Here is a 1153433-nt window from a genome sequence, read left to right on the forward strand (position 1 = left end):
ACTTAATCCATTAAGTCCCACCTGGCCTTAGGTTACTTGCAATTGGTTATTAATTAATATTTTAAGTTGATTAAATAATTCCGATGCGGTCCCGATAAGTCCCAAATTAGGGTCTCATGGAATTAGGGTTTTCCAAACCCTAATTAGGGTTTCCAACTCATATTAGCCCAATAGGCCCAATAACTAAGTCCTTTGACCAATTAGGGTTCATTAGGCCCATTAAGGTTTCACTAAGCCCATTAGGGCTTCATTGGGCCCATTAGGGTTTCAAGCATCCCAACCGAATCAACACAACCAGGCAAAGCACACCGCCACCCGACACGGCGGTAGGAGGCGGCAGCCACCACCTCACGATGGTGGTTTTGAGTTTCTTTCATTATTCTCTTGCTAATACATTTTACAACCCGAATCTCAAAAGCACACACAAACTAACATAAGCACACACACATCCACTCTAGTGGTGGCCGGTGGTGGCACACGGCGGCAGAAAAGCTATAACCGACGGCAACCACCATGGTTGGCTGCCATGGTGGTGCACTTGCTTTCCGGCGACACAAACATCCCGAACACACACATCGCACACCAACAGTGGAAAATACAGCCACATACACCTGCTCCGGTTGAAAAAGGACCCAGCCACCCTCTTGGTGGCATATGGGGGGCCGGCAGCGAAGGTTTTGGCGATGACAGCCACCACCTCAACGTGGTGGCTGTGGTTTCTCTCAGATTCCCATCAAGCAGCAACACACTACATGAATCTGAAACAACAGTGCCCTTGAACCCACGTGAGACACCAACTCGACCGCCCCTCGGGTGGCAAACAGTGACCAGAGCAATAACACATTGCACAGGCGGCGGTGGCGGACCTGTAACAACGTAACAGAAGAAGAACGGGGAGGGAAAGGGGGGTCATGACTCCGACTGGTGGTTCTGAGTCTTGGTTTTTATCCCAGTTCCGCCAACGACTCCGACAATCAGGTCGCGAATGGCGCTTAAAGGCGAGGCAGGAGACGGCGCCCTTGTCGTTGTCGGCGAAGAGAGGTACGGCAGTGAACATCCTCACCGGCATCAACGGTTTGCAGCGGTTGCTTCGGTGGTCGGAGAAGCAAGAAGGAGTAGGATGGTGGCCGGCTGGGGATGATAGTGGAGAAGGCGGCGGCTAGAGGACTCTGGCGATGGCAGCTGTCTTCACTAGTTAGGGTTAGGGTTTAGAACCGGGGGTGACGGGTTTATATACCCCGATCCCCCAAACTTGTTTCCATAATACCAAGTTCAGCCCCTCCCTCCATAAATTACTTCGAAATAAATCCCCATAATTACCATTTAAACCCTAACCTCGAAAATCCCTTTCAAATTAAGTCCCATATTTTACTAAGTAGCCCCCGCTTTCATAAATCGTTTCATATTAGGTCTAGTACTTACCAAATATCCCCCTGTCTTGTAAAATCTTTACAAAATAAATCCCAAACTTATATTTTAACCCCCAAAATATCCAACTTAAGGCATTTGGCTTCCCAAAACCAACACCTGGGTATATAATTATTAATTCTAGGGCTACGATTCATTCATTAATTTCATCTATTTATTTATTAAATAAACGGAGTGTTACAGTTTACAATAACAATTAAAAGGTATGTAAACCCTAATCTCTTTTATAATTTTCGAAATACCTAGGGTTTCATTAGGGTTTATTTGATGTTCATATTTATAGGTTCAGTAGTGAAAACATAGATCCTTATAGGTTGCATGTGAACTTATGTGTTAAGTTTTTCCTCCATATGAAATTTTTGTTACCTATAAATCCCATAAGTAAGATCATCGATTTTGATACACGGGTAAATTATCTGGTGATGATGCACTCCTGTTTTCAAGCTTTCTAGGTGACCTTGTTCGGAAACATGTCGGACTGCGTTACACAGAGTGGATGCATGATGCATAAATGTAATTAATTGATCAATCCTGATGTCTTTTTCATCAATTGTACGTAGAATGGAATAGCTTTACTAACATGCAATACTATTCATGCAATGGTTTTTTTGCAATCAATGAACGTGCAAGGAAGATAGTTTTGTCCCATCTTGGTAGATGTCGGCGCACTTGGGTACACCAAGGAAACTAAAACATAGACCACTTTAGTATCGTTTGTTTATAAAAAAAGGCATTGGCACACATTCATTGAAAGGGTACAATCAGAACCATTAAAGATTACAAAATTGGTCTAAATTAATGTTTAATTTTGTTCATGATAAGCAATTTCGTTATATTCCAAACTAATTTATAAATCATTTGATGAAATTCTTTTATTTACGACTTTGTGTTGAAGGCCAGGTCTGATAAGGGAAAAACCACTCGAGCAAAGTCCCATTACCCACATAACATGGGACGTAGGGGGTATGTTAGATTAAAAGAAAAATTAGTATGTCCATTGATCGATATATTTCAACTGTTATGGACATGTTTTTATTAATTATGGCATATATATATATATATATATATATATATATATATATATATATATATATATATATATATATTAATTGTTTTGATTTCCGCTTCATTGGTTTATCATTCTTAATTTTCATAGGTGCGAGATAAAGTAATTAGTGCGGATGAACTTAACCCGCGGTCTTTAATGTGGAGGAAAGGACGGGAAAATAAAGAGGGAAAATTTGATCGGGAAGAAGTGAAACTTGTTGCAGAAGAGTTGGTATATATAGTGTCAAACTAGCAGCTTTTATATTATATATATATCTGGTTTTGGTGTTTGTTTATTCTGAACGATAAAGACACAACTAATACTATATTTATTTGACATACATTTTTTGTAGATCAGTCATGAAACTGCAATTGAAAAAGGAAAAATCATTCTTAAACTAGCCACAGATGCCCTTTCACTGGTCTTTGGCAAAGATCATGGTGTATTTGTAAGAGGGGTTAGCACGGGAGTCACTCCAACCAAATATTTGGATCTGCCTCGAGCCAGATCCTCATCAAAAGAAACAATTTATGTCATTCATTAAAGGCTACAGGAGCAAAAAAATGCAAATCAAGATCTGAGGTGCCAAGTTGAGTATCTGATGAGGTTGGCAATTCCTCATATCGTTAATCATGAACACTTTCCAATAACTACTACTCCACCTCCAACAAAGGCTCCCGCAGAAAAAGTAAGTAAGGCTGGAGGGAATGGTGCCACTGAAACCGCACTCCCTCCTATGCCACGTAGACGCCAACTCATATTTTTTCTTATTTCATCAATTTGAAACCGCAATGGGGGAGTGGAAAAATGGTTAGGAGAGAAAATAAAAGAAAAAGAAAGAAAGATGATTGCTTGAGAGAGAGAGAGAGAGAGAGAAAGGGGAGTGCACCCCTGGAGGGCCGCAGTGCGGCCGAGACCGCACCTAGATCGCACCAAGGGGGCGGTGTGCATGATGATGTGGCAGGAGGGAGCGCTCCCTAGACAGCACCACTCCCTATGGTCTAAGTGAAATTTTTATGATAGTTTTAATATAATTAGTTTCTACTTAATGCTTTCATCGCATATTGTCATCCCAGAAAAGGAAAATCAATTATGTGGGTAAATCGGTATCTCAAATACCCCTCAAACAGGTCGAACACCATGTAAGTTAATTATTACAATAATATGTTTTGTACAGTTCTTTTCCAATATTTTTAACTGTATTTCGTAGACTAAACATGGTAAAATATTTTCAGGAAAGTGTGAATGAGGGTTATGAAAATGTTACAACAACATGTGAGGAGCCACAAGCTGGGAATTCAACTAAAAAAGGAATAGCAGCACCTCAACCCAAGACACTGCAGCACCTGAACAAAGTTTGTATATTTGACATGTTCACCGAGATATACATGTCAGTTAATTAAACTTTATACTTATACATTTATTAATAATATGTTCATGTATACTTAGACGATAAAATGTTCACTGTCAATGGCTCAACGTAGCAATGTCATTGCGAATCGTTTCTTATGTATTGTAGCGATGAAAACCAAAAAATACATGGAAATCCACTGACTGCTAATTACTATAGAGTTTATGTGGATGAAGCAATAAATCCATCTGCATGCGTACCAAACAGAGATAATAAACGCCCGTTAACAGTTAAGAATGCAATACGTTCTTTTGTGGCTTGGGAAAAATATCTTGTAATCATTGGTCCTGAGGTACTTTATTTGCCTAGTTTATATTAATATTTATATTCATTAATTAAACATTATAAATATTAATATAAACGAAATTTTAAATTTTTTAAGCGATTCTATTAGTTAATTAAATACACTAATTGTGCATGTTTGCTTCAATGCATGTGTAATGCCCGAATATTCGGGCTAGTCAATTTAGAGACGATGAGCATCAAAAATGACTTTTTGATAGAGGATTACTTAGAATAAATAATCTTAACTAAGTTGTAGTATATGTGACAAGGTTTCCATACATATAAAGAACGCTGAAATCCGAGTTAGAACGAAGAAGTTATGACCCGCCGAAGTTTCGCAACAGAACCGGCACCACACTACGTGGCGTAAATAGTGAATTTACGATAGAATGATTTTTAGCCTTAGTAATATAAACGAAAGTCATAGTGTTCGTTAAAACGAGAGTGTGCATAAAAAGAACATCCAAATCTGACTTCGTATGAGGAAGTTATGATTTTTCTAAGTTTCGGTATAGCAGTATATAGCTAAAAACTCGAAATAAAGATCGAGTGATTTTTAGCCGACACAATCTAAACGAGAATTGAAGATCTCGTTAATAGTAGCGTAACGATAAAAAGATAGACGAAAACGGACGTCGTGAGAAGAGGTTATGAAATTTTAACGGACTTTTCTTGTCTCGGCCCGTTAAAAATATAATATTAAAAATAAAGTCAAAATTAGCCAACGGAGTCTAAATTAAAGATGTAGAGCATAATCTCACCTACGCGTGGATATAAAGAACATGAAAAACGAAGCTCGTATGCAAAAGATATGGATTTTTGAAGTTCGGAGCACAAACTTCGAGAATTTGACTGCATTCACGACGTTAACATAGTGTTCACGACGTGAACTCAGTGAAAGACGCGTTTCGAGGCTAGAAGACACACGTCAAGCCTAGGGGATGACCAGGATCAAAGTCACGACGTGAAAGTCAAATTTTCAGCCTATAAATAGAAATCGAGCCCTACGGGTTTATGTTACCAATTCTCATTTCTTTTTCACTTTAAACACTCTTTTAGCCTACTTTTAACCCCCCGAAGTCCCGATACCATCCCCGACACCCGAAGCAAGTCCCAAAGCCTCGAAGATCCCGAGAAAAAGAGTTTTCGAGCTGAAACTCTGCCCGCGTGAAGCCCGGTTTTTGACGATATCCCGGTTTCATCGAAGAATATTACTTTATAGAACCGTAGTGTTGTTCGATCATCGTCTTATCATGTGAGTGCATAGTCCCTTTCATGAACATGATTTTAATACAAGTATTGTTTGAATGTTTTATGTTTTGTGTAAGTTATTTGATGATGTCTGAATTACGTGTTAAAGAACATACCTGATTGTTTATCATAACTTAGGTTAAAGAGTAAACCTAAGGTTTGTTATAATGGTTATGGGGTAGTATCTCTTTATCAGTACGAGTGAGATATATACATAGAATAGAATTTTAAAATATGTCATTGATCCAGAAGCATGGATTAGACATAGTTATTCGCCCCTAGTCCGAGAGTATGGATTGGACTTAGTTAATTGTCATTAATCCGGGAGTATGGATTAAGACTTAGTCAGTTCTCATTAATCCGGGAGTATGGATTAAGACATAGTCAGTTGTCCTTAGTCTGGGAGTATGGACAGGACATAGAATCTGTCATTAGTCCGGGAGTATGGATTTAGACATAGACCAATTGTCCCTTATCCGGGAGTATGGAATGGGCACAATCATGGACTCGAGAATATGGATTAGATCCTGGAGTAAGAGTTAAAATTTAAGGTCCAAGGGTATGGATAGTCTCGTTGAGAGGATTGACGGGGTGGGGTAAGAGTTGGTTATATATATAGAGAGAAAATTCTATATTGTGTGAATTCTAAATTATATATATGTTATAACATTGTGGGATTGAAATCCCTATGTACTCACCAGGTTTTCCAAACCTGACCCACTCAATATTTTTGTATCACAGGTATTGATACAAAGACACATTACACTTAGAGATTAAAGAGATGTATATGATTAGTGTAGATGAATGTAAGGTCGGTTTATGCTTATGTTTCAGTATTGACGACGACATCCCAAATGTTTTAAATGAATAAAATACATTTCTTCGGAAATGCTTTGATAACGTATTTATCATGTATTTTCTGAGAACAAATTCTGCAACATTTTTATTAAAGATTACACTGATTTTATTTTAAAAAGCATAAACGAAATCAGTCTTTTCTGGCCGTGAAAATGGGGATGTCACAGTTGGTATCAGAGCATTAGTTTAAGCGAACTAGGAATTTGTAGGATTTCTAGACTTAAACTTAGAATGCTAAGTGAAGATTGTGAGATAAGTGTCTGTTATATTTTATACAGGAGCACTAGTTTATTTTAGGAAAGATGCCTAAAATGCTTCTATGTGCTAAATACTATATGTTTGCCATATATGATATTATTTGTTTGGATCTACGGTCTGTTGCCGACCAGATCTGGAAACCTTATGTGTTTAGGATTCTAAGCGTATGACTACGATATTAGAACTAACATGTAAACGTTTTGGAGTGATATGGATGATTTGAATATCTATCGTGAATGAGGATCTAAATTCACCTTATTCAGTGTATAGATAAAAATGGCAAGAACCAGAAGTGGAGCGGGAAACGTGAATAGAAATCAGCAACCTCAACCGCAACTGATTGAGCAGGTGCCAATAGTAGAAGTTGCACCTGAGCCAGTCACTATGGCTGGAGTACAAGCCAGGATTCGGGCTATGATGGCCGATCAGAGGGAAGAGATGAGGCAGATGTTGCTGAACAACAGGAGTGAACCTTCAATAACTTTTGAACAACCTGAATTAAATGACGACCATTCAGAGGAAGGAAATTATAGTATATATGTTGGTCAAACTGAACCGTTTGTGGTTAGGAGGAATAACCAAGAGGATGGATTCGAGAGAAATGGATGCAAGTATAACGACTTTATGACTTGAAAACCATCAACTTTCGCTGGAAAGGAAGATCTCGTGGGAGTAATGGATTAGATCTTGGAGATGGAATTAGCCTTTATGACATGTGGATGTCAAGGCAAGTTACAAACCATATTTGTAGTGCGTAACTTCAAAGGTGGCGTTGTTCGATGGTGGAACACTCTGGGGAAGACCCTAAGCCCTAATGAACCTCTGAAACTAACTTGGGCGGAGTTCTTGGTGCATTACAAGCGCAATTACTGCTCGTCCCAAAATCTGCTTGAGCTAGAGAACCAATTTCTGACATTGAAAAAGGGAAGCATGTCCATTGATGAATACACCAATAACTTCATAGATAAAATGGAGTTTGCTTTGCGTATTGTCCCAGACGAGTTGACAAAAATCGACAGGCACGCAAAGGGGCTTCCATGGGAGTATGCAGTGCCAGTGCGTCAGGCACTTACTCTAGAGGCAGTTATCTGGGCTGCCAAGTCTGTCAAAGATATGATCAAGGGAAAAGCCGCCAGCAAGGTTGAAGTTGGCGAGAAATGAAAATTTGAAGGATCCTCAAGGTCAGATGAGGAGAAAATTTTCGAAGTCTGGTTCGAAGAAGTTCGAAGAAGAAGCACAATGGTGTGATAACTGAAAGAGGAAGCACATTGGGAGATGCTCTAAAGAAATGACCTGCTTCAAATACGGGAAGACTGGTCATTACGCCAACAAATGCACAAACAAAAGAGAAGTCTGCTTTAAGTGTGGTGAAGAATGACACTTCAAGCAAAACTGCCTAAGAAGGGAAGAGGCTACAAAGTCGAATGTGCTGCCACGGCCAAAGGCAAGAGCATTTCAAATGATCCTTGACGAAGCAGATGACAATGCAAGGAATCAAGGATGAAGACTTCGTATCAGGATATAGCTAGTATCAGGAAGTGTAGTAGTATAGGGTGAACTTGAACCTCTGTGTAATCGTTTCAAGAAATAATATAAACCCTAGTTTTGTTATCTAATGTGTTGGATGATTGTGTGATTTTCTTGTATGGTGACTTGGTTTGACTGCGGGACAATACTTGGGACGAGTATGAGTAGGTGTGAATGGTAGTAGAGGCCTATACTACAGGAAGCACAGGACTCACACTTGGATCAGGGAAAGTCACAAGGTTACCAAGAAGCTAGTAATTGATTCCGTTTTATTCAAGTATGTCATTACCATTGTTTCGGTAATAATTATGCAAGTGATTGTTATTCCGACCCTAGTGGTCATATCAAATTGAGTCCGACTACGATGAGTTTGTTACGTGGATCGGAGAACCAAGTTCGATGTAGCATCTGACTTAAGCCAGAAGATTGAAATCAAAGCGATCAATAGTATCGCGCTCGTTGTTAAAGAATTTAGTAGATAGAAATGCTACATGCTAAAATGTGATTATATCACATTAGAATATGAAGGAAGGTATATTCCATTCTGGAATTTGACTCTAAGAAACTTGAGTCTAAGCGTTGCATTATACGATGAGAGGTAATTAGAACATGACCCATCGGTCTGTTACAATAAATGAAGTGTTGGGTCACAAATATGGTTTATACTTTACTTTTCTAGTAAAATGTATTTTTGTGTCTTGGACCGTAAACAGCTTGGTGTTTACGTTCGTATACGTGTTTACGGCTGTGTTTACGGTCGTGAACAGGTTCACGGCTTTGAACCTGTTCACGGCCCATGTCTACTATATATAGGGTGAGGAGTGCAAGTGAATGCAAGAGTTATGAAAGAAGGAGAGCTTAAGTGTGTGAAACCCAAGGTGTCTAGAGAGAGAAACTAGAGAGAAGTTTTGTGTGTGTGAATCTCTTGTATCCGGATCTTCATTCTAATCAATTCATACATAGATTCATCATATTCTTCTTCTTCGTCTCTTCTATTTTACCTGACATCATCCGTTTGATTGGGATCTGATTGATACACAAGCAGTTTGGGGACTTACAATTGGTATCAGAGCTTGGATTGTATTAATCATTTTGGCCGGATATGCAGCTTACTTGATCTTATCTTGGAAGGATTCTTGCGTTTTTGGATAGATATCTAAAAATTAAGGGGGTTTTGTTCTTCTAATTTTTGATAAAAACGAGTTTTTGATCGAGTTTTGGAGCAAAAAGTGTGAAAAACGATGTTTGTGGTCGTAACCAGCGAGGGGGTGGCGGCGTGTACGGTCAGCAGCTAGGGTTTCCGAAGTTTACGGCCCGGAGTTTACGGCCTCGGAGTTTACGGTCCGAGGTTTACGGTCAGGCCTCGCACGTGTACGGCCGGCGGTTCATGGCCAGCCTTGCTTCGGACGTTTACGGCTCGACAGTTTGCGGCTTCGGAGTTTACAGCTCAGCAACTTCGTTCTCGGCATCGCACCACGTCCTCGGATCTTCGCAGGCAGCATCCGCACATCTAAAAAAATAGGAAACGTTTTGGGGGTGCGGGGGATCAAACCCGGGTCTCCTGATTCCTCACTTCAGCACCTTACCAACTCAACTAGCTAGCACCTTGTTCAAATCCTTCGCGACTTAATTCAAAAGGCTTCGCTGCTGCAACCAAGTTTCGTTTTTTTGACACTTTTAACCCCAAAATCAATTTCCTTTTTATTTTAAATTCAATTTTCAACCCAAAATTTTAGTTTTTAATTTTTGACTTTTAATTTTGACTTTTTACTTAAAATTTTGACTTTGAGTTTTAAAGTTTAACCTTTGACTTTAAACTTTGACTTTTTCGTTTAACCTTCAAATTTTCAAATTTAGCTTTTCGATTTGACTTTTAAGTTTGACTTTTTAAATTTGACTTTTAAGGTTGACTTTTGAGTTTTAAGTCAAAGGGCATTTTTTTTAAACAATGATTTCTTCAAAAATCAATGTCAATGAAATTTCCTTGGAGAATTTACGTGAACATTATGAATTATTACGAAGAGAGAACGAGGAACTAAAATACGAAGGATACCAACTTAGGAAAGGCCTGAAACCATTAAAAGACCAACTAGAGGCCAAGACTAAGGACTTTAGGAAATTACAAGCAGAGTATAGTGACAAGTGTGTCCATTATAGATATCTTAAGAAAGGTTTTGATGATGTGATTGCTGAACTTGATGAATTAAAAGAAAAATATAAAGATACTGAATTCAACTTTAAGAAATTTGATGTGTCAAGTGAGGTAGTTGCATCGATGATTGAAAAAACAAATTAACATTCAAAGATAATCAAACTAAGGGGTTAGGGTATCATAGTGTACCACCTCCCTTCAATGACAACTATAACCCACCCCTTGAAACTAATGAGGAAAAGACACCTGCTCAGTTTGGCCCACTCCCTGAACCAGCTCCAGCTTCAGTTAAGACTGAACAATCAGGGCCAACTGAGGGTGTTGAGGTAAAGGATTCTAATAATTCTACTTCATGTGCAGGTAAAGTAGTAAAGGATGAGGATAAGGAGAACAGAACTAACTCTAGTTCTGCAAATTCTGATGATTTTGTGTCAAAGACTAATAACTCAAATTTATTTGATGTGTTTGATTTTTTGTTTGACAATTCTGATGTTCCTGATTCAAGCACATCCACTTCACCTCCACCCTCACCAGTCACACAACCTGTTGTTGGTAAATACAGGCCACCAAAACAAGCAAATCAGAGTGCCTGCTGCAACTGTGAGTGTGGGAAAAGCAAGAGACAAGGCAAGGATACGCCACCAGGGGCAGGAAGAAACAACTCCTACGTGAAGAAGCAGACTTGCTTTCACTGTGGAACACCTGGACACATTGCCAGAAATTGTCCAAATCGCGCATACATTCCCTACTATGCACAAGGGTGGCAGAACGCCCCAAGAGGGAGATTTTTGAAAAGAAACCCCTCAAGGTCACGTTCAGACAATGGCGACTGGAACGCGCAAAAGGCGAAAAATCAAAATCCAAAGGACAAGAAGGGAATGTCGGCCAAGAAGCAAAGATCAAGAGATGTTCCAGTGAAGCCAAGACCGGTTAGGTCAAAGTCATCTCAAAGATCGGCTTCAAGTTCTGAAATAAGTGTCGGGGCACCCAACAAATCGAAAAAGAAATGGGTTAAACCCAACTACAGATGGGTTTCGAAGGTTCAATCTCCCAAATCATCTAATGATTCTAATATTTCTACATCTTCTGTTTGTGATAAACAGGACATGTCGTGGGAGAGAGTTCCTTACAAAGACGACAAAGGTCAACCCAGTTTCAAAATGGACTGGGTTCCAAAGGCCAACTGATCCCGCTCTGTGTTGGAGCAGCTATGGAGGCATATCATCAGACTTCGGTTTGTTGGTAGTGGCTGTTCCAGGCAGATGATAGGAGGTATCTCTCAACTATACAACACTCAGAACATTGTTTGAGAGTATGTGTCCGTTGCCGGAAAGGAATAAAGGAAGGTATCACTCATGGGGTTAGTGCTTAACGATGTGAAGAATTTTCGGATCTGTTCTGAGATTACGCGTGCTATTCTCAGACCTTCTGGATGCAAATTCAATCGGTGACTTACGGTTTGTGTTTTCTTCTCGATACTCCTGAGTTTTTCTTAAGTTGATTCGCTTTAAAGACTAATTTTTGTTTTAGGATAGTTTAAATTTGCGCATTTACTTTCGTTTCTCTCCTATGCACAAATTTAGGGGGAGAAATAAAAACAAAACAAAAATTAAAAAATCTTAAAAAATCCAAAAACATTAAAAAATCAGAAAATCCAAAAATATGTTGTTAATGGAATGTGCTTGAGGGAGATGTTTTGGGAAGTGATATAAATATAAAGTGATAACAAGCAATCTAAATCTGTGTAAGGGACTTAATCTGAATTGTCTAGGCTCTGTGTTCGATGCGCTGGTAGGCACGAGAGATTAAAATGGACTTAACTAGGCATTAATGAACTTAAGGAATCTAGAGACTTGAAAAATCTTGACCTAGATAGATCCATTTAGCCTGACAATACGATGCTCGGATAGGTTGAGCAGGGAGATATACATGATAATCCACCGGTCACATTAAAGTAATCCGTATCTAGAACTGTGGTTTAACTCTTCCTCGATGTAAGAACTCTGTCCTTAATTCCGGTATTGATGGGGCGACTGGGGAATTCCGATAAAGTAGTTCTGTAGGAAATTATTTTCTTGCTTTCTTTCTGTTAGTTATATGTTGCCTCCTCTGCGTGATTGAAATAAATCTGACCTGGACTGCAACATATGCAACTCTATTTCTATGCATCTTCTATCTATGCAATTCTTCCTGTCTGTTAGTCATATGATGTCTCCTTTGCGTGATTGAAATACATCCGACCTGGTACACAGCATATGCACCATTCTACTTCTAAATCCCTCTTAATGTGGTTAGTCATATGTTTCACCCTCTGCGAGATTGGAAGCGATCCGACCTGGGTGTATAGCATATGTATTCTAAATCTGACTTCTCTCATAATAATTGTCTGCTCACCTAAAGTAAGGAGTACTTTGGAAGTTCCTGATTATTGGGGTATGTCAGGAAGCGGGAAACATGTTCTAGTACATTTAAAATTGAACAATCACTAGGTTGTCTGTAGATCTTGCTGCTCAATTTAGGTGGACAACAATATCTTTGGTCGTCGTCAGCTGAATAGTCCTTTAGGAATATTATCTAGGAACATAGGATCACATTGTCTTGTCACTTGTAGTATGTCCTAATTTTGTCACAATCTCTCGTGTCTAAGTGGACCACAATACCGGCGATTGACCAGATCTATTCATGAAGGGAGAGGTACTGATAAACGGATAAAAGCTGTCTAAAAACTTTGATCCCAAATCACTCTTAAAGTTAGCTATTATTTTTATTTTTGTTGAATTTGTTCATAGTTTTCTTCTAATTTAAAAAATATTAGGGGAGAATTAAAAATTTTAAAAACCAAACAAAAATCAGAAAATTAAAAATCCAAAAATAGTGTTATTTCTATTTTATTTCTTTTTCAGAAAATATGAAAAATCCAAAAATATTGTGTGCTAAGTTTTCTTTTAGTTTTATTTTGTCTTGAAAAGTGAATTCAGGTGTAGATGAGACCCATGGAGACTGTATCGAGATTTATGAGCCACGGCTTCATCCGTGAGCATCGAAGAATTCTCATTCGAAGGAGCAAGAAATGAAGATTATTCTTTCAACATTCAATCCTTCAACCCCAGAAGCAAGGTCAAGTTGTACTTGAAGATTATGTGACAGATTGCATTGAAGCCTCCTCAATCAATTTGCTGCTGTCTATTTACCTGCTGAAGTAATCCTAAAGATTAGTTCTCTCTGATGTTCTCTCTGAAGATTCTAAAGCTGAAAGCGCCATCTTTCAAGAATCTCTACAAGAAGCCTCCTCACCCAATGTGCGTTCAGAGTCAAATTTTGAAGACAAGGCCAACTGCTCAAGATGAAGTCATTCGTTGAAGATTCATCAAGTTCATCTTGAAGTTGTGAAGAATTTGAAGATTAAAGATGAAGCCAAGCTCCCAATGAAGATTGACAAGAAAAGACAGCTACTTTTTAGGGGGAGCTTGTTGGGGCAATTAAGAAAAGAAAGCTATAAACCAAGGGGGGGATTGTTGGGTCAAAAATATGGTTTATACTTTACTTTTCTAGGAAAATGTATTTTTGTGTCTTGGACCGTAAACAGCTTGGTGTTTACGGTCGTATACGTGTTTACGGATGTGTTTACGGTCGTGAACAGGTTCACGGCCTTGAACCTGTTCACGGCCCATGTCTACTATATATAGGGTGAGGAGTGCAAGTGAATGCAAGAGTTATGAAAGAAGGAGAGCTTAAGTGTGTGAAACCCAATGTGTTCTAGAGAGAGAAACTAGAGAGAAGTTTTGTGTGTGTGAATCTCTTGTATCTGGATCTTCATTCTAATCAATTCATACATAGATTCATCATATTCTTCTTCTTCTTCTCTTCTATTTTACCTGACATCATCCGTTTGATTGGGATTCCGCACCATCAAACGGATCTAATTGATACACAAGCAGATTGGGGACTTACACGAAGGAAACTACTTATTCTAAGAAGAAGAAGGAGTCCTCAATAAGGACTTATTTTGTAACTTGAAGGTTACGATTGAAAGTCCAACATAGTACGAAGAGCAGATGCAAGATTGAGCAGCGCCTGCAGTCAAGAAATCCAAGAGTTACATACACATTTCAAATGAACATAGAAGTTACGGTTATTACCTAGGATGAAGAGATAACGTATGGAGTCATTATACAAGCCTTGTTTTTTTTAAAGATTATGGGACGTAATCATCCTAAGGGGGAGATAATTGTAACGCCCACATATTCGGGCTAGTCAATTTAGAGACGATGAGCGTCAAAAATGACTTTTTGATAGAGGATTACTTAGAATAAATAATCTTAACTAAGTTCTAGTATATGTGACAAGGTTTTCGTACATATAAAGAACGCTGAAATCCGTGTTAGAACGAAGAAGTTATGACCCATCGAAGTTTTACGATAGAACCGGCACGCCACTACGTGACGTAAATAGTGAATTTACGATAGAATGATTTTTAGCCTTAGTAATATAAACGAATGTCGTAGTGTTCGTTAAACCGAGAGTGTGCATAAAAAGAACGTCCAAATCTGACTTCGTATGAGGAAGTTATGATTTTTCTAAGTTTCGGTATAGCAGTAGACATCTAAAAACTCGAAATAATGATCGAGTGATTTTTAGCCGACAAAATCTAAATGTGAATTGAAGATCTCGTTAATAGTAGCGTAACGATAAAAAGATAGACGAAAACGGACGTCGGATGAAGAAGTTATGAAATTTTAACGGACTTTTCCTGTCTCGGCCCGTTAAAAATATAATATTAATATAATACTAAAAATAAAGTCAAAATTAGCCAAAGGAGTCTAAACGAAAGATGTAGAGCATAATCTCATCTACGCGTGGATATAAAGAACGTCAAAAACGGAGCTCGTATGCAAAAGATATGGATTTTTGAAGTTCGGAGCACAAACTTCGAGAATTTGACTGCATTCACGACGTGAACACAGTGTTCACGACGTGAACTCAGTGAACGACGCGTTTCGAGCCTAGAAGACGCACGGCAAGCCTAGGGGATGACCAGGATCAAAGTCACGACGTGAACATACATGGTTCACGATGTGAAATTCGAATTTTCAGCCTATAAATAGAAATCGAGCCCTCCGGGTTTATGTTACAAATTCTCATTTCTTTTCCACTTTAAACACTCTTTTAGCCTACTTTTAACCCCCCCCCCCCCCCCCCCCGCCCGAAGTCCCGATACCATCCCCGACACCCGAAGCAAGTCCCGAAGCCTCGAAGATCCCGAGAAAAAGAGTTTTCGAGCCGAAACTCTGCCCGCGTGAAGCCCGGTTTTTTACGATATCCCGGTTTCATCGAAGAATATTACTTTATAGAGCCGTAGTGTTGTCCGATCATTGTCTTATCATGTGAGTGCATAGTCCCTTTCATGAACATGATTTTAATACAAGTATTGTTTGAATGTTTTAAATATATGTTTTGTGTGAGTTATTTGATGATATCTGAATTAAGTGTTAAAGAAGATACTTGATTGTTTATCATAACTTAGGTTAAAGAGTAAACCTAAGGTTTGTTATAATGGTTATGGGGTAGTATCTCTTTATGAGTACGAGTGAGATATATACATAGAATAGAATTTTAAAATATGTCATTGATCCGGAAGCATGGATTAGACATAGTTATTCGCCCCTAGTCCGAGAGTATGGATTGGACTTAGTTAATTGCATTAATCCGGGAGTATGGATTAAGACTTAGTCAGTTCTCATTAATCCGGGAGTATGGATTAAGACATAGTCAGTTGTCCTTAGTCTGGGAGTATGGACAGGACATAGAATCTGTCATTAGTCCGGGAGTATGGATTTAGACATAGACCAATTGTCCCTTATCCGGGAGTATGGAATGGGCACAATCATGGACTCGAGAATATGGATTAGATCCGGGAGTAAGAGTTAAAAGTTAAGGTCCAAGGGTATGGATAGTCTCGTTGAGAGGATTGATGCGGTGGGGTAAGAGTTAGTTATATATATATATATATATATATATATATATATATATATATATATATATATATATATATATATATATATATATAGAGAGAGAGAGAGAGAGAAGGAATTCTATATTGTGTGAATTCTAAATTATATATATGTTATAACATTGTGGGATTGAAATCCTTACGTACTCACCAGGTTTTCCAAACCTGACCCACTCAATATTTTTGTATCACAGGTATCGATACAAAGACACATTACACTGAGAGATTAAAGAGATATATATCATTAGTGTAGATGAATGTAAGGTCGGTTTATGCTTATGTTTCAGTATTGACGACGACATCCCAAATGTTTTAAATGAATAAAATACATTTATTCGGAAATGCTTTGATAACGTATTTATCATGTATTTTCTGGGAACAAATTACGCAACATTTTTATTAAAGATTACTCTGATTTTATTTTAAAAAGCATAAACGAAATCGGTCACAATATACATATAGTTGTTACAGGATCAAAATATACAGCAGGTTTAACACCTATTTTAATTTACGTTTTAAATGAATAAAATACATTTCTGGGAACAAATTCAGCAACATTTCTGGCCGTGAAAATAAAGATGTCACGGCAGGTTTAACACCTATTTTAATTTATGTTGTTACAGGGTCAAAATATACCTATAGTTGAAGCAAATAATAAAATACAAAATCCCATGAAAAGACAACCCATTTAAAAGGAACTCATAAATTATTGCCCAACAACCGGGCTAAGGAATGCAATACATATTTTAATTTTAGTAGGGGGTACTTTATCATTGTATATTTCTATGTATGTTTTTATTGTAATAACTTTTTAATTATTATTATTAAAAAATAGTTTTTTAATACATTATATTTTATATTTACGTTTTTGCGCTTCATAGTAATGAAAGGTGGCCAATTAATATATGTGCAACTAAATTAAAAAAAAACCATTCTACAATATAAATAATAATAATAACATATTGTGACGGGTTAAACAAGTCGGTGCACGTAAACAATAGTAATTATAAGAGATTAAACATGTTAGGAAAGATAACTTATCCTTACAGCTTAATTACATTTGTGTCTCCAAAAGTCAACAGTGGCAGCGATAATATTTATAAACGATCGTTGTAGCTAAACATTTATCGTTCTATGTGAAAAAACACATCAATATAAGTATTTTATGATCAACGTTTAATTGCTTGTGAGTGAGTAAACGTTCACAATATTCACGATATAATATTAAACATGTCACTAAAAGTGATCAATAATCATAATAAAAGAAATAACATGTTAGTATAGATCATTTTTGGTGACGTCTTAATTTTTTATTTGTTGGTGTATGTAAACAATAGTAATGATAAACCATTAAACATGTTATTATATATAACTTATCCTTACAACTTAATTACATTTGTGTTTCCAAAAGTCTACAATGACCGCGATAATATTTATAAACGGTGACCATAAGTGAACATTTATGACTCTAGGAAAAAAAATCACGATAAGTTTATTATTCGTGACGGTTATCAATATAAGATATATATATCTCCAAAAACACCCTAGCATATAATGACGGGTTTAACCTATTGATTTTCATGAGTTATACTCACTACAATTGAACAACAACATAACTTATCTTCAATTACACGACCTTTCCTCTCATGTTCTTCAAAAAAAAAATCTTTAATGATGGGTTTTTTACGTGGATAAAGCCCGGTTTTGTACTAGTGAATTTCAATTCAATCCCAATATAGTTCCACAAATACCCCCTCGAGTAATCGATGAGACCGAGGAGACGTAAGAAGATTATGATGATTGATATTTTGTGTTATTTTGATATATAGTAGACTTGAATTTGAACAATGTGTATTGTATTTTGGTAATATTTGAACAGGAATGGTAAATAACAGAATTATTCAAAACTAATATATATATATATATATATATATATATATATATATATATATATATATATATATATATATATAGTGGTTGTACTACGACATGTCATCGGTATAGGTCTTAACTGTAAAACAGTTTTGACATATACGGACGACAAGTCGTCGACTTAGGCCAATCTGTAAAAACAGTTATAAACTTGTGTCGACGAGTTATTGTCACTATAGAGTCAACATGTCCCAAAGACTTGTCGTCGATTTAGATTTGACCTATGGCGACAACATGTCGTCGGTGCAAGTAAATAATATTTTATTTCGAAATTCAGTCCCGACGAACCCTATGCAGCCGACAAGTCGTCGGTATAGGTATTACGTATCCCGACGACATTTTCCACCTATGGTGACAATGTCATCGGCATAGGGTTAAAAAATGTCGTCGACATATGGGTAAATTCTTGTAGTGTTATCACATTTGACAAAAAGAAACTGGGACATATTGCACAAATCATTGATCCGGTAATAGATGTATCTTTTCTACCGGTCAAAATGCGTAATACTTATAACGCTCTGGCAGTTAAGGGTTGAGATATTGTTGGTCAACCAATTATAATGTGACTTGTGAAGTACACCAATTATTAGGAAAGAATCAAGTTAGGGCCGTAGCGATGAGTGCTCCAGATAGTGTCACGAGAGGGATGCACATAATTGATATGGGAACTCCACTAAGTGTCACGATCGATGGAGCAACTATCAAATGAATTCTCAACGTGCTTGATGAACCTGTTGATAACTTATAGGTCTTGGAGATACTAGTACAACATTTCTTATTCAGAGATTTGCACCTGCCTTTATACAATTGGATATAAAATGATGTATTTTTGAAACCGAAATTAAAGTAGTAGATCTTTTAGCGTCTTATTAACGTAGAGAAAAAATTAGGCTATATGGGGAAGTTGGCATGGGTAAAACAATACTCTATATGGAATTGATTAACAATATTGCCAAAGCTCATGGGGTATCTATTGAGTGGATGAAAAATGAACAAACTCGTGAAGGAAATGATCTTTACATGGAAATGAAAGAATCTGAAGTAATTAATGAAAAAATATTCCAAAATCAAAAGTTGCTCGAGTTTACGGTCATATATATCAATGAACCATCAGGAGCTCGTATGAGAGTTGGTTTGACTGTCCTAACTGTGGTGGAATATTTATGGGATGTTAATGAATTCAAGACGTACTTGACAATATCCTCGTTTTGCACAACCAAGAATGTTGAAAGATAATATATAACATTTATTACCAACTAGGTGTAAGACCCATGTATTACATGGGTTCATTTTGAGAAGTTTGAATTTATAAGAAAAAAATAGAAAAATATTGAATTATTAAAATTAAATTGTTTGTTTGTGTTTTTTAAATTAAACAAATAATTTAGATAAATAAACAAAGGAAACTAATGAAACTTTAATTAAGAAAATTTGAAATTAGAAGGAAGAATATTGACCTTTAGCGGCGACACTATTACCGGCGACATAGTCTTTTAGCAGCGACAAATGCTAGAGTCGCCGCTAAAAGTCCATGTCGCCGGTAATAGTGTCGCCGCTAAAGGCTTATCACCCGAATCCACACTTTCCCCCTCTGTTAGATCTCAGCCGTTCGATCAAGTATCTAATCCAACGGTTGGGGTCCCTTATCCGCACAAACCTAATACCGGCGACATTTGTGTCGCCGCTAAAAGTCTAAAAAGTCGCCGCTAATAGTTACCTAAAAAATAACGTGGTACCCTTCCTTCCAGATTGTCGCCGCTATTGACTTGTGTCGCCGGTAAAGCCCTAGTTGTCGCCGCTAAAGGGTCTCGCAGATAAAAAAAAACGCACACAGATTGCTCATTTCTTCCCATTTTCATTCTGTTTGCTGCTGCTATACCCTGTGCCTCTTCCAAGTTCCCCCGATTTTGTGTTCAATTAGTTGATTCCAACAACATATCTCCCCACATTGTGTGAGATTAGGGATCAAGGGTGGTTAGGGCTTCTTGGGACCGATTTCTAGCTCCATCTATTGAAGAAAGGTAAGTTGAATTTCTTGTATCTCTTTGTATTTGTATGTTAATTTCGATTTCTAGCTACATTTAATGATTAAATTGCAAGAAATTGTTCAATTTCAGTGTTTTTGGTGGTGTTGTTTTTGGGTTTACGGGTGAGGGTGTTTTCGGGTGAAGATCAATTTTTCCGGTTACATATCCGTTGATCTCCGCCACTACAGGTTCTATTATTTCAATTTTTTGTGCATTTGGTATTTATATGTGAATATTATGTGAAAATTGCCATATGTGAAAATTGTATGTATATTTGATATTTGTATGAATATATGTGAATTTGGGGTATATATGTCAATGTATGTGTGTTTGATGTATATGTGGTATATGAGTATTTGGTAGAAGTATATATATGATGTTATAATCTGTATATATGTGAAATTATATGTGTTTGTTATAAGTAGGATGTTATTGTGTGTGTATGTGAATGTATGTATGTTTGTTGTAAATGTGGTATATGAATGTGAAATTTGTGTATTTGGTATAAATAGGATGTTATTATCTATATATGTGAAATTATGTGTATTTGGTTTAAGTAGGATGTTATTTTCTGTGTATGTGAATGTATTTGTATTTGGTGTATATGTGGTATATGTATGTGAAAGTATGTGAATTTCATGCTCTTATGTATTATGTAAAAGTATGTGGTTTTGGTATAAGTAGGATGCTATAATTGAAAAAAAAAATTATTGTTATAATTGGAAAAAAAACACAAAAAAATGTTATAAAATTGTTTAAAAACTTATATAGTTAACTTATAATCTTCCCAAGCTAACCCCAAATTAAATAGTTAACTTATGAACACAAAAAAATAAAAATAAATTATTCTAGTGTCTTCCCAAGCTAACCCCAAATTAACCAATAAGTTCTACAGTTAACTTATAATCTTCAAATTAACTTATAATGTTATATTTCTATAGTTTCATATTTATATATTCATGTCTTTTTTAGTTTTTAAATTTTTTATTTGCAACATATTTATACAATTTTATAAAAAAAATATATTTTTTAATCTCGACGGTAAAAAAGAACAACACAACAATATAATATAATTGTTTAAAGTACAATGGTATAATTGAAAAATAAAAATAAAAAATGTTATAAATAAGAAAAATATAAAAATGTACAATAGTAAGAAATGTTTTTTTTATGGATATATCAAATCATTAATTCTTCTTTATTTAATATTTTATTTATTAAAAACTAATTGCTAAACATATTAAAAGAAGCAAACAATTTTTTTTTTCAATAATCATGAGTATATTTGTACATCTAGTATAAATAAAACAAACGTGTGGAAAAAATTGATTTGTTGGATCTTTGACCATTTTATTTAATACTTACAACTTTTGCCTATATAAATTACAAGTAATTATAATTAAAATTAATTAAAAAAATGCATAAATAGAAAATTATAATTAAATTTTTTTTTTATTCTTTTAATTGCAAAAAAAATGTGGATTGGAAAAAAAAACAATGCTAATTCTGTATACTAAACTCTAAACCCAAAATTATGTTTCAGCAACATCATATCTATTGATAAAAGCTGGACTACTAATCCATATCGAAACCATCCCGAGTTCCAAGCAGGACTCAAAGCTTTTATCGAGAAGTCCAAGTCACACCTTGATAGTAATGGTAAAATCAGATGTGCGTGTGAAAAATATGATAACCGTTACTTCAAGTACCCGACTGCAGTTAAACGCCATATATTTATAAATGGTTTCAGTAAGTCGTACAAAATTTGGATCTATCATGGTGAATCTTTTATTCCTCCAGTCGTCTTGCCACGTAACGAAATGGCCGATTTAATCGACGATGTGATGTGGGAGTCGAGAGAAAATGATACCAACCTTGATGAAGGAACCTCGAATACAAGGGGTAGCGGTGTGGATGATGATTTTGCACAGTTGTTGGAAGAAGTGGAAACTAAATTGTATCCTAGTTGCATCTTTTCTTCCCTTGAGTTTCTAGCAAAGTTAATGCATATCAAGGTGAACAACAAATGGACTGATAGTTCATTTGATCAACTCCTTGAGTTGTTGCAATTAGCATTTCCCAAAGGCAACAAGGTTCCCCTTTCACATGATCTAGCCAAAAAGAAACTGAAGTCTATTGGTCTGCGGTATGAGTCGATACATGTGTGCAAAAACGATTGTTGTCTCTTTTGGAAAGAACACGATTCATTGCAAGTTTGTCCAGTTTGTAAAGAGAGTCGATGGATCGATAAAAACACCAAGGGTAAGAAAGTACCTCATAAGGTGTTACGTTACTTTCATGTGACCCCTAGACTACGACGTTTATATTGTTCGAGGCACACTGCCAAAAATATGATTTGGCATAGTACCAGACGTTCAGAAGATGGTGTGATGCTTCATCCTGTTGATGGGGAACATTGGCAAGACTTTGATAAAAAATACCCCGACTTCTCGAGTGAACCCCGTAACGTACGCCTAGGTCTTTTAGCTGACGGTTTCAATCCATTTGGAAACATGTGTAATCCACATAGCACATGGTCGGTCATACTCACCACATACAATCTGCCACCCTGGCTTTGTATGAAAGAGTCATCATTCATGTTGACTTTGTTAATTCCCGGCCTGAAAGCTACTGGTAAGGATATTGATGTTTTCCTTAGGCCGTTGGTGGAAGAGCTTAAACATTTGTGAAACTCAGGCGTACGTATTTAAGATGCGGCGACAAACACATTCTTCACGATGAGAGCTATGTGGTTGTGGACAATAAACGACTGGCCAGCTCGTAGTAGTCTATCAGGTTAGAGTGGGCAAGGGTATAGAGCATGTGCTACTTGCAATGAAGACGCTCCTTCGTACCGTGCAATTGATATTCATTTATTTTTACATTTATTATCACATTTATTGTATTATTACATTTAAACGACTTTTGTCGCCGCTAATGATCGTTTTCCTTGTAGTGGAAGTCAATTAATGAAATTGATATGCATTTATTATATTACATTTATTGTATTATTACATTTAAATATTATGTGGAAATTAATAAAATGAAAAAAACCACAAAATGCCATGTGGAAAAAAATTAATTAAAAATAACCACAAAATAACATGTGACCAAATCAATCAGAGTGTGACATGTGGCAAAAAATTCTTTATTTATCAGGAAGGATTTGATCGCCTCATTCATTAATATATAATTGCTTCAACTTCTTCTAAGTGAGTCACCTAAAATCCGGTTGCATTACCAACATCAGTAGTTTTTTGGTTTTTTTATCACGCACAACACATTTGTTAACTAAGTTACCTTCATTTCTTGAATTACTTCGCTAAATGCGCATTATATTTCTGAATCTGATTCCGATAAATTCCTACTTACTGCTTCTCATTTATGTGAAAGAAGAAGCTTGATGAAATAATGTTCTATTTGGTCCAAAATTCAGTATTTATTTGCTAAATCTCAGTTAACCCTCTTTATCAACCTACTTTTTAAAGAACTTACTTTTTAAAGAACTGGAAACACAAATGTGGTTTTTGAGCGTCAAATAATTCATATGTTTGTTATCCTACTCCTACCTACATTGTCATTTTTCTTTTTGAGAAATCATCCGTTAAGAACTATTATATTGAGCAGGTCTATTTTCAAGACCAATTGATTATTTGAGCATTTCTGTTTGACTAATCCAGACCATGCATGTTAATTATGAGATAAGTACTATATAATCTTTAAGAGTAAATTACACGAATAGTCCCTATGGTTTAGAGTAATTTGCGTGTTTGATCCTTAGCTTATATTTTTAACTCGGAAGGTCCTTACTGCTTGTTTTTGTTACACATTTGGTCCTTGTCTCACCTAAAAATACTATTTTTCCCTTGATTTTTTAATTTATTTAAATAAACACACCCCCAACCCCACCCCTCTCACCTCACCGTACCTACATGACTATTTTTTCCTATTTAAATAATATTCTTTTTAGGTAAGACAGGGACCAAACGTGTAATAAAACAAATAGTAGGGACCAAGTGCGTAATAAAAACAAATAATAGGGACCTTCCGAGTTAAAAAAAATAAGTTAGGGACCAAATGTGAAATTACTCCAAACCATAGGGACCATTCGTGTAATTTACTCTATCTTTAATGACCTCGCACTGAATCAGGTTTTTTTGAATTGTGCTTCAATTTAAGTATAAGTTAATGTTGTACAAAAATCATAAGCAACGATATTATTCAATGTCGAAACTAATATAAAACTCTTTGGTTTTCATTTATAGTTTTAAACTGATCGATCATACAAAGTTTCAAATGCATGTGGCCACATCGAGCTATGCAACGAGTGTAAAACATACAAACTACTAAAGTTGATCTGGCCTTGGTACGAAGAAATTAATAACTTACAAATTAATTGTTAAAAGATAAGGTGTGAGCCCATTTCCAATAGCTGAAACAGCAAGGTACAGCTTTCAGAGAAGATTGCATGTTATTACAACAATATACTGCTCTCTCTCTATTTGAGAATATTTGTGTAGAAGATTGAATACCAAAAATAAGGGGATATTCTTCACGCTAGGTATACGTACGATTTGCTGGAAACAAAATTTGAGGTCTATTTGGTTCATATAATAAACCTAGGAAGTCCTATTTTGTAACCAAGTCGCTTAACATCATCTTGAACCTGCTGTCTGAATTCTCTAAAGCTGAATCTTTTGTAAATGGAATTCTCAACACAGCTTTGTATCACTGTATCGTATGATGGACAAAAGAAGTAAGCAGCTGAAAACCTCTCAGTTTCTTTATGAGCCACCACTCGATGCTCAACGCTCTTATAAACATCATTGCTCCATGCCTAAACCAGATTAAAGAGCATAATCATATTAAATGACACTTCATAACCAGTGAGTGGGAAATAATACTCCAGACAAATCCATACCTGAAAAAGATCTCCGATGTTGATGATTAGAGCTTCTTTATTAGGTTTAACAGCAATCCATTTCCCATCTTTCACTAATTGTAATCCTCCAATTTGATCTTGATGTAATATAGTGAGAAAATCACTATCAGTGTGTGGCATCAATCCAAACACTTGTGAAGAAATGGGACACGGTGGATATCTATTCATACGGAGGTAGCATGTGCTTGGCAAACAATTCTGCTTGAAAAAATCAGACTTATGGCCCAGTTGCTCCGCTAAAATCTCTGCAAGATTTTCTGCTAGTTTTGATACCATGGTAGCAAACTGTTCCATTGTCGTGCTACATGAAAATAAAAGTAAACACAATTAAGCTACTTAATTATTTAACATAATTTTACAATGATTAGCAATTAATTTTGGAATGAAACAAGATTTGAAATACAATTGCATGCGGTTTGCTTTATTTCATGTCCGCAAGGCCCGACGTATACTTTTTACTGAATGACACCTACTATATATTGATGCAACAGTGTACTGAGGTCAGAAACTCCAGCTCATGCCACATGCGAGTTCGGAAAAGTTTTTGAAAGTGGATTCTTTGTACAGCTACTGAAATGCATGTACTAGTACGACTAAAAGAGATAAGTATATAGATAAAGAGGTTATGCCTAGGTTGGCTGTATGTTTTTGCCACAAACAAAGTTAGTACACTGCTTCACCTTAATGGGTAAGGTTTCATTGGTCACAATAGATCACACACATAAGTCCTATGGTCACATGAATGCCAACTAGGGTAGGTACGTACCACATGTAAAGCATCTTGAAAAACATTCAATTATACATCATGTTGTACAACTATTCTATGATTCATGAGGAAAGCAAGAATCTAGACCCAAAGAGAATCACAAACAAGAATCAAGGAAGTTAGAACAAATAAGAATTTCGTTTTATACACAGGTATACAAAAGTTAACAATCACGTATTTTAAATGGACTTTGTAAATCAGTTTGGTTGAAGGTATATAAGATGATAGGTGAAAAATTAAATTATCAGGGAACCCTTTTTTTTGTAAAAAAAATGTCCTCCCAGGTAAAAACAATACGCAAACTGTGCACATTCCACGAAGCTGGCAACGTACATTCACCGACCTTAGCCACCCTACTAGTGTACAAATGTCTAACGTTGTTTTGAGATCAAGATTCCCACTACTTTTGGAGTAGCATCTTTTGAGATGATGATACTTGATAAACAACGAGTATACGTAGCTACTTTAACGGCCTGTCGTTGGGTCCTTCACAAACCACCCACTGGACATTACGTACGTGATTGTCCACCCACACTACATATGTTGACATTACTACCACCGGATTAATGTATCCCATGATACCATGGTGATTGATATAGAAATATTGATTCCAACTGATCAAATCTCTACTTACAAATTATATGTGTGTGTGTGTGTGGTGGGGGGAATGATAATATGATATTCCGCTCATGAATATAGATATACATACCCTTTGGCTTTTGAAGCATGACATGATGTCAACATCCTCCGAACTTCAAAGTTAATATTTCAAATTTAATACTTCACAGTTGCTTAATGAATGTTTGGATGTGGATCATTTAAGATCATTTTTATACGCATACTGTCGACGTGTATATTGCTAGAAAAAAAAGGTTGTCTATAAACCATATATAATATAAGTTCTAGAATACAGTATACCATTAAATACTATAAAGAACGTTTAAAACTATCGAAGGGGATTCTCTATTGTTTTTTCTTCGTGTGTGTGTGCCTGTTTTTTTTTTTTTTAAATTATGTAATTGTGCTTAATGTCTACCTCCGATTAATTTAATCACGCATTGTTCTTGTGGCTTTTCATGTTAGGAATAGATAATGACAGCTAATGTGCAATTTTAGATGTTACAAATGAAACCCCTTGTGGTTAACGCTAAAGTCTAATCCCAATAAATTAAATGCCAAATACATCAAATCACATTAACTTTATTTGTAATGCACCTTTCATCTTAGATAGTAACACACACTAATTTCATTCATATATATCGCATTAAACACAATTTTAACTTTTAAGAACACATGTTTCATTTGTCCAAATTATAAATACGTGGGATATGAATCTAAATAGGTTTTTAATAATAAATTCGCATATATATATATATATATATATATATATATATATATATATATATATATATATATATATATATATATATATATATATATATATAAACTGATTTAATGATATACATGACCAGATTTATTATGCGTCAACTTGCCGACTAAATAGTTATTCTTTCTGCGCTATGATTCTATGTATTGAAATATCATTGAATTTGGTGAATGGGGACTTCTCTCATTCGCTTCTTTATCACATGTCAAAACAGTCAATTGTATACGTCAAGTTTTCAGCATTATTAATAACATTTAAAAAGAATTATACCGATAAATAGGATTGGACCTAGAACTTCATATTAATAGAAAAAAAAATTCTAAAATTTTTACACGGTATACACGGAAGCCAGCAGTGCTGCTGCTGAACATTATGTGAAACCGACCTTTTAGATAAACTGAATTTTGTTTTAAATATGTTTAAATATTACATTTACGAATAGTATCCGATTGATTTTGACATTAACGATGATATCAGTTTGAACTTTTAATAAAGTATCATAAAGCACATACTAGTCGATTAAACAAGAGTACTTAACTTTCAATCGCCATCCACGATTATTATTTCCTGGGTATAGAACTTTTGAAACAAAAACAATTAAAATTTAAAGGATTTAATTCATTCACGACACTTTTTAGATTATGTTATTACTTATTACCATTTGTATAGATTCATTACTTCGTATCGAAAACTTTCTATATGAATTGAGAAATATTAAAAACTATATGGTTGTAGGAACTACCTGAGAGTAGTGAAGCCACCCATGTTTGAGATATCAGTCAGTGGTACATGAAAAGCTTCAGACCACGCAAGCTGCTTCAAACAAGTTGCAGAAGGAGTTCCCCACCTGTAACTGCCCGTCGGAAAATTCAATTCACGGTGGTTCTTGGCCTTTTCATAAAACGTCTTTCGGAACACCTTCATTTGTTCACATTGCATTTTTTCCAAAATATCCGACGAAACACCGTGATTTATGACTTGAAAAAATCCCCATTTTTGTGATGCCTCAGCTATCTCTCTCTTGCAATCTGCACCTTGCCACCCACCATGGTGCAATCTGCTGAGATCGATCAATGGTAACTCCCACTCTTCCACGTCATCAAAAATGCCATTCTCATTCTCTTTCCACGCTTCATGGTTAGTGAATAAGTTCTTATAGAATTCCTGAAATGGTGGTTCTGATTTTTCCATGGCTGTCAATTACAAGTTCACACTTTTCAAGAAATATTGGAGAGTGTAAAAGATAATCAAGATGTATTTCTCACGTTTTATTGGTTAAATACAAAACCCAAGTGCACAAAAACGTGAATGAAGCTAGCGATGGATGGATTTGGGGCTTATTTGCGATATATTTTCAGAAGTAGAAGTGAAAAACGAAGGATTTAGGAAATGCTAAAGAAAGGCTAAGGACAAGGGAAGTTTGTATGGAGATGTTTCTTGTTCTTTCGTCTTCGTCGATGAAAACGTTATTGTTTCCTTGTTAATTTCCCCAAAGGTTGATTTAAAGGCATTGGAGACAAAGGTGATGCATGTCATATGCTGATGATGAGAGAGAGAGAGAGAGAGAGAGAGAGAGAGAGAGAGAGAGAGAGAGAGAGAGAGAGAGAGAGAGAGATGTATTCAATTCATAAGGTGCCGACTTGGGTTGTTACTCTAGAATTTTATAGACTCGGCCAATAACAGTACTGGGTCACTTACAAGAAATTATAAATAAAAGAAATATACAAATTTTTGTTGATTTATTTAAAAAAAAAAAAAAAAAAAAAAAAAAAAAACAACAGTCAGTTGTTTTTATTACCCGTAGTAAGGTGGTATTTGGGGTAGGATTTTAGGCCTACACAAATCTCTGCTTACCTCTTAACTTCTCGCTTAATAATTCCTTGTGAAGATCAAGGGATGAGGATTTCATTAGGTTATGGCTGAACATTTGGATATTTCATTGAACCGTTGCCCTCGTTCATTACTAGAAAATATGCTATTAGGCTAAAAGAGATAGTGTCATATTTATCATAGTAACGATTACTTAGTATTTGACATCTTGTTACAAAAGTTTGTTATTTAGAAGGTTTGGATTGTCACATTTGACATCCTATTTATTTTTTCTAAAAATAATTTATATTAAAAATAATCAATTTAAAAAACTATTTTAAAACTAAAATTTCATTAAATTTTAAAGAAAATTACAAAAAACGTAAACAAGAAAAACATAGAATTTAAAAATACAAAGCATAGAAATTAAAATTTAGAAATCTATAAATTAAAATATGAAATATAGATAAACCTAAAGGACTTCTTCATCGAAAAATTGACCTTCTAAATTATCGACCGGTTCAACGTTAAGATCGATGTGGTCAATGATCCAAATATGTTCCGCAAAGTCTCTTCGAAGATCATGATGGATCATAACATCATGAATTATTATTTTTTTCTTGCCAAGTACCCGTCGCTTCCAACCTCAAATGTTTGTGTCGGCGAAACGATCTTGTTTTCATTATACTCACATATTGTATTTACTACGTCTTCGAGAATTGTATTATGAAATATGATACAGGTATACATCACGTCACTCATTTTCTTCCCGGCAACAAAAAATTGTGGGGTATTTCAATATATGCCAACGTTTTTATAAGCGTTAAAAGCCCGTTCAACATCCTTCCTCACATTCTCTTGAACTTTCTTAAAGTTCAACCTTCTTCGATCATTTGTACAATACAATGACTTGACAAAACAAGAACGGTAACATCCCGACATTAAGGTATTTCCAAAATTAACTCTTAAGTATGAAGATTTATGTTTTTTTAGCCCTTGTGTAAGAGAAAGCTTGCAAAATGGCCCATAGTGGCATTTTTGTAAACTTAGGCCAATGCTTAGTACAATGGGCGTACGTTGTGTGCGCTAGGCGTACATATGCGGGCCTTAGTACGTTGGACGTACACCGCGTACGCAAGGAGTACGTGAAGGATCCTCACACCCTAATTTTTAGGGTTTGGTCCATATATAAACATCATTAACTCCTTATTTATCATCCCCTCTTCATCCTCCATTTGCCATTTCGTTCATCTAGAACCCTAATCCTCTTTAAGAGTCTTCTTGAGCTTTTTTTGGGTACTTTTGGTGATTAAGAAGGAAGGAGAAGACGAGATTGCCACCTTCGAAGAGTGAAGCACCTTAGATCCAGAATCTCATCACCATTTGGCATCATTTTAAGGTAAAAAGCTCTGAACTTGATGATGATTTGTTTAAGATCTTGTTAGCCTTGAAGTTGTGAACATTTTGGTCCCATTAGTTTGGCATTTTTAGTATAGGTTACTCTAAGTCATAGGAGCCGTCCTTTTTGTCATTTCAGAGTATTGTTGTGCATAAAAATATGATCTTGAGTATTGTATGTAACACATGCATCTGTTAGATGGTCTTATTGGGTTAAGAACGTAGGGTTTTGGACATTAAGCACCTTATAGCTATGAAAAGCCATAAAGTTGGAAACTTTATGACTTAGGACATCAACTTGGGCTTGGATCTGAGTTGTGGACGGAAGGGCTTAATGGAATAAGCTCTTAATCGAGTTTTAGGACTATGCAGGTACGTTACGCGTACCTAGAGGTACCTTGCACGTACATGGTCAGGGCCCCGCTTTTGGTCAACATTAGAGTACGATGGGCGTACTCTCTTGTTACGTAGGGCGTACTCTGCTGGGAAGTAATATTGACTTTTGGACCTTGCCCGTTAACTTTGACTCTGACCATGGTTGACCAAGTTTGCCTTAAGGGTATTTTGGGTATTATGAGTTATACTTAAGCCTTGGTCTTTATCTGTTGAATAGGTGACCTATAGAGCCGGTATTCGGAGCATTGTATTGTTCACCTATTTGTCAGACTGAAGGTGAGTTTTCCTCACTGTACTTATGGGTCGAAGGCACCTATGTCGGCCCATTGGATTAGATATCCTGATTTCACTACAAGAAAAATGACTTACAGTCACACCAAAAAAGTGTGACCATATGCATATGTGACATTTTATTTTTTCACTGAAAGTGTGACGGAAGGTGACGCCATCGTATGGGTCTTATGGCCACTTTAAAATGTAGTGTCCGTATGAAATGAAAACATGTGGCCGTATTATAAAATTGTGGCAAATTTGTACGGAATTTATTTCCTTAAATATCGAATATTGTAGCATTAAACCGTCAATAGACACCTTTATTTAGTAACTGTGGTGACTGTATATCACCAACTTGCGACATTCATGATGTGTTAGTGTAGTTGTTTTCTTTTATATTGTCACACAATTTAAATTTTGTTAAGACTATTGTGTATCTTTTGTAAACATGTAATTACGGTGAGCATGACCATGTTTGCTAAATGGCCACATATAATTAATTCCATAAGTGGAGAATTGCTAATAATTAGTCACAAAAAGAAAACAATTTTTGTGACTATAGCCTATCGTACAGAGACACACATTTAAGTGAAATACAATCATAAATATTATACAGACACACGTTTTGTTATAATTAAGGAGTATTCGGTATCGTAATAAGACTATTGAGTATATTTTAGATACATATAATTACGGTGAACATGACCATGTTAGGTAAATGGACACATATAATTAATTTTATAAGTGACGATTTGCTAGTATTTAGTCACAACAACAATTAATTATGATATCTATTGTTAACCATTTAGCCACATGTTAAAAAATGATGTAAAGTAACCATTGTATAAGTTTAGAGACATTGAAAACCAATAAAACATTGTCATATTTATATTAAAGCCACTTTAATTTAATATTTATTGTTACTTTTTCTACAATTTTAGACACATCAAAATAATTTAAATTAAAGTAACCAAACCCAATAATATGAAACAAAAGAAAAATTCATAATTTGATATTAGTAATAATTGAAATCCAAATCCATACATTAAATTCCTAATTAAAATACCAAAAAAAAAAGAAAATTGTTCTAATTTCAACAATTTAAATAATGGTAAAAAAATCAAACACATCATAAACCAAAACCTAAACATAACTAGGCATTCTTCTTATTTGTATTGCTCCTTGTCTTCTTGAGAAGGGCATCAGATGCGATGTAAGTTGGTTTCCTTTTCTTTGAGTTTTGATGTTGATGTTCTTGATGTGATATAATTTCTGGTACCTATAACAACAACATTGAAACAAAAAAAATTGAGTTCATCAAAACCTTAGTATACTACTTTATGAAGAAAATAAAGTGTAATGCACAAAGTAGTGAACATAATTAAACAAACCTTTGACTCGGGTTTCACAAGGTATTTTGGCCATGGAGCAAAACTTTTATATGCATCCTCAACTAATGTGAATTCTCCAGTTTTATAGGGCAGAAATGCTTGTTTTATTACCACTTCATCAATGGAAACTTTATAGAAATCATCTTGTAGAGGAACTCCATGAATGAATTGTCTTTCTGATGATAAGTGAATGGTACCACGAGCAACGATGTTCCTTTTATACGAATGTGATAGAGTACACTTGATTGGCTACAATGATAAGTAATATTAGAATCTGAAAAAAAAAGACAGAAATGTATATTCAACATGTAAAAAACACTTACCTGGTGAAGGGGTTTATTTGGTGAAACTGTTGGTATGTCAGGATTGATAGTGGCAGTCTTAGAGTCAACAACTATTCTGGTGGGTTTTGTATTTGCCTAATATAAAGGTTTAAGACATATATGTAAAATTATATTTTAATATAAAAGATAAATTAAAAGTGTTGAAAACTGTAAAGTAAGTATATACTACTATTGCAGATTTCATGGAAATCAATTGTGTATCGGGAGTTGCAGTTGTAGAGTTGGTTTGAACTTGTTTCTTGGCGGGTTTTGCAATAACCTAAATAAGTTAAAGTCCCAAGTGAAAAAACAGAAATTAGTACCAAAAAAAGTATATCAATGATTATCTTATAAAATGATAACATACTGGTGTTACAGGTTCTGATGGTTGCTTGGTTTTGAGACTAACAGGAGTTGTTTCACTACTTTCAACAATCTTGTCACTTGAAATACCCTAGCAAATATAAAGAAACATGGAAAATGTCTAAAAAAATGCAATTTACAAGTAACATTGAAAATACATGTTGTTAATAATATTACTTACAACAGTATGAGACAGATTTTGAAAGTCAGCTCCTTTTGCATTAAGATGAGCCAAAACTAGCTTTAGTGTTTGATCTTGTTCATTAACCTTTGTAGACAAAGCCTTGATTTCAACATCTTTTTTCTCAAGCTCAAGTTTTCCATTATGCAGAGCAACTTTAAGATCTTTAATTTCTTCCTTAGATGATCCTTTGCTGCGAGGAACATTGAAATATCTGTTGTAAGTGACTCCTGTGCCGACACCCTTTAAAAATCCTCCATTTTCCTTGCCAAAAACTAAGGTCATGGCATTCGTGCCTGGTTCAACATTAACTTGTCCTTCTTTTATCTGCTTTTCTTCTTCCATCTAGTACACAAAATATTAATAATTATTGTCCTAATAAAACTGATTAAAATCTTTACAGTAATAGTAATAAAAAAGTTTATTGAAGTTACTAGTTTATCCGCCATGACTTTAACATCTTCATCCTTAAATACTCCTTTACTTTCACATCCTTTACACCACATAATTGACCTTGGGGGCATTTCTTCCTTTGAAATCACTTTCTCTTCAATCTTGATAAAAAAAAAATTTGTAAACAATATAAAGTAAAATTATGTTAAGTAGAATACTATGAAGGTAATATAATGGATCATATAGCTAAAAACAAAGCTTACCAACTTCCGCCTAAGAGTAGCATACCCCCCTCGTCCCATCCGATGAGCGTACTTTGACATCTTTCGTGCTTTGACTGTCTTTTGTGACACAGCCTGTCAACAAAAAAAAGAGATTTGTCAAGCACTTTTTGGTAATTTTATGATTAATAAATGAAGAAGTTTTGGGAAAAAGTTGTAACATTAAACTCTTCAGATTGCGTATATGTCACGAATTTGTTCCAATAATCTTTTTCAGTAATTATTGCACGATATCGAACAGGGATTTCTCCAAGCTTTTTGGAATTCCCTAGATGTGGCTTGATGTAAGCTGCATACAATTTCCTTCTAAAGTTTCGTAGAAGGATACCGAGCCTATTCATCACAAATTATTTTCCAGTTTCATGAACTTCAAAATAGCGCTAAAATGAAACAATAATGAATTTGTTAGTATTTAATACATGATTTGTAAATAAAATATGAGATGCAGTTAAAAAAGTGAAAAAAAATATTTACTATAATCTCTTCCCAAATTTTGTCATTCACTTCCGGTTTTACTTTCTTCCAGCAAAGAGCACTTAATCCCACCTTCTCGCGGACAAGATCTCCCAAATAACTAACAAACACTGCATTATTCTTCCCTGTAAACTTATCGAATTCATCAAACTTGACAAGTTTTTTTCTACCACCATAATTGACATACTCGGTCTTCAGCTTTGCAATCGAGTTAGGCCCCTCTTCCTAGGTGACCTTGTAGGAACTTTGCTTTGCATTTCTTATTCCGAATCTGAATGGCTATTGTACTCAATGTCATTATTTTCACAATCTTCTGTGTCCGATTCATAAAATTGGGTTCCATCATCTTGCTCATATTCCATATCATAGTCAGGCATATCCTCATGTTGTTCCTTGTTCACCTCCATGATTCTTCTGTTGAAATGAAACATATGAATTAAGTTTGATTATTTATATGTTTAATAAAAAAGTATGACTAACTTATATTACATACAAAATTTCACATACACATTTCATCGAACATTTGGTGTGCAACAAGCACAGTAATATGAAGAATCAAAAAATTTCTGTTTTATGTATAATCCCCTTATCAATACAATCAATAACATTGACTCCATATACAGAGAATATACTTATAGTAGAAATGCGTGATGAATGTTGTCGAATGATGAACTGAAATATAATCCAACTGGGATCGATATAACCTAGAGTAAAACCATACAATGGTTGAAACAATCAAACTCTTTTAAATAATACATTGTTAGTACGTTCTAATTTGAGGGTGGTTACCAAATTTAACGGATTTTCCTTCATCTGATGGATTGATCGTCATAGTTTTGGCGGTGAGATAGATGAATACTTCTCGCGTTGATTTGGAGCCCAAAACAAAATGGAAAAAATGTTTGCCTCCCATTATATTTGCTTAATTTTGATTGACAAATTCAAATTTTTTCCAAATTTTGATCTGATAGTGAACTCACACGACGAGAAGCGTAAATCGTGGTTTGGAAACATGTTCTGGCTTTTGAAACATTATTACAAGTTATTAGATATAAATAGAAATGTTACAACTTTGGTCCTTGTAAATTAACAATTTTACGTTAGATACAACTATATCACTATTGGAAATGAAAAATATTTAACATTTAATTATGTATATACAATGGGATAATAGTATAATAAAACGAAAATAAGAATAAGGTCTAGTTAGCGTACTAATTTTTCCGTGTGAACACTTTGTTAAGATTTTTTATTTTATTTTATATTAAATAAGAAAAAAAAATCCATACACCTACTATAAACCCATTTCGGTCCTAAACCCGTACCCATATTAGAAACCCATTTTGGACCCAAACCATTACCAACACCTCTACATGTCCTAAGGATGGTCAACCCGTACCAACACCCGACCACCTGTTACCCATACCCATATTATAAACCCATTTTGGTCTCAAACAATTACCAACACCCCCACATGACCTAAGGATGGTCAACCATTACCAACACCCCTACATGACCTAAGGATGGTCAACCATTACCAACACCCGACCACATGCAACCCATACCAATATTATAAGCCCATTTTGGTCCCAAACCATTACCAACACCCCTACATTACCTAAGGATGGTCAACCCGTAACAACACCCGACCACCTGCAACACATACCCATATTAAAGACCCATTTTGGTCCCAAACAATTACCAACAGCCCTACATGACCTAAGGATGGTCAACCATTACCAACACCCCTACATGACCTAAGGATGGTCAACCATTACCAACACCCGACCACCTACAACCCGTACCCATATTAGAAACCCATGTTGGTCCCAAACCATTACCAACACCCCTACATGACCTAAGGATGGCAAACCATTACCAACACCCCTACATGACCTAAGGATGGTCAACCATTACCAACACCGCTACATGACCTAAGGATGGTCAACCATTACCAACACCCCTACATGACCTAAGGATGGTCAACCATTACCAACACCCGACCACCTGCAACCCATACCCATATTATAAACCCATTTTGGTCCCAAACCATTACCAACACCCCTACATGACCTAAGGATGGTCAAACCATACCAACACCCGACCACCTGCAACACGTACCCATATTAGAGACCCATGTTGGTCCCAAACCATTACCAACACCCCTACATGACCTAAGGATTGTCAACCATTACCAACACCCCTACATGACCTAAGGATGGTCAACCATTACCAACACCCGAACACCTGCAACCCGTACCCATATTAGAAACCCATTTTGGTCCCAAACCATTACCAACACCCCTACATGACCTAAGGATGGTTAACCATTACCAATACCCAACCACCTGCAAGCTATACCCATATTATAAACCCATTTTGGTCCCAAAGCATTACCAACACGCCTACATGTCCTAAGGATGGTCAACCCGTACCAACAACCCTACATGACCTAAGGATGGTCAACCATTACCAACACCCGACCACCTGCAACCCGTACCCATATTAGAAACCCATTTTGGTCCTAAACCATTACCAACACCCCTACATGACCTAAGGATGGTCAACCATTACCAACACCCGACCACCTGCAACCCATAACCATATTATAAACCCATTTTGGTCCTAAACCATTACCAACATCCCTACATGACCTAAGGATGGTCAACCCGTAACAACACCCGACCACATGAAACACGTACCCATATTAGAGACCCATTTTGGTCCCAAACCATTACCAACACCCCTACATGACCTCAGGATGGTCAACCATTACCAACACCCGACCACCTGCAACCTGTACCATATTATAAACCCATGTTGGTCCCAAACCATTACCAACACCCCTACATAACCTAAGGATGGTCAACCATTACTAACACCCCTACATGACCTAAGGATGGTCAACCATTACCAACACCCCTACATGACCTAAGGATGGTCAACCATTACCAATACCCGACCACCTGCAACCCATACCCATATTATAAACCCATTTTGGTCCCAAACCATTACCAACACCCCTACATGACGTAAGGATGGTCAACCATTACCAACACCCCTACATGACCTAAGGATGGTCAACCATTACCAACACCCGACCACCTACAACCCATACCCATATTATAAACCCATTTTGCTCCCAAACCATTACCAACACCCCTACATGACCTAAGGATGGTCAACCATTACCAACACCCCTACATGACTTAGGGATGGTCAACCATTACCAACACCCGACCACCTGCAACCCATACCCATATTATAAACCCATTTTGGTCCCAAACCATTACCAACACCCCTACATGTCCTAAGGATGGTCAACCCGTACCAACACCAGACCACCTTCAACCTGTACCCATATTAATTAAAAAAATTATTTTATATATGTATAATTAATTTATATATAAATTTATATTTTGTATTGTAATAATAAAAACAAAGCAAGTATGGATGTTACACTTAATTAATAATATATATATATACATTAATGTAAATAATATATTAATGTATAACACAATATCGATAATCATTATCACAGCCGTCGTTCAAATTGCACCTCCCCTGTAGCCTGCTATTAATCGGAAGTGATGGCCTGCGTCTATGTCCCTTCAGCTCCTAATGATGATCCATTTAAAGCCTCCCCTTATATCAAAATCTTCATACTCACATCTTCATTACCAACATACGATAGCTTCGATTATTTTCTCCTCCTCTGTGAAAACAACTCCGACGATCAATGGAAACAAAGATGAATGCTAATCCATGGGCAAATCTGAGGTTCCAACTCTGGAGTGTAAGCAGTGAACCACCGAAAAACACACCATTAGTAGAGTACGGGAAAGAAAACGATAAGAGATTCACCATTAGAGTTGTACATGGCGGGTTTTTTACAGACTATCCAGGTAAGTCGTATCAAACGACAAAAGTTAACTTTATTTCATTTGTCAAAATCGATTTGCTCAACATGGAGATGCTTGGTCGTTTTTCGAAAAGCTTGGGGTATACAACTATGGGTAACTGGTATCATATGCCAACCGAAGAAAACTGTGGGTTGTCAATGATTCCAATTTCGAATGATGATTGTTTGGGAACTTTCAAGATGATCGTTAGGGCACACCAATTCCGAGTGATTGAACATCTGTATGTTGAACATAGGCCTGTATTTTTTCCAATCAATTTCCCCCATTTTTTGATGAACTCACCATCCAAAAGATTTGAGAAGCTTATTCATCTGTTTGTAACAGAACACCCAATGGCAACAGTTGATGATGGAATAGCATACATCAGGCATATGCTAAACATGACCATTCCAAGAGAAAAAATGGAAGATGCAATGGACATGGCGAAGGACAATGTGATAGCATGGAAAAACGTAGTGTAGGCGACCTATGTTGTACTCCATTTTGTGTTTAATACAGAGTACATATGAAACTCTTTTTTGTAAGCTATATGATGTTGTTTTGATTATAACTGTCTTAGGGGCAAAATGGGAAGTAATTATAATTATAAATTTATATTGTTACTTTTATTGTGTTTCATACTTATAACTGAGTCAGTATTGTCCATGTTTTGCTGCATTGATTTGTAAAAAAAGCAATGTACTATTCAACTTATTTCCACTTTAGAGGTAACTTATTGGTTAGATTAGTTAGCTTGTCCCATGTTTGTTATCAACATATGGAGATTATGCTAAAGCAGAGGTATATCCGTCAATTATTTGTTATTATCATAAAACAAAGAAATTGTTATAATTTCCCATTGAAACTGTGTTTGATATATAAGGGTATAATGGTCATTCAGTATATATAATGAAAAGAAAAAGGAAACATCATCTTAGGGTATGCATCATCATAGTATTGATAGAAAAAAATAAGTTAATCTTGGATACATATATGATGTGCATAACTACAATTAATTAAACAATAAGAGTGTGAGAAGATTCAGGGGTATTTTTGTCATTTGTTTTTATTTCCAATTGTGCAGGCTAATTAAAAACAATGTGCAACCACAATTACGTATATTGTATCAAATGAGGAAAGTATGATTGATGGTAAATGTGTTTGTCTTAGAGCAGTTCTAGAGGAAGCAGGGGTGTTTTCGTCAAATGTTTCACTTTTAGTTTATTGTTATGTTTTTTTCCTAAACTAATAACTTACAAACAGCCAGTCACCCCAGTTGGTAAGTGTAAATGTAGTTAAAGGTATATTTTGTGATGGCCATGAGTTCGAACCCCATTAGGAACAATTTTTTTTTTCTACTTTTTTTGTATTTTCTTGATATATCGTTGATCATCCACACCTATTGCGTAGATATGAATTTTTAGAAAATATGAATTCCCATCGAATCATTCTCTGCTTACTACAAATGCATTGCAACTACGTTTATACTTCAACCAGGAATTGATACTTCAACATGAAATTCATACCGGTACACATACTATATTAATTTATACAGGGACATAAAAAACAATTACCTTCAGAATATTAATCTTTGTTATTTCGTTTGGTCATGTATCATTATATATTCTTCAATTAACACGTATTTGGTTTCCAGTTATTGGATTTAATTGTAATGTGATCTTTTTCGTTTATGCACACCAACTGTTTGTTAAAATGCTTCAATGAACATGAAACATATATTTCTTGTTGATGCTGTTATAAACTGAATATGGACAAGTCTTGGATGGGAGCCTACACAACATCAAAAACGTATGTAAAGGGTGTTGCAGAATTTTTGAAATATGTAGTACACAATTACAAGATTTCTATAACTATGGATCCTGTAGATACCAAAAAAAAAGATAATAATTCCATGTCCATGTGTCAAATGTATAAACCACATATCTCATTCGGTGGATGTGGTAGATGATCACCTATTCAGGAATGGAATTGATCAAACATACATGAATTGGAATAAGCATGGAAAAATAGAGGAACCGCCCAGAAATTATATATATGAACATAATTTTGACATAGACACGTCATACGTTGTTGATTCCATGAACATGAACACAAAAATGCCAGCAGATGTTGTAGAAACAGTAGAGATGGTGGAAGCTGTAGAAGAAAAATTTATTGGGAACCCTGAGAAGTTTAGAGAACTGATTGAAGATGCCGAGAATGTAACACTCGTGTTTCTAGACTAGGCATTAATCTTGATATGATAGTCTAGGTTAACCTTTGTAACTCATTTTGAAGAAATGAAAAAGGAATTATGTGAATTCTATGTGTTTTATGCTTAATTATTAGGAGTTAATTAATTAAGAATAAAAATGAGCGTCAAAAATAAATATTAGATAAAGCCGATATCTATTAAGAAAGTTGTAGTGGTCGTGACAAGGATTACGGATATATAAAGAACGCCGAAATCTGAGTTATAACGAAGAAGTTATGATCTGTCGAAGTTTCGCGACAAAACCGGCACGGTGCCGAATGACGTAAAAAGTGAGTTTTTGATAAACTACTTTTTAGCCTTAGTGATCTAAACGAAAGTCGTAGTGTTCGTTAAACTGAGAGTATGTATAAAAAGAACGCCCAAATCTGACTTCGTATAAGGAAGTTATGATTTTTCTAAGTTTCAGCTTAGCAGTAGACAGCTAAAAACTCGAATTTTAGATCGAGTATTTTTAGCCGACACAACCTAAACGAGAATCGAAGGTCTCGTAAATAGTAGCACAACAGTAAAAAGTCTGACGAAAACGGACGTCGGATGAAGAAGTTATGAATTTTTAACGGATTTCCGGTCCCGGTCTGTTAAAAATAATAATATAAAAATTAAAATCAAAATTAGCCGAAGAAGTCTAAAAAAAGTTGTAGAGCGAAATTTTACCTACGCGTGCATATAAAGAACGTCAAAAACGGAGCTCGTATGCGAAAGTTACGAATTTTAGAAGATTTTGGCACAAAATTCGAGAAATTTCGCATGGATAAGCTTCACCCGGAAAAGCCACGTCACCCTCTATCCGAGTAGGCCGTGTGTCTGAAGCACCTTAGTCATCCGATGCGCTGTGCGTCCGAACGTCTGACGCGTGTTGCCTTGTGATTGGACCGAAGCCGAAGCCTATCCCCGTCCGACGCGCCTCGCCCCGTGTCGCGTCCGAGTCTCGCATGCACGCCAGCTCCTCTCGCTTCATGGCCTTCGCTCCGGCAGCCACGTGTCCCCTTCTCGGCCGAACCCTCGCATTCTCGCCCTATAAATAGAAGGCCTGCGAGCCGTCCCGGGTAACTTTGGAAATTTGCCACCTTTCACCATAAATTTCATATTTTAGCTATTTTCACTTTCCTCGAAGCCCCGGTATCAATTATAACACCCGAAATACGACCCGAAGTGCCCGAGAAACCCGGGAAATTTATTTTTTCCGTTTCGAAGCTCGACCCTCGCAGAGCCCGGTTTCAGAATAAAACTCCCAGTTTTATTAGAAACGATCGTTTTAGGAAACGAATTGCTGCCTGATTATCATGAAATCATGTGAGTGTGTAGTTACTTTCACTTTACACATAGATATGAAGTATTTAGCTTAAAATACGTGATATGTGTAAATATGTTAATTGTTTATTTGAGGTGACTGTTGAATAGATGTTTTATACAGGTTTTAAACTGTATATGTATTTTATCTACAAATATGTTGGGTAGAACATGGGTAGACAAAATAGTCGGTGGGTGTTAAAATGATGAGAGGCCTCAGTGTCGGTGTTGTTGTTGTTGTTGTTATTGGTGAAGTCGTCTAACGGAGTATAGATGACGACCACAGACCTTTCTAGACAGTCCAGTGGCACACTAGCAGGTTCGCAACTTGTAGGTGTTGATGAACTAAATGTTCATTGGTGTACTCCAATCCCCCTCATGGTTGCCTTTAGGACACGTATGGCTGAGGAGTCCCCTTAGAAGTAGTGTCCAACCCGATGATATTCCTTAGGCTAAGTCCCTTGTGTTAGGTGTTTAGGGACGTAAAGTGCGGACAACGGGAATGGGTAATCAGGGTTATTGTTGATTGGTGAACTTAATAAGTTATTATTATTGTGGGTTGAAAACCCTATATGCTCACCAGGCTCCCAAGCCTGACCCACTCAGCTTTTTATGATTACAGGTAGTGGACCCCGAGCATAGTCGGAGGACGATGAGAGATTTTTGGATTATAGGCCAGTAGTTGTAAATAACTGTTGAAAGGCTTATAATGTCTTGTTTATGCTTTTGATCTGTATCGGAACATGACATCCCGAGGTTTTGATATATATGGAAAATATATACCTTCTTAAAGAAGGGTTTTGATAAACTTTTATCATGTTTTATTTTGGGGACCTATTCCGCAACATCTTTTGAAAAGATTTCTCTGATTTTATTTTAAAAAGCGTAAATTAAATCGGTCTTTTCTGGCTGAGAAATTAGGGGATGTCATTGTTGGTATCAGAGCATTAGTTTAAGCGAACTAAGAAATTGTAGGATTTCTAGACTTAAACTTAGAATGCTAAGTGATGATTGTGAGATGAGTGTCTACCATATTTTAGACACGAGCACTAGTTTATTTTAGGAAAGATGCCTAAAATACCTTTATGTGCTAAATGCTATATGTTGCCATATATGCCATTATTTGTTCGGATCTATGGTCTGTTGCCGACCGGATCTGGAAACCTTATGTGTGTAGGATTCTAAGCGTATGATTACGAGATTAGAACTAACATGTAAACGTTTCGGAGTGATAAGGGAATTGACATGTCTAACAAGGATAAAGACCTAAATTCGCCTTATTCGGTATATAGATTTTAATGGCAAGAACTCGAAGTGGAGCGGGAAATGCAAACAGAAACCAACAACCTCAACCCCAAGTGGTGGAACAGGTGCCGATAGTAGGAGCTGCACCCGAACTCATCACCATGGCTGGAGTACGAACTATGATTCAGACCATGATGGCTGAACAAAGGGAGGAGTTGAGGCAAATGTTGCTGAACAACAGGGATGAACCTTCAGTTCCTGTTGAACGACGTGAATTGAATGACGATCGATCTGAAGAAGGGAACAATAGCAGATCGGTTGGTCATAGTGAACCGCTTGTGGTTGGGAGAAATAACCACGAGGGTAGAGTGGAGAGAAATGGGTGCAAGTATAAGGACTTTATGACTTGCAAGCCATCGACCTTCACTGGAAAATAAGATCTTGTCGGAGTAATGGACTGGATCTCGGAAATGGAGTTGGCTTTCATGACTTGTGATTGCCAAGGCAAGTTACAAACCACCTTTGCAGTGCGTCAGTTCAGGGGTAGTGCTGCTCGTTGGTGGAATACATTGGCGAAAACCCTAAGCCCTAATGAGCCACTGCAAATGAATTGGGCAGAGTTCTTGGTGCACTTTAACCGCAAGTACTGCTCGGCCCAAAACGTACTTGAGTTAGAAAACCAATTTCTAACGTTGAAGAAGGAGAGTATGACCGTTGACGAGTATACGAATAACTTCATAGACAAAATGGAGTTTGCTTTGCGTATTGTTCCAGATGAGCTGGCGAAAATTGACAGGTACGCAAAGGGACTTCCATGGGAGTATGCGGTGCCAGTACGTCAGGCACTTACTTTGGAGGCAGCTATCTGGGCTGCCAAGTCTGTTGAAGATATGATCAAGGGGAGAGCCGTCAGCAAGGTTGAAGTTGGCGAAAAGAGAAAGTTTGAAGGAACTTCGGGTTCCAATAAAAAGAACAAGTTCTCAAAGTCTGGTTCGAAAAAATTCGGAGGAGGAACCGAAGCCAAATGGTGTGACAGGTGCAAGAAGAAACATGCTGGGAAGTGCAGCATGGAACTCACTTGTTACAAGTGTTGAAAGCCAGGGCATTATGCCAATAATTGCACCTTTACTAATAGCGTCTGTCATGGGTGCCATGAAGAAGGGCATATTTTGAGGGATTGCCCGAAGAAGAAGGACGCAGTGAAACCCAATATTCCACCAAAGCCGAAGGCGAGAGCCTTTCAGATGACACTCGAAGCTGCGAAAGAAGAAGCCGATGTCGCTTCAGGTACCTTTCTCGTAAACGAATTGCCTGCCCAAATTCTGTTTGATTCTAGAGCCAATTACTCCTTTATATCGCATGAATTTGGTAGAAAAATAGCTTTGCCTGTTGATAGACTAGTTAATGCTTTATTAGTCGAAATTGCTAGTGGCAAGTTTGTACCTGTTAGCCATCGTATGAAAAACATCGTCATTGACTTGGATGGGAATAAGTTCCACGAGGAATTATTGCCTATCGAGTTAAATGGTTTCAACATAGTTTTAGGAATGGATTGGCTTAGTGCCAATGATGCTGAAATATTGTGTAGGAAGAAGATAGTAAAAGTAAACCCTCCAGGGAAAGAGTCGTTTATGGTGTACGGAGACAAACGCAGAGTAAATTCTGGAATCATTTCCCTAATGAAAGCCAGAAAGTGTTTGGCCAAGGGGTGTACATCATATCTAGCGTTCGTGATCGATGCTCAAAAGGAAAAGAAGGAGGTGCAGGATATTCCGGTGGTGTGTGATTATCCGGAAGTCTTTCCCGAAATCTTCCCGGATTGCCCCCTGATCGACAAGTAGAATTCCGTATCGACTTGTTACCAGGAACGACGCCGATAGCAAAAACACCATATCGATTAGCACCAACCGAGATGAAACAACTTATGACACAAATTCAGGAGTTATTGGAAAAAGGTTTCATTCGACCTAGTTCATCACCCTGGGGAGCCCCTGTGTTATTTGTAAAGAAGAAAGACGGGAGCATGAGAATGTGCATCGATTACAGAGAGCTGAATAAAGCGACGATAAAGAACAAGTATCCGTTGCCGAGGATCGATGACCTGTTCGACCAGTTGCAAGGTTCGAGCTATTTCTCGAAGATCGATCTTAGGTCCGGATACCATCAACTAAAGGTGAGGGAGCGGGATATTGAAAAGACTGCGTTCAGAACAAGATATGGACACTATGAATTTTTGGTTATGTCGTTCGGATTAACCAATGCCCCAGAAGCTTTCATGGATTTGATGAACATGGTTTGTAAACCATACCTTGATAAATCCGTGATAGTATTCATAGACGATATCTTGATCTATTCGAAAAGCAAGCAGGAGCATGAAAAGCATCTGCGTGAAGTGCTAGAAGTTCTGAAAGAGGAGACACTGTATGCAAAGTTCTCCAAATGTGAATTTTGGATTCAAGAAGTCCAATTGTTAGGTCATGTGGTTAACCAAGATGGAATAATGGTTGACCCAGCAAAGATTGAAGCTGTAATGAAGTGGGAACAGCCAAAAAGCCCCACGGAGATTCGAAGCTTTTTAGGATTAGCCGGATATTACCGCCGATTTATCCAAGGCTTTTCTTCGATCGCTACTCCATTAACAACTTTGACCCACAAAGGAGCTACTTATGCTTGGAATGAAAAGCATAAGAAGGCCTTTGAAAAGTTAAAGAAGAGACTGTGTGAAGCACCGATTCTTTCGTTACCTGAAGGAATTGAACATGAGGCAACGACGCTGGCTGGAATTACTCAAGGACTACGACTGTGAGATACTTTACCACCCTGGTAAAGCAAATGTTGTTGCTGATGCTCTCAGTCGGAAGGTGAATCTTGAAAAGAAAAGGTCAAGAGCGTTGAGGATTTAAGTTGTCTCTACAATTGTGGAAAGTATAAAGAAAGCTCACATGGAAGCTTTGAAGAAAAATGACCGGAAGGAGGAATGTTTGGGAAAAACGTTGGTGTTTGATACAAACGGTCAAGGATTGAAAGTATTCAAAGATAGGATTTGGGTACCTAAGACGGGAGGAGTAAGAGGTCTTCTGATGGAAGAAGCTCACAAAACCATGTACTCGATTCATCCCGGCAGTACGAAAATGTATAGGGATCTAAAACCCTATTACTGGTGGCCGACGATGAAGCTCGATGTTGCTAAGTATGTGGCTGAGTGTGTAACTTGTGCTAGGGTTAACGCACAACATCAGAAACCATATGGGAGTTTAGAACCTTTACCTGTACCCATGGGTAAATGTAAAGACATTACCATGGATTTTATGACTAAACTGCCCAGAACAAGGAACGGTCACGACATGATTTGGGTGGTCGTTGATCGCTTCACTAAGAGTGCGCATTTCATAGCCGCTAACGAGGAATGGTCTATGGATAAACTTGCGAATTCTTACGTGAAGGAAATCGTGAGGCTACACGGTGTTCCGTTAACGATTGTATCTGATCGTGACAGTCGTTTTACCTCAAGGTTTTGGAGAAGTCAACAAGAGGAATTGGGTACCAAGTAGTGTTTGAGTACAGTTTACCATCCGCAAACTGATGGTCAAAGCGAACGAACAATTGAAACATTGGAGGATATGCTGAGAGCATGTACCCTAGAATTCCAAGGTAACTGGGATGAACACTTACCTCTAGTAGAATTCTCCTATAATAATAGTTTCCACTTAAGCATCAAGATGGCACCTATCACGCTTTGTATGGGGAAAAGTGTCGAACGCCATCATGTTGGCTGGAAGCTGGGGAAAAGCAGTTTATGGGACCTGAAATAGTCCATAAGACTGCTGAAAAGTTGAAAGTGATAAGGGAAAGGATGTTAGCTGCTCAAAATCGTCAAAAGAGCTATGCTGACAAGAAAACACAACCGATATCCTTCGAAGTTGGAGATTCGGTTTTACTTAAAGTCTCGCCGTGGAAGGGACTTATAAGATTTGGTAAAAGGGGAAAGTTGAGTCCAAGGTTTATTGGACCATTTAAAGTTCTTCAGAGGATCGGGAATCAAGCTTACAAGCTAGAATTACCGGAAGAACTGGAGGGTATTCATAACACATTTCATGTGTGTTATTTGAGGAAGTTCACGGGATATGTGCCCGACATAATTCCGATTTCTGAGTTAAGATTGGATGAAAACAAGAGGTTGATTGAAGAACCTGAGGCAATCATTGACCGTAAGACTATGAAGTTGCGACGCAAGATGGTTGATTTAGTGCTTGTGCGCTGGAAACATACGAATGGGCCAAATCTCACCTGGGAAACGAAGAGTGACATGATGAGTCGCTACCCGCAGTTGTTTGGTGATATGTGATTCTGGAGACGGAATCATCCTAAGGGGGGAGAGAATTGTAACACTCGTGTTTCTAGACTAGGCATTAATCTTGATATGATAGTCTAGGTTAACCTTTGTAACTCATTTTGAAGAAATGGAAAAGGAATTATGTGAATTCTATGTGTTTTATGTGTCTTATGCTTAATTATTAGGAGTTAATTAATTAAGAATAAAAATGAGCATCAAAAATAAATATTAGATAAAGTCGATATCTATTAAGAAAGTTGTAGTGGTCGTGACAAGGATTACAGATATATAAAGAACATCGAAATCCGAGTTATAACGAAGAAGTTATGACCTGTCGAAGTTTCACGACAAAACCGGCACGGTGCCGAATGACGTAAAAAGTGAGTTTTTGATAAACTACTTTTTAGCCTTAGTGATCTAAATGAAATTCGTAGTGTTCGTTAAACTGAGAGTATGTATAAAAAGAACGCCCAAATCTGACTCTATATGAGGAAGTTATGATTTTTCTAAGTTTCAGCTTAGCAGTAGACAGTTAAAAACTCGAATTTTAGATCGAGTGATTTTTAGCCGACACAACCTAAACGAGAATCGAAGGTCTCGTAAATAGTAGCACAACTGTAAAAAGTCTGACGAAAACGGACGTCGGATGAAGACGGTATGAATTTTTAGCGGATTTCATGTGCCGGTCTGTTAAAAATAATAATATAAAAATTAAAATCAAAGTTAGCCGACGAAGTCTAAACGAAAGTTGTAGAGCGTAATTGTACCTACGCGTGCATATAAAGAACGTCAAAAACGGAGCTCGTATGCGAAAGTTACGAATTTTAGAAGATTTTGGCACAAAATTCGAGAAATTTCGCATGGATAAGCTTCACCCGGAAAAGCCACGTCACCCTCTATCCGAGTAGGCCGCGTGTCTGAAGCACGCTAGTCATCCGATGCGCTGTGCATCCGAACGTCTGACGCGTGTTGCCTTGTCATTGGACCGAAGCCGAAGCCTGTCCCCGTCCGACGCGTCTCGCCCAGTGTCGCGTCCGAGTCTCGCATGCGCGCCAGCTCCTCTCGCTTCGTGGCCTTCGCTCCAGCAGCCGCGTGTCCGCTTCTCGGCCGAACCCTCGCATTTTCGCCCTATAAATAGAAGGCATGTGATCCTTCCCGGGTAACTTTGGAAATTTGCCACCTTTCACCCTAAATTTCATATTTTAGCTATTTTCACTTCCCCCGAAGCCTCGGTATCAATTATAACACCCGAAATACGCCCCGAAGTGCCCGAGAAGGCCAGGAAATTTATTTTTTCAGTTTCAAAGCCCGACCCTCGCAGAGCCCGGTTTCTCAATAAAACTCTCAATTTTATTAGAAACGATCGTTTTTTGAAACGAATTGCTGCCCGATTATCATCAAATCATGTGAGTGTGTAGTTACTTTCACTTTACACATAGATATGAAGTATTTAACTTAAAATACGTGCTATGTGTAAATATGTTAATTGTTTATTTGAGGTGACTGTTGAATAGATGTTTTATACAAGTTTTAAACTGTATATGTATTTTATCTACAAATATGTTGGGTAGAACATGGGTAGACAAAATAGTCGGTGGGTGTTAAAATGATGAGAGGCCTCGGTGTCGGTGTTGTTGTTGTTGTTATTGGTGAAGTCATCTAACGGAGTATAGATGACGACCACAGACCTTTCTAGACAGTCCAGTGGCACACTAGCAGGTTCGCAACTTGTAGGTGTTGATGAACTAAATGTTCATTGGTGTACTCCAATCCCCCTCATGGTTGCCTTTAGGACACGTATGGCTGAGGAGTCCCCTTAGCAGTAGTGTCCAACCCGATGATATTCCTTAGGCTAAGTCACTTGTGTTAGGTGTTTAGGGACGTAAAGTGAGGATAACGGGAATGGGTAATCAAGGTTATTGTTGATTGGTGAACTTAATAAGTTATTATTATTGTGGGTTGAAAACCCTATATGCTCACCACGCTCCCAAGCCTGACCCACTCAGCTTTTTATGATTACAGGTAGTGGACCCCGAGCATAGTCGGAGGACGATGAGAGATTTTTGGATTATAAGCCAGTAGTTGTAAATAACTGTTGAAAGGCTTATAATGTCTTGTTTATGCTTTTGATCTGTATCGGAACATGACATCCCGAGGTTTTGATATATATGGAAAATATATACCTTCTTAAAGAAGGGTTTTTGATAAACTTTTATCATGTTTTATTTTGGGGACCTATTCCGCAACATCTTTTGAAAAGATTTCTCTGTTTTATTTTAAAAAGCATAAATTAAATCGGTCTTTTCTGGACGAGAGATTAGGGGATGTCATAGAGAAGCCCCTATATAAAGGGTGTCCTAATTTCACAAAATTATCTGTAGTCATACAACTACTCAACTTAAAGAGTAAGTATGGAGTATTAGATAAGTGCTTTACAGAATTATTGGTTTTGATAAAAAATATGTTACTAGAAGGTAACGAAATGTATAGTAGTACATACGAGGCCAAAAAAGCATTCAAGGCAATGGGTTTAGGGTATACTAAGATACATGCATGTGTCAACAACTATATACTTTATAAAACCGAATACACAGACATGGCAGCATGTCCTACTTGTGGTAAATCAAGATGGAAGGTCGATGAACAAAAATTTAAAATTTACAAGAATATTCCTGCAAAAGTTTTGTGGTACTTTCAAATTATTCCGCGCTTGAAACGACTTTTTCAGACTAAGACTACTGCAAAAGATTTAACATGGCACGTAACAGACAGAAAGGTGGATATTGTCACATCCCCTAATTTCTCGCCAGAAAAGACCGATTTAATTTATGCTTTTAAAATAAAATTAGAGAAATCCTTTTAAAAGATGTTGCGGAATTGGTCCCCAAAACAAAACATGATAGAAGTTTATCAAAACCTTTCTTTAAGAAATATATAATTTCCTTTTATATCAAAACCTCGGGATGTAATGTTCCGATACAGATCAAAAGCATAAACAAGACATTATAAGCCTTACAACAGTTATTTACAACTACTGGCCTATAATCGAAAAATCTCTCATCATCCTCTGACTATGATCAGGGTCCACTACCTGTAATAATAAAAAGCTGAGTGGGTCAGGCTTGGGAGCCTGGTGAGCATATAGGGTTTTCAACCCACAATAATAATAAACTTATTAAGTTCACCAATCAATAATAGCCCTGATTACCCATTCCCGTTATCCTCACTTTACGTCCCTAAACACCTATCACAAGGGACCTAGCCTAAGGAATATCATCGGGATGGACACTACTGCTAAGGGGACTCCTCAGCCATACATGTCCTAAAGGCAACCATGAGGGGGATGGAGTACGCCAATGAACATTTAGTTCATCAACACCTACAAGTTGCGAACCTGCTAGTGTTCCACTGGACTGTCTAGAAAGGTCTGTGGTCGTCATCTATACTCCGCTAGATGACTACAAGAACAACAACAACAACAAAATCAAGGCCTCTCACCATTTTAACACACATCGACTATTTCGTCTACCCATGTTTTACCCAACATATTTGTAGATAAAATACATATACAGTTTAAAACTTGTATAAAACATCTATTCAACAGTCACCTCAAATAAACAATTAATATATTTACACATAGCACGTATTTTAAGGTAAATACTTCATATCTATGTGTAAGGTGAAAGTGACTACACACTCACTTGATTTAATGATAATCGGGCAGCACTTCGTTCCCTAAAACGATCGTTTCTAATAAAACCGGGAGTTTTATTGAGAAACCGGGCTCTGCGAGGGTTGGGCTTCAAAACCGATAAGATAAATTTCTTGCGCTTCTCGGGCACTTCGGGACGTGTTTCGGGTGTTTGGTATAATACCGGGGCTTTGGGGGAAGTTGGAATGAAAGAAATATTGAAAGAGGGGTGAAAATTGACAAATTTCCAAATTATCCCCGGGAGGTCTCGCACCCTTATATTTATATGGGCGAGGCTTCTGATCGGACGGATGAGAGGCTTCCAGGTGGCCTTAGATCCGAAGAGGAGTCTCATGGCTCGCACGTGCGAGGGGTGAGCTCCCGACCTCTGATTGGACCGAAGTCTAGGTCCGAGGTTCGGACCCGAAGCAAGAGGGAAGGGAGACATGTGGTGCGAAGGTCGGACACGCGACAGGTGGTGCGAGGCTCGGACCAGGCGGCACACGCGTCACTCCTTGGATGCGCCACAGCTTTGGATGACTCAGCAATTTAGGACACGTGGCATGCATGGAGCGAAGGTGACGTGGCCGAAGCATGACTATGCGAATTTTCTCGATTTTTGTGCAAAAACTTCTAAAATCCATAACTTTCGCATACGAGCTCCGTTTTTGACGTTCTTTATATGCACGCGTAGGTAAGATTACGTTCTACAACTTTCGTTTACATTTCGTCGGCTAATTTTGAATTTAATTTTTATATTATTATTTTTAATAGACCGGGACAGGAAATCCGTTAAAAATTCATAACTTCTTCATCCGACGTCCGTTTTCGTCTGTCTTTTTACCGTTGTACTACTATTGACGAGACCTTTGATTCTCGTTTAGGTTGTGTCGGCTAAAAATCAATCGATCTAAAATTCGAGTTTTTAGCTGTCTACTGCTAAGCTGAAACTTAGAAAAATCATAACTTCCTCATACGAAGTCCGATTTGGGAGTTCTTTTTATACATACTCTCGGTTTGACGAACACTATGACTTTCGTTTAGATCACTAAGGCTAAAAAGTAGTTTATCAAAAACTCACTTTTTACGTCATTCGGCACCGTGCCGGTTTTGTCGCGAAACTTCGACAGGTCATAACTTCTTCGGTATAACTCGAATTTCGGTATTCTTTATATATCCGTAATCCTTGTCACGACCACTACAACTTCCTTAATAGACATCGGCTTTATCTAATATTTATTTTCGATGCTCATTTTTATTCTTAATTAATTAATTCCTAGTAATTAAGCATAAAACACATAATTCACATAATATTCACATAATTCCTTTTCATTTCTTCAAAATGAGTTACAAAGGTTAACCTAGACTATCACATCAATATTAATGTCTAGCCGAGAAACACGGGCGTTACAAATATTGGTGTTTTAAATCACCTAGCTGATTCACCAGCATGAGCTGCCATTGATGACAAATATCCTGACTTTTCTAGCGAGCCAAGAAATTTGCGGCTAGGCATTTCGGCTTACGGGGTCGATGTGAATAGAGGAAATAGGAGTCATAGTGTGTGGCCTATTTTAACTGTCATTTACAACCTTCCACCATGGTTGTGTATGAAGAGAAAGTTCATCATGCTTTCGTTATTGATTTCGGGAACACCAGGAAACGATATTGATGTGTTCCTAGCACCTTTTATTGATGATCTGCAATTATTATTTGATATTGGAGTTGAAACATACAATGCATATGCATAAGAGCAGTTTAAACTACGTGCAGTAGTGTTATGGACTATTAATGATTATCCTGCTCTAGGTACATTAAGTGGTTGTCCATATAGCGGATTTCAAGGTTGTGTTATGTGTGGCGAAGAAACACACTGCATTAGACTCCCTGAATCGAATAAGTAGAGTTATGTTGGTCATAGACGATTTCTACCGTATGATCACCCGTTCAGAAGACAAAAAGGCATTCAATGGACAACAAGAGTTCTCACCCTCTCCAGAACCTATGAATGGGGAGGAAGTATATACCAGGGTCAAATTTATAATTAATAAATGGGGAAAGGTGTCTAAGGGCAAGGAGGCAGAAATCCAACAATCTACAACTGGAAGAGGTGGGAAGATAAATAAAAAAAACGAGAAAATCACGCCAAGTGGGTACTTCAGATGTTGGCAAGCAAAATAATACATACTGGAAGAAATTCAATATATGGTATAGACAGCTAAGGTATTGGCGTGACAATTTGATTCCACATTATATAGATTTTATGCATGTCGAAAAGAACGTGGGCGAGAGTTTAACCGGAACTGTGTTGAACGTTCCCGGGAAGACGAAAGATGGTTATAAAGCTCGATTGGATTTGGTTCATTATTGTTTAAAACCAGAGCTGCATCCTAAGATAGAAGGGAACAACACAACACTTCCCGCAGCAGGTTGTACATTGACAAAAGAGAAAAAAGACAAATTCTATGAGACTTTATACAACTTAAGGGTTCCTCAAGGGTATTGTTCTAATTTTTCTAGTTTGGTGAGTCTGAAGGATAGGAAGTTGATCAGACTAAAATCACATGACTATCACATGCTCATGCAACAATTTTTGCCCATAGCAATTCGATCTATTATGCATCCACCCACCAGAGTTGCTATTACAGGGTTTTGTTTCTTTTTCAAATAAATATGTAGCAAAGAAATCAAACTGGATGAGCTCGATAAGTTGCAAGAGGAGTTATGTGTAACCTTATGCCTTCTTGAGAAACACTTTCCACCATCATTTTTTGATGTGATGATTCATTTAACCGTTCATCTAACTAGGGAAGTAAAATTATGCGGTCCAATATTCTTTAAATGGATGTACCCGTTCGAAAGGTTTATGAAGGTTATTAAGGGGCACGTGCGAAACAAGAATAGACCAGAAGGATGCATTGCAAAAGAGAATGTTGCAGAAGAGACGATTGGGTTTTTTAGTGAATTCCTCAAAAAGATGGATATTGTTGGTATTCCACCTGACAATCATAACACATGTGGAATTCAGATAGGTGTAGATAGTAGTTCTATTACGGATGGTACTCCTCTATCAGCTGCTAAATCGGTAGAAGTGTCCGCAGAACTATTCAACAAAGCACATTTCTTTGTATTGCAAAATACATCTGAAGTACTCCCGTATATCAAGTAAGTTTTTTACATGTACGTTATTTTTGTTATAATATTAACATTAACGTATTGACAGACGACACATGGATTTTTTGCAATATCAACACCCTACTAAACGAAAGGCACAGCTAGAACAAGAGCACAGTAATACATTTGGTCATTGGTTACGAAAGGAGGTATATTCATTTCATATATGTTGTGTTATTTGTTATGTATTTCTTTATATCTTAAATTCATTATCTAATTACAATTCAGGTAGAGAGAGTTAGGGGGCTGTAGAGAAAGTATAACAGAGACAATGAGATAGATTTCACATGGACCCAATAAGAACATTATTAAATACGATGTATATGCTATCAATGGATATACTTTTCGTACAAAAGCTCGTGAAGGTAAAATTTACCAAAACAGTGGGGTTAGTGTCGTTGCAACTGACACACACATCAGTAAAGAAGTTGTAACATATGCCAAAGACACTTATTATGGTGTTTTACAAGAGATATGGGTACTAGATTATCATTTTAAACGAATTCCAATTTTCATGTTTGACTGGGTTGACAATAGAAATGGGGTAAAAAGGGATAAATTGGGGTACACACTAGTTGAACTAAAAAGATTAGGCCATAAAGGTGATCCCTTCATATTGGCCTCACAAGCACAACAAGTATTTTATGTCACAGACCCACTCGATCAAAAATGGTCAATTGTGTTCAATACACCTCCCAAAAATTACAGAGATACATATGAAGATGTAGATGAAGAATTTAGTACTGTAGTTCCTCGGAATGATAACATATTGCCACGTGTAGACACACTTGAGTTGCAGAAGGAAAATGATTATTTTTTTAATGATTGTCATGGTATTGTTATATGTACGGTATGTGTTTCTTAATGTCATGAATTACATTTATAGCGATAATATTTTTCCTTCTTTGAACATTTAATGATCTTTTTTTTCTTTGTAGAAGGGAAAGGCCAAACCTTGATCCTAGCGTTACGTGGAGAATAAGAAAATGACAAAAAATGACGATGTACTTTCCTTAATATTTTTTTACCATATTATACCATCAAACTATTCTGGTGTAATATTGTTATAACTCAAAGTTATTTTTTTTTCAGTTTTTTACTGTAATGGTGGACGACATGTTAAAACATAAACTGCATGTTATAGTAATGTACTTTCGTTATGCAATGTTAGACAAAGTTGTATTCTTTTCATTTATTTATCATACTATTCTGTTAAAATAAGTTGTATTCTTTTCATTTTTAATGGTGTCTGATCTGGTGCAATTAAAAGAATAGATGACAAAAAGGGCAATTTGGTCGTTTCTTATAGCTCTTATTCAATACAACTATATTGTTATTTGTTTTTGTTTTTATAATTTTTAGTTTGTTTTGTTTTTTTTAGAAATTGTTTCTAACTTTATAAAACTGGCATTCATTTTTTTTCATTAATTTATACAACCCTTTAATTGCAAAATAAGCAATGTACTTTTGTAAAATGCCGTGATTGAACTTTTTGTTCATTTTTAATTCTGCCAAATGATATCAAAGATAAATATGGTCAAATTTAAGAGTCTTCCAAATACAATAGTACAACCAGAATAAACATTACATATGTGTCTATATTTACATATAGACACATATAATAGTTGTAATCGTAACTAAATGCTACATACACACAAAATATTTGTTTCTTCTTAAAGCCAATTCATAATATTTTGACACACATAATAAATGATACATGACCATAAGTAACCAATACTAACTTGTTTTAATTTCTTGCGTTAACTAAGTACAACTAGTACAGAACCGCCCTATGGACACACAAATATTTAGTGTGACCATATGTATCACCTTTTAGCTACTTTGTCTGTTGTGTGGCTAAATAGGCACCAGGTTACAAACACACATAGAATTAACTCATGTCACGATATGTTAATCTACTGTCTCTCATAAAAAAGGTATGACAATCTTAATCGATACCTGTGGCTGATTGTGACCTATGGCCTCAGTGGTCGAGTGTGACTAATATTTGTCACATTTGGTATAATTAAGTGTGGTTAAAGTTTTGATTATCTTTATAATAGCCACACAAACTAATTTAAATGTATCCAAAAATAGTCTCTAAATTTTTTTAGTGACCTTTGGCCACACTTTTAATAAAAAGTGTCACAGGCCGTTTTTCAGAAAGTCTGACCGTAGGTCATTTTTGTACTAGTGTTTGTTGTATGTTGTATTGTGGAGTTAGTGGTACTCGTTATGTGATTAGGCTGGTAGATCTGTAGGACTATATATGTTTACTGTTATTGATTGATAATGTTATGCATTCATATGTTATGTTTTACTGGGTTGAGGCGGACCAGTGGATAGACTGAAGGCCAAGATACCCAGACCGATCCTGATAGACTGAAGGCCTACGAGGCGGAATAGTCAGACCGAAGGCCCAGAGAGCGGTCCAGATAGGTTGTAGGCCCGGTGAGGCGGTCCAGTCATGCTGAAGGCTCTGTATGCATGTTATTGTTTGTTATGTTTATGTGGTGGTACATTAGGGGGAACTCACTAAGCGTTGAATTACAGTTTTAGTTTTGTTTCAGGTACTTCTGAGGACCATGACAAGGCGAACGCGTGACACTACACATCCTTGGTTTTATGTTGATTGGATCTTGGGAGACTCTGTTTTTAAATAATGTTTTTGGGAACAATGGATATGTAAACACTTTTTGAGTAAATGAGTTGTTTTTGAAAGTTTAAATTTGTTGAGATTTTTTGGGATGTTACAAGAACGCTCCAGATATATCTCGACCACAAGATAATAATTGCTCTTGAGTTGTGTTCCACGCATAACAAATGAAGAATGTGGTGCAGTCCCATTATACATGTCATCGAATAACGAAGTCATGTTAAGAACATTTATGTCTATAACACTCCAAATCAGGTAAACCATTCTTACCCTTGAAATGATTTATTTTGGCAAAAATGGTCCCTTTTGTACGTTGGGCGTACCTAAGAGTACACTTAGCGTACTATGAAAGAAGGATCGTGAAGGAATATCGAGTACGCGGGGCATACATGCAGGTACGCGGGGCGTACGCGACAGAGGGCCAAAACCCTAAAACCCGGACTTTAGACCTATTTATTCATCCTTACGTCACTTGGACTGAACCCTAATCATCCCCTAGAGTCTCATTTCGTCCCTTTACCTCAGTTTTCCTTTGAGAGTGTGATTTTGGAGCATATAAGGGTGTTGGTGGCCATTTTGGAGCTTATCCAAGAAGTAGAAGTTAGTGATCAAGCTTGGTGGGGCATTGGGCTTCAAGAATCTGCATCTAGTTCACCTTTAGGAGCTTCTGGAGGTATAAAGTCTTAATCTTGCCATATTATTCATTAGATTGAGTTAGGGTTTTCCATATTGTCCCTTTGTTGGTTATTAGGATCTTCTCTTAAGAGTTGAGCAACTCCAGAAACTAAAATGGTTAGATCTGAGCTTTGTGAGCATGCTAGATGCATAAATGTGCTAGCTTGAAGGTTATCTAGACTCCATGCATAAGATTGAAGCTTTATATGAAGTCTTAATGTGAAGAATGAAGTTTTGAAGTCCCATATAGCATGCAAGGGCATAAAGTTGCCAACTTTATGCCCTAGGACGTCTTAATGAATTCAGATCTGATATTGGACGATAGAAGATCAAGTATTAAGCGCTTAACGGAAGTGGTGCTTAATCCGCTTATACGTTGGGCGTAATATAGCGTATGCAGCGCGTATAGCTAAGGACTCAATACGCTAAGCGAACTAAAGTGGTACGCTTGGCGTACGCACTCAGTAGGTTTTGGGCTTCGTGCAGGCTTGTAGACTCTTCAGGCCTTAGCCAGTTTTGGTCCTAGTCATATTTTGGGTTAGTGGTCCCATGAATCTGTTTTGCACCATGGTTGTTTTGGTTGGGCCTTATTGCGCCATGTGGCCCATTAATAGTTTTGGACAGGGAATCTGGGCCCATTATCAAGGGAAGACTCTTGGGCCATTATGAAAGTGTTGGATTAGTGTCTATGTCCATAACTATAATTAGTATGTACTTGACCCGATTTGGCATGGTCCATTTGGGTTGAATGGCATCGGAACAATTGGATAGACTTTTGTGAGATGAGGATATTTATGATTTATTAATATATTATAAGTTCTAATATATATTAATATGAAATCATATTATTTAATTATTATTGATCAAGAATTAATTTGGAATTAATTTTGTGATCAAAATAGACTAATTAAATATATGGGGATTGATTGTGTAAATCATTCATTCTTATAAAGTGGGCTTATGATCCATAATCCTTCATGTTGGGTTAAACCCATGTGGTTATCCATGGATACTCCATGGAGCTTTTAACCCATGGATCATGAAGAATATGGAAAGTCATGAGTTACATGATGTAACCCTAATAGCCACACTACATAAGAAGCCCCTTGGTTGGTGAAATTGGCACTAGTGATATATTTGGAGGGCTAGCCGATTTTGAGCCTATGGAATCTTCTCTCAAGTTATTCCTAGAAGTTGGTGATGTTGTGTGAGCCATTTGAGGTGTCACACTTGGGGAACTAGGCACTTAAGCTTCATGGAATCAAGCTACAACAAATAGGTATGTCATTCTACTAGTTTTATATTACATGTACTTCATATTATGCTAGTTAGGATAATACCTTGGAAAATTGATATATGCATGTATAATAGAGAAAATATAGATCCAAGGTATTTAGGGTTGCATGAACACCTTAGGAGTGTTAGAATGCTCAAAACCCAAAATTCGTATCAGAGCGAGGTTGTTTTCAATTATACTTGATGCTACTTGCTTTTAAAAACTGAAAAATCGAAGTTTTATGTTGTCTGGACAGCTAACTCGACGAGTCCATAGAGTGCCTCGACGTGTACAAGTGTAAAATCTTCAAAAATTCATCCAACTCGTCGAGTTGGTTCATGCACTCGACGATTTGCACCCCTGACAGCATATCTTCGAGTTTTAAGGCTGGAATTAGACTAGAATCATTACCCTAAGCTGTTTTCGAACCTATAAACCTGTTTTTGATGTGGTAATGATCATTCTAATCCAATTCAAAATATATTATCAAAAGTTTCATGTTTTGTATTAGTTTAATGGTTAGGCTAATTACATGAAAATTGTTTGATTTGAATTGTCTTGTTCATATGAGTTTAATTTTGATCATGAATATTACTAGACATGCTTGTTAGTTTTGTTTGATGTTCTTAACGCTTTTATGGATTCCATAACTTGTCATCAAGTTATGGAAAAACCAAAGGTCTTTTCTTTTAAAGGTTTATTAAAAGTCATAGGTTATAAAACTTGAAGAGTCTTTTTCCCATAAATTGTTTTATGACCTCCATAATTTGTCCTCAACTTATGGATTTTGAAGAGACTTTCCCTTAAAGAAACATTAAACTCATATGTTATGAATAAGAAAGGTTTGAATAGTTTCAAAACTTGGCCTCAAGTTTTAGAATTTATAAAGTTACCCCTCATGTATACTTTAATTCGAAATCAAACCCTAGAATTTTAAAAGTTTAAAATTCAACCCTTATACTATTATAATATTATAGGTTTAATATTAATATATATGTATAAGATAAAGTCAATCTTACCGTTAGTAGCCTCATTCACGAAACCAGTCTCTAAGGGGGGTATAAGGTTACTACCTATAAAATGACAGTTTAATGGGTGTCCACTCTCACCCACCGCTTCCTTGACTGGTGGAGGGTCGTTAGCCAAACGGGTAGGATAAGACTATAATTCTCCCTTCGTTAAAAGTATAATGATAAATACTAAGTAACTAAATACTTATAAATTCCCAATATTAGTTACTTAGGAAAATGTGAATTTGGTGCTAACCCATGAAATTGCACTTTGCACCTATGTTAAGTCATTCGTGGAGCGTGTGTCATTAACCGACACACTAATTTGGGACTAACAATGTGTGGCAAAGGGTAGCTTGATGTTAATCATAGATCAATGCAGCGTGTGTGGTTAACCGGCACATTGATTAGGTGGTTGTAACATTGGGTGTACCAAGCTAATTTGCATGGTTATTCAGTCCTTGTTTATGATCCTCGGCATCCCAGTCATAAACTTGAAGGGCAAAATCGAGATTTAAACATGCCATTGAATAGTTAAATGAATCTCAAAGGATCTAGGAGTTTCAATCCAATTAAAACTTAATGAACAATTTTGCTTTTCATGGTGGAAATTGGTAAATCGTCATTTACCTACCTTCAAATATTTTGTAGCTTGGATTACGGCATCCCTCTTCCAAGTTGTAAAATATTGTGTGGGGCCTTAGCCTTAATATTTCATATGGGGTGTTATATTAAGGACTTAAGTCAACTAACTTGAATTTCTCCCTTGTAGATGTCTAGTTCAGACAACTATGGTATTCCCAAATCTTTAGGAACAAGCTTTCTTAATGAATATGATATCCCAAATGGCAATCAAGGCGAAAGATTAATCCCTTTATTGTGTATTAATGGGACTGGAAATCATACTTCACTTCCTAAACCTCCTCCAATTATTCTCCCTAACCCACAAGTTCAAAGACTTGAAAAGTTCAAGGTCACTCAATCCCTATTGGCAAGCAAAGTCTATGTGTGATCACATCTTGGAGATGAAGTCACATATAGACAAGAAGGGAGAGTTGGGTGTCAAATTCTCAAGGAAGTTGACCGTTGACTGGGTTCTTCAGTCACTTCCCAAGTCATATAGTGAGTTCTTTAAGGACTGCTATGTGGTAGACCATGACATGACCCTTAATGATCTTACATATTTGCTCGATGCTGCTGAATCAGCAATGATTTGGAGCACTGGTAAAGCAAATTAGATTGGAAGATCTACTTCCCAAACTTATTTGGACATTGACAATGGTGACATTGAAGTCCAGAAAAGCTTTCTCTTCCCAATGGAAAGGGATCGGCCATGGTCAAGTCATTTGACCAATGGTAAAGAGAAAGGCTAAGTCTAAGACAATCAAGTGTACAACTCCTAAAGAGTCCATATGTTTCCTTTGCCAAGAGAAGGGACATTGGTTGCGAAGCTGCCCAATTTACCTAAAAGTCGATAAGGATGGTAAAGTCAAAAAGTTTGACTCTACTTCGGGTAAAGTCCATTATCTAACTCTATTAAGTTTCTTTTGGAGATTCTTAATACATGATGTAATGTAATTACATTTTGATGTTTTGAAGAATCAAAGGAAACCTAAAGAAAGAGTATGCTGATTCTGATCGCGAAGATGGATTTCGATCGTATGGTTCGATGATCAGAATTTTGAGCTGCTACTTTAGAGTTATGATAGATTGCTTAGGAATAGATAACAACAAATTTTTTTGCTTGTATTTGCATTGTAAGGATAAGTTTTTCCGCTTTTTTTTTATAAAAACAAAAATTTTGATTTTATTTTATTTTAAATATCCTTACAATGGCATTTGTGAAATTTGTTTATGTGTTTCCATTCATAGCATTATTGTAAAATGGATTTGATTCTTTCGTTTGTGGCAGTGTCATAATTTACAAAATAAGGAAAGATTCTCATCACCCAAGTTTCAGTTGGATAGGAACTTGGAATTATGCAACTTGCATTGTGTGATGAATGAGAATTTTCATATATGATATATTAAGACTGATTCCTTGTTTACATGTATATGTGAGTCATGTGAAGGACCAGGGGATCGGGTACACTGGGTGTGCGCTGGTCAGGTCCACCACAAAGAACGATAAGACTATTCGTCATGATTTACTAAAGTTTAGTAAGTATGGTTATGATTACAAATTTAAGTATAATTCTAAACATTGACAAGGTTTCAATGATTGGCAGAACGAATAAGAAGAATCAAATTAGGCAGAAAGATAAAAGTTTCTCCAATCTGAAGAGACGGGAGACTACTTGAGTATCTTGTTTTATGATTATCTTAGTGATTATAAAACCATATCACAATTGATCCTCTAAGGACACCTTAGTGCATTTGTTTGGCTAAGTAGAGGAATCATGAATTGTTGAAATGGTTAAATCAAAAGATAAATCATACTCCGTTCCAAAATCAGGTCTTAGAGTAACACTTCAAGATTGAGCCTTGAGTGACATTATCTTAAGAATGGTTTATAACACTTGTCAAATGTAGAGTAAAATATTTTCTTTCTTTTGTAAATTTGAAGTTGGTAAGTTGTGATGTCTTGGATAAGACAAAGACCAACTAAGACCAATTGCATGAAGTGTTTATCTTGATAAGAATCCGCACCAACTCTTGAATATTTGTTTTGTCAAGGAATGGTTCTTGACAAGAGAATCTTATATGTTCGGAGGACAGTGGGAGTGTTAAAGATATTGAAAAAGTTTCAAGAACTAATCAAGAATAAATCCTATTGTTAAACACTAGCACACGACTTGAGGCTTGTAACCTATCGTGTTGACATATTCTTGTTTCTAGTCCATTCCAGTTTAAGTTGTCTATGCATGTGAATTCTAAGAGTTCTCACTTGTTTGCATAACAATCTGGAAGCAATGGTAGGCCCTTGTGCTACTAGGAGGCAAGAAATTAAGATTGAACAAGTTCAGTCCATATGAATTTGAATTTGTCACTAACCTTGTCTTATGATTAAGGTTTTGACAAATTCACATGGATAGGAACACATACACCATAAAAATCTAAGTGTCATAAGGTTTCTCTTCGATTCATGAAAATGATGGTGAGGAAACGCTTTCACTAAGTAGATTTTAGGTAGACAACAATTGTGATATTTGCATTCTCATGTCGTTAGTGGAGTGTGTGTGGTTAACAGGCACACTAACTAGTGAGAATGGCAAAAGGTCTGAACATTATGATTACGGCATCCCTCTTCATAATTGTTTAGACACACATGTGAGCTATCTAAGGAAAGGTGTATGATTTTGATAAAATCTTATCAAAGCATCTCGTATCAAAAATCTGAACTATTGTAAGAAAGTCAATAAAGTATTGATTTCTAGAAGTCCAGCTGATTTTTGGATACATGTCAAAGCTAGTGGGAGCATAAGTGTTATGCTAATAATTATCATGTTAGTGGGAAAATGATTATGATGTTAAGTATTGCAGGTTAGAAATGTTAATTATACAAAACAAAAGTTTCAATTCACTTTGAAAAGTTGTTTTGCTATAATAAAGGGAGAGGATTTTATACTTCATTCCAGTTCTACAAGCTTAGATTGAGATTTTAATCAACTTTAGTCAATGATATATATGAATGTTATGTTGGAATGGTTCAACATAAGGAAATTGTATATATGTTGCGTTCTAAAAATTCGATTATGATTACGGCATCCCTCTTCATAGTTCGAATTGTGAGAACATGGCAAATAAAAATATTTTAGCAAAAGACTGGTCAAGTATCACGTATTTATGTGAGACATCATGAATCGTGTCTCATATGCTTCAGGTATAGGTTCGATTACATGTGCTATAATATTCATCCATTCTAAATTTTCCAAATGCCTAGGGCATTAAGAGGGAAAAGGAATAGAACTGGATATGACTAAAATGATTAAGCAATTGTCGAGGACAATCTGAGGTTTACCAAAGTTTTGTTGCTCATGGAAAATTGGAAGTATAGAGTTAGGACCATATTGACATATTCTGAAAAGAAGAAACTCTTGTTCTGAAGTGATAGTCAAAATGGGAATATGGAAATGTTTCCATGGGTTGAAGTTATTCTTTGAATCTATGTAAGATTAAGAAAACTTAATGCAAAGAAGGATGTTCAAAGGAATGTACTTTGAATGTGAGACTTTGTTTCCATGGAATTGCTCTCAATTGGAATACTTTGCAATGTCTGTTGCCAAGTCTTTGTGACTTTTATGCATAGTCATTACAAGGGGATCATTGCATATAAGTTTAGAATCTAACAGATTACAATAAATGGCAAGAGTTTGGTATTCATACATTTACAATAAGGATTGGGATTGTGAATTGAGGATCATTGGAATCATGTTCAATTGATCTATTTCACAAAGAAAGGACCATAGGTAAACATAGTGTGCATGCTTGGAGCATGGCATGACTATTGTTTTTATTCAAGTATTAAGTTGATTATTCAAAACATTAAACAACGAACAATGAGTAATCAATATGGCTCAAAAGGTTTGGCGCATATAGGATTAGTATTATTCTTGTGTTTCACTTTGCATGTTTTGACTTCCCGAATAACTACGTTATTCAAACTGTCCACAGTCGATCATACTTTGGAAGTAGGTAATGAGGCAAGACTGTCATGAATGGGTATGTAGTATGTCTAGGTGTTCTTAGACATAACTGTAGTATTCATGAGTACTCCTGGAATAAGATTCGAGTATTGGATTCAACCCACGCTCATCTAATCACTTCATGGATTTTATCACGGGTGATTAATGATACGATAATATCTTATATTCTTGAAACCTAGACATATGAGTTGTAACTGCAAGTCGGTTGCAAATTGATAATATGAAAACGCTCCGGTAACTCGGTGTTATAAAACATATTGTTGTGTGTGATTTGATGAGTAAGTGCAAGCGAGCATTTGGGTCGAAGTTTATCCATTCCTTTTAGCCTTGGAGGGATAAAAGTGATATCTGTGGGCCGCTCGATGATTTAGTGATGACACCCTAAGTGCTCGGCCAAGCCTGGACTGATTTGATTTGTTCAATTAGTCGGTCATCATAAATCGGAAATCCGGAAACAACAGATGGACAGAGAGAATGATTATAATCCATGTCTCAGTCTATATGATATCTGGAATGGAGGAATATATGATCCTTTATCTAATGGACGCGCCATTTATTTGTTTAGAGTTCGACAGCGGCATCAGAACAATAGTTATTATACTTATCGAAGTGGGAGACTTTTGGATTAGTGTCTAAGTCCATAACTATAATTGGTATGTACTTGACCCGATTTGGCATGGTCCATTTGGGTTGCATGGCATCAGAACAATTGGATAGACTTTTGTGAGAGGAGGATATTTATGATTTATTAATATATTATAAGTTCTAATATATATTAATATGAAATCATATTATTTAATTAGTATTGATCAAGAATTAATTTGGAATTAATTTTGTGATCAAAGGAGACTAATTAAATATATGGGGATTGATTGTGTAAATCAGTCATTCTTATAAAGTGGGCTTATGATCCATAATCCTTCATGTTGGGTTAAACCCATGTGGTTATCCATGGATACTCCATGGAGCTTTTAACGCATGGATCATGAAGAATATGGAAAGTCATGAGTTACGTGGTGTAACCCTAATAGCCACATTATATAAGAAGCCCCTTGGTTGGTGAAATTGGCACTAGTGATATATTTGGAGGGCTAGCCGATTTTGAGCCTATGGAATCTTGTCTCAAGTTATTCCAAGATGTTGGTGATGTTGTGTGAGCCACTTGAGGTGTCACACTTGGGGCACGAGGCTCTTAAGCTTCATGGAATCAAGCTACAACAAAGAGGTATGTCATTCTACTAGTTTTATATTACATGTACTTCATATTATGCTAGTTAGGATAATACCTTGGAAAATTGATATATGCATGTATAATAGAGAAAACATAGATCCAAGGTATTTAGGGTTGCATGAACACCTTTGGAGTGTTAGAATGCTAAAAACCCCACAGAAAGGACTTCGGCTTGGGTACTTGAGTTCTTTAATTAGAATATATTCAATCCTAATTTTGCGTTAATGGTATTATTGTTCAGCGCGGGTGTTTTCGGACTGTTAGGCGAGCAGCTTTTGTGTTCAGCAGACTAAGGTGAGTCTCCTAACCATACCAATGGGTCGAAGGCACCAAGGCCGACCCATTATAGGTTATGTGATATGCTAGTTGATTATGTAGTATGTGATATGCTAGAGTGATTGTGATACTTGCATGAAAGACCTTGGGGGGTTCCCGAGGCACTTGGGTGTAAGACCTTGGAGGGTTTCCAAGGCATCCTAAGTAAAGGCATCGGGGGGTTCCCGAGGAACTAGGGTGTAAGACCTTGGAGGGTTTCCATGACATAGTTAGTTAAGACCTCGGGGGGTTCCCGAGGCATTGAGCTATGACTATATGGGGGTTCATGTGGCAACCCGAGTAAGACCCTGGAGTGTTTCCAGGGCATCCTTATATGTTTGTATGCATGGCTTATTTTTGCTTATGTGTCTGATATGTTTATGTGATTATGTGGATTATGTGGGGTATGTTATGGGGAACTCACTATGCCTTAGCTTACAGTTTGTTGGCTGTTTCAGGTACTTCAGGATCTAAGGGCAAGAGCCCGGCGTGATGGTGTGGCATGCACTCTTTGGCGTTTTGTTTAGGGACACTCTGATTTTATGAATAATTTACCTGATGTTATGGATTTGAAAACAATTATGATTGGAATTTTATTATTTATGGAAATGAATTCGTTATTTTAAAATGAAAAATTTTATTGAAAATTTGCGCTGTTACAAGTTGGTATCAGAGCCTTGGTTTGAGGGATTCGGGCAAACTCTCGGGTGTGTCAGAACTTAAACTGAGGAAATGATAAAATTGTTTTTGAAAATCAAAGTTAAAAACTTCTTAAAACTGATTTCTTGTAAGAAAAAAGGAGAGTGCAATGCGCGTAATCAGCCGAGCTCAAGTAAGTGTTTTCCCCAATATGTTAGCCATGCTATATTGATATTTGGAATGTGATAGTTGGATGGAACTTGCTATGCGTATGCTTTCAAAATTGCATACGGTTAGGATCTTATAGCCTTAGAATAATTAATTTGACCTTATTTCCTGTTCCTTGTTTGGTTGTGGTCCTAGGGTAGAGTATGTTATTCGACAGTCTATTTGATCCCGTTCTGTGTATAATTTGCATGCATAAGGCAACCTGTTATTGTTAATTTGAGTTCTGGTTTGATGGGATTGAGCAAATCTTAGGATAGCCTAGGATTTGAGTTATGCGGTAGTTTGTGAGATATGTTTTGTTTTGGGACAAATTAGTGTTATCAGGTAGAATCTTGGGGAAGGTACAGGTAGGTGTGGAAGGTAGTATTGGGCCCGTACTACAGGAAGCACAAGACCTGTACCCAAACCATTGTTAGATCTGGAAGCTCTAAGGAGACCGGTGTGGAAGGATCCCCTTTTGAATATTTTGATCATTTTGTCTTATGGTATTTCAGTGCAGTAGGGTGGTGACACGTCATGGAGCAGGCGGATAAGGATAAGGATCAGGATCCAGATCTGGTTGGGCTACGCTACAGAGCCCATTGACGAGAGGTTGCGCGAGCTTATCGCAGCCGAGGTTACGAGGGGCATTCTTGACGCTACCCCAGTGATTTTCGGGACCGTTAAGGAGGGGATGATAGAGATTATGGAGGATCAGCTCAGGTCTTTCCGAGCCGAGATTGCTGTGGGCCAGGTCGGGGCCCGAACACCTTCGTTCCGGGAGTTCAAGGCGTACGGAGCGCCTGAGTTATTTGGGGTCCGGGACCCCATAGTTAGTTGACGCTGGGTGGCAGACATGGAGAACGGCCAGCGCACGAGCTCTTGCCCCGAGGCGGCAAAGGTGGGTTTTCTTCATGCATGTTGAGGGACCGAGCCAGGGATTGGTCGGAGGAGGTGACCCACCAGGTGGGATCAGCTGGAGTGGCTGAGATGTCATGGGAGGAGTTTGTGAGGCATTTTGAGTTGGAGTTTGGACCATCCATTGAGGTGCAATGTTTAGTGAGGGAGTTTCAGGGGTTACAGCAGACCACCGAGACTATGGCGGAGATCACCGCCAAGTGTCGGGAAAGAGCACTTTTGATCCCACAGTATGCTGCATATGAGGACATGAGGATGACAAGGTATCATTCCATGTTGAGGGATGATATCCGCGAGTTCGTGAGTTTTTTAGGGTGCAAAAGACTGAATGAGATGGTGGAGAAGGCCCGGGAGCGGGAGATGGAGTTGGAGTTCCGCGCCAAGTGGAAGCCAGAGCAGGCTCTGACAGCTGTAGGTCAGGCTAAAAAGCCTAAGACCTCTGATTCTTCTAGTAGGGGCTAGCAGGGCCGTGGCCGGTGTGCCAAGTGTGGCAGGTCACACAGCGGAGTTTGTCGGGTAACTGACACAGTATGTTATACATGTGGTCAGCCAGGCCACATGAGCAGGGACTGCCCCAAAAAGGGCTTGATTTATTCCACTGCAACCAGACCGACCATAAAAGGGCCGATTGTCTGAGGTTTTAGGGAGGAGGAGGAGCGGTGGCAGCGCCGATGCCCACCACTATGAGGATCACTGATGGCTGCCCTACCAAGGCAGATGCTCCTGCGGTGAAGATTCGAGCATTTCAGCTGACTACCGAGGAAGCTCGGGCAGCACCAGACGTTGTCGCTGGTACGCAATCTATTTTTCTTCCTGTTAATATTATTTGTTATGCTTATCTATATATATATATATATATATATATATATATATATATCTATATATATATCTATATATATATATATACATATATATATATATATATATATATATATATATATATATATATATATATATATATATATATATATATATATATATATATATGCACTCGTATAGGGACCTTTCTGGTTAATGGCATGTCGGCTCATGTTCTTTTCGATTCGGGAGCTACCCGATCGTTTGTATCTCTTGCGCTTAGCAATAAGTTTCGGGATACTCCTGGGACAATGGATTCCCAACTGGAGGTTAATATTGCGGATGACCGCACCGTGAGTGCTACGAGGGTATATCAGGACTGTGTCCTGAATGTATTTAGGGAGATGTTTCGTGTGGATTTGGTTCCGATGCCATTGCAAGGGCTGAAGGTGATCGTCGGGATGGACTGGTTGGGGGCCAATGGGGCCATGATAGACTGCGAGCGCCAGCTGGTGAGAGTTCGAACCCCAAGTGGAGGAGAACTAGTTATTCATGGGGAGAGGGCCTCGTAGGGGCCAACCCTCTGTTCAACTGCGAGGGCTAAGAGACTTCTCCATCAGCGTTGTTTAGGATTTTTGGTATATATCGCGGATACGAGGGTGGAGACCACAACAAATTTGGGCAGTGTGCCGGTTATACGAGATTTTCGGGATGTATTTCCCGAGGAGTTTCCTGGGGTACCTCCGAAGAGGCACGTAGAGTTTCACATTAATTTGGTGTCGGGTGCCGCTCTGATAGCTAAGGCACCGTATCAGCTAGATCCACCCGATATGCAGGAGCTGTCTATGCAGCTTCAGGAGCTGCTGGACTAAGGGTTTATTTGTCCGAGCAGTTCCCCGTAGGGAGCACCGATCCTGTTCGTGAAGAAGAAGGAAGGGTTACACAAGATGTGGATCGATATTGGGAGTTGAACAAGCTAACAGTGAAAAACCGTTATCCTCTTTCAAGGATCGATGATTTGTTCGATCGCAGGGTGCATTTTGGTTTTCCAAGATTGATCTTCGGTTGGGGTACCATCAGATGAGGATTAGGGATGAGGATATACCGAAGACAACTTTCAGGACTCGATACAGTCACTATGAGTTTGTGGTGATGCTATTTGGGCTCACCAATGCCCCAACAGCATTCATGGACCTCATAAACAGGGTGTGTAGGCCAATGTTGTATCGGTCTGTGATCGTTTTTATCGATGATATCTTGGTCTATTCTAAGATCAAGGAGGAGCACGAGCAGCATTTGAGGGAAGTATTGGAGACACTGAGGACGGAAAAGCTTTATGCCAAATTCTCAAAGTGTGACTTCTGGTTGCGTGAGGTGCAGTTTTTGGGGCACATCATCAACCGAGAAGTTATATTGGTTGATCCAGCCAAGATTGAGGCGGTGATGCGATGGGAAATACCGAATGATGCATCTGAGATCCGTAGCTTCTTAGGCCTAGCGGGGTATTACCGGAGATTTATTCAGGATTTCTACAAGATTTTCATACCCTTGACCCACTTGACTAAGAAGAATGTGACATTTCGGTGGGGCCCGAGTCAGCAATTGGGTTTCGAGACCTTAAGACATAGACTATGTGAGGCCCCGATTGTAGCGCTACCCGAGGGATTGGATAATTTGGTGGTGTATTGTGATGCGTCTATCTCGGGGTTAGGTGCAGTTTGGATGTAGAGAGGGCATGTGATCGCGTACGCCTCGAGGCAGCTGAAGCCTCATGAGGCGAATTACCCCTTTCACGACCTGGAATTGGGGACGGTTGTGTTTGCCCTCAAGATCTGGAGACATTACTTGTACGGAGTTCGATGCACTATTTTTACTGACCATAAAAGTTTGAAGTATTTGATGGAAAAACAGAACCTTAACATGCGACAGAGGAGGTGGTTGGATGTACTGAAAAATTATTACTGTGAAATTTTATACCATCCAGGAAAGGCCAACGTGGTGGCTGATGCCTTGAGCCGCAAGGCGGCGAGTGATCCGATTGGAGATATCTATTTGAGGATGATAGTGATTTCGCCTTGTTGGATATGATCAAGGAGGCTCAGGTGAAGGGTTTGAAGAAAGAAAACTGGAAGATAGAGCGGATTCAGGGTCAGATTCCCTGTTTGTTCGGGATGGTTGGGGTCTATTGACACAGTGTGGCCGGGTGTGGGTATCGGTGTTTGAGGGAGTGAGACAGAGGATCTTGGAGGAGGCGCACAGGTCCAAGTTCTCTATACATCCAGAGGCTACAAAAATGAATAGAGATCTGAGGATATGCTTCGGGCACCCACTTACATTTCAGCACCGCTTACCACCCTCAGACCAATGATCAAAGCGTGCGGACGATTCAGACGCTCGAGGATATGCTTCAGGCTTGTGTATTGGAGTTTAGAGGGAGCTGGGATACATACATCCCACTAGCAGAGTTTTCATATAACAATAGTTATCATGCTAGTATTGACCGACCCCCGTTTATGATGTTGTATGGTCGGAGGTACAGGACTCCCATGTCCTGGGCGAGGTAGGGCATCGAGTCATGGGAAGCACCTAGGTGGTGCTCAAAACTACCGAGTTGATTCAGCAGGTGTGTGACAGGCTGCGAGTCGCGCAGAGTCGTCAGAAGAGTTATGCTGACCGACGCCGATCAGACCTTGAGTTTCAGGTGAGAGATTTCGTCTTGCTGAAAGTGTCACCATGGAAGGGTGTCATTAGATTTCGGAATAGGGCAAGTTGGGGCCCCAATTTATTGGTCCGTTCAGGATTTCTGCCCGAGTCGGAAGGGTTGCTTATCGTCTGGACCTTCCGGATGAGCTGAGTCAGATTCATAACACCTTGCATGTGTCCCAACTTCGGAAGTGTGTCGCTGACGAGGCTGCAGTTATCTCTTTGGACGACATTTAGGTAGATAAGAGCCTGAACTACATTGAGAAACCCATTGCGGTTTTGGATAAGAACACTAAGGTTCATCATAACAAGGAGCAGAAGCTAGTGAAGGTGCAATGGCAGCACCAAAAAGGCTCTGAATGGACATGAGAGCCGGAGGATGAGATGTGGGAGCATTACCCGGATCTGTTTGCGTCTGCGGACTTCGAGGACGAATTCTAGTCCAAGTGGGGGAGATTTGTAACACTCCAAATCAGGTAACCATTCTAACCCTTGAAATGATTTATTTTGGCAAAATGGTCCCTTTTGTACGTTGGGCGTACCTAAGAGTACGCTTAGCGTACTATGGAAGAAGGATCGCGAAGGAATATCGAGTACACGAGGCATACATGTAGGTACGTGGGATGTACGCGACAAAGGGCCAAAACCCTAAAACCCGAACTTGAGACCTTTTAATTCATTCTTAAGTCATTTGGACCGAACCCTAATCAGCCACTAGAGTCTCATTTCGTTCGTTTACCTCGGTTTTCCTTTGTGAGTGTGATTTTGGAGCATAGAAGGGTGTTAGTGGCCATTTTAGAGCTTATCCAAGAAAAACAAGTTAGTGAGCAAACTTAGTGGGGCATTGGGCTACCAGAATCTGCATCTAGTTCACCTTGAGGAGCTTCTGGAGGTATAAAGTCTTAATCTTTCCATCTTATTCATTAGATTGAATTAGGGTTTTCCATATTGTCCCTTTGTTGGTTCTTGGATTTGTGAGCATGGTAGATGCATAAAGTTGATAGCATGGTAGATCCGAGATTTGTGAGCATGGTAGATGCATAAAGGTGATAGCTTGAAGGTTATCTAGACTCCATGCTTGAGTTTGAAGCTTTATATGAAGTCTTAATGTGAAGAATGATGTTTTGAAGTCCCATATAGCATGCAAGGGCATAAAGTTGCCAACTTTATGCCCTAGGACGTCTTAATGAGCTCAGATCTGATATTGGACGTTAGAAAATCAAGTATTAAGCACCTAACGGAAGTGGTGCTTAATCTGCTTATACGTTGGGTGTAATATAGCGTACGCAGTGCGTATAGCTAAGGACTCAGTACGCTAAGCTTACTGAAGTGGTACGCTTGACATACACACCCTAGTGGGTTTTGGGCTTCGTGCGGGCTTGTAGACTCTTCGGGTCTTAGCCATTTTTGGGCCTAGTTATATTTTAGGTTAGTGGACCGATGAATCTGTTTTGGGCCATGGCTGTTTTAGTTGGGCCTTATTGGGCCATGTGGCCCATTAATAGTTTTGGACATGGACTTTGGGCCCATTAGCAAGGGAAGACTCTTGGGCCATTATAAAAGGACTTGGGCTTAGGTACTTGAGTTCTTTAATTAGATTACATTCAACCCTAATTTTGGGTTAATGGTATTATTGTTCAGTGTGGGTGGTTTCGGACTGTTAGGCGAGCAACTTTTGTGTTCAGCTGACTAAGGTGAGTCTCTTCACCATACCAATGGGTCAAAGGCACCAATGTCGGCCCATTATAGGTTATGTGATATGCTAGTTGATTAGGTAGTATGTGATATGCTAGTGTATTTGTGATACTTGAATGAAAGACCTCGGGGGGTTCCCGAGGCACTTGGGTGTAAGACCTTGGAGGGTTTCCAAGGCATCCTAAGTAAATTCCTTGGGGGTTCCCGAGGCACGAGGGTGTAAGACCTTGGAGGGTTTCCATGGAATCCTTAGTTAAGACCTCCGGGGGTTCCTGAGGTATTGGTCTAAGACCACGTGGGGGTTCCCATGGCACCCAGAGTAAGACCATGGAGGGTTTGCAGGGCATCCTTATATGTTTGTATGCATGACCTATTTTAGCTTATGTGGCTGATATGTTTATGTGATTATGTGCATTATGTGGGGTATGTTATGGGGAACTCACTAAGCTTTAGCTTACAGTTTGTCGGTTGTTTCAGGTACTTCAGGATCTAAGGGAAAGAGCTCGACGTGATGGCGTGGCATGCACTCTCTGGCGTTTTGTTTGGTGACACTCTGATTTTATGAATAATTTATCTGATGTTATGGATTTGAAAACAATTATGATTGGAATTTTATAATTTATGGAAATGAAATCGTTATTTTAAAATGAAAAATATTATTGAAAATTTGGGTTGTTACAATGTCATTGAGTGAACTAGCAGAACCAAAAAATGCATGACATATCCACAAATCCTGTGAGGCCACTTCTTCAAGTATGATTGTTGGATAACAATGATCGCTTTGCGCGTATTAGCCTTGATATGCATTCAGGCAATTTCCTTATTCAATGTGGAGGCAATCTAGGCTTCCTAACATTCCAGAAAAGACATACACATTTGAATGATGAGTGTATAATTGTTGGATGTCACTACAAGTAGGTTTTCGCAAATATCGTGGACCATACAATCTCATGACATACTTATAAAATTTGTGAAGGCTTTGTCGTGCAGTACGTCAGGACATCCTAAGATTCTCATCAAGTACATCGAAGGAAGTGACATATGGTAGTTGATGAAGTGCAGCAGTGCATTTTTGTAATGGAGTAAAACCAACTGTACTTTTAGCATCTACATATTGTTGGAAATATGGACACACTTCTTTGACGACATTTACTATACACTGAAACAAATGTTTGTGCATATGGAACTGCCGACGAAAATAATATCGTTGAAAAATCGTGTGTTCGTCAAAATAATCTTGCATGAAGCGTTGGTGAGCATATTCACCATTTCTTTATATGTACCTTCTTTTTGTCTGGCGAGCGTTTACTATATTTTGTTGACGTAGTTCTTCTATCTTTTGTTCACCCTCTTGAATGACCTCTATGGTCGTTTCTAACATTGCATAAAAAAAACCGATGATAAATAAGATGAAAATAACATTTTTAGAGAGATCGGAGAAGAAGATTTTGATGTGGTATATGTAAAGAAATGCATGGTTGTATTTATAGATAAAAAATTAAAAATCTTTTAAATTTTAAAAAAATGAGTCATTAGCTCATTGGCTGAAGAGGCAACATTCAACTCGGTAGAAATGTGCCGAGTATAGTCGCCAAGCATCGCTAACCAAGGTGGCGGCATGGTGTTTGCCGAGTCCACGTCGGATATGCCTAGGGTCACCAAGATCCACTCCTGCCTAGCCTTTCCGAAAGTAAAAATGGGTTTCCTACACTTTTCATGTTTTGTGTGCCGGTTTAGAGACAGATTTGGTTATGTCAATATTAATCATTGGAAAATTACGGATAGATTCAAATAAAAATTAAACGGATAGATTCAAATATAGACTATTATAAAGAAAATAGACGCGGTGATATCAAAGTAAATAATATCAAATCAACGAAATGCATTTAGACTGTAATAATTGTGAAATCACAGTTTAGTAAATGTGAATTTACCGATTTCATTATTTAATAACTAAGAATTTTGTTCGTAACCTTTCTTTACCTATTGAATATACAGAGGTTCAATAGAATGTGAATTTACCAATTTCATTGTTTAGTAACTAAGAATTTTGTTCTTAACCTTTTCTTTACGTATTGAATATATAAATGTTCAATGCATAACCGTTGTTAACAACCGTTGTTAACAATAAACTAATTATCAAATTTAAAGCGATCAACGGCCAAAGGAATGAATGTATACTTGTATATTGGACGCACATATACTGAATTATATCATAAACTCACCTATTTACCATAAAATTCACTTATTTTTTTCGTTTATTTTTTTAAGACGCGTTTTTTATCGAAAAAAAAACATAATATACTGTTGTTCACGATTTTTCGTCCTTTTTCCATAGAGATCTATGTTGATTGATAAAAAACATTTTTTTTCAAAAAAAAACCCACTTGGTTTTGTTGTTTTTTTCAATATTTAAGTTTATTTTTATAAAAAAACAAATTATACCAAAAATCACAATGTACTGAAATTTGGTTATTTATTTATTTATTTATTTTTACATTTGTATAAATCTATGTTTAAAATGTACAAAAAATATGAATTTTGATATATTTATTAAATTTTTTGATAGAAAGATTCACATTGTGAATCTGTACTGAAATTTGGTTATTTATTTATTTATTTATTTTTACATTTGTATAAATCTATGTTTAAAATGTACAAAAAATATGAATTTTGATATATTTATTAAATTTTTCGATAGAAAATAGGCCATAACTTTTCAAAAAACAAAGAAATAAAGTGGGTTTTTTTGAAAAAAAAAATCATTTTTTGTATATAATATAGATCTATATGGAAATAGGACGAAAAATCATGAACAATGGTATATTCATTTTTTTTTCCGATAAAAAACATGACTTAAAAAATTTTTAATGAAAAAAAAGGTGAGTTTTGTTATAATCTGATGCATTTGCGTTCATTATAAAAGTCTAAAACCATTTCTTTTGCCATTGATCACTTTAAATTCCGATGTTTTAGATTAGTTCTTTGTTTCTTTGATTAATAATGGTTGTCTATTGAACTTTTATATATATATATATATATATATATATATATATATATATATATGTGTGTGTGTGTGTGTGTGTGTGTGTGTGTGTGGTGAGGTTCAATAGAGAACCAATATTAAAAAGGAACCAAGAAACTAAAGAACCAATCGTGAGCGTCGGAAATCATAATGATCAACTTCCAAGGGAATTGATGTACCATAAAACCCACATCTCTACTAAAAAACTCACCTCTTTTTTGCGTTAAAATTTTTTTAAGCCATGTTTTTATCGAAAAAAAACCGAATATTCTGTTGTTTACGATTTTTCGTCCTCTTGGCATAGACATCTATGTTGATATAAGAAAAACAATTTTTTTTCGAAAAAAAACTCACTTCCTTTTGTTTTTTTTCAATATTTAAGTTTATTTTTATCCAAAAAACTTATTATACAAAAAATCTCAATTTTTTGTTTTCTATTAACAAACAACAATACCGATTATCAAAAAAAAAAAAAAAAAAAAAACTAAATAAGAGTTCAGATTCACACTGTGAATCTAAACTGTAAATATTTTAATTTTAATATTCATAATGTGAATTTGACTTACTATTTCAACTCTTTGATCATTCAAAAATTAAGTAAAATTCACATATAAATAAAAATATATTTCCATGAAGTTTTATAATATTTTAACGTTTTGAATACTCGTAAATTAGTTTTGTAAAATCAACAAATGGATTTATTCACATTGTGAATATAAACTGTATATAATTTTGGTTTTCAAAATTCACAATTTGAATTTGACTTACTAATATTCACACTGTGAATCTGAGTAGATTCACACTATGAATCTAAGCAGATTCACAATGTCAATATGAATATATGTTTAAAGAGTATAAAAAAATATGTATTTTCATATATTTGAAAAAACATTTTGATAAAAAAAGACCTTAACTTTTATAAAAACAAAGAAAATGAAGTGGGTTTTTTTGAAAAAAATAAGTTCATTTTTATATATCAATATGAATGTCTATGGAAAGAGGACGAAAAATTATGATGTAACAGCCCAAAAAATAGATAAAATTTTTCATTTTTAAAATAGGAATTACAATCATAACTTGTTTCCAAAAATCCATTACATCATATCATATTAAAATATCATAGTATAAATATCAATAATTGCAGAAAATGTTGGAGAGTGAATGTTGCACAATCAAGTCGGGCCATTCCATTTAGTACCAGAAGTACCTGAAAACACCCAAATAAACTATAAGCAAAAGCATAGTGAGTTCCCAAAATATCACATAACATACAACCATAGAATACCATGCGGCATACATATAATTGTCATGGGTTACCACCATGGTCTTTACATGGAATGCCATGGGCTACCCCCATGATCTTATATCCATGTGCCATGTGCTACCCCCATGGTCTTCCATGCCATGGGCTACCCCCATGGTCTTCATACAAGTGCTACGGGCTACCCCCGGGGTCTCCAGACAATTAAATTCATAAACAACTGTCAATCCACATGCCAAGTAATGGGTCGACATTGGTGCCTTCGACCCATTGATATAGTGAGTAGACTCACCTCAGACTGCTGATAAATAATAACTGTTCGGCAACCGGTCCAAAAATCTCACGCTGTAAATATACAATTTACCCTAATTAGAATTATGATACAAACCCACTCATGGCCCACAATGCCTAAGTCCAAACTCTTTAAATAAGGCCTAAGGCTATGAGAATATTAAAGATCGATAGATTCTATATTAATGAGATGAATAAAAGACACGAAACAATAATGATAAAAAGGTGTCGAATGATTGTATTAATCACAACTCTAGAAGAGTTCTTGAAGACGGAACTTTTCTGTGAGAGCTTCAAAGAAGTTGTAACCCTAAAGCTACATGCACGCTATTTATAGAGACTATTTAGATACTAAAATCGAACATGGACAGGCCCATTTCGGAATAAAAAACCCTAATAGCATACATTTGACACAACAGTTTATTAAACCTAACAATCTCCCCCTTTCTGTCAAATCGAAAGAGAGTCTTCATTATTGTCGTTGCGCTTCAAAAATATTAGGCATAATCTTCAGAAGGGATGCCCTGACATCCAAATACCACTGAATCATATCTGACACACATTTCAAATCTGAAGCCGAATTGGTCTTGTCCGCTTTAGCCCTTGCCAAAATCTGATTCATGGCACTTGTGGAATACAAGTATGTCCCTCAGAAAGAACATGCAATTTTTCAGAAGAACCCTCCTTCTTATACATAATTCTCTAGTATTCCTTGTCTATCAGTCCCCCATGCAGATCTTGGATGTCTTCAGGTTCATCGAATGGTTTCACTATAGGCATTTTATTCAGAACTGAGGCAACCTCAACATCCATCTTTGCAATATCCAGGATGTAGCACTTTATAATCCTCTTCAGATGGTTAAAATAGGCTCATATTTACACACATCCTTTGCAATTATGTTAAATAAAGAAATCCAATCATATGGATTCATGAAAGGCAAATCAGCCAAAGTAATCTCATGAAGCACATGATTCGAACACTGAAATACTTTGAAGTGAACATTCGGAAAACCTTCAGTTTCCACAGGAAGTCCGAGCTTCAAACCTTCAATCCTCTTTATACTCTACGACTGGTACTGAGGCTTCCCATGCTTAAGATAAAAGTTGACGTCTTTTCTGTTGATCGTGTTGTTAGAGATTGGGGACTTCTCAATCATTTGGAAGCATCAGAAAAGAAATGCTCGTGGGGTGAGGGGAAAGTCCAACTGGCATTCGATATCATTGCAAGTGTCAAAGGATTTCTTCGGTTCCAACCAGTAAAGCTTCGAATATTAAATGGCTTCCTTTTGAATTCGCTGAATAGTCCAAGCGGGAAAACAAGGACTTCTGACATTACAAAATGAAAGCTCAATTTTTGACTTCAGCCTTTTCTTTTGGATTAGGTGTCTAAACCCATAACTAAAATTAGTATGTACTTGATTTGATAGTAGCATGGTCCTTTTGGGTTGCCTTCACCATAGCAACTTGACATGATGACTTTTGGAGAAAGAGGTTAGTTAATGGTTTATTGATATATTATAAGAAGAATATATTAATTAGAAATCATATTATTTAATTAGTATTAATGAGAAATTAATTTGGAATTAATTTTGTGATTAAAGGAACTGATTAAAAGTATGGGGACTGGTTTTTCAAATCATTGATAGTTGAAAACTGGGCTATTGGACTCTCTTGTAATGGGGTGGACGAATTTCTTTAGGGAGGCCTTATAGAAATCGGCCAAGGCCTTCTAGAGGAAGTGTCCATCCTAAGGAGGAAATTAGGGTTTCCAGCGAAAAACCCTAGCAGCCACAACTACTTAAGGACCCCTAGACCTCCTGAAATCGACCACTGCTTCCCAAGGAGAAACTGTAACGCCCGCAGATCCGGGCTAGTCAATTTAGAGACAAAGAACATCAAAAAATGAGTTTTTGATTGAAGATTATTTAGAAGGAGTAATATTAATCAAGTTGTACCATATGTTACAAGGGTTCCGTACATATAAAGAACGCCGAAATCCTAGTTATAACGAAGAAGTTATGGCCCGTCGAAGTTTCACGGCAAACCGGCACGACACCGGGAGACGTAAATAGTGAATTTAGGATAGAAGACTTTTTGGCCTTAGTCATCTAAACAAAAGTCGTAGTATACGTTAAACCGAGAGCGTGCATAAAAAGACCGCCCAAATCTGACTTCGTATGAGGAAGTTATGATTTTTCTAAGATTTGGCACAGTAGTGCACAGCCCGAAACTTGAATTTTAGCTCGAGCAGTGTTTGGCCAACGCGACCTAAATGAGAATTGAAGATATCATTAATAGGAACTCAACGAAAAAAAGACAGTCGAAAACGGAGTTCGTATGCGAAAGATATGAACGAAGCTTAGTCTCTACTTTTCGAGCGCGGCGAATTGGATACAGTTTTGTAAATCTGAGATAGAATGAGAATTAGCCAACGGGGTCTAAATGAAAGTTGTAGTACTCGTAAATACCAATGCGTGGATATAAATAACATTGAAAATGGAACTTGTATGCGAAAGATATGGATGAAGCTTAGTCTCTACTTTTCGAGCGCGACGAATTCGATACAGTTTTGTAAATCTGAGATAGAATGAGAATTAGCCAACGGGGTCTAAATGAAAGTTTTAGTACTTGTAAATACCAACGCGTGGATATAAATAACGTCGAAAACGGAGCTCGTATGCGAAAGATATGGACGAAGCTTAGTCTCTACTCTTCGAGCGCGATAAATACGATACAGTTTTTGTAAATCTGAGATAGAATGAGAATTAGCCGACGAGGTCTAAATGAAAGTTGTAGTACTCGTAAATACCAATGTGTGGATATAAAGAACGTAGAAAATGGAGCTCGTACGTGGAAGATACGGACAAAACTGGGACTACTCTACGATAAAACTCCTATAAATAAGAGATGAACTCTTCATAATTTCTTCACACCGTAAGCCTTTCTTTCTCTCTAGCCTCCCTAAACCCCTCCCAAGTCTAGGGGACCTCCCTAGCACGAGAAGGAAGCCCCGGAGTGCCCGACGGCTCCGAGAAGAAAACCTTTCGGCTCGGAAACGCTGCTCCAGCGAAGCCTGCTTTTTAATAAAAACCCGCTGTAAGTGAGATACGCCTACCGTACTTTAAATATAGCTTATATTTAAATATAATATCGTTATTATGAAACTATAAATACGATTTATCAGTGATTCAAAGTCGTTATACTGATTGATCTACTTACGGGAATGATGTCTAGGCTGTGATTTAGTGAGGTGTTTAAAGTGGGATTTCCAAAGAGTATACTTCGTATACCAAACAGACCCTACCTACGATATGATCCTACCTGGTTGTTCCTTACTTTATAGATCATGAAGTAGACTCTGAGTTAATGACGAATCTAGACTAATAATTAGTCACAATGAATATTAGACTAAAATCTAGTGATAATGATACTAGGTTTCGTCGAAAGAAAATAAATTAATAGAAGCGAAGCGTTGTCTGAGTTCGGAATCACCACCTTAACAAGTGAGTGCATAGTTACTTTCATCTTACACATATATATGAAGTATTTTATGTAAATTACATGCTATGTGTACATATTATTTGAATACTTGCTTTCTATGCTGGATGAACGATTTTATACATGTTTTAAATGATTTAAAATGTATATGTATTTTATATCTACGAATATGTTGGGTAAAACATGGGTAGATGAATGATGAGATATGAAAGATGGTATGAGTAAACATTGGCAGCTATAGACTTAGTTCCTAATAAATAACATCGACATCTATGGACTTAGTGCCTATTGGATAAACGCTTATAGCTATGGACTTAGTACCTGTTAGATAAACGTTGGTAGCTATGGACTTAGTACCTATTAGATAAACACTGGTAGATATGGATTTAGTACCCGATGAATGAACTTTAGCAGCTATGGAATTAGTGCTTCACGAACAAGCATTGGCAGCTATGGACTTAGTGTCTGTGATATAAACACTGAAAGCAATGGACTTCGGAATGAACGAATGCAGGATAGATGACTCTTAGTGTGACAACCTGAAATTTCTATTCTGTACAACCATTCAATTCAATAGAAGTCAGAACAGTTTCTGCTAACTTTCAAGCTTTTTAGAATAAGTTTGAGTGTTTTTAAGTTAGTACTTTAGGAGACATCAGGAGAGAGGATGCCCGAGGATTTATTATACAACAATAATGTCCCAAAACTCCAAGAGTTTGGAGTTTACGGCCTAAACAAAGGTGTTTACGGCCGTAAACCCTAAAAGGGGGTATATATATGACACTTAGTCATTATTTACCACTTTTCACATTTCCAAGATCCAAAACCCATTTCTCTCTCAAGTATCATCCGACTTTTCTTCAAGATCTTCAACTTTGTAAGTGTTTCTATCCCTAAAAAGTTGATATCTTACTTAATCTAGTGATCTTACATGATTCCATCCGTGAAATCATTCCAAAAGTGTAGATCTTCAAGTTTCACCAAGAACACACACTAGTGTTCTTGGACTTTTAGCCCCTTTCAAGCTTCTCTATTGTAAGTACTCTTACCCTAGTGTGTTATAAGTCTAGTTACACTTCTAATCATCTCGAAAACACAAGGAATCAAAGGATCAAAGGTGTTTACGGTCCAAGAACACCTTGGACCGTAAACCCTAAAAAGGGTGCCAAAGTGGCCTAGTCCCTTGCCAAGCCTTGGAAACTAGCCTAGACCCCCTTCCTTGATGTGCTTAGTACTTGAAAACATCAAAAGACCATAAACCATTTGGGTTTACGGCCGTAAACCCAAAGACAAATGGTCCAAGGACCGTAAACTCCACAAAGGAGTGAAATGGTGCCCTAATCTCTTCCTAAGGCTTAAACATGAAGTAGGAATGCTTCTTATGACCTTTAGAGCCTCAAAACACAAAATGGTCAAAGTACCATGAGTTTACGGCCGTAAACGCATGGGTTTACGACCGTAAACTCAATGAGTTATGGTCACAAAACCGTAAACTCCAATAAAGGGTCCCCTTGAACCTTAAACTCAATAGCAATGTCCTACAACACTTAGATGCAATCCTTAGGACTTATAACACTTAAATAAGGTGTTTTACATGTCCTAGGATGTCTTAACTTTGTTAATTAGTTGTTTTATAACTAATTGGATACATATATGTGTTATTATATGTTAACTAGGATCATTGTGTGTGTACAAGTCTTCACTTGACACCTAGCATCCTATACATTCCGTTCATCCAAACCACTCACTACAGGTGAGTTCATACCCCTTAATTAACCTTTTAAATGTTTTTAAATGCTTTTTTGGGGGGGGGGGGGGAATACAAGTTGAACTATTATAGTTATTATATCAATCACATGTGATTAATAACTACCAAACAAGTGGATTTCTTACTTTTCAAACTATGTTATCAAACTGTTTTACTTCAAACTATTTTACAAACTCTTTTTCATATCAAATACTTTTATTAAACTCTTTTAAACTTATATTATGTTAAATGTGTATCTATATAGATATAGTTATATAAGTAGGATTGAAAGGACTTAGGACTGATAGCTCACCTTACTTCCTGTTCCTTGTTTGGTTGTGGACTTAGGGTATCAGGGTTATTTGTCCGAAGGTCGTTTGAATCCTAGTTATATATTATGTATATGTATATAGACATAAAAGGTTACTTCCTTCATTCAGTTCAATACCTTTGGGTAGCAAAGGTACACAAACATGTTCATACATTCAAACAACATTACTAGTAAACTATAATAGGTATAGTTTAGGGAGATACTAATACTATTACTAGAACAATGAAACATACAATGAGTCAGTTCATACATGAGTCATAACAAACAAACAATAGATACTATGATGAGAAACAAACAATAGAATACTATGATGAGAAACAAACATACATGCTAGACAGGGAGAGAACACATAATACAGCTAGCACATACATATACTAGAACATTATTACATTTATGTGAGCCACTAAACGGGGCATGGCACTACCTGTCATGACCGTTTTTGTATCCAAAATCTCCTTAAGTGGGGAGCGTATTAGTTTGTGTATAGATCTATACTGGATTGACTATCCTACACCTTGCTGCTCGCTACAGTGGGACTTGCAAGTCTACGGGTGCCAAACGTCATTTCTTACGACGTCTTACATCGTCGTTTTTCTATGGAGTCTGTAGCAGGATACATGCCGATCACATGGTACTTTAAATAACAATTGGTTTAAGGTAGTTAGTACAGCAGTAGTTACTTAATACAACACTACAGTACTATTTCATTTTCCCATTACATTTACTTTGTGATCTTCACACAATAAACAATAATGTAAAAACTATATTTTTGGTTAATGATAGTAGGATTTGGGAAAATACACACACTTACAAGAGGCACACACACAGATACTAGATGCCTTGGTAGAAGGCTACTTTTAGTAAGAAACATAGGGTTTTCTAGGAGAGTTGAAACAATTACAAACTTTTACAAACTTATATAATTACAGACTTACAAGCACTTTCATACAAACACAGACATTAATATACTTATGATCTCACCAGCTTTAAAGCTGATAAACTCTTTCAAAATAACTTGTCTTCTCAGGTCACCAGTAGACAGGTACCGGTGCTAGGTTATGAGAAGATGGAGCTCGTTCAAGACTCATCTTTTATTTTGATGTATATTTTTGGTGTCTATATAACTTGACAGAACACACTTGTATGAAATTATATTATTAATGCAATGGATGATGTTGTTGCTTGTTTACTACTTTGCATTGTTGTGATACTGAACATGACGTCCTCCACCCCCCGAACGTTTCCTCCGTTCCGGTTTTGGGGTGTGACAGATTGGTATCAGAGCATTGTTTATAGTGAATCGAGTGTATCAACCCATAAAAGATATACGAACTATAAACACAGCGGGATTAAAATACTCTGATAAAGAGTTTATTTTTTTAAATAATAAAATATTTAACCACGTATACATACCTGCATTCATACTAAAATCAGTGTCACTAGGACAGAACAAAAGTATTACGATTGTTGGGCAGCACAAGTAGACTTAGAGACATATGGTCAACCCTAGGAAGATGTAGCCTGATCAACTACATTATCCGAGGAGTGATTAGCATGTGCCTAAGTGTGGTTGTGAGGTTACAACAAGTCTAAAAACTTACCAACACTACTACAATGACAACAGTAGAACATAACATAAACTTAAAATACTATAGGAGTATTTTGTGTTACTTTAATTACTTATCTGAGAACTAAAGGCCTTTATTAGTATATCAATAGTTGCTGAGTGGATACGCTAAGGTTATATGTATCTAGGATATCATAGACTTAGAATCTGTGATCTTTGCTTTACTTCCTGTTCCTTGTTTTGTTGTGGGCTTAGAGTTAGGGTCACTTATTCTAAGGTCTATCCTGTCTTGGTTACATATGACTGGTATGTATTACGCAAATATTGAAGTAACTGATAAAGATCATCTTATAATTATCTAATTAGTTCGTCTATTTAGTTATTTATTATATCCCCTTTCTCGCGTAGATATAATGGCTGGATTCCATGTTCTCGGAGACCCGTACTACCCCAACCACGGTAATGCAGGATGGCTGGGAGAAGAGCCAGAAGATGATCACCCAATCCCATTGGATGATCACGAAGCTGAAGGCTTTTCTGATGGTTCTAACTCAGAGCCAGAAGTCAACAACCAACCCCCAGCTGCTCAAGACCCAAACCCAAACCATCGTCCAACATTTCAAGGACCCACACCTATGTGGGCCACAAACTTGAATAGATGGAGTCAGGAACAGGGTCAGCCCATTCCCTACAATGGGGACAGAAGTTTCTACAACCTCACCGAGGGAGGTTCAGCTGACAGGGTCCTACCCATCATGGTTCGTAGGATTTCCCGGAACACAGAGCAGGGTCGAGCAGCTATCGACCGAGTAGTGGAGATTGACGCCAACTCTGGCGTTAACACAGTCCGCATTCGCCAGCTAGAGTCTGCTCATGAAAGGACTCAGGTCTGCAATGCAGTTCTACAGAGGGAACTTGCTGAAACCCAAGCTGAAGTCAGGGAACTTCGAGCTCAGCAAGTAAGATATGATAGGCGTGTGAGGGACATAGAACGTATTTTGTCAGAATCAAGAACTCACTCTGGTAGTTCTCGTCGCCGATAGATTCTCATCAACTTCTCTTTTGGATATATCCTAGTTTGTGTAAAAACTCTAGTCTAATTTCCTATCTTTGTAAATCTTAGACCGGTTAGGTCTTGATTAGGTCGTAGTTCTGTCAAAATTTTCCATCTTGGTTGATGTAAGACCTACTTCTAGGACATTTTTCCCCGAACTCATTACATCTGTCATTCCAGTATTATTGACAGATATCTAATCTCATGGAAATTATTATCCAATTGCTATCACCTGCTAGTACAAGATCTTCATTCAATCGTGTTATCCAATTGTGTTGTTGGGCTATGGAGAGTTAGTTCATGAGTCATTCTCATCAATTTTACTATTAAATCCTTATCAATATCTTCATCTTTGTAAACTTATAGTTAAAAGATGCCTCCACGTAAATCAACAAGACACGATCCTCCCGTACCGACACCACCTACTCCTCAATTCGACACGGCAGCCCTGAATGCTGCTGTAGCTGCGGCCGTGGCTACAGCTATGGCCCAATATCATTCATCTGGTTCCACTGGAGGAGGAACCCCTGTTCAATCTACTCTTGGTGAAGCTCCTGTGCGCTTGAAAGAGTGCTCCTTTAAGGACTTCACCAACTGCAAGCCCAAGTCCTTTAGAGGGACTGGCGGAGTCATTGCCCTCTCGCAATGGTTCGAGAAAACCGAATCGGTTTTCGAAATCTGCTCTTGTCCAGAGGGGAGCAAGGTCAAGTTCGCCGCTTGCACCTTTGAAGACAAAGCCCTGACATGGTGGAATAGCCATGTCAAGTCACTATCTCTTGTAGTGGGTAATGCTATGGGCTGGGAAACTATGAAAGACCTCATGATTGAGGAGTACTGCCCGAGGGGTGAAATCTAAAAGCTAGAAGAGGAACTGTGGAGCCTAACCATGAAGGGCTCCGACAGAGTCTCCTACACCGCCAGGTTCTGTGAACTGGTGGCCCTCTGTCCCAACATGGTTCACACAGAGGGAAAGAAGATCGAAAGATACATATGGGGGCTGGTGCCTCCATTCTAGGGAAATGTTTTGGTTTCAAACCCCACTACATTTAATAGTGCCAAGCGATTGGCACAACGGCTCATAGACCACGGGGTTCGTACCCCGGCCGCAACAATGACCCTGGCCATCTCAGAACCCGCCAAAACCGCTGATTCCAAGCGGAAGATCTGGGATGACAAGAAGAAGAAGAAGGCTGCCAAGAAGCAGCGGGTCGTGGCAGTTCATGCTGCGATAGCACCTGCCGCTGCTGCTGCTCCGGTAAAGCAGTACGCTGGAAGTTTGCATAAGTGCAACAAATGCAACTTCCACCACGTCGGTGCCTGCTGGGAAATGTAGTGTATGAACTGCAACAGGAAGGGGCACACAACCCGTTTTTGTAAAGCTCTGGCGAGGCCAATCAACCAAGTCCCCGGCACAGGAGTAGGCCAAGCTTGCTACGGTTATGGCGAGGTAGGCCACTACAAAAGAAACTGCCCGAAGGCAGGGAATGCCGGTGGAGTGGCAAGAGTTCTGGCCATAGGCCACGAGGAAGCGGTTGCCGACCCCATAGTGGTCACTGGTACGTTTCTCCTCGATAACTCTTATGCATGCATTCTGTTTGATAGTGGAGCGGAGAGGAGTTTCGTGAACCAAAACTTTGCTCATTTACTTAAGCAAAAATCACGAGCACTTAAAGAACCGTTCACTGTAGAAATGGCTAATGGGAAGACAGAGAGCACTTGCAGTATATACATAGGGTGTACCCTAACTTTATGTTGAATCATAAAAGTGACCCTCTTGAACTCAGCTACCGCAACCATCTTTCTACCGCAACGGTTCAGCACCCGGAGTCAATCTTGTTCATCAGCAACCGCATCAGCAACCGGAGTCAGCTACCGCAGTCAACTTAGCTAGATTACGTTATTTGTCTTTTATGTAATACACTCTATTATCCAGTATGCCTTGCACGACTGCTTATAGAGTTGTAATCCAGTGTAGTTTCTAAGTCTATAAATAGAGACTTACTCTCTTTGTATTCAAAAAAGATTGGAAGAACCGATAACTTATGAATTCTATCTGAATACACATTCTGAAGTTATCTCTCTATCTTTCTTCACTCATCTCTTCTTACTTAAATCTTATCATAATTCTGCTGATCATAATCTCTCTTCAGAGCAAGTCTTTAAGACTTAATCACTAAGCTTGATCTTCCTTATTAACTTGGATTGAATGCATTCCTTGTTATGAATCAGCTTAAGTGTCTTCTTGATATAACAATTGCTGTCATTTCCACTCCTTTACATTTCCGCAACTAACTCTTTAACTATCTAACTATATTATTGTTGAGCTTCTAGATCCTTTGAGATTAACTATTCTGCATTATACTTGTTCTAACTTTTGTTCAAGTGTGTCTCCAAGTTTTTCTCTCAACAATTGGTATCATAGGCAAAGTGGTTGCTTTTTGAAAACGGAACTCTGATTTTTCAAAGAGCCTTCTATACCACTAAAGCTCATTTCTTCAAAACAAAAAAAAAACAATTTCAAATGGCACAATCATTATCTCTAAATGTTTCCAACAGTGTCGGTGGTTCTAACCGAGCCCCAATACTAGTCGCAAATAAATATCATCACTGGTCACAAAGAATGGAAAGGTACTTGAGAAGACTGGGTAGAGATGTATGGCGATCCGTAGAAGAAGGACCACATGTTCCAGTCCTTACACCAGTCCAAACTGAAGGCGCTGCAACCAGGCTAGGAGGAGGTCAACCAGCCATGAGCCGTCCCACCACGGATGATCTCGATGACATGGAAAATGATGCTGTTGCTTTTTATGAAATCTCCTGCGGAGTTGCTCAGAACAAGCACAAGATAAGAAGCTTACTACCGCACTCAACGAGTTCAACAACTTCAAAGCGCATACTGGAGAAAGTTTGGAAGACTCCTTCATAAGGTTCAACCTGATAGTCACCAAGTTATCCAATGCGGGCACCATCCGCAGTAACCATGAAATCAATCTTCAGTTTCTTAATGGTTTGGGCAGACATTGGACTACGGCCAAGATGATAGTCCAAGGCGATAGAAAGATTCACTCCCTGTCACTTTACAAGCTCTATGGAGAGCTGCAAGCTCAAGAATCCACCGTACTCAAAGACTGTGCTGACTTCGGAGGACCACTTGCTCTCATAGCACAAGCTCCACCGCAGTCACCTTACCCTCCCTCGTATGACACTCTACCGCAGTCATACGAAGCGGATTCTGAATATGATGATGAAGAAGATTTTCAGAAGGCTATTGCTCTGGTTAGCCAACAGTTCAACCGTCTACTACCTCCTTCCTTCCGCAAGAATCAGCAGTTCAACAAACCTCCATTCAACCGTAACTTCGGTTCTCAGAATAACTACTCTCGATTTCCCAAAAGTTCTCATCCACCACCGCAATCTCAGAATATTCAACCAAAGGAGGTACCGCAGTCTCCTCAAATCACTGACTCTGGTACTCCTTCAGAAGACAAGACTGATGTTGTAATTTGTCACATGCAACAAAGAGAATCACTTTGCACGAGATTGTAAGGCCAATGTAGTAAAAGACAGAGCATTCTACCTTAGAATGGATCAAGAGTTGGAAGACAAAGAAAAAGCTGAAAAGGCAAGGGCATACGTGGCCCATGTCAAAAGAGACCATCAAGTCTGGTCATCCGGAGACGAAGATGAGGCCATCAGCAGTGTCAAAGGAAAAGGGAAAATTTGCATGCTGGCCACTGCGGATGATGATGGGTCTACAATGTTGAACAAGAACTACTGCTACATGGCAAAGGATGGAACACTAAGCATCGTCGAACAGGTAAAACTCATGATCCAAACTCTAAACTATAGCATGCATGACTGTCAGCCTTACATAGATGATCTTAATGACACTAGTGCTGCCGTCCTTACAGACTATAATAAAGCCTTAGATGAGAAGAACATTGCGTCCCAAGAGATGTTCCACGTGAGAGGACGACTGGATAACAAAAGACTTAAGATGGCTATGTTAGAGAAGGACCTAGAGTTAGAAAAGGATGCAAGAATGTTAAGTGAAACCCAATTAGAGATAGCTTTGAACCAGAGAGATTTAGCTCAGAGAGAAATTGTACGCTTAAATCTCTTAATTGAAAAATTGTTTAATGAAAGTGAAGCTATTGAAAATTTGGTAAACAATGGAACCGTGGACAATACATACAATTGGGGTTGGTCAAATAGATATCCTACCTCAATGGATTCCTCACCCTGGTTCAACAAAGACAGACTGTATGTCCCTCCAGACCGAGAATTTCATTTCCCTGTCAATGACAAGACTTTTCCCGAAGATATTAAAACTCACTTCGGTAGACTGCACAACTTAAGCAATAATTGTGTCATTGAGGAAATTGTGCCGAAGGTTTCGGGTCACACATGTGATCAAATTCCTATCTGTGGCACCATCTATCCAAATTCTCAAACTTCATCCGTAGTTGATGAAGAGATTGTTGTTGAGGGCCCCGAAGTCTCAAAAGACTTTCCATCTCTGTCCTCAGACCGCAGTGTCTCTCACTGTAGTCAAATGTCCCACAAATGTCCCACCGAAGTCCCATCTAAGACTTACTCAGCGGTAGTCAAGTCATCCCTACCGCAGTCATTAGTTCAAGGAACTGTAACTCTTCAGCCAATATTTCATGAACTACCTATAGAAAATTTTGAAGTAGGTCAATGTTCCTAAATTCCTGAATCCTCAAGTTCTGATGACTCAAGTCCGCGTTTTCAAAATCATTCTAAGAATTCCAGGAAACCGCAGTTGAACAACAATGACTGCGGTTCACCAAAATCTTTGGCAAAAAAGGCTTTTAAAGAAGAAATCAGATCTCGCGGTACTAATAGACAAATTTTTTCAAAAAACAAGAAGCAAGTCAGATTTCCTAAATCCAAAAGTCCTAAAAAATTTGTTTTCTCTCACTACATTTCAAAAAACTCTTCTTTCAAGAAAACAAACAAAAAGGAAAGTTCAGTTTCAAAAGTCATTCCTACTCCTTCTGACACAACCCAAAAGGGTGTTCAATCTTTTCGAAACTATGTTTTTCAGGTCTATTCTTCAAATGATCCTAAATGGAAAGGTATTTTACCCACTCCAACACTTTTAAAGTCACGTCAAAATTTCAAATGGAAGGGTATCTTACCAAATCCATCAAAAAGAATTCAGAAATCTACACGTGCTAAAACCTTTCATAAACAGACGTTTTCAAAACCCAAAAACACTCGTGTCAGGAATTACCCATCTCGGACCGGTAACAAATCCAAAACATCCTTAAAACCGCTGACCAATCACAGTGTTAGATCAAAAGACAAAATCTCCTTTTGTAAATGTCAGTGTAGTTGTCAAAAGGTTTTATCTCATGTCAAATCGAGTCAGAGTCAGAAACCTCATATTTTTTCAAAAAATCACAACACTCCAAATCTACTCAAACACCCAGGACTAGGCTCAAAAGTTGACAAGAGACTTGTCCCTGCAACCTCGGACCATGCATCACTCAGAAACACATCAATTGTCCCAGGCTCCAAACTTGTTTGGATGCCTAAACTGACCGTGTAATTCTTAGGCTTTGTGCAAGGAGGAACATGAAGAAGAGTGGTTAATTGACAGTGCCTGCTCCTTGCACATGACCGGAAGGTTAGAGTACCTTCGGGATTTCAGGCCTATATGCAATGGTGGAAATGTCAGGTTTGGTAACAATACAAACGGTGTCATCCAAGGTTACGGTATTCTCACTACGGGGAACTTTTCCATTCAGAAGGTTGCTTATGTAGAAAGCCTTAAACACAATCTCATCAGTGTTGGCCAACTATGTAAAGCAGGACATCGTGTTGAATTTGATGATCAGTTTTGCAACGTAATGACGAGTGTAGAAACAATTGCTTGATCAAATCTCGATCCGAAGGTACCATGTACCCTTTGGATGTTTCTCTAATCGTTGGTAAACCGCAGTTGTGTTTCTTGTCCAAAGCTGTATCCGAAGTCATCTGGCTATGGCACCGTAAGCTAGCTCATCTCAACTTCCGGTACATCAACAACTTAGTCACTGGAGAACTAGTCCGCGGTCTCCATATTCTCAAATTTAGCAACAATACTCTCTGTCCGGCTTGTGAATGTGGTAAGCAGTCTAAAGCAAGTCACCCTCTGATAATGGACTCTTCTATTTCTGAACCACTGGAGCTATTGCACATTGATCTCTGCGGTCCATCAAGCGTAGCCAGCCTCCACCACAAGAAGTATATACTGGTTATTGTTGATGACTATACACGCTTCACATGGGTCTTCTTTCTCAGACTCAAATCAGAGACATCGCAGATCTTCATCAACTTCATCAAAGAAATCGAACTTCAGATCAAGCTTCCAGTTAGACGCATCCGCAGTGATAATGGAACCGAGTTCACTAATCATCTTCTTAACAGTTTCTTGGTGTCCAAAGGCATTTCTCACAACTTCTCAGCACCCTACACACCGGAACAAAATGGTGTAGTAGAAAAAAGGAACCGCACACTGGTAGAAGCAGCCAGATCCATGCTTAACTTCGCCCAACTTCCTCTCTACTTCTGGGCTGAAGCAGTAGCAACTGCATGCTTTGTCCAAAACCGAAGTATCGTGTGCAAACGCCTCAATAAAACACCATATGAGGGCCTTAACAACTGCAAGCCCAATGTTCGCTTCTTTCATATTTTTGGGTGTAGATGCTTCGTGATCAACAACAGAGATCAGCTCAACAAGTTTGCACCGAAGTCCGACGAAGGCATATTCCTTGGTTACTCCACTAACAAGGTTGCTTATCGAGTGCTCATCAGGCGTACAAGGCTGATCGTTGAAAGCTTCGATGTGAAATTTGATGATTCTCACATCCGCGACGCCCCTCCATCCACTGAAACCACCGCAATCATGGAAAGTGACATTCCTGCCTCTTCAGGTCCCTTGAATCTAGTTGAAGTCAACTAATGATTCTGGACCATCTCTATCTGAAGTAGCCTCTCTCAATACTTCCACCTCTCCGGTTGAGGGGGAAAGATCTACTCCGGATCTAGCCGCAACCGTCGAGGTTCCAGTACTTGATGTTGTTCAAATTCCTGTCCGTAGAGAAGCATTACCATCAAACATATCTTCGAATTCGGATGATGAACTCATAGAAAATATCGACACTAGAACTGATCAAAGGATTGTCACTCTCCCATCCGCAGTCCAGGGGGAACCTTCTCAGGTTCCAGAGGAACTCCTATCTGCAACCCAGGGGGAACCTCTCCCAACTGCTCAAGAGAATTCCGTTCCAATAGATCAAGATGACTCAGTAGGATGTTCTCAAGTCCAGGGGGAACTGTCATCTCCAACCGCAGATTCCTCTGACATTCAAGATATTCCCTCTACCGCAGCTGCTGATCATCTGCTGCCACGTCTTCATGTATGGACGAAAGACCACCCACCAGGTCAAGTCATTGGGAACCCATCCGCATGCATCCAGACTAGATCTTCCAAGGACCTATCTGATCACTGCCACTATGTAGCATTTATGTCCTCGGTAGAACCCAAAACGATCAAAGAAGCATTGCTTGAACCTGACTGGATAGCCGCAATGCAAGAAGAGCTTGAAGAATTTCAAAGAAATAAAGTTTGGCAGCTCGTTCCGAAGCCACGTGGTCACTCCATTGTTGGCACTAGATGGGTGTTCAAAAATAAGTTGGATGAATCTGGTGCGGTAGTCAGAAACTTGAAGGCATTGAATACGATGAAATGTATGCTCCGGTAGCACGCATGGAAGCTATCCGGATCTTTTTAGCATACGCAGCCCACAAAAACGTCAAGGTACACCAAATGGACGTTGAGAGTGCCTTTCTCAATGGGGAACTAAAAGAAGAGGTTTATCTTCAGCAACCTCCAGGATTTGAAAATGTTGAATTCCCAGACCACTGCTACAAGCTTGAAAAGGCAGTCTAGGGTCTGAAGCAAGCCCCAAGAGCATGGTATGAGACTCTTTCTGAATTCCTTGTCTCATCCGGGTACAAGAGAGGAGTGATTGATCCCACACTATTCAGAAAAGCAAATGGCGACCACCTCATGATGGTACTGATATATGTGGATGATATCATCTTCGGTTCGACTGATCAAGGCATGGTGGATGAATTTGCTAAGCTCATGACCAACAAGTTCAAAATGAGCATGAATAGAGAGATTAATTTCTTTCTAGGTCTTCAAGTGAAACAAGTACCGCAAGGCATATTCATTCATCAAGAAAAATACACCACTGAACTATTGAAGAAATATTCTATGGACAACTGTTCATCTGCTAAGGTCCCCATGGCCTTCGGTTATAAGATCTCTGCTGATCCCTCAGGCGAATCTGTGGATCACAAGACTTATAGAGGCATCATCAGCTCTTTGATGTACCTTACTGCAAGCAGGCCAGACATTGTCTTTGCAACTGGTGTATGTGCAAGGTATCAGGCTGACCCAAAAGTCTCACATATGACCGCAGCCAAACAGATACTACGGTACCTGAAAGGAAGCAAATCTCTTGGTCTATGGTACCCCGCAGGCAATGACTTCAGCCTGCAAGCTTTCACAGATGCGGATCATGCCGGATGCAAGCTCGATCGAAAAAGCACTTCAGGAGGATGTTAATTCTTGGGTGAAAGACTAGTCAGCTGGTCCTCAAGAAAACAAAGTTGTGTCTCTCTATCAACTGCAGAAGCCGAGTATGTGGCCACAGCCAGCTGTTGCTCTCAAGTGCTTTGGATGAAAACTCAACTAATGGACTACGGGTATAAAATGCTGCGGATACCGATCTATTGTGACTCTGAAAGTGCTATTACTATTTCTCACAATCCAATTCAGCACTCCAAGACTAAGCACATTGAACTACGGTATCATTTCATCAAAGACCACATCTTAAAAGGTAATATTGAACTCATCTTTGTCCCTTCTCATGAAGAGATTGCTGATGTGTTCACAAAAGCGCTCGATTCAACAAAGCTTAACATCTTCCTGCAAATGTTAGGAATGATGAATCCAGACCCGCAATTCTTTTTGAATTGTTAGCTATCGCAGACCATCCTTGGTCTCCGTTGCGGTTCTAACTGAGAATTACGTGTGATAGATGGTTTTGGTACCGCTGTCTAGGTACCGCAACCATATATCATACGTATCTCTCATGGGTCTTTATGGTCTGTTATTACTAATCTTTGTACAAGTGTTTTCCTCAGTTTCTCACTACAGTCTTTCCTTGTTCATCCGCAATGACGTTTCTCAACCGCAATGAAAGTTTCATCCGCAATGACGTTTCTCAACCGCAATGAAAGTTTCATCCGCAATGACGCTTCTCAACCGCAATGAAAGTTCCATCCGCGATGACGTTTCCAACTGCAATGAATTTTCCATCCGCGATCATCATGATAATTTCTCAACTATTTTATCAACTCTTGAATCTTTGTGTGCTATTTAATGATCCTTCATTAAATTAAACATTAAAGACAAAAAACATTCTCTTTAGAAACTGTCACATTCTCTTTCTGAATAATCCTTGTATCAGACCTATTTTAGGGATGATGACAAAAAGAACGTTTTTCAATAAACTCATCCTTAATTTGTCCTTTCCTCTCCCCAATACGTCCCATCCGTTACAACTTCCTCTCCCATCACCCCCTCGATCACCTGACGTATTGACATGAGTCTGACTTTACATTAAATGCAAAACCCCTTTTGGAAATCTCCCAAAATCTCTTCAAACCCGTTTTAATTATGTGTGGCTGAGATTTAATCCAAAATTCATCGATTCCCCCAAAACCCCAATCGACGTTTTACCCTATCCTTACCATTTACCTAGGGTTAAACACTTTTTTTACCCCCTTTATAAACCCATCTTCTTCCCAAACAATACTTTACGTTTTCTGAATATCGATTCTTTCTCCCAAATTCCTCAAAACCTTCAAAACTTTCAAGAACTCTGTTTTCTTCTCCCAAATCTTCAACAATGGTGAAATCAGGTGCATCAAAGAAGCAATCCAAGGCTTCAGGTTCTGTAAATCCAACAGGTTCCGACTCTCCAACAATCGCTTCAAGTAATTTCAGAGCAATATTTGAAGACCATCCTTCATATAATGCTCCCATCAAGCTTATGATCAAGTTTCTCAGGAACCACCCTCTGTTTGGTCCATTCGATGCATTTACAGACGTTGTTCCAGTTTCTACTCTATTTAAATGTGAATTCTCTGCATATCGCCCAATGAAGAACCCCCAAGAAGTTCACCTCAATCTCATGAACGATTCTTTGGTCATCTTGTCCAAAGAAAAGTTCTTAAATGCCATTAATCTTCTGGTTCACCCCTCCATCAAGATTTTCTCACCTTCAATGGCAGACGTTACATCCGCACTCTACCAGATGGGGTATCAGAAACCAATTCGAGGGAGTGGTGAGTTCAAAAAGAATCAGCTGCCTGCGGTATGGCAGTTTGTGTGTCATTTTGTCATCCGCTGCCTATCCGGCAGAACCGGAGGCATCGACAACATGGGACTGAAGCTACTGGAATTGGTATGGAGCATCTACACAGGCCACGACGTAAACTATGGACAAATCCTTTGGGACGACTTCCTCCAATACATTCCCAAAGAGCACTCAAGGGAGAACCTAACCGAGCTCACATTTGCACGGTTCTGGTCACTTTGCATCTCAGACTTACATACGGATGCTGGAATAGACATGGGTAGTGACATCAACTTTTTCGTCACTAAGGATTTTAAAAGGTACAACCCTTCTTCTGATCAAACGATATTTGGACCGATCCGCAGAGTCCCTACTCATATCCTTTCTTCTCTTGGTCTTGAGACTGCTGATGTCTCAGACCACATTGAGGCTACGGAGGGTATTGCCCCATACCCTCCTACCCCGCCTCTTCCATCCTCAGCCATTATCCCTGAGGGTACCGCGATCCCCTCTTCCACTACACAATCCAATCTTTCTCAAAGAAGAAAGCAGTTGGCAACCAAGAAACAAAGAACACCCAAGAAGGATGCTCCTAAACGAATCGCACCCACCAAGAAACGCAAAACAAAACCTGCCCCAACCATATCTAGCAGTGATTCAGATGAGGATAGGCATCCAATCTCTATCTTCAAGAAAAGGAAAACAACCGATACCACTATCCATATGCGTGACCGGACCGATGCTGAAGCCTCTCAACAGGCTCCAGTAGTCCTTGGGGTGCCCGCACACCCATTCGACACCACCATCATTTTCCAGACAGACTCAGAAAGTGAGTCTGATTCTCAACTATGTGGAGACTCCCCCCCAGTGCACTCCCAAGAGGACGACACTGGTTCACGCCCTAAGGTCTCCAGGGCTTCCCGACTGTATTTCTTTTCACCAGAGGAGTTGCGCTCCATCCTTCTTTCTGTCACCCAAACACTACAAACACCTTCCCACCCGCAGGGCACTTCTTTCGCCCATGCCAGAACTGAGCAGAGGCCACACTTGACCACGGGTCAAGGAGACCGAGGAAGCTCAGAAAATCCTACTCTGCTTTCATCTTTTACAGGTGGTTTAGGCACGGTGAGCACAAATGTGCAAGGATCCGTGGACCCGAAGGACACTTCGGTGCGCTTTGAAGGATTTGACCTTGATGCATCCAATGACTCTTGGTTACAGTACAATCCGGTAACTGAGTCAGACAAGAAGAAGTATGCTGCGTTCCAAAGGGCTTTCCAAGCCCGCAAGGAACAACAAATCAAGCAGCAACAACAGAAAGAACAGGAGATCCAGTTTGTGGCTAGATATTGGGCAAATGCCATCAGCAATGCCAGTACCGTAGCCACTATTCAAAAAATTCAGAACTGGATGGATCAGATGGCTGAAACAATTTCAAAATCTCAAGCTTCAGGTGCAGCCGCAGGTACCTCCAAAGTTCCTCCTACTCCAACTACCATTCCATCTCCCACTCCTACAGTCAATCCATCACAAGACGAAGAACCTGCAATCGAACTCAGTTCAGCTCCCACCTTCAGTCTTGATGATGAAGACATCCAAGAAGTAAACAAGCCAAGCCCTTCTGATGATGACCTCATGATGTTTGAAGAAGAGGAGTCCAGCGGTTCTCAACATTCGACTTCCAAGCCTAAAGAGAAAAAGAAAAAGAAGAAGAATGTTGTCACCCGGAAGGAGTTCATGAGCCTTCAAGCCAAAATCGATCAGATCTTGGCTGCGGTCTAGCCTACTCAACCGCAACCTGAAGACACTCCAGGACCGCAGTCACTGATTGAAAGAATAGAGCGTCTGGAAACAAGGGAACGCATGGCTGCTGAACGAATCTTTCTCAAAGTAGAGATGGGGATCCGGTCCCTTGACAATAACCGCAAGGCTGACCACAAGGACTTCATGGCTGCAGCGGAACGCCTCATTACTGAGGTGACCGCAATCAAAACGGATCTTCAAGCGGCCATCGCGGATCAAGCTTCTCAGTCTCAGAAATTGATAGATGAGACTCATACTGCTTATGAGTCCACTATCTCTGTTCTTCAAGCAACCATCAACAGACTGCACAAATCCCTTTCCTCCAACTTCCATGGCCCTGAGATCCTCCAGCTCACCAAAGAAATCCACAAGTTGCTCTTCAGCTCCTCCACTCCAAACAACCAACATTTGGCAGAAGCTCTCAAAGCTCAGTTCCAAGAAGTCTTCAACAAGGTGGATGGACTTAAGCAATGGCTTGAGGAAGCACCGGGGTTGCATCCCTCAAGAGGGGGAAGTGATGAAGAACAAGAAGTCCATCACTCTGATACTTCTATTCATCAGAGTCCCCCCATCATCACTGAAAAAATTCCCACACCACCGCAACCATCTCAATATACTCCATCTCCCCACACTTCACCTCCAAAAGATACTCCCAAAAAGCCAGAGACTCCTCCGCACTTTAAGAACTTGGCTGAAAACATGTCTTTTCCAAGCACCACCGACTCCCCTGCCACCGCTCAAAGAAAGCATGATTGGAAAGAAGCCAAGCTAGCAGAGTTAATTTGGAGAGAATGCGGGTTTGACACCATGATGGATGAGTCCTTGATCAATTCTTGGATCAATCCGCGCCGCAGGCTCCTAGACGAAGATTACAGACCGCACCTCACTTATGCTGAACCCCCTGCTGATGGATACTGGGATATACCAATTTCTCCAAATGCCAAGTACTTCACTGTATTTGAGCAGTTTGACCAAAGCCTTCCAGATCACAAGAGACTGCCAATGGAGTTTGAGAGACTTAGTCTTTTTCATGCTAAACATGCCTCCTCCATTGAAAACATATGGTCTAACGACAGACCATCCGCAGTCAAGAAGTACAAAGTCAGGAAATTTATGAAGGCTGACTACATCCAGTATACCCTCACCAGAAGGGAGCATGACTACATCCGCACCCAGGCAGACTTTCCTTGTATGAATCCGGAAGAAATCTTCCTTATTGCCAGGGTGTTCCAAAACAAGTCAGAAAAGCACCCTAAAATGCAGATAGCGCTTGAAAAAGCCAACTTTTTCTCAGGGATACGGTCTGTGACTTTGCCAAGATAGATGCGGATATCTACCCTACCATCCTCAAGAAGTTTGATCTCCCACCTTTTGAACCTGTGCCAATGCCTACCGAAGGCTTCCAAGAAAGATCTCTAGGCGCAACAAACTACCCTGAACTTGGAGTCATATTCAAAAGGAAGACTGACAACGTCAAATATTTCATTCCTATGACTGCCATGCACCGCCTGACCAAGAAACAACTTGACATCTGCCGGACTGCAATTGAAAGATCTAAGCATACTACAGCAGAAGTCAAGTTCGAGATCACAAGAATAATCACATGGTTGGAAAACGTCAGGAAGTTCTGGTGGATTTTGATCAAGTTTCTCAAACTTGATAGCTGAACCGGAGTTAAAGAGGTTACTTAGGGGGAAATTGTTGAATCATAAAAGTGACCCTCTTGAACTCAGCTACCGCAACCATCTTTCTACCGCAACAGTTCAGCACCCGGAGTCAATCTTGTTCATCAGCAACCGCATCAGCAACCGGAGTCAGCTACCGCAGTCAACTTAGCTAGATTACGTTATTTGTCTTTTATGTAATACACTCTATTATCTAGTATGCCTTGCACAACTGCTTATAGAGTTGTAATCTAGTGTAGTTTCTAAGTCTATAAATAGAGACTTACTCTCTTTGTATTCAAAAAAAGATAGGAAGAACCGATAACTTATGAAATCTATCTGAATACACATTCTGAAGTTATCTCTCTATCTTTCTTCACTCATCTCTTCTTACTTAAATCTTATCATAATTCTGCTGATCATAATCTCTCTTCGGAGCAAGTCTTTAAGACTTAATCACTAAGCTTGATCTTCCTTATTAACTTTGAGTGAATGCATTCCTTGTTATGAATCAGCTTAAGTGTCTTCTTGATATAACAATTGCTGTCATTTCCACTCCTTTACATTTCCACAACTAACTCTTTAACTATCTAACTATATTATTGTTGAGCTTCTAGATCCTTTGAGATTAACTATTCCTCATTATACTTGTTCTAACTTTTGTTCAAGTGTGTCTCCAAGTTTTTCTCTCAACACTTTAGATAGCCATTCATTTTCAATCGATCTCATGCCGGTTTCAATTAAAAGTTTCGACGTCATTATCGGCATGGATTGGTTGAGTCTTCATCCTGCCGACATCATGTGTTACGAAAAGGCTGTATGCCTTAATCTGCCGTCTGGCGAAACCCTAGTAGTTTATGGCGACAAACTCGGCACGAACCTTCGTATCATCTCAAGCATTCAAGCTCAGAAATTCTTGCAAAAGGAATGTCACGCATTCCTTGCTCATGTGGTCGATGTGAGCCAAGAAATGAAATCTATTAAGAGCATTCCAGTAGTACGCGACTTTCCCGACATCTTTCCAGAAGAACTCCCAGGATTACCTCCGCAACGTCATGTCGAGTTCCGAATCGACTTAGTTCCAGGGGCTACCCCCGTAGCCAAATCGCCCTATCGTCTAGCACCTGTAGAGATGCAAGAACTATCATGTCAACTTAACGAGCTGCTGAGCAAGGGCTTTATAAGACCAAGCTTCTCACCCTGGGGAGCTCCAGTCTTGTTCGTCAAGAAGAAAGACGGATCGTTTCGTATGTGCATCGACTATAGGGAGCTCAACAAGCTAACTGTAAAAAATCGTTATCCTTTGCCTCGTATTGATGATTTATTTGACCAACTTCAAGGGGCGAACTTCTTTTCAAAAATCGACTTAAGATCCGTATATCACCAACTACGAGTGCTAGGGGAGGATGTTCCGAAGACAGCCTTCCGAACTCGTTATGGGCACTACAATTCGTAGTGATGACGTTCGGATTAACAAACACACCTGCTGTATTCATGGACTTAATGAATAGGGTGTGTCGTCCTTACTTGGATCAGTTCGTCATCGTCTTCATCGATGACATACTTAGAAACACTTCGTTCGGAGAAGCTCTATGCGACAGGTCCTAGAAACACTTCGTTCGGAGAAGCTCTATGCAAAGTTCTCGAAATGCGAATTTTGGATCCGACGAGTCGAATTCTTAGGGCACATGGTTAGCGAAGAGGGAATACACGTGGACCCTTCCAAAATTAAAGCCATTGAGAACTGGTCAGCACCAAAGACGCCTACAAAAATTCGTCAATTTCTAGGTCTCGCTGGCTACTATCGCAGGTTCATTCAGAACTTCTCCCGCATTGCTAAACCTATTACAACACTGACCCAGAAGGGCGTGGCCTTTGACTGGGAAGAGAAGCAGGAGAGAGCGTTCCAAACGCTCAAAAGAGCCTTGAGCACCGCACCGATACTATCCCTCCCCAAAGGGATAAAAGACTTCGTTGTCTATTGCGATGCTTCCAATCAAGGGCTCGGCTGTATTCTGATGCAGCGAGTTAAGGTCATCGCCTACGCCTCGAGACAGCTAAAGACACACGAGGTCAACTACACTACTCATGATCTTGAAATAGGGGCAGTTGTGTTTGCTCTGAAGATCTGGAGACACTACCTATATGGTACAAAAAGCACTATCTTTACAGATCACAAAAGCCTACAACATATATTCGACCAGAAGGAGCTCAACATGAGACAACGACGGTGGGTCGAGCTACTCAGTGATTACGAATGTGAAATTCGTTATCATCCGGGTAAAGCCAACGTAGTAGTCGACGCCCTACGTCAGAAAGAATACTCTGGTCGTAGAGTCAGATCATTGACTATGACTATCCATTCACACTTGTCCACGCAAATTAAGGAGGCTCAGCTCGACGCTTTGAAACCTGAAAATGTGGCGAGTGAAACCCTAAGAGGGATGGATAAGAATTTAGAAGTCAAGGGTGGTGGAGCCTTATACCTCATGGATCGGATCTGGACACCGAAACACGGTGGCTTCAGAGACTTGGTCATGACCGAGGCACACAACACTCGTTATTCCGTCTACCCAGGTTCATATAAGATGTATTTGGATCTTAAAAAGCTATACTGGTGGCCTAACATGAAAGCAGAGATTGCTACCTTCGTAAGTAAATGCCTTACTTGCGCCAAGGTTAAGATCGAATACCAGAAACCCTCCGGTCTTCTACAACAGCCGGAGGTACCGGAATAGAAGTGGGAGCGGATCACTATGGACTTCATAACCAAGTTGCCCAAGACAATGGGTGGACTGGATACCATATGGGTCATCGTCGACAGATTGACCAAGTCCGCACACTTCCTGCCTATCAAGGAAACAGACAAGATGGAGAGGCTTACAAGAACTTACATTAGGGAGATTGTATGACTGCACGGTGTTCCCATATCCATTATCTCGGACAGTGATAGTAGATTCACTTCGAGGTTCTGTCAGTCGCTACAAAGTTCCTTAGGAACTAGGCTGGACATGAGTACAACCTACCATCCACAGACCGACGGGCAGAGTGAGAGGACTATCCAAACCTTGGAAGATATGTTGCGAGCCTGTGTGATCGACTTTGGGAAAGCATGGGATACTCATTTACCCCTTGTTGAATTTTCCTACAACAACAGTTATCACACGAGCATAAAGGCTGCTCCATTCGAGGCCCTCTATGGCCGAAAGTGCAGATCCCCTCTGTGCTGGGCTGAGGTGGGTGATACCCAGTTAGCTAAGGGACGAGTTCCTGAAAGCACTCTCACAGGTCCGGAGATCATTCGGGAAACGACAGAGAAGATCGTTCAAATTCGTGAACGATTGAAAGCCTCTAGAGACCGACATAAAAGCTACGCTGATAAACGAAGGAAACCATTGGAATTCCAGGTGGGCGACCGTGTTCTATTGAAGGTCTCACCCTGGAAGGGCTTGATACGCTTCGGAAAGCGTGGAAAGCTAAATCCAAGGTACATAGGGCCTTTCGAGATTCTCGCAAGAATCGGCCCTATAGCTTACAAACTTAACTTACCACGCTAACTCAGTAACGTACATTCTACTTTCCACGTCTCGAACTTGAAAAAGTGTATGTCCGACGAGACTCTTGTAATCCCACTCGACGAGATCGAGATCAACGAGAGCCTCAACTTCGTGGAAGAACCTGTAGAGGTCATGGACCGGGAGGTCAAGCAAACGAAACAAAGCCGTATCCCGATAGTAAAAACTATATTTTTGGTTAATGATAGTAGGATTTGGGAAAATACACACTCTTACAAGAGACACACACACATATACTAGATGCCTTGGTAGAAGGCTACTTTTAGTAGGAAACATAGGGTTTTCTAGGAGAGTTCAAACAGCTACAAACTTTTACAAACTTATACAATTACAGGCTTACAAGCACTTTCATACAAACACATACATTAATATACTTATGATCTCACCAGCTTTAAAGCTGATAAACTCTTTCAAAATAACTTGTATTCTCAGGTCACCAGTAGACAAGTACCGGTGCCAGGTTCTGAGAAGATGGAGCTCGTTCAAGACTCATCTTTTATTTTTGATGTATATTTTTGGTGTCTGTATAACTTGACAGAACACACTTGTATGAAATTATATTATTAATGTAATGGATGATGTTGTTGCTTGTTTACTACTTTGCATTGTTGTGATACTGAACATGACGTCCTCCACCCCCGAACATTTCCGCCGTTCCGGTTTTGGGGTGTGACACTTAGGGTAGACCTTAAGAGTAAGGAAGATAATGGGGATGGGTAATTGGGTTGATTGTTGGATGATTAAACATAATAATTAAATTATTGTGGGTTGAAAAACCTATGTACTAACCAGGTTTCCCAACCCGACCCAGTCAAGCTTATTTGTATCACAGGTGTCGATATGAAGTTACATTAAACTGAGAGATTAAAGAGATGTAGATCACTAGTGTAAATAAATGTAAGTTCTCTTTATGCTTATGTTTCTGTACTGACAATGACATCCCAAATGTTTTAAAATGACAAAAAAATACATATTCGGAAATGCTTTGATAACGTATTTATCATGTTTTACTGGGAAAAAATTCCGCAACATTTTTATCAAAAAAAGTACTCTTATTTTTATAAAGCATAAACAAAATCGGTCTTTTCTGGCCGTGAAAATGGGGATGTCACAGAAACCCTAGCTGATTTTCTGCCTCTCTCTCCTTCATCATTTGCTATTGGTGTTTGTGACTCCATTAGAGGTGTAACACTTGAGGCACTAAAGCTTTCAAGAGTCAAGATCATCCAAGGAATCCTTGTTAATACTAGATAACAAACAAGGTAACATTCTCACCCTAGTTTTCCTATAGATATTAAATTGTATGCTAGTATTAGGGTTGTTGCTTTGGAATTTGTATTTGTATGTATAACTAGAGAAAAACTTAGATCCAAAGCAATTAGGGTTGCATGATCACATAGGAATGTTGTTATGCTCAAAACCCATCAGTGGTATCAGAGCCTAGGATGTTTTTTCTGTTATATTTGATGCAATAGCGAACTGTCCAAATCGAATGCAAAGCAGCAATCGTTTTCTTCCTGTCAAACTCATCGAGTTCTAACTCGATGAGTTGGATGAACTCGACGAGTCCATGCCCTGACTCGACGAGTTGACTCGTCTGTTAGCATATTTCTCGAATTTTTGATGTATTTTGGATTAGGATAATTACCATAAATCGTTTTTATCACCATAAATTGAATTTGTTGAATGGTAATCTGATTTCCTTATCCAAATAGATGGATTTGGTCAAATTTAATATAATGATAAAATTATATGATTAATTTAATTGTTTGAAATTTGATCTAGTAATTTTGAAAGTTTCAAATTGTACCCTTTATGTTTTGGAATTTAAAATTTAATTAAAAGTTTAATTTTGAAATATTAAATTCTAAATCCCTAGTGTTTTAAAAAGTTTAAAATACAACCGTCATACTATTATAATATTAAAAGATTAATACATATACATATGTATAAGATGAGTCAGTCCTACCATTAGTAGGCCTCATTCACGAAGCTGGTAAGGAACTGGCCTGTAAAATGACCGTCATTGGGTATCCACTCTTACCCACCACATTCTTGACTAGTGGAGGGTCGTTAGCCGAACGGGTAGGATAGGACATTAATTCTCTCATTAGTAAGTATAATGATAAATATAAAGTAACTAAATGTTTTATGAAATTCCTAATCTTAGTTACTTTAGGAAAATGTGAAATTGGTGGTAATCCATGAAATTGCACATTGCACTTTGCCAAGTCGATAGTGGAGCGTGTGTGGCTAACCGGCACACTAATTTCGACTAGCAGGGGTGGAAATGGGTAAATCGTAAATTATCATTGATCAATAGAGTGTGTGTGGATAACCGACACATTGATTAGGTGGTAAATGACATCGAGGGTGCCAAGCTAATTTGCATGGTTATTCACACCTTGTTTATGATCCTCGGTATCCCAGTCACAAACTTGAAGGGCATAATCGAGATTAAACATTCCATTGAAATGTTCAATGAATCTCAAAAGATCTAGGAATTTCATTTAATAAAACCTAATTTGTTTAAATTTTGTTTTTCGTGGTGGAATTGGTAAATCGTCATTTACCTATCTTCATAATTATTTACAATTGGATTACGACATCCTTTTTCTAATTGTGAATTATTATGTTGGGTCCTAGCCTTGATATTTCATTTGGGTGTTATATTAAGGAATTCATATCTAATTAAAACTTGTTCTTCTTTTCAGATGTCTGGCCCAAAAAAAACGCTTCTGGCTCAAACTACAACTCCTCCAACAACTCCTCAAACCCATTCTCGCTCTTAAACATCTGTAAGAGGGTTACCTTTGATGGATCCAATTTCAATGATTGGATCAGAAACATCAGAATGACCCTTCGTTATGAGGATAAGGAACACATTCTCGACAAGGAACTTGCCGAGATAAATGAAGAAACTGCTACTCCCGAAGAAATCACTGAGTATAGGGCCAAATGCAAGGAAGCGACCAAAATGTGGTGCATTATGGTGGCCACTATGACTCCAGAACTCCAGCAGTTCTATGAGGATTTTTGGCCTTACGAGATGTGCCAGGACTTGATGGAAAAGTACCATAAAAGAGCACGTCAAGAGATGTACGAAATTGTCACCTCATTCATAACAACCAAAATGAAGGATGGAGAGTCCATCATGATACACCTTGAAAAGATGCAAAGATATGTGGATCGATTGCTCAAGTTGAATGTCAACTTTGATAAAGAGCTGGCTATAGACATAGTCTTACACTCTTTACCTCCCTGCTATGATCAGTTAAAGATGACTTATCATTTGAGCAAGGAGGAAGTCACCTTGAGGAAACTTCAAGGGTTGCTAAGAACTACTGAAAGTGGATTGAAAGGAAAAGCTATCGGATCCACTCATGCTGCTGCCCTAGTCCTGGCTATTGGACATGGGAAGGGGAAAAAGAGGAAAGCTCCCTCAAAGAACTGTAAGGAAAAGTCTAATGATGGATCTTCTTTGAGTGGATCCAAAGAAAAAACTGGTTCTGCCCCTCCCTCCTCCGATCCAAAAGAAGCAACGTGCTTCTACTGCCATGAAAAGGGGCATTGGAAGAGAAGCTGCCTGAAGTACTTGTAAGACATCAAGGATGGGAAGATAAAGCCCTCCTTTGCAAGTATTTATACTATTCTGTCTAATAACTCATCACGTGCTAGTTCTTGGGTCCTTGATACAAGATGTGGTTTTCACATATGTTCTGATTTGCAGAGGCTATGAAAAAGTAGGGATATGGAGCATGGGAAGATGAACCTGATAATGGGGAATAGGAAATCGTCGCTTGTCACAAAGATCGGAGTTTACTCTTTAGTGCTTAGTAGTGGGTTAGGATTAGATTTGAATGATTGTTGCTACTTGTAAGAAATGACAAGGAATATTATTTATTTTCATGGTTTGTACATATATGGCTTTACATATTTGTTTAATAGTGAAAGTGGTTCTAACAATGGTTATTATAATGGTACCTTTTATTTTGAAGCATTGCCTTGTAATGGTGTATATAAAACTGTGATGGTTGTAGATAACTTAGGAAATAATGTGTCGCATATTGATTCATCTAGTGATTTAGACAAGGCATGCTTGTGGCATTGTCATCTTGGACATGTCAATAAGATGCGCATTGCCCAACTCCAAAAGGATGGAGTGTTGGAGTCATTTAACCTTAGGTCAGATGACACATGCGGGTCTTGTTTTCTTGCAAAGATGACTAAATCACCTTTCACTGGTACTTTTGAAAGAGGTGAGGGATTTTTGGATCTCATACACACAAATGTGTGTGGGCCCTTCAGATCCACCACAAGGGATGCAAACCACTTCTATGTGACTTTTACTGATGATTATAGCAGATATGGATATACCAACTTAATCAAACACAAGTCAAAAACTTTTAAAAAGTTCAAAGAGTTTAAGCAAGAAGTGGAGAATCAATTGGATAGGAAGATAAAGATGCTCATATATGATAGAGGTGGTGAGTATCTTAGTATCGAGTTCCACGACTATCTTAAGGAATGTGGAATTGTTTCACAATTGACGCCTCGTAGAACACCACAAATTAATGGTGTGGCTGAGAGGCGCAATCAAACCTTTTTGGATATGGTTCGTTCCATAATGAGTTGAGCTTCACTAACAATCTCATTCTGGGGGGTATGCCTTAGAGACTTCCGCCCATATCCTTAATCTAGTCCCAACTAAGAAGGTTGCCAAAACACCTCACGAGATGTTGACAGGGAAAGTTCCTTCGTTGGCACATATCAAGGTTTGGGGTTGTGAAGCTTTCATAAGATGAGAGACTCACGACAAGCTTGAACCTCAAAGTAAGTGGTGTATTTGTTGGATAAGGTGTCTAAGTCCATAACTATTTCTGGTATGTACTTGACCCGACCCGGCATGGTCCATTTGGGTTGCATGGCATCATGCATTTGGATAGACTAAATGAGAGAAATAACACTTGTGGTTTATTAATATATTATAAGTTCTAATATATTAATAGTATTATTTAATTAGTATTGGTCAAGAATTAATCTAGGATTAATTAAGTGATCAAAAGATGACTAATTAAATATATGGGTTAATTATGTAAATCATCCATAACTTGTATAGTGGGCTAAAAGGCTCCATGGATTATCAAGTTGGGTTAAACCCATTGGATGCTCCATGGAGGCTCCATGGGAGTTACAAACCCATGGGTCATGGAAATGAAGAGTCATGCCACATTAGGGTTTACATGGTGTAAACCTAGATGTGACACACTATATAAAGAACATGTCATACACCAAAATCGGCTACACAAGAAGTTGCAAGAGGGCTAGGCCGATTTTCAAGTTTTCTACATATCTCTCAAAGTTATTCCAAAGCATTTGGTGTTGTGTGAAACATTTGAGGCATCACACTTGGGGTGCTAGGCTCTCAAGGTTTCAAGGAATCATAACAACTACAAGGTATGTAATTCTAGCTATCTTTTATATTATAAAGTTCCCCATGTATGCTAGATAGGTTTATGAACCTTGGAAAAAGTATTTTGCATGTATTTTAGACAAACATAGATCTAAGGTTTTCTAGGGTGGCATGTACACTTAGGAGTGTTAAAATTGCTCAAAACCCTTCAGTGGTCTCAGAGCCAAGGCTTGTTTGTTGATACTTGATGCAAAATAGTGAAAAAAGTCGATTTTCTTGCTGTCTGCATGATGAACTCGCCGAGTCCATGGGGGGACTCGCCGAGTTCATGACCAAATTCATCCTACTCGTCGAGTAGGTTCGTGCACTCGACGAGCAGGAGCCTCAGAATGCAGTTTTTCGACTTTTGCTGCTGGAAATGGACTAGAAACATTACCCTAAACTATTTTGGTGTTATTAAACTTGTTTTAGATGGTGTAATGGTTGTTCTAATCCATTTACAATGGCTAATATTAAAATTCCATGATTTTATGTGTTCTTGAAATTTTGATATACTAATTCATGTTCTTATGAGTTTAGATGATCATAGGAATTATGTGTAACTTCTTGCTAGTTTTAATTCTTGATCTTTATGTGTGTTAATGGAATCCATAATTTGTCCTCAGGTTATGGATTACCAAACGTTTATCTTTTAATGACCATTAAAGAAACACATAGGTTACATAAAATGAAGAGTCACTCATTTTAATGAACCAATTAATCTGATAAGTTATGAATTGAAGAGTTTTTGTAAAGTTACAAAACTTGCCCTCAAGTTTTGGAACTTTTAAAGTCATCTTATTAACTTTAGTTCCAACCCCTAGAATTTTAAAAGTTAAAATTCAACCCTTATACTTTATAATATTATAAGTTTAATAATATATATATATATATATATATATATATATATATATATATATATATATATATATATATATATATATATGTATAAGATCAAGTCGTTTTACCGTTAGTAGGCCTCATTCACGAAGCCGGTCTATAAGGGGGGTATAAGGTTGTTTCCTATAAAATGGCAGCTTAGGGTGTCCACTCTCACCACCGCTTCCTTGACTGATGGAGGGTCGTTAGCCGAACGGGTAGGACAGTGACTTAAAATTCTCATTAAAAAGTAGAATGATTATTATAAAGTAACTAAATGTTTTATAAATTCCCAATCTTAGTTACTTTAGGAAAATGTGAATAAGGTGCTAACCCATGAAATTACACTTTTCACTTTGATTAAGTCGTTGGTGGAGCGTGTGTGGTTAACCGGCACACTAACATGGACTTAACAAGGTAGATAAAGGGTGACTTAAGGTTTTTCATAGGTCGGTGGAGCGTGTGTGGTTTACCGGCACATCGATTAAGTGAAAAACATTAAGGGTACCAAGTAATTTGCATGGTTACTTCACACCTTGTTTTGTGATCCTCGGTATCCCAGTCACAAAACATGAAGGGCGCACTCGAGATTGAAACATGCCATTGAAAAGTTCAATGAATCTCAAAAGAATTTAGGAGTTTCTAAAAACCAAATAAAACCTAATAATTTATATTTCGTTTTCATGGTGGAAATTGGTGAATCGTCATTCAGCTACCTTTCAAATATGTTATAGCTTAGATTACGACATCCCTCTTCTAAGTTATAATATATTGTGATTGGATCCTAGCCTTAATATTACATTTGGGTGTTTTATTAAGGACTTTCTCTATATCTAAATTAAACTTGTTTTCTTCTATTCAGATGTCTTCCAACAATGCTGCTCCTGGCTCGAACCCTACTGGCACCTTCTCTCTCATGAACCTTTGTGGGAGAGTCATCTTTGATGGATCCAACTTTACTGAGTGGATCAGAAACATCAGGATGGTCACTCGATACGAGAACAAGGAATATGTTCTTGACAAGGAGCTTAAGGTACCTGAGCCAACTGCTACTCCTGAGGAGTTTGCTGAATATGAGGCACATGAAAGAGATACTACCAAAGTGGCATGCATCATGATGGCCACTATGACAACCGAGCTCCAAAAGTCCTATGAGGACTACTATCCTTTTGAGATGCACCAGGATTTGATGGACCGCTACCATCAGAGTGCTCGTCAAGAGCGATCTGAAATCATCTCTTCTATGATCACAACTCGAATGAAAGATGGTGAACCCATCACGGGCCACATGTAGAAAATGCAAAGGTTTGTGGACTGATTGATGATATTGAATGTGAACTTCCCAGAGGAGTTAGCAATAGATATTATTTTGCACTCCTTACCTTCATGTTATGATCAATTCAGCATGACATACCACATGAACAAGGAGAAAGTTACACTTAGCAAACTTCAAGGACTCCTAAAGACCGCAGAATCAGGTCTTAAAGGTAAGTCGGTTGTGACCACTCCTACTACTACTCCAAACTCAGTACCTGTCCTGGTAATCGGGAAAGGTAGAGGGAAGAAGAGGAAGAACCCTTCGAAGGGTACCAATGGTAAGACCCTTGATGGCTCCTCTTCGAGCGGAACCAAGAAAGGTTTCGTTACACCTTCTTCTGATCCCAAAGAGGCTGAATGCTTCTATTGCCATGAAAAGGTGCACTAGAAGCGGAACTGCCCAAAGTACCAACAAGACTTGAAGGATGGGAACGTGAAACACAACCATGCTGGTATTTACACTATCTTATCTAATAACTCACTCTATTCTAACTCTTGGGTCCTTGATACAGGTTGCGGTATTCATATTTGTTCTGATTTGAAGGGACTAAGAAGAAGTGAGAATGTGGAGCATGGAAAGATAAACTTGATCATGGGGAATAGGAAAGTTTCACCTGTCACCAAGATTGGAGTTTATACTTTGTTGCTAAGTAGTGGGTTTACTTTAGATTTGAATAAATGTTGTTATTCGCCTGAGATCGCAAGAAATGTTATTTCCTTTCATGCTTTGTACAAACAAGCTTTTACCTTTTCTTTTGATAATGAAATTGGAGGAATACATGCTTTCTTTAATAATGTGTTTTATTTTAAAGCATTACCTTGTGATGGTGTGTATGAAGCTATGTCTGTTGTAGATAATTTAGGAAATAATGTGTTGTGTATTGATTCTACTAATGATAATAAGTTGGATAAGGCATCATTATGGCATTGTCGTCTTGGACATGTAAGCAAGAAACGCATAGGCCAACTCCAAAAGGATGGAGTTTTGGAATCATTTGACCTAAATTCAGATGATAGTTGTGAATCATGCTTACTTGGAAAAATGACAAAGCCACCCTTCACAGGTTCTTGTGCTAGGGGTGAAGGTTTGTTGGATCTAGTGTACACGGATGTGTGTGGACCCTTCAAAACTGCCACAAGGGATGCTAATCGTTATTATGTGACTTTTACAGATGATTATAGTAGATATGGATATGTCTACTTAATCAAGCATAAGTCAGAGACTTTCGAAAGGTTTAAAGAGTTTAAACAGGAAGTCGAGAATCAATTGAGCATGGACATTAAGATGGTTCAATCCGATCGCGGTGGTGAGTATCTTAGTATTGAGTTCCTCGACTATCTGAGGGAATGTGGGGTTGTCTCACAATTGACACCTCCCAGGACACCACAGTTGAATGGTGTAGTTGAGAGGCGTAATCGAACCTTGTTGGACATGGTTCGTTCCATGATGAGCTGAGCTACGCTACCAATCTCATTTTGGGGGTATGCCTTAAAGACTGCCGCCCATATCCTTAATCTGGTCCCTACAAAGAAGGTTGCCAAAACACCTCACGAGATGTGGACTGGAAAAGTTCCTAGTCTAGACCACATCAAGATTTGGGGCTGCGAGGCTTTCGTGAGACGCGAGACTCACGACAAGCTCGAACCTCGAAGTGAGAGGTGTATTTTGATCGGCTACCCACATAAATCCTTTGGTTACCTCTTCTATAGACCTAGTGAGAATTTGGTCTTTGTAGCAAGGAGGGGTGTCTTTCGAGAAAGAGAGTTCATAAGCCAAGGAAACAGTGGGATGCAAATTGACCTTGAAGAAATTCAAGAGTCAAGTGGTGAAGGAACCTCAAACCCTAGCAGTTAACTTGAGGAGGAAACTCCTGTTGATCCAATTGACGAATCCGTACCTCTGAGGCGTTCCACAAGGGTTAGGAATGCAGCTGAGCACTACTATGGTTTCCATATTACTACGGAAGGTGAGACACTTATCAGTGATGAGACATCGGTAAGTCTGGATGAACCTAACACTTATGCGGAAGCCATGGCAGGCCCCGAGTCTGCTAAATGGAAAGAGGCAATGGACAGCGAGATACAGTCCATGTATGACAATCAGGTCTGGGACTTGGTTGACAATGTACCAGGTCGTAAGACAGTAGGGTGCAAATATATCTTCAAGAAGAAGACCGACATGGATGGTAATGTACACACTTATAAGGCACGATTGGTTGCAAAGAGATTTTCTCAAACTCCGGGAGTTTATTATGAGACCTTTTCACCAGTGGCCAAGATTAAGTCTATTAGAGTGTTGTTAGCCATAGCTGCATTTCATGACTATGAAATATGTCAAATTGATGTCAAAACCGCTTTCCTTAATGGAAAATTGGCTGAGGATGTTTACATGAATAAGCTAGAGGGTTTTGTAAGTACAGAATACCCTAATAGAGTGTGTAAGCTTGAGAAATCCATTTATGGATTAAAGCAAGCACCTCGCAGATGGAATCTTTGCTTTGATGAGAAAGTCAAAGAGTTTGGCTTTTCGAGGAGTGAAGATGAATCTTGTGTATATGTCAAGGCTAGTGGGAGTATAGTTAGCTTTTTGGTACTGTATGTGGATGACATACTACTCATAGGAAATGACATCCCGACCTTGCAGGAAGTGAAGTCCTGGCTCGGGAAGTGTTTCGCTATGAAAGACCTAGGAGAAGCTGCCTATATTCTAGAGATAAGGATTCTGAGAGATCGGAGTAAAAGACTAATTGGGCTTAGTCAGAGTACATACTTGGAGAAGGTGCTGAGGAGGTTCAGCATGCAAGATTCCAAGAAAGGAGAGTTATCCATCCAGAGTAACGCTAGATTGAGTAAGACTCAGAGCCTGAGTACCGAGGTTGAGATAGCAGAAATGAGTCGAGTACCTTATGCTTCTGCAGTAGGCTCGATCATGTATGCTATGACCTGCACTCGTCCTGATGTAGCCTTTGCTTTAAGCATGGTTAGTAGGTATTAGGGGAACCCTAGTAAGGCTCACTGGACTGCAGTAAAGAACATTCTCAAGTACCTGCGAAGGACTAAGGACTGGGTCCTTACCCTTGGTGGGAGTGATGACTTGAGAGTTATAGGGTATAGTGATGCTAGCTTCCAGACTGATAGGGATAATTTCCGCTCTCAGTCGGGCTGGGTCTTTACCTTAAATGGAGGAGCTATCTCTTGGAAAAGTTCCAAGCAGGAGACAGTGGCTGATTCAACTTGTGAATCAGAGTATATAGCGGCAAGCGAGGCAGCAAAGGAGGCGATATGGCTGAAGAACTTCATTGGAGATCTTGGAGTTGTACCAGCTATTAAGGAGCCTATGGAAATTTTATAGGATAGTAAAAGCGCAGTTGCCTTAGCAAAGGAACCATAGGATCACGGGAGATCCAGACACATTGACAAAAAATATCATTTCATCAAACATCGTATAGAAGAAGGACTCCTCGTGGCAAAGAGGGTATCATCGGATGAGAACCCGACAGATCCCCTCACGAAGGGACTTGGTAGGGTTAAGCATATTCAGCATGCAAGGAGCATAGGGCTGAAGGATGATATTTGTTTTAGTAGTTAGATAAGATTTTGAAATATGTAAAGTGTAATTGACATTTGATGATGAATAAAAGTTGTGTTTATTTATGAGTAAAGTGTTGCTATATTTTGTCAATCGTTTACTATTATTTCTTTTGCATGTTTTGACTTCCATAATATTTATGTTGTGTTTACATATTATTGAAATTATCCATAGTCAGCCATATGTTGGAAGTAGATATGAAGTAAGACTGTCATGGGTTGGTTGTAGAGGTCTAAGATGTTGGGCATGGCCTCAACACTCATGAGTGCTCATAAGTTCTGAGTATTGGATTCAACCCACGCTCGCTGGTATCACTTCATGGAATTTATCTCGAGTGATCACGAGATGGTAATATCATATAAGTCTTCAAACCTAGAGATATGACTTGTTGACTGTGAGTTAGTTATGTATTGATCGTGTGAAAACGCATTGGTAACTCGATGTTATAAAACGTGTGTTTGTGTGTGATTTAACAAGTAGTAGAACAAGCATATGAGTCGAAGTTTATCTGTTCCTTCTTGGATTATAAGCGATATCTGGGCCCCTCGATGATTTTGTTTTGACCCATGTACCGGGCCCGGTCAGAACTAAGTTGATGTGTTCAATTAAGTTCTATGTCAAACAAATCGGTAATCGGGAAACAAACTGCTGGACAAAGGTAAGACATTGTTCCATGTATTTGTCCGTCTAATATCTAGAACAGAGGATTATATGATCACTTATCTGAAATGGCGTACCATCATCTTCTCAGTTCCGAGAAACCTTGAAAAAGCTATGATTGCTGATCGGTTCCTGAAGTCATACTTGCAGTTATAGTTATTAGACTTATCCAAGTGGGAGACTGTTGGATAAGCTGTCTAAGTCCATAACTATTTCTGGTATGTACTTGACCCGACCCGGCATGGTCCATTTGGGTTGCATGGCATCATGCATTTGGATAGACTAAATGAGAGAAATAACACTTGTGGTTTATTAATATATTATATGTTCTAATATATTAATAGTATTATTTAATTAGTATTGGTCAAGAATTAATCTAGGATTAATTAAGTGATCAAAAGATGACTAATTAAATATATGGGTTGATTATGTAAATCATCCATAACTTGTATAGTGGGCTAAAAGGATCCATGGATTATTAAGTTGGGTTAAACCCATTGGATGCTCCATGGAGGCTCCATGGGAGTTACAAACCCATGGGTCATGGAAATGAAGAGTCATGCCACATTAGGGTTTACATGGTGTAACCCTAGATGTGACACACTATATAAAGAACGTGTCATACACCAAAATCGGCTACACAAGAAGTTGCAAGAGGGCTAGGCCGATTTCAAGTGTTCTACATATCTCTCAAAGTTATTCCAAAGCATTTGGTGTTGTGTGAAACATTTGAGGCATCACACTTGGGGTGCTAGGCTCTCAAGGTTTCAAGGAATCATAACAACTACAAGGTATGTAATTCTAGCTATCTTTTATATTATAAAGTTCCCCATGTATGCTAGATAGGTTTATGAACCTTGGAAAAAGTATTTTGCATGTATTTTAGACAAACATAGATCCAAGGTTTTCTAGGGTTGCATGGATACTTAGGGGTGTTAGAATTGCTCAAAACCCTTCAGTATTTTCATCGGTTACCCACAGAAATCCTTCAGATATCTCTTCTACAGACCTAGTGATAACATGGTTTTCCTAGCAAACAGATGAGTTTTCCACGAGAGGGAACTCATATGCGAAGATGACAGTGGGAGGACAATTGATCTTAAAGAGATTCAAGGTGATACGTTCATCAGTGATAGTACACGGTTGTTTGCAAAGGGCTTTACTTAAACCCCGGGGGTTGACTATGATGAGACCTTCTCACTAGTGGCCAAGATCAAGTATATTAGGGTTATGTTAGCCATCGCTATGTTTCATGATTATGAAATCTGGCAGATGGATGTAAAAACCGCCTTCCTTAATGGGAAGCTGGCTGAAGATGTTTACATGTGTCAACCATAAGGTTTTGTGGATGCTAAATACCCGAATAGAGTGTGCAAGCTTGGAAATCCATCTATGGATTAAAGAAAGCGTCTCGCAGATGGAGTCTTTGCTTCGATGAGAAAGTCAAATAATTTGGTTTCTCTAGGAGTGAGGATGAGTCCTGTGTGTATGTCAAAGCTAGTGGGAGTATAGTTAGCTTTCTAGTATTGTATGTCGATGACATACTGCTCATAGGAAATGACGTTCCAACCTTGCAGGAGGTTAAGACCTGGCTTGGGAAGTGTTTCGCTATGAAGGATCTAGGGGAAGCTGCCTATATTCTGGGGATAAGGATCTTGAGAAATAGGAGTAAAAGTCTAATAGGACATAGTCAAAGTACTTACTTGGATAAGGTTCTAAAACGTTTTAGTATGGAGAATTCAAAGAAAGGGGAGTTGCCTATCCAGAGCAATACCAAATTGAGTAAGACTCAGAGTCCGAGTACTGATGCGGAGATAGCGGAAATGAGTCGAGTGCCATATGCTTCCGCCGTTGGCTCGATCATGTACACTATGACATGTACTCGCCCTAATGTGGCTTTTGCGTTGAGCATGGTAAGTCGATATCAAGGGAACCCTGGTAGAGCTCACTGTACAGAAGTTAAGAACATTCTTAAGTATCTGCGAAGGACTAAGGACTGGGTCCTTGTACTTGGTGGAAGTGATGACTTGAGAGTGACAGGGTATAATGACACCAGCTTTCAGACCAACAAAGATAACTTCCGCTCTCAGTCGGGGCTGGGTGTTTACCCTTAATGGAGGAGAAGTGACTTGGAAAAGTTCCAAGTAGGAGACCATGGCTGATTCAACGTGCGAATCAGAGTACATAGTAGTGAGCGAAGAGTCGAAGGAGACTACGTGGCTGAAGAACTTCATTGGAGACCTTGGAGTTGTGCCGGCTATAAAGGATCCTATGGAGATTTTCTGTGATAATGAAGGAGCGGTTTCCTTGACCAAGGAACCAAGGGATCATGGTAGATCCAGACACATCGACAGAAAATACCACTTCATCAAACATTGGGTAGAAGAAGGACTCCTCGTCGTCAAGAGGGTATCGTCAGAAGAGAATCCAACAGATCCCCTCACAAAGGGTTTGAGTAGGATTAAGCATGTGCAACATGTGAGGAGCATTGGTCTAAAGGACGATATTAGTTTTACTGATTAGATAGATAGTTAGAAACTTGTAACAATATAAATGTAATTGACTTTTGATGATTAAGTAATGGAAGATTTATTTACGAGTAAAGTTTACTATCTTTTGTCACTTGATTATATTGTGTTTCATTTTGCATGTTTTACTTCCTGAATAATTAGATTGTTCAAATTATCCACGTTCGATCATACTTTGGAAGTAAGTAATAAAGCAAGGCTGTCATGAATTGGCTTGTAGATTGTCTATGTTCTTAGACATAGCAAAAGTTTGCTAAACGTTCATGAGTACTCATGAAATCAGATTTGATTATTGGATTAAACCCACGCTCATTGAAATCACTTCATGGAATTTATCACGAGTGATTATGAGATATTAATATCGTATAATCTTTAAACCAAGATATATGAGTTATTGTTTACGAGTTAGTTTTGTGTTGATAATGCGTAAACACATCAGTAACTTGATGTTATAAAACATATTGTTGAGTATGATTTGATAAGTAAATTGTAGAAGCATATAAGTCAAAGTTATATGTTCCTTTTATCTCAAGGGGTAAAAGCTATATCTTGGCCCCCTCGATGATTTTTTGTTGATGTATGTGTCGGGCCCGGTCAGGACTGAATTGATGTGTTCAATTAAGTTCGTTGTCAAACAAATCAAAATCGGGAAAAAAACTATTGGACATTGAGAATGATTTTGTCCCATGCCTTTGTCGACACGATATCTTGCAGAACAGAGGATTATATGATTCCTTATCCAAAGGACGCATCATTGACTAGGTCAGAGTTCGACAACGGCTTTTGAAAGCTACGATTGCTAATCAGATTCTGAAGCCATACTTGTAGTTATAGTTATTAGACTTATCCAAGTGGGAGACTGTTGGATTAGGTGTCTAAGCCTATAACTATAATTGGTATGTACTTGATTTGATAGTAGCATGGTCCTTTTGGGTTTCCTTCACCATAGCAACTTGATAGGATGACTTTTGGAGAAAGAGGTTAATTAATGGTTTATTAATATATTATAGGAATAATATATTAACTAGAAATCATATTATTTAATTAATATTAGTCAGAAATTAATTTAGAATTAATTTTATGATTAAAGGAACTGGTTAAAAGTATGGGGACTGGTTTTGCAAATCATTGATAGTTGCAAACTGGGCTACTGGACTCTTTTCGGAAATGCTTTGACAAAATCTTTATCATATTTTCTTTTGGGAACAAATTCCGCAATATTTTCTTTAAAATTATACTTTGATTTTCAAATAGAGAGTTTCATGAAGATGTTGGTGTTATTCCAAGAGTTCTTGAGAAACTTTTTGCTTGATTGCATGGCACACAACAAAGACTAATCAGGGTAATACAATAAATAAGAGAGTGGTAGAGTCTATTGTCAATGGTGATTCTCATGTACCTGTCAGAGATAGTGGTAGAGTCTATTGTCAATAGAGATTTTTTGTATACATGATATTTTTTGTATAAAAAATTTATTGTATGAAATTTAATGTTTTGTTATACATGTATTTTATTTTGTATTATGTGATATTAATTGTCATTTAATTTGAAAAGTAGTAAATTTATCAAAAATATATATTTTTTAAAACATTTAAAATTATGATACAAAAAAATGTGTGTCATCTTAATTTTAGACATGACGTTCCTTGACATGGGATTTAATGATACACGTTGTGTGTCCTAAATGCGCGTCCTAAGCTTACGACACGCAAATGTGTGTCGTCTTCCTTTATGACATGGCCTTCCTTGAAACACATTTGTGTGTCATCTGTACCCTTTTATGACACGCAATGCATGTCATTAAAGGGTATTTTTCTAGCAGTGAAAGACAATAATTACAATCATAACCAGAATCACCTAGCAACTTCTTTTCTTTCTTTTCATCATCATTCTAAGATTTCTTAGAACCCTCCTCTCTTGGCCTTTCGGAACTTGAGTTTCCCTGCTTCTATTTGTTTCTGAAACGAGAGAAATTCTTTTTAAAGAATTTCTTTGGGTTGGACACCATTAGAGCCTTGTCTTCTTTTGAGAGTTCATCATCCGAAATGTCAAATTTGGAATCATCAACTGCTGACTTCCTTCCTTTAGCAACCAGCGCCAAAGATCCAACACTAGAGACAAGTTTCGCTTCCTTAGTATCCTCGTCTTCGTGAGACTTCAGAATACCCAAGAGTTTTTCCAACATATAGCTTTTGAATTGTTCGTGCGCTTTAACAGTGGAAACTATAGCCTTCCATTAAGATCTGAGACTATTCATGAACGAAACCTTCTGTTCAATATCTCATTTCTCAAGATTGTATTTAAGCATTCTGCTTAACAGGTGATTGAAGCGATTGATTGTCTTTTCTAAGATCTCATCCGGTTTTTTCACAAAAAAACCAAATTCCGATAGAATAGTTCTTTGCACAGAATGTTGCAAGTCGTTATCACCCGAATACAATTCCTTTAGTCTATCCCAAATTCCTTTAGCAGTATCACATGCACTAACAAGACGGAATGTTTTAGGAGAAAGAGCAAATTGAATAATTCTCATTGCTTTTAGATTGCACATCAGCTTGATCTTCTCATCAATTTCAAGACTGTGTGCCATTATTGTATCATAATCCTTCTGGGTTTTGACTTCTTTCTTCATTACCGAATACTTGCATCTTTCTTTTTTTATTGCATGCCATATTGTAGATCCATGTTCTTCAATTCCCAGTACGTAATCTTCGAAGTGAAGCGCCCAAGCCTCATAGGCTTCTGGAAAAAGGATATGAATCCTTGTAGTTGAGTCGTTGCTACTAGGGAGATTGAATGAAAGAGAGTGAAGATAGTCGTGGGTCATAATAACGAGAAATATGGAAAACAAAAATATAGAATAAGATGTATAAACTAGAATCGAGTTCAAGGGTAAACTAGAGATCTAGATCTGGAATCTACAATCGATTGAGACAGCAAGAACATATCTATGAAATTCATAAAACCCTAATAGAAAAACCTTTACTTGACAGAAGATTAGTGAATTAATTATACTATCTCCTGCTCTGATACCAATTGTGAGAATATTAAAGATCGATAGATTCTATATTAATGAGGTTAATAAAAGACAAGAAAAATTAATGATCAAAAAGGTGCCGAATGATTGTGTTAATCACAGCTCTTGAAGAGTTCTTGAAGATGAAACTTTTCTGTGAGAGCTTCAAAAAAGTTGTAACCCTAAACTTACATGCACGCTATTTATAGAGACTATTTACATACTAAAACCAAACATGGACATGCCCATTTTGGAATAAACAAACCCTAATAGCATACATTTGACACAACACTTTATTAAACCTAACAAAGGCCTTTATCCTTTAATTGGCTCAATTACCATTGGTTCAAAATCAATAAAGAGCCATAAGGCCCGAAAGGCCCAACAATGCCACCCAAGGTCCATTCCAAGACACACAAGGCCCATGAAGGAAAACTGAGCCCACTAATCGTAAACGGGCCATGGTCCAACACTAGATAAGGCCCAAGGGTCCTAAAAGTCCAAAACTCACCCCAAGCCCAAAGGACGTACGCTTAGCGTACACCGTCATTACGCTTAGCGTACTCGGTCTTAATGCAGTTGCGCATCGTACATCCCAGTACGCCCAAACGTACAAGGTTACTAAGCAAAACCAATCATTAAGAGCTTAATCGATGCAACCACTTCGTCAAATTCCAGATCTTGGTCATTTTAAAGGTCCTAGGGCATAAAGTTGGTAGCTTTATCCCTTTGCATGCTTTATGGGAGCCCAAAATTCCTTTTTGTCCATTAAGACTCACTTTAAGAACTCAAACCCATGCATGGTGCCATAACAACCATCAAGATAGCATTTTTATGCTCCTAACATGCCAAAGGAATTCATATCTAACATTTCTAATCACTGGAGTTGCTCAAACTCACAAAAGAGGATTTCTATGGACCAAAAATGAACGCACTACCAAACCCTAACTCAAACTAGCAAAAGGATTGGAAATGTCTGAACTTTTTACCTCCATAATCTCTCCAAGATGATGTAGATGCAGGATCTAGAAGCTCAACCACGTCCAAGGCTTGCACACCAAGCTCTTCTTCTTGCAAACTCACTAAAATAGCCACAAAAGACACTTTAAAGATCAAGGATCACACTCACTAGCAAACTAGGGTTAAAAGGATGATAACAAGTAGTGGAGGCTGAGAAGGGTGAGGTCCAAATGTCATAAGTAAGCTGAAATTGGGCTCATTCCCTAAGATTAGGGTTTTTGTCACTTGCCACATACGCTCCGCGTACACCTTAGTACGCCTAGCGTACCTGGTTGAATTCTGCATCCATAACTGTTGGATTAGGTGTCTAAGCCTATAACTATAATTGGTATGTACTTGACCCGATAGTAGCATGGTCCATTTCAGTTTGCCTTCACCCGATAGTAGCATGGTCCATATGGATTGGGATAATGATCCATGATTGATTTGTGATGGGATATGCTTCTGGGTTTATCCATGAAGTGTTAATCCAAATCAAATGCATGGATCATAAGCTTAAGTGTAAGATTAGGGTTACACATGACTCTTGGAATTCTACACTATAAATATGTAACCCTATGCAGTAAAGTCGATTACCACCTTGCATTTCAAGAAGAGAATTCGATTTCTAGTCTTCATAAACCTCTCTCATATTCATCTAGTTGTTTATTGGTGTTTGTCACTTGTTTGAGGCACAACATTTGGGGTGCTAAGCTCATTTAAAGCAAAAGTTCTACTAGCTACATCAAGAGGTAATATTCTAACTTGTTTTATGATTCGTATGTCAAAATTTGTATCGAAGTTTAGGCATCAAGCTTTGGAAACCAATGTTGCATGTATAATTAGAACAAAATTAGATCCAAAGTATTAGGCTTGTATGTGCACCATATGGATGTTAGAGTACATAAAACCCAACAGTGGTATCGGAGCCATGGGTGTTTTCTATATATTGATGCAATTGTGTGATTTTCAAAAGCTAAAAAATGACAATTCTGGATTCTGCCAGGGCCTAATCAACGAGTCCATCTATGAACTCGACGAGTAGGTGCCTTATGAAGATGAACTCGTCGAGTTCATAAGTGCACTCGATGAGCTGGATCATCAGGTGGCAAGATTTTTGAGTTTTTGGCCTGTTTTGGATTAGGATCATTACCACAAACTATTTTGGCTCATAAAATTTGATTTTACTAATATGGTAATGTTTATACCCATCCAAAAACAAGAAGTTTGTCAAATTTTAAGATAATTACTTGATTTAGGAAAAAAACAAATTATTTGTAAAATTTGAAGTTATCTTGTAATATGAATCAAATTAGGTCAAATTGGCAAATGATGAATTATGTGATAATTGGATTAGTTAAATTTGATCTATGTGTTTTCTTGATAAGTTCCATAACTTGTCCTCAAGTTATGCAATGTGAAAAGTCCTTATTTATGAAACAATTAACTCTTGTAAGTTATAGAATTCAAGAGATCTCGAAAGGTTTCATAACTTGTCCTCAAGTTTGGGGTTTGAAATGTCACATTCATGGAACTTTAAAATCCATAAGTTATGGAAATCAAAAGTTTTCACAAGTTACAAAACTTGCCCTCGAGTTTTGGAACTTGAAGAATCTCATTTATAAACCTTTTATTTCAAACCCTACAATGTGAGAAGATTAAAATTCAACCCTTATACTACTATAATACTAAAGTTTAATACTTATATATATATATATATATATATATATATATATATATATACATATATATATATATATATATATATATATATATATATATATATATATATATATATATATATATGCATGTATGTATAAGAAAAGTCAGTCTTACCGTTAGTAGGTCTCATTCACGAAGCCGGTCTATAAGGGGGGGTATAAGGTTATTTCCTATAAAATGGTGGTTTAATGGGTGTCCACTCTCACGCACCGCTTTCTTGACTGGTGGAGGGTCGTTAGCCGAACGGGTAGGTTAAGACATTAATCCTCATTAATAAGTATAATGAAAATTTACAAAGTAGCTAAACTTTTATAAATTCCCAAATCTTAGTTACTTTAAGAAAAATGTGAAAATGGTGCTATCCCATGGAAATTGCACTTTGCATCTTGTTAGGTCATTAGTGGAGCGTGTGTGGTTAACCGACACACTAATTTGCGACTAGCAAGGGTGGCAAAAGGTAGCATGATGTTAATCATGGATTAATGGAGCGTGTGTGGTTAACCGGCACATTGATTAGGTGATTTGTAATATTGAGAGTACCAAGCATATTTGCATGGTTATTCACACCTTGTTTGTGATCCTCGGTATCCCAGTCACAAACTTGAAGGGAATAATCGAGATTTAGACATGCCATTGTAAAGTTCAATGAATCTCAAAAGAACCCAGGAATTTCAATTCATTAAAAACCTAATCTTCTTTTCGTTTTTCATGGTGGAAAGTGGTAAATCGTCATTTACATACCTTTAAATATTTTGCAATTGGATTACGGCATCCCTCTTCCGAATTGTTAAATATTGTGTTGGGTCCTAGCCTTACTATTCTATTTTAGGTGTTATATTAAGGATCCTTATCTAATCTAAATTTTGTACTTCTTTTCAGATGTCGACTTCAAACACCACTTCAAATCCTAACGGGCCTAATGAAACCCTAATGGATCTAAGGACTTACCTTTTGGGCCTATTGGGTTGGGATTCAGTTGGAAACCCTAATTAGGGTTTAGAAAACCCTAATTTTGGAATCATTGGCTTAGACTGATCGGGACCCGCATTTTGGGCTATTGGAATGGAATTGTGAATTACACCCAATCACACCATTGGGTTAAGTGAAAAAAACTTAACCCTAATTGTCATTTTATATGAAAACCCTAATTTCAATTGGGCCTTGAGTTCGGCCTTTCTATTGGGCCTTGATAATTGGGTTATTGGTGGGCCATCTAAGAATAATCATATGGACTAGAATAGGGTAAGGCCCATATGTGAGGTTCGGGACCAATTTGGAAAATTAGGCCATAGACGGGCCATAATTAGGCCTTTATGATTATTAGATATTGGGCCATTAGAAATGCCAAATGTTTGGACTGGAATAATAACTGGGCCTTAGAATAAGACCATGTAAAGGTTTGGGCCAAATTCGGAAAATTGGGCCATATGTTGGGCTTTGACTCATAGTTGACTTTTGGGCCTTGAGCTTGAATCAAGCTAAGATGGGGGTAAAGTAGTCTTTTACCCCAAGCATTGACTTATGGTTATGTGTTGAAACCCAATGATTAATTGGGTGTTATTTTGATGTGACAGTTTGGGAACCTGTCATCCAGCAACTAGAGTTTTGTCTGCGGGACTTCAGCAGTGTTAGGTTAGTTACCTTCCAGTAGAAGTGGGTCTAAGGCCACAATGTCGGCCCACTAGTAGGAGTTGTTTGTTAGATAATTGTCTTTGTGATAATTATCTGGTATGTCATTATGTGTTATGTTTGTGTGCTAGGATGCTCTGTGATACATGTTAGTAGTAGTAGGGGTGAAATACTCCCCGGATACCGGTTGAAAGATACCGAAGGGGTCGTCAGAACCCACGCATGCCTAGCAGTATGTTTATGTTATGTTATTATGTGGTAGTGGTAGGGGGTGAAATAGTCCTCGGTTACAAGTTGAAAGATACCGAAGGGGAGGTTTGCTCCCGGTTACCGGTTGAAAGATACCGAAGGGGAGGTTTGTTCTCGGTTACCGCTTGAAAGAGACCGAAGGGGTAGGTCGGGCACCCACATATTCCTGACAGTATTATGTTGTATGGTATGTGGTATGATGGGGGAACTCACTACGCTTCGTGCTTACGGTTTTCAGTTTTGGTTTCAGGTACTTCGTTTTCAAAGGAAAGGAGACGGCTCGATCGTAGCGCATCACACTATGTTTTTCGCACATGAGATCTTTGGGATTACACTCTGATATGGTTTTATGATAATATGTTTTTATTATTGACACTTTGGTTTTGACATGAGATATTATTACGAATGTTTTTATACTGTTGGTTTTATGTAATAACTTAATTAAAACAAAATTTTTGGTCTTGAAATTTGGGATGTTACAAGTTGGTAACAGAGCCTTGGTTTGAGGGATTCAGGCACACTCTCGGGTGTGTCTAGACTCAAACTGAGGACTTGGTATGAAAAATTTCAAAAGAAAAATCATTTTGTAAAAAGAATTTCGAAAAGAATTTGAAAAGAGAAAAGAACTTTGAAAAGAACAATGTGTGTGATGCGTGGAATTAGCCGAGCTCAAGTAAGTTTTCCCCAAGATACACATACATATTATGTTATGACATGATACGTTTATGAGAACTGCATGCTAGATTAGGGCTAAGGATCTAGGAAGGATGTTTTATATGCCTATTGTATGTGCTTGTAGACCTGCATGCTAGTACGGATCAGTTAGTGATAGGATAGCTTGTTTAGGTTATGCCTGATTGTATGAGCCTTAGAATCTCATGCCAATATAGATTCCTGATAAGAGGATAGAATGATTGATTGGAATATGTCGGTTAGATTCTCCATTGTCTGAATGCTGCTTGCTTTGTGCTTTGTGGGACTCTTAGTAATGTGAGCTAGCTATTAAGCGAATATGCTAAGTCACATGTGGCACATGCTGGATAATCTCAGAGTGATAAATTTGACCCTATTGCGCAGCTCTCGTTTGAGTCTAACCGTTCTAGGGATGAGCCTTTTACTCGAAGGATTATCTGATGTCTGTTGCATGTGGCTATGTTCATAAGGTAGCTAGTTGGCATTCCTGGGAATCTTTTAGCAACTGAGGACTGGGTGGGTTTGGGAACCTAGGAAAGCCTAGGATATGCTTCAGTGGGTTAGCAGTGAGGTTTAGTGAGACATGGGTATATCAGTTGAGAAGGCGACTTGGAGGATTTGGGATGATTCTTGAGGAAAGTATGGATAGGTGTGGAAGGTAGTATTGGGCTCATACTACTGAAAGCACATGATCCATACTCGAATCGGGGAGAATCTTGGAGAGTCCAGGAAGAATGGGGGATAAGGATTCTTGGGTATATTCGGATCTCTTGAAGGTCAGTTCGATATGTTGTTAAGCATCCAAGAATGGGATTTATATTCTAGTTACGACTCAGGAGCAAGATCTAAGCCAATCGATATGCGATTGCGGGAGTTCATCTCATCGGATATTACTCGCAGAGTTTTGGGAATGGACCTCGGTGGTCTTTTGTTCGGCCAAGGAAGGGATTTAGGGAGCTCTTGAAATTCGTCTCGGGGCCTTTCGGGCCAGATTTGTCGTGGGCCAGTTAGGGGTTCATCTGAAACCCAAAGCCTGTGGATCCTTAGAATTCTTCAGGAAGGAAGATCCTATAGTTAGTTCCTTTCATCAAGATCAGGATTTCGTCAGATGTTCTCGGGTATGTCATCTTCTGCCACTTCAAAGTGGATATTGGGAATCTGTATCGCTTCAGAATTGTGAGAGAGTTGGATAAGTCAGATCTTGGGTCGGTTCTCTGCTATTGTCTGGGTTATCAAGGGTAGTTATATGCCATTTTGCATGCCGAAAAGTCCTTGATGAACCTACATGGGGACGTATCTTGCAGAGTGGGTTCTGCTTGTACCGTTATCATTCAAGATCTTGGTTGGAACTTATGTAGGAATATTATTTAGAGGATATTGGGTCAGTATTAGAGATATAGTTCTCCAGGGAAGTCAGGGTTCAGTGGTTCTATCATTGTTCGGGTATGGTCGTCAGCTGTCTATGGAAGAACTTTGGAGTTTAAGGAACTACCGTTGCTAGGAAAGGACTGGTAGCATGAAGATGGTGGTGTCAGATGCAGGTGCTAGATACACAAGTAGTTGGTCAGTGGATGTTCAGGAGAATTGTATTGTCGCATGGGTTGTGTTCGGTAGAGTTCAGTGGTGCTGCAAGATTGGAAGTGGGAGCGAGAATTCGTCAGTCAGGGTAGAGATTAGGGTTTCTAGTCGTCAGCATGGGAGGTGGATTGAGGTGTCGGACTGGATCAGATTTTAGGAGTACTCTTCAAGATTTCAGAGGATGGGCGATCTTAAGGTTTGACTGGTAAGTGATCACTAGCATTGGTAAGCGTAGGTTGTTTTCAGTGGATTATTAGAAAGCAAGAAGGATTGGGAATCCTTCAATTCTCACCTGTCGTGAAGACTTAGTTGAATCTAAGTGGGGGAGAATCAATCAAGTATTCAAGAGCAGAAATAGGTGTGAGACTAGGATGAGGTTCACATCCCCGTCAGGGAGGAAGGCGGTCGAGTGGCCGTCTTGATTGAGGATTGGGTGAGTTGGGAGTTCAAAAAATGTTCCAACATTTGGTTCATGCTTTTCCATGGCATCAGACAGCAGGTTTCAGTAACCATGATAGGAATCCAGTTAGGACTCAAGTTCAGTTGAGTGTTAGGTCGAGTGCGTGTTCAACCCAGTATGGAAAGTGTTGTAAGACTACGGGGGTAGCCGTAGCATTCACTAACAGTAAGATATTATGGAAAGTGTTGTAAGACTACGGGGGTAGCCGTAGCTTTCACTAACAGTCAGTTAGCATGGAAAATGTTGTAAGACTGCGGGGGTAGCCGTAGCTTTCACTAACAGTCAGTTAGCATGGAAAGTGTTGTAAGACTGCGTGGGTAGCCGTAGCATTCACTAGGGATCAGATAGTAGGGAAAGTGTTGTAAGAGTGCTAGATTGGCATATCATTCAATAACAGCCAGATAGTGTGGGAAGTGTTGTAAGTCTGTGGGTGTAGTCGTAGCCTTCACAAGGTTAGCAGGTAGTGCTGGAAGTGTTGTAAGTCTACGGGTGTAGCCGTAGCATTCCCAAGGTTAACAGATAATGCTAGAGTGTTGTAAGACTGTGGGTGTAGCCGTAACATTCAATAGGTTGGTAGATAGCATGAGAGAGTTATTAGATCGCGGAAGGAACAATAGTACCCACCAGTTCGGTTGCGACAGTGAGGAAATTGAAATACACGGATTGGATTTCACTATTTCCCAGATGGATTAGATCTAGTTGAGCCAGTGATAAGACTGTGGGAGCGCCACTACAATTATAGGATCAGGGAAGCAATGGACCGGATAAGATTACATGTGATATAAGGCTACCACTAGTCAGGTAGCAATCACTTTTAGCCTTGGATTTGGTGACATCAGGACTCAAAGTATGGACCCGATCAGTTTGATCAAAAGGTCGTTAGAGCCATAGTGGTAAGATAACTAGTGCTAATTATTGACAGAAGAGGATTTTGTTAAAAAGTCGTGTGGGGACGACTGTGTGGGAGTTCTTTTAGCTCAGCGACCGGGCCGGGACCCGGTATTTCAGATGATTGGCGATTGAATTGAGACCAGGGAGGTCTCGGTAGATTTTGGAAAGCGGCCATGGGACAGCATGCTATTTCAGGCAGTTCAGTGCTTCGGGCAGATTCAGCGTTTTGGCAGTATTAGTATTTGTGCTTTAGGTTGCCAGTATGTACGGAATAGCTGATTGACTGGGAAGTGACATGTCAATCACAGCGGGATTAAATAATCTCAGAATAGTCAATTTGTTCCTGTTGTCCAACTCTCGTCTGAGTCTAACCGCTGCAGGGATGGATCTTCTACTCGAAGGATTATTTGAGCCTTCTGTCAAGAATAAGTGCTCTATTGTTGACTATTGTCAGTGATTTTGCTCTAATGGTAGCATTGAGGTAACCGAGGCAAAAAGTGTGCATTTGGCCGGTCATTCGAAGAAGATTAATCTTGGTAAAGCTCAACAAGGGTGGTTTGCCAGGGAGGCAGACCATCTCGAGACTACAGATTTCAGACTGAGTAGATGTGATTGTTGCAAGGGGTTTGTTTATTTTCTTGTTTATAACCATGTGAGGGATGATTTGGATTGCCTTGGAAAGGCTAGGGTGTACCTAGGATTGTGGCCATGTTACTTGAGTGGTTTGGCGCATAAGGAATGGTAAGGAATGATTTCGACGACGAAATCTAATTTAAGTGGGGGAGAATTGTAACACCCCGTTTATTAAATAAATAAATAACTAAAATTAATGGATTAATAGTAGCCCTAAAATCCATAATATTTATCGGGGTGTTGGTTTCTGGGAGTCGAATGACATGATTTAGAGTTTCGGGGGTTAAAGTATAACTTTGGGAGTATTTTGTAAAGATTTTCAGAAGTCAGGGGTGTTTAGTAAATTATTGGACTTGTATGAAAGGATTTTTAGAGGATGGGGCTAACAGGTAAAATCCGGATTCAGTTTGTAAATATTAATGAAGACAGGGGCTGCATGGTAATTATTGGGACTTGAATTGTAAGGAATTATTAAAGTTATGGGTTATTTGGTAAATATTGGAGTTGTTTTGAAAGTGATTTTATGCGGAGGGACCAGAATTGGACAAAAGGGGCATAAGTTTGGGTTAATGCACGGGTTGAACCCGGTGCTTCTTCCCTTCCCGCTTCAAACTACATTAACCCTAACCCTACCTGTAAGATGGCTGCCACCCTTATACCCCCTCATCTTCAGCCGCCGCTTCCTCCACCGTCGAGACCCTAAACCATCGTTTTGCTCCTGCTGTCGGTGACAACGAAGACCACCGGTGAAGCCGTGAGCGCCCGCTGCCACCTTTGCGCCGTTCTTCTTCTTCTTCTACTTTTCTGTTGCCGCTCACAGCTGCACCCGACTGTTGCCGGTGCCGTTCCGACCATCCCTCGCTTATGAGCTTGTCCCACAGCTCCTAGCCACCGTCACCTCTTATACAACCAACGAAGGTGGCTGTTCCATTGCTTTTCCTCCGACTTCCATGAGCCAGCGCGACGGTGGTTGTGATTGGGTGCGCTCCTATGTGCATCTCGTGTTCGTGAAGTATGTGTGTGGGTGTGTTGTTGTCCGGAAAGCTAGGCGGATCACCATGGCAGCCAACCATGCTGGCTGCCGCTAGAATGCTTCTTCTGCCGCCGCCAGTCACCGTGAGAGGTGGCTGTGTGTGTGTGATATAGTTGTGTGTTCGATTTACTGTGTGTTTGAGTGTGGGATTCATGGAGTTATGTGGAATGTTCATTTTTTGGCCGGAAACCCACCACCACTACCGTGAGGTGGTGGCTACCGCCGGCCACCACAAGGTGGCTGTTTGTGTATTTTATTTAGATGTGTTATTTTTGGGTTAATCATTGTAATATGTAATTAGAGGCTACTATAATAAAGAAAACTCATAACCACCACCGTGAGGTGGTGGCTGCCGCCGCCTGCCGCCACCAACCGCCGTGTTGGGTCGCGAAACCCTAATGGGCCTAGTGAAACCCTAACAGGCGTAATGAAACCTTAATGGATCTAAGGACTTAGCTTTTGGGCCTAATGGGTTGGGATTGGGTTGGAAACCCTTATTAGGGTTTAGAAAACCCTAATTTTGGAATTATTGGATTGGACTTATCGGGACCCGCATTTTGGGCCATTGAAATGGAATTGTGAATTACACCCAATCACACCATATGATTTATCTAGTAGAGTGATTGACCTAATGGATTAAGTCCTTAATGGGTTAAGTGATAAACACTTAACCCAAATTGTCATTTTATGTGAAAACCCTAATTTCACTTGGGCCTTGAGTTGGGCCTTTCTATTAGGCCTTGATAATTGGGTTATTGGTGGGCCATCCAAGAATAATCATATGGACTAGAATAGGTTAAGGCCCATACGTAAGGTTTGGGCCCAATTTGGAAAATTAGGCCCTAGACGGGCGATAATTGGGCCTTTATGATTATGAGATATTGGGCCATTAGAAATGCCAAATGTTTGGACTGGACTAATGGTTGGGCCTTAGAATAAGATCATGTAAAGGTTTGGGTCTAATTTGGAAAATTAGGCCATATATTGGGCTTTGACTCATAGTTGACTTTTGGGCCTTGAGCTTGAATCAAGCTAAGATGGGGGTAAAGTAGTCTTTTACCCCAAGCATGGACGTATGGTTATGTTTTGAAACCCAATGATTAATTGGGTGTTATTTTGATGTGATAGTTCGGGAACCTATCATCCAGCAGCTAGAGATTTGTCTATGGGAATTCAGCAGTGTGAGGTGAGTTGCCTTTCAGTAGAAGTGGGTCTAAGGCCACGATGCCGACCCACTAGTAGGAGTTGTTTGTAAGATAATTGTCTTTGTGATAATTTTCTGGTATGTCATTATCTGCTATGTTTGTGTGCTAGGATACTCTGTGATACATGTTAGTAGTAGTAGGGATGAAATAGTCCCCGGATACCAGTTGAAAGATACCGAAGGGGTCATCAAAACCCATGCACGTCTACCTGTATGTTTATGTTATGTTATTATGTGGTAGTGGTAGGGGTGAAATACTCCCATGTTACCGGTTGAAAGATACCGAAGGGGAGGTTAGCTCCCGGTTACCAGTTGAAAGATACCGAAGTGGATGTTAGCTCCCGGTTAAAGGTTGAAAGATACCGAAGGGAAGGTTAGCTCCCGGTTACCGGTTGAAAGATACTGAAGGGGAGGTTTGTTCCCGGTTACCGGTTGAAAGAGACCGAAGGGGTAAGTCGGGCACCCAGATATGCCTGACATTATGATGTTGTATGGTATGTGATATGATGGGGGAACTCACTAAGCTTTGTGCTTACAGTTTTCAGTTTTTATTTCAGGTACTTCGTTTTCAAAGGAAAGGAGCCGGCTCGATCACAGCGCATCAGACTATGTTTTCCGCACATGAGATCTTTGGGATTACACTTTGATATGGTTTTATGATAATATGTTTTTATTATTGACAATTTGGTTTTGACATGAGATATTATTATGAATGTTTTTATATTGTTGGTTTTATGTAATAACTTAATTAAAACGAAATTTTTGGTCTTGAATTTTGGGATGTTACACTTAGAGACTGTCGCCCATATCCTCAATCTAGTCCCAAGTAAAAAGGTTTCGAAAACACCTCACGAAATGTTGACAAGGAAGGTTCCCTCGTTACACCACATCAAGGTTTAGGGATGCGAGGCTTTTGTGAGAAAAGAAACTCACGACAAGCTCGAACCTCATAGTGAGCGATGTATTTTCATTGGCTACCCACAAAAATCCTTTGGATATATCTTCTATAAACCGAGTGACAATGTTGTCTTCGTTGCAAGGAGAGGAGTCTTTCGAAAGAGAGAACTAATATGCCAAGAGGATAGTGGGAGGCAAATTGACCTTGAAGAGCTTCAAGAGTTAAGCGATGAAGGAAACTCAAACACTAACGCTCAACCCGAGGAGGAAACTCCTGTTGAACCGATCGACAAGTCCTTACCTTTGAGGCGTTCCAGTTGAGTTAGGAATGCACCTGAGTTTTATGGTTCCATATTACTACTGAAGGTGATACATTTATCATTGATAATACACTGGTAATTTTAGATGAACCTAACAACTACAAGGAAGCCATGGCAGGCCCCGAGTCTGCAAAATGGAAAGAGGCTATGCACAGCGAGATTCAGCCCATGTATGACAATGAAGTTTGGAACTTGGTTGACAATGTACCAGGCCGTAAGACAGTCGGGTGCAAATGGATCTTCAAGAAAAAGACGGGCATGGATGGGAAAGTACACACTTATAAGGCGTGATTGGTTGCGAAGGGCTTTAATCAAACTCCTGGAGTTGACTATGATGAGACCTTCTCACCAGTGGCTAAGATTAAATCTATAAGGGTTATGCTAGCCATTGCTGCATTTCATGATTATGATATATGGAAAATGGATGTCAAAACCGCTTACCTTAATGGGAAGTTGGCTGACGATGTTTACATGAATCAAGCAGAGGGTTTTGTCAATGCAAAGTACCCTAATAAAGTGTGTAAGCTTGAGAAATCCATTTATGGTTTGAAACAAGCATCTCACAGATGGAATCTTTGTTTCGATGAGAAATTCAAAGAGTTTGTTTTTTCGAGAAGCGAGGATGATTCCTGTGTATATGTCAAAGCTAGTGGGAGTATAGTTAGCTTTCTGGTGTTGTATGTAGATGACATACTACTCATAGGAAATGCCATCCCAACCTTGCAGGAGGTTAAGTCCTGGCTTAGGAAGTGTTTCGCTATGAAGGATCTTGGAGAAGCTCCTTATATTCTAGGGATAAGGATATTGAGAAACAGGAGTAAAAGGCTAATAGGACTTAGTCAAAGTACCTACTTGGACAAGGTGTTGAAACGTTTTAGCATGGAGGCTTCCAAGAAATGAGAATTACCTATCCAGAGCAATACCAAACTGAGTAAGACTTGGAGTCCGAGTACATATGCTGAAGTAGCATAAATGAGTCGAATACCGTATGCTTCCACCGTTGGCTCGATCATGCATGCTATGACATGTACTCGTCCTGATGTAGCCTTTGCTTTGAGCACGGTTAGTAGATTTCAAGGGAACCCTGGTAAAGATCATTAGACTGCAATAAAGAACATTCTTAAGTACCTGCGGAGGACTAAGGATTGGATCCTTACCCTTGGTGGGAGTGATGACTTGAGAGTGACAGGGTACAATGACACCAGCTTTTAGACCGACAGAGATAATTTCCGCTCTCATTCGGGCTGGGTATTTACCCTGAATGGAGGAGCAATAACTTGGAAGAGTTCCAAACAGGAAACTGTAGCATATTCAACATGCGAATCAGAGTACATAGCAGCAAGTGAAGCGTCGAAGGAGGGGATATGGATAAAGAACTTCATCGGAGACCTTGCAGTTGTACAGGCTGTAAAGGAGCCAATAGAGATTTTATGTGACAACGAGGGTGCAGTTGCCTTACCCAAGGAACCAAGGGATCATGGCAGATTCAGGCACATCGACAGAAAATACATCTTCATAAGACATCGAATAGAAGGACTCCTTGTAATGAGCAGGGTTAAGCACTTGCAGCACGCTAGGAGTATCGGGCTGAACGATGATATTAGTTTTAATGATTAGATAAATATTTAGAAACTTGTAATTGCTAAATTGTAATTGACATTTAGTGATTGAATAAAAGGAGTTTTATTTATAAGTAAAGTTACTATCTTGTGTCAGTTATTTACTATTGTTTCAATTTGCATGTTTTGACTTCCAGAATAATTAAATTATTCAAACTATCCACAGTCGATCATTATTTGGAAGTAGGTTATGAAAGTAGACTATCATGAATGGGTTTTTTGTAAAATTGTCTAAGGAGTTAGACATAACAAAGTTTTCTACAAACATTCATGAGTGCTCTTGAAATAAGATTTGAGTATTGGACTTAACCCACACTCACATGAATCACTTCATGGAATTTATCACTTCATGGAATTCAAACCAACATATATGAGTTGGTTGTACATTGATAGTGCGAAAACGCATCAGTAACTTGGTGTTATAAAACGTGTTGTTGTGTATGATTTAACGAGTAGTTAGTACAAGCATAAAGTCGAAGTTTATATGTTCCTTTTATAGTAAGAAGGTTAAAAGCGATATCTCGGGCCCCTCGATGATTTCGTTTTGACTTATGTGTCGGGCCCGGTCAGGACTAAATTGATATGTTTAATTAAGTTCTATGTCAAAAAAATCAGAAATCCGGAAACAAGCTGCTGGACAATAAGTATGACTATGTGCCATGTATTTGTCTGCATGATATCTTGAAGAACATAAAATTATATGATACCTTATCTAATGGACACATCAGAGTTCGACAGCGGCTTTATGAGAGCTACGATTGCTAATCGGATTTAAGTTACATTGGCAATTATAGTTATTAGACTTATCCAAGTGGGAGACTGTTGGATTAGGTGTTTAAGCCCATAACTATAATTCGTATGTACTTGACCCGATAGTAGCATGGTCTATTTCGGGTTGCCTTCACCAGAAGAATTTGATAGATGCATATTTGAGTAAGAGGTTAGTAGTGATATATTAATATATTATAAGTGTAATATATTAATAGAGAAATCAAATTATTTAATTAGTATTGATCAATAACTAATTTGGTATCAATTTGCTGATCAAAAGAGTAATTGAATTAATAGGGACTGTTTATGTAAATCAAGTAAGACATATGGATTGGGCTAATGATCCATGGTTGATTTGTGATGGGGTATGCTTATGGGTTAATCCATGAAGTGTTATGAAAGACCCCTTTCATACTTAAAATTATTACTCCAAACATGTTACATTCATATTCATAAACATATTTTACATATATGGTCTTATTACAAAAGACTGGATACAAACTGACTAACGAGGTTTTTACAAAGTTTTATATATTACATAACTTCTCAGGAATTTATACACTAAGTACAAAAGTGATAATATTAACTATTCTACATCTTCTTACAGTATATTATTATTCTACATGCTTATCACCTGCAATAGTTAAACATGGAGAGGGATAAGCGGGTGACTCTTAGTGAGTTCAATAACAGTTACAATATAATGTTATGCCATATATATATATATATATATATATATATATATATATATATATATATATATATATATATATATATATATATCAATATGACAGAAGCAAAGAGGGACAAAGAACAACAAAGGTAGATGAGTATCATATGACATGCTTTCTATATCAACGAATAATCTGATTCAAAGATTTACAATAAATGAAATACAACAATTTCAACATGATATACATCAATAAGACATCAGCCCATGTGGCATAGAAAATAAACGGTTTCTGAATTAACATTTTGCTAGCAATTTACAGGCTTTCAGCCCTACCTAGCCTTCTGCCAATGCCAAAGTGATGCTTAATCATTCACTTCATGGTCAAATGATACATACCAATACCCAAGTGTAACAACATAAATTTTCAAAACAATTTTTCATTTTTCAAACAACATGATTTTCATTTAAACACTCTCAAATCTCATGTTCAACAATTGTCATCAAACAAAAACATATCCCAAGATCACAAAACATAAACTCCATAAGTGTGTATTGATCATGCCGGCGCCTTCCCGCGATCCTCACTGGTACCTAAAACACATAACACAAAACACAGTAAGCATAAATGCTTAGTGAGTTCCCCAAAATACCACATATAACACATATTAGCCACTCGAGGCTATAACTCTGTGGGCCCACTGGCCCTAACTCTGTGACCCTCTGGTCCTAGCTCTGTGGACCTTCCGGTCCTAACTCTGTGGACCTTTCGGTCCTAACTCTGTAAACTCTGAATCACACATAACACAGAATCACATAGATATCACATCATATAATATCATACAACATACTCTGTCACATACTCTAGGTAAAGTATAGTGAGAAGACTCACCTCGGGTATCTCGGATAATCTCGCACACGAAAACACTGATCTAGCCCCCGCCTAAACACATAAACGGTACTCTTGAATAAATAATGGCTCTCAAAGGCTAGATTACATCCATGCCTATAATCCCACAGAAGGGTAAAAGACCATTTTACCCCTCCCTGACCCAAAAGTCCAAATGTTGACCAAAACCCTAAAAGTCAACGAAAGTCAACAGCGGCAGTACGCGGCGCGCACCAGCTCTTGTACGCGGGGCGTACTCCGGCGATCCAGAATCGGGGTCTCGGACCCTTACGCTACGCGTACTGAGATTTACGCCCAGCGTAAGTCTCAGTTTCAGCCTTTCTTGGATTTTGGTCTTAAACGGTTAAGCCATAAACTCAATCCCTAGATCTGACTTCTCTAAGATCTCTTAATCCATAAAGTCGAGACCTTTATGCCTTTGCATGGCTGTAAAGGTCCCTAATCACTCTAACACCTTTCCTTCTTCCTCATAAGGTCTAGATCTCATGCATGGCTCAATATTCACATCCAAGATTGGATTTTTATGAACATACAACTCATATTACCCTGAAATATGGCAGATCTAGGCCAATGTAGACCATTTGCTCATAAAGTCTCCACCTTGGGACCAAAAACCCTAAAAGTTGGTCCAAGAAGCACAAATCACAAATGACAAGGAAAGCTTTGAGCTTTTTACCTCAGAAAGAAGCTCCAACCTCTGTAGAACTCAGATCTACTCTTGTCCACCAACTTCTAGCTCCTAAAATGGCCTCCTCTTCTCTTCCACCACCTTGAAATGATACTATGAAGCTTAGAACACACACACACAAGCTAGGAACGAAGGGTAGCTCTCTATTAGGGTTTCACTCTCTGAAATGGTGGTTGAGGATAAGGCCTTAACATTCCTTTTATAGGGCACAAGCCACAAATTAGGGTTTGCATCTGGGCCCGCTACGCCCAGCGTAACCCTGGGTACGCCCAGCGTACCTAGGCGTGTCCGCGTCCAAATTAAGCGCATGAGTACGTGCAGCATACTTTTCAGTACGCCCAGCGTACTCATTTGCCATAATATTTCCTTTAAGGGGTAAACTTGACAATTTGGAAAAGAAGAAGGGTTAAATAGATATACCTGAATTTCGGGATGTTACAATTCTCCCCCACTAGAACCAGACTTCGCCCTCGAAGTCTCATACCGAAAACAATTCTGGATGCTGCTCCCGCATCTGCGACTCCGGCTCCCAAGTCAGCTCGGACCCTCTCCGATGTTGCCACTGGACCTGAACCAGGGGCACCTCCTTGTTCCTCAGAACTTTGATCTTCCGATCCACAATCGCGATTGGCCTCTCAACATAATTCAGGCTCGCATCCACCTGAATGTCCTCTAGCGGTACCATTGTCGTCTCGTCGGCAATACACTTCCTCAACTGAGACACGTGGAAGGTGTCATGAATCTGACTCAACTCCGCAGCTAGCTCCAAACGATACGCTACCCTACCCACCCTCGCGGTCACCCTGAACGGACCGATGTACCAGGGTCCCAGCTTGCCCCTCTTCCTGAATCGGAGCAGTCCTTTCCAAGGAGATACCTTCAGGAGAACGAAGTCTCCCACCTGGAACTCAAGCTCGGACCGTCGCCTATCCGCATAACTCTTCTGGCGACTCTTAGCTGTCAACAACCTCTGTCTGACCTGCTATATCTGCTCAGTCGTTTGAAGCACTATCTCAGTGCTACCCATCACGCGCTGCCCTACCTCTCCCCAACAAATGGGAGTCCGACATCTCCGCCCATACAACAACTGGAAGGGAGGCATACCAATACTCGAATGGTGGCTGTTGTTATAAGAAAACTCAGCCAACGGCAGATACGTGTCCCAACTTCCTCCAAAGTCCAACACACATGCCCTAAGCATATCCTCGAGTGTCTGAATCGTCCGCTCGCTCTAACCGTCCGTCTGTGGGTGGTATGCGGTACTGAAATGCAGCCTCGTACCCAACTCCTCATGGAATTTCTTCCAGAACCTGGAAGTAAAACGCACATCTCGGTCTGACACGATCGAGATCGGTACTCCATGCCGCGATACCACCTCTCTCACATACAACTCCGCCAGCCTCTCCGCAGAAAAGCTCTCACTGATAGCAAGAAAATGAGCGCTCTTCGTCAGTCGATCAACGATCACCCAAATTGCATCGGCACCTCTCGCAGTCCTGGGCAAATTGGTGATAAAATCCATGGAAATCTTTTCCCACTTCCACTGGGAACCTCAAGTGGCTGCAACTTGCCATGCGGTCGCTGGTGCTCGTCCTTAACCCTGCGACAGGTCAAGCACATCTCCACAAACCATGCAACATCCCTCTTCATACAGGGCCACCAATAGTCTCTCTTCAGGTCCAAATACATCTTAGTGGCCCTGGGATGGATCGAAAACCTCGATCTGTTCGCCTCCTCCATCAAAATGGTACGTGCCCCACCCTCAAATGGCACCCAAATCCGACCCTGAAAGGTCATAAGCCCTCGGCTATCGGCAGTGAACTCAGATACCTGTCCGGTCACCCGCTCTCTCTTGTGGTTTTCCAGTCTCATGGCCTCTACCTGGGCTTCCCGAATGGTGTCCAACATCGGGGTCATTACCGTCAACCTCATACAAACATCTCGTATCGGGGCACACTTCGCCCTACGACTCAAGGCATCGGCTACAATGTTAGCCTTGCCCGGGTGGTACAGGATCTCGAACTCATAATCCTTTACCACATCTAACCATCTCCTATGGCGCATGTTCAGGTTGGGCTGATCCATCAGATACTTCAAGCTCTTGTGGTCCGTGTATATGGTATACCAAACCCCATACAAATATTGACGCCATATCTTGAGGGCGAACACCACAGCCCCCAACTCCAGATCGTGAGTAGGATACCTCGTCTCATGAGGCTTCAGCTGCCTCGATGCGTATGCTATCACATGCCCTCTATGCATCAACACCGCACCCAAACCCGATATCGATGCGTCACAATACACCACAAAATCCTCCATCCCCTCCGGAAGAGCTAACACTGGGGATTCGCATAATCTCTGGCGAAGTGTCTCGAATGAGGCCTGCTGCTCCGGGCCCCAACTGAAAGCCACGCCCTTCCGGGTCAACCTGGTGAGAGGAACAGCAATCCTGGAGAAATCCTTGATAAATCTCCGATAATAGACGGCCAACCCCAGAAAACTCCTGATCTCTGAAGGGGATCTCGACACCTCCCAACTCATCACAGCCTTAATTTTGGCCGGATCGACCAATATCCCATTCTGGTTGACGAGGTGTCCTAGGAACTGGACCTCTCGTAACCAGAAATCGCATTTGGAGAATTTGGCGTAAAGCCTCTCCGATCTCAGAACTCCAAGGATCTCCCTCAAATGCTCCTCGTGCTGCTCTCTGGATCTCGAATAGACCAATATATCATCAATAAACACGATCACCGAACAATCCAACATCGGCCTGCACACCCTGTTCATGAGATCCATGAACACCGCTGGAGCATTGGTGAGCCCGAAAGGCATCACCACGAACTCGTAATGCCCATAACGAGTCCTGAACGCTGTCTTTTGGATATCCTCATCACGCACTCTCATCTGATGATATCCAGACCTCAGATCAATCTTGGAGAACCAAGACGCTCCCTGCAACTGGTCGAATAAATCGTCGATCCTCAGTAAGGGGTAACGGTTCTTGACCGTTAGCTTGTTCAACTCCCGGTAATCAATGCACATCCGGTGTGAACCATCCTTTTTCTTGACAAAAAGGATCGGCGCTCCCCACGGCGAGCTACTCGGCTGAATAAACCCCTTCCCCAGCAGCTCCTGCAGGTGTGAGGATAACTCCTACATCTCGGGTGGCGCAAGGCGATAGGGCGCCTTGGCGATAGGTGCTGCCCCCAGAACCAAATCGATACGGAACTCTACTTGCCTCTCGGGAGGCACTCCTGCCAACTCCTCGGTAAAAACGTCCGCGAACTCACGCACTATCGGGATCTCTTCGACCGAGCTCAGTCTCTCTGCATCTACTCTCGTATCCACCACATAAGCCACAAACCCACTACAGCCCTGCTGTAGGCTCTCCCTCGCTCTAGCGGTCGAACAAAATGCTAACCTAGAACGGGTACCCTCGCCATAAATCGTAAGAACTCCCCCACTAGGGTCTCGTATGGTCACCAACTGTCGCTCGCAGTCGATAATCGCTCCAAACCGGCTCAACCAGTCCATGCCCACAATGACACAGACATATCCCATCGCAATTGGGACCAAATCAATCGGAAACTCAACGCCGAAGATCTCGAGTACACATCCTCGAATCACATCAGTGGCATACACCGCACTCTCGTCAGCTATGGAAACTCGCAAAGGTCGACTCAACGCCTCTCGACAGATACTGATGTGCTGACTAAAGGCTAATGATACAAAAGACCGACTCACACCCGAGTCAAATAACACCAAATCAGGTACAGAACTCACAAGAAATGTACCTACGCATATCATAATATAAGCATAACACCATAAACTCAAAATAAATAGATGAAAGAACACATACCAGCCACAACATCTGGCGCTGCGCGGACCTCCTCCGCTTTCAACTAGAAAGCTCTCCCGCGAGCCTTTGGCGCCTCGGCCTTCACTGGCCGACTCTCTGCAGCTCGAACGGCAGCAGGGGTAGATCCCTGTGATGCTCCCTGGGCTGACCCCCGCAACTGCGGACACTCGGCCTTCTGGTGTCCGGTTTGGTTGCTGTGAAAACAGACTGCAAACCCCTTGGGGCAATCCTTGGCCATGTGCCCCTCCTTGCCACACTTGTAGCAAGACCCTGCTCTACAAACCCCCTCATGACTCTTGCCGCACTTGCCACAAGTGCGGCTCTTCTGGTTCCCTGATATCGAATAGGCGGGCTTGGCCCGCTTGGCTGCCGGCTGGGACTGTGTCGGTTGCCGATCCCTCCCTTGAGACTCCGCCTCCTCCCTGGCCTGAGTCTCGAGCTCAATCTCCCTCTTCCGGGCCTTTGCCTGAAGCTCGGCAAATGTCCGGTACGACGAGTTCGCCACGAACTCGCAGATGTCTCTCCTCAAAATGATCAAATACCGACTCATGCGTGCCTGCTCGGAAGACACGTGCTCAGGGCAGAACATCGCCCTCTCATGGAACATCCTAGTGATCACTGTAACAGACTCGGTACCCTGCTTGAGGGTCAAGAACTCCTGGGCCAAACATTCCCTTTCCACCAGGGGAACGTACTCATCACGAAACATAGCGGTGAAACTCACCCAGGTCACCGCGGCAAGCTCTACAGAAGAGTAGTGCGCTGTCACAAACTTCCACCAGTCCTTCGCTCCCAAGCGAAGCTGGTTCAGCGCGAACCGAACTCTCAGATGCTTCGGGCAAGAACACGTGTAGAAGCATCCCTCGATGTCAGAAACTCATCTAATCGCAGCAATCGGATCTTGCGTCCCGTCGAACTCTGGTGCCTTGGTGTTGCTGAACTCCCGGAACAGCAACGCATCACCACCCTGAGGTCTAGCAGCAGCAACAGCTGCGGTAGCTGCAGCGGCTGCAGCCTCAGTAACCGCTGTGTATCTCTCATCAAATGTCTCAATCAATGTGGTCTTAATAGACCCAAACATCACCGGAATCTCTGCGCGGATAGCAGCAGCCACCTCCTCGTGGATCATCTGACGAAGCTCCTCGTCACTCACACCGCTGGTCTCTGGTCTGTGGCGTGTCCGAACCACAACGTCTCTCTGAAATACAACATAAAAAAATTAGAGACTCGCTTGAGCATACTCGCACTCGATAACTCAACCGTACTTGCTCTTCAGTACCCTAAGGATTCTTACTTGGACTGCGCACTGATCCGATGTCTTCAGTAGTACGGGCCCAATACTACCGTCCACACCGCATCAGTATTCACCCCAAGTCATCCTCCTAGGATCCCAAATCCCAAGCACTCTACTCTCACTATGCATAGGCTACTCTCTAGCAGACCTCTCATAAGCTCCTCGCTGCTATCTACTCACTCTCAAGCATCTCCCAGCAGCAAAACCCCTAGGCTAAGGCATCACGAATCAGGCCACTCTAGTCCTAATAAGAATACCTAGCCTACTCTAGCATACATAACATGTCATATCATATCTCATAACACATAATATAAGGGTATTTTGGAAAATCACCGTTCGGGCGCTGGCTGATCGTACACACTGCTCTGCTCTGCTCTTTTCAAAACCTTTTATTTCCTTAAAAAATTTGTTTTATTTCGAAAGATTTCTCAAATCCTCAGTTTCAGTTCAAATGCGCCCGAAGGTGCATCCGAATCCCTCAAACCAAGGCTCTGATACCAACTTGTAACAACGTAAATTTTCAAAACAATTTTTCATTTTTCAAACAACATGATTTTCATTTAAACACTCTCAAATCTCATGTTCAACAATTGTCATCAAACAAAAACATATCCCAAGATCACAAAACATAAACTCCATAAGTGTGTACTGATCATACTGGCGCCTTCCCACGATCCTCACTAGTACCTGAAACACATAACACAAAACACAGTAAGCATAAATGCTTAGTGAGTTCCCCAAAATACCACATATAACACATATTAGCCACTCGAGGCTATATCTCTGTGGGCCCACTTGCCCTAACTCTGTGGACCCTCTGGTCCTAGCTCTGTGGACCTTCCGGTCCTAACTCTGTGGACCTTTCGGTCCTAACTCAGTAAACTCTGAATCACACATAACACAGAATCACATAGATATCACATCATATAATAGCATACAACATACTCTGTCACATACTCTAATTACCACTCTAGGTAAAGTATAGTGAAAAGACTCACCTCGGGTATCTCGGATAATCTCGCACACGAAAACACTGATCTAGCCCCCGCCTAAACACATAAACAGTACTCTCGAATAAATAATGGCTCTCAAAGGCTAGATTACATCCATTCCTACAATCCCACAGAAGGGTAAAAGACCATTTTACGCCTCCCTGACCCAAAAGTCCAAATGTTGACCAAAACCTTAAAAGTCAACGAAAGTCAACAGGGGCAGTGCGCGGCGCGTACCAGCTCTTGCACGCGGGGCGTACTCCGGCGATCCAGAATCGGGGTCTCGGACCCTTACGCTACGCGTACTGAGATTTACGCCCAGTGTAAGTCTCAGTTTCAGCCTTTCTTGGATTTTGGTCTTAAATGGTTAATACATAAACTCAATGCCTAGATCTAACTTCTCTAAGATCACTTAATCCATAAAGTCGAGACCTTTAAGCCTTTGCATGGCTGTAAAGGTCCCTAATCACTCTAACACCTTTCCTTCTTCCTCATAAGGTCTAGATCTCATGCATGGCTCAATATTCACGTCCAAGATTGGATTTTTATGAACATACAACTCATATTACCCTGAAATATGGCAGATCTAGGCCAATGGAGACCATTTGCTCATAAAGTCTCCACCTTGGGACCAAAAACCCTAAAAGTTGGTCCAAGAAGCACAAATCACAAATGACAAGGAAAGCTTTGAGCTTTTTACCTCAGAAAGAAGCTCCAACCTCTGTAGAACTCAGATCTACTCTTGTCCACCAACTTCTAGCTCCTAAAATGGCCTCCTCTTCTCTTCCACCACCTTGAAATGATACTATGAAGCTTAGAACACACACACACAAGCTAGGAACGAAGGGTAGCTCTCTATTAGGGTTTCACTCTCTGAAATGGTGGTTGAGGATAAGGCCTTAACATTCCTTTTATAGGGCACAAGCCACAAATTAGGGTTTGCATATGGGCCCGCTACGCCCAGCGTAACCCTGGGTACGCACGACGTACCTAGGCGTGTCCGCGTCCAAATTAAGCGCATGAGTACGTGCAGCATACTTTTCAGTACGCCCAGCGTACTCATTTGCCATAATATTTCCTTTAAGGGGTAAACTTGACAATTTGGAAAAGAAGAAGGGTTAAATAGATATACCTGAATTTCGGGATGTTACAATTCTCCCCCACTAGAACCAGACTTCGCCCTCGAAGTCACATACGAGCTCCAATTTGATGTTCTTTATATGCACGCGTAGGTGAAATTATGAACTACAACTTTCGTTTAGACTCCTTCGGCTAATTTTGACTTCAATTTTAAAGTTATAATTTTTAACAGGCCGGGACACGAAAAGTCCGTTAAAAATTATAACTTTAAAATTGAATTCAAAATTAGCCGACGGAGTCTAAACGAAAGTTGTAGATCATAATTTCACCTACGCGTGCATATAAAGAAAGTAAAAAATGGAGCTCGTATGCGAAAGATACTAATTTTTTAAGTTTTGGGCACAAACTTCGAGGCTGGTCCTAAGGGTACACCCAGCGTACCAATGTACGCCCAGCGTACTCGTGTAAGAGATCCAGAGTCTGTCACCCTCCCTACTCGTTCACATGAGTTCCACGTATCGTAGCCTTGACGCGTCCGAGCTGATCCACTTCGTACGCCCAACGTACGAAGTTACGCCCAACGAACAGATGTGCGAGTCGGGACAAGAAAAGTCCGTTAAAAATTCATAACTTCTTCATCCGACGTCCGTTTTCGTCTGTATTTTTACCGTTGTACTACTATTAACGAGATCTTGTATTCTCGTTGAGGTTGTGTCGGCTAAAAATCACTCAATCTTTATTTCGAGTTTCGGGCTGTGTACTGCTATGTCGATTCTTAGAAAAATCATAACTTCCTCATACGCAGTCAAATTTGGACGTTCTTTTTATGAAAGTTCTCGATTTAACGAATACTACGACTTTCATTTAGATCACTTAAGCTAAAAAGTAGTTTATCGTAAACTCACTTTTTACGTCATATGGCATCGTGCTAGTTCCGTCGCGAAACTTCAATAAGTCATAACTTCTTCGTTATAACTCGGATTTCAATGAGGTTTTCGCCTAAACGTTTCTCACGAGATAACTTACAACTTTCAATAACATTATTTTTACTTATTTCCAACTCAAATTTTAGATTTTTGTTAATTTCATTATTTGACTTTTGATTGGAATCTTATAAGACTTCCAATACTTCCCGAATGATTCTAAACATAGTTTTACTTCAATTCTCATAAAACTATCTGTTTAGAACTCAACGCTCAGAATCATATATTATATAATAATATTCACTTTTAAGCTATCAAGCTTAAAAAAAACACGATAATTATACATAGTTAATAACGTGTATGTTACAAATACCTCCTCCTTTCGAGGATTTTGTCCCCGAAATTACAACGATTTAAATAAATGGGGATATTTCGCTCTTATCTCATTTTTATTTTCCCAAGTATAATTTGGTCCTCGATGGTGTTTCCACTTGACAAGCACAAACTCCACTTCTTTATTACGTAGATTAGCCATTCTTTTGTTTACGATCTCGTCAGGTTCTTCTACATATCTTAATTTATTATCCAGTTTCACCTCGGATAACGGGACCGTTTCATCATATATGCTTAAACATTTACGCAGATAACTTACATGAAACACATCATGAATACCTGTCAAATCTTCAGGCAATTCCAAGCGATACGCTTGCTTACCAATTCTCTGGATGATTTTGAAAGGGACAACAAATCTAAGACTTAGTTTTCCTTTCTTCCCAAATCGCATAATGCCTTTCCATGGGGATACCTTCAGCATTACAAAATCACCCACCTGGAATTCTATGGGTCGTCTCCTCTTTTCTGTATAGGACTTCTGTCGATCCTGGGCCGCTTTCATTCTTTCTTGTACAATTTGAATCTTATCAGTGGTGTCTTGAATCATTTCAGGGCCTCCAAGGATTTTCTATCCTACATCACGCCAACATAACGGAGTACGACATTTACGTCCATATAATGCTTCATATGGTGGCATTTTGATTAAAATATGGTAACTGTTATTATATGAAAATTCGACAAGAGGTAAGTACTTATCCCAGTTACCACCGAACTCCAAGACGCATGCACGAAACATATCTTCTACTGTTTGGATTGTTCTCTCCGTCTGACCATCTGTCTGGGGATGATAATCTGTGCTAAGAGCGATCCGAGATCCTAATTCACGTTGCATACTCGCCCAAAAATGAGGAGTAAAGCGAGTATCATGATCAGAAATAATCTTTAGTGGCACGCCATGTCTGGCAATAATTTCATCTAAGTATACTTGTGCATATTTCTCCATTGCAGTTGTTTCACGCATGGCAAGAAAATGTGCACTCTTAGTCTGTCGGTCGGCAATTACCCAAATGCTATCATTCTGTCACGTAGTCTTTGGCAATTTGGTAATAAAATCCATGGACAGCTCCTCCCATTTCCACATAGGGACGTTCATACCTTCTGGGCTCCCGTATGGCTTTTGGTGTTCCGCTTTGACTTGTAATCATACTAAGCATTCATGCACGTATCTTCCAATGTCTCTCTTTAATCCAGGCCACCAATAATCGGGTCGTACATCATAGTACATTTTACTTGTACCAGGATGTATTGACAGTTTAGACTTATGGGCTTCATTTAAAATCTTCTGTCTTAATCCACCAATCTTTGGAATCCATAGCCGATTCTTAAATACTTTCAGTCCACGTGGATCATCAAGTAAGGTATCAGCATAATGTACCATCCCTTCCTTCTTCACATTTTTTGGCTTTAAGGCTTCTACTTGCCATTTTTTAGTTCATCAAAAATAGTGAATTTTATAGTAGTGTGGGTAATAACATAACACACACTATTATGATAAACTTTCCTGCTAAGTGCATTGCCAACTACATTGGCCTTTCCAGGATGATACAGGATTTCACAGTCATAGTATTTGATCAGCTCCATGGCTCGCTGTTGTCTCATATTAAAAGTTTGCTGACTGAATATATACTTGAGACTTTTGTGGTCGGTAAACAATTGGCATTTTGTACCAAAAAGATAATGCCTCCAAAGTTTTAGGGAAAATACTAATGCAGCGAATTCGAGATCATGGGTGGGATAATTCTTTTCATACTCTTTCAGTTGTCTTGAGGCATTGGCTATTACTCTACCACGCTGCATCAACACACAACCGAGTCCTAATATTGAAGCATCGCTATACACAAAAAAATCTTTATCACCTTCTGGGAGTGATAAGATCGAAGCATGAGTCAAAAGATCTTTTAGAGTTGAGAACGCTTTTTCTTGAGCTTCACCCCATTCGAACTTTACTTCCTTTAGTGTAAGACTTGTGAGAGGTACAACTATACGTGAAAAATCTTTAATGAATCTCCGGTAATATCCCGTGAGACCCAAGAAACTGCGAATTTCAGAAGCATTACGGGGCGCTTCCCAATTTTGAATGGATTCAATTTTGGTAGGACCTACTGATATACCGTCACCAGAAATCACATGGCCAAGAAATTGAATTTGACGAAGCCAAAATTCACATTTGGAGAATTTATCATATAGTTTCTCCTTTCGAAGAAGTTCTAATATTTCACGAATATGAATGGCATGATCAGCTTCAGACTTGGAATAGATTCGAATATCATCAATGAATACGATGACAGATTTATCGAGCATTGGACGGCATACCCGATTCATCATATCCATGAATATAGCAAGAGCATTGGTCAAACCGAATGCCATGACAGTGAATTCGAAATGCCTATAACGAGTACGGAAAGCAGTCTTCGGTACATCCTGCTCGTGTACTTTCAACTGATGATAGCCATATCTCAAATCCATTTTCGAGAAATAGCTAACACCCTGAAGTTGATCAAATAAATCGTCAATGCGAGGTAATGGGTACTTGTTCTGGATAGTTACCTTATTTAGCTCACGGTAATCAATACACATTCGCATCGAACCGTCCTTCTTCTTGACAAACAATACTGGAGCACCCCAAGGAGAGGTACTCGGTCGAATAAAGTCTTTGTCAAGTAATTCCTACAGTTGGATCATCATTTCCTTCATCTCAGCTAGCGCAAGACGATAACGAGTCTTTATAATTGGAGTAGCACGAGGTACAAGATCAATTCAGAATTCTACTTGCCTATCTGGAGGAAGTCCAGGCAAATCATCAGGGAAAACATCAAGATATTCATTAACAACAGGAATGTCATTTACAGTTTTCTTCTCCTGTTTTGCGATATCAACTGTATAGGCCAGATAAGTGGAACATCCTTTCGATATAAACTTACGAGCTTTTAAGAAAGAGATTATTTTTAAGATTTTAAGTCTTTGTTCACCGTAGACATAAATAGGATTCTCCCCTTCAATAGGAATGTGTACTATCTTCTCATAGCACAAGAGTTTTGCGCGGTTCTTTGACAACCAATCCATGCTGAGAATAATATCAAAGTTGGGCAAGGAGATAGGAATCTCGTTAGCAAGAAAATTATAACCTTCAATTTCTATGACATAATCTTTATAGACTTTATCATCAAGTAATGATATACTTCCTGTTGTGTCTACATGAAACGGTTGCGCGAGTGCATAGCAAGCAATTTGAAAAGAACGCGCAAATTCATGAGACACAAAAGAATCTGAGGCACCAGAATCAAACAAGATGTGAGCAGGTCTAGAGTTGACGAGAAATGTACAAGTCACAACAGTTGGGTCTTCACGGGCCTCCTCCGTGGTAATTTGGAATGCACGGCCTTTTGCTTTTGGTACCACCTCCTTTTTAGTTGGAGTACTCTTTGGTTGTTGGACGGAAGCTTGACTCCCCGCCATTTGACTAGTAAGAGTAGGGCAGAAACGCTTTCTGTGGCCAGTAACACTACAAGAAAAGTATGTAATATTCTTCATCGAACAAACGGACTTCATGTGGCCTATTTCTCTACATCCATAACAGACCACTGATCCTTTTTCTAAGCGACATTCGCCCTGATGATTCTTTCCACAATTTCGACACGATGGCGACTGAAGAGAAAATGATTGTGATCTACCGTGGCCACGAGAGGTATTATGAGATTGCACTTGTTTGACATGATCAGTTCAAATAGATTGAGCTGGTGGAATATAGGAAATAGGAACAATTCGATCAATATGTGGATGCTTCGGAACAGAAAGAGTGGCACCACGTATTTCTAAGTCATGCTCGCGCTTTCGGGCATACTCAACAGCTTTTTCAAATGATAGAACTTCCCGATTAGCCACGCAATCGCGGATTTCATACCGTAGTCCTTCCAGAAATAACTGAATTTTATCGTCTTCAGTTGGAATATACTTTGCAGCAAACCGTGCTTTTTGATTGAATTGAGTTTCATAATCAATCACAGTTAGTCCTCCCTGTTTAAGCTCGAGGAATTCTTTCTCCAATATTCTCCTCATGTCTAGAGGACAATACTTTCCTAGAAAACGAGTTTTGAACATTTCCCAAGATAAATTCTCTTGGTCATACACGTTGAGAGCTACGAATGTTGCTTTCCACTAGACTAAGGCTTCTCCGATGAGCATTGCAGAAGCATAATTAGCCTTGTCTTCATTAACCACATGAGAGATACGAAATACTTTTTCTGTGTTCTGGATCCATGTAAGAAGAACAATGGGATTAAGAACACCTGAAAACTCAGTAGCACCATTACTCTTAAAAGTTTTGAATGAAGGACGTTTCGCCTCCCCTTTTGAAGATTCTCCGATGGCTTTCTTTTTACCTTTATCACTATCCTTTTTTTGTTCTTCGAGAGTCTGCCGAATAACACTAGTAAGTTTATCCACAATTTACTCCTCACGATGCGATACTGGAGTATTTACTTCATCAGGTTTAGGATCTCCACCCACTTTTAGTGTATGGCTACCCACCTGTTCAGCCATTGTTCTGAAAATTTGGAGTAACATAGTATTTTAGAATATTAGGATTTATTATTATCTAATATTTTACTTAAGGTTTTCCTATGGTTTGTATACATATACTCACAATGAATCTATTCATATATTGAACTCCAGACGTTTTAAGTCTAAATATTTACCCGTGGTATTTAGTTCACCTAAACTACTACTATGATACCATGATTGAAAGACCCCTTTCATACTTCAAATTATTACTCCAAACATGCTACATGCATATTTATAAACATATTTTACATATATGGTCTTATTACAAAAGACTGGATACAAACTGACTAATGAGGTTTTTACAAAGTTTTATATATTATATAACTTCTCAAGAATTTATACACTAAGTACAAAAGTGATAATATTAACTATTCTACATCTTCTTACAGTATATTATTATTTTGGATGCTTATCACCTGCAATAGTTAAACATTAAGAGGGATAAGCGGGTTACGCTTAGTGAGTTCAATAACAGTTACAATATAATGTTATGCCATATATATATATATATATATATATATATATATATATATATATATATATATATATATATGACAGAAGCAAAGAGGGACAAAGAACAACAAAGGCAGATGAGTATCATATGACAGGCTTTCCATATCAACGAATAATTTGATTCAAAGATTTACAATCAATGAAATACAACAATTTAAACATGATATACATTAATAAGACTTCAGCCCATGTGGCATAGAAAATAAACAGTTTCTGAATTAACATTTTGCTAGCAATTTACAGGCTTTCAGCCCTACCTAGCCTTCTGCCAATGCCAAAGTGATGCTTAATCATTCACTTCATGGTCAAAGGCTAGATACCAATACCCAAGTGATGCTTAGTCATTCACTTCGTGGTCAAAGGTATAGCTCATTATCATAATAACACAGGAAAGCACGCATTGCACATATAACACATAACATACAATTGTCCCTATATTGAACTCACCGTGAAATAACCGATTGATAAAATGGTAATTTGGGCAGCACTTCGTGTCAAAAAATGACTTTCTTTGACGAAACCGGGGATTTTAGTTGAAAATCGGGCTTTGTGCGGACAGAGTTTCAACTTGAAAAGATAATTTTATCGGGTCTTCGGTGCAACGGGAGTTGCATCGGGTGTCGGGGGTGTTTCTTAGGCTTCGGGAGGGGGGTGTTAGGGTAATTTGAGAGATGAAAGATGGTGTAAAAGTGTAAATTTTGTAACCTTAAATCGGGCAGCCTCGCATCCTATTTATAGGGGACCGAAGCACCTAATTACGCTTGGCGTAATTCCTCGGTACGCGGGGTGTACTGCCTCGCACAACTCTTCGTTGGGCGTACGAAGTGGATCAGCTCGGACGCGTCAAGGCTACGACACGTGGCACTAATGCGAAGGAGTAGGGAGGGTGACGGACTCCGGATCTCTTACAGGAGTACGTTGGGCGTACCCTTCGGACCAGCCTCGAAGTTTGTGCGCAAAACTTCAAAAATTCGTATCTTTCGCTTACGAGCTCCGTTTTTGATGTTCTTTATATGCACGCGTAGGTGAAATTATGCTCTACAACTCTTGTTTAGACTCCGCCGGCTAATTTTGATTTCAATTTTAAAGTTATAATTTTTAACAGGCCGGGACAGGAAAAGTCCGTTAAAAATTGATAACTTCTTCATCCGATGTCCGTTTTTGTCTATCTTTTTACCGTTGTACTACTATTGACGAGATCTTCGATTCTCATTTAGGTTGTGTTGGCTAAAAATCACTCGATCTTTATTTCGAGTTTCGGACTGTGTACTGCTATGTCGATTCTTAGAAAAATCTTAACTTCCTCATACGAAGTCATATTTGAACGTTCTTTTTATGAAAATTCTCGGTTTAGAGAATACTACGACCTTCATTTAGATCACTTAAGCTAAAAAGTAGTTTATCGTAAACTGACTTTTAACATCATATGGCATCGTGTCGATTCTGTCGCGAAACTTCAATAAGTCATAACTTCTTCGTTATAGCTCGGATGTCAATGAGGTTTTCGCCTAAACGTTTCTAACGAGATAATTTACAACTTTGAATAACATTATTTTTACTTATTTCCAACTCAAATTTTACATTTTCGTTAATTTCATTATTTGACTTTTGATTGGAATCTCATAAGACTTCCAATACTTACCGAATGATTCTAAACATAGTTCTACTTCAATTCTCATAAAACTATCTTGTTAGAACTCAACGCTCAAAATCATATATTATATAATAATATTCACTTTTAAGCTATCAAGCTTACAAAACACGATAATTATACATGGTTAATAACGTGTATGTCACATGTTAATCCAAATCAAATGCATGGATCATAAGCTTAACTATAAGATTAGGGTTACACATGACTCTTGGAATTCTACACTACAAATATGTAACCCTATGCACTAAAATCGGCCACCACCTTGCATTTCAAGAAGAGAATCCGATTTCTAGTCTCCATAAACCTCTCTCATATTCATCTAGTTGTTTATTGATGTTTGTGACTTGTTTCAGGCACAACACTTGGGGTTCTAAGATCATTTAAGGCCAAAGTTCTACTAGCTACATGAAGAGGTAATCTTATAACTTGTTTTATGATTCATATGTCAAATTTTGTATGCTAGTTTAGGCATGATGCTTTGGAAACCAATGTTGCATGTATAATTAGAGAAAACTTAGATCCAAAGCATTAGGGTTGTATGTGCACCATAGGGATTTTAGAGTACATAAAACCCAACAATAACACCCATGTACGCTAAGTGTACATATATGTACGCCCAGCGTACGGAGGGGCCTCTCATGCAAATTAAATTTTAACCCAAGGGATAAGAGGGTAACATACCTGAATTCCGAGTGTTACAAATCTCCTCCACTTGAATTAGACTTCGTCCTCGAGGTCTACTACCGCGAATAATTTTAGGTAGTGCTCTCTCATCTTGTCCTCTGGTTCCCACATCCACTCAGAGCCCCTTCGGTGTTACCATTGCACCTTCAACAGATTCACCAACTTATTTCGCAGAGTCTTGGTGTTCTTATCAATAATAGCGATAGGATTCTCCACATAATTTCGGCGCTCATCTGTCTAAATATCATCTAACGAGATCACTGCAAAAATCATCAGCTACACACTTCCACACCTGAGATACATGGAAAGTTTTATGGATCTGAATGGACCAATGAATCGGGGGCCTAGCTTGCCCTTTTCCGAAATCAGATGACACCTTTCCAAGGTGACACCTTCAACAACACCAGGTCTTCCAGCTAGAACTCGAGATCTGAACGACGTCGGTCAGCATAACTTTTTTGGCGACTCTGCGCGACCCGCAACCTGTCGGGTACCTTCTGAATCAACTCAGTGGTCTTAAGCACTACCTCTGTGCTTCCCATGACCCGATGCCCGACCTCTCCCCAACAAACTGGGGTCCTACACCTCCTTCTATACAACATATTGAATGGAGATTGATCAATACTAGCATGATAATTGTTGTTGTAAGAGAACTCTGCCAATGGAAGGTAAGTATCCCAACTCCCTCTAAAATCCAGTACCGAAGCCCTAATCGTATCCTCAAGTGTCTGGATTGTACGATCACTCTAACCATCGATCTGAGGATGGTATGTTGTACTGAAATGGAATTGAGTGCCTAACCCCTCATGGAACTTCCTCCAAAATCTGGAGGTGAAACGAACGTCACGATCTGAGACCACGGGTACCGTCACCCTGTACCTGGGTACCACCTCCCGAACATAAATATCTGCTAACCTTTCTACAGATATGATCTCGGAAATCAGAATAAAATGCGCACTCTTGGTCAATCTATCCACAATAACCCATATAGAATGAACACCCTACACTGTCCTGGGTAAGTTGGTGATGAAGTCAACAATGATCTCCTCCCATTTCCACATAGGGATGGGTAACGGTTGCACTTTGTCGTGAGGTCTCTGATGTTCAGCTTTGACCTTCGTGGAAGTCAAACACTGCTCAACAAACCAAGCAACCTCCCTCTTCATACAGGACCACCAATAGCTCAAACTCAAATCTCAATACATCTTCGTGGCCCCTAGATGGATAGAAAACTTGGACTTGTGTGCCTCTTCCAAAGTCATCTGTCTCACCCTACCTGATGCCGAAACCCAAACTATACCACAATGAGTCAATAATCCCCGACTGTCTCTAACAAACAACAAAATCTTCCCCCTAATCTGCTCAGTCTTCCAATTTTCCTTCTTCAATCCTTCTACCTGAGCCTCCTTGATCAAATCCATCAAGGGTGAAGTAACAATCATTCTCAAACAAATATCCCAAAGTGGTGAGCACACCGTGTTACGACTCAAAGAATCGGCCACCAGATTGGCATTCCTGGGGTGATACAATATCTCTTAGTCGTAGTGATTCACCACATCTAACCACATCCGTTGTCGCATATTCAAATTCGACTAATCCATCAAATACTTCAAGTTTTTCTATCGGTGTAGATAGTGCATCAGACCCCGTATAAACAGTTCCTCCAAATGTTGAGGGAAAACACCACCTCCCCCAATTCCAAATCATGCGTCGGGTAATTCGCCTCATGAGGCTTCAACTGCCTCGAGGCATAAGCAATCAGATGCCCTCTCTGCATAAGTATAACTCCCAAACTCAAAATAGAAGCATCGCAGTAACCACGAAATCGTCCACTTCATCGGGTAACGCAAGAATCGAGGCCTCGCACAATCTCTGCCTTAAATTCTCAAATGCGAACTGCTGATCTGAACCCCACCGAAAGGTCACATTCTTCTTGGTTAGGCGGGTCAAAGGTACTACAATCTTGGAGAAGTCCTGAATAAAAATTCGATAATACCCTACAAGACCCAAGAAATTCTGAATCTAGGATGCGTTATTCGGGACCTCCTAACGCATCACAACCTCGATCTTGACCAAATCCACCAAGATACCACCCTGATTGATGATGTGCCCCCAAAACAACACCTCGCGCAAATGCTGCTCATCCTACTCCCTCCTCAAGGTCTCCAACACCTTTCACAAATGCTTCTCATGCTACTCCTTGGTCTTGGAGTAGACCAAAATATCATCAATGAAAACAATCACATACCGATCTAGCATCGGCCTGCAATCCCGGTTCATGAGATCCATGAACATTTTTAGTGCATTGGTGAGCCTGAATGGCATCACCACAAACTCGTAATGCCCATAACGAGTTCTGAAGGCCGTCTTCTGCACATGCTCATTCCTGATCCTCATCTGATGGTATCCCGACCTAAGATCAATCTTGGAGAACCAAGATGCCCCCTGAAGTTGATCAAATAAATCGTCGATCCTCGGAAGTGGGTAACGGTTCTTCACTGTCAGCTTGTTGAATTCTCGATAATCGATACACATCTTGTGTGTCCCATCCTTCTTCTTCACAAACAAGATTGGTGCTCCCCGTGACGAACTACTCAGGCAAATAAAACCCTTGTCTAGCAGGCGATACGACACCTTGGCGATAGGAGCCGAACCAGGCATCAAATCAATCCAGAACTTAACTTGCCTCTCAGGAGGCACTCCCGACAAATCCTCAAGAAAAACATCGGGAATGTCCCGCTCAACTCTGTTATGGCCTCTACTCGTGTATCCAAAACATTAGCCAAAAACTCGGAACAACCCTGCTGAAAAAATCTCCCAACCTTCGCAGGTGAACAAAGAGTTTGCCTATGCGAAGCTCTCTCACTAGGAATAACCAGTTCTCCCCCACTTGGGGTTTGAACTCTCACCAACTGCCGCTCACAATCAATCACGACCGCATTGGTCCCCAACTAGTCCATCCTGATGATCACCTTCAATCCCCTCAAGGGAATCGGTACCAGGTCGATAGTGTTGGATTAGGTGTCTAAGCCCATAACTATAATTGGTATGTACTTGACCCGCGAGTAGCATGGTCCATTTGGGTTGCCTTCACCAGAGCAATTTGATAGGATGGACTTTTGAGAATAGGTTATTTATGATTTATTAATATATTATAAGTTCTAATATATTAATATGAAATCATGTTATTTAATTAGTATTGATCAATAATTAATTTGGAATTAATTTAGTGATCAAAAGAGACTAATTAAATTAACGGGGACTAATTATGTAAATTGGTGATATATATATTGTTTGGGCTACTGATCCATGATGGGCTAAGTTTGTGTAAGTATCCATGAAGAGTTAGCCCACATGAAATATGGATCATAACCCAAGTGTATGGATTAGGGTTTACCCATGACTCTTGGATTCCTACACTATATATATGACACCCCTTTGGCCTAAATTTGGTTGAACATGCATTCTTGGATAAGCATAGCCGAATTTTAGTGCTCCATATTCTCTCTCAAAAGTCCTCCATTTGTTCATGGTGTTTGTGAACCATTTGAGGCATCACATTTGAGGTGCTTAGTTCTTAAAGGCCAAAACTACAAGCTAAAACAAAGAGGTAAATCTATAACTCAATTCTATGTTGTTTATGTTAATTGTATGCTAGTTGTAGGCTTCATGCTTTGGAAATAATATTGCATGTATAATTAAAGAAAACATAGATACAAAGCAATTAGGGTGGTCTGTGCACCATAGGTTGTCGTAGTATACAAAACCCAACATTGGTATTAGAACCTAGGATTGTTTTATGTTATATTTGATTCATGGCTTATTTTTTCAAAAGCTGAAAAACTGTTCTGACAGCACCTACTCGACGAGTACATTCTTGGACTCGATGAGTAGGATGAATTTTGCCTTCAACTCGACGAGTTCATAGTTGGGCTCAACGAGTTGTATGATCAGATTGTAGTTTTTCGGGTTTTTTGGCCAGCATTGAATTAGGATGACTACCACAAATTGTTTTATATCATAAAATCTATTTTTTCTGATATGGTAGTGATTGTCCTTCTCCAATTAAAAGATAATTGTCAAAATTTCAAGATTTGTGTTAGTTTATATGATAGGCTAATTTCTTGTAAATTGTTGATATGAATCGTCATGACTTGTGAGTTTAACTAGATCATAGATAAATTACATGATAATTTTTATTTATTAAAATATTGATCTAATTCTTATTTAAAGTCTTCCATAACTTGTCATCAAGTTATGGAACATGAAAAGTTTTTCATAAAAACCACATTAACTTATAAGTTATATAAAACCAAAAGGTTTTAAAGAGTTACAAAACTTGTCCTAAAGTTTTGGTATTTGAAAAGTCTCAAATTAAGAAACTCTTGTATTTGAAAGGTTTCAAAAGATGCAACTCTAGGGTTCATTACTTAAAAATTAATTAAATATTTTTAATTTTGAATTTTTAATAACCTAGATGCTTTGAATAGTTCAATTACACCTTATGGACTTTATTAAATTAATTAAAGTGTTTAATTAAAAGAAAAGTTTAATAAATCCATTATAACATGGTTTAAGATTAATTAAATTAAGAATATAATTTATTAATAGATTAAATCACCAAGTATTTTAAATATTTAAAATACATCCTTATACTATATAAAATTTAAAGTTTAATATATTATATACGTGTAAGTAAAAGGTCAGTCTTACCGTTAGTATGCCTCATTCACGAAGACGGTCTATAAGGAGGGGGGGGTATAAGGTTACTGCCTACAAAATGGTGGTTTAATGGGTGTCCACTCTCACCCACCGCTTCCTTGACTGGTGGAGGGTCATTAGTCGAATGGGTAGGATAGGACATTAATTCTCATTAAAAGTATAATGAAAATAACAATTAACTAAATACTTATAAATTCCCATTCTTAGCTACTTAAGAAAAATGTGAATTTGGTGCTAACCCATGAAATTGCATTTTGCACCTTGTTAAGTCGTTAGTGGAGCGTGTGTGGTTGACCGACACACTAATCTGGGACTGACAATGTGTGGAAAAGGGTAGCTCGATGTTTGTCATAGATCAATGGAGCGTGTGTGGTTAACCGACATATTGATTAGGTGATAAATGACATGGAGAGTACCAAGCTAATTTGCATGGTTATTCACACCTTGTTTGTGATCCTCGGTATGCCAGTCACAAACTTGAAGGGCATAATCGAGATTAAACATGCCATTGAAAAAGTTCAATGAATCTGAAAAGAATCTAGGAATTTCAATTCATTTAAAACTTAATAATCAATTTCGTTTTTCATGGTGGAAATTGGTAAATCGTCATTTACCTACCTTCAAATATTTTGCATTTGGATTACGGAATCCCTCTTTTGAATTGTAAAATATTGTGTTGGATCCTAGCCTTAATATTTCATTTGGGTGTTATATTAAGCACTTAAATCAACAAAACTTGAATTTCTCCCTTGTAGATGTCTAGTTTAGACTACTATGGTCTTCCTGAATCTTTTGGAAAAAAATTTCTTTATAAAGATGATATTCCACAAGACGATCAAGGTGAAAGATTAATCCCTTTTTCGTGGTACAGTGGAAATTCACTTCCTCCACCTCCTCCAAGAATTCTCCCTAACCCACAAGTTCAAAGACTTGAGAAGTTCAAGGTTACTCAAGCCCTATTGGGTAGCAAACACCAAGATGGAAGGTTTGTGTGTGCACATGTCTTGGAGATGAAGTCACACATTGACAGGCTGGGAATGTTGGGTGTCGTTGTTTCAAGGAAGTTGGTTGTTGAATTGGTTCTTCAATCACTTCCTAAATCATATAGAGGGTTCTTTAAGGACTACTATATGGGAGATCACGACATGACCCTTATTGATCTAACATATTTGCTTGTTGCTGCTGAATCAGCAATGATTTGGCGCACCGATACAAATTTGATTGGAAGATCTACTTCCCAAACTTCCATGGACATCGATAATGGCAACATTAGAAGTCCAGAAAAGCTTTCTCTTCCCAATGGAAAGGGATCGGCCATGGTCAAGTTAGTTGACCAAATGGTAAAGGGAAAGGTTAAGTCTGAGATTGTCCCATGCGCCATTCTGAAAGAGTCTGTTTGTTTCTATTGCCAAGAGAAGGGGCATTGGTTGCGAAGCTACCGTATCTACCGGATGGACCACAAGGATGGTAAAGTCAAAATGTATCATGTAAATCTATTAAGTTCCTATTTGGAGATTCTTTATACATGATGTAATGTAATTACATTTTGAGGTTTTTTAGGATCGAATGAAAAAAAGGAAGCTTAAAGGAAGAGCATGTTGAATCTGATCGCGAAGATGGATTTCGGTCGCATGGTTCGATGATTGGATTTTTGAGCTGCTACTTAGGAGTTATGATAGATTGCTTAGAAATATTTAGTAACATAGTTTTCATTTGTAATTGCATTGTAAGGAAAAGTTTTTTCCACATTTTTAAAAATAAAGAAATTTTTTTGAAATTTATCTTATTTTATATTTCCTTGCAATGACATTTGTGAAAATTGATGTTTGTATGTTTCCATTGATATCAATATTGGAAAATGGATCTAATTCTTTCGTTTGTGGCAGTGTTAAGATTTACCAAATAAGGAAAGATTCTAATCACCCAAGTTTCAGTTGGATAGAAACTTGGGATGATGCAACTTGTATTGTATGTTGAATGAGAACCTTCGTCTTTGGGAAATTAAGACTAATTCCTTGTTCACATGTATATGTAAGTCAAGTGAAGGACTAGGGGATCGGGTACATTTGGTTGTGCGCTGATCAGGTCCACCACAAAAAAACGATAAGACTATTCGCTATGATTTACTAAAGTTTAGTAAATATGGTTATGCTTACAAGATTAAGTGTAATTCTGAGTCATTGGAAAAGTTTCAATGTATGGCAGAACGAATAAGAAGAATCAAATTCGACAGAAAGATAAAAGTTTCTCCAATCTGAGAAGAAGGGAGAGTACTTGAGTATCGTGTTTTATGATTATCTTAGTGATTATGAAACCATATGCAAATTGATCCTCTTAGGACATCTTAGTGCATTTGTATGGCTAAGAAGAGGAATCGTGAATTGTTGAAACGGTTAAATCAAGAAGATAAATCATACTTCGTTCCGAAATCAAGTCTTAGAGTCGTACTCCAAGATCGAGCCTTAAGTGACATAATCTTAAGAAAGGTGTATAACACTCATCAAATGTAGAGTAAAATGTTTCTTACTCTTGTACATTTGAAATTGGTAAGTTGTGATGTTTTTGATAAGGCAAAGACCAACTAAGACCAATTGTGTGAAGTGTTTGTCTTGATAAGAAACCGCACTAACTCTTGAATAATTGTTTGTCAAGTAATGTTCCTTAGCAAAGTGAATCTTATATGTCAATAGGTCAGTGGGAGTCTTAAGGATCTTGAATAGCTTTAAGAACTAATCAAGAGTAAACCTATTCTTAATCACTAGCACACGGCTTAAGGTTTGTAACCTATCGTGTTGACATATTCTTGCTTCTGTGCTTATTCTAGTTAAAGTTGACTATGCATGTGAGTTCTATGAGTGCTCAATTGTTTGTATAACAACTTGGAAGAAATGGTAGGCCCTCGTGCTGCCAAGTGGCAATAAATTAATATTGAACAAATTCAGTCCATATGAGTTTGAATTTCTCATAGACCTTGTCTTATGATAATGGTTGGGAATGACAGATTCACATGGATAGGAACACATACACCATAAAATCTATGTGTCATAAGGTTTCTCTCCAATTAATGAAAATGATTGTGAGGAAACACTTTCACTGTGTAGATTTTAAGGAGATAGCAATTGTGATATTTGCATTCTCAAATTCGATTATGATTACGACATCCCTCTTCATAGTTCGAATTATGAGAAATGGCAAAAGGTCTAAACATTCGGGACTTATTAATGTAAGTTCTAAAATTGTTTAGACACACATGTGAGCTATTTAAGGAAAGGTGTATGAGTTTGAGGAGCCTAGATAAAGTCTTATCGAAGCATCTTGTATCAGAAATCTGAACATTGGTAAGAAAGTCAACAAGTTTTGATTTCTAGAAGTCCAACTTATTTATGGGTACATGTCAAAGCTAGTGGGAGCATAAGTGTTATGTTACTAAGATAATAATTATTATGCTAGTGGGAGCATAATTATTATGGTAAGTGTTGTAAGTTAGCAATGTTAATTATAGAAAACAAAAGTTTCAATTCGCAAAGTTGCAGGATTTGAAAAGTAGTTTTGCTATATATAAGGGAGAGGAATTCATACTTCATTTCGAATCTAAAAGCTTAGATTGAGATTTTAATCGAATTTAGTCGTGGACATATGTGAATGTTATGCTGAAATGATTCAACATAAGTAAATTTTATATGTGGAAATATTATAGCGAAAGACTTGTAAAGTATCATGTCTTTATGTGATACATTATGAATCGTATTCCATATGCTTCGGATATAGGATCGTTTACATAAGCTATAATATTAATCTGTTCTAATTTTCCAAATGCCTAGGGCATTAAGAGGGAAAACGGACTAGAACGAGATATGACTAAAATGGTTAAGCAATTGTCGAGGACAATCTGAGGTTTACCAAAGATTGATTTCTCATTGACAGTTGGAAGTATAGTGTAAATTCTGGAAGGACCATATTGACATACTCTGAGAAAAGGTAACTCTAGTTCAGAAGTGATAGTCAAGATGGGAATATGGAAATGTTCCATAAGTGGAAGTTAATCATAAAATTTGTGTAAGATTAGAAAACTTAATACAAGAAGGATGTTCAAAGGAATGTACTTTGAATATGAGACTTCGTTTCCATGGAATTGCTCTCCATTGGAATGATTTGTAATGTATGTTGCCAAGTCTCTATGACTTTTGTGCATATTCATTACAAGGTGATCATTGCATATAAGTTTAGAATCTACCAGATTTTAGCAAATGGCAAGAATTTGGTATTCTTACATTTACGATAAGGATTTGGAATTGTGAAATGAGCATCATTGAAATGTTGTCTATTGATCTATTTCACAAAGAGAGGACCATAGGCAAACATAGTGTGCATGCTTGGAGCATGGCATAGCTATTGTTTTAATTCAAGTATTAAGTTGATATATCGAAACATTAAACAATGAAGAATGTGTAATCAATATGGTGGTTAAATAAAAGGTGTTTTATTTATATTCAAAAGTTTTGAGACCATATTGGATTCGATTATTCTTGTGTTTCACTTTGCATGTTTTCACTTCCAGAGTAATAAGATTATTCAAACTATCCATAATCAATCATACTTTTGAAGTAGGTATTGAGGCAAGACTGTCATGAATCTGACTATAGATTGTCTAGGTGTTTTAGACATAGCACAAGTTTGCTGCAATGTTCATGAGTACTCTTGGAATAAGATTCGATTATTGGATTAAACCCACGCTTATCTGAATCACTTCATGGATTTTATCACGAGTGATTGTGAGACGATAATATCATATATTCTTAAAACAGAGACGTGTGAGTTGTAGCTTACAAATTATGTGCACATTGATGATGCCTAAACGCACCGTAACTTGGTGTTATAAAACGCATTGTTGTGTGTGATTTGATGAGTAAATATATCAAGCATATGATTCGAAGTTTATCCATTCCTTTTACCCTTAGAGCGATAAAAGCGATATCTACGGGCCCCTCGTTGATTTAGTGATGACACCTGTGACAACCCGAAAATTTTTGCCTTGTATAGTCAAGCCAATCCTCCAAAAGTCAGACTTAAGTTCATTGACTTCTCACCTTGCTAAGGGTCAGTCTAATGAGTTTTAAGCCTAGTACATCCAAGGAATGAGTAATAGGAAGTACCTGTTAGAGTCATTGTACAACATTCAAGCCTTAAACACCATCAAAAGGAGTTTACGACCATAACACATGAGTTTACGGTCGTAAACTCAAGGCTGGCCATAAACTCCCCTCTTAAGTCTCATTCCCTTCACTTTTCTTTCATTCTTACACTTTCAACTCAAGAAACTTCCATTCTCTCTCAAGTATCATCAAGCCTTTCATCCTAGATCTTTAAAATCGTAAGTGTTCTTCCATCTTTGAGTTGTTATTCTTCTTAATCTAGTACACCCTTATGATTTCATCCATAAAAACATTTCTTTTGGTTAGATCTTCAAGATCATCAACTTTCACCAAGAACACACACTTGTTCTTGGTGGCCGAAAACTCCTCAAAGGCCCTCAAAAGTGTGAGTATTCCATCTATCATCTAGTTAGACCAGTTAAACACTAGATCATACTCTTGAAACAACCATCTAGGCATAAACATCAAGAGTTTATGGCCATGGAATCTCCCTTGGCCGTAAACCCATGTTTTGGTCACATATTGGCAACAAATCCTTCTTATATCCAAGCATTAGACCTTGAAACCCTAATGGATGATAGATAGGACTTTAAAACACCATCTTGTGCATAATGTTCATGAGTTTATGACCGTAAACTCCTTGCTTGGCCGTAAACTCATCCATCTTGGCCGTAAACAACTTAAAGCCTTCTAAAAAGTTAGTTTTGCTTATCCTCTTGTTGAGCCATAATCCCACAATCTTCCCTATCATTTAATCACCCTCTTGTGCACATTTTACCATGAGTTTACAGCCGTAATCTCCATAGCCGTAAACCCATGGCCGTAAACACCAATTGGTGGCCATAAACACCCCTTTGATGAATCACATGTGATTCTAACACTTGGTTAAAGTGTTTCATAGTCCCTAGAGGTGTTTCCTTACATGTGGTTGCTTATAAACACTATATTCATGCCAATATATGTCAATACATGTCATTTAGGACTCGTTTGTGTCTCGGGACTTCATTCGTGGAACTTCTCATCCTTACGCGCATATTCGTTTGAATCACCCACATAAGGTGAGTTCATACGCCTATAATGAATCTTTTAACTGTTTTAAATGCTTTTAAGGGGGGGGGGATACAAGTTGAACACAATGATAATTGTGTAAATGTTTGTTATAAACATCTTTCAAAAGATTGCTTATGTCTTTTATAAGTTATCAACACATTTCAAAAAATCTTTTAAAGTTATGTTACTTTATAGTTTAACAAAACTCCGTTTTTAAATTACAAGCATAACTTAGTAGTAAAATGAATGTTTTCAATAACAGTTCAAGTAAAATACTAGTAAACTATAAGGGGTATAGTTTAGAAGTTCAGTTCATACTAGATACTAGAGTATACTATAAAGAGAAACAGGGAGGAAGATACAATACAACAGAGACACATACTATACACTATACATGATAACAGAAAGAACATACTAAGATACTATAACAAAACGAACATACTAAGATGCTATAGCATAGGAACACTACATGATCTAATTATACCAATAATCACTAACTCATTGTTCTAAACAAAAGGTGATAGTAAATTGGGTATACATGATCATACAACTTTAATGTGAATTTACACGGCCTAGCAATTTTTTTGCGGAAGTCGCGTTTGGTCCCCAGAATCTCTTGTAGGGAGAGCGTATAGTATGGGTACTATTCATCACATTATGACATTAATAAAACAAACATGTTTTAAGGGTAATCAGTACTTCAGTTTGTCAATTCAAAAGACAACTGTGTACTTACATTTTCCCATTACTTTCATTTTGTGACAGTCCCACTTGAAAGTTAATGCAAACTATTTTCGAGTCAAGATAGTTATAAACTAGGGAAAACTTACATTTTACAAATGACAAACAGAACAGTCGAGTCTAGTACATTCAGTAGAAAGGGACCTATAATGCTGACTTTATGATTCCTTAGTGTATGCATTCAGGGACATATATTTTAATCGGATCCGACATGTAGTAGGATGTGTGCTTTCCGCTTCATTTCCTGTTCCTTGTTTGGTTGTGGGCTTAGAGCAGATTCACCCAGCCTACTATCTATCTGATCTTAGCTATATATATATATATATATATATATATATATATATATATATATATATATATATATATATATATATATATATATATATATATATATATATATATATATATGTTCTGTATACACCAAGTAATCATAAGGGGTACCATGTATGGGTCAGGTCATAGGACACAAATTCAAAGCACCGTTTTCTAGTACAAAACATACTTTTTAAATAGAACATTTGGTATACGAAGTTCAGATGTTTCCAACGCCTCGACCTTCAAATTCACGAACCCTTCGTCATTCGTAACAACAGTCCGACCTAGACCTCAGTTTTGTCCTTCGTATTCTAAACCCCGAAGTACTCGTGCGAAGAGTACTTTGCCCTCCGAAGCCTTGCCGCCGTATGTTCCGCAGACCTTCCCGAAATACCACTCGTTCAACAGATCAAGTTCAAGCACAGAGGCTAAGGACGAATATAGCCCACCTATCACTATTCAGTGTATACACGAGGGTGGTATATGACTTTGATTACGCTGATTTAGTATGTGTGCTTCCGCCCTATCTCCTGTTCCTTGTTTGGTTGTGGACCTGGAGCAGAGTCGCACATCCGACCGTCTTACTAATCTTAATCATATACGACTTGTATACACGAGGTAATGATAGATGGACCAAGTATGAATCCTATCATGAACATTAGGACAGATTCACAAAATTAACTATCTGTTCGATATTAGATTATATATGGCTAGTATAAAGTAAGTCATTATAGAAGGAACCACTGTGGTTACCATTTTTATTAAAAGAAATAAGGATTTTCTTAAAGAATCCTTTCATCAAATATAAAGGAACTATTACAGTTAACTCCGTGAGTACCAAGTGAATACGCCAGGGTTATATACAATGATGATCTAACAAACAATAGGATGTGTACCTTCCGCCTCATTTCCTGTTCCTTGTTTGGTTGTGGGCTTAGGGCAGATACACACAACCAATTGTTTGTTTACTTTGGGTTTTATATAACTTGTATCCATTTAGTACTCATAGAAAGGATTGTAGAGTCATTTTTACTTATCTTTCATCAAAGCAGGAAATATAGGATTTTCTAGAGGAACATGAGAACTTTTCTAAACAGAACTTACAAACTTACTACAACTTTCTTACAACTTACTTACATCACTAAAATCTTATGAACTCACCAGCTTAAATGTTGATCTACGCTTTCAAAATAACTTGTATTCTCAGGAGACCAGTAGGGAGGTACGCGCACTGGGATTCAGAAGATGGAGCAGTATAGCTTCATGTCTTTTTGTTATTTGCTATGTATTCTATATTATGTGAATCACATACTTTGTAAACACTTTATTTCTAATGGAAATGGTTGTTTACTACTTTGCTTAGTATGATGCATTACTTGTGATACTAAACATGACGTCCTCCACCCCAGAACGTTTCCGCCATTCCGGTCTTGGGGTGTGACAGATTGGTATCAGAGCATTGTTTATAGTGAACTAAGTATATCAACCAATAAAAGATATATACTACTATAAATACAATGGGGCCGAAGTGCTCTGGATAAGAATATATTTAAAATATATAATCATACCTTATAAAAATATATATACGTGGTTATACATATATACATACTAGAACAAGTATCACAAGAACAACAGAACTAAAGTATTTAAAGGTTAAACACTACGGTCAAACCTGGACAATTATGTAATCATAGCTAGGATCAATATAGCATGATCAACTATATTCGTTCGAGATGTGACCGACATATGTTTGGGAGTGATGTGGTGTTGCAACAGTCTTAAAACTTACCTAACTCTATTCAAGAGTATTCTAGATCAGAACATATAGATAAGATACTATGGGGGTATTTTATGATACTATAACACGATAACAAGTTTAAAAAATACCAAGTACATTACATTAAAATATTATAGGAGTATTTTAGGCACTATATAAATTACTTATGTGATAACTTAAAAGACCCTTACGGATAGGTCTATAATCTTGCAATGTATACTCCCAAGGTTTTATATAATCGAGATTTTATAGACTTAGAATTTGTGATCTACGCTTCACTACATGTTCCTTGTTTGGTTGTGGTTTTGGAGTAGGATCACTTATTCGAAGGTCTATTTAATCTTAAATTATATACGACTTGTATACATTGTGCAATTATAGGAGGACTCTGTAAGGATCGCCACATAGTGTTTCACTTAAATCTCATAGATTCTTTAGTCACTTCCATTCTCGCAAGACAAACCCAGATAGATGTAACCACTTCCTCATAGCAGTCAACAGAAGAGTCAAGGAGGAACAAGAGCAAGTTCATGAGAAGTTTTCAAAGAAGGATCAGCCTAAGTAACCAAAACGTCTTATGTGTCACACTGATAAATAATAATCTTGTTTAACTTAATGAGTTAGTGGAAACACTGCTCACATTATGTGTTAGGATTATTTTCTTACATGCAGCTGGTAATAGTTATTCAGGTAACAGATATTCATTCGAGGATAGCCATTCCAAATTCATAAAAGTTTATTAGGTATAGACTCATTTATGAATTGTTTCCAGAACCCTGTGGAAGTCAGGACCCGATACACTCATAACTAGGATAACCTTGTCTTTTCAGCTTTCGGCTTATGTCCACTGCTTTAGACTTATTTCATCTCATCTTTGTATTCTTTTAGCAAAGATGCCTCCTCGCAGATCAAACAAATGCACTACTCCGATAACTCCAACTCCTCCGCTACAATTCGATCTTGCTGCTTTCCAAACAACGATATGCTCCGCAGTGGCAACTGCTCTAGCTCACTTTGGCGACAGTGGTCCCTTTGGATCTGGTAGCGGTACCCACTTAACCAACCTCGGAGTTACTCACGAACACCCAAGGGAGTATTCGTATAAGGACTTCATGAACTGCAAACCAAATTCCTTTAATGGAAATGGTGGAGTCATCGCTCTGATGCGATGGTTCGAGAAAACAGATCCGGTCTTCGAAATCTGTTCGTGCCCAGAAGGGAGCAAAGTGAAGTTTACTGACTGCAACTTCTCTGACGGTGCCCTAACATGGTGGAACAGCCATGTTAAGTCATTGACCCTATCAGTGGCTAACTCGATAGGTTGGTAGAACCTAAAAGAGTTAATGCTGGAAGAATACTGCCCGTTGGGCGAAGTTCAAAAGTTGGAACAAGAACTATGGGAGCTCACGATGGTCGGCTCAGACATAGTGGCCTACACTGACAGGTTCAGCCACCTAGCAGCACTATGCCCCGGGATGGTTACCCCGGAGAGCAAGAAGATAGAAAGATATATTTGGGGTCTAACTGCCCCGATCCAAGGAGATGTGCTGTCTTCTAACCCAGCCTCATTCGATAGTGCTAAACGTCTGGCTCAGCGGCTCATCGACCATGGAGTCCGCCATGGTGTGGAAGCCCCCTTCCCGAGCCATCAAAGGGAGAGGACTATAAACGAAGGTCGGGGAACAAGTGGAAGAAGAAGCGAACAACACAGGAATCCCCACAAGAGCAACAAACGAGTACTATGTACGCCACCACAACACCTGCTACTCCAGCACCTACCAGTCGATATGCTGGAACCCTTCCGAAGTGTGGAAAGTGCAACTATCACCACACCGGAGTATACCGGGAAATGCAGTGTCTGAACTGCCACAGAAAGGGACACAGTCCGTTTCTACATGGCACCGCCTCAACCGATCTCCCATGTCCCCGGAGCTGAAGAAAACCAAGCCTGTTATGGATGTGGTGAGACTGGACACTATCAGAGGGACTGCCCGATAACAAAGAACTCAGGAGCGGATGGACGAATTCTGATGATCACCGCAGGAGAATCAACCCCGGAATCGTCAGCGAGCAACGGTACGTTTTCGAAATAGAATAAGAATTACTTTAAAAATTAATTTATATTTATATAAGATTAAAACTTGGGGAAAACACGTAAAAGTAATTATAGTAACTCACTTATTGAAACAAGTCACAGTATTAAAGAGAACTAAAAGATCCGTTCAGAGAAGCTATGATGGCTGAGTATGTACATCAGGGTTGTGCATAACTAAGATTTTGCAGACTTAGAGTGAGTGATTCTGCCTTAATTCCTGTTCCTTGTTTGGTTGTGGATTTGAGGCAGAGTTACTCAGTCGACCGTCTTATTCATCTTAATTTTTCATAACTTGTATATGACAGGCGATCATAGTGGTACCAAGGAGGATCGTAGTATAAAGTATCGACACTACTTATCAAAGAACTTTCATTGTATGTACTCGCTCATCGCGGTATGATACGTAGAAGTGTTAACATCAGGGGGAAAATAGAAAACACTAGAACATTTACAAAGAGTACATTGTCGAACACACTATGGGTACGTCATCGTATAACAGACGTTTCTTTCAAATCGGCCAAACTTTGATCAGTAAGGAGTCTGTTTCTATCATTCTTCATGAGTTGGCGTGGTTCTCACCATACTAAGTTCATATGTTTCCAACGCCTCGACCGTCAAATTCACGAAACCTTCATCATTCATAACGACAGTCCGACCTAGACCTCAGTTTTGTCCTTCGTATTCTAAACCCCGAAGTACTCGTGCGAAGTGTACTTTGCCCTCCGAAGCCTTGTTGCCGTATGTTCCGCAGACCTTCCCGAAATACCACTCGTTCAACAGATCAAGTTCAAGCACACAGACTAAGGACGAATACAGCCCACCTATAACTATTTAGTGTATACACGAGGGTGGTATATGATTTTGATTACGCATATTTAGTATGTGTGCTTCCGCCCTATCTCTTGTTCCTTGTTTGGTTGTGGACCTGGGGCAGAGTCGCACATCCGACCGTCTTACTAATCTTAATCATATAAGACTTGTATACACGAGGTAATGATAGATGGACCAAGTATGAATCCTATCATAAACATTAGGGCAGATTCACACAATTAACTATCTGTTCGATATTAGATTATATATGACGAGTATAAACTAAGTGATTATAGAAGGAACCACTGTGGTTAACATTTTTATTAAAAGAAATACGGGTTTTCTTAAAGAATATTTTCATCAAATATAAAGGAACTATTACAGTTAACTCCGTGAGTACCAAGTGAATACGTCAGGGTTATATACAACGATGATCTAACAAACAATGGGATGTGTGCCTTCCGCCTCATTTCCTGTTCCTTGTTTGGTTGTGGGCTTAAGGCAGATACACACAACCAATTGTTTGTTTACTCTTGGGTTTTATATAACTTGTATCCATTTAGTACTCATAGAAAGGATTGTAGAGTCATTTTTACTTATCTTTCATCAAAGCAGGAAATATAGAATTTTCTGGAGGAACAGGCGAACTTTTCTAAACAGAACTTACAAACTTACTACAACTTACTTACATCACTAAAATCTTATGAACTCACCAGCTTAAATACTGATCTATGCTTTCAAAATAACTTGTATTCTCAGGAGACCAGTAGGCAGGTACGCGCACTGGGATTCAAAAGATGGAGCAGTATAGTTTCATGTCTTTTTGTTATTTTTTATGTATTCTATATTATGTGAATCACATACTTTGTAAACACTTTCTTTCTAATGGAAATGGTTGTTTATTACTTTTCTTACTATGATGCATTACTTGTGATACTAAACATGACGTCCTCTACCCCAGAACGTTTCTGCCGTTCCGGTTTTGGGGTGCGACAACACCCTAAGCGCTTGGCCAAGCCTGGACTGATTTGATTTGTTCAATTAGTCAGTTGTCATAAATCAAAAATCGGAAAACAACAAATGGACAGAGAGAATAATTATAATCCATGTCTCAGTACACATGATATCTTGTAGAATGGAGGAATATATGATCCCTTATCTAATGGATGCGTCATTTGACTAGGTCAGAGTTCGACATCGGCTTTTAAGAGCTATGATTACTAGTTGGATTGTGGAGTCATACTTGCAATACTAGTTATTAGAATTATCCAAGTGGGAGACTGTTCGATTAGGTGTCTAAGCCCATAACTATAACTGATATGTACTTGAACCGAGAGTAGCATGGTCCATTTGGGTTGCCTTCACCAGAGCAATTTGATAGGATGGACTTTTGAGAATAGGTTATTTATGATTTATTAATATATTATAAGTTCTAATATATTAATATGAAATCATGTTATTTAATTAATATTGATCAAGAATTAATTTGGAATTAATTTAGTGATCAAAAGAGACTAATTATATTAGCAGGTACTGATTATGTAAATCAGTGATATATATATTGTTTGGGCTATTGATCCATGATGGACTAAGTTTATATAAGTATCCATGAAGAGTTAGCCCACATGAAATATGGATCATAACCCAAGTGTATGGATTAGGGTTTACCCATGACTCTTGGATTCCTACATTATATATATGACACCCATTTAGCCTAAAATTGGTTAAACGTGCATTCTTGGAGAAGCATAGCCGGATTTTAGTGCTCCATATTCTCTCTCAAAAGTCCTCCATTTGTTCATGGTGTTTGTGAACCATTTGAGGCATCACATTTTACGTGCTAATTTCTTAAAGGTCAAAACTACAAGCTACAACAAAGAGGTAATTCTATAACTCAATTCTATGTTGTCTATGTCAATTGTATGCTAGTTGTAGGCTTCATGCTTTGGAAACAATATTGCATGTAAAATTAGACAAAACATAGATCCAAAGCAATTAGGGTAGTATGTACACCATAGGCTGTTGTAGTATACAAAACCCATCAGATAGGAAGCCTCTCACTGAACATGTTCAGAACACATCCTTGGAATACCCTCACAACGCTCAGAGTACGATCATCTTCAATCTCCACCTCGAGAGGGAAATCTGAAGTCCACAGATCATCTCGAAACTTCTTGCTGAGCACAAGAGATACAAAGGATCGGGTATCCCCCGAATCAAATAAAACATCAGCCGACAACCCATTGAGCAAAAAGGACCCTATACAAGATCATAACAAACATAAGCATACCATGAAAACAATAAAGATACAGATAAGTCACATACCAATAATGACATCCGGCATTGCTCGGGCCTCATCAGTGGTCAACTGAAATGCTCTGATCTTCACCGCAGGAGCCTCCGCCTTGCCCTCGTGGCCATCGATAATCCTCAAGGTGGCTAACGCAGGCGCCACCACTGCTCCACGAGACAACCTCGGACAATCGGCCTTTTTATGGCCGGTATGGTTGCAGTGAAAAAAATTCAAGCCCTTCTTGGTGCACTCCCTGCTCAGGTGTCCTAATTGGCCACAACTGTGATATGTCGAGCCTGCTACCCGACAGGATCCATTGTGCGACTTGCCGTACTTGGCACAACGGCCCCGACCCTGCTGGCCTTTGTTAGAAGTATCATAGGTCTTGGGCTTCTTAGCCTGGCCCACTCCTGTCTGAACCTGCTCCGACTTCTGCTTCGTCCGGAGCTCCAACTCGATTTCCCGCTCACCGGCCTTCTCAATCACATCGTTCAGGGTTTTGCACCCTGAAATGATCATAAACTCCTAGATATCATCCCTCAGCATAACATGATATCTCATCTTCCTCATCTCCACATCCGAAGCATACTGCGGAACTAGTAGTGCCCTCTCCCTGAACATGGCGGTGATCTCCGCCACAATCTCCGTAGTCTGGTGAAGATCCTGGAACTCCCTCACCAGCTGCTGCAACTCAATGGCCGGTGCAAACTCCCGATCAAACCTCCGCAAAAAATCCTCCCATGTCATCACTGTCACACCCGCTGTCCCTACCTCACTGGTAACCTCTTCCAACCAGTCCCGTTCTCGGTCCCTCAGCATACAGGATGTGAATCCCACCTTTTCCACCTCGGGGCAAAAGCTCGTGCGCTGAGCATTTTCCATGTTAGCGATCCAACAACGACCAGCGATGGGGTACTTAACCCCAAAGAACTCAGGCGCTCCGCACGCCTTGAACTCCCGGAATGAGGGAGTCCGAGTCCTAGTCTGACCCGCAACGATCTCGACTTGGAAAGACTTGAGCCACTCCTCCATAGTCTCCATGATCCTCTCCTCAATCGGCTCTGTACCAGAACCTGAACCCAATCCTAAACCCGATCCCGAACTAGAACCTCCTCGTGTAGCCATCACCACCCTCAAACTGAAAATACAACATAGAAAGCAATCAATAAGGAAGTTCGAAGGAATTCCTCCGGACCGGACTCCTTACAGTTTTCCAAGTATGCCCGTGTCTCGGGTACATGTCCTGTTCTTTCTGTAGTACGGTCCCAATACTACCTTCCACACCTACTTGTACCTTCCCCAAGGTCACACCTAATACCTCTAATTCACACAACTATACTCAAAACATGACCTACAAAACACAACACATACAAATTGTTGGGTTTTGAGCATTCTAACACACCTATGGTGTACATGCAACCCTAAATACCTTGGATCTATGTTTTCTCTATTATACATGCAAATATCAATTTTCCAAGGTATTGTTCTGACTAGCATAATATAAAGTACATGTAATATAAAATCTAGTAGAATTACATACCTCTTTGTTGGTGCTTGATTTCTTCAAGCTTTAAGAGCTTAGCCCCAATAGTGTGGAAGTCTCAAATGGAATCACAAATCACCAAAACACCTTGGAAGAACTTGAGAGAATATGTATGCACACTAAAATCGGCCCACTCTTATTTTCACACACTTGTGCCAATTTTGTGAGCCAAGGACCCCTTTATATATTATGGAGGATTAGAGTTACATCCATGTAAACCCTAATACCCATGACCTTTCATTTACATAGGATCCATGGGTTAAAAGCTCCATGGACCATCCATGAAAGCTTAGCCCAACCTAAATGAACTTGGCCCATTCCATATATATAAGAGTCCATATTTAATTATTTCTTTTTTTGATCACTTAATTAATTCTAAATTAATTCTTGATCAATACTAATTAAATAATATAATTCCATATTAATATATTAGAACTTATAATATATTAATATAAATCATAAATATACTATTCTCAAAAGACTATCCATATAAATTGTGTCGGTGAAGTGCAACCCAAATGGACCATGCCGGGTCGGGTCAAGTACATACCAAATATAGTTATGGACTTAGACATTAATCCAGCACGAATATCCTATACTCTTCTAGTATTTCTTAATCCTCACAGAACCAGAACCGCAATCAACACCGCGGGTTGCCTTATGTATGCAATGTATACATAAATAGAATCACATACACTGTCAAATAAAATTTCTACCCTAAGTTCACAACCAAACAAGGAAAAGGAAATGAGGCAGAATCCATCATTCTAGGGCTATGCAATCCTAAGAATATATAACTTTGAAAGCATACACTTAGCAAATAACAGAGTCAACATTGATTCCAAGAAATATATAGCATCGAATTTTCCTAGGCTACAAGGCATCACACAAATCAGGCAATTTTTTCACATAATTCCTGAAGGTATCCTTAGCCCTACTCTAGCATGCACTTTACATATTAACATACCAGTTGCAATTCATAAGCATGGTTTGATTTTGGGAAACACTTACTTGAGCTCGGCCAATCGCACGCATTGCACTCTCCCATTTTACTTAAGAAAACCGTTTTCTGCAAAATTTGACTTTTGTTCTTTTGAAAAGTAACATTTCCTTAGTTTAAGTTCTGACACACCTGAGGGTATGCCCGAACCCCTCAAACCAAGGCTTTGATACCAACTTATAACAGCCCAAAAACTAGATAATTTTTTTCATTTTTAAAATAGGAATTACAATCATAATTTGTTTCCAAAAATCCATTACATCACATCATGTAAAAATATTAGAGTATCAATATCAATAATTGCGGAAAATGTTGGAGAGTGAATGTTGTGCCATCAAGCCGTGTCCTTCCCTTTAGTACCGGAAGTACCTGAAAACACCCAAATAAACTGTAAGCAAAAGCTTAGTAAGCTCCCAAAATATCAGATAACATACAACCACCGAATACCATGCGACATGCATATAATTGCAATGGGCTACCTCCATGGTCTTTACCTGGAATGCCATCGGCTACCCCCATGGTCTGATATCGTGTGCTATGGGCTACCCTCATCGTCTTCCATGCCATGGGCTACCCCATGGTCTTTATAGAAGTGCCACGGGCTACCCCTGGGGTCTTCAGACAATTAAATGCATAAACAGTTGTCAATCCACATGCCAAGTAATGGGCCGACATTGGTGCCTTCGACCTATTGATATAGTGAGTAGACTCACCTCAGACTGCTGATAAATAATAACTGCTCGGCTACCGGTCCAGAAATCTCACAATGTAAATATACAGTTTACCCTAATTAAGATTATAATACATACCCACTCATGGCCCAAAATCCCTAAGTCCAAACTCTTTAAGAAAGGTCCAAGGCCTTTCTCCTTTAATGGGCCTAACTACCCTTAGTGCAAAATCAATAACGGGCCATAAGGCCCAAAAGGCCCAACAATGCTACCCAAGGCCTATTCCATGACACACAAGGCACATGAAGGAAATCTGAGCCCACTAATCCTAAACGGGCCATGATCCAACACTAGATAAGGCCCAAGGGTCCTAAAAGCCCAAAACTCGCCCCAAGCCCAGAGGACATACGCGCAGCGTACACTATCAGTACGCTTAGCGTACTCAGTCTTAAAGCAGTACGCGCATCGTACATCCCAATACATCCATTGTACAAGGCTGCTAAGCAAAACCAATCATTAAGAGCTTAATCTATGCAACCACTTCATCAAATTCCAGATCTTGGTCATTTTAAAGGTCCTAGGGCATAAAGTTGGCAACTTTATGCCTTTGCATGCTTCATGGGAGCCCAACATTCCATTTTGTCCATTAAGACTCACTTTAAGAACTCAAACCCATGCATGGTGTCATAACAACCATCTTGGTAGCATTTTTATGCTCCTAACATACCAAAGGGACTCAGATATAACATTTCTAACCTTTGGAGATGCTCAAACTCACAAAACCGGATATATGGACCAAAAATGAACTCACTACCAAACCCTAACTCAAAATAGCAAAATGATTAGCAAGGTTTGAACTTTTTACCTCCAAAGCTCTCCAAGATGATGTAGATACAGGATTAGAAGCTGAACCACGTCCAAGGCTTGCACACCAAGCTAAGTCATCTTGAAAACTCACTAAAATGGCCACCAAAGACACTTTAAAGCTCAAGGATCACACTTACTAGCAAACTAGGGTTTAAGGAACGATAACAAGCAATGGAGGCTGATAAGGGTAAGGTCCAAATGTCATAAGTTAGCTTAAATAGGGCTCATGCCCTAAGATTAGGGTTTTTGTTACTGGCCACGTACGCCCCGCATACACCTTAGTACGCCCAACGTACGTGGTTGAAGTCCGCGTCCATAACACCCATGTATGCTAAGCGTACACATATGTACGCCCAACGTACGAAGGGGCCTCTCATGCAAATTAAACTTTAACCCAGGGGCTTAAAGCATAACATACCTGAATTCTGAGTGTTACATACGAACAACAGTATATTCGATTTTTTCCCAATAAAAAAATGGCCTAAAAAAATTAAATAAAAAAAGGAAGTGGGTTTTGTTATAATCCGGTGCATGTACGTCGACTGTAAAAGTCTACAACCCTTCATTTTGCCATTGATCTCTGTAAACGCCGATGCTTTCATTTGGTTTTTTGGTTCCTTGATTAATAATGGATCTCCATTGAACTTATATATATATATATATATATATATATATATATATATATATATATATATATATGAAGGGTCCAATTAGTGGTTTGGTTTAGGCTTATATTGTAATAGTTCTTTTGTGTCTTTATTATGGTTTAGTAGGTTGTTAGTGAGTTTACGGCCTAGTTGTATGTTTACGGCCGTAAACCCCTTTACGGCCGTAAACCCAGTTTCCGGTCCAAGTTCCCTATATATAGAGGTGTTGTAGGTCATTATTGGTTGTTGATGCTAGAGTGTTCACGGTCGCTGTAAACAAGTTGTACCCGACGTTTTTCAGTTATAAAGTGTGTGCAAGCTTGCTTCTATTCTAATTCTACTCCAATTCTTGTTCTCTTTGATTGTTTGATTGTTTGATCACTGGTAAGATCCGTTTTAGGACCTTACAATTGGTATCAGAGCAAAACCGGTGTCAAAGCATATTTCAATCGAGTTTTTGGCCGTATTCCTCACTGTTCGAGATTGGATTTGGTATTTTCACTGCTAAAAGGGATCGAATCTACTCCAAAATCGTGTTTTCGAGAACTTCTGGAAGTTTAGTGCCAAGAGATTACGACCGTAAACTCAGTTTACAGCTGTAAACTCAAGAACATTCAAAGACCGTAAACTGTGTTCTTGGACCGTAAACAAAGCATCTTTAATAACCGTAAACTAAGCTTCAAAAACCGTAAACACAAGACCGTAAACACTCAGTTTATGGCCGTAAACTCACTAACCGGAAACTCACTTTTGACATTCTTTTGTTTTAATTTCTGATTTAAAATTTAATCATCAATGGATTTTCAAAGTCAAACACATCATCATGAACTGGATACTGTCATGGGCACAACCGCACGTATTCCGAGGTTGTTATCTGAAAATGGTTTTCCTAAATGGAAATACCGTATTGGGAAATATATTAAAATGAAAGACTTCAAAGTTTGGAGAAGCATCATCAAGGGTCCTGTCCGAATTACTATGACGGTTGCATTGACAAAGCAGTTGAGAACTATACAGACAACGATTTTGAGAAAGTTGAAGAACAGGAAAAGGCTTTGGCCACTCTGACCATGGCTTTATCTCCTGATATAACTCAAGGTTTCATAGAGTATACTTCAGCTAAAGCTTTGTGGGAAGCCTTAATTCAGGTGTATGAAGGAAATGAATACATGAAGGAAAGCCGCCAGGATATGTTGCGACAGAAATTCAACATGTTTAACTACATTCCCGAAGAAACCTTGGAGGCACAGCTGCAGCGATTCACAACTCTCACTACTGAGATGAACATATCTGGGATCTTCTTGACCAAGTCCGAGATAAATAAAAAGCTACTGAATGCTCTTCCAAAGTCATGGGACATGAATGTTGCTGTTATTAAGAAGACCAAGGATCTGAATCGCCTTACTCTTGCTGAAACAATGGAGATCATCAAAGCTTGTGATATTGATGATAAACAGCGAGAGATTAACCATGTGAACTCGTATTCGACTGAAAATCTCAGAATTTCCTCTAACAATGCCCTCTCATCAATCATTTCTTCCTCAGGTCAAGCATTTGCTGTTCAACAACCTCATATTCAAACGTTTACTACTGCGTCATCCATGCCTCATTCTCAAAGCTAGTCGTTTGTCACTCCACAAGCTGTTCCCTCCTCCAATGTGCCAGTTGTAGCCTCTTCCTCAAACACGAAGGAAAGTGATGAAAATCTTTCTCTCGCCATAGGACTTGTTAACTGCTATAATGATTTTGTAGTTGGAGAGCTTCCACCTCAGTTGTCATTTGCTGATCTGGATTAGATTCATCCAGAAGATGTGGAAGAGATGGATATTACGTGGCAAATTGCTATGGCAGTATTCAGGGCGAAGCAGTTTGCTAAAAAGATAGGGAAAACAACTGGGGGATGAATGATGATAAAAAGGTAGGGTTCAATAAGGGAAAGCTACGATGTTTCAACTGTCACGAGCCAAGTCATTTTGCTCGTGAGTGCCTGAAACCGGATCGAAGGTTGAACAATGACAGAATGATGGTTGCGGTGGGAAACAATCGTGGAGGTGATGTGGCCAACAGTGAGACTACTATGGTTGCTCAGTCATTTGACTGGGAGGACCAGATTCAGGCTCTGAACATTTCAAAACCTGAAAATGCTCACCTAGCCCAAATCAATGATGATGCTCACTTGAAGAAGGTTGCAGTTGATCCTAAAGAAAAGATGATGGAGCTGCAGTTTGCACTGATGGTATCTTTTACTTCCGAGCCCAAGAAAAGCGAGGTAAGTTTACCTTCTTGTTCTCAGGCATGTATTGATTATGTTAAAATTCTTCATGACGAAATACAATCATTACGTAGAGAAGTATAGGATCTTAGATATGAGGGCTATCAACTTAGAAAAAGGACAAAAACCCCTAAAGGCCCAGTTAGAAACAAAAATAAAGGACTTTAAGAGAATTCAGGAAGACTACAGTAACAAATGTGAACATTATGATTATATCAAGAGACATAATGATGAGTTAATTGTTGAGCTTGATACATTAAAAAGACAATTTGAAACTGCAAATTTTGATTTTAAAAGGTTTGATGTATCAAGCGAGGTACTTGGCAACATGATTCACCATTGTCTGCAGTTCAAACGAAACCAGCAAAAGGGTTTAGGATACGATAATGTACCTCCTCCTTTTAATTATACATATCAGTATCAACCTTTGTCTAAAGAGGAGATTGCCAACGAACAATTCATGGTTTATGGCAAGCCATCTGGTTTTGTTTCAGGAGGATTTATTAATGTTGAAAATACTAACGTTTCTACTTCCCCTGCAGATCAATCCTTAGATCAGTCAAAGCACGAAGTTGAAGGATCTGTTTCTGATAATAAAACTGAGTCTCATTCTGATGTTTCTGTTTCCAATGAAAAACCTTTTGTTTCTGGTGTTAAAAATGACAATGTTTTTTATGATTCTTCCGCATCTGCTCCTGTTGAATTAAATTTTTTTGAAGTGTTTGATGAATTATTTGATAATCCTGATGTTTGTGATGCTTCTAATGAAAACACACCAATTCCACAGGTCACGCCATCTGATGCACCCTCACTCATCTCACAACCTGTTTCTACCACATGTTCTTGTGGGAAAAGTAAGGGTGTCAGTAAAGAAAATAAATCTGAGAAAGGCAGTACCAGTTCTAATAATAATAAACAGATTTGTTTTAATTGTGGTATTGGTGGTCATATAGCTAGGAATTGTCAACATAGGATTTTTGTGCATTATATGTCACCAAGAGGAGAGAACGAATCTAGAGGAAGGTCTTTAACTAGAAAGTCCTCAAGAACTCGTTCTCGAGATGATGATTGGAAGGTTGATCGAAGTAGAAAAGGGGCGGTTTTTCAAAAGAATAAAAGGGTTTTTCATAACAAAGTCCCAAACAGTTTGCCAAAACCGAACAAGGCTCCGCCAAGATCGGTTTCGTCAAAGAGAAGTTCTGGATCTTCAGCCACTTCTGGTAGAACTTCCAGATGCTCAATGCAAACTAATAAGAAACATATTTCAAAACAACCTGTGACTGTTAGAAAACCTAAATATCATTGGATGCCCAAATTAACTTCCAATCAATCATCAGCATCCTCTGAAAAGATTAGAAATGATAATTCATAATTGAAGGCTTTGAAAGATCAATTAGATAAAGTGAAGAGGAAACCCAGGACAGTGATGACCTGGGTTCCCAAATCTAAATGATCCCGCTCATTTTGTAGGGACAGTTGCGGAGGAATGTCATCAGACCTTGGTACGTCGACAGCGGCTGCTCCCGGCATATGACAGGAGACATCTCCCAATTGAGAAACATTCAATCTTTTAATGGGGGATATGTTTCCTTTGCGGGCGGAGAAGGTGGCAAGATCACTCAGAGAGGAACCGTAACAAATGGAGTGCTGAGTTTTGAGAACGTCAACTTTGCTCCCGAGTTAAAACACAGCTTGTTGAGTATGTCTCAAATTTGTGACAAAGGTTACTCTACACATTTCACCGACAAAGAGTGCATGATTCTCAAGCCAGGAATTATCATCCCAGAAGAGTGGATTCTTGTCAAATCAAAGCGGGATGGAAATGCGTATATTATTGATATGAACAGCAACATTCCTGAACAAGTCACTTGCCTCTTTTCGAAGGTCTCAGAACAAAACACAATGTTGTGGCACCGAAGACTCGGTCATGCTAACGCTAAGAACCTAAATCGTCTTGCAAAGAATGAGATGGTCCGAGGCTTACCTGTCAGAGACTTTATAACTTTTGAGAAGTGTGTGTCATGTGCCCAGGGAAAACATCATAGAAAACCACACCTGCCAAAACAAGTTAACTCAATCAGTTAGGTGCTCCAGTTATTGCATATGGACTTATTTGGTCCGGTCAACGTCCTGAGCATCAATAGAAGCTCGTACTGTCTAGTTGTGAGCGATGATTTCTCTTGTTTTACATGGGTCTTCTTCTTATCTAACAAAGTTGGGGTTGTTGATCTGATAAAGAAGTTCATTGTGATGATTGAGAACCAAACCAACAACTGGGTGAAGGCGCTTCGTACTGATAATCGAACAGAATTCAAGAATACAATTCTTGATCACTTTTCCGCAGAAAAGGGAATTGTGCATCAATACAGCTCTGCTCACACGCCTCAACAAAATGGTGTTGCTGAGAGGAGAAATAGAACATTAAAAGACGCTGCAAGGACAATGTTGTGTGACTCCAAGTTACCTGTTTTCTTTTGGGCTGAAGCGATTAACACTGCTTGCTACGTTCAGAATCGTGTTTTAATCAACAAAGCTCAGATGAAGACACCGTACGAGATTCTATATAGTCATAAGCCTTCAGTCAGTCATTTCTGTGTATTTGGTTGCCCTTGCACCCTTCTTCACTTGGAGTCCAACCCGAAATTGAATGCCAAAGCCGATGATTGTTATTTCGTAGGATATGCTGCACGCACCGCGTATAGGGTTTACAATAAGAAGACGAAGCAGATTGTAGAATCCTTCGATGTGCGTTGGTTGGAGGAGAATGAGACGGATGCTCGAGTGGGCCCTGATTGGTTATTTGATTACACATCGCTCTTCAAGTCCATTAATGTGTCTTCAGATGGTTCATCTGGGTCTTCCTTTGGTTCGAAGATTGTTTCTGAAGACGAAGACGAAGAAGTTGTCTACATACCTCCAACGGTATCCTCTTCACCACCTGAGGGGGAGTCATCTGCTCCACTTGGTAGTCCAGAGTCTCCAGTTCAAAATGATACTCCAGATGCTGATGCTACATCTCTTACTCCTGTTAAAAGAGAGTTCATGTCTAGAGATGCTTCCGCTGTCACTCCAACTTTTATGGAACTACTCTTTCCTGAAGAAATTGCTAATGAGTTTGTAGCAGATTCATCTAATGTGGATCAATCAGCAAATGATGGAGGTTTCAACATTCACACTCTTCCCATTTCTCTCAATGATATCAGCCAAGACATACCTTCAAGTATTCAATGCGATCATCCGATCGAAAACATCATTGGTCAGCTGGGTGATGGAGTTAGAACCAGAAGTCAGAGTGGAAATGTCAATACATGTCTCTATTCTTGCTTTATCTCTCAAATAGAGCCCAAGAATGTTGAAATGGCTTTGAATGAGCCCAGCTGGGTAGATGCTATGCATGAAGAGCCAAATCAATTTGAAAAGCTCGGGGTTTGGAAATTCGTTGAGTTACCAAAGGGCAAAAAGTCTCTTGACACACGTTAGGTCGATCGAAACAAGCAGGATGATTCTGGTGTTATAGTGCGTAATAAAGCAAGATTGGTGGTTCGCGGGTTTCGTCAAGTCGAGGGTCTTGATTATACTGAGGTTTATGCTCCAGTGGCTCGCTTGGAGGCTATTCGTATCTTCCTTGCATATGCTTCCTACATGAACTTCACGGTTACCAAATGGATGTCAAGACAGCCATCTTGTATGGCAAGGTGAAGGAAGAAATCTACGTTGATTAGCCCCCTGGGTTTGTTAACTCGAAGTTTCCTAATCATCTCTATAAGTTGGACAAGGCGTTGTATGGGTTACATCAAGCTCCTCGAGCGTGGTATGCGACTCTCATAAAGCACTTGCTCGATCATGGATACTCTCGTGGCACTATCGATCAAACTTTATTCATCAATCATGTTGGTAATGATGAGATTCTAGTCCAGATCTACGTTGACGACATTATCTTCGGGTCTACCACTCCACGGCTATGCGAAGAGTTTGAAGCCGTTATGAAAAAGAGGTTTGAGATGAGTTCATTGGGTGAAATGACCATGTTTATGGGGCTTCAGGTCAAACAAAATTCAACCGGAATCCTGCTCCATCAAGCTAAGTATGTGGAGGATATTCTTGAGAAGTTCGGGTTTCAAGACGCAAAACCTGCTTCGACGCCGATGGCCGAAAGACCCCTGCTGAATCCAGATACTGATGGCGAATCTGTAGATCAGACACACCACAGATCGATGATCGGATCGTTGATGTATCTTACTGCAAGCCGTCCAGACATCATGTTTGCAGTTTGTCAATGCGCACGTTATCAGGCTAATCCTAAATTTTCACATCTTATTGCTGTCAAAAGGATTTTTCGGTATATCAAAGGCAGCCCAAAATTGGGTCTTTCGTATCCGAAAAATTCCGAATTTGATTTATATGCTTTTGCTGACAGTAATTATGGAGGCTGTGAGCTTGACAGGAAATCTACATCAGGAGGGTGTCAATTCCTTGGCGACAGGCTGGTGTCATGGCAGTGCAAGAAACAGCATATCGTCTCAACCTCAACAGCAGAAGCGGAATACGTTGTTGCATCTGCTTGTTTCTCTCAAGTTATCTGGATCCAACATCAGTTGTTGGATTACGGTTTGAATTATCTAGAAACCCCCATCTACTGTGATAATGAGGCTGCGATTCAAATTACTAAAAATCATGTCCAACATTCCAAAACCAAGCACATTGATATCAAAATTCATTTTATCAGAGACTGTTATGAGCGCTCGCTCATCCAGCTGGAACAGGTTCCTTCTGCAAATAATGTGGCGGATCTGTTCACCTAGCCTTTTAACAAAGCTCCATTCGATGTGCTTGTGGGATTTTTGAAAATGATTCGTTTTGAGAATTAAATTTTTGTTTTAGGTTAAATTAGTTTAAATTTGCGCATTTTTATTTTATTCTCACCCATGCACAAATTTAGGGGAGAAATAAACAAAAACCAAACAAAAAATTGAAAATCTCAAAAATCCAAAAACATTAAAAAAATCAAAAAATCAAAAAAAAAATTATGTTGCTAATAGTTTTGCTTGTAGGTGATGTGACGGGAAGTGATATTATCAAGTGATAACAGGCAATCTGAATCTACGTAACGTACCAAAATTAAATCGTCTACACTCTGTGATTCGATGCGCTGGTAGGCACAAGAGATTCTAAATGGAGTTGACTAGGCAGAGTTGAACTTAAGGAATTCAAAGACTTAACAAATCTTGACCTAGTTAAATCCGTTTAGTCTGACAATACGACGTCGGATAGGTTGAGCAGGGAGATATACATGGGAATCTACTGGTCACATTAAAAGAACTCGTATCTAGTACTGTGGATTAACTTTTCCTCGATGTGCGATTCTGTCCTTAATTCCGGTATTGATGGGGTGACTGGGGAATTCCGATAAGTTAGGTCTGTAGAAGATTATTTTCTTTCTCTCTATATGTTAGTCATATGTTGCCTCCTTTGCGCGATCGGAAGATCCGACCTGGACTGTAACATATGCAACTCTATCTCTATGCATCTTCTATCTATGCAATTCTTTCTATCTGTTAGTCATATAATGTCTCCTTTGTGTGACTTACAATCCGACCTGGTACGCCGTATATGCACCATTCTTCTTCTCAATCCCTCTAAAACTTCAGTTAGTCATATGTTTCACCCTCTGCATGATTGGAAGAGATCCGACCTGGGTGTATAACATATGCATTCTAAATCTATCTTCTCTCTTAATAATTGTCTGCTCACCCGATGTAAGGAGTATTCTGGAAGTCCTTGATTACTGGAGCATATCAGGAAGCGGAAAACATGTTCTAGTACAATTAAAATTGAACACTTACAGATTGTCTGTAGATCTCACTGCTCAATTTAGGTGGACAACAATATCCCTGGCCGTCGTCAGCTAAATGGTCCCTAGGAAATTTATCTAAGTATATAGGATCAAAAATGTCTTGTCTTTCTTAGCTTGTCCAAATTTATCCCAAATTTTTCGTGTTTAAGTGGATCACAATACCGGCGATCGACCAGACATAGACATGAAGTAGAGGTACCGACAAGTGGATTAAGGTTGTCTAACAACTTTGATCCCAGTGTCACAAAATTATATTCAGTGTTTCTTGAGATAAATCTAGTCTTTTTTTATTTTTATTTTTTTTATTTTATTTTATTTTATTTTTATAATTGTCAAAATTTAAATTTTTTTTAATTCTTAAATTTTAGAAATTATTTTATTTTTATTTTATTTTTAGTTTATTTTAATTTTAATTTTAATTTTTAAAATCCTCAAAAAGTTTTATTTTTGAAAAATATTTGGGATTTGGACTGTGCCTTGTACTGTGCGGAAGACAGGTAAAATCGAATAGGGTATTTAAGGAGAGCTTACAGCCGAAAACTCTCTCACCTCTCACTTTTCAAGTGCCGCTCGTAAACTCTCCCATTCTCTCTCCTCTCGAAAAAAATTTCTCGTTTTTTTGTGAAATCGTTCGGTTCATCTCAAAGGTATAACAAAATCGACCGTGGGAATGTGTTTTGTTCATCAAATCGACGTATTTTGAGGCTTTAATCGAAGAAAAACCATTTTCGGCATTTACGACCAAAGCTTACGGCCAATGAGCTTACGGTCGTAAACTCCGTTTCCGACCGTGAATATGTGTTTTGATCATGAAATCGACGAATCTTAGGGTTTCAATCGAAGAAAAATGGATTTCAAGAGTTTACGGCCAATGAGCTTACGGCCTTAAACTCCGTCTCCGGCCATGAGCTTACTGCCATGGGTTTACGGCCGTAAACCCCTAGTTGACCGTAAACTCCAGTTTGGTCAAAATATTTTTTTTAAAGGACAAAATTAAATCGATTAATTAATAAAACTTAAAACATTAATTGCTCAAATATTTTTGTTTTCTTACTTGGCTTGTTTTAGTGCAGATCAAATGACAAATTTGAAGTTCGCTGACATGCACAACTTGGCCATCATACTGGCTGATCCTCCTGCTGTTCATGGAGAATTTAGGTCGATGATCCACAGGCTGAGGGATTGCTGCTTGGCGTCTGCTATTACTATGAATCCCGTGGTTTATCATAATATCATCAGGGAATTCTGGAGGACTGCCAAACTGAAGACAGATAATGATGGAGCAGTTACTGTTGAAGCTGTTGTGAAGGGTTGCAAGATTGCTATTACTGAACAATTTATCAGAGAAGCGTTGCTGATTGATGATCAACCTGGTTTTCGTACTGAGATTGGGATTGAAGATGCCCATAAGGTTCTTAAGAAGATGGGTTACGAAGGCAACTTTCCTCCCATTGTGAAAAAGCTTCTGCCACCGTACTGGAGATTCTTGGCTCATGTATTTGTGAGCTTCATTTCTGGGAGAAGGTCTGGAGCTGACGAGATTTATCTAAGGAACACTGGAGCCTTTGCTTCTCTTGCTGTCGGAATAGACTTCAATTTCTCAAAGTTTATCATAGACGAGTTCGTGGTGAACATCAATGCAATAACCCGGGATACTTTCTTGATGTATCCTAGGTTCATCCAACTGTTCATCAATATTCAATTTCCGGAGATGGTCAAGGAAGGAGATACCCTAGATATGAAGTCATTAGGTCCCCATACTGTTGGGCTTATAAAGCAGAATCGCAAGGGAAAGGTCGTTTTCCAAGGACTGTATCCGCTTGTGAAGTTTGGAAAATTTGCTGAGCTAAACGAAGCATCCGAGTCTCATGGATCTTCAGATAATGTATCCTCTGAGCCTACTTATTCAGAGAGGGTGATTTCAGAAGATGATGTTATCACCGTGTTAGATCATGAAGAAAGAGAAGAAACAGCAGCTCCAAATGTTCTTGTGGCAGAGGAACATAATCTGACATCAGTTCCAGTTCAAAGTGATTACAATGAAGGGTCTTTAAAGAATGTGACTGAGACTGATTTGTACGAAGATCTTGATCTTTCTGGCTTCGATAAGGATGAAATTCCGCTGAATTTTGGAAGTAATGAAGATTTCTTGTCCAGTGAAAATCTCAACTCGCTGCTTGACAATATCAATGATGTTGCTCATCCAGCAACGGAGATACGGGAAACTGAAGACGTTCTTGAATCTACGCCTCCTACTACCAAACAAGTGGCTGAAACAGCAACTCCTATGGTGAGAGTGTTAGGGATTCCTCCCCTTGATATTGTTTCTCCTACATCTGAGCCGCTTGAGAGTGATCGTACAACAACACAGACCTCTCAACCTCCTCTGAAAAGAAGAAGACGTGACCCTAGAGTGTAGAGTCAAGTGAAGAAAGGATTTACTACGATGAGGACTGCATTTGTCTCATCAGAACCTTTCAGTGAAGGTCCTAGCACCACTTATGAAGCTGGTGGTTCTTCTATCCCCGCAGGATTTCTCCTCCCATGCCCGATCGTGATTCTGCTTCAGTGAGGCTGGCCATGCATTTGGCTGAAGAACAATTCTCAACGCCTCCCTCCCGTGGTAAAGGAATATCTTTTGGGGAAGGCAACTCTGGAGAAGAGAATCCTACTATTCTTGGACTACAGAAGGAGATCAACGTACTAAATCAGAAGAATATAGAGCTTGATATCCGGGTTACTGACCTTCAGACTGAAAACACCAAGCTCACCATTCAAGTTGCTGATCTTCTAGAAGACAAAGCTCTGAAGACTAAGCAGATCAATGATCTTCAGACTCACTTTGGTCTGTTGACTGCCAGTTACTATGACTTAAAGAAGAAGCTGGAAGAAGAACTTGGTGACAAATTTAAGACGTCTGTCGATGAGCCAAGGATCTATATTCCTAATCAAGATGCTCCCATAGTTCCACCACCTGTAAGAACAACCCGAGTTGTAGATCGTTTTGATAAAGAACCAGCACAGGCTCCGAATGTTGTGGCTTTGAAACGTGCCAAACTGGCTAAGTCTGCTGAGAAGAGACAATTGTTGTTCAAAAAGAGCTCTGATGAGAATGCTCCTGGGGATCAACCCGAAATCACCATCACAGACCTTGAGAAGAAACGGTTTGGAACCGAATATGGTGACAGGTCAGGAATTTTCTCTTGGGGATTTCACGACACACAAAAAATGAGGTATGTAAGATGGAAGAGTGGCAACACAGAACTGTATAAAGGTGCTCATGACTTCCACTCCTGGACCAGAGTTGATATTACAGAACTATGCAATGCTCCTTTTGCAAATCGTTCTTGTAATCCCAAGGTAACACACTTTAAGATGTTTCTGGAAGATCAAGTGAAGAAAGGATTTACTACGATGAGGACTGCAGAGTCAATCGTCATAGAACACCCTGACATACTTGATCCCAAGACAAACCTTCCTATCCAGACGGTGATGTGGCCTCCCACAAATTAAGTGAAACATATACATGTATTGAAGAGGCTTGGTGATGGAGTTCTATAGAATATGCTTTACTGGGTATTTGATGATGCTACAGCTTCTGCTGTCATCAAACTCCCAAATGATTGCATTCGATTATATCACAAGTATGATCTTCTATAGTTTGGGAAATGAGATATACATCAGCTTTCTCTTCATCAGATCAAGGTCGCTGAAGACATCTTTGAGCCAGCTGCTAAGGAGTACACATCCATGGTTGCAGAAATTATCAGAAAAGGAATGTGGTATGGAGCTATGGGGAAGTCGGACGTGCTGGTGGTTGATAAAGACTAAGTCCAAGCTAGCACCAAACCAAGGGGGAGATTGAAGGGTCCAATTAGTGGTTTGGTCTAGGCTTTCATTGTAATAGTTCTTTTGAGTCTTTATTATGGTTTAGTAGGTTGTTAGTGAGTTTACGGCCCAGTTGTATGTTTACGGCCTTTACGACCGTAAACCCAGTTTCCGGTCCAAGTTCCCTATATATAGAGGTGTTGTAGGTCATTATTGGTTGTTAATGCTAGAGTGTTCACGGTCGCTGTAAACAAGTTGTACCCAACGTTTTTCAGTTATAAAGCGTGTGCAAGCTTGTTTCTATTCTAATTCTACTCCAATTCTTGTTCTCTTTGATTGTTTGATTGTTTGATCACTGGTAAGATCCGTTTTAGGACCTTACAATATATATATATATATATATATATATATATATATATATATATATATATATATATATATATATGAGAAAGAGAGAGAGAGGAAGAATCATTATTAGAGCTGACAATGGGTCGAGTTGGGTTGGTTTCGGGTTCAACCCATTTATTAATTTGGGTGATGTTTTCAACCCAACCCAACCTTTTAAATAAATGGGTTATCACTGGGTTGACCTCTTTATGTATTTCCCGACCCAACCTAATACATAAATCGGTTAAACTTGGGTAACTCATTTAAAATTTAAAAACTGCATAAATAAACTAAAGATTACACCAATTTAATTAGTTCCAAATGTAAATAAAGTTTCAAAATATGGTAAAAGCGCAATCATAATTCACAAATGCATATAAATTGTTCAAATAACGTTAAAAATGTTTAATTGTGAAATAATTTTAGAGAGTGGATAGTATTGTCGGTGCTATGTAATATGAGAAGAATTGGGATTGAATTTTTTTCAAACATAAATAATAATCCAACATTATAATTTTTAAATTAATACTTTAACAAATACATGATAATATTCAAACAATTTTTAAATTAAATATATATTAAAGTTGAATAGATTGACGAGTTAAAAACATGTTCTTAATTTTTACCCAACCCAACCTATTTAATTAAATGAGTTATGAGGGTTGACCCATTTAACTTAAATGCTTTGAAAATCTCAACCCAACCCCCTAATTTTAGGTTGGGTTTGGGTTTCGTGAGCAAGTTATAATCATTATAGAACCATAGAACCAAACTTATAACCTAAGATTATAAAATGAATGGATTAGAATAATTGATATACAATAGAATTATGCACCTCTATATAGGAGTGTTCATAACCGGATATCCGAAATTTCGGATAGTTGATTTTTGGTATCGATTCCTTATCCGAAATTTCGGATACGGATTCGGATACCAAAACGGATATCTGGAAATTAGAAATTTTGTTCAAATTTGAAAGACATATGAAGTTTTTATATTAGAAAGATATATTTTAAATAAGAAAGGCATATGAAGTAATATATGTATTTAATTAAGGGTATTATGAATATGTTTTAGTTACATGTGATTAAAATAACAAATAATGTATAAATTAAAATCAAAATTTTAGGATATCGGATATCCGAATTTTCTGAAAAATATGAAAAACACTATCAAATTCCGATTCCGAAAAATCGGATATCCAAAATTTCGAATATCCAAAAATTCGGATATCCGATTTTTCGGGTAATTCGGATTCGAAATTTCGGTATTTCGGATCGGAATTTCGGATAAGGATATTTTTGAACATCCATACCTCTATACATGGGATCACATAAAAAAGATATAATGGAAGTTACATATTAGATTAACCAGGGAACAAAAATTAGCATATAAATTAGCCAAATTAAACATGGCGTACAATTGTCCATTAAACATGTCGTACAATTGTCCATTTCATTATTTTCTAAACCTAATTGCCGACAACTTCTGTTCTAAGAGAAAGGAACTTGCCGTCGGCTTCATGCACCAACTTTGCCGATAAACAAAGAGGTATGATGCTTTTGGTTTGGGATCCCAAATGGTTAAAAAATAAATAAAAGCCATCTATTTATCCCATATGCACAATGATGCCAACTTCCAATTCCAACGTAAGTTAAGTCAATTCAATGGATAATATTTTTTTATTCAACGTTATATAATCATAGGGACTTGATTCATATTGTTCAAATAGAAATTCTTAGATCATCTATTTAATATATATTTTTTGAAAGAGCAAGCATAAATTTTATAATATTACATTTATGTTTCCTATGGGTAACTTACGGTGGATCTTGATTTGATATTATATATATTTTTTGTTCTTTTTAAACTGTAGGTCAACTGATTCATATATAAATTTATGTTTTTTGTTTGAGGTTAATTGATTCATATGTTTATTTTTTCTTGGAAAATTGTCAGAAAAGTCCTAATATTTTCGGAAAAGTTTCACTTTAGTCCCAAAAATATTTTTTTAACAGAAAAATCTAGATTATTTGAACAAAAATTAAATAATCGACACTTTTATCTTTTAAATTTTTTTTGGGACTAAAGTGAAACTTTTTCCGAAAATATTGAAACTTTTCTGACAATTTACCATTTTTTTTATCTATTTTACAGGATGTTTTCAGACAAGGCTCTAAAGGCATATGAATATAAATTAAATTTGGGGATTGTTCGTGGTAACGGTTTTCTTCATTGGATGCTTCACTGGGTCGAAGATATGCTGGACTACATTTTATGAACATTCATAGTTCAATCTTGAACATATATGAACATTAACATTCAATGATATTTTTTATAAATGTTCATTTCTGAACATGAACACCCACTTTTTAAATGTTTAGATATGAACATGAATGAACATATGTTGTATATTTATGACTTTTTGTATAAGTGTTCATTCTTGAACATAGGCATATATGAGTTTTTGTATTAATGTTCAATTATAGAAAATATGTTGCACATTTATGAGTTTTTGTATAGATATTCATTCATAAACATATGAATAACTTGATTTTTCTATAAATGTTCAGTTATAAACATGTATGAACATAAGCAAATCTATTTTGTTTTTTAAACAAATGTTCAATTACGAACATATGTTCATAACTCAATATCTTCATTAAATATTTGGGTTTTTTATAAATGAAATGTTATGATCATATGTTCATTATTTGATTTGTTCATCAAAAGTTTAGGGTTTTGTATAAATATCCAGTTACGAACATTAACATGATAATTTGTCGCCCAATTTGGTTCTATGGTTCTATGATTTATTTTGTTTCTAATATATATATATATATATATATATATATATAGAGAGAGAGAGAGAGAGAGAGAGAGAGATTCATGTATTTAAAGTAATTATTGTGTTACTGTATGCATAAATGTGCGCCAATCAAAATTAAATAAACAATTAAAGAATTAAATAAATAAATAAGGGTAATTTAGTAATTTGATTAGTAAATTCCAAAAATAATCCCTATAATCATGGTATTGACTAAATAAATAAGTGTGTCTTCTTCAATCTCCCACCTAATAAAGCTCTAGCATCCTAGAGGGTATCGACGCTTTCAGATCGTGTTTGGAAACCCCTCACTGATCGTCCACGAGTTCTAATCGGAAATCCGAAGTTGCATCCTTTATATAATCGAGAGTTGAGGAACAACCGAAGGTAGTCATTTTTTGCCACTAATCGCTCTCCTGAGTCCCAAAAACACAACCTGCGCCGCCGTTCATTGCCTCACTGCCATCGCCGCCGGACCGCCGTTCATCGCTACAGGTAACAAATCCAAGAATCTAAGCCAACATATAATGAAAGGAAGTGGTTTCAACAAGTTTTATTCAATTTGATTTTAGTTGAATCATGAATCAAGAATTCTGTATTTGGTTACTGTGTTTTTTTAACCCAAAATCAACTAGGCGATTTCAAACATAAATGCATTGTCTAAATAATTAAATTGGATTGTTCTTGCACTGGTCTTTGAATACACGATGATTAGTTTAGATTTCTTATCGTTTTATACTTTAGTCATAAAAATCTCTGTTGTTTGTTGTGAAAGAGTTGATGGCCTGTTAGTAACCATAGATGCACGAGATGTGAACGCTAACATATTACGAACACGATAGCACTATCTGCTGGTTATTCATCCTATAATTTAACGACTAGCAAATCAAGTGCCACATCTTTTGGTAATTCCTATTTCAAAATAATCAACCAAGTCATGACTATCTCAGAATTTACTATATTCCAAACAAGTAGAATTATAGAAAAGATCCATATATTTACAATCTTAGCTTTTGTCATCAGACTCTTCACCACAACATTATATATTTGCCTGTTTCACTCAATTTTGCATGCTATCAAATGATACAAATTTATAACATACACAAATGGGTATCCAAATCAGGATTCTCCACACTGGATCACATTCTTTTTGGGGTTTCATTTATTTGTTGCATTAACATTATTATCATATGAGTCTTATTCGTTCTAACATGAGTAAAACAATTTTATGATCAGATGCTAGGTTGCTACTGGATCAGTTTCCTTTTGTCACTTTCTTGTTCCTTGGGTGTTCTTCATGCAAGCATTGGTGATGCTGACCCCTCATATAGGTAAGTAAACCTTATATCATCTTCCTTCATATCATCTTCCTTCATATTAAGAAGGTAGTCATCGAGAGTTGCAACCTTTATCTTCGTGCCCTTGACACTGTTGGTAGGTCAAAATACCTTTAGGCAAATTTTCTAGTTTTCTGAATTTCTTTGGAAAATATTAAAAAAATACTTGAGAAGATGTATCATTCTATCAATTAGGTATTAGATATTGAACCTTAAGATCAATTTGTTTTGAATTATGTGTTTGTGTTATTCATCTTTTTTTTAATAAAGAGAATACCAAATTACTAATTTTGATAATATTCGTTTATTGTATTCTATCAGAAAAGAATGTTTTTTATGATATTCATTAACATATTTTGTTAGAATGCCTGAATTTATATAATTATTGGTAAATGAATGCAAATTCTATCAGAATGGAATCACGAATTCCAATTATGTTGGAATGGAATATGGATATTTTCTCACTAATTTATTCATTGGATTTGTTTCCACAGAAGTTGATGCTTGAAGAACGGACGCCTCTTAGCAACATTATTCTTTTAGAATGTGTTAGAGTCTTTGTTAGATTTTGATGTTTTTTTCCCGATTTGAAAGTTTTTAGTTTTATTCTTTAACAATAAATGTAATTCTTAGCAATTGTTACATGTATTCTATAAGAAATAATGTAATTTTTGTTTTAATTCTTCAATTGCTGGTTCGAGAATTTGTTATTCTACAAGAAATTTTTAAAGTCATGATCAAGAAATATGTTCAAGAATATTTTTATTATTTTATGGTTCTAGAATATTTTTATTTTTGAACATAGTCAAACATATTCTGTCAGAATGTCCGAAATAAAAACTTTATAATTTGTAAAATCGGATTTTTAAAATTAATAGAATCTATGATCCCTTAAAATATGCAAATTTCATTTATTAAATCTATATTAATTGACTAAAATACCGTTCTAGTTAAATTTGATGGTATTTTTCAATTATATTTAATTCAATAATATGTATTAATCACTTTCTTAAAATAAGTAAAATGATTGGCCCACATTTATGCATACAATAACACAATAATTACTTTGAATATAATAACCTAAGCATATATATATATATATATATATATATATATATATATATATATATATATATGCAAAAAAAAACTCTAAAAATCATAAAAATACATAAAAAAAATACTTAGACATCACAAATCTTTATTTTGACTTTATATACCAAAAAATCGCCCCTTTCTATTAAAATTCGGTGAAAATTTTTTTGAAAAAAAAAACCAAAACCAAAAAAAAAAATGGATTTATTATTTTTTTAGCGAATTTAAAAAAAAAGTAGCGATTTTTTGTATATAAAGATAAAAAAAAGATTTGTGATGTCTAACTATTTTTTTATGCAATTTTATGATTTTTAAGGTTTTTTTGTTTTCCATATAACCCTTCCCTATATATATATATATATATATATATATATATATATATATATATATATATATATATATATATATATATATATATATATATATATGCGCATGATGTGCATACATTAGCCAAAGACCATCGTGTTTTTGTATGTGTTGATTTGTTGAAAAATTGCTGTAATATTTATTTATTCATATGTTATGTAATAGTTAAATAATTAGTTTTCCTTATTTATTTTTGTAAAGTAATAAATTAGTTTTAGGAATAATTTATTTTGTACAAAAATGTAACAAGAAATGAAGATATGATGTAGGTATTTTTTGAAGATCAAAAGGTGATTTTCATAACTTTTTAGTGTGCATGGCAAAAGCAACCTTTCTGCAAACTATTGCTAAAGGTGTTGTTGTTGGTAGTTTTCCTTGGTGATGTTTGTCCTAATGCAACACGTCTTGCAATTTTTTCTGAAAAGTTTTGTATGTTGCTGAAATAATACATTCAAGAAGCCTTTCAACTTTTTCCAAGCACTGGTGTTTTCTCAACTGGGAGCTTGTAAAACAATATTACAAGAAGTTTTTTGGTCCCGAAATGTCCATTTAGTAATGAACTTTACGATTTTTTATGGCTCACAAAATGTCATTACATGGTTAATTTATGTACATATGTTTTTTAACATGTTTGTGTTGTTTAATTGTATATTGGCATTATTATGTTTTGGTAGATAAATTAGTTTTTAAAATACAAAATAATATTTGAACATAAATAAACATCACAAATGAGTTTGGTCTTAATGAAATTTGCCTTTTAACATAATATGATAAAAAAATAGTTTTAAAATAGAACAAGCTTTATTAATTAAAACTAGAAATCGGTAAAATTTCAGGATTAAAATTATATAAGTTTAAAATTAAGATTTATAAACTTATCAAACTCCAAACCTTATACTAGCTATTAAAATTTCGATATTAAAATTATATAAGTTTAAAGGTTTACAAATATTCTAAAGCGCTCAAATATAAAAATAAATACTAGCTTTTAAAAATTGATCTCATTAATTATAGAAAACCAGGGTTTATAAAAAAACACTGTTAAAATGGGATTTTACATAAAATAAATTTTTTAAAGTTTAGGACGACTTATTGGATGCATGCAATAACTATGATATTATATGTTTCTTAAACTAAAATTATAAAAACATCAAAGACCCTTACAAACCTCAAATCTATGCATCCTAACTGCACATCTCTTGTATGCACTACTTGAATAAAGGATACCTAACCGCTTATTTTTAGCTTTTGATGGCCGACGTGTAATTGCGATTTCTATAACCAAATTATAGGCCGATTACACAAGTTGTTCAAATTGGATGATTTTGTCGCAAATCTTTTGTTATAAAGGATACCCAAGCAAGAGAGATCTGAGACATAGATGAGATCAAACATGTCAAATTAAATTTGTTATTAGCGATCCCATAAATCTAGGAATTATAAAGTATAATATAATTAATATTCGATATCTATCTGGTTAGACTCAAATGAATGGGATAAATGATACCATACCATTGATTTTATTTACAACCTGAATCCTAGACATTGATAACTAATGTTTTTGGAAGCTATAAGAGTGTTAATTATTGAAGATTTAATATTGAAAATACTAAATAAATTGTGTTAAAAATTTGTATATATATATATATATATATATATATATATATATATATATATATAAATAATCCGCTCTCATAACCATGAAATGTCATTTTTTCTATATTGACATAATAAAACAATAAGATTCAATAGATACAACTTCAATGAATGGGTTCATGTCTTGACAGACAATCTCGTGAGAGATGTAAAATTGTATACACTTAAATGTCATAGTCTTAAAAAACCTACTTTGAGCAATAGACTTGAACATCATACCTAGTAAAGGCATCAATGTGATGATGAAGATGCCTCTAACATCATATTAGGAACATGTTAGCCTTGATTTCGTGGAAATCTTGGATGATTTAGATATATATCTAATGATATAACAGGTTAACCAATATTCCATCAAATACAATGATATATATATATATATATATATATATATATATATATATATATATATATATATATATATTTAAAACTAGTTCAAATAATGGAATAATACAAGGCTCAAAAGGGTCACTTCGATTCTTCTAAGAAGGCCCATGTGTTATGGATTGAACAACTTTAAGCCTCACAAATTCAAGATGGCCCACATAGATGAATCTTTTTTCTTTTGTGAAGAACGGGACAATGGAAGAGGAACTGCTCCTCTTATCTCATAAGAAATTTTGGACACTTGGTACTTCATGTTAATCTAATATTTGTAAATGGCTTGCAAATATTTATAGAAGACTAACCAGCTCAGCACAAACAAGTTGGAACTACACTCTAAGAGTTTAGTTTATTATTTACGTTTAGAACTTAAATTGCTTGTAATACAAAACAATATTTGTTTTGGAACAATCTATGTTTTTAATTTAGCAAGTATATATATATATATATATATATATATATATATATATATATATATATATATATATATATATATATATTAACAATGGCCTCTTTCTAGCATCAACAATCATCGCATTGAAGCTTTCACTAACACCATTCTCAAAAGCCTCACATGCTCTATCTGTTAAAAAATAAACACACTTGTTTTTCAGATTTATGTTTTTCAGATTTCAATATATATATATATATATATATATATATATATATATATATATTTCTTAGTTATTTTATTTAAATGTTTGATTATTTACTTGATTGTTTTTCATAATGATAATATTCGTATTGTGAAATGATTAACTGTTATTTAGGAGACTAGACCTCTTAATAGAATTATAAAGTAATATATCAATATTTTAATAAAAAAAATTAAGTTCTATAAGCAAGCATTTGTGACTTAAGTTTGTTTTAAATCAAACTTATCTATGACACTGTTATCTTTAATATATAAATGAAATACAGGTATTCTAACTTCAAAATAGACATCTTCTAAGGAAAACATTATAGTTAATTTGACATATGTGAATCTTATTTATATATAAAAGATTCCTAATGATATTTTAACTAAAGTGTAGAAAACATAATTATTAAGGAACTATACACTACGGTGTATGACTTCATTTCTAATGAAAGTGTATGATTAACCACAAGATACCAAATCAACTTTATTTACACTTATTATAGTTATAATTATATTTTACATGATAAAAACATAATTATGAAACTCTTTTTCAATTTTTCAAATACAAAGGTGAAACACAAGCCAGTAATACCATCTAAAGCCTTAGTGATAATAAAGGATGAATTAAAATTGTCTTGCTGAAGTTTATTTTCTAATTGGTAGAAATATCCTCCATTAATCTCTTTGGGATTATGTTTTATTCAATATTAATTGTAGCTTGAATACAAACACCAACAAATTACATGTCTGTAGAATTTTCTAAAAGGGTATTTTGATTATTCTATACAAATCCACCAAGAATAAGTTCTCTAATTCCTCCGAATATTGAGTTATAAACAAGCAAGCTTCTAATGAAAAAGTTTTTGGATTAGGTGTTTAAGCCCATAACTATAATTGGGATGTACTTGATCTGATAGTAGCATGGTCCTTTTTGGTTGCCTTCACCATAGCAACTTGACAGGATGAACTATGGAGAAAGAGATTGATAAATGATTTATTTATATATTATAAGAATAATATATTAATTGAGAAATCACATTATTTAATTTGTATTGATCAGAAATTGATTTGGAATTCATTTAGTGATCAAAAGAATATGGTTAAAAGTAAGGGGACGGATATTGCAAATCATTGATAGTTGCAAGTTGGGCTGATGGACTATTAAAGGATGGAGTGGACTACATCTGTGGGAAACCTATAAAGATTTTGTCCAATGGGCCTTCTAGAAGGATTCCATGGATTGCTTAAGGATTAAGCAGAGAATTAGGGTTTCCATCTAAAACCCTAGCAGCTCAGCTATATAAGGAACCCTTGACTTACAGTTTTCGGCCCTATGCATTTTTGGAGAACCCTAACCAAAATCTTGAAGCCTCCATCACCTTTCTCTTGTTTATCCTTTTGCTAAGTGGTGTTTGTGACTCCAGTAGAGGTGCAACACTTGAGGCACTAAGCTCTTGAAGGTCAAGATCAAGCTATCAAAAAGAAAGGTATTCTTCTAACCCTAATATGATTAGATTTTGTTTTCTTGTATGCTAGATTAGGGTTTTTCTTTAGAAAATAAATTTGTATATATAACTTGAGAAAAAACTAGATCCAAAGCAATTAGGGTTCCATGTGCACCATAGGAATGTTGTAATGCTCAAAACCCATCAGTGGTATCCGATCTTAGGGTGTTTTTCTATTATATATGATGCAATTGTAATTTGTTTAAAGTTGAATCAAATTCGTTTTTGATCACTGTCTTCTGAACTCGACGAGTCCAATGAGGAACTCGACGCATTGGACGAACTCGACGAGTCCATGCCCTGACTCGACGAGTTAGTTCGTCTTTTGGCAGATTGTTCGTATTTCAAGCCTAAATTAGATAATGATCATTACCTTAAATTGTTTTAACTGTTTAAATTCGAATTTTCTAATATGGTAATGAATATCCTTATGTAATTAAAAGATAATGGTCAAATTTTAAGATAATATTCAAAATTATGTGATTAGTTTAATTATTTAAAATTTTATCTAGAAGTTTTGAAAAGTTTCAAAATTTGCCCTGAAGTTTTGGAATTTAAAATTTTATTAAAAGTTTTAATTTTGAAATATTAAATTCTAAAACCGTAGTGTTTTAAAAGTTTAAAAAACAACCCTTATACTATTATAATATTAAAAGATTAATATGTATATATATATATATATATATATATATATATATATATATGTATAAGATGAGTCAGTCTTACCGTTAGTAGGCCTCATTCACGAAGCCGATCTATAAGGGGGGTATAAGGAAACTTCCGATAAAATGGCGGTTGAATGGGTGTCCACTCTCACCCTTCTCTTCCTTGATTGGTGGAGGGTCGTTAGCCGAACGGGTAGGATAGGACATTAATTCCTCGTTAATAAGTATAAAGAATTTTCTAAAAGGGTATTTTGATTATTCTATACAAATCCACCAAGAATAAGTTGTCTAATTCCTCCGAATGTTGAGTTATAAACAAGCAAGCTTATAATGAAAAAGTTGTTGGATTAGGTGTCTAAGACCATAACTATAACTGAGATGTACTTGATGTGATAGTAACATGGTCCTTTTGGGTTGCCTTCACTATAGCAACTTGACAGGATGAACTATGGAGAAAGAGGTTGATAAATGATTTATTTATATATTATAAGAATAACATATTAATTGAGAAATCATATTATTTAATTAGTATTGATCAGAAATTGATTTGGAATTCATTTAGTGATCAAAAGAATCTGGTTAAAAGTAAGGGGACACATATTGCAAATCATTGATAGTTGCAAGTTGGGCTGATGGACTATTAAAGGATGGAGTGGACTACATCTGTGGGAAAACTATAAAGATTTCATCCAATGGGCCTTCTAGAAGGATTCCATGGATTGCTAAGGATAAAGCAGAGAATTAGGGTTTCCATCTAAAACCCTAGCAGCTCAGCTATATAAGGAACCCTTGACTTACAGTTTTTGGCCCTATGCATTCTTGGAGAACCCTAGCCGAAATCTTTAAGCCTCCATCACCTCTCTCTTGTTCATCCTTTGCTAATTGGTGTTTGTGACTCCAGTAGAGGTGCAACACTTGAGGCACTAAGCTCTTGAAGCTCAAGATCAAGCTATCAAAAAGAAAGGTATTCTTCTAACCCTAATATGATTAGATTTTGTTTTCTTGTATGCTAGATTAGGATTTTTCTTTGGAAGATAAATTTGTATATATAACTTGAGAAAAAACTAGATCCAAAGCAATTAGGGTTCCATGTGCACCATAGGAATGTTGTAATGCTCAAAACCCATCAGTGGTATCAGAGCTTAGGGTGTTTTTCTATTATATATGATGCAATTGTAATTTGTTTAAAGTTGAATAAAATTCGTTTTTGATCACTGTCTGCTGAACTCGACGAGTCTAATGAGGAACTCGACGAGTTGGACCAACTCGACGAGTCCATGCCCTGACTCGACGAGTTGGTTCATCTATTGGCAGATTGTTCGGATTTCAAGCCTAAATTAGATAAGGATCATTACCTTAAATTGTTTTAACTGTTTAAATTCGAATTTTCTGATATGGTATTGAATATCCTTAACTAATTAAAAGATAATGGTCAAATTTTAAGATAATATACAAAATTATGTGATTAGTTTAATTATTTAAAATTTGATCTAGAAGTTTTGAAAAGTTTCAAAATTTGCCCTCAAGTTTTGGAATTTAAAATTTGATTAAAACTTTTAATTTTGAAATATTAAATTCTAAAACCCTAGTGTTTTAAAAGTTTAAAATACAACCCTTATACTATTATAATATTAAAAGATGAATATGTATATATATATAGGCCTCATTCACGAAGCCGATCTATAAGGGGGGCATAAGGAAACTTCCTATAAAATGGCGGTTGAATGGGTGTCCACTCTCACCCTTCGCTTCCTTGATTGGTGGAGGGTTGTTAGCCGAACGGGTAGGATAGGACATTAATTCCTCGTTAATAAGTATAAAGAATATTATAAAGTAACTAAATGTTTTTATAAATTCCCAATCTTAGTTACTTTAGGAAAATGTGAAAATGGTGCTAGTCCATGAAATTGCACTTCGCATTTTGTCAAGTCGTTAGTGGAGCGTGTGTATTTAACTGACACACTAACTTGGGCCAACAAGTGTGGCAAAGGGTAACTTGAGAATTACCATAGATCAATGGAGTGTGTATGGTTAACCGACACATTAATTAGGTGGTAAATGACATCGAGAGTGCCAAGCTAATTTACATGGTTATTCACACCTTGTTTGTGATCCTCGGTATCCCAGTCGCCAAACTTGAAGGGCATAATCGAGATTAAACATGCCATTGAAAAGTTCAATGAATCTAAAAAGAATCTAGGAATTTCATTTCATTTAAAACCTAATTCTACATTTCGTTTTTCGTGGTGGAATTGGTAAATCATCATTTACCTACCTTCAAATAATTTGCAATTGGATTACGACATCCCTCTTCTGAATTTTGAATTATTGTGTTGGGTCCTAGCCCTAATATTTCATTTGGGTGTTATATTAAGGATTCTTTATCTAATCAAAACTTTGTTCCATTTCTTTTTCAGATGTCTGGCTCAAACAACGCTTCTGGCTCAAACTCCAACTCCTCAAGCTCCTTTTATCTTTTGAACATTTGTGGGAGGGTCACATTTGATTGATCCAATTTCAATGATTGGATTCACAACATTCAAATGGCCCTACGATACGAGGAGAAAGAATACGTCCTCAAGAAAGAACTCAAAGAGATAGATGAAACCAAATCTACCGTTGAACAAATAGCTGAGTATAGGACTCACGAAAAGGACGCGACAAATGTGTTGTGTATTATGGTAGCCACTATGACTACTGAGCTGCAACGGTTTTACGAGGACTATTGGCCTTACGACATGTGCCAAGATTTTATGGAAAAGTACCATCAAAGCGCACGTCAAGAAAGGTACGAGATTGTCGCCTCGCTGATGACAACCAAGATGAAAGATGGAGATTCAATCACGAGCCACTTGCAAAAGAATGCAAATGTATGTGGATCATTTGCTCAAGTTTAATGTCAACTTTGACAAAGAGTTGGTGATTGATATAATTTTCCACTCTTTACCTCCTTGTTATGATCAGCTCAAGATGGCTTATCATATGAACAAGGAGGAAGTCACCTTGAGCAAGCTTCAAGGTTTGTTGAGAACTGCTGAAAGTGGACTTAAAGTCAAAGCTGTCGAGTCCACTCCTACTGTTACTGCCCCAGTCCTTGCTATAGGACATGGAAAAGGGAAAAAGAGGAAAGCTCCCTCTAAGGACCACAAGGGAAAGTCTCATGATGGATCATCTTCAAATGGATCCAAAGGTAAAACCTGTTCCGCTACTCCCTTATCCGATTCTAAAGAAGCAATGTGCTTCTACTGTCACGAAAAGGGGCATTGGAAACGAAGCTGACCGAAATACTTGCAGGACATCAAGGATGGGAAGATAAAGCCCTCCTTCGCAGGTATTTATATTATTCAATCTAATAACTCATCACATGATAGTTCTTAGGTCCTTGATACAGGATGTGGTTTTCACATTTGTTCTGATTTGTAGGGGATAAGAAGAAGTAGGGATGTGGAGCATGGGAAGATAAACCTGATAATGGGGAATAGGAAATCGTCGCCTGTCACCATGATCGGGATTTACTCTTTAGTGCTTAGTAGTGGTTTAGGATTAGACTTGAATGATTGTTCCTACTCGTCAGAATTGACGAGGTATATTATTTCTTTTCATGGTTTGTATAGACAAGGTTTTAGATCTACATTTAATAATGAAGTTGGTTCTATTAATGCTTTCTATAATGGTACTCTTTATTTTGAAGCATTGCCTTGTAATGGTGTATATGAAACTGTGATTGTTATAGATACATTAGCAAATAATGTGTTGCATATCGATTCGTCTAATGGTCTAGACAAGGCATGCTTGTGGCATTGTCATCTTGGACATGTCAACAAGAAGCGCATAGCCCAACTCCAAAAGGATGGAGTCTTGGAGTCATTTGAACTAAAGTCGGATGACACGTGCGAATCTTGTTTACATGGAAAGATGACTAAATAACCTTTCACTGGTACTCGTGAATGAGGTGAGGGCTTGTTGGATCTCATACACACAGATGTGTGTGGGCCCTTCAGATCCACCACAAGGGATGCTAACTGCTTCTATGTGACTTTTACAAACGATTATAGCAGATATGAACATATCTACTTGATCAAGCACAAGTCAGAAACCTTTGAAAAGTTCAAAGAGTTTAAGTAAGAAGTAGAGAATCAATTCGGCAGGAAGATAAAGATGCTCATATCCGATAGGGGTGGAGAGTATCTTAGTATCGAGTTCCACGACTATCTTAAGGAACATGGAATTGTTTCACAACTGACGCCACCTAGGACACCACAACTTAATGGTGTGGCTGAGAGGCACAATCGAACCTTGTTAGACATGGTTCGTTGCATGATGAGTCCAGCGTCGTTACCTATCTCATTCTGGGGGTATGCCTTAGAGACTGCCGCCCATATCCTTAATCTAGTCCCAAATATGAAGGTTTCCAAAACACCTCACGAAATATGGACATGGAAGGTTCCCTCGTTGGCACATATCAAGGTTTGGGGTTGCAAGGCTTTCGTAAGACGAGAGACTTACGACAAGCTTGAACTTCGTAGTGAGCGGTGTATTTTCATCGGCTACCCACATGAATCTTTTGGATATCTTTTCTACAGACCTAGTGACAACGTGGACTTCATAGCAAGGAGAGGGGTTTTCCGCGAAGGAGAACTCATATGCCAAGAGGATAGTGGGAGGCAAATTGATATTGAAGAGCTTCAAGAGTCAAGCGGTGAAGGAACCTCTAACACTAGCACTCAACCTGAGGAATAGATTCATGTTGAACCAGTTGACGAGTCCTTACCTCTAAGACGTTATAGTAGAGTTAGTGTTCCACCTGTGTTGTATGGTTTCCATATAACTGCTGAAGGTGATGCGTTTATCAGTGATAGTAAACTAATAAATTTGGATGATCCTAACAACTACAAGGAAGCCATGGAAGGCCTGGAGTTTGCAAAATGGAAAGAGGCAGTGGACAGCGAGATTTAGTTCATGTATGACAATCAAGTTTGGAACTTGGTTGATAATGTACCAGGTTGTAACACGGTCGGGTGCAAGTGGATCTTCAAGAAGAAGACTGACATGGATGGGAAAGTACACACGTTCAAAGCATGACTGCTTACGAAGGGCTTTACTCAAACCCCAAGGGTTGACTATGATGAGACCTTCTCACCAGTAGCCAAGATAAAGTCTATCAGGGTTATGTTGGCTATCGTTGCGTTTCATGATTTTGAAATTTAGCAGATGGATGTCAAACCTGCTTTCCTTAATGGGAAGCTGGCTGAAGATGTTTACATGTGTCAGCCAGAGGATTTTGTGGATGCCAAATATCCTAATAGAGTGTGAAAGCTTGAGAAATTCATCTATGGATTAAAACAAGCATCTCGCAGATGGAATCTTTGTTTCATTGAGAAAGTCAAAGAGTTTGGATTTTCGAGAAGCGAGGATGAGTCATGTGTGTATGTCAAGGCTAGTGGGAGTATAGTTAGCTTTCTAGTTTTGTATGTTGATGACATACTGCTCATAGGAAATGACATTCCGCCCTTACAGGAGGTTAAGTCCTGGCTTAGGAAGTGTTTTGCTATGAAGGATCTAGGAGAAGCTGCTTACATTCTGGGAATAAGGATTTTGAGAAATAGAAGTAGGAGACTAACAACACTTAGTCAATGTACTTACTTGTACAAGGTACTGAAACGTTTTAGCATGGAGAATTCCAAAAAAGGGGAACTGCCAATCCAGAGCAATACCAAGCTGAGTAAGACTCAGAATCCGAGTACCGATGCCGAGATAGCATAAATGGGTCGAGTTCCATATGCTTCTGCTGTTGGTTCGATCATGTACGTTATGACATGTACACACCCTGATGTGGCTTTTGCGTTGAGCATGGTTAGCCGATATCAAGGGAACTTGGTAGAGCTCATTGGACAACAGTTAAGAACATTCTTAAGTACCTGGGAAGGACTAAGAACTAGGTCCTTACACTTGGTGGCAGTGATGACTTGAGAGTGACAGGGTATAGTGACACCAGCTTTCAGACCGACAAAGATAACTTCCGCTCTCAGTCGGGCTTGGTATTTACCCTAAATGGAAGAACAGTTAATTGGAAACGTTGCAAGAAGGAGATCGTGGCTGATTCAACGTGCGAATCAGAGTACAGAGTAGGAGGCGAAGCATCGAAGGAGGTAATATGGTTGAAGAACTTCATTGGAGACCTTGGAGTTGTACCAGCCATTAAGGAGAATATGGAGATTTTCTGTGATAACGAAGGAGCGGTTACATTAACCAAGGGGCCAAGGGATCATGGCAGATCCAGACACATCGACATAAAATACCACTTCATCAGACATCGGGTAGAAGAGGGACTCCTCGCAGTCAAGAAGGAATCGTCAGAGGAGAACCCAACATATCCCCTCACAAAGGGTCTGAGCGGCGTTAAGCACTTACAACATGCGAGGAGCATTGGTCTGAAGGACGATATTAGTTTTAGTGATTAGATAGATGTTTAGAAACTTGTAATAGTTAAATGTAATTGACATTTGGTAATTATATAACGGAGATTTATATATAAGTATTGTTTACTATCTTGTGTCAATTGTTTCCTATTGTTTTACTTTTGCATGTTGTACTTCCTGAATAATTGGATTGGTCAAATTATCCACAATCGATCATACTTTGGATGTAAGTTATGAGGTTAGACTGTCATGAATTGATTTGTAGATTGTCTAAGTGCTTAGACATATCAAAGGTTTGCTGCAACATTCATGAGTACTTTTGAAATAAGCTTTGAGTATTGGATTAAACCCATGCTCATATGAATCACTTCATGGAATTTATCACGAGTGTTTGTGAGACGATAATATTGTATAATCTTTAAACCGAGATATATGAGTTGTTGTTTAGAAGTTGGTTATACATTGTTAATGCATAAATGCATCAGTAACTTGATGTTATAAAACATATTGTTTTGTATGATTTGATGAGTAAATAGTACAAGCATATAAGTCAAAGTTTATCTGTTCCTTTTATCCTAAGAGGATTAAAAGCAATATCTTGGGCCCCTCGATCATTTTGTGTTGACTTATGTGTCGGGCCCGGTCAGGACTGAATCTATGTCAAACAAATCAGAAGTCGGGAAACAAACTGTTGGATATTGAGAATGATTATGTTCCAATTCGGAGACTATTGGATTTTGAAGTTACATTGCTAATCAGATTTTGAAGTTGCATTGGCAGTTATAGTTATTAGACTTATCCAATTCGGAGACTATTGGATTAGGTGTCTATGCTCATAACTATAATTGGGATGTACTTGATCTGATAGTAGCATGGTACTTTTGGGTTGCCTTTACCATAGCAACTTGACAAGATGAACTATGGAGAAAGAGGTTGATAAATGATTTATTTATATATTATAAGAATGATATATTAACTAAGAAATCATATTATTTAGTTAGTATTGATCAAAAATTGATTTGGAATTAATTTAGTGATCAAAAGAAAATGGTTAAAAGTAAGGGGACTGATATTGCAAATCATTGATTGTTGCAAGTTGGGCTGATGGACTCCTAAAGGAAGGAGTGGACGAAATGTATGGGAAGCCCATAAAGATTTCATCCAAGGGGTCTTCTAGAAGGATTCCATGGATTGCTTAAGGCTTAAGCAGAGAACTAGGGTTTCCATCTAAAATCCTAGCAGCTCAGCTATATTAGGAACCCTTGGCTTACAATTTTTGAACCTATGTATTCCTGGAGAACCCTAGCCGAAATCTTGAAGCCTCCATCACCTCTCTCTTGTTCATCCTTTGCTAAGTGGCATTTGCGACTCCATTAGAGGTCCTTATCATACTCATGATATTGAAAATGATAAAAACCTTTCACAAGTAGATATGATTAGATCAATAAGGATATTATTTCGTATAAGTACATATTCTTAATATGATATATGACAAATCGATTTCAAGAAAAACCGATTTTCTTAATAGACATCTTGTAGAAGATATCTATATAGCTTAGCCTGGAGGTTTTCTTGATCCATGTTATCCTAACTAAATGTTTAAAGCTTATGATCCACTTGTGGATATGAAAGGCATCTCAAGGTTAGAATCCTTATTTTAATATATAAATACAAGGTGTAGTTTTATATTAAAATAAAAATGACATTTGTGTTTACTAAGAACTAGTGGGAGCATAGTGATATTCCTAAATATTGTGTGAATGAGATATACTTAATCATGAGAAATTACGTTCTGACCATGCCATGTCTTTTCACCTTGACTCGACATTGTTTATAAGAAGAAAGACTTAGGAATGGCAAGATACATTCTTGCAATGTAAAATCTATACACATAGATAATGATGAATGTTAAAAAGTTTTAAAGTCTTTTGAATGAATTAACAATTTTTTGAGAGGGATCAAGATACAAGGTTCCTTTGGAGGATTCTTGACATTGTCACATGGCACCATTTCAAGCTAGTCTCAAAAGAACCTAGCGCATAGGTTGGAGCTAGATAAAATGATTTACATTTAGTTTACTTGACAAATGAATCCATCAATTATCTCATATTATGCACAAGATTAGGTATTTGATTATGTCGTGAACATATCATACGATACCAATTGGATACATGGGAAAGTCACAAGATAACTATAAGAACATTCTTAAAGTAATTAAGAAGAACTAAAAGAATGTTTATGATATAAGCGGTATAGAAGACGATCTTTATGTAAAGAGCTACCCAAGATGCTAAGTTGAAAAAAAATATCTATACTTAGTGAATTACAATCAGATTATGACTTCATTATGGAATGGAGAGTTTTATAGGATTGAGGTCCAAGAAAAACAATCATAAAGTTTACTAAATAAGAATACACTCCTACTTTAGAAGTTGAAATCAATTATGATTCGATGAGTGAGTTCATTGAAAAAAGTTATGTTGATTTCTGCCATTCAAGGATCACATATAAATCTTAGTGATTTTGGGCGTGTACTTAATCACGATAAAAGACTCTATGTCACGTAAGAACACCAATAATATTCTTCAAGACATTTAACTATACTTGGAGTAAAGTCAAATATGGAGATGTTAGTATTCATAAAATTCACACAAATGAAATTCAGACGAGCCCATTAATAAAGACTTTCTTTTAAGCTAATTATGAATGGTAACACTTTAGCTATATGAATTTAATATTCTAGAAACAGGATCTTGATTTGAATTTAATATTTGGATACTGGAACATTAGAACAACAACTATTATATTGTTTTAATACATTGGGATATGATCATCACCTCAATACTTCTTGTATTCTATATCAACATGTTTAATCCGTGAGTAATCTTATTGTTCTAAAAGTTCATAGTCGATTATAACTGTTGGAGAAATTATAAAGTAAGACTAATATGAATTGGATTGGTTGACTCTTACTAGATGAAAGTAGGCAAGTGGTTGTAACCAAGTTTCATAGATACTTGTGGGAGAACTAGTATTGAACGGAACCACATCAAGATCAACTCATAGATCGTAGCTATGAGTGATACTTTATTAAAATGTACTATCTTTGTATCCTTAGCAACTGAGATATATAGCAGGATAAAAGTGTAGGGAGTGCTATGCTAAGATATGGTCAAATGTTGATCCTTAACCGAACAGTTATAAAAGCCATTTTTAGGTATGGTGTAAATTATGAAAGAAGCTTTTGTAGTTAAGATGGGATTTGTTCCTTCCTATTATGTGTTGAGAGTTAGACATCTAACGTGTGTTACCTACAGTTGAGCACCAAATGAGATTGATTGTGATCCAAAGCTCATGTTCAACGAGATGTTTGTAACAAAGGGATAACTGATAAACTTACCTTATACATCAATTGAAGCTTTGAGCTTTTGGGAATTGGATGTTGATGAATCTATGATGATTCTTGTGCAAGTGGGATATTGATAGATCTTGTATGCCCAATATTCATTATACATTGATATTGCTAATAATATATGCGTCTATAGTGTCAAACATTATAACAAGCTACTACTAATTGATTATATATTATTTTATTATTAATAAATATATCAACACTTGTATTTAATTGGAAAAATAATATTTTAGGAAATAATATTTTGCCAACATATTGGGAATTATTATTTCTAGGAAATAATAATAAAGAGAAAAAAACAAGTTTTATGAATCATATGGTATGATTATTAATGTTGTGTACGAACTTTTGGGCACTTAGGTAACCAAATGTTTACATCTCAACTAACTAGTCATGGGTTATGTAATGGACATTTCTGTTTTGTCATCTTCTTTAATATGGCCGAATTTTAGACTCAAATCGACAAGATTACTTTATGAATTATTTATTAATTATACCATGGTTCTTACAACTCTCTAGTTTAATATGATTAAAGGCATGGGTTATGTAATGCACATTTCAATATTGTCATCTTCTTTAATATGACCGAATTTAAGATTTAAAGAGACAAGATTACTTTATGAATTGTATATTAATTATAACATGCTTCTTACAACTCTCTAGTTTAATATGATTAAAGTCATGGCTAGTTGGGGTGTTAATTGTTTATAATTTTTCCATGCTTTGTAAGAAAATGTGACTTCTACTTTTGATTTTGTGTCTTCACTTTTCTGTACACTTTCTTATATAAAATAGACGTACTAGACAAGATTTGAATCTAGTTTTTACTTGCATTATTATCTTCTTCTTTTATTATTTAAAAGACGAGAATGAGAGGGTTCCTTTCCATCACGTCTCTTGCATTTTGGTTTTATCTTCTTGTCCCTGTAAGTTGGTTCTCTCTAGTGACACATTTGGTATAAGTCTTAAAGCTTAAGACAACTGAATACAAGTTTTATAATAGAATATTTTGGTGGATTAATTTTTGCTTTGTGGATAGTTCTACAGAACTGTTGTTTTAGAGTTTCATTCTATCTTGATCAACCTACAACCTCCCATGAGGATCAAAGTCTTCAAAGGTTGTAATACTTTTCTTTCTATGGTTGTTTAAATCTTTCTAAGTCTTGAAAATTTTTATTTTGGTGGGAATCAAACTAGATCTATTTTGTTTAAAATCAAACTCTTCCGTTGCTATCTTTGTGTTTTTGAAATAATATTTGAATAAAAACCCAACAATTGCAAGTATAGTCCTTGAATAAAAAACAATGTATGCTTTCGAAATCCATTGCAGAACTCTAAATCACTTAAAAAATTGGCCCTAAGGTAAGTAATAAACTATTCCTTCATTCGAGAAGATATCGTATTAACACAAAACATGGATACAAATTAATCTTATAGTCCTAGATTTATTTCCCGATTTCTGACTTATGATGACCTTACTAGACTATGAATTGAGCATGTAAACTTATTTCAGGCTGGGCCCAACACTATAATGTCAACATCAAATCACTAAGTGGGCCAAAGATATTGCTTTTCCTTTAACATGCAAAAGGAACGAATAAACATTGAGTACATATTTTTAACCTTTAGTTATCATGCCATACATGGAACTACATTTTATAATATCTAGTTACGGGTGAATTAATGTAATATCAATTCACAATAGAAGATATTATCATCTTTGAATTAATCATGATTAGATCCATGAAGTAATCTCTAAGCGCGAGTCTACCCAATAGTTAAAATCCCTATTTTAAATGCTCATGAGTATAACAACATTCTCCATGTCGTGTGCAATCACTATGAACAATGTACTAAAACTCCATGATAGTCTTAAATCCCTACTTACTTCAAAAAAGTATGTCCGACTGTGGTATTTTGAATAAAATAATACTTAGGAAGTAAACATACAAAACGAAATCTAACAATAAATAATTAAAGATGGTAGCACACATACTCATAAACAAATTTCTATTATTTAATCACCAAAAACAGTTACAATTTATTTTGTTATATTGTTTCAAACTATCAACTAACTACTAAAACTAATATGATATCTTAGCCTAATGCTACTAGCATGATTGAAGTGATTGATCTCACTTAACCCTTTTCTAAAAGGATCGGTTGGATTGTCCTTTTATGATACTCGATTCACCACGACGTCGCAATCTCATACTCTATGTCGGATGTAATGGTATTTTTATTAGAATGTGCCTTGACCTCGCATGATTCTTTGGTTCTTTAGTTAAAGCAACCACACCTTCATTGTCGTAGAAAATTTCTATGGGTTCTTAGATTGATGGAACATATCCGAAATAACTAATGAAATTCTTCATCCATGTTTCTTCCTTGACAGCCTCGCTTGCTGGTATGTACTTTAACTCACAAGTAGAATAAGCCACCATTTTCTCCTTGGAACTTTTTCAAGTTACCTCCCCACCATTCAGTAGGAATACCCAGCCAGATTGAGAACAAAAATCTCGATCAGTTTTGAAGCTCGCATCACTATCCCCACTCACTCTTAACTTGTCTTTTCCACTGAAAACTAAGAACATTTCTTTCGTTCATCGCAAATACTTAAGAATGTTCTTTACTGTTGTCGAATGGGCTCCACCAGTACTATACTGATGTCGACTAAGCATATTTAATGCATAAGACACATCATGACGTGCACAAGTCATAACATACATTATTGATCCTGTTGGAGCATGGAAATGCTATAAAAATTATGAGTGATAAATTAGGTTATTTTATTGACCTTTATTTTTTGTAAGGTACCTCTCTCTATAAATATAGATATAGTGGTCATTGTTTTTGAGTGCACAAAATATGTAGTATTTCGTTTTAGTCAGGGAGAAACCATTGGTTGGGATCTCTCCCACTGAGGTGTTCTTCATTCTTCATATTGTAAACTCTCTTTCTATTAATATCATTCAATTACTCATCTTATCGTTTTCTTCATATATTTTGTTATCGTGGAATCACAAGATCCTATTATATCGCACCTAGTCGATCGTCAAAATGGGATCCTACAATCAGTATCAGAGCCATACAGTGAAGATCTAAGCAATTCTTTCAATGGAACGACTCTCGATCGACTACTTTCATCTTGTGTTTTTCGATTTTCATAGAAGAATTACTGGGTTCACAATCGGAAATTTTTTATGATGAGTTTTCGATTTTTGAAGTGTCGATTCAAAGCTTTTTCAAGCTTTCAAGAATAAATGTTGTTGTTGTTTCATTCATTTTTCTGCTGAAAATCTGAGTTTATGAAGCCTTTTATCTTACTGTTGAAGAAAAAGAAGAAGAAAGATGATATTTGTGGTCTAAATCAGTTGAAGAAATTTTAGTCCAAGCATATTTATGTTATGTAAAAGACACAATAGCTTGGATATTATGAAGACGAATAAGATTTTTCTTGAAGACTTCATCAACTTATGCTTTTGAATTCATGATCTTCATCACCGAAGGTGTGATGTTCTTGTTCTATATTTGAAGCTAGTTATTGATTGATAGATATCTTGAAGGACTATAAAAAACATATGTCCTTTTACTCTTTTTTAATGAAAGAGTACTTAACCTTTTTCTTTACCCATACTTTTCTGACAATTTCCATGTGACTAGAAACCTACACCCATCCTTTTACTTTAAACCCATACCTTATCCTTACTTTTTCCCTTTCAGATGCGGGCCTTAGTGTGGACGATCGGGACCTTGTGTTCCTAGAGTCCCACGATCGTGTGACAAAAAGGGAATCACGAAAATAGACATAACTTTGGCTACGACGCTCTGTTTGGATCTACGACCAATAAAATCGAAGCTTGGAGCATGGAGCACATCTGGATAAGTACGTGAAGGGGGCTTACCCATTTTTGAGTCCAAAAATTGCTTTCTAAATAGAGTTATGAACAATTTTGTTATTTTTCCTTAATTTTTGGGTTTTGTTTTTGGGTTTGTATTTGGCCCATGGACTTTTAGGGTTCTGTTTTAATTTATACTTCTTATTTAACTGTTTTTGATGTAATTTGGATGGTCGATCATCAATTTTATGAACTTTCATTTTCTCTCAAAATTATGTGCGTGTTAACCCAGATTTTGAAGCCAATCCCACGGTATTTGTGTTGTTTTTGTACTCTGCATCAGTTGGTATCAGAGCTGAATTCTTGGTTCAAAATGCCTCCGAGGAGAAACAGGACACCAACCAATGTTCATGAGCAAGAACTGGAAGAACGTATTATGGCACGAATGGAGGAGAGGATGGATCAAATGGTTGAACAATTGATTGACAGGATGGTCAAACTGATGAATCGAGGAGGGAAAAGGTCTCGAACTCATTCGCAGGTGGAAGATGGTGAGTTTGGGAACCCGTTCGGCGGCAGTGACGGTTATATTGAACACGATCTAGAAAGGTAGCCAGGCGTGATCGTAGGGGTGACAATTGGCGTTGGGAGGCCGGAATGAGAGTTGATATCCCAGAATTCGACGGGGTCAGTTTGAATTCGGAGGGGTTCATCGACTGATTGGCTACTGTTGAGGAAGTTTTTGAGTTCAAAGAAGTCCCTGAAAACAAAAGAGTGTCATTGATCGCTACCAGGCTACGTGGTAGGGCATCTGAATGGTGGAAACAGTTGAAACTGGCACGAGAGAGGCTCGGAAAGTCAAAGGTCATGAGTTGGAGGAAGACGAAGAAGTGTTTACGGTCCAACTTCCTACCCCATAATTTTCAAAGGTTGATGTACCAACGGTTGCAAAATCTAAAGCAGGGTGCCAAGTCAGTTGACGATTACACAATTGAGTTCTACCAATTTATTTCCCGAAACAATATCCAGGAGACACAGGAACATCTCGTTGCTCGATATATTGGGGGTCTACGGGTACAAATCATGGACTCTGTAAATATGTTTGACCCGGTGTCTGTTTCTGAAGCGCACCAATGGGCATTGGCTTTTGAGAAAAAAAGTCGTCGGGTGGGCGGTGTGATATCCCCATTTTCACGGTCAGAAAAGATCGATTTGTTTATGCTTTATTTGAAAATCAGAGCATATTTTTAAAGAAATATGTATTACGGAATTTGTTCCCAGATAAACATGATAAATATATTATCAAAGCATTTCTGAAGAAATGTACTTTGTTCATATTACAACTTTGGGATGTCATCGTCAATACTGAAACATAAGCATAAACAGACCTTACAATTATTTACACTAGTGATCTACATCTCCTTTAATCTCTCAATGTAAAGTAGCTTCGTATCGAAACCTGTGATACAAATAAAGTGAGTGGGTCAGGTTGGGAAACCTGGTGAGTACATAGGGATTTCAATCCCACAATGTTATATCATATATATATATATATATATATATATATATATATATATATATATATATATATATATATATATATTAGAACTCAAAAAAATACAATTCCACCATATATAAGCAACTTTACCCCACCCCATCGATCCTCACAACGACACGATCTATACTCTCGGATCTAAAATCAACCTTTTTACCTAATCCATACTCCTGGATCTAAAATTTAACTCTTTACCTAATCCATACTCCCGGATCGGGTATGTCTGATCCATACTCCCGGATCAATAACTGTGCCCATTCAATATTCTCGGACTAGGGACAATTAACTATGTCTTAATCCATACTCCCGGATTAATAACAAATAACTATGTCTTAATCCATACTCTTGGATTAATAACAAATAACTATGTCTTAATCCATACTCCCGGATTAATAACAAATAACTATGTCTTAATCCATACTCCCGGATTAATAACAAATAACTATGTCTTAATCCATACTCCCGTATTAATAACAAATAACTATGTCTTAATCCATACTCCTCGATTAATAACAAATAACAATGTTTTAATCCATACTCCCGGACTAAGGACAATTGACTAAGTCTAATCCATACTCTCGAAAAACACCTATATATTACGAGCATGCTAACGTTCCACTGGACTGCCTAGATTAGTCTGTGGCGTTGTCTATACTCTGCTAGATGACTAGATCATCTTAAACATCGAGAGTTCTCATAAATTTTTATTTCATTGTACATCATCTAATTCATCTACCCATGTTTTACCCAACATATTTGTAGATATAAAATACATATATAGTTTAAATCAATTAAAACATGTATAAAATTGTTCATCCATCATAGATAGCAAGTATACAGATAATATGCACACATAGCACGTAACTTATATTAAATAATTCATATCTATGTGTAAGATGAAAGGGACTATGCACTCACCTTAGTAGTGTGAGTTGATAGAATCTAACTAGAAATGGTCAGCGGTTCGTGATCGTTGGGCTCGGGACGCGGAACGGCTTCAGCAAACTAGAGAATGAGAGAAAAGAATTTGGTGTAAGGAAACTTAGGGTTGAAATGGCTATTTATAGGCTGATTTTTGGCCTCTCACATTGTGAGAATCAATGCTCACATCATGAGCCAAGGCTGTATCACCTCATAGCTTCGCCATCTGCGTTTATAGCTCCGGAACGTGTCCGGACGACTTCTCACGTCGTGATAATGACATGCTCACGTTGTGAGCTTCCAAGAGTCATCCCGTAGACTTCCCAGGTGTTTTTAAGGCTTGATTAGTGTCCATTTTACTCCTCACGTCTTGATATATAATGCTCACGTCATGAGTCCAGTCAAATTAGGGTTTCTGACACGTGTCATGCTCTTAGACAGCTGCATCTTCGGAAGGTCATAACTTTTGCATACGAGCTCCGTTTTTGACGTTCTTTATATCCACGCATAGGTGGAGACGTACTATAAAACTTTCATTTAGACCGCTAAGGCTAAAAAGTACTTTATCATAAAATCATTTTTTTTCGATTCCCGGTGTCGTGCCCGTTTTGTCGCGAAACTTCGACAGGTCATAACTTCTTCGTTATAACTCAGATTTCAGCGTTCTTTATATGTACGGAAACCATGTGACATATACTAAAACTTATTTAAGATTATTTATTCTAAATAATCCTCTATCAAAAAGTCATTTTTGACGCTTATCGTCTCTAAATTGAGTAGCCCGAATCTGCGGGCGTTACAATTATCTCCCCCTTAGGAGGATTACGTCCCGTAATCATCAACAAAATAGAGATTTTATAATGACTCCGTGCATTATATTTTCATCCTAGGTAATATTCGTAACTCCTATGTTCCTTCGAATGGGTATCTAACTCTTTGACTTCTTGATTGCAGGCGGTGGTCAATCTTGCACCCGCTCTTTATCCTATATTGGACTTTTAATCGTAACCTTCGAGTTACAATATCGATCCTTATTGGAGACTCATTCTTCTTAAACATACTAATATTAAGAGAAGTTCTTTACTTCGGTTATCATAACAGACTGATGGGTCATGTTCTAATGACCTCTCATCGTATGATGCAATGCTTAGACTTAGATCTTTTAGAGTCAAATTGCAGAACATAATATAGCTTTCTTCATGTTCTAATGTGATATAATCACATTTTAGCATGTAGCATTTCTAGCTATAGGCTTCTTACTTAAAGAATGGTCGTGATACTTCTATTGATCGCTTCGATTATCTTTCACTTCAGTCTTAAGTCGGATGCTACATCGAACTTCGTTCTCTGAACCACGTAGAATACATATCTTAGTCGGACTCGATATGATATTACCACTAGGGTCGAAATATCAATCATCTTCTTAGTCATTACCGAAACGATGGTAACGACATATTTGAGCAAAATAGAATCAATTACTAGCTTCTTGGTAACCTTGTGAATTTCCTGATCAAAGTGCGAGTCCTGTGCTTCTGGTAGTATAGGCCTCTACTACCATTCACACTACTCATACTTGTCCCAAGTATTGTCTCGCAGTCTTCCAAGTCACCATTCAAGAAAATAACCTAACACACCAGATCACAAAACCAAGGTTTATATTATTTCTTAAAACGATTACATAGACGTTCAAGTTTACCCTATATGATGCCTTTAATAGGCTATACCTCCTGATACTATCTGTACGGATACTTCATATCTTGATATTTAGATATAAAATCTTTATTCCCGATTCCTTGCATTGCCATCTGCTTCATCAAGGATCATTTGAAATGCTCTTGCCTTTAGTTTTGACGGTACGTTTGGCTTTGTAGCTTCTTCTCTTCTTGGGCAGTCTTACTTGAAGTATCCTTCTTCACCACACTTAAAGCAGACTTCTCTCTTGGTTATGCATTCGCTGGCGTAATGACCAGTCTTCCCGCATTTGAAGCATGTCATTTCCTTAGAGAATCTCCCAATGTGCTTCCTTCTACACTTGTCACACCATTGTACTCCTTCTTCGAACTTCTTCGAACTAGACTTCGAGAATTTTCTCTTCTCGTCGTACCTTGAGGATCCTTCAAACTTTCTCTTCTCGCAAACTTCAACCCTGCTGGCGGCTTTTCCCTTGATCATATCTTCAACAGACTTGGCAGCCCAGATAGCTGCCTCTAGAGTAGGTGCCTGACGTACTGGCACCGCATACTCCCAGGGAAGTCCTTTTGCTTACTTGTCGATTTTTTTCAGCTCGTCTGGGACAAGGCGCAAAGCAAACTCCATTTTTTCTGTGAAGTTGTTGGTGTATTCATCGATGGACATGCTTCCTTTATTCAAAGTCAGGAATTGGTTTTCTAGCTCGACTAGATTTTGGGTTGAACAGTACTTGCGCTTGAAATTCACCAAAAACTCTGCCCATGTCAGTTGTAGGGGCTCATTCGGGCTTAGAGTCTTTCCCAGGGTGGTCTACCAGCGAACAGCGCCTCCTCTGAATTGGCGCACTGCAAATGTGGTTTGTAACTTGCCTCTGCAACCACATGTCATAAAGGCCAAGTGCATTTCTGAGATCCAATGCATAACTCCAATCGGATCTTCTTTCCCAGTAAAAGTCGATGGTTTGCAAGTCGTGAAGTCTTTGTAGTTGCATCCATTTCTTTCAATTCCTTCGTCTTGGTTATTTCTCCTAACCACTGACGGTTCATTTGTACCAACGGTTCTACTATAGTTACCTTCTTCTGACTGACCTTCATTCAGTTCAGGTTGTTCAACAGGCATAGTAGGCTCATCCCGATTTTTTTGAAGTAACCGCCTTGTTTCTTGCATTTGACGATCCAACATCATCTGGATCATTGCTTTTGACTCCTGCCAACGTGATTGGCTCAAGTGCAGCTGCTGCTACAGGTACTTGCTCAATCACTTGGGGTTGAGGCTGCTGATTCCTGTTTCTCGCGTTTCCAACTCTGCTTCGGGTTCTTCCCATTTCGATCTATACAGAAAATCATATGTTCGGTGTGTAATGACGAGAATTAAGATAGGAAATATTTTATTTACGATCGACGTATAAATCTCCTTGTCACCCCGAAAAGTTATATGCTAGTTCTAATACCGTAATCAAACGTTTAGAAATCTGAACACATAAAATTTCCAGATCCGGTCGACAACAGACCATAGATCCAAACAAATCATAGCATATAAGGCATCTTTATAGCTATAACATAAAACATTTTTCACATAAAGCATTTTAGGCATCTTTACTAAAATAAACTAATGCTCGTGTCTAAAATATAGCAGACACTCATCTCACAATCATTGCTTAGCATTCTAAATTTAAGTCTAGAAATCCTACAAATTCCTAGTTCGCTTAAACTAATGCTCTGATACCAACTGTGACATCCCCATTTTCACGGTCAGAAAAGACCGATTTGTTTATGCTTTATTTAAAAATCAGAGTATATTTTTAAAGAAATATATATTGCGGAATTTGTTCCCAGAAAAACATGATAAATATATTATCCAAGCATTTCCGAAGAAATGTACTTTGTTCATATTAAAACTATGGGATGTCATCGTCAATACTGAAACATAAGCATAAAGAGACCTTACATTTATCTACACTAGTGATCTACATCTCCTTTAATCCCTCAGTGTAAAGTAGCTTCGTATCGATACCTGTTATACAAATAAACTGAGTGGGTCAGGTTGAGAAACCTGGTGAGTACATAGGTATTTCAATTCCACAATGTTATATCATATATATATATATATATATATATATATATATATATATATATATATATATATATATATATATATATTAGAAGAAAATATACAATTCCACCATATATAAGCAACTTTACCCCACCCCATCGATCCTCACAACGACACGATCTATACTCTCGGATCTAAAATCAACCTCTTTACCTAATCCATACTCCCGGATCAATAACTGTGCCCATTCCATACTCTAGGACTAGGGAAAATTAACTATGTCTTAATCCATACTCCCGGATTAATAACAAATAACTATGTCTTAATCCATACTCTCAGATTAATAACAAATAACTATGTCTTAATCCATACTCCCGGATTAATCACAAATAACCATGTCTTAATCCATACTCCTCGATTAATAACAAATAATAATGTCTTAATCCATAATCCCGGACTAAGGATAATTGACTAAGTCTAATCCATACTCTCGAAAAACACCTACATGTTACGAGCCTGCTAACGTTCCACCGGACTGTCTATTATAGTCTGTGGTCGTTGTCTATACTCTGCTAGATGACTAGATCATCTTAAACATCGAGACTTATCATCAATTTTTATTTCATCACACATCATCTAATTCATCTACCCATGTTTTACCCAACATATTTGTAGATATATAATACATATATAGATTAAATAAATTAAAACATGTATAAAATTGTTCATCCATCATAGATAGCAAGTATACAGATAATATGCACACATAACACGTAATTTATAGTAATACTTCATATCTATGTGTAAGATGAAAGGGACTATGAACTCACCTTAGTAGCATGAGTTGATAGAATCTAACTAGAAATGGTCAGCGGTTCGTGATCGTCGGGCTCGACAAGCGGAACGGGTTCAACAAACGAGAGAGAGAGAGAAAGAGAGAGAGAGAGAGAGAAAGAGAGAGAAAAGAATTTGGTGTAAGGAAGCTTTGGGTCGAAATGGATATTTATAGGCTAGTTTTTTGCCTCTCACGCCATGAGAATCAATGTTCACGTCGTGAGCCATGGCTGTATCACCTCGTAGCTTCGCCATCTGCGTTTATAGCTCCGAAACGTGTCCAGACGACTTCTCACGTCGTGAGAATGACATGCTCACGTTGTGAGCTTCCAAGAGTCATCCTGTAGACTTCCCAGGTGCTTTCGAGGCTCTATTAGTGTCCTTCTTACTCCTCACGTCGTGAGAAATAATGCTCACGTCACGAGTCCAGTCAAATTAACGTTTCTGACACGTCTCATGCTCTCAGATAGCTGCATCTTCGGAAGGTCATAACTTTTGCATTCGAGCTCTGTTTTTTACGTTCTTTATATCCACGCGTAGGTGTGGACGTAATGTACAACTTTCATTTAGACCCCGAAGGCTAAAAAGTAATTTATTATGAACTTGTTTTTTTACGATTCCCGGTGCCGTGCCGGTTTTGTCGCGAAATTTCGACAAGTCATAACTTCTTTGTTATAACTCGGATTTCAGCGTTCTTTATATGTACGGAAACCTTATAACATATACTACAACCTAGTTAAGATTATTTATTCTAAATAATCCTTTATCAAAAAGTCATTTTTGACGCTTATCGTCTTTAAATTGACTAGCCCGAATATGCGGGCGTTACAGACGGTTCGTCTTTGACTGCCGTTGCTGGAGGAAGTTCCAGGATGGGTGGTATGGTACTACATGTTGTGCCTAATCAAAAAAGACCGAAATCTAACAGTGTTGAACCAACTCCTAGGATGTCACAACTAGCCTTTTAGCTAGGAAATTCTGCCCTCATGTAAGCACCAATTATTGTAAGGCTTGTATCAATGCATTAAAGGTTATATTATGGGTCCTAATGAACCATGTATTATAATAATGCAAAGTATTTATGTATCTCTCAATCTCTCCCAAATCTCTCCATGTATATCAAATCTCTCCCAAATCTCTCCATGTATATCAAATCTCTCCCAAATCTCTGCATGTATATCAAATCTCTCCCAAATCTCTCCATGTATATCAAATCTCTCCCAAATCTCTCCATGTATATCGAATCTCTCCCAAATCTCTCCCAAATCTCACTAAGTATCTCAAATCTCTCCAAAGTCTCTCTATGTATCTTCCTTAGTAAAAAACAACTCAAAACGAGAGGAGAAAACTCAAAAGAACAAGCCTATTCCAGAATACACTATTAATTTTCGGAACCTCTCTTCTTGGTCCGGAACCCTCTTGGTCCGGAACCCTCTTAGTCCGGAATACCTTCTAAGGAACCGGGAAGATTCGCATCTCGGAACCCCTCCCTGCTTCGGACCTTCTGATGGGCTCCGGAATACCCTTGCACCGGACAATCTAGCTCCGGAATAACCTCTCATCCGGACAAACTCGTTCGGAGCCTTCGTGTTTACTTCGGAAGATCTCGCCTCCCAGCCTCGGAAGGAATCAGTTCCAGATCAGAGCTGACTCCGGAACTTGAGAGGATTTTCAGAACAATGGAAATTGACTTCGGAACTCGCCCATCTGACTCCAGAACTCACTTTTGGCTAGGGATTTTTGACCATTTCAGAACTTCTCTTCATTTTAGGAAATTTTGACGTTGGGAATCCCACCAAACTCATATTTTTCATAACTTAGACCTCATAAACCACTATTTTATGCTAAATTTGAGTATTTGAAAACATATTTACATAAAATAATAATTAATATATGTAAGGTCCTAAAACGGATCTTTACTAATGATCAATCAATCAAACAATCACAAGTAATCAGAATATGAGTAGAAGAAGAAAAGAAATCAAGCTTGCACACGTTTATTGCTGAAAAATGTCAGGTACAACTCGATATACTTGGCCGTGAACAGGGTTTACAACCGTAAACAGGCTTACGGCCGTAAACAGGCTTACGGCCGTAAGCTCACTTGTCACACCCCGCTAAAGCGGAAACACAGGGCGTGGCAGTACAAAGGGTTTCATCGCAAAAGTTAAAAGACAACACCAACCATAGTATTAAAAATCATTACAAATTCACAATGGGTTTGAACAACTTTTAAAAGTAATTACAATGTAAATTGAAATACAACACATGCGAATGCTCCTAAAAGTGAAGTGTCCCTAAGTGCCACTTACTCGATGATTCCTGAAAAAGCATGTAAAATGAGCATCAACTATAAAAATAGTTGGTGAGTACTCACAGATAAACAAAATAATACTGGTTCCATGAATTGAAATCAAAGTTTTGATAAAAGTTTCCAATAATAAAAGTATATTGTTAAAATGAGTAAATAAGTTTGTAAAAACAAAGTTCTTTGTCATCATGAGAGATAAGGTATGTTGCCCAAATAAGATGCAACATTCATATTCTCATGGAAGATAAAGTTTGTTACTCAAACGAGTAAACAAGTTTCATTGCTAAAATGAGCAATCAATTTCGTTGCTACAAGGAGCAAACAATTTCATTGCTAAAACATGTATATAAGTTTTCAGTAATAACAGTTCGTTGTTGTAATGAGAAACAAAGTTCATTGCTATAATTAATAAACAAGTTTATTGCTATAATAAGTAACGAGTTTGTATGTGTATGAGCAAACAATGAGTCTCAACCAAACCTATGACTGAAGCCCTATCAAGATCTATGCTTATCGTTCCATAGATGAATATGGTATCATGCACTCCAGCAATAGGGCGAGTGAGGAGTTGTCAATTCCTAATAGCGCTATCCATAATGACCATTGGCTCAAAGAGTTAATGGTTAGAGATAAGGAAAGGGCCTTCGTACGATAAGTTCTCATGTTCCGTGTTGCACAGACATACATAGAGAGACATAGCAATAAAATAGCAATCATGTTTGATACAAATCAATTTAAATACAACATTCAAATAATAGTTTTTCGGGACATGCTTTTCCACCCCAAAACATAAAAACTGCAAATAGGGGAGTGCGTGAATACTCACAATATGCAAAATATAGCAACCAAGTTTATAAGAGTCAAATAAAATACAACGAATAATAAATGGTTTTTGGACATGCTTTTCCACCCCAAAACATAAAAACTAAAAATAAGGGGAGTGGTGAATAATCACAATGCATTTAGATGATGCAAATGGTGCCTTGAACTACGTTCCACGTGTACCACTACCGATTCCTACAATAATGGTATTCGCTAGTGAGTCTCTAATCGAAATATAACACTAGTATACTTACTACTACAATAGAATTATGCCAATAATGTGTCAAAATTTAATATTGATAAGTTACAAACATTTTTCTGTGGAAATTAAGTTTCAAATAATCAATTGTTATATAACAATTTAAGTGGAAAGTTTCCATTATTGAAATGTTAATATTTAACATTTTAGAGGTGTTCCAATGATTAAATATTCAAAACTAAATCAATTTAGTTCTAAACTTTCTCAAACTTTGTATTTTATTTTTAATTGAAGTCAAACACCTTAAGATAAATTTTCTTGAATTTTTGATTTGTCTAACTATTTTTCACCATTTAATTCCATGAATAATCATAAAATCATGGAAAAAATAGTAAATTATCATGAAAAATTCTTGTAATTTTTGTGTAACTATTTTACAGTGTACATAATCTAGGAAAAATATTAATGTGTTTTCAAAAAGTTTAACACAATTTTTCTGATTTTTGTACATTTAAGTGTATTAAATCTTGGGAAAATAGAAGAAAAATAGCATACAGAAGATAAAAATCATTAACATTTTTATGTATCATCCTAACATATTATAAGAGTTTCTGGTAAATTTTCATGAATTTTGGATGAGTAAAACTATTTTTCCTGTTTTTAGTCCATTATAAACACAAAAATTCAAGAAAAATAGATATACATTTTCAAAAATTCCCAAAATATTTTTCGGAGTCTTAAATATAAGGTACAAGCTGCGACAAATAAGAAATAATATTTTCATATTTCCTAAAGTGGTTTTATGATTTATTAGAGCTAAATAAAAAGAAAATTAAAAACATACTAAACAGTAACAAAAATCAATGAAACTTTATGAGAGATGTTTATTAACTTAAAGGGTCGTCCACAAATATTTCCAGAATTTATTTACATGTTTAAGTATTTTATAGGCTTTAACACTCTATTTTATTATTATTTTCATGTAAAAATAAAGAAAATATATATTGAGCTGAAAATTTCCAGAATGCAACTTCAAACAATTTAATAACAATGAAAAATTGTTTTCTTATTTTTGATGTCGAAAAACATGCCTAAAGGCTCAAACAATTATAGAGAAAACTTGATTCTTGTGATTTTGGTAAAAATTATTGATGTTACTTTGAGAATTTTTGCAACATGTTCCAAAGGCTTTTGGATCAAGATATTTTTATACCTCTTAATACATGATGTTAATTGCTCAAGTTAATATTTCCTTGATTTTTAGTGATGAATAAGATCTTTGAACATGCAATACAAAACTAGTATTCACAAAAAGGTGCTGATTGAGCAACAGTTTTGTAAAAATTGCTAAAACTCGAAATATTTGAATTTTCCAGTGAGGTCAGATGGGTTTGAAAGCTAATCAAAATACTATATTTCAGAAAAAGAATCCCGAATTTTGGTTAAAAATGAGTGAGATATGACAGTTTAAAGTCAGGTAAAGAAAGCTGGCAGATTGCATGCATGGTGATTGGTTAGAAAAATGATTTTTCATCATTTCTTTGAGTAAATCTTTTGAAATATTTTAAAAGATATCATGATAAACTTATATTCTAGTCATGTTTCCAGAGATCAAAAGATTAAAACTTATCAAAATGTGTACATTCATTTATGAACAAAATTTTGTTTCTCAAAAACTCTTAACTTGAGTTTGATGTTTTAATCCTTAAAATCGATTTTTGCACTAAGATCATGAACATGCAACCTTGTTTATCATACATGCATGGTGTTAAAACACATCCATGATGTTCCAAAAACCATTTTAACAAAAAGAAAACAAGTTTGAAGAAGATGAAGAAGTAGAAGTCGGTTTTTGAAGTAAAATGCACATGCATGGCTTAAATCATTGTTGTGGATCTTCAAGAGATGTGTGTTCTTTACCTTAAATTTATTTGTGGCTTGAAAAACCCTTATGAATCTCCATAATTTCGTGGTTAAGAGGCTGTGGTTGTGGTGTTTGGAGAAAAAAAATTAGAGAGAAGGTAGAGAGAGTTTTCTAGAGAGAGAAATAAGAGAGATGTGTGTGTGTTGGAGAATGAGAGTGTGAGACAGAGATATGGGAAGAGAGGGGTCTGAAATTTTGAGTATAATAACCCTTTCTCATTCATTTTGTTTTATAAAATTTAAGTTATTTTATAAAATATCTAAATTTTATATAAAATGTGCACTAAAATCAAGTTTTTATTCATGAAACCTTGATTTTTGACTTATAAATTAAGGATGAATGTTAATGACTTAAATTTTTATTTTCCTTGATTATATTTCCCTGAATTTAATTGTTTTAAGATAATATTATAAGTTTCATAACTATTTTTATAGAATTCTTGATGTTAAACTTTATAAAATTTAAGTTTTAGGGTTTTTAGGGTTTTTGAGAGTTTGTAAAAATTTGGATATCAAAATAAATAGAATATTTGAGACTTTAAATTATCTTATGGTATTATAACTCTTTTATAGTTATAAATAATGTTTGTAATTTATTTTTATCGGTTTATTGGCATTCTATGTAGTGATTCCGAGATTCAAGCGAAATTGAGGAATCAAGTATATTAGTCCTAGTCTTCAACTTTGACTTAAGTTTCAATGAGACTTTGACCTAATTTCTACTTCTAGGTCAAGTGCATGATGTGTGTATATGATTCATGAAATGTTGTTCGAGTCAAAGAGTGACCCAAATATGGATAGTCACTACAGCTCAGTAGATGTAGAATTCACATATCAATGTGAAATCTAAGTACATTATCCATTGTTTCTAGTTGCTTCCAAGTTTCTAGTAGGTTATAACTGAGCTTCTAGTCACTAAGTCCAGTATGTGTCGTGCGTATATGTGCAACTAAGTTTATTCAAATCTAGAACCGACTCGAATTTTGACGGTTGTCACATTCTCCCCCGGTTGAAAGAATTTCGCCCCGAAATTCAATTCGTGACGTATTCTATTAGAACTCAGTCGAATACAATTATATAGTTGGAGAGGTGGTGACTTGCAATGTTCTTTGATTATTTCGGGTTTATTTCCTCAAGGGAAAAGCCCAATTCTTTAGCTATAGTCAAATTAATGTTTCCTTAATTCGAGTTCTACAATTTAGATTGCGAGAAATTAGGATCATGGAAATCATGATCCAAACATGGCGACCTAGTCGAAAAACATCATCTACTTAGATATTATCTGAATTAAGAGAGCTATAAGTTTTGCTGAAGCACTAACTGCATTGAGCGTTAAATCCGCATTGATCCTTAAGTCGCGTTCTAAATTAGCACTAAGTGTAAATTCTCCGCCTAATAAAGAAGAGTTTAGGAACAATTTGTTCACTTCCGGGTTGGCTACTACATCTGGAAAGGATATATTTTGAAATAAGAAGGGGTAGCATGAATGAAAGAGAAGCGATTGAGGGTAAGTTCCTAAAAATACGTACTAAGGGTAGGCAACGAAGTTTTGGTACATCTCAAATGTAAAGGCTAATAAAGTGTCGTCGACAAAATAAATTACGAATGATTGAGCATCTCCGAGGCTATAATTACTACTACGGTTACTCTTACAATAATAAAACCTTATTCGAAGAATAAATGTATTTAGAGAGTCATTGGTGCAAATGGAGGCAATGAAAATTTATGATAAATTAAATCACATTGTGTATATAGCATTTTAAGTGTTTAGAAGTGATTAAAAATCTCATTGTTATCAAAATGTCTGTTTAGAAATGATAATTAATCTCACTATTATCAAAATGTGTAATAATTCCAAGATAATGAAGATACATGTGTGGCGATCCAACAAAGTAGTAAAATAATATAAAGATTAATTAAAGTTAAAGGTTTAAGTCGTCATTAAGGGAAATTTTTTTTTATTGAAATTATTGATATTACGCTATTTGAAAAATTGACTAATTGTCTAAGTCAGGACAAATCTAAGTTTACGAGGAGTCAAAATACTTATGAAAACAAGCTTGAGAGTTTAGGAACTCACTGAAAATTGAAAAGTAAATTACTATTTTAAGAAAGGTGTAAAAATGTCAATCTTCAAAATAGGGCATTCATAGTTTAGTGTTTCTACAAAAACAATCATTTAGAGAATAGATAATCGTAAAATTCAAAATTCTTGATGTATTTAAAGAAAAGAAGAAACATAAGGATACATATCCTTCACATATATTTTCCGGATATAGAAAAATTATAAGCATAAGAGTATTCATCTTGTGTATTAATTATAAGGAAAAATACAATGAAAATTGCATTTTATATCAAGTTTCTGAATTTAGAACGAAAGAGCAAATGTAAATAAGGATCACTTGTTTATAGAGATTTCAAAATAAAAACAAGATGTATATGATAAAAAGGCGTAATTGAATATATCAAAGTTGACTAAATAAAAATTATTCCTCACGGCTATACATGTATTAATCGCTCAAAACAAAAGGATAGACTTCTAGTATGTATGTGTACAAACATGATACCAGGAGAAGCAAAACAGAAACAAAGTTAGACAATGTATTATGTTACTATTATGGGTGTGCGAGATCTAAAGTCATAAGGAGAGTAAGAAATCAAGTGCGGGGGAAAGAAAAAGGAAGGTAGCGGCGGCAATGATTGTTATTATTGAAATTATAAGAACAATACATATAGGCAGATTTAAAACCAGGTTGAGATATATTTCAAACTTCAATATGTGATGTATATTGATGATTAAATAGAAATGAAGAAGTTTTAAAGTGTTTTCTAAGGTTTGCTAAAAATTCACGAGTTATCTATTAAGTTAAACTCCATTTGTGAAAAAGAAGAAACACTAAAACTTGTAATTGAAAATCTGACAGTTTTGACCTTTTTGACCGGAGTCCAACAATGCTTAAAACGGATAAGGTAAAGACTTAACATATTTAGATGAATAATTGTGCATTGTCGAAAGTGCGCTACTGGAACTTTAAAAGTGAACACTAAGTTTTGCAATGCTTTATATTTTAAAATCTTTATAGATTATAAAACTATATTGAAGCAAAGTACACAAATAAGGTATGTTTTGAATTACAAGCGTTAGATAAGTCTTATAAACATGTTTGAAGTAGACATTTGCATAAATATCATGTTGTGTTTTCGAGAAAACACATTAAAGTAAATTACAATGTCTAAATGAGAAAGCGGTTAAATGTGTCAAAGCAAAAGTGGTTTGGAAAATCCGAGGATGCTTTTACACGTAATATGAACTTCAATGTCATATGTCTAAATTTTATAGCATAGAATTTAAACACTTTTATAAAATAAAATGTTTCTAAGTTTTTCGAAAACGTGTCAAAATGGTAATCAAGGTTTAAAATGGTTTATATGCCCTTAAAAGCACATCTATCCATTGAAATGGATTGAAATGAAATTGAAATAGGAATGTTAAAACCAATATTGGTTAAATTGAGTTTTGAAGAAAAGTGTTAAATTAAAGCAAGTTGTCAAAAGTTTTTTTTTTAGCGAGAATATGGCTTAGATTGTTAGGAAATGTCTACTAAGTTGAATGAAGTGTTTATAAAATATTTTGACAATGATAAATAAAACCGATGAAGCGAAATAATTTTTCGATGGAAGATTAAGAAGTAAGGAATAAGTATGTTAGTGTAGCTGATCGTACCTAAATACTAAGGCGAGTACAAGGCGAGTATAAGACGAGTACCGATGTCTTTTTCCCAAAGATAAAGGACAAGAAAAATTGTTTGAAAAAACGTTTTATGGTGTCAATGTAGTTTACGACCTTTTATAGAGGTCAAAGGGACATCTTATGTTTAGTTCTAAGCTCAAGGTGGAAACAACCTAGAGCTAAGTCGTAACGTAGTAATAAGGTCTCACGTATGGGTTAAACCTCCGTATCTCCTCATGAGTTGAATCTGGAATGCCCGCCAATGGTATCCAAGTGATTATTTAGTGGAGACTCATCTACCTCCTTACGTGATGCTCCAATTCTCATCCGTGTCGATATCAAAACGCTTTTTCATAGTTGTAACTCTAGTACGAAGACGATGAAGAGGTATTGAGGAATAATTCGTATAGGTTTCGACTTATGATTATTACTAGTGTATATCTAGCTACTAACCTTACATCTAAAGTCAATAGCTACCAAGGAATACTCATTCTCAGTACTAAGTGCATTGCTCCTAGAGTGGCTAGTGATATAACTTAAGTGGTTAACCTAGCACTTGATAAGGGACAAGAATATTTCTAAATAAAGGCATTGTTATAAAAGTGCACTTAGTTTCTAAGTGTATCTAGATGAATGCCTATAATATGCAATGCCCGTACGCACACCGAAAAATTTTGTTTTTCAATAGTTTAAGTTGAAAATTGTTTTGAACATAATTCTACTATAACCGTTTCCAGCCTCACATTAACTTTCCTTAATTAAGCATAGTTGGCCAGGCTATACTTAATTAAAGTCCAATAATGCGTACTCGAATTAGTTATACCAGTAGTATGTTCTATATTTTAAAAACGTTTAGAAATTTTTTGGCTATAGTTGTGGTTTTCCAAAGGAAAACCGGTATTCTCTATAACCTTGGGCTCTGGTACCATTTTCTGTCACACCCCGCTAAAGCGGAAACACAGGGCGTGGCAGTACAAAGGGTTTCATCGCAAAAGTTAAAAGACAACACCAACCATAGTATTAAAAATCATTACAAATTCACAATGGGTTTGAACAACTTTTAAAAGTAATTACAATGTAAATTGAAATACAACACATGTGAATGCTCCTAAAAGTGAAGTGTCCCTAAGTGCCACTTACTCGATGATTCCTGAAAAAGCATGTAAAACGAGCATCAACTATAAAAATAGTTGGTGAGTACACACGGATAAACAAAATAATACTGGTTCCATGAATTGAAATCAAAGTTTTGATAAAAGTTTCCAATAATAAAAGTATATTGTTAAAATGAGTAAATAAGTTTGTAAAAACAAAGTTCTTTGTCATCATGAGAGATAAGGTATGTTGCCCAAATAAGATGCAACATTCATATTCTCATGGAAGATAAAGTTCGTTACTCAAACGAGTAAACAAGTTTCATTGCTAAAATGAGCAATCAATTTCGTTGCTACAAGGAGCAAACAATTTCATTGCTAAAACATGTATATAAGTTTTCAGTAATAACAGTTCGTTGTTGTAATGAGAAACAAAGTTCATTGCTATAATTAATAAACAAGTTTATTGCTATAATAAGTAACGAGTTTGTATGTGTATGAGCAAACAATGAGTCTCAACAATGCTCGGGATTTTTGACCATTTCAGAACTTCTCTTCATTTTAGGAAATTTTGACGTTGGGAATCCCACCAAACTCATATTTTTCATAACTTAGACCTCCTAAACCACTATTTTATGCTAAATTTGAGTATTTGAAAACATATTTACATAAAATAATAATTAATATATGTAAGGTCCTAAAACGGATCTTTACTAATGATCAATCAATCAAACAATCACAAGTAATCAGAATATGAGTAGAAGAAGAAAAGAAATCAAGCTTGCACACGTTTATTGCTGAAAAATGTCAGGTACAACTCGATATACTTGGCCGTGAACAGGGTTTACAACCGTAAACAGGCTTACGGCCGTAAACAGGCTTACGGCCGTAAGCTCACTTGTCACACCCCGCTAAAGCGGAAACACAGGGCGTGGCAGTACAAAGGGTTTCATCGCAAAAGTTAAAAGACAACACCAACCATAGTATTAAAAATCATTACAAATTCACAATGGGTTTGAACAACTTTTAAAAGTAATTACAATGTAAATTGAAATACAACACATGCGAATGCTCGTAAAAGTGAAGTGTCCCTAAGTGCCACTTACTCGATGATTCCTGAAAAAGCATGTAAAATGAGCATCAACTATAAAAATAGTTGGTGAGTACTCACCGATAAACAAAATAATACTGGTTCCATGAATTGAAATCAAAGTTTTGATAAAAGTTTCCAATAATAAAAGTATATTGTTAAAATGAGTAAATAAGTTTGTAAAAACAAAGTTCTTTGTCATCATGAGAGATAAGGTATGTTGCCCAAATAAGATGCAACATTCATATTCTCATGGAAGATAAAGTTCGTTACTCAAACGAGTAAACAAGTTTCATTGCTAAAATGAGCAATCAATTTCGTTGCTACAAGGAGCAAACAATTTCATTGCTAAAACATGTATATAAGTTTTCAGTAATAACAGTTCGTTGTTGTAATGAGAAACAAAGTTCATTGCTATAATTAATAAACAAGTTTATTGCTATAATAAGTAACGAGTTTGTATGTGTATGAGCAAACAATGAGTCTCAACCAAACCTATGACTGAAGCCCTATCAAGATCTATGCTTATCGTTCCATAGATGAATATGGTATCATGCACTCCAGCAATAGGGCGAGTGAGGAGTTGTCAATTCCTAATAGCGCTATCCATAATGACCATTGGCTCAAAGAGTTAATGGTTAGAGATAAGGGAAGGGCCTTAGTACGATAAGTTCTCATGTTCCGTGTTGCACAGACATACATAGAGAGACATAGCAATAAAATAGCAATCATGTTTGATACAAATCAATTTCAATACAACATTCAAATAATAGTTTTTCGGGACATGCTTTTCCACCCCAAAACATAAAAACTGCAAATAGGGGAGTGCGTGAATACTCACAATATGCAAAATATAGCAACCAAGTTTATAAGAGTCAAATAAAATACAACGAATAATAAATGGTTTTTGGACATGCTTTTCCACCCCAAAACATAAAAACTAAAAATAAGGGGAGTGGTGAATACTCACAATGCATTTAGATGATGCAAATGGTGCCTTGAACTACGTTCCACGTGTACCACTACCGATTCCTACAATAATGGTATTCGCTAGTGAGTCTCTAATCGAAATCTAACACTAGTATACTTACTACTACAATAGAATTATGCCAATAATGTGTCAAAATTTAATATTGATAAGTTACAAACATTTTTCTGTGGAAATTAAGTTTCAAATAATCAATTGTTATATAACAATTTAAGTGGAAAATTTCCATTATTGAAATGTTAATATTTAACATTTTAGAGGTGTTCCAATGATTAAATATTCAAAACTAAATCAATTTAGTTCTAAACTTTCTCAAACTTTGTATTTTATTTTTAATTGAAGTCAAACACCTTAAGATAAATTTTCTTGAATTTTTGATTTGTCTAACTATTTTTCACCATTTAATTCCATGAATAATCATAAAATCATGGAAAAAATAGTAAATTATCATGAAAAATTCTTGTAATTTTTGTGTAACTATTTTACAGTGTACATAATCTAGGAAAAATATTAATGTGTTTTCAAAAAGTTTAACACAATTTTTCTGATTTTTGTACATTTAAGTGTATTAAATCTTGGGAAAATAGAAGAAAAATAGCATACAGAAGATAAAAATCATCAAAATTTTTATGTATCATCCTAACATATTATAAGAGTTTCTGGTAAATTTTCATGAATTTTGGATGAGTAAAACTATTTTTCCTGTTTTTAGTCCATTATAAACACAAAAATTCAAGAAAAATAGATATACATTTTCAAAAATTCCCAAAATATTTTTCGGAGTCTTAAATATAAGGTACAAGCTGCGACAAATAAGAAATAATATTTTCATATTTCCTAAAGTGGTTTTATGATTTATTAGAGCTAAATAAAAAGAAAATTAAAAACATACTAAACAGTAACAAAAATCAATGAAACTTTATGAGAGATGTTTATTAACTTAAAGGGTCGTCCACAAATATTTCCAGAATTTATTTACATGTTTAAGTATTTTATATGCTTTAACACTCTATTTTATTATTATTTTCATGTAAAAATAAAGTAAATATATATTGAGCTGAAAATTTCCAGAATGCAACTTCAAACAATTTAATAACAATGAAAAATTGTTTTCTTATTTTTGATGTCGAAAAACATGCCTAAAGGCTCAAACAATTATAGAGAAAACTTGATTCTTGTGATTTTGGTAAAAATTATTGATGTTACTTTGAGAATTTTTGCAACATGTTCCAAAGGCTTTTGGATCAAGATATTTTTATACCTCTTAATACATGATGTTAATTGCTCAAGTTAATATTTCCTTGATTTTTAGTGATGAATAAGATCTTTGAACATGCAATACAAAACTAGTATTCACAAAAAGGTGCTGATTGAGCAACAGTTTTGTAAAAATTGCTAAAACTCGAAATATTTGAATTTTCCAGTGAGGTCAGATGGGTTTGAAAGCTAACTCAAAATACTATATTTCAGAAAAAGAATCCCGAATTTTGGTTAACAAATGAGTGAGATATGACAGTTTAAAGTCAGGTAAAGAAAGCTGGCAGATTGCATGCATGGTGATTGGTTAGAAAAATGATTTTTCATCATTTCTTTGAGTAAATCTTTTGAAATATTTTAAAAGATATCATGATAAACTTATATTCTAGTCATGTTTCCAGAGATCAAAAGATTAAAACTTATCAAAATGTGTACATTCATTTATGAACAAAATTTTGTTTCTCAAAAACTCTTAACTTGAGTTTGATGTTTTAATCCTTAAAATCGATTTTTGCACTAAGATCATGAACATGCAACCTTGTTTATCATACATGCATGGTGTTAAAACACATCCATGATGTTCCAAAAACCATTTTAACAAAAAGAAAACAAGTTTGAAGAAGATGAAGAAGTAGAAGTCGGTTTTTGAAGTAAAATGCACATGCATGGCTTAAATCATTGTTGTGGATCTTCAAGAGATGTGTGTTCTTTACCTTAAATTTATTTGTGGCTTGAAAAACCCTTATGAATCTCCATAATTTCGTGGTTAAGAGGCTGTGGTTGTGGTGTTTGGAGAAAAAAAATTAGAGAGAAGGTAGAGAGAGTTTTCTAGAGAGAGAAATAAGAGAGATGTGTGTGTGTTGGAGAATGAGAGTGTGAGACAGAGATATGGGAAGAGAGGGGTCTGAAATTTTGAGTATAATAACCCTTTATCATTCATTTTGTTTTATAAAATTTAAGTTATTTTATAAAATATCTAAATTTTATATAAAATGTGCACTAAAATCAAGTTTTTATTCATGAAACCTTGATTTTTGACTTATAAATTAAGGATGAATGTTAATGACTTAAATTTTTATTTTCCTTGATTATATTTCCCTGAATTTAATTGTTTTAAGATAATATTATAAGTTTCATAACTATTTTTATAGAATTCTTGATGTTAAACTTTATAAAATTTAAGTTTTAGGGTTTTTAGGGTTTTTGAGAGTTTGTAAAAATTTGGATATCAAAATAAATAGAATATTTGAGACTTTAAATTATCTTATGGTATTATAACTCTTTTATAGTTATAAATAATGTTTGTAATTTATTTTTATCGGTTTATTGGCATTCTATGTAGTGATTCCGAGATTCAAGCGAAATTGAGGAATCAAGTATACTAGTCCTAGTCTTCAACTTTGACTTAAGTTTTAATGAGACTTTGACCTAATTTCTACTTCTAGGTCAAGTGCATGATGTGTGTATATGATTCATGAAATGTTGTTCGAGTCAAAGAGTGACCCAAATATGGATAGTCACTACAGCTCAGTAGATGTAGAATTCACATATCAATGTGAAATCTAAGTACATTATCCATTGTTTCTAGTTGCTTCCAAGTTTCTAGTAGGTTATAACTGAGCTTCTAGTCACTAAGTCCAGTATGTGTCGTGCGTATATGTGCAACTAAGTTTATTCAAATCTAGAACCGACTCGAATTTTGACGGTTGTCACATCACTCCAGGGTCGTAAACTGCTCAACAACTCACTAAAATATAATAAAGACTTAAAAGAAACTATAACAATGAAAGCCTAGACCAAACCACTAACTGGACCCTTCAATCTCCCCCTTGGTTTGGTGCTAGCTTGGACTTAGTCTTTATCAACCATCAGCACGTCTGACTTCCCTATAGCTCCATACCACATTTCTTTTCTGATAATTTCAGTAACCATGGCAGTGTACTCTTTAGCAACAGACTCAAAAATGTCTTCAGCGACCATGATCTGATGAAGAGAAAGCTGATGTATATCCCATTTTCCAAACTGTAGCAGATCTCTTTTGTCATATAATCGAATACATTCATGTTCAAGCTTTATGACAGCGGAAGCTGTAGATTCATCAAACACCCAGTAAAGCATGGACTTTAGAGATCCATCTGGATGATTCTGAAGAATAGGAATCTGCTTAACTTGATCGGTAGCAAGCCATATCACAGTTCGAAGAGGTTGATTGGTTTTAGGATCAATGACACTTGGGTATATTTTAATAATCGACTCTGCAGTCTTCATTGAGGGAAAACCCTTTGCCACTTGATCTTCCAAAAATAATTTGAAATGTGCTGCCTTGGGACCATTTGAAGGATTTGCAAAAGGAGCCTTTGATAACTCTGTAAGATCAACCCTGTTCCAAGAGTGGAAGTCATGAGCATCTTTATACAGTTCGGTGTTGCCACTCTTCCGTCTCACGATCCACATATTTAAATTGTCGTGAAATCCCCATGAGATGATTCCTGACCTATCACCATATACATCCCTGAAGTGATTCTCTCCAAGATCTGTAACGGTGGTGTTAGGTTGATCCCCAGGAGCATTTTGATCCGAGTTCCTTTTGAACAAAAGCTAACCCTTCTCAGCAGACTTAGCCAGTTTGGCACGTTTCAAAGCCACAACATTTGGAGCCTGTGCCGGTTCTTTATCAAAACGATCGACAATTTGAGTTGTTCTTACAGGTGGAGGAACTATGGGAACATCCTGATTAGGAATATAGATCCTTGGCTCATCGACAGACAACTTAAATTTGTCACCAAGTTCTTCTTCCAGCTTCTTCTTTAAGTCATAGTAGCTGGCGGTCAACATACCAAAGTGAGTCTGAAGATCAGTGATCTGCTTAGTCTTCAGAGCTTTGTCTTCCAGAAGATCAACAACTTGAATGTTGAGCTTGGTGTTTTCAGTCTGAAGATCAGTAACCTGGATATCAAGCTCTATATTCTTCTGATTTAGTAAATTGATGTCCTTCTGTAGTCCAAGAATAGTAGGATTCTCTTCTCCAGAGCTTCCTTCCCCAAAAGATATTCCTTTACCACGGGAGGGAGGCGTTGAGAATTGTTCTTCAGCCAAATGCATGGCTAGCCTCACTGAAGCAGCATCATGATCGGGCCTGGGAAGAGAAAATCCTATGGGAAAAGAAGAACCACCAGCTTCATAAGTGGTGCTAGGACCTTCACTGAGAGGTTCTGATGAGACAATAGCAGAAGTGGTTATCGGTGGAGTTGAAAAGCCTTGAAGAGGACCAGGAACAAGAATTCCCTGTCTTGGGTCAAGTCTTCTTCTTTTCATGGGAGGTTGAGAAGTTTGTGTTGTTGTGCGATCACTCTTAAGTGGCTCAGATGTATGAGAAACAATATCAAGGGGAGGAATCCCTGATACTGTCACCATAGGAATTGCTGTTTCTGCCACTTGATTGGTAGTAGAAGGCGTAATTTCAAGAACATCTTCAGTTTCCCGTATCTCCGTTGCTGGATGAGCAACATCATTGATATTGTGAAACAACGAGTTGAGTCTTTCACCTGACAAGAAATCTTCATTACTTCCAAAGTTCAACGGAATCTCATCCTTATCAAAACCAGAAAGATCTAGATCTTCATATAAGTCAGTCTCAGTCCCACTCTTTGAAGACCCTTCATTGTAATCACTTTGAACCAGAACTGTTGTCAGATCATGTTCTTCAGCCACATGTGCATTAGGAGCTCGAGTATCTTCTTCTTCAGCATGATCGGATACTGTGATAACATCATCTTCCGAAATTACCCTCTCTGAAGAAGTGGGCTCAGAGGATACTTTATTTGACGTTCCATGAGACTCTGAACAAGCGGGCTCAGCAAATCTTCCGAACTTCACAAGAGGGTACAATCCTTGGAAAACGACATTGCCCTTGCGATTCTGCTTTATAAGCCCAACAGTGTGAGAACCTAAAGACTTCATGTCTAGGGTTTCTCCCTCTTTGACCATCTCCGGAAATTGAATGTCAATGAACAATTGGATGAACCTAGGATACATCAAGAAAGTATCCCAGTTTATTGCGTTGATGTTTACTACAAACTCGTCCAAGGTTAACTTCGAGAAGTTGAAGTCTATCCCTGCAGCTAGCGAAACAATGGCTCCAGTGTTCCTTAGTGAAATTTCATCAGCTCCAGATCTTCTGCCTGAAATGCAGCTCACAAATACATGAGCCAAGAATCTCTAGTATGGTGGCAGAAGCTTTTTCACAGTGGGAGGATAGATGCCTTCATACCCCATCTTCTTGAGAACCTTCTGGACATCTTCAATCCCGATCTCAGTAGGAAAATCAGGTTGATCATCAATCAGCAATGCTTCTCTGATGAACTGCTCAGTAATCACAATCTTGCATCCTTTCACAACTGTATCAACAGTAACTGCTCCATCGTTGTCTCTTCTCATCTTTGCAGTCTGCCAGAATTCCCTGATAATTCTCTGATAGACCATAGGGTTCACAGTGATAGCAGAAGCTAGGCAGCATTCTCTCAGCCTGTGGATCATCGACCTGAATTGTCCATGAACAACAGGAGGATCAGCCAGTACGATGGCCAAATTGTGCATGTCAGCGAACTTCAAATTTGCCATTTGATCTACACAAAAACAAGCCAAGTAAGAATTTTTTTTTTGAGCAATTAATGTTTTAAGTTTTCTTAATTTATCAATTTAATTTTGGCCTTAGAAAAAAAATTATTTTGACCAAATTGGAGTTTACGGTCAACACAGAGTTTACGGTCAACTGGGGTTTACGGCCGTAAACCCATGGCAGTAAGCTCCTGGCCGTAAATGGAGTTTACGGCCGTAAGCTCCTTGGCCGTAAGCTTCGGCCGTAAACGCCGATAGACTGTTTTTCATCGATTAATACCCCAAAAGCTGTCGATTTGATGAATAAAATACATTCCCACGGTCGATTTTAGCATACCTTTGAGATGAACCGAACGATTTCACAAAAACACGAGAAAAAATTTCGAGAGGAAAGAGAGTGAGAGAGAGTTTGCGGCCGGAAATAGAGAAAATGAGGAGTGAAAAGAATTTCCGGCTGTAAACCCTCCTTTTATACCCTATGCGATTTTACCTGTCTTCCACACAGTATAGGCACAGTCCAAATCCCAACTAATTTTTCAAAAATAAAACTTTTTGAGGTTTTTAAAAATAATTAAAATTAAAATAAACTAAAAATAAAAATAAAATAATTTCTAAAATTTAAAAAAAAAAAATTAAATTTTGATAATTATAAAAATAAAATAAAAATAAAATAAAAATAAAAATAAAATAAAAGTGAGATAAAATAAATGCAGACTAAAATTTATCTCAAAAATCACTGAAAATAATTTTGTGACACTGGGATCAAAGTTGTTAGACAACCATAATCCACTTGTCGGTACCTTTATCTTCACGTATTTGTCTGGTCGATCGCCGGTATTGTGGTCCACTTAAACACGAAAATTTTATGATATATTTGGACAAGCTAAGAAAAAAAAGACATTTTGATCCTTTATTCTTAGATAAAATTTCCTAGGGACCATTTAGCTGACGACGACCAGGGATATTGTTGTCCACCTAAATTGAGCAGCGAGATTTACAGACAATCTGTAGGTGTTCAATTTTAATTGTACTAGAGCATGTTTCCCACTTCCTGATATGCTCTAGTAATCAAGGACTTCCAGAATACTCCTTACATCGGGTGAGCAGACAATTATTAAGAGAGAAGATAGATTTAGAATGCATATGCTATACACCCAGGTCGGATCTCTTCCAATCACGCAGAGGGTGAAACATATGACTAACTGGAGTTTTAGAGGGGTTGAGAAAAAGAATGATGCATATACTGTGTACCAGGTCGGATTGTAAGTCACGCAAAGGAGACAGTATATGGCTATCAGATAGAAAGAATTGCATAGATAGAAGATGCAGAGAAATAGAGTTGCATATGTTACAGTCCAGGTCAGATCTCTCGATCACGCAGAGGAAGCAACATATGACTAACAGACAGATAGAGAGAAAATAATTTTCTACAGACCTAATTTATCGAAATTCACCAGTCACCCCATCAATACCGGAATTAAGGACAGAATCCGCACATCGAGGAAAAAGTAATCCACAGTTCCAGATACGATTTCTTTTAATGTGACCAGTAGATTCCCATATATATCTCCCTGCTCAACCTATCCAAGCGTCGTATTGTCAGGCTAAACGGATTTAATTAGGTCAAGATTTGTCAAGTCTATGAATTACTTAAGTTCAACTCTGCCTAGTCAAGTCCATTTAGAATCTTTCGTGCCTACCAGCGCATCGAACACAGAGCGTAGACAATTTAAGTTTTGGTACGTTACGCAGACTCAGATTGCCTGCTATCAGTTGATAATATCACTTCCCGTCACAACACCTACAAGCAAAGCTGTTAGCAACAATATTTTTTTAATTTTTCTGAATTTTTTTTTTGTTTTTGGATTTTTGAATATTTTCTGAAAAAAATAAAACAAAAACAAAATGTTTTTGGATTTTTAAATTTTCAATTTTTGTTTGGTTTTTGTTTATTTCTCCCCCTAAATTTGTGCATGGGTGAGAATGAAATCACTAAAATGCGCAAATTTAAACTAACCTAACCTATAACAAAAATTTAATCCTCAAAACGAATCATTTTCAAAAATCTCACAAGCACATCGAATCGAGCTTTGTTAAAAGGCTTGGTGAACAGATCCGCTACATTATTAGCAGATGGAACATGTTCTAGCCGGATGAGCGAGCGCTCATAACAGTCTCTGATAAAATGAATTTTGATATCAATGTGCTTGGTTTTGGAATGTTGGACAGGATTTTTAGTAATTTGAATCGCGGCCTCATTATCACAGTAAATGGGGGTTTCTAGATAATTCAAACCGTAATCCAATAGCTGATGTTGGATCCAGATAACTTGAGAGCAACAAGCAGATGCATCAACATATTCCGCTTCTGCTGTTGAGGTTGAGACGTTATGATGTTTCTTGCACTGCCATGACACCAGCCTATCTCCAAGGAATTGACACCCTCCTGACGTAGATTTCCTGTCAAGCTCATAACCTCCATAATTACTGTCAGCAAAAGCTTATAAATCAAATTCGGAATTTTTCAGATACCAGAGACCCAATTTTGGGCTGCCTTTGATATACCGAAAAATTCTTTTGACAACAATAAGATGTGAAAGTTTAGGATTATCCTGATAACGTGCGCATTGACAAACTGCAAACATGATGTCGGGTCGACTTGCAGTAAGATACATCAACGATCCGATCATCGATCTGTAGTGTGTCTGATCTACGGATTCACCATCAATATCTGGATTCAACAGGGGTCTTTCGGCCATGGTGTCGACGCAGGTTTAGCGTCTTGAAACCCGAACTTCTCAAGAATATCCTCCACATACTTAGCTTGATGGGGCAGGATTCCGGTTGAATTTTGTTTGACCTGAAGCCCCAGAAACATGGTCATTTCTCCTAACGAACTCATCTTAAACCTCTTTTTCATCACGCCTTCAAACTCTTTGCATAGCTGTGGACTAGTGGACCCGAAGATAATGTCGTCAACCTAGATCTGGACTAGAATCTGATCATTACCAACATGCTTGATGATTAAAGTTTGATCGATAGTGCCACGAGAGTATCCATGCTCGAGCAAGTGCTTTGTGAGAGTCGCATACCACGCTCGAGGAGCTTGATGTAACCCATACAACGCCTTGTCCAACTTGTAGACATGATTAGGAAACTTCGAGTTAACGAACCCAGGGGGCTGATCAACGTAGATTTCTTCCTTCACCTTGCCATACAAGAAGGCTGCCTTGACATCCATTTGGTAAACCGTGAAGTTCATGTAGGAAGCATATGCAAGGAAGATATGAATAGCCTCCAAGCGAGCTCCTGGAGCATAAACCTCAGTATAATCAAGACCCTCGACTTGTCGAAACCCGCGAACCACCAATCTTGCTTTATTGCGCACTATAACACCAGAATCATCCTGCTTGTTTCGATAGACCCAACGTGTGTCAAGAGACTTTTTGCCCTTTGGTAACTCAACCAATTTCCAAACCCCGAGCTTTACAAATTGATTTAGCTCTTCATGCATAGCATCTACCCAGCTGGGCTCATTCAAAGCCATTTCAACATTCTTGGGTTCTATTTGAGAGATAAAGCAAGAATAGAGACATGTATTGACATCTCCACTCTGACTTCTGGTTTTAACTCCATCGCCCAGCTGACCAATGATGTTTTCGATCGGATGATCGCGTTGAATTCTTGAAGGTATGTCTTGGCTGATATCATTGAGTGAAACGGGAAGAGTGTGAATGTTGAAACCTCCATCATTTGTTGATTGATCCACATTCGATGAATCTGCTACAAACTCATTAGCAATTTCTTCAGGAAAGAGTAGTTCCATAAAAGTTGGAGTGACAGCGGAAGCATCTCTAGACATGAACTCTCTTTCAACAGGAGTAAGAGGTGTAGCATCAGCATCTGGAGTGTCATTTTGAACTGGAGATTCTGGACAACCAAGTCGAACAGGTGACTCCCCCTCAGTTGGAGCAGATGACTCCCCCTCAACCGTTGGAGGTCTGTAAACAACTTCTTCGTCTTCGTCTTCAGAAACAATCTTCGAACCAGAGGAGGACCCATATGAATCATCTGAAGACACATTTATTGATTTGAAAAGCGATGTGTAATCAAATAACCAGTCAGGACCCACTCGAGTGTCCTTTTCATTCTCCTCCAACCAGCGCACATCATAGGATTTGACAATCTGCTTAGTTTTCTTGTTGTAAACCCTATATGCGGTGCGTGCAGCATATCCTACGAAATAACAATCATCGGCTTTGGCATTGAACTTTGGGTTGGACTCCAGGTGAAGAAGGGTGCAAGGGCATCCAAATACATGGAAATGACTGACTGAAGGCTTATGACTATATAGAATCTCGTACGGTGTCTTCATCGGACCTTTGTTGATTAAAACACGATTCTGAACGTAGCAAGTAGTGTTAATCGCCTCAGCCCAAAAGAAAACAGGTAACTTGGAGTCACACAGCATCGTCCTTGCAGCGTCTTTCAATGTTCTATTTCTCCTCTCAGCAACACCATTCTGTTGAGGCGTGTGAGCAGAGCTGTATTGACGCACAATTCCCTTTTCTGCGCAAAAATGATGAAGAACTGCATTCTTGAATTCTGTTCCATTATCAGTGCGAAGCGCCTTCACCCGGTTGTTGGTTTGGTTCTCAATCATCACAATGAACTTCTTTATCAGATCTGCAACCCCATCTTTGATGGATAAGAAGAAGACCCACGTAAAACGAGAGAAGTCATCGATCACAACTAGACAGTACGAGCTTTTGTTGATGCTCAGGATGTTGACCGGACCAAATAAGTCCATATGCAATAATTAGAGCACCTGACTGATTGAGTTAACTTGCTTTGGCAGGTGTGGTTTTCTATGATGTTTGCCTTGGGCACATGACACACACTTTTCAAAAGTAATAAAGTCTCTGACAGGTAAGCCTCGGACCATCTCATTCTTTGCAAGACGATTTAGGTTTTTAGCATTAGCATGATCGAGTATTCGGTGCCACAACATTGGGTTCTGTTTTGAGACCTTCGAAAAGAGGCAAGTGACTTGTTCCGGAATGCTGCTGTTCATATCAATAATATAAGCATTCCAAGCCCGCTTAGATTTGACAAGAATCCACTCTTCCGGGATGACAATGTCTGGCTTGAGAATCATGCACTCCTTGTCGGTGAAATGGGTAGAATAACCTTTGTCACAAATCTGGGAAACACTCAACAGGCTGTGTTTTAACTCGAGAGCAAAGTTAACATGTATTGACATCTATTGAATTTCGGGTTGGAGTCCAAGTGAAAAAGGGTGCAAGGGCAGCCAAATACACAGAAATGACTGACTGAAGGCTTATGACTATATAGAATCTCGTACGGTCTCTTCATCTGAGCTTTGTTGATTAAAACATGATTTTGAACGTAGCAAGCAGTGTTAATCGCTTCAGCCCAAAAGAAAACAGGTAACTTGGAGTCACACAACATTGTCCTTGCAGCGTCTTTTAATGTTTTATTTCTCCTCTCAGCAACACCATTTTGTTGAGGCGTGTGAGCAGAGCTGTATTGACGCACAATTCCCTTTTCTGCGCAAAAGTGATCAAGAATTGCATTCTTGAATTCTGTTCGATTATCAGTACGAAGCGCCTTCACCCGGTTGTTGGTTTGGTTCTCAATCACCACAATGAACTTCTTTATCAGATAAGCAACCCCAACTTTGTTAGATAAGAAGAAGACCCACGTAAAACAAGAGAAATCATCGATCACAACTAGACAGTACGAGCTTCTATTGATGCTCAGGATGTTGACCGGACCAAATAAGTCCATATCCAATAACTGGAGCACCTAACTGATTGAGTTAACTTGTTTTGGCAGGTGTGGTTTTTTATGATGTTTTCCCTGGGCACATGACACACACTTCTCAAAAGTTTTAAAGTCTCTGACAGGTAAGCCTCGGACCATCTCATTCTTTGCAAGACGATTTAGGTTCTTAGCGTTAGCATGACCGAGTCTTCGGTGCCACAACATTGTGTTTTGTTCTGAGACCTTCGAAAAGCGGCAAGTGACTTGTTCAGGAATGTTGCTGTTCATATCAATAATTTACGCATTTCCATCCCGCTTTGATTTGACAAGAATCCACTCTTCTGGGATGATAATGCCTGGCTTGAGAATCATGCACTCTTTGTCGGTGAAATGTGTAGAGTAACCTTTGTCACAAATTTGAGACATACTCAACAAGCTGTGTTTTAACTCGGGAGCAAAGTTGACGTTCTCAAAACTCAGCACTCCATTTGTTATGGTTCCCCTCTGAGTGATCTTTCCACCTTCTCCGCCCGCAAAGGAAACATATCCCCATTAAAAGATTGAATGTTGCTCAATTGGGAGATGTCTCCTGTTATATGCCGGGAGCAGCCGCTGTCGACGTACCAAGGACGGACGACATTCCTCCGCAACTGTCCCTGCAAAATGAGCGGGATCATTTAGATTTGGAAAACCCAGGTGATCACTATCCTGGGTTGCCTTTTCACTTTGTCTGATTGATCTTTCAAAGTTTTCAATTTTGAATCCTCATTGGTAATCTTTTCAAAGGATGCAGATGATTGATTGGAAGTTGATTTGGGCATCCAATGATATTTAGGTTTTCTAACAGTAACAGGTGGTTTTGAAATATGTGTCTTATCAGTTTGCATTGAGCACCTGGATGTTCTAGCAGAAGTGGTTGAAGATCCAGAATTGCTCTTTGACGAAACCGATCTTGGCGGAGCCTTGTTCGGTTTTGGCAGACTGTTTGGATTTTTGTTCTGAAAACCCTTTTTATTCTTTTGAAAGACCGCCCTTTTTCTACTTCGATCAGCCTTCCAATCATCATCCCGATAACGAGTTCTTGAGGATTTTCTAGTTAAGGACCTTCCTCTAGATTCGTTCTCCCCTCTTGGCGACATATAATTCACAAAAATCCTATTTTGACAATTCCTAGCTATGTGACCACCAATACCACAATTAAAACAAATATGTTTATTATTATTGGAACTGGTACTGCATTTCTCAAATTAATTTTCTTTAATGACACTCTTACTCTTCTCACAAGAACATGTATGAGGAACAAGTTGTGAGATAAGTGAGGGTGCATCAGATGGTGTGACTTGTGGAATTGATGTGTTTTCATTAGAAGCATCACAAACATCAGGATCAACAAATAGTTCATCAAATATATCAAAGAAATTTAATTCAGCAGAAGCAGATACGGAAGTATCACAAAAACCATTGTCATTTTTAACATCAGAAACACAAGATTTTTCATGGGAAACAAAAACATCAGGTTTAAACTCAGTTTATTACAGAAACAGATCCTTCAAGTTCGTGCTTTGACTGATTTAAGGATTGATCTGCAGGGGAAGTAGAAACAATAGTATTTTCAACATTAATAAATCCTCCTGAAACAAAACCAGATGGCTTGCCATAAACCATGAATGGTTCGTTGGCAATCTCCTCTTTAGACAAGGGTTGATATTGATATGTATGATTAAAAAGAGGAGGTACATTATCGTATCCTAAACCCTTTTGCTGGTTTCGTTTGAACTGCAGGCAATGGTCAATCATGTTGGCAATTGTCAATCATGTTTGCAGTTTCAAATTGTCTCTTTAATGTATCAAGTTCAGTAATTAACTCATCATTCTGTCTCTTGATGTAATCATAATTTTCACATTTTTCACTGTAGTCCTGCTGAATTCTCTTAAAGTCCTTTATTTTTGTTTCTAATTGGGCCTTTAGGGGTTTTTGTCCTTTTCTAAGTTCGTAGCCCTCATATCTAAGATCCTCTACTTCTTTACACAATAGCGCTATTTCATCATGAACAAGTTTAACATAATCAATACATGCTTGAGAACAAGAAGGTAAACTTTCCTCGCTTTTCTTGGGCTCGGAAGTAGAAGATACCATCAGTGCAAAATGCATCTCCATCATCTTCTCTTCAGGATCAGCTGCATCATTCTTCAAGGGAGCATCATCAATTATTTGGGCTAGGTGAGCATTTTCAGGTTTTGAAATTTTCAGAGCCTGAATCTGGTCCTCCCAGTCAAATGACTGAGCAACCATAGCAGTCTCACCATTGGCCACATTACCTCCACGATTGTTTCCTACCGCAACCATCGTCCTATCATTGTTCAACCTTCGATCTGGTTTTAGGCACTCACGAGCAAAATGGCCTGGCTCGTGACAGTTGACACATCGCAACTTTCCCTTGTTGAACCCTACCTTTTTATCAGCGTTCATCCCCCAGTTATTCTTCCCTGTCTTTTTAGCAAACTGCTTCAGCCTGAATACTGCCATAGCAATTTGCCACGTAATATCCATCGCTTCCACATCTTCTGGATGAATCTGGTCCAGATCAGCAAATGACAACTGAGGTGGAAGCTCTCCAGCAACAAAAGCATTATAGCAGTTAACAAGTCCTGTGGCTAGAGCAAAATTTTCATCACTTTCCTTTGTGTTTGAGGAAGAGGCTACAACTGGCACATTGAAGGAGGGAACAACTTGTGGAGTGACAAATGGCTGGCTTTGAGAATTAGGAATGGATGACGCAGCAGTAAAGGTTTGAATCTGAGGTTGTTGAACAACAAATGCTTGACCTGAGGAGGAGATGATTGATGAAAGAGCATTGTTAGAGGAAATTCCGAGATTTGCAGTTGAATACGAGCTAACATGGCTAATCTCTCGCTGTTTATCATCAATATCACAAGCCTTGATGATCGCCATTGTTTCAGAAAGAGTAAGGCGATTCAGATCCTTGGTCTTCTTAATCACAACAACATTCATGTCCCATGACTTTGGAAGAGCATTCAGTAGTTTTTTATTTATCTCGGACTTGGTCAAGAAAATCCCAGATATGCTCATCTCAGTAGTGAGAGTTGTGAATCGTTGTAGCTGTGCCTCCAGGGTTTCTCCAGGAATGAAGTTAAACATATTGAATTTCTGTCGCAACATATCCTGGCGACTTTCCTTCATGTCTTCATTTCCTTCATACACCTCAATCAAGGCTTCCCACAGAGCTTTAGCTGAAGTATACTCTCTGAAACCTTGAGCTATATCAGGAGATAAGGCCATGGTTAGAGTGGCCAAAGCCCTTTCCTGTTCTTCGACTTTCTCAAATTCATGATCTGTATAGTTCTCAACTGCTTTGTCAATCACTTGTCCTCCAACCGTCATAGTAATTCGAACATGACCCTTGATGATGCTTCTCCAAACTTTGAAGTCTTTCATTTTAATGTACTTCTCAATCCGGTATTTCCATTCAGGCAAACCATCTGCAGACAGTAGTCTTGGAATACATGTGGTTGTGCCCATGACAGTATCCAGTTCATGAAGATGTGTTTGACTTTGAGAATCCATTGATGATTAAATTTTAAATCAGAAATTAAAACTGAAATAATGTCAAAAATGAGTTTCCGGTTAAGGTGTTTACGGCCGTAAACTGAGTTTACGGTCGGACGTTTACGGCTAGAGTGTTTACGTTCTGAGCGTTTACGGTCTTGTGTTTACGGTTATTGAAGCTTAGTTTACGGTTATTGAAGATGCCTTCTTTACGGTCCAAGAACACAGTTTACGGTTTATGAATGTTCTTGAGTTTACGGCCGTAATCTGTTGGCAGTAAACTCCCAGAAGTTCTTCGAAAACGCATTTTTGGAGTAGATTCGATCCTTTTAGCAACGAAAACACCAAACCCAATCTCGAACAGTGAAGAGTATGCATTTAAACAGCCGAAAACTCGATTGAATGATGCTTTGACAACAGTTTTGCTCTGATACCAATTGTAAGGTCCTAAAACGGATCTTTACCAATGATCAAGCAATCAAACAATCACAACTAATCAGAATATAAGTAGAAGAAGAAAAGAAATCAAGCTTGCACACGTTTATTGCTGAAAAACGTCTGGTACAACTCGATATACTTGGTCATGAACTCTGTGGCATCAACAACCAACAATGAACTACAACACCTCTATATATAGGAGACTTGGGCCGTAAACAGGGTTTACGGCCATTAACAGGCTTATGGCCGTAAACTCACTCCAGGGCTGTAAACTGCTAAACAACTCACTAAAACATAATAAAGACTCAAAAGAAACTATAACAATGAAAGCCTAGACCAAACCACTAACTGGACCCTTCAATATCCATAAAAGTATTATATTAAAACACAAAGTGATAAGGGGTTGACCTTATGATGGGATGTAATCTTCCATTTCCCATGCAGTTCACAGTCACTCATGATTTACCCACCAAATATCAAAACTTTAACCACCAGATTACCAAGGCAAGCATCAATTCATTTCACCCTTCCAACTTAGACACGTCCACTTTAAAACACCCCACCTGCTCTTCATCTTCTACATATAACTTATCCTTACCTCTCAAAAACTCTCTCTCCCAACTTTCAAAGAAGGCTAAGCTCAAGTTCCTCCTGAGAAATTTTGGTAAGCATCTCCTCTTATTTGACCAAGTAATTCTCCACATTATTCCTAAAACTCCATTATATTTATATATTCCTAGGATATTCTAAAGTTCAAAGAGTTGCCAAACCTTTCAAGTGTTGGGACTTGGAAACTCCTTAAAACCACACAGCAAGATAAACCAAGGTGAGCTTCATACCACCACTTTTTCGAGTTTTGGTGTTTTTGGGGGAGAATACAAGTCAAAATCTTGTCTAAATCCATGGATACTTGCATGTATTTGTAAGTTTAGGTGTGTGTGAGTGTTGAAACGTTGTTTCAAGAAAATGGTTCATCAACTTGAAATTTTTACAAACCTCATGATGTTAGGACAATATTTTAGCCTCAATATAAGAAATATTCTGTTTGCATACTATTAGTGATTATTTATAAATATTGAATATAAATAATGTTATCCAGAAAATGTACAAAATAGAGCTGTTATGACATAAATAATTGCATGTCATAAAACTGCCGTCTAAAAACTTCTAGAAACACAAGTAATAAGTTGTCAAGAAGCTGAAAAACGCATGTCATAAACTGCAGTCATAATTTCACACAAGTCATAGCTTTACACGAGTCATAGTTTTACACAAGGCATAACTTGACACATTCTGACAAAATTGGGTCTTATATAGTAATTTATAAAGAAAAGGACCATTTTTTCTCAACTCCGATAATATCAGGTCATTTGGATATATATTCATAATGGATTTTCTCAATAAACAAAGTGAAATGAAAAGAAATATTTAGTCCATAAAAACAACTATTATTATTTATTTAATAAACGACGAATCTCAACGATTTGCACCAAGGAAAAATCTGTTAGTATTCTAGTCAGACAAATCTTCACAATACCTATATATATAAATAATAGTGTACGTTTAAAGTCCTATAAGAATTATAACCACAGTCTCCTGGAGGGAGAACAGGAATTTGTGTATAGATGTATACGGGATTGACACCCCGCACCTTCGATGTTCGCTACAGCTAGACCGGCCAGTCTAGGGTGACAAATGTCTTAAACGAAACTGACGCATGAAGAACGTCAAAACAGGCACTCCGCCATATTAGTCTGGTTGTAATGACTCACTAAGAATATAACTGTATGTTTCAGAAAACTACCCAAGTACACCTTTCGATTTTAGACAATGATTGTTTTGAGTACTATAACGAAGCTTTTATCACACCAGTCTTAGGATTTTAAGACCACTACCTTACACATCAGAAAATATAGGATTTTCTGGGGAAAAACAATTTTATACAATTTCGAAAAACGATAAACTAAAACACACTTGCAACTATACCTTATTTGAATCGATAATTTACAACCTTATGATAAGAAAATATGGGATTTTCTGGTTTTACCAACTACCACAGATTTTTATACAAAATGCTTATGAACTCAACAACATATTTTATGCTGACGCTTTTCAAACGACTTGTATTCTCAGGAAATCAACAAGCTGGTTAATGGAACGTGGAACCAAGTTTATTTTGATGTAGTTTGATATGTACTCAATATTGTCTCTTTTGTGAAATTCAAGAACATGAAGAAGATGTAAAACAATGTAAGCTTGTAATCTCAATGTATGATGTTTGGATTTGCTATGTTTCATTTATATTCAATTGTTATGATACTGCACAATTAAGTCACCCGCCTCCGGACGTTTCCGCCGTCTGGTCCTGGGGTGTGACAGATTGGTATCAGAGCATTCTTTATTGTGAACTAGTATATCTAGCGATACAAGATATACAAATATTAATACAATGGGACTAAAACACTCTGATTAAAAGTATACATACTTTCTAGGACCGTATCATAACAAGAAACAAAACAAGATAACTTAAAGGTTGAACACTACAGTCAAACCTGGGCAGTTATGTACTCATATCTGGGATAAATATAGCCCGATCAAATATATTTATTTGAGATATGACCAACATGTGATCAGGAGTGGTAGTGGTGTTGCAACGACTCTAAGGTTTCCCAACTCATTATCCAAAAGTTTTAAGGACCAAACCTAAAATACTTAAAATACTATAGGAGTATTTTGACATTCTATCTATTTTCTCGTACTCATATATTCTTGCACAGACGACATGGCAGGCTTTCACCTCCCCGGAGACCCTTACTTTCCCAATCAGGGGAATGGGGTGTTGGATAAGGTGTCTAAGTCCATAACTTCTTTGGTATATACTTAACCTGAACCGGCATGGTCCATTTGGGTTGCACTTCACCCGAACTATTTATATGGATAATTTTATGAGAATAGTATATTTATTATTTATTAATATATTATAAGTTATAATATATTAATATGAAATTGTATTATTTAATTAGTATTGGTCTTAAATTAATTATGAATTAATTTAGTGATCAAATGGTGACTAATTAAACATGGGCTATTATATTTATATAGTGTGGGCTAACACTCATTATGGTAATGGGCTAAGCTTATATGGGAGTCCATGGATAATCCATGGAGCTTTTAACCCATGGATCCTTGGAAAGGAAAAGACATGGGTTATTAGGGTTTACCCTAATCATGTGCACTATATAAACAAGCTTGTGATGCATGAATGACACCCTAGTGTGTGTGAAGAAAGGTGGCCGATTTCTAGAGCATAGATATACTCTCTCATAAGTTTTCCAAGTTTGTGGTGATTTGTGATTTCCATTCGAGGCATTCACATTATTGGTGCTTGGCTCTCAAACTCCTAAGGAATCAATTCACAATCAAAGGTATGTAATTCATCTAGTTCTTTTATGTTTAAAAGTTCCCCATGCCATGCTAGATAAGTTATAAACCTTGGAAAACAAATTTTGCATGTATTTTAGACAAACATAGATCCAAGGTTTATTAGGGTTGCATGTACACTTAGGAAGTGTTAGAATGCTCAAAACCCAACAGTGGTATGAGAGCCTAGGCTTGTTTGTTGATACTTGATGCAAAATTGTGTTAAAAATCGAAATTGTTTGCTGTCTGAACAGTGGACTCGCCGAGTCCATGGGGGGACTCGATGAGTCCAAGTGAAAATTCATCCTACTCGTCGAGTAGGTTCGTGCACTCGACTAGAAACATTACCCTACACTGTTTTGGTGTTTTAAAACCTGTTTTAGATGGTGTAATGTTTATGCTAATCCATTTACAATGGCATATATCAAAATTCCATGATTTTATGTGTTCATATAATTCTTGAAATGTTGATGATCATGTTCATATTCTTATGAGTTTAGAAAAATGATAGGAATTATTTGTTGAATTGTTTATCATTAATTCTTGATCATTTATGTGTTTTAATGGAGTCCATAATTTATCCTCAAGTTATGGATATCCAAAGGTCACTTTCTTTTAAACACACATTTAAACACATAAGTTACATAAAAAATGAAGAGTCTTCATTTTTATGAACCATTAACTCATAAGTTATGAAATGAAAAGTTTTGAAAAGTTTCAAAACTTGCCCTCAAGTTTTGGGATTTGTAAAGTTATACACACTTTAATATACTTTAATTCCAACCCTTAGAGTTTTAAAAGTTAAAATTCAACCCTTATACTATTTATAACATTAATGGTTAATTATTATATATATGTGTAAGATTAAGTCGTTTTATTGTTAGTAGGCCTCATTTATGAAGCCGGTCTATAAGGGGGGTATAAGGTTGTTGCCTATAAAATGGCAGCTTAATGGGTGTCCACTCTTACCCACCGCTTCCTTGATCGGTGGAGGGTCGTTAGCCGAACGGGTAGGACAATGACTTTAATTCTCATTAAAAGTATAATGATTATAAAGTAACTAAATATTTTTATAATTCCCAATCTTAGTTACTTTAGGAAAATGTGAATTTGGTGCTAACCCGTGAATTCACACTTTGTACCTTACCAAGTCGTTGGTGGAGCGTGTGTGGTTAACCGACACACTAACTTGGACTAGTAAGGATCACGAAGGGTGACTTAATGTTTATCATAGATCGGTGGAGCGTGTGTGGTTAACCGACACATCAATTAGGTGATAATATTAAGGGTATTAAGGGTACCAAGTGAGTTTGCATGGTTATTCACACCTTGTTTTTTTATCCTCGGTATCCCAGTCACAAAACTTGAAGGGCACAATCGAGATAGAAACATGCCATTGAAAGTTCAATAAATCTTAAAAGATCTAGGAGTTTCAAATCCAATTAAAACTTAATAATTTATTTCGTTTTTCATGGTGGAAATTGGTGAATCGTCATTCATCTACCTTCAAATATTTTATAGCTTGGATTACGGCATCCCTCTTCCAAGTTATAAAATGTTGTGTTGGGTCCTAGCCTTAATATTTCATATTGGGTGTTATATTAAGGACTTAAAATCAACTAACTTGAATATCTCCCATTGTAGATGTCTGGTTTAGACAACTGTGATCTTCCCAAATCTCATGGAAATCATACTTCTCTAACTCCACCTCCTCCAATTATTCTCCCTGACCCACAAGCTCGAAGACTTGAAAAATTCAAGGTCACTCAAGCCCTACTAGCAATGAAACATAAAGATGGAAGACATGTGTGCACTCATGTCTTAGGAATGAAGTCACACTTTGACAGGTTGAGAATGTTGGGTGTCGTTGTCCCAAGGAAGTTGGCAATTGACTGGGTTCTTCAGTCACTTCCAGAGTCATATAGTGAGTTCATTAAGAACTACTATGTGATAAATCACGACATGACCCTAATAGATCTATCTTATTTGCTTGTTGCTGCTGAGTCAGAAATGATGTGGCGCAATGGTCAAGCAAATATGGGTGGAAGGTCTATTTCTCAAACTTCCATGGACATGGACAATGGTAACATTGGAAGTCCAGAAAAGCCTTTTCTTCCCAATGGAAATGGATCAGCCTTGGTCAACCCGGTTGACCAAAAGGCAAAGGGAAAGGCTAAGTCTGTGATAATCTCGTGTACCATTCCCAAAGAGTCTATATGTTTTTATTGTCATGAGAAGGGACATTGGAAGCGAAGCTGCCCTGAATACCTAAAAGATCTGAAAGCAAGTAGAAACAAAAGGTTTGACTCTACTTCAGGTAGGTCCACTATCTAACTCTGTTAAGTTCCTTATTGATGATTCTTAATACAAATGTGACTCGGTTACATTTTGGTGTTTGGCAGGATCAAGCAAAGGGAAAGACACTTAAAGAAAGAGTATGATGAATTTGATCGCAAAGATGGATTTCAATCGCATGGTTCGAAGATCGGATTCTTGAGCTGCTACATAAGAGTTATGATAGATTGCTAGAAGATATGTAATAGCATAGTTTTCATTTAAAGTTTCATAGTAAGGAAAAAGTTTTTCCGCATTTATAAAATAAATAAAATTTTGTTTTATTTCATTATATCTCCTTGCAATGACATTTTATGAAAAATTGATGTTTGTATGGTTCTAGCAATAATGGAAATGTGAATTTGATTCTTTCATTTGTGGTAGTGTCTAAATTTATCAAATAAGGAAAGATTCTCATCACCCAAGGTTTCAATTGGACTAAAATTTGGAATCATGCAGGTTGTATTGCATGATGAATGAGAATTTTCATTTTTGGAAAGTTAAGACTAATTCCCTGACCACATGTATATGTGAGACAGGTGAAAGACTAAAGGATCCGGTACACTGGGTGTGTGCAGGTCAAAGTCCACCACAAAGATCGATAAGACTATTCGTCATGATTTACTAAAGCTTAGTAAATATGGTTGTACCTACAAGTTGAAGTACAATTCTGAAACATTGGAAAAGTTTCAATGTATGGCAGGACAAATGGGAAGAATCAAATTGGGCAGAAAGATAAAAGTTTCTCAAATCTGAAAAGATGGGAGAGTACTTTAGTATCTTGTTTTATGATCATCTTAATGATTAAGAACCCATGTCACAATTCATCCTCTAAGGACATCTTAGTGCATTTTATGGCAAAGAAGAGGATTCATGAATTGTTGGAATGGTTAAAATCAAGAAGATTAATCATACTTCGTTCCAAGAACAAGTCTTAGAGTCATACTCCAAGATTGTAACTTGAGTGACACATCTTAAATAAGGTTTATAACACTTATCAAATGTAAGAGTAAAATGTTTTCTACTCTTGTACATTTGAAATTGGTAAGTTGTGATGTTTTGGATAAAACAAAGACCAACTGACATCAATTGTGTGAAGTGTTTATCTTGATAAGAATCTGCACGGACTCTTGAATGTTTGTTTGGTTGTCAAGGAATGGTTCTTGACAAAGAGAAACTTGCATGTCAAGAGGACAGTGGGAGTCTTAAAGGTCTTCAAAGTTTTAAGAGCTAATCAAGGATAAAACCTATAGTTTATCGCTAGCACACGACTTGAGGTTTGTAACCTATCGTGTTGACATAATTCTTGTTCCTGTGCCTATTTCGGTAAAGTTGACTATGGTGGGCCTTTGGGCTACCAAGAGGCAAGAAATCAAGATTGAACAAGTTCAATCCATATGTTTTGCGTTTGTCACTAACCTTGTCTTGTGATTAAGGTTTTGACAAATTCACATGGGTAGGAACACATACACCATAAAATCTAAGTGTCATAAGGTTTCTTTCCGATTCATGAAAGTGATGGTGAGGAAACGCTTTCACTAAGTACATTTTAAGTAGATAGCAATTGTGTTGTTTGCATTCTCAAAGTCGTTAGTAGAGCGTGTGTGGTTAACCGGCACACTAACATGGACTTGTGAGAAATGGCAAATAGGTCTAAACAGTATGATTACGGCATCCCTCTTCATAGTTGTTTAGACACACATGTGAGCTATCTAAAGAAAGATGTATGAGTCTGAGAAGCTTAGATAAATTTTGTCGAAGCATCTCGTATAAGAAGTCTGAACTTTGGTGATGAAAGTCAATTAAGTATTGATTTCTAGAAGTAGATTTCTGAGTACATGTCAAAGCTAGTGGGAGCATAATTGTTGTGCTAAATAATTATTATGCTAGTGGGAGCATAATCAATTATGATGAGTATTGTTAATTATAGAAAACAAGAGTTTCACTTCGAAAAGGTTGTTTTGCTATAATTAAGGGAGAGGAGATTATACTTCATTTCAATCCTAAAAAGTTTAGATTGAGATTTCAATCATCTTTAGTCAAGGATATATATATATATATATATATATATATATATGAATTTTATGTTGGAATGGTTCAGCATAAGGAAATTCTATACATATTGTGTTCTCAAATTCAATCATTTCAATCCTCTTCATAGTCGATTTTTGAAAACATGGCAAATAAAAAAAATATTGTAGCAAAAGACTGATCAGGTCTTTATGTGAGACATCATGAACCGTGTCCCATATGCTTCGGGTATAGGATCGGTCACATGTGCTAATGTGCTATAATATTCATCCTTTCTAAATTTTCCAAATGCTCCGAGCATTAAGAGGGGAAAAGTCTAGAATTGGATAAGATTAAAATGATTAAGCAATTGTCGAGGACAATCTAAGGTTCACCAAAGATTGGTTGCTCAGAGACAGTTGGAAGTATAGTGTTAAATTTTGGAAGGACCATATGGATATATTCTGAAAAGAGGTAGCTCTTGTTCAGATATGATAATCAAAATGGGAATATGGAAATTTTCCATATTGGGAGTTGGATATTAAGAATCTATGAGAAAATTAGAAACTTTTATGCAAGAAGGATGTTCAAAGCAATGTAGTTTGAATATGAGACTTCGTTTCCACAGAAGTGATCTACTTTGGAATACTCTGTAATGACTGTTGACAAGTTTTGTGACTTTTGTGCATAGTCATTGCAAGAGGATCAATGCATATAAGTTTGGAATCTAACAGATTACAGTAAATGAGAAGAATTTGGTATTCTTTCATTTACGGTAAGGATTTGGGACTGTGAAATGAGCATCATTGGAATCATGTTCAATTGATCTACTTCACAAAGTAAAGATCATAGACAAACATAGTGTGCATACTTGGTGTATGGCATGACTATTGTTTAGAAAACATAGTGTACACGCTTGGAGCATGGGACAACTATTGTTTTAATTCAAGTGTTAAGTTGATAAATCAAAACAGAATAATGTGGAATCAATATGGTGATGAATAAAAGGTGTTTTATTTATATTCATAAGTGCTGAGACCATATTGGATTCAATTATTCTTGTGTTTCACTTTGCATGTTTTGACTTCAATAATAACTAGGTTATTCTTTCCGAATGATTAAGTTATTCAAACCATCCACAGTCGGTCATATGTTGGAAGTAGATATGAATTAAGATTGTCATGAGTTGGTTGTAGAGGTCTAAGATGTTGGACATGGCTACAACACTCATGAGTGCTGATAAGTTATGAGTATTGGATTCAACCCATGCTCACTTGCATCACTTCATGGAATTTATCTCGAGTGATCGTGAGACGGTAATATCATATAAGTCTTCAAACCTAGAGATATGAGTTGTTACCTATGAGTTGGTTGTACATTGATTGCACGAAAACGCATCAGTAACTTGATGTTATAAAACGTTCCTTTGTGTATAATTCAACAAGTAGTAGAAACAAGTATACGAGTCGAAGTTTATATGTTCCTTCTAGTCCTTGGAGGATTAGAAGCGATATCTGGGCCCCTCAATGATTTTGTTTTGACCTATGTACCGGGCCCGGTCAGAACTAAATTGATGTGTTCGATTAAGTTCTTTGTCAAACAAATCGGAAATCGGGAAACAAACTGCTGGACAATAAGTAACACATTTTTCCATGTATTTGTCTGGCTGATATCATGAGAGCAGAGGATTATATGATCACTTATCTAAAATGGCGCTTCATTGTTCAACAGAGTTTTCGAGAGCTACGATTGCCGGTTGGTTCCTGAAGTCATATAGGCAAATATAGTTATTAGATTTATCCAATTAGGAGACTATTGGATAAGGTGTCTAAGTCCATAACTTATTTGGTATATACTTGACCCGACCCGGCGTGGTCCATTTGGGTTGCACTTCACCCGAACTATTTATATGGATAATTTTATGAGAATAGTATATTTATGATTTATTAATATATTATAAGTTATAATATATTAATATGAAATTGTATTATTTAATTAGTATTGGTATTAAATTAATTATGAATTAATTTAGTGATCAAATGGTGACTAATTAAACAGGGATATTATATTTATATAGTGTGGGCTAACACTCATTATGGTAATGGGCTAAGCTTATATGGGAGTCCATGGATGATCCATGAAGCTTTTAACCTATGGATCCTTGGAAAGGAAAAGACATGGGTTATTAGGGTTTACCCTAATCATGTGCACTATATAAACAAGCTTGTGATGCATGAAATGACACCCTAGTGTGTGTGAAGAAACGTGGCCGATTTCTAGAGCATAGATATACTCTCTCATAAGTTTTCCAAGTTTGTGGTGATTTGTGATTTCCATTTGAGGCATTCACATTATTGGTGCTTGGCTCTCAAACTCCTAAGGAATCAATTCACAATCAAAGGTATGTAATTCATCTAGTTCTTTTATGTTTAAAAGTTCCCCATGCCATGCTAGATAAGTTATAAACCTTGGAAAACAAATTTTGCATGTATTTTAGACAAACATAGATCCAAGGTTTATTAGGGTTGCATGTACACTTAGGAAGTGTTAGAATGCTCAAAAACCAACATGGGGTTGGATTGAGGAATACCTAGAAGAAGACCCCGAGGAACCCATAGAGGATCCCGAAAAACTGATGGAGTTTGAAGAAGAGGACGTCGATGAAGAAATCGAGGAAGATGACGATGAGGAAGTTAAGGAGGACGAGGAATCGAACGCAGAGTCTAGAGTTATCAACCCTCCCTACATGGCAAGGGTACCGCCACATAGGATGGGCTACAATGGCCCTACACCTCCTTGGGCTGACGATATTGAGAGATGGGGCCGACGCCAGGGTCAGCAACCACCATTTGGGATGAACCGAGGTTACAACAACCTCCAGTATGGAGGACCATCAGATTGCGCACTCCCTGTCGTGGTCAGACGTATTAGGGACATCAGTGACCAGGCTCAAGTGACCGTCGACCGGGTAATGCATATGCGGGCGGCTATACAGGTTACGGATGATCGCACGCGAGACCTGGAGCGAGAGTTCTATCCAGTGGAATGACTCATGGAATACCTTGCCACTGCACGAGCGGAGGTCAGGGAATAGCAGGAGAGACACGCCGCTATGGAGGAATGGGTGCGAATCACTGAACCCAGACTAGCCGAGCTTCAGGGCGCGTCTACCTCGTCGTCAGCACCATTAGACCCTACTCGTCGCGGCTAGTACCTGTGTACTCGCCACCATATCAATTTTCCCTTGAGGCACTGCTCTATGTACTACCGACTGCATGATTAAGTGATTACACTACTCACGGAGTCGTTACACTGTTAGATTTTATTGCACTTCATGTATTTGTATGCCTTATGAAGGCAAATTTCCATGTACTCAAGAAATTAACATCAATGAAAAACGGATATATATGTTTTCTTATGATGTGTTATCTGTGATGTGCTCTACTACTATTATTACATGTTAATTTTATGTCCACACTTGCTTGTATGCAACCAAATCACCGATGATATTCTATAATCAAGAAACTGTGAAATAAAATACATTAGATACTCATTGTCATTCTGATCCATGACAGAAAGATGCCGAGGAGACCAATCCGAAAGAACAACAACATAGCACCACCGCCGCCGCCCCCGCCCCCGCCGTAAATGAACTCCGCGGCCTTCCAAGCGGCAGTTTCAGCCGCAGTGACAACAGTTCTAGCCCACATCCAAACCAGAAATAATGGTGCTCGACAATGCCAAGGGACAGGAAGCTCCCACCACAGGATGAATCAAGGGCCTGTAAAGGCCTGTACCTATAAGGAATTTTCCAATGGAAGACCCCGCACTTTCAACGGGACTGGAGGAGTCATGGCTTTGAAACGATGGATCGAGAAGTTGGAGTCGGTGTTCGAGATATGCAAATGTCCGGAAGGAAGTAAAGTCAAGTTCGCGGCCTGCACATTCATCGATCAGGCATTGTCATGGTGGAACGGTCACATCGAGGCCATGACACTTCCCGTTGCAAACGCCATGTCCTGGGAAGAGCTCAAGGAGATGCTAATCGCCGAGTACTGTCCCCGAGGGGAGGTACAAAAAACTCGAACAAGAGCTATGGAACCTTACGTTGCAGATTTCAGACATTGACGCGTACATCTTGAGGTTTAACGAACTGTCCCTTTTGTGTCCTGGTATGATTACATCCAAGGGAAAGAAAGTCGAACGATTCATTTGGGTATTGACATCTCCCATTCAAGGTAACATGATTGCCTCAAAACCCGAGACCTATGACAGTGCCAAGCGCCTAGCCAAGAAGCTTTATGATCACAGTAACAAGAAAAGCACCAAAGCAGTCGAGGGAGAAAAAAAACAAGAAGGAGGGAACAAGAAGAACTGGGAGAACAAGCGTAAAGGACGACATAACTTAGGGCCATCGAAGAAACGACAGACATTAGCAGTCCATTCTGCCACCGCTCCAGCCACACCAGCCCCAACCGCCCCAGCCTCAACCACAATCGCGCCAACAAAGTCAGACAAGGGATCCAATCCCAAGTGTTACAAGTGTAACTATCACCACTACGGGGAATGCAAGGAATTCCAAGTGTTACAAGTGTAACTAACCATGGGGCAAGGAGAGGCGGTGCAAGATCCAACAGTGGTGACTGGTACGTTTCCCCTCAAAAACTCTTATGCGTGCATTTTATTTGATAGTGGTGCTGAGCGAAGCTTCGTAAGTCATGGATTCAAACACCTACTCAATCAAAATCATCACAAATTGAATGAAACTTATACGGTCGAAATGGCCAATGGTAAAACATAATCAACCAACGATATCTACGTAGGGTGCACACTAAAGTTAAATAATCACTCCTTCCTAATCAGTTTGATGCCTATTAATATTAGGAGCTTTGATGTGATTGTTGGCATGGATTGGTTAAGCCCCCACCATGCTGAAATTATGTGTCACGAGAAGGCCATTCGCCTTCACCTACCCAACAATGAAACCCTAATAGTTAATGGCGATAAACCCGTATCAAACCTCCGACTCATTTCTTGCATCCAAGCGCAAAAGTGCTTGCATAAAAAGAATCACGCCTTTCTTGCTCATGTCGTGGATAAAACAAAGGAGGAGAAAAACATTAACGATATTCCTGAAGTACGTGATTTTCCTGACGTATTTCCCAAGGATTTTCCATGAGTTCCTCCCGAGCGCCAGGTCGAATTCCGAATCGATCTTGTACCTGGAGCCACTCCAATCGCTAAATCACCCTACAGGTTAGCTCCTGCCGAGATGCAAGAATTATCTAGTCAACTAAGCGAGCTCCTTGAAAAGGGATTCATCAGGCCGAGCTTTTCACCTTGGGGAGCTCCGGTTCTACTTGTCAAAAAGAAAGACGGATCTTTCAGAATGTGCATCGATTATCGAGAATTAAACAAGCTCACTGTCAAGAATCGATACCCACTTCCCCGAATCGATAACCTATTCGATCAACTCCAAGGAGCCAGCTACTTTTCCAAGATAGATTTGAGGTCCGGATACCATCAGCTAAGAGTCTGAGAGGAGGATATCCCATAGACTGCTTTCCGAACCCGTTATGGGCACTTCGAGTTTGTAGTCATGCCTTTTGGTCTCGCAAACGCACCAGCAGCCTTTATGGACCTGATGAACCGAGTTTGTCGGCTGTTTCTCGACAAATTCGTAATTGTTTTCATCGATGATATACTCGTTTACTCTAAGAGTAAGGAGGAGCACATCCAGCATTTACGACAAATTTTGGGAACACTAAGAGTAGAGAAGCTTTACGCAAAGTTCTCCAAATGCGAGTTCTGGATTCGTAGAGTGGAATTCTTGGGACATATAGTCAGCAAAGAGGGAATACATGTGGCCCCTATCAAGATCAAGGTTATTGAGGGCTGGGCAACCCCAAGAACCCCAACCAAAATCAGACAATTTTTAGGCCTCGCTGGTTATTACCGAAGGTTCATCCAAAATTTTTCCAAAATCGCCATGCCCCTCACCACTCTCACCCAGAAGGGTGTACCTTTCCATTGGAATGATAAACAAGAATCTTCCTTCCAAACCCTGAAACGAGCCCTCTGTAGTGCTCCATTGCTGTCCTTTCCAGAAGGAACGGAAGACTTCGTAGTATACTTCGATGCTTCCAATCAAGGGTTAGGCTGTGTGCTTATGCAGCGCGGAAAGGTGATAGCTTACGTATCTAGACTACAAAAGACCCATGAAGTGAACTACACCACCCACGATGTCGAACTGTGAGCTGTGGTCTTCGCCTTAAATATTTGGAGGCACTACCTATATGGTACAAGGTTCACCATATTCACGGACCACAACAGCCTCCAGCACATACTGAATCAAAAGGAATTCAACATGAGACAACAAAGATGGGTCGAACTGCTAAATGACTATGAGTGCGAAATCAAGTACCATCCAGGCAACGCAAATGTGGTAGCCGATGCCTTATGCCGGAAGGAGTACTCGGGTCTCCGAGTAAAGACATTAACAATGACCGTCCATTCTCATCTATCCTCACAAATCAAAGGGGCTCAGCAGGAAGCCTTGAAGCCAGAAAATGTTGCCAATGACGCATTGCGCGGAATGGAAAAGAATCTAACGGTCAAGGAAGACGAAGTCTATTATCTTATGGACCGAATCTGGACACCGAGGTTTGGCGGATTTTGGGACGTGATCATGAATTAGGCTCACAAAACAAGGTACTCTATCCATCCGGGTTTCGACAAGATGTACCTGGATATCAAACAACATTATTGGTGGCCGAATATGAAAGCGGAGATTGCCAATTACATAGGCAAGTGTCTCACTTGCGCCAAGGTTAAAGTGGAGTACCAGAAGCCCTCGGGTCTACTTCAACAATCCGAAATACCAGAGTGGAAATGGGAAAGGATCACAATGGATTTTATAACCAAATTACCAAAGACGACAGACGGTCTGGATGCTATCTGGGTGATCGTTGACCGATTAACAAAATCCGCCCATTTCCTGCCAATAAAGGAGACGTACAAAACGGAAAGGCTAACGCGGATATACCTGAAAGAGGTGGTGAGACTCCATGGAATCCCCATATCTATCATCTTGGATCGGGATAGCAGATTCACCTATCTTTTTTGGCAGTCGCTCCAGAAAGCATTGGGAACCCGACTGGATATGAGCACTACCTACCACCCTCAGACGGATGGAAAAAAAGCGAGCGAACTATTCAGATTCTAGAAGACATGCTCCAAGCATGTGTAATAGATTTTGGCAAAGCCTGGAATACCCACCTGCCCTTAGTTGAATTTTCATATAACAATAGCTATCACACGAGCATAGGAGTCACTCCCATCGAGGCCTTGTATGGCCGAAAATGCAGATCGCCCCTCTGTTGGGATGAAGTGGGTGACGCACAACTGGTCAAAGGGAAATCACCAAACAGCACCCTTACGGGACCAGAAATCATCCGAGAAACTACAGAGAAGATAATCCAAATCAAAGCCCGACTCCTAGCATCGCGTGACCTACAAAAGAGTTACGCTGACAAACGACGAAAACCTCTAGAGTTCTAGGTCGGAGATCGAGTGCTACTAAAGGTCTCTCCCTGGAAAGGGATGATCCACTTTGGGAAATGAGGAAAGTTAAACCTGCGATACATCGGACCATTTGAGTATCTTTCCCGAATTGGTCTGGTGGCCTATAAGTTGCAGCTACCTTTGGAGCTCAGCAACGTGCACCCCGTGTTCCACGTATCAAATTTGAAAAAGTTTTTATCAGATGAAATCTTTGTTATTCCTTTAGAAGAGATTGAGATAAACGAGAATCTCCTATTCGTTGAAGAACCAGTCGAGATAATGGATAGGGAAGTGAAGCGCACGAAACAGAGTCGCATTCCGATTGTGAAGGTTCGATGGGGCGCTAATCGCGGACCGGAATTCACTTGGGAACGCGAAGACCAGATGAAGCAGAAGTACCCTCACCTATTCTCGCGTTCATGACCCTACTTTTCAAAAGAATTTCGGGATGAAATTCCCTCTAACCGGGGAATGATGTCACAACTAGCCTTTTAGCTAGGAAATTTTGCCATCATGTAAGCACCAACTATTGTAAGGCTTGTATCAATGCATTAAGGGTTATATTATGGGTCCTAATGAACCATGTATTACTATAATGCAAAGTATTTATGTATCTCTCAATCTCTCCAAAATCTCTCCATGTATATCAAATCTCTCCCAAATCTCTCCATGTATATCAAATCTCTCCCAAATCTCTCCATGTATATCAAATATCTCCCAAATCTCTCCATGTATATCGAATCTTTCCTAAATCTCTCCCAAATCTCTCTAAGTATCTCAAATCTCTCCAAAGTCTCTCTATGTATCTTCCTTAGTAAAAAACAACTCAAAAAGAGAGGAGAAAACTCAAAAGAACAAGCCCATTCCAGATTACACTATTTATTTTCGGAACCTCTCTTCTTGGTCCGGAACCCCTCCCTGCTTCGGACCTTCTGATGGACTCCGGAATACCCTTGCACCGGAAAATCTCGCTCTGGAATAACCTCTCATCCCGACAACCTCGTTCGGAGCCTTTGTGTTTACTTTGGAAGATCTCGCCTCGCAGCCTCGGAACGAATCAGTTCCGGATCAGAGCTGACTCTGGAACCTAAGAGGAGCTTCGGAACAATGGAAATTAACTTCGGAACTCGCCCATCTGACTCCGGAACTCACTTTTGGCTCCAGATTTTTTACCATTTCGGAACTTTTCTTCATTTTAGGAAATTTTGACGTCGGAAATCCCACCAAACTCATATTTTTCATAACGTAGACCTCCTAAACCACTATTTTATGCTAAATTTGAGTATTTGAAAACATACTTACATAAAATAATAATTAATATCCATAAAAGTATTATATTAAAACACAAAGTGATAAGGGGTTGACCTTATGATGGGATGTAATCTTCCATTTGCCATGCAGTTCACAGTCACTCATGATTTACCCACCAAATATCAAAGCTTTAACCACCAGATTACCAAGGCAAGCATCAATTCATTTCACCCTTCCAACTTAGACACATCCACTTTAAAACACCCTACCATCTCTTCATCTTCTACATATGACTTATCCTTACCTCTCAACAACTCTCTCTCTCTCCCAACTTTTAAAGAAGGCTAAGCTCAAGTTCCTCCTGAAAATTTTTGGTAAGCATCTCCTCTTCTTTGACCAAGTGATTCTCCACATTATTCCTAAAACTCCATTATATTTATATATTCCTAGGATATTCCAAAGTTCAAAGAGTTGTCAAACCTTTCAAGTGTTGGGACTTGGAAACTCCTTAAAACCTCTTCAAATCACACAGCAAGCTAAACCAAGGTGATCTTCATACCACTACTTTTTCGAGTTTTGGTGTTTTTGGGGGAGAATACAAGTCAAAATCTTGTCTAAATCCATGGATACTTGCATGTATTTGTAAGTTTAGGTGTGTGTGCATGTTGAAACGTTGTTTCAAGAAAATGGTTCATAAACTTGAAATTTTTACAAACCTCATGATGTTAGGACAATATTTTAGCCTCAATATAAGAAATATTCTGTTTGCATACTACTAGTGATTATTTATAAATAATGAATATAAATAATGTTATCAAGAAAATGTACAAAATAGAGCTGTTATGACAGAAATAATTGCATGTCATAAAACTGCCGTCATAAAACTTTTAGAAACACAAGTAATAAGTTGTCATGAAGCTGAAAAACGCATGTCATAAACTGCAGTCATAATTTCACACAAGTCATAGCTTTACACGAGTCATAGTTTTACACAAGGCATAACTTGACACATTCTGACAAAATTGGGTCTTATATAGTAATTTATAAAGAAAAGGACCATTTTTGTCAACTCCGATAATATCGGGTCATTTGGATAGATATTCATAATGGATTATTCTCAATAAACAAAGTGAAACGAAAAGAAATATTTAGTTCAGAAAAACAATTATTATTATTTATTTAATAAACGACGAATCTCAACGATTTGCACCCAGGAAAAATCTGTTAGTATTCTAGTTAGACAAATCTTCACAGTACCTATATATATATATATATATATATATATATATATATATATATATATATATATATATATATATATATATACATATAAATAATAGTGTACGCTTAAAGTCCTGTAAGAATTATAACTAGAGTCTCTTGGAGGTGGAGCGGGAATTTGTGTATAGATCTATACGGGGTTGACACCCCGCACCTTCGCTGTTCGCTACAGGTAGACCGACCAGTCTAGGGTGACAAATGTCTTAAACGAAACGGACGCATGAAGAACGTCAGAACAGGCACTCCGACATATTAGAATTGTTATAATGACTCACTAATAATATAAAAGTATATTTTAGAAAACTACCCAAGTACACCTTTCGATTTTAGACAACGATTGTTTTAAGTACTATAACGAAGCTTTTATCACACCAGTCTTAGGGTTTTAAGACCACCACCTTACACATAAGAAAATATAGGATTTTCTGGGGAAAAACCATTTTATACAATTTCGAAAAACAATAAACTAAAACACACATGCAACTATACCTGATATGAATCGATAATTTACAACCTTATGATAAGAAAATATGGGATTTTTTGCTTTTACCAACTACCACAAATTTTTATACAAAATGCTTATGAAATCACCAACATATTTTATGTTGACGTTTTTCAAATGACTTGTATTCTTAGGAAATCAACAAGTAGGTTAATGGAACGTGGACCCAAGTTTATTTTGATGTAGTTTGATATGTACTCAATATTGTCTCTTTTGTGAAATTCAATAACATGAACAAGATGTACAACAATGGAAGCTTGTAATCTCAATGTATGATGTTTGGATTTACTATGTTTCAATTATATTCAATTGTTATGATACTGCACAATGAAGTCACCCGCCTCCGGACGTTTCCGCCGTCTGGTTCGGGGGTGTGACATAGGACAACTAGTAGTAGTAGCTTGAAGTGTTTTAGTTGTGGGGAGACAGGTCACCGACAATCAAAGTGCAAGAAGGTCAGAAAACATCATTTGGTTGCTGAGCAAGATGATTGGCAAAATGATGATGCTGGTGAAAATGACGAAGCTGCCCCTGTTTATGACGAAGAGCCTCAATTTGAAGAAGAAGTTGTAACTGGATATGTGGGGGTAAATCTGGTGGTAAGGTGCTCTTGTTTTACACCAAAAGTTGTTGGTGATGATTGGCTCAGACACAATATCTTTCAGTCGACATGTACTATTTTGGGAAAGGTTTGTACCTTCTTTATTGATTCACGAAGTTGTGATAACCTTATATCTGAAGAACTGGTTCAAAAGTTGGCTTTAAAATAGAAAATCGCCCTAGGCCTTACAAACTACAGTAGATTAAGAAGGGTGGTGAGGTAACTCTATCCAAATGAGCCCTTGTTCAATTTTCTGTTGGTACCACGTATAAAGATGATGTATGGTGTGATGTGGTTGCTATGGATGCTTGTCATTTGTTGTTGGACAGACCTTCGGAGTATGATCGTAACATAGTTCATAACGAGCGGACCAATACTTATAGTTTGTTGCTTGGTGGTGTGAAGATAACATTTGTTCCCACTAAGCCAAAGGAACTAGTTCCTAAGCCTTCGGGTACTCTATTGACATGTACTCAGTTTGAAGACGAGTTAGAGACGGAAGGTGACATTTTTGTGTTGATAGGGAAGGAAGTTGCTAAGAAGGTTGAAATTCCTGAGGCTATGGTTCCCCTGCTCAAGGAATTCGCAGATGTTTTCCTTGATGAATTACCTGATGGTTTGCAACCTTTACGTGACATCCAACATCATATTGATTTACAACCAAGAGCTCGGTTGCCTAAAATGCCACATTACAGAATGAGTCCCGGAGAGCATGAGGAGCTGTGACGACAGGTGGAGGAATTAATTTCAAAAGGTCATGTTCGAGAGAGCATGAGCCTGTGTGATGTTCCGGCTTTGTTGACTCCTAAAAAGGATGGTAATTGGTGTATGTGTGTTGATAGTCATGTCATCAATAAGATCACAGTGAGGTACATATTTCCAATTCCTCGACTTGATGACCTGCTTGACCAGATTAGCAGTGCCACTATCTTTACGAAACTTGACTTGAAGAGTGGGTACTATCGGATTCGACTTAGACCTGGGGATGAGTGGAAGACTGGCTTCAAGAATCGTGAAGGATTGTATGAGTGGTTGGTGATGCCTTTCGGTTTATCAAGCACTCATAGTACGTTTATGCGTGTGATGAACCAGTTGTTCAGGCCCTTTATTGGGAAATTTGTAGTCGTTTATTTTGATGAAATACTTATTTACAATGCTACTTTTGGTGAGCATGTGAGCCATGTGAGGCAGGTTTTGACTGTACATCGATGAGATAGTTTATATGTAGTTTTGAAGAAATGTGTGTCCATGGTCCCTAAAGTCGTGTTCTTGGGTTATGTTGTTTCTGGGAAAGGAATACAGGTGGACGCGTCTAAGGTAGTAGTTTTCAGACAATGGCCAACTCCAACTACCATCACTGAAGTTTGAAGCTTTCAAGGTCTCCGTTCATTCTATAGGAGGTTTATTTCAAACTTTAGTTCTATTATGGCACCAGTGATTGATTGTATAAGAGGGAAGATCTTTACTTAGACCGAAGCGGTATAATCAACATTCCAATTGGTAAAAGAGATGCTTACTACAACACCAATTCTTATATTGCCAGATTTTTCTCAAGTTTTTGAATTACACACGGATGCTTCCAAGGTTGGGATTGTAGCAGTTCTAAGTCATGGAGGATGACCGATTGCCTATTTTAGTGAGAAGTTGATGGCGACAAAGCAGCATTATAGCACTTATGATCTTGAGTTCTATGCAGTGGTCCTAACTGTAAAGCATTGGCGCAATTATCTGTTTAATAAGGAATTTGTTTTGTTCATATATCATGATTCTTTAAGACATATTCGTAGTCAAGATAAGGTGTCACACAAACATGGGAGGTGGATGTCGTTCTTGGAAAAAATCACTTTTTTAGTGAAACATAAGTCTTGAATGTCGAACCGAGTGGCTGATGCATTAAGCCGGAGGAGTAATTTCCTAGTTACCATGAGAGTTGGTGTGCCGGGGTTGAATGTCCTCATGGAGCAGCTTACAGTTGATCCTTATTTTTCTATTGTTCTGCAGGGTATACAATCTGGACATAGCTCTGATTTCCTTGTGCATGAAGGTTTCATTTTCAAAGGGAATCAGGTGTGAATCCCTGATTCTAGTCTCTGGCTTCAAATCATCAGGGAGTTGCATGGTGAAGGGCATGTTGGGCGAGATCGCACTTTTACAGTTGGTGCAATCATATTACTTTTGGCCTACTATGCACAAGGAGGTGGATAGATATGTTAAACGGTGCCGAATCTGTCAGCTGTCAAAGGGCACATCTACCAATGAAGGACTCTATATGCCTTTGTCTGTTCCATTCCAACCTTGGGTGGATATAAGCATGGATTTTGTGTTAGGTTTACCACATACTCAATGGGGCAATGATTCAATCTTTGTGGTTGTTGATCGTTTTTCTAAGATGGTGCACTTTATTCCTTGTAAAAAGACGACGGATGCAGTTAATGTGGCTGAGTTATTCTTTCGAGACGCCTGCCGTTTGCATGGATTGCCATCTTCTATTGTTTCAGATCGAGACACTAGGTTTTTGAGTCATTTTTGGTGCAACTTGTGGAAAATGGTGAACATTCAGCTCAATTTTAGTAGTGTATATCATCCTCAAACGGATGGCCAAACAGAAGTTGTCAATCGATCACTCGGTAATCTTTTGCGGTGTTTAGTGGGTGATCATGTGAAGGCATGGGATCAGAAGCTTTGTCAAGCTGAGTTTGCTCATAATCATGCTATCAACCGAATTACATGATTTAGCCAATTCCAGGTGGTCTATTCTCTTTAGCCACGGGGACCACTTGATTTGATGTCGCTTCCAATTTCTGGGGTTGTTCCAAAGAAATTGCAGGATTTTGTTGAAGGACTACATTGTGTTCATAAGGCTATTCATGACAACTTGGTCCAAGCTAACTCCAAGTAGAAGCAACATACAGATAAAAAACAAAGACAAGTTGATTTTGAAATTGGTGACTTTGTTTGGGTTTTTTTGACTAAATATCGTTTTTCGGTTGGTGAGTGCAACAAGTTGTCAGCCAAGAATATTGGACCAGTGGAGATTATGGAGAAGATCAATTCCAATACTTACCGTCTGCAGTTGCAAAGCCATATTTGTTGTTCCGATTTTTTCAATGTAAAACATTTTCGTCCTTATTATGGAGATACTTTAGATGATGAACATGGTCCAAATTCAAGGTCGAATTTTGTCTACCCAAGAGGGGATGATGCGGGCCCTAGTGTGGAGGATCGGGCCCTTGTGTTCCTAGAGGCTCACGATCGTGTGACAAAAGGAGCTTCATGAAAATGAACATAACTTTGGCTACGGGGCTCCGTTTTGGGTCTACGACCAGTCAAATCAAAGCTTGGAGCAAAGAGCACGTCTAGATAAGTACCCAAAGGGGACTTACCCAATTTTGAGTCCAAAAATCGCTTTCTAAATGGAGTTATGAACAATTTTGTTACTTTTCCTTAATTTTTGGGTTTTGTTTTTGGTTTGTATTTGGCCCACGGACTTTTAGGGTTCCATTTTAATTTATGCTTCTTATTTAACTGTTTTTGATGTAATTTGGATGGTCAATCATCAATTTTGGTGAACTTTCATTTTCTCCAAAATTTTGTGTGTGTTAACCCAAATTTTGAAGCCAATCCCATGGTATTCGTAGAATGAACGTGGTTTTGAAGAGATTGTCCTGGTTATTCTTTTAGAATTAATAGGTTCATTCTTGGTTATCTTTGTGTTGTTTTTCTACACTGCATCACTTACTCTCTCATACTTTCTGCCACGTTTTCCTCTTCCCAACATCCCACCTTATCCCCACATGCTTTAGAAATCATTTTCATAACTTCACACGAACTTATACCCCTTTCGTTACCAAATTTCATGAAAAAACAACATTTTTCGTGATCATCCCTATCATCCTCGGTGCTCAGCAACGAAGACCTAAAGCCTTGGGCTGACCGAAGTGTTAAAAGCAATACCAAAGTCTGTTAGAGGTAGACTTCGCACCGAAGACTGACACTACAGTCGGCTGCTTCCGTGTACTGAAGACTTGAACATACCCCAAACTCCGCTCCTCGCTGCCTTTACCTTCTGTGCATACCAAAGACCCCTCTCCTCTTTGCAAATTCCTTCTGTCTTCGTAATCCACCCGACTAAGCGTTACTGCAAACCCTACTCACCCTTCTTCGATAGCTACCATCTCATCACCATCAAATCTTCTCATCTTATCTTCTCACCGGAGACCTACCCTCCTCTCACCTCCTTGGATTTTACCTTCCTCCCTCATCCCCTCATCTTCTAAGCCTCTTCATCCCTCTCATACCGCAACACATCCATCTTCATTCTTACCCACTCTTCGCCCCTCCTCCGTTTCCACTTAAACCTCGTTCAACCTCCTTATCATACCGTAACCCTTATTTTTTTTTTTCAATCAATTTTTTTTCCTCATTTTTTTACCACAAATTTTTTTCAACCTTTTTTATATATTTTTATCACTCATTTATTTTTTAAAACCCCATTACTTTTTACTTTTTTTTACACCAATTTTTTTTAACACTAATTTTTTTAAAAACCAATGATCTGAAGCAATTTTGTGAAGAATGATGTTTACAAGACTCGATTTATTGTCTTTGCAAAAGTGATTATTACTGGGGAATTATTCAAGCTTCGATCGTCACGATGGATTACTTCATGTTGATTATATTGGAATAATTTTATTCTTTCCATGAAGACTGCCCTTTAATGAAGGTTTGTCAACCAACATTTGTAACACCAGTCAAATTTAGGTCAAAAATAAATTGTTCAATAACCTTAATTGGGATGCACAAAGTGGTAGAGATTGTAACAAGGTTTCCAAAAATATAAAGAACACTGAAATCCGAGTTATAACGAAGAAGTTATGACCAATCGAAGATCCTCGACAAAACCGGCAAAACACTGTTCAGTGTAAAAAATGAATTTTCAATAAAAGGCTTTTTAGCCATAACAATCTAAATTAAAGTTGTAGATTATGTTAAACCGAGAACTTCCATAAAAAGAACGCCGAAATCTGACTTCGTATGAGGAAGTTATGATTTTTCTATGTTTCAGTATAGCAGTATACAGCTAAAAACTCGAAATAAAGATTGAGTGATTTTTAGCCAACACAACCTAAACGATAATTGAAGGTCTCATCAATAGTAGTAGAAAGGTAAAAAGACAGACAAAAACGGACGTCGGATAAAGAAGTTATGAATTTTTAACGAATTTTCTTGTCCCGGCCTGTTAAAATAATAATATTAAAAATAAATCAAAATTAGCCGACGAAGTCTAAACCAAAGTCGTAGAGTATAATTTTACGTATGCGTGCATATAAAGAATGTCGAAAACGGAGCTCGTATGCGAAAGTTATGAATTTCGCAAGTTTTGGGCACAAAAATCGAAAAATCTTGAAAACCGGGAAAAATCGCTTGGCTGAGGTTTGGCCACGTCCCCTTGCATGCGAGGCTGCCGCGTATCGCCTCGTGTCCACTTCTGATTCGACCAAGGGCTCGGCCTCTCCTGATCCGACACGCGCTTCTCACGGTGGCGCCTCCGAGCTCGGACCCGTGTCCGCTTGCGAGCCGAGCCACGCGCCCTTCTTCCCTCGCTGCCACGTCCTTGCTGACTCCTCCCCCTCTGTCCGAACTTCGGCCTATAAATAGGCTGCGAGATCTCCCGGTTCTTAACTCATGTTCACTCCAAATTTCATGCTTTTTCACAAATTTCACCCCTTAAAACTTCCTTACAACCCCCCAAAGCCCCGATATCATATCTAAAACCCGAAGCAAGCCCCGGAGCCCCGAAATTCTCGAGAAGCTAAACTATTTCTAGTCGAAGTGCTACCCGCGTAAAGCCCGCTTTTTAATCAAAAACTCGCGGTTTCTTCGAGAAAGATCATTTATAGAAACGAAACGATGCCCAAATCACCACTTATCAAGTGAGTTCATACCCCTATAATATACCTTTTTAATGGTTTTAAATACTTTTTAGGGGGGGGGGGAATACAAGTTGAACACAATCTAAATTGTGTTAATAATTGTATGTGATAACAATCACACAAAGGATTTCATTACGCTTTTAAGGATTACCAAATACTTCTAAAATGACTTAAAGTCATGTTAAATCTTTAAAGTCATGTAAACTCTTTTAATACATCATATCGGGTTTGCATTAACAGGGGTACAAATACAACGTACCAGGGTTAGCAATCATGGGGTAATAATACATCATACCGGGTTTGCATTAACAGGGGTACAAATACAACGTAACATGGTTAGCAATCACGTGGTAATAATACATCATACCGGGTTGGCATTATCAGGGGTACAAATACAACGTACCAGGGTTACCAATCACGGGGTAATAATACAAGCTAAATTAAAAACAAATGAGAAATCTATTTTTCTAAATAAGTATACGAGGTCTAAACTACTTTATCAAGAAAAGGATATAATTCGATCTTTACTCAAACTAAAATGTGATGGTACGTCTTCAGGACATAGCAATACTTGCTATGTTATATCCTTGTAACCAGAATATCCTGGAGGGAGAGCGGGCATTGTGTGTATAGATCTATACGGGACCGACAATCCCACATCCCGACTGCTAGCTACAGTCCGGCAGACCAGCCATGGGGTGACAAATGTCACATATTCAGTTTCGACACCGGAAGGTCGTCGTGTACACTCTAGTCCAGCATGGTTACAACTTTATCACATTTTAAACCCTAATTAACCAGGTTAATATTAGGTTGGTTATTCATCAGTAGTTTATTTTTAAGAAATACTACTGTATTAATCTCCTTCCATAAATAAAACTGAACGGTTTTATGGGGATTTAAATCTACTATTCAGAAAAGGTTATATGGGGATTTAAAACTACTATTCAGAAACGGTTTTATGGGGATTTAAAACTACTATTCAGAAACGGTTTCATGGGGATTTAAAACTACTTATCAGATGGAACTTATTCATTCACTCTCTTTAAACTAGTATAACATAAAGGACCTTTAGTGGCTAATTCTATAATTCCTTAGTTTATACATCATAGTTATATATAAGTAATATCCGATTGACAGTGAAATGTGTGACTTCCGCCTTACTTCCTGTTCCTTGTTTGGTTGTGGGCTTAGGGCAGATTCACCCATTTAACTATCCATTCGATATTAGGTTATATATAACTAGTATAAACTAAGTAATTGCAGAGGGCACTATTGAGGTTATCATTTTATCACATCAGGAAATATAGGATTTTCTGGAGGAATCAACGAATTTTTCCAAGAACTTTAGAGTATACTTTATAGAACTAAAATACATATGAACTCACCAGCTTAAATGCTGATCTACTCTTTCAAAATAACTTGTATTCTCAGGAATCCAGTAGACAGGTACACTCCCGAAGCTTTTGAGAAGACTACCTAGTACCGTACTGCGACTCTTGCCTTCTACTATATCTACTTTGATGTTTGAATATGTAATGTTTAAACACTTATGTAAAACTTATACTTATTAATGCAATGGTTGTTTGTACTTTGATTACTATATTGCATGTGTTGTGATACTTACATGACGTCCTCCGCCTCGGAACGTTTCCGCCATTCTGGTTTGGGGGTGTGACAACATTCCTTCGACTAGTGTCTTATGATCAATTATCGTCTATACCGCAGTTAGCCATCATATTCCTCTTTGAGAAGTTGGCATCGTAGTTGCGTCTGATCAACAAAATTGTTTTGCAATCTTCGCTCTACGAATACTTTTTGTGACTTGTAGATCTTGATCTTCGGCTGACGAACCATGTGACTTAAGCAAGTGAAACTTATTTATTAAAGCCTCTTTAGGAGTTTCGACACTGCAGTTTGGGTACATTAGCATTTCTCAGCAGAGCAGAGATTTTTTCACACAGTGTTCTTGTTTGTTACTACGGTACTTGTTCGAATAGTTTTCAGCAATAGATTCAACCAGCTACTTATGACCTTGGAAGTATTAATATACTTTATATCTTGTATGTTATCGAGACCATGCATACATCTAGGGAGAGCATGCGAAGCTCTTGGTTTCCGACAGTCTCCATCCTGATTGATTTATTTATTTTTGATATCTTGGAATTGGTTATAAAAAATAAGAAGAGAATATTATGAGCATCTTGATTATTGATTATGCATTAAAAAGTGTGGATTTTGAAGATATCTAGGAAAAGGAGATTATTTAGTATTTGAGGTGATAATTTATCATGGCTTATCATCTACTTATTTAGTTAAACTGACACCATGATGATAGTTCTGATTGAAGTTTCAAGTCCGATCCATGCCTGCGGATCACTGAAGCTTCTATTCCTGGATCCTGACTTGTTTATTATTACAACTCTACCAGAAGATGTTTTCATGTTTTTAAAAGGTTATTCTTTTGAAGAATTTTGGGTATATTATGATTCAAGTAGTAGAGATGTTTCAGACTTTTGAAGCCGAAGTGTGACTTGATTATGGGACGTTCATTTCAAAAGTTATTGGTACACTTTTGAAGTTGATCAACTTGGTTTACTGATCACATCTGTAGTTTGGAATCTCACTCTTCAACACCGAACATGCTGGAGTTCGTTGCTTAGAAGACTTTGACTACAGAGATTTCATTGCCCAGTTTCAGACATCCAGTCACATCAGAGTTTTAGAGACATTTCAGCAATTGGTTCTCATTATGTATCATTTTATTACCACACTTGCTAGTTGGTTACTATGTATTTTAGCCTTTTATCATTGTATTTGTATCCCTCATCACTTGCAAGCATTTAGGGAGAGATTGTTGGAGAATGAAAATTCTCTACAGATTATGAGTGATAAGTTAGGTTATTTTATTACCCTTTATTGTTTGTAATGTACCTCTCTCTATAAATAAAGAGAGAGTGTTCATTGTTTTTCAGTGCACCAAATATGTAGTCTTTTGTTTTAGTCAAAGAGAAACTCACTGTTGGGATCTCTCCCACCGAGGTGTTCTTCGTTCTTCATATTGTAACCTCTCATTCAATTAATATCATTCGATTACTCATCTTATCGTGTTCTTCATATATTTTGTTATCGTTGAATCACAAGATCCTATTATTCTGCACCTAGTTAATCGTCAAAATGGGCTTCTACAGATCCAATAGGAAAAGCATATGGAACTCGACTCATAGCTTATATTTCCTTATCATTATAATGGCATTGAGTCTTTCTCAATTTAACAGTATGATGTATCGCCAAATCCCTTTTCTTGGAATTCTCCACATTTAAACGTTTGAATATTTTATCCAATTATGTACTATGGCTAAGTCTAGTTAGAGGTTTATTTCTGTCGTTGTAAATCCTTATTCCTAGAATGTATGTCGCCTCACCTAGATTCGTATGTCGAAACATTTTCCATGCCAAATTTTCACTTCTTGCAAGGTTGGAATATCGTTTCCTATACGGAATATGTCATAAACACACAAAACAAGAAAGGTTACCACACTCCCACTAACTTTGACATACACACATGACTCATATTCACTTCTAGAAAATCAAAACTCTTCGACCTTTTCATAAAAGCTAAGATTCCAGCTACAAGCTACTTGTTTAAGTCCATAAATGGACTTATCAGGATTGCACACTTTATTAGTATACTTGAAATGTTCAAAACCCTATGGTTGAGTCACATAGACATCCCAAATAATCTTCTAGTTAAGGAAAGCGGTTTTAACATCCATCTGACATACCTCATAATCATAAAAGGTAGCTATGAAAAGCATATTCCTAATCGACTTGATCTTAGCTCCTACCGAGAAGGAGACATCATATTCAACCCCTTGGGTTTAAGTAAATCCATTCACAACGAACCTACCTTTAGATGTGTGTATATTCCCTTCCATGTCAGTCTTCTTCTTGAAGATACATTTATAATGATCGACCAAATGCCAAACTTGGTTATTATACACACAATGATTCTCACTATTCATAGCCTCTTTCCACTTAGCATCCTCAAGGCCTGCCATAGCTTACTTGTAGTTACCTAGCTCATCCAAATTTACTATTGTTTTATTAGTAATAAATGTGTCTCTATCCGCACTTATATGGAATCAATAAAATTTGGGTAATTGGCTAACTCTACCAGAACGATGTAGAGGAAATGAATTGTCAATGCGTACAAGAGGTACTTTACCCTCAGGTTGAGAGATAGTGTTACCCAGAGTCTCTCTCATGAAAGACTCCCCTTGGAGCTACAAAGGCTACGTTTTCACTTGGTTGGTATAGCAAGCATCCAAATCAGTTTTGTGGGTAACCAATGAAAATACACCTTTCAGCTCTATGCTTTAGTTTTTCTTGGGACTCGCGCCTAACGAGAGACTGACAACCCCATACCTTGATATGTGTGAGTGAGGGAGGTTTTCCACTCCACATCTCATGAGCCATATTGGAAACCTTTTTGGTAGGAACATGATTTAGAATATAGGTCGCAGTCTCTCATGAATATCCACAAAATGATAAAGAAGTGAAGCTCGCCTCATCATGAATCGAAACATATCTAGTAAGGTTCGAGTTCTCCTTTCAGCTTCACCAGTAAGTTATGCTATCCTAGGAGGGTTCAATTGTGAAACTATTCCACATTCCTTAACTCAAATGATTTCAACACTCCATCCTTTTGTAGTTACCCAATGTGTTTTGTTATCTATATTCCCAAGACGACAATACCATAAGCATGCTTTGTCGAAACTACTAGAAGAATCAATAATGAATACACCATTGCCATTATTTTCAATGAGGAAAACAATTTCATACATGCCATTACAAGGATAAGCTTTTAAAAGAAAGCACCATTCTTGTAAACCAAAAATTTACCATTATCATTATGAAATGAGTAACAAAATCCTTGTCTAAATAAAGCATGAAATGAAATTATGTTCCTTGTCATCTCTGACATTTACCAACAAATAACTAAATCAACCCTAACCACAATATCAAACACAAGCTCATAAACCCTGATCCTAGTAACAGGAGAAGAATTTATATTCCTCATGATCAAGTTCAGCTTACCTTGCACAACTCTCTCACTTCCCTTTAGTCCACGCATATCAGAACAAATGTGAAAACCACATCCTATATCAAGGACCCAAGAAATAGAAATTTATGTGTTATTGATTTCGATAGTGTACATACCTGATAATGAGCCATACACTTTTCCCTTTCCTTGTTTCAACTATTGTAGGTATTTTGGGATCATCTTTTCTAACGTCCATTTCGGCCGTAATCAAAGCAAACCGCCTCTTTTGGATTACTGACAAGAGGGACACCATAGTTGGCTTTCCCCTTTGATCCACTTGGTTTAGGAGATATCTTTCCTTTTCTTACCTTTACATTGATGAATGGCCATGACGGGAGCAATAACAACACTAGTGGGATGAGATTTCTTCATTCCCACTTCAAGTACTTGCAAGATGTTATGGAATTGCATCAACGTCTTTTCTATTTTGTTAAAATCGTAAGTCATAATGAATTCATAACAAATAGGAAAAGAGTTAAGAACCATATCAATGGCCAACTCCTTGTCGAAATTCACATTGATCTTCTCCAATCTCTGTACGTATCTCTACATTTTCTGCACATGATCACACCCAAATTCTCCTTCCATAAGCTTACTCGTCATTAGAGATTTCACGACTTCACAACATTGCTGCACAGATTTCTTGTGAAACATTTTACCAAGAGCTTGATTCATTTCATATCGACAATAGTCCTCATAGGACTTTTGCAAATCTGGTGTCATTGTGGAAATCATGATGCAAGAACCTTTGTAGCATCGTCGACATGTTTGGCTTTATCAAGTAATTTCCTCTGGAGCATTAGTTTCCATGTTAATCTTAGGAATAACAGTATCGAGGACATACTCTTTGTTTTCATACCGAAGACTCATCTTCATGTTGCACATCCAATCAATGTAGTTTAAGCTAGGGAGCTTTTCTTTCGACAAAAATGGCAAAAAAAGTAAAGTTTGAATTTTGAGCTGGTGGATGAGGAGTTAAATCAACGTTTCTATACATATATTATGAGAGAGAAAGTTTTAGTTTGTTGATTTCAATCCCAGATACATTTTAACCCAAAATTTTCTATATAAGGCTAGGATCCATATTTTTAATTTAAAATAAGAAGAGAAATTTTGTAATCATATTGAGAATCTATTTTAAATAGGTAAGAATTTTTACCAATTTCAATCATAATGAAACCCCTAGATCTGTTGAGATTCATTGAATCTTATCAATGACATGTTTAATCTCAAATTATGCTCATACTTTTGTGATTGGGATACCGAAGATCACAAATAAGATGAGAATAACCAAGCAATCTTGCGTGAAACCTTTGATGTCATTCATGATCTCACATTGATGTGTCTATTAACCTCACATGCTCCATCAAAAATCATCAAATCGAGTTTTACCATCATTTCAACTTCTTAGTCCCAAATTAGTGTGTCAGTTAACCATACACGCTTGACTAACGACTCACAAAGAAACGATGTGTGTTTTCATGGACTATCATAAATTTCATATTTTTGCTCAGTAACTAGATTGGAAATTTTTTTGTGTTCTAATACTTTATGTTATGTTTTTAACGTGACTAATTTCCTCATAGAACCCTTTCTGCTAAAGATAATCCACTACACAAAGAAACGGTGGGTGAAAAGGACTCCCATTCAATGGTCAGTTTATAGGTTGTGTCTTTATACCTCATTATAACATAGCTTCATGACTGAGGCCTAGTCTTGGTTTGACTGACAAATTAATATTCGTTTACATATTGTATTATATACTATTATAAATATATCTAAGGGTATATTATTAAAGTTTTAAGTATATAAGGTTTAAATTTTATTAACTTAACTAACTTTTAATTAATTAATAATTAAACCAATTAAGATTTAATAATAATCTTTTAATTAAAAATTTAATTAATTATATTAAATTTATTGTGAATTAAGTATTTATCTTAAACAGACTTTTAATTAGATAATATTAATTCTTTATCTTTCCTCATTGATTTTCGCATTAGAGCTTAACTACTTACCTAATTTAATTATTCAGATTTTATATAATTAAAATAATCATTAAAAGTAGTAATTATCCTACAACTCAAAAATAAGCAATAAATCTGAACCCTAAAGGACAGATAGGGTGCGCCGCGCTTGCGATTAACATGTATTTTTCTGTTCCGATTTTCAGTTTCATATATATTCGCAAATAATAGTAAAACCCTAGGCTCTAATACCACTGATGAGTTTTCTAGGTTACGAGATAAAGATTCGGACAACGGAATTGACATAAAACAACTTATTAATACGTGTAACCTTGAGATCTTTGGATTTTCTCATTATAGTAACATACTTATATAATAATCAACTAATCTATTTATAATCTAAATATTCAAGGATTGAAACACATACCTTTGTTGTAATCGAATACGACATGCTAGATATTCAAGTCTTCCTTTGGAGAGCTAGCACCAATAATAGCTCAAATCCAAAACCATAAAAACACTAGGAACGAAATATAAGAGAGATGATAGAGAAGAGAATTTTCATTTTTTTCTCTTGAAGGTTAGGGTTCAAAATGGAACACCAAGGTCCATATTTATAGTTGGTTGAAACCCTAATTTGAATAATATAATAACAATATTTTCAACCTATTCAAATCAGTTTCCTTATCATCTATAAGAGGTTTCCAGAAGCCTTCTGGATCTACCCTAAAATTGTCTACCCTATAGAAAGTCTTACTTATTTAATAATTAGACAATTGCAATTGACCACTTAAACCTTTAATTATTTCTAATTAATTCTGATTAATTCTTAGCTATTTCTAATAAATTTATTAACCAAATAATAAATTAATAAATTATTTTCTCACTCTCCTAAAATTGTTTTTAGCTATTTCTGTAGTTCTTGAGAGCAACCCAAAAGGTCTTTGCTTTAATTCCACAAGGTTATACCAATTTAGTTATGACCTTAGACATCTAATCCCACATCATTTTCGTCATCCTCGCTTGTAGGTTTTGTGTAATGGTTTATCATTATCAAATTTTAGCCTTAGTATCTAATTTATTGCCCAATATAATATCTTATGAATTCCATCCACATGCTTTATCACATGAGAAACTGTTAACATTAGCCCTATTATCATTTCTTCATTATTAACTACCATTAATAATTGACACTTTTAGTTCTTCATCATACTCGGATTTATCCTTATGCATCTTTTTTTTTCCTCGTTTGGCACCACCTCTTTTCTTAGAAGTTTATGCCTTATTTTCATTCACTTTTTCTTCTTCACTTTCCCCATTCACAATCTTCAGTCTAGTAAACCCATCAGTCTCTTTAAAAGCATCAACTTATATTAGAAAATTCACTTCTAGAATTTATGGTCCATATCCTTTGATTCTTGTTATTAATTTATTTGATAAGATATCAATTGACCTAATAATCCTTGTAATAAAATTCCTTCTTATGATAACTTCACTATTTGTTGGTTCTCCTTTATCAATTCCTAGGTAATATGCGAGACAATATCTCACATTCACATGTTCTACAAATGTTAAAAGCTTATCCAAAAGAAAAAGGTCATCGCGACATACTAAACCGTTATTCTTGTGATTAGCAATGGTGTGTATTATCACTTGATGCATGATCCTATGTGCAAGATTTTAGATCCTTCTTGATGCTGCATTTAAACCAAATTCTCCATAACCATACCTTTTCCAAGTCTTCTCTTGATCAAATTGTTTTGATATCTTTCTTAGCAATTGATATATGTAGTAATTTCAATCATTTATCAAAGCTTCTTCTCATGTAATTATTCTGCATCTCCATGCCAGCTCCGAAATACTACACTGTCTAAATGGTCCTCACAGTTGGAAATTGATTGTTCATTCTTCATTGTAGTTTGTGACTTCAGATTTGAAAACAACTGTAGCATAGAATTCTTGTACTAGTTCTTCAAAGCTAACGTCCTTAATACTAAAGATGTTATTCACTACTATTGATATCATAGGTATATCATACTCTTCCACCATCATAGCCTTTGTAAGATGCATATTTATATCATGATCTACTCCAGTAGAGGCTAGTATGCCCCAATCCAAGTGATTTTGAAATTCAAATATTCCTCTTTTCAAGGTTTGATAATCGAGAGTTAAAGAAATTGTTTTTCATCCAAGGAATGATTTTAAACTTTAAAAATTCATATTTGGAGATATGTAATTGAATAAAATTAGTCAAGGCAAATAATAAAATTAATTTTTCTTTATGAAAATCTTCGATTTTTAAGTTACGATTTATAAATCCCGGCATGAAAATCGACTAATTAGATTTCTTTCAAAACTAATTTTTAAACAACACTTTTTCAATAGTTTGAATATATTCCGGTAAGAGTAAAAGTTCAATAAAAATCAATCTTTCAATATAAAAAAATTCTAAGTTATGGATATTTTTTAATAGATAAAGAATAATTGTTTTAATGAAGTTGTAAAAGTATATGAAATTGTTGAATGAAATATTAACAATGCTACTATTCATTTATCAATATAAATAATAAAAGTGAAATTTTTTTCATACCTCCTTGTTCTTGGAAAAGAAGAAAAGAATTTAGGTTTTATGAATTCTTGGAGTCAGTAAGCAAAAGGGTTAAGATGACTCTTCTCAGAATTTGAAGCTTAATAATAATAGTCTATTTTTCGGCCGAATTGGCGGTGCAACATATATTTCTCGGCATGACACTCAACATAATAGGGTTTTAAGTCATTTTAATAAAATCGAGTCGATATTCATTATTCTCGCCGCAAATTGGCTATGTTGAACTCAAATTCGTGATTTTTATGAGTTATCTTTCCTTTTTAGGATTTTGACACTTTATTTTACTGATTATTGACCTTCCTTTGGGATTTAGTTATAAAACTAAAAAAAAAAAAATGAAAGAAATGCTCAAAATAAGATCGGGTTGCCTCCTAGAAGAGCTTCTTTAAGGAGTCTTGTTGTTGGACTCATAGCATCTACATTTTCTTTGGGTTGATTTCCATATAACTTGGAAACGTACCAGGAAATATGTCTTGTAAGACCTTTGAAATTTGACCAACTTGATTTTCAATGTTTAAAATTGAAGCTTGTTGATTCCTAAATGCGGTTTCTGTTGTATAAGTAAGTCTTTTCGTAGTTTCTTTTTTAATTGATTATGTATTTTCTTAGAGGCTAAAGTAAATTTTGTAACTATACTTTCTAGGCCTATCTTATTTTCAGTGTTAGGTATGAGTTGTTATAAAGGTTATTTTTTATGAAATCCCCCACTAGTTTGAGTATATCTATTCTCTCCCTTTATGTACTCATCATGAGGTATCCATCATTTCTTAGTTCTAGGTTCATATACGTCTGCTACATAAAATACATCTACTTGTTCATTAGTATTTCTAGAACATTCTTTCAGAAGATGTGGAACATTACAATTTTTACAACCAATTTGTATTTGTAACGCCTGAAATTTCAACCGAAAATTTTCAATTAAAAGTTGAAGTGTTTATTCAATTTACAACTATAAACGTCTTTAGATAAAATCAACTCTAAACATTTATCAAAGTATTGTTAAAAGTTATCATGTTCACAAATCTCCCGTGGATGCGATGCAATCGAGCTGCACCCCTGATTTAATATAAGAAAACATGAAATCATTTAAACCACAAATCATAAGTACAAAGCTTAGTGAGTTCCTCAAAATACCACATACAACACAATACATATATCAACTATGGGTTATCAGCGGTTTTGTAGACTACCCGAAGTCTCAGTGGGCAAACAGCACACCCGATTGGTTATGAGCAACCCTAGAGACTACCTGGAGTCTCAATCGGCAAACAGCACGCCCGGTGGATTATCAACAACCCTGGAGACTACCCGAAGTCTCAATACATGCATTCACACATATCACGTTAACAACAAATAAGACTCAACTGGTCAACATATACACACTACCACACAGGCTCAAAGAAATATGCAAGAATCAAAAAGACAACTAGGATCCTATATACAAAATTTAGTGAGCCGACATTTGTTCCTTCGACCCACAAGCACAGTGAGAAGACCCACCTCAGTTCGTTGCTAATCAATCACACACACACACACGAGCTGTCGATACAGATGCACCTCACACTAATAAAAAAAGACCTTGATTAACAATTAAGGAAAATATCCATAAATAAGGTTCCAAATTATATTTTATCATTCCAAGGGTAAAATAAGAATTTACCCTGCCCTTATTTGACCCATCAAACTATGGACCAAACCTAAAATGACCCAAATCCCAAAAATGACCCACATGTCTTACTGGTGAGTACACCCCGCGTACCAAACCAGTAACCCCGATGTACTGCTTGATCGAAAAAGGGAATTGGGTCCAAACCTGTTACATGCAACGTATAAAGATGGTACGCCCAGTGTAAGTCGCTGATGTCCAAATCTCCACTTTGAGTGCTTAATCCTTTATTACAACTCGTCCAATACTTAGATCTAACTCCTAAAAAGGTCTTAACTGGTAAAGTTGACAACTTTAAGCTTTTTCATGGCTTAATGGAGCCTAAAACCAAACCCTAGGTCCAAAACTTCATAAAAAGATCAATAATCATGCGTGGGTGAACTACAACCCCCAAGATCTGATTTTTATGACTTGATAGCCTCAAAAATGACCAAAAATTATGCTCAAGGGATTTCGAGTAACTTCTACTCACAAGATCCAATCCATGGGACCAAGATATAATTGAAACATGAGATAATTCAAGATCTAACGAAATGAGTGATAAAGATTCAAGCTTTATATCTTTCGAGGTTGAGGAATGACAAGTGAGTTCAAGATCCAAAAGATTGAGCTTCACCAAGCTTCAATGGTGGACTTCTTATTCTCCAAGATGTACCAAAAACACTCAAAAACACTCAAGAGGCTTAAAATCATCCCAAATGCAGCTAGGGTTTCAAGATGAAACATTAGAGAGGATAGAGGGTGAATATAGAGAGAGTTTCAAAAGTTAAGTTGCTTAAATAGGGCTCGACCCCTAAAAATTAGTGTTTGCATTCTGTGTAATTACGCCCAGCGTAATATACGTACACCCAACGTACGAGGTAATGTCTCATTATTCATTTAATGAAGTGCATCGTGCGTACTCCCTTATATGCCCGACGTACTTCTAATGCCTCATTCCCATAAAAATATTCAAACGACCATAACTTCTTTGTTTCAATTTTGATTTCGGCGTTCTTTATATCCACAGAAAGATCTTGAAGATCTCTACAACCCTATATTGTTAAATTTGGCTTAACATAAGTCAAACTCAAAACCATAATCCTTGCAAGCAGTCTAACACCTATCCTTCCCCAGTTCACCCTTGGTTCCCACTTACGATTCAAGGGCTTAGATCTCACAAAAAAACTTGTCAACCTTTAATAAGGCCTAAACTTTACTTTCTCAAAGCCCTAAAGTATTTAAATAATCAATTTACGGACCATGAGTCCTGAATCTCAGAATGATCCAAAATAGGGTATTACAAATCTCCCCCACTTAAATTAGATTTCGTCCTCAAAATCATTCATTACTTTTAACTCTGCCAAACCAAACGATCCTGACTGAACTCCCTGAATCTAAAATAAGCCTATAGAAGTCACCTCACTCCGACAACCACCCACCCTTACTGCTTTCGAACCCAAATTAGCTAAAAATCAAAAGCCCTAATGAAAGATGAACCTTAACTTTTTCCCTAAGTCAACGAGTATCCAACCCATATACCAGAAACTGAAAACCATAAACGATGTCTGACTCCCAAAGAAACAGAACCATTCCAAACTGATCCCACACTGACTCAACTTCCCAACCCGAACCAAAGAAATCTATTTTTATTGAACAATTTACGGATACCTGAAACATATGGACCCCGACCACTTACCGGTGCCGAAAATCTTGATCGAAAATAACATCAGCTCCAGACTCAAAAATTGAACAGGTATGGGTGGTCCTGCTCTATCCGACAATATGACTCCATGAGTAATTAATTCCTGTCAAAATACAACTCAACCAACCAACACAAGAACGATCACCAAGTCTGCTATACTCCAGAGATTGCTACAAACTGAACCTTCTTCTTACATCACATTCGGCCCTAACCAAACCTACGATATATCCCAGTATTACAAATGACGAGACCCACTCACAACCCTTCACCCAAAACCTGAAATGATCTATATCATCCTAGAGAATGCCACAAACCAAGTCATAAACTTCCATCATTGTCACAACCGCCTACCCACCTAGTGAATGCTATGGCTGCTCCACGGTCTTACAACACTTCCACAACCGCATACTACCCTAGTAAATGCTACGGCTGCTCCACAATCTTACATAGTTTCCACAACTTCATACCAACCTAGTGAATGCTACGGCTGCTCCGCCAAAACCGTGAGCATGAAAGGCTCTAAGTGGGCTGCCATTCGAGATTTAAGCCCTCTTATTCTCCTCAATTCTCTTGCATTTTGATGCTAGAAAAAGTCCCTTTGTTGCTTCACCTTTGAACATATATTTGGTCTATATTTCAAAGGCTTATCAACAACAAACTACAAGTGAATACTAACATGTCTTGATGGTTCTAGTCTTGCTTGGTGGATACTTATAGATAACTCTTGCTTTAGAGTTTCATGCCACACTTCATCAACTTCCAACCTCCCATGAGGATCAAAGTCTTCAAAGGTTGTTATGCTTTCCCTTCTATGCTTGTTTTAATCTTCCTAACTCTTGCAAAATGATCCTTGGTGGGTAAAATAGTTTTAGTTTTATTCAACATTTTTAAAGCTTCCGTTGTCAATTTTACCGGCTGTGAAACCGGATTTTATGAAAAACAACCCAACACAAAACTCAATCAACTCGTCGATTTCAATGATGGACTCGGCGAGTTGGTCCAGGCAGAATCCTGAAATGCAGTTTTTTCATCTTTGAAAATCACACAATTGCATCAATACAATAGAAAACACCCAAGGCTCTAATACCACTGTTTGGTTTTATGTACTCTAACATTCCTATGGTGCATATATAACCCTAATGCTTTGGATCTATGTTTTCTCTAATTATACATCCCATAAACATTTTCCAAAGCATGAAGCCTAAACTAGCATGCAAGGTGATATTTGAATCATAAAAAACTAGTTAGAATATTACCTTGTGTAGTAGCTTGAATAACTTGGCCTCAAGAAAGCTTAGCACCCCAAGTGTGATGCCTCAAATGGAATCACAAAACACCAAGAACAATTAGGATGAATATGGAGAGGTTATGGAGACTCTAAAATCGGTTCTTACTCTTCAAAATACAAGTGGGAACCGTTTTTGGACTTATAGATACATACATACATATATATATATATATATATATATATATATATATATATATATATATATATGTGTGTGTGTGTGTGTAGAATTCCAAGGGTCATGTGTAACCCTAATCCATACCCATAAGCTTATGATCCGCCCATTTGATTTGGATAACCACTTCATGGACTAACCCATAAGCCCATCACAAATCTATCATGGATCATTAGCCCAATCCATATGTATCAATTTAATTAGTCTCTTTTGATCACTAAATTAATTCTTGATCAATACTAATTAAATAATATGATTTCTCAGTTAATATATTATACTTATAACATATTAATAAATCATAATTAACCTCTTACTCAAATATCCTTCCTAACATATTGCATTGATGAATGCAACCCAAATGGACCATGCTACTATCGGGTCAAGTACATAACAATTATAGTTATGGGGTTAGACACCTTTTCCAACAAATATCACATAACATACAACCACAAAATACCATGCAATGTACATAAAGATGCCTTGGGCTACCCTCATGGTCTTTACCTTGAATGTCATGGGCTACCCCCATGGTCTTATATCCATGTGTCATGGGCTACCCCGACGGTCTTTACCTGGAATGCCATGGGCTACCCCTATGGTCTGATATTCAAGTGCTATGGGTTACCCCCATGGTCTTCATACAATTGCCATGGGCTTCCCCTGGGGTCTTCATATAATTAAATGCATAACAACTACCAATTCACATACCAAATAATGGGTCTGAATTGGCGCCTTCGACCCATTGATATAGTGAGAAGTCTCACCTCAGACGGCTGATAAAAATATTGGTCGGCTATCGGTCCGAAAATCTCACACTGAGCATACACAAGTCAACCTATTTAGAATTGAGTCACAAACCCAAGGCATAGGCCAAAACCCTAAGTCCAAACTCCTCCAATAAGGCCCAAAAGTCTTACTTCATTATTGGGCCTAACATCCAAGGTCCAAGAACAATAATGGGCCACAAGGCCCAATCGGCCCAACCATGCCACCTATGGTCCAATAACAAGTTCAAAGGCCCAAATACTCTAATAGATCCAGACCCAAGGCTAAGTAGGGACCAAATGGTCCAAAATCCAATCGAAAGTCCAAAACCCACTGGAAGCGTACGTCCAACGTACAACATCAGTACGCTTAGCGTACTAGGTTCTTTGGTGGTACGGCGCAGTGTACAAACTAGTACGTCCAGCGTACAAGCTGTTTTGAATAAATATCCATTAAGTGCTTAATTCATGTAGCTACTTCGTCCAATTCCAGATCTTGGTCATTTTGAAGGTCCTTGGGCATAAAGTTAGCAACTTTATGCCTTTTCATGTCATATGGGAACCCAACACCTTATTTTATCCATTAAGGCCCCCTTTAAGATCTTAAACTCATGCACAATGCCATAACAACCATCAAGTTAGCATTTTTATGCTTTTAACATGCCAAAGGAACTCAAATCTAACATTTTAACCTCTGCAGTTGCTCAAACTCACTAGAGAGCATCCATGGGTCTAAAATGGACTACCAAACCCTAACTCAAAGTTGAAAAATGATCAGCAATGTCTGGACTTTTTACCTCCAAGAGTTCCCAAAATGAAGTAGATTCCGGATCTAGAAGCTCAACCACGTCCAAGACTTGATCACCATCTTCTCCTTATTGCAAACACACTAAAATGGCCACCAAAATCACTTTTAAGCTCAAGGATCACACTCATTTGCAAACTATGGTTTAGGGACGATAAGAGGCAGTGGAGGCTGTTTCGGGTTAGGTCCAAATGGCATAAGAGGGTTTAAATAGGGTTCATGCCCTAAAATTAGGGTTTTTGTCTTATGACATGTATACCCCGCGTACGTGGTGCATGTCTGCGTCCAAACCACCCTAGTACGCTAAGTGTACGCATATGTACGACCAGTGTACGTAGGGACCTCCTTTGCAAAATAATTTTCATTCCAAGTGTTAAAGGGTAAATACCTGCATTTCGAATGTTACATCGGGTGTCTACAACCCAAACCAGATTAAGCACCTTACTACTCTTAATGAAAGATTTGCGTATCCAAGGTACCTTTCCTTGGTACTATTCCACATCATTGGACAATCCCAACTAATGATAAGGAACTCATGGGCCCACAATTGGAATGGATAAATAATCATTTCAACGCTCTACTTACTACCGAATCAAACCCGAGTCTGCAATAGGAAATAATTCCACAGTCCAACACTTAAGAGAAAACGTACCCAAAATCGAAGATATACCATAATAGGCTTGATTAATAGGTTGTCATGTCCATTGACCTCCACCTTAAACAACTTCAAGCATTCGAAGCATCCTAACTTGTGATGATGAGCGAAAAACAACCAACGATCGAGAATACACTGACAAATCAACCACTGCTTAATGTGGACGATAGGTGGCAATCTATACCTTGAGATGACAAATCCTTCAACAACCGATACTCGACCCGAGCGACCTAACCACCTCTAGATCAGTTCATAAACATTCTCAAAAGGGACCACTGGCTACACCGAGCTCCTTGACCAACAACTTCCTGCAGTGAAGGAAACTCATGTATTCCTGAGCACATACATCTGATGCTAACTTGCTCTACACCCTCGTCTCGAACCAAAGTCGTGCATTCTCAAACCACCGATCCCTGTAACCCATTTTTATAGAACCATGAACTCGAACAGATTGATGCTCTTCCAAGTAGCATAGTCAGTTCTCCCCTACATGGGTTTGAACTATCACCAACTGACGTTCCAGACAAAGCACACTACTAATAGGCTCATCCAGATACATACCATTCCTGACTCTTGGAATGTATAAAACAATGTAAGATGATCTTCTAGATAAAGACCTAACAAACTCAAAGACATTTTGAATCTCAGATGGAGACATCAGAAACATCCCAGTCATAACCGCCTCTATCATTAAGAATCCCATGTAAATGGACAACAAATAACTTTAATAATCCATTCATAACACAAATTCTTTATCCAAAAACAAATGGATTACCACATACTTCGGCTCTAAATCCATAACCATCACCTCATCGCGAGAATCAAACATAAAACAAGAGGAATCATTTTCAAAGACATGGTGCAACATAGAAAACGAAAGTTGTCGTTCCCAATTCACTTCCCCTGATCGCCTGGAACCACCTGCTAAAACGCGCTCTAACTGAACTCAAATAAGGCATACCCTTCTGTTGGGTTTTGAGCATTCTAACACTCCTAAGTGTACATGCAACCCTAAATACCTTGGATCTGTGTTTTCTCTATTATACATGCAAATATGATTATCCAAGGTATTATCCTAACTAGCATACCAAAACATTGATACTAGGATAATAAAATAGATAGAATACATACCTTGTTGTTGTTGCTTGACTCCATGAAGCTTGAGAGCCTAGTGCCCCAAGTGTGACACCTCAAATGGTTCACACAACATCATGAACTCTTGGAATAACCATGAGAAGAAGACATACATGTTCAAATTGACTAGCCCTCAAAGTATGTATCACTAGTGCCAATTTCTTGAACTAAAGGGGTTCTTATATAGTGTGGCTATTAGGGTTACACCATGTAACTCATGACTTTACCCATTCCTTATGCTCCATGGGTTTTAACCTCCATGGAGTATCCATGGATCACCACATGGGTTAAACCCAACATAAAGGAATCTTGGATCATAAGCCCACATATATAAGAATGAATGATTTACACAATCAATCCCCATATGTTTAATTAGTCTCTTTTTGATCACTAAATTAAGTCCAAATTAATTCTTGATCAATACTAATTAAATAACATGATTTCATATTAATATATTAGAACTTATAATATATTAATATGTTACAAAATGTCTTTTCCTCATAAACGGTCTATCCAAATGTTCTGATGCCATGCAAACCAAATGGACCATGCCGAGTCGGGTCAAGTACATACCAATTATAGTTATGGACTTAGACACTAATCCAACAGTCTCTCACTTGGATAAGTCTAATACTATTATCGCGTATGACTTCAGGAACCAACTGGCAATCGTAGCTCTCAAAAGCCGCTGTCGAACTCTGACCTTGTAGATGAACTCTGACCTTTGTCAATGACTTGTCCATTAGATAAGGGATTATATATTCCTCCATTCTAGATATCATATGGACTGAGACATGGATTATAATCATTCTCTCTGTTCATTTGTTGTTTCCCGATTTCCGATTTATGACGACTGACTAATTGAACAAATCAAATCAGTCCAGGCCCAGCCGAGCACTTACATTTGTCATCACCAAATCATCGAGGGGCCCACAGATATCACTTTTATCCCGAAGGTAAAAGGAATGGATAAACTTCGACTCATATGGCTTGTTCTACTACTTGTTGAATCATACACAAAGGCACGTTTTATAACACCGAGTTACCGAATGCGTTTTCGTGCAATCAATGTACAACCAACTCATAGTAACAACTCATATCTCTAGGTTTGAAGAATATAAGATATTATCGTCTCATGATCACTCGTGATAAAATCCATGAAGTGATTCCAATGAGCGCGGGTTGAATCCAATACTCAGAACTTATGAGCACTCATGAATGTTGTAGCAACTCTTGCTATGTCTAATGCACATTAGACAAATAATACAAGCCAAATTCATGACAGTCTTGATTCATATCTACTTCCAACATATGACTGACTGTGGATGATTTGAATAACTTAGTCATTCAGGGAGAACGACCAAGTTATTCTGGAAGTCAAAACATGCAAAGTGAAACACAACATAATACTAATCCTATATGGCCCCAACACTTTGAGTGTAAATAAAACATCTTTTATCTAAGCACCATATTGATTACTCATTATTCATGTTTCGATTAATCAACTTAATACTTGAATTGAAACAATAGTCATGCCATGCTCCAAGCATGCACACTATGTTTTCTAAACACTAGTCATGCCATACACCAAGTATGCATTCTATGTTTGTCTATGATCTTCACTTTGTGAATTAGATCAATTGAACATAACTCCAATGATCCTCTTTCACAGTCCCAAATCCTTTTTGTAAATGTAAGAACACCAAATTCTTGTCATTTACCGTAATCTTGTTAGATTCTAAACTTATATGCAATGATCCTCTTGTAATGAATATGCACACAAGTCACAAAGACTTGGCAACAGACATTACAAGGTGTTCCAATGGAAAGCAATTCCATGGAAGTAAAGTCTCAAATTCAAAGTACATTCCTTTGAACATCCTTCTTGCATTAAGTTCTTTAATCTTACACTTATTCAAATAATAACTTCCACCTATGGAAACAATTCCATATTCCCATTTTGACCATCACTTTGAACAAGAGTTGCCTCTTTTCAGAATATGTCAACATGGTCCTTCCAGAATTATCACTATACTTCCAACTGTCCTTGAGCAACCAATCTTTGGTAAACCTTAGATTGTCCTCGACAATTGTTTATCCTTTTAGTCATATCCAGTTCTAGACCTTTTCCCTTCTTAATGCCCCAGGCATTTGGAAAATTTAGAAAGGATGAATATAGCACATGAAATCGATCCTATATCCGAAGCATATGGGACACGAGTCATGATGTCTCACATAAAGACTAAACCAGTCTTTTTATATTCGAAGCATATGGGACACGAGTCATGATGTCTCACATAAAGACTAAACCAGTCTTTTGCTATAACATTTCCATTTCTATTTGCCAAGTTCTCATAATTCAGATTATGAAAAGGGATGCCGTAATCATAATCAAATTTTAGAACGCAAATAATGGACCCATATATAGAATTTCCTTATGTTGAGCCATTCCAACATGAAATTCATATATATATCCTTCACTAAATACGATTAAAATCTCAATCTAAGCTTTTAGAATTGAAATGAAGTATAATTTTCTCTCCCTTAGTTATAGCAAAACAACTTTTTCAACCCCTGCAGCCTCACGAATTGAAACTTTTGTTTTCTATAATTAACATTGCTAACTTGCAACCTTTATCATAATTATCATGCTCCCACTAACATGATGATTATTAGCATAACACTTATGCTCCCACTAGCTTTGACATGTAATCAGAAATCAGCTGGACTTCTAGAAATCAATACTTTATTGACTTTCTTACCAAAGTTCAGATTTCTGATACTAGATTGCTGTCACACCCCGCTAAAGCGGAAACGCAAGGTATGACAGCGACAAAGGTTTCATTGCAAAAGATAAAGATACATCACCATAGCAATATTAAAAAGTTTACAACCCATAGCTTAAACAAAACAAAGTACAAGTTTTCCAAAATGACATTGTTCAAAATATATAACTTCATAAAATAACTTCCACACAATGCAACATGCTCTATGATGATGAATCTCTATATCCACTTACTAATTATTTCCTGAAAAAGCATGTAAAACGAGCGTCAACTATGAAAATAGTTGGTGAGTTCACAAGTATATAAAATCGTGCTTGAAATAAGGCTTTTCGTAATTACAAGTACATTGCTTTAATGATAAACCAAGTTGATTGCTATTAATGAATACAAGTTTATTGCTATAACGAGAAACGAGTTTGTATGTGTATGAGCAAACAATGAGTCTCAACCAAACCTATGACTGATGCCCTATCGAGATCTATGCTTATCGTTCCATAGATGAATATGGTATCATGCACTCCAGCAATAGGGCGAGTGAGGAGTTGTCAATTCCTAATAGCGCTATCCATAATGACCATTGGCTCAAAGAGTTAATGGTTAGAGATAAGGGAAGGGCTTTAGTACGATAAGTTCTCATGTTCCGTGTTGTATAGACATACATAAAGAAACATAGCAATACAATAGCAATCGTGTTTGATACAATTCAATTTAAATACAACATGCAAATAATAGTTTTTCTGGACATGCTTTTCCACCCCAAAACATAAAAACTGAAAATAGGGGAGTGCGTGAATACTCACAATGTTTCGAGTAGATACAAGTGGTGCCTTGGAATACACCAACGTCTTAATGCCGGGATCCTACGACATCAAACACACACTAGTGAGTTTCCATGTCGAAATCTAATGCTAATATACTAAACTCTACATATAATGAAATGCCAATTTATGTTCTAATATTGGATTTTATATTAATTGGTTACACTTTTTCTGAAATGATGAAATTCTACAAGTCATGTGATAAATACAACTTTGGGATATTAATATTCCAGATTTAGTAATATAAATTTAAGGGTGTTTCAACACATTTAAAGGTGTTTTAAATTTCTAAAAATGTAAGATATTATCAAATAGTTTCCAAAAATTGTCAAACCTTGTATTTTTCATTTTAAATACAATAGAGGTTTTCCAGAAAATTTTCCTTGAATTTTTGATATGGTTATCTATTTTCCAAATTTTTAAGCCTTCATAACAACATAAATTCACGAAAAATAGCATTCAAAGGATAAAAATTCTCAAACATTTTATTTTACTGTTATTACACATTACTAAGCTGGGAAAAATATAAAAATGGATTTCCAAGCAGTTTAATTATATTTTACGATTTTTGACCATTTATTCCAATAAAAATTGAAATAAATAGAAAACAGTTTCCAAAATTACCCAAACTTTTTATTTAACTGTTATTATACATAGCTAGGCTGGGAAAAATATAAAAGATATTTTTCAGTGGGTATTTCTATTTTTCCTTGTTTTATCCCCTTAAATAACCATTAATTGAAGAATAAATAACAAACAGTTAAAATAAATTACCAAAAATTTTTGTAACATCATTTACAGTGTAAGTAATCTGGGAAAAATACCAAAAGTGGTTTTCATATTGTATAGTCCTGTTTTGGGTATTTATGTGTATTTAAGTGTATTTAACTTTAGAAAATAGAAGAAAAATAGTTTACAGTAGAGAAAAATCATCAAAATTTTTATGTAATCTCCTACTGTACAACATGATGTTCTGGTAAATTTTCATGAATTTTGGATAATCAGAACTATTTTTCCTATTTTTAGGCCATTATAATTACCAAAAATTGTGAAGAATAGTAAGGCATGATGAACAATTCTGAAATTATTTTTCTGAGTCACCCACCACAGGTAAGGGCTGCGAAAATTGTTAGATACAATTTTTACACTCTCTAAAGTGGTTTTGTGATTTATTATACCCAAACAAAAAGAAAATCGGAAATCATACCAAACAGCAACAACAATCGATGAAATTTAGTGAGGGGTCATTATTCACCATAGGGGTCATCCATGAATTTATTCCGGATTTATAGACCTCTGGGAGTATTTTATATGATTTATGCCCTTGTTTTATTGCAATAATTTTAATAAATCAAAGAAATGATAAAAGCTCTTGAAATTTTCCAGATTATCACATGCATGTGAGGGCTTTCAAAAGGAAAAATTTTCAAATTTTATTCAGAAGGGAAATAGGGGTAATGAACCCAAACAAGTTAAGAAATGTTGCATATAATGGTGCATGAGATGTAAATGTGGCTGAAGTTCATGAATTTGAGTAGCCTATTCAGTGGGGTTTTAAGCGACGAAATTTCAGCCATCATTCACTGGATATGTTAAGTTTCTAAATTATTTTTCCCCAGATTTATGGTTGGGTTTAAGGTCATTGATCACGCAAAGCAAAAATGGTGATCACAGAAAAAGAGCTGTTTGCGCAACCATTTTGTAAAAATTGCCAAAAATCCGATATTTAATAGTTTACAGTGAGACCAGTTGGGTTTGAAAGTTAACTCGTGGAACTATCCAATACAAAAAGAATATCAGGATTTGGTTAAGAAATGACCGAGTTATGGCCGTTCAAAGCTGAACAATGTAATCTGGCAGATTGCATGTTTGCTTTGAGTGCATTCTTAGGGCATTTTGACAAGAACAACATGCATGCTTCGGTTAAGGTCCGATTTCTAGCACATGCATGGAGTGAATGAGCATCCAAGATGTACTAGAAATGGTTTAAATGCTTTTGGTCATGCAAGAACACAAAAGAAATGGAGAAGAAGATGTAATACTCGGTTTTGAAGTCACATGAACACATGTGCATCTTTTTCACTCCTTGCATGGGTTTGATCCCAGATTTTCACCATCTCAAACACATACATTGTGTTATGGTGAGAATCTACAAACCACAAGGGAAAAGTAAGGATTTCTAGCCATGGAAGGGCATAGAATCCGAAGAGTAGAGAAAACCATGAATAAGAGGAAGTAAAATCCTGAAACCATGAGGGAGGATTGTGTTGTTTACCTTGGTTTTGATCTTGAGAGAAGCAAGAACACTTCAAGACCTTCTCAATTTCGAAATTATGGCAGAGAATGGAGGATTTCCTGGAGGTGTAGGAGAGGTTTTTGAGGTGGGGAATCTTCTTGGAGAAGGAGTGAGAGAGAGAGTGTGTATGGGAAGTTGAAGTGTAAGAGAAGAATAAAATGATTAAGAATTTTTGGGGAAAAATGGAGCATGGGGGAGAGGGTGGCAGATTTTATGAGTGTAAGAGAGGCCCTCTCTCTCCTAATTCAAACTAAATAAATTTCCCTTCAATTTTTATAAAACCCAAATTTTTATAAAAATGCCTCTTTATGTAATTCATGATTTATTTAAGAATCTTTGTTTTTAGCTCATAAAATATGATTTATGTTTGATAATTAAATCTTTATATCTTTGATTATATCCTTATGACTTAATTATTTAAATTTTATCTAATGAGGTTCATAACAAATCTTATAGAGTTTTTAGGTTTTAAAGTTTATAAATTTGGATTTTTGGGCTCTTTAGGGTTTTTGGAACATTGTTTGATATTCACCATCATATTGAAATGAAATTACAATATTTTAATTTATTTTTAAGGGTTTTATACCCTTTTTCAATTGTAGCAAGGTTTGAAGTTTATTCTAATTATAGCATTGGCATTTCCTATTGTAGTTAAGCAACTTACTAGAATCGTAAATGTCAAGTATATTAGTCCTAGATCTTAGTTGGGTCCTAGTTTATGCAAGATTTTGACCTAATTTATACTACTAGGCCATGGCATGTTGTGCATGAATGGTTTTTATAAAGATGCATGAGTCCGAGAATGACCTGAATTGACAGTTGTCACAGTATCCCCCACTTAAAAAGAATTTCGTCCCGAAATTCATTCTATGTCATCGTTTGTCATCGCATGGGAAAAGTTGTGGATACTTTTCCTTCATAAAGTCCTCACGCTCCCAGTTGTACTCCGGCCCGCGTTTTGAGTTCCATCGAACTTTCACAATCGGAATCTTACTCCGCTTGAGTCGTTTTACCTCCCTTTCAAGGATTTCTATCGGTTCCTCAACAAAGTTTAGCTTATCATTGATCTTGAATTCCTCGAGGGGGTACTATCAATGCTTCGTCGGCTAAACATTTCTTAAGATTGGAGACGTGGAATGTGTCGTGAATGGCGCTTAACTCTTGTGGTAATCGGAGTTTATATGCCACCGGACCAATCCTTTCAATGATCTCGAAGGGTCCAACATATCTTGGGCTTAGTTTTCCTTTCTTACCAAAACGTACAAGCCCTTTCCAAGGCGACACCTTAAGAAGTACCTTGTCTCCAACTTGGAATTCTAATGGTTTTCGACGATTATCCGCATAACTTTTCTGACGATCTCTGGCGGCTTTAAGCCTATCTTTGATGATAGCAATCTTGTCAGTTGTTTCCTGGATAAGGTCGAGTCTAGTCAATTGTCTGTCTCCGATTTCTGTCCAACACAATGGAGAACGACACTTGCGTCCATACAATGCTTCGTATGGGGCACATTGGATACTCGTGTGGTAACTGTTATTGTAGGAAAACTCAATTAGAGGCAAATGAGTATCCCAATTTCCTTTGAACTCAATGACACACGCCCGTAGCATGTCTTCCAATGTTTGTATTGTTCTCTCTGTCTGCCCATCTGTCTGAGGGTGGTAAGCTGTGCTCAAATTTATCTTGGTTCCTAGTGCCTTCTGTAACATCCACCAAAATCGTGATGTAAAACGACTATCTCTATCAGAAATGATGGATAGGGGTACACCATGCAGAGAAACAATTTTGTCGATGTAGATTTGGGCCAATTTTTTCCATCTTGAAGTCTTCCCGAATGGGGAGAAAGTGAGCAGATTTCGTCAGTCGGTCCACTATGACCCAAATTGAGTCGTGACCTTTAGAAGTTCTAGGAAGTTTGGTAACGAAATCCATGGATATCTGCTCCCATTTCCATTGGGGAATTTCGGGTTGTTGCAATAAGCCGGATGGTTTTTGATGTTCAGCTTTGACTATTGAGCAAGTTAAACACTTCCCAACATATAAGGCAATATCCTTTTTCATTCCAGGCCACCAATAGTATTCTTTAAGATCCTTGTACATCTTATCCGCTCCAGGGTGGATTGAGTATTTAGATCGATGAGACTCCTCTAGTACCATGTCTCTTAGATCGTTAACCCTTGGAATCCAGACCCTGTCCTTAAAATAACGAACTCCATCAGGTTTGGTTTCAAATCTCACTTCCAAACCATGTAAAGTTTCACCTGGAAGATTTTCCTTGAATAAAGCTTTCTCCTGGGCATTAATGATTTGAGATTTCAAGTTTGTCTGAATTACCATTCCCAAAGCTCTCACACGGGAAGGTTTCACCCTTTCTTTTCTACTAAGAGCGTCGGCTACTACGTTAGCCTTCCCTGGGTGATATCGTATCTCACAGTCATAATCACTAAACAACTCTACCCATCTCCTCTGCCGCATGTTTAACATTTTCTGATCTAGGATGTGCTGAAGGCTTTTGTGATCGGTATAAATGGTGCACTTGGTTCCATACAAATAATGCCTCCATATTTTAAGAGCGAAAACTATTGCCCCTAGTTCTAGATCATGGGTGGTATAATTCTTCTCATGCGGTTTGAGTTGTCTAGAAGCATACGCAATGACCTTATCTTTTTGCATTAACACACATCCTAATCCTTGATGAGACGCATCACAATACACTACAAAGTTCTCTGATCCCTCTGGTAAAGCCAGAATTGGTGCATTACACAACTTGTTTTTCAGGATTTGAAACGCCTCTTCGTGTTTCTCTTCCCAGAGAAATTTTCTGTCTTTTTGGGTCAAAGATGTTAATGGTTGAGCAATACTAGAGAAATTCTCAATGAAGCGTCTGTAGTACCCAGCTAATCCTAGGAACTGTCGTATTTCTGTCGGGGTTTTGGGGGCTTCCCATTTCTTGATTGCCTCGATCTTAGCTGGATCTACATGAATTCCTCTTTCGCCGATCACATGACCAAGGAAATGTACTTCCCGAATCCAAAATTCACACTTAGTGAACTTGGCATACAATTTCTGCTCCTTCAGCAGCTCCAACACTAGCTTCAGATGTCTCTCATTATCTTCTTTGGTTTGTGAGTAAACAAGTATGTCATCGATAAATACAATTACAAACTTGTCTAGGTATGGTTTACAGACCCTATTCATCAAATCCATGAAAACAGCGGGTGCGTTCGTTAGTCCAAAAGGCATGACTAAGAACTCATAATGTCCATAACGGGTTCTAAATGCTGTTTTGTGAATGTCTCCTTCGTGAACTCTTAGTTGATGGTATCCTAATCGGAGGTCGATCTTTGAGAAGTATGAAGCGCCCTGCAACTGATCGAACAAGTCATCTATTCGAGGGAGAGGATATCGATTCTTGATTGTCAACTTGTTCAGTTCTTTATAATCAATACACATTCAGAATGACCCGTCTTTCTTTTTGACGAATAACACTGGGGCTCCCCAAGGTGAAGAGCTTGGTCGAATAAACCCTTTGTCTAGAAGTTCTTGAAGTTGTCCGGACAGTTCTTGCATCTCGGATGGCGCGAGGCGATATGGTGCTTTTGCTACCGGTGCCGCTCCGGGAATTAAGTCTATCCGAAATTCGACCTGTCTGTGAGGGGGTAGACCGGGTAATTCCTCCGGAAACACTTCGGGATAGTTTTGAACCACTGGAATCTCCTTGAGTTGCTTAGCTTCGGGGTCTCTTTCTAGCACGTGGGCCATGAATGCAATACAATTCTTCTTCAGGTACTTGTGAATCTTCATGCTTGATACAATGTTTAAACTTCTTCCTGGCTGCTCACCGTGTATGATAAGGGTTTCTCCATTAGGGAGAGGTATCCTAATGACTTTCTGTGGTGAGGGTGCTCTCGGTCCTGCAACGCTGGGTCCTACCCCGCTAGGTCCTGCCGTGCCAAGTCCTGCTGTGCTGGTGGCTATCCTTCTTGGAATAGGAACACTCTTCCTCGCCGTCCTCCGAATACGAAGCCCATAAAGTGGTGGTTGTGGCAACACCGATGAAGGCGATGCCTCGCGTCGTTGACTCGGGGCGTTGTCATTGCTGATCTCCACCGAGTTTCCTATATCTTCCGTATCCTCCGATGGGTCTTCTTCTACCGAGGCGGGGGGGTTACGTCGAGGGATAACAGTGACGTAGCCGGACTCATCAGCTGAGACGGTAGCGTGAGAAGATGACGATGTCGACATAGGGGACTGAGACATAGATTCAATGAGATATGAAATAAATGACAATGCATGCCTATAATATGCAATGATTACACACACCAAAAATTAACCTTTTTGAATTTTTGAAATAAAGTTTTCTCATAAATTTTGTTGAACATATTCCCATTATAATTAGCTCAAGCTTTGTATAAATCTTTCCTTAATTAAACATAGGTGATCAGGCTATGTTTAATTGAGGTCCAACGATACAATTCCCGACCTAATTATATTAGTAATATGTTTGATGTAAAAAAAGAATTTTTATAAGTTTTGGTTATAGGTTGTGTTTTCTTAAAGGAAAACTGATGTTCTCTATAACTTTAGCTCTGATACCACTTCTGTCACACCCCGCTAAAGCGGAAACGCAAGGTATGACAGCGACAAAGGTTTCATTGCAAAAGATAAAGATACATCACCATAGCAATATTAAAAAGTTTACAACCCATAGCTTAAACAAAACAAAGTACAAGTTTTCCAAAATGACATTGTTCAAAATATATAACTTCATAAAATAACTTCCACACGATGCAGCATGCTCTATGATGATGAATCTCTATATCCACTTACTAATTATTTCCTGAAAAAGCATGTAAAACGAGCGTCAACTATGAAAATAGTTGGTGAGTTCACAAGTATATAAAATCGTGCTTGAAATAAGGCTTTTCGTAATTACAAGTACATTGCTTTAATGATAAACCAAGTTGATTGCTATTAATGAATACAAGTTTATTGCTATAACGAGAAACGAGTTTGTATGTGTATGAGCAAACAATGAGTCTCAACCAAACCTATGACTGAAGCCCTATCGAGATCTATGCTTATCGTTCCATAGATGAATATGGTATCATGCACTCCAGCAATAGGGCGAGTGAGGAGTTGTCAATTCCTAATAGCGCTATCCATAATGACCATTGGCTCAAAGAGTTAATGGTTAGAGATAAGGGAAGGGCTTTAGTACGATAAGTTCTCATGTTCCGTGTTGTATAGACATACATAAAGAAACATAGCAATACAATAGCAATCGTGTTTGATACAATTCAATTTAAATACAACATGCAAATAATAGTTTTTCTGGACATGCTTTTCCACCCCAAAACATAAAAACTGAAAATAGGGGAGTGCGTGAATACTCACAATGTTTCGAGTAGATACAAGTGGTGCCTTGGAATACACCAACGTCTTAATGTCGGGATCCTACGACATCAAACACACACTAGTGAGTTTCCATGTCGAAATCTCATGCTAATATACTAAACTCTACATATAGTGAAATGCCAATTTATGTTCTAATATTGGATTTTATATTAATTGGTTACACTTTTTCTGAAATGATGAAATTCTACAAGTCATGTGATAAATACAACTTTGGGATATTAATTTTCCAGATTTAGTAATATAAATTTAAGGGTGTTTCAACACATTTAAAGGTGTTTTAAATTCCTAAAAATGTAAGATATTATCAAATAGTTTCCAAAAATTGTCAAACCTTGTATTTTTCATTCTAAATGTTAGAAATATACGATCTGATTACCACAAATAAAAGGCTCGGATACCTAGTTACTGGGTGACAGATATGTATATTTAATCAGATAAGATGCGGAAAAATAAGAATGCGGAATAAATAAATACTAGAAAGCTATAAATGACTGAAAGCTATAAATGAAATAAATGACAGTATTTAAATGACATAAAGCTGTAATAAAATATATAAATATAGATATAGTAGGTGGGTTTTGAACTGGACTTGTGGAACGACTGGTCTATAAAGTACGTTTGTCAAATAAATGACTGAACGACTTAGGGTTGGACTGGATCTTAATAGACTGTGTCTCTATTTGTTCAATGTTCAATCAGGTATAAGTAACATAAAATTTATTCAAAATTCTGTTACTCAATTGTTTATACAGTAAGACAAATACACTGGTTTTTATGTAATTGTATTTAAGGTATTTCTGGTTGTTTTGAAAGGTTGTTGTTGGTAAGGTAGGTATGTTGTCTTGGTTGATTTGGGTGTTAGTATGGGTTGTTTTGGGTGTTGGTATTGGTTGTTTTGGGTGTTGGTATCGGTTGTTTTGGGTGTTGGTATTTGTTGTTTTGAAAGTTGGTATCGGTTGTTTTGGGTGTTGGTATTTGTTGTTTTGAAAGTTGGTATTGGTTGTTTTGAGTGTTGGTATCGGTTGTTTTGGGTGTTGGTATCGGTTGTTTTGATGTGAGAGAGGTGTTTGGTGGTGATTGGTGTAGTAAACAAAGGTGGTATAGGCTTTGTTTGATGGGTTGAATGTGAGGAAGATGATGAATAGTGTTTGTGTTCTTGAGTTGTTCTTGAAGAAGAGGTTGTTCTTGAAGCTTGTTGGTCTTGGCTTTGGCTTTCTTCTTCTGGAAATGAGAATGTTTGCTGGAGATATTACAAGCTAATACACAACACTTAAACTCTTACAATTCACTCACACTTTCTTACTCACGTACATGCATGTATTTATGCAGAAATGAAGTTAGCAACCATTCATAGTTTAAGGAAAAGTAATGGAAAAGTTGGTTGAAAGCTGGAAAGGATGAGAGATGTGGGTTTTCTTCTTTTGTGTTGTCTTTGCTTTCTTTCCTCACAGCACATACACATATACACTATGCATGTGCATGTATATATATTCAAAAGTAATTTCTAGGTGGTATGTATGCTGGAAGTGATGATGAAGCTGTGAGTTTAGAAAGAAAGAAGAAAAACATGTGATGGAGACTTTTGCTTTTGTGTTTTCTTGTTTCTTCCTTCATATGTATATATATACGATACATGTATATATATATGTATATATATATATACATATACACACAATATACATATATATAATATATATTCGTGGGTATTTCTTGCATTGATGAGTTTTACGCGGGTGTAGGCGCGGGCTGCGGGTCGGTCGCGTGCATGGCTGCTTCTTGCGATCTGAATAGCTGAAGTAAAAAAATCGATGTACGCGGGTATGGGCGCGGGTCTGGGCGCGGGTATGGGCGCGGGCCGCGGGTCGGTCGCGTCTTGCTTCTGAATTGCTGAGGTGAAAATCTCGATTTACGCGGGTATGGGCTCGGGCCGCGGGTCAGGTCGCGGGACCTGATCAGTTTTGTGCGGTTTGTCATGCGGGCCGCGGGCTGGTCGCGGGACCTGAATGGTTCGGTTCTGAATTTTGGATTTGATCCATGATATCCGCGGGTATAGGCGTGGGCCGCGGGTCGGTCGCGGGACCTGATCGTTTTGGTCTGAAATTGATGCTGTCTTGTGCGGTTTAGGCTTGTCGAGTTGTGAATTTACGTCTTTGCGTTTTTTCATTCACGTGTTTTCGTATATGCCGTTTTGATTACGCATTGATTTATCCTGAAATAACTGATAATATTTGTTAGATAGTATCAAAACAGTTCGTCTTATTTCAGTGATGGTCACATACAAAAACATTATTCAACAATTTCCCCCTATGTGATCATTAATGAAATAAGGGCAAATATTATCACATTAACAATTTTAATCTTGAAGATTTGGGAAAAAGGTTTTGTCAATGATAAGATATATATAAAACATAGTGATCGTTTTGAAAGCTTGTGACTTTGTTTAACATATCTTATGTAAAAGATTTTCAGAAATTTGTTTCCGAATCAAAGTCTCGGGTTCGGTTATCAAAGGGTAGCCATATATGTATCTAAAGAGATTTCTTAAGATTTTATAGCATTATTTCTGACGACAAGTGGTTTAACAGGTCGATTCAGATGAACGCTTATTGGTATAGCTCACACTTCACTTGGGTGTTTGGTTGTTCTGGCAGCAGAACAGGTTAATGATCACTAAAAATGAGTGATATCTCTCTCTGACGACTCACACTCATATTGGAAGTGTTCAGCTATGCTTTTCCTGTAAGTCACTTAGTCTCATTATTAGATAATCAATCACATAAGACTGGTTTCGGCATTACTCAGCGGGTTTCTTCATTCATGCCATTAAAGTTCACTCTCTCTCCGTCAGGAAATACATGTAGAGGGGTTTAGCAATTTTCATAGTGCAGTTTGCAACTAAGATTCTTCAGTGATGAAGGCTACATTATCCCGGGAAATCCATTGTTGTTGCAGCTTCTTCTTTGATAGTATCCTGTTTGTTGATCAATATCGATTTATTGTAAAAAGATATTTTGTTTTAGCATTGAGAATTTGCTACATTTGAGACCTTTTTAAGAGTATTTGACTTGAGTGATTGAGATATCTTCTTTTGTGAAAAATGGTTAAAACAAATCGTGAATTTTATGATTTTTGTTTTGAAATAACCATTTGGTTGAAAGTTTGTTTTGAAAATACCAAATGTAAAAATTTTTTGTTTTGTTTGGTATTTCTTCGGTGAACCATCTTTTTGATTTGTCTTTGAGGATTGGATGTTGATAGATCTTTGTTTCTCCTTTGGTTTTCTTGTAAGGATATGTTGTCTTTGCTTGATGGATCATGGGATCGCAAGTCTTCATTTTTGGTTGGCATTTATCTGGGTAGGGAAAGGTGGCATAAAAGACAGTTTGTCTAGTATGTAAGAAATGAATGTATCGTCCCTGGTCATTTTGATATCTAAGCAAAAATAAGACCGTGACAAGGTATAATTGGGTATACCTTATAAGCAATAGTGACACACCTAAGCTCACAAGAAATGATTTCCACAATGATTTAGATCGACGAGGTACAAATTCTCACATGGGTTTTTGTTTTCATCTGAACCTCCTAACCTTATGTCCCTTGATTGTTTAAAATCGTCAATAATGAAATAAAATCGAAGGAAATAAAGTTATATACATTATGAAAAGTAGGATATTTGAACCTTCACTCCAATTGAGAATCAATATGACTTAAAATCTTCATCGAGCATAAGCATCTGAAAATTAAGTCAAGAGAAGATTAATCACAAGGTTCTATAAAAGCTTATTATGGCAAGTCTTTTATTAATTTTTTTAAAAAATTTGTTTTTCTGAATGTTTTTGGAAATATTAGTTATTTGAATGTTTTTGGTAATTTTTTAAAAGGAAAGCAATTTTCAATAGTTTTTGAATTTTCCTTTTGAATGAAAGTAAACACACTTTTGTACAAACAAAAAGTAAAAGTTTAAGGATGGATGTTATCTGGATTTAACATTCCTAGACGGCCTAGGAAGTATTGAAACTTTGTTTCATCGAGAGCCTTAGTGAAGACATCGACAATTTGATCTTCGGTGTTGATGAAGTGCAATTCGATATGACCCTTTTGAATGTTGTCTTTGATGAAATGATATCGAATGTCGATGTGCTTTGTCATGGAATGGCGAACGGGATTGTGAGAAATGGCAATTGCACTGGTTGAGTCACAAAATATGGGAATTTGTGAAATTTTGAAGCCATAGTCTCGCAGTTGAGTTTGCATCCATATGACTTGCGAACAACAGCTGGCGGCAGCGACGTATTCAGCTTCTGCTGTTGATGTGGATACACAAGTCTGTTTCTTTGAAGTCCAACTCACTAGTCTACCTCCTAGGAATTGACAGCTACCAGATGTACTCTTTCTATCTAACTTGCATCCTCCATAGTCTGAGTCGGTGAAAGCGTTCAGCTGAAAATCGGATTTAGCTGGATACCAAAGGCCAAGTTTGGGAGTGCCTTTTAGGTATTTGAAGATGCGTTTCACAGCAACTACATGGGATTCCATAGGATTTGCTTGGTATCTGGCACAGACACATGTAGAAAACATGATGTCAGGTCTGCTGGCAGTGAGGTATAAGAGTGATCCGATCATTCCACGATATCTTTTCTGATCAACAGGTTTGCCATTTAAGTCTGCATCGATTTTGTATCCAAAAGCCATTGGGGTTTTTGCGGTATTGGATTTGTCCATTGAAAAGCGAGTGAGTAGGTTTTTGACATAATTCTCTTGGTTGATGAAAATGCCATCAGTTGACTGTTTGATTTGAAGTCCGAGAAAAGTAGTCATCTCCCCAATCATGCTCATTTCAAATTTGCTCTTCATTAGATCTGCAAACTTAATACTCAAAGATTCATCAGTAGAACCGAAAATAATGTCATCGACATATATTTGTATGATTAAAAGATGTTTATTATAGATTTTACGAAAGAGGGTTTGATCGATTGAACCTCTTTTAAAACCTGATTCTTCGAGAAAGGTTGTCAATGTGGCATACCAGGCTCGGGGTGCTTGTTTCAAGCCATAGACAGCTTTCTGCAATTTGAAGCTGTGATCAGGAAATTTGGGATCTTCGAAACTTGGTGGTTGTTGGATGTATACATCGTGATCTAACTCTCCATGTAGGAATGCACATTTAACATCCATTTGGAATACTTTGAAGTTCTTATGTGCAGCATATACAAGAAAGATGCGAATTGCTTCAATTCTGGCAACTGGAGCATATGTTTCATCGTAGTCGATTCCTTCTTGTTGTGAATATCCTTTGACTACGAGACGTGCCTTGTTTCGACAAACGATTCCTTGGTCATCAGTTTTGTTTCTGAATACCCATCTTGAACCTATAACAGAAACATCGGGTGGGGTAGGGACAAGATTCCATACGTCATTTCTTTCAAATTCTTCTAGCTCTTCTTGCATAGCTTTTACCCAGTCTGGATCTTTGAGAGCAGAATGTATGGTTTTGGGTTCAGTCATGGATAAGAAGGCTCCAAATAAACAATCATTAGAAGTTGCGGCTCTAGTTTGGATGCCTGAGTTTGGATCTCCGATGATTTGGTCAGTTGGGTGGTTTCTGGTCCATTTTATTAAGCGATTCTCTTCCGCTATAATAATTGGAATTTCAGTATCCCATTGTTCTTTTCCGGGAGTTTCATCTTGGAATAGGTTTGGAGGTTCCCCCATAAATGATGCATCGGGATTGTTTTGGATATTTGGGGATGGGGTATTTAAAGGAGGATTTGGTGTTTGTTCCAATGAAGAAGTATGTGTAGGTGGTTCCCCCTCGAATTGATCTGCATCATTTCGGTTTGTTTGTGGAGTTCCTTCAGTGGTAGTTCCTGTAGAATCAATAGAAGTAGTTAGAAGTTCAGAATTGTAAGCGGTTTTGGGTTGTTCAAAAAGTAAATCAAGATCGATTTCAATATCTCTGTCAGGAGAAGGTGTTTGTTGAATTGGATTTTGAAAAATATTATCGATCATTTTTTAACCAAAATGTTCACGATCCAATTTCTTGACATAAAATTCATCGAAATGAACATCAGTACTTTCTTCAATTACTCTGGTACGTTTGTTCAGTACTCGATAAGCAGCTGAGGAAAACGAGTAACCAAGGAAAATTCCTTCGTCCGACCTTGATTCAAATTTTGAAAGGTGATCTTTATTGTTCTTTATGAAGCATCGACAACCAAAAATATGGAAAAATTTGATGTTTGGTTTTCGGTTGTTAATGACTTCATATGGTGTTTTATGAAGATGTTTATGGATTAAGGAACGATTTTGAGTGTAGCAAGTTGTGGCTATTGCTTCTGCCCAGAAGTACTGTGGCAGATCAGCGAAGATAAGCATTGATCTTGCAGCTTCACATAGAGTTCTGTTCCTTCTTTCGACAATGTCGTTCTGTTATGGAGTGTATGGGGCTGAGAAGTTATGTTCAATTCCTTTGTCTTTGAGAAATGAATCTAGAGTCTTGTTTTTGAACTCTAAACCATTATCACTTCGGATTCTTCGAACAGGTCGTTTGAGCTTCAGTTCGATTTGTTTGATGAAGTTGATCATTTCTTCAGGTGCTTCTGATTTTAGTCTTAAGAAAAAGACCCAAGTAAAGCGCGAGAAGCCATCAACGGCAACAAGAATGTACTTCTTCCCTTGTATGGTTTGGGTTTTGGCAGGGCCACAAAGGTCTATGTGCAGTAATTCTAGTGGTTCGGATACACTAGATTCTGAGATGCTTTTGTGAGTTGATTTGGAAAGTTTTCCTTTTTCACATGCGGCACAAAGAGTTTCATTATCAAGCTTCAGAAGTGGCAGTCCTCTAACAAGATCATCACCGATCAGTTTGTTGATGTACCCAAAGTTTAGATGGGAAAGGCGGCGGTGCCATAACCAACTGATATCTGCTGGGGCTTTTGATAGCAGACATATATCGGGTTTACCATAGATAAGATCCATGTCAAGTGGATACATATTTCCGGCACGGTAAGAATCAACAATGATTTCTTTGGTTTTGGCGTCCATGATCAAGCTTCTTTGTTTGGTGAATAGGACTTCAAGATTGTTATCACACAGTTGAGAAACACTGATGAGGTTGTGTTTCAGGTCATCGACATAGGCAACTTTCTTTATGGTGAAGTTACCATTTGTTATGTTTCCATAACCTTTGATTTTTGCCGTCATGTTGTTGCCGAAGGTAACATCTTGATTTGTTTGGGTGGGTTTGAAGTCACGCAGGTAGTTTCGGTTTCCTGTCATATGCTTGGAGCAACCACTATCAATATACCATGTATCATCATTGGGTTCTCCAACATTAAATACCTACAATTAGACAGAAGCTTTAGGTACCCAAATCTGAATGGGTCCTGGTTTGTTAGTTTTTAATTTTTTTTAATTTTTTTTAATGGGTGTTTTGCTTAATGAATTTCTTATAGCATTTGACTTCACGTTTTTATAAGAGTTTGGTTTATTAGGATGGAATGGTTGAGGTTTGATTTTATTTATCAAGTTTTCCCAAAATGTGATTTGTTTTTGAAAACCTGTGGGATTATAAAATCTGTGATTTGGTGAACGATATCCTAGATGTGAAGATTTGTTTGAAAAGTTCTCTTCATATCTGGGATGTGATTGGCGGTTATGAAAAGCTTTTTGAAGATGATGGTTTGGAACTTTCTGATTTTGTCGTTTTTTAAAGTTCCTTGAATGGTTAAAGGTGATCTCTTGAAAGCAGTTTTCAAAAGGTTTTTGAAAAGGTTTTGGTTTTTGTTTGGAAACCTGTTTTTGAGGTATGAGGTAAGGTTGAACTGGTTTCTTTGGTTTGTTTTCAAAAACTTTTGGTTTGTTAAGTGGAGTTATGGTTGCTTCATTGGTATGTTTGATTTGGTTTGTTGAAGAACTAGCAGAGTTTGTTTCAGATTTTACAACTCTTTTGATAGACTTTTTGGAAATAGTGAAAGCAGTGTCATCTGGGCTACAGTTGATAACTGTTTCGTCATCTGAATCTTCCTCATTAGCATATGTGAAAAGATCTGGAAGAGTGGATTCAGAGTTTTCACAAATTGTCATGTTTTCTTGTTTAGCTAGTTCATTTTCAAAGGATTCTCTTCCAATTCATGGTCTGTAATTCGTATCAATTTTGCCAGTTCCTAAGGTGTTTTCCTTGGTGAAAATATCATCACTTAGCTTTCTGGCAATTTTGATAGAATCCATGTTCCATACCATTCTTTTGTTTTCTGTTTCAAGAAAATTGATTTGTTTAAAGGAATCAGTCAGTTTTTCATTTAAAGCATTGTATTTTTCGGTTGATTCTTGAAGGTTTTGTTTCAACTGAAGGATTTCCATTTCTAAAACATCTTTTGTTTCAGAAGAAATGACCGACTGAATTTTTTGTTCCAAATCCCTTTTCTGAATTAGGGTTTGATTTAATTGTTCCAAGACGTGATTATAATCTTTTGATTTTCTTTCAACGTCTCTTTCCAATTTGTTCTTTATCCTTGTTGATTCTCCAAATTTGAGTTGCAAGGTTTGTAACTCAGATTTGCAGATATCGGAATTGATCATTGTGTCATGATATTTTTTGAGATCAGCTTCTAGACTTTTCTCAATCTTGGTTATATGGGACTCAAAAATTGATTTCGAAAGACCAAGTTCAGAGATCATAGACCATACCTCTTCTATGACGTTTGGAGCTCTTGAAGGTCTATCAACACCAACTACGAAACAGAAGTTTGATTGTGTTGGTTCATTGTCAGCTTCGTCTTCAGAAGTTGGCCAGTATTCCACGTTTGGTTCATGGATTGCCATCAATGCTCTTTGCTTATCTTGATTTTCCTGTTTCTTTAATTCATCGGCTTTTTGAGCGTAGTATGCTGAGTCTTTGACTTTGGTTTTGTTTTTGGCTCGACATTCTCTGGCATAGTGATTAGTTCCTTTGCCGTTGTGACAAATGATCACTTCTTCATCACTGTCATCCTTTTGACTTTTAATCGGAAGTCTTTCAGGAGCTGGAGTTTGGATTTGTTGGGAAGATTGGGAAGGGTTCTGTTGGAATCCAAAATTTTGGTTGTTTTGAAAGTCATTGTTTTGATTAGTGTAACGTTGATTTTGGAATCCTCTGTTTTGGTTTTGAAAACTGTTGTTTTGGTTATTGTTATGATGACTTGAGTTGGGATTGTTTTGAAATCCCTGGTTTTGAAAACCTTGGTTTGAATTGTTTTGGAAGGAAGGTCTTTGAAAATTTTGTCCAAAATAAGGTCTTTGTTGAAAACCTGAGTTGTTTTGAACAGGTTGAGGTCTTGGTTGAAATCCAGAATTATTTTGTCGAAATGATGGTCGGTTTTGAAAATTTGTTTTAAAATTCGATTGACCGTGATTTGGAATAAATCTCTGGAGGTTTGTGTTTGCTACCAAAGCACACAGTTGTTGGTAGTCTGCTTCATCATTTAAATCAAATTGATCAAAAGAATTGTTCAAAAAGGGTTGGTTTTGAAAAGATGGCTGATTAAAATGATTGAAGTTTTGTTCATTAAAAGGTGTTTGGTTTTGAGAAGATGTGGAAACGAGAGCAAGTGGTCCTCCAAAAGCTGTAGTGGTTGGTGGGTCAATCGAGGATTCATACGATTGATGTTCTCCATACAAATTGTATAAAGTTTCAGTATGAATGGCTGGATTTCCCTGAATGATGAGTTTAACCATCTTCCAGCTTTCGTAAAGATTGTTTAGAAACTTGAGATTTATCTCGTGTTGTGTCTTTTTGATGCCCAAATTATTCATTTTTACCATGATAAAATTGAACCTATCATGAGCATCATGGATGGTTTCTGATGAAAGCATCTTGAAATTATCGAATTCATTTAAAACAGATGTTCTTTTGTTTCGAATAATTCTTTGATTTCCACAAAAACGATTTTTTAAATTTTCCCAGATTTGATTTACAGTCAACAGTATTATGTCATCCATTTGACTTAGAATACTGTGGGGAATTCCAGACACAAGTTCCTTTTTGGCTTGGAGTTGCAGCCTTTTTTCGGTTTCAGCAAGAGTTGCTTGATTTGTAACAAGAGTAGCCATGTCTTCTGGAGTAATATATGTTCCTTCTACACAATTCCAGACATTTTCATTTATGGAGTTGAGATGAAGATTCATACGGTCAACCCACGAATTATACTCTTCAGGAATAAGTATGGGTGCCCGTGAACCAGATCCCAAGCTGTTAGCAATAGAAACAGAGTTCATGTTGGAATAATTAGCAGAAGACATAATAAAATTTTTGTTTTTGAAAGGATTTTGAACAAGTGATATTAAAATGAAATTTTTAAAGAAAATCTTATGGAAGGTTTATAAACGCTAACCAAAAGTTTTCGACAAAAATTTCAAGGTAAATCACACAAGCTCTGATACCAAATGTTAGAAATATACGATCTGATTACCACAAATAAAAGGCTCGGATACCTAGTTACTGGGTGACAGATATATATATTTAATCAGATAAGATGCGGAAAAATAAGAATGCGGAATAAATAAATACTAGAAAGCTATAAATGACTGAAAGCTATAAATGAAATAAATGACAGTATTTAAATGACATAAAGCTGTAATAAAATATATAAATATAGATATAGTAGGTGGGTTTTGAACTGGACTTGTGGAACGACTGGTCTATAAAGTACGTTTGTCAAATAGATGACTGAACGGCTTAGGGTTGGACTGGATCTTAATAGACTGTGTCTCTATTTGTTCAATGTTCAATCAGGTATAAGTAACATAAAATTTATTCAAAATTCGGTTACTCAATTGTTTATACAGTAAGACAAATACACTGGTTTTTATGTAATTGTATTTAAGGTATTTCTGGTTGTTTTGAAAGGTTGTTGTTGGTAAGGTAGGTATGTTGTCTTGGTTGATTTGGATGTTGGTATGGGTTGTTTTGGGTGTTGGTATTGGTTGTTTTGGGTGTTGGTATCGGTTGTTTTGGGTGTTGGTATTTGTTGTTTTGAAAGTTGGTATCGGTTGTTTTGGGTGTTGGTATTTGTTGTTTTGAAAGTTGGTATTGGTTGTTTTGAGTGTTGGTATCGGTTGTTTTGGGTGTTGGTATCGGTTGTTTTGATGTGAGAGAGGTGTTTGGTAGTGATTGGTGTAGTAAACAAAGGTGGTATAGGCTTTGTTTGATGGGTTGAATGTGAGGAAGATGATGAATAGTGTTTGTGTTCTTGAGTTGTTCTTGAAGAAGAGGTTGTTCTTGAAGCTTGTTGGTCTTGGCTTTGGCTTTCTTCTTCTGGAAATGAGAATGTTTGCTGGAGATATTACAAGCTAATACACAACACTTAAACTCTTACAATTCACTCACACTTTCTTACTCACGTACATGCATGTATTTATGCAGAAATGAAGTTAGCAACCATTCATAGTTTAAGGAAAAGTAATGGAAAAGTTGGTTGAAAGCTGGAAAGGATGAGAGATGTGGGTTTTCTTCTTTTGTGTTGTCTTTGCTTTCTTTCCTCACAGCACATACACATATACACTATGCATGTGCATGTATATATATTCAAAAGTAATTTCTAGGTGGTATGTATGCTGGAAGTGATGATGAAGCTGTGAGTTTATAAAGAAAGAAGAAACACATGTGATGGAGACTTTTGCTTTTGTGTTTTCTTGTTTCTTCCTTCATATGTATATATATACGATACATGTATATATATATATATATGTATATATATATATATACATATACACACAATATACATATATATAATATATATTCGTGGGTATTTCTTGCATTGATGAGTTTTACGCGGGTGTAGGCGCGGGCCGCGGGTCGGTCGCGTGCATGGCTGCTTCTTGCGATCTGAATAGCTGAAGTAAAAAATTCGATGTACGCGGGTATGGGCGCGGGTCGCAGGTCTGGGCGCGGGTATGGGCGCGGGCCGCGGGTCGGTCGCGTCTTGCGTTCTGAATTGCTGAGGTGAAAATCTCGATTTACGCGGGTATGGGCTCGGGCCGCGGGTCAGGTCGCGGGACCTGATCAGTTTTGTGCGGTTTGTCATGCGGGCCGCGGGCTGGTCGCGGGACCTGAATGGTTCGGTTCTGAATTTTGGATTTGATCCATGATATCCGCGGGTATAGGCGCGGGCCGCGGGTCGGTCGCGGGACCTGATCGTTTTGGTCTGAAACTGATGCTGTCTTGTGCGGTTTAGGCTTGTCGAGTTGTGAATTTACGTCTTTGTGTTTTTTCACTCACGTGTTTTCGTATATGTCGTTTTGATTACGCATTGATTTATCCTGAAATAACTGATAATATTTGTTAGATAGTATCAAAACAGTTCGTCTTATTTCAGTGATGGTCACATACAAAAACATTATTCAACACTAAATACAATAGAGGTTTTCCAGAAAATTTTCCTTGAATTTTTGATATGGTTATCTATATTCCAAATTTTTAAGCCTTCATAACAACATAAATTCACGAAAAATAGCATTCAAAGGATAAAAATTCTCAAACTTTTTATTTTACTCTTATTACATATTACTAAGCTGGGAAAAATATAAAAATGGATTTCCAAGCTGTTTAATTATATTTTACGATTTTTGAGCATTTATTCCAATAAAAATTGAAATAAATAGAAAACAGTTTCCAAAATTACCCAAACTCTTTATTTAACTGTTATTATACATAATTAGGCTGGGAAAAATATAAAATATATTTTTCAGTGGGTATTTCTATTTTTCCTTGTTTTATCCCCTTAAATAACCATTAATTGAAGAATAAATAATAAACAGTTAAAATAAATTACCAAAAATTTTTGTAACATCATTTACAGTGTAAGTAATCTGGAAAAAATACCAAAAGTGGTTTTCATATTGTATAGTCCGGTTTTGGGTATTTATGTGTATTTAAGTGTATTTAACTTTAGAAAATAGAAGAGAAATAGTTTACAGTAGAGAAAAATCGTCAAAATTTTTATGTAATCTCCTACTGTACAACGTGATGTTCTGGTAAATTTTCATGAATTTTGGATAATCAGAACTATTTTTTCTATTTTTAGGCCATTATAATTACCAAAAATTGGGAAAAATAGTAAGGCATGATGAAAAATTCTGAAATTATTTTTCTGAGTCACCCACCACAGGTAAGGGCTGCGAAAATTGTTAGATACAATTTGTACACTCTCCAAAGTGGTTTTGTGATTTATTATACCCAAACAAAAAGAAAATCGGAAATCATACCAAACAGCAACAACAATCGATGAAATTTAGTGAGGGGTCATTATTCACCATAGGCGTCATCCATGAATTTATTCCGGATTTATAGACCTCTGGAAGTATTTTATGTGATTTATGCCCTTGTTTTGTTGCAATAATTTTATTAAATCAAAGAAATGATAAAAGCTCTTGAAATTTTCCAGATTATCACACGCATGTGAGGGCTTTCAAAAGGAAAAATGTTCAAATTTTATTCAGAAGGGAAATAGGGGTAATGAACCCAAACAAGTTAAGAAATGTTGCATATAATGGTGCATGAGATGTAAATGTGGCTGAAGTTCATGAATTTGAGTAGCCCATTCAGTGGGGTTTTAAGCCACAAAATTTCAGCCATCATTCACTGGATATGTTAAGTTTCTAAATTATTTTTCCCCAGATTTATGGTTGGGTTTAAGGTCATTGATCACGCAAAGAAAAAATGGTGATCACAGAAAAAGAGCTGTTTGCGCAACCATTTTGTAAAAATTGCCAAAAATCCGATATTTAATAGTTTACAGTGAGACCAGTTGGGTTTGAAAGTTAACTCGTGGAACTGTCCAATACAAAAAGAATATCAGGATTTGGTTAAGAAATGACCGAGTTATGGCCGTTCAAAGCTGAACAATGTAATTTGGCAGATTGCATGTTTGCTTTGAGTGCATTCTTAGGGCATTTTGACAAGAACAACATGCATGCTTCGGTTAAGGTCCGATTTCTAGCACATGCATGGAGTGAATGAGCATCCAAGATGTACTAGAAATGGTTTAAATGCTTTTGGTCATGCAAGAACACAAAAGAAATGGAGAAGAAGATGTAATACTCGGTTTTGAAGTCACATGAACACATGTGCATCTTTTTCACTCCTTGCATGGGTTTGATCCCGGATTTTCACCATCTCAAACACATACATTGTGTTATGGTGAGAATCTACAAACCACAAGGGAAAAGTAAGGATTTCTAGCCATGGAAGGGCATAGAATCCGAAGAGTAGAGAAAACCATGAAGAAGAGGAAGTAAAATCATGAAACCATGAGGGAGGATTGTGTTGTTTACCTTGGTTTTGATCTTGAGAGAAGCAAGAACACTTCAAGACCTTCTCAATTTCGAAATTATGGCAGAGAATGGAGGATTTCCTGGAGGTGTAGGAGAGGTTTTTGAGGTGGGGAATCTTCTTGGAAAAGGAGTGAGAGAGAGAGTGTGTATGGGAAGTTGAAGTGTAAGAGAAGAATAAAATGATTAAAGAATTTTTGGGGAAAAATGGAGCATGGGGGAGAGGGTGGCAGATTTTATGAGTGTAAGAGAGGCCCTCTCTCTCCTAATTCAAACTAAATAAATTTCCCTTCAATTTTTATAAAACCCAAATTTTTATAAAAATGCCTCTTTATGTAATTCATGATTTATTTAAGAATCTTTGTTTTTAGCTCATAAAATATGATTTATGTTTGATAATTAAATATTTATATCTTTGATTATATCCTTATGACTTAATTATTTAAATTTTATCTAATGAGGTTCATAACAAATCTTATAGAGTTTTTAGGTTTTAAAGTTTATAAATTTGGATTTTTGGGCTCTTTAGGGTTTTTGGAACATTGTTTGATATTCACCATCATATTGAAATGAAATTAGAATATTTTAATTTATTTTTAAGGGTTTTATACCCTTTTTCAATTGTAGCAAGGTTTGAAGTTTATTCTAATTATAGCATTGGCATTTCCTATTGTAGTTAAGCAACTTACTAGAATCTTAAGTGTCAAGTATATTAGTCCTAGATCTTAGTTGGGTCCTAGTTTATGCAAGATTTTGACCTAATTTATACTACTAGGCCATGACATGTTGTGCATGAATGGTTTTTATAAAGATGCATGAGTCCGAGAATGACCTGAATTGACAGTTGTCACAATTGCTTTGATAAAACTTTATCAATATCATACACCTTATCTTAGATAGCTCACAGGTGTGTCTAAACAATTTTAAGAACTATGAAAAGGGATGCCGTAATCATAGTCTCAATTGTTTAGACCTTTGCCACTTCTCACAAGTCTATGTTAGTGTGCCGGTTAACCACGCACGCTCCACTAACGACTTTGAGAATGCAAATATCACAATTGCTATCTAGCTAAAACCTACTTAGTGAAAGTGTTTCCTCACCATCATTTTCATGAATCGGAGAGAAACCTTATGACACTTAGATTTTATGGTGTATGAGTTCCTATCCATATGAATTTTGTCAAAACCATAATCACAAGACAAGGTTACTGACAAATCCACACTTATATGGATTAAACTTGTGCAATCTTAAATTCTTGCCATTTGGCAGCTCAAGGGCCTGCCATTGCTTCCAAGTAGCTGTGCAACTAATTGAGAACTCTAAGAACTCATATGCAAAGCCAACTATAATTGGAATGGACACAGAAATAGTCAACACGATAGGTTATAAACCTCAAGTCGTGTGCTAGTGAAGAACTTCAGGTTTTATTCTTGATTAGTTCTTGAGACTTTCAAGACTTTTAAGACTCCCACTGTCCTCTTGACATATAAGACTTTCTTGTCAGATATTCAAGAGATAGTGTGGATTCTAATCAAGACAAACACTTCACACAATTGGCCTTAGTTGGTCTTTGTTTTATCCACAACATCACAACTTACCAATTTCAAATGTACAAGAGTAGAAAACTTGTACTCTTACATTTGACAAGTGTTTTAAACCTTCTTTAAGACATGTCACTCAAGTTACAATCTTAGAGTATAAATCTAAGAATTGTTTTTGGAACGAAGTATAAATCATCTTCTTGATTTAACCACTTCAACAATTCATAGCTCCTCTTCTTAGCTACCAGAATGCACTTAGAGGATGAATTGTGATAAGGTCTCTTAATCATTAAGATGATTATATAACATGATACTAAAGTACTCTCCCATCTTTTTAGATTTGAAAAACTTTTATCTTTCTGCCTAAGTTGATTCTTCTTATTCGCTCTGCCATACATTGAAACCTTTTTCCAATGATTCAGAATTATACTTAAGCCTGTAAGTATAACCATATTTACTAAACTTTAGTAAATAATGACGAATAGTCTTAACGATTATTTGTGGTGGGCTTGATCAGTGCACAAGAATGTGTACTCGATCCTTTACTTGACTCACACATCCATGTGAACAAGTAGTTAGTCTTAATTTTTCCAATGCTTGAAAGTTCTTATTCATCATGCTGTACAACTTGCATGATTCCAAGTTTCTATCCAACTGAAACTTAGGTGATGAGAATCTTTCCTTATTTGGTAAATTTAGACACTACCACAAATGAAAGAATCAAATTCATATTTCCACTCTTGCTCTTAATGGAATCTTATAAGCAACAATTTTTTTCTCAAATGCCATTTGTAAGGATATTTTAAAATAAATAAATAAAATCATCATTTTTCCTTTTATTTTAAAAAACTTTGCGGAAAAACTATCCTTACAATGCAAAAGCACATGAAAACTTTGTTGTTATTTATTCCTAAGCAATATATCATAACTCCTAAGAAGTAGCTCAAGAATCCGATCTTCAAACTATGTGATGGAAATCCATCTACGCGATCAGATTCAGCATATTCTTTCTTTAAGTTTCTTCACCTTTTCTTTGATTCTTAAAACATCAACATGTGACCCAGTCACATCATGTATCAAGAATCTCAGAATAGAAACTTAGTAGAGTTAGATAGTGGACTTTACCTGAAGTAGAGTCAAACTTATTGACTTTAACATCCTTAGGTAAATTTGGCAGCTTCGCAACCAATGCCCCTTTCTTTGGCAATGGACCCTTGATAATGGGACTATCTCAGACTTAGCCGTTCTCTTTACCATTTGGTCAACCGAGTTGACTATGGCCGATCCCTTTCCATTGGGAAGAGAGAGCTTTACTGGATATCCAATGTCATCATTGGCAATGTCTATAAAGTTTTAGGAAGTTGATCTTAGCAAATAGATAAGATCATTAAGGGTCTTGTCATAGTCTGTTTCATAGGAGTCCCAAAGGAACTCACTATGTGACTTAGAAAATAGTTGAGTCACCAACTTTCTCAAGACTTTGACACCCAACTCTCCCGGCTTGTCAATATCTGACTACATCTCCAAGATGTGATCACATATAGACCTTTGCTTGCCAATAGGGCTTGAGTGACCTTAAACTTTTCAGGAACTTGTGGGTTACGGAGAATAATTGGAGGAGGTGAAAGAAGTATGATTTCCATGGGACATCATCTTCATTTAGGAAAGCTTGTTTCAAGAGATTTGGGAAGATCATAGATGTCTGAACTTAGACATCTTTTGGGAGATATTCAAGTTAGTTGATTTAGAGTCCTTAATATAACACCCAATATGAAATATTAAGGCTAGGACCCAATAACCTATTTATAACTGGAAGAGGGATGCCGTAATCCAAGTTATAAAATAGTTAAAGGTAGGTAAATGACGATTTACCAATTTCCACCATAGAAAAACGAAATATAATTAAGTTTTAATTGGATTTGAAACTCCTAGATCTTTTGAGATACATTGAACTTTCAATGGCATGTTTGAATCTCGATTGTGCCCTCTCAAGTTTGTGACTGGGATGCCGAGGATCACAAACAAGGTGTGAATAACCATACAAATTGACTTGGTACCCTCAACAATATTACCTAATCGATGTGCCGGTTAACCACACACGCTCCACCGATCTATAATAAAGTTAAGTTACCCTTTGCCACTCTTACTAGTCCATGTTAGTGTGCCGGTTAACCACACACGCTCCACTAACGACTTGGTAAGGTACAAAGTGTAATTTTATGGGCTAGCACCAATTTCACATTTTCCTAAGTAACTAAGAATTGGGAATTTATAATGTTTAGTTACTTAGTATTTATCATTAATACTTTTAATGAAGGGAGAATTATAGTCCTTTCCTACCCGTTCGGCTAACGACCCTCCACCAGTCAAGGAAGCGGTGGGTGAGAGTGGACACCCATTAAACTGCCATTTTATAGGCAGTAACCTTATACCCCCCTTATAAACCGACTTCGTGAATGAGGCCTACTAACGGTAAGATTGACTTTATCTTATACATATCTATATAATTAAACTTATAATAATAGTATAAGGGTTTGAATTTTAACTTTTAAAATTCTAAGGGCTAACTTGGAATTAAAGTATTCATAAGTGAAACTTTTCAAATTCCAAAACTTGAGGGCAAGTTTTGAAACTATTCAAAACTAATTAATTCCATAACTTATGTGTTTAAAGTAGTTTTAATTAAAAAACTCTTCAAGTTCCATAACTTGAGGACAAGTTATGGAAGACTTTAAACTAATAAAAGAATGTAACTTTTCTTTATTTTGTAATTTATGGAATTAATTAAGGTTACACATTTTATTACTTAATGAAGTGACTCTTGAACCTCCATAACTTTGGGACAAGACTCTTCATTTTTGTAACCATTACCAACTTTTATGAGTTTTATGAAACTTAAATGTGACTTTTCATATAACTTGAGGACAAGTTACAAAAACACATTTTAGAATCAACTCTTAGATTAAAGTGGATTGAAAACAAATAATCAATTAACTTTTCTATTAATCTAAGCAACTCATAAGAACAAGATAATTCAAATCAAACTTTTTCATGTAATTAGCCTACTCACTAAACTAATACAAAACATGAATCTGTTGACAATTATCTTTGAAATTGGATTAGCATGAACATTACCACATTAAAAACAAGTTTATAAGTTCAAAAACATCTTATGGTAATGTCCCTAGTCCATTTCTAGCCAAAAACCTCGAAAATATGATGTCTGGGGCTCCTACTCGTCGAGTGTATCAACCTACTCGCCGAGTAGGATGATTTTCTTCATGTACTCGGCGAGTTCATCAGTGGACTCGGCGAGTACAGTGCCCAGAATGCCCGAAATTCGACTTTTTCAGCATTTTTCAGCAATTTGCATCAAGTATAATTGAAAACAAGCCTATGCTCTGATACCACTGTTGGGTTTTGAGCATTCTAACACTCCTAAGTGTACATGCAACCCTAAATACCTTGGATCTGTGTTTTCTCTATTATACATGCAAATATGATTATCCAAGGTATTATCCTAACTAGCATACCAAAACATTGATACTAGGATAATAAAATAGATAGAATACATACCTTGTTGTTGTTGCTTGACTCCATGAAGCTTGAGAGCCTAGTGCCCCAAGTGTGACACCTCAAATGGTTCACACAACATCATGAACTCTTGGAATAACCATGAGAAGAAGACATACATGTTCAAATTGACTAGCCCTCAAAGTATGTATCACTAGTGCCAATTTCTTGAACTAAAGGGGTTCTTATATAGTGTGGCTATTAGGGTTACACCATGTAACTCATGACTTTACCCATTCCTTATGCTCCATGGGTTTTAACCTCCATGGAGTATCCATGGATCACCACATGGGTTAAACCCAACATAAAGGAATCTTGGATCATAAGCCCACATATATAAGAATGAATGATTTACACAATCAATCCCCATATATTTAATTAGTCTCTTTTTGATCACTAAATTAAGTCCAAATTAATTCTTGATCAATACTAATTAAATAACATGATTTCATATTAATATATTAGAACTTATAATATATTAATATGTCACAAAATGTCTTTTCCTCATAAACGGTCTATCCAAATGTTCTGATGCCATGCAACCCAAATGGACCATGCCGAGTCGGGTCAAGTACATACCAATTATAGTTATGGACTTAGACACTAATCCAACACCTTCTTCCCATCTTGTGCAGTCTCTACAAAAATGACTCTCTTTCCACATATAAAATTTTATCGAGGCGATCAAACCACAAGAATCCTCTCGTGCATTTTCACCTTTGTCGCAGATTCCGCAACCATCCGGTTTCCGGCGTTGGGTCCTCCTCTAAATTCTGAAATCATATGCACACTCTATTTTTCCCTAAACACATAAAACTGGAAGCACAGAATCCTCGTCATAGAAAATGACATCATAAGCCATCGTCCGATAACTCGTCCTCCGGCTGAAATCCTTAATCCACTCATCCCATTCACTCCCTTCTTGAGTCTCGCATCTCCGAATGGATCTTCCTCAAGAAAACCCCCCAAGACCTCGGACTAAACTACTCATCTAGGTTTGTACCATTCAACTCCAAACCGACAGGGCCACCAAGGCCCAAACAATCACCAAACCCGTCTTCTTCTGCGACAGCCATAACCGAGAATATGATAAATACCAAAATACTGCAACAGATTCATGGTGCCAAACCCTGTTCCTATCCACAACCAGCTCCTTAAAATTTGTGGGACTTTTCCTGATTCGAGTAGGTATCATGTGTTTTTAGTAGCACGGGCCCAATACTACCTTCCACACATATCCGTACTTTCCTTAGAATCATCATGAATCCTCTAAGTTACTTCCTCATAATGATACCTTCCAAAATCTGTTGAACAACACACCTCTTGCACTAAAGTGATTCTTAGGCCCTCCTAGGATTCCCACCTCACTCTTCCATCAGTTGTTGAAGGACTCCCATCAATTCTGACTAACTACTTAACGAATACGATTACATGTAACAAAACATAAATAATCCTTCGACTAAAATACCCAACTCGACAACGGTTAGACTCAAATGAGAGTTGTGCAATAAGGCCAGGTCAATTACTCTTAGATTATTTAATCTTCCTAGTATGTAACTTAACATATTCATGTAATAACTAACTTACATCAATATGAGTCCTACAGTGCACAAAGCAAGCATCATTCGATCATCTAGAACTAAAAGCATTTCATAATCAGGCAGTCTAATCTCAAAATCTCCTAAAGATCTCGTCACTAAAGTGCATCACTACCAGCTCACGCAACAGGTATAAAGCCATCTGTCCTAATGAGATATCCTACCATGCAACACTGAGCAGATCGTTAGCCCTAATCTATTATGTCATTCGAATATACACATATCAAACATCAATCATAAAACATGTATGGGTATTTTGGGAAATACTTACTCGAGCTTGGATGATTGCACGTATCGCACCTCCTTTTATTTAAAAAACCTTTTTTATAAAATCATTTTCTTTTAGAAAATTTTACCAATTCCATAGTTTGAGTTCAGGAACACTAGAGAGTATGCCTGAATCCCTCAAACCAAGGCTCTGATACCAACTTGTAACGCCCTAAATTTCAACCCAAATTTTCCAATTAAAACTTTTAAGTGTTTATTCAATTTACAACTATGAACATCTTAGATAATATCATTTAACTAAAAACATTTATCAGAGTATCGTCAAAAGTTATCATGTTCATAAATCTCCCATGGATGCGATGCAATCGAGCCATGCCCCTCCTTTGATATAAGAAAACCTGAAATCATTTAAAAAACAAATCGTAAGCACAAAGCATAATGAGTTCCCCAAAATACCACATAAATTCCTAGAGACAACCCGAAGTCTTAATGGGCAAACAACACACCTGGAGGGTTATCAACAATCTTGGAGACTATTCGTAGTCTCAGTGGGAAATCAACATACCTGGTTGGTTATCAGGAACCCTTGATTAATAATAATGGAAATTATCCATAAAAAAGGTTCCAGATTATATTCCTTCATGCCAAGGGAAAAAAACCAATTTACCCTTCCCTTACTTGACCCATCTAACCATGGTGGATACCCAAAATGACCCAAAGCCCAAAATTGGCCCAAATGTGTTACTGGTGAGTACGCCCCACGTACGAACCCATTACCATGGCGCACTATTTGATAAAAGAGAAGGAATTGGTTCAAAACTCATTACGTACATCGTACCAACATGGTACGCCCAGCATAACTCACTGATGTCCAAATCTCCACTGTGACTACTTAATCCTTTAAGACAAGTCGTATCTAACACCTAAAATGGTCTTAACTAATAAATTTAACAACATTAAGTTGTTGCGTGTCTTAATGAAGCCCAAAACCAAACCCTAGGTCCATAATATCATAAAAAAATCAACAACTCTTGCATGGGTGAACTACAACCCCTAAGATCCAAATTTTATGACTTGATAGCCTAAAAATGACAAGAAATGATACTCAAGGGATATGGAATAACTTCTACTAAGAAGATCCAAGCCATGGGAGAAAGACATAACCAAAACATGAGGTACTTCTTTATCTAGCGAAATGAGTGATAAAGTTTCAAGCTTTATACCTTCTGAAGTGGAGGAGTGAGAAGTAACTTCAGGATCCAAAACCTTGAGATTCACCAAGCTTAAATGGTGGACTTCTTTTCTCCAATATGTACCAAAAACACCCAAAAACTTTGGAGAGGCTGAATATGGAGAGAGTTCCAGATGGGGCTAGGGTTTCGTGATAAAGCTTTGGAGAGGCAGGAGGCTGAATATGGAGAGAGTTCCAGAAGTTAAGTTGCTTAAATAGGGCTCAAACCCTAAAAATTAGGGTTGGCATACTGTGTAATTATGCCTAGCTTAATATGCGTACACCCAACATATGTGGTATGTCGTGCGTACTCCCATGTATGCCTAGCGTACTGCTTATTCCTCATTCCCATCAAAACCTCAACCGACCATAACTTCTGCATTCCAACTCCAATTTCAGCGTTCTTTATATCCACAAAAAGGTATTGAAGATTTCTACAACCCTATCCTGTTAAATTTTGATTAACACAAGTCGAAATCAAAACCATAATCCTTGCAAGAAGTATGGTATCTATCCTTCCCAAGTTCAACCTTGGTTCCCACTCGTGATTTAAGGGCTTAGATCTCACAACCGAACTTGTCAACCTTCAATAAGACATAAGGTTTACTTTATCAAAGCCCCAAAGACTTCACATAATCCATTTACAGCCCACGAGTCCTGAATCATAGAATGATCCAAAACAAGGTGTTATAATATTGCATGGATCGATTGGTACATTTTCTTCGTAAATTTAACCATGTCATCATTTTTTTAACTTAAATCTTCTATTTCCACATAATTGATCATATCTTCCTTTTATTAATAGAGGTAGCCCTACCAGATAAACATTTGTGTGAGTGTTGTGCTAATTTTTCTATTATTTCCTTACCTTCACTAGGTAATTTCTGAGGTATAGGTCACCTAATATCAATCAATTTCCTAGTAGCAGTATCTAAACTGTTATACAAAGTTTTTACCTCTTGATGACTACTAAGGTCATGTTGGTGACATTTCAACAACATTTTTATAGCGATTCCAAGCTTCACATAATGTTGCTTCGTCACTATGCTGAAAATTTTAAATTTCAGCTCTTCTCTTCGTAATTTTTGATGGATGACTAAATCTTGCAAGAATTTTTAAGTCATTCCATAGGTTTAAATTTCACATGTTCGTGTTGTTTTTATCCAATCCTTAGCTCCTACAATAGGTGTGATAGGAAAAAATTGAAACATATGTTTATCATTAGAAGCATTTGGTATGTTAAAATAATCTGTAATCTCAATCAAATCTTCTAGATGTGGAATGGCGTCTTCATGATCTTTCCCAACAAATGGTGTTTCTTTTAATAGATGAATAAATTACCCCTTTATATAAAATTTCACATTCTCAAGGATGGCCTTCTTACTCTAAAGCCTCTGATTTCACTGTTTGCCGCCATATATTTCTCCAGATTGAAACATCCCAAAAATCAAGGTAAAATTTCACATTTTTCAAAAACAACCCAAAACCATAAATGTTTACAAAACATAGTTTCCAAGTGTAAAATCACAAATCAGAGTATCGCAACATCGAATTTCATAAATACTGAAGGATGTGTACGATCATGTCTTACCATTCCCCCGATCATCTGAAGTACCTGAAACATAAAACATACACCGTAATTCAAAGATTGGTAATTTCCTCCAAATACTACACACAACCAAACAAATATACATACTGGGTCCACAACCTCCAGGTAGGATTACCCCTGGCCCACGAGCTCCTAGGTGGATTGCCCAGGTGCCCAACCTCCCGGTCGGATTGCAATACATATTGCATACTTAGTCGACAACCTTCCTGATAGATTACCCCTGGCCCACAACCTCCCGGTTGGAGTGCCCTGGCCCAGAACTTTTCAGTTGGATTGCCCGGGTTTGTTGACTGGCAGCACAAAACAGTACAGTCTCAACCTAACCACACTATGTCGACATGTAGACTAGATAAAAGACATAACAACAAACAGATAATCATGCATATCTTAACAGGCCACTACAACATTTCAGCATTCTAAATCAGAATACACAATCTATTAGGTCGGCATTGGTGCCTTTGACCCACAAGTACAGCGAGGAGAACTCACCTCAAACTCTGACAAAATAGTTGAATAACACACTTCTCCGAATACCAACTCTATAGGTCACTTATACATTAAAGAGTGAACGAATCTCAAACAACAACCTAAAATACCTAAAATACTCCTAGGTAAAACTTGGTCAAAAGTCAAAAAGTCAACCCCATACTGAGTACGCGCTTCGTACTCAGCATGTACGCATGGTGTACTCATTCAACCAAAAATGGGGCCTTAAAGGAGTACGCTCGGCATATTCAGAAGTACACTCAACATACTCTATCAGATTTCAATCTTTCATGCTAAGTGCTTAATACCTAATGTCCTTTCGTCCAACAATCAGATCTAAACACATACCATCATTCCATGTCATAAAGTTTTGACCTTTATGACTTTCCATGGTTAGACAAGGTCCAAAAGTTAAAAACCTAACTTAATAATCCATTAAGACATCATGACTCTTGCATGGAAGGGATATAAGGACAAAGATCACATTTTTATGGTTCTCAATAGCTCCATAATGGATAAATTCCCAACTTTATCCATTACGATGATCCAAACAACCATGATCTAGTCTTTAAGTCTCAAAGGGACCAAAATGCTTTTTTCTCAACTTAATCCACTAAGTCCAAGTCTGCAACCATCACATCTGAATCAATATGATGTTTAGATAGAAAAAGTTTCCAACTTTATCCATGACAAGGTCACAAACTTCCAAGATCTAAACTTTATGCACTAAAGAAACCAGAAGTGACAAATATGAAACTTAACAAGATCTTTGAAACTAATGAGCAAGTTTGGAGCTTTTTACTCACAGTGGTCCATAAATGATGTAGTCTTGCTGGATCTATGCTTGAATCCTTATTCCATACACTTTTCCACCACCTTCTTCATCCAGATTCCACCTTCTAATGGTGAAATAAGTTCATAAATGATGCCAAGGCTCAAAATAAGTGAGAGGAGGATAAGTTTTCGAGTTAGAGGCTCAAGAGGGTGGAGGCTGATGTTAGGAAGGACCCGATGGGTTAGAGTCCTTAAATAGGGATCAAAACCATGAAAATAGGGTTTTTACACAACGGAGGTATGCCCAGTGTACCTAAAGTTATGCCCAACATAATACCGTAAAAACGCGACTTCTTCAGCCTTGTAAGCCCAACGTACTCCTAGTGTACGCCCGACGTACTGCCAGAGTCTCCATCTTAACTTCAAACACCTATAACTTCTTCGTTCCAACTCCATTTTCGACGATCTTTATATCCACAGAAATGTATTGACGAGCTCCACAGTTCTAGCTTGATACTTATGACTAAAAACATCTTAAACTAAAATCCTTAGTTCTAGCTTGATGCCCATTGAACAATCCAAGGTTTAAGTCACTTATCCAACATCATACACTTCCAATAGAGTCTAAACTTCATTCCATTGAAGCCCAAGGCCTTCGTTGATCCATCAATTGTCTACAATCCTGAAATAAGAATTTCTTAAAACATGATGTTACAATTTTCCCCCACTTAAATTGGATTTTGTCTGATGAAAAATGGAAGGAAGAGGGAAAGGTAATATTTTTAAAACAAATACTAGTATGATTATTTTCATATCAAATACTAATATTCATAAAAATTGTATCTAGTTGAACAAGTTCGTGTTGTCACTGAAAACTAAGCCCCTGTTATTTTGTGATCTTTACACTCAACTATTTGAAGGGTCGACCTCGACCGACTTTCTAAGTTGGGGACCATCCTCTACACTCCCTCATCTTGTAGAAGAGTTTGATGCCCATGATTTTGATGATGATGTTCCAATGGAAAATGCAACTAACACGTAGGTGCAAGTGAAGAATCTTTGGGGCATTCAAAAAATAAAGAATTTGGTGGAAAAAAAAGAGATGCAAGGGCACTAGAAGTTGAGGAGGAGATTGTCAAGCGTACAAGGTCGTTGGTGGAAAAAAATGAAAGAATTGAAAAAAATTTAAATAGATAGGGATGTTGATGCATGTATGGATAAATTGAAGAACGTGGAATGGGAGAAGAAGATGAAAGGCACAAGACTGCTCTTTTTCTATTTGGTGAAAGTGCCAATGTTCGGAAAGTTTGGTTACAACTTTTGCCTACTATTTGTGACTCGTGAGTGATGGGTGCAGGTAGGAAGTTTAGATAGCTTTAATGACTTTTTGGATGTTACATTGGATGATCACTTTTTGGATGTTAGTTGATGACTTTTGTTACTTTGGATGCTATGTTATTGGATATTGAATATGAATTTTGTTATTTACTAGTTTTTTGGTGCATGATTTTTTTTTTACTTTAACATGGTATCTGTAATTGTTTGTAACAGGTCAAGTATGGTTTTTGATGGTGAAGTTGTAGTTTTCTTTTATTTGTGTTTTCTTTATTGAGATCAAACTGGCAAAGGCTAAACATAATTCATAGAATAAGAGATAACGATTCAAGCAGGTATGCGTATATGCAAGATTTGATGCACAGAGACCCTACACAATGTTACGATATGATGTGTCTTAAACAAGAGGGATTTGTATTATTATGATACCATTTTAACCAAAAAAAATGGTTACAAGCTTGTATGACAATAAGCACTGAAGAGACGATGGTTATGTTCTTACATGTGATAGGATGTAATGAACGTTTCCGTGCAGCTAAGGGAAGATTTCAACGCTCTGAACAAATGATTCATCAATGTTTTCACGAGGTCCTAACTGAAATGATGTGTTTTGAAAAAGAAATAGTAGTACCAACAACCCCTAATCCAATAATATATAAGTCGGAATGAAATAGATGGTTAAAAGAGATTTTTTCCGGAGGAATAGGTGCATTACATGGAACTTTTGTACATGTGGTTGTGCCCGTTGATCAACAAACTCGTTATAGGGGAAGAGGAAAAGGTGAATGTTTTCAAAATGTTATAGGAAATGGTGATTTTGATATGATATTCACCTTTGTTTCGGCTGGAAGGGAGGGTATAGCACACGATTCAAGAGTTTTAAAAGAAGTTGCATTCCATCCGACTTCTGGATTTCCATTTTCTCCACCAGGTTTGTAATCTTTATTTAACTTTTATTCTATATCTTCTTTATATAATATATGTCACACTTATTTGCAGATAAATATTACCTTTGTGACGTTGCATATACAAACACTCGCGTGTTTATGGCTCCATATCGCAATCTAGGTATTCGTTAGCCAATTTTCAAAGAAGCAAGCCTTCAACTAGAGAAGAAATGTATCTCTCTCTAACCCTCTCTCTAACCATTGTGTAGATGTGTATGTTTAGGAATGTTTTCATTATTATTGAGATACACACATCAAGAATGATACTATCTGATGATGTGAACTTGGAGGAATTTGTGATGACTAAAGATGAGTTCTTAGGCGCTGATATCAAGGTTATTTCTACTGATGCTAGATTGCTTGCTCTAAGAGATCGAATGAAGGTCACACATCATTACATATATAATTACATTTTTTATTTTGTATTGTATGAAAAATATTGAAGGAACATATTCAGAGATTAAGTGTGGTTTACTTACTTCGCAGGTGACACATCCAGATTTTAAGAAGGCCAAGGACAAGGTTATGTTCAAGAAGAAAGAAGGTTTTCCAGAAGGGCTTTCTATGTGAGGAAACATACGCCTTTTATACTTGGACATATGATCCTGGCCTTGTTATTCGTTTTTCATCCAGAGTTCATTTATTGTTGGTTAGAAAAGCTTTATGTCATACATGCTTGTGTTAGTGTTGGTTGCTCCCCATTTCGTGGGAGTATTTGACTATGTTATTATCTTGTCTTGGTCGGTAGAAAATCATCAAACACTTCTTTTTTTCTTCTCTCTAAAATCTAAATGCGTACATGATGAAGATTGATGATGGTATTGTAAAAGTTGGTGAAACTCATTTGACAAAAATCTGGGATTGCAGCAGTTTCAGAGAAACTTCTCGAAATGATAGCCGAGGCTCATTTTATGGTATAAAGGTTTATATTAGTAGAGTGATTTAGCTGATTTTTACTATAAAATATATAATTGTTGATAGAAAAACTTGAGAAACACACTTGAACAAACGTTAAAACAAGTTATATTGCGAAATAAGTTTAACTCAAAGGATCATAAAGCTCAACAATAATGAGTTAGATTTAGAGAGTTAGATAATTAGATGCGGAAATATAAGGAAATATAAATGACAACAAGTATTATATCAAGAAAACAATTAAGCTGATTCGTAACAAGGATTGCAATCAAACCAAGTTAGTAAATGTGATCAGCTTAACGTGATTAAGTGAAGAGTGACTTGCTCCGAAGAGAGATTATGATCTTTAGATAAGAGATTTAAGTAAAGCAGGATCTTGACAGTAAGAGAGTAATGAGAGATAAAATAAGATAAAAAGAAAGATGTGTATTGCAAACTGAAGCGGAAGGCTCTATTTATAGAGCTCCATGAAAGTTACATAAGAAATAAACAAAGACTAAAAGAAGTGTCCATGCAAGGTACAATGGACAAAACATAGTAAATACATAAGTTAAAAATACTAAGTCTTTGTTCTGGAAAGAAGGTTGTAGATGACATCTTCTCTTCACGTTGCGATTGAAGCAGCAATATTGCGGTAGAGTGGTGACTTCGGATGGAGGTTCAAGAGGGTCACATTGTGCTTCAACAATTCCCCCTAAGTGACCTCTTTAACCTTCTCACTTGTTGAGCTTTAAAAACTTTATCAACAGCCACCAGAATTTTTTAACTTCTCCCAACCATTTGATTCTTCGAGTGATCTCGAACTTGACTTCGTCTGTTGTGTGCTTTGATCTTTGAACCGAAGTTAAAGTGACTTCTAGTTGCCTTCGGGTCAGGAGGTGCATGGAAGTGATGGGAATAAAGTACTTGAAATCACTATAAACTCTTTTGAACACAACTCCCAGTTCTGGGAAGTTGGTTACACCCAAAGAACGTTCTTGATAACCTTCAGCATAGACTCGTGCGGGATCAATTGGAGGAAGGCTGAAAATTTGAACCAGGGCCGGATGAATGTCAGCATCTATTTTAGCAAAATCGTATACTGCACACCGTAGGTACTCGCAAGCTTTTTTATACGGTATCTTCATTTTGGAGTGTGTTTCGGATCTGAGTTGAAACACTCTTCCGATTAAGAATACTTCCTCTGGATTCATACACGGGAAGTCAGCCTGAGTTCGGATGTAATCACAGCCTCTTCTTGTCAACGTGTATTGGATGAACTCGGACTTCATGAATTTACGAACCTTGTAGTTCTTGACTCCGGAAGGCCTATCACTTGACCATATGTCCTCGAATTTGGATCCATGCTTTCCATGGAACTTGTTGAGACGTTCAAACTCCAGAGGTAGTCTTTGATCATCAGGGAGACTTAGGTCAAATGGTTCAAAAACTATGAAAAACATGGCATTTGGAGAAATGGGAATGTCCTAGTAGCCATCTTCTAGAGGCTCAGTGTATGTCAACAATGACCTGTAGTCGTCATCCAGAAGTCAGCGGGTTGGATTAACCCATTAGTTAATGAGAGTTTTATCCATCGTAGTGTCGAACCCATGGTCTTTCCATATTTGTTCCGCGAACTTTGCAACCTTTGAGTCCTTCTTCCTTTGCTCCGTTGCGGGGGAGTCATCGGAGTGTTCTGAAGACATAGTTGGTGCCAAGTTTCTAAAATGAGGTGGGGTTTCTTGGCGAGGAGGAGATTCATGTTGCTCAATTTGAATCTGCGGAGGAGATTTTTGAGAAGAAGGTACCGGAGTTGGAGGTTTAGTTCGATCCATAGTTAAAATCGAAGATTAGTGAGCTTCAGGGGTTGCAATTGGTTGTTTTGAAATGAAGTGAGATGGACCGAAGTCTGGTGTTACCCGAGATTGATGGAGAGGCGAATCAGAGTGCTCACTTCCCCCTTTTGAGGAATTAACGTGTTGATCCTCAAACCAATGACGGAGTCCATCAATCTTTGTGAATACATCGTTGAATTGGGACTTCAGAATATCAGATAGTTGCTGATTATCGGCGATCTTTGTGTTGAATAGCAACTGATGAATGTATTTGGTGAGCTTAAGGATCTCCTGACCATGAGAGCTTGCGGTCAGAGAGCGTCGAAGATTTTTGATCGTTGACTCGTAAGCGTAAGCGTTGTGAGTTTCCTCAACAAGCTTTTTGGATTGAATTTCCTGGTCTGCAATCGCTAATTGAAGTTCTGTTTTGATTGTGGTGACCTCTTAAATAAGTCTTTCAGCAGCGGCTAAGAATTCCTTGTGGTCTGCTCACTACAAGAAAAACACGATTTTGGTAGGGAAGATCGTTGTGGAATGTATTTTCGTTGTTAATCTGCAATGGATCGTGCTATGAAATGTCGTTCCATAGCAATGTTGCTACCACATTGTCTAAAGATTTTATTTCTGGTAGCGAGAGTGGGAGTTGCTAGGGAAAATGCTACCGACTCCATATCCGTTGGTATTATGCTACCGATAGTTCTATGGAACAAAAATTCGTAGCAATTTTCCAACGACATTTGTTACCAAATCACTTTCCGTTGTAATGCTGCTATGGAATTCATCATCGTGGATACTATGCAACGGAGTTTGTGATGGAAACCAATTCCATAGTTGAATTGCTATGGAAGTACCATTCGTAGGTATTTGCTAGGGAATTCGGCTATGGAATATGATTTCGTTTGCTTGTTTTGCTATGGAACAAAACGTGTAGCTAATTTTTTACGGCATTTATTGGGATGTTGTATGCTTAATTAATTTTGTTATGCTATGGATGAATTATTATTATGATGAATGGAATTTGTAAGATATGGTTTGAATGACATGTTTTTGAATTGGTAATATGTGGCATAAACTAATGGCTAAAAAATTGTAAAAATGAATTATAAAGTAGATATTGCTGGCAAGCGGACTCGAACTTAAGATTATGCTAGAAAAGGGCGCGGTTAAGACAGTTGTGCTAATCAAGTTGTGTATAATTTCTTGAAAACATGGTATATAATGAATAATTAACAACGAATTCATTACAAACGTATTTTTAATTACATTAATCGGGCATTTTAAAGTATATAATCTATGTAGATTATTTTCCTTAATAACGAATTCATTACAAACTTATTTTTAATTACATTAAGTGTACTTCATCACAAAAATAACATGGGTTTTACGTATACTTCATCTTACTCAAACAACATAGCAAGAAAAAATGACTAAAATGCCCTTTTAACAGAATGATGTAAACACAAAACCAAAATAAAATTATAGTAGTACTATACAACTTCATATACAATACAATAAGAACAATAATATTCAATGTCCAATCTATTATCAACCATTAATATTTTTAAGAAATATACAAAACCTACCATACTCTACATACCAACGACAAACCGTGAAATATCTTTGTCGATCCTCATCCTCTTCATGGCCTATTGCAAATGCACCCTTAACAGAATGTCGTGGGTCTTCACATTGGAATGTGATGTTATTCATTTTAAGTCTATGAATAACATCAACAGCCCGCAACAACTCTTTGGCACTTCAACAACACCCGTGTACTCCCCATCATCTGGAACTACCCAACCAAAATTGGTATCAAGTAATTGTAAACCTACACATTAAAATATCCATCAATTAATCCAATGTATCATTTTCAATACAACAGTAAATATTATACAACACAACACAACAAAATACTAACCCCAAACTACAAACATGCCTTTAGTTAACTATATATATAATTTAATTTACATATATACCATATATACATACCTTCATCACATTGATGAGGCCCTCTTGAAATGTACATCATTTCAAGCAAATAAATTTCCTCAAGATGATCTTCATTTGCTGCTTGTCTCAAAAAAGACAATCCTAAATCATAATAGCCATAATAGAAGCACTCTTCCTGTTGACAGAATAACAATATCAATATATAACATCAATGACACAAAATATTAATAAATGGCATAGATTACATATAATCAATGAAATTATACATACAATTCCTTGTCTGAACATGGCTTAAATGTTATTATTCAATGCACATGTGTATGTCAACAATGACCTGTAGTCGTCATCCAGAAGTCAGCGGGTTGGATTAACCCATTAGTTAATGAGAGTTTTATCCATCGTAGTGTCGAACCCATGGTCTTTCCATATTTGTTCCGCGAACTTTGCAACCTTTGAGTCCTTCTTCCTTTGCTCCGTTGCGGGGGAGTCATCGGAGTGTTCTGAAGACATAGTTGGTGCCAAGTTTCTAAAATGAGGTGGGGTTTCTTGGCGAGGAGGAGATTCATGTTGCTCAATTTGAATCTGCGGAGGAGATTTTTGAGAAGAAGGTACCGGAGTTGGAGGTTTAGTTCGATCCATAGTTAAAATCGAAGATTAGTGAGCTTCAGGGGTTGCAATTGGTTGTTTTGAAATGAAGTGAGATGGACCGAAGTCTGGTGTTACCCGAGATTGATGGAGAGGCGAATCAGAGTGCTCACTTCCCCCTTTTGAGGAATTAACGTGTTGATCCTCAAACCAATGACGGAGTCCATCAATCTTTGTGAATACATCGTTGAATTGGGACTTCAGAATATCAGATAGTTGCTGATTATCGGCGATCTTTGTGTTGAATAGCAACTGATGAATGTATTTGGTGAGCTTAAGGATCTCCTGACCATGAGAGCTTGCGGTCAGAGAGCGTCGAAGATTTTTGATCGTTGACTCGTAAGCGTAAGCGTTGTGAGTTTCCTCAACAAGCTTTTTGGATTGAATTTCCTGGTCTGCAATCGCTAATTGAAGTTCTGTTTTGATTGTGGTGACCTCTTAAATAAGTCTTTCAGCAGCGGCTAAGAATTCCTTGTGGTCTGCTCACTACAAGAAAAACACGATTTTGGTAGGGAAGATCGTTGTGGAATGTATTTTCGTTGTTAATCTGCAATGGATCGTGCTATGAAATGTCGTTCCATAGCAATGTTGCTACCACATTGTCTAAAGATTTTATTTCTGGTAGCGAGAGTGGGAGTTGCTAGGGAAAATGCTACCGACTCCATATCCGTTGGTATTATGCTACCGATAGTTCTATGGAACAAAAATTCGTAGCAATTTTCCAACGACATTTGTTACCAAATCACTTTCCGTTGTAATGCTGCTATGGAATTCATCATCGTGGATACTATGCAACGGAGTTTGTGATGGAAACCAATTCCATAGTTGAATTGCTATGGAAGTACCATTCGTAGGTATTTGCTAGGGAATTCGGCTATGGAATATGATTTCGTTTGCTTGTTTTGCTATGGAACAAAACGTGTAGCTAATTTTTTACGGCATTTATTGGGATGTTGTATGCTTAATTAATTTTGTTATGCTATGGATGAATTATTATTATGATGAATGGAATTTGTAAGATATGGTTTGAATGACATGTTTTTGAATTGGTAATATGTGGCATAAACTAATGGCTAAAAAATTGTAAAAATGAATTATAAAGTAGATATTGCTGGCAAGCGGACTCGAACTTAAGATTATGCTAGAAAAGGGCGCGGTTAAGACAGTTGTGCTAATCAAGTTGTGTATAATTTCTTGAAAACATGGTATATAATGAATAATTAACAACGAATTCATTACAAACGTATTTTTAATTACATTAATCGGGCATTTTAAAGTATATAATCTATGTAGATTATTTTCCTTAATAACGAATTCATTACAAACTTATTTTTAATTACATTAAGTGTACTTCATCACAAAAATAACATGGGTTTTACGTATACTTCATCTTACTCAAACAACATAGCAAGAAAAAATGACTAAAATGCCCTTTTAACAGAATGATGTAAACACAAAACCAAAATAAAATTATAGTAGTACTATACAACTTCATATACAATACAATAAGAACAATAATATTCAATGTCCAATCTATTATCAACCATTAATATTTTTAAGAAATATACAAAACCTACCATACTCTACATACCAACGACAAACCGTGAAATATCTTTGTCGATCCTCATCCTCTTCATGGCCTATTGCAAATGCACCCTTAACAGAATGTCGTGGGTCTTCACATTGGAATGTGATGTTATTCGTTTTAAGTCTATGAACAACATCAACAGCCCGCAACAACTCTTTGGCACTTCAACAACACCCGTGTAATCCCCATCATCTGGAACTACCCAACCAAAATAGGTATCAAGTAATTGTAAACCTACACATTAAAATATCCATCAATTAATCCAATGTATCATTTTCAATACAACAGTAAATATTATACAACACAACACAACAAAATACTAACCCCAAACTACAAACATGCCTTTAGTTAACTATATATATAATTTAATTTACATATATACCATATATACATACCTTCATCACATTGATGAGGCCCTCTTGAAATGTACATCATTTCAAGCAAATAAATTTCCTCAATATGATCTTCATTTGCTGCTTGTCTCAAAAAAGACAATCCTAAATCATAATAGCCATAATAGAAGCACTCTTCCTGTTGACAGAATAACAATATCAATATATAACATCAATGACACAAAATATTAATAAATGGCATAGATTACATATAATCAATGAAATTATACATACAATTCCTTGTCTGAACATGGCTTAAATGTTATTATTCAATGCACATGTGCGTATAAATGAATCAGCATTCATATTTTTGCGACCCATTCCTTCAATCATGTCAATGCATGCTGTTCTGGACACTTGAGGATCACCCCCCGCTTCATACATATTCTTTGAACTTCAAAAATTTAAATACACAATAAATAACAAATAAAGAAAGTTGTATTTTATCAAATATACATTCATTAGTTGATGTTTATTGAGAATTACCAAAGTCTTGCAGAGACGATGTCTTTCGTAGATTCTGACCCTAGTACTACAAATATCCGACTCAAAATCTATAATGGGATATCATCTAACGAAGGGCGACTTCTAGTAATCGACATTCTACTTACAAAATAGACATTGGAGTAGTTGATTTCAATTTCTTTTTAAAAAATAAGCGTAACTATGAAAAACAATGTAACAGGGTATGGAAAAAAAATACTTACTTTATGATGATTTGGTCGCGAGGTGTACAGGAGTGTCTATTATCGGAGAAAATCGATTTTAAGAACAATTACCCTTCGACGATTTGGGGGTTTTTAGTGTTTCTATAGAGATTTATCGTACGGAATAGTTGAGACGTTATGAATGGTTGAAGAACTGATAACGCCGGTGTGACGTCAGAGGTATGATGGCGCCTCAACGCTTCAGAGTGCAAAAAGACCAAAGTGCCCTTGAAATCATTTCAAATATGTGAATACTAAGGATATTTGTGTCAAAAAACATTATTCAAATATTATAACCTTTTATAGGTAACAGTGGAATTTTGATTGTTGAAATGGAAATGACAAAAATAACATATATATCATAATCTATAATGTAATATATTAGTATATATATATATATATATATATATATATATATATATATATATATATATATATATATATATATATATATAAGCACAAAAGAGTTAGCAATAGGAACTTTTTCGGCATTAAAATTTTTGCCATATTTTTTTGGTAACTTTGACACTTTTGGCCCTTGGAAACAAAACTTTTACATTTTTGTAAAAAAACATAAAAAAAAAACTTTAGATTTTTGCCACAATTTTTTAGCCAGTTTGACAATTTTAGTCCTTATTATAAAAAATTATACATTTGGCACAATATACACGAAAAACATTTAGGTTTTTTCCACAATTCTGTAGCCACTTTGACACTCTTAGGCTTTACAGTCAATAGTTTACATTTTGACATAAAAAACACAAAAAAACATTCCGGGGAAAAGCCCGGGCTTTCTTCCTAGTTTACATTTATGTATTGATATTAAACCAAATTACAAATTAACTTCATCTCAAAAAACATTAAACACAAAAACATCTAGTCATTATCTTCTTCCTCCTCTTCTTCTTCATCCTCTTCTTCTTCATTGCTCGATGTACTATACTCATAACTACTCTCGCTGTCAGGAATACCATCATTGTCGTCCTAATGAATTTCACCTTCCTCATCAATATTATTTTCATTATCTGAACCGTTTCTTGACATTTCGTGATCATCATCATAATTGTCTATATCGGCTAGACTTGGAATAATGATTTCATTTGATTTAACTTCATCTTCTTGGAAAGCAACGTCTTTCTGAGGATGATTTTCATCGGTCCAACCACGAGGTTTAAATTTAAATACAGCCCACCAGTCCGAGTTGTTTGTTTTCGAAATTGGTTAAGGAATGTAACACACTTGAGTGGCTTGCATGGTTAAAACAAATGGCTCGAACTTGTTGTATTTTCTTTTGAAGTTTATCGCGGCCAAGTTATATTGTTTGTGAACTTTAACTCCTATGTTAGGTGTTGGATCGTACCAATGACATTTAAACAAAACCGTGGTTTTAATTGGGTGACCAGGGTACTCGACTTCTAAAATTTCCTCTATTTGACCATAATAATCACCTCCTTGGCTACTAACACACAATCCGCTATTGGTTGTTGATTTGTTCAGACTATGAGCGTCTTTGTGAAACTTGTAACCATTGACAAAGTATACACTATATAATTTCACCTTTTTGAATGACATTTTGGATAAGTCAGATATAGACTTGTTGTTTATCGGGATCTTACGTGCCTATATGAATAATGGTAAAACACTTAATTAGAGTTAATTATAACCATAAGAAAAAATAATAAAATCTAAAAAATACAAAAATAACACCCACATAGTTTTTGAAACCATAATGCAAAGTTCTTCTCAACTTCAACTGCAAGGACCCGTTCATCCATATCCCCCATAAGTTCATTCAAATGTTCTTCAAATATTTTGTATCACCATTTCAATAACATTTTAAAGTTACTATGAATGTAATAAACAAAATCATGCATGTAAATGTTATTCGATCATAGCAATTACACAGCAAATGACTATTATAATTAAAAGTGATGCATATGTTACGTACGAACCTGATGTAATGCTTGATCTTATCTTTGTTAAGGAGTATGTAAGTTTGGGCAGCATGCACCTCCTCATCAGACATCATTCTATTCATGAATCTTCCCTAATGACGCCCAAGATATGAAAATATATCTAACATTTCGTTGTTAGCATCTGCTTGCTCATCTCCTCCTCCATCATCATTTTGAGGCAACTTTATATTACGTGTGGGGACAACAGTCTCGAAATAATGAGAGCAAAATATTGATGCTTCACGTAGCAAGTACGCGTTAACAACGAACCCTTCCACTCGAGCTTTATTTTTCACATATTTTTTCAATTGATTTAGATACCTATAGTGAAGATTATTTAAATTAGCTTACAAAAAGAGGAACATACATTATGATGTACCATACAAACCTTTCAAATGGATACATCCACCGATATTGGACAGGACCGGCTATCTTCGCTTCATATGGAAAATGTACTGGTAAATGTTTCATGGAGTTAAAAATACTAGGGACAAAGATGGTATCTAATTTACATAATATTATTGGGATCTCGGTTTCAATCCTTTCCATGTCTTTTGTTGTGATTGATGTTGCTGGTAAATGTTCCGTGTTGTCTTGTTTGCATTCTTTCTGATGAACAACTCGTTGTCATTATGTTGAACTGCGTCGAGTGTAATTCAAATTATATAACAACGACTTTAGGGTTTATTGACTGTTGGGAATGGAATTTAGATAATCAATCGCCGATAAACTGAATCGATGGCATGACTCTAACTACAAATTATGGCGCCTAAATGTGTAGACTGTGAATTGACGTAATTTCCCATTAACTATCAAAGATTACTACGTAAATGGTTAGGGTATTTTTGTAAATACCTACAGGAATTTTTTTAAATAAATTAACAGTTAAAATTTAAAAAGACGAAGTTAAATAAAATTATTGATTAAATTTATAGAGACAAATTTAAATAAAATTATTGACATAAGTAGGATTCGAACCTGCGACTTCGAATGGGAAGTGCGACGCGTTTGCGAGCTAAACTAAATTAACTTCCGGTTCTTCTAATTGAAACACCATAATCTTATGTTCATTAATATTGCATCACATATGTCATCCATGGACACCATAAGCAACTACCATGTTGACCAATGACCCATATGTCATCCATGGACACCTAAGCGACTACCATGTTGACCAATGACCCATATGTCATCCATATCGCATCCATGGACACCGTAAGCAACGACCATGTTGACCAATAACCCATATGTCATCCATAGACACCATAAGCAACTACCATGTTAACCAATGACCCATATGTCATCCATATCTCATGCATGGACACCATAAGCAATTACCATGTTGACCAATGACCCATATGTCATCCATGGACACCATAAGAAACTACCATGTTGACCAATGACCCATATGTCATCCATATCTCATCCATGGACACCATAAGCAACTACCATGTTCACCAATGATCCATATGTCATACATGGACACCATAAGCCACTACCATGTTCACCAATTACCCATATGTCATCCATGGACACCATAAGGAACTACCATGTTGACCAATGACCCATATGTCATCCATGGACACCATAAGGAACTACAATGTTGCCCAATGACCCATATGTCATCCATGGACACCATAAGCAACTACCATGTTGACCAATGACCCATATGTCATCCATGGACACCATAAGCAACTACCATCTTGACCATTGACCCATATGTCATCCATATGTAATACATGGACACCATAAGCAACTACCATGTTGACCAATCACCCATATGTCATCCATGGACACCATAAGAAACTACCATGTTGACCAATGACCCATATGTCATTCATATTTAATCCATGGACACCATAAGCCACTACCATGTTGACCAATGACCAATATGTCATCCATATGTCATCCATGGACACCATAAGCCACCACCATGTAGACCAATGACCCATATGTCATCCGTGGACACCATAAGCAACTACCATGTTGACCAATGACCCATATGTCATCCATATGTCATCCTTGGACACCATAAGCAACTACCATGTTCACCAATGACCCATATGTCATCCATGGACACCATAAGCAACTACCATGTTGCCAATGACCCATATGTCATCCATATGTCATCCATGGACACCATAAGCCACTACCATGTTGACCAATGACCAATATGTCATCCATGAACATCATAAGGAACTACCATGTTGACCAATGACCCATATGTAGTCCATAGACACCATAAGGAATTAACATGTTGACCAATGACCCATATGTCATACATATCTCATCCATAGACACCATAAGCAACTACCATGTTAACCATTGACCCATATGTCATCCATATCTCATCCATGGACACCATAAGCAACTACCATGTTGACCAATGACCCATATGCCATCTATATGTCATCCATGGACACCACAAGCAACAACCATGTTGACCAATGACCAATATGTCGTCCATATGTCATTCATCGACACCATAAGCCACTACCATGTCGACCAATGACCCATATGTCATCCATGGACACCATAAGTAACTACCATGTTGACCAATGACCCATATGTCATCCATATGTCATCCATGGACACCACAAGCATCTACCATGTTAACCAATGACCCATATGTCATCCATGGACACCAGAAGCAACTACCATGTTGACCAATGACCCATATGTCATCCATGGACGCCATAAGCCACTACCATGTTGACCAATGAACAATATGTCATCCATGGACGCCATAAGCAACTACCATGTTGACCAATGACCCATATGTCATCCATAGACACCATAAGGAACTACCATGTTCACCAATGACCCATATGTTATCCATATCTCATCCATGGACACCATAAGCAACTACCATGTTGACCAATGACCCATATGTCATCCATGTCTCATCCATGGACAGCATAAGCAACTACCATGTTGACCAATGACCCATATGTCATCCATGGACACCATAAGCAATTACCATGTTGACCAATGACCCATATGTCATCCATGGACACCATAAGCCACTACCATGTTGACCAATGACCAATATATCATCCATGGACACCATAAGGAACTACCATATTGAGCAAAGACCGATATGTCATCCATAGACACCATAAGGAACTACCATGTTGACCAATGACCCATATGTCATCCATAGACACGATAAGGAACTACCATGTTGACCAATGACCCATATGTCATCCATGGACACCAGAAGGAACTACCATGTTGATCAATGACCCGTATATCATCCATATCTCATCCATGGACACCATAAGCAACTACCATGTTGTCCAATCACCCATATGTCATCCATGGACACCATAACCAACTACGATGTTGACCAATAACCCATATGTCATGCATGGACACCGTAAGGAACTACCATGTTGACCAATGACCCATATGTCATCCATGGGCACCATAAGGAACTACCGTGTTGACTAATGACCCATATGTCATCCACATCTCATCCATAGACATCATAAGCAACTACCATGTTGACCAATGACTCATATGTCATCCGTGGACACCATAAGCAACTACCATGTTGACCAATGACCCATATGTCATCCATATCTCATCCATTGACACCATAAGCAACTACCATGTTGACCAATGACCCATATGTCATCCATGGACACCATAAGCAACTACCGTGTTCACCAATGACCCATATGTCATCCATGGGTGATGCCATGACCCCATAAGCAACTACCACATATATTGACATGACTCGTACGTCGTTTGTATATAAATTTTGGTTTAATCATAAAAGCATAAAGATGAATAGTTTATTAATGTTTAATCTTCGTTTATAATTTTAAATTAAAATTATACTATGAACAACTTGTTAGTGTATGTTCTTTCTTGACGTTAGGTAGATGTATATACCCTATCTATCAATCTGGAACTATTTTAATAAATTTGAATTACTAAATATTTAGCAATAATTAGCACAGTTCAAATTTTTGATTAGCGAAGGTTCAAAATATTTCTCAATTCTCATCCATGGACACAATAAGCCACTACCATGTTGACCAATGACTCATATGTCATCCATGGACACGATAAGGAACTACCATGTTGACCAATGACCCATATGTCATCCATGGACACCATAAGGAACTACCATGTTGATCAATGACCCATATATCATCTATATCTCATCCATGGATACCATAAGCAACTACCATGTTGACCAATAACCCATATGTCATCCATGGACACCATAACCAACTACGATGTTGACTAATAACCCATATGTCATCCATGGACAACATAAGGATCTACCATGTTGACCAATGACCTATATGTCATCCATGGGCACCATAAGGAACTACCATGTTGACCAATGACCCATATGTCATCCATATCTCATCCATAGACACCATAAGCAACTACCATGTTGACCAATGACCCATATGTCATCCATGGACACCATAAGCAACTACCATGTTGACCAATGACGCATATGTCATCCATATCTCATCCATTGACACCATAAGCAACTACCATGTTGACCAATGACCCATATGTCATCTATGGACACCATAAGCAACTACCATGTTCACCAATGACCCGTATGTCATCCACGGGTGATACCATGACACCATAAGCAACTACCATATATATTGACATGACTCGTACGTCGTTTGTATATAAATTTTGGTTTAATCATAAAAGCATAAAGATGAATAGTTTATTAATGTTTAATCTTCGTTTATAATATTAAATTAAAATTATACTATAAACAACTTGTTAGTGTATGTTCTTTCTTGACGTTAGCTAGATGTATATACCATATCTATCAATCTGGAACTATTTTAATAAATTTGAATTACTAAATTTTTAGCGGTAATTAGCATAGTTCAAATTTTTGATTAGCGAAGGTTCAAAATATTTCGCAATTCTCATCGATAGACACCATAAGCCACTACCATGTTGACCAATGACCCATATGTCATCCATGGACACGATAAGGAACTACCATGTTGACCAATGACCCATATGTCATCCATGGACACCATAAGGAACTACCATGTTGACCAATGACCCATATATCATCCATATCTCATGCATGGACACCATAAGCAACTACCATGTTGACAAATGACCCATATGTCATCCATGGACACCATAAGGAACTACCATGTTGACCAATGACCTATATGTCATCCATGGACACCATAAGGAACTACCATGTTGACCAATGACCCATATGTCATCCATATCTCATCCATAGGCACCATAAGCAACTATCATGTTAACCAATGACCCATATGTCATCCATGGACACCATAAGCAACTACCATGTTGACCAGTGACCCATATGTCATCCATATCTCGTCCATGGACACCATAAGCAACTACCGTGTTGACCAATGACCCATATGTCATCCATGGACACCATAGGCAACTACCATGTTTAACAATGACCCATATGTCATCCATGGGTGATACCATGACACCATAAGCAACTACCATATATGTTGACATGACCCGTACGTCGTTTGTATATAAATTTTGGTTTAATCATAAAAGCATAAAGATGAATAGTTTATTAATTTTTAATCTTCGTTTATAATTTTAAATTAAAATTATACTATGAACAACTCGTTAGTGTATGTTCTTTCTTGACGTTAGCTAGATGTATATACCCTATCTATCAATCTAGAACTATTTTAATAAATTTGAATTACTAAATATTTAGCGGTAATTAGCACAGTTCAAATTTTTGATTAGCGGAGGTTCAAAATATTTCGCAATTCGTTTCCCTCCAACCTATACACGTTTAGGCTGCATATTAGGGTAAGTTTATTGTTTATAAATAGGGTTTATATTTCCTGTAATCATCATCTCCGATATAGGTTGTCACTCATCTAAAATTAATTTTTATTTAATTTACTGTTATCATGATGATCGTTTATTGTTCTCTGATCATCTTCATGTATATTATCATCTTAAATTAGAAGTAAATTGGTTTTGATTGTATTCAATACTTTGGATGCATAGTAATGCCTTCATATATAAATTATTTATATTGTTTGTTTCTCTCTTCTCATCAGTAGTTTATCACTTTTAATACATTGGTATTGACTATAGTTTTTTGGTAATTTTTAAGCAAGAAAGATGTCGAACTCGAAAGCAAAAGGAGCATCTGGTGTGAAGCCAACTAAATTCATTTCACCACAGGTTATGAAACGCAACAGGATTTCAGCTGCAAAATTCATAAACAACAAACAATTACAAGATGAAGAAATCGACTTCCTAATACCAATAACCACATCCAAAGCACCTATAACATCTACCAACAAAACCCCTAAACCTATATCATTAACATCAACCATGACTACCACTACCTCGGCATCACTTACAACATCCACACCGTCCTTAGAAAATACATCTAAAAATTCAGAAACTGGAACAATACAATCCTCAACACTTACATCAATAACCAAAACTTCAGCACCTACATCATCTAAACCATCCTCAACACCGACACCCACTACCACATCATCAACACCTATATCTACTACCACAACCTCAAAACCTGCATCTAAACTACCATCCTCCACAACTACAGTAACTACCACACCCTACTTAAGTAAAGGAACTACCACATCCTCAACATATACATCTATCCCAACACCTACCCCAAAATATACCCCATCAACAACACCTATCCCAAAATCTACCCCATCACCAACACAACCAATCATGAATGGATCTGTTGTGGAAAGTGTAGAAGGTGAAAACAATTCCTATAATGATTGTGGACCAGATGGACGTTTAACTATTCATGTTTGGAAAAAAACGTGAGTTACCAATCAAATCTTAATTACAACTTTTTCTATGTACATACTTTTGGTTTACACGTACATATCAATTCATAACTTAACACATCACATGATTACTTGCAGGCTAATGCCACCAAGCCCTTGTACACACTTTATTAGCCAATCCTTTAAACAAAGAGTAGATCCAGAAGGGTACTCTTGGGCAAAAGTAAGCAAAGAAATGCATAAATTATATTGGGAGGAGTTTCAGGTAATTAACTATATGTGATAAATTGTTGTTTGTTAAACATTTACACTTAAACTTATGTTTATATTGTTAATGTGTAGAAAAAATGTTGTTGGGATGAAACAATAGACTCGGTGGTGAGGCAAGATTGGGCAAAGAAAACGGAAGAAAGTTATGGTCAATATCTCTTGAACATGAGGAGCCCAAAAATAAAAAAAACATGGCTTTAAACCAGCTCATATTCCACAGGAAGTCTGGAACTCCTGACAATTAAATTGGAATACAGAAGAATACAAGCTAAAATCTGAGCAGAACAAGAAAAATAGGTATAACGGTGTGGCTGATGGAGTAGCAAAACCTGCACATAACGCTGGATCTGCATGTCATTTGAAGATAGCTTTTGATTTGGTAACTTTTTAAATGGTACATCATATCAATGTTTGTATATGTTTATCTGTATATTTGACAATTTATATGGTATTTATGCAGAAGAGGAAATTAGGACATGAGCCACCCCATAGTGAATTGGTCCTATATACACACACGAAGAATCACGATGGAGTCACTTTCACAAATGAAAAAGATAGATAAATTCATGTGATATTCATTTCAGTTTAAACTTTTATATTGTAGCTACTCCATAATATCATTCCTAAATTTGATATCTTTTAAGTTATAATATTTTTATTTTGTAGGCGGCCTATACAGAAAAACTGAAAGAGTTGGAAGCTGATGGTGTTGAATTTGAGGAGGACAAGCTATTTTATGCTGTTGTTGGTGGTCATGATAAAAAAAAGAAGACTTTATGGATTGGGCTCTTTTGCAAAGGCGGTTCCCAATAGGAACGGTAAAACGGATGTATCTTACATTCCAGAAAAAAAATGATAAAATAGAATAAATGAGGGAGCTTGTTGCTAAATAAAAATAGCAAAAAACAAAGAGCTTAAAGAAATGATGAACGCCCAACAAGATGAAAACAAAGCAAGGGTCGGGCATCTTGAAAAACAACTTCAAACGACATTGGATCTTATTAATGGGTTTACAAAACAACAAGAGTAGTAGGCTAATATATGTTTATTGCAGATTATGTATTTTAGAGTAGCAACTTTCTTTTTTCCATGTAATAAATAATTATTATATTATTTTATGATATAATGGTTTTGATTTTTTTTTTGTTTGTTTTTGTTTTTCATATATTACTACAAAATTATTTGGATATAATTTATAAATCAATTATCCATCGGTCTATATAGAATCTGGTATATAATATACACCACTAATATTGCTAGGGATTCATGACCACAGAATTTGCTAGGAAGTCATCAAACAAATTTGCTAGGGATTCATGACCACGGAATTTGATAGGAAATCATCAAACGGAATTTGCTAGGGATTCAGCACGACGTAATTTGCTACGGAATCACCACCATAAAATTTACTAGGGAATGACCACCATGTAATTTACTAGGGAATGACCACCACAGAATTTACTAGGGAATCACCACCACGGAATTTGCTATGGATTCATCACCACGGAATTTGTTAGGGAATCACCCCCACGAAATTTGCTAGGGAATCACCACCACAGAATTTGCTAGGGAATCACCACCACAGAATTTGCTAGGGAATCACCACCGCGGAATTTGTGATGGAATAACTACCACGAATTGTGCGATGGAATCCTACTACGGAATACACGACGGAATATCACCTACCACGGATTTCATTCCGTTGTCACATTTGTGACAGAATTATCTTTTCCGTTGCAAACCCTCGCTATAGTGTTTTTAGGGACGAAAAGAGGTCGTTGCAAATTCCGTCGCTATTCGTCTTTTGCAACGGAATTTCAACTTTTCGCAACGGATTCTTTCCGTAGCAAAAACGCGTTTTTCTTGTAGTGGTTGTTCTGTTGTTGTCAAGGGCACGGAGCCCTATTTCAACTTTGAGCGATATTCGTTCAGCAGCCAGGCGTTCTCTTGTCTCTAATCGTTCAAGTCTTTCAGCAATAGACTGAGGACCAGTAGCTTCGGTTTGTGGAGGGATTGATACTACGGCTAAGATTTTATCAACCTTTTCTTGAAGGCTAAAAAATTCCTTACGAGTAACAAACATTTTCTTCTTTTTCATCTTCTCTTTTGGTTTGGAAGTTGACTGCTGAGAACCGATTGAATCTTCATCATCAAACACCATCATGAAGTCATCTGAATGAGGTGGTTGATTAACTTCAGTCATATCAAGATCATCTAGACCAAAAGTTGGTCCAGAACTGACTTCTATTGCGGCACCGTCTTTGTTGGATGCATGAATTTTGGCAGTTTGAGTGGGCTTTGAGGGACCTGCGCCACTTTGAAGAGCTTGGGCTTTCTGGATGGTTTCAGCCATGGAGGTCATCCAATCTTGAACTTTAAAGATTGCGGCCACTGTGTTTGCATTATTGATCGCATCCGCCCAGTACTTGGCAACTGTTTTCCTGCTCTTTTAGTTGTTGTTGTTTGGTTTGCTGATCTTTGCGGGCCTGGAATTCCCTTCTGAAAGCTTCATACTTTTTGAATTTGGATTCAGTCTGTGGGTTATACTGAACCCAAGAGTCATCAGAATCATATCCGTCAAATCCTTTTTGTCGTACCGGGGTGTCCTCCCGGGTTCATGGGTCCTTGCACATTTGTGCTCACAATGCCTAAACCACCTGATTGTAAAGTAAGCAGAGTAGGATTTCCTGAGCTTCCTCAGTCTCCTTGACCTGTAGTCAAGTTTGGCCTCGACTCAATTCTGGCTAGGGCTGAAGAATTGCCTTGCGGTTGGGAATGTGTATCAAGTGTTTGGATGACAGAATCAAGTATGGAGCGCAACTCATGTTCCTCAAAAAAATGGAGATGGGAAGCCCTAGAGACCTTAGGGCATTTGGAACCAACAAGATCCTATTGGGATTCAACTGGGCTCGAGTCTCCATGATCAGATGAAATAGACACACTTACTGTGTCTGAATGGCTGGGGAGGGTTGAAGCTAATAGGTCTGCAGGGACCCCAAGGACTACCGGAGTCTTTTGAGAGACTTCGGTATCAGTCCGGTTGTGCATATGGCTAGGACTTGGGTGTGTTTTCCATTTCTTGCAAACAAGAATTGGTTCGGAGTCACTGTCAAATTCTTCTTCAATATGGACAGGAGAGTTTTGAGGATGAGGAGGGGATTCATCTGAGGACACAACTGCTTTTCGTTTCTTTGAAAATTTAACTTTATTTGACTTGCGGTGGGGGGTTTTCTTTGAAGATACTAGCTTCTTTTGCCTTTGAGCTAAGGGTTGATTTGACCGTGTAGTGGTAGATGGTTCTGCGGTACTCACTCGACGATATGGTTCTGTCGAGGCTAAAATAGACTGACTGGGTACAGGCGGGGTAGAAAGATATGGGTCAATACCTTCCGTAGCCTCTATATGGTATGTGACTTCTTTGGTTTCCAGTCCAACAGACATCAACAATATATGGGTAAACGTCTCAGAGGTCCAAAGATAGATTGATCTTTAGAGGGTGCGTACCTTTTAAGATCACGAGTGATGAAGAAGTTGATGTCGTTGCCCATGCTGATTCCTGCGTCATGGTGAAGGTCTGAAATGCACAAGGAACAGAAGCGTGCACATGTAAGTTCTGTTACGCCTGCCCTCGGATGCTCCTTTGGAATATACTAAAGGAAGTCATCCCACAAGATTTGATAGTAGTTGACGTCATTCCCAGTGACGAAGGTCCACACAAGTTCAAGCAACTTCAGGCCCATGTTGTCAGTTCCTATGGTTCTGCCAGAGAGACTCTAGATGATGATGTGACAAAGAAACTGCCAGACTGCAGGCAACTGGTTCTTCTTGAATTCCCCAATGCCTTTGAGTTTTTTTTGATAGCCCATCTGATAGAGTGAACTGACAATGTTGTTCATGCTTGGAGTGTAACACCTTGTAGATGAATGAACACGAAGGTTGATAGCATTCATAAATTTGTCTTTAGTCAAGATAGCCAAAGAATCATCAACTAGGTTAAGATGAACTTCATGTAGGTTATTGATTGGGCGAAACGCTGAGAATGCACATTTGAAAAGAGTCGAAAGTGGAACAACATCAGTAAATGAGTCAAATGCTCCAAACAGAGGGTGCGAAGGTAAGAACTTGATCATTAGACAAATTGATTCATTGTAGGAGGGATGATCTTCAAAAATTGCCCTAAAATTGCTCGAGGTAATTGCTTGCGATTGATTTCTGGTTGTGGATTCAGAACCAGTGGGTTGCACCGATCCTAAAGCTTTGGATTACTTATTTGATACTCCAGATTTCACCATTTTGAAAATAGTTGAAGAACTTGTAGAAAGCTTTTGATTACAAGAGGAAGAAGATGAAGATCGTCTAGAGTTCAAAAAGCATAAAACTTCCTTGCGAGGGAAAGAGGGGTTTTTATAGTTTCGGATTCAAAACAGATATTGAATTCACCCTATCTATGGCAGTTAATGTTAAAAACCCTTGGGTTTTAATCATCATTAGCCGTAAATAAAATAAATTAAATAGAAGTTGTTATATTTTTTCTATTTTTCCAAAAATAGGGCATTTAATGAATTGTCAGGCCCACTTTCACACGTTTGGAGATCGTGTGGTGAGGGTCAATAATCCGTTGAATAAAGGTGGAATATGGAACGGATTTGACAGCTTGGGGTAAAGGATTTAATAGATTTTGAATAGAGATTGGACAGTTTAAGGAAAAAGATTTCTTTTATGGAAAACTGGTTTATTTGTCATTATCCCTAAAATAGGTCTGACACCAATGTGTTATTTGAGAAAGGACTGAAACGTTGTATGCTACAAAACGAATATTTGAATTTAATATGAAGAATTTTTATTTAATGAGAAACATTAAATACCACACAATGTTCCAAAGAATTTAGGAAGTAGTTGATGAGAGTTTATTCAATGTGATTGCGGATTAATTCATCAATGCGGATTGATTCTTCACTGCAATGGATGGTCATGTGACTGCGGTAGTATAAACTGAAGAACACTTGACAAAATATCAGAAATAACAAACAATAAGAACCCAAGAAATATAAGTATGATATATGGTTGCGGTACATGGAGTATACTGAAACCATGTATGATAGATAAATTTAAGTAGGACAGCAACGGAGACCAGAAAAGGTCTGCGGTACCTATCAATTCAAGAAGAATTGTGGATCTAGATTCATCATCCCTAACATTTGTAGAAAACTGTTGAGTTTCGTTGCATCAAGTCTTTTGTAAACACATCCGCAATCTATTCGTAAGATGGAACAAAAATTAGTTCAATGTTACCTTTGAGTATATGATCTTTGATGAAATGGTACCGAAGTTCAATGTGTTTCGTCTTTGAATGGTGAATAGGATTATGAGAAATCGTTATCGCACTCTCTGAATCACAATAAATCGTTATCCGGAGAATTCTGTATCGGTAGTCCATCATTTGAGTTTTCATCCAAAGGACTTGAGAACAACAGCTCGTTGCGGCCACATATTCGACTTATGCGGTAGACAAAGAGACACAATTTTGTTTTCGTGAAGACCAGCTTACCAATCTTCCTCCAAGAAATTGACAACCACCGGAGGCGCTTTTCCTATCCAATCTATATCCGGCATGATCTGCATCTGTAAAGGTTTGAAGGCTGAAGTCGTTCCCAGCAGGATACCATAGATCGAGAGCTTTGCTTCCTTTTAAATATCTGAAGGCCTGTTTGATTGCAGTTAAGTGCGATACTTTGGGATCGGCTTGGTACCTGGCACATAAGCCTGTTGCGAAGACAATATCTGGTCTTCTTGCGGTGAAGTACATCAATGAACCAATCATTCCTCTATAAATCTTGTGGTCTACTGATTCACTGGATGGATCAGCAGAGATCTTATATCCGAAGGCCATAGGAACCTTGGCTGAGGAACAATTATCCATTAAGTATTTCTTCAGTAGTTCAGAGGTATATTTTTCCTGATGAATGAATATCCCTTGAGGAACTTGTTTTACTTGAAGTCCTAGAAAGAAGTTGATCTCTCTATTCATGCTCATTTGGAACTTATTGGTCATGAGATTTCCAAATTCATCCACCATACCTTGATCTGTTGACCCAAAAATGATATCATCCACATAGATTTGTACAAGCATAAGGTGATTACTGTTTGCCTTTGGAAACAATGTGGGGTCAATCACTCCTCTTTTGTATCCCTACATGACAAGAAACTCAGAGAGAGTCTCATACCTGTTGGCTTTTTATTCAAAAATCCGGTTTCACAACCAGTAAAATTGACAACGGAAGCTTTAAAAATGTTGAATAAGACTAGAACTATTTTACCCACCAAGGTTCATTTTGCAAGAGTTAGAAAGATTAAAACAACCATAGAAGGGAAAGCATAACAAGCTTTGAAGACTTTGATCCTCATGGGAGGTTGGAAGTTGATGAAGTGTGGCATAAAACTCTAAAGCAAGAGTTCTCTACAAGTATCCACCAAGCAAGAGTAGAACCATCAAAACATGCTAGTATTCACTTGTAATTTGTTGTTCATAAGCCTTAGAAATATATACCAAATATATGTTCAAAAGTGAAGCAACAAAGGGGCTTTTTATAGCATCAAAATGCAAGAGAATGGAGGAGAAGGGAGCTTATGAAGCTCGAAATTTGGTAGCCCTCTTAGAGCCTCTCATGCTCACGATTTTGGCTTCAAAGAGGAAGGAGAATGAATCTTACAAGAAGTCTCCCTAAACCTTCCATGCCCTCCATAATATAATACCCAAAAAGCAAAGGGAGACCATAAAGTAAAAGAGGGACAACTTTGTCCCAAGCACGGCAAAAGAAGACCATGCTTGGCCTCCTTACAATTTTTGAAAAAGGCATGTCCAAAAGAAGACAAAAGTTGTCACATGGCTAGTTTTTATACACATACATGTTATCTTTATAAAAATCAAGTATTTTTATAAAGAATTCCCAACATATATATTTATATAACTAGTCGTATATAAATATCTTATTTTATACAAAACTATCTTTTATATAAATTGTAACTAGCTTATTAAGATATAAATATAACTTATAAATAATCATACTTTATGATATATTTCATAAGTTGTTATTTCTCCAATAAATATTATTTCCTCAAATAATAAATTCCCAATTAGTAAAATATTATTTACATTAAATAAAAATTTTCCAATTAAATACAAGTGTTGATATATTTATTAATAATCAAATTATACTAATAAATAATCAATTGACAGCAACTTGCTATATGGTGTGACCCTATAGGATCATATATTATTAGTAATATCATTCTGTAATGACTCTTGGGCATACTAGATCTTTCAATACCATGCCCTCAAGGCTTGCTTAAGACCATAAACTGCTTTCTCAAGCTTGAAACAATAATATGGGAAATCTAGACTTTCAAAGCCCGGAGGTTGTTGAAAATAAACTTCTTCTTTCAATTCACCATCCAGGAAAGCGTTTTTTACATCCATTTGATGTACTTTGATATTTTTGTGTGCTGCATACGCTAAGAAGATGCGTATTGCTTCCATCCTGGCTACAGGGGCATATGTTTCATCGTAGTCAACACCTTCTAATTGACTATACCCCTTTGCAACTAACCTTTCTTTGTTACGAACAACCGCACCGGATTCATCGAGTTTGTTTTTGTACACCCATCTTGTTCCAACAATAGTGTGGCCTTTAGGCTTCGGAACAAGTTTTCACACTTTGTTTCTTTTAAACTCTGCTAATTCTTCTTGCATGGCAGAGATCTGGTCAGGCTCCAGAAGAGCTTCCTTGACGGATCGGGGCTCGAGTGCGGACATAAGGGCTGCATAGTCGCAGTGGTCTGTAAGATCGTGAGAAGATCGACTCTGTACACCTGTAGATGGGTTTCTGATGATCTGACCCGAAGGGTGTTCTTTTGTCCAGACATGTAAGCGGGATTGTTGATGATCAGCAGCTGTGGTGGAAGGAATGTCAACCACGTTAGAGGATTCTGCAGTTGGAGAAGGCAGTTCCCCCTCGACTTGTGAGAAGCCTGCATATGTATCTTGGACTTGGACTGTAGGAGACGGACCAAAATGAGGTTCCCCCTGTATTGAGGATATGAGTCCCTCTTGAACTGAGGATGGTTCCCCCTAGGATAAAGAATGCGTGATAACCCTTGAATCAGTTCTTGTGTCAATATTTTCTTCTTCATCTGAATCAGAGGAAACATTTGATGGATTAGAGTCTCTACGGATAGAGGAGGGAGCTGCGTATTCAAGTATTGGAACCACGATGGTTGTCGTAAAAGCCGTAGAATTGCTTTCCCCCTCAACCGGCAAGGTGGAAGTTCCTTGAGACAAATCATCAGAGATGGAGGGTCCAGAGACTTCAACTTGTTGTTGTTGAGCTTCTGGAGACACAAGAATTTCGAACAGTTGAGCAGTCTCTACAGGGTCGAAGAGGTTGTCATAGTTAACTTCAACTATTTTGAGAGGACCCGCAGAGACTGGGAGATCACTTTCCATGATTGCTCTCGTTTCTCTTGAAGGAGCAGTGTTGTGGACGTCATAGTCATCGAATTTGACAACGAAGGTTTCAACTATTAGCCGCGTGTGTCTGATAAGAACTCTGTATGCCACCTTGTTTGTAGAGGATCTAAGAAATACGCCTTCATCTGACTTTGGTGCGAATTTGTTAACATGATCCTTGTTGTTGATCAGAAAACATCTACACCCGAAAATGTAAAAGAATCGGACATTCGGTTTTCGATTGTTGAGGCCCTCGTAAAGTGTTTTGTTGAGACTCTTGCAGACAATGCTTCGGTTTTGGACAAAGCATGCCATTGCCACTGCTTCAGCCCAGAAGTATAGAGGAAGGTTTGCAAAGTTTATCACAGATCTGGCTGCTTCTACAAGACTACGGTTCCTTCGCTCTACTACTCCATTTTGTTGCGGTGTGTAGGGAGCTGAGAAGTTGTGACTAATACCTTTTGACACAAAGAAACTTTTTAAGAGATGATTTGTAAACTCAGTGCCATTATCACTTCGGATTCGGCGCACTGGTAATTTGATTTGAAGTTCGATCTCTTTGATGAAGTTGATCAGAACCTACGGTGTTTCTGATTTGAGTCTCAGGAAGAAGACCCAAGTGAAACGAGTGAAGTCATCAACTATAACCAGTATGTATTTCTTGTGATGGAGACTGGCTACGTTAGTTGGACCACAGAGATCAATATGTAAGAGCTCTAAGGGTTCAGAGATTGATGAATCAATCACCATCGAATGGCTTCCTTTAGACTGTTTTCCACACTCACAGGCTGGGCAGAGATTATCATTGTTGTACTTTAGAATGGGGAGACCTCGGACGAGTTCTCCGGTGACAAGGTTGTTGATATATCGGAAGTTCATATGAGGTAGCTTGCGGTGCCATAACCAGTTGACTTCGGATACTGCTTTGGATAGAAATCATTGTTGCAGTTTCTCAATGATCAGAGAGACATCCAAAGGATACATGGTCCCTTCGGACTTAGATTTGATCAAACAGGTGCTTCTATCACTTTTCATTATGTAGTAGTATTCATTATCAAATTCAACCTGATGGCCTGATTTGCATAGTTGGCCTACACTGATGAGATTGTGTTTGAGACCTTCCACGTAAGCAGCCTTTTGTATAGAGAAGATTTCCCATTTTTTATTATGAGATCTAAGTTCTTCCTTGAAAGCAAGTTTTGCCTGAGTTTTTGGAGAACCACAGTCAATGATTTTCAACTGCAGTTTCCTGGAAAGCTTTGATTGTTCTTGAAAACGAGGACTTGAGTCATCTGAACTAGAAGGTTCAGGACTCTGAGAACATTGACGATATTTAAAATTTTCAATAGGCAACTCATGATGAATTGGCTGAATAGTCACTAAGCTCTTGACTGCAGTTTGCGGTAAGGAAGATTGGACTACCGCAGAGTAAGTCAAAGTTGATTCTTTTGTCGGACACTTGACGGAAGGCAGCTGGACCGACATCGGTTCAGGACTGCAGTAGAGAGAAACTACAGTCCGAGGGCAAAGATGGATAGTTCATAAGAACTTCGGGTCCTTCCATAAGAATGTCTTCAATAACAACTGATGAAGTCTGAGAGTTGGGATAAATTGTGCCAATGAAGGGTATTTGATCACATGGACGATCCGAGGTATCAGGAAGAATTTCCTCGATGACGCAATTATTACTTAGATTATGAAGTCGACTGAAATGAGCTCTGATATCTTCTAGAAAGGTTTTGTCATTGACTGGGAAATGGAACTCTCGGTCCGGAGGGACATAGAGACGGTCTTTGTTAAACCGGGGTGATGAGTCCTTTGCGGTAGAGTACCCATTGGACCAACCCCAATTGTATGTATTGTCAACAATTCCATTATTCACAAGATTTTCAATTGCCTCGCTTTCATTAAACAATTTTTCAATTAATAAGTTCAAATGTGCTATTTCTTTTTGTGCTAAATCCTTCTGATCTAATGCTATTCCTAACTGGGTTTCACATAACATTTTTGCATTCTTCTCTAATACTAAATCTTTTTCTAGCATGGTCACTTTGAGTCTTTTGTCTTCTAGTCGTCCTCTTACATGGAACATTTCTTGGGACACTATGTTCTTCTCATCTAGGGCTTTGTTATAGTCTGAAAGGACGGCATCACATGTGTCATTAAGGTTGTCTAAGAAGGGTTGAAAATCATGCATGTTATAATGTAGAGTTTGAATAATAAGTTTTACCTGTTCGACTATGCTCAAAGATCCTTCCTTGGCCATATAGCAGTAGTTCTTTTCAGGCTTGGTCCATCCATCTTCATCCGCGGTTGCCAGCATGCAAATCTTACCCTTGCCCCTGATGTTGAAGTCTTCATCCTCATCACCCGAAGACCATACTTGATGATCTCTTTTCACCTGGGCCACATATTCCCTTCCCTTTTCTTTTTCATCCAATTCTTGTGCCATTCGGAGATCAAAGGCTTTGTCCTTTACGACATTTGCTTTACAGTATTTAGCGATATATCCTTTGTTTGATGAGAGTTAATTGGTTGCGGAGATTGATGAGGGTGTTTTGGGTATCGAGGGTGATTATTTTGAGGGTTGAAATTTCGGTTAAAGGGACGCTTAGTGAACTGCTGATTTTTGCGAAAGGAGGTAGGGGGTAATCGATTGAATTGCTGACTGACAAGAGCAATAGCATTCTGGAATTCTTCTTCATCATCATACTCAGTGTCACCTTCGTAAGATTGCGGTGGGTTATCATAGGAGAGAGAGTATGTTGGAGTTATTTTTTGTTGAGACTGGGCCATGAGAGCAAGTGGTCCTCCAAAGTCAACACAATCTTTGAGTACGGTTAATTCTTATGCTTGGAGTTCTCCGTACAGCTTAAAGAGAGAGAGAGAGAGAGAGAGAGAGAGAGAGAGAGAGAGAGAATCTTTTTGTCACCCTGGACTATCATCTTTGCGGTAGTCCAGTGTTTTCCCAAACCATTAAGAAACTGAAGGTTGGTTTCATGGTTGCTGCGAACAGTTCCAACGTTTGACAACTTAGTAACAATGAGGTTAAATCTTTAGAAAGAGTCCTCAAGGCTTTCACCCGTATGAGCTTTGAAATTATTGAACTCGTTGAGTGTGGTAGTGAGCTTCTTATCTTGTGCATGCTCAGAGCCTTCATACAGGCTCTTGAGAACATCCCAGATCTCTTTTGCAAACTTGCAATTGATGATAATGTCGAAGTTGTCAGGAGCAACTCTGCATGATATTTCATAAAAGGCAATTGCATTAGTTTCCATTTTGTTGAGATCATCCTTAGTGGGATGATTCATAGCAGGTTGGCCTTGACCAAGTCTGGCTTGAGCACCGTCAGCTTGAACTGGAGTAAGAATAGGGACATAAGGTCCTTTTTCTATAGATCTCCACACATCTCATCCAATTCTTCTTAGATATCTCTCCATTCTTTGGGACCAGTGATGCTACTCATTTGCCACCAATATTGCAGCTCTGTTTGAACCTCCAACGCTGTTGGAAACATTGAGTGATAATGCTTGTGCCATATCTCCTTGTTTTGAAAAGATTTTTTTTTTATTTTTTTTTAAATGAGCTTCAGTGGTATAGAATGCCTTTTAAAATCAGAGTTCTTGTTCAAAAAGCAACTACTTTGGCTCTGATACCAATTGTTGAGAGAAAAACTTGAGAAACACACTTGAACAAACATTAGAACAAGTTATATTACAAAATAAGTTTAACTCAAAGGATCATAAAGCTCAACAATAATGAGTTAGAGTTAGAGAGTTAGATAATTAGATGCGGAAATATAAGGAAATATAAATGACAAGAAGTATTATATCAAGAAAACATTTAAGCTGATTCGTAACAAGGATTGAAATCAAACCAAGTTAGTAAATGTGATCACCTTAACGTGATTAAGTCAAGAGTGACTTGCTCCGAGGAGAGGTTATGATCGTTAGATAAGAGATTTAAGTACAGCAGGATCTTGACAGTAAGAGAGTAGTGAAAGATAAGATAAGATGAAAAGAAAGATGTGTATTGCAAACTGAAGCAGAAGGCTCTATTTATAGAGCTCCATGAAAGTTACAAAAGAAATAAACAAAGACTAAAAGAAGTGTCCATGCAAGGTACACTGGACAAAACATAGTAAATACATATGTTAACAATACTAAGTCTTTGTTCTGGAAAGAAGGTTGCGGATGACATCTTCGCTTCATGTTGCGGTAGAAGCAACAGTATTGCGGTAGACTGGTGACTTCGGATGGAGGTTCAAGAGGGTCGTTTCTTGCTTTAACAATAACTATTCTCACTAAATTGGTATTGTAATATGTGGGATGTAATGGTTGTAGAACTATGAAAAAGTGGTTCAAATGTGTGAGAAAACACTTCCTATGTCAGAAAATAATTATGCTAACAATATTAACATTTCAAATAAGGGGCAAAAACGACAATTGAAAAGGAATTAAATCACCTTAAGAAATTATTGATGGCAGCACTACCTGACTCAAGTATGTTGTTTGTTTAATTCTTATGTTTTGATTGTAATAATACTCCACTTAGTTAATCATTTTTGGTTTTTATCAAGAAACATAAATTTTTATCAAACGATAAATTCAGGACACCCTTTTTTCCCTTACCCTATGGTTTTCTCTGTAGAAACAACAATATATTATCTAAGAACCAAATTATAAGTACCTATTCGGTGTTGAGATTTTTTTACCAAATGGTTATGGTTAAAACACACATAAAAAAATTAAATGGATATATATATATATATATATATATATATATATATATATATATATATCCAACAAATATACTTCTCTGTTTGCGACCTATATACTAATAAAGACAACCGATTTGATCATTAATTTACAATATGAATGAATCTTTAATGCGTCTTGCCCTAGAAAAATAAGTTTCTTATTGCAAAACATATTTCTGCTCTCCCAATAAAACTCAATACTAGTTAGCTGAAATTATGATCATAGAGTGAGGTTCAAAACAGAGGCAAATGGCACAAAAGACATTGTGTTATTATTATTATTATTATTATTATTATTATTGTTATTATTATTATTATTATTTTACACCGCGTTATCTTTTAGTAGGTTGTAAAAAGTTGAAGATACTAACACAAAACATCCAGGTCATGGCTTTTTCTTCTCTTTTGGTGGTTGTTGTGGTTTGATCACCAAAAGAGAAGAAAAAGCAATGGCCTCCAACACTATGTTGCATTGGGAAGAGACATTATGTGTTCCTATTTTCCACTTAATAATTTTTCTTTTTGTTGTTTTTATAGATTTTTTTGGATCTATATGTTTTCTTTTCCATTTTTCATGTAATTTTACAATTGGAAGTTGTTGCAGTTAACTTAGTTGCTGGAGAGAAACCTTATGATGTTTACTCAGACATTGCAGCAAGGTATAATGTGTGGAGAGATTGTTTTTATACTTATTTATTATACATTACTTTTTCCTTTTTGACTTTTGAAGTCAAACATTCTTATCTTTGACTTCAAAAACATATTGAGGTTAGAAGTTGATTCAAAGGTTATTGGGCTAGTTTGTAACTTTAAACTTAGGATGTTAAAACTAAATGTGTCGCTATAAGCCAAAAGTATAATAAACCCTTCTAGGTAATCATATTTAATATATTTTATAATTTCAATGTTAATTTGCGAATATAAGCATTAGAAAATGTACCTTGTGCGGTTGTTACCGGGACTAGTCCATGACGATCTGCTAAATAACGTTTATCCTCACGAACATCTAAAAAATAATTGAAATTTTTTTTTTGAATTTTCATACATTTTGTTGTAAAGTAAATAGTCGTAAGTATGTCGTTTATTTAGAAAAGAAAGAGGATAATAATATTACCACTGATGAAAATGAATGGGACAGGCTTCTAGTTAGGTATGTCGTTCGTTTATCATATTATAACATCCCACTTTCATTTCTTCATATTAAGGCAAATGCATTGTATTTTAGAATATTCTACCCAATTACAATAATGTCATCCTAAGTTAGAGAGATTATATATTAAAATTACAATTGTGCAAAGAAGAAATAATTGGAAGTACATTGCTATTGTTTGAATCTAGTCGTTACTTGTTAGTGTGATTATTGTGGATGTTTAGATGGGAGAAGTGCCAGAGTGAAGCAACTCTTGGTCGAGGGAAAAGGGTAAGAAAAGTTGTTTCCTATAGGGAAGTATACCCCCCACCCCTTCACGCAACAGATCAGGTACCTAACTTTCTCTTTATTAATTATTATTATTTTTTTCATTATTCATGTTTGTTGTGTATCTATGACATTATACGAATATTGAACAAAAAGATAAAAATTATTCTATTTTTGGGCATATAATATCTCTATTTAATATATAACCATGTTGGCATTCATGTCCGAATTAATTATCTCTTATTTTTCAAAAGTGATTTGAATACCTTCACATTGCTATATTATGATTTAAAATTTCAATGTTTTTATTATATTTGCAGAAAGGTGAATAATACCATAATATATATTTTGTTATTTAATGTTTTTTATTTTATAGGAAAAAGAGTTGGTAAAAGAAAAACAAACTATTGTGGTTCTAGGGCTATGTGCTCCAAATGCCCCCACTAAACTGATGGACCCTTCTTCAAGTAGACCACCCCCCCCACGGGCCTTGACTACTTCCAATTTCACTTAGCTCCTTGCTCTCAAAACACACCTCCTATACCTACCTTTACTTCGGTATGTATATGGTTTTACTTTTACACTTAAGTTTTGTTACATTTAACATTTTTTTCATTTTTGGTGGTTGGTTTAATGATTGATGGATTCTGGTAAAATGTAGCACACCTTTGTTCCTTTGTACTGATATCAAGCCTAATAACATAGTAGTAAGTATCAACACCTTAATTCCTTATATAATTTTTGAGTAAATTACTACAATGGTGCGTTTGCTTTTTGATTTTACCGTGTTTAGCCCAAAATTGTAACTTTTTTTCGTTTAGTATTTATTTTTTGTTTCAGCTAATGCTTCACGCCCTTACTTGCCATCCACGCCCGGTGGACAGCCGCCCATGACACTATGTTCAACATTTTTACCTGGTGTACCAGGTGGCAAACCAATGACACAATGGATTTGTGTACATGATATGTGAAAGAAGAAGGCGCCCCTTAATAACAATTTAGTATCAAGTTATATACTTAGGGAAAACCCCTTAATAACAATGTACTATTTGATCACCTTAATATCAATGTATTACAATTTTTTGATAACTTGTTTAACATGATATTGGATGAAATTGATTGTTTTTGTATATATTTGATTCCATATTTTTGTATTATCCGTAAATTACTATCGTAAATGCATGTTGTAAATGTATATCGTAAATGGTTGCTGAGTTTTATGACACGTAAATGTGTGTCTTCATTTATGACACGAAATTTAATGATACACAATGCATATCGTAAATGCACGTCGTAATCTTACGACACGTAAATGTGTGTCGTCTTCCTTTATGACAGGGTCTTCCTTGACACGCAATGCGTGTCGTAAAGGAGCATCGTAAAATGCGGGTCGTAATTGCGAGTCGTAAATGCGTGTCGTAAATAGACGACGCGCAAAAGCGTGTCATCTTTTTCGTTATGACAGGGTCTTCCTTGACATGCATTTGCATGTCATCTGAGCGTTTTACGACACGCATTGCGTGTCGTAAAAACCTATTTTTGTACTATTGTTTATAAGTGTTATATCAATAACTAATTACAAAACGTTAGCAAAACACACAATACTTGTAACCCCGATTAGGCGAAAAAACTCGTGCCATAACAGACCATAATGCGTCATGGCATGCCATATCACACCTTGTCACGCCCCACGCCTAAAAACAACAACGTTATGAGCCTTTTCGTAACAGCAAAGCCACGCCTCACGCCATGGCATGCCTTAGTGCGCGCCATGGCGCGCCTTTTAGAACACCGATGGAACACGGAGTTCACTTCTTGTATGAACCTCATCTTTCTGCATCAAAGCCTTCTCGTACTTGGTAACTTTCACATTCAAGATGCAGTAGCCACATCTAGTGCCTTTGAGGGAATTCGCCATTGATATCTTGAATTTTACTTTTTCGTAGTTTATAAATGCAAAATATGACCCGCTCTTGTCTTCCATGCTCGGGATGAATATATCTGCCATTCTCCCAAAGTCTCTAAAAGCTTCCTTTATCATAGAAACAGTTGTGTCGTGGTGGATGTTAGTGACGTAGAAAGAAGTGATGATCTTAGCCTCCACCATCCTTGATGTCACCGTAGTGACCCTTCGTCTCGTGACCCTACGTATCCTTAGAGAGCTTTTTTTTGTTTTAAAATAGTTATTATCTTTGTTAATAGATAAGAATTTAATATGTTGATATTCCTGATAAAAAATCAATTATTTTGTTATTATAGAAATAAAATATAATACTATAACGATAGAAATAAAGTATGTTGATATAAAAAATAAAAAAGATGATATGCTTCTATTGTAAATAATAACATGTAAGTACATTTTTTATTGGTATAATTTATGTAGCTATAATAGATAAAAGAATATTATGATATGTACTTTGTTTTACTAGGTTTTTGTGACACCAGTCAAATTTTGGTCAAAAATAAATTGATCAATAATCGTAATTAGGATGAACCAAGTGGTAGAGTTTGTAACAAGGTTTCCAAAAACATAAAGAACACTAAAATCTGAGTTATAACGAAGAAGTTATGACCAATCGAAAATCCGCGACAAAACTAGCAAAACACTGTTCAGTGTAAAAAGTGAATTTTCGATAAAAGGCTTTTTAGCCTTAAAAATCTAAATGAGGGTTGTATAATATGTTAAGCCGAGAACGTTCATCAAAAGAACGTAAAAATCTGACTTCGTATGAGGAAGTTATGATTTTTCGAAGTTTCGGTTTAGCAGTAGACAACTAAAAATTCGAAATATAAATCGATCGATCTTTAGCCGACGCAACTTAAACAAGAATCGGAGGTCTCGACAAAAGTAGCACAACAGTAAAAAGACAGACGAAAAAGGACGTCGGATGAAGAAGTTATGAATTTTTAACGGATTTCCTGTCCCGATCTGTTAAAAATAATAATATTAAAAGAATAAAGTCAAAATCAGCCGACGAAGCCTTAACAAAAGTCGTAGATTATGATTTTACCTACGCGTGCATATAAAGAACGTCAAAAACGGAGCTCGTATGCGAAAGTTATGATTTTTCGCAAGTTTTTGGCACAAAAATCAAGAAAATGTTGAAAACCGGGAAATTTCGCATGAGTCATCCTCGGAAACTTCATCATATATTCTACCAGGAGGAATTCCACTGAGAAAATAGAATCATCTCCCAGTTCAGGCAGTCACTCAAAAATCTCTAGGAACTAGAGTAGTCATGATCCTATGTGATCGACTATGGTAAAGAATGGGATACCCATTTACCAATTAGTCGAGTCCTTTATCACGCTAGCATTCAAGTTGCTCCGTTCGAAACCTTCTATGGTCACAAGTGCAGATCCTATCTGCACTAGACTAAATTAGGTAATATGCAACTAGCTAGAGATCCAATTTCCACACAGCACCTTCGATGATCTGGAATTCATCCGAGAAACTACCAAAATCAAAATACGAATCAGGAAGCGACATAAAGCTTCCAAAGTTAATCAAAGAAGCTACGACTTTGATAAAAGAAAACCATTGAAATTCCAGGATTGATGACCTTGTCATATGAAGGTCTCTCCCTAGAAGGACAAGATACGCTTGAGAAAGCGTGGAATACAAAATTCAAGGTACATAGGACCATTTGAGATTCTTACCAGAATCGGTCTTGTACTTTTAAACTTAAACCACCACAAAAAAATTAATAACATTCATCCCATATTTCACATATTTAATCTAAAGAGGTGTCTATCCGATGAATCATTGTTATTTCACTCGATGAAACCAAGTTAAATAAAAGTCTACACTTTGTAGATGAACCAATGAAAACCATGGATAAGGAAATCTAAAGAACCACGCTAAGTCTCATCCCGTTAGAGAAGGTTCGCTGGATTACAAACCAGGGACCTGAATTCACTTGGGAAAGGAAAGATTAGACCTAGTCCATGAGTATCACTTTAGACTTAATTTCAGGACGAAATTCCCTCTAACAGGGGGATAATGTGACACCAGTCAAATTTTGATCAAAAATAAATTGATCAATAATCGTAATTGGGATGAACCAAGTGGTAGAGTTTGTAACAAGGTTTCCAAAAACATAAAGAACACTAAAATCTGAGTTATAACGAAGAAGTTATGACCAATCGAAAATCCGCGACAAAACGGACGTTGTAGAATATGTTAAACTGAGAACGTTCATAAAAAGAACGTAAAAATCTGACTTCGTATGAGGAAGTTATGATTTTTCGAAGTTTCGGTTTAGCAGTAGACAGCTAAAAATTTGAAATATAAATCGATCGATATTTAGCCGACGCAACTTTAACGAGAATCGAAGGTCTCGACAATGGTAAAAAGACAGACGAAAACGGACGTCGGATGAAGAAGTTATGAATTTTTATCGGATTTCCAGTCCCGATCTGTTAAAAATAATAATATTAAAAAAAAATTCAAAATCAGCCGACGAAGTCTAAACGAAAGTCGTAGAGTATGATTTTAACTACGCGTTCATATAAGGAACGTAAAAAACGGAGCTCGTATGCGAAAGTTATGAATTTCGCAAGTTTTTGGCACAAAAATCAAGAAAATGTTGAAAACCGGGAAATTTCGCATGAGTCATCCTCGGACACGTCATCCCTCGCATGCGAAGCCTCCACGTGTCACCTCCTGATAGGACCGAGCTTTGCGTGTCGCCTTCTGATTGGACCAAGTCCGCGGTCCACTTAGCCTCGGACACCTTCGCAGGAGACACCTCGCGGACACTCCTCGGATGCTCCTTGGACCCTCTTGCCCTCCTCCTACTGGACCGAAGCCTGGTCCAATCCGAAGCTGCCAGCTGCGAGCCACCTATCCGAACCGAAGCCACCTGTCCGAACCGAACCACCGCTTCGCCACCTGTCCGAGGCACGTGTCTCGTTTTCCTTGCTCCGGATCCGAGGCTGCGGCCTATATAAGGCATGCGAGCCTTCTCGGATTTAAGGAGTTTTTTACCCCAAATTTCACATTTTCACCCCCTTAACTTTCTCACGACCCCCCAAGGCCGCGGTATCGTGTCTAAAACCCGAAGCAAACCCCGGAGCCCCGGAATTCCCGAGAAGTTATCCTCTCTCTAGTCGAAACTCTGCCCGATTTGAGCCGGTTTCTCGTCAAATAAACTCTTTCCGGGAATCGAAACGCTGCCCGAATCACCGCTTATCAAAGTGAGTTCATACCCCTATAATTTACCTTTTCAATGGGTTTTAAATGCTTTTTAGGGGGTGGGGGGGGGGGGGGGAATACAAGTTTAACACAATATTAAATTGTGTTAATAACTGTATGTGATAATAATCACACAAAAATTTTCCGTATGCTTTTAAGAATTACCAAATACTTCCAAAATGACTTGAAGCCATGTTAAATCTTTAAAGTCATGTAAACTCCGTTAAATTCTTCGAAAAAATGTTTTATAAGCTATTTCAAAGTATAAATGCCAAAATCATGTTTATATATGTATAAATATATAAATAAGATTTGAAGGGCTTAGGACTAATGAATTCTCTTATTTCCTTTTCCTTGTTTGGATGTGGAGTTAAGGTTGTATTATTTGCCCGAAGGTCGTTTCCTTCTTAATTATATATATATATATATATATATATATATATATATATATATATATATATATATATATATATATATATATATATATATATATACATATATGAGTATAAAATGTTACTCCTTTTAGTATCAATACCTTTGTATCAGGCTGAGCAAAGGTGTTCATCCATGAGAAATCATGCTAATCAGATAGAACATATAAATTATAATAGGTATAATTTATGATTCAAAACTAAATATACAAGTATGATTCACGACTGTATACTTTCCAAGGAAATTACCAAAATTCATTCAACTATACCAAGATATGTATAATGCCTTTAATATACGAACAACATATTAAAGAAGTAAAGATACATCATACCGGGTTTGCATTAGCAAAGGTACTACACATAGTATCAGAGTTAGCAAACATGAGGTAATAATACATCATACCGGATTTGCTTTAGCAAAGGTACTATACAAAGTACCCAAGTTAGCAAACACGAGGTAATAACACATCATACCGGGTTTGCATTTTCAAAGTACCAGAGTTAGCAATCACAGGGTAATAATAATAATATATCGTAAATCTCGTTGAAACATTAAATTTGTGAGACCCTTCACGGTGTACTTATCTAAGTACGACTTTTAATTCCTGACCTATTAACCAGAATCTCTTATAAAGAGAGTGTGAATTTGTGTATAGATCTATCTGGGACTGACAATCCCGTACCTCTACTGTTCGCTACAGTTTGGCCGGCAGGATAGGGTGTCAAATATCATATCCATTCCGACGCCAGAAGAACATCGCAGCAGGCATATCAGTCATATTAGTATGGTTAATATAACTCACATGAATAAAACAATGAGTTAATTACCAAGTGATATACTTGTCTTAAAACAGTAAGAAAAGTTAATTACATCCCGACCAAATATACCTTCTGTAGTTTTTACTTACAGTAAAAGCTACGTATCATGAAATCAAGTATTGTACTTCTGGTTTTGAACATTTAAAACCACAAGGCAGTATTATGGATAATACAATGTTTTCCAGGATTAATACTAAGGTTTTTACTATATAACAGATATAACTAAGAATACTTCTACAAAGAAAACGATTTATGGGATTAAACCACTTATACAAAGGAAACGGTTTATGGGATTAAACCACTTTTACAAATGAAACGGTTTATGGAATTAAACTACTTATCAAATGGAACTTAGTCATTTAATCTCTGTAAACTAGTATAACATAAAATACCTTTAGTGGTTAATTCTATAATTCCTTAGTTATTACATCAGAGTTGTACATAAGTAATATTCGATTGACAGTGAAATATGTGACTTCCGCCTTACTTCTTGTTCCTTGTTTGGTTGTGGGCTTAGGGCAGATACACCCATTTGACTGTACATTCGATATTGGGTTATATATAATCAGTATAAACTAAGTAATTACAGAGGGAAACTATTGAGGTTATCAATCTATCACCTCAGGAAATATACGATTTCCTGGAGAAACCAGTGAACTTATCCAAAGAACATAGGGTATACTTAACAGAACTAAAATACTTATGATCTCACCAGGTTAAATGTTGATCTACTCTTTCCAAATAACTTGTATTCTCAGGAATACAGTAGTCAGGTACACTCCCAAAGCTTTTTAGAAGACTACCTAGTACCGTACCGCGACTCTTGTCTTCTACTGTACCTACTTTAGTGTTTGAATATGTAATGTTTAAACACTTATGTAAAACTTATACTTATTAATACAATGGTTGTTTGTACTTTGATTACTATATTGCATGTGTTGTGATACTTACCTAAAGTCCTCCGCCCCCGAACGTTTCCGCCGTTCTGGTTTGGGGGTGTGACAGTTTTCTATTTGCTAATTTATGTATGATTCTTTTCAAATTTTTTTAGGTTCAATGGTTGAAAGGAAACCCCATCCTGAAGCCCAAATGACTAAAAGAAAGTCACAACTTGAATGCCAAATGGACAAAATCATGAAATGCTTATGTAATAACCCTCCCGACAATGCATATAGTGATCTTTACATTATTTTTGTAAAGATTTTTAGGTTTTTATACATTTATATTTGACAAATTTTAAAAAATGAATAGTGTGGTTTCCAAAAAAATCGAGTCCAGTACCTAATTTTTTGCGGTGTCATGAAAGATCCATTTGGTTTTAATATTGATTGTGTTTTGTACTTTACGCATATAAAAATATATTTCTACCCACTTTTATTTATTTTTATAATAATGTTTAACTAAAAACTCCACCCTAGGTCCATATCTCTCTCTCTAAAGAAAAAAAATACCACCCCATGTTCTTCTTCACCACCGCCTTTACCACCGTCAATCTGTAAGTTCTTAAATTGATTGTTGATATGTGGATTTGGTTTCGTCTTTGGTGCACCCCAAACCTGTGCAAGCTTTTCGCTTTTATCAAGCCTTTTGATGAGTGTGCCTGAATCAACATCTCCCAATATTTTCACCTTACCCTCTTTTGTAATCATAATACCCTCGATTTTCTGTAGGATTTTCTTCACATTACTTTTTATACGTTTTAATTGAAACTAATTATGAATAGATTGCTCGGTGAGAGAGAGAGAGAGAGAGAGAGAGAGAGAGAGAGAGAGAGAGAGAGAGAGAGAGTTGAAAATCATGGAAAATGTAAAGGCAAGTCTAATATCTCTGAGTTCAAAACACACAAAGAATTAAAAGAAGCAATATACAGATGGTCGTTAACAAATTCTTATAATAAAAACACATATTTCTTATCAAACTAGCAAATTGAAGAAGGTTATGTTTGTACCTGAATCTTCATGAATTCTTCTTTGCTCATCTTTTTGTAGTTAAACAAAAAAAATGCAAACAAAAAATAAAAAAGAAAAACAAAAAAGTGCTTGTGAGTTTTACAGTTCTAAAGTGACAAGAAACAAAGAACAAACAGAAAGGGAAGAAAAATCAAGAATTTGTTGTTAAAATTAAGGAGAAAAATGGAGATATTTTGGTTTCTTTGATTTGAGTGAAATGAGAAGAGAGAAGCCAAAAGGGTTCTTCCCTTTATACAACAAAGAGAACTTTGACAATAAGATTCATTGGCGGTGGGTAGACATTAAAATCCTTTATCTATGGTATTCCTATTTTCGAGATAGAGATGAGGATGGTGAAGAAGAACAAATGGGGGGAGAGAGAAAAAGAGAGAGAGGGAGAGAGAGAGAGATATATTTTTGAGTATTTTAGTGTTGCGTATTTTGGGCCTTTACTTAGTGTTTTGTGTATCCGGGTTAGGCCTGTCCACCCGTGATTAATGATTAGGGTTGTAATGCCCGTGTTTCTAGGCTAGGCATTAATATTGACATTATAGTCTAGGTTAACCTTTGTAACTCATTTTGAAGAAATGAAAAGGAATTATGCGAATATTATGTGAATTATGTGTTTATTGCTTAATTATTAGGGCTTAATTAATTAAGAATAAAAATGAGCGTCAAAAATTAAATTTTGGATAAAGCCGATATCTATTAAGAAACTTGTAGTGGGCGTGACAAGGATTATGGATATATAAAGAATGCCGAAATCCGAGTTATAACGAAGAAGTTATGACCTGTCGAAGTTTCACGACAAAACCGGCACGGGGCCGAATGTCGTAAAAAGTGAGTTTTCGATATACTACTTTTTGGCCTTAGTGATCTAAACGAAACTCGTAGTGTTCGTTAAACCAAGAGTAAGTATAAAAAGAACGCCCAAATCTGACTTCGTATGACGAAGTTATGCTTTTTCGAAGTTTCAGCTTAGCAGTAGACAGCTAAAAACTCGAATTTTAGATCGAGTGATTTTTAGCCGACACGACCTAAACGAGAATCGAAGGTCTCGTAAATAGTAGCACAACTGTAAAAAGTCTGACGAAAACGGACGTCGGATGAAAAAGTTATGAATTTTTAACGGATTTCCTGTCCCGGTCTGTTAAAAATAATAATATAAAAATTAAAATCAAAATTAGCCGATGAAGTCTAAACGAAAGTTGTAGAGCGTAATTTTACCTACGTGTGCATATAAAGAACGTCAAAAACGGAGCTCGTATGCGAAAGTTACGGATTTTAGAAGTTTTGGCGCGAAAATCGAGAAAATTCGCATATTCACGTTTTTGCCACGTCACCCTCGCTTAGAACGTGCCACGTGTCCGAAATTGGTGAGTCAGGAGCTGCTGAGTCATCCGAGCTCCTGACCTGATCCGAAGTGGTCCACTGAGAAGGTGACACGTACCCTCTAGCACATGTCCGAACCCTCGCAGCATGCCACGGATTCCCCCCTACTTCGGACTAGACCTCGGTCCAATCAGGAGAGGACAACGAGGCCTTCGCATGTGCAGCCACCTGCGCACCCTCGCCTGCGGACCCCACCACCAGAACCGACTTCGGACCCCTATAAATAGAAGGGTCATGCGAGACTTCTCGGGTACTTTTGGGAAATTGACACTTTTAGCCCATTTTTCCATATTTTCTTCATCTTAGCATCCCCCAAAGCCCCGGTATTGATTATAACCCCCACAATACGCCACGAAGAGCCCGAGAAGCCAGGAAAATTTATCTTTTCGGTTTCGAAGCCGGACCCTCACAGAGCCCGGTTTCTGAATAAAACTCCCGGTTTTATTAGAAACGATCGTTTTTAGGAAACGAATTGCTGCCCGATTTTCATTAAATCAAGTGAGTGTATAGTCACTTTCATTTTACACATAGATATGAAGTATTTACCTTATAATACATGCTATGTGTAAATATATTAATTGTTTATTTGAGGTGACTGATGAGTTGATGTTTTATACAAGTTTTAAACTGTATAAGTATTTTTATCTACAAATATGTTGGGTAGAACATGGGTAGATAGTTGGTATGTGATAAAATAAAGTGATGAGAGGCCCCGATGTGATTTGTGATTCAGTCATCTAGCGGAGTTTGGATGACGACCACGGACTTTCTAGACGGTCCAGTGGGAAACATTAGCAGGCCCGCAACCTGTAGGTGTTAATGAACTTGGGTGTTTATTCGTTGTACTCCAATCCCCCTCATGGTTGCCTTTAGGACATATATGCCTGAGGAAACCCCTTAGCAGTAGTGTCCATCCCGATGATATTCTTTAGGCTAGGTCCCTTGTGAAAAGTGTTTAGGGAGGTAAAGTGAGGATAACGGGAACGGGTAATCAGGGTTATTATTGATTGTTGAACTTAATAAGTTTATTATTATTGTGGGTTGAAAACCCTATATGCTCACCAGGCTCCCAAGCCTGACCCACTCAATTTTTTTTATGATTACAGGTAGTGGACCCCGAGCATAGTCGGAGGATGACGTGAGATTTTTGGATTATAGGCCAGTAGTTGTAAATAACTGTAGTAAGGCTTATAATGTCTTGTTTATGCTTTTGATCTGTATCGGAACATGACATCCCGAGGTTTTGATATATAAGGAAAATATATACCTTCTTAATGAAGGGTTTTGATAAAATTTTATCATATGTTGTTTGGGGACCAATTCCGCAACATCTTTTGAAAAGATTTCTCTGATTTTATTTTAAAAAGCATAAATTAAATCGGTCTTTTCTGGCCGAGAAATTAGGGGATGTCATAGTTGTTATCAGAGCATTAGTTTAAGCGAACTAAGAAATTGTAGGATTTCTAGACTTAAACTTAGAATGCTAAGTGTTGATTGTGAGATGAGTGTTATTCTATCTTGTTATATTTATTATTTTGTATGCTAGATTAGGATAATACCTTGGATGTTCATAATTGTATGTATAATAGAGAAAACATAGATCCAAGGTATTTAGGGTTGCATGTACACTTAGGAGTGTTAGAATGCTCATAACCCAACAGTGGTGTCAGAGCCTAGGCTTGTTTTCTTGTTATACTTGCAAAAGTAGCTGAAAAATCGAGTTGGATGCATATATTCGATTGTTTTGGCTGGAATTGGACTAGGAACATTACCCTAAGATGTTTTTGGACTTATAAACTTGTTTTTGATGTGGTAATTTTCATGCTAATCCAATTTCTAAGACAATTGTCATAATTTCAAGATTTGTATTAGTTTGTATGTTCATGCTAATTTCTTGAAGATTGATGATTTGAATTATCTTGTTCTTATGAGATTCTTAGATTAATAGAAATGTTGTGTGAAATAGTTGTTTTCAATCCATTTTAATCTAAGAGTTGATTCCAAAGTGTGTTTTTGTAACTTGTCCTCAAGTTATATGAAAAGACACATTTAAGAATCATAAAACTCATAAAAGTTGGCAAAGGTTACAAAATGAAGAGTCTAGTTCTAATTAAATGGTTTTATGACTCCATAACTTGTCCTCAAGTTATGGAGGTTCAAGAGTCTCTTCATTAAATTAAAAAAAAAGTGTAACCTTAATTAGTTCCATAAGTTACAATAAAAAAAAAGTTATTTTTTTTATTAATTAGTTTAAAGTCTTCCATTACTTGTCCTCAAGTTATGGAACTTGAAGAGTTTTTTTTTTTTTTTTTTTTTTTTTTTTTTTAATTAAAACTACTTTAAACTCATACGTTATGGAATTAATTAGTTTTGAATAGTTTCAAAACTTGCCCTCAAGTTTTGGAATTTGAAAAGTTTTCACTTATGAATACTTTAATTCCAAGTTAGCCCTTAGAATTTTAAAAGTTAAAATTCAACCCTTATACTTTATAATATTATAAGTTAATAATATTTATATATATGTATAAGAGTAAAGTCAGTCTTACCGTTAGTAGGCCTCATTCACGAAGCCGGTCTATAAGGGGGGTATAAGGTTACTGCCTATAAAATGGCAGTTTAATGGGTGTCCACTCTCACCCACCGCTTCCTTGACTGGTGGAGGGTCGTTAGCCGAACGGGTAGGACAAGGACTATAATTCTCCTTTCATTAAAAGTATTAATGATAAATACTAAGTAACTAAACTCTTATTAATACCCAATCTTAGTTACTTAGGAAAATGTGAATTTGGTGCTAACCCATTAAATTACACTTAGCACTTTGCTTAAGTCGTTAGTGGAGCGTGTGTGGTTAACCGGCACACTAACCTGGACTTAACAAGGTAGGCAAAGGGTAACTTAATATTTATCATAGTATCGGTGGAGCGTGTGTGGTTAACCGGCACACTGATTAAGGGGTAAATATTAAGGGTACCAAGTATATTTGCATGGTTATTCACACCTTGTTTTGTGATCCTCGGCATCCCAGTCACAAAACCTGAAGGGCACACTCGAGATTGAAACATGCCTTTGAACAATTCAATGAATCTCAAAGATCTAGGACTTTCAAATCCAATTAAAACCTAATAAATTATTTCGTTTTTCATGGTGGAAATTGGTGAATCGTCATTCACCTACATTCAAATATTTTATAGCTTGGATTACGGCATCCCTCTTCTAAGTTATAAAATAGTTTGTTGGGTCATAGCCTTAATATTTCATATTGGGTGTCATATTAAGGACTTTAAATCAACTATCTTGAATATCTCCCAAAAAGATGTCTGGTCTAGACATTTATGATCTTCCCAAATCTCTTGAAACAAGCTTTCCTAAATGAAGATGATGTCCCATGGATATCATACTTCTTTCACCTCCTCCAATTATTCTCCCTAACCCACAAGTTCCTAAAAAGTTTAAGGTCACTCAAGCCCTATTGGCAAGGCAAGGTCTAGGTGTGATCACATCTTGGAGATGTAGTCACATATTGACAAGCCGGGAGAGTTGGGTGTCAAAGTCTTGAGAAAGTTGGTGGCTCAACTACTTTCTAAGTCACATAGTGAGTTCTTTTGGGAATCCTATGAAACAGACTAAGACAAGACCCTTAATGATCTTATCTATTTGCTAAGATCAACTTCCTAAACGCTATGGACATTGACAATGATGACATTGGATATCCAGTAAAGCTCTCTCTTCCCAATGGAAAGGGATCGGCCATAGTCAACTCGGTTGACCCAATGGTAAAGAGAGAGGTGAAGTCTGAGATAGTCCCATTATCAAGGGTCCATAGGTAACTATTGCCAAAGGAAGGGGCATTGGCTACGAAGCTGCCAAATTTACCTAAGGATGTTAAAGTCAATAAGTTTGGCTCTACTTCAGGTAAAGTCCATTGTCTAACACTATTAAGTACATGCTGATTCTGATCGCGAAGATGGATTTCAATCGCATGGTTCGGTGATCAGAATTTTGGGCTATTACGTAAGAGTTATGATATTTATATTGCTTAGGAATAGATAACAACAAGGTTTTCATATGGATTGTAAGGATAAGTTTTTCCGCAAAGTTTTAAAATAAAAGAAAAAGGTTTTGATTTTATTTATTTTAAGTATCCTTACGATGGCATTTGTGAAAAGTTGTTGCTTATAAGATTCCATTGATAGCAATATTGGAAAAATGGATTTGATTCTTTCGGTTGTGGTAGTGTCTAATATTACCAAATAAGGAAAGATTCTCATCACCCAAGGTTCAATTGGACCGAAACTTGGAATCATGCAAGTTGTATAGTATGATGAATGAGAACTTTCAGCTTGGAAAATTAAGACTAATTCCTTATGTGAATAAGGAAAGGACTAAGGGATCGAGTACACATTCTTGTGCACTGGTCAAGTCCACCACAAAAGATCAAGAAGACTATTCGTCATGATTTACTTAAGTTCAGTAAATATGGTTATACTTATAAGTTTAAGTATAAGTCTGTAGCATTGGAGAAGTTTCAATGTGAGACAGAACGAATAAGAAGAATCAAAGTATGGCAGAAAGATAAAAGTTTCTCAAATCTGAGAAGATGGGAGAGTACTTTAGTATCATGTTTATGATTATCTTAATTATTAAGATACCATATCACAATTGGTCCTCTAAAGTCATCTTAGTGCATTCTTATGACTAAGAAGAGGAGTCATGAATTGTTGAAATGGTTAAATCAAAAAGATGAGTCATACTTCGTTCCAAAACAATTCTTAGAGTCATACTCCAAGATTGTAACTTGAGTGACATATCTTAAAGAGGGTTTGTTAACACTAGTCAAATGTAATAGTAAAAGGTTATCTACTCTTGTACATTTGAAATTGGTAAGTTGTGATGTTTTGGATAAAACAGAGACCAACTTAGGCCAATTGTGTAAAGTGTTAGTCTTGATAAAGAATCTGCACTATCTCTTGAATATTTGACAAGGGAGTCTTATATGTCAAGAGGACAGTGGGAGTCTTAAAGCTCTTGAAAGTTTCAAGACTTAATCAAGAATAAAACCTAAAGTCCTTCACTAGCACACGACTTGAGGTTTATAACCTATCGTGTTGAAATTTTTGTACCTATTCAAGTTGGCTTTGCATAGGAGTTCTGAGAGTTCTCAATTGGTTGCACAACCACTTGGAAGCAATGGCAGGCACCTGAGCTGCCAAATGGCAAGAATTTAAGATTGCACAAGTTTAATCAATATGAGTTTGGATTTGTCACTAACCTTGTCTTGTGATTATGGTTTTGACAAATTCACATGGATAAGAACACATACACTATTAAATCTAAGTGTCATAAGGTTTCTCTCCGATTCATGAAAATGATGGTGAGGAAACACTTTCACTAAGTAGATTTTAGCTAGATAGCAATTGTGATATTTGCATTCTCAAAGTCGTTAGTGGAGCGTGTGTGGTTTACCGACACACTAACATGGACTTGCGAGAAGTGCCAAAGGTCTAAACAATTGAAACTATGATTACGGCATCCCTTTTCATAGTTCTAAAATTGTTTAGACACATATGTGAGCTATCTAAGAGAGGTGTATGATTTTGATAAAGTTTTATCAAAACAATCTAGTATCAGAAATCTGAACTTTGGTAAGAAAGTCAGCTGATTTCTGAGTACATGTCAAAGCTAGTGGGAGCATAAGTGTTATGCTAATAATCATCATGTTAGTGGGAGCATGATAATTATGACAAAGGTTGCAAGTTAGCAATGTTAATTATAGAAAACAAAAGTTTCAATTCGTGAAGTTGCAGGGGTTGAAAAAGTTGTTTTGCTATAATTAAGGGAGACGAAATTATACTTCATTTCAATTCTAAAAGCTTAGATTGAGATTTTAATCGTATTTAATCAAGGATATATATATGAATTTCATGTTGGAATGGCTCAACATAAGGAAATTCTATATATGGGTCCATTATTTGCGTTCTAAAATTGGATTATGATTACGGCATCCCTTTTCATAATCTGAATTTTGAGAACTTGGCAAATTGAAATGGAAATATTATAGCAAAAGACCGGTTTAGTCTTTATTTGAGACATCATGAATCGTGTCCCATATGCTTCGGATATAGGATCGATTACATGTGCTATATTCATCCTTTCTATAATTTTCCAAATGCCTGGGGCATTATGAAGGGAAAAGGTCTAGAATTGGATATGACTAAAATGATTAAGCAATTGTCGAGGACAATCTAAGGTTTAACAAAGATTGGTTGCTCAAGGACAGTTGGAAGTATAATGTTAATTCTGGAAGGACCATATTGACATAATCTGTAAGGAGGCAACTCTTGTTCAGAAGTGATAGTCAAAATGGAATATGGAAATGTTTCAAAGTTAGAAATTATTCAATCTGAGTAAGATTAGGAAACTTAATGAAAGAAGGATGTTTCTAAGGAGCTGATCTCCTTTGGAATGCTCTGTAATGATTGTTGTCAAGTCTTTCTGACTTCGTGCATAATCATTAAGAGGATCAATGCATATAAGTTTAGAATCTAACAGATTTCAGTAAATGGCATGAATTTGGAATTCTTGCATTTGCAGTAAGGATTTGGGACTGTGAAAAGAGGATCATTGGAGTGATGTTCAATTGATCTATTTTACAAAGTAAAGATCATAGACAAACATAGTATGCATACTTGGTGTATGGCATGACTAGTGTTTAGAAAACATAGTGTACATGCTTGGAGCATGGGACAACTATTCTTTTAAATTCAAGTATAAAGTTGATAAAACCGAAACAATGAATAATGAGTAATCAGTATGGTGATAAATAAAAGTGTTTATTTATATTAATAGGGTTTGATACCATATTTGACTCATTTATTCTTGTGTTTCACTTTGCATGTTTTGACTTCCAGAATAACTAAGTCGCTCTTCCTGAATGATTAAGTTATTCAAACCATCCACAGTCGGTCATATGTTGGAAGTAGATATGAATCAAGACTGTCATGGGTTGGTTTGTAGAGGTCCAAGTTGGTGGACAAAGTGGTTCTACAACACTCATGAGTGCTCATAAGTTCTGAGTATTGGATTCAACCCGCGCTCATTTGAATCACTTCATGGATTTTATCATGAGTGATCATGAGACGATAATATCTTATATTCTTCAAACCTAGAGATATGAGTTGTTACTATGAGTTGGTTATACATTGATTGCACGAAAACGCATTGGTAACTCGATGTTATAAAATGTGCCTTTGTGTATGATTCAACAAGTAGTAGAACAAGCCATATGTGTCGAAGTTTATTCATTCCTTTTACCTTCGGGATAAAAGCGATATCTGTGGGCCCCTCGATGATTTAAAGATGATACATGTGAGTGCTTGGCCAAGCCAGGACTGATTTGATTTGTTCAATCAGTCAGTCATCATGAATCGGAAATCGGGAAACAAGAAATGGACAGAGAGAATGATTGATAATCCATTTCTCAGTCCATATGATATCTAGAATGGAGGAATATATGATCCCTTATCTAATGGAAAAGTCATTGACAAAGGTCAGAGTTCATCGACAAGGTCAGAGTTCGACAGAAGCTTTTGAGAGCTACGATTGCTGATCGGTTCCTGAAGTCATACGCAATAATAGTTTTAGACTTATCCAAGTGGGAGACTATTGGATTAATGTCTAAGTCCATAACTATAATTGGTAAGACTTGACCCGACTCGGCATGGTCCATTTGGGTTGCATGGCATCATGCATTTGGATAGACTATAATGAGAGAAATAACACTTAAGGTTGGTTAATATATTATAAGTTCTAATATATTAATAAGGTTATTTAATTAGTATTGATCAAGAATTAATTTGGAATTAATTAAGTGATCAAAAGGAGACTAATTAAATATATGGGTTGATTGTGTAAATCATTCATTCTTATATATGTGGGCTTGTGATCCAAGATTCCTTATGTTGGACTAAGTCCATGGGGTGACCCATGGTTACTCCATGGAGGTTAAAATCCATGGAGCATAAGGAATGGGTAAAGTTATGAGTTACATGGTGTAACCCTAATAGCCACCATATAAAAGAATCCCATGGCTCAAGAAATCGTGCACTAATGTGTGAGTGTGAGGGCTAGAGGATTTTAAGGAGTGTTCAAGTTTCTCTCAAGTTATTCCAAGTGTATTTGGTGTTGTGTGAACCATTTGAGGTGTCACAGTTGGGGCACTAGGCACTCAAGCTTAATTAAGACATTCTACATCAAAGAGGTATGTATTCTATCTTGTTATATTTATTATTTTGTATGCTAGATTAGGATAATACCTTGGATGTTCATAATTGTATGTATAATAGAGAAAACATAGATCCAAGGTATTTAGGGTTGCATGTACACTTAGGAGTGTTAGAATGCTCATAACCCAACAGGCTGGGGTACAAGCAATGATACAGACGATGTTGGATCGCCAAATGGAGAAGACGAGGCGATTACTACAACAGAATAGGGAAGAAACTACGATACCTGTTGAACAGCCTGTATTGAATGAAGGGCAATCAGTAGGAGGGAACTATAGTGGGACTCTTGGTCAAGCCAACCCACCGATAGTTAGACAAAACAACCAGGATGGAGGAGTTGATGGACGCCGGTGCAAATACAAAGATTTCATGGCATCTAAACCACCGTGTCTATCTGGAAGTCCAACACCGGTGGAAGTCATGAACTGGATCTCCAAAATGGAGACGATGTTTGAAAGTTGTGAGTGCAGCAACAAACAAAAGACCGCACTTGTAATTCCTCTGTTAAAATCTGGTGTACTGAGCTGGTGGAAGTTACTAGCTGATTCCATGCCCAAGGGAGAAGCTAGCAAGATGTCTTGGGAAGACTTTGTGGTACAGCTGAAATTGCAATACTGCTCTGAGCAGGATCTTCTGGAAATCAACAATGAGTTCCAGAATTTGAAAAAAGGAAAGTTGAGTGTTACTGAATACGCTGCTAGTTTCATTGAAAAGATGAAGCTTGTTCCTTACCTAGTTCCAACTGAACTCTCTAAGGTTAAGAAGTTTGCCCTCGGATTACCAGCGGACTTTGGTCCGATGGTTAAGCAAGCACCCACTTTGAAAGCCGCCATCTGGGCTGCTAAGAATGTGGAGGTTCAGATCAGGGAGAAAGGTCTGGAGAGGGCAGAAGTTGGTGAAAAGAAAAAATTTGAAGGAACATCAGGTTCCAACAAGAAAAGCAAATTTTCTAAGTCTAAGAAGTTTGGAGGAGGAGGAGGTGAAGTGAAATGGTGTGAGAATTGCAAGAAAAAGCACTCTGGGAAATGTAGCGAGGAGGTGACTTGCTACAAATGTTGAAAGACTGGGCATTATGCCAATATGTGTCCGTCCGACAAGAGGGTAGGTTTTGAGTGCCGTGAAGAAGGACATGTTTTTAAAGACTGTCCAAAGAGGAAGGATGCAGCAAAGCCCAATCTACCACCAAAGCCAAAGGCGAGAGCCTTTCAGATGACCCTTGAAGCTGCAAAAGAAGAAGTCGATGTCGCTTCAGGTACCTTTCTCGTAAATGAATTGCCTGACCAAATTTTGTTTGATTCTGGAGCCAATTACTCCTTTATTTCGCATGAATTTGGTAGAAAACTAGCTTTGCCTGTTGATAGACTAGTTTGTTTGATTCTTGTACCTATTAGCCATCGTATGAAAAACATCATTATTGACTTGGATGGGAATAAGTTCCACGAGGAATTATTGCCTATCGAGTTAAATGGTTTCGACATAGTTTTAGGAATGGATTGGCTTAGCGCCAATGTATGCCGAAATATTGTGTAGGCAGAAAATAGTAAAAGTAAACCCGCCAGGGAAAGAGTCGTTTATGGTGTACGGAGACAAACGCAGAGTAAACTCTGGAATCATTTCCCTAATGAAAGCCAGAAAGTGTTTGGCCAAGGGGTGTACATCATATTTAGCGTTCGTGATCGATGCTAAGAAGGAAAAGAAGGAGGTGCAGAATATTCCGGTGGTGTGTGAATATCCGGAAGTCTTTCCCGAAGATCTTCCCGGATTGCCCCCTGATCGACAAGTGGAGTTTCGTACCGACTTGTTACCAGGAACGATGCCGATAGCCAAAGCACCGTATTGATTAGCACCAACCGAAATGAAAGAACTTATGACACAACTTTAGGAGTTATTGGACAAAGGTTTCATTCGACCTAGTTCATCACCCTGGGGAGCCCCTGTGTTATTTGTAAAGAAGAAAGACGGGAGCATGAGAATGTGCATCGATTACAGAGAGCTGAATAAAGCGACAATAAAGAACAAGTATCCATTGCCGAGGATCGATGACCTGTTCGACCAGTTGCATGGTTCGGGCTATTTCTCGAAGATCGATCTTAGGTCAGGATACCATCAACTGAAGGTGGGGGAGTAGGATATCGAAAAGACTGCGTTCAGAACAAGATATTGACACTATGAATTTTTGGTTATGTCGTTCGGATTAACCAATGCCCCAGCAGCTTTCATGGATTTGATGAACAGGGTTTGTAAACCATACCTTGATAAATCTGTGATAGTATTCATAGACGATATCTTGATCTATTCGAAAAGCAAGCAGGAGCATGACAAGCATCTGCGTGAAGTGCTAGAAGTTTTGAAAAAGGAGAACCTGTATGCAAAGTTCTCCAAATGTGAATTTTGGATTCAAGAAGTCCAATTTTTAGGTCATGTGGTTAACCAAGAAGGAATAATGGTTGACCCAACAAAGATTGAAGCTGTGATGAAGTGGGAACAACCAAAAAGTCCTACGGAGATTCGAAGCTTTTTAGGATTAGCCGGATATTATCGCCGATTTATCCAAGGCTTTTCTTCGATCGCTACTCCATTAACAGCTTTGACCCACAAAGGAGCTACTTATGCTTGGAATGAAAAGCATAAGGAGGCCTTTGAAAAGTTAAAGAAGAGACTATGTGAAGCACCAATTCTTTCGTTACCTGAAGGAGTTGAGGACTTCGCAGTCTATAGTGATGCCTCTAGAGTTGGGTTAGGATGTGTTCTGACCCAAAGGGATAAAGTGATAGAGTATGCATCGAGGCAGTTGAAAGAGCATGAAAAGAACTACCCCACTCATGATCTGGAGTTGGCAGCGGTAGTATTCGCCTTAAAGATATGGAGGCATTATCTTTATGGTACTAAGTGTAAACTTTTCACTGATCATAAGAGTCTTCAATATCTCTTTAATCAGAAGGAATTGAACATGAGACAGCGGCGCTGGCTGGAACTACTCAAGGACTACGACTGTGAGATACTTTACCACCCTGGTAAAGCAAATGTTGTTGCTGATGCTCTCAGTCGGAAGGTAAATCTTGAAAAGAGAAGGCCAAGAGCGTTGAGAATTGAAGTCGTCTCGACAATTGTGGAAAGTATAAAGAAAGCTTAGGAGGAAGCTTTAGAAAAGAATGACCGAAAGGAGGAACGTTTGGGAAAAACGTTGGTGTTTGATACGAACGGTCAGCGTTTGAAGGTATTCAAAGATAGGATTTGGGTAACTAAGACGGGAGGAGTAAGAGGTCTTCTGATGGAAAAAGCTCACAAAACCATGTACTCGATTCATCCCGGCAGTACGAAAATGTATAGGGATCTAAAACCGTATTACTGGTGGCCGACGTGTGTAACATGTGCTAGGGTTAAGGCACAACATCAGAAACCGTATGGGAGTTTAGAACCCTTACCTGTACCCATGGGTAAATGGGAGGACATTACCATGGATTTTGTGACTAAACTGCCCAAGACAAGGAACGGTCACGACATGATTTGGGTGGTCGTGGATCGCTTCACTAAGAGTGCGCATTTCGTAACCGCTAACGAGAAATGGTCTATGGATAAACTTGCGAGTTCTTACGTGAAGGAAATTGTGAGGCTACACGGTGTTCCGTTAATGATTGTATCTGATCGTGACAACCATTTTACCTCAAGGTTTTGGAGAAGTCTACAATAGGAATTGGGTACCAAGTTGTGTTTGAGTACAGCTTACCATCCTCAAACCGATGGTCAGAGCGAACGAACGATTCAAACATTGGAGGATATGCTGAGAGCATGTACCCTAGAATTCCAAGGTAACTTGGATGAACACTTACCTCTAGTAGAATTTTCCTATAATAATAGTTTCCACTCGAACATCAAGATGGCACCTTATCACGCTTTGTATGGGGAGAAGTGTCGAACGCCATCATGCTGGTTGGAAGCTGGGGAAAAGCAGTTTATGGGACCTGATATAGTCCATCAGACTGCTGAAAAGTTAAAAGTGATAAGGGAAAGGATGTTAGCTGCTCAAGATCGACAAAAGAGTTATGCTGGCAAGAAAAGACAACCGATATCCTTCGATGTTGGAGATTCGGTTTTACTTAAAGTCTCGCCGTGGAAGGGACTTATAAGATTTGGTAAAAGAGGAAAGTTGAGTCCAAGGTTTATTGGACCATTTAAAGTTCTTTAGAGGATCGGGAATCAAGCTTACAAGCTAGAATTACCGGAAGAACTGGAGGGTATTCATAATACCTTTCATGTGTGCTATTTGAGAAAGTTCACGGGAGATGTGTCCGACATAATTCCCATTTCTGAGTTAAGGTTGGATGAAAACAAGAGGTTGATCGAAGAACCTGAGGCAATCGTTGACCGTAAGACTAAGAACCTGAGACGTAAGATGGTCGATTTAGTGCTTGTGCATTGGAAACATATGAATGGGCCAAATCTCACTTGGGAAATGAAGAGTGACATGATGAGTCACTACCCGCATTTGTTTGCTGATGTGTGATTCCGGGGACGGAATCATCCTAAGGGGGAGAGAATTGTAATGCCCGTGTTTCTAGGCTAGGCATTAATATTGATATTATAGTATAGGTTAACCTTTGTAACTCATTTTGAAGAAATGAAAAGGAATTATGTGAATATTATGTGAATTATGTGTTTATTGCTTAATTATTAGGGCTTAATTAATTAAGAATAAAAATGAGCGTCAAAAATTAAATTTTAAATAAAGCCGATATCTATTAAGAAACTTGTAGTGGGCGTGACAAGGATTACGGATATATAAAGAATTCCGAAATCCGAGTTATAACGAAGAAGTTATGACCTGTCGAAGTTTCACGACAAAACCGATATGGGGCCGAATGTCGTAAAAAGTGAGTTTTCGATATAACTACTTTTTGGCCTTAGTGATCTAAACGAAACTCGTAGTGTTCGTTAAACCGAGAGTGAGTATAAAAAGAGCGCCCAAATCTGACTTCGTATGAGGAAGTTATGATTTTTCGAAGTTTCAGCTTAGCAGTAGATAGCTAAAAACTCGAATTTTAGATCGAGTGATTTTTAGCCGACACGACCTAAACGAGAATCGAAGGTCTCGTAAATAGTAGCACAACTATAAAAAGTCTGACGATAACGGACGTCGGATGAAGAAGTTATGAATTTTTAACGGATTTCCTGTCCCGGTTTGTTAAAAATAATAATGTAAAAATTAAAGTAAAAAATAGCCGATGAAATCTAAGCGAAAGTTGTAGAGCGTAATTTTTCCTACGCGTGTATATAAAGAACGTCAAAACGGAGCTCGTATGCGAAAGTTATGGATTTTAGAAGTTTTGGCGCGAAAATCGAGAAAATTCGCATAGTCACGTTTTTTCCACGTCACCCTCGCTTAGAACGTGCCACGTGTCCGAAATTGGTGAGTCAGGTGAGCCACGCGTCCAGCTGCTGAGTCATCCGAGCTCCTGACCTGATCCGAAGTGGTCCACTGAGAAGGCGACACGTACCCTCTAGCACATGTCCGAACCCTCGCAGCATGCCACGGATTCCCCCCTACTTCGGACTAGACCTCGGTCCAATCAGGAGAGGACAACGAGGCCTTCGCATGTGCAGCCACCTGCGCACCCTCGCCTGCGGACCCCACCACCAGAACCGACTTCGGACCCCTATAAATAGAAGGGTCATGCGAGACTTCTCGGGTACTTTTGGGAAATTGACACTTTTAGCCCATTTTTTCATATTTTCTTCATCTTAGCATCCCCCAAAGCCCCGGTATTGATTATAACCCCCACAATACGCCACGAAGAGCCCGAGAAGCCCGAAAAATTTATCTTTTCGGTTTCGAAGCCGGACCCTCACAGAGCCCGATTTCTGAATAAAACTCCCGGTTTTATTAGAAACGATCGTTTTTAGGAAACGAATTGCTGCCCGATTTTCATTAAATCAAGTGAGTGTATAGTCACTTTCATTTTACACATAGATATGAAGTATTTACCTTATAATACATGCTATGTGTAAATATATTAATTGTTTATTTGAGGTGACTGATGAGTTGATGTTTTATACAAGTTTTAAACTGTATAAGTATTTTTATCTACAAATATGTTGGGTAGAACATGGGTAGATAGTTGGTATGTGATAAAATAAAGTGATGAGAGGCCCCGATGTGATTTGTGATTCAGTCATCTAGCGGAGTTTGGATGACGACCACGGACTTTCTAGACGGTCCAGTGGGAAACATTAGCAGGCCCGCAACCTGTAGGTGTTAATGAACTTGGGTGTTTATTCGTTGTACTCCAATCCCCCTCATGGTTGCCTTTAGGACATATATGCCTGAGGAAACCCCTAAGCAGTAGTGTCCATCCCGATGATATTCTTTAGGCTAGGTCCCTTGTGAAAAGTGTTTAGGGAGGTAAAGTGAGGATAACGGGAACGGGTAATCAGGGTTATTATTGATTGTTGAACTTAATAAGTTTATTATTATTGTGGGTTGAAAACCCTATATGCTCACCAGGCTCCCAAGCCTGACCCACTCAATTTTTTTTATGATTACAGGTAGTGGACCCCGAGCATAGTCGGAGGATGACGTGAGATTTTTGGATTATAGGCCAGTAGTTGTAAATAACTGTAGTAAGGCTTATAATGTCTTGTTTATGCTTTTGATCTGTATCGGAACATGACATCCCGAGGTTTTGATATATAAGGAAAATATATACCTTCTTAATGAAGGGTTTTGATAAAATTTTATCATATGTTGTTTGGGGACCAATTCCGCAACATCTTTTGAAAAGATTTCTCTGATTTTATTTTAAAAAGCATAAATTAAATCGGTCTTTTCTGGCCGAGAAATTAGGGGATGTCATAGTTGTTATCAGAGCATTAGTTTAAGCGAACTAAGAAATTGTAGGATTTCTAGACTTAAACTTAGAATGCTAAGTGTTGATTGTGAGATGAGTGTCTACCATATTTTAGACACGAGCACTACTTTATTTTAGGAAAGATGCCTAAAATGACCTTATGTGCTAAATGCTATGTGTTTGCCATGTGTGCCATTATTTGTTCAGATCTATGGTCTGTTGCCGACCGGATCTGGAAACCTTATGTGTGTAAGATTCTAAGCGTACGATTACGACATTAGAACTAACATGTAAATGTTTCGGAGTGATAAGGGAATTGAAATGTATAACAAGGATAAAGACCTAAATTCGCCTTATTCGGTATATAGATTGTAATGGCAAGAACTCATAGTGGAGTTGCAAATGCAAACGGAAACAGGGATCAACAGCCTCAACCTCAAGTAGTTGAGCAAGTACCTGTTGTAGGAGCTGCACCTGAGCCAATGACGATGGCTGTGTTGGATTAATGTCTAAGTCCATAACTATAATTGGTAAGACTTGACCCGACTCGGCATGGTCCATTTGGGTTGCATGGCATCATGCATTTGGATAGACTATAATGAGAGAAATAACACTTAAGGTTGGTTAATATATTATAAGTTCTAATATATTAATAAGGTTATTTAATTAGTATTGATCAAGAATTAATTTGGAATTAATTAAGTGATCAAAAGGAGACTAATTAAATATATGGGTTGATTGTGTAAATCATTCATTCTTATATATGTGGGCTTGTGATCCAAGATTCCTTATGTTGGACTAAGTCCATGGGGTGACCCATGGATACTCCATGGAGGTTAAAATCCATGGAGCATAAGGAATGGGTAAAGTTATGAGTTACATGGTGTAACCCTAATAACCACCATATAAAAGAATCCCATGGCTCAAGAAATCGTGCACTAATGTGTGAGTGTGAGGGCTAGAGGATTTTAAGGAGTGTTCAAGTTTCTCTCAAGTTATTCCAAGTGTATTTGGTGTTGTGTGAACCATTTGAGGTGTCACACTTGGGGCACTAGGCACTCAAGCTTAATTAAGACATTCTACATCAAAGAGGTATGTATTCTATCTTGTTATATTTATTATTTTGTATGCTAGATTAGGATAATACCTTGGATGTTCATAATTGTATGTATAATAGAGAAAACATAGATCCAAGGTATTTAGGGTTGCATGTACACTTAGGAGTGTTAGAATGCTCATAACCCAACAGTGGTGTCAGAGCCTAGGCTTGTTTTCTTGTTATACTTGCAAAAGTAGCTGAAAAATCGAGTTGGATGCATATATTCGATTGTTTTGGCTGGAATTGGACTAGGAACATTACCCTAAGATGTTTTTGGACTTATAAACTTGTTTTTGATGTGGTAATTTTCATGCTAATCCAATTTCTAAGACAATTGTCATAATTTCAAGATTTGTATTAGTTTGTATGTTCATGCTAATTTCTTGAAGATTGATGATTTGAATTATCTTGTTCTTATGAGATTCTTAGATTAATAGAAAAGTTGTGTGAAATAGTTGTTTTCAATCCATTTTAATCTAAGAGTTGATTCCAAAGTGTGTTTTTGTAACTTGTCCTCAAGTTATATGAAAAGTCACATTTAAGAATCATAAAACTCATAAAAGTTGGCAAAGGTTACAAAATGAAGAGTCTAGTTCTAATTAAATGGTTTTATGACTCCATAACTTGTCCTCAAGTTATAGAGGTTCAAGAGTCTCTTCATTAAATTAAAAAAAAAGTGTAACCTTAATTAGTTCCATAAGTTACAATAAAAAAAAAGTTATTTTTTTTATTAATTAGTTTAAAGTCTTCCATTACTTGTCCTCAAGTTATGGAACTTGAAGAGTTTTTTTTTTTTTTTTAATTAAAACTACTTTAAGCTCATACGTTGTGGAATTAATTAGTTTTGAATAGTTTCAAAACTTGCCCTCAAGTTTTGGAATTTGAAAAGTTTTCACTTATGAATACTTTAATTCCAAGTTAGCCCTTAGAATTTTAAAAGTTAAAATTCAACCCTTATACTTTATAATATTATAAGTTAATAATATTTATATATATGTATAAGAGTAAAGTCAGTCTTACCGTTAGTAGGCCTCATTCACGAAGCCGGTCTATAAGGGGGGTATAAGGTTACTGCCTATAAAATGGCAGTTTAATGGGTGTCCACTCTCACCCACCGCTTCCTTGACTGGTGGAGGGTCGTTAGCCGAACGGGTAGGACAAGGACTATAATTCTCCTTTCATTAAAAGTATTAATGATAAATACTAAGTAACTAAACTCTTATTAATACCCAATCTTAGTTACTTAGGAAAATGTGAATTTGGTGCTAACCCATGAAATCATAACTTCCTCATACGAAGTCAGCATGCCACGGATTCCCCCAGACTTCGGACTAGACCTCGGTCCAATCAGGAGAGGACAGCGAGGCCTTCGCACGTGCAGCCACCTGCGCACCCTTGCCTGCGGACCCCACCACCAGAACCGACTTCGGACCCCTATAAATAGAAGGCTCATGCGAGCCTTCTCGGGTACTTTTGGGAAATTGTCACCTTTAGCCCTTTTTTACATATTTTCTTCATCTTAGCATCCCCCAAAGCCCCGGTATCGATTATAACCCCCGGAATACGCCACGAAGAGCCCGAGAAGCCCAGAAAATTTATCTTTTCGGTTTCGAATCCCGACCCTCGCAGAGCCCGGTTTCTGAATAAAACTCCCGGTTTTATTAGAAACGATCGTTTTTAGGAAACGAATTGCTGCCCGATTTTCATTAAATCAAGTGAGTGTATAGTCACTTTCATTTTACACATAGATATGAAGTATTTACCTTATAATACGTGCTATGTGTAAATATATTAATTGTTTATTTGAGGTGACAGATGAGTTGATGTTTTATACAAGTTTTAAACTGTATAAGTATTTTTTATCTACAAATATGTTGGGTAGAACATGGGTAGATAGTTGGTATGTGATAAAATAAAGTGATGAGAGGCCTCGATGTGATTTGTGATTCTGTCATCTAGCGGAGTTTGGATGACGACCACGGACTTTCTAGACAGTCTAGTGGAAAACATTAGCAGGCCCGCAACCTGTAGGTGTTAATGAAATTGGGTGTTTATTCGTTGTACTCCAATCCCCCTCATGGTTGCCTTTAGGACATATATGGCTGAGGAAACCCCTTAGCAGTAGTGTCCATCCCGATGATATTCTTTAGGCTAGGTCCCTTGTGAAAAGTGTTTAGAGACGTAAAGTGAGGATAACGGGAACGGGTAATCAGGGTTATTATTGATTGATGAACTTAATAAGTTTATTATTATTGTGGGTTGAAAACCCTATATGCTCACCAGGCTCCCAAGCCTGACCCACTCAATTTTTTTTATGATTACAGGTAGTGGACCCCGAGCATAGTCGGAGGATGACGTGAGATTTTTGGATTATAGGCCACTAGTTGTAAATAACTGTAGTAAGGCTTATAATGTCTTGTTTATGCTTTTGATCTGTATCGGAACATGACATCCCGAGGTTTTGATATATATGGAAAATATATACCTTCTTAATGAAGGGTTTTGATAAACTTTTATCATATGTTGTTTGGGGACCAATTCCGCAACATCTTTTGAAAAGATTTCTCTGATTTTATTTTAAAAAGCATAAATTAAATCGGTCTTTTCTGGCCGAGAAATTAGGGGATGTCACAAGGGTTTTCCTATTTAAGGTGCATGCATGCATCGTGTATTTGCTTATCGTGTCATTGTAAACCCTACACACGTCTACAATAGAAGTTCTTTATCGAGCTCTTCTGAGGTTGTGATTTATAATCATTCGACACATTCTTGATTCATATTATGTTTTTGATTGCTCTTACTTGTTTGAATCTAATCGATCTTTAAGAGTTGATAACTCATCAATTGGTATCAGAGCAGGAGAATATGTAATCTATGTGCATCTCTTCTGTTGAAAGAGTTTTTAGAGTTTTCGCTTTTATTGGATCTGGTTCAGCCATCATCAATGTTATCGACGCTGATATCTGATCTTTATATTACCCAAAAACTATTTAGTTTACACATCTGATTCATATAGGTAATAATCGATCTTGAAAAATCTCAGACGATTTTAAAGTTAACTCCATAAATATTTCAAGCAACATTGGATCCACAACCAGAATCCCTATTCTTTTCCCCAGCGATTATAAAGTGTGGGCGTTGCATTTTGAAGACTACGTCCTTGGGCTTGAAGAAAATGGCTATTTCATTTGGGAAGCCAATACTGTTTAGACGTTTACTCATACAGGAACAAGAAGAGAAATTATAACTCAAGCCGACTATAACAAGCTTCTTCTTCATATTAAAGATGTATCACAAGACGAGAAAGACAGGTGGATAAGCAATGTTAAAGCAATGAGGATCATCAGGTTTGCCTTACTGCCAGACACTTTTCGTTTGGTTAGTTCGTACGACACAACAAAAGCCATCTAGGATAGGCATAAGGAAATGTACTTAGCTGATGCTGATCTCGAGCATTCTACTCATAATTTATTGCTTTCTAAGTTTGGATCGTTTATACAAAATCCTGACGAGAGTTTGGATCAAACTTTCAATCGCTATAATCATCTTCTTAATAGGATGATGAAGCACAAGATTGGACGTGAACTAATCGAGCAAAAAGTCACGTTCATGAACGGGCTGAGATCTTAATGGAAGCTGAAGTGACGAAAGAAGGGAAGATAGTTTCTAGAATGGGATCATTGGCCCTTATTGCAAAGGGTAAAAAGGTTGTATATGATGATGGTTCGGAGTCTAATCTATTAGATGGTGAATTTTATAAGGAGGAGTTCGATTTAATGGTATCTAATCCAAAGAGATTCGCAAAGAAGAACTTAGGTCGAAACAAGAATCGAAACTGGCAGGGCAGTTATAGCTCTGAAAAGGTAAAGGAGGAGAGTGCGAATAACTCTCAGAAAGTAGAAGCGAAGAAGGATAAGAAGCTTATGGGGGACTCTGGCTATGATTGTAACTACTGTCATGGAAAAAACAATATGGCCAAAGAGTGCATGCTGAGAAGATTGAACGAGAAGAAGGAAGGAGAAGATGATGAAGCTTATAATCTCTGAAAGTTGGAGGAGATCAAAAACAAGAAGAACGCTGATAACACCATGTCTTATTTGATTGTGCAAGAAAACGATGCTGAGGATGAGTTTGGTAGAATCGAGGTCTGGTCGAATGACTCTGAAGATGAGGAGGTTCGCAAACCTACTCATGGAAGGAGTTTCCTAGAGAAGGATGAAGGTTCGCAGCTCCATGTAAGGAGTTTGATGGTTACAAGTGAAGTGTCAGAGATAAGAGGCTATGCTACTGATGGTGGACGTGGCGTCGACAGCTGTTTCACATCGAAACCAGTTCCTGAGCAAATAAGCGAGTGCGAGCAGGTGATCAACAAGGTAAACTCCATTCTCGAATCTTTAAATATACTTGTGTCTAGATATGAAACTGAATTCAACGACCTAAAATACACATTTTCAAGTTTCAGTGATAGTTTAAAACAAACTCGCTTAACAAATTCTAACTTAACCGATCACCTCGGCAGGGTTTCGTCAAAAAGTGAAGAGAGACGCATGTGGATTGAAAAGTTGGAGTCAGATTTGTCTAAGTCTAGGGATGAGGCTATTTGTTTACAGAGAGATAATTTAGGTCTTTTAAAACAGTGTAACATTTTCTATTTAATTTCCAATCAGTTGCATCTAAATTGGGAGACTGGAAAGCAACTACACAAGATGATTTTTCCCTCTCTTGAACTGAAAAAGGACGAAATCGACGCAGAGTGTTACAGGTGCGAATCCATCATCTCATCAGACAAAACCTCAGACGCATACAAAGTAGGCCTGGACAAAATTGAATCTTTCATAAAGTCCAAAGATCACAAAAATATGCTTAAACAACTTTTAGATGAAAAAGACAAAAAGCAAATTAAATCCGAAACTATACAGAAGTTTGACTCATTAAGCACGAAGTTAAATTTAAAAAATAAACTTGATGTTGAAAACGTTTCTGAATTCGACGATGAAAGTGATATGAGTGAAATCTTTATGGAGGAGGAGGTTGACTGGTCGGAGTTTGTTAAAAACGAACTTGTACCTACGAGAGTCCTAATTTCTGAAAATTCAGATGAGTTCGCACGTGTTTCTGAAAAAAAAAATCTAAAGTTTTAAAAGCTAAAGCAACTGTTTTTCCAAAAGTTCAAACTGTTCCTAACCAAGTTTTTACAACTAAAGGAGTAAACAAAAATCAAACAGTTGAATTAACGTCCATGGTCGAGGATGATAACAAAGATTGATGTGATGAGTTCTTCTGATCTGCTCTAATCGACATTGCAGACGAAACCAAAGGTCTATCTAAAATGACCTCGTGGAAAACAAAGAGCAGATACGTAGCAGAACCTCTGAATAAAGTCAATTCAAGCTACGAAAAGGGAAGTCCAAGTGGAACTAAGAACGTTCCAAGTGACATATCGTCAGTTCGGACCGATACCCGTACCCGAAAGGCAAAACCTAGGGCTAGTATTCACAAATCCTCTGAGCAGTTCGCAGCTCAAAAACGCCAAACGAATCTCGGATACAACAAGAATCTCAAGGAAAGAAAGCAGTTCTGGCAGTCCAAGAATCCCAAAAATCGTTGATAGAGAAAAAGTCAATCCAAATGTGAAAGTCTCTTCAAATGCAAAACCTAAGTACTTCAAACAAAATCATGCTCCACAAATCTCAAATCAAAAAGGTTTTCAAAAATCATCCTTTCTAAATTGTGCGAAACCTGTGCGCAAATCCAAATCTCACCTCTCCCCTAATATGAATGTTTCGGATTCTGCCAAGACTTCAAGTGATGTTAAAGGAAAAGGAAAGATAGCTTTGGAGACAAAAATTCCTCTCAAAGGATCTGAAGCTAATCCTAAGGTTGTTGAGAAAAAGATTGTTAAACAACAAATCCAAAATAAACAAAAGAATCTATCCTCCAAGGATACGAACTCAAAAGACAGTAGGCTTACTATTTTTCAAATCACAAAAAAAGATCAAACAACCTTAATAAAACGAACCTATCTGGTTGATCCAGCTATTTCATTTCCCGTGAAAAACTCATGAGGGCCCAAACAACATTGGGTTCCTAAATCTGCTTAACTTTCACAGGTAATACGCGGCGAGCAGTTTGACTCGAAATGGTACATCGAAAGTGGTTGCTCGCGTCACATGACAGGTAGGAAGGAAGAACTGCGAGAGTATAGAGCACTAAAATATGGAGGAAGGATGAAATACGACAACAATTCCCTTGGTGAAATCAAAGGTTATGGGATGATAACCAATGGAGAGTTTTCAATTTGCAAGGTCGCGTACGTGGAAGGACTGCAACACAACCTCATTACCGTTTCGCAATTGGTTGTGGGAACTGGACTGAAAGTTTCATTTGACGATGAAGGATCAGAGATAATCGAAAAGAAGTGCAAGACTGTGCTCCTGAAGTTAAAATGCAAAGGTGAAATGTATCCACTGAATCTGAACCCCATCAAAGGGAAGCCAACAATTTGCTTACTTCCAAAAGCTTCTACTGATGATAGCTGGCTATGGCACAGGAGACTCTAGCATCATAATTTTAAAGATATCAACAAGATCGTTCTTGGAGATCATGTGCAAAGGTTACCACTCCTGAAATTTGAAAAAGAACATCTTTGTGCAGCCTATGAAATGGGAAAATAGAGCGCGAAGATTCATCCAACGATTGTGAACACGAAAGTCATTGAACCACTTGAAATATTGCATATAGACCTTTGTGGTCCTTCTACAATTGAAAGCATTGGTAGTAATAGATATATTCTTGTTATTGTAGATGATTTTTCTAGATTCACCTGGGTACATTTTCTTAAACAGAAATCAGAAGCCACTCCTAAGCTCAAGGACTTCATAAAACAGATAGAGCTTCAACTGCGAAAGCTGGTTCATAACGTTCGCAGTGACCACGGTCTGGAATTCAAAAACTAAGCATTTGAAGTATTCCTGATTGCGAAAGGAGTAACTCATAATTTTTTAGCTCCTTATATTCCTCAACAAAACGGGGTAGTAGAAAGACAAAACCGTTCGTTGTGTGAAGCTGCGAGAACCATGTTGTCATTCGCAAATCTGTCGCTTTACTTCTGGGCGGATGCGACAGCAACTGCTTGCTTCACCCAAAACTGATCCATACTCAGTAAGAGATTCTCTGTCACGCTATACGAAATTATAAATAATCGACAACCTAATGTCAAGTTTTTTCATGTTTTTGGTTCCAGGTGCTTTATCTTCAATTCAAAGGAACAAAGGAACAAATTTGATGTGGAGGTTGACAAAGGTATCTTCATCGGGTATTCTCTAACTTCTAGAGCATATAACGTTCTAAACAAAAGGTATAAAAAGTTTTAAGAAACCTACTATGTTACGTTCAACGATAATTACATGAAGAAGTTTCAGAACAATGACAGTCTGACACAAGAGATCTTTCCAAAACTGAATCTTGCTACCATCCCACTCTCCAATCATTACGAGGAGTTCCTGAATCTATTCGATGAGCCAAAAAAGGCAATCTCCTCAGTGTCCAAAGCAGAAGACAATAAGGAGGACGAATTAAAGAAAATCATTGACAATGTTGCGAAAGAAATGGAACAAGAACACACCGCAACGAAAGATCCTGAAGCTCCAGTTCAACCTACAGATGTGAATGTTCCATCGCGGGGGAAGATTTCTGATTCAACCTCCTTATCTGATACACCTGTTCAGGGGCAGAATGAAACCCCTGAAGTCAGCTTAGAGCCACCTTTCCATGGGGAGAATCTGAATCCAGAAGATGACATTCATACATCATTCGAGAGGGAGAATGGAAATGTGAATGATGATTCGGACGTACAATCAGAGTTTGAAGAAGTGAATGTCGAATTGGATCCAACATATGATCCAAATTACCCTTCATTAGTTAAATGGATCAAAGATCATCTGAAAACTCAAGTCATAGGAAAATCATCCTCAAGTGTTCTTATGAGAGCTCAACAAAAGTCGAAGCGAACTACACTATTCTCTAAAGTGGAATTTTGCATGTTCAATTCGTTTATCTCCAAAATTAAACCCAAAATGTTCAGATTGTTCTTGATCATTATGTTTGGGTGCAAGCTATGCTGGAGGAGCTAAATGAATTCGAACGAAACAAGGTCTGGAGACTTATTCCCACTCCAAAGAATGCTTCTGTTGTTGGTCGTAAATGGGTTTTTCGCAACAAGATGGATAAAGAGGGAAATTTGATAAGAAACAAGGCCCGAGTAGTGGTTAACGGATATTGTCAGGAAAAAGGAATTGACGACGAAGAAACCTTCGCACCCGTTGCAAGGTTGGAATCCGTTTGTATCTTTCTGGCATACGCAGCACATAAGAACTTTGAAGTTTATCAGATGGATGTCAAGTGTGCATTCTTAAATGGGGATCTTGAAGAAACAGTGTATATTGAACAACCACCCGGGTTCATAAATGAAAAATATCCATACCATTGTTACATTCTGGACAAGGCAGTTTACGATCTGACGCAAGCTCCAAGACCCTGGTACGCAACTCTAACTCGTTTTTTTAAAACATGCTAAATTTATACAGGGATAGGTCGACCGAACCTTCTTTCGCAAGAAACATGGTTACCACTTGATGATCGTCCAAATTCACATTGATGACATCATTTTCGGATCACCTAACCCCAGCTTAACAATCGAATTCCGAAAGTTGATGGAAACTAAGGTTGAGATGAGCTCTATGGGTCCGATTAACTTTTTCCTTGGCTTGAATATAAGACAGGGTCGGGAACGTATCTTTATAACTCAGGAGGCTTATACAAAGACCTTACTCTCCAAGTTTGGAATGGTGGGAGATTCAAAAGTGAAGGTTCCAATGGCATTCGGAACGAAACTAACACGGTCTCCAGATTAACTAGCAGCTGATATGACTCTTTATCGTCAGATGATAGGGTCATTGATGTATCTAACTGCTAGTCGTCCAAATATCATGTTTTCTATTTGCTATTGTGCTAGGTTTCAAGCTATCCTCGCGAACCTCACATGACAACTGTTAAGAACATCTTCAGGTATCTCAAGCGAACATCCTCATTAGGAATATGTTACCCCTCTCGTTCAGGTTTCTTTGTGTAAGCGTTTTCGGATGTTGATCTTGGAGTTTGCGGTCTAGATAGAAAAAGAACAACGGGATGATGCCAACTTCTTGATGGAAAACTCGTAAGATGGCAATCTAAAAAGCAAACTTGTGTCTCCCTATCGACTGCTGAAGTAGAGTACATAGCTGTTGCCTCCTGCACTTCACAAGTTATTTGGATTCAGAGTCAACTTCGTGACTATGGAGTCAACATGAAACAAATCCCCTTATATTTCGATTCTGAAAGCGCCATTCGCATTTCTCACAACCCTGTGCAACATTCAAAGACGAAACATATCGAACTGAGGTATCACTTCATCAAAGATCATGTGGATTATGGAAATGTCGAGATACACTTTGTAATATCCACTGATCAGTTAGCCGACATCTTCACGAAAGCCTCTCCTGAACAATCATCCAATCGCATTCTTCAAGGCTTAGGAATGATAGAGGCTGAGTCTGTTCCGAAACCACCTTCGTAGTCATAAGTTTTTGATTGGCCTGCGAATTGGTGTGAACAGTCGCAGTGACTCGCAGTCATCTTTTTGTCCTGCGAATTGGTGCGAATGCTCGCAGTGACTCGCAGTCATCTTTTTGTCCTGCGAATGGGTGCGAACGCTCGTAGTGACTAGCAGTCATCTTTTGTCCTGCGAATCGGTGCGAACACTCGTAGTGACTCACAACCAACTGTTCACACTGTGAATTGGTCTGAATGTGCATAGTGACTTGCAGTCTACTGTTCATTCGTGGTTTGGAATTTTCTTGTATCCTTTGTACATTTTCTTTAATTATTTCTGTTTTTATTTCTTTTTCAGAAAAACAAAAATCCAAAAACATGTTATTTGTTTTGTTTTTTTTATTTCTTTTTCAAAACATTGAAAATACAAAAGTATTTTATTTCTTTCTGTTTTTATTTTTTTCTGAAAAACATAAAGACAAAAATATTTTCTTTACTTTCATTTTTTTTATTTTTATCATAAAATTATAAAATACCAAAAATATTAGCTAATTCAGCAGGTTTTAAGGCACCCATCTTGGCAATCTCATTTACGAATGATGGGCAGGTATAAATTTTGAAACTTTGCACTAGTTAAGTGTCCCTAGAAGCATGTTGCTGCATGTCAACCAAAGCCTCGAAGATTTTCTATGTAGAAGCCTTAATGATTCGATAACACCAATCGGTTTTCCCAATAAGGTTGTTTATTCACATAAGTCAAGAGCTACCTGACTCTTCTCACATCGGGTTAAAAGTTACCTGCTTTGTGAAGAGCTACCTCACTCTTCTCATAACAGTGAAGAGGAAGAGCATGATGAACCCTCGCTGATTTGCCATGCCTTAACCCTAATGACTGGATCGTGCTTTACAACTTGTTGCCGAGAGATGGGCAGAAATATGAGCACGTTGTTGCTCACCTCAAGCAAATGGTTGTTTCATACATTCATGAGGTTGGGCATATGGATGTTGAGATTGCTGCAGTGCTGCGAAGGAAGCCAAATGTATTCATTAAAGAAGTCCCTAATGGTTTTGATAAAATGAAACTTGGGAAGATTCAAAAGGACGGTTGATGTATAGCTTTTCAATTGAAGGAGAGAACTGATGCAGACTTTCACAAAGTTTGTTTCTTTCTCGACGACAAACACCTTTTCTCCACTTCGTGCATTGAGTATATATTGGACTTCGTCAATAAGCACAAGGGTAACAACAAAGGTGACAAGAAGTGCTTTTCAAATATGATTCAATGGTATGCCTAAGTTCGCAAGGTTCTGCTAGGTATAATTCCGAAAGTATTTGAAGTGCAGAAGCGAACTCAGCAGTGAAGGACTCTCGCCTCAATTGACGCAAAGAGGGATATTGTTGAGTATTTTACTTTTGCGTCTTTTAGGCCTTGACTTAGTGTTTTGTGTATCCGAGTTGGGCCTGTCCACCCGTGATTAATGATTAGGGTTTTACTATTTAAGGTGCATGTATGCATCGTGTATTTTCTTATCGTGTTATTGTAAACCCTACACACCTCTACAGTAGAAGTTCTTTATCGAGCTCTTCTGAGGTTGTGATTTATAATCATTCGACACATTCTTCATTCATTTTTTGTTTTTGCTTGCTCTTACTTGTTTGAATCTAATAGATCTTTAAGAGTTGATAACTCATCAGAGATTATTTATTTTCTTTTTCTTTTTCTTTTAAAATAGGTTTAGTTAAATTTAATTATAAAAGGAAATGAAAAGGGTATGTCTTTTTATATGTGTAATGTACCAAGAACGATAGAAATTTAAACCATAATGACCTTTCATGAGACCGAAAAAATTAGGCACTAAACTCGATTTTTTTGGAAACCATAAGGACGATTTTTGAAGATTTTCCTTTATATTTTATGTTTTTTTTATACTCTTGTTAAAACTTGTGTTGTTAAGGGATACTTTCTACATTTCAATGAATCGATATTTTTCTATGGGATAACAACATGTTGTTTGATAATTTTCAGTATATGTTCCTAATGTTTATCAATTGTTTAATTTTGATAATCGATTGTTCCAATCCCTGTATAAAAAAGGATCTGTAGGAATGCATTGTACTGGATGAAAAACTCATTCAATAAAGCAAACTTTTTCATTATCAAATTCCATATGGTATCTGAGCTACTGATCCATTAGAGAAGCACTAGGCCTGTGGCGATCATGATAGGAGAAAAAGGAGAATGAGGCAAAAAGAATGAAGAAACCATTGATGGTAACTCGCCCTACTATATTCATCTGTCTGATTACCCCAACCAAATGCAAGTGAATGATGTGTTAAATGACAACAACTTAATCGAATGAAAACAAGAGATTATGAACTTTCTGTTTGCAAAAAAACAAGATGGGATTGATCGAAGGATTATTCAATAACTAGAGACCACTTAGCTCATGTACATGGCGTGGATGCGATTCGATGCCATGATCAACGATTGGTTAACGACAACCATGGAAAGACACATTAGAACAAGTGTGATGTACGCAAACACCTCAGCCGAAATCCAGAAGGACATGGAAAAACGATTCGTGAAAGAAGGGGCTCCATGTACCTACGAACTGAAGCAATCCGTAAATGCCATGAGGCAAGATATTTCCTTAGTTTCTTCTTATTACACAAAGGTGACAACCATTTGGGATGAACTCCAATTTGTTCTTCCCATACGACGATGCACTTGTGATGGGTATGATTTTGCCTTGGAAAAAATGTTGAACGACTGAAAGAAAAAAAAGGATCTTTGAGTTTCATATGTGACTCGATGAAGAATCTTTGATTATCCGTACCCAAATCTTGTCCATGAAACCTACACCATCTTTAGGGGTAACCTACCATCTAGTTGTTGAATATAAACATCAACGAGCTATCATTGGAAGTACCAAGAAATCAAGTGGTGAAACAGCAGCCTTTAACGTCAATTATATGGGCAAAAAAGCACTAGGGAGGACGCAAGGAGGAGGGGCTGCTCAGGTTGCAAATAAGGAGGGAAGGGAATGAAAAAAACTGCAAAACCAGGTGGCAAGAAGGCAGAAAATACACCTTTTGTGGAAAACAAGGTGATAACAAGGATGGATGCTTAAAGAAAATAGGATATCAATATTAGTGGTCGGGGAAGAAAGAAAAATAAAAACTAAAGGCAGCTTGTGTGGAGGCTAGACCCAGTCTTGTACTAGGTCTAACGGATGAGTAGTATCACTTATTTGTGGAACACTTCAAGGAAGAGGGAGGAATCAAGGCACATCCAAGGGATAATTTGGCTGGTAGAAACAACATGTGTGATGGATATGTGGTAGACTATGGTGTGACCAAGAATATTGTTGGATTAATGTCTAAGTCCATAACTATATTTGGTATGTATTTGACCCGACCCGGCATGGTCCATTTGGGTTGCACTTCACCGGTACAATTTATATGGATAGTCTTTTGAGAATAGTATATTTATGATTTACATTAATATATTATAAGTTCTAATATATTAATATGGAATCATATTATTTAATTAGTATTGATCAAGAATTAATTTAGAATTAATTAAGTGATCAAAAAGAACTAATTAAATATGGACTCTTATATATATGGAATGGGCCAATTTCATTGAGGTTAGGCTAAGCTTTCATGGATGGTCCATGGAGCTTTTAACCCATGGATCCTATGTAAATGAAAGGTCATGGGTATTAGGGTTTACATGGATGTAACCCTAATCCTCCATAATATATAAAGGGGTCCTTGGCTCACAAAATTGGCACAAGTGTGTGAAAATAAGAGTGGGCCGATTTTAGTGTGCATACATATTCTTTCAAGTTCTTCCAAGGTGTTTTGGTGATTTGTGATTCCATTTGAGGCTTCCACACTATTGGGGCTAAGCTCTTAAAGCTTGAAGACATCAAGCTACATCAAAAGGTATGTCATCTAACTAGAACTTTGTAGTATAGGTGCTTCATAATATGCTAGTTAGGATGAAACCTTGGAATAGTTAATATTTGCATGTATAATAGAGAAAACATAGATCCAAGGTTTATAGGGTTGCATGTACACCATAGGAGTGTTAGAATGCTCAAAACCCAACAGTGGTATCAAAGCCATGGGTTGTTTTCTGTTATATTGATGCAAATATTTTATTTTCAAGTTGAAAAAAAAAGGAAAAAAAACATGACGTTTGTCAAATTTTAAGATAATTACTTGTTTTGTGAAAAACGAATTATTTGTAAAATTTGAATCATTTGTTATATGAGTTGAATTAGGTCAAATTTAGTAAAAGATAAAATGATATGATTATTTTATTAGTTTTAAAAGTTTGATCTAAATGTTTTAAGGAGTTACATATTTTGTCATAAAATTTTGGAGCTCAAAAGTTTTTTTAAAGTTGTGATCTTAAGGGTTTTTGAAACTTCATAAGTTATGGATATGAAAGTTTTTTTTTAAAAAAAAAAATTGATTCAAAGTTTTTATGGAGTTACAAAATTTGGTGTTAATGTTTTAAAGAATTCCATAACTTGTTCTTAAGTTATAGAACATGGAAAGTTTCATCATAAAACACCATTAATTCCATAAGTTATGGAATCCAAAGGTTTTCAAGAATTACAAAACTTGCCCTCAAGTTTTGAAATTTGAGAAAAGTTTTTTATGAAAAAGAGAATTGAATTCTAAAACTCTTGGGTTCATAACTTAAACAATTAATTAAATGGTTTTAATTTTGAGTTTAATAATTGGAATTATGATGTTTTGTTGAATAGTTCAAATTAACTCTTATGGACTTTATTAATAGTTAATTAAAGCGTTTAATTAAAAGAGTATTATTAAATCCATCAATATATGGTTTGAGTTTAATTAAATTAAAAGTCTAGTTTAATTAATAGATTAAACCACCAAGTATTTTAAATGTTTAAAATACACCCTTATACTATTATTATAATTTTAATTATATAGATATGTATAAGATAAAGTCAATCTTACCGTTAGTAGACCTCATTCACAAAGTCGGTCTATAAGGGGAGTATAAGGTTACTGCCTATAAAATGGCAGTTTAATGGGTGTCCACTCTCACCCACCGCTTCCTTGACCGGTGGAGGGTCGTTAGCCGAACAGGTAGGACAATGACTATAATTCTCCCTTCATTATAAGTAGAATGATAAATACTAAGTAACTAAACACTTATATATTCCCAATCTTAGTTACTTAGGAAAATGTGAATAAGGTGCTAATCCATGAAATTACACTTTGCACTTTATTTAAGCTGTTAGTGGAGCGTGTGTGGTTAACCGGCACACTAACCTGGACTTAACAAGGTAGGCAAAGGGTAACTTAATGTTTATCATAGTATCGTTGGAGCGTGTGTGGTTAACCGGCACATCGATTGAGGGGTAAATATTAAGGGTACCAAGTATATTTGCATGGTTACTTCACACCTTGTTTTGTGATCCTCGGCATCCCAGTCACAAAACCTGAAGGGCACACTCGAGATTGAAACATGCCATTGAAAAGTTCAATGAATCTCAAAAGAATCTAGGAGTTTCAAAACCAATTAAAACCTAATAATACATTTCGTTTATCTTGGTGGAAATTAGTGAATCGTCATTCACCTACCTTCAAATATTTTATAGCTTGGATTACGGCATCCCTCTTCCAAGTTATAAAATAGTTTGTTGGGTCCTAGCCTTAATATATCATATTGGGTGTTATATTAAGGACTTAAATCAACTTTACGTGAATTTCTCCCATTGTTGATGTCTGGTTTAGACAACAATGATCTTCCCAAACCAAGCTTTCCTAATGAATATGACTTCCCGAGTTTGGCTCATGGAAGTCATACTTCTCTTCCTCCAACTCCTCCAATTAATCTCCCTAACCCACAAGTTCAAGGTCACTCAAGCCCTAATGGCAAGCAAGGTCTATGTGTGATCACATCTTAGAGATGAAGTCACATATTGACAAGCCGGGAGAGTTGGGTGTCAAAGTCTTGAGAAAGTTGGATGTTCAATCACTTTCTAAGTCACATAGTGAGTTCCTTTGGGACTACTATGAAACAGACTATGACATGAACCTTAATGATCATATCTATTTGCTTGGTGCTGCTGAATCAGCAATGATTTGGAACGATAGTAAAGCCAATTTGATTAGAAGATCAACTTCCCAAAAACTTTATGGATAGTGACAATGGTGACACTGGAAATACAGAAAAAACATTCTCTTCCCAATGGAAAGGGATTGGCCATGGTCAACCCAGTTGACCAAATGGTAAAGAGAAAGGCTAAGTCTGAGATAGTCCCATTACCAAAGGGTCCATATGTTTATTTTGCCAAAGGAAGGGGTGTTGATTGCAAAGCTGCCAAATTTACCTAAGGATGTTAAAGTCAATAAGTTTGACTCTACATCAGGTAGAGCCCATTATCTAACTTTGTTAAGTTCTATTCTGAGATCCTCATTACATGATGTGACTGGGTCACATGTTGATGTTTTAAGAATCAAAGAATAGAGAGAAATCTTAAAGGAAGTATATGCTGATTCTGATCGCGAACGTGGATTTCGATCGCATCAGAATTTTGAGCAGTTGCTTAAGAAGTTATGATATATTGCTAAGGAATAGATAACAACAATTTTCCATGTGGATTGTAAGGATAAGTTTTTCCGCAAAATTTTAAAATAAAAGAAAATTGTTTAATTTTATTTATTTGAAGTATCCTTACAATGGTATTTGTGGAAAATTGTTGCTTATATGATTCCCCTGACAGCAATATTGGAAAATGAATTTGATTCTTTCATTTGTGGTAGTGTCTAAATTTACCAAATCAGGAAAGTTCCTCATCACCCAAGTTTCAATTGGACCGAAACTTGGAATCATGCAAGTTGAATAGTATGATGAATCATAACTTTCAAGCATTGGAAAATCAAGACTAATTACTTGTTCACATGGATGTGTGAGTCAAGTGAAGGACTAAAGGGATCGAGTACACATTCTTGTGCACTGGTCATGTCCACCACAAAGCTCGTTAAGACTATTTGATTTACTAAAGTTTAGTAAATATGGTTATACTTACAAGTTTAAGTATAATTCTGAAACATTGGAAAAGTCTCAATGTATGGCAGAGCGAATAGGAAGAATCAAATTAGGCAGAAAGATAAATGTTTCTCAAATCTGAAAAGATGGGAGAGTACTTTAGTATCATGTTTGTGATCATCTTAATGATTTAGAAATCATATCACAATTAGTCCTCTAAAGGTCATCTTAGTGCATTCTTATGAGTAAGAAGAGGAGTCATGAATTGTTGAAATGGTTAGATCAGGAAGATGAGTCATACTTCGTTCCAAAACAATTCTTAGAGTCATACTCCAAGATTGTAACTTGAGTGACATATCTTAAAGAAAGGTTTAAAACACTTGTCAAATGTAAGAGTAAAAGTGTCCTACTCTTGTACATTTGAAATTGGTAAGTTGTGATGTTTTGGATAAAACAAAGACCAACTAAGGCCAATTGTGTGAAGTGTTTGTCTTGATAAAGAATCCGCACTATCTCTTGAATATTTGGCAAGATAGTCTTATATGTCAAGAGGATAGTGGGAGTCTTAAAGATCCTAAAAAGAATTTCAAGAACTAATCAAGAATAAAACCTGAGGTTCTTCACTAGCACACGACTTGAGGTTTATAACCTATCGTGTTGACATATTATGTGCCCATTCCAGTTAAAGTTGGCTTTGCATAGGAGTTCTGAAAGTTCTCAATTGGTTGCATAACAACTTGGAAGCAATGGCAGGCCCTGTACTGCCAGGTGGCAAGAAGTTAACATTGCATAAGTTCAGTTCATATGAGTTTGGATTTGTCATTATCCTTGTCTTGTGACTATGGTTTTGACGATTCACATGGATAAGAACACATACACCATAAAATCTAAGGGTCATAAGGTTTCTCTCCGATTCATGAAAATGATGGTGAGGAAACACTTCCACCAAGTAGATTTGAAGCAGATGGCAAAAGGTCTAAACAATTGAGACTATGATTACGACATCCCTTTTCATAGTTCTGAAATTGTTTAGACACACATGCATGCTATCTAAGGAAAGGTGTATGATTTTGATAAAGTTTTATCAAAGCATCTCGTATCAGAAATCTGAACTTTGGTAAGAAAGTCAATAAAGTATTGATTTCTAGAAGTCCAGCTGATTTCTGAGTACATGTCAAAGCTAGTGGGAGCATAAGTGTTATGCTAATAATCATCATGTTAGTGGGAGCATGCTAATTATTGTTAGTGTTGCAAGTTAGCAATGTTAATTATAGAAAACAAAAGTTTCAATTCGTGAGGCTGCAGGGATTGAAAAAGTTGTTTTGCTATAATTAAGGAAGAGGATATACTTCATTTCAGTTCTAAAGGCTTAGATTGAGACCTTAATCATCTTTAGTCAAGAATATATATATGAATTTCATGTTGAATTGGTTCAACTTAAGGAAATTCTATTTATTGCGTTCTCAAAATTCGATTATGATTACGGCATCCCTCTTCATAGTAAAATTTTGAAAACATGGCAAATAAAAATATTGTAGCAAAAGACTGGTCTAGAATCATGTCTTTATGTGAGACATCATGAATCGTGTACCATTTGCTTTGGGTACAGGATCGATTGCATGTGCTATAATATTTGTCATTTCTAAATTTTTCCAAATGCCCAGAGGCATTAAGAAGGGAAAAGGTCTAGAATTGGATATGACTAAAATGATTAAGCAAATTATCGAGGACAACCTGAGGTTTACCAAAGATTGGTTGCTCAGGGACAGTTGGAAGTATAGTGCTAATTTTGGAAGGACCATATTGACATATTCTGAAAAGAGGCATCTCTTATTCAGAAGTGATAGTCAAAATGAGAATATGGAGTTGTCTCCATAGGTGGAAGTTATCTGTGTAAGATTAGAAAACTTAATGCAAGAAGCATGTCCAAAGCAATGTACTTTGAATATGAGACTTAGTTTCCATGGAGTTGATCTCCATTGGAATACCTTATAATGACTGTTAACAAGTCTTTGTGACTTTGTACATATTTATTACAGGAGGGTCAGTGCATATAAGTTTAAAAATCTAAACAGATTTCGATAAATGATAGGAATTTGAAATTCTTACATTTTTCGATAAGGATTTGGGAGTGTGAAATTAGAATCATTGAAATTATGTTCAATTGGTTTATTTCACAAAGTAAGGATCATAGACAAACATAGAGTGCATACTTGGTGTATGGCAAAGCTATTGTTTAAGAAAAACATAGTGTATATGCTTGGAGCATGGGACAACTAGTGTTTTTAATTCAAGTATAAAGTTGATAAAACCGAAACAATGAATAATGAGTAATCAGTATGATGATAAATAAAAGTGATTATTTATATTCATCGGGTTTGATACCATATTTGATTCATTTATTCTTGTGTTTCACTTTGCATGTTTTGACTTCCAGAATAACTAAGTCGCTCTTCCTGAATGATTAAGTTATTCAAACCATCCACAGTCGGTCATATGTTGGAAGTAGATATGAATCAAGACTGTCATGGGTTGGTTTGTAGAGGTCCAAGTTGGTGGACAAAGTGGTGCTACAACACTCATGAGTGCTCATAAGTTCTGAGTATTGGATTCACCCCGCGCTCATTTGAATCACTTCGTGGATTTTATCACGAGTGATCATGAGACGATAATATCTTATATTCTTCAAACCTAGAGATATGAGTTGTTACTATGAGTTGGTTATACATTGATTGCACGAAAACGCATTTGGTAACTCGATGTTATAAAACGTGCCTTTGTGTATGATTCAACAAGTAGTAGAACAAGCCATATGAGTCGAAGTTTATCCATTCCTTTTACCTTCGGGATAAAAGCGATATATGTGGGCCCCTCGATGATTTAGCGATGACACATGTGAGTGCTTGGCCAAGCCAGGACTGATTTGATTTGTTCAATCAGTCAGTCATCATAAATCAAAAACCGGGAAACAACAAATGGACAGAGAGAATGATTATAATCCATGTCTCAGTCCATATGATATCTAGAATGGAGGAATATATGATCCCTTATCTAATGGACAAGTCATTGACAAGGTCAGAGTTCGACAGCGGCTTTAAGAGCTACGATTAGCAGTTAGGTTTTGAAGTCATACTCAATAATAGTTTTAGACTTATCCAAGTGGGAGACTGTTGGATTAATGTCTAAGTCCATAACTATATTTGGTATGTACTTGACCCGACCCGGCATGGTCCATTTGGGTTGCACTTCACCGGCACAATTTATATGGATAGTCTTTTGAGAATAGTATATTTATGATTTATATTAGTATATTATAAGTTCTAATATATTAATATGGAATCATATTATTTAATTAGTATTGATCAAGAATTAATTTAGAATTAATTAAGTGATCAAAAAGAACTAATTAAATATGTACTCTTATATATATGGAATGGGCCAAGTTCATTGAGGTTGGGCTAAGCTTTCATGGATGGTCCATGGAGCTTTTAACCCATGGATCCTATGTAAATGAAAGGTCATGGGTATTAGGGTTTACATGGATGTAACCCTAATGCTCCATAATATATAAAGGGGTCCTTGGCTCACAAAATTGGCACAAGTGTGTGAAAATAAGAGTGGGTCGGTTTTAGTGTGCATACATATTCTCTCAAGTTCTTCCAAGGTGTTTTGGTGATTTGTGATTCCATTTGAGGCTTCCACACTATTGGGGCTAAGCTCTTAAAGCTTGAAGACATCAAGCTACATCAAAAGGTATGTCATCTAACTAGAACTTTGTAGTATATGTGCTTCATAATATGCTAGTTAGGATGAAACCTTGGAATAGTTAATATTTGCATGTATAATAGAGAAAACATAGATCCAAGGTTTATAGGGTTGCATGTACACCATAGGTGTGTTAGAATGCTCAAAACCCAACAAATATGACACATACAAGTGATTTTCTTGACAATGAAATCACAAATCCAACAGGGAATACCAATCGCCGTTCCTAATAAGGATTAGGTGCGAGTTGTGGGTGAGGATGAACACACCCTACAAGGAGGTCTTAAAATTATTGGAGCTTTGGCTGTACCTAGTTTCAATTATAATCTCTTATCAGTTAGTAAGCTTGCAAGGAATCTTAATTGTGAAATAACTATTTTCTCCGATTTCTTTGTAATGCAGAAATTGGTGACGAGGGAATTGATTGGTGTGGGTAACTGCAATAGAGGATTATATCAGATGGGGGAAATGGAAAGGAAGGCCATATTGACAACTTTCAAAGTTTTTCATAAAAGACTTGTTCACCCATCATCCAAGAAGATTTTGAATTTACATTTTGTTGAAAATATTTCTTGAAATATTAAAGTTGTAATGTGTGATGCCTGTTTTAAGGTGATGCACAATAGGCTTCCTTTTCACATAAGTAAAATAAAAAATAATGCTTCTCTTGATCTAGTGCATTGTGATGTATGGGGAAAGTATAAAACCCCTTCTCTTTCAAAGGGTTTTTTATTTTTTAACAGTAGTATATGATTTAGTCGATATGTATGGACTTTTCTTATTAAGCACAAACATGAACCAAGCACATGTCTCATAAAAATTTACAAAATGATCCAATTTTGAAAGCAGAACAAATGGATAAGGTCTGATAACGGGGGGGGGGGGGGGGGGGGGAATTTTTTTCAAACAGAGTGCATGAATTTTACACACAAGAAGGAATTGTTTTGGAAACTTCTTGCCCATACACCCCACAACAGAATGCAAGCACAAACACCTACTTGAAATGACAAGTGCTCTTCTCTTCCAAGCAAATCTTCCAAATACCTTTTGGGGTGAATGCGTCATAACATCTACGTATTTTGTAATCGACTCCTTTCCAAAGTAATTCATGGTGTCTCACTATACAAAATCCTCTTCAAGAAACAACTAAATTATTATGACATACATGTGCTTCTTTATATGGCATACTATCGAAGTACATAGACTGGGGGAGACAAGTTTGAACTATAAGGTAGACCCGAGATTTTTGTTGGATATCCCCAAGGCATAAAGGGATACAAGATCTATAATATGGAATAGAAGAAAATGATAATCTCAATGGATGTGAGATTCCTTGAAAATGATTTTCCAATGAAGCACATACATCACAATAAAGATGTACAAAAATAAGATGAAGATTTATTTTACTTCACTGATAAAGAAGTCACAATACGCAAACAAACCACACCTTATGACTCCTCCATTGTCGAAAGCCTCGGGTTAACAAATGTTGATGAGGAAGGATATGAATCAAGCCAAAGTGATCATGCGTCGCTCACCTCGTGATCTAGGTATGTGAATCAATGACTAATCCATGCAAACTAATAATGAAACAAATCATGAAACCAATATTTCCGATCAATAAAGAAAAACTCGAACCAGAACCCAACATTCTTGATTCAAGGATTACAAAGTACAACTGCCCCCTTGGATAAGGCATACACAACCGATCACCGATCAAGTCGACTCGACAGTCCACCCTCTTACCAATTATGTTTCATATGAAAATTTCTCTGAATCTCATAAAGTGTTTTTAGCTACCATCACTGCACACGATGAGCCAAATTTTTTTTACTCAGGTAGTTTGCAATGAATGCTGGAAGGAAGCCATGCAAAGGGAGATTAAAGCACTTAAACAAAATAAAACTTGGGAACTTACAACCTTGCAATAAGGAAAACGAGCTATAGACTCTAAATGGGTTTCCAAAGTGAAGTATAAGCAAAATGGAGATGTGGAGAGATACAATGAATGTTTTGTAGCAAAGGGATATACTAAAATGAAAGGCATGAATTTTCATAACTAAGCTTGTCATGTTTCGTGTGCTACTAACAATGACAATCAAACGTGACTGGCCCATACATCAATTAGATGTAAATAACATGTTCCTACAAAGGGATTTGGAAGAGGATATATATATATATATATATATATATATATATATATATATATATATGATGGATTTCGACCAATACATCATTCCTATGGTGTACATGCAAACCCTAATAGCTTTTGGATCTAGTTTGTCTAATGAACATGCAATTGAATATCCAAAGCTATAAACCCTAGATCTATCATATAAGAACTGAAATAAGGGTTTAGTAATTACCTTTGATTGTTATATAGTAATAACAATCAATTCCTTGCTTTGATTGGCTTTAGAAAGCTTAGTGCCTCAAGTGTTGCACTTCTAATGGAGTCACAAACACCACTAAGCAATTGGATGAAGGAGAGAAGAGAGGGGAGGCACCAAAAACGGCTGGAAACCCTAAAGGAACACTTAGCCACGTTTTTGGTGCATAGGGGTCCTTTATATACATGTAGGCTATTAGGGTTTGCAACTAGGAAACCCTAATCTGACTGCTTAGGCCCTAAGCAACCCATGGACTCCTTTAGCATATCCCTTGGACGAATTCCTTATGGGCTTCCCATAGAATTCTTCCAACCTATATATTATTAGGTGATCCATAGCCCAATTGTAATTATCTTATAATTACAACTCCAGTCCCCTAAGTTTAATTAATCTCTTTTAGTCACAAAATTAATTCTTAATTAATTCTTGACTAATATTAATTAAACAATATGATTTCTCCTTTAATATGTTATTCTTATAATATATTAATAAATCATAATTAAACCTTTTTCTCCTTAATTCATCCTACATATTGCTATGGTGAAGGCAACCCAAAAGGACCATGCTTATAATCGGGTCAAGTACATACCAAAATAGTTATGGACTTAGACACTAATCCAACAGTCTCCCACTTGGATAAGTCTAATAACTATTTTGCATAACTTCAGAACCTGATCAGCAATCGTAGCTTTCAAAAGCCACTCTCAACTCTGATCTTATCAGATACGCGTGTCCTTTAGATAAGGGATCATATATTCCTCCATTCTACAAGATATCGTATAGACATGAGACATGGATTTAAATCATTCTATTTGTTTATGTATTGTTTCCCGACATCTGATTTATGACGACTGACAACATACTACAATTGAACACATCAACTTAGTCCCGCCTTGGCCAAGCGCTTAGGGTGTCATCACTAAATCATCGAGGGGCCCACAGATATCGCTTTTATCCCACTTTGGGTAAAAGGAATGGATAAAATTCGACTCAAATGCTTGCTTGCACCTACTAATCGAATCGCACACAACAATAAGTTTTATAACACCAAGTTACTGGTGCGTTTACTTATCATCAATGTGCAACCGACCAGCAAATAACAACTCACACGTCTCGGTTTCAAGAATATACAATGTTATCGTCTCACTAATCACCCGTGATAAATCCATGAAGTGATTCAAGTGAGCGTGGGTTTAATGCAATACTTTAATCTTATCAAAGCACTCATGAACTCTGCAGCAAACTTGTGCTATGTCTAAACACTTTAGACAATCTACAGACAAATTCATGACAGTCTTGCTTCATACCTACTTCCAACGTATGACCGACTGTGGAGGTTCGAATAACCCAGTTATTCTGGAAGTCAAACCATGCAAAGTGAAACACAACGATAATACTCAATCCTATATGACCCCAAACTCTTGAGTATAAATAAAACATCTTTTATTTAGTCACCATATTGATTACTCATTATTCATTGTTTAATGTTTCGGAAAATCAACTTATTACTCGAATTATAACCACAATTGTCCCATGCTCCAAGCATGCACACTTTGGTTTCCTATGGTCCATACTTTGTGAAATAGATCAATTGAAAAACTTTTCCAATGAAACTCATTTCATAATCCCCAATCCTTATTATTAGCATAAGAATACCAAATTCTTGCCTCTTTTAGAATATGTCAGATTCTAACATTTTATGCAATGATTCTTTCGTAATGTCATAGCACAAAAGTCACCAAGACCCGGCTAATGAAATTACAACGTATTCTATCGGAAATTGTTACAAGACAATTCCATAGACGTGAAGTCTCACATTCAAAGTACATTCCTTTGAACATCCTTCTCGCATAAAAGTTTCTAATCTAGACATATTTCTTAATATCCAACTCCCATTAATGGAAACATTTCCATATTTGTCATATGACAACTCATTCTTAATAGGATCTTATCTATTCATAATAATGTCAATATAGTCCATCCAGTACTATACTTCCAACTACTCACAAGCGATAAATCCTCAGTGAACCTCAGGTCGTCCTTTGATAGTTGTTTAATTATTTTAGTCAAAACCGATTCTAGTCCCTTTTTCCCTCTTAATGCCCTAGGCATTTTGAAAATTTTAGAATGGTCAAATATTACAGCATATGCAATCAATCCTATACCTGAAGCGTATTGGACACGATGCATAATGTCTCACATAAAGACATGATACTTTATCAGTCTTTTGCCATAATATTTTGTTAGCCATGTTCTCATAATTCGAACTATGAAGAGGGATGCCGTAATCATAATCGAATTTTGAGAACGTGCTATGTATCCTTGACTAAATTTTATTAACATTTCTTGATCTAAGCTTTTAGATTTTGAAACGAAGTATAATATTCTCTCCCTTAATTATAGAAAAACAACTTTTCAACCCCTACAACTTTGCAACGTTAATCTTTGTTTTCTATAATTAATATTGCTAACTTACAATACTTACCATAATAATCATGCTCCCACTAACATGATGATTATTTTCTTACCAGCATAACACTTATGCTCCAACTACATGTATTCAGAAAGCAATTGAACTTCCAGAAAAAAATGCTTACTGAATTCCTTAAGTTCATATTTCTAATACCTAATGCTTTGATAAGCCTTTATCTAAGATTTTTAAGCTCATACACCTTTTCCTTAGATAGCTCACATGTGTGTCTAAACAATTCAGAATTTATGTTACTAAGTCCCAGATGTTCAGACTAATTGCCAAATCTCACAATTCGAACTATGAAGAGGGATGTCGTAATCATAATCGAATTTGAGAATACAATTCTCACAATTGCTGTCTTCTTAAAATCTCTCTTAGTGAAAGCATTTCCTCACAATCATTTTCATGAAGGAGGGAAACCTTATGTCACTTAGACTTTATGGTGTATGTGTTCTTATCCATGTGAATTCGTCAAAACGAAAGTTTGCGACAAATCCAAAACCATATGGATTGAACTTGTTCAATCTTGATTTCTTGCCTCATGGTAACATGAGTGCCCACCATGTCTTCCAAGTGGTTTAGCAACTCATCCTTACTTATCAATGTACTTTCCATTGATCAAGGTGCTTTGTCTTTATGCATTCAAATGAGAACTCATAGAACTCACATACATATTTAGCTTAATTGGAATGACACATAAACAAAATAATGTTAACACGATAGGTTATAAACCTCATGTCGTGCGCTAGTGATGATTAACTAGGTTTACTCTTGATTTGTTCTTGAAACTTTTCAAGACCATTAAGACTCCCACTGACTCCTTAACATATAAGATTCTATTGTCAAGAAACATTTCTTGACAAACAAATATTCAAGAGTTAGTGTAGCCTTTTGTCAAGTTTAACACTTCACATAATTGGTCTTGGTTGGTCTTTGTCTTATCCAAGACATCACAACTTACCAAATATCAAATGTGCAAGAATAAGAAAACTTTTCCAAATTCCACATTTGACGAGTGTTATAAACCTACTTAAGACTTGTCACTCAAGTCATAATCTTGGAGTATGACTCTTAAGACTTGATATTGGAATGAAGTATGATTGACTTATTGATTTAACTATTTCCATAATTCTCGATTCCTCTTCTTAGACATACAAATGCACTAAGACTCACTTAGAGGACCAGTTGAGAAATAGTTCTTAATCATTAAAGCTTATCATAAAACACAATAAAAGGTACTCTCCCTTCTTCTTAGAATAGAGAAACTTTTATGTTTCTGCCTACTTGATTCTTTTTATTCGTTCTGCTATTGATTGAAACTCTTTTAATCAACTCAGAATTATACTTAATCTTATAAGTATAACCATATTTACTAAACTTTAGTAAATCATGACGAATATCTTTATCACTCTTGTGATGGACTTGATCAACGCACAACCTAGTGTACTTGATCTCCTAGTCCTTCTCTTGACACTTTGTCCAAAATAGTCTAATTTCCAAATATGAAGCTTCTCATTCATCACGCAACCAAGTTGTATGATTCCAAGTTTCTGTCCAATTGAAACTTGGGCGATGAGAATTTTCCTTTATTTGGCAAATTCTTAACATTTCCACAAATAACATAATTGAGAGTCAAATCCATTATTGCTCATAATAGAAACAATTAAACATCAATTTTTCATACACACCATTGCAAGGATAAATAAATAAGACAAAATCAAAATTTATATTATTGTGGAAAAAAAAATTTGTCCTTACAATGGAATTCAACTAAAAAACTATGCTATTTCATATTTCTTATCATTCTATCCTAACTCTAGAATAGCAGCTCAAAAATATGATCTTCGAATCCATGCGATCGAAATCCATTTTTTCATGATCAGATTCATCACGCTTCTTCCTTAAGCTTCCTCTCTTTTCTTCGATCCTGTGAAACATCAAAATGTAATCTTATCACATCATGTATCAAGAATCAAAAATAGGAACTTACAGAGTTAGTTAGTGGATTTTACCTAAAGTAGAGCCATACGTCTTGACTCTCCCATCTCTTAGATCTCTCAGGTAAACAGGGCAGCTTCGTCTCCAATGCCCCTTTTCTTGGCAATAAAAGAAAATGGACACTTTTGGAATGGCACAAGGAACTATCTCAGAATTTACCTTTTCTGGATTTCCAATGTCACCATTTTCAATGTCCATTGAAGTTTGGGAGTTTGATTCACCAGACAAATTTGCTTGATCAGCATGTCAAAACATCGCTGATTCAGCAGCTATAAGCAAATAGGTGAGATCAATGAGGGTCACGTCGTGTTCCATCATATAGTACTCTCTAACGAACTCACTATATGATTCAGGAAGCGACTGAAGAACCCAGTCAACAGCCAACTCACCTGAAATCTCGACACCCAACATCCTTAACCTGTCAATGTGTGACTTCATCTCTAAGACGTGTGCACACACAGGTTTCCCATCTTCGTGTTTACTTGCCAAAAGGGCTTGAGTGAGTTTGAACTTTTCAAGCCTTCAAACTTGTGGGTTAGGGAGAATAATTGGAGGAGGTGGAGGAAGTGAAGCATGATTTCTTGTTCCTCGATCGTACCGTGGAACGTCATCTTCATTTGGAAAGCTTGTTCCAAGGGACTTGGGAAGACCATTGTAACATTTAGACATCTACAAAACGGGTGAAAATTCAAGTTAGTTGATAAGAATTCTTGATGTAACACCCAAATAGAACATCAAGGCTAGGATCCAAACACAATACTCTACAACCTAGAAGAGGGATGCCATAATCTCGTTGCAGAATATTTGAAGGTAGGTAAATGACGATTTACCAATTTGCACCATGAAAAACGAAAAAGAATTTTAAGTTTTAAATGAATTGAAACTCCTAGATCTTTTGAGATTCATTGAACTTTTCAATGGCATGTTTAATCTCGATTATGCCCTTCAAATTTGCGACTGGGATGCCGAGGATCAGAAACAAGGTGTGAATAACCATACGAATCTACGTGATGCACTGAATGATACTATCACCTAATCAATGTGCCAGTTAACCACACACGCTCCATTGATCTATGATAAACATCGAGCCACCCTTCATTAACAATTTCAACCCCAAATTAGTGTTCCGGTTAACCACGCACGCTCCACTAACGTTTGGCAAGGGTGTGAAGTGTAATTCCATGGATTAGCATACAATTTCACATTTTGCCTAAAGTAACTACGATTTGGAAATTTGTAAAAGCATTTAGTTACTTTGTACTTCATTATACTTATAATGGAAGCTTTCGTCCTATCCTACCTGTTCGGCTAACGACCCTCCACCAGTCAAGGGTGCGGTGGGTAAGAGTGGACACCCATTCAATCGCCATTTTATAGGCAATTTCCTTAAACACCCCGTATAGACCAGCTTCGGGAATGAGGCCTACTAACGGTAAGACTGACTGTTTACTCATACATATATATAATATTAGACTTTTAATGTTATATATAGTATAGGGTGTATTTTACACTTTTAAAATACTAGGTGGTCTAATTTAATAAATTATACTTTTAATTTAATTAAATGTAAACCAAAACTTTATGGGTTTATTAAATCTCTTTTAATTATACACCTTAATTAATTAATAAAACCATAAGGGTGTAATTTGAACTTTTTCAAAAAATACTAGGGTTTTAGAATTTAAATATTACATAATTAAACTATTAATCAAAATTTTAAATTCCAAAACTTGAGGGCAAGTTTTGAACTTTTCAAAACATTAGGGTTTAGAATTTAAATCTTTCAAAAATAAACTTTTAATCAAAAAATTTTAATTCCAAAACTTGAGGACAAGTTTTGAAACTTTTCAAAACACTAGGGTTTAACTATTCAAATTTCAAAAACAGAACTTTTAAGTTCAAATTTAAACTATAAATCCTAAAGGGGAAAATTGAAACTTTTCCACAAGATAATTCAAATCTAAATTACAAATAATCAATCTTTATCTAATAAAACCAAAGATTATCTAAATTTTGACAATTATCTTCTATTTTGACAAGAATAATCACCCAATATAGATAAAATTCGGATTTTATTGACAAAAAACGTTTTAGGTAATTATCCACAGCCAAAACAGGTCAAAATCCCGCAAAAATAGCATTCTGCGTCTCAGACTCGTCGAGTAAGCACTGGACTCGTCGAGTTCACAGTGGACTCGGCGAGTTCAGCCATGGACTCGGCGACTCCAGCCCCCAGAAACTCAAATTTTTCGATTTTAAGCTTGAATAATCAAATATAACATCAAATACATCAAACAAACAGCCCTAGGCTCTGATACCACTGATGGGTTTTGAGCAATACATCATTCCTATGGTCTACATGCAAACCCTAATAGCTTTTGGATCTAGTTTGTCTAATGAACATGCAATTGAATATCCAAAGCTATAAACCCTAGATCTATCATATAAGAACTGAAATAAGGGTTTAGTAATTACCTTTGATTGTTATATAGAAATAACAATCAATTCCTTGCTTTGTTTGGCTTCAGAAAGCTTAGTGCCTCAAGTGTTGCACCTCTAATGGAGTCACAAACACCACTAAGCAATTGGATGAAGGAGAGAAGAGAGGGGAGGCACCAAAAACGGCCGGAAACCCTAAAGGAACACTTAGCCACGTGTTTGGGGTATAGGGGTCCATTATATACATGTAGGCTATTAGGGTTTGCAACTAGGAAACCCTAATATGACTGCTTAGGCCCTAAGCAGCCCATGGACTCCTTTAACATATCCCTTGGACGAATTCCTTATGGGCTTCCCATAGAATTCGTCCAACCTATAGTATCAAGCGATGTCACACCCCAAAACCGGAACGGCGGAATCGTTCGGGGGTGGAGGACGTCATGTTTAGTATCACGAGATATGTATATGGTAAGCAAGTAATGAACAACCATTTCATTTCGAAAGAAAGTGTTTACAATGTATGTGTTCACAAAACATAGAATTCATAAACAAATAACAAAACAAGACTAGAAGCTATAATGCTCCATCTTCTGAATTCCCAGCACGAGCACCTGTCTAATAGTCTCCTGAGAATACAAGTTATTTGAAAGAGTTGATCAGCAATTAAGCTGGTGAGTTCATAAGATTTTAGTGATGTAAGTAAGTTATAAAGTGTTGTTAAAAATGTAGATGTAACATGTAGTTGTAAAATGTTGTAAGTTGTAAGTTCTGTTTTGAAAAGCTCGCTTGTTCCTCTAGAAAATCCTATATGTCCTACTTTGATGGAAGTTTAAGTAAAATGACACTACAACCCCTTCTATGGGTACTAAGTGGGTACAAGTTATATAAGACTCAGAGTAAACAAACAATCGATTATGCGCATCTGCCCTAAGCTCATAACCAAACAAGGAACAGAAATTTAGGCGGATAGCACACATCCCATTGGTTGTTAGATTATTGTCATATATAACCCAGGTGTATTCACTTGTTACTCATGCAGTTAATTGTAATGGTTCCTTTATATCTAATGAAAAGTTCTTTAAGAAAACCCTTATTTCTTATAATTAAATGGTGACCACAAGGACTACTTTTATAATAGCTTAGTTTATACTGATATATATAATCTAATATCGGATAGAGAGTTAATTGAGTGAATCTGCCCTAAGCCCACAACCAAACAAGGAACAAGGTGGAAAGCACACATCCAACTACCTATTGGGTATTAGTTTTATATATAAACATGATGTATAAACTAAGGTATTATAGAGTTACTCACCTAAGGTCCTTTAAATTGTACTGGTTTAATAAAATGGATTGAACCCTTTACTGAGAAGTTTCTAGTTTTGTATACCAAGAGTACTAATTTTGGAAAGTATGTTTTGTACTAGAAAAACTGTGCTTTGACTCTGTGTCCTAACCTGACCCATACCTGGTATCCTTATGATGACTTAATGTATACTAAGCATACATATATATAGAATCGGGTAGAAAATAGATTGGGTGAATTCGTTCCAAGCCCACAACCAAACAAGGAACAGGAAATAAAACGGAGAGCACACATCCTATTACCTGTCGGACTCTATTGGTATATATATATCCTGTGATGTATACATTAAGGAATCATAAGACTAGCATTATGGTCCTTTCTTTTAAACGTAGCCTTCTACCAAGGCATCTTCTGTTACGTATTAGACTCGACTGTCCCCCTTGTCGATTGTAAAAAAAAATGTATATTTTCCCTAGTTTATAACTATCTTGACGCGAAAATAGTTTGAGTTTGACTTTCAAGTGGTACTGTCACTTTATGAAAGAAATGGGAAAATGAAATAGTACTGTAGTGTTGTATTAAGTAACTACCGCTGTACTAATTACTTTAAACCTATTGTTATTTAAAGTACCATGTGATCGGCCTGTATCCTACTACCGACTCTATAGAAAAAGGACGATGTAAGACGTCGTAACAAATGACGTTTGGCACCCGTAGACTTGCAAGTCCCACTGTAGCGAGCAGCGAGGTGTAGGATAGTCAATCCAGTATAGATCTATACATAAACTCATACGCTCCCCATTTAAGGAGATTCTGGATACAAAACGAGTCATAACAGGTAGTGCCATTCCCCCGTTAAGTGGCTCACATAACTGAATGTAATGTATATGTATATGTATATGTATGTGCTAGCTGTATTGTGTGTTCTTTCTCTGTCTAGCCTGTATTGTTTGTTTCTCATCATAGTATCTATTGTTTGTTTCTCATCATAGTATCTATTGTTTTTTTCTGTACTTCACTGTACTATAAGTAAAGAAAAGTATTCTCCTAAACTATACCTATTATAGCTTACTAATGTTCTATTGGGACTGTTACTGAAAAGACTCGTTTATCTACCAAGTTATGTTTGTACTTTAACAACGGAGTTTTGTATAACTATAAAGTAACATAACTTTAAAAGAGTTTTGAAATGTTTTGACAACTTATAAATGACATAAGTAACATTTTGAAAGATGTTTATAACAAACATTTACACAATTATCATTGCGTTCAACTTGTATTCCCCCCCCCCCTTAAAACAGTTAAAACAGTTAAAAGATTCATTACGGGGTATGAACTCACCTGATGTGGGTGATTCAACGGGTATGCATGTAAGGATGAGAAGTTCCACGAATGAAGTCCCGAGACACAATAAGTCCTAAATGACATATATTGGCATATATTCACATCAATATAGTGTTTATAAGCAACCAAATGCAAGGAAACACCTTCTGGGACTAGGAAATACTTTGACCAAGTGTTGGAATCACATGTGATTCAATCTAAGGGAGTGTACAGCCATTTTGATGGGTGTGCGGCCATGGGTGTGCGGCCATGAGTGTGCGGCCAGGGGAGTGTGCGGCCGCACACTCATGGTAAAGTGTGCTCAAAACGTTTTCCAAATGGTGGGGAGGCTTGTAGGGCTGATGTTTGTCAAGTGTTGAAGCTAGAAAGTCATTTTGGAAGCCCAAAAGCACCAAACAAAGGGGTGTGCGGTCACATGAGTGTGTGCGGCCGCACACTCCTTGATGAACATGTTTTGAACGTTTTCTAAGGCTCATAAGTAGTAGTAACAAGCTTTGGGAATGGTCCTTACAATATGGAAGCCTTTAGGTGTGTTTAAAGGGTGATTTGAGGGGTTTTTGAGGGGTGTACAACCACCACTGTGTGTGTGGCCGCACACACCACATGCTCTTGAGTTTTGGGCATTTTCAAGGCTTTAAACAAGTGTTCTCATCAAGTTCTAAGCTTAACGAAAGAATACTTACGATCCGGAAGCTCGAGAAGGTCCAAAATCGCCAAGAACAAGTGTGTGTTCTTGGTGTTCTTGGTGAAATGGATGAAGATTTGAAGATCTAGCCAAATCACGATTTCAAATGGATGAAATCAATGAGTGTTACTAGTTTGGAAGGATTAACAACAATTTAAGTGAAGAACACTTACATTCTTTAAGATCTAGGCTGAAAATCGGATGATAGTTGAGAAAGAAATCGAGTTCTAAGCCTTGGAGGGTGAAAAGTGATTAAAGGAGGCTGAGTTATACACTTATACTCGTGAGTGTGCTGCCAGGAGAGGAGTGTGCGGCCGCACACCTATGTGTGCGGCCGTACACTCCTTGTGTTGGAGTGTAAGGCCCGGTTTTGATGCTAAAAGCGCACACGATCCTTTTCTATGTTCAATGCTTGAATGTACTAACCTTTGGACCTTTAAATGGACTCTAAACAAGGCTAAATGATAGCAGACATGAGTTTGACACTTAGCTGAGTTGACTGGCTGAGCTTTACCAGGAAAAATTTTAAAAATTTTCGGGTTGTCACATCATCCCCCCGTTAGAGGGAATTTCGTCCCGAAATTAGCTTTCTTAGCCGTACTACTGGGGTTGCGCTCCTCTGATTTGCAGAATACCCACTCGTAGACCTGGCAACTTTTGCCCTTCTGTTCATAATAGGATTCGTACTTGGTCCATCTATCATTACCTCGTGTATACAAGTCGTATATGATTAGAATTAGTTAGACGGTTGGATGTGCGGCTCTGCTCCAGGTCCACAACCAAACAAGGAACAGGAGACAGGGCGGAAACACACATACTAAATCTGCGTAATCATAATCATATACCACCCTCGCGTATACACTAAATAGTGACAGGTGGGCTGTATTCGTCCTTAGCCTCTGTGCTCGAGCTTAGTCTGCTGGACGAGTGGTATTTCGTGACGGTCTGCGGACATCTGACGATAAGGCTTCGGAGGACAATGTACTCTTCGCACGAGTGCTTCGGGGTTGAGAATACGAAAGATAAAATCGAGGTTTAGGTCGTACTTTCGATATGAATGACGAAAGTTTCTAAAACTTGCCGATCGAGGCGATAGAAACATATGAACTCAGTATGGTGACAACCACGCCAACTCATGACGAATGAAAGTAACGGACTCTTTACCAAACAAAGTTTTGGTCAAATGAAAGAAACGTCGGTTATACGACGATGTATCCCTTGTATGCTTGATACTGTACTCCTAGTATGTTCGACAATGTACTCTTTGTAAATGTTCCCGCGTTTCCTGTTTTCTTTTTTGAAGTTAACACTCCTACGTATCGTACCGCTATGTGCGCATACATACAAACAGAAGTGCTCTACTAACTGGTGGGGATAATTTATATCATAATCCTCCTTGGTACCACTACAATCGCCTGCCATACACAAGTTATGAATATTTAAGATGAATCAGGCACTCGACTGAGTAACTCTGCCTCAAATCCTCAACCAACTAAGGAATAGGGACCTAAGCGGAGTCACTCACTCTTAGTCTGCAACATCTTAGTTATGCACAACCCTGCTGTATATGGTAAGCCATAATAGCTTCTCTAAAGGGATCTTTTAGTTCTCTTGAATATTGTGACCTATTTTAACATGTGAGTTGTTATAATTACTTTTAAGTGTTGTCCACAAATTTAAATCTTATACCAATATAAATTATTTTTAAAAGTAATTACTATTTCGAAAACGTACCTCTACTCGTCGACGACTCCGGCGTAGATTCTCCTGCGGTGATCATCACAATGCGTCCATCTGCACCTGAGTTCCTTATTATCGGGCAGTCCCTCTGATAGTGTCCAGTCTCACCACAGCCATAGCAGGCTTGGTTTTCTTCAGCTCCGGGGACTTGGGAGATCGGTTGAGCCGGTGACCTGCAGAAACGGACTGTGTGTCCCTTCCTGTGGTAGTTCAGACACTGCATTTCCCGGCATACTCCTGTGTGGTGAAAGTTGCACTTTCTACACTTCGGAAGGTTTCCAGCATATCGACTGGCAGGTGCTAAAGCAATAGGCGTCGTAGAGGCGTACATAGTAGTCGCTCGTTGCTCTTGCGGGGTGTCTTGTGTTGTTCGCTTCTTCTTCCTCTTGTTCCCCGACTTCTGATTATAGTCCTCGTCCCTCGATGGCTCGGAAATAGGGACTTTTACACCATGGCGGACTCCATGGTCGATGAGTCGCTGTGCCAGGCGTTTAGAACTATCGAACGTGGTTGGGTTAGAAGACAACATATTTCCTTGGGTCGGAGCAGTCAGACCCCAAATGTATCTTTCTATCTTCTTGCTCTCCGAGGTAATCATCTCGGGGCATAGAGCTGCTAGTTCGCTGAACCGGTCAGTGTAGGTCACTATGTCTGAGCCGACCATAGTGAGATCCCACAGCTCTTGTTTCAGTTTTTGAATCTCGCCTAACGGGCAGTATTCCTCCCGCATTAACTCTTTTAGGTTTTCCCAACCTATTGAGTTAGCCACTGATAGAGTCAGTGATTTAACGTGGTTGTTCCACCATGTTAGGGCCTTGCCAGAGAAGGTGCAGGCAGCAAACTTCACCTTGCTTCCTTCTGGGCATAAACAGATTTCAAAGATCGACTCTGTTTTCTCGAACCATTACATGAGGGCGATGACTCCTTCAGTACCATTAAAGGACAATGGTTGGCATTTGGTGAAGTCCTTGTAGGAGAACTCTCTCGTGCGCCCGAGGACCTCACCTTGAGTAGAATCAGTAGGCGCTTCACCTCCGCTGGTACTGATGGAGTGATATTGATCCATGGTTGTTGCCACAGCCGCAGCCACTGCAGCGTTTATAGCTGCCATATCGATTTGTGTAGGAGGCGGTATTGGAGTTATCGGAGTAGTGCGTCTGTTAGATCTACGAGGAGGCATCTTTGCTAAAAGAATACAAAGATGAGACGGAATAAGTCTAAAGCAATAGACACAAGCCGAAAGCTGAAAAGGCAAGGTTACCCTAGTTCTGGATGTATCGGGTCCTGACTTCCACAGGGTTCTAGAAACAATTCATAAAAGAGTCTATACCTAATAAACTCTTTGAATTTGAAATAACTATCCTCGAATGAATATCTGTTTCCTGAATAACTGTTACTAGCTGCATGTAAGAAAATAATCTCAACATATAATGTGAGCAGTGTTTCCACTCGCTCATTTAATTAACCAGATTTTTATTTATTAGTGTGACGTGTAAGACGTTTTGGTTACTTCGGCCGATCCCTCTTTGAAAACTTCTCGTGAACTTGTTCTTGTTCCTCCTGGACTCTTCTGTTGTATACTATGAGGAAGTGGTTACATCTATCTGGGCTTGTCGTGCGAGAATGAAAGTGACTAAAGAATCTATGAGCTTTAAGGTAACTTCATGGGGTGATCCGTACGGGGTCCTCCTATAATTGTACAAGGTACACAAGTTTGTATATAATTGAAGATTAAATAGAACTTCGAATAAGTGATCCTACTCCAACACTACACCCTTAAAAGGAATGGATAGCGAAGCGTAGACCACATATTCTAAGTCTATAAGATCTTGATTATATATAAAACTTTAGGAATATACCTTGCAAGATTATAGACCTATCCGTCAGGGTCTTTAAGTTGTCACATAAGTTATTTATATGAACTAAAATACTCCTATAGTATTCTAACGTAATGTACTTGTTCTGGTGCTCAGGTAAGTTTTAACACTGTTGCAACACCACATCATTCCCAAACACATGTCGGTCACATCTCGAATGAATAGAGTTGATCAGGCTATATTGATCCCAGCTATGATTACATAACTGTTCAGGTTGACGACAGTGCCCAACCTTTAAATACTTTTAGTTCTGTTCTCCTCGTGACACTAGTTCTATTATGTACATGAATAAGCAAGTAGGTATATTTTTTTAACTTGTAGTTATACTCTGAAAATATATCATTATCCAGAGCACTTAAGCCCCATTGTATTTATAGCTGTATATCTATTATCGGTTGATATACTTAATTCACTATAAACAATGCTCTGATACCAATCTGTCACACCCCAAAACCGGAACGGCGGAATCGTTCGGGGGTGGAGGACGTCATGTTTAGTATCACGAGATATGTATATGGTAAGCAAGTAATGAACAACCATTTCATTTCGAAAGAAAGTGTTTACAATGTGTGTGTTCACAAAACATAGAATTCATAACAAATAACAAAACAAGACTTGAAGCTATAATGCTCCATCTTCTGAATTCCCATCACGAGCACATGTCTAATAGTCTCCTGAGAATACAAGTTATTTGAAAGAGTTGATCAGCAATTAAGCTGGTGAGTTCATAAGATTTTAGTGATGTAAGTAAGTTGTAAAGTGTTCTTAAAAATGTACATGTAACATGTAGTTGTAAAATGTTGTAAGTTGTAAGTTCTGTTTTGAAAAGCTCGCCCGTTCCTCTAGAAAATCCTATATTTCCTACTTTGATGGAAGTTTAAGTAAAATGACACTACAACCCCTTCTATGGGTACTAAGTGGGTACAAGTTATATAAGACTCAGAGTAAACAAACAATCGATTGTGCGCATCTGCCCTAAGCTCATAACCAAACAAGGAACATAAATTTAGGCGGATAGCACACATCCCATTGGTTGTTAGATCATTGTCATATATAACCCAGGTGTATTCACTTGTTACTCATGGAGTTAATTGTAATGGTTCCTTTATATCTAATGAAAAGTTCTTTAAGAAAACTCTTATTTCTTATAAATAAATGGTGACCACAATGACTACTTTTATAATAGCTTAGTTTATACTGATATATATAATCTAATATCGGATAGAAAGTTAATTGAGTGAATCTGCCCTAAGCCCACAACCAAACAAGGAACAGGAAGTAAGGCGGAAAGCACCCATCCAACTACCTATTGGGTATTAGTTTTATATATAAACATGATGTATAAACTAAGGTATTATAGAGTTACTCACCTAAGGTCCTTTAAATTGTACTGGTTTAATAAAATGGATTGAACCCTTTACTGGGAAGTTTCTAGTTTTGTATACCAAGAGTACTAATTTTGGAAAGTATGTTTTGTACTAGAAAAACTGTGCTTTGACTCTGTGTCCTAACCTGACCCATACCTGGTATCCTTATGATGACTTAATGTATACTAAGCATACATATATATAGAATCGGGTAGAAAATAGATTGGGTGAATTCGTTCCAAGCCCACAACCAAACAAGGAACAGGAAATGAAACGGAGAGCACACATCCTATTACCTGTCGGACTCTACTGGTATATATATATCCTGTGATGTATACATTAAGGAATCATAAGACTAGCATTATGGTCCTTTCTTTTAAACGTAGCCTTCTACCAAGGCATCTTCTGTTACGTATTAGACTCGACTGTCCCGCTTGTCGATTGTAAAAAAAATGTATATTTTCCCTAGTTTATAACTATCTTGACGCGAAAATAGTTTGAGTTTGACTTTCAAGTGGTACTGTCACTTTATGAAAGAAATGGGAAAATGAAATAGTACTGTAGTGTTGTATTAAGTAACTACCGACGTACTAATTACTTTAAACCTATTGTTATTTAAAGTACCATGTGATCGGCATGTATCCTGCTACCGACTCTATAGAAAAACGACGATGTAAGACGTCGTAAGAAATGACGTTTGGCACCCGTAGACTTGCAAGTCCCACTGTAGCGAGCAGCGAGGTGTAGGATAGTCAATCCAGTATAGATCTATACACAAACTCATACGCTCCCCATTTAAGGAGATTATGGATACAAAACGGGTCATGACAGGTAGTGCCATGCCCCCGTTAAGTGGCTCACATAACTGAATGTAATGTATATGTATATGTATATGTATGTGCTAGCTGTATTGTGTGTTCTTTCTCTGTCTAGCCTGTATTGTTTGTTTCTCATCATAGTATCTATTGTTTGTTTCTCATCATAGTATCTATTGTTTTTTTCTGTACTTCATTGTACTAGAAGTAAAGAAAAGTATTCTCCTAAACTATATCTATTATAGGTTACTAATGTTCTATTTGGACTGTTACTGAAAAGACTTGTTGATCTACCAAGTTATGTTTGTACTTTAACAACGGAGTTTTGTATAACTATAAAGTAACATAACTTTAAAAGAGTTTTTGAAATGTTTTAACAACTTATAAATGACATAAGTAACATTTTGAAAGATGTTTATAACAAACATTTACACAATTATCATTGCGTTCAACTTGTATTCTCCCCCTTAAAACAGTTAAAACAGTTAAAAGATTCATTACGGGGTATGAACTCACCTGATGTGGGTGATTCAACGGGTATGCATGTAAGGATGAGAAGTTCCACGAATGAAGTCCCGAGACACAATAAGTCCTAAATGACATATATTGGCATATATTGACATCAATATAGTGTTTATAAGCAACCAAATGCAAGGAAACACCTTCCGGGACTATGAAATACTTTGACCACGTGTTGGAATCACATGTGATTCAATCTAAAGGAGTGTACGGCCATTTTGATGGGTGTGCGGCCATGGGTGTGCGGCCAGGGGAGTGTGCGGCCGTACACTCATGGTAAAGTGTGCTCAAAACGTTTTCCAAATGATGGGGAGGCTTATTGGGCTGATGTTCATCAAGTGTTGAAGCTAGAAAGGAATTTTGGAAGCCCTAAAGCACCAAACAAAGGGGTGTGCGGTCACATGAGTGTGTGCGGCCGCACACTCCTTGATGAACATGTTTTGGACGTTTTCTAAGGCTCATAAGTAGTAGTAACAAGCTTTGGGAATGGTCCTTACAATATGGAAGCCTTTAGGTGTGTTTAAAGGGTGATTTGAGGGGGTTTTGAGGGGTGTACGGCCACCACTATGTGTGCGGCCGCACACACCACATGCTCTTGAGGTCTGGGCATTTTCAAGGCTTTAAACAAGTGTTCTCATCAAGTTCTAAGCTTAACGAAAGAATAGTTACGATCTGGAAGCTCGAGAAGGTCCAAAATCGCCAAGAACAAGTGTGTGTTCTTGGTGTTCTTGGTGAAATGGATGAAGATTTGAAGATCTAGCCAAATCACGATTTCAAATGGATGAAATCAAAGAGTGTTACTAGTTTGGAAGGATTAACAACAATTTAAGTGAAGAACACTTACATTCTTGAAGATCTAGGCTGAAAATTGGATGATAGTTGAGAGAGAAATCGAGTTCTAAGCCTTGGAGGGTGAAAAGTGATTAAAGGAGGCTGAGTTCTACACTTATACTCGTGAGTGTGCTGCCAGGAGAGGAGTGTACGGCCGCACACCCATGTGTGCGGCCGTACACTCCTTGTGTTGGAGTGTAAGGCCCGGTTGTGATGCTAAAAGCGCACGCAATCCTTTTCTATGTTCAATGCTTGAATGTACTAACCTTTGGACCTTTAAATGGACTCTAAACAAGGCTAAATATAGTAGACATGAGTTTGACACTCAGCTGAGTTGACTGGCTGAGCTTTACCAGGCAAAATTTTAAAAATTTTCGGGTTGTCACAAGCGAGGCTGAGTATCAAGCGATGGAGACTACCGTTTTCGATATTTTGTGGACTCGCTTGTTGTTAACAAAATTTTATGTTCGTTTCGACAAGCCGACACCGTTCTATGTGACAATGAGTCGACTCGCCATATTTCTCACAATCTTGTTTTTCATGAGCGGACAAAATACGTGGAAATGGATTGTTACTTTGTGCGTGAATGGGTGGAGTCCAAGGAGATAGTTCCGATAAGAATTAAAACACAAGACTAGTTGGCTAATTTTGCTGACTAAGGCTCTTGGATCTAAATGTCTCAAGCTTTTATTAGATAAGTTGGACATTCTGAATCTTCATGCTCTGACTTGTGGGGGAGCAAAGGAATATATATCTTTTTGTGGGATAACAACAAGTTGTTTAATATTTGTCATTATCGCTTTCTCATGTTTATCGGTTATTTTCTTTAGATAATCGATAGTTCCAATCCCTGTATAAAAACGGATCTGTAGGCGTGCATTGTACTCGATGAAAAACTCATTGAATAAAACAAACTCTTTCATTATCAAAATGTATAACATTTATGTTTATTATATTTATGCATGAGTATGAAATAAAATTTGGTCATTTGTATTAAATTTTTTTTTCTATTTTGGATAGGAAAATTAGATTTTTCGTATTTTTTTAAATATGCATATGTTTTGGGAGTACCTAGGAAAATTAGTCATAGAATTACTATCAAGAAAAACTTCCATAATAGAGTGTTTACTTAAAAATGCCTAGGAAAAATCTCACCACAAGTGTCACAAAAACTGTCGAGGAAGAGTTTGCAGGTCTTAGGAATTTTTTTTGTAAAAAAAATTATTGCGCATAAATTACTAGGAAATCCAGTAAAATGGGTGTGTAAAAAGTGTCAAAACTTCTGATAAAATAAAGGTTGTCAGAATTGCCTTGGATGAATTGTTGGAAATCCCTTAGGACATTTATTTTACGAGGTTTTTTCCAATGGATTTTTTATTTCAAAAATGTCGGTTTTTAGGTGTTTCTGATGGATTTAGCCGTCAAAAACACGACGTTTTTCTAGTAAAGAAGAAAATCAACAAACTACATGAACGTTTTTAGTTATTTTCTCTTAAATATTATTTGAAGTAACAATCATACAAAGTTCATTGAGAAGGAAAAAGTAGAGGTTGATATGGTGATAGAAAATGTCCAATAAAACTGATTGAAAAATAATTGTCCTATGAATATAGAAATCGAAATGAAAAGATAGGTCGGATTGAGAGTTTATGTTTAAGAAAAGAACACGCTTCTCTTCGTCCTATCATAAATGTAAAAAAATAAATAAATAAATAAAAAAAAATAAAAAAAATTGATAAAACTACATAAATGGTCCTTGTGGTTTATTAATAGGTACAAATCAGTCCATAAATTTTTTATACGAATGGTCTCAAGGGTTTCAAAATCTTTTATGGTTCGTCCCTAAATGATTTATTTGCCCTTTTTAATTTCATTTACTTTTTTCTTTAAACTAAAATTAATAAAAATATTCGAAACCATCCTTACAATGGACCCACCACCCTAAGATCTTACTATTCGGTAAAGGAGTATGTTAAAGGTGGCATATTACTTGCAAAAATTGCAAAAGCTCGATCGAAAAAAGAATTAGTGCTAGATTGAAAAGTTGAAACTTTCTGAATGCTTCACACTCAATACAAAAAGATATTTAAAACAAAGTGTGATTGAAAAAAAAAAAGAAACCGTTTAATGGACGACATACATTCAAACAAATCAGAAACCTACGAATCACCCCATAAGTCAGATAGATTTTCTAGTTACATATTCATCGGAGATGACCCCACAAATTAGTTGTAGGTTTTATGAACCTAAGTATGTGTAATAAAAACTCCATAGTTCACGTTTGGGAGTTGTGATGATGGAAAAGGAAGTCGACGACAAACGGAAATAGATGTTGGAAAGAATTGTCCAATGTCGAAACTAATTGGTATACCTTTGTAAACAATAACAAAGTCCATTTAGGTTGGCTACAATTGCTAGAAAAATATTTAAAGATTGAGATGAATAGCTTATTAATTTATTACAAGTTAAATAAATTAATTAGAAACTAGTTAAATTTAATTTTGAATTAATAATTAATTTGAATTAATTACAATTAATCAAGATTTATTTAAAAGTACGGGGACTAGATGTTAATGTGAGAACAATGATATGATGCTCAGGGACAATGTTTGAAAACTCAAACCTTGAGTTAATGCTTAAGATCAATGTCTACTTATAATTAGATGTTCCAGTCAAGTCTGGTAATACCAGTCGAGACTGAAGAGAAATCAACAAAGTACTCAAGTAATAAATATAGAACTATGAGTATAATCAAGGTAAAGACAATAAATGAACAACTAGAATGTTTTAAAAAAGTTTGATATGAGAGAAAAGTGAAAGAGAGTTAATATGAAAATATGTTATATTTTGGTAGAACAATCAGTGAAATTCTTTTCAATTAATCACTCCTTAAATAGTCAAGGAGGAACATCGTACAAACCGAACAACATACTAAGGACCGGATAATCTCACTACTTTTGACATTCTGATTATCCAAATAAACAAAACAAACTTGGTCCTATGAAATGTTACATCATACAAAAAGAAAAGAATAATTAATGCATAGATTGACACATGATCTCAGATCATTTCTTCATCTCATAGCATTCTCCACTTCGGACTCTACCTCCATCTCGTACCACAAACATTTCGGACTCAAGACTGACTTCGGATCATCAATAGTTAGAGATTGCTAGAGGTTCACTTTCAGGTTCCAAAAATCTCCCCCTAAGTGAACTTAGCAATCCAGTCGGCTTACTTCGATTCTTCCTTGATAAACACATACACCCAGTACAACAAATCTCTGAATTCGATGAACCACTGAAGCTGACTTATGAATTTTGCCTTCACATGCTCTGGTGCGTCAGACTTTGATGCACAATTGATAAACTTCCTAAGCGCCTTGGTGGGAACCAGATACTTGTCAAGGACGCGGAAGAAGTCCTTCTTATTCGTCTTTCTTTGAAGATACACAAACCCTAACACGGGTTCATCAATTGGTCCCTATTCCAATATCTAAGCTTCTGGCAGCTTGAAATCAATCTTTGCTAGGTATTTTTCGGTTCCGAACAAGTGGACCAATTCAAAGGCGCGTCTGCAGAATTCGGTGACACAGCATGGTAAGCTCCCATGCCAAGATCTTCGATTTGGTGACTTCTGAAATGTGCAGCTATCGTCAGGATGTCATTGGGATTGCTTGTTGGGAAGTCGGCGTCGGTGACAGTTCTTTGAGTTTGTTTTGTTTCAGAAGATGTTGTATCGAAACAGCACGCAGTTCAATTCAAATTTGGTAAGGATTTTTCTTCCGAACCCAGAATTTTGGTGATCCTTTTCTGAGACCATTTTCCGAGACCATACTTCTTTTTAAGGAAGTGCGATCTTGGAGTAAATGCTCTTCAAGTGTTCACGTTCAGTTCTGATGATCATTTGTGGATCATCTTCTGGGTGGAGAGGAGCAAACTTTGTGTAGATATTGCTGTATAAAGAGAGGGGGAAATCAATCTGGTCCGACTCTTGGTTGGGGAGATCATAATACATAAATGGCACTATGTCTAAATCATCTATTATCCATTCTCAGCAAAGAGGGGAAAGCCCTAGCATCGGATAAGGATTATATTTAAAGGCTTGAATCCGGATGCTTTCCGCAAGAGCTTCATTTATTTCTTCCTAAGACCAACCACTTTTTACTTTAACAGGAGCTTCAGAGAGAGGAAATTCAGAGATGAGTTTCTTTCCTTTATCATGCTGTTTGTTGAAGACCGAGAAAATGTGTTGCATGTTTTCATCAATGGAGAATTTCGGAGGAGAGGAAGTCAGGGGCTCTTCTGGAATATCATTAGGCTTTAGAAGAGGAGGGCCTTAATCAATGGTAGCAATCCTGGGAGAGGGAATCGGAGGCAACATCGATTTGGAGGCTCGGAAGGCGTCAACTGTTTGTTTGGTTTTTGCCTTAGCATCTTCATGGCTTCCTTGAAGAACATCATCCAGAGTTGATGGCCATGAGACTGCCGACCATATCCCTTGCTCTTTATCGGATAACACTTTGGTTGGGAATTTCCTTGGAGCTGGAATCCCTATGATAGCATTGGTGATATACTTAACTTCTTCATCATTCTCATCATCATCATCATTATCATCTAGAGATCCTGTAAGAACTTGCAAAGAGTCATTAGAGTCTTCATCTCGGAGTCTGAACTCCGAGACAGTTTTCTAGGGGATGGATTCACTTCTTCTGCTAGGCCCTTCTCTTCCTATTGCAACGGATGACCCGGAAACCGGTGCATGCAAAGTGGATTCCTGGAGTTCTGAGAATCGATCAAATACCTTCTGAAAGCTTTTATTCATTTTCAATGTTAGGGCATCATAAGCACCAGCTGCGGGAGCTTGAGCTTTCAAGTGATCGAAGAGAGATGCAAGAATTGAAAGCATCTCATCAAATTTGTTATTCATAACATCCACAATGTTCCAGCATGCCCTGAGGAGCTTGATAAGGACCTTTTGCATGGTTAGGTTCATCTCGTCTTTCTTCCTGATTTCCTTCTTCATTCAATGAATTTGCTTTTCATAGAGAACGTGGGCCTGTTTGAGGAGCTCTTTTGTTGCACCGATAATATCATCGTGAACCTTTAGCATTTTGGTGATTGTGTCAAGGTAATGATCGAGACTTTCATTGTACTTCTTTTCAACTTCCTCAACTGTGTTGTTGAGCCGGAGTGAGATAAGTTGATCAAGTTGGGCTTCCCTTTCAGCAGTTGTTGGTTCGGACTTTGTGGCTTCGGACAAGGAGAGAAAAATGGCGTCTAGCTTGGAGTCTAGGCCAGAAACCTTGGCATCGATCTTGGAGTTATGTCCGGCCACAGAGGTTTCAATCGACTTAAACTTTTTGATTGTTTCAGAGTCATTGTCTCGGAGTTCCAATAGGGAAAAGGGATCAACATAGTTACCGGCTGATGATCTCATGTCCGAGCTGGAGGTCCGAGACTTGGCTTTATCATCATGTTGATTAACAGGTGGTTCGGAGGGACCAACCTGAGTTGTAGTGGCTGCATTATCTTACTTGGGAGGAGTAGATTCAGTTTCACCTCCGAGATGCATTTGGGCTTGATCATCAATCTTGATCTCTTCATCAACAGGCTCGGAAGAAGAAGATGAGAGACAAAAATCATACACTTGCATTAAAGATGATGGCTTAGTTGGAAGATGAATCGAGGAAAATAGTGGTTGAGCAACAATAGAAGTACTATCATCATTAAACAAAACTTCATCTGAATGTTCTTCATCAGGATCGGGGTGAAAAGCATCATGATGTTGACTTCTGGGAGGATCGTCCGAGACGATTTTGTCTTGTGTTTCTCCTGAGGCGAACTCCAAATAACCGATTTCATCAGTTGGAGCAACAAAGGGCAAGTTGCTTTGAATGGCTCTGTTGGTCATCGAAATGAGAGTTGCTTCAGCTTGGGGTATGGTGAGTTCTGGATGACGTGTATAAGCGCTGCTAACAAAATATGACCAAAGAGGATCATTAGCACCTGGTCATCATGTACCTTTACAAGGTATCAGACCAGTTGTGGCATCCAAAGTAGGAGGGACAGCTCCTGCTTCAGAATACTTGGAGTCTGAGACAAGTATCTCACCGTGCTTGTGTTGAAAGAATGGGGTTTTCCAAAGAGACACGTGGGTTTGTTCCATGGGTTTGTTCAACACCAGCATCACCTTGTTGAGAAGGTGAGGGTGGATTATGTGGAGATTCCTCGTGAGTGTGTGTCGTGTGTGTTGAAACTACGAAAGGTACTTCGGAAGAGTGGATATGTGGGGTAAGAGGATGGCTAGAGTCAGCTGGGATGTCTTTGGTTCCCTCCTGTTGAGAGGTGGAACCGACTTTGGTTCTCTTTATGGCTTTGGGTTTAGAGGGAGAGGTCTTGCATTTGCGGACTTCTTTTTCTTACCACCAGATGGAACAACCTTGGCCACATCCAAGATAGGCTCAACGAAGACAGGGATGTATTGTGTAGGTCTATACACAATCGAAGTCTCAAAATGTTGTTGCAAATGAATGGAATCGGAAGGTAGGATGGCCAACATATGTTCAGGTAAGTGCCTAATAGGTCTGAAAGGTTATTGGTCCGGAAGGCAATAAGTCTTGATAGTTTTGAAAGAAAAAGACACCTCTTTCGGAATAGTGTCGACATGTATTGGTTTTTTCCGTTTTCGGTATACTTTTTGGATGGTTTAGAGCCCAAAATCTCGGACTCAATATCTCGTGAGGCTTGCGATTGATGGCAAACTTTCGAAAGTCTTGCCACAAGACTTCCGTGAGATCTACAGAGTTGTTCTTCCCATAAAAGATATTGTACATGACATAAAGCCAATCCTTGATGAGAGTGTTTGTACCTCCACGTTTCCCAGACATACCTCTAAGAATAAAAGGCATGAGGACTGTCTAAAGGCCTGAAACAGTAGATTTATTTAACTTCTTTGCCTTAAACTCTTCAGCATACCCAATGTGATTAAGAAACAAATGAAACTCTTCAGTAGATGGTTCTTGGACCTTGAAGCCTTTAGGGTTTTTCGGAATTCCAATCGCTTTCAAAAAGGTGACTTGTGAACAGGCACAATGCGATCTCCTGTAATCCGTGTCTCAAGAACATCATTCTCTATCTTGATTCAATCAAAAGCGGTGTGAAGAAGACGAAGGGGGGTCGGTGGGTCTGGAATTTTGGTGAGTGGAACAAAGATGGGGTGATGAGCGATGAACTTGATCAATGCCGGATGGACTCGTCGTAGTGCATAGGGTCCAGCGAGAAAAGTTGTGTTGTGTCCCTGAGGAAGGGTTCAGTCGATGAAGACGATGCAGACCCTTTTGATGACTTCTTCTTATGAGATGATTTGGTGATTTTGGGAGCACATTGGGAGGAAGCCATTGGTGCAGGTTTGAAAGCTTGAAGAACTCAGTTCCAGAGAGAAAGATGAGGGTTTTAGGAGCATAAAGGGTAAAAGGTGTTTTAGAGGGACTTTTATAGGTTTAGAGAAAGATGGGTCGGGTTAGAAAAGTAATGATGGAACACGGATTTGGAAATGGATCGCATTTAATGTGTTGCCATTTTTGGATTGAGGTGACCTGAAATGACTAAAGTAACCACTGACAGTACGTGTAAAATAGAAATCGTCACATATTGGATGGGATGTTGGCTTTTACGGAGACATGTGCAAAAAGGGTGCGGATTTCTAGGATTAAAAGATAATAATCATTAATAAGTAACCGTTTGAGTTTTTAAGAAAGAAACGTTCAAGAAAAATGATGAAAAACCTTTTGAACTTCTTCTAAAAGAATTGATCTCAAAGCTATAAGGTTCTAAGGCGTTTTGACAATGAATCTCTGACCAGGAAATGTCTGGAATGAATTTATGAAATGATCTCGGAACATGGAAAGGTCCGAGATGAGTTTAAGAAGTGATCTCGGAGCACAAATGTTCCGAGAGGAATTTATGAGATGATCTCGGAGCACAATGGTTCCGAGATGAACAGTGATAAGATACTTCCAAGATTAGAATGAAAATTGATCTAGTACATAATATAGAGTACGAGATTGCACAGCCTCGGAGTGAATATTAGAGGTAAGAGATAGGAAGATGTCATTGGACTTATGTTAAACAGATTGTGAGACTCCAAGACAAGAAGGATATGATCTCGAACATAGAAGGAAATGAAAGTTCAATACGGTTTCAAACTTTAATTCTGAGATTATCTTCTTATTATACTAACGAAGTATGTTCTGAGGTTAGATAAATACCAATGTGACTATATTGGTCACGAACTCCATATGGTAAAGTGAGTTGTACAACTTAGAACTAGAAAGGTGGTTAGACAAAAAGACACATAAAATGATCCTATTTATTCCGAGAGGAAGTAATTCCGAGATGAAAATAATTTAACATCGGAATTATTTTGTTCTCTGATGTTGCCATCAAAGTGTACAAACCTCTTGAAAGAACTGAGGATCAGGCATCATCATACCGATTTTGTTTAGAAAACCAATTAATTTGGTTTCGTCAAATGCCTTAGTAAAGACATCAAGAATTTCATCGTCAGATGGAACAACAATAAGTTCAATGTTACCATTTAAAACAAGATCTTTAATGAAATGGTACCGTATATCGATGTGTTTCATAATTGAGTGCTGAATTGGATTATGCGAGATTTCAATGGAACTTTGCGAATCACAATAGTTTGGGATTTTTTGAAACCTGTAACCATAGTCCAAGAGTTGTGATTTCATCCAAATAATTTGAGATATGCAGCTAGCAGCAGCAATGTATTTTGCTACAATTATTAAAAGTGCAATACAATTTTGTTTTTTAGATGACCAACTAACCAATCGACCACCCAAAATTTGACAGCCACCAGATGTGCTTTTTCGGTCCATTTGAAGACCGCCATAGTTCGAATCAGAATATGCTTGAAGGAGGAAACTCTCATTTGTTAGGTACCAAATTCCGAGACTCTTTGTACCTTTGAGGTATCCGAAGATTTGTTTAACAGCCAAGAGATGAGACATCTTTGGATTGACTTGAAATCTGGCACAAAACATGTTGCAAACATGATGTCCAGACGACTTGTTGTAAGGTAGAGTAGTGATCTAATCATTCATCTGTACTTCTTTTCATCAAACGCAACACTTGAAGGGTCCGAAAAGATTTTGTTTCCGAAACCCATAGGTACCTTGGTTGAGGCACAGGTTTCCATTGAATATTACTTGAGAACCTCCGATATGTACTTTTCTTAGTGAATAAAGATTCCTCGATTGGTTTGTTTAATTTGGAGACCAAGAAAGAAACTCAATTCATGATTCATACTCATTTGGAATCGATTGACCATTAGTTTGGCAAAATCAACAACCATTGATGAATCCGTGGATCCAAAACTGATATCGTGAACATAAATTTGGACAAGAATGAGATGATTTCCATTTGAATTTCGGAACAAGTTAGGATCAAGAATACCCCTTTGAAAACCAGAACGCTTGAGGAAATCGGTGAGAGTCTCGTACCAGGCGCGAGGATCTTGCTTGAGGCCATAAACAGCTTTTCGGAGTTTGTTGTAGTAGTTCGGATATGAGAGATTGGCAAAACCAGGAGGATGTTGGAGATATACTTTAGTATATAGTTCACCATTTAGATAAGCACTTTTGACATCCATATGGTAAACCTTAAAGCCTTTGTGAGTAGCATAAGCAAGGAAGATTCTGATAGCTTCAATACGGGCAACAGTAGCAAAGGTGTCGTCGTAATCAAGTCCTTCGATCTATGCAACCTTCTTGTGTCTTCAGAGTAATGGATCTCTGAAAAAGCAGAACCTCTACCAACTGTTCGAGGAGGTCCTTTATCTCTTGTCAGTTCTTATGATCCATATTCCGAGATCTCAGATCCTTGCCCATATCATACCCATTTCGGACTTTCCTTTTTCCATACCTATTTCGATTTCAGCTTTACCCATTGAGAACCATTTTTTTGGTGAATCCTTATTCATAGTGGATCCACCTCTTACCCATTTCCGAGACATTTTTAATTCGAAAATTCCTTTTTATTTCATCTCATTTTATTTATTTTTTTACCCATTTATTTTTTTGTTTTTTTATTATAACCAATTTATTCCTTGATTTTTTTAAACCAATTAATTTTATGTAACACCCATTATTTTTTAATACCAATTATTTTTATTTAAACCATTTTTTTATTAAAACCAATTATTATTTTTAACACCAATTTTAGCCCCATGGTTCAAGGCTTCATTCTTCTTGTTGATTATGAGTGAAGACACAATTTGGTTCAGAGATTATTATTTGCGTGCTCTTTCTCTTTCCGAGTAACTCGCATTTGCAGCCTCATATTTATCTGCTTCAGAGATTGATCTTTTCTGAGGTTTGCATTTTTACTTCCTTCGGACTATTTATATATGCTCTTGGACCATCATTTGGGAGTTCGGGTTTGCATTTCGGTTTTCGACATTACTTCGATTCAGCATTATGGTTCTTCAGCATCAGGTATATCATACATATTCTACAGTGTTTATTCAGTTTGGCAATACATCACCAAGTTCACCCATGATCCAAAAAATAATATCCTCGTTTTTACGGATAGATGCTCACATCAAGGGAAGTGTGTGATGTTCCATCATATCCAACATATTTTCTTTCCCGGTTTCATGATTATTTTTGATCTTTATTGCATGGTCGATCATAAATAGGGGAGAATCATGAGCATCCATTCTGATTTATTATTGGAGTTTTGAGTGAGAGACATTTGAAGACGGAGATCAATTTTGTAGTGTGATGTGGCACTCATTTTTAATCTTCACAAATCGAATTTTTGGCCTTGCTAGATGTTCTTCGGATTATGATTATTTATCTTCAGACTCTACATTTTGGGATGTATCATTTATGTTTGCATCCGGTTCAGATCTTATGATTTCTCGAGTTTGAATTTGCGATATTTTGAAGAAGAAGATTATTTTTGCGATGTGGCGTGGCACTTACTTTTGATCTTATGATCAGATATTTGGCATTGCTAGACCATGTCTTCAGATTCACATTATTTATCCTTCAGACTTTATTTTTGGATGCTTCACATTTTTAGCAGGTTATTCTTCATATATTATTTGGTGCATTATCACTCGAGTTCGGAATATTGAAGAGGTTATGTGATTCGACATTGTGCTCTTTGGTTCAATAGTCGAGCGGGAGACTGTGAACATGATAAGTTTCTGGGGACTGATTACATTCGAATATTGGGATTTCATATTTTTATTTAGAGATTGGGTTCCTCTGTATGTTCTTTGATCATAGAGATTCCATTTCCAGATTCCAAGATCACGACAACTTCAGCTTTTCAAAGACACTTCAGTACCAGACCTACCGGACCTGCCCGTCGGATGTTTTGTAACGCCCCGGTTTTTCTCGGTACGTTTAGTTAATTTAATTTAATTATTATTGTAACCTTGGGTTAATTTATTTAACCAAGGTCTGATTTTCTTATGTTATTAGACTCTTTTGATCATCTTGTAAACTCCTTTTATTGAAGTCCATGGGCTATGGGCCTATTTTCAAAATCCATCTAGTTAATAGTACTTAATGTGTTAATTGAGTCATTTGGAACACACACAAGAAAAACACTCTAAACCCTACCCTCTCTCTCTCTCCCTCACGCCGTCCTTCTCTCTCTCTTTGGGATCAAGAGCAGCCAAGGGGCAGTTGTTTGGAGCTTAATTCTTGTTTATTTCCAGCCTTGATTCGTATTGGTATGAACCTCCTTATCATTTCTTACTACTTGATTCATAACCTTGTTCTAGTTTTATGATTTCATCTTCACTTCTACTCCTTCTTATTTGATTTGTATCTCTTTCGTTATTTTCAAAGAATTGTATGTTATACATCATCTCAAGATCCTATCTTCACCCCATATATGGTGGATGATGGATCTAGGTGATTACATGTTGCAAAAGATCATGGTAACCCTAAAAGGGAGAATGGTGATTTTATGTGCTTTATGTTTATTTTCATGTTGATTATTATTACATTCTTGTGGCTAAATGAAATCCTAATGATCCCTAACCCTTTTTAGTACCACCATGATCATGGGGAGTGAATTGGGATGATGAACATATCTTAAAATGTGTTTCAAAGGGAGAAGGATGGATAAGCCAAAAAGGAATTACGGGTGGCTACAATTCTGTTTACCATCAGATCTGTAGTTATTTTGTAAAAATCATATCTTGAGCTCTAGAACTCAAACGGACCCCAAAAAAGTGGCCAAAGTTCAAAAATTGAGTTGGATAACTTTCTTAAGGAGGCCAACCTTACTGTTAAGTAATTTATCTATGGGCAAGAATTACATATTTGCTGTTAGGTCTGATCCGGGTCTGTTCTGATATGTCATTTTGTTTTCATCATTTTTAAGGCTTGGAAAAGGATCCAGAGCGATTCCAAGTTTCTATATGTTACTTATATTATGAATTTAAGATATGGAGCAGATGGGGTGTTATTTCCGATTATAAATTGGTTAGAATGGATCCACACTCCAGATCAGTGGGCAGTCACCACCTTTTACTAGTGCTGTGATTGTCCACAATGTGAATTTTATATCCGGAGCTTGGGAAATGATTTTATTTCAATTCCAACTCTGAGACTTTCATTTGTATGTCCTTTACTTCTCTGAATTTTAGTTTGGACTAATTCTACTCACAAGTTGGGTAGAATTGGTCAACATCACTTGACTTTCCTGTTGGAGACAGCAGTGATACACCTTTTTGTAAAATTCATATTTAATTCATCTTTTGGAGTTAGAAGAAGTTCTTTATAGTTCTGGAATCCTGAACGATCATAGTTTCCTATAAAATTTAGCTAAAGATATGTTTCTGTTTTATATTTTGGAGTAAATCCGTTTTGAACAGCAGGTCTGTTTTAGAGACCTTGTTGTGATTACTCTTTTCTCAACTCATAGCTTCATTACTTCTCCTTTCTAACCTTTAGTCCTTCTTAGGTGAGGTTTTGAAGTTTTCTCAAGCTTGGTAGCATTATTTGATTGTTAGATATCCTTACTACTCACTCAAGGTGAGTTCTCTCACACTGTTGTATTGATGTTTGCGTTTGCTAGTTAGCTCGTGTGTGATTATTTGAATTTATTATAAAGGCATGCTATATAACCATTTTTTTAATCCGTACATGCGCACTGTATGTAACTAAATATGGATATGAGGATACCACCAAAGGATACGGATTTACCGGTGCGGTGGGTAGGTAAGATCACCAACGTAATACTAAACGTGAGGTGCGGTGATTAGGGCCAAATGATACGGGATCTTCCCGGTGCGGTTCAAACCTACAAGTCCTTCCTGTATTATAGGCATTGATTCGTTCTTTCACCTTATTATATAATTTTAATTGGAAAATGGATTAGGGTTAGTAAATATGAATGTTAGTACAATGTCTGTGTTTGAATTCACTAAGCCTTGTGCTTACGGTTTCCCTTATAACTTTTCAAGTATTAAGATTAAAGAGGCGTAGGCTTGACATGGAGCACCGGGACACCGCTACTAGTTATTTTTGTTGGGACCTTATTATTATTATTACTTTCGCACTTATTTTATATGATTGTTATGTTTGATGGATTATGTTATGACTATTTCAGTTGTTTTAATTTAATTTAAGATGAGTTTTAAAAGTCTAAAATTTTTGCAAAAAAAAAAAAAAATTGGGTGTCACCTGTTCTTCCTTTTATCACCGCTTTACTCTCACCATTTCCAAGCATTTAGGGGGAGATTATTGGAGCATGAATATGCTCTACAATGATGAGTGTTTATTTGGTTAGAATATTCCATTGTATGAAAAGCATATTCCCTCCACTAGTATATAAAGTGGATGTGATATTCATTTTATTGTAAGTGCGCTATGTTGACATTAGTTTAGAGAGAGTTTTTAATATTTTGTATATCTCTATCTATTCACTACAACTTTACTCACATATCTTGTTCATCATGTTCATACACGATTATTTTCTTGGTAATATCTTTCGCACCGATCCAATTGAGAAAATCGCAACCTACCGTTAATTGTTTAATAGTTGAGCAAAAGAAATATTTTAGAAACCCTAAGAAGGCGGACGTTTTTGGAGAGGCTCTAGGAGTTTCTGGAATCGATCCACGTAATAGATAAGGAAATGATTTGAATAAAGATTAACTTTGATTATTTAATTAGTTCAAATCAACTTTATCTGCAAGTTACCTTTGTTATATAAAGAACCCTTTAGCCTTCATAAAATTCGATCGTACCTCATGTGAGGCTGAGAAATTCGATTCTCTTAAGCCTCTATTCTTCTCCTCAATTTTATAGGGTTTTAGACTTTTGGGTGTGAGGCTTTAGAGGCATTCCTACGTTGGGTGCTAGATAACTCCAAGAGAAATCAAGAGTTCAAGATCTTCTAAGGAATCAAAAGTATATACGATTATACTTTAAAAGTTAGTAATTATATCCCTCTTTGTAGTTTAAATTCATAGTGTTGAAAATTGGTTGCCATAATAGTAAAACCTAAATCTTGGATGCATGTACACTTCGGGTTATTATTAAAATGTTTTGTTGCCTAAAATTCATGTATAGATGCATATTAAATCAAATAGTGGTATCAGAGCCATTAGGTTTTAGTTATGAGAGCTACTTTGAAAAACCGAGAAAACTGAAGATACCTCTGAATCGCAGGACGCAACGCAACCAGTGATGGTTGCAACGCGCCCTTACTATATTTTAGGGTTTCGGGATTTTGCCTATAATTTTGAATTTTAGGGTTTATCATTAGATTTAAATATTGTTTTAATCTTTTAAAATTGAATAATTAAACTAATAGGATAAATATGGCTAAGTAATTTCAAATTATAGATAACTGATTTAAATTAATTAATTAAAAGTTAATAAATCAAGTATTCTTAAATTGTTTAAAAGTACACCTTACATATATAATAGTTTATGAATACTTTATATAAAACTAAAAGATTATATAGATCGTTAGTCAATCAAGAGTAAGCTTCATTCATGAAGTCATGCTATGAGAGATGTATAAGTAAATGACCTATAAAATGACCATTGAATGAATTTCTTTTGTCACTCGCCGCTCGAAAGGGTTTAATAGAATGATGTCTCATTAAAAGTATAGCATATAAAGTACTAAAACGGAATTCACGTCTTAGTTATTTTAGGACAATATGAATAGTTGCTAATCTATGAAAAAACACACATGATTCTGTACTGCCTATTTATGGAGCGTTTATGGTTAACCAACACATAAATTTAAGACGGAAGAAGAAGATGATGTGGAACTTGCGGTTGTCTATTGTTGGTGGAGTGTGTGTGGTTAACCGACATGTCAATTTGCGGACCATGACATAATCAAGGGGTATGTATTTTTGCATGGTTGGTTCACTATCTTATTTGTGAGACCTCGGTATCCTAGACACAAATAAAGGAGGAGAAAATTTGATATTAACATGTCATTGAATAGTTTCAATGAATTGAAAAGATTTTGGAATTTCATAGAGATTGAATTAGTAAAGTGCATTACCTACCCAAAATAAACTCGTGATATGATTATAATATCCTTCTTCATAAAACGAATCTGAAATACGGATCCTAGACATAAAATAAATTGGGTAATTATTTAAGGATTAAAATCAACTAACTAAACATTCTTTCTCCTTTTAGATGTTGGGTATCAATGGTATTCATCTCCCACCTCCTCCACCCACCGATTCAAACTTCTCCCTTATTTCTGTTCTTCAAAGAGATAAGCTCATCCGCGAAGCTATTTATTGGATAAGAAATATTAGGATCGCACTGAGGTATGAAAATCTTCAATACATGATCGATGATCCTATTGTAAAAATCGATGAGAACTCAATTGATGAAGAAAAAGATGCTAACACCAAACATCTCGATGAGTTGAATATGGTGTCTTGCATCATGATTGTTGGTATGTCATATGGTCTTCAAAAGGCCTTCGAGAACGCTTTAGCATATGAAATGAACTTGCAATTGGCCGAAAGGTTTCAATAAATTAAAGGTTAGAACGATTTGATAATGTTAAAGCCCTAACATTATGCAAAATCAAATAAGGTGGTTCAATGTGTGCTTAAGTTCAACAAGTGAAGAGCTACATAGACCAACTCATGAATCTTGATATTGTTTGTGATAAGAACCTAACAATAGATCTTGTGATTGGTTCTTTACTAGTTTCATATGGTAATTTCATCATGAATAATCAATTTAATAGTGTGGACAAGGCATTGATGGATCACTATAGCTTCCTACAAATAGATAAAGTCGGTGAGAAGAAGAATAATGGTGCATCTCCACCTCAATTACTCACCATTCAAAATGGTGGTGGATAGAAAAGGAAGTGTTACAATCCAAAATGGAAAGGGAAGGTCATGGCTTAACATTCCCATAAGGGAAAGGGTGATAATCAACTAGTGAGTGATCCAAAAGAAGCATTGTATTTCTACTGTGGCGTTAAAGGGCATTGGAAATAAAGCTACCTAATGTATTGCGTGGACGAAAGGAAAGAAGGAAGCTTAAGCGTGGAGAGTTAAATCTAATCATGGGGAATAGACTAAGATCACTTGTCTCGATTGTAGGAAAGTTCGATTTGACGCTTAGTAGTGGATTATTTTATTAGTTTAGTTAATTCTTGTTACTCTTTGGAAATGTCTAGAAACATTATTTCATTTCATGCATTATATAAACAAGGTTTTCATTTTTCATTTGATAATGAGAAAGGTGATATTTTTGTTTACAAAGATGGTTGTTCTATATTTAAAGCTTCCCCCTTGTAATAGAATATAAGAAAGTGTTGTTTGTGTTTCTAATAATTAAAATGTTAACTTAAATGTTGATTCTGATATGTTAAGATAAATCATGCTTATTGAATTATCTCCTTGGGTATATGTATAAGAAAAGCATCGCCAATCTCCAATCGCGTGGAATCTTGGAATCATTTGTCCTAAAATCGAATGATATAGGTGAATGTTTTTGTTAGGTAAGATGACTACATCACCATTCGCATGTACTTTTGAAAGAGGCGAAGGATTGTTGCCTTCTTGGATCTCATACACACAGATATGTATGGACCGTTCAGATCTGCCACAAGAACGGTGACACTATTACAATACACTTACTGATGATTTCAGTAGATATGGTTATGTTTATTTGCTAAGACATAAGTCCCATAATTTAAAAAGTTTAAAGAGTATCAAAACAAAGTGCATAATAAATTAGGCAAGAAGATAGAGGTTCTTCGATATGATAAGGGAGGAGAATACCATAGTATCGAGTTCAATGATCATCTTAAAAATTATGGAATAGTATCACATTTAGCTCCTCCAAGGACACCATAACTTAATGGTGTTGTTGAAAGGAGAAATCAAACTTTCTTGGAAATTTTTGATCTATGATGATTCATGCTTCATTACCAATTTCGTTTTTGGGGTATGCATTTGAAATTGCATACTATATCATAAACCTTGTTCCAACTAGGAAGTTTTCAAAGAAAGCTCATGAAATATGGACTGGAAAAGTTTCTTCACATAATCACATTAAGGTCTAGGTTTGTCAGGTTTTTGTTGCGTACAAACCCAAGATAAACTTGAATCGAGATCTGAGAAATGTCGCTTTGTCGATTACCCAAAAAAGGCTTTTGGATATTTGTTTTACACACTAGGTGAAAATGTGGTTTTTATATCTTGAAAAAGACTTTTCCTAGAGAGAGAACTTATATCTTAAGAAGTTAATGAGAGTCAAATTGACCTTGAAGTAATTCGAGAGTCAGCCGACAATGACCCTTTATTTGACACTAGCACTCAACCAGATGTTGAGAAACCTATTGACCCAAACAACATAACCTTATCTGTTAGAGTTAGCAATCCTCCTAAGTTTTATGGTTTCCATAAAATGACAGAAAGAAACACGATGATGAGTGTTATAACAATGGTCAATTTGGATGAGCCATATTTCCTTAAAACACCACTATTTAATGGGAGACTTTCATAGGATGTGTACATAACACAACCTGAGGGTTTTGAAAGTGCCAATTATCTTAATAGAGTGTGTAAGCATTAAAGATCCATCTATGGACTTAAGCAATGTCACACCCCCAAACCAGAACGCCGGAAACATTCGGGGGCGGATGACGTCATTTAAGTGTCACAACACATGCATTATAGTAATCAAAGTACAAACAACCATTGTATTAATAAGTATAAGTTTTACATAAGTGTTTAAACATTACATATTCAAACAACAAAGTAGATACAGTAGAAGACAAAAGACGCAACACGATACTAGGCTGTCTTCTCAAAGGCTCCGAAAGGGTACCTGTCTACTGGATTCATGAGAATACAAGTTATTTTGAAAGAGTAGATCAACATTTAAGCTGGTGAGTTCATAAGTATTTTGGTTATATAAAGTATACTCTAAGTTCATGAAAAAGTTGACCGGTTCCTCCAGAAAATCCTATATTTTCTGATGTGATAATTTGATGACCATAATAGTTTCTTCTGCAATTACTTAGTTTATACTAGTTATAAATAACCTAATATCGAACTGATAGTTAAATGTGTGAATCTGCCCTATGCACACAACCAAACAAGGAAAAGGAAGTAAGGCGGAAGTCACATATTTCACTGTCGGTCGGATGTTAATTACGTATAACTTTGGTGTATAGACTAAGGAATTATAGAATTAACCATTTAAAGTCCTTTATGTTATACCAGTTTTGAGAAAGTCGCTGATTACGTTCCAGAAAGACCTTTATTTTCTGCTTTACAACTGATAAGTAGTTTTAATCCCATAAAACTGTTCTATTTAAGTGTTACTGCAGTTATAATAAAGTTTAACTTAATTTTAACTATCCATAAAATTATAAGAAGGATGTCTTCGTTTTTGTTGATGAAAAGTGGTTTTAAATCCCCATAAAACCGTTCTGATAAGTAGTTTTAAATCCCATAAACTGTTCCGTTTTGATTATGGAAAGTGAATACTACAGTAGTATTTCTTAAAAAGAATAAACTACTGGTGAATAACTACCCTAATATTAACCTAGTTAATTAGGATTTAAAATGTGATAAAATTGTAACCATGCTGGACTAAAATGAACACGACGACATACTGGTGTCGAAACTGAATATGTGACATTTGACAACCCATGGCTGGTCTGTCGGACTGTAGCTAGCAGTCAGGATGTGGGATTGTCGGTCCCATATAGATCTATACACACAATGCCCGCTCTTCCTCCAGGAGACTCTGGTTAAAGGAATGTAACATAACAAGTATTGCTATGTCCTGAATACGTACCATCACATTTTACTTTGAATAAAGAACGAATTATATCCTTTTCTTGATAAAGTAGTTTAGACCTCGTATACTTATCTAGCAAAATAGATTTCTAGTTTGTTTCATACATTATACCTATTATAATTTATACGTTCTAGCTCATGCATGAAAGTTTCTAGCCCTTTATCCATGCATTTGAAGGCGTTAGGGGCATCAAAACACCATTTGGGGGTGTTTACGGTTTTGGGAGATCCCCAAACCGTAAACACATATGTTCTTGGGGATTTTGATGATTTTCCAAAGGATTAACAAGTATACTAAGTAAGTAACTAGATAGGAAGGGTACACTTACTTATATGAAGCTTGTAAGAGTGATTAAAGCCCAGAAACACTAGTGTGTGTTCTTGGTGTTTTGAAGAACACTTGAAGATCTAAGTAAAAACAAAGAATCCATGGATGAAATGATGTATAAACACTAGATTAAGTGTTGTATGAACGAATCTAGGAAGGAAATACTTACATTTTGGCGGATTTGAAGAAATGAACTTATGATACTTGAGAAAAAAAGCTTGGTGTTCTTGAGGTGGGAAGTGGAAAATAAGGAAAAGGGTGCGTAAACTCATGCTATATGCATGAGTTCTTGGGAAAATGGTGTTTACGGCCCAAACACCTCTTGTTTGGCCGTAAACACCTAGCTAAGGTGTTGATTGTTTTGTTTTGCTACACAACTCTAATAACGACACTTCCCTTTATTTAATCGTTTGACGAAAAATAAAATAAAACACCCAAACGGACTTAAATCCGGCCAAAAATGTACTGAAATGTTTTTGAATATTATATGAAGTCTTTAACTATAGAGATTATACAATTGAAAATTTCGGGTTGTCACATCATCCCCCCGTTAGAGGGAATTTCGTCCTGAAATTAGAGTTCAGGCAACTAAGTTATTACAAAATAACTAAGTAAAAAGATGAGGATATTTAAGTCTCATTTGATCCTCGCGCTGCCATGTGAATTCCGGTCCCCACTTGGCGTTCCAGCGAACCTTCACGATTGGGATGCGGCTTTGTTTCTTTCGTTTGACCTCGCGGTCCATGATCTCTACAGGTTCTTCCACGAAGTTGAGGCTCTCGTTGATCTCGATCTCGTCGAGTGGGATTACAAGAGTTTCGTCGGATAGGCACTTTTTCAAGTTTGAGATGTGGAAGGTAGGATGTACATTACTGAGTTCGCGGGGTAGGTTGAGTTTGTAAGTTACGGGGCCGATTCTAGCGAGAATCTCAAAAGGCCCTACGTATCTTGTATTATGCTTTCCACGCTTTCCGAAGCGTATCAAGCCTTTCCAGGGTGAGACTTTCAAAAGGACTCGGTCTCCCACCTAGAATTCCAAAGGTTTCCTTCATTTGTCTGCGTAGCTTTTCCGTCGGTCTCTAGAGGCTTTCAATCGTTCACAAATCTGAACGATCTTCTCTGTCGTTTCCCAAATGATCTCCGGACCTGTGAGAGTGTTGTCAGGAACTCGTCCTCTAGCTAATTGAGTGTCACCCACCTCAGCCCAGCACAGAGGGGATCTGCACTTCCGGCCGTAGAGGGCTTCAAATGGAGCAGCCTGGATGCTCGTGTGATAACTGTTGTTGTAAGAGAATTCGACGAGAGGTAAGTGGGTATCCCACGCCTTCCCGAAGTCGATCACACAGGCTCGCAGCATATCTTCCAAGGTTTGGATAGTTCTCTCACTCTGTCCGTCGGTCTGTGGATGGTAGGCTGTACTCATGTCCAGCCTCGTTCCTAAGGAGTTTTGTAGTGACTGCCAGAACCTCGAAGTGAATCTACTATCTCTATCGGTGATAATAGATATAGGAACACCATGCAGTCGTACGATCTCCCTAATGTATGTTCTTGGCGGTTTCTTTGATGGGCAGGAAGTGTGCGGACTTGGTCAATCTGTCGACGATGACCCATATGGTATCAAGTCCACCCATTGTCTTGGGTAACTTGGTTATGAAGTCCATAGTGATCTGCTCCCACTTCCATTCAGGTATCTCCGATTGTTGGAGTAGACCTGACGGTTTCGGGTATTCGACCTTGACCTTCATGCAAGTATGGCATTTACTTACGAAGGTAGCAATCTCTGCTTTCATGTTAGGCCACCAGTATGACTTCTTGAGATCCAGATACATCTTATCTGAACCTGGGTGGACGGAATACCGAGTATTGTGCGTTTCCTTCATGACCAAGTCTCTAAAGCCACCGTGCTTCGGTGTCCAGATCCGGTCCATGAGATATAAGGCTCCGTCACCCTTGGCTTCCAGGTTCTTATCCATTCCTCGCAGGGATTCTTCCGCTACATTTTCAGGTTTCAAAGCTTCGAGCTGAGCCTCCTTAATTTGTGCGGATAGATGCGAATGGATAGTCATTGTTAGTGACTTGACTCTTCGACCATAATATTCTTTCCGACTTAGGGCGTCTGCTACTACGTTGGCTTTACCCGGATGATAACGAATTTCACATTCGTAGTCATTGAGTAGCTCGACCCACCGTCGTTGTCTCATGTTGAGCTCTTTCTGGTTGAAGATGTGTTGGAGGCTTTTGTGGTCGGTATAGATGGTGCTCTTCGTACCATACAGATAGTGTCTCCAGATTTTTAGGGCGAACACAACCGCTCCTAATTCGAGGTCGTGCATGGTGTAGTTGAGCTCGTGTGTCTTCAGCTGTATTGAGGCGTAGGCGATGACCTTACCTCGTTGCATCAGAACACAGCCGAGCCCTTGGTTGGATGCATCGCAGTATACCACGAAGTCTTCTATCCCATCGGGGAGGGACAGTATCGGTGCGGTGCATAAGGCTCGCTTCAGAGTTTGGAATGCCTTCTCTTGTTTCTCTTCCCAGTCAAAGGCGACGCCTTTCTTGGTCAATGTAGTCAGGGGTTTTGCGATTCGAGAGAAGTTTTGAATGAACCTGCGGTAGTAGCCAGCGTGGCCTAGAAATTGACGAATTTCTGTAGGCGTCTTTGGTGCTGACCAATTCTTAATGGCTTTAACTTTGGAAGGGTCCACGTGGATTCCTTCTTCGCTCACCACATGTCCTAAGAATTCGACTCTTCGGATCCAAAATTCGCACTTAGAGAACTTCGCGAATAGCTTCTCCGATCATAAGGTTTCCAGGACTTGTCGTAGATGATTGCTATGCTCTTCCTTACTTCGAGAATAGATAAGTATGTCATCACTGAAGACGAAGACGAACTGATCCAAGTAAGGACGGCATACCCTATTCATTAAGTCCATGAATACTGCAGGCGCATTGGTCAGTCCGAACGACATTACTACGAACTCGTAGTGTCCGTAACGAGTTTGGAAGGCTGTCTTCGGCACATCCTCCTCAAGCACTCGCAACTGGTGATACCCGGACCTCAGATCAATCTTGGAAAAGTAACTCGCCCCTTGCAGTTGGTCAAATAAATCGTCTATGCGAGGAAGAGGGTAACGATTTTTGATCGTAAGTTTGTTGAGTTCCCTGTAATCGATGCACATACGGAACGATCTGCCTTTCTTCTTTACGAACAAGACTGGTGCTCCCAGGGTGAGAAGCTTGGTCTTATGAAGCCCTTGCTGATCAGTTCGTTAAGTTGACCAGACAGTTCTTGCATCTCAGCAGGCGCTAAACTATAGGGCGATTTGGCTACGGGGGTAGCTCCTGGGATTAAGTCGATTCGGAACTCGACTTGTCGTTGCGGAGGTAAACCTTGTAGCTCTTCTGGAAAGACGTCGGGGAAATCGCGTACTACGGGGAAGTCTTTTAGGTCTTTCGTTTTCTGGTTCGTGTCGACGACGTGTGCAAGGAACGCGCGATATTCCTTACGCAAGTACTTTTGGGCTTGAATACTTGAGATGATACGGAGGCTCGTACCGGGTTTGTCTCCGTAGATCAACAAGGTTTCATTATTTGGTAGGTTCAGACGGATTGCTTTGTCGAAACACAGAATATCGGTACGATGGAGACTCAACCAGTCCATGCCCACAATGACATCGAAGCTCTTGATTGCTACTGCTATGAGGTCGATTGGAAACGAATGGTTATCTAGTGTGAGGGTACAACCTATGTAGATTTCATTAGCACTCTCTGTCGTTCCGTTAGCCATTTCTACGACGAAGGTTTCTTTTAGTGGTTGCGGTGATTGTTTAAGTAAGTGTTTAAAGTTTTGGTTTACAAAACTCCTCTCTGTCCCACTATCAAATAGGATACAAGCATAAGAGTTATCGATAAGGAACGTACCCGTGACTACTGTGGGATCTGCTACTGCTTCATTATGGCCAATAGCAAGTAGTCTGCCTGCTCCTCCCGCATTCCCAGCTTTTGGACAGTTTCTTTTGAAATGTCCTGCCTCGCCACAGCCGTAGCAGGCCTGGCTTACTCCCGAACTGTGGACCTGGGAAATGGGTTTGGGTGGTGTTCGGCAAAACCGGGCGGTATGGCCCTTCCGGTCACAGTTAGTGCAGTGCATTTCCCGGCAGGGGCCGTTGTGATGGAAAGAGCACTTGGTGCACTTGGGTAGACTCCCTACATATGTTTTGGCTGGTACAGGGGCAGTAGAAGTAGTGGCAGCATGGGCAGCCACCGTTTGTTGGTTCTTTGAAGAGGATTGGGCTGTTTTACGCTTCTTTCGGTCCCACCGCTTCCTTTTGTTGTCAGATGTCTTGGTCGGTGCAGTGGCAACCGTTGTGGTTGCTGATGGAGTGTAAGGAACTTCATGATCAATCAACCTTTGGGCCAATTCCTTGGCACTGTCAAAGGTCGTAGGGTGTGACGCTAGGACGTTCCCTCGATACGGGGGCACTAAACCCCAGATGTATCTTTCAATTTTCTTGCCTTCGGTGGGGACCATGTTAGGACACAGAGTCACCAGGTCGCAAAACCTGGCTGTATAAGCCACTATGTCGGTCCCTTTCATTTTGAGGTTCCAGAGTTCTTCCTCGAGTTTCTGAATTTCGCCCCTAGGGCAGTACTCCCTTGTCAGAAGGTCCTTCAGTGTGTCCCAGCCCATGGCGTTCGCTGTTACTAAAGAGAGTGATTTGACATGGCCATTCCACCACGTCAAGGCCCTTTCGGTGAAAGTGCAAGCTGCGAACTTTATCTTGCTCTCTTCGGGGCACGAGCACATCTCGAAGATGGCTTCAGTTCTTTCGATCCATTGGGATAGTGCAATGATCCCTCCGGTCCCATTGAAGAATGTTGGTTTGCAGCTCATGAAATCCTTATAGGTACACCCCTGTGTACGTGGGTGGATTTCACGATGTCTAGAGTTGGTGCCCATTCCGGCTCCACTTGCATCGCCAGAATTTATTTGGGCCATAGCTGCGGTCACAGCTGCGGTTACAGCTGCCTGAAACATCACCGCATCAAACTGTTGCGGAGGAGGTGGTGGTGGTGTTTGACTTGCAGGCGTGTTTCTGGTCGGACGCTTGCGAGGAGGCATCTTTTACTGAAAATTTATAAAGATGAGGACAATAGTAAGTATCGACTGTAAGTATGAGGAGAGTGTTTCATGGAATAAATCGCCATAGTCCAATTGTTAGATAGAAGTATATCAATAGAGTAGGAAACACACAAGAGTAGGAACTTCTCACTAGATAGATAACTGCCAAGATTACTGGTATTAATGATGTAAAATGTGTTCGGGAAGAATGACCTAACAGTAGGTCTTACATCGAACCATAAGGAAAAATGTTGGCAGTTTAGAAGTCTAGTTAGAGTACTTTCAAAGCTAGGAAAGTTCACAGACAAGTGCTCTATAGAGCATAGAAAAGATAGGCTATTCCTTAATCAAAAGAGAAAGATGAGTTAACATCTTCTACCGGCGACGGGTATCCCTCGGACGAACCCTTAGGTCTGCCAGTTGATGTACAACTTCCAGAAGATGTAGCTCATGCGCTCTCTGACGCACTCGGAGTTCCATGACTTCGGCTCGGGATGCAGCTAGTTGCTGATGCAGAGCCTCATTGGTCCTCCTTGTCCTATCCATAGTCTCTCCGAGTTGGCGAATACGAACTGTGTTTAGGTTAGAGTTGGCGTCAACTTCCACTACTCGCTCGATGGCTGCATGACCTTGCTCGATGTTCCTAGCAATTCTTCAGACCATGATGGGCAGGACTCGGTCAGCTGATCCTCCCTCGCTTATATTGTAAAAGCTTCGGTCTCCTTTGAAGGGCAACGGCTGACCCTGTTCATCACTCCATCGATTCAAGGTTGTTGCCCACATAGGAGGGGGACCTTGAAACTCCGGACGGGGGTTGGGGTTTGGAATTGGAACTTCTTGGGGACAGTTGTTGACTTCTGGTTCGGAGTCGGAGTCATCTGAAAAGCCTTCTGCGAGGTGATCATCCAAAGGGATTGGGTGATCATCTTCCGGCTCATTATCAAACCATCCTCCCATGCCTTGGTTTGGATAGTACGGATCGCCAGGGAGATGAAAGCCAGCCATGCTATCTACATGAGAAATGGGAAAGAATAGTTAATAGACGTACTAATCTAAGATACTTATAAGATGATCGTTATTAGTTGATCCAATACTTTTTAGTGCATACGAATTACATGCAACTGAACCAGGATAGACCTTCGAATAAGTGACCCTAACTCTAAATCCACAACCAAACAAGGAACAGGAAGTAAAGCAAAGATCATATATTCTAAGTCTATAGCGCCTTAGTCACATGTAACCGCAGAGTATCCACTTAGCAACTATTGTCCTACTAGTAACGACCTTTTTAGTTCTCACATATGTAATTCATAGTAATGCAGAATACTCCTATATTATTCTTGTTCTAATGTTCTTGTAGTAGTGTGGGTAAGTTTTTAGACTTGTTGCAACACCACAACCATTCTTAGGCACATGCTAGTCACTGCTCGGAAAATGTAGTTGAGCAGGCTACATCCACCCAGATTTGACTATATGTCCCTAAGCCTAATTATGCTGTTTAACAATCTTAATACTTTTGTTCTGTTCTAGTATGATACTGACCCTTTGTATGAATGGATGTATATATATACTTAGTTAAATATCTTATTATTTAAAAGTATATATTCTTGGTCATAGTGTTTTAATCTCGTTGTGTTTATAGTTCGTATATCTTTTATGGGTTGATATACTTGATTCACTATAAACAGTGCTCTGATACCAATCTGTCACACCCCAAAACCGAGAACGGCGGAAACGTTCTAGGGTGGAGGACGTCATGTACAATATCATCACAATGCATTATAGTAAAGGCAAGCAACAACATCCATTGCATTAATATAATAATTGTACTACAAGCGTGTTCTGTACAGTTTGTAAGACACCAAAAGTATAAATCAAAATAAAAGATGAGTCTTATATGTGCTCCATCTTCTCAAAAGCTGCATCTGTACCTGTCTACTGATTACCTAAGAATACAAGTTATTTTGAAAGAGTTTATCAGCATAAAGCTGGTGAGTTCATAAGTACTTAGTGTCATTGCTTGTATAAAAATGTTTACAACAATGTAGTATAATAACTGACTTCAACGTTTTGAAAATAGTATACTCCCTCGAAAACCCTATGTTTTCCAATAAAAGTAGTCTTCTACCAAGACCCGATTGTTTGCATGTTTGATCCTTTGAAAATGTAAAAGTTTTCCCAATGACACTACCAGTATGAAAATATAGTTTTAAACTTCATTTATGTAAGGTAATTGGGAAAAATTATGTTTTACCCCAGCAGTGCCACTGCCGGCTATATGTAATGAAAATGCAGGCTCCAAGTAGTATTAAATGTACAATACACCTCGGGGAGTCTGTTTTGCCTCTAATTCTAAATGGATTAATTAAAGGTCTGAATGTGAACTCGTATGTAACCATGTTGATTGACGATTGAATAACCGATGACCCTCCGAGTCATATGTAGAAATGTGACATTCTGTCACCCCTTGGCCTTTCGGCTGAGACTGTAGCTAGAAGTCGGGATGTGGGATTGTCTGTCCTGTATAGATTTATACACACAATGCCCGCTCTCCCTCCAGGAGACTCTGGTTACACGGTGATACCACTGTGAAGTGTCGTATCGAGAAGTAGTATGTCACATTTTAATTATAGTATGTTCTATTGTATATTGTATAATGCATTTTCTGGTATAATGTATAAAGTGTTCTCTTGTATAGTATATAATATTCTCTTTGTATAGTATTTAGCATGTATTGATTCATTACTGTACTGACTCTGGTAGGTGTCATTGTAATAGTAGTAGTGAGTTGTAATCCTTAACTATACCTATTATAGTTAAATAGTAATGTTGGTTGCATGCCTTTGTTACACAAAGGTATTGAACTGAAATGAAGACTTTTATATCTGACACAAATATATAGGATATATAACTAAGAATTCAACGACAGTCGGACAAATAACCGAATACCCTAAGTCCACAACCAAACGAGGAACAGGAAATAGGGTGAGCTATCAGTCCTAAGTCCTTCAAGTCTTACTTATATAAATATATTAGTACAGATATGGGTTTGAAATTAAAGTAAGTTTAAAAGAGTATGAAAACAGTTTTGACATTAAAAGAGTTTGATAAAAGGTTCGAAACACTTGAAAATCCAAGGTTTGATGGTAATTTGAAAGCAGTAGCAAATCTTGTAGTCTGTTCTAGTTATTAATCACATATGATTGATACAATAACTCTAACAGTTCAACTTGTATTCCCCCCCATAAAAGCATTTAAAATCATTTAAAAGGTTGATTTAGGGGTATGAACTCACCTGCAGTGAGTGGAGTGGATGGAAGTGTCGGGTAGGATGCTAGGTGTCAGGTGAGGACTTGAACACACACACGGATCCTATGTAACATGTAGTGATACATAAATGTATCTAATTAGTTATTTAATCACTAATTAATCAAGTAAAGACACTCTAATGCATGAAAACACTTTGTTTCAAGTGCTAGGAGTGCTAAGGGTTGCATCTAAGGAGAGTATGGCCTCACATTGGAGTTTACTCCTCATTTGGTAGTCCTTATGTGTGTTTACGGTTTTTGGACCATTTCCCCCATGAGTTTACGGCCGTAAACTCATGGAAATGGTGCATTTGTGTGTTTCAAGGCCCTATATCTCACAAGGAAAGGTTCTAAGTTCGAAACAAAGGCTTAGGAAGTGGTTAGGGCACAAAAGGACCCTTCATTGGAGTTTACGGTCCTTGGACCATCCTTGAGAGTTTACGGTCGTAAACACTTGGGTTTACGGTCGTAAACCCATTAGTTTACGGCTGTAAACTCATGTATTCCTCAACCTTTTCATGTTTTGGTGTTTCTAGCTCATGCATGCAAGTTTCTAGCCCTTTATCCAAGCATTTGAAGGTGTTAGGGGCATCAAAACACCATTTGGGCGTGTTTACGGTTTTGGGAGATCCCCAAACCGTAAACACATATGTTCTTGGGGATTTTGATGATTTTCCAAAGGATTAACAAGTATACTAAGTAAGTAACTAGATAGGAATGGTACACTTACTTATATGAAGCTTGTAAGTGTGATTAAAGCCCAAAAACACTAGTGTGTGTTCTTGGTGTTTTGAAGAACAGTTGAAGATCTAAGTAAAAAGCAAGAATCCATGGATGAAATGATGTATAAACACTAGATTAAGTGTTGTATGAACGAATCTAGGAAGGAAATACTTACATTTTGGCGGATTTGAAGAAATGAACTTATGATACTTGAGAGAAAAATATTGGTGTTCTTGAGGTGGGAAGTGGAAAATGAGGAAAAAGGTGTGTAAACTCATGCTATATGCATGAGTTCTTGGGAAAATGGTGTTTACGGCCCAAACACCTCTTGTTTGGCCGTAAACACCTAGCTAAGGTGTTGATTGTTTTGTTTTGCTACACAACTCTAATAACGACACTTCCCTTTATTTAGTCGTTTGACGAAAAATAAAATAAAACACCCAAACGGACTTAAATCCGGCCAAAAATGTACTGAAATGTTTTTGAATATTATATGAAGTGTTAAACTGTAGAGATTATACAATTGAAAATTTCGGGTTGTCACATAAGCCCTTTAAGTCTTATTTATATACTTATGCATATATGAACATGATTTTTATAATATGAAGTAGTTTATAAAACCTTTTTCAAAGTGTTTAACAGTATTAAAGAGTTTTAACAGTATTTCAAAAAGAGTTTACATGACTTTAAAGATTTAGCATGACTTTAAGTCATTTTGGAAGTATTTGGTAATCCTTAATAGCGTAAGGAAATCCTTTGTGTGATTGATATCGCATACAATTATTAACACAATTTAGATTGTTTTCAACTTGTATTCCCCCCCCCCCCCCTACAAGCATTTAAAAACATTTAAAAGGTAGATTAAAGGTGTATGATCTCACCTTATGTGGGTGATTCAATTGAAGGTTTGCGTAAGGATGAGAAGTTCCAAGAATGAATTCCCGAGACACAAACGAGTCCTAAATGACATATAATGGCATATATAGGCATGTAATTAGTGTTTATAACAACTAACATGCAAGGAAACAACCTTAGGGACTAGGAAACACTTCGAATGAAGTGTTAAAATCACATGTGATTGATGAAAAGGGAGTTTACGGCCAAAAGGAAGTGTTCACGTCCCAAATGGATGCATGGTTCACGGCCCATTAGAGTTCACGACCCATATTGATGAGTGGTTCACGGCCATGCATGAACTTATGAAGGGTTCACGGCCCTATGAAGGGTTCACGACCGTGAACACTTCAAGCTCATGAATATGCTGATGAAAGTGGTGAATCTAACGTGTAAACAAAGGGGGTTTCAAGCATAGACAAGAATAAATGTGTTACTAACCTTCTTGGGGATGATATAAGAGTTCTTGGTGGATGATACTTGAGAGAGTTTGAAAGAGTTTGCCGACAAGGGGGAAAGAAATGAAGAAGAGTGAAGTGATCTTATATATACAGGGGAAAAGATCACGACCAGAAGAGAGTTCACGGCTGTGAACTAGGTTTGCAGCCGTGAACCTCAAGTGTTTGGTTCGCTTGTTCGGGTGAAGCCTTCTGATCTCGAGCCAATACTTCCTAACAGTCAATCCTTAAGTGTGATAGGCTTAGAACTCCTTAGAATGACCCTTAACAAGGCTAGAAGTCAATAGAATTTAGTCTGACTTTTGGTTGGTTGGCTGGATTTACAAGGTAAAAATTTTCGGGTTGTCACATCATTCCCCCGTTAGATGGAATTTCGTCATGAAATTTAGTCTAAGGTATATATACGGACGAAGGGAAAAAGGTAGATACACATGGTTTTGATGATCCCCTCGACCCCAAGTGAATTTGGGTCCTCGCTGTGTACTTTAATCAGACTCTCACTATCAGGATAGGGATCTGATTAGTCCTAATGACTTCTCTGGCTTGGATTTCTACGGATTCTTCCACAAAGTCGAGGCTCTCGCTTACCTCGATCTAATCGAGTGGGATAACAAAAGTCTCTTCGAACAAACAGGTTGAAAGATAAGGATGTGGAAGGTAGGGTGTATGCTATTGAATTCTCAAGGTAGTCAAGGTCTCGAGGTAGTCGAGGTCTATACGTTACTGGATCAATTCTAGTAAGAATCTCGAATGGTCCTACGTACTTTGGATTTAGCATTCCACGCTTTTCGAAGCGTTTCATGCCCTTCCGGTTGAGAGCTTAACATGACAAGGTCACCCACCTGGAATTTCAAGGGTTTTATTTTATGGAAGGCGTAGCTTTTCTGATTAACTCTGGAAGCTTTATGTCGCTTCCTGATTCATACTCTCTTCTCGGTAGTTTCTCGGATCGATTTCGGACCAACGAAGGTGTTGTCTGGAAATTGAACCTATAGCTAGTTGTGTGTCACCTAATCTAGTCCATCACAAAGAGGATCTGCAGTTACGACCATAGAAGGTGTCGAATGGAGCAACTTTAAATGCTAGCATGGTAAAAGACTCGACTAGTTGATAAATGGGTATCCCATGCTTTACCCAAGTCGATCACATATGCTCTCAGCATGACTTCTAATGCTTGAATCGTTCTCTTATTCTGTCAATTGATTTAAGGACGGTAGGCTATGCTCATGATTAGCCTAGTTCCCATAGATTTCTGAAGTGACTGCCTGAACTGGGAGATGATTCTACTATCTCAAACGGAGACAACAGATATTGGAACACCGTCCAGTCTAACTAATCTCTTGGACACACGCTCTAGTTAACCTCTCTATTTTTCCCGTTTCTTTACAATGACAGGAAGTGTGCGGACTTGGCTAATCTGTCGGTGATCACCCAAAATGGTATCAAGTCCACCTGTTGCCTTGTGTAACTTGATTATGAAGCCCATTATAATGCGCTACCACTCTCACTCAGCTATCTCTGATTGTTATAGTAAGCCTGCGGGATTTTGCTCAGAAGTTCACGATAAGACTCATACTTGGCTTATCCACCATCACTTCATGTATACAAGTCGTATATAACTTAGATTTGACAAAACATTCGGATGGGTGATTCTGCCCCCAGGTCCACAACTAGACAAGGAACAGGAGATAGGGAAGAATCACACATCCTCAATCTTGTTAAGTCTAAATTATATACCACTCTCGCGTAAACACTTAGTAGCGATACATTAACCTAATGAGTTCTTAGTCTCTATTCTTGAACTTGACCTGCGGTACAATGATTTTCCTATGAGATCTATTGGGGGTACTTCGGTGGTTACTGACTTCTGAGACTACTTCAGTGCTTTTCGTTTCAAGTTTCCTATCTACTGAGTAACCTAGAAGGGCGTGGTATCCTTCACATGGGTACTTCTGAAGTTTTGAAGTGAGAGGAGATATAACGGTTTTCGTTATGGATTAGAAGAATTTCGTCTAACGGCTGATTAAGGAAAAAGTTCTTTTACACAGCATAAGAATTTTGCATGGTAAGTACCAAGCCAAACCATGTCAGATGAAGATGTTAGAATTTCTTGACGAAATAGATATTAAGTCGTTCTGGGAGAAATGATTACTAGGATGACGAACTATCCTATGTACATAAGTTTTCAGCGCTTCTGAATCCCCTTTTTGATTCGAAATTGGCCGGTACTACCAATACGAGGGTTCTGATAATTTGAAATTATGAACTTTCATGAAATGATCCTTACTAGGTCTCTCTATAATCGCTTGGTGTATACAAGTCATGTATAAATAAGATTGGTAAGACCTTTGACTGAGCAACCCTGCCCTAAATCCACAGTCAAACAAGGAACAGGAAATGAGGCGGGATCACTCACTCTAAGTCTACAAATCTTAATTATAAATGACCCTAATGTATACACTAAGCCATCATAGCTTACCTGTTAGGGTTTCAAATTTTATATGAGTGTTGTGATTTGGTTCGAACGAAAGAGTAAAATTAATTATTGGGGTTTGGAAGCGTACCAAAATATAGCACGGTTCTTTGATGCTTCCCCATTCTCTGGGGTCAAACTCCTCCTACTCCCCCGTCGTTCTTCTCTGTTGGACAATCCCTCTTTAAATTTCCTATTTCACCACAAAGGTGACATATTGGAATGGTTCCAACATTGGTAGTTGAAGTGATGAACTCGAATGGGGTCCTACAGATGCGGGGGGTGTGTCCCTTCATCTTGCATCTAATTCAATGCAGCACTCGGCAGACTCCATGATGATGGTAATTGCATTTACTGCAGTATGGGAGGTTTCCCAAGTATGGTGTGGTCGGTGTTGGAATAGCAGGGCTGATGGGGGTATTGACTGCCCCAGTTTGTTGCCTTTCAGTAGGTCCTTGAGTTGAACAACTCCCTTTCTCGTTCTCGAACTTTCGTTTCAGGATATTAGGTTTGAGGTTCAGAGTGTCCTTACAAGTAGGCACTTGTTGCTGAAATTGGTTATCACCACGATCGGGATTACCGATAACATTTTCGCTAACATTTTCATTGTTAGCATTAAGATGGGCCATGACAGCTGTTACGGCTGCTGTGACTGCAGCTTCAAACGTAGCTGCATCTATCTATCTGAAGGATTGATGTTTTGCCGGTGGGTTAGTTACGTTTCTTTGGAGGCATGATTTTGTTACACGAAGAGACAGCGAGCTCTTGAGCAACAATGCTTGCCTCTATATATATTCTAATCATTTATATATACATATAAATTTGTCGTATTGTTAAACGGTTCTCAATGTTCAAACTACATCCATATGATGCATTTCTGGTTAAGAGCAGAAATAAGTTTCTAGAATGGTTATGAACCGAGTGTCATCCGAACTAAGTTACCTTCGATTGGTGGATATTGTTTTCCAACTTTCGAAAATATTTGAAAACAATTCATAATAAAGTCTACATAAAATACACTTATGAATTTGAGAAGTAATCACTATCAATTGAGATTTTGTGATCCGATTTATTGTTATTAGCCGTGTCAGGGAAAGAGGATAAACTCAAAACCTAGTGTGAGTAATGTAAACACAAACTCACTAGGTTGCATTATTTATTAGTTATTACTTAGATGAAAAGGAGCGCAAACACTTCACATGAATCACGCGTGGTTTTCCTCTGTAAACCGTTCTATTCTGGGCGGTTATGATTTGTTCTCTCCTGGTATCTATAGGGTGTCCTTCTCCTCCGTAGGTATATTGAATTCCTGAGCTGTCTTACTTCCAATTCTGACACTGATCCCCATTACTTCGTAATGATTATTTTGAATCTCGGAAGTTCATGCGAACCTCTCATCAGTGTCCTTAATAGGGTAAGGGCACTAAATGATTTCTATAGTTTCTTTACTTCTCATCTGTTTCTTTCTCAGAATTCTCCTAATGAAATTCTGATGGATCCTCCTAGACTCTTATATTGATTGCTAGAGTGACCACATCTATCTAAGGGGTTTATACGAGAACGGGAATGTCTAAAGAATTTATGAGAAAAAATAAATTTTTACGAAGGTGATCCTTTCCAGTCCTTCTATAATCACATAGGGAGTAGAATGAAAAGTTTATTTATGGTATTTAAAATACTTCTATAGTATTTTAATTATATGATTGATTCTTGAACTTCTAGACATAAGAAGTTCATAAGTTTTCAGTCTAGTCGTTATAGCAACCTAAAATACTCCTATAGTATTTTAACCTTTATGTTTGGTTCTAGAATTCTTTTGGAACCTAGATAAGTTTTAGACTTGTTGCAACACTACAATCACTCCCAAACACATGTTGGTCATATCTCAAATGAATATAGTTGATCAGGTTATATTGATCACATATATGATTACATAACTGTCCAGGTTTAACAACAATGTCCAACATCCAAATACTTTTGTTTTGTTCTTCTTGTGATACTCGTTCTAGTATATACATACTTTGAATATACTTATAATTTTATAAAATATTGATATATTTTTAAAGTATAACTCTTGGTCAGAGTGTTTTTATCCCAATGTGTTTATAGTTTTATATCTTTTATGACTGATATACTGAGTTCACTATAAACAATGCTCTGATACCAATCTGTCACATCCCCAAACCAGAACGGCGGAAACGTTTCGGGGCGAAGGACATCATGTAAGTATCACAACACATGCATTATAGTAATCAAAGTACAAACAACCATTGCATTAATAAGTATAAGTTTTACATAAGTGTTTAAACATTATATATTCAAATGACAAAGTAGATACAGTAGAAGACAAAAGACGTAGCACAATACTAGGCTGTCTTCTCAAAGGCTCCAAAAGGGTAACTGTCTACTGGATTCCCGAGAATACAAGTTATTTTGAAAGAGTAGATCAGCATTTAAGCTGGTGAGTTCATAAGTATTTTAGTTATATAAAGTATACTCTAAGTTCTTGAAAAAGTTCGACGGTTCCTCCAGAAAATCCTATATTTTCTGATGTGATAATTTGATGACCACAATAGTTGCTTCTGCAATTACTTAGTTTATACTAGTTATAAATAACCTAATATCGAACTGACAGTTAAATGTGTGAATCTACCCTAAGCCCACAACGAAACGAGGAACAAGAAGTAAGGCGGAAGTCACACATTCCACTGTCAGTCGGATGTTAATTATGTATAACTCTGGTGTATAGACTAAGGAATTATAGAATTAACCATTTAAAGTCCTTTATGTTATACCAGTTTTGAGAAAGTGGCTGATTACGTTCCAGAAAGACCTTAATTTTCTGCTTTACAACTGATAAGTAGTTTTAATCCCATAAAACCGTTCTATTTAAGTGTTACTGCACTTATAATAAAGTTTAACTTAATTTTAACTATCCATAAAATTATAAGAAGGATGTCTTCCTTTTTGTTGATGAAAAGTGGTTTTAAATCCCCATAAAACCGTTCTGATAAGTAGTTTTAAATCTCCATAAACTGTTCCATTTTGATTATGGAAAGTGAATACTACAGTAGTATTTCTTAAAAAGAATAAACTACTGGTGAATAACTACCCTAATATTAACCTAGTTAATTAGGGTTTAAAATGTGATAAAATTGTAACCATGCTGGACTAAAATGAACACGACGACATACTGGTGTCGAAACTGAATATGTGACATTTGACACCCCATGGCTGGTCTGTCGGACTGTAGCTAGCAGTCGGGATGTGGGATTGTCGGTCCTGTATAGATCTATACACACAATGCCCGCTCTTCCTCCAGGAGACTCTGGTTACAAGAATGTAACATAGCAAGTATTGCTATGTCCTGAATACGTACCATCACATTTTACTTTGAATAAAGAACGAATTATATCCTTTTCTTGATAAAGTAGTTTAGAACTCGTATACTTATCTAGGAAAATAGATTTCTCGTTTGTTTCATAAATTATACCTATTGTAATTTATACATTCTATCTGATTAACATGATCTCTCCTGAATGTATCCCTTTGCTCAGCATGATACAAAGGTAATAATACCGACTGAAGTAACCTTTTATATAATTAAGAAGGAAACGAACTTCGTACAAATAACCTCACCTTAAACCACGTCCAAACAAGGAATAGGAGATAAGGAAAGTCATTAGTCCTAAGCCCTTTAAATCTTATATATATATACTTATACATATATGAACATGATTTTTATAATATGAAGTAGTTTATAAAACCTTTTTCAAAGTGTTTAACACTATTAAAGAGTTTTAACAGTATTTCAAAAAGAGTTTACATGACTTTAAAGATTTAGCATGACTTTAAGTCATTTTGATAGTATTTGGTAATCCTTAATAGCATAAGAAATCCGTTGTGTGATTGATATCACATACAATTATTAACACAATTTAGATTGTGTTCAACTTGTATCCCCCCTTAAAAGCATTTAAAAACATTTAAAAGGTAGATTAAAGGGGTATGAACTCACCCTATGTGGGTGATTCAATTGAAGGTCCGCGTAAGGATGAGAAGTTCCAAGAATGAATTCCCGAGACACAAACGAGGCCTAAATGGCATATATAGGCATGTAATTAGTGTTTATAACAACTAACATGCAAGGAAACAACCTTAGGGACTAGGAAACACTTTGAATGAAGTGCTAAAATCACATGTGATTGATCAAAAGGGAGTTTATGGCCAAAAGGGAAATGTTCACGGCCCAAATGGATGCATGGTTCACGGCCCATTGGAGTTCACGACCCATCTTGATGAGTGGTTCACGGCCATGCATGAGCTTATGAAAGGTTCACGACCCTATGAAGGATTCACAGCCGTGAACACTTCAAGCTCATGAAGATGGTGATGAAAGTGGTGAATCTAAGGTGTAAACAAAGGGGGTTTCAAGCATAGACAAGAATAGATGTGTTACTAACCTTCTTGGGGATGATATAATAGTTCTTGGTGGATGATACTTGAGAGAGTTTGAGAGAGTTTGCGGCTGAAGAAGAGTGAAGTGATCTTATATATATATATATATATATATATATATATATATATATATATATATATATATATATATATATATATATATATATATATATATATATATATGGGAAAAGATCACGACCAGAAGAGAGTTCACGGCCGTGAACTAGGTTTGCGGCCGTGAACCTCAAGTGTTTGGTTCTCTGGTTCGGGTGAAGCCTTCTGATCTCGAGCCAATACTTCTTAACACTCAATCCTTAAGTGTTTTTGGGTTAGAACTCCTTATAATGACCCTTAACAAGGCTAGAAGTCAATGGAATTTAGTCTGACTTTTGGTTGGTTGGCTGGATTTACAAGTTAAAAATTTTTGGGTTGTCACAAACAAGCATCACAAATATGGAATTTGTGCTTCGATGAGTAAGTCAAAGAGTATGTTTTTCGAGATGTCTAGATGAGTCTTGTGTGTATGTAAAAGATAGTGGGAGTGCCGTTGTGTTCTTACTATTGTATGAAGATGACATACTAGTCATAGGAAACAGTGTTCATGATTTGGAAAGCGTAAAGGCTCGGCTCAGGAAGTGTTTCTCTAATCTCTGTGAAGGACTTAAGGGAAGCGACGTATATACTTGGTATAAGAACCTATGGTTATAGATCAATATGTTTAATATGACTTAGTCATAGTACATATGTCGATAAGATATTTAAAACATTCAATATTTAAAATTCCAAGGAAAGAAATGTTCCTACGCATAATAGTGTTAAATTGAGTAAGTGTCAATGTCCTAGTTCTAGTGATGAATAAGATATAATGAGTCGAATCCTATATGCTTTGGTTATACGATCGATCATGTATGTTATGATATGTACTCATCCTAATGTATCATATGCTTTGAGCATGGTAATTCGACGACTGTCAAGAAAATTCTGAAGTATTTAAGAAATACAAAAGACATGTTGCTTGTCTACGGTGGTGAACAAGATCTTATTGTGAAGGGATATAGTCATGCAAGTTTCCGATCAAATAGAAATGATTCAAAGTCACAATCTGGATGGGTATTTGTTTTGAGAGGTGGTACGGTAACCTAGAAATGTTCCAAACGTGAGACAATGGCAGACTCTACCTACGAGTCTGAATACGTTGTTGCTAGTTAATCGTCCAAGGAAGCTACCTAGATCAGAAACATGATAGGTGACCTTGGAGTTGTTCCGAAGTTCCATTGGAGATATTATGTGATAATTAAGGGGACTTTGCTTTGACTAAAGAACCTATAGATCATGGAAGATCAAGGAACATAAAGAGGAAATTTCTCTACGTTAGAGATAGAAATGAGGATTTACATATAGTTGTCAAGTGAGTATCATCAGAGGAAAATCCACATGATCTTTTCACAGAAGTTGTTTCAAAGGAAAGTCATAGTATGAATGCTAGGAGTATAGGCATGAGAGATGATGTTAAGTTTAGTAAATCGTATATTATTTTTGTTAGGTCTAAAATTTGGTTTATACTTTGTTTTTCTAGGAAAATGTTATGTCTAGGACCGTAAACAGCTCGGTGTTTAGGGCTATGTATGTGTTTATGGTTGTGTGTATGGCCGTACACGGGTTTACGGCCGTAAACCCATGTACGACCAACTATCTCATATATATAGGGTGAGGAGTGTGTGAGAGTAGGAGGCTAGAGGCTAGAGAAGGAGAGCATATTCTAGAGAGAGAAAACTAGAGAGAAGAATAGTGTGTGTGAGAGAATCTAATATGTATGGAGCATCACTCATATCTTTGAATACATCATAGATTCAAGTTATTCTTCTTCTCCTTCTTCTTCATTAGATCTTGCATCATCCGTTTGATCGGGATTCCGCACCATCAAACGGATCTGATTGATACACAAGCAGATCTGGGACTTACAAGTGGTATCAGAGCTTGGATTGTATTAATCAATTTTGTCAGATCTGGAGCTTATTTGATCTTATTTTTGAAGGATTTTAGTGTTTTTGGATAGATCTCTGAAAATTAGGGGTGGTTTCTTCTTTGCATTTTTCATAAAAACGAGTTTTTGATCGAGTTTTGGAGCAAAAAGGGGCAAAAATCACTGTTTTTTTCGTATCTGAAGCTGGTTTACGTCCTCTGAAGGGTTCTCGGCCTTTGAAGGGTGTACGGACGTAGACCCGTGTATGGCCGTAATCACTTTACGACCCGTAGTTTACGGTCCTCGGTGTACGGTTCAGCAGCGTCACACATGTTCGGTCACGTGTTCGGTCTCGTTTACTGCCGGCGGTTGTTCTTCGTCCTCGCATCGTGTTCGGCCCAGCGAGTCTTCGTTCAGCAGCCTCGGTCTCGATCAGCAGCAGCCTGTTCCTCGCACGCGCATCTGAAAAAAATAGGAAACGATTTTAGGGTTGCAAAGATTCGAACCCGGGTGCCTCGCCTCATAAGCCAACGCGCCTTACCAGCTGATCTAGCTTGCTAGATGGAATAATCCTTCGAAATTTAATTCAAAAGGAGTCCTTTCTCGGTTCCTAATTTCGCATTTTGACATATTTAGCCCAAAAACCAATTTCTTTTATTTTTAAATTTCATTTTCAACCCAAAATTTTAGTTTTTAATTTTTGTCTTTTAATTTTGACTTTTTTCCTAAAATTTGGACTTTGACTTTTAAAGTTTGACCTTTGACTTTAAGCTTTCACTTTTTCGTTTATCTTTTAAATTTTCAAATTTAGCTTTTCGGTTTGACTTTTAAGTTTGACTTTTCAAGTTTGACTTTTAAGATTGGCTTTTTAAATTTGACTTTTAAGGTTAACTTTCTCGGTTTTTTAGTCAAAGGGCATATTTAAAAAAAAAAATGAGTTCCTCAAACATCCCGGTCAATGAAGTTTCTTGTTCTCAATCTTGTATTAAGAATGTCAAGTTTTTACGTGAACGAATCGAGTTGATTAAAAGAGAAAATGAGGATCTAAAATATGAGAGGTACACTATTAGGAAAGAACAAAAACTATTAAAAGAAAAATTAGAAGCCAAAACAAATGATTTTAGGAAACTACAAGAAGATTACAGCAACAAGTGTGAGAATTATGATCACATCAAAAACAAACTTGCTGCTGTAACCAAAGAACTTGACACACTGAAATTTCGTTTTGAAAATGCTGATTTTAATTGTAAGAAGTTCGATGGGTCAAGTGAAACGGTTGCAAAGATAATTGAAAAACAAATGCAGTGGAGAGACCAAAAAAAAGTAGGTATAGGATATGAGAGTGTCCCTCCTCCATTTAATCATTTGTATTATGTTAATCTTTTAACAAAGAAGAGATCGACAGAGAACCTTATATGGTTTATGTTAAACCAGCTGATGAACATGCAACAGGACCTAGTGCTAGGGTTTTGGATACTAACGTTTCTACTTCTTGTGAAGGTAAAGTAGTGGAAGAAGAGAACAAGCAGAACACTTTTAAACAAACCAATGTCTCCTTGAACTCTGAATCTGTTGCTTCTAACTCAGTTACTTCTGATAAACCCGCTGTTGAGAAATACAGGCCACCAAAGCAAGTGAAACAGACGGCCTGCTGCAAGTGTACTTGTGGGAACAATAAGAGACAAGGCAAAGACACGCCACCAGGGGAAGGAGTAAACAACTTCACAGTGAAGAAAAAGACATGTTTTCACTGTGGAACACCTGGACACATTGCCCGAAATTGACCAAATCACGCATACGTTCCATACTACGCATAAGGATGGCAAAACGCGCCAAGAGGGAGATACCCCAAAAGCATCCCTTCAAGGTCACAATCACGCAATGGCGACTGGAATGCCTCGAAGGGCAACAGTTCAACTCCCCAGGCCAAGAAATGAACTCCCAAGGTCAAGAAGGGAATGTCGGCCAAGAAGCCAAATCCAAGAGATGCTCCCGTGAAGCCAAAATCAAAGTCATCTCAACAGCAAACCTCAAGTTCAAAATCCAGTGCCGAGGCACCCATCGCTCGAAAAAGAAATGGGTTAAACCCGACTATAGATGGGTACCAAAGGTTCAATCTCCCAAATCATCTAATGCGTCTAATATTCTTCATCTTCTGTTTGTGATAAACAGGATATATGTTATGGGAGAGAGTTCCTTGCACATATGACAAAGGTCAACCCAGTTTCAAAATGGACTGGGTTCCAAAGACCAACTAATCCCGCTCTGTGTCGGAGCAGCTATGGAGGCATATCATCAGACTTCGGTTTGTTGGTAGTGGCTATTCCAGGCACATGATAGGAGGCATTTCTCAACTGTACAACATTCAGAACTTTGCTTGAGAGTATGTGTCCTTTGCGGGAAAGGAAGTAGGGAAGAAGGGATCACTCATGGGGTTAGTGCCTAACGATGTGAAAAATTTTCGGATCTGTTCTGAGATTATACGTGCTGGTCTCAGACCTTCTGGATGCAAATTCAATCGGTGACTTACGGTTTGAGTTTTCTTCTCTATACTCCTGAGTTTATCTTTCACTGTTTCATTTCAAAGACATTTTTTTTTTAATTTCCTTATATGTCTTTCTTTAGTAGGTTGTTTTGGGAAGTGATATGAAGTATAGTGCTAAAGGGAAATTTATGATGCGTGTAATGCACTAAAGTCGAATTGTCTAGACTTTGTATTCAATGTGTTGGTAGGCACAAAGGATTCAAAAGGACTAGGCTCAGTTTGAAAAATTGAAAGGACTTGACTAATATGAACTTAGATAGTTTCATTAGGACTGACCATACGCCGCTCGAGTAGATTGAGCAATGAGATAAACATGGGAGCCTACGAGATACACTAAAAGTTAATTATCTAGAACTGTGGCTGAACATATGTTGCTTCCTCTGCATGATTGGAACATATCCGACCTGGAATGCAGCATATGCAACTCTATATCTATGCATTTCCATATCTATGAAATTCTTTCTATCTTTTAGCCATATGATGTTCCCTCTGCGTGATCGGAAGATCCGACCTGGGACACAGCATATGCACTCTACTATCTTTCTAAACACATATCTATGTTAGTTATATGTTGTTCCCTCTGTGTGATTGGAAGACATCCGAACTGGGATACAACATATGCACTTCTATATCTGACTTCTTTCTTAATGATTGAATACTTACCTAAAGTAAGGAGTTCTTTGGAAGTTCTTGATTACTGGGGTATATCGGGAAGTGGGAAACATGTTCTAGTACATCTAAAATTAAACCATTTAATAGGTTGTTTGTAGATCTTGCTGCTTAATTTAAGTGGACAACAATATCCTTGGTCGTCGTCAGCTAAATGTCAATTTAAGAACATAGACCACACTGTCTTGTTACTTATAACCTGTCTAATTTGACAACATCCTTTGTGTTTAAGTGGACCACAATACCGGTGATAGACGAGATCTAGACGTGCAGGCGTGTGCTAATAAACGATATTGGATTGCTTGACAACTTTGATCCCAAATATTTTTTGTTTTAGTTAAATTCGTTCATAGTTTTCCTCTATGCACAAATCTAGGGGGCAAATTAAAAAAAATTAAAAAAAAATTCAAACAAAAATCACACAAATTATATATATATATATATATATATATATATATATATATATATATATATATATATATATATATATATATATATATATTTGTTTGTTTTTGTTTTATTTTTTTTTCAAAAAATTAAAAAAAAAAAATCAAAAATATTGTGTGCTAAGTTTTCTTTTAGTTTTGTTTTGTATTGACAAGTGAATTCAGATGTAGATGAGACTCATGGAGACTGTATCGAGATTTTTTGAGCCAAGGCTTCATCTGTGATCATCGAAGAATTCTCATTCGAAGGAGCAAGAAATGAAGATTATTCTTCCAACATTCAATCATTCAACCCTAGAAGCAAGGTCAAGCTGTACTTGAAGATGATGTGACAGATTGCATTGAAGCCTCCTCAATCAATTTGCTGTTATTCTTGTACCTGCCGAAGTGATCCAGAAGTTTCATTCTCTCTAATATTATCTTTGAAGATTCTTTAGCTGAAAGCACTATCTTTCAAGAATCAGTACATCAAGCCTCCTCACCCGACGAGCGTTCAACGTCAAATTTTGAAGAAAAGCCCAACTGCTCAAGATGAAGTCATTCATTGAAGATTCATCAAGTTCATCTTGAAGTTGTGAGGAATTTGAAGATTAATGCTGAAGCCAAGCTCCCAATGAAGATTGACAAGAAAAGACAGCTACTTTTTAGGGGGGGATTGTTGGGTCTAAATTTTGGTTTATTCTTTCCTTTTCTAGGAAAATGTATTTTTATGTCTAGGACCATAAACAGCTCGGTGTTTACTGCTATGTATGTGTTTACGGTTGTGTGTACGACCGTACACGGGTTTACAGCCGTAAACTCGTGTACGGCCAACTATCTCATATATATAGGGTGAGGAGTGTGTGAGAGTAGGAGGCTAGAGGCTAGAGAAGGAGAGCATATTCTAGAGAGAGAAAACTAGAGAGAAGAATAATGTGTGTGAGGGAATCTAATATGTATGGAGCATCACTCATATCTTTGAATACATCATAGATTCAAGTTATTCTTCTTCTCCTTCTTCTTCATTAGATCTGGCATCATCCGTTTGATCGGGATTCCGCACCATCAAACGGATCTGATTGATTCAAGTGCAGATTTGGGACTTACAATTTTGAAACATTTAGAACAATGAATATATTTTGTATTTTTTATGGTGATTAAATAATGAATATTAATTTATATTCACGTTTGTTACCATTTACAATTAATTTATTATTGTATTTCATTTTCTCATGTTTAGATCCCCACTTCCAGAGTATTAATTTACACAAATTCCACAATCAATCATACTCTTAGGAGTAAGTATTGAGTTCAGATTGTCGTGAAGTGTAAGCAAATTGTCTGTAGTGATAAGACATGGAATGGATTTTACTACTAACATTCATGTGTTCTTAATACAAATTTAATTGTTGGAGGAACCCGCATTTAGAGAGATTACATCATGGATTCAATCATGAGTAATTCTGAGAAGATAATATTTTTTATTCATAAATCGAAGATATATTGAGTTCTTTGCATACATGTTGGTTGTGTATTAGTCTTACTCTAACTTTATATGTACCTGGTGGTCGTAATGAGTAAGCATGATTCGATGAGTAGATAAAAAATATGTAGTCAAAGTTTATTTGTTATTTTTCCTTAATAGGTAAAGTGATATTGTGCGCCCCTCGGGGATTTTACAATGACAATAATGTGCTAGGGTCAACCCAAACGATATAGATGTGTTCAGTTGGTATTCTGATTTGATCATCGTAACCGGAATACGAGAAACATAATGTGGACCTGTTTAGGTTGATTTATTATCCATGACTAGGTTCACAATGATATCTTTTAGAAATAAAGGAATAATTGATCACTTTATCTAAGGTTGACTTTTGATTAGAGCATAGTTCAACAAATCTTGTGGAAGGCACTCTTTTTTGTTTATCGGTGGATTATTCGACCAATAGTAGTTAATAACTAATCCAAGTAGGAGGCTGTTGGAAATAGCTGTCCAATGTCATATGTAATTGGTACAACATTAGAAATAATAACACAGTCCTTTTAAGGTTTCCCTCAAATTCTAAAATATCTAGAAAAAGATTTAAGAGAGTTAGATATATAATTTATTAATTTGTTATAGGTTAATAAATTAACTAGAAACTAGTTAAAATTAATTTGGAAATAGTTAGAATTAGAAATAATCATGTTTTATTTAAAGGTTCAAGGACAGATTGTTAATTGCTCAATAGTTGAGAGAGAATAACACTCTGGAAATCCTATGAGGGCGGACGGTTTTAGAGAGGCTTTGGGAGCTTCTCGAATCGATCCAGATAATAGGTAAGGAAATGATTTGAATTAGGATTAAATTTGATTATTTAATTAATTCAAATCAGCTTTATATGTAAGTTACCTTAACTATATAAAGATCTATTGGACCTTCATAAAATTTAATCCTACCTCCAATAAGGCCGACAAATTTGGTTCACTTAAGATTCTCTTCTCTCTCCTCAAGTTTCTAGGGTTTTAGACTTTTGGCTGTGAGCCTTTAGAGGAATTCCTACTTTGGGTGCTAGATCCTTCCAAGAGCAATTAAGAGTTTAAGATCTTTAAGGAATCAAAATTATATGTTGTTATACATTAAGGGTTAGTAAATATATTCCTTTTAGTAGTTTAAATTCATAGTTTTGAAAGTAGGTTTCCATAATAGTATAACCTAAATCTAGGGTGCATGTACCGTTAAGGGTATTATATGAATACTCATGTTGCCTAAAATTCATGTATATATGCATAGAAAACCCAACATATGATTAGAGTTGTTCTAGGGCATGTTTATGCTAAGAATGAGGGTTGGTGGCTTGCATGTTCATGTGGGACGAATCTGTTCACCCATATTCTATACAAGCATAATCTATGGTCCTTATAAATTCAAACACCAAAAGAACAAGAATAGAGAGAATAACATGGCACCATGGGGCACCCTTATTCTTCACGCACTCTTCGATTCCTCATAATTAACATATGAAAAACAATAACTCATGAAGGATTTGCAAAATTTTATCTAATCTCTAGTTTCAATCTTTCATATGAGACCCTTTGTCTTCCTCAATACGATATTCATGAATAAAGATGCAATGATCATGATTGTCGAAGCATATGGTTAATTAGCGAATTAGATCCAAATGAGGTCACGGTGTAGGCTTAAGTTATATTTTTTGTATAATAAATATTAATATAAAGCGTAAAACAATTAACAAAAGTGTATTAAAAATTAAATGAAAGATATTAGTTAGTTTTAGCCTAAATATGAAAAGACCGAAACAATAAGGATCACCATGTAAGAAATTGATACCACGAGAACCATTTACATAAAATAAAAATAAAAAAGTATTGAATTTTTTATTTTTTGTAAACTACTTATTAGTGTGTGTGTGTGTGTCTATATATATATATATATATATATATATATATATATATATATATATATATATATATATATATATATATATATATATATATATATTCTACCTGATTTTAATAACATTCCCTACTTCACTTCCTCACCATCTGTTTTTTTTTGTTCCTCTCTTCTAATCAACTATTTATAGAGATAAAAGTGTGAACCTCCATCAAAAGATAGTCGGCTCTCATCTCTTTTAGTTTCCTGTTCACTGCCTTTGTCTCGGTTGAAAAGCTCGATTTCCTATTTCCTTTTACAATTTTTTCAGTTAGCTTCGAAAATCAACCCTCGATTTCCCTAGAGACGGAAGAAAAATAAACATCATCACGATCACAATCTCTCTTCACCCTTCTACTCTACCATCCGATGGACATGGATATGTATGCAATTTTATATTCGTATGTGCTAGGGATTCGTTTACATCTTGGTATTAAGTAGGTTTAGTTATGTTGTTCTTGCCCACGCTAACCTCCAAATTCGCATAAATTTATCCTGATCACTAATTTTTTATTTGAGATATTGATAGTGTCACACCCCCAAAGCAGAACGGCGGAAACGTTCGGGGGCGGAGGACTTTAGGTAAGTATCACAACACATGCAATATAGTAATCAAAGTACAAACAACCATTGTATTAATAAGCATAAGTTTTACATAAGTGTTTAAACATTACATATTCAAACACTAAAGTAGGTACAGTAGAAGATAAGAGTCGCGGTACGGTACTAGGTAGTCTTCTCAAAAGCTTCGGGAGTGTACCTGACTACTGGATTCCTGAGAATACAAGTTATTTGGAAAGAGTAGATCAACATTTAAGGTGGTGAGTTCATAAGTATTTTAGTTCTGTTAAGTATACCCTAAGTTCTTTGGATAAGTTCACTAGTTTCTCCAGGAAATCCTATATTTCCTCAGATGATAGATTGATAACCTCAATAGTTTCCCTCTGTAATTACTTAGTTTATACTGATTATATATAACCCAATATCGAATGAACAGTCAAATGGGTGTATCTGCCCTAAGCCCACAACCAAACAAGGAACAGGAAGTAAGGCGAAAGTCACACATTTCACTGTCAATCGGATATTACTTATGTACAACTCTGATGTAATAACTAAGGAATTATTGAATTAACCACTAAAGGTCTTTTATGTTATACTAGTTTACAAAGATTGAATGGCTAAGTTCCATTTGATAAGTAGTTTAATTCCATAAACCGTTTCATTTGTAAAAGTGGTTTAATCCCATAAACTGTTTCCTTTGTATAAGTGGTTTAATCCCATAAATCGTTTTCTTTGTAGAAGTATTCTTAGTTATATCTGTTATATAGTAAAACCTTAGTATTAATCCTGGAAAATATTGTATTATCCATAATACTGCCTTGTGGTTTTAAATGTTCAAAACCAGAAGTACAATACTTGATTTCATGATACGTAGCTTTTACTGTAAGTAAAAACTACAGAAGGTATATTTGGACGGGATGTAATTAACTTTTCTTACTGTTTTAAGAGAAGTATATTACTTGGTAATTCACTCGTTGCTTTATTCATGTGAGTTCTATTAACCATACTAATATGACTGATATGCCTGCTGCGACGTTCTTTAGGCGTCGGAATGGATATGATATTTGACACCCTAGGCCTGCCGGCCAAACTGTAGCGAACAGTAGAGGTGCGGGATTGTCAGTCCCATATAGATCTATACAGAAATTCACGCTTTCTTTACAAGAGATTCTGGCTAATAGGTCAGGACTTAAAAGTCGTACTTAGATAAGTACACCGTGAAGGGTCTCACAAATTTATTGTTTCAACGAGATTTACGATGAATTATTATTATTACCCTGTGATTGCAAACTCTGGTACTTTGTATCATACCCTTGGTTAATGCAAACCCGATATGATGTATTAGTACCTTGTGTTTGCTAACTCGGGTACTCTGTATAGTACCTTTGCTAATGCAAACCCGGTATGATGTATTATTACCTCGTATTTGCTAACTCTGATACTCTGTGTACTACCTTTGCTAATGCAAACCCGGTAGGATGTATTATTTCCTCATGTTTGCTAACTCGGGTACTCTGTATAGTACCTTTGCTAATGCAAACCCAATATGATGTATCTTTACTTCTTTAATATGTTGTTTGTAAATTAAAGGTATTAAACATATCTTGGTATAGTTAAATGAATTTTGGTAATTTCCTTAGAAAGTATACAGTCGTGAATCATACTTGTATATTTAGTTTTGAATCATAAATTATACCTATTATAATTTATATGTTCTATTTGATTAGCATGATTTCTCATGGATGAACACCTTTGCCCAGCCAGATACAAAGGTATTGATACTAAGAGGAGTAACCTTTTATTCTCATATATGTATAATATATATATATATATATATATATATATATATATATATATATATATATATATATATATATATATATATATATATATAATTAAGAAGGAAATGACCTTCGGACAAATAATACAACCTTAATTCCACATCCAAACAAGGAAAAGGAAATAAGATAATTCATTAGTCCTAAGCCCTTCAAATCTTATTTATATATTTATACATATATAAACATGATTTTCGCATTTATACTTTGAAATAGCTTATAATACAATTTTTCAAAGAATTTAACGGAGTTTACATGACTTTAAAGATTTAACATGGCTTCAAGTCATTTTGGAAGTATTTGGTAATTCTTAAAAGCATACGGAAAATCTTTGTGTGATTATTAACACTTACAGGTATTAACACAATTTAATATTGTGTTAAACTTGTATCCCCCCCCCCCCTAAAAAGCATTTAAAAACCATTGAAAAGGTAAATTATAAGGGTATGAACTCACTTCCAGCGTTTCGTTTCCCGAAAAGAGTTTATTTGACGCGAAACCGGCTCAAATCGGGCAGAGTTTCGACTGGAGAGAGGATAACTTCTCGGGAATTCCGGGGCTCCGGGCTTGCTTCGGGTTTTAGACACGATACCGGGTCCTTGGGGGGTCGTGAGAAATTCGAGGGGGTGAAAATGTGAAATTTGGGAAAATTTGGGTTGAAAAACTCCTTAAATCCGAAAAGGCTCGCATGCCTTATATAGGCCGCAGCCTCGGATCCGGAGAAAGGAAAACGAGACACGTGCCTCGGACAGGTGGCGAAGCGGTGGTTCGGCTCGGACAAGTGGCTTCGGTTCAGATATGTGGTTCGCAGCTGGCAGCTTCGGATTGGACCGGGCTTCGGTCCAGTAGGAGGAGGGCACGAGGAGCATCCGAGAAGTGTCCGCGGGGTGTCTCCTGCGAAGGTGTCCGAGGCTTAGTGGACCGCGGACTTGGTCCAATCAGAAGGCAACACGCGAAGCTCGGTCCTATCAGGAGGTGACACGTGGAGGATTCGCATGCGAGGGATGACGTGTCCGAGGATGACTCATGCGAAATTTCCCGGTTTTCAACATTTTCTTGATTTTTGTGCCAAAAACATGCTAAAATCATAACTTTCGCATACGAGCTCCGTTTTTGACGTTATTTATGTGCACGCGTAGGTAAATCATACTCTACGACTTTCCTTTAGACATCGTCGGCTGATTTTCACTTTATTTTTTTAATATTATTATTTTTAACAGATCAGGACAGGAAATTCGTTAAAAATTCATAACTTCTTCATCCGACGTCCGTTTTCGTCTGTCTTTTTACCGTTGTGCTACTTTTGTCGAGACCTTTGATTCTCGTTTAAGTTGCGTCGGCTAAATATCGATCGATTTATATTTCGAATTTTTAGCTGTCTACTGCTAAACCGAAACTTCGAAAAATCATAACTTCCTCTTACGAAGTCAGATTTTTATGTTCTTTTTATGAACGTTCTCGGTTTAACATATTCTACAACCTTCATTTAGTTTGTTAAGGCTAAAAAGCCTTTTTATCGAAAATTCACTTTTTACACTGAATAGTGTTTTGCTGGTTTTGTCGCGGATTTTCGATTGGTCATAACTTCTTCGTTATAACTTGGATTTCAGTGTTCTTTATGTTTTTGGAAACCTTGTTACAAACTCTACCACTTGGTTCATCGCAATTACGATTATTGGTCTATTTATTTTTGACCAAAATTTGACTGGTGTCACATTATCCCCCTGTTAAAGGGAATTTCGTCCCGAAATTAAGTCTAAAGTGATACTCATGGACTAGGTCTTATCTTTCCTTTCCCAAGTGAATTCAGGTCCTTGGTTTGTAATCCAGCGATCCTTCACTAACGGGATGAAACTTAGCGTGGTTCTTTAGATTTCCATATCCATGGTTTTCATTGGTTCATCTATAAAGTGTAGACTTTTATTTAACTTGATTTCATCGAGTGAAATAACAAGTGTTTCATCGGATAGACACATCTTTAGATTAAATATGTGAAAGATGGGATGAATGTTATTAATTTTTTTGTGGTGGTTTAAGTTTAAAAGTACAAGACCGATTCTGGTAAGAATCTCAAATGGTCCTATGTACCTTGAATTTTGTATTCCACGCTTTCTCAAGTGTATCTTGTCCTTCCAGGGTGAGACCTTCATATGACAAGGTCATCAATCCTGGAATTTCAAGGGTTTTCTTTTATCGAAGCCGTAGCTTCTTTGATTAAGTCTGGAAGCTTTATGTCGCTTCTTGATTCGTATTTTGTTCTTGGTAGTCTCTCGGATGAATTCCAGATCAGCGAAGGTCCTGTGTGGAAATTGGATCTCTAGCAAGTTGCATATTACCTAATTTAGTCTAGTGCAGATAGGATCTGCACTTGTGACCACAGAAGTTTTAAACAGAGCAACTTGAATGCTAGCGTGATAAAGGACTCGACTAATTGGTAAATAGGTATCCCATTCTTTACCATAGTCGATCACATAGGATCATGACTACTCTAGTTCCTAGAGATTTTTGAGTGACTGCCTGAACTGGGAGATGATTCTATTTTCTCAGTGGAGATAACAGATATTGGAATACCGTGCACTCACACGTTCTAGTCATCTTCTCTACTTGCCACATTTTTAGGTTTCAAGGCTTCCTGTTGAGCCTCCTTACTTTGTGTGGAGAGATTTGAATGGGTTATCATAGTCAATGATTGGCACTATTACCTGGGTACTCTTTCCGACTTAGAGTGTCAGCTACTATATTGGCTTTGTCGAGATGATAATGAATTTCAAATTCGTAGTCATTTAGTAGCTCGACCCACTGTCGTGGTCTCACGTTGAATTCCTCCTGGTAGAATATATGATGAAGGCTTTTGCTCCGAAGTTCCTGCTCAGACTCATACTTGGCTCATCCACCATTACCTCCTGTATACAAGTCGTACATAATTTAGATTTCACAAAACGTTCGGATGGGTGACTCTGCCCCAGGTCCACAACCAAACAAGGAACAGGAGATAGGGAGAAATCACACATCCTTAATCTTGTTAAGTGTAACTTATATACCACTCTCGTGTATACACTTAGCAGCGATAGATTAACTTAATGAGTTGTTAGTCTTTATTCTTGAACTTGACCTGCAGTTCAATGATTTTCCTATGAGATCTATTGGTGTACTTCGGTAGTTACTGACTTCTATGACTACTTCGGTGCTTTTCGTTTGAAGTTTCCTATCTACTGAGTAGGCTAGAATGGCAGGGTGCCCTTCGTATGGGTACTTCTGAAGTTTTGAAATGAGAGACAACCTAAGGGTTTTACGTTAATGATTGGAAGAATTTCATCTTACGGCTGATTAAGGAAAAAGTTCTCTTATACAGCATAAGAATTTTCACATGGTAAGGGCCAGGCCAAACCATGTGGAATGAGAATGTCGAAATTTTCTCGACGAAATAGATATTAAGTCGTTCTGGGAGGAATGATTACTAGGATGATATCCTATGTACCTAACTTTGCAGCGCTTCTGGTTTTATTCTGTTATTATCGCTACGAACCCCTTTTGATTCGAAATTGGCGGGTACCACCAATACGAGGGTTCTGATAATTATGAACATTCATAAAATGATCCTTACTAGGTCTCTCTATAATCGCTTGGTGTATACAAGTCATGTATAATTAAGATTGGTAAAACTTTTGACTGAGCAACCCTGCCCTAAATCCACAACCAGACAAGGAACAGGAAATGAGGCGGGATTACTCACTCTAAGTCTAAAAATCTTAATTATCAATGACCCTTATGTATACACTAAGTCATCATAGCTTACCTGTTAGGGTTTCAAATTTTATATAATTGTTGTGATTTAATTTGAACGGAAGAGTAATCATAATTTTAGATAGTTATCGTGGTTTGGAAATGTACCAAAATATAGCAGTGTTCTTTGATGCTTTCCCATGTATTGGGATCAAATTACTCCTGCTCCCCCTTCGTTCTTCTCTGTTGGACAATCCCTCTTGTAATGTCCTATTTCTCCACAAAGGTGACATATGGGAATGGTTCCAACATCGGTGGTTGAAGTGATGAACTTAACCGTAGTTCTACAGATGCGGGCGGTATGCCCCTTTATGTGCATCTATTCCAATGCAGCTCTCGGCAAACTCCATGATGATGGTAGTTGCACTTGCTGCAGTGTGGGAGGTTTCCTAAGCACGGCTTGGTTGCTGCTAGAATAACAGGGTGGATGGGGGTATTGACTGCCCCAGTTCGTTTCCCTATGCTAGGTTCTTGAGTTGAACAACTCCCTTCCTTGTTCTCGAACTTTCGTTTCAGGATATTAGGCTTAAGGTTCAAGGTGTTCTTACGAGTAGGTGTTCGTTGTTGTACTTGGCCATCACCACGATCAGGGTTACCGATAGCATTACTACTAACATTTGCATTGTTAGCATTAAAGTGTGCCATGACAGCTGCTACAGCTGCTTTGACCGCAACTTGAAACATAGCCACATCTATCTGAAGGATTGGTGTTTCGCTGGTGGGTTGGTTACATTTCTTTGGAGGCATGATTCTGTTACATGATAAGAAAATGAGCTCATGAGCGACTATCATGTCTCTAGATGTATTCTAACCATTGATATCTGTGTATAAATCTTTTGTTAGATTGTTCTCAATGATTCGACCTGCATCCCTATGATGCAGTCCTGGTAAGGAACATAATTAAGTTTCTAGAATGGTTAGGAACCGAGTATCATCCGAACTAAGTTACCTTCGTTTGGTGGATATCGTTTCCCAATTTTCGAAAATATTCGTAAACAATTCATAACAGTGTCTACATAAAATAGACTTATGAATTTGAGAAGTGATCACTATCAATTAAGATTTCGTGATCTGATTTATTGATATTAGCCGTGACCGGAAAAGAGGATAAACTCAAAACCTAATGTGAGTAATGAAATCACTAACTCACTAGGTTGAATCAATTTACTAGTTATTACTTAGATGAAATGGTGCTCAAACACTTCACATGAATCATGCGTGGTTTTCCTTTGTTCTCTGTTCTTTTCTGGGTGGTAACGATTTGTTCTCTCCTGGTATCTATAGGGTGTCCTTCTCCTCTGTAGGTATATTGAATTCCTGGGCTGTCTTACTTCCGATTCTGACACTGATCCTCATTACTTCGTAATGAAGATTTTGAATCTCGGAAGTTCATGGGAATCTCTCATTGGTGTCCTTAATAGGGTAAGGGAAATAATTGATTTCTATTGTTTATTTACTTGTCATCTGTTTCTTTCTTGGAATTCTCTTAATGAAATTTTGTTGGATCCTCCTTGACTCTTCTATTGATTGCTGGAGTAACTATGTTTATCTAACGGGTTTATACGAGAATGGGAATGTCTAAAGAATCTATGAGAAAATTTGAATTTTTACGAAGGTGATCCTTCCTGGTCCTCCTATAATCACATGGTGTGTACCGATTATATATAATCCAGATCAAATAGACCTTTGAATAAGTAATCCTACTCTAAATCCACATCCAAACAAGGAAAAGGAAGTAGAGTGAAAATCACATATTCTAAGTCTATAAAATCTCGGCTATATATAACCTTAACGTATCCACTTAGTAATTATAAACTTATCAGAAAAGATCTTTTTAATATTTCCCCAAAGGTATGTAAAATACCTCCATGTTATTTTAGTTATGAGTTTGATTCTTGGACTTCTAGATATAAGATTTTGGCAAGTTTTCAGTTTTCTTGATATAGCATTCTCAAATACTCCCATAGTATTTTAATCCTTATGTTTGGTTCTAGAATTCTTCTGGTATTTAGGTATGTTTTAGACCTGTTGCAACACTACAATCACTCCCCAAACACATGTTGGTCATATCTCGGATGAATATAGTTGATCAGGCTATATTGATCCCAGATATGATTACGTCACTGTCTAGGTTTAACTGCAATGTCCAACATCCAAATACTTTAGTTTTGTTGTTCTTGTGATACTCATTCTGGTATATATACTATGCATGTACTTATACTTTTATAAAATATTGATATATTTTTAAAGTATAACTCTTGGTCAGAGTGTTTTTATCCCAATGGGTTTATAGTTGTATATCTTTTATGACTGATATACTGAGTTCACTATAAACATTGTGTAAGTCCCCAATCTGCTTGTGTATCAATCAGATCCGTTTGATGGTGCGGAATCCCAATCAAACGGAAGATGCCAGATCACAATAAGAAGAGAAGGAGAAGAAGAAGATGATGAATCTTGTATTATTTGATGATTAGAATGGAGATCCAAATACAAGATTCACACACACTAACACACACTCTTCTTCTCTCTAATTTCTCTCTCTACAATATGCTCTCTTACTCTCTTCTGGCCGTCCACTTGCATGCACTCCTCACCCTATATACATGAGACACCAGCCGTACACCCGTGTACGGCCGTACACACGTGTACGGCCGTACACAGGTGTGCGGCCGTACACACGAGTACGGCCGTACACAGCCACCAAATTACATATTACATTATAGAGAAATATATTTTCCGAAAAAAGCAAAGTATAAACCATATTTTTGACCCAACAATCTCCCCATTGGTTTATGGCTTTCATTTCTAATTGACCCAACAAGCTCCCCTTAAAAAGTAGCTGGCTCTTCTTGTCAATCTTCATTGGGAGCTTGGCTTCAACATTTATCTTCGATTTCTTCACAGCTTCAAGATGAACTTGATAAATCTTCAATAAATGACTTCATATTGAGCAGTTGGGCTTTTCTTCAGAATTTGACATTGAACGCACATTGGGTGAGGAGGCTTGATGGACAGATTCTTGAAAGATGGCGCTTTCAGCTTGAGAATCTTCAGAGAGAACAGAGAGAACGAATCTTCTGGATCACTTCAACAGGTGCATAGATAGCGGCAGTTTGATTGAGGAGGCTTCAATGCAATCCGTCAAATAATCTTCAAGTGCAGCTTCACCTTGCTTCCGGAGTTGAAAGATTGAATGTTAAAAGAATAATCTTCATTTCTTGCTCCTTTGAATGAGAATTCTTCGATAATCACGGATGAAGCTTTGACTCAGAAATCTCGATACAGTCTCCATGAGTCTCATCTACATCTGAATTCATTTTTTCAAGTCAAACAAAACTAAAAGAAAACTTAGCACACGAATTAGAACACAAACAAAAATATTTTTGGATTTTTGATTTTTCTGAACAAGAAATAAAACATAAATAAAAATATTTTTGAATTTTGAATTTCCTTATTTTTGAATTTTTTTTTCTCCCCCTAAATTTGTGCATAGAGAAAAACTATGAACAAATTTAACAAAAATAAAAATGATATCTAACTTTAAGAGTGATTTGGGATCATAGTTTTTAGACAACCTTTATCCGTTTATCAGTACCTCTCCTTTCATGAATAGATCTGGTCAATCGCCGGTATTGTGGTCCACTTAAACACGAGAGATTGTGACAAAATTAGGACATACTATAAGTGACAAGACAATGTGATCCTAAATTCCTAGATAATATTCCTTAAGGACCATTCAGCTGACGACGACCAAAGATATTGCTGTCCACCTAAATTGAGCAGCGAGATCTACAGACAACCTAGTGATTGTTCAATTTTAAATGTACTAGAACATGTTTCCCGCTTGCTGATATACCCCAATAATCAGGAACTTCCAAAGTACTCCTTACTTTAGGTGAGCAGATAATTACTATGAGAGAAGTCAGATTTAGAATGGATATGTTATACACCCATGTCGGATCTCTTCCAATCTCGCAGAGGGTGAAACATATGACTAACCAGATTTAGAGGGATTGAGAAGTAGAATGGTGCATATGCTGTGTACCAGGTCGGATGGTTAATCACCCAAAGGAGACAACATATGGCTAACAGGCAGGAAGAATTGCATAGATAGAAGATGCATAGAAATAGAGTTGCATATGTTGCAGTCCAGGTCGGATGTATTTCAATCACGCAGAGGAGGCAACATATGACTAACAGAAGGAAAGCAAGAAAATAATTTCCTACAGACCTACTTTATCTGAATTCCCCAGTCGCCCCATCAATACCGGAATTAAGGACAAAGTCCGTACATCGAGGAAGAGTTAAACCACAGTTCTAGATACATATTATTTTAGTGTGACCGGTGGATTATCATGTATATCTCCCTGCTCAACCTATCTGAGCGTCGTATTGTCAGGCTAAATGGATCTATCTAGGTCAAGATTTTTTTCAAGTCTCTAGATTCCTTAAGTTCATTAATGCCTAGTCAAGTCCATTTTAATCTTTCGTGCCTACCAGCGCATCGAACACAGAGCCTAGACAATTCAGATTCAGTCCCTTACACAGATTCAGATTGCCTGTTATCACATGATTATATCACTTCCCGTCACAACACCTACAAGCAAAACTATTAGCAACATATATATTTTCTTTGAATTTCTGATTTATTTAATGTTTTTGGATTTTTGAGATTTTCAATTTTTTTTTAAAAAAATTTTTGTTTTGTTTTTATTTCTCCCCCTAAATTTGTGCATAGGAGAGAAACGAAAGTAAATGCACAAATTTAAACTATCGTAAAACAAAAATTAGTCTTTAAAGCGAATCAGCTTAAGAAAAACTCAGGAGTATAGAGAAGAAAACTCAAACCGTAAGTCACTGATTGAATTTGCATCCAGAAGGTCTGAGAACAGCACGCGTAATCTCAAAACAGATCCAAAAATTCTTCACATCGTTAAGCACTAACCCCATGAGTGATCCCTTCCTTTCTTCCCTTCCCGCAAAGGACACATACTCTCAAATAATGTTCTGAGTGTTGTACAGTTGAAAGATGCCTCCTATCATGTGCCTGGAACAGCCACTACCAACAAACTGAAGTCTGATGATATGCCTCCATAGCTGCTCCGACACAGAGCGGGATTAGTTGGTCTTTGGAACCCAGTCCATTTTGAAACTGGGTCGACCTTTGTAATCCTTGCATAGTACTCTCTCCCATGACATGTCCTGCTTATCACAAAGAGAAGATGTAGAAATATTAGAATCGTTAGAAGATTTGGGAGAGTGAGCCTTTGGAACACATTTGTAGTTGGGTTTAACCCATTTCTTTTTCGATCTGATGGGTGGCTCAGTACTTGCTTTTGATCTTGATGTCGGCCGTTAAGATGACTTTTACCTATCCGGTCTTTGTTTCACTGGAGCATCTCTTGGATTAGGCTTCTTGGCCGACATTTCCTTCTTGCCCTTGGGATTCGGATTCTTGGCCTTGTGGGTTTGATTCTTGGCCTTCTGGGCATTCCAATCACCATTGTCTGAACGTGACCTTGAGGGGTTTCTTTTGGAAAATCTCCCTCTTGGTGCGTTCTGCCACCCTTGTGCGTAGTAGGGAACGTATGCGCGATTTGGACAGTTTCGGGCAATATGACTAGGTGTTCCACAATGAAAACAAGTCTTTTTCTTCACTGGGAAATTGTTTCATCCTGCCCCTGGTGGCGTGCCCTTGCCTTGTCTCTTATTGTTCCCACAAGCACAGTTGCAGCAGGCACTTTGAATTGCTTGTTTTGGAGGCCTGTATTTACCAACAACAGGTTGATTAGAAACAACAGATTCAGAGTTCACGGGGTCGTTTGTTTGTTCAGTAGAGTTCTCCTTGTTCTCATCCTCTACTACTTTGCCTGCACATGAAGTAGAAGCATCAAAAACATTCACCTTAATAACCTCAGTAGGCCCTGATTGTTCAGTCTTAACTGAAGCTAAAGCAGGTTGGCCATACTGAAGGTGTGTTTCATTTTCAATTTCTTCCTTATTGGTCTCAAGGGGTGGGTTATAGTTGTCATTACAAGGCGGTGGAACACTATGATACCCTAGACCCTTGGTTTGATTATCTTTAAAACTCAATTGTTTTTCAACTAAGGACTCGACTGTCTTACTTGACGCAGTATAATTTTTGAAACTAACATCTGTTTTTCCACACTTAATTTTCAAAGCGTCAAGTTCTTGAGTTACAGCAACAAGTTTTTTTTAATGTGATCGTAATTTTCACACTTGTTGATGTAATCTTCTTGTAATTTCCTAAAGTCCTTAGTCTTGACCTCTAATTGAGCTTTCAGAGGTTTCTGACATTTCCTAAGAGTATAGCCTTCGTATTTGAGGTCCTCATTTTCTCTTTTTAATAAATTGATTTGATCTCGGAGAAATTTAATAGTAGTTTCACAAGATGGAGTACATGATACTTCATTTACCGGAATTGATGCGGAAGTCATTGTTTTTTTTTTTTTTTTTTTAAAATGCCCTTTGACTAAAAACTCAAAAGTCAACCTTGAAAAGTCAAGCTTAAAAGTCAAACCGAAAAGCTAAATTTGAAAATTTAAAAGTTAAACAAGAAAGTCAAAGTTTAAAGTCAAAGGTCCAACTTTAAAAGTCAAAGGTCCAACTTTAAAAGTCAAAGTAAAAATTTTAAGTAAAAAATCAAAAATAAAAGTCAAAATTTAAAAACTAAAATTTTTGGTTAAAAATGGAACTTAAAAATAAAAGGAAATTGATTTTGGGGTTAAAAGTGTTAAATTTGTGAAATTGGGTTCGAATGGGAGTCTTTTTGAATTAAAATGGGAAGGATAGTAACATCTAGCAAGCTAGATCAAATGGTAAAGTCGTTGGAATTTGAACCTGGGTTCCCAGGTTCGAAATCTGGCAGCCCCAAAATCTCTTTTGATTATTTGCTGCTGCTGCGAAGTGTATAAAAGCCAAAAACGAAAGATTAGTAACGTCTTCCTTGATAGTTCAACTGGTAAGGCTCAAGGGAAAGGAGGCGAATGATCCGGGTTCGATCCTTGCAACCCCCAAAATCTATTTTGATTATTTGATGCAGCGCGTGCAGGAGGAGCTTGAAGCAGCTGAGCCGAATTCCGTAGCCGCACACTCCTAGCCGCACACTGAGGACCGTACACGCGTGTGCGGCCGTACACCTTCAACCAGCCGCACACCTTCAACAGATGCGAAGAAAAAACGACGTTTTTCACCCTTTTTGCTCCAAAACTCGATCAAAAACTCGTTTTTATGAAAAACGCGAAGAAGAAACCCCACTTATTTTGCCAAGATCTTTCCAAAAACGCAAAAATCCTTCCAAAATAAGATCGAATAAGCTCCAGATCTGACAAAATTGATTGATACAATCCAAGCTCTGATACCAATGGTAAGTCCTCAATCTGCTTGTGTATCAATCAGATCCGTTTGATGGTGCGGAATCCCAATCAAACGGATGATGCCAGATCACAATAAGAAGAGAAGGAGAAGAAGAAAATGATGAATCTTGTATTATTTGATGATTAGAATGGAGATCCAAATACAAGATTCAAACACACTAACACACACTCTTCTTCTCTCTAGTTTCTCTCTCTACAATATGCTCTCTTACTCTCTTCTGGCCGTCCACTTGCATGCACTCCTCACCCTATATATATGAGACACCAGCCCTACACCCGTGTACGGCCGTACACAGGTGTGCGGCCGTACACATGAGTACGGCCGTACACAGCCAAAGAATTACGGAAAAGTACATTTTCTTAGAAAAGCCAAGTATAAACCATATTTTGACCCAACACACTACTCTGATACCAATCTGTCACACCCCCAAACCAGATCGGCGGAAACGTTCGGGGGCGGAGGACTTTAGGTAAGTATCACAACACATGCAATATAGTAATCAAAGTACAAACAACCATTGTATTAATAACTATAAGTTTTACATAAGTGTTTAAACATTACATATTCAAACACTAAAGTAGGTACAGTAGAAGACAAGAGTCGCGGTACGGTACTAGGTAGTCTTCTCAAAAGCTTCGGGAGTGTACCAGACTACTGTATTCCTGAGAATACAAGTTATTTGGAAAGAGTATATCAACATTTAAGCTGGTGAGATCATAAGTATTTTAGTTTTGTTAAGTATACCCTATGTTCTTTGGATAAGTTCACTAGTTTCTCCAGGAAATCCTATATTTCCTGAGGTGATAGATTGATAACCTCAATAGTTTCCCTCTGTAATTACTTAGTTTATACTGATTATATATAACCCAATATCGAATGTACAGTCAAATGGGTGTATCTGCCCTAAGCCCACAACCAAACAAGGAACAAGAAGTAAGGCGGAAGTCACACATTTCACTGTCAATCAGATATTACTTATGTACAACTCTGATGTAATAACTAAGGAATTATAGAATTAACCACTAAAGGTCTTTTATGTTATACTAGTTTACAGAGATTGAATGACTAAGTTCCATTTGATAAGTAGTTTAATTCCATAAACCGTTTCATTTGTAAAAGTGGTTTAATCCCATAAACCGTTTCCTTTGTATAAGTGGTTTAATCCCATAAATCGTTTTCTTTGTAGAAGTATTCTTAGTTATATCTGTTATATAGTAAAAACCTTAGTATTAATCCTGGAAAATATTGTATTATCCATAATACTGCCTTGTGGTTTTAAATGTTCAAAACCAGAAGTACAATACTTGATTTCATGATACGTAGCTTTTACTGTAAGTAAAAACTACAGAAGGTATATTTGGTCGGGATGTAATTAACTTTTCTTACTGTTTTAAGAGAAGTATATTACTTGGTAATTCACTCGTTGTTTTATTCATGTGAGTTCTATTAACCATACTAATATGATTGATATGCCTGCTGCGACGTTCTTCAGGCGTCATAATGGATGTGATATTTGACACCCTAGGCCTGCCGGCCAAACTGTAGCGAACAGTAGAGGTGCGGGATTGTCAGTCCTATATAGATCTATACAGAAATTCACGCTTTCTTTACAAGAGATTCTGGCTAATAGGTCAGGACTTAAAAGTCGTACTTAGATAAGTACACCGTGAAGGGTCTCACAAATGTATTGTTTCAACGAGATTTACGATGTATTATTATTATTACCCTGCGATTGCAAACTCTGGTACTTTGTATCATACCCTTGGTTAATGCAAACCCGATATGATGTATTATTACCTCATGTTTGCTAACTCGGGTACTCTGTATAGTACCTTTGCTAATGCAAACCCGGTATGATGTATTATTACCTCGTATTTGCTAACTCTGATACTCTGTGTAGTACCTTTGCTAATGCAAACCCGGTAGGATGTATTATTTCCTCGTGTTTGCTAACTCGGGTACTCTGTATAGTACATTTGCTAATGCAAACCCAATATGATGTATCTTTACTTCTTTAATATGTTGTTTGTATATTAAAGATATTAAACAATCTTGGTATAGTTAAATGAATTTTGGTAATTTCCTTGGAAAGTATACAGTCGTGAATCATACTTGTATATTTAGTTCTGAATCATAAATTATACCTATTATAATTTATATGTTCTATCTGATTAGCATGATTTCTCATGGATGAACACCTTTGCTCAGCCTGATACAAAGGTATTGATACTAAAAGGAGTAACCTTTTATACTCATATATGTATAATATATATATATATATATATATATATATATATATATATATATATATATATATAATTAAGAAGGAAACGACCTTCGGACAAATAATACAACCTTAATTCCACATCCAAACAAGGAAAAGGAAATAAGATAATTCATTAGTCCTAAGCCCTTCAAATCTTATTTATATATTTATACATATATAAACATGATTTTGGCATTTATACTTTGAAATAGCTTATAAAACAATTTTTCAAAGAATTTAATGGAGTTTACATGACTTTAAAGATTTAACATGGCTTCAAGTCATTTTGGAAGTATTTGGTAATTCTTAAAAGCATACGGAAAATCTTTGTGTTATTATTATCATATACAGTTATTAACACAATTTAATATTGTGTTAAACTTGTATTCCCCCCCCCCCTAAAAAGCATTTAAAAATCATTGAAAAGGTAAATTATAGGGGTATGAACTCACTTTGATAAGCGGTGATTCGGGCAGCATTTTGTTTCCCGGAAAGAGTTTATTTGACGAGAAACCGGCTAAAATCGGGCAGAGTTTCGACCGGAGAGAGGATAACTTCTCGGGAATTCTGGGGCTTGCTTCAGATTTTAGACACGATATCGGGGCCTTGGGGGGTCGTGAGAAAGTCGAGGGGGGTGAAAATGTGAAATTTGGGGAAATTTGGGGTGAAAAACGCCTTAAATCCGACAAGGCTTGCATACCTTATATATGCCGCAGCCTCGGATCCGGAGCAAGGAAAACGAGACACGTGCCTCGGACAGGTGGTGAAGCGGTGGTTCGGTTCGGAAAGGTGGCTTCAGTTCGGATAGGTGGCTCGCAGCTGGCAGCTTCATATTGGATCCGAGGAGCATCCGAGTAGTGTCCGCGGGGTGTCTCCTGCGAAGGTGTCAGAGGCTTAGTGGACCGCGGACTTGGTCCAATCAGAAGGCGACACGCGAAGCTCGGTCCTATCAAGAGGTGACACGTGGAGGCTTCGCATGCGAGGGATGACGTGTCCGAGGATGACTCATGCGAAATTTCCCGGTTTTCAACATTTTCTTGATTTTTGTGCCAAAAACTTGCGAAAATCATAACTTTCACATACGCGCTCCGTTTTTTACGTTCTTTATATGAACACGTAGGTAAAATCATACTCTACGACTTTTGTTTAGACTTCATCGGCTGATTTTGACTTTATTTTTTTAATATTATTATTTTTAACAGATCGGGACAGGAAATCCGTTAAAAATTCATAACTTCTTCATCCGACGTCCGTTTTCGTCTGTCTTTTTACCGTTGTGCTACTTTTGTCGAGACCTTCGATTCTCGTCTAAGTTGCGTCGGCTAAATATCGATCGATTTATATTTCGAATTTTTAGCTGTCTACTGCTAAACCGAAACTTCGAAAAATCATAACTTCCTCATACGACGTCAGATTTTTACGTTCTTTTTATGAACGTTCTCGGTTTAACATATTATACAACCTTCATTTAGATTGTTAAGGCTAAAAATCCTTTTATCAAAAATTCACTTTTTACACTGAACAATGTTTTGTTGGTTTTGTCGCGGATTTTCGATTGGTCATAACTTCTTCGTTATAACTCGGATTTCAGTGTTCTTTATGTTTTTGGAAACCTTGTTACAAAATCTACCACTTGGTTCATCCCAATTACGATTATTGATCAATTTAGTTTTTACCAAAATTTGACTGGTGTCACAGATAGAATAACCGTTCATTCTCTAATATCCTTATCTCCCCAAAAAGGTGTACTTCATCTGCAAAATGCTAATTGTTTATGTTCATTGATGACTTTGCTCATCATTCCACGTAATGAGTATTTAGTATTCAATTATTTTGATTTCGATTTAAGCTTTCTCCCAAAACCCAAATTGTAAGTCCCCAATCTGCTTGTGTATCAATCAGATCCGTTTGATGGTGCGGAATCCCGATCAAACGGATGATGCCAGATCACAATAAGAAGAGAAGGAGAAGAAGAAGATGGTGAATCTTGTATTATTTGATGATTAGAATGTAGATCCAAATACAAGATTTACACACACTAACCCACACTCTTCTTCTCTCTAGTTTCTCTCTCTCTACAATGTGCTCTCTTCTCTGTTCTGGTCGTACACTCCTCTACCCATTACATCTATTTATATGGACCTCCAGCCGTACACGTGTGTACAGCCGCACACCTTGTGTACGACCGTACACAGGGTGTGCGGCCGTACATATGTGTACGATTGTACACAACAACAAAATTACGAAAAAGTACATTTTCTTAGAAAAGCAAAGTATAAACCATATTTTGATCCAACAATCTCCCCCTTGGTTTATAGCTTTCTTTTCTAACTAACCCAACAAACTCCCCCTAAAAAGTAGCTGGCTTTTCTTGTTAATCTTCATTTGGAGCTTGGCTTCAGCATTTATCTTTGATTTCTTCACAGTGTGAGGATGAACATATGAATCTTCTATGAATGACTTCATCTTGAGCAGTTAAACATTTCTTCAAGATTTGACTCTGAACGCACATTGGGTGAGGAGGTTTGATGTACTGATTCTTGAAAGATGGCGCTTTCAGCTTGAGAATCTTCAGAGAGAACAGCGGAGATAAATAATCTTCTGGATCACTTCAGCAGGTACAAGATAGCAGAAGACTGATTGAGGTGGCTTCAATGCAATCCGTCACATAATCTTCAATTGCTTGACCTTGCTTCTAGGGTTGAAAGATTGAATGTTGAAAGAATAATCTTCATTTCTTCCTCCTTTAAATGACAATTCTTCGATGCTCACGGATGAAGCCTTGGCTGAGAAAATCTCGATACAGTCTCCATGAGTCTCATCTACATTTGAATTCACTTTTCAAGACAAAACAAAACTAAAAGAAAACTTAGCACACAATATATATATATATATATATATATATATATATATTTTCTGAAAAAATAAAACAGAAACAAAAATATTTTTGGATTTTTAATTTTCTGATTTTTGTTTTTTTTAATTCTCCCCCTAAATTTGTGCATAGAGGAAAACTATGAACAAATTTAACAAAAAAAAATATTTGGGTTCAAAGTTGTGAGACAGTCTTAATTTTGTTTATCAGTACCTTCACCTTCATGAATAGATCTGGTCAATTGTCGGTATTGTGGTACATTTAAACACGAAGCATATCGACAAACTTTTCTAAATAAACCATTTAGCTGACGACGACCACGGGTATTGTTGTCCACTTAAATTAAGCAACGAGATCTACAGGCAACCTCTTAAATGGTTCAATTTTAGTTGCACTAGAACGTGTTCCCCACTTCCCGATATACCCTGGTTATCAAGAACTTCCTAAGAACTCTTTACTTTAGGTGAGTAAACAATTATTAAGGAGGAAGACAGATTTAGAGATAGGTGCATATGTTGTGTCCAAGGTCGGATCTCTTCCAATCACGCAGAGGGGACAACATATGACTAACAGAGAGATAGAGGGATTATAGAGATAATAGGGTACATATGTTGTGTCCCAGGTCGGATCTTCCGATCACACAGAGGGGACAACATATGGCTAACAGATAGAAAGAATTTCATAGATAAGGAGGTGCGTAGAAATAGAGTTGCATATGTTGCATTCCAGGTCGGATCTCTTCCAATCACGCAGAGGAAACAACATATGACTGACAGATAGAAACCAAAAAAATAATTTCCTACAGACCTACTTTATCAGAACCCCCCAGTCGCCCTATCAGAACCAGAACTAGGGACATAAGTCCATACATCAAGGAAAAGTTGAATCACAGTTCTAGATGTGTATTAATTTAGTGTATCCCGTAGGTTCCCGTGTTTATCTCACTGCTAATTCTACCCGAGCGTCGTATGGTCGGTCCAAACAATCTTATCCAAATCCACAATGTCAAATCCTCCGTCCCTACCAGCACATTGAACACAGAGTCTAGACAATTCAGATTCAGTCCCTTACACTGGTTTTAGACTGCCCGTTATCACTTTCTTGATATCATTTCCCATCACATCACCTGCAAGCACATTCCATAACCAACATATATATATATATATATATATATATATATATATATATATATATATATATATATATATATATATATATATATTTTAAATTTTCTAATTTTTGTTTTGTTTTTATTTCTCCCCCTAAATTTGTGCATAGGAGAGAAACGAAAGTAAATGCGCAAATTTAAACTATCCTAAAACAAAAATTAGTCTTTAAAGCGAATCAACTTAAGAAAAACTCAGGAGTATAGAGAAGAAAACTCAAATCGTAAGTCCCCAATCTGCTTGTGTATCAATCATATCCGTTTGATGGTGCAGAATCCCAATCAAACGAATGATGCCAGATCAAAATAAGAAGAGAAAGAGAGAAGAAGAGTGTGTGTTAGTGTGTGTGAATCTTGTATTTGGATCTACATTCTAATCATCAAATAATACAAGATTCATCATCTTCTTCTTCTCCTTCTTTTCTTATTGTGATCTGGCATCATCCGTTTGATTGGGATTCCGCACCATCAAACGGATCTGATTGATACACAAGCAGATTGGGGACTTACACAAATGAAAATCTACTTTTTACCTCACATATGATTTCATAAGGACTACATAACTGCAATCACTTTAGCAAGAAAGGAAACTAGAAACAAGTTTGTTCAGATAGTTGGCTTAAATAATAGGTTAGGAAAACTGCTACATCATTTCTTTAAGACTACATTAAGTAAGTCTACTGCTAAATCTATGTAATTATTTACATTTTTTTGCTGTTTTATTGGGTGAAGAACCTTCGTTTTTTGTTTTCTTTTTTGAATTTTATAGAACACGCACCCCAGGTGTTCTGCGGAATGTCTCAGATAATGTTACATAGCTACTTGTGTTCCATAAAATACCCAACGCTAACCTTATATCTGCCGGACTATACTCTCATTCTGTAATTTATTATGATGTTGTTCGAATGTGTTTGTTGTACTAAACTGAAGGGTAATTGCAACTATAAGTATATCATTAATAGGGACCTCCTTCTGAAATAACTTTGAAGGGCTTTAATGTATTTCTATTATCTGTCAGAAGTTACAGATGATCTTAATCTGTAAATTATTAACTATTTTATCAAGGGTGCATATTAATTTTACAAAAAAATAATAAAAGATTGATAATCTTAAGCATGCTTATGTTAGATTGTCCAAGTCAAGATTTCACTTAAAATTCCCTTTCTAGTATGCTAATATTCTGAGTGCAATCCAAATTTTGGACTAGGTTTCACATAATTAAAATAAGATAATTGATGTGTCAAATTTCTTCATAATTTAAGCTCATGTGTAAAAAAATTCTTAACTTTATTGGTTATTTAAATCAAGATTACTATTTTTTCAAAATTACTATAATCAAGTAGATTTTTGTTGTTAAAGAAATAATCATAAGTAGGTTTCTATAATATCTAATAAGTATAATATTTTTTAAGTGTCCATGGGCTGTTGCAACCTTTTCTGCAAAATGTTGCTAAAAGTGTTGTTGTGGGCAGATTCCCTTAGAGCTTGTGGTCCTAATGCAAAACTTTCTGCAACCTTTTCTGAAAAGTGTTGTATGTTGGTGAAATATTATTCTTCAAGAAGATTTTCAACTATTTGCAAACAATAGATGCTTTCTCAAGTGGGAGCTTCTACAACAACATTACTAAAATATTTTTGATTCCTTTAAATTTCCCTTTAGGAATGAACTTGGCATTTTGTGATGGCTCACAAAATGTCATTATATGGTTATTTGTGCACATATGTTTTTTACATGTTGGTGTTGCTTTTTATTTACGTTTTTATTACTATGTTATGGTTGATAAATTAGTTTTTCAAATGCAAAACAATATTTGAACATAAAATAAAACAAAGTTTATTTGTTAAAACTAGCAACCGGTAAAATTTCGGGATTAAATTTATATTTGTTTAAAACTGAGATTTATAAAATTATCAAAATCCAAACCTCATTTTAAAAAAATGAACTTTTATTACAAATGTTCTAAAGCGCTCAAATGGTAAAACTTAATACAATCTACAAATTTAAAAATTTGATCGTGTCAATTTTATAAAATCAGGTTTTATAAAAGAACATTGTTAAAATGTGATTTTGAAATAAAATAATTTTTTTAAAGGATACCATGACTTATTGGATGCATTCAATAACCATGATATAATTTTTTTTTTAAAAACTAGAATTATAAAACATCAAAGACCCTTTACAAACCTCAAATTTATGAAATCCATTTTGAGGAACACTCGCACATGTCTTGTATGAACTAGTGCGATAAAGGATACCTAACCCCTTAGTGCTATCATTTGATGGTCGGCGTGTTTTCGCGATTTCTATAACCAATTTATAGGAGGATTACACAAGTTGTTCAAATTGGATGATTTGATCGGAAATCCTTTGTGATAAATGATAGAAAAGAAAGAGGGTTTTGAGGCATAGATGGGATCAAACATGTCTAATTAAATTTGTTATTAATGATCCCATAAATCTAGGAATTATACAGTAGAATATATTTGATAATAGATATATACCGAGTTAAATTCAAATAAATGGGATAAAGGATACCTAACCATTAAATTTTTTGAAACATGGATCCTAGACATTAATCATTAACGTTTTTTTTGAAACAATAAGGGTATTAATTATTGAATATTAGATATTGAAAATACTAAATGGATGTTGTTAAAATTTTCTAGATATATATATAATCCACTCCCATAACCATGAATTCCCATTTTCTTTTGAGACTTAATAAAACAATAACATTCAATAGATACAACTTCAATGAATGGGTTCATGTCTTGAGAGAGAATCTCAAGAGAGATGTGAAATTGTATACACTTAAAGGTCCTAGTCCTAAATAACCAGCTTTGAGCAATAGACGTGAACATGATACCTAGTAAAGGAATCACTGTGATGCTAAAGTTGCTTCTAACATCATGATAGGAATAAGTTATCCCAGATTTCCATGAAATCTTGGATGATTTAGATATATGTCTAATGATAAACAGGTTAACCAATATTCCAACAAATACAATGATATTTTGTTTTAAACAAATTAGAACAAAGGAATAATGGAAGGCTGAAAAGGGTCACTTTTTGTGATCTAAGAGACCCATGTTTTTTGGACTGAAGACCTTTAATACCGAGAAATCCAAGAAGGCCAACATATATGGATCTTGTTTCTTTTGTGGAGAAATTGGACACTAGAAGAGGAATTGCTCCTTTTATCTGATGTTTGTCAAATATTTGTAAATAGCATACAGATATATACGACAGAATAACCAGCTGAGCACACGCAAGTTGGAATTATATTATCGGAGTTTAGTTTATTATTTATGCTTAGAACATAAATCACTTGTAATATGAAACAATGTTTGTTTTGTAACAATGTATGTTTTAAATTGAGCATGTTTAAATATATATGTCTCAGTTATTTCATTTAAATTTTTGATTATTTACTTGATCATTTTTCTTGATTTTAATATTCATATTCTTCAATGACTAACTTCTATTTATGAGACTAGATCTATTGATAGAATTATAAGGCAAATATCTATATTTTAATAAATAAAATTAAGTTCTATATCCAAGCACTTTTGACTTAAACTTTTTTTAAATCAAACTTATTTATGACATTGTTATCTTTATTATATAATTGAAATACACATATTCCAACTTCAAGAAGGAAATCTTTGAAGGAAAATAATTTAGTTTATTTGAAATTTTTGAATCTTATTTATATATTAAAGATTCATAATCATATTTTCACTAATATATAGAGGAAATAGTTATTAAGAAACTATACAATGTGACGTATGACTTCCTTTCTATTGATTGTTTAAGATTTAACGCAAGATGCAAATAAAATTTATTAACAACTATAGTAGTTATAATTATATTTTACATGGTAAACCATAATTGTGAAATCTTGGTTTAAGTTTTAAAATGTAAACTTGCAATACAAGTCGATAATACCATATAATTCCTTAATGATAATAACGGATGAATTAAACTTTACTTGATTTAGTTTACTTTCTAATTTGTTGAAAATATCCTCCTTTAATCTTTTCGGATTATATTTTAATCACTATTAATTGTATCTTGAATACAAACACCAACAAATTACATGTTTGTAGAATATTCTAAAAGGGAATTTAGATTATTATATACAAACACACCAAGAATAAGTTCTCTCATTCCTCAGAAGGTTGAGTTAGCAGAAAGAAAGCTTCTAATGAAAAAGATTGTAGGAGGCTCATGGAACTTGAAGCAACTCAATAACCATTGTCTTATGAGGTAATGGTTTCAATAAGGAATTGTTGAACTTGAATAATAGCTATTCACAAACACAACTTGTTTACATTAATGGTAGAAATCCATAAACCACCAAAATGCTATAAATGACTTAGATTCATGAACATTGAGATGTAATCCATGTCTAATAATCAAGTATGGGCTTGATTAATGTTCCTCCCTATAGCAAGGCTAAAAGGAGTAAATAAATCTTTCAGAAAGAATACATACATGGATATCATACACACTTAGCAAGGCTTGTCATAAAAGGATTTTCTCATACTTATATCATCGACTATGGTCCTTATCATAGTCATGACATTGACAATGATCAAACCTTTTCGTAAGTAGTAATGAGTAGATCAACAAGGATATTTTTTTATCATAACTACATATTCTTAATATGAAATATGATAAATAGATTTGAAGAAAGGCCTTTTTTTAGTAGACTTCTACTAAAAGATATCTATATAGCTTAGCCTGGAGGTTTTCTTAAACCATGTTATCCTAACAAAATATGTAATGCTTAAGATCCACTTGTGGATATAAAGGAAACATCTCATGGTTGGAATTACCATTTTAACATGAAGATACAATGTACGCTTTTATATCAAAATGAAAAGGACAATTGTGTTTACTAAGGACTAGTAGGAGGATAGTGATATTTCTAATATTTTATGAATGAGACAAACTTAATCATTTTAAATTACATTTTGACTATGCAAGGTCATTTCACCTTCAATCGGAAAGTGTTTCTAAAATGAAAGACTTAGGAAAGAAAATATACATTCTTGGAATGTAAAAATCTATAGAGACATTTAAACATGAATGTTAAAAGTCTTGTAGGATTCATGGCATTGTCACATGACACCATTTTGAGTGTGTCTCAAAAGGACATAGCACATAGATTTGAGCTAAATGAAATGATTTATATTTTATTTCACTTGGCAAGTGACTCCATCATTTATATCATATTATGCATAAGACTAGGTATATGATTATAGTATGAACATATCATGAGATACCAATTTAATACATGGGTAATTCAATGGATGATTTTGAGAACATTCTAAGTGTACTTAAGAAGAATTGAGATAATGTGTATAAGATAATCAATTTAGAATAAGATTTCTATGTAAAGAGGTACATAAGATGTCAATTTGAAAACAAATAGATATAATTATGAGTTATAATTAGATAATGAGTTCATTATGGAATGAAATGTAAGTTTTTTCCGAATGAGGTCCAAGCAAAAAAATTGCACAATCTACAAAATAAGAATAAACTACTTTTCAAAAATTAAAATCAAATATGATTGGATGAGCTAGATCATAGGAAAAATAGCTTGAATCCTTCTATTCATGGATAACCAAGAAATCTCTTCTGACTTATAGAGTGCACTTAATCAAGCTAAGAGACTCTATGTCACATCATAACACCAATTATATTCTCCAAGATATGTAACTATACATAAATTAAAGTCAAATATAGAGTTTATAGTATTCATAAAATTCACACAAATTAAATTTAGTCAGACCCATTATGTATGGTCAAACTATAGCTATATGACTTTATTAGTCTTGAAATGGGATTTTGATTTGAATTTAGTATTTGCGTATTGTAACATTAAGACAACAACTATTATATTCTTTTGATACATTGTGATATCATCATCACATCAATACTTGTTGTGTTATATATTAACATGTTTAATCCATGAATAATCTAATTATTCTAAAAGTTCATAGTCGATTATAATTATGGAAAAAATTATGAAGTAAGACTAATACAAATTGGACTAGTTGACTCTCACTAGATGAAAGTAGGCACGTGGTTGTAACCAAGTTTCATAGGTACTTGTCAGAGAACTAGTACTGAACAGACTCGCATCTAGATTAGCTCATAGATCGCTATTATAAGTGATACTTGATTAAAAGGTACTATCTTTGTATCCTTAACACCTGAGATTCATATTGGGACTTAAGTGTAGCGAATGTTGTGCTTAGATATGATAATTGGGCAGTTATAGAAGCCATTTTTCAGGTATAGTGTGATCTACGCAAAAGGCTAATGTAGTCAAGATGAGATTTTTTTCCTCTTATGTGTTGAGAGATAGATATCCAACGCATCATACCCAAATTTCAACTGTAAATGAGATTGATCCGATCCAATTCTAATGTTTAACAAGATGTTTGTGAGAAATGGATAACTGATAAAATTAACTTATACATCAATTGAGCCTTTGACCTTTTGGGAATTGGATGTTGATAGAATGACACTAAGTCATATACTATTGAGGACATTGAAATGTTGCTAGATGATCACCACTGTGTATATCAATCTATGAGTCTTGTGCAAGTAGGATATTGAAAGATCTATATGCCCAAGAGTGATTATAGAATTATATTGATAGATAATATATGATCCAATAGGTTTAACCTAACAACAACTTGATGCAAATATATTATTTATAAGAATTTGATTCTTGATAAATAAATATACATCTTGTAAATAATTGAAAATTATTTATTTCATGCAAATATTAATTTTCATTGCTAAGTATCAAAATATATCATAAGGTATGATTTATTATGTCATGTACATCTTTTGGACCAAAAGGGGTTTTTGTTTTATATAGATTGATATGTTTTACACGTTATAAACACTACAGGAGTTTTTTTATAGAAAAACTAGCTTCTTCTTTTTATAAAATATTCAGGGAGAAGATAAAGGGAAAAGAAGACATGCTTTCATTTATTTAATCATAAAGCTATGTTCTTATAGTTGTAGCCTTTTGTTTCTAGATGCATGGTGTATTAAAGCATTAAGACTCAATGGGTAAGGACTTGGATTCAGATCATTTAAAGGCTTGTATGTATCTCTTCTTTTACTAGTAAAAAATGACGAAAACTACGACTTCCTATCTCTATATTCTCTATAGTTTTTGTCTCTTAAAGTGTTAAAATCAAAGTAGGAGTAATTTGATATTTTACTTGAACTCTCCTTTAGAACGAAAGCTTTGTTTTGTTCTTAAAGGATGATGACATTCTTTTATTATAAGATGAAGACTAACATCTTATCAATTTGGCTAAATGTTGGTGGATATTTCTATCGAACCTCTTACTTGGAGCTTAAAGTCATTTTCATTATCTTTGTAACTGCCAAAAGGAACAAAACTCTTCAAAGGTTGTGTCACTTTCTTCCTCTTTGGTTTTGTTTAATGATATTTTGCTATCTTTGTGGTTATGAGATAATTTTTGAATGAAAACCCAACAAAGGGTATTAGCTAAATAATTGATTATCTCAAATTCATCAAAATTAATATTATCAGTTAAAGTATCTTCATTAGTGTTCTTGCTTTTGGGAAAAATTTGATTTATGGGTCGGTTGAGTCCCATCAATGTTTCATTCCATAAAGGTGAATATGCAAATAATTGTGGAACTTGATCAGGCTTATTATGAAGAGTGTCAAGTTGTCGTAGGGTGGTTGACTTTGGTGGTAACTAAGATGGTTTCCTATCAGCAACAGATTTTGAGAGGTGGTCGGAGTTTATTGGTGATGTGAAAATCTTACCCATAGAGTGAGGAATAGAAATATAAGGTCGTGATCTTGATCTTATAGACTTATAAGTGGATTTTGAAGACCTACTTATCTTTTATCTAATCGAGCTAATGAGTGTGTTTTCATATTTTCAATAGAGGATGACATACAAGACATTCAAAATGAGATGTACTTATTTGGTGTTGCACTCAAAGGCGACTATGTCGATGGAAATGGAAATAGAATGTGTGTATTTGCTTGAGAGTGATATGACGAATGATTATACCAAACATCAGGTGATACATAAGTTATAGTTGATTCATTAGTGTGAATATTGAAATCTTGTTCAACTAGATTAATAAAGGGATCATCGAAATTTGTAGTTCTATCTTCAGTATTGTTACCATCATCCTTAGAGTTTAATGAATCAGCATGTCAGTATATTATGGGGCATTCTGAAATATCTTTGAACTAATAAGATACAGTGGAAGATTTAGACCCTTAATAATAGCACATATTATTGAACCAAGATATTATTCAAGAGCTAATAAAATAAATATTAGGCAAAGAACAATGCTTTACCTTCTGTCTTTAAGAGACAACATGGTTAGATCGAAAATCATTTGATGAAAATGGAAGTTCCTACCATGAGTCATCCCATACAATATTTGAAGATCATACGGATTTAATTGAACGTGTTTGAGCATTTTCTGAATGAGACACTTTGAGATTATGCCAAACTGTATTTCCATGTAGGAGGGAAATATTATCTTAGGGTTAGCTTGTTACCATCTCTAGTTCCTTGGTGATGAACATCATAGCGCAGTCAAGGCAGCATCTATTTTCAGTATTCCTCATTAGTAGAAGATAAAGCTCAACAAAAATGGAAAGTTTCAAACAATCTCTAAATGTACGAATAGTGAGTTGAATTCCTATTTTTCCTCATAGATGGTACCCTAAAGTGTGTGATTATCAACACCTTAAGTAAAATTATATCAAAATTCACATAAGTTCTTCAAAAAAAAATCATTGTTGGATATAGAGTTAGGGCTTGTGATATTGAATGAGATTTGAAAAATTCTACAAACGGTTGATACCCTAACCCTCAAAATTGGATGGAATCATGAAATTGGCCGATATATTCAATCGTTCAATGATGGCTATGGAACTCTGTGCATTTGAAGCTTTGATTGTCGCATCACTGGTTGAAAATAAAATAGAGGAGTCACAGTTGTTTATATTCTTAAGAAAGAGATGGAGAGTTTTAAAAGGAAGCAAAGTTAATTTAAGAGAAATGGTTTACCAGTTAGGTAAAGTTTCTTTTGTAGGTGTAAAGATGAAACAAATTCATAGAGCTAACATTAAGAAAATGATTATGATGAGAGAATGTTTACGTAAAGTGAGAATGGTAATGATTAAATCTAATGTATAAATGGTAAATATTTTCTTAAAAAGATCACCCTTAGCTAAAATTTCTCTCTCCTCAATAATACCCATGGTTGAGTAGGCTGAAGGCGGTGAATAAGTTTTCAGTGTGAAGAATAGTGGGAAATGTAAGTCCCCAATTTGCTTGTGTATCAATCATATCCGCTTGATGGTGCGGAATCCCAATCAAGCGGATGATGCAAGATTAATATAGAGGAGAAGGAGAAGAAGAATAATATGAATCTTCAATGTATTCATGAATATAATGATGCTCCTTTCTCTCTCTCTCTCTCTCTCTCTCTCTTTTCTCTCTTAGTCGTGAACTCTCCTTGCATGACCTCACCACTAACACTTATATATATGGCACATGGGCCATGAATGCTTTCACGGACGTGAACCAGTTCACGGCCGTAAACACAATCGCAAACACCTATTACACGACTGAAAAATACATTTTGCTAGAAAAGTAAAGTATAAACCAATATTTCTAAACCAACAATCTTCCCCTTGGTTTATAGCTTTTTTTTCTAATTGACCCAACAAGCTCCCCCTAAAACGTAGCTGACTTTTCTTGTCAATCTTCATTTGGAGCTTGGCTTCACCATTTATCTTCGATTTCATCACAGCTTCAAGATGAACATCATGAATCTTCAATAAATGACTTCATCTTGAGCACTTGGGCTTTTCTTCAGAATTTGGCTTTGAACGCGCCTTGGGGGAGGAGGCTTCTTGAAAAGATTCTTGAAAGATGGCGCTTTCAGCTTGAGAATCTTCAGAGAGAACAATATAGAGAACTAATCTTCTAGATCAGTTCAGCAGGTATAAGATAGCAGCAAATTGATTGAGGAGGCTTCAATGCAACTTTTCACATAATCTTTAAGTCAGCTTCACCTTGCTTCTGGGGTTGAAAGATTGAAAGTTGAAAGAATAGTCTTTCTTTTCTGCTCCTTCGAATGAGAATTCTTCGATGATCACGGATGAAGCCTTGGCTCAGAAAATCTCGATACAGTCTCCATGAGTCTCATCTACATCTGAATGAACTTTTCAAGACAAAACAAAACTAAAAGAAAACTTAGCACACAATATTTTTTGGATTTTTCATATTTTCTGAAAAATTAAAACAGAATCAAAAATATTTTTGGATTTTTGATTTTTTCTGAACAAGAAGTAAAAACATAAATAACAATATTTTTGGATTTTTAATTTTCTAATTTTTTTTGATATTTGAATTTTTTAATTCTCCCCCTAAATTTGTGCATAGAGAAAAACTATGAACAAATTTAACAATAACAAAAATATTTGGGATCAGAGTTGTGAGACAGTCTTAACTTTGTTTATCAGTACCTTCACCTTCATGAATAGATCTGGTCAATTGCCAGTATTGTGGTCCACTTAAACACGAAGGATATCGACAATTTTTTTTAAATACCATTTAGCTTACGACGACCATGGGTATTGTTGTCCACTTAAATTAAGTAGCGAGATCTACTAATAACCTCTAAATGGTTTAATTTTAGTTGCACTAGAACGTGTTCCTCACTTCCCGATATACCCTGGTTATCAAGAACTTCCAAAGAAAACAATTATTAAGGAGTAAGTCATATTTAGAAATAGGTGCATATGTTGTGTACCAGGTCGGATCTCTTTCAATCACGCAGAGGGGATAACATATGACTAACAGAGATAGAGGGATTGAGAGGTAGAATGTTGCATATGCTGTGTCCCAGGTCGGATCTTCCGATCACACAGAGGGGACATCATATGGCTAACAGATAGAAAAAATTTCATACATAAGCAAGTGCGAAGAATTAGAGTTGCATATGTTGCAATCCAGGTCGAATCTCTTCCAAACACACAGAGGAAGCAACATATGACTGACATATAGAAAGCAAATAAATAATTTCCTACATACCAACTTTATCAGAACCCCCCAGTCGCCCTATCAAAACCAGAATTAAGGACATAAGTCCGTACATCGAGGAAAAGTTTAACCACTGTTCTAGATGCGAATTAATTTAGTGTATCCTGTGGATCCGCGTGTTTATCTCACTGCTCAATCTACCCAAGCTTTGTATGGTCAGTCCAAACAATCCAATCTACGTCCACAATGTCAAATCCTTTATCACTTTCTTGATATCACTTCCCGATAACGCCTACTAAAGAAAGACATATTAGGAAATTAAAAAAATTGTCTTTGAAATGAATCAATGTAAGAAAAACTCAGGAGTATCGAGAAGAAAACTGAAACTGTAAGTCACAGATTCAATTTTCATCCAGAAGTTTTGAGAACAACCCGCATATTTCTATCTCAGAACAGATCCGGAAATTCTTCACATCGTTTAGCATAAACCCCATTTGTGATCTTCTCCTTTTCTTCCTTTCCCGCAAAGGACGCATACTCTCAAACTAAGTTTTGAGTGTTGTACAATTGAGATATGTCCCCTATCATGTGCCTGGAACAACCACAACCAACAAACCGAAGTCTGATGATATGCCTCCATAGCTGCTCCGACACAGAGCAGGATCAGTTGGTCTTTGGAACCCCGTCCATTTTGAAACTGGGTTGACCTATGTCATCAACGCATGGTACTCTCTCCCATGACATATCATGTTTATTACAGGTAGAAGATGAAGAAATATTAGAGCCATTTGAAGATTTGAGAGAGTTAACCTTCGGAACCCATCTGTAGTCGGGTTTAACCCATTTCTTGTTTGGTCCGATGGGTGCCTCAGTAGTTGCTTTTGAACTTGAAGACGATCGTCGAGATGAATTTCATCTAACTGGTCTTGGTTTCACTAGAGCATCTCTTGGATTGGACTTCTTGGGAGTTGGATTCTTGACCTTGGGAGTTGAATTCTTGGCCTTCTTGGCATTCCAGTCGCCAATGTCTGATCGTGACCTTGAGGGGTTTCTTTTCGAAAATCTCCCTCCTGGCGCGTTCTGCCAGCCTTGTGCGTAGTAGGGAATGTATGCACGATTTGGATAATGTCTGGCAATGTGTCCAGGTGTTCGACGGTGAAAACATGTCTGCTTTTTAGCATAAAAACTGGTACTGCTCTTTTCTGGTGTATTTTCTTTAATGACGCCCTTACTCTTCCCACACGTGCATGTACAAGATTCAGGTTGTGTGACAGGTGTAGGTGCAGTGGGTGCACTTGTGACAGAAACATCAGATTTATCAAACAGATAATCAAACAAGTCAAAAAAATTTGAGTCATCAGTCTTTGACGCATCAGTTTTAGAATTAGACACATCAGATCTTGAAACAGGATTATCATTAGAAACACTCTCTGCAGAAGCCTGATTTCCTTGACTTAACGATAAATCTGCAAGGGAAGTAGAAATGTTAGTATCTATTTCCCTAGCACTACTTTCTGTGACCTGTGCCGCTGGTTTACCATACACCAGAAATGGTTCTCGATATATCTCCTCTTGAGTCAAAGGAACAACAGTGTAATTGTGATTGATTGAAGGAGGAACTTTATCATACCCTAAACCCTTCTGCTGTTTATTTTTAAATGTCAAACTATTTTCCATCATTGACGCAACTACTTCACTTGACACATCAAATTTTCTGAAATTAAAATCTGCATTTTCAAACTTATTTTTCAATGTGTCAAGCTCGGCAGTCACAATGGCAAGTTGTTTCTGGATAAAATTGTTGCACTCACACTTATTGCTATAATCTTCTTGTAGTTTTCTAAAGTCCCGAGTCTTTGTAACACCCATAAAATTCGAGCCAATTTAAAACTTTTTGAATCATTTAAAACCATTGAATTATTACAATTAGTTTTCAAAAGAGTTTATACATCAGAGTTCCCAGAAATCATAATCATCAATCAAGGAAGTGTACGGCCACGCCTTCGCCTACCCGCGACCATCCATTGAACCTGAAACAATAAACTGAAACTGTAAGCCCGAAAGCTTAGTGAAATACCCCCAAAATACCAACCTCAAATAACCATAATTATATCATATCAACAAATACAGAACAACCATCCATATCGAGTCTACTGTGTGACTGGTCCATCCACACCGGGCCTTCAGTCCACCTGGTCCACTCTCAGATAATACCAAAATACCAATACCACACCGATAATACCATATCAATAACAGATAATCAACAACATGCATACTGGGCCTTCGGCCTGACTGGACCACCCTGCAGGGCCTACAGTCTATCTGAATCTATCCTGAGCCTTCGGTATGACTGGACTGCCATACATGCCTACAGTCTATCCAGACCGCCCGTAGGGTATGTTGGCCTTCAACACAAAGCAGGACCGCCTCAACCCTAACATCAAGCAAATAACCATGTGCACATGACTAACATATACAAATATCAGATATAACTATCTCATAGATCATCGATTAGAGCAATCTCTCATAACCAGAGCACCGACCTAACCAGGTCACTAACATACCAATCCTAACGGATCATAAGAGCATAACAATATACTGTCTATCCTGATACCGATCTAATAGATCATAACCACATGTAGCATACTATAACCAAGATAACAACTAAAAGGGTCGGCCTTGGTGCCTTAGACCCTATTGATATAGTGAGGATAACTCACCTTGCAATGCCGGACTGAACCACGAAAACACGCTCCCGAAACACTGCCCCGAACTCCAACACCTATAACCATCAATGATCCAATCATAAATACCCGCTTACCAATTATCCTCAAAAGTCAAAACGGTCAACCCTTGGTCAAAGTCAAAGTCAACTATCAACATCAACCATCTATGTTGACCTCAACTCGTCGAGTACCCTCAGCTACTTGCCGAGTTCCTTGCATAACTTTCCAACTCGCCGAGTCACCATGCCACTCGCCGAGCCTCAGGCAATCTTCATCGGACTCGCCGAGTTGTTCATCCAAATCATCGAGTTCAAGACTATCTTCATATGACTCGCCGAGTCTACCATGCGACTCGCCGAGTCCTTTCAGTCCTTCATCCATATAGATGCTTTTTAAGCCATGCCAAGGCGCCATACTGCAGATCCAAATTCCTAAGGCATGCTTATCACGTAAGGTTGCAAACTTTACATACATGCAAGGCTCTAATGACTCAAAATGCCAAATCCAAGCTTGAAATGGGATTTTACACTTAAGGAGGGGTTCCTACTTGCCAAAAGCTGATAGCTTTATGGACTTATAAATCAAAGAGAGTTCAGATCTGAAGTTACAACTTCAGATCTGAGCTCATACCCAAGAATAGCTTCATAACTAAGCCAAGAAGCCCTAATTTCAACCAAAGAGATCTAGAAAGGAATGAGGCAAGATCATGAATTGATACCTCAAATGAAGCTAGCTGAGATAGACTTCAGACCCACAACATTCTTGCCTCCAATTTGTTGATCTTCAAGCTTCGTGCATTAACACCAAATTACGGAATTCTTTAAAACATTAAGGAGGGGTTCCTACTTTCCATGTTCCATAACTTAAGAACAAGTTATCGAATTCTTTAAAACATTAACACCAAATTTTGTAACTCCATAAAAACTTTGAATCAAATTTTTTTTTTTTTTAAAAAAAAACTTTCATATCCATAACTTATGGAAGTTTCAAAAACCCTTAAGATCACAACTTTAAAAAAAAAAACTTTTGAGCTCCAAAATTTTATGACAAAATATGTAACTCCTTAAAACATTTAGATCAAACTTTTAAAACTAATAAAATAATCATATCATTTTATCTTTTACTAAATTTGACCTAATTCAACTCATATAACAAATAATTCAAAATTTTCAAATAATTCGTTTTTCACAAAACAAGTAATTATCTTAAAATTTGACAAATGTCATGTTTTTTTTCCTTTTTTTTCCAACTTGAAAATAAAACATTTGCATCAATATAACAGAAAACATAACCTGTCTCTGATACCACTGTTGGGTTTTGAGCATTCTAACACTCTTATGGTGTACATGCAACCCTATAAACCTTGGATCTCTGTTTTCTCTATTATACATGCAAATATTAACTATTCCAAGGTTTCATCCTAACTAGAAAGTTCTAGTTAGATGACATACCTTTTGATGTAGCTTGATGTCTTCAAGCTTTAAGAGCTTAGCCCGAATAGTGTGGAAGCCTCAAATGGAATCACAAATCACCAAAACACCTTGGAAGAACTTGAGAGAATATGTATGCACACTAAAATCGGCCCACTCTTATTTTCACACACTTGTCAATTTTGTGAGCCAAGGACCCCTTTATATATTATGGAGGATTAGGGTTACATCCATGTAAACCCTAATACCCATGACCTTTCATTTACATAGGATCCATGGGTTAAAAGCTCCATGGACCATCCATGAAAGCTTAGCCCAACCTAAATGAACTTGGCCCATTCCATATATATAAGAGTCCATATTTAATTAGTTCTTTTTGATCACTTAATTAATTCTAAATTAATTCTTGATCAATACTAATTAAATAATATGATTCCATATTAATATATTAGAACTTATAATATATTAATATAAATCATAAATATACTATTCTCAAAAGACTATCCATATAAATTGTGCCGGTGAAGTGCAACCCAAATGGACCATGCCGCGTCGGGTCAAGTACATACCAAATATAGTTATGGACTTAGACATTAATCCAACAGTCTCTCACTTGGATAAGTCTAAAACTATTATTGAGTATGACTTCAAAACCTAACTGGCAATCATAGCTCTTAAAGCCGATGTCCAACTCTGACCTTGTCAATGACTTGTCCATTAGATAAGGGATCATATATTCCTCCATTCTAGATATCATATGGACTGAGACATGGATTATAATTATTCTCTCTGTCCATTTGTTGTTTCCCGATTTTCGATTTATGATGACTGACTAATTGAACAAATCAAATCAGTCCTGGCTTGGCCAAGCACTCACATGTGTCATCGCTAAATCATCGAGGGGCCCACAGATATCGCTTTTATCCCGAAGGTAAAAGGAATGGATAAACTTCGACTCATATGGCTTGTTCTACTACTTGTTGAATCATACACAAAGGCACGTTTTATAACATCGAGTTACCAATGCGTTTTCATGCAATCAATGTATAACCAACTCATAGTAACAACTCATATCTCTAGGTTTTAAGAATATAAGATATTATCGTCTCATGATCACTCGTGATAAAATACATGAAGTGATTCAAATGAGCGTGGGTTGAATCCAATACTCAGAACTTATGAGCACTCATGAGTGTTGTAGCACCACTTTGTCCACCAACTTGGACCTCTACAAACCAACCCATGACAGTCTTGATTCATATCTACTTCCAACATATGACCGACTGTGGATGGTTTGAATAACTTCATCATTCAGGAAGAGCGACTTAGTTATTCTGGAAGTCAAAACATGCAAAGTGAAACACAAGAATAAATGAATCAAATATGGTATCAAACCCTATGAATATAAATAAACACTTTTATTTATCACCATACTGATTACTCATTATTCATTGTTTCGGTTTTATCAACTTTATACTTGAATTAAAAACACTAGTTGTCCCATGCTCCAAGCATGTACACTATGTTTTTCTTAAACAATAGCTTTGCCATACACCAAGTATGCACTCTATGTTTGTCTATGATCCTTACTTTGTGAAATAAACCAATTGAACATAATTTCAATGATTCTAATTTCACACTCCCAAATCCTTATCGAAAAATGTGAGAATTTCAAATTCCTATCATTTATCGAAATCTGTTTAGATTTCAAACTTATATGCACTGACCCTCCTGTAATGGATATGTACAAAGTCACAAAGACTTGTCAACAGTCATTATAAGGTATTCCAATGGAGATCAACTCCATGGAAACTAAGTCTCATATTCAAAGTACATTGCTTTGGACATGCTTCTTGCATTAAGTTTTCTAATCTTACACATATAACTTCCACCTATGGAGACAACTCCATATTCTCATTTTGACTATCACTTCTGAATAAGAGATGCGTCTTTTCAGAATATGTCAATATGGTCCTTCCAAAATTAGCACTATACTTCCAACTGTCCCTGTGCAACCAATCTTTGGTAAACCTCAGATTGTCCTCGACAATTGCTTAATCATTTTAGTCATGTCCAATTCTAGACCTTTTCCCTTCTTAATGCCTCTGGGCATTTGGAAAAATTTAGAAATGACAAATATTATAGCACATGCAATCGATCCTTTACCCAAAGCAAATGGTACACGATTCATGATGTCTCACATAAAGACATGATTCTAGACCAATCTTTTGCTACAATATTTTTATTTGCGATGTTTTCAAAATTTGACTATGAAGAGGGATGCCGTAATCATAATCGAATTTTGAGAACGCAATATATAGAATTTCCTTAAGTTGAACCAATCCAACATGAAATTCATATATATATTCTTGACTAAAGATGATTAAGGTCTCAATCTAAGCCTTTAGAACTGAAATGAAGTATATCCTCTCCCTTAATTATTGCAAAACAACTTTTTCAATCCGTGCAGCCTCACGAATTGAAACTGTTGTTTTCTATAATTAACATTGCTAACTTGCAACACTAACAATAATTATCATGCTCCCACTTACATGATGATTATTAGCATAACACTTATGCTCCCACTAGCTTTGACATGTACTCAGAAATCAGCTGGACTTCTAGAAATCAATACTTTATTGACTTTCTTACCAAAGTTCAGATTTATGATACGAGATGCTTTGATAAAACTTTATCAAAATCATACACCTTTCTTTAGATAGCATGCATGTGTGTCTAAACAATTTCAGAACTATGAAAGGGATGCCGTAATCATAGTATCATGTGTTTAGACCTTTTGCCATCTGCTTCAAATATACTTGGTGGAAGTGTTTCCTCACCATCATTTTCATGAATCGGAGAGAAACCTTATGACCCTTAGATTTTATGGTGTATGTGTTCTTATCCATGTGAATCTTCAAAACCATAGTCATAAGACAAGGATAATGACAAATCCAAACTCATATGGACTTAACTTATGCAATCTTAACTTCTTGCCACCTGGCAGTACAGGGCCTGCCATTGCTTCCAAGTTGTTATGCAACCAATTGAGAACTTTCAGAACTCCTATGCAAAGCGAACTTTAACTGGAATGGGCACATAATATGTCAACACGATAGGTTATAAACCTCAAGTCGTGTGCTAGTGAAGAACCTCAGGTTTTATTCTTGATTAGTTCTTGAAATTCTTTTTAGGATCTTTAAGACTCTCACTATCCTCTTGACATATAAGACTATCTTGCCAAATATTCAAGAGATACTGCGGATTCTTTATCAAGACAAACACTTCACACAATTGGCCTTAGTTGGTCTTTGTTTTATCAAAAACATCACAACTTACCAATTTCAAATGTACAAGAGTAGGACACTTTTACTCTTACATTTGACAAGTGTTTTAAACCTTTCTTTAAGATATGTCACTCAAGTTACAATCTTGGAGTATGACTCTAAGATTTGTTTTGGAACGAAGTATGACTCATCTTCCTGATCTAACCATTTCAACAATTCATGACTCCTCTTCTTAGTCATAAGAATGCACTAAGATGACCTTTAGAGGACTAATTGTGATATGATTTCTAAATCATTAAGATGATCACAAACATGATACTAAAGTACTCTCCCATCTTTTCAGATTTGAGAAACTTTTATCTTTCTGCCTAATTTGATTCTTCCCATTCGTTCTGCCATACATTGAGACTTTTGCAATGTTTCAGAATTATACTTAAACTTGTAAGTATAACCATATTTACTAAACTTTTGTAAATCAAATAGTCTTAACGAGCTTTGTGGTGGACATGACCAGTGCACAAGAATGTGTACTCGATCCCTTTAGTCCTTCACTTGACTCACACATCCATGTGAACAAGTAATTAGTCTTGATTTTCCAATGCTTGAAAGTTCTCATTCATCATACTATTCAACTTGCATGATTCCAAGTTTCGGTCTAATTGAAACTTGGGTGATGAGGAACTTTCCTGATTTGGTAAATTTAGACACTACCACAAATGAAAGAATCAAATCCATTTTCCAATATTGCTGTCAGTGGAATCATATAAGCAACAATTTTCCACAAATGTCATTGTAACGATACTTCAAATAAATAAAATTAAACAATTTTCTTTTATTTTAAAACTTTGCGGAAAAACTTATCCTTACAATCCACATGGAAAATTGTTGTTATCTATTCCTTAGCAATATATCATAACTTCTTAAGCAACTGCTCAAAATTCTGATGCGATCGAAATCCACCTTCGCAATCAGAATCAGCATATACTTCCTTTAAGATTTCTCTCTATTCTTTGATTCTTAAAACATCAACATGTGACCCAGTCACATCATGTAATGAGGATCTCAGAATAGAACTTAACAGAGTTAGATAATGGGATGTACCTGATGTAGAGTCAAACTTATTGACTTTAACATCCTTAGGCAAATTTGGCAGCTTTGCAATCAACGCCCCTTCCTTTGGCAAAATAAACATATGGACCCTTTGGTAATGGGACTATCTCAGACTTAGCCTTTCTCTTTACCATTTGGTCAACCGGGTTGACTATGGCCAATCCCTTTCCATTGGGAAGAGAATGCTTTTTCTGGATTTCCAGTGTCACCATTGTCACTGTCCATAAAGGTTTTGGGAAGTTGATCTTCTAATCAAATTTGCTTTACTATCGTTCCAAATCATTGCTGATTCAGCAGCACCAAGCAAATAGATATGATCATTAAGGTTCATGTCATAGTCTGTTTCATAGTAGTCCCAAAGGAACTCACTATGTGACTTAGAAAGTGATTGAACATCCAACTTTCTCAAGACTTTGACACCCAACTCTCCCGGCTTGTCAATATGTGACTTCATCTCTAAGATGTGATCACACATAGACCTTGCTTGCCATTAGGGCTTCAGTGACCTTGAACTTGTGGGTTAGGGAGAATAATTGGAGGAGGTGGAGGAAGAGAAGTATGACTTCCATGAGCCAAACTCGGGAAGTCATATTCATTAGGAAAGCTTGGTTTGGGAAGATCATTGTTGTCTAAACCAGACATCAACAATGGGAGAAATTCACGTAAAGTTGATTTAAGTCCTTAATATAACACCCAATATGATATATTAAGGCTAGGACCCAACAAACTATTTTATAACTTGGAAGAGGGATGCCGTAATCCAAGCTATAAAATATTTGAAGGTAGGTGAATGACGATTCACCAATTTCCACCAAGATAAACGAAATGTATTATTAGGTTTTAATTGGTTTTGAAACTCCTAGATTCTTTTGAGATTCATTGAACTTTTCAATGGCATGTTTCAATCTCGAGTGTGCCCTTCAGGTTTTGTGACTGGGATGCCGAGGATCACAAAACAAGGTGTGAAGTAACCATGCAAATATACTTGGTACCCTTAATATTTACCCCTCAATCGATGTGCCGGTTAACCACACACGCTCCAACGATATTATGATAAACATTAAGTTACCCTTTGCCTACCTTGTTAAGTCTAGGTTAGTGTGCCGGTTAACCACACACGCTCCACTAAGAGCTTAAACAAAGTGCAAAGTGTAATTTCATGGATTAGCACCTTATTCACATTTTCCTAAGTAACTAAGATTGGGAATTTATAAGTGTTTAGTTACTTAGTATTTATCATTATACTTATAATGAAGGGATAATTATAGTCCTTGTCCTACCTGTTCGGCTAACGACCCTCCACCGGTCAAGGAAGCGGTGAGTGAGAGTGGACACCCATCAAACTGCAATTTTATAGGCAGTAACCTTATACCCCCTTATAGACCGGCTTCGTGAATGAGGCCTACTAATGGTAAAACGACTTGCTCTTATACATATAATATATTTAACTTTTAATATTATAATAGTATAAGGGTGTATTTTAGACATTTAAAATACTTGGTGGTTTAATCTATTAATTAAACTAGATTTTTAATTTAATTAAACTCAAACCATATATTTATGGATTAATAATACTCTTTTAATTAAACGCTTTAATTAACTATTAATCAAGTCCATAAAAGTTAATTTGAACTATTCAACAAAACATCATAATTCCAATTATTAAACTCAAAATTAAAACCATTTAATTAATTGTTTAAGTTATGAACCCAAGAGTTTTAGAATTCAATTCTTTTTTTCATAAAAAACTTTTCTCAAATTACAAAACTTGAGGGCAAGTTTTGTAATTTTTGAAAACCTTTGGATTCCATAACTTATGGAATTAATGGTGTTTTATGATGAAACTTTCCATGTTCCATAACTTAAGAACAAACTATGAAATTCTTTAAAACATTAACACCAAATTTTGTAACTCCATAAAAACTTTGAATCAAATTTTTTTTTAAAAAAAATCTTTCATATCCATAACTTATGGAAGTTTCAAAAACCCTTAAGATCACAACTTTTAAAAAAAAAACTTTTGAGCTCCAAAATTTTATGACAAAATATGTAACTCCTTAAAACATTTAGATCAAACTTTTAAAACTAATAAAATAATCATATCATTTTATCTTTTACTAAATTTGACCTAATTCAACTCATATAATAAATGATTCAAATTTTACAAATAATTCGTTTTTCACAAAACAAGTAATTATCTTAAAATTTGACAAACGTCATGTTTTTTTTCCTTTTTTTTCCAACTTGAAAATAAAACATTTGCATCAATATAACAGAAAACATAACCTGTCTCTGATACCACTGTTGGGTTTTGAGCATTCTAACACTCTTATGGTGTACATGCAACCCTATAAACCTTGGATCTCTATTTTCTCTATTATACATGCAAATATTAACTATTCCAAGGTTTCATCCTAACTAGCATATTATGAAGCACCTATACTACAAAGTTCTAGTTAGATGACATACCTTTTGATGTAGCTTGATGTCTTCAAGCTTTAAGAGCTTAGCCCCAGTAGTGTGGAAGCCTCAAATGGAATCACAAATCACCAAAACACCTTGGAAGAACTTGAGAGAATATGTATGCACACTAAAATCGGCCCACTCTTATTTTCACACACTTGTCAATTTTGTGAGCCAAGGACCCCTTTATATATTATGGAGGATTAGGGTTACATCCATGTAAACCCTAATACCCATGACCCTTCATTTACATAGGATCCATGGGTTAAAAGCTCCATGGACCATCCATGAAAGCTTAGCCCAACCTAAATGAACTTGGCCCATTCCATATATATAAGAGTCCATATTTAATTAGTTCTTTTTGATCACTTAATTAATTCTAAATTAATTCTTGATCAATACTAATTAAATAATATGATTCCATATTAATATATTAGAACTTATAATATATTAATATAAATCATAAATATACTATTCTCAAAAGACTATCCATATAAATTGTGCCGGTGAAGTGCAACCCAAATGGACCATGCCGGGTCGGGTCAAGTACATACCAAATATAGTTATGCACTTAGACATTAATCCAACAGGTCTAACCTACAAGCCACTTTGCCAACTGAAAAAATCCTGATGATTCAACGTATCGGAAACCCAACTTTCCCTTTTTCTTGGAGCGAACCCTTTTTGTTGACATGATAATGCATACTCCAGCTCTCCGAATATCATACATAATCAATCCATTAATGAATATGAACACTCATGCCTGGTCCCAATCAGCCTCAGGCTGGAATACCAGGCGAGCCTACGATGGCTCCAATCATCCCCAGGATGGAATACCCTCGTATCCCTCACATGTTTGGCCCAATCAACCCTCGGGTTGGGATACCAACCATATCAAATCCAGTCAATCATAGGGTCCGGTCATCCTAAGGATGGAATACCCTAGATCGTAATAACTCCATGAACATAAATCGAGTCTACTCATAACTTGAGATCCAAGGATCTATCCTTGCGCCTCATCCACCATCCTCAGATTCGTCACAACCGAGTGCAACTCCCCCGAATCTTCAACAATACATCCAATCCGAATGCGCTCCTACAACAGACATAACCAACACAATCTCTATGCCCACAGCCTATGACTGGAATAACATTACTTGCTCCTTAGCATAGATGTGGATTGCCTCTAAGCCCACAACATGAGTCTGGTATGCCATCCCCGGCCCTCAGCTCATGACTGGAATGCTCCCGATGACCGATCGACACTACTGTCGTCACTCCAGTTGCCCAACACTCCGACCCTGCAGATATCCACTTTCGTCCGCCACTCGAAGGGCCTAATCGACGTTCCTCTCATCAACGAATAACATAATGATACAAAAACTACTACCACACATAAATCCCAAGACACATCACAATAACTCAAACCGTCATCAACATACCTACCACTACCGGCCAACCAGTACGGCACTCATATCTGACCCATATCACCCCCTTCGGGTTAGAATACCAACATGTATAATCAATTCAACTACTGAGTTGAAATTCTTAGGGTTTGTTGGCCTACCGCCTCAACCCTACCGCTCCCTTCGAGCCTCCGTGTTTACGACTTACAGTTGGCCCGTACCGGGTATCTTGGCCTACCGCATAAAGCAGGACCGCCCCAACCCTATCCAAATGCCATATACGATCATGAGAAAGATCTAACCTGGTTCCCAGAACCTGAATTGCAGGATATTCTAATCCCAAACCTTCCCAAAACTGACGAATACCCATTCAGATCCACTCTAAGTCCCCAACTGGAGTATTACCCGATCCAAGAAGATGAAACCTTGGAGACACTCCAAACTAAAGAGATCACCAAGATCCTTTGAACTCCGTCTGACCACTAATAACAACTTCCTATCAACCGAAATACACCGGAGTCCTCAGCCTACTCCAGCAGCATGTTCAATACTTGGAACAGACCTATTGATTGCTATAGCATAGCAGCCTACTCAATACCCGAACATAGATCTACAAACATATACAGAGTCTTCAGCATGACTGGACCGCCCTACCAGGCCTTCAGTCTATCTGGACCACTCTCAGAACCTTCAACATGTCTGGACCGCCTCTCTGGGCCTTCAGCCTGTCTGGACCGTTCTCCTAGCCTTCGGTCTGACTGGTACGCCCCACTGGCTTTCAGTCTATCCGGACCGCTCTAAACTGTTGATCATCTCCCTGGACCACCCCTCTTCATGCTCTCTCCCATGCATCCTATTCTCACCCACTTGGGGTTTCGAACTCCTGATCTACTATATGGACTATATCCCCAGCCTAACCCTAGGCCTCATGTCGATCATCCACCCTCTCGGAATTCTGTGGTCTGATCCCTGATCCGCGTGTTCTACCACATACGCTAAATAACCCGCACACCCGTGCTGAATGTACTATCGAGCCCTGGCAGCTAACAAAACCGTCAATCTATCAATCAAAAAATCCTCAGAGTCGAGCACCCCCTCGATCGAAGACTCGAACTGAACTCGATTCTTGACTAGAATTCCAACCTGGTTCCCCAACTTCTGCTATCAAGCACCTAGAAGACATGTTCTTATGCTGCGGAGTTTTGCCGAACCCCCAATCAACACAACCCTCAAACCAAGCAGCCACTAGGGCCTCCATTCTCACTGTCGGGTTGTGAAACTTATTGCCGTTTCAAAACCTCTCCTGCTCTGCATCCCGGGGTAACTCTTCCCCACGTAGATTCGACTAAGCCTTCATAATACATGAAGATTTGAGGATTCCCAATCCTTCTCACTTCTCAACGATCGATCCGATGACAACCAACTCTTGCCCACTAATGCTCCATTACTAGTTAGTCCCAATTGATCACACACTTCTAACAACCAGATGAACACTTCCTGAATCCCAGTGAAACCGATAGCCACTAATGCTTGAATGACCCCACACTCACGTCCTGAAGACCACAAGATATATGCTCCAACCAATACCACGACAACGAGTTACTTCTCTTGGCGCTTTAGTTCATCAATCACCAACGGTTTCTAACCACTGAATCCTGACAATGCTGAATAACCCTTCCGTGTGACCCTATCCACAGGCCTCCCACGTAATACCCTTTTTCCAAAGGTGTTCCAAACAAGCTTCCCGTTCTCGGGCTCTAGAAATCATTCTCTTCAGGGTTCGCACCCTGACTCACTTACCAGCTCAAATGCCCACAGCTGAACTGCAACAGCTGAAACAACCTCTGCCCTAAAACTGGCTCCAAACTACTCCCAAGACATAGTCTATAATCCCAAAAGTGCAATAGATCGCACAATTAATCCTTTTCGTCTGATACAAGAGATCCAAGGCAAATCGGACCTCACAAATACTTATGCCACGTCGACCGTCCTGCGCTCACCGGCGCTGAAATAATGTTGCCTATTCCTGCAACCAACTGACCCCGAGTTGGAATACAACCTGATCCTTGGGTCACAAGGCTACTCACTCCTTCGAGCTCGAAAAACTGAGAGGGCGCAATCCTTGCTCTACAAAACGACAATCCAATCCCTCAATAAACCATTCCCCTTCCAGCTGCAAAACCCCAGCTGAACATAATCATAACTCCCTTCCGGAGTTCTCGCGACTCACAATCCGGCCTCGAGCAAACCCCCGAGCCTCAAATCTAGAAACCCACGTGCTAACCTCTCCCGCTCAACCCGCGGAAATATGACGAGTACAGATCATCTTCCCGATCCCAAATTATTATAGCCTTCTGCTCATCAGAATATGTCCTAGAACTAGGAAGCTCAACCAGCTCCTCCCCATACCGTCGTTACAGCGGTTAAAGCTGTCGCGGCAACCGTCTCGGCAATGGTTGCATAGCGCTCGTAGAAATACTCAACCATGGCCGTTTTAATAGACCTGACATCTCCGGAAACTGCCCCCGGACAATCTTGATCACCTACTCCCGGATGATCTCATTAACACGATCCCCTGAAAATGCTGGCCTATCTTGGCTGCCCGCTCCTGATCCTGACCTGGATCTGGTCTCAAGACGTCTCGTAACCACCATTCTGGCGAAACACCAGAAAGATCTCTGATAATCCATATAATGACAGGGGACCAACTCCCAACCCAACCCAACCCTAGGGGTTGTGACTTCCTTGCTACGCGTATGGGCCCATACTACCTTCCACACCTACCCATATTTGTCTCAAGTATCATCACAACGCCCTAACAATATACATAATAATAGCGAGCGCTCAATCCTCACTCCTAGAGGAATGCTAAATATCTCGTAACTGGCCTCCCGGCCTCTCACTACCCACCCATCCATTAAACTTCCACCAACCCCTGCAGCACTAGTGTATGCTAGCCATACATAACGCTGGACCCTATATACTTTCGAATATCCAATCCTACCCTGAGCCCTAATCAATAAGAATGGAACATAAGGCCAGATCAAACATTCTCAGGATATAAGATCTTAATTATATACAGATGTGATGCATACACAAGTAACTACCGTAATGATGCCAATATCATATAAGGAAAACCCTAGGCTAACAGACATCATGTCATCAGGCAATTCTATGATGCAATTCCTGAAGATCCCTAGCCTAGTACTAGCATGATGTTCTAACATATCAAATAACCGCATGGTATATTGGGGTCCACTTACTGTCTCCGGCTGATCGTACACTTCGCATCCTCTTTTACTTATTTTGAAAACCATTTAAAATAATTTTGAAAATCTTTCCTTGATTTGAGACTGGATTCACACGAGTGTTCCTCCAATTCACTCAAACCAAGGCTCTGATACCAACATGTAACACCCATAAAATTCGAGCCAATTTAAAACTTTTTGAATCATTTAAAATCATTCAATTATTACAATTAGTTTTCAAAAGAGTTTATACATCAGAGTTCCCATAAATCATAATCATCAATCGAGGAAATGTACGGTTACGCCTTCGCCTACCCGCGACCATCCGCTGAATCTGAACAATAAATTGAAACTGTAAGCCTGAAAGCTTAGTGAGTTACCCCCAAAATACCAACCTCAAATAACCATAATCATATCATATCAACAAATACAGAACATCCATGCATATCGAGTCTACCGTGTGACTGGTCCGCCCACACCGGGCCTTCAGTCCACCTGGTCCACTCTCCGATAATACCAAAATACCAATACCACACCGATAATACCATATCAATAACAGATAATCAAGAACATGCATACTAGGCCTTCGGCGTGAGTGGACCGCCCTACAGGGCCTACAATCTATCTTAATCTATCCCGAGCCTTCGGTATGACTGGACCGCCATACGGGCCTACAGTCTATCCGGACTGCCCGTAGGGTATGTTGGCCTTCAGCACAAAGCAAGACTGCCTCAACCCAAAAATCAAGCAAATAACCATGCGCACATGACTAACATATACTAACATATACATATATCAGATATAACTATCTCATAGATCATCGATCATATCAATTTCGCATAACCAGAGCACCGACCTAACCAGGTCACTAACATACCAATCCTAACGGATCATAAGAGCATAACAATATACTGTCTATCCTGATACCGATCTAACAGATCATAACCACATGTAGCCTACTATAACCAAGATAACAACTAAAAGGGCCGGCCTTGGTGCCTTAGACCCTATTGATATAGTGAGGATAACTCACCTTGCAATGTTGGACTGAACCACGAAAACATGCTCCCGAAACACTGCCCCAAACTCCAACACCTATAACCATCAATGATCCAATCATAAATACCCACTTACCAATTATCCTCAAAAGTCAAAACGGACAACCCTTGGTCAAAGTCAAAGTCAACTATCAAGGTCAACAATCTATGTTGACCTCAACTCGTCGAGTACCCTCAGCTACTCGCCGAGTTCCTTGCATAACTTGCCAACTCGCCGAGTCACCATGCCACTCGCCGAGCCCCGAGCAATCTTCATCGGACTCGCCGAGTTGTTCACAGGACTCGCCGAGTTGTTCACACAACTCGTCGAGTTCAAGACCATCTTCATATGACTCGCCGAGTCTACCATGCGACTCGCCGAGTCCTTTCAGTCCTTCATCCATACAGATGTTTTTTAAGCCACTCCAAGGCTACATACTGCAGAACCAAATTCCCAAGGCATGCTTATCACGTAAAGTTGCAAACTTTACGTACATGCAAGGCTCTAATGACTTAAAATGCCAAATCCAAGCTTCAAATGGGGTTTTACAGTTAAGGAGGGGTTCCTACTTTCCAAAGCTGATAGCTTTATGGACTTACAAATCAAAGAGAGTTTAGATCTGAAGTTACAACTTCAGATCTGAGCTCATACCCAAGAATAGCTTCATAACTCAGCTAAGAAGCCCTAATTTCAACCAAAGAGATCTAGAAAGGAATGACGCCAAGATCATGAATTGATACCTCAAATGAAGCTAGCTGAGATAGACTTCAGACCCACAACATTCTTGCCTCCAACTTGGTGATCTTCAAGCTTCTTGCATCAAGGTCTTCTTTCCAAGCTTAAAATTTACACTAATATAGAGCACACACACGAATTAGGGTTTCTGGACTCTCAAGTGGCTGCAAAGGGACTAAGGGAGGCTAATGATCCCTTAAATAGGGTACCAAACCCCGGAAATTAGGGTTTCACCCTCCAGCTCCAACTTGTCGAGTCACACTTCCGACTCGGCGAGTTGGTCACTTAAACACGTGGCCCAAACCCGCTGCTACTCGACGAGTCAGGCATCCAACTCGTCGAGTAGATCTTGAACTCATGAGAATTTATAACCATCAATTGGTATTCGAGAATCGGGGCGTTATAGTCTTGATCTCTTATTTTTCTTTTAGAGGTCTTTGGCCTTTTCTAAGGGTATATCCCTCATATTTAAGGTCCTCATTTTCCCTTTTTAGTAACTCAATTTGTTCACGAAGAAATTTAATAGTAGTTTCACAAGATTGAGAGCATGAAACTACATTGACCGGGATGCTTGAAGAACTCATTGTTTACCAAAAATGCCCTTTGACTAAAAACTCAAAAGTCAACCTTAAAAGTCAAATTTAAAAAGTCAAACTAAAAAGTCAAACTTAAAAGTCAAACAGAAAAGCTAAATTTGAAAATTTGAAAGTTAAACGAGAAAGTCAAAGTTTAAAGTCAAATGTCAAACTTGAAGGTCAAAGTCAAAATTTTTAAGTCAAAAGTCAAAAATCAAAGTCAAAAATTAAAAACTAAAATTTTTGGTTGAAAATGAAATTTAAAAATAAAAAGAAATTGATTTTTTGGGTTAAAAATGTTAAAAATGCGAAATTAGGTTCGAAATGGAGTCCTTTTGAATTAAATCCGGGAGGAATGTAACATGAGGCTTCCTAGTCCAACTGGTAAGGCGCTTGGTTGAAGAGTCAGGGGACCCGGGTTCGATCCTTGCAACCCCCAATTTTTTTTAATGAGAAGCTGCTGCTTGCGAGGACGACGCGTGCGTGCGAGGATGCTGGCCGAGAACGCGAGGCTGACTAGGAACGTGCGAGACCGTGAACGCACACCGAGGACCATGAACCCACTGAGGACTGGCCGTGAAAGCTTCTTTGGTTCGCGGCCGTGAACCTTTTTTAGATGGCCGTGAACCCTTCTTCGGTGGTCGAGAACCCTTCAACAGTTACACGAAAAAAACAACGTTTTCCCCATTTTTGCTCTAAAACATGATCCAAAACTCGTTTTTATGAAAAACACGAAGAACAAACCCCCCTTATTTTGCCAAGAGCTATCCAAAAACGCAAAAATTCTTGAAAAATAAGATCAAACGCGCTCCAGATATGGAAAAATTGATTGATACAATCCAAGCTCTGATACCACTTGTAAGTCCCCAATTCGCTTGTATATCAATAAAGATCCGCTTGATGGTGCGGGATCCCAATCAAGCGGATGATGCAAGATCAATATAGAGGAGAAGGAGAAGAAGAATAATATGAATCTTCAATGTATTGATGAATAGAATGTTGCTCCTTTCTCTCTCTCTCTCTCTCTCTCTCTCTCTCTCTCTCTCTCTCTCTCTCTTCTCTCTCTCAGCCCTGAACTCTCCTTGCATGACCTCACCACTAACACTTATATATATGACACATGGGTCGTGAATGGTTTCACGACCGAGAACCACTTCACGGCCGTAAACACAACCTTAAACATCTATTACATGACTGAAAAATACATTTTGCTAGAAAAGTAAAGTATAAACCAATATTTTTGACCCAACAGGAAAATTTACAACGCTAACTGATTTAGGAAATCTTGAGCGAGAGGTGGGGCTGATGCTTTCATTTTAAACTAACATTAAAGTCGGTGGATCTAATGTTGTTACAATTTTGCAAGAAACAGAACTGATAAGTATTGACATGGAATTTTTTTTAGAAAGAGGGTGAAGAAGACATATAAAGATTAGAAATATACATACTCTAGAGTTGTAATTTTGTGCCTAATTTACCAAAGAGAAATTTAATTGATTTTCTTCATGGAAATTGGTGAACAGGTCAGCCAGCTGATTCTCAGTTGGAACATAGAGCAACTTGATCTTTCCTTTTTTAACGTTATATCGAATCAATTGGTACATTATATCGATGTGCTTTGTCTAGAAGTACTGACTAGGATGATGAGTGGTTTAGATCATGCTGCTATTGGTTCAACATATGTGTGTTTTTGTTAACTTGAGCTCATTTATCAACAGCCAGTTTTGAATCCTACGAAGTTTCACACAACATCTTCCAACTAAAACATACTGAACTTCATCTGTAGACCAAGCCATTGAAGTTTGCTTTGTGTTAGACGAAATGATGAGTCTACTATGTTGAAGCTAACATACACTAAAGGTGTTTTTCCTATCTAAAGTACAACATGAATAGTTTGAGAATTAAAAACTAATTAGATCAAAATATGTGTGTTTTAGGAGAATCAAGACCAAGATAGGGTGTTTCTTTTAGGTATGTAAACATCCATTTGACATCCAATAAATTTAATTTGTTGGGGGCAGCCTAAAATCTGGCACACAGGCTTGTGACAAATATTATGCCGGTTCTATTGGTTGTTAAATATAACAGGGAACTAATCATTCCCATGTATAATGAATGATTAACATTTTTACCATATAAATTAGACCATATTTTGGTAGATATGGACAATGAAGTATTGGTAGAGTTGTAATCATGAAAAGAGTATTTCTTTAAGAGTTCATATATGCACTTATTTTGATAAAGGAAAATACATTTTGAAGATTTTTTTTACTTGAAGTCCAAGAAAGGAATTCATTTTATCGATCATGCTCATCTCTAACTTGCTTGCCACGATCGCTTCAAATTCTTGACACATTTGATTATTTGTTGAGCCAAAGATGAATTCATAAAGATACAATTATACATGAATTAGATTAGAAGTTGTCTTTTTATCGACTATCATGTTGTAAATACCTCCATATTTGTATCCATTATCCACAAGATAAGCTGACAACGATCATACCATGACATGGTTGTCTGCTTCAATTCATAGACAAATATGTTTAGTTTGTAGTCTTGATATGGAGAATCTTCATTTTCAAATCATATAGGTTGTTTAAGAAACACTTATTCTTGAAGATCTCCTTGTAAGAAGGATCTCTTGACATATATTGGATATACCTTGAGTCTTATATAATAGAAATACACAAGAAATAATCTTATAACTTTAATTATTGTAACAAGGTAAAAATCTCATCCTAATCGAAACCCTTAACTTGTGTAAATCCTTTAGTAGCCAATATTTTTTTTTATTTCTAGATAAAATCTCATTAGCTCTTTTAAATATACCTGTTAGGTTCCAATAGTTATCTTCTTAAGTAGTATTGGAAATAGAGTCCGTACATTATGCATTCTAAATTCATGAATCTCATCATCCATGCCCTTAATCTAATCAGCATCTTATAGTGAATTAGTTATCATCTTCTGTTCATACATAGAACCAAAATTTACATATAAGAAGAAATTTTTGGATACTTGATTTATGGTTTGAACAAATGAAAATGCAATGACAATAAGAACTATATAATAAGTGTGCCCAAGCGAGAGCAATTCCTTAATAGGTGACCCACTAGGAAGTTTTCATGTTGGAATGCCACAACACACATTGTTATGACATGTGGATTTGGTGGATGTTACAAAGGGTATCAAGCCTACACAACGAGTCTGTATGATTGATGGGGATGTTGAATCCTTTAATAGGTTGAAAATTGGCATAAAAAAGTAATATGCGTCAAATGGGAATGAGAACTAATAATGACCTTATAAGGGGTATGGATATCTTCCCAAATACATGTGTTATTTTTTGTGAGGGTAGTAGATCCTATATGAACTCTGAAGTTAAGCATACTCAGGCGACAACAATTTACAACAATGTTTACCCCTAGGAAGCTTTTGTTTTCGGATGACCTAAAACAGATAATATTGTGGTATGTGTCATTAGAAGATGTTTTATTGTTTGATTTGGGTGCTAATTACTCATTTGTGTCATGTAAATTTAAAAAGAGGCTTGTTATAACTCTAGTGTATTTAGATGATGCCTAAATTAAAGAAAATGTTAATGGAATGTGTGTTACTATGTGAGATATCTACCATGATTATACATTAAAAGTGAATAGGAAGGTGTTCTAGCGAATTTTGTTGCCAATGGGAATAAAGGACTTAATTTAGTATTAGGAATATATTACCTTAAGGATAATCAACTCAAGATCCTATGTGGAAAAAGGATATCATTTCGGTAAAAACTCGTGGTAGACACAAAGTATATATACATTGGAAAATTTCCATAACATGCAAAGATTGATCACTATAGTTAAATTTCAAAAGTGTTTAACGAAAGGATGTGCTTCATATGTTACATATGGCCTAGACATAAAGAAATAAAATTAGAAATTACAAAAGGGTAAGGTGTTATGAGATTTAGTAAGAGGGGAATACTGAGTCCTAGATACATTAGGTCAATCAAAGTGTTAAAGGTGATTGGATCAAAAGTTTTTAAGATGAATTTGACAAAATAAATTGAAGGTATACATGAAGCAACTATTTCCCAGCCTCATCTTCTCCCAAGAAAAAATATCCGCCTAAATACATTAAGCAATCTAACAATTCCATCCTTGAACAGTATCTTTGGGTTTTTCAAACGCTTGCGTTTGAGGAGGACTTCCAGTTTCTCAAAACTCCATGGAAGAAACCCTAATCTATTTTTGTTCATGGTTTTAAATATTTCATCTGATCCTACAGACACTCTAAAGTATTTGAAGGTTTGAATCGATTGGATACACTTCAAGTGTAATTAACAAAGAACAAGTTAAGTAAACCAAATAAAGAACACAGAATGTAACAAAAACAAATTAATCAAAATGTCTTTCACCAAGAAAAGGGTTGTTCTCACCACGATAACGTATGTCACAAAGATGGACACCAAAACGTATGTGACAACCCGAAATTTCTATCCTGTACAACAGTTCAACCCAATCAAAGTCAGACTTGTTTCTGCTATCTTTTAGCACTGTTTAGGGTCTGTTTGAGTGTTCTAAGTATAGTACATTCAAGGATCGGGTGTTAGGAAGTATCTGCTTGAGTCCATTGTGCACTAATCAAGCCTTAAACTTCATCATGTGGAGTTTACGGCCACACCACATGAGTTTACGGCCGTAAACTCAAGGTGGCCGTGAACTCATGGCTATATACATGATATTCCTTCCTTATTTCCTCATTATTCACCATTTCATGTCAAGAATTCGATTTCTCTCTCAAGTATCATCCGACTTGTCATTTAGATCTTCAAGTTGTAAGTATTTATTGCTTTGATTTTTTGATTCCTTACACTATCTAGTAAAGATCATTGATTTCATCCATCAAATCTCTTCTTTTGGTTAGATCTTCAAGTGTTCTTCATTTTCACCAAGACCACCAAGAACACCTACTAGTTCTTGGACCGTGAACCCCCTCCCAAGCTTCAAAAACGTGAGTACATCTTCTATATCATAGTTAGTCTTGTTAAACTCTTGATTTCCTAGCCTTGAATCATCTTAATGCATGAACTCCAAGAGTTTACGGCCAGGAGCATCTCCCTTGGTCGTAAACCCTTGTTAAGGCTACTAGTTGGCCATAAACTCTTCTTATGGCTAGGATGGGGTCTAGAACACTTCCTTGTTGCATGAGAGACCTTTAAAACAATCTTTGGCACAAGACTTCATGAGTTTATGGTCGTAAACACATAGGGCCGTAAACCCTATGGCCGTAAACACATAGGGCCGTGAACACTTGGCGGTAGACACCATAGTGTGGCCATACACCCCTTAGATGTAATCCTTTGGGATTTTAACACTTCCATATAAGTGTTTCCTAAGTCCTAGGGTGTTTTCCTTACATGATTAGTTGTTTAAACACTAATTATATACATATATGTGTCATTATATGCTTATTAGGATCCGTTGTGCTGAAGGCTTCACTTGGTACTTGGCATCCTACAAATCGATCTTTCATTCGTATCACTCACTATAGGTGAGTTCATACCCCTTAACTTACCTTTTAAATGATTTTAAATACTTTTATTGGGGGGGGGGGCATACAAGTAGAAACACTATAGTTATTATATCAATCAAATGTGATTAATAACTATCAAACAGACAAATTTCTTATACTTCAAACTGTGTTTCCAAACAAATTGCTTCAAATAGTTTTACAAAATTTTTTAAACTTATATTTTGTCAAAAGCATATCTATATAGATATAGTTATATAAGTAGGATTTAAAGGACTTAGGACTGATAACTCGCCTTACTTCCTGTTCCTTGGTTGTGGACTTAGGGTATCGGTTGTTCGTCCGAAGGTCCTTTGAATCTTAATTATATATTATGTGTATGTATATAGATATAAAAGTTCTTCATTCAGTTCAATACCTTTGGGTAGCAAAGGTGTACAAACATGTTCATACATACAAACAACATTACTAGTAAACTATAATAGGTATAGTTTAGGAAGTGACTACTTACTATTACTAGAACTATGCAACATACAAGAGTTAGTACATACTATAACGAGAGACAATACTCACTATAAAGAGAAACAAATAGAACATACTATAACGAGAGACAATACTCACTATAAAGAGAAATAGATAGAGCATACCATAACGAGAGACAATACTCACTATAAAGAGAAACATATAGAACATACTATAACGTGAGACAATACTCACTATAAAGAGAAACAAATAGAGAATACTATAACGAGAAACAATACATACTACACACTATACACTAGAGAACATACTATATACTAGACAGAGAGAACATACACTACAATAGTACATACTATTCAAATACACGAATACAATAACATTAATGTGAGATACTACATCACGGCTCGGCAAGATACTGTTGCGTCATGTTTTGTACCCAGAGTCTCCTGGAGGGAGAGCGTGAATTTGTGTATAGATCTATACGGGACCGACCTTCTTACCTTGCTGCTAGCTACAGCGGGACCTGCAGGTCTACGGGTGACAAATGTCATATCATTTCGACGTCTCGAACGTCGTGTAATACTAGTCGATCAAGTATGGTTCCAATCATATCAAATTTTACCTAAATTAAACTAACAAGTTTAAAGGTAGTTAGTACATTAGTAGTTACCTAGATAAAACTACAGTACGTATTTTGTTTTCCCATTTCATTCACATTGTGATCTTCTCACATAAACGGTAATGAAAAACTATATTTTTGGTAATGATAGTCATACTTTGGGAAAACTCACACTTTGACAAAAGAACACACATAGAGAACAGTTGAGTCTTGGTAGAAGACTACTTTAGTAGAAAATATAGGATTTTATAGGAATATTACAAACATTTACATCAAATACTTACAAACTTTTACATCAAACCCTTACAACTACATTCTTCAAACTTATACAAACAATGACACTAAAATACTTATGAACTCACCAGCTTTAATGATGATCTACGCTTTCAAAATAACTTGTATTCTCAGGTCACTAGTAGACAGGTACCGATGACCAGGTTTTGAGAAGATGGAGCATGTTCAAGACTCATATCTTATTTTGATTCATATTTTTGGTGTCTTATAAACTATACAAAACACACTTGTATTAAATTATACTATTAAAGCAATGGATGATGTTGTTGCTTATTTTACTATTATGCATTGTTGTGATACTGTACATGACGTCCTCCGCCACTGAACGTTTCTGCCGTTCCGGTTTTGGGGTGTGACAGATTGGTATCAGAGCATTGTTTATAGTGAATTGAGTATATCAACCCATAAAAGATATACAACTATAAACACAACGGGATGAAAATACTCTGACCAAGAGTTTATACTTTTAAATAATAAAATATTTAACCAAAGTATACATACCTACATTCATACTAAAATCAGTGTCGCTAAGACAAAACAAAAGTATTACAATTGTTGAACAACACAAGTAGGCTTGGGGACATATAATCAGATCTGGGAGTAATATAGCCTGATCAACTATATCTTTCCGAGAAGTGATTATCATGTGCCTAGGAATGGTTGTGATGTTGCAGCAAATCTAAAAACTTACCAACACTACTATAATGAAAACATTAGAACACAACATAAACTTAAAATACTATAGGAGTATTTTGTGTTACTATAATTTCTTATGTGGAAACTAAAAAGATATTTATTAGTATGTCAATAGTTACTGAGTGGATACGTGAAGGTTATATGTGACTAGGGTGTCATAGACTTAGAATCTGTGTTCTTTGCTTTACTTACTGTTCCTTGTTTGGTTGTGGACTTAGAGTTAGGGTCAGTTATTCGAAGGTCTATCCTGTTTTGGTTACATATGACTGGTGTGCACTACACAAATGTTGGAGTAACTGGTAAGGATCATCTTATAATTATCTTAATTAGTATGTCTATTAATTATTTCTTTTACCCCTTTTCTCGCGTAGATAACATGGCTGGATTCCATCCCCACGACGACTCGTACTTTCCGAACCACGACAATGATGGATGGATCGGCGATGAGCCAGAAGAGAATCATGCGCTTACGTTGGACGATGAATTCGCAGAGAACTTCCTGGAGGATTCTGACTCCGAGCCCGAAGTCAATGATCAACCCCGGGTAGCTCCAAACCCAGATCCTAACCCTCGTCCGGCTTTTCAAGGCCCGACGCCTCTGTGGGTGGAAAGTTTAGAGACATGGAGTCAGGAATAGGGTCAACCCATTCCATACAACGGAGACCGAAGCTTCTTCAACGTGAGCGAAGGAGGTTCAGCGGACAGAGTCCTACCTATTCTGGTCCGCAGGGTTGCTCGTAACGAAATTCACGGTAGGACATCCCTCAACCGAATTGCGGAACTTGATGCCAATACAGGGATCCACAGTATCCGCATTCGTCGTCTGGAATATGCTCGCGAGAGAAATGCGAGAGACCATGAGTCTCTTTTGCAAGAGCTAGCTGTGACTCGAGCTGAAGTCATAGAACATCGCGTGCGCCAGCGTGTGTACTAGCGACGCCTTCTTGACATGGAGCGTCAGCTGGCTGACTTAAAGGTTTGCCCAAGGGGTTCCCGTCGCCAGTAGGGAATGCTCTGCTCGAATTTCCTTTTATCTAAGGATTAGCCTTCTTATCTATGCTCTAAGTAGCACTTTTCCCTATAATTTCTTGTTTATCTTAAGACCTTGAACTTTCAATCTATTAGGTCGTTGTTCTGTCAAAATTTTCCTATCTTGGTTTGATGTAAGACCTACTTCTAGGTCATTTTTCCAGAACTTATTACATCTGTAATACCAATATTATTGACAGATATCTAATCTCATGGAAACTTTTATCCAACTACTTTCATCTTTCTAGTACTAGATTTCTATTCAATAATACTCTCATCTGTTTAGTTGGGCTAGAGAGAGTTAGTCCATGTTTCACTCTCATCGTTCTCTCTCTTTGAATTCTTACCAATATCTTCATCTTTTAAACTTATAGATACAAGATGCCACCACGCCGAATAACTAGGCGCAATCCCCCGATAACCCCGAATCAAACCCCTCCTCCTCAGTACAATCCGGAAGCAATCCAAGCTGCTGTGCATACGGCTGTTACGACAGCTCTAGCACAATTCACCTCGACCGGTACTAGTGGGAGTGAGACTAATGTGCCTCCCACTATAGTTGAAGCTCCAATGCGCTCTAAAGAGTGCTCGTATAAGGACTTCACCAACTACAAGCCCAAGTCCTTCAACGGGACTGGCGGAATGATTGCCCTCTCGCAATGGTTCGAGAAGACGAAATCAATCTTTGAGATCTGTTCCTGTCCGGAAGGAAGCAAGGTTAAATTTGATGCGTGCACCTTCACGGACCGAGCCCTGCCATGGTGGATTAGCCATGTCAAGTCACTATCTCTTATAGTGGCAAATGCTATGGGATGGGAAGCTCTAAAGGAGCTCATGATCGAGGAAAATTGCCCGAGGGGCGAAGTTCAAAAGTTGGAACAGGAACTCTAGAGCCTAACCATGAAGGGCTCCAACATAGTCTCCTACACTTCCAGATTCAGCGATCTGGTGGCACTATGTCCATCCATGGTCCCTACTGAGGGGAAGAAGATAGAGAGGTATATCTGGGGGCTGGTGCCTCTATTTCAAGCGAACGTACTAGCTTCTCTCCCCACTACCTTCGACAGTGCCAAGCGATTGGCACAGCGGCTCATTGACCATGGGGTCCGAACCCCGTCAACAACAACAACCCTAGTCATCTCAGAATCCTCTAAGACCGCCGACAACAAGCAGAAGTTCTGGGATGAAAAGAAAAAGAAGAAAGCTGCCAAAAAGAAGCAGGTCATAGCAGTTCATGTTGCGATAGCACCTACCGCTGCTGCACCGGTAAGCAGTACACGGGAAGCTTTCCTAAGTGCAACAAATGCAGCTTCCACCACAATGGACCCTGCCAGGAAATACAGTACTCTAACTGCAACAGGAAGGGGCACACTGCCCGTTTCTGCAAGTCTCCGGCAAGGCCAATCACCCAAGTCCCCGACGCTGGTGTGGGCCAAACTTGCTACGGATGTGGCGAGGTGGGCAACTACAAGAGAACCTGCCCGAAGGCAGGGAATGCCGACGGAGTGGGAATAGTTTTGGTTATAGGCCACAAGGAAGCAGGTGCCGACCCCACAGTGGTCACCGGTACGTTTCTCCTCGATAACTCATATGCATGCATATTGTTTGATAGTGGAGCAGAGAGGAGTTGAGTCAATCAAAAATTTGCTCAATTACTTAAGCAAAAATCACGAGCACTTAAAGAACCGTTCACAGTAGAAATGGCTAACGGTAAGACAGAGAGCACTAGCTGCATTTACATAGGATGTACACTAACTCTAGATAGCCATTCATTTCCAATCGACCTCATGCCGATCTCAATTAAAAGTTTCGTCCCCAAAATCAGCATGGATTGGTTGAGTTCTCATCGTGCCGATATTATGTTTTATGAAAAGCCTGTTTGCCTTAATTTGCCATCTAGCGAAACCCTAGTGATCTACAGCGACAAACCCGCCACGAACCTTCGCATCATCTCGAGCATTCAAGCCCAGAAATTCTTGCGAAAGGAATGTCGCACATTCCTTGCTCATGTTGTCGACGTGAGCCAAGAGACGAAGGACATAAAGAAAATCCAAGTGGTACGCGACTTTCCCGACATCTTTCCAGAAGAACTTCCAGGATTACCTCCACAACGTCAGGTCGAGTTCAGAATCGACTTAGTTCCAGGGGCTACCCCAGTAGCCAAATCGCCCTATCGTCTAGCACCAGCTGAGATACAGGAGCTATCCAGTCAACTTAACGAATTGCTCAGCAAGGGCTTCATTAGGCCAAGCTTCTCACCCTGGGGAGCACTAGTCTTGTTCGTCAAGAAGAAAGACGTATCGTTCTGTATGTGCATCGACTACAGGGAACTTAACAAGTTAACTGTCAAAAATCGTTACCCTCTGCCTCGCATTGACGATTTGTTTGACCAACTTCAAGAGGCGAACTTCTTCTTAAAGATAGACTTGAGGTCCGGGTATCACCAAATACGAGTACTAGGGGAGGATGTTCCGAAGACAGCGTTCTGAACTCGTTATGGACACTACGAGTTGGTAGTGATACCGTTCAGATTGACCAGTGCGCCCGCAGTATTCATGGACTTAATGAATAGAGTGCGCCGTCCTTACTTGGATCAGTTTGTCATTGTCTTCATCGATGACATACTTATCTAATCTCGTAGTAAGGAGGAGCATAGTCAACATCTGCGGCATGTCTTAGAAACGCTGCGATCAGAGAAGCTCTATGCGAAGTTCTCAAAATGTGAATTTTGGATCCGAAGAGTCGAATTATTAAGGCACGTAGTTAGCGAAGAGGGAATACATGTGGACCCTTACAAGATCAAAGCCATTGAGAACTGGTCAGCACCGAAGACACCTACAGAAATTCGTCAATTTCTAGGCCTTGCTGGCTACTATCGCAGGTTCATTCAGAACTTCTCTCGGATTGCGAAACCGCTTACAACATTGACCCAGAAGGGCGTGGCCTTTGACTGGGAAGAGAAGCAAGAGAAAGCATTCCAAACGCTGAAGCGAGCCTTATGCACCGCACCGATACTGTCCCTCCCCGAAGGGATAGAAGACTTCGTGGTTTATTGCTCATCCAACCAGGGGCACGGCTGTGTTCTGATGCAACGAGGTAAGGTCATCGCCTATGCCTCAAGACAACTGAAGACACACGAGGTGAACTACACCACACATGATCTTGACTTAGGAGCTGTAGTGTTTGCTCTTAAGATCTGGAGACACTACCTGTACGGTATGAAAAGCACTATCTTTACAGACCACAAAAGACTACAACACATATTCGAGCAGAAGGAGCTCAACATGAGACAACGATGGTGGGTTGAGCTATTCAGTGATTACGAATGTGAAATTCGTTATCATCCCGGCAAGGCCAACGTAGTAGCTGACGCCCTAAGTCGGAAAGAATACTCTGGTCGTAGAGTCAAATCATTGACTATGACTATCCATTCACAGTTGTCCACACAAATTAAGGAGGCTCAGCTCGAAGCTTTGAAACCTGAAAATGTGGCGGGTGAATCCCTAAGAGGGATGGATAAGAACTTGGAAGTCAAGGGTGGCGGAGCCTTATATCTCATGGATCGGATCTGGACACCGAAACACAATGGTTTCAGAAACTTGGTCATGACCGAAGCTCACAACACTCGATATTCCGACCACCCAGGTTCAGATAAGATGTATCTGGATCTTAAAAAGTTATACCGGTGGCCTAACATGAAAGAAGAGATTGCTACCTTCGTAAGTAAATGCCTTACTTGCGCCAAGGTTAAGGTCGAATACTAGAAACCATCCGGTTTACTTCAGCAACCGGAGATACCGGAATGGAAGTGGGAGCGGATCACAATGGACTTCATAGCCAAGTTTCCCAAGACAACTGGTGGTCTCGATACCATATGGGTGATCGTAGACCGGCTAACAAAGTCCGCACACTTCCTACCTATCAAAGAGACTGACAAGATGGAGAAACTAACAAGAACATACATTAGGGAAATCGTACAACTACATGGTGTTCCCATATCCATTATCTCAGATAGAGATATTAGATTCACTTCGAGGTTCTGGAAGTCGCAACAAAGCTCCCTAGGAACTAGGCTGGACATGAGTACATCCTACCATCCGCAAAACCGACGGACAAAGTGAGAGGACTATTCTAACTTTAGAAGATATGTTGCGAGCCTGCATGATAGACTTTGGGAAGGCATGGGATACTCATTTACCCCTTGTCGAGTTTTCCTACAACAATAGTTATCACACGAGCATAAAGGCTGCTCCATTTGAAGCCCTATATGGCCGTAAGTGCAGATCCCCTCTGTGATGGGCTGAGGTGGGCGACACTCAATTAGCTAAAGAACGAGTTCCTGATAGCAGTCTCACAGGTCCGTAGATCATTCGGGAAACGATGAAGAAGATCGTTCAGATTCGTGAACGATTGAAAGCCTCTAGAGACCGACAAAAAAGCTACGCAGACAAGAGAAGGAAACCGTTGGAATTCCAGGTGGGCTACCGTTTTCTATTGAAGGTCTCACCTTGGAAGGGCTTGATACGCTTCAGAAAGCGTGGAAAGCTAAATCCAAGATACGTAGGACCTTTCGAGATTATCTGTCACACCCCAAAACCGGAACGGCAGAAACGTTCTGGGGTGGAGGACGTCATGTCAAGTATCACAACACATGCAGTATAGTAATCAAAGTACAACAACCATTGCATTAATAGTATAAGTTTTACATAGGTTTCATTTAGCAACAACATCAAGGTAGATATAGAATATAACATAAGATGCAACTCGGTACAAGGCTGTCTTCACAAAAGCTTCCGGAGTGTACCTGTCTACTGACGACCTGAGAATACAAGTTATTTTGAAACAGAGTATCAACATTTTAATGCTGGTGAGTTCATAAGTATTTTAATGACATTGATATAAATACATGTTTTTCCTCAAAATAATCTCATTAGATGATGGTGATAAAAGTTTATAGCGTATTTGAATTCCTTCCCGAAAATCCTATATTTTCTATTAAAAGTAGTCTTCTACCAAGACCAGACTGTTTTGAGTTTAAAGAAATGAGTTTATCTAATAAAAGCAGTCTTCTACCAAGACTCGACTGTTTTATGTTTAAAGAGCATTTGTCCCTAATGTTAATATCATTATCAAAACATAGTTTTTCATTAATGAGTATGTGGGAAAGCCACAACTAAATGTAATAGGGAAGATAATGCTTTACTTCAGCAATGAAATTGCTGCTTATAAGGTAATAAAAATGCAGACTCCGGATAGTAATAGATGGACAATACACCCCGAGGAGTCTAAAGTAGTAAGATACAAACTCCAGGTAGTATTAAATGACAATACACCTCGGTGAGTCTAAAATAGTAAAATACAGACTCCAGGTAGTATTAAATGACAATACACCTCGGGGAGTCTAAAACAACCTTTAATCCTAAGTAGGTTAGTTTAAAGGTTTAAAATGTGGCCTAGTGTATAACTAGGAAAATATATTCTGATGGTTTTATATGTAGAAAATACCGTGATAATACTTACCTTAAGGCCATGAATTATAAGGTAAATGTAAAGATACTCGTAACCATACTGATTGACGGATGTAAACACAACGACCTGCTGGCGTCGAAATGAATGTGACATTTGTCACCCATTGGCTTGGTCGGCCGGGACTGTAGCTAGCAGTCAGGATGTGGGATGGTCTGTGCCGTATAGATCTATACACAGAATGCCCGCTCTCCGTCCAGGAGACTCTGGTTACCAACTTGACAATGGTGAAATCCGCGTCATGAGGATGTATCTAGTATTTTGATTTCTATATACCTATTATAGTTTACTTGAGAGGTTAGCTAGGTACCTTTGCTACCCAAAGGTATTGAACTGGAGTAAGAGTTTTAATATCTATTCAGATATATATAATATATAACTAGGAATTCAATGATACTCGGACAAATAACCGGATGCTCTAAGTCCACAACCAAACAAGGAACATGAAATAAAGCAGGCTATCAGTCCTAAGTCCTTCAAACCCTACTTATATAACTATATCTATATATACATGAATCTATCAAGAATATAAGTTTAAAAAACTTTGATAAAAGCTTAGTAATTTAAAAAGAGATTTTAGTGTTTTAAAAGAGATTTGAAAACGAGAATTGAAAACCTTTAGCTGAATAAAACAGTTTAACATGCAAAAATCTATTTGCATGGCAGTTATTAATCACATGTGATTGATATAATAACTTAGCAGTTCAACTTGTATTCCCCCCTCCCCCCCCATAAAAGTATTTAAAATCATTTCAAAGGTTGATTAAGGGGTATGAACTCACCTGTAGTGGGTGATTCGGATGAATGGATGGTATAGGATGCTAAGTTTCAAGTGAGGGCTTGAGCACACACACGAATCCTATTTAACATGTGATGATACATATATGTATCCAATTAGTCATTTAATAACCAATTTATCAAGTAAAGACACCCTAATACATAGGTAACACTTTGATTCAAGTGCTAGGGGTGCTAAAGGGTTGCATCTAAAGAGAGTATGGCCTCACATTGGAGTTTACTTCCCATTTGGTAACAACACATGAGTTTACGGCCCATGGTCATTTCCCCCATGAGTTTACGGCCGTAAACTCATGGTAATTTGTACCATTGTATGATTTAAGGTCTTATACTCCTCAAGGAAGTGTTCTAGGTTTGCATCCAAGGCTTAGGAAGGGACTAGGGCTCAAAATGGCCCTTTATTGGAGTTTACGGTCCTTAGACCACTCCCATGGAGTTTACGGTCGTAAACCCATGAGTTTACGACCGTAAACTCATGGTCACTCCTACCATTTCGTGATTTGGGGTCTTTAGCTCATGCATGCAAGGGTCTAGTCCAATATCCAAGCCCTAGAAGGTGTTGGTGGCACTTAAACACCACTTGATGGTGTTTACGGTTCAAGGAGATCCCTTGACCGTAAACCAATATGTTCTTGAGGGTTTTTGAAGTTTTTCATTGGATTAACAAGTAATCTAAGTAAATAACTAGCTAGGAGGGATGTACTTACTTATAGGAAGCTTGCAAGAGTGTTTAAGGTCCAAAAACACTAGTGTGTGTTCTTGGTGTTCTTGAACAACACTTGAAGATCTATGAAAAAGACAAGATTTCATGGATGGAATCATGCATAAACACTAGATAAAGTGTTATATCAACAAATCTAGGGAAGAAACACTTACATTTTTGGAAGATTGGAAGAAATGTGATATGATACTTGAGAGAGAATTGTGGGTGTTCTTGAGCTAGGAAGTGAAAAATGAGCCAAAAATGACTAAGTGTCATATTTATACTCTTTAGAGTTTACGGCCGTAAACTCCATGTTTGGGGCTGTAAACTCCAAACTCTTGGAGTTTTGAGACTTAAGTGATGCACGACAACCTCTAAAGTATACTTCCTTTTATTTGTTCGTTTGACGAATATAAAATAAAAACACCCAAACGGACTGAAAACCAGCCAAAAACGTACTGAATTGAATTTGGCTACTATTTGTAGTGCTTGACTGTAGAGTTTATACGAATGAAAATTTCGGGTTGTCACATCATCCCCCCGTTAGAGGGAATTTTGTCCCGAAATTAGAGTTCAAGCAACTAAGTTATTACAAAATAACTAAGCAAAAGATGGGGATATTTAAGTTTCATTTGATCCTCGCGCTCCCAAGTGAACTCCGGTCCTCGCTTGGCGTTCCAGCGAACCTTCACGATTGGGATGCGGATTTGTTTTGTTCTCTTGACCTCTCGGTCCATGATCTCTACAGGTTCTTCCACGAAGTTGAGGCTCTCGTTGATCTCGATCTCGTCGAGTGGGATTACAAGTGTCTCGTCGGACAAACACTTTTTCAACTGTAAGACGTGGGTAGATTCGGGTGGAATTTATGGAATCCCTAAAGTAGTTGAGGTCTGACGGATGCTGGACCAATTCTTATCAAGAATCTCTGATGGTCCTAAGTTCTTGGAAAGATAGAACGTTTCAGTATCTAAAACATAATGTACTTCCATGGTGAGATCATCATTTGGCGTGATCGCAATTCTGAAGTTCCAAAAGTTCTCTCTTACTGAGGGTGTAGTACTTTTGATTGGTCCTTAGGAAGCTCAGGTCGTCTTCGGATTCGTATTCCCTACCGGTTGGCTTTCGGAGGTTTTCTGGATCATGGGAGGTGTTGACTATATGCTGGCATCCATTGGTTACGTGGCATCTATCTCAGCCCAGTGCAAAATGGACCTGCACTTCTGACTCCTGAGGTGTTTCTACCAGAATTTCTCAAAGTCAGTATGATAGAGGGTTTTACCAGATGATGCTTAGAAAATTTCAATTTTCATCATCGTCTAATTGATGCTTTCACAGTATGATCCCTAATCGGAAAGAATCATTCTCTCACTAGTTTCGCTGTTTCAAGGATAACAGTCTCTGATCAGGGCTACCTTCGCCCTTAGAGATTTTCTGAAGTGATTGACTATTTCAGGAGGTGGTTCTACTATCTCTTTAGAGATAGTATTCTTTGGGACACCTAGTAGTCTAACAAATCTCTAAGACATGCTCCATTCTCCATTATGTCTTCTCCCTCCAGTTTGTAGGAAGCGCGTGTTTTTGTATAACCCATCGACTAACACCTAGACTGGTGTCGAGTCCAAAATCTCTTTATGACCTGGGTTATAAAGCTTAACGCAACTTACCATCTACTTTACTCAAGTATTCTTGGTCGCGGAGGTAATCGGGTGGTTCTTAGCATCCTAGTATTAACTTTGGTGAATGCAGACTATTATCTATAGGGCGACCGTGTCTTTTCTCGCATGAGGAGGCACTATCTCATCTCCTACCGTCCTAGGTGCTCCTCGTCTGTATCTGGATGAACGAAGCGCTTGAGTAGTGCCAGCATCCCTTGCAACTACTCTTCCTATGCTACCGAGTTTTCTCTATCTAGATTTAATCTAGATGGTGTAGGATTCTGCCACTCAGAACCTCTAATTTCCTCATCCATTCTTCTCAGAGTTTAACCTGTCACAGCTTTTCAGGTTTCCTGGCCCACTACTGAGATGCTTAATTTGCGGGATCAGTCGTGAATGGATGGTCGTAGTCAATGTTTTTGACTCTTACGACCTGAGTTACTTTTCCTAACTGAGGATGGCGGCTAGTATGTTGGCTTAACCGGGATGACAACAAATTTAGAATTTGTAGTCATTTTAGTAGCACAACCCACAACTGTTTCTTTGACTTTAGCTCCTTCCCTAAGGGTATATGATGAAGGGTTTTATTTTAAGGTTCATGGTAGACCTCATACTCGGCTCAATCACTATTACTCGGTGTATGCATGTCGTATATAATTGAGATTGACAGGATGTTTAGATGTGTGGCCCCACTCCAAACCCACAACCAAACAAGGAACAGGGAGTAGGGAGGAAGCACACATCTTAAATTTTATTGATCTAAATTATATGCCACTCTAATGCATATACTCAGTACTAGTAAATTAATCCCATGAGTTCTTTTCTCTTGATTCACGAACTACCTCGTGCGGTGCAAATGGCCTTTCTGGAGGATCTACTGAGTAGGCCTCGGGCGGTTATTGTCTTCCGGAATATCTGTGGTGCCCTTCGCTTCTGGTTTTAATGTCTAATGGAGTTGGTTAACAGCGTGTGGTACCTCTCTCCTGGGTACTTCTGAAGGTTGGATGAGAAAGACGATCGATGGTTCACATTAGGTTTTTCCTTATTAGGTTCAAAAGAACCTTTATTTGACGCTTAGGATAAGGTGAAAGTTCTTTTTACACAGCACTAGGAATTTTCGCATGGTCGAACCAAGTCGAGCCATGACTGACGGTGGTGTCGAAATTTACCATCGACACGATACGTAATAGAGATTGATAGGACCAGGTGCTGAACAAAGCACACAAGTTCATAGCGTTTCGGGTTCATCCATAGTATTACTATCGCGAATACTTGGACCGATATAATTTAACGCTGAACGTTAGGGGTCCTGATGTTTTGGAATAATGTACTTTTCATGAATAGATTCTTCACGAGGCCTCTCTATAATCGCCTAGTATACACTAGTCATTTATAATTAAGATTAAATAGACTGGTGACTGAGCGACTCCGCCCTAAATCCACAACCAGACAAGGAACAGGAAATAAGGCCGCATCACTCACTCGAGGTCTATCCATCCCAATTACAAATGGCCTTAACGTATATACTAAGCCATCATAGCTTTACCTGATGGGTTTTTAAGTTTTATAACAGTGCTGCGACTTTTGCCTTAACGAGGGAGTAATTACAATTAGAATTGATTATTTAAAGTTTTTGATTAGTTACTTAAGGTTGAGAAGCGTACCAAAATTCTACCGAGTTCCTTGATGTTTCCCCCTAGGCATTAGGGTTAAACTCCTCCTGCGTCTTTGTCATTTCTTTCAGTTGGGCAGTCCCTCTTGAAGTGTCCAATTTCACCACATAGGTGACATATTGGACTGGTCCCTACATTGGTGGTTGATGTAATGAACTCAACCGGGGTCCTGCAGTTGCGAGCGGTATGCCCCTTCATGTTGCACCTAACGTAAAAGGGTTCTCGACAGACTCCATAATGATGGTAGTCACACTTGCTGCAGTGGGGAAGGGTTCCTAGGTATGGTCTTCTCGGTGTCGAGACAGGCGGGTTGACAGGGGTATTGATTACCTCTGCTTGTTGCTCTCCGGAAAGTCCTTGAGTCGAGGTACTTCCCTCCTCGTTCCCAAACTTCCTTTTCAGTGGATTTGGTTGGAGTTCTTGGGTGGCTTTGCACGCAGGTGTTGGTTGTTGCTGTCCATCGCCAAGATCGGGATTACCGATAGTGCTCCTGCTAACATTGGCGTTGTTAGCATTTAGGTGAGCCATGACAGCTGCTACGGCTGCTGAAACTGCAGCTTGGAACGTAGCTTCATCGATCTGAAGAGTCGGTGTCTTTCTAGCGGGTTGCTTACGCTTCTTCGAAGGCATGGTTTTCCCTACACGATGAGGAACACACGTCGATGAGAAACGATGGTTACCCCTAGACATATCTTTCTTTACTATAATAGGCATAAATTTTTCCCGTTCTTTTGTGTTATGGTTCTCTAAGTGTCGACCTACATCCCTATGATGCAGTACTGATAACAGGGTAGAAGTAAGTGTATCGGAAAGCCATAATTTAGATGTCGTTCCACCTAAGTTATCTTTATACTGGAGAGGTTCACTCTCCGGCTTTGAAAAGATTTGAAAGAATTCCGGAACGAGGATTACACAAGAATAGGCTCATGAAAGTTTAGAGCTAAACACTCTCAATCGAGATTTTGCGATCCGATTTATTTATCTTAGTCGCGACAGGAAAGACGATTTGCCTAACACATAGTGTGAGTCGCGACAGGAAAGACGATTTGCCTAACACATCGTATTATTTTATGGTTTATTAGCATAACGTTTTAAGGAGGTAGAAACTCTTCTCGGGTTCCATGCATTGGCTCCCGCTGTCCACCTTTTATCCTTGGTTGAAACAAGCATTGGTTTTCTTCGGGTACTTATATAGGGTTCTCTTTTCCTGTAGAAATATTGAATTCCTGCTCCGCCTTACTTCCGATTCTGACTCTGATCACCATCACTTCGTAATGGGTGACTGGAATCTCGAAAGTTCAGGCGAATTTCCCACCAGTGTTCCTAAAAGGTATAGGCACATGGTGATTTCAATAGTCTCGTCACTGTTCATTTATTTCCTACTTGGAAATCTTTCTCAATGAACCTCTTCCGGGTCTTTATCGACTCTTCTGTCGATTACTGAAGTGGATAAGGTTTCGTAGAGGGGTCATGCAAGAATGGGAATGTCTAAAGAATCTTAAGAGATTATTAAAACATTTTAATGTGCGATCCATTACGAGTCTTGCTACAATTACATAGTGTACACAAATCATATATAACTTAGATCTAATAGGCCTTCGAATATGTGATAGTACCCTATATCCACATCCAAACAAGGAAAAGGAAGTAGAGCGAAACCACACATTCTTAGCCTATGGGATCCTCACTATATATAACCTTGGGAGCATACACTTTGTAGTCATAGACCGATCCATACGAATCTTCTTAGTTTTCACGCAAGGTTATTTATGGTTCCTAAAATATCCCTATAGTATTTTAATTATATCTTAGATTCCAAAGCTTCTGAACATGCTTTTGGGTTTATTGTTAGTCTTTTAGTATCATAAAATACTCCTATAGTATTTTAAACTTTATGTTTGGCTCTAGCATTCCTATATGGTACGTTTCAGATTCATTGCAACACCACCATCACTCCCAAACACACGTTAGTCGCATCTCGAATAAATATAGTTGATCAGGTTATATTTATTCCAGCTTACGATTACATAACTGCTCAGGTTTGACGGTAATGCTCAACATCCAAAGACTTTTAATCTTATTCTTCTTGTGAACTTGTTCGGGTTTTTATATTCTGGATGTTCTTATACTTTTGGAAAATATGGTTATATTTTAAAGTATAATTCTTGGTCAGAGTGTTTTTATCCCGTTGTATTTATAGGTTGTATATCTTTTATGATTTGATATACTGAGCTCACTATAAACAATGCTCTGATACCAATCCGTCACACCCCAAAACTGGAACGGCGGAAACGTTCTGGGGTGGAGGACGTCATGTCAAGTATCACAACACATGCAGTATAGTAATCAAAGTACAACAACCAATGCATTAATGGTATAAGTTTTACACAGGTTTCATTTAGCAACAACATCAAGGTAGATATAGAAAATAACATAAGATGCAGCTCGGTACAAGGCTGTCTTCACAAAAGCTTCCGGAGTGTACCTGTCTACTGACGACCTGAGAATACAAGTTATTTTGAAAGAGAGTATCAACATTTTAATGCTGGTGAGTTCATAAGAATTTTAATGACATTGATATAAATACATGTTTTTCCTCAAAATAATCTCATTAGATGATGGTGATAAAAGTTTATAGCGTATTTGAATTCCTTCCCGAAAATCCTATATTTTCTATTAAAAGTAGTCTTCTACCAAGACCAGACTGTTTTGAGTTTAAAGAAATGAGTTTATCTCATAAAAGAAGTCTTCTACCAAGACTCGACTGTTTTGTGTTTAAAGAGAATTTTTCCCTAATGTTACTATCATTATCAAAATATAGTTTTTCATTAATGAGTATGTGGGAAAACCACAATTAAATGTAATAGGGAAGATAATGCTTTACTTCAGCAATGAAATTGCTGCTTATAAGGTAATAAAATGCAGACTCCGGATAGTATTAGATGGACAATACACCCCGAGGAGTCTAAAGTAGTAAGATACAGACTCCAGGTAGTATTAAATGACAATACACCTCGGGGAGTCTAAAATAGTCAAATACAGACTCCAGGTAGTATTAAATGACAATACACCTCGGGGAGTCTAAAACATCCTTTAATCCTAAGTAGGTTAGTTTAAAGGTTTAAAATGTGGCCTAGTGTATAACTAGGAAAATATATTCTGATGGTTTTATATGTAGAAAATACCGTGATAATACTTACCTTAACGCCATGAATTATAAGGTCAGTGTAAAGATACTCGTAACCATACTGATTGACGGATGTAAACACGACGACCTGCTGGCGTTGAAATGAATGTGACATTTGTCACCCCTTGGCTTGGTCGGCCAGGACTGTAGCTAGCAGTCAGGATGTGGGATGGTCTGTCCCGTATAGATCTATACACACAATGCCCGATCTCCCTCCAGGAGACTCTAGTTACCAACTTGACAACGGTGAAATCCGCATCATGAGGATGTATCTAGTGTTTTGATTTCTATATACCTTTCTTTTTACTAAAAGTACAAGTTTTTATGAATATAGATATAACTAAGTTCTCCTTCATGAAAGTTATGGTTGGTTTCTAAACTATACCTATTATAGTTTACTTGAGAGGTTATCTAGGTACCCTTGCTACCCAAACGTATTGAACTGGAGTAAGAGTTTTAATATCTATCCAGATATATATAATATATAACTAGGACTTCAATGACACTCGGACAAATAACCGGATGCTCTAAGTCCACAACCAAACAAGGATCAGGAAATAAAGCGGGCTATCAGTCCTAAGTTGTCACACCCCAAAACTGGAACGACGGAAACGTTTGGGGGTGGAGGACGTCATGTTCAGTATAACAACAATGCAAAGTAGTAAACAAGCAACAACATCATCCATTGCATTAATAATATAATTTCATACAAGTGTGTTCTGTCAAGTTATACAGACACCAAAAATATACATCAAAAATAAAAGATGAATCTTGAATGAGCTCCATCTTCTCAAAACCTGGCACCGGTACATGTCTACTGGTGACCTGAGAATACAAGTTATTTTGAAAGAGTTTATCAGCTTTAAAGCTGGTGAGTTCATAAGTATATTAGTGTCTGTATTTGTATGAAAGTGTTTGTAAATCTGTAATGTATAAGTTTTGTAAAAGTTTGTAATTGTTTGAACTCTCCTAGAAAACCCTATGTTTCCTACTAAAAGTAGCCTTCTACCAAGGCATCTAGTATCTGTGTGTGTCTCTTGTAAGAGTGTGTATTTTCCCAAATCTGACTATCATTAACCAAAAATATAGTTTTTACATTATTGTTTATTGTGTGAATATCACAAAGTAAATATAAAGGGAAAATGAAATAGTACTGTAGTGTTGTATTAAGTAACTACTGCTGTACTAATTACTTTAAACCAATTGTTATTTAAAGTACCATGTGATCGGCCTGTATCCTGCTACCGACTCTATAGAAAAACGACGATGTAAGACGTCGTAAGAAATGACGTTTGGCACCCGTAGACTTGCAAGTCCCACTGTAGCGAGCAGCAAGATGTAGGATAGTCAATCCAGTATAGATTTATACACAAACTCATACGCTCCCCATTTAAGGAGATTCTGGATACAAAACGGGTCATGACAGGTAGTGTCATGCCCCCGTTAAGTGGCTCATATGACTGTAAGTAATGTATATGTATATGTATATGTATGTGCTAGCTTTATTGTGTGTTCTTTCTCTGTCTAGCCTGTATGTTTTGTTTCTCATCACTGTGTATTATGTTTGTTTCTCATCACTATGTATTATGTTTGTTTCTCATCACTATGTATTATGTTTTTTCTCATCACTATGTATTATGTTTGTTTCTCATCACTATGTATTATGTTTGTTTCTCATCACTATGTATTACTCATGAATGAACTGACTCATTGTATGTTTCATTGTTCTAGTAATAGTATCTTCCTAAACTATACCTATTATAGTTTACTAGTAATGTTGTTTGTGTATATGAACATGTTTGTATACCTTTGCTACCCAAAGGCATTGAACTAAATGAAAGAAGTACCCTTTTATATCTATACACATATACATGATATATAACTAGGATTCAAACGAGCTTCGGACAAATAACCCGAATACCCTAAGTCCACAACCAAACAAGGAACAGGAAGTAAGGTGAGCTATCAGTCCTAAGTCCTTTCAATCCTACTTATATAATTATATCCATATAGATACACAGAATATAAGTTAAAAGACTTTAATTAAAGTATTTGATATGTAAAAGAGTTTGTAAAACAGTTTCAAGTAAAATAGTTTGATAACACAGTTTGAAAAGTAAGAAATCCAGTTGTTTGGTAGTTATTAATCACATGTGATTGATATAATAACTATAATAGTTCAACTTGTATCCCCCTCCATAAAAGCATTTAAAAACATTTAAAAGGTTAATTAAGGGGTATGAACTCACCTGTAGTGAGTGGTGTGGATTGACGGAATGTATAGGATGCTAGGTGTCAAGTGAAGACTTGTACACACACAATGATCCTAGTTTAACATATAATATCACATATATGTCCTAAGGATTTAGGTACTATAAGTCCTAAGGATTGCATCTAAGTGTTGTAGGACATTGTCATTGAGTTTAGGGTTCAAGGGGACTCTTTATTTGAGTTTACGGTTTTGTGACCATAACTCATTGATTTTATGTCCGTAAACTCATGTTTCTTTGGCCATTTTGTGTTTTGAAGCCTTAAAGATCACAAGAAGCATTCCTACTTCATGTTTAAGCCTTAGGAAGAGATTAGGGCACCATTTCACTCCTTTTAGGAGTTTACGGTCCTTGGACCATTTCCCTTTGGGTTTACGGCCGTAAACCCAAATGGTTTATGGTCTTTTGATGTTTTCAAGTACTAAGCACATCAAGGAATGGATCTAGGCTAGTTTCTAAGGCTTAGAAGGGACTAGGGCACACTTTGGCACCCTTTTTGGGGTTTACGATCCAAGAACATCTTGGACCATAAACACCTTTGATCCTTGGTTTCTTGGGTGTTTTCTTGATGTTTAGAAGTGTAACAAGCTCTATAATACTCTAGGATATAAGTACTTACTAGGTAAAAGTCCAAGAACACTAGTGTGTGTTCTTGGTGTTCTTGGTGAAACTTGAAGATCTACACTTTTGGAATGATTTCACGGATGGAATCATGTTAGATCACTAGATTAAGTAAGATATCAACTTTTTAGGGATAGAAACACTTACAATGTTGAAGATCAAGAAGAAAAGTCGATGATACTTGAGAGAGAATTGAGTTTTGGATCTTGAAATTGTGAAAAGTGATAAAAATGACTAAGTGTCATATTTATACCCTCTTTTAGGGTTTACGGCCATAAACACCTTTGTTTAGGCCGTAAACTCCAAACTCTTGGAGTTTTGGAATAATATTGTTGCACAATAAACCCTAGGGCATCCTCTCTCCTGTTATCTCCTGAAGTACTAATCTTTAAAAAAAAACTCAAACTTATTCCAAAAAGCTTGAAAACTAGCAGAAACAGTTTTGACTCCTATTGAAGTGAATGGTTGTACAGAATAGAAATTTCGGGTTGTCACATCATCCCCTCGTTAGAAGGATTTTCGTCCCGAAATTAGAGCTTAAGCAAATAAGTAGTTACAAATAACTAAGTAAAAAGAAGAGGATATTTCAGTTTCATCTGATCCTCTCGCTCCCAAGTGAATTCAGGTCCTCGCTTGGCGTTCCAGCGAACCTTCCCTATCGGGATACGGCTTTGTTTCGTTGGCTTGACTTCCCGGTCCATGATCTCTACTGGTTCTTCCACAAAGTTGAGGCTCTCGTTGATCTTGATCTCGTCGAGTGGGATTACAAGAGTCTCGTTGGACAGTAGAATGTACGTTACTGAGTTCGCGTGGTTAGTTAAGTTTGTAAACTACAGGGCCGATTCTTGCGAGAATCTCGAAACGCCCTATGTACCTTGGATTTAGCTTTCCACGCTTTCCGAAGCGTATCAAGCCCTTCCAGGGTGAGACCTTCAATAGAACACGGTCGCCCACCTGGAATTCCAACGGTTTCATTCGTTTATCAGCGTAGCTTTTCTGCCGGTCTCCAGAGGCTTTCAATTGTTCACGAATCTGAACGATCCTCTCTGTCTTTTCCCGAATGATCTCCAGACCTGTGAGAGTGCTGTCAGGAATTCGTCCTTTAGCTAGCTGGGTATCACCCACCTCAGCCCAACATACAGGGGATCTGCACTTTCGGCCATAGAGGGCCTCGAATGGAGCAACCTTTATGCTTGTGTGATAACTGTTGTTGTAGGAAAATTCGACAAGGGGTAAATGATTATCCGATGCTTTCCCAAAGTCGATCACATAGGCTCGCAACATATCTTCTAAGGTTTGGATAGTCCTCTCACTTTGCCCGTCTGTCTGTGGATGGTAGGCTGTACTCATGTCCAGCCTAGTTCCTAGGGAACTTTGTAGTGACTGCCAGAACCTCGAAGTGAATCTACTATCTCTGTCCGAGATAATGGATATGGGAACACCGTGCAGTCGTACAATCTCCCTATTGTAAGTTCTTGTAAGCTTCTCCATCTTGTCTGTTTCCTTGATAGGCAGGAAGTGTGCGAACTTGGTCATTCTATCGACGATGACCCATATGGTATCAAGTCCACCCGTTGTCTTGGGCAACTTGGTTATGAAGTCCATAGTGATCCGCTCCCATTTCCATTCCGGTATCTCCGATTGTTGTAGAAGACCGGAGGGTTTTTGGTATTCGACCTTGACCTTGGCGCAAGTAAGGCATTTACTCACGAAGGTAGCAATCTCTGCTTTCATGTTAGGCCACCAGTATAGCTTTTTAAGATCCAGATACACCTTATATGAACCTGGGTGGACGGAGTAACGAGTGTTGTGCGCCTCGTTCATGACCAAGTCTCTGAAACCTCCAAGTTTCGGGGTCCAGATCCGATCCATGAAATAATAAGCTCCGCCACCCTTAACCTCCAAGTTCTTATCCATCCCTCTCGAGGATTCACCCGCCACATTTTCAGGTTTCAAAGCTTCGAGCTGAGCCTCCTTAATCTGTGTGGTCAAGTGCGAATGGATAGTCATAGTCAATGATTTGACTCTACGACCAGAATATTCTTTCCGACTTAGGGCGTCAGCTACTACGTTGGCTTTACCCGGATGATAACGAAGTTCGCATTCATAATCACTGAGTAGCTCGACCCACCGTCGTTGTCTCATGTTCAGCTCCTTCTGGTCGAATATGTGTTGTAGGCTTTTGTGGTCTGTAAAGATTATGCTCTTTGTACCGTACAGGTAGTGTCTCTAGATCTTCAGAGCAAACACAACTGCTCCTAGCTCAAGATCGTGGGTAGTGTAGTTTCCCTCATGTGTCTTTAGCTGTCTTGAGGCATAGGCGATGACCTTACCACGCTGCATCAGAACACATCCGAGTCTTTGATTTGACGCATCGCAATAGACAACGAAGTCTTCTATCCCTTCGGGGAGGGATAGTATTGGTGCGGTGCACAAGGCTCGCTTGAGCGTTTGTAACGCTCTCTCCTGCTTCTCTTCCCAGTCAAAGGCCACGCCCTTCTGGGTCAGTGTCGTAAGAGGTTTCGCAATGCGGGAGAAGTTCTGAATGAACCTGCGATAGTAGCCAGAGAGACCGAGAAATTGACGAATTTCTGTAGGCGTCTTCGGTGCTGACCAGTTCTCAATGGCTTTAATTTTGGAAGGGTCCACGTGTATTCCCTCTTCGCTAACCACGTTCCCTAAGAATTCGACTCGTCGGATCCAAAATTCGCATTTCGAGAACTTCTCCGAGCGTAATGTTTCTATGACCTATCGCAGATGTTGACTATGTTCTTCCTTACTACGAGAGTAGATAAGTATGTCATCGATGAAGACGATGACGAACTGATCCAAGTAAGGACGACACACCCTATTCATTAAGTCCATAAATACAGCTGGCGCGTTTGTTAGTCCGAACGGCATCACTACAAATTCGTGGTGCCCATAACGCGTTCGGAAGGCTGTCTTCGGAACATCCTCCTCTAGCACTCGTAGTTGGTGATATCCGGATCTTAAGTCGATCTTTGAAAAGAAATTTGCCCCTTGAAGTTGGTCAAATAAATCGTCAATACGAGGAAAATGATAACAATTTTTTACGGTCAGTTTGTTGAGCTCCCTGTAGTCGATGCACATATGAAACGATCCGTCTTTCTTCTTGACGAACAAGACTGGAGCTCCCCAGGGTGAGAAGCTTGGTCTTATAAAGCCCTTGCTGAGCAGTTCGTTAAGTTGACAGGATAGTTCTTGCATCTCTGCAGGTGCTAGACGATAGGGCGATTTGGCTACGGGGGTAGCCCCTGGAACTAATTCGATTCTGAACTCGACTTGACGTTGCGGAGGTAATCCTGGGAGTTCTTCCGGAAAGATGTCGGGAAAGTCGCGTACAACTGGGATGTTCTGAATGTCTTTCGTTTCTTGGCTTACGTCGACCACATGAGCAAGGAATGCGCGACATTCCTTTCGCAAGAATTTCTGAGCTTGAATGCTCGAGTACGAAGGTTCGTGCCGGGTTTGTCGCCATAAACTACTAGAGTTTCGCCAGACGGCAGGTTAAGGCGTACAGCCTTTTCGTAACACATGATATCGGCACGATGAAGACTCAACCAATCCATGCCGATAATGACGTCGAAACTTTTAATGGAGACCAGCATGAGGTCGATCGAAAATGAATGGCTATCTAATGTTAGGGTAAACCCTATGTATATACTGCTAGTGCTCTCTGTCTTTCCATTATCCATTTCTACAGTGAACGGTTCTTTAAGTGCTCGTGATTTTTGCTTAAGTAAATGAGCAAATTTTTTTGGTTCACGAAACTCCTCTCCGCTCCACTATCAAATAGAATGCATGCATAAGAGTTATCGAGGAAAAACGTACCAGTGACCATTGTGGGGTCGGCAAGTACTTCCTCGTAGCCTATGGCCAAAACCCTTCCCACTCCACCGGCATTCCCTGCCTTCGGGCAGTTCCTTTTGTAGTGGCCCACCTCGCCACAACTGTAGCAAGTTTGGCTCACACCAGCGCCGGGGACTTGGGTGATTGGCCTCGCCGGAGCTTTGCAGAAACGGGCAGTGTGCCCCTTCCTGTTGCAGTTCAAACACTGCATTTCCCGGCAGGCTCCTACGTGGTGGAAGTTGCACTTGTTGCACTTGGGCAAACTTCCAACGTACTTCTTTACTAGAGCAGCAGCAGTGGCAGGTGCTATCGCACTATGAACTGCCACGACCTGCTGGTTTTTGGCAGCCTTCGTCTTTCTCTTGTCATCCCAAAACTTTCGCTTGGAATCAGCGGTTCTGGCGGGTTCCGAGATGGCCAGGGTTGTTGTTGCGGCCGGGGTACGAACCCCATGGTCTATGAGCCGCTATGCCAATCGCTTGGCACTATCAAATGTAGTGGGGTTTGAAGCCAAAACATTTCCCTGGAATGGAGGCACCAGCCCCCTTATGTATCTTTCAATCTTCTTCCCCTCTGTATGAACCATGTTGGGACAGAGGGCCACCAGTTCACAGAACCTGGCGGTGTAGGAGACTATGTTGGAGCCCTTCATGGTTAGGCTCCACAGTTCTTCCTCTAGCTTTTGGATTTCGCCCCTCGGGCAGTACTCCTCAACCATTAGCTCTCTCAGAGCTTCCCAGCCCATAGCATTTGCCACTATAAGGGATAGTGACTTGACATGGCTATTCCACCATGTTAGGGCTTTTGACTCAAAGGTGCAAGCAGCAAACTTGACCTTGCTCCCTTCTGGACAGGAGCAGATCTCGAAAAGCGATTCGGTCTTCTCAAACCATTGCGAGAGGGCAATGACTTCGCCAGTCCCCGATTGTAAATGAAAGCATTTGGATATAATTTCCATGAGATTCGATATCTGTCAATAATACTGGGATTACAGATGTAATGAGTTCGGGAAAAATGACCTAGAAGTAGGTCTTACATCAACCAAGATGGGAAATTTTGACAGACTACTACCTAATCAAGACCTAACGGGTCTAAGATTTACAAAGATAGGAAATTAGACTAGAGTTTTTACACTAACTAGGTTACATCTAAAAGAGAAGTCGATGAGACTCTAACGGCGACGAGAACTACTAGAGTGAGTTCTTGAATCCGTCAGTAGACGTTCTATGTCCCTCATACGCCTTTCAGACCTTGCCTGCTGAGCTCGAAGTTCCCTAACTTCAGCTTGGGTGTCAGCAAGTTCCCTCTGTAGAACTGCATTACGGACCTGAGTCCTTTCATGAGCAGACTCTAGTTGGCGAATGCGGACAGTGTTAACGCCAGAGTTGGCGTCAATCTCCACGACTCGGTCGATAGCTGCTCGAGCTTGCTCAGTGTTCCGAGCAATCCTACGAACCATGATGGGTAGGACCATGTCAGCTGAACCTCCCTCAGTGAGGTTGTAGAAGCTTCTGTCTCCATTGTAGGGAATGGGTTGACCCTGTTCCTGACTCCATCTGTTCAATTTTGTGGCCCACAGAGGAGTGGGTCCTTGAAATGATGGACGAGGGTTCAGGTTTGGGTCTTGAGCAGCTGGGGGTAGGTTGTTGACTTCAGGCTCTGAGTCAGAACAATCAGAAAAGCCTTCAGCTTCGTGATCATCCAAAGGGATTGGGTGATCATCTTCTGGCTCTTCTCCCAGCCATCCTGCATTGCCGTTGTTGGGGTAGTACGGGTCTCCGGGGAGATGGAATCCAACCATTATATCTACGCGAGAAAAGGGATAAGGAAATAATTAATAGACAAACTAACTAGATAATTATAAGATGATCTTTATTAGTTACTCCAACATTTGCGTAGTGCATACCAGTCATAGGTAACCTAGACAGGATAGACCTTCGAATAAGTGACCCTAACTCTAAGCCCACGACCAAACAAGGAACATGAAGTAGAGCAAATATCACAGATTCTAAGTCTATGCCATCCTAGTTACCTATAACCTTAATGTATCCACCCCGCAACTATTGACATACCAATAAAGACCTTTTTAGTTCTCAGATAAGTAATTAATAGTCACACAAAATACTCCTATAGTATTTTAAGTTTATGTTTTGTTCTACTGTTCTCGTTGTAGTAGTGTTGGTAAGTTTTTAGACTTGTTGCAACCTCACAACCATACTTAGGCACATGCTAATCACTCCTTGGATAATGTAGTTGATCAGGCTACATCTTCCCAGGGTTGACCATATGTCTCTAAGTCTACTTGTGCTGTCCAACAATCGTAATACTTTTGTTCTGTCCTAGTGACACTGATTTTAGTATGAATGCATGTATATATACTTGGTTAAATATTATATTATTTAAAAGTATAACCTCTTTATCAGATTATTTTAATCCCGCTGTGTTTATAGTTCGTATATCTTTTATGGGTTGATACACTCGATTCACTATAAAAAATGCACTGATACCAATCTGTCACACCCCAAAACCGGAACGGCGGAAACGTTCGAGGGTGGAGGACGTCATGTTCAGTATCACAACAATGCAAAGTAGTAAACAAGCAACAACATCATCCATTGCATTAATAATATAATTTCATACAGGTGTGTTATGTCAAGTTATATAGACACCAAAAATATACATCAAAAATAAAAGATGAGTCTTGAACGAGCTCCATCTTCTCAAAACCTATCACCGGTACCTGTCTACTGGTGACCTGAGAATACAATTTATTTTGAAAGAGTTTATCAGCTTTAAAGCTGGTGAGTTCATAAGTATATTAGTGTATGTATTTGTATGAAAGTGTTTGTAAGTCTGTAATGTATAAGTTTTGTAAAAGTTTGTAATTGTTTAAACTCTCCTAGAAAACCCTATGTTTCCTACTAAAAGTAGCCTTCTACCTAGGCATCTAGTATTTGTGTGTGTGTCTCTTGTAAGAGTGTGTATTTTCCCAAATCTGACTATCATTAACCAAAAATATAGTTTTTACATTATTGTTTATTGTGTGAATATCACAAAGTAAATATAAAGGGAAAATGAAATAGTAATGTAGTGTTGTATTAAGTAACTAATGCTGTACTAATTACTTTAAACCAATTGTTATTTAAAGTACCATGTGATCGGCCTGTATCCTGTTACCGACTCTATAGAAAAACGACGATGTAAGACGTCGTAAGAAATGACGTTTGGCACCCGTAGACTTGCAAGTCCCACTATAGCGAGCAGCAAGGTGTAGGATAGTCAATCCAGTATAGATCTATACACAAACTCATATGCTCCCCATTTAAGGAGATTATGGATACAAAACGGGTCATGACAGGTAGTGTCATGCCCCCGTTAAGTGGCTCTCATAACTGTAAGTAATGTATATGTATATGTATATGTATGTGCTAGTTGTATTGTGTGTTCTTTCTCTGTCTAGCCGATATGTTTTGTTTCTCATCACTATGTATTATGTTTGTTTCTCATCACTATGTATTATGTTTGTTTCTCATCACTATGTATTTTGTTTGTTTCTCATCACTATGTATTATGTTTGTTTCTCATCACTATGTATTATGTTTGCTTCTCATCACTATGTATTACTCATGAATGAAATGAGTCATTATATGTTTCATTGTTCTAGTAATAGTATCTTCCTAAACTATACCTATTATGGTTTACTAGTAATGTTGTTTGTGTATATGAACACGTTTGTATACCTTTGCTACCCAAAGGCATTGAACTGAATGAAAGAAGTACCCTTTTATATCTATACACATATACATGATATATAACTAGGATTCAAATGACCTTCGGACAAATAACCCGAATACCCAAAGTCCACAACCAAACAAGGAACAGGAAGTAAGGTGAGCTATTAGTCCTAAGTCCTTTCAATCCTACTTATATAATTATATCCATATAGATACACAGAATATAAGTTAAAAGAGTTTAATAAAAGTATTTGATATGTAAAAGAGTTTGTAAAACAGTTTGAAGTAAAAGAGTTTGATAACACAGTTTGAAAAGTAAGAAATCCACTTTTTTGGTAGTTATTAATCACATGTGATTGATATAATAACTATAATAGTTCAACTTGTATCCCCCCCATAAAAGCATTTAAAAACATTTAAAAGGTTAATTAAGGGGTATGAACTCACCTGTAGTGAGTGGTTTGGATTGACGGAATGTATAGGATGCTAGGTGTCAAGTGAAGACTTGTACACACACAATGATCCTATTTTAACATATAATATCACATATATGTATCCAATTAGTCTTTAAACAACTAATTAACAAAGTTAAGACATCCTAGGATATGTAAAACACCTTATTTAAGTGCTATAAGTCCTAAGGATTGCATCTAAGTGTTGTAGGACATTGCTATTGAGTTTAGGGTTCAAGGGGACCCTTTATTTGAGTTTACGGTTTTGTGACCATAACTCATTGATTTTACGGCCGTAAACTCATGTTTCTTTGGCCATATTGTGTTTTGAAGCCTTAAAGATCACAAGAAGCATTCCTACTTCATGTTTAAGCCTTAGGAAGAGATTAGGGCACCATTTCACTCATTTTAGGAGTTTACGGTCCTTGGACCATTTCCCTTTGGGTTTACGGCCGTAAACCCAAATGGTTTATGGTCTTTTGATGTTTTCAAGTACTAAGCACATCAAGGAATGGATCTAGGCTAGTTTCTAAGGCTTAGAAGGGACTAGGGCACACTTTGGCACCCTTTTTGGGGTTTACGGTCCGAGAACATCTTGGACCGTAAACACCTTTGATCATTTGGTTTCTTGTGTGTTTTCTTGAGGTTTAGAAGTGTAACAAGCTCTATAATACTCAAGGATAGAACTACTTACTAGGTAGAAGCTTGAAAAGGTGCTAAAAGTGCAAGAACACTAGTGTGTGTTCTTGGTGTTCTTGGTGAAACTTGAAGATCTACACTTTTGGAATGATTTCACAGATGGAATCATGTTAGATCACTAGATTAAGTAAGATATCAACTTTTTAGGGCTAGAAACACTTACAATGTTGAAGATCAAGAAGAAAAGTCGATGATACTTGAGAGAGAATTGAGTTTTGGATCTTGAAATTGTGAAAAGTGATAAATAATGACTAAGTGTCATATTTATACCCTCTTTTAGGGTTTACGGCCGTAACCACCTTTGTTTAGGCCGTAAACTCCAAACTCTTGGAGTTTTGGAATAATATTGTTGCACAATAAACCCTAGGGCATCCTCTCTCCTGTTAGCTCATGAAGTACTAATCTTAAAAAAAACTCAAACTTATTCCAAAAAGCTTGAAAATTAGCAGAAACAGTTCTGACTCCTATTGAAGTGAATGGTTATACAAAATAGAAATTTCGAGTTGTCACATCATCCCCCCGTTAGAAGGAATTTCGTCCCGAAATTAGAGTTTAAGCAAATAAGTAGTTACAAATAACTAAGTAAAAGAAGAGGATATTTCAGTTTCATCTGATCCTCTCTCTCCCAAGTGAATTCAAGTCCTCGCTTGGCGTTCCAGCGAACCTTCACTAGCGGGATACGGCTTTGTTTCGTTTGCTTGACCTCCCGGTCCATGATCTCTACTAGTTCTTCCACGATGTTGAGGCTCTCGTTGATCTCGATCTCGTCGAGTGGGATTACAAGAGTCTCGTCGGACAGACACTTTTTCAAGTTCGAGACGTGGAAAGTAGAATGTACGTTACTGAGTTCGCGTAGTAAGTTAAGTTTGTAAGCTACAGGGCCGATTCTTGCGAGAATCTCGAAAGGCCCTATGTACCTTGGATTTAGTTTTCCACGCTTTCCGAAGCGTATCAAGCCCTTCCAGGGTGAGACCTTCAATAGAACACGATCGCCCACCTGGAATTCCAACGTTTTCCTTCGTTTATCAGCGTAGCTTTTCTGTCGGTCTCTAGAGGCTTTCAATCATTCAAAAATCTGAACGATCTTCTCTGTCGTTTCCCAAATGATCTCCGGACCTGTGAGAGTGCTGTCAGGAACTCGTCCTTTAGCTAACTGGGTATCACCCACCTCAGCCCAACACACAGGGGATCTGCACTTTCGGCCATAGAGGGCCTCGAATGGAGCAGCCTTTATGCTTGTGTGATAATTGTTGTTGTAGGAAAATTCGACAAGGGGTAAATGAGTATCCCATGCTTTCCCAAAGTCGATCACACAGGCTCGCAACATATCTTCTAAGGTTTGGATAGTCCTCTCACTTTGCCCGTCTGTCTGTGGATGGTAGGCTGTACTCATGTCCAGCCTAGTTCCTAGGGAACTTTGTAGTGACTGCCAGAACCTCGAAGTGAATCTACTATCTCTGTCCGAGATAATGGATATGGGAACACCGTGAAGTCGTACAATCTCCCTATTGTAAGTTCTTGTAAGCTTCTCCATCTTGTCTGTTTCCTTGATAGGCAGGAAGTGTGCGAACTTGGTCATTCTATCGATGATGACCCATATGGTATCAAGTCCACCCGTTGTCTTGGGCAACTTGGTTATGAAGTCCATAGTGATCCGCTCCCATTTCCATTCCGGTATCTCCGATTGTTGTAGAAGACCGGAGGGTTTTTGGTATTCGACCTTGACCTTGGCGCAAGTAAGGCATTTACTCACGAAGGTAGCAATCTCTGCTTTCATGTTAGGCCACCAGTATAGCTTTTTAAGATCCAGATACACCTTATATGAACCTGGGTGGACGGAGTAACGAGTGTTGTGCGCCTCGTTCATGACCAAGTCTCTGAAACCTCCAAGTTTCGGGGTCCAGATCCGATCCATGAAATAATAAGCTCCGCCACCCTTAACCTCCAAGTTCTTATCCATCCCTCTCGAGGATTCACCCGCCACATTTTCAGGTTTCAAAGCTTCGAGCTGAGCCTCCTTAATCTGTGTGGTCAAGTGCGAATGGATAGTCATAGTCAATGATTTGACTCTACGACCAGAATATTCTTTCCGACTTAGGGCGTCAGCTACTACGTTGGCTTTACCCGGATGATAACGAAGTTCGCATTCATAATCACTGAGTAGCTCGACCCACCGTCGTTGTCTCATGTTCAGCTCCTTCTGGTCGAATATGTGTTGTAGGCTTTTGTGGTCTGTAAAGATTGTGCTCTTTGTACCGTACAGGTAGTGTCTCTAGATCTTCAGAGCAAACACAACTGCTCCTAGCTCAAGATCGTGGGTAGTGTACTTTCCCTCATGTGTCTTTAGCTGTCTTGAGGCATATGCGATGACCTTACCACGCTGCATCAGAACACATCTGAGTCCTTGATTTGACGCATCGTAATAGACAACGAAGTCTTCTATCCCTTCAAGGAGGGATAGTATTGGTGCGGTGTACAAGGCTCGCTTGAGCGTTTGGAACGCTCTCTCCTGCTTTTCTTCCCAGTCAAAGGCCACGCCCTTCTGGGTCAATGTCGTAAGAGGTTTCGCAATGCGGGAGAAGTTCTGAATGAACCTGCGATAGTAGCCAGCGAGACCCAGAAATTGACGAATTTCTGTAGGCGTCTTTGGTGCTGACCAGTTCTCAATGGCTTTAATTTTGGAAGGGTCCACGTGTATTCCCTCTTCGCTAACCACGTGCCCTAAGAATTCGACTCGTCGGATCCAAAATTCGCATTTCGAGAACTTCGCATAGAGCTTCTCCGAGCGTAATGTTTCTAAGACCTGTCGCAGATGTTGACTATGTTCTTCCTTACTACGAGAGTAGATAAGTATGTCATCGAAGAAGACGATGACGAACTGATCAAAGTAAGGACGACACACCCTATTCATTAAGTCCATGAATACAGCAGGCGTGTTTGTTAATCCGAACGGCATCACTACGAATTCGTAGTGCCCATAACGCGTTCGGAAGGCTGTCTTCGGAACATCCTCCCCTAGCACTCGTAGTTGGCCATATCCGGATCTTAAATCGATCTTTGAAAAGAAATTTTCCAATTGAAGTTGGTCAAATAAATCGTGAATACGAGGCAAAGGATAACAATTTTTGACGGTCAATTTGTTGAGCTCCCTGTAGTCGATGCACATACGAAACGATTCGTCTTTCTTCTTGACGAACAAGACTGGAGCTCCCCAGGGTGAGAAGCTTGGTCTTATAAAGCCCTTGCTGAGCAGTTCGTTAAGTTGATAGGACAGTTCTTGCATCTCTGCAGGTGCTAGATGATAGGGCGATTTGGCTACGGGGGTAGCCCCTGGAACTAAGTCGATTCTGAACTCGACTTGACGTTGCGGAGGTAATCCTGGGAGTTCCTCCAGAAAGATGTCGGGAAAGTCGCGTACAACTGGGATGTTCTGAATGTCTTTCGTTTCTTGGCTTACGTCGACCACATAAGCAAGGAATGCGCGACATTCCTTTCGCAAGAATTTCTGAGCTTGAATGCTCGAGTACGAAGGTTCGTGCCGGGTTTGTCGCCATAAACTACTAGAGTTTCGCCAGACGACAGGTTAAGGCGTACAGCCTTTTCGTAACACATGATATCGGCACGATGAAGACTCAACCAATCCATGCCGATAATGACGTCGAAACTTTTAGTGGAGACCGGCATGAGGTCGATCAAAAATGAATGGCTATCTAATGTTAGGGTACACCCTATGTATATACTGCTAGTGCTCTCTGTCTTTCCATTAGCCATTTCTATAGTGAACGGTTCTTTAAGTGCTCGTGATTTTTGCTTAAGTAAATGAGCAAATTTTTTTGGTTCACGAAACTCCTCTCCGCTCCACTATCAAACAGAATGCATGCATAAGAATTATCGAGGAGAAACGTACCAGTGACCACTGTGGGGTCGGCAACTGCTTCCTCGTGGCCTATGGCCATAACTCTTCCCACTCCACTGGCATTCCCTGCCTTCGGGCAGTTCCTTTTGTAGTAGACCACCTCACCACAACCGTAGCAATTTTGGCTCACACCAGCGCCGGGGACTTGGGTGATTGGCCTTGCCGGAGCTTTGCAGAAACGGGCAGTGTGCCCCTTCCTGAAGTAGTTCAAACACTGCATTTCCCGGCAGGCTCCTACGTGGTGGAAGTTGCACGTGTTGCACTTGGGCAAACTTCCAGCGTACTGCTTTACTGGAGCAGCAGCAGTGGCAGGTGCTATCGCACTATGAACTGCCACGACCTGCTGCTTTTTGTCAGCCTTCGTCTTTCTCTTGTCATCCCAAAACTCCCGCTTGGAATCAGCGGTTCTGGCGGGTTCCGAGATGGCCAGGGTTGTTGTTGCGGCCGGGGTACGAACCCCATGGTCTATGAGCCGCTGTGCCAACCGCTTGGCACTATCAAATGTAGTGGGGGTTTGAAGCCAAAACATTTCCCTGGAATAGAGGCACCAGCCCCCATATGTATCTTTCAATCTTCTTCCCCTCTGTATGAACCATGTTGGGACAGAGGGCCACCAGTTCACAGAACCTGGCGGTGTAGGAGACTATGTTGGAGCCCTTCATGGTTAGGCTCCACAGTTCTTCCTCTATCTTTTGGATTTCGCCCCTCAGCCAGTACTCCTCAACCATTAGCTCTCTCAGAGCTTCCCAGCCCATAGCATTTGCCACTATAAGGGATAGTGACTTGACATGGCTATTCCACCATGTTAGGGCTTTTGACTCAAAGGTGCAAGCAGAAAACTTAACCTTGCTCCCTTCTGGACAGGAGCAGATCTCGAAAACCGATTAGGTCTTCTCGAACCATTGCGAGAGGGCAATGACTCCGCCAGTCCCTTTGAAGGACAATGGTTTGCAGTTCGTGAAGTCCTTGTAGGAGCACTCTCTGGAGCGCACAAGGATTTCACCATGAGTATATAGGACAGGAGTTCCTTCCCCAGTGGAACCCGAAGAATGATATTGAACCATGGCTGTAGCCACAACTGCAGCTACAGCAGTATTCAGGGCTGCCATGTCGAATTGAGGAGCAGGTGGTGTTGGTGCGGGAGGATCGCGTCTTGTCGATTTACGTGGAGGCATCTTTCAAGTATAAGTTTAGAAAGATGAAGATATTGATAAGAATTTAATAGGAAGTAGATAAGAATGACTCATGGACTAACTCTCCATAGTCCAACAGCACAAATGAATAACACGATCGCTTGTAAACGAAAGCATTTGGATATAATTTCCATGAGATTCGATATCTGTCAATAATACTGAGATTACAGATGTAATGAGTTCGGGAAAAATGACCTAGAAGTAGGTCTTACATCAACCAAGATGGGAAATTTTGACAGACTACTACCTAATCAAGACCTAACGGGTCTAAGATTTACAAAGATAGGAAATTAGACTAGAGTTTTTACACTAACTAGGTTACATCCAAAAGAGAAGTCGATGAGACTCTAACGGCGACGAGAACTACTAGAGTGAGTTCTTGAATCCGTCAGTTCCCTGACTTCAGCTTGGATTTCAGCAAGTTCCCTCTGTAGAACTGCATTGCGGACCTGCGTCCTTTCATGAGCAGACTCTAGTTGGCGAATGCGGACAGTGTTAACGCCAGAGTTGGCGTCAATCTCCACGACTCGGTCGATAGCTGCTCGAGCTTGCTCAGTGTTCCGAGCAATCCTACGAACCATGATGGGTAGGACCATGTCAGCTGAACCTCCCTCAGTGAGGTTGTAGAAGCTTCTGTCTCCATTGTAGGGAATGGGTTGACCCTGTTCCTGACTCCATCTGTTCAATTTTGTGGCCCACAGAGGAGTGGGTCCTTGAAATGCTGGACGAGGGTTCAGGTTTGGGTCTTGAGCAGCTGGGGGTAGGTTGTTGACTTCAGGCTCTGAGTCAGAACCATCATAAAAGCCTTCAGCTTCATGATCATCCAAAGGGATTGGGTGATCATCTTCTGGCTCTTCTCCCAGCCATCCTGCATTGCCTTTGTTGGGGTAGTACGGGTCTCCGGGGAGATGGAATCCAGCCATTATATCTACGCGAGAAAAGGGATAAGGAAATAATTAATAGACAAACTAACTAGATAATTATAAGATGATCTTTATTAGTTACTCCAACATTTGCGTAGTGCATACCAGTCATAGGTAACCTAGACAGGATAGACCTTCGAATAAGTGACCCTAACTCTAAGCCCACGACCAAACAAGGAACATGAAGTAGAGCAAATATCACAGATTCTAAGTCTATGCCATCCTAGTTACCTATAACCTTAATGTATCCACCCCGCAACTATTGACATACCAATAAAGACCTTTTTAGTTCTCAGATAAGTAATTAATAGTCACACAAAATACTCCTATAGTATTTTAAGTTTATGTTTTGTTCTACTGTTCTCGTTGTAGTAGTGTTGGTAAGTTTTTAGACTTGTTGCAACCTCACAACCATACTTAGGCACATGCTAATCACTCCTTGGATAATGTAGTTGATCAGGCTACATCTTCCCAGGGTTGACCATATGTCTCTAAGTCTACTTGTGCTGTCCAACAATCGTAATACTTTTGATCTATCCTAGTGACACTGATTTTAGTATGAATGCAGGTATATATACTTGGTTAAATATTATATTATTTAAAAGTATAACCTCTTTATCAGATTATTTTAATCCCGCTGTGTTTATAGTTCGTATATCTTTTATGGGTTGATACACTCGATTCACTATAAACAATGCTCTGATTCCAATCTGTCACACCCCAAAACCGGAACGGCGGAAACGTTCGGGGGTGGAGGACGTCATGTTCAGTATCACAACAATGCAAAGTAGTAAACAAGCAACAACATCATCCATTGCATTGATAATATAATTTCATACAAGTGTGTTCTGTCAAGTTATAAAGACACCAAAAATATACATCAAAAATAAAAGATGAGTCTTGAACGAGCTCCATCTTCTCAAAACCTGGCACCGGTACCTGTCTACTGGTGACCTGAGAATGCAAGTTGTTTTGAAAGAGTGTATCAGCTTTAAAGCTGGTGAGTTCATAAGTATATTAGTGTCTGTATTTGTATGAAAGTGTTTGTAAGTCTGTAATGTATAAGTTTTGTAAAAGTTTGTAATTGTTTGAACTCTCCTAGAAAACCCTATGTTTCCTACTAAAAGTAGCCTTCTACCAAGGCATCTAGTATCCGTGTGTGTGTCTCTTGTAAGAGTGTGTATTTTCCCAAATCTGACTATCATTAACCAAAAATATAGTTTTTACATTATTGTTTATTGTGTGAATATCACAAAGTAAATGTAAAGGGAAAATGAAATAGTAGTGTAGTGTTGTATTAAGTAACTACTGCTGTACTAATTACTTTAAACCAATTGTTATTTAAAGTACCATGTGATCGGCCTGTATCCTGCTACCGACTCTATAGAAAAAAGAAGATGTAAGACGTTGTAAGAAATGACGTTTGGCACCCGTAGACTTGCAAGTCCCACTGTAGCGAGCATCAAGGTGTAGGATAGTCAATCCAATATATATCTATACACAAACTCATACGCTCCCCATTTAAGGAGATTCTGGATACAAAACGGGTCATGAGAGGTAGTGCCATGCCCCCGTTAAGTGGCTCACATAACTGTAAGTAATGTATATATTTATGTATATGTATGTGGTAGCTGTATTGTGTGTTCTTTCTCTGTCTAGCCTGTTTGTTTTATTTCTCATCACTGTGTATTATGTTTGTTTCTCATCACCATGTATTATGTTTGTTTCTCATCACTATGTATTATGTTTGTTTCTCATCACTATGTATGATGTTTGTTTCTCATCACTATGTATTACTAATGAATGAACTGACTCATTGTATGTTTTATTGTTCTAGTAATAGTATCTTCCTAAACTATACCTATTATAGTTTACTAGTAATGTTGTTTGTGTATATGAACATGTTTGTATACCTTTGCTACCCAAGTGCATTGAACTGAATGAAAGAAGTACCCTTTTATATCTATACACATAGACATGATATATAACTAGGATTCAAACGACCTTCAGACAAATAACCCGAATACCCTAAGTCCACAACCAAACAAGGAACAGGAAGTAAGGTGAGCTATCAGTCCTAAGTCCTTTCAATCCTACTTATATAATTATATCCATATAGATACACAAAATATAAGTTAAAAGAGTTTAATAAAAGTATTTGATATGTAAAAGAGTTTGTAAAACAGTTTGAAGTAAAACAGTTTGATAACACAGTTTGAAAAGTAAGAAATCCACTTGTTTGGTAGTTATTAATCACATGTGATTGATATAATAACTATAATAGTTCAACTTGTATCCCCCCCCCCCATAAAAGCATTTAAAAACATTTAAAAGGTTAATTAAGGGGTATGAACTCACCTGTAGTGAGTGGTTTGGATGAACGGAATGTATAGGATGCTAGGTGTCAAGTGATGACTTGTACACACACAATGATCCTAGTTTAACATATAATATCACATATATGTATCCAATTAGTCTTTAAACAACTAATTAACAAAGTTACGACATCCTAGGACATGTAAAACACCTTATTTAAGTGCTATAAGTCCTAACGATTGCATCTAAGTGTTGTAGGACATTGCTATTGAGTTTAGGGTTCAAGGGGACCCTTTATTTGAGTTTACGGTTTTGTGACCATAACTCATTGAGTTTACGGCCGTAAACTCATGTTTCTTTGGCCATTTTGTGTTTTGAAGCCTTAAAGATCAGAAGAAGCATTCCTACTTCATGTTTAAGCCGTAGGAAGAGATTAGGGCACCATTTCACTTCTTTTAGGAGTTTACGGTCCTTGGACCATTTCCCTTTGGGTTTACGGCCGTAAACCCAAATGGTTTATGGTCTTTTGATGTTTTCAAGTACTAAGCACATCAAGGAATGGATCTAGGCTAGTTTCTAAGGCTTAGAAGGGACTAGGGCACACTTTGGCACCCTTTTTGGGGTTTACGGTCCAAGAACATCTTGGACCATAAACACCTTTGATCCTTGGTTTCTTGGGTGTTTTCTTGATGTTTAGAAGTGTAACAAGCTCTATAATACTCTAGGATAGAAGTACTTGCTAGGTAGAATCTTGAAAAGGTGCTAAAACTCCAAGAACACTAGTGTGTGTTCTTGGTGTTCTTGGTGAAACTTGAAGATCTACACTTTTGGAATGATTTCACGGATGGAATCATGTTAGATCACTAGATTAAGTAAGATATCAACCTTTTAGGGCTAGAAACACTTACAATGTTGAAGATCAAGAAGAAAAGTCGATGATACTTGAGAGAGAATTGAGTTTTGGATCTTGAAATTGTGAAAAGTGATAAATAATGACTAAGTGTCATATTTATACCCTCTTTTAGGGTTTACAGCCGTAAACAACTTTGTTTAGGCCGTAAACTTCAAACTCTTGGAGTTTTGGAATAATATTGTTGCACAATAAACCCTAGGGCATCCTCTCTCCTGTTATCTCCTAAAGTACTAATCTTAAAAAAAAATCAAACTTATTCCAAAAAGCTTGAAAATTAGCAGAAACAGTTTTGACTCATATTGAAGTGAATGGTTGTACAGAATAGAAATTTCGGGTTGTCACATAAGTCCTTCAAACCCTACTTATATAACTATATCTATATAGACATGAATCTATCAAGAATATAAGTTTAAAAGACTTTGATAAAAGCTTAGTAATTTAAAAAGAGATTTTAGTGTTTTAAAAGAGATTTGAAAACGAGAATTGAAAACCTTTAGCTGAATAAAATAGTTTAACTTGCAAAAATCTATTTGCTTGACAGTTATTAATCACATGTGATTGATATAGTAACTTAGCAGTTCAATTTGTATTCGCCCCCCCCCCCATAAAAGTATTTAAAATCGTTTAAAAGGTTGATTAAGGGGTATGAACTCACCTGTAGTGGGTGATTCGGATGAATGGATGGTATAGGATGCTAAGTGTCAAGTGAGGGCTTGAGCACATACAGGGATCCTATTTAACATGTGATGATACATATATGTATCCAATTAGTCATTTAATAACCAATTTATCAGGTAAAGACACCCTAATACATAGGTAACACTTTGATTCAAGTGCTAGGGGCGCTAAAGCGTTGCATCTAAAGAGAGTATGGCCTCACATTGGAGTTTACTTCCCATTTGGTAACAACACATGAGTTTACGGCCCATGGTCATTTCCCCCATGAGTTTACGGCCGTAAACTCATGGTAATTTGTACCATTGTGTGATTTAAGGTCTTATACTCCTCAAGAAAGTGTTCTAGGTTTTCATCCAAGGCTTAGGAAGGGACTAGGGCTCAAAATGGCCCTTTATTGGAGTTTACGGTCCTTGGACCACTCCCTTGGAGTTTACGGTCGTAAACCCATGAGTTTACGGCCGTAAACTCATGGTCACTCCTACCATTTCGTGATTTGGGGTTTTTAGCTCATGCATGCAAGGGTCTAGTCCAATATCCAAGCCCTAGATGGTGTTGGTGGCACTTAAACACCACTTGATGGTGTTTACGGTTCAAGGAGATTCCTTGACCGTAAACCCATATGTTCTTGAGGGTTTTTGATGTTTTTCAATGGATTAACAAGTAATTTAAGCAAATAACTAGCTAGGAGGGATGTACTTACTTATAGGAAGCTTGCAAGAGTGTTTAAGGTCCAAAAACACTAGTGTGTGTTCTTGGTGTTCTTGGTGTTCTTGAAGAACACTTGAAGATCTATGAAAAAGACAAGATTTCATGGATGAAATCATGAATAAACACTAGATAAAGTGTTATATGAACAAATCTAGGGAAGAAACACATACATTTTTGGAAGATTGGAAGAAATGTGATATGATACTTGAGAGAGAATTGTGGGTGTTCTTGAGCTAGGATGTGAAAAATGAGCCAAAAATGACTAAGTGTCATATTTATACTCTTTAGAGTTTACGGCCGTAAACTCCATGTTTGGGGCCGTAAACTCCAAACTCTTGGAGTTTTGAGACTTAAGTGATGCACGAAAACCTCTAAAGTATACTTCCTTTTATTTGTTCCTTTGACGAATATAAAGTAAAAACACCCAAACTGACTGAAAACCGGCCAAAAAGGTACTGAAATGAATTTGGCTACTAAATGTAAAGATACTCGTAACCATACTGATTGACGGATGTAAACACGATGACCTGCTGGCGTCGAAATGAATGTGACATTTGTCACCCATTGGCTTGGTCGGCCGGGACTGTAGCTAGCAGTCAGGGTGTGTGATGGTCTGTCCCGTATAGATCTATACACAGAATGCCCGCTCTCCCTCCAGGAGACTCTGGTTACCAACTTGACAATGGTGAAATCCGCGTCATGAGGATGTATCTAGTGTTTTGATTTATATATACCTATTATAGTTTACTTGAGAGGTTATCTAGGTACCTTTGCTACCCAAAGGTATTGAACTGGAGTAAGAGTTTTAATATCTATTCAGATATATATAATATATAACTAGGAATTCAATGACACTCGGACAAATAACCGGATGCTCTAAGTCCACAACCAAACAAGGAAGAGGAAATAAAGCGGGCTATCAGTCCTAAGTCCTTCAAACCCTACTTATATAACTATATCTATATATACATGAATCTATCAAGAATATAAGTTTAAAAGACTTTGATAAAAGCTTAGTAATTTAAAAAGAGATTTTAGTGTTTTAAAAGAGATTTGAAAACGAGAATTGAAAACCTTTAGCTGAATAAAATAGTTTAACATGAAAAAATTTATTTGCATGACAGTTATTAATCACATGTGATTGATATAATAACTTAGCAGTTCAACTTGTATTCCCCCCTCCCCCCCCCCATAAAAGTATTTAAAATCATTTCAAAGGTTGATTAAGGGGTATGAACTCACCTGTAGTGGGTGATTCGGATGAATGGATGGTATAGGATGCTAAGTGTCAAGTGAGGGCTTGAGCACACACACAAATCCTATTTAACATGTGATGATACATATATGTATCCAATTAGTCATTTAATAACCAATTTATCAAGTAAAGACACCCTAATACATAGGTAACACTTTGATTCAAGTGCTAGGGGTGCTAAAGGGTTGCATCTAAAGAGAGTATGGCCTCACATTGGAGTTTACTTCCCATTTGGTAACAACACATGAGTTTACGGCCCATGGTCATTTCCCCCATGAGTTTACGGCCGTAAACTCATGGTAATTTGTACCATTGTATGATTTAAGGTCTTATACTCCTCAAGGAAGTGTTCTAGGTTTCCATCCAAGGCTTAGGAAGGGACTAGGGCTCAAAATGGCCCTTTATTGGAGTTTACGGTCCTTAGACCACTCCCTTGGAGTTTACAGTCGTAAACCCATGAGTTTACGACCGTAAACTCATGGTCACTCCTACCATTTCGTGATTTGGGGTCTTTAGCTCATGCATGCAAGGGTCTAGTCCAATATCCAAGCCCTAGAAGGTGTTGGTGGCACTTAAACACCACTTGATGGTGTTTACGGTTCAAGGAGATCCCTTGACCGTAAACCAATATTTTCTTAAGGGTTTTTGAAGTTTTTCAATGGATTAACAAGTAATCTAAGTAAATGACTAGCTAGGAGGGATGTACTTACTTATAGGAAGCTTGCAAGAGTGTTTAAGGTCCAAAAACACTAGTGTGTGTTCTTGGTGTTCTTGAACAACACTTGAAGATCTATGAAAAAGACAAGATTTCATGGATGGAATCATGCATAAACACTAGATAAGGTGTTATATCAACAAATCTAGGGAAGAAACACTTACATTTTTGGAAGATTGGAAGAAATGTGATATGATACTTGAGAGAGAATTGTGGGTGTTCTTGAGCTAGGAAGTGAAAAATGAGCCAAAAATGACTAAGTGTCATATTTATACTCTTTAGAGTTTACGGCCGTAAACTCCATGTTTGGGGCCGTAAACTCCAAACTCTTGGAGTTTTGAGACTTAAGTGATGCACGACAACCTCTAAAGTATATTTCCTTTTATTTGTTCGTTTGACGAATATAAAATAAAAACACCCAAACGGACTGAAAACCGGCAAAAAACGTACTGAATTGAATTTGGCTACTATTTGTAGTGCTTGACTGTAGAGTTTATACGAATGAAAATTTCGGGTTGTCACATTATCGCTAGAATCGGCCCTGTAGCTTACAAACTCAAACTACCCCGCGAACTTAGTCTCGAACTTGAAAAAATCTCTGTCCGACGAGACTCTTGTAATCCCACTCGACGAGATCGAGATCAACGAGAGCCTCAACTTCGTGGAAGAACCTGTAGAGATCATTGACCGAGAGGTCAAGCAAACGAAGCAAATCCGTATCCCGATAGTGAAGGTTCGCTGGAATGCCAAGCGAGGACCTGAATTCACTTGGGAGCGCGAGGATCAAATGAAACTGAAATATCCTCATATTTTCGTTTAGTTATTCGTAATAGCTTAATTGTTTAAACTCTAATTTCGGGACGAAATTCTCTCTAACGGGGGGATGATGTGACAACCCGAAATTTCTATCTTGTACAACAGTTCAACCCAATCAAAGTCAGACTTGTTTCTGCTATATTTTAGCACTGTTTAGGGTCTGTTTGAGTGTTCTAAGTATAGTACATTCAAGGATCGGGTGTTAGGAAGTATATGCTTGAGTCCATTGTGCACTAATCAAGCCTTAAACTTCATCATGTGGAGTTTACGGTCATAAACTTAAGGTGGCCGTGAACTCATGGCCATATACATGATATTCCTTCCTTATTTCCTCATTATTCATCATTTAAAGTCAAGAATTCGATTTCTCTCTTACGTATCATACGACTTTTCATTTAGATCTTCAAGTTGTAAGTATTTCTTCCTTTGATTTGTTGATTCCTTACACTACCTAGTAAAGATCATTGATTTCATCCATGAAATCTATTCTTTTGGTTAGATCTTCAAGTGTTCTTCATTTTCACCAAGAACACCTACTAGTTCTTGGACCGTGAACCCCCTCCCAAGCTTCAAAAACGTGATTATATCTTCTATCTAATATTTAGGATTGTTAAACTCTTGATTTCCTAGCCTTGAATCATCTTAATGCATGAACTCCAAGAGTTTACGGCCAGGAGCATCTCCATTGGCCGTAAACCCTTATTAATGCTACTAGTTGGCCATAAACTCTTCTTAAGGCTATGATGGGGTCTAGAACACTTCCTTGTTGCATGAGAGACCTTTAAAACACTCTTTGGCACAAGACTTCATGAGTTTACGGTTGTAAACACATTGGGCCGTAAACCCTATGGCCATAAACACATAGGGCCGTGAACACTTGGCCGTAAACACCATAGTGTGGCCATACACCCCTTAGATGCAATCCTTTGTGATTTTAACACTTCCATATAAGTGTTTCCTAAGTCCTAGGGTGTTTTCCTTACATGATTAGTCGTTTAAACATTAATTATATACATATATGTGTCATTATATGCTTATTACGCTACGTTGTGCTCAAGGCTTCACTTGGCACTTAGCATCCTACAAATCGATCTTTCATTCGTATCACTCACTGCAGGTGAGTTCATACCCCTTAACATACCTTTTAAATGATTTTAAATGCTATTATGGGGGGGGGAATACAAGTAGAAACACTATAGCTATTATATCAATCACATGTGATTAATAACTATCAAACAGACATATTTCTTATACTTCAAACTGTGTTTTCAAACAAAATGCTTCAAATAGTTTTACAAACTATTTTGAACTTATATTTTCTCAAAAGCATATTTATATAGATATAGTTATATAAGTAGGATTGAAAGGACTTAGGATTGATAACTCGCCTTACTTCCTGTTCCTCGTTTAGTTGTGGACTTTGGGTATCGGTTGTTTGTCCGAAGGTCGTTTGAATCTTAATTATATATTATGTGTATGTACATAGATATAAAAGTTCTTCATTCAGTTCAATACCTTTGGGTAGCAAAGGTGTAGAAACATGTTCATACAGACAAACAATATTACTAGTAAACTATAATAGGTATAGTTTAGGAAGTCACTACTTACTATTACTAGAACTATGAAACATACAACAGTCAGTACATACTATAACGAGAGACAATACTCACTATAAAGAGAAACATATAGAACATACTATAACGAGAGACAATACTCACTATAAAGAGAAACAAGACCTAACCTTGCTGCGTCATGTTTTGTGCCCAGAGTCTCCTGGAGGGAGAGCATGAATTTGTGTATAGATCTATACGGGACTGACACTCCTACACCTTGCTGCTAGCTACAGTGGGACTTGCAGTTCTTCGGGTGACGAATGTCATATCATTTCGACGTTTCGAACGTCGTGTAATACTAGTCGATCAAGTATGGTTACAATCATATCACATTTTACCTTAATTAAACTAACAAGTTTAAAGGTAGTTAGTACATTAGTAGTTACCTAGATAAAACTACAGTACGTCTTTATTTTCCCATTTTATTCACATTGTGATCTTCTCACATAAACAGTAATGAAAAACTATATTTTTGGTAATGATAGTCATACTTTGTGAAAACTCACACTTTTACAAAAGAACAAACATAGAGAACAATTGAGTCTTGGTAGAAGACTACTTTAGTAGAGAATATAGGATTTTCTAGGAAGATTACAAACATTTACATCAAATACTTACAAACTTTTACATCAAACCCTTACAACTACATTCTTCAAACTTATACAAACAATGACACTAAAATACTTATGAACTCACCAGCTTTAATTCTGATCTACGCTTTCAAAACAACTTGTATTCTCAGGTCACCAGTAGACAGGTACCGATGACCAGGTTTTGAGAAGATGGAGCACGTTCAAGACTCATCTCTTATTTTGATTCATATTTTTGGTGTCTTATAAACTATACAGAAAACACTTGTATTAAATTATACTATTAATGAAATGGATGATGTTGTTGCTTGTTTTACTATTATGCATTATTGTGGTACTGTACATGACGTCCTCCGCCCCCGAACGTTTCCGCCGTTTCGGTGTTGGGGTGTGACAACGTACATTAGGGTTTTACCCTAATGTTGAATATATATACTAATCTATGCTAGTATATCCATTCAATGAAGGGATTATATCTAATCTATAATAAAAACTGATCCATTTCACTAAGATATCGAATTTGCTATCTATTTTATACATATCAGCATAACTGCCTAATATAAAAATATTGCATAAGATTACTATCTAGACGCTGATGCTGATACGGTCTTGAGGCATCTTCGCTAATGTCGATATTGTTGTTGGCACTGGCGGTCAGCATGTAAGGTGTGACCTTTAAATCTCCTCATATCTGATGATTTCAAAACTAATCTTCTTCAGAGGTGTCATCAAAAGAGCCATTGTAGAATTTATCAGCTTCTTTCAAGATTTCAGGCTTTACCCACGTGAATTCATCAATTTGAAGTTCTTCCAATCTTTTACTAAGCTCAATAGAAATCAGCACACAGTGTCCTCTTTCAAGTTCTATATGATGAATTTCCTCCATACGAAGATGAAATAAATGCTCAGTGGGTGCAGCGGGAAGATCAGCGGTGCATTGAAAACACATGTGGTTTTGACTATCAAGATAGAAAAACCATGTTCTAGTTCTTGAATGAACATGCGCTAAACTGGTTCAACACCCACTGGTAGTTTGTTATTGATGTAGCGAGTGCCATACGGAAGAAGAAACTTAGTATACTTGGATAGTCTTGGCGTGCCTATTCTTCCTGAAGTGGATGGTCTAGACGGACCAGCTGATGACATAAGATTCATCTTTTGGACTTGGTTAAGGAGCTACTGAATTGCTAATTTTACCTCCACAACATGAATGGCTTTATGTTTATCAATAACTTATTAAATTTGTATCCATTTGCTATAGCCAAATTTCACTGGCTCACGAGTAAGTACAACCTCAGTGTATTCATACTCAGTCTTCTTCGTGAGTAACTGAAGCTTCAATGAATCGTTCTTTGGTTTAGTTCACCTTGCCCTAATGATGGGATCAGGTTTTGATCTACGATTAAGAACATCTCCAAACTTCTTTATTTCGATCTTGTCATTCAGCTCAGAAACCTTATGATGTATGTCCACATTACTGTTGAACAATTGATGGTTCTTATTTTGAAAATTACATCTTTGAACATCAACACTTTCATCAGTGGAAGCAAGAGCATGAGCAAGTTTAATGGACCAACGTTCTTCTTTTCTTGCTCGAATAGTGGCATAATCTGCCCCCCCCCCCTAAGAATGACCAGCGCCCGAAGAGCTTCCAGCTTCAGCATCATTGGCTCCCCCTAAGATTTAGCTCTTATCTGTTCACCCTAAGATTTGGCTTTTCTTTGGATCAGGTATATGTTTGTCCCCCTTTTTGACATCAACAACATATATGTTAATGGAGGATGTGATCAGTGTATCAGAGTTGCAGCTGGTAATTTAGTGAGTATGATGTCTCTTGATAGTATGGGTTTGAACTATCATTCACTAGCATTGTATTGCGAGATTTCATCAGCGTGTGGTTTCAAAGGTGACTCATTAATCACTTTTATTTGAAGAAAAGGGCAAGAGTGTAATGATGTGTGAGATAAGCTGTCGTGTTTTAGTTTAACCATTGGCATAGATTTTTCAATCTCTTATCAACGTATGGTACATTACATTGAATCATAGAGCTTTAAAGAAGAATGTAAGGGCAAGAAGGGGTTGGTACGTGTGATAGTCTACGGGACATATATTAACCATCAGCACAGAGTTTTAAACTTTTTTTAGTGTGTGGTATATCGAAGTGAATCGTAATGTTTTATTGAGAAGAATTATGTAGAGAATGGAGTGTTTTAGTCACTTTGAGGTGGAATCAGGATGAATCATAAACAATTTCAGATCATCAACAAGAAGTGGTTCAACTTCAGTATTATAGAGTTGAGTTGTAGTCTAGAACTTTGAAGTTCACCGTCATTTCGTTCAGTGGTACCTTGTCATACCTCATAATAGGAGGTCAATTACATGAACAACTCTTTGTCATTTAAGTGAAAAACAAGTATCTCTTACGCTGATGACTATTCAATCAAGGTAAGCTACTCGGTTATGCTCGATGTGTCAGCAGAACATGAGACTTGATGCATACCACAAGCATAATTCTAGGGACGGAGTCAGGTAAGATATGATTAACCGAAAAATAAACAGCCAAGCCTTTCTATAATTTTCTATTTTGGACCAGGCATTCTCGCTTTGAAAATTTAGATGATGCTAGACAATTAGTGTGAGGCGGTGACTCAATGTCATCTCAACAGATGGTGTCGCTGATGAGATACTTAGAGATATTTAGGCATATACAAAAACAAGATTCTAGGGACAATGATTTGTCAATAATTACATACTCAGCTTACCAAATGCTACCGTAAAATCATTTAAAGTGCTACAAGACAAAATAATAGATAATATAAGAATACAAAAAAAAAGAGTTAGTCAAACAAGGAAATATTCTAAAAGCGATATTTGTGCACCCTTTTTCAGAGGCTCTTTATGTAGTTTTTTTCAGAAGAATCATAAAGGCATAAAATCTTTTGAGTAGAATCACCAAAGAAATATATTTTGAAATAAATACTCATTAATCAATTCCCTTTTTTCGAGATATCCGTCCTTCAAATCTGACTATAAAATAAAAGACAATCAAGAACAAACACATTAATATACAATACAACTTGTAGATGTCGAATATAGTTGTGAGGTGTCGAATGACATTATTAGTTTCGACAGTTTGTAACTTTATTACAAGGGCACTTTATGTATCGAAGATTTCAGTGTCTAGTTCCTTGTATTTTTTATTCTCGTTCATGTTCCTTGTAAATAGGGAGGTGTACTAGAGTTAGATTAGAACTTTGGTGTAATTTTCTAAAACACTCTGTACTCACTGAAATCTTAATTTATCCAAATAGATATTATTTCGATTTTGTGTTCATCATTCATATTTTACTCTGATCACGTAATATATACTTGATTTCATTACAACTTAATTTGTTATCAGAGAAGGAATCATACAAAATTGTTCTAATTTTCTGAGTTTTTGCAAAAGTTTTGAATCTAGTGTTAGATGTCCATTTTCCGCTCTTTTGCTTCAGAAAATCATGTTAGATCTTGTCACACCCCAAAACCGGAACGGCGGAAATTTTTGGGGGTGGAGGACGTCATGTTTAGTATCACAAGAAATGCATCATAGTAAGCAAAGTAATGAACAACCATTTCATTAGAAAGAAAGTGTTTACAATGTGTGTGTTCACAAAACCTGGAATACAAAATCAAATGACAAAACAAGACTTGAAGCTACTATGTTCCATCTTATGCATTCCCAGCACAAGTACCTGTCTACTAGGCTCCTGAGAATACAAGTTATTTGAAAGAGTTGATCAGCAATTAAGCTGGTGAGTTCATAATATTTTAGTGATGTAAGTAAGTTGTAGAAAGTTGTTGTAAAATGTTGTTGAAAATGTAGTTGAAAAACGTAGTACGTTGTAAGTTCTGCTTAGAAAAGTTCGCCTGTTCCTCTTAGAAAATCCTATATTTCCTACTTTGATGAAAGATACGTAAAAATCATTCTAAAATCCTTTCTATGAGTACTAAATGGATACAAGTTATATAAAACTCAGAGTAAACAAACAATCGACTGTGTGCATCCGCCCTAAGCCCACAACCAAACGAAGAACAGGAAGTTTACGGCCGTAAACTCATGGTCAAACATGCATAAGAGGGTGTTTGAAGGCTAGGGTAACTTGAAGGACCATTGCTCTACACAAGGATGATAAAGACCATCATAATGGAGGCTTTTGATGAGTTTACGGCCAAGCAAGGAGTTTACGGCCGTAAACACATGGTCATTATGCAATTGAGAGTGGTTTAAGGTCCTATTTTCATCAAGGAAGGGTTCTAGGTCACAAGCTTTGCATCTAGGAGGGTTTATGTCCAAAATGCACCCTTATAGGGGTTTACGGCCATGGGAGATGGCTTGGCCGTAAACTCCTTTTGGTCTTGCATTCTTGATGATTTCAAGGCTCTAATCAGGTGTTTCAACTAGATAACAAGCTAATGAGTTAGTACTTACGATATAGAGGCTTGAAATGGTGATTAAGGTCCAAGAACACTAGTGTGTGTTCTTGGTGTTTCTTGAAGATCTAAGAAAAGATGATTTCCATGGATGAAATCATTAGATGATACTAGATTAAGAGATGTATCAAGAAATCAAGGAAGAACACTTACAACTTTTGAAGATCAAGGATGAAAATCAGGTTGATAGTTGAGAGAGAAATGGGGTGTTCGTGAGGTGAAAATGCAAGAATGAAGAAAGTTGAAGGATATGAGTCTTAAAGGGGGAGTTTATGGCCCACCTTGAGTTTACGGCCGTAAACTCAAGTGTTGTGGTCGTGAACTCTAAATGAAGAGGTTAAGGCTTGATTCGTTGAACAGTGTCTCTAGCAGGTACATTCTAACACTCATTCCTAAAGTGTACTAGGCTTAAAACTCCTTAGAATGACCTTTAACCAAGCTAGAACTCATTACCAATGAGTCTGACACTCAGTTGAGTTGACTGACTGAGCTTTCAAAGCAAAAAAATTTCGGGTTGTCACTTACAATGTGTGTGTTCACAAAACATAGAATACAAAATCAAATAACAAAACAAGACTTGAAGCTACTATGCTCCATCTTATGAACTCACCAGCTTAATTGCTGATCAACTCTTTCAAATAACTTGTATTCTCAGGAGCCTAGTAGACAGGTACTCGTGCTGGGAATTCAGAAGATGGAGCATAGTAGCTTCAAGTCTTGTTTTGTTATTTGATTTTGTATTCTATGTTTTGTGAACACACACATTGTAAACATTTTCTTTCTAAGGAAATGGTTGTTCATTACTTTGCTTACTATGATGCATGTCTTGTGATACTAAACATGACGTCCTCCACCCCCAAACGTTTCCGCCGTTCCGGTTTTGGGGTGTGACAGATTGGTATCAGAGCATTGTTTATAGTGAACTAAGTATATCAACCGATAAAAGATATACAACTATAAATACAATGGGGCTTAAGTGCTCTGGATAATGATATATTTTAAGAGTATAACGATAAGTTATAAAAATATACCTACTTGCTTATACGTGTACATACTATACCAAGTATTACAAGAAGAACATAACTAAAGTATTTAAAGGTTGAACACTGTCGTCAAACCTGAACAGTTATGTAATCATAGCTAGGATCAATATAGCCTGATCAACTATATTCATTCGAGATGTGACCGACATGTGTTTGGGAGTGATGTGGTGTTGCAACAGTCTTAAAACTTACCTAAACTCCAGTCGAGAGAATACTAGATCAAGTACATTAGAGTTAGAATACTATAGGAGTATTCTATGATACTATAACGCGATAACAAGTTTAAAACATACCAAGTACATTACGTTAAAATACTATAGGAGTATTTTAGGCACCATATAAATAACTTGTGTGATAACTTAAAAGACCCTTACGGATAGGTCTATAATCTTGCAATGTATACTCCTAAAGTTTTATATATAATTGAGATCTTATAGACTTAGAATTTGTGATCTACGCATCACTACCCATTCCTCTTATGCTTGTGGTTTTGGAGTAGGATCATTTATTCGAAGGTCTATTAAATCTTGAATTATATACAACTTGTATACCTTGTGCAATTATAGGAGGACTCTGTAAGGAGCACCCCATAAAGTTACCTCAAATCTCATAGATTCTTTAGTCACATCCATTCTCGCACGACAACAGAAGAGTCCAGGAGGAACAAGAGCAAGTTCACGAGAAATTTTCAAAGAAAGCTCAGCCGAAGTAATCAGAACGTCCTATGCATCACACTAATAAATAATAATCTTGTTAACTTAATGAGCGAGTGGAGATACTAATCACATTATGTGTTAGGATTATTTTCTTACATGCAGCTGGTAACAGTTATTCAGGTAATAAATATTCATTCGATGATAGCCATTTCAAATTCATAGAGTTTATTAGGTTTAGACTCTTTTATGAATGTTTCTAGAACCCTGTGGAAGTCAGGACCCGATACACCCAGAACTAGGATAACCTTGTCTTTTCGACTTTCAGCTTGTGTCCATTATCTTATACTTATTCCGTGTCATCTTTGTATTATTTTAGCAAAGATGCCTCCTCGCAGATCAAACAGAAGCACTACTCCGATAACTCCAACTCAACCGCCACTACCTCCGCCACAATTCGATACCGCTACTCTCCACGCAGCGATATCCTCCACAGTAGCAACTGCTATAGCTCACCTCGGTGAAATTGGTACCTTCGGATCTGGTAACGGTACCCACTTAGCCAACCCCGGAGCTACTCACGGACACCCAAAGGAGTGTTTGTATAAAGACTTCATGAACTGCAAACCAAATTCCTTTAATGGAAATGGTGGAGTCATCGCTCTGATGCGATGGTTCGAGAAAACAGATTCGGTCTTCGAAATTTGTTCGTGCCCCGAAGGGAGAAAAGTTAAGTTTGCTGCCTGCACCTTCTCTGACAAAGCCCTAACATGGTGGAACAGCCATGTTAAGTCACTGACCCTATCAGTGGCTAACTCAATAGGTTGGGAGAACCTAAAAGAGTTAATGCGGGAGGAATACTGCCCGAGGGGCGAAGTTCAAAAGCTGGAACAAGAACTATGGGAGCTCACTATAGTCGGCTCAGACATAGTGGCCTACACTGACAAATTTAGTGACTTAGCAGTGCTATGCACCGGGATGGTTACCTCGGAGAGCAAGAAGATAGAAAGATACATTTGGGGTCTGACTGCTCCGACCCAAGGAGATGTGTTGTCTTCTAACCCAACCACATTCGATAGCGCCAAACGCCTGGCCCAGTGACTCATCTACCATGGATTCCGCCATGGTGTAGAAGTCCTCGTTACCGAGCCATCAAAGGGAAAGGACTCTAATCAGAAGTCGGGGAACAAGAGGAAGAATAAGCGAACAACACAGGACACCCCGCAAGAGCAACAAGCGAGTACTATGTACGTCGCTACAAAGTGTGGAAAGTGAAACTATCACCACACCGGAGTATGCCGGGAAAAGAAGTGTCTGAACTGCCACAGAAAGGGACACACAGTCTGTTTCTGCAGGGCACCGGCTCAACCGATCTCCCAAGTCCCCGGAGCTGAAGAAAACCAAGCCTGTTATGGCTGTGGTCAGACTGGACACTATCAGAGGGACTGCCCGATAACAAAGAAATCAGGAGCGGATGGACGAATTCTGATGATCACCGCAGGGGAATCAACCCTAGAGTCGTCAGCGAGCAGCGGTACGTTTTCGAAATAGTAATTACTTTGAAAATTAATTTATATTCATATAAGATTAAAACTTCAGGAAAAAACTTAAAAAGTAATTATAATAACTCACATATTGAAATAGATCACAGTATTCAAGAGAACTAAAAGATCCGTTTAGAGAAGCTATGATGGCTTAGCATATACATAAGGGTTGTGAATAACTAAGAGGTTGCAGGCTTAGAGTGAGTGATTCCGCCTTAATCCCTGTTCCTTATTTGGTTGAGGATTTAAGGCAGAGTTACTCAGTTGACTGTCATATTCATCTTAAATATTCATAACTTGTATATGACAGGCGATCGTAGTAGTACCAAGGAGAATCATGATATAAAGTATCATCACCAGTTATCAAAACACTTTCATTTGTATGTACTCGCTCATCGCGGTACGATACGTAGAAGTGTCAACATCAAGGGGAAAACAGAAAGCACTGGATCATTTACAAAGAGTACATTATCAAACACACTAGGAATACATTGTCGAACACAGTATGAGTACATTATCGAACACGCTAGGGATACATCCTCGTATAACAGACGTTTCTTTCGAATTGGCCAAAACTTTGTTCAGTAAAGAGTCTGTGACTATCATTCGTCACGAATTGGCGTGGTCTTCACCATACTAAGTTCATATGTTTCCACCGCCACGACCATCAAGTTCACGAAACATTCATCATTCGTATCGACAGTCAGACCTAAACCTTAGTTTTATCTTTCGTATTCTAAACCCCAAAGTACTCGTGCGAAGAGTACTTTGTCCTCCGAAGCCTTATCGTCGGATGTCCGCAGACCATCACGAAATACCACTCGTCCAACAGGCCAAGTTCGAGCACAGAGGCTATGGACGAATACAGCCCACCTATCACTATTCAGTGCATACGTGAGGGTAGTATATGATTATGATTACGCAGATCTAGTATGTGTGTTTCAGCCCTATCTCCTGTTCCTTGTTTGGTTGTGGACCTGGGGCAGAGTCGCACATCCGACCGTATTACTAATCCTAATTATATACGACTTGTATACACGAGGTAATGATAGATTGACCAAGTACGAATCCTATCATGAACACCAGGGTAAAGTTGCCAGGTCTACGAGTAGGTATTCTGCCAATCAGAGGAGCACAACCCCAGTAGTACTGCTAAGAAAGCTAATTTCGGGACGAAATTCCATCTAACGGGGGGATGATGTTGTTGGATTAGTGTCTAAGTCCATAACTATTTTGGTATGTACTTGACCCGATTATGAGCATGGTCCTTTTGGGTTGCCTTCACCATAGCAATATGTAGGATGAATTAAGGAGAGAAAGGTTTAATTATGATTTATTAATATATTACGAGAATAATATATTAAAGGAGAAATCATATTATTTAATTAATATTAGTCAAGAATTAATTAAGATTTAATTTTGTGGATAAAAGAGATTAATTAAATTAAGGGGACTGATATTGTAATTATAAGATAGTTACAAAGTTGGGCTTAGGATCCATTAGATGGCAATGGACGAATTCTATATGGAGGTCCTTAAAGAAATCGTCCAGGGGCCTTCTGGAATGGTCCATTGGACTGCTTAAGGCCTAAGCAGTCAGATTAGGGTTTCCTACTTGTAAACCCTAATAGCCTAAATGTATATAAAGGACCCTTAAGCCCCAAAAACAAGGTGAACTATTCCATTAGGGTTTCCAGCCGTTTTTGGTGCCTCCTCTCTCCTCCTTCTTCATCCAAGTTGGTTAGTGGTGTTTGTGACTCCATTAGAGGTGCAACACTTGAGGCACTAAGCTTTCTGAAGTCAATCAAAGCAAGGAATTGATTGTTATTACTATATAACAATCAAAGGTAATTACTAAACCCTTATTTCAGTTCTTATATGATAGATCTAGGGTTTATGGCTTTGGATTATCAATTGCATGTTCATTACACAAACTAGATCCAAAGCTATTAGGGTTTGCATGTACACCATAGGATTGATGTATTGCTCGAAACCCATCAGTGGTATCAGAGCCTAGGGCTGTTTGTTAGTGAATTTGATGCTTATTTGATCAAACATTTCTTAAAAAAATCGAATTTTCTGGGTTCTGACTGCCAGACTCGCCGAGTCCATTCATGGACTCGACGAGCAGGTCCTACTCGACGAGTTTCGGTGTGGACTCGACGAGTCCAAGGATCTGTTGCCGGATTTTTCGATTTTTCCACCAGATTTTGTTGACGATAATTGCCAAAACTCGTTTTTATTGCCTAAAATCGATTTTTTGTGTTTGGAATGAATATCCTTGTCAAAATTGATGGATTTGGTTAAATATAGATAATATAGGATTATTATTAGTAAATATTTGACCTAGTAAGTTTAAAAAAGGTTCAATTTACACCCTTTAGGTTTCATAGTTTAAATTTGAACTTAAAGGTTTTGTTTTTGAAATTTGAATAGTTGAACTCTAATATTTTGAAAAGTTTCAAAACATGCCCTCAAGTTTTGGAATTGAAATTTTTGATTAAAAGTTTAATTTTGAAATATTTAAATTCTAAACTCTAATGTTTTGAAATGTTTCAAAACTTGCCCTCAAGTTTTGGAATTTAAAAGTTAATTAAAAGTTTAATTTTGAAATGTTAAATTCTAAAACCCTCGCATTTTTGGAAAAAGTTCAAATTACACCCTTATGGTTTTATTAATTAATTAAAGTGTATAATTAAAAGAGATTTAATAATTCCATAAAGTTTTGGTTTACATTTGATTAAATTAAAAGTATAATTTATTAAATTGAACCACCTAGTATTTTAAAAGTGTAAAATACACCCTATACTATATATATGTAACATTAAAAGTCTAATATTATATATATGAGTAAAGAGTCAATCTTACCGTTAGTAGGCCTCATTCACGAAGCTGGTCTATAAGGGGTGTTTAAGGAAATTGCCTATAAAATGGAGATTGAATGGGTATCCACTCTTACCCACCGCACTCTTGACTAGTGGAGGGTCGTTAGCCGAACGGGTAGGATAGGACGAAACCTTCCATTATAAGTATAATGAAGTACAAACTAACTACATGCTTTTACAAATTCCCAAATCATAGTTACTTTAGGAAAAATGTGGAATTGTATGCTAATCCATGGAATTACACTTTGTACCCTTGTCGAAACGTTAGTGGAGCGTGTGTGGTTAACCGCACACTAATTTGGGTTTGTCATTGGTGGCGAAGGGTGGCTCGATGTTCATCATAGATCAATGGAGCGTGTGTGGCTAACCGGCACATTGATTAGGTGATAGTAGCAATTGGGTGCACCACATGATTCGTATGGTTATTCACACCTTGTTTGTGATCCTCGGCATCCCAGTCGCAAACTTGAAGGGCATAATCGAGATTAAACATGCCATTGAAAAGTTCAATGAATCTCAAAAAAATCTAGGAGTTTCAATTCATTTAAAACTTAAACGTCTTTTTCGTTTTTCATGGTGGAAATTGGTAAATCATCATTTACCTACCTTCAAATATTCTGCAACTAGATTACGGCATCCCTCTTCTAGGTTGTAGAGTATTGTGTTGGATCCTAGCCTTGATGTTTCATTTGGGTGTTACATCAAGGATTTTATCAACTAACTTGATTTTTCTCCCGTTTTGTAAATGTCTAAACCTTACAATGGTCTTCCCAAGTCCCTTGGAACAAGCTTTCCAAATGAAGATGAAATTCCACGATACGATCAAGGAAATGAGAGTCATGCTTCACTTCCTCCACCTCCTCTAATTAATCTCCCTAACCCACAAGTTCAAAGGCTTGAAAAGTTCAAGCTCACTCAAGCCCTTTTGGCAAGTAAACAAGAAGATGGAAAACATGTGTGTGCATACATCTTAGAGATGAAGTCACACATTGATAGGTTAAGGATGATGGGTGTCGATATCTCAGAAATGTTGGCTGTTGACTGGGTTCTTCAGTCACTTCCTGAATCATATAGTGAGTTCATTAGAGAGTACTATATGATTGACCATGAAGTGACCCTCATTGATTTGACATATTTACTTATAGCTGCTGAATCGGAAATGATTTGGCGTGCTGATCAAGCAAATTTGTCTGGCAAATCAAACTCCCAAACTTTAATGGACATTGAAAATGGTGACATTGGAAATCCAGAAAAGGTAAATTCTGAGATAGTTCCTTATGCCATTCCAAAAGAGTCCATCTGCTTCTACTGCCAAGAGAAGGGGCATTGGATACGAAGCTGCCCTGTTTACCTGAGAGATCTAAGAGATGGGAGAGTCAAGACATATGGCTCTACTTTGGGTAAAATCGATTAACTAACTCTAAAAGTTCCTATTCTTTGATTCTTAATACATGATGTGATAAGATTACATTTTGATGTTTTTGCAGGATCGAAGAAAAGAGAGGAAGCTTAAGGAAGAAGCGTGCTGAATCTGATCATGAAGAAATGGATTTCGATCGCATGGAATCGAGGATCATATTTTTGAGCTGCTACTCTAGAGTTAGGATAGATTGATAAGAAATATGTAATAACATAGTTTTTCAGTTGAATTACATTGTAAGGACAAATTTTTTCCGCAATAAAATAAATTTTGATTTTGTCTTATTTATTTATCCTTGCAATGGCATGTATGAAAAATTGATGTTTGAATGTTTCTTCTATTAGCAATAATGGATTTGATTCTTAATTGTGTTATTTGTGGAAATGTCGAGAATTTACCAAATATGGAGAGTTTCTCATCACCCAAGTTTCAATTGGACAGAAACTTGGAATCATGCAACCTGCATTGTGTGATGAATGAGAAACTTCATATTTGAAAAAATTAGACTAATTCCTTGACAAAGTGTCAAGTGAAGGACTTAGAGATCGAGTACACTAGGTTGTGCGTCGATCAAGTCCACCACAAGAGTAATAAAGATATTCGTCATGATTTACTAAAGTTTAGTAAATATGGTTATACTTATAAGATTGAGTATAATTTTGAGTTGATTGAAAGAGTTTCAATAAATAGCAGAACGAATAAGAAGAATCTAGTAGGAAGAAAGATAAAAGTTTCCATATTCTAAGAAGAAGGGAGAGTACCTTTTATTGTGTTTTGTGATAAGTCTTAATCATTAAGAACCATATCTCAATTGATCCTCTAAGTGAGTCTTGGTGCAATTGCGTGTCTAAGAAGAGGAACCGATAATTGTAAAAAGTGGGTAAATCAAGAAGTCAATCATACTCCGTTCCAATATCAAGTCTTAGAGTCTAAGATTGTGACTTGAGTGACAAGTCTTAAAAAAAGTTTATAGCACTCATCAAATGTGGAATTTGGAAAAATTTTCATATTCTTGCACATTTGAAATTGGTAAGTTGTGATGTCTTGGATAAGTCAAAGACCAACTAAGACCAATTGTGTGAAGTGTTAAGCTTGATAAGAAGCTACACTAACTCTTGAATATATGTTTGTCAAGAAATGTTTCTTGACAAGAGAACCTTATATGTCAAGGAGTCAGTGGGAGTCTTAATGGTCTTGAAAAGGTTAAAGAATAAATCAAGAATAAACCTAATTGGTCATCACTAGCGCACGACTTGAGGTTTGTAACCTATCGTGATGACAATTTTGTTTTCTGCTTCTGAGTTCTATGAGTTCTCATTTGTATGCATAAAGGCAAGCACCTTGATCAATGGAAGGTACATTGATATATAAGGGTGAGTTGCTAAACTATTTGGAAGACATGGTGGGCACTCGTGTTACCATGAGGCAGGAAATTAAGATTGAACAAGTTCGGTCCATATGAGTTGGATTTGTCACAAACATTGTCTTATGATTGTTGTTATGACAAATTCACATGGATAGGAACACATACACTTTAAAATCTATGTGGCATAAGGTTTCCCTCCTTCATGAAAATGATTGTGAGAAAATCCTTTCACTAAGAGAGATTTTAAGAAGATAGCAATTGTGAAAATTGTATTCCCAAATTCGATTATGATTACGGCATCCCTTTTCATAGTACGAATTGTGAGATTTGGCAATTGGTCTGAACATTTGGGACTTAGTAACATAAATTTTGAATTGTTTAGACACACATGTGAGCTATCTAAGGCAAAGGTGTATGAGCTTAAAAAGCTTAGATAAAGGCTTATCAAAGCATTAGGTATTAGAAATATGAACTTAAGGAATTCAATAAGCATTGTTTTCTGGAAATTCAATTGTTTTCTGAATACATGTCAAAGCTAGTGGGAGCATAAGTGTTATGCTGGTAAGAAAATAATCATCATGTTAGTGGGAGCACGATTATTATGGTAAGTATTGCAAGTTAGCAATATTAATTATAGAAAACAAAGATTAACTTTGCAATGTTGTAGGGTTGAAAAGTTGTTTTGCTATAATTAAGGGAGAGAATATTATACTTTGTTTCAAAATTCTAAAGTTTAGATCGAGAGATGTTAATAAATTTAGTCAAGGATACATAGTGCATTCTCAAAATTCGATTATGATTACGGCATCCCTCTTCATAGTTCGAATTGTGGGAACAGGGTACATAAAATATTATGGCAGAAGGCTGATAAAGTATCACGTCTTTATGTGAGACATTATGCATCGTGTCCAATACGCTTCGGGTATAGGATCGATTACATATGCTATAATATTTGACCATTCTAAAATTTTCCAAATGTCTAGGGCATTAAGAGGGAAAAGGGACTAGAACTGGTTTTGACTAAAATAATTAAACAACTATCAAAGGACGATCTGAGGTTCACTGAGGATTTGTAGCTTGTGAGTAGTGTGAAGTATAGTACTGGATGGACTATATTGGCATTATTATGAATAGATAAGATTCTATTAAGAATGAGTTGTCATATGGCAAATATGGAAATGTTCCATTAATGGGAGTTGGATATTAAGAAATATGTCTAGATTAGAAACTTTTATGCGCGAAGGATGTTCAAAGGAAGGTACTTTGAGTGAGAGACATCACATCTATATAACTGTTTTGTAACAATTTCTGATAGAGTACCTTGTGATTTCATTGGCCGAGTCTTTGTGACTTTTGTGTTATGACTTCACGAAAGGATCGTTGCATAAAATGTTAGAATCTGACATATTCTAAAAGTGGCAAGAATTTTATATTCTTACGCTAATGATAAGGATTGGGAATTGTGAAATGAGTTTCATTGGAAATGTTTTTCAATTGATCTATTTCACAAAGTAAGGATCATAGGAAATCAAAGTGTGTATGCTTGGAGCATGGGAAAATTGTGATTATAATTCGAGTAATAAGTTGATTTTATGAAACAGTAAGCAATGAATAATGGGTAATCAATATGGTGTTTAAATAAAAGTGTTTTATTTACACTCAAAAGTTTTGGGGCCGTATAGGATTAAGTATTATCGTTGTGTTTCATTTTGCATGTTTTGACTTCCAGAATAACTGGGTTATTCGAACCTCCACAGTCGGTCATACGTTGGAACTAGGTATGAAAGAAGACTGTCATGAATCTGTCTGTAGATTGTCTAAGTGTTTAGACATAGCACAAGTTTGCTGCAGAGTTCATGAGTGCTTTAATAAGATTAGAGTATTAGATCAAACTCACGCTCACTTGAATCACTTCATGGTTTTTGTCATGAGTAATTGTGAGACGATAACATTGTATATTCTTGAAAATGAGACGTGTTAGTTGTTATTTGCTGGTCGGTTGCACATTGATGATAAGTAAACGCACCAGTAACTTGGTGTTATAAAACTTATTGTTGTGTGTGATTCGATTAATAGGTGCAAGCGATCATTTGAGTCGAAGTTTATCCATTCCTTTTACCCAAAGTGGGATAAAAGCGATATATGTGGGCCTCTCGATGATTTAGTAATGACACCCTAAGCGCTTGGCCAAGCCGGGACTAAGTTGATGTGTTCAATTGTAGTCTGTTGTCAGTCGTCATAAATCAGAAGTCGGGAAACAGTATAGAGAGAATCATCAAATTCATGTCTTGTATCTGATAAGATCAGAGTGATAGCGGCTTTTGAAAGCTACGATTGCTGATCAGGTTCTGAAGTTATGCAAAATAGTTATTAGACTTATCCAAGTGGGAGACTATTGGATTAGTGTCTAAGTCCATAACTATTTTGGTATGTACTTGACCCGATTATGAGCATGGTCCTTTTGGGTTGCCTTCACCATAGCAATATGTAGGATGAATTAAGGAGAGAAAGGTTTAATTATGCTTTATAAATATATTATGAGAATAATATATTAAAGGCGAAATCATATTATTTAATTAATATTAGTCAAGAATTAATTAAGATTTAATTTTGTGGCTAAAAGAGATTAATTAAATTAAGGGGACTGATATAGTAATTATCAGATAGTTACAAAGTTGGGCTTACGATCCATTAGATGGCAATGGACGAATTCTATATGGAGGTCCATAAACAAATCATCCAGGGGCCTTCTGGAATGGTCCATTGGACTGCTTAAGGCCTAAGCAGTCAGATTAGGGTTTCCTAGTTGTAAACCCTAATAGCCTACATGTATATAAAGGACCCTTAAGCCCCAAAAACATGGTGAACTATTCCATTAGGGTTTCCAGCCGTTTTTGGTGCCTCCTCTCTCCTCCTTCTTCATCCAAGTTGCTTAGTGGTGTTTGTGACTCTATTAGAGGTGCAACACTTGAGGCACTAAGCTTTCTGAAGCCAATCAAAGCAAGGAATTGATTATTATTACTATATAACAATCAAATGTAATTACTAAACCCTTATTTCAGTTCTTATATGATAGATCTAGGGTTTATGGCTTTGTATTATCAATTGCATGTTTATTAGACAAACTAGATCCAAAGCTATTAGGGTTTGCATGTACACCATAGGATTGATGTATTGCTTGAATCCCTTAAGATGTGACAACCCAAAATTTTTTTGCTTTGAAAGCTCAGTCAGTCAACTCAACTGAGTGTCAGACTCATCGGTAATGAGTTGTAGCCTGGTTAAAGGTCATTATAAGGAGTTTTAAGCCTAGTACACTTAAGGAAAGAGTGTTAGAATGTACCTGCTAGAGACACTGTACAACAAATCCAGCCTTAGCCTCATCATAAGGAGTTCACGGCCACAATGTCAATGAGTTTACGGCCGTAAACTCATGTGGTCGTAAACTCAAGTCCATATATATGGCCCTTGATCATTTCTAGCCATTTCTTACATTCCAACCCCAAGAACTCGAGTTCTCTCTCAAGTATCATCGGATTCTTCATCTAGATCTTCATTTATGTAAGTGTTCTAACCTTTGATTAGTTGATATCCTTCATTAACTAGTATCATTCCATGATTTCATCCATGAAATCATTCCATTTTGTTAGATCATCAAGAACACCAAGAACACGAAGAACACACACTAGTGTTCTTGGCCAAAATCAACCATTTCAATCCTGTAGATCGTAAGTACTCTTCCCTATACTTGATATCTAGTTAAGACTCATGCTTAGAACCTTGAAATCATCAAGAATGCAAGACCAAAAGGAGTTTATGGCCAATCCGTCTCCCATGGCCGTAAACCCCTATAAGGGTGCCATTTTGGCCATAAACCCTCCTAGATGCAATGCTTGTGACCTAGAACCCTTCCTTGATGAAAATAAGACCTTAAACCACTCTCAATTGCATAATGACCATGAGTTTACGGCCGTAAACTCCTTGCTTGGCCGTAAACTCATCAAAAGCCTCCATTAGTGTGACAACCGTCAAAATTCGAGTCGGTTCTAGATTTGAATAGACTTAGTTGCACATAGAGGCACAACAGATATTAGACTTAGTACCTAGAAGCTAAGTTATAACCTAGTAGAAACTTGGAAACAGATAGAAACAATGGATGGTATACTTAGATTTCACATTGATATGTGAATTCTACTACTACTTAAGTGTAGTGACTATCCATATTTGGGTCACTCTTTGACTCGAACACCATTTCATGAATCATGTACACACATTATGCACTTGACCTAGAAGTAGAAATTAGGTCAAAGTCTCATAGAAACTTAAGTCAAAGTTGAAGAGTAGGACTAGTATACTTGATTCCTCAATTTCGCTTGAATCTCAGAATCACTACATAGAATGCCAATAAACCGATAAAAATAAATTACAAACATTATTTATAACTATAAAAGAGTTATAATACCATAAGATAATTTAAAGTCTCGAATATTCTATTTATTTTGATATTCAAAGTTTATTAAACTCCAAAACCCTAAAAGCCATAAAAACTCATATTTATAAACTTTAACCTTAAAAATTTCTACAAAAATAATTATGAAACTTATAATATGATCTTATAATAATAAAAATTATGAGAATACATTTAAGAAAAATAAAATTTAAGTCATTAGTATTTAACCTTATTTTCTATGCAAAAAAAAAAATCAAGGTTTTGTGAATGAAAATTTAAAATAAGGTGCATATTTTATAAAAACTTGATATTTTTATAAAATAAAGTTATAATTTTATAAAATTTAAGAGAGGGAGACCCTCTCTCCACTCCAAAGTCGGACTCCCTCCTCCCAAGATGCCTCTCCTCTTCCCAACACAAAATGATTCTTTTTCTCTCTCACACTCCATATTCCCTCATTTTCTCTCATTTCTCTCTCACACTCTCACACACATTTTCTCTCTTCCTCCCACTATGAACCACAAAATTTTACAGCCAACATGTCCAAGAACACTCAAGATACTCAAAATCTTCATCATCTAATGGTGTTCATTAAGGTAGAACACGATTTCCTTTCATTTTCCTTCAAGTTTTCATGGATTTTCTTGCATTTCTTTGTTCTTCTACACCATTCTAATGAAAGATCATGAACACATAAACATACACACACACAAAATCACGGTTTTGATGATGATGGTGGTAGGATTTCAACCAAAAATAACATGCATGTTGTAAATGGTGAAATCCAAGGACCTAAACCTAAGTCAAAATCAAGGAAATGCACTTTTCTACATGTTTTGGTGGTAAAACACCACATGCATCCAAGGTTTTCTTTCAAACACTATTTTTGAACATTTCAAACTCATGAATGGTCTTCAAACAAACATGCATGTGATGATCTTCAAGCTTAGAAGCTAGATCATCAAAGTATGTTGTTAAAAGCTTTCAAATATGTTCATGGAGGATTTATTTCCAAATAAATATCTAAAACTCCTTTTCTGACCAAATCCGATTTATCCCAGATTCCCATCAACAAAATAAGATGCTCTGTAAATTTCCAGAAAATAATTCATTTTTCTCGAATTATTATAATTATTGCAACAAAATAGGTCAATAAATCATATAAAATACTTTGTGAGGTCTATAAATCCTAGAGAACTTCGTGGATGACCCTTATGGTGAATAATGACCTCTCATAAAATTTCATCGATTTTTGTTACTGCTTGATGTGTCTTTTGATTTTCTTTTTGTGTGGTTCCAATAAATCACAAAACCACTTTAGAGAGTGTAAAAATGCCATCTAGCAATTTTCGCACCTCTTACCAGAGGTGGAAGACTCAGAAAAATAATTCCAAGATTTTTCATAATACATTTCTATTTTTCCCCAATTTTTATAATTATAATGGCCTAAAAATAAAAAAATAGTTCTGATCATCCAAAATTCATTAAAAATTACCAGAACCTCTTGTTGTACATTAGGAGCCTACATAAAAATTTTAATGATTTTTCTCTTCTGTATACTATTTTTCTCCTATTTTCTAAGGTTAAATACACTTAAATGCCCAAAACCGGATTATACTATATAAAAACCACATTTGGTATTTTTCCCAGATTATTTACTCTGAAAATGAAGTGTACAAAAATTTTGGTAATTTACTTTAACTGTTTAATAATTATTCTCCAATTAATGATTATTTAAAAGAATAAAACAAAGAAAAATAGAAAGACTAATTGAAAAATATCTTTTATATTTTTCACAGCTTCTAAATGTATAATAAAAGTGTTACAAAAATTTTGGGCAATTTTGGAAACTGTTTTCTATTTATTTCAATTTTTATTAGAATAAATGCTCAAAAATCATAAAATTGGGTTAAACAGTTTAGAAATCAATTTTTATATTTTTCCCAGCTTAATGATGTTTAATAACAGTAATACAAAAAGTTTAGGTAATTTTGGAAACTGATTTCTATTTTTCATGAATTTGTATCTATTTAGAGAATTAAATATATGAAAAATGGTTATACATATTCATACTCCATGAAAATTTATCTAGAAGTCTTTTAGTACATTTAGAACCAAAATCTGAAGTTTGGTAATTTTTATTAACTGTTTAGTATTTTTCAAGATTTTATGGTTATTCAAGAAACTAAAATCGTGAAAAATAGTCAGACAAATCAAAAATTCAAGAACATTTATCTTGAGGTCTTTCACTTCAATTAAAACTGAAATGCAAACTTTGGGAAATTTTAGAACTAAATTAATTTAGTTTTTGAATATTTAATCATTGGAACACCTCTTAAATTGTTAAATATTAGCATTTCAATAATGGGAAATTTCCACTTAAATTGTTATATAACAATTGATTCATTGAAATTTAATTTTCACAGAAAAATGTTTGTAACTTATCAATATTAAATTTTGACACAATATTGGCATAATTCTATTGTAGTAGTAAGTATACTAGTGTTAGATTTCGATTAGAGACTCACTAGCGAATACCATTATTGTAGGAATCGATAGTGGTACAAGTGGAACTTAGCCCAAGGCATCATTTGCATCATCTCAATGCATATTGTAAGTATTCACGCACTCCCCTATTTTCAGTTTTTATGTTTTGGGGTGGAAAAGCATGTCCCGAAAAACTATTATTTGCATGTTGTATTTAAATCGATTTATATCAAACATGATTCCTATTGTATTGCTATGTCTCTCTATGTATGTCTATGCAACACGGAACATGAGAACTTATCGTACTAAGGCCCTTCCCTTATCTCTAACCATTAACTCTTTGAGCCAATGGTCATTATGGATAGCGCTATTAGGAATTGACAACTCCTCACTCGCCCTATTGTTGGAGTGCATGATACCATATTCATCTATGGAACGATAAGCATAGATCTTGATAGGGCTTCAGTCATAGGTTTGGTTGAGACTCATTGTTTGCTCATACACATACAAACTCGTTTCTCGTTATAGCAATAAACTTGTTTATTAATTATAGCAATGAACTTTGTTTCTCATTACAACAACGAACTTTTATTACTGAAAACTTATATACATGTTTTAGCAATGAAATTGTTTGCTCCTTGTAGCAACGAAATTGATTGCTCATTTTAGCAATGAAACTTGTTTACTCGTTTGAGTAACGAACTTTATCTTCCATGAGAATATGAATGTTGCATCTTATTTGGGCAACATACCTTATCTCTCATGATGACAAAGAACTTTGTTTTTACAAACTTATTTACTCATTTTAACAATATACTTTTATTATTGGAAACTTTTATCAAAACTTTGATTTCAATTCATGGAACCAATATTATTTTGTTTATCTGTGAGTACTCACCAACTATTTTTATAGTTGACGCTCGTTTTACATGCTTTTTCAGGAATCATCGAGTAAGTGGCACATAGGGACACTTCACTTTTAGGAGCATTCGCATGTGTTGTATTTCAATTTACATTGTAATTTCTTTTAAAAGTTGTTCAAACCCATTGTGAATTTGTAATGATTTTTAATACTATGGTTGGTGTTGTCTTTTAACTTTTGCGATGAAACCCTTATTACTGCCATGCCTCGTGTTTCCGCTTTAGCGGGGTGTGACAGGAAATGGTATCAGAGCCGAAGGTTATAGAGAATACCGGTTTTCCCTTTGGAGAGCCACAACTATAGCCAAAAATTTTCTAAACGTTTTTAAAATATAGAACATACTACTGGTATAACTAATTCGAGTACGCATTATTGGACTTTAATTAAGTATATCCTGGCCAACTATGCTTAATTAAGGAAACTTAATGTGAGGCTTGAAACGGTTATAGTAGAATTATGTTCAAAAAGATTTTCAACTTAAACTTTTGAAAAACAAAATTTTTCGGTGTGTGTACGGACATTACATATTATAGGCATTCATCTAGATACACTTAGAAACTAAGTGCACTTTTATAAAAATGCCTTTATTTAGAAATATTCATGTCCCTTATCAAGTGCTAGGTTAACCACTTAGGTTATATCACTAGCCACTCTAGGAGCAATGCACATAGGACTACGAATGGGTATTCCTCAGTAGCTATTGACTTTAGATGTAAGGTTAGTAGCTAGATATACACTAGTAATAATCATACGTCGAAACCTATACCAATTATTCCTCAATACCTCTTCATCGTCTTCGTACTAAAGTTACAACTATGAAAAAGTGTTTCGATATCGACACGAATGATAATTGGAGCATCGCGTAAGGAGGTAGATGAGTCGCCACTAAGTAATCACTTGTATACCATTGGTGGGCATTCCGGATTCGACTCACGAGGAGACACGAAAGTTTAACCCATACGTGAGACCTTATTACTACGCTACGATTTAGCTCTACGTTGTTTCCACCTTGAGCTTAAAACTTAACATAGGATGTCCCTTTGACCTCTATAAAAGGTCGTAAACTGTATTGAGACCATAAAACGTTTTTCAAACAATTTTTCTTGTCCTTTATCTTGGGGGAAAAGACACCGGCACTCGCCTTAGACTCGCCTTAGTATTTAGGTACGATCAGCTACACTAACATACTTATTCCTTACTTCTTAATCTTCCATCGAAAAATTATTTCGCTTCATCGGTTTTATTTATCATCGATAAAATATTTTATATCCACTTCATTCAACTTAGTAGACATTTCCTAACAATTTAAGCCATATTCTCGCTAAAACTCTTTTGACAACTTGCTTTAACTTAACGCTTTTCTTCAAAACTCAACTTAACCAGTATTGGTTTTTACCTTGCTATTTCAATTTCATTTCAAATCCATTTCAATGGATAGATGTGCTTTTAAAGGGCATAGAAACCATTTTAAACCTTGATTACCATTTTGGCACGTTTTCGAAAAACTTAGAAACATTTTCTTTTATAAAAGTGTTTAAATTCTATGCTATAAAACATTTTCATATGACATTGAAGTTCATATTACGTGTAAAAGCTTCATCGGATCTTTCAAACCACTTTTGCTTTGACTCTTTTGACCACTTTCTCATTTAGGCATTGTACCTTACTTAAATGTGTTTTCTTGAATCCCAACATGATATTTTCACAACTTTCTACTTCACACATGTTTCTAAGATATCTCTAATTCCTAAATTTCCAACACACATCATTTGTTTATTTTATTTCAAATTAGTTTTATAATCCGTGTTTATAAAACTTACAGCATTGCAAAACTTAGTGTTCACTTTTAAACTTCCAGCGACGTACTTTTGAAAATGCACAATTATTCATCTAAATATGTTAAGTCTTTACCTTATCCGTTTTAACCATTGTTGGACCCCAGTCAAAAAGGTCAAAACTGTCAGATTTTCAATTACAAGTTTTAGTGTTTCTTCTTTTTCACAAATGAAGTTTAACTTAATAGATAACTCGTGAATTTTTAGCAAACCTTAGAAAACACTTTAAAACTTCTTCATTTCTATTTAATCATCAATATACATCACATATTGAAGTTTGAAATATATCTCAACCTGGTTTTAAATCTACCTATATGTATTGTTCTTATAATTTCAACAATAACAATCATTGCCGCCGCTACCTTCCTTTTTCTTTCCCCCAAACTTTATTTTTCGCTCTCCTTCTGATTTTAGATCTCGCACGCCATAATATTAACATAATACATTGTCTAACTTTGTTTCTATTTATTTTGCTTCTCTTGGTACCATGTTCGTACACATATAGACTAGAAGTCTACCCTTTCGTTTTGAGCGATTAATATGTGTATAGTTGTGAGTCATAACTTCGATTTAGTCAACTTTGATATATTCAATTATGCCTTTTTCCACATACATCTTTTTTTTTATTTTGAAATCTACAATAAACAAGTAATCCTTATTTACATTTGCTCTTTTGTTCTAAATTTGGAAACTTGATTTAAAATGCAAGTTTCATTGTATTTTTCGTTATAAGTAATACACAAGATGAATACTCTTATGCTTATAATTTTTCTATATCCGGAAAATATATGTGAAGAATACATTTTCTTATGCTTCTTGTTTTCTTTAAATACATCAAAAGTCTTGAATTTTACTATGATCTATTCTCTAAATGATTGTTTTTGTAGAAACACTAAATTAAGAATGCACTATTTTCAATGATCGATATTTTACACATTTCTTAAAATAACATTCTACTTTGTAATTTTCAGTGAGTTCCTAAACTCTCAACTTTGTTTTGATAAATATTCTGACTCGTAAGATTGAATTTGTCCTCACTTAGACAATTAGACAATTTTTCAAAAGAGTAATCAAAATATTTTTGTATAAATTCCCTTATTGATGCCTTAAACATGTAACCTTAATTAATCTTTATATGATTTTACTACTTTGTTGGATCGCCACACATGTATCTTCATTATCTTGGAATTATTACACATTTTGATAATAGTGAGATTAATTATCATTTCTAAACACACATTTTGATAACAGTGAGATTTTTATCACTTCTAAGCACTTAAAATGCTATCTACACAATGTGATTTAATTTATCATAAACTTTCACCGCCTTCATTAGAAACAATGACTCTCCAATTATATATACTCTTCGAATATAGTTCTATTATTGTAAGAGTAACCGTAGTAGTAATTATAGCCTCGGAGATCCCCAATCATTTCGTAATTTATTTTGTAGACGACACTTAAATAGCCTTTACATTTGAGATGTACCAAAACTTCGTTGCCTACCCTTAGTACGTATTTTTAGGAACTTACCCTCGATCGCTTCCCTTTCATTCGTGCTACCCTTTCTTATTTCGAAATATATCTTTTCCAGAGGTAATAGCCAACCCGGAAGTGAACAAATTGTTCCTAATCTCTTCTTCATTAGGCGGCGAATTTACACTTAGTGCTAATTTAGAATGCAACTTAAGGATCAATGCGAATTTAACGCTCAGTGCAGTTGGTGCTTCAGCAAAACTTATACCGCTCTCTTAATTCAGATAATATCTAACTAGATGATCCTTTTCGACTAGGTCGCCATGGTTGGATCATGATTCCATGAACCAAATTTTCCATAATCTAGACGAAAGAACTCGAATTAAGGAAACACTAATTTGATTATAGCTAAAGAATTGGGCTCTTCCCTTGAGGAATTAACCCAAAATAATCAAAGAGCTCTTCAAGTCACCATCTCTCCAATTATACAATTGTATTCGACTGAGTTCTAATAGAATGTGTCACAAATTGAATTTCGGGACGAAATTCTTTCAACCGGGGGAGACTGTGACAACCGTCAAAATTCGAGTCGGTTCTAGATTTGACTAGACTTAGTTGCATATATAGGCACAACAGATATTAGACTTAGTACCTAGAAGCTAAGTTATAACCTAGTAGAAACTTGGAAACAGATAGAAACAATGGATGGTATACTTAGATTTCACATTGATATGTGAATTCTACTACTACTTAAGTGTAGTGACTATCCATATTTGGGTCACTCTTTGACTCGAACACCATTTCATGAATCATGTACACACATTATGCACTTGACCTAGAAGTAGAAATTAGGTCAAAGTCTCATAGAAACTTAAGTCAAAGTTGAAGAGTAGGACTAGTATACTTGATTCCTCAATTTCGCTTGAATCTCGGAATCACTACATAGAATGTCAATAAACCGATAAAAATAAATTACAAACATTATTTATAACTATAAAAGAGTTATAATACCATAAGATAATTTAAAGTCTCAAATATTCTATTTATTTTGATATTCAAAGTTTATTAAACTCCAAAACCCTAAAAGCCATAAAAACTCATATTTATACACTTTAACCTTAAAAATTTCTATAAAAATAATTATGAAACTTATAATATGATCTTATAATAATAAAAATTATGAGAATGCATTTAAGAAAAATAAAATTTAAGTCCTTAGTATTTAACCTTATTTTCTATGCAAAAAAAAAATCAAGGTTTTGTGAATGAAAATTTAAAATAAGGTGCATATTTTATAAAAACTTGATATTTTTATAAAATAAAGTTATAATTTTATAAAATTTAAGAGAGGGAGACCCTCTCTCCACTCCAAAGTCAGACTCCCTCCTCCCAAGATGCCTCTCCTCTTCCCAACACAAAATGATTCTTCTTCTCTCTCACACTCCATATTCCCTCATTTTCTCTCATTTCTCTCTCACACTCTCACACACATTTTCTCTCTTCCTCCCACTATGAACCACAAAATTTTACAGCCAACATGTCCAAGAACACTCAAGATACTCAAAATCTTCATCATCTAATGGTGTTCATTAAGGTAGAACACGATTTCCTTTCATTTTCCTTCAAGTTTTCATGGATTTTCTTGCATTTCTTTGTTCTTCTACACCATTCTAATGAAAGATCATGAACACATAAACATACACACACACAAAATCACGGTTTTGATGATGATGGTGGTAGGATTTCAACCAAAAATAACATGCATGTTGTAAATGGTGAAATCCAAGGACCTAAACCTAAGTCAAAATCAAGGAAATGCACTTTTCTACATGTTTTGGTGGTAAAACACCACATGCATCCAAGGTTTTCTTTCAAACACTATTTTTGAACATTTCAAACTCATGAATGGTCTTCAAACAAACATGCATGTGATGATCTTCAAGCTTAGAAGCTAGATCATCAAAGTATGTTGTTAAAAGCTTTCAAATATGTTCATGGAGGATTTATTTCCAAATAAATATCTAAAACTCCTTTTCTGACCAAATCCGATTTATCCCAGATTCCCATCAACAAAATAAGATGCTCTGTAAATTTCCAGAAAATAATTCATTTTTCTCGAATTATTATAATTATTGCAACAAAATAGGTCAATAAATCATATAAAATACTTTCTGAGGTCTATAAATCCTAGAAAACTTCGTGGATGACCCTTATGGTGAATAATGACCTCTCATAAAATTTAATCGATTTTTGTTACTGTTTGATGTGTCTTTTGATTTTCTTTTTGTGTGGTTCCAATAAATCACAAAACCACTTTAGAGAGTGTAAAAATGCCATCTAGCAATTTTCGCACCTCTTACCAGAGGTGGAAGACTCAGAAAAATAATTCCAAGATTTTTCATCATACATTTCTATTTTTCCCCAATTTTTATAATTATAATGGCCTAAAAATAAAAAAAATAGTTCTGATCATCCAAAATTCATGAAAAATTACCAGAACCTCTTGTTGTACATTAGGAGCCTACATAAAAATTTTGATGATTTTTCTCTTCTGTATACTATTTTTCTCCTATTTTCTAAGGTTAAATACACTTAAATACACTTAAATACACTTAAATACCCAAAACCGGATTATACTATATAAAAACCACATTTGGTATTTTTCCCAGATTATTTACTCTGAAAATGAAGTGTACAAAAATTTTGGTAATTTACTTTAACTGTTTAATAATTATTCTCCAATTAATGATTATTTAAGAGGATAAAACAAAGAAAAATAGAAAGACTAATTGAAAAATATCTTTTATATTTTTCACAGCTTCTAAATGTATAATAAAAGTGTTACAAAAATTTTGGGCAATTTTGGAAACTGTTTTCTATTTATTTAAATTTTATTAGAATAAATGCTCAAAAATCATAAAATTGGGTTAAACAGTTTAGAAATCAATTTTTATATTTTTCCCAGCTTAATGATGTTTAATAACAGTAATACAAAAAGTTTGGGTAATTTTGGAAACTGATTTCTATTTTTAATGAATTTATATCTATTTAGAGAATTAAATATATGAAAAATGGTTATACATATTCATACTCCATGAAAATTTATCTAGAAGTCTTTTAGTACATTTAGAACCAAAATCTGAAGTTTGGTAATTTTTATTAACTGTTTAGTATTTTTCAAGATTTTATGGTTATTCAAGAAACTAAAATCGTGAAAAATAGTCAGACAAATCAAAAATTCAAGAACATTTATCTTGAGGTCTTTCACTTCAATTAAAACTGAAATGCAAACTTTGGGAAATTTTAGAACTAAATTAATTTAGTTTTTGAATATTTAATCATTGGAACACCTCTTAAATTGTTAAATATTAACATTTCAATAATGGGAAATTTCCACTTAAATTGTTATATAACAATTGATTCATTGAAATTTAATTTTCACAGAAAAATGTTTGTAACTTATCAATATTAAATTTTGACACAATATTGGCATAATTCTATTGTAGTAGTAAGTATACTAGTGTTAGATTTCGATTAGAGACTCACTAGCGAATACCATTATTATAGGAATCGATAGTGGTACAAGTGGAACTTAGCCCAAGGCATCATTTGCATCATCTCAATGCATATTGTAAGTATTCACGCACTCCCCTATTTTCAGTTTTTATGTTTTGGGGTGGAAAAGCATGTCCCGAAAAACTATTATTTGCATGTTGTATTTAAATCGATTTATATCAAACATGATTCCTATTGTATTGCTATGTCTCTCTATGTATGTCTATGCAACACGGAACATGAGAACTTATCGTACTAAGGCCCTTCCCTTATCTCTAACCATTAACTCTTTGAGCCAATGGTCATTATGGATAGCGCTATTAGGAATTGACAACTCCTCACTCGCCCTATTGCTGGAGTGCATGATACCATATTCATCTATGGAACGATAAGCATAGATCTTGATAGGGCTTCAGTCATAGGTTTGGTTGAGACTCATTGTTTGCTCATACACATACAAACTCGTTTCTCGTTATAGCAATAAAGTTGTTTATTAATTATAGCAATGAACTTTGTTTCTCATTACAACAACGAACTTTTATTACTGAAAACTTATATACATGTTTTAGCAATGAAATTGTTTGCTCCTTGTAGCAACGAAATTGATTGCTCATTTTAGCAATGAAACTTGTTTACTCGTTTGAGTAACGAACTTTATCTTCCATGAGAATATGAATGTTGCATCTTATTTGGGCAACATACCTTATCTCTCATGATGACAAAGAACTTTGTTTTTACAAACTTATTTACTCATTTTAACAATATACTTTTATTATTGGAAACTTTTATCAAAACTTTGATTTCAATTCATGGAACCAATATTATTTTGTTTATCTGTGAGTACTCACCAACTATTTTTATAGTTGACGCTCGTTTTACATGCTTTTTTAGGAATCATCGAGTAAGTGGCACTTAGGGACACTTCACTTTTAGGAGCATTCGCATGTGTTGTATTTCAATTTACATTGTAATTTATTTTAAAAGTTGTTCAAACCCATTGTGAATTTGTAATGATTTTTAATACTATGGTTGGTGTTGTCTTTTAACTTTTGCGATGAAACCCTTATTACTGCCATGCCTCGTGTTTCCGCTTTAGCGGGGTGTGACAATTAGGATGATCTTTATCATCCTTGTGTAGAGCAATGGTCCTTCAAGTTTCCCTAGCCTTCAAATACCCTCTTATGAATGTTTGACCATGAGTTTACGGCCGTAAACTCCCTTGGCCATAAATCCATGGCCGTAAACTCATGGTAGTGCCATTCCACTTTCCTTTGATGAATCACATGTGATTCTTACACTTGGTCAAGGTGTTTCCTAGTCCCGGAAGGTGTTTCCTTTCATATATAGTTGCTTATAAACAATATATTCGTGCCAATATATGTCATTTAGGACTTGTTGTGTCTCGGGACTTCATTCGTGGGACTTCTCATCCTTACACGCGTATTCGTTGAATCACCCACATCAAGTGAGTTCATACCCCGTAATCAATCTTTTAAACTGTTTTAAATGCTTTTAAGGGGGAATACAAGTTGAACACAATGATAATTGTGTAATTGTTTGTTATAAACATCTTTCAAAAGGTTGCTTATGTATTTTATAAGTGATCAAAACATTTCAAAAACTCGTTTAAAGTTATGTTACTTTATAGTTTAACCAAACTCCGTTTTTAAACTACAAGCATAACTTAGTAGAAAAATGAGACTTTTCAATAACAGTTCAAGTAAAACATTAGTAAACTATAATAGGTATAGTTTAGGAAGATACTACTCAGTACTTCTAGTACAATGAAGCATAGAAAGAGTCAGTTCATACATGAGTTAAAGCATACTATTATGAGAAACTAAGAGAACATACTATTATGAGAAACTAAGAGAACATACTATGATGAGAAACTAAGAGAACATACTATGATGAGAAACTAAGAGAACATACTATTATGAGAAACTAAGAGAACATACTACATACTAGACAGAGAGAACATACAATACATCTAGTACATACAATACATATACAAGTATACTATAACATAAATATGAAATACTGTTTCGAGGCATGGCATCACCTGTCATGGCTCGATTTGTAGCCAGAGTCTCCTAGAGAGGGAGCGTGAATTTGGGTATAAATTTATACTGGATTGACTATCCTACACCTTGCTATTCGCTACAGTGGGATTTGCAAGTCTACGGGTGCCAAATGTCATTTCTTCCGACGTCTTTCATCGTCGTGTTATTAGCCGATAGTATGGTGAAATCATATCACATTATACCTTAAATAACAATTGGTTTAAGGTAGGTAGTATAGTAGTATTTACTATAATACAACACTACAGTACTATTATTATTTACCCATTTCATTCACATTGTGATCTTCTCACAATAAACGGTAATGTAAAAACTATATTTTTGGTTAATGATAGTCTCACTTGGGAAAATACACACTCATACAAGAAACAATCATACATAGCATTAGATGCCTTGGTAGAAGGCTACGTTTAATTGAACGGACCATAATGCTAACCTTATGATTCCTTAATGTATCCATCAAATGATATACATATATCAATAGGATCCGACAGGTAATAGGATGTGTGCTCTCCGCTTCATTTCCTGTTCCTTGTTTGGTTGTGGGCTTGGAACGAATTCACCCAGTCTATTTTCTATTCGATTCTAGATATATATATGTTCAGTACACATTAAGTCATCATAAGGGTACCAGGTATGGGTCAAGTCATAGGACACATAGTCAATGCACAGTTTTCTAGTACAAAACATACTTTCCAAATCAGAACTTTTAGTATACAAAACTAGAAACTTACCAGTTAAGGGTTTAATCCATTTTATTAAACGAGTATAAACTTAAAGCACTTTAGCTGATTAACTCTATAATACCTGAGTTTATACATCATGGTTATATATCATTAATACCCAATAGGTAGTTGGATGTGTGCTTTCCGCCTTACTTCTTGTTCCTTGTTTGGTTGTGGGCTTAGAGCAGATTCACTATATTAACTCTCTATTCGATATTAGATCATATATAGCCAGTATAAACTAAGTGATTATAGAAGTAATCACTGTGGTCACCATTTTATTATAAGGAATAAGTGTTTTCTTAAAGAATCTTTTCATTAAATATAAAGGAACCATTACAATTAACTCCATGAGTAACAAGTGAATACGCCAGGGTTATATACAACAATGATCTAACAAACAATGGGGTGTGTGCCATCCGCCTTACTTCTGGTTCTTCGTTTGGTTGTGGGCTTAGGGCGGATTCTTATGTCTTTTATAAGTGATAAAAACATTTCAAAAACTCTTTTAAAGTTATGTTACTTTATAGTTTTACAAAACTCCGTTTTTAAGGTACAAGCATAACTTAGTAGATAAATGAGTTTTTTCAATAACAGTTCAAGTAAAACATTAGTAAACTATAATAGGTATAGTTTAGGGAGACACTACTCATTACTTCTAGTACAATGAAGCATACAAAGAGTCAGTTCATACATGAGTCAGAACACACTATTATGAGAAAAAATACACACTATACATTATACAAGAGAATATACTATACACTAGTACAGAAAGAACATTACTACGCTATGACTTACTATACAAACACTGATATACGATGAATTAATGTGATATACTATTTAAGGATACAACAAGACAGTGTTGTATCATATGGTAACTAGAGTTTCCTGGAGGAAGAGCGGGCATCTTGTGTATAGATCTATATGGGACAAACACTCCCACACCCCGACTGCTAGCTACAGTCCCAACCGATAAGGCCAAGGGGTGACAAAATGTCACCTCACTATATTATGACACCGGAAGGTCATCAGTTATTCAGTCATCGATTAGCATGGTTACAAACGAGTTCACATTTAAACCTTTAATTAACTGACTAAGGATTAAAGGCAAAAAGACTCCCCGAGGGGTATTGTACATTTAATACTACCTGGAGTCTGTATTTTATCACTTTATAGCCAGCAGTGTCACTGCTAAGGTAAAACATTATTTTCCCTATTATATTTACTTTATGATCTTCTCACATATTCATTAATGTGTAAACTGTATTAAGTTAATGATAGTCTCACTCGGGAAAATACACACTCATACAAGAAACAATCATACATAACATTAGGTGCCTTGTTAGAAGGCTACATTTAATAGAAAGGACCATAATGCTAACCTTATGATTCCTTAATGTATACATCAAAGGATATACATATATCAATAGGATCCGACAGGTAATAGGATGTGTGCTCTCCGCATCATTTCCTGTTCCTTGTTTGGTTGTAGGCTTGGAACGAATTCACACAGTCTATTTTCTATTCGATTCTAGATATATATATGTTCAGTACACATTAAGTCATCATAAGGGTACCAGGTATGGGTCAAGTCATAGGACACAGAGTCAATGCACAGTTTTCTAGTATAAAACATACTTTTCAAATCAGAATGTTTGGTATACAAAACTAGAAACTTAAGAGTTATGGGTTTAATCCATTTTATTAAACCAGTATAAACTTAAAGGCCCTTAGGTGATTAACTCTATAATACTTTAGTTTATACATCATGGTTATATATCATTGATACCCAATATGTAGTTGGATGTGTGCATTCCGCCTTACTTCCTGTTCCTTGTTTGGTTCTGGTCTTAGGGCAGATTCACCCAATTAACTATCTATTCGATATTAGATCATATATAGCCAGTATAAACTAAGTGATTATAGAGGTAATCACTGTGGTCACCATTTTATTATAAGGAATAAGGGTTTTCTTAAAGAATCTTTTCATTAAATATAAAGGAACCATTACAATTAACTCCAAGAGTAACAAGTGAATACGCCAGGGTTATTTACAACAATGATCTAACAAACAATGGGATGTGTGCTATCCGCCTTACTTCCTGTTCCTCGTTTGGTTGTGGGCTTAAGGCAGATGCGCACAGTCGATTGTTTGTTTACTCTGAGTTTTATATCACTTGTATCCATTTAGTACTCATAGAAAGGATTGTAGAATCATTTTTACGTATCTTTCATCAAAGTAGGAAATATAGGATTTTCTAAGAGGAACAGACGAACTTTTCTAATCAGAACTTACAACTTACTACATTTTCAACTACATTTTCAACAACTTGTTACAACAAATTTCTACAACTTACTTACATCACTAAAATCTTATGAACTCACCAGCTTAATTGCTGATCAACTCTTTCAAATAACATGTATTCTTAGGAGCCTAGTAGACAGGTACTCGTGCTGGGATTCAGAAGTTGGAGCAGTATAGCTTCAAGTCTTGTTTGTTATTTGCTTATGTATTCTATGTTTTGTGAACACACACATTGTAAACACTTTCTTTCTAATTAAATCGTTGTTCATTACTTTGCTTACTATGATGCATGTCTTGTGATACTAAACATGACGTCCTCCACCCCCGAACGTTTCCGCCGTTCCGATTTTGGGGTGTGACAGATTGGTATCAGAGCATTGTTTATAGTGAACTAATTATATCAACCGATAAAAGATATACAACTATAAATACAATGGGGCTTAAGTGCTCTGGATAATGATATATTTTAAGAGTATAACGATAATTTATAAAAATATACCTACTTGCTTATACATGTACATACTAGACCAAGTATCACAAGAAGAACAGAACTAAAGTATTTAAAGGTTGAACACTGTCGTCAAACCTGAACAGTTATGTAATCATATCTAGGATCAATATAGCCTGATCAACTATATTCATTCGAGATGTGACCGACATGTGTTTGGGAGCGATGTTGTGTTGCAACAGTCTTCAAAACTTACCTAAACACTAGTCAAGAGAATACTAGATCAAGTACATTAGAGTTAGAATACTATAGGAGTATTCTATGATACTATAACACGATAACAAGTTTAAAACATACCAAGTAGATTACATTAAAATACTATAGGAGTATTTTAGGCACTATATAAACAACTTTAATGATAACTTACGGATAAGTCTATAATCTTACAATGTATACTCCCAAGGTTTTATATAATTGAGATCTTATAGACTTAGAATTTGTGATCTACGCTTCACTACCCATTCCTTATTTGGTTGTGGTTTTGGAGTAGGATCACTTATTCGAAGGTCTATTTAATCTTGAATTATATACAGCTTGTATACATTCTGCAACTATAGGAGGACTCTGTAAGGATCCCCCCATAATGTTTCACTTAAATCTCATAGATTCTTTAGTCACATCCATTCTCGCACGATAAACCCAGATAGATGTAACCACTTCCTCATAAGTAGACAACAGAAGAGTCAAGGAGGAACAAGAGCAAGTTCATGAGAAGTTTTCATAGAAGGATCAACCGAAGTAACCAAAATGTCTTAAGCGTCACACTAATAAATAATAATCTTGGTTAACTTAATGAGTTAGTGGAAACACTGCTCACATTATTTGTTAGGATAATTTTCTTACAAGCAGCTCGTAACAGTTATTCAGGTAACAGATATTCATTCGAGGATAGCCATTTCAAATTCATAGAGTTTATTAGGTATAGACTCTTTTATGAATTGTTTCTAGAACCCTGTGGAAGTCAGGACCTGATGCACCTAGAACTAGGATAACCTTGTCTTTTCAGCTTTCGGCTTGTGTCCACTGCTATAGACTTATTCCATCTCATCTTTGTATTATTTTAGCAAAGATGCCTCCTCGCAGATCGAATAGACGCACTACTCCGATAACTCCAACTCAACCGCCACTACCCCCGCCACAGTTCGACCTAGCTGCTTTTCAGGCAGCGGTAACAGCAGCAACGACAGCCGCCCTAACCCAAATTCGTGCAAGTGGTATCAGTGGATCTGGTAGCGGTGCTCACCTAAACAACCACGGAGATACCCACGAACACCCAAGGGAATGTTCGTATAAAGACTTCATGAACTGCAAACCCAATTCCTTCGACGGAAATGGTGGAGTCATCGCTCTGATGCGATGGTTCGAGAAAATAGATTTGGTCTTCGAAATTTGTTCATTCCAAGAAGGGAGCAAAGTCAAGTTTGCAGCCTGCACCTTCTCCGGAAGAGCCCTAACATGGTGGAATGTCCATGTTAAGTCACTAACTCTAACAGTGGCAAAGTCTATGGGCTGGGAAAACTTAAAGGAAATGATGATGGGAGAGTACTGCCCAAGGGGCGAAGTACAAAAGCTATAACAAGAGCTATGGGAGCTCAAGATGGTTGGCTCATACATTGTGGCCTACACTGACAGGTTTAGCGACTTGGCAGTACTATTCCCCGGGATGGTTACCCCGAAGAGCAAGAAGATAGAAAGGTACATCTGGGGTCTGACTGCCCCGACCCAAGGAGATGTGTTGTCTTCTAACCCAGCAACATTCGATAGTGCCAAACGCTTGGGCCAGCGACTCATCGACCATGAAGTCCACCATGGCGTAGAAGTCCCGGTTCCCGAGCCATCGAGGGAAGATGACTATGGACAGAAGTCGGGGAACAAGAGGAGGAAGAAGCAAATAACACAGGACACCCCGCAGGAGGAATGAACGAGTACTATGTACACCACCGCAACACCTGCTACTCCAGCACCTGCCAGTCGATATGTTGGAACCCTTCCGAAGTGTGGGAAATGCAACTATCCCCACACCGGAGTATGCCGGAAAATACAGTGTCTGAACTACCACAGAAAGGGACACATAGTCCGTTTCTACAGGGCACCGACTCAACCGATCTCCCAAGTCCCTGGAGTTGAAGAAAACCAAGCCTGCTATGGCTGTGGTGAGACTGGACACTACCAGAGGGACTTCCCGATAACAAAGAACTCATGCGCGGATGGAAGAATTCTAATGATCACCGCAGGAGAATCGACCTTAGAGTTGCCATCGAGCAGAGGTACGTTTCGATTTAGTAATTGCTTCGAAAATTAATTTATATTTATATAAGATTAAAACTTGGGGATTGAAGGGTCCAATTAGTGGTTTGTTCTAGGCTTTCATTGTAATAGTTCTTTTGAGTCTTTATTATGGTTTAGTAGGTTGTTAGTGAGTTTACGGCCCAGCTGTATGTTTACGGCCGTAAACCCCTTTACGGCCGTAAACCCAGTTTCTGGTCCAAGTTACCTATATATAGAGGTGTTGTAGGTCATTATTGGTTGTTGATGCTAGAGAGTTTACGGTTGCTGTAAGTTGTACCTGACGTTTTCAAGTTATAAAACGTGTGCAAGCTTGTTTCTATTCTACTTATACTCCAATTCTTGTTCTCGTTGATTGTTTGATTGTTTGATCACTGGTAAGATCCGTTTCAGGACCTTACAATTGGTATCAGAGCAAAACCGGTGTCAAAGCATCATTCAATCGAGTTTTCGGCGGTATTCCTCACTGTTCGAGATTGGATTTGGTATTTTCACTGCTAAAGGGGATCGAATCTACTCCAAAATCGTGTTTTCGAGAACTTCTAGGAGTTTACTGCCAAGAGATTACAACCGTAAACTCAGTTTACGACTGTAAACTCAAGAACATTCAAAGACCATAAATTGTGTTCTTGGACCGTAAACAAAGCATCTTCAATAACCGTAAACTAAGCTTCGAAAACCGTAAACACAAGATCGTAATCACTCTGACCGTAAACATCCGTTTACGGCCGTAAACTCACTGACCGGAAACTCACTTTTGACATTCTTTTGTTTTAATTTCTGATTTAAAAATCAATGGATCCTCAAAGTCAAACACATCATCATGAACTGGATACTGTCATGGGCACAACCACACGTATTCCGAGGTTGCTATCTGCAGATGGTTTTCCTGAATGGAAATACCGGATTGAAAAGTATATTAAAATGAAAGACTTCAAAGTTTGGAGAAGCATCATCAAGGGTCCTGTCCGCATTACTATGACGATTACAGGACAAGTGGCCACTCTGACCATGGCTTTATCTCCTGATATAACTCAAGGTTTCAGAGAGTATACTTCAGCTAAAGCTTTGTGGGAAGCCTTGATTGAGGTGTATGAAGGAAATGAAGAAATGAAGAAAAGCCACCAGGATATGTTGCGATAGAAATTCAACATGTTTAACTACATTCCCGGAGAAACCCTGGAGACACAGCTGCAGCGATTCACAACTCTCACTACTGAGATGAACATATATGGGATCTTCTTGACCAAGTCCGAGATAAATAAAAAGCTACTGAATGCTCTTCCAAAGTCATGGGACATGAATGTTGCTGTTATTAAGAAGTGTTGAGAGAAAAACTTTGAGACACACTTGAACAAATGTTAGAACGAGTAGATTGCGGAATAGTTAATCTCGAAGGATCTAAAAGCTCAACAATAATATTAATAAGTTAGAGTTAGATAGTTAGAGAGTTAGTTGCGGAAAAGTAAAGAAATAGAAATGACGACAATTGTTATATCAAGTATACACATAAGTTGATTCATAACAAGGAATGCATTCAAACCAAGTTAATAAGGAAGATCAAACTTAGTGATTAAGTCACAAGAGACTTGCTCCGAAGAGAGGTTATAATCAGTTATATTCTAGTAAGATTTGAGAGTAAGAAGGGATGCGTAGTAAGATAGAGAGATAGAAAAGATATTCTTCAGAGTTGTTATTAAGTAAGAACGAATGAGCTCTATTTATAGAGACTCAGGAAGCACACTAGATTACATATCTAAGAGTAGCCATGCAAGGCATACTGGACAATAGAGAATATTACAACAAAAGATAAGTAAAGTAATCTAGTAAACGAGACTGCGGTAGATAGTGACTCCGGATGCGGTTGCTGATGAGGGAGCTTGACTGCGGGTGCTTGTAGGTTGCGGTAGCTGAAGTTCAAGAGGGTCACTTTTCATGATTCAACAATTTCCCCCTAAGTGACCTCTTTAACTTTTGTTCAGCTATCAAGTTTAAGAAACTTGATCAGGATCCACCAAAACTTCCTGATGTTTTCCAACCAAATGATCTTCCTTAAAATCTCGAACTTGACTTCTGCAGTAGTGTGCTTTGATTTTTCAACGGCGGTTCGGCAGATTTCAAGTTGCTTCCTGGTGAGGCGATGCATGACAGTCATAGGAATGAAGTATTTGACATTATCGATCTTCCTTTTGAAAATGACTCCAAGTTCAGGAAAGTTGGTTGCACCTAAGGATCTTTCTTGATAGCCTTCGGTAGGTATTGGTGCAGGAACGAGTGGTGGCAGATCAAATTTTTTGGCAATGGTGGGGTAGATGTCTGCGTCGATTTTAGCAAAATCACAGACAGTTTCCTTCAAAAAGGTATTAGCCCTTTCAAGCGCTATCTTCATCTTCGGGTGCTTCTCCGACTTGTTCTGGAACACCTTTGCTATGAGAAAGACTTCTTCCGGATTCATGAAGGGGAAGTCAGCTTGGGTGCAGACATAGTCGTGTTCCCTTCTAGTGAGGGTGTATTGGATGAAGTCAGCCTTCATGAACTTCCGAAGCTTGTAGTTCTTGACTATGGATGGTCTATCGTTGGACCATATTTTCTTAATGGGAAAGGCATGCTTTGCATAAAAATGACTAAGTCTCTCAAATTCCATTGGCAGTCTTTTGTGGTCTGGAAGGCTGCGGTCGAACTGCTCAAACACTGTGAAGTATTTGGCATTTGGGGAGATTGGAACATCCCAGTAGCCATCTGAAGGGGGTTCAGCATATGTGACATGAGGTTTGTAGTCGTCATCCAGCAGTCTGCGGTGAGGATTGATCCAAGAGTTTATCAAGGATTCATCCATGATAGTGTCAAAACCGCATTCTCTCCATATGAGCTTAGCAAGTTTAGCTGCCTTCAAATCTTTTTTCCTTTGGGTGGTGGCAGGGGAGTCAGTTGAGCTTGGAGAGGACATGTGATCCACCAGATTTTTGAAGTGAGGGGGAGTCTCTGGTTTCTCAATAGTGATCTCTTTTTGTGGTGGAGTCTGATGAGATGGAGGCGGTGAGGGTTGCAGTGTAGGAATTCTTTCTATAATGATGGGGGGACATTGATGTTGTGAGATGGAGTGATTAGAGTGATGGACTTCGTCTTCACTTCCCCCTCTTGAGGAATACAACCCAGGAGAATCCTCAAGCCATTGTCGTAGTCCATCAACTTTGGCATATACTTCTTGAAATTGGGCTTTAAGGGCATCCGCCAGTTGTTGATTGTTGGGAATGGTGGAGTTGAAGAGAAGCCTGTGAATATCCTTAGTAAGTTGAAGGATTTCAGGACCGTGGGAGTTGGAGGATAGGGATCGTTGCAGTCGATGGATTGTGGCTTGAAGAACTGAGATAGTGGACTCATACGCAGTGTGAGTCTCAGCTATCAGTTTTTGAGACTGAGTGGCTTAGTCCGCAATTGCTGCTTGCAGATCTGTCTTGATTGCAGTCACCTCAGAGATGAGGCGTTCCGCAGTGGCCATGAATGCCTTGTGATCTGCTTGGTGATTGTTGTCCAGGGACCGGATTCCCATTTCGACTTTGAGAGAAATTCACTCAGCAGCCAATCACTCACGCGTTTCCAATCTTTCGATCCTTTCGATCAGGGACTGCGGTTCGGGCATGTCTTCTGGTTGCCGTTGAGTTGGCTTGACTGCAGCGAGAATTTGATCAACCTTTGCTTGAAGACTTAAAAATTCTTTCCTTGAAACCGCATTCTTCTTCTTTTTCTTCTTCTTATTGGGCTTTAAAGTGGAATGGTGAGAGCCACTGGATTCTTCTTCTTCATCGAACATCATAAGGTCATCATCAGAAGGACTGGGCTTATTTACCTCCTGAAGATCATCATCATCAAAACCGAAGGTGGGAGCAGAACTGACTTCTATTGCTGTTCCTTCGTCTTGTGATTCATGAACTGTTGGAGTTAGAATTGGATTTGGAGTTTGAGTTGGAGTTACTTTGGAGGGGCCTGCACCTTCACCAGTTGCTTGAGCTTTAAGGATTGTCTCAGCCATCTCTGTCTTCCAGTGTTGAACCTTCAGTATGGTGGCTACGATATTGGTATTATTGATTGCATCTGCCCAATACTTAGCCACTAATTGGATTTCTTGTTCCTTCTGTTGCTGTTGCTTGATTTGTTGTTCCTTGCGTGCTTGGAATGCTCTCCTGAAAGCAGCATATTTCTTGATATCTGACTCGGTCACTGGAGTGTAGTGCAACCGTGAGTCATTTGATTCTTCACCGTCAAATCCTTGGAATCGCAGCGAAGTGTCCTTCGGGTCCACGGATCCTTGCACATTTGTGCTCACCGTGCCTAAACCACCTGTTACAAATGTAAGCAGAGTAGGATTTCCTAAGCTTCCTCGGTCTCCTTGACCCGTAGTTAAGTTTGGCCTCGGCTCAGTTCTGGCAAGGGCGGAAGAAATGCCCTGCGGTTGGGAAGGTGGTTGAAGTGTTTGGGTTACGTTCAAGAGGATGGAGTTCAACTCCTCAGGAGAAAAGAAATACAGTCGGGAAGCCCTGGAGACCTTAGGGCGTGGACCAGTGTCATCCTCTGGGGAGTGAGCTGGGGGGTGTCTCCACGATGCAGTGAATCAGACTCACTTTCTGAGTCTCATTGGAAAAGGATAGTGGTGTTGAATGGGTCTGCGGCCACCCCAAGGACTACCGGAGCCTTTTGAGAGACTTCGGTATTTGTCCGGTCACGCATTTGGCTAGTGGGATTGGTTTTCCTTTTCTTAAGGATGGCAATTGGTTGCTCATCCTCATCAGGGTCACTGTCATTAGTTGGTGAGGTTGGTTTGGTTTTACATTTCTTTGTGGGTGCGGTTGGTTTGGGAGCATCCTTCTTTGGAGTTCTTTGTTTCTTCTTTGAGGCCAATTGCTTTCTTCTTTGAGAAAGATTGGAGAGAGTAGTGGAAGATGGGACTGCGGTACTTCCAGGGTTAATGATTGCGGATGGGTTTTGAAGAGGCGGGGTAGGAAGGTATGGGGCAATACTTTCCGTAGCCTCAATATGATCTGAGGCATCAGCAGTCTCAAGACCAAGAGTGGAAAGAATGTGGGTTGGAAGTCTCCGAATCGGTCCAAAAATAGATTGATCAGATGATGGATTATACCTTTTAAGATCCTTCGTGACAAAGAAGTTGATGTCGCTGCCCATGTTGATTCATGCATCCGCATGGAGGTCTGAAATGCAGAGGGACCAGAACCTTGCAAATGTGAGTTCGGTTGGGTTCTCCCTTGGGCTCTCCTTGGGAATGTATTGCAGAAAGTCGTCCGATAGAATCTGACCGTAGTTCACGTCATAGCCTGTGAAGATACTTCACACAGCTCTAGAAGTTTGAGTCCCATATTATCCGTGCCTCCGGTTCTGCCAGATAGACTGCGGATGACAAAATGGCAAACGAATTGCCAGACTGCAGGAAGTTGGTTTTTCTTGAATTCCCCAATCCCTTTAATCTTCTTATGATATCCCATTTGTTAAAGTGCAAAAGTGATGTCCTTCATGGATGGGGTGAAAATCTTGATGGAGGGATGAACAAGGAGGTTAATGGTAGAAAGAAACTTTTCTTTGGACAGAATGACCAAGGAATCGTTAACCAGGTTAAGATGTACTTCTTGTGGATTTTCGAGTGGTCGATAGGCTGAAAAGGCACATTTGAATAGGGTTGAGAGTGGGACAACGTCTGTGAAAGCATCGAAGGGGCCAAACAGGGGGTGATTTTTCAGAAACTTGATCATCAGCTTGATCGGAGCATTGTAGGATGAATGATCTTCAAACACGGCTCTGAAGTTGCTTGAAGCAATCGTAGGTGTGAGATGACGTGAAGCAGAGTTTGGATTGTTTCTTGGATACACCGGATTTCACAATTGTAGGAGTTTGAGAGAAAGAGTAGAAAACAGAGTGCAAAAATGGAGAGAAGATTCAATGTTCAGAGAGCGTAAAGTGATTTTGGGGAAGAAGAAAGGTTTATATAGGGATGAATTTGAACAATAACTGTTTTTACCCTAGGTAAAAAGAAAGGATAAGGTAAAAGGTCGTTTGGGGGGGGGGGGTTCTTTTGAATTGGAGATTAAATCTCAGCCACATAATATCAAACGGTTTAAAAAAGTTTTTGAGATTTACCAAAAAAGGTTTTCATTTAATGAACTGTCAGGTGTACAACATCACGTCAGGTGATCGTGTGGATGGGGTTGATTTAATCCGTTGTGCAAAGAGGAAAAGACAGATTAAGGATTTGTTTATGGAAAAACGTTCTTTTTGTCATCATACCTAAAATAGGTATGACATAAGGTTTATTCAAAAGGTGAGGAGACAGTTTTTCAAAGAATGTTTTTATTTAATGTTTTCTTATTTAATGAAGGATCATTAAATAGCACACCATGAATCAAAGATTTATGAAACAGTTGAGAAACTATCAAGGTGGTTGCGGATGGAGATTGCATTGCGGATGACCAAATGTCATTGCGGATGAACAAATGAATGTCTGCAGTAGAGGAACTGAGGAGAACACTTGTACAAGAAGTTAGTAATAACAAACAATAAGGACCCATGAAAGATAAGTATGATATATGGTTGCTGTACATAGATTGTGGTACATATGATATACCACAACCATCTGTCATAAGTATCTTTCAGTTAGAACCACAACGGAGATCAAGGATGGTCTGTGGTATCTATCAATTCAAAAACAATTGCGGGTCTGGATTCATCATTCCTAACATTTTTCAGGAAGGTGTTAAGTTTTGTAGAGTCGAGCGCTCTTGTGAACACATCAGCAATCTCTTCATGAGTATGGACAAAGATGAGTTCAATGTTACCTTTGAAAATGTGGTCTTTGATGAAGTGATACCGTAGTTCAATATGCTTAGTCTTGGAGTGCTGAATTGGATTGTGAGAAATAGCAATAGCACTTTTAGAGTCACAATAGATCGATATCCACAGCATTCTATATCCGTAGTCCAGTAGTTGAGTTTTCATCCAAAGGACTTGAGAACAACAGCTGGCTGCGGCCACATACTCAGCTTCTGCGGTAGACAGAGAAACGCAACTTTGTTTCCTTGATGACCAGCTGACGAGTCTTCCTCCCAGAAATTGACATCCTCCTGAGGTACTTTTGCGATCTAATCTGCATCCGGTGTGATCCGCATCTGTGAATGCTTGCAGGCTGAAGTCATTGCATGCGGCTACCATAGACCAAGAGTTTTGCTTCCTTTCAGGTACCGTAGTATTTGTTTGGCTGCGGTTATGTGAGACACTTTTGGGTTAGCCGGATACCTTGCACATACACCAGTTGCAAAGACGATGTCTGGTCGGCTTGCGGTGAGGTACATTAGAGAGCCTATGATACCTCTTTAAGTCTTGTGATCCACAGGTTCTCCTGAGGAATCAGCAGGGATCTTATAACCAAAGGCCATGGGGACCTTAGCCGAAGAACAGTTGTCCATAGAATATTTCTTTAACAGTTCGGTGGTGTATTTTTCCTAATGAATGAAAATTCCTTGTGGAATTTGTTTCACTTAAAGTACTAGAAAGAAGTTAATCTCTCTATTCATGCTCATTTGGAACTTGTTAGTCATGAGCTTAGCAAATTCATTCACCATTTCTTGATCAGTTGATCCGAAGATGATATCGTCCACATATATTTGTACGAGCATAAGGTGGTTACCATTTGCTTTTCTAAATAAAGTGGGGTCAATCACTCCTCTCTTGTACCCGGATGAGACAAGGAATTCAGAAAGAGTCTCATACCATGCTCTTGGGGCTTGCTTCAGACCGTAGACTGCTTTTTCAAGCTTGTAGCAGTGGTCTGGGAATTCAACATTTTCAAAGCTCGGAGGCTGCTGAAGATAAACCTCCTCTTTTAGTTCCCCATTGAGAAAGGCACTTTTTACATCCATTTGATGAACCTTGATATTCTTGTGGGCTGCGTATGCTAAGAAGATCCGGATAGCTTCCATGCGTGCTACCGGAGCATACGTTTCATCGTAGTTAATTCCTTCAAGTTGACTATATCCCTTTGCAACTAACCTTGCCTTGTTTCTGACTACCGCACCAGATTCATCTAGCTTATTTTTGAACACCCATCTAGTGCCAACAATGGTGTGACCACGTGGCTTCGGAACGAGCTGCCATACTTTGTTTCTTTGAAATTCTTCTAGCTCTTCTTGCATTGCGAATATCCAGTCAGGTTCAAGCAATGCTTCTTTGATCGTTCGGGGCTCTACCGAGGACATAAATGCTGCGTAGTGGCAGTGATCAGATAAGTCCTTCGAAGATCGAGTCTGGATTCCTGCGGATGGGTTGCCAATGATTTGACCTGGTGGGTGGTCCTTCGTCCATACATGTAGACGGGGTTGCAGATGATCAGCAGCTGCGGTAGAGGGAATGTCTTCGATATCAGAAACTCTGCGGTTGGAGATGGCAGTTCCCCCTGGATTTGAGAACATCCTGCAGAATCATCTTGGACTGTTGGAGCGAGAATGGAATTTTCTTGAGCAGTTGGAATAGGTTCCCCCTGGATTGCTGATGGGAGATCCTCTGGAACCTGAGAAGGTTCCCCCTGGACTGCGGATGGGAGAGTGATAATCCTTGAATCGGTTCTTGTGTTAATGTTCTCTATGTGTTTATCATCCGAATCCGAAGATACATTTGATGGTAATGATTCTCTACGGATGGGAACTTGAGCAGCATGAAGTACTGGAACCTCGACGGTTGTTGCTTGATCCAGAGTAGAGGTTTCCCCCTCGACCGGAGAGGTGGAAGTATTGAGAGATGCTACTTTGGATAGTGATGGACCAGAAACATCAGCGTGTTGTTGTTGAGCTGCCGGAGACACAAGAACTTTGGATAATTTAGCCGTTTCAACAGGGTCGAACAGATCGTCATTATTGACTTCAACTAGATTTAAAGGACCTGAAGAGACAGGAATATCGCTTTCCATGATTGTTGTGGTTTCAGTGGATGGAGGGGCGTTGCGGATGTGAGAATCATCAAATTTCACATCGAAGCTTTCAATGATTAGCCTTGGACATCTGAAGAGGATCCTATAAGCAACTTTGTTAGTGGAATAGCCAAGAAAGATGCCTTCATCAGACTTAGGTGCAAACTTGTTAAGATGATCGCGGTTGTTGATCACAAAAGATCTACACCCAAAGATATGAAAGAAGCGGACATTTGGCTTTCTGTTGTTAAGGCCCTCATATGGTGTCTTGTTGAGACGTTTGCACACAATCCTTCGGTTTTGAACAAAGCATGTGGTGGCTACAGCTTCAGCCCAGAAGTAGAGAGGAAGGTGTGCGAAGTTAAGCATGGACCTAGCTGCTTCTACTAGAGTGCGATTCCTTCTCTCTACTACTCCATTTTGTTGCGGTGTATAAGGAGCTGAAAAGTTGTGAGTGATGCCCTTGGAAACCAAGAAACTGTTGAGGAGATGATTGGAAAACTCGGTTCCATTATCACTGTGGATACGTCTTACTGGAAGCTTGATCTGAAGCTCTATTTCCTTGATGAAATTGATGAGAATTTGCGGTGTTTTCTGACTTGAATCTAAGGAAGAAGACCCATGTGAAGCGTGTAAAGTCATCTACAATAACAAGTATGTATTTCTTGTGATGGAGACTGGCTACGGTGGATGGACCATAGAGATCAATGTACAAGAGCTCCAGTGGTTCAGAAATTGAAGAGTCAATCACCATAGGGTGACTTGCTTTGGATTGCTTTCAACATTCACAAGTCGGACAGAGAGTATCATTGCTGAATTTGAGAATAGGGATACCTCTGAGTAGTTCTCCGGTGACCAAATTGTTGATGTACCTGAAGTTGAGATGAGCTAGGTTGGGGTGCCATAGCCAGCTGACTTCGGATACAGCTTTGGACAGGAAACACAACTGCGGTCTGCCAATGATCAGAGAGACATCCAAAGGATACATGGTACCTTCGGATCTGGATTTGATCAGACACGTGTTCCTATCACTTGTCATTACATAGCAAAATTGATCATCAAATTCAACTCGATGTCCTGCCTTACATAGTTGGCCAACACCGATGAGATTGTGTTTAAGGCTTTCTACATAAGCAACCTTCTGAATAGAGAAGTTCCCCGTAGTGAGAACACCATAACCTCGGATGACTCCATTCGCATTGTTGCCGAATGTGACATTTCTACCATTGCAAATTGGCCTGAAATCCCGAAGGTATTCTAACCTTCCGGTCATGTGCAAGGAGCAGGCACTGTCAATTTACCATTCATCTTCTTGTTCCTCCTTGCACAAAGCCTGAGAATTACACGGTTAGTTTAGGCATCCAAACTAGTTTGGAACCTGGAACAGTTGGTGAATTTCTGAATGATGCATGGACCGAGGTTGCAGGGACGGGTCTCTTGTCAACTTTTAATCCTAGTCCTGGGTGTTTGTGCAGTTTTGGAGTGTTGTGAGTTTTTGAAAAAGTACGAGGTTTCTGACTCCGACTAGATTTGACATAGGATGAATCCTTTTGACACCTACACTTACATTTACAAAAAGAGATTTTGTATGTTGTTCTGACACTATGCTTGGTCAGCGGTCTATAGGAAGAATTGGACTTATGACCAGTCCGAGGTTGGTAATATCTGACATGAGTGTTGTTGGGTTTTGAAAAAGTTTGTTTTCGAAAAGGTTTAGCACGTGTAGATCTTTGAATCCTTTTTGGTGGATTTGGTAGAATACCATTCCACTTGTTGAAATTTTGACGTGACTTTAAAAGTGTTGGAGTGGGTAAGATACCCTTCCATTTTGGATCATCTGAGGAATAGACTTCAAAACCATTATTTCGAAAGGACTTTACACTCTTTTGGGTTGTGTCAGATGAATTAGGAATGACTGTTGAAGCTGGACATTCCTTTTTGTGTGTTTTCTTGAGAGGAGAGTTTTTCTTAAAGTAGTGTGAGAAAACAAATTTTTCTGGACTCTTGGACTTTGGAAATCTGTCATGCTTCTTGTTTTTTGAAAAAGTTTGTCTGTTTGTGCCTCTGGATCGAATTTCCTCTTTGAAAGCCTTTTTAGCTAAGGATTTTGGGTAACCGCAGTCTTTGTTGTTTAACTACGGTTTCCTGGAACCCTTTGAAAATTTGTGAAAATGAGGGCTTGAGGTATCAGAACTTGAAGATTCAGGGATTTGAGAGCATTGACCCACTTCAAAGTTTTCTATGGGTAATTCGTGATGAATTGGTTGAAGAGTTGCAGAACTTTTGTTCGAAGACTGCGGTAGGGATTACTTGACTACCGCAGAGTAAGTCTTAGTTGGGACTGCAGTGGGACTTTTGTGAGACTTTTGGCTACAGTGAGAGACACTGCTGTCTGAGGGCAGAGATGGAATGTTTTGCAAGACTTCTGGACCCTCAACAACTATTTCTTCATCGACTTCGGATGAAGTTTGAGAATTTGGGTAAATGATGCCACAGATAGGAGTTTGATCACTTGAGTGACCCGAAACCTCAGGCACGATTTCCTCAATGACATAATTATTGCTTAGATGATGGAGTCTACAGAAGTGTGTTCTGATGTCTTCGGGAAAAGTCTTGTCATTGACTGGGAAATGAAATTCTCGGTCTGGAGGGACATACAATCTATCTTTGTTAAACCAGGGTGAGGAATCCATTGCGGTAGGATATCCATTTGACCAAACCCAATTGTATGTGTTGTCCACGGTTCCATTATTTACCAAATTTTCAATAGCTTCACTTTCATTGAACAATTTTTCGATTAAAAGATCTAAGCGTACAATTTCACTCTTAGCTAAATCTCTCTGGTTCAAAGCTATCTCTAATTGTGTTTCACTCAACATTCTTGCATCTTTTTCTAACTCTAAGTCTGTCACACCCCCAAACCAAGGATGGCGGAAACGTCCGGGGGTGGAGGACTTCATGTATAGTATCACAACAACGAGTATAATAGTGCCCAAAGTAAATACAACCATCATAGATATAATTGAAACAGTTATACAATAGTATGTGTTTACATGTTTCCAATCAATTACACTTATGATGACAAAAATGAAATGTTTGACGATTTAACGTCCCATCATCAAAAGCGGTTGATTTCCTGTTTCACTGAATTCCTGAGAATACAAGTAGTTTGAAAAAGCGTCAACAATTAAGTTGGTGAGTTCATAAGAGTTTTATTTGAGAAAGAAGCCATTTTCCTTGTAAAAAGCGATAGAATATGATTGCAGAAAATTTAATATTTTCCTATGTTATGCAATAATGTACCCTAAAAAGACCCATAGATTCCTTCTATAATCACCCAGTGTATATAAGTTATATAAAATTTAATTTAAATAAACCGTCGAATATAATGGGTCTGCCCTAGGTCCACAACCAAACAAGGAACAGGAAGTAAGGCGGGCCCACGAATTCTAGGTCGATTGCGACTAGATTCTTATATAACTCTAGCATAAACACTTAGCAATTATAGCTGAAGTCTAACAATTTTAGATGAAATGTAGTTTTGATAGAAATATGTTTTCCAAAGAAAATCCAATATTTTCCTTATAAAAGTCATGTAGTCCTAATTGTTAAGACAGAGAATATGTGTGTGTTTTGTGCTTATAATGTTCATAATGGGAATTTGTTTCCAAAGAAAATCCAATATTTTCCTTATAAAAAGTCATGTAGCCTTAAGCGTCATGACCGAGAATATACAAGTATTTTTCCATACTTAGAGTAATTCATGCAACTTTAAATCGGCATAAACTCGTTTAATTTAGAAGTAAAACCCCTTTTCAAAATAGAATTTTTCCTGTAAACTTGGAAGATTGTTAACTCCCTATGTGAGTCGCTATAACCATACTACGACAGAATAACCTGCTTACGACGTTCTTTAGGCGTCGGAATCAAAATGACACTTGTCACCCCCGATCGGCCGATCGGACTTATGCAAGCAGCATGGGTGTGGGTTGTCAATCCCAATATAGATCTATACGCAATTATCACGCTCTCCTACAAGAGACTCTGGTTATAACTAATTCAAGATTTTATGTGGTACTTAAGAGTACCCCGAAGGAGAATGTCTCACAACTTACGTTAACTAGTTTACATATAGTTTTGAGTATAGAACCTCTTCCGTGGAGGAAGTGAAATCACCTTTTATGAAAATACATTTGTGATATAAATCCATAAACTATTACTATTATAGTTTATCAAGTAGTATATGAAAAACCCATTTGTTTTGAGAGTAAAACCTTTTCCATGTAGTATGCTTTTATCGAAAATTCATAAACTATACTTAATGTAGTTTATTATATGTGTTCGAAATGAATGGAGGAAAAACCTTAACATGAGTGACTAATTTCTGTTTATGATGATAAACTAACAAGAATGCATCCAAACATTGAGAAACTTATTGTTATGCACTTTGCTCAACATACTACAAAGTGTTATTAATAAGGTAAACTATGCAACTAGTTTTTATCCTTTCTGCACTGTTTTGAAATTATCATAAAAAAATCATACTGAGTCGAAAACTAACTCCGTAAACTATGAGAGTTTAGAAAATGTGTCTAGTTTATTCATAATTTTTATTATGATTTTTAGAAGTCTCTAACTTATGTGAAAGTGTTCATAATCACAGACTGGTCCGAATTCGTTTCTGAAATGATAGGCAGTTTTGTAAAAATCACCATAAATCGTAGAAAAATCATATGGAGATGTGAAAGTAGTCATTTTAAAGGTATAAACCTGGACTAATTGTATATTATACAGTTTTGAAAGATATTAAGTTTAAGTTGGGTAAAAAAGTTCGTGAACAGGTCACAACTTTTCTGTTCTAAACTGTCAAGTTGAGTTTTAAATATGTTTTGGTGTTTTAACTTGTATTCCCCCCCTGAAAACTGAAGAAAACTAGAAAATGTAGGGGTATGAACTCACCTTGAGTGATTCTTGGAAGAGTGGAAGGTCGAAGAAGAGGAGTATCAAGTCAAGAACACTTGATGAACACGTGAGAGTTTGGATGATCCTAAGAACGATTTTTGGTGTTAGGATATGAGTTAAGGATCCAAGAGTGTTATGAAATTATGGAATGACACTTGAGTTTAGATGGAATACTTACCAAAAAGTGCTGTAGCAACTCAAGAGCACTTGCACAAGGTGGTGGAAAGTAGAGAGAAAGAAGCTTTCTTGAGGTGATATGAGAAGTGTGTAAGTGAAGGATTTATCAAAGTGAACCAAGAAATCCTCCAGGGATTTCTTTATATAAATGTTGCTGGAGCAATTTGCAAGATTGAAGGGATGTTTACCTTGGTTTGTGTGATGTGGACAGGGTTGGACTATTGAGAGGATGACACATGGAAGGCAAGTGGGCACACTTGACGCACTTGTGGGGTTAATATCTTCTTAATATAAACTAATGATTTTTAATTAATAAATTTTTGAGAAATAAATAAAATAAGAGTCCTGGGGGTTAAAAATGATAAAATATGGATTTTGGTGAAAATCCCACGTTAAAATCATGAAAAACGGGCTTAAAACGAAGTCGTGGTCGAAAACCGGGTGAAAAATGGAAAAATCCGAAGTCAGGGCTTGGTTCCGGGTCTTGGCAGCCTTAGATCCGAAGTGTGGGTTGGCCGCTGAAGTGGATCCGGAGGGGAGACGGACTGCGGTTCGGAGGCTGCGGTTCGCTGGCTGCGGTCCGGAGGCTGTGGCTCGCTGGCTGCGGCTAGCTGGCTACGGCTACACAACGGGACTCCGGTTCAAGTAGGGTTTGGTCCCTATAGAGGGACTTCGGTTCAAGTAGGGTTTGGTCCCTATAGAGGGACTTCGGCCCTAAAAGGCTATTTTCCAAGATATCTTCCCGTTTCGCATGGTTTTTCACCAAGTCAAGTATCGGGATGCCCCAAATGATTAAAATAAATCAAAAGAGGTTTTGAGAGAGATTTGGGAGAGATTTGGCATACTTGGAGAGATTTCACATACTTAGAGAGATTCGGGAGAGATTTCACATACTTGGCGAGATTTGGGAGAGATTTCACATACTTAGAGAGATTTGGGAGAGATTTGGCATACCTGGACAGATTTCACATACTTGGAGAGATTTGGGAGAGATTTGTCATACTTGGAGAGATTTGGCATACTTGGAGATATTTCACATACTTAGAGAGATTTGGGAGAGATTTCACATACTTGGAGAGATTTGGGAGAGATTTGGCAAACTTGGAGAGATTTCACATACTTGGAGAGATTTGGGAGAGATTTCACATACTTGGAGAGATTTGGGAGAGATTTGGAATACTTGGAGAGATTTGGGAGAGATTTAATCTTAGCCATTATTATCGTATAATCTCGTAATGTAAGGCTCGTGAACCCTGTTATACTTCGTTTATGATTGTTTTAAGTCCCCGAGAGGGTCCATAGTCGTGTTTTGATGCGTTTAACTCCCTTTTTAGGATTTTTACATTGTTAACACTTAGATTCTTCAAGACACTTGAATTCTTGACATACAAATGCATATTTTTATAGAATAAGTTTTAGCATACAACTACTAATTAAGTTTTGACCGGTTTGACTTGTTGACCTTGACTTGTTGACTTTGACTTGAATTTGACGGTTGTCACAAAGTCCTTCTCTAACATAGCCATTTTGAGTCTTTTGTTATCCAGTCGTCCTCTCACATGGAACATCTTTTGGGACGCAATGTTCTTCTCATCTAAGGCTTTGTTATAGTCTATAAGGATGGCAACACATGTGTCATTAAGATTATCTATGAAAGGTTGACAGTCATGCATGCTATAGTTTAGAGTTTGAATCATGAGTTTTACCTGTTCGACGATGCTTAGAGTTCCATCCTTTGCCATGTAGCCGTAGTTCTTTCCCAACTTTGTAGACTCATCATCATTCGTGGTTGCCAGCATGCAAATTTTCCCTTTTCCTTTGACACTGCTGATGGCATCATCTTCATCTCCGGATGACCGAACTTGATGGTCTCTTTTGACATGGGCTAAGTATGCCCTTGCCTTTTCCTTATCTTCTAACTCTTGAGCCATTCTAAGATAGAATGCTTTATCTCTTACTACATTGGGCTTACAATCTCTTGCAAAATGATTCTCTTTGTTGCACTTGTGACAAATCACAACATCCGTTTTGTCATCTGAGGGAGTACCGGAGTCAGTGGTTTGAGTGGACTGCGGTGTCTCATTTGGTAGAGTATTTTGAGATTGCGGTGGTGGATAAGAACTTTTGGGATAACGAGGATGATTATTCTGTGGGTTGAAGTTACGGTTGAATGGAGGTTTGTTGAACTGCTGATTCTTGCGGAAGGAACGAGGTGGTAGACGGTTGAACTTTTGGCTAACAAGAGCAATAGCCTTCTGAAATTCTTCTTCATCATCATACTCTGAATCAGCTTCGCATGATTGCGGTGAAGTGTCATACGAGGGAGAGTAGGATTGATTGAGTGGGGCTTGTGCTATGAGAGCAAGAGGTCCTCCGAAGTCAGCATAGTCTTTGAGTACGGTGGATTCTTGTGCTTGCAATTCTCCATAGAGCTTGTAGAGAGACAAAGAGTGAATCTTTATGTCGCCTTGGACTATCATCTTGGCCGTAGTCCAATGTCTTCCCCAGCCATTAAGAAACTGGAGATTTGTTTCATGGTTACTGCGGATGGTGCCCGCATTGGATAACTTGGTGACTATCAGGTTGAACCTTTTGAAGGAGTCTTCCAAACTTTCGCCGGTATGAGCTTTGAAGTTGTTGAACTCATTGACTGCAGTTGTAAGCTTCTTGTCTTGTGCTTGTTCTGAGCCTTCGTATAAATTCTTGAGAACTTCCCAGATCTCTTTTGCTGATTTGCAATTTATGATAATATCGAAGTTGTCAGGAGCAACTCCACAAGAAATTTCATAAAAAGCAACAACATCATTTTCCATTTTATCGAGATCATCCTTGGTGGGACGGCTCATGACTGGTTGACCTCCTCCTAGTCTGGCTGTAGCACTGTCAGTTTGGACTGGTGTAAGAACTGGGACATGTGGTCCTTCTTCTACGGATCGCCACACATCTCTACCGAGGCTCCTTATGTATCTTTCCATTCTTTGTGACTAGTGATGATATTCATTTGCTGCCAGTATTGGAGCTCTATTAGAACCACCAACATTGTTCGAAACATTCAGGGATAACTATTATGCCATATTTTTGAAGGTTTTTTTTGTGTTTAAGAAATGAGCTTTAGTGGTATAGAAGGCCCTTTGAAAATCAGAGTTCCGTTTTTCAAAAAGCAACCACTATGGCTCTGATACCAATTGTTGAGAGAAAAACTTTGAGACACACTTGAACAAACGTTAGAACAAGTAGATTGCGGAATAGTTAATCTCGAAGGATCTAAAAGCTGAATAATAATATTAATAAGTTAGAGTTAGATAGTTAGAGAGTTAGTTGCGGAAAAGTAAAGAAATAGAAATGACAACAATTGTTATATCAAGTATACACATAAGTTGATTCATAACAAGGAATGCATTCAAACCAAGTTAATAAGGAAGATCAAACTTAGTGATTAAGTCACAAGAGACTTGCTACGAAGAGAGGTTATAATCAGTTATATTCTAGTAAGATTTGAGAGTAAGAAGGGATGCGTAGTAAGATAGAGAGATAGAAAAGATATTCTTCAGAGTTGTTATTAAGTAAGAACGAATGAGCTCTACTTATAGAGACTCAGGAAGCACACTAGATTACATCTCTAAGAGTAGCCATGCAAGGCATACTGGACAATAGAGAGTATTACAACAAAAGATAAGTAAAGTAATCTAGTAAACGAGACTGCGGTAGATAGTGACTCCGGATGCGGTTGCTGATGAGGTAGCTTGACTGCGGGTGCATGTACGCTGCGGTAGCTGAAGTTCAAGAGGGTCACTTTTCATGATTCAACAAGAAGACCAAGGATCTGAATCACCTTACTCTTGCTGAAACAATGGCGATCATCAAAGCTTGTGATATTGATGATAAACAGCAAGAGATTAACCATGTGAACTCGTATTCGACTGCAAATCTCGGAATTTCCTCTAACAAGGCCCTTTCATCAATCATTTCTTCCTCAGGTCAAGTATTTGCTGTTCAACAACCTCATATTCAAACCTTTACTACTGCGTCATCCATGCCTCATTCTCAAAGCCAGTCGTTTGTCACTCCACAATCTGTTCCCTCCTCAAATGTGCCAGTTGTAGCCTCTTCCTCAAACACGAAGGAAAGTGATGAAAATCTTGCTCTCACCACAGGACTTGTTAACTGCTATAATACTTTTGTAGCTGGAGAGCTTCCACCTCAGTTGTCATTTGCTGATCTGGATCAGATTCATCCAGAAGATGTGGAAGAGATGGATATTACGTGGCAAATTGCTATGGCAGTATTCAGGGCGAAGCAGTTTGCTAAAAAGATAGTGAAAAACAACTGGGGGATGAATGTTGATAAAAAGGTAGGGTTCAATAAGGGAAAGCTGCGATGTTTCAACTGTCACGAGCCAGGTCATTTTGCTCGTGAGTTCCCGAAACCGTATCGAAGGTTGAACAATGACATGACGATGGTTGCGATGGGAAACAATCGTGAAGGTGCTATGGCCAACAGTGAGACTGCTATGGTTGCTCAGTCATTTGACTGGGAGGACCAGATTCGGACTCTGAACATTTCAAAACCTGAAAATGCTCACCTAGCCCAAATCAATGATGATGCTCCCTTGAAGAATGCTACAACTGATCCTGGAGAAAAGCTGATGGAGACGCAGTTTGCATTGATGGTATCTTCTACTTCCGAGCCTAAGAAAAGCGAGGTAAGTTTACCTTCTTGTTCTCAGGCATGTATTGATTATGTTAAAATTCTTCATGACGAAATACAATCATTACGTAGAGAAGTAGAGGATCTTAGATGTGAGGGCTATCAACTTAGAAAAGGACAAAAAACCCTAAAGGCCCAGTTACAAACAAAAATAAAGGACTTTAAGAGAATTCAGGAAGACTACAGTAACAAATGTGAACATTATGATTATATCAAGAGACAGAATGATGAGTTAATTGCTGAGCTTCATACATTAAAAAGACAATTTGAAACAGCAAATTTTTATTTTAAACGGTTTGATGTATCAAGCGAGGTAGTTGCCAACATGATTGACCATTGTCTGCGGTTCAAACGAAACCAGAAAAAGGGTTTAGGATACGATAATGTACCTCCTCCTTTTAATCATACATATCATTATCAACCTTTGTCTAAAGAGGAGATTGCCAACGAACCATTCATGGTTTATGGCAAGCCATCTGGTTTTGTTTCAGGAGGATTTATTAATGTTGAAAATACTAACGTTTCTACTTCCCCTGCAGAGCAATCCTGAGATCAGTCAAAGCACGAAGTTGAAGGATCTGTTTCTGATAATAAAACTGAGTCTCAATATGATGTTTCTGTTTCCAATGAAAAACCTTCTGTTTCTGATGTTAAAAATGACAATGTTTTTTGTGATTCTTCCGCATCTGCTCCCGTTGAATTAAATTTTTTTGAAGTGTTTGATGAATTATTTGATAATCCTGATGTTTGTGATGCTTCCAATGAAAACTCACCAATTCCACATGTCACACCATCTAATGCACCCTCACTCATCTCACAACCTGTTTCTAACACATGTTCTTGTGGGAAAAGTAAGGGTGTCAGTAAAGAAAATAAATCTGAGAAAGGCAGTACCAGTTCTATTAATAATAAACATATTTGTTTTAATTGTGGTATTGGTGGTCATATAGGTAGGAATTGTCAAAATAGGATTTTTGTGAATTATATGTCACCAAGAGGAGAGATCGAATCTAGAGGAAGGTCTTTAACAAGAAAGTCCTCAAGAACTCGCTCTCGGGATGACGATTGGAAGAATGATCAAAGTAGAAAAGGCCGATTTTTCAAAAGGATAAAAGGGTTTTTCATAACAACGTTTGAAAAAGTTTGCCAAAACCGAACAAGGCTCCGCTAAGATCGGTTTCGTCAAAGAGCAGTTCTGGATCTTCAACCACTTATGGTAGAACATCCAGATGCTCAATGCAAACTAATAAGAAACATATTTCAAAACCACCTGTGACTGCTAGAAAACCTAAATATCATTGGAGGCCCAAATTAACTTCCAATCAATCGTCAGCATCCTCTGAAAAGATTAGAAATGAGAATTCAGAATTGAAGGCTTTGAAAGATCAATCAGAGAAAGTGAAGAGGCAACCCAGGACAGTGATGACCTGGGTTCCCAGATGCGGAGGAATGTCGTCAGACCTTGGTACGTTGACATCGGCTGCTCCCGGCATATGACAGGAGACATCTCCCGAGTAAGTGACATTCAATATTTTAATGGGGGATATGTTTCCTTTGTGGGCGGAGAAGGTGGCAAGATCACTCAGAGAGGAACCGTAACAAATGGAGTGCTGAGTTTTGAGAACGTCAACTTTGCTCCCGAGTTAAAACACAGTTTGTTGAGTGTGTCTCAGATTTGTGACAAAGGTTATTCTACACATTTCACCGACAAGGAGTGGATGATTCTCAAGCCAGGCATTGTCATCCCAGAAGAGTGGATTCTTGTCAAATCTAAGCAGGATGGGAATTCTTACATTATTGATATGAACAACAACATTCCTGAACAAATCACTTGCCTTTTTTCGAAGGTCTCCGAACAAAAGACAATGCTGTCGCACCGAAGACTCGGTCATGCTAACGCTAAGAGCCTAAATCGTCTTGCAAAGAATGAGATGGTCCGAGGCTTACCTGTCAGAGACTTTATCACTTTTGAGAAGTGTGTGTCATGTGACCAGGGAAAACATCATAGAAAACCACACCTGCCAAAACAGGTTAACTCAATCAGTCAGGTGCTCGAATTATTGCATATGGACTTATTTGGTCCGGTCAACGTCCAAAGCATCAACAGAAGTTCGTACTGTCTGGTTGTCATCGATGATTTCTCTCGTTTTACGTGGGTCTTCTTCTTATCCAACAAAGTTGGGGTTGCTGATCTGATAAAGAAGTTCATTGTGATGATTGAGAACCAAACCAACAACCGGGTGAAGGCGCTTCGTACTGATAATGGAACAGAATTCAAGAATGCAGTTCTTGATCACTTTTGCGTAGAAAAGGGAATTGTGCGTCGATAAAGCTCTGCTCACACGCCTCAAAAAAATGGTGTTGCTGAAAGGAGAAATAGAACATTGAAGGACACCGCAAGGACGATGCTGTGTGACTCCAAGATACCTGTTTTCTTTTGGGCCGAGGCTATTAGCACTGCTTGCTACGTTCAAAATCGTGTTTTAATCAACAAAGCTCAGATGAAGACACCGTACGAGATTCTATATGGTCACAAGCCTTCAGTCAGTCATTTCCGTGCATTTGGCTGCCCTTGCACCCTTCTTCACCTGGAGTCCAACCCAAAGTTCAATGCCAAAGCCGATGATTGTTATTTCATAGGATATGCCGCACGCACCATGTATAGGGTTTACAATAAGAAGATGAAGCAGATTGTAGAATCCTTCGACGTGCGTTGGTTGGAGGAGAATGAGACGGATGCTCGAGTGGGCCCTGATTGGTTATTTGATTACACATCGCTCTTCAAGTCCATTAATGTGTCTTCAGATGGTTCATCTGGGTCTTCCTCTGGTTCGAAGAGTGTTTCTGAAGACGAAGACGAAGAAGTTGTCTACAGACCTCCAACGGTATCCTCTTCACCACCTGAGGGGGAGTCATCTGTTACACTTGGTAGTCCAGAGTCTCCAGTTCAAAATGATACTCCAGATGTTGATGCTACACCTCTTACTCCTGTTGAAAGAGAGTTCATGTCTAGAGATGCTTCCGCTGTCACTCCAACTTTTATGGAACTACTCTTTCCTGAAGAAATTGCTAATGAGTTTGTAGCAGATTCATCTAATGTGGATCAATCAGCAAATGATGGAGGTTTCAACATTCATACTCTTCCCGTTTCACTCAATGATATCAGCCAAGACATACCTTCAAGAATTCAACGTGATCATCCGATCGAAAACATCATTGGTCAGCTGGGTGATGGAGTTAGAACCAGAAGTTAAAGTGGAGATGTCAATACATGTCTCTATTCTTTCTTTATCTCTCAAATAGAGCCTAAGAATGTTGAAATGGCTTTGAATGAGCCTAGTTGGGTAGATGCTATGCATGAAGAGCTAAATCAATTTGAAAAGCTCAGGGTTTGGAAATTGGTTGAGGTACCAAAGGGAAAAAAGTATCATTACACACGCTGGGTCTATCGAAACAAGCAGGATGATTCTGGTGTTATAGTGCGCAATAAAGCAAGATTGGTGGTTCGCGGGTTTCGTCAAGTCGAGGGTCTTGATTATACTGAGATTTATGCTCCAGTGGCTCGCTTGGAGGCTATTCGTATCTTCCTTGCATATGCTTCCTACATGAACTTCACGGTTTACCAAATGGATGTCAAGACAGCCTTCTTGTATGTCAAGGTGAAGGAAGAAATCTATGTTGATCAGCCCCCTGGGTTCGTTAACTCGAAGTGTCCTAATCATGTCTATAAGTTGGACAAGGCGTTGTATGGGTTACATCAAGCTCCTCGAGCATGGTATGCGATTCTCACAAAGCACTTGCTCGATCATGGATACTCTCGTGGCACTATCTTTCAAACTTTATTCATCAAGCATGTTGGTAATGATCAGATTCTAGTCTAGATCTACGTTGACGACATTATCTTAGGGTCTACCATTCCACAGCTATGCAAAGAGTTTGAAGCCGTGATGAAAATGAGGTTTGAGATGAGTTCGTTAGGGGAAATGACCATGTTTCAAGGGCTTCAGGTCATACAAAATTCAACCGGAATCCTACTCCATCAAGCTAAGTATGTGGAGGATATTCTTGAGAAGTTCGGGTTTCAAGACGCAAAACCTGCTTCGACGCCAATAGCCGAAAGACCCCTGCTGAATCCAGATACTGATGGCGAATCCGTAGATCAGACACACTATAGATCGATGATCGGATCATTGATGTATCTTACTGCAAGCCGTCCAGACATCATGTTTGCAGTTTGTCAATGCGCACGTTATCAGGCTAATCCTAAACTTTCACATCTTATTGCTGTCAAAAGGATTATTCGGTATATCAAAGGCAGCCCAAAATTTGGTCTTTGGTATCCAAAAAATTCCAAATTTGATTTATATGCTTTTGCTGACAGTAACTATGGAGGCTGTGAGCTTGACAGGAAATCTACATCAGGAGGGTGTCAATTCCTTGGCGACAGGCTGGTGTCATGGCAGTGCAAGAAACAGCATACCGTCTCAACCTCAACGGTAGAAGCGGAATACGTTGCTGCATCTGCCTGTTGCTCTCAAGTTATCTGGATCCAACATCAGCTGTTGGATTACGGTTTGAATTATCTAGAAACCCCCATCTACTATGATAATGAGGCTGCGATTCACATTACTAAAAATCTTGTCCAACATTCCAAAACCAAGCACATTGAAATCAAAATTCATTTTATCAGAGACTGTTATGAGCGTTCACTCATCCGGCTGGAATAGGTTCCCTCTGCTAATAATGTGGCGGATCTGTTCACCAAGCCTTTTAACAAAGCTCGATTCGATGTGCTTGTGGGATTTTTGAAAATGATTCGTTTTGAGGATTAAATTTTTGTTTTTGGTTAGGTCATTTTAAATTTGCGCATTTTAGTGATTTCATTCTCACCCATGTACAAATTTAGGGGGAGAAATAAACAAAAGCCAAACAAAAAATTGAAAATCTAAAAAATCCAAAAACATTAAAAAAAATCTGAAAATCAAAAATATGTTGCTAATAGTTTTGCTTGTAGGTGATGTGATCGGAAGTGATATTATCAAGTGATAACAGGCAATCTGAATCTGCGTAACGTACCAAAATTAAATTGTCTACGTTCTGTGATTCGATGCGCTGGTAGGCACGAAAGATTTTAAATGGACTTGACTAGGTAGAGTTAAACTTAAGGAATTCAGAGACTTGACAAATCTTGACCTAGTTAGATCCGTTTAGCTTGACAATACGATGCTCGGATAGGTTGAGCAGGGAGATATAAATTGGAATCTACTGGTCACATTAAAAGAACTCGTATCTAGAACTGTGGATTAACTTTTCCTCGATGTGCGGATTTTGTCCTTAATTCCGGTATTGATGGGGTGACTGGGGAATTCCAATAAGTTAGGTCTGTAGAAGATTATTTTTTTTCTCTCTATCTGTTAGTCATATGTTGCCTCCTTTGCGCGATCGGAAGATCCGACCTATACTGTAACATATGCAACTCTATCTCTATGCATCTTCTATCTATGCAATTCTTTCTATCTGCTAGCCATATACTGTCTCCTTTGCGTGACTTACAATCCGACCTGGTACACAGTATATGCACCATTCTTCTTCTCAATCCCTCTAAAACTTCAGTTAGTCATATGTTTCACCCTCTGTGTGATTGGAAGAGATCTGACCTGGGTGTAGAGCATATGCATTCTAAATCTATCTTCTCTCTTAATAATTGTCTGCTCACCCGATATAAGGAGTATTCTAGAAGTCCTTGATTACTAGAGCATATCAGGAAGCGGGAAACATGTTCTAGTACAATTAAAATTGAACACTTACAGATTGTATGTAGATCTCGCTGCTCAATTTAGGCGGACAACAATATCCATGGTCGTCGTCAGCTAAATGGTCCCTAGGAAATTTATCTAAGTATATAGAATAAAAAATGTCTTGTCTTTCTTAGGTTGTCTAAATTTATCACAAATTTTTCGTGTTTAAGCGGATAACAATACCGACGATCGACCAGACGAAGACATGAAGGTAGAGGTACCGACAAGTGGATTAAGGCTGTCTAACAACTTTGATCACAGTGTCACAAAATTATATTCAGTGTTTGTTGAGATAAATCTAGTCTTCTTTTATTTTTATTTTTATTTTTATTTTTATTCTTTACTTTTATTTTATTTTTATTTTTATAATTGTCAAAATTTAAAAATTTTAAATTTTAGAAATTATTTTTTATTTTATTTTTAGTTTATTTTAATTTTAATTTTAATTTTTAAAATCTTCAAAAAGTTTTATTTTTCTAAAAATATTTGGGATTTGGACTATGCCATATACTGTCTGGAAGACAGGTAAAATCACATAGGGTATAAAAGGTAGGTTTACAGCCGGAAATCCTTCCACTCCTCATTTTTCCTCTTTCCGGCAGCAAACCCTCTCCCATTCTCTCTCCTCTCGAAAAAAATTTCTCGTTTTTTGTGAAATCGTTCGTTTCATCTCAAATGTATAACAAAATCGACCGTGGGAATGCGTTTTGTTCATCAAATCGACGGATTTTGAGGCTTTAATCGAAGAAAAACCATTTTCGGGGTTTACGGCCAGAGCTTACGGCCAATGAGCTTACGGCCGTAAACTCCGTTTCCGACCGTGAATATGTGTTTTGATCATGAAATCGACGAATCTTAGGGTTTCAATCGAAGAAAAAAATGGATTTCAAGAGCTTACGGCCAAGGAGCTTACGGCCGTAAACTCCGTTTACGACCGTGAGCTTACTGCCATGGGTTTACGGCCGTAAACCCCTAGTTGACCATAAACTCCAGTTTTGTCAAAATAATTTTTTTTAAACGCCAAAATGAAATCGATTAATTAAGGAAACTTAAAACATTGATTGCTCAAATATTTTTGGTTTCTTACTTGGCTTGTTTTAATGCAGATCAAATGGCAAATTTGAAGTTCGCTGACATGCACAACTTGGCCATCATACGGGCTGATCCTCCTGCTGGTCATGGAGAATTCAGGTCGATGATCCACAGGCTGAGGGTTTGCGGCTTGGCGTCAGCTATTACTGTGAATCCTGTGATTTATCAGAATATCATCAGGGAATTCTGGAGGACTGCCAAACTGAAGACAGATAATGATGGAGCAGTTACTGTTGAAGCTGTTATGAAGGGTTGCAAGATTGCTATTACTGAACAATTCATCAGAGAAGCGTTGCTGATTGATGATCAACCTGGCTTTCCTACTGAGACTGGGATTGAAGATGCCCAGAAGGTTCTTAAGAAGATGGGTTACGAAGGCAACTTTCCTCCCATTGTGAAAAAGCTTCTGCCACCGTACTGGAGATTCTTGGCTCATGTATTTGTGAGCTGCATTTTTGGGAGAAGGTCTGGAGCTGACGAGATTTCTCTAAGGAACACTGGAGCCTTTGCTTCTCTTCCTTCCGGAATAGACTTCAATTTCTCGAAGTTCATCTTAGACGAGTTCGTGGTGAACATCAACACAATAACCCGGGATACTTTCTTGATGTATCCTAGGTTCATCCAACTGTTCATCAATATTCAATTTCCGGAGATGGTCAAGGAGGGAGATACCCTAGATATGAAGTCATTAGGTCGCCATACTGTTGGGCTTATAAAGCAGAATCGCAAGGAAAAGGTCGTTTTCCAAGGACTGTATCCGCTTGTGAAGTTTGGAAAATTTGTTGAGCTAAACAAAGCATTTGAGTCTCATGGATCTTCAGATAAAGTATCCTCTGAGCCTACTTCTTCAGAGAGGGTGATTTCAAAAGATGATGTTATCACTGTGTCAGATCCTGAAGAAAAAGAAGAAACAACAGCTCCAAAGGCTCTTGTGCCAGAGGAACATGATCTGACATCAGTTCCAGTTCAAAGTGATTACAATGAAGGGTCTTCAAAGAGTGGGACTGAGACTGATTTTCTCCTCCCAAGCCTGATCATGATGCTGCCTCAGTGAGGCTGGCCATGCATTTGGTTGAAGAACAATTCTCAACGCCTCCCTCCCGTGGTAAAGGAATATCTTTTGGGGAAGGCAACTCTGGAGAAGAGAATCCTACTATTCTTGGACTACAGAATGAGATCAACGTACTAAATCAAAAGAATATAGAGCTTGATATCCGGGTTACTAACCTACAGACCGAAAACACCAAGCTCACCATTCAAGTTGCTGATCTTCTAGAAGACAAATCTCTGAAGATTAAGCAGATCACTGATCTTCAGACTCACTTTGGTTTGTTGACTGCCAGTTACTATGACTTAAAGAAGAAGGTGGAAGAAGAACTTGGTGACAAATTTAAGACGTCTGTCGATGAGTCAAGGATCAATATTCCTAATCAACCTGCTCCCATAGTTCCACCACCTGTAAAAACAACCTGTGTTGTAGATCGTTTTGATAAAGAACCTGCACAGGCTCCGAATGTTGTGGCCTTGAAACGTGCCAAACTGACTAAGTCTGCTGGGAAAAGACAGTTGTTGTTCAAAAAGAGCTCTGATCAGAATGCTCCTGGGGATCAACCCGAAATCACCATCATAGACCTTGAGAAGAAACGGTTTGGAACCAAATATGGTGACAGGTCAGGAATTGTCTCTTGGGGCTTTCACGGCACACAAAATATGTGGTATGTGAGACGGTAGAGTGGCAACACAGAACTATATAAAGATGCTCATGACTTCCACTCCTGGACCAGAGTTGATCTTACAGAACTATCCAATGCTCCTTTTGCAAATCTTTCTGGTAATCCCAAGGCAACACACTTTAAGATATGTCTGGAAGATCAAGTGAAGAAAGGTTTTACTGCGATGAGGACTGCAGAGTCAATCGTCATAGAACACCCTGACATACTTGATCCCAAGACAAACCTTCCTATCCAGACGGTGATGTGGCCTCCCACAAATCAAGTGAAACATACTCCTGTATTGAAGAGGCTTGGTGATGGAGTTCTAGAGAATATGCTTTACTGGGTATTTGATGATGCTACAGCTTCTACTGTCATCAAACTCCCAAATGATTGCATTCGATTATATCACAAGTATGATCTTCTATCGTTTGGGAAATGGGATATACATCAGCTTTCTCTTCATCAGATCAAGGTCGCTGAAGACGTCTTTGAGCCTGCTGCTAAGGAGTACACATCCATGGTTGCAGAAATTATCAGAAAAGGAATGTGGTATGGAAATTTAGGGAAGTCGGACGTGCTGGTGGTTGATAAAGATTGAGTCCAAGCTAGCACCAAACCAAGGGGGAGATTGAAGGGTCTAATTAGTGGTTTGGTCTAGGATTTCATTGTAATAGTTCTTTTGAGTCTTTATTACGGTTTAGTAGGTTGTTAGTGAGTTTACGGCCCAGTTGTATGTTTACGGCCGTAAACCCCTTTACGGTCGTAAACCCAGTTTCCGGTCCAAGTTCCCTATATATAGAGGTGTTGTACGTCATTATTGGTTGTTGATGCTAGAGAGTTTACGGTTTCTATAAGCAAGTTGTACCTGACGTTTTCAAGTTATAAAGCGTGTGCAAGCTTGTTTCTATTCTACTTCTACTCCGATTCTTGTTCTCGTTGATTGTTTGATTGTTTGATCACTGGTAAGATCCGTTTTAGGACCTTACAGGGATAACACTTATAAGTAATTCTAATAGCTCACTCATAGGAACAAGTCGCAGTATTCAAGAAAACTAAAGGATCCGTTTAGAAAAGCTATGATGGCTGAACATATACATCAGGGTTGTGCATAACTAAGATGTTGCAGACTTAGAGTGAGTTATTCCGCCTTAATTTCTGTTCCTTGTTTGGTTGTGGATTTGAGGCAGAGTTACTCAGTCGACCGTCTTATTCATCTTAAATATTCATAACTTGTATAGGACAGGCGATCGTAGTGGTACCGAGGAGGATCATGATATAAAGTATCATCACCAGTTATCAAAACACTTTCATTTGTATGTACTCGCTCATCGCAGTACGATACGTAGAAGTGTCAACATCAAAGGGAAAATAGAAAGCACAAGAACATTTCCAAAGAGTACATTGTTGAACACACTAAGAGTACATTGTCGAGCACACTAGGAGTACATTATCGAACACGCTAGGGATACATCATCGTATAACATACATTTCTTTCCAATCGGCCAAACTTTGTTCAGTAAGGAGTCCGTTGCTATCATTCTGTTGGGTCAAAAATATGGTTTATACTTTACTTTTCTAGGCATTAATAGTTTTTGGTCGTGTAATATATTTTTGCAGTTGTATTTACGGTCCAATGGGTGTTTACGGCCGTAAACCCATTTACAGCCGTAAACCCATTTATGGCCCATATTCCCCAAGTATATATATAGGTGTTAGGTGGTTGAGGAAGGAATTGATGAACAGAAAAGGAGTGTACAACATAGAGAGAAGAGAGAAGTTTTAGTGTGTGTAAGTGTGTGAATCTTGTGTAAGGAAACTTCATTCTAATCAATACATTCAAGATTCATCATCTTCTTCTTCTCCTTCTCTTCTATTTGATCTGACATCATCCAGTTGATTAGGGTTACGCACCATCAATTGGATCTGATTGATACACAAGCAGATTAGGGACTTACAAGTGGTATCAGAGCAAGGTTGTATCAATCAATTTTTTCAGATCTGGAGCTTATTTGATCTTATTTTTGAAGTATTTCTGCGTTTCTGGATAGATCTCTGAAAATTAAGGGGGGTTTGTTCTTCGCGTTTTTGATAAAAACGAGTTTTCGATCGAGTTTTGGAGCAAAAAGAGGTGAAAAACGCTGTTTTTCACGTAATCTGCGAAGAGTTTACGGCCGGAAATAGTTTACGGTCGCCGGAGTTTACGGTCTGCGGCGGCGGCGACGTTTACGGCTAGGGTTTCCCGAAGTTTACGTCCCCGGAGTTTCTGGTCCGAGATTACGACCCTCGGAGTTTACGGCTCGCACGTGTATGCCTCGGTTTGCGGTCAGCCTCACATAGGATCCGAAGTTCGCACAACATCTTATTTAAAAAAAGTGAAGCGAAATTGAGGGTACCGGGTATCGAACCCGGGAACTCTGGTTCATAAACTCAACGCGTTACCCAACTCGACTAGCTGATTCCTTGTGTCACTCCTCTCACATTTAATTCATAAGGCGTCCTTCTCGGTTCCAATTTCAAATTTTTTTACATTTTTAACCCAAAAATCAATTTCTTTCATTTTTAAATTCCTTTTTCTTCCAAAATTTTAGGTTTTAATTTTTTACTTTTATTTTTGACTTTTGACTTAAAATTTTGACTTTGACTTTTAAAATTTGACCTTTGACTTTAAACTTTGTCTTTCTCGCTTAACTTTCAAAATTTCAAATTTAGCTTTTCGGTTTGACTTTGAAGTTTGACTTTTAAGTTTGATTTTTTAAGTTTGACTTATAAGTTTGATTTTGGCTTCTAGTTGTGTTTTTAATGGCTTTTGAGGATAACAAGGACATGAAAGAGAGTCAGGATATGTTAAGACAAAAATTAAACATGTTCAACTATATCCCTAGAGAAACCCTGGAAGCTCAGTTGCAGCGATTTACTGCACTTACTACTGAGATAAGTATAGCTGGGATTTTCTTGACTAAACCTGAGATAAATAAAAAGCTGCTGAATGCACTTCCAAAGTCGTGGGATATGAACGTGGATGTCATCAAGAAGACAAAAGATCTCAATCGTCTTAGTCTTGCTACTGTAATTGAAGAACTTGACTCTTTGAAGTGTGGAAAAACAATGAGTTCCGCAAACCTTCCGGTCAATGAAGTTTCATGTACTCCAGCTTGTGAAACTACGATTAAATTTCTTCAGGAAGAAATTGATTTATTAAAAAGAGAAGTTGAGGACCTGAGATATGAAGGATACCAACTCAGGAAAGGACAGAAACCCCTAAAGGCCCAGTTAGAAACAAAAATAAAGGACTTTAGGAGACTTAAGGAAGACTATAGTAACAAATGTGAAAAGTATGATTATATAAAGAGACAGAATGATAACCTTCATATCTCAGGTCCTTTAGGGGTTTCTGTCCTAACTGGGCCTTTAGGGGTTTCTGTCCTTTCCCGAGTTGATAACCTTCATATCTCAGGTCCTGAACTTCTCTTTTTAATAAATCATTATGTTCACGAAGAAGTTTAATCGTAGTTTCACATGATTGAGAACATGAAACTTCATTGACCGGAAGGTTTGTGGAACTCATTGTTTTTCCATACTTCAAAGCGTCAATTTCTTCAATTATATCAGCAAGACTAAGATGATTGAGATCTTTTGTCTTCTTGATGTCAACCACGTTCATATCCCACGATTTCGGAAGTGCATTCAGCAGCTTTTTGTTTATCTCAGATTTAGTCAAGAAGATCCCAACTATATTCATCTCAGTAGTAAGTGTAGTAAATCGCTGCAACTGAGTTTCCAGGGTTTCTCTAGGGATATAATCGAACATGTTGAAATTTTGTCTTAACATATCTTGATGACTCTCTTTCATGTCTTCAATTCCCTCGTAGACCTCAAAAAGTCAAATTTAAAGAGTCAAGCTTAAAAGTTAAACTTAAAAAGTCAAACTTAAAAGTCAAACCGAAAAGCTAAATTTAAAAATTTAAAAGTTAAACGAGAAAGTCAAAGTTTAAAGTCAAAGGTCAAACTTGAAATTCAAAGTCAAAATTTTAAGGAAAAAGTCAAAATTTAAAAACTAAAATTTTATTTTTTATTTTTTTATTATTTATTTATTTATTATTATTATTATTATTATTATTATTATTATTATTATTATTTTTTTTTTAATAATTGACTAAATTTAAATTTTTTAAATTCTTAAATTTTAGAAATTATTTTTAGTTTTATCTTAGTTTAATTTTAATTTTAATTTTATTTTTAATTTTAATTTTTAAATCCTCAAAATGTTTTATTTTTGATAAATCATCTGGAATTTGGACTGAGCCTTATACTGTGTGGGAGACAGGTAAAATTCAAAAGCGGTATAAAAGGTGGAGTTTACTGTTGGAAACCCTTTCCACCCTATTTTCATTCTTCCGAACGCAAATCCTCTCCACTCTCTCTTATCTCAAAAAAAAATTCGTTTGTTTGTGCAAAATTGTTTAGTCCACATCAAAGGTATGCAAAAACCGACTGAGGAAATGGTGTCCGTTCATCGATTCGACTGATATTGAGGGATTAATCGAGGTTTTTCAATTCGTCGGCGTTTACGGTTTAGGGAGGGCTTACGACCGCAAACAGTCTGAGATTACGACCTAAAAGCTTACGACCGTAAACTCCCTTTGGAGTTTACGACTGTAAAATCCGTGTACGGTCAGGAGATTATTGCAATGGGTTTACGGCCGTAAACCTAATCTGGACCGTAAACCCTATTTTGACCATTTTTGACCGTAAACCAAATCTGAACCGTAAACCCATTTTTGACCTGGTTTGACCGTAAACTCAAAATTTTTGATCAAAATATTTCTTTTAAGGCCAAAATGAAATTGATTAATTAGGAAATTGCTGACATGCATAACCTGGCTATTGTACTGGATGATCCTCCTGTTGCTCATGGAGATTTCAGATCGATGATCTACAGGCTGAGAGAATGCTGCCTAGCCTTTGCCATTACTGTGAACCCAGTCATTTATCAGAGAAATGTGAGGGAGTTCTGGCAGACTGCTAAGATGACAAGAGAAAATGGAGCAGTTACTGTTGAACCTGTTGTGAAAGGATGCAAGATTATGATCACTGAGCAGTTCATCAAAGAAACATTGCTGATTAATGATCAACCTGATTTTCCTACTAAAATCGGGATTGAAGATGTGCCAAAGATTCTCAAGAAGATGGGGTATGAAGGCACCTATCCTCCCACTGTGAAGAAGCTTCTGCCACCCTACTGGAGATTCTTGGCTTATGTATTTGTGAGCTGTATCTCGGGCAGAAGATCAGGTGCTGATGAAATCTCTCTAAGGAACACAGGGGCAATTGTTTCACTAGCTGTAGGAATGAACTTCAACTTCTCAAAGTTCATTTTGGATGAGTTCATAGTAAACATCAATGCTATAAACCGGGAGACCAGAGATTCCTTCTTGCTGTATCCTAGGTTTATTCAGATGTTCATTGACACCTAATTTCCGGAGATGGTCAAAGAGGGAGACACACTGGATATGAAGTCGTTAGGCCCACACACGGTTGGTCTCATTAAGCAGAATCGGAAGGGCAAAGTCGTCTTCCAAGGATTACATCCTCTTGTGAAATTCGGAAAATTTGTTGAGATAAATGAATCCTCCGAAACTCAGGGAACGTCTGACAAAATGTCATCTGAGCCTGCTTCTTCTGAGAGAGTTATTTCGGAAGATGATGTTATTACAGTGTCAGATCGTGCTGAAGAAGAAGAAAATCCTCCTACTCATGCACAAGTAGCTGAGGAACATGAGCTGACATCTGTTCACATTCAAAGTAATTATAATGAGGAGTCTTCAAAGGGTGGAACAGAGTCTGAGATGTATGAAGACCTCGATCTTACCGGTTTCGATAACGATGAGACCCCTCTCAACTTTGGTAGTAATGAATACTTCATAACTGGTGAAACCCTCAACTCGATTCTTGACAATATCGATGAAGTTGCTCATCCAGCAACGGAGATAAGGGAAAATGAAGATGTTCACGAAGCCATGCCTCCTCCTACCAATCCAACGGCGGAAATAGGAACTCCTATGGTGATAGTGTCAGGGACTCCTCCCCTTGATGTTGTTCTACCTACATCTGAGCCATTGGAAAGTGATCACACGACTACGCAGGCCTCTCAACCTCCAACAAAGAGACGAAGACTTGACCCCAGACAGGGAATTCCTGATTCGGGTGTATTTCAAAGCTTTACAACTTCACCAACAACTGCTCCCGTTATTATTTCAACTGAACCCGTCAGCGAAGGTCCTACCACCTTCTATGAAGCTGGTGGCTCTTCCTTCCCCTCAGGTTTCTCTCCTCCCAGGCCAGACCATGATGCTGCTTTTATGAGGCTAGCCAGACATTTTCCGAAGAACAATTCACAATGCCTCCCTTACGTGGCAAAGGAATTTCTATTGGGGATGGCAGCTAAGGAGAAGAGAATCCTTCAATACTTGGACTTCAAAAGGAGATCGATACACTAAACCAGAAAAATGTTGATTTAGCTCAGAAAAATATTGAGCTAGATATCAAGGTTGCATACCTTCAGACTGAAAATGCAAAGCTCAATATTCAAGTTGCCGAACTTCTTGAAGACAAAGCCCTGAAGACGAAGCAGATTACTGATCTTCAGACGCATTTCGGCTTATTGACCGCCAGCTACTACGATCTAAAGAAGAAGCTGGAAGAAGATTTTGGCGACAAATTCAAGTTTTCTGTCAATGAGCCAAAGATCTATCTTCCCAATCAAGATGCTCATATAGTTCCACCTGCCACAAGAACAACTACCATTGTCGATCGATTCGACAAAGAACCGGCGCAGGCTCCGAATGTAGTGGCTTTAAAACGTGCCAGACAAGCCAAATCTGCTAAAAAGGGTCAATTTTTGTTCAAAAGGAGCTCAGATCAGAATGCTCCCGGGGATCAACCGAATATCACCGTCACGGATCTGGGAGAAAATCGTTTCAGAGACGTTTATGGTGACAGGTCAGGGATCATTTCGTGGGGATTCCATGACACTATGAACATGTGGATTATGAGAAGAAAGAGCGGCAATACTGAACTGTACAAAGATGCTCACGATTTTCACTCTTTGACTAGAGTTGATCTTACGGAGTTGTCAAAGGCTCCTTTCTCAAATCCATCAAATGAACCCAAGGCGACTCAATTCAAGGCATTTTTGGAAGATCAAGTAGCTAAGGGATTTCCTTCAATAAAGACTACAGAGTCTATTATCAAGATTTACCCGAGTGTCCTTGATCCCAAAACAAATTAGCCTCTTCGGTCAGTGATGTGGCCCGCTATTGCTCAAGTAAAGCAGATTCCCATCCTTCAGAATCATGTAGATGGATCTCTCAAATCCATGAAATACTGGGTGTTTGATGAAACTACAGCTTCTGTTGTCATCAAGCTTAAAGAGGGTTGTATCCGCTTGTATGACCAGAGGGATCTACTTCAGTTTGGTAGGTGGGATATACATCAAGTCTCTTATCATTAGATCAAGGTGGCTGAAGATCTTTATGAGTCTGCTGCTAAGGAGTATACTGCAATGGTTGCTAAAATTATTCAGAAGGAGATGTGGAATAGAGCTATGGGAAAATCTGATGTACTGGTGATCGATAAAGACTGAGTCCAAGCTAGCACCAAACCAAGGGGGAGATTGAAGGGTCCAGTTAATGGTTTGGTCAAGGATTTCATTGTAATAGTTCATTATGAGTCTTTAGTATGTTTTTGGTGATTGTTTAGCTGTTTACGGTCCAACTGTGAGGTTACGGCCGTAAACCCAGTTTGCGGCCCAAGTCAAGTATAAATAGTGGAGTTGTAGGTCTTTGTCTAGTTGTTGATGCCACAGAGTTTACGGTTCATTCTATCGAGTTGTACCAGACGTTTTATGCAATAAACGTGTGCAAGCTTGATTTCTTTACTTCTTCTACTTCTATTGTGATTGCTGTTGTTTGTTTGTTGCTTGATCATTGGTAAAGATCCGTTGCAGGACCTTACAATTAGTATCAGAGCATGTATTATATCAGTCATTTTGGTCAGATCTGGAGCATATTTGATCTTATTATTATTATTATTATTATTATTATTATTATTATTATTATTATTTTTTTTTTTTTCTTTTTATTTTTATTTATTATTATTATTATTATTTTGGTTGAAAATGGAATTTAAAAATAAAAGAAATTTGAATTTTGGGCTAAAAGTGTGAAATTTGTGAAAGTGGTGCGACAGGGAGTGTTTATGAATTAAATTTCGAAGTGTTCTTCCATCTACCAAGCTGGATCAGCTGGTAAGGCGTGCGAAGATATGAGGCGAGAAACCCGGGTTCGATCTCGGACACCCCCCAATTCCGTTTCCTATTTTTTTAGATGTGAAGGTGAGGCCGCTGCTTGCGAGGACGAGGTGCGAGGCCGACGACGCGATGCGAGGACCTGGTGCGAACCGGAAACTTCTGCTGACCGTAAACCCAAGCCGTACACGTGTGAGCCGTAAACTCCGAGGCCTCGGACCGTAAACCGTTTCCGGTCGTAATCTCGGACCGTAAACTCCGGAAACCCTAGCTGCTGGCCATGAATGTCGTCACCCCCTCGCTGGTTACGACCAAAAACAGCGATTTTTGCCCTTTTTTGCTTCAAAACCCGATCAAAAACCCGTTTTTATGAAAAACGCGAAGAACAAACCCCCCCTAATTTTCAGAGATCTATCCAAAAACGCAGGAATTTTCAAAAATAAGATCAAATATGCTCCATATTTGACAAAAATGACTGATACAATACATGCTCTGATACCAATTGTAAGTCCCTAATCTGCTTGTGTATCAATCAGATCCGTTTGATGGTGCGGAATCCCAATCAAAAGGATGATGTCAGATCAAATAGAAGAGAAGCAGAAGAAGAAGATGATGAATCTTGTATGTATTGATATGAATGAAGATCCGGATACAAGATTCACACACACACTAACACACACTCTCTTTTCTCTCTCTCTATAACACCTTCAAATACACACACATAAGCTCCTGTATTCTATGGCAATTATGCACTCCTCACCCTATATATAGTAGATATGAGAAACATGGGCCGTAAATGGGTTTACGGTCGTAAACACCCATTGGGCCGTAAACAGGGTTTACAGCCGTAAACACCCGCCTAGCCGTAAACCTGACCATAAACTCATAAAATATTACATAAAAATACAATTGCTCAGAAAAGCAAAGTATAAACCATAATTGTGACCCAACAATCATACCATGGTTGGCTCAGATATAGTAGCCTACACTGACAGGTTTAGCGACCTGGCAGCACTATGCCCCGGGATGGTTACCCCAGAGAGTAAGAAGATAGAAAGGTACATCTGGGGCTTATCTACCCCGATTCAGAGGGATGTACTGTCTTCTAACCCAACTACCTTCAATAGCGCCAAACGCCTAGCCCAACGACTCATTGACCATGGAGTCCACCATGGCGTGGTGGTCCGCGTTCCAGAGCCAACAAAGGGAGGGGACTATAAACGAAAGTCGGGGAATAAGAGGAAGGAACAAACGACACAGGAACCCCCGCAGGAGCAACAAGTAGTTACTGTATACGCCGCCACAACACCTGCCACTCCAGCGCCTGTCAGTCGATATGCTGGAACTCTCCAGAAATGTGGTAAGTGTAACTACCACCACACCGGAGCTTGCCGGGAGATACAGTGCATGATTTGGCGCAGGAAGGGGCACACTGCCCGTTTCTACAGGGCGCTGGCACAACCAATCTCCCATGTCCCGGAGTAAAAGTAAACCAGGCATACTATGGTTGTGGTGAGACTGGGCACTACTAGAGGGACTGCCCAACAAAGAAGAACTCGAGCGGGGAAGGGAAATACTAATGAACACCGCAGGAGAGACTGCCTCGGAACCACCAGCGAATAGCGGTACGTCTTCTAAATAAAATTTACTTTAATGATTTAATTTATATTAATACTAAAACTTGGGGAAAATTTAAAAATTAGTTATAAATAACTCACTCGTCCGAACAAGTCACAAAATTCGTAAGAGAACTAAAGATCTGTCACACCCCCAAACCGAAATGGCGGAAACGTTCGGGGGTGGAGGACGTCATTTGTAGTATCACAACAATTGAATAATAGTAACCAAAGCAACCACAACCATTGTATTAATAGTATAAGGTTTACATCACATTTAAATCATACACGATTGACTCCAAAAGTAAATAACAAGTAAAGACTCGAAGCTACTATGCTTGATGCGGGCCCTAGTGTGGAGGATCGGGCCCTTGCGTTCCTAGAGGCCCACGATCGTGTGACTAAAGGGGCTTCATGGAAATGGCCATAACTTTGGCTACGAATCTCCGTTTCGGGCCTACGACCAGTCAAATCGAAGCTTGGAGCAAAGAGCACGTCCAGATAAGTCCCCAAAGGGGACTTACCCATTTTTGAGTCCAGAAATCGCTTTCTAAATGGAGTTATGAACAATTTTGTTATTTTTCCTTAATTTTTGGGTTTTGTTTTTGGGTTTTGTTTTTGGGTTTGTATTTGGACCATGGACTTTTAGGGTTTCATTTTAATTTCTGCTTCTTATTTAACTGTTTTTGATGTAATTTGGATGGTCGATCATCAATTTTATGAACTTTCGATTTTCTCCCAAATTCTGTGCGTTAACCCAGATTTTGAAGCCAATCCCACGGTATTCGTAGAATCAACGTGGTTTTGAAGAGATTGTCCTGGCTATTCTTTTAGAATCAACAGGTTCATTCTTGGTTATCTTTGTGTTGTTTTTTTGCGCTGCATCAATGCTCCATCTTGTTGTACTCGGTGCGTGTACCTGTCTATTAATGTCCTGAGAATACAAATAGGTTTTGAAAGAGTATCAGCATAAAGCTGGTGAGTTCATAAGCGTTATGTTTTAGAAAACTATTATTTATTCTTTCTAAAAGTACGCAATGTTTCTCCTGAAAACCTTATATTTTCTGATGTAATGAATGTTAAGTAAAAACGATTCGTTGATGTCTGTTGAAAGTGTTTCTCCAGAAAATCCAATATTTTCTTATGTAAAGTATGATTAACCCATTTCTTCTATGACTTGTTAGTTCATACTAGTTATTTATAAACCAATATCGAATAGACAGTCGATTGTGTGGATCTGCCCTAAACCCGCAACCAAACAAGGAATAGGGAATGAGGCGGAAAACACACATTCCACAGTCTATCAGGTATTCTTCATACATAACCTGGATGCATAAACTAAGCAGTCATGGAATTACTATTGAATGTTCGTTAGTTGAATAATGAACCAATTATTTGTAAAATACTGAGGTTTACCCTGGAAAATCCTATATTTTCCCTAAAAGTTGATGGTTGGTTATCTGAATTATTTGTTTCTAGTCTGAGGTGTACAAGTATCTACCATACTTATATCGTTAGACGTAGTTTTCTTGGAAAAACCCTGTTTGCTCCTTGTGAGTTGTATTAGCCTTATTACATAAATAAAACTATTAAATAAGTGGTGAACTAAATCCTAAGGGTGTTATTAATACCCTCGAGTAATCAAATCATATATTACTTTGAGGTTAGTTCACTTGTTTCATTATTACAAAATTAATTTCCTGTTATCTAGGTTGTGGGTGTCATAACCGTACTGAAACTTGATATGGCACGTAACGGGGCCAATATCCTTTTATGACTTTGTCACCACAGGCATGTATGCCTAACTGTAGCTAGCAGTTTAGGTGCGGGATAGTCAGTCCCATATATATCTATACACAACAGTCACGCTCTCAATACAAGAGATTCTGGTTACAAGTGCTAGTCCTACACTCTCGAATTCGGTGGGATTGTTACCAAGGACGTGTCCCCAACTTTAGACTAACAATTTACAAGTAATAATACTAAAAATCCTGTTTATAATTTGTATGATATACATTCTACTATACGTTTCACGAGTTCATTACTTTAGTTTTGAAAACTATTTCTACGAGTTGATTTCTTAATCGTTTGGTAAAACTGTTTTCTGTGTTAAACGCATTCTAAACATGTAGTTATCTTAAGCAAATAATATATTTTGAGCACAAGTTTCCTTGTACTTTTGCTTGTATTCCCCCCTGAAAACATGGAAACTCGAAATTTCTAGGAACTCACAGTTTGACGTGGTATGAACTCGGAATTGCGTAGGGGTATGAACTCACAGTTTGACGTGGGTTTCGAGTGTAAGTTGCTAGGAATTGCTGAGTGTCAAATAAAGCCTCGAGCACAAATGGATCCTATTTAGCATGTAGAAGTACATATATGTGTTAGGTGAGGGCATAAGACTATTCATTATGGAAAGAACCACCTTAGGGACTAGGAAACACTTAAAATTAAGTGTTAGAATCACATGTGATTGAAGAGGGGAGTTTGCGGCCGTAATCAGGAGTGTACGGTAATGGGTTTACGGTCCATGGGTTTACGGTTCCATGGGTTCACGGTCTAATGACCTTACGGTCATAAGATTTACGTTCTAATGACCTTACGGTCATAAGGTTTACGTTCCATGGGTTTACGGCCCATGAGTTTACGGTCATTGAAGGGTGTACGGTCTAAGGAGATACACTAGATCGTAAACACCTTTTGTTCATGAAAAAGTGACGATTTCAAGGAAAACTTAAGAATCCTAACTAGATATAAGTATAAGAGGATGATACTTACGATTTGATGGAAAAGAAAGGTGTTTTCGGTCGCAACGGGTTTACGGTCTATGAAGATTGACCGTAAACTCAAGAACAAGGGTGCTTGTTTTCGATGAAAAAGTGTTCCAGAGGCTCCCAAACGGCCCCAAATGGCGATTTCCGACGTTTTTCGGGTGAAAGGAGGGCTTTATGGTGTTTACGGTCTAGAGTTTTAGAGAGAAAAAATGGGTGTTTCCGGTCAAGAAGGTTCAAATGAGGGTGGGGGTACAGTATTTATAGGCTGGGGGTTTGGTCGGTGGTGGGGTCCACCTGGCACCGACCGTAAACTGGGTTTACGGTCTACACGAGTTTACGACCGTAAACTCGTCCTGACCGTGAACTCGGCGATTTTCGAGGAAGTTTCAAGTTTTTCGCGTGATTCCCGGTTTATTCAGAATCGTATAAAATACATATTATTTATTTAAACTTAAGGTCCTTCCCAAATAAAGAAATTTGACGGAATTTAATAAAAACCCCAATTTTATTAACGGAAACTGGGTAACGATAACGGGAAAAGCTTCGGGTTGTCACATCATCCCCCCGTTAGAGGGAATTTCGTTCCGAAATTCGAACACCGAATAAAATTCTTGGATTTTAGAAAAAGATGAAGGCTATCACAAGTGTCTCATCGGATCGACGTTTCTCCAGGATTGGTAGAGCCCTTGGGTTTCATACAACTCTCGCGTTCTCTAGTGAATTCAAATCCTTGCTGGGTGATTCAGCAGGTCATCACTGCTGTATCTGCTATTCTAATCTGTGAATGATGTGTAGTTTGGCGTTGCATGGCCATGTTCATCCAACAGGTAGGATGTTCTTTCATAGTTCTGAGCAACCTTTGTCCTTGAGTTCATGGTAGGACTCATACCTGGTCCGTCTATCATTGCCTCATGTACACAAGTCGTATATAATTAAGATTAATAAGACGGTTGGATGGGTGTCACTGCCCCAGGTCCACAACCAAACAAGGAACAGGAGATAGGGCGGAAACACACGTCCTAAGTCTGCAGGATCTTAATTATACACCACCCTCACGTGCACATTTAACATTGATTGGCTAACCGTATGTGTCCCTAGCTTCTGTGCTTGAACTTGACTTGTTGCGCGAGGGGTGTTTCCAAAATGGTCTGTTGAGGGTGCTAAAGGAAGGTTACGGTTGGATACCATACTCCTTGTATGAATACTTTTGAGAGTTTGAGGCGAGATGAAATTTTGGGGGTTCGCATCTAGTTTATCGTTATGAGTGACGAGAGTTGTGTTATTCAGTCGGCATAAGGCAAAGGGTCTCCTCGGTGACACGTGGGTTTGGTATAATGCATAATCAATCGGACTCAGCGGAAAGACGTCGTGGAGTTTTGGGTTAAGTTAGTTCGGAAAGGGTACTTGGTTAGAACATTGGTGCATGTGGGTGTATTCTCGGTGCTTTCTGTTTGGATTCGGAAATTACTACTACGATAGTTTTGCATTGCCCTTCGTGTGTATTAACTGAAAGAATTTTCTGGTGAATGCTACTTGATATTATGATCCCTATCCAGTCTTTCTATAATCGCTTGGTGTCTACAAGTCATATATAATTAAGAGTGATAAGACAGTCGACTGAGTAACCCTGCCTTAAATCCACAAGCAGACAAGGAACACAAAAAAAAGCGGAATCACGCACTCTAAGTCTGTTGGTTCCAAATTATATATAGCCCTAATGTTTACACCAAGTCGTTATAGCTTACCAGAAAGAGTATTTAGTTTCTATATATAAACTATGTGCTTAGTTTAGATGAGGAAGAAACTATTATCGTTAGAACTTATTCGCGAAATGCTTTCCTTGAAAATGTAGGTTTGGGAAAAAGATTCGAGTTGGGAGGCGTACCGCTGCTTTCGGGGGTCTCCGGGGTAGACATTCCTACGGTTATCATTAGCACTCTTTCATCTTCACCAGGGTTCTTGACCAAGGGAAAATCTCTCCTGAAGTGTCTCAATTCACCACATTCGTGGCAGGTCTGACTTGCTTCCTCAAATGGGACCCGAGAGATTGGTCATGCCGGTGCCCTACATAAGCGGATGGTGTGTCCCCTTTGGAGGCAGTTCTTGCAATAGAACTTCTGACACCTTCCGATATGATGGAAGTTGCACTTATTACATTTAGGGAGAGTTCCAGCATAACGATTTCCAGGCGTTGAGGTGGTTAGCGTCGGGGCAGCATAGGTTGTACCTATCTGTTGTTCCTCGGAAGGTTCTTGTGTTGACTGCCTCTTCCTTCTGCTCTCATACCCTTGATTATCATCGTCTCCTTTTGTTGTCTGATTAACGGGGTCCATTACGCCTTGGAGGACCCCATAGTCCACCAAGGTCCGAGCCAGGGGTTTGGCACTATCAAACGTAAGAGGTTTTGCCGCTATTACGTTTCCTTGGATTGGATAAGGTAGTCCCCAAATGAATCTTTCCACTTTCTTACTTTCCGAGGTAACTATCCCAGGGCATAGTGCAGCTAAGTCGCTCAATCGGTCTGTGTAGGCTCTATGTCTGAGCCTGCCATGGTGAGATTCCACAGCTCATGTTGTAGCTTTTGCACTTCGCCCCCCGGGCCGTACTTTTCCAGCATCATTTGTTTCAAATTTTCCTAGCCCATTGCGTTTGCGGTCGGAAGAGTCAGTGACTTGACATGGCTATTCCACCATGTAAGGGCTCTGTCAGAGAAAGTGCAGGCAGCAAACTTCACTTTGCTCCCTTCTGGACACCCGCAGAGTTCAAAAATCGATTCTGTCTTTTTGAACCATCGCATTAGAGCAATGACTCCCCCACTTCCATTGAAGGATTTGGTTCCGCAAATCATGAAGTCTTTGTATGAGCACTCCCTTGTGCGTCCGTGGTTAGAGTTGTTGGTTCCACTACCCGATCCACTGGTACCACTTGCATTGACCTGTGCCATGACAGCTGTCACTGCGGCTGTCACTGTTGCCTGAAAGACAACCGGGTCATACGGAGGAAGTGACGGTGGGGGTGTGTTGTTCTTGTTTCTGTTTGACTTCTTAGGTGGCATCTTTCTGCTAATAAGACGAAACGAGGGTAAGTCCTTAGTGGCTACGAATCGAATGTTATCTGAATAGAAATGGTTTCGGTTTTGAATGTATCGTGTTTCGACTTTTGAATCAATTCATAACAGAGGTCTATGCAACATAGACTTATGAATTTGATAGTGACCACCCTCTGAATGAAGTTATGGATCTGGTTTACTGATACTTACTGTCACACCCCAAAACCGGAACGGCGGAAACGTTCGGGGGTGGAGGACGTCATGTTTAGTATCACAATATATGCATTATAGTAAGCAAAGTAATGAACAACCATTTCATTAGAAAGAAAGTGTTTACAGTGTGTGTGTTCACAAAACATAGAATTCATAAGCAAATAACAAAACAAGACTTGAAGCTATACTGCTCCATCTTCTGAATTCCCAGCACGAGTACCTGTCTACTAGGCTCCTGAGAATACAAGTTATTTGAAAGAGTTGATCAACAATTAAGCTGGTGAGTTCATAAGATTTTAGTGATGTAAGTAAGTTGTAAAATGTTGTTGTAAAATGTAGTTGAAAATGTAGTAAGTTGTAAGTTCTGTTTAGAAAAGTTCGCCTGTTCCTCTACAAAAGCCTATATTTCCTACTTTAATAAAAGATACGTAAAAATGATTCTACAATACTTTCTATGAGTACTAAATGGATACAAGTTATATAAAACTCATAGTAAACAAACAATCGACTGTGCGCATCTGCCCTAAGCCCCACAACCAAACAAGGAACAGGAAGTAAGGCGGATAGCACACATCCCAGTGGTTATTAGATCATTGTTGTATATAACCCTGGTGTATTCACTTGTTACTCATGGAGTTAATTGTAACGGTTCCTTTATATTAAATGAAAAGATTCTTTAAGAAAACCCTTATTTCTTATAATAAGATGGTGACCACAGTGATTACTTCTATAATCACTTAGTTTATACTGGCTATATATGATCTAATATCGAATAGAAAGTTAATTGGGTAAATCTGCCCTAAGCCCACAACCAAACAAGGAACAGGAATAAGGCGGAAAGCACACATCGAACTACCTATTGGGTATTAATGATATATAACCATAATATATAAACTAAAGTATTATAGAGTTAATCACCTAAGGTCCTTTAAGTTTATACATGTTTAATAAAATGGATTAAACCCTTAACCGGTAAGTTTCTAGTTTTCTATACCAAAAGTTTTGATTTGGAAAGTATGTTTTGTACTAGAAAACTGTGCATTGACACTGTGTCCTAGGACTTGACCCATACTTGGTACCCTTATGATGACTTAATGTATACTAAGCATATATATATATATATATATATATATATATATATATATATATATATATATATATATCTAGAATCGAATAGAAAATAGACTGGGTGAATTCGTTCCAAGCTCACAACCAAACAAGGAACAGGAAATGAAGCGGAGAGCACACATCCTATTACCTGTCGGATCCTATTTATATATATATATATATATATATATATATATATATATATATATATATATATATCCCTTGATGTATACATTAAGGAATCATAAGGTTAGCATTATGGTCCTCTCTACTAAACGTAGCCTTCTACTAAGGCATCTACTGTTATGTGTGTTTGTTTCTTGCATGAGTTGTGTAATTTCCCAAGTTAGACTATCATTAACCAAAAATATGGTTTTTACATTACTGTTTATTGTGAGAAGATCACAATGTGAATGAAATGGGGAAATAATAAAGTACTGTAGTGTTGAATTATAGTAACTACTGCTGTACTATCCACCTTAAACCAATTGTTACGGCCAAAGGGAGTTTACGGTCGTAAATCATGGTCAAACGTGCATAAGTGTGTGTTTGAAGGCTAGGGAAGTTTTAGGGACTTTTGCTCTACACAAGGATGAGAAAGACCAACTCAATGGAGGCTTTTGATGAGTTTACGGCCCAAAGGAGTTTATAGCCGTAAACTCATGGTCATTATGCACTTGAGAGTAGTTTGAGATCCTATTTCCATCAAGGAAGGGTTCTAGGTCACAAGCTTTGCATCTAGGAGGGTTTATGGACAAAATGGAACCCTTAAAGGGGTTTACGGCCATGGGAGATGGCTTGGCCGTAAACTTCTTTTGTTCTTGTTTTTTGATGTTTTCAAGGCTCTAAGCATGAGTCCTTACTCGATATCAAGTGTAGGGAAGAGTACTTACGATATAGAGGCTTGAAATTGTTGATTTTGGCCAAGAACACTAGTGTGTGTTCTTAGTGTTCTTGGTGAAACTTGAAAATCTAGCAAATGGAATGATTTCATGGGTGGAATCATTAGATGATACTAGATTAGGAGATGTATCAACAAATCAAGGAAGAATACTTACAACTTTCGATGATCTAGGATGAAAATCGGGATGATACTTGAGAGTGAAATCAAGTTTCTTGAGGTGGAAATGAGATAATGAATGAAAGGTGAAGGAAATGAGTCTTTAAGGGGGATTTTACGGCCCACCTTGAGTTTACGGCCGTAAACTCAAGTGTTGTGGCCGTGAACTCTAAATGGAGAGGTTAAGGCTTGAGTTGTTGAACAGTGTCTCTAGCAGGTACATTCTAACACTCATTTCTTAAGTATACTAGGCTCAAAACTCCTTAGAATGACCTTTAACTAGGATAGAACTCAATACCAATGAGTCTGACACTCAATTGAGTTGACTGACTGTGCTTTCAAAGCAAAAGTTTTTTAGGTTGTCACATCATCCCCCCGTTAGATGGAATTTCGTCTCGAAATTAGCTTTCTTACAGCACTACTGGGGGCGCTCCTCTGATTTGCAGAATACCCACTCGTAGACCCGACAACTTTGCCCTGGTGTTCATGATAGGATTTCATACTTGGTCCATCTATCATTACCTCGTGTATACAAGTTGTATATAATTAGGATTAGTAAGACGGTTGGATGTGCGACTCTGCCACAGGTCCACAACCAAACAAGGAACAGGAGATAGGGCGGAAACACACATACTACATCTGCGTAATCATAATCATATACCACCCTCGCGTATATACCGAATAGTGATAGGTGGGCTGTATTCGTCCATAGCCTCTCTTGCTCGAACTTGGTCTGTTGGATGAGTGGTATTTCGTGACGGTCTGCGGAAATCTGACGATAAGGCTTCAGAGGACAAAGTCGCATTAGTACTTCGGGGTTTAGAATACGAAAGACAAAACTGATGTTCAGGTCGGATAGTCGATACGAATGACGAAGGTTTCAAGAACTTGCCGATGGAGGCAATAGAAACATAAGAACTTAGTATGGTGAGGACCACGCCAATTCATGACAAATGATAGTAACGGACTCTTTACTGAACAAAGTTTTGGCCAATTTGAAAGAAACGTCTGCTATACGATGATGTATCCATAGTGTGTTCGATAATGTACTCCTAGTGTGTTCGACAATGTACTCCTAGTGTGTTCGACAATGTACTCTTTGTAAATGATCCAGGGTTTTCTGTTTTACCCTTTGATGTTAACATTACTACGTATCGTACCGCTATGTGCGCTTACATACAAATGAAAGTGCTTTGATAACTGGTGATGATACTTTATATCATGATCCTCCTTGGTACCACTACGATCGCCTGTCATATACAAGTTATGGATAATTAAGATGAATAAGACTGTCGACTGAGGAACTCTGCCTCAAATCCTCAACCAAATAAGGAACAGGGATTAAGGCGGAATCACTCACTCTAAGCCTGCAACCTCTTAGTTATTGACAACCAAGATGTATATGCTACACCATCATAGCTTCTCTAAACGGATCTTTTAGTTCTCTTGAATACTGTGATCTATTTCAATATGTGAGTTATTATAATTACCTTTTAAGTGTTTTCCCCAAGTTTTAATCTTGTATGAATATATAAATTAATTTTCAAAGTAAATACTATTTCGAAAACGTACCGCTGCTCGTCGACGGCTCCGAGGTAGATTCTCCTGCGGTGATCATCAGAATGCATCCATCCGCTCCTGAGTTCTTTGCTATCGGGCAGTCCCTCTGATTGTGTCCAGACTCACCACAGCCATAACAGGCTTGGTTTTCTTCAGCTCCTGGGACATGGGAGATCTGTTGAGCCGGTGCCCTGCTGAAACGGACTGTGTGTCCCTTTCTATGGCAGTTCAGACACTGCATTTCCCGGCATACTCCGGTGTGGTGATAGTTGCACTTTCCATACTTTGGGAGGGTTCCGGCATATCGACTGGTAGGTGCTGGAGCAGAAGGTGTTGTAGCGGTGTACATAGTACTCGCTTGTTGCTTTTGCGGGGTGTCCGGTGTTGTTCGCTTCTTCTTCCTCTTGTTTCCTGACTTCTGATTATAGTCCTTTCCCTTTAATGGCTCGAGAACGAGGACTTCCACACTATGGCGGACTCCATGGTCAATGAGTTGCTGGGCCAGGCGTTTGGCGCTACCACATGTGGCTGGGTTAGAAGACAACACATATCCTTGGGTCGGAGCAGTCAGACCCCAAATGTATCGTTCTATCTTCTTGCTCTCTGGGGTAACCATCCCGAGGCATAGAGCTGCTAAGTCACTAAATCTGTCAGTGTAGGCCACTATGTCTGAGCCGACCATAGTGAGCTCCCATAGTTCTTGTTCCAACCTATTGAGTTAGGTTCTCAACCTATTGAGTTAGGCACTGATAGGGTCAGTGACTTAACATGGCTGTTACACCATGTTAGGGCTTTGTTGGAGAAGGTACAGGCAGCAAACTTCACTTTGTTCCCTTCTGGGCACGAACAGATTTCAAAGACCGAATCTGTTTTCTCGAACCATCGCATCAGAGCGATGACTCCACCATTCCCATTAAAGGAAAGGGGTTTGCAGTTGGTGAAGTCCTTGTAGGAGCACTATCTCGAGCGTACATGGAACTCACCTTTAGTAGAATGAATAGGTGTTCCACCTCCGCTGGAACTGGTAGGACGATATTGAGCCATGGCTGTTGCCACAGCCGCAGTTACTGCAACATTTAGAGCAGCCGTATTGATTTATGGAGGAGGTGTTGGAGTTATCGGAGTAGTGCGTCTGTTTGATTTGCGAGGAGGCATCTTTGCTAAAAGAATACAAAGATGAGAAGGAATAAGTCTAAAGCAATGGACACAAGCCGAAAGCTGAAAAGACAAGGTTATCCTAGTTCTGGGTGTATCTGATCCTGACTTCCATAGGGTTCTAGAAACAATTCATAAAAGAGTTTATACCTAATAAACTCTATGAATTTGAAATGGCTATCCTCGAATTAATATATGTTGCCTGAATAACTGTTACCAGCTGCATGTAAGAAAATAATCCTAACACATAATGTGAGCAGTGTCTCCACTCGCTCATTGTCACACCCCAAAACCGGAACGGCGAAAACGTTCGGGGGGTGGAGGACGTCATGTACAGTATCACAACAATGCAAAGTAGTAAACAAGAAACAACATCATCCATTGCATTAATAATATAATTTAATACAAATGTGTTCTGTCAAGTTATATAGACACCAAAAATATGAATCAAAATAAAAGATGAGTCTTGAACGAGCTCCATATTCTCAAAAACCTGGCACCGGTACCTGTCTACTGGTGACCTGAGAATACAAGTTATTTTGAAAGAGTTTATCAGCTTTAAAGCTGGTGAGATCATAAGTATATTAGTGTCTGTGTTTGTATGAAAGTGTTTGTAAGTATCTAATGTATAAGTTTGAAAATGTTTGTAAGTGTTTGAATTCTCCTAGAAAACCCTATGTTTCCTACTAAAAGTAGCCTTCTACCAAGGCATCTAGTGGTCGTGTGTGTGTCTCTTGTAAGAGTATGTATTTTCCCAAATCTGACTATCATTAACCAAAAATATAGTTTTTGCGTTACTGTTTATTGTGTGAAGATCACAAAGTGAATGCAATGGGAAAATGAAATAGTACTGTAGTGTTGTATTAAGTAACTACTGCTGTAGTAACTACCTTAAACCAATTGTTATTTAAAGTACCATGTGATCGACCTGTACCATACTACCGACTATAAACACGACGATGTAAGACGTCGGAAGAAATGACGTTTGGCACCCGTAGACTTGCAAGTCCCACTGTAGCGAGCAGCAAGGTGTAGGATAGTTAATCCAGTATAGATCTATACACAAACTCAACACTCTCTATTTAAGGAGATTCTGGATACAAAACGGGCCATGACAGGTGATGCCATGCCCCGTTACGTGGCTCACATGACTTTATTAGTTTACTTGTGTATGTATTGAATGTACTAGCTGTATTGTATGTTCTCTCTCTGTCTAGTATGTATGTATGTTCTCTCCGTATGGTATTGTTTGTTTCTCATCATAGTATTCTCTATCTGTATGTTATGTTCTCTATGTATGGTATTGACTCATGTATGAACTGACTCTTTGTATGTTTCACTGTTCTAGTAATAGTATTAGTATCTCCCTAAACTATACCTATTATAGCTTACCAGTAGTGTTGTTTGAATGTATGAACATGTGTGTATACCTTTGCTACCCAAAGGTATTGAATAGAAAGAAGTAACCTTTTATATCTATACACATATACATGATATATGACTAGGATTCAAACGACCTTCAGACAAACAACCGATACCCTAAGTCCACAACCAAACAAGGAACAAGAGGTAAGGTGAGCTATCAGTCCTAAGTCCTTTAAATCCTGCTTATATAACTATATCTATATAGATACACATTTAGCAGAATTTAAGTTTAAAAGAGTTTAATAAAAGTATTTGACATGTAAAAGAGTTTGTAAAACAGTTTGAAGTAAAACAGTTTGATAACACAGTTTGAAAAGTAAGAAATCCACTTGTTTGGTAGTTATTAATCACATGTGATTGATATAATAACTATAATAGTTCAACTTGTATTCCCCCCCTCCCCCATAAAAGCATTTAAAATCATTTAAAAGGTTGATTAAGGGGTATGAAATCACCTGTAGTGAGTGGTTTGGATGAACGGATGGTATAGGATGCTAAGTGTCAAATGAAGACTTGAACACACACAAGGATCTTAGTTAACATATAATAACACATAGATGTATCCAATTAGTCATTTAACAACTATTTAATCAATTTAAGACACCCTAGGACATGAAAACACCTTGATTCAAGTGTTATAAGTACTAAGGATTGCATCTAAGGGTTGTAGGGCCTTGCATTTAAGTTTAGGGTCCAAGGGTAAACTCTTTTGGAGTTTACGGTTTTAGGACCAACTCTCATGGAGTTTACGGTCGTAAACCCACGAGTTTACGGCCGTAAACCCATGGTACTTCTACCATTTTGTGTTTTGAAGCTTTATAAGTCATAAAGAAGCATCCTACTTCAAGTCTAAGCCTTAGGAAGTGATTGTGGCATCATTTCACCCCTTTTTAGAGTTTACGGCCCATGGACCATTTCTCCATGAGTTTACGGCCGTAAACTGTAATGGTCCTTGATTTTTTTGATGTTTAAGGTCCTAAGCACTTTAAGGATATGATCTAGACTAGTATCCAAGGCTTGGTAAGGGACTAGGGCACACAATGGCCCCTTCATTAGGGTTTACGGTCCAAGAACATGTTTGGACCGTAAACACCTTTGATATTGTTATTCTTTGTGTTTTCTAGCTGATTAAGAAGTGTAACAAGCCTTATAACAAGCCAAGGTAAGAGTACTTACTATGTAGAAGCTTGAAAGGGTGTTACAAGTCCAAGAACACTAGGGTGTGTTCTTGGTGTTCTTGGAGAAACTAAGAACACTTGAAGATCTACACAAATGGAATGATTTCACGGATGGAATCATGTAAGATCACTAGATTAAGTAAGATATCAACTAAGTAGGGCAAGAAACACTTACAAAGTTGAAGATCAAGAAGGAAATTCGGATGATACTTGAGAGGATTTGAGTTCTAGTTCTTGAAAATGGTAAAAAAGTGTATAAAATGACTAAGTGTCATATTTATACTCCTAAGAGTTTACGGCCGTCAACACCATGTTTAGGCCGTGAACTCCAAACTCTTGGAGTTTTGGGACTTTATTGGTGCACAATAAACCCTAGGGTATCCTCTCTCTTGTTATCTCTTGAAGTAGTAACTTTAAAACACTCAAACTGACACCAAAGAGCTTGAAAGTTAGCAGAAACAATTCTGACTTCTATTGAAGTAAATGGTTGTACAAAATAGAAATTTCGGGTTGTCACACTCATTAAGTTTACCAAGATTATTATTTATTAGTGTGACTCATAAGACGTTCTGGTTACTCAGGTTGATCCTTCTTTGAAAACTTCTCATGAACTTGCTCTTGTTCCTCTTGGACTCTTCGGTTGTTTACTTATGAGGAAGTGGTTACATCTATCTGGGTTTGTCGTGCGAGAATGGAAGTGTCTAAAGAATCTATGAGATTAAGTGAAACATTATGGGGTGATCCTTACAGAGTCCTCCTATAACTGCACAATGTATACAAGTTGTATATAATTTAAGACTAAATAGACCTTCGAATAGGTGATCCTACTCCAAAACCACAACCAAACAAGGAACAGGTAGTGAAGCGTAGATCACAAATTCTAAGTCTATAAATTCTCAATTATATATAACCTTGGAAGTATACATTGCAAGATTATAGACCTATCCGTAAGGGTCTTTTAAGTTATCACATAAGTTATTTATATGGCCTAAAATACTCCTATAGTATTTTAACGTAATCTACTTGGTATGTTTTAAACTTGTATTCGTGTTATGGTATCATAAAATACTCCTATAGTATTCTAACTCTAATGTATTTGATCTAGTATTCTCTTGACTGGTGTTAGGTAAGTTTTAAGACTGTTGCAACACCACATCACTCAAAAACACATGTCGGTCACATCTCGAATGAATATAATTGATCAGGGTATATTGATCCTAGCTATGATTACATAACTGTTCAGGTTTGACGACAGTGTTCAACCTTTAAATACTTTAGTTCTGTTCTTCTTGTGATACTTGGTCTAGTATGTACATGTATAAACAAGTACGTATATTTTTATAACTTATCGTTATACTCTTAAAATATATCATTATCCAGAGCACTTAAGCCCTATTGTATTTATAGTTGTATATCTTTTATCGGTTGATATACTATGACAACCCGATATTTTGAATCAATGTAATGACCTGAAAGGTCAAGAATTGTAATCTCTTTTGATATAATGAAATTAGCATCAAAAATAAAATGTTCAAAAGTCTCTATTGGGTTGCCTAAAATGATAGTTATCATGTCAAGGTTTCCAGAAATATAAAGAACACTAGAATCCGAGTTATAACGAAGAAGTTATGACCAACCTAAGATTCACAACAAAACCGTCAATACGATTAAACGTTAAATGCGAAGTTTTAATAAAATACTTTTTAACCTTAAGTATCTAAACGAAAGTTGTAGATATCGTTAAACCGTGAACATACATAAAAAGAACGCCCAAATCTGACTTCGTATGAGGAATTTATGATTTTTCGAAGTTTCGGATATAGCAGTAGACAGCTAAAAACTCGAAATAGAGATCGATGGATTTTTGGCTGAAACAATCTAAATGAGAATCGAAGATCTCAACAATAGTAGCGCAACGGTAAAGAGTCTGACGAAAATGGGCATCAGATGAAGGAGTTATGGATTTATGACGGAGTTTTCGTGTCCCAGCCTGTTAAAAATTAATTAATTAAACATAAACTCAAAATTAGTCGACGAAATCTAAACGAGAGTTGTAGAGCATGTTCTCACCTACGTGTGCATATATAGAACGTCGAAAACGGAGCTCGTACGTAGAAGTTTCAGATTTTACAAGTTCAGGACACAAAATCCGAGGCTGTCAGGCTGGCCACGACGTGGCACAGATGGCTACGACGTGGGGGCCCTGATTGATGGGTTTTCAGGGTTGGCAGCAGAAGTCTCGTCCATGGAAGAGGATAGGATCGATGCCACGATGTGGAAACCTTATGGCCATGACGTGGGGCCCAAAAATTGAGCTATAAATAGAGCTCAAGGGGTTCCGGGTTTCATTGCTCAATTCCCTTCTTTCTCGTGCCGAAGCTCTGCGTTTTAACCCCGAAGCCATCCCAAAGCCCCGGTCTTCGCATCCAAGTTCCGAAGGAAGGTCTTACACTCTCGAGAATTCCTGAGAATCCCGAGAAAACCCGCTTTCTCCTGTCGAAGTTCTGCTCGGTTTTCATCTCACCATCTTCACTCTATCAAGTGAGTTCATACCCTTATCCTGCTAACGACGCACTTCTTATCTACGAAATTGACCCTTCGACGACCGGCTACCCCTTTCGAGCTCAGCTGACCCCTTCTTGATTCCGTTTTTTCTAACTACGTTTTCAAATGCTTTTATACACTTTTAAGGGGGGGGGGGATACAACGGGTAAACACACGATTATCCTTGTGTGAATAACATAAATCTTTTGTTATACTTTTTGTTATAATTAATCATATGTGATTTATAACTATCATACGAAAAGGTTCTCATACAACATATTACGAGAACACTTTGTCCTTTTTGGAATGAACCATGTTGTTAAGTAAATATGAAACACTTTATTTATATTTTGAGTATAAATGTTCAATAATGTTATTACAAATGTTATACTTTACATACAAAGTCGACACTACACTAGGGTTTATCATACAAACGAATCACACTTTTGGAAAAACTATAATAGGTATAGTTTACTAGATATTCATGAGATTTCACATACTATAAATACTATATCAAGGGAATACTTTCATATACAAGAACAAATGGACTTTTCATATGTAAATCTATTTGATACTAAGTTTTGTGAGACATTCAACTTCATGTACTTTCAAGTATGCAGTTAAAGTCCTGTATTATATATCATAATCTCTTGTAGGGAGAGCGTGATTCTTGTGTATAGATCTATACGGGATTGAGAATCCCGCACCTAAACTGTTAGCTACAGTTAGACCGGCAAGTCTGGGGTGACAATCGTCATAACATTCCAACGCCTGAAGAACGTTGTTACGGGCAGTCTGGGTCAATAGCATGGTTATAAAACTCACATGGAGTATTAAAAACACGTTGATTTACGGGGTTATCAAATGCCTTAGTGATTTTATACATACATAAATCTATTATTCTAGGCATGAAAAACACTTTTGCATTTCAGTTTTGGAACTTTTAAACTACCACACATTTATGGAAAAACATTGGATTTCTAAAAGAAAACATTCAAATCAGTCGGGTCTTGGTAGAAGACTACTTTTATACTAGTAGGAAATATGGAATTTTCTAGGAGTTTTCAAACATCTACAAACAATTTCATTCAGATTTATACAAACATTAACATTAAATACTTATGAACTCACCAACTTAAATGCTGATCTACTCTTTCAAATCTACTTGTATTTCTCAGGGATTCAGTAATACAGGTAAACTTCAGCTTTTGGAGAAGTGATGCTAAGGCGTCAGTTTAAAACTCATTTTGACATCATATTGTAATTTGTTTTGAAACAAGTATCATTCAACAATGTAACTTTTCAATTATATATATGATGGTTGGTTTACTTTCTTTACTATGTATTCAACTGTTATGATACTACATGAAGTCATCCGCCCTTGAACGATTCCGCCGTTCTGGTTTGGGGGTGTGACAGATTGGTATCAGAGCATTGTTTATAGTGAACTAAGTATATCGAACCACAAAGGATATACAAACTATAAATACATAGGGACTAAAACTCTCTGACAAAACGTTTTTACACCTAAACTGCGTTTCATGTAGCTTAAATTATTTGGGTCATAAAAGCACAAATACATGCATACAACGAGTCATTTTCATAGTAGAACTATACAAGAAGTATTAAGACAAGTTGGACACTACGACTAGGCCTCGGAATATGTAATCGGATTTGGGACGAATATAGCCTGATCAACTATATTTATCCGAGATCGGACTAATGTATGTCGAGGAATGAACGTAGTGAGCAACAAGTCAAAACTTACCAATATGACACTAGTATCAATCATACAAACTTAAATACTATAGGAGTATTTGGTAAATACAATAGTTTAACTTACATGTTTAGATTCACATGTTTTTTTAATTTCTAGACAATTCTCATACCTCTATTCTCGTACAGACATAATGGTTGGATTCTATCCACACGGGGATCCCTACTACCCGAATCTGGGCAATGGGGGATGGATAGAGGAGGACCCCGAAGAGGATGAGGAACCTATAGAGTTGGAGGAAGGGGATGACTCTCGGACAGACTCAGAACCAGAAGTAATCAACCCACCAGTCGCTCAACCTCCCCCATTTAGGGGAAACTTTCAGGGACCAACTCCCATTTGGGGAAGCCACATTCACCATTGGAGCCGACAAAAAAGATTACGTCTTCCCTATGGTATGTGTCAGGACTTCTACGACGTCAGGGGTGGAGGTTCAGCCGACCGAGCACTCCCAGTCATGGTGGGAAAACTAGCCAACCAGTCCTATCAATCTGGGGTTCAAGCAGACCGGATTCGTGAGGTCAACGTGGAAGTACAAGTTCACACTTCCGACATCCGTCGACTAGACAGGTTGCAGGAAAATGCCCAACTCCGCACTGACACATTCCAAGATCAACTGATTGCAGCCCTCTCTGAAATAAGGGAAATGAGGGAACAACAAGCCGCTTTTGATAGGCGTCTTATGGGAGCAACCTACGTTGCAAGTAGTACTTGCTCGAATCCCAAAGATTTTGTTATAGAATAGGAACTCGGCTAAAAGTCTTAGTTTTCTTTAACTTCTGTATCGGAGACCCATAGAAGGGTCGAAATTTTCTTAACTTCAAAATGTAACTCAACGTATGTTTAATATATATGAAGAAATTTCTTTGTGTGTTAATTCCTTGAATACCACTCAGATTCATAAGTCGATCTATCATTATACAAACTTATATTATGAAACAAACTCTAAACCTTGGGTAGGTCAGTCAAACTCATAAATTGACGAAAATAACAAATTTATTAACACACAGCTTCCAATCATTAAAGACTTATGTTCTTCATTCTATTTCTCTAGCAGAACGATGCCGCCCCGTAGATCTGCACGTCGCGTCAACAACACAACACCTCCACCACCACCACCTCCATCAACGGATAATGCCATCTTGATAGCTGCTTTTACAGCTGCAGTGACAGCAGTAATGGCACAGATGAGTAATAATGGGTCCGGAGGGGGTAAATAGCTCTACGAATGGCCAACGTCAGGGCCGCTCAGGGGATTGCACCTTCAAGGACTTCACCAATAGCAAGCCCATATCTTTTAATGGATCCGGAGGGATAATGGCTCTATCATAATGGATAGAGAAAACAGAAGCGGTTTTCGAGATCTGTGCTTGTCTGGAAGTGAGCAAGGTAAAATTTGATGCTTGTACATTCTCCGACAAAGCTCTGACATGGTGGAATGGCCATGTCAAGTCACTAACTCTGGTAGTGGCTAATTCTATGGGCTGGGAGAATCTAAAGCAAATGTTAATGCAAGAGTACTGTCCAAGGGGCGAAGTACAAAAGCTAGAGCAGGAACTTTGGGGCCTTACTATGGTAGGCTCGGACATCACAACCTATACCAATAGGTTTAGTGATCTGGCAATCCTTTGCCCAGGGGTGGTTGCTCTAGAGAGCAAGAAGATCGAAAGATACATCTGGGGACTGTCACCCCAGATTCGAGGAAGTGTACTAGCTTCTAAACCAGTCACTTTCGATAGCGCCAAACAGTTGGCACAAACTCTCGTTGACCATGGAATCTGTCAAGGCTTCGCAACTGCTGTCCCGGAGCAAACCATAGGAAACAACAACAACAACAACATCAGTACCAACAACAACAACAACAAGAAGTTTTGGAACAAGAGGAAGGGTCAGTTTTCACAAGAACCTTCCAAGAAGCAACAAATAGTGGCAGTCCATGCCGCTACTACCCCCACTGCTGCTCCTGTTACCTCTGCACCAGCAAAGCCATATGCTGGGAACCTACCGAAGTGCAGCAAATGCAATTTCCATCACAACAAAAATTGTCGAGAGATGCACTGCAACAACTGCAACAAGAAAGGGCACACTGCCCGTTTCTGTAAGGCACCGGCACGACCAATCACCCAAGTCCCTGGAGTCGGTGTGGGCCAGGCGTGTTATGGGTGTGGTGAGGCTGGACACTACAAGAGAGATTGCCCTAAGGCAAGGAAGCTGGCGGAATAGGAAGAGTGCTGGCAATAGGGCAGAACGAAGCAATAGTTGATCCCACGGTGGTTACGGGTACGTTTCTCCTCAATAGCACTTATGCATGCATGCTCTTTGATTGTGGTGCGGAGAGGAGTTTCGTGAGTCATAAATTCAAAACACATACTAAAACAGAATCCTCAATCACTCAATAAGATATTTACAGTAGAAATGGCAAACGGTAGAACAAAATGCACAAACGATATGTACATAGGCTGCACACTAACTCTAAACCAACATTCATTTCCAATCGATCTAATGCCGATCAATATAAAGAGCTTTGATGTCATCATCGGTATGGATTGGTTAAGCCTACACCATGCCGATATACTTTGTCACGAAAGGGCCGTTCGCCAATTTACAAATCATGTCTTGCGTCAAAGCCCAAAAATACATGCGTAAGGAGTACCATCCCTTCTTAGCCCACGTAGTAGATAAGGAAAAAGAAGCGAAAGACCTCAAGGATATTCCAGAAGTCTGTGATTTTCCCGATATCTTCCCTGAAGATCTTCCAGGGGTCCCACCAGAACGACAAGTCGAGTTCAGAATCGATTTAATCCCCGGAGCTACCCCAGTAGCTAAGTCGCGGTATCGTCTAGCGCCAGCTGATATGAAATAATTATCCAGCCAATTAAACGAACTACTCAACAAAGGATTCATCAGACCGAGCTTCTCACCTTGGGGAGCACCAGTCCTGTTCGTAAAGAAGAAGGATGGATCTTTCCGCATGTGCATCGATTACCAGGAACTCAACAAGCTCACTATCAACAACAGATACCCCCTACCACGCATTGACGACTTGTTCGACCAACTCCAAGGAGCGAGTTATTTCTCAAAAATCGATTTGAGATCCGGGTATCATCAACTACGAGTCTTGGAAGGAGATGTTCCCAAAACAGCCTTTCGAACTCATTATGGTCACTACGAGTTTGTAGTGATGCCCTTTGGATTAACAAATGCACCGGCAGTGTTCATGGACTTAATGAACCGAGTGTGTCGTTCATTCCTGGACAAATTCATGATCGTGTTCATAGATGATATACTCATTTATTCAAAGAGTAGAGAGGAACATGGTCAACACCTCCTGGAAACTCTAAGAAAAGAGAAACTATACGTAAAATTCTCAAAGTGCGAATTTTTGATTCGGAAAGTAGATTTCCTAGGTCACGTGGTTAGCAAAGACGGGATACACGTCGACCCTTCCAAAATCAAGGCAATAGTGAACTGGTCAGCACCAAGAACCCCAACGGAAATCCGACAATTCTTGGGCGTTGCTGGCTATTACCGAAGATTTATTCAAAACATCTTGAAGATTGCTAAACCACTTACCACCTTGACCCAGAAGGGGGTAACTTTCAATTGGGAAGAAAGACAAGACGCTGCATTCCAAACACTGAAGCAAGCACTATGCAGCGCACCTATATTGTCCTTGCCAGAAGGAACAGAAGACTTCGTGGTCTACTGTGATGCAGCTAATCAAGGTCTTGGATATGTTCTAATGCAACGAGGAAAGGTCATCGCCTACGCCTCGAGACAACTCAAGACGCACGAGGTCAACTACACTACACACGACCTTGAACTGGGAGCAGTTGTTTTCGCCTTAAAGATTTGGAGACACTATCTCTACGGCACGAAATGTAGTAAGTTGTAAGTTATGTTTAGAAAAGTTCGCATGTTCCTCTAGAAAAGCCTATATTTCCTACTTTGATAAAAGATACGTAAAAATGATTCTACAATACTTTCTATGAGTACTAAATGGATACAAGTTATGCAAAACTCAGAGTAAACAAACAATCGACTGTGCGCATCTGCCCTAAGCCCACAACCAAACAACGAACAGGAAGTAAGGCGGATCACACACATCCCATTGGTTGTTAGATCATTGTTGTATATAACCCTGGTGTATTCACTTGTTACTCATGGCGTTAATTGTAATGGTTCCTTTATATTTAATGAAAAGATCCTTTAAGATAAACCTTATTTCTTATAATAAAATGGTGACCACAGTGATTACTTCTATAATCACTTAGTTTATACTGGCTATATATGATCTAATATCGAATAGAAAGTTAATTAGGTGAATCTGCCCTAAGCTCACAACCAAACAAAGAACAGGAAGTAAGGCGGAAAGCACACATCCAACTACCTATTGAGTATTAATGATATATAACCATAATGTATAAACTAAAGTATTATATCGTTAATCACCTAAGGTCCTTTAAGTTTATACTGGTTTAATAAAATGGATTAAACCCTTAACTGGTAAGTTTCTAGTTTTGTATACCAAAAGTTCTGATTTGGAAAGTATGTTTTGTACTAGAAAACTGTGCATTGACTATGTGTCCTATGACTTGACCCATACTTGGTATCCTTATGGTGACTTAATGTATACTAAGTATATATATATATATATATATATATACATATATATATATATATATATATATATATATATATATATATATATATATATATATATATATATATCTAGAATCGAATAGAAAATAGACTGGGTGAATTCGTTCCAAGCCCACAACCAAACAAGGAACAGGAAATGAAGCGGAGAGCACACATCCTATTACCTGTCGGATCCTATTAATATATATATATATATATATATATATATATATATATATATATATATATATATATATATATATCCCTTGATGTATACATTAAGGAATCATAAGGTTAGCATTATGGTCCTCTCTACTAAACATAGCCTTATACCACGGCATCTACTGTTATGTGTGTTTGTTTCTTGCATGAGTTGTGTAATTTCCCAAATGAGACTATCATTAACCTAAAATATAGTTTTTACATTACTGTTTATTGTGAGAAGATCACAATGTGAATGAAATGGGGAAATAATAAAGTACTGTAGTGTTGAATTATAGTAACTACTGCTGTACTATCCACCTTAAACCAATTGTTATTTAAGGTATAATGTGATATGATTGCACCATAATATCGACTAATAACCCAACGATGAAAGACGTCGGAAGAAATGACATTTGGCGCCCGTAGACTTGCAAGTCCCACTGTAGCGAACAGCAAGGTGTAGGATAGTCAATCCAGTACAGATCTATACACAAATTCATGCTCTCCCTCCAGGAGATTCTGGCTATAAATCGAGCCATGACAGGTGATGCCATGCCCCGAACGATGGTTCACATTTATGTTATTGTATACTTGTATATGTATTGTATGTACTAGCTGCATTGTATGTTCTCTCTGTCTAGTATGTATGTATGTTCTGTTTGTTTCTCATCATAGTATGTTCTCTTAGTTTCTCATAATATTATGCTTTGACTCATGTATGAACTGACTCTTTGTATGCTTCGTTGTACTAGAAGTAATGAATATTATCTTCCTAAACTACCATATTATAGTTTACTAATGTTTTTACTTGAACTGTTATTGAAAAGACTCATTTTGCTACTAAGTTATGCTTGTACTTTAAAAAACGGAGTTTGATTAAACTATAAAGTAACATAACTTTAAAAGAGTTTTTGAAATGTTTTGATCACTTATAAAAGACATAAGCAACATTTTGAAAGATGTTTATAACAAACAATTACACAATTATCATTGTGTTCAACTTGTATTCCCCCCCCCCCCCCTTAAAAGCATTTAAAACAGTTAAAAGATTCATTACGAGGTATGAACTCACCTGATGTGAGTGATTCAACGAATACGCGTGTAAGGATGAGAAGTTCCACGAATGAAGTCCCGAGACACAACAAGTCCTAAATGACATATATTGGCATGAATATAGTGTTTATAAGAAACTATATGAAAGGAAACACCTTCCGGGACAAGGAAACACTTTGACCAAGTGTTGGAATCACATGTGATTCATCAAAGGAGAGTGGAATGGCAATATCATGAGTTTACTACCATGGGTTTACGGCCAAAGGGAGTTTACAGCCGTAAATCATGGTCAAACATGCATAAGTGTGTGTTTGAAGGCTAGGGAAGTTTTAGGGACTTTTACTCTACACAAGTATGAGAAAGACCAACTCATGGTCATTATGCATTTAAGAGTATTTTAAGGTCCTATTTCCATCAAGGAAGGGTTCTAGGTCACAAGCTTTGCATCTAGGAGGGTTTATGGCGAAAATGGCACCCTTAAAGGGGTTTACGGCCATGGGAGATGGCTTGGCCGTCAACTCCTTTTGTTCTAGTTTTTTTGATATTTTTAAGGCTCTAAGCATGAGTTCTAACTCGATATTAAGTGTAGGGAAGAGTACTTACGATATAGAGGCTTGAAATGGTTGATTTTGGCCAAGAACACTAGTGTGTGTTCTTGGTGAAACTTGAAGATCTAGCAAATGGAATGATTTCATGGGTGGAATCATTAGATGATACTAGATTAGGAGATGTATCAACAAATCAAGGAAGAATACTTACGACTTTCGATGATCTAGGATGAAAATCGGATGATACTTGAGAGAGAAATCAAGTTTCTTGAGGTGGAAATGAGATAATGAATGAAAAGTGAAGGAAATGATTCTTTAAGGGGGACTTTACGGCCCACCTTGATTTTAAGGCCGTAAACTCAAGTGTTGTGCTCGTGAACTCTAAATAGAGAGGTTAAGGCTTAATTTGGTGAACAATGTCTCTATCAGGTACATTCTAACACTCATTTCTTAAGTGTAATAGGCTCAAAACTCCTTAGAATGACCTTTAACTAGGCTAGAACTCAATACCAATGATTCTGACACTCAGTTGAGTTGACTGACTGTGCTTTCAAAGCAAAAGTTTTTCGGGTTGTCACACTAACGGATATGAAAAAGGTGATAAGCCTAACACATAGTGTGAGTAGTGTAATCACTAACTCATTAGATCATATTAACTAGTTAACTATTAGTATGACGTATATGGTGTTCTACCACCTGGCGCGCCTCGGGAGGGGTTTCTGTTCTAGTTATGATGGTCCTGAGTTCAACTGTGGGGATTTGTTGTCTCTGAACTTTCCTATAGTTTTTCCTATTCACCGCAGCTCCTGCTCCGGTTTCTACTTACAGATCTCCGTCACTTCCTGATGGAGGATTTGTCTATTCGTATGATTCCCTCTAGGAACCCTCTTTATGAATCCTCTATGGTTCCTCTTTGATTCCTCTATTGGCGGTTGAAGTGGCTATCTATATCTAGGTTGTTCGTGCGAAAATGGGGATGTCCAGAGAATCCTATGAGGTTAAGTAAACATTTCTTCTTTTAGTTATTGATGATCCAAACTGGGTCCTCCTATAATCAACCAGTGCATGCAAGCTGTATATAACCAAGATCAAATAGACCTTCGAATAGGTGATCCTACTCCAAAACCACAACCAAACAAGGAACAGGTAATAGAGCGTAAATCACCAATTTTGAGTCTATAAGATTCCAATTATATACAACCCTGGAAGCATACACTTCGCAACTATAGACCTGCCAGCATAGGTCTTTTAGTTATTATGTAAGTTTTTTATAGTGCCTAAAATACTCCTATAGTATTTTATCTTTATGTTTTGTTCTAGGAAGCTTTTGAATATGGAGTTAGGTAAGTTTTAGAGTCGTTGCAACACCATTATCACTCCTAAACACATGTTGGTCGTATCTCGAATAAATATAGTTGATGAGGTTATATTTATTCCAGATATGACTACATAACTGCTCAGGTTTGTTTGTAGTGTCCAACATCTAAATACTTTTGTGTGTTTTGTTCTTACTTGTTCTTATTGTGATACTTATCATTAGTATGTATGCTTATTAGCATACTTATCGTAAAATACTTATATTTTAAAAGTATACTTTTAGTCAGAGCACTCTGGCCCCATTGTATTTATAGTTGTATATCTTTTACTGGTTGATATACTAAGTTCACTATAAACAATGCTCTGATACCAATCTGTCACACCCCCAAACCGAAATGGCGGAAACGTTCGGGGGTGGAGGATGTCATTTGTAGTATCACAACTGTTGAATAATAGTAATCAAAGCAACCACAACCATTGTATTAATAGTATAAGGTTTACATCACATTTAAATCATACACGATTGACTGCAAAAGTAAATAACAAGTAAAGACTCGAAGCTATTATGCTCCATCTTCTTGTACCCGGTGCGTGTACATGTCTACTAATGTCCTCAGAATACAAGCAGGATTTGAAAGAGTATCAACATAAAGCTGGTGAGTTCATAAGCGTTATATTTAGAAAACTATTCTTTATTCTTTCGAAAAGTAAGCTATGTTTCTCCTGAAAACCTTATATTTTATGATGTAATGAATGTTAAGTAAAAACGATTCTTTGATGTCTGTTGAAAGTGTTTCTCAAGAAAATCCAATATTTTCTTATGTAAAGTATGATTAACCCATTTCTTCTATGACTTGTTAGTTCATACTAGTTATGTATAAACCAATATCGAATAGACAGTCGATTGTGTGGATCTGCCCTAAACCCACAACCAAACAAGGAATAGGGAATGAAGCGGAAAACACACATTCCACAATCTGTCAGGTATTCTTCATACATAACCTGGATACATAAACTAAGCAGTCATGGAATTACTATTGAATGTTCGTTAGTTGAATAATGAACCAATTATTTGGAAAATACCGAGGTTTACCCTGGAAAATCCTATATTTTCCCTAAAAGTTGATGGTTGGTTATCTGAATTATCTGTTTTTAGTCTGAGGTGTACAAGTATCTACCATACTTATATCGTTAGACATAGTTTTCTTGGAAAAGCCATGTTAGCTCCTTGTGGGGTGTATTAGCGTTATTACATAAATAAAACTAATAAATAAGTGGTGAACTAAATCCTAAGGGTGTTATTAATACCCTCTAGTAATCGAATCGGTTATTACTTTGAGGTTGGTTCACTTGTTTCATTATTACAAAAGTAAATTCTTGTTATCTGGGTTATGGGTGTCATAACCGTACTTAAACTTGATATGGCACGTAACGGGGCCGGTATCCATTTATGACTTTGTCACCACACGCATGTATGCCTAACTGTTGCTAGCAGTTTAGGTGCGGGATAGTCAGTGTCGCACCCCAAACGAGAATGGCGGAATCATTCAGGGGCGGAGGACTTTAGGTAAGTATCACAACACATGCAATATAGTAATCAAAGTAGAAACAAACATTGCATTAATAAGTATAAGTTTTACATAAGTGTTTAAACATTACATATTCAAACACCAAAGTAGGTACAGTAGAAGATAAGAGTCGAGGTAAGGTACTAGGTAGTCTTCTCAAAAGCTTCGGGAGTGTACATGTCTACTGGATTCCTGAGAATACAAGTTATTTGGAAAGAGTAGATCAACATTTAGGCTGGTGAGTTCATAAGTATTTTAGTTCTGTTAAGTATACCCTAAGTTCTTTGAATAAGTTCACTGGTTTCTCCAGGAAATCCTATATTTCCTGAGATGATTAACTGATAACCTCAATAGTTTCCCTCTGTAATTACTTAGTTTATATTGATTATATATAACCCAATATCGAATGGACAGTCAAATGGGTGTATCTGCCCTAAGTCCACAACCAAACAAGGAACAGGAAGTAAGGCGGAAGTCACACATTTCACTGTCAATCAGACATTACTTATGTATAACTATGATGTAGCAACTAAGGAATTATAGAATTAACCACTAAAGGTCCTTTATGTTATACTAGTTTACCGAAAGTAAATGACTAAGTTCCCATTTATAAAAGTGGTTTAATCCCATAAACCGTTCTCTTTGCATTAATGTTTTGTATTTGTATTCCTTTATGAAAAACTTGTAACTGAGAGTGTGCCTAGATCCACCAACTGTTATTGAAAACTGTATTGAACCATTGTATTTTGTATTTCTTAAACTGGTACTTTGAAGGTGTACTTTCGTTTAGTTGTTTATACACTAACGTATTGTTAATATCTTTTTAATGAGTTATTATAACCATACTATGACGGATGGCCTGAAACAAACGCTTTGTGGACGTTTAAACTACTGATAACAATTGTCACTCATCGCCGTGTATGCCTGACTGTAGCAAGCAGCCTGACTGCGGGGTTGTCAATCCCGATATAGATCTACACACAACTTGTTTTGATCCCCGGCTGGAGATTTTGGTTATAATGTCATGACTTTTCCTATGTTGTCTAAAATGAATTAAACAACCTGAACTTAGTGTCTCATAAAAAGCATATAAACGTTACATGTGTATTATTTATGAAAAACCCAGTCATTCTGAAATAAATGATTGACAGTATATTCTTGAATCAAAACCTAATCATTCTGAAATAAATGATTGACAGTATGTTCTTGAATTATAATTTCTAACATGTATTTGATAAGTGTAAACCCTTGATTTGTTCTGTATCAAAACCCTTGTTTCTTGTAAGACTGTGTATTCTAGTATACTTGAATCATGAATTATTGTTCTATGTATAAATTATACCTATTATAATTTATATGTACTTTCTGAATGTGTATTTAACAAAGTTTGCATGTAATCCTTTGCTCAGCATGTTACAAAGGTAGTTAAACTGATGAAATAACTATTATATTTATATACATATACAATTTTATATATAAGTAAAATTTTAACGACACTCGGACAAATAACCGGTACTATAAGCCCACATCCAAACAAGGAAAAGGACCCAGAATGAGTTATCAGTCCTAAGCCTTTTAAATCTCATTATATATATATATATATATATATATATATATATATACAAATATGAATTTTGGGGAAAAATATAAGTTTATAAAAGAGTTTAATGTTTTGAGTATTTTTAATGATTTAATGTTGTTTTATCATGATTTGAAATCATGATTTTATAACACAAAGTTCTTGTGTTATGCTTGTATTCCCCCCCTTAAAACAATAGAAATTATGAAAATACGGGGGTATGAACTCACTTTGATAAGCGGTGATTCGGGCAGCGTTTCATTTCCCGGAAAGATTTTATTTGACGAGAAACCGGCTCAAACCGGGCAGAGTTTCGACTGGAGAGAGGATAACTTCTCGAGAAATTCGGGGCTCCGGGGCTTGCTTCGGGCTTTAGACACGATACCGGGGCCTTGGGGGGTAGTGAGAAAGTCGAGGGGGTGAAAATGTGAAAATTGGAGAAATTAGGGGTGAAAATCCTTCAAATCCGAGAAGGCTCGTACCCTTTATATAGGGGTGTGAGGGTTCAGCCGAAGGAGCTTAGTCATCAGACAGCTGGCGAGGCGAAGGCGAGTCAGTAGGACACGCGGCAGCTCTTGCGAAGGCCACGTGCGAAGTCTTAAGGCGGTGCAACTTCGGACCCAGTGCGAGGCACGTGCCTCGGACAAATGGAAGCTTATAAGTGGACCGAACTTCGGTCCAATGGGGAAAGAGGGTGAGGACTTCGGACCAATCAGGAGATGCCACGCGAGGCTGCAGTCCAATGAGAAGCAAACACGTGGAGGCTGCATGCGAAGGGACGTGTCCGAAGAGTGACTCATGCGATTTTTCCCGGTTTTCCACATTTTCTTGATTTTTGTGCCAAAAATTTGCGAAAATCATAACTTTCGCATACTAGCTCCGTTTTTGACGTTCTTTATATGCACGCATAGGTAAAATCATACTCTACGACTTTTGTTTAGACTTCATCGGCTGGTTTTGAATTTATTTTTAATATTATTATTTTTAACAGACCGGGACAGGAAATCCGTTAAAAATTCATAACGTCTTCATCCGATGTCCGTTTTCGTCTGCCTTTTTACCGCCGTGCTACTTTTGACGAGACCTGCGATTCTCCTTTAAGTTGCGTTGGCTAAATGTCGATTGATTTATATTTCGAATTTTTAGCTGTCTACTGTTAAACCGAAACTTCGAAATATCATAACTTCCTCATACGAAGTCAGATTTTGACGTTCTTTTTATGAACGTTCTCGATTTAACATATTCTACATATTTTATTTGGATTTTTAAGGCTAAAAATCCTTTTATCGAAAATTCTCTTTTTACACTGAACAATGTTTTGCCGGTTTTATCGCGGATTTTCGATTGCTCATAACTTCTTCGTTATAACTCGGATTTCATTGTTCTTCATATTTTTGGAAACCTTGTTACAAACTCTACCACTTGGTTTATCCCAATTACGATTATTGATCAATTTATTTTTGACCAAACTTTGACTGGTGTCACAGTCAGTCCCGTATATTTTAAGCACAAGTTTCCTTGTACTTTTGCTTGTATTCCCCCCTGAAAACATGGAAAACTCGGAAAAAGCGTAGGGGTATGAACTCACAGTTTGACGTGGGATTCGAGTGTAAGTTGCTAGGAATTGCCGAGTGTCAAATAAAGCCTCGAGCACAAACGGATCCTATTTAGCATGTAGAAGTACATATATGTGTTAGGTGAGGGCATAACACTATTCGTTATGGAATGAACCACCTTAGGGACTAGGAAACACTTAAAACTAAGTGTTAGAATCACATGTGATTGAAGAGAGGAGTTTGCGGCCGTAATCATGAGTGTACGGTCATGGGTTTACGGTTCCATGGGTTCATGGTCTAATGACCTTACGGTCATAAGGTTTACGGTCCATGGGTTTACGGCCCATGAGTTTACGGTCATTGAAGGGTGTACGGTCTAAGGAGATACACTAAACCATAAACACCTTTTGTTCATGAAAAAGTGACGATTTCAAGGCAAAACTCAAGAATCCTAACTAGATATAAGTATAAGAGGATGATACTTACGATTTGAAGGCAAAGAAAAGTGTTTTCTGTCGCAACGGGTTTACGGTCTATGAAGATTCACCATAAACTCAAGAACAAGGGTGCTTGTTTTCGACGAAAAAGTGTTCCAGAGGCTCCCAAACGGCCCCAAATGGCGATTTCCGGCGTTTTTCGGGTGAAAGGAGGGCTTTATGGTGTTTACGGTCAAGAGGTTTAGAGAGTGAAAATGGGTGTTTCCGGTCAAGAAGGTTCAAATGAGGGTGGGGGTCCAGTATTTATAGGCTGGGGGTTTGGTCGGTGGTGGGGTCCACCTGGCACCGACCGTAAACTGGGTTTACGGTCTACACGGGTTTACGACCGTAAACTCGTCCTGACCGTGAACTCGGCGATTTTCGAGGAAGTTTCAAGTTTTTCGCATGATTCCCGGTTTATTCTGAATCATATAAAATACATATTATTTATTTAAACTTAAGGTCCTTCCCAAATAAAGAAATTTGATGGAATTTAATAAAAACCTAAATTTTATTAACAGAAACTGGGTAAGGATAACGGGAAAAGTGTCGGGTTGTCACAAGATCCATGCAGGTGAGCAATGATGGCTTAGTATATATATCAGGGATACGTATAACTAAGATTTTGCAGGCTTAGAGTGAGTGATTGCGCCTCATTTCGTATTCCTTGTCTGGTTGTGGATTTAGGGATGAGTCACTCCGTCGACCGTCTTATTTGTCTTAGTTATACACAACTTGTATGTGCCAAGCGATCATAGAGGTACCGAGATGGATCGTAATATAAAGTATCGTCACTAGTTATCAAAGCACTTTCACTGCCAGTACTCGCTTATTGCGGTACAATTTGTGGCAGTGGTAATATCAAGAGAGCACTTCCACTGTCGAGCACACTTAGAATACACCATCGTTATAACAGAAGTTACTTTCGAATCGACTTAACACTTGTTTCTATAAAGAGTCCGTTGTCGTCATTCGACGTGGGTTGGCGTGGTCCTCACCATACCAAGTTCATTTGTTACGATAACCCACCGCCTTAACCAACAGATTAACAAAATCCTCATCACTCGTAACGACAACCCGACACAGACCTCAGAATCGTCTCTCTCATATTCTCGACCCCGAAGTACTCGTGCGCGGAGTACCTTGCCCTCCGAAACCTTTCCGATGTATACCCAGCAAACCTTTCGAAACTACCACTCGTCTACAAGTCAAGTTCAAGCACAGAGACTAAGGACTAATACGGTTAACCCATCACTACTAAGTGCATACGCAAGAGTAGTATATAATTAAGATGTTGCGGAATAAGAATGTGTGCTTCCGCCCTATCTCCCGTTCCTTGTTTGGTTGTGGACCTGGGGCAGAGTCGCACATTCGACCGTCTTAATAATCTTAAGTATATACGACTTGTATACACGAGGTAATGATAGATGGACCAGGTATGAATCCTATCATGAACTTCAGGGAAAAGTTGTCCAGGTCAACGAGTGGATATTCTACCATTCAGGGAAGCATGACCCCAGGATCTCTTCTAAGAAGGATAATTTCGGGACGAAATTCCATCTAATGGGGGGATGATGTGACAACTCGTAAATTTCTATCTTGTAAAGTCAATCAAATCAATCAAAAGACAAAATTGTTTCTGTTATCTTTTTGACTGTGTTAAGGGTCATATATAGGTTTCTAAGCCTTGTACATTTAAGGATTGTGTGTTATGAAGTATTAGCTCGAGATCAGAAGGCTGCACCCGAACCAGGAAACCCAACATATGTGGTTCACCGCCGCAAACTTTTTTCACGGCAATGAACTCTCTCTTGGCTGTGATCTCTTCCCTATAAGTATGAGATTGCTTCATTCTTCCTTTATTTATTCTTCTTCCAGCCGTGAACTAGAGTTCTCTCTCAACTATCATCCAAAAAAGGGCCTTCTGTCACCTCCAAAACGTAAGTTACTCACCCCTCTCCTTGGTGTTACTTGAAAGCCCTTTACCTTCCATCTTAATTCATCATCTTTTCATCTTGAAATTCAAGATCTTCAAGCTTAGGTCTGTGAACCATTCATCATAAGGCCGTGAACCCTTCATACTGGGCCGTGAACCTTTAAGTAGGCCGTGAACCCTCATTTAACCTCCTAACTTGCTTCTAACACTTCTTTGGTGAGTTTTTCTTGCATCCTAGGTTGATTCCCTATCACCTTTGTAGTTATATTCATTAAATATATACATATATGTGTAATAATATGCTAATTAGGACTCATTTGTGTCTCGGTACTTCGTTCGTGGAACATATCATCCTATATCGAATCTTCAATTGAATCACCACATAAGGTGAGTTCATACCCCCATGTCTTTTTCTAACTTTTAAAATGTTTTAGGGGGAGAGTACAAGTATAACACAAGAAATGTTGTGTTGTAAAAATATAAAAAGAAATAAGCTTATAAACTTTAATAAGTTTAGCTTACGGAACAAAAGGATCTTTTTATAAACTTATATGTTAATTATAAAAAGGGTTTTCCACATTATTACTTGTAAAGTCGTTAATATAGCTTGTGAGACACGTCTTTGAGCACTCACATAAGTACCAGTGGAAGTCTACCCTTACGACCAGAGTCTCCTGGAGGGAGAGCGTGAATTTTTGTATAGATCTATACGGGATTGACAATCCCGCACCTCGTTGTTAGCTACAGCAGGACCGGCAGGTCTTCGGGTGACAAATGTCATATTCTTTTCGACGTCTACAATACTGTAACACCAGTCAAAATAGGTCAATAGACAATCACATGTGATTATGCCAATCATATAATGTGATGAGAGTGCTATGTAGTTGATGATAAATTCTAATACAAATATGAACTTTCTTTATGATACAACAAAAAGTATACGTCCATACGATTCCAAAAATATAGAACCCGTCTGAATCTGACTTTGCATGAACAAGTTATGATAAACCGAACACTATAAATCTCTATAATAATATGAATTTAAAATAGACTTAGAATTAGCTATTGGAATCCAAAAGATAATTGTAGTACTCATAAATACCTACACATGGATATAAAGAACGTGAAAAACGGAGTTCGTATGCAAAAGTTACGACCTTCCGAAGAGACAGCTGTCAGAAACCCTAATCTGACTGAACTCACGAGGTGAGCATAGATGTTCACGAGGTGAGGAGTCATTTTGCCACATCTCGGAATCTAGAAGGTATGACGAGGCTACGAGGGGATAAGATCCAAACTCACGACATGAGCAAGAATTGATTCACGTCGTGAGGAGTCAAAGGGACATCATCCGAAGCTAGGGACGCAAATGGCAAGTCTACGAGATGATCATGCTTGACTCACGACGTGAGTCTTATAAAACTCACAACGTGAGGGTCCAAAATCCTTCAGCTATTCCTACTCCTGAACTACTTCCCTTTCTCTCATTTGCTGAAGCCCTCTTGCATCCTGAGCCCCGACGACCTCGTACGCTGACCGTTTCTGCTTAGATTACATAAAATCACGCTAGTAGGGTGAGTTTCACGGCCCCACTTTCTAATTTTTTGGGGGAAAACGCGTGCAAAATATTGTATATACGTTATTATTATGTATATATGATAGTATATTAGTATCAACATGGATAGTTATAATAATCGGGATATAATTGTTTAAATATAATATTTTGAACATATACAACTATTATCAACTTGTTATCATGTTATTATACTAATGTAGATCTTGAGTTATACTTAGGATTCTATATATATGTTGTGTGCGATATATTTCCGAAGTTATATTCGAAAGTTCTATATGTTACTTTATAAAGTATGTTGTGATTGTTAGTTTTATGACAAGATAAAACTTTTTATGTTATATGTTGTTCTTGTTATTGGTTTTATGTCAAGATAAAATCTGGTTTTACTTCAAGTTATAGTTGTTATACTGCCTAAATGTTATGAATTTAGGAGTACTGTTTAAAAGCATAGTCTAGTAACTTAGGGTTTTAGACATTAAAATGCTTTTGTTGTTAGAGCTATAGGAAGCCTTTGAACTCTACATGACTAATTGTATTCATCAACTAAGATTGGGGATCTTAGCCTAAATCCTCTAAACAGTAACCGTTAATCCAATGTGAGCGAGGAAGTCGTGTATAATTAGTATATGGGTTGACCACCCCACTTGTGATTGTTAGCTACAGTCAACCATAAGCAAGTGACGAACTATCATTTTACTTGTTATTGTTCCGATGCCGATGAAGCGTACGGTGTTGTTCTCATGGAAATCATGAGTGTTGATTCTCATGGAAATCATGAGTTTGTTATTTATCATGGAAATCATGAGTGTGTTTTATCAGAGGTATTATGTCATAGCACCGGTTATAGGCTCATGGTAGCAAATTGTTAGAAACATTATACTTTGTCGTATACAAGTATTAATGTTAAATATAAGTTTCCCCCTACTTATACCTGACACACCCCGAAACCGAAGGCGGAAACGTTCCGGGGCGGAGGACGTCATGCGTAGTATCACAACAGTTGTATCATAGTAAGCATAGTAAACACAACCATTACATTATAATAAGAATATTTACATTGTTCAAAAACATGGTTTATACATGTCAGTATATATAGCAAAAGTAAAAGATGTGACTTCAGGATGTTCCATCATCTCCAAAAGTTGGCAAAAGTACCTGCCTATTGATGTCCTGAGAATACAAGCAATTTTAAAATATCAGCATAAAGCTGGTGAGTTCATAAGCGGTTAATTATAGTGAAAGGAATGTTTCCTTGATTCTTTGAAAAGTTGTTTCCCAAGAAAAATCCCATATTTTCTTATGAAAGAGTTTTGATTATCCATTAGTTACACATTAAACAGACTAATTATGAAAGATTAAGTTATTCCAGAAAATCCCATATTTTCTCAGGGTTGATAGTTGATTATCCATACGCGAGTATCTACCATACTCGGACAGCAGTTTTCTTTTCGAAGCTCTGGTTACACCCAAAGGAGTATATTAGCCGTATTTTCGAAGCTCTGGTTACACCCAGAGGAGTATATTGGAAAAGTAAATTCTCGTTACCTAAGTTGTGAGTGCCATAACTGTACTTTGACTGGATAAGGCACGAACGGGGGCCAGTATCTTTTTAAGACTTTGTCACCCCTGAACCTAACAGTTCCGCTGTAGCTAGCAGCGAGGGTGCAGGATAGTCAGTCCCGTACAGATCTATACATGATAGTCACGCTCTCCCTCCAAGAGATTATGGTTATAAGTCGTAGTCCTCCACTCACGAATCCAGGGGAGTGTTACCGAGGACATGTCTCAAACTTAGCCTAATGAATTTACAAGTAATAGTACGAAAATCCTGTTTATGATTTGCATGAATCCTTTATGAGACAATACATATTATGATAAGATTCACAAGTTCCTTGCTTTAGATTTGAAAATTGTTTCTACGAGTTGATTTCTTAATCGAGTGGTAAAACGGTTTTCTAGTGTTAAAAGCATACTGAACATATATTTATTTTAAACAAAATAATATATTTGAGCACAAGTTTCCTTGTACTTTTTGCTTGTATCCCCCCCTTGAAAACATGAAAAATTCGGAAAAGTATAGGGGTATGAACTCACAGATTGATGTGGGATCCGAGTGTAAGTTGCTAGGAATTTTTGAGTATCAATAAAAGCCTTGGACACAAACGGATCCTATTTAGCATGAAGAAGTTCATATATATACATTAGGTGAGGGCATAACACTATTCATTATGGAAGGAAACCACCTTAGGGACTAGGAAACACTTAAAACTAAGTGTTAGAATCACATGTGATTGAAAAAGGGGAGTTTACGGTCGAAAAATGAGTTTACGGTTCATGGGCTTACGGTCCATGAGTTTACGGTCGTAAAAGGGGTTTACGGTCCATGGGTTTACGGTCCAGGTGTTTACGGTCGTAAAAGGTGTTTACGGTCCAAGTGTTTACGATCGTAAAAGGTGTTTACGGTCCAAGTGTTTACGGCCGTAAACACTTTGACGAGAAGTGCGATTTTCGGTGTTTCAAGGCCCTTTCTAGTCTTCTGGAAGTGTTCTAAGCATAGTTTCTATGTGTAGGAGGGTGTTGTGGCAACTTTGTGCCACTTAAATAGAGTTTACGGTCAAGGGAGATTGCCTTGACCGTAAACACCCTTCTGGTCACGATTTCTAGATGTTAACAAGTGATTCTTGTATCCAACAAGCTAAGGGTAGAGTACTTACGAAATAGAAGCTTGAAAGGATGGTTAGAGTCCCAAAAACACTAGTGTGTGTTCTTGGTGAGAAAGAAAATCTAGAAAAATGATGAGATTTATGAGCTAAGAACATGGATTTGCCACTAGAAATGAGATAGAAACATAATCAAGGTGAAGAATCACTTACATTCTTAAGGATCTTTGAGAAAAAATCGAAGTTTGTAGAGAGAGAGAATAGAGAGAGAAAGCCTTCTGGAGTGTGTAAAGTGAGAAATGGAGGCCACTCATCCCTTATATAGGGGTGAGTTTACGGTCAGGAGGTGAGGGAGGGTTTACGGTCGTAAACAGTGTTTAGGGCCGTAAACAGAGTTTACGGTCGTAAACCGGGTTTGCGGCCGTAAACTCCTTTTGAAGAGTCGTTTGGCCCGAATGCAATGTTTCGACTTAGAAAACTTCGTTTTCAAATACGGAAGTCGATCGAACTGAGTTTAGAATATTCCGTTAGACTAAAAATTATACTAACGTGAACGGAAATAAATTCGAAAAGATTTATTTAAACGTAAAGTCCTTCCCAAACTATCAAATTTGACGGAATTAGATAAGAATCCAAATTTGATTAACGGAAATTTAGTAAGGATAACGGAAAAGTTTCGGGTTGTCACAATACCTTAGGTTTAATGAATGTTTAAGTATAATACTTAATTGATAAGTAAACTATTATACCTAATATACATACTAAATGTTGGAGAGTCAAAATGATACTTTCAAAACTATACTTTTGAACGTGGAAAATGTATTATTTTTATATGGAGTCAAAACCTGTGGACTCACCAACTTTATGTTGACGTATTTTAAAATGCATGTGTTTTCAGGAACTTGAAAAGCTGGTATGTATTCGAACAGGAGAAGTTTTACGATTACCTTTCTGTTCATTAAGAAGTATGCCATAGTCGGATAATATGTAATAGGTTCTAGAAAAACAGTACTTTCCGCCGATGGCTGGGGGTGTGACAAATTTGGTATCAGAGCTATTAACTATAGTGAACAAGTACTTTCTTAGGAAAGCACGTATATAGTTTAGGGCTTACTCTATTAGGTTTAGGTATATCCCTTAGCCTACATTAAAAGTATTATTAATTATTCTACAGAAGGACTACTTACGGGAGCGGTGACAAGGATAGACATGTCGATTTGGGTTGCTAGATTCCAGAACGGCTATATGCTAAAATGATCATGCCCTTTCGACTGTCCTGACTGGCCGGAGCCTTATCAGATAGAGCTAAAGTAACAAACAATAGTTAAAGCGTGAATACAATAAATAATAATATAGAGTCATATATAAAGACTCAAACCCGCGATAAGAATACACCTTAATACACGGAATGTTTTTGATCTCAAGGATTTAGATCAAATATTCCAACTAAAGTTTATATGTGCGTATATCCTATCACAATTAGGTGTAGGTGATCTACTACATTTTATTATGATCAGATCATATGAACTATTTAATTTGGGAGTAATATTTGATAGACTAAACTCTTGGTGATCCAAAATGTATAGGAATTCGACATGGCACATTCACTAGAATGGATAATCATCGAGGATACGGATGAATAAGAGGAAGTTTCATTCCCCATGATGGTAGGTGATCCTTACTACCCTATAAATCCAACCACCTTTCATCCAATACCTTCTGACGATGGAGCACCTTTACCCTCCAACGAATGGGAAGAGAGTGAACCAATGGAAGAAAGCGAATCAATGGAGGAGACAAAATCGGTGGCATCATCTTTACCACCACTGAACACTCTTTACCGTCAAGTTCTAGGAGGAGAAAAAATGAAACGCACGGCACGTAAATCCATAGCGATATGGAAAAAGATTAAGAAGAATCAAAAGGCGACGTCTTCAAGAAGTCACAGAGTTCAACATGAACCTGCACGGATCACACAAACCGTTGATAGGTGGGTGGAGGAAGAAAGAGCTGCTAAGATGCATGAGACTGGTGAATCATCTCGACCACATATCCCACATTCTTCTGAAGTTAACACTTTATCTCAATTGTTTGACAAAAGTGTGAAAATTGAAGATAAGATGGAAATTGTCGAAGGAAGGGCTACACATCTCTCTGGAAGAGTACGAAGGCTAGAAGGACAAAGGGTGCGAGATCAGGAATCGGAGATGGATGTCCATCATCGTATAAATTTCGCTTATAACAACATGATTACTCACGATGCAAGGATTGCAGAGTTGGAGCTCTACAATCAAACCTCAAGAAATGAAGAACGCACGGGAAGTCTTGAGCAGAGAACTGAAGCACTTGAGGAGCAAGTGGTTAATGTCACTGATGTGCTAGGTCATCACTTAGGTTTCTGGTCGATAAGCTAAAACTAGTGGTTGTGTAAATAGAGAAATCAAACTAGTTAAGGCAAGAAGAATAAAGTTTATAGAAAGGATGTAGAAAACCTTGAAAATTTTGCAATGTTTATAGAAACTTTTCTCTTTTAAGCCTAAATAAACTGATGTAACCGCTGGTAATAATATGAAGCATATATTACAGTAATCATTGTGTTATCCATTATGTTTTACACTTTGAAGAATAATTGAAGTATTTAGTACTCGTGTAGTAAATGACCAATTCTTCATGAAACTTATAAAATTCTTATTATTTATAATAGGAACTAAAACAAAATGCCTTGAAGGAGTAGTGCTCGGCTAAACCCTAACCAACGATCAACACCACAACAACAACCACTAGAACAAAACCCCCCAATAAGTATAGCACAACTTGAAGAAATCATAGCTCAAAGAATTGTTGTGGCTCTATCTAATGTCACAAGAGATGGAGTTAGAAATGAAGTCGATGTAGGGACCGCTAGAACGTGTACCTACAAAGATTTTATGAATTGTAGGCCAAAGAGATTTCATGGAAATGAAGGGGTTGTTAATTTGACTATGTGGATAGAAAAGACAGAGTCCGTCTTTCAAATAAGCTTTTGTCCAGACGGCTGTAAAGTATGATTTGCAGCCTATACTTTCGCTGATCCAACCCTTACATGGTGGAACAGCCATGTGAATACAATGGGAATTGATACTGCGAATTCCATGAAATGGGAAGAACTAAAAATGATGCTAGTAGAATGGTATTGTCCTAGGGATGAAATACATAAGCTGGAACAAGAGTTGTGGACCCTAACCATGAAGGGTTCAGAGATAAAAGCTTATACCGCTAGATTCAATGATCTTGCAGTAATGTGTCCAACACTTGTAACCCCTAAATATAAGAAGATTGAGTTATATATATGGGGTTTAGCATCGCAATCAAAGGCATGGTGATCGCATCAAAGCCTATGACCTATAACAGCACCAAGAGAATATCTCATCAGCTAACCCTCATAGAGATCCAAGGAACAGAAGTGGTCTCAAAGGCTGAGTCTCCCAAATCTGGAACAAACAAGCGCAAGTTTAATAGGAAGAATCCCAAACAATCATCTGAGAAAAGACAAGAAGTGACAACCAATTATGCAGCCACAACAGCAGTACCCACTCAACCAAAATCTTCATGGTGCAATCAGTGCAACCGTCATCATCCAGTTGACTGTTTTGTCTGCACGAAGTGCAATAAAAAGAGGAATACTGCTAGTTACTGCACGAGCACAACACCTGCAACAGTCAATCAGCAAACAAATACTGGAATAGGCCGTGGTGAAGGAAGAAAGTGCTATGAGTGTGGAGGGGTTGGACACATCAAGAAAGAATGTCCAAAGTTAAGGAGTCAAGGAGGCATAGGGCGTGGCAGGGCGTTTATGATCGGAAGCAGAGAGGCTATCTAGGACCCTTCGGTCGTATCTGATACGTTTCTCATAGATAATTTATATGCTGCCATACTCTTCGACTCTGGAGCAGATAGAAGTTTTATAACTCCAATGTTTAGAAAATTGTTAAGTCATGAGTCTAGCAAATTAAAGGAAATCTATGAAGTAGAAATTGCTAATGGTCAATCCGAGAGAACACATGAAATCCTAGAAAACTGTCTGTTAACTCTTAATAACAACCTTTTTCATGTTAACCTCATGCCAATGTATATCGGTAGTTTTGATGTCAAAATTGGCATGCATTGGTTATCTTCACACCATGCCGAAATTCTATGTCATGAGAAAGATATACGACTACCCTTACCAAACGGCGAAGCCCTGATTATCTATGGTGATAAATCTGGGAAGAACCTCAAAGTCACCTCTTGTACTAAGACCCAGAAATATCTACATAGGAAATGTAGCGCATTCTTTGCTCACATTGTAGATAAGAAGTGAAAGACAAAAGAAATCAAGGACATACCTCAAGTATGTGACTTCCCTGACGTGTTTCCTGAAGATCTACCTGGAATACCTCCCGTACGACAAGTCGAGTTTCGAATTGACTTAATTCCAGGAGCAGCACCAGTAGCGAAATCTCCTTATCGGTTGGCTCCATCTGAAATGCAAGAATTATCTAGCCAACTACAAGAACTTCTTGACAAAGGCTTTATCCGACCAAGTTTTTCACCTTGGGGAGCACTAATCTTGTTTGTCAAGAAGAAGGACGAATCCTTTCGAATGTGTATTGATTATCAGGAACTAAATAAGCTAATGATCAAGAATCGTTACCCGCTTCCAATAATTGATGATCTATTCGATCAACTGCAAGGATCCAGCTACTACTCAAAGATAGATCTCAGATCAGGATACCATCAACTCAGAGTACAAGAAGACGACATTCCAAAAACAACATTTAGAACTCGTTATGGTCATTATGAATTCTTAGTTATGTCTTTTGGATTGACCAATGCCCCAGCAGTGTTTGTGGATCTTATGAATCGTGTTTGAAAACCATACTTGGATAAATTCATGATCGTATTTATCGATGATATATTGATAAATTCACGAACCAAGGAAGAACATGGTCAACACCTGCAAATAATCATGGAACTACTAAGAAAAGAAAAGTTGTGCGCCAAATTCTCCAAATGTGAGTTTTGGATTAGAGAAGTACAATTTTTAGGTCATGTAGTTAGCAACGATGGAATTCATGTTGACCCATCCAAAGTTGAAGCAATCAGGAATTGGGAAGCACCAAAGACGCCAACATAAGTGCGTCAATTCCTTGGACTTGATGGCTATTACCGTAGATTCATAGAGAATTTCTCGAAAATAGCCAAGCCACTTACAACACTAACCCAAAAGGATATGGAGTTCAACTGGGAAGACAAACAAGAAGCTGCTTTTCAGAAACTGAAGCAAATGTTGTGTAGTGCACCAATCCTATCCCTTCCAGATGGGACAGAAGATTTCGTCGTATACTGCGACGCATCAAATCAAGGATTAGGATGTGTGTTGATGCAAAGAGGAAAAGTTATCGCCTATGCATCACGAAAACATAAGGTACATGAGAATAATTACACTACCCATGATCTTGAATTAGGAGTTGTAGTTTTTGCACTAAAAATTTGGAGACATTACTTATATGGTACTAAGTGTACTATTTTTATTGACCACAAGAGTCTCCACCACATCTTCAACCAAAAAGATCTTAATATGAGACAACAAAGATGGGTCGAATTGTTGAATTATTACGAATGTGAGATTCGTTATCATATCGGAAAGGCAAACGTGGTAGCAGATGCCTTGAGCCGGTAAGAATATATTAAACCCCGATGGGTACGCGCATTAACTATAACTATTTATTCTAACTTTACCGCACAAATTAGAGAAGCTCAACTTGAGGCTCTAAAAGGAAAAAACATCAAGAACGAAGCTTTGCGAGGAATGGAAAAGCAACTTATACAAAACAATGACAGAACGCGACACTTTATGAACCGAATTTGGACGCCTAAGTTCGGTGGAGTGAGGGTCTGCCAAAATGTACTTAGATTTAAAAGTACATTATTGGTGGCCAAACATGAAGGCAGACATTGCTACTTATGTGAGCAAATGTTTGACTTGTTCTAGAGTAAAGGCAGAACATCAAAATCCTTCAGGTTTACTTCAACAATCGGAAATACCTGAATGAAAATGGGAGCAGATATCAATGGACTTCATCACTAAGTTACCTAAAACTCCTAGTGGGTTCGACACTATTTGGGTAATAGTCGATAGATTGACTAAGTCCGCCCATTTCTTACCAATTAAGGAGAACGCCAAGATGGAGAAGCTGACTAGAGTTTATCTTAAGGAAATTGTCAGATTTCATGAAGTTCGAAATTCTATTATTTCTGACCGAGATAGTAGATTCACTTCACGGTTTTGGCAATCTCTACAAAAATCCTTAGGAACACGTCTAGATATGAGTACAGCTTAATCCACAGACTGATAATCAGAGTGAGAGAACCATTCAAACTTTAGAAGATATGCTCCGAGCCTGTGTAATAGACTTTGGAAATGCGTGGGATACTCATTTACCGTTAATTGAGTTTTCCTACAACAATAGTCATCACACCAGCATCAAGGCTGCACCGTTTGAGGCTCTTTATGGACGAAAATGTCATTCCCCAATATGTTGGGCAGAAGTTGGAGATACGCAGATGGCCAGAGAATGTACAGGCGATACCATACGTTGACCAGAAATAATCCATGAAACAACCAAAAAGATCGTGCAAATTAAGGATCGATTAAAGGTTGCATGTGATCGTCAAAAGAGCTATGCTGACGTAAGACATCAGCCTTTAGAATTCCAAGTTGGGGATAAAGTAATGTTGAAGGTCTCTCCTTGGAAAGACGTAATTTGATTCGGGAAACGAGGAAAACTAAGCCCACGGTATATAGGACCTTTTGAAATTCTAGCAAGAATTTGTTCTGTCGCATACCAACTCAAGTTGCCTCAAGAACTAAGTAATGTGCACGATGTTTTTCACGTATCAAACCTCAAGAGATGTCTATCCGATGACACTCTTGTTATACCTCTCGAAGAGATACAAGTAAATATGAAACTCAACTTTGTAGAAGAACCTATTGAGATCATGGATCGAGAAGTCAAACGATTAAAGCAAAGTCGTATTCCCATAGTGAAAGTTTGATGGAACTCTTTACGAGGACCTGAATTTACTTGGGAATGTGAAGATCAGATGAAAGAAAAATACCCCCAACTGTTTGACAAAACCCCATCCATAAGATAAATTTTGGGAAGAAATTATTCTAACGGGGGGAGAATGTAACACCAATCAAAATAGGTCAATAGACAATCTGTGTGATTATGCCAATCATGTAATGTGATGAGAGTGATATGTAGTTCATGATAAGTTCTAATACAAATATGAACTTTCTTTATAATACAACTAAAAGTATACGTCCATACGATTCCAAAAATATAAAGAACGTCTGAATCTGACTTCGCATGAAGAAGTTATGATACACCGAACACTATAAATCTCTATAATAAGATAAATTTAAAATAGACTTAGAATTAGCTAATGGAGTCCAAAATATAGTTGTAGTACTCGTAAATACCTACGCGTGGATATAAAGAACGTCAAAAACGGAGTTCGTATGCAAAAGTTACGACCTTCCGAAGATACAACTGTCAGAAACCCTAATCTGACTGAACGCACGAGGTGAGCATAGATGTTCACGAGGTGAGGAGTCATTTTGCCACATCTCGGAATCTACAAGGTGTAACGAGGCTACGAGGGGATAAGATCCAAACTCACAACGTGAGCAAGGATTGATTCACGTCGTGAGGAGTCAAAGGGACACCATCTGAAGCTAGGGACGCAAATGGCAAGTCTACGAGATGATCATACTTGACTCACGACGTGAGTCTTATAAAACTCACGTGAGGGTCCAAAATCCTTCCTATAAATAGCAGGTCTGACTTCAGCTATTCCTACACCTGAACTTCTTCCCTTTCTCTCATTCGCTGAAGCCCTCTTGCATCCCGAGCCCCGACGACCTCGTACACTGACCGTTTCTGCTTAGATTACATAAAATCACGCTACTAGGGTGAGTTTTACGGCCCCACTTTCTAATATTTTGGGGGAAAACGCATGCTAAATATTGTATATACGTTATTATTATGTCTATATGATAGTATATTAGTATCAAGGTAGATAGTTGTAATAACCAGGATATAGTTGTTTAAATATAATATTTTGAACATATACAACTATTATCAACTTCTTAGCATGTTATTATACTAATGTAGATCTTGAGTTATACTTAGGATTCTATATATATGTTGTCCGCGATATTGTTCCGAAGTTATATTCTGAAGTTCTATATGTTAATTTATAAAGTATGTTGTTATTTTTAGTTTTATGACAAGATAAAACTTGGTATGTTATATGTTGTTGTTGTTATTGGTTTTATGTTAAGATAAAACCTGGTTTTCCTTCAAGTTATAGCTGTTATACTTCCTAAATGTTATGAAGTTAGGAGTACTGTTTAAAAGCATAGTCTAGTAACTTAGGGTTTTAGACATGAAAATGCTTTTGTTGTTAGAGATGTAGGAAGCCTTCGAAGTCTACATGAGTAATTGTATTCATCAACTAAGATTGGGGATCTTAGCGGAAATGCTCTGAACTGTAACCGTTAATCCCGTGTGAGCGAGGAAGTCATGTATAATTAGTATACGGGTTGACCACCCCACTTGTGATTGTTAGCTACAGTCAACCATAAACAAGTGACGAACTATCCTTTTACTTGTTATTGTTCCATCGTCGATGAAGCGTACGGTGTTGTTCTCATGGAAATCATGAGTGTTGTTTCTCATGGAAATCATGTGTGTGTTATTTCTCATGGAAATCATGAGTGTGTTTTATCAGAGGTATTACGTCATAGCAGCGGTTACAGGCTCGTGGTAGCAAATTGTTAGAAACATTATACTTTGTCGTATACATGTATTAATGTTAAGTATAAGTTTCCCCCTACTTATACCTTAGGTTTAAGGAATGTTTAAGTATAATACTTAATTGATAATTAAACTATTATACCTAATATACATACTAAATGTTGGAGAGTCAAAATGATACTTTCAAAACTATACTTTTGAACGTGGAAAATGTATTATTTTTATATGGAGTCAAAACATGTGGACTCACCAACTTTATGTTGATGTATTTCAAAATGCATGTGTTTTTAGGAACTTGAAAAGCTGGTATGTATTCGAACAGGAGAAGTTTTACTATTACCTTTCTGTTCATTAAGAAGTATGCCATAGTCGGATATTATGTAATAGGTTCTAGAAAAACAGTTATGTAACTATCAATTATCAATAAAGGTATGTATTTTCTTTAGTACTGTTCAATGTATGTTATATAACTGTGATACGAAGAATGACGTTACACCACCCGGTGTTTCCGCCGATGGCTGGGGTGTGACAAATACGTCGTGTTTAACAGTTCAATTAGTATGGTCGTAAAACTCACAAAAGATACCAACGACATATTTACGTAGTAATATACTTTTCATAAACAATCTCAAGGGATAATAACTATGTTTATAACTCAGTACATACCATAGGGTTAGATAAAACTGAAATCTAATAGACAGTGGAATGTGTGACTTCCATCTCACTTCCTGTTCCTTGTTTGGTTATGGGCTTGGGGCAGATTCACCCATTCAACTGTCTGTTCGATCTTGGTTATATACAACTCATATGTATTAAGTGATCATAGGATGGTAGTATCGTCGTATTAGATGTTTCATGATAAACAAGTCTTTATTCAGATTCACATACCAACAAAACTAGATATCATTTTAGTAAGTATATTGAGTATACTTGTGCTTTTCAATCTTGGAAAAACATAGACAACCAGTCGGTTTAAGGTAAACATCATTCTTTTATATAAAATATAGGACTTTCTATGGTAAACATCATTCTTTTAAGATAAACAGTTTTCGATAGAACTTTCTGAAAACAATAACACTTATTACCAAAAACAATGTTTCATAATAGAGTTAGTGCAACTAGAAACTTATCTATAAAAGGTTTAGTTCGTATTATTAAACTAGTATAACATAAAGGACCTTAAATGGTAAATTCTATAATTCCTTAGTTTATACAACATGGTTATATATAATTAATATCTGATAGGCAGTGGAATGTGTGACTTCCTCCTTACTTCCTGTTTCTTTTTTGGTTGTGGGCTAAGGGCAGGTTCATACATTTAACTGTCCGTTTGATATTAGATTATATATAGCTAGTATAACCTAAGTGATTATAGAAGGAACTATTGTGGTTACCATTTTTACTAAAGGAAATATATGATTTTCTTAAGGAATATTTTCATCAAATATAAAAGAACTATTACAGTTAACTACATAAGCACCTAATGAATATGACAGGGTTATATACAATGAAGATCTAACAAACAATGGGATGTGTGACTTCCGTCTCATTTCGTATTCCTTGTTTGGTTGTGGGCTTAGGGCAAATTCACACAATCGATTGTCTGTTTCATCTAGATTGTATAGAACTTGTATTCATTAAGTACTCATAGAAGGAATTGTAGAGTCATTTTTACTTATAATGTTATCATATCAGAAAATATAGGATTTTCTGGAGGAACAAGCGAACATTTCTAAAGAACTTACAGTATACCTTTTTATAACAAAAATACTTTTGAACTCACCAGCTTAAATGTTGATCCTCTCTTTCAAAATAACTTGTATTCTCAGGAAACTAGTAGACAGGTACACGCACAGAGATTCAGAAGATGGAGCATAGTAGCTTCATGTCTTTGTTTTGTTATTTACTTTTGGAGTCAATCGTTTGTGAATCAATTATAATATAAACACTTTAATATTTATACAATGGTTGTTTGTTACTTTGATTACTATGATGCATGTGTTGTGATACTGAGCATGACGTCCTCCGCCCCCAACGTTTCCGCCGTTCCAGTTTTGGGGTGTGACAGAGGTGCTCTACATCCTGTTGTTTACAATTACATTCGTAGTTGTAAAACTGCAAAAGTGTGACAACCCGAAATTTTCATTTGTATAATCTCTACAGTTAAACACTTCATATAATATTCAAAAACATTTCAGTATATTTTTGGCCGGATTTAAGTCCGTTTGGGTGTTTTATTTTATTTTTCGCCAAACAATTAAATAAAAGGAAGTGACGTTATTAGTGAGGGGTAGCAAACAAAACAATCAACACCTTAGCTAGGTGTTTACGGCCAAACAAGAGGTGTTTGGGCCGTAAATACCATTTTCCCAAAACTCATGCATATAGCATGAGTTTATACACCTTTTCCTCATTTTCCACTTCCCACCTCAAGAACACCAAGCTTTTTCTCTCAATTATGATAAGTTTATTTTTTCAAATCCGCCAAAATGTAAGTGTTTCCTTCCTAGATTCGTTCATACATCACTTAATCTAGTGTTTATACATCATTTCATCCATGGATTCTTGGTTTTTACTTAGATCTTCAAGTGTTCTTCAAAACACCAAGAACACCAAGAACACACACTAGTGTTTTTGGGCTCTAATCACTCTTACAAGCTTCATATAAGTAAGTGTACCCTTCCTATCTAGTTACTTACTTAGTATACTTGTTAATCCCTTGGAAAATCATCAAAATCCCCAAGAACATATGTGTTTACGGTTTGGGGATCTCCCAAAACCGTAAACACCCCCAAATGGTGTCTTGATGCCCCTAACACCTTCAAATGCTTGGATAAAGGGCTAGAAACTTGCATGCATGAGCTAGAAACACCAAAACACGAAAAGGTTGAGGCATACATGAGTTTACGGCCGTAAACTCATGGGTTTACGACCGTAAACCCAAGTGTTTACGACCGTAAACTCTCAAGGATGGTCCAAGGACCGTAAACTCCATTAAGGGGTCCTTTTGTGCCCTAACCACTTCCTAAGCCTTTGTTTTGAACTTAGAACCTTTCCTTGTGAGATATAGGACCTTGAAACACACAAATGCACCATTTCCATGAGTTTACGGTCGTAAGCTCATGGGGGAAATGGTCCAGAAACCGTAAACACACATAAGGACTACCAAATGAGGAGTAAACTCCAATGTGAGGCCATACTCTCCTTAGATGCAACCCTTAGCACTCCTAGCACTTGAAACAAAGTGTTTTCATGCATTAGAGTGTCTTTACTTGATTAATTAGTGATTAAATAACTAATTAGATACATTTATGTATCACTACATGCTACATAGGATCCGTGTGTGTGTTCAAGTCCTCACTTGACACCTAGCATCCTACCCGGCACTTCCATCCACTCCACTCACTGCAGGTGAGTTCATACCCCTGAATCAACCTTTTAAATGATTTTAAAGCTTTTATGGGGGGGGGGGAATACAAGTTGAACTGTTATAGTTATTATATCAATCACATGTGATTAATAACTAGAACAGACTACATGATTTGTTACTACTTTCAGATTTCCATCAAACTTTGGGTTTTCAAGTGTTTCAAACCTTTTATCAAACTCTTTTAATGCCAAAACTGTTTTCAAACTCTTTTAAACTTATTTTATTTTCAAACCCATATCTATACTAATATATTTATATAAGTAAGACTTGAAGGACTTAGGACTGATAGCTCACCTTATTTCCTGTTCCTCGTTTGGTTGTGGACTTAGGGTATTCGGTTATTTGTCCGACTGTCGTTGAATTCTTAGTTATATATCATATATATTTGTGTTAGATATAAAAGTCTTCACTTCAGTTCGATACCTTGTGTAACAAAGGCATGCAACCAATATTACTATTTAACTATAATAGGTATAGTTAAGAATTACTACTCATTACTACTATTACCATGACACCTACCAGAGTCAGTACAGTTATGAGTCAATACATGCCAAATACTATACAAAGAGAATACTATATACTATACAAGAGGAACACTCTATACAATATACAAGAGAATACATTATACAATATACAAGAGAATATACTATAATTGGAATGTGACATACTACTTCTCGATACGACACTTCACAGTGGTATCATCGTGTAACCAAAGTCTCCTAGAGGGAGAGCGGGCATTGTGTGTATAGATCTATACGGGATAGACACTCCCACATCCCGACTGCTAGCTACAGTCCCAGCCGAAAGGCCAAGGGGTGACAAAATGTCACATCACTACATATGACTCGGAGGGTCATCAGTTATTCGATCGTCAATCAGCATGGTTACATACGAGTTCACATTCAGACCTTTAATTAACACTTTAAGAATTAAAGGTAAAACAGATTCCCCGAGGTGTATTGTACATTTAATACTACATGGAGTCTGCATTTTCATTATATTAAGCCGGCAGTGACACTGCTGGGGTAAAGCGTTATTTTCCCAATTACTTTATATGAATGAAGTCTAAAACTATATTTTCATACTGATAGTTTCACTGGGAAAACTTTTACATTTTCAAAGGATCAAACATGCAACCAACCGGGTCTTGGTAGAAGACTACTTTTACTGGAAAATATAGGATTTTCTAGGGAGCATACTATTTTCAAACAATGATATCAACTATTATACTACATGGTTGTAAACATTTTTATACAAGCAACGATACTAAATACTTATGAACTCACCAGCTTTATGCTGATACTCGCTTTCAAAATAACTTGTATTCTCAGGTCATCAGTAGACAGGTACAGATGCAGCTTTTGAGAAGATGGAGCACATATAAGACTCATCTTTTATTTTGATTATACTTTTGGTGTCTTACAAACTGTACCGCACACGCTTGTATTACAATTATTATTTTAATGCAATGGATGTTGTTGCTTGTCTTTACTAGTATGCATTGTGATGATACTGTACATGACGTCCTCCACCCCAGAACGTATTCCGCCGTTCTCGGTTTTGGGGTGTGACAAAAAGAGATCTGCAATACTCTGAACGAAAAGTATCAAGGGAGTGAAAAAGTCAAAAATCAATTCAGTGAAAAATTTTCTAGTTGAAGTAAGAGAATTTAAACAAAAAGAAAGTGAATCCATCGAATTGTACTATGATCGTCTGAATGAGCTCATCTACAACTGCAATCGATATGGGATCACCAGGTCAACTATGGAGTTTAATCTCACATTCATAATGGGGGTTCACAAAGAGTGGCAAAATGTTAGTCTAATGGTCAAGACTCAACGGAGTTTTGATTATTTTTCCTTGAGTGATCTTTACAGTCTGTTGAAAACTCATGAATCCGAAGTTAATGAAATAGCTGAAGAATCGAAGATCAGTCTGGGTGGTCGGCTTGCTTTGGCTTCGAAAGTTACTGGAAGGGAAGCTGAGAAAGAGGCTACAGAGAAGGAATATTTGGATGATGAAGGATTGATTGTAAACTCTGATGATGAGGCTGTTGCATTTAATTCTAATAATTGAGTAAATAAATTTATCAAGAAGCCATTCAATGCAAAGTCGAAAATAGATGATGTGAGGGGAAATTTTGCTTGAAAATCTGGGAGTGATGAGAAGAAGGTTGAGAAGAAAGAAGTTCGTTCTGAAGAAGAGAAGAAAGAGAGAAAGCTAAAAGGTGATGTTGGATTCGACTGCCATTACTGCAATGGGGTGAATCATATGGCAAGTGATTGTATGATGCGAAAGCGTGATGAGAAGAAGAACAAGGTAAAACACGATGCTTATTACGTTGAAAGGTAGGAAGAGGTTCGTGCAAAGGCAAAAGGATTGTCTCTGGTGGATAAAGGTGTGGATGAAGAAGATGGTACATACCAGATTTGGTCATATGGTTCTGATGACGACGAGATGTGAAACCCTACACACGGGGCTATGTTCGCGAAGTTTGAGGAAGAAGAGGATGAGAAAATAACTGGGAATGCTTTGTTTCAACATCTTCACACAAATCTACAATGACTTCCCAAGTTTGTTCTCTTTTACAATCTTTTAATATTCCCTCTAGTACATATGATTCGATTCTTTCTGAGTTTCATGCAGCTATTACTTACGTTAACGATCTACTTATTTCTGCTAGTAATGATGTTAAGAAGTTGAACAAACAACTCTTAGAAACTCAGTGGATGTTGGATTCGAAGTAAATGAATGTAGAATACTTAGATATGAAAATAACAAATTTGATGTGTGATAGAGATAGCTTAAGTGCATATGTTAAAATGTTATTAAAACAACAAAATATCTATTGTAACTCTATCAAAAGATTATATGGTAAATTGACAGCATTGCATCATTCTTCGGATATTAGCAAGGAACGACATAGGAAACTTTTGGCCTTTTTAGAATTTGAAAGGGAGAAAATTTACTCTATTTCCTATGACTGTGAACAAATATACATATGGAATAGTGAAAATTGATGAATGTCTGAATGCTAATGAGGTAGTTGATATTATAAATGAAACCTTGACCAAAGACGAACAAATTAAGATTTTGAAAAAACTGAGAATTCGAAAATTGATCCTTAAACTAATTTTGCTGATATCGAAGATGATTCTGATGATAGTAGTGAAATTGAAGAGGAGGAAGTTATTGATTGTTCTCAGTTCTCTATTATTAATGTACCTTCAATGGCTAAAGGAAAAGAAAAATGTAATGATTCTTCGGATAAGGTTGACACTGACAAACCCTCAACTTCAAAAGTTCATTATCGTAACTATGTGACTGTCGAAGATAGTCAAACAGACATCGATGATGAAAATGAAGATATTTCGAAAGAAACGACAATTCCAAGGGTTGTAGTTGATCAGGCTTTTGACGAAACAAAGAAATTCGACACAATAATGAAGGAAAAAGGGTCTCATTACCTTGAAACAAATACAGTTGTGTATCCGAATTTCAAATGCTCAGATGAGGTTATCTTTCCGAATCATGTTTTTGTCACAAAATGAAATAGTGATAATATTGAACCTGAGATTCATTAATTGGTTGAAGAAGATAACAAGAAAGCATCAAAAGATGGATTTTTCTCAAACCAAAGTACCGTCGAAAATAATTTAACAAAGAATTCTTATACTTTTGAGCGACAAAAACCACAACGAGTTTGGGTTGAAAAATCTGAAAAATCAAAAAAGATAATTCAAAGAAAGATGGAATTGTTTCTCAAAATGTCAAAATTAATTCTCAAAAGTTTAAGGAACAAATTGATAGGTTTTCGAAAGAAAGTGGTATTTCAAAGAGACAAGCACGAAAGAAATTCTTTGGTAAAACATTGAGTCTCGAAAGAACCAAAATGTGATGCTAAATAAATCTTCTGAACAGAAAAAGTCTAAAACGGTTCATACTTGTTTTCAAAAGAAACTTGAAAATAAGAAAAATCCCGCTCTAAATCAAAAATATTTGTTTCCAAATAAACCACAAAATGATTTTTCAAAGTCTAAAACTCAAGAGTCAAAATCCTACACAAAAACTATTTCTCAAACATCAAATGAAAAGCAGTTCACAAATCATCAGTCATCAAGGACTTTTAATTTAAATCAACAAACAACGTTTTCACAAAATATTTTTTCACGACAAAACTGATTTTTGAATAAATCAACGAATGTTCAAAATCGTCTTTCCTGTCAAACCAAACCGGTGTTTTCAAGTCAAAAGTTTGAAAAATTCCAATCTAACAGGAATGTGGTTTTCAAACCAACTCAATCACATTTTCCAAATCCTCCTATGAAACATGTTCCCAAATTTCGTATGTCAAAGGCAAGTCAAATGTGAAAAACATTAACCAATTGCTTGAAGGAAAAGGAAAATCATTTAAGTCAGGGAAGTTTTCTCAACAACAAATTAAGGATGCTTATGAAAAGTATCTAAATGAATCTTCGAATGGAAGCTCATCATCCAAGGAATCGAATCCTTCTGTCAAACAATGGAGATCCATTCCAAAAGAAAAGGTTACTGAGAAACGAACTGAGAATAAAAAGGAGAAAGTCAGTGAAAATTCTAAACTTAAGAATAGTTACTTTTCTGTGCCTTTAACTAACGAACTTGACGTAATTGATAGTCTTAAATGTAAAGTTCGTAATTGGATTTTAGGATCTTATTTTCACAGTGTTTTCCGGTCTAATAACCAAGGACCCAAACAGCCTTGGGGACCTAAATTCTTTCATTATTTGTAGGTTTTGACTGACGAGAAATATGATGACAAATGATATATCGATAGTGATTGCTCTCGTCGCCTGACTGGAAAGAAGGAAAACTTGTGTGATTATCGAAGTCTAGACAATGTTGGAGTGGTGAAGTTTGGCAATAATAACAAATGTGAAGTCAAAGGATATGGAAAAGTAACGAATGGGAAATTTACGGTGAACAGGATGGCTTATGTCGATGGTCTTTAACATAATTTGATAAGTGTTTCTCAACTTGTTGTGGGCAATGGCAATCAAGTGGTGTTTAATGAAGAAGGCAATGTGATTTTGAACATTGACACAAAGGAAGCATTGCTTAAATCAAAACGAAAAGGCGATATGTTTATTCTCGACATCAAACCAGTTGTTGGGATTCCCTCGGTGTGCTTACTTTTGAAAGCTTCATCAGATGTAAGCTGGCTCTGGCATCGAAGACTTTCTCATTTGAATTTTCGAAATTTGAATAAATTGGTGGTAAATGATCTTTGTGTGCAGCTTGCGAACAAGCAAAGCAGCACAGACAAGGTCATCTGATCGTTATTGATTCAAAGATTGTTGAACCTTTGGAACTTCTTTACATTGATCTATGTAGACCCTCGACTACTGAGACTCTCAACAAGAAGAGATACATATTGGTCATTATTGATGAGTTTTCACGGTTTACTTGGGTATATTTTCTAAGACTGAAATCCGAAACTGCTCAAGCAATGATCGACTTCATCAAGCATATTCAACTAACTTTCAAGAAAAAGGTTCGAAAGATCAAGAGTGACAATGGCTCCGAATTTAAGACCAATGTTCTTGACTCGTTTCTAACAGATAAAGGAATTTCACATAATTTCTCTTCAACTTACACTCCTCAACAGAATGGTGTCGTAGAAAGGAGAAATCGTTCACTTTGCGAATCTGCAAGAACAATGCTCACATATGCGAATCTTCCTCAATATCTATGGGCCGAAGCAGTTTTTACTGCATGTTTTACTAAAAATTGATATTTTATTCGTCTTCGTTTTAACATAACTCCTTATGAAATTATTAACAACCAAAAACCAAATGTTAAATTCTTTCATGTGTTTTGATGCAGGTGCTTCATTATGAAACTGGAGGATAATCTTTCAAAATTTCAGTCAAAAGCCGATGAAGGGATATTCTTGGGATATTCACACAACTCGGTTGCTTACAGGGTGTTAAACAAACAAACGAGGAAAATCGAAGAAACATTTATTCTCACTTTTGATGATTATTTTGTTAAACTAGTTGAAAAGACCATGAACAACAACCAATAATGAATGAATCAAATAATGAATCTCAATCTTTGAATTCATTAGATTTTGTTAAACCCACTTCGGATGAATCTATTCTCACACAAGATAACAATGATTCGCTATCATCAACAAATTCTTCAGGAAATAACGAAAGTCTGCCACTTATAACGAATGTTCAAGATGAGGGGGAGCACTTGAATTCGTCCACTCACATTATGGGGGAGCATACTTTCGAGGGGGAGAGAGAAAGAATGAGTATTGATGTCGAGGGGAGCATCTTGATAATTATCCAATTATCGAGGGGGAGAAAGTTAGAAATAATACAAATGTTTCGAATGTTCAGGATAATGAATTTCATGACATTAATGATAATTTTTCAAATGTAGGAGAAGGATCTGAAACTGAAGAAATGTTCGAAGATGCACCTTTGGAATTTGATCCTGCATATCCTCTAAAGGATAGATGGACTCAAAGTCATCTAAAGTAACAAGTTCTCCTTGATCCTCATGATGAAGTGTTAACACGAGCTCCACTTCGTGCAAAGAATGAGGTACTTAATGTGCACTAGGAATTTTCCATGTTCAATGGTTTTATTTCAAAAATTCAACCTAAATCAGTCAAGGCTGCTATGGAACATCCTGATTGGGTTGTTTCTATGTAATATGAGCTTGCTGAATTCGAAAGAAACAAGGTCTGGAGATTAATTCCCAAACCAAAAGATGTTTCAATTGTGGGCTTAAAATGGATCTTTAAAAATAAAACAGATAAAGATGGTAATATTGTTCGAAACAAATCGAAGCTTGTAGTTAAAGGTTATTCGCAACAAGAAGGTAAAGGCTAGGAGGAAACCTTTGCCCCTGTTGCAAGACTCGAGGCAGTTCGAATATTTTTAGCCTACGCAGCGCACAAGGATTTTGATGTCTACCGGATGGATGTCAAGTGTGCGTTACTCAATGGTGAACTCGAAGAGACGGTGTATGTTGAACAACCCCCAGCTTTTATAAACGAAGAATTCCCTGATCATTGTTAAATTTTAGATAAAGTTGTTTATGGGTTAAAACAAGCACCAAGATCCTGGTATGCAACTCGTACCAATTTCTTAAAGCAATCGAAATTTAAACAAAGATCAGTTGATCCCACTCTCTTTCGCAAGAAAGTTGGGAATCATCTCATGCTTATTCAAATTTATGTCAATGATATTATTTTTGGCTCTACTGACCCTGCATTGTCACACCCCAAAACGGGAACGGCGGAAACTTTCAGGGGTGGAGGACGTCATGTGTAGTTTCACAAGATAGGTATATAGTAAGCAACTAATGAACAACCATTTCATTTAGAAAGAAAATGTTTACAATGTGTGTGTTCACAAAACATAGAATTCATAAACAAATAACAAAACAAGACTTGAAGCTATAATCCTCCATCTTCTGAATTCCCAACACGAGTACCTGTCTAATAGGCTCCTGAGAATACAAGTTATTTGAAAGAGTTGATCAACAATTAAGCTGGTGAGTTCATAAGATTTTAGTGATGTGAGTAAGTTGTAAAATGTAGTAAGTTGTGAGTTATGTTTAGAAAAGTTTGCCCGTTCCTCTAGGAAATCCTATATTTCCTACTTTAATGAAAGATAAGTAAAAATGGCTCTAGAATCCCTATGAGTACTAAAGGGATAAAAGTTATATAAAACTCAGAGTAAACAAACAATCGACTGTGTGCATCTTCCCTAAGCCCACAACCAAACAAGGAACAGGAAGTAAGGCGGATTGCACACATCCCATTGGTTGTTAGATCATTGTCGTATATAACCATGGTGTATTCACTTGTTACTCATGGGGTTAATTGTAATGGTTCCTTTATATTTAATGAAAAGATTCTTTAAGAAAACCCTTATTTCTTATAATAAAATGATGACCACAGTGACTACTTTATAATAACTTAGTTTATAGTGGATATATATGATCTAATATCGAATAGAAAGTTAACTGGGTGAATCTGCCCTAAGCCCACAACCAAACAAGGAACAGGAAGTAAGGCGGAAAACACACATCCAACTACCTATTGGGTATTAATTATATATAACCATGATGTATAAACTAAGGTATTATAGAGTTAATTACCTAAGGTCCTTTAAGTTTTACTGGTTTAATAAAATGGATTAAACCCTTTACTAGTTAAGTTTCTAGTTTTGTATACCAAAAAATCTGATTTGGAAAGTATGTTTTGTACTAGAAAATTGTGCATTGATTCTGTGTCCTATGACCTGACCCATACCTGGTACCCTTATGATGACTTAATGTATACTAAGCATATACATATATATATATATATATATATATATATATATATATATATATATATATAATCGAATAGAAAATAGATTGGGTGAATTCGTTCGAAGCCCACAACCAAACAAGGAACAGGAAATGAAGCGGAGAACACACATCCTATTATCTGTCAGATCCTATTGGTATATATATATATATATATATATATATATATATATATATATATATATATATATATATATATATATATATCCTATGATGTATACATTAAGGAATCATAAGATTAGCATTATGGTCCATTCTTTTAAACGTAGCCTTCTACCAAGGCATCTACTGTTATGCGCTAGACTCGACTGTTTTGTTTGTCGTTTGTAAAAATGTATGTTTTCCCTAGTTTATAACTATCTTAACTCGAAAATAGTTTGCAATCGACTTTCAAGTGGTACTCTCACTTTATGAATGTAATGGGAAATGTAAGTACACAGTTGTCGTTTATAATGACATGCGGATGTACTGATGACCTAAAACATGTTTGTTTTATTATGGTCATAATGTGAAGGCTAGTACCCCTACTAAACGTTCTCCCTGTCTAGAGATTAAGGGAACTAAATGCGACCTCTGCAAATTCTTGCAAGCCGTGTAATTCACATTTTTATATGATCATGTATACCCAATATAACTATCACCTTTTGTTTAAAACAATGAGTTAGTGATTCATTGGTATAATTAGATCATGTATGTTCTCATGCTATAGCAACCTAGTATGTTTGATCTGTATGGTATTGTTTGTTTCTCATCATAGTATTCTCTCTGTACTAGTTGTATTGTATATTCTCTCTGTCTACTTGTATGTATGTTCTGAGTCATGTATGACACTGACTCTTTGTTTTGCTTCATTGTACTAGAAGTAATGAATAGTATCCTCCTAAACTATACCTATTATAGTTTACTAATGTTTTACTTGAACTGTTTGAAAGGACTCATTTATCTACTAAGTTATGCTTGTACCTTAAAAACGGAGTTTGATTAACTATAAAGTAACATAACTTTAAAAGAGTTTTTAAATGTTTTGACAACTTATAAATGACATAAGTAACATTTTGAAAGATGTTTATTACAAACAATTACACAATTATTATTGTGTTCCATTTGGATTCCCCCCCCCCCCCCTTAAACATGTAAAACAGTTAAAAGATTCATTACGGGGTATGAACTCACCTGCTGTGGGTGATTCAAACGAATACGTGCGTAAGGATGAGAACTTCCATGAATGAAGTCCCGAGACTTAACGAGTCCTAAATGACATATAATGGCATATATTGACATAAATATAGTGTTTAGAAGCAACCAAATGCAAGGAAACACCTTACGGGACTAGGAAACACTTTGTCCAAGTGTTGGAATCACATGTGATTCACTAAATGGGAGTGTACGGCCATATTGATGGGTGTGCGGCCAGGGGAGTGTGCGGTCGCACACTCATGGTAAAGAGTGCACAAAACGTTTTCCAAATGGTAGCGAGGCTTGTAGGACTGATGCTCATCAAGTGTTGAAGCTAGAAAGGCACTTTGGAGGCCCTTAAGCACTAAACAAAGGGGTGTACGGCCACATGAGTGTATGCGGCCGCACACTCCTTGATGAACATGGTTTGGACGTTTTCTAAGGCTCATATCTAGTAAGTAACAAACTTGGGGAATGGTACTCACAATATGGAAGCCTTTTAGGGGTGTTTTGAGGGTATTTTGAGGGTTTTTGAGGGGTGTACGGCCACATGAGTGTGTGCGGCCGCACACACCTTATGTTCTTGGGTTCTGGGTAGTTACAAGGACTTAAACAAGTGTTCTTAACAAGATCTAAGCTTAACGAAAGGGTACTTATGATCCGGAAGCTCGAGAAGGTCAAAAATCACCAAGAACAAGTGTGTGTTCTTGGTGTTCTTGGTGTTCTTGGTGTAACTTGAAGATGTAGACAAAACATGATTTCAAATGGATGAAATAAAGGGATGTAACTAGTTTATGAAGATTAACAACAAATCGGGAGAAGAACACTTACCAACTCGAAGATCTAAGCTTAAAATCGGATGGTAGTTGAGAGCAAAATCGAGTTCTAAGCTTCGGAGGGTGAAAAGGGATTAAAGGAGGTTGAGTATACCCTTTGTACACATGAGTGTGCTGCCAAGAGAGGGGTGTGTGACAACCGTCAAATTCAAGTCAAAGTGAAAGTCAAAGTCAACAAGTCAAACCGGTCAAACTTAACTAGTACTTGTATGTTAAAAGTTATTCTATGCATAAAAATGTGCATCTTTATGTCAAAAATTCAAGTGTCTCGAAGAATGTATATGTTAACAATGTAAAAACCCTAAAAAGGGAGTTAAACGCATCAAAACACGACTAAGGACCCTTTCGGGGACTTAAAACGATCATTAACGAAACATAACGGGGTTCGCGAACCTTGCAGTTGCGAGATTATGAGATAATAATGGCTAAGGTTAAATCTCTCCCTAATCTCTCCAAGCATGTGAAATCTCTCCCAAATCTCTCTAAGTATGTAAAATCTCTCCAAGTATGTGAAATCTCTCCCAAATCTCTCCAAGCATGTGAAATCTCTCCCAAATCTCTCTAAGTATGTGAAATCTCTCCAAGTATGTTAAATCTCTCCCAAATCTCTCCAAGAATGTGAAATCTCTCCAAGTACGTGAAATCTCTCCCAAATCTCTCCAAGTATGTGAAATCTCTCCCAAATCTCTCCAAGTATGTGAAATCTCTCCCAAATCTCTCCAAGCATGTGAAATCTCTCCCAAATCTCTCTAAGTATGTGAAATCTCTCCAAGTATTTTAAATCTCTCCCAAATCTCTCCAAGAATGTGAAATCTCTCCAAGTATGTGAAATCTCTCCCAAATCTCTCCACGTATGTGAAATCTCTCCCAAATCTCCCCCAAAATCTCTCTCGAACTTTTTATAGTCATCCGGGTCATCCCGACCCTTAAGTTGGTCAAAAATCACGCAAAACGGAAAGATTTCTCGAAAAACAGCCATATAGAACCGAAACTCCTCTTACGAACCGAAACTCCTCTTAGGAGCCGAACCTCTTAGGAGCCGAAAGTGTCAGAACCGAAAGTGTCAGAAGCTCCTCGGACCGAAGCCATCAGCGAGGACCGAAGTTCGGCCCCCATGCGAGACCCTCGCACCCACCCCACTTCGGACCTTCGGCCTTTCCTTCCTACTCTCGGTTCCCTCTCGGTTCCCACACTCCTAAGAGCCGAACCTCGCAGGTTCGGTCCCTATTGTCCGGTTTTCGACTACTTTCGACTCTTAAACCCGTTTTTGACGGGATTTTTTCACCAAATTCATATTTTTATTATTTTTAACCCCCAGAACTATTATTTTAATTACTTTTCAAGGATTTATTAATTAAAAACCATTATTTTATAATAAGAAGAATATTCTACCCCACAAGTGGGTCAAGTGTGCCCACTTGCCTCCTATGTCTCACTTTCTCATTGGTCCAACCTTATCCACATCACACAAACCATGGCAAACATCCCTTCACCCTAGCCACTTGCTCCAGCAACCCTCCATATAAGGAAATGCCTAGGATTTCCTTGATCTTTTGCTTCACCATCAAAATTATACACTTCTTAAACCATCAAGAGGGCCTCTTTTCTCTCAACTTTCAGCCACACTTTTGATGTATTCTTGAGTCATTTATTCACTTATTGGTAAGTATTTCCTTCTAACTCAAGTGTTATTACATGTTTTCATAACACTCTTGGATTAACGACTCATATCTTCACACCAAAAATCGTTCTTAAGATCATCCAAAACTTCGTGTGTTCATCAAGTGATCTAGACTTGAAACTCATCATCTTCAACCTTCCACTCTTCAAGAAATCACTCAAGGTGAGTTCATACCCCTACATTTTCTAGTTTTCTTCAGTTTTCAGGGGGGAATACAAGTTAAAACACCAAAACATATTCAAAACTCAACTTGACAGCTTACAACAGAAAAGTTGTGACCTGTTCACGAACTGTTTTACCCAACTTAAACTTAATATCTTTAAAAACTGTATAATATGCAAATAGTTCAGGGTTATACCTTTAAAATGACTTCTTGCACATCTCCATATGATTTTTCTACGATTTATGGTGATTTTTGCAAAACTGCCTATCATTTCAGAAACGAATTCGGACCAGTCTGTGATTATGAACACTTTCACATAAGTTAGAGACTTCTAAAAATCATAATAAAAATTATGAATAAACTAGACACATTTTCTAAACTCCCAGAGATTACGGAGTTAGTTTTCGACTCCGTATGATTTTTCTATGATAATTTCAAAACAGTGCAGAAAGGATAAAAACTAGTTGCATAGTTTACCTTATTAACAACACTTTGTAGTATGTTGAGCAAAGTGCATAACAATAAGTTTCTCAATGTTTGGATGCATTCTTGTTAGTTTATCATCATAAACAGAAATTAGTCATTCATGTTAAGGTTTTTCCTCCATTCATTTCGAACACATATAATAAACTGCATTAAGTATAGTTTATGAATTTTCGATAAAAGCATACTACATGGAAAAGGTTTTACTCTCAAAACAAATGGGTTTTTCATATACTACTTGATAAACTATAATAGTAATAGTTTATGGATTTATATCACAAATGTATTTTCATAAAAGGTGATTTCACTTCCTCCACGGAAGAGGCTTTATACTCAAAACTATATGTAAACTAGTTAACGTAAGTTGTGAGACATTCTCCTTCGGGGTACTCTTAAGTACCACAGAAAATCCTGAATTAGTTATAACCAGAGTCACTTGTAGGGAGAGCGTGATAATTGTGTATAGATCTATATTGGGAGTGACAACCCACACCCATGCTGCTTGCATAAGTCCGATCGGCCGATCGGGGGTGACAAGTGTCATTTCGATTCCGACGCCTGAAGAACATCGCAAGCAGGTTATTCTGTCGTAGTATGGTTATAGCGACTCACATAGGGAGTTAACAATCTTTCAAGTTTACAGGAAAAATTCTAAAATAAAAAGGGATTTTACTTCTAAATTAAACGAGTTTATGCCGATTTAAACTTGCATAAATTACTCTAAGTATGGAAAAATACTTGTATATTCTCGGTCTTGACGCTTAAGGCTACATGACTTTTTATAAGGAAAATATTGGATTTTCTTTGGAAACACGTTCCCATTATGAACATTATAAGCACAAAACACACACATATTCTCTGTCTTAACAATTAGGACTACATGACTTTACTAAGGAAAATATTGTATTTTCTTTGGAAAACATATTTCTATCAAAACTACATTTCATCTAAAATTGTTAGACTTCAGCTATAATTGCTAAGTGTATATGCTAGAGTTATATAAGAATCTAGTCGCAATCGACCTAGAATTGGTGGGCCCGCCTTACTTCCTGTTCCTTGTTTGGTTGTGGACCTAGGGCAGACCCATTATATTCGATGGTTTATTTAAATTAAATTTTATATAACTTATATACACTGGGTGATTATAGAAGGAATCTACGAGTCTTTCTAGGGTACATTATTGCATAACATAGGAAAATATTAAATTTTCTGGAATCATATTCTATCGCATTTTACAAGGAAAACGACTTCTTTCTCTAACAAAACTCTTATGAACTCACCAACTTAATTGTTGACGCTTTTTCAAACTACTTGTATTCTCAGGAATTCAGTGAAACAAGAAATCAACCACTTTTGAGGATGGGACGTTAAATCGTCAAACATTTCATTTTTGTCATCATAAGTGTAATTGATTGGAAACATGTAAACACATACTATTGTATAACTTTTTCAATTATATTTATGATGGTTGTATTTACTTTGGGCACTATTATACTCGTTGTTGTGATACTATACATGAAGTCCTCCACCTCCGGACGTTTCCGCCGTCCTTGGTTTGAGGGTGTGACAGGGGGTGCGGCCGCACACCCATGTGTGCTGCCATACACTCCTTGTGTTGGAGTGTAAGGTCCGATTTTGATGCTAGAAGTGTACGCGATCCATTCCTATGTTCAATGCTTGAATGTTCTTACCTTTGGACCTTTAAATGGACTCTAAACAAGGCTAAATGATAGCAGAAATGAGTTTGACACTCAGTCGAGTTGGCTGGCGGAGCTTTACCCGGCAAAATTTAAAATTTTTCGGGTTGTCACATCATCCCCCCGTTATATGGAATTTCGTCCCGAAATTAGTTTTCTTAGCCATACTATTGGGGTTGCGCTCCTCTGATTGGCAGAGTACCTACTCGTAGCCCTGGCAATCTTGCCCTGGTGTTCATGATAGGATTCATACTTGGTCCATGTATCATTACTTTGTGTATACAAGTCGTATATAATTAGGATTAGTAAGATGGTCGGATGTGCGACTCTGCCCCAGGTCCACAACCAAACAAGGAACAGGAGATAGGGCGGAAACACACATACTAGATCTGCGTAATCATAATCATATACCACCCTCGCATATACACGGAATAGTGATAGGTGGGCTGTATTCGTCCTTAGCCTCTGCGTTCGAACATGGTCTGCTGGACGAGTGGTATTTCGAAAAGGTCTGTTGAACATACGACGTCAAGGTTTCGGAAGACAAAGTACTCTTCGCACAAGTACTTCTTGGTTTAGAATACGAAAGACAAAACTGAGGTTTAGATCAGACTGTCGTTACGAATGACGAAGGTTTCGTGAACTTGGCGGTTGAGGTGTTAGAAACATATGAACTTAGTATGGTGAAGACCACGCCAACTCATGACGAAAGATAGTGACGTACTCTTTACTGAACAAAGTTTTGGCCGATTTGAAAGAAAAGTTTGTTATACGATGATGTACTTCCCTAGTGTTTTCGAAAATGTACTCTTTGTAAATGTTCTAGTGCTTTCTGTTTTCCTCTTGATGTTAACACTTCTACATATCGTACCGCGATGTGCGCTTACATACCGCGAAAGTGCTTTGTTATCTAGACTCGATACTTAAACTACGATCTTCCTTGGTACCACTACGATTGCCTTGAATATACAAGTTTTGAATAATTAAGATGAATTGGACGGTCGACTGAGTAACTTTGCCTCAAATCCATAACCAAACAAGGAACAGGAATGAAGGCGGAATCACTCACTATAAGTCTGCAAAATCTTAGCTATGCACAACCCTTAATGTACATACTAATCCATCATAGCTTCTCAGAACGAATCTATTAGTTCTTTTGAATATTGTGACCTACTTCATTATGTGAGTTATTATAATTACTTTTAAGTGTTATCCTCTAGTTTTAATCTTATATAAATATAAATTAGTTTTCAAAGTAATTACTGGATCGAAAACGTACCGTTGCTCATCGACGATTCCAGGGTAGATTCTCCTGCAGTGATCATCAGAATTCGTCCTTCCGCTCCTGAGTTCTTTGTTATCGGGCAGTCCCTCTGATAGTGTCCAGTCTCACCACAGCCATAACAGGCTTGGTTTTCTTCAGCTCCGGGGACTTGGGATATCGGTTGAGCCGGTGCCCTGCAGAAACGGACTGTGTGTCCCTTTCTGTGGCAGTTCAGACAGTGCATTTCCCGCCATACTCCGGCGTGGTGATAGTTGCACTTTCCACACTTTGGGAGGGTTCCATCATAACGACTGGCAGGTGCTGGAGCAGCATGCGTTGTAGCGGCGTACATAGTACTCGCTTGTTGTTCTTGCGGGGTGTCCTGTGTTGTTCGCTTCCTCTTCCTCGTATTTCCCGACTTCTGTTTATAGTCCTCTTCCCTCGATGGCTCGGGAATAGGGACTTTTACACCATGGCGGACTCCGTGGTCAATGAGTCGCTGAGCCAGGTGTTTAGCACTATCAAATGTGGCTTGGTTAAAAGACAACACATTTCCTTGGGTCGGAGCAGTCAGACCCAAAATGTATCTTTCTATCTTCTTGCTCTCTGTCTTAACCATCCCAGGGCATAGAGCTGCTAGGTCGCGGAACCGGTCAGTGTAGGTCACTATGTCTGAGCCGACCATAGTGAGGTCCCACAGCTCTTGTTCCAGCTTTTGAATTTCTCCTAACGGGCAGTATTCCTCCCGCATTAACTCTTTTAGGTTTTCCCAACCTATTGAGTTAGCCACTGATAGGGTCAGTGACTTAACATGGCTGTTCCACCATGTTAGGGCCTTGCTAGAGAAGGTGCAGGCAGCAAACTTCACTTTGCTCTCTTCTGGGTACAAACAGATTTCGAAGATCGACTCTGTTTTCTCGAACCATCGCATCAGAGCGATGACTCCGCCAGTCCCATTAAAGGACAATGGCTGGCATTTGGTGAAGTCCTTGTAGGAGAACTCTCTCGAGCGCACGGGGACCTCACCTTGGGCAGAATCAGTAGGCGTTCCACCTCCGTTGGTACTGGTGGAGTGATATTGAGCTATGGATGTTGCCACAGCCGCAGCCACTGCAGCGTTTATAGCTGCCATATCGATTTGAGAAGGAGGTGGCGTTGGAGTTATCGGAGTAGTGTGTCTGTTTGATCTGCGAGGAGGCATCTTTGCTAAAAGAATAAAAAGATGAGACGGAATAAGTCTAAAGAAATCAACACAAGTCGAAAGCTAAAAAGACAAGGTTATCCTAGTTCTGGGTGTATCGGGTCCTGACTTCCACAGGGTTCGTAGAAAAAATTCATAAAAGAGTCTATACCGAATAAACTTTATGAATTTTGGAATGGTTATCCTCGAATGAATATCTGTTGCCTGAATAACTGTTACCAGCTGCATCTAAGAAAATAATCTTAATATATAATGTGAGCAGTGTTTCCACACGCTTATTAAGTAAACAAGATTATTATTTATTAGTGTGACGTGTAAGAAGTTTTGGGTTACTTCTGTGGATCCTTCTTTGAAAGTTTCTGTAACACCCAAATTTTCAAAACAATTTTTCATTTCAAAACATACTTTCCACCACATAAAAATCACAAAATCATAATAAATCTCTGTATCATCACAAAACATGTCCCAAGATCTCATATAAATAAATCCTCTCTCGTGTGTACGAATCATGCCGGCGCCTTCCCGCGATCCTCACTAGTACCCGAAACACATCACACAACAACTGTAAGCATAAAAGCTTAGTGAGTTCCCCAATATACCACATACAACATATACGCCACTCGAGGCTACAATACGACCCTCCGGTCCGATGTGTCTCAGCGGGACCCTCTAGTCCCGTAGCTCGTTGGACCCTCTGGTCCGGTCATAGCTCGTTGGACCCTTCGGTCCGGTCTGTATCGTTGGACCCTTCGGTCCGGTCTATATCGTTGGACCCTTTGGTCCGGTCTATACAAAACATAGCATACATATAACACAATGCACATAATCTCATACATACACATAGCATACAAGACCCTCTGGTCTACACATAATTACCACTCTAGGTAATGTATAGTGAGAAGACTCACCTCGGATGTCTCGGATAATATCCCGCCCGTGTATATACTGATCTAGCCTCTGCCTATACACATAACATAATCATCTCAATCAATCACGACTCTCTAGGCTAGACTAGACTCTCACATGTCCTTTAAGAAGGCTAAAAGGCTATTTTTCCCTTCAAACAGTCCACAAGTTCCATTGTTGACCAAACCCAAAAAGTCAACAAAAGTCAACGGTCAACCCTTGACCAGACTCGCCGAGTGCACAAATGTGACTCGGCGAGTTCAGTCGTGAACTCAAGTCCTCTATCCCCCTTCTGACTCACCGAGTCATTCCCCCAATTCGACAAGTCACTCACTGTGTGATTCACGGGAAACCCTAACCCTACTCGCCGAGTCTGCCCTTGGACTCGGCGAGTTCATGTCATGCACAAACTCAGTTGACCTCCTGAGGTCAGATCTGTTCCTTAGAACCATAGATCTGACCTTCCCAAGCCTGATAATCACATAAAGCTTGGATCTTGACACTCATGTGATGCCTAGGAGGCTTTACTTGGTGATTTAGCTCCAAAAACAACAACCTGAGCTCATTGCCTCCATAGCTCAACATAAAGCAAGCTGGAATAAGCTCTTTAGACCACTATGGGTCCAGATCCGAAGTCTCAAAGTGAATAGGGGCCATATTCTCACAACTCCTTCCAATAAAAGATATAAAAACTCTACATCTATGGATTCCTTCAACAAAACAGATAAAGGGGCGACATAATACCTCAAAGATGAAGTCTTATGCTCGAAATCCCCAGATGCACAACCTCCTTGGTCCCCTCCAAGCTGGAATCACCTCCTTCTTGTAAGAATCAATCACAAAGATCAAGAAATGGCTCCTTTCCTCTCACAAACGCTCTAGCTCTTTTAGGGTTTCTCTCTGGGGTTTGGTAGCCGCAAGTGACGGCCCTAAGGGCCTTTAAATAGGTCCCAAACCCAAGAAATTAGGGTTTCGTTAAACAGCGTGGACTCGCCGAGTCCACGTATGGACTCGCCGAGTCCAGTCATTAATCCAGTCCAACAATGCGCGGCTCTACTCGGCGAGTCTAAGCGCCTACTCGCCGAGTCCCTCTCCAAAACTCAAAAATAATTAGATAAATACAGTACCTAGAAATCCAGATGTTACAATTCTCCCCCACTAGAATCAGACTTCGCCCTCGAAGTCTCTCTCAGCAAATAACTCTGGGTACTGTTCACGCATCTCTAACTCCGGCTCACAAGTCAGCTCGGACCCCTTCCGATGTTGCCACTGGACCAGAACCAATGACACCTCCTTGTTTCTCAAAACCTTGATCCTCCTATCCCGAATCGCGATCGGCCTCTCAACATAGTTCAGGCTCGCATCCACCTGAATGTCCTCAAGGGGAACCACTGCCGACTCATCGGCGATACACTTCCTCAACTGAGATACGTGGAAGGTATCATGAATATGACTCAACTCCGCAGGTAGTTCCAAACGATACGCTACTCTGCCCACCCTGGCGATCACCCTGAAAGGACCAATATACCGAGGCCCCAACTTGCCTCTCTTCGTGAATCGGATCACTCCTTTCCAAGGAGATACCTTTAGGAGGACGAAGTCACCAACCTGAAATTCGAACTCGGACCGTCGTCTATCCGCATAACTCTTCTGACGGCTCTGGGCCGTCAGTAACCTCTGCCTGACCTGCTGAATCTGCTCGGTCGTCTGAAGCACAATCTCCCTACTACCCATCACACGTTGCCCGACCTCACCCCAGCAAATGGGAGTCCGACACCTCCTCCCATACAACAGCTCAAAGGGTGGCATACCGATGCTCGAATGATGGCTGTTGTTGTAGGAAAACTCTGCCAAGGGTAAATATGTGTCCCAACTCCCTCCAAAGTCCAATACATATGCCCGAAGCATGTCCTCGAGCGTCTGAATCGTCCGCTCACTCTGCCCGTCTGTCTGTGGGTGGTATGTGGTACTAAAATGCAGCCTCGTACCCAACTCCTCATGAAACTTCTTCCAGAATCTGGAAGTGAAACGCACATCTCCATCTGAGACGATCGAGATCGGCACTCCATGCCGTGATACCACCTCCCTCATGTACAACTCTGCCAACCTCTCAGCAGAAAAGCTCTCACTGATAGCAAGGAAGTGATCGCTCTTCGTCAACCTGTCCACAATCACCCAAATTGCATCGACGCCCCTAGTAGTCCTCGGCAATTTGGTGATAAAATCCATGGTAATCTGTTCCCATTTCCATTCGGGAACCTCCAACGGCAGCAATTTACCATGCGGTCTCTGGTGCTCGGCCTTAACTCTGCGACAGGTCAAGCACCTCTCTACGAACCATGCAACATCCCTCTTCATACAGGGCCACCAATACTTCTCTTCAGGTCCAAATACATCTTAATGGCCCCGGGATGGATCGAGAACCTCGATCTATGCGCCTCCTCCATCAAGATGGTACGCGTTCCACCCACGAACGGTACCCAAATCCGACCCTGAAAGGTCATAAGTCCTCGACCATCGGTAACGAACTCTGATACCTGTCCGATAACCCGCTCTCTCTTCCGGTTCTCCGGCCTAATGGCCTCAGCCTGCGCCCCTCGAATGGTGTCCAACACCGGAGTCATCACTGTCAATCTCATACAAACATCTCGTATCGGGGCACTCTCTGCCTTGCGACTCAGGGCATCAGCTACAACATTAGCTTTGCCCGGGTGGTACAGGATCTCGCAATCATAGTCCTTCACCACATCTAACCATCTCCTCTGACGCATGTTCAGGTTGGGCTGATCCATCAACTACTTCAAGCTCTTATGGTCCGTATAGATGGTACACCGAACCCCGTATAGGTAGTGACGCCAGATCTTGAGGGGGAACACTACTGCCCCCAGCTCCAGATCGTGGGTGGGATACCTCGTCTAGTGAGGCTTCAGCTGCCTTGATGCGTATGCTATCACATGCCTTCTCTGCATCAGCACCGCTCCCAGCCCCGATATCGATGCGTCACAATACACCACAAAGTCCTCCATTCCCTCCGGAAGGGCTAACACCGGGGCTTCGCATAGTCTCTGGCAAAGTGTCTTGAAGGAGGCCTGCTGCTCTGGGCCCCATGAAAAAGCAACACCCTTCCGGGTCAATCTGGTGAGTGGTACGGCGATCTTGGAGAAATCCCTGATAAATCTCCTATAATAGACGGCCAACCCGAGAAAACTCCTGATCTCGGTGGGGGATCTCGGCACCTCCCAACTCATCACTGCCTCAATCTTGGCCGGATCGACCAAAATCCCATTCTGGTTAACGAGGTGCCCTAGGAACTGGACCTCTCGTAACCAGAAATCACACTTGGAGAATTTGGCATAAAGCCTCTCCGATCTCAAAACTCCAAGTAACTCTCTCAAATGCTCCTCATGCTGCTCTCTGGATCACGAATACACCAATATGTCATCGATGAAAACGATCACCGAACGATCCAACATCGGTATGCATACTCTGTTCATGAGATCCATGAATGCCGCCGGTGCATTGGTGAGCCTGAAAGGCATCACCACGAACTCGTAATGCCCGTAACGAGTCCTGAATGCTGTCTTCTGGATATCCTCATCTCGTACTCTCATATGATGATATCCAGATCTCAAGTCGATCTTGGAAAACCAAGACGCTCCCTACAACTGATCGAATAAATCGTCGATCCTCGGTAAGGGGTAACGGTTTTTGACCGTCAGTTTGTTCAGTTCCCGGTAATCAATGCACATCCGGTGTGAACCATCCTTTTTCTTGACAAAAAGGATCGGCGCTCCCCACGGCGAGCTACTCGGCCGTATAAACCCCTTCCCCAGCAGCTCCTGAAGCTGCGAGGATAACTCCTGCATCTCTGGTGGCGCAAGGCGATAGGGCGCCTTGGCGATAGGCGCTGCCCCCGGAACCAAGTCAATACGGAACTCTACCTGCCTCTCGGGAGGTACACCCGGCAACTCCTCGGGGAAAACATCCGGGAACTCACGCACTATCGGAACCTCATCGACCGACCTCGGTCTCTCTGCATCCACCACATAAGCCACAAACCCATTACAGCCCTGCTGTAGACTCTGCCTCGCTCTAGCGGCCGAACAAAATGCTGAGCCAGAACGGGTACCCTCGCCGTACACCGTAAGTACTCCCCCACTGGGGTCTCGTATCGTCACCAACTGTCGCTCGCAGTCTATCACAGCCCCAAATCGGCTCAACCAATCCATGCCTACTATGACACATACGTCCCCCATAGCAATCGGGACCAGATCTATCGGGAACTCGACACCGAAGATCTCGAGTACACATCCTCGAATCACATCAGTAGCATACACTGCTCGCTTGTCGGCTATAGAAACTCATAGAGGTTGACTTAACGCCTCTCGCTAAACACTGATGTCTCGACTAAACGCTATCGACACAAAAGACCGACTCGCGCCCGAGTCAAACAACACCAAAGCAGGTACAGAACACACAAGAAATGTACCTATGCATACCTCAAAATAAGCATAATATCACAAACTCAATATAAACCGAGGAAAGAATACATACCAGCTACCACATCGGGTGCTGCGCGGACCTCCTCCGCTGTCAACTGGAAGGCTCTCCCGCGAGCCTTCGGCGCCTCGGCCTTCGCCGGCCGACTCTCTGCATCTATGGATTCCTTCAACAAAACAGATAAAGGGGCGACATAATACCTCAAAGATGAAGTCTTTTGCTCGAAATCCCTAGATGCACAACCTCCTTGGTCCCCTCCAAGCTGGAATCACCTCCTTCTTGTAAGAATCAATCACAAAGATCAAGAAATGGCTCCATTCCTCTCACAATCGCTCTAGCTCTTTTAGGGTTTCTCTCTGGGGTTTGGTAGCCGCAAGTGACGGCCCTAAGGGCCTTTAAATAGGTCCCAAACCCAAGAAATTAGGGTTTCGTTAAACAGCGTGGACTCGCCGAGTCCACGTATGGACTCGCCGAGTCCAGTCATTAATCCAGTCCAACAATGCGCGGCTCTACTCGGCGAGTCTAAGCGCCTACTCGCCGAGTCCCTCTCCAAAGCTCATAAATAATTAGATAAATACAGTACCCAGAAATCCGGATGTTACGGCTTCTCATGAACTTGATCTCGTTTCCTCCTGACTCTTCTGTTGTCTACTATGAGGAAGTGGTTACGTCTATCTGGGTTTGTCGTGCGAGAATGGAAGTGACTAGAGAATCTATGAGATTTAAGGTAACTTTTATGGGGTGATCCTTACAGAGTCCTCCTATAATTGCACAATGTATACAAGTTGTATATAATTAAAGATTAAATAGACCTTCGAATAAGTGATCCTACTCCAAAACCACAACCAAACAAGGAACAGGTAGTGAAGCATAGATCACAAATTCTATGTCTAGAAATTCCTAATTATATATAACCTTGGAAGTATACATCGTGCAATCATAGACCTATCCGCAAGGGTCTTTTATGTTATCAGGTAAGTTGTTTATATAGAGCCTAAAATACTCCTATAGTATTTTAAATGTAATCTTCTTGGTATGTTTGAAACTTGTTATCGCGTTATAGTATCATAGAATACTCCTATAGTATTCTAACTCAACTGTACTTGTTCTGGTGTTCTCTTGACTGGTGTTCAGGTAAGTTTTAAGACTGTTGCAACACCACATCACTCCCAAACACATGTCGGTCACATCTCGAATGAATATAGTTGATCAAGCTATATTGATCCTAGCTATGATTACATAACTGTTGAGGTTTGACGACAGTGTTCAACCTTTAATTACTTTAGTTATGTTCTTCTTGTGATACTTGTTCTAGTATGTACATGTATAAGCAAGTAGGTATATTTTTATAACTTATGGTTATACTCTTAAACTATACCATTATCCAGAGCACTTAAGCCCCATTGTATTTATAGTTGTATATCTTTTATCGGTTGATATACTTAGTTCACTGTAAACAATGCTCTGATACCAATCTGTCACACCCAAAAACCGGAACGGCGGAAATGTTCAGGGTTGGAGGACGTCATGTGTAGTATCACAAGATATGTATATAGTAAGCAAGTAATGAACAACCATTTCATTTAGAAAGAAAATGTTTACAACGTGTGTGTTCACAAAACATAGAATTCATAACCAAATAACAAAACAAGACTTGAAGCTATAATGCTTCATCTTCTGAATTCCCAGCACGAGTACCTGTCTAATAGCTCCTGAGAATACAAGTTATTTGAAAGAGTTGATCATCAATTAAGCTGGTGAGTTCATAAGATTTTAGTGATGTGAGTAAGTTGTAAAATATAGTAGGTTGTGAGTTCTGCTTAGAAAAGTTTGTCCGTTCCTCTAGGAAATCCTATATTTCCTACTTTAATGAAAGATAGGTAAAAATGACTCTAGAATCCTTTCTATGAGTACTAAATGGATAAAAGTTATATAAAACTCAGAGTAAACAAACAATCGACTGTGCGCATCTGCTCTAAACCCACAACCAAACAAGGAACAGGAAGTAAGGCGGATTTCACACATCCCATAGGTTGTTAGATCATTGTCGTATATAATCCTGGTGTATTCACTTGTTACTCATGGAGTTAATTGTAATGGTTCCTTTATATTTAATGAAAAGATTCTTTAAGAAAACCCTTATTTCTTATAATAAAATGATGACCACAGTGACTACTTTTATAATAACTTAGTTTATACTGGATATATATGATCTAATATCGGATAGAAAGTTAACTGGGTGAATCTGCCCTAAGCCCACAAGCAAACAAGGAACAGGAAGTAAGGCGGAAAACACACATCCAACTACCTATTGGGTATTAATTATATATAACCATGATGTATAAACTAAGGTATTATAGAGTTAATTACCTAAGGTCCTTTAAGTTTTACTGGTTTAATAAAATGGATTAAACCCTTTTACTAGCCAAGTTTCTAGTTTTGTATACCAAAAGTTCTGATTTGGAAAGTATGTTTTGTACTAGAAAATTGTGCATTGATTCTGTGTCCTATGACCTGTCCCATACCTGGTACCCTTATGATGACTTAATGTATACTAACCATATATATATATATATATATATATATATATATATATATATATATATATATATCTATATATATAGAATCAAATAGAAAATAGATTGGGTGAATTCGTTCCAAGCCCACAACCAAACAAGGAACAGGAAATGAAGCGGAGAACACACATCCTATTACCTGTCGGATCCTATTGGTATATATATATATATATCCTATGATGTATACATTAAGGAATCATAAGATTAGCATTATGGTCCTTTCTTTTAAACGTAGCCTTCTACAAAGGCATCTACTGTTATGTGCTAGACTCGACTGTTCTGTTTATCGTTTGTAAAAATGTATGTTTTCCCTAGTTTATAACTATCTTAACTCGAAAATAGTTTGCAATCGACTTTCAAGTGGTACTATCACTTTATGAAAGTAATGGGAAATGTAAGTACACAGTTGTCGTTTATAATGACATGCGGATGTACTGATGACCTAAAACGTGCTTGTTTTATTATGGTCATAATGTGAAGGCTAGTACCCCTACTAAACGTTTTCCCTGTCTAGAGATTAAGGGAACTAAACGCGACCTTTGCAAATTCTTGCAAGCCGTGTAATTCACATTTTTATATGATCATGTATACCCAATATAACTATCACCTTTTGTTTAAAACAATGAGTTAGTGTTTCATTGGTATAATTAGATCCTGTATGTTCTCATGCTATAGCAACCTAGTATGTTTGATCTGTATGGTATTGTTTGTTTCTCATCATAGTATTCTCTATGTACTAGTTGTATTGTATGTTCTCTCTGTCTAGTATGTATGTATGTTCTGACTCATGTATGAACTGACTCTTTGTTTTGCTTCATTGTACTAGAAGTAATGAATAGTATCTTCCTAAACTATACCTATTATAGTTTACTAATGTTTTACTTGAACTGTTTGAAAAGACTCATTTATCTACTAAGTTATGCTTGTACTTTAAAAACGGAGTTTGATTAACTATAAAGTAACATTACTTTAAAAGAGTTTTTGAAATGTTTTGACAACTTATAAATGACATAAGTAACATTTTGAAAGATGTTTATTACAAACAATTACACAATTATTATTGTGTTCAACTTGTATTCCCCCCCCCCCCCTTAAAAATGTAAAACAGTTAAAAGATTCATTACGGGGTATGAACTCACCTGATGTGGGTGATTCAAACGAATATGCGCGTAAGGATGAAAAGTTCCACGAATGAAGTCTCGAGACTTAACGAGTCCTAAATGACATATAATGGTATATATTGACATAAATATAGTGTTTAGAAGCAACCAAATGCAAGGAAACACCTTACGGGACTAGGAAACACTTTGTCCAAGTGTTGGAATCACATGTGATTCACTAAATGGGAGTGTACGGCCATATTGATGGGTGTGCAGCCATGGGTGTGCGGCCAGGGGAGTGTGCGGTCGCACACTCATGGTAAATAGTGCACAAAACGTTTTCCAAATGGTAGGGAGGCTTGTAGGACTGATGCTCATGAAGTGTTGAAGCTACAATGGCACTTTGGAGGCCCTTAAGCACTAAACAAAGGGGTGTACGGCCACATGGGTGTGTGTGGCCGCACACTCCTTGATGAACATGGTTTGGACGTTTTCTAAGGCTCATATCTAGTAAGTAACAAACTTGGGGAATGGTACTCACAATATGGAAGCCTTTTAGGGGTGTTTTGAGGGTATTTTGAGGGTGTTTGAGGGGTGTACGGCCACATGAGTGTGTGCGGCCGCACACACCTTATGTTCTTGGGTTCTGGGTAGTTACAAGGACTTAAACAAGTGTTCTTAATAAGATCTAAGCTTAACGAAAGGGTACTTACGATCCGAAAGCTCGAGAAGGTCCAAAATCACCAAGAACAAGTGTGTGTTCTTGGTGTAACTTGAAGATCTAGACAAAACATGATTTCAAATGGATGAAATGAAGGGATGTAACTAGTTTATGAAGATTAACAACAATTCAGGAGAAGAACACTTACCAACTCGAAGATCTAAACTTAAAATCGGATGGTAGTTGAGAGCAAAATCGAGTTCTAAGCTTGGGATGGTGAAAAGGGATTAAAGGAGGCTGAGTATACCCTTTGTACACATGAGTGTGCTGCCAGGAGAGGGGTGTTCGGCCGCACACCCATGTGTGCGGCCGTACACTCCTTGTGTTGGAATGTAACGCCCGGTTTTGATGCTAGAAGTGTACGCGATCCATTCCTATGTTCAATGCTTGAATGTACTGACCTTTGGACCTTTAAATGGACTCTAAACAAGGCTAAATGATAACAGAAATGAGTTTGACACTCAGTCGAGTTGGCTGGCGGAGCTTTACCAGGCAAAATTTAAAATTTTTCGGGTTGTCACATGCATTGTCAACAAAATTCGAAAATCTGATGAAAAGCCAATTTGAGATGAGCATGATGGGGAAGATAAACAATTTTATGGGATTAAATATTCGTCAAAGTAGAGAAGGAATATTTATCAATCAAGAGAAGTATACAAGAAATCTGCTTGAAAAGTTCGGAATGACAAATAGCACAACGCTGAGAGTACCAATGGCAGTTGGAACAAGGCTTAATCCTTCATTGGATAAACCAACTGTTGATCTCACATTGTATTGAAGCATGATAGGTTCGTTACTTTACCTCACGACAAGTCAATTTGATATTATGTTTTCTGTGTGCAATTATGCTAGGCACCAATCGAATCCCAGGGAACCTCATCTAACTGTAGTCAAGAATATATTTCGCTATCTGAAAGGAACAACTTCGTTAGGATTATGGTATCCTTCGAAAACAAGGTTTTCCATTCAAGCATTCTTAGATGCTGATTTGGGTGGTTGTACTCTTGATCGTAAGAGCACAAGTGGCGGATGTCAACTATTGGATGGGAAGCTCGTAAGTTGGCAATCGAAAATGAAAACCTGTGTTTTGATTTCCACAGTAGAAATTGAATATGTTGCTGCTGTAGCTTGCACTTCACAAATCATATGGATACAAAGTGAACTTCGTGATTATGCAATCAACATGAAGATAATTCCGTAGTATTGTGACTCACAACGTGCTATTCGCATTTTCCATAACCCTATGCAACATTCGAAAACGAAACACATTGCTCTTCGTTACCATTTTATCAAAGATCACGTTGAAGATGGAAACATAGAAGTTCATTTTGTAAAGACCGCTGATCAGCTTGCTGATATCTTTACAAAAACATTAGATGAAAAATCTTTAATGAGAATTCTAAATGGCTTAGGAATAATGGATGCGAATTCTGTTCCTGGAAAGACTTCGTTAGAATGACAAGCCAAAGTGCAGGAAAGATTTCGATTCAATAGTTACAGTTCATTATTCAGCGGTTACTATTCATAGTCAACGCTTCGACATGCTTCGCTTTCGACATCATGCACAATGGTTTGACAAAATCTTCGTTACTTTTGCTAGTTTTCAAATTTTCTCTAGTCAGGTACATTTTTCTTAATGTTTGCTATTTTTCTTTAAAAATCTAAAACAACAAAAAGATTTTTGTTTTTGTCATTATTTTTCAAAAATCAAAAACAACAAAAAGATTTTCGTTTTTGTCTTTCTTTTTCAAAACAAAAAAACAACAAAAAGATTTTCATTTTTGTTTTTCTCTTTCAAAATTCAAAAATCTCAAAAATATTTTCTTATTTTTGTTATTTTCTTTCAAAAATAAAAAATCAAAAATATTTTGTTTTGTTAATCTTTTCTTCTGTAGCTTTTAGCGAAGATTTTTGTTGGTTCATGCTAGCTACTTGAGGGAAATGTATATTTTCGAAACTTTGTCCTAGTGAGGATGTCCCTAGAAGCATGCTGCAGCATGTCGACCCAAGCCTCCATGACTCAATGTGTTTTCAAAAGCCTTAATGGACTTTTCATCATGAAAATTCCTTCCCAATTAGGTTGTATTCACACTAGTCTCTGAGCTACCTTACTCTTCTCATATGAGTTAAGAGTTAACTGCTTGGTCCAATCATAACATATGTACTTTTGAATCTTGAACAAAACTTTTTCATCCTAAAGTTCTTTCACGATCACACACAAAGACACATACCCAAGACATCTCTGGTTAAAACCAACCATGTTCTAGGTATGTAAACAATCTAAGTTAATGATCTGGATTCATGAAACCGTGATGAAAGTGAAACCCAAAATTTCAAACCATTAAAGGAATCGACGGGGAACTTAGTTCCAGATTTTAATGAAACGTTTGTTTCAGTATTACTTTTCGATACTACAAATCATATTGTTTCTTTTTGTGTGGTCTTTCTAAAATGTTCGAAACCCACAACATTTTTACCCAACAAGATCAAGACATACTTTTGTTTTGTGGAATATGATTTCAATGTGAGTATCTATCTGATTCTTCGTTACTTCATACATTTGTCCAATCCTTACTTGTCCCTGACTATACTGGTCAAACATGTATTTTTTTACAAAATATCACTCTTATGTTTAGATGTGATTTGTAACGAAATTTTTTGGCCAACCCATGAAGGTTTATCAAAAGATGTCCTTCGATACTTCTCTATAAGTATTCGATTGTAATTCACGGGAAACTACACAAGTTGTTGGTCATCTCTCTTGATGATCTTTTTCTGCGATCCAACTACATTTGGGATCCAACTACATTTGGGTCGAAATATTTTTGACATCACAAATCCAAATTTTCTTATTTTTCTGCTTATCTTTTTCTTTGGCACACATTACACTCATGAAAATTTTGAAGTTCTGAGTAATACCAACTCAGGCTGATGATTTCGAAAGTCTGGCACATGACTTTGCTTTTTAACCCAAAAGTGAAAGAGCCTAACCTCCATTCCGAAGGTTTCTGACAGTTCTTATCCTCTTGGTACTATCAAACAGACTGATGGATGTGACGTTTTGGTTACTATGCGGTTTTCAAGGAAAAGTGATCATCACTTTTTCAGACATGGCTATCTTTATGGCACTAGCTCCGCTTTTCTAGGTGACACGTGGCTTATCATTTAATGTGAAAACCATTTGGAATTCAAAAATAGTGTACGTATAAAAAGGGATTTGCGGATTTTATTCTAACTTTACGCACACTTAATCTTCTCAAACGATTTGAGTTCTTTTCTATCTGAAACTCTTCAAGTTCTTCAAAACCCTAACAATGGTGGCTAAGCAATCTTAAACCACTGAAGATGTTTCATCCCAACCAATCATGAACATCCAAAGCACTAACTACCAAGTTCTTGGAGATGTTGATGCTTATCCAGAGGGTTTACAGATGCTCGTTGTTGCTCTCAAAAATTCCGTGTTGTCAACTGCTATGTTTAATTCATTCTCAGTACCACTTTCTTGTTTATCGCTTGCTAGATCTACGGCTACTTACAACAAGACGATGAAGATAGTGACATTTCAGTTGGTGAATGACATGAAATTCAGGTTATCCAAGAAACTCTTTGCTCAAATTGTGAATATCCCCAATGGTGAACCATTCTATAAGGTAACGAATGCCCAAGTCATCCATATGTTCAATGAGATAGGATATCAACCTATTCTTACAAAGATCAGTGACTTTAAGAAGTCCAGTTTACCGTGTATTTGCAATTTCTTATTTGGCATCTATCTTCGTTGTTTAACGGGAAGAACTGTGGGGTAAGATAAAGCTTGATTGGAGGTGGATGCTATGGTGGCTGGAATCTATTATGATTTGCTGGTGTATTATGCAACTAAACTTTGGGATGAGTTTGTCAAGAGTATTGGAAACACAAATGTTGTAGATGGGATATCTTGTGCTCGATAGTGGAGCTTAATCTTACAATTCACTTATGAGAAATAGGGGATTATGGTTCCTGAAGGTGAAGAAACAGCAGGATTCTCAGCATATCATTATCCCAAGACTGTGGAAGACGATATCGATGTTTTTCCTACTGTGGCTCGTATACCTGATGCGATGCTTCAAAAAGTCAACCCAACCAATCCAGTATTGGTCGAATATTTATAGACTATCAATCCATTTATCGAGACTGGCAAGTTATTAGAGAAGTATGATGAAGGTCCTTCAAAAAGCGTTGAGGATCAAAGAAGGATGCTCAGCCTAGTCCTTCGAAATCCAGTCTAGTTGAAAATTTGGATAAGTCTCCAAAGAAAGTTGTTAAAGTAGAAAAACCTTCGAAGAAAAATCCAAATCCTATAGTTGAAGACACTACCATTCCTTCGAAGGAGGTGGTACCTACAAAGTTAGGTGTCTTGAAAAGATTGAAGAAAATGGCACATAAACCACGCATTCACCTGAAAGATCCTCAAGCTTTTCTCCATCATATATTCACAAGCTTCAACTCAACAGTAAAGGGGTTGTGATTCGCTAAATACCAACACCAATGTCCCCAGCTTTGAAGAAAAGGCATGCTGAAGACATGGCCAAACGTATTTTGAAGAAACAAAAGAAGAAGAGGAAGTTCATACTTAATGAAGACTCCATGGAAGATGAGGTAGTTCCTGAATCTCCCATTTGATAAACTCTTGGTTGAGTTAAAGGGGTTGGTCTTGAAATCCAGTTTTGTGTCGTCTTCGTTACTTACTCCAGAGCTTCTGTCTGAGAAGTTGCAAATGTTGGAATCGACTATTCAAAAGGAGTTTACGCCACTTTCAAAGCTCATCAATCTAATGCCAACTGATGTCCCACCTGTTCACACAGGGGTGTAAGGGGGAGATAAGGGTGGTGTTGGCATTGGTGCGAAAGTTGGTACAGGAGGGAGTGGTTCGGGGAAGAATGATGATGATGGAAAGGTTGTTGGAAAAGGGTTAACTACTTCAATTCCAACATCCTTAACAGAAACTTCTACTATAACATCATCAATAACAACAACTACAAGGCCTATTACCAAGGGTATTGTGATTGGATCTGTTGGTGGAGAAACATGATCTTCAAAACTCAAGCCTACTAAAGCAAATAAAGGAAAAGCAAAAGGAATAAGTGTTGAGTTTTAGAAGGAGGAAAATAAAGTTGCTTTTGAAGCAGAGATGGAGAAACAGAAACAAATCCAAAGTATTCTTCGACAACGTGCAAATGACCCACCTGGTCTCAACAAAGGTGATCCTACAACGTTTTATCATTACGAGTATATCGAAGCTTTTGTTGTGTCTGGGGAGATGCATGAATTTGAGAAGGTTCCTGTGAAAAGCTTCGACACTGTGAACACGGATATGAATTAGTTGGATTTCCAGTGAACATAATGATGTTCTTGGATGAACAATTCAAACTTACTGACAAGTACAAGGATAAAGTTGAATACAGACGCATGAAGTTTCGTTTTCATGTTGTACTTGGAAAGAATGAGGAGGAGATATGGTCATTAGTCAAGATAGTTTGGGTTCTTGGTGTTGAGTTTTGAGCATTCTAACACTCCTATGGTGTACATGCAACCCTATAAACCTTGGATCTATGTTTTCTTTATTATACATGCAAATATTAACTATTCCAAGGTTTCATCCTAACTAGCATATTATGAAGCACTTATACTACAAAGTTCTAGTTAGATGACATACCTTTTGATGTAGCTTGATGTCTTCAAGCTTTAAGAGCTTAGCCCCAATAGTGTGGAAGCCTCAAATGGAATCACAAATCACCAAAACACCATGGAAGAACTTGAGAGAATATGTATGCACACTAAAATCGGCCCACTCTTATTTTCACACACTTGTTCCAATTTTGTGAGCCAAGGACCCCTTTATATATCATGGAGGATTAGGGTTACATCCATGTAAACCCTAATACCCATGACCTTTCATTTACATAGGCTCCATGGGTTAAAAGCTCCATGGACCATCCATGAAAGCTTAGCCCAACCTAAATGAACTTGGCCCATTCCATATATATAAGAGTCCATATTTAATTAGTTCTTTTTGATCACTTAATTAATTCTAAATTAATTCTTGATCAATACTAATTAAATAATATGATTCCATATTAATATATTAGAACTTATAATATATTAATATAAATCCTAAATATACTATTCTCAAAAGACTATCCATATAAATTGTGCCGGTGAAGTGCAACCCAAATGGACCATGCCGGTTCGGGTCAAGTACATACCAAATATGGTTATGGACTTAGACATTAATCCAACAGTCTCCCACTTGGATAAATCTAAAACTATTATTGAGTATGACTTCAAAACCTAACTGGCAATCGTAGCTCTTAAAGCCGTTGTCGAACTCTGACCTTGTCAATGACTTGTCCATTAGATAACGGATCATATATTCCTCCATTCTAGATATCATATGGACTGAGACATGGATTATAATCATTCTCTCTGTCCATTTGTTGTTTCCCGATTTTCGATTTATGATGACTGACTGATTGAACAAATCAAATTAGTCCTGGCTTGGCCAAGCACTCACATGTGTCATCGCTAAATCATCGAGGGGCCCACAGATATCGCTTTTATCCCGAAGGTAAAAGGAATAGATAAACTTCGTCTCATATGGCTTGTTCTAATACTTGTTGAATCATACACAAAGGCACGTTTTATAACATCGAGTTACCAACGCGTTTTCATGCAATCAATGTATAACCAACTCATAGTAACAACTCATATCTCTAGGTTTGAAGAATATAAGATATTATCGTCTCATGATCACTCGTGATAAAATCCATGAAGTGATTCAAATGAGCGTGGGTTGAATCCAATACTCAGAACTTATGAGCACTCATGAGTGTTGTAGCACCACTTTGTCCACCAACTTGGACCTCTACAAACTAACCCATGACAGTCTTGATTCATATCTACTTCCAACATATGACCGACTGTGGATGGTTTGAATAACTTAATCATTCAGGAAGAGTGACTTAGTTATTCTGGAAGTCAAAACATGCAAAGTGAAACACAAGAATAAATGAATCAAATATGGTATCAAACCCTATGAATATAAATAAACACTTTTGTTTATCACCATACCGATTACTCATTATTGATTGTTTCGGTTTTATCAACTTTATACTTGAATTAAAAACACTAGTTGTCCCATGCTCCAAGCATGTACACTATGTTTTTCTTAAATAATAGCTTTGCCATACACCAAGTATGCACTCTATGTTTGTCTATGATCCTTACTTTGTGAAATAAACCAATTGAACATAATTTCAATGATTCTAATTTCACACTCCCAAATCCCTATCGAAAAATGTGAGAATTTCAAATTCCTATCATTTATCGAAATCTGTTTAGATTGTAAACTTATATGCACTGACCCTCCTGTAATGAATATGTACAAAGTCACAAAGACTTGTCAACAGTCATTATAAGGTATTCCAATGGAGATCAACTCCATGGAAACTAAGTCTTATATTCAAAGTACATTGCTTTAGACATGCTTCTTGCATTAAGTTTTCTAATCTTACACAGATAACTTCCACCTATGGAGACAACTCCATATTCTCATTTTGACTATCACTTCTGAATAAGAGATGCCTCTTTTCAGAATATGTCAATATGGTCCTTCCAAAATTAGCACTATACTTCCAACTGTCCCTGAGCAACCAATCTTTGGTAAACCTCAGATTGTCCTCGACAGTTGATTAATCATTTTAGTCATATCCAATTCTAGACCTTTTCCCTTCTTAATGCCTCTAGGCATTTGGAAAAATTTAGAAATGACAAATATTATAGCACATGCAATCGATCCTGTACCCAAAGCAAATGGTACACAATTCATGATGTCTCACATAAAGACATGATTCTAGACCAGTCTTTTGCTACAATATTTGTATTTGCCATGTTTTCAAAATTTGACTATGAAGAGGGATGTCGTAATCATAATCGAATTTTGAGAACGCAATATATAGAATTTCCTTAAGTTGAACCAATCCAACATGAAATTCATATATATATTCTTGACTAAAGATGATTAAGGTCTCAATCTAACCCTTTAGAACTGAAATGAAGTATATCCTCTCCCTTAATTATAGCAAAACAAGTTTTTCAATCCCTGCAGCCTCACGAATTGAGACTTTTGTTTTCTATAATTAACATTGCTAACTTGCAACACTAAAAATAATTATCATGCTCCCACTTACATGATGATTATTAGCATAACACTTATGCTCCCACTAGCTTTGACATGTACTCAGAAATCAGCTGGACTTTTAGAAATCAATACTTTATTGACTTTCTTACCAAAGTTCAGATTTCTGATACGAGATGCTTTGATAAAACTTTATCAAAATCATACACCTTTCCTTAGATAGCATGCATGTGTGTCTAAACAATTTCAGAACTATGAAAAGGGATGCCGTAATCATAGTCTCAATTGTTTAGACCTTTTGCCATCTGCTTCAAATCTACTTGGTGGAAGTGTTTCTTCACCATCATTTTCATGAATCGGAGAGAAACCTTATGACCCTTAGATTTTATGGTGTATGTATTCTTATCCATGTGAATCGTCAAAACCATAGTCACAAGACAAGGATAATGACAAATCCAAACTCATATGGACTGAACTTATGCAACCTTAACTTCTTGCCACCTGGCAGTACAGGGCCTGCCATTGCTTCCAAGTTGTTATGCAACCAATTGAGAACTTTCAGAACTCCTATACAAAGCCAACTTTAACTGGAATGGGCACAGAATATGTCAACACGATAGGTTATAAACCTCAAGTCGTGTGCTAGTGAAGAACCTCAGGTTTTATTCTTGATTAGTTCTTGAAATTCTTTTTAGGATCTTTAAGACTCCCACTATCCTCTTGACATATAAGACTATCTTGCCAAATATTCAAGAGATGGTGCGGATTCTTTATCAAGACAAACACTTCACACAATTGGCCTTAGTTGGTCTTTGTTTTATCCAAAACATCACAACTTACCAATTTCAAATGTACAAGAGTAGGACACTTTTACTCTTACATTTGACAAGTGTTTTAAACCTTTCTTTAAGATATGTCACTCAAGTTACAATCTTGGAGTATGACTCTAAGAATTGTTTTGGAATGAAGTATGACTCATCTTCCTGATCTAACCATTTCAACAATTATGACTCCTCTTCTTAGTCATAAGAATGCACTAAGAAGACCTTTAGAGGACTAATTGTGATATGATTTGTAAATCATTAAGATGATCACAAACATGATACTAAAGTACTCTCCCATCTTTTCAGATTTGAGAAACTTTTATCTTTCTGCCTAATTTGATTCTTCCCATTCGTTCTGCCATACATTGAGACTTTTCCAATGTTTCAGAATTATACTTAAAATCGTAAGTATAACCATATTTACTAAACTTTAGTAAATCAAATAGTCTTAACGAGCTTTGTGGTGGACATGACCAGTGCACAAGAATATGTACTCGATCCCTTTAGTCCTTCACTTGACTCACACATCCATGTGAACAAGTAATTAGTCTTGATTTTCCAATGCTTGAAAGTTCTCATTCATCATACTATTCAACTTGCATGATTCCAAGTTTCGGTCCAATTGAAACTTAGGTGATGAGGAACTTTCCTGATTTGGTAAATTTAGACACTACCACAAATGAAAGAATCAAATCCATTTTCCAATATTGCTATCAGTGGAATCATATAAGCAACAATTTTCCACAAATGCCATTGTAAGGATACTTCAAATAAACAAAATTAAACAATTTTCTTTTATTTTAAAACTTTGTGGAAAAACTTATCCTTACAATCCACATGAAAAATTGTTGTTATCTATTCCTTAGCAATATATCATAACTTCTTAAGCAACTGCTCAAAATTCTGATGCGATCGAAATCTACCTTCGCAATCAGAATCAACATATACTTCCTTTAAGATTTCTCTCTATTCTTTGATTCTTAAAACATCAACATGTGACCCAGTCACATCATGTAATGAGGATCTCAGAATAGAACTTAACATAGTTAGATAATGGGCTCTACCTGATGTAGAGTCAAACTTATTGACTTTAACATCTTTAGGTAAATTTGGCAGCTTTGCAATCAACGCCCCTTCCTTTGGCAAAATAAACATATGGACCCTTTGGTAATGGGACTATCTCAGACTTAGCCTTTCTCTTTACCATTTGGTCAACTGGGTTGACTATGGCCAATCCCTTTCCATTGGGAGGAGAATGCTTTTTCTGGATTTCCAGTGTCACCATTGTCACTGTCCATAAAGTTTTTGGGAAGTTGATCTTCTAATCAAATTTGATTCACTATCGTTCCAAATCATTGTTGATTCAGCAGCACCAAGCAAATAGATATGATCATTAAGGTTCATGTCATAGTCTGTATTATAGTAGTCCCAAAGGAACTCACTATGTGACTTAGAAAGTGATTGAACATCCAACTTTCTCAAGACTTTGAAACCCAACTCTCCCGGCTTGTCAATATGTGACTTCATCTCTAAGATGTGATCACACATAGACCTTGCTTGCCATTAGGGCTTGAGTGACCTTGAACTTGTGGGTTAGGGAGAATAATTGGAGGAGGTGGAGGAAGTAAAGTTCCAAGAGATTTGGGAAGATCATAGATGTCTGAACTCGACATCTTTTGGGAGATATTCAAGATAGTTGATTTAAAGTCCTTGATATAACACCCAATATGAAATATTAAGGCTAGGATCCAACAACCTATTTATAACTGGAAGAGGGATGCCGTAATCCGAGTTATAAAATAGTTGAAGGTAGGTAAATGACGATTTACCAATTTCCACCATGAAAAACGAAATAATTTAATTAGGTTTTTTTACTTGGATTTGAAACTCCTAGATCTTATGAGATTCATTGAACTTTTCATTGGCATGTTTCAATCTTGAGTGTGCCCTTCATGTTTTGTGACTGGGATGCTGAGGATCACAAAACAAGGTGTGAAGTAACCATGCAAATATACTTGGTACCCTTAATATTTACCCCTCAATCGATGTGCCGGTTAACCACACGAGCTCCGCCGATACTATGATAAATATTAAGTTACCCTTTGCCTACTTTGTTAAATCCAGGTTAGTGTGCCGGTTAACAACACACGCTCCACTAACGGTTTAAACAAAGTGCAAAGTGTAATTTCATGGATTAGCACCTTATTCACATTTTCCTAAGTAACTAAGATTGGGAATTAATAAAAGGTTTAGTTACTTAGTATTTGTCATTAATACTTTTAATGAAGGGAGAATTATAGTCCTTGTCCTACCTGTTCAGCTAACGACCCTCCACCGGTTAAGGAAGCGGTGAGTGAGAGTGGACACCACTAAACTGCCATTTTATAGGCAGTAACCTTATACCCCCCTTATAGACCGGCTTCGTGAATGAGGCCTACTAATGGTAAGACGACTTGCTGTTATACATATAATATATTAAACTTTTAATATTATAATAGTATAAGGGTGTATTTTAGACATTTAAAATACTTGGTGGTTTAATCTATTAATTAAACTAGACTTTTAATTTAATTAAACTCAAACCATATATTTATGGATTAATAATACTCTTTTAATTAAACGCTTTAATTAACTATTAATAAAGTTCATAAGAGTTAATTTGAACTATTCAACAAAACATCATAATTCCAATTATTAAACTCAAAATTAAAACCATTTAATTAATTGTTTAGGTTATGAACCCAAGAGTTTTAGAATTCAATTCTTTTTTTCATAAAAAACTTTTCTCAAATTCCAAAACCTGAGGGCAAGTTTTGTAATTCTTGAAAACCTTTGGATTCCATAACTTATAGAATTAATGGTGTTTTATGATGAAACTTTCCATGTTCCATAACTTAAGAACAAGTTATGGAATTCTTTAAAACATTAACACCAAATTTTGTAACTCCATAAAAACTTTGAATCAAATTTTTTTTTTAAAAAAAAAAAAACTTTCATATCCATAACTTATGGAAGTTTCAAAAACCCTTAAGATCACAACTTTAAAAAAAAACTTTTGAGCTCCAAAATTTTATGACAAAATATGTAACTCCTTACAACATTTAGATCAAACTTTTAAAACTAATAAAATAATCATATCATTTTATCTTTTACTAAATTTGACCTAATTCAACTCATATAACAAATGATTCAAATTTTACAAATAATTCGTTTTTCACAAAACAAGTAATTATCTTAAAATTTGACAAACGTCATGTTTTTTTTCCTTTTTTTTCCAACTTGAAAATAAAACATTTGCATCAATATAACAGAAAACAACTCATGGCTCTCATACCACTGTTGAGTTTTGAGCATTCTAACACTCCTATGGTGTACATGCAACCCTATAAACCTTGGATCTATGTTTTCTCTATTATACATGCAAATATTAACTATTCCAAGGTTTCATCCTAACTAGCATATTATGAAGCACCTATACTACAAAGTTCTAGTTAGATGACTTACCTTTTGATGTAGCTTGATGTCTTCAAGCTTTAAGAGCTTAGCCCCAATAGTGTGGAACCCTCAAATGGACTCACAAATCACCAAAACACCTTGGAAGAACTTGAGAGAATATGTATGCACACTAAAATCGGCCCACTCTTATTTTCACACACTTGTTCCAATTTTGTGAGCCAAGGACCCCTTTATATATCATGGAGGATTAGGGTTACATCCATGTAAACCCTAATACCCATGACCTTTCATTTACATAGGTTCCATGTGTTAAAATCTCCATGGACCATCCATGAAAGCTTAGCCCAACCTAAATGAACTTGGCCCATTCCATATATATAAGAGTCCATATTTAATTAGTTCTTTTTGATCACTTAATTAATTCTAAATTAATTCTTGATCAATACTAATTAAATAATATGATTCCATATTAATATATTAGAACTTATAATATATTAATATAAATCATAAATATACTATTCTCAAAAGACTATCCATATAAATTGTGCCGGTGAAGTGCAACCCAAATGGACCATGTCGGGTCGGGTCAAGTACATACCAAATATAGTTATGGACTTAGACATTAATCCAACACTTGGCATATCCAAAGATGTTTTCTTCGAGGGTATGTTACATAATTATCGATATCATGCAGTCCGAGCAAACAACATCGCATTCCACTTCTCAATTGCAGACTTCCCTCTAATGAATCCTCACGATTTGTTAGTTGTGGAAATGATCACGAAGAATGTTGATGTATCGAAATTGCAAGTGACGAGTAAAGAAGACTTTTTGAATGGTTTTGCTCATCTGAAGGTTTTTATTGATGGATACTATGGAGCCTTGGCGTTAACTGACATTGAATTGGCTAAGTCTTTGTACAAAGAGATTACAGTTCCACAAAATATACTTATGAGTAAGGCTAGTTTGAGAAACTTCGAATATGGGGAGATTTGCTTGAAACCACAAGGAATTTTTTTTTGTTGAAAAGAACAAGAAGGGAAATAACTCAAAATTTTTGTTTCAAGTGTGTGATGTCGAAAGGTATACAACGCCTCATTACACAAATCTCATGATTCGTATGAACATATGTTCCAAGAACAATGATAAGGAGAAGGATGCGATTCAGAAGATAGTCAACTGCTATGCTGAGATACGAGGGGTTATCCATCAAACTGCAAAGATTTTAATGACATGATTCATCACTGATCACAAAGGGGGAGAATGTGGATGTCGAATATAGTTGTGAGGTGTTGAATGTCATTATTAGTTTCGACAGTTTGTAACTTTATTACAAGGGAGCTTTATGTATCGAAGATTTCAGTGTCTAGTCCCTTGTATTTTTTGTTTGTTTTCATGTTCCCTATAAATAGGGAGGTGTACTAGAGTTAGATAAGAACTTTGGTGTAATTATCTAAAACACTCTGTACTCACCGAAAGCTTAATTGAGCCAAACAGATATATGTAGATTTTGTGTTCATCATTCATATTTTACTCTGATCACGTAATGCATACTTAATTTCATTGCAACTACACAACTCGGTACGAACCAAGAATGATGAAGCCATTTATTGTTGAGATGTTGCAGATGGATTCCAAGCTTCATGTTCATCAAGAGCAGGAGAAGAACAAGAATAAGTATTAGTAACCAACAAGTTAACTGACTCTAATCCATGAAACCAATGAGCTGACAAGATCCACATAAGGGCACTTGAGGTTTTATCGAATTATGAGTAAGTAAATGAAAGTAAGACTCAATGTATTCATGGAGGTATCTTGCATCCATAACAGTGAGTGGAGCGGAGAAAGAGTATTATCAACAAGAAGACTTGATTCCAATATTCTTCTCAACAATTAGAGCATTTAGAACATTCTGGATGACTCAAACTCTTTCTAACTCTGAAAGGAAGAGGTGCAGATATATTGTAGATAGTACTGAAATATAGATAATAGAGAGAAAAGAGAATACATGTTAACATTAGAAGCAAAGCTTAAGAAAACTATGTAAAGTTCTAAAAACATAACAAAATAAACACTTGTTTTTGTGTTTTGAGAAAGGAAGTAGAAGAAAAGTTATTTTAAACGACTAAGTCATTGAAAGCATCCCAAGATCTGCAATCAATTTATTTAGAGTCTTCTCATCCACTGCCCTAATGAAAATATTAGCTAGTTCATCAGTTGATGGAATGTAGAAGAAAAACTCTACTTTTCCTTTTTGAACAATGTCTCTGATGAAGTGATGACGGATGTCAATGTTCTTAGTTTTGGAATGTTGCACTGGATTCTGTATCATCTGAATGGCGCTGGTGTTGTAACAACATATAGGAGTCATTGAAAAGTGTATCATCTGAATCCATAGAATCTAAGCACAACACCTTCCAGCAGCTACATATTCAACTTTAGTGGTAGAGCAAGCCACCGATGTCTGCTTCTTGCATGACCAACTCACCAATCTATCTCCAAGAATTTGATCCCCTCTTGAAGTAATTTTACAATTAATTCCACATCCACCATGATCGGAATCAGTGTATCCCACCAAATTGAACTCAAAATTACGAGGATACCATAACCCAATATTAGGTGTATGCTTTAAGTAATGAAAGATCCTCTTTACATCGAGAAGATTAGATTCCTTAAGATTGGCTTGATAATATGCATACAATAGGGTACCAAACACAATGTCAGGACGACTGGAAGTAAGATAGAGTAGTCATCCTATCATTACTTGGTACAATCTTGCATTCACATCAATAACAGTTGGATCAGTGGTAATAAAAATTGATGAGGAAATTGGAGTCTTTGTTGGCTTGCTATCAGAAAAACCAAACTTCTTCAGCATGTCTACAACGTATTTAGCTTGGAAACCAAAATTTTCATTAGTTAATTGTTTAACCTGCAAACCTAAAAAGAAAGTTAGTTCACCCATCATGCTCATCTCAAACTTCTTAGCCATGATCTCAGCGAAATTAGAACTTAGTTTCTCATCAATGGATCCAAAAATGATACCATCGACATACACTTGAGCAAGAATGATGTGAGATCCTGAATGCTTACTTAACAAAGTGTTGTCGATTTTTCCTCGTTTATATCCACTTACAAGAAGATAACTTGCGAATGTGTCATACCATGCTCTAGGTGCATGTTTCAAACCATGGACAGCTTTATGAAGACGATATACATGATTCGGAAATTCTTCACTTTCAAACCCTGGAGGTTATTTCAGAAAGAATTCTTCATGAAGATCCCCATGTAAGAAGGCAGTCTTAGCATACATTTGATAGACTTTGAAGTTCTTGAATGAAGCAAAAGCAAGAAACAGCCGAATTGCTTCAAGTCTAGCACCAGGGGCAAACGTTTCATCATTGTTTAACCCTTCCAATTGACAAAATCGTTAAGCCACAAGTCTTGAATTGTTACTAATGACGATCCCATCTTCATCCATCATGTTTCTCAATACCCAACGAATGTCAATGATAGTTTTTCCTTGAGGCTTTGGAACAAGATTCCACACCCGATTTCGTTTAAATTCATCCAGCTCATCCTACGTAGCTTTGATCCAGTCAATTTCTTTCAGGGCATCAATAACATTCTTTGGTTCAATCATTGAGAAAAATTTCACAAACATGCAAAAGTTTTTTCTGACTCTGCTACGAGTAAGAATCCCAAAATTTAGATCTCCAATCACTTGAGATTTAGGATGATCTCGAAGAAGCCTAGGATTAGAACATTCATTCATATTATTTGAAATAGAATCTTCCTAATTAGATGGATCGGCTTCTTCAGAAACTATAGGATGATCTTCACAGTTAGATTGGATGTTGATAATTTGATCAACATTAGGAAAAACAAGCTCAATGTCAGTTGGGAAGAAATCAGGAACACGATCTGAAGGACTGAAAGTGAGTTTATTCGGAATGGATGAAGGATGATCAATCCGATCATGAATGAATGAGTCTTCATCGAAAGTGACATGAGCAATTTCCTCAACAGTTTTCCTTGAAAGATTGAATACCCTGACACACCCAAACACATGAAAGTAAGAGATGTAACAAACATACCCAAACACATGAAAGTAAGAGATGTTAGGTTTCCTCCCCTTAAGTAGCCCATGGGCAGTTTTCCCATGATGCTTAACAATGATGGAAGGATTTTGGGTATAACACGTTATGTCGACACCTTCTACCCAAAATGACTGAGGAAGACCGGCTTCAACGACCATAGTTCTTCCAGCTTCAATGAGAGTTTGATTTCTTCTTTCAGCAATGTCATTTTCTTGGGGAGTTCCAATAGTAGAGAAGTTATAAGAGATTCTTGAGATTGAGCAAAAGTCTTCCATGCACGATTTTCTAAATTCAGTTCCATGATCACTTCAAAATTGCCTGACTTTATGATAAGAAAGAACTTCCCATTGCTTAATGAGTGAAATGATTTCATCAACAACATGAATCTTCATCCTTAAAAAGACTACCTTGGTAAATCTTGAAACTTCATCCACAATAACGAGAGTATACTTCTTCCCAGCTCTTGACGTAATATGGACCCATCCAAAAAAGTCCATGTGGAGAACGTGAAGAGGTTTGATAATGGAAGAACATGACTTTGGATTGAATAAGGACTTAGTTTTTCTTTCCCTTGTCACACGTTGAGCATATTTTATCTTTGACAAATTGAATCTTAGAAATGAGATTGTGCTGAAGACCATTCACGTAAGAGACATTCTTGATTATAATAGAATTGCACATGGTTCCATATCCCTTTGTATCTCCCTTTCCATTATCTCCATATGTAACAGTAGAACCATCCTTCTCTATTAAGTCTTCCAGAAGAGACTTGAATACGTTCATATGTCTTGAGCAACCGCGTTCTAAATACCAAATATGTTCTTTAAGCTGAAATTAAAATATACAATTAATATACACCAACCCATCTTGCAATGGGTCACTTCAGAAAAAATTTGAAAACAAGCATCCGGGAGACAATTTAAAGATTTTCCCTTTTTGATCCACTTATCATTTCGAATCATGATGTTTTCAATGCTAACAAAACTTTTATCAAAAATGCACTCGCTGACTTTTTGAGAAGCATCACCACATCGATAACAAACTTTGGTTCCAGGATTCTTTCTTTTAACATTGGAATTTGGTTCCTTTTTAACTATTGAGTCCAAAGAAATTTGATCATTTGATTTAAAAATTCTTGCTTTAGTTCCGGACCAAGGAAAGTCGTCGATGGTATGATCAAATAAGACTTTTTCATGAGGCTTAGGAGATATTGAAGAATGATCTCATCCAGATTCAAAGTTGCTAAAAGAGTACTAAGGAAAAATGCTAAGAATTTTGTTTACCGAATGAACTTCACCATTTGATATATGAAATTTCAGCAAAATCTTAGCGGAGGGAAAACATACTCACGTTAAGGAGGTTGGTGGGAAGGATCAAGAGCAGATAAACGAGATATAAATTTGGAGTTACTATTAGAGTCAGTAGTGCAATATTTATTTATTTAAAGTTTGATTTATAAAATAGGTACTTACAAATCTACTTTTAAAATCTTTTTCAAGACAATCAGCATTATAAAAGTTATGTTTAGTCTCAGTCTTTTTGATTAAGGAGACAACACCTTTTATATTACCTCGAAGAATTTTCTCACATTGATCAGGAATATGATCTTTAATCATTCTCGTGACATTATGTGGAGAAGACACCCAATTTTTTAAAATAAGTTGAATGCATCTGTTGGAAATATTTTTATGTGATTATCACTTGAAATAAGTTGAGCATTTATTTACATTTTCTAACAAACATTAACAGAATGTTTCATGTTGGAAAGATACTGAAGATTCAGTAAGTGTTTCAAGAATAAGATGTTGGAGCACTTGAAGTGAACATAGATCTCTTGCTATACACATGGAGCACTTGTTGTTGACATAGAGCTCTTGCTGAACATGGAACACTTAAAGAAAGCAAGTTGGATCATCATGATCTCAGATGGCACATCTTGATCATATGTGGAGCAGCAAGATATTGGTAGATCATCTGGAATATTGATGGCTCATCAGAAACATTGTTGTCTCATCCACAACTCTATGGCTCAACAAGAGTTGATGGATCAACATGAATACTTGGTGGCTGAACTCAGTCAATGGATCAACATGATCACATTGATGGCTCAACAAGGTTGCACATGGCTCATCATGTGCAATGAAGGCACGTCCAAATGCTCAAAGGCACATGAATTTCGTCCATGGTCCATCATGAACAAGTAGTCATACATCTTCATGTCCAAGATACATTTCAACGTTCAAGAAACAACTCAACTTGATCAACGACACTTATGGAAGTTTATGACATCTTAGAAGACGATTGAGTAACATGATGCTCATGTTGCTCATCACATTTTCAATGTTGATCAATAAGGCTCAAGAATTATGAAGACTCATAACTTGGATGGAAACCTAACGGAATACTAACGGAATTAGAATATTCCATCCATTCTCCGTTAAGTAGGGAAAAGGTGTCGACTGATGACTAAGACATGATGACATGTCAGCACTTGATTGGTCTAGCCATGTCATGGGATTTTCTAAAGCCTATAAATAGGCCCGTTGGGATCCATTATAAAGTTGCTCTTTTCAGATCATTCCTGCTCATTCTTCACAATTGCTGCTTAGACTAGTCTTCAGAGAGCCATTTGAGAGTTTTAGTGTGTTTTACATTCAAACAATTCTGAAACTTTGTTTCAGTATTTTCAACACTTGGACTATTCTAGTATAGGTTTACTGAATTCTTCTAATTTCATTAGCATCTAGAATGATCAACAACTTTTTCTTATTCGGAGTGAAGAAAATTGTTGCTCAGTGAGATATAAGTTGTAACGCCCGCAGATTCGAGCTAGTCAATTTAAGGACAATAAGCGTCAAAAATGATTTTTTGATGGAATATTATTTAGAAGGATTAATGTTGAGTATATGGGTTGCGCCGTTGGGCTTAGTTAGTTCAGTCCACATGTATTCACGGTTTGGGCCTGTCCATCCGTGTTTTGTTTTTAGGGTTTAGTATTTATGGTGCATGAATGCATTAGATTTATTACGCTTCTTGATTATTTTCCTTGAACAGGTACTGTAACCCTAGCACGCCTCTATAGCATAAGTTCTTCATCGAGCTCTTCTGAGGTGTTGCTATTTTAATCATTCGACATCTGTTTGATTCATATTGGTGTTCTTCGTTTTTTGTTACTTGTTATTATTGTGTTGATATCTGTTTGAATCTATCGATGTAAGAGAACTTTATTCTCATCAATTGGTATTAGAGCAGGAGGCTGTGTAAATCATACGCATCTCTTCTATTTGAAGAATTTTCTTAGGGTTTCCGCTTTTATTGGATCTGTTAAACCGTCATTCCTTCATTGACGTTGTTCATAGATCTCGATATTACCCTATTCAATCTTTATAAGTCTGATTCTTAGCAGATATCTGAAAATTTTCATCATGTCTCACGAAGATTCACAAACCAATCCGATCAATATCTCCAACAACATTGGATCTACAACCAGAATCCCGATTCTATACACTCAAGATTATAAAGTTTGGACGCATCACTTTGAGGACTACGTCGTTGGCTCGGAAGAAAATGGTTATCTTATCTGTGAAGCAATAACATTGGGTCCTTTTGTTCATTCTGGTACAAATAGAACTATCAAGACTCAAAAGGAGTACAACAAACTCTTAACTGATGTGGAGAATATTCCTCAAGATGAAAAAGATAAGCTGCTATGTAATGTTAAAGCCATGAGCATGATTCCATTCGCTTTACAGTCTGATACCTTTCGTTTGGTAAGCCCATGCACCACGGCAAAAGAGATCTGGGATAGACTTAAAGAGTTGTATTCCACAGATGAAGACCTAGAGCATTCTATTCAAACTCTATTGCTCTCTGAGTTCGGTTCTTTCCAACAAAAGCCAGATGACAAACTTATTTAGGCATTTGATCGTTTCAACCATCTCTTGAGCAAGATGATCAAGCATGTATAGGAAGAGAAGTGATCGAACAGAAGGTAATATTTATGAATGGTTTAAGACCCGAATGGATGGCTGTGGTATCAACTGTGAAGGCTCATGAGCAGTTTAAAACCTCTTCATTGGTGAAGATGGTGGGTATTCTCAAGTCTCATGAAAGTGTTGTGACAAAGGAAGAGAAAGTGGTGTATGGTACGGGATCATTGGCCCTTATCTCTAAGGCGAAGAATGTGGCAGAAGATGAAGAAGAGTCTGAAATTTCAGAATGTGATCTGACAACGAAGAGTATGTAATGATGGTTTCCAACCCAAAGCGGTTTGCTCGCAAAAAGTTTCCTATTGCCAAGAACCGAAACTGGCAGGGAAGCTATAGCTCAGAAAAGGAGAAAAAGGAGATCAAAAATACTCCTCAGAAAGAAGAAGAGAAGAAGGAGAGCAAACTGGTAGGAAACTCCGGATACGATTGCAACTTCTTCCATGGCCAAAACCACTTTGCCAAAGATTGTATGTTGTGGAAGATATCGGAAAAGAAGGAGGGTGATGATAATGAAGCATACTATATGCGTAAGTTGGAGGAGATAAAGAAGAAGAAAGCGTCTAACAGTTCAATGAATGCTTTGATTGTGCAGGAGAACGTTGTGAATGATGAGTTCGGAGGCGTAGAGGTCTGTTCTACAGACTCTGAAGATGAAGAAGTACGTAAACCTATGTATGGCAAGGCATTTGTGGCGAAAGAAGATGGTACTGAGTTTGCAAGGATATCCTTGATGGTGACAGCTGGAGTGTCATAAATGAGGGGCTACACAACCGAAGGCGAGTGTGGTGAGGCGAATCTGAAGGAAGACAAGTTTTTTGTTGCCAAGCCTGTGAGCGAAAGGATCGACGACTGCGATCAGTTGATCAAGAAGGTACAATCCATTCTCTAATCACGTAAAATACCTGTAACAAACTATGAAAAGGAATTAAACGAATTAAAATTCAGATTTTCTAGTTTAAGTGGCAGTCTGATGCAAACACGCCTCACAAATGCTAACCTAACCGATCAAATTAGCAGGGTGACATCCAAGAATGATGAGCGAAGGATGTGGATAGAGAAGACGGAATTAGAGTTAGTTAGAACGAGAGATGAAGTTATTTATTTACAACGTGATAACTTGAAACTTATGAAACAAAGAAATATTTTTTGCATGATTACTAAACGTTTATATACTAATATTACTCAATTGCATTTAGACTGTGAAATCGGCAAAAAGTTTCACAAAATGATTTTGCCCTTCCTCGAGTTAAAGGAGGACGAAGTTGATATTGATGGTTATAACTGTGAATCTATTGTTTCTTCAGATAATATCTCTGACGCCTACAGGGTTGGTCTGGACAAAATCGAGTCCTTTATCAAGTCCAAAGACCATAAGGACATTCTCAAAAATCTTTAGGACGAGAATGAAAAATTGAAAATCAAGACCGAAACCATACAAAAATTTGACTCATTGAATGCCAAGTTAAGTTCAGAAAACAAAATAAATGTTGAAAACACTTCTGAATTTGACGAGGACGGTGATATGAGTGAAATTTCTGTAGAGGATGTGGTCGACTGTTCAGAATTTGTCAAGAGCGAACCCGAACCTACCGAAGGTCTTATATCTGAGCATTCAGTTGAGTTCGCACGAGCGTCCCAAGATAAATCCAATGTTCTGAAACCGAAAGCAGTAGTTTATCAAAAGGTACAAACTGTACCAAACCAGGTATACACCACGTCAGGGGTTACTCAGAAACACACAGCCGAACTGACATCCATAGTAAACGAAGGTAAGTCAGGTGGTTGTGACAATTATTTTTGGTCTGCTCCAATCGACAATGCAGATGAGACCGTCGGTTTATTAGAGAGAACCTCATGGAGGGTTAAAGGCAGATACGTGGCAGAACTCCTCAACAAGCCTACAAGCTTTGATGTACCACGCGCAAGTGGTACCAAAGAAATCCCAAGCGATCCAATGACGGCTACAAGCGAACCCTCTTCATTGAAGAGCGAAACTCAGGCTGAGAGACCGAAGCCAAGGGCGAACATACACAAGTCTCAACACCAGCTTGCTGAACATAAACGCCAGCGGAACAGAAGATATCAGAAAAATCTTAATGAAAGGAAGAAGTTTTGGAATTCCCAAAAACCCAATTATGTTCGCACAGAAAAGCCGTCAAATCCACAGGCGAAAGTAAGCCCTCAGACAAATAAAGGTCCATGCACTCACTGCCAATCCTGCAGAAAAGCGAACCGAAAGCCTAGTTTCGGTCCCAGATCAAATGGTCACAAGAACCGAAATCCCCACTTCGGTCCTAAAGCCCATTCTCCTCATTCACAACCAAAGGAGAATCCTAACAAGGATGTCAAGGATATCAAGGGAAAAGGGAAGCTCGTCTATGATGATATCCTTGATAAGAACCGAAAGACAAGTTTCGGCCCCAAATCCCGTCCTCCTCATTATCGACCAAAGCAGAATACTAACAAGGATATCAAGGATGGCAAGGGAAAAGGGAAGCACATCTCTGAAGAGAAAACGCAAACAAAGAAGACGTCAGCTAACCCTAGGAATCACAAAAACAAGCCTGTTAAGAATGAAAACAAAAATTCTCAATCTGAATTAAACAAACTCAAAGTTTTTACCATCAAAAGGAAAGACGAAACCACACTAATTGTAGGGTTTCAAAGCACTCCATGGATGATGGAAATGGGCCCCTTTGATGAAGTGTAGGTTAAAAGCCCAAGACTTGTCTTTTCCCTATAAATAGTCATGTATTATTCATAATTAGGGTTAAGAGTGAGGCAAAATGTTGCCGCCACATTGTGAGGTTTCTTGTAGAGTTAGATTCTTATTTCTTAAGTGTAATTTGTTCCTCACAATTCAATAAATCGAGTGATCATTCGACCTAATCTTCATATTTTTGTTTGTTCTTATTTTCCGCATCTTGTTCATCAAATCACAATTAAGGTGTTAATCCTAACAAGTGGTATCAGAGCGGGTCTTTGAAAATCTATTGATTTTTGAAGTATCGATTCTTGATTTGATGATTTTCTGCACAAGTTATTGAAGATTTTAGTGTTTTGGCGGTATGGAATCAATATTTTTCTTCGATCTATTGTTCATGGAGATTTATGTTGTTCATCTACTATTCATCTGGTATTTTCTTTAATCTGATTCGCTCTTCTGTTCATATTGGATCAGTTCATCGATTTTATTACTTTGTTTTGACCTAATTGGATCTGTTCATAAATTCTTTCAATCTGGCCCAATCTTTTGGTCAATTCACTGTTCCTGGTCCATATGCTTAATCACGATCCAATTTTATTTGGCCCTAATATTACATCTGTGTCTCCGTTTCCGTTTACGTATTTGTTCTGTGCTCAAATTCAATCATTCATGATTATCAATTTCAACATCCGTGTCGTGATTATCGACCCATGAATCGATTCCTTTAGCTTTCAAGTTTTTTTTATTCGATTGGTGTTCATGAGTTTCTGGGTACGTTTATGAACCATTGAAGGAAGTTTGCTATTTTGATTGAAAAACACGTTCGATATGGAATTGACTTGTGTAAATTAATTTGGTGATTATCACGGAACTCAAATCACCAATCAGAGATTAGCTTGTGATCATAACAGATGGTTTTTGCAATTAGAATACAGATCTTGGAGTCGGTACCAATTTCTCAGAATTTGGTTTCAAAATTGTGATGTTGGATGGCGTTAATCGGAACGAGATGGAATAATTTTTGTGTGTCTGTTCGCTTTTGCAGGTAAAAATTGGTAATGCAAAATCTTTGGTGCGAGTGAACTCACTGAGAACGAATGTAATCGGATTTGAGAGTTTATCGGAATGAAATCGTAACAGGGGCGAACGCTAGTCAAAATCGAAAAGTCAAAATTTAACTGTAATTCGTATTAGGGTCATGAACGACTGATTTGGAACGAATGTCCTTACCTGCGAATGGAATCAATCTCATCTGGTATGTACGTCGGTCAATTTTGTGAATGGATCATCCTGCGAAAGTTTGTGATGTCAGTGAAACGAGCCTGTGCTTGAAATGTTGGGGATTAAATCAGATGTATGGTCATACCTTGAAGTCAAAAATTGGAACCGAATGGAAATGAAGGTTCGGTTTATTTCGGTTTGGGTATGAAATTAAAGCGAACCTACAATTCGCTTTCGGTCCTTGATTAGTTTTTTGTACTTGGTCAATTGAATCGGAGCGAGAAGGAACGAACTTGCAACTGGTTTTAAAGCGAACATGTGATTCGGTTTAGCTATAGTTTCGCTTTTGTTCTCATCATGATGCTCGGACCGAACATGGTTTCAGTTTTGTATCAATGAACATGGACCGAACATGATTTCGTTTGTTTTCCCTAGAACGAAACATCAGAAAAGCGAACCTGTGCTCGGACCGAACATGGTTTCGGTTCAATGAACCTGGAACGAACTTGGGTTCGGTTGCTTGTGCTTGGAATGAAAGTGACTTAGATTCGCGTCTTTATGATAGGAAACAATGGAATTTATTGGAATCGGTACTTTGGTTTTCATCTACGATTTGATTCGTTCCAGTTGTTCTTTTAATCACAGATAAAGTGGGGAAGAAAGCTTATGTTTCACTTCTGGTCCCTTTAACTTCAAAGATTTGACAGTTCTGGTCCCTGAAATTTTGGTGACTTGGTTGTAATGGTCCATTTCCAGATTTTGTTACAAATAAAAGTGGCATATTTATGCAGAATTACCATTTCAGCCCCTGTCTTTCAGCAAGTGACAGCTTTCGGTCCTTTACAAAATAAAGATTCCATCAAGTCTGGGCGGTTCGGAAAGTCGTTTTTCGTGATAACGTCAAATTTTTCACGACTTTTTCAGATTTTATACTTCATTGTGTATATCATTTTGTCGCAGGGGAGCTTAGTAAATTTTTTATCCATTCAAGATCATTCTCATGACCATTTGAAGGCTTTATAATCCTGTTTTTGATTATAAATCGGGGAGAATTTTGTATGGCCATTGGAAATTGGATTTGTGACTTTTCAAATTTGAAGATTTTTGATAAAGCTTGTGGTAGAATTATGAAGATAGCTTTTAAAGTAGCAGTTCTTCATCGAGCTCTTCTAAAGCTTTTATAGAGAAGTATCCTTTACAGTAGAAGTTCTTCATCCAGCTCTTCTAAGGACTTGTTATATCTCTGACATCTAGTATTTTCTCGATCAAGTGGCGTTACGAATCTTAAAATCTGGGTTGATACATGATAATTTTTGGTGGTTTATATCATTAGCTTATTTGAAGATCATTGTGACTTGGAGGGGAGTTCTTCAAAAACAAGAAGTGATTTGGTTTCTTTGTTCTGAAATGGGTTTTTCATGGCGGGTTTGGTTTTCATGAAGTTTTTTTTTGGGATTACATTCGAAAATGAAGTTTAAAGACATTACGTCAGTGCTTGGTTTATATATCCTAGAGCCCTTGTTCGAAGACTATTGAAGAATCAATATTCGTGGATTGCTTCATATATTCCTCGTTCCAGATCTTTTTATTTGCTAGATGCTTGTTTTGGAAGTTAAAGCATTGTCATCCATTCCATACTTTGAGGGGGAGATTGTAGGGTTTCAAAGCACTCCATGGATGATGGCAAAGGGCCCCTTTGATGAAGCCTAGGTTAAAAGCCCAAGACTTGTCTTTTCCCTATAAATAGTAATGTATTATTCATAATTAGGGTTAAGAGTGAGGCAAAATGTAGCCGCCACGTTGTCAGGTTTCTTGTAGAGTTAGATTCTTATTTCTTAAGTGTAATTTGTTCCTCACAATTCAATAAATCGAGTGATCATTCGACCTAATCTTCATATTTATGTTTGTTCTTATTTTCCGCATCTTGTTCATCAAATCACAGTTAGGGTTTTAATCCTAACACTAATAAAACGAACTTATATGGTTGATTTTTCTATTGCTATTCCCTGTTCTGTAAAAGGATCTCATGGACCCAAGCAACTTTGGGTTCCGAAATCTGCTTGAGTTTTGCAGGTTATAAGTGACGAGCAGTTAGACGACGAATGATACATTGATAGTCGTTGCTCACGTCACATGACAGGAAGGAGGGAAGAGGTAAGGGAGTTTCGGGCTCTTAAGGATGGTGGATATGTCAAATACGGGAATAATTCATATGGCACGATCAAAGGCTACAGAATGATCACGAACGGGGAATTCTGAATCCGTAAGGTAGCATATGTAGAGGGATTGCAACACAATCTCATCAGTGTCTCTCAACTGGTTGTGGGAACTGGCTTGAAGGTTCCGTTCGATGATGAAGGTTCAGAGATTATTGAAAAGAAGATGACGGCTGTCCTGTTAAAATCCAAGCGAAAAGGAGAGATGTATCCTCTAAATATTAACCCAATTCGAGGAAAGCCATATGTATGCCTTTTAACGAAAGCACACTCTGACGAAAGCTGGCTATGGCACCGAAGGCTCTCACATCTCAACTTTAAGGATATCAACAAGTTGGTTATTGGTGATCGTGTACGAGGACTTCCACTTCTCAAATTTGATAAGGAACACCTGTGCGCCGCATGCGAGATGGGAAAGAAAATCCGAAAGAGCCATCCCACAATTTTCAACACAAAGATAATCGAGCCTCTTGAGCTTCTTCACATCAATCTATGTGGTCCTTCGGCCATAGAAAGCATTGGTGGTAGTAAGTACATTTTGGTTCTCATTGATGACTTTTCACGTTTCACCTGGGTTTTCTTTCTTAAACAGAAATCAGAGGCAACTCCAAAGCTCAAAACATTTATAAAGCAATTGGAACTTCAATTGCGAAAGCTGGTTAGCAATGTCCGAAGTGACAATGGGCTAGAATTCAAAAAACAAGAGTTTGAAGAATTTCTCGCTGAAAAGGGAGTGTCTCACCACTTCTCTTCTCCCTATACTCCACAGCAAAATGGCGTAGTTGAAAGCCGAAACTGTTCATTATGTGAAGTGGCCCGAACCATGCTCAGTTTCGCTTCTCTACCTCTGTACTTCTGGGCTGATGCAATTGCTGCTGTCTGCTATACCCAGAACCGAACCTTTCTCAACAAGAGATTTTCCATCACTCCATACGAAATCTTGAATAATCGCAAGACAAATGTCAGATTCTTCCATGTGTTCGGTTCAAGGTGCTTTATTTTCAACTCCAAAGAGAACCGAAACAAGTTCGATGTGAAGGCTGATGAAGGAATTTTTCTTGGCTACTTGCTAACTTCAAATGCATATAGGGTTCTGAATAAATGTTCAAAGAAACTTGAAGAAACCTACTATGTCACCTTTGATGATAATTATGGGAAGAAACTTCAATCCAACAAAGTACCAACGGAGGAAATCTTTCCAAAATCAGGTCAAGTCTCGGTTCCAATTTCCAATATATTTGAAGAATACATGTTGTTCTTTGATGAACCAGAGAGAGAAATACATTATGATGCAAAGGCAGCTGACAACAAGATCGACAACTTGAAGAAAATTATCGATGAAGCAGCAAAAGAAATGGAAAGCGAACATCAAGGACCAACCGAACAGCCTGGTCCAAGCGAACCTCGGGATCAAGGCGAACCCCAGAGCTCAAGAGAACCTACTCATAAATGTTCTACATTCCAGGGGGAGAGTTCATCTACACCAAGGCGACCTGACTTACCATTCGAGAGGGAGAACCCATCTCAAAAAATGACCCATGAAAGTCCAATCGAGGGGGAGAGTTCTAAACCGGATGTTGAACTTGTTTCGTCATTCGAAGCGGAGAAAAACAATACAAATGACGAAGATTCTCAATCAGATTTCGAAGAAGAAATAACTGTCGAATTGGATCTTGCCTATGATCCAAACTACCCTCCTCTCACAAAATGGACAAAAGATCATCCAAAAACTCAAGTAATCGGCCAAACATCTGAAGGACTTCTTACTCGTTCTCAAATAAAAGCGAAGCAAACTGCTCTGTTCTCTCGAGTAGAATTTTGCATGTTTAATTCGTTCGTCTCTAAAACAAAACAAAAAACGGTTAATATTGCACTCAATCACTCCGATTGGCTACAGCAATGCAAGACGAATTCCACGAGTTTAAGCGAAATCGATTCTTGAGACTGATTCCCACACCGAATGATGCATTTGTGGTTGGATTGAAATGGGTATTTAGGAAAAAGATGGATAAATAGGGGAATGTAATTCGCAACAAGGCAAGGCTGGTAGTCAAGGGATATTGTCAGGAAGAAGGGATAGATTACGAAGAAACCTTCGCTCCTGTAACAAGGTTAGAATCAGTTCCGATCTTTCTGGCATACGCTGCTCACAAGAATTTTGAAGTCTTTCAAATGGACGTCAAATGTGCCTTCCTGAATGGACAACTAGAGGAGACTGTATATGTTGAGCAACCACCGGGTTTCGTCAACGAAAAGTACCCTGATCATTGCTATATTCTGGATAAGGCGGTCTATGGTTTGAAGCAAGATCCGAGAGCCTGGTATGAAACCCTTACTCGATTTCTAAAAATGTCCAAGTTTAAACAAGGTTCGGTTGACCCAACCTTCTTTCGCAAGAAAGAGGGTAACCACTAAATGATCGTCCAAATTTATGTCGATGATATCATCTTCGGTTCCACGAATCCCAGCCTCACATCTGAATTCAGGAAGTTGATGGAGACTAAGTTTGAGATGAGCTCAATGGGTCCAATTAACTTTTTCCTTGGCTTGAACATTATACAAGGACCCAAAGGCATATTTATCAATCAGGAGGCTTACACAAAGACCCTACTGGCTAGGTTTGGGATGATGGAAGATTCCAAATTAAAGGTTCCTATGGCATTTGGAGCGAAGTTAACACCATCTTCGGAGAAACCGGCTGTTGATATGGCCCTTTATCGGCAAATGATAGGGTCTCTAATGTATCTAACAGCTAGTAGACCAGATATTATGTTTTCAGTTTGTTATTGTGCTAGGTTCCAAGCTAATCCACACGAACCTCATATGGTGGCTGTTAAGAACTTCTTCAGATATTTGAAGCGAACCTCTTCTCTCGGTCTATGGTATCCTACTAAATCAAGATTTTTCGTTCAAGCATTCTCTAATGCTGATCTTGGAGGATGTTGTTTGGACCGAAAGTGCACTACATGCGGATGTCAATTCCTCGATGGTAAACTTGTCAACTGGCAATCCAAGAAACAAACATGCATTCAATGTCAAGTACTGAAGTTCGGTTGAAGCTGAGCCACCCTTTATATCTTAAATTTGAACAGATGCCTTTCAATGTTTCTTAATAAACATTTGATCGTATTTCAACGGGAAATCACACAGACACTTCTAAGTCTCTCTTGACTTTGAAGGAACAGATTCGTGCCTGTGATCCTTAGTTTCGTTTCTTAATAGACATCACTTAAATCCCATAAATTCTTTGCTTTATTTCTTTTTTTTGGAACACTCTTGGACGAAGATCATTATGATTTTTACAATTCTTGTTTCGTGGTACTAATGGCAATTTTTCAGATTTGATGCTTTGGTTGTAAATGCTATGGCGGTCTACAATGTAAAGGCGCGAACATTGCCAGCCTTATGTGAAGCGAAACGGTTTATTACTGTTTGAAAAGGAATTTGAAAAGTTTTCGAAGTTGAAACGGCGGTATTAGGATAATATTTGCAACGGGCGCGTGAATTTGAAACGGCTCCTAACATCACGCCTGATGAAGTATTCCTAGGGAAACACAGCTGTCAAATCGCGCTCTTTCAGGCGTCGATTCAGAACATCGTCGAATCATTACTGTCGATTCTTTCTCTCTCCTAGAGATGGTATAAAAAGTTTTCTCACACCTCTTTTACCACTTTACCAATTCACAACTCTCTCAATAACACACCGGCAAATTTCTACTATTCATCTTCTTCTTCAAATCTGCAACAATGGCTGAATCTTCATCTGTTTATGAGCAATATGCCCAGTCCTCTCTTCTCACCATTAAACCAAATCAAAACCTCATCATTGATCTCTCACCTTTCCAGTATGATCCCTACATGCTGCAAGTGGTTGAATGCCTCAAATATTCACCATTTGTAGTTGCCCTAACCAAGGTGGAGTATGTTCCAATGTCGCTGCTTTCTCAGGTGTACTCAACCGCTGTCTATGATAAAGCCAAGGACGAATTTTCTTTGAGATCGTCAATCACAAGATGTCGATTTCAAAAGCTAGGTTTTGTCTGTTGCTAAGGATTGCTCTTGACGACTCCATGATCAACCATGATTCCATCACCAACACTCAAATCTTCACCATGTTCTATGATATGGGGTAGACTAAGGTTCTCACAACTGTCAAAAAGTTCAAGAAATCATGCCTTCCTCCTCAGTGGAATGGTCTATTTACCCTCCTCTCTAAGGGTTTATCGGAGAGGGTTGCAGGTTCTGATGGAGCAAGCAAGGCGTTCATGACTCTTCTCTACGGTCTGTACCATGGGGTTAACATGGACTTTGGATCTATCTTATGGTCTCAACTGGTTCAAAGTATTGGTTCTACTTCCCTCTACTCTGAAATCTCTTGCGCTAGGTTTTGGACTCTCGTTACTCATTGGGCGATGGAGAAGCTTCACGTTCCAACAATGGCAGACTCACTGATGTCGTCTATTGCTACTTTCGACACGACGAAGATAATTGTTTCTAATCCATTGAAATTTCTGTTTATTAGTTCGGTTCCGGAATACATGTACATGTGTGTTTCCAGTGAGAGCAAGGTGATCACTGAGTACAAGAAGCTACCCCCTATAGGACCAAGGCAGCTTACACCCGAAATGAAGAGTTCGCTGGATGCAGCAGATAAACTAGCCAAAAGAGGGAAGAAGCCTGAAAGAAAAGGGGAGAAGGAAGGTCAATCCTCAAAAGTTTCAACTCCCAAGAAGCGAAAGTCTGAACAACCAGCCCCTACTGCTCCAAAGAAATGAAAGACTAAGAAGGCACACAAGCCGAAGGCTCCTTCCCCTTCGTCAAGTGACTCAGACTACGTTCCATCTAACCCACAGCCCGAACCAGAGTCCAGTGACGATGATGCTTCTCAACACGAAAGCCCGCCTCGAGGTAATTCGCCTCCACCCTCACCAACTCATGAAGGTAACCAAATCTCACCTCCTCCTTCTCCTACAAAATCGGTTCCTATTACTATTACTCCCTGCCCACCTCCAATATCATCTTCAACTACCACTTCCATTCTCATTCCTACCCCTTTATTCACCGAAGTCACCACAACTACTACTACTTCAACCGAACTGAATGTTTGTGTCAACGTATCTGATACAAGGGAACCTACTTTCGAATCTGAACCCCTAGTTACCTCAAAACCTTTATCCCCACCTCCCTCACACGAATCTGACACTGTTCTTGGAGGAGCAGAAATGGAATTCGATTCTGTCTATTTTAGCCCTTATCGAGTACAGAGCGATGATGATGATGACGCTCCTGTCACAAAGAGACAGATAAAGGAAATGCATAACAAGCTTGACCAATTTCTTTCTTCTTCCAGTAATGCATACTCTGAAGCAGCTATCAAAGCTTTGTTGGCAACCTTTGTCAAGGAGCATGACACTTCCATTACTAATGTTGTCAAAGCTATCGATGCTTCCACTTCTACTTGTCAGAAAGCTTCTATCACCATTGAAGACTCCACAACAGATTGCGAGCAAGCGACCGCATATGTCGAAAAACTAGTTTCTGATGCTCAAATTTTTCTTGACTCTCTTCAGGCTGCAGCTCAGAAGAATGCTCAAATGGTGACTGCTTCTGTTGATACTCTTACCAACTCTCTTCAAGCTAAAAAGAAGCACTTTGAGGAAACACGAAAATCCATTCAGTCTGCCAACACCGAGCTTCACTAATCCGTTGATGTCTGTCTTACTCAACTTGAAACCGAACTTGCAGTGGAAAATAAGATAATGGATGAGCTGGATCGTCAAACTTCTTAGCTTAAAACTCAGAACTTAAAGCTCAAGATGGCAACCAAGGAAATAGAAGAACTTAAGTCTGAGCGAGCAGTCATCAAAAGCTCGGTTGGTGATGTGCATTCTATTCTTTTACACCTTCTAGAAGCACATGATTCGGTCCTTACAATATCGATTTGACGCCACTTGGCTGAGAAATTGAGACCTGCTTTAGATATTCTAAGCAGAATTGAAGGTGTTTCGGAGTCTGTTGTCCCTCCGAAACAAGGGGGAGAAAATGTTACCCACGGTCAATCTCAACCACCTCCAACAAGCGAACCCATCACTCAACCGAAAGTCAATGCTGAACCGAAGGGCAATGAAGCTTCGGGCAGTATGAAGGACAAACGAAAGAAGAAAATTGGTGATGATGATGATGATGAAATCGATGATGTGTCTGATACAGAATAAAAAGCTTCGAAAACCGAAAGCCTCAAATTCAAGCCAAGTGATCGAGAGATTGCGGAAAGGGTTCGTAAAGCAAAGGAAGAAATTGATAGGGAGAGGAAACAAAAAGAAGCGAACGATGTATTGGAACAGAGGAAGTCTATGTTCCCTCTGTGGACTATGGAAAAGCTTCTGAAGGAGGTAATTGAAGCTCGAAGCACACATTGGCTCGAACCGGTCCTTTCGTTCGATCTTGAGAATTCCAAGGATTCTCAATTTGGTATGCCAATCACCCGAAAGGCGTTCATCTTTCATAGTTTTGAGTCAACAGTTGATATCCCCTCTCCTGACCCGAAGGTTGATCGAGACCTGATCGAGTATTATCTTACATTCTCTCAACCTCAATACCTGACTTTGAGTAATCAGAAAATCACAACAGTCAAGGTGTTGAAACCCACTTCAGTAAGGAAGTTTATCAATATCAAGTTCAAAGTGACCCGAGGCTCAGACAGTTCGGTTCACATGGTCTCCCTCACTGATCTTCCAAATTTAAATCCTCATGATTGGATTCTCATGAATAATATTTTGCTGACTAACCAACAAGAGTATGAGCCAATCATTGATCACATTAAGCGAATGCTGGTGTGCTATACTCTTGAAGTCGCAAAAATGGATCAGGAAATCGCCTCTACCTTGAGAAGGAGGCCCTCTATCAAACCAATAGGAAAGGAAAGCGACACCAACTTGATGATGAAGGGAAAATATGACCCACAGTTCTATACAGTCATGTTCATCAGGGGCGAAGGTCAAAAATGCATGTTCGCTCTTGTTGACAAACATCTGTTCTCCACTTCCTGCTTGGAGTATATTCTCGATATCATAAACAGGTGCACTCAGAAAAGTGAAGCAGATAAGAAGATGTTTACAGATATGCTTTGGTGGTACATTAACTTTCGTCAAACTCTTCTTGCCATCATCCCCAAGTTGTTCAAGACTGTGAAGAAAACCACAGTTACTCAACCGAAGTGATCTCTCGCCTTAATTGGCGTAAAGGGGGATATTTTTGAGTATATGGGTTGCGCCATTGGGCTTAGTTAGTTCGGTCCATATGTATTCACGGTTTCGGCTTGTCCATCCGTGTTCTGTTTTTAGGGTTTAGTATTTATGGTGCATGCATGCATCGGATTTATTACGCTTCTTGATTTTTTTCCTTGAAAAAGTATTGTAACCCTAGCACGCCTCTACCGCAGAAGTTCTTCATCGAGCTCTTCTGAGGTGTTGCTATTTTAATCATTCGACATCTGTTTGATTCATATTAGTGTTCTTCATTTTCTGTTACTTGTTATTATTATGTTGATATCTGTTTGAATCTATAGATCTAAGAGAACTTTATTCTCATCAATTAATCTTAACTAAGTTGTAGTATATGTTACAAGGATTCCGTACATATGAAGAACGTTGAAATCTGAGTTATAACGAAGAAGTTATGACCCGTCGAAGTTTCGCGACAGTGCCGGCACGACACAACGTGACGTAAATAGTGAATTTACGATAGAGCGATATTTGGCCTTAGCGATCTTAATAAAAGTCGTAGAATATAATAAACCGAGAGCATGCATATAAAGAAAGCCCAAATCTGACTTCGTATGAGGAAGTTATGATTTTTCGAAGTTTCGTCTTAGTAATATGCATCTCGAAATTCGAATAATAGATCGAGCGGTTTTTATCCGACACAACCTAAACGAGAATCGAAGATCTCGTTAATAGTAGCATAAAGATAAAAAGATAGACGAAAACGGACATCGGATGAAGAAGTTATGAAATTTTAACAGAATTTTCCTGTCCCGGCCCGTTAAAAATATAATATACTATAATATTAAAAATGAATTGAAATTTAGCCGACAGAGTCTAAATGAAAGTTGGAGAGCATAATCTCACCTATGTGTGGATATAAAGAACGTCAAAAACGGAGCTCGTATGCGAAAGATATATATTTTTTAAGTTCAGAGCGCAAACTTCGAGAATTTGACTGCATTCACGACGTGAACACAGTGTTCACGACGTGAACTCAGTGAATGACGCGTTTCGAGCCTAGAAGACACACTACAAGCCTAGGGGATGACCAGGATCAAAGTCACGACGTGAACATACCTGGTTCACGACGTGAGAGTCGATTTTTCAGCCTATAAATAGAAATCGAGCCCTCCGGGTTTATGTTACCAATTCTCATTTCTCTTTAACTTTAAACACTCTTTTAGCCTACTTTTAACCCCCCGAAGTCCCGGTATCGTCCCAAACACCCGAAGCAAGTCTCGGCGCCCCGAAATTTCCGAGAAAAAGAGTTTTTCGAACCGAAGCTCTGCCCGCGTGAAGCCCGGTTTTTTAAGAAACATCCCGGTTTCATCGAAGAATATTGTTTTAAGGGACGAAGCGATGTCCAATTGTCGTCTTATCAAGTGAATGTATAGTCACTTTCATCTTACACATAGATATGAAGTATTTTATATAAATTACGTGCTATATGTATATATGTTGTTTGTTTATTTCAGATGGATGTTGAATGAATGTTTTATACATGGTTAAAATGATTTAAAATGTATATATATTTTCATCTACAAATATGTTGGGTAAAACATGGGTAGATGAAAGAATGTTTTATACAGATTTTTGAACTATATATGTATTTATATCTACGAATATGTTGGGTAAAACATGGGTATATAAAGAATCAGGGATGAAAGACGGAATAGATGTACGTTGGTAGCTATGGATTTAGTATCGTATAGATGTACGTTGGTAGCTATGGATTTAGTACAGTATAGATAAATATTGGTAGCTATGGAATTAGTACCTTGGAAGCTATGGACTTAGTGCTTGTTGTATAAATCTTGGGTTGCGATGGACTTCGTGCCTATTCTTTTCGTTACCTTGGTAGCTATGGACTTAGTGTCTGTTGTATAAATCTCGGGCAGCGATGGACTTCGTGCCTATTCCTTAGATCAATCCTTAGGAATGAAGGATAGATGATTCTTAGGGTAGATCCTTAAGATTAAAGAAAATGATGGTGTTGGGTCTATAAATATGGTTTATACTTTGATTTTCTAAGAAAATGTACTTTTCCGTAATTTTGTGGCTGTGTACGGCCGCACACCCTGTATACGGCCGTACACAGGGTGTGCGGCTGTACACACGTGTACGGCTGGTGTCTCATATATATAGGGTGAGGAGTCATGTGAGTGTAAGGCTGGAGAATGAGAGCATATTGTAGAGAGAGAAACAAGAGAGAAGAAGAGTGTGTGTGAGAGAATCTAATGTGTATGGAGTATCACTCATATCTTTGAATACATCATAGATTCAAGTTATTCTTCTTCTCCTTCTCTTCTATTTTGATCTGGCATCATCCGTTTGATTGGGATTCCGCACCATCAAACGCATCTGATTGATACACAAGCAGATCAGGGACTTACAAGTGGTATCAGAGCTTGGATTGTATCAATCAATTTTGTCAGATCTGGAGCTTATTTGATCTTATTTTGAAAAGATTTTTGCGTTTTTTGATAGATCTCTGAAAAATAAGGGGGATTTTTCTTTGCATTTTTTCTAAAAACGAGTTTTTGATCGAGTTTTGGAGCAAAAAGTGTGAAAAACGTCGTTTTTTTTCGGATCTGTTGAAGGTGTGTGGCTGGTTGAAGGTGTACGGCTCGGGGTGTGCGGCTCGTAGTGTGCGGCTGGGTGTACGGCTCGGAGTGCGGCTCGGACGTGTGCGGTTCGGACGTTTAGGGCTCGGCTTCGCTTCATTCTCGTCCTCGCGGCTCAGCAGCAGAAGCCCTCGCAGCACTGCAGCTTCCATTAAAAAAAGAATCTAATTTTTGGAGGTGGCGGGATAGAACCCGGGTCTCCTGCATCTTTACCTCCGCGTCTTACCAACTCAGCTAGGCTGATTGTTGATGCTTTCCTTTCGATTTTAGTTCAAAACCACTTCCTGTCGCACCAAGTGTCGCATTTTTTACACTTTTAACCCAAAAATTCAATTTCTTTTAATTTTAAATTCTATTTTCTTCCAAAATTTTTAGCTTTTAATTTTTAAATTTCTATATTGTCTTTTGACCTTAAAATTTTGACTTTGACTTTCAAGTTTGACCTTTGACTTTAAACTTTGACTTTTTTCTTTAATTTTCAAATTTTCAAATTTAGCTTTTCGGTTTGACTTTTAAGTTTGACTTTTTGAGTTTGACTTTTCAAGTTTGATTTTTAAGTTTGACTTTTTAAATTAGACTTTTAAGGTTGACATTCTCGGTTTTTAAGTCAAAGGGCAATTAAAATAATAATAATAATAATAATAATAATAAATGATTTCCGCATCCATTCCGGTAAATGAAGTTTCATGTACTCCATCTTGTGAAACTACTATTAAATTTCTCTGAGATCAAATTGATTTATTAAAAAGAGAAAATGAGGACCTTAAATATGAAGGCTATACTCTTAGGAAAGGTCAGAAACCTCTGAAAGCTCAATTAGAGGCCAAGACTAAGGACTTTAGGAAATTACAAGAAGATTACAGCAACAAGTGTGAAAATTACGATCACATTAAGAAAAAACGTGTTGCTGTAACTGAAGAACTTGACGCTTTGAAAATTAAGTGTGGAAAAATAGATGTTAGTTTCAAAAATTATACTGCATCAAGTAAGACAGTCGAGTCCTTATTTGAAAACCAATTAAAATTCAAAGATAATCAAAACAAAGGTCTAGGGTATGATAGTGTTCCTCCCCCTTTCAATCATAACTATACATCCATCCCTATGGCATAGGAATAAATTGATAGGGAGGCACATCTTCAATATGGGAAACCTGCTGTGGTTGTGCCAGAAAAGGTTGAGGTGAACGTTTCTAATGATTCTGTTACATGTGCAGGTAAAGTAGCAGAAGATGAGAACAAGGAGAAAACAATTGAACAATCCAATGACTCCTTGAACTCTGAATCTGTTGCTTCGAACTCAGTTGCTTCTGAACAACCTGCTGTTGAGAAATACAAGCCTCCAAAACAAGCGAAACCGACGGCTTTCTGTAAGTGTGCATGTGGGAACAACCAGAGACAAGGCAAGGGTGCGCCACCAGGGGCAGGAAGAAACAACTTCACAGTGAAGAAAAAGACATGTTTTCACTGTGGAACACCTGGACACATTGCCAGAAATTGTCCTAATCACGCATACGTTCCCTACTATGCACAAGGGTGGCAGAACGCGCCAAGAGGGAGATTTTTCAAAAGAAACCCCTCAAGGTCGCGTTCAGACAATGGCGACTGGAACACGCAAAAAGCCAAGAATCAAACCCACAAGGCCAAGAATTTGAATCCCAAGGGAAAGAAGGGAATGTCGGCCAAGAAGCCCAATCCAAGAGATGCTCCAGTGAAACAAAGACCGGTTAGGTCAAAGTCATCTCAACAGCCGACATCAAGATCAAAAGCAAGTACTGAGCCACCCATCGGATCGAAAAAGAAATGGGTTAAACCCAACTACAAATGGGTTCCAAAGGCTCACTCTCCCAAATCTTCTAACGATTCTAATATTTCTTCATCTTCTGTTTCTGATAAACAGGATATGTCATGGGAGAGAGTACCGTGCAAGGATGACAAAGGTCAACCCAGTTTCAAAATGGACTGGGTTCCAAAGACCAACTAATCCCGCTCTGTGTCAGAGCAGCTATGGAGGCATATCATCAGACTTCGGTTTGTTGGTAGTGGCTGCTCCTGGCACATGATAGGGGACACCTCTCAACTTTGCAACACTCAGAACTTTGTTTGAGAGAATGTGTGCTTTGCGGGAAAGGAAGAAAGGAAAGGATCACACATGGGGTTAGTGCTTAATGACATGAAGAATTTTCGGATCTTTTCTGAGATTATGCGTGCTATTCTCAGACCTTCTGGATGCAAATTCAATCGGTGAATTACGGTTTATCTTACTCGATACTCCTGAGTTTATCTTACTTTAATTCGTTTTAAAGACAATTTTTCAATTTCTTATAGTTTTTCGTTAGTAGGTATTGTTTGGGAAGTGATATAATCATGTGATAACAGTTAATCTGAATCTGTGTAAGGGACTGAATCTGAATTATCTAGGCTCAGTGTTCGATGCGTTGGTAGGCACGAAAGATTAAAATGGACTTGACTAGGCATTAATGAACTTAAGGAATCTAGAGACTTGAAAAAAATATTGACCTAGATAGTTCCATTTAGCCTGACAATACGACGCTCAGATAGGTTGAGCAGGGAGATATACATGATAATCCACCGATCACACTAAAATAATATGTATCTAGAACTGTAGTTTAACTCTTCCTCGATGTACGGACTTTGTCCTCAATTCCGGTATTGATGGGCGACTGGGGAATTCCGATAAAGTAGGTCTGTAGGAAATTATTTTCTTGCTTTCTTTCTGTTAGTCATACGTTGCCTCCTCTGCGTGATTCAAAATACATCCGACCTGGACTGCAACATATGCAATTCTATTTCTCTACATCTTCTTATCTATGTAATTCTTCCTGTCTGTTAGTCATATGTTGTCTCCTTTGAGTGATTGAAATACATCCGATCTGGTACACAACATATGCACCATTCTACTTCTCAATCCCTCTAAATCTGGTTAGTCATATGTTTCACCCTCTGCGAGATTGGAAGAGATCCGACTTGGGTGTATAGCATATGCATTCTAAATCTGACTTCTCTTATAATAATTGTCTGCTCACCTAAAGTAAGGAGTACTTTCGAAGTTCCTGATTATTGGGGTATGTTAGGAAGCGGGAAACATGTTCTAGTACATTTAAAATTGAACAATCACTAGGTTGTCTATAGATCTCGCTGCTTAATTTAAGTGGACAACAATATCCTTGGTCGTCGTCAGCTAATGTCCATTTAGGAATATATATCACAATGACTTGTCAATTATAGTCTGTCCCATTGTCAACACCCTTTGTGTTTAAGTGGACCAGAATACCGGTGATTGACCAGATCTAGGCATGCAGGCGTGTGCTGATAAACAGTATTGGATTGCTTGACAACTTTGATCCCAAATATTTTTGTTTTTGTTAAATTTGTTCATAGTTTTCCTTTATGCACAAATTTAGGGGGAGAATTAAAAAAAATTAAAAATCAAACAAAAATCAGAAAAATTAAAAAATCCAAAAATGGTGTTATTTCTGTTTTATTTCTTGTTCAGAAAAATCAAAAACCCAAAAATATTGTGTGCTAAATTTTCTTTTAGTTTTGTTTTGTCTTGAAAAGAGAATTCAGGTGTAGATGAGACTCATGGAGACTGTATTGAAGATTTTCTGAGCCAAGGCTTCATCTATGATCATCGAAGAATTCGCATTCGAAGGAGCAAGAAATGAAGACTATTCTTCCAACATTCAATCTTTCAACCCCAGAAGCAAGGTGAAGCTGTTCTTGAAGATTATGTGACGGATTGCATTGAAACCTCCTCAATTAGTCTGCTGCTATCTTGAACCTGCTGAAGTGATCCAGAAGATTATTTCTCTCCGCTGTTCTCTCTGAAGATTCTCAAGCTGAAAGCGCTATCTTTCAAGAATCAGTACATCAAGCCTCCTCACCCAATGTGCGTTCAGAGTCAAATCTTGAAGAAATGCCCAACTGCTCAAGATGAAGTCATTCATAGAAGATTCATATGTTCATCCTGATGCTATGAAGAATTTGAAGATTAATGCTGAAGCGAAGCTCCCGATGAAGATTAACAAGAAAAGCCAGCTACTTTTTAGGGGGAGCTTGTTGGGTTAATTAGAAAAGAAAGCTATAAACCAAGGGGGAGATTGTTGGGTCTATAAATATGATTTATACTTTCCTTTTCTAAGAAAATGAAATTTTCCGTAATTTTGTGGCTGTGTACGGCCGCACACCCTGTGTATGGCCGTACACAGGGTGTGCGGCTGTACACACGTGTACGGCTGGTGTCTCATATATATAGGGTGAGGAGTCATGTGAGTGTAAGGCTGGAGAAGGAGAGCATATTGTAGAGAGAGAAACAAGAGAGGAGAAGAGTTTGTGTGAGAGAATCTAATATATATGGAGTATCACTCATATCTTTGAATACATCATAGATTCAAGTTATTCTTCTTCTCCTTCTCTTCTATTTTGATCTGGCATCATCCGTTTGATTGGGATTCCGCACCATCAAACGCATCTGATTGATACACAAGCAGATCAGGGACTTACAGATGGGGATGGGTAATTGGGTTGATAGTTTGATGATTAAATATAATAATTATATTATTGTGGGTTTAAAACCCTATGTACTCACCAGGTTTCCCAACCTGACCCACTCAGTTTATTTGTATCACAGGTGTCGATATGAAGCTACTTTACACTGAGAGATTTAAAAGAGATGTAGATCACTAGTGTAAATGAATGTAAGGTTTGTTTATGCTTATGTTTCAGTATTGACGATGACATCCCAAATGTTTTAAATAATGAACAAAATACATTTCTTCGGAAATGCTTTGATAAAGTATTTATCATGTATTTTCTGGGAACAAATTCCGCAACATTTTTATTAAAAGGGTACTCTGATTTTTATAAAGCATAAACAAAATCAGTATTTTCGGGCCGTGAAATTGGGGATGCCACACAAGTGTTTTCCTTTTTAAAAAGAGAACGAGATTTTTCGAAAAAAGAGAGTTTTTCTTTGAGATTTTTAATTAAATTATGAGAGAAGATCTTTCTTAGTTTTAAACAGATAAACTGAAACACACGTAATAAATCATGTCAGCTGGTTCGATGTTTTCATAGGAACAATAGTTAACAAGATTTTTTACCTGATACGCTGAGGTTGAGTCACAGTTAGACATGAGGTTTGTAGCAGCTTGAGAAAGATCAGTGTCAAGAGTGCCAACGCTGTTATTCAGTGCATCAGGATGAGATTCAAGAATCTGAGCCTTGAGACACTTACCTTATCACACCCCTAAACCGGAACGACGGAAACGTTCAGGGGCGGAGGACGTCATGTACAGTATCACAACAGTTGCGTAATAGTAATCAAAGTACAACAACCATGTATTAATAAAGTATAAGTTTTTGCATATGTGTTCAAATAATTGTATACTTGACACCAAAAATGTACATCAAAAGTTAAAAGACATGAGTCTATAATGCTCCGCCATCTAAAAAATCTGTGGATGTACCTGTTTACTGATTTCCTGAGAATACAAGTAGTTTTGAAAAGAGTGTCAACAATTAAGTTGGTGAGTTTATAAGCATGTTTGTAATTGAAATCTATAGTTTGTTCCTTGAAAATGTAAGTATGTTTTTCCCAGAAAATCCTATATTTTCTGTTGGAATGTATTGTACTCAAAACGTGTAAATGTTATTGTACTCTGAAATAGTATAATATAGTTTTGAATTCACATAAAACCATGATAAGTATGTTTTCTCTGTACTAGAATAGTATTTTGTATTTGTACTAGTATGAAAACTGAGAAATTGTAAATGTCTGGATTTCACCAGCTAAACTTGTAAGATACTGTAGTGTAGTTTTATTATTTAATGATACTATGTGAAAATGTTTACTTATTCTTACACTAATCGTATTGTTCAATACCAAATTGTCAGTTATTATAAGCATGCTTGATGACCTAAGATGGCCTGAACACGACGTTCTTCAGGCGTCGTAATCGGTATGACATTTGTCACCACAGGCCTGCCGGCCTAGCTAATGTAAGCAGCTCAGGTGCGGGATTGTCCAGTCCCATATAGATCTATACACAAGTGTCACGCTCTCCCTCCAGGAGACTCTGGTTATAATTTCAGGACTTGGTTGGTACTCAAATAAGTACTTGAATTAAGTCTCACAAATGCTATATTGACGGTTACGTGTAGAATAATGAAAAGTTACTTTGTAATGAATAAACTGTAAGTATATCTCATAAACTATATTTAATATAGTTTATATGCTTGTTTTCCATCATGTTTTTCTGAGTATGTAAAGTAATGCATATGATTCGTATTGTATTCTGAGCTTTGAAAAGTAATATATAAGTTTCATAAACTATACCTATTATAGTTTATATGTTTGTGTTTTACTGAAATAAAAACCTTTTTTAATTTGTAACATTTGTAATACGATTGTTCCGTGAAATTCAACATTTACGTCCAAATGGTACTAAAACAGTTTGCAAAATTTATAATTTTTGTTTAACAAATTTGAAATCATTTTATACTTATATAAATACAATATTTATATAATTATGATTAGATAGACAGTCGAATAAATAATCTCACCCCAAGCCCACAACGAAACAAGGAACATGAAATGGAGTCAAATTATCAATTCTAAGCTTGTTGAACCCTAATTATATAATTTATACATATATAAATATATATTTTTAATAACAACAACGATTAATAAATATTGTAAACATTCAGATATTAACACAACTTTTATTGAGTTACACTTGTATTCCCCCCCCCCCCCCTAAAATAGTGAAAAATCATGAAAACGTAGGGTATGAACTCACCTCAAATGTGATAACGGTTTCGATAACGGGGTAGAAAACGGCGACTTCGGGCTAAAACACGGGAAAGATATTGTATCCTAATGATTTTAATCACATAATAGAGTGTGATTAAAATGATAGAAATAATATGTATGTTTGTATAATCATAAGTTTTATAATTAAAACTTACCAAAACTTGTAATAGAAATGAATCAAAATACTTCTTGAGGTTGTTTTTGTTCTTGGAAGTGAAAGAAAATTTGAGAGAGAATGGGAGTGATTATCGGTTAAAAGTGTAGGAAATGGTCGATATGTGCTTTAAATATGAAGTAATATGAGGTGGTTTGAGTGATTTTCGGCCAAGAACACAATCCGAGGAAGGGGTTCTCGGTGTGGAACTCTACCCGAGGAGAAATGATTTCAGCCGAAAAAGGGAAACCCACCGAGGAGGGTTTGCTGTTTTAAGGCATTTCGGCCGAAAACTCGTTTTCGGTCTGAAGGGATAAGACTTCGCATGTTTGCGGCAGAAAATAGGGTTTGCGGTGCGAGGGGTGTTTGCGGTCCACGCGTTTGCGGTCCGAAGTGATTGAGGCTTGCGAGAGTTTTCGATTCTCGTAAATTACACCCATTTTTGTAACACTTATTTAATAAAAGGTTGATACATATTAAAGTTATTAATTTAACTTTAATAAATTAACAATTCAATAAATTCGACTTTTATTTGACATGTTTGACTTTTGTTGACCTTGGTTGACTTTTGTTGACTTTTAAAGATTTGAAAATAATGGGTTGTTACATTATCCCCCTGTTAGAGGGACTTTCCTGCCGAAATTGTTTCTAAAGTGGCATTCATGAACTAGGGAAAAGATGTGGATACTTTTGTTTCATTTGATCTACCCGTTTCCAAGTGAATTCGGGTCCCCGCTTGGCATTCCAGCGAACCTTCACTACTGGTATACGGCTTTGTTTTGTTCTTTTGACTTCCCTATCCATGATTTCCATTGGTTCTTGTATGAAGTCTAGACTCTCGTTTAACTCGATTTCGTCGAGTGGGATTACAAGAGTCTCGTCAGATAGACACTTCTTGAGATTAGAGACATAAAAAATGGGATGAATGTTACTGAGTTCATGCGGTAGTTTGAGTTTATAAGCAACCGGACCAATTCTCGCAAGAATCTCGAATGGTCCGATGTACCTTGGATTTAGTTTTCCACGTTTGCCGAAACATATCATTCCTTTCTAGGGTGAGACCTTTAACAGGACAAGGTCACGAAGTTGGAATTCCAAGCGTTTTCGTCGCTTCACCGCATAACTCTTTTGTCTGTCTCTAGAAGCTTTCAGTCGTTCCCGGATTTGGATGATCTTTTCTGTGGTTTCTCGAATGATCTCAGGACTGGTTAGAGTACTGTTGGGTACTTGGTTCTTAGCTAGTTGTGTGTCACCCACTTCATCCCAGCATAGAGAACATCTTTACTTACGGCCATAGGGGGCTTCAAATGGTGCAACTTTGATGCTAGTGTGATAGTTGTTGTTGTACGAGAATTCGACGAGTGGTAAATGGGTATCCCAAGCTTTACCAAAATCTATAACACAAGCTCTCAACATGTCTTCCAACATTTTTATGGTTCTTTCTCTTTGCCCATCAGTCTGAAGATGGTACGCTGTACTCATGTCAAGATTGGTTCCCAAGGACTTTTGCAGTGATAGCCAAAACTGCAAGGTATATCTATTATCTCGGTCATAGATAATAGATATTAGCACACCATGCAATCATATTATGTCTTTAATGTACGTCCTTGTTAACTTATCCATTTTGTCAGTTTCTTTTATTGCCAGGAAGTGTGCAGATTTTGTTAATTTGTCGACGATTACCCAAATGGTGTGATGACCACCCATTATCCTGGGTAACTTGATTATCAAATCCATTGTAATCCGCTCCCACTTCCACTAAAGTATTTTTGGTTGTTGTATTAAACCTGAGGGCTTTTGATATTCTACCTTGACTTTAGCGCAAGCTAGACACTTGCCCACATAGGTGGCAATTTCAGCTTTCATGTTTAGCCACCACTAGAGTTTCTTAAGGTCCAGATACATCTTGTCTGAACCTGGATGAACAGAGTATCGAGTTTTATGGGCTTCCTTCATGACAACATCTCTATAGCCACCAAACTTCGATGTCCAGATCTGATTCATGAGATAACGAACTCCGTCACCCTTGATTTCCAAAGGGCATCACTACAAATTCATAGTGACCGTAGCGAGATCTAAAAGCGGACTTTGGGATATCGGCCTCCTGGACTCGTAGCTGATGGTATCCTGATCTTAGGTCAATCTTGGAGAAGAAGTTGGATCCTTAAAGTTGATCGAAGAGGTCGTCTATTTGCGGTAGAGAGTATAGGGTCCTGATAGTAAGTTTATTCAATTCTTGGTATTTTATGCATATTCAGAATGATCCATCCTTCTTTTTCACGAACAAAATCGGTGCTCCCCAGGATGAGAAGATTGGTCTAATCAATCCTTTACTGAGAAGTTCATTCAATTGGCTGGACAGTTCCTACATCTCTGACGGTGCAAGACGATGTAGAGATTTAGCTACGGGGGTAGCTCCGGGAATCAAGTCTATTTGGAATTCGAATTGTCATTCAGGAGGAACGCCTGAAAGATCTTTGGGGAGAACATCAGGTAAATTACAGACTTAAGTAATATCCTTGATGTTTTTCACTTCTTGTGTCTTATCTACCACTTGAACTAAGAAGGCACAGTAATCTTTGCGAAGATACTTCCGGGCCTTAACGCAAGAAATGATTTGAAGATTCATACCGGGTTTATCGCCATAGACAACGAGAGATTTTTTACTTGGCAGATTAAGATGAATGGATTTTTCATAACATAGGATATCAACATTAACATGAAGAATTAACCAATCCATGCCGATGATAATGTCGAACCTTTTAATTGAGACCAACATAAGGTCAATTTGAAAGGAATAGTTGTTTAGAGTAAGTGTGTATCCTATGTATATGTCATTTATACTCTCGATCTTTCCGTTTTCCATCTCTATGGTAAATGTGTTTTTTAATGTTTGAGGATTTTTTTAGTAGATGTTTGAATTTATGGCTCTCGAAGCTTTTCTCCGCAACACTATCATAAAGAATGCATGTGTAAGAATTGTCCAGAAGAAACATACTGGTAACCACGGTAGGATCCACTATCGCTTTTTCATGGCCAATTGCTAAAAATCTTCCTACATCGACAACATTCTTTGTCTTTAGGAAGTTTCTCTTGAAGTGCCCAATTTCGCCACACTCATAACAGGCTTCACTTACTACCGTGGCAGGGACTTGAGAAACGGGTTGTGTTGGCGCTTTACAGAAACATGCGGTATGCCCTTCCTGTTGCAGTTTCTACAATGCATTTCCCTGGAAGCTCCAGTGTGATGGAAGTTTCATTTATTGCACTTTGGCAAAGTTCCATCATATCGAATCGGGGTTGCTGGAGTAGTAGAAACAATGGTAGGTGTAGGAGTAGGAACAGCAGTGGGAACAATAGCAGTGTGTACTGCCATAATTTGTTGTTTCTTAGAAGGCTCTTGTGATGATTGCCCCATTCGTTTATTCCAGAATTTCTATTTGCTGCTTCCTTTTTTGGGCTTTTCAGCGACGGTCGGCATGGGGCCTTGACGAACTCCATGATCTACAAGTGTCTTAGCCAGACGCTTGGCACTATTGTATGTAAGTGGATTGGCAGCAATAACGTTTCCTTGAGTCGGGGGAGTTAATCCCCAGATATACCTCTCCACCTTCTTACTCTCCCGAGTGACCATCACGGGACACAATAAAGCCAGGTCACTAAATCTCGCAGTAGAAGCAGAAATATCGGATTCCTTCATCGTTAGACTCCAAAGTTCCTGCTCTAACTTTTGAATCTCGCCTCTGGGACAATATTCTGCCAACATCAGAACCTTTAAATATTCCCATCTCATGGCAATGGCGACTGGGAGGGATAATGACTTGACATACCCATTCCACCAAGAGAGAGCTCTATCCAAGAAAGTGCATGCTGTAAATTTTACTTTGCTAGATTCAGGTCACGCACAGATATCAAACACGGATTCGGTTTTCTCGAACCAGCGAGTCAGAGCAATGACACCTCCGGTGCCATCAAAGGATTTTGGTTTAGCATTAGTAAAGTCTTTATCAGAACACTCCCTTGGGTGTCCAAGACTTTCCCCGTGATTAGACTTGTGAGCACCACTGCCACCTCCACTAGTACCACTGGCATTTATTTGCATCATGGCAACAGCCACGACGGCGGTTACTGCTGCTTGGAAGGCAACATGATCATATTGTGGAGGTGGTGGTGGTGGTGGAATAGGTGGATTATTATTGAAACGCCTATTTGATTAGCGTGGCGACATCTTTTTCTACAATGTTTTAAAGAGGAAAAGATCTTAAGTTTCTCTATATAAGTTACGAGTCAGGTGATATTGAACAAGATATATCTTAGTTCTAAACGTATTATACAATGACTTTCATTGTGTTCTGCTATTTACAATACAAGTCTACTAATATAAGTAAACAATCGCTGATTCCATCATAACAATACTTGTAATAAATTTGTATAGTGTATTCCATACAAGGTATCTCTAAAATTACAATAAGTAATCATAGTTTACCATAAGTAAGTAAATTGAAATCAGGAAGTCATGAAATGAGTGTTAACTAAAATGCTTGTCAATTTCTTTGATATATTTGACACATAGTGTTTTGGAAAATTTGACCTTGATACTGGTCTATAATACATCAAAATTTAAAAGAAAATATTGACAGCATTATGATTCCCTGAATAGTATAAACACCTAGACACAGGGTTGAGTTTATATGTACATAAGGTAGTATCTAACGCATATCCGTAGTCCTAGTTTATATAAAAAATGTGAGTAGTGTAAACACCACTCGTGGCGGGCACTGCCCTGAGTGCTGGACTCTATCACATGACGCTCTGCTTCCATCAAACGTCTCTCTAATGTAGCCTGATGCTCCTGAAGTGTTCTTATTTTGGTTCGGGCAGCAATCATCTCTTCTAGAAGAGTTTCAGTGTGGTTCTTGGTCTAATCATGGTCTTCGTTTAGGTAATGAATAAGAATCGTGTTGACTTCGGTGGTAGCACCAACCTCCATGACTCGGTTGATGGTTGCTCTCGTTTGTTCATCATGGCAAGAAACACAACGTACTAATACATGGAGGGCTCTGTCTGCTGAGCCTCCCCCATCAAGGTTATATAAGCCTCGTTCCATTCCATAAGGAGGGTGTTGGCCTTGTTCTTGGCTCCATTTCTGTAAGTCTACGACCTATCTTGGTGTCGGTCCTTGAAAATCATGTCTGACTACGGGGTATTGATCCACCTGCGGTGGATTGTAGACCTCAGGATCCGTGTCGGAGGCTTCCGAATCTTCTTCATCTTCGACTCCCATTATTTCTTCAGGATCCTCCTCCGGATCCTCTACAATCCAACCACTGTTGCATTGATTTGGGAAATAGGGGTCTCCATGTAGATGAAATCATGCCATTGCGTATGTGTGAGAATAGAGATACATGAAAACTCAAGAGTATGATACATGTTAAAGCCTAGATGTTATAGTTACGATTCTTATAGTATCAAAAAATACTCCTATAGTATTTTAACTTTATGTTCGATTCTAGAGTTCTTCTGGTATATAGGTTTGGTAAGTTTTAGACTTGCTGCAACACCACGATTACTCCCAAACACATGTTGGTTGTATCTCAAATAAATATAGTTGGTCAGGCAATATTTATTCCATATATGATTACATAACTGTCCAGGTTTAACTGTAGTGTCGAACATCTACATACTTTTATGTAGTTCTTATTGTGATACTGTTTCTAGTATGTATGCATGTTAGTATACTTCTTATAAAATACTTAAATTTTAAAATTATACTTTTAGTCAGAGCGATTCAGCCCTATTGTATTTATAGTTGTATATCTTTTGTGGTTTCATATACTTAGTTCACTATAAACAATGTTTTGGTACCAATATATCACACCCCAAACCGGAACGGCGGAAACGTTCAGGGGCGGAGGACGTCATGTACAGTATCACAACATTTGTATAATAGTAATCAAAGTACAAAAACCATGTATTAATAAAGTATAATTTTTTAAATATGTGTTCAAATAACTGTATACTTGACACCAAAAATGTATATCAATAGTTAAGAGACATGAGTCTATAATGCTCAGTCTTCTCAAAAATCTGTGGATGTACCTGTTTACTGATTTCCAGAGAATACAAGTAGTTTTCAAAAGAGTGTCAACAATGAAGGTGGTGAGTTAATAAGCATGTTTGTAATTGAAATCTGTAGTTTGTTCCTAGAAAATCCTATATTTTCTGTTGTAGTGTATTGTACTCAAAACGTGTAAATGTTATTGTACTCTGAAATAGTATAATGTAGTTTTGAATTCACATAAAACCATGATAAGTATGTTTTCTCTGTACTAGAATAGTATTCTGTATTTCTACTTGTATGAAAATAGAGAAATTATAAATGACTAGATTTCACCAGCTGTACTTGTAAGATAATGTATTATAGTTTTATTAAAACTACGTGAAAATTTTTACTTATTCTTACACTAATCATATTGTTCAATACCAAATTGTGAGTTATTATAACCATGCTTGATGACCTAAGATGGCCTGAACACGACGTTCTTCAGGCGTCGAAATCGGTATGAAATTTGTCACCACAGGCCTGCCGGCCTAGCTGTCGCCAGCAGCTCAGGTGTGGAATTGTCAGTCCCATATAGATCTATACACAAGTCTCACCCTCTCCTTCCAGGAGACTCTGGTTATAATTTCAGGACTTGGTTAGTACTCAAATAAGTACTTGAAGTAAGTATGACAAATGCTATATTGACGGTTACGTGTAGAATAATGACAAATTACTTTGTAATGAATAAACTGTAAGTATATCTCATAAACTATATTTAATATAGTTTATATGTTTGTTTTCCATCATGTTTTTTTGAGTATGTAAAGTAGTGCATATGATTCGTATTGTATTCTGAGCTTTGAAAAGTAATATGTAAGTTCCATAAACAATACCTATTATAGTTTATATGTTTGTGTTGTACTGAAATGAAAATCCTTGTTTAATTTGTAAAATTTGTAATACGATTGTTCCGTGAAATTCAACATTTAAGTCCAAATGGTACTAAAACAGTTTGCAAAATTTATAATTTTTGTTTAACAAATTTGATATCATTTTATACTTATATAAATATAATATTTATATAATTATGATTGGATAGACAGTCGAATAAATAATCTTACCCCAAGCCCACAACCAAACAAGGAACAGGAAATGGAGTCAAATTATCACTTCTAAGCTTTTTAAACCATAATTATATAATTTATACATATATAAATATATTTTTAATAACGTCAACGATTAGTAAATATTGTAAACATTTAGATATTAACACAACTTTTCTTGTGTTACACTTGTATTCACCCCTAAAATAGTGAAAAATCATGAAAACGTAGGGGTGTGAACTCACCTCAAATGTGATAACGGTTTCGATAACGGGGAAGAAAATGGTGACATAGGGCTAGAACACGGGAAAGATATTGTATCCTAATGATTTTTATCACATAATAGAGTGTGATTAAAATGATACAAATAATATATATGTAATATGTTTGTATAATCATAAGTTTTATAATTAAAACTTACTAAAACTTGTAATAGAAATGAAGAAAATACTTCTTGAGGTTGTTTTTGTTCTTGGAAGTGAAAGAAAATTTGAGAGAGAATGGGAGTGATTTTCGGTTAAAAGTGTAGGAAATGGTGGATATGTGATTTAAATATGATGTAATATGAGGTGGTTTGAATGATTTTTTGTCACGCCTCAAAACCGGAACGGTGGAAACATTCGGGGGTGGAGGACGTCATGTATAGTATCACAACAAAGCATAGTAGTAAACAATCAACAACATCATCCATTGCATTAACAATATAATTTAATACAAGTGTGTTATGTGAAGTTTATAAGACACCAAAAATGTAAATCAAAATAAGAGATGAGTCTTGAACGAGCTCCATCTTCTTAAAACCTGGCATCGGTACCTGTCTACTGATGACCTGAATATACAAGTTATTTTGAAAGAGTTTATCAGCTTTAAAGCTGGTGAGTTCATAAGCATTTTAGTGTCATTGTTTGTATGAAAATGTTTGTAAGTTCTTGATGTATACGTTTGTAAATGTTTGTAGTAAATGTTTGTAAATGTCTGTATCTCCTAGAAAATCCTATATTTTCTACTAAACGTAGCGTTCTACCAAGGCATCAAAATGTTCTGTATGTTTGTTTCTTGTAAGAGTGTATATTTTCCCAAGTGTGACTATCATTAACCAAAAATATAGTTTTACATTACCTTTTATGTGAAAAGATCACAATGTGAATGCAATGGGGAAATAATAAAGTACTGTAGTGTTGTATTATAGTAACTACTGTTGTACTATCTACCTTAAACCAATTGTTATTTAAGGTATAATGTGATATAATTGCACCATACTATCGACTAATAACACGACGATGAAAGACGTCGAAAGAAATGACATTTGGCACCCGTAGACTTGCAAATCCCACTGTAGCGAACAGCAAGGTGTAGGATGGTCAATCCAGTATATATCTATACCCAAATTCACGCTCTCCCTCTAGGAGATTATGGCTGCAAATCGAGCCATGACAGGTGATTCCATGCCTCGAAACAGTGATTCGCTTTTATGTTATAGTATATTTGTATATGTATTGTATGTACTAGATGTATTGAATGTTCTCTCTGTCTAGTATGTAGTATGTTCTCTTTCTTTCTCATCATTGTATGTTCTCTTGTATAATGTATAGTATGTATTGTTTCTCATAATAGTATGTTCTCTTAGTTTCTCATCATAATATGTTCTCTTGTATAATGTATAGTATGTATTGTTTCTCATAATAGTATGTTCTCTTAGTTTCTCATAATAGTATGTTCTCTTAGTTTCTCATAATTGTATGTATTGACTCATGTATGAACTGACTCTTTGTATGTTTCATTGTTCTAGTAATAGTATTAGTAACTTCCTAAACTATAGCTATTATAGTTTATTGGCAATGTTGTTTATATGAATGAACATGTTTGTATACCTTTGCTACCCAAAGGTGTCACACCCCAAAACCGGAACGGCGGAAACGTTCGGGGGTGGAGGATGTCATGTTCAGTATCACAACAATGCAAAGTAGTAAACAAGCAACAACATCATCCATTGCATTAATAATATAATTTCATACAAGTGTGTTCTGTCAAGTTATATAGACACCAAAAATATACATCAAAAATAAAAGATGAGTCTTGAACGAGCTCCATCTTCTCATAACCTGGCACCGGTACCTGTCTACTGGTGACCTGAGAATACAAGTTATTTTGAAAGAGTTTATCAGCTTTAAAGCTGGTGAGATCATAAGTATATAAGTGTCTGTATTTGTATGAAAGTGTTTGTAAGTCTGTATGTATAAGTTTTCTAAAAGTTTATAATTGTTTGAACTCTCCTAGAAAACCCTATGTTTCCTACTAAAAGTAGCCCTCTACCAAGGAATCTAGTATCTGTGTGTGTCTCTTGTAAGAGTGTGTATTTTCCCAAATCTGACTATTATTAACCAAAAATATAGTTCTTACATTATTGTTTATTGTGTGAATATCACAAAGTAAATGTAAAGGGAAAATGAAATAGTACTGTAGTGTTGTATTAAGTAACTACTGCTGTACTAATTACTTTAAACTATTTGTTATTTAAAGTACCATGTGATTGGCCTGTATCCTGCTACCGACTCTATAGTAAAACGACGATGTAAGACGTCGTAAGAAATGACGTTTGGCACCCGTAGACTTGCAAGTCCCACTGTAGCGAGCAGCAAGGTGTAGGATAGTAAATCCAGTATAGATCTATACACAAACTCATACGCTCCCCAATTAAGGAGATTCTGGATACAAAACGGGTCATGACAGGTACTGCCATGCCCTCGTTAAGTGGCTCACATAACTGAATGTAATGTATATGTATATGTATATGTATGTGCTAGCTGTATTGTGTGTTCTTTCTCTGTCTAGCTTGTATGTATTGTTTCTCATCACTGTGTATTATGTTTGTTTCTCATCACTATGTATTATGTTTGTTTCTCATCACTATGTATTATGTTTGTTTCTCATCACTATGTATTATGTTTGTTTCTCATCACTATGTATTACTCATGAATGAACTGACTCATTGTATGTTTCATTGTTCTAGTAATAGTATCTTCCTAAACTATACCTATTATAGTTTACTAGTAATGTTGTTTGTGTATATGAACATGTTGTTGGATAAGGTGTCTAAGTCCATAACTATTTCTGGTATGTACTTGACCCGACCCGACATGGTTCATTTGGGTTGCATGGCACCATGCAATTGGATAAACTAAAATGAGAGAAATAACACTTATGGTTTATTAATATATTATAAGTTCTAATATATTAATAATATTATTTAATTAGTTTGATCAAAAATTAATTTAGAATTAATTAAGTGATCAAAAGATAACTAATTAAATATATGGGTAGATTATGTAAATCTTCCATATCTTATATAGTGGGCTAAGAGGCTCCATGGATTATCAAGTTGGGTTCCACCCATAGGATGCTCCATGGGAGTTACAAACCCATGGGTCATGGAAATGAAGAGTCATGACACATTAGGGTTTACATGGTGTAACCCTAGATGTGTCAACACTATATAAGAAACTCATTCTCCACCAAAATCGGCGACACTAAGAAACAAGAGGGCTAGAGCCGATTTTGCAAATGTAAGATTCTCTCAAAGTTTACTCCTTTGCATTTGGTGTTGTGTGAAGCATTTGAGGCATCACACTTGGGGTGCTAGGCTCACAAGGTTTCAAGGATCATAATCAACAACAAGGTAAGTTATTCTATCTTTCATTCAAGTTAAAAATGTTCCACATGTATGCTAGATAGGAATATAACCTTGGAATTCAACTTTGCATGATTATTAGACAAACATGGATCCAAGGTTATTAGGGTTGCATGTACACTTAGGAAGTGCTAGAATGCTCAAAACCCATCAGTGGTATCAGAGCCAGGTTCGTTTGTTGTTTTTTTTTGTGTGCAAACAGCTTGAAAAAAAAATTGTTTTTCTGTTTTCTGCTCGTATGAAAGTTTGCACATTTGTTGCTGGAAATGGACTAGAAACATTACCCTAAACTGTTTTGATGTTTTAAAGCTTGTTTTAGATGGTGTAATGTTTATGCTAATCCATTTACAATGTCAATTATTAAAATTACAAGTTTTTTTTAAGTGTAATTTTTGATTCTTGAAAGTGTTCATATTCATGTTCTTGAACTTATGAAGATTATATGATCATAGGAATTGTTTGTAACTTTCATGGTAGTTTAATTCATGATCATAATGTGTTTTAATGGAGTCCATAACTTGTCCTCAAGTTATGGAAAACCAAAAGTCTCACTTTTATTAAAGCCATTAAAAGAACACAAGAGTTATAAAAATGAAGAGTCTTCATTTTTTATTACTCAATTAATTCATAAGTTATAAGAAATGAAAAGTTTTGGAAGTTTACAAAACTTGCCCTCAACTTTTGGAACTTGTAAAGTCTTGATTAAAACTTTAGTTCCAACCCTTAGAATTTTAAAAGTTAAAAATTCAACCCTTATACTTTATAATATTAGAAGTTACTAATATATATATATATATATATATATATATATATATATATATGTATATATATATATATATATATATATATATATATATATATATATGTATAACGTCAAGTCGTCTTACCGCTAGTACGCCTCATTCACGAAGCCGGTCTATAAGGGGGTATAAGGTTGTTGCCTATAAAATGGCAACTTAATGGGTGTCCACTCTCACCCACCGCTTCCTTGATCGGTGGAGGGTCGTTAGCCGAACGGGTAAGACAAGGACTTATAAATTCTCATTAAAAGTATGATGAATATTATAAAGTAAGTAAATGCTTTTATTAAATTCCCAATCTTAGTTACTTTAGGAAAATGTGAATAAGGTGCTAATCCATGAAATTACACTTTACACTTTGTTTAAGTCGTTGGTGGAGCATGTGTGGTTAACCGGCACACTAACTTGGACTTAACAAGGTAGGTAAAGGGTGACTTAAGGTTTACCATAGCATCGGTGGAGCGTGTGTGGTTGACCGGCACATCGATTGAGTGGTAAACCTTGAGGGTACCAAGTGATTTGCATGGTTACTTCACACCTTGTTTTGTGATCCTCGGTATCCCAGTCACAAAACTTGGAGGGCACACTCGAGATTGAAACATGCCTTTGAAAAGTTCATTGAATCTCAAAAGAATCTAGGAATTTCTAAGAACCAATTAAAAACCTAATATTTATATTTCGTTTTTCATGGTGGAAATTGGTGAATCGTCATTCACCTACCTTTCAAATATGTTATAGCTTGGATTACGGCATACCTCTTCTAAGTTATAATATATTGTGATTGGATCCTAGCCTTAATATTACATTTGGGTGTTTTATTAAGGACTCTCTTAATATCTAAACTAATCTTGTTCTCTTCTTTCAGATGTCTTCAAACAATGCTGCTTCTGGCTCTAATCCTAATGGCTCCTTTACACTTATGAACTTGTGTGGGAAAGTCACTTTTGATGGATCCAACTTCAATGAATGGATCAGAAACATCAGGATGATTACCCGCTACGAGGACAAAGAATATGTCCTTGACAAGGAGCTTAAGGAGATTGATGAGACCACTGCAACTCCCCAGGAGATCACTGACTTCCGGGCACATGAAAGGGATGCTACAAAAGTGGCATACATCATGTTGGCCACCATGACAGCGGAACTCCAAAAGTCCTATGAGGACTTCTACCCTTTTGAAATGCACCAAGATCTGATGGAAAGATACCATCAAAGTGCACGACAAGAGAGGTATGAAATCATATGCTCTATTATAACAACCATGATGAAGGTCGGGGAATCCGTCACGAGCCACATGCAGAAAATGCAAAGGTATGTGGATCGATTGCTGAAGCTTAATGTGAACTTTCCTGAGGAGCTTGCAATAGATATCATTTTGCACTCCTTACCATCGTGCTATGATCAATTCCGCATGACATATCACATGAATAAGGAAGAGGTCACACTCAGCAAACTTCAGGGACTCCTCAAGACCGCAGAAACAGGTCTTAAGGAGAAGTCGGTTGTTAACACTCCTACTCCAAACTCCGCCCCGGTTTTGGCAATCGGGAAAGGTAGAGGGAAGAAGAGGAAGAGCTCTTCGAAGGGTACCAAGGCTAGGACCCTTGATGGCTCTTCTTCAAGTGGAACCAAGAAAGGTTTTGTCACTCCTTCTTCTGACCCTAAAGAGGCTGAATGCTTCTATTGCCATGAAAAGTCACATTGGAAGCGGAACTGCCCAAAGTACCAGCAAGATGTGAAGGATGGGAAAGTTAAACCCAACCATGCAGGTATTTACACTATCTTATCTAATAACTCACCCCATTCTAACTCTTGGGTCCTTGATACCGGTTGTGGTATTCATATCTGTTCTGATTTGTAGGGACTAAGAAGAAGTGAGAATGTGGAGCATGGAAGAATAAACTTAATCATGGGGAATAGGAAAGCTTTACCTGTCACCAAGATTGAAGTTTATACTTTATCGCTAAGTAGTGGGTTTAGTTTAGATTTGAATAAATGTTGTTATTCGCCAGAAATGGCAAGAAATATTATTTCCTTTCATGCATTGTATAAACAAGGTTTCACCTTTTCATTTGATAATGAAGTTGGTTCGATATATGCTTTCTTTAATAATGTTCTTTATTTTAAAGCATTACCTTGTGATGGTGTGTATGAAACTATATTTGTGGTTGATAACTTAGGAAATAATGTATTGTGTATTGATTCTGTTAATGATAATAACGTGGATAAAGCATCATTATGGCATTGTCGTCTTGGACATATAAGCAAGAAATGCATAGGCCAACTCCAAAAGGATGGAGTATTGGAGTCATTTGACCTAAAGTCAGATGATAGTTGCGAATCATGCTTACATGGAAAAATGACAAAGTCACCCTTCACAGGCTCTTGTGAGAGTGGTGAAGGTTTGTTGGATCTTATACACACGGATGTGTGTGGGCCCTTCAAACATGCCACAAGGGATGCTAATTGTTATTATTTGACTTTTACTGATGATTACAGTAGATATGGATATGTCTACTTAATCAAGCATAAGTCAGAGACTTTTGAGAGGTTTAAAGAGTTTAAACAGGAAGTCGAGAATCAATTGGGCAGGAACATTAAGATGCTTCGATCCGATCGAGGTGGTGAGTATCTTAGTTCAGAGTTCCTCGACTATCATAGGGAATGTGGGATTGTCTCACAATTGACACCTCCCAGGACACCGCAGTTGAATGGTGTAGCTGAGAGGCATAATCGAACCTTGTTGGATATGGTTCGTTCCATGATGAGTCGAGCTTCGCTACCAATCTCGTTTTGGGGATATGCCTTAGAGACTGCCGCCCATATCCTTAATCTAGTTCCCACAAAGAAAATTGCCAAAACTCCTCATGAGATGTGGACTGGTAAAGTACCCAAACTAGACCACATTAAGATTTGGGGGGAGGCTTTTGTGAGACGCGAGACTCATGATAAGCTCAAACCTCGAAGTGAGAGGTGTATTTTCATCGGCTACCCACATAAATCCTTTGGTTACCTCTTCTACAGACCTAGTGAGAATGTGGTCTTTGTAGCTAGGAGGGCTTTCTTTCGAGAGAGAGAGAGAGAGTTCATAAGCTAAGGAGACAATGGGAGGCAAGTTGACCTTGAAGAAATTCAAGAGTCAAGTGGTGAAGGAAATTCAAAACCTAGCACTCAACTTGAGGAGGAAACTTCTGTTGAGCCAATTGACAAGTCTGTACCTCTGAGGCGTTCCACAAGGGTTAAGAATGCACCTGAGCATTACTATGGATTCCATATTACTACGGAAGGTGATACACTTATCAGTGATGAGACGCTGATAGGTCTGGATGAACCTAACAGTTACGCGGAAGCCATGGCAGGCCCTGAGTCAGCCAAGTGGAAAGAGGCAATGGACAGCGAGATACAGTCCATGTATGACAATCAAGTTTGGCACTTGGTTGAGAATGTACCAGGTCGTAAGACTGTAGGGTGCAAATGGATCTTCAAGAAGAAGACCGACATGGATGGTAATGTACACACTTATAAGGCACGACTGGTTGCAAAGGGTTTCTCACAAACTCCGGGAGTTGATTATGATGAGACCTTTTCTCCAGTGGCCAAGATTAAGTCTATTAGGGTTCTGTTAGCCATAGCTGCATTTCATGACTATGAAATATGGCAAATGGATGTCAAAACCGCTTTCCTTAATGGAAAGTTGGCTGAGGATGTTTACATGAGTTAGCCAGAGGGTTTTATCAATACAGAGTACCCTAATAAAGTGTGTAAGCTTGACAAATCCATTTATAGGTTAAAGCAAGCACCTCGCAGATGGAATCTTCGCTTTGATGAGAAAGTCAAAGAATTTTGCTTTTCTAGGAGTGAAGATGAATCTTGTGTATATGTCAAGGCTAGTGGGAGTATAGTTAGCTTTTTGGTATTGTATGTGGATGACATACTACTCACAGGAAATGACATCCCAACTCTGCAGGAAGTTAAGTCCTGGCTTGGGAAATGTTTCTCTATGAAGGACCTACGAGAAGCTGCCTATATTCTAGGGATAAGGATCTTGAGAGACCGGAGTAAAAGACTAATTGGACTTAGTCAGAGTACCTACTTGGATAAGGTGCTGAAGAGATTCGGCATGCAGGACTCCAAGAAAGGACAGTTACCCATCCAGAGTAACGCCAGATTGAGTAAGACACAAAGCCCTAGTACTGAGGCTGAGATAGCAGAAATGAGTCGAATACCTTATGCTTCGGCTGTAGGATCGATCATGTATGCTATGACGTGTACTCGACCTGATGTAGCCTTTTCTTTGAGCATGGTTAGCATGTATCAGGGGAACCCTGGCAAGGCACACTGGACTACGGTAAAGAATATCCTCAAGTACCTACGGAGGACTAAGGACTGGGTCCTTACCCTCAGTAGGAGTGAAGACTTGAGAGTTGTAGGGTATAGTGATGCTAGCTTTCAGGCTGATAAGGATAATTTCCGCTCTCAGTCAGGCTAGGTCTTTACGTTAAACGGAGGAGCAATTTCTTGGAAGAGTTCCAAGCAAGAGACAGTGGCTTATTCAACTTGCGAATCAGAGTATATAGCAGCTAGCGAGGCAGCAAAGGAGGCGATATGGCTGAAGAACTTCATTGGAGACCTTGGAGTTGTACCAGCTATTAAAGAGCCAATGGAAATTTTCTGTGATAGTGAAAGTGCAGTTGCCTTAGCCAAGGAACCAAGGGATCACGGGAGATCCAGACACATCGACAGAAAATACCATTTCATCATACATCGAATAGAAGAAGGACTCCTCGTGGCAAAGAGGGTATCATCGGATGAGAATCCAGCAGATCCCCTCACGAAAGGACTGACTCGGGTTCAGCATCTCCAGCATGCTCCGAGCATAGGGCTGAAGTATGATATTAGATTTAGTAGTTAGATAACCTTGAAATTTGTAAAGTGTAATTGACATTAGATGATGAATAAAAGGTGTTTTATTTATGAGTAAAGTGTTGTTATCTCTTGTCGATCGTTTACTATATTTCTTTTGCATGTTTTGACTTCCAGAATAAATATGTTTGGTATATCATATTATTCAAACCTCCACAGTCGGTCATATGTCGGAAGTAGGTATGAATCAAGATTGTCATGATTGGTTGCAGAGGTCTAAGTTGTTGGACATGGCTACAACACTCATGAGTGCTCATAAGTTCTCAGCATTGGACTCAACCCACCCTCATTGGAATCACTTCATGGAATTTATCTCGAGTGATCGTGAGACGGTAATATCATATAAGTCTTCAAACCTAGATATATGATTTGTTACTTATGAGTTGGTTATGCATTGATTGTACAAAAACGCATTGGTAACTCGATGTTATAAAACGTGCTCTTGTGTATAATTCAATGAGTAGTAGAACAAACATATGAGTCGAAGTTTATCTGTTCCTTCTTGGATTAGAGGCTGATATCTGGGCCCCTCGATGATTTTGTTTTGACCTATGTATCGGGCCCGGTCAGAACTAAGTTGATGTGTTCAATTGAGTTCTATGTCAAACAAATCGGAAATCAGGAAACAAATTGTTGGACACAAAGTAAGACACTGTTCCATGTATTTGTCCGGCTGATATCTAGAGCAGAGGATTATATGATCACTTATCTGAAATGGCGTATCATCATCTTCTCAGTTCCGAGAAACCTTGAAAAGAGCTACGATTGCTGATCGGTTCCTGAAGTCATACTTGCAGTTATAGTTATTAGACTTATCCATGTGGGAGACTGTTGGATAAAGTGTCTAAGTCCATAACTATTTCTGGTATGTACTTGACCCGACCCGGCATGGTCCATTTGGGTTGCATGGCACCATGCAATTGGATAAACTAAAATGAGAGAAATAACACTTATGGTTTATTAATATATTATAAGTTCTAATATATTAATAATATTATTTAATAAGTTTGATCAAGAATTAATTTAGAATTAATTAAGTGATCAAAAGATAACTAATTAAATATATGGGTAGATTATGTAAATCTTCCATATCTTATATAGTGGGCTAAGAGGCTCCATGGATTATCAAGTTGGGTTCCAACCATAGGATGCTCCATGGATGCTCCATGGGAGTTACAAACCAATGGGTCATGGAAATGAAGAGTCATGACACATTAGGGTTTACATGGTGTAACCCTAGATGTGTCAACACTATATAAGAAACCCATTCTCCACCAAAATCGGCGACACTAAGAAACAAGAGGGCTAGAGCCGATTTTCCAAGTGTAAGATTCTCTCAAAGTTTACTCCTTTGCAATATGGTGTTGTGTGAAGCATTTGAGGCATCACACTTGGGGTGCTAGGCTCACAAGGTTTCAAGGATCATAATCAACAACAAGGTAAGTTATTCTATCTTTCATTCAAGTTAAAAATGTTCCCCATGTATGCTAGATAGGAATATAACCTTGGAATTCAACTTTGCATGATTATTAGACAAACATAGATCCAAGGTTATTACGGTTGCATGTACACTTAGGAAGTGTTAGAATGCTCAAAACTCATCACATGTTTGTATACCTTTGCTACCTAAAGGCATTGAACTGAATGAAAGAAGTAACCTTTTATATCTACACACATATACATGATATATAACTAGGATTCAAATGACCTTCAGACAAATAACCTGAATGCCCTAAGTCCACAACCAAACAAGGAACAGGAAGTAAGGTGAGCTATCAGTCCTAAGTCCTTTCAATCCTACTTATATAACTATATCTATATAGATACACAGAACATAAGTTAAAAGAATTTAAGTAAAAGTATTTAACATGTAAAAGAGTTTGATAAAAGCATTTGGTATGTAAAAGAGTTTGTAAGACAGTTTTAAGTAAAACAGTTTGGTAACACTGTTTGAAAAGTAAGAAATCCACTTCTTTGGTAGTTATTATTCACATGTGATTGATATAATAACTATAATTATTCAACTTGTATTCCCCCCCCCCCCCATAAAAGCATTTAAAAACATTTAAAAGGTTATCTAAGGGGTATGAACTCACCTGTAGTGAGTGGTTTGGATGAACGGAATGTATAGGATGCTAGGTGTCAAGTGAAGACTTGTACACACACAATGATCCTAGTTAACATATAATAACACATATATGTATTCAATTAGTCTTTAAACAACTAATTAACAAACTTAAGACATCATAGGACATGTAAAACACCTTATATAAGTGCTATAAGTCCTAAGGATTGCATCTAAGTGTTGTAGGACATTGCTATTGAGTTTAGGGTTCAAGGGAACCCTTTATTTGAGTTTACGGTTTTGTGACCATAACTCATTGAGTTTATGGTCGTAAACCCATGAGTTTACGGCCGTAAACTCATGTTTCTTGACCATCTTGCGTTTTGAAGCCTTAAAGATCACAAGAAGCATTCCTACTTCATGTTTAAGCCTCAGGAAGAGATTAGGGCACCATTTCACTCCTTTTTAGGAGTTTACAGTCCTTGGACCATTTCCTTTGGGTTTATGGCCGTAAACCCAAATGGTTTGTGGCCTTGTGATTTTTTCAAGTCCTAAACACGTTAAGGAAGGGATCTAGGCTAGTTTCCAAGGCTTAGAAGGGACTAGGGCACACTTTGGCACCCTTTTTAGGGTTTACGGTCCAAGGTGTTCTTGGACCGTAAACACATTTGATCCTTGGTTTCCTTGGTCTTTTCTTGATGTATTGAAGTGTAACAAGCCTTATTATACTCTAGGATAGAAGTACTTACAAGATAGAGGCTTGAAAAGGTGCTAAAAGTCCAAGAACACTAGTGTGTGTTCTTGGTGAAACTTGAAGATCTAACCTTTTGGAATGATTTCACAGATGGAAGTGTGTTAAATCACTAGATTAAGTAATATATCAACTTATTAGGCTAGAAACACTTACAAGTTGAAGATCTTGAAGAATAGTTGGATGATACTTGAGAGAAAATTGAGTTTGGATCTTGAATTTGTGAAAAATGGTAAATAATGACTAAGTGTCATATCTATACCCCCAATTTAGGGTTTACGGCCGTAAACACCTTTGTTTAGGCCATAAACTCCAAACTCTTGGAGTTTTGGAATAATATTGTTGCACAATAAACCCTAGACCATCCTCTCTCCTGGTATCTCCTGAAGTACTAATCTTAAAATACTCAAACTTATTCCCAAAAAGCTTGAAAATTAGCAGAAACAGTTTTGACTCCTATTGAAGTGAATGGTTGTACAGAATAGAAATTTCGGGTTGTCACATCATCCCCCCATTAGAAGGAATTTCGTCCCGAAATTAGAATTTAAGCAAATAAGTAGTTACAAATAACTAAGTAAAAAGAAGAGGATATTTCAATTTCATCTGATCCTCTCGCTCCCAAGTGAATTCAGGTCCTCGCTTGGTGTTCCAGCGAACCTTCACTATCGGGATACGGCTTTGTTTCGTTTGCTTGACCTCCCGGTCCATGATCTCTACTGGTTCTTCCACGAAGTTCAGGCTCGCGTTGATCTCGATCTCGTCGAGTGGGATTACAAGAGTCTCGTCGGACAGACACTTTTTCAAGTTCGATACGTGGAAAGTAGAATGTATGTTACTGAGTTCGCGTGGTAAGTTAAGTTTGTAAGCTACAGGGCCGATTCTTGTGAGAATCTCGAAAGGCCCTATGTACCTTGGATTTAGCTTTGCCCGCTTTCCGAAGCGTATCAAGCCCTTCCAGGGTGAGACCTTCAATAGAACACGGTCGCCCACCTGGAATTCCAACGGTTTCCTTCGTTATCAGCGTTGCTTTTCTGTCGGTCTCTAGAGGCTTTCAATTGTTCACGAATCTGAACGATCTTCTCTGTCGTTTCCCGAATGATCTCCGGACCTGTGAGAGTGATTTCAGGAACTCGTCCTTTAGCTAACTGGGTATCACCTACCTCAGCCCAGCACAGAGGGGATCTGCACTTCTAGCCATAGAGTGCCTCGAATGGAGCAGCCTTTATGCTCGTGTGATAACTGTTGTTGTAGGAAAATTTGACAAGGGGTAAATGAGTATCCCATGCTTTCCCAAAGTCGATCACACAGGCTCGCAGCATATCTTCCAAGGTTTGGATAGTCCTCTCACTTTTCCCGTCTGTCTGTGGATGGTAGGCTGTACTCATGTCCAGCCTAGTTCCTAGGGAACTTTGTAGAGACTACCAGAACCTCGAAGTGAATCTACTATCTCTGTCTGAGATAATGGATATGGGAACACCATGCAGTCGTACAATCTCCCTAATGTAAGTTCTTGTAAGTTTCTCCATGTTGTCTGTTTCCTTGATAGGCAGGAAGTGTGCGGACTTGGTCAATCTGTCGACGATGACCCATATGGTATCAAGTCCACCCGTTGTCTTGGGCAACTTGGTTATGAAATCCATAGTGATCCGCTCCCACTTCCATTCTGGTATTTCTGGTATTCGACCTTGACCTTTGCGCAAGTAAGGCATTTACTTACGAAGGTAGCAATCTCTGCTTTAATGTTAGGCCACCAGTATAAGTTTTTAAGATCCAGATACATCTTATCTGAACCTGGGTGGACGAAATAACGAGTGTTGTGCGCCTCGTTCATGACCAAGTCTCTGAAACCACCAAGTTTCGGGGTCCAGATCCGATCCTTGAGAAAATAAGCTCCGCCACCCTTAACCTCCAAGTTCTTATCCATCCCTCTCAGGGATTCACCCGCCACATTTTCAGGTTTCAAAGCGTCGAGCTGAGCCTCCTTAATTTGCGTGGACAAGTGTGAATGGATAGTCATAGTCAATGATTTGACTCTACGACCAGAATATTCTTTCCGACTTAGGGCGTCAGCTACTACGTTGGCTTTACCCGGATGATAACGAATTTCGCATTCGTAATCACTGAGTACCTCGACCCACCGGCGTTGTCTCATGTTGAGCTCTTTCTGGTCGAATATGTGTTGCAGGCTCTTGTGGTCTGTAAATATTGTGCTCTTTGTACCGTACATGTAGTGTCTCCAGATCTTCAGAGCAAACACAACTGCTCCTAGTTCAAGATCGTGGGTAGTGTAGTTGACCTCATGTGTCTTTAGCTGTCTTGAGGCATAGGCGATGACCTTACCTCGCTGCATCAGAACACATCCGAGTCCTTGATTTCACGCATCGCAATAGACAACGAAGTGTTCTATCCCTTCGGGGAGGGATAGTATTGGTGCGGTGCACAAGGCTCTTTTCAGCGTTTAGAACGCTCTCTCCTGCTTCTCTTCCCAGTCAAAGGCCACGCCCTTCTGGGTTAGTATCGTAAGAGGCGTCTTCGGTGCTGACCAGTTCTCAATGGCTTTAATTTTGGAAGGGTCCACGTGTATTCCCTCTTCGCTAACCACGTGCCCTAAGAATTCGACTCGTCGGATCCAAAATTCGCATTTCGAGAACTTCACATAGAGCTTCTCCGAACGAAGGGTTTCTAAGACTAGTCGCAGATGTTGACTATGCTCCTCCTTACTACAAGAGTAGATAAGTATGTCATCGATGAAGATGATGGCGAACTGATCCAAGAAAGGACGACACACCCTATTCATTAAGTCCATGAATACAGCAGGTGTGTTTGTTAATCCGAGCGACATCACTACGAATTCGTAGTGCCCATAACGAGTTCGGAAGGCTGTCTTCTGAACATCCTCCCTAGCACTCGTAGTTGGTGATATCCGGACCTTAAGTCGATTTTTGAAAAGAAGTTCGCCCCTTGAAGTTGGTCAAATAAATCGTCAATACGAGGCAAAGGATCCGTCTTTCTTCTTCACGAATAAGACTGGAGCTCCCCAGGGTAAGAAGCTTGGTCTTATAAAGCCCTTGCTGAGCAGTTTGTTAAGTTGACAGGACAGCTCTTGCATCTCTGCAGGTGCTAGCCGATAGGGCGATTTGGCTACGGGGGTAGCCCTTGGAACTAAGTCGATTTGAAACTCGACTTGACGTTGCGGAGGTAATCCTGGGAGTTCTTCCGGAAAGATGTCGGGAAAGTCGCGGACTATTGGAATGTCCTGAATTTCTTTAGTTTCTTGACTCACATCGACCACATGAGCAAGAAATGCGCGACATTCCTTTCGTAAGAATTTCTGAGCTTGAATGCTCGAGATGATACGAAGGTTCGTCCCGGGTTTGTCGCCATATACTACTAGGGTTTCGCCAGACGACAGATTATGGTGTACAGCCTTTTCGTAACACATGATGTCGGGACGATGAAGACTCAACCAATCCATGCCGATAATGACGTCGAAACTTTTAATAGAAACCGGCATGAGGTCGATCGAAAATGAATGGCTATCAAGTGTTAGGGTACACCCAATGAATATATTGCTAGTGCTCTCTATCTTTCCATTAGCCATTTCTACAGTGAACTGTTCTTTAACTGCTCGTGATTTTTGCTTAAGTAAATGAGCAAATTTTTGAGTCACGAAGCTCCTCTCCGCTCCACTATCAAACAGTATGCATGCATAAGAGTTATCGAGGAGAAATGTACCAGTGACCACTGTGGGGTCGGCAACCTCTTCCTCGTGGCCTATGGCCAGAACTCTTGCCACTCCACCGGCATTCCCTGCCTTCGGGCAGTTCCTTTTGTAGTGGCCCACCTCGCCACAACCGTAGCAAGTTTGGCTTACACCAGCGCCGGGGAATTGGGTGATTGGCCTCGCCGGAGCTTTGTAGAAATGGGCAGTCTGCCCTACCTATTGCAGTTCAAACATTGCATTTCCCGGCAGGCACCTACGTGGTGGAAGTTGCACTTGTTGCACTTGGGCAAAATTCCAGCTTACTGCTTTACCGGAGCAGCAGCGGCAGGTGCTATCGCAGCATGAACTCCCACGACCTGCTTCTTTTTGACAGCCTTTGTCTTTCTCTTGTCATCCCAAAACTTCCGCTTGGAATCAGTGGTTCTGATGGGTTCTGAGATGGCCAGGGTTGTTGTTGCGGCCGGGGTACGAACCCCATGGTCTATAAGCCGTTGTGCCAATCGCTTGGCACTATCGAATGTAGTGGGGTTTGAAGCCAAAACATTTCCCTGGAATGGAGGCACCAGCCCCCATATGTATCTTTCAATCTTCTTCCCCTCTGTATGAACCATGTTGGGACAGAGGGCCACCAGTTCACAGAACCTGGCGGTGTAGGAGACTATGTTGGAGCCCTTCATGGTTAGGCTCCACAGTTCTTCCTCTAGCTTTTGGATTTCGCCCCTCGGGCAGTACTCCTCAACCATTAGCTCTCTCAGAGCTTCCCAACCCATAGCATTTGCCACTATAAGGGATAGTGACTTGACATGACTATTCCACCATGTTAGGGCTTTTGACTCAAAGATGCAACCAGCAAACTTGACCTTGCTTCCCTCCGCGCATGAGCAGATCTCAAAGACCGACTCTGTCTTTTCAAACCATTGCGAGAGGGCAATGACTCCGCCAGTCCCCTTAAAGGACAATGTCTTGCAGTTTGTGAAGTCCTTGTAGGAGCACTCTCTGGAGCGCACAAGGATTTCACCATGAGTAGATAGGACAGGGGTTCCTCCTCCAGTGGAACCAGAAGAATGATATTGTGCCATGGCTGTAGCCACAGCCGCAGCTACAGCAGCATTCAGGGCTGCCGTGTCGAATTGAGGAGCAGGTGGTGTTGGTGCGGGAGGATCGCGTCTTGTCGATTTATGTGGAGGCATCTTTTAACTATAAGTTTAGAAAGATGAAGATATTGATATGAATTTAATAGGAAGTAGATAAGAATGACCCATGGACTAACTCTCCATAGTCCAACAGCACAAATGAATAACACGATTGATTGTAAACGAAAGCATTGGATATAATTTCCATGAGATTAGATATCTGTCAATAATACTGGAGTTACAGATGTAATGAGTTCGGAAAAAATGACCTAGAAGTAGGTCTTACATCAACCAAGATGGGAAAATTTTGACAGACTACTACCTAATCAAGACCTAACGGGTCTAAGATTTACTTAAGATAGGAAATTAGACTAGAGTTTTTACACAAACTAGGTTATATCCAAAAGAGAAGTCGATAAGACTCAATCGGCGATGAGAACTACTAGAGTGAGTTCTTGAATCCGACAGAAGGCGTTCTATGTCTCTCACGCGCCTATCAGATCCTGCTTGCTGAGCTTGAAGTTCCCTGACTTCAGCTTGGGATTCAGCAAGTTCCCTCCGTAGAGCTGCATTGCGGACCTGAGTCCTTTCATGAGCCGACTCTAGTTGGCGAATGCGGACAGTGTTAACGCCAGAGTTAGAGTCAATCTCCACTACTCGGTCGATAGCTGCTCGACCTTGCTCGGTGTTCCGAGCAATCCTACGGACCGTTATGGGTAGGACCCTGTCAGCTGAACCTCCCTCAGTGAGGTTGTAGAAGCTTCTGTCTCCATTGTAGGATATGGGTTGACCCTGTTCCTGACTCCATCTGTTCAAGTTTGTGGCCCACAGAGGAGTGGGTCCTTGAAATGCTGGACGAGGGTTCAGGTTTGGGTCTTGAGCAGCTGGGGGTAGGTTGTTGACTTCAGGCTCTGAGTTAGAACCATCAGAAAAGCCTTCAGCTTCATGATCATCCAAAGGGATTGGGTGATCATCTTCTGGCTCTTCTCCCAGCCATCCTGCATTGCCGTTGTTGGGATAGTACGGGTCTCCGGGAAAATGGAATCCAGCCATTATATCTACGCGAGAAAAGGGATAAGGAAATAATTAATACACGAACTAACTAGATAATTATAAGATGATCTTTATCAGTTACTCCAACATTTGCGTAGTGCATACCAGTCATAGGTAACCTAGACAGGATAGACCTTCGAATAAGTGACCCTAACTCTAAGCCCACAACCAAACAAGGAACATGAAGTAGAGCACATATCACAGATTCTAAGTCTATGCCATCCTAGTTACCTATAACCTTAATGTATCCACCCCGCAACTATTGACATACCAATAAAGACCTTTTTAGTTCTTAGATAAGTAATTAATAGTCACACAAAATACTCCTATAGTATTTTAAGTTTATGTTTTGTTCTACTGTTCTCGTTGTAGTACTGTTGGTAAGTTTTTAGACTTGTTGCAACCTCACAACCATACTTAGGGACATGCTAATCACTCCTCGGATAACGTAGTTGATTAGGCTACATCTTCCCAGGGTTGACCATATGTCTCTAAGTCTACTTGTGCTGTCCAACAATCGTAATACTTTTGTTCTGTCCTAGTGACACTGATTTTAGTATGAATGCAGGTATGTATACTTAGTTAAATATTTTATTATTTAAAAGTATAAACTCTTTATCAGAGTATTTTAATCCTGCTGTGTTTATAGTTCGTATATCTTTTATGGGTTGATACACTCGATTCACTATAAACAATGGTCTGATACCAATCTGTCAGACCCCAAAACCGGAACGGCGGAAACGTTCGGGGGTGGAGGACGTCATGTTCAGTATCACAACAATGCATAGTTGTAAACAAGCAACAAAATCATCCATTGCATTAATAATATAATTTCATACAAGTGTGTTCTGTCAAGTTATATAGACACCAAAAATATACATCAAAAATAAAAGATGAGTCTTGAACGAGCACCATCTTCTCAGAACCTGGTACCGGTACCTGTCTACTGGTGACCTAAGAATACAAGTTATTTTGAAAGAGTTTATCAGCTTTAAAACTGGTGAGATCATACGTATATAAGTGTCTGTATTTGTATGAAAGTGTTTGTAATTCTGTATGTATAAGTTTTGTAAAAGTTTATAATTGTTTGAACTCTCCTAGAAAACCCTATGTTTCCTACTAAAAGTAGCCTTCTACCAAGGCATCTAGTATCTGTGTGTGTGTCTCTTGTAAGAGTGTGTATTTTCCCAAATCTGAATATTATTAACCAAAAATATAGTTCTTACATTATTGTTTATTGTGTGAATATCACAAAGTAAATGTAAAGGGAAAATGAAATAGTACTGTAGTGTTGCATTAAGTAACTACTGCTGTACTAATTACTTTAAACTATTTGTTATTTAAAGTACCATGTGATCGGCCTGTATCCTGCTACCGACTCTATAATAAAACGATGATGTAAGACGTCGTAAGAAATGACGTTTGGCACCCGTAGACTTGCAAGTCCCACTGTAGCAAGCAGCAAGGTGTAGGATAGTCAAGCCAGTATAGATCTATACACAAACTCATACGCTCCCCAATTAAGGAGATTCTAGATACAAAACGGGTCATGACAGGTAGTGCCATGCCCCCGTTAAGTGGTTCACATAGCTGAATGTAATGTATATGTATATGTATATGTATGTGCTAGCTGTATTGTGTGTTCTTTCTCTGTCTAGCTTGTATGTTTTGTTTCTCATCACTTTGTATTATGTTTGTTTCTCATTACTCTGTATTATGTTTGTTTCTCATCACTATGTATTATGTTTGTTTGTCATCACTATGTATTATGTTTGTTTCTCATCACTATGTATTATGTTTGTTTCTCATCACTATGTATTATGTTTGTTTCTCATCACTATGTATTAGTCATGAATGAACTGACTCATTGTATGTTTCATTGTTCTAGTAATAGTATCTTCCTAAACTATACCTATTATAGTTTACTAGTAATGTTGTTTGTGTATATGAACATGTTTGTATACCTTTGCTACCCAAAGGCATTGAACTGAATGAAAAAAGTAACCTTTTATATCTACACACATATACATGATATATAACTAGGATTCAAACGACCTTCGAACAAATAACCTAAATGCCCTAAGTCCACAACCAAACAAGGAACAGGAAGTAAGGTGAGCTATCAGTCCTAAGTCCTTTCAATCCTACTTATATAACTATATCTATATAGATACACATAATATAAGTTAAAAGAATTTAAGTAAAATTATTTAACATGTAAAAGAGTTTGATAAAAGCATTTGGTATGTAAAAGAGTTTGTAAGACAGTTTTAAGTAAAATAGTTTGGTAACACAGTTTGAAAAGTAAGAAATCCACTTGTTTGGTAGGTATTAATCACATGTGATTGATATAGATTGATATAATAACTATAATTATTCAACTTGTATTCCCCCCCCCCCCCCATAAAAGCATTTAAAAACATTTAAAAGGTTAATTAAGGGGTATGAACTCACCTGTAGTGAGTGGTTTGGATGAACGAAATGTATAGGATGTTAGGTATCAAGTGAAGGCTTGTACACACACAATGATCCGAGTTAACATATAATAACACATATATGTATCCAATTAGTCTTTAAACAACTAATTAACAAACTTAAGACATCATAGGACATGTAAAACACCTTATATAAGTGCTATAAGTCCTAATGATTGCATCTAAGTGTTGTAGGACATTGCTATTGAGTTTAGGGTTCAAGGGAACCCTTTATTTAAGTTTAAGGTTTTATGACCATAACTCATTGAGTTTACAGTCGTAAACCCATGAGTTTACGGCCGTAAACTCATGTTTCTTGACCATCTTGCGTTCTGAAGCCTTAAAGATCACAAGAAGCATTCCTACTTCATGTTTAAGCCTCAGGAAGAGATTAGGGCACCATTTCACTCCTTTTTAGGAGTTTACGGTCCTTGGACCCTTTCCCTTTGGGTTTACGGCCGTAAACCCAAATGGTTTGTGGTCTTTTGATGTTTTCAAGTCCTAAACACATTAAGGAAGGGATCTAGGCTAGTTTCCAAGGCTTAGAAGGGACTAGGCCACACTTTGGCACCCTTTTTAGGGTTTACGGTCCAAGGTGTTCTTGGATCGTAAACACCTTTGATCCTTGGTTTCCTTGGTGTTTTCTTGATGTATTGAAGTGTAACAAGCCTTATTATACTTTAGGATAGAAGTACTTACAAGATAGAGGCTTGAAAAGGTGCTAAAAGTCCAAGAACACTAGTGTGTGTTCTTGGTGTTCTTGGTGAAACTTGAAGATCTAACCTTTTGGAATGATTTCACGGATGGAAGTGTGTTAAATCACTAGATTAAGTAATATATCTACTTATTAGGGCTAGAAACACTTACAAGTTGAAGATCTTGAAGAATTGTTGAATGATACTTGAGAGAGAATTGAGTTTGGATCTTGAATTTGTGAAAAATGGTAAATAATGACTAAGAGTCATATATATACCCCCAATTTAGGGTTTACGGCCGTAAACACCTTTGTTTAGGCCGTAAACTCCAAACTCTTGGAGTTTTGGAATAATATTGTTGCACAATAAACCCTAGAGCATCCTCTCTCCTGGTATCTCCTGAAGCATTAATCTTAAAAAAGCTTGAAAATTAGCAGAAACAGTTTTGACTCCTATTGAAGTGAATGGTTGTACATAATAGAAATTTCGGGTTGTCACAAAAGGTATTGAACTGAATGAAGGAACTTTTATATCTATATACATATACATAATATATAACTAAGATTCAAACGACCTTCGGACAAACAACCGATACCCTAAGTCCACAACCAAACAAGGAACAGGAAGTAAGGTGAGCTATCAGTCCTAAGTTCTTTCAATCATACTTATATAACTATATCTATATAGATACACATTTGACAAAATATAAGTTTAGAAAGAAGTTTGTAAAACCTTTTGAAAAGTTTATATAAGTATTGATGACTTGATGTCATTTTATAAGACGATTTAAAAGCAGTTTGGCATATAAGAACAAGTTTAATACAAAGCATTTAACATGTAAAGGTGTTTATAAAACGATTTGGAGTAGTTTGTTTGATAACACAGTTTGAAAAGTAAGAAAATCCATATGTTTGATAGTTATTAATCGCATGTGATTGATATAATAACTATATTAGTTCAACTTGTATTCCCCCCCCCCCCCCCATAAAAGCATTTAAAATCATTTAAAAGGTTATTTAAGGGATATGAACTCACCTGTAGTGAGTGGTTTGGATGAACGGATGGTATAGGATGCTAAGTGTCAAGTGAAGACTTGAGCACCCACACGGATCCTATTTAACATATAATGACACATATATGTATCTAATTAGTTAATTAACAACTAATTAAGCAAGTGAGGACACCCTAGGACATGGAAAACACTTTAATTTAAGTGCTAGAAGTACCAAAGGGTTGCATCTAAGGGAAGTATGGCCTCAAATTGGAGTTTACGGCCAACATGGATGCATCACATGAGTTTACGGCCCAGGGGTAAACCCCCATGAGTTTACGGCTGTAAACTCATGGTATTTTGTACCAAATTATGTTTTAAGGTCTTATAAGTCACCATGAAGTGTTCTAGACTTGGTTCCAAGGATTTGGAAGGGATTAGGGCTCATTTGCACCCTTAATTACGGTTTACGGCCCAAGGAGATTGCCTTGGCCGTAAACAACTTTTGTTCTTGATTTCTTGCTGTTTTCAAGGTGTAAACTAAGTGATTCAAGCATATAAAAAGCTAAGGAAAGAGTACTTACAATATAGAAGCTTGTAAGGGTGTTTAAGGTCCAAGAACACTAGTGTATGTTCCTGGCATTCTTGGTGAAATGAAGAACACTTGAAGATCTATCAAAATGAAGGGATTTCATGGATGAAATCATGTACAAACACTAGATAAGGAGATGTAACAACAAATCAAGAGAAAGAATTCTTACATTTTTGGAAGATCGGGATGAAGATCTTATGACACTTGGGAGAGAAATGGGGTTTCTAGCCTTGAAATGGAAGAGAAATGAGGAAAATGATGTAAACTCATGCTTATAGCCTGAGTTCATGGCCAACTCATGAGTTTACAGCCCAAACATGAAGGTTTGGCCATAAACTCTATTTAATGGGTTTAAGGCTTGATTAAGGTACACTGGACTCAAGCAGACACTTCCTAACACCCGATTCTCGAATATACTAGGCTTAGAACCCTCAAACAGATTGTAAATACTTCTCAAAGATAGCAGAAAAAGTCTGAATTTGATTGAATTGTTTGACTGTACAAGATAGAAATTTCGGGTTGTCACATCATCCCCCCGTTAGAGAGAATTTTGTCCTGAAATTAGAGTTTAAGCAAATAAGTAGTTACAAATAACTAAGTAAAAAGATGAGGATATTTCAGCTTCAACTGATCCTCGCGCTCCCAAGTGAATTCATGTCCTCGCTTGGCGTTCCAGCGAACCTTCACTATCGGGATACAACTTTGCTTCGTTTGCTTGACCTCTCGGTCCATGATCTCTATAGGTTCTTCCACGAAGCTGAGGCTCTCGTTGGTCTCGATCTCGTCGAGTGGGATTACAAGAGTCTCGTCAGACGGACACTTTTTCAAGTTCGAGACGTGGAAAGTAGAATGTACGTTACTGAGTTCACGAGGTAGATTGAGTTTGTAAGCTACAGGGCCGATTCTTGCGAGAATCTCGAAAGGCCCTATTTATCTTGGATTTAGCTTTCCACGCTTTCCAAAGCGTATCATGCCCTTCCAGGGTGAGACTTTCAAAAGAACTCGGTCTCCTACCAGGAATTCCAAAGGTTTTCTTCTTTTGTCTGCGTAGCTTTTCTGTCGGTCTCTAGAGGCTTTCAATCGTTCACGAATCTGAATGATGTTCTCTGTCGTTTCCCGAATGATCTTCGGACCTTTGGAGCAATTACCACTGTCTCTAACTCCAGATCATGTGTTGTATGGCTGGCTTCGAGTGTCTTAAGCTGATGGGAGGCATAGGCAATGACCTTACCTCGTTGCATCATAATACAACCGAGCCCTTGATTTGGATGCATAGCAATAGACCACATAAGTCTTGTATTCCTTCTGGGAGGGATAGTATCGGTCCAGCGCATAAGCCTCACTTCCGCGTTTGGAACGCTTTCTCTTGCTTCTCTTCCAAGTTAAAGGCCACGCCCTTCTGCGTCAAAGTCGTAAGAGGTTTTGCAATTCGAGAGAAGTTCTAAATGAACCTACGATAGTATCTAGCGAGACCTAGAAATTTATGAATTTTTGTAGGTGTCTTCGGAGCTGACCAGTTCCCAATGGCCTTGATTTTGGAAGTGTCCACATGGATTTCCTCTTCACTAACAACGTGACCCAGGAATTTGACTCTTCGAATCCCAAAAATCGCATTTAGGGAACTTCGCGTAGAGCTTCTCTGATCGTAATGTTTCCAAGATTGGACGTAGATGCTTACTATGCTCTTCCTTACTATGATAGTAGATAAGTATGTCATCAATGGAGACAATGATGAAATGATCCAAGTAGGGATGGCATAACCTATTCATTAAGTCCATGAATACCGCGGGCGCATTGGTCAATCCGAATGGCATCACTACTAACTCGTAGTGTCCATAACGAGTTCGGAGGGCTGTTTTTGGAACATCCTCCCCTAGCACTCGTAATTGGTGATACCCGGATCTCATATCTATCTATGAAAAGTAATTCGCCCCTTGCAGTTGGTCGAACAAATCGTCTGTGCGAGGCAGTGGGTAACGATTCTTAACGGTAGGCTTGTTGAGCTCCCCGTAGTCGATGCACATACGAAACGATCCGTCTTTCTTCTTGGCGAAGAAGACCGGTGCTCCCCATGGTGAGAAGCTTGGTCTTATAATGCCCTTGCAGAGCAGTTCGTTAAGTTGAGCGGATAGTTCTTTCATCTCAGCGGGTGCTAGCCGATAGGGTGGTTTGCTTACAGGGGTAGCCCCTAGAATTAAGTTGATTCTGAACTCGACTTTAACGTTGAGGAGGTAATCTTGGAAGTTCTTCTAGAACGATGTTGGAAAGATCCAAAATAAAGTACGATTATTCATGAAGTAAGGAAAAAGGATAGGTACTTCTGTTCTATCTGTATCTCTTGTCTCGATCGGCGGGAAAGGCATTCGTTTGGCTCCTAAGTTTATTCGCATAGCAGCGCGATCACTCGTATTCTTGAGCAGTCTCCGTCCTGAAGTTCATATTAGAAGTCATATTTGGTTCATCAATCACAGGTTCGCGTATACGAGTCGTATATAATTAAGATTGAAAAGGCCGTCGAATAAATGATTCTTCTCTAAGCTCACATCCAAACAAGGAAAAGAAGTTAAAGCGGGATCATCAATTCTAAGCCTGTAGAACCTTGATTATATACCACCCTTGCGTATACATTCCTCAGCGATAGATTAACCGTATGGGTCTTCGGATTGAACTTGACGTACTGCACGAGCAGTATACCGGGGAGGTTTCTTCGCGAAGGATACGAAATATAAGATACCCTTCGCATGAGTATCTTGGAGTTCTGGAACGACGAATTCGCTATAAAGGTGATTACGGGGAAAAGAATTTTCGCACGAGACTGGCATTGTGAGGATCGAATTGACTCATGTTACATGATAATGTCGGACTACTCGGAATAAAAGGCGTTAGACTAGATCATAAAGGTGTTATATAAACATAATGGTGCAACTTTGAAAGAGTTTCAGTACTTTAGTTTTATGTTACAAGACTACTGCTGCGAATAAGGTATACTACAAAAAGCAAGTACATGCAGTACGAGACTCCCTTGATTGACGGGATCTCGCAAAAGATATGAGTCGAGTTGCACTAGTTTTTAATAGTTTATAAGTCTACTGTAACGAAACGCCCTAGAATTTCAATGTGGGTCCGGAGTAGTCTCTCCTTCAGCAGTGATCCTTAGTATCTTCCCGTTTGCGCCAGAGTTCTTTGTTATTGGACAATCCTTCTTGAGATGTCGTAACTCACCGCATAAATGAAAAATCTGGCTTGCACCAGCATCGGTGGTGGAAGTGAAGTATCGGTGTCAGAGTTATGTGGACACGAGCGTTTTCGTTGTTCCTTTCTTTTGGACAATTCCTTTTATAGTGTCCGGTTTCACCACAACCATAGCAACCCGGGCTGACCCCGATGCTAGTGGCTTGGAAGACGGTTCGTGTCGGCACCCTACAGACACGAGTAGTGTCTGTGACAACCCGAAATTTCTAACGTGTACATTCTTCATTTTATCAAAGTTAGCCTCGTTTCGCTATTTTGTAATGAAGTTTTGGGTCTATATGAGTGCTTGAGGCTTAGTATAACCTTGATATGAGTCTTAGGAAGGGTGAAAATTTGGGTAGCATCACTAAAACGGGCCAAACACACCTAGCAAGGTGTGTGCGGCCGCACACCCGAGTGTACGGCCAGCCAGCCGCACACAGCCGACCGCACACCCTCTCAGCCTCACTCTCTAGCCTATATAAAGGACCCCAAGTCAACCTTACACCCTTTTTCACACTCCTTCAAGCTGGAACATTTTCTCTCTAAAGTTCTTCAAGTCTTCCTCTCCAATCTCCGAAACAAGTAAGTAAACATCCTTAGATCTTTACTACAACACATTATAACGCCTTTCCTCGAGTTTGATCCATCAAATCATCATTCTAGATGATCTTCATGTGTGAACGGCCGCACACACATCATTTGTGACCACACACACATCTTTTGGTCCTAAAATGGGCTTAAACACTCATCCAAGCCTAGCATCGACCAAAACACCTTCTTAGGATCATCACAAAACCTTGGAAAATCGATTTGGACACAATTGTAGGAGTGTGTACGACCGCACATAGCCTGGCCACACACGCCATGTGCAACCGCACACACCCTTTTAAGGGTCCAAAATGTCAACAAACTCCCAATCCGGTTAAGCAATGGTCAAAACACCTTCACTAGAACATCCCAAAGGCTTGGAACCACGTTTTTGACACACTCCATAGTGAGTGTGCGGCCGCACACAGGCTTGGCCGCACACTCTGGCCGCACACACACAAAACCCATGCTTTTGTGGCCTTACACCCCAATATAGGGCCATACACTCCTTATGTACAACCATACGAGTTAGTAACACTTAATTCTAAGTGTTTTTATGTCCTTAAGACATGTCCCTATCACCATTAGTGGTTATATCTACTAGCGTATTCATATAAGTGTTACTCACTGCAGGTGAGTTCATACCCCTTAATTAACCTTTTGTGCCCAAGATTTCAATTGACACCCGACGATCCTACATCGACCTTTCATTTGAGTTACTCACTGCAGGTGAGTTCATACCCCTTAATTAACCTTTTAAATGATTTTAAATGCTTTTATGGGGGGGATACAAGTTGAACATTTCTAGTTATTGCTTTAATCACATATGATTAAAACTAGAACAAACAGAAAGATTTACTACTACCTTCAAAATTGCTATCAAACTCATGGATTTTCAAGCTTTCAAACTCTTTTATACTTGCAATACTTTCAAATCCATATCTACACCAGTATATTTATATAAGTAAGACTTGAAGGACTTAGGACTGATAGCTCACCTTACTTCCTGTTCCTTGTTTGGTTGTGGACTTAGGGTATCCTGTTATTTGTTTGAATGTCGTTGAATTCTTAGTTGTATATCATATATACATGTGTAGGATCTAAAAGCTGTTACTTCAGTACAGTACCTTTGTGTAACAAAGGCATCCAAACAACCTTACTATTTAGCTATAATAGGTATAGCTAAGGGATTACTATTCATTATTACTATTACTCATACTAGAGTCCGTATATTTATGAATCACTACATAAGTACTACATTGAGTAACAATACACACTATACACTATGCAAAAGAACACACTATACACTATACAAGAGAACATACTATACACTATACAAGTATTGAATACTATAAAAGAATGTGACATACTACTTCTCGATATGACACTTCATTGTGGTATCACCGTGTAACCAGAGTCTCCTGGAGGGAGAGCGGGCATTATGTGTATAGATCTATACGGGACAGACACTTCCACATCCTGGCTGCTAGCTACAGTCCGAGCCGATAAGGCCCAGGGGTGACAAAATGTCATACTACTACATATGACCTGGAGGGTCATCAGTTATTCAGCCGTCGATCAGCATGGTTACATGCGAGTTCACATTATAACCTTTAATTAATCTACTAAGAATTAAAGGTAAAACGGACTCCCCGAGGTGTATTATACATTTAATACTACCTGGAGTCTGCATTTTCATTACTATTAGATAGCAGTGATACTGCTAGGGTGAAACACTATTTTCCTTATTACATTTATTTTGTAATCACATTAACTGAGTGAAGTCTAAAACTATATTTTCATACTGATAGCTTCACTAAGGAAAACTCCTACATTTTACAAAAGAACAACTATCCAAGCAATCGGGTCCTGGTAGAAGACTACCTTTTCACTAGAAAACATAGGGTTTTCCAGGAAGTATACTATTTACAAAACATTTGAAATCAATTACTAAACTACATTGTTACTAACATTTTTATACAAGCAATGACACTAAATACTTATGAACTCACTAGCTTTATGCTGATACTCGCTTTCAAAATAACTTGTATTCTCAGGTCATCAGTAGACAGGTACAGATGAAGCTTTTGAGAAGATGGAGCACATACAAGACTCATCTTTTATTTTGATTATACTTTTGGTGTCATACGACTATACAGAACATGCTTGTATTTTAATTGTTATGTTAATGCAATGCATTTTGTTGCTTGTCTTTACTATTATGCATTGTTGTGATACTGTACATGACGTCCTCCACCCTAGAACGTATTCCGCCGTTCTTGGTTTTGGGGTGTGACAGTGTCCCCCATTTGATTGCAATTCATGCATTACATATCACGGCAAACTCTATTATGATGAAAATTAAACTTTTCACACTTTGGGAGTGTTCCCTCATATGGTTTGATCGGTGTTGAAGTGGCAGGGGTCGCCACTTTCGTTTCTTATTCTCAGATTTGTGGCTGTGGGTCTTTGTAACAGTTATCATTTGTTGATATCCTGGATTGTTACAACAATTTGAACTGCCAACACCTTTTACAGCCTTGATTGTGTTACCAGCTGTCACACCCCCAAACCAAGGATGGCGGAAACGTCCGGAGGTGGAGGACTTCATGTATAGTATCATAACAACAATCGTAATAGTAATTCAAGCAACCACAACCAACATATATATATATATATAAATGAAAAAGTTACATCGTTGTATGAATTACATGTTTCCAAATCAATTACAATATGTTGACAAAATGTGAAATGTTTGACGCCTTAACGTCCCATCCTCAAAAGCACTTGGTTACCTGTTTTAGTGATTTCCTGAGAATACAAGTTGTTTGAAAAAGTGTCAACACAAAGGTTGGTGAGTTCATAAGCATTTGTACGTAGTTATGAAAACCTTTTTCTTGTGAAAGTATCGATTGTTCCAGAAAATCCAATATTTTCCTTAAAGTGTGAATGTAGTCTTAAAAAAAAACCCAAAGACCAAAATGTATAAGTACTTTCCTTACTTATAGTAAATAATGCAAGTTTAAATCGACATAAACTCGTTTGATTTCAATGAAATCCCCGTAAATTCCTATGTTTGTTAATACTTTCTGTGAGTTATTATAACCATGCTATGACGTAAATGGCCTGAAACGACGTTCTTCAGGCATCGGAAATGTTATGACATTTGTCACCCCAGACCTTCCGGTCAAACTGTTGCATGCAGTTAAGGTGTGAGTTTGTCAAACCCAATATAGATCTATACACAACTATCACGCTCTCCCTCCAGGAGACTCTGGTTACAATACAGGACTTATTTGTAAAGTGAAGCGAATGTCTCACAAAGTCATTAACGGAATTACGTGTGGTGTAATGAAAATCCTCTTTGTATAAATGTACCCTTTTGAATTATATGTATTATGTAATGTATCATAAACTATACCTATTATAGTTTATCAAAACAAGGGTAGTAGTAATAATGTATGTAAACTATACTCAATATAGTTTATCCAATGTTTGTATGTAATGGATGTACTTTAATTATAACAAGTTGTTATTTCTATGCTTTATCTAGCAAAAATCCATTTGTTAACCGATGTATGTCTATATACTAAGACAAAAATGTCATATATTGCAATAACATATAATCACATAAAGATATACACCTTGCTCAACATGTTACAAGGTGAAATGAAATTGATATCATTTTTCTGTTAACAACATTTTCTATCACTGTTCTTAGAAAATTTGTAGAAAATCATCAAAGGTCCAAATCAGAATCCGTAAATTCTGAGAGTTTGGAAAATGAGTCTAGTTTCTCCATAATTTTTCTCATAATTTTTAGTGACCTCTGACTTGTGTGATCAAGTCCATAATCACAGACTGGTCCGGATTGATGTTTGAAATGATAGGCAGTTTTGTAAAAATCACCATAAATTGTAGGAAAATCGTATGGAGATGTGCAAATAACCATTTTAAAGCTACGGACTTGAACTACATGAACCTTGTACAGTTTTGAAAACTAAAATGTTTAGGTTGTCCAAAACAGTCCGTGATTGATGTCCAACTTTTCTGATGAAAGCTGTTGGAAAAGTTTAGTTGTGTTCTTGATGATTTAACTTGTATTCCCCCCCTTAAAACTTAAGAATACATGAAAATGTAGGGGTATGAACTCACCTTATGTGATTTCAGTAGATGAATGTTGGAGAACGGAAGTGTTCAACTCAAGAACACTTGAAGATGCCTTGAAGATTTTCGAGAATCTAACATCAAAGTGATGGAGTTTGTGTAAGCAATCGATGATTGGAGTAGAATGAAGTGTAATAATCACAAGGAGGATGAATTATACTTACCAACAGTAGAATAAAGCTTGATGATCATCCTTGGAGTCTCGAAATAGAGAGAAAATTTTTGAGAGAAAAGTTGTGTTTGATTTTTGGTGAAATGAGAGCAAGTGAGTGAAAATGAGGAGAGAGGTTGATTTGTTCCAGCTCTTAGAACATGGGAGGGGCTGATGATTGATGGAAAAGTACAAGGAAGTGACTAGGGATGGTGGGGAGGAGTGTGGGTTAGTCATGGAGTGGGTATGGTGGTTGTTTGTGTCATAATACAAAGAAAAGTCAACACTCAACCTTTGTACTTCACCCACTCTTCTTGGATAAGGTTTTATCCCCAAAAACGTGGGAAATTAGTAGATGTGGGTCCCTAAATGTTAAAATAAAGTTTCGGGTGAAAATCCCTCGTTAAAACGATGAAAAACGAAGCTAAAATGAAGTCGTAGTCGAAAACCGGAAAGAAATGGGCTTCCAGCGAGACCTCTCGATCCTGGGCCGGAGGTTCGGTCCTCCTGATGTTGGGCCCGAAGGCGAAATAGGCCCAAAGTAGCAGGAAGCGAAATGGACCAAAAGTAGTTTCGGCCCGAAGGTGGCTTCGGTTCGCATGCGAGGCTCGGACCCGAAAGTGAGATGGAGTGAAATGGGCCGAAGGCGAAGCCTTCGGGTTCGGTCCATGGGAGTTCGGTTCAGCAGGGTTCGGTTCTCACTTGGAGGTTTCGGTTCCTAGGAGGGGTTTCGGGTCATGAGAGGCGTCGGCCCATAAGAGTAGGTTTCGGGTTTTTTTTTTTAGGGTATTTTAACCGTTCTAACCCCGTTTCAAGCGATTTTTGACCCGGTTAAGGGTCGGGTTGACCCGAATGATTCCAAAAAGTTACGGGACACTTTGAGAGAGATTTGGGAGAGGTTTCAAATAGAAAGAGATAGAGTGAAAACGATTGAGAGAGGTTTCGTTTGTGATTATTTTGAGGGTCCGGCTTCGCAACGCAAGGTCCGTAAACCTCGTTAAGCCGCGTTTTAGTGTCTTACACACTCCCGATGAGTGTGCATAAATGTTTTATCATTTTGGTTCAATGTTTACCGCATTTAAGGCTTAGGAAAATTCAAACACACGAACTTTCCAACGATGTTTTCTTATTAAAATAGTGAGTTGTACAGTATTTACACAATGTAAACCCTAATATACAAGGGTTAATTGAGTCGAACGGTTTGACTCTTTGACTTTGTTTGACTTTGACTTGGCTCTAATTTGCCGATTGTCACACCATCCCCCCGTTAGAGGGAATTGCGTCCCGAAATTTGCATTTTGACTGGGACTTCAAGAGTTTGGGAAAAGATGTGGGTATTTTTGTTTCATTTGATCTTCGCGTTCCCAGGTGAACTCGGGTCCTCGTTTAGCGTTCCAACGGACCTTCACGATGGGGATACGACTTTTTTTTCTTTTGATCTCTTGATCCATGATTTTGACTGGTTCCTCCACGAAGGTGAGGTTCTCGTTGATCTCGATCTCGTCGAGTGGAATGACAAGAGTCTTGTCGGACAGATACATTTCAAGTTCGAGGCTTTGAGGGTAGAACGTACGGTACTGATTTCGCGGGGTAGGTTGAATTTGTAAGATAAGGGGCCGATTCCAACAAGAATCTCGAAGGCATCAATTATCTTAGATTTAGATTTCCATACTTTCCGAAACGTATCAAGCCTTTCCAAGGTGAGACTTCCCAAAAGAATTTGGTCTCTCTCTTAGAATTCTAAAGATTTCTTTCTCTTGTCTCTCTTCCCAGTTAAGGGTCATTCCCTGCTGGGTCAAGGTCGTAAGAGGTTCCGTAATTCGAGAGGAGTCCCGAATGCACTTACGACAATAGTCTGCGAGACCTAGAATTTGGCGAATTCTCGTAGGTGTCTTTGGTGCTGACCAATTCTCAACGGTTTTTGATTTTGGAAGGGTCCTCATGAATTCCCACCTCACTCATAGTGTACCTTAGGAATTCGGCTCTTCAATTCCCAAAATTCGTATTTAGAGAATTTTCTGTAGAGCTTCTCTGATCGTAATGTTTCCATGGTTTGTTGTAGTTGCTTTTTATGATTTCGTTCTCACTACGAGAGTATTTAAATAAGTCATTTCACAAGGAGAATGACGAACTGGTCCTAGCAAGGATGACATACCCTATTCATTTAGTTCATGAACACTACGGGTGCATTGGTCTTATCCGAGGGGTATCATTTACGGACTCGTGGCGTCCGTATCGAGTTTGGAAGGTCGTCATCGGGACATCCTTCTTTAACACTCGCAGCTGGGGATATTCGGGTCTCAGGTTCATTTCTGAAAGGTAATTTCGTTCCTTGCGGTTGGTCAAACGATCGTTCTACACGAGGCAGGGGATATGATTTCGATTGGGGATCTTGTCGAGTTCTCCATTAGGCGATGCTCTTACGAAACCATTCTTCTATCATTTTGAAGAATAAGACCTAAGCTCTCCTAGGTGAGGAGCTTGGTCTTCAAAATCCATTGCTGAGTAGTTGTTAAGTTGTCCAGACGGTTCTTGCATCTTCGTGGGTGTGAGACTGTAGGCGATCTGGTTACATGAGTCGTATTGGGTTATGAGTTTGTTTGCATGACGATGCGATTACTCGTAGTCTTGGGCAGTCTCCGTCCTGAAGTTCATATTAAAAGTCATATATGGTTCATCAATCACAAACTCGTGTATACGAGTCGTATATAATTAAGGTTGAAAAGGTAGTCGAATAAATGATTCTAATGTAAGCTCACATCCCAACGAGGAAAAGAAGTTATAGTGGAATCATCAATTCTAAACCTGTGGAACCTTGTTTATATACCACCCTTGTGTATACATTCTTCAGCGATAGATCAACCGCATGGGTCTTTGGTCTGAATTTGACGTACTGTACGAGTTGTACTCCGGGAAGGTTTGCTAAGGTTTCTTCGGAACGGTCACGAAACATGAGGTACTCTACGCATGATTACTTCGGAGTTCTGGAGTGACGGCTTTGCTAGGAAGGCGATTTCGGAGAAATAGATTTACGCACGAAACTGGTATTGTGAGGATCGAATGGACTCAAGTTGTATGATAATATCGGACTCACTTAGAAATAACGGCATTAGATTTGATTATAAAGGCGTCACAGACAAAACACAATAGTGCAACTTTTAACAGAGTTACAATACTTTAGATTAACTACTAGATTGTTGCTGCGAACAAGGAGTACTACAAATAGGCAAATATACGCAGCACGAGGGTCCCTTTAGTGACGCGATCTCGCAAAAGATAAGACTCTAGTTGCACTAGTTTTAAACAGTTTTATGGGTTTATTACAATGAAACGCCTTAAGTACTTTAGCGTGGGTCCGGTGTAGTCTCTCCTGCGACAGTGATCCTTAGTATCCTCCCGTCTGTGCCGGAGTTCTTTGTTATTGGGCAATCCTTTTGAGGTGTCCAATCTCGCCGCATTGATGACATATCTGGCTTGTGCTAGCATTGGTGGTGGAAGTGAGGTGTCGAGCCAGAGTTATGTAGACACGGGTGTTTTCCTTGTTCATCCACTTTGAAACTTTCCTTTGATAGGGTATGGTTTTACCACCACCACCCCGTGCAAGGTTGATCCCGCTGTCAGGGACTCGAGTGGTGGGTCGTGCTGGTGCTCCCCAGCTATGGGCATGGTGTCCTAATTCGTGGCAATTGCAGCATTGCATTTCTTGACAAGCCCCATTATGATGGAAGTTACACTTATGACACTTCGGAAGTTTGCCCTTGTATGGTCTGATTGGTGCTGAAATGGCAGGGGTTGCCACTTGTTGCTGTAGTATGGCAAGTCTTTGGGATCGCTTGCGCTCCTTTCGGGCTTGGCGTTTTCGTTTCCTTTTCTCGGTTTTACGGTTTTGCAAGTCCGTGGCTGTTGTCGTTTGTTGGCTTCCCGGATCGATATCACAATTGAAATTGTCAACTCCTTTTCCAGTCGTGATTTTGTTGCCAGAGCTGAGGTTCGCAAGGACAGCCGCCACGGCAGCTGTTACTGCGGCTTGGAAGGTAGCGGCGTTGATATGAAGGATAGGAGTTTCGTTGCTCGGCTAACTATTTCTGAATGACGACATGATTCTGTCATATGAAAGAAAAGGAGTTCGTGAGTGATTATGTTTGAACCTAGCTGTATTTTGATCGTTCATGCAAAGAGTGGTATTATGTTCTCGAGGGTTTGACCTACATCCCTATGATGCAGTCCTAGTAAAGAGTATGAGTCAGTTCATAGAATGGTCACAAGACGTTTGCCGTTCGAACTGGGGTACCATTGGTTGGTGGACAACATGATCCAACCCTTGAAAGAGAGTTGGAAATGATCCCGGGGCCAAATTACTATAGTCCAATAGCTTGACAAGAGTGAGTTTCAGATAGACTTCAACGATAGTCTAAGGAAAGTATTTGAATAAAGAGTGACAAAGAAATTAACCAACCGTCAAAATCATTGATATTCATGATGAAATAAGTTTGGGAAAATTGACCTTATAGGAGGCCTTACATCATATCCGACGCCTGAAGCCTAACTAAAAGTACTTATGGTACGGGGGTAGTTAAAAGTACTTATGGTACGGGGGTAGTTACATAGAAAAGTGCTACATAGAGCATAGACAGGAAAGCGATTCCTTAAAACAAGGATTGAAAGATAAAGTGCCTCCTACTATTGATGGTCATCCCTCCGGTGAATCCTCAGTTCAGCCAACTGGCACTCCATTTCAAGCATGTGTCTTTCATATACCCTCTGGCGTACTCGAAGTTCTATGACTTCGGCTCATGTAGCGAGTGCTGACAGTAGGGTCTCATGGTCCCTCTCAGATCTCTCACGAGTGTCTTTAAGGCGATTAGTGCGGAGGGTATGCATCCCTGCATTGACATCAACCTCTGTGATACGCTGGAGAGCTGTCCTACCCTGAATTTCGTTTCGGACAACTCTACGGACCAGGATTGGCAGGACTCTGCCTGCTGAGCCCCCTTCGCTTAATTTGTAGAAGTTTCGGTCCCCATTAAATAGCATAGGTTGGTCCTGCTCTTCGCTCCATGTTTCCAAGCATTCTACCCAAGGGGGTGTCGGGCCATGAAAAACCGGACGAGGGTTAGGATTTGGAATGTAAGCTACAGGGGGTAGGTTTTCAACCTTGGGTTCGGAGTTAGCTCCATCCGAAAGGTCTTCATCATGGTGATCACCCAAAGGGATTGGATGGTCGTCTTCTGGCTCTTCATCAAACCATCCAACATAGCCTTCGATTGGTAGGTACGGTTTGCCGTGGGGATGGAGTCCAACCATGTTATCTATGCGAGAATAGGGAATAGAAGGATTTGATAACGGAAGATCTATCTAAGGGAAATATTTTAAGATGATCTTTATCGGTTACTTCAATAGTTGCAAAGTGCATACTATTCATATGTGGTCAAGACAGGATAGTCCTTCGAATAGATGACCCTAACTCCAAGTCCACAACCAAACGAGGACAGGAAATGAAGCAAAGATACATAAATTCTGAGTCTATAGCATCTTAGTTACATATAACCTTAGCGTATTCACTTAGCAGCCATTGATCTATAAATAAAGACCTATTTAATTCTCAGATAAGTTGTTATAGTAACACAAATTACTCCTATAGTATTTTAAATTTTTGTTCCGTTCTGTTGTCATCATTGTGGTAGTATTAGTAAGTTTGTTAGACTTGTTACCATATCATGACTATCCCCCAGTATATGCAAGTCACTTCTCGGACATATATATTTGATCAGGCTATATCCCTCCCAGACTTGATTCACATATATCAAGGCATACTCATAATGTACAACTCCTCTTCTTTTGCTTTATGTTTTCCCTAGTCATGATAGTATGCGAGCATGTAAGGCATGTATGTATACTTAAATTAAGAAAACCATTAATTTTCTAAAAGTATAGTTATTTGAAAAATTATTAAAATCAGAGACTCTTAGTCCCAAATGTGTTTATAGTTTGTATATCTTATGTGGTTTGATATACTTAATTCACTATAAACTGTGCTCTGATACCAATCTGTCACACCCCCAAACCAAGGATGGTGGAAACGTCCGGAGGTGGAGGACTTCATGTATAGTATCATAACAACAATCGTAATAGTAATTCAAGCAACCACAACCAACATATATATATAAATGAAAAAGTTAAATCGTTGTATGAATTACATGTTTCCAAATCAATTACAATATGTTGACAAAATGTGAAATGTTTGACGCCTTAACGACCCATCCTCAAAAGCACTTGGTTACCTGTTTTAGTGATTTCCTGAGAATACAAGTTGTTTGAAAAAGTGTCAACACAAAGGTTGGTGAGTTCATAAGCATTTGTACGTAGTTATGAAAACCTTTTTCTTGTGAAAGTATCGTTTGTTCCAGAAAATCCAATATTTTCCTTAAAGTGTGAATGTAGTCTTAAAAAAAACCCAAAGACCAAAATGTATAAGTACTTTCCTTACTTATAGTAAATAATGCAAGTTTAAATCGACATAAACTCGTTTGATTTCAATGAAATCCCCGTAAATTCCTATGTTTGTTAATACTTTCTGTGAGTTATTATAACCATGCTATGACCTAGATGGCCTGAAACGACGTTCTTCAGGCGTCGGAAATGTTATGACATTTGTCACCCCAGACCTGCCGGTCTAACAGTTGCATGCATTTAAGGTGTGGGTTTGTCAAACCCAATATAGATCTATACACAACTATCACGCTCTCCCTCCAGGAGACTCTGGTTACAATACAGGACTTATTTGTAAAGTGAAGCGAATGTCTCACAAAGTCATTAACCGAATTACGTGTGGTGTAATGAAAATCCGCTTTGTATAAATGTACCCTTTTGAATTGTATGTATTATGTAATGTATCATAAACTATACCTATTATAGTTTATCAAAACAAGGGTAGTAGTAATAATGTATGTAAACTATACTCAATATAGTTTATCCAATGTTTGTATGTAATGGATGTACTTTAATTATAACAAGTTGTTATTTCTATGCTTTATCTAGCAAAAATCCATTTGTTAACCGATGTATGTCTATATGCTAAGACAAAAATGTCATATATTGCAATAACATATAATCACATAAAGATATACACCTTGCTCAACATGTTACAAGGTGAAATGAAATTGATAGCATTTTTCTGTTAACAACATTTTCTATCACTGTTCTTAGAAAATTTGTAGAAAATCATCAAAGGTCCAAATTAGAATCCGTAAATTCTGAGAGTTTGGAAAATGAGTCTAGTTTCTCCATAATTTTTCTCATAATTTTTAGTGACCTCTGACTTGTGTGATCAAGTCTATAATCACAGACTGGTCCGGATTGATGTTTGAAATGATAGGCAGTTTTGTAAAAATCACCATAAATTGTAGGAAAATCGTATGGAGATGTGCAAGTAACCATTTTAAAGCTACGGACTTGAACTACATGAACCTTGTACAGTTTTGAAAACTAAAATGTTTAGCTTGTCCAAAACAGTCCGTGATTGATGTCCAACTTTTCTGATGAAAGCTGTTGGAAAAGTTTAGTTGTGTTCTTGATGATTTAACTTGTATTCCCCCGCTTAAAACTTAAGAATACATGAAAATGTAGGGGTATGAACTCACCTTATGTGATTTCAGTAGATGAATGTTGGAGAAGGGAAGTGTTCAACTCAAGAACACTTGAAGATGCCTTGAAGATTTTCGAGAATCTAACATCAAAGTGATGGAGTTTGTGTAAGCAATCGATGATTGGAGTAGAATGAAGTGTAATAATCACAAGGAGGATGAATTATACTTACCAACAGTAGAATAAAGCTTGATGATCATCCTTGGAGTCTCGAAATAGAGAGAAAAAGTTTGAGAGAAAAGTTGTGTTTGATTTTTGGTGAAATGAGAGCAAGTGAGTGAAAAAGAGGAGAGAGGGTGATTTGTTCCAGCTCTTAGAACATGGGAGGGGCTGATGATTGATGGAAAAGTACAAGGAAGTGACTAGGGATGGTGGGGAGGAGTGTGGGTTAGTCATGGAGTGGGTATGGTGGTTGCTTGTGTCATAATACAAAGAAAAGTCAACACTCAACCTTTGTACTTCACCCACTCTTCTTGGATAAGGTTTTATCCCCAAAAACATGGGAAATTAGTAGATGTGGGTCCCTAAATGTTAAAATAAAGTTTCGGGTGAAAATCCCGCGTTAAAACGATGAAAAACGAAGCAAAAATGAAGTCGTAGTCGAAAACCGGATAGAAATGGGCTTCCAACGAGACCTCTCGGTCCTGGGCTGGAGGTTCGGTCCTCCTGATGTTGGGCCCGAAGGCGAAATAGGCCGAAAGTAGCAGGAAGCGAAATGGACCGAAAGTAGTTTCGGCCCGAAGGTGGCTTCGGTTCGCATGCGAGGCTCGGACCCGAAAGTGAGATGGAGCGAAATGGGCCGAAGGCGAAGCCTTCGGGTTCGGTCCATGGGAGTTCGGTTCAACAGGGTTTGGTTCTCACTTGGAGGTTTCGGTTCCTAGGAGGGGTTTCGGGACATGAGAGGCTTCGGCCCATAAGAGTAGGTTTCGGGTTTTTTTTTAGGGTATTTTAACCGTTCTAACCCTGTTTCAAGCGATTTTTGACCCGGTTAAGGGTCGGGTTGACCCGAATGATTCCAAAAAGTTACGGGACACTTTGAGAGAGATTTAGGAGAGGTTTCAAATAGAAAGAGATAGAGTGAAAACGATTGAGAGAGGTTTCGTTTGTGATAATTTTGAGGGTCCGGCTTCGCAACGCAAGGTCCGTAAACCTCGTTAAGCCGCGTCTTAGTGTCTTACACACTCCCGATGAGTGTGTATATGACGACATGATTCTACAATATGACAAGAAAAGGGGTTCGTGAGCGAATATAGTCGGCCCCAGGTGTATTCTAATCATTCATGCAAAGGTAAAGTTTTCGTTTTGTTAAACTTTTCTCGGCGGTTTGACCTACATCCCTATGATGCAGTACTGGTATAGAGTTGAAGTAAGTTCATAGAATGGTCACTAGACGATTGCTATTTCGAACTAGGCTATCATTGGTTGGTGGATAACATGATCCAACCTTCGACAAGAATTGGAAGTGATCCTTGAGCTAATTTACCACAGCTCAATAATTTAACGGAAGTGAGGTTTAGATAGAATTCTAACGATAGTAGAATGAAAGTATTTGAACAAGGATTGGCACAGAAATTAGCCGACTGTCAATATCATTGATATTTAAGATGTAATAAGTTTGGACAAAAATGACCTTGGAGTAGGTATTACATCATATCCGAAGTAGAAAAGTTTTAACATCATAAAGGCCTAACTAAAAAGTGCTTACAGTACAGGGATGGTTACATAGAAAAGTGCTACTTGGAGCATAGATAGGAAGACTATTCCTTAAACCAAGGGATGATCCCTTAGTTCAGCCAGCTGACGCTCCACATCGAGCAGGTGCCTTTCGTACACCCTTTGGCGTACTCGGAGCTCTATGACTTCAGCCCAAGTTTCTGCTAGCTCTTGCTACAGGGCCTCGTGGTCTCCCCTAGATCTCTCATGAGTATCTTCCAGATGAATGGTGCGGATGGTATGCATTCTCGCATTGGCATCAACTTCCGTGATTCGGTGGAGAGCTGTCATGCCCTGAATTTCGTTTCGGCCAACTCTGCGGACCAGGATTGGCAAGACTCTGTCTGCTGAGCCTCCTTTGCTCAGGTCATAAAAGCTTCGGTTTCCATTGAATGGCATGGGCTGATCCTCCTCTTGGCTCCATGTTTCCAAGATTTCCACCCAAGGAGGCGTCGGGCCTTGAAAAGTCGGGCGAGGGTTAGGATTTGGGATAGGAGCTACCGGGGGTAGGTTATTGACCTCAGACTCGGAGTCCGAACCATCAAAAAAGCCTTCAGCCTGGTGATCATCCAAAGGGATTGGGTGATCCTCCTCTGGCTCTGCTTAGAGACATATAGTCAAACCTAAGGGGATATAGCCTGATCAACTATATTTTCTAAGGAGTGACTAGCATGTGCCTAAGAATGATTGTAATATTGCAACAAGTCTAAAAACTTACCAACACTACTACAACGAGAACATTAGAACAGAATACTATAGGAGTATTATGCGTTACTACAAATTACATACGTGAGAACTAGAATGGTCGTTACTAGTAGGGCAATAGTTGTTAAGTGGATACCCCGAGGTTACATGTAACTAAGGCGCTATAGACTTAGAATCTGTGATCTTTTCTTACTTCCTGTTCCTTGTTTGGTTGTGGATTTAGAGTTAGGGTCACTTATTCGAAGGTCTATCCTGCTTTGATTTCTAGAAGGTCTATCCTGCTTTGATTTCATGTAATTGGTATGCACTATGCAAGTATTGAGTCAACTAATAAAGATCATCTTATAATGATCTTAAGTTAGTATGCCTATTAACTATCCTTTCCCCCATTCTCGCGTAGATATCATGGCTGGCTTCCATCCTCCCGACGATCCGTACAATCCCAACCAAGGAAACGGTGGGTGGCTCGGTAATGAGCCCGAAGTCGATCACCCAATCCCCCTGGATAATCACCGTGCAGGAGGCTTTTCGGATAGCTCTGACTCCGAACCAGAAGTCAACAACATACCCCCGGTAGCTCCAAACCCTAACCAACGCCCAATTTTCCGAGGCCCAACACCTCTGTGGGTGGAGAGTTTGGAGGCTTGGAGTCAGGAGCTAGACCAACCCATCCCCTACAACGGAGACCAAGGGTTCTACAACATGAACGAAGGAAGCACTGCGGACAGGGTCCTGCCTATTCTAGTCCGCAGGGTTGCTCGAAACGAGATTCAGGGGAGAACCGCCATTAACCGAATTGCTGAAATAGTCACCCACACCAGGATGAGTGACATCCACATCCGTCGTCTGCAAGATGCTAACGAGAGGACTCAGAATGACCGCGAGTCTCTACTTCAGGCACTAGCTGAGACTAGGGCGTAAGTCATAGACCATCGCGTATGCAAGTGAGTGTACGAGCAGCGCCTACTCGACATGGAACGCCAACTGGCAGATCTGAGGATCCGCCCGAGGAATAACCGTCGTCGTTAGAGGATGTCGACTCATCTTTTCTTTTGAATTAAGGAATAGCCTTTCTTTCTGTGCCCTAGGGAGCACTTGTCTGTAAAATATTCCTAGCTTTTAAAAGTACTCTAACTAGACTTCTAAGCTGCCGACATTCTCCTTTTATGGTTTGATGTAAGACCTTCTGTTAGGTCGTTTTTCCCGAACTCTTTTTACATCATTAATACCAGTAATATTGGCAGTTATCTAATCTATGGGAAGCCCTTACACTTGTGTTTTACTACTCTATTGTTATGGCTCTATCTGATTTTTGGACTATAGCGATTTAGTCCATGAAACATTCTCATCATACTCACAATTGATTCTCACTGTTATCACCATCCATATCAACTTTCAGTATAAGATGCCGCCTCGTCCGCATCCGACCAGGGGCAGACCTGCGAACCAAACTCCACGACCACCACCCCCTCCGCAGTTCGATGCGGTAATCTTTCAAGCCGCGGTGACCACAGCTGTGAATGCAGCCATGGCTCAAGTAAATTCTGGTGGTGCCAGTGGAGGAGGTTTGGGCACAAACTCTAGTCATGGTGAAACCCAACCACGTACGCGGGAGTGCACCTATAAAGATTTCATCAGCTGTAAACCGACATACTTCAATGGAACCGGAGGGATAATTGCGATGTCCCAATGGATCGAGCGAACAGAAGCAATCTTCAAGATGTGCTCCTGCCCTGAGGGAAGCAAGATAAAGTTCGCTGCTTGCACCTTCACCCAAAGGGCCTTGACGTGGTGGAATGGCCATGTCAAAGCACTCTCCCTAGTAGCAGCTAACGCCATGGGCTGGGATACACTAAAGGACATTCTGGCAAGAGAATACTACCCGAGGGGCGAAATTCAGAAACTCGAGGAGGAGCTGTGGAACCTCAAAATGTAGGGTTCCGACATAGTAGCGTATACGGCCAGGTTTTGCGACTTGGTGGCTCTATGTCCTAACATTGTCCCCACCGAAAACAAAAAGATTCAAAAGATACATCTGGGGTCTAGTGCCCCCGTATTGAGGGAATGTTCTAGCATCACACCCTGCGACCTTTGATAGTGCCAAGGAATTGGCCCAAAGGCTGATTGATCATGAAGTCCCCTCTACTCAAACAACAACCAGAACCACTACCCCCACACCAACTAATGCAGCTGACAACAAGAAGAGGCGTTGGGACCGAAAGAAGGGCAAATCAAATCAACACCCTTCCAAGAAACAACAAACAGTGGCTGTCCATGCCGCCACTACTCCTGCTGCCCCTATACCAGCCAAAACATATGCAGGGAACCTACCCACGTGCACTAAGTGCTTTTTCCATCATAACGTCCCCTGCCGTGAGATGCACTGCACTAATTGCGACCGGAAGGGCCATACCGCCCGGTTTTACAGAACACAACCCAAACCCATCACCCAGGTTCCCAGTACCGGAGTGAGTCAAGCCTGCTACGGATGCGGCGAGACAGGACACTTCAAAAGCAACTGCCCTAAAGTTGGGAATACGGGAGGAGCAGGGAGACTACTTGCTATTGGCCACAATGAAGCAGTAGCAGACCCCACAGTAGTCACGGGTACGTTCCTTCTCGAAAACGCTTATGCTTGTATCCTATTTGATAGTGGGGCAGAGAGGAGCTTCGTAAACCAAAACTTTAAACACTTGCTTAAACACTCACCGCAAACACTAAAAGAAACCTTCGTCGTAGAAATGGCTAACGGAAAGACAGTGAGTTCTCACGAGATCTACATAGGTTGTTCCCTCACGCTAGATAACCATTCGTTCCCAATCGACCTCATACCAGTAGCAATCAAGAGCTTCGATGTCATTCTAGGCACGGACTGGTTGAGTCTCCATCATGCCGATATCCTGTGTTTCGACAAGGCAATCCGTCTAAACCTACCCGATAATGAAACCTTGTTGATGTACGGAGACAAAGCCAGTACGAGCCTTCGTATCATCTCGAATATTCAAGCCCGAAAGTGCCTGCGTAAGGAATATTGTGCATTCCTGGCATACATTGTCGATACGAGCCAGAAAACAAAAGACCTAAACGACCTCCCCGTAGTACGCGACTTCCCCGACGTCTTTCCTGAAGAACTACCGGGTTTACCTCCGCAACGTCAAGTCGAGTTCCGAATCAACTTAATTTCAGGAGCTACCCCCGTTGCCAAATCGCCCTATCGTCTAGCACCTGCTGAGATGCAAGAACTATCCGGTCAACTTAACGAACTGCTCAGCAAAGGCTTTATAAGACCAGGCTTCTCACCCTGGGGAGCTCCGGTCTTGTTCGTCAAGAAGAAAGACAGATCGTTCCGTATGTGCATCGACCATAGGGAACTCAACAAGCTGACGGTCAAAAATCGTTACCCTCTTCCTCGCATAGACGATCTGTTTGACCAACTGCAAGGGGCGAGTTACTTCTTCAAGATCGACCTGAGATTCGGGTATCACCAGTTACGAGTGCTTGAGGAGGATGTCCCGAAGACAGCCTTCCGAACTTGTTACGGGCACTACGAGTTCGTAGTGATGTCATTCGGATTGACCAATGCGCCCGCAGTATTCATGGACTTAATGAATAGGGTATGTCGTTCTTACTTGGATCAGTTCGTCATCGTCTTCATCGATGATATACTTATCTACTCTCGAAGTGAGGAGGAGCATAGCGATCATCTACGATAAGTCCTGGAAACCTTACGCTCAGAGAAACTCTATGCGAAGTTCTCTAAATGCGAATTTTGGATCCGAATAGTCGAATTCTTAGGAAACATGGTTAGCGAAGAAGGAATCCACGTGGACCCCTCCAAAATTAAAGCCATCGAGAACTGGTCAGCACCGAAAACGCCTACAGAAATTCGTCAATTTCTAGGCCTCGCTGGCTACTACCGCAGGTTCATACAAAATTTTTCCCGAATCGCGAAACCCCTTACCACATTGACCCAGAAAGGCGTGGCCTTTGACTGGGAAGAGAAACAAGAGAAGGTATTCCAAACCCTGAAGCGAGCCTTATGCACCGCACCGATACTGTCCTTCCCCGAAGGGATAGAAGACTTCGTGGTATACTGCGATGCATCCAACCAGGGGCTCGGCTGTGTTCTGATGCAACGAGGTAAGGTCATTTCCTATGCCTCGAGACAGCTAAAGACACACGAGGTCAACTACACTCACGATCTCGAATCAGGAGCAGTGGTGTTTGCCCTAAAGATCTGGAGACACTACCTGTACGGTACAAAGAGCACTATCTTTACAGACCACAAAAGCCTACAACACATATTTAACCAGAAGGAGTTCAATATGAGACAACGACGATGGGTCGAGCTGCTCAATGACTACGAATGCGAAATTCATTATCATCCGGGTAAAGCCAACGTGGTAGCAGACGCCCTAAGTCGGAAAGAATATTCTGGTCGAATATTAAAGTCATTGACCATGACTATCCATTCGCATCTATCCGCACAAATTAAGGAGGCTCGGCTCGAAACTTTGAAACCTAAAAATGTAGCGGGAGAATCCCTGCGTGGAATGGATAAGAACTTGGAAGTCTAGGGTGACGGAGCCTTATATCTCATGAACCGGATCTGGACACCGCGACACGGTGGCTTCAAAGACTTGGTCATGAAGGAAGCGCACAACACTCGATATTCTGTCCACCCAGGTTCAGATAAAATGTATCTGGATCTCAAAAAGTCATACTGGTGGCCTAACATGAAAGCAGAGATTGCTACCTTCGTGAGTAAATGCCTTACTTGCGCCAAGGTCAAGGTCGAATACCAGAAACCGTCAGGTCTATTACAATAGCCTGAGATACCTGAATGGAAGTGGGAGTGGGTCACTATGGACTTCATAACCAAGCTACCCAAGACAACGAGTGGGCTTGATACCATTTGGGTCATCGTAGACAGATTGACCAAGTCCGCGCACTTCCTACCCATCAAGGAAACTGACAAGATGGAAAAACTCACAAGAACATACATTAGGGAGATCGTACGACTGCATGGTGTTCCTATATCCATTATCTCCAATAGAGATAGTAGATTCACTTCGAGGTTCTGGCAGTCACTACAAAGCTCCTTAGGAACGAGGCTGGACATGAGTACAGCCTACCATCCACAGACCGACAGACAAAGTGAGAGAACTATCCAAACCTTAGAAGATATGTTGCGAGCCTGTGTGATTGACTTTGGGAAGGCATGGGATACTCATTTACCCCTTGTCGAATTTTCCTACAACAACAGTTATCACACGAGCATAAAGGCTGGTCCATTTGAAGCCCTCTATAACCGAAAGTGCAGATCCCCTCTGTGCTGGGCCGAGGTGGGTGACACTCAGTTAGCTAAAGGACGAGTTCCTGACAGCACTCTCACGGGTCCGGAGATCATTCGGGAAACGACAGAGAAGATCGTTCATATTCGTGAACGATTGAAAGCCTCTAGAGACCGACAGAAAAGCTACGCAGACAAACAAAGGAAACCTTTGGAATTCCATGTGGGAGACCGAGTCCTTTTGATTAGTCTTGATTTTCCAATGCTTGAAAGTTCTCATTCATCATACTATTCAACTTGCATGATTCCAAGTTTCGGTCCAATTGAAACTTGGGTGATGAGGAACTTTCTTGATTTGGTAAATTTAGACACTACCACAAATGAAAGAATCAAATCCATTTTCCAATATTGTTGTTAGTGGAATCATATAAGCAACAATTTTTCACAAATGTCATTGTAAGGATACTTCAAATAAATAAAATTAAACTATTTTCTTTTATTTTAAAACTTTGCGGAAAAACTTATCCTTACAATCCACATGGAAAATTGTTGTTATCTATTCCTTAGCAATATATCATAACTTCTTAAGCAACTGCTCAAAATTCTGATGCGATCGAAATCCACCTTCGCGATCAGAATCAGCATATACTTCCTTTAAGATTTCTCTCTATTCTTTGATTCTTAAAACATCAACATGTGACCCAGTCACATCATGTAATGAGGATCTCAGAATTGAACTTAACAGAGTTAGATAATGGGCTCTACCTGATGTAGAGTCAAACTTATTGACTTTAACATCCTTAGGTAAATTTGGCAGCTTTGCAATCAACGCCCCTTCCTTTGGCAAAATAAACATATAGACTCTTTGGTAATGGGACTATCTCAGACTTAGCCTTTCTCTTTACCATTTGGTCAACCGGGTTGACTATGGCCAATCCCTTTCCATTGGGAAGAGAATGCTTTTTCTTGATTTCCAGTGTCACCATTGTCACTGTCCATAAAGTTTTTAGGAAGTTGATCTTCTAATCAAATTTGCTTTACTATCGTTCCAAATCATTGCTGATTCAGCAGCACCAAGCAAATAGATATGATCATTAAGGTTCATGTCATAGTCTGTTTCATAGTAGTCCCAAAGGAACTCACTATGTGACTTAGAAAGTGATTGAACATCCAACTTTCTCAAGACTTTGACACCCAACTCTCCCGACTTGTCAATATGTGACTTCATCTCTAAGATGTGATCACACATAGACCTTTCTTGCCATTAGGGCTTGAGTGACCATGAACTTGTGGGTTAGGGAGAATAATTGGAGGAGGTGGAGGAAGAGAAGTATGACTTCCATGAGACAAACTCGGGAAGTCATATTCATTAGGAAAGCTTGGTTTGGGAAGATCATTGTTGTCTAAACCAGACATCAACAATGGGAGAAATTCACGTAAAGTTGATTTAAGTCCTTAATATAACACCCAATATGATATATTAAGGCTAGGACCCAACAAACTATTTTATAACTTGGAAGAGGGATGCCGTAATCCAAGCTATAAAATATTTGAAGGTAGGTGAATGACGATTCACCAATTTCCACCAAGATAAACGAAATGTATTATTAGGTTTTAATTGGTTTTGAAACTCCTAGATTCTTTTGAGATTCATTGAACTTTTCAATGGCATGTTTCAATCTCGAGTGTGCCCTTCAGGTTTTGTGACTGGGATGCCGAGGATCACAAAACAAGGTGTAAAGTAACCATGCAAATATACTTGGTACCCTTAATATTTACCCCTCAATCGATGTGTCGGTTAACCACACACGCTCCAACGATACTATGATAAACATTAAGTTACCCTTTTCCTACCTTGTTAAGTCCAGGTTAGTGTGTCGGTTAACCACACACGCTCCACTAACAGCTTAAACAAAGTGCAAAGTGTAATTTAATGGATTAGCACCTTATTCACATTTTCCTAAGTAACTAAGATTGGGTATTATTAAGAGTTTAGGTACTTAATATTTATCATTAATACTTTTAATGAAGGGAGAATTGTAGTCCTTGTCCTACCCGTTCGGCTAACGACCCTCCACCGGTCAAGGAAGCGGTGGGTGAGAGTAGACACCCATTAAACTGCCATTTTATAGGCAGTAACCTTATACCCCCCTTATAGACCGGCTTCGTGAATGCGGCCTACTATTGGTAAGACGACTTGCTCTAATACATATAATATATTAAACTTTTAATATTATAATAGTATAAGGGTGTATTTTAGACATTTAAAATACTTGGTGGTTTAATCTATTAATTAAACTAAACTTTTCATTTAATTAAACTCAAACCATATCTTTATTTATGGATTTAATAATACTCTTTTAATTAAACGCTTTAATTAACTATTAATAAAGTCCATAAGAGTTAATTTGAATTATTCAATAAAACATCATAATTCCAATTATTAAATTCAAAATTAAAACCATTTAATTAATTGTTTAAGTTATGAACCCAAGAGTTTTAGAATTCTTTTTTTTCATAAAAAGCTTTTTCCAAATTCCAAAACTTGAGGGCAAGTTTTGTAACTCTTGAAAACCTTTGGATTCCATAACTTATGAAGTTAAATACTTGTTTTATGATGAAACTTTTCATGTTCCATAACTTAAGAACAAGTTATGGAATTCTTTACAACATTAACTTCAAATTTTGTAACTCCATAAAAACTTCAAATCAATTTTTTAAAAAAAAAACTTTCATAGCCATAACTTATGGAGGTTTCAAAAACCCTTAAGATCACAACTTTAAAAAAAACTTTTGAGCTCCAAAATTTTATGACAAAATATGTAACTCCTTAAAACATTTAAATCAAACTTTTAAAACTAATAAAATAATCATATCATTTTATCTTTTACTAAATTTGACCTAATTCAACTCATATAACAAATGATTCAAATTTTACGAATAATTCGTTTTTCACAAAACAAGTAATTATCTTAAAATTTGACAAACGTCATGTTTTTTTTCCTTTTTTTTCCAACTTGAAAATAAAACATTTGCATCAATATAACAGAAAACAACCCATGGCTCTTATACCACTGTTGGGTTTTGAGCATTCTAACACTCCTATGGTGTACATGTAACCCTATAAACCTTGGATCTATGTTTTCTCTATTATACATGCAAATATTAACTATTCCAAGGTTTCATCCTAACTAGCATATTATGAAGCACCTATACTACAAAGTTCTAGTTAGATAACATACCTTTTGATGTAGCTTGATGTCTTCAAGCTTTAAGAGCTTAGCCCCAATAATGTGGAAGCCTCAAATGGAATCACAAATCACCAAAACACCTTGGAAGAACTTGAGAGAATATGTATGCACACTAAAATCGGCCCACTCTTATTTTCACACACTTATGCCAATTTTGTGATCCAAGGACCCCTTTATATATTACGGAGGATTAGGGTTACATCCATGTAAACCCTAATACCCATGACCTTTCATTTACATAGGATCCATGGGTTAAAAGCTCCATCGACCATCCATGAAAGCTTAGCCCAACCTAAATGAACTTGGCCCATTCCATATATATAAGAGTCCATATTTAATTAGTTCTTTTTGATCACTTAATTAATTCTAAATTAATTCTTGATCAATACTAATTAAATAATATGATTCCATATTAATATATTAGAACTTATAATATATTAATATAAATCATAAATATACTATTCTCAAAAGACTATCCATATAAATTGTGCCGGTGAAGTGCAACCCAAATGGACCATGCCGGGTCGGGTCAAGTACATACCAAATATAGTTATGGACTTAGACATTAATCCAACATAAGGTACACTGGACTCAAGCAGACACTTCCTAACACCCGATTCTCGAATATACTAGGTTTAGAACCCTCAAACAGACTGTAAATAGAGCTAAAAGATAGCAGAAAAAGTCTGAATTTGATTGAATTGTTTGACTGTACAAGATAGAAATTCCGGGTTGTCACATCATCCCCCCGTTAGAGAGAATTTCGTCCCGAAATTAGAGTTTAAGCAAATAAGTAGTTACAAATAACTAAGTAAAAAAGATGAGGATATTTCAGTTTCAACTGATCCTCGCGCTCCCAAGTGAATTCATGTCCTCGCTTGGCGTTCCAGCGAAGCTTCACTATCGGGATACGACTTTGCTTCGTTTCCTTGACCTCTCGGTCCATGATCTCTACAGGTTCTTCCACGAAGTTGAGGCTCTCGTTGGTCTCGATCTCGTCCAGTGGGATTACAAGAGTCTCGTCGGGCGGACACTTTTTCATGTTCGAGAGGTGGAAAGTAGAATGTACATTACTGAGTTCACATGGTAGATTGAGTTTGTAAGCTACAGGGCCGATTCTTGCGAGAATCTCGATAGTCCCTACGTATCTTGGATTTAGCTTTCCACGCTTTCCCAAGCGTATCAAGCCCTTCCAGGGTGAGACTTTCAAAACAGCTCGGTCTCCTACCTGGAATGCCAAAGGTTTCCTTCTTTTGTCTGCGTAGCTTTTCTGTCGGTCTCTAGAGGCTTTCAATCGTTCACGAATCTGAACGATGTTCTCCATCATTTCCCGAATGATCTCCGGAACTTTGGACCAATTACCACTGTCTCTAACTCCAGATCGTGTGTTGTATGGCTGGCTTCGAGTGTCTTAAGCTGACGGGAGGCATTGGAATGACCTTACCTCGTTGCATCAGAATACAACCGAGCCCTTGATTTGGATGTATCGCAATAGACCACGAAGTCTTTTATTCCTTCTGGGAGGGATAGTATCTGTGTGGTGCATAAGGCTCGCTTCCGCGTTTGGAACGCTTTCTCTTGCTTCTCTTCCTAGTCAAAGGCCACGCCGTTCTGGGTCAAAGTCGTAAGAGGTTTTGCAATTCGATAGAAGTTCAGAATGAACCTACGATAGTATCCAGCGAGACCTTGAAATTTACGAATTTATGTAGGTGTCTTCGGACCTGACCAGTTCCCAATGGCCTTGATATTGGAAGTATCCACATGGATTTCCTCTTCACTAACAACGTGACCTAGGAATTTGACTCTTCGAATCCCAAAACTCGCATTTAGGGAACTTCGCGTAGAGCTTCTCTGATCGTAATGTTTCCAAGATCTGACGTAGATTCTTACTACGCTCTTCCTTACTACGAGAGTAGATAAGTATGTCATCAATGGAGACAATGACGAACTGATCCAAGAAAGGACGACATACCCTATTCATTAATTCCATGAATACCGCGGGCGCATTGGTCAATCCGAATGGCATCACTACTAACTCGTAGTGTCCATAACGAGTTAGGAGGGCTTTTTTTTGAACATCCTCCCCTAGCACTCGTAATTGGTGATACCCGAATCTCAGATCTATCTTTGAAAAGTAATTCTCCCCTTGCAGTTGGTCGAACAAATCGTCTGTGCGAGGCAGTGGGTAACGATTCTTAACGGTAGGCTTGTTGAGCTCCCCGTAGTCGATGCACATACGAAACGATCTGTCTTTCTTCTTGGCGAACAAGACCGGTGCTCCCCATGGTGAGAAGCTTGGTCTTATAAAGCCCTTGCTGAGCAGTTCGTTAAGTTGACCGGATAGTTCTTGCATCTCAGCGGGTGCTAGCCGATAGGGCGGTTTGGCTACTGGGGTAGCCCCTGGAATTAAGTCGATTCTGAACTCGACTTTGACGTTGAGGAGGTAATCCTGGAAGTTCTTCTGGAACGATGTTGGAAAGATCCAAAAGAAAGTACGATTATTCATGAAGTAAGGAAAATGATAGGTACTTATGTTCTATCTGCATCTCTTGTCTCGATCGGCGGGAAAGGAATTTGTTTGGCTCCTAAGTTTATTCGCATAGCAGCGCGATCAATCGTATTCTTGAGTAGTCTCTGTCCTGAAGTTCATGTTAGAAGTCATATTTGGTTCATCAATCACAACTTCGCGTATACGAGTCGTATATAATTAAGATTGAAAAGGCCGTCGAATAAATGATTCTTCTCTAAGCTCACATCCAAACAAGGAAATGAAGTTAAAGCGGGATCATCAATTCTAAGCCTGTAGAACCTTGATTATACACCACCCTTGCGTATACATTCTGCAGCGATAGATTAACCTTATGGGTCTTCGGATTGAACTTGACGTACTACACGAACGGTATACCGGGGAGGTTTCTTCGGGAAGGATACAAAACATAAGATACCCTTCACATGAGTATCTCGGAGTTCTGGAATGTCGACTGCGCTAGAAAGGCGATTACGGGGAAAAGAATTTTCGCACGAGACTGGCATTGTGAGGATCGAATTGACTCATGTTACACAATAATGTCGGACTACCCGGAATAAAAGGCGTTAGACTACGTCATAAAGGTGTTATAAAAACATAATGGTGCAACTTTGACAAAGTTTCAGTACTTCAGTTTTACCTTACAAGACTACTGCTGCGAACAAGGTATACTACAAAAAGCAAGTACACGCAACACGAGAGTCCCTTGACTGATGGGATCTCGCAAAAGATATGACTCGAATTGCACTAGTTTTTAATAGTTTATAAGTCTACTATAACGAAACGCCCTAGAATTTCAACGTGGGTCCAGAGTAGCCTGTCCTTCAACAGTGATCCTTAGTATCTTCCCGTGTGCGCCGGAGTTCTTTGTTATTGGACAATCCTTCTTGAGATGTCCTATCTCACCACATAAATGACAAATCTGGCTTGCACCAGCATCGGTGGTGGAAGTGAAGTGTCGGGTCGGAGTTATGTGGACACGAGCACTTTCGTTGTTCCTCTCTTCTGGACAATTCCTTTTATAGTGTCTGGTTTCACCATAACCATAGCAAGTCGGGCTGACCCCAATGCTAGTGGCTTGGAAGACGGTTCGTGCCGGCGCCCTACAAACACGAGTAGTGTGCCCCATTCGATTGCAATTCATGCATTGAAAATCACGGCAAACTCCGTTATGATGAAAATTATACTTTTCACACTTCAGGAGTGTTCCCTCATATGGTTTGATCGGTGTTGAAGTGGCAGGGGTCGCCACTTGTTGTTGTTGCATGGCAAGTCTTTGAGATCGCTTGCGCTCCTTTTGGGCTTGACGCTTTTGTTTCTTATTCTCAGATTTGTGGCTTTGGGTGTTTGTAACAGTTATCATTTGTTGATTTTCCGGATTGTTACAACTATTTGAACTGTCAACACCTTTTACAGCCTTGATTGCGTTACCAGCGTTGAAGTGTGCAAGGACGACTGCCACGGCAGCTGTTACCGCGGCTTGGAAGGTGGTAGCGTCTATATGAAGGATCGTGGTTTCGTCGTTCGGCTGACTTTTTCAGGATGACGACATGATTCTTTTGGGTTTTAGTATACTACAACATCATATGGTGCACATAAAACCCTAAATACCTTGGATCTATGTTTTCTCTATTATACATGCAAATATGAAGTTTCCAAGATATTACCCTATACTACCATACAAATATCATATACTTGGGTAATAAAATAGATAGAATACATACCTTTTTTTATGTAACTTGTCTTCATGAAGCTTGAGTGCCTAGTGCCCCAAGTGTGACACCTCAAATGGTTCACACAACACCATGAACACTTGGAATAACCTTGAGAATAAGGATACTTTGGTTCTCTCTAGTGAAATCGGCCTTGCCCTTTTGTGTACACACACTTGTTCCACTACTTGTTGAATCATACACAAAGGCATGTTTTATAACATCGAGTTACCAATGCGGTTTCGTGCAATCAATGTACAACCAACTCATAGTAACAACTCATATCTCTAGGTTTGAAGAATATAAGATATTATCGTCTCATGATCACTCATGATAAAATCCATGAAGTGATTCAAATGAGCGCGGGTTGAATCCAATACTCAGAACTTATGAGCACTCATGAGTGTTGTAGCATAACTTTGTCCACCGACTTGAACCTCTACAAGCCAACCCATGACAGTCTTGATTCATATCTACTTCCAACATATGACCGACTGTGGATGGTTTGAATAACTTAGTCATTCCGGAAGAATAACCTAGTTATTATGGAAGTCAAAATATGCAAAGTGAAACACAAGAATAAATGAATCAAATATGGTATCAAACCCTATGAATATATAATTAGACCACTTTTATTTATCACCATACTGATTACTCATTATTCATTGTTACGGTTTTATCAACTTTATACCTGAATTAAAACACTAGTTGTCCCATGCTCCAAGCATGTACACTATCTTTTTCTAAACAATAGCTTTGCCATACACTAAGTATGCACTCTATGTTTGTCTATGATCCTTACTTTGTGAAATAAACCAATTGAACATAATTTCAATGATTCTAATTTCACACTCCCAAATCCTTATCGAAAATGTAAGAATTTCAAATTCCTATCATTTATCGAAATCTGTTAGATTTTAAACTTATATGCACAGATCCTCTTGTAATGACTTTGTACAAAGTCACAAAGACTTGTCAAAAGACATTACAGAGTATTCCAAAGGAGAGCAATTCCATGGAAACGATGTCTCAAATTCAAAGCGCATTTCTTTGAACATGCTTCTTGCATTAAGTTTCTTTAACCTTACACAGATTGCTTCCACCTATGAAGACAACTCTATATTCCCATTTTGACTACCACTTCTGAACAAGAGCTGCCTCTTTTCAGACTATGTCAATATGGTCCTTCCAATATTAACAGTATACTTCCAACTATCCTTGAGCAACCAATCTTTGGTAAACCTTAGATTGTCCTCGACAATTGCTTAATTACTTTAGTCATATCAAATTCTAGACATTTTCCTCCTTAATGCCCCAAGGCATTTGGAAAATTCATAAAGAATAAATATTATAGCACATGTAATCGATCATGTACCCAAAGTAAATGGGACACGATTCATGATGTTTCACATAAAGACATGGTTCTAGACCAGTCTTTTGCCATAATAATTTTTTGCCATATTCTCAAAATTTGACTATGAAAAGGGATGCCGTAATCATAATCGAATTTTGAGAATGCAATATATAGAATTTTCTTAAGTTGAACCAATCCAACATGAAATTCATATATATATTCTTGACTAAAGGTGATTAAAATCTCAATATAAGCTCTTTAGAATGATTATAAACTCAATCTAAGATTTTTAGAATTGAAATGAAGTATAATTTCCTCTCCCTTAATTATAGCAAAACAACTTTTTCAACCCCTACAACCTCACAAATTGAAACTTTTGTTTTCTATAATTAACATTGCTAACTTGCAATACTGATCATAATTATCATGCTCCCACTAACATGATCATTATTAGCATACCACTTATGCTCCCATTAGCTTTGACATGTATCTAGAAAACAGCTGGACCTCTAGAAGTCAATACTTTATTGACATTCTTACTAAAGTTCAGATTTCTGATACTAGATTGCTTTGATAAGGCTTTATCAATGTTATACACCTTATCTTAGATAGCTCACAGGTGTATCTAAACAATTTCAGAACTATCACAAGGGATGCCGTAATCATAGTCTCAATTGTTTAGACCTTTGCCATTTATCATAAGTCCATGTTAGTGTGCCGGTTAACCACGCACGCTCCACTAACGACTTTGAGAACTGCAAATATCACAATTGCTATGTACTTAAAATCTACTTAGTGAAAGAATTTCCTCACCATGAACCGGAGAGAAACCTTATGACACTTAGATGTTATGGTGTATGTGTTCTTCTCCATGTGAATTTGTCAAACCATAATCACAAGACTAGGTTAGTGACAAATCCTAACTCATATGGATTGAACTTGTGCAATCTTAACCTCTTGCCACTTGGCAGCACAAGGGCCTGCCATTGCTTCCAAGTAGTTATGAAAACAATTGAGAACATGTAGAACTCAAATATATATAGCCAACTTAACTGGAATGGGCACAGAAATGTCAACACGATAGGTTATAAACATCTAGTTGTGTGCTAGTGATGAAATACAGGTTTTATTCTTGATTACTTCTTGAAAACCTTTCAGGATCTTTTAGACTCCCACTGTCTCCTTGACCTATAAGACTTTCTTGCCAAATATTCAAGAGATAGTGTGGATTCTAATCAAGACAAACACTTAACAAAATTGGCCTAAGTTGGTCTCTGTTTTATCCAAAACATCACAACTTACCAAATTCAAATGTACAAGAGTAGAAAACCTTTTACTCTTACATTTCACTAGTGTTAATAAACCTTCTTTAAGATGTGTCACTCAAGTTACATTTGTGGTGGGCTTGATCAGTGCACAAGAATGTGTACTCGATCCCTTAGTCCTTTACTTGACTCACACATCCATGTGAACAAGTAATTAGTCTTAATTTTCCAATGCTTGAAAGTTCTCATTCATCATACTATACAACTTGCATGATTCCAAGTTTCGGTCCAATTGAAACTTGGGTGATGTGAAACTTTCTTTATTTGGTAAATTTAGACACTACCACAAATGAAAGAATCAAAAGCATTTTCCTATATTACTAGCAATGGAATCATATAAACAACAATTTTTTTTCACAAATGCCATTGTAAAAACTTTGCGAAAAAACTTATCCTTACAATCCATATGAAAACCTTGTTGTTATATATTCCTAAGCAATGCGTCATAACTCCTAAGTAACAGCTTCAAAATTCTGATGCGATTGAAGTGCATCTTCGCGATCAGAAGCAGCATATACTTCCTTTAAGCTTTCTCTCTTTTCTTTGATTCTAATAACATCACCATGTGACTCAGTCGCATTATGTAATAAGAATCTCCAAATAGGAGCTTAACAGAGTTAGACAATGGACTTTACTTGAAGTAGAGTCAAACTTATTGACTTTAACATCCTTAGGTAAATTTGGCAGCTTCGCAAACAGTGCCCCTTCCTTTGGCAATTTTAACAAGTGGACCCTTTGGTAATGGTACATGGGACTATCACAGACTTAGCATTTCTCTTTACCATTTGGTCAACCGAGTTGACTATGGCCGATCCCTTTACATTGGGAAGACAATGCTTTTTCTGGATTTCCGGTGTCATCATTGTCAATGTCCATAAAGTTTTGAGAAGTCGATCTTCTAATCAAATTTTCTTTACTAGCCTTCCAAATCATTGCTGATTCAGCAGTACCAAGCAAATAGATAAGATCATTAAGGGTCTTGTCATAGTCTGTTTCATAGGAGTCCCAAAGGAACTCACTATGTGACTTAGAAAGTGATTGAACCACCAACTTTCTCAAGACTTTGACACCCAACTCTCCCGGCTTGTCAATATGTGACTTCATCTCCAAGATGTGATCACACCTAGACCTTGCCTTGCCAATAGGGCTTGAGTGAACTTGAACTTGTGGGTTAGGGAGAAGAATTGGAGGAGGTGGAGGAAGTGAAGTTCCAAGAGATTTGGGAAGAACATAGATGTCTGAATTAGACATCTTTTGGGAGATATTCAAGTTTAGTTGATTTAAAGTCCTTAATATAAGACCCAATATGAAATATTAAGGCTAGGACCCAACAACCTATTTATAACTGGAAGAGGGATGCCGTAATCCAAGTTATAAAATAGTTGAAGGTAGGTAAATGACGATTTACCAATTTCTACCATGAAAAACAAAATATAATTAAGTTTTAATTCGATTTGAAACTCCTAGATCTTTTGAGATACATTAAACTTTCAATGGCATGTTTGAATCTCGAGTGTGACCTCTCAAGTTTGTGACTGGGATGCCGAGGATCACAAACAAGGTGTGAATAACCATGCAAATTGACTTGGTACCCTTAATTTTATCACCTAATCGATGTACCGTTTAACCACACGCGCTCCACCGATCTATGATAAAACTTAAGCCACCTTTTGCCACACATTGTCAGTCCCATGTTAGTGTGCCGGTTAACCACACACGCTCCACTAATGACTTAACAAAGGTGCAAAGTGTAATTTCATGGGTTAGCACCATTTCACATTTTCCTAAGTAACTAAGATTGGGAATTTATAAGTGTTTAGTTACTTAGTATTTATCATTATACTTTTAATGAAGGGAGAATTATAGTCCTTGTCCTACCCGTTCGGCTAACGACCCTCCACCAGTCAAGGAAGCGGTGGGTGAGAGTGGACACCCATTAAGTTTCCATTTTATAGGCAACAACCTTATACCCCCCTTATAGACCGGCTTCGTGAATGAGGCCTACTAATGGTAAGACGACTTGCTCTTATACATATATATAAATATTATTAACTTATAATATTATAAAGTATAAGGGTTGAATTTTATCTTTTAAAATTCTAAGGGCTTAACTTGGAATTAAAGTATTCATTAGAGAAAACTTTTCAAATTCCAAAACTTGAGGGTAAGTTTTGAAACTATTCAAAACTCTTGGATTTTCATAACTTATGAGTTTTAAGTAAAGCTTTAAAACTTTTAATGAAGAGACACTTGGACATCCATAACTTGAGGACAAGTTATGGAGCCATAAAAACTATTTATGAGTTTTTAAGGTTCATAAATGTGACTTTTCATATAACTTGAAGACAAGTTACAAAAAAAACACATTTTATGAACAACTTTTAGATTAATTAGGATTGAAAACAACTAAAACACGAATTTTTTTTTCCATTAATCTAAACTAACTCATAAATCAAGGAAACATAGAACTTTTGGTAATCCATAACTTATGGAGTTAAATGCTTGTTTTATGATGAAACTTTTCATGTTCCATAACTTAAGAATAAGTTATGGAATTCTTTAAAACATTAACACCAAATTTTGTAACTCCATAAAAACTTTGAATCAATTTTTTTTAAACCTTTTTATATCCATAACTTATGGAGGTTTCAAAACACATAAGATCACAACTTTAAAACAAAATTTTTGAGCTCCAAAATTTTATGACAAAATTTATAACTCCTTAAAACATTTAGATCAAACTTTTAAAACTAATAAAATAATCATATCATTTTATCTTTTAGTAAATTTGACCTAATTCAACTCATATAGCAAATGATTCAAATTTTACAAATAATTAGTTTTTCACAAAGCAAGTAATTATCTTAAAATTTGACAAACTTCATGTTTTTTTTCTTTTTTTTCTTTTTTTTCCAACTTTGAAAATCAAACATTTGCATGAATATAACAGAAAACAACCCATGGCTCTGATACCACTGTTGGGTTTTAGTATACTACAACATCCTATGGTGCACATACAACCCTAAATACCTTGCATCTATGTTTTCTCTGTTATACATGCAAATATGAAGTTTCCAAGATATTACCCTATACTAGCATACAAATATCATATACTTGGGTAATAAAATAGATAGAATACATACCTTTTTTTTATGTAACTTGTCTTCATGAAGCTTGAGTGCCTAGTGCCCCAAGTGTGACACCTCAAATGGTTCACACAACACCATGAACACTTGGAATAACCTTGAGAATAAGGATACTTTGGTTCTCTCTAGTGAAATCGGCCTTGCCCTTTTGTGTACACACACTAGTTCCAATTTCACCAACCAAGGACATCTTTATATAGTGTGGAGATTAGGGTTAAACCCTAATACCCATGACCTTTCATTTCATATGATCCATGGGTTAAACACTCCATGGACTATCCATGAAAGCTTAGCCCAACCTAAATGAACTTCGCCCATCACACACATATATCTTAGAGTCCATATTTAATTAGTTCCTTTTGATCACTGAATTAATTATAAATTAATTGTTGATAAATACTAATTAAATAATATGATTATATATTAATATATTAGAACTTATAATATATTAATATAAATCAATAGTATCCTTTTTCCTCATCTTGTCTATCCAATTGTCCCGATGCCATGCAACCCAAATGGACTATGCCGGGTCGGGTCAAGTCTTACCAATTATAGTTATTGACTTAGACATTAATCCAACAGATTCTACTATATGACAAGAAAAGGAGTTCATGAGCGATTATAGTTGGCCCTAGGTGTATTCTAATCATTCATGCAAAGGTAAAGTTTTCGTTTTGTTAAACTGTTCTCGGCAGTTTGACCTACATCCCTATGATGCAGTACTGGTAAAGAGTTGAAGTAAGTTCGTAGAATGGTCACTAGACGATTGCTATTTCGAACTAGGCTATCATTGGTTGGTGGATAACATGATCCAACCTTCGACAAGAATTGGAAGTGATCCTTGAGCTAATTTACCACAGCTCAATAATTTGACGGAAGTGAGGTTTAGATAGAATTCTAACGATAGTAGAATGAAAGTATTTGAACAAGGATTGGCACAGAAATTAGCCGACTGTCAATATCATTGATATTTAAGATGTAATAAGTTTGGACAAAAATGACCTTGGAGTAGGTCTTACATCATATCCAAAGTAGAAAAGTTTTAACAGCATAAAGGCCTAACTAAAAGTGCTTACAATACAGGGATGGTTACATAGAAAAGTGCTACTTGGAGCATAGATAGGAAGACTATTCCTTAAACCAAGGGAAGAAAAGTAGAATATCTCCTACTGGTGACAGTTATCCCTTGGGCGATCCCTTAGTTCAGCCAGCTGACGCTCCACATCGAACAGGTGCCTTTCATACACCCTTTGGCCTACTTGGAGCTCTATGACTTCAGCCCGAGTTTCTGCTAGCTCTTGCTACAGGGCCTCGTGGTCTCCTCTAGATCTCTCACGAGTATCTTCCAGATGAATGGTGCGGATGGTATGCATTCTCGCATTGGCATCAACTTCCGTGATTCGATGTAGAGCTATCCTGCCCTGAATTTCGTTTCGGGCAACTCTGCGGACCAGGATTGGCAAGACTCTGTCAGCTGAGCCTCCTTCGCCCAGGTCATAAAAGCTTCGGTTTCCATTAAATGGCATGGGCTGATCCTGCTCTTGGCTCCATGTTTCCAAGCTTTCCACCCAAGGAGGCGCCGGGCGAGGGTTAGGATTTGGGACAGGAGCCACCGGGGGTAGGTTATTGACCTCAGACTCGGAGTCCGAACCATCAGAAAATCCTTCAGCCTGGTGATCATCCAAAGGGATTGGGTGATCCTCCTCTGGCTCTGCTTCAAACCCTCCTCCATCATCTTGGTTAGGGAAGTACGGGTCGTTGTGGGGATGGAATCCAGCCATGTTATCTACACGAGAAAAGGGACAAGGAAATAATTAATAGACGTACTAACTAGCTAATTATAAGATGATCTTTATCAGTTACTTCAATACTTGTTTAGTGCATACCAGTTATATGTAGTCAATACAGGATAGACCTTCGAATAAGTTACCCTAACTCGAAACCCACAACCAAGCAAGGAACAGGGAGTAAAGCAAAGATTACAGATTCTAAGTCTATGACATCCTAGTTACATATAACCTTAGCGTATCCACTTAGTAACTATTGTCCAACTGATAAAGACCTTTTTAGTTCTCAGATAAGTAATTATGGTATACAAAATACTCCTATAGTATTTTACGTTTATGTTTTGTTCTAATGTTTTCATTGTAGTAGTATTGGTAAGTTTTTAGACTTGCTGCCTCATCACAACCATTCTCGGGCATATGCTAATCACTTCCCGGACAAACATAGTTGATCAGGCTATGTCACTCCCAGAACTGATCATACATCCCCGAGTCTACTTGTGATGTTCAACAATCGTAATACATTTGTTTTGTCCTAGTGACACTGATTTTAGTATGAATGCAGGTATGTATACTTAGTTAAATATTTTATTATTTAAAAGTATAAACTCTGGATCAGAGTATTTTAATCCCGCTATGTTTATAGTTTGTATATCTTTTATGGGTTGATATACTCGATTCATTATAAACGATGCTCTGATACCAATCTCTGACAACCCGAAATTTCTATTCTATACAACCATTCACTTCAATAGGAGTCAGAACTGTTTCTGCTAATTTTCAAGCTTTTTGGAATAAGTTTGAGTATTTTAAGATTAGTACTTCAGGAGATACCAGGAGACAGGATGCCCTAGGGTTTATTGTGCAACAATAATGTCCCAAAAACTCCAAGAGTTGGGAGTTTACGGCCTAAACAAAGGTGTTTACGGCCGTAAACCCTAAAGAGGGTATAAATATGACACTTAGTCATATTTTATCACTTTTCACAATTTCAAGATCCAAAACTCAATTCTCTCTCAAGTATCATCGACTTTTCTTCTTGATCTTCAACATTATAAGTGTTTCTAGCCCTAAAAAGTTGATATCTTACTTAATCTAGTGATCTAAAATGATTCCATCCGTGAAATCATTCCAACAGTGGAGATCTTCAAGTTTCACCAAGAACACCAAGAACACACACTAGTGTTCTTGGACTTTTAGCACCTTTTCAAGCTTCTATCTAGTAAGTACTCCTACCCTAGTATATTATAGAGCTTTTTACACTTCTAAACATCAAGAAAACACCAAAGAAACACAAGATCAAGGTGTTTACGGTCCAAGATGTTCTTGGACCGTAAACCCTAAAAAGGGTGCCAAAGTGTGCCCTAGTTCCTTCTAAGCCTTGGAAACTAGTCTAGACCCTTTCCTTAATGTGTTTAGTACTTGAAAACATCAAAAGACCACAAACCATTTGGGTTTACGGCCGTAAACCCAAAGACAAATGGTCCAAGGACCGTAAACTCCGTAAAGGAGTGAAATGGTGCCCTAATCTCTTCCTAAGGCTTATACATGAAGTAGGAATGCTTCTTAGGACTTGTAAAGCTTCAAAACGCAACATGGTAAAAGTACCATGAGTTTACGGCCGTAAACTCATGGGTTTACGACCGTAAACTCAATGAGCTATGGTCACAAAACCTTAAACTCCAATAAAGGGTCCCCTTGAACCCTAAACGCAATAGCAATGTCCTACAACACTTAGATGAAATCCTTGGGACTTATAGCACTTAAATAAGGTGTTTTACATGTCCTAGGATGTCTTAACTTTGTTAATTAGTTGTTTAAAGACTAATTGGATACATATATGTGTTATTATATGTTAACTAGGGTCATTGTGTGTGTACAAGTCTTCACTTGACACTTAGCATCCTATACGGTCCGTTCATCCAAACCACTCACTACAGGTGAGTTCATACCCCTTAATTAACCTTTTAAATGTTTTTAAATGCTTCTATGGGGGGGGGGAATACAAGTCGAAATAATATAGTTATTATATCAATCACATGTGATTAATAACTACCAAACAAATGGATTTCTTACTTTTCAAACTGTATTATCAAACTATTTTACTTCAAACTGTTTTATAAACTCTTTTACATATTAAATACTTTTATTAAACTCTTTTAACTTATATTATGTGTATCTATATGGATATATTTATATAAGTAGGATTGAAAGGACTTAGGACTGATAGCTCACCTTACTTCCTGTTCCTTGTTGGGTTGTGGACTTAGGGTATTAAGGTTATTTGTCCGAAGGTCGTTTGAATCCTAGTTATATATTATGTATATGTGTATAGATATAAAAGTTCTTTCTTTCATTCAGTTCAATACCTCTGGGTAGCAAGAGTATACACACATGTTCATGTACACAAAAAACATTACTAGTAAACTATAATAGGTATAGTTTAGAAAGATACTATTACAAGAACAATGAAACATACAATGAGTCAGTTCATTAATGAGTAATACATAGTGATGAGAAACAAACATAATACATAGTGATGAGAAACAAACATAATACATAGTGATGAGAAACAAACATACATGCTTGACAGAGAAAGAACACACAATACAGCTAGCACATACATTACTTATACATTATTACAGTTATGTGAGCCACTTAACGGGGGCATGGCACTACCTGTCATGACCCGTTTTGTCTCCAGAATCTCCTTAAATGGGGAGCGTATGAGTTTGTGTATAGATCTATTCTGGATTGACTATCCTACACCTTGCTGCTCGCTACAGTGGGACTTGCAAGTCTACGGGTGCCAAACGTCATTTCTTATGACGTCTTACATCGTCGTTTTACTATAGAGTCGGTAGCAGGATACAGGCCGATCTCATGGTACTTTAAATAACAATTGGTTTAAAGTAATTAGTACAGCATTAGTTACTTAATACAACACTACAGTGATATTTCATTTCCCCTTTACATTTACTTTGTGATATTCACACAATAAACAATAATGTAAAAACTATATTTTTGGTTAATGATAGTCAGATTTGGGAAAATACACACTCTTACAAGAGACACACACATAGATACTAGATGCCTTGGTAGAAGGCTACTTTTAGTAGGAAATATAGGGTTTTCTAGGAGAGTTCAAACAATTACAAACTTATACATTACAAGACTTACAAACACTTTCATAACAAATACATACACTAATATACTTATGAACTCACCAGCTTTAAAGCTGATAAACTCTTTCAAAATAACTTGTATTCTCAGGTCGCCAGTAGACAGGTACCGGAGCCAGGTTTTTGAGAAGATGGAGCTCGTTCAAGACTCATCTTTTATTTTGATGTATATTTTTGGTGTCTATAAAATTTGACAGAACACACCTGTATTAAATTATATTATTAATGCAATGGATGATGTTGTTGCTTGTTTACTACTTTGCATTGTTGTGATACTGTACATGACGTCCTCCACCCCCGAACGTTTCTGCCGTTCCGGTTTTGGGGTGTGACAGATTGGTATCAGAGTATTGTTTATAGTGAATCGAGTGTATCAACCCATAAAAGATATACGAACTATAAACACAGCGGGATTAAAATACTCTGATAAAGAGTTTATACTTTTAAATAATTAAATATTTAACCAAGTATACATACCTGCATTCATACTAAAATCAGTGTCAATAGGACATAACAAAAGTATTACGATTGTTGGACAGCATAAGTAGACTTAGAGACATATGGTCAACCCTGGGAAGATGTAGCCTGATCAACTACATTATCCGAGGAGTGATTAGCATGTGCCTAAGTATGGTTATGAGGTTGCAACAAGTCTAAAAACTTACCAACACTTCTACAACAAGAACAGTAGAACAGAACATAAACTTAAAATACTATAGGAGTATTTTGTGTTACTATTAATTACTTATCTGAGAACTAAACGTCTTTATTAAGTATGTCAATAGTTGCGGAGTGGATACACTAAGGTTATATGTAACTGGGATGTCATAGACTTAGAATCTGTGATCTTTGCTTTACTTCTTGTTCCTTGTTTGGTTGTGGGCTTAGAGTTAGGGTCACTTATTCGAAGGTCTATCCTGTCTAGGTTACATATGACTGGTATGCACTACGCAAATGTTAGAGTAACTGATAAAGATCATCTTATAATTATCTAGTTAGTTCGTCTATTAATTATTTCCTTATCCCTTTTCTCGCGTAGATATAATGGTTGGATTCCATCTTCCCGGAGACCCGTACTATCCCAACCACGGCAATGCAGGATGGCTTGGAGAAGAGCCAGAAGATGATCACCCAATCCCATTGGATGATCACGAAGCTGAAGGCTTGTCTGAGGATTCTTACTCAGAGCCAGAAGTCAACAACCTACCCCCAGCTGCTCTAGACCCAAACCTGAATCCTCGTTTAGCATTTCAAGGACCCACACCTCTGTCGGCCACAAAATTGAACAGATGGAGTCAGGAACAGGGTCAACCCTTTCCCTACAATGGAGACATAATTTTCTACAACCTCACTGAGGGAGGTTCAGCTGACAGGGTCCTACCCATAATGATCCGTAGGATTGCTCGTAACACCGAGCAAGGTCGAGCAACTATCGACCAAGTCATAGAGATTGACGCTAACTCTGGCGTTAACACTGTCCGCATTCGCAAACTAGAGTCTGCTCATGAAAGGACTCAGGTCCGCAATGCAGTTTTACAGAGGGAACTTACTGAAACCCAAGCTGAAGTCAGGTAACTTCAAGCTCAGCAAGTAAGATCTGATAGGCGCGTGAGAGACATTGAACGCCTTCCAGTATTATTGGCACATATCTAATCTCAGGGAAATTATATCTAAATGCTTTCATTTACAATCAATCGTGTTATTTATTTGTGCTGTGGGACTATGGAGACCAGATCCTCCCGCACCAACACCACCTGCTCCTCAATTCGACACGGCAGCACTGAATGCTGCTGTAGCTGCGGCTGTGGCTACAGCCACGGCTCAATATCATTCGTCTGGTTCCACTGGAGGAGGAACCCCTGTTCACTCTACTCATGGTGAAATCCCTGTGTGCTTGAGAGAGTGCTCCTATAAGGACTTCACTAACTGCAAGCCATTGTCCTTTAAAGGAACTGGCGGAGTCATTGCCCTCTCGCAATGGTTCGAAAAGACAGAGTCGGTCTTCGAGATCTGCTCCTGTCCAGAAGGGAGCAAGGTCACGTTTGGTGCTTGCACCTTTGAGTCAAAAGCCCTAACATCGTGGAATAGCCATGTCAAGTCACTATCCCTTATAGTGGCAAATTCTATGGGCTTGGAAGCTCTGAGAGAGCTACTGGTTGAAGAGTACTGCCCGAGGGGCGAAATTCAAAAGCTAGAAGAAGAACTGTGGAGCCTAACCATGAAGGGCTCCGATATAGTCTCTTATACCGCCAGGTTCTGTGAGCTGGTGGCCCTCTGTCCCAACATGGTTCATACGGAGGGGAAGAAGATAGAGAGATTCATATGGGGGCTGGTGCCTCTATTCCGGGGAAATGTTTTGGCTTCAAACCCGACTATATTCGATAGTGCCAAGCGATTGGCGGAGCGACTTATAGACCATGGGATTCGTACCCCGGCCGCAACAACGACCCTGACCATCTGAGAAGTCGCCAGAACCGCTAATTCCAAGCGGAAGTTTTGGGATGACAAGAGAAAGACGAAGCCTGCCAAAAAGCAGCAGGTCGTGGCAGTTCATGCTGCGATAGCACCTGCCGCTGCTGCTCCGGTAAAGCAGTACGTTGGAAGTTTGCCTAAGTGCAACAAATGCAACTTCCACCACGTAGGAGCCCGCCGGGAAATGCAGTGTTCGAACTGCAACAAGAAGGGGCACACTGCTCGTTTCTGCAAAGCTCCGGCGAGGCCAATCATCCAAGTCCCCGGCACTGGTGTGAGCCAAACTTGCTACGGTTCTGGCGAGGTGGGCCACTACAAAAGGAACTGCCCCAAGGCAGGGAATGCCAGTGGAGTGGGAAGAGTGCTGGCCATAGGCCACGAGGAAGCGGTTGCCGACCCCACAGTGGTCACTGGTACGTTTCTCCTCGATAACTCTTATGCATGCATACTGTTTGATAGTGGAGCGGAGAGGAGCTTCGTGAATCAAAAATTTGCTCATTTACTTAAGCAAAAATCACGAGCACTTAAAGAACCGTTCACGGTAGAAATGGATAATGGAAAGACAGAGAGCACTAGCAGTATATTCATAGGGTGTACCCTCACACTAGATAGCCACTCATTTTCGATCGACCTCGTGCCGATTTTTATTAAAAGTTTCGACGTCATTATCGGCATGGATTGGTTGAGTCTTCATCGTGCCGACATCATGTGTTATGAAAAGGCTGTTCGCCTTAATCTAACGTCTGCCGAAACTCTAGTAGTTTATGGCAACAAACCCGGCACAAACCTTCGTATCATCTCGAGCATTCAAGCTCAAAAATTCTTGCGAAAGGAATGTCGCGCATTCCTTACTCATGTGGTCGATGTGAGCCAAGAAACGAAAGACATTCAGAACATTCCAGTAGTACGCTACATTCCCGACATCTTTCGAGAAGAACTCCCAGGATTACCTCCACAACGTCAAGTCGAGTTCAGAATCGACTTAGTTCCAGGGGCTACCCCCGTAGCCAAATCGCCCTATCGTCTAGCACCTGCAGAGATGCAAGAACTGTCCTGTCAACTTAACGAACAGCTCAGCAAGGGCTTTATAAGACCAAGCTTCTCACCCTGGGGAGCTCCAGTCTTGTTCGTGAAGAAGAAAGACGGATCGTTTCGTATGTGCATCGAGTACAAGGAGCTCAACAAACTGACCATCAAAAATCGTTATCCTTTGCCTCTGATTGACGATTTATTCGATCAACTTGAAGGGTCGAACTTCTTTTCAAAAATCGAATTAAGATCCGGATATCACCAACTACGAGTGCTAGGGGAGGATGTTCCGAAGACAGCCTTCTGAACTCGTTATGGGCACTACGAATTCCTAGTGATGCCGTTCGGATTAAGAAACGCGCCCGCAATATTCATGGACTTAATGAATAGGGTGTGTTGTCTTTACTTGGATCAGTTCGTCATCGTCTTCATCGATGACATACTTATCTACTCTCGTAGTAAGGAAGAGCATAGTCAACATCTACGACAGGTCTTGGAAACACTACGTTCAGAGAAGCTCTATGCGAAGTTCTCGAAATGCGAATTTTGGATCCGAAGAGTCGAATTCTTAGGGCACGTGGTTAGCGAAGAGGGAATATACGTGGACCCTTCCAAAATTAAAGCCATTGAGAACTGTTCAGCACCGAAGACGCCTACATAAATTCGTCAATTTCTAGGTCTCGCTGGCTACTATCGCAGGTTCATTCAGAACTTCTCCCGCATTGCGAAGCCTCTTACGACACTGACCCAGAAGGGTGTGGCCTTCGACTGGGAAGAGAAGCAGGAGAGAGCGTTCCAAACGCTCAAGCGAGCCTTGTGCACCGCACCAATACTATCCCTCCCCGAAGGGATAGAAGACTTCGTTGTCTATTGCGATGCGTCGAATCAAGGACTCGGATGTGTTCTGATGCAGCGAGGTAAGGTCATCGCCTATGGCTCGAGACAGCTGAAGACACATGAGGTCAACTACAACACACACGATCTTGAACTAGGAGCAGTTGTGTTTGCTCTGAAGATCTGGAGACACTACCTATACGGTACAAAGAGCACAATCTTTACAGACCACAAAAGCCTACAACACATATTCGACCAGAAGGAGCTCAACATGAGACAATGACGGTGGGTCGAGCTACTCAGTGATTACGAATGCGAAATTCGTTATCATCCGGGTAAAGCCAACGTAGTAGATGACGCCCTAAGTTGGAAAGAATATTCTGGTCGTAGAGTCAAATCATTGACTATGACTATCCATTCGCACTTGTCCACACAAATTAAGGAGGCTCAGCTCGACGCTTTGAAACCTGAAAATGTGGCGGGTGAATCCCTGAGAGGTATGGATAAGAACTTGTAGGTTAAGGGTGGCGGAGCTTCTTATTTCATGGATCGGATCTGGACCCCGAAACTCGGTGGGTTCAGCGACTTAGTCATGAACGAGGCGCACAACACTCGTTATTCCGTCCACCCAGGTTCAGATAAGATGTATCTGGATCTTAAAAAGCTATACTGGTGGCCTAACATGAAAGCAGAGATTGCTACCTTCGTAAGTAAATGCCTTACTTGCGCAAAGGTCAAGGTCGAATACCAGAAACCCTCAGGTCTTCTACAACAGCCAGAGATACCGGAATGGAAGTGGGAGCGGAGTACTATGGACTTCATAACCAAGTTGCCCAAGACAACGGGTGGACTTGATACCATATGGGTCATCATCGATAGATTGACCAAGTCCGCACACTTCCTGCCGATCAAGGAAACAAACAAGATGGAGAAGCTTACAAGGACTTACATTAGGGAGATTGTATGACTGCACGGTGTTCCCATATCCATTATCTCGGACAGAGATAGTAGATTCACTTCGCGGTTCTGGCAGTCGTTACAAAGTTCCCTAGGAACTAGGCTGGACATGAGTACAGCCTACCATCCACAGACAGACGGGCAAAGTGAGAGGACAATCCAAACCTTGGAAGATATGTTGCGAGCCTGTGTGATCGACTTTGGGAAAGCATAATTTACTCATCTACCCACTGTCGAATTTTCCTACAACAACAGTTATCACACAAGCATAAAGGCTGCTCCATTCGAGGCCCTCTATGGCCGAAAGTGCAGATCCCCTCTATGCTGGGCTGAGGTGGGTGATACCCAGTTAGCTAAAGGACGAACTCCTGAAAGCACTCTCACAGGTCCGGAGATCATTCGGGAAATGACAGAGAAGATCGTTCAGATTCGTGAATAATTGAAAGTCTCTAGAGACCGACAGAAAAGCTACGCTGATAAACGAAGGAAACCATTGGAATTCCAGGTGGGCGACCGTGTTCTATTGAAGGTCTCACGCTGGAAGGGCTTGATACGCTTCGGAAAGTGTGGAAAGCTAAATTCAAGGTACATAGGGCCTTTCAAGATTCTCGCTAGAATCGGCCCTGTAGCGTACAAACTTAACCTACCACGCGAACTCAGTAACGTACATTCTACTTTCCACGTCTCGAACTTGAAAAATTGTCTGTCCGACGAGACTCTTGTAATCCCTCTCGACGAGATCGAGATCAACGAGAGCCTCAACTTCATGGAAGAACTAGTAGAGATCATGGACTGGGAATTCAAGCAAACGAAACAAATCCGTATCCCGATAGTGAAGGTTCGCTGGAACGCCAAGCGAGGACCTGAATTCACTTGGGAGCGAGAGGATCAGATGAAACTGAAATATCCTCATCTTTTTACTTAGTTATTTGTAACTACTTATTTGATTAAACTCTAATTTCGGGACGAAATTCCTTCTAACTGGGGGATGATGTGACAACCCGAAATTTCTATTCTATACAACCATTCACTTCAATATGAGTCAGAACTGTTTCTGCTAATTTTCAAGCTTTTTGGAATAAGTTTGAGTATCTTAAGATTAGTACTTCAGGAGATACCAGGAGAGAGGATGCCCTTGGGTTTATTGTGCAACAATAATGTCCCAAAAACTCCAAGAGTTGGGAGTTTACGGCCTAAACAAAGGTGTTTACGGCCGTAAACCCTAAAAGAGGGTAGAAATATGACACTTAGTCATATTTTATCACTTTTCACAATTTCAAGATCCAAAACTCAATTCTCTCTCAAGTATCATCGACTTTTCTTCTTGATCTTCAACATTGTAAGTGTTTCTAGCCCTAAAAAGTTGATATCTTACTTAATCTAGTGATCTAACATGATTTCATCCATGAAATCATTCCAAAAGTGTAGATCTTCAAGTTTCACCAAGAACACCAAGAACACACACTAGTGTTCTTGGACTTTTAGCACCTTTTCAAGCTTCTATCTAGTAAGTACTCCTACCCTAGTGTATTATATAGCTTGTTACACTTCTAAACATCAAGAAAACACCAAAGAAACAGAAGATCAATGTGTTTACGGTCCAAGATGTTCTTGGACCGTAAACCCTAAAAAGGGTGCCAAAGTGTGCCCTAGTTCCTTCTAAGCCTTAGAAACTAGTCTAGACCCTTTACTTAATGTGTTTAGTACTTGAAAACATGAAAAGACCATAAATCATTTGGGTTTACAGCCGTAAACCGAAAGACAAATGGTCCAAGGACCGTAAACTCCCTAAAGGAGTGAAATGGTTCCCTAATCTCTTCCTAAGGCTTATACATGAAGTAGGAATGCTTCTTAGGACTTGTAAAGCTTCAAAACTCAACATGGTAAAAGTACCATGAGTTTACGGCCGTAAATTCATGGGTTTACGACGGTAAACTCAATGAGTTATGGTTACAAAACCGTAAACTCCAATAAAGGGTCCCCTTGAACCCTAAACTCAATAGCAATGTCCTACAACACTTAGATGAAATCCTTGGGACTTATAGCACTTAAATAAGGTGTTTTACATGTCCTAGGATGTCTTAACTTTGTTAATTAGTTGTTTAAAGACTAATTGGATACATATACGTGTTATTATATGTTAATTAGGATCATTGTGTGTGTACAAGTCCTCACTTGACACTTAGCATCCTATACAGTCCGTTCATCCGAACCACTCACTACAGCTGAGTTCATACCCCTTAATTAACCTTTTAAATGTTTTTAAATACTTTTATGGGGGAGAATACAAGTCGAACTAATATAGTTATTATATCAATCACATGTGATTAATAACTACCAAACAAATGGATTTCTTACTTTTCAAACTGTATTATCAAACTATTTTACTTCAAACTGTCTTATAAACTCTTTTACATATTAAATACTTTTATTAAACTCTTTTAACTTATATTCTGTGTATCTATATGGATATATTTATATAAGTAGGATTGAAAGGACTTAGGACTGATAGCTCACCTTACTTCCTGTTCCTTGTTTGGTTGTGGACTTAGGGTATTAAGGTTATTTGTCCGAAGGTCGTTTGAATCCTAGTTATATATTATGTATATGTGTATAGATATAAAAGTTCTTTCTTTCATTCAGTTCAATACCACTGGGTAGCAAGAGTATACACACATGTTCATGTACACAAACAACATTACTAGTAAACTATAATAGGTATATTTTAGAAAGATACTATTACTAGAACAATGAAACATACAATGAGTCAGTTCATTCATGAGTAATACATAGTTATGAGAAAAAAACATAATACATAGTGATGAGAAACAAACATAATACATAGTGATGAGAAACAAACATACAGGCTAGACAGAGAAAGAACACACAATACAGTTAGCACGTACATTACATATACATTATTACAGTTATGTGAGCCACTTAACGGGGGCATGGCACTACCTGTCATGACCAGTTTTGTATCCAAAATCTCCTTAAATGGGGAGCGTATGAGTTTGTGTATAGATCTATACTGGATTGACTATCCTACACCTTGCTGCTCGCTACATTGGGACTTGCAAGTCTACAGGTGCCAAACGTCATTTCTTACGACGTCTTACATCGTCGTTTTTCTATAGAGTCGGTAGCAGGATACAGGCCGATCACATGGTACTTTAAATAACAATTGGTTTAAAGTAATTAGTACAACAGTAGTTACTTAATACAACACTACAGTGTTATTTTATTTTCCCTTTACATTTACTTTGTGATATTCACACAATAAACAATAATGTAAAAACTATATTTTTGGTTAATGATAGTCAGATTTGGGAAAATCCACACTCTTACAAGAGACACACACAGATACTAGATGCCTTGGTTGAAGGCTACTTTTAGTAGGAAATATAGAGTTTTCTAGGAGAGTTCAAACAATTACAAACTTTTACAAAACCTATACATTACAAGACTTACAAACACTTTCATAACAAATACAGACACTAATATACTTATGAACTCACCAGCTTTAAAGCTGATAAACTCTTTCAAAATAACTTGTATTCTCAGGTCGCCAGTAGACAGGTACCGGAGCCAGGTTTTTGAGAAGTTGGAGCTCGTTTAAGACTCATCTTTTAATTTGATGTATATTTTTGGTGTCTATAAAACTTGACAGAACACACTTGTATTAAATTAAATTATTAATGCAATGGATGATGTTGTTGCTTGTTTACTACTTTGCATTGTTGTGATACTGTACATGACGTCCTCCACCCCCGAACGTTTCCGCCGTTCCGGTTTTGGGGTGTGACACAATCTGTCACACCCCAAAACCGGAACGGCGGAAACGTTCGGGGTGGAGGACGTCATGTACAGTATCACAACAAAGCATAGTAGTAAACAAGCAACAACATCATCCATTTCATTAATAATATAATTTAATACAAGTGTGTTCGGTGAAGTTTATAACACACCAAAAATGTAAATGAAAATAAGAGATGAGTGTTGAACGAGCTCCATCTTCTCAAAACCTGGCATCGGTACCTGTCTACTAATGACCTGAGAATACAAGTTATTTTGAAAGAGTTTATCAGCTTTAAAGCTGGTGAGTTCATAAGCATTTTAGTGTCATTGTTTATATGAAAATCTTTGTAAGTGCTTGATGTATAAGTTTGTAAATGTTTGTAGTAAATGTTTGCAAATGTCTGTATTTCCTAGAAAATCCTATATTTTCTACTAAACGTAGCCTTCTACCAAGGCATCAAATGTTATGTATGTTTGTTTCTTGTAAGAGTGTATATTTTCCCAAGTGTGACTATTATTAACCAAAAATATAGTTTTACATTACCTTTTATGTGAAAAGATCACAATGTGAATGCAATGGGGAAATAATAAAGTACTGTAGTGTTGTATTATAGTAACTACTGCTGTACTATCTACCTTAAACTAATTGTTATTTAAGGTATAATGTGATATAATTGCACCATACTATCGACTAATAACACGTGGATGAAAGACGTCGGAATAAATGACATTTGGCACCCGTAGACTTGCAAATCCCACTGTAGCGAACAGCAAGGTGTAGGATAGTTAATCCAGTATATATCTATACCCAAATTCACGCTCTCCCTCTAGGAGATTCTGGCTGAAAATCGAGCCATGACAGGTGATGCCATGCCTCGAAACAGTGATTCACATTTATGTTATAGTATATTTGTATATGTATTGTATGTACTAGATGTATTGAATGTTCTCTCTGTCTAGTATGTAGTATGTTCTCTTTGTTTCTCATCATAGTATGTTCTCTTGTATAATGTATACTATGTATTGTTTCTCATAATAGTATGTTCTCTTAGTTTCTCATCATAGTATGTTCTCTTGTATAATGTATAGTATGTATTGTTTCTCATAATAGTATGTTCTCTTAGTTTCTCATAATAGTATGTTCTCTTAATTTTCTCATAATATTATGTATTGACTCATGTATGAACTGACTCTTTGTATGTTTCATTGTTCTAGTAATAGTATTAGTAACTTCCTAAACTATACCAATTATAGTTTACTGGCAATGTTGTTTGTATGAATGAACACGTTTGTATACCTTTGCTACCCAAGGGTATTGAACTGAATGAAGGAACTTTTATATCTATATACATATACATAATATATAACTAAGATTCAAACGACCATCGGGCAAACAACTGATACCCTAAGTCCACAAGCAAACAAGGAACAGGAAGTAAGGTGAGCTATCAGTCCTAAGTCCTTTCAATAATACTTATATAACTATATCTATATAGATACACATTTGACAAAATATAAGTTTAGAAAGAAGTTTTGTAAAACCTTTAGAAAAGTTTATATAAATATTGATGACTTGATATCATTTTATAAGACGATTTAAAAGCAGTTTGGCATATAAGAACAAGTTTAATAGAAAGCATTTAACACGTAAAGGAGTTTATAAAACGATTTGAAGTAGTTTGTTTGATTACATAGTGTGAAAAGTAAGAAAATCCATATGTTTGATAGTTATTAATCACATGTGATTGATATAATAACTATATTAGTTCAACTTGTATTCCCCCCCATAAAAGCGTTTAAAATCATTTAAAAGGTTGATTAAGGGGTATGAACTCACCTGTAGTGAGTGGTTTGGATGAACGGATGGTATAGGATGCTAAGTGTCAAGTGAAGACTTGAGCACCCACACGGATCCTATTTAACATATAATGACGCATATATGTATCTAATTAGTTAATTAACAACTAATTAAGCAAGTGAAGACACGCTAGGACATGGAAAACACTTTAATTTAAGTGCTAGAAGTACGAAAGGGGTGCATCTAAGGGAAGTATGGCCTCACATTGGAGTTTACGGCCAACATGGATGCATCACATGACTTTACGGCCCAGGGGTAAACCCCCATGAGTTTACGGCCGTAAACTCATGGTATTTTGTACCAAGTTGTGTTTTAAGGTCTTATAAGTCACCATGAAGTGTTCCAGACTTGGTTCCAAGGCTTTGGAAGGGATTAGGGCTCATTTGCACCCTTAATTAGGGTTTACAGCCCAAGGAGATTGCCTTGGCCGTAAACACCTTTTGTTCTTGATTTCTTGATGTTTTCAAGGTGTAAACTAAGTGATTCAAGCATATAACAAGGTAACGCAAGAGTACTTACAATATAGAAGCTTGTAAGGGTGCTTAAGGTCCAAGAACACTAGTGTGTGTTCCTGGTGTTCTTGGTGAAATGAAGAACACTTGAAGATCTATCAAAATGAAGGGATTTCATGGATGAAATCTTGTACAAACACTAGATAAGGAGATGTAACAACAAATCAAGAGAAAGAATTCTTACATTTTTGGAAGATCGGGATGAAGATCTTATGATACTTGAGAGAAAAATGGGGTTTCTAGCCTTGAAATGGAAGAGAAATGAGGAAAATGATGTAAACTCGTGCTTATAGCATGAGTTCATGGCCAACTCATGAGTTTACGGCGAAAACATGAAGGTTTGGCCGTAAACTCTATTTAATGGGTTTAAGGCTTGATTAAGGTACACTGGACTCAAGCAGACACTTCCTAACACCCGATTCTCGAATATACTAGGCATAGAACCCTCAAACAGACTGTAAATAGTGCTAAAAGATAGAAATTTTGGGTTGTCACATTTTCGGCCAAGAACACAATCCGAGGAATGGGTTCTCGATGTGGAACTTTCCCCGAGGAGAAATGATTTCGGCCGAAAACTCGTTTTCGGTCCGAAGGGGATAAGACTTCGCACATTTGCGGCCGAAAATAGGGTTTGCGGTACGAGGGGTGTTTGAGGTCCAGGCGTTTGCGGTCCGAAGTGATTGAGGTTTGCGAGAGTTTTTGATTCTCGCAAATTACACCCATTTTTGTAACACTTATTTAATAAAAGGTTTATACATATTAAAATTATTAATTTAACTTTAATAATTTAACAATTCAATAAATTTACTTTTGTTTGACATGTATGCCTTTTGTTGACCTTGGTTGACTTTTGTTGACTTTTACAGATTTGAAAATAACGGGTTGTTACATACCTTTTGGAACTTCGTCATCTGAGAGATTTTCTTCATCAAAAGCAGATGATAGTGTGTTCACCATCTCTTGTGCAGTTGAGCAGTTTTGAGCCAAACGATAGACAGAAAATGGGAGTGAGTTTCTTTCTTGGATCACTATTGGATGCACCATCATTGGATGATTGATGCATAATGAAAATGGGAACCTTGCTTATGAAGTCAAGCATTTCATAGTCCATTATCTCGAGAACGTCCATGGCCTTTGATTTCCAATTAGTAAAGTTGAGTTCATCAAAAGGAGGATCTTGTTGAGAGACGAAGATTTGGGATTATAAGAGGTCGACATTATTACTTGAGTTTATCAAAAACCTACTCTGATAGCAATTAAAGGTTTTTATCGATTGGATACACTTTAATTATAATTAACAAAGAAAAGTTAAGTAAACCAAATAAAGAACATAAAATGTAACGAAGACGGATTAATCACAAAGATGTCTTTCACTAAGAAAGGGGTTGTTCTCACCAAGAGAATGTATGTCACAAAGACGATCACCAAGACGTACATTAGGGTTTTACCCTAATGTTGATTACATACTAAACTATACTACTATATCCATTCAATTAAGCCATTGTATCTAATATATAATAAGAACTGATCCTTATCACCAAGATATCGGATATGTTATCTATTCGATACATATCAATATAACTGCCTAATATACAAAGATTACGTAAGATTGAAGGTTTATATCGATTGGATACAATTCAAATATAAAGAACAAAAGTAAACTAATCTAAGAAAAACAAAGATCAGAAAGTAAATAGCACATAGAGTTCTCCAAATTGTCTTTCACCAAGAAAGGATTTGACTTCACCCAGAAGATGGTTTGTCACAAAGACGGTCACCTATATGAACTCTCTACATTATGGTTTACCCTAATGTAGATTATATACTAATTTATATATGTATATCCCTTGATTAACGAGATTGTATCTTATCACTACTAAGAACCCATCCTTATCACAAGGATATTGGATCTGCTATCTATTCTATATATGTTTATATCATTACCATATATACAAAAGATTACATAGATTAACTATACTAAGTTGATGTTGATAATCGTGATACGCTGACGTTGTCTGCATGTTGACACTGATGCTGATAGATAATATGTAGAGAGTTTGACTCATCATGTCATAAGGTATGACCTTACAATCTCCCATATCTGATAATGTCAAAACTAACCTTCTTTAGAGTCCTCAGAAGAACAATTATAAAACTTGTGACCTTCTTTCAAGATATTAGGTTTGACCCATCTAAATGCATCAATTTGAAGCTCTCCCAATCGTTTACTAAGCTCCAAAGATATTAGCACTTGATATCCTATTTCGAGTTTAAATTGACTAAGTCCTTCCAACATAATATGAAACAAATATTGAGTGGGAGTAGAAGGAAGATCATCAGTGCGCTGAAAGCACATGTGATTTTTACTGTCAAGATAGAAAATCCCATGCTTCGGTTCTCGAATGAACACGTATTGAACATGTTCAACACCCTCTGGTAATTCATTGTTTACGTAACGAGTTCCATAAGGAAGAAGAAACATGGTATTCTTGGACTTCCTGGGAGCACCAGTTTTTCCTGAGGATGATGGTCTTGATGGACCAGCTGACGGCACAAGGTTCAGCTTCTTGACTTTGTTGAGTAGTTGTTGAATTGCCAACTTCACTTCCTGTGAATACCCTTGCGTTTTACCAACAATTTCTTTAATTTGCATCCACTCGTTGTAGCCAAATTTGACTATCTCATGAGAAAATACAACCCCAGTGTATACATATTCATTCTTCTTCGGTGAATCGTTCCTTGGTTTGGTGCATCTCACTTTGATGATGGGACCAGGCTTTGTTTTTCGAGTCAGAATGTCACTAATCTTCTTCCTGTCATTCCGGTCATTTAGATTTGAAACCATGTCATGTTTCTCCACACTGTTATTAAAGATGCTAAATTTTTTGACTTGATCATTAGTGCTTTCATCAGCGGAACCAAGAGCTTGAGGAAGTTTGGTAGATAGACGTTCTCTTTTTCTAGCTTCTTTCTTCTGTCGAATAGCAACATTATTCTCCATCATGATCTTTCTTACTTCATCAACAGATAATCTCCATATTTTGGAAAATTCATTCAGGTCAAAAATGAGCTTTCTTTTCTTGGAAGGAGAAGGTGTTGAAGGATTGCTAGTAGTAGAACTTCTAGCTTCAACATCATGAGCTCCCCTTGAGCAGGAAGCCTTCCTCCTTTGAGGATTGATTTGATCATTATCAAACTCAATGCCACTATTAGTTCCCTGAGGAACCTCCCCTCAATGTAAGAATCAGGGTAGACAACATTTAAATGGACAACAGGCACAACATCTAATGGCATAAATCCAAGATCAGGAAAGCTTTCATAGTCGTTGGTCTCTGATGATCACCAGTGTCTGAATTGGGCTGATCGGTTGTTCTATCAACGTCTAGAATGTCAACAACAACAATAATTTCCTTTTGAAGGTCAGTTTCAACCCTTCCAGTTTCAGGCATTTCAGGATGAGATGGAGTTGGTGCAATTATCACCATTTGCATTTGCTGATTAGAAAACCCTTGATTATTGATCTCCCCCTTTTGGTAGCATTAGTTTGGGGAGGAGAACTTGAAGATGGCGAAGGAGTGAGAGGAACAGGATGTGGTGGTAGAGGAAGATTTATTGATGGAGGTGGAGGTGGAGAAGGGTTATTACCTAGAGATTTTGGTGGGGTGTCATCAACAAACATATCATCCTCATCATCATCACCTAATGCCATAAGTCACTTCATCTCAGCCACATCCTTCTCTACTTTAGTCAACCTTTTACCTAGTGATGCAGTTAACTGCACAATTAGAGAGAGTTGAGAAAGCACAACAATTTGAAAATTATAGCTGGATTCTTCCTGATCATCCTGATGAAAAGAAGCAGTCTTGATAGGAGGAATAGACCTCAGTTTGAGAAGGAGGAGGTTCTGGTTTTCGAAAAGTAAAATCTTGCACAATTGGCTCAGCAGTTTCCACAAAAGGTGGGGTTGATCCATGTTGTACACGATAGAAAATAAGATCCTTTGCTCAAAGAGATTCAGTTGATCCAAACTCCCTGTCATGTGTCCAAGAAATTCAGTGGATTAGTGTCTAAGTCCATAACTATATTTGGTATGTACTTCACCCGATTGGCATGGTCCATTTGGGTTGCATGGCATCATGCATTTGGATAGACTAAAATGAGAGAAATAACACTTAAGGTTTATTAATATATTATAAGTTCTAATATATTAATAAGATTATTTAATTAGTATTGATCAAGAATTAATTTGGAATTAATTAAGTGATCAAAAGGAGACTAATTAACTATATGGGTTAATTATGTAAATCATCCATACTTGTATAGTAGGGTAATGCTCCATGGATTATAGTGTTGGGCTAAAACCCATATGATGCTCCATGGATACTCCATGGTGTTTTTGTACCCATGGATCATGGGAATGAAAGGCCATGACAATTAGGGTTTACATGGTGTAACCCTAATTATGACACACTATATACGCATCTTATTCTTACCAAAAATAGGCCACTATGAAGGGATGGTGAGGGCTAGCCGATTTCATGAAGTGTCTCATTTCTCTCAAGTTATTCTAAGTGTATTTGGTGTTGTGTGAACCATTTGAGGTGTCACACTTGAGGCACTAGGCTCTTGAGCTCCATGGAATCAAGCTACAACAAGAGGTATTTAATTCTACTAGATTTTATATTACAAGTACCTTATATTATGCTAGTTAGAACAATACCTTGCAAAATTGATATTTGCATGTATAATAGAGAAAAAATAGATCCAAGGTATTTAGGGTTGCATGTACACTTAGGAGTGTTAGAATGTTCAAAACCCAAGAGTGGTATTAGAGCCTAGGCTTGTTTTCAATTATACTTGATGCAAAGTGCTGAAAAATGCTGAAAAAATCGATTTTCGGGCTGTCTGGGCACTGGACTCGCCGAGTCCATGAGGAAACTCATCCTACTCGTCGAATAGGTTCATACACTCGACGAGTAGGATCCCTTGACAGCATATTTTCGACTTTTAAGGCTGGAATTGGACTAAAATCATTACCCTAAGCTGTTTTTGAACCTATAAACCTGTTTTTGATGTGGTAATGTTCATTCTAATCCATTTTCAAATAATTTTCAATAGATTCGTCTTTTGTGTTAGTTTAATGGTTAGGCTAATTACATGAAAAAGTTTGATTGAATTATCTTGTTCTTATAAGTTGCTTAGATTAATAGAAAAGTTATGTGAAATTGTTGTTTTCAATCCAAATTAATCTAAGAGTTGGTTCTAAAATGTCTTTTTGTAACTTGTCCTCAAGTTATATGAAAAGTCACATTTAAGATTCATAAAACTCATAAATATTTCCATAGGTTATGAATAAAGAAAAGTCATATTCTTTTAATAGTTTAGAGTCTTCCATAACTTGTCCTCAAGTTATGGAACTTGAAGAGTTTTTTTAATTAAAACTACTTTAAACACATAAGTTATGGAATTGAATAGTTTTGAATAGTTTCAAAACTTGCCCTCAAGTTTTGGAATTTGTAAAGTTTTCCCTCATGAATACTTTAATTCCAAATTAAGCCCTTAGAATTTTAAAAGTTAAAATTCAACCCTTATACTTTATAGTATTATAAGTTAATAATATATATATATATATATATATATATATATATATATATATATATATATATATATAAGAGCAAGTCAGTCTTACCGTTAGTAGGCATCATTCATGAAGCCGGTCTATAAGGGGGGTATAAGGTTACTGCCTATAAAATGGCAGTTTAATGGGTGTCCACTCTCACCCACCGCTTCCTTGACTGGTGGAGGGTCGTTAGCCGAACGGGTAGGACAAGGACTAGAATTCTCCCTTCATTAAAAGTATTAACGATAAATACTAAGTAACTAAACTTTTATAAATTCCCAATCTTAGTTACTTAGGAAAATGTGAATTTGGTGCTAACCCATGAAATTACACTTTGCACTTTGCTTAAGTCGTTAGTGGAGCGCGTGTGGGTAACCGGCACACTAACCTGGATTTAACAAGGTAGGAAAAGGGTAACTTAATGTTTATCATAGTATCGATGGAGCGCGTGTGGTTAACCGGCACATCGATTGAGGGGTAAATATTAAGGGTACCAAGTATATTTGCATGGTTATTCACACCTTGTTTTGTGATCCTCGGCATCCCAGTCACAAAATTTGAGAGGGCACAATCGAGATTGAAGCATGCCATTGAAAAGTTCAATGAATCACAAAAGATCTAGGAGTTTCAAATCCAATTAAAACCTAATATTTCTATTTCGTTTTCATGGTGGAAATTGGTGAATCGTCATTCGCCTACCTTCAAATATTTTATAGCTTGGATTACGGCATCCCTCTTCCAAGTTATAAAAGTATTGTGTTGGGTCCTAGTTCAGACATCTATGATCTTCCCAAATCTCTTGGAACTTCACTTTCTCCACCTCCTCCAATTATTCTCCCTAAACTACAAGTTCAAGGTCACTCAAGCCCTATTGGCAAGCAAGGTCTATGTGTGATTGCATCTTGGAAATGAAGTCACATATTTACAAGCCGGGAGAGTTGGGTGTAAAAGTCTTAAGAAAGTTGGATGTTCAATCACCTTCTAAGTCACATAGTGAGATTCCTTTGGGACTACTATGAAACAGACTATGACATGACCCTTAATGATCTTATCTATTTGCTTGGTGCAGCTGAATCAGCAGTGACTTGGAGCACTGGTAGAGAAAATTTGATTAAGAAGATCAACTTCCCAGACTTCCATGGACATTGACAATGGTAACATTGAATATCCAGAAAAGCTTTCTCTTCCCAATGGAAACGAATCGGCCATAGTCAACTCAGTTAACCAAATAGTAAAGAGAAAGGTTAAGTCTGAGATAGTTCTGTGTACCATTCCCAAAGGGTCCATATGTTTCTATTGCCAAAGGAAGGGGCATTGGTTGCGAAGCTGCCCTAACTACATGAAAGATCTGAGAGAAGGTCTAGTCAAAAAGTTTGACTCTACTTCAGGTAAGTCCACTATCTAACTCTATTAAGTTCTTATTTGGTGATTCTTATTACATGATGTGACTTGCTCACATGTTGAAGTTTTAAGAATCTATGAAAGGAGAGGAAGCTTAAGCTGATTCTGATCGCGAAGATGGATTTCGATCGTATGGTTCGGTGATCAGAATTTTGAGTTGTTGCTTAAGAGTTCTGATAGATTGCTTAGGAATAGATAATAAAATAGTTTTTCGTATGCATTTGCATTGTAAGGATAAGTTTTTTTCGCAAGTTTTAAAATAAAAGGAAAATTTTTGATTTTATTTATTTTAAGTATCCTTACATTGGCATTTGTGAAAAATTGTTGTTTATATGGTTCCATTGATAGCAACATTGGAAAATGAATTTGATTTTGTCATTTGTGGTAGTGTCATAATTTACCAAATAATGAAAGATTCTCATCAACCAAGTTTCAGTTGGATAGAAACTTGGAATCATGCAAGCTGTATAGTATGGTGAATGAGAATTTTCATTTTTGGAAAAATTAATACTAATACCTTGTTCACATGTATATGTGAGTCAAGTGAAGGACTAAGGGATCGAGTACACATTCGTGTGCACTGGTCAAGTCCACCTTAAAAGATCGATAAGACTATTTGTCATGATTTACTAAAGTTTAGTAAATATGATTATACTTACAAGTTTAAGTATAATTCTGAAACATTGGAAAAGTTTCGATGTATGGCAGAACGAATGAGAAGAATCAAATTAGGCAGAAAGATAAAAGTTTCTCAAATCTAAAAAGATGGGAGAGTACTTTAGTATCAGGTTTTGTGATCATCTTAATGATTTAAAAATCATATCACAATGAGTCCTCTAAGGAAATCTTAGTGTATTCCTATGGCTAAGAAGGGGAATCAAGAATTGCTGAAATGGTTAAATCAAGAAGATGAGTCATACTTCGTTCCAAAACAAGTCTTAGAGTCATACTCCAAGACTGTAAGTTGAGTGACATATCTTAAAGAAAGGTTTAAAACACTTGTCAAATGTAAGAGTAAAAATGTCCTACTATTGTACATTTGAAATTGGTAAGTTGTGATGTTTTGGATAAAACAAAGACCAACTAAGGCCAATTGTGTGAAGTGTTTGTCTTGATAAAGAATCCGCACTATCTCTTGAATATTTGGCAAGATAGTCTTATATGTCAAGAGGACGGTGGGAGTCTTAAAGATCCTGAAAGAATTTCAAGATCGAATCAAGAATAAAAACCCGTAGTTTATCACTAGCACACGACGTGAGGTTTATAAACTGTCGTGTTGAAATATTCCTAATTTTGTGCCCATTCCAGTTAAAGTTGGCTTTGCATATGAGTTCTGATAGTTCTCGGTTGGTTGCATAACAACTTGGAAGCAATGGCAGGCCCTTGTGCCATCAGGTAGCAAGAAGTTAAGACTTCACAAGTTCGGTCCATATGAGTTTGGATTTGTCACTAACCTTGTCTTGTGATTATGTTTTTGACAAATTCATATGGAAAGGAACACATACACCATAAAATCTAAGTGGCATAAGGTTTCTCTCTGATTCATGAAAATGATGGTGAGGAAACGCTTTCACTAAGTAGATTTTAGGTAGATAGCAATTGTGATATTTGCATTCTCAAAGTCGTTAGTGGAGCGTGTGTGGTTAACCGGCACACTAACATGGACTTGTGAGAAATGGCAAAGGTCTAAACAATTGGTACTATGATTACGACATCCCTTCTCATAGTTCTGAAATTGTTTAGACACACATGTGTGCTATCTAAGGAAAGTTCTATGATTTTGATTAAGTTTTATCAAAGCATATCGTTTCAGAAATCTGAACTTTGGTAAGAAAGTCAATAAAGTATTGATTTCTAGAAGTCCAGCTGATTTCTAAGTACATGTCAAGGCTAGTGGGAGCATAAGTGTTATGCTAATAATCATCATGTTAGTGGGAGCATGATAATTATGATAAGTGTTGCAAATTAGCAATGTTAATTATAGAAAACAAAAGGTTTCAATTGGGAAAAAGTTGTTTTGCTATAATTAAGGGAGAGGAAATTATACTTCATTTCAAATCTAAAAGCTTAGATCGTGAGATTTTAATCAAATTTAGTCAAGTATATATATGAATGGTGTGTTGGAATGGTTCAACATAAGGAAATTCTATATATGGGTCCATTATTTGCGTTCTAAAATTCCATTATGATTACGACATCCCTTTTCATAATCTGAATTATGAGAACTTGGCAAATAGAAATAGAAATATTATAGCAGAAAGACTGATCTAGTTTCATGTCTTTATGTGAGACATCATGGATTGTCACACCCTAAAACTGGAATGGCGGAAACATTCGGGGGTGGAGGACGTCATGTTTAGTATCACAAGATATGCATTTTAGTAAGCAAGTAATGAACAACCATTTCATTAGAAAGAAAGTTTTTACAATGTGTGTGTTCAAAAAACATGGAATACATAAGGAAATAACAAACAAGACTTGAAGCTATACTGCTCCATCTTCTGAATCCCAGCACGAGTACCTGTCTACTAGACTCCTGAGAATACAAGTTATTTGAAAGAGTTGATCAGCAAAGCTGGTGAGTTCATAAGATTTTAGTGATGTAAGTAAGTTGTAAAAATGTTGTTGTAAAATGTAGTTGAAGATGTAATTGAAAGATGTAGTAAGTTGTAAGTTCTGTTTAGAAAAGTTCGCATGTTCCTCTAGAAAATCCTATATTTCCTACTTTGATGAAAGATACGTAAAAATGATTCTACAATCCTTTCTATGAGTACTAAATGGATACAAGTTATATAAAACTCAGAGTAAACAAACAATCGACTGTGCGCCTCTGCCCTAAGCCCACAACCAAACAAGGAACAGGAAGTAAGGCGGATAGCATACATCTCATTGGTTGTTAGATCATCGTTGTATATAACCCTGGTGTAGTCACTTGTTACTCATGGAGTTAATTGTAATGGTTCCTTTATATTTAATGAAAAGATTCTTTAAGAAAACCCTTATTTCTTATAATAAAATGGTGACCACAGTGATTACTTCTATAATCACTTAGTTTATACTGGCTATATATGATCTAATATCGAATAGAAAGTTAATTGGGTGAATCTGCCCTAAGCCCACAACCAAACAAGGAACAGGAAGTAAGGCAGAAAGCACATATCCAACTACCTATTGGGTATTAATTATATATAACCATGATGTATAAACTAAAGTATTATAGAGTTAATCACTTAAGGTCCTTTAAGTTTATACTGGTTTAATAAAATGGATAAAACCCTCAACTGGTAAGTTTCTAGTTTTGTATAACAAAAGCTCTGATTTGGAAAGTATGTTTTGTACTAGAAAACTGTGCATTGACTCTATGTCCTATGACTTGACCCATACTTGGTACCCTTATGATGACTTAATGTATACCGAGCATATATATATCTAGAATCGAATAGAAAATAGACTGGGTGAATTCGTTCCAATCCCACAACTAAACAAGGAACAAGAAATAAAGCGGAGATCACACATCCTATTACCTGTCGGATCCTATTGTTATATATATATCCTTTGATGTATACAATAAGGAATCATAAGGTTAGCATTATGGTCCTTTCTATTAAACGTAGCCTTCTACCAAGGCATCTAATGTTATCTATGTTTGTTTCTTGCATGAGTTGTGTAATTTCCCAAGTGGGACTATCATTAACCAAAAATATAGTTTTTACATTATTGTTTATTGTGAGAAGATCATAATGTGAATGAAATGGGGAAATAATAAAGTATTGTAGTGTTGTATTATAGTAACTACTGCTGTACTTTCTATCTTAATCCGGCCGTTAATTAAGATTAAATGTGGAATGGTTACACCATACTATCGACTAATAAAACGACGATGAAAGACGTCGGAAGAAATGACATTTGGTACCCGTAGACTTGCAAGTCCCACTGTAGCTAACAACAAGGTGTAGGATAGTCAATCCGGTATAGATCTATACACAAATTCACGCTCTCCCTCTAGGAGATTCTGGCTACAAATCGAGCCATGACAGGTGATGACATGCCCCGAACGATGGTTCACATTTATGTTATTGTATACTTGTATATGTTCTGTATGTACTAGCTGTATTGTATGTTCTCTCTATCTAGTATGTATGTATGTTTAGTTTGTTTCTCATCATAGTATGTTTGACTCATGTATGAACTGACTCTTTGTATGCTTCATTGTACTAGAAGTAATGAATAGTATCTTCCTAAAGTATACCTATTATAGTTTACTAATGTTTTACTTGAATTGTTATTGAAAAGACTCATTTTACTACTAAGTTATGCTTGTACCTTAAAAACGGAGTTTGATTAACTATAAAGTAACATAACTTTAAAAGAGTTTTTGAAATGTTTTGATCACTTATAAAAGACATAAGCAACATTTTGAAAGATGTTTATAACAAACAATTACACAATTATCATTGTGTTCAACTTGTATTCCCCCCTTAAAAGCATTTAAAACAGTTAAAAGATTCATTACGGGGTATGAACTCACCTAATGTGGGTGATTCAACGAATATGCGTGTAAGGATGAGAAGTTCCACGAATGATGTCCCGAGACACAATAAGTCCTAAATGACATATATTGGCATGAATATAGTGTTTATAAGCAACTATATGAAAGGAAACACCTTCCGGGACTAGGAAACACTTTGACCAAGTGTTGGAATCACATGTGATTCATCAAAGGAAAGTGAAATGACACTATCATGAGTTTACTACCATGGGTTTACGGCCCAAGGGAGTTTACGGCCGTAAACTCATGGTCAAACTTGCATAAGTGTGGATTTCAATTCTAGGGAAGCTTGAGGGACTTTTGCTCTATACAAGGATGAGAAAGACCCACTAAATGGAGGCTTTTGATGAGTTTACGGCCCAAAGAAATTTGCATCCGTAAACTCATGGTCATTATGCAATTGTGAGTAGTTTAAGGTCTTATACTTATCAATGAAGGGTTCTAGTTCACATGCTTTGCATCTAGAAGGGTTTATGGCCCATACATGTCATAACATTGAGTTTACCACCAAGGGAGATCTTGGGCCGTAAACTCAAGATGTTCTTGGGAAAATATATGTTTCAAGGTTGTGATTCAAGGCTTCCTAGTAGATACGAAGTATAATGAAGGAATACTTACGATATGGAGGCTTGAAACGTTGTTTAAGGTCCAAGAACACTAGTGTATGTTCTTGGTGTTCTTGGCAAAACATGATGATTTGAAGATCTAGTTAAAATGAATGTTTTTATGGATGAAATCAAAGAGTGTAACTAGGAGGATAAGTGTAACAACAAATCAAGGAAAGAATACTTACGTTTTTGATGATCTAAGATGATGAACTCGATAATACTTGAGAGGATTTGGAAGTGTTCTTGAGTTGGAAATGAAATAATGAAAGAAAGCTGAAGAATACGAGGTTATGATGAGGAGTTTACGGCCCACCTTGAGTTTACGGCCGTAAACTCAAGTGTTGTGGCCGTGAACTCTTTTGATGAGGTTAAGGCTGGATTTGTTGTACAGTGTCTCTAGCAGGTTCATTCTAACACTCATTCCTTAAGTGTACTAGGATTAAAAGTCCTTCGAATGACCTTTAACCAGGCTAGAACTCATTACCAATGAGTTTGACACTCAGTTGAGTTGACTGACTGAACTTTAAAAACAAAAATTTTCTAGGTTGTCACATGAATCGTGTCCCATATGCTTCGGATATAGGATCGATTGCATGTGCTATAATATTCATCCTTTCTAAATTTTCCAAATGCTCAGGCATTAAGAGGGGAAATTTTTGACTAATTTGATTAAGCAATTGTCGAGAACAATCTAAGGTTTACCAAAGATTGGTTGGTCTGGGACAGTTGGAAGTATAGTGTAGATTTTTGGAAAGGACCATTTTGACATATTTTGAAAAGAGGAAACTCTTGTTTAGAAGTGATAGTCAAAATGAGAATATGGAAATATTCCCATAGGTGGAAGTTATTCATTAAATCTGTGTAAGATTAGGAAACTTAATGCAAGAAGGATATTCAAAGCAATGTATGTCACACCCCAAAACCGGAACGGCGGAAACGTTCGGGGGTGGAGGACGTCATGTTCAGTATCACAACAATGCAAAGTAGTAAACAAGCAACAACATCATCCATTGCATTAAAAATATAATTTCATACAAGTGTGTTCTGTCAAGTTATATAGACACAAAAAATATACATCAAAAATAAAAGATGAGTCTTGAACGAGCTCCATCTTCTCAGAACCGGGCACCGGTACCTGTCTACTGGTGACCTGAGAATACAAGTTATTTTGAAAGAGTTTATCAGCTTTAAAGCTGGTGAGATCATAAGTATATTAGTGTCTATATTTGTATGAAAGTGTTTGTAAGTCTGTAATGTATAAGTTTTGTAAAAGTTTGTAATTGTTTGAACTCTCCTAGAAAACCCTATGTTTCCTACTAAAAGTAGCCTTCTACCAAGGCATCTAGTATCTGTGTGTGTGTCTCTTTTAAGAGTGTGTATTTTCCCAAATCTGACTATTACTAACCAAAAATAGTGTTCTTACATTATTGTTTATTGTGTGAATATCACAATGTAAATGTACAGAGAAAATGAAATAGTACTGTAGTGTTGTATTAAGTAACTACTGCTGTACTAATTACTTTAAACTATTTGTTATTTAAAGTACCATGTGATCGGCCTGTATCCTGCTACCGACTCTATAGTAAAACGACGATGTAAGACGTCGTAAGAAATGACGTTTGGCACCCGTAGACTTGCAAGTCCCACTGTAGCGAGCACCAAGGTGTAGGATAGTCAATCCAGCATAGATCTATACACAAACTCATACGCTCCCCAATTAAGGAGATTCTGGATACAAAACGGGTCATGACAGGTAGTGCCATATCCCCCCGTTAAGTGGCTCACATAACTGTATGTAATGTATATGTATATGTATATGTATGTGCTAGCTGTATTGTGTGTTCTTTCTCTGTCTAGCTTGTATGTTTTGTTTCTCATCACTGTGTATTATGTTTGTTTCTCATCACTATGTATTATGCTTGTTTCTCATCACTATGTATTATGTTTGTTTCTCATCACTATGTATTATGTTTGTTTCTCATCACTATGTATTACTTATGAATGAACTGACTCATTGTATGTTTCATTGTTCTAGTAATATTATCTTCCTAAACTATACCTAGTATAGTTTACTAGTAATGTTGTTTGTGTATATGAACATGTTTGTATACCTTTGCTACCCAAAGGCATTGAACTGAATGAAAGAAGTAACCTTTTATATCTACACACATATACATGATATATAACTAGGATTCAAACGACCTTCGGACAAATAACCTGAATGCCTTAAGTCCACAACCAAACAAGGAACAGGAAGTAAGGTGAGCTATCAGTCCAAAGTCCTTTCAATCCTACTTATATAACTATATCTATATAGATACACAGAATATAAGTTAAAATAATTTAAGTAAAAGTATTTATCATGTAAAAGAGTTTGATAAAAGTATTTGGTATGTAAAAGAGTTTGTAAGACAGTTTGAAGTAAAACAGTTTGGTAACACAGTTTGAAAAGTAAGAAATCTACTTGTTTGGTAGTTATTAATCACATGTGATTGATATAATAACTATAATTGTTCAACTTGTATTCCCCCCCCCCTATAAGAGCATTTCAAACATTTAAAAGGTTAATTAAGGGGGTATGAACTCACCTGTAGTGAGTGGTTTGGATGAACGGAATGTATAGGATGCTAGGTGTCAAGTGAAGACTTGTACACACACAATGATCCTAGTTAACATAAAATAACACATATATGTATCCAATTAGTCTTTAAACAACTAATGAACAAAGTTAAGACATCCTAGGACATGTAAAACACCTTATACAAGTGCTATAAGTCTTAAGGATTGCATCTAAGTGTTGTAGGACATTGCTATTGTGTTTAGGGTTCAAGGGAACCCTTTATTTGAGTTTACGGTTTTGTGACCATAACTCATTGAGTTTACGGTCGTAAACCCGTGAGTTTACGGCCGTAAACTCGTGTTTCTTGACCATCTTGCGTTTTGAAGCTTTACAAGTCCTTAGAAGCATTTCTACTTGAAGTATAAGCCTTAGGAAGAGATTAGGGCACCATTTCACTCCTAAATGGAGTTTACGGACGCTGGACCACTTCTCCTTGGGTTTACGGCCGTAAACCCATATGATTTATGGTCTTTTGAGTTTTTGAAGTACTAAACTCATTAAGGAAGGGATCTATGCAAGTTTCCAAGGCTTAGAAGGGACTAGGGCACACTTTAGCACCCTTTTTAGGGTTTACGGTCCAAGGTGTTCTTGGACCGTCAACACCTTTGATCCTTGGTTTCCTTGGTGTTTTCTTGATGTATAGAAGTGTAACAAGCCTTATTATACTGTAGGATAGAAGTACTTACAAGATAGAGGCTTGAAAAGGTGCTAAAAGTCCAAGAACACTAGTGTGTGTTCTTGGTGTTCTTGGTGAAACTTGAAGATCTAACCTTTTGGAATGATTTCACGGATGGAAGTGTGTTAAATCACTAGATTAAGTAATATATCAACTTATTAGGGCTAGAAACACTTACAAGTTGAAGATCTTGAAGAATTGTTGGATGATACTTGAGAGAGAATTGAGTTTGGATCTTGAATTTGTGAAAAATGGTAAATAATGACTAAGTGTCATATATATACCCCCAATTTAGGGTTTACGGCCATAAACACCTTTGTTTAGGCCGTAAACTCCAAACTCTTGGAGCTTTGGGAGTTTATTGTTGCACAATAAACCCTAGAGCATCCTCTCTCCTGGTATCTCCTGAAGTACTAATCTTAAAATACTCAAACTTATTCCAAAAAGCTTGAAAATTGGCAGAAACAGTTTTGACTCCTATTGAAGTGAATGGTTGTACAGAATAGAAATTTCGGGTTGTCACAATTTACTTTGAATTTGAGACTTCGTTTCCATGGAATGATCTCCATCGGAATACTCTGTAATGTCTGTTGACAAGTCTTTGTGACTTTGTGCATAATCATTACAAGAGGATGAATGCATATAAGTTTAGAATCTAACAGATTTAGGTAAATGGCAGGATTTGGAATTCTTGCATTTGCGGTAAGGAATTGGGATTGTGAAATGAGAATCATTGGAATTATGTTCAATCGATCTATTTCATAAAGTAAAGATCATAGACAAACTTAGTATGCGTACTTGGTGTATGGCATAACTAATGTTTAGACAAACATAGTGTGCATACTTGGTGAATGGCATGACTAGTGTTTAGAAAGCATAGTATACATGCTTGGAGCATAGGACAACTATTGTTCTTTTAATTCAAGTATAAAGTTGATAGTTTCAAACAGTATACAATGAATAATGTGTAATCAATATGGTGATAAATAAAAGGGGTTTTATTTATATTCATAAGTTCTGAGATCATATTGGCTTCGATTATTCTTGTGTCTCACTTTTCATGTTTTGACTTCCAGAATAACTAGGTTGTTCATCCTGAACGACTAAGTTATTCAACTAACCACAGTCGGTCATATGTTGGAAGTAGATATGAATCAAGACTGTCATGAAGCTGGATTGTAGATGTCAAAGGTATAGGACATATGAAAGAACCCACACTTTCATATATAACAATTGTTACGTCAAAACATGTTACATGCATATTTATAAAACAATATCTTAAATTGATAAAGTGATTACAAAGGATTGGATACAAACTGACTATGTATTAATATTTTACATAACTACCTAGGATATTGTAATATACATAAACCGAAGTACAAAAGTAATAGCAAAAATCTATTCTACATCTTCCGATAGTATATAACCATACTGGTTACTTATCTCCTGCAAATTTGTTAAACATTGAGAGGGGTAAGCGGTGACGCTTAGTGAGTTCAATAATAGATACAATATAACGTTATGCCATATATATACTTCACTATGGTAGACGCAAGGAGGATCAAGGAACAACAAAGGCATATGTGAATCATGTAACAAACTTTCCATATCAATCATTGATTTGATTCAAAGATATACAATCAATGAGACACAACAATTTCCATACTTGATATACATCAATAAAGCTTTGGCCCAAATGGTACAGAAGACATACAACTTCGGATTAACCTTTGGTAGATTTCAGGCTTATAGCCCTGTCTAACCTTTTGCCAATACCATAGAATAGAAATCATTCTCTTACGGAGACATGTTCTACATGGCCAGAGGCTACGTACCAGTACCAATATGAATCTAAGTCCATTCACTGATCACATGGTCAAAGGTATTACTTTTCTATTAAACATAGCGAATAAAAATTAACACGGAAAAATAAACCGGAATAATAACGCTGAAAAGCACATATCACATATAACACATAACATACAATTGTTCCTATATATTAAACTCACCGTGAAATAACCGGGGGTTAAAATAGTAATTTGGGCAGCACTTCGGCTCTAAATATGTCTTTCTTCGTTGAAAACCGGGAGTTTTCTTGAAAACCGGGCTCTGCGAAGGTAGAGCTTCGAAACCGAAAAGATAAATTTTTCGGGCTTCTCGGGAATCTCGTGGCGTGTTTCGGGTGCTAAAAATGATATCGGGGCTTCGGGGGATGTCGAGATAGTAAAAATATCAAAAAGGGGGGTGAAAGTGGCAAATTTCTCAAACTACCCGGGAAGGCTCGCATGGCTGCTATTTATAGGGGAGGAGGTCCGAAGGCTCGGATCTGAGGCAATGACAAGCGAGCACGTGGCTCACATGCGAGGAGGCAGCTGGTGCGAAGGCCACGCGGCAGAAGGGCGAGGCTCGGACTTGGCAGCTGGCGCGCTTCGGATGGACACCTGCGAGCTTCGGATTGGTCGGATGACGCGGTACTCCTCGGTTCGGGCCAGCACTTCGGACCAATCAGCGGGTGGCAACGTGTACTACGGTCCAATCAGTAGTGAGCACATTTCCGACACGTGGAAGCCTCGCATGCGAGGGTGACGTGTCCAAAGATGACTCTTGCGAAATTTCTCTAAAATTGTGCCAAGTCTTGTAAAATCCATAACTTTCTCATACGGGCTCCGTTTTTGACGTTATTTATATGCATGCGTAGAGAAAATTATGTTCTACAACTTTCGTTTAGACTTCGTCGGAAAATTTTGAATTTAGTTTTATATTATTATTTTTAATAGAGGAGGACTGGTAAATCCGTTAAAAATTCATAACTTCTTCATCCGACGTCCGTTTTCGTCAGACTTTTTACCGTTGTACTGCTAATGACGAGACCTTAGATTCTCATTTAGGTTGTGTCGGCTAAAAATCACTCGATCTAAAATTCGAGTTTTTAGCTGTCTACTGTTAAGCTGAAACTTGTAAAAATCATAACTTCCTCATACGAAGTCACATTTTAGCATTCTTTTTATCGAACTTCTCGGTTTAACGAATACTACGAATTTCATTTAGATCACTAAGGCTAAAAAGTAGTTTATCAAAAACTCACTTTTTACGTCATTCGGCACCGTGCCGGTTTAACTAAGGCTAAAAAGTAGTTTATCAAAAACTCGCGGATATTCGATTGGTCATAACTTCTTCGTTATAACTCGGATTTCGATGAGGTTTTCGCCTATATGTTTCTAACGAGATTATCTACAACTTTCAATAATAAAATTTTACTTATTTCAAATTTTATATTTTCTTCTTTTAATTGGAATCTCATAAGACTTCCAATAATTTATGAGTGATTCTAAACATAGTTTTACCTTATGTCTAGTAAAAACTATCTCTTAGAACTCAATACTCAACATTACATAATATTTCATAATATTATTTACTTAAAACACGAATTCAAAACGTGTATGTTATAATTACCTCCTCCTTTTGAGAATTTCGTCCCCGAAATTACATCGATTAAAATAAATGGGGATATTTCGCTCTTATCTCATTCTTATTCTCCCAAGTATAGTTCGGGCCTCGATGGTGATTCCACATGACAAGCACCAACTCTACTTCTTTATTATGTAGCTTAGTCGTTCTTTCGTTCACGATATCTTCAGGCTCTTCTACATAAGTTAATTTATTATCCAGTTTCACCTCAGATAATGGAACTGCTTCATCATACATGCTTAAACATTTGCGCAGATAACTCACATGAAAGACATCATGAATACCTGCCAAATCTTCAGGCAATTCCAAGCGGTATGCTTGTTTACCAATCCTCTGGAGGATTTTGAAAGGACCAACAAATCTAGGACTTAGTTTTCCTTTCTTTCCAAATCACATAAGACCTTTCCATGGGCATACCTTCAACATTACGAAATCCCCCACCTGGAATTCTATTGGTCGCCTCCACTTTTCCGTATAGGACTTTTGTCGATCCTGGGCGGCTTTCATTCTTTCTCGTACAATTTGAATCTTGTCGGTGGTGTCTTGAATCATTTCAGGGCTTCCAAGGATCTTCTGTCCTATGTCACGCCAACATAATGGAGTACGAAACTTGAGACCATATAATGCCTCATATGGTGGCATTTTAATTGAAGCGTGGTAACTGTTATTATACGAGAATTCGACAAAAAGTAAGTATTTATCCCAGTTACCACCAAACTCCAAGACACATGCACGAAGCATATCTTCTACTGTTTGGATCGTTCTCTCCGTCTGACCATATGTCTGGGGATGATAGGCTGTGCTGAGAGCAACTCGAGATCCCAATTTACGTTGCATACTCGCCCAAAAGTGCGAAGTAAAGCGAGTATCACGATCAGAAATGATTTTTAGTGGCACACCATGTCTTGCAACAATTTCATCCAAGTATACTTGTGTGTATTTCTCTATTGGAGTCATTTCACGCATGGCAAGAAAATGAGCGATTTTAGTCTGGCGGTCGACGATTACCCAAATGCTATCATGCTGTCTAGCAGTCTTTGGCAATTTGGTAATAAAATCCATGGACAGTTCTTCTCATTTCCATACAGGTAAACTAAGACTTTCTAGGGTTCCGTAAGGCTTTTGGTTCTCTATTTTGACTTGTAAGCATACTAAGCATTTCTGTACATATCTTCCAATGTCTTTCTTTAATCCAGGCCACCAATAATCAGCTCTTAAATCATAGTACATTCTACTTGTACCAGGATGTATTGACATTTTAGACTTATAGGCTTCATCTAAAATCTTCTTTCTTAATCCACCAATCTTCGGAATCCATAGCCGATTCTTGAATACCTTCAATCCTCGTGGATCATCAAGTAAAACATCGGTGTAATGTACCATCCCTTCTTTCTTCACATTTTCTGGCTTTAGGGCCTTTACTTTCCATTTCTCTAGTTCATCTAGAATAGTGAACTTTACTGTGGTTTGAGTAATAGCATAACACATACTATTACGATAAACCTTTCTGCTAAGTGCATCAGCAACTACATTAGCCTTTCTAGGATGATATAGGATTTCACAGTCATAGTCTTTGATCAGCTCCATGGCTCGTTGTTGTCTCATATTCAGAGTTTGCTGACTGAATATATACTTGAGACTCTTGTGGTCGATATACAATTGAAATTTTGTACCAAAGAGGTAATGTCTCCAAAGTTTTAGGGCAAATACCACTGAAGCGAGTTCGAGATCATGGGTGGGATAATTCTTCTCATAATCTTTCAGTTGTCTTGAGGCATAGGCTATCACTTTACCACGTTGCATCAACACACAACCGAGTCCCAATCTTGAAGCATCGCTATATATTGAGAAATCATCATCACCTTCTGGAAGTGATAAGATTGGAGCATGAGTCAAAAGATCTTTTAAAGTCGAGAAAGATTTTTCTTGGGCTTCACCCCATTCGAACTTCACTTCCTTTCGTGTACGACTCGTGAGAGGTACGACTATATGAGAAAAGTCTTTAATAAATCTCTGGTAATATCCCGCGAGACCCAAGAAACTACGAATTTCGGAAGCATTACGGGGCACTTCCCAATTTTGAATAGCTTCAATTTTAGTAGGATCTACGGATACACCGCCACCAGAAATAACATGGCCGAGAAATTGAACTTGGCGAAGCCAAAATTCACATTTCGAGAATTTAGCATATAGTTTCTCCTTTCGAAGAAGTTCTAATACCGCACGAATATGAATGGCATGATCAGCTTCAGACTTGGAATAGATTAGAATATCGTCAATGAATACGATGACAGATTTATCGAGCATTGGGCGGCATACCCGATTCATCATATCCATGAATATAGCAGGACCATTTGTTAAACCAAACGGCATAACAAGGAATTCATAATGCCCATATCGAGTACGAAAAGCAGTCTTCGGTACATCCTGCTTGTGAACTTTCAGCTGATGATAGCCAGATCTTAGATCAATCTTTCAGAAATAGCTAACACCCTGAAGTTGATCGAATAAATCGTCGATGCGAGGTAGTGGATACTTGTTCTTGATAGTCACCTTATTCAGCTCACGATAATCAATGCACATCCGCATCGATCCATATTTCTTTCTTGAAAAACAGTACCGGAGCACCCCAGGGAGAGGTACTTGGTCGGATAAAGCCATTGTCAAATAATTCCTGCAGTTGGATCATCATTTCTTTCATCTCAGCTGGCGCAAGACGATAAGGAGTCTTAGCAATCGGAGCAGCCCCACCAATAAGGTCAATTCGGAATTTTACTTGCATGTCCGGAGGAAGTCCAGGCAATTCTTCGGGAAAAACATCTAGATATTCCGAAGCAATGGGAACATCATTCACCGTTTTCTTATCTTCTTTTGAGACATCGACCGTGTAGGCCAGATAGATAGAATACCCTTTCGTTATGATTTACGGGCTTTGAGGAAAGATATTATTTTTAAGGTTCCTTTTTCACCATAGACATAGATAGGATTTTCCCCTTCAATGGGAATACGTACTATCTTTTCATAACACAAGAGGTCTGCGTGGTTCTTTGACAACCAATCCATGCAGAGAATAATGTCAAAGTTGGGCAAGGAGATAGGAATTAGGTTAGCAAGAAAATTGTAGCCTTCAATTTCTATAACACAATTTCTATAGACTTTATCGGCAAGTAATGATATACTTCCAGCAGTCTCTACGTGAAAGGGTTGCGCGAGTGCATAGCAAGCAATTTGGAAAGAATGCAAAATTCATAAGACACAAAAGAATCTGAGGCACCAGAATCAAATAAGATGTGAGCAGGTCTAGAGTTAACAAGAAATGTACTCTTCTGTGGTGATCTGGAATGCACGACCCTTAGCTTTTGGAACCTCCTCCTTTTTAGTTGGAGTACCCCTTGATTGTTGAACAGGAGCTTGATTTTCGCCGGTTGTTGAACGGAAGCTTGACTTCCCGTCATCTGACTAGTAAGAGTGGGGCAAAAACGCTTCTTGTGGCCAGTAATACCACATGCAAAACAAGTAACATCCTTTCTTGGGCAGGCTGGCATTATATGACCGTTTTCTCCACATCCAAAACAGACAATGGATTCCTTGTCTATTTTTCATGGGCCCGGATGATTCCTTCCACAAACACGACATGAAGGCGATTGAATAGAAAAAGATTGTGATCTATTGCGTCCACGACAGGCATTTTGAGTTTGCACTTGATTACCAGGCTCAGTCTGAACGAATTGAGCTGGTAGAAAAGAAGGAGCAGGAACAGTTCTTTTAGTACGTGGATGCTTCGGAACAGTAAGAGTGGCACCACGTATCTCTAAGTCATGCTCACGCCTTCGAGCATACTCAACGGCTTGATCGAATGATAGAACCTCCCGATTGGCAACGAAATCATGAATTTCGTGCCGTAGTCCGTCCATGAACAACTGAATTTTCTCATCTTCAGTTGGGATATACTTTGTAGCAAACCTTGCTCTTTGATTAAACTAAGTTTCATACTCATTCACAGCCATTCCTCCCTGTTTAAGCTCGAGGAATTCTTTCTCCAACCTCCTCCTCATGTCTAGAGGACAGTACTTCTCTAGCACACGAATTTTGAACATTTCCCAGGATAAATTCTCCTGGTCAAACCCACTGAGAGCTTCATAGGTTGCTTCCCACCAGACCAAGGCTTCTCCGATGAGCATCGCAGAAGTATAATTAGCCTTGTCTTCATCATCTACATGAGAAATACGAAACACTTTTTCTGTGTTCTGGATCCACGTAAGAACAACATTTGGATTAAGAACACCATAAAACTCTGTAGCACCGCTATTCTTGAAATCTTTGAACGAGGGACGCTTCACCTCTCCTCTCGAAGATTCTCCAGTGGCATTCTCTTTTCCTTTATCACCACTCTTTTTGTTTTCTTCGAGAGTCTGTCGAATAACACCGGTAAGTTTACCCAAGAGTCGCTCCCCACGAGGAGATACTGGAGTATTCACTTCCTCAGGTTGAGGACCTCCACCAACCTCGGGGGTATGGCTACTAATCTGTTCAGCCATTGCTCTGCAATAGGGAGTAATTTTGTATTTTAGAATATTAGGGTTTACTATTACCTAATACTTATATATATATATATATATATATATATATATATATATATATATATATATATATGTATATATATATATATATATATATATATATATATATATATATATATTTCCTATGGCTTGTATCCCTATCCTTATAGTGATTAAGTTCATATATTGAACTTCCAATAGTTTAAGTCTAAATACAAATTCATGGAATTTAGTTCACTTAAACCACTGCTCTGATACCATGATTGAAAGGACCCACACTTTCATATATAACAATTGTTACTCCAAAACATGCTACATGCATATTTATAAAACAATATCTTATATTGATAAAGTGATTAGAAAGGATTTGATACAAACCGACTATGTATTAATATTTTACATAACTACCCAGGATATTGTAATTTTACACATACATAAACCGAAGTACAAAAGTAATAGCAAAAATCTATTCTACATCTTCTGATAGTATATAACCATACTCGTTACTTATCTACTGCAAATTTGTTAAACATTAAGAGGGGTAAGCGGTGACGCTTAGTGAGTTCAATAATAGATACAACATAACGTTATGTCATATATATACTTCACTATGGCAGAGGCAAGGAGGATCAAGGAACAACAAAGGCATATGTGACTCATGTGACGAACTTTCCATATCAATCATTGATTTGATTCAAAGATATACAATCAATGAGACATAACAATTTCCATACTTGATATACATCAATAAAGCTTTGGCCCAAATGGCACAAAAGACATACAACATCGGATTAACCTTTGGTAGATTTCAGGCTTATAGCCCTGTCTAACCTTTTGCCAATACCATAGAATAGAAATCATTCAATTACGAAGACATGTTCTACATGGCCAGAGGCTACGTACCAGTACCAATATGAATCTAAGTCCTTTCACTGATCACATGGTCAAAGGTATTACTTTGCTATTAAACATAGCGAATAAAAATTAACACGGGAAAATAAACCGGAATAATAACACTGAAAAGCACATAGCACATATAACACATAACATACAATTTTTCCTATATATTAAACTCACCGTGAAATAACCGAGGGTTAAAATAGTAATTTGGGCAGCACTTCGGCTCTAAATATGACTTACTTCGTTGAAAACCGGGAGTTTTCTTGAAAACCGGGCTCTGCGAAGGTAGAGCTTCGAAACCGAAAAGATAAATTTTTCGGGCTTCTCGGGAATCTCGGGGCGTGTTTCGGGTGCTAAAAATGATATCGGGGCTTCAGGGGATGTCGAGATAGTAAAAATATCAAAAAGGGGGGTGAAAGTGGCAAATTTCTCAAACTACCTGGGAAGGCTCGCATGGCTGCTATTTATAGGGGAGGAGGTCCGAAGGCTCGGATCCGAGGCAATGACAAGCAAGCATGTGGCTCGCATGCGAGGAGGCAGCTGGTGCGAAGGCCACGCAGCAGAAGGGCGAGGCTCGGACTTGGCAGCTGGCGCGCTTCGGATGGACACCTGCGAGCTTCGGATTGGTCGGATGACGCGGTACTCCTCGGTTCGGGCCAGCACTTCGGACCAATCAGCGAGTGACAACGCGTATTGCGGTCCAATCAGCAGCGAGCACATGTCCGACATGTGGAAGCCTCGCATGCGAGGGTGACGTGTCCAAAGATGACTCTTGCGAAATTTCTCGAAAATTGTGCCAAATCTTGTAAAATCCATAACTTTCTCATACGGGCTCCGTTTTTTACGTTCTTTATATGCATACGTAGAGAAAATTATGCTCTACAACTTTCGTTTAGACTTCATAGGAAAATTTTGAATTTATTTTTATATTATTATTTTTAACAGACCGGGACTGGTAAATCCGTTAAAAACTCATAACTTCTTCATCCGATGTCCGTTTTCGTCAGACTTTTTACTGTTGTACTGCTAATGACGAGACCTTCGATTCTTGTTTAGGTTATGTCGGTTAAAAATCACTCGATCTAAAATTCGAGTTTTTAGCTGTCTACTACTAAGCTGAAACTTGTAAAAATCATAACTTCCTCATACGAAGTCAGATTTTGGCGTTCTTTTTATCGAACTTCTCGGTTTAACGAATACTACGACTTTCATTTTGATCACTAAGGCTAAAAAGTAGTTTATCAAAAACTCACTTTTTACGTCATTCGGCACCATGCCGGTTTTGTCGCGGATCTTCGATTGGTCATAACTTCTTCGTTATAACTCAGATTTCGATGAGGTTTTCGCATATATGTTTCTAACGAGATTATCTACAACTTTCAATAATAAAATTTTACTTATTTCAAGTTTTATATTTTCGCTAAATTTCACTATTTAGCTTTTAATTGGAATCTCATAAGACTTCCAATAACTTATGAGTGATTCTAAACATAGTTTTACCTCATGTCTGGTAAAAACTATCTGTTAGAAGTCAATACACAACATCACATAATATTTCATAATATTATTTACTTAAAACACGATTTCAAAACGTGTATGTTACAACATAGCAAGTGGTGCTACAACATTCATGAGTACTCATAAGTTCTAAGTATTGGATTCAACCCACGCTCATTGTAATCACTTCATGGATTTTATCACGAGTGATCATGAGATGATAATATATTATATTCTTCAAACCTAGAGATATGACTTGTTGCCTATGAGTTGGTTATACATTGATTGCACGAAAACGCATTTGGTAACTCGGTGTTATAAAACGTGCCTTTGTGAATGATTCAACAAGTAGTAGAACAAGCATATGAGTCAAAGTTTATACATTCCTTTTACCCTTAAAGGGATAAAAGTGATATATGTGGGCCCCTCGATGATTTAGTGATGACACCCTGAAGTGCTTGGCCAAGCCAGGACTGATTTGATATGTTCAATTAGTCGGTCGTCATAAATCGGAAAATCGGGAAACAACAAATGGAAAGAGGAGATCCTGAGACATTTAGAAGGTGAGAGAGAAGATCAATAATTAATTAGTATTGATCAATAATTAATTTGGAATTAATTAAGTGATCAAAAGGAGACTGATTAAATATATGGGTTGACTGTGTAAATCATCCATACTTGTATAGTGGGCTAACGCTCCATGGATTATCAAGTTGGGCTAAAACCCATAGGATGCTCCATGGTGTTTTTGTACCCATGGATCATGGAAATGAAAGGCCATGACAATTACGGTTTACATGGTGTAACCCTAATTATGACACACTATATAAGCATCTTATTCTTCCCAAAAATCGGCCACTATGAAGGAATGGTGAGGGCTAGCTGATTTCATGAAGTGTCTCATTTCTCTCAAGTTATTCTATGTGTATTTGGTGTTGTGTGAACCATTTGAGGTGTCACACTTGAGGCACTAGGCTCTTGAGCTCCATGGAATCAAGCTACAACAAGAGGTATGTAATTCTACTAGATTTTATATTACATGTACCTTATATTATGCAAGTTGGAACAATACCTTGGAAAATTGATATTTCCATGTATAATAGAGAAAACATAGATCCAAGGTATTTAGGGTTGCATGTACACTTAGGAATGTTAGAATGCTCAAAACTCAAGAATACTTCCATCCCACATTAAAACACTGACAAAGAGTGTTGTTGTATGGATCACGAGTGATGCCCTTAAGCTTTAAATTATACCCTAATTTTTAACGAATAGACTTGCTACTTTCTTCGGAGGAAGTTTTAGAGTAATCTTCAAAACGAGGAAGGCGAAGAGCGGTTCGAAAGGATTTCACATCAATAGTAAATATAAATCGACCATAACTAATGGTTAGACCATGAGAACCAACAAAGCATGAATAGTAGAACTCACATAATTGTTTAGGGTAGAATGGGTCTGGAAATTCACAGAAGGCATACCGAAGAGGACAGCTCCTGACATAGTTGAAGAAGTCTTCGATTCCTGAGTTTGCGAACTCCTTTGGGATTTCATCAGAGAATGCCATATTGTTCTCTTGAATGATGGGAGAGTCAGGGGCATGAGGACCTTTAACAACATTAGCATTGGGGGCAAGCTCGTACAGAGGCTTTGACATGGTGAAATATTCGAGAAAAATGATTCTTGAGTATTTTTTTAGAGAGAGAGAGAAAATTACTTGAATAACTTATAAAAGTGACTTAGGACGGAGAATTCCTAATTTATTCCAAAATGTTTCTTCCCTTTTACGTAATTATGATTGAAGAGATATGCACCGTAAAAATCTCGTATTCCAAGATAAGAAAGTTACATGAGTAAGTCATGTCATCAGTGTCAATGAACATCAGTGTAAACAATCAGCGAGTGAACTGACGTTGGTCAACCATTTAGTTTGTGATATCTCCTGATAGTGTGGGCTTAAACTACCATTCACTGAAATACAATTGCGAGATCTCATCAGCGTGTGGCTTCATACACTGACTCATTAATCACTTTTATTTGAAGAAAAATGGCAAGAATGGTATGATGCATGTAATACATTTCGGTATGAAATGTACCCATCGGCAAAGAGTATCGAAGTTTTATCAGTGTACGGCCAATACAGTGAATCATTAACTTCTCAATAGAAGAGTTATTCAGAAAGAATGGGTAGGTGTGTGTAATATATCATAGACAATGATATTCCCATCGGCACAGATTTTTCTAATTCTCATCAGCATCTGGTATCATATGCTGAATCATGAAATTCTAAAGAAGAAAATATGGAGAGAATGGTTTGATGCGTGTGATAAGCTGTGGTGTTTTAGCATAGCCATCGGTATAGATTTTTCAAGCTCTCATCAATGTATGGTACATTACGTTGTATCATAAAGCTTTTAAGAAGAATGTAAGTGAAAGAAAGGGTTGGTGCATGTGATAGCCTACGGTACATAGACTAACCATTAACACAGAGTATCAAACTTTCATCAGTGTGTGGAATATCACATTGAATCGTCAAGTTTTATTAAGAATATATTAAGGAAATAATGGATTGTTTCAGTTACGCTGAGGTGAAATCAGCGTAAATCATTAACATGAAGCAACATGTCAATCAGCGTAAGTGAGAGGGGAGTTGGTGCTGAAAAAATGATGCATAGTCAGCGTCAACTAGCTCTATAAGGAAGGTGATGCATTTAAGGGACACACTGACCTTATCAGTTAAGATAAATGTCGAGATGGACACAGGAGATCCTGAGACATTTAGAAGGTGAGAGAGAAGATCTTACATAGAAAATGTTAGGAGTAAAATGTACAATGTATACTCTTATGGTAAAATAATAGTTAAAACAAATTTTTGAAGCAAAATTTATAGCAAATAAAAGAAAAAATATAGCAGCTTATATTTAGGAATTTAAAAGTAGCGGAGCATAATGAAAAAACAAATAAAGTAGTAATGTCTAAAACCAATAAGAATCAAACCATATCAATGTCGTTGTCCCTGAGTGCAGAAAGCAGAATTTCTTTTCTCGGAATCAAACACCTTGCCCTCATGGAAATTGAAAAGAACTTTATAACCAGCGTCACAATGTTGAGTGATGGAGATAAAATTTCCTTTTAGACCCTCTACATAAAACATGTCCTTCATCTTCATCGTCCTTCATTCAAAAGTTCCAACACCTGTAACAACTCATCCACTATTGTCACCAAAGACCACCATTAGACCATCCTTTCCTGAAAAGTCGGTTAAGAGTGACTTGAAACAAGTCATGTGTCTAGAGCTTTCACTGTCTAGGTACCAAGTTTATCCTAGATTTAGACTTGATCCTTTGACAGCATGAGAATCATCAGCGTCACACATGTCATCAGGGGAATCACTAATAAGAGGCATTAGACCCTTAACATTTAGCCCCTCTTCTTTAGATGTCCTCTTCTTCCACCCATTCTTCACGATCCTCTTCTTTTGAAATGAAGGCTTTCGGCAGAGAGATGTTTTCCTTCTTCATGTGGGCCTCCAGATTCTTGTTCAAAACTTCATAGTTCTCAGGACTTTGAGCTTCTTTCTTTTCTTTGCAATCCCTGGAAAATGATCTGTGCTACTAAAGCTAAAACAATTACCTGAGTTTCTCTTTTCTGAAGAGGATCTATTTGCTGAATTGCTTCCTTTTAACTAAGCTCTTCGAACTCCATTTTGTCTACTTTCTTCATATCGTTTGACAATAAGAGCAGCACTGGCAACAAGTTCATCAGTGAGATCTTCATCACTCTCTTCGCTTATTTGAGTCGCTGATGTGCTTCATTGCTTCCTTTCAAGAAGCCAATGCTACAAACCTTTCCATGCTTGATTACTTCATGATATCTTTACAAAGAGCTTTGGTCTCTTCATAATTTTGCGGATTTCCAAACAAGGAGTTCAGATCCATTGCATCGATCTTTTCACTATTCTTAAGAACATCGACGTGATGTTTCCAGCTTTCAAGAGATTCGAGAAACTTCAGAACCAACTGAGTTGAATGCTTGATGATTCACATCTTGCACATATCATTAACCAAGAAATTAAACTTATTTAAGGCTTACGTAAGCGATTCACTTTGTTGAGCAAAGAAATGCTCATATCTCTGATTGGCGTTGTTGATGGTTGTGGCCTGGACTTCTATGGTGCCTTCATAAGCCGCTATCAGTGTCTCCATAATCTCTTGACCTGCTTCAAAATTATGTATGAGATAATACATGTGATAGGGAAGAGAGTTTCCAATCACATCCACGGCTTTCACATCAAGACTAGGCAGTCTCTTGTCATTGTCATCATAACTCGCCTCTAGCTTTTTCTTCAAGCAGCCAACGGGAGCATTATTTACCATAGGTTAATACATAGGAACATGAGGACCTTTTTCAAAAAAATTGCACATCTTATAGTCCATTGTTTCAAGAACAACCATGGCCTTTGTTTTCCACATAGAAAAGTTGTGTTCATCGAAGGAGGAATTTTGTTAAGACGAAGGGATTTGGGATTATTGGAAGACGACATGATTACTTGAGTGTATAAAAAAACCCTTTCTGATACCAATTTAAGGTTTGCATCGATAGGATACACTTCAAGTATAAAGAACAAAAGTAAACTAATCTAAGAAAAACAAAGAACAGAAAGTAAATAACACAGAGAGTCTCCAAATTGTCTTTCACTAAGAAAGAATTTGTCTTCACCAAGAAGATGGTTTGTCACAAAGACAGTTACCAAGACGAACTCTCTACATTAGGGTTTACCTTAATGTAGACTATATACTAATCTACATAAGTATATCCCTTGATTAGCGGGATTGTATCTTATGTAGACTAAGAACTGATCCTTATCACAAGGATATTGGATATGCTCTCTATTCCATTGAATAACATTACTAAACTGACGTTGATAGTGTAGGGTTTTGAGCATTCTAACACTTCCTAAGTGTACATGCAACCCTATTAAACCTTGGATCTATGTTTGTCTAAGATACATGCAAAATATTATTTTCCAAGGTTTATAACCTATCTAGCATGGCATGGGGTACTTTTAACCATAAAAGAACTAGATGAATTACATACCTTTTGTTGATTGTTGATTCCTTGGAGTTTGAGAGCCAAGCACCAATAATGTGAATGCCTCAAATGGAAATCACAAATCACCACAAACTTGGAAAATATATGAGAGAGTATGCTAACTCTTGATTTTGGCCACCACACTTACACATACATTAGTGTCTTTTTCATGCAACATAAGCTTGTTTATATAGTGTACATGGTTAGGGTGAAACCCTAATAACCCATGTCTTTTCCTCTTCCAAGGATCCATGGGTAAAAGCTCCATGGATCATCCATGGACTTCCATATAGGCTTAGCCCATTCCCAAATGAGTGTTAGCCCACACCATATAAATATAATAGCCCATGATTTAATTAGTCTTCCTTTTAATCACTAAATTAATTCATAATTAATTCAAGATTAAAACTAATTAAGTAACATGACTTTATATTAATATATTATAACTTATAATATATTAATAAATCGTAAGTATACAACTCTCATAAAATTATCCATAACTAGTTTGGGTGAAGTGCAACCCAAATGGACCATGCCGGGTCGGGTCAAGTATATACCAAATAAGTTATGGACTTAGACATCTTATCCAACAGACTCCCACTTGGATAAGTCTAATAACTGTATTTGCCTATATTACTTCAGGAACCAACCGGCAATCGTAGCTCTCGAAAACTCTTGTGAACTATGAAGCGCCATTTTAGATAAGTGATCATATAATCCTCTACTCTCATGATATCAGCCAGACAAATACATGGGACAGTGTCTTACTTATTGTCTAGCAGTTGTTTCTCGATTTCCGATTTGTTTGACAAAGAACTTAACTGAACACATCAATTTAGTTCTGACCGGGCCCGGTACATGGGTCAACACAAAATCATTGAGGGGCCCAGATATCGCTTCTATTTCTAGAAGGAACAGATAAACTTCGACTCATATGCTTGTTCTACTACTTATTGAATTGTACACAAAGGCACGTTTTATAACATCAAGTTACTGATGCGTTTACGTGCAATCAATGCACAACCAATTCATAGGTAACAACTCATATCTCTAGGTTTGAAGACTTATATGATATTACCATCTCACGATCACTCGAGATAAATTCCATGAAGTGATACAAGTGAGCGTGGGTTTATTCCAATACTCATAACTTATGAGCACTCATGAACGTTGTAGCAACCATTGCTATGTCTAAACACCTTTAGCCATCTACAAACCCAATTGATGACAATCTTGATTCATACCTACTTCCAACGTATGACTGATTGTGGAAGTTTGAATAAATTAATTATTCTGGAAGTCAAAACATGCAAAACTGAAACAATAGTAAATAATTGACAATGATAGTAACACTTTACTCATAAATAAATCACACATTTTATTCATCATCAAACGTCGATTACATTTTACAAGTTTCAGAAAAATTATCTAATCTGTAAAACTAATATCGTCCCTCAGCCCGATGCGCCTCGCATGCTGCAAATGCTTAACCCTCGTCAGTCCCTTCGTAAGGGGATCCGCAGGGTTCTCATCTGACGATACCCTCTTTGCCACGAGGAGTCCCTCTTCTATCTTGTGTCTTATGAAGTGATATTTTATGTCAATGTGTCGGGATCTGCCATGATCTCTTGGTTCCTTGGCTAAGGCAACCGCACTATTGCTGTCACAGAAAATCTCCATAGGCTCCTTAATAGCTGGTACAACTCCAAGGTCTCCGATGAAGTTCCTCAGCCATATCGCCTCCTTTGCCGCTTCACTCGCTGCTATGTACTCTGATTCACAAGTCGAATCAGCTACAGTCTCCTGTTTGGAACTCTTCCAAGTGATTGCCCCTCCATTTAAGGTAAAGACCCAGCCCGACTGAGAGCGGAAGTTATCCCTATCAGTCTGAAAGCTAGCATCACTATACCCTACTACTCTCAAGTCATCACTCCCACCAAGGGTAAGGATCCAATCCTTAGTCCTCCGCAGGTACTTGAGAATATTCTTTACCGCAGTCCAATGAGCCTTGCCAGGGTTCCCCTGATATCTGCTGAACATGCTCAAAGCGAAGGCCACATCAGGACGGGTACAAGTCATAGCATACATGATCGAACCAACAGCGGAAGCATAAGGTAATCGACTCATCTCAGCTATCTCATCTTCTGTACTCGGGCTCTGAGCCTTGCTCAGTTTGGCATTGCTTTGGATCGGTAATTCTCCTTTCTTGGAATTCTGCATGTTGAACCTTTTCAACACCTTATCCAAGTAGATACTCTGACTAAGTCCAATTAGTCTTTTACTCCTTTCTCTTAATATCCTTATCCCTAGTATATAGGTAGGTTCTCCAAGTTCCTTCATAGCAAAGCACTTCCCAAGCCAGGACTTAACCTCCTGCAAGGTTGGGATGTCATTTCCTATGAGTAGTATGTCATCCACATACAGTACCAAAAAGCTAACTATGCTCCCACTAGCTCTGACATACACACAGGACTCATCTTCACTTCTTGAGAAACCAAACTCTTTGACCTTCTCATCGAAACAAAGATTCCAACTTCGAGATGCTTGTTTCAATCCATAAATGGATTTCTCAAGCTTGCACACTCTATTGGGGTACTCTGCACTGACAAAACCTTCTGGCTGATTCATGTAAACATCCTCAGCCAACTTTCCGTTAAGGAAAGCGGTTTTGACATCCATTTGCCATATTTCATAATCATGAAATGCAGCAATGGCTAGCATAACCCTAATAGACTTAATCTTTGCTACTGGTGAAAAGGTTTCATCATAATTAATACCCTGAGTCTGAGTAAACCCCTTCGCAACCAGTCGAGCCTTATAAGTGTGCACCTTCCCATCCATGTCGGTCTTCTTCTAGAAGATCCATTTGCACCCGACTGTCTTACGGCCTGGTACATTGTCAACCAAGTTCCAAACTTGATTGTCATACATGGACTGTATCTCGCTGTCCATAGCCTCCTTCCATTTAGCAGACTCTGGGCCTGCCATGGCTTCCTTAACACTGTTAGGTTCATCCAGATTTACCAGTGTACTGTCACTGATAAATGTATCACCTTCCGTAGTAATATGAAATCCATAATAAAACTCAGGTGTGTTCCTAACCCTTGTGGAACGCCTCGGAAGTACAGACTCATCAGCTGGATCAACAGGAATTTCCTCCTCAAGTTGATTGCTAGTGTTTGAGGTTCCTTCACCAATTGAGTCTTGAATTTCTTCAAGGTCAATTTGCCTCCCACTGTCTCCTTGGCTTATAAATTCTCTCTCTCGAAAGACTCCTCTCCTAGCCACAAAGACCACATTCTCACTGGGTCTGTAGAAGAGGTAACCAAAGGATTTTTGTGGGTAGCCGATGAAAATACACCTTTCACTTCGAGGTTCGAGCTTGTCATGAGTTTCGCGCCTCACGAAAGCCTCGCAACCCCAAATCTTGATATGGTCTAGATTGGGAACTTTCCCAGTCCACATTTCATGAGGTGTTTTGGCAACCTTCTTTGTAGGGACTAGATTAAGGATGTGGGCGGCAGTCTCTAAGGCATACCCCCAAAAAGAGATTGGTAGCGAAGCTCGACTCATCATAGAGCGAACCATGTCCAACAAAGTTCGATTGCGCCTCTCAGCTACACCATTCAGCTGTGGTGTCCTGGGAGGTGTCAATTGTGAGACAATCCCACACTCCTTAAGATAGTCGAGGAACTCAGTACTAAGATACTCACCACCTCGATCGGATCGAAGCATCTTAATGTTCCTGCCCAATTGATTTTCTACTTCCTGTTTAAACTCTTTAAACCTTTCAAAAGTTTCTGACTTATGTTTGATTAAGTAGACATAACCATATCTACTAAAATCATCAATAAAAGTCACATAATAGCGATTAGCATCCCTTGAGGTGGTTTTGAATGGTCCACATACATCAGTATGTATAAGGTCCAACAAATCCTCACCCCTTGCACAAGTACCAGTGAAGGGTGATTTTGTCATTTTTTCCAAATAGACAAGACTCACAACTATCATCCGACTTGAGGTCGAACGACTCCAAGACTCCATCCTTTTGGAGCTGGCCTATGCGTTTCTTGCTTACATGTCCAAGACGACAATGCCACAAAGATGCTTTATCCAAGCTAGTAGAAGAATCAATACATAATACATTATTTCCTAAATTATCTACAACCGATACAGCTTCATACACACCATCACAAGGTAATGCTTTAAAATAAAGAACATTATTAAAGAAAGCATTAATACTACCAACTTCATTATCAAAAGAAAAGGTAAAACCTTGTTTGTACAAAGCATGAAAGGAAATAATATTCCTCGCCATTTTAGACGAGTACACACATTTATTCAAATCTAACTTTAACCCACTATCTAGCAACAAAGTATAAACTCCAATCTTGGTAACAGGTGCAACCTTCTTGTTCCCCATGATTAAGTTTATCTTTCCGTGCTCCACATCCTCACTTCTTCTTAGGCCCTGCAAGTCACAACAGATGTGAATACCACAACCTGTATCAAGAACCCAAGAATTAGAATATGGTGAGTTATTAGACAATATAGTGTAAATACCTGCATGGGATGGTTTCACTTTCCCATCCTTGACATCCTGCAAGTACTTTGGGCAGTTTCACTTCCAGTGCCCCTTATTTTGACAGTAGAAGCATTCAGCATCCTTAGGGATGGCAGAAGGAGTGATAGAACCACCTTTGGTTCCAGATGAGGAGCCTTCAAGGGACTTTCCCTTGGTACCCTTCGAAGGGTGCTTCCTCTTCTTCCCTTTGCCTTTCCCGATAGCCAAAACAGGGGTAGTAGTAGGAGTAGGAGTAGCAACCGACTTACTCTTAAGACCACTTTCGGCAGTCTTCAAAAGTCCTTGAAGCTTACTGAGTGTGACTTCCTCCTTGTTCATGTGGTATGTCATACGAAATTGATCATAACACGAGGGCAAGGACTGCAAAATGATATCAATTGCCAACTCCTTAGGGAAGTTCACATTCAGTTTCATTAGACGGTCCACATACCTTTGCATTTTCTGCATGTGGCTCGTGATTGGTTCGCTATCATTCATACGGGTAGTGATCATGGAGGAGATTATTTCATACCGCTCTTCACGGGCACTCTGATGGTACCTTTCCATCAGATCCTGATGCATCTCAAAAGGGTAATAGTCCTCATAGGACTTTTGGAGTTCAGCTGTCATGGTGGCCATCATGATGCATGCCACCTTGGTGGCATCTCTTTCATGTGCCTGATACTCAGCGACCTCCTCAGGAGTAGCAGTGGACTCATCAAGCTCCTTTAGCTCCTTATCGAGGACATATTCCTTGTCCTCGTAACGAGTAACCATCCTGATGTTCCGGATCCAATCCATGAAGTTGGAACCATCAAAGATGACCCTCCCACAAAGGTTCATGAGGGAAAAGGAGCCAGTAGGGTTAGAGCCCGAAGCTTTGTTGTTGGAAGACATCTGAAAAGAAGAAAACAAGTTTAGATTAGATATATCGAATCCTTAATAATACACCCAAATGTAATATTAAGGCTAGGATCCAACACAATATATCATAACTTAGAAGAGGGATGCCGTAATCTAAGCTATAATATATTTGAAGGTAGGTGAATGACGATTCACCAATTTCCACCATGAAAACGAAATGAACTATTAGGTTTTATTGGTTTTTGAAATTCCTAGATTCTTTTGAGATTCATTGAACTTTTCAATGGCATGTTTCAATCTCGATTGTGCCCTTCAAGTTTTGTGACTGGGATGCCGAGGATCACAAAACAAGGTGTAAATAACCATGCAAATTCACTTGGTACCCTTAATATTATCACCTAATCAATGTGCCGGTTAACCACACACGCTCCACCGATCTATGATAAACATTAAGTCACCCTTCGTGATCCTTACTAGTCCAAGTTAGTGTGCCGGTTAACCACACACGCTCCACCAACGACTTGGTAATGTACAAAGTGTGAATTTCATGGGTTAGCACCATATTCACATTTTCCTAAAGTAACTAATATTGGGAATTTATAAAAGGTTTAGTTACTTTATAATATTCATCATACTTTTAATGAGAATTTATAAGTCCTTGTCTTACCCGTTCGGCTAACGACCCTCCACCAGTCAAGCAAGCGGTGGGTGAGAGTGGACACCCATTAAGTTGACATTTTATAGGCAACAACCTTATACCCACCTTATAGACTGGCTTCGTGAATGAGGCGTACTAGCGGTAAGACGACTTTAATCTTATACATATATATAATAATTAACCATTAATGTTATAAATAGTATAAGGGTTGAATTTTAACTTTTAAAACTCTAAGGGTTTGGAATTAAAGTATATTAAAGTGTGTGTAACTTTACAAATTCCAAAACTTGAGGACAAGTTTTGAAACTATTCAAAACTTTTCATTTCATAACTTATGAATTAAAGGTTCATAAAAATGAAGACTCTTCATTTCCATGTAACTTATGTGTTTTAAGTGTGTGTTTAAAAGAAGTGACCTTTGGATATCCATAACTTGAGGACAAATTATGGACTCCATTAAAACACATAAATGATCAAGAATTAATCCTAAACAATTCAGCAAATAATTCCTATCATCTTCTAAATTCATAAGAACATGAACATGATCATCAAAGTTTCAAGAATTATATGAACACATACAAAACATGAAATTTTGATATAAGCTATTGTAAATGGATTAGAACAACCATTACACCAACTAAAACAAGTTTTAAAACACCAAAACAGTTTAGAGTAATGTTTCTAGTCCATTTCCAGCAGCAAAAGTCGAAAATATGCATTCTGAGGCTCCTACTCGCCGAGTGCACGAACCTACTCGCCGAGTAGGATGAGTTTACACATGAACCCGGCGAGTCCCCCCATGGACTCGGCGAGTTCATCAGTCAGACAGCAAAAAAATCGACTTTTTATCACTATTTTGCATCAAGTATCAAACAAACAAGCCTAGGCTCTGATACCACTGTAGGGTTTTGAGCATTCTAACACTTCCTAAGTGTACATGCAACCCTATTAAACCTTGGATCTATGTTTGTCTAAGATACATGCAAAATATTATTTTCCAAGGTTTATAACCTATCTAGCATGGCATGGGGTACTTTTAACCATAAAAGAACTAGATGAATTACATACCTTTTGTTGATTGTTGATTCCTTGGAGTTTGAGAGCCAAGCACCAATAATGTGAATGCCTCAAATGGAAATCACAAATCACCACAAACTTGGAAAATATATGAGAGAGTATGCTAATTCTTGATTTTGGCCACCACACTTACACACACATTAGTGTCTTTTTCATGCAACATAAGCTTGTTTATATAGTGTACATGGTTAGGGTGAAACCCTAATAACCCATGTCTTTTCCTCTTCCAAGGATCCATGGGTAAAAGCTCCATGGATCATCCATGGACTTCCATATAGGCTTAGCCCATTCCCAAATGAGTGTTAGCCCACACCATATAAATATAATAGCCCATGATTTAATTAGTCTTCCTTTTAATCACTAAATTAATTCATAATTAATTCAAGATTAAAACTAATTAAGTAACATGACTTTATATTAATATATTATAACTTATAATATATTAATAAATCGTAAGTATACAACTCTCATAAAATTATCCATAACTAGTTTGGGTGAAGTGCAACCCAAATGGACCATGTCGGGTCGGGTCAAGTATATACCAAATAAGTTATGGACTTAGACATCTTATCCAACAGATAGTCGTGATACGCTAACGCTCTCGGCATGTAGACGCTGATGCCGATAGATAGCATGTACAGAATTTGACTCATCACATCATAAGGTGTGACCTTACAAAGATCACTATCTAGACGCTCACGTTGATAAGGTCTTAAGGTGTTGGCACTGATGTTGATGTTGGCGTTGGCACTGGCGGTCAGCATGTAAGGTGTTTGACTTATCAGATCAAAAGGTGTGACCTTACATTATCTACAACGGTAATGTTCACACAAAATGTATCTATAAATGTAACAATTAACAACATATACACATGTAATAGAAGTATTGTAAACAAAAATTACATAGACTGGCACTTGAAAGCATTGATTGGTGATTTTAACCACACAAAAATTATTATTCGTTCGATCAGTGGCAATAGTAGTGCAGTAATCGATGTTCCTTGTTGTCTTGTTCGCATTCTTGATGAAGTACTTGCCATTATCTTGATTGCTTTGAGTATAAAAGTGATTATGGAAGAACAACGATTTTAGGGTTTTTTAACAGTGTCAGAATGTTGATGTTGGGGATTGGGGATGATTGTAGTTGCTTGATATTGATCGTCAAAGAACTGAAACGACGGGATGAAGTCGGACAAATTATGGTGCATAAACATGTAGAGTATAAAATGGCCTAATTTCCCTTGTAAACACAATGCTTAATATTTGAATAATAAGGGTATTCTTGTCGAAACACATAATTCAAAAAACCAAATATATTTAAAAACACACTAATTAAGGAATAAATGACCTAATTTTAACTCTAAATAGATTCAATCATATTTTATTAGTTTGGGTAATTTTGTCAAAACACATCAATTAAAATATGGATTGATATTTTATTTTATTCTTTGATATTATTCTATGTAAAAAATAATTATGATAAACTCTTTTTTAGTATTAAATTGTTATTTGCATTTTATAATTTACAATTAGTCTCTTAAATTTCACCCTATAAATTAATACAAAAAATGAATTTCTAAATACCAAGAAACACATTTTCCACAATCAATACAAAAAGTTATGTTCATAACTAAATACATTCATAACAAAAAGGAAGTACAACATCATTATTTTTGCATAAACCACATAACAAACACAAATGACAAAAAAAATCAAATTAGATGAAACCAAAACAAACAAACATCATACTACAAACAACCTTAGCTATCCTCACCCGACTCACAAACTGCCTTAAAAACTTCATTGTCCTTCTTCAGCTTCTCTACTCTTTGAATAACATCATTGAATTCACCCATCAACTTTGAAATAGATCCAAATTCCTCATGAAGTTGGAACAACGCATTAGTCCTTACATTGCTTTTATGTTCTTATATATGTATTTTTGCCACACCCCCAAACCTAAACGGCGGAAACATTCGGGGGCGGAGGACGTCATGTGCAGTATCATAACAATTGAATAATAAAGAAAGTAAACACAACCATCATATACGTAATTGAAAAAGTTACATCGTTGTATGCGTTACAAGTTTCAAAACATCAATTACGATACGATGTCAAAAGATTTATTTAACGTCTTAGCCTCAAATCTTCAAAAGTTGTTGATAATATGTCTTATTAGTTTCCGAAGAATACAAGTTAGTTGAGAAAAAGTATCAACATTTAAGTTGGTGAGTTCATAAGCATTTGTATAAATTAATATATGTCATTCAATGAGATGAAATCAGGTTTGTTTCTAGAAAATCCGATATTTTCTATGAAATCAGTTGTAATTCGTTTCATTGTATAATGAGAGTGTTTAACCCGGAAAATCCTAAATTTTCCATAAAGCTGATTTGTAAACTGTTTATCTGTAAAGTAATCGTATTTATCCCGAAATATCCTATATTTTCTGTAAAACTGATTTGTAAACTGTTTGTTTGTAAAGTAATCGTATCTATCCCGAAAAATCCTATATTTTCCATAAAGCTGATTTGTAAACTGAACTGTAGTCTTATAGTGTTCCAAGACCGAAAGTACAAGTATAAATTCCATACTTAATTTAATAACGTGTAGTTTTATTCGTGAATAAAACCGTTTGAAGAGCTGTGTATTTACGAAAAATAAGTGTACTATCGATTTCATGTAAAAATAACGTATTGTCATTTATCATGTGAGTTTTTATAACCGTGCTATTAATGAATTGCCTGCCTTGACGTTCTTCAAGCGTCGAAATGATATGACATTTGTCACCCATAACCTGCCGGTCGTTCTGTAGCTAACAGCCAGGGTGCAGGATCATCAGTCCCGTATAGATCTATACACAAGTATCACGCTCTCCGGGAGGAGACTCTAGTTATAAACTAGGACTTCCATGGATACATTTGGCAGGTACAATGAAAACGAATGACTCACAATTTTCCAACGAGTTACCTGTTTTGTTAATGAATTTGTTTTTACACGAAGTTGTTAATCGCCTTCGTTATGATTATAATAGATAAAAATAATCATATTTTTATATAATCGTTTCTTTGCCCTAACAGGGTAAAATGATGTGAATGTTTCTCAAACTATACCTAATATAGTTTAAAAGATATTGTTTTGTTGAAAATGATAACCGTTTCGTTTTAACATGTTTTGCATATAACCGTTTGTGATTTGGTAATACGCTATGTCTCATTCTTGATATTCTTACGTAAAAGATATTTATACGTAATCAAATATAAACCGTAATTTGTATATTAACACAAGTCTCATATGTTATACTTGTATTCTCCCCCTTAAAACATAGAAAAAGTTATGAAAATGTAGGGGTATGAACTCACCTTGAGTGTGATAACAGTTTTGTTAACGGGATTGAAACGGAGACTTTGATTTAGAATACGTAACGATAGCTGTATCCTAATGTTTAAACAAATTTTAATGTGTGAATATTTGATAACAATTGTAAGAGGTGATGAAAAATACATGGATTCTAATGGAAGCTAAACCAAAATTTATGCTTGTAAGAAAAAGAAGAAAATGTCCCTGGAGTAGTTTACACTTTGTAAATGAAAGGAAATGTGGTTTGCTATTTTAGAGAGAATGGGATTGTTCTTGTTTAGTGGATGTGGTAAATGAAGAAGTGATCTAATATACACATTATATATGAAGGAAACTTAATGAGGAGTTTGAGTTGACGTTTACATTGGTAACTGGAATTATCACCTAGGGAAGCTGAATTAGGATAAGGTATTAGATATTTAAGGTTGTTTACGGATGAGATATTATATATTAAAGGGGGTTTTCTAATCTAATAACTCCTAAGAAATGAGTTTCCGCCCATATGGTCCACAAGGAAAGGAGTTTACGCCACATAATCGGCCCCCTTAATGGATTTTCGCCCCTAAAGTCCAAGGGAAATGAGTTTTCGCTACTAAGGTCAAACGGGAAGTGTGTTTTCGGAATTGAGGTCAAGGGTGAAAAGGGTTTACGCCCAATGCTTCTATAAGAGTGGGTGTTTTCGGATTTGGCATTAAATGATGGGGTGTTTTCGGATTTGGCATTCAATAAAGGAGGTTTTTTTGGATCATGGTCAACGAAAACACCACTTTGGATCACGTCCAATCCATAAACTTTATATTCATTTAATTACTTTGGGTGAAAACAATTTATGAGGTTTATTTATGTTTTAAACCCTTAGACTTTCAACTTATGTTTATTTAAAACACCCTAATTTAGCTTAAATTTAAATATGCATGCACTATTGGCATTTAAAGTTCCTATAATAAGAAGTTAGGTTGTGAATTTACTTGTACATAGCTGTAGTCTGGATTTTTATTAATTCAAAACAACGGGTTGGTACATTATCCCCCCGTTAGATGTAATTTTGTCCCGAAATTAATTCTAAAGTGAGGACTCAAGGACTAGGGAAAAGATGCAGGTACTTTTGTTGCATCTGGTCTTCTCGCTCCCAAGTGAATTCAAGTCTCCGCTTGGCATTCCAGCGATCCTTCACTATTGCTATGCGACTTTGTTTCGTTCATTTGACTTCCCTGTCCATGATTTCTACTAGTTCTTCCACAAAGTTAAGGTTATCGCTTATCTCGATTTCATCGAGTGGGGTAATTAGAGTTTCCTATGACAGACTTTTCTTGAGATTTGACACGTGGAAGGTAGGGTGTATATTACTAAGTTCTTGAGGTAGTTGGAGTTTATAAGCTACAGGACCAATCCTTGCGAGGATTATAAATGGTTCGATGTACCATGGATTTAGTTTTCCACGCTTTCCAAAGCGTATCATGCCCTTCCATGATGAGACCTTTAATAGAACACGGTCGTCAACCTGAAATTCCATGGGTTTTCGTCTCTTTTCTAAGTACCTCTTTTGTCAATCTCGAGAGGCTTTCAGTCGTTCACAAATTTGAACAATCTTCTCGGTAGTTTCCCTGATGATCTTCGGATGAGTGAGAGTGCTGTCAGGAACTTGTTCTTTAGCTAATTGTGTATCACCCACTTCCGCCCAACACAGAGGTCATCTGCACTTGCGCTCATAGAGGGCTTCAAATGGAGCAGCCTTGATGCTGGTGTGATAACTGTTATTATATGAGAACTCAACAAATGGTAAATGGGTATCCCATGCTTTACCAAAGTTGATCACACAAGCTCTTAGCATGTCTTCTAGTTTTTGGATAGTTCTCTCACTCGGCCCTTCTGTTTGTGGGTAGTAGGATGTACTCATGTCCAACGTAGTTCCCAAGGATTTTTTAAGTGACTGCCAGAACTGAGAGGTAAATCGACTATCTCTGTCAGAGATAATAGATATTGGTACTCCATGTAATCGTGTTATTTCCTTGATGTATGTTCTGGTCAGTTTCTCCATCTTTTCTGTTTCTTTGGTTGGTAGGAAGTGTGCGGACTTGGTTAACTGGTCCACAATTACCTAGATTGTGTCGAGTCCACCTGTCGTCTTGGGTAACTTGGTTATGCAATCCATTGTAATCCGTTCCCACTTCCACTCCAGTATTTCTGGTTTTTGTAATAAACCTGAGGGTTTTTGGTATTCTAGCTTGACTTTTGCGCAAGTCAGACACTAGCCCACGTAGGTAGCGATTTCTGATTTCATGTTCGGCCACCAATACAATTGCTTGAGGTCCAGATACATCTTGTATGAACCTGGATGAACAGAATATCGAGTCTTGTGTGCTTCGTTCATGACAACTTCTCTAAATCCACCAAACTTCGGTGTCCAGATCCAATTCATGAGATAACGAATTCCGTCACCCTTGATTTCTAAGTTTTTTTTCCATTCCTCTTAGGGTTTCACCGGTCACATTTTCTGGTTTCAGGACCTCCAATTGAGCTTCTTTGATTTGTGTTGATAGATGGGAATAGATAGTCATGGTTACTGCTTTTACTCTGCGACATGAGTACTCTTTACGACTGAGGGCATCTGCTACTACATTGGCTTTGCCGAGATGATAACGAATTTCGCATTCGTAATCATTGAGTAGTACAACCCATCGTTGTTGCCTCATATTCAGCTGCTCTTGATCGAATATATGTTGAAGACTTTTGTGGTCTGTAAAGATGGTGCACTTAGTGTCGTAGAGGTAGTGTCTCCAGATCTTTAGAGCAAACACTACTGCTCCCAATTCAAGGTCATGAGTAGTGTCGTGAGGCATAGGCGATAACGTTTCCTCGCTGCATAAGTACACATCCCAGCCCTTGATTGGATGCATAGCAGTATACAACGAAGTCTTCTGTCCCTTCTGGAAGAGACGGAATAGGCACGCTGCGCAGAGCTTGTTTCAGAGTTTGGAATGCAGTGTCCTGTTTCTCTCCCCAGTTGAATGTTACACCCTTCTTAGTCAGGGTAGTAAGTGGTTTAGCGATCCTTGAGAAGTTCTGTATGAATGTACGGTAATAGCTAGCAAGGTGTAAGAATTGGCGGATTTCCATTGGCGTTTTTGGTGCTAAACAGTTCTTGATTGCTTTAATTTTGGAGAGGTACACGTGTATTCCTTCTTCACCGACAACGTGACCTAAGAAATCTACTTTCCGGATCCAAAATTCACATTTTGAGAACTTCGTGTAAAGCTTCTCTGCTCGCAATGTTTCCAATACCTGTCGAAGGCGTTTCGTACGCTCCTCCTTGCCTCGCGAGAAGATGAGGATATCGTCTATGAATACAATCACGAATTTTTCTAGGAAAGGACGACATACCCTGTTCATTAAGTCCATGAAAACTGGGGGTGAATTGGTTACTCCGAAGGGCATCACTACGAATTCATAGTGACCATAACGTGTTTGGAATGCCGTTTTGGGAAGGTCGCTTTCCTGGACTCGTAATTGGTGATATCCGGATCTTAGGTCGATCATTGAAAAGTAGTTTACTCCTTGGAGTTGATTGAACAAATTGTATATTCGTGGTAGTGGGTATCGGTTCTTAACGGTGAGCTTGTTTAGTTAACGATAGTCGATGCACATTCGAAACAATCCATCCTTCTTCTTTACGAACAGGACCGATGCCCCCTAGGGTGAGAAGCTCGGTTGAATGAATCTGTTACTGAGTAGGTCATTTAGTTCGTTGGATAATTCCTGCATCTCAGTTGGGGCTAGATGATAAGGTGATTTGGCTACTGGATAGCTCCAGGAATAAGATCAATTCTAAATTCGACCTGTCGCGCAGGAGGTACTCCTGGGAGATCCTCAGGAAATACGTCAGGAAAATTACATACTTGAGGAATGTTCGTGAGGTCTTTTACTTCTTTCTTTTCATTCATGACATGTGCCAAGAATACTTGGTACTCTTTGCGAAGGTATTTCCGAGCCTTGACGCAAGAAATGATGCGAAGGTTCGTACAGGGTTTATCGGCGTAAATGAAGAGGGTTTTTCCATTTGGCAGATTAAGGCGAAAGGCCTTCTCGTAGCATATAATATCATCACGATGAGGACATAGCCAACCATGCCGATGATGACATCAAAACTTTAAATTGAAACTGGCATGAGATCGATTTGAAAAGAACGATTGTTTAGTGAGAGGGTACAGTCTATGTATATGTCGTTAGTGTTTTCCGTCTTTCCATTTGCCATTTCAACGGTGAATGTTTCGTTTAATGATTTTGGTGTTTAATTGAGTAAATGTTTAAACTAGTGACTCACAAAACTCCTATCCGCTCCGCTATCAAACAGTATACATGCATAAGAGTCATTGAGGAGAAATGTACCCATGACCACGGTTGGTTCTGATATTGCCTCCTCCTGTCCCATCGCCTGTACTCTTCCTACTCCCCCTATATTCCTTGTTTTTGGTCAATCCCTCTTAATATGCCCGGTTTCTCCGCATCCATAGCAAGTGCGGCTCACTCCCGTATTTGCGGTTGGGACAGCTTGGTGTGTTGGTTCTTTGCATAAAAGGATTGTGTGTCCTTTCTTGTTGCACTTTGTGCAATACATTTCCCGACACGCACCGACATGGTGGTAGTTACACTTATTGCATTTCGGTAGATTCCCAGCATATTGCTTTGATGGGGTTGGGGCTGATGGGGTAGTGATGGCGTGAGCCGCCACCACTTGTTGCCTTTTGGGGTTTTCTTCTGTTGTCTTGCTCTTTCTCTTGTTCCAAGGTCTCCTTCGGTTGTCACTTTCCTTTGGTTGTTTAGGAACGGCTGTTATCGTTCCCTGACGGACTCCATGTTCAATGAGTTGTTGCACTAAACGTTTTGCGTTGTCGAAGGTAGAAGGTTTGGAAGCTATTACATATCCTTGGATTAGGGGTGACAATCCCCATAGGAATCTTTCCACCTTCTTCGTCTCTTGGGTAACCATTTCGGGACACAATACTGAGAGATCACAGAATCTAGCCGTGTAGGAGGCGCGGTCAGATCCAATCATTTTAAGGGTCCACATCTCATGCTCCAATTTTTCCACTTCATCCCTTAGGCAATATTCTTCCAGCATCAATACTTTCAGGTCTTCCCAGTTCATGGAATTTGCCACTGGGAGGGTTAATGTTTTGACGTGGCTCTTCCACCAAGTAAGAGCTCTGTCCAAGAAGGTGCACGCTGCATATTTGACTTTACTTGTTTCCAGACACGCACATATTTCGAAGAATGATTCTGTCTTTTCAAACCATTGCATTAGTGCGATAACACCTCCACTTCCGTTAAATATTTTAGGCTTTCCGTTGATGAAATCTTTGTATGAACATTCGCTGGGGTGTTTGTGACTTTCCCCGTGGTTTGAATGATTAGTACCAGTTCCCCCTCCACTGGTGCCACTTGCGTTTATCTGTGTTATGGCGGCTGCTACGACAGCAGTTACCGCAACTTGGAACATCACGGAGTCATATTGTGGAGGTGGTGGCGATGGTGGAGTTGGTAGAGTATTGTTGAAACGTCTGGGATTCTTTCTTGGTGGCATTTTTTTGCCATAGAGTTAAAAGTGAAAAGACGGTAAGTCTTCAATAATACTTGTAAGTCGGGTGCTAATGAACTAATTTTCTTAGTTTCTACATGCATTATGATTCGACTCATAATATGTTTTGTATTCAATTCATAATAGAAATTTATGTAAGAATAAATTTATGAATTTCAATAGTAATGCTCTCGATAGAGTAAAATGCTTGTCAATTCCTTTTATATATTGATACATAATGTTCGGAAAATTTGACCTTGACACCTGTCTATAATACATCAAAGTTTTAAATGAAAATCTTGATAGCATTACGATTCCCTAAATAGTGTAAACACCTAGACACATGATTGAGTTTATATGTAGATAAGAGTAATATTTAACACATATCCGCAGTCCTAATCTATATCAAAATGTGAGTAGTGTAAACACTACTCATGGCGAGTGCTACTCTGAGTACTGGACTCAGCCAGATCATGTCCTCCTTCCCTCAAACATCGCTCCAACGTAGCCTGATGCTACCAAAGTGCTCTATGAAGAAATGAGAGAAGAATTCAGGAAACATAGACTGGAATAGTCCAGGTGTTGAAAATACTGAAACAGAGTTTCAGAATCGTCAAGTGACAAGTAGTGCGGAAAATATAGAGTTGTGAATCAATCAAATTAATAGAAAAACGTTTTTTTGACTTAAGATCAATGATTCAAATGTGTCTCATATTCATGAAGATTCAATTACAAGTATTTGAATGTAAAACACACTAAAACTCTCAAATGGCTATCTAAAGACTAGTCTAAGCAGCAATTATGCAGAATGAGCAGGAATGATCAGAAAAGAGCAACATTATAATGGATCCCAAGGGGCTTATCTATAGGCTTTGGAAAAGCCCATGACATGGCTTGACCAACCAAGTGTTGACACGTCATCATGACTTAGTCATCAGTTGACACCTTTGCCCTACTTAACGAAGAATGGATGGAATATTCCAATTCTGTTAGTATTCCATTAGGGTTCCATCTAAGTTATGAGTCTTCATAATTCTTGAACCTTCTTGATCAACATTGAAAATATGATGAGAAACATGAGCATAATGTTGCTCAATTGTCTTCTTAGATGTCGTCAACTTCCAGAAGTGTTGTTGATCATGTTGAGTAGTTTCTTAAATGTTGAATTGTGTCTTGAACTTGAAGATGTACAACTGCTTGTTCAAGATGGACCATGGACGAAATTCATGTTCCTTTGAGCATTTGGACGTGCCTTCATTGTACATGATGTGCAATGTGTAGTCTTGTTGAGACATCAATGTGATCATGTTGATCCATTGACTTGAGTTGAGACACCAAGTATTCCTGTTGAGCCATCAACTCTTGTTGAGCCAAAGAGTTGTGGATGAGCCAACAATGTTTCTGATGAGCCATCAATATTCTAGATGATCTATCTGTTGGAGATAGTGTCTAAGTCCATAACTATATTTGGTATGTACTTGACCCGACCCGGCATGGTCCATTTGGGTTGCACTTCACCCGAACAATTTACGGATAATCTTTTGAGAATAGTATAAGTTATGATTTATTAATATATTATAAGTTCTAATATATTAATATAAAATCATATTATTTAATTAGTGTTGATCTATAATTAATTTAGAATTAATTTAGAGATCAAAAGTATGACTAATTAAATATGGGCTCTTGTATTTATATAGTGTGGGCTAATGCTTATTTGGAATGGGCTAGGCTTGCATGGAAAGTCCATGGATACTCCATGGAGCTTTAACCCATGGATCTCATGGAAATGAAAAGACATGGGTATTAGGGTTTACATGGATGTAACCCTAATCCACCACACTATATAAAGGAGGCTTTGGTTCTTGAAATGGCACTAGTTGATGTGTGTAAACTAAGAGGGCCGATTTCAAGAAGTTTGTGACTATTCTCTCAAGTTTCCAAGTTTGTGGTGATTTGTGACTTCCATTTGAGGCATCCACATTATTGGTGCTAGGCTCTCAAACTCCAAGCAATCAACTACTACTACAAGGTAAGTAATTCTACTAGTTTTATTTGATTCAAGTACCCCATGCCATGCTAGTTAGGATAAGAACCTTGGAAAAATAATTATTTGCATGTATCTTAGTCAAACATAGATCCAAGGTTTCTAGGGTTGCATGTACACCATAGGAGTGTTAGAATGCTGAAAACCCATCAGTGGTATCAGAGCCTAGTTTGTTTATTTGATACTTGATGCAAAAAACAAAAAAAAACAAAAAAAACTTGAAAAACGAACTTTTGTTCAAAAGCTCGTATCAAAATTTCAAGTTTTGTATACGTACTTACGATTCTTGAAATTTTTGATATGAACATTCATAAACATATGAGTTTAGAAGATCATAGAAATTATGTGCTAATAATTGATTAGATTAATTCTTGATCATTATGTGTTTTAATAGAGTCCATAACTAGTTCTTAAGATATGGATAACCAAAAGTCACATTTATAAATAACCATTAAAAGAACACATAGGTTACAAAAAATGAAGAGTCTTCATTTTTAATAACCATTAACTCATAAGTTATGAGAAATGAAAAGTCTTGAAAGTTTACAAAACTTGCCCTCAAGTTTTGGAACATGTAAAGTCATATTAAAAACTTTAGTTCCAACCCCTAGAATTTTAAAAGTTAAAATTCAACCCTTATACTTTATAATAATATAAGTTTAATAATATTTATATATGTATAAGATCAAGTCGTCTTACCGCTAGTACGCCTCATTCACGAAGCCAGTCTATAAGGGGGGTATAAGGTTGTTGCCTATAAAATGGCAACTTAATGGGTGTCCACTCTCACCTACCGCTTCCTTGATCGGTGGAGGGTCGTTAGCCGAATTGGTAGGACAAGGACTTATAAATTCTCATTAAAAGTATAATGATAATACTAAAGTAACTAAACTTTATTGAATTCCCAATCTTAGTTATTTTAGGAAAATGTGAATAAGGTGCTAATCCATGAAATTACACTTTACACTTTGTTTAAGTCGTTAGTGGAGCGTGTGTGGTTAACCGGCACACTAACTTAAACTTAACAAGGTAGGTAAAGGGTGACTTAATGTTTATCATAGTATCGATGGAGCGCGTGGGGTTAACCGGCACATCGATTGAGGGGTAATACATTAAGGGTACCAAGTAATTTGCATGGTTACTTCACACCTTGTTTTGTGATCCTCGGCATCCCAGTCACAAAACTTGAAGGGCACACTCGAGATTGAAACATGCCATTGAAGAAAGTTCAATGAATCTCAAAGAATCTAGGAGTTTCTAAACGAATTAAAACCTAATTAAATATTTCGTTTTTCATGGTGGAAATTGGTGAATCGTTATTCACCTACCTTCAAATATCTTATAGCTTAGATTACGGCATCCCTCTTATAAGTTATAAAATATTATGTTGGGTCCTAGCCTTAATATTACATTTGGGTGTTTTGTTAAGGACTATCTCTATATCTAATCTAATCTATTCCCTCTTCTTTTCAGATGTCTTCCAATAACAATGCTTCTGGCTCAAACCCTACTAGCTCCTTCTCTCTCATGAATCTTTGTGGGAGAGTCATCTTTGATGGGTCCAACTTTACAGATTGGATCAGAAACATCAGGATGGTCACTCGGTATGAGAACAAAGAATATGTTCTCGACAAGGAGCTGAAGGTACATGAGCCAACTGCTACTCCTGAAGAGCTTGCTGATTATGAGGTACATGAAAGAGATGCTACAAAAGTGGCATGCATCATGATGGCCACCATGACAGCCGAGCTCCAAAAGTCCTATGAGGACTATTATCCTTTTGAGATGCACCAGGACTTGATGGACCGCTACCATCAAAGTGCTCGTCAAGAGCGATATGAAATAATCTCCTCCATGATAACAACCCGAATAAAGGATGGTGAACCCATCACGGGCCACATGCAGAAAATTCAAAGGTATGTGGACCGTTTCCTGAAGCTTAATGTGAACTTCCCTGAGGAGTTAGCAATAGACATCATTTTGCACTCCTTGCCATCATCAATTCCGCATGACATATCACATGAACAAGGAAGAAGTCACCCTCAACAAACTTCAAGGACTCTTGAAGACCGCCGAAAGTGGTCTAAAGGATAAGTTGGTTGTTATTACTCCTACTCCTACTCCAACTGCGGCCAATGTCTTGGCAATCGGGCATGGCAAAGGGAAGAAGAGAAAGAACCCTTCTAAGGGTACCAAGGGTAAGACCCTTGAAGGCTCCTCTTCAAGCAAAACCAAGAAAGGTTTTGTCACTCCTTCTGCTAACCCTAATGAGGCTGAATGCTTCTATTGCCATGAAAAGTCGCACTGGAAGCGAAACTGCCCAAAGTACCAGCAAGATTTGAAGGATGGGAAAGTAAAGCCCAACCATGCAGGTATATACACTATATTGTCTAATAACTCACCTCATTCTAAGTCTTGAGTCCTTGATACAGGTTGTGGTATTCACATATGTTGTGATTTGCAGGGACTAAGAAGAAGTGAGAATGTGGAGCAAGGAAAGATAAACTTGATCATGGGAAACAGGAAAGCTTCACCTGTCACCAAGATAGGAGTTTATTCCTTAGTGCTAAATAGTGGGTTTACATTAGATTTGAATAAATGTTATTATTCGCCAGAAATGGCAAGAAATGTTATTTCCTTTCATGCATTGTATAAACAAGGTTTTACCTTTTATTTTGATAATAATAATGGTAGTATTGATGTTTTATTTAATAATGTTCTTTATTTTAAAGCATTACCTTGTGATGGCGTGTATGAAACTGTATCTGTTGTAGATAATCTAGGAAATAATGTATTGTGTATTGACTCTTCCACTAGCTTAGATAAAGCATCCTTATGGCATTGTCGTCTTGGACATGTAAGCAAGAAACGCATAGGCCAACTGCAAAAGGATGGAGTCTTGGAGTCATTTGACCTAAAGTCAGATGATAGTTGTGAATCTTGTTTGCTTGGTAAAATGACAAAGTCACCTTTTACTGGCACTTGTGCTAGGGGTGAAGGTTTGTTGGACCTCATACACACGGATGTATGTGGACCCTTCAGAACCGCCACAAGAGATGCTAATCGGTTCTATATGACTTTTACTGATGATTTTAGTAGATATGGATATGTCTACCTAATCAAGCATAAGTCACAAACCTTTGAGAAATTCAAAGAGTTTAAGCAAGAAGTGGAGAATCAGTTGGGCAGGAACATTAAGATGCTTCGATCCGATCGTGGTGGTGAGTATCTTAGTACTGAGTTCCTTGACTATCTTAAGGAATGTGGGATTGTCTCACAATTGACACCTCCTAGGACACCACAGTTGAATGGTGTAGCTGAGAGGCACAATCGGGCCTTGTTGGACATGGTTCGTTCCATGATGAGTCGAGCTTTGCTACCAATCTCATTTTGGGGGTATGCCTTAGAGACTGCCGCCCATATCCTTAATCTAGTCCCTACAAAGAAGGTTGCCAAAACACCTCACGAGGTGTGGACTGGAAAAGTTCCCAATCTAGACCACATCAAGATTTGGGGTTGCGAGGCTTTCGTGACACGCGATACTCATGATAAGATCGAACCCCGAAGCGAAAGGTGTATTTTCATCGGCTACCCACAGAAATCCTTTGGTTACATCTTCTACAGACCCAGTGATAATGTGGTCTTTGTAGCAAGAAGAGGATTCTTTCGAGAGAGAGAATTCATGAGCCAAGGAGACAGTGGAAGGCAAATTGACCTTGAAGAAATTCAAGAGTCAAGTGGTGAAGGAACCTCAAACCCTAGCCCTCAACCTGAGGAGGAAACTCCTATTGAGCCGACTGAAGAATCTATACCTCTGAGGCGTTCCACCAGAGTTAGGAATGCACCTGAGCATTATTATGGTTTTCATATTACTGCAGAAGGTGAGACACTTATCAGTGATAACACACTGGTAAATCTGGATGAGCCTAACAGCTACACGGAAGCCATGGCAGGCCCTGAGGCTGCTAAATGGAAAGAGGCTATCGATAGCGAGATACAGTTCATGTATGACAATCAAGTTTGGAACTTGGTTGACAATGTACCTGATCGTAAGATAGTTGGGTGCAAATGGATCTTCAAGAAGAAGACCGACATGGATGGTAATGTACACACTTATAAGGCACGACTGGTTGCAAAGGGTTATTCTCAAACTTCGAGAGTTGATTATGATGAGACCTTTTCACCAGTGGCCAAGATTAAGTCTATTAGGGTTCTGTTAGCCATTGCTGCATTTCATGATTATGAAATATGGCAAATGGATGTCAAAACCGCTTTCCTTAATGAAAAGTTGGCTGAAGATGTTTACATGGTTCAGCCAGAGGGTTTTGTCAGTACAGAGTACCCCAGTAGAGTGTGTAAGCTCGAGAAATCCATTTATGGATTAAAACAGGCACCTCGCAGATGGAATCTTTGCTTTGATGAGAAAGTCAAAGAATTTGGCTTTTCAAGGAGTGAAGATGAATCTTGTGTCTATATCAAGGCGAGTGGGAGTATAGTCAGCTTTTTGGTACTATATGTGGATGACATACTACTCATAGGAAATGACATCCCAACCCTGCAGGAAGTAAAGTCCTGGCTTGGGAAGTGTTTCGCTATGAAGGACCTTGGAGAAGCTGCCTATATCCTAGGGATAAGGATTTTGAGAAACAGGAGTAAAAGACTAATTGGACTTAGTCAAAGCACCTATGTGGACAAAGTGTTGAAAAGGTTCAACATGCATAACTCCAAGAAAGGAGAGTTACCCATCCAGAGTAACGCCAGATTGAGTAAGACACAAAGCCCTAGTACTGAGGCTGAGATAGCAGAAATGAGTCGAATACCTTATGCTTCAGCTGTAGGATCGATCATGTATGCTATGACGTGTACTCGACCTGATGTAGCCTTTGCTTTGAGCATGGTTAGCAGGTATCAGGGGAACCCTGGCAAGGCACACTGGACTGCGGTAAAGAATATCCTCAAGTACCTACGGAGGACTAAGGACTGGGTCCTTACCCTCGGTGGCAGTGAAGACTTGAGAGTTGTACGGTACAATGATGCTAGCTTTCAGACTGACAGGGATAATTTCCGCTCTCAGTCGGGCTGGGTCTTTACTCTAAACGGAGGGGCAATTACTTGGAAAAGTTCCAAGTAGGAGACAGTGGCTGATTCCACTTGTGAATCAGAGTATATAGCAGCAAGCGAGGCAGCAAAGGAGGCTATATGGCTAAAGAACTTCATCGGAGACCTTGGAGTTGTACCAGCTATAAAGGAGCCAATGGAGATTTTCTGTGACAGCAATAGTGCGGTTGCCTTAGCCAAGAAACCAAGAGATCATGGGAGATCCAGACACATTGACAGAAAATATCACTTCATCAGACATCGAATAGAAGAAGGAATCCTCGTGGCAAAGAGGGTATCATCGGATGAGAACCTAGCAGATCCCCTCACGAAGGGACTGACTCGGGCTAAGCATCTCCAGCATGCTCGGAGCATAGGGCTGAAGGATGATATTAGTTTTAGTAGTTAGATAATCTTGAAATTTGTAAAATGTAATTGACATTTGATGATAAATAAAAGCTGTTATTTATGAGTAAAGTGTTGCTATCTCTTGTCAATCGTTTACTATTATTTCTTTTTGCATGTTTTGACTTCCAGAATAATTATGTTATGGTTTATATCATATTATTCAAACTCTCCACAGTCGGTCATATGTTGGAAGTAGATATGAATCAAGACTGTCATGGGTTTGCTTGTAGAGGTCTAAGATGTTAGACAAAGCGGGGCTACAGCACTCATGAGTGCTCATAATGTCTGAGTATTGGATTCAACCCACGCTCACTTGTATCACTTCATGGAATTTATCTCGAGTGATCGTGAGACGGTAATATCATATAAGTCTTCAAACCTAGAGATATGATTTGTTGCCTATGAGTTGGTTATGCATTGATTGCACGAAAACGCATTGGTAACTCGATGTTATAAATCGTGCCTTTGTGTATAGTTCAACAAGTAGTAGAGCAAACATATGAGTCGAAGTTTATCAGTTCCTTCTAGGATTAGAAGCGATATCTGGGCCCCTCGATGATTTTGTTTTGACCTATGTACCGGGCCCGGTCAGAACTAAATTGATGTGTTCAGTTAAGTTCTATGTCAAACAAATCAGAAATCGGGAAACAAATGTTGGACAATAAGCAAGACCATGTTCCATGTATTTGTCCGGCTGATATCTAGAACAGAGGATTATATGATCACTTATCTAAAATGGCGCTTCATAGTTCAACAGAGTTTTAAGAGCTACGATTGTTGATGGGTTCCTGAAGTCATACTTGCAACTATAGTTATTAGACTTATCCAAGAGGGAGACTGTTGGAGATAGTGTCTAAGCCCATAACTATATTTGGTATGTACTTGACCCGACCCGACATGGTCCATTTGGGTTGCACTTCACCCGAACAATTTACGGATAATCTTTTGAGAATAGTATAAGTTATGATTTATTAATATATTATAAGTTCTCATATATTAATATAAAATCATATTATTTAATTAGTGTTGATCTATAATTAATTTAGAATTAATTTAGTGATCAAAAGTATAACTAATTAAATATGGGCTCTTGTATTTATATAGTGTGGGCTAATGCTTATTTGGAATGGGCTAGGCTTACATGGAAAGTCCATGGATACTCCATGGAGCTTTAACCCATGGATCTCATGGAAATGAAAAGACATGGGTATTAGGGTTTACATGGATGTAACCCTAATCCACCACACTATATAAAGGAGGCTTTGGTTCTTGAAATGGCACTAGTTGATGTGTGTAAACTAAGAGGGCCGATTTCAAGAAGTTTGTGACTATTCTCTCAAGTTTCCAAGTTTGTGGTGATTTGTGACTTCCATTTGAGGCATCCACATTATTGGTGCTAGGCTCTCAAACTCCAAGCAATCAACTACTACTACAAGGTAAGTAATTCTACTAGTTTTATTTGATTCAAGTACCCCATGCCATGCTAGTTAGGATAAGAACCTTGGAAAAATAATTATTTGCATGTATCTTAGTCAAACATAGATCCAAAGGTTTCTAGGGTTGCATGTACACCATAGGAGTGTTAGAATGCTGAAAACCCATCACCATCAACGTCTTGATGCTCCACATATGATCTAGATGTGCCATTTGAGATCATGACGATCCATCTAGCTTTCAGCAAGTGCTCCATGTCAACAGCAGGTGCTCCAAGTAAGCTTCAAGTTCTCCAACATCTGATTCTTCAAACACTGGTTGAATCTTCAATATCTTTCCAACTTCAAACATTCTGATAATGTTTGTTAGAGAGATATATAAAAGGACTCAATTAATCACATACAAATATTTTTCAACACTCTAATTCCAGCTCGGGCAGCAATCATTTCATCTTGAAGGGCTTCGGTGTGGTTCCTGGTTTGATCATAGTCTTCGGCCAGACGGCCAAGACTAACAACAGTAATCTCAGCGATAGCACCAACCTCCATGATTTGGTTGCGATGCGGCGAACAATAACCGAGAGAGCCATGTCGGCTGAAGCTCCTTTGGAGAGGTTATAGAAGCCTCTTCCCACCCCGTAGGGAGGGCATTGGCCTTGTTTTTGGCTCCATCTATGTAAGTCGACGGACCATCTTGGCGTCGGGCCATGGAAATTTTGTCTGGCTGCGAGGTACTGAACACCTTGTGGTGGATTTTAAACCTTTGGGTCTGAGTCGGTGCCTTCCGAATCCTCTTCATCTTCGTCTTCCATTGGTTCTTCTTCAGATTCTTCCTATGGATCTTCCACGATCCAAACTTCGTTTCCTTGATTAGGAAAGTAGGGATCTCCAAGTAAGTGAAACGCTGCCATTGTGTCTGTGTGAGAATAGGGTATGAGGAATATATGAAAAACTTAAATGTATTAAAATAAATATCGAAGCTTAAATATAGTAGTTACAATTATGATGGTATCATAAAATACTCCTATAGTATTTTAAAATTTATGTTTGGCTCTCGAGATTATAGGGTTGGTAAATTTTTAGATTTGTTGACCACTACGACTATTACCAAACGTATACTAGTCACCTCTTGAATAAATATAGTTGATCAGGCTATATTCATTTCATACCCGATTACATACTCTTAGACGTACTCGTAGTGCTTAACGCATCTTTAATTCTTTTATTTTGTTTTTATTACGATATTGTTATTAGTATGTATCTATGCATGTATACCTTTCTATAAAAAATATTATTATATTTTAAAAAGTATAACTCTCGGTCAAAGTATTTTAGTCCCATTTTATTTATAGTTGTATATCATATGGTTCGATATACTTAGTTCACTATAAACAATGCTTTGATACCAATCTGTCACACCCCAAACCTGAACGGCGGAAACATTCGGGGGCGGAGGACGTCATGTGCAGTATCATAACAATTGAGTAGTGAAGAAAGTAAACACAACCATCATATACATAATTGAAAAAGTTACATCGTTGTATGCGTTACATGTTTCAAAACATAAATTACAATACGATGTCAAAAGATTTATTTAACGTTTTAGCGTCAAATCTTCAAAAGCTGTTGATAACCTGTCTTACTGGTTTCCTTAGAATACAAGTTATTTGAGAAAAAAGTGTCAACATTTAAGTTCGTAAGTTCATAAGCATTTGTATAAATAAATGTATGCCATTTAGTGAGATGAAATCAGTTTTGTTTTTAGAAAATCTGATATTTTCTATGAAATTAGTTGTAATTCGTTTCATTGTAAAATGAGAGTTTTTAACCCGGAAAATCCTATATTTTGTATAAAGCTGATTTGTAAATTGTTTATCTGTAAAGTAATCGTATTTATCTCAAAAAATCCTATATTTTCCGTAAAACTGATTTGTAAACTGTTTGTTAGTAAAGTAATTGTATATATCCTGAAAAATCCTATATTTTCCATAAAGCTGATTTGTAAACTGAACTGTAGTCTTATATTGTTCCAAGACCGAAAGTACAAGTATAAATTCCATACTTAATTTAATAACATGTAGTTTTATTCATGAATAAAACCGTTTGAAGAGCTGGGTATTTACGTAAAAGAAGTGTACTATCGATTTCACGTAAAAATAACGTATTTCCATTTTTCATGTGATTTTTTATAACCGTGCTATTAATGAATTGCCTGCCTCGACGTTCTTCAGGCGTCGAAATGATATGACATTTGTCACCCATAACCTGCCGGTCGTTCTGTAGCTAAAAGCCAGGGTGCAGGATCATCACGTATAGATTTATACACAAGTATCACGCTCTCCGGGAGGAGACTCTGGTTATAAAACAGGACTTCCATGGATACCTTTGGCAAGTACAATGAAGACGAATGACTCACAAATTTCCAATGAGTTACATGTTTTGTTAATGAATTTGTTTTTACACGAAGTTGTTAATCCCTTTCGTTGTGATTATAATATATAAAAATAATCGTATTTTTATATAATCGTTTCTTTGCCCTAAAATGATAAAATGATGTGAATGTTTCTCAAACTATACCTAATATAGTTTAAAAGATATCGTTTTGTTGAAAATGATAACCGTTTCGTTTTAACATGTTTTGCATATAACCGTTTGTGGTTTGGTAATACGTTATGTCTCATTCTTGATATTCTTACGTAAAAGATATTTATACGTAATCAAATATAAACCATAATTTCTATATTAACACAAGTCTCTTGTGTTATACTTGTATTCTCTCCCTTAAAACATAGAAAAAGTTATGAAAATGTAGGGGTATGAACTCACCGTGAGTGTCATGACGGTTTTGTTAACGGGATTGAAATGGAGACTTCGATTTAGAATACGTAACGATAGTCGTATCCTAATGTTTAAACACATTTTAATGTGTGAATATTTGATAACAATTGTAAGAGGTGATGAAAAATACATGGATTCTAATGGAAGCTAAACCAAAATTTATGCTTGTAAGAAGAAGAAGCAAATGTCCCTGGAGTAGTTTACATTTTGTAAATGAAAGGAAATGTGGTTTGCTATTTAAGAGAGAATGGGATTGTTCTTGTTTACTAGATGTGGTAAATGATGAAGTGATCTAATATACACCTTATATATGAAGGAAACATAATGACGAGGTTGAGTTGACGTTTACATTGGTAACTGGAATTATCACCTAGGGAAGCTGAATTAGGTTAAGGTATTGGATATTGACATTATATATTAAAGGGGGTTTTTGAATCTAATAACTCCTAAGAAATGAGTTTTCGCCAATATGGTCCACAAGGAAAGGAGTTTACGCCTCATAATGGGCCCCCTTAATGGGTTTTCGCCCCTAAAGTCCAAGGGAAAGGAGTTTTCGCTACTAAGGTCAAAGGGGAAGTGTGTTTTCGAAAATGAGGTCAAGGGGGAAAAGGGTTTACGCCCAAGGCTTCTAGAAGAGGGGGTGTTTTTGGATTTGGCATTAAATGACGGGGTGTTTTCGGATTTGGCATTCAATAAAGGGGGCGTTTTCGGATCATGGTCAACAAAAACACCGCTTTGGATCACTTCCAGTCCGTAAACTCTATATTCATTTAATTACTTTGGGTGAAAACACATTTATGAGGTTTATTTATGTTTTAAACCCTTAGACTTTCAACTTATGTTTATTTATAACACCCTAATTTAGCTTAAATTTAAATAAGCATGCACTATTGGCATTTAAAGTTCCTAGAATAACAAGTTAGGTTGTGAATTTACTTGTACATAGTTGTAGTTTGGACTTTTATGAATTCAAAACAATGGGTTGTTACAATTGTTTTAAGGTAGACCATGATCTAACATGGCATCCACTATCCATTTAAGTCTCTAATGAGTCCAATGGGTCTTGACTTTAATGGTTATGGATTTAAGTTGTATGGTTTAGGGTTTAAGGATTAAGACATTAAGTCATGAAGTAATTAATAATTACAACCATTTAGATATATATATATATATATATATATATATATATATATATATATATATATATATATATATATATATATATATATATATATATATATATATATATATATATATATAGAGAGAGAGAGAGAGAGAGAGAGCGCTAGGTTCAGGTGTTTAAAGTATTTATTGAGTTATTGTATGCATAAATGTAGGCCAATCAAAATTTAAAATATAAATAAATAATTAAATAAATAAATAAGGGTAATTAGGTAATTTTATAAACAACTTCCCCAAATACTTTCCTATAATTATGCTAGTTGATTTTAACCTAATTTATCCCATTTTAATTACCACCGATGTCACTTTGAAAAAACCCCCGTAGGATTCGATCGAAAGCTTTCAGCCACCACGATCCAAAGTTTGGATTTTAACCTAAACTTCTCATAGGAACTGGTCGATCCATCAGGAGGAGGATCGCCGTCTCTGGGGCTCGATGAGGCCGAAGCATCGAAGACGTGAAAAAGCAGCGATGTGGTCTCCTGGGTTCGACGTGCCGAAGGGAAGAACGGGATGGGGTAGGGCAGCAGCATCGTCGCGGTAGGAAAGAGGTCGAGGGATCAGAGGGGGTTGTCGCCACCCTTGTTTGCTCCAGGGAAACACCCACTTCGTTGGGTTTCGCTCTCGGTGGTTGAAAAGTGCGTGGACGGGGGCTGCTGCAACAGCTCCCCTAATCTTCTTCTTTCTATTTTTTTGTATTGTTTGAACAGAATTCATTGGGAGGAATTGGTGTTTGATTTTGATTTATGACAGTAAAATATAGAGGGAAGAGGGGACATCGAATGGGTGATGGAGAGTGGTTTGATTGTGGTGATTTTGTAGGCCAAATGGAGGGGGGTTAGTCGACCCTTAGTAGTAAAAACACACACTTTGGTGTGTTCATGGTATCAAATTAAGAATAAGAAAGAAAATGGCAGTAAACAACTTCTTCATCGATTCCAGAAGGTGTTTTTTTTTATCATCCATATCTTACAAAAACGATTTTTATCATCGTAATTAGGTAATTTTATTGTATGAATTGATTCATATTTCAATTTATGTTTTGTTTTTCTAATTTAACACTTCATTTATGTGGACAGTGCAGGATCTTGACAAGGTTGAATTCTGAAAAGGTATCAACTATGTTTATGTAGATGATTCAATGGATGATATTGGTGAGATTCCAATTCTATTGGAATGGAATCACGAATTCTAATTCTGTTGGAATTGAATCACGAATTCCAATTCTGTTTGGAATCACAGAAGTTGATGCTTGAAGAATGGACCATAAAAGTGAAAGTGATTCTAAGCAACATTATTCTTTTAGAATGTCTTAGTCGTTGTTAGATTTTTATGTTTTCTTTCCCGTTTTGAAAGTTTTTTTGTTTTATTCTTGAACAATAAATGTAATTTTTAACAATTGTTACCCGTATTCTCTAAGAAATAATGTATTTTTTATTTTTATTCTTGAATTGATTGTTCAAGAATTTGTTATTCTACAAGAAGTTTTTAAATTCATGATCAAGAAATAGGTTCAAGAATATTTTTATTATTTACGGTTCAAGAATATTTTTATTTTTGAATATACTCATAAACATATTCTGTCAGAATGTCCGAATTAAAAGAATTATAATTCGTAAAATCGGATTTTTAAAATTAATAGAATCCATGATCCCTTAAAAAATTCAATTTTCCTTTATTAAATCTATATTATTTGACTAAATTACCCTTGTAATTAATTAAGATGATATTTTTCAATTATATTTAATTCAATAATATATATTAATCACTTTCTTAAAATAAGTAAAATTGATTGGCCCATATTTATGCATACCATAACACAATAATTACTTTGAATAGAATAACCTAATCCTATATATATATATATATATATATATATATATATATATATATATATATATATATATATATATTCCCTTTGATATGTAGATCATCCCATGCAACTAATTTTCCTTAAGATGACCATTTTCTCCGTCTGCAGTCAGCAACTCCAAACCAAATTCAAAATTAACCTTACAGAAGTACTCTTCCTGTTAACAGAAACAATACCATTAACACCAACTACAATAAAAACAAAAGTGAAATATATAAAATTATAGTCAAAGTAACACATGGCTCTCCTTTTCTATACATTTCTTTTGTGTTTCAAATCTATATCTTACATAGTTGTATATGAATGCTTGTTCCCTATTATTTATCAAACCCAACCCACGACTAACTGGAACTCATCGAGTGTTGCTTTTCTAAACACAATACTTGGATTCACCGCTTGATTCATCTTTTTCGAATTATAGAAATTGCAATTTACAGTTAATATTAAAAAATCATGTTATAGTTCATCTAATATACATTAATATGTTAATGTTTACGAGAATTACAAAAGTCTTGAAAACTTAATGTCTTTAGCAAATTCTGGCCCTATCATTAAAATAATACCAATCAGAATCTCTTGAGGCAGATCATTCAACGAACTGCATAGTCTTGTACTCTACATTCTACTAACAAAATAGACATTACATAGCTATATCTCTTTTTTAAAAAAACAGGGGTAAATGTGAAACACATGAATAAAACAAACATGGGAAGAAGAAAACCTAACCTGAATGCAATGGCCGCCGATGAAGTATTTGCTTCCATAATCTCGTTGAAAATCGACTGTGATAACGATTCACTATAAACGAATTTAGGGTTTTGGTAGAGCATGGGAAGTTTGAAGTTGGGGATGATCGCGGACATTCAAAATTGCCAGAAGAACTGAAACCACGTGATGACGTCTAAAAAATAATGGCACCTAAAAGATGTAGACTACAAAATGACCTAATTGCCCTATTACATATAATGCCTCATTATTGATTAGTAAGGGTAGTTTTGTCATAACACATTCATCACAAAAAACCAACCTATTGGAAAACACAACGGTGCATTTGATCTATGCCTTTTCAAAAACCCATTAGGTTAAAAAGAAAATGACCTAACTGCCTTTCTAAATACAATGATTAACATTAGATTACAAAGGGTATTTTTGTCAAAAGAAATAAACTCAAATAGGGAATTATTTTATGTTCTCCAATGTCTTGTTTCGTCATTTGACTTGTTATTATATCATTTTAATCATTAGAGAATTAATATTCACTTACATGTATCTCGCGTTCTTCTAAATTTGGAAAATAAAAAAAAAGTATTAAATGGTATGATAACTATTAGAAAACTTATGATTTTGAAAATAGTAAACAATGTTAATTAATGAAATCTTGATGAATAGGTTTAATCTTTAAAATCAATATAGGTAAAAAAACAGTTATGGTAAACTCATTTTTAGTATTAAAATTTTATAAACGAAGATATATATGATCATATCATATGTAAATTATTTTACAAAATGATCTGTACTAAATTAGTTTTTAATAATATTTATAATTAAAATTTTATAATGTGTACGGGTTATGGCATTATGTCGTATGGGTTAGGGTTTAAGGGTTATGTCATTAAGTCACATTGGTTATGGAATTAAGTCGCATGGGTTAACGTTTAAGGGTTATGGCATTAAGTCACACGGGTTTAGGTTTAAGGGTTATGACACTAAGTTATATTGGTTACGGTTTAAAGGTTATATCATTAAGTCACATGGGTTAGGGTTTAAGGGTTCTGGAATTAAGTCACATGGGATAGGGTTTAAAGGTTATGACATTAAGTCGTATAGTTTAGGCTTTTGAGGGTTGTCACATTAAGTCACATCGGTTACGTTTTAATGATTATAGCATTAATTCGTATGGGATAGGGTTTAAGGGTTATGAATTATGTCACATGGGTTAGGGTTTAATGGTTATGGTGTTAAGTCACATGGCTTAGGGTTTAAGGGCTACAACATTAAATCGCATGGGTTAGGGTTTAAGGGTTACGACATTAAGTCGTTTGGGTTAGGATTTAAGGGTTATGGCATTAAGTGTCATGGGTTTAGGGTTTAAGGGTTATGGCATTAAATCACATCGTTTAGGGTTTACGGGTAATGACATCAAGTCGTATGGGTTACGATTTTAGGGTTATGGCATTAAGTTACATGGGTTAGGGCTTAAAGGTTCTGGAATTAGGTTAAATGTGTTAGGGTTTAAGGGTTATGGCATTAAGTTGTATGGGTTAGGGTTTAAGGGTTATTGCATTAAGTTGTATGGTTGACCATGGTTCATCCATTGGTCATAAAATGACACTATAAGCCACTACCACCTCAATGCACATGACCCATGAACCATGGATCATCCATTGGTTGTTACATGACACTATAAGGCACTACCACCCCAATGCATATGACCCATGACCCATGGGTCATCCATTGGTCGTAATATCACACTATAAGATATTGCCACCTCAATACACATGACCCATAACCCACGGGTCATCTATTGGTCGTAACTTGAGACTAGAAGCCACTAGCACACTAGTGCACATGACCCATGACCCATAGGCAATCCATTGGTCGTAACATGACAATATAAGCCACTACCTCCTCAATGCACATGACCCATGACCCATGGGTCATCCATTGGTCGTAACATGACACTATAAGCCACTACGACCCTAATGGACATGACCCATAACCCATGGGTCACCCATTGCTCGTACCATGACACTATAAGTTACTACCACAACAATGCACATGACCCATGACCCATAGGATATCTATTGGTCGTAACATGACACTATAAGCCACTACAACCTCAATGCATATGACTCATGACCCGTGGGTCATCCATGGGTCATAACATAACACTATAGTCCTCTACCACCCCAATTAAAATGACCGATCATCCATGGCTCATTCATTGGTCGGAACATGACACTATAAGCCACAACCAACTCAATTCACAAGACTAATGACCCATGTGTCATCCATTGGTCATAACATGACACTATAAGCCACTACCACCCAATACACATGACCCATGACCCATGGGTGATCCATTGGTCATAAAATGACACTATTAGCCACTACCACCTTTGTACACATGACATTTGGGTCATCTATTGGTCGTAAGATAACACTACAAGCCACTACCACCTCAATGCACATAACCAATGACCCATGGGTCATCCATTGGTCGTAACATGACACTGTAAACCACTACAAACCCAATGTACATAACCACTTACCCATAGGACCTCCATTGGTCGCAACATGACCCTATAAGCGACAACCAACTGAATACATGTAACAACCCGTAATTTCAAATCAATGTAAGTTGAAACTTATTCGAATAAAAGCGAAAGCTACAATCATATGCAAGTAAATCCATACCATAGCATTAATACCATAGGACCTTGAATACCTTAAGGAGATGTTTATATAAGTTATTTTATATACATACCTTGTAAATCATATTTATTTACAAGTTATGAACACTTATATTGAAACTATACATTTATAACTCAATATACAAGTCTATTTGATAAGTTTAAAGAGTTAACAAAGAAGGATGGATTGAAACCTAAGCTAAATTAGAGTAGTATAAATGAAAATAAGTTAAAAGATTAAGGGTTTAAAACATAAATAACCCTCATAAATGAGTTTTCACCCAATGTAATCAATTCAATATGGGGGTTACGAAATTGAAATTAATTGATTAAGTGTGTTTACGGCCAATATCAAATGAAAGAATGTAGTTCACGGTTTGTATAGAACCTAAAACCCCTCCATGAATTAACCTAGGTATAAAAACACCCCTTCTAGAATATCCCTTAACCGTGAACCCTCCTTTCCCTTGACCGTGAACACATTATGAATTGAAAAAGCAATCGTAAACCCCTTTTCCTTAGCTTTAAGATCCGTAAACCCCTTCACCATTTAATATTTTTCTGATCCGTAAACAATTCATTATTTTGGATTTTATTCCCGTAAACTCTTCAATTCTTATCCCATTTTGCTTCCCAATGAGATTAAATTTGTAAACATTACATACACCTCCTTAGAAACATCCTTCCTACTTAAGGCACAAATGAATTCATTTGTACAATCAACCAGCGTAAACACCCTTATTTCCTCTCAAATTGCAAACCTTATTTCCTATCATATACTCTCAAGTATCAAGCACATCCAGTTAAACTTCAAACTTCAACATACCTTCAAGAACACGTTCGTATCTGCATCCAAATACTTCAACATACCTTCAACATACCTTCAACATAACCCGAGAATTGTCACTACCACCTCGTTATCACCGAAGAACACACATACAAGGTGAGTTCATACCCCTACACTTTTATGATTTTTAACTATATTATGGGGGGGGGGAATACAAGTGAAACACAATAAAAGTGTGTTAATATCTCAAAAGATTTTTAAATGTTTAGTATATTTTAAATTGTTAAAATTGTTAAAATTACATATTTATATCTGTGTAAATTATATAATTTGGATTCAGAATATTTAGAATATGTAATTTGACTCCATTTCGTGTTCCTTGTTTGGTTGTGGGCTTGGGGTAAAGTTATTTAATCGAAGATCTAATTAATCACAATTACATAAATATTACATTTATATAAATATAAAATGGTTTTCAAACTGTTTGATACTACATGGGTACAAACAGAGAAATTTTCATGGAATAACACTATTACAGATTCTTACAGTAAAACAAACAACTAAACTATAATAGGTATAGTTTAGAGGACTCATTCATTGGCTTCAAGTTTCAAAGTACATAACAGGAAAACAAACATAGTACATAACAGAAAACAAATAGAGTACATGGTAGAAAACAAGCAGAGAACATTATCAGAAAACAAACAGAATACTTAACTGAGAAACAAATATAAAAACTATATTTTATATAGTTTATGAAACTTACATTCAGTGTAGTTATTACAAAGTAACTTTTCATTATTCTACATGTTATCATCAACATAGCACTTGTGAGACACGCTTCAACTACTTATTTAAGTATAAAACAAAAGTCCTGAAAATTATAACTAGAGTCTCCTTGAGTGAGAGTGTGACAATTGTGTATAGATCTATACGGGACTGACAATCCCGCACCAGAGCTGCTTGCAACAGCTAGGTCCGTAGACCTGTGGTGACAACTGTCGTACCATATTACGACGCTTGAAGAACATCGTGTTCAGGCAATCCTAGGTCATCAAGCATGGTTATAATAACTCACAATTTGGTATTGAACAAAATGATTAGTGTATGAATAAGTAACACTTCACATAGTTTTATTTAATTATAAAACTATAATACAATATCTTACAAGTATAAACATGGAATACTATTTCATATCAGAGAAAACTTACTTTTCATGGTTTTATGAGAACTAAATTACATTTTACAAGTTGTTGTTACAGAATTCATTATACATTTTGCTTACTGTATAACATAGCAGAAAATATAGAATTTTCTGGGAAAAAGATTTTCACTTTATCAATACACAAGAAAACAGATTTCAGTTGTCAACATACTTATGAACTCACCAACTTAATTGTTGACACTTTTTCAAAAACTACTTCTATTCTCAGGAAAACAGTAATACAGGTACAGCCACAGCTTTTCGGAAGACAAAGATCTATAAACTCGTGTATTTTAAGCTTGTACTTTTTAGTTCATATACATTATGTTTTGAACACAGTTGTAAAACTTACAACTTTGTAAATACAATGGTTGTTGTTGCACTTTGATTACTATTATGCATTGTTGTGGTACTATACATGAAGTCCTCCACCCCCGAATGTTTCCGCCGTTCTGGTTTGGGGTGTGACAGATTGGTATCAGAACATTGCTTATAGCGAACTCAGTATATAAAACCATAAAAGATATACAAACTATAAATGCTATGGGGCTGAAGCGCTCTGACTACAAGTATACTTTTAAAATTTAAGTATTTTATAAGAGGTATACTAACATACATATATATTCAGGAAACTATGTCACAATAAGAACAATACAAAAGTATTTGGATGTTGGACACTACAGTTAAACCTGGACAGTTATGTAATCATATATGGGATCAATATAGCCTGATCAACTATATTTATTTGAGATATGACCAACATGTGTTTGGGAGTAACAGTTGTGTCGCAACAAGTCTAAAACTTACCTAAGTACCCCAAGAACTCTAGAATCCAACATAAAAGATAAAATACTATACGAGTATTTTATGACTTAAAAACAACAAGATACAAGAGAGTTATCCTTACTAGAAATAAACATGTGAAAACAAAGAATCATTTTGGTAGAGCTATAAATATTAAGTGTATATTACAGTTATATATAATTAAGGTGTTATAGACTTAGAATATGTGATCTAGCTTTATTCCCTGTTCCTTGTTTGGTTGTGGATTTAGAGCCGGATCATTTAATCGAAGGTCTATTATACCCAAGTTATATATAATTATAATACACTTTGTAGTTATAGAAGTAACCAGTACAAGTCATGCCATACAGCATACATTAACTGTTAACTATAAGTTTCTTATATGGAAACTTGAAATTTTTTATTTGGACTTATCAAATATATTGGATGTCTCCTATCTCCCTATTCTCGCATAGATAACATGGTTGGATTTCATCTCCCAGGAGATCTGTACTTTCCCAATCAAGGGAATGGAGGATGGCTCAATGCTGAACCAGAGGATGATCTTGCAGATGTAATGCCCGTGTTTCTAGGCTAGGCATTAATATTGATGTGATAGTCTAGGTTAACCTTTGTAACTCATTTTGAAAAAAATGAAAAGGAATTATGTGAATATTATGTGTTTTATGTGTTTTATGCTTAATTAGTAGGAGTTAATTAATTAAGAATAAAAATTAGCGTCGAAAATAAATATTAGATAAAGCCGATATCTATTAAGAAAGTTGTACTGGTCGTGACAAGGATTACGGATATATAAAGAATACCAAAATCCGAGTTATAACGAAGAAGTTATGACCTGTCGAAGTTTCACGACAAAACCGGCATGGTGCCGAATGTCGTAAAAAGTGAGTTTTTTATAAACTACTTTTTAGCCTTAGTGATTTAAATGAAAGTCGTAGTGTTCGTTAAACCGAGAGTATGTATAAAAAGAACGCCCAAAACTGACTTCGTATGAGGAAGTTATGATTTTTCTAAGTTCCAGCTTAGCAGTAGACAGCTAAAAACTCGAATTTTAGATCGAGTGATTTTTAGCCGACACGAACTCAACGATAATCGAAGGTCTCGTTAATAGTAGCACAACGGTAAAAAGACAGACGAAAACGGACGTCGGATGAAGAAGTTATGAATTTTTAACGGATTTCCTGTCCCGGTCTGTTAAAAATAATATATAAAAATTGAAGTCAAAAATAGCCGACGAAGTCTAAACGAAAATTGTAGAGCGTAATTTTACCTATGCGTGCATATAGAGAACGTCAAAAACAGAGCTCGTACGCGAAAGTTGTGGATTTTAGAAGTTTTTGCACAAAATCGAGGAATTTCGCATAGGTGGCTTCGGCCACGTCACCCTCGCCCAAAACGTGCCACGTGTCTGAACTGCTGAGTCATCCAAGGCCACCTGTCGACGCGTGTCGCATTCTCTTCGGACCGAAGGCTCGGCCAATTAGAAGCTGCCTCGTACCCCTTTATGACGCATCCGAGCTTCGCAGGGAGTGCCACGTCCGAAGTCTCGGACCTAGACTGCGGTCTACTAAGAAGCTGCCACCAGGACCTCGCATGCGCACCCCACGTGCGAGCCATCTGCGCGCCTTCGGATCTGCTGCCGCGTGGCTTCTTTCCAACCGTCCGATCAGCAGCCTCCTCCTATAAATAGAAGGCTGCGAGCCTTCTCGGGTACTTTTGAGAAATTGCCATCCTTCACCCCTTTTTCAACATTTTTACCATTTTGACATTCCCCAAAGCCCCGATATCAATTATAACACCCGGAACACATCCCGAAGTGCCCGAAGACCCGAAAAATTTATCTTTTTAGTTTTGAAGCCCGACCCTCGCAGAGCCCGGTTTCTCAATAAAACTCCCGGTTTTATTAGAAACAAACGTTTTAGGAAACGAATTGCTGCCCGATTATCATCAAATCATGTGAGTGTGTAGTCACTTTCATCTTACACCTAGATATGAAGTATTTTCTATAAAATACGTGCTATGTGTAATTATATTAAGTGTTTATTTGAGGTGACTGTTGAACAGATGTTTTATACAAGTTTTAAACTGTATATGTATTTTATCTACAAATATGTTTGGTAGAACATGGGTAGACGAAATAGTCGACGTGTGTTAAAATGGTGAGAGGCCTCGTTGTTGTTGTTGTTGTTGTTGTTGTAGTCGTCTAGCGGAGTATAGATGACGACCACGAACCTTTCTAGACAGTCCAGTGGCACACTAGCAGGTTCGCAACTTGTAGGTGTTGATGAACTAAATGTTCATTGGCGTACTCCATCCCCCTCATGGTTGCCTTTAGGACATGAATGGCTGAAGAGTCCCCTTAGCAGTAGTGTCCATCCTGATGATATTCCTTAGGTTAGTTCCCTTGTGATAGGTGTTTAGTGATATAAAGTGAGGACAACGGGAATGGGTAATCAGGGTTAATGTTGATTGGTGAAAACCCTATATGCTCACTAGGCTCCCAAGCCTGACCCACTCAGCTTCTTATGTTACAGGTAGTGGACCCCGAGCATAGTCGGAGGACGATGAGAGATTTTTGATTATAGGCCAGTAGTTATAAATAACTGTTTTAAGGCTTATAATGTCCTGTTTATGCTTTTGATCTGTATCGGAACATGACATCTCGAGGTTTTGATATGAAATGAAACTAGACATTTCTTAAAGAAAGGTTTTGAACTTTTATCATGTTTTCTTTTGGGGACCAATTCCACAACATCTTTTAAAAAGATTTCTCTGATTTTATTTTAAAAAGCATAAATTAAATCGGTCTTTTCTGGCCGAGAAATTCGGGGATGTCACAGTTGGTATGAGAGCATTAGTTTAAGCGAACTAAGAAATTGTAGGATTTCTAGACTTAAACTTAGAATGCTAAGTGATGATTGTGACATGAGTGTCTACCACATTTTAGACACGAGCACTAGTTTATTTTAGGAAAGGTGCCTAAAATGCTTTTATGTGCTAAATGCTATATGTTTGCCATATATGCCATTATTTGGTCGGATCTATGGTCCGTTGCCAACCGGATCTGGAAACCTTATGTGTGTAGGATTCTAAGTGTATGATTACGAGATTAGAACTAACATGTAAAAGTTTCGGAGTGATAAGGGAATTGAACTATCTATCAAAGATAAAGACCTAAATTCGCCTTATCCAGTATATAGATTATAATGGCAAGAACTCGAAGTGGAGCGGGAAATGCAAACAGAAACCAACAACCTCAACCTCAAGTGGTGGAACAGGTGCCTATAGTAGGAGCTGCACCCGAACCCATCACCATGGCTGGAGTACGAACTATGATTCAGACCATGATGGCTGAACAGGGAGAGGAATTGAGGCAAATGTTGCTGAACAACAGGGATGAACCTTCAGTTCCTGTTGAACAATGTGAAATAAATGACGATCGATCTGAAGAAGGAAACAACAGTAGATCGGTGGTCATAGTGAACTGCTTGTGGTTGGGAGAAATAACCACGAGGATAGGGTGGAGAGAAATGGGTGCAAGTATCAGGACTTTATGACTTGCAAGCCATCGACCTTCACTGGAAAAGAAGATCCTGTCGGAGTAATGGATTGGATCTCGGAAATGGAATTGGCTTTCATGACTTGTGATTGCCAAGGCAAGTTACAAACCACATTTGCAGTGCGTCAGTTCAGGGGTAGTGCTGCTCGTTGGTGGAACACTCTGGGGAAAACCCTAAGCCCTAATGAACCACTGCAACTGACTTGGGCAGAGTTCTTGGTGCACTTCAAGCGCAAGTACTGCTCGGGCCAAAACGTACTTGAGTTAGAAAACCAATTTCTAACGTTGAAGAAGGGGAGTATGACCATTGATAAATATACAAATAACTTCACAGACAAAATGGAGTTTGCTTTGCGTATTGTCCCATATGAACTGGAAAAAATTGACCGGTACGAAAAAAGGACTTCTATGGGAGTATGCGGTGCCAGTACGTCAGGCACTTACATTGGAGGTAGCTATCTGGGCTGCCAAGTCTGTTGAAGATATGATTAAGGGGAGATCCGCCAGCAAGGTTGAAGTTGGCGAAAAGAGAAAGTTTGAAGGAACTTCAGGTTCCAATAAAAAGAACAAGTTCTCGAAGACTGGTTCGAGAAAATTTGGAGGAGGAGCCGAAGCCAAGTGGTGTGACAAGTGCAAGAAGAAACATGTTGGGAAGTGCAGCGTGGAAGTCACTTGTTACAAGTGTGGAAAGCCAGGGCATTATGCCAATGAATGCACCTTCGATAAGAACGTTTGTTTTGGGTGCCATGAATAAGGGCATATTTTGAGGGATTGCCCGAAGAAGAAGGACGCAGCAAAACCCAATCTTCCACCAAAGTCTAAGGCGAGAGCCTTTCAGATGACACTTGAAGCTGCGAAAGAAGAAGCCAATTTCGCTTCAGGTACCTTTCTCGTAAACGAATTGCCTGCCCAAATTTTGTTTGATTCTGGAGCCAATTACTCCTTTATTTCGCATGAATTTGGTAGAAAACTAGCTTTGCCTATAGATAGACTAGTTAATGCTATAATAGTCAAGATTGCTAGTGGCAAGTTTGTACCTGTTAGCCATCGTATGAAAAACATCCTCATTGACTTAGATGGGAATAAGTTCCACGAGGAATTATTGACTATCGAGTTAAATGGATTCGACATAGTTTTAGGAATGGATTGGCTTAGCGCTAATGATGCCGAAATATTATGTAGGAAGAAGATAGTAAAAGTAAACCCACCAGGGAAAGAGTCGTTTATGGTGTATGGAGACAAACGCAGAGTAAACTGTGGAATCATTTCCCTAATGAAAGCCAGAAAGTGTTTGGCCAAGGGATGTACATCATATCTAGCGTTCGTGATCGATGCTAAGAAGGAAAAGAAGGAGGTGCAGAATATTCCGGTGGTGTGTGATTATCCGGAAGTCTTTCCCGAAGATCTTCCCGGATTGCCCCCTGATCGACAAGTAGAATTTCGTATCGACTTGTTACCAGAAACGACGCCGATAGCAAAAGCTCCGTATCGATTAGCACCAACAGAGATCAAAGAACTTATGACACAACTTCAGGAGTTATTGGACAAAGGTTTCATTCGACCTAGTTCATCACCCTGGGGAGCCACTGTGTTATTTGTAAAGAAGAAAGACGGGAGCATGAGAATGTGCATCAATTACAGAGAGCTGAATAAAGCGACAATAAAGAACAAGTACCCATTGCCGATGATCGATGACCTATTCGACCAGTTGCAAGGTTCGATCAATTTCTCGAAGATCGATCTTAGGTCGGGATACCATCAACTAAAGGTGAGAGAGCAGGATATCGAAAACACTTCGTTCAGAACAAGATATGGACACTATGAATATTTGGTTATGTCGTTCGGACTAACCAATGCCCCAGCAGCTTTCATGGATTTGATGAACAGGGTTTGTAAACCATACCTTGATAAATCTGTGATAGTATTCATAGACGATATCTTGATTTATTCGAAAAGCAAGCAGGAGCATAACAAGCATCTGCGCGAAGTGCTAGAAGTTCTGAAAAATGAGAAGCTGTACGCAAAGTTCTCCAAATGTGAATTTTGTATTCAAGACGTTCAATTTTTAGGTCATGTGGTTAACCGAGAAGTAATAATCGTTGACCCAGCAAAGATTGAAGCTGTAATGAAGTGGGAACAACCAAAAAGTCCTACGGAGATTCGAAGCTTTTTAGGATTAGCCGGATATTATTGCCAATTTATCCAAGGCTTTTCTTCGATTGCTACTCCATTAATAGCTTTGACCCACAAAGGAGCTACTTATGATTGGAATGAGAAGCATAAGGAATCCTTTGAGAAGTTAAAGAAGAGATTGTGTGAAGCACCGATTCTTTCGTTACCTGAAGGAGTTGATGACTTCGCAGTTTATAGTGATGCCACTGGAGTAGGGTTAGGTTGTGTTCTGACCCAAAGGGATAAAGTGATAGCGTATGCATCGAGGCAATTGAAAGAACATGAAAATAACTACCACACTCATGATCTGGAGTTGACAGCGGTAGTATTTTCCTTAAAGATATGGAGGCACTATCTTTATGGTACTAAATGCAAACTTTTCACTGATCATAAGAGTCTTCAATATCTCTTTAATCAGAAGGAATTGAACATGAGGCAACGGTGCTGGCTAGAATTACTCAAGGACTACGACTATGAGATACTTTACCACCCTAGTAAAGCAAATGTTGTTGCTGATGCTCTCAGTCGAAAGGTAAATCTTGAAAAGAAAAGGCCAAGAGCGTTGAGAATTGAAGTTGTCTTGACAATTGTGGAAAGTATAAAGAAATCTGAAGAGGAAGCTTTAGAGAAAAGTGACCGGAAGGAGGAACGTTTGGGTAAAACGTTGGTGTTCAATACAAACGGTCAAGGACTGAAGGTATTCAAAGATAGGATTTGGGTACCTAAGACGGGAGGAGTAAGAGATCTTTTGATGGAAGAAGCTCACAAGACCATGTAGTCGATTCATCCCGGCAGTACAAAAATGTATAGGGATCTAAAACCCTATTACTTGTGGCCGACGATGAAGCTCGATGTTGCTAAGTACGTGGCCGAGTGTGTAACTTGTGCTAGGGTTAAGGCACAACATCAGAAACCGTATGGGAGTTTAGAACCTTTACCTATACCCATGGGTAAATGGGAAGACATCACCATGGATTTTGTGACTAAACTGCCCAGAACAAGGAACGGTCAGGACATGATTTGGGTGGTCGTTGATCACTTCTTAAGAGTGCACACTTCATAGCAGCCAACGAAAAATGGTCTATGGAAAACTTGTGAATTCTTACGTGAAGGAAATTGAGAGGCTTCACGGTGTTCCGTTAACGATTGTATCCGATCGTGACAACTGTTTTACGTCAAGGTTTTGGAGGAGTCTACAAGAGGAATTGGGCACCAAGTTGTGTTTGAGTACAGCTTACCATCCGCAAACTGATGGTCAGAGCGAACGAACAATTCAAAAATTGGAGGATATGCTGAGAGCATGTACCCTACAATTCCAAGGTAACTGGGATGAACACTTACCTCTAGTAGAAATTTCCTATAATAATAGTTTCCACTCAAGCATCAAGATGGCACCTTATCACGCTTTGTATGGGGGAAAAGTGTCGAACGCCGTCATGTTGGCTAGAAGCTGGGGAAAAGCAGTTTATGGGACCTGAAATAGTCCATCAGACTGCTGAAAAGTTGAAAGTGATTAGGGAAAGGATGTTAGCAGCTCAAGATCGACAAAAGAGTTATGCTGACAAGAAAAGACAACCGATATCCTTCGAATTTGGAGATTCGGTTTTACTTAAAGTCTCGCCGTGGAAGGGACTTATAAGATTTGGTAAAAGGGGAAAACTGATTCCAAGGTTTATTGGACCATTTAAAGTTCTTCAGACGATCGGGAATCAAGCTTACAAGCTAGAATTACCGGAAGAACTGGAGGGTATTCATAACACCTTTCATGTGTGTTATTTGAGAAAGTTCACGGGAGATGTACCCGACATAATTCCCATTTCTGAATTAAGGTTGGATGAAAACAAGAGGTTGATTGAAGAACCTGAGGCAATCGTTGACCGTAAGACTAAGAAGTTGTGACGCAAGATGGTCGATTTAGTGCTTGTGCGTTGGAAACATACGAATGGGCCAAATCTCACCTGGCAAACGGAGAGTGACATGATGAGTCGCTACCCGCAGTTGTTTTTTGATGTGTGATTTCGGGGACGGAATCATCCTAAGGGGGAGAGAATTGTAATGCCCGTGTTTCTAGGCTAGGCATTAATATTGATGTGATAGTCTAGGTTAACCTTTGTAACTCATTTTGAAGAAATGAAAAGGAATTATGTGAATATTATGTGTTTTATGTGTTTTATGCTTAATTACTAGGAGTTAATTAATTAAGAATAAAAATGAGCGTCGAAAATAAATATTAGATAAAGTTGATATCTATTAAGAAAGTTGTAGTGGTCGTGACAAGGATTACGGATATATAAAGAATACCAAAATCCGAGTTATAACGAAGAAGTTATGACATGTCGAAGTTTCACGACAAAACCGGCACGGTGCCGAATGTCGTAAAAAGTGGGTTTTTGATCAACTACTTTTTAGCCTTAGTGATTTAAACGAAAGTCGTAGTGTTCGTTACACCGAGAGTATGTATAAAAAGAACGCCCAAATCTGACTTCGTATGAGGAAGTTATGATTTTTCTAAGTTCCAGCTTAGCAGTAGACAGCTAAAAACTCGAATTTTAGATCCAGTGATTTTTAGCCGACACGACCTAAACGAGAATCGAAGGTCTCGTCAATGGTAGCACAACGGTAAAAAGACAGACGAAAACGGACGTCGGATGAAGAAGTTATGAATTTTTAACGGATTTCCTGTCCCAGTCTGTTAAAAATAATAATATAAAAATTAAAATCAAAATTAGCCGACGAAGTCTAAACAAAAGTTGTAGAGCGTAATTTTACCTACGTGTGCATATAGAGAACGTCAAAAACGCAGCTTGTATGCGAAAGTTATGGATTTTAGAAGTTTTTGCACAAAAATCGAGAAATTTCGCATAGGTGGCTTCGGCCACGTCACCCTCGCCCAAAACGTGCCACGTGTCCGAACTGCTGAGTCATCCGAGGCCACCTGTCGACGCGTGTCGCATTCTCTTCGGACCGAAGGCTCGGCCAATCAGAAGCTGCCTCGTACCCCTTTATGTCGCATCCGAGCTTCGCAGGGAGTGCCACGTCCGAAGTCTCGGACCTAGACTCCGGTTCACTAAGAAGCTGCCACCAGGACCTCGCATGCGCACCCCACGTGCGAGCCATTTGCGTGCCTTCGGATCTGCTGCCCCGTGGCTTCTTTCCAACCGTCCTATCAGCAGCCTCCTCCTATAAATAGAAGGCTGCGAGCCTTCTCGCGTACTTTTGAGAAATTGCCGTCTTTCACCCCTTTTTCAACATTTTTACCATTTTGACATTCCCCAAAGCCCCGATATCAATTATAACACCCGGAACACGTCCCGAAGTGCCCGAAGACCCGGAAAATTTATCTTTTCGGTTTTGAAGCCCGAGCCTCGCAGAGCCCGGTTTCTCAATAAAACTCCCGGTTTTATTAGAAACGAACGTTTTAGGAAACGAATTGCTGCCCGATTATCATCAAATCATGTGAGTGTGTAGTCACTTTCATCTTACACCTAGATATGAAGTATTTTCTATAAAATACATGCTATGTGTAATTATATTAAGTGTTTATTTGAGGTGACTGTTGAACAGATGTTTTATACAAGTTTTAAACTGTATATATATTTTATCTACAAATGTGTTGGGTAGAACATGGGTAGACGAAATAGTCGATGTGTGTTCAAATGGTGAGAGGCCTCAATATTGTTGTTGTTGTTGTTGTTGTTGTTGTTGTTGTCGTCTAGCGGAGTATAGATGACGACCACGGACCTTTCTAGACAGTCCAGTGGCACACTAGCAGGTTCGCAACTTGTAGGTGTTGATGAACTAAATGTTCATTGGCGTACTCCATCCCCCTCATGGTTGCCTTTAGGACATGTATGGCTGAGGGGTCCCCTTAGCAGTAGTGTCCATCCCAATGATATTCCTTAGGCTAGGTCCCTTGTGGTAGGTGTTTAGGGACGTAAAGTGAGGACAACGGGAATGGGTAATGAGGGTTAATGTTGATTGGTGAACTTAATAAGTTAATTATTATTGTGGGTTGAAAACCCTATATGCTCACCAGGCTCCCAAGCCTGACCCACTCAGCTTTTTGTGTTACAGGTAGTGGACCCCGAGCATAGTCGGAGGACGATGATAGATTTTTATTATAGGCCAGTAGTTGTAAATAACTGTTGTAAGGCTTATAATGTCTTGTTTATGCTTTTGATCTGTATCGGAACATGACATCCCGAGGTTTTGATATGAAATGAAACTAGACATTTCTTAAAGAAAGGTTTTGATAAACTTTTATCATTTTTTGTTTTGGGGACCAATTCCGCAACATCTTTTAAAAAGATTTCTCTGATTTTATTTTAAAAAACATAAATTAAATCGGTCTTTTCTGGCCAAGAAATTAGGGGATGTCACAGCAGATCCAATAGAAGAGGACTTTCCTGAAGATTCTGATTCGGAATCCGGAGCCTATAATCCATCTGAAGTTTCCCAAAATCCCAATCCTCGTAAAAAATTTCAAGGTCCGACACCTCAGTGGGCAGTGAATTTAGACAGGTGGAGTCATGAGCACGGTTAGGACCGTCCTTATAATGGAGACCGAAGCTTTTACAATCTTGAAGAAGGAGGCTCAGTAGATAGAGCCCTTCCCGTATTAGTTCGTCAGGTTGCGCGTAACGATGAACAAGGAAGATCTGCTATTGACGGAGTCGTACAAATTAGTGCTACTACAAGAGTTAACACAGTCCGTCTTCACCACCTGATTAGAAACCATGAGACAACAAAGAATATTACCGAAACTTTACGAAGGGAACTAGCGGCAAGCCGAACTGAAGCTACAGAACTTCGAGAACGTCAAGCGATACTAGAAAGGCGTATGTATGCCACAGAACGCCAGTTAGCTAGGTTTATTGTTGAATCTAGTAGGAATTCGAACCGCACCCCTCGCGAGTAGAGCATACTCTACTTACTCTTTTGGGATGGAGTCTAAATTCGTGTATATACACTACTGATGTTTTCATGTACATAGTACGACCTCAAAATTTCATTTTCGATAGGTCAGTATGCTGTCAAGTTTTCAGTTAAGTTGGTATATTGTATACCTACTACAAGGTCAAATTTTCCCGAATTCTATGTAACTAATATACCAATATATGACAAGCATATTATTTCCTATGAAAAATCACTATTCAATTTCACGTTGTCATTTTACAAGTTGTTCCTTGTATTGGACTACTATGTAAACTTTTTCTGAATACGTGTAGAACTAATGTAATTAGTTCAAAGACATTTGAGTTTATTATCACTATTGATGTCTTACTACCTTTCCATTTTTATATCTTGAAGCTAAAGATGCCTCCCAAAAAGTCAACCAGAAAGAATCTGAGACATGTCAATGTCAATGAAGCACCGACACCGCCTCCACCGCCACCACCTCCTCCATAATTTGACGATGTTGTCTTTCAGGCAGCAGTGGATGCTGCTGTGGCTGCTGTACATGGCACAAATCAACTCCAGTGGTAATAGTGGGGCAGGCAGTGGTGCTCCAGTTTCCGGTCATGGTGAAGGTCTTGGACACCCTCGTGAGTGTTCCTATAAAGACTTTACTAATGCAAAGCCTAAAACTCTTGATGGCACCGGAGGTGTCATTACTCTGACGCGCTCGTTCGAGAAAATAGAATCAGTGTTCGAAATTTGTGCATGCCCTGAAGCAAGCAAAGTCAAGTTTGCAGCATGTACCTTCTTGGACAAAGCCCTCTCCAGGTGGAATGGCTATGTTAAATCCTTATCCCTTCCATTCGCCAATGCTATGGACCGGGATCATCTAAAAACCCTGATGCTAGCATAATATTGTCCCTGCGGCGAAATTTAAAAGCTAGAGGATGAACTTTGGAGTCTGACGATGAAAGACTCCGACATAACTGCCTATACTGCCAGGTTCAGTGATCTGGTTATTCTGTGTCCAAGGATAGTTCCCACCAAGAGCAAGAAAGTGGAGAGATATATATGGGGACTCTCTCCTCAGATACAAGGAAATGTTATAGCTGCAAACCCTCTCACTTTTAACAGTGCCAAGCGTTTGGCACATACATTAGTAGACCACGGAGTTCGTCATGGCTCTATGGTACCTATCCCAGAGAAACCCAAGGAAGGGAGCAGTAAGAAGAAGAAATTCTGGAACAAGTGAAAAGGGCAATCGTCTCAAGAGCCCTCGAAAAAGCAGCAAACAGTGGCAGCACACGCTGCTATTGTTCCTGCTCCTGTTCCTACTACTTTGTCTACCACTCCAGCAACCCCAAGTAGATATGTTCGATCTTTGCCAAAGTTCAACAAATGCAACTTTCATCATAATGGATCTTGAAGAGAAATGCACTGCAATAACTGTAACAGAAAGGGGCACACTACATGTTTCTGTAGGGCACTAGTGCAACCTATTTCCCAAGTCCCTACTGCAGGAGTGAGCCAAGCATGCTATGAATGTGGGGAAACAGGACATTTCAAAAAAAATTGTCCTAAGTTAAAGAACGCTGGTGGTATTGGAAGAGTCTTGGCGATTGGTTATCAAGAAGCAGTAGCGGATCCTAATGTAGTGACCGGTACTTTCCTTCTCAACGACTCTTACGCATGCATTCTTTTCGATATCGGTGCAGAGAAAAGTTTTGTAAGCCATAAGTTCAAACACTTTCTAAAACAAAATCGGAAAGCACTAAAAGATACATTCACCATTGAGATGGCCAATAGAAAAACTGAAAGTACCAATGACATATACATAGGATGCACACTTACTCTAAATAACCATTCATTCCAAATTGACCTTATGTCGGTCTCATTTAAAAGTTTTGACATCATAATCGGCATGGATTGGTTAAGTCTTCACCGTGTTGATATCATGTGTTACGAGAAAGCCATCCATCTTAATCTGCCATGTAACGAATCTCTCGTTATCTATGGCGACAAATCTAGTTTGAATCATCAAATCATTTCATGCGTCGAAGCTCATAAATATCTTCGCAAAGATTACTGCGCCTTCTTAGCTCACGTTGTTGATAAGACACAAGAAGTGAAAAACATCAAGGATATCCCTGAAGTCTGTGATTTACCTGTTGTGTTCCCTGAAGATATCTTAGGAGTCCCTCCTGAACGCCAAGTCGAATTCCGAATCGACTTGATTCCCGGAGCTACCCCTGTAGCTAAAGCCTCATATCGTCCTGCACCTTCAGAAATGCAAGAACTGTACAGCCAGCTGAAAGAACTACTCAGCAAAGGCTTCATTAGACCAAGCTTCTCACCCTGGGGAGCGCCGCTTTCATTCGTGAAAAAGAAGGATGGATCATTTCGTATGTGCATAGACTATCGGGAATTAAACAAACTTACCATCAAAAATCGATACCCTTTACCACGGATAGATGACCTCTTTGATCAACTCCAAGGACCTAGTTTCTTCTCTAAGATTGACCTGAGATCAGGATACCACCAATTACGAGATCAGGAGACAGACATTCTAAAGACTGCTTTCAGAACTCGCTACGGTCATTACGAATTCGTAGTGATGTCATTTGGTCTAACGAATGCACCTGCAGTATTCATCGACCTTATGAATCGAGTGTGTCGACCTTACTTGGACAAGTTCGCCATAGTCTTCATTGACGATATACTAGTCTATTCTCAGAGTAAGGAAGAACACAGCCAACACTTGCGACAAGTCTTGGAAACTTTAAGGGCAGAGAAATTGTATGCAAAGTTCTCCAAATGCGAATTCTGGATTTGAAAGGTGGAGTTCCTAGGTTATGTAGTCAGCAAGGATGGAATACATGTTGATCCTTTCAAGATCAAGGCTATCGAAAGTTGGGCGACCCCTCGAACCCCAACAGAAATTCGACAGTTTCTAGGTCTCACTGGCTACTACAGGAGATTCATTCAGAACTTTTCCAAGATTGCAAAGCCACTCACCACCTTGACTCAAAAAGGTGTGTCATTCGAATGTGTGGAGAAACAAGAAACTGCTTTCCAGACCATAAAACAAGCCCTCTGCAGTACACCGATCTTGTCCCTCCCATAAGGGATGGAAGATTTTGTAGTCTACTGCGACGCGTCTAATCAAGGGCTAGGTTGTGTTCTTATGCAACGAGGAAAGGTTATATCCTATGCCTCAAGACAGCTTAAGAACCACGAAGTCAATTATACTACGCACGATCTCGAACTGGGAGCAGTAGTTTTTTCCTTGAAGATCTAGAGACATTATCTATATGGTATAAAGTGCACAGTCTTCTCTGATCATAAAAGCCTTCAGCACATCTTTGATCAGAAATAACTCAACATGAGGCAACGACGATGGGTAGATCTACTAAATGATTACGAATGTGAGATTCGTTATCACTCCGGCAAGGCCAATGTGGTAGCAGATGCCTTTAGTCGGAAAGAGTACTCGGGCCGCCGAGTAAAGTCTCTGAATATGACTATCCATTCCCACTTATCCGTACAAATCAAGGAGGCTCAGTTGGAAGCCTTGAAACCTGAGAACGTTACAGGTGAAGCCTTGAGGGGAATGGAAAAGAATTTGGAAATCAAGGGTGATGGAGTTCGTTATTTCATGAATCGAATCTGGACACCGAAGTTTAGTGGCTACAGAGATGTTGTCATGAATGAAGCCCATAAAACTCGATACTCTGTTCACCCGGGTTCAGACAAGATGTATCTTGACCTGAACAAACTCTATTGGTGGCCAAACATGAAAGCAGAAATAGTTACTTTTGTAGGCAAGTGTCTAACTTGTGCCAAAGTCAAAGTAGAAAACCAAAAGCCCTCAGGTTTACTTCAACAGCCAGAAATACCTGAGTGGAAGTGGGAGCGAATTCCAATGGATTTCATAACCAAGTTACCCGGCCAACGGGTGGTCATGATACCATTTGGGTTAGTGTCGAAATATTAACCAAATCTGCACACTTCCTGCCAATAAAAGAAACAGATAAAATGGAGAAGTTAACAAGGACGTACATTAAAGAGATAGTACGATTTTATGGTGTGCCAATATCTATTATCTCTGACCGAGATAGTACATTTACCTCGCGGTTTTGGCAAACATTGCAAAAGTCCTTGGGAACAAATCTTGACATGAGTACAGCGTACCATCCTCAGACTGATGGGCAAAGCGAGAGAACAATTCAAACATTGAAAGACATGTTAAGAGCTTGTGTGATAGATTTTGGTAAAGCTTGGGATACCCATTTACCACTTGTTGAATTCTCCTACAACAACAGCTATCACACTAGCATTAATGTTTCACCCTTTGAAGCTCTCTATGGTTGTAAGTGCAGATCCCCTCTGTGCTGGGCTGAAGTGGGCGATACGCAACTAGCAAAGAACCAAATACCTGATAGTACTCTAACCAGTCCTGAGATCATTCGTGAAACCACAGAAAAGATTGTCCAAATCCGGGAACGGTTGAAAGCTTCTCGAGATAGACAGAAGAGTTATATGGATAAACGACGAAAACCCTTAGAATTCAAGGTTGGTGACTGTGTTCTGTTAAAGGGCTCACCATGGAAAGGAATGATATGTTTCCGTAAACGTGGCAAACTGAATCCAAGGTACATTGGACCATTCCATATCATTGCTAGAATTGGTCCGGTTGCTTACAAACTCAATCTACCGCATGAACTTGATAACATTCATCCCGTTTTTCATGTCTCAAATCTCAAGAAGTGTTTTTCCGAAAAGACTCTTGTTATCCCACTCGATGAAATCGAGATAAACAAGAGCTTCAATTTCGTAGAAGAACCGATAGAAATCCTATTCAGGGAAGTGAAGAGATCTAAACAAAGCTGTATTCCAATAGTGAAGGTTCATTGGAATGCAAAACGAGGACCTGAATTCACTTGGGAGCGAAAAGATCAAATGAAACAGAAGTATCCACTTCTCTTTCCCTAGTCTACTATATCTCTATAGTCTCAGTTTTGGGACGAAATTCCCTCTAATGGGGGGATAATGTAACAACCCGTAATTTCAAATCAATGTAAGTTGAAACTTATTCGAATAAAAGCCTAAGCTACAATCGTATGCAAGTAAATCCATATCATAACATTAATACCATAGGAACTTGAATACCTTAAGGACATGTTTATATAAGTTATTTAATATACTTACCTTGTAAATCATATTTATTTATAAGTTATGAACACTTATATTGAAACTATACATTTATAACTCAATATACAAGTCTATTTGATAAGTTTAAAGAGTTAACAAAGAAGGATGGATTGAAACCTAAGCTAAATTAGAGTAGTATAAATGAACATAAGTTAAAAGATTAAGGGTTTAAAACATAAATAACCCTCATAAATGAGTTTTCACCCAATTTAATCGATTCAATATGGGGGTTACAAAATTGAAATTAATTGATTAAGTGTGTTTACGGCCAAAATCAAATGAAAGAATGGTGTTCACAGTTTGTATAGAACCTAAAACCCCTCCTGTAATGCCCCGATTCTCAGGTAATAATATTGTGGTTTTAATGTCCAAGTTTCAAGGTCTACTCGACGAGTTGGATGCCCTGACTCGTCGAGTAGTAGCGGGTTTGGGAGACGTGTTTAAGTGACCAACTCGCCGAGTCGGAAGAGTGACTCGAAGAGTTGGAGCTGGAGGGTGAAACCTTTGGACTCGTCGAGTAGTAGCGGGTTTTTCCCAACCTTTGGACACGCATGAACTCGAGCGAGTTATAGGGGAACTCGACGAGTCAACCAAGGATTTCACGACTTCTCGAGTTCAGGAAGGACTCGACGAGTCGGGTCAACATGGACTTTTGACTTTGACTGTGGACTTTGACTTTGACCAAGGGTTGACTATTGGACTTCTGGGGCATTTTGGGAAATTGGAAATTACAAGCATGGTTCTATGATGCATTCAGGTGGTGGAGTTGTACCGGCAATCCAAGAGCTTGGGTTTATCTTTGAGTCGACAGTGCGAGGTGAGTTTTCCTCACTATACTCAAGGGTCTAAGGCACCAAGGCCGGCCCTTTGGATTGTTATCTGGTTTTGTTATGCTAGTATGATCTGTTAGATCGGTATCCTAGAGGGTAGGATAATATTATATGATATGTGGTATGATCTGTTAGATCGGGATCCTGGTAGATAGGATGGTGTTATGTGCTATGTGGTATGATCTGTTAGATCAAGTATTGCCTATAGACTGTTATGTGATTATCTGTTATATGTGCACATGTTTGTTTAGCGGTTGAGGCTTATCTGTTTTGTGCGAAGGCCAATAGACCTGGGCATTCCAACCTGTAGGTTGTAGGCCGTGAGTATTCCATCCCGAGGATGATTGGACTCATAGTGTGTGGGAATTCCAACCTGTTGGTTGTGGGCCTAGGGTATTCCATCCCGAGGATGATTGGACCCATAGTATATTGGCATTCCAACCGGATGGTTGAGGGTCTGGGGTATTCCAACCTGATGGTTGACTGGACCCATGTTATGCTGTTTACGATTATATGTGTATTATTGTGGGTATGGGTATTTCGGGGGAACTCACTAAGCTTTCGGGCTTACAGTTTCAGTTTATTGTTTCAGGTACATCAGGGGATCGTGGCAAGACTAAGGCATGATCGTACAGCTCCTCATGAATCGTTTATGTTTCTAGGAAACTCTGATATTATACATTTTGAAAACAAAGTTGTAATGATTTTTAATGGTTTGAAATGTTTTTAAAAGTTTTAAATTGGCTTGAATTTTTGGTTGTTACAAGTTGGTATCAGAGCCTTGGTTTGAGTGAATTGGAGGAACATTCGTGTGAATCCAGTCTCAAACTAAGAGAAAATGTTTTCAAAATAATTTTCGAATGGTTTTCAAATAATAAAGGAGGATGCAAGTGTACGATCAGTCGGAGCCAATAAGTAGACCCCAAAATACCATACAAGTTATTCGATATGATGTGATATGTTAGAACATCAGGCTAGGAATAATATAGGGATCCTCAGGAACCGTATGATAGAATTTCCTGATCTTTGATGCCTTATCTTATGTAGAGTACCTCATTGATTGTTTGTGACTCTTTCGCGTGTGAACTAACTATTGGGTGAATACTCTAAGTCACATGCTACATGGGTTAAGCGGTCTTAGGGTAAGGGATTTGGTCCTGCTGCGCAGCTCTTATCTGATTCCAACTGTTGTGGGATTAAATCTTTTAGTCTAAGATTGTTTAAGCAGTACGGTATGTGATTGTATTCATGCAATAGTTAACTGGCACCAATGGAGGGTCGTCTGGCAGTTGGTGGATGGGGTGTGTAGTGAGAGGCCGGGAGGCCATGTATGAGATATTTATCATTCCTCTAGGAGTGAGGACTTAGCGCTCGCTATGTATATGTATATTGTAGGGTATTGTGGTGATACTTGAGACAAATATGGGTAGGTGTGGAAGGTAGTATGGGCCCGTACTCCTGACACAGGACCCATACGCGTGTCAAGGAAGTCACAACCCCTAGGGTTCGGTCGGGAGTAGGTTCCCCGTCGTGTATGCGGATTAACTGATATCTTCCTGGTATATGTTCAGTATGGTGATGGCAAATCGATTTGAGGCGGGATCCGGATCAGGATCGGGAGCGAGTGGCCATGATAGGCCAGTATTGTCCGTCGATCATATACGTAAGATGATTTCCGTTGAGGCTTCTCAGATTTTGCGAGAAGAATTGTTCGGTGTCGTGGACTGGGTCACCGCCAGGGTGATCGCCAAGTTCGAGGACCAAGTTGCAGCGTTGTAATCTGTAAGAGATGTTGCTACCGGGATGGCTACTGGGGGAGTGCCGGTGGTGGGGTCACAACTAGGAAAAAGGAGGAGGGACTCTTCAGCAGAGGACGAAGAGTTGAAGACAGCTAACCTAAGTACTAGAAGTCAGGAGGGTCAGGAGGTGTGTGGAAAGTGTGGGGGAACCCACGGATTTGCTTGTCACAAATTCAGTTGCTACAAGTGCGGGGAGAGAGGGCATGTGCAATGGGATTGCAAGAAGAATCCGATATACTTTCACTGTCACCAGCCAGGTCATTTCAGGTCTAGATGTCCTGCGTTGAGGATGGAAGGAATTCAGATTCCAGCGATCATCGTTCCTCAAGAGGTCAAGGTCGAGCCGCAAGAAGTCTCTGATATGTAATTGGAAAACCCCATTCTGTAATAATATTGTGGTCAAGTCGTCCGTGATCGGTATTTATTTTGTCTTGGAATATTGTTGAGTATGGATAAGCAGTAATTTCAGGTTAGTTTCATGTTCTGTTTGATCTATGTGTTGCGGAGTTTCTTGAGTTGTTAGGCCATTGGAGGTGTCTAAGAAATTTATTATCCAAGGATTGTAGGTGATTAGAGTTCAGGGATTCATTAGAGGATGGGAAGTAGAGTGGTTGATTAGAATTTTATCACCTATGGCAAGGGTTGTGCCCTTTCAGTTTTTCTATCTCGAAGGAGTGAGCAGGCTCCTGACCCCAAGATCGGGCTGTATTCCAGCTCGGGGTCAGTTGGTTGCAGGGATTGGCGATATTATTTCAGTGCAGGTGGGTCGAGGTGGCATAAGTATATTGTGAGGTCCGGTTTCCCTTGGATCTCTTGTATTAGCTGGTAAGGATTGATTGTGCGAGCTATTGCAATTTTGGGATTATAGACTATGTCTTGGGAATATTTTGTAGCCCGGTTTAGGGAAGAGGTTGCTTCAGCTACTGCAGTTCAGCTATGAACGTTTGAGCAGGAAACTTGTTTGGAACACCTTTGGAAAAGGGGGTCGTATGTGGGAGGTCTGCGGTTATGGTCCCACAGAAGGATTATTCAACATTGTCAGGGATCAGTGGTTTTGGCAACCGTTCGTGATTGACAGACGTAAGCACCAAGGGAAGTAGCTCGTCGCTGAGGTATTCGTTGGAGTATCTATCTTTTGGTCTTCAGGACTTGAGTGTGGGGTCATTCAAACATTTGTAACTATCGGTTTCACTGGGATTCAGGAAGTGTTCATCTGGTTTGTAACGTGTGTGGCCAATCGGGATTGGCTAGTAATGGAGCGCTAGTTAGAAGAGTTGGTTGTTATCGGTTCTATCGTTGGACAGTGAAAAGGATTGGCAATTCTCCAATTTTCATGTATTGTGAAGACTTAGTCGAATCTAAGTTGGGGAGAATCGCCCCGAGATACAGAAGCACGAGCGGTGTCGAAAATGGGTTAAGTTCTGTATCGTGGTTAGGAAGAAAGGCGGCCAAAGTGGCTGTTTGGTTTGAGGGTTGTGTGAGTTGGGAGTTCGGTAAACTTCCCAGCATGTGTATCGCGTCTTCTCGGTGCTTGATAGCAGAATTTGGGGAATCAGTTTGGGGTTCCAGTCATGAATTGAGTTCAGTTCGGATGTTCAATCGGATGTGTGATAGACTCTGAGGGTAAGTGGATTGATAGATTGAGGGTAAGGTATCAGACTGCGTTGTGTTAGAACTAAAGTGTTGTAAGACTGCGGGGGTGGCCGTAGCATTCACAAGCCATCGGATAGTATGGAAAGTGTTGTAATACTACGGGGGTAGCCGTAGCATTCACTAGCGATCAGATGGTGTGGGAAGTGTTGTGAGGCTGCAAGATGATTTGTAGTATTAACGGATTCTTACATACGATTAGGTCAGGGTGGGCCTGTTTGCAAGATTGTGGGTAGACCATAGCCTAATCGGAATCAGGAAAACGGTAGGTAGTTGGAGACCGGACATGATGTAATACTACAGTATTCTGGTAGCGTTCACTTTTCGTATATGATTCGATGGCGTCAGGTTGTCAGGCTGCTATGATCAATTGGTCAGAAGGATTGATGGAGCCATGAGTGGCGATATAGCTAGGGCGGTTATTGCTAGACAAAGTTCCTCCGGGAGTCGCGTGGGGCGACTGTGAGATTACCATTGCCTCAGCACCCGGTCAGGACTTTGGTATTCTAGATAAGTTGGGACCGGGGAGGTCTCAGTGGACTTCAGAAGCAACCCGAAGACAGCCTACTATTTCGGTCAGTTTCTGTGATCAGGGCAACATTAACTACTTGGGTTTTTAGGTGTGCGAAAAGTATCTGTAAGCGTTTGTAGATCTATCTGTGGGTATTGAGTATGATGCTATGCTAGAGCAATCAGTAGGTCTGTCCCCAAGTATTGAACATGCTAATGGAGTATGATGAAGACTCTGTATGGGTTTTGTTAGTTATGTGATCAGGTTCTGAAAATATATGTGTTATGGAGTAGCAACTTGTTCTGCAAGTGGACAGTGTAGGGTGAGGTTTAAGCACTGTGACGTTTGTTGGTGTTGTGAAGGACATTGTTTAGGCCCTTTTGGGCAATGGAGGAGGTGAGTGCCACCAGGATGGAGTGATGGGCATCTGAAGCGACGACAGCGGTGTCGATAGGTTATTGGAAGCATTCCAGTCACAGGTTGTGGTCATAAAGATTGTGTTAGTTATGTCGCTGGTAGGAGCGCGTTCGGATTGGATGTATTGTTGAGATTCGGGGGATTTGCACTAGGTTGTGACGAATCAGAGGATGGTGGATGAGACGCAAGGATAGATCCTTGGATCTGAAGTTATGAGTAGACCCGAGTCATGTCATAGAGGTATTCCAATCTAGGGTATTCCATCCTGAGGATGACCGGAACCTATGATTGATTGGAGCTGATATGTTTGGTATTCTAACCCGGGGGTTGATTGGGCCAAATATGTGTGGGGATACGAGGGTATTCCATCCTAGGGATGTCTGGACCCGTCGTAGGCATGCCTGGTATTCCTGCCCGAGGTTGATTGGGCCAGGTATGAGTGTTCGTACTTGTTAGCTGGTTGATTATTTATCATATTTTGGGAGCTGAACGACGCTTTATCCTGTCGGCACAAAGGGTTCGCTTCAGGAAGAAGGAAAGTTGGGTTTCCGATACTTTGGATCATCAGGATTTTGCCAGGTTGGCAAAGTGGCAAGTAGAATAGACTTTGGAAAAGGGTCGGTTGGATTTCGCATCGCCTTTCACGTTTCGTAATTGCGGAAGTGCATGCCGGATGAGGAGGCAGTAGTATCATTGGATGACATTCAGGTTGATGAACGCCTGAATTATGTTGAGAGGCATGTGGCCATACTGGAGAGGAAGATGAAAGTTCTGCGGAACAAGGAGATACCTTTGGTAAAGGTATAGTAGGGACATCGGAGGGGTTCCGAGTGGACTTGGGAGCCGGAGGTTGAGATACGGGAGCACTATCCGGAGTTGTTCATCGCAGCGGACTTCGAGGACAAAGTCTAGTTCAAGTGGGGAAGAATTGTAACGCCCTGATTCTCAAGTATTAATATTGTGGCTTTAATGTTCAAGTTTCAAGGTCTACTCGACGAGTTTGGGACACGCGTTTAAGTGACCAACTCGCGGAGTCGGAAGAGTGACTCGACGAGTTGGAGCTGGAGGGTGAAACCCTAATTTCCGGGGTTTTGCACCCTATTTAAAGAATCATAAGCCTCCTTCAGCCTCTTTACAGTCCCTTGAGAGCTCAGCAAAACCCTAATACGTGTGTGTGCGCTCCCATATGTGTTTTAAGCTTTGGAAGAGGATTCTTGGGGAGAAGAGCTTGGGAAAACAAGTGGATTGAAGCAAGGAACTCGTGGGAATCAAGATCTACTTCAGTTGGCATCTTTTGGGAAGGTATTAAGCTGTTATCTTAACCCCCATTTCATTCTATATCTCTTTTGGGTGGATTTTAGGGTTTTCTAGTATAATAAGAAGCCATTCATGGGTATAAGCTAAGATCTGAAGTTGTAACTTTAGATCTGGACCTTCCTTGGACTCTAAGTCCATAAAGTTTCAGCTTTGGCAAGCATGAACCTTACCTCTAGTGTGAGACTTCTTTGCAAGCTTGGTTTTTGTCATTTTAGGGCTTTAGAGTTTTGCATGCACGTAAAGTTTGCAACTTTACATGATAAACATGCCTTAGAACTTGGATCTGCAATTTGGAGCCGTTGCATGCCTTAAAAAGTACCTGTATGGATGAAGGTCTGAAGGGACTCGGCGAGTTGCATAGTCAACTAGGCGAGCCACATGAAGATGGTCATGTACTCGACGAGTTGGATGAAAAACTCGGCGAGTCAGATGAAGATTGCCTTGGGCTCGGTGAGTCAGTCGAATGACTCGACGAGTCGGCTAGGGTTTTTCCCAACCTTTGGACACGCATGAACTCGGCGAGTTATAGGGGAAATCGACGAGTAAACCAAGGATTTCACGACTTCTCGAGTTCAGGAAGGACTCGACGAGTCGGTGAACTACACTCGACGAGTCGGGTCAACATGGACTGTTGACTTTGACTGTGGACTTTGACTTTGACCAAGGGTTGACTATTGGACTTCTGGGGCATTTTGGGAAATTGGAAATTACAAGCATGGTTCTATGATGCATTCAGGTGGTGGAGTTGTACCGGCAATCCAAGAGCTTGGGTTTATCTTTGAGTCGACAGTGCGAGGTGAGTTTTCCTCACTATACTCAAGGGTCTAAGGCACCAAGGCCAGCCCTTTGGATTGTTATCTGGTTATGTTATGCTAGTATGATCTGTTAGATCGGTATCCTAGAGGGTAGGATAATATTATATGACATGTGGTATGATCTGTTAAATCGGGATCCTGGTAGATAGGATGGTGTTATGTGCTATGTGGTATGATCCGTTAGATCAAGTATTGCCTATTGACTGTTATGTGATTATCTGTTATATGTGCACATGTTAGTTTAGCGGTTGAGGCTTATCTGCTTTGTGCGAAAGCCAATAGACCTGGGCATTCCAACCTGTAGGTTGTGGGCCATGAGTATTCCATCCCGAGGATGATTGGACTCATAGTGTGTGGGCATTCCAACCTGTTGGTTGTGGGCCTGGGGTATTCCATCCCGAGGATGATTGGACCCATAGTATGTTGGCATTCCAACCGGATGGTTGAGGGCCTGGGGTATTCCAACCTGATGGTCGACTGGACCCATAGTATGTTGTTTACGATTATATGTGTATTATTGTGGGTATGGGTATTTTGGGGGAACTCACTAAGCTTTCGGCCTTAAAGTTTCAGTTTATTGTTTCAGGTACATCGTAGGATCGCGGCAAGGCGAAGGCATGATCGTACAGCTCCTCATGAATCGTTTATGTTTCAAGGAAACTCTGATATTATACATTTTGAAAACAAAGTTGTAATGATTTTTAATGGTTTGAAATGTTTTTAAAAGTTTTAAATTGGCTTGAATTTTTGGGTGTTACACCTCCATGAATTAACTTAGGTACAAAAACACCCCTTCTAGAATATCCTTTAACCGTGAACCCTCCTTTCCATTGACCGTGAACACATTATGAATTGAAAAAGCAACCGTAAACCCCTTTTCCTTAGCTTTAAGATCTGTAAACCACTTCACCATTTTATATATTTTTGATCCGTAAACAATTCATTATTTTTTATTTTAGTACCGTAAACTCTTCAATTCTTATCCCATTTTGCTTCCCAATGAGATTAAATCCGTAAACATTACATACACCGCCTTAGGAACATCCTTCATACTTAAGGCACAAATGAATTCATTTGTATAATCAACCAGCGTAAACACCCTTATTTCCTCTCAAAATGCAAACCTTATTTCCTATCATATACTCTCAAGTATCAAGCACATCCAGCTAAACTTCAAACTTCAACATACCTTCAAGAACACGTTCGTATCTGCATCCAAATACTTCCAGCAAATTAGTAAGTTGCTTGAATTAGTTTAGTCTCTTAAAGATATTTAACATATATATACAACTAATCCATAAATAATATACCTGTATAAGATTATTAGGATTTGTTGTTATCACGTGTTCTAACCCGAGAATTGTCACTACCACCTCGTTATCACCCAAGAACACACGTACAAGGTGAGTTCATACCCCTACACTTTTATGATTTTTAACTATATTAGGGGGGATACAAGTGAAACACAATAAAATTGTGTTAATATCTCAAAAAAAAAATTAATGTTTAGTATATTTTAAATTGTTAAAATTGTTAAAATTACATATTTATATCTGTGTAAATTATATAATTTGGATTCAGAAGATTTAGAATATGTAATTTGACCCCATTTCCTGTTCCTTGTTTGGTTGTGGGCTTGGGGTAAAGTTATTTAATCGAAGATCTAATTAATCACAATTATATAAATATTACATTTATATAAATATAAAATGCTTTTCAAACTGTTTGATACTACATGGGTACAAACAGAGAAATTTTCATGGAATAACAGTATTACAGATTCTTACAGTAAAACAAACAGCTAAACTATAATAGGTATAGTTTAGAGGACTCATTCATTGGTTTCAAGTTTCAAAGTACATAACAGGAAAACAAACATAGTACATAACAGAAAACAAACAAAGTACATGATAGAAAACAAGCAGAGAACATTATCAGAAAACAAACAGAATACTTTACTAAGAAACAAATATATAAAACTATATTTTATATAGTTTACGAAACTTACTTTCAGTGTAGTTATTACAAAGTAATTTTTCATTATTCTACATGTAATCGTCAATAGAGCACTTGTGAGACACGCTTCAAGTACTTATTTAAGTATAAAACAAAAGTCCTGAAAATTATAACCAGAGTGTCCTTGAGTGAGAGCGTGACAATCGTGTATAGATCTATACGGGACTGACAATCTCGCACCAGAGCTGCTTGCAACAGCTAGGTCGGTAGACATGTGGTGACAACCGTCGTACCATATTACGACGCCTGAAGACTGTCGTGTTCAGGCGATCCTAGGTCATCAAGCATGATTATAATAACTCACAATTTGGTATTGAACAAAATGATTAGTGTATGAATAAGTAACACTTCACATAATTTTATTTAATTATAAAACTATAATACAGTATCTTACAAGAATAAACATGGAATACTATTTCATTTCAGTGAAAACATACTTTTCATGGTTTTATGAGAACTAAACTACATTTTACAGGTTGTTGTTACAGAACTGATTATACATTTTGCTTACAGTATAACATAGCAGAAATATAGGATTTTCTGGGAAAAACATGTTCACTTTATCAATACACAAGAAAACAGATTTCAGTTGTAAACATACTTATGAAGTCACCAACTTAATTGTTGACACTTTTTTCAAAAACTACTTGTATTCTCAGGGAAACAGTAATACAGGTATAGCCACAGCTTTTGGGAAGACAAAGATCTATAAACTCGTGTATTTTAAACTTGTACTTTTGAGTTCATATACATTATGTTTTGAGCACAGTTGTAAAACTTATAACTTTGTAAATACTGGTTGTTGTACTTTGATTACAATTATGCATTGTTGTGATACTATACATGAAGTCTTCCACCCACGAATGTTTCCGTCGTTCTGTTTTGGGGGTGTGACAATACACATGACCCATGACCCATGACCCATGGGTCATCTGTTGGTCGTAACATGATACTATAAGCCACTACCAACCCAATGCACACGAGCCATGAACCATGGGTCATCTATTGCTCACAACATGACACTATTAGCCACTACCACCTCAATAAACATGACTCATGGCCAATGAACACTATCCCATTGTCACTTGTCATCAATGGGTCATAACTTTCAATATTTATTTATTTTTTGCTCAGTATATGTCTTTTATGTATAAAACTTTTTTCAATCACAGCAACATAAAGATTTACATTTTATCCACCTATATTTTTTTAATATTGTTTATTTTGCATATATGATTTTAAATTAAAAATTTAGATAATATCTAATCGAATGAAGGAATATCGGTCGCTATGGTGTGAATACCTCATTACCCTTTGTTCATTCCTCACATGAAATACTTTAACAAATTTGAATTACTAAATAATTAGCACTAATTTATATTTTAACAGTTTGAATTTTTCATTATCGAGATCTAAAATAAATTGACGTCAGTCCTTTCCTTCTAACCTACACACGTTAAGCATGCATATTATTAGGGCCAATTAGCTTATGGGAAATGGGGTTTAAAGTTTTTGTCATCATCTTTGACGGTTCATGGATCCAAACCTAGAATTATTCATTATGTTTGTGTACTTATTTTGGAGATATAGTTTTTCACTCATGTACAATTTATTTTTATTTTATGTGGTATTGTTGTGATCGTCGTTTTTGTTCTTTGATCATCATGAGATTATCATCTTAAACTACAACTACATTGGTGTTGCCTTAATAATATACGATTGGCATACACTTTGATTACATGCTCACTAAGATTGGAGATATTATTCGAAGCTTGATTCAATTGTAGGCATAGTAATGCCTTCATTTAAAATCTATGTTTAATTTATGTGGTATTGTGTTGATCAACGTTTCTTGTTCTCTAATCATCATGATATTTGCATCGTTAATAAATTGGTAATGATCATTTTTTCACTTGCATGTAATCAGAAAAGATGCCGCAGCTGAAACCAAAAGGAGCATCAGGTTTTAGGGCAAATGGATTCATTTCACCTCAAGTTTTTAACTATAGAAGGAGTTCAACTACAACATTATTAAACAAACAGTTAGTTGATGAAGAAGTCAACTTCTCAATATCATCGACCACATCATCTGCACCCACATCGACTAGCACAACCTCGACAACCACATCATCTACACCATACTCAATACCTACATAATCCATACCATGCTCAGCACCTAGATCGACTACAACATCCTCATCCCCTATGTCTACGACGAAAAATTTAGCACCTACATCATCGACACCATCCTCAGCACCTACATTGACTACCATATCCTCAACAACCACCTTTACTAGCACAACCTCAACACCTACATCATTGACACCATCTTCAACACCTATATCGACTACCACATCCTCAACAACTACATCTACTACCACAACCTCATCACCTACATCATCGACACCATCGTCGATTCCTAAAGTAACTACCACATCCTCCTTACCTAAACCAACTACCATACCCTCAACTTATACATCTGTCCAAACAAATACCCAAGAATCTACCTCATCACCAACATCAACAAGCATAACTACACCCATAACAAATGCTAATGGATCTATTGTGGAAATTGTGGTCGGTCAAAACAATTCCTCTACTTGGGGACCAGAAGGAATTTTAAAAATCGATGTTTGAAAAAAAAACTTGAGTTACGAATCATATCTTACATAATTTTTTCAATATATAACCTCCTGGTCTACACCTACATATGAATTCAAAAGTAAAACTATCATATTATTTACAGGCTCTTGCCACCAGGACCTTGTGCTACCTATATATTAAATCATTTCATCAACGAGTAGATCCAACAGGGTACACTTAGGGAAATGTAAGCAATGAACTACGTGAATTATATTGGGAGGAGTTCAAGGTAGTTAAATATATGTTTTAAATTATTTTTTGGTAAAAATTTACATTTCAACTTATGTGTATATTGTTATGTATAGAAAAACTATTGATGGGATGAAGCAAAAGACACACAAGTGAGGAAAGCTTGGGAAAGTAAAGCGGCACAAATTTATGGCTAATATCTCTACAACATGCGGAACACAAAAAGAAACCCAATTGGCAGGAAATCACCTCATATTACACTACAAATCTGCAACTCCTGGCAAGCAAAATGGAATATAGATGAATAAAAGCAAAATTTTGATAAGAATAAGATCAATATGCATAATGGATGGCTGATGGAATAGCACAACCTACGCATAATGCTAGATCTGCTTCTCATGTGAAGGTTGCTTCTGATTTGGTAAGTTTTTTTAATGGTTCATCAGAATTTGTATGTTTATGTTTATGTGTATATTTTACATTTTATGGTATTTATGCAGAAGATGAAATTAGTACGTGATCCACCACATACTGAGTTTTTCTTGTATACACACACGAAGAATGACGGTGGAGTCACATTTACAAATGAAAAAGATAGAAAAATTCATGTAACATGCATTTCAGTGGAAAGTTTTATATTGTAAACTTCATGTTATTCATAACTTTATTGTCTTTTCAAATTATTATTAATTTGCAGACGGCTTTAGAAAAAACGGGAAGAGTTGTAAGCTATAGGTGAAAAAGTTGTGGATGACCAAATATTTTATGATATTGTTGATGGTCATGACAAGAAAAGAAGACTGTATGGATTTGGCTCATATGCAAAGGTGGTTCCTATGATTAATGGTACAACAGAAGTATCTATCTACGTCCTAGAAAAAAAAATGTTGAAGAGTAAGAATTAAGGGAGCTTATTAATCAAAAAAGAGAAAAACGGAGAATGTAAGGAGATAATGAAGGCCAAAGATGACCAACACAAAAAAAGAATTAAACAGCTTAATAAACAATTACAATGACACTAGCTGTTATTAATGTCTTTAAAGACCTACAAAACTAGTAGATCATAAAGTGTTAATTTGTTTATTGCAAAGTATTTATTTGAGATTAGCCACTTTTCATTTTTGATGTAATAAATATGTATTCTTTTATTTTATGATATAAATGTTATTTGATTTTTTGTTATTTTTGTTTTTATATATTAGTAAAAAATAATATGCATTTAATTAGTAAATTAATTATCCATCTGTAGCCATCTAGCTTTGCAGCGAAAATATTCCTACGTAATTTGTTATGCAATCTTTGCTATGAAATCTGCTATACAATATATAGACCACACATTTGCTATGGATTAATCACAACGATTTTAGCTAGGGATTCATCAACATGAATTTTCCTAGAGATTCATCACAACCAATTTAGCTAGGGATTTATCACCACATATTTTGCTACGGATTCATCACAACAGATTTAGCTAGGTATTCATCTCCACATATTTTGCTAGAGATTCATCACCACAGATTTTGCTATGAATCCATTACAACGAAATTTGTGATGGAAGAACTACTACGGAATTCACAACGAAATCCTACTACGGAATACACGACGGAATAACATCTACAACGGGCTTCATTATGTTGTCACATTTGCGACAGAATTATTGTTTCCGTTGCAAACCATCGCTAAAAGGTTTTTTGGGACGAAAATGGGTCGTCGCAAATTCCATAGAAATTCGTCTTTTGCAAAGGAATTTCAACTTTTTGCAACGTATTATTTATCTAAGAATATCGACTTTTTATTATAGTGCCATCTTGGGCTGACACTTTGTTTGCATTGGCTATTCAATGTGGATCCAATTACAAAAAAAATTACATAGTTATTTGTATTTTTTTTGTCATAGGTCCTTTAGACTGGTAGGTGTGGGCAACGCCCACACCAGCGTTATTAAGAAAAGAACAAAAAAAAAACGGCCTTAATGGAAGTGATGGTGGTAACGGGAAGCAACACGCAAGCGTATAACACCTAATAACATGGATGGGGGGCGGTGTTCTTGGGCGTTATTTGGTGTTATTAGGTGCAATAACGGGAGCGGGCGTTGCCCACTCCTAGCAGCCTTAGTTAGGGAAGTTTCTCAGTCTTATGGAAGGTGATGTCAATCATCCTACCTTGTTTTACGGTATTTATATATTTATTTCCTAATTTATTATTTTTTTTTCCAAGGTCATTTAGGAAAGTTTTCCAATCTACTATGTCAATCATCCTATCTTGTTTTATCCTACTAAAATCTAAAATGAGACTCTAATAATGTTATTGTTGTATCTTTGTATTTGGTTGATTTTGTTTAACATGGTTAAAATTTTCATTTTCTAACCTATTTGGTCACGAAAATCGTGTGCCGTGCATTTACTCCATAAAATGGATGTTGTTTTATCATGTTCGTTTCTTGAGAGTGATGAGATTTTGATAGGAGTTTTAAATATTATCAGATTTATTTGATATAACGGTATATAATGTAAAAAAATATGTCTTTTAAAAAATAATCAAGTGTTATAGAAATATGTTTCTTCTTAAACGGTTGAGATTCAAATCCTGTAATAGAATAAAATGTGTAGTTTAAAAATAAAATTTATAATGTAACTCACTTAGTCCTTAGAAAAATATCAAATCAACTAGAAACAAAATAACAAAATAAGAATATTTTGGATTATCATCGATAAAGATCATGAAATCATATAAACAATAAAGGTAATTATTTAGGAAATAAAATTAATTAACATAAAGTTTTCATTTTATTATATGGCAATATGTACTTGATATAAATATTTTTTTTTACCTTTTTTAATTTTTGCATATGAACAATGTTCCTTATTATTCCCATTTCAAGGGGGAGATATTTATTGTAGGGCACGATCAAATTCGTGAATTATAATCATCCAAGTCTTCCCACTGCATCGCAAATCGGTGAATAACAAGCATCCAAGTCTTCCCACTGCATCAAAGACATCTATGTAGGATACCATTCATTACATATTTATTGTTATATATAATATTGAAGAACTTTTCTATTTAGTAATAATTAAAATAATCGTTTTAATATTTTAAAATAGATAATAAATTCCTTTTTATATAAGGTTTGCATTGGACACTCTTTTTTCAAATCAATGATCACTACACAAGATTCAAAATGTCTACTAGAGGTCCACAAAATTCATCTCTTACTTTCTATTATAATACTATCATAACACTATTTATTAAGATGTGTTCACAATAATATTACGTATTCAAAGCATATTTAATATTTTGATGATTTTTTTAGAGAAATGTTGAAAATGATTATCAATTTTGAAATTACTTTTACGACCAAAGATGATTCGTAACTCTTTTTACTGATGACAGAAATCTGAAAATCATTTTTACTGAATGTTACACTTCTAAAAAAATGTGTGATTTTCTGTAAAAAAAAAAAAAGAAAAAAATAATTAAGGGGCCAGGAATTCTTCGAAAGTTCCTATGCATTATCGATGAACTTGAGAAATATCATAAATTCATTTTCCTCATAAGTTCCTACCTTTTTCCTAGAAATTAATAAATATTAAACATTCGTCAGCGGTTCCTCATTAGTATTTTTACAATGTCATTATTTTGAACATATTATATCGTTTTTTTTTTCACAGATACCTAAGCCTCACAATTATGTGAGGAAGGTTGTATTTCTATATAATTCCTGAGAACTTCCAAGGGAATATTAAAATATCAAGGATGTTAAGAATTGAAACACTCTATGAATTTGGAAAGCGCTTTTATATTTCTTAAAAAGTTGTCCTATGCTTTTTCTAAAAAAAAAAAAATTCATATATATACCATTTTTAAATATCAAGATATCATATTTATCAAACTTAATTTCTTAATATTATATTTACTCTTTATAAACTATCAAAATATCATATTTGCCCAAATCTTTTTACAATGTTGTTAATAGTTGATAATCATTTTTTATATCTTAGGATTATTATAATAATAATAATAAAATCTAACCATATTATCGTTATTTCTATAATAATGGAACGTCTATTTCTAAATTATTGGAATGTCATTGTGTTGACAAACAAAACAATTTATCTTTAGCCTTTTCCGTGGAATATATGCATTGATGGCTTAGTTTTTGTTGTTGAATACTATCATGTTGTAGATAGGGATATTGTAGATATTTTAATATTTATTGTAAATTACACGGATGGTCCCTGTGGTTTGGGGGAACCTGCATGCTTAGTCCCAGAGCAACATTTTTAACTCGTAAGATCCCTAATGTTAAAATTTGTAACCCGTCTGGTCCCTCACTTAACATTCCGTCTGTTTTGTGGCTAGAAACCCCCCACGTGACAAGCACGTTGGGGGTATTTTGTCTTTTCATATCTACCAGGCTTTAAACCTGGTTTATTCTCCTTCCTCCCTCATTTCATTGTTAATCCCGTTCTTCTCCTCCTACCTTTCTTCTCACAGTCGTTAGAACATCAAACATGGTAAAATGAAATTGTGGTGCTATAGGCGTTATACGAACTTCAACTATGAAAAAAAACCCAGGTAGGGCATTTTATGCTTGAAGGATCTAGTATGTTCAAGAATCATAATAAAGTGATATTGCTAATTAACATGTGATACTAATGGGTCACACTAACAACAACTTGATATAATTGATTATTTATTAGAAATTGATTTTAATAAATATTCAATAAAAACTCTTGTAATTAAATTGAAAATTATTTATTTCAAGGAAATATTAGTTTTTATTAGCAATTAACATTACATAATTCATATGATATCAATTAATAAGTCATGTACAACATTTTGGACCATTATGACTTTTTGTCTTTTTCCTTAATGTTAAAGTTTATATTTTATAAACTTGGGTTTTATAAAATATACAAACTACTTTTTTTCTTTATAATAAATCCAATCTTGGAGAGGAAAGAGAGTTATGGGCTTTTGATTATTTAAAAGAAAAGAAATACATGTCTTAAGGTGCATGGGAGACAAGTTTGCTTTTGGGGACATGTTTTCTTAAAGTGTTAAGACCTAATGGTCCATGAATTCACTTTATGTATATAAGATATGAGTCTCGTACTCATCTTTTCTTCCCTTTAATGCTTAATAGTCGAAATCATCTCCATCCATCTTCCTTTTTCTCTATTGCTTTGAGTATTGAGTTTGAAGATACTTGCATTTCTCTCTTGGCTAAAATACTTGGGTATTTTATTTCAAGCTTAAGAGTTTTGGACTAGCATCTACATCAAGTTGAGTCATTGTTGGTGTCTCAAAGGTTCCACATTCTTCATCAACTTCCAAGCCTCCCAAGAGGATCCAAAGAACTACAAAGGTTGTTATTTCTTCATCCTTTCTGTGGTTGGTATTTAATCTTTCTATAACTTGCAAGGAGATCCTTGGTGGGTATAAAATGTTTATGTTATTTTAGAAATTAAAGTCTTCTGTTGCCATATTTTTCTAGTTTATGAAACTATTTTTGAACTAAAATCCAACAATTGGTATCAGAGCCACCTTGCAAGTTTGGTTAGATTTTTTGATTTTTGGAAATCTTAGTTTTTGCAGAATATGGATAACTTGTTTTTGTTTAAAAATAAGTTCATACATATTTTCTATGACAACTTTATATTTGTTATTTTATGTGACAAAAGTTTCATGTATCTTTTGTCATTTAAAGTAGTCTTACAAAAACAAATGTTGTTTTATGTGTATGTTGATGTATATGATGTGCATAAACTAGCCAATGACCATTGTGTTTGTTGTGTTGTTATGTTGGTTGTTTCATAAAAATGGTTGTAATAATTCATTTATTCATATGGTATGTAATAAATTAAATAGATTAGTTTTCTTGTTTATTTTTGTAAAGTAATAGATCAGTTTTTAAAAATAATTTATGTGTACAAAATGTAACAAGAAATGAAGTTGGAACCATCTTTTGAAGACAAAAGAGCAATTATCGAGTCTAAAAGGTGTGCAGGATTTTCAGTGACATTTTCTGAAAAATGTCACTAATGTTGTTTACAAATGGCTGTTGGACTTTTAGTGACAGTTGCTGAATTTTAGTCTTCACGAAGTTTTTCCAATCCTTTGCTAGTGGGAGCTTCTTCAACAACATTACAAGAAGATTTTTGGTCCCCTTAAATATCCCTGTAGGAATGGACTTGGCATTTTTTGTGTTGGCTCACAAAAAATGCCATTAGTTTGTTATGTTTATGCACATATCTTTTTATGCATGTTTGTGTTGTTTATTTTATGCAATTATTATGTGTGGTTGATAAATTAGTTTTCACATGCTAAAATAACGTGGACAAAATAAACATCACATGGAGTTTGGGTTTTCAAAATTGGACATAAGATGTAACAAATTATTATTTTTAAAATAAAACTCGGTTTTATAAAATTGTTAATAACGGAAAATTTGGAAATACTCCATTATAAGTTTTAAAATGATGATTTTTGTAACTTATACAAACTCCAAATCTATAAGTAATAAAATGAAGTTTTATTATAGATATAAAATGTTCAAATGCACTCAAACTTAATACCGGTTATTAAAATTGAATTGCGTCAAATTATATAAAAACTAGCATTTATATATAGAACCTTTAAAAGTGATTTTCTTTTGAAAAATTGATATCATGGTTTATGCATGTAATAACCATGATATCAGATGTTTTTAAACTAGAATTATAAAACATATAAATACTCTTATTTTACAAACCTCAAATCTATGCAATCCTTTTGAAAAACACCCTCACATCTCTTGTATGCACTAGTGAGATAAATGATACATAATTGCTTAGTGTTGTCTTTTGATGGCGGGGGTGTGTTCGCGATTTCTATAACCATGTTATAATCCGATTACATAAGTTTTTCAAATTGGATGATTTGATCGGAAATATTTTGTGATAAAGGATACCTAAGCCAGAGAGTTCTGAGGCATAGATGGGATCAAACATGTCTAATTAAATTTGTTATTAGAGATCCCATAAATCTAGGAATTATATATAGAAAGATATAATTGATAATCGATAGTGTATTCAAATGGATGGGATAAATGATACCTAACCATTTATTTGTTTTGCAACTTGGATCCTAGACTTTGATAATTAATGTTTTTTGGAAACTAAAAGGGTATTAATTATTAAAGATTAAATATTGAAAATACTAAATGAATTTTGTTAAAAATTTATAGTTAAATAATCTATTCTCTTAATCATGAATTGTCATTTTCTTTAATGACTTGATGAAATAATAACATTCAATAGATACAACTTAAATGAATGGGTTCATGTCTTAAGAGACAATCTTGTGATAGATATCAAATTGTATACACTTAAAGGTCCTAATCCTAAACTATTTTCTTTGAGCAATTAAACCTGAACATGATGCCTAGTAAAAGTGTCACTGTGATGCTTAAGGTGCTTCTAACATCATGCTAAGAAAAGTTATTCATGAATTCTAGGAAGTTTTGGATAATTTAAACATATATTTGATGATATAACAGGTCAAGCAATATTCCAATAAATACAGTGATATTTTATTTAAAGCTAGTTTAAACAGTGGAATATTGCAGGGCTAAAAGAGTCACCTAGTGTGATCTAAGAGGCCCATGTTTCATGGACTGAACACCTTTAATCCCAAGAAATCTACTAAAGCCCACATATATGGATCTTGTTTCTTTTGTGAAGAAACTGGAAACTGGAAGAGGATTTACTCCTCTTATTTGGAAAGAAAGTCTTGAAGAGACTAGTACTTTTAGTATCTACTAGATAGAACTCATACTTTTCATGTAACACTTAGGTACTTGGTACTTAAATGTTAATCTAATATTTGTAAATGGTTTGCAGATATTTACTGAAGAGTAACCAACTGAACACAACCAATTTGGAACTACACTTTCGGAGTTTAGTCTATTAATTATGCTTAGAACATAAATTACTTGTAATGTGAAACAATATTTGTTTTGGAACAATGTATGTTTTAATTTAGCATGTCTAAATTTATGTCTCAGTTATTTTATTCAAATGTTTGATAATTTACTCAGTCGTTTTTCATAACGATAATATTCATATTCTGAAATGATTAACTTCTATTTATGAGACTACATCTCTTAATAGAATTGTGAAGTAAATATCAACATTTCATGAATAAAATTAAGTTCTATATGCAAATACTTTTGACTTAAACTTGTTTTAAATCAAACTCATCTTTGACATTATTATCTTTATAAATGATATTCACATATTCCAACTTCAAGAAAGGGATCTTTGAAGGCAAATAATGTAGTTTATTTGACATATGTGAACCTTATTTATATTTAAAGGGTTCCTAATGATATTTTCACTTAAGTGTAGAGAAAAAACTTAAGGAACTATACACTTTGGTGTATGACTTCCTTTATAATGAATGTCTGAGATTAAGCACTAGATACCAAATCAACTTTATTAACAACATTAGTAGTTTTAATTATATTTTACGTGGTAAATCATAATTGTGAAATCTTTGTTGAAGGTTTTAAAAGTAGAGATACAATGCGGTAAGAACCATCTAAGACCTTAATGATAATGAAGGATGAATTAAATCTTACCTGGCATGATTTACTTTCTAATAAGTAGAAATATCCTCCTTTAATCTTTTTGGGATAATACTTCAATCACTATTAATTGTATCTTGAACACAAATACCAACTAACAAGTAGATTAAACACTTTATAAGACTTAGTATGGAAAGGCTCCATCCTCATCTTACTTAATGTTTTATGGATTTGAAGCCGATGTTGGACTAAAGCTTCTTAACCCAAAGTCTACTAAATACATGTGACAACCCGAAATTTCTATCTGGTACAACCATTCACTTCAATAGAAGTCAGATTTGTTTCTGCTAACTTTTAAGCTGTTTGGTGTCAGTTTGAGTGTTCTAAAGCCTAGTACTTCAGGTGGTAATTATAGGAAGTATACTTGAGAGTCATTTGTGCAACATTTAAGTCCCAAAACTCCAAGAGTTTGGAGTTTACGGCCCAAAAATGGTGTTAGGGCCGTAAACTCTAAAGAGTATATAAATGACACTTAGTCATTTTTAGCCATTTTTACCTTAGAAAGCCAAAGAACTCATTCTCTCTCAAGTATCATCCGAATTCTCTTCAAGATCTTCAAGATTGTAAGTGTTTCTTTCCTTGTTAAGATGATTTCATTCATTATCTAGTGATCTTACATGATTTCATCCATGAAATCATTCCATTTTCTTAGATCTTCAAGTGTTCTTCATTTCACCAAGAACACCAAGAACACACACTAGTGTTCTTGGGCCGTGAACCCCATTACAAGCCTCTATATTGTAAGTACTCTTACCTTGGCTTGATATAGGCTTGTTTGACTTGTTAATCAACTAGAAAACATCAAGAAACACAAGTTCATAAGGTGTTTACGACCAAGACAATGTTCTTGAGCTGTAAACCCTAATAAAGGGGGCATAGTGAGCCCTAGTCCTTTCCTAAGCCTTGGATACAAGTCTAGATCACTTCCTTGAAGAGTTTAGGACCTTAAACATCAAAAGAATCAAGAACACATGGAGTTTACGGCCGTGAACTCATGGGGAAATGACCAGGGGCCGTAAACTCTAAGAAGTGGTGCAATTGTGCCACTATGACTTCCTAAGGCTTGGACTTGATCATAGGATACTAAATCATGACTTGTAAGACCTTTAAACACAAAATGGTACATAATACCATGAGTTTACGGCCGTAAACTCATGGGGAAATGACCATGGGCCGTAAACTCAAGTAATATGACCATTATGGCCATAAACTCAAATGTGAGGCCATACTCCCATTAGATGCAACTCTTTGGTACTCCTAGCACTTGAATCAAAGTGTTATCCATGTTTTAGGGTGTCTTTACTTGATTAATTAGTTGTTAATTGACTAATTGGATGCATATATGTGTCATTATATGTTAAATAGGATCCGTGTGTGTGCCCAAGTCTTCACTTGACACTTAGCATCCTATACCATCCGTTCATCCAAACCACTCACTACAGGTGAGTTCATACCCCTTAATCAACCTTTTAAATGATTTTAAATGCTTTTATGGGGGGGGGGGGGAATACAAGTTGAACTATTATAGTTATTATATCAATCACATGTGATTAATAACTACCAAACAAGTGGATTTCTTACTTTTCAAACTATGTTATCAATCAAACTACTTCAAACTATTTTACAAACTCTTTTGCATGTTAAATACTTTTATTAAACTCTTTTAAACTTATACTTTGTTAAATGTGTATCTATATAGATATAGTTATATAAGTAGGATTAAAAGGACTTAGGACTGTGTCACACCCCGAAACCGAAGGCGGAAACGTTCCGGGGCGGAGGACGTCATGCGTAGTAGCATAACAGTTGTATCATAGTAAACATAGTAAACACAACCATTACATTATAATAAGAATATTTACATTGTTCAAAAACATGGTTTATACATTTCAGTATATATAGCAAAAGTAAAAGATGTGACTTCAGGATGTTCCATCTTCTCCAAAAGTTAGCAAAAGTACCTGCCTATTGATGCCCTGAGAATACAAGCAGTTTTAAAATATCAGCATAAAGCTGGTGAGTTCATAAACGGTTAATTCTGGTGAAAGGAATGTTTCCTTGATTCTTTGAAAAGTTGTTTCCCAAGAAAAATCCCATATTTTCTTATGAAAGAGTTTTGATTATCCATTAGTTACACATTCAACAGACTATTTATGAAAGATTAAGTTATTCCAGAAAATCCCATATTTTCTTAAGGGTTGATAGTTGATTATCCATACGCGAGTATCTACCATACTCGGACATCAGTTTTCTTTTCGAAGCTCTGGTTACACCCAAAGGAGTATATTAGCCGTATTTTCGAAGCTCTGGTTACACCCAGAGGAGTATATTGGAAAAGTAAATTCTCGTTACCTAAGTTGTGAGTGCCATAACTGTACTTTGACTGGATAAGGCACGAACGGGGGCCAGTATCTTTTTAAGACTTTGTCACCCCTGAACCTAACGGTTCCGCTGTAGCTAGCAGCGAGGGTGCGGGATAGTCAGTCCCGTACAGATCTATACACAATAGTCATGCTCTCCCTCCAAGAGATTCTGGTTATAAGTCGTAGTCCTCCACTCACAAATACGGGGGAGTTCTACCAAGGACATGTCTCAAACTTAACCTAACGAATTTACAAGTAATAGTACGAAAATTATGTTTATGATTTGCATGAATCCTTTATGAGACAATTCATATTATGATAAGATTCACAAGTTCCTTGCTTTAGATTTGAAAACTGTTTCTACGAGTTGATTTCTTAATCGAGTGGTAAAACGGTTTTCTGTGTTAAAAGCATACTGAACATATAATTATTTTAAACAAAATAATATATTTGAGCACAAGTTTCCTTGTACTTTTTTCTTGTATTCCCCCCTTGAAAACATGAAAAATTCGGAAAAGTATAGGGGTATGAACTCACAGATTGACGTGGGATCCGAGTGTAAGTTGCTAGGAATTTTTCAGTGTCAATAAAAGCCTTGGACACAAACGGATCCTATTTAGCATGAAGAAGTTCATATATATACATTAGGTGAGGACATAACAATATTCGTTATGGAAGGAAACCACCTTAGGGACTAGGAAACACTTAAAACTAAGTGTTAGAATCACATGTGATTGAAAATGGGGAGTTTACGGTCGAAAAAGGAGTTTACGGTTCATGGGCTTACGGTCCATGAGTTTACGGTCGTAAAAGGGGTTTACGGTCCAGGTGTTTACGGTCGTAAAAGGTGTTTACGGTCCACGTGTTTACGGTCGTAAAAGGTGTTTACGGTCCAAGTGTTTACGGCCGTAAACACTTCAACGAGAAGTGCTATTTTCGGTGTTTCAAGGCCCTTTCTAGTCTTCTGGAAGTGTTCTAAGCTTATTTCTAGATGTTAACAAGTGATTCTTGTATCCAACAAGTTAAGGGTAGAGTACTTACGAAATAGAAGCTTGAAAGGGTGGTTAGAGTCCCAAAAACACTAGTGTGTGTTCTTGGTGTTCTTGGTGAGAGAGAAAATCTAGAAAAATGATGAGATTTATAAGCTAAGAACATGGATTTGCCACTAGAAATGAGATAGAAACATAATCAAGGTGAAGAATCACTTACATTCTTGAGGATCTTTGAGAAAAAAAATCGAAGTTTGTAGAGAGAGAGAGTAGAGAGAGAAAGCCTTCTGGAGTGTGTAAAGTGAGAAATGGAGGCCACTCATCCCTTATATAGGGGTGAGTTTACGGTCAAGAGGTGGGGGGAGGGTTTACGGTCGTAAACAGTGTTTACGGCCGTAAACAGAGTTTACGGTCGTAAACCGGGTTTGCGGCCGTAAACTCCTTCTGAAGAGTCGTTTGGCCCGAATGCTATGTTTTGACTTAGAAAACTTCGTTTTCAAATACGGAAGTCGGTCGAACTGAGTTTAGAATATTTCGTTAGACTAAAAATTATACTAACGTGAACGGAAATAAATTCGAAAAGATTTATTTAAACGTAAAGTCCTTCCCAAACTATCAAATTTGACGGAATTAGATAAGAATCAAAATTTGATTAACGGAAATTTAGTAAGGATAACGGAAAAGTTTCGGGTTGTCACATTATCCCCCCGTTAGAGGGAATTTCGTCCCAAATTCGAACATAGAATACAAATCATGGATTTGAAAAGAGATGTGGATACTTCTGTTTCATCTGATCTTCGCGTTCCCAAGTGAATTCAGGTCCCCGCTTGGCATTCCAGCGAACCTTCACTATCGGGATGCGACTCTGTTTCGTTCGTTTGATCTCTCTATCCATGATTCCGACTGGTTCTTCCACGAAGTTCAGGTTCTCGTTGATTTCAATCTCATCGAGAGGAATCGTAAAGGTTTCGTCAGATACGCATTTCTTAAGATTCGAAACGTGGAATACAGGATGAATGTTGCTAAGTTCATGCGGTAAATGAAGTTTGTAGGCTACGGGACCAATCCTAGCGAGGATCTCGAATGGTCCTATGTACCTCGGGTTTAGCTTTCCACGCTTTCCGAAGCGTATCATGCCTTTCCAGGGTGAGACTTTTAGTAGGACACGGTCTTCAACCTGGAACTCCAAGGGCTTTCGTCGTTTATCGATGTAGCTCTTCTGTCTATCTCGTGAGGCCTTATGTCGTTCTCGGATTTGCACGATCTTTTCGGTGGTTTCACGGATGATTTGTGGACCTGTGAGAGTGCTGTCGGGGACTTGTCCCTTAGCTAGCTGCGTGTCTCCCACCTCATCCCAGCACAGAGGGGATCTGCACTTGCGACCGTAGAGGGCTTCGAAAGGTGCAGCCTTAATGCTGGTATGGTAGCTGTTGTTGTAGGAAAATTCAAACAAAGGAAAATGAGTGTCCCATGACGCGCCGAAATCGATGACGCAGACTCTCAACATATCTTCCAATGTCTGAATTGTTCTCTCACTCTGTCCATCAGTCTGAGGATGGTAAGTCGTGCTCATATCCAGCTTAGTTCCAAGAGCTTTCTGAAGTGACTGCCAAAACCTCGAAGTGAACCTGCTATCTTGATCGGAGATAATGGACACAGGCACACCATGCAGTTGAACTATCTCTTGGATGTAGATTCGCGTGAGCCTCTCCATTTTGAAGCTTTCCTTAATCGGTAGGAAGTGGGCGGATTTAGTCAGACGGTCGACAATTACCCAGATGGCGTCGTACCCACTCGGAGACTTGGGTAATTTGGTGATAATATCCATATTAATTCTCTCCCACTTCCATTCAGGTATCTCCGGCATGTGTAGTAAACCTGAGGGTTTCTGATATTCGACCTTCACCTTGGCGGAAGTCAGGCACTTGCCCACGAAGGTAGCGATCTCTGCTTTCATATTCGGCCACCAATACAGTTTCTTGAGATCGAGGTACATCTTGTCCGAACCTGGGTGAACGGAGTATTTAGTCTTGTGAGCTTCGTTCATTACAACCTCTCTGTACCCACCAAACTTTGGGGTCCAGATCCGGTCCATGAAATAAAAGACTTCGTCTCCCTTGATCTCCATGTTCTTTTCCATTCCTCTTAAGGCTTCACCCGGCATGTTCTCTAGTTTTAAGGCTTCCAGCTGAGCCTCCTTGATTTGCGCGGATAAGTGGGAATGGATAGTCATAGTTAGTGCCTTCACTCTGCGACCTGAGTATTCTTTTCGGCTGAGGGCATCTGCCACCACATTGGCCTTGTCGGGATGGTAGCGGATTTCGCACTCGTAATCGCTGAGTAGCTCGACCCAACGCCGTTGTCGCATGTTCAGCTCCTTCTGATCGAAAATGTGCTGTAGGCTTTTACGGTCAGTGAAGATAGTGCACTTGGTTCCATAGAGATAATGTCTCCTTATCTTCAATGCGAAGACCAGTGCTCCCAACTCCAGGTCGTGCGTTGTGTAGTTGACTTCGTGTACTTTCAGTTGTCTCGAGGCATAAGCAATAACTTTTCCCCGTTGCATGAGTACACAGCCCAAACCCTGATTGGATGCATCGCAGTAAACAACGAAATCCTCCGTCCCTTCGGGCAGAGACAAGATAGGTGCGCTGCATAGGGCCTGCTTCAACGTCTGGAACGCAGTGTCTTGCTTTTCACTCCAACAAAAGGGTACGCCTTTCTAAGTCAGAGTGGTTAAAGGTTTGGCAATTCTGGAGAAATTCTGAATAAACCTGTGATAATAGCCAGCGAGACCCAAGAATTGGCGAATTTCTGTGGGTGTTTTCGGTGCTGACCAGTTCTCTATTGCTTTGATTTTGGAAGGGTCCACGTGTATGCCTTCCTCGCTTACCACGTGACCTAGGAAGGTTACTTTTGCGAATCCAGAATTCGCACTTGGAGAATTTTGCGTAAAGCTTCTCCTTCCTTAGGGTTTCCAACACCGATTTCAAGTGCTGTCTGTGGTCCTCCTCACTTCTGGAATAGACAAGTATATCATCGATGAATACGCTAACGAACTTGGCCAGGAAAGGACGGCACACCCGGTTCATCAGGTCCATGAACACTGCCGGTGCGTTGGTTAGACCGAAGGGTATTACTACGAACTCGTAGTGACCATATCGAGTCCGAAATGATGTCTTAGGAACATCATTCTCATGGACTCTAAGATGATGGTACCCTGATCTTAGGTCTATTTTCGAGAAGTAGCTGGCTCCTTGAAGTTGGTCGAAGAGATCGTCGATTCGAGGAAGAGGATAACGGTTTTTGACTGTGAGCTTGTTCAGCTCTTGATAGTCAATGCACATCCGAAAGGATCCGTCTTTCTTTTTCACAAATAAGATTGGGGCTCCCCAGGGTGAGGAACTCGGTCTCATGAATCCTTTGCTGAGCAGTTCATTGAGCTGACTAGATAACTCCTGCATTTCTGCCGGTGTTAATCGGTATGGGGATTTAGCTACGGGGGTAGCTCCGGGGACTAAGTCGATGCGAAACTCGACTTGGCGTTCGGGAGGGATTCCCGATAGGTCTTCGGGGAAAACATCGGGAAAATCACAGACTTCGGGGATGCTCTCGAGGTCTTTAACTTCCTGCTTCTCATTAATGACATGGGCTAGGAATACATAACACTCCTTCCGCAGGAGTTTCTGGGCTTTCATGCACGAAATGATGCGAAGGTTTGAACTGAGTTTATCACCGTAGATTACAAGAGTTTCATCCGAGGAAAGATTGAGACGGATAGCTTTTTCGTAACAAAGGATATCAGCATGATTGGGGCTCAACCAATCCATGCCGATGATGACATCGAAGCTTTTTATGGAAACTGGCATAAGGTCGATAGGAAAAGAATTATCGTTTAAGGTAAGAGTACAGCCTACGTATATCTCATTAGCGCTCTCTTTCTCACCGTTAGCCATCTCGATGGTAAATTTTTCAGTTAATGGATGAGGTTTATGCCTAAGAAGATGTTTGAATGCATGGCTAACAAAACTTCTCTCCGCACCAGAATCGAAAAGAATGCATGCATAAGAATTATCGAGGAGGAACGTACCCGTCACAACAGTGGGGTCTGCAACTGCCTCTTCTTGACCCATAGATAGAACTCTCCCGGTGTTTCCAGTTGTTGCTGCCTTGGGGGAGTTTCTCTTGTAGTGCCCGACCTCTCCAAAGCCGTAACAGGCTTGACCAATGCCTGCTCCCGAGGCCTGATCGGTTGATCGGACTGGTGTTCTGCAGTCTCGAGTCAGGTGACCCTTCTTGCCACAGTTGTTGCAGAGCATTTCACGACATGGGCCAGGTATGAGATGATGATAACTTCATTTACTGCACCAAGGGAGGGTGCCAGTATATCTATTGGTAGGTGCTTGAGTTGCAGGAGTAGCAGCAGGAGTAGTAGCAGCGTGGACTGCCACCGTTTGCTGTTTCTTTGAGGGCTCCTGTGAAGACTGGCCCTTCCTCTCCTTCCAGAACTTTCTTTTCTCACCACTCCCTTTAGCTGGCTCAGGAGCGGTTGACACTTTATCAAGATCAACTCCGTGATCTATGAGAGTTTGCGCCAGACACTTAGCGCTGTCAAAGGTGTTTGGCCTAGCAGCCAAGACATTTCCTTTGGTGGGTTGTGTCAGTCCCCATATGTATCTTTCAATCTTTTTGCTTTCCGGGGTGACCATTCCCGGACAAAGAAGCACTAGGTCTTCAAACCTAGAAGTGTAGGCAGCAATGTCGGATTCCTTCATCCTTAAGTTCCAGAGTTCGTGCTCTAGTTTCTGCATCTCGCCCCGTGGGCAGTATTCAGCTATCATAAGTTCTCTTAAGCTGTCCCAACCCATAGCATTTGCCACTGGTAGGGTTAGGGATTTGACCCGACCATTCCACCAGGTCAGTGCCCTGTTGGCAAAAGTGCAAGCGGCGAATTTTACTTTATTCACCTCAGAACAGGAACAGATTTTGAAAATGGACTCGATCTTTTCGAACCATTGAGTCAAGGCAATAACACCTCCTTTGCCGTCGAAGGATGTGGGTTTTGCGTTCATGAAGTCTTTATAGGAACACTCCTTCTGGTGTCCCTGACCACCTTCATGATGTTGGGGATGCATACCACCTCCCTGACCACCAGATCCGCCAGGGTTCATCTGTGACATCGCGGCTGCCACAGCAGCAATAACAGCTGCTTGGAACATAACGGGATCGAACTGAGGGGGCGGTGGTGGTGGTGGAGCGCCGTCATTCCTCCTGTTAGTTCTTTTTCGGGGAGGCATCTTGTTCTAGAAACAATCAGGAAGAAGAGGATGGTAAGTCCTCTGGAATCGAATCAAGAGATATAAAGCAAGATGTATCTCAATATGATGATTAGAGTGTTCTACTAAGCGATAAGCAAAGAAAGATTACTGATGCAAGTAAGTTATCGCTAAGAGGAATGAGTAGCAACTCTTGGAATGAATTTCTACTAAGTATTCGGCTCTGATTTAAAATACTCCTATAGTATTTTAAGTTATAGGGATACTGGGTAAGTTTTAGGCCTGTTGCAACACCAAAGTCACTCCCAAGCACATGTTGGTCATGCCTCGAATAAATATAGTTGATCAGGCTATATTGACCCTAGACATGATTACATAACTGCCCAGGTTTAACCGTAGTGTTCAACATCCAAAATACTGTTGTTTTGTTCTACTTATGGCACAGTTTCTGGAATACGGGTATACTTGTATACTGTTTGTAAAAATACTTATACTTTAAAAGTATACATTTAGTTCAGAGCACTTAGGCCCCTTAGTGTTTATAGTTGTATACCATGTAAGGTTCGGTATACTTAGTTCACTATAAACAATAGCTCTGATACCAATCTGTCACACCCCAAACCCGAAGGCGGAAATGTTCCGGGGCGGAGGACGTCACGCGTAGTATCACAACAGTTGTATCATAGTAAGCATAGTAAACACAACCATTACATTATAATAAGAATATTTACATTGTTCAAAAACATGGTTTATACATGTCAGTATATATAGCAAAAGTAAAAGATGTGACTTCAGGATGTTCCATCTTCTCCAAAAGTTGGCAAAAGTACCTGCCTATTGATGCCCTGAGAATACAAGCAGTTTTAAAATATCAGCATAAAGCTGGTGAGTTCATAAGCGGTTAATTCTGGTGAAAGGAATGTTTCCTTGATTCTTTGAAAAGTTGTTTCCCAAGAAAAATCCCATATTTTCTTATGAAAGAGTTTTGATTATCCATTAGTTACACATTCAACAGACTATTTATGAAAGATTAAGTTATTCCAGAAAATCCCATATTTTCTTAAGGGTTGATAGTTGATTATCCATACGCGAGTATCTACCATACTCGGACAGCAGTTTTCTTTTCGAAGCTTTGGTTACACCCAAAGGAGTATATTAGTCGTATTTTCGAAGCTCTGGTTACACCCAGAGGAGTATATTGGAAAAGTAAATTCTCGTTACCTAAGTTGTGAGTGCCATAACCGTACTTTGACTGGATAAGGCACGAACGGGGGCCAGTATCTTTTTAAGACTTTGTCACCCCTGAACCTAACGGTTCCGCTGTAGCTAGCAGCGAGAGTGGGGGATAGTCAGTCCCGTACAGATCTATACACAATAGTCACGCTCTCCCTCCAAGAGATTTTGGTTATAAGTCGTAGTCCTCCACTCACGAATCCGGGGGAGTGTTACCAAGGACATGTCTCAAACTTAACCTAACGAATTTACAAGTAATAGTACGAAAATCCTGTTTATGATTTGCATGAATCCTTTATGAGACAATACATATTATGATAAGATTCACAAGTTCCTTCCTTTAGATTTGAAAACTGTTTCTACGAGTTGATTTCTTAATCGAGTGGTAAAACGGTTTTCTGTGTTAAAAGCATACTGAACATATAATTATTTTAAACAAAATAATATATTTGAGCACAAGTTTCCTTGTACTTTTTGCTTGTATTCCCCCCCTTGAAAACATGAAAAATTCGGAAAAGTATAGGGGTATGAACTCACAGATTGACGTGGGATCCGAGTGTAAGTTGCTAGGAATTTTTGAGTGTCAATAAAAGCCTTGGACACAAACGGATCCTATTTAGCATGAAGAAGTTCATGTATATACATTAGGTGATGGCATAACACTATTCGTTATGGAAGGAAACCACCTTAGGGACTAGGAAACACTTAAAACTAAGTGTTAGAATGACATGTGATTGAAAATGGGGACTTTACGGTCGAAAAAGGAGTTTACGGTTCATGGGCTTACGGTCCATGAGTTTACGGTTGTAAAAGGGGTTTACGGTCCAGGTGTTTACGGTCGTAAAAGGTATTTACGGTCCAAGTGTTTACGGTCATAAAAGGTGTTTACGGTCCAAGTGTTTACGGCCGTAAACACTTCGACGAGAAGTGCGATTTTCGGTGTTTCAAGGCCCTTTCTAGTCTTCTGGAAGTGTTCTAAGCTTAGTTTCTATGTTAAGGAGGGTGTTGTGGCAACTTTGTGCCACTTAAATAGAGTTTATGGTCAAAGGAGATTTCCTTGACCGTAAACACCCTTCTGGTCACGATTTCTAGATGTTAACAAGTGATTCTTGTATCCAACAAGCTAAGGGTAGAGTACTTACGAAATAGAAGCTTGAAAGGGTGGTTAGAATCCCAAAAACACTAGTGTGTATTCTTGGTGTTCTTGGTGAGAGAGAAAATCTAGAAAAATGATGAGATTTATGAGCTAAGAACATGGATTTGCCACTAGAAATGAGATAGAAACATAATCAAGGTGAAGAATCACTTACATTCTTGAGGATCTTTGAGAAAAAAATCGAAGTTTGAAGAGAGAGAGAGTAGAGAGAGAAAGCTTTCTGGAGTGTGTAAAGTGAGAAATGGAGGCCACTCATCCCTTATATAGGGGTGAGTTTACGGTCAGGAGGTGGGGGGAGGGTTTACGGTCGTAAACAGTGTTTACGGCCGTAAACAGAGTTTACGGTCTTAAACCGGGTTTGCGGCCGTAAACTCCTTTTGAAGAGTCATTTGGCCCGAATGCTATGTTTCGACTTAGAAAACTTCGTTTTCAAATACGGAAGTCGGTCGAACTGAGTTTAGAATATTCCGTTAGACTAAAAATTATACTAACGTGAACGGAAATAAATTCGAAAAGACTTATTTAAACGTAAAGTCCTTCCCAAACTATCAAATTTGACGGAATTAGATAAGAATCCAAATTTGATTAACGGAAATTTAGTAAGGATAACGGAAAAGTTTCGGGTTGTCACATTATCCCCCCGTTAGAGGGAATTTCCCCATTGCATTCACTTTGTGATCTTCACACAATGAAGGGTAATGTAAAAACTAAATTTTTGGTTAATGATAGTCAGAATTGGGAAAATACACACTCTTACAAGAGACACTCATACAAACATCTGATGCCTTGGTAGAAGGCTACTTTTAGTAGAAAACATAGGGTTTTCTAGGAGATTACAAACAATTACAAACATTTACAAACTCATACATCACATACTTACAAACATTTTCATACAAACATTTGATGCCTTGGTAGAAGGCTACGTTTAGTAGAAAATATAGGATTTTCTAGGAGATTCAAACATTTACAAACATTTACAAACTTATACATCAAGTACTTACAAACACTTTCATACAAATAATGACACTAAAATACTTATGATCTCACCAGCTTTAAAGCTGATAAACTCTTTCAAAATAACTTGTATTCTCAGGTCACCAGTAGACAGGTATCGGTGCCAGGTTTTGAGAAGATGGAGCTCGTTCAAGACTCATCTTTTATTTTGATTCATATTTTTGGTGTCTATTAAACTTCACAGAACACACTTGTATTAAATTATATTATTAATGCAATGGATGATGTTGTTGCTTGTTTACTACTATGCATTGTTGTGATACTGTACATGACGTCCTCCACCCCTGAACGTTTCCGCTGTTCGGGTTTTGGGGTGTGACAATACATATTTGTATAGTACGATGTTGGACTAAAGCTTCTAAACCCAAAATCTACTAAATACATATTTGTATAGTACTCTAAATGTGGCTTAGATTGTTATATGCAAACCCACCAAGAATAGGTTCTTTTATTCTTGTGAAAGAGCTAAGTTAGTAGAAAGCAAGATTATAATGACAAAGTGAGTGTGGGTACATGGAACTTGAAGCGGCTCAAGAACAATAACCTTATGTAGTAATAGTTGGCACTAGTTTTAAAAAGGATTGTTAAACTTGAATAATAGCTACTCACAAACACAAATTGTTTGCATTAGTGGTAGAAATCATCTATGACTTGAGAAATGTGGAATCTGTCATTGATGAGCTTTTAGTAATCGTTTCTGGAAAATCCATCAAGTACCAAAATGCTATGTCAGATATCGAATCTGATAAATGACTTAGAGTCATAAACATGAGATGTAATCTATGTATGAGAATCAAGTATGTACTTGATTAAAATTTATCCTTATAGCAAGGCTAGAAGGAGAAAATGATTATTCTAAAAAGAATAAATTACATGGATAACCATACACATTTAAAGCAAGACTTGTAGTAAAAGGATTTTCTCATACTCATGCCGTCGACTATGGTCTTCATCATACTCATGACACTGACTGTGATCAAACCTTTTTTCACAAGTAGCTATGATTAAATCAAAAAAGATATTATTTACTATAAATTCATATTCTTAATATGAAATAGATCAAATAGATTTCAAGAAAGACAGTTTTTCTTAATATGCATCTACTTGAAGATATCTATATAGATTAGCCTGGCGGTTTTCTTAATCCATGTTATCCCAATAAAATGTGTAGAGCTTGAGATCCTCTTGTGGATATAAAACAAACATCTCAATGTTACAATCATCATTTTATGTAAATCCATAAGGTATGTTTTTATATCAAAATGAATAAAACATGTGTGTTTACTAAGAACTAGTGGGAGCATAGTGAAATTCTTAATCTTGTATGAATGAGACATACTTAATCACTTGAAATTACATTCTGACTAAGCAACGTCGTTTTCACCTCTACTCGGGAATTGTTTCTAAAATGAAAGACTTAGGAAGAAGAAGAAGATACATTCTTGGAATGTAAAATCTATAAGAAATATATAAAATTATTGTTAAAAGTTTCATGTCGTTATACATATAGTGACAATATATTGAAAGGGATCAAAACACAAGATTCTTTTGGAGAATCATTGGCATTGTCATATGGCACCATTTTGAGCTAGCCTAAAAAAGACATAGCTCATAGGCTTGAACTAGATGAAATGATTTATATTCTATTTGCTTGGCAAATGAATTCATCATTTACGCCATATTATGTATAGGACATGGTATTTGATCATGTTGTAAGAATATGATAGGATACTAATTGAATACATGGTAAAGTCACTGGATGACTAAGAAAGAGCATTCTAAGAGTACTTTAGAAGAACTAAGAGAATGTATATCAGACAATCAATTTAGAAAGGATCTTTATGGAAAGAGTTGCACAAGATGTTAATCTTTAAACAGATATAAATAATTATGACTTATAATTGGATTTTGACTTCATTATGGAATGAAGGGTAAGTTTTGTTGGAGTGAGGTCCAAGCAAAACATAATGACACAATCTAATACAAAATAAGAATACACTACTTTAGAAGTTGAATTCAAATATGACTGGATGAATGGGATCATTGAAAAATTATGTTGATTTTTGCCATTCAAGGATCACATAGAAATCTTTGTGACTTCGAGAGTATACTTATGATGGGTTTAGAGCATAAAAACAATCCTATGTGCTCATACAAAACCCTAAAGCTTGGATCTAGGATTCTCTATTGTACATGCAATTCATCCAAGACATATGAACCCTAGATCTAGCATAGATATTTCGAAATTAACCTAATAGATCAGATCTAGATGATTACCTTTCTTGAATGGCTTGAATCTTCAACTCTTGGAGCTTAGTTTCACAAATGTCATACCTCTAATGGCTTACAAACACCACAAACAAGAGGATGATGTTTTAGGAGAGAGGATGAAAGGCAAAAGTCGGCTCCAAGCTTCCAAGGGATCAACTAACCGATTTTGCTAACCCTAGGGGTCGTTATATACTTGAGCTTCTAGGGATTAAGTGAAAACCCTAATTGGATGACTTAGGCCCTAAGTAAATTGAGAACCTTCTGGAATAAGGCCTCCTTAGACGAATTTAAGAAGGACTCCTCCTTAATTTTGTCCATGCCCTAATCCATAAGCATTCTCAGCCTAATATCAACTATCACACAATTGACAGTTCTAGTTCCCTTTAATTAATTAATGTCTTTTAGCTACACAATTAATTCTTAATTAATTCTTGTCTAATATTAATTAAACTATATGATTTCTCTTTTAATATATTATTCATATAATATATTAATAAACCATAATAACCTCTCTGTCTCTATAAATCATCCTGTCAAGTTGCTTTGGTGAAGGCAACCCAAAAGGACCATGCACAACCAGGTCAAGTACATACCAAATATAGTTACAGGCTTAGACACTAATCCAACAGTCTCCCACTTGGATAATTCTAGTAACTATAGTGCAAGTACAATCCGATTAGCAATCGTAGCTCTCAATGACGTTGTCGAACTCTGATCTTATCGGTAACCTGTCCTTTAGATAAGGGATCATACAGTTCTGCATTCTTGATATCGTACGGACAATTACATGGAACATAGTCATACGTATTGTCCAACAGTTTGTTTCTCGATCTCTGATTCGTCTGACATAGAACTTTATTGAACACATCAATTTAGTCCTGATCGGGCCCGACACATAAGTCAAACCAAATCATCGAGGGGCCCAGATATCGCTTTTACCCTCTTAGGATAAAAGGAAGGGATAAACTTTGACTTATATGCATTTACGATTCACTCATCGAATCACACACAACAATGTGTTTTATAACATCAAGTTACTGATGCGTTTACGCATTTTCTATTCACAACCAACTTGCAAATAATAAACCATATATCTAGGTTTTAAGACCATATGATATTATCGTCTTGTGATCACTCGTGATGAATTCCATGAAGTGATGCCAGCAAGCGTGGGTCTAATCCAATGCTCAAATCTTATTCATAAGCACTCATGAACGTTGCAGCAAACCTTTGCTATGTCTAATACACTTCAGACAATCTACAAACCAATTCATGACAATCTTCTTTCATACCTACTTCCAAAGTATGAGCGACTATGGAACGTTTGAATAATCTTATTATTTAGGAAGTCAAAACATGCAAAGTGAAACAATAGGTAAACAATTAACATAAGCCAGTAACTTTACTTATAAATAATACTCTTTTATTTAATCATCAAATGCTAATTACATTTATCTATTACACGTTTCTAAGCTATCTAATCTAAACTAATATCGTCCTTCAACCCAATGCTCCTACGTGCTGCAAGTGCCTAACCCTACTCAGTCCCTTCGTAAGGGGATCTGTTGGGTTATCCTCTGACGATACCCCCTTCACTACGAGGAGTCCCTCTTCCACCCGATGTCGAATAAAATGATATTTCCTGTCGATATGTCGACATCTACCATGATCCCTCGGTTCCTTGGTCAAGGCAACCACTCTTTTATTATCACAGAAAATCTCCATAGGCTCCTTTATGGCTGGCACAACTCCAAGGTCTCCAATGAAGTTCTTCAACCATATCGCCTCCTTTGACGCTTCGCTCGCTGCTATGTATTCTGATTCACACGTTGAATCAGCTACGGTCTCCTGCTTGGAACTTTTCCAAGTTACTGCTCCTCCATTCATTTACCGGAAACAAAAAAAGAAACAAACACAACAAAGAAAACAACGCATTAAAGCAAAAAAAGTCCAGCAAAAACAAAAACTCCTGAAAGGCGACAATTTCATGATTCAGATTCTGATTTTGAAAGTAGTCGTCCATCAAAGAAGCAAAAGAAAAATGAGTCACCAATTAAGAAAGAAAAGAAAAAACATGTGTGACGTTTTTGCAATGAAAAACAAATGATCACCAGAGTCATTACTCTCTCTAATCCTTGGCTTGAGCAAACAACAAAAATAATGTGTAAGATCTATGGGTTTTGGAAGTCTGTTAAGAATGAAAATAACTGATATACCACTGAAGCTGAGATTTTATATTCTTCAAAATTTTGATTCTGAAAGAACGGTCAGAGATGTTGAAGGAAAAGAACTGAAAGTAACAACACAGTCTATTCATGACATGTTGGGGATTCCAACCGTTGGAACCATACTTACACAACTGGATCAATCGCCTAAAGATGATACATGTTATGATGAATGGAAGGAACAGTTTCAAGAAGGAGAAATCATCATACTGAATGCAATCGAAAAAGTTATTGTTCGTACCACAGGAGCTGATTTTAATTTCAAATTAAACTTCTTAGTTCTTTTTGTCAACAAATTTTGTGAGTCAACATCAATAGGAAGATGCAACTTGTTCCCTTTGATTTATATTTCAAGAAAAACGTATATCAGCAACATAGACTGGTGCAACTATGTTTTGGATAGTCTCGTTAGAACAAAGAACTCATACATACCATACTCTGTTACCAGCTACTTTGTTGGACCTTCAGCTTTCTTGTTGGTAAGTTATTCATAAGTGAATATATTATAATGTTTATATTCACTTTTTAATAATATTAATTATTCATAACTGAATAACACATATTCATATTTGAATAAGTAAAAGATAGTATTACTTGTTCACATGTAATGCTTTGCATTACTTATTCATAAATGAATATAAAAAAAATACTATATTTTGTAAAAATTCATTTATGAATATGAATTAATTATCATTTATCTACAGTTGTTCTATTCTGATAAAATCCACTCGGAAGCTCTAAAGGTAACATGTAAACATCCAACAATTTGTTATTGTAGTTCAGAGAAGATTAGATATCGAGAGACATTTGAACAAGAAATAGGTAGAATTGGCCTTGGAGAATTAAATGAAGAATTTTTTAATGAAGAAGTTGAAGGAGATACAAATCTAGAAGACAATGATTGTGACAAAGATGAAGATGATTTTGTTGAGGTAATTATTTTGAATATGTTAATCATATATGATTACACTAATTTATTAAATTAATTTCTAATTATATTTATTTTTATTACATAGGAATATGAATCAAAATTATCTAAAATGCTTAATCGATTTGAGAGGATGAAGGAAAATTTGAATTCAAATTTCAATGATAAAATAACAAAGTTTCCTGAAAAGGAAAGTTTTAGGATTTTGAAAGAAAATATCACAAATGTAATTGTTGAAGATAAAACTAAAATTACATAATGAAACTTGACTTGAATGTATAAATTTGACACCAGTTATGAGTGAAAAAATAAATGATGAAAAAGGGAATGAAGATAAAGAGGGAAATGGTGAAAACTACAATGATGATGATGGACCTGAACCAGAAGTAGATTATTTACTTGATGGAAATAAAGTGGAGAATGAAGTAACAAAGAATGATAGAGAAACCAATGAAAAAGAAACTAATGAAAAGAAAAAGGAAGATGAAACTGAAGAAAAAAGAATGATGGAGAGATCAAATAAAAATAAGAATGGTGAAGAGAAAAACGATGAGAAAACTAAAGAAACAAATAATGATGGAGAGACTAGTCTAAAAAATGAAACAAATAAAAAATTGTTGGATAAAGTTGTTTAAAACGTTGTGGATAATGTCTTTGGCATTGGATTTTCAAGTTTAAATAGTCAAGAAGATGAAATCTGGAATAACCCTGAAATGAAAACTATTTTGGATAATATTGATACAGGTAAATTTTGACTTTCTTTTTTTTTATAAAAATATTAATACACAATAACAAATTTTTTTATTAAATTTTGACCACGGTCAGGAATGACTGGCAGTAAAACTAATACTCCGATCAGTCAAGTTATTAAAGGTATGTATTTGTTATTCATATATGAATGAATATAAAAAAATGTTACTAATAACTTATTATTTATTTACAAATAAAAATGTTATTATAGATTCAATAATTCATTATACTTAATATACAATATGATATGGATATTGTTGGGAAGGGAAACTCAGAAAGTGAACATAAACAAGGAGGAGAAGTTCAGAAAGGAAAGGGAGATGATACAGGTAAATGGATGATTCACTATTAAGTGAATATATTACAATTCTTATATTGATTTTTTTAATAAGACAACTTATTCATTAGTGAATAAAACAGTATATGAATAAGTAAAAAAGATAGAATAATCATATATGATGTATATCTTTCAGGCAAGGGAAAGTCTGGACATGGAAATAAAGAAGGAGGAGAAGTTGAGAAGACAAAAGGAAATGATAGAGGCGGAGATAAACAAGGAGAAGTTGAAACTATTGAGGAAAATAAAGGTGAAGGTTGAGATAAACAAGCAGGAGAAATTGAAAAAGGAAATGGAGATGATAAAAGTAAATGAATGATTCACTAATAAGTGAATATAATAAGATTGATTATTCACAAGTGAATAAGATAGTATATGAATAAATAAAAAAGATAGTATTACTTGTTCATAAGTAATGATATGCATTACTTATTCATAACTGAATATATTATAATGCTTACATTGATTTTTTGAATAACACACTTTTCATGTATGAATAAGTAAAAGATCGAATTACTTGTTCATTAGTAATGCTTCATAAGTAATACTATGCATTACTTATTCATAAGTGAATATATTAAAATATTTATATTTATTTATGAATAAGTAATACAATATTTTGAATATAGATAGAATATTCATATATGATGTGTATCATTCAGGCAAGGGAAATTCTGAAGATGAAAATAAAAAAGGAAGATGAGATGAGAAGACAAAAGGAAATGATGGAGGTAACAATTTCGAAAAACATTTGAAAACTCATATATGATTGGAAAGATCAATATCATATATGAATAAAATATAAAAAAATATATTATAATTAACATATAATTAATTATATGATTCAATATTCATATATGATTTGAATTTTGAAGGGGATAAAAAAGGGGTTGAAGTTGAGAACAAAAAAGCAGGTGATGGAGGTAAATAGACAATTCATTAACTAATTATACTTAATATATTACATTAAAATTTATATTTTCCATAATATATTAATATATTGTGTAAATTTTATGGCCGGTAAAAAATCAAAAAATGAAGTTAATACTCATCCAAGCTTTAGTCTAGGTCTCAATCAAAATTCAAATCAAACTTCAAGTAAAAAATCTAATGAATCTTCACCAAAGGCCAAGTGGGACTAGCCCACTTGGTAGAGGCTTTGCCTCTTAGATTGGAGGTTTCGAGTTCTATTCCAGGCGTTGACGGTTTCGTGATACTAACTGCTTTCGTGTACTAACTGCTAACCACTAACCCCGCCGTTCAAAAAAAATGAATCTTCACCAAAAAAACCACTTACATAGAAACAAATAAAGAAAGACTTGTGATTATATTATCAAAAAAAATGTTCTTAATCCAAATCCAATCTCTATACCAATTCCTACAGAATGAGGACCATCAAAGCATGATCTGGATGAATCAATACCGAAGAAGCTGGTTGATCCTTTCAGATTACCTTACAAATGCTAGATAATAGACACAAAACCTAAGTTGATACATCATGAGAGTATTGTCTGCGAGTGGTTGTTCAACTTGCAAGGGAATACATCGTAAGTAACTTTGTTTTGTAGACCTATTCATATATGATTATTATATAAATAATAATATATGACATTTTGCTTATATATTTTCAGAGATGTGGTTGTCCAGACAAAATATGGTCAGGTGACACAAACAACATTTATGGAAAGTATATATGGAAACACATAGATTTTTGCAGAAGTTTTAGAAGGTTGAGTTGATTTACTTAACCACCAAGAACTGGGAAGAGATGTCGGAAATTCACCATGTTGAAGTTTATGTAAGTTTGTGTTCTAACATTAATTTCTTCTTTATTGATAAATGAATATAGCAATATGATGTATTCAATTATGAATATTAGATTTATTTAGTATCATTTAAGATAATTATGTATATGCAACTGAAACTCACATATGATTATAACAAAATGATGTATTAATTTATGGATATAAAAATAAAAAATAAATACCTTTAGTATTCAATTATGATTAATATACCAATATGATGTATTTATTTATGATTAACAACTTACTAATCCTTTAAAATTATTTTGGTTACAGAATGCTTATGTATCTTCAACATTGAATGATGAAAGTGTTGGGTTATGAGCATTCTAACACTCCTAAGTGTACATGCAACCCTAAATACCTTGGATCTATGTTTTCTCTATTATACATACAATTATGAACATCCAAGGTATTATCCTAATCTAGCATACAAAATAATAAATATAACAAGATAGAATACATACCTCTTTGATGTAGAATGTCTTCATGAAGCTTGAGTGCCTAGTGCCCCAAGTGTGACACCTCAAATGGTTCACACAACACCAAATACACTTGGAATAACTTGAGAGAAACTTGAACACTCCTTGAAATCGTCTAGCCCTCACACTCACACATTAGTGCACGATTTCTTGAGCCATGGGATTCTTTTATATGGTGGCTATTAGGGTTACACCATGTAACTCATAACTTTACCCATTCCTTATGCTCCATGGATTTTAACCTCCATGGAGTATCCATGGGTCACCCCATGGACTTAGTCCAACATAAGGAATCTTGGATCACAAGCCCACATATATAAGAATGAATGATTTACACAATCAACCCATATATTTAATTAGTCTCCTTTTGATCACTTAATTAATTCCAAATTAATTCTTGATCAATACTAATTAAATAACCTTATTAATATATTAGAACTTATACTATATTAACCAACCTTAAGTGTTATTTATCTCATTATAGTCTATCCAAATGCATGATGCCATGCAACCCAAATGGACCATGCCAGGTCGGGTCAAGTCTTACCAATTATAGTTATGGACTTAGACATTAATCCAACAGTCTCCCACTTGGATAAGTCTAAAACTATTATTGCGTATGACTTCAGGAACCGATCAGCAATCGTAGCTCTCAAAAGCTTCTGTCGAACTCTGACCTTGTCGATGAACTCTAACCTTTGTCAATGACTTGTCCATTAGATAAGGGATCATATATTCCTCCATTCTAGATATCATATGGTACTGAGACATGGATTATCAATCATTCTCTGTGTCCATTTGTTGTTTCCCGATTTTCGATTCATGATGACTGACTGATTGAACAAATCAAATCAGTCCTGGCTTGGCCAAGCACTCACATGTATCCTCTTTAAATCATCGAGGGGCCCACAGATATCGTTTTTATCCCGAAGGTAAAAGGAATGGATAAACTTCGACTCATATGGCTTGTTCTACTACTTGTTGAATCATACACAAAGGCACGTTTTATAACATCGAGTTACCAATGCGTTTTCGTGCAATCAATGTATAACCAACTCATAGTAACAACTCATATCTCTAGGTTTGAAGAATATAAGATATTATCGTCTCATGATCACTCATGATAAAATCCATGAAGTGATCCAAATGAGCGCGGGTTGAATCCAATACTTAGAACTTATGAGCACTCATGAGTGTTGTAGCACCACTTTGTCCACCAACTTGGACCTCTACAAACCAACCCATGACAGTCTTGATTCATATCTACTTCCAACATATGACCGACTGTGGATGGTTTGAATAACTTAATCATTCAGGAAGAGCGACTTAGTTATTCTGGAAGTCAAAACATGCAAAGTGAAACACAAGAATAAATGAATCAAATATGGTATCAAACCCTATGAATATAAATAAACACTTTTATTTATCACCATACTGATTACTCATTATTCATTGTTTCGGTTTTATCAACTTTATACTTGAATTTAAAACAATAGTTGTCCCATGCTCCAAGCATGTACACTATGTTTTCTAAACACTAGTCATGCCATACACCAAGTATGCATACTATGTTTGTCTATGATCTTTACTTTGTAAAATAGATCAATTGAACATCACTCCAATGATCCTCTTTTCACAGTCCCAAATCCTTACTGCAAATGCAAGAATTCCAAATTCATGGCATTTACTGAAATCTGTTAGATTCTAAACTTATATGGATTGATCCTCTTAATGATTATGCACGAAGTCAGAAAGACTTTACAACAATCATTACAGAGCATTCCAAAGGAGATCAGCTCCTTGGAAACATCCTTCTTTCATTAAGTTTCCTAATCTTACACAGATTGAATAATTTCTAACTTTGAAACATTTCCATATTCCATTTTGACTATCACTTCTGAACAAAAGTTGCCTCCTTACATATTATGTAAATATGGTCCTTCCAGAATTAACATTATACTTCCAACTGTCCTTGAGCAACCAATCTTTGGTAAACCTTAGATTATCCTCGACAATTGCTTAATCATTTTAGTCATATCCAATTCTAGACCTTTTCCCTTCATAATGCCCCAGGCATTTGGAAAATTTTAGAAAGGATGAATATAGCACATGTAATCGATCCTATATCCGAAGCATATGGGACACCATTCATGATGTCTCACATAAAGACTAAACCAGTCTTTTGCTATAATATTTCCATTTCAATTTGCCAAGTTCTCAAAATTCAGATTATGAAAACGGATGTCGTAATCATAATCGAATTTTAGAACGCAAATAATGGACCCATATATAGAATTTCCTTATGTTGAGCCATTCCAACATGAAATTCATATATATATATATATATATATATATATATATATATATATATCCTTGATTAAATACGATTAAAATCTCAATCTAAGCTTTTAGAATTGAAATGAAGTATAATTTCCTCTCCCTTAATTATAGCAAAACAACTTTTTCAACCTCTGCAACCTCACGAATTGAAACTTTTGTTTTCTATAATTAACATTGCTAACTTGCAACCTTTGTCATAATTATCATGCTCCCACTAACATGATGATTATTAGCATAACACTTATGCTCCCACTAGCTTTGACATGTACTCAGAAATCAGCTGACTTTCTTACCAAAGTTCAGATTTCTGATACTAGATTGTTTTGATAAAACTTTATCAAAATCATACACCTCTCTTAGATAGCTCACATGTGTGTCTAAACAATTTTAGAACTATGAAAAGGGATGTCGTAATCATAGTCTCAATTGTTTAGACCTTTGCCACTTCTCACAAGTCCATGTTAGTGTGCCGGTAAACCACACACGCTCCACTAACGACTTTGAGAATGCAAATATCACAATTGCTATCTAGCTAAAATCTACTTAGTGAAAGTGTTTCCTCACCATCATTTTCATGAATCGGAGAGAAACCTTATGACACTTAGATTTAATAGTGTATGTGTTCTTATCCATGTGAATTTGTCAAAACCATAATCACAAGACAAGGTTAGTGACAAATCCAAACTCATATTGATTAAACTTGTGCAATCTTAAATTCTTGCCATTTGGCAGCTCAGGTGCCTGCCATTGCTTCCAAGTATTTGTGCAACCAATTGAGAACTCTCAGAACTCCTATGCAAAGCCAACTTGAATAGGCACAAAAATTTCAACACGATAGGTTATAAACCTCAAGTCGTGTGCTAGTGAAGGACTTTAGGTTTTATTCTTGATTAAGTCTTGAAACTTTCAAGGCTTTAAGACTCCCACTGTCCTCTTGACATATAAGACTCCCTTGTCAAATATTCAAGAGATAGTACGGATTCTTTATCAAGACTAACACTTTACACAATTGGCCTAAGTTGGTCTCTGTTTTATCCAAAACATCACAACTTACCAATTTCAAATGTACAAGAGTAGATAACCTTTTACTCTTACATTTGACTAGTGTTAACAAACCCTCTTTAAGATATGTCACTCAAGTTACAATCTTGGAGTATGACTCTAAGAATTGTTTTGGAACGAAGTATGACTCATCTTTTTGATTTAACCATTTCAACAATTCATGACTCCACTTCTTGACTTTAGAGGACCAATTGTGATATGGTATCTTAATCATTAAGATACCATAAACACGATACTAAAGTACTCTCCCATCTTTTCAGATTTGAGAAACTTTTATCTTTCTGCCATACTTTGATTCTTCTTATTCGTTCTGTCTCACATTGAAACTTCTCCAATGCTACAGACTTATACTTAAACTTATAAGTATAACCATATTTACTGAACTTAAGTAAATCATGACGAATAGTCTTCTTGATCTTTTGTGGTGGACTTGACCAGTGTACAAGAATGTGTACTCGATCCCTTAGTCCTTTCCTTATTCACATAAGGAATTAGTCTTAATTTTCCAAGCTGAAAGTTCTCATTCATCATACTATAAAACTTGCATGATTCCAAGTTTCGGTCCAATTGAACCTTGGGTGATGAGAATCTTTCCTTATTTGGTAATATTAGACACTACCACAACCGAAAGAATCAAATCCATTTTTCCAATATTGCTATCAATGGAATCTTATAAGCAACAACTTTTCACAAATGCCATTGTAAGGATACTTAAAATAAATAAAATCAAAACCTTTTTCTTTTATTTTAAAACTTTGCGGAAAAACTTATCCTTACAATCCATATGAAAACCTTGTTGTTATCTATTCCTAAGCAATATAAATATCATAACTCTTAAGTAATAGCCCAAAATTCTGATCACCGAACCATGCGATTGAAATCCATCTTCGCGATCAGAATCAGCATGTACTTAATAGAGTTAGACAATGGACTTTACCTGAAGTAGAGCCAAACTTATTGACTTTAACATCCTTAGGTAAATTTGGCAGCTTCGTAACCAATGCCCCTTCCTTTGTTAATAGTTACCTATGGACCCTTGATAATGGGACTATCTCAGACTTCGCCTCTCTCTTTACCATTGGGTCAACCGAGTTGACTATGGCCCATCCCTTTCCATTGGGAACAGAGAGCTTTACTGGATATCCAATGTCATCATTGTCAATGTCCATAGCGTTTTAGGAAGTTGATCTTAGCAAATAGATAAGATCATTAAGGGTCTTGTCTTAGTCTGTTTCATAGGATTCCCAAAAGAACTCACTATGTGACTTAGAAAGTAGTTGAGCCACCAACTTTCTCAAGACTTTGACACCCAACTCTCCCGGCTTGTCAATATGTGACTATATCTCCAAGATGTGATCACACATAGACCTTGCCTTGCCAATAGGGCTTGAGTGACCTTAAACTTTTTAGGAACTTGTGGGTTAGGGAGAATAATTGGAGGAGGTGAAAGAAGTATGATATCCATGGGACATCATCTTCATTTAGGAAAGCTTGTTTCAAGAGATTTGGGAAGATCATAAATGTCTAGACCAGACATCTTTTTGGGAGATATTCAAGATAGTTGATTTAAAGTCCTTAATATGACACCCAATATGAAATATTAAGGCTAGGACCCAACAAACTATTTTATAACTTAGAAGAGGGATGCCGTAATCCAAGCTATAAAATATTTGAAGGTAGGTGAATGACGATTCACCAATTTCCACCATGAAAAACGAAATAATTTATTAGGTTTTAATTGGATTTGAAAGTCCTAGATCTTTGAGATTCATTGAACTGTTCAAAGGCATGTTTCAATCTCGAGTGTGCCCTTCAGGTTTTGTGACTGGGATGCCGAGGATCACAAAACAAGGTGTGAATAACCATGCAAATATACTTGGTACCCTTAATCAGTGTGCCGGTTAACCACACACGCTCCACCGATACTATGATAAATATTAAGTTACCCTTTGCCTACCTTGTTAAGTGCAGGTTAGTGTGCCGGTTAACCACACACGCTCCACTAACGACTTAAGCAAAGTGCAAAGTGTAATTTCATAGGTTAGCACCAAATTCACATTTTCCTAAGTAACTAAGATTGGGTATTAATAAGAGTTTAGTTACTTAGTATTTATCATTAATACTTTTAATGAAAGGAGAATTATAGTCCTTGTCCTACCCGTTCGGCTAACGACCCTCCACCAGTCAAGGAAGCGGTGGGTGAGAGTGGACACCCATTAAACTGCCATTTTATAGGCAGTAACCTTATACCCCCCTTATAGACCGGCTTCGTGAATGAGGCCTACTAACGGTAAGACTGACTTTACTCTTATACATATATATAAATATTATTAACTTATAATATTATAAAGTATAAGGGTTGAATTTTAACTTTTAAAATTCTAAGGGCTAACTTGGAATTAAAGTATTCATAAGTGAAAACTTTTCAAATTCCAAAACTTGAGGGCAAGTTTTGAAACTATTCAAAACTAATTAATTCCATAACTTATGAGTTTAAAGTAGTTTTAATTAAAAAAAAAACTCTTCAAGTTCCATAACTTGAGGACAAGTTATGGAAGACTTTAAACTAATTAATAAAAAAAAATAACTTTTTTTTATTGTAACTTATGGAACTAATTAAGGTTACACTTTTTTTTTTAATTTAATGAAGAGACTCTTGAACCTCCATAACTTGAGGACAAGTTATGGAGTCATAAAACCATTTAATTAGAACTAGACTCTTCATTTTGTAACCTTTGCCAACTTTTATGAGTTTTATGATTCTTAAATGTGACTTTTCATATAACTTGAGGACAAGTTACAAAAACACACTTTGGAATCAACTCTTAGATTAAAATGGATTGAAAACAACTATTTCACACAACTTTTCTATTAATCTAAGAACCTCATAAGAACAAGATAATTCAAATCATCAATCTTCAAGAAATTAGCATGAACATACAAACTAATACAAATCTTGAAATTATGACAATTATCTTAGAAATTGGATTAGCATGAACATTACCACATCAAAAACAAGTTTACAAAAACATCTTAGGGTAATGTTCCTAGTCCAATTCCAGCCAAAACAATTGAATATATGCATCCAACTCGATTTTTCAGCTACTTTTGCAAGTATAACAAGAAAACAAACCTGGCTCTGATACCACTGTTGGGTTATGAGCATTCTAACACTCCTAAGTGTACATGCAACCCTAAATACCTTGGATCTATGTTTTCTCTATTATACATACAATTATGAACATCCAAGGTATTATCCTAATCTAGCATACAAAATAATAAATATAACAAGATAGAATACATACCTCTTTGATGTAGAATGTCTTCATGAAGCTTGAGTGCCTAGTGCCCCAAGTGTGACACCTCAAATGGTTCACACAACACCAAATACACTTGGAATAACTTGAGAGAAACTTGAACACTCCTTGAAATCGTCTAGCCCTCACACTCACACATTAGTGCACGATTTCTTGAGCCATGAGATTCTTTTATATGGTGGCTATTAGGGTTACACCATGTAACTCATAACTTTACCCATTCCTTATGCTCCATGGATTTTAACCTCCATGGAGTATCCATGGGTCACCCCATGGACTTAGTCCAACATAAGGAATCTTGGATCACAAGCCCACATATATAAGAATGAATGATTTACACAATCAACCCATATATTTAATTAGTCTCCTTTTGATCACTTAATTAATTCCAAATTAATTCTTGATCAATACTAATTAAATAACCTTATTAATATATTAGAACTTATACTATATTAACCAACCTTAAGTGTTATTTCTCTCATTATAGTCTATCCAAATGCATGATGCCATGCAACCCAAATGGACCATGCCGGGTCGGGTCAAGTCTTACCAATTATAGTTATGGACTTAGACATTAATCCAACAGAAAGAAAGTATGAAAAAAAATTCAAGAAGAACTTTCATGATAGGACTGATGGGTACAAAAAATTTGAACATAAAAGATATTGACATGGTATGTTAATTTAACTTTTTTTATATATATTTTATCTACAAAATACTTACCATTATATACATAAAGAACAAGTATTCTTTCTAGTTGTTAGAAGTGCTCACATTTTTGTGATTGTCTTTAACTTAAAGAAACCATCAATTGAAATTCTGGACAAAGTGCAGTTGAGGGGGATTATGAAGGGAAATAGGGAGTATTATTGAAACCTTTGGTAAGTACCCAATTCACAACAACGAATCAGAACCACTTTATTACATATATAACTATTATTTTATTTAATGATCAGAAAAATTTGTTTGTGAGATACTTTAACGAAATAAATCATCCAAGAACCAATGCCATCTCAAAAGAAACTATCATACCACAACAACTTGAAATTCCATTGAGAACAGTTAACAATAAAGTTGATTCTAGGGTCTTTGCAATGACACATATGGAGACCTATATGGGACAGCCAATCTCAAAGTGGAAATATAACATCCATAAAAATCACAACCAATTTAGACCTTTCAAAACAACCCATTTACTAATATAAGTGTTTAAAAAATCATTGTTTCCAAAACATTCTTTAAAATCAGAGTCTCCCATGATCCGATCAGTAGTAAAACCAAGGATGTGTACGGTCATGCCTTCTCCTTGCCACGATCCTCTGAAGAACTTGAAACCATAAACAAAACTATAAGCACGAAGCTTAGTGAGTTCCCCCCGCCCCCCAAAGTACCAACACACAACATGTAACATATTCAAATAACAGGATGTACCGGGTCCATAGTTAAAGTCTGGATTACCCCTGAGCCCACATAATGAGTCTGGCTTGCCTATCGGGCCCACATCTCATATCTAGTTTGATCCTGAGACCACAACATAAGGTTGGCTTGCCCTCGGGGCCCACATCTTATGACTGGCTTGCTCCCTGACCCAATTAGTCATCAGACTGGAATACCAATGTTCAGACCTCAGTACGAGTTTGGCATACCAACCGGTCCTCAGCTCGTATCTGGAATGCTACTAAGCCCTCAGTATGAGTCTGACATGCCCTTCCCGACCCTCAACTCATATCTGGAATGCTCCAGGGTTTGCTGGCTACAACAAAAAGTAGCACAACCTCAACCCAATAGAACATGTCGACAAATAACAGATAACAAGCATATACAGATAATCAGGCAGACAGGATCTGTAATGCCCGTGTTTCTAAGATAGGCATTAATGATGATGTAATAGTCTAGGTCAACCTTTGTAACTCATTTTGAAGAAATGAATACGAATTATGTGATTATTATGTGAATTATGTGTTTTATGCTTAATTATTAGGATTTAATTAATTAAGAATAAAAATGAGCGTCGAAAATAAATATTAGATAAAGCCGATATATATTAAGAAAGTTGTGGTGGTCGTGACAAGGATTCCGGATATATAAAGAACTCCGAAATCCGAGTTATAACGAAGAAGTTATGACATGTCGAAGTTCCGTGACAAAACCGGCACGGTACCGAATGACGTAAAAAGTGAGTTTTTGATAAACTATTTTTTAGCCTTGGTGATCTAAATGAAAGTCGTAGTGTTCGTTAAACCGAGAGTATGTATAAAAAGAACGCCCAAATCTGACTTTGTATGAGGAAGTTATGATTTTTCTAAGTTTCAGCTTAGCAGTAGACAGCTAAAAACTCGAATTTTAGATCGAGTGATTTTTAGCCGACACAACCTAAACGAGAATCGAAGGTCTCGTCAATAGTAGTACAATGGTAAAAAGACAGACGAAAACGGACGTCGGATGAAGAAGTTATGAATTTTTAACGGATTTTCCTGTACCGGTCTGTTAAAAATAATAATATTAAAATTAAAATCAAAATCAGCCAACGAAGTCTAAACGAAAGTTGTAGAGCATAATTTTACCTACGCGTGCATATAAAGAACGTCTAAAACGGAGCCCGTATGCGAAAGTTATGAATTTTAGAAGTTTTTGGTTCAAAAATTATGAATAGGCCACGTCACCCTCGCTCGGAACCCGCCCCGTGTCCGATCTCGGTGAGTCAGCAGACGCGTGTCCGAAGCAGCTTAGCCGTCTGAAGCGTGGTCCAATAGGCGTACGACGCGTGCCCTCCTTGCGTGTCCGAGCCTCGCATGCGCGCTACCTTCCCCCCTCGCACCCTAGACCTCGGTCCAATCAGCAGCCGCCACCTGGAGCCTCGCATGCGAGCCGCTTGTTCACTTATCCTCCCCCTCGGTCCGAAGCCTCCCCCTATAAATAGAAGGGTGCGAGACCTCCCGGGGATAATTTGGAAAATTGCCATTTTACACCCCTAAACCCATATTTCTTCCATTCCAACTTCCCCCAAAGCCCCGGTATTATACCAAACACCCAAAATACGTCCCAAAGTGCCAGTAGACCCGGAAAATTTTATCTTTTCGGTTTTGAAGCCCAACCCTCGCAGAGCCCGGTTTCTCAATAAAACTCCCGGTTTTTATTAGAAACGTTTGTTTTAGGAAACGAAGTGCTGCCCGATTATCGTTAAATCAAGTGAGTGTGTAGTCACTTTCATCTTACACATAGATATGAAGTATTTTCTATAAAATACGTGCTATGTGTAATTATATTAATTGTTTATTTGAGGTGACTGTTGAATAGATGTTTTATACTAGTTTTAAACTGTATATGTATTTTATCTACAAATATGTTGGGTAAAACATGGGTAGACGAAATAGTCGATGTGTGTTAAAATGATGAGAGACATTGATGTTGTTGTTGTTGTTGTTGTTGTAGTCGTCTAGCGGAGTATAGATGACGACCACGGACCTTTCTAGACACTCCAGTGGAACGCTAATAGGTTCGCATCCTGTAGGTGTTGGTGAACTATATGTTCATTGGTGTACTTCATCCCCCTCATGGTTGCCTTTAGGACATGTATGGTTGTGGAGTCCCCTTAGCAGTAGTGTCCATCCCGATGATAATCCTTAGGCTAGGTCCCTTGTGATAGGTGTTTAGGGACGTAAAGTGAGGACAATGGGAATGGGTAATCAGGGTTATTGTTGATTGATAAATTTAATAAGTTTATTATTATTGTGGGTTGAAAACCCTATATGCTCACAAGGCTCCCAAGCCTGACCCACTCAGTTTTTTATATTACAGGTAGTGGACCCCGAGCATAGTCGGATGATGACGAGAGATTTTTGGATTATAGGCCAGTAGTTATAAATAACTGTTGTAAGGCTTATAAGGTCTTGTTTATGCTTTTGATCTGTATCGGAACATGACATCCCGAGGTTTTGATATAAAATGAAGATATATATTTCTTAAAGAAAGGTTTTGATAAATTTTTATCATGTTTTGTTTTGGGAACAAATTCCACAACATCTTTTAAAAGGATTACTCTGATTTTAATTTAAAAAGCATAAATTAAATCGGTCTTTTCTGGCCGAGAAATTAGGGGATGTCACAGGATCACAGGTAGTCATACTGATCTACCAGACTAACATATCGGAAACTAGCATAATCATGCAGATCTATTCCATACTTAGTATAACCGTGTATAGCAGGATATCAATCCAATGGGCCGGCCTTGGTCCCTTCGACCTGTAAGTACAGTGAGGAAAACTTACCTCAATCCGTTGATAATCGAATAACTGCTCGGACCGCCGAACCGGATAACCTCGCGCCAACTAACAATAAATACAATCTTAATCAATAATTAACCCGATAACCCAAAATACCCTTAGGTCAAACTTGGTCGACACTGGTCAAAGTCAAAGTCAACGGTCAAGGTCCAAAAGTCAATATTTCTTCCCAGCGGAGTACGCCCTGCGTACCAAGAGAGTTCGCCCAACGTACTCTGATGTTGACCAATAGTGGGGCGCTGATCGCGTACGCGTAGCGTACCACCAGGTACGCCCAGCGTACTCAGCCCAGTCCTAAAACTCCATTTAGAGCTTATTCCATTAAGTTCTTACATCCAAAACTCAGATCCAAGCACAAAATGATGTCCTAAGTCATAAAGTTTCCAACTTTATGACTTTACATGGCTATAAAGTGCTTAATGTCCAAAACCCTAAGTTCTTAACCCAATAAGACATCACAACTCTAGCATAGAAGGGATAAAAGGGCCAAGATCATATTTTTATAGTTCATAATATCTTTATAATGGATAAGTTTTCCAACTTTATCCTTTAGAATGGTCCAAAGAAGCAAGATCTAGTCTTTAAGTCTCCAAAGGACCCAAAAGTTCATCTTTTTCAACTTAATCCATTAAGTACAAGTCTCCAACTTTCAGATCTGAATCAAAATGATGTTTATATGGATAAAGTTTCCAATTTTATCCATAACAATGTCACAAACTTTCAAGATCTAAACTTCATGCACTAAAATGACCAAAAGCTCATAACATCCATAACTAGTTATATCTAACAAATGCATCATCAAGATTCAAACTTTATACCTCTATAAGATAGATCAAGGTGAACAAAGTCCAGATCTACAAGCTCCAAAGTAACCAATACTTCTCCAAGAATTTGCTTCTTCTCCAAGGTGCACCATGCATCCTCAAAAGCACTCAAAAACACCTTCATTCAACACACAAGGCTCAACTAGAGTTAGGGTTTCATGGAAGGGGTGTTGGAGGGGTGGAGGCTGAGAATGGAGTGGGTTTGGGGGAAATAAGGTGCTTAAATAGGGCTCAAAGCATGAAAATAGGGTTTGGTCACTGATTGCGCACGGCCAACGTACTTGGGGTACGCCCAGCGTACTCCCCTTTGTACGCCCAACGTACTAAGCACAACCAAAACCAACCAAACTTCAAACACGCATAACTTCTTCGTTCTAACTCCGATTTTGACGTTCTTTATGTCCACGGAAAGGTAACGAGAAGCTCTACACTTTAACAACTCATCCTTGCCTTAAAACGTTTCGAAAAAAAAATCCAAAACTCATAAATGCCCGAATTGACACTTTACTGAAATACCTCTTGGTTCCAAAACACATACCAAACTCCCGGATCATCCAAATTACATTACCCACACCCATATGGGTCTAAATCTCTTTTCCTCAAAGGCCCTAAGCCTAATGATACTCGGTCTTCAGGTCACCACCCGCACATAGGAAACGATTCGGAACAGGGCGTTACAACTTCCCCCCCACTTAAATTGGATTTCGTCCTCGAAATCACTCCTTACCACCATCCTGAGAACCAACGTTTTGAAAAAAAAACCTTCTAGTGTTGAAAAAAATCGTTGAACCCATAACTGTCGATCCAAAATGCTACTTCTATAATTCCTAAGCCCCATAACTTGCCTAATGAAAACATATGATACAAAAATATCATGACGACTCCCAATGCGAGTCTCATCTATATAACTGCTACAGAGAAGCATGAGCAACGCCAGCATATTCTATAACTTCCCAACTATAAGACCGAATCAACTCAATCAATATGCTTCCCTAGACGGGGAGTCCATCAGATCTAAACTTTAGAACCCATATTCCAGAACTTATATACATCCTTTCATTGAACCCACCCCTTGGCTTTGACTAAGAACACCACCAAACACACAGAATGAAGCACTCAAAACACATCGATCGTGAATTTCAACCAATTCCAAATCCATAAGTTGTACTTAAAACCATAAATGAACCCTTGACTACTTAACACACCATTCACAACCACTGCTCCTACGAGTAAAGATGAGAAATCCAATAATTTTCACATTTTCCTCCAATCCTTACTAACTCAGGTGTACCCCCACCTAGCAAATCACTCGAGACATTCACATAGAACTTCATGATTCTGGACTCCGTAACCGATACACAACCTTGGTACCCAACCCCTAATAATAGCTCACGAACCAACGTGATTTATAATGGAAACACTCGGCAAGAGACTTTCTGATGCACGACTAATACTACCAACAACCCTTAACTCCTTACTTTATCCAAACCATCAGATTCGTGATTCTCCCGACTTCCATCAACGCGCCAACACTGAAAGCACCACAAGCAGAAGAAATGAACAATCACGATCATTAGGCCCAAAACCTATGTCTGGAATACCCATACGAGGTCCTCAGCATAGGTACGGATTGCCTCCGAGCTCACAACATGAGTCTGGAATGCCCTACCCGACCCTCAACCCATTTCTGGAATGCTCCCGATATTACATCGATCTTGCCGACATTACATCATTCATCCAGCACCCTGGGCCTAATGATACTCAGCTCATTCCATCGCCTTGCAGGGACCTAAACAACATCCCTGTCAATGCCAACCAAGCACAACAATGCTGAAATCTTACCATGAAAAACCCTACAAAAACATGGTCGCACACAGCCCGAGAATAGGATAAACAGTGTACTCTTGATCCAATTCAAAGGCTATAACCCAAAAAGAACTATGCACATAATTCAAACCAATTACTCCAATGTTATCTTGTCCAACTCACATATACCCTTCTCGACAATATATAATTAATTTACCACAATGCACATCCTTAGGGAACCCATAACCTCATCCAAAAGGGAAGAAATACCAGAGTTCTATTGAAACAAAACCTCAATCAATAACAGAAGACATCCTTATGATCGGTCGAAACAAGATCCCATACATGATTGAGACTAAACAGATTCCACCAATACGTAACTAGCTTGAGAAGACTTCCAAGGTGATCCTGAATGCTACCAAAACTTGAGCCTGCTACGAACTAAAATTTTACACATAATTTGAGGGTAAACATAACTAGAGACCAAAGGGGAATAAAACATACTAAACTTGATGATTGGTTGACGTGTCCAATTAACTTCAACTGTCACAACTTGAACTTTCGGAGAACCTCCGCTGAATGATGAACAAAAAGACCAACGATCGACACTGCATTGACAACTAACCCAATAACCGAATACACTGCTTGCGCAATACCTCTCACTTGACCAAGTCTTAAACCGAAATCCTGCATACCCGCATCACAAACCCCTATGAACCATTCTTCCAACACCACAAACTCAAACAGATCAATGATCCTCCAGGCAGAATACCTAGTTCTCCCCTACTTAGGGTTCAAACTACCACCCACTGGTGTTGCAAACAAACCATATCTTAAACCGGCTTATGATCCAAAACATACCCTCCTTGCCTGCAATCCCAACCTTCTATCCGGTACATCGACCTGCCTATAACCCAAGAACACGAACCCTTGATTGCATCACAAAGCATCCATACCACATCCATCCACCTACGTACTTCCACACTGACATATTCCTGCCAAACACCATGACCAACAGACCCCATGTTGGGTTTACATCCTAACTCTGACAGTCACAAGCCTGCTCACTCCTTCTCCGAACTCGGAAAACTGAAAGGTCATAATACTTGTTGTATATAGCGACAATCCAATCCATCAATCCACCACTCAATTTCCAGCTACAATTCCGAAGTCAATCATAACAATCGTTTCCTTCTTGGGTCACGCGACTCAATGCACGACCTCAAGTAAAACCCTCGAGACCTTAAAATCAACAAACTCATCGAGGTCTCAACCAATCAACCCAAACCACTATCTTCACTGGGGCTCAAAACAAATCCCAGACCCATCCTTATGCCTGAGCATCCATCACTAAAAGGTTGACCGATATGGGACCACTGTCATTGTAACACTTGTTCCCAAGATCCAGTCAGTAGTAAAACCATGAATGTGTATGGTCACGCCTTCGCCTTGCCATGGTCCTCTGAAGAACCTGAAACCATAAAAAAACTGTAAGAACGAAGCTTATTGAGTTCCCCCCCCCCCCCCAAAGCACCAACACACAACAGATAACATATTCAAATAAAACATGTATTGGGTCCACAGCTAAAGACTGGAGTACCCCTAAGCCCACAGAATGAGTATGACTTGCTTATCGGGCCTACAACTCATATCTAGCTTGCTCTTGAGCCTACATCATAAGCATAGCTTGCCCTCGGGACCCACAACTTATGTCTGGCTTGCTCCCTGACCCAATTAGACATCAGATTGGAATACCAATATTCAGCCCTTAATACGAGTCTGGCATACCAACCCGTCATCAGCTCGTATCTGGAATGCTACTAAGCCCTCAGTATGAGTCTAGCATACCCTTCCCGGCCCTTAGCTCATATATGGAATGCTCCAGGGTTTGTTGGCTACAACACAAAGCTGTACAATCTCAACCCAACACAACATGTCGACATATAATAGATAACAAACATATATAGATAATCAGGTAGACATGATCACAAGTAGTCCTACAGATCTACCAGACTAACATATCGGAAACTAGCATAATCATGCAGATCTATTCCATACTTAGCATATCAGTGTGTAGCAGGATAGCAATCCAATGGTCCGGCCTTGGTGCCTTCGACCCGTAAGTACAACGAGGAAAACTCACCTCGATCCTCTGATAATCGAATAACTGCTCGGACCGCCGAACCGGATAACCTCGCGCCAACTAACAATAAATACAATCTCAATCAATAATTAACCCGATAACCCAAAATGCTCTTAGATCAAACTTGGTCAACCCTGGTCAAAGTCAAAGTCAACGGTCAAGGTCCAAAAGTCAATATTTCTTCCCAGCGGATTACGCCCTGCGTACCAAGAGATTACGCCCAGTGTACTCTGATGTTGACCAATAGCGGGGCGTTGACCGCGTACGTGCAGCATACCACCAGGTACGCCCAACATACTCAGGCCAGTCCTAAAACTCCATTAAGAGCTTATTCCATTAAGTTCTTACATCCAAAACTCATATTCAAGCCCAAAATGATATCCTAAGTCATAAAGTTTCCAAATTTATGATTTCGCATAGCTATAAAGTGCTAAATGTCCAAAACCTTAAGTTCTTAACCCAATAAGACATCACAACTCTTGCATGGAAGGGATAGAAGGGCCAAGATCACATTTTTATAGTTCATAATAGCTTTATAATGGATAAAGTTTCCAACTTTTTTCCTTTAGAATGGTCCCAACAAACAAGATCTAGTCTTTAAGTCTCAAAGGGACCCAAAATTTCATCTTTTTTCAACTTAATCCATTAAGTACAAGTCTCCAACTTTCATATCTGAATCAAACTGATGTTTAGATGGATAAAGTTTCCAACTTTATCCATACCAAGGTCAAAAACTTTCAAGATCTAAACTTTATGCAATAAAATGACCAAAAGCTCATAACATCCAAACTAGTTAGATCTAACAAATGCATCATCAAGATTCAAATTTATACCTCTAGAAGATAGATCAAGGTGAACAAAGTCCAGATCTAAAAGCTCCAAAGAAGCCAACACTTTTCCAAAAAGTTCCTTCTTCTCCAAGGTGCACCATTCGTACTCCAAAGCACTCAAAAACACCTTCTTTTAGCACAAATGGCCCAACTAGGGTTAGGGTTTCATGGAAGGGGTGGAGGCTGAGAATGGAGTGGGTTTGGGGGAGTTAAACAGCTTAAATAGGGCTCAAACCATGAAAATAGGGTTTGGGCACTGATTGCATATGCCCAACTCACTTTTGGTACGTCCAGCGTACTCAGGGTGCCTCAGTACGCCCAGTGTACTTCCCTTTGTACGCCCATCGTACTCAGCACAAACCAAAACCGACCAAAATTAAAACGGGCATAACTTCTTCGTTCTAACTCCGATTTTGACGTTCTTTATATCCACAAAAAGGTAACGAGAAGCTCTGCACTTCTAACAACTCATATTTGCCTTAAAACTTCCCCAAAAAATCTAAAATTCATAAAATCCAAAATTCATAAAATCCCAAACTTACACTTTACCGAAATACCCCTTGGCGCCAAAACACAGACCGAACTCCTGGATCATCCAAATTACATTACCCACACCCAAATGAGTCTAAATCTCTATTCCTCAAAGGCCCTAAGCCTGATGATAATTGGTCTTCGGGTCACCACCCCCACATAGGAAACGATTCGGAACAATGCGTTACAGGAAACCAGGTCTTCATAAAGAAAGTCCAATTCAATAAAATACTTTAGAGAAGCCCATGCAAAGGTATGTGCACCGAATGTTAACTTCTGAAATTAAGATGTTGAAGGCTAAGGTGTTGGATCTTCCTGAAAAATATCAAAATGTGGAATTCACAGTGAGTACCGCTCATGCATACAAGGCTATGCAAACAATTCAAAAAAGGTTAAAAGAAAATTGATGATTGTTTGTGATGAAATGGGATGGTATATGAGAAAAATTTGTGATGAAGTTGAATGCTTTTGAAGGTCATATAAGATGGTTTTGTGAAACAAGTTTGTGAACAAGTTATAGATGGTTTGTTAAGTGTTAATTAACATCATTTAAATAGTGCGTGAAATGTTTGTGAACAGGTTTTATTATTGTAACGATGTAAATTTCCAAACAAATTTTTCATTTTCAAACACAATAAAACTCGTTTCATAATTCTCAAAATCCCATATGTCTCAAATGTCAACAAATAAACAAAATTCCAGAATCCTAAAAACAATCTCCCGCCAGTGTGTACAATCATGTCGGTGCCTTGCCGCGATCCTCGGAACTACCTGAAACACATAACACATAACATGGTAAGCATAAAGCTTAGTGAGTTCCCCAAATACCACACACGACTCATTAGCCACTCGAGCCTATAACACAATAAGATCCTCTGGTCAATGTGTCTCCGTGGGACCCTCCGGTCCCACAACTCAGAAGGACCCTTCGGTCCCTCAACTCAGCAACTCAATATAATACACATTAAGCATATCACAAAACAGATAGTAGGATACCTCATAACACAGCTCATGCACCTAAGACCCTCTGGTCGCACATAAAATTACCACTCAAGGTAAGTATAGTGAGAAGACTCACCTCGTAAGCTAATGAATGAAAATCTCGTACTCGGGATCTCGAACTCTACCCATCGGTCTAGCCTCCGCCTAACACATAATCATCATCCCTAATTAATATTGGCCCTCAAGAAGTTAGACTAACACTTCTACAACTTACAGAAGGGTAAAAGACCATTTTACCCCCTCCAAGGCTTAATAGTCCTCAATCTTGACCAATCCCTAAAAGTTAACAAAAGTCAACAGCAGGGAGTACGTTGCGCGTTCCAACTCCCTACGATGGGCGTACTCGGCTGCTATATAGAATCGGGGTGCTCGACCCCTACGCTGCGCGTACTGCGGTTACGCCCAGCGTACGCCCCAGTTTCACTCTTCTCACATATATGGTCTTAATCAGTTAAGACATAAGCTCATATCTCAGATCTGGACTCTCTAATGTCTCTTAATCCATAAAGTCGTCGACTTTAAGCCTTTGCATGGCTGATTAGTCACCATTCTCCAAAAATACACACTCTTATGTCTCAAGGACCTCATAACTCTTGCATGGAGTGATTTCACCAACCAAGGTTGGTCCTAGACTCTGGAGTTCAAGATCTCATCAAGACTCCACCTTTATGGGACAAAACCCTAAAATGCTCAAATAACATGCTCATAAGAAAGGAAAGGCAAAGTCTAAAACTTTATACCTCAACAAGAAGCTTCCCACTCAGATTCGCTCAGATCTAGAAGCTTGGACTCCAACTCTCCTTCTTCAAGTTCTTCTCTTCTCTTCAAAACCACACAAAACACTCTCTCAAGGCTCAACCACACACACAGGCTCTGGAATGGAGGTTAGGGCACTCTTAGGGTTTTCTCTCTAGGAATGGTGGCCAGATTGAGGCCATCCTATCCCTTATATAGGGGCCTGACCAGAAATTAGGGTTGCACTCTGGGCCTAGTACGCCCAGCGTACTAGATGGTCTCCGCGTTACATGCACACTGACGAGTACGCTATGCGTACACCTCAGGTACGCCCCGCATACTCGTTTTTCACTTTTTCCACAATAAGGACCAAACTAGACAATAGCTCAAAAGATAAAGGTTCTCGAAGTATACCTGGACTCGGGATGTTACTATTCTCCCCCACTAGGACCAGACTTCGCCCTCGAAGTCATGTTCCTCAAATAGCTCCGGATGCTGCCCCCGCATCTCGGACTCCGGCTCCCAAGTCATCTCGGACCCCTTCCGATATTGCCACTGAACCTGAACAAGGGGCACCTCTTTGTTCCTTAACACTTTCACCTTTCGGTCCATAATCGCGATCGGTCTCTCGATATAATTCAGGCTCGCATCCACCTGAATGTCCTCTACTGGCACTACTGTCGTCTCATCGTCCACACACTTCCTCAACTGAGACACGTGGAAAGTGTTATGGATCTGGCTCAACTCCGCAGGTAGCGCCAAGCGGTATGCTACCTTACCCACTCTAGCGATCACCCTGAAAGGACCGATGTATCAGGGCCCCAGCTTGCCCCTCTTCCTGAACCGTATTACCCCTTTCCACGGGGATACCCTCAGGAGAACGAAATCTCCAACCTTAAACTCAAGTTCGGATCGTCGCCTGTCCGCATAAATCTTATGGCGACTCTGAGCCGTCAGTAATCTCTGTCTGACCTGTTGAATCTGCTCAGTCATCTTGAGCACTATCTCAGTGCCACCCATCACTCGCTGCCCTACCTCTCCCTAACAAACGGGGGTCTGACACCTCCACCCATAAAGGAGCTCAAAAGGAGGTATGCTGATACTGGAATGGTGGTTGTTGTTGTAAGAAAACTCAGCCAGGGGTAGGTATGTGTCCCAACTTCCACCGAAGTCCATAACACACGCTCGAAGCATGTCCTCGAGCATCTAATTCGTCCGCTCACTCTGTCCGTCTGTCTGTGGGTGGTAGGTTGTGCTAAAATGCAATCGCGTACCCAACTCCTCATGGAACTTCTTCCAGAATCTGGAAGTAAATCGCACATCCCGATCTGACACTATGGATATCGGCACCCCATGCTGAGCTACCACCCCTCTCACATATATCTCTGCTAGCCTCTCTACAGAAGAGCTCTCACTAATAGCAAGAAAGTGAGTGCTCTTCGTCAACCGGTCCACAATCACCCAAATCGCGTCAACGCCCCGCGCGGTCCTCGGTTACTTGGTGATAAAGTCCATAGAAATTTGTTCCCACTTCCACTGGGGAACCTCTAGAGGCTGCAACATGCCATGAGGACGCTGGTGCTTGGCCTTAACCCGACGACAGGTCAAGCACCTCACGACTACCCACGCAACGTCCCTCTTCATACATTGCCAACAATAATCTCTCTTCAGGTCCAAATACATCTTAGAGGCCCCGGGATGGATCGAGAATCTCGATCTATGCGCCTCCTCCATCAGTGTGCTTCGAGCTCCACCCGTATAGGGCACCAAAATCCTCCCATGAAAGGTCATAAGTCCTCGACTGTCCATCACAAACTCGGACACCTGCCCAATCACCCGCTCCCTCTTGTGGTTCTCCGGTTTCACGGCCTCCGCCTGGGCTTCTCGAATGGTATCTAAGACTGGAGTAATCACTGTCATCCTCATACACACGTCTCGGACCGGAGTACTCTCTGCTCTATGGCTCAAGGCCTCGACTACCACATTAGCCTTGCCTGGATGATACAGGATCTCGCAGTCGTAATCTTTCACCACATCCAACCATCTCCTCTGTCTCATGTTAAGGTTGGGCTGGTCCATAAGATACTTCAAACTCTTGTGGTCAGTGTATATGGTACACCGAACCCCGTACAGATAGTGACGCCAGATCTTAAAGGCAAACACTACTGCCCCCAACTCCAGATCATGGGTGGGATATCTCGTCTCATGAGGCTTCAACTGCCTCTATGTGTACGCTATCACGTGCCCTCTCTACATTAGCACTGCACCCATGCCCGTAATAGATGCATCGCAGTAAACCACAAAATCCTCCATCCCCTCCGGAAGGGCCAACACGGGAGCCTCGCACAACCTCTGGCGAAGGTTCTCGAATGAGGTCTGTTGCTCGGGACCCCAAGTAAACGCGACGCCCTTCCGGGTCAAACTGGTGAGTAGAACGGCAATCTTGGAGAAATCTCTAATAAATCTACGATAGTACCCAGCCAGTCCCAGAAAACTCCTGCTCTCGGTGGGGGATCTCGGCACCTCCCACCTCATAACTGCCTCGATCTTGGCCGGATCGACCAAAATACCATTCTGGTTAACGAGGTGTCCTAGGAACTGGACCTCTCGTAACCAGAAATCACACTTGGAGAACTTGGCAAGAGCCTCTCCGATCTCAGTATACCCAGAATCTCCCTCAGATGCTCCTCATGCTGCTCTCTGGTCCTCGAATACACCAAAATATCATCAATGAACACAATCACCGAACAATCCAACATGGGCCTATACACCCGGTTCATGAGGTCCATGAATGCTGTCGGTGCGTTGGTGAGCCCGAAAGGCATCACCACAAACTCATAGTGCCCATAACGTGTCCTGAAGGCCGTCTTCTGGACATCCTCCTCGCGGACTCTCATCTGATGATACCCAGACCTCAGATCGATCTTGGAAAACCAAGACGCCCCCTGTAGCTGATCGAACAAATTGTCGATCCTCGGAAGTGGGTAACAGTTCTTGACCGTCAACTTGTTCAACTCCCGATAATCAATGCACATCCGGTGTGAACCATCCTTTTTCTTGACAAAAAGGATTGGGGCTCCCCACAGCGAGCTACTCGGCCTGATAAATCCCTTCCCCAACAGCTCCTGCAGCTGTGAGGATAACTTCTGCATCTCCAGAGGCGCAAGGCGATAAGGTGCCTTGGTAATAGGCACTGCTCCCGGCACCAAATCGATCTGAAACTCTACCTACCTCTCGAGAGGCACTCCCGGCAACTCCTCGGGAAAAAAATCTAGAAACTCGCGTACTATCGGAACCTCGGAGATAGAACTCGGTCTCTCTACAGTAGCCCGCGTATCCATCACATACACCAAAAATCCCGTACATCCCTGCTGTAGACTCTATCTCGCTCAGGCGGCCGAACAAAATGTTGACCCTGATCGGGTACCCTCACCATATATTGTAAGCACTCCCCCACTGGGGTCTCGTATGGTCACCCGCTGACGCTCACAGTCGATCATAGCTCTAAATCTACTTAGCCAGTCCATGCCCACGATGACACAGACATCCCTCGTCACAATCGGTACCAGATCTATCGGGAACTCAACTCCGAAAATCTCAAGCACACATCCACGAATCACATCAGTCGAAAATACCGCATGCTCGTCGGCTATGGAAACTCTCAGAGGTTGACTTAACGCCTCTCGACGGATACTGATGTGACGACTAAATGCTAAAGATACAAAGGATTGACATGCACCCGAGTCAAATAACACCAACGCAGGCACAGAACTCACAAGAAAAGTACCTATACACAATCACAATATAAGCACAACTTTCTCAGAAGAATATAATAAGAACACGTACCAGCTACAACATCAGGCGCCGCACGGACCTCCTCTGTTGTAAACTGAAAGGCTCTCCCACGAAGCCTCGGTGCCTCGGCCTTCGCTGGCCTAGTCTCAGTAGCACGCACATAAGTAGGTGCAGATCCCTGGGCTGATCCCTGCACGAGCTGAGGGCACTCGGCCTTCCGGTGGCCGGTCTGGTTGCAATGAAAGCAAACCGAGAATCCCTTGGGGCAGTCCTTTGACATGTGCCCCTCCTTGCCGCATTTGTAGCAAATCCCCGATCGGCAAGAACCCTCGTGACTCTTGCCGCACTTGCCACAAGTGCGGCCCTTCTGGCCCCTAACTCTGGAATCAGCGGGCTTGGCCCACTTCGTCGTCGGTTGCAACTGCACTGGTCTCCGGTCCCTCCCTCGGGACTCCTCCTCCTCCCTGGTCTGCAACCAAGCTCAATCTCCCTCCTCCTGGAATTGGCCTGAAGCTCGGCCAATGTCTTATACGATGAGTTTGCCATGAACTCTCGTATGTCCCTCCTCAGTATGCTCAGGTATTGGCTCACATGTGCCTGCTCAGTGGACACGTGTTCAGGGCAAAACATCGCCCTCTCGTGGAACATCCTCGAAATCTCAGTCACTGACTCGGTCTTCTGCTTGAGAGACAGAAACTCATGTGCCAAACGTTCCCTCTCCACCGGGGGAATATACTCATCTCGAAACATAGCAGTAAACTCTCCCATGACATTGCAGTGAGCTCTGCAGAAGTGAAACTGGCCGTTACAAACTTCCACCAGTCCTTCGCTCCCAAGCAAAGCTAGTTCAGCGCGAACCGCACTCTCAAATGTTCTGGACAGGAACAAGTATAGAAACACCCCTCGATGTCAAAAATCCATCTCATCGCAGCAATCGGGTCCTGAGTCCCATCAAACTCTGGTGGCTTCGTGTTGCTGAACTCGCGGAACGACAACGAGTCACCTCCCTGTGGCCTGGCAGCAGCGACAGCTGCAGTGGCGGCATCAGCAGCAGTCACAGTGACAGCAGCGTATCGTTCATCAAAAGTCTCAATCAGGGTGGTCTTGATAGACCCAAACATCTCTGGAATCTCTGCTTGGATAGCTGCATCCACCTCCTCGTGGATCATCCTCCGTATCTCCTCATCACTACTCCCACTACTACCAGGGTTTTGGCGCGTACCCACCATGATGTCTCTAAAAAACACAACACAAAATTATCAGAGACTCGCTCGAGCATACTCACACTCGACCACTCTCCCCTACTTGTTCCTTAGCATCCTAAGGATTCTTACTTGGGCCGTTTACTGATCCGGTGTTTTCAGTAGTACAGGCCCAATACTACCTTCCACACCGCATCAGTATTCGCCCCAAGTCCTCCTCCTCGGATCCCAATTTCAAGTACTCTATGCCTCACCATCTACTCTCACAGTAGTCCTCTCATTGACTCACTCCTTCTAGATACTCATACTTAGAACAACTTACTGATATCAGCAATCCCTAGGCTAAGGCATCACAAATCAGACCACCCTAATCCTTATATATGAATTACCTAGCCTATTCTCTAGCATGCACTATATCTCATACAATATCTCATAACACAAAAATGAGGGTATTTTGGGAAATCACCGCTCGGCTCTGGCTGATTGTACACACTGCTCCGGCTCGTCTTCTCTTAAACTCTTTCTTATTTTTAGAAAAAATTATCTCTTTTGAAAATCTTTCTCAAATCCTCAGTTTGAGTCCAAACACACCCGAGGGTGTATCCGAATCCCTCAAACCAAGGCTCTGATACCAACTTGTAACGACGTAAATTTCCAAACTTTCATTTTCAAACACAATAAAACTCGTTTCATAATTCTCAAAATCCCATATGTCTCAAATGTTAACAAATAAACAAAATCCCAGAATCCTAAAAACAATCCCCCGCCAGTGTGTACAATCATGCCGGTGCCTTGCCGCGATCCTCGGAACTACCTTTAACACATAACAGATAACACGGTAAGCATAATGCTTAGTGAGTTCCCCAAATACCACACACAACTCATTAGCCACTCGAGGCTATAACTCAATAAGACCCTCCGGTCAATGTGTCTCAGTGGGACCCTCCGCTCCCACAACTCAGATGGACCCTCCGATCCCTCATCTCAGCAACTCAATATAATACATAGTAAGCATATCACAAAACGGATAGCAGGATACCTCATAACACAGCTCATGCACCTAAGACCCTCTGGTCGCACATAAAATTACCACTCAAGGTAAGTATAGTGAGAAGACTCACCTCGTAAGCTAATGAATGAAAATCTCATACTCGGGATCTCGAACTCTACCCACCGGTCTAGCCTCCGCCTAACACATAATAATCATCCCTAATTAATATTGGCCCTCAAGAAGCTAGAATAACCCTTCTACAACTCACAGAATGGTAAAAGACCATTTTACCCCCTCCAAGGCTTAATAGTCCTCAATCTTGACCAAACCCTAAAAGTCAACAGCAGGGCGTACTCGGCTGCTATACAGAATCGGGGTGCTCGACCCTTACGCTGCGCGTACTGGGGTTACGCCCAGCGTACGCCCCAGTTTCACTCTTCTCACATATATGGTCTTAATCAGTTAAGACATAAGCTCATATCTCAGATCTGGACTCTCTAATGTCTCTTAATCCATAAAGTCATCGACTTTAAGCCTTAGCATGGATGATTAGTCACCATTCTCCAAAAATACACACTCTTATGTCTCAAGGACCTCATAACTCTTGCATGGAGTGATTTCACCAACCAATATTGGATTTTTATGGCATAACACCACTCATACACTCAAAAGGGGTTGGTCCTAGACTCTGGAGTTCAAGATCTCATCGAGACTCCATCTTTATGGGACAAAACCCTAAAATGCCCAAATAACATGATCAGAAGAAAGGAAAGGCAAAGTCTGAAACTTTATACCACAACAAGAAGCTTCCCACTCAGAATTGCTCAGATCTAGAAGCTTGGACTCCAACTCTCATTCTTCAAGGTCTTCTCTTCTCTTCAAAACCACACAAAACACTCTCTCAAGGCTCAACCACACACACAAGCTCTAGAATGGAGGTTAGGGCACTCTTAGGGTTTTCTCTCTGGGAATGGTGGCTAGAAATGAGGCCATCATATCCCTTATATAGGGGACTCACCCCAAATTAGGGTTGCACTCTGGTCCTAGTACGCCCAGCGTACTAGATGGTCTTCGCGTTACATGCACGCTGACGAGTACGCTAAGCGTACACCTCAGGTACGCCCCGCGTACTCGTTTTCCACTTTTTCCACAATAAGGACCAAACTAGACAATAGCTCTAAAGATCAAGGTTCTCGAAGTATACCTGGACTCGGGATGTTACAATTATTTTGTGTTGAATGATTATGTAATAGAAACAAGTTTGCTTATTTCTGTAAGTTGTTTATATTCAAATATTTTCAAAGTTTATGATAATGCTTTGTGAACAAGTCTGATTGTTTCTTATAGTTTTCAATTTTATTTTTATTTATTCATAAATGAATACTAATATGATGTATTCATTTACGTTCAAGATGTAAATAATAACGTCTTCAATCATAAATGAATACAAATATGATGTATTCATTTATGATTAAGTTAGGAATAATATGTGAATTTAACAAAGTTCACATATGAATATAACTTATTTATTAGTAAACTAATAATCAAATATCATGAATACATCATATCTATATTCATTTATGATGTATTCAATTATGATAGTTTTCAATTTTATTTCTGTTTATTCATAAATGAATAGCAATATGATATATTGATTTACTTTTAATATGTAAATAATAACATCTTTAATCATAAATGAATACAAATATGATGTATTCATTTATGATTAAGTTACAAATAATATGTGAATTTAACAAAGTTCAGATATGAATATAACTTATTTATTAGTAAATTAAAAAAAATATATGATATATTCATTTATAATTAACATGTATTTCACATATGAATTTTCCTTATAAATATAAATGTCTTAAGTAGTAGCTTCTGATAAATCCATAATGACACAAGAATATTGTATTATTCATACATAAATATTATTGTTTATGATTATTATTTGCATATATTCATAGATGAATATAATGAAATAACATAAAAAAACAAAAAGACTATATGTCTTTTGTTGATTGAGCAGCTGAAATTCTTGTTGGACATGTCTGTGAATTGTGAGGAACTCGTTCTCCACATCCTGAGCACATTCTATGTTCTTTTTTGGAATTAACATATGTTATTTCACCTGCACTTGGAATTGTTTTCTTGATTCCAGAACCTTTATTCCCTTGAACTTGCGGAACATGAATATTAATCTCTTTTAGAATATGAATAGAAACACCAATAAGCTTGCATACGACATCACTATTTGTCTTGCTTTTCAATCTACCAGATGTATAATCAGTCTCAAATTCCTTCAATAACATTATAGTGGTGTTGATTATGATGATGTGTGCGGAATTGATTAGATCTAGTGAATCATCATACAAATCATGCACACATGGAGTAAATAAATATTGTTTAAGCTCTCATTAGTTTTCGATAGAAAGAGTACGAATGGGTCTTGTTATTTCTCTCTCTAAAACTAACACTCCAAAATGATCATTACATAAATGAGTGTCACTCATTTCCTATTTATAGGAAAGACAACTCATTACATAATACAAGAGGGTGAGCACAAAATACATCCAAGCGTGACTTTGCACCGTAACATTCTCCCCCTCAAAGTTAGGATTGGATGTCACGGCTTCAATATCCAACGAGCTTGCGCGATCAAGACCAACTCCCTCTTGAAGTAACACTAGTCTTCAAATCTGCAAATGAATACCCGAAGCTTTGAATACCCACTCTTCATTCTCACCCTTTTTATAATCAAAAAATGATTATAAAACCCATTAAGGGTGAGAAGCGCCCGAGGAATAATCTTCACATCACTCCCCCTTGATGTGTGCCAAAATTGAAACCTCAAAAAACTTGCATGTAAATCAATCACGAAAAAGCCACGGAAATTTTCCAAATTTTGTGAAAATTTTTGACTTTTGGGTGAGAGTTACAAGAATTTCCAAAATCCGGGTAAAAATGTCACTTTCAGAATTCTGCAGGGACCCGTTGCGCCCAAAACAACTTAAGATGCAAAACACTTCCCCAATTGCGAAATTGGGTATAAAGCGTTAAGTCACATTAACTACAGGGGCTAAACTGTAAATTTCTTCACTTCTCTGCATTGTTAGTCCAATTTCGAAGTGGGGTATTTTCTGCCAAGTCTTCGAAACTGCACGGACTAAATGAGAACTTCTACCTTCTTTACAAACTTTTTGCACCGATGTCGAAGTTGGACTAAAACTGCCAATTCTTTGAAAGAGCAAAGGTATAATTCAAAACTATGCTTTTCTTCTTCACTTCGTTATACAGGTAACGAATCCACTTTTCATGTACACGCTCCGCTTGTAGTTGTCAACCCTTCGCTTTTAATCTCAACTATTTGTTAACAAAACATGTATGCTAGACAACGAAGCGCGAATCCACCGCCTTCGTTTTTAGGTTGTTCGATTCGTGACCCCAACCCAAAACACCAATAACGAACTCGATGTCAATCCACCTTGCCAAATTTGATTATCATCAAAGTCAACTCCAAAAATCACAGTGACAATCTACTTGTCGATGTCGACTCCAACACACGCATTCGAAATTCAGTCATTAATCATCGACAACCTTCCTAAAAACCAACAGTACTCGACTCAAGATCAACAATTGATATCCCAATATCAATTCTTCAATTAACATTCGTTTTTATTCAACCAGCCATCGACCCGTCGATGTCGATATATCCAGACTTCAAAACATCGACTTCCAAAATCATTCGACTCCAATAAACCCATTTCGTTTTCAACCATTAACCATCGACCATTCGATTTCATACTTTCAACCTTGATTCGCATTTGAATACACAAAATCGAATCCACAATTAGTCAATAACAAGCCTTCCTTTTACACATCAAACTCACCATCAATATCCAACTTTCGAAATCTATCGATTTTTAGACTTCGAAATCAAGTCATCGACATCAACATGTTTACATACCCATCGATTTTTTAAAGCTTTCAACCATCGTCAATCGAACTTCAAAATCCATGGCTTCGCTTTTCAATACACTGACCCCAAAATCGAATCAACGGTCGATCCTTAGAACATCACACAACAAGCTTTCGCTATCGATCTGAGTACCATCGATTAAAATCAACATTGACATTGACCAACACACCAAAATCCAACATTCGATCTCAATTCAGTTTCCAATAATCGAACAAACCAACTTTGAAATCAATTTCGATTCCAATTCACATCTCAGTGTAGAACCTTTAATTTTGACTTTTCTTTTCGTTGACCACGATAAACATCAAATCAATTCTACCTTGTATCCACTTTGATGTTCATTTTATCCAAATATCAATCGATTATAATGATATTGATAGTGGAAATCAATAATCAGAATCAATGAAGAAATCAGGCATAAATTCCTTTTTCCAGCACTCTGTTGTTTAAAAAGAAGCCAATTTCTTTTTGTCATCTCTTACAATATCCAAACATGATTCAAAACTATAATATGAATCATTGAGTAGCTTCACATTCTCACGATCCCCTGAATCGGATTGAAGAGAACTAAGACGATAATTTCTCGATATCACATCCTTTATCCATATTTTCAGAATGTATCTTTCAGAAATTTCTTTAACACTACATCTCATCATTATTGTGAAAGCATGTCTGCATAAAACACCCATACAGTTTAAATTTTCACAACAACAATCTATTTCTTTCTCTTCAACTTTTATTCCAACCTGATACAAAAACATAATAAAAAAATGAAAAAAGAATTTACACAGAATTTACACATTTAAAATTATATATAAATACTCATATTCATATATAAATACTCATATATGAACAATCATATATAAGTATTCATATATGAATATTACATTCCAATCATATATAATAATTCATATTCATATATGAATAATCATATATGTAACAACCCGATATTTCAAGACAATGTATTGACTAAAAGTCAAATGTGGTAATCCCTTTTTGAATTAATTGAAATAACATCAAAAAATGAAATGTTCGAAAGTCTCACTTTGAGTGTACTAAGTGGTAGATATCGTAACAAGGTTTCCAAAAACAAAAAGAACATTAAAATCTGAGTTATAACGAAGGAGTTATGACCAATCGAAGATCCGCAACAAAACCGACAAAACACTGTTAAGCGTAAAATACGAAATTCCGATAAAATACTTTTTAGCCTTAAGTATCTAAATGAAAGTCGTAGATATCATTAAACTGTAAACATACATAAAAAGAACACCCAAATCTGACTTCGTATGAGGAAGTTATGATTTTTCGAAGTTTCTGACCTAGCAGTAGACAGCTAAAAACTCGAAATAGAGATCGAGCGGTCTTTAGCCGACACAACCTAAACGAAAGTTGAAGACCCCGACAATAGGAGTACAACAGTAAAAAGTCTGACGAAAATGGTCATCAAATGAAGGAGTTATGGAATTTAAACGGACTTTTCCAGGCCCGGCCTGTTAAAAATAATATAATAAAAATAAAATCAAAATTAGCCGACGGAGTCTAAACGAGAGTTGTAGAGCCTTTTCACACCTACGCGTGCATATAAAGAACGTCGAAATCGGAACTCGTACGCGAAAGTTACGGATTTTACAAGTTCGGGACACAAAACCCGAGGTTGACTCAGCCTCACGACGTGAGGGAACCATGCTTACGACGTGAGCTCGTGACTGATGGGTTCCAGAGTGTCAGCCACGTCAACTCGTCGAAGAGGATCATGCTGACTAAGCCTCACGACGTGAGCAAACCAAAACTCACGACGTGAGACCCCAAATCAGCCCCTATAAATAGAAGCTTAAGGGTGTCGGGTTTGGTGCTCATCTCTTTCCATCTAAGTGCGGTTACTCTGCGTGATTACCTCGAGAAGCCTTCCCGAAGCCCCGGTTTTTCATACTCGAGTCCCGAAGGAAGTTCTACACTCCCGAGATCCCCGAGAATCCCGAGATTTCAACTCTCTCTAGTCGAAGTTCTGCTCGATTCTTCTCTCGACTACTTCAAAACAACCACTTCAATCAAGTGAGTTCATACCCCCATTTCTATGCTTTTAACTGATTTTAAATGCTTTTGAACACTTTACGGGGGGGGGGGGGGGAATACAAGTAAACACACGGTCAACCCCGTGTGAAAACATCTATCTTTCGTTATACATTTCAGACTGTTTTTTAATAACTATCATATGGATCATGTCTAACATACAAAACATCTTACTTTATTTTACCCTCACGAAATGGAATATGAGTATAAATATCATAAGCTCTATTTATACGTTTACATCATATTTAGGGTAACCACTTTCGTTATGACATCTTTATACATACAAGAACATACAAATCATTTTATGCCTTTATTATCATTATGAAAAAGGATAATCGTTACAGGAACAAACATATACATTTTAATACGTGACTTAATTGAGAATTCGTGAGGCATTCATCTTCAATATACCTTTTAAAGGTACCACTAGAAGTCCTGTTTATAACCAGAATCTCCCTGTCCGGAGAACGTGACAAGTGTGTATAGATCTATACGGGACTAATGATCCCGCGCCCTGACTGCTAGCTACAGTCCCCGGGGTGAAAAGTGTCATCTCATTTCGATGCTTGAAGAACGTCGCTACAGGCAAACTATGATAGTACGGTTATAAAAACTCACTGGATAGACAATTATTATGGTATTACGTTTTAATGGGGAAAAGTAACAAATACACTTCTTTTCACATTCAAATACAAATCTTCTTGTAGTTTTGTTTTATAATAAGACTATACATCATCTTTTGAGCATTTCATATTTGCTTACAGGTTACGGTCTTGGACATTTAAGACTGCATCTCATTTAGGAAAATATAGGATTTTCCCGGTACAAATACACACAGTTTATACAACGATCTTTCATACTCATTACATACATTTGTTAGAAAATATCGGATTTTCTGGAAAACCTACACGAACTTTCGAATGGCATACATTTTATCAAAACACTACTTATGAACTCACCAACTTTGTTGTTGACACTTTTTCTTTGAAATAACTTGTATTCTCGGGAAAACGCTAAGTCAGGTAGCAACTACTTTTTGAAGACTAACGCGCTGGCATTAGTAACATATTTTGGATCACCATATTGTATTTGATATTTAAACATTTAACACATACAATCATGTAAACTTTTCAAATATATTTATATTATGGTGGTGTGTACTTTCTTTACTATTCAATTGTTATGATACTGTACATGACATCCTCCGCCCCCGAACGTTTCCGCCGTTCTGGTTTGGGGGTGTGACAATATATAAATATTCATATATGAATAACCACATTACCTTGAAATTCATTTTTAAATTCTTTTTTACTATTGTTGTGTTTCACATTGTAAACTTCCCACCTGTCTTCAATACCAACATAGGAGTATGTACAGAAAAAAGTTACTTTATATATTTCCATTTGCATCTCAAAAAATAATGTACTTGTATAAACTTTGAATGCTTGTAGGTCTAATTCTCGAGGTGTTTCCATTTTAGATGATGCTTTCTTTTGTAACGCCCTGTCCCGAATCATTTCCTATTTCGGGGTGGTGACCCAAGATCGGGTATTATTAGGCTTAGGATCTTTGAGGAAATGGGATCTGGACCCATTTGGATGATCCAGGTGTGTTCATTTTGTGTTTTGGAGCCAAAGGGTAATTTGGTAAATTGTTAACTCATACCTTTATTGAACTGGATTTTTGGTTTGGGAAATTTTAAGGAAAGTATGATTTGATAAAAGCGTAGAGCTTCCCGTTACCTTTTCATGGATATAAGGACAGTCAAAATCGGATTTATAATGAAGAAGTTATGTCCTTCGAAAGAATTTAGGGTTTAAGGATAACCCTAGTATGTGGGGCGTACATAGGTAGTACACGGGGCGTACTAGTGAAAAGTTCTTTACGTGAGGCGTACACTGGTGTACGCTTGGCGTACTAAGAGGGTTGATCTAGAATGTGAGGCCTCATACGCTGGGCGTACAAGGATTATGTTGGGCGTACGAGGAGATTAAGAAACCCTATTTTTTGGGTCTTGCACCCTATATAAAGACCTTAAATCCCTAGGTCTGGCCTCTTTATCAACTTCCAAACCTCCTAAACCCTAGAAATTGACCCTTAGCCTCCATTGATGTGCATTTGAGCTCTTGAGAAGAAATTGGTGTTTGTTTGCTCATTTTAAAGAGATTGGAGAAGGTGGAAGGTTCATAGCTTGGTGGGAAACTTAGAGATCCAGAATCATCAACCATTTTGCAAGTCTTTTGATGTATCAAGTTTATACCTTGGATTTTGAATGCTTAGATCTCTTGATGTCTTGATTTTCATGCTTTTGGGTCCCTTTTTGGGTTGGTTGATGAGTTAAGACGTTTGAAGGGCTTATTCTTTTAGATCTGAGTTTGTTATGATGTTCTTAAGCATAAAGGTGCAAGCTTTATGAGGTTTATGGTCTCATGCATGCTTTAATTCACCTAATAAGTCCTTTTGAGCTTTAAGAGCTTCATTTAGCAATGCATGAACGTAAATTTAGCAACTTTAAGTGATAAATCAGATCAAGGAAGTCAGATCTAGATTTTGGAGTAAAGTCCTTATGGAATAAGAGCTGAATTAGGAAGATGGTTGAATGAGAGGGTACGATGGGCGTACAAGAAGGTAAGCTTGGCATACAAGCCCTAAGGCAAGTACGCTGCACATACGAGCTGAGTAGGCCTCAGATTGTTTGGGCTTCGGTTTGGGCCATTCATTTAGGCTTAGAGGTTAGGGCTTTGTTGGGCCATCTCATTTCAAGTGTTTTGGTCTAGTAATATTATTGGGCCTTGAGTTAAGGCCATGGAAGGGCTTTGGGCCCAATTTGGAAAATTGGGCCATGTTTGGGCCTTTTGGATTAAAGGTTTGGGCTTTAGTCTTGGACAAAACTAGATAAGGGGTAAAATGGTCTTTTTACCCTAGCCTTGGGCTAATGATTATGGTTTGGAATCTAATTATTAATTGGATGTTATTTGATATTGATATCTCGGGGATTTGTCGGACTAGCAGGCAGGGATTTATCAGTGTGATTCAGCAGCTCGAGGTGAGTTTCCTCACTATGTTTAGTGGGTCGAAGGCACCAATATCGGCCCATGGTTGTTATTCTTAGTATGCTTGTTGTCTGCGTTTCTCTTGCATTTGTTATATGGTTTTATGTTTACTGAGCAGGGCTCGATTTCGGTAGGGGTGTGTATGGGGCGGTTTGGTTCGGTTATTGGTCAAAACCGAACCAAAACCATTACAATTGGTTAATGTATTTCAATAACCATTGGGTAACCGTTAATATTGGTTTTGGATAACGGTTTTAGTCGGTTAATGATTATGGTTAACGGTTAATATCGGTTAACCATAATGGTCCAAAATGACATAAATATAAAAATATTTTTCTATAAAAATTGAAAAACATAAATCCGTTGCTATAAAAAAATGAATGATTGTATATATATATAATATATTGATAGAAGATTACTTATCATAGCTAATTCCAAGTAATTTCCCTTAAAATTTTCAATTCTCAATATATTACATACATTATACTCCATTTGTCCTATATTTATTGTCCACTTTTGACTTTTGAAGTATTTATTAATTAACTTTGACAGTAAATATATTTGTGTGTGTTATAAATTACATGATAAAACTTATAACAATGAAAAGACATTTAAAACACAATGCATTTATATATTTTGCCCCAAGTATTATATATCAAAAACAAAAATATTTAAGGTTAAAGTTAGAGAATAAATACGTCAAAAGTCAAAAGTAGATAATAAATATGAAATGGGGTAGTATTTAATATCATATTATATTAATAATATTTATTAATAGTAGTGGTTCGGTTCGGTTAATAGTGGTTCGATTTTGGATGAAAACCATAATCGAACCATATGTATTCGGTTAATCAAAATTAGAAACCGCACTATATCTTTTAGTAATGGTTCGGTTATATTGGTTAATTTGGTTATGGTTCGGTTTTTCGGTTAATATGCTCACCCCTAGATTTCGGGTGGGGCCCAATGCCAGGCGCGGCCTGATGAGTATAATGTATGCTAGTTATATGTGTGTGTTATGATTACTGGGTACGACCTGATGTTGGGCGGGACCCAAGGACTATTCTGTATGCTTTGTATCTGTGTGATTATTTCATGTGTTTTGTGTATATATGTTTATATGTTTTATATGTAGGTTGGGCAGGGCCCGTTGACTGACAGATCTGCATACCGAGCGGGGCTCGATGTCGGGCGGGGCCCGATGACAGGGCGAAGCCCTTTATGTGTTTATTTATGTATGTATGGTCTTTTTGGTATTTTGTAGAACTCACTAAGCTTTGTGCTTGCATCTTTCATTTTATGAACTACTCTGATATGATGTGTTGATTGATACATTTGCTTTATCTGAATTTCTATGATGATGTTTCTGGAATACTGGTTTTATTAATTTAAAAATAAAATTTTATATTTTTGGGACGTTACAAGTTGGTATTAGAGCCTTGGTTTGAGGGATTCAGACACACTCTCGGGTGTGTCTGAACTCAAACTTACGATTTGGTAAAGTTTTTCAAGAATGAAAGAAAAATGATTTAAAAAGGAAAACCAAGTTTGCTTGGTGGGAAACTTAGAGATCCAGAATCATCACTCATATTGCAAGTCTTTTGAGGTATCAAGTTCATACCTTGGCTTTTGAATGCTTAGATCTCTTTATATCTTGATTTTCATGCTTTTGGGTCCCTTTTTGGGTTGGTTGATGAGTTAAGACGTTTGAAGGCTTATTCTTTTAGATCTGAGTTTGTTATGAGGTTCTTAAGCATAAAGGTGAAAGCTTTATGAGGTTTATGGTCTCATACATGCATTGAGTCACCTAATAAGTCCTTTTGAGCTTTAAGAGCTTCATTTAGCCATGCATGAACGTAGAGTTATCAACTTTACGTGATAAATCATATCAAGGAAGTCAGATGTAGGTTTTGGAGTAAAGTCCTTATGGAATAAGAGCTGAATCAGGAAGATGGTTGAATGTGAGGGTACGCTGGGTGTACAAGCAGTTACGCTTTGCGTACAAGCCCTAAGGCAACTACGCTGCGCGTACGAGCTGAGTACGACCCGCGTACTCATAAAATGGGCCTCAGATTGTTTGGGCTTCGGTTTGGGCCATTCTTTTGGGCTTAGAGGTTAGGGATTTGTGGGGCCATCTGATTTCAAGTGTTTTGGTCTAGGAATATTATCAGGCCTTGAGTTAAGGTCATGGAAGGGATTTGGGTCCAATTTGGAAAATTGGGCCATGTTTGGGCCTTTTTGGATTGTAGGTTTGGGCTTTAGTCTTGGACCAAACTAGATAAGGGGTAAAATGGTCATTTTTATCCTAGCCTTGGGCTAATGGTTATGGTTTGGAATCCAATAATTAATTGGATGTTATTTGATATTGATAGCTCAGGGATTTGTCGGACCAGCAGTCGGGGATTTATCAGTTTGATTCAGCAGATCGAGGTGAGTTTCCTCACTATGTTTAGCGGTTCGAAGGCATCAATTCCAGCCCATGGTTGTTATGCTTAGTATTCTTGTTGTCTGTGTGACTCTTGTATGTGTTATGTGTTTTTATGTTTACCGAGCAGGGTTCGATGCCGGGCGGGGCCCGATGCCAGGGGGACTGATGCGTATAATGTATGCTAGTTATCTGTATGTGTTATGATTATCGGGTACGACCCGATGTCGGGCGGGGCCCGAGGACTATTCTGTATGCTTAGTATATGTGTGAATATTGCATGTGTTATGTGTATATATGTTTATATGTTTTATATGTAGGCTGGGCGGGGCCCATTGACTAACAGATCTGTATACCGTATGAGGCTCGATGTCGAGCAGGGCCCGATGACAGGGCGGGGCCCATTATGTTTTTATTTATGTATGTATGGTATGTGGGATTTTGGGGAACTCACTAAGCTTTGTGCTTATAGTTTTCAGTTTATGTTTCAAGTATTTATGTTTTAAAGGGAAGAGTTTGGGATGATTTTTGAGCATACACCACATGTTTCCGCATTTTATGAACTACTCTGATATGATGTGTTGATTGATACATTTTCTTTATCGGAATTTCTGATAATGTTTCTGGAACACTGGTTTTATTAATTTAAAAATGAAAATTTATGGCCTTATTTTTGGGACGTTACATCTTTGTTGCCTTATCAAGGTCTCGTTGAGTATTTCTTTGGTTTTGAATGGCAGTGTCGTAATTTATCATGAAATTCAAAAGTAAATTCCCAATTTCTGAGTAGGTATTAAAGAATGAATTCATACGCTCTGACCTCGACGTAGTCTTCATCAACCCATACATTGGAATATCGTTAAAATATCTAAGTATCCATGAATTACGTTTTGTAAACATGTCTTTAAACCATCTCGTGTCTTCAAGATTAAATTCCTTCATAAGCAAACCCCACTTCACCTCAAAGACATCAGTTTTCATATTCATGTCCCAAACAAGCTTCGAGAATCTTTTTCTAAAGTCTGTGTTCGTAAATAAATCATCTTATATATGTATTAAAACAAAAATAAAGTAAACTTTATATTTATTCATAAATGAATAAATATTAATAACTAAAATAATAATAAATATTCACAAATGAATATACTAATATTTGAAATAATGAATATATTCATCTATGAATAACTAATAATATATAACATATTTGAAATATATTAAAATAATACATTGTTTTTCAACTTCTTCATTATATGACACATACATTATCGGTTATTTGAATTAGGAAACACATTCTCAATTGCTTGTTTTATTGCCGCATCTTGATCGGTTAAAACTAGTGTTGGTTCTTTCTCATGAGTTTTAAGAAACACTTTAAGTAACCAAGAGTAGGACTCAATGCTTTCATTGCTTAGCAAGCCCGCTCCAACAGTAACTGATTTTTTGTGATGGTATAAGTAGTAAATGGAACAAAAATCATTCAATACCTATAACATACAAAAAAAAGTGTTAATTAAAGTCATTTTTTGATCTATTCATAAGTGACTATAAAAATATTCATGTATTAATAGAGTTACAGCATATTATAATAATAATAATAATAATAATACATGAATATATAATTATATTAAAATAATTTTCATATTCAAAATTGAACATTAAACATAAATTAAAATATTCATATATGAATAATCTATAAAAAAAACTAGATAGAATAACTTACTTGTTCGTTCGGAAAGTCACATCAAATGAGATAACATCATCAAATTCAGCATAATATGCCTTCTCCATTTCATCAGCCCAAAACATAGATTCGAAAACATTATTTTGACAATTAAACTCAAATGAGTAATTTGGATAAGAGTTCGACGGTCATTTATTGTGTTTACTATCAACTGTGCATCTTTATAACCTATAACCTTGTTAATATCTCTCCTTAAATTTTTATAGTCAACTACTTTAGGCTTTACAAACTCATGCCACCTCTCAGACTTGCCCTCAACTTATGAGCCATAGTTGGACCTATTTTTGGTGTGGAAGCACGCACAATAAACTCTTTTTCTGAATATGACATTTGCCTTCCTTTTTTTAAATCATTTCTCTTCTCAAGTGGATGCTTGTGAAGTTCATCAAACTGAAAAACTTTATAATCTGGAGTTCCATACATAGATTCAAATATAATCTTTGCTTGACAACCAATAGCTCTTGAATTTGAATTTCGTTTCCTCCTAACACCACTTGTACCCAATGTGTCACAAAATTTCTTTTTCTGTTTGCCACCACGATTACATATAACATGTCTCTTCTTTATAATCTTGTTATCAAACCTTATATGTGTGCTCAGTCTCACATCAAAACCACCAATTTCAGCATACTCATAATACATTTTGATGGACAACTTTAATGATTTAAAGATTAAACATTCAAATGGAATAAATTGAACTGGTACATCTGGCTTATAGACATGTTCTCCAATTACAATACTACAATCATCTGCTGAACTCGAAGATTGACCTGATAAAAAATTATAAAATCTAAATCAATCTATTGACACTTTATTATAATCAACAATAAACACAAAGGCACTCTTTTTCACATATGACTAAACCAAAAAACAATGTTTATTAATGCATGAATAAAACAATCATATATGAATACATGAAATTCATATGATTCAAAAAATATAAACTAAAAACAGTACTTATTCATATATGAATAAAACGAAAATAATAATAAATTCTAAATTACAATTATCACACATTTATTCATATATGAATTAGACAATAATTTATTCAGATTTACAGATTCATATGTAAATACATAATTATCACCAAGATTAAAAACAACATAAGTATTCAATTAGTGATACCTTCAAAAAATGAGTTCTCAACATCTTCTTATTGACTATCACACATAGAATAATCCAAATCACCATCAATAACACATGAATTTGACATAATAAAACAATTGAACTGTAATAAACAACAAAAACAATATTAATATAGATGAAAATCATGATAAAAATAAAATAGAAATTGAACGACAACAAAATTAAAAAAAACACAAAAAAAATCGTAAATATGAAAACCTGATTAATTTCGAATTTGTCTCACTTCAAAGCGTACAAACGATCTACTTGAAAATTAAATCAATGAGACGATGCAATTGCAATAGAGATCATATTACAACCTGATCAATTTCGAATTTGTCTCACTTCAGAGCGTAAAAACGATCTGCTTGAAAATTAAATCATCTCCGATCAGATGATGCAAGTGCAATAAAGATCTCAAACTTCACAACAAATATTCGATGAAACAATTGCAATACAGATGTGAAACTTCGCGATAAATGCATAAAACGACGCAAATTGAACGAATACGTGTAATTGCTAACGAATTATATAAATAAAGAATCTTGATAATGTGACATCCCCAAATTTCTCGGCCAGAAAAGACCGATTTAGTTTATGCTTTTAAAATAAAATCAGAGTGATTTTCCAAAAGATGTTGCGGAATTTGTTCCCAAAACAAAATATAATAAAAATTTATCAAAACATTTCTTAAAGAAATATATTTTCCATTTCATAACAAAACCTCGGGATGTCATGTTCCGATACAGATCAAAAGCATAAACAGTATATTATAAGTCTTACAACATTTATTTACATCTACTGGCCTATAATCCAAAATCTCTCGTTAAGTCATCCAACTATGCTCTTGCCACTACCTGTAATACAAGAAACTGAGTGGGTCAGACTTGGGAGCCTGGTGAGCATATAGGGTTTTCAACCCACAAATAATAAATTTATTAATTTCATCATTCAACAATAAATTTATTAATTTCATCAACCAAAAATTACCCTGATTACTCATTCCCGTTATCCTCACTTTACATCCCTAAAACAACTATCACAAGAGACCTAGCCTAAGGATTTTCATCAGGGCGACAATATTGCTTCGGGGGTTCCTCAGCAATTTATGTCAAATAAGGCAACCATCGAGGTGACAACACTGCTTTCCTCAGCAATTTATGTCAAATAAGGCAACCAATGGGGTGACAACACAGCTTTCCTCAGCAATTTATGTCAAATAAGGCAAACATCGGGGTGACAACACTGCTTTTCCTCAGCAATTTATGTCAAATAGGCACGAAGTCACATCGTCGCCAGGGTTTATACAACAGGCACTAAGTCCATAGCTGTCAAGGTTTATACAACATGTGCTAAGTCCATAACTCTCATTTATCGACAGTATTATTCACGGGAATCCACCTGCAATACATGTCAATGGGTTTTTAGAGTACAACTGATGAACATATAGTTCACACACTTACAGGTTGCGAGCCTGCTAGTGTTCCACGGACCGTCTAGAATAGTCCATGGTTGTCATTCATACTCTGTTGAATGACGGGGGCCAACGTTTGGGTAAGTGCTTCTCTCATATATTACCGCTCACCCTCATCTCATGATCTATATCACCGATCATCTCATTTATCCAACTCATCTTTCATCACATACCAACTATTTCATCTACCCATGTTTTACCCAACATTTTTGTAGATATAAAATACATATATATACAGTTTAAATTATTTAAAAACCTGTATAAATCATTCATTCAACATCCATCTCAAATAAACAAACAATATATATTCACATAGCACGTATTTTATATAAAATACTTCATATCTATGTGTAAGATGAAAGTGACTATACACGCACATGATTTAACGATAATCGGGGGCAGCACTTTGTTTCCTAAAACAATCGTTTCCGATGAAACCGGGAGCTTTTAATGAAAAACCAGGCCTTGCGAAGGTTGAGCTTCAAAACTGAAAAGATAAATTTCTCGGGCTCTTCGGGCACTCTGGTACGTGTTTCGGGTGCAGGGTATGATTCTGGGGCTTCGGGGGAAGTTGGAATGGTAAAAATATGAATTTAGGGGTGAAAGATGTGAATTTTCTAAAGTTACCCGGGAGGTCTCGCACCCCCTTTATATAGGTGCGAGGTTCGGAGCTCCGGCCGAAGGAAGGGACACGCGGCAGCAGCAGCGAGGCTCGGATGTGAGGGGAGTCATCGACACGCGTCGGATGCGAGGGCGAGGCACGTGGCTCGCTTCGGACCTGCCACCGGTGCGAGGCGCGTCGAGTTCTTACTGGGCCACACCTTCGGTCGAATCAGCAACGAGTACGTGGCGGACACGAGGCGGCCTCGCATGCGAGGTGACATCGCCGAACCCTAGCCATGCGAAATTCCTCGGTTTTAGCATTTTTTCTCAATTTTTGTGTCCGAACTTCTAAAATCCATAACTTTCGCATACGGGCTCCGTTTTTTACGTTCTTTATATGCACGCGTAGGTAAAGTTATTCTCTACAACTTTCGTTTAGACTCCGTCGGCTAATTTTGACTTTAATTTTTATATTATTATTTTTAACAGACCGGGACAGAAAAATCCGTTAAAAATTCATAACTTCTTCATCCGACGTCCGTTTTCGTCTGTCTTTTTACCCTTGTACTACTATTGACGAGACCTTTGATTCTCGTTTAGGTTGTGTCGGCTAAAAATCACTCGATCTAAAATTCGAGTTTTTAGCTGTCTATTACTAAGCTGAAACTTAGAAAAATCATAACTTCCTCATACGAAGTCAGATTTGGGCGTTCTTTTTATGCATACTCTCGGTTTAACGAACACTACGACTTTCATTTAGATCACCAAGGCTAAAAATCATTCTATCCTAGATTCACTATTTACGTCACGTAGTGTCGTGCCGGTTCTGTCGCGAAACTTCGACGAGTCATAACTTCTTCGTTCTAACTAGGATTTCAGCGTTCTTTATATGTACGGAAACTTTGTCACATATACTAAAACTTAGTAAAGATTATTTATTCTAAATAATACTCTATCAACAAGTCATATATATATATATATATATATATATATATATATATATATATATATATATATATATATATATATATATATATATATGGGTTCATTTTTTCGAACGTGGCCCTCAAAATCTACAACAGGGCTCATTTTTAACCTATAATCTACAAGACGTCTATCAATTAACCTATAAAATGAACATGGATTCGTCCTTGCCTACGATGTTGCCAAGATTTTTGTACGAATATCTTTAAAAACCCGCTCCAAACCCACAAATGTGAAATGTCTTTTTACGATTATTATAATTTTTTTTTTTTAAAAAAAAACATCAAAGTAATAAGAACTTGTATATAATTTTAAAAGTCTAAGCACTTGATATTTAGAAATTGAATAAAAATTAATCTGGAATGAAATAAATATTAAAATAGGAATTAATCAACTTAGTTTTGAGGCAAATCAATGGCATGCATGTGGATTGCTTACATATGCTTGGACATCTTGTATCACAAGCACCTTCTTATAATGCCTCGTCATACAAAAGTTATGGTTCCAATTTCAAAGTCTCTCAATTTATCAACAAGTAGATAGATACGATTAATGAATTTTCACGGTATGCTATGAATTTTCACGGTGTGTTATGCTTTATGCTATCTATGTTAACTTAAAATTAATTTTGGAGCTTTTTTATTATATAATTATATATATTTTTTTAATTTGTTACAACATATCATGTTTTGAAGTATGTGTGCCCTTGTCTCATGATTGTCTTAATTCATGATATGACGACTTTATATATTTCTCATTTAAAATAGATTGACATTATGGCCCCTAATAATTTTATTAAAAACAAAAACACGATCTATTATTCTATAAAGGAAAACTAAAATTCCAAGGTAGGCCAACTATTACCAAACTATAGCAATATGCAAGTGGAAGATGTTGATGGAAACTTACTATAAATAATTTAGAATAGGACTTCACAAGAACCCTTATTAGCTATCATTTATTTCTGTAGGGTTAAAAACAAATATTGATTTCTTTTGGTACTAGTTTATAAAATATTTCGATCATTTCAAATTTCTGATTGACTTGAAAAAATGGTATATTATTTTGATTTCTTTTTACCATTGTTTATTTTGGTAATGCAGAAAAATACCCCCTCCACCCCCCCCCCCCACCCCACCATATTTGCACACCGGATTATAGGTATTTAATAAGATAAGTTGTTAAAAAAAATGCTGATTTAAGACTTAGGTGTCGATAAAAGGCCAAAACCCCTTTTTTATGTTGCATTTCGGCTACCGGAATAAGCTTGTACAAGATGGATATATCATCATCATTATGCATCTTTTATGTGGAACAGGATTAAGCATTGTTTTAACTCATACCAACACTTGCACGACATTCAATTGAAATTTACATTTTATATCCTTCTACTATGTTATATATATATATATATATATATATATATATATATATATATATATATATATATATATATATATATATAATCTTTTTTCTAGAAACACATAGGGATAAATCTTGATTATCCGCCGATCAATTCAATACGCTATCTTTTGTATTTTATATTATAAGATGTAATAAATACATATTTAAATTGGTACATTATTTAAATAAATATAAAACAAAAGAAAATTAAGGACGGTTAGGAATCCAAAAGCATAATATGGGTCCTTTTAAATAAATAAGTATGAAAATAATGGGTCAATGTTCACCTTGAATTCTGGGTGGCCCACGAGAAATGATTGACTTTTATGATTATGGGTCCCAAGAATTAAAATATATTGAATAGACCCTCCTAGATTAAAGTTTATTACATATAAGAATGCATGTGAGGTATTTCCAACAAGGGATACAATAGACGTGTTTCGTTGGCCCTACAGTTTGATTGGCTCTCGTGTCCAATTCGCGTATCGCAAACACTGCTTGTAGAAATTATTTTTTCGGTTGGTTTATAAATAATCAAAATGATATATATATATATATATATATATATATATATATATATATATATATATATATATATATATATATATATATATATATATATATATAGAGAGAGAGAGAGAGAGAGAGAGAGAGATTGAGAGAGAGAAAGAGAGAGAGTACATTTCTATTACGATCATTAATATTGTTAAGATCATAGGATCAAAATATTAACTATGGATGAAAGTGGGTCCAAACCCGGACCGGATGGACCCGGACCCGGATAACCGGAAACCGGTTAACGGGATTTTATAGAACCGTAAACTGGACCGGTATATAGGAACCGGTTCCGAGTACGGTACCGGATAAAGTTGGTCTAGAACCGGAAAACCCGGAAAAACCGGAATGTTTTGGTGATTACTTACTACTTAGTGGGTTGAACTTTGAAAATTTTCATATTGATATCCCGACTTTGGGGGGACTGTAACTCATTGAATATGAAACCAAAATTGACAAAATTATAGTCTAAAATCATGTACAAACTCTAAACTACACTCTGGACAAAACCGCATGTCAATCCGACTTTAAACGAATGAGATATGCATGTTGTAACTTTTTCACATAATACAAAGTACACAAACAAATAGCTGAAAAACTGAAAATTTTCAGTTTTGATATCCCGACTTCGGGGAACTGTAAATCATTGAATATTAAACAAAAAATAACAAAATTATAGTCTAAACTCATGTATAAGAACTGTAAACTACAAGTTGAAAAAAACCACATGTCAATCCGACTTCAAACGAATTAGATATGCTTGTTTTAAAATTTTCACAGAATACAAAAAAACTAAAAACCTAAAAACTTTCAGCTTTGATATCTCGACTTTGGGGGACTATAAGTCAATGAATATAAAACTAAAAATAGCATATTTACAGTCTAAAATCATGTACAAGCTCTAAACTACATGTTGGAAAAAACCGCATGTCAATCGTAGTTGAAACGAATGAGATATGCATCTTTTAAACGTTCCATAAAAACCGGTTCCGGCCCTAAAAGTGGTCCCGGTTCTTAACACCGGTTCCGGTTTTTAGACCCGGTTTACCCGGACCCGATGGACCCAAACCCGGATTACCCGGAACCCGGATAAAGCCATTTTTTTAACCCGGAACCGGAACCGGTTCTATATATTCCGGTTCTAACGGTTCCGATTCCGGTTCAACGAACGTACATGCAACGGATTACTGCAAACACTTATAAAAAAAAAACCCACTTATTTTTTTGTTTTTTTTATTTTTTCGAGTTTATTTTTTATCGAAAAAAACTAAAAATACCTAAATTGATAATTTTTTATCCTCTATAATTAGAGATCCATAATAATATATAAATTTTATATTATTTCTTATAAGTCTAAATTGGTGATGTGCACATATACATATTTATAGTTATGCATATATAAATTCATGATAATTCACCATTTTCGATTTTATTTTTGAAAAAAAAAACATATGAATAGATTAAGATGTTATAAAATTTCATTCGTAGAAAAAAAAAATAAAACATTTTTTTTCTAATGATGTTTATATACACACATTTTATATATAAATAATGAACATGTGCACATACGGATATTTCTTGTAAATGCATATTTATGTTTGTTCATAAACAATGTGAAAATATGCACATCATAAATATATACGTGTATAACTGTGTTTGTGTATATATACACAATTTTGAACTATTTTTCGATATTTGTTTTTTTCAAAGAAAAAACGTATTGTTAAGGTAAGACGCTATTGTGAAACTAATACAGTTTAGGAAGGAATTTTGATTGATAAAATAGAAGAACTTACTTCAACCTGAAAACAAAATTAAAATTAAAATGTTTTTTCAAATGATATATATGTGTATACTTTACGTCAAAATAATACATGTTTGTACTAACACAAATATCCATATGTAAACATGACCAATAATATGCACAAACATAAATATGCATACGTGTATATTATAAATATAGACATAAAAAAATACAAAAAATTTATATATTAATATAGGTGTCATTTTATTGAGTACCATTATTTATGAATTTTAGTATTTTTTTAGTTTTTATTTAAAAAAAATCCCAAAAGAAAAAAAAAATCAAATCAAGTAGTTGTGAAAAAAAAAACTTTTGTCCAAAGTGTCTAACAAAGTACAAGCCAATTAATTGAACTCCGTATTTGATCATACGTGTCATCTTTGTGAAGCATCAAGAAAAGATAAGTATTTGATACAAAAATGGATAACTAAGTCAGTAAATTAGTTGTAAGAACATTTTCTAACGAAGGTTCTTTTTATAACTTATTAATATATACTTTTTTTTATTTAACTTGTAGATTAGTTTTTTATTTTTTTAATTTCTCCATTTAATATATATTAATAAATATTGAATGGCCAATTTACTTTCACAATTTGTGTTAATATGTTTCGACCACTTGACCACTTAATATATTTTGACCACTTATTAATAAGATTTTTTTTTTTACCATTTATTATTAATATGCACTTTTTTTATTTTAACCACATATATTTTAACCATATTTCAATTTACCTTTTTAATTATAATTTAATTTTAAATATTTTTTTTACTAATTAATTATTCATGTTAACTATTTAATAACATCTTATTTATAAATATAATTTTTACGATGATAATATAATATTTTCAATGTTTTTATTTAATTTTTGTAATTATAATATAACAATTTTTCGTATTTTAATATTAATTGTGCTAAAAAATATACTAATTAAAAGAGGTAGATTTATAATTTTTTTTTTGAAAGATGTGGGTAATTAGTTAAATTTATGAAAAAAATCTATGTAAACAAGCTTAACGATTGCAACATTCATTTATTTAGAGGTCTTAAATTAAAAGAATGATGATGTGTAACTTGTTTTAACTCATAGCATAGCATAACCATTACGAATACTCTAAAAACATTTAAGAGGTTAACTTGGTCGTTCTAAACACATTTCCAAAATTTACGACGAGCAAAAAGGTACAATGAATCAAAATCAGTTTCTATTACTAAAGTTGTCTATCGTTGATATAATTCATTATATTTTACAAATATTTAAATGAGGTCCTCTTTTTTTTTCGTTTTTTTTCTTTTTTTTATTTTTAGATTTTAGTGTTTTATTTTAATTTGGAAATAGTATATTCGGTGTTTAAGTTTGTTTTTTTTTCATTTTTTTTCGTTTATTTATTTATTTATTTTTTGCTTTTTATAAATTAAAAAAAAAACTTGGGTTGATAAATTAATACTCAGTTTTTTTTATTTTTTTCGTTTGTTTTTTATTTTTTTTCTCTTCTTTAAAAAATCTTTTTATTTTTTGAATTAAATATTGGTTCGAGTTTGTGATGTTTAACCATTATAAAAAGTTTCAAATCATAACGATATTATGCATCATATATTTTGGGGTCATATTAATTTGGAAATAAAAATTTGAATTATATAATTTTGAATCATAAAATTTTGGAACATATCATTTTGAATCATATGAATTTGGATCATATCATTTATAAATCATATGAATTTGGATCATAATATATTGCATTAAATAAATTTTTTGTTCAATACAACATTTGGATCATTATAGTTTTTGAATCAATTGATTTTTGTAACATCCCGAGATTTTGCAGATATTTTCGTACCCTATTCTATCATTACTTTGTCGATTATCGCCCTTGGGATTGGGAATGGAGAGCCAATACAAGTTTAAGGGCTAAGTTTGCAAATTTGGGCCAAAAAGGGGGTACGCTGCGCGTACATAGGAGTACGCTAAGCGTATTAATGTCCGCCTTAGTACGCTAGGAGTACACTTGTGTACGTTGGGCGTACTAACGTCAGGAATGAAACCCTAAAATTTTGGGTTTGGGGCCTATATAAGCAACAAACTGTGCACCAACACCTCTCTTACCTCAGCCTCCACAGATCAAACTCGTCTCTCTCAAACCCTAGCCTCCCATTTGTGTGTTTAAGCTCATTTGGTGTGTTCTTGCGTGCTTTAAGAGGAAACCATTCCATCAAAGAGTTGAAGGAAGAGACCAAGCTTGTAGATCTGAAGTTAGCTCATGCACAAGAAGCTCCAAAAGGTATAAAGTTCCAAACTTTATGATTATATGATTAGATCTCTCCATTTTTCTTTAAAACACCCATTTCTTGTCCCAAAAACCACAAGGTGGTGCATGTTGTGTTTTGGACGAAAAGAAATGTCCTTCTGGACCCTTGAAGGGACCTTGAGTGATAAAAATGAGGTCCCATTAATTGAAGGTGTCCAATGTATGGAAGGATAAGGTCTTAATGGATTAAGACCAAGCATTTAGAACTTTATAGACGTCCAAAGTGATAAAGTTCACGACGTTATGGATCCTAGGCATGTTAGGTCTCTGGATCTGAAGTTTCGGCTTAAGTGCTTAAGCCATTAACACTTAACAAGGTTTTGGCAAACTGTCCAGTACGCCCAACGTAAATCCAGTACGCCCAGCGTACTGGGTCAACCACCCCCGATCGTGGTCAACGTTGGATGAGTACGCCCCGCGTATCTAGAGAAGTACGCCCCGCGTATGTCCTCTGTTGGGCTTTTGACAAACGGGCTTCGGGTTTTGGGCTGTTTATGGACTAAATGGAATTGGGCCTTTGCTGGACTCTGTAAATAAGATATTTTGGGCCAGGTTGTGATAGTGGATCATGGGGTTAGGCCCAATAAGGAGGTTGGGCCCAATTTAGTAAATTGGGTCAATAGTGGACTTTTGTATATGGACTTTCAAGTTAAGGACTTGGTGTGGGACTTTGGCCCAACAAAAGGGAATGAACTTAATGAGTTATGAGGACACTTAGTCAAGGGAGTAATGTTGGGTATTAACCTAGTATTTATTATTATGTGACAGTTCGAGATTCCTGGTGAGACAACGGTCAGAGAGTTACAGTAGTTCAGCACTACTAGCGAGGTGAGTTATCCTCACTATACTAAGGGGTCTAAGGCACCAAGGCCGGCCCATTGGATATGATATCCTAGCAGTGGTTGTATGTTGAGTTAGTCTTGCATGCTAGTTGCTATGCCAGTTAGGTAGATCTGTAGGACTACCTGTAGTATCATGTGATCTTGTATATGTGCATTAGCTGCATTATATGTCGAAATATTATGTGGGGTGGGTTAAGGTGATACTGCTCCGTGCGGTAACCAACAAACCCGGGAGCATTCCAGATACAAGCTGAGGGCCAGGTGGGGATTCCAGACTCGTACTGTGGGCTCGGAGCATTCTAGATACGAGCTGAGGGAGACTCGTACTGTAGGCTCGGTGGCAATCTAGATTTGAGTTGTAGGCCCGGAAGGCAATCCAGACTCACATGTGGGCCCAGGGGTAAACCAGTCTGTAAAGCTGTGGACCCAGTACATGCTGTTATTTGTATATGTGTTATGTGCAGTGTATCGGTATTTTGGGGGAACTCACTAAGCTTTCGAGCTTATTGTTTCAGGTACATCAGGGGATCGCGGCAAGGCGAAGGCATGATCGTACAGCTCCTCATGTTTTATTTATGTTTCTGGGAAGACTCTAACATTAGACTATTTTTAAAACAAATTTGTAATATCTACTGGTTTTAAATGTTTTGAGAAAGTTTTAAATTGGCTTGAATTTTATGGGTGTTACAAGTTGGTATCAGAGTCTTGGTTTGAGTGAATTGGATGAACACTTGTGTGAATCCAGTCTCAAACCAAGGAAAAGATTTTCAAAAGGGTTTTCAAAATATCAAAGGAGGATGCATGGTGTACGATCAGCGGGAGCCAGTAAGTAGATCCCAAAATACCATGCAGTTATTTGATATTGCGATATGTTAGAACAGCATGCTAGTACTAGGCTAGGGATCTCAGGAATTGCATTATAGAATTGCCTGACTACATGATGCATGCTATCCTAGGGTTTTCTCTATATGGAATTGACATCATTACTGTAGTTTCTTAGTGTATGCATCACGGTCGTACATAACTAAGATCTTATAGCCTGAGAATGTTTGGTTTGGCCTTATTTCCTGTTCTTGTTTGATGAAAGGCTTAGGGTAGGATCATGTATTCAAAAGTCTATAGGGTCCAGAGTTATGTATGATTAGCATACACTAGTGCTGCAGGGTTGGTGGAAGTTTCATGGATGGGTGGGTCGTGCGAGGTCGGGAGACCATATGAGATATTTAGCATTCCTCTAGGAGTGAGGATCGAGTGCTCGCTATGTTTATATATGGATAGGGTGTTGTGGTGATGCTAGAGACAAATATGGGTAAGTTTGGAAGGTAGTATGGGCCCGTACTACTGAAAGCACATGACCCATACGCGTATCAAGGAAGTCACAACCCCTAGGGTTTATGGAAGTTGGTCCCCTGTTATTATGTGGTTATCTGATATATTCTTGGTATGTTTTCATAATGGTGGTTAAGAGACTCTTTGTGACTGGATCTGGATCAGGAGACGGAGGTCAGGAGGGGCCAACAGCACTTGAGACTGTGGTGCATATGGGGACCGAGGAGCTAGATGTCAGGATTCGAGAGATGATGCATGATGAGGTTGCCGCTATGTTCCGGGCACAGCTACCAGATATGTTTGGGTATATTAAGACCGCCATGATCGAGTACTTCGACGAGCGTTATGCAGCCCTTGCAGAGACGGCTACCGCTGCAGCTGCATCGGCTGTAACAGCGGCATGAGGAGGAGGAGGTGCCAGCCGGGATTTTCAGTATAGGGACTTCGATAACATGAAGCCCCCAACTTTTGATGGGACTCAGGACCCCATCAAAGCCATGAGGTGGATTTCTGAAGTGGATGTTGGGTTTTTGAGCATTCTAACACTCCTAAGTGTACATGCAACCCTAAATACCCTGGATCTATGTTTTCTCTATTATACATGTAAATATGATTATTCCAAGGTATTACCCTATCTAGCATACAATCTTTGATACTTGGGTAATAAAACAAGTTAGAAGACATACCTTTTTATGTAGCTTGATTCCTTGATGCTTAAGAGCCGAGTGCCCCAAGTGTGACACCTCAAATGGTTCACACAACATCAAATGCACTTGGAATAACTTAGAGAAAAATGAACACTTCATGAAATCGGCTAGCCCTCACCATTTCTCCATAGTCTCACATGGTTGCCTCATGGTGGCCGATTTTGACAAGAATAAGATGCTTATATAGTGTGTCACAATTAGGGTTACACCATGTAAACCCTAATTGTCATGGCCTTTCATTTCCATGATCCATGGGTACAAAAACACCATGGAGCATCCTATGGGTTTTAGCCCAACTTGATAATCCATGGAGCATTAGCCCACTATATAAGTATGGATGATTTACACAATCAACCCATATATTTAATTAGTCTTCTTTTGATCATTTAATTAATTCCAAATTAATTCTTGATCAATACTAATTAAATAATCTTATTAATATATTAGAACTTATAATATATTACCAAACCTTAAGTGTTATTTCTCTCATTTTAGTCTATCCAAATGCATGATGCCATGCAACCCAAATGGACCATGCCGAGTCGGGTCAAGTACATACCAAATATAGTTATGGACTTAGACACTAATCCAACAGTCTCCCACTTGGATAAGTCTAAAACTATTATTGAGTATGACTTCAAGAACCGCCTGGCAATCGTAGCTCTTTAAGCCGCTGTCGAACTCTTACGTTGTAACTGAACTCTGATCTCGTCAATGACTTGTCCATTAGATAAGGGATCATATATTCCTCCATTCTAGACATCATATGGACTGAGACATGGATTATAAATCATTCTCTGTCCATTTGTTGTTTCCCGATTTCCGATTTATGACGACTGACTAATTGAACAAATCAAATCAGTCCAGGCCCGACCGAGCACTTACATTTGTCATCACTAAATCATCGAGGGGCCCACAAATATTGCTTTTATCCTGAAGGTAAAAGGAATGGATAAACTTCGACTCATATGGCTTGTTCTACTACTTGTTGAATCATACACAAAGGCACGTTTTATAACATCGAGTTACCAATGCGTTTTAGCGCAATCAATGTACAACCAACTCATAGTGACAAGTCATATCTCTAGGTTTGAAGAATATAAGATATTATCGTCTCATGATCACTCGTGATAGAATCCATGAAGTGATTCAAATGAGCGTGGGTTGAATCCAATACTTAGAACTTATGAGCACTCATGAGTGTTGTAGCACCTCTTTGCTATGTCCAACATCTTAGACATCTACAAGCCAACTCATGACAGTCTTGATTCATATCTACTTCCAACATATGACCGACTGTGGATGGTTTGAATAACTTAGTCATTCGGGAAGAATGACCTAGTTTATTTTGGAAGTTAAAACATGCAAAATGAAACACAAGAATAATTGAATCTAGTATGGTATCAAAACCTATGAATATAAATAGAACACTTTTTATTTATCACCATACTGATTACTCATTATTCATTGTTTTGATTTTTATCAACTTTATACTTGAATTAAAAACACTAGTTGTCCCATGCTCCAAGCATGTACACTATGTTCTTCTAAACAATAGCTTTGCCATATTCTAAACAATAGCTCTGCCATACACCAAGTATGCACTCTATGTTTGTCTATGATCTTTACTTTGTGAACTAGATCGACTGAACATAATTTCAATGATTCTCTTTTTCACACTCCCAAATCCTTATCGAAAATGTAAGAATTCCAAATTCCTATCATTTACTGAAATCTGTTAGATTTTAAACTTATATGCATTGATCCTCTTGTAATGATTATGCACAAAGTCACAAAGACTTGTCAACAGACATTACAGAGTATTCCAATGGAGATCAACTCCATGGAAACATCCTTCTTGCATTAAGTTTTTCTAATCTTACACAGATCGGATAACTTCCAACTATGAAACATTTCCATATTCCCATTTTGACTGACACTTCTGAACAAGAGTTGCCTCCTTTCAGAGTATGTCAATATGGTCCTTCCAAAATTTAACACTATACTTCCAACTGTCCCTGAGCAACCAATCTTTGGTAAACCTTAGATTGTTCTCGACAATTGCTTAATCATTTTAGTCATATCCAACTCTAGATTTTTTCCCCTTAATGCCCAGAGCATTTTTGAAAATGTAGAAAGGTTGAATATTATAGCACATGCAATCGATCCTATATCCGAAGCATATGGGACACGATTCATGATGTCTCACATAAAGACATGATACTAGACCAATCTTTTTGCTATAATATTTCTATGTCTATTTGCCAAGTTCTCATAATTCAGATTATGAAAAGGGATGTCGTAATCATAATCGAATTTTAGAACGCAAATAATGGACACATATATATATATAATTTCCTTTTGTTGAGCCATTCCAACACAAAATTCATATATATCCTTGACTAAAGATGATTAAAACCTCAATCTAAGCTTTTAGAATTGAAATGAAGTATAATTTCCTCTCCCTTAATTATAGCAAAACAACTTTTTCAACCCCAGCAACTTCATGAATTGAAACTTTTGTTTTCTATAATTAACATTGCTAACTTGCAATACTTGTCATAATTATCATGCTCCCACTAACATGATGATTATTAGCATAACACTTATGCTCCCACTAGCTTTGACATGTATCCAGAAATTAGCTGGACTTCTAGAAATCAATACTGTATTGAGTTTCTTACCAAAGTTCAAATTTCTGATACGAGATGCTTTGATAAGACTTTATCAAAAAAACATACACCTTATCTTAGATAGCTCATAGGTGTGTCTAAACAATTTTAGAACTATGAAAAGGGATGTCGTAATCATAGTCTCGATTGTTTAGACTTTTTCCATTTCTCATAAGTCCATATTAGTGTGTCGGTTAACCACGCATGCTCCACTAATGACTTTGAGATTGCAAAGATCACAATTGCTATCTTACTTAAAAACTACTTGGTGGAAGTGTTTCCTTTCCTCACCATCATTTTCATGAATCGAAGAGAAACCTTATGACTCTTAGATTTTATGGTGTATGTGTTTTTATCCACGTGAATTTGTCAAAACCATAATCACAAGACTAGGTTAGTGACAAATCCAAACTCATATGGATTGAACTTGTGCAATCTTAACTTCTCGCCACATGGCAGTACAGGGCCTGCCATTGCTTCCAAGTAGTTATGCAAACAATTGAGAGCATGTAGAACTCAAATGTATAGCCAACTTTACTGGAATGGGCACAGAAATGTCAACACAATAGGTTATAAACCTCTAGTCGTGTGCTAGTGATGAAATACAGGTTTTAACTCTTGATTAGTTCTTGAAACTATTTCAGGATCTTTTTCACTCCCACTGTCTTCTTGACCTATAAGACTTTTTTGTCAAATATTCAAGAGATAGTGTGGATTCTTTATCAAACAAACTCTTCACACAATTGGCCTTAGTTGGTCTTTGTTTTATCCAAAACATCACAACTTACCAATTTCAAATGTACAAGAGTAGGACACTTTTACTCTTACATTTGACAAGTGTTTTAAACCTTTCTTTAAGATATGTCACTCAACTTACAGTCTTGGAGTATGACTCTAAGACTTGTTTTGGAACGAAGTATGACTCATCTTCTTGATTTAACCATTTAAGCAATTCTTGATTCCCCTTCTTAGCCATAGGAATGCACTAAGATTTCCTTAGAGGACTAATTGTGATATGATTTCTAAATCATTAAGATGATCACAAAACCTGATACTAAAGTACTCTCCCATCTTTTCAGATTTGAGAAACTTTTATCTTTCTGCCTAATTTGATTCTTCTCATTCGTTCTGCCATACATCAAAACTTTTCCAATGCTACAAAATTATACTTAAACTTGTAAGTATAACCATATTTACTAAACTTTAGTAAATCATGACGAATAGTCTTATCGATCTTTTGTGGTGGACTTGACCGGTGCACCAGAATGTGTACTCGATCCCTTAGTCCTTCACTTGACTCACATATACATGTGAACAAGGAATTAATCTTAATTTTCCAAAGATGAAAATTCTCATTCATCATACTATACAACTTGCATGATTTCCAAGTTTCTATCCAACTGAAACCTTGGGTCATGAGAATCATTCCTTGTTTGGTAAATTAGACATTACCACAAATGAAAGAAACAAATCCATTTTCCATTATTACTATCAATGGAATCATATAAGCAACAATTTTTCCACAAATGCCATTGTAAGGATATTTAGAATAAATAAAATCAAAAAATTTCCTTTAATTTTAAAACTTTGCGGAAAAACTTATCCTTACAGTGCAAAAGCATATGAAAAACTTGTTGTTATCTATTCCTAAGCAATATATCATAACTCCTAAGCAACAGCTCAAAATTCTGATCACTGAAACATGCGATCGAGATCCATCTTCGCGATCAGAATAAGCATATACTTCCTTTAAGTTTCTTCATATTTCTTTGATTCTTAATACATCAACATGTGACCCAGTCACATCATGTAATAAGAAACTCAGAATAGAAACTTAACAGAGTTAGATAGTGGACTTTACCTAAAGTTGAGTCAAACTTCTTGACTTGATCAACCTTATGATCTTTCAGGTAAATAGGCAGCTTCGCAATCAATGCCCCTTTCTGTTAGGGTCGAAATGTTGTAATAGTCGAAGTTTGTATTTAGGGTCTTTGAACATTTTTGTAATGTATTTTACTAGGGCATAATATTCGAAGCTTCATGTTTAGTCCTTAGTATATTTTTTGTATGCTTTTCTCTTCTATAAATAGGAGTGGTTACTAGTGTCTTAAAAAAAAGTCTTTACAGAATATTCATTGTACTCTGTAAAATTTGCAAAAGCGTAATAAAGCCAAACAGATCATATTTACATCGGTGTTCAAATCTTTCAATTCTACTTTGAATTTACACTCTAATTCGTTCAATACTTGATTCATTGTCTCATCAATTGGTATCAGAGCAGGAATCATATCTCTGATCTGATTTTCACTTTGTTCAAAAGGTTTTTGAGTCAACTTTTTGATTCAAAAGTTTCCGCACTTTTTGAAAGTGAAAAATTGTTTAGATCTAAGTCTGTGATTCGATTCTGCACTTAATTCATTGAATCGAGTGTTCTAAGAGTGATTGTGATTTGAATCATACAGTTTGTTGTCAAATTCTCAAAGTTTCTTCAAAAATTCTCAAGGATCTATTCCGTACAACAATGGCGTCATTCAATCTGAATTCCATGACTTCATTTTCTCATCTTCTAGGATCATCCACCAAAATTCCTATGATCATCCCTGAGTATTACGATCAGTGGGCTGATCGTATGCAGGATTATCTCAATGGATTGGATGAAGAACTGTGTAATTGCATTTCTGGCAATCTCAATCCACCATCGAATGTTCAACCAATTAGTTCTTCCTCTGGAAACTCTGAAGTTGAAAATCAATCTGATCGTCTGAAAAAGCTGGAGAAAAGGTGTGTAAGAGAGCTAAGAGGAGCTTTGCCTCCAGTTGTTTACAACTACGTGAGGAGTTGTACAACTGCAAAGGAAATCTGGAACAATCTCAAGGAAAAATTTCAGGGAAGTGAGAAGACGAAAGTTAATTCTGTAAAGCAATGTTTAGTGGAGCTGAAGGACTTCAGACAGAAAGATGGTGAAACAATTGAAGTTTATTACGATCGTCTTAATGAATTGATATATCGATGCAATCGATATGGTATCACCAGATCAGCCATGGAATTCAATCTGATATTTGTTATGGGACTTCGAAAGGAATGGCGTAGTGTGAGCATGATGGTGAAGAATCAACAGAGCTTTGATACGTCAACATTGAATGACTTGTACAACCAACTTAAGACTCATGAAAGCGAAGTGAACGAAATAGCTGAATAATCGAAGGCTATGTTGGGAGGTCCACTAGCTTTGGTTTCGAAGATCTCTGAAAAAGATGCTGAGAAAGATGCTTCAGATGAAGATAAAGGGTTCATCATGAACTCAGATGATGAGGCAGTTGCCTTTTATTCAAATAATCGTGTGAAAAAGTTCTTCAAAAAGCCTTTCAATCCGAAGGCAAAGTCGTCTGAGACAAAAGGGAACTTTCTGAGTAAAAGTGCTGGGGAAGAGAAAAAGAAAGATGAGATGAAAGATTCGAAGCCTGTTGAGGGAAAGTCTGAGAAGAAGCTAAAGGGAGATGCTGGGATTGATTGTCATTATTGCAATGGTGCTAATCACCTTGCTAATGACTGTATGCTTCGAAAGAAGGATGAGAGAAAGAATAAGGTCAAGGATGAGGCGTACTATGCTGAAAAGTTGGAGGAGGTTCGTGCGAAAGCCAAGAATTTGTCTCTGGTTGCAAAGGGTGCGAATGAGGATGAAGATGGTACTTATCAAATCTGGTCATCTGGATCAGATGATGAGGAAATGCGAAATCCAACCCATGGAGCTATGTTTGCAAAAATGGAGGAAGAATCAGAGGAGGAAACATACGAAGTGCATGGAAGATGCTTCGTATCAAAAGCTGCTGACAAATCACCAATGACCACAAAGGTACGAAACATTCTTGAATCTTTTAATATTCCAGTACATGCTTATAATTCTGAATTAGTATCTTTTGATGAAACTGTTACTTATTTTAATTCGATTGTGGTATCTGCTAGCAATGAGGCTAAGAAGATGTCAATGCAATTGCTAGAGACACAGAAGAAATTAGATTCGAAAATCACTAAGATAGATTGTCTAGAACTTCAAATAACGAATATCATGGTTGATAGGGACAATTTATCTAGTGATAATAAACTGTTGTTAGCACAAAGAAACATTTACTGTAATGCTGCTAAAAGATTATATGGGAAAATAACTGAACTTCATCATTCATGCGAAATCAGTAAAGAACAACATAGAAAATTGCTGCCATTTTTAGCTTATGAAAGAGCTAAGGTAGATAACATTTCGTATGACTGTGAAAAAGAAATAGCTGATTTTGACAAAGTTCCGAATGACACGTATAGATATGGAATTGTCAAAGTTGATGAATGTCTTGATTCGAATGATTTAGTTAACATTGTAAATGATACTTTGACTAAATCTGAACAAATTCACATTTTGAAAAAGACTGAGAATTCCTCATCTGATTCTCAATCTAATTTTGCTGATATTGAAGATAATTCTGACAATATTAGTGAAATTAGTGAACTTGAAGATGTTAATTGTTCTCAGTTGTCTATTGTTAATGTTGCTTCGAATTCTAAAGGGAAAGAAAAAGTTAAGGATTTGATAGTTGAGAAAGAAACTGATATTCCCTCAACTTTGAAAGTTAGTGAAATGAACTTCGTGGATCTCAAAGATTACCAAACTGATGATAGTGATGATGAAGATGTAGAGAAAGTTTCGAAAGAAAAGAAATCTTCAAAGAAAGAAGTAATTCCACGAATAGTTGTTGACCAAGTGTATGGTGATACACAAAAGTTCGAAAAAGTGATGAATGAAAAAGGTGAACATTATCTTGAAACAAACACGGTGGTTTTTCCAAATTTCAAATGCACAGATGATGTCATTTTTCCAAATCAAGTTTTCGTAACTACCGGAAATGTTGAGAATATCAAACCAGAGTTCAAGAAGATGGTTGAGGAGGATAATTCAAAAACAACTGAGGAAGGTTTTTTCGCAAATCAAAACACAGTTGAAAACAACTTAACAAAGAATTCATATATTTTTCAACGACAAAAACCACAAAAACAATGGGTTGAAAAATCAAAAGTTGAAAAAGAGAAAGTAATTCGTGTTGAAAAGGAAAATGAAAAAGTTGTCAAATTAAACTCTAAGGAATTTAAAGATCAAATTGACAAATTTTCGAAGGAAAACAACATTTCAAAAAGACAAGCACGAAAGAAAATATTTTGGCAAAATATTGAGTTTCAAAAGATGTCTGAATCACAATCCATCAAAAAGGTTTTCAACGTTAAAAATGATTCTTTTTCAAAAACTCAACAATCATCTCAATCAAATCAAACAAGGTCTGAAGTACATAAGCAAACAAAGTTTTCGAAAGTTTCTGAAACTAACAAAACAAGAGATTTTTTAGAAAGATCCAATTCAAATCAAAAAGTTTTTCAACGTCAACATTTTAAATCAAAAATTGATACATCCTATGCTTACTCTTATGTTACCAAACCCAAAGTTGATTTTGTACCTCAAAAGCCAAATTTTCCTAATTACACAAAGAAAGAAACTATGAGGACGTCACGGGAAAAAGGAATGACTTCAAGGAAGAACATTGATCATTGGCTTGACGGAAGAAGAAAAATGTATCAGTCAAATAAATATTCAAAAGAGCAAATTCATGAAGCATACGAAAAGTATGTCAATACTTCTGCGAATGGCAGCTCATCATCTAAGGATTCGAATATCTCAGTCAAAACATGGAGACCTGTCACAAAAGCGAAGACTGTTCAATCACAAACTCAAGATGCGAAGGGAAAAGTCAGTGAACATTCGAAACTATCAAACACTTATGTTTCAGTTCCTTTAGATGATGAAGTGAACTTAATTGATAGTCTCAAAACCAAAGTTTGTGATTGGGTTAAAAGTTCTTCATTTCATTTGAAATTGAAATCTAATTTCCAAGGACGCAAAAAGCCTTGGGTACCTAAAATTTTTCATTGATTGCAGGTACTGTGTGACGAGCAATATGATAACAAATGGTACATTGATAGTGGTTGCTCTCGTCACATGACTGGAAAGAAGGAGAATTTAAGAGATTTTCGAAGTCTCAAAAATGCTGGAGTAGTAAAGTTTGGGAACAATCAAAAGTGTCAAGTCATGGGATATGGAAAAATCACAAATGGACAATTCACAGTGAATCGTGTTGCATATGTTGAAGGTCTTCAACATAACTTGATTAGTGTTTCTCAACTTGTTGTGGGCACTGGCAATCAAGTTCTTTTCAACGAAGAAGGAAGTGTTATTTCGAATGTTAACACAAACGAAATATTACTGAAATCTAAAAGGAAAGGTGACATGTTCACTTTGGACATCAATCCAATTGTAGGCAAACCAACAGTATGTCTTCTTTCGAAAGCTACATCTGATTTAAGCTGGTTATGGCATCGAAGACTTTCACATCTCAACTTTCGAAACATAAATAAACTTGTGGTACAAGATATGGTAAGAGGTTTACCTGTACTTAAATTTGACAATGATTCTTTATGTGCAGCTTGTGAAGTTGGCAAGCAACATAAACAAGGTCATCCAATCACAATTGATTCGAAAATTGTTGCACCTCTTGAGTTGATACATATTGATTTGTGTGGTCCTTCGACTGTTTCAACTCTCAACAATAAACGGTACATTTTAGTTATTGTTGACGATTTTTCCAGATTTACGTGGGTTTATTTTCTCAGGCTCAAATCCGAAGTTGCACAAATTATGATTGACTTTATCAAAAAGATGGAAACCACGTTGAAGAAGACTGTTAGAAAAATCAAGAGTGATCATGGAACTGAATTTAAGAACAAAGTTCTTGATTCATTTTTGGTGGACAAAGGAATTTCGCATAATTTTTCATCTCCATATACACCACAACAAAATGGTGTTGTAGAACGAAGGAATCACTCATTATGCGAAGCAGCAAGAACCATGTTGGCATATGCGAATTTACCTCAATATCTATGGGCTGAAGCTGTTTCAACTGCATGTTTTACTCAAAACGGATCGTTCATTCATCGTCGATTTAATATTACACCATACGAAATTTTGAATAATCGTAAACCTAATGTGAAGTTTTTTCATGTTTTCGGATGTAGGTGTTTTATTATGAATCTCAAGGATCATCTTTCGAAGTTTCAAGCAAAAGCTGATGAAGGAATTTTTCTTGGATATTCGCACAATTCAGTGGCATATCGAGTGTTAAATAAGCGAACACGAAAAGTGGAAGGAACGTTCAATCTCACATTCGATGATTATTATGTTAAATCAAATGAGCATAGATTTACGAATCATCCAATTTTACAAGAAACACAAGTTGAAACTGAATCTATACAAATGGATGATACTGATTATGATTTGATTTTTGGAATTTTAGATCATGCAGTTGATGCTGAAGTTCATGCTCCTGATAATCACATACCAGAATTTTCAAAACTTACTGATGATTCACCATCGACTCCTCAAGAAGGCGAAACTATGAGTGATAGTCCACTGGAGGGGGAGCAATTGGATTCGAATACTTTAGATGATGAAGAGCATTCTTTCGATGGGGAGAAAGAACAATTGAATGCTGAAATTGAGGGGGAGCATGTTGTTGAGGGGGAGCATAATGTTGATGATGCTTGTTCGAATGAAAGCTCAGAAAATGATGAAATATACGAAGATGCCCCTTTGGAATTTGATCAAGAATATCCACCCATGGAAAAATGGACAAGAGACCATCCAAAGGATCAAGTTATTGGGAATCCACAAGAGGGAGTTCTGACAAGAGCTCAAATTCGTGCAAAGAATGAGGTATTGAATACTCATCAAGAATTTTGCATGTTTAATGTTTTCATCTCTAAAATTGAACCAAAAACAATTAAGAATGCAATGGAACACTCAGATTGGGTTGTTGCAATGCAATCGGAGTTGTCTGAATTCGAACGAAACAAGGTTTGGAGATTAATTCCTAAACCTGAAAATGTTTCGATTGTCGGGTTAAAATGGATTTTTAAAAATAAAACCGACAAAGATGGAAACATTATTCGAAATAAAGCCAGACTTGTTGTAAAAGGATATTCACAACAAGAAGGAATCGACTATGTAGAAACTTTTGCCCCTGTCGCAAGACTCGAGGCGGTTCGAATATTTTTGGCTTATGCAGCTCACAAAGATTTTGATGTTTATCAAATGGACGTGAAATGTGCATTTCTCAATGGAGAGCTTGAAGAAACAGTTTATGTGGAACAACCCCGAGGTTTTATTAACGAAGAATATCCTAATCATGTTTATATTTTAGATAAGGCAGTTTATGGTCTGAAACAAGCACCAAGAGCATGGTATGCAACACTTACATCATTTTGAAACAATCTAAATTTAAACAAGGATCAGTTGATCCCACATTATTTCGAAAGAAAGTGGGGAATCATCTAATGCTTGTTCAAATTTATGTTGATGATATTATTTTTGGCTCGACTGACCCTGCTTTGTCTAGAGAATTCGAAGAATTGATGAAAAGCAAATTTGAAATGAGCATGATGGGAAAAATCAATAATTTCCTTGGATTGAATATTCGTCAAAACAGAGAAGGGATTTTCATTAATCAGGAAAAATATACGAAAAATCTGTTAGAAAAGTTTGGATTGACGAATAGCACAAAGCTTCGTGTACCAATGGCAACAGGCATAAAGCTAACACCATCGTTGGACAAACCTGCTGTTAATATAACGTTGTACAGGAGCATGATTGGTTCATTACTTTATCTAACAGCAAGTAGACCTGATATCATGTTTTCTGTGTGTAATTGTGCTAGGTATCAGTCTAATCCACGCGAACCACATCTTACTGCAGTGAAGAATATTTTTCGTTACCTTAAAGGCACAATTTCGTTACCTTAAAGGCACAATTTCGTTAGGATTGTGGTATCCTTCGAAAACTGGATTCTTCCTTCAAGCATACTCAGATGCAGACTTGGGTGGTTGTAATCTTGATCGAAAAAGCACAAGTGGAGGATGTCAATTTCTTGATAGCAAATTAGTCAGCTGGCAGTCGAAAAAGCAAACGTGTGTGTCAATTTCCACAGCTGAAGCAGAATATGTGGCTGCTGCTGCTTGCACTTCGCAAATAATATGGATCCAAAGTCAATTGCGTGATTATGCAATTAATATGAAAAAGATTCCATTATATTGTGATTCTCAAAGTGCAATAAGAATTTGTCATAATCCTGTGCAGCATTCGAAGACTAAACACATAGCTCTTCGTTATCATTTCATTAACGATCACGTGGAGGATGGAAACATTGAAGTACATTTCGTGAAAACAACTGATCAGTTAGCTGATATATTCACGAAAGCTTTGGATGAAAAATCTCTAATGCGAATAATAGAAGGTCTTGGAATGATCGATGGCAATTCTGTTCCATGCGAAAAAGAAGAATGATAGGCGAAAAAGAATGAATCAGAGGCGCTGAATAAAAAAAATAACACAAAGTCATTCAGCATTCAGAGGTTACTGTTCATGGTCAACGCTTCGACCGCTTCGAATTCGCATAATTGTCACTTATTTTCAGTGTTGAGTTAGTGGTTACTGTTCATAGTCAACGCTTCGATCGCTTCGAATTCGCATGATTGTCACTTATTTTCAGCGTTGAGTTAATGGTTACTGTTCATAGTCAACGCTTCGAATTCGTACATTTGTCACTCTTCAAGGAATGCCAAATATTCGTCTGTTTGCAACAAATTCAAAAAGATTTTCTTTTGTTTTGTCTTTAAATTTTCGAAAAATCAAAAATTCAAAAAGATTTTCTTTTGTTTTGTCCTTAAATTTTTGAAAAATCAAAAATCCAAAAAGATTTTCGTTTGTTCGGTCTTTATTTAAAAAAAAAATTCAAAACAACAAAAATATTTTTATTTTTAGACTTTTGTTGCAGATTATGATGATGATTCAGAGGGGACAATGCAGGCAGTTTTAGGGTCAGGTAAAATTTTTCGTATGAATTGATATGTTTCTCATTATTCGAATTAGTTAGGTTGTCCCTAGAAGCATGCTTCTGCATGTCGTCCAAAGCCTCCATGACTCAATGTGTGTGTACGAAAGCCTTAATGAAATGCTTCGTACGGAAATTTCTTCCCAATCAGGCTTATATTCACATTAATCTCTGAGCTACCTTACTCTTCTCACAATGAGTTAAGAGTTTCCTGTTTGGTCCAAAACATAACAGAGGTACTTTTCGTGTCTTACACCAATCTTTTTCATCCAAAACATTCTTACACGATCACACACAAAGACATATATCCGAGAGGTCTTTGATCAAACCCATCGAGACTTAGATATATAAAAACTCTGTGTTTATGATCTGACATCATGAGTCCGTGATGGAAGTGAAACCCAAAAATCTTACAAATTAAGGAATTGACGGGGAACATTGTTCCAGATATATACGAAACTTTTGTTTCTGTACCAATGTTCGAAACTCCAAATCATATTCATTTCGAATGAGTGGTCTTAATCAAGCATTCGAAACCCACGATGTTTGTTACCCAACAAGATCCAGTATACAAATTTTTTATGAATATGATTTCCGTGTGAGTTTCATTCGAATGTCCTAGTCATGTTAAAATTTTTCAAAGCCGACTTGTCACTGACTACACTGGTCATACAAGTAATTTCTGTTACACTTTATCACCTTATGTTTAGGTTGACATGTAACGAAATTTTGAACCTACCCATGAAGCATTCTTAAAAGAAGCCCTTTGATACTTATCAAAAAGTATTCGATTGTAATTCACGGGAACATACACAAGCTGTTGATCATCTCTCTTGATGATTAACGAAGCAACCTTTGTCCGGGGTTTAACTGCCTTCGTGTCAAATTAAATTTTTGACATCACAAAATTAAAAAAAAAAAAAAAAATTTGTTGTTTCTTGTCTAAACTTTCTTTGGCACACTACACACACGAAATCCTTGAGGTTCTGAGTAATACCAACTCAGGCTGATGATTTTGAACATCTGGCAAATGACTTCGCTTTTTATCCCAAAAGTGAAAGAGCCTTGCCTCCATTCGAAGGGTTCTAACGGTTACAATTCTATTAAGGGGATAATGACAGGCTGTGTATACGTGACGTATGGTATTCTGCCCGGTTTTCTAGGTGATGTGACAGACACTTTTTGACGCATGGCTACCTTTCCGCTGTACAGGTCCGATTTTCAAGGTGCCACGTCGGATCTCATTAAATGCATCCCGCTTCAAATTCAAATCATTTAGGGTTACATATAAAAGGGGGTTCAAGAGTACTTTATACGTTTACGCGATCAAAACTCAAAACTTCCCAAATTCTCTGTTCTTCATCTTTTTCAAACCCTAACAATGGCGACTACTGCTCATGTCGATCCTTCTACTGAAGATACTTCTTCTGCACCAGTTATGAAGATTCAATCTACCAATTATTATGTGGATGGTGAACTTTCTCAATGTCCAGAAGAATTCAAGATGCTTATTGTTTCTTTAAAACACTCTGTTTTATCCAAAGCAATGTTCAATTCCTTTTCTGTTCCGGTATCCTGGCTTTCTCAAGCAGGATCTACTGCCACATACAACAAAGCCTCTGATTCGATTACTTTTCACCTAATCAATGACAAAAAGGTTAGGCTTTCCAAGAAATTGTTTTGTCAGATTCTTGACATTCCAAATACACCTCCTTTTGTTGAATTTCAATTGTCCCAAATAATTCATATGTTTAATGAAATGGGATATCAGCCCCCATTGTCAAAGATAAGTGACTTTAAGAAGTCTGGTCTTCCAAAAGTATGGAATTTTTTGTTTGGGATATTTTTGCGTTGTTTAACCGGCAGAACAGTTGGATTAGATAAAGGAAGGATGGAGGTTTATGCCATGGTGGCTGGTTTATACTATGATCTTCCAGCAGACTACTCTACACAGCTATGGAAGGAATTCCAAAAAGGAGTAGAATATACGAATGTTGTTCATGGCATTTCGTGTGCTAGGTACTGGAGTCTAATTCTGCAACATTTTTACAACAAGGAAGGCATCTTGGTTTCAAATGAAGAAGAGAAGGTTACTTTTCAATCTTATCACTTTCCGAAGGAAGATGTTGACAATGATGATGGATTTCCAAACGTTGCTCGGATTCCAGACGCGATGCTTAAAAGGGTGGATCCTACGAATCCTGTTTTGATTGCATATCTGAAAACATTCGATTCTTCTATTCCTACGGGAATTTTGTTGCCACGCGACGAAAAGAAGACCAAAAAGTCGAAGAAAGCTGATCCCGCTTCACCTGAAAAGAAAATGAAGGGTTCAACATCCTCTAAATCTCGAAAGAAGAAGACAGAAAATGTTGTAGTGACAGTTGAAGCAACACAAGTGATTGAGCCAATAGTGGAAGAGACTCAAGAGAACGTGATTATTCCTTCGAAAACAGGGATGTTTCGAAGAATCAAGATGAAATACACTCACAAACGAAAGTCACCATCACAGAAGTTGATTTGCAAGCCTCAAATTACTCACCAAGGAGTTTTAATTCGTGAGGTACCTGTTCCTGTTTCTCCCGGATCCAAGAAAAGAGCAGCAGAAGATATGGCAAAACACTTGTCACAACCGAAAAAGAAGAAGACGAAGAAGACTCGAAAGATTGTTTTATCTACTGAGTCTACAGAAGAGGATGAACGAATACCATAAACTCCAGAGTTCACTTCTATCATTACAAGTTCCATTCTTGAGAAGACTGTTATCATACCACCCGAAGTTTCGATTGCCAAGTCAATTTTTGAGGAGGTTCGAACTTTAGGCATCCCTGCACACGTATCTGATACGGATGCAAATGTCAACATGGGTGAAGGTGGTTCGAAAGATGCAGATCAAGTTCCAATTATCTCTACTCCTTTCGAATCATTGGTTTCTGTTACACCAACATCTACTATTCCTCTCACATCAACCACTGTTTCACCAACCTTTGAACATATCTTCGATCAACCAATTACTTCCATTTTTTCTTCTCAATCCATTGATACACCCAAACCATCTTCACCCACTGAAACTGATAATGAAGGGTTTGGTGGAACATTCGAAGACCTAGAGTTTCATGATGAAGAAGAAGAATTTCCTGATCATATGTTAATGACAATGAAGCAATAAAAAATTCTTAATCAAAAGTTGAACTCCATCATTCAATCCCAAGCTGATCTTGGCGGAGGTTCATCTATTTCAAGTTTGGAGGTTAATTCTATGCTCAAGATGTTTGAATCAAGAGTAATCAACAAAGTTTCTGGAATGATAAAAGCCTCAGAGTCTGTTATTTTAGAAAAGGTTGATTACACAGATCAGAATTCTGAGCTTCGTGTTAAAAGTCTCAGATCTGATTTTATGGGAGAAGTTAAGGATCTGCGAAGCATAACAAAAGAACGACATGTTTTTTTTGTTCAGGAAGTCAAGAAAGTGAGGGAGGATGTTAACTCCCAAATTCACGAACTTCGTGAAGACATGAAAAAGGAAATTCTATCTGTTCAACATGATTATGCGTCCTTGAATCAGAAGGTCGATATCATTTGTGATGCTGTCACTCGATTTGTCAAGCTATACGAAGGTTTGAGTCCTCAAATAACTCAAATCTCCAAGTCTGTAAGTGAAAATTTTGAAGGTGTGATCAAGTTGTTAAAGGAGTTGAAGGAGATCTCAACGAAACCGGTTTCGTCACCGTTGATTACTCCAGAATTTTTATCCCAGAAGTTTGTGCAGTTCGAAGCCATACTTAACAAGCAACTTGCTCCACTATTTCGCATATCCAGTCTTCTTCCCACAACTACTGCCCCTCCTGTTTTCACAGGGGTGCAAAGGGGAGAAAGGAAGTCAACAGAAGAAGAAGCGAAAGTGGTGGGCAAGGTATTTTCATCTAGCATCCCTTCAACAAAACCAGTAATTGTGTCTGCTCAACCAGTGACCTCAACAATAGTAACAACATTACCAATTACAAGAAGAATTTCGAAAGGAATTGTAATTGGTAAACCTTTGGAATCTGGTGGAAGTGGTTCGAAGCTAAAAGACGTAACTGAAAAATCTGCTTCGAAAGACAAAGGAAAATCAATTCTGGTTGAAAAATCTAAAGAAGAAAAGAAGGCTGAAGCTGAAGCTGAACTCGAGAAAATGAGGCTTATTCAAAGCATCATGACTCAGAGGGCTGGTGATCCGAAGGGCATGAATAAAGGTGATCCAGCAAAACATTACAACTATGAAACAATCGAAGCCTTGGTTGCCTTTAATCACATGTACTCATTTGATAAGAAGCCAAAACAGAGTTATGTGGTTACAAACACTGATGCATGCCAGTTGGATTTCCCTATAAATGAGATGATGTTCATCATGCCTCAGTTCAAAGCTGAAGGGAATTTCAAAGAAAAAGATGAAGGGACTCATATGAAAATTCGTTTTCATGCAGTGCTAGGCAAAGCCCCTGAGGATGTTTGGTCACTGATCAAGATCAAGAAGGCGATAAGCATGAAAAAGGATGTGGTCTTTGAAACCATTGTTCAAAATGTTAAATATGTTGTGGCCAGGGCAAATGGAAAAACATGCGAATTCACTATTGCAGATTTTCCTCTCATGAACTTGTATGACCTTATACAAGTGGCATTGCTTCTGAAAGACAAATCCTTTTCTTTTCTGCAAAACACAGATCCAGAGGAATTCAAACTTGGAGTTGCTCACATCAAAATCTTCATTGAGAATTATTATGAGTGCCTAGCACTGACTGATGTGGAGTTGGCTACTGCAAAGGGAATGGAAGTAAAAGTTCCAATGGCTCCTTCGTTGACTCAGACTGAGTTAAAGAAATATGCTGATGGAGAAATATGTTTAAAGCCATTTGGAATAGTTTTTGCTGGAAAGGATAAAGCTGGAAAAGCGAAGCAGTTTTTGTTCCAAGCTAGCGAAGTGGAGAGATATTCTACATCTCAATATACGAACTTGATTGTTCGTATGAACCACTACAAAAAGAAAAATGAAGGAGACAAGAAGGAATTGAAGAAAATTATTTCTTGGTATATTGAGGTTCGAAGAGTTTTGCTGTATTCCATTACTCTACTTACAAACTGAAGACTTTGACTTTGATTACAAAGGGGGAGATTGTTAGGGTCGAAATGTTGTAATAGTCGAAGTTTGTATTTAGGGTCTTCAAACATTTTTGTAATGTATTTTACTAGGGCATAATATTCGAAGCTTCATGTTTAGTCCTTAGTATATTTTTTGTACAATTTTCTCTTCTATAAATAGGAGTGGTTACTAGTGTCTTAAAAAAAAGTCTTTACAGAATATTCATTGTACTCTGTAAAATTTGCAAAAGCATAATAAAGCCAAACAGATCATATTTACATCGGTGTTCAAATCTTTCAATTCTACTTTGAATTTACACCCTAATTCGTTCAATACTTGATTCATTGTCTCATAACTTTCCTTTGGCAATAGAAACATATGAACTCTTTGGTAATGATACATGGGACTATCTCAGACTTAGCCTTTCTCTTTACCATTTGGTCAACCGAGTTAACTATGGCCGATCCCTTTCCATTGGGAGGAGAAATTTTTTACTGGGTATCCAATGTTACCATTGTCAATCTCCATTGAAGATTTGGGAAGTTGATCTACTAATCAAATTTGCTCTATCAGTGCTCCAAATCATTGCTGATTCAGTAGCACAAAGCAAATAGATAAGATCATTAAGGGTCATGTCATAGTCTGTTTCATAGTAGTCCCAAAGGAACTGACTATGTGACTTAGAAAGTGATTGAACATCCGAATTTTTTAAGACTTTGACACCCAACTCTCCCGGCTTGTCAATATGTGACTTCATATCCAAGATGTGAGCACACATAGACCTTGCTTGCCAATAGGGCTTGAGTGACCTTGAACTTGTAGGTTAGGGAGAATAATTGGAGGAGGTGGAGGAAGTAAAGTGCCAAGAGATTTGGGAAGATCATAGATGTCTGAGCTAGACATCTTTTGGGAGATATTCATGATAGTTGATCTAAAGTCCTTAATATAACACCCAATATGAAATATTAAGGCTAGGACCCAACACAATATTTTATAACTTGGAAGAGGGATGCCGTAATCCAGACTATAAAATATTTGAAGGTAGGTGAATGACGATTCACCAATTTCCACCATGAAAACGAAATAATTTATTAGGTTTTAATTGGATTTGAAACTCCTAGATTCTTTTGAGATTCATTGAACTGTTCAATGGCATGTTTCAATCTCGATTGTGCCCTTCAGGTTTTGTGACTGGGATGCCGAGTATCACAAAACAAGGTGTGAAGTAACCATGCAAATTACTTGGTACTCTTAAATGTTTATCACTCAACCAATATGCCGGTTAACCATACATGCTCCACCGACCTATGATAAACTTTAAGAAACCCTTTGCCTACCTTGTTAAATCAATCTAGTGTGTCGGTTAACCACACGCGCTCCATTAATCGACTTAAGCAAAGTGCAAAGTGTAATTTCATTGGTTAGCACCTTATTCATATTTTCCTAAGTAACTAAGATTGGGTATTAATAAGAGTTTAGTTACTTAGTATTTATCATTAATACTTTTAATGAAGGGAGAATTATAGTCCTTGTCCTACCTGTTCGGCTAATGACCCTCCACCGGTCAAGGAAGCGGTGGGTGAGAGTGGACACCCATTAAACTGCCATTTTATAGGCAGTAACCTTATACCCCTCTTATAGACCGGCTTCGTGAATGAGGCCTACTAATGGTAAGACGACTTGCTCTTATACATATATATAAATATTATTAACTTATAATATTATAAAGTATAAGGGTTGAATTTTAACTTTTAAAAATTCTAAGGGCTTAACTTGGAATTAAAGTATTCATAAGGGAAAACTTTTCAAATTCCAAAACTTGAGGGCTAGTTTTGAAACTATTCAAAACTAATTAATTCCATAACTTATGTATTTAAAGTAGTTTTAATTCAACAAACTCTTCAAGTTCCATAACTTGAGGACAAGTTATGGAAGACTTTAAACCATTAAAGAATGTGACTCTTCCTTATTCATAACTTATGGAAATCTTTATGTGTTTTATGAATCTTAAATGTGACTTTTCATATAACTTGAGGACAAGTTACAAAAACACATTTTAGAATCAACTCTTAGATTAATTTGGATTGAAAACACATTTTCACATGACTTTTTCTATTAATCTAAGCAACTGATAAGAACAAGATAATACAAATCAAATGTTTTCATGTAATTAGCCTAATCCTTAAACTAATACAAAACATGAATCTATTGACAATTATCTTTGAAATTGGATTAGAATGAACATTACCACATCAAAAACAGGTTTATAGGTTCAAAAACAGGTTTATAGGTTCAAAACAGGTTAGGGTAATGATTCTAGTCCAATTCCAGCCTTAAAAGTCGAAAATATGCTGTCAGGGGGTCCTACTCGTCGAGTGTATGAACCTACTCGACGAGTAGGATGAGTTTCCTCATGGACTCGGCGAGTCCATCAGTGGACTCGGCGAGTCCAATGCCCAGACAGCCCGAAAATCGATTTTTTCAGCATTTTTCAGCACTTTGCATCAAGTATAATTGAAAACAAGCCTAGGCTCTGATACCACTGTTGGGTTTTTTAGCATTCTAACACTCCTAAGTGTACATGCAACCCTAAATACCTTGGATCTATGTTTTCTCTATTATACATGCAAATATGATTATTCCAAGGTATTATCCTATCTAGCATACAATCTTTGATACTTGGGTAATAAAACAAGTTAGAAGACATACCTTTTTATGTAGCTTGATTCCTTGATGCTTAAGAGCCGAGTGCCCCAAGTGTGACACCTCAAATGGTTCACACAACATCAAATGCACTTGGAATAACTTAGAGAAAAATAAACACTTCATGAAATCGGCTAGCCCTCACCATTTCTTCATAGTCTCACATGGTTGCCTCATGGTGGCCGATTTTGACAAGAATAAGATGCTTATATAGTGTGTCATAATTAGGGTTACACCATGTAAACCCTAATTGTCATGGCCTTTCATTTCCATGATCCATGGGTACAAAAACACCATGAAGCATCCATGGAGCATCCTATGGGTTTTAGCCCAACTTGATAATCCATGGAGCATTAGCCCACTATATAAGTATGGATGATTTACACAAACAACCCATATGTTTAATTAGTCTCATTTTGATCACTTAATTAATTCCAAATTAATTCTTGATCAATACTAATTAAATAATCTTATTAATATATTAGAACTTATAATATATTACCAAACCTTAAGTGTTATTTCTCTCATTTTAGTCTATCCAAATGCATGATGCCATGCAACCCAAATGGACCATGCCGAGTCGGGTCAAGTACATACCAAATATAGTTATGGACTTAGACACTAATCCAACAGTGGAGGGGTGTTTCTTTACTTGGTCGTGTCCTACTGACCAGAGGGTCAGATGTGCCCTGAACCTGCTGAGGCTAGGGGCCAAGGACTGGTGGATATTGATGACAGGGTCTTACACTGATGATCAGAGAGCTGTTGTTACTTGGGAGCAGTTCCGGGATATGTTCCGCGCTCGATACATCCCGCGGGTTGAGCGGGAACGGTTGGCTCATGAGTTTTTGAGTTTGAGATAGGATGGGGAGTCGGTGACGGAGATCACCTGCATGGTCACTGAGAGAGAAATGTTCTGCCCGGAGTTTGCTTCTGAGCAGGCCCAGATGACATGTTATCTAAGCATGCTCAAGACTAACCTTCGTCAGTTTGTTGCCACACAGAGATGTGATACTCTACTGGATTTACAGGAGGCCGCTAGGCGGTGTGAGTTGGAGATTCAGCAGCAGTTGAGGGAGCAATGACAGGCCCCGTCGCAGTCACAGCTGGCACTGAAGAAGGCTAAGATCTCTGATTGTAGGATTGGGGGTCAACAGATCCGCACTTGTGGAAAGTACGGAAAGGGTCATTCTGGGGCTTGTCGAGCTGGTAGTGGGTACCACAGGTGTGGCAAGGAGGGGCATTATGCGAAGGATTGTCGCCAGCCCGCCATGATTCCGAGTATGAGGTTATGTTATCATTGTGATCAGGTTGGCTACTTGAAGGCCAACTTTCCATTGCTTGCCTCTAAGCCGACATAAGATCCCACTCCAGTTACTTTGAGGATTACGGACGGGAGGTCAGGTAGAGCAGAGCCCCCGAGGGCTCAGGGGCGCGCCTTTCACCTCACCGCAGAGGAGGCCAGGGCAGCACCAAATGTGGTTGCTGGTATGTTTCTACCTCTTATCTCATTTATTATATATGTTTTGTGCTTATCTGTTGTACCTGCGATTAGGTACGTTTTTAGTGAACTCCTTGCTTGCATTGGTTTTATTTGACTCGGGGGCGAGTCGGTCATTTATATCTCAGACTTTCAGTAGGGAGTTCAGTGTGCCAGTATGTGAGCTAGAGTGTCCGTTGCGAGTCTCTATCGCCAACGAACACAGGGTTTCTGCTTCTTCGGTCTACCGAGGATGCAAGTTGGAGATCTTCGGAGTATCCTTTCCGATAGACTTGAGTCCTATTCCCATGGGGGAAGTGGGCTTGATTGTGGGGATGGACTAGCTTAGTAGATTTGGTGCCATGATAGATTGTGAGGGCCAGGAGGTGATAGTTCGAACCCCAAGTGGGGGAGAACTGATGGTATATGGCGAGGGCACCGGAGTGGGAGCAGGTTTCTGTTCAGCTGCCAGGGCTCGACAGTATATTCAACACGGGTGTGTTGGTTATCTGGCGTATGTGGTGGATATGCGAACCAGGGATCAGATTTCAGTTTCAGAGGTTCCAGTAGTCAGGGAGTTTGTCGATGTGTTTCTGGAGGAGTTTTTAGGGATACCTCCGGAGAGACGGGTCGAGTTTCGAATCGATCTGGTACAGGGCGCGGCCCCTATCGCCAAGGCATCGTACCAGTTGGCGCCACCCGAGATGTAAGAGCTGTCATCACAGCTGCAGGAACTCCTGGCCAAGCAGTTCATTCGACCTAGCAGTTCTCCATGTGGAGCACCGATCCTCTTCGCCAGGAAGAAGGATGGTTTGCACCGGATGTGCATTGATTATATGGAGTTGAACAAGTTGACGGTGAAGAACCGTTATCCACTCCCGAGGATAAATGATATCTTTGATTAGTTACAGGGTGCGTCTTGGTTCTCCAAGATAGATTTGAGGTCGGGGTATCACCAGGTCCGGGTCAGGGAGGAGGACGTGGAGAAGACCACGTTTCGGAATCATTATGGTCATTACGAGTTCGTGGTGATGCCATTTGGGCTCACCAATGCGCCAGAAGTATTCATGGACCTGATGAATCGGGTCTGCAGACCGATGCTTGATCGCTCGGTCATAGTGTTTATTGATGATATCTTGTTATATTCCAAGACCCGAGAGCAGCACGAGGAGCACCTTAGGGAGTTATTGCGGGTTCTGAGATGAGAACGGCTGTATGCTAAGTTCTCAAAGTGTGAGTTTTGGTTACGAGAGGTTCAGTTACTCAGACATCTCGTTAACCAGGAGGGGATCCTGTTCGATCCGGCCAAAATCAAAGCAGTCATGCAGTGAAAGGTGTCGAGATCTCCTTCAGACATCACGAGTTTTCTGCTATTAGCAGGGTACCACCGAAGATTTATACGGGATTTCTCCAAGATTGCAGTACCCATCACTCGTCTGACGAGGAAGGGGGTAGAGTTTCGGTGGGGCCCTGAGCAGTAGAGGGCGTTTGAGACCCTCCATCAGTGGTTGTGCGAGGCTCCAATTTTGACACTCCCGGAGGGAGTTGAGGATTTTGTGGTGTTCTGTGATGCATCCATCATAGGCTTGGGGGCGGTCCTCATGTAGAGAGGACGAGTGATAGCCTATGCATCGCGGCAGCTGAAGCCGCATGAGACGAGAGACCCTACGCATGATTTAGAGCTGAGAGCGGTGGTGTTCGCTCTCAATATATGGAGACATTATCTATATGGGGTCCGTTGTACCATATACGCGGATCTCAAGAGCTTGAGACACATCATGGATCAGCCGAACCTGAATATGAGGCAGCGCAGGTGGTTGGATGTAGTCAAGGACTACGATTGCGAGATCCTTTACCACCCCGGTAAAGCGAATGTGGTGGCAGACGTCTTGAGCTGCAAGTCAGTTGGGTCTTCCACCCCAGCGATATGTATGAGGATAGCAGTGGATTCTACGCTTGTGAGTTTGATCAGAGATGCTTAGGTGGAGGGCATGCGACCAGAGAACTGAAAACTGGAAAGGATCAGGGGCGAGAACGCCCGGGTTGTGCAGGATAGCCGGGGGTTGTTGACCCGATGCGGTCGGGTATGGGTTCCGATGTCTGGTGGGGTCAGACAGATAGTCATGGAGGAGGCTTATAAGTCTCATTTCTCTATTCACCCGGGGGCCACCAAAATTTACAGAGATATGAGTATAAGTTACTGGTGGCCATGTATGAAGCGAGAAGTCACTTGGTACGTCGAGCGGTGATTGACTTGTAGGATGGTCAAGGCCGAGCATCAGAGGCCACATGGTAAGCTGCAGCCCCTAGAGATTCCCATGTGGAAATGGGAACAGATCACGATGGATTTCATTACCAAACTGCCGAGGACGGCGAAGGGGTTTGATGCTATATGGGTCATCGTAGATCGATTGACCTAGAGTGCTCATTTCTTGGCCATACGGGAGATCTCTTCGGCCGACAAGTTGGCCGACATGTATGTTCGCGAGATCGTCGCTCGCCATGGGGTTCTGGTCTCTATTGTTTCCGACAGAGATGTTAGATTTACCTCCCGATTCTGGCAGAAGTTCCACGAGGAACTGGGCATGTGGCTGCACTTTAGTACATCATATCATCCGCAGACCGACCGTTAGAGCGAGCGGACCATACAGAGCCTCGAGGACATGTTGAGGGCTTGTGTCATCGATTTCGGTGGGAGCTGGGATTCCCACCTACCTCTTGCGGAATTCGCCTACAACAACAACTACCATTCCAACATTGGCGCCCCGCCTTTTGAGCTGTTGTACGGGCGGAGATGTCGCACCTCGGTTTGGTGGGGAGAGGTTGGTCACAGAGTGATGGGGCGGATAGAGGTAGTTTTGTAAACTACCAAGAAGATTCAGCAGATTAGACAGTGACTACAGACCGCTCAGAGTCGGCAGAAGATTTACGTCGACAGACGCCGATCTGAGTTGCATTTCCTGGTAAGTGACATGGTGTTACTGAAGGTTTCACCCTGGAAGGGTGTGATTCGCTTCAGGAAGAGGGGAAAGTTGTGTCCCCGATACATCGGACCATTTCGGGTTATCGCCAGGTTTGGCAAGGTTTCATACAAATTGGATCTTCCGGAGGAACTCCGTTAGATACACAACACATTTCACGTTTCGCAATTGCGAAAATGCATCATGGATCAGGAGGCAGTAGTATCGTTGGATGATATTCATGTCGATGAGCGCCTAAATTATGTAGAGAGGCCCGTGACCATTCTGGAGAGGAAGATGAAGGTTCTGCAGAACAAGGAGATACCTTTGGTAAAGGTACAGTGGGAGCATCGGAGAGGGTCCGAGTGGACTTGGGATCCCGAATCCGAGATGCGGGAGCATTACCTGGATCTATTCGCCACAGCAGACTTCGAGGGTGAAGTCTAGGTCAAGTGGGGAAGAATTGTAACATCCCGAGATTTTGCAGGTATTTCCGAACCCTATTCTATCATTACTTTGTCGATTATAGCCCTTGGGATTGGGAATGGAGAGCCAAGACAAGATTAAGGGCTAAGTTTGCAAATTTGGGCCAAAAAGGGGGTACGCTGCGCGTACATAGGAGTACGCTAAGAGAATTAAGGTCCGCCTTAGTACGCTACGCGTACACTTGTGTACGCTGGGCGTACTAACGTCAGGAATGAAACCCTAACATTTAGGGTTTGGGGCCTATATAAGCAACATAATGTGCACCAACACCTATCTTACCTCAGCCTCCACAGATCAAACTCATCTCTCTCAAACCCTAGCCACCCCTTTGTGTGTTTAAGCTCATTTGGTGTGTTCTTGAGTGCTTTAAGAGGAAACCATTGCATCAAAGAGTTGAAGGAAGAGACCGAGCTTGTAGATCTGAAGTTAGCTCATGCACAAGAAGCTCCAGAAGGTATAAAGTTCCAAACTTTATGATTATATGATAAGATCTCTCCATTTTTCTTTAAAAGACCCATTTCTTGTCCCAAAAACCACAAGGTGGTGCATGTTGTGTTTTGGACGAAAAGAAATGTCCTTCTGGACCCTTGAAAGGACCTTGAGTGATAAAAATGAGGTCCCATTAGCTGAAGGTGTCCAATGTATGGAAGGATAAGGTCTTAATGGATTAAGACCAAGCTTTTAGAACTTTATAGACGTCCAAAGTGATAAAGTTCACGACTTTATGGATCCTAGGCATGTTAGGTCTCTGGATCTGAAGTTTGGGCTTAAATGCATAAGCCATTAAGCACTTAACAAGGTTTTGGCAAACTATCCAGTACGCCCAGCGTACTGGGTCAACCACCCCGATCGTGGTCAACGTTGGATGAGTACGCCCCGCGTACCCAGAGAAGTACGCCCGCCGTACGTCCTCTGTTGGGCTTTTGACAAATAGGCTTCTTTCACACCCCAAAACCTGAACGGCGGAAACATTCGGGGGCGGAGGACGTCATGTACAGTATCAAAACAATGCATAATAGTAAACAAGCAACAACATCATCCATTGCATTAATAGTATAATTTTAATACAAGTGTGTTCTGTATAGATTATAAGACACCAAAAATATGAATCAAAATAAGAGATGAGTCTTGAACGTGCTCCATCTTCTCAAAACCTGGTCATTGGTACCTGTCTACTGGTGACCTGAGAATACAAGTTATTTTGAAAGCGTAGATCAACATTAAAGCTGGTGAGTTCATAAGTATTTTAGTGTCATTGTTTGTATAAGTTTGAAGAATGTTCTTGTAAATGTTTGATGTAAAAGTTTGTAAGTGTTTGATGTAAATGTATGTAAACTTCCTAGAAAATCTTATGTTTTCTACTAAAGTAGTCTTCTACCAAGACTCAACTGTTGCTTATGTTTCTTCTTTTGTAAAAGTGTGTGTGTTTTCCCAAAGTATGACTATCATTACTAAAATATAGTTTTCATTACCGTTTATGTGAGAAGATCACAATGTGAATGAAATGGGAAAATAAGGATGTACTGTAGTTTTATCTATGTAACTACCAATGTACTAAATACCTTAAACTTGTTTGTTTAATTAAGGTAAAATGTGATAACATTGTAACCATACTTGATCGACGAGTATAACATGACTTTCGAGACGTCGAAATGATATGACATTCGTCACCCGTAGACCTGCAGGTCCCACTGTAGCTACCTGCAAGGTGTAGGATGGTAAGTCCCATATAGATCTATACACAAATTCACGCTCTCCCTCCAGGAGACTCTGGGTACAAAACGTGACGCAGCAGTATATTGCCGAGCCATGAAGTAGTATCTCACATTAATGTTATAGTATTCTTGTGTTTGTATAGTATGTTCTAGTGTAGTGTATGTTCTCTCTGTCTAGTGTATAATATGTTCTCTAGTGTATAGTGTGTAGTATGTATTGTTTCTCGTTATAGTATGTACTGTTTCTCTTTATAGTGAGTATTGTCTCTCGTTATAGTATGTATTGTTTCTCTTTATAGTGATTATTGTCTCTCGTTATAGTATGTACTGACTCTTGTATGTTTCATTGTTCTAGTAATAGTAAGTAGTGACTTCCTAAACTATATCTATTATAGTTCACTAGTAATGCTGTTTGTATGAATGAACATGTTTGTACACCTTTTCTACCCAAAGGTATTGAACTGAATGAAGAACTTTTATATCTATATACATACACATAATATATAACTAAGATTCAAACGAACTTCGGACAAACAACCAATACCCTAAGTCCACAACCAAACAAGGAACATGAAATAAGGTGAGTTATCGGTCGTAACTCCTTTCAATCCTACTTATATAACTATATCTATATAGACATTTTTTTGACCAAGTATAAGTTTAAAAGAGTTTGATATAGAGTTTTATATATAAAAGAGTTTGTAAAACTATTTGAAGCAATTTGTTTGAAAACACAGTTTGAAGTATAAGAAACCAATCTGTTTGATAATTATTAATCACATGTGATTGATATAATAAATATCATGTTTCTACTTGTATTCCCCCCATAAAAGCATTTAAAATGTACGTTTAAGGGGTATGAACTCACCTGCAGTGAGTGATGCGAATGTAAGATCGGTTTGTAGGATGCTAAGTGTCAAGTGAAGTCTTGAGCACAACGGATCCTAATAAGCATATAATGACACATATATGTATATAATTAGTGTTTAAGCAACTAATCATGATAGAGATTCACCTTAGGAACTAGGAAACACTTATATGAAAGTGTTACAATCACAAAGGATTGCATCTAAGGGGTTTACGGCTACACAATGGTGTTTACGGCCATTGTGTTTACCACCTAAGGGAGTATACGACCCTAGATTATACGGTTAAATGTGTATCCCCCCGTTAGAGAGAATTTCGTCCTGAAATTAGAGTTTAAACAATTAAGCTACTACAAATAACTAAACGAAAAGATGAGGATATTTCAGTTGCATTTGATCCTCGCGCTCCCAAGTGAATTCAGGTCCCCGCTTGGCATTCCAGCGAACCTTCACTATCGGGATACGAGTTTGCTTCGTTTGCTTGACCTCTCGGTCCATGATCTCTACTGGTTCTTCCACGAAGTTGAGGCTCTCGTTGATCTCGACCTCGTCGAGTGGGATTAAAAGAGTCTCGTCGAACAGACACTTTTTCAAGTTCGAGACGTGGAAAGTAGAATGTACGTTACTGAGTTCGCGAGGTAGTTTGAGTTTGTAAGCTACAGGTCCGATTCTAGCGAGAATCTCGAAAGGCCCTACGTATCTTGGATTTAGCTTTCCACGCTTTCCGAAGCGTATCAAGCCCTTCCAGGGTGAGACCTTCAATAGAACACGGTCGCCCACCTGGAATTCCAACAGTTTCCTTCTCTTGTCTGCGTAGCTTTTCTGTCGGTCTCTAGAGGCTTTCAATCGTTCACGAATCTGAACGATCTTCTCTGTCGTTTCCCGAATGATCTCCGGACCTGTGAGAGTGCTGTCAGGAACTCGTCCTTTAGCTAACTGAGTGTCGCCCACCTCAGCCCAGCACAGAGGGGATCTGCACTTACGGCCATAGAGGGCTTCAAATGGAGCAGCCTTTATGCTCGTGTGATAACTATTGTTGTAGGAAAACTCGACAAGGGCTAAATAAGTATCCCATGCCTTCCCAAAGTCTATCACGCAGGGTCGCAACATGTCTTCCAAGGTTTGAATAGTCCTCTCACTATGTACGTCAGTTTGCGGATGGTAGGCTGTACTCATGTCCAACCTAGTTCCTAGAGAACTTTGTAGCGACTGCCAGAACCTAGAAGTGAATCTACTATCTCTATCAGAGATAATGGATATGGGAACACCATGCAGTCGTACGATCTCCCGAATGTATGTTCTTGTTAGTTTCTCCATCTTGTCAGTCACTTTGATAGGCAGGAAGTGTGCGGACTTTGTTAGCGTGTCTACGATCACCCATATGGTATCGAGACCACCCGTAGTCTGGGGCAACTTGGTTATGAAGTCCATCGTGATCCACTCCCACTTCCACTCCGGTATCTCCGGTTGCTGAAGTAAACCTGATGGTTTCTGGTATTCGACCTTAACCTTGGCGCAAGTAAGGCATTTACTCACGAAGGTAGCAATCTCTACTTTCATGTTAGGCCACCAGTATAAATTTTTAAGATCCATATACATCTTATCTGAACCTGGGTGGATGGAATATCGAGTGTTGTGCGCTTCGGTCATGACCAAGTCTCTGAAGCCACCGTGCTTCGGTGTCCAGATCCGATCCATGAGACAAAAGGCTCCGCCACCCTTGACTTCTACGTTTTTATCCATCCCTCTAAGGTGTTCACCCGCCACATTTTCAGGTTTCAAGGCTTCGAGCCGAGCCTCCTTAATTTGTGTGGACAAGTGTGAATGGATAGTCATAGTCAGTGATTTGACTCTACGACCAAAGTATTCTTTCCGACTTAGGGCATCAGCTACTACGTTGGCCTTGCCTGGATGGTAACGAATTTCGCATTCGTAGTCACTGAGTAGCTCAACTCACCGTCGTTGTCTCATATTGAGCTCCTTCTGGTCGAAAATGTGTTGTAGGTTTTTGTGGTCTGTAAAGATAGTGCTTTTCGTACCGTACAGGTAGTGTCTCCAGATCTTCAGAGCAAACACTACTGCTCCTAACTCAAGATCATGGGTGGTGTAGTTGACCTCGTGTGTCTTCACTTATCTTGAGGCATAGGCGATGACCTTACCTCGTTGCACTAGAACACAGCCGAGCCCCTGGTTGGATGCATCGCAATAAACCACGAAATCTTCTATCCCTTCTGGGAGGGATAGTATCAGTGCGGTGCATAAGGCTCGCTTTAGCGTTTGGAATGCTTTCTCTTGCTTCTCTTCCCAGTCAAAGGCCACACCCTTCTGGGTCAATGTGGTAAGCGGGTTCGCAATCCGAGAGAAGTTCTGAATGAGTCTGCGATAGTAGCCAGTGAGGCCTAGAATTGATGAATTTCTGTAGGCGTCTTCGGTGCTGACCAGTTCTCAATGGCTTTGATTTTGGAAGGGTCCACGTGAATTCCCTCTTCGCTAACCACGTGACCCAAGAATTCGTCTCTTCGGATCAAAAATTCGCATTTAGAGAACTTCGCATATAGCTTCTCTAATCGCAGTGTTTCTAAGACCTGACGTAGATGTTGACTATGCTCCTCCTTACTACGAGAGTAGATAAGTATGTCATCGATGAAGACAATGACGAACTGATCCAAGTAAGGACGACACACCCTATTCATTAAGTCCATGAATACTGCAGGTGCATTGGTCAATCCGAACGGCATCACTACAAACTCGTAGTGTCCATAACGAGTTTGGAAGGCTGTCTTCGGAACATCCTCCCCTAGCACTCGTAACTGGTGATACCCGGATCTCAGGTCAATCTTTGAAAAGAAATTCGCCCCTTGCAGTTGGTCGAACAAATCGTCTATGTGAGGCAAAGGGTAACAATTTTTGACGGCCAGTTTGTTAAGTTCTCTGTAGTCGATGCACATACGGAACGATCCGTCTTTCTTCTTGACGAACAAGACCGATGCTCCCCAGGGTGAGAAGCTTGGTCTAATAAAGACCTTGCTGAGCAGTTCGTTAAGTTGACTGGATAGCTCCTACATCTCAGCTGGTGCTAGACGATAGGGTGATTTGGCTACTGGGGTAGCCCCTGGAACTAAGTCGATTCTGAACGCGACTTGACGTTGCGGAGGTAATCCTGGGAGTTCTTCTGGAAAGATGTCGGGAAAGTCGCGTACCACTTGGATGTTCTTTATGTCCTTCGTCTCTTGGCTCACATCGACAACATGAGCAAGGAATGCGCGACATTCCTTTCGTAGGTACTTCTGGGCTTGTATGTGTTGGATAAGGTGTCTAAGTCCATAACTTATTTGGTATATACTTGACCCGACCCGGCATGGTCCATTTGGGTTGCACTTCACCCAAACTGTTTATGGATAATTTTATGAGAATTGTATACTTACGATTTATTAATATATTATAAGTTATAATATATTAATATAAATTCATGTTATTTAATTAGTTTTAATCTTGAATTAATTATGAATTGATTTAGTGATTAAAAGGAAGACTAATTAAATCATGGGCTATTGTATTTATATGGTGTGGGCTAATGCTCATTTGTTAATGGGCTAAGCTTATATGGAAGTCCATGGATGATCCATGGAGCTTTTAACCCATGGATCCTTGGAAGAGGAAAAGACATGGGTTATTAGGGTTTCACCCTAACCATGTACACTATATAAACAAGCTTATGTTGCATGAAAAAGACACTAATGTGTGTGTAAGTGTGGTGGCCAAAATCAAGAGTTAGTATACTCTCTCATACATTTTCCAAGTTTGTGGTGATTTGTGATTTCCATTTGAGGCATTCACATTATTGGTGCTTGGCTCTCAAACTCCAAGGAATCAACAATTAACAAAAGGTATGTAATTCATCTAGTACTTTTATGGTTAAAAGTACCCCATGCCATGCTAGATAGGTTATAAACCTTGGAAAATAATATTTTGCATGTATCTTAGACAAACATAGATCCAAGGTTTAATAGGGTTGCATGTACACTTAGGAAGTGTTAGAATGCTCAAAACCCAACAGTGGTATCAGAGCCTAGGCTTGTTTGTTTGATACTTGATGCAAAATAGTGATAAAAAGTCGATTTTTTGCTGTCTGACTGATGAACTCGCCGAGTCCATGGGGGGACTCGCCGAGTTCATGTGTAAACTCATCCTACTCGCCGAGTAGGTTCGTGCACTCGGCGAGTAGGAGCCTCAGAATGCAGATTTTCGACTTTTGCTGCTGGAAATGGACTAGAAACATTACCCTAAACTGTTTTGGTGTTTTAAAACTTGTTTTAGTTGGTGTAATGGTTGTTCTAATCCATTTACAATAGCTTATATCAAAATTTCATGCTTTGTATGTGTTCATATAATTCTTGAAACTTTGATGATCATGTTCATGTTCTTATGAATTTAGAAGATGATAGGAATTATTTGCTGAATTGTTTAGGATTAATTCTTGATCATTTATATGTTTTAATGGAGTCCATAATTTGTCCTCAAGTTATGGATATCCAAAGGTCACTTCTTTTAAACACACACTTAAAACACATAAGTTACATAAAATGAAGAGTCTTCATTTTTATGAACCTTTAATTCATAAGTTATGAAATGAAAAGTTTTGGATAGTTACAAAACTTGCCCTCAAGTTTTGGAATTTGTAAAGTTTCACACACTTTAATAAACTTTAATTCCAAACCCTTAGAGTTTTAAAAGTTAAAATTCAACCCTTATACTATTTATAACATTAATGGTTAATTATTATATATATGTATAAGATCAAGTCGTTTTACCGTTAGTAGGCCTCATTCACGAAGCCGGTCTATAAGGGGGGTATAAGGTTGTTGCCTATAAAATGGCAACTTAATGGGTGTCCATTCTCACCCACCGCTTCCTTGATCGGTGGAGGGTCGTTAGCCGAACGGGTAGGACAATGACTTTAAATTCTCATTAAAAGTATAATGAATATTATAAAGTAACTAAACCTTTTATAAATTCCCAATCTTAGTTACTTTAGGAAAATGTGAATATGGTGCTAACCCATGAAATTCACACTTTGTACCTTACCAAGTCGTTGGTGGAGCGTGTGTGGTTAACCGGCACACTAACTTGGACTAGTAAGGATCACGAAGGGTGACTTAATGTTTATCATAGATCGGTGGAGCGTGTGTGGTTAACCGGCACATCGATTAGGTGATAATATTAAGGGTACCAAGTGAGTTTGCATGGTTATTCACACCTTGTTTTGTGATCCTCGGCATCCCAGTCACAAAACCTGAAGGGCACAATCAAGATTGAAACATGCCATTGAAAAGTTCAATGAATCTCAAAAGATCTAGGAGTTTCAAATCCAATTAAAACCTAATAAATTATTTCGTTTTTCATGGTGGAAATTGGTGAATCGTCATTCACCTACCTTCAAATATTTTATAGCTTGGATTACGGCATCCCTCTTCCAAGTTATAAAATATTGTGTTGGGTCCTAGCCTTAATATTTCAGATTGGGTGTTATATTAAGGACTTAAATCAACTAACTTGATTTTCTCCCATTGTAGATGTCTGGTTCAGACAACTATGATCTTCCCAAATCGCTTGAAACAAGCTTTCCTCCTGAAGATGATATCCCTCAACATCATGCTTCACTCCCCCACCTCCTCCATTTATTCTCCCTGACCCACAAGCCCGAAGACTTGAAAGGTTCAAGATCACTCAAGCTCTACTAGAAATGAAACATAAAGATGGAAGACCTGTGTGCTATCATGTCTTAGGAATGAAGTCACACATAGACAGGTTGAGAATGTTGGGTGCTGTTATTTCAAGGAAGTTCGCTGTTGACTGGGTTCTTCAGTCGCTTCCTGAGTCGTATGGTGAGTTTATTAAAGAATACCATATGACAAATCCTAACATAACCCTAATAGATCTTTCTTATTTGCTTGTTGTTGCTGAATCAGCAATGATTTGACGCAATGGTCAAGCAAATATTGATGGAAAGTCTAATTCTCAAACTTCCATGGACATGGACAATGGTAACATTGGAAGTCCAGAAAAGCTTTCTCGTCCCAATGGAAGGGGATCGGCCTTGGTCAACCCGGTTGACCAAAAGGTAAAGGGAAAGGCTAAGTTTGTGATTGTCTCATGTACCATTCCCAAAGAGTCTATATGTTTTTATTGTCATGAGAAGGGACATTGGAAGCGAAGCTGCCCTGAATACCTGAAATGTTTGAAAGCAAGTAGAGACAAAATGTTTGACTCGGCTTCAGGTAAGTCCACTATCTAACTTTGTTAAAATTCCTAATTGTTGATTCTTATTACATGATGTGACTAGGTTGCATCTTGATGTTAAGCAGGATCGAGCAAAAGGAAGGTTAAAATAAGAGTGTGCTGAATTTGATCACGAAGATGGATTTCTATCGCATGGTTCGAGGATCGGATTTTTGAGCTACTACTTAAAAGTTATGATAGATTGCTAGGAAATATGTAATATCATAGTTTTCATTTGAAGATGCATTGTAAGGAATATTTTTCCGCATTTTAATAAAGAAATAAAAGTTTTGTTTAGTTTATTTTATATTATATCCCCTTACAATGGCATTTATGGAAAATTGATGTTTGTATGTTTCTAGCAATATTGGAAATATGAGTTTGATTCTCTCATATGTGGTAGTGTCTGAATTTACCAAATGAGGAAAGGTTCTCATCACCCAAGCTTCAGTAAGACAGAAACTTGGAATCATACAAGTTGTATTGTATGATGAATGAGAATTTTCATCTTTGTAAAATTGAGACTAATTCATTGATCACATGCATATGTGAGTCAATTGAAGGACTAAGGAATTAGGTACATTGGGTGTGTGCTGGTCAAGGTCCACCACAAAGATCAATTCGTCATGATTTACTAAATATTAGTAAATATGGTTATACTTATAAGGTTAAGTATAATTCTGTAACATTGGAAAAGTTTCAATGTATGGCAGAACGGATGAGAAGAATCAAATTTGGCAGAAAGATAAAAGTATCTCAAATCTGAAAAGATGGGAGAGTACTTTAGTATCATGTTTTTATGATCATCTTAATGATTATGAAACCATATCACAAATTCATACTCTAAGGACATCTTAGTGCATTGTTATGACTAAGATAAGGGGTCATGAATTGTTGGAATGGTTAAAATCAAGAAGATGGATCATACATGTTTTTATGATCATCTTAATGATTATGAAACCATATCACAAATTCATACTCTAAGGACATCTTAGTGCATTGTTATGACTAAGATAAGGGGTCATGAATTGTTGGAATGGTTAAAATCAAGAAGATGGATCATACATGTTTTTATGATCATCTTAATGATTATAAAACCATATCACAAATTCATACTCTAAGGACATCTTAGTGCATTGTTATGACTAAGATGAGGGGTCATGAATTGTTGGAATGGTTAAAATCAAGAAGATGGATCATACTTCGTTCCAAAACAACTCTTAGAGTCATACTCCAAGATTGTAACATTGAGTGACATAAAGTAAGGTTTAAAACACTTATCAAATGTAGTGTAAAATGTTTTCTACTCCTGTACATTTGAAGTTGGTAAGTTGTGTTGTCTTGGATAAGGCAAAGACCAACTAAGACCAATTGTGTGAGGTGTTTATCTTAATAAGAATCTGCACTATCCCTTGAATATTTGTTTTGTCAAGGAATGGTTCTTGACTAGGGAAACTTATATGTCAAGAGGACAGTGGGAGTCTTAAAGATCCTGAAAGGATTTCAAGATTTAATCAAGAGTAAAACCTGAGTTTTATCACTAGCACACGACTTAAGGTTTGAAACCTATTAAGTTGACATAATTCTTGTTTCTGTGTCTGTTCCTATTAAGTTGACTATGCATATGAGTTATGTTAGTTCTAAACTGTGTGCATAACAGCTTGGAAGCATTGGTGGGCCTTGTGCTACCAGATGACAAGAAATTAAGATTGAACAAGTTCAATCCATGTAAGGCTGAATTTGTTACTAACCTTGTCTTGTGATTATGGTTTTGACAATTCACATGGATAGGAACTCATACACCATAAAATCTAAGTGTCATAAGGTTTCTCTCCGATTCATGAAAATGATGGTGAGAAAATGCTTTCACTAAGAAGATTTTAAGTAGATAGCAATTGTGATGTTTGCATTCTCAAAGTCGTTAGTGGAGCGTGTGTGGTTAACCGACACACTAACATGGACTTGTGAGAAATGGCAAAGGTCTAAACAATTAAGACTATGATTACGACATCCCTTTTCATAGTTCTGGAAATTGTTTAGACACACATGTGAGCTATCTAAGAAAGGGTGTACGAATCTAAATTTCAGAAGTCCAGCTGATTTCTGGAAATATGTCAGAGCTAGTGGGAGCATAAGTGTTATGCTGATAATCATCATGTTAGTGGGAGCATGATTATTATGTTTAGTGTTGCAAGTTAGCAATGTTAATTATAGAAAAAACAAAAGTTTCAATTCGTAATGTTGTAGGGGTTGAAAAAGTTGTTTTGCTATAATTAAGGGAGAGGAAATTATACTTCATTTCAATTCTAAAAGCTTAGATTGAGTTTTTAATCATCTTTAGTCAAGGATATATATATGAATTTTATGTTGGAATGGTTCAACATAAGGAAATTCTATATATATTGCGTTCTCAAATTCGATTATGATTACGGCATCCCTCTTCATAGTCGATTTTTGAAAACATGGCAAATAAAAAATATGGTAGCAAAAGACTGATCTAGTATCAAGTCTTTATGTGAGACATCATGAATCGTGTCCCATATGCTTCGGGTATAGGATCGGTCACATGTGCTATAATATTCATCCGTTCTAAATTTTTTCAAAATGCTTAGAGCATTAAGAGGGAAAAAGGAATAGAACCGGATATGACTAAAATGATTAAGCAATTGTCGAGGACAATCTAAGGTTCACCAAAGATTGGTTGCTCAGGGACAGTTGGAAGTATGATGTAAATTGTTGGAAAGGACCATATTGACATATTCTGAAAAGAGGTGACTCTTGTTCGGAAGTGATAGTCGAAATGGGACTATGGAAATGTCTCCATAGGTGGAAGTTGTTCAATCTGTGTAAGATTAGAAAACCTTAGTGCAAGCAGGATGTTCAAAGCAATGTACTTTGAATATGAGAGTTCGTTTCCATAGAGTTGATCTCCTTTGGAATCCTCTGTAATGACTGATGACAAGGTTTTGGTGACCTTGTGCATAATCATTACGAGAGGATCAGTGCATATAAGTTTAAAATCTAACAGTTTTTTGGTAAATGGTAGGAATTAGGAATTCTTACATTTACAATAAGGATTTGGGATTGTGAAATGAGCATCATTGGAATTATGTTCAATTGATCTATTTCACAAAGTAAAGATCATAGACAAACATAGTGTGCATACTTGGAGTATGGCATAACTATTGTTTAGAAAAACAAAGTGTACATGCTAGGAGCATGGGACGACTGTTGTTTTTGTTCAAGTATTAAGTTGATTATTTGAAACATTGTACAATGAATAATGTGTAATCAATATGGTGATAAATAAAAGGTGGTTTTATTTATATTCAAAAGGGTTCTGAGACCATATTGGATTCGATTATTATTGTGTTTCACTTTGCATGTTTTGACTTCCAGAATAGCTAGGTTATTCTTTCCGAATGACTAAGTTATTTAAACACTCCATAGTCGTTCATATGTTGGAAGTAGGTATGAATTAAGACTGTCATGAATCGAGTTTGTAGATGGCTAAACGTGTTTAGACATAGCAATGGTTGCTACAACATTCATGAGTACTCATAAGTTATGAGTATTGGAATTAACCCACGCTCACTTGTATCACTTCATGCAATTTATCTCGAGTGATCGTGAGACAGTAATATCATATAAGTCTTCAAACCTAGAGATATGAGTTGTTACCTATGAGTTGGTTGTGCATTGATTGCACGTAAACGCATCAGTAACTTGATGTTATAAAACGTGCCTTTGTGTACAATTCAACAAGTAGTAGAACAAGCATATGAGTCGAAGTTTATCTGTTCCTTCTAGAAATAGAAGCGATATCTGGGCCCCTCGATGATTTTGTTTTGACCTATGTACCGGGCCCGGTCAGAACCTAATTGATGTGTTCAATTTAGTTCTTTGTCAAACAAATCGAAAATCGGGAAACAAACTGCTGGACAATAAGTACGACGTTGTTCCATGTATTTGTCCGGCTGATATCATGAGAACAGAGGATTATATGATCACTTATCTAAAATGGCGCTTCATAGTTCAACAGAGTTTTCGAGAGCTACGATTGCTGGTTGGTTCCTGAAGTAACATACGCAAATACAGTTATTAGACTTATCCAAGTGGGAGTCTGTTGGATAAGGTGTCTAAGTCCATAACTTATTTGGTATATACTTGACCCGACCCGATATGGTCCATTTGGGTTGCACTTCACCCAAACTGTTTATGGATAATTTTATGAGAATTGTATACTTACGATTTATTAATATATTATAAGTTATAATATATTAATATAAAGTCATGTTATTTAATTAGTTTTAATCTTGAATTAATTATGAATTGATTTAGTGATTAAAAGGAAGACTAATTAAATCATGGGCTATTGTATTTATATGGTGTGGGCTAATGCTCATTTGTTAATGGGCTAAGCTTATATGGAAGTCCATGGATGAGCCATGGAGCTTTTAACCCATGGATCCTTGGAGAGGAAAATACATGGGTTATTAGGGTTTCACCCTAACCATGTACACTATATAAACAAGCTTATGTTGCATGAAAAAGACACTAATGTGTGTGTAAGTGTGGTGGCCAAAATCAAGAGTTAGTATACTCTCTCATACATTTTCCAAGTTTGTGGTGATTTGTGATTTCCATTTGAGGCATTCACATTATTGGTGCTTGGCTCTCAAACTCCAAGGAATCAACAATCAACAAAAGGTATGTAATTCATCTAGTACTTTTATGGTTAAAAGTACCCCATGCCATGCTAGATAGGTTATAAACCTTGGAAAATAATATTTTGCATGTATCTTAGACAAACATAGATCCAAGGTTTAATAGGGTTGCATGTACACTTAGGAAGTGTTAGAATGCTCAAAACCCAACAGTATGATCGAGATGATATGAAGGTTCGTGTCGGGTTTATCGCCATAGATAACTAGGGTTTCGCTAGACGGAAGATTAAGACGAACGACTTTTTCGTAACACATGATGTCGGCACGTTGAGAACTCAAACAATCCATGCCGATTATGACGTCAAAACTTTTAATTGAGACCGGCATGAGGTCGACTGGAAATGAATGGCTATCTAGTGTTAGTGTATATCCTATGTAAATGCAGCTAGTGCTCTCTGCCTTCCCGTTAGCCATTTCTACTTTGAACGGTTCTTTAAGTGCATGTGATTTTTGTTTAAGCAAGTGAGCAAATTTCTTGTTCACAAAACTCCTCTCCTCTCCACTATCAAACAGAATGCATGCATATGAGTTATCGAGGAGAAACGTACCAGTGACCACTGTGGGGTCGGCAACTGCTTCCTCGTGGCCTATAGCCAAAACTCTTCCCACTCCGCCGGCATTCCCTGCCTTCGGGCAGTTTCTCTTGTAGTGGCCCACCTCGCCACAACCGTAGCAAGTCTGGCCCACACCAGCGTCGGGGACTTGGGTGATTGGCCTTGCCGGAACTTTGCAGAAACAGGCAGTATGCCCCTTCCTGTTGCAGTTAGAGCGCTACATTTCCCGGCAGGGTCCGTTGTGGTGGAAGCTGCATTTGTTGCACTTCGGCAAGCTTCCCGCGTACTGCTTTACCGGCGCAGCAGCGGTAGGTGCTATTGCAGCATGAACAGCTACGACCTGCTGCTTTTTGGCAGCTTTCTGTACAACGTTCTTCTTTTTGTCGTCCCAGAACTTCCGCTTGTTGTCAGCGGCTTTGGAGGGTTCTGGGATGGCTAGGGTTGTTGTTGTTGACGGGGTACGGACCCCATGGTCGATGAGCCATTATGACAATCGCTTGGCACTATCGAAGGTAGTGGGGTTAGAAGCTAGGACATTCCCCTGAAATGGAGGCATCAGCCCCCATATGTACCTTTCCACCTTCTTTGCTTCCGAAGGGACCATTCCCGGACATAGTGCTACCAAATCGCTGAAACTGGCAGTATAGGAGACTATGTCGGAGCCCTTGATGGTTAGGCTCCAGAGTTCCTGCTCAAGCTTTTGAACTTCGCCCCTCGGGTAGTGTTCCTCGACCATAAGCTCCTTCAGAGCTTCCCATCCCATAGAATTTTCCACTATAAGAGATAGTGACTTGACATGGCTATTCCACCATGTCGGGGCTCGGTCTGTGAAGGTGCAAGCAACAAATTTAACCTTGCTTCCTTCTGGACAGGAACAGATCTCGAAGATCGATTCCGTCTTCTCGAACCATTGCATGAGGGCAATGATTCCGCCAGTCCCGTTGAAGGACCTGGGCTTACAGTTAGTGAAGTACTTGTACGAGCACTCCCTAGAGCACACTGAAGCTTCAACTGTTATGGGAGGCACATTCGTCCCACTCCCGCTAGTACCGGTCGAGGTGAATTGTGCTAGGGCTGCCGTAACAGCCGCATTCATCGCAACTTGGATTGCTGCCGGATTGTATTAAGGAGGAGGAGGTGGAGTTTGATTCAGAGTTATTGGAGTAGTGCGCCTACTTTATCTACGCGGAGGATAGGGGTAAAAGAAATAATTAATAGACGTACTAATTAAGATAATTATAAGATGGTCCGTACCAGTTAGTTTGCGTAGTGCATACCAGTCATATGTAACCAAAACTGGATAGACCTTCAAATAAGTGACCCTAAATCTAATCCCACAACCAAACAAGGAACATGAAGTAAAGAAAAGATCACCGATTCTAAGTCTATAACACCCTAGTCACATATAACCTTAGCGTATCCACTCAGCAACTATTGACATACTAATAAAGACCTTTTTAGTTTACACATAAGTAAATATAGTCACACAAAATACTCCTATAGTATTTTATGTTTATGTTCTGTTCTAATGTTTTCATTGTAGTAGTGTTGGTAAGTTTTTAGACTTGTTGCAACCTCACAACCATTCCTAGGCACATGCTAATCACTTCACGGAAAGATATAGTTGATCAGGCTATATCACTCCCAGATCTGATTATATGTTCCCAACCCTAATTGTGTTGTTCAACAATCGTAATACTTTTCTTCTGTCCTAGTGACACTAATTTTAGTATGAATGCAGGTATGTATACTTTGGTTAAATATTTTATTATTTAAAAGTATAAACTCTTGGCCAGAGTATTTTAATCCCGTTGTGTTTATAGTTGTATATCTTTTATGGGTTGATATACTCAATTCACTATAAACAATGCTCTGATACCAATCTGTCACACCCCAAAACCTGAACGGTGGAAACGTTCGGGGGCGGAGGACGTCATGTACAGTATCACAACAATGCATAATAGTAAACAAGCAACAACATCATCCATTGCATTAATAGTATAATTTTAATACAAGTGTGTTCTGTATAGATTAAAAGACACCAAAAATATGAATCAAAATAAGAGATGAGTCTTAAACGTGCTCCATCTTCTCAAAACCTGGTCATCGGTACCTATCTACTGGTGACCTGAGAATACAAGTTATTTTGAAAGCGTAGATCAGCATTAAAGCTGGTGAGTTCATAAGTATTTTAGTGTCATTTTTTGTATAAGTTTGAAGAATGTGCTTGTAAATGTTTGATGTAAAAGTTTGTAAGTGTTTGATGTAAATGTATGTAAACTTCCTAGAAAATCCTATATTTTCTACTAAAGTAGTCTTCTACCAAGACTTAACTGTTCTTTATGTTTGTTCTTTTGTAAAAGTGTGTGTGTTTTCCCAAAGTATGACTATCATTACTAAAATATAGTTTTCATTACCGTTTATGTGAGAAGATCACAATGTGAATGAAATGGGAAAATAAGGATGTACTGTAGTTTTATCTATGTAACTACCAACGTACTAAATACCTTAAACTTGTTTGTTTAATTAAGGTAAAATGTGATAACATTGTAACCATACTTGATCGACGAGTATAACATGACTTTCGAGACGTCGAAATGATATGACATTCGTCACCCGTAGACCTGCAGGTCCCACTCTAGCTACCTGCAAGGTGTAGGATGGTCAGTCCCATATAGATCTATACACAAATTCACGCTCTCCCTCCAGGAGACTCTGGGTACAAAACGTGAAGCAGCAGTATATTGCCGAGCCATGAAGTAGTATCTCACATTAATGGTATAGTATTCTTGTGTTTGTATAGTATGTTCTAGTGTAGTGTATGTTCTCTCTGTCTAGTGTATATTATGTTCTCTAGTGTATAGTGTGTAGTATGTATTGTTTCTCGTTATAGTATGTACTGTTCCTCTTTATAGTGAGTATTGTCTCTCGTTATAGTATGTACTGTTTCTATTTATAGTGATTATTGTCTCTCGTTATAGTATGTACTGACTCTTGTATGTTTCATTGTTCTAGTAATAGTAAGTAGTGACTTCCTAAACTATACCTATTATAGTTTACTAGTAATGTTGTTTGTATGAATGAACATGTTTGTACACCTTTTCTACCCAAAGGTATTGAACTGAATGAAGAACTTTTATATCTATATACATACACAATATATAACTAAGATTCAAACGAACTTCGGACAAACAACCGATACCCTAAGTCCACAACCAAACAAGGAACACGAAATAAGGCGAGTTATCAGTCCTAACTCCTTTCAATCCTACTTATATAACTATATCTATATAGACATTATTTTGACCAAGTATAATTTGAAAAGAGTTTGATAAAGAGTTTTATATATGAAAGAGTTTGTAAAACTATTTGAAGCAATTTGTTTGAAAACACAGTTTGAAGTATAAGAAACCAATCTGTTTGATAGTTATTAATCACATGTGATTGATATAATAAATATAATGTTTCTACTTGTATTCCCCCCATAAAAGAATTTAAAAGGTAAGTTTAAGGGGTATGAACTCACCTGCAGTGAGTGATGCGAATGTAAGAACAGTTTGTAGGATGCTAAGTGTCAAGTGAAGTCTTGAGCACAACGGATCCTAATAAGCATATAATGACACATATATGTATATAATTAGTGTTTAAGCAACTAATCATGATAGAGATTCACCTTAGGAACTAGGAAACACTTATATGAAAGTGTTACAATCACAAAGGATTGCATCTAAGGGGTTTACGGCCACACAATGGTGTTTACGGCCATTGTGTTTACGGCCTAAGGGAGTACACAGCCCTAGAGTGTACGGTTAAGTGTGTATACGGTCTGGTGTGTACGGCCATGGAGTTTACGACCGTACACTCCTTGAAGAACTTGTCAAAAAGTGTGGTGCAAGGCTCTATCTTGCATCCTCTAAGTGTCTATGATCTTGTGTTGTAGTATAACATGAGTTTGAAGCCAAATATGCCCTAAACAAGGGTTTACGGCCAAGGGAGATGGTCATGGCCGTAAACTCTTGGAGTTCATGCATTATATGATGATTCAAGGCTAGGAATCAAGAGTTTAACAAGGCTAACTATGAGATAGAAGATATACTCACGTTTTTGAAGCTTGGGAGGGGGTTCACGGTCCAAGAACTAGTAGGTTTTCTTTGTGTTCTTGGTGAAAATGAAGAACACTTGAAGATCTAACCAAAAGAAGAGATTTCATGGATGAAATCATGTATCTTTACTAGATATAGAAGGATATCAACTTGAAAATGGAAAGATTGCTTACAAGATTGAAGATCAAGATGAAAGTTCTTGATGATACTTGAGAGAGAAATCGAGTACTTGACGTGGAAGTGTGAGAAGTGATGAATAATGAGGGAATAACTCATATGAAGGGACGAGTTCATGGCCAAGGAGGTGATTACGGCCGTAAACTCTAGTTTACGGCCGTAAACTCCATGTGTTGGAGTTTCCGGCTTGTATATTGCATAGTGAACTCTAACAAATACTTCCTAGCACTTCCTTTTTTTAAGGTACTAGGCTTAAAACACCCAAACAAACCTTTAACACGGCTAAAAGATAGCCAAAAACAAGTCTGACTTTGATTGAATTGAACGGTTGTACAAGATAGAAATTTCGAGTTGTCACAGCTTCGGGTTTTGGGCTGTTTATGGACTAATTGGAATTGGGCCTTTGCTGGAGTCCGTAAATAAGATATTTTGGGCCAGGTTGTGATAGTGGATCATGGGGTTAGGCCTAATAAGGAGGTTGGGCTCAATTTAGTAAATTGGGTCAATAGTGTACTTATGTATATGGACTTTCAAGTTAAGGACTTTGTGTGGGACTTTGGCCCACCAAAAGGGAATGGACTTAATGAGTTATGAGGACACTTAGTCAAGGGAGTAATGTTGGGTATTAACCTAGTATTTATTATTATGTGACAGTTCGAGATTCCCGGTGAGACAACGGTTAGAGAGTTACAGTATTTCAACACTACTAGCGAGGTGAGTTATCCTCACTATACTAACGGGTCTAAGGCACCAAGGCCGGCCCATTGGATATGATATCCTAGCAGTGGTTGTATGTTAAGTTAGTGTTGCATGCTAGTTGCTATGCCAGTTAGGCAGATCTGTAGGACTACCTGTAGTATCATGTGATCTTCTGTATGTGCATTAGTTGTATTATATGTCGACATATTACGTGGGGTGGGTTGAGGTGATACTGCTCCATGCGGTAACCAACAAACCTGGGAGCATTCCAGATACGAGCTGACGGCGAGGTGGGGCATGCCAGACTTGTACTGTGGGCTCGGGAGCATTCCAGATAGTAGGTGAGGGAGACTCGTACTGTGGGCTCGGTGGCAATCCAGATGTGAGCTGTGGGCCCGGAAGGCAATCCAGACTCACACTGTGGGCCCAGGGGTAATCCAGACTGTAAAGCTGTGGACCCAGTACATGTTGTTATTTGTATTTGTCTTATGTGCAGTGTATCGGTATTTTGGGGGAACTTACTAAACTTTCGGGCTTACAGTTTCAGTTTATTGTTTCAGGTACATCAGGGGATCGCGGCAAGGCGAAGGCGTGATCGTACAACTCCTCATGTTTTATTTATGTTTCTTGGAAGACTCTGACATTAGACTATTTTGAAAACAAATTTGTAATATCTACTGGTTTTAAATGTTTTGAGAAAAGTTTTAAATTGGCTTGAATTTTATGGATGTTACAATTTTGAATCATAAAAGATATAATAATTAAGGATAATAAAATATTTGAATCAAAATATTTTTAAATCATAACAAGTTAAGGATCATAAACATATTGATTAATAATATTTTTGAATCATAAATATTTTGAATCATCTCTATTTGGATCATATTATGTTCAACATCTTTTTTAAACTTTTAATATTTTAAAATCAAGTTTGGTATCTAAAACACCTTATTTTTAAAAAATTATTTTTACAAAGTCATTTAAATAAAGAGTAGAATTATTCCTTACATTTTTATAATTTTTGTAGAATTTGTTTTCGAGGTTTTTTTATAAATATAAAAAAAACTATTTTTTTTTTCAAATTTTCATGATTGTGCTAATTTTGTTGAGAATTAAATTTTAAGAGCTTTGTTTTTTTTAGAATTTTTTTTAAATGAAAAAAAATTATAGCCAAAAAACTAAGCGGGTGGGAAAAAAACTCATAAGCCATTAAGGGCTGGACACTTGTCATGCTGGGGTGATGGCACGTGTCAGCACCTAGATAGGCCACATGTGCCGAATTTGATTTTTTTTTCTCTTTTCTTTTATTCTTTTTGTTTTTGTCATTTGTACCCTCCAAACAATTACCTTTTCTCCGAAAATTATCAAAATCTCGCAATTAATTAGGAAAATATCATATTATTTCGCGATATTTTGATGATAAATAAAATCAAATATTGTCAATTTATATTTTCAATCTTAAGGCCAAAAATTGTTTTCGCGGTTCCTACCATTTTTGGAGTTCCTACTTGATCCTATATATATATATATATATATATATATATATATATATATATATATATATATATATATATATATATATATATATATATATATATATATAGGGAAGGGTTCTTTGGAAAACAAAAAAACCCTAAAAATCATAAAATGCATAAAAAAAAAAACCTAAACATTACATAACTTCTTTTTGAATTTTTTTTATAAAAAAATCGCAGCCTTTTTGACAATTTCGCTGAAAAAAAAAAAAATCAATTTTTTTTTTGTTTTTTTTTTTGTAAAATTTTTTTTTTCAAAATATTTTTCAGCGATTTTATGTTAAAAGCTGCGGTTTTTTGATAAAAAAATTCAAGTTTTTTTTTTGTGATCTCTAAGTATTTTTTTATGCATTTTTAGGGTTTTTTTAGGGTTTTTTTGTTTTCCATAGAACCTAAACCTATATATATATATATATATATATATATATATATATATATATATATATATATATATATATATATATATATATATATATATATATATATATATATATATATATATATATATATATAGAGAGAGAGAGAGAGAGAGAGAGAGAGAGAAGTTCTTTTGATAAACAAAGGATTTGTGAGAACTTGAGAACTCCTAATCCACTCATCATTTTTCAAAACCAAAACCACCAATAGACTCATAAACCAGCGATTAACACAGGTCCATGGTCCAAAAAAGGATTCGACGAACTTTTTTTTAGTTTTTTGAAATGGGGATTTATGCACGATCATCGGTATATAGATTGCGGATGTGTACAATCAGCAGTCATATGGACTGCTGATGAGCACAATCAACAGTCATATGGGATGCTAATGAGCACAATCAGTAGTTATGGTTGCCGAATGTGTACGTCCGCAGTCCATAAGACTACTGATTGTGCCCATCAGCAGTCCATATGATTTTTGATTGTGCATACATGCAAATTTCCACAATAAAAAAATTGTGAAATCTTTTTTTTTAGCCTAGATATAGCTTAAATTAACCATTTGGAGTAGATTGATGTTTTTGGTTTTGAAAAATCATGAGTGAATTAGGAGTTCTCAAGTTTTCGCATATCTTTTGGTTCTCACAACAACCCAGCCCTATATATATATATATATATATATATATATATATATATATATATATATATATATATATATATATATAATTTAACAAATGGTCCTAATTCAATTCCGTTTTTCTCTAATTGTAAACAGTCCTTATCATTAATCCAGGGGTTGAGCTTTTTAGTTGATTGTGGAGGAGGCCAGAGGAGCACCCAATGTCGTCGCTGGTATGTATCTGTTTATACTCCTGCTGAATTATTTTATTGTATATGCTTATGTTGTAATTCTGTTAGGTACTTTTCTTGTGAATTATGTACCTGCCTTGGTGTTATTTGAGTCGGGTGCGAGTCGGTCTTTTGTGCCTACATATTTCTATATATGTTTCAGTATTGCTCGTAGGGCCCTAGATCGACCTTTGAAGTTTGCTATAGTTGTTGATCGTACGATTTCGACTTCCAAGGTAGATCAAGACTGTGTATTGGAGATTTTCGGTGTTGGATTTACGATTGATCTCATCCCTATTGTGATGGCAGATGTATGTGTGATTGCAAGTGTGGATTGGTTGAGTTGGTTTGGGCCACTGATTGAGTGCGAGAATCATTTGGTGACGATTCGCAACCCTAGTGGGGGAGTACGGACCATATATGGTGAGGGAACTAGGGTTGGATCTGCCTTCTGTTCTGCCGCCAGGGCGAGGCAGTGTCTTTAGCATTGATCTATATGGTATCTTGCTTATGTGTTTGAGAGTTTCATGATGCTTTCCCTAAGGAATTTCCTGACGTGCCTCCCGAGAGGCAAGTTGAGTTCACGATCGATCTGATCCCTAGTGCCTCCCCGGTTGCGAAGGCGCCATATCGCCTTGCGCTACCGGAGATTCAGAGGTTATCCTCACAACTGCAGGAGTTATTGGGGAAGGAGTTTATTCGGTCGAGTAGCTCGTCGTAGAGAGCACCAATCTTTTTTTGTCAAGAAGAAGGATAGTTCGAACCAGATGTGCATCGATTATTAAGAGTTGAAAATGTTGACCATGAAGAAACGGTATCCGTTGCCGCGGATTGACGACCTTTTTGATCAGTTTCAAGGGGTATCTTGGTTTTCCAAGATCAACTTGAGATTTGGTTATCATCAGATGAGGGTTCGGGATGAGGATATCCCGAAGATGGCTTTCAGAAATTGCTATGGGCATTATGAGTTCGTGGTGATGTCTTTCAGTCTCACCAACACACCGACAACATTCATGTATCTCATGAACCGATAGGAGATTGTTTTCATCGATGATATCTTTGTCTATTCCAAGAACAAGGAGGAGCATCAGAAGCATCAACAAGAGCTTCTTATAGTTCTTAGGGCGGAGAGGTTGTACGCCAAGTTCTCCAAGTGTGAGTTATGGCTGCATGAGGTCTAGTTTCTGGGGCACCTCGTCAACCAGGACGTTATATTGGTCGACCTGGCCAAGATTGAGGCGGTTATGCGGTGGAAACTTCCGAAGTCTCCATTTGAGATTTAGAGTATCCTCGGGAAAGCTGGGTATTATCGAAGCTTCATCGGGGACTTCTGTAAGATTGCAATCCCTCTCACTAGACTGACCAGGAAGGATGCCACCTTTCGTCGATGGCCTGAGCAGCAGGCAGCGGTTGAGACTCTTCGGCAGAAGCTCTGTGAGGCTCTGGTGCTTACCCTTCTTGAGGGAGTTGAGGATTTTGTTGTTTACTGTGACGCATCGATCTTGGGTTTGGGTGCAGTACTGATGCAAAGGGGACACATGATCGCTTACACTTCAAGGTAGCTGAAGCATCATGATGCGAATTAACCGACTCATGATCTGGAGTTGGGGGTGGTGGTTTTCGCTCTAAAGATTTGATGTCACTATCTGTGTGGAGTATGATGTACTATTTATATGGATCACAAGAGTCTTCGGTATCTGATGGATCAACCCAACTTGAATATGAGGCAGTGGAGATGGGTTTACATAGTGAAGGATTACGACTGTGAGATTTTGTAACATCCAGGTAAGGCCAATATAGTGGCCAATGCACTGAGTCGTAGGACGGTTAGTACTCCGATTCATGATGTATGTTTGAGGATGACGGTGGTGACTCCAGTGCTAAAAATGATTAGGGTTGCCCAGATGGAGGCCATGATGGATGAAAATCGGAAGAGTGAGTGGGTGGTTGCTAAGATATCAGCTTTTGTCACACCCCCAAACCAAGGATGGCGGAAACGTCCGGGGGTGGAGGACTTCATGTATAGTATCACAACAACGAATATAATAGTGCTCAAAGCAAATACAACCATCATAAATATAATTGAAAAGATTACACCATGGAATAAGTTTACATGTTTCAAAATCAATTACATTATGATGACAAAATGAAGCGTTTGACGATTTATCGTCCCATCCTCAAAATGCTGTTGGTTTTCCTGTTTCACTGATTTCCTGAGAATACAAGTAGTTTTGAAAAAGTGTCAACAATTAAGTTGGTGAGTTCATAAGAGTTTGTTTGAGAAAGAAACCGTTTTCCTTGTAAAAGCGACAAAGTATGTTTCCAGAAAATCCAATATTTTCTTTATTAAGTGAAATGAATGCTTCTATGTTATGCGATAATGAACCCTAGAAAGACCCATAGATTTCCTTCTATAATCGCCCAGTGTATATAAGTTATATAAAATTTAAGTTAAATAAACCGTCGAATATAATGGGTCTGCCCTAGGTCCACAACCAAACAAGGAACAGGAAGTAAGGCGGGCCCACCAATTCTAAGTCGATTATGACTAGATTCTTATATAACTCTAGCATATACACTTAGCAATTATAGCTGAAGTCTAACAATTTTAGATGAAATATAGTTTTAACAGAGATATGATTCCAAAGAAAATCCTATATTTTCCTTATAAAAGTTATGTGGTCCTAAATCCCAGGACCGGAAATAAACAAGTATTTTCCATACTTAAAGATATAAAAGTGGTTTTAAATCGGCATAAACTCGTTTAGTTTAGAAGTAAAACCCTTTTTCAAAGTAGAAGTTTCCATGTAAACTTAAAAGATTGTTAACTACCTATGTGAGTCGCTATAACCATACTATGACGAGAAATAACATGCACAACGTTTTTCAGACGTTAAGATACTATGACTCTTGTCACCCGTAGACCTGTAGGTCCCATTGTAGCTAGTAGCAAGGTGTGGGGTGTCAAACCCAATATAGATCTATACACAATTATCACGCTCTCCCTACAAGAGACTCTGGTTATAACTTACAGGAATTGGGATCCCGTACTCGAACGTACGAGGAGAGAAATGCCTCACATCCTAAGTTAACTAGTTTACACACAGTTTGATATTAAAACCTCTTCCATGAAGGAAGTAAAATCACCTTTTCTGAATAAATTAGTGATATGAAATCCTTAAACTATTACTATTATAGTTTATTACGTAAAGATATGAAAAACCCATTTGTTTTGAGAATAAAACCTTTTTCATGTAGTAAAAATCCATAAACTATGCTTATTGAAGTTTATTATAAGTATTCGAAATGAATGAGTAAACCTTATCATGAATGACTAAATTTCAGTTTATGATGATAAACTAACAAGAAAATACATTCAATATTTAGACTTATTTTTATACACTTTGCTCAACATAATACAAAGTGTTATGAAAGTTATAAGCTGTTAACTAGTTTTTAACCGTTCTGCACTGTTTTAGAAAAATCATAGAAAAATCATACGAACTCGAAAACTGAATCCGTAAATTCTAAGAGTTCATAAAATGTGTCTAGTTTGTTCATAATTTTTATTATGATTTTTGGAACTCTTTAACTTGTGTTAAAATGTTCATATTCACAGACTGGTCCGAATTTGTTTTTGAAATGATAGGCAGTTTTGTAAAAATCACCATAAATCGTAGAAAAATCGTATGGTGATGTGCAAGTAGTCATTTTAAAGGTATGAACCTGAACTATTGGCATCTAATACAGTTTTGAAAACTAAAATGTTTAAGTTGACCAAAACAGTCCGTGAATGGAGTTGAACTTTTCTGATGAAGGCTGTTAAATGAGTTTAGTTGAGTTCTTGGTGTTTTAACTTATATTCCCCCCCTTAAAACTTAAGAAAAACATGAAAAGATAGGGGTATGAACTCACCTTGAGTGATTTCAGTAGATGGATGATGGAGGAAAGAAGTGTTCAACTCAAGAATACTTGGGAGATGCTTGAAGATTTGAAGATCTAACACAAATATGATGATATTTGTGTAAGCAATCTATTATTTGGATGAAAGATAGTAGAATATCTAAGTGTAGGAGGAAAATACTTACCAAATGTAGAGGGAAAGCTTGAAGACAAGCCTTGAATCTCGAAATCTAGAGAGAGGAAGTGAGAGAGAATGAAGTTGTCACTTGGTGGAAAATGGAGTAATGTGAGGAGAGATGAGAGTTTTCTAGCTCTTGACCAAATGTGTGGCTGAAAAATGGTGGGAAAAGTACTATGGAATGATTGGGTATGGTGGGAGGGACAAGGGGTTGTACTATGGAGGTATGGGGAGGTTGTTTGTGTCATACACTAAGGCAAAGTCAACACTCCACCCATAAATCTTACTTACTAGATTTTATTCTTAGGCAAGGATTTTCCCCACAATATAATTAAAATATGAATATTTGGGGTTTAATATGTTAAAATACGAGTTTGGGTGAAAATCCCGCGTTAAAATCTCGAAAAACAGGCTCAAAACGCTAAAAATATTGAAAACCGGGAAAAACTGCCAAATTCCGAAATTTGGGGCCGGAGGTTCGGTCCTAGTCCTTAGAACCGAAAGTAGGAGAAGAAACCAAGAGAGAAGGGTTCGGCTGCGCGGGTCGCCTCTCGGACCGAAGGTGAGGCTCGGTTGTGCATGGGAACCGAGAGGTCTCGCAGGCATGCTCATAAGAAGGGACCGAGGGTTAGGATCTCGGACCGAAGGTCAGGTCCTTGGACCGAAGGTAAGAAGGGTAGAGCCGAAAGTCAGGTCTCGGTTCTGATTAGTCAGGGGACCGAAATAGACCGACCGCTCGGTCCATTTCGGCTCCTAAGAGGAGTTTCGGTTCCTAAGAGGAGTTTCGGCTCCTTAAGGCTGTTTTTCGCGTAGACTTCCGTTTTCGAGCTGTTTTCGTCAAATTCGAGGGTCGGGATGCCCCGAGTGATTATAAAAAGTTGAGAGAGATTTTGGGAGAGATTTGTCATACTTGGAGAGATTTGCCATACTTAGAGAGATTTGGGAGAGATTTGACATTCTTGGAGAGATTTCTCATACTTGGAGAGATTTGGGAGAGATTTCACATACTTGGAGAGATTTGGGAGAGATTTGACATTCTTGGAGAGATTTCTCATACAGAGAGAGATTTGGGAGAGATTTCACATACTTGGAGAGATTTAGGAGAGATTTGACATTCTTGGAGAGATTTACAGAGAGAGATTTGGGGAAGATTTCACATACTTGGAGAGATTTGGGAGAGATTTGACATTCTTGGATAGATTTCTCATACAGAGAGAGATTTGGGGGAGATTTCACATACTTGGAGAGATTTGGGAGAGATTTGACATTCTTGGAGAGATTTCTCATACAGAGAGAGATTTAGGAGAGATTTCACATACTTGGAGAGATTTGGGAGAGATTACACATACTTGTAGCGATTTCTCTTACTTAGAGAGTTTTGGGAGAGTTAGAGTGAAAGAGATTGGGATAGACTTCTTTTGTGACCTTTTTGAGTGTTTGGCTTCGCAACGCAAGGTTTTTACATCCCGTTAAGTCTCGTTATGATTGTTATATGCCCCTGAGGGTTAAGGAATAATGTTTTATCGAGTAGTTTCATCACTTGCCCTGATTAGGGTTTAGAATTTCCGAACACGTGAAAACTCTAAGTGATACTTTGTATTAAGATTGCGAGTTGTTCAATAAGAACATAATGGAAACCCTAATGTACACGGGTTAGATGAGTTGACCGGTTTGACTTGTTGACTTTAGTTGACTTTGACTTGGCCAAAAATTGACGGTTATCACAGCTTTGGATTATGATAGTCGGGGATTGTTCACACTGCATGGCAGGATTTTGGGTGCCTTATTCGGGTGGGACCCGACATATTTTGATGGACGAGGCCCATAAGTCAAGTTTTTCTATTCATTCGGGCACGACAAAGATATATCATGATTTGAGACATAGCTATTGGTGGCCTTGTATGAAAAGAGATATAGTTTTGTTTGTGGAGCGGTACCTAACCTGCCGGAAGGTCAAGGCCAAGTATCAACGCCATCATGCAAAATTGCAGCCTCTGGAGGTCCTGTTATGGAAATGGGAGCATATCACCATGCATTTCATCATGAAGTTACCAAGGAATGTAAAGGGTTTGGACTCTATCTGGGTGATTGTCGATCGGTTGACTAAGAGTGCTCACTTTTTGGTTATCCGGGAGAGTTCATCGGCTGAAAAGTTAGCCGACATTTATGTTTGCGAGGAGGTTTCTCGCCATGGGGTGCCTACTTCGATTGTTTCAGAACGAGATGTTCGCTTTACTTCTAGATTTTGGAAGAGGTTCCATGAGGAGTTGGGTACCCGGTAGCAGTTTTGCACTGCCTACCATCTATAAACTTACAGACAGAGCGAGCGAACCATTCAGACGCTCGAGAATATGCTGAGGGCATGTATCCTAGATTTCTATGGGATTTGGGACTCCTACCTCCCTCTGGCTGATTTTTCGTATAACAATATCTATCACGCCAACATTGGTATGCCTCCCTTTCGCTCCTTTATAGGAGGAAGTGCTGGACTTCGATTTGTTGGGTAGAGGTTGGTTAGATGGTCATGGGGAGCATAAAGATAGTTCTCAAGACGATGACGCTTATACAGGAGGTCAGACAAAGAGTTTAGATTGCGAATATTCGCCAGAAGAGCTATGCCGAACGACGCCGATGTGAGTTGGAATTTCAGGTCGGGGATATGTTAATTCTGAAGGTGTCACCTTGGATTGGCATCATCCTATTCAGAAAGCGAGGAAAGCTAGGTCACAGGTTTATTGATCCATTCAGGGTAGCAGCTAGGGTAGGCAAAGTGGCCTACCACATAGATTTAACGGATGAGCTCAGTCAGATTCATTGCACCTCCCATGTGTCCTGGTTATAGAAGTGTGTGGCAAACGAGACCGTTGTATTACCTCTGGATGATATTTAGGTTGACGACTGCTTGAATTATGTCGAGCAGCCGGTAGAGATTATCGATAGAAATACGAAGACTCTACGAAACAAGGTGGTGGACTTGGTGAAGGTGCAGTGGCAACACTGAAAGGGTTTAGAGTGGACTTGGGAGCCTGATGAGGAGAGGCGTACCCACTATTCATACTTTATTCGAGGTCGAAGACTTCGAGTGAAAGTCTGATTCTAGTGGGGGAGATTTGTAACACTCGAACCTACATTTATGATCTTCCTTGAATTATTTTAAGAATTTATTTGTATTTTGAGTCCTATGTGGGGCGTAGGATGGCCTCTTACGCTGAGCGTAGGAGAAAAACTCATAACAAGCATTTCCTGGCTTATGATGGTCATAAGCCCAGCTACTCAGCGCGTAATGCACATAATCTTAAACCCTAATTTCGGGGTTGTGAGCCTATTTAAAGGCTCTGAACCTCTTGAGGTCCTCTTCATACCCAACCTCTATCCTCCCATCCTATCCCTTCGAAAACTTAATCATTTGTGAGTTATCTTTGAGGTTTTAAAGTGTTTGTGTGTGTACTCCATGAAGAAGAAGACCCTTGGAGAAGCATCTAAGAGTTCCAGGCCTTTTAGATCTAGATCTTTCATATTGTTGTCCACCTCCTGGAGGTATAAAGTTTCCATATTTGCAATCTCTCATGCAAGACCTAGTTAGTTATGTATTTTGTATGTTTTTGTCCCATAACCTTGGATCCTATGAGTATGATCTACTCCAGACCACTTGATGATCATTTCTTGTTGTTTTGGGGTTTCTGAATCATAAATTTGAAAGCTTGATCACCCTTATCTACCCCATGAATGAGATCATGAGATTTAGTGCATTTCATGGACTTAGGACTTGCTTTATTGCTAATTTATGGCATGAAAATGGATAAAGTCATATACTTTATCCATTAAGTCATTTTGTTGATTCATATCTGAAAGTTGGGGAGATAAATTTCTGTATTAAGAGCTTAATGGGATTTTTGGCGTTCAGACCAATACGCGGGGAGTAATATATGCTACACTAGGTGTAGCTTGATTTCAGCTTGTAACCACCCATGCTCTACTCCATGCGTAGAGCAGCTTGTACGCATGGAATAGACCGTTGAGTTGGACTATTGTTGACTTTTGGTCAAAAAAAATTTGAGCATAGTTTGAAAATGGTACTTTCCTTATTGATGCCTAGGTACTTATTTGTACCTGTCTACCCTGTGTGAGCTGTTGTATTTAGCTGCTACTTGTAAGGTGAGTCTTATCACTACATTTACCTGTGTGGTATTTATGTCTGGGACCAACAAGGTCTTATTTGTTTATTATTGTTATGTATGTTTTGAACTTTATTATTGATAACTTTGGGATTTTTGAGAATCCCTAAGGTTGCAGATAACCCTTGAAACATGCTGTTAATCCACAAGGCGTACAGTTAGCCCACTAGGATTGCTGATAATCCCCAGGGTTACTGATAACCCATAGTTGTTTATTATGTTGTGTTGAACGGATATTTTGGGAAGGACTCACTAAGCTTTATGCTTACAGTTGTGGACTAAATCTGTTTCAGATACCTCGAATTATCGTGGGAAGGCGAAGGTTTGGTTGTACACTCCAGCTTGCATATTTTATGATTTTTCACATTTTGATACTCTGATTTGGATGATTGTATTGATATAAATGGGATTCGTTTTTGACTTGGTTTTATGAAACTTGTGGTTTTCTATAATAATAATGAAAAAAATTATGGTAAAATTAGTTTGTTATAAGTTGGTATCAGAGCCCTAGTTTAAGAGAATTGGATGAACATTTGTGGGATTCCAGACTCAAACTAAGGATCTAAAAGTTTTATAAACCTTTTTACAAAAGAATGAATTTTATGGAAGGGAACGAAGGAAGCAAAGTGTACAGTCAGCTGGAGCCCGAGGCAGTGATCTCCTGAAATATCCATATTTGTGTTTTGTGATGTATTATAGTTGCTATTATTGAGCGGATAAAAGTGCATGATAGTTGATAGTCTAAGGATCCCTCAGGAGATTCAGGATAGGGTTGCCTTACTTTGTGATGCCTTATAAGCCTAGGAGATTACTAGTGATGCTTTACTAGGGTTGATGCTAAGATTGCTAATTACATCATATAAAATGCATGGTTGTACATAGTTAGGATTTTATAGCCTTAGAAAACTTGGTTTAGCCTTACTTCCAATTCCTTGTTTGGTTGTGAATTTTGGGTGGAATCTTTTATTCGAATGTCTATCGAGTCTGGGATTTTGTACAATTGGTTTACGCGAAGCCATTGGCAAGTTTACTAGAGACATCTTGCGGAACATAGCGGTAGCTAAGGAGGGCCCTAAGATGTGTATCTAGAGGTTTAGATGTGGCTCTTCAAGCACCTAGGTGTATATGTGTTGCTTCCTTGGAAGTAGGGTGTTTTTGACCTGGGACCTCGGGAGGGAATCTAAATTAACAACAGATATGTGTGGAAGGTAGTATAGGCATGTACTATTAAAAGCACATGATCCATATGCGGTTTAGAAGGAGTTCCGAGGGTACTAAGGAGTTGAGTGGATTATATGATTGTTGTGATTTTAGTCTGGTTTTGACATTTTTCCTTATGTAGTTAAGTATGGTGTTTACCTAAGGTTCAGGCTCCAGTGGCCTGGAGAGGAAGGGTATCAGTGATGATGAGATCTATAGGATTATTGCATTATTGTTGCGGAGGTGGCTAGAACGGTTAGGGAGGATATCCCAAAGGTATTTAGACCTATAAATATCGTGATGATCGAAATGTTCGACGAGCACTACGTTGTTGTCACTGAGACTTCTGTTGTCGCAGCCACTGCAGTTCTCGCCGCTGCGAGATCCCACAGGGGTGATTTGATGCAGTACCGGGAGTTCAACAACACGAAGCCCCCAAAGTTTGATGGAGTTCAGGATCCGATTGATGCTATGAGGTGGATCACTGATTTTGAGGGGTGCTTTTATACATGTTCCTTTCCATATGATTTGAGGGTTTGCTTGGCACTGAACCTACTTCGCTTGGGAGCGAAGGACTGGTGAAAGTTTGTGACTGCTGATTTATCACCTATGGAGAAGGCCGCAGTGACTTGGGATCGGTTTGTTGAGATGATTCAAGAGGAGTATGTTGCTTTGGTGGAGAGGGAGTGATTGGCTCAGGAGTACCTGTCGCTCCGGCATACAACATAGACGGTGAATGAGATCACCAGGATGTTCCATGAGAGTGCTATGTTTTGTCCAGAGTATGCATCTACTAAGCAGGCGAGGATTGCCCGATACTTAAGTTTGATTAATAGAGAGTTCGTGATGAACTCCCAGTACCATAAATTGGCTGAGCTGCAGTCCAATTTCAGGAGGAGGGAGATTGAGTAGGAGTTACAGGAGAGGAATTCAGGGACATATACTTAGATGAGGGATAGTAGACTAGTCTAGTCACAGTCGACGGCTAAGTGGGCAAAGCGTGATGATTCGAGAGCAGGGGTCAGATGAGCCGCACTTGCTGTAAGTGTTGGATTAGGTGTCTAAGCCAATAACTAAATTAGTATAATCTTGAATTATTAGCAAATTCCTTTTGGGTTGCCCTCAAACCTAGTAATTGAGAATGATGACTTTTAGAGAGAGAGAGAGAGAGAGAGAGAGAGAGATAGACCAATTTATTGATTTATTACATGTTTAATAAATAGGAATAAATGAATATATTAATATTTATGAAAATAATATATTAATTAGAAAAGAGTATTATTAAATTGACAATTAATCAGAAATTAATTAGAATTTATTTTTGGATTAATTGGATTAATTAAAGTGTAGGTACTGTTTGGTTATTTATTGAAAGGTGAAGCAGGAAGTCTTTACAACCCCATGGGATGGGGTGGACGAAATAAACTAGGGATAGCCTAGAGTTTTCGTCCAAGGGGCTTGGATGAGGAGATAAGGCGGCTTGATTATTATATTTATTAATCTAGGCCTTATCCCAAAAACCTTAACGTTGGCCCCAAGATTCCTTCAGCTATATAAACTCCTCCCCCGCTTCATTATTTTGTGCACTCCTTTCTCATAAGTCAAGGCCGAATTATTGAGCTCCCCTCCCCTCTCTCTTTTAAGCATCCTTGTTACTAGGGTTGAGTGTAAACGATCAGAGGTACGAGATTTCTGGTGCTAGCTTCCAAGCAATTTCAAGAAGGATTTTGGTTTGATTATCTACTAGCATAATCAAAAGGTATGTCTTCTAAACCCTTTTATTATTTTCGAAAATACTAGGGTTTCAATAGGATTCTTGATATTCAAATTGGTTATTGCATTCAATAGTAAAAACTTAGATCCTTAGGGTGTATGCGAATTTAAGGTTTGTGTTTTTCTGCTTTTTTTGTAACACATAAAACCCATCAGTTGTATTAGAGCATATGTTTTAAATTAACTTGCATGATAGTTGAATAGATCAAGATTAGGGTTTATAGAAATTAAACCCTAAGGGATTAAATTTCGACTTGGTCTTGGGCTCTTGAAACCCTAGCCTCCACTCTAATTTTCAAAATTTATAGGGTTTCATAATTTGATAATTAATTAAAGTTGGATAACCCTTATCCCTTGAATTTTCGAAAAACCTAAATGGGAAGGGATTAGGATTAAACTTAAATTATTTTATTAGTTGTTATAAGATTTAAATCAATTTAATTCACTGTTAATTAAAAGATAAAGATTAAATCTTAATTGGTTTATTTTAAATTAAATTAAAATGTTAATTTCAAAAATTAAATTAATTTTTTAATTTTGAAAATTTAATTTAAACCTAGTATTTTGAAAAAGTTTTAAAATACACCTTATATATATATATATATATATATATATATATATAAGACAAAGTCAGTCAAATCGCTACTATGCCTCATTCACGAAGCCATACTCTAAGGGGAGTTTAAGGAAGCGGCCTATAAAATGACTGTCATTGGGTATCCATTCTTACCCATAGCTCTCTTGTATGGTGGAGGGTCGTTAGCCGAACGGATTTGATATGACAAAATCTCATTAATAAGTATAATGCTATAAAAGTAACTAAACCTTTTATAAAATCCCACTCTTAGTTACTTTAGGAAAATATGAAAAGTATGTTAATCCATAAAATTACACATTATAATTTATAGTAGTTAGTGGAGCGTATGTGGTTAATCGACACACTAATAGTGACTATAAAGAATAATAATGGGCATCTCAAAATTATCATTGATTAATGGAGCATATGAGGTTAACCGCAATATGAGATGATAAATGACATCAGGAGTGCCAAGCATATTTGTATGGTTATTCACATCTTGTGTGTGATCCTTGGTATCCTAATCACAAATACAACAACATAATCTGAGATTACACATGCCATTGATAGATTCAATGAATCTCAAAAGATCTAGGAATTTCATAGTTCGAAATCATTAAATTGCTTTTACCTACCTTCATAAATTCGAAATAAGATTACGACATCCCTTTTCTTAGTTGTGAATTGTTATTTTGGATCCTAGCCTTAATCGTTTATTATGGGTTAAAATATTTAGGATTATTGTCATCTAACTAAAACTATTATTTTTCTCTATAGATGTCTACTCCTGGTGATACTTCTGCTCCATCATCGTCTACCCACCACTCAGGTTTCTTCTTACTATCTATCGTGTCCAAGGTGACCTTTGTTGGCACCAACTACAATGATTGGATGCGCAATATCAAGATGGCTCTTCAATTCGAGGACAAAGAATATGTCCTTGAATAAAAAATCGTTGAAATCGATAAAGCCACTGCTACTCCTGAACAACTAGCCTCCTACAAGAAACACTATGACGATGCAACAAAAGTTGCTTGCATCATGGTCTCTACAATGGCTCCTAAATTGCAAAAGTTATATGAGGACTACTGGCCATATGAGATGAATAATGAACTTGTGGAATAGTACCACAAAGGAGGTCGTGAGTATAAATATGAAGTGTTCAATTCCCTCATGGGTTGCAAGATGAAAGAGGGAGAGTCTTTCTACAACCACGTTCATAGAATGCAAAGATACGTGGGCCTCCTTGTTGGGCTCAATGTGAATTTTGACGAGGAGTTGGCCTTTGACATGGTCATAAACTCCTTGCCAAGTTTTTAAGATTAGTTCATATAGCCTTATCATCTGACCAACACAGAAACCACATTGGCCCAACTCTACAACTTGCTACAGACTGCTAAGTCAGAATGAAACGAAAGAATTCGATCCTTTCTACTAATGCTCCCATTCTTTCCATTGGATAAGGCAAGGGGAAGAAAAGGAACGCTGCTCCCAAAGCTGATAGGAAGAACAAGGGTAATGATGGGTCATCAAGAAATGGGCCAAAGGGGAGGCCTAACTCATACATTCCAGCTATTAGTGACCCCAAAGAGGCCACTTGTTATTATTACAATGACAAGGGCCATTGGAAGAGGAGTTGCCCCTAAATACTTGCAAGACATCAAGGATGGCAAGGTGAATCCATCGTCAGCAGGTATATACACTATTCCAACTAATAACTCACAATCTACTCATTCTTGGGTCCTTGATACAGGATGTGGTTTTCACATTTGTTCTGATTTGAAAGGGCTAAAAGAAACTGAAGAGGTGGAGCATGGGAGGATGAATCTGATCATGGGAAATAGGCGATCTTCTCTTGTTACCGAGACTGGTACTTATCATCTTGTGCTTAGTAGTGAAGTTAGTTTAGATTTGATGGATTGTTTCTATTCATCAGAAATGACACGAAACATTATTTCGTTTCATGCATTGTTTAGACAAGGTTTTCGCTACTCATTTAATGATTTGAATGGTTCAATTCTGGTTTATAAAAATGGCGTTTTTATATTTGAAGCTTTACCTTGTAATGGTGTGTATGAAAGTGTGACTTGTGTTGATAGCTTAGACAATAGTGTATTTCATATTGATTCATCTAATGGTTTAGACAAGGCACGCTTGTGGCATTGCCATCTTGGGAACATTAACAAGAAACGCATCGCCTAACTCTAAAAGGATGAAGTTTTAGAATCATTTGACCTAAGGTAAATGATGAATTCAAATCTTGTCTTTTGGGCAAGATGAAAAAATCACCTTTCACTAGATCTTATGAAGGAGGTGAAGGTTTGTTGGACCTCATACACACAGATGTGTAAGGGCCCTTCAGATCCACCACAAGATATGCTAATCGGTCTTATGTAACATTTACAAATTATTATAGTAGATATGGTTATATCTACTTGATCAAACATAAATCAGAAACATTTGAAAAGTTCAAAGAGTTTAAACATGAAGTCGAGAATCAATTAGGCAGGAAGATAAAGATGCTTCGATCTGATATAGGAGGAGAGTATCCTAGTATCGAGTTCAACGACTACCTCAATGAATGTGGAATAGTTTCACAATTAACTCCTCCTAGGAAACACAACTTAATAGTGTGTCTGAGAGGTGCAATCGGACCTTGTTGGACATGGTTCGTTCCATGATGAATCGAGCCACTCTTCCCATTTCCTTCTGGGGGTATCCCTTAGAGACAGCCGCCCATATCCTCAATCTTGTCCCTACCAAATAGGTTGCCAAAACATCTCACGATAAATGGACATGGAAAGTTCCATCGTTAGCACATATCAAAGTCTGGGGTTGTGAAGATTTTGTTAGACGAGATATTCACGACAAGCTAGAAGCCAAAAGTGAGAGATGTATTTTCATTGGCTACCAACAAAAGTCCTTTGGATACTTGTTCTACAGACCTAGTTAAAATGTGGTCTTTGTAGCAAAAGAGGAATCTTTCGCGAGAGAGAGTTCATATGCAAAGAGTATAGTGGGAGTTCAATTGACCTTGAAGAGATTTAAGAGCCAACTAGTGAAGGAACCTTAGATGATACTATCGGTCAACTAGAGAATGAGACTCCTGTTGAACCTGTTGACATTTCTTTACCTCTTTGACGTTCTAGTAGAGTTAACATGCCACCTACGTTCTATGGTTTCCATATAACATCAGATGGTGATATGTTTATCAGTTATCAATCATTGGTAAATTTTGATGAGCCAACTAACTACAAGGAAGCAATGGCAGGCCCTGAGGCAGCCAAATGGAAAGAGGCAATGGACAGGGAGATCAAGTCTATTTGTGAGAACAAAGTTTGGAATTTGGTTGATCAACAACCTAGTCGAAAGACAGTTGGTTGCAAATGGATCTTCAAGAACAAGACCGACATGGCTGGAAATGTGCACACATTCAAGGCAAGACTGGTTGCGAAGGACTTTACTAAACCCCATGGATTGACTATGATGAGACCTTCTCACCAGTGGCCAAGATAAAATCTATTAGGATAATGCTCGCCATATCTGCCTTTCATGATTATGAAATTTGGCAGATGGATGTCAAAACCGCTTTCCTTAATGGGAAGTAGGTTGAAGATGTTTACATGAGTCAACCAAATGGTTATGTTGATGCAAAGTTTCCCAATAGAGTGTGTAAGCTTGAGAAATCCATCTGTGGATTGAAACAAGAATCTCACAAGTGGAATATTTTCTTCCATGAAAAAGTCAAGGAGTTTGGTTTTTCTAGAAATGAGGATGATTCATGTGTGTATATCAAAGCCAGTGGGAGAATAGTAACTTTTCTAGTATTATATGTTGATGACATACTACTCATGGGAAATGACATTCCAACCTTGAAAGAAGTGAAATCTTGGCTTGGAAAGTCTTTCGCTATGAAAGATATAGAAGAGGCTGCCTATATTCCCGAGATAAAATTTTGGAGAGATAAAAAGAACAGACTAATTAGACTTAGTCAAAGTACATACTTAGACAAGGTACTAAAACAGTTTAGTATTGAAAATTCCAAGAAAGGAGAACTACCTATTCAGAGTAATTCCAAATTGAGTAAGACTCAAAGCGCAAGTATTAATGAAGAGATAGTTGATCTGAGTCGATTCCCTTATGCTTCGGCTGTAGGATCGATCATGTACGCTATGACATGTATAGTGACGCCAGGTTTGAAACAGATGGAGACAACTTTCATTCTTAATCTGGCTGGGTGTTCACATTAAATGGTGGAGCAGTTACTTGGAAAAGTTCCAAGCAAGACACAGTGGCTGATTCCACTTGTGAATCATAGTACATAGTGGCAAGTGAAGCATCAAAGGAAGCAACTTGGTTGAAGAACTTCATCGGAAACCTTGGTGTATTTCTAACCATTCATGAACCAATGGAACTTTTCTCTGATAATGAAGGAGCGGTTTCTTTGACCAAAGGACCGAGAGATTATGGTAAATCAAGAAATATTGATAGAGAGTACCATTATATCAGACATAGAGTTGAAGAAGGTCATCACATAGTTAAGAGAGTTTCGTCAGAAGACAATCCTGCAGATCCTCTCACAAAGGCTCTGAGTAGGATTAAGTGTAGTTAGCATGCTAGGAGCATTGGTTTGAGAGATGACATTATTTTTAGTAGTTAAATGATTAGTTTGAAACTTGTAAAAAAATAAATGTAATTGACTTTCGGTGATTAAATAATAGAGATTATTTATGAGTTTGTTTACTGCCTTTGTCAATTATTTATTCTTGTGTTTCCTTTTGCATGTTTTACTTCCCGAATAATCTAATTATTCAAATTCCATAGTCACTCATACTTTGGGAAGTAAATAGTGAATTAAGACTGTCATGAATTGGATTGTAGATTGTTTAAAGAGGTTAGACATAGCAATTGTATTGCTATAACATTCATGAGTACTTAGAATTGGAGATTTAAGTATTGGATAAACCCACGCTCAGAGAATTACTTCGTGGATTATATCACGATTAATTTGGAGACGATAATATCTTATATTCTTGAAAAAAGATATATGACTTGTAATTTACAGGTCAATTTTGCATTGGTAGTGCAAAAACGCGTCCGTATCATGATGTTCTAAAACGCAGTATCATGTATGATTTGATGAGTAAAGGATACAAGCATATAAGTCAAAGTTTATTCGTTCCTTTTGCCCTAATGGAAAAAACAATATCTTTGGGCCCCTTGGTGATTTGGTGTTGACTTATAGTGTTGGGCCCAACCAGGACTCAATTGATGTGTTCAAATTGAAGTCTTATGTCGTCATCACAAATCAGGAAATCGGGAAAGAAAATTTTAGACAATGAGATTGATTCTAATCCATGTCTCATATGTGTATGATATCTTGTAGAACGAAGGAATATTGGATCCCTTTTCTTAGGACCAATATTCGTTTAGTTTAGAGTTCGGCAGTTGCTATGGAAGAACTCTTTGCTGTTTAATTTAGAAGTTATACCAGTAATTTAGTTTTAAACTTATCCAAGTGGGAGACTATTGGATTTGGTCTAAGCCAATAACTAAATTAGTACAATCTTGAATTATTAGCAAAGTCCTTTTGGGTTGCCTTCAAACCTAGGAATTGAAAATGATGACTTTTAGAGAGAGAGATTGATTTATTGATTTATTACATGTTTAATAAATAGAAATAAATGAATATATCAATATGCTATGAAAATAATATATTAATTAGAAAAGAGTATTATTTAATTGAAAATTAATCAGAAATTAATTAGAATTAATTTTAGGATTAATTGGATTAATTAAAGTTTAGGGACTGTTTGGTTGTTTATTGAAAGTTGAACCAGGAAGGCTCTTGAACCCCATGGGATGGGGTGGACGAAAATTAGCTAGGGATAGCCTAGAATTTTCTTCCAAGGGGCTTGAATGAGGAGATAAGACAACTTGATTATTATATTAATTAATCTAGGCCTTATCCCATTAACACTAGCTTTGGCCCCAAGTTTCCTTTAGCTATATAAAATCCTCCCTGACTTCATTATTTTGTCCAGTCCTATCTCAAAAGCCAAGGCCGAAAATTTGAGCTCCCCTCTCCTCTCTCTTTAATCCTCCTTGTTACTAGGGTTGGGTGTGAACCATCAGAGACAAGATTTCTGATGCTAGCTTCCAATCAATTTCAAGAAGGATTTTGATTTGATTATCTACTAGTATAATCAAAAGGTATGTCTTCTAAATCCTTTTATTATTTTCGAAAATACTAGGGTTTCAATAGGGTTCTTGATATTCAAATTGGTTATTGCATTCAATAGTGAAAACTTAGATCCTTAGGGTGTATGTGAATTTAGGGTTTGTGTTTTACCGCCAAAAAAAAAATTTCTTTTTTTTTGTAACACATAAAACCCATCAGTAAGTGTGGAAAGGGTCATGATGGTCCCTGTCGATTGGGATCGGTATGTTACTAGTGTGGCAAGGACTGGCACTTTGCAAAGGAGTGCCCGAAGGGTTTGCGAGTCTGTTTCAGCTGCAACCAGGCAGGCCAGGTGAAGGCCGAATGTCCGCTTCTTGCAGCGAAGCCAAGTCAAACTCTTAATCCTGCGACCCTGCACATCACTAATGGGCATCGGGGGAACATTGAGGCCCCGAAGGCCAGGGGTCAAGCTGTAACACCGGGTTCATGGTATGATTTTATTTAAGTTTTATTCTTATTTTTGCCACGAACTCGGCGAGTCTACGTCCCGACTCGCCGAGTAGCAGCAGGGTGGACACGGGATTTGAGCGGTGAACTCGGCGAGTCGATGCATGGACTCGGCGAGTCCACCCGTCTGAATGAAACTCTATTTTCAGACATTGCACCCTATTTTACCCATTCTAAAACACCCATTTCGTCCCATTTTCCTCCCAGAGAGCAGTAGAGAACAACCCTAGCCCCTTTAGTGTTCTTGAGTGATTTTGATCTTCCAAAGAAGGTTTTGGAGCTTAGAAGAGGAAGGAGGAAGTTGGAGTGTTCCAGAAGTGAAGGTAGAACCGAAATCTACTCTGGGGAAGGCATCAAATCAGGTAATAAACCCTGACTTTGCTCATTAGCTCTTAGGTTCGTTTTTGTCCCCAATGGTTGATCTTCAAGCCTTAAAACCCCCCAGATTTCGTGTGTATATGTGATAACCAGACCCTAGGAACTGAGACCCATGAGTTGGATCATTTGCATGTCTCAAAATTGGCCAGAATGGGTGAAGAGTCGAAGGGTACTCGGCGAGTGCCAAAGTGCACTCGGCGAGTTCCATGAAGATGGCCTTAGACTCGGCGAGTTGGATAAGCAACTCGGCGAGTCCTATGAAGATTGTCTGGTACTCGGCGAGTCGTTCCTCAAACTCGGCGTGTCCTTTGAATATAGCCTTGAACTCGACGAGTTGTTCTTCCAAATCGGCGAGTCATATGATCAGTCACTAGGATAAGAAGGGTTTAAGCGTAGGAGGTCCAACCCACCGTAGTCGCACGTGGAATTAGCAATTTAACGTGTAGCTATAGTCCCAGAATCTCCAAATCTCCAGGGTTGATGTTCCGATGGAAGATTTGAGCGATTTGTGAGATCTGTTCGTCGGACTCGGCGAGTCACCCCCTTGGACTCGGCGAGTCCAGTCGCGGGTTTGTTAGTTGACCCCGTCTAGCGAGTCAGGCTGACTCAGTGAGTGGGAACAGGGACCCGATGAGTCAGAGTCGGGCTAGATAAAGAAGGACTCGGCGAGTCCAGTCAATCAGAAGGTTGACTTTGACCAAGGAGTTGACTTTGACCAGTCATTTGACCTTAGGGGTATTTATGAGTACCTAATCCATGTTTACGGATTTATAGCCGGAGGGATTACCGGTGCGGCGGCCAGGCGTAGTCTGAGCAGGTTTTTCAGCAGCTACTCTCGAGGTGAGTTTTCTTCCAGTAGGGACGGGTCTAAGGCACCAAGGCCGGCCCGTATAGACGATATGTTAGTATCAGAGTGTGGGCGGGGCCCGTATCTCATAGCTGAGTTTGATTGTGATATATGCCAGTATGATAGAATTGCTTATACTTGTTGTCTGTGTGATACTTGTATGTTATGGTTTAGTAGTAGAGTGTGGGCGAGGCCCGTATCTCTCAGAAAGCAGAGTGTGGGCAAGGCCCGTATCTCCTAGCTAGTAGAGTGTGGGCGAGGCCCGTACCTCTATGGGTGTGGGCGAGGCCCGTATCCCTTTGTTACTCATTATATGATTGCATGTTATGTGGCATTATGGGGGAACTCACTAAGCTTTGTGCTTACGTTTTATAGTTTTGTTTTCAGGTATCTCTTCAGCTAGGGAAAAGGAGCTGGCGCGGTAGCGGCATATCACAGACACTCTTGTTTCCGCACTATGGATTTTCTGGGATGTACTCTGAATATTTAACTATGATGTTACCGGTTTTCAGACATAAATTAATATTATGGAAGTTTTGTAACGATGTTTTTATGTATTAACCTAATTTAAAAATGAAATTTTTAGCTGGTATTTTTCGGGATGTTACAAGTTGGTATCAGAGCCCTGGTTTGAGGGATTCGGACACACCTTCGGGGGTGTCTGGACTCAAATCGAGGGATTAAAAGATTTTTATAAGAAATGATTTTCTAAAGACTAAGTAAAAGGGGTTTCTAAAAAGAAAAAGGTGTGTGATGTGCGCGACCGGCCGAGCTCAAGTAAGTTTTCCCCAAAGTACCCATACAAGTTTACGTTATGATTATCAGTTTCAGTTTCAGTAGAACAGCATGCTAGAATAGGACTAAGGATCTAGGAATGATGCCTTATGTGCCTGCTTTATGTGTTTCGGCTTTTTGAGAATTGCATGCTAGTACAGATCAGTCAGTATGATAGCCAGAGTAGTATATACTTGATTATGTGTACTCAATGCCCGAATGCTGCTTGCTTTGTGCTATTAGGAGTTCTAGTTGTCTTTCACTAACTAGTGAACGAATATGCTAAGTTACATATTGCAAGGATTAAATAATTTCAGAAGGTTGGGTCTAGCCCTATTTCGCAGCTCTTGTTTGAGTCCAACCGTTTTAGGGTAGGACCTCTCATTCGAATAATTATCTAGTCTGAGTAATATGTAATAGTATTCGCGAGCTAGTTAGGGAAAGAAAGCAGGGACTTCTTGTGCAGCTGATGGCAGAGAGTGGGATGGCGATTACTTAGGGCGAGAGTAGCACGAGATTTCTCGTTATGAGGATAGATTTGCTTGAGTAGTTTCCTGTGTCCGAATGCTGTTTGCTTCGTGCTTAGTGGGGCTCGGAGTGATGGGAGTTAGCCATTATGTGAATACGTCACGTCACATGTGATCAGGGTTGAATAATCTAAGAGTGCTGGATTTGGACCTATTGCGCAGCTCTCGTTTGAGTCTAACTGTTATAGGGACGAGTCTCTTACTTGAAGGATTATCTGAGCCTCGTCACATGTGATGGTATTCAGGTGATGGCTAATTGGCATTACAAGGAGGCCTTCAGCAGCTGAGGACTGGTTTGGGTAGAGTAAGAGATTTCCCTAGGGCAAGCCTAGGGCGAGAGTAGCACGAGAACCGCAGTATTAGTAGAAAGGACTTGGTTGAGTTGAGGCAATTCTTGAGGAAAGTACGGATAGACGTGGAAGGTAGTATGGGCCCGTACTACTGAAAGCGGAGGATCCGTACTCGATTCAAAAAGGGCCTAGACGAGACCGGGAACTTGTGGTATGAATGTGAGCCTCGTTAGTGGAATATAGTATAATGGTGGTTATGTTATGTTTTGCAGCATGGTGACCACACGACAGGGAGCGGGAGGCTCAGGATCAGGATCGGGTTCGGGTTCAGGGTCCGAACCAGTTGATGAGGGTCTGCGCGAGTTCATTGCGTCAGAGATTACCAGGGGCATCCTTGAGTCGACTCCCATCATCTTCGGGTCGATCAAGGAGGGTATTGTAGAGTTGATGGAGGATCGTCTTAGGGCGTTCAGGAATGATATGGCGGCTAGCCAGTCAGGACCACGCACACTGTCCTTTAAGGACTTCAGGGGCAGTGGTGCATCAGATTTCCATGGGGCGAAGGACCCCATTGCTGCCAGACGATGGATTGCAGACCTTGAGTCTGCACAGCTGATCAGCTTCTGCCCCGAGGGGTCGAAGGTACGATTTGCAGCAGGGTGTCTACGTGACAGAGCTAGAGATTGGTGGGAGTCGGTTTGTGACTCTTTGGGAGCTGCGGCCATTGAGGTTATGACATGGCCGGACTTTGTGACACGATTCAGGGCGGAGTTCGCGCCTACGGTGGAACTCCAGCAGTTGGCACGGGAATTCTTGGATATGAGGCAGACGACAGAGACAGTGGCGGAGATCACTGCCAAGTTCCGGGAGAGGGCGTTACTGGTGTCCCAGTATGCAGGTGATGAGGATATGAGGAGAACCCGCTACCATGACATGCTGCGAGCCGACATTCGGGAGCATGTCAGTTTTTCAGCTTGCCCTACCCTGGATTCTATGATTGCTAGGGCGAGGGAGAGGGAGATAGATCTGGAGCACATTCGGAAGAGGAAGGCAGAGGAGGGACAGACGATAGGGGCTTCGGGAAAGAAGCCCAAGCGATCAGATGGTAGGCCGAAAGGCCATTCAGGACCGGGCCGCTGCAGGAAGTGCGGCAGGTCGCACGAGGGAGCGTGTAGATTAGGATCGACAGGCTGCTACAGGTGCGGCAAGACGGGACATTTCAGCAGGGATTGTACTGCCCCTGCTCCGGTTATTCAGACATCTGAGTTGCTGTGTTTCCACTGCAACCAGAGGGGCCACAAGAGGGCAAACTGCCCCCAGTTGACAGCAGCAGCGTCAGTACAGGCGCCAGCTCCAGCGACCCTGCGGATTACAGATGGCCGGCAGGGCAAGGCAGAGGCTCCGGTGGTGAGGAGCCGGGCATTTCAGCTGACAGCCGAGGAGGCACGCGCTGCACCCGATGTGGTGACGGGTATGATTCTTTCCCTCTGACCTATTTATATGAGATTTACGATATTGACATGTGCTCTGTGTATATACGTTTAGGATCGTTCCATGTGAACGGTATTCCAGTCCAGGTGTTGTTTGATTCGGGGGCTACCCGATCCTTTGTTTCTCTTGCACTTAGCAAGAAGTTTCCTGAGTCCTCGTGAATGTTGGAATACCCTTTGGAGGTCGAGATTGCGGACGACCTGTCGGTGCGAGCATCAGAGGTCTTCCGAGATTGTGTGTTAAGGTTGTTCGAAGAGCGGTATTTGGTTGATCTAGTTCCCATTCCATTGCGGGGAAACAAGGTCCTTATTGGTATGGATTGGCTGAGTCCCAATGGGGCAGTGATAGATTGCGCGCAACAGTTAGTACGAGTCAGAGCCCCAAGTGGGGGAGAGTTAGTAATTCAGGGTGAGAGATCACAGCGAGGGCCAACCTTCTGTTCGGCAGCGAGGGCAAGGCGTTACCTTCAGCAGGGTTGCACAGGATATGTCACATATGTCATGGACACCCGGGAGGCGGGTAAGGCGACGATGGGCGATGTGCCCGTAGTACGAGAGTTCGCGGATGTATTCCCCGAGGAGTTACCTGGGATACCTCCAGAGCGACAGGTGGAGTTCAGGATCGACCTAGTCCCTGGTGCGGCTCCGATAGCCAAGGCACCGTATCGGTTGGCTCCTCCCGAGATGCAGGAGTTGTCTACACAGCTTCAGGAGCTGTTAGACAAGGGATTCATTAGACCGAGCAGTTCACCCTGGGGAGCCCCGATTCTGTTTGTGAAGAAGAAGGACGGGTCGCATCGGATGTGTATCGATTATAGGGAGCTGAATAAGGTAACGGTGAAGAACCGCTACCCACTCCCGAGGACTGACGACCTCTTTGACCAGCTTCAGGGAGCATCTTGGTTCTCCAAGATAAACTTGCGTTCAGGATATCACCAGGTGAGGATCAGAGAGGAGGATGTGCAGAAGACGGCATTTCAGACACGTTATGGCCACTATGAGTTCGTGGTGATGCCTTTCGGGCTCACCAATGCTCCTGCCGCGTTCATGGACCTCATGAACCGCGTGTGTAGACCGATGTTAGACCGGTCGGTGATAGTATTTATTGCTGATATCTTGGTTTACTCCAAGACGCGAGAGCAGCATGAGGAGCATTTGTGGGAGGTTTTGGAGACTTTGAGAAGGGAGAACTTGTATGCTAAGTTCTCCAAGTGTGAGTTCTGGTTGCGTGAGGTGCAGTTTCTAGGGCACCTTGTCAACCAGAACGGGATTTCGATGGATCCAGCCAAGGTGGAGGCCGTGATGAGATGGGAGGTTCCGAAGTCTCCATCTGAGATTCGGAGTTTCCTGGGATTAGCTGGCTACTATCGGAGATTCATCAAGGATTTCTCCAAGATAGCATTACCCCTGACCAGGTTAACGAGGAAGGTTGTGGTCTTTCGTTGGGGGCCTGAGCAGCAGACAGCATTCGAGACACTGAGACAGAGACTGTGCGAGGCGCCAATCTTAGCCTTGCCAGAGGGCATGGAGGATTTTGTTGTATACTGCGATGCGTCCATCTCAGGTTTGGGCGCGGTATTGATGCAGAGAGGGCATGTCATCGCCTACGCGTCGAGGCAGCTGAAGCCTCACGAGGTGAACTACCCGACGCATGATTTGGAGTTGGGGGCTGTTGTGTTCGCCCTCAAGATTTGGCGTCATTACCTCTATGGGGTTCGCTGTACGATTTACACGGACCACAAGAGTCTGAGGTACCTCATGGACCAGCCAAATCTGAATATGAGGCAGCGTCGGTGGCTTGATGTGGTAAAGGATTATGATTGTGAAATCCTTTATCACCCGGGGAAGGCCAACGTGGTGGCCAATGCGCTTAGCCGCAAGGCGGCGCCGATCAGGGATATTTGCATGCGGATGACAGTGGTGACTCCGCTTTTGGAGCGAATCCGGGAGGCTCAGCAGGAGGCTAGGAAGGAGGAACATCGGAAGAGTGAGCGGATTGTGGGACAGGTTTCCTCCTTCGACTATGACAGCAGAGGATTATTGACATTACACCGCAGGGTGTGGGTTCCATACCTTGGAGGCGTGCGCCAGGTTCTGATGGAGGAGGCGCACAAATCCCGATTCTCCATTCTTCCAGGGGCAACGAAGATGTATAGGGATCTTCGTCTGGACTATTGGTGGCCCTGCATGAAGCGGGATGTAGCATGGTACGTTGAGCGCTGCCTGACCTGCAGGAAGGTCAAGGCCGAACACCAGAGACCGCACGGCAAGGTGCAGCCGTTGGATATCCCGCTGTGGAAATGGGAAGACATCACGATGGATTTCATCACCAAGCTTCCCAGGACCGCGTGGGGAGTGGATTCGATATGGGTCATCGTCGATCGATTGACCAAGAGCGCCCACTTTATCCCGATTCAGGAGAGCATCTCGGCCGAGAAATTGGCCGATATCTACATCAGAGAGGTGGTGGCACGGCACGGGGTGCCAGTTTCAGTGATTTCGGATAGGGATGTGCGGTTCACTTCCAGGTTCTGGAAGAAGTTTCATGACGAGCTGGGTACTCATCTGCATTTTAGTACAGCCTTTCACCCGCAGACGGATGGCCAGAGCGAGCGGACCATCCAGACTCTGGAGGACATGCTGCGGGCGTGTGTTTTAGACTTCGGTGGTAGCTGGGATACCTATCTTCCTTTAGCCGAGTTTTCATATAACAACAGCTATCACGCGAGTATTGACCGTTCTCCCTTCGAGATGTTGTACGGGAGGAAGTGCAGGACCCCGATATGTTGGGGCGAGGTTGGAAAGAGAGTCATGGGGAGCACCGAAGTAGTGCTCAAGACGACAGAGAAGATTCAGCAGGTCCGGAGCAGGCTTCAGACTGCTCAGAGTCGGCAGAAGAGTTATGCCGATAGGCGCCGATCAGACCTGGAGTTCCAGGTCGGGGATATGGTTCTCCTGAAAGTGTCGCCGTGGAAGGGCGTCATCCGATTCAGGAAACGGGGCAAGTTGGGTCCCAGGTATATTGGACCGTTTAGGGTTGCAGCCCGAGTGGGCAAGGTGGCATATCGGCTGGATCTGCCAGCCGAACTCAGTCAGATCCACAGCACTTTCCACGTCTCCCAGCTGCGGAAGTGCCTGGTGGACGATTCAGCAGTGGTACCTTTGGAGGACATCCAGATTGATGACAGCCTGAATTATATCGAGCGGCCTGTGGCTATCCTAGACCGGAAGACGAAGGAACTGAGGAACAAAAGGGTGGAGCTGGTGAAGGTGCAATGGCAGCATCGGAAGGGCTCGGAATGGACTTGGGAGCCCGCGGATGAGATGATGGAGCATTATCCGGAGCTGTTCTGAAAGGGAGCGGCAGACTTCGAGGACGAAGTTTAAAATAAGTGGGGGAGAATTGTAACACCGGGTTCATGGTATGATATTATTTAAGTTTTATTCTTATTTTTGCCACGAACTCGGCGAGTCTACGTCCCGACTCGCCGAGTAGCAGTAGGGTGGACACGGGATTTGAGCGGTGAACTCGGCGAGTCGATGCATGGACTCGGCGAGTCCACCCGTCTGAATGAAACTCTATTTTCAGACATTGCACCCTATTTTACCCATTCTAAAACACCCATTTCGTCCCATTTTCCTCCCAGAGAGCAGTAGAGAACAACCCTAGCCCCTTTAGTGTTCTTGAGTGATTTTGATCTTCCAAAGAAGGTTTTGGAGCTTAGAAGAAGAAGGAGGAAGTTGGAGTGTTCCAGAAGTGAAGGTAGAACCGAAATCTACTCTGGGGAAGGCATCAAATCAGGTAATAAACCCTGACTTTGCTCATTAGCTCTTAGGTTCGTTTTTGTCCCCAATGGTTGATCTTCAAGCCTTAAAACCCCCCAGATTTCGTGTGTATATGTGATAACCAGACCCTAGGAACTGAGACCCATGAGTTGGATCAGTTGCATGTCTCAAAATTGGCCAGAATGGGTGAAGAGTCGAAGGGTACTCGGCGAGTGCCAAAGTGCACTCGGCGAGTTCCATGAAGATGGCCTTAGACTCGGCGAGTTGGATAAGCAACTCGGCGAGTCCTATGAAGATTGTCTGGTACTCGGCGAGTCGTTCCTCAACCTCGGCGTGTCCTTTGAATATAGCCTTGAACTCGACGAGTTGTTCTTCCAACTCGGCGAGTCATATGATCAGTCACTAGGATTAGAAGGGTTTAAGCGTAGGAGGTCCAACCCACCGTAGTCGCACGTGGAATTAGCAATTTAACGTGTAGCTATAGTCCCAGAATCTCCAAATCTCCAGGGTTGATGTTCCGATGGAAGATTGGAGCAATTTGTGAGATCTGTTCGTCGGACTCGGCGAGTCACCCCCTTGGACTCGGCGAGTCCAGTCGCGGGTTTGTTAGTTGACCCCGTCTAGCGAGTCAGGCTGACTCAGTGAGTGGGAACAGGGACCCGATGAGTCAGAGTCGGGCTAGATAAAGAAGGACTCGGCGAGTCGCCATATGGACTCGGCGAGTCCAGTCAATCAGAAGGTTGACTTTGACCAAGGAGTTGACTTTGACCAGTCATTTGACCTTAGGGGTACTTATGAGTACCTAATCCATGTTTACGGATTTATAGCCGGAGGGATTACCGGTGCGGCGGCCAGGCGTAGTCTGAGCAGGTTTTTCAGCAGCTACTCTCGAGGTGAGTTTTCTTCCAGTAGGGACGGGTCTAAGGCACCAAGGCCGGCCCGTATAGACGATATGTTAGTATCAGAGTGTGGGCGGGGCCCGTATCTCATAGCTGAGTTTGATTGTGATATATGCCAGTATGATAGAATTGCTTATACTTGTTGTCTGTGTGATACTTGTATGTTATGGTTTAGTAGTAGAGTGTGGGCGAGGCCCGTATCTCTCAGAAAGCAGAGTGTGGGCAAGGCCCGTATCTCCTAGCTAGTAGAGTGTGGGCGAGGCCCGTACCTCTATGGGTGTGGGCGAGGCCCGTATCCCTTAGTTACTCATTATATGATTGCATGGTATGTGGCATTATGGGGGAACTCACTAAGCTTTGTGCTTACGTTTTATAGTTTTGTTTTCAGGTATCTCTTCAGCTAGGGAAAAGGAGCTGGCGCGATAGCGGCATATCACACACACTCTTGTTTCCGCACTATGGATTTTCTGGGATGTACTCTGAATATTTAACTATGATGTTACCGGTTTTCAGACATAAATTAATATTATGGAAGTTTTGTAACGATGTTTTTATGTATTAACCTAATTTAAAAATGAAATTTTTAGCTGGTATTTTTCGGGATGTTACACAAGCTTTTCAGTTGACTGCGGAGGAGCCCAGGGCAACATCCAATGTCATGGCTGGTATGTATCTGTTTTATATTACCGCTGAATTATTTTAATGTATATGCTTATGTTGTAATTCTATTAGGTACTTTTCTTGTGAATTATGTACGTGCCTTGGTGTTATTTAACTCGGGTGCGAGTCGGTCTTTTGTGTCTACATCTTTCTGTAGAGGTCTCAATATTGCTCGTGGGGCCCTGGTTCGACCTTTAAACGTCGTTATAGCTGCTATTCGTACGGTTTTGGCTTTCAAGGTATATCAGGACTGTGTATTGGGGATTTTCAGTGTTGGATTTCTAATTCATCTCATCCCTATTGCAATGGGAGATGTTTGTCTGATTGCAGGTATGTATTTGTTGAGTCGGTTTGGGGCATTTATTGACTGCGAGAATCAGTTAGTGACGATTCGTGACCCTAGTGGGGGAGTGCTGGCCAACTATGGTGAGGGTACTAGGGTTGGATCCGCTTTCTGTTTCGCGACCATGGTGAGGCAGTGTCTTTAGCATGGATGTATAGGGTATCTTGCTTATGTGGTCGATAAAAGGGTTGAGAAGAAGAAGTCATTTTTTGATGTTCCTATTGTGAGAGAGTTTCTTGATGTTTTCCATGAGGAATTTCTCGATGTGCCTCCCGAGAGGCAAATGAAGTTCATGATCGATCTAATCCCTGGTACCGCCCCGTTTGTAAAGGCGCTATATCCCTTTGCACCACCGAAGATGCGGGAGTTATCCTCACAGCTGCAGGAGCTGTTGGGGAAGGAGTTTATTCGGCCGAGTAGCTCGTCGTGGGGAGCACCAATCCTTTTTGTCAAGAAGAAAGATGGTTCGCAGCAGATGTGCATCGATTACCAAGAGTTCAATAAGTTGACCGTGAAGAACCGATATCCGTTGCTGCAGATTGACAACCTTTTCGATCAGTTACAGGGGGCATCTTGGTTATCAAATATCAACTTGAGATCTGGTTATCATCAGATGAGGGTTCGGGAGGAGGATATCCCGAAGACGACTTTCTAAACTCGCTATGGGCATTACGAGTTCGTGGTGATGCCATTCGGACTCACCAACGCACCAGAAACGTTCATGGATCTAATGAACCGGGTGTGTAGACCTATGTTGGACTGATCAATGATTGTTTTAAATGATGCTATCTTGGTCTGTTACAAGACCAACAATCAACATGAAAAACATCTACGAGAGCTTCTTGGAGTTCTTAGGGCGGAGAGGTTGTATGCCTAGTTCACCAAGTTTGAGTTATGGCTGTGTGAGGTCCAGTTTTTGAAGCACCTCGTCAACCAGGACAATATATTGGTCAAACCAGCCTAGATTGAGGTGGTTATGTGGTTGGAAGTTTCGAAGTATCCATATGAGATTCAGAGTTTCCTCGGGCTGGCAGGGTGTTATCGGAGATTCAACGACTTCTTCAAGATTGCAATTCCTCTCACTAGACTGAATAGGAAGGATGCCAACTTCCATTTGGGGCCTGAGTAGCAGGCAGTGTTGGAGGCTCTTCGACAAAATCTCTGTGAGGAACCAATGCTTACCCTTCCTGAGGCAGTTGAGGAGTTTGTTGTATACTGTGACACATTGATCCTTGGTTTGGGTACACTATTGATGTAGAGAGCGAACATGATCGCTTACGCTTCGAGGAAGCTAAAGCATCATGATGCGAGTTATCATACTCATGATCTATAGTTAGGGGAGGTGGTTCTCGCTCTCATGATTTGGCGTCGCTATTTGTATGGAGTCCGCTGTACTATTTATACAGAACAAAAAAGTCTGAGTTATCTGATGGATCAACACAACTTGAATATGAGGCAGCGGAGATGGCTTGACGTAGTGAAGGACTACGACTGTGATATTTTGTACCATCCGGGTAAGGCCAACGTGGTGGCCGATGCACTGAGTCGCAGGACGATTAATACTCCAATTTAGGATGTATGTTTGAGGATGACAATGGTAACTTCACTACTGGAGATGATTACGCTTGCTTAGAAGGAGGACATCAAGGAGGAAAATCAGAAGACTGAGCGGGTAGTTGGTCAGATATCAGCTTTTGATTATGATAGTTGGAGATTGTTGATACTACATGGCAGGATTTAGGTGCCTTATTCGGGTGGGACCCAATAGATTTTTATGGTTGAGGCTGACAAGTAGAGATTTTCTATTCATCCGTGCGTGACAAAAGATGTATCATGATATGAGACATAGCTATTAGTGGCCTTGTATGAAAAGGGATATAGCTTGGTTCGTAGAGCGGTGCATGGCCTGTTGGAAGGTAAAGGCCGAGCATCAGCTCCCTCATGGAAAATTGCAGCCTTTGGAGGTCCCATTATGTGAATGGGAGCAGATCACCATGGATTTAACCGCGAAGTTAGCCAGGAATACAAAGAGTTTGGATGATATCAGGGTGATTGTCGATCGGTTGACTAAGAGTGCTCACTTTTGGCTATCTGGGAGAGTTCATCGGCTGAAAAGTTAGCCGACATTTATGTTCGCGAGGTGGTTTCCCATTATGGGGTGCCTACTTCGATTGTTTTCATACGGGGATGTTCGATTTGCTTCAGATTTTGCAAGAGGTTACATGAGGAGTTGGGTACCCGGTTGTACTTTAGCACTGCCTACCATCTGAAAACGAATGGACAGAGTGAGCAGAACATTCAGACCCTCAAGGATATGCTGAGGGCATGTATCCTGGATTTCGATAGGAGTTAAGACTCTTACCTCCTTTTGGCTGAGTTTTCGTATAACAACTATAACGCTAGCATTGGTGTGCCACCCTTTGAGCTCCTCTATGGGAGGAAGTGTCAGACCCTAATTTTTTGGGGGGAGGTTGGTCAGAGGGTCATTGGGAGCACATATATAGTGCTCAAGATGATAGAGCTTATGCATCAGGTCAGGCAGAGACTTCAGACAACCCATAATCACTAGAAGAGCTACACCAACTGACACTGATATGAGTTGGAATTTCAGGTCGGGGACATGGTACTTCTGAAGGTGTCACCTTGGAAGGTCGTCATCCGATTCAGAAAGTGGGGCAAGCTGGGTACCAAGTTTACTGGTCCATTCCAGGTAGCATCTAGGGTGGGCAAGTGGCATACTGCTTAGATTTACCGAATTAGCTCAGTCAGATTCATAGCACCTTCCATGTATCCCAGTTGCGAAAGTGTGTTGTAACGTCCGAAAAACCCAGGCTAAAATTTTCATCTTTGAGAAAATATTACATCCATTTTAATGAAGTTACATTCAGGATAAATCATTTTTTCATAAACTGTTATTCAAAAATCAAAGTTATAACGAAGACAATATGGAATCTTGAATCATAAAACTGTTGATGTGTACGTACAATCACGCCTTCGCTGCCTGATAGGTATCTACAAATAGTTAATCCACAATTGTAAGCACAAAGCTTAGTGAGTTCCCTAAAAATATCGCATACAATACATCATAATAATTAACTATATTCTATCAGCAACCTTGAAACTAGCAGTAGTCTCGAATGTCACATACACCACACGATATAATCAACTATGGGTTAACAACAACCCTAGAGACTATCTGAAGTGGGCTAACAGCATGTCCTAAGGATTAACAGCTCACCTCTCGGGTTATCAGCAACCCTGGTGACTGTCAGCAGTCCCATTGACTCACAACAGTCCTAAAGTTATCAGCAACTTAGTTAAAATATAGCAATAATCAACAAATAAGACCCAACTGGTCAACATATACTAGCAGACAGACAATTATAAAGAGAAGACTCACCTCGTAATTATAAGCTAAACACCACAGCTCTCAACCGACGAAGACTGATCCTACATGCCACCGAAGAACAATAAAGAGTACCCTCCCAGTCTACACTCCAAAACCCTTAGTTTGACCAAAATTCAAACCAGGTTAACAAGTCAACGGTCAAGGTGAAAGTCAACGCCCATTAACTTCAACCAATGATTCTTACATTGTGACCAACCCTTGGTCACGTCGTGAGAACTCACCCAGCCCGAATCCAACTCGAATCGTTCCAACATAGTTAACTCGGTCACGGAAAACCTAATCAGCACGCATTACCACGTGAACCCTCCTTATCACGTTGTGAGCATAACAGAACAATTCAAATGCAAAAACCTTGATTGGCCATGTCGTGACACCCTCAGTGTCACGTCGTGACTTTAGTCTCAAACCTCCACTTAATGATTTAAGTCTTAATACATTAAGTCATCAACTCCATCTTTTCGGAAGGCTTTCCCCAACCCAAATGACCATAAATATCATTTCTTTTTAGACATGCATGTCCACTGCATGTATTGAACACAAGCTAGGTCAAAATGACAAAAATAAGATCGTAACTTTAAGTATGGTGTCCAAAAGATCATAAAAGATCAGATCCATAGACCAAAATACTCTTTGGACAAGGTGGAATGATAAAGTTGCAAACTTTATCACATCCAACAACACCATCTTCATTTAATGGACCAAAACAAGCATAGAATCTAGATCTAGAACCTTATAAGCATAAGGTGGAAACTTGAATCACACCCAAGTTCTATAAGATACTTGGAAGTTGAGATCTTCTTATGCAACGCTCTAAAACTCCATCTTGAAAGAGTTTCTTTCCAAAATCCACCAAGAACTCGAAAAATGGATGAGAGAGGAAAGGGGAGGCTCAAAGTGGTGAAAGGGAGGCTAGGGTTTCTCTCAAGAGGCCTTAGATGATATGGAGGATGGGAAAATATCCCAAAAACACAGAACCACTCTTTAAATTCATAGAAAGCCCTAAAAATTTGTGGGATTGGGTTGTCCAACTCTCACCGCGTGACAGCCTGCTTGTCACATTGTGAGAGTATGCTCCTCACGTCGTGAGAATATGCTTCCCACCTCGTGACAATGAATTTTCACCCAAATCCATTCCAACTTCAAATAGTCATAACTTTTTTGTTTCAACTCAGTTTTCGACGATCTTTATATGCCAGTCAAGGTATTGACAAGCTCCACAACCCCATCTAATTATTTTTGGCTTAATACATGTCGAAAGAAAACCATAATCCATGCAAAAAGCCTGATATCTAACTTTTCCTATTTTACCCTTTTTCTTCGAAGCACAATTTGAGGGCCTTAATCATTTAATACAACATTATCAACATTCGATATGGTCCAAACTATATACGCTGAAGCCTAAGACCTTTACTTGATCCATTTTCAGCCTGCTTTCCTAATGATAGAATCATCTGAAAACTAGGTGTTATAATTCTCCCCCAGTAAAATTAGATTTCGCTCTCGATATCTGCCCTTACCGATCATTCTGTGATTACCCCCTCCTCCGAATCCCTTATTGGGATGTTTTAATACCAATCACTTCTTGCTTAAGCCATCGGCACGACGGATACCCGAAACTGCAACTAAAACCCAAAGATTTCCAAAACTAGTGTACATGCAAATATGAGCGGAGACTTCCCCAAAGGTCAAAATCATGCCCACTGACAGAGAATGTGTTGGATAAAGTGTCTAAGTCCATAACTATATTTGGTATGTACTTGACTCGGCTTGGCATGGTCCATTTGGTTTGCTCGGCATCTCAACATTTGGATAGACAAAATGAGAAAAGGACACTTATGATTTATTAATATATTATAAGTTCTAATATATTAATATGAAATCATATTATTTAATTAGTGTTGATCAAGAATTAATTTGGAATTAATTTTGTGATCAAAAAGAGACTAATTAAATATATGAGGATTGATTATGTAAATCATTCATTCTTATGTAGTGGGCTTATGGTTCATGATTCACTAGATTGGGTTAGGACCCACTGGGTGCTCCATGGATACTCCATGGAGGTTAAAACCCATGGAGCATGGGGGAAATGAAAAGTCATGCACGTTAGGGTTTACATGGTGTAACCCTACATGTGGCACACTATAAAAGGAACCTCATATGGAGCAAAATCCGCCACTATTACAAGACAAGGAGGGATAGCCGATTTTGTGATCAAAGTGTTCTATTCTCAAGTTCTTCAAAGTGTTGTGGTGTTGTGTGAAACATTTAAGGCATCACATTTGGGGTGCTAGGCTCACAAGGTCTTAAGGAATCCAAGCAACAACAAAGGTATGTCATTCTACTAGTTTTTATATTACAAGTACCCCATGCTATGTTAGTTAGGATGAGAACCTTGGAAAAATTCTTATTTGCATGTATATTAGAGAAAACATAGATCCAAGGTTTCTAGGGTTGCATGTACACCATAGGAGTGTTAGAATGCTCAAAACCCATCAGAATGAAGATAAAAACATCATAACCAACCGATTTGAGAAGAGATGGCTCCCTTGCTCATAACTTAAATTCCTCGAACATGTGTGTCCCCCCACAGACAAGGCATCCCTCAACATCTACCATGCTGACTAAGTCTCAAAGGTCTGACCCTAAACAACACCATTCCCACCCTTACGCCGTCCCACTTATAGCAGAAGATAGGAATCCACTACTAGCTGCAAAAATCTGCCAACCATGCTCACTATCATTAGAGCGAGAGAGAACAAACGAGAGCTAAACGAGTCCACCCCTTGGTTCAAAACCCTGCATCGAGCCATGGAGATAGTCAAATGGAACAACAAAGATTTATCTCATTCCAACCCAGAATCAGATATGATGGTTGGGGTTCTTAACTGTAAACCCGACTTATTGACAAGTCACAACTAACCAACTACTCCGACGATTGCAATCATGGCAATATCAATACTCCTGTGACACTGAAGCTCCCAGAACAATACAGGCGCACAATCATCTACCAAAATTCCTAAGGGTGTTAAAACCACCTGCACCACCAGCCTCCCGGTATAAAAAACCAGCATACCACTACCCCTACATCAATCTAAGCAGATATGGGTTATCAACAACCTTGGGACTATAATCAATCCTGGAGTTATCAACAACTTTACAAATACATATAACATCCATCAGTTACTAAGACGCAGCTAGTATAGTATGCACCCCACCATGAGATAGGTAATATAGGGAGAGAATTCATATAAAATCTCATCATGAAACGAACACAGTTCCATTAAGGACAATTCCAAGTTATGGATTACCAAAAGTCAGTTCTTTAAATTGTCACTAAAGAACCATAGGTTACATAAAGCGAAGAGTCTTCATTTTTAATAAACCATTAAACTCATCAGTTATGAATATGAAAGGTTTTGAATAGTTTCAAAACGTGCCCTCAAGTTTTGGAATTTGTAAAGTCACTTTAGAAAACTTTAATTCCAAACCCTAGAGTTTTAAATATTAAAATTCAACCCTTATACTTTATAGTATTATAAGTTAATAATGTGTGGGTATATATATATATATATATATATATATATATATATATATATATATATATATATATATGTATAAGATCAAGCCAGTCTTACCGTCAGTAGGCTCTCATTCACAAAGCCGGTCTAAAAGGGGGGGGGGGGTATAAGGTTGTTGCCTATAAAATGGCAGCTTAATGGGTGTCCACTCTCACCCACCGCTTCCTTGACTGGTGGAGGGTCGTTAGCCGAACAGGTAGGACAAGGACTATAATTCTCATTAGAAGTATATTGATAAATATAAAGTCACTAAACCTTTTATAAATTCCCAATCTTAGTTACTTTAGGAAAATGTGAATTTGATGCTAACCCATGAAATTACACTTTGTACCTTACCAAGTCGTTGGTGGAGCGTGTGTGGGTAACCGGAACACTAACATGGACTAGTAAGAGTGACAAAGGGTGACTTAATATTTATCATAGATCGATGGAGCGCGTGTGGGTAACCGGCACATCGATTAGGTGATAAAGATTAAGGGTACCAAGTTAATTTGCATGGTTATTCACACCTTGTTTGTGATCCTCGGCATACCAGATACAAACTTGAGAGGGCACAATCGAGATTTAAACATGCCAATGAAAAGTTCAATGAATCTTAAAATATCTAGGAGTTTCAATCCAATTAAAACCTAATAGTTTATTTTGTTTTCATGGTGGAAATTGGTGAATCGTCATTCGCCTACCTTCAAATATTTTATAGCTTGGATTACGGCATCCCTCTTCCAAGTTATAAAGTATTGTGTTGGGTCCTAGCCTTAATATTACATTTGGGTGTCTTATTAAGGATTAAATAGCTTTCTTCTTTTAAGATGTCTTCCAACAATGCTGCTTCTGGCTCAAACCCTACCAGCTCCTTCTCTCTCATGAACCTTTGTGGGAGAGTTATCTTTGATAGTTCCAACTTTAATGATTGGATCATGAACATCAGGATGGTCACTCGTTACGAGGACAAGGAATATGTCCTCGACAAGGAGCTGAAGGAAATTGATGAGTCTACTGCTACTCCATAGGAGATCGCTGACTTTAGGGAACATGAGAGAGATGATACCAAGGTGGCATGTATCATGTTGGCCACAATGAAAGTTGAACTCCAGAAGTCCTATGAGGACTTTTACCCTTTTAAGATGCAAATGGACCTGATGGACCGCTACCATCAAAGTGCTCTTCAAGAGAGGTATGAAATCATCTCTTCCATGATAACAACCCGAATGAAGGATGGTGAACGCATCACGGGCCACATGTAGAAAATGCAAAGGTATGTGGACCGTTTGCTCAAGTTGAATGTGAACTTCCCTAAGGAGTTGGCTATTGATATCATACTGCACTCCTTACCTACTTGTTATGATCAATTCCAAATGACATATCACATGAACAAGGAGGTCACACTTAGCAAACTTCAAGGGCTCTTGAAGACTGTTGAATCTGGTCTTAAGGGAAAATCGGTTCTTACTACTCCTACACCTACCGCCGCCCCTGTTCTGGCAATCGGGCAAAGTAGAGGGAAGAAGAGGAAAACCCCTTCAAAGGGTACCAAGGGAAAGTCTCTTGATGGCTCCTCTTCAATTGGAACCAAAGGTGGTTCTATCACTCCTTCTTCCAACCCAAAAGAAGCTCAATGCTTCTATTGTCAGGAAAAGGAGCACTGGAAACGAAACTGTCCCAAGTACCTGCAAGATGTTAAGGATGGGAAGGTCAAGCCTACCCATGCAGGTATTTACACTATATTGTCTAATAACTCACCACATACTACTTCTTGGGTTCTTGATACAGGTTGCGGTATTCATATATGTTCTGATTTGCAGGGCCTAAGAAGAAGTGAGGATGTAGAGCACGGAAAGATAAACTTGATCATGGCGAATAGGAAAGTTTCACCTGTCACCAAGATTGGAGTTTATTCTTTGTTTCTAAGTAGTGGGTTAGTGTTAGATTTGAATAAGTGTTGTTACTCGTCTAAAATGGCGAGAAATATTATTTCTTTTCATGGTTTGTACAAACAAGGGTTTACTTTTTCATTTGATAATGAATGTGGTGGTATTAATGCTTTTTATAATAATGTTCTTTATTTTAAAGCATTACCTTGTGATGGTATATATGAAACTGTGTCGGTTGTAGATAACTTAGGAAATAATGTATTACATATCGATTCTTCCACTAGTTTGGATAAATCATCCATGTGCCATTGTCGTCTTAGACATGTTAACAAGAAGCGCATACGCCAACTCCAGAAGGCTGGAGTCTTGAAGTCATTTGACTTAAAGTCGGATGATAGTTGCGAGTCTTGTTTGCTTGGAAAAATAACAAAGTCACCCTTCACTGGTACTTGTGCTAGGGGTGAAGGTTTGTTGGATCTCATACATACAGATATGTGTGGACCCTTCAGAATCGCCACAAGGGATGCTAACCGCTTCTATGTGACTTTTACTAATGATTATAGTAGATATGGTTATGTCTATTTAATCAAGCATAAGTCACAAACCTTTGACAAGTTCAAAGAGTTTAAACAATAAGTGGAGAATCAGTTGGGCAGGAACATTAAGATGCTCCGATCCGATCGAGGAGGAGAGTATCTTAGTACAGAGTTCCTTGACTATCTTAAGGAATGTGGAATTGTTTCACAATTGACACCTCCTAGAACACCACAGCTTAATGGTGTGGCGGAGAGGCACAATCGAACCTTGTTAGACATGGTTCGTTCCATGACGAGACGAGCTTCGTTACCAATCTCATTCGGGGGGTATGCCTGAGAGACTACCGCCCATATCCTTAATCTAGTCCCTACCAAGAAGGTTGCCAAAACACCTCACGAGATGTGGACTGGGAAAGTTCCCAATTCAGACCACATCAAGATTTGGGGTTGCGAGGCTTTCGTGAGACGTGAGACTCAGGACAAGCTCGAACCTCGTAGTGAGCGGTGTATTTTCATCAGCTACCCACAAAATTTTTTTGGTTACCTCTTCTACATACCTAGTGAGAATGTGGGTGTTTCGCTATGAAGGACCTTGGAGAAGCTGCCTATATCCTAGGGATAAGGATATTAAGAGAAAGGAGTAAGAAACTAATTGGACTTAGTCAAAGTACCTACTTGGATAAGGTGCTGAAAAGGTTCAGCATGCATGATTCCAAGAAAGGTGACTTACCAATCCAGAGCAACGCCAAACTGAGTAAGACTCAGAGTACGAGTATAGAGGCTGAGATAGTTGAGATGAGTCATATAGCATATGCTTCCACTGTGGGCTCAATCATGTATGCTATGACTTGTACTCACCCTGATATGGCCTTTGCTTTGAGCATGATCAACAGATATCAAGGTAATCCAGGCAAGGCTCACTGGACTACGGTGAAGAATATTCTCAAGTACCTACGGAGAACTAGGGACTGGTTCCTTACCCTTGGTGTGAGTGATGACTTGAGAGTAGTAAGGTATAGTGATGCTGGTTGCCATACTGATAGGGATAATTTCCGCTCTCAGTCGGGCTAGGTCTTTACCCTAAATGGAGGAGAAATTACTTGGAAAAGTTCCAAACAGGAAACAGTAGATGATTCAACTTGCGAATCAGAGTACATAGCAGCAAGCGAGGCAGCAAAGGAGGCAATATGGCTAAAGAACTTCATTGGAGACCTTGGAGTTGTACCAGCTATTAAGGAGCCTATGGAGATTTTCTGTGATAACGAGGGTGCAGTTGTCTTAGCTAAGGGACCAAGGGATCACGGCAGATCCAGGCACATCGACAGAAAATACCATTTCATTAGACATCGGATAGAAGAAGGACTCCTCGTGGTGAAGAGGGTATCATCGGATGAGAACCCAGCAGATCCCCTCATGAAGGGACTGTGCAGGGCTAAGCATTTGCTGCATGCAAGGGGCATCGGGCTGAAGGATGATATTAGTTTTACAGATTAGATAGCTATTTCTGAAAGTTGTTGTTTATTTATAAGTAAAGTCTTGCTATCTTGTGTCAATTGTTTACTATTATTTCAATTTTTCATGTTTTGACTTCCAGAATAATTACTTTATTCAAACTCTCCACAGTCAGTCATATGTTGGAAGTAGATATGAATCAAGACTGTCATGAATTGGGTTTGTAGATGTCTAGGATGTTAGACATACAAAAAGTTGCTATAACATTCATGAGTGCTCATAAGTTCTGAGTATTAGATTCAACCCACGCTCACTTGTATCACTTCATGGAATTTATCTCAAGTGATCGTGAGATGGTAATATCATATAAGTCTTCAAACCTAGAGATATTAGTCGTTGATTATGAGTTGGTTGTGCATTGATTGTACGAAAACGCATCGGTAACTCGATGTTATAAAACGTGCTTTTGTGTATGATTCAACAAGTAGTTAGTACAAGCATATGAGTCGAAGTTTATCTGTTCCTTTTAGTCCTTGGAGGATTAAAAGCGATATATGGGCCCCTCGATGATTTTGTTTTGACCTATGTGTCAGGCCCGGTCAGAACCAAATTGATATGTTCATTTTATTTCTATGTCAAACAAATCGGAAATCGGGAAACAAACTGCTAGACAATAAGTATGACATTTTTCCATGTATTTGTCCGGCTGATATCTAGAACAAAGGATTATATGATCACTTATCTTAAATGGCGCATCATCATCTCAGTTCCGCGAGACTTTGAAAGAGCTACGATTGCTGGTCGGTTCCTGAAGTCATACTTGCAACTATAGTTATTAGACTTATCCAAGTGGGAGACTATTGGATAAGGTGTTTAAGTCCATAACTATATTTGGTATGTACTTGACCCGGCTTGGCATGGTCGATTTGGGTTACTCGGCATCTCAACATTTGGATAGACAAAATGACAAAAAGGACACTTATGATTTATTAATATATTATAAGTTCTAATATATTAATATGAAATCATATTATTTAATTAGTGTTGATCAAGAATTAATTTGGAATTAATTTTGTGATCAAAAAGAGACTAATTAAATATATGAGGATTGATTATGTAAATCATTCATTCTTATGTAGTGGGCTTATGGTTCATGATTTACTAGATTGGGCTAGGACCCATTGGGTGCTCCATGGATACTCCATGGAGGTTAAAACCCATGGATCATGGGGGAAATGAAAAGCCATGCACATTAGGGTTTACATGGTGTAACCTTACATGCGGCACACTATAAAAGGAACCTCATATGGAGCAAAATCGGCCACTATTACAAGACAAGGAGGGCTAGCCGATTTTGTGATCAAAGTGTTCTATTCTCAAGTTATTCCAAGTGTTGTGGTGTTGTGTGAAACATTTGAGGCATCACATTTGGGGTGCTAGGCTCACAAGGTCTTAAGGAATCCAAGCAACAACAAAGGTATGTCATTCTACTAGTTTTTATATTACAAGTACCCCATGCTATGCTAGTTAGGATGAGAACCTTGGAAAAATTCTTATTTGCATGTATATTAGAGAAAACATAGATCCAAGGTTTCTAGGGTTGCATGTACACCATATGAGTGTTAGAATACTCAAAACTCATCAGAATGAAGATAAAAACATCATAACCAACCGATTTGAGAAGAGATGGCTCCCTTGCTCATAACTTAAATTCCTCGAACATGTCTGTCCCCCCGCAGACAAGGCATCCCTCAACCTCTACCATGCTGACTAAGTCTCAAAGGTCTGACCCTAAACAGACCAATATATAGGTCTCCACCATGCAATTTTCAGACCAATATATAGGTCTCCACCATGCAATTTTCAGCCCCATTCATAAAAGTGAAATCCATGATGGCTCACGACATATCGTAATGTCATCCCGCCATGGGAATAAGAAGCTAACGGTTCCTCAATGTTCCCACTATCACCCAACCACAACATGAGGATTCTCGACCAACATTCAACAGTCTAAAGAAATACCACTGTTGTCCCCACTGACTGGTAGGAACTCATTCAACATCCCACTCAGCACTTCCAAAATAAAGGAACTTTACCATTTTGGGACATGCATTCTTCCATACTCCAACAACCACATACACCACGTTTGACGAAACTCGCCCACTCACCATCAGGAATTAAATAGTCCGTCGAACGTGTAACAATTGATAATTTACGTCATTAGTTGTTACTAGGAATTAGGTTGGCCTCATAAAGACAAAAACTTCCCACATTGCAGGATAATATGGAAAGTTGAGTAGAAAATGAAGTAATCAAAAAGTTAAAATAGTTAGTGTATTTGGAAAATACACGACTTAATGATCCCAAAAATATAAATGGAGAGAAAATCTAACTCTGATTGGAAGAGCTATGATTTATGAAAAATAGAAACCAACCACATTCATAACGCTATTGACGTCAAAAATAGCAAAAAGAGAATGGTTGAGTTTCGGATAACACTACAAAAAGGAAAATTTGTAGTAAAGCATGAGATAAGAACTTGGGAAAAAAGAAGGGCAAAAATGGAAGTCGTATGAAGGAGATACGATTTTCATAAAATATAAATATGTTGGTTAAAAATGAAAGTTAAAATTTGAAGATGCAACCTAAAGGAAAGTTGTAGTTCTAGGAAAGAGCTACACAAATATATAAAGAAGGTAAGAAACAAAGTTCATATGAAGAAAATATGAATTTTTAAAATGAATTAAAGGGTGTGCGTCAATATGCCCACCATGCCCGTTGCGCACATCTGACCCCAGATTCGTCGGAGATTTGGAAACGTGGATCACCAAAAGGGTGACACATGGCAAGATTTGGATGGGCCATGAAGCACGTGCACGCTGCGCAGGAGAAAGACCGGCGCGCACGATCACTATAAATAAGGGTGCTTGCTTCTTGGTTTTTCATCTCAAACCCACCTCCAAACTCTCTCTCTATACTTCAATACGCTCTCGATGGCAAGGAATTCCGGTTGCAACAGTTCGAGCGTTTCTCGATACGCTATTAGAGTGAGTTCACGACCCTTATTTTACTGTTTTAAAATGTTTTCAGGGGGGGATGCATGCTTAACAAATGATTTTATAAAAATATTTATCTTATAAATATTAAGTCATTTTATTATAAGTAAGATACCTTAGGATAATATAAGTTTAGATACTATGCCTAGATTTAAGCTATGATCTATATCTAAAAGATATGATGCCCAATAATCTAGGAGTAGGTAATACTTAGATGTTATAATGGCCAAATGCATAGGAAACTCTAAGTACCTAGGAGTTATACTAGACAAGATTTAGGATATGCATTGCACTTAATAGTTATTCTGCCCAAAATATCCTGTTAAAATAACCATAATTAGGGTCTATATATATATATATATATATATATATATATATATATATATATATATATATATATATCCTAATTATGGTTATTTGAAATATAATTATCCAATACATACATATGTATATATATATATATATATATATATATATATATATATACAAAGATCATTTGATGATATATACCCAGAAGAGGTATATACAAACATAGTGTGATGTATATATACATATTTTAAGAGTTATATATATATATATATATATATATATATATATATATATATATATATATATATATATATATATATATATATATATATATATATATATATATATGTATAGGGGTAATTGTTATAAAGATAAAAGATTAAAAGATTAAAGATAAAAGTCTATGGTTAATACGTTAGTGAGTTGGTTATTCATCCAAAAGCCTTGATTAAATTCGGCATATCCCTCAATACCTATGATCGTTAATATTGAGAGAGCTAGGAATTTATGTGTAGATCTATACGGGGCCATGACAACCCTACCTGTGATTGCTAGCTACAATCCCGATAGGATACCTTCCATATAAGTTACTATTGGACGTCCGATGAAGCGTCGTGATTAGGGGTACATTTACGGTCGTAGCGTCGATTATAGGGGCGCACGTTAATATATTAAAATTTTCCTTAGAGCTTAGATTACCATTCATGATGCCTGATATGGTAATTAAAATACGTTAGGATTGTTAGAAATCCTTGAAAGATAGTAAATTAGGATTAACAAAAGACAATCCTAATTAAAATACGTTAGGATCGTTAGATATCCTGAAAAGATAGTCATTTAAGATCAATAAAGGATATCTTAAAAAGATAGAAGACTAGATAAATAAATAAGAAATGTTTTCACCAAAGAAAAGTATTCTTAAAAGGGATTTCAAAAATTCCAAAATATAGAAACTCGTTCACTCACCAATATTATGTTGACTTTCAAAATGCATGTATTCTCAGGTTAATAGGATTGGCACTCTTTATACGTCACACTACTCGGTGTTTCCGCCAAAGGCTGGGCAGGGGGAGTGATAGCGATGGTATCAGAGCATAGGTTTAGCTAGAGCAAATTAGTATTTCCTTAAGAATAGCGACTTATAATTTCTTTAGGAATTACGGCTATAGCTTAGGTCAAATACTCCGATTGGGTTTGTCCTCAAACTATGACTAATTTTTTATACCATAAAATTTCTTACTAATAGATTATGTATTGGAGAGGTTACTAGGCTAGAACTGCCGCATTGGATTGCTGGATTTCAGAACAGCTATATGCCAAAATGGTCATGTCCACCGACTTTTCCTACCTTGCCGATCCATACATAGTCTAGAGGTATAAAATGAATAATGAACCACCAATCACAATTAAATTCAACACATAAAGATAAATATCTAGGAAATTCAGTATGTAAAAGTTGAGTCACTCCTAAGCATAGCCTGATAAACTATGTTTAGTCTTGACTGAACCAATACAACATCTGAATTCGGATAGACAAATGAAGCATAAAAACCATAAATATATAAATCCCGAACCAAAGAGAATATGTCAGAATACATCATAAACTATCAAAATACAAAAATAAAACTCACAAATCTACTCCTCACCACCCTCTGATTCCATCTTGGTTTCCTCGTCGTTGTCGTCATCATCATTGTCATCGTCGCCATCGCCATAGGTTTCTCTAGGATGCGTTCCTGAAGGACCGGCACCATCATAACTAGTGCTGCGTGGCTAAGAAGGAGGTGGTACAATGGGATCCGCATTAGGAAAAGGGGGATGGTCCATCCCTAGATGATGCATCACCGCGACAAGAGAAGCCATAATCCAATGGCGCTCCTCCCATGCAGCAGCAAGACCTCATATCACGTCATCAAGAGTAGGCTCTGGACAAGCAGGCTCTGCGTTCCTGGGTATCTGATGCCTCACAAAGGCAGGATCAACCTCCGACTCCACCTGCCAAATCGGCTCGATGATGTCATCCTCAGGTATCCTCCAAAGCTGCCCCGCCTCCCTAGTGAAAACTCGCATCTTTCCGAGAGCAGTAGTACTCAACTCCTGGATAGGTATAGGAACCATCCCACTGGTATCAAACCCATAGGATAGGGCTAACCTAGTTACCTAGTGACCCCTGCAAATCCTGCTTGAGGATGTGGTGCCTAGAGCCATACTAGACACGTAAAGAGCAAGGGCGAAAGGAAGGTGAAGACGAACCTCCATCTGAGTGAGGCACCATATGTAGAAAAGGTCGCCAGAAGGAACCTTGTCATACTCTTGTCTATGAAAAATGGTGGATGCAACTAGTTGGTGAAGCAAACGATAGATAGGAGAACGGAAAATACTCTCTTTAGCCACCAGGGAGACATAGGTTCCCCGAGCATGAGCCCAAATCTACATAAAGTTAAACTCATGCGTAGGAGCGATGATACAACTATCTAAAAATGCATAAAATGAGGACTCAGAGTCTCCTCAGCAGTGTAAATCCCTATACACCTCCCCATATCGATGAGACTGCAGGAGCGGGATACGCCTCCCAGGCAAAAAGAAAACATTGATCAATTAAACCAGAGCCCCGAATCATTGTCGAAGATGAATGTCGAAAAGAACTCCCAAGAGAGCTCCTAGTAGATCACCTCCAAAATCCCAATGATCCGCCACCATCTGTGGTAGAGGAAAAGCTCGAGACCACTATCATCCCGAAGTGATCGGGTGAGGAATGGTGCTAGCTGAGCAGACAAGCCAGTGCTATCCGCCACATTCCCAGAAAGAGCCGGTGGAATGCTGACCTTCTTGGACAGAAGGACAATGAGGGGAGAAATGAAAGTACCCCGATCAGGAAGGTCATACGGGAACTGCAAGAAAGGATGTGTTAGCCAGTTAGGAGGTAACTGACCTGTAGCCTGTCGACCTCATCTCGAAATATATGTAGCAAAATAAGGCAAGAAAACTATTAGAATTAAATTAGAATAACTTAAAATGAAAAGGATATTCATATAGGGCAAACGCGCCAGATGCGCGCTGCATGTGAGTGCACGCTGTGCAACGCATCTGTGCGGCGTACCCCAAGAACACGAAGAAAAGTAGGCATGACAACCTACTGTTTCGTCTAATTTTCAACCTAAATATCAATTAGGGATTTTCGTTTAGTCCTCTAGAACACGTATAGGCTTCTTATTTCGTCTGAAACAACATTAAATTCCAACTTTAGTTCAACATATTCAAAAATTTGAAAACTTAAAATGAGGGATTAATAGATGAATTAAACCCAAAATTGATTATATAGGAAGTAAAATCGGTAGTATAGGATGCTATATTACTCATCAATTTCGAAAAATACAACCAAAATTCGCAAATTGATAAAATCCTCTAAAAACCCTAAAAATTCAAAATTTAGGCCATGATTTGGGTTAGGGTTTACCATTGAGATTACCTAGTAGTAGAATGCTCAAATGAAGTGAACAAATCGATGAAAGGAAGCAGGCACACCAAGTGTGCGTCGTGCGTGTAGACCTCGATAGCGACAAAGTAGATAAAGAAGAAGGGAACGTTCGAATGAAGCTAAAAATCGACTTTAATGCTAATTTGTTGTCTGTGCGAGACGCGCAGATCATGTGCCCGACGTGTACAAGAAAGATTTTTCCTTTCTGACAATTTTGACCCTCTGGATTCCCTAAAGTAATAAAAGCCTTTAAGAGCCAAAATTTATGGCAAGGAAGAAGGAACTTCCTTGGGATGATAAGGAAGTTGTTAGGGAAACAATAGTAAGTTACTAGGAAAGCAACGACAACATGCTATTATCAGTAAGTTGTTAGGGAAACAACGGTAAGTTTATAGGAAAGCAACGACAACATGATATGATCAGTAAGTTGCCAGGGAAACAAAAGTAAGTTGCTAGGAAAGCAATGACAACATTCTATGATCAGTAACTTATTAGGAAAGCAACAGTAAGTTGCTAGGGAAGCAACAATAGCATGCTGTTATCAGAAGGTTGTATGGAAGGCAACCGAAAGATGTGATATTAACAACAAAAATCCAAAAATCGCAATTAGAAAATAATGATAAAATCGATAAGTAAGACAGGTTGCTAAGAGAGAAACTATAAATACCCTACAAATAGGGAATAGAATTGACCCCTTAGCTAAAACCCAATAATCCTCCTGTCTGTTGTTTCAGGAAAACAACCCTGCTATGTTAACCTTGTTAAACCCAACTGCCATCCCATCCATGATTCAGCATCAAGTCTATAATACATTAGAGAGTCTCAGAGTTGACCAAGGAGAAGGAAGCAGCAAGGAAAGCAGTCAAGCTTACCATGACTTTCTTTATAGTAAGCCAGGATCCTTCTATGGAGATGAAGGAGTAAATGGCCTAATCCATTTGATCAAAGGAATAAAGATTAGGTGTAATAAGGAGGTTAAGGTGAAATTTGCAACTTGCACTCTCATGGGGAAGGCCCTTATCTGGTGATGTATCCATGTAAAGGCCTTACGAGTAGATACAGTCTATGCAATCTCTTGGGAAGAGTTGAAAAGGCAAATGATAAGAGAATTTTTTTCTACGGGAGATTTGGCCCGAGTAGAACATGAATTCAGTCAACCAAGAACTAGAAAGTCCAGTCTAGTTTTCTACACCATACACTTTGAAGACCTAGCCATGGTATGCTTAGAACTGATTGGCTCGGAGAGCAAGAAAATTAGTGCATATACAAGCATACAAGCCCCACACCTTCGAGGAAACTAAGCAGCTAGCGTTCCACTTTAGGGAAACCAAAGTCCTAGATGGCATGATTAAGGCCAGGGAATTTGGAAGAAAATGGGGGGAAATCAACAAGGAAATACCAGGCCGACCCCTGTACAAGAGAAAGTATGGAATGGAGCCTCCAATGTTTGTTCCCCAAAACGAATAGTTGGGAAGATTTACCTTGTGCAGTAAGTGTGGACTGCACCATCTCGGTAGCTGTGAAGATTTCAAGTGCAAGGAGTGCAGAAAACCAAGACATATTGCAAATGCCTACAAGAGACAACTGATCCAGTAAAGGAATACTGTAAAATATTAAAAATAGGAATGTGAGGGAAAGGAAACCCAACAAAAATAATTGTAAGATTTTTCCAAGGATAATAGGAATCCTCGAAGTTAAATGTTTTAATAAAGAGTTCATTTTAATAGTACATTTAAAAAGATTAATTAAAATATGTAAATCCCTCCAGAAATCCTTAAACAAAGTTTGATAGAAAATTTTAGGTTTCCTATATATGTAAAATAAGATCATGGAAAAGTAGATTTCTAAGGATGAAGTTAAAGATTTAGAAGTAGAAAACTAAAAAAGAAATTTGGTTAACTCAATAAGAGAAGGAATCGGATTCCTTTATAAGAAATTTGTCTCCCTGTTTAAAGTTTAGATAAGACTCGAATTTCGAGGACGAAATTCCTAAAACAGGGGGATAATGTAACAATTGAGAATTTTCCGTCATTAATTGTTAATAGGAGTTTGGTTCGACTAATAAAGGCAAAAATTCCCATATTGAAGGATAATATGGAAAGTTGATGTTGTGTTTTGAGCATAACAACAATCCTATGGTGCACATGCAATCCTTAAAGCTTTGGATCTAGTTTTTCTAATTGTACATGCAATAATCATCCAAAGCTTATAAACCCTATGTCTAGGATATAAAATCGAAAAACATAACTAAAACAAAGTTAGGATGTTAGCTTTCAATTGTAGCTTGTAGAATCAACCTTTGAGAGCTTTAGTATCACAAGTGTAATACCTCTAATCGATCACAAACACCAAAAGAAAGTTGGAGAATATGAGAGAGAGAGAAAGAGAAGGGAGGCTCAAAATCGGCTCTAAGATCCTTCTAGGGTTTCACGTTGCCGAAAATATGATGCCAAGGGGTTCCTTATATAGCTGAGGAATTAGGGTTTCAGTCAAATACCTAATCTGGTTGCTTAAGCCCTAAGCAGCCCATAGGATCCTTCCAGAACACTAGCCTTGGACGAAATACTTATGGGCTTCCATAAGATTTCGTCTATCCCTTAACTTAGGGATCCTCAACCCATTTTTTTAATTATCAGATAATTACAATATCAGTCCCCTTAATTTAATTAATCTCTTTTGATCACTAAATTAATTTTAAATTAATTCTTGACCAATATTAATTAAATAATATGATTTCTCTTTGAATATATTATTCACATAATATATTAATAAATCATAATCAACCTCTTTCTCCATAATTCATCTAGTCAAGTTGCTATGGTGAAGTCAACCCAAAAGGACCATGTTAATATCGGGTTAAGTACATACCAAATATAGTTATGGACTTAGACACCTAATCCAACACTCTCCCACTTGGATAAGTCTAATAACTATAAATGCAAGTACGACTTCAAAATCCGATTAGCAATTGTAGCTCTCAAAAGCCGTTGTAGAACTCTGACACGTCCTATAGATAAGGGATCATGTAGTCCTCCGTTCTCAAGATATCATGTGGACAATTACATGGAAAATAGTGATACTTTTTGTCCAGCAGTTTGTTTCTCGATTTCTGATTTTTCTGACATAGAACTTAATTGAACACATCAACTTAGTCCTGACCGAGCCCGACACATAAGTCAAAACAAAATCATCGAGGGGCCCAAGATATCGCTTTTAATCCTCTTAGGATAAAAGGAACATATAAACTTTGACTTATATGCTTGTACTATTTTCTTATTAAATTGTACACAATAATACGTTTTGTAACATCAAGTTACTGATGCGTTTACGCATTATCAATGCACAACCAACTCGTAAACAACAACTCATATATCTCGGTTTAAAGACCATACGATATTATCCAATACTCAAATCTTATTTCAGGAGCACTCATGGACGTTGCAACAAGCTTTTGCTATGTCTAAACGCTTAGACAATCTACATGCCGATTCATGACAGTATTGATTCATACTTACTTCCAACGTATGATCGATTGTGGATAATTTAAATAATCTTATTATTCAGGAAGTCAAAACATGCAAAATTGAAACAATAGTAAACAATTAACACAAGACAGTAACATTACTTATAAATAAAACTCCTTTATTTAATCATCAAATGTCAATTACATTTTATCTATTACAAGTTTCTAAAATCTATATAATCACTCAAACCAATATCGTCCTTCAGCCCAATACTCTTAGCATGCTGCAAGTGCTTAACCCTATCCAGTCCCTTCGTAAGGGGATTTGCTGGGTTATCCTTTGACGATATCCTATTCACTACGAGGAGTCCCTCTTCTACCCAATGTCTAATGAAATGATATTTTCTGTCGATGTGCCTGGATCTGCCATGATCCCTCGGTTCCTTGGTTAAGGCGACCACACCTTTGTTGTCACAGAAAATATCCATAGGCTCCTCTATGGCCGGTACAACTCCAAGGTCTCCGATGAATTTATTTAGCCATATTGCCTCCTTCGACGCTTCGCTCGCTGCTATGCACTCTGATTCACACGTTGAATCAGCTACGGTCTCCTGCTTGGAACTCTTCCATGTCAGTGCTCCTCCATTTAGGGTAAAGACCCAGCCCCACTGAGAGAGGAAATTATCTCGGTCGGTCTGAAAACTGGCGTCACTATACCCTCGCACTCTCAAGTCATCACTCCCACTGAGGATAAGAAACTAGTCCTTAGCCCTCCGTAGGTACTTGAGAATGTTATTTACCACAATCCATTGAGATCTACCAGGGTTCCCTTGATATCTACTGACCATGCTCAAAGCAAAGGCCACATCAGGGCGAGTACACGTCATATCATACATGATTGAGCCAACAACGGAAGCATAAGTGTCACACCCCCAAACCGGAACGGTGGAAACGCTCGGGGGCGGATGATGTCATGTACAATATCAAAACAATTGCATAATAGTAATCAAAGTACAACAACCATTACATTGATAAAGTATAGTTTTACATTCATGTTCAAATTAATGTGACTTGACACCAAAATGTATAGCAAAAACTAAAAGATATGAGTCTATGAAGCTCCGTCTTCTCAAAACTTGTGGATACTTGTTTACTGATTTCCTGAGAACACATATAGTTTTGAAAAGAGTGTCAACAATTAAGTTGGTGAGTTCATAAGGATGTTTGTAATTGAGATTTGGTATTTGTCCCTTGAAAATGTAAGTATGTTTTTCCAGAAAATCCTATATTTTCTGTTGTAATGTGTTGTAGTCTTAAAACTCTAAGATCAATACGTGTAAATGTTATTGTACTCTGAAAAGGTATAATGTAGTTTTAATTCACATAAAACCATGAAAAGTATGTTTTCTCTATACTGGAATAGTATTCTGCATTTGTACTTGTATAAAACTGTGTAACTGTAAGTGTCTGAATTCACCAGCTGTACTTGTAAGATATTGTATTATAGTTTTATTACTTAATAAAACTATGTGAAGTTATTTAATTATTCATACACTAATCGTTTTGTTCAATACCAAATTGTGAGTTATTATAACCATGCTTAATGACCTAAGATGGCCTGAACACGATGTTCTTCAGGCGTCGAAATAGGTACGACATTTGTCACCCCAGGCCTGCCGGCCTAACTGTAGCGAACAGTTAAGGTGCGGGATTGTCAGCCCCGTATAGATCTATACACAAGTGTCACGCTCTCCCTCTAAGAGACTTTGGTTATAATTTCAGGACTTGGTTGGTACTTAGATAAGTACGTGAAGTGTGTCTCACAAATGCTATATTGACGGTTACGTGTAGAATAATGAAAAGTTATTTTGTAATGAACAAACTGTAAGTATATCTCAAAAACTATATTTATTACAGTTTCTATGTTTGTTTTCCATAATGTATTTCTGTATTGTATTCTGAACTTTGAGAAGTAATATCTAAGTTTCATAAACTATACCTATTATAGTTTATATGTGTGTGTTTTACTAAAACGAAAATCTTTGTATTGTTAATAATTCGACAAGTTTAAATCATAAAATCTGTGATACGGTTGTTCCGTGAAATTCAATATTTATGTCCAAATGGTACTAAAATAGCTCGCAAAAATTATATTTTTTGTTTAATAAGTTTTAAATGATTTTATACTTATATAAATATAATATTTATATAATTGTGATTAAATAGACAGTCGAATAAATAATTCTACCTCAATCCCCCAACCAAACAAAGAATAGGAAATGGAGTCAAATTATCAATTCTAAGCCTGTTGAACCGTAATTATATAATTATATATATATATATATATATATATATATATATATATATATATATATATATATATATATATACATATAATAACGGCAACGATTGATAAATATTGAAAACATTTAGATATTAACACAAATTTTCTTGTGTTACACTTGTATTCCCCCACCCCCTAAAACAGTGAAAATTTATGAAAATGTAAGGGTATGAACTCACCTCATGTGTGTGTTCTTGGTTGGTTACGACGTGGTTGTGATGATTCCCGGGTTTAAAACACGTTTTAACAAACGTATCCTAATAATATTATACACACGATATTGTATTCAAAATTAGTGAAATGAATGATTAATAAAGTGTTATATTAACACTAAATCATATAAGATACTTACCAAAAACTTGTAATTATTTGGAAGAATCTAACTCTTGGAAAGAAAAGAGGTTCGAAATTTAGAGAGAATGAAGTGAAAATATTTCTACTGGAAGTGTTTAAATGATCCATTTTGGTTGCTTAAGTATGAAGGAAAAAGGAGTCGGTTTGGAGATTTCGGCCGAAATCACCTTGATTTCGGTCAAGGTTTTCATTCTGAGGTGTTGTTTGCAGTTCGCGGGTTTGGGGTCCGAAGAAAGTGAGGCTTCGCACATTTGCAGTCTTAACCGCAAACTTGATTTCGGTCTGAGGGGTAGGCTCCTACGAAGGTTTTCGGTGGTGATTTCCTAAGGGGTTTTCGTTCTTCGCATGGACTTACCTTTGGGTGTTTTAATTCGAAAAAAATCAAAACACAAGTTACTTCCCTTATTTAAATCAAATAATTTTAATTTATTTGACTTTGGTTTGACTTTCCTTGACCTTTATTTACTTACTTATTAACTTATATATGTATAGTTTTCCAGATATAAGTGTTTATAACTTATATATAAGTATAATTATCAAAGTATGTAAAGTTAAAATAACTTATATAAACATGCCCTTAAGGCATTGTATTAAATGCTATGATATGGATTTACTTGTATACGATTGTAGTTTATACTTTTATTCGGATAAGTTTGACTTACATTGACCTGAAACAACGGGTTGTTACATTATCCCCCCGTTAAAGGGAATTTCGTCCCGCAATTGTTTCTAAAGTGGTACTCATGAACTAGGGAAAAGATGTGGATACTTCTGTTTCATTTAATCTTCCTGTTCCAAGTGAAATCAGGACCCCGCTTGGCATTCCAGCGAACATTCACTATTGGTATATGGCTTTGTTTTGTTCTTTTGATTTCCCTATCAATGACTTCCACTGGTTCTTCTACGATGTGTAGACTCTCGTTTAACTCGATTTCGTCAAGTGGGATTACAAGAGTCTCGTGAGACAGACACTTCTTGAGATCAGAGACGTGAAAAATGGGATGAATGTTACTGAGTTCATGTGGTAGTTTGAGTTTATAAGCAACCGGACCAATTCTAGCAAGAATCTCGAATGGTCCGATGTACCTTGGTTTTAGTTTTCCACGTTTTCCAGAACGTATCATTCCTTTCCAGGGTGAGACCTTTAATAAGACGCTGTCACCAACCTGGAATTCCAAGGATTTTCTTCGTTTATCCGCATAACTCTTTTGTCTGTCTCTAGAGGCTTTCAGTCATTCCCGGATTTGGACAATCTTTTTTGTGGTTTCTCGAATGATCTCGGTACTGGTTAAAGTATTGTCGGGTACTTGGTTCTTTGACTAAGTTGTTTTAACACTTTATCTAAGTAAGTACTTTGACTAAGTCATATTAGTCTCTTACTCCTAGTTTTCAATATCCTTATCCCTATAAGCAGCTTCTCCGAGGTCCTTCATAGCGAAGCACTTCCCAAGCCAGCACTTAACCTCCTGCAAGGTTGGGACGTTGTTTCCTGTGAGTAGTATGTCATCCTCATACAAAACGATAAAGTTAACTATACTCCCACTACCTTTGACATATACACAGGACTCATCCTCGCTTCTCGAAAAACCAAACTCTTTGACTTTCTCATCGAAACAAAGATTCCATCTGCGAGACGCTTGTTTTAATCCATAGATGGATTTCTCAAGCTTACACACTCTATTAGGGTGCTAAGCATCGACAAAACCCTCTGGCTGACTCATGTAAGCATCTTCAGCCAACTTCCCATTTTGGAAAGTGGTTTTGACATCCATCTGCCATAGATTTAATCTTCGCTACTGGTGAGAAGGTCTCGTCATAGTCAACTCCAGGAGTTTGAGTAAAGCCCTTCGCAACCAATCGCCCCTTATATGTGTGCACCTTCCCATCCATGTCGGTCTTCTTCTTAAAGATCCATTTGCACCCGACCGTCTTACGACCTGGTAGATTGTCAACCAAGTTCCGAACTTGATTCTCATACATGGACTAATTCTCGCTGTCCATAACCTCTTTCCATTTCGCATACTCCGGGCCTGCCATGGCTTCCTTGTAGTTGTTAGGTTCATCCAAATTTATTAGTGTACTATCACTAATAAATGTATCACCTTCAGTTGTTATATGGAAACCATATAATACAGGTGGAACACTAACTCCACCAGAACGTCTAAGAGGTAAGGACTCGTCAATCGGTTCAACGGGAGTTTCCACCTCGGGTTGATCTCTAGTGTTAGATGTTCCTTCATCACTTGATTCTTGAAGCTCTTCAAGATCAATTTTGTTGGATTAGATGTCTAAGCCCATAACTATTATTGGTATGTACTCGACCCGAGAGTAGCATGGTCCATTTGGGTTGCATATTATCAGGACAATTTGTTAGGATGGAGTCTTGAGAGAAAGGTTATATATGATTTATTAATATATTATAAGTTATAATATATTAATATGAAATAATATGTTTTATTGGTATTGATCAAGAATTAATTTGGAATTAATTTAGTGATCAGAAGAGACTAATTAAATCTATGGGGACTAATTATGATAATTAGTTATATTTATATGTGTTGGGCTTATGATCCATGTTGGACCAAGTTTATGTATGGATACATAAAGAGTTGGGCCACATGAACCATGGATCATAAACCCATGGGTATGGATTTGGGTTATACCCATGACCCTTGAAATCCAACATGTAAATCCATGCTCTTAACATAAAAAACGCCTACATGCTTGTTCTTGGAGTTCATGGGTGTTTTGGGGTGCATGAAATTCTCTCTCAAGTTCCACCTTTGTCCATGATGTGTTGTGACTTCATTTGAGGCTTCCACGCTATTGGGGCTAAGCTCTTTAAGGCCAAATTCATCAGGTTCTACAAGCTACACAAAGAGGTAAACTTCTAACTAGTATTTTATGTAGTTTATATCATTTGTATGCTAGTTGTAGGCTTAAAGCTTTGGAAACCATTTGCATGTATAATTAGTGAAAACATAGATCCAAAACTTCTAAGGTTGTATGTGCACCATAGGATGTTGTAGTATACAAAACCCAACAAATTTTACTCCCACTGTCCTCTTGGCATATGAGTTCTCTCTCGCAAAAGACCCCTCTCCTTGCAACGAAGACGACATTGTCACTCGGTCTATAGAAGAGATATCCAAAGGACTTATGTGGGTAGCCGATGAAAATACATCGCTCACTACGAGGTTCGAGCTTGTTGTGAGTCTCTCGTCTTACGAAAGCCTCGCAACGCCAAACCTTGATATGTGCCAATGAGGGAACCTTCCATGTCCACATCTCGTGAGGTGTTTTGGCAAACTTCTTAGTTGGGACTAGATTAAGGATATGGGTGGCAGTCTCTAAGGCATACCCCCATAATGAGATAGGTAACAAAGCACGACTCATCATGGAATGAACCATGTACAACAAGGTTCGATTGTTCCTCTCAGTCACACCATTAAGTTGTGGTGTCCTAGGTGGCGTCAATTGTGAACAATTCCACATTCCTAAAGATATTCGTGGACTCGATACTAAGATACTCACCACCTCGATCGGATCGGAGCATCTTTATCTTCCTGCCCAGCTGATTCTCCACTTCTTGCTTAAACTCTTTGAACTTTTCAAAGGTTTCTGATTTGTGCTTGATTAAGTAGATATACCCAGATCTGCTATAATCATCGGTAAAAGTCACATAGAAGCGGTTCACATCCATTGTGGTAGATCTAAAGGGTCCACATACATCCGTATGTATGAGATCCAATAAACCCTCACCCCTTTCACAAGTACTAGTGAAGGGTGACTTGGTCATCTTTCCAAGTAAACAAGATCCGCACGTGTCATCCGACTTGAGGTCGAATGACTCCAACATTCCATCCTTCTGGAGTTGGGCTATGCGTTTCTTGTTGACATGTCCTAGACGACAATGCCATAAGCATGATTTGTCTATGTGACAACCCGAAATTTCTATCTTGTACAACCATTCAATTCAGTTAAAGTCAGACTTGTCTCTGCTAACTTTTAGCACTGTTTAGAGTCTGTTTGAGCATTCTGAGCCTGGTTCATCAAAGGAATCAGTGTTTTGATTTGTCAGTTAAAGTTCTAAACCATCTAGCAAACCGTAAACCTCCTCAAAAGGAGTTTACGGTCATGACCCTTGAGTTTACGGTCAGGGTGACGGTAAACTCCCTCCTACATATATATATATATATATATATATATATATATATATATATATATATATATATATATATATATATATATATATATATATATATATATATATATATATATATATATATATATATATATATACATTGATCATTTTGATCATTTCTTCCCTTTCAAACTCAAGAACTTCCAAATCCTCTCAAGTTCATCATCCTAGATCACCAAAATCGTAAGTGTTCTTCCTTGCATTTATTGATACATCTCTTAATCTAGTATCATCTCATGATTTCATCCATGGAAACCATCTTTTCTTGGATCTTCAAGAAACACCAAGAACATATACTAGTGTTCGTGGACTTTAATCACCATTTCAAGCCTCTATATCGTAAGTACTCCCTCCTTAGCTTGTTATCTAGTTGAAACACCTGATTAGAGCCTTGAAAACATCATTTTTAGCCAAGAACAAGGTGTTTACGGTCTAAGAGTATCTCCTTAGACCGTAAACTCTAATGAAAGGTGCATTAGAGACCCTAAACCCTTCCTAAGGCTAAGCATGGTCGCTAGAATTCGATGCCCTTGAATGAAACCCTTGAAAACCATCATTGTGCAAAGATTTAATGATTTTATGGTTGGATCTCCTTAGACCGTGAACTCCATGACCGTAAGGTCATTAGAACGTGAACACTTGGACCGTAAACACATAGGACCGTAAACCATAGGACCGTGAACACATAGGACCGTAAACCATCTTGACCGTAAACACTTATGGTCATGCCTTTTGGACCGTAAACTCTATAGGGTGGCCATACACCCTATTTATGTAATCTGATGTGATCGTATCCCTTAAATCTTAGAGTTTCCTAGTCTATAAGGATGTTACCCTTCTTAATTAGTTGTTTAGACACTAATTACATACACATATATGCCATTATATGTCATTTAGGACCCGTTGTGTCTCGGGAGTTCATTCGTGGAACTTCTCATCCTTACGCGCGTATTCATTTGAATCACCCACATCAGGTGAGTTCATACCCCGTAATGAATCTTTTAACTGTTTTAAATGCTTTTAAGGGGGGGGGGGAATACAAGTTGAACACAATTATAATTGCATAAATGTTTGCTATAAACATCTTTCAAAAGATTGCTTATACCTTTTATAAGTGATCAAAACCTTTCAAAAACTCTTTTAAAGTTATGTTACTTTATAGTTTTACAATACTCCATTTTTAAAGTACAAGCATAACTTACTAGATAAATGAGCCTTTCAATAACAGTTCAAGTAAAACATTAATAAACTATAATAGGTATAGTTTAGGAAGACACTACTCATTACTTCTAGTACAATGAAGCATACAAAGAGTCAGTTCATAAATGAGTCAGAACATACTATATGAGAAATAGAACATACCATAACAAGTACAGGGAGGAACATACTATAATAAGTACATGGAGGAACATACTATACTAAGTACCGAGAAAAATCACGTTAATATATCTTTCCGGGTTTGCGTTGACACTGGTACGATTTCACGTACCAGGACTAGCAGGCACGAGGTGATAAACTTAATAATATATCTTTCCGGGTTTGCATTGACACTGGTACGATTTCACGTACCAGGACTAGTAGGCACGAGGTGATAAACTATAATAATATATCTTTCCGATTTTGCATTGCAGGCACGAGGTGATAAAATATAATAATATATCTTTCCGGGTTTGCGTTGACACTGTCACGATTTCACGTACCAGGACTAGCAGGCACGAGGTGATAAACTTAATAATATATCTTTCCGGTTTGCGTTAACTATAGTACGATTACACGTATCTGGGTTAGCAGACACGAGGTGATAAAATATGATAATATATATTTCCGGGTTTGCGTTAAATTTAGTGCGATTACACGTATCTGGGTTAGCAGGCGCGAGGTGATAGCAATATATTAAATCGAATTTATTTATACAGAGCACACTTATAAATATTTGACAGAAATGAATAAATCGTACAATCATACAAAACTTACATCAGTACCAACTAAGTTGTCTAAACGATAGAACATTGAGTAAACTAAAATAGAAACTAATCCGTAAAAGGTTTAATCCATTTTACTAAACCAATGTAACTTAAAGGACCTTAAGTGGGTAATCCTACAATACCTTAGTTTATACATCAAGGTTATATATAATTAATATCTGATAGGTGGTTGGATGTGTGTTTTCCGCCTCATTTCATGTTCCTTGTTTGGTTGTGGGCTTAGGACAGATTCACCCAATTAACTATCTGTTCAATATTAGATTACATATAGCTAGTATAAACTAAGTGATTATAGAAGGAATCACTATGGTTACTATTTTATTATAAGAAATAAGGGTTTTCTTAAAGAATCTTTTCATCAAATATAAAGGAACTATTACAGTTAACTCCGTGAGTACTAAGGGAACACACTAGGGTTATATACAATAAGGATCTAACAACCAATGGGATGTGTGTCATCTGCCTCATTCCCTGTTCCTTGTTTGGTTGTGGGATTAGGGCAGATACACACAATCGATTGTTTGTTTACTCTGAGTTTTATATAACTTGTATCCATTTAGTACTCATAGAAAGGATTGTAGAATCAGTTTTACTTATCTTTCATTAAAGGATAAAATATAGGATTTTCTGGAGGAACAGGCGAACTTTTCTAAATAAAACTTACAACTTACTACATCTTACTAAGCTTTCTACAACTTGCTTACATCACTAAAATCTTATGAACTCACCAGCTTAATTTCTGATCAACTCTTTCAAAATAACTTGTATTCTCAGGAAACTAGTAGACAGGTACTCGCTCTGGGAATTTAGAAGATGGAGCAGTATAGCTTCAAGTCTTGTTTTGTTATTTGCTTATGTATTATATGTTTTGTGAACACATACTTTGTAAACACTTTCCTTCTAATGAAATGGTTGTTTATTACTTTGATTACTATGATGCATGTCTTGTGATACTAAACATGACGTCCTCCACCCCAGAACGTTTCCGTCGTTCCGGTTTTGGGGTGTGACAGATTGGTATCAGAGCATTGTTTATAGTGAACTAAGTATATCAACCGATAAAAGATTTACAACTATAAATACGATGGGGATTAAGTTCTCTAGATAATGATATATTTTAAGAGTATAACTATAAGTTATAAAAATATACCTACTTGCTTATATATGTACATACTAGAGCAAGTATCACAAGAAGAACAGAACAAAAGTATTTAAAGGTTGAACACTGCGGTCAAACCTGGACAGTTATGTAATCACAGCTAGGATCAATATAGCCTGATCAACTATATTCATTCGAGATGTGATCGACATGTGTTTGGGAGTGATGTGATGTTTCAAGAGTCTTAAAACTTACCTAACACCAATCAAGAGAATGCTAGATCAAGTACATAGAGTTAGAATACTATAGGAGTATTCTAGGATACTATAACACAATAACAAGTTCGAAACATACCAAGTACATTAAAATACTATAAGAGTATTTTAGGCACTATACGAATAACTTATGTGATAACTTAAAAGGCCCTTACGGATAGGTCCATAATCTTGCAATGTATACTTCCAAGGTTATATATAATTGAGACTTTATAGACTTAGAATTTGTGATCTACGCTTCACTACCTGTTCCTCGTTTGGTTGTGGTTTTGGAGTAGGATCACTTATTCGAAGGTCTATTTAATCTTGAATTATATACAACTTGTATACATTGTACAATTATAGAAGGACTCTGTAAGGATCACCCCATAAAGTTACCCTAAATCTCATAGACTCTTTAGACACTTCCATTCTCGCACGAGAAACCCAGATAGATGTGACCACTTCCTCATAGTAGTCAACTGAAGAGTCAAAGAAGGAACAACCGAAGTAACCAAAACATCTTATGCGTCACACCTATAAATAATAATCTTGTTTAACTTAATGAGCGAGTGGAGACACTGCTCACATTATATGTTAGGATTATTTTCTTACATGCAGCTGGTAACAGTTATTCAGGCAACAGATATTCATTCGAGGATAGCCATTTCAAATTCATACAGTTTATTGGGTATAGACTCTTTTATGAATTGTTTCCAGAACCCTGTGGAAGTCAGGACCCGATACACCCAGAACTAGGATAACCTTGTCTTTTCAGCTTTCGGCTTGTGTCCATTGCTTTGGACTTATTCTGTATCATCTTTGTATTCTTTTAGCAAAGATGCCTCCTCGCAGATCAATCAAACGCACTACTCCGATAACTCCAACTCCACCATCGCAATTCGATCCTGCTGCTCTTCAAGCAGCGATATCCTCCGCAGTGGCAATTGCTCTAGCTCATTTCGGTGAAAGTGGTACCCTCGGATCTGGTAGCGGTACCCACCTAACCAACCCCGGAGTTACTCACGAACACCCAAGGGAGTGTTCGTATAAGGACTTCATGAACTGCAAACCCAATTCCTTCGATGGAAATGGTGGATTCATCACTCTGATGCGATGGTTCGAGAAAACAGATTCGGTCTTCGAAATCTGTTCGTGCCCCAAAGGGAGAAAAGTGAAGTTTGCTGCCTACACCTTCTCTGACAGAGCCCTGACATGGTGGAGCAGCCATGTTAAGTCACTGACCCTATCAGTGGCTAACTCAATAGGTTGGGAGAACCTAAAAGATTTGATGCTGGAAGAATACTACCCGTTGGGTGAAGTTCAAAAGCTGGAACAAGAACTATGGGAGCTCACGATGGTCGGCTCAGACATAGCGGCCTACACTGACAGGTTTAGTGACCTAGCAGCACTATGCCACGGGATGGCTACCCCAGAGAGCAAGAAGATAGAAAGATACATCTGGGGTCTAACTGCCCCGATCCAAGGAGAGGTATTATCTTCTAACCCAGCCACATTCGATAGTGCTAAGCGCCTGGCTCAGCGACTCATCGACGATGGAGTTCGTCATGGCGTGGGAGTCCCCGTTCCCGAGCCATCGAGGGAAGAGGACTATGGACAAAAGTCGGGGAACAAAAGGAAGAAGAAGCGAACAACACAGGACACCCCGCAGGAGGAAGAAACGAGTACTATGTACACCGTCACAACACCTGCTACTCCAGCACCTGCCATTCGACATGTTGGAACCCTCCCAAAGTGTGGAAAGTGCAACTATCACCACACCGGAGTATGTCGGGAAATGCAGTGCCTGAACTGCCACAGAAAGGGACACACAGTCCGTTTCTGCAGGGCACCGGCTCAACCGATCTCCCAAGTCCCCGGAGTTGAAGAAAACCACGCCTGCTATGGCTGTAGTGAGACTGGACACTACCAGGAGGACTGCCCGATAACAAAGAACTCAGGAGCGGATGGACGAATTCTGATGATCACCGCAGGAGAATCGACCTCGGAGTCGCTATCGAGCAGCGGTACGTTTTCGAAATAGTAATTACTTTGAAAATTAATTTATATTTATATAAGATTAAAACTTGGGGATAACACTTAAAAGTAAATATAATAACTCACTTAATGAAGTAGGTCACAGTATTCAAAATAACTAAGAGATCCGTTCTGAGAAGCTATGATGGCTTAATATGTACGTTAGGGTTGTGCATAGCTAAGATTTTGCAGACTTAGAGTGAGTGATTCCGCCTTAATTCATGTTCCTTGTTTGGTTGTGGATTTGAGGCAGAATTACTCAGTCGGCCGTCCAATTCATCTTAAGTATTCATAACTTGTATATTTCAGGCGATTGTAGTGGTACCAAGGAGGATCGTAGTCTAAGTATCAATACTAGATAACAAAGCACTTTCGCGATATGTATGCGCACATCGTGGTACGATACGTAGAAGTGTTAACATCAAGGGGAAAACATAAAGCACTGGAACATTTACAAAGATTATATTGTCGAACACACTAGGAGTACATTGTCAAACACACAAAAAGTACATTGTCTAACACACTAGGAGTACATTGTCGATCACACTAGGGATACATCATCGTATAAATTGGCCAAAACTTTGTTCAGTAAAGAGTCCGTTACTATCATTCGTCATGAATTGGCGTGGTCCTCACCATACTAAATTCATATGTTTCTATCGCCTCTACCGACAAGTTCACGAAACCTTCGTCATTCATGTCGACAGTCCGACCTAAACCCTAATTTTGTCTTTCGTATTCTAAACCCCGAAGTACTCGTGTGAAGGGTACTTTGTCCTCCGGAGCCTTACCACCGTATGTCCCCACAGACCGTCACAAGATACCACTCGTCCAGCACACCAAGTTCGAGCACAGAGGCTAAGGATGAATACAACCCACCTATTACCATACAGTGTATACGCGAGAATGGTATATAATTTTGATTACGCAGATTTAGTATGTGTGCTTCCGCCCTATCTCCTGTTCCTTGTTTGGTTGTGGACCTGGGGCAGAGTCGCACAACCGACCGTCTAACTAATCTTAATTATATACGATTTGTATACATGAGGTAATGATAGATGGACCGAGTATGAGTCCCATCATGAACACTAAGGGCAAAGTTGCCTATGTCTACGAGTGGGTATACCGCCAGGCAGAGGCAGCAGATTGAGCTGAGCTTCATAGTCAAGCCTCCCAAGACAACAAGCAGACACGATATCGTTTTGAGTGAGCGTTGACAGATTAAAACCGCACGTTCATCGCAAATCAAAGAAAAAAGACACATTAATTAAGCTAATGGGACGCACGTCCGAGGGATTTGTTAGACTGCTCGGTGTTCAAAAGTCTGTTATTTCTATTTGAGATAATAGAATCACCTTCCAAATTAGGCGGTTACTTCAAGAAAATCCTCGAGGGCTAGGCTAGTCATGATCATAGCCTACCATCCATGAAACGACAGACGGAATGATAGGACGAATTCAATCATTAGGAATTTTGTGGGAAAAATGTATTTCGACCGACCTTGGTGAGGTTTGGGATACCCAAATTGCCAACTAGTCAAGTCCCTTACCATATTAGCATTCGAAGTTGCTCCATTCGAAAACTTTCATTGGTCGAAAGCGCAGAGCCTCTTTGCACTGGACTGGATTAAGTGCCACGCGACTAGTTAGTTGCCAAACATCAGACAGCATATTCGCCGATCCAGAAATGTTCGAGGAAACTACCAAGAAGAAAGTGTGAATCCACAAATGACCTAGAACTTCTAGAACCAACCAGGAAAGCTACACCTTCCGTAAGAGCGAAACCTTTGGAACTCTAGGATGGTGATCATGTTGATTAGGGATCTCATCATAGAAGGACATCATGTGTGCCAGATGCATGGAATGCTAAATCCAAAGTGCTCAGGACCATGGGAGATTCTCAATAGAAACGGCCTAACAGCATGCAAGTCCCATATATTTAGGGAATTCGATACATTTCACCCTATCCTGCCAAGTATATAGAGATCATGGACCTAGAGGTCAAGCAAACGTAGCAAAAACCGCATCCCGTTAGTGAAAGGTTCGCTGGAATGCCAAGCGAGGACCTGAATTCACTTGGAAGCACGAGAATCAGACGAAACTAAAATATCCTCATCCCTTAGCATAGTCTTCAATTCTTTCTTAAACCCTAATTTCGATACGAAATTCTCTCTAACGGGGGGATGATGTGACAACCCGAAATTTCTATCTTGTACAACCATTCAATTCAGTTAAAGTCAGACTTGTCTCTGCTAACTTTTAGCACTGTTTAGAGTCTGTTTGAGCATTCTGAGCCTAGTTCATCAAAGGAATCAGTGTTTGGATTTGTCAGTTAAAGTTCCAAACCATCTAGCAAACCGTAAACCTCCTCAAAAGGAGTTTATGGTTAGGACCCTTGAGTTTACGGTCAGGGTGACGGTAAACTCCCTCCTATATATATATATATATATCTTTTGATCATTTTGATCATTTCTTCCCTTTCAAACTCAAGAACTTCCAAATCCTCTCAAGTATCATCAAGTTCATCATCCTAGATCACCAAAATCATAAGTGTTCTTCCTTTCATTTATTGATACATCTCTTAATCTAGTATCATCTCATGATTTCATCCATGGAAATCATCTTTTCTTAGATCTTCAAGAAATACCAAGAACACCAAGAACACACACTAGTGTTCGTGGACCTTAATCACCATTTCAAGCCTCTATATCGTATGTACTCCCTCCTTAGCTTGTTATCTAGTTGAAATGACTCCAACATTCCATCCTTCTGGAGTTAGGCTATGCGTTTCTTGTTGACATGTCCTAGACGACAATGCCATAAGCATGATTTGTCCATGTGACAACCCGAAATTTCTATCTTGTACAACCATTCAATTCAGTTAAAGTCAGACTTGTCTCTGCTAACTTTTAGCACTGTTTAGAGTCTGTTTGAGCATTCTGAGCCTAGTTCATCAAAGGAATCAGTGTTTGGATTTGTCAGTTAAAGTTCTAAACCATCTAGCAAACCGTAAACCTCCTCAAAAGGAGTTTACGGTCAGGACCCTTGAGTTTACGGTCAGGGTAACGGTAAACTCCCTCCTATATATATATATATATATATATATATATATATATATATATATATATATATATATATATATATATATATATATATATATATATATTGATCATTTTGATCATTTCTTCCCTTTCAAACTCAAGAACTTCCAAATCCTCTCAAGTATCATCAAGTTCATCATCCTAGATCACCAAAATCGTAAGTGTTCTTCCTTTCATTTATTGATACATCTCTTAATCAAGTATCATCTCATGATTTCATCCATGGAAACCATCTTTTCTTGGATCTTCAAGAAACACCAAGAACACATACTAGTGTTCGTGGACTTTAATCACCATTTCAAGCCTCTATATCGTAAGTACTCCCTCCTTAGCTTGTTATCTAGTTGAAACACCTGATTAGAGCCTTGAAAACATCATTTTTAGCCAAGAACAAGGTGTTTACGGTCTAAGAGTATCTCCTTAGACCGTAAACTCTAATGAAAGGTGCATTAGAGACCCTAAACCCTTCCTAAGGCTAAGCATGGTCGCTAGAATCCGATGCCCTTGAATGAAGCCCTTGAAAACCATCATTGTGCAAAGATTTGATGAGTTTACAGTTGGATCTCCTTAGACCGTGAACTCCATGACCGTAAGGTCATTAGAACGTGAACACTTGGACCGTAAACACATAGGACCGTAAACCATAGGACCGTGAACACATAGGACCGTAAACCATCTTGACCGTAAACACTTATGGTCATGCCTTTTGGACCGTAAACTCTATAGGGTGGCCATACACCCTACTTATGCAATGTTATGTGATTGTATCCCTTAAATCTTAGAGTTTCCTAGTCTATAAGGGTGTTACCCTTCTTAATTAGTTGTTTAGACACTAATTACATACACATATATGCCTTTATATGTCATTTAGGACCCGTTGTGTCTCGGGAGTTCATTCGTGGAACTTCTCATCCTTACGCGCGTATTCGTTTGAATCACCCACATCAGGTGAGTTCATACCCCGTAATGAATCTTTTAACTGATTTAAATGCTTTTAAGGGGTGGGGGGGAATACAAGTTGAACACAATTATAATTGTATAAATGTTTGCTATAAACATCTTTCAAAAGATTGCTTATGCCTTTTATAAGTGATCAAAACCTTTCAAAAACTCTTTTAAAGTTATGTTACTTTATAGTTTTACAAAACTCCGTTTTTAAAGTACAAGCATAACTTACTAGATAAATGAGCCTTTTCAATAACAGTTCAAGTAAAACATTAGTAAACTATAATAGGTATAGTTTAGGAAGACACTACTCATTACTTCTAGTACAATGAAGCATACAAAGAGTCAGTTCATACATGAGTCAAAACATACTATATGAGAAATAGAACATACCATAACAAGTACAGGGAGGAACATACTATAACAAGTACATGGAGGAACATACTATACTAAGTACCGGGAAAAATCACGTTAATATATCTTTCCGGGTTTGCGTTGACACTGGTACAATTTCACGTACCAGGACTAGCACGCACGAGGTGATAAACTTAATAATATATCTTTCCGGGTTTGCATTGACACTGATACGATTTCACGTACCAGGACTAGCAGGCACGAGGTGATAAAATATAATAATATATCTTTCTAGGTTTGCATTGCAGGCACGAGATGATAAAATATAATAATATATCTTTTCGGGTTTGCGTTGACACTGGTACGATTTCACGTACCAGGACTAGCAGGCACGAGGTGATAAACTTAATAATATATCTTTCCGGTTTGCGTTAACTTTAGTACGATTACACGTATTTGGGTTAGCAGACACGAGGTGATAAAATATGATAATATATCTTTCCGGGTTTGCGTTAACTTTAGTGCGATTACACGTATCTGGGTTAGCAGGCGCGAGGTGATAGCAATATATTAAATCGAATTTATTTATACAGAGCACACTTATAAATATTTGACAGAAATGAATAAATCATATAATCATACAAAACTTACATCAGTACCAACTAAGTTGTCTAAACGATAGAACATTGAGTAAACTAAACTAGAAACTAATCCGTAAAAGGTTTAATCCATTTTATTAAACCAGTGTAACTTAAAGGACCTTAAGTGGGTAATCCTACAATACCTTAGTTTATACATCAAGGTTATATATAATTAATATTTGATAGGTAGTTGGATGTGTTCTTTCCGCTTCATTCCCTGTTCCTTGTTTGGTTGTGGGCTTAGGGCAGATTCACCCAATTAACTATCTGTTCAATATTAGATTACATATAGCTAGTATAAACTAAGTGATTATAGAAGGAATCACTATGGTTACTATTTTATTATAAGAAATAAGGGTTTTCTTAAAGAATCTTTTCATCAAATATAAAAGAACTATTACAGTTAACTCTGTGAGTACTAAGGGAACACACCAGGGTTATATACAATAAGGATCTAACAACCAATGGGATGTGTGTCATCTGCCTCATTCCCTGTTCCTTGTTTGGTTATGGGATTAGGGCAGATACACACAATCGATTGTTTGTTTACTCTGAGTTTTATATAACTTGTATCCATTTAGTACTCATAGAAAGAATTGTAGAGTCATTTTTACTTATCTTTCATTAAAACAGAAAATATAGGATTTTCTGGAGGAACATGCGAACTTTTCTAAATAAAACTTACAACTTACTACATCTTACAAAGCTTTCTACAATTTGCTTACATCACTAAAATCTTATGAACTCACCTGCTTAATTGCTAATCAACTCTTTCAAAATAACTTGTATTCTCAGGAAACTAGTAGACAGGTACTCGCTCTGGGAATTCAGAAGATGGAGCAGTATAGCTTCAAGTCTTGTTTTGTTATTTGCTTATGTATTCTATGTTTTGTGAACACATACTTTGTAAACACTTTCCTTCTGATGAAATGGTTTTTTATTACTTTGATTACTATGATGCATGTATTGTGATACTAAACATGACGTCCTCCACCCCAGAATGTTTCCGTCGTTCCGGTTTTGGGGTGTGACAGTCCAAACCATTGGATGAATCGATGTGCAACACATTATTTCCTAAGTTATCTACAACATTCACAGTTTCATATACTCCATTACAAGGCAATGCTTCAAAATAGAAAGTACCATTCAAGAAAGCATTAATAGAACCAATTTCATTATTAAACGAAAATCTAAAACCTTGTCTGTACAAACCATGAAAAGAAATAATGTTTCTCGCCATTTCTGACGAGTAGCAACAATCATTCAAATCTAAACCTAAACCACTACTAAGCATTAAAGAATAAACTCCAATATTGGTGACAAGCGACGCTTTCCTATTCCCCATGATCAGGTTCATCTTCCCATGCTCCACATCCCTACTTCTTCTTAGACCCTGCAAATCAGAACAAATGTGAAAACCACATCCTGTATCAAGGACCCAAGAAATATCATGTGATGAGTTGTTAGATTGAATAGTGTAAATACCTGCGAAGGTGGGCTTTATCTTCCCATCATTGATGTCTTGCAGATACTTCGGGCAGCTTCGTTTCCAATGCCCTTTGTCGTGACAGTAGAAGCACTATGTATCCTTCGGATTAGAAGAGGGAGCAGCAGAACCACCTTTGGTTCCATTGGAAGAGGATCTATCATGGGGTTTAACCTTGTGGCTCTTAGAAGGAGCCTTCCTCTTCTTCCCTTTCCCTTGTCCAATTGCCAAGACAGGGGCAGCAGCAGTAGGAGTAGATGCAATAGACTTACCTTTCAAACTACTCTCAGCAGTTCGCAAAAGGCCTTGGAGATTGGCCAGAGTGACCTCCTCCTTGTTCATATGATAGGTCATACGAAACTGGTCGTAACAAGGAGGCAAAGAGTGTAGAATGATATTTATGGCCAACTCTTCATCGAAGTTTACATTTAACTTCAGCAAGCGGTCCACGTACCTTTGCATCTTTTGTAGATGGGCGGTGATGGACTCTCCATCCTTCATCTTGGTGGTGATCATGGAGGCGATGATCTCGTACCTTTCCTGCCTCGCACTTTGATTGTACCTTTCTATCAAATCCTGGTGCATCTCATAAGCATAATAGTCCTCGTAGGACTTTTGGAGTTCGTCAGTCATGGTTGCGAGCATGATACACGACACCTTTGTCGCGTCCCTCTCATCAGTATCAAATTGAGCGATTTGCTCGGGAGTAGCAGTGTTTTGATCAATCTCCTTCAGTTTCTTGTCGAGAACATACTCTTTGTCCTCGTAGCGGGTGAGCATTCGAATGTTGCGAATCCAATCATTAAAATTGGATCCATCAAAGATCACCCTCCCACATAAGTTCATGAGGGAGAAGGAGCCAGACAGGTTCGAGCCAGAAGCGTTGTTGTTTGAGGTAGACATCTGAAAAAGAAAAGGAACAATGTTTAGATTAGATAAGAATCCCCAATTAGACACCCAAATAAGAAATTAGGGCTAGGACCCAACACAATTATTTACAATTCAGAAGAGGGATGTCGTAATCTAATTGCAAATAATTTGAAGGTAGGTAAACGACGATTTACCAATTTCCACCATGAAAAACGAAAAGGATTTTAAGTTTTAAATGAATTGAAATTCCTAGATTTTTTGAGATTCATTGAACTTTTCAATGGCATGTTTAAATCTCGATTATGCCCTTCATGTTTGTGACTGGGATACCGAGGATCACAAACAAGGTGTGAATAACCATGCAAATGTGATTGGTACTCTCGATGTCATTTATCACCTAATTAATGTGTCGGTTAGCCACACACGCTCCATCAATCTATGATAAACATCGAGCCACCCTTTGCCACCTTTGCTAGTCCCAAATTAGTGTGCCGGTTAACCACACACACTCCACTAACGACTTGGCAAAGTGCAAAGTGCAATTTCATGGAACAGCATACATTTTCACATTTTTCCTAAAGTAAATAAGATTGGGAATTTATAAAAAACATTTAGTTACTTTATATAATCATTATACTTATTAATGAGGAATTAGTTATGCTATCCTACCCATTCGGCTAATGACCCTCCACTATTCAAGAGTACGGTGGGTAAGAGTTGATACCCAATGACGGTCATTTTACAGGCCGCTTCCTTAAACACCCAGTATAGACCAGCTTCGTGAATGAGACCTACTAATGGTAAGACTGACTTATCATATACATATATATATATATATATATATATATATATATATATATATATATATATATAATTATTAATCTTTTAATATTATAATAGTATAAGGGTTGAATTTTAATCTTTTAAAACTCTAGGGTTTAGAATTTAAATATTTCAAAATTAAACATTTTTAATTAAAATTTAAATTCCAAAACTTGAGGGCAAGTTTTGAAATTTTTCAAAAACTTTCTAGATCAATTAAAATAATTTAATTAATCAAATAAATTGTCATTATCTAAATTTGACCTAATTCAATTTATGGCAAGATAATTCACTTCAAATAATACAAATAATTATTTTTAATCATATAAACTAATAATTATCTCATAGTTTGACAATTATCTTCTAATTGAATGAGGATAATCATTACCATATAATAAAAATCAAATTTTATCAGTTAAAAACGTTTTTGGTAATTATCCCAATTTAATTTTGGTGAAAATCCCGAAAAATTTGCCACCTGACGAGTCGACTCGTCAAGTCACACTTTGGGACTCGTCGAGTAGCCCTGACTCGTCGAGTTCATCAGAGGACTCGACGAGTTCATCAGTTAGATGCAGTTTTTTCGATTTTTCCAGCTATGAACAATTAAGCTATGCATCAAATACAATAGAAAAACGACCTAGGATCTGATACCACTGTTGGGTTTTGAGCATAACAACAATCCTATGGTGCACATGCAATCCCTAAAGCTTTGGATCTAGTTTTTTTAATTGTACATGCAATAATCATCCAAATCTTATAAACCCTATGTCTAGGATACAAAATCGAAAAACATAACTAAAACAAAGTTAGGATGTTACCTTTCAATTGTAGCTTGTAGAATCAACCTTCAAGAGCTTTAGTATCACAAGTGTAATACCTCTAATCGATCACAAACACCAAAAGCAAGTTGGAGAATATGAGAGAGAGAGAGAGAGAGAGAGAGGAAGCTCCAAATCAGCTCTAAGATCCTTCTAGGGTTTCAGGTTGCCTAAAATATGATGCTATGGGTTCCTTATATAGCTGACGAATTAGAGTTTCAGTCAAATACCTAACCAGGTTGCTTAAGCCCTAAGCAGCCTATAGGATCCTTCTAGAACACTAGCCTTGGACGACATCCTTATGGGCTTCCATAAGATTTCGTCCATCCCTTAACTTAGGGATCCTCAACCCATTTTTTCAATTATCTGATAATTACAATATTAGTCCCCTTAATTTAATTAATCTCTTTTGATCACTAAATTAATTCTTGACCAATATTAATTAAATAATATGATTTCTCTTTTAATATATTATTCACATAATATATTAATAAATCATAATCAACCACTTTCTCCATAATTCATCCAATCAAATTGCTATGTTGAAGGCAACCCAAAAGGACCATGCTACTATCGGGTCAAGTACATACCGAATATAGTTATGGGCTTAGACACCTAATCCAACAGTTGACTCGAAAATGAAGTAATCAAAAAGTTAAAATGGTTAGTGTATTTGGAAAATACGCGACTTAATGATCCCAAAAATATAAATGTCGAGAAAATCTAACTCTGATTGGAAGAGTTATGATTTATGACGAATAAAACCAACTAAATTAATAACGCTATTGACGTCAAAAATAGCAAAAAGAGAACGGTTGAGTTTCGGCTAACACTAATAAAAGGAAATTTGTAGTTAAGCATAATATAAGAACTTGGGAAGAAAGAAAGGCAAAAATAGAAGTCGTATGAAGAAGATACGATTTTTATAAAATATAAAAATGTGGGTTAAAAATGAACGTTAAAATTTGAAGATGCAACCTAAAGGAAAGTTGTAGTTTTAGGAAAGAGCTACACATATATATAAAGAGGGTAAAAAAAGTTCATATGAAGAAAATATGAATTTTTAAAATGAATTAAAGGGTGCGCATCAATGTGCGCGTCATGCCTGTCGCGCACATCTGACCCCAGATTCGTCGGAGATTTGGAAACGTGGACCACCAGAAGGGTGACACATGGCAAGATTTGGATGGGCCATGAAGCACGTGCACGCCACGCATGAGAAAGCCCGACGGACACCATCACTATAAATAAGGATGCTTGCTTCCTGGTTTTTCATCTCAAAACAACCTCCAAACTCTCTATCTATACTTCAATACCGTGTCGATGGCAAGGAACTCCGGTTTCAACAGTTCAAGCGCTTCTCAATATGCTATTAGAGTGAGTTCACGACCCCTATTTTATTGTTTTAAAATGTTTTTAGGGAATGGGGGGGGGAATACATGCTTAACATAAGATTTTATAAAAATATTTATCTTATAAATATTTAGTCATTTTATTATAAGAAAGATACCTTAGGATAGTATAACTGTAGATACTATGCCTAGATTTAAGTTATAATCTATGTCTAAAAGATATGATGTCTGATAATGTAGGAGTAGGTAATAGCTAGATGTTATAATGGCCAAATCCCTAGGAAATTTGAAGTACGTAGGAGTTATGCTAGACAAGATTTAGGATATGCACTATACTTAATTGTTATGTTGCTCAAAATATCCTGTTAAAATAACCATAATTATGGTATATATGACAATATATATATATATATATATATATATATATATATATAGGGTCCGATGAGGACTCTTTTTAAAATGAGGACTTATAAAATCGAGCATAGTACTCTATCCGGGAGAAAAAAAATTGGAATTTTTTTTTGCATCATTAAAATTGAATCATGGATCATAAAAATGATACATGTTTCAATTTTAATGATCAAAAAAAAAATTTCGAAATTGTTTTTCTCTCCGATATAGTACTATGTTCGATTTTATGATTTGTATTTTTTAGATTTTTTAAAATTTTTTTTAATATGTCCTCTTGAGTCCTCACTTTAAAAAGAGTAATTTCCCCATCCTGTTTCTCTCTCTCTCTCTCTCTCTCTCTCTCTCTCTCTATATATATATATATATATATATATATATATATATATATATATATATATATATATATATATATATATATATATATATATGCTTAGGTTATTGTATACAAACTAATTATTGTGTGGATGTAGAAATGATTGTAGGCCAAACATTTTATTTACTTTAAGAAAATGATTAATACATATTATTAAATTAAAGATAATTGAAAAATACCATCTAATTTCATTGTAAGGGTATTTTAGTTAATTAACATAAATTTAAAAAACGAAAGTTATAGATTTTATGGAATAATTAATTCTCTTAACTTTAAAAATCTGATTTTTTGGATAATAAATATATTAATTTGGACATTCTAAATGAATATGTTTATGATTATCTTGAAAAAAAAAACATTAAATTCTCACAGAATACTATAAACATATATTATCAAGACTAATAATTTTTAATGAATACAAATTTTATATGAAATGAATTTTAATATCTTAAAATCAATAATTACATTCATTCTAAACAAATACAACTATGAACATTCATAATGACATTCATTCTGAAAAATACATGTAATAATTGTTAAGAATTACATTTATTCTTAAAGAATAAAACTGTGAATGGTTAAAAATCAAATAAAAATATTGAAATGTAAGTAAAACACTAATACATTTTGATAAAATATTGTTGCTAATCCATTCTGATAGAAAAAATGTTAATTCATTCTGAAAGAATATTGTTGTCTTATTTTCCATTCTTCACCAGGCTTCAAATCGGCTTTTCAATTGTTGTTGCATTTACACATAGAATGTGTTTGTACTCGTCAACTCCAAAATCAGCCATGGCTTTTGTATTTCCACATATAAAAGTAGCTATAACATTGGACACTAAAGTGACCTTGAGAGATTTTGTTTACCTTTGGATGAACTACAACGTCATATAACACTTTAAGGAAAATGAAATTAAAAATACAATTAGAAAGTGAAATACATTAAATGAATAAAAAATCGTAAAAAACATTCTTGAAATTCTTGAAGAATCTTCGTCTGCTTCTTGGTTTGTTTCCAACGTTTATGTATTTATGTAATCTAACACGTAAAAAAACTTTATTTTTTAAATAATACTTCGTCATTGACCTGTAAACAAAATAAAAAACATTTTGTAAGAATTAGAGTATTACATAAAACATATGGGCTTTGATATCATATTCTGTTAGAATGGAAAAGAAATTCTAATTGAAATCCAAAAATTGTTAACCGTTTAAAGAACAAACATTATAAAATATGAAATTTGATCGAAATGTGATAACACCATTGACCAATTTTTTGCATATGTTTTTATTCTTTAAGAATGAATCACGTTCACTGTAAAGGTGTTGTGGATTTTTTTGTAATCATATAGACTAATTGCTATTTATTAACTCCATTTTGGTGATGAAAATGAAGATTTGAATTATTATTGACAAAACCCATTAGAGATATTAAATCAATATATTAAAATTCAATATATGCAAGATTCCTATACTAGCATCTTTCAACTTGAATATATCAAATCGCTACAATCCCATTTCATATCATATAATGAATTCATATTTTTCTAGAAAATATGGATCCAATATGTATGATGGTAATGGATTAATACATAAAGGCAAGAAATATGATTAGGTAAACCAAAAACTTGATATTTTAATCCAAAACATATATTTTACTTATACATGGGTCTGACGGTACATGATTTCGAACGATGACCACTTTGTAGTGGTTAGATGATGAAATAAATGATTTACTTGCTTTAAGTACATTATTGTATAAAATAAAACAAAAAATATAATCAAGGAAAATCACTTACGGAAATGAGTTTTGATCATGAAAGAGTCCATTGATACTCCAATAGTAGCTAATACAACTTCAATCTTCGCATTAACCAAAAAGACGGCTGGTGGTGTTCTTATGTTCTCATGATGTTGAAGAAGGCAAACTTTAGTTGTAGGGTTAATGATATGAAACCATTCAAGGGAAATTAATTGATTTAAATTTACCAAAATTAATTAATAGCTAAGATTACAATTTTACCCTTATCTAGGTTTTTAAAATGATTGGTCCACAATCATCATTATATTCACACAATAATTAGTTTGAAATTGCTGGTTCACTTACAAACGAGTTTTCTGAACAAGATGAATCGGCTAGTCCAGTCCAATTTTCAAGACCACGGTAGAAACAAATGGTTGTGGTCTTAGTAAGTATTACATAGTGACACAGCAAATGGTTGTGGTCTTAGTAAGTATTACATAGTGACACAGCAAAGCTCTATCAAGTTAAATTGGAAAGCTAACTCAATCAATTGGTAGATCAAAGGCTTTAGACGATCTTTCTAGTCTTTGGTTTCAATTACCAAGAATAATGGCCCAAACAAGACCACGTATTTTTAAGCCTTAAAAATAAAATCGACAAAAATAATTGGGCTGGGTGTTTGATCCAGAAACAAAGGGCCTTTTTTCGTATGGGTTACTGAGATGAATTTAGTTAAATACCAAAAATGGGCTTCTTTTTTCTTTTTGCTCAAGTTGTACATGATGCCGGTGGATTTGAATGTGTTTGATTACTACCTTGTCGACATATGAATGACAGATTGACAGATGCAGACTGCTACAGTGCATGTACGTGTACGTGTTTTCCTGAAAACAATCCACCGTTCCTTTGCTTGGTCATATAAGTCAACATTCCACCTTCCATTTTCTTCCATATTTATCCACATCGGGAAAATCAAGTAATCAACTCACCCATGGGCCATGGCCCCTGCCTCTTGCTAAATGCTAACCTGACCTTCATCCATCCTACAATAACACCTATATCAGAAAGAAAAAAAAAAGACATGGTGTCTTCACAAAATTCTAAATATATCTCTTATGTATATGATCATAAAATTAGAAATAATTTATATATATAACTATTTATGTAGGTAGAGATTATATAAGATATCTTTCGTATTTCACTATATCTCTTATGTATGTGATCATAAAATTAGAAATAATTTATATATATAACTATTTATGTAGGTAGAGATTATGTAAGATATCTTTCGTATTTCACTATATCTCTTATGTATGTGATCATAAAATTAGAAATAATTTGTATGTATAACTATTTATGTAGGTAATGATTATGTAAGATATCTTTCGTATTTCACTATATCCAAGGTTTTCTAGTCTCAATCTTCACACCTATATAAAATAAATATCTAAATTATAAATAGAGAACTTGATCATCTTTACTAATGGCTCGTAATTTGAACATTAAACTAAAAAACATTTTTTTCATGTATTTTTTTATATATGTATTTATATCGGTATAAAGTGAAAATGATCAACGTTTCGACATCAATTTAAAACTTTCATTCGTTAAATTTTTTTAAAAACATATTTGTTTTTTTATATAATCGGTTTAAATTTGAGTCCCTCTGTGTTTTGACGTATTTTTTAATGTTTTCGTGTTTAATTTTATGTATGTTTCATACGTATGAGTTGGGTCACATATAAAAACTCTCATTTGTTAACATAAAAAAAGCGTATTATAATTGACTTTGTCTATGTTTCGATATAATTTTATTTTACATTTTTGTGTTTAATTTTATGTATGTTTTCTATGTATGAGTCTAGTCAGACATAATAATTTTAATTCGTTAACTTAAAAATACTAATTTTGTATGAGCTTATTTTTATGTATGTGTTAATATAAATTTAAGGTAGTTAACGTTGCGTCATATTCGACATTGCGACATCATTGTTTCCAAAATGTTTATCAATATCAGAGTATCCCAAAATCATAAAGACATAAAGCAGGAGGATTTGTACGGTCACGTCTTTGCCTTTCCGTGATCATCAAAAGTATCTGAAACAATAAACTAAAACCGTAAGTCAAAGCTTAGTGAGTTCCCCCGAAGTACCACCACATAAACATAACAAACAACAACATGCATAAATGAGCCTTCAGCCTGACTGGACCGCCTCGCAGGGCCTACAACCTATCTGAACCGCTCTCCAAGCCTTCGGCATGACTAGACCGCCTTACAGGGCCTACGACCTATCCGGACCGCTCTCCGGGCCTTCGGCCTGACTGGACCGCCTCGTAGGGCCTATAGTCTATCCGGACCACCCGGGTATCTTGGCCTTCAACACAAAGCAGGACCGCCTCAACCCCACCAAACGTAACATGTCGATATATACATAACAGATAAACATACAACCAGTCAACATACAATCAGGCAGATCTATAGATCACTACCGCATGCTAACATCCTATATACCATGATACCGATCTAACATATCTTTACAACATAATAACATACTATCATATAATAGGATATCCAATCCAATGGGCCGACCTTGGTGCCTTCGACCCACAAGTACAGTGAGGAAGACTCACCTCTCAATCTGAACAATAGCTGATGAGGTCCCGACTACGAATCTTAGCTCTAGCCGTCACCTATCCATCCAAATGACCAATTCTCAAACACAATCCAAAATACCCCTAGGTCAAACTTGGTCAAAATCAGGTAAAAGTCAAAATTCCTAAAAAGTCAACCGAGTCAACTTAGCTGACTATGCCCATCGTACTCGGTTGTACGCCCAATGTACTCGATTGTTGACTAGGAACAAGCCTGTTGACCACATACGTGCAGCATACGCAGTTGGCTGCCAACCCAACTCATTAAGAGCTTAATCCTTAAGCCCTTAAGTCAATTTTCCAGATCCAAGTCCAAAATGATGTCTTTGACGATAAAGTTTCCACATTTATGGTCTTGCATGGCCATTAAGTGCCCAACACCAAAGATCCTAGCCTCTTAATCCATTAAGACGACTTAGGCCATGCATGAGAAGAAATTAGTGCCCAAGATTACATTTGTATGACTCAATAGGCTCCAAAACCTCTGAAAGAACAACTCAAATGTATTAGAGTAACCCCTACTCATAATACCAAGCTTAGGGGACCAAAAGAACATAAAATCAAGCCCAAAACAAGATCTAAGTATAACTTCACCAAGTTCAGAACTTTATACCTCCAAGTGATGCCAAATGATGGTGTGATTCTGGATCTAAGGTGCTTCACTCCTCCAAGATGGTCTCTACTTCCTTCCTTCTTCTTCAAAGGCACAAAACACACACATAAGCTCAATGATGCTCACAAGGTAGATTAAGGTTTGCAAAAACATTTTGAGAGGATGGAGGTTGATGAAAGGAACCAGGTTTGAGAGTGAATGATGAATAAATAGGGTCCAAAATATGAATATTTGGGTTTGAGACTTCACCCCGCACGCCCAACGTACGTGGTTCCTCCCCACCATTCCAAAAATGGCAATATTAGCCCCTCCCAGCCACAAATCTTACATTATAAGGACCAAAATGTAATAAATCTCATTTTAAGGGTCAAAAGTGAAAGTACCTCAAACAAAGATGTTACAGTTCTCCCCCACTTGACCTAGACTTCATCCTCGAAGTCTGCTGTAGTAAATAACTCTGGGTAATGCTCCCGCATCTCAGCCTCGAGTTCCCAGGTCCACTCGGAGCCTCTCCAATGTTGCCATTGAACCTTTACCAAAGGTATCTCCTTGTTGCGCAGGACCTTCATCTTTCTCTCTAATATAGCCACCAACCTCTCAATATAATTCAGGTACTCATCGACCTGAATATCATCCAAAGGAACCACTGCCTCACCGTCCAGCACACACTTCTGCAACTGAGAGACATGGAAAATGTTGTGGATCTGACTGAAATTTAGTAATACCATATCGCCGACCTGAAATTCCAACTCTGATCGGCGCTGGTCAACATAACTCTTCTGCCGACTCTGAGCTGTTTGCAATCTCTACATGATCTGATAAATAAGCTTCGTGGTCTGAAGGACTACTTCGGTCCTTCCCATGACCATGTGACCAACCTTTCCCCAACATACCGGGGTACGCCATCTTCGACCATACAAGCGCTCAAAAGGTGGGGGCAGCAATGTTGGAGTGATAGCTATTGTTGTATGAAAACTCCACAAGAGGTAGGTAGGAATCCCAACTCCCACCAAAATCTATGAAACAAGCCCGCAACATATCCTCGAGTGTCTGGATGGTCTGCTCACTCTGATCGTCGATCTGCGGGTGATAAGCAGTGCTGAAATGTAGCCTCGAGCCGAGTTCCTTGTGGAACTTCTGCCAGAATCGGGAAGTGAACCGAACATCTCTGTCTGAAACAATGGAGAGTGGAACCCCATGACGAGCAACAATCTCCCAAACATACACATCAACCAACTTTTCGGCCGAAGAGCTTTCCCGGATGGCCAAAAAGTGGGCACTCTTGGTCAATCGATCAACGATGACCCATATAGCATCAAAACCCTTGGCAGTCTTCAACAACTTGGTGATAAAATCCATGGTGATCTGTTCCCACTTCCACATGGGAACATCCAAAGGCTGCAGCTTGCCATGTAGCCTCTAATACTCAGCCTTGACCATCCTACAGGTACTCATCGACCTGAATATCATCCAAAGGAACCACTGCCTCACCGTCCAACACACACTTCTGCAACTGAGAGACATGGAAAATGTTGTGGATCTGACTGAAATTTAGTAATACCATATCGCCGACCTGAAATTCCAACTCTGATCGGCGCTGGTCAGCATAACTCTTCTGCCGACTCTGAGCTGTTTGCAATCTCTACATGATCTGATGAATAAGCTTCGTGGTCTGAAGGACTACTTCGGTCCTTCCCATGACCATGTGACCAACCTTTCCCCAACATACCGGGGTACGCCATCTTCGACCATACAAGCGCTCAAAAGGTGGGGGCAGCAATGTTGGAGTGATAGCTATTGTTGTATGAAAACTCCACAAGAGGTAGGTAGGAATCCCAACTCCCACCAAAATCTA

At 37.8% G+C, this 1153433-nt stretch overlaps 2 protein-coding genes across 2 annotated transcripts; one reads left to right on the forward strand and one right to left on the reverse strand.

Moving 5' to 3' along the window:
* Window positions 1-24583: 24583 nt before the first annotated feature.
* On the reverse strand, window positions 24584-28866 carry GA2OX8 (gibberellin 2-oxidase 8). The gene is made up of 3 exons (XM_079044101.1): window positions 28025-28866; window positions 25109-25430; window positions 24584-25024 (listed from the first exon to the last, which is right to left on the reverse strand). The coding sequence occupies exons 1-3, from the start codon at window positions 28471-28473 to the stop codon at window positions 24794-24796; spliced, it is 1002 nt and encodes a 333-aa protein (XP_078900227.1). The 5' UTR covers window positions 28474-28866; the 3' UTR covers window positions 24584-24793.
* A 365223-nt stretch (window positions 28867-394089) lies between these two features.
* LOC145104934 (uncharacterized) lies at window positions 394090-394875 on the forward strand. The gene is made up of 2 exons (XM_079042092.1): window positions 394090-394194; window positions 394426-394875. Exons 1-2 carry the CDS (start codon window positions 394090-394092, stop codon window positions 394873-394875), a joined length of 555 nt encoding a protein of 184 aa, XP_078898218.1.
* The last annotated feature ends 758558 nt before the right edge of the window (window positions 394876-1153433 follow it).

Source organism: Lactuca virosa, chromosome 4, assembly GCF_052849685.1.
Source record: "Lactuca virosa cultivar CGN04683 chromosome 4, Lactuca_virosa_CGN04683_v6, whole genome shotgun sequence".
In the NCBI taxonomy this organism is placed as follows: Eukaryota; Viridiplantae; Streptophyta; class Magnoliopsida; order Asterales; family Asteraceae; genus Lactuca; species Lactuca virosa.

Excerpts from the sequence above, each read along its gene's own strand:
- GA2OX8 (XM_079044101.1), bottom strand. The coding sequence starts at position 28,473 with ATGGAAAAATCAGAACCACCATTTCAGGAATTCTATAAGAACTTATTC. Across the intron at positions 25,431-28,024 it reads GGTGGCTTCACTACTCTCAG|CACGACAATGGAACAGTTTG; the intron begins GTAGTTCCTACA and ends ATTTTCATGTAG. Across the intron at positions 25,025-25,108 it reads ACATCGGAGATCTTTTTCAG|GCATGGAGCAATGATGTTTA; the intron begins GTATGGATTTGT and ends AATCTGGTTTAG.
- LOC145104934 (XM_079042092.1), top strand. The coding sequence starts at position 394,090 with ATGAATGTTTCGGATTCTGCCAAGACTTCAAGTGATGTTAAAGGAAAA. Across the intron at positions 394,195-394,425 it reads GATCTGAAGCTAATCCTAAG|GTAATACGCGGCGAGCAGTT; the intron begins GTTGTTGAGAAA and ends TAACTTTCACAG.